The 1131822-nt window shown below is 41.9% G+C and overlaps 7 protein-coding genes, 5 long non-coding RNA genes, 2 other non-coding genes and 1 pseudogene across 32 annotated transcripts; 9 read left to right on the top strand and 6 right to left on the bottom strand.

Moving 5' to 3' along the window:
- Positions 1-24471: 24471 nt before the first annotated feature.
- On the bottom strand, positions 24472-43722 carry MED6 (mediator complex subunit 6). 3 transcript variants are annotated; one of them, XM_025295275.3, is made up of 9 exons: positions 43574-43722; positions 38225-38384; positions 37434-37484; positions 37061-37152; positions 35687-35769; positions 35279-35387; positions 33755-33870; positions 25338-25365; positions 24472-24877 (listed from the first exon to the last, which is right to left on the bottom strand). In XM_025295275.3, the coding sequence occupies exons 1-9, from the start codon at positions 43593-43595 to the stop codon at positions 24747-24749; spliced, it is 792 nt and encodes a 263-aa protein (XP_025151060.1). In that variant the 5' UTR covers positions 43596-43722; the 3' UTR covers positions 24472-24746. The 3 variants fall into 3 exon arrangements, with proteins under 3 accessions (XP_025151060.1, XP_025151061.1, XP_006048615.1); XM_025295276.3 differs by having other exon boundaries at positions 25338-25362; XM_006048553.4 differs by lacking the exon at positions 37434-37484.
- On the bottom strand, positions 27670-30642 carry LOC102396933 (proteasome subunit alpha type-2). Its single transcript, XM_044925519.2, has 2 exons — positions 30636-30642; positions 27670-28791 (listed from the first exon to the last, which is right to left on the bottom strand). Exons 1-2 carry the CDS (start codon positions 30640-30642, stop codon positions 28076-28078), a joined length of 723 nt encoding a protein of 240 aa, XP_044781454.2. The 3' UTR covers positions 27670-28075.
- An 18291-nt stretch (positions 43723-62013) lies between the features above and the next one.
- On the top strand, positions 62014-63983 carry LOC102398227 (deoxyribonuclease-1-like 1). Its single transcript, XM_025295274.3, has 2 exons — positions 62014-62616; positions 62704-63983. The coding sequence occupies exons 1-2, from the start codon at positions 62185-62187 to the stop codon at positions 62848-62850; spliced, it is 579 nt and encodes a 192-aa protein (XP_025151059.1). The 5' UTR covers positions 62014-62184; the 3' UTR covers positions 62851-63983.
- LOC112577694 lies at positions 62858-72815 on the top strand (annotated as a pseudogene).
- A 27615-nt stretch (positions 72816-100430) lies between these two features.
- On the top strand, positions 100431-135971 carry TTC9 (tetratricopeptide repeat domain 9). The gene is made up of 3 exons (XM_006070919.4): positions 100431-101007; positions 129432-129614; positions 131599-135971. The coding sequence occupies exons 1-3, from the start codon at positions 100587-100589 to the stop codon at positions 131676-131678; spliced, it is 684 nt and encodes a 227-aa protein (XP_006070981.2). The 5' UTR covers positions 100431-100586; the 3' UTR covers positions 131679-135971.
- Positions 133910-158687, bottom strand: LOC102399077. Of its 2 annotated transcripts, XR_006542648.1 has the most exons (4): positions 158305-158687; positions 142833-142955; positions 138506-138564; positions 133910-134084 (listed from the first exon to the last, which is right to left on the bottom strand). It is a non-coding gene; the product is annotated as an uncharacterized LOC102399077 (long non-coding RNA). The 2 variants fall into 2 exon arrangements; XR_006542647.1 differs by lacking the exon at positions 142833-142955.
- Positions 158688-167931: 9244 nt separating this feature from the next.
- LOC123327981 lies at positions 167932-169369 on the top strand. Its single transcript, XR_006542646.1, has 2 exons — positions 167932-168691; positions 169257-169369. It is a non-coding gene; the product is annotated as an uncharacterized LOC123327981 (long non-coding RNA).
- An 18664-nt stretch (positions 169370-188033) lies between these two features.
- On the bottom strand, positions 188034-276109 carry MAP3K9 (mitogen-activated protein kinase kinase kinase 9). 2 transcript variants are annotated; one of them, XM_025295272.3, is made up of 12 exons: positions 275319-276109; positions 266500-266913; positions 227731-227911; positions 214989-215137; positions 213883-214058; positions 208218-208458; positions 205666-205788; positions 203802-203955; positions 201476-201544; positions 199933-200045; positions 197857-198663; positions 188034-196281 (listed from the first exon to the last, which is right to left on the bottom strand). In XM_025295272.3, exons 1-12 carry the CDS (start codon positions 275716-275718, stop codon positions 195797-195799), a joined length of 3312 nt encoding a protein of 1103 aa, XP_025151057.2. In that variant the 5' UTR covers positions 275719-276109; the 3' UTR covers positions 188034-195796. The 2 variants fall into 2 exon arrangements, with proteins under 2 accessions (XP_025151057.2, XP_025151058.2); XM_025295273.3 differs by lacking the exon at positions 201476-201544 and having other exon boundaries at positions 275319-276108.
- Positions 220710-220782, top strand: TRNAQ-CUG. Its single transcript has one exon. It is a non-coding gene; the product is annotated as a tRNA-Gln (tRNA).
- Positions 276110-276303: 194 nt separating the features above from the next.
- Positions 276304-277429, top strand: LOC123328286. Its single transcript, XR_006543130.2, has 2 exons — positions 276304-276493; positions 276713-277429. It is a non-coding gene; the product is annotated as an uncharacterized LOC123328286 (long non-coding RNA).
- A 48310-nt stretch (positions 277430-325739) lies between these two features.
- LOC112587797 lies at positions 325740-330793 on the top strand. The gene is made up of 3 exons (XR_003112247.2): positions 325740-327408; positions 328817-328946; positions 330499-330793. It is a non-coding gene; the product is annotated as an uncharacterized LOC112587797 (long non-coding RNA).
- A 15260-nt stretch (positions 330794-346053) lies between these two features.
- Positions 346054-532100, top strand: PCNX1 (pecanex 1). 6 transcript variants are annotated; one of them, XM_025295267.3, is made up of 36 exons: positions 346054-346628; positions 376150-376358; positions 389056-389161; positions 395245-395290; positions 396105-396194; positions 403428-405134; positions 415942-416071; positions 421993-422177; positions 434443-434533; positions 439369-439426; positions 440720-440937; positions 448671-448824; positions 452174-452206; positions 453702-453873; positions 454356-454466; positions 457264-457355; positions 467118-467227; positions 467783-467888; positions 470380-470472; positions 473126-473276; positions 475131-475272; positions 476461-476638; positions 479076-479184; positions 480231-480360; positions 483561-483619; positions 485802-486017; positions 490396-490649; positions 492300-492530; positions 514743-514843; positions 515596-515746; positions 520766-520996; positions 521892-522166; positions 523431-523636; positions 525881-526323; positions 526738-526878; positions 527057-532100. In XM_025295267.3, exons 1-36 carry the CDS (start codon positions 346476-346478, stop codon positions 527195-527197), a joined length of 7023 nt encoding a protein of 2340 aa, XP_025151052.3. In that variant the 5' UTR covers positions 346054-346475; the 3' UTR covers positions 527198-532100. The 6 variants fall into 6 exon arrangements, with proteins under 6 accessions (XP_025151052.3, XP_025151053.3, XP_025151051.3 ...); XM_025295268.3 differs by having other exon boundaries at positions 415939-416071; positions 440735-440937; XM_025295266.3 differs by having other exon boundaries at positions 415939-416071.
- Positions 532101-576091: 43991 nt separating this feature from the next.
- On the bottom strand, positions 576092-577122 carry LOC123327980. Its single transcript, XR_006542645.2, has 2 exons — positions 576738-577122; positions 576092-576381 (listed from the first exon to the last, which is right to left on the bottom strand). It is a non-coding gene; the product is annotated as an uncharacterized LOC123327980 (long non-coding RNA).
- A 79-nt stretch (positions 577123-577201) lies between these two features.
- SIPA1L1 (signal induced proliferation associated 1 like 1) lies at positions 577202-1087737 on the top strand. Of its 10 annotated transcripts, none has more exons than XM_044924786.2 (25): positions 577202-577314; positions 595720-595994; positions 790339-790399; positions 889923-889984; positions 947738-949538; positions 972049-972179; positions 977684-977872; positions 992117-992291; positions 1001856-1001959; positions 1005073-1005230; positions 1015396-1015969; positions 1016572-1016846; positions 1024958-1025227; positions 1038636-1038785; positions 1043110-1043234; positions 1045550-1045612; positions 1046055-1046173; positions 1049736-1050178; positions 1070304-1070543; positions 1071312-1071477; positions 1076447-1076693; positions 1079909-1080055; positions 1081409-1081523; positions 1084525-1084609; positions 1085745-1087737. In XM_044924786.2, exons 5-25 carry the CDS (start codon positions 948041-948043, stop codon positions 1085886-1085888), a joined length of 5418 nt encoding a protein of 1805 aa, XP_044780721.2. In that variant the 5' UTR covers positions 577202-577314; positions 595720-595994; positions 790339-790399; positions 889923-889984; positions 947738-948040; the 3' UTR covers positions 1085889-1087737. The 10 variants fall into 10 exon arrangements, with proteins under 10 accessions (XP_044780721.2, XP_044780720.2, XP_044780725.2 ...); XM_044924785.2 differs by lacking the exons at positions 577202-577314; positions 595720-595994 and adding exons at positions 700743-700815; positions 701493-701551; XM_044924790.2 differs by lacking the exons at positions 577202-577314; positions 595720-595994 and adding exons at positions 700793-700874; positions 701493-701551 and having other exon boundaries at positions 1084528-1084609.
- Positions 972931-973002, bottom strand: TRNAC-ACA. The gene has a single exon. It is a non-coding gene; the product is annotated as a tRNA-Cys (tRNA).
- Positions 1087738-1131822: the final 44085 nt, after the last annotated feature.

The following is a 1131822-nucleotide window of genomic DNA, read 5'->3' as shown; positions in this document are numbered from 1 at the left end:
ATTTTTGATGAATATTTAAATAGTCGCCGAAGCCGTCTCCCCTTCGAATACCCTGGATCAGCCAGGGCTGGACCCCGGCATAAAGATATATTCAATATGATAAAATTCAGCAGGAGTTTGTATCTTCTTAACAAATAGCTTTGAAATATATAAAGTGAACACCAACAGAACAAAAAGGAGAAATAGAAAAATTCAAAATCTACTTGTAGGTGTTAACATACTTTCTTTCAGCAACAAATACATCAGACCCCCCCCCCCCCAAAAGAGTTAAGTAGAAGATTTAAGCAAACTTAATCAAATTAACCTAATTGAAACAGGCTTCCCAGGTGGCCCTAGTGGTAAGAACCCACTTGCCAATGCAGAAGACATAAGAAGACAATGGTTCAATCCCTGGGTCTGGAAGATCTCCTGGAGGAGGGCATGGCAACCCACTGCAGTATTCTTGCCTGGAGAATCCCATGAACAGAGAAGACTGGCAGGCTACAGTCCATAGGGTTGCAAAGAGTCAGACATGACTGAAGCAACTTGGCACACAAGCACGCACATGATATTTACCAAAACAGACAATATTTACAGTCATAAAGGAAGTCTTAACAAATGCTAAAAGTAAAAACTGCTTAAGGCTCCTTACTTGCAGAATTAAAATTGTATAAAGAAGAAAAACAAACTAGAAAATAGCCATTTGCTTCAAAGTTAAAGAACAGCCATGATCCAAACATGGTTTAAATGTATAACTGTAAATATTTTGGTCTGAATGAAAATATAACATTATATTTGTATAATGGAGTTAAAGCAAAAGCTTACATGAAAATTTTTGGCTTTGGGGATACTAGTAGGAAAGGAGAAAGACTAAAAATACTTTGTATAAGATATAATGTCACAAAACTTGAAAGATAACAGCTAATCAATCTTTAACAGCAGAATTAAAAAACAGAGTACCAAAGACATAAAAAGCAAATACTGAAAAGAAAGTTAAAGCCAAGTCCTTATGAAGAACTGACAAACACCTACCAGTGATGATCAAGAACTACACTGGAGAATCGAACTGCGGGCTCCTGCATTGCAGGTAGATTCTTTACCAGCTGAACTACCTGGGAAGCCCAACTTTTCACAAAGACTTAAAAAAATAATGAACATATAAACAACTTTATATCAATAAATTTGAAAATTTTAGCAATATGGGAAAATTCCTTGATAAACCACACTAACAAATGTAACAAGAAAACTAAATGGTTCTATATTAACTAGAGGTTGGATCTATAGTAAAAATATAAATTAAAAATAATATATCTTTTCACAAAACCCCCAGTACAGTGGATTCTTCCAACTGTTTTTGGCGGAAATACAAATGACTGAATAGTAATAAATCAGAGATTATCCTTACAAGTTATATTAATAAAGCTTCAATTGCTTCAACAATAGTAACCTGAGAGCAACTGTTTGAATCTGAAGGAATTACAAATGTCTGTGCTATGATAAAACCTTTAACTATATTGGGATAATGATACCAATTACACTTATATTTAACTCACCTGTTTGACATGTACAAGTGGGTTGATCCTGAAGAGTTACTATTGAGATTCCTAAACTAGGCAGGGGTGATTATATTTACACTTGCTATTTCAGTTGTCATTTCTTTATAAATAAGCCAAATCTAATATGAAGGTAATTATGGAAGGCTGAAAGCAAAAGATAAAACATATGGATATTAAAAAGTAAAGAAAGTAGTCAATGTAAACATTATAAAAATAAATCTTATTAAAAGTTGACAAGATATTGACAGTAATAGAAAGGTATAAATCAAGTACAGAAACATCCAGTATATGAAAGAAAAACAGGGACCATTCCACAGTGTTTTATATGCACATAACAGCATAGCTTCAAAACATACAAAGCATATGTTGAGAGTGAGAGATAATGGAGCAAGAGTTGAGAAATCAAAAAAAAAAAAAAAGAAAAATCCAGGATCATACATGAAGAAGTTTACCAAGAGTAAGCATGCAAAAAAACTAAAGACAGAGAAGAGTTAAACAATATTAATCAAATTGACTTTGATATATATAAAATACTATACTCAAAAACTGTAGAATACACATTATTTTCAAATGCATGTGGGACGTTTACCAAGATTGACGATCTTGGTAAAGATCATTGGTAAAGATCATTTGTGGCTTCTGCTAAGCCACAAAGCATCTACACAAACCTTAAAACATACAAATTGCACAGTGGGTACCCTTCCAATTTCCACTCTGACATGTAGATCTTGTTCTCCTACTCTCACAAAAAGAAAAAAACTACACTGAAAAGCAATGAGTTTTCTTCCGTTCACTTTAGTCATTCAGTCTTGTCAGACTCTTTGCAACCCCATGGACCACAGCACGCCAGGCCTCCCTATTCATCACCAACTCCCAGAGTTCATCCAAACCCATGTTCATCGAGTCGGTGATGCCATCCAACCATCTCATCCTCTGTCGTCCCTTCTCCTCCTGCCCTCAATCTTTCCCAGCATCAGGGTCTTTTCAAATGAGTCAGTTCTTCACATCAGGTGGACAAAGTATTGGAGTTTCAGTTTCAACATTAGTCCTTCCAATGAACACCCAGGACTGATCTTCTTTAGGATGGACTGGTTGGATCTCCTTGCAGTCCAAGGAAATCACAAGAGTCTTCTCCAACACCACAGTTGAAAAGCATCAATTCTTTGGCCCTCAGCTTTCTTTATAGTCCAACTCTCACATCCATGCATGAGCACTGGAAAAACCATAGCCTTGACTAGATGGACCTTTGTTGGCAAAGTAATATCTCTGCTTTTCAATATTTTGTCTAGGTTGGTCATAACTTTCCTTCCAAGGAGTAAGCATCTTTTAATTTCATGGCTGCAATCACCATCTGCAGTGATTTTGGAGCCCAGAAAAATAAAGACAGCCACTGTTTCCACTGTTTCCCCATCTATTTGCCATGAAGTGATGGGACCAGATGCCATGATCTTTGTTTTCTGAATGCTGAGCTTTAAGCCAATTTTTTTCACTCTCCTCTTTCCCTTTCATCAAGAGGCTCTTTAGTTCTTCTTCACTTTCTCCCATAAGGGTGGTGTCATCTGCACACCTGAGGTTATTGATATTTCTCCTGGCAATCTTGATTTCAGCTTGTGCTTCTTCCAGCCCAGCGTTTCTCATGACGTACTCTGCATATAAGTTAAATAAGCAGGGTGACAATATACAGCCTTGATGTACTCTTTTTCCTATTTGGAACCAGTCCGTTGTTCCATGTCCAGTTCTAACTGTTGCTTCCTGACCTGCATACAGATTTCTCAAGAGGCAGGACAGGTGGTCTGGTATTCCCATCTCTTTCAGAATTTTCCACAGTTTACTGTGATCCACACAGTCAAAGGCTTTGACATAGTCAATAAAGCAGAAATAGATGTTTTTCTGGAACTCTCTTGATTTTTCCATGATCCAGCAGATCTTGGCAATTTGATCTCTGGTTCCTCTGCCTTTTCTAAAACCAGCTTGAACATCTGGAAGTTCATGGTTCACATATTGCTGAAGCCTGACTTAGAGAATTTCGACCATTACTTTACTAGCATGTGAGATGAGTGCAATTGTGTGGTAGTTTGAGCATTCTTTGGCATTGCCTTTCTTTGGGATTGGAATGAAAACTGACCTTTTCCAGTCCTGTGGCCACTGCTGAGTTTTCCAAATTTGCTGGCATATTGAGTGCAGCACTTTCACAGCATCGTCTTTTAAGATTTGAAATAGCTCCACTGGAATTCCATCACCTCCACTAGCTTTGTTCGTAGTGATGCTTCCTAAGGCTCACTTGACTTCACATTCCAGGATGTCTGGCTCTAGGTCAGTGATCACACCATCGTGATTATCTGGGTCGTGAAGATCTTTTTTGTACAGTTCTTCTGTGTATTCTTGCCACCTCTTATTAATATCTTCTGCTTCTGTTAGGTCCCCACCATTTCTTTCCTTTATTGAAACCATTTTTGCATGAAATGTTCCCTTGGTATCTCTAATTTTCTTCTCTAGTCTTTCCCATTCTATTGTTTTCCTCTATTTCTTTGCAATGATCGCTGAGGAAGGCTTTCTTATCTCTCCTTGCTATTCTTTGGCACTCTCCTTGCTATTCTTTGCATTCAAATGGGTCTATCTTTCCTTTTCTCCTTTGCTTTTGGCTTCTCTTCTTTTCACAGCTATCTGTAAGGCCTCCTCAGACAACCATTTTGCTTTTTGGCATTTCTTTTTCTTGGGGCTGGTCTTGATTCCTGTTTTCTGTACAGAGAAATGAGGCCACAGGACCGACTGGAGAGCCTGGCTAATACAGAGAATACAAATGAGCTTACCTGAAGCAGAGTGGCAGGAGCCAGTAACACATAAACAATGACTTCAGCAAATTTGTGAAGCCTAAGTGTAGACTACCACCAGTGTTAAAAACTCATGGGGGCCCATTATAAAGGGAGCTTCTGCAGTGCCATAAGATTGACCTCCTAGAAACCTACCATGTTGTCACAGTAGAGACTAGGAAAAAGTTCATCATGTTTGACCAAGAAATGTGACCTTTCTGATATATGGAAAGAGTAATAGTCGCCATTTTGAAATACACCCGAAGTGTCCTCAAAGTAAAGGTCTAATCAACAAGGTAAAAGACTTCATTCACCATAGCCTTTTTCAACTTGAGGGAAGGGAAATTACCCAACTTGAGCTTCCTCCAGCCTCTTATCTCACCTAGGGGAAGAAGGGTGCAGCTTAAATGCACAAAATTCACAGTCCAGAAGCACAAGACCATTATAAGACTGAGACCTCACCTTAAGACTAGAGAACACTTCCCATCCTCCCACACCTTATACCATCTCAAAGGTGCTCCTGTAATAAGCAGATTATAGCGGAAATAACTACAGGCATAGGCTCTATTTAAGGGGTTTCTCAGAAAATCCTAAGAGGACATGGGAAACAGAAATAAGAACATTAGAGGAAATTGAAACTTCTGACACCTACACTAAAGGAAACAGTAAATACAGACTAACACCTAATCAGATAAACAATAAAGGCTTATTTACTTCAGTTTCTATTAAACTTCATATCTGGTTTTCAACAAAAAAGTTGCAAGGCATGCTAACAGGCAGGGGGAAAAAAAAACAGTCTGAAAGGAAAAAACAAGCAAAAGAACCAGACTCAGATATGGCAGAGTTTTTTGGAATTATCTGGGAATTTAAAATAATTATGATTTATATGCTAAGGGTAACAGAAAAAGTTGACAACATGCAAGAAGAGATTAGTAACATAAACAGAAAGATGGTAAGAAAGAATCAAAAGGAAACCACAGAAATAAAAAACACTGTAACAGAACTGGTATATTTAAAATGGATAACCAACAACATCCTACTATATAGCACTGGGAACTCTGCTCAGTAAAATGTGGCAGCCTGGATGTGAGGGGAGTTTGGGGGAGAATGGATACATGCATATGTATGGCTGAGTCCCTTTGTCGTCCACCTGAAACTATCACGACATTGTTAATTAGTTATACTCCAATATAAAAAGTTTTAAAAAAAGACACTGTAACAGATAAGAATGCTTCTGATGGGCTCATGCTTAGACTGATGGGTCAAGGAAAGAATCAGTGAGCTTGCAGTCAGTTGGAAGGACTGATGCTGAAGCTGAAGCTCCAATACTTTGGCCACCTGCTGTGAAGAACTGACTCATTGGAAAAGACCCTGATGCTGCAAAAGATTGAAGGCAGGAGGAGAAGGGGACGACCGAGGATAAGATGGTTGGATGGCACCACTGACTTGACGGACATGAGTTTGAGCGAGCTCCAGGAGTTGGTGGACAGGGAAGCCCGGCATGCTACAGTCCATGGGGTTACAAAGAGTTGGTCACAACTGAGCGACTGGACTGAACTGAACTGAACATCCAAACAATAAAATACTATTCAGTGCTTAAATAATAAAGCTACCAAGATATGGAAGGACACAAACAAACTTAAATGTATATTACTAAGTGAAAGAGCCAATCTGGAAAGGCTGTACATTGTAAGACTTTAACAATACAATATTCTAGAAAAGGCAAAATTTTGGAGACAATAAAAACATCAGTGGGGGCGGGGGCAGAAATCAGTGGTTGTAGAGTTAGGTAAAGGAGGGTGAACAGGGCACAGAGGATTGTTACAGCAATAAAACTATTCCATATGCTATACTGGTGAATATATGTCATTATACATTTGTCCAAACCCAAATGATGTATAACATCAAGAGTGAACCCTGGTGTAAACTACAGACTTTGGATAATAATGACAAGTAATGTAGGTTCATCGATTATAACAAATGTGCCACTCAGATGCAGGATGTCGATGGTGGGGGAAGACTATACTTGTGTGCAGGCAGCAGGGTGCATAGGTATGTGAGAACGCTGTACTTTTCACTCAATTTTGTTGTGAACTCGAAACTGCTGAAAAAAAAGACAATCTATTAAACATTTCAACAACAAAGAAAATTAAATAATATTTTGAATTAAAATAAAAACATATATCGCAATATGTAGAACGCCACTAGAGCAATACTTAGAAGGAAAGTTATAGAATTACATGCCTAAATTAAGAAATAATAGGAAATAGAACTGCCTTATGATCCAGCAATCCCACTGCTGGGCATACACACTGAGGAAACCAGAAGGGAAAGAGACACGTGTACCCCAATGTTCATCGCAGCACTGTTTATAATAGCCAGGACATGGAAGCAACCTAGATGTCCATCAGCAGATGAATGGATAAGAAAGCTGTGGTACATATACACAATGGAGTATTACTCGGCCATTAAAAAGAATACATTTGAATCAGTTCTAATGAGGTGGATGAAACTGGAGCCTATTATACAGAGTGAAGTAAGCCAGAAAGAAAAACACCAATACAGTATACTAACGCATATATATGGAATTTAGACAGATGGTAATAATAACCCTGTGTACGAGACAGCAAAAGAGACACTGATGTATAGAACAGTCTTATGGACTCTGTGGGAGAGGGAGAGGGAGAGGGTGGGAAGATTTGGGAGAATGGCATTGAAACATGTATAATATCATGTATGAAATTAGTCGCCAGTCCAGGTTCGATGCACGATACTGGATGCTTGGGGCTGGTGCACTGGGATGACCCAGAGGGATGGTATGGGGAGGGAGGAGGGAGGAAGGTTCAGGATGGGGAACACATGTATACCTGTGGCAGATTCATTTCAATATTTGGCAAAACTAATACAATATTTTAAAGTTTAAAAATAAAATTTAAAAGTAAAAAAAAAAAACAACAAAAAAGAAATAATAGGGAGAAATATGCAGCAATACAATAATAGAAGGGGATTTCAATACCCTATTTTCATCATCTGGACAGAAAATCAACAGGGAAACATCAGACTTAAGGTACATGTGATATCTGATGGACTTATCATATATATAGGCAGAACGTTTCTTCAAAAACAGCAGAATACATATTCTTCTCAAGAGCACAGGGAACATTCTCCAGCACAGATTATATGCTGAGCCAAAAGCAAGTCTCAACAAATTTAAGAAAGTTAAAATCATATCAAGCATCTTTTCCAACCACTGTGGTATAAAACTAGAAATCAATTACAAAAAGAAAACTGGAAAATTCACAGATAAGTGGAGATCAAACAACATGCTATAACAACCAATGGGTCAAAGAAGAAATTAAAAAAATATCTTGAGACAAATGAAAATGGAAAGACAACATACCAAAATTTACGGGATGCAGCAAAAGCAGTTCTAAGAGGAAAGTTCATGACAGTAAGTGGCTACATTAAGAAACAAGAAAAATCTCAAATAAACAACCACCCTTTACATCTCAAGGAAACAGGAAAAGGACAAATTAACTCCAAAGTTCACAGATGGAAGCAAACAACAGAGATCAGAGTACAAATAAATGAGATAGAGACTAAACAGAAATAGAAAAGATGAATAAAACTAAAAGTTTATTTTTTGAAAAGATAAACTAAAGAAAACTTCAGCTAGATTTATAAAGAAAAAAAGAAACAGCAGCCAAATAAAACTAGAAATGAAAGAGGAGATGTTATAACTGACACCACTGAAATACAAAAGATTGTAAGACAACAATATGAACAATCATATGTTAGCAAAATGGACAATGTAGGGGAAAAAATGGATAAATTCCTAGAAACACAATCTACCATCTACTCTGGCCACCTGACATGAAGAGCTGACTCACTGGAAAAGACTCTGATGATGGTAAAGATTGAGGGCAAGAGGAGAAGGGGGTGACAAAGGATGAGATGGTTGGATGGCATTACCAACTCAATAGACATGAGCTTGAGCAAACTCCAGGAGACAGCGAAAGACAGGGAAGCCTGGCATGCTACAGTACATGGGGTCACAAAGAGTCAGACATGACTTAGCAACTGAACAACCACCATCTACCAAGACTGAATCATGAAGAAACAGAAAAGTTGGACAGATCGATTACTAGTAAGGAGTGTGTGTTAGTCACTCAGTCATGTCTGGCTTTGCAACCACATGGACTGTATAGCTTGCCAGGTTCTTCTGTCCATGGAATTCTCCAGGCAAGAATACTAGAGTGAGTTGCCATTCCTTTCTCCAGGGGACCTTCCCAACCCAGGGATCGAATCCAGTTCTCCTGCATTGCAAGCATATTCTTTACCGTCTGAGTCACCAGGGAAGCCCCACTAGTAAGGAGACTGAATTAGTAATCCAAAGTGAGTGAAAGTCGCTCATTCATGTCCAACTCCTTGGGAACCTATGGATTATACAGTCCATGGGATTCTCCAGGCCAGAATACTGGAGTGGGTAGCCTATCCCTTCTCCAGGGATCTTCCCAACCCAGGAATCAAACTGGGGTCTCCTGCATTGCAGGCAGATTCTTTACCAGCTGTGCTACCAGGAGTAATCCAAGTAGTAATCCAAAACCTCTCAACAAAGAAAAGTCTAGAACCAGATGTCTTCACTGCTGAGTTTTACCAAACATTTAAAGAATTAACACCAATTATTCTCAAACTTTTCCAAAAAATACAAAAGGAAGGAACATTTCCAAAGTCATTTTACAAAGCCATCATTACCAATACCAAAAATAGACAAGGTCACTATAAGAAAACTACAATCCAATTATCTCTAATGAATATCAATGCAAAAATACTCAATAAAACAGCAAATCAAATTCAACAATATATTAAAAAGGTCATACAATATGATCAAGTGGGATTTATTCCAGGATAAGTCAGAGAGAGAGAGAGAGACAAATATTGTATGATCTCACTTATATGCAGAATCTAAAACCAAATCCAGTGATACAGAGAACAGATTGTATTTTCCAGAGGCAAGGGTTGGGGGTTGGGTACAATGGGTGAAGGGGTAAAAGATACAAGCTTCCATTTATTTATAAGATAAAATAATCCTGAGGATATAACATACAGCATGGATACTATAGTTAACAATACTATATTGTATTCAAAAGTTGTTAAGAGAATAGATCTTAAAAGTACTCATCATTAAAAAAAATATTTGTCATTATGTGTGGTAAAGGATCTTAACTAAACTTCTTGTGGTAATCACTTCACAATATGTACACATATCAAATCATTATGTTGTATACCTAAAATTAATACAATGCTATATGTCAATTACATCTCAATTAAAAAAGAAACAATAAAGGTCTCAAATCAATTATCTCAATTTCCACCTCAAGAAACTAGAAAGATAACAAATTAAATCCAAAGTACATAGATTAAAGAAAGTAATAAAGATCAGAGTGAAAATTAATGAAATAAGAAACAGAAAACAGGACTTCCCTGGTGGTCTAGCAGTTAAGACTCCAGGTTTCTGCCGCAAGTGGCGTGGGTTTGATCCTTGGTTAGGGAGTTAAGATCCCACATGCCACATGGCCAGGCAACACACACACACACACACACACACACACACACGGGGAGAGAGAGAGAGAGAGAGAAACAGAGAGAGAAACAAAGAGGGGAAAAAAAAGTACACAAAAACAAATGCTGGCCTTTTTTTGACAAAGCCAGTAATAATCATACAGCTCCAGTCATACTGATCAGAAAGAAAGACAAAAATTACCAACACGAGGAATGGTTGAAGGATGATGCCATGGTTTCTATGGTTATTGAAAGGATAATAAAGGATAATACGAACAACTTTGTGCCTATAAATTAGACAACTTAGAGATGAAATGGACACACTCTTTGAAAGACACAAACTGTGAAAGTTAACACAAGAGGAAATGGATGACCTAGATAGTCCTGTATCTTTCCAAGAAATTGAATTTGGAACTTAAAACTTTCCCACAAGGAGAACTCCAGGCCCACACAGATTTTACTTATGAATACTATAAAAAAATACAAGAAAGAAAAAGAACAATTCTATATAAACTTTCAAGAAAACTGAAGAGGAGAAAATATGACCCAACTAGTTCTTTGCAGCCAGCATTACCCTGATGTGAAAATCAGTTTAAAACATTAATACAAAATTTCAGACCAATGTCCCTCCCAAATATAGATGGCAAAATCCTAAACAAAATGTTAGCAACTGAATTCAACAATGTATAAAAAGGATAATATAACATGACCAAATGAAATTTATCCTATGGACACAAGCTTGGTCTGAAAATCAATCAGTGTATATTACCATATTAACAAACTAAAAATGAATAATCATAATGAAACAGGAAGACAAGAGTACATAGCCATCTTGGAAAAAGACCAAGGAAATGGCCTGGAGCAAAGAAAACTACAAGCCCACTACAACAAAGTGCCGAGGGTTTAGGTCTTTGAGACAACAACTAGAGATCTACAAAAGTACAAGATTATTTCTGTTCCCTTGATGTATATACAGTTTCCAAAGGAAAGCTGGACTGTAAACCCACCACACAGTAGAATCACAGAACTCCCAGTTTCCTGAAAGATGAAGGCCTGACACACAATCCTAAGTTGTATTTGCAGGAAGCAGACCCCGACCAGATGAAAACTGCTGACTGCAAGCATGTAGACCTCAGACCAATTGAAACCAGTATGTTGACGAAGCTCAAAATTTCACTTTTATGCCAACCAACCTGAGAAATGATGCCAAGCTAATCAGGCATCCTGTGGCCCCCTCCTTCACACTGCCTTTAAAATCCTATTTCTGAATGTCCTTGGGGAGCTGGGACTCTTTCACCTTCTCCCTTGGCACACATTATCCCTCCAATAAAAACTATTGCTTGCCTAAAAATCTTTTGGGAACAATATTCATTTTTGTGGTATTTCTGTCCAAGAATCTGGAGCAAGGCTAGGAACAATATGATCACATCAATAGATCAGAAAAATCATTTGACCAAACCCAACATCCAATCCTATTAACTCCCAGATAACTGACAATAGAGGGAACTTTTCAACATGAGAAAGGAGATCTGTGGGAAAATCTACAACTAATGGTAGCTTCCAATGGTAAAAGATTGAATATCTTCCCTCTAAGATCAGAAACAAGACAAGAACGTCTACTCTCATTACCTCTATTCAACATTGTACTAGAGGTTCTGAGCAGTGCAATCAGGCAAGAAAGAGAAATAAAAGGATTCCAGATAAGAAAGGAAGACTTAAATTTATCTTTATTTATAGATAACATTTATAGAGGTCTATGTAGAAATCTGAGGCAATCTACAAAAAAACCTACTAGAACTAATGAGTTTAGCAAGCTAAAAGGATGCAAGATGAAAATGCAGTAGTCAATTGTTTTTATAATACTAGCAACGAACAATTGGAAATTAAAAATTTTAAGGGGTATTATTACAGAGTGAAACAGTTAAGTACTTAGCAATGATTCTGACAAAAGTTGTGAAAAACATGTAACTTAAAACTATAAATATTGAGAGAAATTAACACCAACCTAAATAAGGGATCTTATTATTGATTAAATAATTAACATCATTAATTGTCAATTTTCCCCAATAGGTCAATCACAAGGTTTTTCTTGTAGAATTTGACAAACTGATTCTGAAATTCACATAGAAATGTAAAAGATCTAGAATAGCCAATTCACTTTGAAAAAGAAGAAAAAAATTGGAGGACTACCACTTTCTGATTTTAAGACATATAAAGTCACAGTACTCAAAAGTGTGGGGTATTTGTGTAACAATCAGTTCAGTTCAGTCGCTCAGTCGTGTTCAACTCTTTGAGACCCCATGAACCGCAGCACGCCAGGCCTCCCTGTCAATCACCAACTCCTGGAGTCTACCCAAACTCACGTCCAATGAGTCAGTGATGCCATCTAACCATCTCATCTTCTGTTGTCCCCTTCTCCTCCTGCCTTCAATCTTTCCCAGCATCAGGGTCTTTGCAAATGAGTCAGCTCTTCGTGTCAGGTGGCCAAAGGACTGGAGTTTCAGCTTCAACATCAGTCCTTCCAATGTATATTCAGGACTGATCTCCTTTAGGATGGACTGGTTGGATCCCCTTCCAGTCCAAGGGACTCTCAAGAGTCTTCTCCAACACCACAGTTCAAAAGCATCAATTCTTTGGAGCTTAGCTTTCTTTATAGTCCAACTCTGACATCCATACATGACCACTGGAAAAACCATAGCCTTGACTAGACGGACCTTTGTTAGCAAAGTAATGTCTGCTTTTTCATATGCTGTCTAGGTTGGTTATAACTTTCTTTCCAAGGAGTAAGCATCTTTTAATTTCATGGCTGCAATCACCATCTGCAGTGATTTTGGAGCCCAAAAAAATAAAATCTGACACTGTTTCCACTGTTTCCCCATCTATTTGCCATGAAGTGATGGGAATGGATGCCATGATCTTAGTTTTCTGAATGTTGAGCTTTAAGCCAACTTTTTCACTCTCCTCTTTCACTTTCATCAAGAGGCTCTTTAGTTCTTCACTTTCTGCCATAAGGGTGGTGTCATCTGCATATCTGAGGTTACTGATATTTCTCCCAGCAATCTTGATTCCAGCTTGTGCTTCTTCCAGCCCCATATGTTAAATAAGCAGGGTGACAATATACAGCCTTGATGTACTCCTTTTCCTATTTGGAACCAGTCTGTTGTTCCACGTCCAGTTCTAATTGTTGCTTCCTGACCTGCATACAGATTTCTCAAGAGGCAGGTCAGGTGGTCTGGTATTCCCATCTCTTGAAGAATTTTCCACAGTTTTTTTGTGATCCACACAGTCAAAGGCTTTGGCATAGTCAATAAAGCAGAAATAGATGTTTTTCTGGAACTCTCTTGCTTTTTCCATGATCCAGCGGATGTTGGCAATTTGATCTCTGGTTCCTCTGCCTTTTCTAAATCCAGCTTGAACATCTGGAAGTTCATGGTTCACATACTGTTGAAACCTGGCTTGGAGAATTTTGACCATTACTTTGCTTGCGTGTGAGATGAGTGCACTTGTGCGGTAGTTTGAGCATTCTTTGGCATTGCCTTTCTTTGGGATTGGAATGAAAACTGACCTTTTCCAGTCCTGTGGCCACTGCTGAGTTTTCCAAATTTGCTGGAATATTGAGTGCAGCACTTTCACAGCATCATCTTTCAGGATTTGGAATAGCTCCACTGGAATTCCATCACCTCCACTAGCTTTGTTCGTAGTGATGCTTCCTAAGACCCACTTGACTTCACATTCCAGGATGTCTGGCTCTACGTGAGTGATCACACCATCATCATTATCTGGGTCATGAGGATCTTTTTTGTACAGTTCTTCTGTGTATTTTTGCCACCTCTTCTTAATATCGTCTGCTTCTGTTAGGTCCATACCATTTCTGTCCTTTATTGAGCCCATCTTTGCATGAAATGTTCCCTTGGTATCTCTAATTTTCTTGAATAGATCTCTAGTCTTTCTCATTCTGTTGTATTCCTCTATTTCTTTGTACTGATCACTGAGGAAGGCTCTCTTATCTTTCCTTGCTATTCTTTGGAACTCTGCATTCAAATGGGTCTATATTTCCTTTTCTCCTTTGCTTTTGGCTTCTCTTCTTTTCACAGCTATTTGTAAGGCCTTCTCAGACAACCATTTTTCTTTTTTGCATTTCTTTTTCTTGGGGATGGTCTTGATCCCTGTCTCCTATACAATGTCATGAACCTCTGTCCATAGCTCATCAGGCACTCTGTTTATCAGATCTAGTCCCTTAAATCTATTTCTCACTTCCGCTGTATAATCATAAGGGATTTGACTTAGGTCATACCTGAATGGTCTAGTGGTTTTCCCTACTTTCGTCAATTTAAGTCTGAATTTGGCAATAAGGAGTTCATGATCTGAGCCACAGTCAGCTCCCGGTCTTGTTTTTGCTGACTATGTATAGAGTTTATCCATCTTTGGCTGCAAAGAATATAATCAATCTGATTTCAGTGTCAACCATCTGGTGATGTCCATGTGTACAGTCTTCTGTTGTGTTGTTGGAAGAGGGTGTTTGCTATGACCAGTGTGTTCTCTTGGCAGAACTCTATCAGCCTTTGCCCTGCTTCATTCTGTACTCCAAGGCCATATTTGCCTGTTACTCCAGGTGTTTCTTGTCTTTCTACTTTTGCATTCCAGTTCTCTATAACAAAAAGGACATCTTTTTTGGGTGTTCTAAAACTATTAACAATAGACAGATCAATAGACCAGAACAGAAAGACTAGAAATAGACCCACACAAATATGGCAACAAATTTTTCACAAAGGTAAATCACTGGAGAAAGGATAGCCTTTTTATATACAGTGCTGGAACAACTGAATGGAAAACAAAAGAACTTAATTTCATATCTTGCATCACATACAAAAAATAGTGTAAAATAGACCACAGACCAACATGTAAAGCCGAAAACTATAAAACTTCTGTAAGTAAACACAGGAGAAATCTTTTAAACTGAGAGCTGAAGGTTAGGCAAAAATTTCTTAGATGTGGCAGTGAATAAAAAATTCATGAAAGAACAAAGGGATAAGCTGAACTTCATCAAACCTACAAGCTTCTCTTTAAAATATTTTATTAAGAGAATTAAGAGACAAGCCAGACTGGGGTAAAATATTTTTAAAATGTATATTTGCTCAAGGACTATTCAAAATATATATATTTTAAAAACCTCAAGACTCAGTAAGAAACAAATCTTCAAGAAATAAGCAAGAGATCTGAACATATACTTTACCAAAGAAGATACATGGAAGGCTAATAAGCACAGAAAAAGATGCTCAACATCACTAGTAATAGGAAAATGCAAAATTAGCCACAACGTATATCACTACACACTTATTAGAATGGCTAAAATTTAAAAGACTGACCATACCAACTGATCATAAAGATGCAGAGGGATTAAAATTCTGATATATATACTGCTGATAGAAATGTAGAATGGTACAACCACTTTGGAAAACAGTTCTGCAGTTTCTTAAAAAGTTAAACATTCAACTACTATATATCCTGTCATTCCACTCAAGTTTTTACCCAAGAGAAAAGAAAGCCCAGGTTCATACAAAGATATATGGAGGCTCACAGCTACTTCATTTGTTTAATAGTCTTAAAGTGGAAACGAAAAAAATGTCCACCTATCGACTGGAAAACAGATAGCAAATCATGGTGGTTTCAGGGATGTACACATATATAAAAATTTAGCTAGTTATGTTACAGAAATCACAAGTCTGTGTGCCCAACACACAGTGAGGCCCATCAATACTAAACATTAGAGTTTGGAACAGAGAAAGGTTCATTACAGATTCATACAAAGAGATGGGTGGCTCATGCACTAAGAACTTCAAAGTTACGGAAAGCTTCCAGCAAGTCCATGTAAAAGCCAAAGGTGAGGGATGGGTGTGGTTAGTTATTGCAGACTTCTCGGTATCAGATGCTTTGTTCTTGAGGTTTGGTCATGGTCAGATAATGACGTTTCTGTAAATCTCTACCAGATGAATGTTATTCTCTGTCCTGACCAGAAAGAACAAAGTCCCAAGGTACAACTTTCACCCTCCAAGGTTCCAGCCCTGGCTAAGAGGAGGCAGATCTCAGTTGGCAGCTCCTTCAGGGCCAGGTACCCACATCCTGCCCACTTGTCATGCCTGAGGGAGCCAGGCATCCAGCTCAACTGGCCCTCAGTCTCCTCAGACTACCCACATGGGGAGACCAGGTCTCACAGACTATGACCAGACAGATGGCCACTGCTATTAGGTCGCAGAGACAAGGATGGGGAAGAGGTTCACCACTGCCTCAAGGCCTGGACCAAGGCTAGTGGAGGGCCTTAATGAGGGCTCTGGAGCCCTGCAGGACATAGGGCCCAGTCTGTTTCCTGGGCCTTCCAGCTCACCTGCTGGCCCAAGGCTTGGGTGAGCTGCAGGCCCTCCAGGAGAAGGCCTGGTTCTGCCTCTTACCTCACTCTCCACCTGATGACCACCACACCACCCACCCTTGACTGAATCACTTTCCCCAGTGGTCCCTCACTGAGATACCAGTGGGCAGGGCCCACTGAGAACCCGGAGCAATGGCTGAGCAAGACCTGTTGCCTTAGTTGCAGGGTGCAGAATAGTGAGGCACAGCAATGGCTGCCTGCTAGGAGCTGTGCTCTTTCTGCTCTGTTGCAGTTACACAATGTATTATGTGTAGTTTGCTATAGAATAAATAAACTGCAATAAAGCTGTTTTATTAAAACAAAATTTAAAGGGATGAAAAATCATACTGTATTAAACTATTAGCACTCTCTGTCTCTCTCTCACACAAACACACACACACACAAACATACACACACACACCCTATTTACTCTTTACTGCAGGAGTTCAGCAAAAATGCAGTTAACACCCTCTTAGACTTCCTCACGGAAACAGACTTACGTTATATCCCTTTTAGGAACAGCCAGCAGCTGGCTTTAGTAAAATTTTATCAGCCCATGGTGGGAACAGGTTACTGAAAATTTAGTTTTGCCTATTTGTTCAGGACCAATACCAAGAAGTGAAACAGGCTTGATCTCTCAATTTCCATAGCCTCTTCCAATATGCTGACCCCCTAAGCTTCTCTTCCAAATTAAATTCCCTTAGCCCCAGGGTACCCTTCTGCTGCTGTCTCTTCCCTACACCTCCTCACGCCGCCCCTCCAAACCGCTTCAGTTGCCGGCTCATTCCCTCTGTTGTCACTCTATTTTTCCTGTACTTCTTCCTCTGGCCAGCTTCCAGACCCTGGAACCCCAGCCCCAGTCCCTTATACCGGAACAGCACTGAGAAACCGCCCCTTTTCTCAGGTCCAGGGCGGCGGCCGCCCAACCCAGAAAGCTGGGTTCCCGCCTGGGAACCCGCCAAACCCTCTGGTTTGCTTCGGAAGCAGATTTTCATACTCAAGTCTCCATCACCCACCTTCCCAAGACCGCAGAGAGCTGCGCTGCAGCCCTCCGAAAGGCCGCATGGAGAGCGGTGTGGGCCAGGCGCCTGCGACTGCGCCGTCCTGCGGCTCAGGCTGCAGGTGCTCCTGGCCCGCCCGCAGGCTCCGCGCAAATCCGGCCCAAAGTGGGGCTTCCCCAACGTCCCCAGCGCACGAGGAGCCTTCGAGGGTGGCTCAGGGTCTGGCCTCCAGCTGCACTGGTGTCATTCGTCTACAGCCTAAGAAGCTCTTGGTTTCCAGACACCTACAGAGAGCAGGGTGGATTCCAAGAAAATTAGCCCTTCATCCAAGATAACTGCTACTATCATGGATACGTGAAAGGGCTCCCAATTCTCTGGTTGTCCAGCATGGGAGAGCCTTTCGAGGGATGCCACAGATAAATGACCTCACTGACGAAATTGGGCCCTGAAGCACTCTACCACATTTGAACACCAGTTGTGTTAGGTAAGATAGTAACAAGGGTCAGTTTTGATGAAATGCAGCTTCGAGGAAGAAATAACTATGTCAGAAGCTGGAGTTCAAGGCAGAGAGTTTAAAACTGCCACAATGCCACAAAACTGCCATTCCCCTGGCTGCTGGACTCACTGGCCCTTTGTGGAGTGTGCTTATGGTGGTGGACAATTACAGTTTCAATTATTCAAATGTCTCCAAGGCCACAGAAGATATATTAAATGTGCCTAATGTAACAGATCCAATCTGTCTACTGCTATGTCTTCACGTTTCTGTAATTGGGACTGAGATTTGGAACCACGGGAATCTTAATGTCGACCTAGACATGAGTCAACTTCTTGACAGCTTCAAGTCAAGGGAAGTGTTCATCTGTACCCCCGTTTGCCATGTTTCTCGGCATGTTTGTGTGCAAGGACTTTTCTAATGTATTTAAGTTGGCTTGAATCTCAGGGATATGCTACCATCATTTTGGGCAAGCCTCAAAGGTAAATCAATTGCTTTCATTTTGCAGTGGTCATTGTTCAACAAGGGTCATAATCTTGGTATGTCTCATACATAGGAATTCTGTTTATGTGAGAAAAAACACTGCATCATGAATGCCTATAATACAAATACCAGTGCTCCTGGCAACTGCTGCTATGGAAGTTACTTTAACCTCATTAATCACAAGGGACTCTGTGTGATGAACACACCAGCTTCTCAAAACATCAGCCATCAGAATAATGTCATAATAAGGAAGTGGAAGTTGAAAAAGTATGCTGTGACTGTGGATCAGAATGTCAGTGCAGAAACGATCCTTGTGTACTTCTTGTAAATTGAAACCTTGGCTGCTTTTGGATCTTGCAATGTAAAATGTAAGTCTGCTTCTCTTAGAATGCTCTATAGAGCACAAGAATGTAACCTTCCTGAGTGGTACAATGGAAATTCAGGGTGATGCCCTGGCAATTTCTATGTGCAGGATGGGATGCCTTGTGGTGACACCATCTACTGTTATCACAAAATGTGTAACAACCACAATAAACAAGGTCAATACATTTTTGATCATATAGCAAGGAGTGCCCCCTGAGCAGATACAAAACAATTAATGCACAAGGAGATCGTTGAGGCCAATATGGTGTGGAAATTCAACATACAAAAGATGTCTTTCTTCAAATGTTTTGTGAGAAAGAGTAAAGCGTGAATATATACACAATTCCCAATCTAAAGTAACACAATGCCATAATTCAGATAACACTGTTAAAGGTATCAAGTATTAGGAAGCCAGCTCCCACTTTGGGAAGGATACAGTTGATATTGGAGAAGTAAAAGATGGCACCCTGTGTGCTCTAGGCAAGGTATGTATAAGGAGCTGTGTCTTATTTGACCCTCAACTCTGTAAATTAGAGAAATGTCATTAAGAGAGGAGTATGCAGTGATGAAAAACATTGCAACTACTGGTTGGAGTATTGTGACTTTACAGGCTATGGAGAATGCAAAATAATGAAGCTTGTAGATAATGACAGAAGAGTACATTTTCGTAACTACAATGTAGAGAAAAACCTCAAACAAGACACAAAAAAGCATTAATAATGGAGGAGACTGACAAACTAAGCAATGTTAAAATTAGAAATACTTGATCATTTTTCAGTTCAGTTCAGTTGCTCAGTCTTTGCAACCCCATGGACTGCAGCAAGCCAGGCCTCCCTGTCCATCACCAACTCCCAGAGTCCACCCAAACCCATGTCCATTGAGTCGGTGATGGCATCCATCCATCTCATCCTCTGTCATCTCCTTCTCCTCCTGCCCTCAATCTTTCCCAGCATCAGGGTCTTTTCAAATGAGTCTGCTCTTCGCATCAGGTGGTCAAAGGATTGGAGTTTCAGCTTCAAAATCAGTCCTTCCAGTGAACACCCAGGACTGATTTCCTTCAGAATGGACTGGTTGGATCTGCCTTGCAGTCCAAGGGACTCTCAAGAGTCTTCTCCAATACCATAGTTCAGAAGCATCAATTCTTTGGCACTCAGCTTTCTTTATAGTCCAACTCTCACATCCATGCATGACCACTGGAAAAACAACAGCCTTGACTCGACAGACCTTTGTTGACAAAGTAATGTCTCTGCTTTCTAATATGCTGTCTAGGTTGTTCATAACCTTCCATTAAAAGGAGCAAGCATCTTTTAATTTCATGGTTGCAATCACCATCTGCAGTGATTTTGAAGCCCAGAAAAATAAAGTCAGCCACTGTTTCCCCATCTATTTGCCATGAAGATGGGACCGGATGCCATGATCTGAATGTTGAGCTTTAAGCCAACTTTTTCACTCTCCTCTTTCACCTTCATCTTTAGTTCTTCTTCACTTTCTGCCATAGGGTGGTGTCATCTGCGTATCTGAGGTTACTGATATTTCTCCCAGCAATCTTGATTCCAGCTTGTGCTTCTTCCAGCCCAGCGTTTCTCATGATCATTTTAAGTCACCATTAAAGGGTTAAGAAGGCAAGCCAGAGTGGACTTACACTCTGGCTTTAAAGATACATTTAAAAACAATCCATGTACGGACTCTTGTCCATGCATACAAAGGACTCTTCTGACTCTGGGAGACAAACAGACAAAACGTACTTCACAAAAATGGACACACTTCACAAAAAAGAATATTCAAATAGTCAATAGTCGCAGGAAAGAATGCTTAATTAACATCATTAAATCATCAGGAAATACAAATTTCAGCCTCAACAAGATACATAAGATGGGTGGTAGTGGTGCTGCTCAGTCACCTAGTCATGTTCGACTCTTTGTGACCCCGTGGACTGCTGCAAAACAGGCCTCCCTGTCCCTCACCATCTCCCAAAGTTTGCTTTTCACATCAAGTGGCCAAAGTATTAGAGCTTCAGCTTCAGCATCAGTTCTTCCAACAAATATTCAGGCTTGATTTCCTTTAAGATTGCTTGGTTTGATCTGCTTGCTCTCCAAGGGACGTTTAAGAGCCTTCTCCAGCACCACAGTTCAAAAGCATCAATGCTTTGTCGCTCAACCTTCTTTATGATCCAACTCTCACATACGTACATATAGTCAAAACTATAGTTTTGACTATATGGACCTTTGTCAGCAAAGTGATGTCTCTGCTTTTTAATATGCTGTCTAAGTTTGTCATAGCTTTCCTTCCCAGGAGCAGTGTCTTTTAATTTCATGATTGCAGTCATCATCTGCAGTGATTTTTGGGGTAGCTTTTAATATATACAGAATAAACAGATACTTGTGCGGACGTATGTGTCTTCATTCATGTCACACACACACACACACACATTTCTTTTCTTTTTTTTGGCTATGCCATGCAACATGCAGGATCTTACTTCCAGAACCAGGGATTGAACCCATGCCCCCTGTAATGGCAGCACGGAGTCTTAACCACCAGGCCACCAGAGAAGTCCCAGTATATGTCTATTTCTTCACTCTATCAGCTAAAAAAGCCCAGAAGCCATGCACCCCAGTAGCAAATGAACACACCTAGCACACAGATCTTGATTTCCAAATATATTCTCTATTAAAAAGAAGGAGGGACCCTTAGAGAAATGGCTGACTCGAGGGTTTTTGAGATGAACTTGGGGTATCTTATTGTGCCCAAACACAAAAGATACTCAAGGAATGACAGGATTATGTCAAAAGGACCACAGGAATCAGTTTGAACCGGTTCCCATTGGCCCAGTCTGGCACAATTTGAGCATCAGTATAAATTAATGACAGTGAAGAAATAACAACACATTGAACAAATAAGATTCCAGGTGTCTACAGTGATATAAACAAATAAGTACTGGGGTGGGGGCGGTGTGGGTACAGCTCTTATTTATAATAGAAAGCCAAGTAATAAACACAGAAAGAAAGAAGAAATTAGAAAACCACCATTTGGCAACCCTAATAGTAAGAAATGATTCAGGTAAGAATGATCAATGAAAGCTGCCAGAGGGTAAAATTTTGAGGAATAACATGGCATTTACAGAGCCTCAAACTACTTCCCCCCCCATACCCCCACCTCATGATACTTAAAATTATGAAAAGAAAAATTCTAACTTTACAGTGGAGTACCTGACAAACACTACCTTAACCAAGTATTCCAAGTTAATATCACCAGCAATGGAACAAATAGCTCATGCCTCCATAAGCATCTTTTCCATGGTATTCCTAACAAAAGTACAAGAGGTGAATTTAATTATGAAAACATATCAAACAAACTCAAACTAAGAAACATTCAACAAAATAACTGACCCAAACTCTTTAAATATTCAGTCATGAAAAACAAGGAATTAAAGAACTGTTCCAGATTAAAGCAGACTAGAGAGACAAGACAACTAAATGTAATGTACAATTCAGGATATTCTTTTGTTGACATTCCTGGCACCACTAGCAAGACCTAAAAAAGACCTATAGATTAGATAATGGTATCATACTGGTTTAATTTTGATAATTGTGCCAAGACTATGTAAGAGAATGTCCTTGTTCTTAGGAAATGTACACTAAAATTCTAAGGGAAAACGGGTATCACGACTGCAGCTGTCTCTCAATTCAAAATAAGAGGTGTATATATGTATTATACATATGCATACACACTCACAGGGCTTCTCTGATGACTCAGTGGTAAAGAATCCACCTGCCCATGCAGGAGACACAGGTTTCACCCCTGGGTCTGGAAGATCCCCCAGAGAAGGAAATGGCAACCCAATCCAGTATTCTTGCCTGGAAAATCCCATGGATGGAGGAGCCTGGTGGGCTACAGTCCATGGGATTGCAAAAGAGTTGGTCATGACTGAGCAACTAAACAACAATAATACACATTCGCACATATACAAAGAGAGAGAGAGAGACAGCAAATGACAGCAGGCATTAGAGACAAAGATTAAAGAATAAACAAACATGGAAAATGTTATTATATGGGGAATTTGGGCAAAAGGTATATATGGAGGAATTATTTGTACTATTTCTACAATTATTTGTAACTTTTCTATAACCTTGAAATTGTCAAAATTAAAAAATCTTACATAATTCAGAAAATTAGATATTTCATAAAAGCAAAAATCAAAGATAAGAAATTATTCAACCACTTAAAATAATGAAACACCATTTTTTTGCTACTTTGCACTAAAAATGTGTACTGTAATACTTAGTGTTAGTGAGATTCTGGAGAAGTTGGTATTTTCATATTTTGCTGTTACAATAGTTAACAGCAAAACTTTTGAGAAAAACAACCTGGCAATATGGACTAACAGCAAAAAAAAAGTACAGATTCTAGTGATTCTCCTGCTGGGAGTCTATACTAAGGAAATCAATGCTAAATGTAATCACTGCATGCGTGCGTGCTAAGTTGTTTCAGTCATGTCCAACTCTGTGCAACCACATGAACTGCAGCCTGCCAGGCCCCTCTGCTCCTGGGATTCTCCAGGCAAGAATATTGGAGTGGGTTGCTGTGTCCTCCTCCAGGAGACTTTCCTGACCTAAGGATCAAACCTGTGTCTCTTGCATCTAACCTGCATTGGCAGGCGGGCTCATTACCATTACCACCACCTGGAAAGCCCCGAAATCACTACAGTCTTATTTAAATAATGCAAACTGGGAAAAACTTAGGTACAACACAGGGAGAGTTTAAGAAAACAGATATAATTATTCACAGGAATTATTCAGTCAATAAACTATAGTCTATAAAAACTAAGTAACCACGGCATAGTGCATCAATTCAGTTCAGTTCAGTTCAGTTGCTCAGTCGTGTCCGACTCTTTGCAACCCCATGAATCACAGCACACCAGGCCTCCCTGTCTATCACCAACTCCCGGAGTTCACCCAGACTCATGTCCATTGAGTCGGTGATGCCATCCAGCCATCTCATCCTCTAGTCATCCCCTTCTCCTCCTGCCCCCAATCCCTCCCAGCATCAGAGTCTTTTCCAATGAGTCAACTCTTCGCATGAGGTGGCCCAAGTACTGGAGTTTCAGCTTTAGCAACATTCCTTCCAAAGAAATCCCCGGGCTGATCTCCTTCAGAATGGACTGGTTGGATCTCCTTGCAGTCCAAGGGACTCTCAAGAGTCTTTTCCAACACCACAGTTCAAAAGCATCAATTCTTTGGTGCTCAGCCTTCTTCACAGTCCAAGTCTCACATCCATACATGACCACAGGAAAAACCATAGCCTTGACTAGACGGACCTTTGTTGGCAAAGTAATGTCTCTGCTTTTGAATATGCTATCTAGGTTGGTCATAACTTTCCTTCCAAGGAGTAAGTGTCTTTTAATAGTGCATACAACAGACAAAACATGATAAAGTAAAACAGTATGAAGAGAAAAATTACAAACTATGGTTTTAAAAATATCTACACAGAGGAATTTTCCTGGTGGTCCAGTGGTTAAGACTCCATGCTTCCATGCCACACAGTGAAGCCAAAAAAAAAAAAAAAGAATCTACACATAGAAAAAGAAGACAAGGAAAATTCACAACATTGCTATGGTATTTGTGGGACATTGGTTTCGGTGAATAAGGTTGTTTTCCCTTTATCTTTCACATTGTCAGTAACTTTACTATTTTAATACTGAGGAATATGCAACTAAGAATAGAAAATCAGCTTAGTTACTACTTTAACAAAAATCCTTTGTGTTTGCAAAATGTACCTGGAAATATTTCAGAGGGAAAATAGGGGGGGGAAAGTCAAGATAAAGTAATTTATACAAATACCTTTATTTTGTTTTTAAACATATATAGCAGTAAACATGTGAGACAGGAAGCTGCTTAAGTCCAGAGGGAAAAGGTTACAAAAGATACATTAAAAATATTTAGGTTGATAGCATGAGCATCCTTAACATCCTTTCTTAAAGAATAAGCACATTCTATACAAATGATTGTGACAAAGAATTTTAAAGTTCAAGAGCCTGTCACAGTAATGAGGTAAACCGTGGACAAGAGGAGTCTTGCCAGCTTCTCTCTTCTCCAATACTCACTGGAGTCTCATTCGTTTTTCAGGTGGGCCTTTAGTGCCCACTGTCTGTTGCACATTCTTTGCAGTCTCCTTCTCCTCAGATTTAACAGTCTCTGGTAGAGGTTCTGCCTCTTTCTTTGTCTGATCCACTAGACATCAAAAGCAGATTTTTTTGGAGGGGATGGTGGGTGGAGGGATAAGACCAGTTTAGACAATGGTTAATGTGAATGGTTCAGACTCTCAAATTCATTTAAACTACTTATCCCAAGTTCTAGATTTAGCTGTTTCATCAGGCAGATGTTTAAGAACCAATTCATTTTACCTGGTAAGACCCAAAACCTGGTAATACAAGCAAACTATGATACAACCTCAAATCACCTCAGCTTTTCCAAGCATCCTCAATACCTATTCATCCCACTCCAATTCATCTTTTAAATACTACTATAATCACCACAAAAACACCATCTTTTGGCAATTCAGCAAATCAAAACAAAGGTTAGGAGTAACAAATTGCCATTAGAGAGTCTAAAAGGACAAAATGACAATTCATCTCACATGTTATAGTTATTATTATTTCAAGTTTAATAAGAGTTATCAGATGAACCATACCTGGGACAGGCTTTTCTCCAGACTTCTGCTGTAAGTTTAAGAGTAGGGGAGGGATGTGGAGGAAAAGGAGAAAAAAAACAGGGAAGGTTAGCAAAGCTTTCTTCTTCTTGACTTCATAATTTTCATTAAAATTATACCTGCATGCAAATTATATAATAAATTACTTCATGAAAAAGTACTATCCATGTACCATAAAAAGTAAACTTATTTTCTACTTCTTATCCCCCAGTTACAAAAAGACACAAATGTAAAACTAGAACCAAAGAATCAAACATTTAAAAAAAAGAAAAACCTTGAACATCAATAAAGTCCTTTGTGTCTGCACTGAGGCTACAATATTTTTAAAAAGTAACTAAGTAGAATCCAATGAGAGGGAATAATGGAGCTTTTCAAAACTCCACAGACTTACTTGCTTAGGGGAAACGAGCTATAAGTAAGCAGAATGAAATCTGGATGACTGATTTTTAAAGTTGGCAGGTATCGGAAGTAAAGAAAGAGGTATTTTTCTCTGAATATAAGACTTCTGTTGAGTGAGTGCACTATTAGAAATCAAACTGCAGGAAAAAATGATGGGGGCACTAGGAGTCAGGAACAAGGTCAGATCCTTCATTCAGCACAGCAATTCTTTTACTTGAGTGGGCCCTGTCGTCTCTAGGATCTCTTTCCCAAGTTAAATGCTTTCAAACACTTTTCTCCTCCCCCGCTCCTTCTTCGTCCTCAAGGCTCACAACCTACTCTTCACCATCAGTCAAGGAAGGTGTCAACATCCCAAACTCTCTCCGTTCTGTTGCTGCTACTGCTAAGTCACTTCAGTCGTGTCCGACTCTGTGCGACCCCATAGACGGCAGCCCACCAGGCTCCCCCGTCCCTGGGATTCTCCAGGCAAGAACACTGGAGTGGCTTGCCATTTCATGCAGACATACATACATGAAAAATACTTCTCTATACTTCCCTGTCATCTCAGACTAAAAGTGTTCTAATAGAACACTTAATGCCTCTATTTGTTTTCTGAATTTCCTTCTGAATTTACACGCCCTCCCTAAGCTTTCTTTTCTATTCCTATGACTAAAGGCTTCAAAATTTTGTTATCACATGCTCCAGAGTCATGCTGCCCACTGCCTACCAACCCACTCCAACTACAAGTTCTGGGAACCACTACACTTAATAAGACCAAAACTGAGTTCCCCATTATTACCCACTGTACAGAAAAGGTTAACACAAAGGCCTGAGGCTTCGATCCTTAAAAGGGCCAGCTTGGAAGGTTGGCCTTTGACTGGTATCTGGAAACTTGGATTTCAGGAGGGTTCCCACCATTTCGTAATTGATAACGGCAGTTAATTATGCCTAGACTGTATTTACAACGCTGTTTTTGCTTCCTTCAAAGAATGTGGTGGAATTTTGGTATGTGCTAGGTGCGTGGGTGCTAAGTCCCTTCAGTTGTGTCCAACTCTGTGCGACTCTATGAACTATAGTCCGCCAGGCTCCTCTGCCCATGGGATCCTCCAGGTATGAATACTGGAGTGGGCTGCCAGGTCCTTCTCCAGGGGATCTTCCCAACCCAGGGACTGAACCCACATCTCATGTCTCATGCATTCGCAGGCAGGTTCTTTACCACTAGTGCCACCCGAGAAGCCCACATGTGTTAGGTAAAGGGCACCTGAAAAACCTCCCAAAACCTGGGCACCAAGTCTCTAACAGACTTCCTAGGGCAGAAACATCACAAACACATTGCTGCATTTTCACTGTTGAAACAAGAGTATATCCCGTATGACTCTTGGGTTATGGGTTTAAAATAGTGACTGAACACTGGACTATAGAGTTAACAATAAACTCTTTAGTGGAGCATATAAAGTTCTTTTAAATATGACTTTAATCCAATTTTTAAGTCTCATATTTCACCACTCTTCCCTTCATAAAACATGTAAAAGTAATCAAATTTCAGAGTATTTTCTGGTTTTTTTTTTTTTTTTTTTACAAGTACACTACAGTATAACTGATATGCAAAAATATGGCACATATTTGATATACACAACTTGGTGAGTCTGGACATATACATATACCTGTGATACCATCATCATAATCAAGGTAATAAACATATCCATCACCTCCAAAAGATTCCTCTTGCTCCTTTAGTTTGGAGTTCTGTGTGTTTGTGTGCGCGCATGCTAAGAACACTCAATATGAGATCCACCCTCCTAGCAAGTTTTTAAATGCACAACACCATATAGTCAACTATAAGCAGTATGCTAAACAGCCTATCTCTACAACTTATTCATATTCATAGAGCTGTAACTACATCCTTTTTACAACTCCTTATTTTCCTCTTCCTTCATCCTCTGGCAATCACTATAATGTTTCTGCACCTGTAAGTCTGACTACTGAATATTCTGGATACCTCATATAAGTGAAATCATACAGTATTCATCCTTCGGTGACTGACTTATCTCACTTAGTACAATTATCTCCCAGGTTCATCCATGTTACCACAAATAGTACAATTTCCTTTTTTGTCTAAGACTGAATAATATTTAACTGTATGTCTATCCCACAGTTTCTTTTTTGGAAGTTAATTTAAGAGTTTATTATGTTTTGTAAGTCTCATTTTAAAAACATCAGTCCATCAAACCATGTAGAAATAAGTACGCAAAAAGTCTACAAAACAAAACATACTTTAAACATGTTTAAGTAGAGAAGTTATCTGAAATTCTGGATTTTCAGTCACTTAATTATTTGCATTATTATGCAATGGCAGCCAAATAATCCTTAACTTCAGTTGGGGTAAGCCTCCTAAATCCAGCTTCATTGCAGATTCCAACTTCTATATTATCTTCTGTCATCTGCCCTTCAAAGCTTTCCTTTAGGGTTAATATGACTGTATGAATGGCATCTTCAAGTTCCAGATCTTCATTATATCTTTTCTCAAGGAAAGTTTTCCCATTCACATAGTTCTTTCCCATTGCTGTGGCTTTCCAGACAAAGTAAGCTCCAGATGGATCTGACCGAAATAAATATGGCCATCCTTCATTCCAACCACAGATAAGTAAAGAAACTTCAAATGGGCAAACACCACTTGACTGGGTGTATTCTATCACGGAAGCTACTCCCTGGACCAGCCGAGCTGTGGGAATGGGTTCTCGGTAAACGAGATAGCACTGTTGAGCTAGTTTTCGAGCTCTGTGCACAAGTCCCCTGTAATCTGGGCCCATGCCACTATACACCAAACCTATATGCTTGGTGATTGGTTCCACTTTGTGGACACTTCGCTCATCATACAGAATGGATTTCTGTTTCTTCTCAGTTGCCAAGACCATGCCACTTGCAGCTTTAATTGCCACTGAAGGAGCTCCTCCAGCTACAGCAGCCAAAGCATATTCTATTTGGACAAGTTTACCAGACGGGCTGAATGTAGTCAGCAAAAAGCTGTAACCACGCTCTGCCACCTTTACCCGAAGACCTTATCCCAGTTTCTTTATCCATTCATCTGTTGATAGACATTATGGCTACTTCCAGATTTTGGCTATTGTGAATAATGCTAAAATATTCACAATAATTATAAATGTGGGAGTACAGATAACTCAGATTCAAACTATATTACAAAGCCACAGAAACCAAAACAGTATGGTACTGGAATAAAAACAGACACAGAGCAAGGGAACAAAACAGAGCCCAGAAATAAACCCATGTTTATATGGTCAATTTACACCACACACAAAAATTAACTCAAATGGATTAAAGACTTGAATGTAAGACCTGAAATCATAAAACTCCCAAAAGAACAGACAGTAAGTTCCCTGACATCAGTCCTGGTGATGACTTTTTGGGTATGACACCAAAAGCAAACATAAACAAGTGGGACTATATACATCAAACCAAAGCGTTTCTGCACAGCAAAGTAAATCATCAACAAAATGAAAAGGCAATCTACAAAATGGAAGGGAATATTTGCAAATCTCATATCTGGTAAGAAGTTAATATCCAAAATATATAAAGAACTTATACAAGTTAACAGCATAAAACAAACACTTCAGTTAAAAACTGGGCAGAGGACCTGAATAGGTATTTTTCCAAAAAAGACACAGATGGCCAACGGATACATGAGAAGTGCTCAACATCACTAATCATCCAACACAGCACTGTAAAGCAATTACACTCCAATTAAAAAAAAAAAAGACAACTGGTGAGAATGTTAAAAAAAAAAGAAAAAGGACGGGAGGAACACTTGTGCACTAGTGGTGGAAATCTAGTGTAGCCACTATAGAAAACTGTATGCAGGTTCCCCTAAAAATTAGTAACAGAACCATCACAGGACCCAGCAACCCCATTTCTGGGTATATATTCAAAGGGAGTGAATACAAGATCTTGAACAGTTACCTGCATTCCCACCTTCACTGAAGCATTATTCACAAAAGTTAAGATACAGAAAACAACCTATACATCTGTCAACAGAAAGGATAAAGATGTGATGTGTATGTGTATGTGTGTGAGAGAGAGAACTATGTGATACACACACACACACACACACACACACACACAGGAATATTATTCAGCCATGAGAAAGGATATCCTCCCATTTGTGAAAAAACGGATGAACTAAAAGAGTATTATACTAAGTGTTGAATAAGTCAGACAGAGAAAGCCAAATATGATATCATTTATATGTGGAATCTAAAATATTCAAACTCATAGAGAGAACAGAGTGGTTCCCACCAGTGGTTGAGGGAGTGGGGGAAATGGGAAGATGTTGGTCAAAGGTAAAAGATGAAGTGAGTTCTGGAAATCTAATGTGCAACTTGGTGATTACTGCTAGTACTACTGTAGTATATATTTGAAAGTTGCTAAGAGTAAGGAGATCAAACTAGTCAATCCTAAAGGAAATCAACTCTGAACATTCATTAGAAGGACGATGCTGAAGCTGAAGCTCCAATACTTTGGCCACCTGATGTGAAGAGCGGACTCACTGGAAAAGACCCTGATGCAGCAAAAGACTGAAGGCAGGAGAAGAAGGGGACAACAGAGGATGAGATGGCTGGATGGCATCACAGATTCAATGGACAAGAGTTTGAACAAACTCCAGGAGACAGTAAAGGACAGGGAAGCCTGGAGTGCTGTAGTCCATGGGGTTGCAACGAGTCAGACATGACTGAGTGACTGAACAAGAGAGTAAAACTTAAATGAACTCACCATAAAAAAGAAATAGTAATTATGTGACATGACAGAGGTATTAGCTAATGCTATGGTAGTAATCATTTTGCAATATATAAGTGTATCAAATCCACAAGTTGTACATGTTAAACTTACACAACATTGTACACCAGTTATATCTCAATAAAGTTGATAATAAAAAGTTTATCCCTGAGTGTTTTTTGATGCTATTTTAAATGGAATTTTCTTGCTACTTTTACTGATAGTTTGTTGTTAGTATATAGACATGCAACTGATTTGGGGGTATTGATTTTATATCCTGAAACTTCACTGAATTCATGTATTGGTTCTAACAGTTTTTTAATGGAGGCATTAGGGTTTGCTATGCAAGCAGACAATTTTACTCCTTTCCTATTTGAATCCCTTTATTTTTTTGTTGCCTAATTTCTCTAGCTAGGCCTTCTAATACTGTGTTGAATAGAAGTATGGAGAATGTAATCTTTGTCTTGTTTTTCATCCTAAGAGAAAACGCTTTGTTCTTCCCGACTGAATATGATAGCTGTGGGTCTGTTACAAATGGCTTTTATTATGTTGAGGTGTGTTCCTTTCATACCTTTGTTTTTATTGTAACAGGATATTGAATTTTCCCAAATGCTTCTTCTGCCTCTACTGAGATGATTATGGGATTTTTATTCTTCATCCTGATAATGTAGTGTATTATAATGATTGATTTTGGTTTGTTGAACCATCTCTGCATCCCAGGGATAAATCCCACTTGATGATGATATATGATCCTCTTAATGGGCTACTGCATTTAATTTGCTAGTATTTCATTGAGAATTTTTGCACCTATTTTTACTAGGAATATTGGTCTGCAGTTTTCTTGTCTTATAGCATCTGTGTCTTTGGTATCAGAGCAATGCTGGCCTCATAAAATGAATCTGGAAGTGTTCCCTCCTCTTCGGTTTTTTTGCAGAGTCTGAGAATGGTGTTAATTATCTTTAAATGTTTGGCAGAATTCACCCATGAAGTCCTCTCTTCCTGGACTTTTCTTTGTTGGGAGGTTTAAGATTACTGATTCAGTTCTCCTTACTCATTATTGGTCTGTTCAGATTTTCTATTTCTTAATGAGTCAGTCTTTGGTAGGTCATGTATCGAGGAATTTCTTATAGGTTAACCAATTTCTTGGCATATAAACTGTTTACAGTAGTCTCTTATGATCATTTTATTTCCATGGCTTCAGCAGTAATGTCTCAAATTTTACTTGAGTCTTTTTTGTTAGTCTAGCTAAAATTTAGTCAATTTTATCTTTTGAAAACACCAGCTCTTAGTTCCTTTGCCTTGTTGTTGTTTGCTTGTTTTTTAAATTGAAGTATAGTTGATTTAAAATGTTGTGTTAGTTTCTGGTGTACCATTGATTCTTTTCTATTATTTTTCTAGTCTCTATCAGTAGAAGTTAAACAACACATTCCTGAACACCAATAGGCCAAAGAAGGAATAAAAAAGGAGAATCAGAAATCATATGGAGAGAAATGAAATTGAAAACATATCAGAATTTACAGGACAGCAAAAGAAGTACTATGAGGGAAGTTTACAGTGATAAAACCCTTCATTAAAAAGAAGGAAATATCTCGAAAAATATAACTTTCCACCTCAGGAAATTAGCAAAAGAACAAACAAGGGATTTTCTTGGCTTCTGAGTTTATTTTCATGTTTTTGTTTTGCATTTTCCGTTTCCCTTTTCTAAATCAGCACTGCCCCCCCCAAAAAACGTGAGCCACAAATGCAACTATATATGTCATTTTAAATTTTCTAGTAGTCACCTTTTCAGAAACAGATGAACTTTAATATTTTTAACCAAATGTATTTCAAATAGTATTCTAGACATATAACCAATAATTTTAAACTAGATATTTTATACATATTTTTATGTACTAAGTCCTTGAACCCAGTATGTCTTCCACACATATCACAACTCACTATGGACTAGCCGTGTTTCAAATGCACACCACCACATGTGCTGAGGGTCTATTATACTGTGTAGGTCTAGATGTTCTGCCTCCAACATTCCTAGTATATACTATGTACTCACAGAATGAATGGTCAACCACACCTAATCTCTTATACTCTGTAGTCACTACTCAGTATCTTACATACAGCTGTAATTCATTGATTTATTTATTCAACAGACATTGTTTCATCTTCAAGTGCAATTCATGAGATTTCTCTAAACTGACTTTTCTGAGTTCTAACTGGGCCTCTGCTCCCTTCAGTACCGTATCACCATTCCAACAGCACATTTCATCCAGTAGAGTCAAAGAAGGGGGAAGGGGAGGTCTGTTTTAAAATCATCTCAGGGTGTGAAAACTCTCAATCAGAAACTACCCTTGAAAATCTCTTAAATACGCCCTCAACAAGAAAAACAGTATCTATGACCTTAAGTCTAAGTATCTAAGTTGTATCCGACTCTTGCAACCCCATGGACTGCAGCCCACCAGGCTCCTCTGTCCATGGAATTCTCCAGGCAAGAATACTGGAGTGGGTTGCCATTTCCTTCACCAGGGGATCTTCCTGACCTGGGATTGAACCTAGGTCTCCTGCATTGCAAGCCAATTCTTTACCAACTGAGCTATGAGGGAACCACATCTATGACCTTGTGTGTATATAATCCTGTAAAGACAAATAAGAGCTGAGACAAATCATGAGAATAACATGTTCACATATCCCATTTCACACCTACTTCTCTGCCAAAGCTCATTCAGTAGACCTGCTATTGCTGTTGGAATACCCAAAGTAACATAATAAAATTCATTTTAATTTCAACACCAGTACGACATAAGCCTATTTATTTTTACTCCTGCCTCCTCCATTTGTTATGCAAAACCCTCCACATCAAATGTGCTATTGTGTTACAAAAGTTTAAACTATTCTATCATTTAACAACTTAAATATCCACTATATTCAGGCTAGAAGGTAGCATACAGCGTGACAGCATGAGTTCCAAATTCTAGTTTTGTTACCAACACTTTCAGCAACCTTCTGAATATATTATCTATAAGCAGGCCTCACAGTCTGTGAGGATTCCATAAGGAATTAAACTTCAGAGCACAGAATAGTATTAATTAGATTCCCTTTATCCATTTTTTCCATTAAGTCCTTGAAAAACTTTCGATTCAGTTTTTATGTTTAGATCACATCCGAAACAGTTCTTACTTAAAAATTAAAATGTCAGGAAAAAGTGTTGAATCAAAATTAGCCACATGTATTCTCATTACCTGCACAAATTTGGGTGGAAATTTTTGTCTAAGATCTAGGAGCAAAGCATCCACACGCTGTCTCTGGAAAATAGAACTTGGTTCTTCTTTCCTTTTGACTTTAGGTTTGACTTTATCTATTAAAATATGAAGTCCAAATCAAAACACTAATTACTTTGGTGCCTTATATTTTACAAATCTTTGTCTGCCACAAATACATTCAAATTTCATTTTTTTTAATGGCTGCTATTCCAAAGGCAATACCCCCAAATACATTAAACATAGCATAAGGACAGAAGCATTCAAACTCCCTCTGAAATGAGGTTAAAATTCTAACATTTAAAAAGCTGACATATCTTTTAAAGATATTTCAGTTTTAGCATGGATAGACACTGTTCTTACGTTTTCATAATAATTATGAAATAATTAAATAATTATGAAAAACTTTAAGGCTACATTTTCCATAATTATCTAACATGTTCTGATTATGTCTGAAATTATCTTATGTTTACTTTAAGTGTATTAAATTTGTTTTTCCCACAAAACCTAATAGGCACAAATGGAAAATGTAATTTTCATAAATTTAAGTTACCATACTCAATTATGAAGACTATAATCCACTAAAAATTAGGACAAACCAGACAACAAAAGATCATGAAGAGAGAAAAGAACTTACAAGAAAAATTCTGAAATTAAATCACGTGTGGGAGTTTTCCTGAGAGGGGAATGTGCTGGTGGGTTGTTTCCAAAGGATGGGTTCCAGTTAAGTTTTACTTCAAATACTTCATTAGAGGAAAGAGCTCTTGGGAGAAGTTTATTCAACTCATGCAAACTTTCCTAAGTCAAATGTTGTTGCCAGCACCTACTATCAAGAATAAATACAACTACATCTCAAAGACCCCCTATTCCACGGGTCTGAATTTTATTTCAAGGCTACCTTTTCCATAGTAATTCATCCTAAGTTGCTATTTCTCTAAAGAGAAATGCAGAATATAGGTATACTGCTGTAGATATGTTTCTAGAAGTATTTTTATTGGCAAAATATGGTACAGAACAAGTAGTGGATTAGCAGCTATGGAAACTAGACACCTGGCATCACAACAGGTGGTCATATGGAAAAATCAGAAACAGACTGGTAATGGAGATATGGCTTTAAGAGCACCTCCCCTAGTTCAAAGACTCAGATTTAGGTTCCAGGCTTCAAGATGACTCAAGAGTTAAGAAAGAAGGAAATATCATCATTACTCTTTCCTCATTATTGATTTCCCTTATGTTTTCTAAATATTTTAAAACCTTGAATCAACTTATCAATAACGTCACTTACCAAAGAGATTAAAATTTATACCTGCTGTTGCTATGGGAATGCTATGACTACCACGTCTAGTTGCAAGAAACCTAGCTCTGACAATGTTATCATCCTATGAAATTTTCCTATTAGAGGTAAAACACACCAAGAAATCACTGATAGCCATTTTTCAAAAGAAAAACAGCTTCATCCTCCAAGTAACAAAAAGTGTTTTAGGAGGGTCCAGGTGTCCCACCTACCTTGCTCTTCGTGATCTTTGAAGTGCCACCAATACCCTTTGGAAGGGTGATATCGACAGTATGACATAGCTTCATCAAAAGCTGACTGAATGCCATGCACTGCAGTAAGCTGATAAAGGGAAACCCAATTATGAACTTTTCATCAGTCATCCATAATTTACAAAGTAACTACAAAGTATTACATGTGCAAAGACAGTAATTCTTCTGTTTTTCAGAACCTGAATCACTATGTATCTGGGGCTGTGGTATATACTTTGAACATGGAGCTGGCCCACAGGAAGCAATGCTTAAGACATTCTAATGGTCAACACTTTATTCCAAGGGAGAGGAGTTCCTGTTTAATTCTTGGAAGCAAGGTAGTTCAGCTAGAAGTTTTCTGTAATGTTTAAAGAATGTAAAGACACTTACCACTCTAGAGTTTATAACTGACCCCAAGTCTGGTGCCTGATAGATCACTCCAGCAATAATATAGTAATCAGCCAGTGGGATAACTAAAGCAGTGCGAGAAACAAATGTTTATTAATACAGCCATGCACACAAACTGCTAAATACACTTCCTTAAGAACTAAAGTTTGACATTTTCCCATATTAAAGCTTAAGGTGGGATTTGCCAATTCCTGTTTTTGTAAATTAAGTTATATAGAAAAATCAGCACACCCCTTCATTTGCATCATCATCTAAGGCTGCTACAGCACTAGGGGAGTGGTCTCAGAGACCATGAGGCCCGCACAGCCTAAATACTTAGTCTTTGCGATGTGGACCATCACAGAAGTCTGCTAACCTTTGCTCTAGGAGCAGTGCTTCTTAAACTTACTGATCATCTGAATCATCTGAGTATCTTGTTAAAATCAGACTCTGAGTAGTAACGACAATGCATTGCTAACAAATTCCTAAGTGATCCAATGCTGCTGTCAGTCAACCACACTTTGGGGAATAAGACCTTAGAGCACGAGAGATTTAGGGTCCAGGATGAAGGTATCAGACGCACTGAACTTGGTTCTGTGCTCCAGTCCAAGGTTCTAAGGAATAAAACAGCTGCTAGTGAGGCTGGTGTCATCGTGGGTCACTTCTGTACCTGGAATCCTTCCATTATGGAAACTGTGTACCTGGGGAGGGACTCTGATCTTTGATTTTGAAAGTTAGTTTGGATTCTTGACTCTGGAACCACAACTTCATTAGCAAAGTCATTCTCTGGAATCAACACCAGGGTGAAGGTTGTTCTCTAAGATCTTGAAGAGAGTATGAGATTTAGGAGATGTAGCTGATCATCTCTGGAATGAGTGACTAGCTCTTTGATTCAAATCAAGTCTGAATTCTATACTCTTCATACAATTTCTAAAGCAAGTTTTTATTTGGTAACATAACCCAAAGAAGACTTTTGGTTCAATGTGTCGATGACCGTTTTCAACTGATCTTTTATGAATCTGGTGCAACTGCATCTACCAGGAATTAAACATGATTTCTTTCTGAGAGACTAGAATTTTGACAGGCATGTAGAGGATGTCTACATGATCAGCCCTCAATAAAAATTCTGGACTCAAGAGTCTCTAAGGGTCTTCCCTGAGCAGACATCTTACGCACGTGGGGGTGCATTTCACTATTGGAGGGAGGGTGGACTTGGTGTGGCCCCTCACAGAAGGGAAAGCATGGGAAGCCTACACATGGATTCCTATAGATCCCTAGAACAGAACCCAATCCAAAAACGTAAGAACATACAGCTCAGGAGTCAATATATTATGGTATTTTAAGAAGAAAATAATACCTGAAGTTTACACATTTTACCTTGAGTAGGGGACTGCCGCTGTTGCTTCCGAATGATAAAAAGAATGGGCTCTTGAGCATGTAAAAGGATGTATTCCACTCCAACCATCTGACTGAAAACAGGAGACAAAAATTCAGAGATCTATGAATGCCCTACAAACAATTCTGCAGAACATTCAATTATATAAAAGCAGAGCAACATTGTAAATAGGATAAAACTGCCTATGTGTGATATTAAAAACTGGCTGTTCAATAGAACTGGCTGTTTTTCCCAGGTAGGTGGAGCACAGATAAAGAAAGATTTGGTTTTTAAACAACAATAAAATTTCTCTATAAAAATTCATGATGAACTTATATTAGAGCATTTTCAGTCATGAAAGTACACTGAACTTACATTTCAAAAAAGGCAACCAAAATACCCACGATGCTTCTTGACCAAAGAGATCTACAAATATATATAAAATATTAAAATATACATGAGCACTATATCTGTCTTAATTATATATCTCTACTATATATTCTACCCAACCAGAAAACATCAAACCTTAGCCTCACCTCCAACAAATTTTCTCCTGACATACTATATTTAAAAGCAACATCAAGATGCTTCAGTAAATGTACATATTTACCTCACAACAAAAGCTATTTAAAATACCAGAAATTTAATTACCTGGAATCCACGCTCCCCATGTTTAGCTGACAGATGAAAAACTCTATTACCCAGTTGTTTCAGAAACTTTTGTATCAGTAATAAATTCTTAATTATTTAGCATTTGAAGTCTGAAGAATCTTGCTTTGTATTTGTATGGCTAAAATTTTACTTGTCATACAAAAAAAAATTTCTATAAATGGCACTATGGTTTAAGACATTAAATTAGATGTAGAGGAGATAATAAATACAGTTACCTGGTTAAGGACAACAGAGCTGCATTGTTAAAATCAATGACATCTACATCTAAACTTTATACTGCATTTTAAATGGACTATAATATAGGAAGTTATAAAGAAAAGACTTCCTAGGTTACAAGTGACCACTAATAATTCTTTTGCATGTCAAACTTGTACAAACAAAACTCCGGTTCTTCCAAAACTTCTACTCTGTACTTCATGATCCACAGCTGGAAAGAAATATTCATTACAAAATCTGTAGCTGGCAAAGATGCTACCTTCTTACTAATAACTTACTTTAAGTGCTCTAAAGTTAGCCTCTGCATTTTGACCACTTCGTTATTACATGTCCTGTCATAAAAAGGATTACTTCTTTCTGAAAAATAATCCAGGACACTTCCACTGTTCAAAATAGGGATCCAGGAACTGTCAACCCAAGAGATTCCCAGCAGATTATCTTCAAAAAAAAGAAACAAAATGATAAAGGATGAGAAAAGAGAAAAAAATCCAATCCAACAAACATTTATTATGCATATAACATGGGAGGCACTATGAATATAAGAATGTCATGGATCCTAAACTATATACCCTCACAGTCTAACAGAAGTGATAAGTATGCAAGAAAACAATGACAACACAACATTAAGAACTATAATAAAGATGTGAATAAATATATTATGGGAGCACAGTAGAGCGAGCAGAATACCTCACCTGAGGGAACAGAAATGACTTTTCCTGGGGTGAGGAGAAGGTGGGTTTTAGCAGGTGAGTTTTAACATGATATGTTAAAGAATAGATAGAGGCTCACCATGGAGAAAAGAGAAGCAAAGCAATTCCAAGCAGAGAAAATGTAAATACAAAGGTAGGGAAATATAAAAATACATGATTTAAGGTTTAGTTGAAGAAATTTTAAGACTTGAAATCTAGAGAAGTCTTTATTGGAAATCCTGAGTTTTTATAATGCTGGCAACTAATTCAAAAATTTTCAAACAATACTCATGCCAAAGAAAACACATCCACTGCCACTAGTTTGAGATGTTCCAGTTAAAGAGACAGAAATAAGTTAGGAAGCTATTATTATAGATGAGATAATAATGATGTAAAGGGGGCAAATGAAAAGTTGGATGCCCTTAATTACAGCCATACAATGTCATATTTTAAAGAATTAAACCTTAAATTTTTCAAAATGGAAAAAGAAAAAGACAGACATGGAAAGTAGGGCTAGACAGCTTTAATTGAGCTTTTACTGGTTAACAGCTACAATGTTTCCTAACACCGACAGTACCAAGTCCCACTAGGTGTTAAGTCATGAATGTCAAACTGCCTATATAATACTGGTTGAAGGAGGCAGAACTGAAAACTTCAATCTCTTCTAAACTGTACTTATTTCTGGCATCTATAAAGAAGTCAGACCTAATTCAAGGTGACAAGCAATTTAGAGGACAATGAATCAAATTGAAAACACAATTACACAAAGGTAAAACATGCTGTGTACATTATAAAATAAAGGAAGAATAGACGAAGGATGTTAATGACCAAATAATCAGTAGAGATCACTAAGATGGCCCATCATAAATGGACCATGCCATAAACAAATATTTAACAGGCCAGGAAAAAACATTTTCAGAAAAAGAAAGGTTTTCCAATGAAAAACAACTAAAGATAATCATTTTCAGCTTTAAACACTACAGTCCAGTTACTAAAGTTGTTTTCCTTAAACTTTCTCACATTTTTCTTTTTTATTTACTTAGGAACAATTATATAAAAGCATTTGCAGAATAACAATTTGAGGTTGGTTTCTTCTTTACATAGTAACTATGTCTATATGGTGTTATAAGTTATCGCAAACCATTATAGTATCACAGATCATTTTAGCATAGGCAGAAAAATAATCTGCAGAAGCAAATAAATGTATAATTATAGATTCTTCCTATCCACAATTATAGAGTGTTAATAGATATGGGCATGAGGCGATGAGGACCTAGTGGAAGGCAATGGCAATATACAGCAAGATAAAAACAAAAGAAACATTTTTAGGAGGGAAAAGAGACAATTTTCTGAATGACCAATTATAAAGTCAGCGAGATTGCTGCTGCTGCTGCTGCTGCTGCATCACTTCAGTCGTGTTTGACTCTGTGCGACCCCATAGAGGGCAGCACACCAGGCTCCCCCGTCCCTGGGATTCTCCAGGCAAGAACACTGGAGTGGGTTGCCATTTCCTTCTCCAATGCATGAAAGGGAAAAGTGAAAGTGAAGTCTCTCAGTCGTGTCCGACTCTTAGCAACCCCATGGACTGCAGCTCACCAGGCTCCTCTGTCCATGGGATTTTCCAGGCAAGAGTAGTGGAGTGGGGTGCCACTGCCTTCTCCAGTCAGCGAGCTTAGGAACCAGTAAATGATTTATGAAGGTGTAATGAATTCAGCTTGAATACACTGAGTTTACATATGGAATCAGACTCTCAGTAAAAATTACAAATGTCATCTGATCCAAGTGACTGTTCAGTAAATTCTCTCAACAATTTTCTTCATCTGGCTGTTTCTTGATCAGCAATTTTATGTCATATTTTCCTCATTTAGTAAACTAGTCAAAGATAAAAAGTAAGGTGAGTATGACCTGGAAATAAATACAGAGAACAGTATTTACCACTTTTGAACACTAACAGTACAGACACTAACTACTTTACCCAACAACTCAAGATTGGTACTATTATTAATATTAGTTTACAAAAGAAAAATCTGAAACACAGAAAGGTTAACTTGTCAAGGTCACAGAACCACTAAATGGTAGACTTGAGATTTGAAACCAGGCAGCTCAGCTCCAGAGCCCACACACGTCTACACTTGGCGGCCTCAAAATCAAAATACTGAGTCAGGAGAATTTCTGAGAGAAGTCAGGGCTGATAACACAGATTTGGAGACCACTAGTAGAACAACGAGTGCTGTCCTGTAGAAGAGGTAGTCTAATCAAATTCATTTCCTCTTCTCCACTCCTTTTGCCAGTATCACATCTAATCTTCCAAGTGTCACTTGGACAGCAGCCTCCTTAAGGGGCTTCCTGTCTCCAGATCTTCTCTCAATCCTATTCAGCCTTAAAAATGCCACTTATACGTTTAAAAAAAAAAAAAAAAAGATTGATTTTATTATTTTTGGCTCTGCTGGGTCTCTGTTGCTGCGAGCGGGCTTTAGAGCAGGGGCTACGTTCGCTGCAGTGCATAGGCTTCTCACTACAGTGGCTTCTTTGTTGCAAAGCACGCCGGCCCGCTAGCTGTGGCCCATGGGCTTAGTTAGTTGCCCCATGGCATGTGGAATTTTCCCAGACCAGAGATCAAACCTGTATCCCCTGGATTGGCAGGCAAATTATTAACCACTCGACCACCGGGGAAGCCCAACTTGTACATTTTTGAGTGAGAGCTGCATAATACGTCATGATATTCTATGCAAAATTTAATCATGTCACTTCTTACTTAAAGAGCAGCGGTGCATCTACAGTCTAAAAGAACAAGGTCCAAATTCTTTATTTCACAATCTAGCTCCAGTATGCCTACTTTACTGCCCACAATTCACCATCACACAGCGGAATGGCACAAGGAACAAGTATTGACAACTATAAGACTTCAGGCGAGTTAACCTCCCCATGCCTTACTTTTCTTATCTATAAAACAAGGATTACTATGTCTGTAAAAGGTTTAGTACATTGTAAAAATCCAGTGTCAATTATGATGATGGTGGTGGTAGTGCTGACAGTCAATTTCATTTAAGATTACTATGACTGACCTTATTTCTGGCTTAACCAAGGCTATCCTAGTTTGGGCCTCTTTTTTCTTTTTTTTTCTAGTTTATACACTTTTTTGGAAAAAATAGAAACCTCTTTCTCAAAAGGGTATAGGTTTACCAGAAAATTCAAAGGGTCATGTTAGATTAAACTCATTTCAAATGTTACTAATCTCTGCAAAGTCTTTCTCCAGTTTGCAAGGTAGAAATAATGGTTTCTTTCTCTATGTTCTCATAGCAGTTTCTATATACTTCAATTATTAATAACCCACAAATACAAATGTGTTCCCATTAAATGCTGACTTTTTAAGAAACTGGGGCTGTGGGTTACTAATCAAAACTAGCACAGGATCTGACTGGTAAGAGTTAGAAAAAGTTTATTAATTCATGATTAAGGGCTAAAGGTAAGTTACTCTACTGGTCATAAATTTACACATACTCCAGTATCCAAAGATGTTCGTTTACAAAATAGTTAACTGGGTGGTGTGTGGCTGTAAAATAGAATACCTTAGCTCTCCCACATAGAAACTACCTAAGACCACAGCCCAATAAAGAGAATACACTACCAAAACAAGCAGACTCCAACTACTACTTACCATCTCCACTGTTACCACCCTCGTCTGAGCTATCCCCAAATCCCCATTCATTACAAAAATGGCCTTCTAACTAGCCTCCCTAATTTCACCATTGCTCTCCTGCACTGTTCTCAGCAGCCAAGGTGATCATAAGAAAAAGTAAGTTACATTATGTTCATCCTCTTTGGTCTGAACCCTCCAGTGGTTCTCCGTCTTTCACTCAGAGGAAAAGCCAAAGACCTTACGACAGCCTACAATTCCTATATGACCACATCACCAATTCTCTCTGACCTCCTCTACTTCAGGCCTCCTCACTCACTCGGCTTCAGCCATACTGGCATCCTTGCTGTTCTGACACACCAGACACATCCCCACCTTAGAGTCTCTGCAATGGCCTTAACAAATCTAAATAAAAAGTGAAAGTGAAAGTCGCTCAGTCGTCTCCGACTCTTTGCGACCCCATGGACTATACAGTCCATGGAATTCTCCAGGCCAGAATAATGGAGTGGGTGGGTAGCCTTTCCCTTCTCCAGGGGATCTTCCCAACCCAGGGATCGAACCAGTTCTCCCGCTTGGCAGGTGGATTCTTTACCAGCTGAGCCACAGGGAAGTTTAAAGTTATGAAAACTAAACAGTCTGATAGACTTTTTATTTTTTATTCAATTGCAAGCGACAGCGTGTTAACATGGCCCTAACAAAGCTCTCTGACAACAAGCGAGTAATGAAATTAGGTACTTGATATTCTTACTTATAATGAAAGAAAAACATATAGTAAGCATTATTCAGAAATGCTGAAGATCACTAGACATTTTGACAATATATGTGACAATATATTTGCAATGCATGTGCCAGACTCCAATATGGTCAGTAAAGAAAAAGGAATATCAAACGTCAGGATTAAGGCGGCCCCCAGGCCAAGTTCCAAGGATGAACCAAACCCTGTCGGCGGCTTATTACCCTACCCGCTTCTCTACCCAAAGGCCGTTCCTTCACCCGGATAGAGAGCCCCAGCCAATACTGATGGAGAGATATGTATGTAGAACAACACCGCAGCTATCAGGGCTCAAAGCCCAGGGCTTCTTCCAACCCCCTTCGTTTTAACGTTTCTAAGAGACTCCTGAAGAACTGCGAAAATCTAGGCGGTTTTCCGCCAGATTAGAGCTTCGTGTCGTTCAGAAAAAAAAACAATCACAAGAGCCTGGCAGACATCATAAAGGAAACAGAATTTTGCCCTCAAGAGCTATAAATCCCTAAACCAGGCCCCAGACAATCAGAAAACAAAGGATGATAACACAGGTTACCTCGGATATCCACCGCCGCCATAACTCCGAAAGCGTTCTCAGGCCCTTCTTCCGGCTCAGAGAAAACGTCACAACTCAGAGACGAAAGAGGTTGCAGAGCGAGCGGAAGAACGTCGAGGAAGAACCAAAAGAGGGCGAGGCAGGCAGATGAGGGGGTGGAGCGGTGAAGGGGAGTGGGCGGGACTGAGACCGAGTGGGCGGGGCTAGGAGGCGGAGTGGGGAGGGGAGGAGGGGATGGGAGAGCCTTGCTGGAAAGAGCTGCTGCTCCTGCTAGATCGCTTCAGTCGTGTCCAACTCTGTGCGACCCCATAGACGGCAGCCCACCAGGCTCCCCCGTCCCTGGGAATCTGCAGGCAAGAGTACTGGAGTGGGTTGCCATTTCCTTGTCCAATGCATGAAAGTGAAAAGTGAAGGTGAAGTCGCTCAGTCGTGTTCGACTCTTAGCGACCCCGTGGACTGCAGCCTACCAGGCTCCTCCGTCCGTGGGATTTTCCAGGCAAGAGTACTGGAGTGGGGTGCCATTGCCTTCTCCATGCTGGAAAGAGAGAGCAGATTCAAAGAAAGGAGAGGTAGAAGCAGGAGATGCTATCGGGTTAAAAGTTTGGAGACTTTGAGAAAAGAGGGACTGAGCAGAGGCCTGCCCAACGCCCATCACTGAGGGATTCGAAAATTCCACCTTGATCTGTGATCGTTTTAAAAAAACAAATTCTGATTGTGCAGAATTGGGGGTGGTAACATTTTTAATTTTAAAAACTGCTGCTGGCGTATTCAGTGAACTGCTCAGTTTAGGAGCCACTGTACTGTTGTTAGTCGCTCAGTCGTGTTGGTTTCTTTGCGACCCCGTGGACTGTAGCTTGCCAGGATCGTCTGTCCATGGGGATTCTCCAGGCAAGAATACTGGAGTGGGTTGCCATGCCCTCTTCCGGGGGATCTCCCCAACCCAGAGATCGAACCCAGGTCTCCCACATTGCAGTCAGATTCTTTACCGTCTGAGCCACCAGGGAAGCCCAAGAATATTGTAATGGGTAGCCTATCCCTTCTCAGGGGATTTTTCCCACCCAGGGATCAAACCAGGGTCTCCTGCATTGAAAGTGGATTCTTCACCATCTGAGCTACCGGGGAAGCCCTTAGGGGCCACTGACCATTCTATTTTTCACCCTACCTCAAGTGTGTGGATCGGAGGGACTAAGCCGGAGGAATTTGACAGCTATTAGATTTATGTAACTAAGCCCATTAAAAGTCTAAACCATTGAAGAAAATATTACATGCCTTTGAGACAAAATTTTCACAAGACAAGCCTTCCAGCACAAAACATTAACAAGAAAGGGAATACCCTGGGTCCCTGAGTAAAGACCTAGTGTCCAAATTCTGGGTAATCTGGGCTAAATAGCAAGATGCCTTAGAGGGAACAGTTCTGGAATGGGGAAGCTATAGGAAGTCTTAGAAAGATTTGCAAGCTCCAGTGTGTCTCCATAAAAGCAAAATGTTGAGGATATTTGCAAGCAAGACACAGATCCCAAGAAGAGAACCCCAAAATCTGAAGAAGCCCTTTTGTATGGGGATGAAGTGTTAGTGCCTATATCTTCTCCAGAATTTAGGTAGTGTGAAGGTTCCCCCAGAATTTAAGCACAGAACAGTGGTAAGGGGTGGGGGGTATGGGGGGTGGGGGGCAGAACGGCCATGAATTTACTGGAATTTTCTATGTTATAGACTGGGAATTCAAAACTTTTAACTCTAAGTGACATAAAAATATATGGCTTTGTTTAACTCCAGTTTTTGAACTGGGATTTTATGCTTGAGATGGTATGTATATGTGTCCCAACAAAAGTATGCACACACACACAGCAGAGTTTTGTTTTCAAAGGAGGAAGACCTGGTGGGGCCTGGTTGAGGAGGCATTCCAAAATAGGGGTTATCACATCCAATAAACAGAACTGTGAAACATCAAGCTTTCTGTTTTGTTTGTTATGTTTTCTTGTACTTTTATTAGGAGAAAATAACAGAACACAGATCCTTAGGTAATAAAACATATGGTAAGCATAGTAAGCCAGACCTGGGAGCTCAGCCTTTATCTTGTAGGCAGTGGGAGAAGTGTAATTGTGATTCCATTTTATCAATGTGAAGATTATCCAAGGAACATGAGTTGGAGGCATTTATAAGACTAAGAACAGGGAGTTGGTTTAGGAAACTATGGCAAACAAATGATGTCTACATACATACAAAGGCAGTGGTAGCCGAGGGAAGAAAAAGGATTACAAGTATTTAGGAGATAAAATCAAAAGGTAACTAGTGACTAATAGATGAGCCTGATGAAGGAGAGGCAGGAAATAAAAAATTATTCCCAGGATATTGCTTTATAAGACTAAGTGCTCCTGGAGAAGGAAATGGCAACCCATTTCAATATTCTTGCCTGGGAAATCCCATGGACAGAGGAGCCTGGCAGGCTGGACTCCTGGCAGCTGGAATCAAGATTGCTGGGAGAAATATCGGTAACCTCAGATATGCAGATGACACCATCCTAATAGCAGAAAGCAAAGAGGAGCTATCTTTCACCTTGATGAAGGTGAAAGAGGAGAGGGAAAAAGCTGGCTTAAAACTCAACATTAAAAAACAAAGATCATGGCATCCAGTCCCATCATTTGATGGCAAATAGGTAGGGAAAAAATGGGGAAGCTGACAGATTTTATTTTCTTGGGTTCCAAAATCACTGTGGACAGTGACTGTAGCCATGAAATTAAAAGAGGCTTGCTCCTTGGAAGAAAAGCTATGATAAACCTAGACAGCGTATTAAAAAGCAGAGACATTACCTTGCTGACAAAGGTTCGTATAGTCAAAGCTATGTTTTTTCCAGTAGTCATGTATGGATGTGAGAGTTGGATCATAAAGAAGGCTGAGCACTGAAGAATTGATGCTTTTGAACTGTGGTGTTAGAGAAGATTCTTGAGAGTCCCTTGGACTGCAAAGAGATCAAACCAGTCAATACTAAAGGAAATCAAATCCCTAATATTCATCAGAAGGACTCATGCTGAAGCTGAAGCTCCAATACTTTGGCTACCTGATGTGAAGAACTGACTCATTGGAAAGGACCCTGATGCTTGGAAAGATTGAAGGCAGGATGAGAAGGGAACAACAGAGGATGAGATGGTTGGATGGCATCACCAACTCGATGGATATGAGTTTGAGCATGCTCCAGGAGTTAGTGACGGACAGGGAAGCTTGGCATGCTTTAGTCCATGGGGTTGCAAAGAGTCAGACACGACTGAGCAACTGAGCTGAACTTAACTGACACAAATCTGAAGTATCTATCGATTCATGGACAAACCGCTCAGAGAAACAATTTGCCTTCTCAGTATTCATTCATCTAATCATTTTTATTTATCCATTTAGCTGTCTGTTGTGGGTGAGTATCAAATGGCCTTGTGAACCAATATTGTCATACAAATTGGAAAGTGATGTAATAGATGTTACTATTACAGACTTACAGAAAACAAATCAACTGTAAAGCTGCTGATGAGCAGTGGAATAATGGGGAAATCATTCTATGCTGAAGATGTTTAAGGTTGTATTTTTAGATGATAAAACATAGTTGTACACATGTCTATGCTCAAAGATGATACAAATAATTCATAATTAATTTGTGATGCAAATTTTATTATCCTTCTTACCAGAAAATTCTATCTACATATAAGAGTTTGTCAGATATTAAAAGCTAGATTAGATATCACAATGAAGGACTGACTTTCCTGGCAGTCCAATGGTTAAGAATCTGCCTGCCAAGGCAGGGAACATGGATTCGATTCCTGGTCCAGGAACTAAGATCCCAAGGAGAGAAGCCAGTGCACTGCACCTAAAGAGTAGCCCTTGCTCTCTGCAACTAGAGAAAGCCCTCAAGCAGCAGCAGAGACCCAGCACAAGCCATTCCAAAAAAAAAATTTTAGAAATCACAGTGGTATTTGTAGCATTTTGATATAGAATGAAAATAAATTTAATTTTGATGTATAGTTAAAATTGAAATAAGTCAAATTTGAAATTAAAAACAAGTTCAAAGTGGTATATAAAAATCACAGTTGTGTGTATAAATTCAGTAAAAATATTTTTCCCCATACAGACATAATGAACATAAGTAGAAAGAGTTTTACCAAGGTAGACTCTTTGAATTATTTGGTTATGTTAATATTGCTTATTATTAATGCAAAGCATTAAAAATACCTGACTGGACTCTAAGGACCTCCAAAATACAAAAGCTTGATCCTGGCTCAAAAGTTCCTGATGGAATTACAGTTAAAAATATCATTATCACATGGCACATGGCAGTTCAATATCGTTTGTTCAACCATACTCCATGAGATACAACTGGAATAAATGCCAAGGAAAAAAGGAACTACAGTTGGTAACGACTGTTACCTTGGTCATTCGTTTCACCCAAATTAATATAATTCTACATATAAAAGGTGGCTAAGTTAAAACATAAAAGTTAGAACACAATTGAGTTGGAGAAAATGTCAGCAAAAATAAAATAATAATCCATATTTACATATTAAGTACTTACAATATGCCCGGCACAATGCTAAGCCCTTTAAAAAGATGACTGCATTTAATCATCCCAACCGCCTCATATGGTTTAAGGGTTTCCCTCATAGCTCAATTGGTAAAGAATTTGCCTGCAATGCAGGATACCCAGGTTCAATCCCTGGGTCAGGAGGATCCTCTGGAGAAGGAAATGGCAATCCACTCCAGTATTCTCACCTGGAGAATCCCATGGACAGAGAATCCCAGCTCACAGAACCAGAAACTAGAATGGTAGTTGTCAGGAGCTAAGGAAAATGGGGGTGAAATTGCTCAAGGGTATAAACTTTCAATTATAAGATGAATAACTCTGGGGACTCTCACAGTTATTATAGTTAAGTAATACTGTACTGTATACTTGCAACTTGTTATGAGAGTAGATCTTGTCTTGTCACTATGCAAGATGATGGATGTGTTACCTAACTGGACTGTGGTAATAATTTCACAAGTGTATGTATCATCACATTGTACAACCTAAATATATACCATTTTTATTTGCCAATCGTACTTCAGTAAAGCTGGAAGGAAAAAGTCATTACCTTATGTATGAGGAAACAGAAGCTGAGGGAACTCAAATAAGTCACTTGAGGTTACAGTGATCAGTGGTGGAACCTAGGTCTCCTGCTACTGCTGCTAAGTCGCTTCAGTCGTGTCCGACTCTGTGCAACCCCATAGACGGCAGCCCACCAGGCTCCCCCGTCCCTGGGACTCTCCAGGCAAGAATACTGGAGTGGGTTGCCATTTCCTTCTCCAATGTGTGAAAGTGAAAAGTGAAAGTGAAGTCGCTCAGTCGAGTCCGACTCTGTGCAACCCCATGGACTGCAGCCCACCAGGATCCCCCATCCATGGGATTCTCCAGGCAAGAGTACTGGAGTGGGGTGCCATTGCCTTCTCCGACCTAGGTCTCCAGTCTCCTGTTAGTCACTCAGTCATGTCCAACTCTTTGTGACCCCATGGACTGTAGCCCAACAGGCTCCTCTGTCTGTCCTCTTGCTTGGGATTCTCCAAGCAAGAATATTGGAGTGGGTTGCCATGCCCTTCTCTAGGGGATCTTCCCAACTCAGGGATTGAAGCTGAGTCTCCCTGCATTGCAGGCAGATTCTTCACTGTCTGAGCCACCAGGGAAGCCTGCCTACTCTTTCCCATTTTGCTATTCTGCTTTTAACATATTGAACACAACAACCAAAATTAGAACTAGTATGAAAAGATGATTATGATTTTTTCCTAGAAGAGAAAAAACAACAGGCACTTTGACTGGGAGAAGAGTTGGCACAAAGCCACAGAAGTGGACAAGATTTTGTTCAAAAGAGAGCAAGTATGTTGTGCATTGAGTGAACAATATGATAATCCTGGAAGATGATGATGAAAGATAAGATCCTTGGGCCCCATTTGTTTCAGACCTTATTTGCTTAAGAGTTTTGACTTGATCCTAAAGGCATTGGCTAGTCAATGGAGATTGTTAATTGATCATGGGAACTCGTGTCACTGTGAATTAGATGGAATTCACAATGGATTTAGATGGAACCTGAGCGATAGTTCCTAACAGTCCAGACAAAAGCTGATGATGGACAAAACTAAGGCAGTAACTACCAAAGTAAGGGAGATACAGACCTTGGAAGGGTCAAAGAAATTTGCTTTCTTCTTCCCCCAAGCCTGCAGATACAAATACTTCAACTGGCTGTTGAATATGCGCAAAAATGGGAATGGTCAGCAAAAAAGTGCTGAGTTTTTCCACACAACAATATTTCCTGCTGTGGGCTCTTCTTTACCAATCCAGATGGGAAATTATTACTTGTAGACTTCAGAGGAAAAGGTAATTAAAAAATTCATTAGACTTCCTGAGTGAAGAAGTGCAATGTCTTCCAAGAAAATAATTAAACCACTGTGGGCCAAGAGCCTCATCTGTATAATTTAAAGCTATGCAGTGGGTCATTGTTTATGTCTCCAATCTAGTCTACATGTAGCTAATCCATAATCATGCTTCATCTGGCCAAAAAAATTACATTATGCTGTAGGCCAAGCAAAAAAAAATTTTTTTAATATTTTAAAGAGGATTTTTCAATATCCTCTCCAGTGTAGTTTAATGTGCATATAGAGTATCCATTCTCCTTTTCTCAGAATATTTGAATCTTGCTAGAGTGAAAAGAAAAAAATAGAATATATGGCATGTATAAGACAAAGCTCTTGTTTCAAGAGCCCAGAGTCCTTAATAACACAAAGTTAGGATGGAACATTCTTGTATCTATTTAAAGGTCAGGGGACAGGGAAAACAGGCAGATGTGTGCCAAGCTGCCAGGTGTTGAGCTGTTCAATTAGGATTATAAGCCAAGATGAAAGTAACAATCAAACCTCTTTATTCATCTCCTGCAACAGTGCAAGTGAGAGGTGAAAGAGAAAAGCATTGGCTCACTTCCCCTATGGAATGGCCCCAGGCAGGGATCAATGGAAGCACAGATGGGAGATTGAATTTCACTGTCAAGGAGCCCTGAACCAAAAGCTCCTGCTTTTTAATGGACCTGTGTGGCTACAGGAAAAAAGGAAAGAGCTGGGTGTGAAAAGTACTGAGTCAAAGTGAGAAAAACGGGCTCAACCAAGGGTCCCGGGTCTTGGTAGAGGGCCTTGGAAAACATCTCAGCCAAGGTGGTTTAGTGATTTAGATGTTAAGTCGTGTCCAACTCTGTGTGACCCTGTAGACTGTAGTTGGCCAGGTTCCTCTGTCCATGGGATTCTCCAGGCAAAAATACTGGAGTGGGCTGTCGTTTCCTTCTCCAGGGGATATGCAGAACCCAGGCTCTCCCTGGGTTTCCTTCCCAACCCAAGGATCGAACCCGGATCTCCTGCATTGGAGGCAGATTCTTTACCAACTGAGCTACAAGGGAAAGCTACTATCTCAGCCAAAGCCCCGGATAAAGAGACTTGGTCTGAATGGAGGTAGTGGGCTGGGGATGCAGATATGAGCATGGAAGCCCAATAAGGCTTGAGTTCATTGGCTGCAACTCCCTCCAGAAAACTACAAAGCACTGGCTGTGCACCAAGTATGATGTGGGGAGGGCAGCTTCTCCTATGAGGCCTGCCAGGCCTGACCATACACAGGATTCTGTCTTAGAGCCGCACTACTCAATGTGAATCCAGGAGAAACCAGACCTGATAATAAGTTGAAGTAGATTCATGTGTCCAGTGTGCCAATCTGCCAAAAGCCATAAATTGTGAATAGAGAGCATGAAGGAAATATTTTGGTCTAATGTTATGCAACTACTAAAGGTTGCCATCTTGATTTTGTGCTTTTTATCTAAGAAGCCCAAGTACAGAGTTTAGGCCCAGGGCTTGGGTAGTGAAAGGAGAAACTGGGATTTTCCCTCCTGTTTCCCAACTTTGCTGATTTCTCAGCGTTCTGTACATTAGACTTTGAGAAGAGAAGGGAGGAGAGAAGGGGTGGCGCTCTGAAAATATTTGACCTTCTCAGTCCGGTGAGCACACACTGGGTCAGCCTTCACCACTTGGGAAGTAGCATCAGCACATACAGCATAATTTCAGAGCAGTGGCAGAAGGTTCTTCATCTGGCCTGATGCAACTTGTTTCACTAACATCTCTTCAATTTGTTTCCTAATTTCCATTCTCACTGCCTCTCGCTTAAGTTATTATAATAGACATGGATTACAGTCTCTGCATCTGGTTTATTTTCCCCACTGGACCATTTGATAAGCCTTAAAAGACATAGAACCAGAGCTTCTCTGGAAGTTAGTTATGTAGAGTTGGTAATTGAAGCTCACAGGAATGAGTAAGCTTTCCTAGATAGTGATGTAGTATTAAAAAACAACAATAACCAAACTCTTCCACTAACGAACTAGGGAGAGAGGACACATCCATTTTTTCCACTTACTCAATAGATAATTATTATGAATATTTATTTATACCATTACACCACTAAAGATTAAGAAATCCTATCCAGGAAGTAAGGAGGACAATAGGCTGGAGTTTTCAGCAAAGGCTTTGTATGACATTTGAACTGACATGAAAGATGAAAAAGGTTTTTTTCCAGATACGGTAGGAATGGGAGGAAAGAGAGGAGTAGGAAGGAGGAAGGAAGGGAAACAAATATTTAGACATGAAGCATCCTGGAATATTCAAAGTCTTGCAAACATTTCTCTATGTCTGGATAAGGTAGATTTTGAGTGAGATGAGTGAGCATAAGATACAATAGGAGGCAAATCGAAGCCCCATAACTGGAGGGCTTGCAGCCCATGATAAGTAATTTGGGTTTTATCCAGTAGGCAATTGAGGAACCATTGGAGAATTTTTTACCTAGAGAAATAATAAGGTCAGATTTTTATTTTAGAAAGCCCATCTGGCAACTGTATGAAAGATGAGTTGAAGGATATAAGTGACTGAAGAGATTACTGCCAGTAAGTATAAGTGAAAAAGAATATGGACCTGAGTAGGGAAAATAGCAATGGAATGAGGAGGAAGGAATGGATGTGATGGGCATCAAGAAAGTAGAATTTAAAGATCTTAGTGATTTAATGGATGTGGAAGTGAGAAAAGTCCAGGGTGATTCCCCAGTTATTTGGCTTGGGTGAATGGATAGATATCATTTGCTGAGAAAGGGAATAAATGAGGAAAAAGGAACTTTTTAACATATTAAGCTTGAGATTATTATAGAACATGTAAAATAGTGTGGTCCAGATGGCAGTTGGAATAAGAGCTAGAGGTCAGAGGAAAGCTGTACCTGGGTAATGTTTAAAGCAAAGAGATCTCATATTTCCTCTCTGTAGCCGGGCCTGTGACTTTGTTCATGACCTCATCATCTCTCATAGCTTCCTCATTGATCTTCAGTCTCTACCCTTTCCAGTTCATTCTTCACATTTACATCAGAGTTATATTTCTAAAATACAATTATATACTCTGCCATTTAAAACTCCTCATGGCTCCCTACAAGTCTGCAACAGAAAAATCCATACTTCTTGCTTTGGCTTTTAGAGAATAGAGCAGCCTCACTAAAGACATTTATTTTTATATCATCCGTTATAAGGCTCTAACACTTTACAGTTATTCACAGGTTATCTTGGAAGAGTGATTCCCAAACATACATATGTTGATTACCCTCTGAAAAGACAAAATCAGATGGCTAAGATATTCTTCACAGTTGTCTTCTTAAGATCTTAGACACATTAAGAAAATAATTGCTCTTCATTACCAACTATGGCTTTGAATCCAAACCCTAATGCATTATCCTGGAGAACTTGAATTGCCACCCAGAATGGGCAATTCTCAAAACTCCGGGTGAAACACAAGTGGAGGGGTTTCCTTGGCCCTTTACCCCAAGATCTATTCCCTAACCATTACCCTCAGATATTGTCATCTTAGTGATAACAAAAAGGAACTAAATAAATGACCCAAGGGAAGAGAAATTTCTCCCTGCCCTGTAAATCTCTTAGAGATTTCACATTGGCAGCTGCTACAGCAAATTCTACTTAAAAGCATCTTTTGTTAGCTAACACAGTGAGGCCCCACAAAATACCCTTTGTAAAATCTTTATCCCTTCCCTTTCATAAAAACATGAAAAATGAACTTGCAGAGGGGTGCTGGTGCTCTTTACATTTTAACATCCCATGATCACCTGGAGCTAAAATAGTATTCCTCTTAAGATGGGGTATTTGTCTTCCAGTCCATCACCTCTGACCCAGTTCCTTCATGGGGGTTAGGCCAGTGCTTCTCAGTCATTAATATACCTGAAAATCATCTGGGGAACCTCATTAAAATTCAGTTTCTGACTTGACAGGTATGGGGCACAGACCGAGATTTGCTCCAGGTAATTCTGCTGCCACAGTCCAGAAACCACACTTTGGGTAACAAGGAATTAAGCAGGTATCATAGTAATCAAGGCTATGGTTTTTCCAGTAGTCATGTATGGGTGTGAGAGTTGGACTGTGAAGAAAGCTGAGCACCAAAGAATTGATGCTTTTGAACTGTGGTGTTGGAGAAGACTCTTGAGAGTCCCTTGGACTGCAAGGAGATCCAACCAGTCCATTCTAAAGGAGATCAGTCCTGGGTGTTCTTTGGAAGGAATGATGCTAAAGCTGAAACTCCAGTACTTTGGCCACCTCATGCAAAGAGTTGACTCACTGGAAAAGACTCTGATGCTGGGAGGGATTGGGGGCAGGGGGAGAAGGGGACGACAGAGGATGAGATGGCTGGATGGTATCACTGACTCGATGGACGTAAGTCTGAGTGAAGTCCAGGAGTTGGTGATGGACAGGGAAGCCTGGTGTGCTATGATTCATGGGGTCGCAAAGAGTCGGACACGGCTGAGCGACTGAAATGAACTGAACTGATAGTAATTAAGGGGCTTCTCTGGCAGCTCAGCTGGTAAAGAATCCACCTGCAATGCAGCAGAGCCCATTTCAATTCCTGGGTTGGGAAGATCCCCTGAGAAGGGGTAGGCTACCCACTCCAGTATTCTTGGGCTTCACTAGTGGCTCAGACAGTAAAGAATCCACCTGCAATGTGGGAGACCTGGGTTCGATCCCTAGGAAGATCTCTTGGAGCAGGACATGGCAACCCACTCCAGTATACTTTCCTGGAGAATCCCCATGGACAGAGGAGCCTGGCAGGCTACAGTCCATGGGGTCACAAAGAGTCGGACTCAACTGAACTAAGCACAGCACAGCAGCATATAGTAGTTAAGTAGACTGTGGAATCAACAGTCTGATTTTGGATTCTAGTTCAGCCACTTACTATTAGAGTTGAACCTCTTGGGAAATTTTTCTACATTAGCTGTGCCTCAGCTTCCTCATTTACAAAATGGGTGCTAATAATAGTTCTTAAAGAATTCCAGAAAAGATTGAGTCATTGTGTGTGACATTGTCAAAAGGATGCCTGGCACACAATTAGAAACCAATGCGTGTTAACTATTATTATTCATTATTGAAGTTATAGTAGGTCACTCACTTGCTTAAAATGATGGACTGATTTTCCATTGTCTCCAAGATGAAGTCCAAACCCCTTGGCATGGACTATAATCCCCTTTATGCCTTGACCTCTATTTTCCTCTCCAACTTCTCTCTCTAACTTTTGTCCCTTGCAATGCACGCTCATCTTGATCCCTTTTCCCATGGAGTTCTCTCTACCTAGAATATCCTTCCTTTTCTATACCCTGCCAACTCCTAGAAGTCTTTGAAAACTTAGTTGAGACAACTCAAGTTAGTTGAGTTGGAATTCTTCCCAGAGCGTCCCCCATACTACTGTGAGTTAGGTAGCTCTCTTAAACATTCCCATAGCATCCATAGCACATTTCTCTCCATAACGCTTATCACATTACATTCTATTAGTACAATTGTCCATGTCTTCTTTGAGGAAACTGTTGTGGGCATGAGCTTTCAATTTGTCCAGTGCAGAATTAATAAGTGGATAAATGACCAAGTTTCTTGATGCTACTGTAGATCTCTATTGGCCCAAATCCTTTGATTAGACCTCTTCTTTTATGATTTGTGGATCTCTGACCTTTAGGGATCCAGACAAGCTATAGCCCATCCCTTCATCCCAGGATGCACCCATATTCACCACTGCCATGATCCTGCCAAGTCACTGGTATCATAGCAGCCCTGTGGGCAAACAATGCACATGACATTGCACAAGTTCTTACATTTCCAGATTCAAGAAGATGGCTCATGGATGTGGAAGATGGTGGTGGATGTGGAGCTCAATCATCAGGTAAATGACTACCCAGCACAGTAATTTTAAGGGATTCCCGGGTGACTCAGTGGTAAAGAATCTGCCAATGCAGCAGATGCAGGTTTGGTCCCTAAGCCAGGAAGATCCTCTGGAGGAGGAAATGGCAACCCATTCCAGTATTCTTGCTGGGGAAAATCCCATGGACAGAGAAGCCTGGTGGACTACAGTCCAAGCAGTCTCAAAGAGTTGGACATGACTGAGCACACATACTCAGTAATTTTAAACCTAGATTTAGCAACTTCAATTCAAATCCATGCTAAGTGTTTTCCATAAGCCACATTCATTTAACCTTTTAAATTCATTTTCATGACTTGTGAAACTGTTTATGACCAACTTCCAGTTCACCTCTCCAGCCAAGTTTCACTACACTTCCTATGCTCCCACCACATTAGCCTGTTTTTGGTTCCCGAAATAGCCAGCTGACCTCTGTAGGATCTTCCCAGCAACTAGTTCCTTGGCCTGAGATACAGCTCCATCCCACACGCCACTCCCACACCCTCAGAGACTGTAGACCATTTCTGCCCCTTTTTCACTTCCAGAATGCAAGCTCCTTGAGGCCAGTTCTTTGTTTTCCCCATCCCCCACTGCTCTATTTCTAACACCAAGAGTAGTGCCTGGCCCATACGAAGAGCTCAATAGTTGTTTGTTGAGTGCTGGCGTGCTGCAATTCATGGGGTCACAAAGAGTCGGACATGACTGAGCGACTGAATTGAACTGAACTGAGTGAATTAAGACCTCCTGTCAGGTCTCTGTTTGACTGTATCCTTCATTCTTGCCTCATGTTAAGGGCAGCCTCCCTCCGCCTTTAATTCTTATGAGCTCTCACTGGATTCGTTTTATTTTATGGCATCTATCATGGCTTCTGAATATTTCTGTTTGTTGGTTCATGTCTGTCCTCAGCCCCTACCCCAAGCTGTGTTCTCTCCAACAGATTCCAAGTTCCATGTGGGAAGAAATGATATTAGTTTTGTTCAATGTCTGGCACCTAGTAATTCGTTGGTAAATTTCTTTTTATATAATATAAATTTATTTATTTTAGTTGGAGGCAAATTACTTTACAATATTGTAGTGGTTTTGCCATACATTGACATGAATCTGCCACGGGTGTACATGTGTTCCCCATCCTGAACTCCCCTCCCACCTCCCTCCCCATCCCATCCCTCTGGGTCATCCCAGTGCACCAGCCCCAAGCACCCTTCTCATGCACTGAAACTGGACTGGTGATTCATTTCATATATGATAATATACATGTTTCAATACCATTCTCCCAAATCATCCCACCCTTGCCCTCTCCCACAGAGTCCAAAAGACTGTTCTATACATCTGTGTCTCTTTTGCTATCTCACATATAGGGTTATTGTTACCATCTTTCTAAATTCCATATATATGCATTCATATACTGTATTGGTATTTTTCTTTCTGGCTTACTTCACTCTGTATAATCAGCTCCAGTTTCATCCACCTCATTAGAACTGATTCAAATGTATTCTTTTTAATGGCTGAGTAATATTCCACCATGTGTATGTACCACAGCTTTCTTACCCATTCATCTGCTGATGGACATCTAGGTTGCTTCCATGTCCTGGCTATTATAAATAGTGCTGCGATGAACATTGGGGTACATGGTCTCTTTCAATTCTGGTTTCCTCGGTGTGTATTCCCAGTAGTGGGATTGCTGGGTCATATGGCAGTTCTATTTCCAGTTTTTTAAGGAATCTCCACACTGTTCTCCATAGTGGCTATACTAGTTTGCATTCCCCCAAGAAGGCAATGGCATCCCACTCCAGTACTCTTGCCTGGAAAATCCCATGGACGGAGGACCCTGGTAGGCTGCAGTCCATGGGATCTCGAAGAGTCGGACACAACTGAGCGACTTCATTTTCACTTTTCACTTCCATGCATTGGAGAAGGAAATGGCAACCCAATCCAGTGTCTTGCCTGGAGAATCCCAGGGACGGGGGAGCCTGGTAGGAGGCCGTCTATGGGGTCGCATAGAGTCGGACACGACTGAAGTGACTTAGCAGCAGCAGCAGCAGCAACAGTGTAAGAGGGTTCCCTTTTCTCCACACCTTCTCTAGCATTTATTGCTTGTACACTTTTGGATAGCAGCCATTCTGACTGGCATGAAATGGTACCTTATCATGGTTTTGATTTGCATTCCTCTGATAATGAGTGATGTTGAGCATCTGTTCATGTATTTGTTAGCCATCTGTATGTCTTCTTTGGAGAAATGTCTGTTTAGTTCTTTGGCCCATTTTTTGATTGGGTTGTTTATTTTCCTGGAATTGAGCTGCAGGAGTTGCTTTTATATCTTTGAGATTAATTCTTTGTCAGTTGCTTCGTTTGCTATTATTTTCTCCCATTCTGAAGGCTGTCTTTTCACTTTGCTTATAGTTTTCTTCGTTGTGCAAAAGCTTTTAAATTTAATTAGGTCCCATTTGTTTATTTTTGCTTTTATTTCCATTACTCTGGGAGGTGGGTCATAGAGGATCCTGCTGTGATTTATGTCGGAGAGTGTTTTGCCTATGTTTTCCTCTAGGAGTTGTATAGTTTCTGGTCTTACATTTAGATCTTTAATCCATTTTGAGTTTATTTTTGTGTATGGTGTTAGAAAGTGTTCTAGTTTCATTCTTTTACAAGTGGTTGACCAGTTTTCCCAGCACCACTTGTTAAAGAGATTGTCTTTTCTCCATTGTATATTCTTGCCTCCTTTGTCAAAGATAAGGTGTCCATAGGTGCATGGATTTATCTCTGGGCTTTCTATTTTGTTCCATTGATCAATATTTCTGTCTTTGTGCCAGTACCATACTGTCTTGATGACTGTGGCTTTGCAGTAGAGCCTGAAGTCAAGCAGGTTGATTCCTCCAGTTCCATTCTTCTTTCTCAAGATTGCTTTGGATGTTCGAGGTTTTTTGTATTTCCATACAAATTGGGAAATTATTTGTCCTAGTTCTGTGAAAAATACCATTGGTAGCTTGATAAGGATTGCATTGAATCTATAGATTGCTTTGGGTAGTATACTCATTTTCACTAGATTGATTCTTCCAATCCATGAACATGGTATATTTCTCCATCTATTTGTGTCCTCTTTGATTTCTTACACCAGTGTCTTATAGTTTTCTATATATAGGATTTTTGTTTCTTTAGGTATATATATTCCTAAGTATTTTATTCTTTTCATTGCAATGGTGAATGGAATTGTTTCCTTAATTTCTCTTTCTGTTTTCTCATTGTTAGTGTATAGGAATGCAAGGGATTTCTGTGTGTTAATTTTATATCCTGCAACTTTACTATATTCATTGATTAGCTCTTGTAATTTTCTGGTGGAGTCTTTAGGGTTTTCTATGTAGAGGATCATGTCACCTGCAAACAGTGAGAGTTTTACTTTTTCTTTTCCAATATGGATTTCTTTTATTTCTTTTTCTGCTCTAATTGCTGTGGCCAAAACTTCCAAAACTTTGTTGAATAGTAGTGGTGAGAGTGGGAACCCTTGTCTTGTTCCTGATTTTAGGGGAAATGCCTTCAATTTTTCACCACTGAGGATAATGTTTGCTGTGGGTTTGTCATATGTAGCTTTTATTATGTTGAGGTATGTTCCTTCTATTCCTGCTTTCTGGAGGGTTTTTTCATAAATGGATGTTGAATTTTGTCAAAGGCTTTCTCTGCATGTATTGAAATAATCATATGGTTTTTATCTTTCAATTTGTTAATGTGGTGTATTACATTGATTTGCGGATATTGAAGAATCCTTGCATCCCTGGGATAAAGCACACTTGGTCATGATGTATGATGTTTTTAATATGTTGTTGGATTCTGTTTGCTAGAATTTTGTTAAGGATTTTTGCATCTATGTTCATCAGTGATATTGGCCTGTAGTTTTCTTTTTTTGTGGCATCTTTGTCTGGTTTTGGTATTAGGGTGATGGTGGCCTCATAGAATGAGTTTGGAAATTTACTTTGCAATTTTCTGAAAGAATTTGAGTAGGATAGGTGTTAGCTCTTCTCTAAATTTTTGGTAGAATTTAGCTGTGAAGCCGTCTGGTCCTGGGCTTTTGTTTGCTGGAAGACTTCTAATTACAGTTTCAATTTCCATGCTTGTTATGGGTTTGTTAAGATTTTCTATTTCTTCCTGGTCCAGTTTTGGAAAGTTGTACTTTTCTAAGAATTTGTCCATTTCTTCCAAGTTGTCCATTTTATTGGCAAATAATTGCTGATAGTAGTCACTTATGATCCTTTGTATTTCTGTGTTGTCTGTTGTGATTTCTCCATTTTCATTTCTAATTTTGTTGATTTGATTCTTCTCCCTTTGTTTCTTGATGAGTCTGGCTAATGGTTTGTCAATTTTATTTATCTTCTCAAAGAACCAGCTTTTGGCTTTGTTGATTTTTGCTATGGTCTCTTTTGTTTCTTTTGCATTTATTTCTGCCTTAATTTTTAAGATTTCTTTCCTTCTACTAACCCTGGGGTTCTTCATTTCTTCCTTTTCTAGTTGCTTTAGGTGTAGAGTTAGGTTATTTATTTGACTTTTTTCTTGTTTTTTGAGGTAAGCCTGTATTGCTATGAACCTTCCCCTTAGTACTGCTTTTACAGTGTCCCATAGGTTTTGGGTTGTTGTGTTTTCATTTTCATTCATTTCTATGCATATTTTGATTTCTATTTTGATTTCTTCTGTGATTTGTTGGTTATTCAGCAGCGTGTTGTTCAGCCTCCATATGTTGGAATTTTTAATAGTATTTTTTCCTGTAATTGAGATCTAATCTTACTGCATTGTGGTCAGAAAAGATGCTTGGAATGATTTCAATATTTTGGAATTTACCAGGGCTAGATTTATGGCCCAGGATATGATCTATCCTGGAGAAGGTTCCATATGCACTTGAGAAAAAGGTGAAATTCATTGTTTTGTGGTGAAATGTCCCATTGATATCAATTAGGACTAACTGTTCTATTGTATCATGTTTCCTTGTTAATTTTCTGTTTGGTTGATCTATCCATAGGTATGAGTGGGGTATTAAAATCTCCCACTATTATTGTGTTATTGTTAATTTCCCCTTTCATACTTGTTAGCATTTGTCTTACATATTGCGGTGCTCCTATGTTGGGTGCACATATATTTATAATTGTTATATCTTCTTCACAGTAATCCAAGCCTATGCCCCAACTCTGAAGAAGCTGAAGTTGATTGGTTCTATGAAGACCTACAAGATCTCTTAGAACTAACACCCAAAAAAGAAGTCCTTTTCATTATAGGGGACTGGAATGCAAAAGTAGGAAGTCAAGAAACACCTGGAGTAACAGGAAAATTTGGCCTTGGAGTATAGAATGAAGCAGGGCAAAGGCTAATAGAGTTTTGCCAAGAGAACGCACTGGTCATAGCAAACACCCTCTTCCAACAACACAACAGAAGACTACACATGGACATCACCACATGGTCAACACCAAAATCAGATTGATTATATTCTTTGCAGCCAAAGATGGAGAAGCTCTATACAGTCAGCAAAAACAAGACTGGGAGCTGACTGTGGCTCAGATCATGAACTCCTTATTGCCAAATTCAGACTTAAATTGAAGAAAGTAGGGGAAACCACTAGACCATTCAGGTATGACCTAAATCAAATCCCTTATGATTATACAGTGGAATTGAGAAATAGACTTAAGGGACCAGATCTGATAAATAGAGTGCCTGATGAACTATGGACGGAAGTTCGTGACATTGTACAGGAGACAGGGATCAAGACAATCCCCATGGAAAAGAAATGCAAAAAAGCAAAATGGCTGTCTGGGGAGGCCTTACAAATAGCTGTGAAAAGAAGAGAAGTGAAAAGCAAAGGAGAAAAGGAAAGATATAAGCATCTGAATGCAGAGTTCCAAAGAATAGCAAGGAGAGATAAGAAAGCCTTCCTCAGCGATCAATGCAAAGAAATAGAGGAAAACAACAGAATCGGAAAGACTAAGATGGCTTCAAGAAAATTAGAGATACTGAGGGAACATTTCGTGCAAAGATGGGCTCGATAAAGGACAGAAATGGTATGGACATAATAGAAGCAGAAGACATTAAGAACAGGTGGCAAGGGGCTGCCCTCCCTTCCGCCGCCGAGGCGGAGCCAGGGCCGCGCCCGCCCGCCGGAAGGGTGAGGCCGGCGAACTGGCCTCCACGGGGCGGTCAGCCTGTTGGCGGCATCTTCCTCTGCTGTCTCCTTCCGTCTAGGCCGGCGCTGCGATTCCCTGGGGGCTGTCGCGATCAGCCCACAGCACAGAAAGGTGTAGAGACGACCTGGTCTGCGCAGGTCACATGAGGCAGAGGTCCAGGACTCCTACATGTACGATGATCAGGATGATCTCTTTACCCGGGAGCCCTTTGTGTGCTGGTTCTCTTTATGCAGCAAGGTTCTTCCCAGCCTCGTGCTGGTCCCACTGCACACCACTCCGAAGGCTGTGGAGACGGAGCTGAATGCCCTGTATGACGTGTTTCTGGATGCTTCCGGGCGCTGGCAGACCAAGGATGTGATCCTGCTCGGGGACTTCAATGCTGACTGCGCGTCGCTGACCAAAAAGCGCCTGGATAACCTAGTTCTTCGGACTCAGGCTGGCTTCCACTGGGCCATCGCCGACGGCGTGGACACTACGGTGCGGGCCAGCACCCACTGCACCTATGACCGCATCGTGCTCCACGGGGAGCACCTCCAGAGCCTGCTGCGTGGCACGGCCGCCTTCGACTTCCCCCAGAGCTTTGGGCTCACTGAGCAGGAGGTAAAGCAGTGGTGAGGCCGCAGTGGGCTCCCCGGGAACCCCTCAGGCCTGAGACTGATGCTTTGTCTCCCCCCTGCCCGCCCCCAGGCTCTCAACATCAGTGACCACTACCCTGTGGAGGTAGACCTGGTGCTGAGCCGGGCAGTGCACGGGGTCCAGCCCCCCTGCCTGGCCACTCTGTGGCTGTCACTGCTGCTGCCCCTCCTAGCCCCCCAGCTGGGCCTGGTGGCCTGAAACCACCATGTACCTGCTGCCCCAAAGTGAGGACTGTCCTGTCTTCTGGACTCAAAGCCCTGCCCTGCTCCCAGCCTGCCCTGGTGCCACCCCTCTGTGTGCCTTCGCTTTGGGTTTGTCCTCTGGTCGGGCCTGTGCCTGCCTGGCATCAAAAGGTGGAAAAGGCAGGTGGGGCCCTGGGGCTGGACCCATGCCACTTGTCCCCCAGGTAGTGTCAAGAATGAGGACAAAAGGCTGGGTTAGGGGGTGAGGGGGCTCAGTAGAGGTGATCTTGGCTCAAGGGCAGGGCTCAGAGAAGGGAATCACAACAGATCAAAGGATTTTATCCTGACAAAACCATCCACTCCAAGAACAGAAAGCCAAATGATACAGACATTACATGTGTGTAGCAGACATGCCAAAACATACACAAGACTCCTAGGAAACAGTATTAAGACCCCAGGAGATACAAGGGTAGAGATCAGCAGTTTATACACACACACACACACAAACTAGAAAACAACAGGAGATACAAAGGTAGAGATCAGCAGTTTATACACAGACATACACACATAAGAAAACAGCAAGCAGTCAAACTCATTGTAACTTAACCAGATCCCGTAACACCACTGATCAAGTCCATGTTCAGAACCACAGTGCAATTTGGCCCCTACCACTCAGGGTATGGTCAAGCACTGCCTAGAAATCGCCAAGGCTATAGATGCACACAAAGAATCTACAGAAACCAGTTATCATGCAACCATTATAGATACTTTGTAAATGTGTGGTCCTATGGGGGAAAAGACTTCCCTGGTGGCTCAGATGGTAAAGGTGCTTACAATGTGGGAGACCTGGGTTCAATCCCTGGGTTGGGACTATCTCCTGGAGAAGGAAATGACAACCCACTCCAGTATTCTTGCCTGGAAAATCCCATGGAGGAACCTGGTAGGCTATAGTCCATGGGGTCACAAAGAGTTGGACACGACTGAGCAACTTCACTTCACTTCACGGGGTAAAAGGACACACAGCAAAAGTTAACTAAATGACCCCATTTACTGTGTTGTCAGCACGGAGCTCTTCCCCACCTTCCTTTTCCAGAAAACAGACCTCATTAAAAATCTGGACATCAGAAAAAAAAAAAAAAAAAAAAAGAACAGGTGGCAAGAATGCACAGAAAAACTGTCCAAAAAATCTTCATGACCAAGATAATCACGATGGTGTGATCACTCACCTAGAGCCAGACATCCTGGAATATGAAGTCAAGTGGGCCTTAGGAAGCATCACTATGAACAAAGCTAGTGGAGGTGATGGAATTCCAGTGGAGCTATTCCAAATCCTGAAAGATGATACTGTGAAAGTGCTGCACTCAATATGCCAGCAAATTTGGAAAACTCAGCAGTGGCCACAGGACTGGAAAAGGTCACTTTTCATTCCAATCCCAAAGAAAGCCAATGCCAAAGAATGTTCAAACTACCACACAATTGCACTCGTCTCACACGCTAGTAAATTAATGCTGAAAATTCTCCAATCCAGGCTTCAGCAATACGTGAACCATGAACTTCCAGATATTCAAGCTGGTTTTAGAAAAGGCAGAGGAACCAGAGATCAAATTGCCAACATCCATTGGATCATGGAAAAAGCAAGAGAGTTCCAGAAAAACATCTATTTCTGCTTTATTGACTATGCCAAAGCCTTTGACTGTGTGGATCACAGTAAACTGTGGAAAATTCTTCAAGAGATGGGAATACCAGACCACCTGACCTGCCTCTTGAGAAATCTGTATGCAGGTCAGGAAGCAACAGTTAGAACTGGACATGGAACAACAGACTGGTTCCAAATAGGAAAAGGAGTACATCAAGGCTGTATATTGTCACCCTGCTTATTTGACTTATATGCAGAATACATTATGAGAAATGCTAGGCTGGATGAAGCACAAGCTGGAATCAAGATTGCTGGGAGAAATATCAATAACCTCAGATATGCAGATGACACCACCATTATGGCAGAAAGTAAAGAGGAACTAAAAAGCCTCTTGATGAAAGTGAAAGAGGAGAGTGAAAAAGGTGGCTTAAAACTCAACATTCAGAAAACTAAGATCATGGCAACTGGTCCCATCCCTTCATGGCAAATAGATGGGGAAACAGTGGAAACAGTGTCAGACTTTATTTTGGGGGGGGCTCCAAAATCACTGCAGATGGTGATTGCAGCCATGACATTAAAAGATGCTTACTCCTTGAAAGGAAATTTATGACCAACCTAGATAGCATATTCAAAAGCAGAGACATTAGTTTGCCAACAAAGGTCCATCTAGTCAAGGCTATGGTTTTTCCTGTAGTCATGTATTGATGTGAGAGTTGGACTGTGAAGAAAGCTGAGTGCCAAAGAATTGATGCTTTTGAACTGTGGTGTTGGAGAAGACTCTTGAGAGTCCCTTGGACTGCAAGGAGATCCAACCAGTCCATCCTAAAGGAGTTCAGTCCTGGGTGTTCATTGGAGGGACTGATGCTAAAGCTGAAACTCCAATAGTTTGGCCACCTCATGCAAAGAGTTGACTCATTGGAAAAGACTCTGATGCTGGGAGGGATTAGGGGCAGGAGGAGAAGGTGGCGACAGAGCATGAGATGTATGGATGGCATCACCAACTCGATGGACATGAGTTTGAGTGAACTCCGGGAGTTGGTGATGGACAGGGAGGCCTGGCGTGCTGCGATTCATGGGGTCGCAAAGAGTCAAACACAACTGAGTGACTGAACTGAACTGAACTGATGATCCTGTTGCCATTTACTTTGTTGTTTTGGGTTCAATTTTATACACCCTTTCTTTGTTTCCTGTCTAAAGAAGATCTTTAGCATTTGTTTGAGAGCTGGTTTAGTGGTGCTGAATTCTCTCACCTTTTGCTAGTCTGTAAAGCTTTTGATTTCTCCTTCATATTTGAATGAGATCCTTGCTGGGTACAGTAAAGCTGTAGGTTTTTTTTTTTCTTCTTCATCACTTTAAGTATGTCCTGCCATTCCCTTCTGGCCTGAAGAGTTTCTATTGAAAGATCAGCTGTTATCCTTATGGGAATCCCCTTGTGTGTTATCTGTTGTTTTTCCCTTGCTGCTTTTAATATTTGTTCTTTGTGTTTGATCTTTGTTAATTTGATTAATATGTGTCTTGGTGTGTTTCACCTTGGGCCTATCCTGTTTGGGGCTCTCTGGGTTTCTTGGACTTTGCTGATTATTTCCTTCCCCATTTTAGGGAAGTTTTCAACTATTATCTCCTCAAGTATTTTCTCATGGTCTTTCTTTGTGTCTTCTTCTTCTGGGACTCCTATGATTCGAATGTTGGGGTGTTTAACATTGTCCCAGAGGTCTCTGAGGTTGTCCTCATTTCTTTTATTTCTACCATTCTATCTTCTACCTCACTTATCCTATCTTCTGCCTCTGTTATTCTACTGTTGGTTCCCTCCAGAGTGTTTTTTATCTCATTTATTGCATTATTCATTATATATTGACTCTTTTTTATTTCTTCTAGGTCCTTGTTAAACATTTCTTGCATCTTCTCAATCCTTGTTTCCAGGCTAATTATCTGTAACTCCATTTTGTTTTCAAGATTTTGGATCATTTTCACTATCATTATTCAGAATTCTTTATCAGGTATATTCCCTATCTCTTCCTCTTTTGTTTGGTTTGGTGGGCATTTATCCTGTTCCTTTACCTGCTGAGTATTTCTCTTCCTTTTCATCTTGTTTATATTGCTGTGTTTGAGGTGGCCTTTCCGTATTCTGACAGTTTGTGTTTCCTCTTTATTGTGGAGGTTCCTCACTGTGGGTGGGGTTGGACGGTGGCTTGTCAAGGTTTCCTGGTTAGGGAAGCTTGTGTCGGTGTTCTGGTGGGTGGAGCTGGATTTCTTCTCTCTGGAGTGCAATGAAGTATCCAGTAGTGAGTTTTGAGATGTCAGTGGGTTTGGTGTGACTTTGGGAAGCCTGTATATTGAAGCTCAGGGCTATGTTCCTGTGTTGCTGGAGAATTTTCATGGTTTGTCTTGCTCTGCTACTTGTTGGCCCTTGGGTGGTGCTTGGTTTCAGTGTAGGTATGGAGGTGTTTGATGAGCTCCTGTTGATTAATGTTCCCTGGAGTCAGGAGTTCTCTGGTGTTCTCAGGATTTGGACTTAAGCCTCCTGCCTCTGGTTTTCAGTCTTATTCTTACAGTAGCCTCAAGATTTATCCATCTATACAGCACTGATGATAAAACATCTAGATTAATGATGAAAAGTTTCCCCACAGAGAGGGACACCCAGAGAGGTACCCAGAGTTACATGGAGAAGAGAAGACGGAGGAGGGAGATAGAGGTGACCAGGAGGAGAAGAGGGGGAATCAAAAGGGGAGAAAGCAAGCTAGCCAGTAATCACTTCCCTATGTGCTCTCCACAGTCTGGACTGCTCAGGGATGTTCACATAGTTACACAGAGAAGAGAAGAGGGGGGAAGGAGACAGAGGTGGCCAGGAGGATAAAGGGGGGAATCAAAAGGAAAGAGAGAGACAGATCCACCCAGTAATCAGTTCCCTAAATGTTCTCCACAGTCCAGAACAGACAAAGAGATTCACAGAGTTGGGTAGAGAAGAGAAGGGGGAGGGAGGAGATAGAAGCGATGTGGTGGAGAAAAAGGAGAGTCCAAAGGGAGAGAGATCAGTCAAGCCAGTAATCTCACTCCCAAGTAAAAATGCATACTGAAGATTGGGTTCTTAAAGGTACAAAATTGATAACAAATACCAAAAAGCAAAGATTAAAAATCTAGAGTAGAGGTTAGATTCTCAAAAATACAATATTAAAAAAACAAAACAAAGTCATAATAATTATAAATACATATATATGAAGCTTGCTTTTAAAATAGGGTCTTTTTTTTTGCAAGGTAATAATAGGTTGTATAAATGAAAATTAAAGGAGTAATAGAGGACTTAAAATATTTTTTTTAATTTAGAAAATGATACTAGTAAAAATATATCTGATAAATTTCTTTCTTGAATAGTTCAGTGAAAATTAATTAACCAAAAAAGAATAATGGCACTATTTTTCCAGTTTATTTATCTGATGTAAAAAATCCTACAAAAGTTTAAGTTCCATTTGTAGCTTTAAAATACAAACAATTAGTATAAACCACATAAAGTTGGAATGAGAAAAAGTCTTAGATATCATGAGGCCCATTTTCCTTACTTTGTAAATGAGTAAATTAGGGCATAGGAAGGAGAAGCGACTTGCGCAGCTAATTAGTAACAGGATTGGAAGTAAAACCCAGGCTTTCTAATCCTACATGATTCATCCCCTGAGTTAAAAAATGTATTAAGTACCTACTCTGTTGAATGATTTTGACTTATGTGCTTTGTCACCCTGATGGCAACTCCAGGTGTCCAGTCAAAGGCAGATGCAAGTAAAAGATGGAGTCCAGGTTGCTACTTCTAAGGATAAGGTTTTTCCATTTATAAAGGCATATTTGGCTTTCGTCAGAAAAAGTGCACCCACTTCTATTTAAGCTAATGAAGAGCTCACTTGTCGCCAATTTCTGGGGGTGGTGGTTGTAATTAGAACCGATTACACAAAACCCTCATTTTGATAATCATGTATTGTCAACAAATGACTCATAGTTTTGATATCTGCAGTCGGTTAGCAAAAAAGTAAGTGCACATTGGATCATACATTCTCAATGTGGGCAATGAAAACTGGCTCTTGGGGAAGTATTAAAAAAAAGCTCACTCTCTTTATGTATAAAGCACAGATATATATGCAGTGCATAAATAAATATATAGTATATCTGTCATAAGACCACATATTATATAATTCCTTTCATATGAAATTCAGAAAGGTAGATCTATGAAAATAGAGAGTGGGAATGAAGGTAGGGACCTGGGGTGATAATTAATGGGTACAGGGTTTATTTGGGGGTTGATGAAAATGTTCTTAAATTATTGTGGTAATAATTGTACAACTCTGTGAATAGACTAAAAGTCATTGATTTGGACACCTTAAACAGACAAATTTTATGGTATGTAAATTACAGCTTAATGAAATTGTTAAAATAAAAAAGCACACAAAACTTCCCTCAAAAGGGGAAGGGGAGGTAGGGTGGCAATTAGGAGAAAGCCTCTAAAAAGGTTCTTTGATGAGTCAGTAATGGAAAAAAAAAAAAGAGAAACACTGCCTTGGACCAAAAAAAATGAATTTCATTTTAAATCTCTGTATTCCCACTTCAAACATCCATGATGATACAGTTCACTTAGCCTGAACAGTTCCTGGGTTAATCCTCCCCAAGCCAGCAATGTCCTCTGGGCCTCATCTCTACCAGTAGGTGGAGTCTGGAATTAGTTTTGCTGCCCAGCACTTGGTCTGTAAGAATGGTGGGGCTGAGAAAAGGACTTGAGGAATCATGGCTGCCCTGCCGGAGTCATATTAGAAACTGTCTCCTAAAAACTAGGTTGCTTAGGTTGCTTGCCATTGCTAGAGGGTCTTTGAGCACTTAACTGTCTAACTCAAAGTCAGAGGGTAAGTTCTCAGGCAGATAGACTCTGAGGTGGTTAACAAGCATGGCTTTTCTTAGGGAATACTCTGGGGATTAACTTCTGTGGAAAAGAGCAGGAATCAGCTGGCGAAAAGTTGAGCTGTGATGCAGGCCTGACAATGGTTTTAACCAGCCTCAAGAGAAGCACCATCGCTGGGATAGCCCTTCCGAGTTGTCCCAACAACTGAGCATAAGACCTTCACTTCTGAAGGGATGTCTGAGTGGTGCATCACAGCATTCGTCCCACTCAGCATCTCACAAGGGGCAGAAGTGGAGTGTTAAAGAACACTAACAAGCTCATTGAGTATCTTGGTTGCTGTAACTAAAGTTGACGGCAGGAAGTGACCTCCCAGATGAATTCATCCTTTCAGTCACAGAACCACAGAGGATGAATTTGTATAGCATCACAAGGAATATGCAACTAACATTAGCTAATATCACAAATTTACATTGATATTATGACAAAATAGATGACCCAGCCACCAAGGAAGCCACATCCATCAATGTACAAATAGTTCATAAATACCACCAATAATGTACATTTTAATACCATGCATCTATGTGCATGTGTTGTGTTATCTGGCATGCAATATGTTGGGTATGATATACACTAAGACATATTGCCACATATAATATAAAAAGCTATACAAATATATTCAGTTTTTTCATATATAAATAATAATGTTGCAGCAACATGGATGGACTTGGCGGGCATTATGCTAAGTGAAGTAAGTCCGACAGAGAAAAACACATACTGTATGACATCACTTACATGTGGAATGCAAAAACTAAAACAAACCAGTGAATATAACAAACAAAAAAAAAGCAAACTCATAGAGAACAAGCTAGTGGTTACTAGTAGGAAAAGCAAAGGGGAAAGAAGCAATAAAGAGGTAGTGGATTAGGAAGTACAAACTATTAGGTATAAAATAAGATGCAGAGACATATTGTATAACATGGGGAATATTGTTGTTGTTCGGTCACTAAGCTGTGTCTGGACTGCAGCCTTCCCTGTCCTTTACTATCTCCCAGGGTTTGCTCAAACTCATGTCCGTTGAGTCAATGATGTTATCTAACCATCTCATTCTCCGCCACCCGCTTCTCCTCTTGCCCTAAATCTTTCCCAGCATCACGTCTTTTCCAATGAGCTGGCTCTTCACATCAGGTGGCCAAAGTACTGAGCTGCAGCTCCAGCATCAGTCATTCCAATGAATATTCAGGGTTGATGTCCTTTCGGATTGACTGGCTTGATCTCCTTGCAGTCCAAGAGACTCTCAAAAGAGTCTTCTCCAACACCACAGTTCGAAAGCATCAGTTCTTCAGCACTCAACCTTCTTAATGGTCCAACTCTCACATATGTACATGACTACTGGAAAAAACCATAGCTTTGACTATACGGACCTTTGTAGACAAAGTGATGTCTCTCCTCTTTAATACTCTGACTAGGTTTGTCATAGCTTTTCTACAGAAAATATTTTCAATAACCATAAATGGAATGTAACCTTTAAAAACTGTGAATCATTATATCATATACCTGTAACATATAATATTGTACAACAAATATACTTCAATTAAAAAAAAAAGAATGTATTAAGATTTCCCATGTTCTGTCAAACATAGTTCTGGGAAACCTTGCTCTTACCAAAAGCCACTCCCATCCATAAGCCTTCCATGCTGTGCTGCTACTATGTCTTCCTGGTCCCTTATTACTCTCTCTGTTGAAAACTGTCTATTTAGAAGACATAAAGAATTCAGAGAGTTTATAGAAGGGCTTCTAGAACATGGTGAACTCTGTAGAATTAAATGCAAAATTTGTTCTTCACCTATGTACGTTTTTTGAGGACAAGTGTCCATAACTTCATCAGATTCTCAAGTGGGTCCATCCTTTTGAGTTTATTAATCATTTCATCTTCTATAATGTTATTTATCCTGTGTTCTTATATTCACTTGGTATTGTGTTTTCCATCATGTTATGAACTAGAATAATTCCCTCATTTCTTCAGAGTGTCCACCGAGGACCATTTTATAACACACTCTGAGTTCCCCTGAAAAAATATTTCTCTTAAACAGGTACCACTTGGCTGAAGATATTTGTTAACATTCACTGCCTAACAGTGGACATATTCCAACTGGATCCATCTCTAATATATTCAAGAAGCTCCCTAGAGCTGTTGACATGACTGTCCAAAATGATTGTGTCTTTATTTACATATATTCCAGGTCTGGCTCTAGAGAGAAATCCACTGGGCCTGGTAAATTATATAACCAAAGCCCGCACCCCCCCCCCCCCAAATGGCATTGTATTTTGGTCTTTTATGTATCAGCAATTCACCAAATACTACATAAATAATCTCATTTCACTGACATAACAAGTCTATGAGATGAGTATTTTCTGAAACTAATTCAGCAGAGTTCTCAGAAGAAATGAGGGGGCGGGGGGAGGGAAGATCAGTAAACAGAAATTTCCTGGAAAGATATTCCCTATCAGTTTAGTTGTGCTACACAGGAAAACTTGTCCCAGACACAGGAAGAATTTTCCACTTTTCATGTTATAAAAAACCAAATCTGCATAGTGACAAAAATATACAAGTCTAGTAAAGTCTTTCCCACAGATGTTATTTTATGATTAGTAATGAAGGGTTTAAGAGGTTTGGTTTGTTAGAGGATTAACTAAGTCATAAGAATGAAAGCTCCTCAAAGGAATTTTGTCGGATGTTCAGAATAGGGTCCAGCACATAGTAGATGCTCAATGAATATTTGTGGGTTGTACAATGCAAGCATATGTGTCAAATGTCATTTCTAACCATTTCAATGAGAAGCCCAATAAGTTTATAGATTCTTGAATCTGTAAGGGATGGAAACTTGACATCTCAAGCCATTGCCATAGTCAGCATTTCAGTGCTCCTACATCAAACAGTTGGCTCACTCTTCTTCTCTTGTCTGCTGCCTGCTCCCTGGGCCTCCTCCTCGCTGTGTCCCTCACTGTGGCCAATGGCGGCCGCCGTCTTATTGCCGACGTCCTGCCACTCAGGACTGCTGGATCCTTTGGTACCGCTGGACCAGGGGTCTGGACATGCTGACTGCCCCTTTGACCCCACGAAAATCTATGATACAGCCTTGGCTCTCTGGATCCCTTCTGTGTTCATGTCTGCAGCCGAGGCTGCTCTCTCTAGTTACTGCTGTGTGGCTGCACTCACCCTGTGTGGGGTAGGGCCCTGTAGGAAGGATGGGCTACAGGAGCAGCTGGAGGAGCTGACAGAGTTTGAATTTCCTAAACGTAAATGGCAGGAAAATGTGCAGCTACTGGACCAAACGCGAGAAATCCGGATCTCACAGAAAAGTTGGGTTTAGGGCCAGGTGCAGGTCCGAAGGCTCCGTCCACAAGGGTTTTCCACTAACCCCTAGGATATGTTTATATAATAACAGCTGTAATAAAAGGACGTCTCTTCTAAAAAAAAAAAAAAAAACTTTCTTCAGTTACTTGCACTGGACTGAGCGTGTGATGAGATGACAAGCCTCAGTGGTAGACTTGTCGGAGATGCAGATCAAGAGAGAAGTTCAAGATCATTCAATTTCTGGTTATATGTGGATATCTCTAAGTGTGGCTGATTTTACCTTAAGAGAGCAGTAATACTTGAAAAATATTTTTGTGTTATTATTCATAATTTATTAAAAAAATAATTATTTGTAACCTCTTGTGCCAACCACTATGCCAGTGACAGAGAAATACAGAGAATAAGATAGACATAGTCTCAATATTTCAGGCTGCGGAGATATATGGACAAAAAATAAGAATTAAATTCCATTGTAATTGGAGCTATGATGGAGGAAGCAGAGCAATCAGAAAGCATAAAAAGAGGGTGCAAAACAAAGGCGGGAGATGAGGAAGACTGCTGGGAGGAAAGGATGTCTAAGCAGAGACAGGAAAGAAGACTAGGAATTCACCAGCTGAACAGGAGAGGTAGGAAACTGCAAGGCAGGGAATTCCTTGGGAGTTCCGGTGGTTAAGACTCCATGCTTTCCCTGCCAAGGGCCTGGGTTCAATCCTTGGTTGGGGAACTAAGATCCCACAAGCCACTTGGTGTGGCCAATAAAGAAAAAAAAAAAGAAAATGCAAGATAGAAGAAGGAGCATGAACTAGAGCTAAGAGGCAGGAGAGAACAAGAAAGTGAATGTTCAGAATGACTGGAACATAGAATATGTGAAGATCAGGAGGGACAAGGCTCGAACAGGAATCAGGTGCAAGATTACTATAAACCACATCAAGGAACTGAGAGCAGTAGGGCACTAAAGGAAGATGTTAAGGAAGTGAGTGACAAGATCAGGCTTGAATTAGGAAGTGTGTTACCTAAACTAAGCCTGAAAAGACAATGGCCTCCACTGAAGAAGTAACAGTAAGAAATGAAGGAAGTAGAATAGGTGGGTTTTGTTTTAGTTGTATTTCAAGTACCACTGAATTGTCCAAGGAAATACATCTACTGGGCAGTTAAAGCCAAGTAAAATCCATGGATCCCATGTATAAATTTAGGAGCCCTGGTAATCATTGAGTATAAAGTAGAACACTGCAGCTGTATCAAAGATATTAAAAGAAACAGGTACGATGGATACTTTTTATTGTTCCATCATGAGCTTGAGTTGATTTAATATTCTATTCTGGCTTCCTGCCCTTAACTTGCTGTATTTATACAGCCCTCTCCAAAGCTTGGTGTTTATTCTGAAGCAGATTCTAGCTGCTAAACTCTTCTACGTCCTTTTCATTCCAGGCAGTTACCAGGGCTACATGTGAGAAGAATGAGGGTGGCGCTGAAGCCCACATTGTTTGCTAGAAACAACACAGACAACTAATGTGTGAAGTGTTTGGAGCAGGGTGACGCCTAAACACCTTTTACTGCTGCCACAGACACAGCCTCATAACCCCCTCTTCTGATCCTAATTCATCCTTGTGAAAACCTTCAGGTGTTCTCCTAGGGACGAGCCCAGCCTTGACTAGAAGGATGGTACCTCTGTCTGAACATAAGTTAGGTTGACCTCTATTGTTTAGAAAACATGTTAGACCATCAAATTCAAACTTTAGTAAGCTTCTTTCAACTCCAAACTCCTCTGCATGCATGGGCATACTGAGTCCTGCCCAACTCTTTGCAACCCTATGGACTGTAACCCACCAGGCTCCTCTGTCCATGGAATTTTCCCTGCAAGAATGCTGGAGTGGGTTGCCATTTTCTCTTCTAGGGGATCCTTCTGACCCAGGGGTTGAATCTGCATCTCCTGTGTTTCCTGCATTGTTGGCATATTCTTTACCACTGAGCCTCCAGGGAAGCCCCAAACTCCTCTATATCCCCTCACTTTTAGAAAGCACTAAAATGGTTTTCTAGTTTGGCACCAAACCTCTCTATATTTCAGTTTATATCTCAGTTACTCAGATATTGAGGTAAGTACAGACAACATTTTTTTCATGTAAACCTCACAATGATCCTAGAAAGGATACTGGGGTTTTAAGAAGTTAAATAGCTTTCCCAAGCTCATGGAGCCCACATTCTTTAGCTATAGTGGCTCCCATTTTCTATTATCTTAATCTTAATGGTAACAATAATTACCACAAAGACAATTAACATGTTGCTGCTGCGTAGTCACTTGAGTCATGTCCAGCTCTATGTGACCCTATGAACTGTAGCCTATCAGGCTCCTCTGTCCATGGAATTTTCCAGGCAAGAATACTGGAGTGGGTTGCCATGCCCTCCTCCAGTGCACCTTCCCAACCCAGGGACTAAACCCAAGATTCCTGCATTGCAGGCAGATAGGTTACCGCTGAGCCACCAGGGAAGCCCAATTAATATATCAGTTCAGTTCAGTTCAGTCGCTCAGTCATGTCCAACTCTTTGTGACCCCATGAATCGCAGCACGCCAGGCCTCCCTGTCCATCACCAACTCCCGGAGTTCACTCAAACTCAGGTCCATCGAGTCAGTGATGCCATCCATCCATCTCATCCTCTGTCGTCCCCTTCTCCTCCTGCCCCCAATCCCTCCCAGCATCAGAGTCTTTCCCAATGAGTCAACTCTTTGCATGAGGTGGCCAAAGTACTGGAGTTTCAGCTTTAGCATCATTCCTTCCAAAGAAATCCCAGGGCTGATGTCCTTTAGAACAGACTGGCTGGATCTCCTTGCAGTCCAAGGGACTCTAAAGAGTCTTCTCCAACACCACAGTTCAAAAGCATCAATTCTTTGGTGCTCAGCTTTCTTCACAGTCCAACTCTCACATCCATACATGACCACAGGAAAAACCATAGCCTTGACTAGACGAAACTTTGTTGGCAAAGTAATGTCTCTGCTTTTTCATATGCTGTCTGGGTTGGTCAAAACTTTCCTTCCAAGGAGTAAGCATCTTTTAATTTCATGGCTGAAGTCACCATCTGCAGTGATTTTGGAGCCCAGAAAAATAAAGTCTGACAGTGTTTCCACTGTTTCCCCATCTATTTCCCATGAAGTGATGGGACCAGATGCCATAATCTTCATTTTCTGAATGTTGAGCTTTAAGCCAACTTTTTCACTCTCCTCTTTCACTTTCATCAAGAGGCTTTTTAGTTCCTCTTCACTTTCTGCCATAAGGGTGGTGTCATCTGCATACCTGAGGTTATTGATATTTCTCCTGGCAATCTTGATTCCAGCCTGTGCTTCTTCCAGCCCAGCGTTTCTCATGATGCACTCTGAATATAAGTTAAATAAGCAGGGTGACAGTACACAGCTTTGACGTACTCCTTTTCCTATTTGGAACCAGTCTGTTGTTCCATGTCTAGTTCTAACTGTTGCTTCCTGACCTGCATATAGGTTTCTCAGGAGGCAGGTCAGGTGGTCTGGTATTCCCATCTCTTTCAGAATTTTCCACAGTTTACTGTGATCCACACAGTCAAAGGCTTTGGCATAGTCAATAAAGCAGAAATAGATGTTTTTCTGGAACTCTCTTGCTTTTTCAATGATCCAGCAGATGTTAGCAATTTGATCTCTGGTTCCTCTGCCTTTTCGAAAACCAGCTTGAACATCTGAAAGTTCACGGTTCACATGTTGCTGAAGCCCGGCTTGGAGAATTTTGAGCATTACTTTACTAGAGTGTGAGATGAGTGCAACTGTGTGGTAGTTTGAGCATTCTTTAGCATTGCCTTTCTTTGGGATTGGAATGAAAACTGACCTTTTCCAGTCCTGTGGCCACTGCTGAGTTTTCCAAATTTGCTGGCATACTGAGTGCAGCACTTTCACAGCATCATCTTTCAGGATTTGGAATAGCTCAACTGGAATTCCATCACCTCCACTAGCTTTGTTCGTAGTGATGCTTTCTAAGGCCCACTTGACTTCACATTCCAAGATGTCTGGCTCTAGGTGAATGATCACACCATCTTGATTATCTTGGTCGTGAAGATCTTTTTTGTACAGTTCTTCTGTGTATTCTTGCCACCTCTTAATATCTTCTGCTTCTGTTAGGTCCATACCATTTCTGTCCTTTATCGAGCTCATCTTTTCATGAAACGTTCCCTCGGTATCTCTAATTTTCTTGAAGAGATCTCTAGTCTTTCCCATTCTGTTGTTTTCCTCTATTTCTTTGCATTGATCGCTGAGGAAGGATTTCTTGTCTCTCCTTGCTATTCTTTGGAACTCTGCATTCAGATGTTTATATCTTTCCTTTTCGCTTCTCTTCTTTTTACAGCTATTTGTAAGGCCTCCCCAGACAGCCATTTTGCTTTTTTGCATTTCTTTTCCATGGGGATTGTCTTGATCCCTGTCTCCTGTACAATGTCATGAACCTCCGTCCAAAGTTCATCAGGCACTCTATCTATCAGATTTAGGCCCTTAAATCTATTTCTCACTTCCACTGTATAATCATAAGGGATTTGATTTAGGTCATACCTGAATGGTCTAGTGGTTTTCCCTACTTTCTTCAATTTAAGTCTGAATTTGGCAATAAGGAGTTCATGGTCTGAGCCACAGTCAGCTCCTGGTCTTGTTTTTGCTGACTGTATAGAGCTTCTCCATCTTTGGCAGCAAAGAATATAATCAATCTGATTTTGGTGTTGACCATCTGGTAATGTCCATGTGTAGAGTCTTCTGTTGTGTTGTTGGAAGAGGGTGTTTGCTATGACCAGTGTGTTCTCTTAGGAAAACTCTATTAGCCTTTGCCCTGTTTCATTCCGTATTCCAAGGCCAAATTTTCCTGTTACTCCAGGTGTTTCTTGACTTCCTACTTTTGCATTCCAGTCCCCTAGAATGAAAAGGACATCTTTTTTGGGTGTTAGTTCTAAAACGTCTTGTAGGTCTTCATAGAACCGTTCAGCTTCTTCAGCATTACTGGTTGGGGCATAGACTTGGATTACTGTGATACTGAATGGTTTGCCTTGGAAACAAACAGAGATCATTCTGTCGTTTTTGAGATTGCATCCAAATACTGCATTTTGGACTCTTTTGTTGACCATGATGGCTACTCCATTTCTTCTAAGGGATTCCTGCCTGCAGTAGTAGTTATAATGGTCATCTGAGTTAAATTCACCCATTCCAGTCCATTTCAGTTTGCTGATTCCTAGAATGTCGACGTCCACTCTTGCCATCTCCTGTTTGACCACCTCCAATTTTCCTTGATTCATGGACCTAACATTCCAGGTTCCTATGCAATATTGCTCTTTACAGCATCGGACCTTGCTTCTATCACCAGTCACATCCACAGCTGGGTATTGTTTTTGCTTCGGCTCCATCCCTTCATTCTTTCTGGAGTTACTTCTCCACTGATCTCCAGTAGCATACTGGGCACCTACCAACGCGGGGAGTTCCTCTTTCAGTATCCTATCATTTTGCCTTTTCATACTGTTCACGGGGTTCTCAAGGCAAGAATAGTGAAGTGGTTTGCCATGCCCTTCTCCAGTGGACCACATTCTGTCAGACCTCTCCACCATGACCCACCCGTCTTGGGTGGCCCCATAGGGCATGGCTTAGTTTCATTGAGTTAGACAAGGCTGTGGTCCTAGTGTGATTAGATTGACTAGTTTTCTGTGAGTATGTGTGTCTGCCCTCTGATGCCCTCTTGCAACACCTACTGTCTTACTTGGGTTTCTCTTACCTTGGACGTGGGATATCTCTTCATGGCTGCTCCAGCAAAGCGCAGCCACTGCTCCTTACCTTGGATGAGGGTTAGCTCCTTACCTTGGATGAGGGGTAGCTCCTCACTGCCGCCCCTCCTGATCTTGAACGTGGAGTAGCTCCTTTAGGCCCTCTTGCGCCCGAGCCACCGCTCCTTGGACGTGGGGTTGCTCCTCTCAGCCGCAGCCCCCAACCTCGGGCATAGGGTAGCTCCTCACAGCCACTGCCCCTGGCCTCGGGCAGGGGGTAGCTCCTCTTGGTTGCGCTTGTGCTCCATCGCAGCCGTCCAAGCATTTATTATGCCCTAGAAATTCAATGAAACCCCTGACATAAATTTTGGCATTTAATCCTCTCAATAATTTTATGAAGTGTTGGGTTGGCCAAAAAGTTGATCTTATGGAAATGTCTGAATGAACTTTCTGGTTACCTCAATACTATAGTCTCCAATCTTAAGGATTCTGAAGCCTATAAAAGTTGTCACTTTTTGACTGCACACAGGTGATAAGTGGCAAAGCCAGGATTTGAACACAAAAGCCTGGCTTCAGAGTCCTCACTGTAATCACTACAGTGATTACAGAGGTCAGGGTAACCTCTGATGTCCCTCTCCCACTACCTAACCCCGGCTGCCACCTATTCAATGAATCTAATAGGTATTTAGATTCAACAAATAGGTATTTGTTCCTATACCATGGAGCCTTATCACATTTTATTTCACACAAGTTACGTCATTAACATTATAGGTTTTGAATGGTTGTGTTGCGTTCATCTGGTTTAACAAGTTTTGTCTAGCTTAAGCTCTAGAAGTAGCTAAGAAAGAAGAAACAGGTAGAGCCAGTCACAGGTTGGCCCAGGACAAAGGTGAGGCCAAGAGATTTATTTTTCAACCCTGAAGGTACATGGAAAGAGCTGAGTCTTGGCTTTCCTTCCACAGCTTGGAGAGCTTAGTACCTTCCCAAGAAGCAGAAGCCACCTTTACCAGCAGGAGTCTCTGCTTCACAAAGCAATATTCTCCTTGGCTCTATTTTTGGCTCCAGAAACACGAAGCTGGCTGGATTACCTTCGCAGTGCTCAGGAGTAACTCTAGAGCCCGGATTTACCAGCAAAACAAAATAAAGTAACATTTCATCTTTTTCTGGCTTTTTAAGGATTTTTTCAAAAATATCCTGAGCTTGAAAAGTGGAAGTCCCTCAGTAGTGTCCAACTCTTTGTGACCCCATGGACTACACAGTCCGTAGTATTTTATAGGCCAGAATACTGGAGTGGGTAGCCTTTCCCTTCTCCAGGGGATCTTCCCAACCCAGGGATCAAACCCAGGTCTCCTGCATTACAGGCGGATTCTTTACCAGCTGAGCCACAACGGAAGCCCAAGAATATTGGAGTGGGTAGCCTATCCCTTCTCCAGGGAATCTTCCCGACCCAGGGATCAAACTGGGGTCTCCTGCATTGCAGGAGGATTCTTTACCAACTGAGCTATCAGGAAGCCCATCCTGAGCACCGTGCTACCCAAAGTCTTCAGGCTAATGCACAAGACTTGGAAATGAACACTTGGCTTGCTTTTTTGTACCTGCCCCCTAGCTGTCTGGTAGTCCTCACCTCATACTATGATAGCCCTCATAGTACCTATGTATTGCCCTTCAAGCCCCTCATTCAGGTCTATTCATTCTGAAGATTCTGAACTCTTCTCTAGACCTCCTTTCCCACATGTCAAGGTGTCCCTGATAATGCTAGAATTTTTGAGGATTAAATAACAGGCAACTCAAAACAATATAGTACCTTACCCTCCCAGTATAGAAAAGTACTTGATGAATATGAAATAAATGGATCAACTACAGTACAACTTGGTTGCTGGAAAATAGAAGTAAAGAAAGACTGGAAGGATGAAAAAGGAAAGAGGTAAAGAAAAAAAGAGAAGTTGTTAATAAGCTTTCTCTATATGGTATAATATATGCTTTCACATGTTTCTCTCTTAATAGTACCCTTAGGCAGCCTCCTTGAACCACACCAGTGAGCATGAACTTTGATTTATTGGGAAAGTTCAGAGAGCCCTGGATTTCTGGTGTTAATAGGTCAGGTATTTTATAACCCCTGTATAAAATTATCTGATATACATAAGAGAAAGAAGTATAAATGAAGCTTTATGTTCATCCTAATCCTTTTTCTCTGCCCTACCAACTTTTATGTCCAAATATGTCCCTCCCAGGCACACACCTCAGCCCTCAATTTACTGACAAAGCCTCTGCAGCCTGTGAGTGGGAAGGCTGAGACAAAGTGTAAGGAGAGGAAATAAACAACGAATGATAAGCTTGGCTGGTGACAGATTGCTGCCACAGAAGCAGAATCTGCAGAAGTTTAGATGCAATTCTGCAGATCTGAAGAGATCTTGAGAACAAGAGAAGGAAAAGAAAATGTGTCCATCTTCAGTAGCTCCTTAACTAGTCCAGTCTTCACATGTGGTTGTCACAAGCCAACAAGACAGTCCCATGCAGTCTAAACATTTGTGGTGGTCAGTGGTGTGATTGGAGTTGCGTGAGAATAGCTGCCTGCTCAGGAAAAGCTCTCTTACTGGGTCTGAAATGTTCTATTCATTCACCAAACCTTGATGATTTCCCAGTTTCAACATCATAATATCAGGGCAACCATATTGTACCAGTTAGGTGCTCACATTTGAGTGATTTGAATAGAAAAGGGATTGATTCAAGGCTAAGAGTTGGACTATAAAGAAAGCTGAGCACCAAAGAATTGATGCTTTTAAACTGTGGTGTTGTAGAAGACTCTTGAGAGTCCCTTGGACAGCAAGGAGATCCAACCAGTCCTTTCTAAAGGAAATCATTCCTGAATATTCATTGGAAGGACTGATGCTGAAGCTGAAACTCCGATCTTTTGGCCACCTTATGTGAAGAACTGACTCATTTGAAAAGACCCTGATGCTGGGAAAGATTGAAGGCAGGAGGAGAATGGGTCAAGAGGAGATGAGATGGTTGGATGGCATCACCAACTCAATGGACAAGAGTTTAAGCAAACTCCGGAAGTTGGTGATGGACAGGAAGGCCCGGCATGCTGCAGTCCATGGGATCACAAAGAGTCGGACATGACTGAGCAACTGAACTGAACTGAACTGAAAGGCTAAGGTGGGAAGAGAGTGATGTCAGCAAGATGTTGGACTAAGAAGCTTCAGGCCCTCCTTCCCCACAGAGACACCAAGTTAACAATACATGGACCAGAATACCTCTGTGAGAACTCTAGGGACTAGTCCAGAAGCCACAGCACCCAAGTCACTGTGAAACAAAAAGAGCTTTCAACAACAGGGGTAGGTAAATTTACAGCATCTGGCATACCCATCCCTGTCCTTCCTCTGTGCCGCATAGTGCTGAGTAGCTGGGAAATCTCTCAGACCAAGGCTCCCTTTTTATATGGAATCAAAAGAGTGGACCGTATGTCTAGCATTCTAGCTTGTCTGGAGGGTTACCTGAAGGACTGGTTTCTATCTAGCCTGACTTGGACCACTGAAGGCGCTTGCACCGGAGTTTGGAAACTGCTGAAAACAGAGGCAAGCAGTGTGTTAGAGCTGCAGAACCACAGGTAGGCACTAGGGGGAGCAATAGGTCAGAAAAGGTTTGAGATTTCCTACAACTTGCAGCGGAGCTGACTGGTGAGAACACAAAGACTGGGAGAGGTGGTTATTCTTTTTAAATCCTAGCAAAATATTATAAGGCACATAAAGAACATTGGAAACATGGGCCAATTCCATAATAAAAACAAAACTCCAGAAACCAACTCTGAAGAAACACAGAATTATGAGCTGCCATAATTATTATTAACTGGCATAAAGATGCTCTCAATGAGTTAAAAGAGAACACAAGCAGAAAACTAAATGAAATCAGGAAATGATGCCTAAACAATATGAGAATATCAACAAAGAGAAACTATAAAAAGAAGAACCAAACAAAAATTCTGGAGTTCAAAAATTGCAAAAGTACTGAAAAATTCATTCAGTTCAGTTCAGTCAGTCATGTCTGACTCTGTGACCCCATGGACAGCAGTACGCCAGGCTTCTCTGTCCTTCACCATCTCCCGGAGCTCGCTCAAACTCATGCCCATTAAGTCGGTGATGCCATCCAACCATCTCATCCTCTGTCATCCCCTTCTCTTCCTGCCTTCAATCTTTCCCAGTATCAGGGTCTTTTCCAATGAGTCAGTTCTTCACATCAGGCAGTCAAAGTATTTTTCTAAAAAGTCATTAGAGGAGTTCAATATCATATTTTACAGGCAGAAGAAAGAACCAATGAACTTGAAGATAAATCATTTGAAACCATTGATTCAGAAGAGTAAAAAGAAAAAAAAAATGAAGAAAACCAAAGATAAGGTACTTAATGTCTGCAGGAGTAATATACATATTAGGGATCCACAGGATAAGAGAGAGAAGTTGGCTGAAACCTTACTTGAAGAAATAATGGCAAAACTTCCCAAATCTGAGAAAATAAGCGAACATACAGATTCAAGAAGCTGAAAGAAATCAGTCAGGATAAATCTAACAAAAACCACATTGAGCTTCATTGCGATCAACTGCCTAAAGTCAAAGATAAAGAGAGAATCTTGAAAGTGGCAACAAAAGACAGTTTGTAACACACAAGAGAGCTTTTGTAAGATTATCAGCAGATTTCTCAGCAGATACTTTGCAGGCCAGAACAGAGTGGCATCATATACTCAAAGTACTGAAAGGAAAAAAAAAAATCTATCAACCAAGAGTACCATATTCATTAAAACTATCCCACAAAAATTAAGGAAAAACTAAGACTTTCCCAGATAAACTAAAACTAAAGAAGTTTATTGCTACTAGACTTGCTCCACAAAAATTATTAAAGAGTCCTTCAAGTTGAAACAAAAGGAGAACAGACAGCAACACAAAGATGTATGAAAACATAAGATTCTCCAGTAAAAGTAAATACATGGACAAATATATTAATAGTAACCTATACTATTGTAATTTAGGTACACAGAACTTAAATGACAACAACATTTTAAACAGAACTATAGATCAGTATTAAAATATATATATAATATCTAAAAATATAGTTTGTGATATCAGTAACATAAAGTGGAGAGGTAAGGCTGTAAAACAGCAGAATTTTTGTGTGCAATTGAAGTTGTATCAGTTTCAAATAGAATGCTATCACTTTAAGTTGTTTTTGTAATTGTAGTGATAACTACAGGAAAATGTTATGTGAGGTACCTAGTCAAATTCACAAAAACCAAAAATGGAATGGTGATTACCAGGGTCTGGAAAAGGGGGAGGAAAGTTGTTTAATGGGTATAGAATTTCAGATTTACAAGATGAGCAAGGTCTGGGGATCTGCATGAGAACCATATGAATATACTTAACACATCTGAACAATATACGTAAAAATGATTAAGGTGGTAAATTTTATCCTTTTCCCACAATAGGGAAAAGGCTATGCATATGAAGGGAAAGTTCACGTTTAATGGGTATAGAGTTTCAGTTTTGTGAGATGAAAAGAGTCTGGGAGATGGATGGCAGCGATGGTGGCATCACAATTTGCATGAATGTAATGCCACTGAACGTGCACATAAAGCTGGGTAAGATGGCATGACAAAAAATCCACACGTGCACAGCCTCACACACCAACATCAGAGCAGCTCTCAGCACTTGACTGAATAGACTACTGCCAAGCAGATAGAATTTGAGAGTAAAAAGGTTGCGAATAGCTCCAAATAGCTTGCCCTATTAACAAGGCTTCCCTCATAGCTCAGTTAGTAAAGAATCTGCCTGCAGTACAGGAGACCTGGGTTCTATTCCTGGGTTGGGAAGATACCCTGGAGAAGGACATGGCAGCCCACTCCAGTATTCTTGTCTGGAAAATCCCATGGATATAGGAGCCTGGCAGGCTACAGTCCATGGGATCACAAGAGTTGGACACGACTTAGTGACTGCTGCTGCTGCTGCTAAGTCGCTTCAGTCGTGTCCGACTCTGTGCGACCCCATAGACGGCAGCCCACCAGGCTCCGCCGACCCTGGGATTCTCCAGGCAAGAACACTGGAGTGGGTTGCCATTTCCTTATCCAATGCATGAAAATGAAAAGTGAAAGTGAAGTCGCTCAGTCGTGTCTGACTCTTCGTGACCCCATGGACTGCAGCCTACCAGGCTCGTCCATCCATGGGCTTTTCCAGGCAGGAGTACTGGAGTGGGGTGCCATCGCCTTCTAGATCACCACAATTAACAAGAAATTTTACCATTAAAGACTTAACATCTGAAAACAATATTTATAATAGGGTCATGACGGAATGGATTTCTCTGGTAGCTCAGATGGTAAAGAATCTGCCTGCAATGAGGGAGACCTGGGTTTGATCCCTGGGTTGGGAAGATGCCCTGGAGAAGGGAACAGCAACCCATTCCAGTATTCTTACCAGGAGAGTTTCATGGACAGCGGAGCCTGGCGGGCTACAGTCCATGGGGTCACATAGAGTCGGATGCGACTGATAGAATAACACACACATGACAGAATACAGAATCTTACTCTAATGGTTCATCCAAAAAGACTTTTAAAACAGAGACTACTTACAAAAGTATTGGCATGATTATTAGAGCCAAGAAAGAACGCTGAAGCTACCACAGAGCATCAGGAGAAGGAAGATACCGGGGCAGAAGGCAGAAATTGTTTGCTGTTGTTCTGCAGTCACTACGTTGAGTCCAGCTTGGTGCAACCTCGTGGACTACAGCAGGCCAGGCTCCTCTGTCCCTCACTATCTCCCGTAATTTGCTCAAATTCGTATCCACTGGGTCGGTGATACTATCTAATCATCTCATCCTCTGCTGCCTCCTTCTCTTTTTGCCTTCAATCTTTCTCAGCATCAGAGTCTTTTCTAGTGAGTCGGCTCTTCGCATCAGATGGCCAAAGTATTGGAACTTCAGCTTCAGCATCAGTCCTTTCAATGAATATTCGGGATTGATGACCTTTAAGATTGACTAGTTTGATCTCCTTGCAGTCCAAGGGACTCTTGAGAGTCTTCTCCAGCAGTACAATTCAAGAGCATCATTTCTTTGGTGCACAGCCTTCTTTATGGTCCAACTCTCACATCCGTACATGACTACTGGAAAAACCATAGCTTTGACTATAAAGACCTTTGTCAGCAAAGTGATGTCTCTGCTTTTTAATTCACTGTCTAGGCTTCTCATAACTTTCCTTCCAAAGAGCAAGTGTCTTTTAATTGCATGGCTGCAGTCACTGTCCGCAGTGATTTTGGAGCCCAAGAAAAGAAATTCGTCACTGCTTCCACTTTTCCCCCTTCTATTTGCCATGAAGTGGTGGGACCAGATGCCATGATCTTAGTTTTTTGAATGCTGAGTTTTAAGCCAGCTTTTTCACTCTCCTCTGCCAAAGTCCATTGACAGGTAGACCCGAGGGAAAGGGGCCACAGAATCATAACTAGCATATTGTCAGGACACAGCCAGCCCCCAAACCATGGTGCCTCAGGGAGGGAGAAAGTGGGAAAGAAATGTATTCCTTTCTCTTCCCTCATCCTCCAGTCTCATGTTGGGGCTCTCCTCTGTGCAAAACTGACCAGCAACAAGAGGGCAAAGGAGCCCAGTCAGTGCAGAGGTCAGTCTCCCAGAGCAAAGCTAGACAGAAAAGCACAGCAAATGGAAGGTGAGGCATGGCACAGTATTAGAGAATTTCTAGATTCTTAAAGAATCTTTAATGTCATCTAAGACAGTCCACCAGGAAGTCCGTATAAATCATCTTTACTTTTCTAACTGATGTTATTAGAGAATTTCTAGATTCTTAAAGAATCTTTAAGGTCATTTAAGACAGTCCACCAGGAAGTCTGTGTAAATCAACTTTACTTTTCTAATTGATGTACCAAAAGCTCCAAAGGCAGCAAGAAGCGTGGCCTCTGGAGTCAGGCAGGCCTGTTCCCTTACTTCCAAGTTGTGTGACCTTGGGCAAATTACCTAACTTCTGAAAACAGGTTTCTTCTTTGTAAACAAGCATCATAATAACAGACTCATTAGGTTGTGGTGAAATTAAAGAATAAATACAAAGGTGAGGAGACTGGGCCCCTCCCTGACAGGGAGCTGTTGACCTAGTTAAGCCTGGACAATGTAGTCACCAGATTCACAGTGCTACCTGACTTCCCAATTAGTTGAGTGGTTCATCAAAACATCTTTGTTTCTACTTAAATACCCACCAACTGATGCCTGGTAAAAAACATTCTGATACATCGGTACAAACAAATACTGTATAAGTATATTTTAAAATGTGGTAGTTCTATATGTACATTGTATCTGAAATACAATGATTTCCAGATAATACTTATAATTTAAGATAGATAGGGAAATAGGTAGATAGGTTGATAGATTATCTCTGGAGTAATTCACAAGGACAAATAACACTGGATACCATTGGGAAGGATTTGGAAAGAGTGAGTTCAGGGGTAAAAGGAAATTTTAATTTTTATTATATAATCTTGATACCAAAAAGTATTTTGAGTTGGTATCTTATATTCTTCTGTTTGTTCTGTTTTCCCACAACCATTACACAATGCCTACTATGTACACAACAAGGAGATCGAACCAGTCAATCCTAAAGGAAATCAACCCAGAATATCCATTGGAAGGACTGATGCTGAAGCTGAAGCTTCAATACTTTAGCCACCTGATGTGAAGAACCAACTCATTGGAAAAGATCCCAATGCTGGGAAAGATTAAGGGCAAGAGGATAAGACAAAGGATGAGATGGTTGGATGGTATCATTGACTGAATAGACATGAGTTTGAGCAAATTCCAGGAGATAGTGAAGAACAGGGAAGCTTGGTGTGCTGCAGTCCATGGGGTCACAAAGAGTCAGACATCACTGAGTTACTGAACAACAACAGTACTAGGTGCTGGGAATACACAAAAAAGACACTATCCCTACTTGCGAGCAGCTCTAGCCTAGGTGACAAAAAAGCAAGTAGAGAACCATTATGCAATGCAATGTATGGCCTATCTGATTTTCCTTATACAAAACTTGAAGACACACACACACACTCACCAATCGCCCCTTAAACTCCTTTTCCATTGCATGTGTCACATTCTAACATCCTATATATTTATTTATTTATGATATTTCTTGTCAGTTTTCTCCCATTCCTTGAAGGTGAAAATTTTTGCCTGTCTTCTTCCCTGATAGATCTCCGATGCCTGAAATGGCAAAATTTTTCAGTGGATGATTGTTGAACTAATGTTGAATGAATAAATGTTATGTAATATAAAAGTATGAAGAAGAAGCTATCAGAACACAGCAGAGGAACACCAAATGTATACATGGAGGTCAGTAAGGCTTCATAGAAGAAGAGACATTTGTCCTAAGTCTTGAAGCAAACATGAGTGACATTGGCTGAAAGACCTAATGTCCAAAGAGCAAGTAAATGAGAACTATAGAAAGATGAGACATACAGGGAACTGGAATTCCAAAGGTAATAAAGATACGAAGGAATGGCAGTAGAGAAAACGGAACGTATGCAACAAGGATGTGTTCCTGTTAACTGTTTATGTTGGTGAGGCAATGGTTTCTTGAAGACTTGTTCTTCTGCTGCTGCTGCTGCTGCTGCTAAGTCGCTTCAGTCGTGTCTGACTCTGTGTGACCCCATAGATGATAGCCCACCAGGCTCCCCCGTCCCTGGGATTCTCCAGGCAAGAACACTGGAGTGGGTTGCCATTTCCTTCTCCAGTTCTTTCTTCTATGTATGTTTAATTTTTTTTCACAATACAAAGCTAAGAATAAATGAATAAGGGGCTTCTCTGGTGGTCCAAAGGTTAAGACTCCATGCTCCTGGTCCCTGGTTGGGGAATCCAGATCTTGCAAAGATCCTGCCTGCCGCACATTGCAGTCAAAATAAATAAATAAAAAGTTTTTTAAAAATAAACTTTTGTAGAAGAAAAAAGGATAACTGAACACACAAACCACTTTTGGAAAGTATAAAAATGTTTTCTAGGGAACTAGGGACTTTTGAGGAGTATAAAAATGCTTTTCTAGGCAAGGGAACATGACTGGTTACCAGCCACAAGTAACAGCAGCCAAACTGGGGTGGCAGCAAATGGTAGGTGAGAAAGGTAAACACCTTGGAAGGAACACATACGTCCATAGTTTTTCTATTGTAAATGACAACTCAAGATTAAGCGTGAAAGGGAATTTTTACTGGTTCACACACTAGGAAGTCCAGGGAAGTATCTGGGCATTAAAAACTGCTGGATCTATAGCACAGGGAACTCTCCTCAATGCTCTGTGGTGACCTAAATGGGAAAAAAATCTAAAAACAAGTGGATATATGTTATACGTATGATATATGTATATCAATATATATGTATACTGTACTGCAAGAAACTAAGCAACATTATAAAGTAACTCTACTCCAGTAAAAAATTTTTAAATGAAAAAAAAAACTGCTAGATCTAAGAACTTCATGGATAACACTAGAGCTTTGTCTCTCCCTTAAATCCTTTTTGCTTCTGTTCCAATTCAGTTTTCAGATAGGATTTCCCTAGATTGTAAGAAAGATGGCTGTCAATTGCCCCCACCTCAAATCCTCCCAACTTAAAGAGCCACTGTCTCCTAATGTCTATATAACTCTCAGGGAAAATTCTGACTCTCTGCTTGGGTCATGTGCTCCTCCCTAACCAATCACTATGGGGTAGAGAGATGGAATAATACGACTGGCCAGGTGAGGAAGAGGCACTAGCTGGAGAGGATGGAGGCTCAGACACTCTTTCTGGTGTACTGAGCACCCAATTCCAGTATGAGGGAAGGGAAGTTCCCCTACACCAACAAGCAGTTCTTGAGACACCAGCTGGGTGTCTACAATTAAGCTCCATTCTGACACTGTCTACCCAGAGATAGCATCAGATTCTACAGGTCCTACAAGACTGACACATGCACACACCACCCCCTCCCTCCCATTTCAGATGCCACTCACAATTCCAGGTTGTTATCTGTGCTTCTGGCTAACCGGCTATAAATCAAAGGTTGCTGTGATCCCCCTCCCCACTTCCCCTCCTGTTTGATTAATTTGCCAGCGAGGTTCACAGAACTCAGAAAATCCACTTACTCTTTAGATTACTGCTTTATTATGAAAGGACACAACTCAGGAACAGCCAAATGGTGAAGATGCGTACGGCAAGATGTGTGGGAAGGAGCATGGAGCTTCCATGCTCTCTTCAGGCATCCTATTCTCCCCAAATCTCCATATGTTCAGCAACCCAGAAGCTCTCTGAACCCTGAACCCTGTTTTTTTAATGGAGGCCTCATTACCTAGAAATGATGAACTAAATGAGTAACATCAGTGATTGGACTCCAGCTCCAACTCCTCTCCCTTTCCCCAGAGGTTGGAGGTCTGAGGACTGAAAATTCCAACCCCTTAATCACATGGTTGATATTTCTCCTGGCAATCTTGATTCCAGCTTGTGCTTCATCCAGCCTGGCATTTCGCATGATGTACTCTGCATATAAGTTAAATAAGCAAGGTGACAATATACAGCCTTGATGTACTCCTTTCCCTATTTGGAACCGGTCTGTTGTTCCATGTGTGCTTCTAACTGTTGCTTCTTGACCTGCATACAGATTTCTCAGGAGGCAATTGCCAGGAGAAATATCAATAACCTTAGATACGCAGATGACATCATCCTTATGGCAGAAAGTGAAAAGGAACTAAAGAGGCTCTTTATGCAAGTGAAAGAGGGGAGTGAAAAAGCTGGCTTAAAACTCAACATTTGAAAAACGAAGATCATGGCATTCGGTCCCATCACTTCATGGCAAATAGATGAGGAAACAATGGATACAGTGACAGACTTTATTTTCTTGGGCTCCAAAATCACTGCACATGGTGACTGCAGTCACGAAATTAAAAGACGCTTGCTCCTTGGAAGAAAAGCTATGACCAACCTAGACAGCATATTAAAGAGCAGAGACATTACTTTGCTGACAAAGGTCCATCTAGTCGAAGCTATGGTGTCTCCAGTAGTCATGTATGGATGTGAGAGTTGGACTTGAGAGTCCTTTGGACTGCAAGGAGATCAAACCAGTCAATCCTAAAGGAAATCAGTACTGAATATTCAAAGGAAATCAGTCCTGAATATTCATTCAACGGACTCTCAAGAGTCCTCTCCAACACCACAGTTCCAAAGCATCAATTCTTCTGTGCTTAAGTGAGTTCCAAAAGTCATCTCATTAACATAAAAAAAACACCTTCATTGCTCTCTTCATTCAGGAAATTTCAAGGGTCGTAGGAACTCTGTGTCAGAAACAGAGATAAAGATCAACTGTATATTTCTTGTTATACATCATAATATCACAGACACTGTGATTGACAGCTCTACCAGGACCTCATGGAACAGGGGAAGGAAGAATCCCCTAAGGAAGACATGCTGACAGATCCAAATAACTGACATCATAGCCCCTGTGGAGGGCTACAATTGATAGTGGAGATGGGAAGATTGAGGGGTGCAGAATGGATTGAGTAGTAGGAGAGGGTAAGGATAGGCAGAGAGGGTTTGTTTTTCTAAATAAGACCAGACTGAACTAGACTGTGATAGAGGAATTTCTTGTTGGGGTGGCAGTGGGGGATGAAAATATGAAACTCACATTAGCCTCATACGGTTGATACTACACCTGAGCATGAAATAGTTAAAAATCTCCCACTTTCCCATAGAGGGATTTTTGAAGGTTGAATATGGATTAAAAGCTGGTAATGAAAATGTTGTAATTTTCTCAGGTAAATTGTGAAGTTGAATGCAATTAGAAAAACATCCCCCAAAATAGCGTTGGTTTTGTTGGCATGGGACCAAGGCCTGAACAGCTTAGATTAGTATAAAGAAGATTCAAATATATGTCTTTCACATATGCTTAAGAAACTGAGCTGAAGGAAGAGAAAAAAGCAGCACATGCCATCTGTTTAGGAGGTATGAAAGCTCCAGAGAGAGTTTGGAAAGAAAGGGAAGCTTCAGTCTTCTAAGACCAAAAGGCAGTGAGAAAGGCAGAGACACAAAGAAATAGAAACAAGGTCAGGACCAAGGGCAGATACAGAGCCTGGGGCCCATAAAGTCAGCAGGAGCACTGTGCCTTCTGCTGTGCATCACACCAAATTCTTCCCATCAAAATAATCCATGAACATATCTAAGAAATCCTGCAATGCATCTCAGTAGTAATGAACTATTACATTAGTGTTAAGATCACCCATAGGATTCACTGTCCTATGTCCAGTGCTGGCCAAAGGACCAATGAAGCCAACTGTGTAGCAGAAACATCGTGGCTCAGTCTTCATTCTCCCCTGTGAAATCCATGAGCAAGCAATACATTCAAGGACCACCTACAGATGAGCAGTCCAAATATTATTTTTACCTGAATAGGTGCTCAATTTCTTAGTGCAGCTTTCTCTTGCAAAAACCAGATTGGAGCAAAGTAAAAGCCAATGGTAAAGGCTAGATGAGCCTTACCCTCTCCATCTCACACCCAAATCTCGCTCGCTGTCCTGCCATCAGTTCAGTTCAGTCACTCAGTCATGTCCGACTCTTTGTGACTCCATGGACTGCAGCATGCCAGGCCTTCTTGTCCATCACCAACTCCCAGAGTTTACTCAGACTCACATCCATTGTGTCGGTGATGCCATCCAACCATCTCATCCTCTGTCGTCCCCTTCTCCCCCCACCTTCAATCTTTCCCAGCATCAGGGTCTTTTTCAATGAGTCAGTTCTACACGTCAGGTAGCCAAAGTATTGGAGTTTCAGCTTCAGCATCAGTCCTTCCAATGAATATTCAGGACTGATTTCCTTTAGGATGGACTGGTTGGATCTCCTTGCAGTCCAAGGGACTCTCAAGAGTCTTCTCCAACACCACAATTCAAAAGCATCAATTCTTTGGCACTTAGCTTTCTTTATAGTCCAACTCTCACATCCATACATGACTACTGGAAAAACCATAGCTTTGACTAGACAGACCTTTGTCAGCAAGGTAATGTCTCTGCATTTTAATATGCTGTCTAGGTTGGTCATAGCTTTTCTTCCAAGGAGTAAGCATCTTTTAATTTTATGGCTGCAGTCACCATCTGCAGTGATTTTGAAACCCAAAAAAATAAAGTCTGTCACTGTTTCCATTGTTTCCCCATTTATTTACCATGAAATGATGGGGCTGGACTCCATGATCTTAGTTTTCTGAATGTTGAGCTTTAAGCCAACTTTCTCACTCTCCTCTTTCACTTTCATCAAGAGGCTCTTTAGTTCTTCTCCACTTTCTGCCATAAGGGTGGTGTCATCTGCATATCTGAGGTTATTGATATTTCTCCCAGCAATCCTGATTCCAGCTTGTGTTTCATCCAGCCTAGCGTTTCTCATAATGTACTCTGCATATAAGTCAAATAAGCAGGGTGACAATATACAGCCTTGATGTACTCCTTTCCAGATTTGGAACCAGTCTGTTGTTCCATGTCCAGTTCTAATTGTTGCTTCTCGACCTGCATACAGATTTCTCAGGAGGCAGATCAGGTGGTCTGGTATTTCCATCTCTTGAAGAATTTTGCACAGTTTGTTGTGATCCACATAGTCAAAGGCTTTAGCAGTTAATAAAGCAGAAGTAGATGTTTTTCTAGAACTTGTTTGCCCTGCCATACTGGGCCAGAAATGGAAGCAATAAAAAGTATGCTTGGCTATGCATCTGAGGAAGAGAAAGCAAGATGGCCTGACCCCCAAGAGGAGGCTCTGACTTAGCTCACCGATTCCCACTGCATGAAATAGAAGAGAAAAGTACATGGAGGTTCAAAATCCTGCCCTTGTGAAGTGTGAACCAATTAATTTTCTGGAATATGTTCAATCTAGTGAATATGTCTTCTCTGGGAGAAAGCAAAGGCCAGGAGAGAAGGGGAGAGATGGAACATCCTTTCTTTTCAATACTTACTTCCCAAAATGTGGGCCACAGACCATCAGTATCATCTTCCCCGGGTGGTTTGTTAGAAATACACTCTTGGGTCCCACCCTAAACAGTAGAATCAGGGAATTGCTTTTTAAAAAGATCTCCTGTGGAGTCACATGCATGTTAAAGTTTGAGAAGCACTGAGTTTGTGAATCCTAAATCCATGCCCAAATTGTCTGTCATTTGGATCTTCACTCACTTCCTAAGACAGTGCTCTGTGTATGCTGCTGCTGCTAAGTCGCTTCAGTCGTGTCCGACTCTGTGCGACCCCATAGACAGCAGCCCACCAGGCTCCCCCATCCCTGGGATTCTCCAGGCAAGAACACTGGAGTGGGTTGCCATTTCCTTCTCCAATGCATGAAAGTGAAAAGTGAAAGGGAAGTCGCTCAGTCGTGTCCGACTCTTCACGACCCCATGGACTACAGAGCACCAGGCTCCTCCGTCCATGGGATTTTCCAGGCAAGAGTACTGGAGTGGGGTGCCATTGCCTTCTCTCAATAGTTAATGAAAAGGGTGTTTGAGAAATTCTCTTTGGCACCTATTTAATTCCATTTGAAGAGAGGAGGCCATTTCTGAGAAACCAGCACACACTTATCAGGGATTAGTTTAGACAGAGACAGAAGCATACTAAATACAAGCAAACAAAACCATTCTAGACATACACACACAGCTCTGCAGAGCGGGACAGATGGGCCAAGTAAGTTTCCTCTCACACTGTCCCCCCGCCCATAATATTCCCTGCCTTCCTCACTCATGCTTTCCTTCATCCAATCTAGTCTGAAGCTCTTATGTTGAGCTGTTTCCTACACAGAATAGTTACCATGTGTATTACATGTCCCTTGCAGCTCCATCTCAAACCCAACATTGAAGAATGAGATGTTGGACCATTAAGCCAGGACACAGTGAAAACAGACAAAAATTGGACACATACTTCTCACATTTAAGTATTGTGACTATCATGATGAAATTCACACCTTATTCCTGACAGTAACCAAACCCCAGGCCTGGATCTCCATCTAATATTTGCCTTTGGTAGCTCTTCCTACCTAAGTAGGAAGTTTAAAATGTATATAGCACACGGAACTTATTCAATATCCTGTGATGAACCATCATGGGAAAGAATACCAAAAAAAGAATGCGTATATGTGTATAGTCACTCTGCTATACAGTAGAGATTGGCATGACATTGTAAATCAACTGTACTTCAATTTAAAAGGGGCTTCCCTGGTAGTAAAGAATATGCCTGTGATGCAGAAGACCCAGGTTCAATCCCTCGGTTGGAAAGATCTGGAAAACAGAATAGCAACCCCCTCCAGTATTCTTGCCTGGAGTATCCCATGGACAGAGGAGCCTGGCATGCTACAGTCCATGGGGTCGCAAAGAGCTGGACATGACTGAGTGACTAACACTTTCATTTTTTCAATTTAAAAAAATTTTAAAAAACAACAACTCAGAGTACACAACTCCCAATTTCTTCTCTTTGCTTTACCTGACACAATACTGCAAAGTGAAAAGGGCTAGGGGTCAGCAAATATGGGCTGAGTCTGCCATAACATTTATTATGGAATCTAATCATGATGGAATTTAATGAGTCATAATTAAAGTTATAATCTGTTGAGTACTTACAATGTACTTCACCACAATCCTATGAAGTAATCAGAATCCCTATTTAATGACTAAGGATATTTGAAGTTTTCAGAAGTTGAATAACTTGCCCAGGAAGCAGCAAAGATAGAATTCCAATCTATACCTGTCTAAGTCCAAATCTTAACCACTAAACCAGTATGATCTCTCACTGATCAGAAACTACTACAAACTCACTCTGTGAGTAGAGAATCATTTTCCTTCTCTGGGGCTGTGAGGAGGATTAAATAAGATTAAAGATGTTCAAGCACTTAGAAAAGTAAGGTGCTGTAACATATAAGGTATAATTTAGTACATTAAGGCTGTGTCCAGATAAAAACCCTCAATACTATATAAATGGCAACTAACATGTGAAAAACATTCACCCTTGAAATTGGTGATATCCCAGTTCATTCAATACATAGGTCTTATGTATCAAATTAGAAAATATTTTTTAAAGTTTAATCCTTCATGTTGGCAAGGATGTTGGGAAACTAGCATGTTGCTGGTGAGAGGTCAAGTACTACAATCTTTCTAAAAGCAAATTGAAAGTATGTTTCAAGACATTTTTAGATATTAACATAATTTCTTGTGAAGAAATACAAATTAGGACAAAAACTAAGTACGAATAGAGTTAGTTAAGAGCATAGATACTAAAGCCAGATTGCTTGGATGTAAATGCCAGCTCGACTTCTTTTTTAAAAATATTTATTTATTTGTCTGTGCTGGGTCTTAGTTGCAGCATGGGGGATCTAGTTCCCTTACCAGGGACCCAACCCCAGCCTCTCACTTTGGAAGCGAGGAGTCTTAGCCACCAGACCACCAGTGAAGTCCCCCAGTTCTATTTATCAGCAATGTGACCTTGGACGAGTCTCTGTGACCTGGTGTCTAAAATGGGGATAATAACAACACCTATTTCACTGGATTATTATAAGTGGTATCCGTTATTTTTATTATCTCAGTGTTCTTTATAATAGCAAACACTTGGAATCAATCTATCTGACCACAGAAAAATGATTAAATACACTATGCTACAAACACAAAAAAAAATTATGAAACCATTAAAGACAAGACTTTAAAAAGCTATTTAATTACATAAAACGTAAAGTAAAAAGAGCAGGAAACTGTATATATCATCCCATACCACTCATGTTTGTTAAAAGAGCACTTTGTACAAATATAGATGCTCAGAAAAAAACAGAGAGGAATTATATCGAAATATTAACAAAGAAGATACCTGGGTGTCAGTATAGAGTGGGGGGGTTTCTTTGTACATTTCTGTACTTTGCAAATCCTCCAGAGCAGGGTTTTTCACACTCTTCATAAGCATATGAATCATCTGGTGATCTTGAGAATAGATCTGGGTCAGCAGATCTGGGATTTTGCAGATTCTTCATCTCTAACAGGCTCCAAAGTGATGCGGATGCTACTGGCCCAAGGCCTCCACTTTGAGTAGCTAGGTTTTGGAGCCGGAGTCTTCAGACTTGACTGTGAATCTGAATCAAGGTGGCAGTGGGGGTCAAAACGCAGACTGCCGGACCCCACGCGTAGGGTTGCTGGTTTTAGTAGGCCTGGAGCGGGACCCTGGAAACGCCATCTCCCATTCTCCAGGTGACACTGATGCTGCAGGTCTGGAAACCGTGCTTCAAAAACCAATGATGTAAAATATATACATCTTTTCTCAGCATCATAAAGGAGGCAGGAGCACTAAAAAAACAGGCCACCCTTCTCCTCCATTTGCAAAATCATATGCAACCCCTTCAAATGCTTCCATAATCTAACCCAATCATTTTCAGTTACTTCTGTTTAGACCATTAAACTCAAACCACTAATGCTGTAAACATCCCCAAGATTCCGAACATCAGGACCTCTGCTGTTTCCTCACTCTGGTTGAGATGACATTTTCTTATATTTCCTCAGGATCAGATCTTACCCATCCTTCAAGGCCTCAAATGTTTCCTGCACAAAGCTTCCCTTCCTTGGGGCTCCATAGGACTTTCTTTTTCCTCTGGCGACATTTACCAATTTCTACCTGGCAGAGTGAGTATATGGATGGGTGGTCTATCTCCTCCAGTAGACTGGGAGTTAGTTAGAGAGCAGGATAGTCCCTTCCTGGACTACCTTTGCCCCTTGAGCTCAGCACATCCCCAGGGCAGTCTGAAAGAATGAATGAAGTAAGGGATGGAACCTTCCTAGGCGGGGCAGAGCTGTCCTGCAAGTGGACACTAGGACACGTGCCCAGCCTCGATGACCAACAGCAACAGGTGTTTTCCATCTCTGATGTCTGTGATTCATTCTGCACAGCTGCCTGCACACCCAGGCGTCAGCACACAGCGGCTCTCAGAATATACAACGCCCTGCAGGGTGAAGTGCCCACTGTGTCCTGGGCGCCTGGGCAGCCACACACGGGGACACATCTCAGTGACAACCTGCACCCACAAAAAAAGAGGCCTTGCCACCTTAAAATTATTAACACAAAAATATTAACACAGCTCCTGGTTCTTACCGCAGAGAACCAGGAGCTGCAGCTTGTGCCTATGCCCCTGCTTCCCGCCGCACCTGTCCTTTTAGTTTTTAAGAAATCTGTTGAGGGTGAGTCTGCATGTGTCCCCCATCCCTACAAACACATACACACACACACTCATAATACATCCCTACACACGCACACACACTCATAATACATCCCTACACACACTCATGATACATCCCTACACACACACACACACACACTGACAATACATCCTTACACACACACACACACACACACACTCACAATATATCCCCCACACACACTCACAGTACATCCCTACACACACACACACACACACACACACACACACTGACAATACATCCCTACACACACACACACTCACAATATATCCCCCACACACTCACAGTACATCCCTACACACACACACACACTCATAATACATCTCTACACACACTCATGATACATCCCTACACACACACACACTCATAATACATCCCTACACACACACAGACAATATATACCCCCCCACACACACACACTGACAATACATCCTTACACACACACACACACTCACAGTACATCCCTACACACACACACACACACACACTGACAATACATCCTTACACACACACACACACACTCACAATATATCCCCCCACACACTCACAGTACATCCCTACACACACACACACTCACAATACATCCCTACACACATACACACTCATAATACATCCCTACACACACTCATGATACATCCCTACACACGCACACACACACACACTGACAATACATCCTTACACACACACACACACTCACAATATATCCCCCCCACACACTCACAGTACATCCCTACACACACACACACACTCACAATACATCCCTACACACACACACTCATAATACATCTCTACACACACTCATGATACATCCTTACACACATACACACACACACTCACAATACATCCCTACACATGCACACACACTCATAATACATCCCTACACACACACAGACAATATATCCCCCCCCACACACACACAATATATCCCCCACACACTCACAGTACATCCCTACACACACACTCACAATACATCCCTACACATGCACACACACACTCACAATACATCTCTACACACACTCATGATACATCCCTACACACACACACACACACACTGACAATACATCCTTACACACACACACACACACACACTCACAATATATCCCCCACACACACTCACAGTACATCCCTACACACACACACACACTGACAATACATCCCTACACACACACACACTCACAATATATCCCCCCACACACTCACAGTACATCCCTACACACACACACACTCACAATACATCCCTACACACACACACACACTCATAATACATCTCTACACACACTCATGATACATCCCTACACACACACACACTCATAATACATCCCTACACACACACAGACAATATATACCCCCCCACACACACACACTGACAATACATCCTTACACACACACACACACTCACAGTACATCCCTACACACACACACACACACACTGACAATACATCCTTACACACACACACACACACACTCACAATATATCCCCCCACACACTCACAGTACATCCCTACACACACACACACTCACAATACATCCCTACACACATACACACTCATAATACATCCCTACACACACTCATGATACATCCCTACACACACACACACACACACACTGACAATACATCCTTACACACACACACACACTCACAATATATCCCCCCCACACACTCACAGTACATCCCTACACACACACACTCACAATACATCCCTACACACACACACTCATAATACATCTCTACACACACTCATGATACATCCTTACACACATACACACACACACTCACAATACATCCCTACACATGCACACACACTCATAATACATCCCTACACACACACAGACAATATATCCCCCCCACACACACACACAATATATCCCCCACACACTCACAGTACATCCCTACACACACACTCACAATACATCCCTACACATGCACACACACACTCACAATACATCTCTACACACACTCATGATACATCCCTACACACACATACACACACACACACTCACAATACATCCCTACACATGCACACACACACTCACAATACATCTCTACACACACTCATGATACATCCCTACACACACATACACACACACACTCACAATACATCCCTACACATGCACACACACATTCATAATACATCCCTACACATGCACACACACATTCACAATACATCCCTACACATGCACACACACCCATAATACATCCCTACACACATACCCACACACACACACTGACAATACATCCCTACACACGCACACACTCACAATACATCCCCACACACACACACTGACAATACACCCCTACACACGCACACACACACTGACAATACATCCCTACACACTGACACACACAATATATCCCCCATACACACACTCACAGTACATCCCTACACACACACACACACACACTCACAATACATCCCTACACACACACACAGACACACACACACACACCCTCCCCCATGCGTCTCTTTCAGACTAGGCGCGCCTCCGAGGGCTGGATTGAATGGGAAAGAAAGGGCTCGTCTTTGTCACTAATCCTCCCCTCCTTCAGGCGAGCCAAGCTTCTTCCGGGTCAGCGACAATCCCCGCCAAGCCCCTGGGGCCCCCGACCCCCGGCACCGCTAGCCCCGGAGCGCGCCGGGGCCAGGTCGCCGCCGACCGCAGGTTGCGGGAGGGGAGGAGGGCGAGGCGGAGGGCGGGCGGCGCGGGAGTGGGGGAGGAAGGGCGGAGGGAAGGAGGGGAAGGCAATCCGAGGAGGAGGAGGAGGAGGAGAGAGCAGCCTCCCGCAGCTGGCGAGGAGAATGGGAGTGCGGGACGACGGACCGCCGCGAGGTGTCACGGCCGCGGCCGAGCTCTCCAGGCGCGGGGCCGGCGCCCGCCGCGTTTAAACCCGGGAGGGCGCGGCGGCGCCGGGCGGCGGCCGAATGGAGAGGAAGGGCTCGGCGGCCGGAGCCAAGGGGAACCCGAGTCCGCCCGCGGCCGGCGAGGCGCAGCGGCCCCAGCCGCCGCTGTGCGTCCCGGGCGGCGGCGGTGGCGGCGGCGGCGGAGCGACCCCGGCGCGGGGCCAGGCTGGGGCGGCGGCCGAGCCCGCCGAGTTCATCCGGCGCGCGCACGAGTTCAAGAGCCAAGGGGCGCAGTGCTACAAGGATAAGAAATTCCGCGAAGCCATCGGCAAATACCACCGGGCGTTGCTGGAGCTGAAGGGGCTGCTGCCGGCCGCCGGGGAACGGGAACGGGACTCGCGCGGGGCCTCCCCTGCCGGGGCCCCCAACCCCGGTCGCCTCTCGGAGGAGCAGAGCAAGACGGTGGAAGCCATCGAGATCGACTGCTACAACAGCCTGGCAGGTGAGCTGCACCGCGCCGCGCCGCGCTCCCGGCCCCTCCTTCCTCTGCCCTCCCCGGCTCCAGCCCGGAGCTGGTCCCTATTCTCTGGCCCCGGTCCTCCGGTCACCGCGCCGCGCCCCGCACTCCCTCGCGGGGACCGTGCCGCTCCGGGAAGGAGAACCCAGGAGGGGGGGACGCTTTGGAAAAAGTGTGACTTTTAGGATTAAACCTTTTGAAACTCGTGGTCATCCCGCATTCCTGCCCCGCATCCTCGTAAATCTCGCCTATAAATAGCTGGACGGACAGATGGGGACCCAGCCGGCCTGGCGGCGACTGCTGCTACTACTGCTCACCAGTGGACCCGGGTCCAAATGCGGGAAGCGGCACCCGGGGTGGGCCACCCGCACCCACCGCATGCCCGGTGGCTGCTGGCCTCGGGGATCGTTGACACCAGAGCTGGCCCTCACCTTCCCCCCAGCTGACCGCATCTCAGAGTCAAGTCCTTGCCCGAGTCCCTTTGGCCCCAGTGGCAAAGGGCAGTTTGCTACGATGCTTTCAGCATCTCAAGCAAAATGGATTCCAAAATGCACTTTCTTCTCTCCGAGCTCTGCTGGGGCCTCGGTTGCCAGGTGAAGAGAGCAATCTCAAAGGGAAACTAGTTCAAGGTTGGGCTTGAGCTGTGCTCCATTCTCGCCCCCACCCCGCCCCCCACTCCGTTTAGCACTGGTTCTCACACCAGCTGGCTGCCAGGCTTTGAGGAAAAGGGAGTCCTTTTATTGGGATAAGAAATTCCCAAGTACACTTTGGAGATTAAGGTCAAAGTCGGGCATTTTTAAAAATTAACAGGAAATTTTAAAGTCTCTAAAAACGGAGGAGTCTGGGTCATTCCAGGGCCTTCCTGAGAGAAGGTGGAAGAGGTTGGCAGAGGCCTTATATTTGAAAAGCAGTCTTTGGTCTTCTCCCACCCCATCTGGTGGGATTTGGGAATGACCCACCTCCTCTGATCAAATTAAAGGCCATCACTCCTGGTCCCTAACCCTTGAAGTTGCCCAAACTCTTTAGCTCTGAACAGTTGGCGCAGAGTTAGGTGAGGAGAATGGGTGTGGCTGGAGATGGATTTGTCTGGAGGCCAGACAATTGGGAGATGAAAAATATGTGTGGATAATTGTGCTCTATTTCTAAGTGCCAGTCCGCTCTGTTCCCTTGGATGTCTCTAGTGCCTGCCTACCTCTGCTTCCATAAGGCTATATCCAGGGTCAACTTTAATCAGGCAGAGCCAGGCACTTTGGAATTCGTTAAGTAGTTTACACACGTAAAGGATTAATAATAATAGTAGTAGTAGCGACGGTGGGGATGGTGCTGCTGATGGCAGTCCTACTGGTAACTGCAGCAGGTAAAGTAGTAGTAATGTGGCATAGATGTATTTCAGTCAATCACAAGGCACATCGTGATTCCCTTCCTTTCCCGCAAGTCTCTGGCATATTCACTACTGCCTGATGAATGTAAAGGGCAGAGTGGCCATGGGTGGAGAAATCACTAATGCAGTGATTTCAGACTGGCAGTAGAGTCTTCTATTTAGTATTTTCCATGGGCATTCTAGGGTTGCCCCTCACCCCATGCTATTGGCTGCCAGCCTATGGCTAGCACAGCCTACCTTCTACCCCAATGTGGTTACATTTCCATGGTGAAACTGAAGCTGTGTCTTCCTTGGTCAGGCCAGCCCAGTGGGTGGGGCTAAGATCTGGACAGTTCCTCCACGTCCACGCCCACCCCCCCACACACTCTGGAAAACTTTAGTGGTGAGAGAATGGAAAGTAGCAACGGCAGATTTCCCCTTCTGCTGCTTGTTCCAGTGCTCACCACTTATTAATATTCATAATTTATGGATTGCAAAGGTAATGCATGCTTATCAAATGTATTTTCTTTTAGAAAATGCAAAATTACCTATGGTCACAGCAACCTAAAGAAATCCATTGTGATATATTTCCTTCCTCTATCTTTTTCTTTACTTAAATGTAAACTGTTTACAAAGTGAAGGACCTCCTGCGTCCTGTTTTTATGCCCAGTCGCCATTGTATCTATCAGAGCATTTTTTACATTTCACTAAAATCTTTTTGTGAAGATTATTTTCAAGGGCAACCTAAAAATGTTAAATACGTGTTTACAATGATCATTTGATGCAAAGATGAAGAAATATGGTCCCTATTATTGTTGTTAAGACCAGAGCAATGCAGTGTGGCCTGTAAGATAATCTTTCCCCCTGTGCCTGATTGAAGGGAAGAGATAGCAACTGCAAGTTTGTTCTGGCAAAAAGGCAACTGGCCCTTCCATCCGGGCTGCAGTGCTGGCTGAGCAACCCAGTGGGCTCCAGGTAGGAACAGTCTGAAGATGTTGGTCCTCTCAAGAATCTGTCCTTCTACACAGCTGTGCATAGAGGAAGAGCTTTGGGGTTTAGAAGCAACATGGACTAGCTCAGAAATACCTGGAGGATTAGGCCATGTTGCTAAGGGCAACTCAGCACCAAACAAAAACTGTTGTGAGGCTTCTGGAGGAAATCTAGGTTCAGGTGGTCCTTGCACTCTGCATGGAAGGCCCCAAGAGAAGAGCAAGTGGGCAGTTAGAATCTGCTAAGAGATAGTCACCTAAAAATCCATTTAGATGACTTCAAGTGACCATTTGAAGGGTATGCAGGCAATTTGCAAGGTGCCTATGGTTGTGGTCTGTTCTGGCTTAGAGTTTCCTTCTGATTAGTAGGGATCTGGCCAGTGGTGCAAGACTTCTCGATTTGATTGTACATGTCTTATTCTCTAAGAAATTCAAGGGAAAAGATAGGCAGCATCTTCTTCCTTCAGAATTTCTAATGATTTTGATACAATGATTAGAAAAGATATTCTGACCTGCCAGGGGAGATGTAGACATGTAATTCTTACCAAGGCTACAAAAGAGGCATATACTGGCCAACTGATCGACTCCCATTGACCTCAAACAAGACACAGGGCTCCCCTGGGGCCTTGGAATGGTCTTGAAGGACAGAGCCTTTTGCTTTACATCTGTTCCTGTGGGATTGTGAGGGCCCCAGCTGGGATGTGATCAAAAGGTTGTAATGTATGACTTTGTGGGTATTTTCAAATGATGTTCAAGACTCAGATGCTCACAGTGGAGATGAATGCTGGCAGGCCATGGCATTGAATCTGAAGGCTAGATGAGAGTCAGCTTAGGCCCCTATCCCTGGCACACCCTGTGACTTTGTATAAGTCCCTACCACATTATTTTATATCCATCTTCCTATCCATTTAGAGCTATGTTTGGGAGGAGTTTTATTTGTTTTACCAAAGGGGCAGGTAATTTCTATTGAATTAAAAGTCCCAGGAGAGGGGAATGACACGGCCTAAATAAGTCACACCTGAAAAAGTCCTGGATGAGAGTCAGTTTTATCAGTACTTGTTTTATCTTCAAGCCATAGAACCAGAGCCAGCTACATAATTTGTGGGGCCCAATGGAAAATGAAAATGTGGGCTCCTTCTTCAAAAAGCAGAAGAAAATTGTCCTTAAAGGTCTTAAAAGATAAAGCTTTTCCCCTTTCATGATCTCTCTCGACATGGTGTTTTTATCTGCTATTTAATGTCATTATGAGAAAATTATAATTTTAAAGGATTGGCATGAATTAGCCATTCACCTTTATAGTGTGCAGTGCCAGTTTTAAGTGGAAATACAAGAGCACTTAACTGGTATGTGAAATCACATAAGTTCCACAGTTCACATTTTGCAGTTGGTACACGCATATGTACTTTATTCCTGCTGGAACTGTGGAAATGCTGACAAAATGAACTCAACTGCTTTTATTTCACTTTTTATATGCATACTTTTTTTGTGCCCTCTTTACCAATCTTGCCTTTCTGATGAGTAAGGAAAGGAAAGGGAGCTATTCCTTACTCCCACCCAAATCTTTCCTTCTCTGTCATCATTTTCAGCCTAAGTGGTTGGCTAGCACAGGGAAGTAACTTAAGCAAGAAAGGATATGCTGGGGTTTTAGGTTATTTGTGTTTCGTAGAACACTGTTGCTTCCTTTCTGCATTTGAAGCAATTTCTGGGTTGAATGGAAAGCCTGGCCTCTTTGGGCTGTCAGTGTAGGTGCTTACTTAGTTATAGACCAAGCACCCTTACCTTATGCTTGCTGAACTCCCCTTCATCGTGGAACCACTGTATGCTTATGGGGCACTGTGAATGCTAGGTACTATATGGGGTTGCAAAGAGTGTTTGTGCCTCTCTTCTGATCATGTTCATGCTCCATTATCCCACTGGGCTTCACTTACAAAAGAAAGAAAGAGAGTGAAGGTGCTCAGTCTTTGCAACCCCATGGACTGTAGCCCACCAGGCTTCTCTGTCCATAGGATTTTCCAGGCAAGAGTACCGGTGTGGATTGCCATTTCCTTCTCCAGGGGATCTTCCCAACCCGGGGATCAAACCCAGGTCTCCGGCATTGCAGGCAGACACTTTACCCTCTGAGACACCAGGGAAGCCTTCCAAAACATAGTTTCAAAGATAAAATAAGAATTTCAAGAAGTCAACAGCAGAGCATTAAATCAAATACAAGGACCTTCTGAACATGGGTCCTGTGTGACTGTACCCTTGAAGCCACCCCACAGTGGGACACCAGTAGATGATTGAGCACATGCATCTAAGGTGGACAAAATTAGATACAGACTCTGAGGCAGATTCTAAGACAAAAGGTACCTGACAGAAATCGGTGTGGGAACCAAAGGACTGAGCATGAAGATGGATAAATTACGAATGCAAGAATCAGTTGTTAAAAGAACAGGTCAAGAGCTAGAGACAAGCAGTAACCTGGTAACCAGAAGATGAGTTGTTGGGATAAGAACTGGCAAAGGAAGGGGAAAGAAGAGAGAGGTTTCATGTTAAGATGCTCAGCCAAGATCTTGCCATCTGGATGGGAGAGCTTGACCCGCCAAGCCATTGTTGACCCGAGGCTGGTCCTCGGGCATCCCCTTGACCAATAAATCTTAGGCCTGTAAACATGGCTTTGAAGATCATCTTCCAAGAAAGAATATGAGAATTTAAACTTGTAGAATGCTTTCAAGAAAAGAATATGCCAAATGTAGACTTCAGGCTGAGTTTCTAAAGTGGATTCTAAAGTTCCTTAGTTTATCTACGAAAGTAGTGAGTTGGATGGCTCATAGCCAGCAACTCTCTAGGACATCTTGAAGTAAGAGTCCTTATAGCCAAAATGCAGGGGAGTGCCTCATCCAAGTCACAGGAACTTGCTGCAGGGTGGACAGGAAGGCCAAGATGTACAGCAGCCAGAAACTGTTCCCAGAGCTTCACAGGTTGGGAGTGACCCATGAGATGGAACATTCTCTCCTGCCAGCTGTTTTCTTTCATCACCAGGTTGTACCTCCTGCATACAACTAGGATGAAAACCCAGTGTTTCACCCAACTAACCAGAAATTTCCTAATTTCCAGATATTTGGCTTTGGGAAATCAGATGTCCATGCTGGGACCAGATTGTCACTAAGATGATACTGTGGTCCATTCCCAATCACATAGCAGCAGCCACGGCTCTAGCATGGACAATGTACCAGATGTTAAAAAAGCCAAAGCTAAGGGAATTCCCTGGCTGTCCAGTGGTTAGTATGTGGTGTTCTCACTGCCAGGGACCAACGTTCCATCCCTGGTTGGGAAAGTAAGATTCTGCAAGCCATGCGGTATGAGATGTGTGTGTCAGTGGGGAAGGTACTTTAAAAAAAAAAAAAGGCCAAAGATAATACTACATATGATTAAAAGTGTTTATGGGCTTCCCATGTGGTGCTAGTGGTAAAAAATACCCCTACCAATGCAGGAGATGAAAGAGACGTGGGTTTGACCCTGTGTTGGGAGGATCCCCTGGAGGAGGGCATGGCAACTCACTCCAGTATTCTTGCCTGGAGAATCCCATGAACAGAGAAGCTCTGGCAGACTACAGTCCGTATGGTCGCAAAGAGTAGGACATGACTGATGCCACTTAGCAGGCACATACAGTCTTCCTCATGGATTTCATATTGCCTTGAAATTATTATTAGCAGGGTAAAGCTCATTATCTTCCTTTTATGCATGCATACACATTTTCATATCAGCAACAAAATGATGCCATGTCTGGTAGGACTCAAAACCAACAGTTCCCAAATTTTATAATAAACTATACTGAAAAATTATTATATATATATATATATATATATCTGAATCACTTTGTCATATACCTGAAAGTAACACAACATTTGTAAATCAACTATACTTAAATTAAAAAAAAAAAAAGGAAGCAGAATGTGATGTGTAGTGCCAAGGAGAGTTGACTTGAATCAGAAGAGTCTTGGGTTGAAATGTATCCAAGTGGACCTTCTCTTCTTGTTCAGCCAAAAGGAGTTTAAAACAGCACTCAAATTACAGACAACATTACACAGAGGAAGACTGTGGAGCAAAGGTTTCCCTTCTGCAGTGTGTCTGTGTGTAAAAAATGAAAGTGCTAAGGAAGTGCTAACTAGCTAGCTTGAGTGTTATGTAAAATCAGAATTATGATTTCAGATTTGGATATGACCCTTACAGTGGTGTGTGAATTTCCTTGTCAACATCACCACCTTGTCATCAACATGAGCTTAGACACTTCCAAAAATAGGGATACTCACCACTACCTAAAGTGACTTATTTAGCAACCACCACCACAAAACAACAGCTACAATGATAATGAAAGTCACAGCAATGGCAGTAAAGACTGCCGTGAGGGCCCAGTTTCTGGCATCCAGTAGATTTTCCATGAATGTGTTTGAAAGGAATGAAAATGCTTATCCCAGCATGTGTCTCATATAAAGGATACAAGAAATTCAATCATTTCATTAATATTAATTGAGCAACTAATAGGCGCTAGACACTGGGCTTGAGAGCTGGGTACACAGACAAGGTCACTGAACTTACATATATACCTATATAACTTTGTGAGACAGAAAATCCAAGCTCAGAACAGTTAAGTCCCTTGCCCGTGGTCACATAGTTGTATATGGCAAACTGGAATTTCTCATCTGCCAGGTCCCTAATTTGAAAGCCTATAATTCTAAACACTCACCCCACACCCTCCATCTTTAGAAGTTTCTTTCTTAGGTACAAAAATTTGCCTCCTGGAAATTTCTATCGATCCATTCGTAGTCTATCTACCTTTTGAAGCAACACAGAATACATCTCATCAGTGTAACAAGGGAAACCCTTGACATTTTTAGGGCAACTCGCTTGCCCATCCTCCAGTTTTGTCGTCTGTAAATTATTCCTCTTTTTATTTTAATGAAAAAAAAGTCACTACTTTTTTTTTTTTTTTTTTACCGTGATGTGCCTTGTATGTTTAGGATTCCCATTTCATGACCATCCTGGGTGGTTAAGGGGAAAGTGTCCTGTACTCTGCACCAGGTTCTATGTCACTAGGAAGGAGACTTGAATTTATACGGACAGAGAGGAATAAGAATCTGATGAGTCACAATTTCTAATGAACCGTGTTATGCCCCTCTATCCAGAGTGTGTAAATTCTAGTTAAGAGGTCTTGAGAAATTTAAGTGGATCTGTTAAGAGTAGGAATTCATTTCAGCCATTACTTTTTCAGTGATCAGTTTTGTGGATACAATAAGGAAAATGACCCACTAGAAGAGGAACATCTGGACTTGTCCAAATGCATTACTGCAGACCTGGTCAGTTTTAATGTCATGAGAGTAATGATCCCATCATTTAAAAATATGTTCCGGTTTAAGTGCTAAATGAGATTGGACACAATATTATTCTGTGTGGCATGGAACATTTGCTCTCCTAACATCCTTTAAAGTAGTATTTATTTTTAAGTTTGTGTTTTTGTGACTGACTGATAAGTTCTAACTTTGGGATCCAAAACCTCGTGTCCCAAGAAATGAAAACAACCCCTCCCCCAGCAGTAAGCAGTCCAGTTGGCTCTGTGTATAGTGGGACGGGAACTGAAGGAGACTCATGTGACAGCTGGTGGCACATTCACTACATACGTGAACTTAATCTGGTCACAAGACCTCTAGTCTTGAGTTTCCTCACTTGCTAAATGGGTATAATCATGCCAGCTTAACTCACAGGGTAAGGGTGAGAAGCAAGAAGATAATGTATGAATGTACTTTATAAACTATAAAGTATTGAAGTATAAGTTAGCCTTTGAAGTCAATGGGGGTGTTTAGGAGAAAGACAGAAAAATAGAAAAAAGAAGTGGGGGGCTTCCCTGGTGGCTCAGTGGTGGAGAGCCCACCTGCTAATACGGGAGACACGGGTTCGACCCCTGGTCTGGGACGATCCCACATGCGGTGGAGCAACTGGGCCCAGGCACCACAGCTCTTAAGCCTGTGTTCGAGAGCCTGGGAGCCACAGTGAATGAGCCCATGTGCCACAACTACTGAAGCCCAAGTGCCCTAGAACCCATGCTCTGCACCAAGAGAAGCCTCCACCACAGTGAGAAACCTGTGCAACACAAATGGAGAGTATCCCCTGCTCTCTGCAACTAGAGAAAAGTCCACGCAGAAATGAAGACCCCCATACAGTCAAAAATAAATAAATAAAATTATTTTTTAAAAAAAGAAGTGAGGGGAATACCATGGTGGTCCAGTGTCTAAGACTCCATGCTCCCAATGCCAGGGGACCAAGGCTTGATCCCTGGTCAGGGAACGGGATCCCATGCCACAGTGAAGACCTGGTGCAGCCAAGTAAATAATAGATAGACATAAAATAAAAAGAAATAAGAAGAGGGAACTGCCCAGTGAAGGAAATTCCCACTAATTCTAACAATTTTCAAAGGGATCCTTGAATAGTATCCCTAGTAGATACTAGGAAAAGTCTCTTGATGCATGGTTTCTACATTCAGTATCTATCCCATTTTGTTTCAAACACACACACTCAAACAGTTCCCCAAATGCAGGTCATCCACAAAAAGAAAAGCACTTGCTAATAAAACAAAAGTGTTTCTGATGAGAAGAATGTGACGGCCGTTCTTTGCAGGCCAAGTTCCCTCACTTGTCTTCAGACGTCCCCATCGAGAACACAGCAGAAGTGTGACTTGATGGAGTGATACAGACAGCAAGTTCTGTCTCTCACTGGTCAGCTGCCTGGAATCAAAGGATCTTGCTTCAAGTTTTCTGATGTCTGAGGGTTGGAGTCCAGAATATCGGAGGTCCTTTCCCGCTCTGCAAAGAATAATTCTCCATTCTTTCTAAACTGGGTGGCCATTACCCAGAATGGGAGAGCTCTATGTGGATGGATAGGAACCAGTCTCCAAAATCTATCATTACGTGAAAAGGCAGGGGTTTCCCTGGTGGTCTAGTGGTTAAGAATCCATCTGCCAATGCAGGGGACACGGGTTTGATCCCTGGCCCGAGGTGATTCCACATCCCACGGAGCAACTAAGCCCATGGACCACAACTACGGAGCCAGTGCCCTAGAGCCCACGAGCTGCAACTGCTGAGCCCAGACACAGAATTACTGAGCCCACCTGCTGCAACTGTTGAAGCCTGCACGCCTAGGGCCTGTGCTCTGTCGCCGGAGAAGCCACCGCAAAGAGAAGCCCACGCACCACAACTAGAGAGTAGCCTTACTCACCACAACCAGCGAAAGCCTGTATGCAGCAACGAAGACCCAGCTCAGCCAAAAATAAATAAATAAAAACCTTTTTTGAAAAAAGGCAGAATGCAGAATAGTGTTTAAAAAGTATAAACTAGCATCAGCATATACACTAGTACAGTATTTGCTTTCAAGAAGATTATCTGAATTATGCAAGTGAAGCTGTTCGTTTGAATACAGAACTGGACGTTTTTCCTTTTCTTTTTGATGATTATGACTTCATTGTTTTTAGAGCAATTAAAGGTTTATAGACCTGGAGAAGGGAATGGCAACGCACTCCAGTATTCTTGCCTGGAGAATCCCATGGACAGAGGAGCCTGACAGGCTGCAGTCCATAGGGTCACAAAGAGTCGGACATGACTGAGCGACTAACCCTAAAGATTTATAGCAAAACTGAGGGTAAGGAACAGAGATTTCTCGTATACTGCCTGCTCCCATACATGCCTAACCTGCCCTGGAGTGGTATGTTTGTTACAGATGGTGAATCTGTATTGACCCAGCACGATCACCAAAAGTGCATGGTTTACTTCAAGGTTCTCTCTCCTGTTGTACATTCTGTGGACTTAGACAAGTGTATGATGACATGCCCCTGTCACAGTGGTGCCATACAGAGTGCTTTCCCTGCCCTCAACGTCCTCCATGTGCTTCCTCGTCATCTCTTAACCCACCCCAACCCCTGGCAGCCACTGACCTTTTTACTGGCTCCATCGTTTGCTTTTTCCAGAATGTCCTATAGTTGGAATCGTACAGTGTGTAGCCTTTTCAGTCTAATTTCTTTCACTTAGTCATATGCATTTAAGGTTCCTCTGTGTTCCTTTTTTAACTTTTTCTTCTAAATCTTTCTATAGTGTATGACTTTTCTAAGTATATGCATTATTATTTTTATTTTTAACGAAAAACGATGACAGGATTATCTGTGTGGAAAGATTATGCATAGTTTTGCTTCTTTTATTTTCCCCCTAAAAAAACCCCACCTTATACACATAATTTTTAATGCTGTTCTGGATATTACCTGAGTCTTGTCTAATCATGTCAGAATGTGACACATAAGATGTCAAGCAAAATTATCCCAGGCCCCAAACTTTCTCTTATTATCCCATCTTATGACTTATCCTTTCTGCAGTGCCCATCACCCCAAAGCACACACAGGGCTAGGTCCTGGCAGCATGGTACCCCCACAGCAGGGGGATGGCAGCACATGAGTGATGGTGTGAATCTGCTGGTGAGATAGGGAAGAAAGTTGAGTCAGAGCTTGTGATACAGACTGGTCCTGAGCAGTTGTGATGTGCCTCTGGTGTAGAGGAAGGGACCGTATCGGTGGTCCATGACCAAGATTCTTTTCGGCCCCTGAGTCTAGGAAATCCTGCCCTGTCAGTAGCTCAGAAACAGCACCCGGAAGGAAGCTCACTGGCTCATCAGATCCTTATTGGATGCTTGCCATGGCTGTTAAATCTCAAACCCACTGTGTTCTCCTCAAAACATGGCATGGGGTTGTGGGAGCAGGGTTCTCATCTAGACTCTGCTGCTCACTTGCACTGTGATTTTGGAAAGGTCACGTCACTCCGAGCCTCAGTTTCCTCATATGTAAACAGCAAGGTGTTGGGTCAGATGCCCTCCAAGTCCCCTTTCAGAAGTGTTGAGCCGTCTAGGATTTTGAAAACTGTCTAGTGTCCCCACCCCACCCCCACTCTCCTCTAGCCTCTCTCTCTTCTGGAAGCAAGCAGATTTAGAAAGGAAACAGGAAACAAGCTCCCTTTTGTTCTAGTTTACTGATACGTGCTGACAAATAGGCATGAAAGATCTCAACCAAGATTTCCAAGGTAACCTTGCAAATATGAAGGTAAACCAAAATAAAGGAACCCACAGTCTTGCAGAGTGAGAGTCAGACAGAGGGTCTCTGAGAGGAACGAGAGTGGGGTTGGAAGCCTCCTTAAAATACTACCTGGGCGATGGAATCTAAAGTGATGGCACCAGATATTACCTATTGCTGCTAGATCTTCTCAGATTATTCCAAAATTCAGACTTTGATTCTTAGCAGGCTGTCATTCACCCTAGGAAATCTGGCAAAACTAGCTACCTTAGACCAGGAAGTTCAGATGGAGCCCGTAAAAGGCTTTTAAGAAATGAGCTGGGAGTGGTGGGGCCAAGCATTTCAGGAAACAGTTGCTAACTAAGCTGTAGCATCTCGGAGAGTTGCTACCCTTGGCTTAAGACTGGAGAGCCCTGAGGAGTCTCGGCCAGGTCCTGAGCACATCTGGACCAGGATGTGATTCTGGGCCTATTGCTTGTGCGGAGTCAGAACTTAGCTCCTTTCTCAAATGGACCCGAACCTCAGATTGCAGATGCCACCTGGTCATTGGAACTTGTGTCTCTGACACCTCCAGGGAGAGAAAGGCTGTGTCCCTGTGTGTGCCAGTGAAAATGGGGTAGTGGGGTGAAGAGAGGAAGCAGAGAAGCACAGAGAAACAGGCGGGCACAGACTTAGACCCCAGAAAACCTAAGGGCAAGGAGGCCTAATGGAAAGGAACTTTACTTAGCATAAGAGGGTCTGGCTTTGACCCCTGACTTCCCATCTACTCCTCCATTAACCTTGGTACAGTCCCAATCTTGACAAGCTTCTGTTTCCATTATAGCATGGGAGCAATAATATGCACCAGATCAGACTGTGATGATTGAAATTAAAGGATACATGCACACATGCCCACTACAGTGCCTAGCACATAACTGATGCTTAATAGGTGATGGCTATGTGTAAATCTAGCTTCCCTGGTGGCTCAGGCGGTAAAGCGTCTGCCTACAATGCGGGAAACCTGGGTTCAATCCCTGGGTTGGGAAGACCTCCTGGAGAAGGAAATGGCAACCCACTCCAGTATTCTTGCCTGGAAAATCCCGTGGACGAAGGAGCCTGGTAGGCTACAGCCCATAGGGTTGCAAAGAGTCTGACACAACTGAGTGACTTCACTTTCTCTTTCATGTGTAAATCTAACTCCTACTCCAGTAAGTGCTGTGGCAGGAAAGTGGGCAAGAGGGGAGGACAAAGGACTCAGCAAAGGAGACTGGGGGAATATGGGAAGCAAGTGAGCAAAAGAGGGATCAGGGCAAGTCTCAGCTCTTAAGTGTCTGCAGGGCAGAGGAGGTGAGCAAGATGTGAACCGACAGCCTTTGGTGTGGGTGTTTCCTACCTGGGCCCACGAGGCTGGGTGAACAATAATCCACCAGGCTTCCTCTGAAAGGCAGCTGATTTCCTCCAGGACCAAGGGCCATGGGACCCCTAAGGTTTGTGCCTGCTTCCATTTTCTCAGGGTATAAGTCAAGCCATTGACTTGTAACATTTAGAAACTGCGGGGTTCTAGGCAGACATGTCTCTGGCCTGAGATTGTGCGGGCAAATAAGCCTCAGATAGATGGTGTCTGTTCTCCACCCCTTTCCATCCTCCGCCCCAGGATGCTCTGACCCGTTCTTTGAACTGAACTAGCAGAGAAAGAACCTCGGACTCTCTCACAAGTCAGACCAGTTCAGAGTCTGAGAGCAGAGAGCAAGGATGTTCCAGGAAGAGAAGATTCGTTCTGTGATCTGCTGGGTTCCCTGGGGAGCTTCGCAAGCAAGAAAGCGGGACTGACGGGCTGGGGAGAGGAGGCTGTGGAGGAAGTCGAGGCCCCTGGGAGAGGGAGAGAGGGTGCTAAGCCAGCAGCCTCCTGCCCACTTTGCCTGTCCCCTGGTGCCCTGTGCTGGAGCCAGCTTGCTGAGCTGCCTTCCACTGTCAGATGAGGAAAGCCCCTGGGCTTGATCAGGGGTCCTGGGAATAAAAGCCCTCGCAGGTGTTTCTTGGCATGCGTGCTAAGTTGCTTCAGCCACATCTGACTCTTTGTGACCCATGGACTGTAGCCTGCCAGGCTCCTCTGTCCATGGGATTCTCCAGTCCAGAATACTGGAGTGGGTTGCCATGCCCTCCTCCAGGGGACCTTCCTGACCCAGGGATCAAACCCACGTCTCTTAAGTCTCCTGCATTGCAGGTGGGTTCTTTACCACTCGTGCCACCTGGGAAGCCCTGTTTCTTGGAGCCTCCCTTTAATCCCAGCTTACAGGCACTCCTCTGCCATGATGCCTCGGGTCCTCTTGTGATCCTGGGTCTCTCCATATGGGCACTTCTCGAACAGTCAGTGCTTTCTGCTCAGGAAACCCTTCAACAGCCTTCACTGCGTCTCTCCTCCCAGGGTCTCCCCCTGCTCTCTTTGAAGACATAATGGGCAGAGGTGATTTCTTTAAAAAAATAAAATCACAGTTGATGAGGGTATTCTAAAAAAAGATCATTTCTCCCCTAAGATGAACTCTGATGCCTGTTAGTACAAATTCTTCCCCCTGATACATAAGTACACATTTTTTTTTTTTTTTTTCACAAGATTTGGGTTGTACTTGGTTGTGCAGTGTTTGGGTTGCACAAATGTTAACAAGTTTTTTCACCAATGTTTTCCACTAAAAACATTTCTCAGTGTCATTATCTGTTTTTCTACAGCGTGATTTTAATATCCATGTCATGTTCTTATACCGGTGCCCCCATTATTTATTTAACCAGTCTCCTACGGGTGGATCTATAAGTTATTTCCAACACTTTGCTAATATGCACAATGCTGCCACAGAGAAGCCACAGAAGTGTTCTTTCTGCTACATGTGTGCCTATTAACTAACTTATCCCCAAACATATCTGGTGCCATGGAAGAATGGTGGGAGAGATGATCAGAACAGGAGAGGTGTTTTTTAAAGTCTAAAAAGAGTACAGGATGGCATTTTGGCTTCTGAGATTCTTTTCCCCCATCCTGATTCAGAATTCCTGCCAATGGGCATGACATGGGTACTAGCCAGAGCTGACAAGATAAAGATAACCTCAGGTAATGGGTTTCTTCTGAATCTATCTGGGTATATACCCATCATCACATTCCAAATGGCCCAACTGGTTCTTTCAGAGTCCACTTCTAACCCGACAGGGTGCAAATGAAGGCAAACAATAATCCTAGCCTACCTTCTGCCTCCTGCTCACTCCTCTCTGCGTATATACCACAATGAAGTCATGTAGGAGGAGGGGGCTGGGGATGGGATAACTCATAGATAAGATGCCGTAGCACCCAAGTCTACTTCCTTCATGAACAGGAGCACGTGACAGGCAACAGAAGGCTGAACTGACCTCAGACTTTGACATTACAACTCTTGAGTGGATTCCAGTATCCATCACAGGGGTTCCCAACCTCTGCTAATGCCTGATGACCTGAGGTGGAGCTGATATAATCATAATAGAAATAAAGTGCACAATAAATGTAATGCATTTGAATCATCCCGAAACCATCCCCCCCCAACCCCACCCCACCCCACCCCCACCGCGAAGTCCAAGGTAAAATTGTCTTCTGTAAATCTGGTCCCTGCTGCTAAAAAGGTTGGGGACCTTAAAGGACTGTCAACATAAGCCTTTAGCTTATAAGATTTTAGAGTGTCTTTTCACCTTCGTTCTTCTGCTTGCCATTTTGTAAGCCAAGTACTGGTCAACAAGGGTATAAAGACTATAAGGGTATAAGAATATGAACTCCCTGAAGATATCAATATCTTTTGAATATCTCCATTTCTTTATGAAGCCCTGGCACAGCCTGTGGTGAATGAGTTCTCATAAAATAAGTTTATGAAGAGTCTGTACCCAGGATTATCATGAGAGGCGTACAGCAGCCCTTGAACACTGGGGGCATCCATCTGAAGACTACAAAGTGCAGGGGGAAAAGGGCAACTTGGGAATGGTGAAAAGAAGAGACCTCCAAAAATAATGCTGCTAAAACAAAATGCAAGAAACACTTGGCAATGTTTATTTGAATCCAGGGCAAGCATGTGCTGCTGCTGCTGCTGCTGCTGCTGCTAAATCACTTCAGTCGTGTCCGACTCTGTGCGACCCCATAGACGGCAGCCCACTAGGCTCCTCTGTCCCTGGGATTCTCCAGGCAAGAACACTGGAGTGGGTTGCCATGTCCTTCTCCAGTGCATGAAAGTGAAAAGTGAAAGTGAAGTCGCTCAGTCGTGCCTGACTCTTAGTGACCCCCTGGACTACAGCCTACCAGTCTCCTCTGTCCATGGGATTTTCCAGGCAAGAGTACTGGAGTGGGTGCCATTGCCTTCTCCAAAGCATGTGCTAGAACTGGAAAAATACAAGGTCAGAAATTAATATGAATGGAATCCTAGGAGATTTATCCCATGAAATAAAGCCAAATGACTTGTGGTTGTGAGAGCAGCATCAGTAGTAGTGGGGGAACTCTACCTAGGTGCCAGGGAGGGCAATTATGGTGAGAATGAAGATACTGCCCCCTGAAGGGTCCTGGCTCCCTGAGTCAGCCAGCTTCCCATTATCATATGTTCTTAGTGCCTTAGACTTGGAAAAGACCTTTGGGGATCTGTGAGTCTAGGTCTCTTTGCCCACCAGAGCCAATGTGGACTTGGGCTTAGACAATCCTAGCTCTTTTTCTAAAAATCAAATGGCCCTAACAAATCACTTCACTTTCAGTCTCAGCTCTTAGATGCAAGACACATAAGCCTGTTTTCCCAGAGTCACTGTCAAGGTCAGATGAGTCGTGAAACACTATACAAGTGTTTGGTATTGCTACTTACTGAGAATACAATGTATGTAAACCAGTATGATTTAGTTTTTCTGTGTGGGGTTTTAAAGATGCTTTAAACCCCCAAAGATGCTGCACATGCTTGTCTGGAAGGCAAAGAAGATATGTGTCAAAATAACCACACTGATGGGCATGAGCTGAGTCTCTGGCTGTAAAAAATGATTTCACTCTTTGGAAAATGAAAGGTTCCACTTGTTGATCATACCCGTAGATCTGGCTTCATTAGAAAAAGGCCTCCCTACATGTTCTGTCGACTTGCACTTTTGGGCTTCCCTGGTAGTTCAGTTGGTAAAGAATCCGCCTGCAATGCAGGAGACCCCATTTCAATTCCTGGGCCAGGAATTTCCCCTGGAGAAGGGATAGGCTACCCACTCCAGTATTCTTTCCTGGAGAATCCCCGTGGACAGAGGAGCCTGGCGGGCTACAGTCCATGTGGGCGCAAAGAGTCAGACACAACTGAGCGACTAAGCACGAAGCACACGTGTTCTGTGAAGTTGTTACCCTTATGCAGGGGTGTGCTGTGATTTATAATTTACAGGTTTTAGAAAACTAGTTATTTCTCAGCAAGTGTGAAAAGAGGGAAATTACCTGATCTTGATAAAAAGCATCTACCAAAGAAACTAAAGCTAACATCATACTAAATGGTGAGAGACAGTGCTGTCCATGACTCTTCGTAGCAGCATCACTGATAATAACCCAATACTGGAAATGACCCAGCTGTCCTTCAACAAATTAACAGTTTAACAAAGTCTGGTCCACTCACACCATTGAATACTACTCAGCAATGAAAAGGAGTGAGCTATCAATACTTGGAACAGCTTGGATGCATCTCAAGGCACGTTATGTTGAGTGAATAAAAGCTAATTTCCAACAACTTCATACTATATGATTCCATTTATATAACACTTTGAAGTGACGAAATTTACAAACGAAGAACAGATTACTGGTTGTCAGGGGTGAAAAAGGAGGTGGGTATACAGGAGGGACTCTTGATGAAACTGTTCTGTAACAACTTTTGGGGATAGACAGAGGAAACTATTTTTGTGATCAATGGCATAGAACTAACATACACACACACCAGTCTGTGCCAGTCAGCCCTAAAGGAAATCAACCCTGAATATTCATTGGAAGAACTGTTGCTGAAGCTGAAGCTGCAGGACTTTGGCCACCTGATGCAAAGAGCTGACTTATTGGAGAATACCCTGATGGCTGGGAGGGCTTGATGGCAAAAGGAGAAGGGGGAGGCAGAGGATGAGATGGTTAGATAGCATCACTGACTCAATGGACATGAGTTGGAGTAAATTTCAGGAGATAGCGGACAGAGGAGCCTGGTATGCTGCAGTCCATGGGGATGCAAAGAGTCAGACCTGACTTAGTGACTGAGAAACAACAACAAGGTTGGACTATCTGAATAAAACCTGTGGATTGTATCAGTGTCAACATGATAGTCAATATATTATACTGTGGTTTTATTAAGATATTATCATTGGGGAAACTGGGTAAGCGGTGCGAGGGATCTCTGTATTATTTCTTACAAACTGTGTGAATCTAAAACTATCTCAATAAAAATTTGAATTAAAAAATAGTATCATTGGGGTTAGTCTTGCCAGCGGCAGCTAAGATAGATGTTGTTTCAGGAAGAAACCAGAGACGTGTCACATCGACCCTATTAGTATCACAGTCGACTCTCAATGGAACCGGAGATGCAGGTGGTTTTAGAACATAAAAGAGAGAAGCCTTGGTGGAAACTCTGCACTTGGTTTTGTTTGTTTGTTTTTGTCTTTGAAGGCAGAGAAACAAGAGGAGTAGAGGGTCCTGGAGAGTTACATAGGAAGCTTCCAAATGATGTGCGTACAGATAAAGTATGCAAATAAAATGAACGCAGTCTCCATCAGGGTTCCACAGTTACACCTGACAAGAAGCAGAACTCAAGCCTCAAAGCTGCCTAATGAAGGAACTGAATTAAAATTCATTATAGGCAGTTGAACATTCTAGGAGAGCACTGTGGGTAATGCTTAAGAGCATGGTCTTAAGTGACAGGTAGCTTAGAATCAATCCCAGCCCTGACACTTATTTAGCTTTGTGACCTTTGGCAAGTGACTGAACGTCTTTGGGCCTCAGTTTCCCCATCTGGAAAATGATTAAAATACTAGAACCTACCTCACAGGGTGTTGTCAGGATTAAACAAGTTAATGCTCAGAATACTGCCTGGCCCATTCATGCTTGATCAAGGTTACCAGCTCTTACTCTTATTACCCTTTCTAGGAGGATAGATGAATACCATCTCCTGGTGCAGGGCTGGATTCTCCAGAGCTCATCATGAAGCATGTCAGCCTTCTCCCTGTTTCTTCATTTCCTTGACCTGGGCTTCTGTTCACCAGTCAGAAGTCTGTAATCACCAAGAAGAAAATAACCCTTAATGTCATATGTTGACTAAGAACAATTGTTTGCTTAGGTGTGATCTGAACTGAACTGAACTGAAGGTCTTCTGGGACCTGTTTGCCCTTGGGGTAATCCTGGGGCTCCCAGTAGCTATTCTGGACTCTCATGGTTTAACAATGGATGTTCCTTAGGAAACATACATTGAAAATGCTAGAATGTAAAGCACTAACTCAGGTGAGGTGGCCCACCTGCAGGTGCCCACTGGGGACTTATTAAACATGTGGATTCCAAGGACTTCCCTGGTGATCCAGTGGTTGAGATGCCGCACTTTCAACACAGGGGGCACAGGTTCAATCCCTCCATGGGGAACTAAGATCCCACATCGGTGCAACATGGCAAAAAAAAAAAAAAAAAAAACGCCAGAATTTAAAAAAAAAAAAAAAAAAAAGTGAAAAACTGAATTACAGGGTTCTTCCCTAGACCTTTAGAAGCTGCATTGCTGGACATGGGGCCTGAGAATCTCCATGTTAACTAATGATGATTAGTTAGCATGGATGATTTAATGAGTAACACTCGTCAGATGTCAGGGCCTGGCGCTTGAGAAACCCTGACTTTTCTCATCCTGCACACAAGCCTTCAAAGTCGTGCATGCACGCGTGTGTGTGTGTGCCTATATGCTTGCATGCTTAGTTACTTCAGTCCAACTCTTTGTGATCCTATGGACTGTAGCCCGCCAGGCTCCTCTGTCCATGGGATTCTCCAGACAGGAATACTGAAGTGGGTTGCCATGGCCTCCTCCAAGGAATCTTCCCAATCCAGGGATTGAACCTATGTTCCTTATGTCCCCTGCACTGGCAGGCAGGTTCTTTACCACTAGCGCCACGTGGGAAGCCCCCCCTCAAAGTAGACAGCAGCTGTAATTACCTTTGTGCTATGCTGTGCTTAGTCACTCTGTCGTGTCCAACTCTTTGTGACCCTATGGACTGTAGCCCACCAGGCTCCTCTGCCCATGGGGATTCTCCAGGCAAGAATACTGGAGTGGGTTGCCATGCCCTCCTCCAAGGGATCTTCCCAACCCAGGGATCGAAACTAGGTCTCCCACATTAAAAGGTGGATTCTTTACTGCTTGATCTTTATTTTTACCCAATTCAAAACCAAATCTCTGAGAGGCGAGCTCTTTTAACCCAAGGACACCGGGTGAGTGCCAGTGCTGGGGACATTGTCTTGAATCAGCTAACTCAGAGGCACCGAAACTGGCCAGCCACTTCTCTACTAAAAATATTTCCCTCCTCCCTCAAAGGCCATCTCATGCTCTGTAGAGTCAGGAACCAGACCTGTTCATTTTTCTTCCACATCTGGCTTTCAGAGCTCCTAGCTTTTCCAAATTGTTAGGACTCCAGGGGAGCCCAGCAACTTTGGGTCTGTCTGCTACGCCATCCGTAAAGCTATCAGTGAAATACAGACGGTGGTTTCCAGTCATCCACTTGTGGTGAGAGAAGGGCTGAGAGTAGGCAGGAGGCAGGATTCCTGTCTGCAGTTTAAGGGTGTAGATGGGTGGAGGGGGGAGCGTACAACCAACTGTGGATTCAGAGGCTATCTAATCTATAAGTGAAAAGAAAATAGTCCCAGAATCCTTCCCCATTCTTTCCCTAAGCCTCCTTTTCTGGCTACAAAGCTGCTTTTATTATGCTCTCTGCGTATACCCACCCACCTCCCCCCCAAACACACTTTCAAAAAGAAAACCGGTAAGTAAGATTAAGCATCAAACCTAGATATGGGAAACGTTTGGGTCAAGTGTGAGTTTATGTACATCTAAGACCAGGAAACGAAAAATGAGAAATTGGGGTAGGGCTCTGCCCTTGCTGCACAGGTTTGTGGGTGGAGCATTTTTGGCTGATCTTTGAATCAGCTCATGTCCATGAGTATGTGCCATGGGTCTGGCCCTGCGCCCAGGCTTCCTTCATGGCTCAGTGGGTAAAGAAGCCGCCTGCAGTGCAGGAGACGCAGGAGATTCAGCCCCTGGGTCGGGAAGATCCCCAGGAGTAGGAAATGGCAACCCGCTCAAGAATATTTGCCTAGAAAATCTCGTGGACAGAGGAGCCTGGCGGGCTGCAGGCCACAGGGTTGCAAGGAGTTGGGCACGACTGAGTGCACAGCACTGCACCCAGCTGTGTGGCAGTTTCTCACTGCATCCTCAGAACAGACCAGTGAGGTTGACAGAGTCACTATCTTTATTTCAGAGACAAGGAAACCGAGTCTCAGAGAGGGCCAGTCACTTTCTAAGGCCACACAACTGGCCAAGAGTAGTCAGCATCAAAAAAAAAAGAAAAGTGGATTACAGGATTCCACCCTAGTAACTCAGGTCTGCTTTTAAATTCTTTGTGCCCCTTAGAAAGTAGACATCTCTTTGGGCAAACTGGAGATGGCCCATCTCCTCCCAGCTGTCTTCTTTGCCCTCCCCACAACCCAGTGAAATAAAAGCAAGCCAAACATAGATGATTTCTGTAATGAAGATTCCTAGGCATTTGGGAGGGCCCAAACCTTTAACTAAACAGCCACTGTTGAGAGGAAAGATCTGTGTGTTACGTGGCAAAGGCCACACAGTCACACACCCTGACCTAGTAATTATAACCCTGGGATTATAGGTTATATTTACCATAAACAAAACCTCCATGAGTATATTTATCATAAAGCTACTTCAGTATCTAAAATGTAGAGGCAACATAAATGTCCAAAAAGAAAAAAAAGAATCAAGAGAAGAAAGTTGTTTTCAGAACTCTTAAGTATTCATGTACACTGAGAGGAAAATCAGCATTTTTATGGAAAGGTGAAATTGGGTGGGTCGTAGCAGTCCTGGGTATGAAGTCTAATAAGTAAAAATGCCCATCATTTCACTGCACACACTAAATTTCCATTGCTATGCCATAGAAAGACCCTCTGTCATTTTGCAGTGTATACAAATATCAAATCACTAGGTTGTACACCCGAAACCAACAAAATATTTTGTCAACTTCACCTCAATTCCTTTTTTAAAAAAGGAATCAAGATGCTAAAGAAGACCCTCTAAATTACCTTCCAATATGTGTCTGACCTATTCTTGAAAATTTGCTTTAAATTAGGCTATAGTTTCCTGCACTGTGTGTGCAGGATTCGGAATGGAGATTTTCTCTGATTAACATACATGTTGCTGGGGAAACCACATTTGACCAGTGATTTCCTAAAGAACGAGCATTTATGACAATCAGTTTTTGTGCCTGGCGCTGTGTGAGGCATATAACATACGTTAATTACCTCATTTTATCATCACAGGAGTTCCTGCAAAGTAGGTATTATTATCTTCATTTAACGCATGAGAAGGAGGCTGAGGGAGATGAAGTAACCTGCCCAAGGGCCTGGGTTAGCCCGTGTTGGAGCTTGGACTCCAGCCTAGAACTCTGTCTCCAGATGCTGCCGTAATCTGCAGCCAGGACTGGCACAGTCCCCTGAGCCTGTTCAGAGTGGTCGTGACCTAGACCAGCTGTGAAATGTCCTGAGTGTCACCTCTCTCTAGATCCAAGCTCTTTCCACTTGACTGCTATGCCAACGCCCCTTGAAATCAATTTGAAAATGGCTCAGATCGTTTGGTTTGGGAAAATTTCCCCCAGGAATGTAATAGCCACTTTTCAGGCCTGCTTCCAAAAGAAGAGACCAGCAAGGTGTATTAGTCTCCTAAGGTTCCTTCTGAGAGCTGTGAGGGAGAATCTGTTCGAGGCCTGTCTTCCAGCTCCTGGTGGCCTCCAGCATTCCTTGGCTGGTAGGTGGCCATCTTCTCCCCATATTTCTTCACATCATCTCTCCTGTGTGGGTCTGTCTCTGTGTTCAGATTTCTCCTTTTTATAAGTCATATTGAATTAGGGTCCATCCCGCTGACCTCATTTTGACTTGACTGTCTATGTAAGAAGGTTGCCAAAGGAAATGGCAGCCCACTCCAGAATGCTTGCCTGGAGAATCCCACGGACAGAGGAGACTGGTGGGATGCAGTCCATGGGGTTGCAAAGAGTCAGACATGACTAAAGCAACTGAGCACCTCTGTAAAGACCATCTCTCCATGAGGAATCACATTCTAAGGTGCGGAGAATTAGGACTCCCAAAATACCTTGTGGGGAGGACACAATTCAACTCCTAATGGCGAGGCAGCCTTGGGGAGCGGGCTCCTCCTCCTCACTCCTGGCCCTTGGTAGGTCTTTCCTTTCCTCCCATCCAGCCCATGCTCCCCTTTTGTCCAGCAGGTAAGGGCAGTGAATCAACTGTCAGAAGAAAACCAAAGGCTCCATGAACTTGGTCTTCCGCCTCCCATCTAGTTCCCTTCATCTCATGCCAACAAGTGGCATTTTGCCCAGGCTGTCACCATGCCCTGCATGCACCAGAAAAAACAGAAGCAAAACAAGTGTTGGAGCCAAGAGAGCCTGACATGTTTTAGCCAGAGGTCTCGGCGTGGTTGCCTTGGGCAACACCTAACTTACAATTTCCTCTGTCTGAGTGTGTGAGTGTTTGTACAAAAGGGTTCTTCAAGTTCCTGATTCTCTAACATGCTCCTACTGCAGGCTCCTCTATGGAGCTAAGAAAGCCTGCCAAGCTCTTTTCATAAAACCATACCCTAACTCCCCAGGGTTGGCAGTGGAAGAGGAGTCTCCACATGGGAGGCGTAACTGAGGATTCACAGCCCCAACTCTGTCCTCCAGATGTGCCTGTCTCTTGTAAGTTGCACCAGCCACCATTGCTGTCACCAGGTTAGGCTCAGGGAAGGCACTCCTTTCCAGGTATGAAGGGAAGCTTGTCTTAATTCTCCCCTGCTTGGCTGGTTCCAGGATGCAGCATTTATTCAAACTTGTCAGAAGACCCCAAACCAGAAAGTTCAAAATACTTCTTTCAAAAGGGCTTCTATCAATAGATAAGGTGGTCTGGGAGCCCAGGCCCATCTCCACCTGTCTCCCTACCCACCTAATAACTGCATCCTCAGATCCAAATATGCACCGAGGTCACAGGCAAGGACAAGCCCCCTTTCCATCCAGCCTGAGACCTGCCTTCCCAAGTCCACCGTCTCCTCTGCAGAGACTGGCCGACAGTGGCAGCGCTCATTCCCTGCAGGGAAAAATCCTGCAGGAAAAAATCCAGAGTGTTGGCTTGGAAAGACCACATCCGAACATCATCCAGTCTCTGTGCCCAAACAAATCTCCACAGGGAAGTGGCGGAATTGTGTTAGACAAGCCCTTTCTTGCACTTCCCACCAGTTCTGATGGTCATTGCCAACAGAAGATGCCTAAGTAACAGAACAGAATTCCTTTGGAAGAGGAACCAGTGAGACAGTTTCATCCTTCTATTAGGTGGCAAGCGTTTATATTTATAAGCTGTTAGATTGAGATGCATGGTAGAGATTACTCAATGAAGTTGAGTCCTTGTTTTACAGGTAGGAAACTGAGGCCCAGAAAGGGAAACTGATCTGCATAATGTTGGCTAGTGGTAAAACTGAATCCAGCTCTTCTGATTCTAGAATCCAGCTCTTCTGATTCCCAGCCCAGCACCCTTTAGCATATTGATCCCTGATGTATAGTAGAGCATTGCTGCTGCTGCTGCTAAGTCGCTTCAGTCGTGTCCAACTCTGTGCGACCCCATAGACGGCAGCCCACCAGGCTCCTCTGTCCATGGGATTTTCCAGGCAAGAGTACTGGAGTGGGGTGCCATTGCCTTCTCCATAGTAGAGCACAGAGACTTGTTATTTTAAACCTTAATTCAAACAGAGATCAAGTTGCTACAATGTGGAAGAAAACTTTTCATGGATCATCAATGAATCCAAAATGGCAATCTAAAATCTCCTGGGATAAAGGGCTCTAAGCACATGAGTGTAACAGCAGAGGAAACATATTTCAGGGGGTTCCTAATCCTAGTCATTTCTAACTCCTGGATGCCACTTATATTAATCCCTTTCTCCTGCCTTTCTGCCTCCATTTCAGTCAACCTAGTCACCATCATTTCATCATTCAAATACACTCTTGCCCTAAGAATAAAATCCCAGATCCTCAACATGAACCAGAAGGTTCCATGTGTCCTGGTTTAATCTTGCTTTTCTAGCTTTATTCCCTTTTACCCTTCCCTTCAGTCTCTCTGCTTCAGCTGGGCATGGCCTCTCAAAGCTCCTCAAATAGGTGTAATCAGTCTTTCTTTCTCCCTGCCTCCCTCCCTCCCTCTCTCCCTGCCTCCCTTCCTTCCTATCATTCTTTTCCTTTCCCCTCTCTTTGTCTCTCTCTTCCATGCTGCTGCTGCTAAGTCACTTCAGTCGTGTCCAACTCTGTGCGGCCCCATAGACGGCAGCCCACCAGGCTCCCCCGTCCCTTCGGATTCTCCAGGCAAGAACACTGGAGTGGGTTGCCATTTCCTTCACCAATGCATGAAAGTGAAAAGTGAAAGTAAAGCCGCTCAGTCGTGTCTGACTTGCATCGACCCCATGGACTGCAGCCTACCAGGCTCCTCCGTCCATGGGATTTTCCAGGCAAGAGTACTGGAGTGGGGTGCCGTTGCCTTCTCCCTCTCTCTTCCATATGTGTGTGTTAATCACTCAGTAGTGTCCAACTCTTTGCAACCCCATGGACTGTAGCTTGCCAGGCTATGTGGAATTTTTCCATGAAAAATCCATGAAATTTTCCAGGCAGTAATGCTAGAGAGGGTTGCCATTCCCTTCTCCAAGGGATTTTCCCAACCCAGGAATCAAACCTGGGTCTCCTGTATTGCAGGCAGATTCTTTACCGTCTGAGTCACCAGGGAAGCCCTGTTCCCTATAGAAAGGAACAGGGCTTCCCTTCTTCTCCTTTCCACCTAGATCAGTGGTTCTCACACAAGGGTGATCCTGCCCCTCCCAGGGGACGTTTGGTGATATCTGGAGATATTTATTTTTTTGCTTGTTACAACTGGCATCTAGTTGATAGAACACAAGGATGTAGCTAAACACCCAGCAATGCACAGGACATTTCCCACCCCCAGCCCACTAACAAAAAATAAAATATTGATAGTGCTGAAGTTGAGAGACACTCAACCTTTGGAACCCAGCTTAAACACCACTTCTTCCAAGAAGCCCTTCCATGACACTTGATATTGGTTTAGGGCCCCTCCCCCCTCAGGAGGCTCCTACTCATCACTTCTCTTTCATAGCACTTGGCACATGGCAGTATTTGAGATAATGTACCATCTACTTTCCACTGCAGTGTACCAGCTCCAGGATGGAGCAGAGTGTTAGGTCCATCACCTCATCCCAGCACCCTATGTGGTACTCGGTGAAGTTAGGCATCACTTTTTGTTTTGTTGATCCTGGGACACAGAGGAGGCCAGTTTACACAGGGGCCCTGTCTTTTACCAAGTGACATGGTTTCTAAGGGCTTCACATGCAGACCCACAGATACCTGGACAAGAGCACGGTCTTGGCAGCCAGGTGGAAGTGGGAGGATATCACAATTCTGCCACCTCCATCAGGTTACTTAATTTCTCTGGAACTGGATTTCATCATCAGTAAAAGAAGCATAACATAGAACCTGTCTCCTAGAGTTGCTGTGAAGATGAAAAGATGAGTACCACCTCTGGCATAGGGTAAGAGATGAATAATTGAGAGGAAGAAAAGGCAGGGGGACAATAGACCCTTAGACCTATTCTGAGGGTCTCCTGTAGCCCCCAGGGCCTGGGTAGCGGGAAGAGGAATGTGGAAGGGACATCGAGAGATTGCTAGTCAACCTGTCTTTCTCGACTTCTTCAGCTCTAAAATGTGCCTACCAACATCTCATCTTACTTATCCCATGGGCTTGTTATATGCACCCCAGATAACTCCCCACCCAAACAAGAGAGGTGCCCAAAAATTACCTGTAGGTAGGGCTGAGTGCAGTCCAGACTATCTTACCTCCTCCACCCTGGGTCTTCTTAAGAGCTCTGGCCTGCCACCCTTTCTTTCTTACCTGATTCCCCATCTCCATCCAGACGTTTGGAAAGGCAGCCCATTTGAATTAGAGCGAATCCCAGATTCCTCCATCTTCCTGGGCTCTGCCTCTAATGCCAGTAGGGACTCCACCCCCTGTAACCTGCCTGGTCCCACCTCCCACACGGTCTGGACCCTGGTCCACAGCCAGGTCTCACAGCCCACACCCAATCAGCAGGGGAATTCCAGACATTTTCACCGAATGAGACCTGGAAATTGATTGCTATCATTCTTTTGCCCAAGGTGGGGAGGGGAAGGACTTCCTGTTTTCAGGCCTTTTTGCTTCCCCCTCAATTTTAGACATTCAAACCTGTTTTTAAAAGAAGCAAAGGTCCTTTGTCTTGACTGCTCAGGTCAGCAGACAGAAGTGTCTGTCTGAGAATGGAGGGCTGGACAGGAAGAAGACTCAGCAGAGAACAGAGGACATGAGATGGGACACAGAGAAGTTTCGGATAGGAACCCCTTTAGCCCTGGGGGCAGCGGTTGGAGCCAAGTCCCACACAGATAGCCAGCAGCCAGTGAGGTTCAAGGCTCTTGACAGAACTCTTCTCCATCTGCAGAGCTGTGTGAGCACCAGGGCAGACTCCAGCAGCGTGGGGGCAAGGCAGGGGGCAGAGGGGCCTCGACTCCATGACAGAGGGAGGAGAGGGGAGCATGCTGGTGGCATCAGCTTGGCACGATGGACCCTAGCATGCCAGCAGCTCTGTTTTCTCTGTGACCACAGCCGCCCACACCCACGCCGCCCATGCCCACAGGATTAGTAGCCTGCTGCTTCCGTCAACAAGTCTGACTTTCTGCTTTTGTGGCTGGTGGAACCTGGTGGGGCAGTTTCCCGATCTGGATTGCTTTTCTTCCATTTCCTGGTTCTCATACCTTCCACTCAGTCTGCAAAAGGATGTTTCTCGTTTGGGGTTTTTTTTTTTTTTGGTCCAAAATGCTTGACGGAAGATCTGGTCTCTTAATCAGTTCAGATCCCTGGGAAGTTATTTAAGGAATCAAAACAGCTCTAGTTAGACCCCCTAAAGATTACAATCCATGACTTGCCTCTATCCAGAGGATGGTTCTTCCGTGGTGGGAGAAACCTTAGTGCAAAGGACCTAAGCATCGGCAGCCTCCCCCGTCCCCAGCCAGGTCTTGGCAGGAAACAGCAGTTTGACCTCCCAAGTTTCTGCTTTTATTTGCTTTGAAGAAGGTACCCTGTTCCCCACACCACCCACCCCCTTTTGAAACATTCCTTCAGTGTGTATAACACATCTTTTTGTCTTCCATCAATGCTTGCTAAATGCTTTAGTGGTAGAGGTTGCTTTAGAGGCCAAGGGAGCTCAGAAGGGCTGGGATTAGGGTGAGGCAAATGAGCCCCCTCCCTGCCCCGGGGTGCTCAGTCTCCAGGTGCAAGCTTCCTCACTCTGACCCTGGCCCTGCGACTGATGGCTGGTTAGAGAAAGCTTCCAGGGGAGATGGTTTACTCAGAGGTGACTGAAGGGGCCCCACATAGGCACTGGCCAGCCTCAGTGGGGGGCACAACTCAACCCATAATACAAGGCCAAGTCACTCGCTTGTTGAAGTATATACGGCTTGTTGAAGATGAAGCTGCGTCCTAGAACCCAGGATTATTTGATGACAAATTCCATGGCATGAAGCCCACTGTAAAGCCCTGGCACCTGCAGTATATATACCTTTACTGGTCCGAGAGGAAGAGCCAAAGAGAGACGTTCAGAGGCTGCTGCTGTTGTGTTGATGGCACCTTCCCTTTTTGCTCCCTTCCTCTGTAGCCTGCCTGCTCCAGGCCGAGCTGGTGAACTATGAGAGAGTCAAGGAGTACTGCCTCAAAGTCCTAAAGAAAGAAGGGGAGAATTTCAAGGCCCTTTACCGGTCCGGTGTGGCCTTCTACCACCTTGGGGACTATGACAAAGCGCTCTACTACCTGAAAGAGGCAAGAACCCGACAGCCAACAGGTAAGGCAGCGATCGCTCTTTTCTTACCAACAGCCCCCTGGGGCAGCTCCCAGACCATCTCACCGCCAAGGTCAGCTTTCTCTGGCTGGCAGGGCCAGGCAAAGGTAGAAATGGCAAGTGAGGGGTCAGCTGTGTGCTGCGTCTTGGAGCACATAGAGTCCGTGCCTTTGGGATCTGAGTTCCAGGGAGCTTGGGCACCTCTTCTGTTTAAATAGGATGTGGATTTCTTCATTTTTCCAACCCAGAATCCAGCCCTCTTTACTTATTCATTGAATCCATATTGCATTCTTACTATGTGCTAAGATTTGTGCTGGCTGCCAGGGATGTAGGTAAGAAGACTCAGTCCCTAAACGTGAGGAGTTCACATTCTGGTTGATGAGACAGAATACAAATGGATAATTTGGAGGGTAAGCCCAACATTCTTCCAGGAAGAATGCTCCTCCAGGCAGATCCCAGATAACAGAGCATGCATTATCTGTACCATTCGCTTAAGTCACGGCCACCAGCCCCACCATTCATTCATGCCACAGATATATACTGAAGCAGGGCCAAGAACTCTTCCAGGTGCTGGGCAAATAGCAGGGAACGATGCTCAAAGATGCTGCCTTCAAGGAGTTTGTGTTATAATGGAAGAAGATGTCCAGTAAACAGACAGATTGATAATGTAATAGTTAATAGTAATAAGTGCTATAAAGAAAATAAAGCAGAGTCAAAGGATCAAGACTAAAGTGGGTGCTATTGCAGACCAGGTGGTCAGGAACACCCTCTCTGAGGAGGCATGTTTTAAACATTGACTTTGACTTGCTGTTGCCATGGTTGTTCATATGGCTGATTTTTTTAAAATGCAATTCTCCTTCCAAGGAATCTTGTTAGAATGAATTTACAAATACCCAACATACTGTTTTTTTCTTTTTAAAGAACACTAATTCTTTATCCATTGTTGATTTGTTTCCTGTATATAATTTGTGTTCCCCCAACTACACTATAAGCAACTCGAGGACCAAGAATGAGACTCATTCAACAGAATTTTCTTGAGTACCTGCTATATGTCAGTACTATTCTGAATGCCCTGCCTGGCATTTTGGAATATTATACAGCATTCCTTTCTACTCCTGGAAGTAAACATCTCAGGCAACCCTGAAACTCTTATATTCTGGAGTGTATAGGGCTAAACAGCTATTCTCTGTCCTTCCCCACTCACTAACTTAAGGACTGGAATTGGGGGAAATACTTCTATTTGTGGTCAGGTGTTTGCCTAGAAGAGCAAAATTGGACAATGAAGCACAAGTCCTTTTAAACTCTCCAATTAAAAAAAAATTACAATCAGTCAGTATTTACTGATCATTTGGATTGAGCACTTTTAGACATCTATTTTGATCCTCTCAGCAGTTTTATGAGGAAGGTTTTACAGTCCCTGGGAGAGGCAGCGTTTGGAGTCAGGTACAGTGACTATGTGTTATCTCCTCAGGCATCTGACTTGATCTCTCCGGTTTTCATTTTCATCACAGTCAGGATGATGAGACATACTTTATAGGATTCTAATGAGGGCTCATTTAGACAATGAAAGTTAAAAACATGACCCAAAGTAGACACTCAGAAATGAAGGTTGTCTCTTGCAAGACGAGACAGGAGATTCAAAGAGACTGGTAGGTTGCCTGAGGTTAAACAGTAGCTAACTGTGAACTAAAAGTCTCCACTCACTGAGCTGACTGAAGACCACTGGGATTGCTGCTGCATAGAAATAAGGGAAGAAATTCTCGCTCCTCTCCTCTCCTTCCCATCTGTCCTCTGGGTCACGGGGACCTGTCCCCATGGAGGCAGGGAAGGAGAGGAACTGCACTCCAGTTGCCTTCTCAGTCGCCCTGGACCTCGGCTGAGTGAGCCTGCCCTGTCCGTGATCTGCAGATGCAGCTTCGGTCTGTTCCCCTGTAGACCCACCAGTCCTTCCCCAGCTGTTCCCTAAGGTGTGTTTCTCTCCTCACAGACACCAATGTGATTCGATATATCCAGCTGACGGAGATGAAGCTCAGCAGATGCTCCCAGAGAGAGAAGGAAGCCATGTGACCAGAACACCTTTCTAGAGCCGCGCCTGGCCCAGGACATCCAAGCACCGCGTGGTGGAGAGCCTCTCCCTGGGTTCTGGTCCTTTCTCCTCACTTCCTCCTCCTATTACCCCTCACCTCTGTATCTACTCTCCGTGCGCACAGGAGACCCGCGGATTTGGAATCTGGTGGGTTGCCCTGACAGTGCAGACAGCCTCCTTTCAGTAGGGGCAACCGCTGAAAGAGACCTGGCTTTGGCGGGAACAGCCAGAGAGGACTGTCACAGGTTGGGAGTGCCCTTACAGCTTCGACTTGGGCCAGCACGCCTGACAAGAGGCAGAGCCCGGCAGGTGGACCCTCCCAGAGGCGTCAGGCATGGAGCCCACGGGCTGGACCCTTCCACAGCTTCTTCACAGACTGGAGCATCTCACGGCAACTGTGATGAATCCAGGAGCCAGACAGACACCAGAAGCATCGGTTAAGCCCACAGAGTCCGAGAATTTGTACACTGGATTTCTGCACACACACACACACCCGCTCCCCACCCCCAAGAACCCTCAGCCCCTGCCTCCCTCCCTCCCTCGTGGTCTCGTTCTGTGCTTTCTCCTCTCCCCCTTGGGGATCTGAGACTCCGCCAGGATTCACATGCCATCAAAACCCACTCTCAATGCCCTCTGGTGACCACACATACCATTCCCCCAGACTCCCAGCCAGCAGGCAGCTGTGACTGCAGAAGGTCAGGGTGGAGTGGGCCAAGGACTGACCACGTAGGGCTGGGGGAAGGGAGAGATGATGTCTAGGGGACAGAGCATTGTATAGACTGCGAGACTGAACTGTGGACGAAGTAAAGTGTGAATAAAAATAAATGAACAGGCAGCAGTCCCTGTCACTTCTGTTGGAAGCAGCCCAATCCCTCACTTTTACTCCCTCCCCCAACCCTCAGTCAGAGTTGCTTACAGCCAGGCAGAATGGGGCTTCCCCCAGAGCAGTGGGCCACTTGTCCAGTGGTGTACAAAGCTGGCTGCGCCTTTGTGCTTTTGGAGTAGGCTGGGACTGTGGAGACCGCCCAGGGACTTGGCTGGTGGGAACCTGTAAGCCCCTATTTGATGAAATTATCTGGACTCAGTATCTAGCACGTAGAATGTGTTCAACAGGTATTTGTTGACTGAGTGAATGATGACTGCAGACTGGTTCTCCTGCCTTAAACTCATTTTATCCCAGCCTAGTCTCCAGATACCTATGCTCTTTTTGCGATGCCATGTAGCTTCAGTCAAATAAGAAACATTTACTGAGGGCTTGTTGTTTGCCTGTCATTGTGCAATATGCCCTGGGACGAAGGATGTAGTCCCGGTCTTCAAGGAGATGGAAGAGTTGAGAAATAGTCATAGGAGATTATTACCAATGACACCTTTAATTTATATGATGCTTTAAGATTTTCAAAGCACTTTCATGTATTTTTTGTGTGATCAGTGAGACAATATTGTACAAATTAAATATATACAGATGCAATAATGTTAATAGTGAGCATTTATTAAATGCATTCTCCTCAGATCTTTACATGTATAATCTCATTTCTTTCATGTAATTACCCTACTATTCCCATTTGATGGATAAGGAAACTGAAAAACAGAAAACTTGTCCAAGGTTGCATGGCCTTCAGTGGCATAGCTAGGATTTGAACTGAGTCTGTCTGACTCTAGAGTTTCAGCTGTTGACTACTCTGTAGTTAGTTGCTGCCCTAAAAAGTACTGGATTGGCCAAAGGTTTCATTCGGGATTTTCCATAAGATGTTATGGAATGAAATTTTTGACCAATTCAATATTATATTGGATAGTTGTTATTGTTTAGTCACTAAGTCGTGTTCGATTCTTTTGTGACCATATGGATTGTAGCCTGCCAGGCTCCCGTGTCCATGGGATTTCCCAGGCAAGAATACTGGAGTGAGTTGCCATTTCCTTCTCCAGGGGATCTTAGCAGGACAGTGTGTGTGACAAGCCCTGATGATGCCAATGATGGTACATGGGCCACCTTTTGTTGTTTAGCCCTAGTTGAAAAATGGTCCCTAGCACTTGACTCCCTAGTGGTGGAAAAGACAGCTGAGACCCAGCAGTTATTTCTGTATATTGTTCATTCTGCTTGCTGATGGGCCAATGTGTATCCCAACAATCCACCAAGCATTCCTCACTCCCTCCCCAGCTTTGGGAAAGAGTCACAATTATAGGTAGAGAATGAAAGGAAACGCAACGTTAATTATGGGTTATTTATTTAATGAGAGGCTCCAGCACTGCAGGATCCAATCTCTGCTCAGGGTCCAGAAGCCAGCAGCACAGGTTATATTCACACAGTTCCTCAAAGGCTTCCAATGGGGTCTGCAAGAAGGTGCTAGAAATATCCAGGGGCTAGCAGCTGCTTGCCTGTAGCTCAGCCTCTGGAGAAGGGAAACAGGGGAAAACCTGTCATTGCTGCCACACTCTCCCCAACCTCAACCATATCCTCCTCTCTCTTCTCTTCCCTCAAAATGGTTTCACGTGACCCAAACTCAAAACCATGCTACCGTACACAAACGCGCAAACCTCCCCCCTTTCCAAGCCTCCATCCCAGAAAGTTTGTGAGCTGGCAGACTGCTCGTTAGGATCTGAAGAATGAAGATGAGGTCAGAGGTGGCCTGCAGAACCAGTTCAAATTGGCAGGGTCTCTCTTTGGTCTTCACGCAGTGAGGAAGGACTCAGGGGAGCTATTCTCAATGTGGAGCAAGAGAGGGTCTTGCCTCACCGAGAGTTGGGGCAGGGCTGGACAGATGATGTTAAGATTGTTGCCATCCTTCCCAGAACTAGGTGAGGACAACCTTGTGGGACCTCATAGAGCAAGTAACCAGGCCGTCTGCTTATCTAGTGACGTAGATATGCATGCTGGGAACTCCATCACTGTGACCCACAGTTCAATGATCCCAAAGGAAGAAGCTGCCTGGGGAGATGTTTGAGGTAGTGGGACTGAATTTTCTGTGCATTTGTCCAGAGACTTCAGACAACTGGTAAGCAACATGAGGTTTGTTCACCACACCAAACCTTCAGCTTCCTTCTCCTCATCCCGCCCCCAAACAGGGACTATCATTTAATACATGTTTTGTTTGCAAATGTCACTACTGAGCTGAACTTGGAGTGCTCAATCTGGATTTGACCTGCTTTGTCAACTCCTGCTGGGACTTTGGTGATAGAGACTTTGGAGAAAAAAATTACACTTTTGTTGTAATTATTATGAGAGCCTCAGATGTGTATGGTAGAAATATTAGGGGGGGAAAAAGACAAATTCTGCCCTATAATCCTACTATTGGAGACAGATATTGTTATCCTTTTGAATGTTTCTTTTTGGTATAAATGTACACATGTACATCCTTTTTAAACAGAAACTGGATCATACTGTACATACTCCTTAATAACCTACTTTTCAAAATGTGTATTTATATTTTAGAATATGTAATACATACACAGGTACAAAGTTCAAGAAGTACGAAAAGCTCTAGCATCAGAAGTAAATCTCCTTCCCACCCTGTCTGCCAGCCTCTAGTTCTTCAATTACTTGTGTCTCCTTGCAGAGACAGGTACGCATTTTCAAATGTCTGTATTATTGTGTCACAATTGCTAGCATTTTGGACACACTTTCTGCCCCTTGTGGTACTTCATTCACAATATCATGAACATAACACGTTTTGTGCATCTCCTGAGCTTTTTCAACAGCATCCTCATTGGGTGATTGGACCTTCATTTGGTAACCAATCTTGTAATAGTGATTATTTCATCGGTTCCCAATCTTTACTGTAAATAATGTTGCAACAGACATTCTCGTAGCTAAATTTTGCACATATCTAGGACTATTTCCTTAGGGTAAAATCCAAGAAGGAAATTATTTGGCTATCTTTAAGAAATTTGATATATGTTACCAACTGCCCTTCAGAAAGTTTGTAGCAAAGTCCTCTTCTTTTGCAGGCTTGAGAGTGCCCTGTTCCCTGCACCCTCACGGCTAGTGGGTATTATCACTTATCAAATCTTTACCAACTTGATAAGAAAAGAATAGTGTATCAACGTTACACGAATTCACACTCCTTTATTAGTGAATAGCATCTTCATGTGCTTATTGGCCATTTGTGATTTTTCTATTTATCTGATATTGGTATGTTTATCTTTATTATCAATATGTACTTTTATTAAGAATATTGTTTTTGGCAAGAAACATTGCCAAAATGCTTTCCAAGTGCTTTGCTTTCAAGTTTTGTTTATGGTGCTTTTTGACATACATAAATTCTTAATTCTACAATTAATTTGTTCCTCTGTTGCCAGCTTCTTCTGCCTACTGTTTGTTCACTCTCTCATTTCTATCAGAACGGTCCTTCCAAAACCCAATCCGATTATGTCACTTCAGCTTAAAAATCTTTATTGACTCCTCATCACTTTTAGGACAAAGGCCAAACTCAGCATAAAACACAAGGTCTTTCAAAGGATTTCTCACACAGACTCACCTCCTGGTCCTCTTGCCAAAGTTCCCTACATTCCAGTGCTACATAGCTTCTTGTGATTCGCTGAACCCATTGTTCTGGGGTCTCTTGGCCTTTCCATGCTTTCCAAAGCCACCTAGCTGGCTATGACTCACCCTCCAACCCACTCTGCCTTGTTAATTCCTATAGCATTTGTCAAGGCTCGCTGCTTGAAAGTCTGCCTTGACTCCTTAGTCTGCATTCCTAAAACAACATGAGCCTACCTCTGCCTAGCATTTGCTACAAATAGGAATTAGAACTTCCTATTTCTGTTTCTCTGGTCCACTACCTGGATGTTCCTCAAGGCAGGCACTGTGGTTTATTCATCTTCACAGCTAGAATGCGTAGCACAATGCCTGAAACATAGTAAATGTTCAGTAAACAATGGGCGTTGAACTTGAAATGAATGATGGATTCAGTGGCAAATATCACTTGAAGTAAGTGCAGACTTTGACTGGTCCTTCTAAGAACTGAACAAATCTTAAGAGACTTGGTTCAAAAGAGAAGCTACATATTCCAGTGCTATGCGTTCCAAAACATTAGAATCACTTGAAGCAGCTTTTTTAAAAATACATTATCTCAGTCTCAGCCTTAGATCCATTGAATCATGGAGATGATGCTCAAGATACAAGTTTTTTAACATCCTAAAAAGTTTCTGCTGGCCAGCCAGGTAAAGGAGCCAGGGCCGAAGTAGACCAGCAGAAAATCAGAACACCCAGCTCCACTCTATCAAATCATGCAATCTTTCAGCATGGATGTCTTTTGGCAGGGATAGATGGAGCTTTGTTTCAATACCAGTTTGGTGTCTACTAGCTGTGTGACTTTGGGGCAGTTGCTTGACTTTTCTGATCCTCATTTTCCTGACCTATACATGGGATACTGTCATTTCCTTTGAAAGGCTGTTGGGAGGATTAAGAAATACCTGTCTTCTAGGTCAGTACTTGGCACAGAGTAAACATGAAACAAACAGTAATATCCTCCCCCTCCCCAGCCTCAGCTTCCTCATTTATATTTTCTTCCTGGCTTTATGCTCAGTCCTGTCTGACCCTTTGCGATCCCGTAGACAGTAGCCTGCCAGGCTCCTCTGTCCATGAAATTCTCTGGGCAGGAATACTGGAGTGGTTTGCCACTCTTTTCTCCAGGGGATCTTCCCCACCCAGGGATCAAACCCAAGTCTCCTGCATTGTAGGCAGATTCTTCAATGTCTGAGCCACCAGGGAAGTCCTCCTCATTTCCAGTGTGGCTAGTAATACCTGTATGTTTAGCTTGGGTATTTTCCCAGACTGAACTCTAGAAGAAAGGAGACTTTCAACAGTCCCCTGGGTTACTCTCTGATCAAATAGAACAGCTACTTGGGGGTTAGGGGAGCACAGGAAGCCCCATCCTCCATCGCACACCTTCTCCAAGCATATCAGACTCCACAGCAATTGGTTGGAGTAATTATGATGTGTTTCCTAGAACCGAGTGTCTCCTAGTCACATCCAAAGATCAACATAGTTTTCTTGCTGCAGTTGCTCCCAGAGGCTGGCAGCTTCTAGGCTGCAAGGAGAAAGCTATTGTCAGGAAAGAGGATAACCGCTGCCCAGTCTCCTTCCAGTGCCCTGGTATCTACATCACATGCCTCAGAACAGGAAAGACAAAGCTGGCCGCAAGGCCAAAATAGCTGATCTGCAGCTGCTTAGATTAAGATGCCCCTGCTGCCCACTCCCACTGCCTACACTTGCTCTCCCCACCAGCCCAGGGCAGGCAGCACAGACTGGGAAAATGCATTCAGTCCATCAGGCATGACAGAGTTCAAATTACCAAGTCAGCATGAAAAGTCTCCCTCTAAATGGACTGAAATTGGATTCTATTAAAAACCACATTCAGCGAGGCCCTTGGCTATTAATATTTGCTAAGACACAGAGGAGGGGGAGAAGGTAGAGGGCCCTGCAAAAGGTTGGGAATCTCAGCTGTTCTGTTGAATTGCTTGTCTGGAAAAAAGCCAACAATTGAAAGCCAGATTTGCCCTGTCAACATCTCACAGAATCTTAGGGCTGGAAAGAATGTTAAAGCTCGATAATTCAACCTCTCATCTTATAGATGAAGGATCAAGTCCAGAGACGGTAAGTGACTTCTTCAAGGTCACATAGCTAGTAAGTAACAAAGCCAGAACTAGAACTCACATCATTTTTCTAACAACAAATTTATATTGTGTCCACTGAACCAACATACATTTACAAAGCATCTTTCTTCTTTGAATATAATGCTGTGATGTTACTCTCTTCTAAAGAAAGAAGGAAAATAATACTCATGCAATCATCCTCTCACTCAGTACTTACCATTCCCATCACTAGTATAGGTGGTTAACAAGGTATTGTCTCCGCTTGTGAAACTCAGTCTATAGGGAAGAAGGAAGAGTAAACAGGCAACTTCAAAACTGCGTAATAAATGTTATAGAAACACCCAGGGCTCATGGAGAAGAGGCATCTATAGCAATCCTAGAGGATCAAGGAATATTTTCCTGAGGGAGTGCCAATCGGAGGGGCAGAAGTGGTAAAAGAGGAGTCAACTTCAGACCAGGGTCAATGGCAAAGCTCTGTTACTCCTTTTCCTGGATACGATATGAAAAGATTTGGGGCTGTCATTATGAACTGTCTTTCCTTACCCTTTCTCTGGGTTTCATGCCTCGGTTCAGGTAACGACACTTTACTGCCCATATAGGCTCAGGGCCCAGGAAGTCACAGAAAACTCTGCAGACTCTATCTGATTAAACCCCCTCTGTGCAGAGTAGGGACAAGTACACCGGTTATCTTTGAGCTCAATCAGAAGCTCTTCAAGACTTGTGATTTCCACAGTAGGTGAAAATTCTACACTAGGTTTCATGAATGTAGCCCCAGAGGCATCATGTCACGTGGACCTTTGATATATTCCAGTATTTTTTCCTCCTCTGATCTCAGCCTCTTTATTCTAGAACAGCATTATCCATAAGAAATAGAATGTGGGCCACCTGCATAATTTTACATTTTCTAATAGCCTTAAAAAGGTAAAAATAAACAGAGAAAATGACTTTATCTTCATTTATAAATGGGTTAATAAAGGTAAGTCAGAATCCTGTCTGGATATCGTAATCACCCAGTCAGCATTTAGAAAATACAGACAGTGGGGTCCTGGAAACAGCATTTTTAAGAAGCTGAAATTCTGGCAAGAGAAGGGGATGACAGAGGAAGAGATGGTTGATGGCATCACTGACTCAATGGACATGAGTTTGAGCAAACTCCAGGAGATGGTGAAAGACAGGGGAGCCTGGCTTGCTGCAGTCTGTGGGGTCACAAAGAGTCAGACACGACTGAGTGAGCAAAAACAAGAAAATTCTGGTAGTGGTTCATAGAGTCATATTTAGGAATTGCTGAGCTGTTGAAAGGGCTTCCCTGAAAGGTTTCTGACAGTTCTAATAGTCTGTAAATATGTAGTAGGAAAGCTAGCTAACACAAACAGAATTGATCCTTTCTGGTCCATGTATTTGTTTCATTAATTTGCATAAATCAGTATACATACTGGGGACTTCCTTGGTAGCTCAGTGGTAAAGAATTTGTCTGCCAATGCAGGAGATAGGTTTGATCCCTGGTCTGGGAAGATCCCACATGCCACAGGGCAACTAAGCCCGTGCACCACATCTACTGAGCCCACGTGCTGCAACTACCGAAGCCCGTGCACTCTAGGGCCCGTGCTCTGCAACAAGAGAAACCACCACAATGAGATGCCATCGCATCACAGCTAGAGAGTGGCCCCTTCTTGCCACAACTAGGAAAAAACCCACGTGGCAATGAAGACCCAGCACAGCCATGAATAAATAAATATGCATATTGGTCAAAGGTGAGAAAGCTTTCCTTTTTCAGAGCTCTAGAGAAGATGGAGGGATAGACATAAAGACAGTGGGGATGGAGTGTCTGACCATCAGGCATGGTTACAAGTTCATGGTAGACTGATATTTGATGAAAACTTCTATGATAAGGAAATGAAGAGATTAAAAAGGTATGCCAGGGGAGTTCCCTAGTGGCCCAGTGCTTAGAATTCTGGGCTTTCATTGCCATGGCCCAGGTTCAATCTCTGGTCAGGGAAACATAATTTAGTATAAGCAAGGTACTGACATTTCATCCCCAGTGGATCCAACTGAAACCTTTGAGCACGCATGAGGTTACTTAGGCCGCTTAGGTACCATCAGACCCATCACTGAACTTGTAGAAGAGCTGAATTCTTTTTCTTCTTCCATTCTCCTTCTGCTTGCAGCCACAGCTACCTTTAAGCCACTAAGCCCTACTTTCTTAGCCCGGGTCTAATCTTAGACCTGCCCAGGTTTGCACCAGCCTCTAGTTAAAAGAAACCAAGGTCTTAATTGAAGTGTGTTCTAAGATCCAGAAAAACCAAGGGTAAAACAGAAGAGGAAAGGGAGCTGAGAGAAACGAAAACTCTTTTTGTCAATCAGGTTGCTCATTTTGCAGTTGAGAGACTGAGGCATAGAGCACCGATGAAAGCAAGAATACTGCTAGCCTGGTCTTCATTTCTGGGATTCGCTGCACAGAGACCTCAGAGTCTGTCTTTAGGACTGTCAGAAGTTGCTTCCATTGGCTTCCTGCATTTGTTGGCAGGTACCAATAAGAAAATTTTGAATAAGACTATGAATAGAAGGTATGCATTAAGAAATGTCTAGTGAATAGTAGAATTATGTCTGGTGATTTTTAAAAAAGAAAACTTATACTAAATATCGCTGATGTTAAACTGTGTCTATATGCCAAAGCCAGGAACATTTGATATGGCAAAGGCATACTGGTGATGTGGTTCCCTTTCGCTGCTCATCTCTATACAAGAAATTTATTCGAAGATGAGTCCACTAAAGTATAAAGTCAATTTCAATGTAGAATGTAATCTAGTTCTTAGCATCAGCTGATGGCATTATATCCTGGCATAGAGTTTAAAAATCCCAGCAGTTCACACATCCCCCATGGAGAGTCGGGGACCTGGATAGGTGAACAGCAGTGCTTCTCAAGCTTTTCTGTGCCCAAGAATCACCTGGAGATATTGTTAAAATACAGACAAATTACTGAGTGGGAGAAAATAGCTGCAAATGGTATGACTGATAAGGGGGTAATATCTAAAATTTATAAGCAGCTTATACAACTCAATATCAGAAAGAAAACAAAGAACACAATTTTTTCAATGGGCAGAAGACTTGGATAGATTGTTTTTTTCACAGAAGACATGCAGATGGCCAAAATGCACGCGAAAAGATGCTCAGCATCGCAAATCATCAGAGAAATGCAAATCAAAATCACAATGATGGTTAAAAGTCTGGCTTAACCTTTGCACATCTTCAACACTAGAGAAGTTGGCCAGATTGATGTCTGAGATCCCTAGCCTCTTCTTGCTGACCCTCTCTGCTGGCCTCCACAGGACCGTCTGACAGCCCCCTCCTCCCTCTCACTTCAAGAGCCTCTGTATTCCTGTGTTCTCTACTCTCTCCACATCAAAGGTGGCTTTCAGAGGAAGATCTGAAAATATTTCTCAGTGTCTCCACCTGTATGAGTTTTTTGAGGAAGTTTGCATTTTAAGCCTTACCACTTAATCAAGAGGGAAAAGTTTAGGAGAGCTTAGGTCTCAAGGATAAATGGCAGTTGATTAGGCTCAAGCTGGAGAGGGAAGTGGGAGAAGAAAGGACATTCTAGGCAGGAGGACCTATGCTTGCATATCCTAGTCACTCAATGTTTGTTCACAAAGCGCTAAAGAAGAAAAGGGTGTGTTTAGTCCACTGGGACCAGAGAGGGATCTCTCCGAAAAAAATCTCGGCTCCTTTCCTGAACCTTTATTCTACTCTAAGAGAAGAGAGTTGGACAAAATATGCTTCATACATATTGTTTTCCCCCCTCTATTGGCCATGTAGGTTGATTTTTCCTTTAATTTAGTATTTTAAAAGTAAAAATAACCATTCCACCAGGTACCACTTAAACAAGAGGAAATCTCTTGCTTTCAACCAAAGGTATTTGTTGTAATGGAACAGGTTAGAGTTGCCTGCTTTTTACCCTCTCACTAGCTCCCTTAGTTATTCAGGCCTCTACATAGTTTCTCCTTCTAGAAGCATGGTAAAATCCTTTGAAATCTGGCTTCTGACCTTTGGAGTCTTGTCAGGGATAAGAACCAGAACCTAGAACTTTCTAGAACTTTGCTGGGAGGACCACAGTTCAACCCAGGGCATGATCGGGCCGCTCTGCCCATTCTCTTTGTGTGGTTCATTTCTCTGACCCTCACTCTCCAACCCCTTGGCTTGCCTGAGTTATGGGGACCTGTGACTGCTCTTCTAAGAGAGAAGCAAGCAAGAAGACAGCAGCAAAAGCAGCTCTGGGGTAAATTTCAAGCAGCTGGGGGGTTTTGCAATTGGTTGATGCTAGTACACCAGTGAAAGGAAGTGTATTAGACCAGACTAGAATGGAAGATTGGAGAAGGCAATGGCAACCCACTACAGTACTCTTGCCTGGAAAATCCCACGGACGGAGGAGCCTGGTAAGCTATAGTCCATGGGGTTGCAAAGAGTTGGATACGACTGAGTGACTTCACTTTCACTTTTCACTTTCATGCCTTGGAGAAGGAAATGGCAACCCACTCCAGTATTCTTACCTGGAGAATCCCAGGGACAGCAGAGCCTGGTGGGCTGCCATCTATGGGGTTGCACAGAGTCAGACACAACTGATGCGACTTAGCAGCAGCAGAATGGAAGATAGAAATGTGAGGAATGGGCACCTGGGGACAAAAGGGGATCGATCATATGTATGAGTCAGGGAACAAGGATCCAAACAGTCAGTTTCTTCTCATCTGCTGAAACAATGGGGATTGTCTCTTGGGTTGAGAGCCAGGGACACTTGGCTGATAAAGGCCTACTTGTAAGAACACAGAGCAAGCTGAATGGCACAGATATTTAGAAGAAAAATTCTGAGCTTTTATATTGTGAAGTGTGGGATAAGAGATGTTAACCAGTAGAACATCTTACTAGTAAAACCAAGAAAGACTCTCATCCACAGAATACCTGGGCAACAACCTAGAAAAGAACTAGTTTATTCTATGAACAGCCAGGTTGAATTTTTTAGGTCATTTCTGGCTATTCAGTGAAGCTGACCATCTAGTTGTCAGTCTCCAGGTTTCTGTCCCCATTAGACACAAGGTCTTCAAGGGCAGAGACCATGCGTCTTGCTCGCTTTTGCATCCTTGATGATAGGCATATAATAGTGTGATCCGCTATTATAGTGATCCACCGGCCTTCCAGCAATTAATAGTCAGGGGAAAGAATTCATAATAAAGATCAAGGGCAACAAAAAAGTTGAATAGCTAGAAATACTTCTGCACCACCTACTCCCGCATGAAACTTAAGGCAAAGGAAAGGACTTCCCTGGTAATCCAGTGGTTAAGAATCTGCTTTGCAATGAAGGAGACATAAGTTTGATCCCTGGTCAGGGAAATAAGAGCCCACATGCCTTGGAGCAACTAACCACAGGTGCTACAACTACTGAGCCCGGGGACTATAACTAGAGTGTCCGTGCCCCTCAATGAAAGATTCCACAGGAAACAACACAGATCTTGCCTGCCACAACTAAGACCCTATGCAGCCTAATTAATTAATTAAAATATGAGATAGTACATAAATTTTTTTAAAAAGACAAAGGAAAACCTAGGCCCTAAAGTTGCTCTAATGGAAATTGGTCTTCCCTCAGCCTCTCCTGCTCTCATGCTGCATTTCACCCATGTTGTCGCCTAGTCTTACAGCCTTTGCCCCCCCAAAGCAAAAGGCTTTGATTAACCAGTCGAGTCACTTAATCTCATTTGGGAAAAACCAACTCTATGGTCTGTGACTCCTCCTCCGATAACCCCATACAGAGTCACCAGCAAACCAGTCATTACTATAGCCCTGGAGCTGACAGAGGATTTCATTTGCTTTTTGAAAGACAATTCATATGAAACATGAGGATAAAGACAACTGGCTACAAGAAATCAAAACTCTGCAAGCGTCACCTTCTCTCATCCCTCCTTTCTGCTGACTTACTCCTTCTTGTCTCAGAGATGAGCATCTTCCACTCAGGCTGCTGAGTGAGGCCTGTTGACAGGGCAGTGAGCTTTCCAAGCCTTAGCCTGGCAATCTAGCTTGAAGGCGTCCTCTGTCATCAGGCCATTTTGGAAAAATGTAATTCACTGAGCTCTGATTTGTAGGAGGCTAAATCTTAAAAGAATGAGGACTCTGAAGAAACCATAGGCAGAGAAGTAACTATCTCAGATAACAAAATGCTTTTATTGCATAAACTTCACAGGCCTCTAGAGCTTAAAAGGAGCTCATCTAATTGAACCTTTTATAAAGAGAGGGAGGCTCATGGTGACAGAGCTGGGACTGAAATTCATTTCTTTCAGAGTCCAAGCTCCATACTTCTCAGTGACCCTGGGCCTTCCATGCAATTCTAGGTTGGCAACTTGTTTCCTAGGGTAGGAATTCCATCCTGGAACCCCTCAATTTGTACCTCAAATCTAAGAAAAGAAGGAAGAAGTGACTTTGGGGATTCACTGTCAGGCCACTGAGTTGAAAGAGAGCTGCCACTATAATAAAAAATTCCCTCAAGCCTCCTCATTGGGCGGCTGAGCTTCAGAGCTCTCCAACCCTGACCATAGAGGTCTTAGCAGTTCTCCATGTCTTAGGTCACCATGGAAAGGTAGTGACCCCTGAGCATTTGATGGAGACAGGCATGGGAAGGATTGAATGGCAAGAAAGACCATGCACCAAGTTACAGTTGGCTTGGAATTAGAATTTATGTCACTGCTAAAAGAGCACAGCAGTAGTTAAGCTGAACAAATCCCATCAGTTCTATTTCAAAATATATCTAGAATCTGACTGCCTCTTTCCACTCCTACTACTAACTCTCTGGTCAGAGACATGATCTCTACCCTCTTAGCAACACTAACTAGATCCATTACCCCTGTGCTTGACTTCCTCAGTGTGTTCCAAAGTGATTCTGTTAAAACTTGATTCCAATCATGTAACTCCTCTGCTCAAAACCTTCCATGGCTTCCCTCTCACTGAGAGTAAAAGCTGAACTATGAACCACTTACTATGAACAACAGGATCTGACAGTATCTGGATCTATAGCCTCTGACTTCTTCACCTGTCTGCATCTCCAGTCTCCCTGTGACTCATCGCTGGTTCCCACCTCAGGGCTTTTGCATTGACTGTTTCCTCTATCTAGAATTCTCTCTGAACCCCCCTTCCATGCCCTCACTCCAATAACATGACTAGCTCTACCTTTCAAGGTCTTTACTCAGAAGACACCTTCTTAATAAGGCCCCTCCTGACTACCCCCATCTAAAATCTTAACACTTGTCCCAGAAGGTGATATTTCCTATATCTCTTCCCCATTTTACTTCTTCTCCTTTGCACCTGCCAGTGACATATTACATATTTTACTTATCTTTCTTTGATCAGTTTTTGTTAAACATTTTTTTGCTTATGGCACAAGGGTTTTAGTTCCCTGGCCACAGACTGAACCCGTGCCCCCTGCAGTGGAAGCACGGAGTCCCAACCACTGGACCATGAGGGTTAATTTATCTTATTTATGGTCTTCCTCTCCCACTAGAATACAAATACCACGAGGGTTCACTGTTGCTTCTCCAGCAACCAGAATGGTATTTAGCACACAATTGGCATTCAGTTAACAACAGTTAATTTCTGAAAGGCTAGTGGATCACACGCACTATTGTATGCTTATCATCAAGGATGCGAAGTGAGAAAGATGCATGGTCTCTGCTCTTGAAAACCTAGTGTCTAATGAGGGACAGAAACATAAAGACTGATAACTAGATGATCAGCTTCGCTGAATAGCCAGAGATGAGTTTTTAAAAATGGAGAAAATAGCACTGAAACATGTATATTACCTTATGTGAAATAGATCACCAGTCCAGGTTTGATACATGAGACAGGGTGCTCAGGGTTGGAGCACTGGGATGACCCTCAGGGATGGGATGGGGAGGGAGGTGGGAGGGGGCTTCAGGATGGGGAACACATGTACACCCATGTGATTCATGTCAATGTATGGCAAAAACCACTCAGTTCAGTTCAGTTCAGTCACTCAGTCATGTCTGACTCTTTGCAACCCCATGAATCGAAGCACGCCAGGCCTCCCTGTCCATCACCAGCTCCCGGAGTTCACCCAAACTCATGTCCATTGAGTTAGTGATGCCATCCAGCCATCTCATCCTCTGTCATCCCCTTCTCTTCCTGCCCTCAATCCCTCCCAACATCAGGGTCTTTTCCAATGAGTCAACTCTTTGCATGAGGTGGCCAAAGTATTGGAGTTTCAGCCTCAGCATAAGTCCTTCCAATGAACACCCAGGACTGGTCTCCTTTAGGATGGACTGGTTGGATCTCCTTGCAGTCCAAGGGACTCTAAAGAGTCTTCTCCAGCACCACAGTTCAAAAGCTTCAATTCTTCAGCACTCAGCTTACTTCACACTCCAGCTCTCACATCCATACATGACCACTGGAAAAACCATAGCCTTGACTAGATGGACCTATGTTGGCAAAGTAATGTCTCAGCTTTTTAATATGCTGTCTACGTTGGTCATAACTTTCCTTACAAGAAGTAAGCGTATTTTAATTTCATGGCGGCAATCACCATCTGCAGTGATTTTGGAGCCCAGAAAAATAAAGTCTGCCACTGTTTCCACTGTTTCCCCATCTATTTCCCATGAAATGATGGGGCCAGATGCCATAATCTTAGTTTTCTGAATGTTGAGCTTTAAGCCAACTTTTTCACTCTCCTCTTCCACTTTCATCAAGAGGCTTTTTAGTTTCTCTTCACTTTCTGCCATAAGGGTGGTATCATCTGCATATCTGAGATTATTGATATTTCTCCCGGCAATCTTGATTCCAGCTGGTGTTTCTTCCAGCCCAGCGTTTCTCATGATGTACTTTGCATATAAGTTAAATAAGCAGGGTGACAATATACAGCCTTGACATACTCCCTTTCCTATCTGGAACCAGTCTGTTGTTCCATGTCCAGTTCTAACTGTTGCTTCCTAACCTGCATATAGGTTTCTGGAGAGGCAGGTTGGGTGGTCTGGTATTCCCATCTTTTTGAGAATTTTCCACAGTTTATTGTGATCCACACAGTCAAAGGCTTTGGCATAGTCAATAAAGCAGAAATAGATGTTTTTCTGGAACTCTCTTGCTTTTTCGATGATCCAGCAGATGTTGGCAATTTGATCTCTGGTTCCTCTGCCTTTTCTAAAACCAGCTTGAACATCTGGAAGTTCACGGTTCACTTATTGCTGAAGCCTGGCTTGGAGAATTTTGACCATTACTTTACTAACGTGTGAGATGAGTGCAATTGTGCAGTACTTAAGCATTCTTTGGCATTGCCTTTCTTTGGGATTGGAATGAAAACTGACCTTTTCCAGTCCTGTGGCCACTGCTGAGTTTTCCAAATTTGCTGGCATATTGAGTGCAGCACTTTCACAGCATTGTATTTCAGGATTTGAAATAGCTCAACTGGAATTCCATCACCTCCACTAGCTTTGTTCATAGTGATGCTTTCTAAAGCCTACTTGACTTCACATTCCAGGATGTCTGGCTCTAGGTGAGTGATTACACCATCGTGATTATCTGGGTTGTGAAGATCTTTTTTGTACAGTTCTTCTGTGTATTCTTGCCACCTCTTCTTAATATCTTCTGCTTCTGTTAGGTCCATACCATTCCTGTCCTTTATCGAGCCCATCTTTGCATGAAATGTTTCCTTGGTGTCTCTAATTTTCTTGAAGAGATCTCTAGTCTTTCCCATTCTGTTGTTTTCCTCTATTTCATTGCACTGATCGCTGAGGAAGGCTTTCTTATCTCTCCTTGCTGTTCTTTGGAACTCTGCATTCAAATGGGAATATCTTTCCTTTTGTCCTTTGCTTTTCACTTCTCTTCTTTTCACAGCTATTTTTAAGGCCTCCTCAGACAGCCATTTTGCTTTTTTGCAATTCTTTTCCTTGGGGACTGTCTTGATCCCTGTCTCCTGTACAATGTCATGAACCTCCGTCCATAGTTCATCAGATACTCTATCAGATCTAGTCCCTTAAATCTATTTCTCCCTTCCACTGTATAATCATAAGGGATTTGATTTGGTAATACCTGAATGGTCAGGGGGGTTTCCCTACTTTCTTCAATTTCAGTCTGAATTTGGCAATAAGGAGTTCATGATCTGAGCCACAGTCAGCTCCTGGTCTTGTTTTTGCTGACTGTATAGAGCTTCTCCATCTTTGGCTGCAAAGAATATAATCAATCTGATTTCGGTGTTGACCATCTGGTGATGTCCATGTGTAGAGTCTTCTGTTGTGTTGTTGGAAGAGGGTGTTTGCTATGACCAGTGTGTTCTCTTGGCAAAACTCTATTAGCCTTTGCCCTGCTTCATTCCGTATCCCAAGGCCAAATTTTCCTGTTACTCCAGGTGTTTCTTGACTTCCTACTTCTGCATTCCAGTCCCCTAGAATGAAAAGGACATCTTTTTTGGGTGTTAGTTCTAAAAGGTCTTGTAGGTCTTCATAGAACCGTTCAACTTCAGCTTCTTCAGCGTTACTGTTTGGGGCATAGGCTTGGATTACCATGATAATTGAATGGTTTGCCTTGGAAACGAACAGAGATCATTCTGTCATTTTTGAGATTGCATCCAAGTACCGCATTTCGGACTCTTTTGTTGACCATGATGGCTACTCCATTTCTTCTAAGAGATTCCTGCCCACAGTAGTAGATATAATGGTCATCTGAGTTAAATTCACCCATTCCAGTCCAGTTTAGTTCGCTGATTCCCAGAATGTTGATGTTCACTCTTGCCATCTCCTGTTTGACCACTTCCAATTTTCCTTGATTCATGGACCTAACATTCCAGGTTCCTATGCAATATTGCTCTTTACAGCATTGGACCTTGCTTCTATCACCAGTCACATCCACAACTGGGTATTGGTTTTGCTTTGGCTCCATCTCTTCATTCTTTCTGGAGTTATTTCTCCACTGATCTCCAGTAGCATATTGGGCACCTACTGACATAGGGAGTTTCTCTTTCAGTATCCTATCATTTTGCCTTTTCATACTGTTCATGGGGTTCTCAAGGCAAGACTAGTGAAGTGGTTTGCCATTCCCTTCTCCAGAGGACCACATTCTGTCAGACCACTACAATATTGTACAGTAAGTAGCCTACAATTAAAATAAATTAATTAATTAAAAAAAATTGAACTTGGCTCTTCAGGAATAGACTAGTTCTTCCCCAGGTCTCTGACCAAACTTTCTGTGGATGAATGAAGCAAAGAGTTGTTTGGGTGCCCATGACATGGCATCTCTGACCTGCCTTCCAGCTGGGAATGAGGAGTCAGGCCTCCTGAAATAACAATATTTGAGCATCCCCATCTCTGACTGTTTAAAACTCTGTCTCTCTGAATACGCGGTGAATAAAGGCATAGTCCTCATATCTCCATACTCCGTCCCTCAGGCTGATCCTCCTTTCCTACTCAGGCCCATTCAACTCAGAGATCTTCCTGCCAAGTTCAGTGAATTTCAACTTGGTTAAGAGCAGTTGTTTAAAGGGCAGCCTTTACTAGGTCAGCACAATGATAAGCATTTTACAAACAGTATTTCATTTCATCCTCACCAGGTAGGTAATACCATTCCCATTTTCATATGAGAAAACCAAAGCTTAGAGACTGCCCTGAACACGCAACTGAGTGATTTCTCACCTCGTTCTCTTCTCTGAGATCCTGCCATCTACCCACAGAGATGGGTCCTTGCTGACATGCTGATACCAAGCACGCAACACTCCCCAGGCTGGGGTAGAAACCTGACCCCAGTGCTGCAGGGTCAGTTTCTTTTTCCCAGAAATATAGATGTGGCTATAGTGGCATTACTACAAGGTCCTTCCTAAAGGGAGGACTGGAACTTCAGGTGTGGCCATGGGTACCATGAAGTCCAAGCAAGAAAGAGGTAAGAATCAGATGTGCTGAAAATCAGATGGGCAGAGCACAACTGTGGGGAAGGAAGAGGAGGAAGAAAGAGGTCACACCATGGTCCACAGTGGCTTTTCCCGGGCTCCCAGGTTTTCTGAGACTCTCCCTTACTCTTCCAACTAAGTGCTCTATTCTGATTAAGATAAACTGAATGGTTTTCAATTATTTGAACCAAAGGGGCTTGACTCAGAGAAGTTAAATAACTTACCTAATAGCACGTGGCCCCAGAAGGATGAAGCTGAACCTCCAAAGCTCATGCATTTCTGTAACTGCCAAACCACTCAGATTCTGTCTTCCCAGAGGCAGGCAGGGCAGCCTGTAGGGCCGTCCCTACCAGCTCACACTGTCTCCTTGCCCCTACTTTCACACCCACCATATTTTCCCAAGGAAAACTGAGATCACTCCAGGGCAGACTCAAATGGAGAAATAAGTTAGTTAATGATGAGAATGTGGGACTTCCCAGGCAGTCCAGTGGTTATGAATCTGCCTGGCAATACAGGGGACATGGGTTTGGTCTGGGAACTAAGATCCCACTAGATCTCAGGGCAACTAAGCCTGTGCACCGCACTACTGAGTCCGTGTGCTCTAGAGCCCACATGTTTTAGAGCCTGTGCTTCGCAACAAGGGAAGTCACTGCAATAAGAAGCCTGAACACTGCAACCAAAGAGTAGACCCCAATCACTAAAGAAGCCCACATGCAGCAGCAAAGAGCCTGTGCAGCTCAATGAAGACCCCACATAGCCAAAAAAAGTAAGTGAAGGGGGTGACAGAGGATGAGATGGTTGGATGGTATCACTGACTCAATGGACACGAGTTTGAACAAACTCCGGGAAATGGTGAAGGACAGGGAAACCTGGAGTGCTGCAGTCCATGAGGTCGCAAAGAGTCAGATACAACTTGGCGACTGAACAACAATAACAACAAATAAATAAATGTTGAGAATGCATAGCAAGTAGAAAAGAGCAGCACCATATTGTGGGTTAGGAGGAGACATCCTGGGGTTGGTGTTTTTACCAAGTCTTGGGTCTTTGGGGGAACAGGTAGAACTATTTCCTTCCCTCCATCAGACCTGGCTAAGCAGATGGCTAATGTGAGGAGAGGCGGGAGCCCAGTAAGGAGTCCTGGGGGCAGTGTTTGGAGCGGTGACTTTGTTCATGAGGCCTCCCCCATGAACAGAACTGCATTCAGACTTGCCCCCAAATATGCAATCAAGCCAGGCAAAGCCCACAAAAAAAGTGGGCCAAAGGCTTCTCCAGGCAGATCCATTAGAGGTAGCTGCTCCCTTGGAGCCACTTGAAGTCTGCAGCTCCTGGAGCTCCGTTTATTGACTCTGTTTATTTCTCTAATTTGTCAAGTACTGTCTGCGAGCTTGAGCTCGTCTCCTAAGTGCTCAGCTTCTATCCTGCCTCCCAGGCTTCTCCAATTTGATTAGCGTACTCTGCTCTCCATCTTTTGAGTCATTAATGAAAACACTGATGAATATTGGGCATAAGTCACATCCCTGGGAGGCCTCTCCTCAGCTGGCTACCAATCTGGCAAGGATGACCCCTCTTTTCAAAAAGACAGGCTTTGCCTGTCATGAGTTTTTGTCCTCTCTTTCCATTATCCATTTATTTAATCACTCACTTGCTAATTGTGCTAGGGCTAGAGACTTCCTACAATTTCTGGCAAATGTAAATTCATGGAAATATTAATTATTACCACCATGAAGTGCTCTGGGGACACAAAGCTGCACTGGGAAAACCGCAGCCTCAGTAATAAGAATGAGAATAAGAGTTGCCACCTGCCAGTGATGGGCGAAGTATCACACAGATATTACTGAGTCTGTGCTGGACATTATCCACCCTGGGGGGGCAAGTGTTGGTAAGGATTAAGAGGAAGAAGTCTTTAAAAAAAAAGGAAGGATTCTAATCTTGCAATAGCCTATAATGGAAAAGAAACTGAAAAATAATGAATATATACTTTGCTGTACACTTGAAACTAACATAATATAGTAAATCAATTATACTTCAATTAGAAAATAGTAAGCACTTTTATTTTGGTTCTTCCACTTACTGGCTCAAGCCTTCTTTATCTTTTATTGTCCTCCCATAAACTTACTTAATAGGATTATTATAAAACACTTAAATTACATAAGATAATACAGAAAAGGTGCTTGGAGCACAGCCACACGTATAACAAACATTCTGCAAATGTTTACCATTATTATTATTTCACTCAATACAACTACCTGATACAAAGTACCATTATTTGGGTTTTACCAACAAGAAAAGTAAAGGTTAGCAAGGCTGTTGCTGCTGCTAAGTCACTTCAGTCGTGTCTGACTCTGTGCGACCCCATAGACAGCAGCCCACTAGGCTCCTCTGTCCCTGGGATTCTCCAGGCAAGAACACTGGAGTGGGTTGCCATTTCCTTCTCCAAAGCATGAAAGTGAAAAGTGAAAGTGAAGTCACTCAGTCGTGACCGACTCTTAGCGACCCCATGGACTGAAGCCTACCAGGCTCCTCCGTCCATGGGATTTTCTAGGCAAGAGTACTGGAGTGGGGTGCCATTGCCTTCTCCGGTTAACAAGGCTAATTTGCCCAAAGTCCTATGGCCAATAACAGAACTAGGATCCAGACCTGTCTGTTTGAGGCCAAATCCCGTTTGCTTAATTATTATAATCTGAAAAGGAAGATAATATGGCCTAAATAACTATTCAACAAGACAGCAAAGCAAATAAGACTGTAAGGAACAGAATATATTCATGATAAAAATAAATTCTCAGTGAATACTACCAAATGATTATGACGACGATATACAGTTATTAACATAAGTGCCATACTAAAGCTTTAAAAGACAGTGTTTTAGGGTGTCAGAGGAAGGAGAGATCATTTCTGAACAGGGCAATATTTGGGGACTTTCAGGGAGGAGGTACCATTTGAGTAGGACTTAGCAGATGGATAGGAGTTGGACAGAATGAGAAAAGAGAGAACAGCCCCCCATGTAGAGGAGGGGACATGAGCAAAGGCAAGAAGATCAGGACCATTTAGGGTGTGTTTTAAAAAAATAGCAAGAAGTTCCATTTAGATAGTAAGTGGCATATGCAAGGAAATAGTTGGGAATGAGCTAGAAAGGCGGGGAAAAAAAAAACCACAGTGGTGTTAAATAAATAAAGCCTTGAATCAAAAAACTGGCCAATGCAGAGAGATTCTGACACTCCAAGAGTCTCCTAGAACTCACTGGGGAAGGAACGATAATAGAGATTTGGGGATGAAGAACGGGATTTCTAAAGCATCAGACACGATTAAGCGCACGCACACACAAACACACACACACGAGTAATTTCCAGGACTTACGCACAACAGGGCTTAAGCTTGAGGTGGGGGCTGGGCAGAGCTGACATTCAGCCAACCCATGACTGTAAACACAGGCTGTTAAAACATTAATATGCTTTGAACCTCGAGGACATCATGCGAAGTGAAATCGGCCAGTCACAAAAGGACAAATACTGTCAGGTTCCACTCCTGTAAAGTATCTGAAGCCGTCCAGACCATAGATGCAGAAAGTAGAAAGGTGGTTGCCAGGGGCTCGGGGGAGGGAAGGGGGGGAATTCATGTTTAGTGAGTATAGAGTTTCAGTTTCGCAAGATGAAAACGTTCCAGAGGTCTGTTGCACAACAATGCAAATACACTTAACACAACTGAACGGTACTTTAAAATGGCTAAGATAGTAAATTTAGTACTATGTATTTCTGACAAAAAGGGAAAAAAATGTGAATATTCTCCCCAAATACTCTCCTTTCAGATGGTGAATGACACTGCCCCTTCCCCGGGACCCCTGGACCTCCCTGACATCCTGCTATGAGAGGACTCATGTCTGGCACTATTTTGAAAATCACCCCTGGGGCTAGCGGACTTGGCTGAAAGATGCTTTTGTACTGCATTTTTCTTAGGATAGAAAAACACAACCATTATATCGATGAATGGGGGAGGCGGGCAGGGCCACTGCTGAAGAGTGTGGAAAAAGCAAACAGGCCCAACCACTGCACTCTGGCCTCAGACATTCCTCAGGAGGGATCCCTGCAAGAGAGAGTTAGCATTGCCTGGAACTCTCTTCCTGCTGAGTCACCAGGGCGGCCCCACCCAGTCGTGCCACTGTGTTCTTTGGAGTCTGGAGGTACAGACCCCAAGACAATTTCTTCCTGGGTCCAGAAGGATCACAAGGACCACCTCAGGACGTGAGGCATGCCCACCCCACGGGGCACACACATGACTGTTCACCTTGTAGTCACCTGGCTTTCCTGTTGCTCCCAGCAGACACCCCGACCCCTCCATTAGCTTGGTAATGCTGTGGAAGGTGCCAGAAAAAAAAAAAACCAGTCTCAAAGAGTTGGTTTTTGGCAGCTCTGGCTTAGTCATTTCTCTTCCTAATGAACTAGTGGAGAGATGGATCTGTCGGCCCATCCCGCTCCCTGCCCAGCGCCCAGTTCATCATCTGCCAGGCAGGACAGGAGGGGAAAGGAAAGGAGGTGGAAGCTTGAGGGTTGCTCTAGCCTCTGCTGTAACTTCCTCCTCCTGCCCCAAGCAATGGCCTCTGTCAGTCCTGCATTTCAATCTGATTCCTCCTACTTCCCGCACTCACCTCATCAACTCCCAGCACTTCACAAAAGAGAATCAAGAACAAGGAGGAAGGGATTCTGAAACAGAGCTTCTGGTCAGCCAGGGTGCAAGGGGTGATGCCAAAGGTCAGATGTCAGTGGTCTTCCAGGACGGATGGGGCCCCCAATCCCTGACTTTCAGCCCTGTGTGCTACATACTGCTCCTCCCTTGGGAAGTGGCTCCATCCTTGACCCAGGGAGCAGTTGGAAGGAGCCTGTATGTGTTAGTCGCTCAGTCATGTCTGACTGCTCGTGACCCCACGGACTGTAGCTCACCAGGCTCCTCTGTCCATGGAATTCTTCGGGCAAGAATACTGGAGTGGGTTGCCATTCCCTTCTCCAAGTGATCTTCCTGACTCAGGAGCCTAGACATCTGATATCCGCCCTTCGGCTGGGTGGAGATATTATTTCTTTAAGAAAGGTCAGAGGCTCCCATCCTTCCCATCGAGAAAACTTAGAGGATAACGTAAAAGATCTTACCATTTACCTGAAGCCATGGTGACTTTCAGGGCTTTTCCAAGGGGCCTCCTCTGGGAGGGGAAAGGAGAGCCCATGAACGGCAGAGACCTGAACAAGGGAGAAAGGGCCACAGGAAATGGAGGGTCTGGGGCCGTGACAGTGAAAATGGTCTTTAGTACAGTATGAAGTTTTCTCAAAACCTAAAAATGGAGCTTCCATATGTCCCAGCAATTCCTCCCCTGGATGTATATTTTTTTAAAAAGAAAAATGCTAATCTGGAAAGATACATGTACCCCATAGCAGCAGTATCTACAATTACCAATATATGGAAGCAACCGAAGTGTCCATCAACAGATGAATGGATAAAGAAGATGGTTTATGTTGGAATACTACTCAGTCACAAAAAAGAATTAAATTTTGCCGTTTGCAGCCACATGGATGGACTTGGAGAACATAATGCTAGGTAAAATAATTTAAACAGAGAAAAATAAATACTGTATAATATCACTTATATGCAGAATCTAAAAATGACACAGCAAACTAGTGAATACAACAAAAAAGAAGCAGGCTTACAAATACAGAGAACAAACTAGTGGTTACCAGCTGTGGGGGCTGCAACATAGGGGTAGGGGAGAGGAAGTACAGACTATTAGGTGTAGAATAGGCTCAAGGGTGTATTGGACAGCACGGGGGATCTAGCCATAGTTTGTAATAACGTAAATGGAAAGTACCCTTTAAAACTTGTATAGCACTTCCTTGGTGGTACAGTGGATGAGAACCCACCTGCCAATGCAGGGGACATGGGTTCGATCCCTGGTTGGGAGGATTCCACATTCTGCGAGGAGCCGCTAAGCTTGTTCACGGTAACTACTAAAGCCTGCGTACCCTAGAGCCTGTTCTCCTCAACAAGACAAGCAAGACAATGCAAAGCGGCCTCTGTTCACTGCAACTGGAGACAGCCCTCATAGCAATGAAGACCCAGAGCAGTCAGAAATAACTGATAATAAATACAAGTTTTAAAATTGTATAAAAATTTAAAGATGTTTTTAAAAAGAAATAACGGGGTGGGGGGGAGGTCTTTACTGGCACATCAGTCTTCATTACGCAGTGCCTCCCACCTGTCTGCCTGCAGCAGGTTCCTAGGGAAGCATCCGTGTTTTCCATTTTGGCCATCCTTCTCCTTGCAGTGGCATATGCTGTCTGTTCCCTGCCCACCTCTGGCCTGATGGGCCAGTGAGCTGGAATGACATCATCTCTGCTCCTGCAGAGCCCACTTTCAGTTCCTGACCAACTTCTCTTCTCTACCGCCGCCCCTGCATCTCAAGCCAATGGTGCTGATTTGGGGATTTGGCTCAGCCTTTCCTGGGCATCACCAGTGTTGGCTTGGCCACCCCAGTGGCAGCAGACACTGACCCGGCCACCCCCGTAGCCTGGTCAGCCCATCATGGCCTGTGATTCAGCTTAACATGGCGAGACGGCAGCCTCTTCTACATGTAGAAGGACTCTTGTTGAGCTACAGTATAACAATTCATATTTATATAAATAATAACACCTAATTTTTAAATAGAACTTCTCAAGTACCAGGCACTATCCAAATGTTTACGTATATTGTTCATTTAATCCTTACAACTTCGCAAGTTCTATACTATTGTTGGCCCCAATTTATGGACTAAGGAAACTAGTGCATAGAAGTTAGCTGAGATACTCAAAGCTGCATATAAGAAACAGAGCCTGGATTCCAGTCCAGGTTATTAAACTCCAGAAAATGCAAGCCTTTTCCAAAACATCATGCTACAAAGCCACCAAAAGTACACAGGACTGGTACCCAATTCTTTCCTCAAAACAGGTGGTGATGTTGTGGATGGAGAAGCATAAGAGGAGGCAGATACCTGAAAGATGGAGGGAAAAGGACTCAGAAAAGGGATCGGAGTCAAAGGCCAAAGAGGAGTTGAGATTTGTTCCCCTGTTTCCCAAGACCTGGCTCCCATGGCAGATGGTAGGCTGTGGGGTGGGAGTGAGGAGAAAATTAAAGACCTAGAAAAAGGATAAGCAAGCAGAGGAGGCCTAGAGGCAAGGAATGCAGGCAGGCTGACCCAAGGGAAGCGGTCAGATGGACAGCACGTCAGAAAAGCATGATGGGAGGAGCTGGGGAACCAGTACTGAGCCCCCAGTCTAGATCCAGGGCAGAACCAGACGGTCCCTGGATTTAACTGTAAGCCATGAAAGCAATCCAAAGAAATGGAAGCAGTGACAGATTTTATTTTCTTGGCCTCCAAAGTCACTGCGGACGGTGATTCCAGCCATGAAATTAAAAGAAGCTTGCTCCTTGGAAGAAAAACTATGACAAACCTAGACATTGTATTAAAAAGCAGAGATATTACTTTGCCAACAAATGTCCGTATAGTCAAAGCTACGATTTTTCCAATAGTCATGTATAGATGTGAGAGTTGAACCATAAAGAAGGCTGAGCAGCAAAAACTGACGCTTTTGAACTGTAGTGTTGGAAAAGACTCTTGAGAGTCCCTTGGACTGCAAGGAGATCAAACCAGTCAATCTTAAAGGAAATCAACCTTGAATATTCATTGGAAGGACTGATGCTGAAGCTGAAGCTCCAATCCTTTGGCCGCCTGATGCAAAGAACGGACACATTGGAAAAGATCCTGATGCTGGGAAAGATTGATGGCAGGAGGAGAAAGGGGTGACAGAGAATGAGATGACTGGATGGCATCATCCATTCAATGGACATGAGTTTGAGCAAACTCATAGTGAAGGACAAGGCAGCCTGGCGTGCTGTAGTCCATCGGGTCGCAAAGAGTCAGACACATCTGAGCGATGAAACAACAATGAAAGCAATCAGTTCATCACTGCAGCCCTCTTATTGACCAAATTTTTCCAAAAACAGGAGACACCAGAGACCCCCAACAGGGCTCCCAGCTCTTGGGGAAGAGAGAGCCAGGGATGCAGAGATGGAAAACAAACACTAACCTTTTGGCCAGCAGGGCTCAGGGAGTGCCTGGCATTGCCGGTTCCTTGGCCCTGAAGCAGGCTGTCAGCCCAGGCCAGGCCAGGGGTGAGGAAAGGGAGGAAGGCCACCCCCACCAAAGCCCTCAGGGGCCATGTCCACAGGCTGGCGTCCTCTGGAAAACACTCCAGGAAAAAACCAGCAAAACTGAGACAGAGGATTTCCTTCCTCCAGCCCGTCAGAAATTCCCTCAGGGCTCTTCCAGGAGCCACCAGTCCGCGTTTTGTAACCAAGTTTTTAATCCACCCTGTGAGCAGGAAATGGATAAGGAAGTAAGATGGAAAAGCCTCAGAGTCCGTTGCTGTTGCCGGTTCTTCTCACCGGGATAAAGCTGAGGAAACAGATTTTTCCAAGTTGCGCTTGATGCGGGTGGAAACTGAGACCCACTGCCTAGAACTGAGGGTCAGGGGTAAAGACAGCAGACCTTTGCGGAAAGGGCTTAGTGGGAAAGAAGGCTGCAGGGGAAAAGGAAGGATGGGAAAGGAAAGATGGGAGGAGGGAGGAAGGGGAGGGGGAGGAGGAGGAGGAAGAGAAAAACGGGTGGGAGGGGGTGGGAAGGGGGAGGGGTTAATGAGATGGAATCCTCAAGGACTAGCCTGTCTCACTTTTCCCTGCCTCTCCCATCCTCTATATACGCTCCATCAGCAAGTTCTTGCCACCGACACTTAAATTCTCCTCCCTTTATTGGTCCCGCCACCCACCCCTCCAGGTCCTTCCCGCCTCTCAACTGGACCTTGTCAGTGGTTTCCATTAGTCTCTTAGTTTTTCTCCCATCTCCTCCAGCTCATCTTGCACCCCTCTAGGCTAACCCTTCCTAAACTAATTTTTTCATGACTGCCTTATCCTACCGTATCATTTTTTTTTATAACCCCCTCTTCACTCCCACCACCCAATTTGGTGTAATAGAAAGAACATGGGCTTTTTGTAGAACCAACCTTAGTGGCTGTTGGTCTCAGCACTATTGATGTTTGGGGCCCGAGCATCCTTTACTGGGCGGTGGGGGTGGGGGTGGGGCTGTCTTGTGCATTGTTGAATGTTTAGTGCATTCCTATTACCCCGTAGATTGGAGAAGGAAATGGCAACCCACTCCAGTGTTCTTGCCTGGAGAATTCCAGGGACAAGGGAGCCTGATGGGCTGCTGTCTATGGGGTCGCACAGAGTCGGACACGACTGAAGTGACTTAGCAGCAGCAGCAGCATTACCCCGTAACACGACTCTATCTCCTCAGCCTCAACTTGCGACAACCAAAAATTTCTCCAGGCACTGTCAAGTATCTCCTGGGGCAGAAAACTGCCCCTAGTTAAAAAGCCCTGCTTTTGTTGTTCAATTGCTATGTCAGACTCTTTGCGACCCCATGGACTGTAGCCCGCCTTGCTCCACTTCTTCCATTCATTCTATTGGCCGAAACCCGGTCACATGACCATACCTAGCGGCAAAGGACCTATCTGGCTGGGCAGCCAAGTGCTTGGCTAAACCCTCTATTAGCATGGATGAGAGAACAGAACTTGAGAGGACCTGTAGCTCTCAGTCTCTGTGTATACCCCGTATCCCACAGTTCTACTGAAGGAGCTGCCCCTTCAGCCAGCCTGAACAATGGCTGTCTCCCTCAGCAGCCCCCACTTTCTCCTCTCCACCCCTTTGCTAGCTTTGTCCATCCACTGGGGTTTCTTTTCCCTTTCCCTGCCAATTTCAATCCTGCACATGCTTCCAAGCTGTGCTCACTCAGTCGTGCCTGACTCTTTTCGACCCGATGGACTGTAGCCTGCCAAGCTCCTTTGTCCATGGGATTTTCCAGGCAAGAATACTGGAGTGGGTTGCCACTTCCTACTCAAGGGGATCTTCCTGACCCAGGGATCGAATCTTCGTCTCTCATGCCTCCCGCATTGGCAGGCGGATCCTTTACCACTAGAGCACCTGGGAAGCCCCCATATGCTTTGAGGCTGAGCTCAATAACACCTCTTCCTTGAAATCTCCCCAGATGACCCGCCCCACCCCCTCCCTGGAATAGAGCAAGTGCTTGCTTCTCTAACCTCCAGCAGGGTTTATTACCAATCTAATTACAAAAACCTGATTTACCTTGGCTAGAAGGGCCAGTTGCTAATCTCTGTGTTGCTTCTCTTCTGAAAGAGTTCTAAGTTCTTTGAGAGCCTTAACCCATGCTGTCTGCTTTTTCAAATCCCTATGTAAAGCACAGTATTAATTCCCTAGGGCTGCCACAGACTGGGTGGTTTAAACAACCGAAATCTATTTTCCTGTAGTTCTGGAGGTTAGATGTTGGAGGTGAAGGCATAGGCAGTGTTGGTTTCTTCCAGAGGCTTGCAGATTGCCATATTCTCATGGCCTTCTCTCTGCACCTGTCTGTATCTTAATATCATCTTCTTATAAGGACATCAGTCCTGTTGGATTAGAACCCACCCATTGGTGTTCAGTCACTAAGTCATGTCTGACTCCTGGACTGCAGCACGCCAGGCCTCCCTGTCCTTCACTATTTCCTGGAGTTTGCCCAAGTTCACGTCTATCGAGTCAGTGATGCTATCCAGCCATCTCACCCTCTGTTGCCCTCTTCTCCTTTTGCCTTCAGTCTTTCCCAGCATCACAGTCTTTTCCAAAGAGTTGGCTGTTCACATTAGGTGGCAAGCATCAGCTTCAGCTTCAGCATCAGTCCTTCCAATGAGTATTCAGGGCTGATTTCCTTTAGGAGTGACTGGTCTGTTCTCCTCCGTAAAGGCCCTATCTCCAAATACAGTCACATTCTGGTACAGAGGGGTGAGGGTTCTAACAGATCTTTTGGGGAGGGACACAATTCAGCCTATAACAGCCATACTGTGGAAGCTCAGGAAGTATTTTTTATCTACAGATTAAAAGGCATCGAAGGAGAAAGGACAGTCATGCTGTTAACCAACTCCTGTGCCCAGGATCTCTCAGAAATGTCCAACATGTTCACTTCTCTTGCCTCCTCTCAGAACTCAATACTCTCTTTGGCTCTATGACTGCACTCTCTCCTGTCTCCTTCTTCTCAGGCCACTCCTTCTTCATCTCCTTTATCAGTTCCTCTACTTCTATCATCCTCTAGTCAGTGTTTGTTGGTGCTCTTTTCTCCTAACTCTAAGCTCTTTCCATGGTGATCTCAGATCCTCTATTGCCATAATCATCTCTTGCATTCTGATGGTTCTCACATCCATAGCTTCCACCAAGACCTCTTCTGAACAAGAGGATGGTCATGTCCCAGGTCTCGAGTGAGTCCCTGGGATGGGCTACTATGTGAGGGTCCTTGGCTTTGAGCAGGAAAGAATTCAAGAGTGAGCCATAGTAAAGTGAAAGCAGGTTTATTTTGTGAGATATGCACTGAAGCTAAGCTCCAAATCTTGGGCCACCTGATGCAAAAAGTTGACTCATTGGAAAGACCCTGATGTAGAGAAAGATTGAAGGCAAAAGGAGAAGCGGGTGAGAAGTTAGATAGCATCACTGACTCAGCGGACATGAATTTGAGCAAACTATGGGAGGCAGTGAAGGACAGGGGACCCTGGAGTGCAGCAGTCCATGGGATAGCAAGGAGTCGGACATGACGCTCAGTGACTGGACAACACTCCATATACCAGGTGTGGGCAGTAGCAGAAGGTGAGAGCAGCGGGCTCAGGGCATGGGATTGTCTAAAAATGTAAGCAACCGAGGTGTGGGAGTGGTTAGTTTTTATGGTCTTAGAAATTTCATAGGCCAGTGAGTGGGAGGAATGTTCTATCTTGGAGAAGGGGCAGGGATTTCTGGAATTGGGGCACCATTCACTTTTTGGCCTTTTATCATCAAGAATCCATCTGCAATGTGGGAGACCTGGGTTTGATCCCTGGGTTGGGAAGATCCCCTGGAGAAGGGAATGGCTACCCACTCCGGTATTCTGGCCTGGAGAATTCCATGGACAGAGGAGCCTGGCAGGCTGCACTCTATGGGGTTGCAAAGAGTCGGACATGACTGAAGGACTTTCACTTTTTCAGAACTGTCATGGCACCTGTGGGCATGTCACTTAGTATGCTAAGGTGTTACATTGCACTTGTAACCAGGCTCCAGGTGTACCGGAAGTTGAGTCTTCTGCCATCTTGGGTCTAGTAGGTTCTAACCGGTTTTTATCATATTCTGTTCTTCTTAATGGTTGTGTCATTCTTTGATGGTCATGCCCTGCCCCCTTTCTTCTAGTCTCAGCACCAAGTTATATTTGGTCTTCCTACTGGTGCCGTCACCTCAATATGCCCAAACTGGATTAGCTATCAACTCCCTCCATCTTCTCCACCATGACACACTATCTTCCCAACACACACACACACACACACACACACACACACGCACACACACACTCCTTCTTCTCTAAAGATCCTTACCTAAGTAAACTTTATCACCATCTCCTCCTACATCCAATTCCCAAATCCCACCAAGCTTCACCTTCTTAATACTTCTTATCATCACCTTTTCTACCAGTTGACTTTAGTCCACTGTCATCTCTCACTTGGAGGACTGAAAATGACCTTCTTTCCAATCTCCCTACCCTTAATCCACTCTCTCCTCTTCAACCAAAGTGATTTTCTAAAACATAAATACAATGATACCACTCCCCTGATTAAGACCTTTTAGGGACTTACCTAAAAACTGCAAATTATTCCTTAGTCTGGAAAAAGAAGTTTTAGAAAAAATTGCAAATTCCTTAGTCTGGCAAAAGAATTTCTTCATGCTCTGGGCCCTTCTATATTCAGCTTCATCTCTCACCCATCCCCCTCAACACGATTACATTACTTTATTACATTACATTATCCTATTACATTACTTACAGTTTCCCAAAGAGTTCTATACTCTGCTTCAGCCTCCAGCTTTTAGACACATTTTTCACTCTGCCTGGACTCCTTTTCTTTCTTTTCTTCTCCTGGCCAATTCTTATTTGTATTTTAGGTCTCAGTTCAGATATTTCTTTCTTTTTATTTATTTATTTATTTATTTTTTCAGATATTTCTTCCTCCAAGAAGCCTGATCCTCATTTGAGAAACATCTCTGTCTGCAAACCATGTTCCAGGAACCGGCCTCCTCTCTCACCCTTCACACCCGAGAACACCCTTCCTGGCGAATTCCGTTTCCTAACCCCTGGGATCCTCTGGTCCTTTGTTTACGTCTTTGTTAAAGCATTTATCACACTGTAATTGATTTTTGCACTCCTGTCTCCCCTTCTCATAGGCAAGCTCCTTGAGGACAGAGGCTGTGTCTGATTTCTATGCTAGAAATCTTGCTTGTCCTTCCAGATCCCCACTCTGCTCTTCTCTGCCCTGCTGTGAACCCCAAGAAGCTGATTCATACCGACAACATCAATCAATTGTCCAAGGAGACACACATGCTGACTAAGCAAGACTTGACTGGGAAGGGGCACCCGGGCAGAGAGCAGCACGGTAAGGGCACCCAGGAGGGTTGCTGTGCCACGTGGCTTGCAGTCTCGGGTTTTATGGTGATGTGGTTAGTTTCCAGGTTGTCTCTGGCCAATCACTCTGACTCAGGGACCTTCCTGGTGGCACACACATTGCTCAGCCAAGATGGATGTTAGAGAGAAGGATTCTGGGAGGTTGGCAGAACATATGGACTGGCATCTCCTTTCTTCTTTTGATCTTCCCCCAGATTCTTTCGGTTGGTGGTAGCTTGTTAGTCCCACATTCCTTACTAGGACTTCCTGTTATAACTCATGCAAGCAGTTACTAACTTGCCTGGCCAGGGCAAGTGGTTTGGGTCAGTGGTTTCCCTAACAGAGGGAAGTGAGGGAGATCAAGGTTTTCCTTTCACCAGAGAGATGAGTCCTTCAACCTAAGGTCACACACAGCTCCTGCCAGGTGTTCCTCTCCACATGGGTCTCTCCTGCTGGATTTTGGAAACGTTCTCTCCTTTTATCCCTTCAGCCCAGGGTTGATAATACCATCCTGATGTTTCTAGTTCCAGGGAACTACAGTATCCCCTGTTTTCCTATACTCTATCCATCTTTGAAAATATTCAGTTCAGTTCAGTTTAGTCGCTCAGTTGTGTCCAACTGTTTGCAACCCCGTGGACTGCAGCACGCCAGGCTTCCCTGTCCATCACCAACTCCCAGAGCTTACTCAAACTCATGTCCATCGAGTCAAGGATGCCATCCAATCATCTCATCCCCTGTCATCCCCTTCTCCTCCTGCCTTCAATATTTCCCAGCATCAGGGACTTTTCTAATGACTCAGTTCTTCACATCAGGTGGCCAAAGGATTGGAGTTTCAGCTTCAGCATCAGTCCTTCCAATGAATATTCAGGACTGATTTCCTTTAGGGTGGACTGGTTGGATCTCCTTGCAGTCCAAGGGACTCTCAAGAGTCTTCTCCAACACCACAGTTCAAAAGCATAAATTCTTTCTTTATAGTCCAACTCTCACATCCATATATGACCACTGGAAAAACAATAGCTTTGACTAGACAGACCTTTGTGAGTCAAGTAATGTCTCTGCTTTTTAATATGCTGTCTAGGTTGGTCATAGCTTTTCTCCCAAGGAGCAAGGGTCTTTTAATTTCATGGCTGCAGTCACCATCTGCAGTGATTTTGGAGCCCAAAAAATAAAGTCTCTCACTGTTTCCATTGTTTCCCCATCTCTCTATTAACTCTCCTCAAATGACATGAACAATTACCCAATTTAAGTTTGCCAGGACTTGACTAGTTTCCTGTTTGAATCCCTTGCAAAGAATCTAGGACATAAATGTCAAATGAATGAATGAGTAAGTGAATGATTCAGTGAAGAAAACAACCTAAAACATTGACTAACTCGGCTTAATCAACCTCCAACTCACCTCTATTTCATAAGGAGAACAGTGTAGAAATCCCAGTTTAGAATTTGGAACTAAAGTGAGAAAGTTTTAGGGTTGGCAAATAAGGAGATACGGGGGCCTTTTGGCAGGAGGTGTGGTGGTTAATTGGTAAGGGGCTGTTGGGCAGATAGATGGGCTTTTACAAGCAGCCCCCAAGTTCTTTTGCAGTGTTTTCAGAGGGTGAGGTACATGTCCACTGTGAGCCCCCAAGGGAAGTCCATGTCCTGCGATGGCTTTGTCCCAGGCAGTGTCTATCGGTGCAAAGGGCTCTCAAGCCTTTTCTTCCTCTTGGTCTCACCCCTAGAAAAGTGCTTAGAAAATCACTAGATGCTTCGCTTCCTCCATCCTCCCACTCAAATCCAGCAGCCAGAAATTCAAACTCTAGAGGTGTGGGAGGGGAAAGGTCAGCCATTTTCAAATCAGGATAGACTGTACTATTGGGGAGAGTGGGGTTAAGGCCACAGCCTGGGGGCAGGCTCTTCCGACGTGATTCATGCACCACACAACCCAGAGGTGTCCTCCCACTGTCCCGAGGGCTGTGGCTGAGAGAGACCTCAGTGCTCATCAAACCAGTGGAACCTGGGGCCCAGGAAGGGGAAACAATTGCCCAAGATCACACAGTGGGTTAGTGGCAAAGAGGGGCCAGAACCTGGGTCTCCCAACCAACAGACCTACCATCTCCCTGCTAAATACACCTCGCTGCCTCCTGAGGTCAGGGGATGCCCCCAAGGTGTCAGGTCTCAGTGGGAGGGACAGGTTCACAATAGAAGGGGGGCAGAGCGACCACAAAGGTCTTACGCTGTGTGACTTGGGGAAGGGAATTAGCACTGGCCGAGGCCTGGCTACACCCCAAGCCCTGTGCACGGGGCTGTCAGGGTTAAGAGCACTGGATCTGGGCTCAAACAAATATGGATCTGAATTATGTGTGACCCTGGATAGATGAGTCAACTTCTCTAAGCCTCAAGTTCCTCTTCTGTAAATGAAGATGAAAAGAATACCTCATAGGATTTGGGGGAGGATGAAACAAAATAATCCCCATTAAGCACTTAGCACATTTGAAAACTGACACCGATTAAGCCAGCATGCAATATATGTTGGCTATTATTTTCATCTACAACAGTTGTCTTAATTCTCACTCCAACCTCTAAGGGAGGGAGGACATAGGATCAGAAAAGATGTGACTTGCTCAAATTTATGTATCCATTTATATCTGTTAAGTTCCTACCAAGAGCCAGACACTGTTCCAAATACTGGGGGTGAAGCAATAAACAAAGCTGATGAAAATCCCTGCCCTCATGGAGCTTCCGTTGTAGTTGGGGAAGACAGACAATAAGAAATAGAGTTGAATTGTATAATATGCCAGAGGGTGGTGATAAATGCTGTGGGAAAGCACAGCAAAGAAGGGGATGGAATGAGGGCATGGAAGACTGCAATTTTATTTTAATTTGATTATTATTTTTTAATTGAAGTATAGTTGCTTTACAATGTCATGTTAGTTTCTGCTATACAGCAAAGTGAATCCGCCACATGTATTCATATATCCCCTCTTCCTTGGAGTTCCTTCCCCTTTAGGTCAGCACAGAGCATTGTGTAGAGTTCCTTGTGCTGTACGAGGACTGCAGTTTTAAGTGAGTGAGTGAAGTCGCTCAGTCGTGTCCAACTCTTCGCTGCCCCATGGACTGTAGCCTACCAGGATCCTCCGTCCATGGGATTTTCCAGACAAGAGTACTGGAGTGGGTTGCCATTTCCTTCTCCAGGGGATCTTCCCAACCCAGGGATCGAACCCAGGTCTCCTGCATTGCAGGCAGATGCTTTACCCTCTAAGCTACTCTTACAACTTTTAAGTGATCATGTTTTAAAGTGATCATGAAAGGCCTCCACCTGATCACGCTGATCAAAGGCTTGAAGGAGGAAGGGGTGTAGTCATGTGGGTCTCTAGGGGAAAAGCATTCCAGAGAAAGGAAAGCACACGTGCAAAGGCCCTGAGACAGGAAGCAATGATTAGGAGGATAACCCAGAGGCTAATGCTCTGAAACAGCCTTAGAAAAATATTGTCAACTATGGTTCTGGAAGCTTGGGTTTGAACCCAGAACTAATTGCCAAACCCATGCTCACAAACACGCTCCGCCTTGCTCGGCCGCAACACAGGCTCCCTCGATTATCAGCTGCTGTGATTGTGGGGTAGGGGGAGAGTTGATTCTGTTCTTCCTGTGGTTCAAAGTCAAATACCAGGAAGGGTGTGAAGAATTTCACTTGAAAATATGTGTAATATCTCTATCTTCAGAACCCCAAACTAGAATATAAATTCCGGGAAGTATAAATACAGAATATTTGAAATCAGGACATCCGGGACATGATCACCATAAACAAGCAAAAATGCTTTTCAGTCCTGAAGATCCTCAGCTATTTCTCCCTTATCCACTCCTAATAAGGAGCACCTGAGAAACTTCTTTACTTGACCCGAGGAAGGAGAAACTGGGGAAAGGGGAAACTTCCCAATCCTCTATCTGCTGTGGTAGCAGCAAGGTCCAAGTAGAAAGCACGCAGAAAGGATGGCCAGGAGCCCCAGAGACCCAGGCCTGATTTCTAATCCCTCTCAAGACCTTCTGCATTGCCTCCCTTTTCATCCTCTAGGAAGAAGCCCTCCATCGGCCCCTGGCCCCCACACCTGAGGGTATTGCTAGGAAGGATCAAAGAGAACCTCTTGAAAAGGCTGGTTCCCATTCCAGATAATTGCCAGGTAAACACGCAGTGTCTTTATGATGTAATGGGCCTGTGCTGGCAGAGCTGAAATTGCTCACTTTGGGGAGGGGCAGGAACTCTTCCAGGCCATTACGGTCCACTAAGTAAGTTGCCTTTGCCAAGGTGAAATGGTTCCCTCGTGACTTGAAAACTGAACTATCATCTACCGTTTCATAAAGCATTTCAGTGCCCTGGGCCATGACCTTCCTCTTCCCTCTCCATGAAACATCTGCAGCAGGGCTGCCATACTTCAGGCCAAAAGACTGGCAGAACAGCAGTATCTCAGGAGGGTGGGAGTTCATGCCAGAGGAGGCTGGGGCAAGGGGAGGGTGGAGAAGAGATGACCTGGAGCTACAGGAGGGGCCTCAAGGTTCAGACAGAGAGGACCCTAGCCCTGGCTCCAGTCTGGGCATTTCTTGATTCCAGCCATCCACTGAATCACCTACAGGAAGTCAGCTCACAATTCTGGCCCTCAGATTTCTCATATACAAAGTGAGAAGGTAATTGCCAAGTTCATAGTCAGCTCTGAAATGCCATGATGATAAAAAGAAGAAGAAACTGCGTGGGGCTTTTGTAATGGCTGGGGCGGCTCGCGGCTGGGCTGTGATCATCCGTCTCTGTTTCCAGTCTGGAAGCCCCCTCAGCTGACATTATCGCCGCGGGACAGACCAAGACCTAGATGAGGTTTTCATCCAGGCAGCAAAAACAAAACAAATGAAGCAGGCTGATTATTTTTACGTGGAGCTTGGAGGCCCAGAGGAAAAAGGTGCAAAGAGGAGAGGGACACACACACTTAGCCCCTGAAATTTTAATATCAGAAGATCATAAGTTGCAACAACAACCTGGTATCCCAGTTGGCGCCAACAAAACCCTCTCGCTTAATCACATGCCCAGAGCACTACAATTTAAAATCCTGGCAACGGTGTTCTATGCAATTAAAAACAAACTAACAAACAGTCCTTCCTTGCGCCCTAGTATTTCCTTAGTTTGTTCCTGCTGTTCTCCCACGTCCCTGGTAACACTTAATGCTTTTCACCAAACAGCCTCCCTGCCCTGTTCCTCCAGTGCCCACCCGTCACTCTCTGACTTTAGACAAGAGGCCCGTGCTCAGCTATGGTTTACTGCCATAAACAGTAGTTTTGTTTACTCCCAGCCCCAGCTGCCAGGCCACTGTGTTTCCATTTTTTCCTCATTAAGGAACAAGATCTTTGGACTGAGTTGAGGATGCTGAGTGGATTTTGCATTATCACTGGCTTTGAAAGTGAGGCTTGAGCATCCAGCTTTGATTAGCCTCCATTCATTAAGCAGCTCTGTTTTTTCTCCCTTTCCAGGTTTTTGAGCATAAATCTTGAGTGCTAAAGAGATGCCGTCCATCAGCCAGAATCAAAGGGGACAAAGAACTCTGAACCCAGAACACACAGTTCCAGACATCATCCCAACCAAATGTTAACCCCAACTACATATTCTCGTGAGAGCTATGAACCAGCAGCTATTGGGTTGGGCTTGAAACTTAACATTTCCCCAACCTCCCCACCCCCTCCCATCCCAGCCAATGCTTCCACTTCACCAGGGAGCAAAGCAAGCCCCATGGAGCTACCCTTAGTGATGGAATCTCCACATCAAGTCCATCAGTAGGACCTGGGTGTTCTCCTTTTCTTCACCTAAGGTTAGTTCGTTAGTTAGTTCAGTTGCTCAGTCATGTCCAACTCTTTGCAATCTTCCCTGTCCATCACCAACTCCCAGAGTTCACTCAAACTCATGTCCATCAAGTCAGTGATGCCATCCAAACATCTCATCCTCTGTCATCTCCTTCTCCTCCTGCCCTCAATCTTTCCCAGCACCAGGGTCTTTTCCAATGAGTCAGTTCTTCACATCAGGTGATCAAAGTATTGGAGTTTCAGCTTCAGCATCAGTCCTTCCAGTGAATATTCAGGACAGATTTCCTTTAGGATGGACTGGTTTGATCTCCTTGCAGTCCAAGGGACTTTCAAGAGTCTTCTCCAACACCACAGTTCAAAAGCATCAGTTCTTAGGCACTCAGCTTTCTTTATAGTCCAGCTCTCACATCCATACATGACCACTGGAAAAACCATAGCTTTGACTAGACAGACGTTTGTGGTGGGCCAAGTAATGTCTCTGCTTTCTAATATGCTGTCTAGGTTGGTCATAGCTTTTCTCCCAAGGAGCAAGGGTCTTTTAATTTCATGGCTGCAGTCACCACCTGCAGTGATTTTGGAGCCCCCCAAAATAAAGTCTCTCACTGTTTCCATTGTTTCCCCATCTATTTGCCATGAAGTGATGGGACTGGATGCCATGATCTTAGTTTCCTGAATGTTGAATTTTAAGCCAGCTTTTTTACTCTCCTCTCTCACTTTCATCAAGAGGCACCTAAGGTACCACGGCCTAGTCTAGCTGCCATCCTTTCCTGGGTGTTGGGCAGACAACTTCTACAACAGCCTCTGTTGACAGCCAGAGGCTGTCTCTGCTACCCTAGTTAATCCACCCTTCACTCCACAGCCTAAAGAAGCTTTTCAAAATTCAGAGTAGATGATGTCACCCATGATTGAAAACAATGATTTCTTTCTACTTAGAATGAAATACAAATGCTTTACTATGGCCTCAAAGACCCCCAGTGCAGTCCTCTTTTGATGGGTCCCTCATCTTTCAAATCTTGGCTGCAATCAGCGGCTCTCACTCAGGAACAATTTTGGTCCTGAGGGACATTTAATAATGTCTGGAGTCATTTGTTTTTTTGTTCTTACAAATGGGGGTGGAAGGTGCAGCTATTGGCATCTAGTGGGCAGAGGCCAGCGATGCTGCCAAACATTCTACAACACGCAAGACAGTCACCAAAACAAAGAAATGTCTGGCCTAAAATGTCAGTGGTGCTGAGGCTGAGAAATCTTGGCTTAAATTCCTTTCCTCAGAGAGGCCTGCCCTGACCGTCTTTATCTCAAGCTGGTTCCAGCTCCATTGTCCTTCCCATCACTAACCACAGTCTGTCAATGCGTTTTTGTTGTTTACATACTTGGATGCTCCACCAGGTTAGAGACCAAGTATGTCTTGTCCAGTTTTGTTGCTGGATAAGACATCTCACTTAGTAGATGCTCAATAAATATTCATGGAAAAAGAAGGACAGGAAGGAAGAAGGAAAGAAGAAAGGGCAACCAAGATTAAACAGCATCTCTTCCTACTGTTTCTGAGCCTCTTGTATTGTCATGCCCACCTTCATCTTTATGTAGAAAATCTTCCAGTCAACTTGACCGATTACACTAATAGTTTCCTAGAGAATAAGCTTAGTGGATTTTGAAACATTTTTAAAAGTCTATGCTGGGTAGTGGCACGAAGATATGCAGATTTCTTCAGTATTGATTTGTTTTTTTTTCAAATAAGCCCACCTAAGGGTAGGACCCACTTCTGTTTCAGGCTCCACTGTAGACCCAGCATGTTGCATAAGGCCTGGCACATGGACGGTAGCTTCCAAATGATGTTTATGAATGAGTGAATGGATGAATAAATTCCAGAGGAGGGAACACAAAAACTCCCAGCCTAGAGGGTGGGGAGAGCTGACACCACCCTGCATCCATTTCTCTAGCAGCTCGTAGGCCCATTCAGAGAGCCAGCTCCCAGTTTAGACTCTAGTTCCTTTTCTTGGTGACCTTTAAAAAAGAGCATTGCCAATAAGCACTTCACCTTCTGGAAGAGAATTCTGTCCTTCGTCAGCTATTTCAGACTCCTCTTAAAGGAAAAATATATTTGGCTTGAAGTTTTCCCAACGCCTATTTGTAGTCCATCACACAAAACCCAGACATTTATACTGTTTTGTCATCCAGAAGCCTGCTAACTCTCTCAAAGGTGACCCGCTCTCCACCCCCACCCCAACAACTCCAACTCAGTCACCTCCTCCCCCACCGGGGCTGCCAGGACCTGTGGGAAGGAGCTACTGGCTGTGAGGTTACTACAATGCACTCCTTACTGGAATGAATCTGCCTACATTTCACTCCTAAACCCCAGAGATTAATGTTATCTTATTAACAACACAAAATGGAAAAAGACTGAGCTCTTTTGGTTTAATCTGCTTAGTTTCCAAGACTTCAGGGAGCTTCTCCAAGGAATGTGCTTGGCTTTTGTTAGAAGTTAAAAAAAAAAAAAATCCAATATATTATTTGGCATAAATCTGCCTATTTAATTTAGATTGTGAAAACGCACTGATTAAGTCCTGGGTCTGTCACTTACTTACCTCGGAGTCTACAAATATCAGTGCTGTTAGGAAATCTCATACCTTAAAACTACTGCAAAGCCCACTTTTACTCTCTCTCTCATTACTCACACACACACAAACACACACAGTCCGCTCTTTATTCTCATCAGCGCCATCTGGTGGTCACTTAGATCCTCTGCTGCTGCTGCTAAATTGCTTCAGTCGTGTCCAACTCTCTTTCACTTTCAAATTCTCTAGGACTTCTAAAAATTACTGACGCCCCCAAAGAGTGCCTGTTTATGTATGTGCTTTATATCTACTGTATTCGATAAAACTGAAAAAATTTTTTTTAATTTATTGATTCATTTAAAATAACAATAATAAGCTTGTTAAATTGTAAACACAAATTATCAATGAACATAACCATATTTTTAAAAAATTCTATGAAAAGAGAGTCATTATTTTACATTTTTGCGTGTTTCTAATGTATGGATTAATAAGAGGCAGCCAAACTCTATATCTTCTGCCTTCAGTCTGTTTCAGCATCTTGTTTCGGTTTAAACATATGAAAAAAATCTTGCCTCACACCAATATGTATTTGGAAAAAAGGGGCTTATTTTAATAGCCTTTTCAGATAATCGTGGGTATTCTTCTCTGATACTATACCAAAACTCAACAAGCTATAGTTTCTTAAATGCCAGCTGCAATGTGGAATTTGAAACCACAACCACGAACTTTTTATACTATGCTGTATTAGAATCCATTGGTCTATCTTGAGCTTTGCATGGATTTCTGAATGCTTGATTTAGTAACTTCATCCACTGTCATATAGAACGTCTTGATTCACTGAGTTATGTAGAACTTCTAAGTGCTGACAGATTTCATTATACGACATAAAAGAAATCACACTCATTAACATTGCTACCAATCACATCAGAAAAATCTCCTAAGTGTCAGCAGGCTGTCGAGCTCATGACAGACTCAAGATTTTCCAGAATCCTAATTTTTACTTGAAAGTTTGAATTTTACCATTGGAAACAAATACTGTCAGTTGTTTTCCTTGAAGTAGCAGTCTCACTTTTTTCATTTTCAAGAAAACATCTACCAAATACTCAGGCCTGATTAATTGTTGTTGTCTTGATGATCATTCTCATGAGTAAAACTGGTGTCCTATGAAAAAAGAAGAGGAAGCAGCCAGCTCAGCTGGCCACTCAGTCACGTGTATGCCTTCCCTGAGACAAATCTTGTGTGTCTACAGGCAGCAGATACGGCTTTATGCGAACTTCACATGTCATCATACAGAACGCTAAAAAGAGGACTTCACAGTCAGGATGTCATTAAGTTAGTGATATCCACGGTTTTATCACGGACGTTCTTCTGTGGACCTGACATCCCCATTACTGTGAGTACGTGGTGGTGAAGAATACAGGGAGTTCTGTCCAGTTTGCTATCACTGCCATGACAGGTGCTAAAAGATGCTGGCAATTTTACCCATTACTGTTTAAAGTCAACATTCAAAAAACTAAGATCATCCGGTCCCGTCACTGCCTAGAAAATAGACGGGGAAACAATGGCAACAGTGACAGACTTTATTTTCTTGGGCTCCAAAATCACTGCAGATGGTGACTGCAGCCATGAAAGAAAAGCTATGACCAACCTAGACAGTGTGTTAAAAAGCAGAGACATTACTTTGCCGACAAATGTCCTTCTAGTCAAGCCTATGGTTTTTCCAGTAGTCAGATATGGATGTGAGAGTTGGACAATAAAGAGGCTGAGTGCTGAAGAATCAATGTTTTTAAACTGTGGTGCTGGAGAAGACTCTTTAAAAAATTTATTTTTTTTGTTTTTTAATTGGAGGGTAATTGCTTTACAGAATTTTGTTATTTTCTGTCAAGCCTCAGCATGAATCAGCCATAGGTATACATATGTCCCCTCCCTCCTGAACCTCCGTCCCATCTCCCACCCCATCCCACCCCTCTAGATTGTTACAGAGCCTCTGTGTTCCCTGAGACATATAGCAAATTCCCATTGGCTGGCTATTTTACATATGGTAATGTAAGTTTCCATGTTACTCTCTATATACATCCTACACTCTCCTCCCCTCTCCCCATGTTCATAACACCATGTTCCCTATGTCTGTTTCTCCACTGCTGCCCTGAAAATAAATTCTTCAGTACCATCTTTCTAGATTCTACATATATGCATTAGTATACAATATGCCCAAAGAAAGGCAATGCCAAAGAATGCTCAAACTACCACACAATTGCACTCATCTCACACGCTAGTAAAGTAATGCTCAAAATACTCCAAGCCAGGCCTTCAGCAATATGTGAACTGTGAACTTCCTGATGTTCAAGCTAGTTTTAGAAAAGGCAGAGGAACCAGAGATCAAATTGCCAACATCCGCTGGATCATAGAAAAAGCAAGAGAGTTCCAGAAAAACATCTATTTCTGCTTTATTGACTATGCCAAAGCCTTTGACTGTGTGGATCACAAGAAACTGTGGAAAATTCTGAAAGAGATGGGAATACCAGACCACCTGACCTGCCTCTTAAGAAATTTGTATGCAGGTCAGGAAGCAACAGTTAGAACTGGACATGGAACAACAGACTGGTTCCAAATAGGAAAAGGGGTTCGTCAAGGCTGTATATTGTCACCCTGTTTATTTAACTTATATGCAGAGTACATTATGAGAAACGCTGGACTGGAAGAAACACAAACTGGAATCAAGATTTCTGGGAGAAATATCAATCACCTCAGATATGCAGATGACACCACCCTTATGGCAGAAAGTGAAGAGGAACTCAAAAGCCTCTTGATGAAAGTGAAAGTGGAGAGTGAAAAAGTTGGCTTAAAGCTCAACATTCAGAAAACAAAGATCATGGCATCCGGTCCCACCACTTCATGGGAAATAGATGGGGAAACAGTGGAAACAGTGTCAGACTTTATTTTTCTGGGCTCCAAAATCACTACAGATGGTGAGTGCAGCCATGAAATTAAAAGACACTTACTCCTTGGAAGGCAAGTTATGACCAACCTAGATAGCATATTCAAAAGCAGAGACATTACTTTGCCAACAAAGTTTCGTCTAGTCAAGGCTATGGTTTTTCCTGTGGTCATGTATGGATGTGAGAGTTGGACTGTGAAGAAGGCTGAGCGCCGAAGAATTGATGCTTTTGAACTGTGGTGTTGGAGAAGACTCTTGAGAGTCCCTTGGACTGCAAGGAGATCCAACCAGTCCATTCTGAAGGCGATCAGCCCTGGGATTTCTTTGGAAGGAATGATGCTAAAGCTGAAACTCCAGTACTTTGGCCACCTCATGCGAAGAGTTGACTCATTGGAAAAGACTCTGATGCTGGGAGGGATTGGGGGCAGGAGGAGAAGGGGATGACAGGGAATGAGATGGCTGGATGGCATCATTGACTTGATGGACGTGAGTCTGAGTGAACTCCAGGAGTTGGTGATGGACAGGGAGGCCTGGTGTGCTTTGATTCATGGGGTCGCAAAGAGTCGGACACGACTGAGCAACTGATCTGATCTGATACAATATTTATCTTTCTGACTTATTTCACTCTAGGTTCATCCACCTCATTAGAACTGACTCAAATGCATTCCTTTTTATGGCTGAGTAATATTCCATTGTGCATATGTACTGTCAACTACAAATTGGCACTTACCAAGAGCATTACCAACGACCCAGCAACAAAGGCGTTTGCCATCTGCCTCTGCGGAGATTGAACCCCTGCTGCTATAGCTGTTCACCTTCAACAATCCCTGAGGGAGTTCAGGGTGGAGTGAGGCACTCTGTGGGAATCTGGTGGACTGGTCTTTAGATAGCTGGATGTTTTTAGAAGCAGATTTTATGACCTCAATCCTTACATCTCATATCTAGAGAAGCACTAAATCCCTTCATGGTGACATCAGACCCTCATGACTAACAAAAAACCTTTTGTAAAATGAGTGCTTCATGGTATTGAACTCCCCCTTCACCCAAACCTTATATATTGACTTTCCCCCACTGCTGCTTTGGAGCAGTCTCTCGGAGCTGTCTGAGATGCTGCCTCCCGGGCTGCAGTTCTCATTTTGCCCCAAATAAAACTTAACTCACAACTCCCAAGCTGTACATCATTTTTTAGTTGACAGTACCACAACTTCTTTATCCATTCATCTGTCGATGGATATCTAGGTTGCTTCCACGTTCTAGCTATTGTAAATAGTGCTGCAGTGAACATTGGGGTACATGTGTCTGTTTCAATTTTGGTTTCCTCAGGGTATATATTGGAGAAGGAAATGGCAACCCACTCCAGTGTTCTTGCCTGGAGAATCCCAGGGACGGAGGAGCCTGGTGGGCTGCTGTCTATGGGATCGCACAGAGTCGGACACGACTAAAGCGATTTAGCAGCAGCAACAGTAGCAGCAGGGTATATATGCATAGGCGTGAGATTGCTGGGTCATATGGTGGTTTTGTTCTTAGTTTTTTAAGGAATCTCCATACCGTCTTCCATAGTGGCTTTATCAATTTACACTCCCACCAACAGTGCAAGAGGGTTCCATTTTCTCCACACCCTCTCTAGCTTTTATTGTTTGTAGACTTTTTGATGATGGCCATTTGACTGATGTGAGGTGATATCTCATTGCAGTTTTGATTTGCATTTTGGAGAAGACTCTTGAGAGTCCCTTGGACTACAAGGTGATCGAACCAGTCAATCCTAAAGGAAATCAGTCCAGAATAGTCATTGGAAGGAGTGACGCTGAAGCTGAAGCTTCAATCCTTTGGCCACCTGATGCAAAGAGCCCTGATTAGAAAAGGCCCTGATGCTGGGGAAGATTGAAGGCAGGAGGAGAAGAGAACAACGGAGGATGAGATGGTTGGATTGCATCACGGACTCAATGGACATGAGTTTGAGCAAGCTCCAGGAGATGGTGATGGACGGGGAATCCTGGCGTGCTGCAGTCCAGGGGGTTGCAAAGAGTCAGACATGACTGAGTGCCTGAACAACAAAATTAGCAAAAAGGCATGTTCAATATTATTGGGAAAAGTTTTGATCTCAGACCTCTGGAGTCAACGGACCACACTTTGAAAACAATTGCTCCATAGGCTGTGGGAGGAAGGCAGGAGGGACTGTTACATTCTTTCTCCAGGGGATCTTCCTGATCCAGGGACCGAACCCCAGTCTCCTGCATTGCAGGCAGATTCTTTACCATCTGAAGCCCAACATTATTTGCTCAGAGATGGGGTCAAAGAAAAAAAAAGTCCTGTGCCTAGAACTTATCTCCTAAGATCATCACCCCAATGTTATTCTATAAAGTCTCCTTGTGGGTGCACGCATGCTCAGTTGTGTCTGATTCTTTACGACCGTACGGACTGCAGCCAGCCAGTTTCTTCTGTCCACGGAATTCTCCAGGGAGGAATACTGGAGTGGGTTGTCCGGCCTTCCTCCAGGGAATCTGCCTGACCCAGGAATAGAACCCGAGTCCCTTACATCTCCCGCATTGGCAGGCAGGTTCTTTACCACTAGCACCACCTGGGAAGCCCCTTATTCACTCCAGGGCAGACCAAATAGCTCAAGAGGAACCAGCTGGAGGCACCCAGTCAACAGCCCCACCTCAGCGCCAGGCTAAATGTATCTTTTCATTTTCTCTCCCAGTTATCACCCAACCTTAATGAGGATGATAAAGAAAAGGTGACAAGAACAAAGAACCCTATGAGGCAGGAATGCTAGATAAGCAGTCTGGGAGAAGATAAAAATTTCCTTCACATGGGCTCCCTGTAATATTGCAATCTCCTTATCTTCACTACCCAGTAACTATTTCAGTCTTACTCATCTTTTAAGTCTCAATTTAGACATCACTTCCCACCTCTCCTTCTCCATATATCTGATTCTTGTGACCCTATGGCCTGTCCGACTCTTTGCAACCCTAAGGACTTCAGCCCTCCAGACTCCTCTGTCCACTGGATTCTCTAGGCAAGAATACTGGAGTGGGTGGCCATTTCCTGCTCCAGGGGATCTTCCCACCCCAGGGATCGAACACACATCTCTTATGTCGCCTGCACTGGCAGGCAGGCTCTTTACCACTAGCGCCACCTGGGAAGCCCCTTCCCCACTAGATGGTAAACTCCAAAATGGGAGAAGTCATTCACTCTCACGGGTTTAAAACACAGATGGGACACGTTTAACACATTGTTTTTTAAAAAGTGGTTGCCTTTAGAAACCAGAAGGGAAAGAGACACATGTACCCCAATGTTCATCGCAGCACTGTTTATAATAGCCAGGACATGGAAGCAACCTAGATGCCTATCAGCAGATGAATGGATAAGAAAGCTGTGGTACATATACACAATGGAGTATTACTCAGCCATTAAAAAGAATACATTTGAATCAGTTCTAATGAGGTGGATGAAACTGGAGCCTATTACACAGAGTGAAGTAAGCCAGAAAGAAAAACACCAATACAGTATACTAACGCATATATATGGAATTTAGAAAGATGTTAACAATAACCCTGTGTACAAGACAGCAAAAGAGACACTGATATATAGAATAGTCTTATGGACTCTGTGGGAGAGGGAGAGGGTGGGAAGATTTGGGAGAATGGCATTGAAACATGTAAAATATCATGTATGAAACAAGTTGCCAGTCCAGGTTCGATGCACGATACTGGATGCTTGGGGCTGGTGCACTGGGACGACCCAGAGGGATGGTATGGGGAGGGAGGAGGGAGGAGGGTTCAGGATGGGGAACACATGTATACCTGTGGTGGATTCATTTTAATATTTGGCAAAACTAATACAATTATGTAAAGTTTAAAAATAAAATAAAATTAAAAAAAAAAAAAAAAAAGCAGAGGTGACCATGGGCTCTGTTAGTGAGCTTGACACCTTGTTAGATAAAAGCAAGGTCCCCAAATAGTCATTAATAATTACACTGAGACAAATAGCACTGCAATTTTAGGAAAATACAAACTTTTTCAGAATAAGATTTGCAATTACAATGGCTACAATAAAACCAGAAAAGTCATATAGCCCCATATTTAGGCACATACATATTGGTGGCCGAAAAGGCTAGGGACTGACTACACCCAGTTAAGTACATTATGGTCATGAAGGACAGTTTATTCTCCTCTTGTGCTTGTGCTCAGTCACTTTAATCGTGTCCAACTCTTTGAGACCCTAGGAACTGTAGCCCACAAGGCTCCTCTGCCAAATAAATAAATAAAATAAAAAGTGGTTGCCTTTAGATGGGCCTTGCCTCTCATTTGTCACAGTTCCTCACCCCTACCCCTGACTGCATCTTTTTTGTCCTAAGAATGCAGCATTCATTGACCTGCCTGGCCCCGAACAGAACTGAAATCTGCCAGTCATCCTGCAACCCAGATCAGAGGAGGAGATAGATAAGTATTTATCAGAGGGATGACTGTTTTCTCTTCAAGTTGGGTAAAGCACAGAACAAGATGGGAGTCAGTGTTTCTTTAACTGCCTGCCTCCCCACTAGCCATGAACCTCAGGACTGGCCTGTCTTTATCTGCAGGACCCACTGTATGCTTCTCCAGTGCATCCTGGCGTATTTGGCGTCACCACAGAGACTGTGAGCTTCTAGGGGCAGAATCCAGCCTCTCTTCCTTTCTTCTCTTTTCCTCTTTCTCTAGCTCAATTCTCCCTTGCCTCCCCAACCCAAATTTGACCACTTAATTAAATTACAGTCAACTTTGACACTTGGGTAGGTAGCAGAGAGTCTGCTTGAAACAGGAGGCAAGGGGGCAGCATACAACCTTTAAGAGAATGACAGAGCCATAGGACATGACAAAAATTGACCAGAGCCAAATAGATCCAAGATCTGACTTCCAGTGAACCCTGAATCTCATGTAATACAGTAGCATGGTAAATGCCACACCCACAGGTACCATGACAATTGTGAGTCCCACCATAAAAGGTCAAAAAGTGGGCGGTGGCCCAGTTTCTGAAAATCTCCACCCCTTCTCCATAATAGTTGGGATAATCCTCTCATTCATTAGCCTATGAAATTACCCACCCTATAAAAATGAACCACACTGTATTTGGGGGCCTCTCTCCTGAGACGGCCCACCCTCTGTCTGTGGAGTGTTTCCACTTTGGCTGCACTCACTCCACACCCTGGGGTTGCTCTTACCTTTTTTTTTTTTTTTTTCTTAAGTATGTATTTATTGGGCTGCACCGGTTCTTAGCTGCAGCACTCAGGATCTTCAGTCTTGCTTTCGGCATGCGGGGTCTTTAGTTGTAGTGTGCAAACTCTTAGTCGTAGCACGTTCTGCTTCTCTGACCATAGCCTGAACCTGGGTCCCTGCATTGGGAGTGCAGAGTGTTAACTACTAGACCACCACATAAGTCCCTGCTCTTGCCTTTGATGGACTGTATTCTGTCTATGGAACTCTAAATAAATCCGTTTCTTGCCTATCACTTAGTCTCTCGTTTGCATCAAGACATCAAGATCCTGTTGTTGTTCAGTCACTCAGTCATGTCTGACTCTTTTCGACCCCATGGACTAGAGCATGCCAGGCTTCCCTGTCCTTTACTATCTCCCAGAGTTTGCTCAAACTCAAGTCCATTGATTTGATGATGCTACCCAACCATCTCATCCTCTGTCACTCCCTTCTCTTCCTGCCCAGCATCAGGGTCTTTTCCAATGAGTTGGCTCTTCACATCAGGTGGCCAAAGGATTGAAGCTTCAGCTTCAGCATCAGTCCTTCCAATGAATATTCAGGGTTGATTTCCTTTAGGACTGATTGGTTTTGAAAGCATTTATTTCAGACTGGGACTTGAACCCATGTGGCTGGGACTCAAACCCAACCAAAACCCATACCACCTGGTTTCAGAACCTACTGAAGCTCAGGTTCTTGATGTCTCATCCAAGAAAGAATTCAGTGAGAGAAAAAGTGATAGGTAAGAAATAGATTTATTTAGATGCAGAGAGAAGCACACTCCACAGACTGAGTGTGGGCCATTGCAGAGGGCAAGTGCAGCCGCGGAATGTGGTGCAGTTAGTGTTTATAGGCTGGGTAATTTCATATGTTAATGAGTGGGAGGATTATTCCAACTATTTTTGGGAAAAGGTTGTCAACTACAAATTGGCACTTACCAAGAGCATTGCCAATCACTCAACAACAAAGGTGTTTGCCATCTGCCTCTACTGAGCTTGAACCCCTGCTGCTATAACTGTTCACCTTCAACAACCCCTGAGGGAGCTCAGAGTGGAGTGAGGCACTCTGCGCTCCAGGGAATCTGGTGGGACAGGTCTTTAGATAGCTGGATGTTTTTAGGAGCAGATTTTATGATCTCCATCCTTGCAACTCCTCATATCTAGAGAAGCACCAAATCCCTTCATGGTGATATCAGACCCTCATGACTAACAAAAAACCTTTTGTAAAATTGTTTTCAAAAAGAGTGTTTCATGGTATTGAACTCCCCCTTCACCCAAACCTTATATATTGACTTTCCCCCACTGCTGCTTTGGGGCAGTGTCTCAGAGCTATCTGAGATGCTGTCTCCAGGCCGCAGTCTTCTTTTTGCCCCAAATAAAACTTAACTCATAACTCTCAAGTTGTACATCGTTGTTTAGTCTACAGGGTGAAGATTTCCAGGAATTGGGCCACTGTCCACTCCTTGGTCTTTTCACAGTGCCTTGGAACTTTCATATCGCCTCAGTTCAGTTCAGTTCAGTCACTCAGTCGTGTCTGACTCTTTGCCACCCCATGAATTGCAGCATGCCAGGCCTCCCTGTTCATCACCAACTCCCGGAGTTCACCCAAACTCATGTCCATCGAGTCAGTGATGCCACCAGCCATCTCATCCTCTGTTGTCCCCTTCTCCTCCTGCCCCTAATCCCTCCCAGCATTAGGGTCTTTTCCAATGAGTCAACTCTTTGCATGAGGTAGCCAAAGTATTCGAGTTTCAGCTTCAGCATCAGTCCTTCCAATGAACACCCAGGACTGATCTCCTTTAAGATGGACTGGTTGGATCTCCTTGCAGTCCAGGGGACTCTAAAGAATCTTCTCCAACACCACAGTTCAAAAGCATCAGTTCTTCGGCGCTCAGCTTTCTTCACAGTTCAACTCTCACATCCATACATGACTACTGGAAAGACCATAGCCTTGACTAGATGGACCTTTGTTGGCAAAGTAATGTCTCTGCTTTTTAATATGCTGTCTAGGTTGGTCATAACTTTCCTTCCAAGGAGTAAGCGTCTTTTAATTTCATGGCTGCAGTCACCATCTGCAGTGATTTTGGAGCCCAGAAAAATAAAGTCTGACACTGTTTCCACTGTTTCTCCATCCATCTGCCATGAAGTGATGAGACCAGATGCCATAATATTAGTTTTCTGAATGTTGAGCTTTAAGCCAACTTTTTCACTCTCCTCTTTCACCTTCATCAAGAGGCTTTTGAGTTCCTCTTCACTTTCTGCCATAAGGGTGGTGTCATCTGCATATCTGAGGTTATTGATATTTCTCCCAGAAATCTTGATTCCAGTTTGTGTTTCTTCCAGTCCAGCATTTCTCATGATGTACTCTGCATATAAGTTAAATAAGCAGGGTGACAATATACAGCCTTGATGTACTCCTTTTCCTATTTGGAACCAGTCTGTTGATCCATGTCCAGTAACTGTTGCTTCCTGACCTGCGTATAGGTTTCTCAAAAGGCAGGTCAGGTGGTCTGGTATTCCCATCTCTTTCAGAATTTTCCACAGTTTCTTGTGATCCACACAGTCAAAGGCTTTGGCATAGTCAATAAAGCAGAAATAGATGTTTTTCTGGAACTCTCTTGCTTTTTCCATGATCCAGCGGATGTTGGCAATTTCATCTCTGGTTCCTCTGCCTTTTCTAAAACCAGCTTGAACATCTGGAAGTTCACGGTTCACATATTGCTGAAGCCTGGCTTAGAGAATTTTGAGCGTTCCTTTACTAGCGTGTGAGATGAGTGCAATTGTATGGTAGTTTGAGCATTCTTTGGGATTGCCTTTCTTTGGGATTGGAATGAAAACTGACCTTTTCCAGTCCTGTGGCCACTGCTGAGTTTTCCAAATTTGCTGGCATATTGAGTGCAGCACTTTCACAGCATCATCTTTCAGGATTTGAAATAGCTCAACTGGAATTCCATCACCTCCACTAGCTTTGTTCGTAGTGATGCTTCCTAAGGCCCACTTGACTTCACATTCCAGGATGTCTGGCTCTAGATGAGTGATCACACCATCGTGATTATCTTGGTCGTGAAGATCTTTTTTGTACAGTTCTGTGTCTTCTTGCCACCTCTTCTTAATATCTTCTGCTTCTGTTAAGTCTATACCATTTCTGTCCTTTATCGAGCCCATCTTTGCATGAAATGTTCCCTTGGTATCTCTAATTTGCTTGAAGAGATCTCTAGTCTTTCCCATTCTGTTGTTTTCCCTCTATTTCTTTGCAATGATCTCTGAGGAAGGCTTTCTTATCTCTCCTTGCTATTCTTTGGAACTCTTGCTATTCGTGATGCTTCTGGGTGTATTATTTAACTTGTTGATTGAGGATGGAGGTCTTATCAAAGTTGATTTGTCTGCCATCTTGGATCCATTTAATTCTAATCAGTTTATGTTGTGTCCTTGGGCTATGTTATTCTTTCAAAAGTTGTGCCTGGCCCCTTTCCCTCCTGTAACAATTTGATTTCCTTGCTTTCCAAGGGATTCTCAAGAGTCTTCTCCAGCACCACAGTTCAAAAGTATCAATTCTTTGGTGCTTAGCCTTTTCTCACATCCGTATATGACTGCTGGAAAAACCATAGCTTTGACTAGATGGAGTTTTGTCAGCAAAGTGATGTCTCTACTTTTTAATATGCTGTCTATGCGTGTCATAGCTTTTCTTCCAAGGAGCAAGTGTCTTTTAATTTCATGGCTGAAGTCACCATCCGCACAGATTTTGGATCCCAAGAAAATAAAGTCTGTCACTGTTTCCATTTTTTCCCCATCAATTTGCCATGAAGTGATGGGAAGAGATGCCATGATTTTAGTTTTTTGAATATTGGGTTTTAAGCCAAGAACCTGAGCTAATCATTAAGTCCTGAGACCAAGTGTGTGATTGCAATTAGAAGACACTTGGTTCAAGTCCCAGTCTGAGTTCTGGCCAGGTTGGAGTTCTGGCCCATGGGTTCAAGTCCTATCTAAGTTGTATGGTTTCATGCTCATACAAAGGAGAATGGTTTTCTAACAGTAGGTCTATGTTCCTGGAAGATCAAATCTTACAGGTAGCAGAGAAGGGTAGCATCTTAGGTATGGGGATGGCCTGGGGCAGGAACAGTGTGGTAGGAGTTTGGGAAGGTTGGGACCAGATGGTGAAGGTAGGAGTTTGGGAAGGAAGATTGGGACCAGATGGTGAAGGGCCCTCAAGGCCATGCTAAAGAATGTGAATCTTCTCTTGCCCAGACCTTAGGGTGTAACATGATCAGACCTGTATTTTGTGAACATATTTGCTAGGGCTGATCCCTCTTACCCCTTTCACAAGGAAGTCTCCAGTGCCTGCCATTGAGACTGCACAAGAGACCCTCCCAGTTGGGTAGCTGCAGTGTGACCAGCCTCTGAGAGGAGGGGCAGGGCAGAGTGCAGAAGCCGACTCTTCACCGCCACCACCCCATGCCCCTACCCCAGAACGTGTTCTCCAACTTGAGCTGGTCAGACTAGATTGGGTGGGGACTGGAGGGCTCAGAGGATTAGCACATCCCAGCCTTGAATGAAGCACATTCCATCATCAACTGAACAGGGTGTGGTGTACCTTGGCCCAGCCCAGTTCCTTTCATGGAGGGGTGTGTCTATGTGTTGCAAACCTAGGACAGCATGACAGGCCCATCCACAGCCAGACACTCCTAACCAGCTATGCCCTGTTGAAGGCCTCCATGTACCTTCTCTCTTAGGACTTTCTTCATGTTTTCTCACCAGGTTTTGCTTGCGTTTTGCAGGTGGCTCACCAGTCCAGCACCATCTCTCCATTGGGAGGAAATGATGAGGAAAGGGGTAAGGAAGAGAAGAGATACCATTTGGAATGGGAAGCTAGCCCTGGCTGGGCCCAGCACCAATTTCATCTTCCAAGAACAGGGCTTCTGCAGTTACTGTGCTGTGTTGCTTGGCACAAGGGGGTCAGCCTCAAAGCAAGGGACCTGTGGAACATCTGCAGAGACCCCTGGGATCATGAGGAAGCACCCCCAAACTGCTACAGTCATCATTGTTTTGTTGACTATAAAACGAACATATATTCTTTGAAAAAGGCCTTAAAAGTTTTGAAAGTAAAGAACATTTTTAGGTTATCCATAATACCTCTCCATAGAGACATCAATAACCAACTATCTTTCCATCTTTTACTTATGCTTATCAAAGGGACTGCAGCCATGAAATTAAAAGACGCTTACTCCTTGGAAGAAAAGTTATGACCAGCCTAGATAGCATATTCAAAAGCAGAGACATTACTTTGCCAACAAAGGTCTGTCTAGTCGAGGCTATGGCTTTTCCAGTGGTCACGTATGGATGTGAGAGTTCAACTGTGAAGAAAGCTGAGTGCCAAAGAATTGATGCTTTTGAACTGTGGTGTTGGAGAAGACTCTTGAGAGTCCCTTGGACTGCAAGGAAATCCAATCAGTCCATTCTAAAGGAGATCAGCCCTGGGTGTTCTTTGGAGGGAATGATGCCAAAGCTGAAACTCCAGTACTTTGGCCACCTCATGTGAAGAGTTGACTCATTGGAAAAGACCCTAATGCTGGGAGGGATTGGGGGCAGGAGGAGAAGGGGACGACAGAGGATGAGATGGCTGGATGGCATCACCGACTCAATGGATGTGAGTTTGGGTGAACTTCGGGAGTTGGTGATGGACAGGGAGGCCTGGCGTGCTGCGATTCATGGGGTGGCAAAGAGTCGGACACGACTGAGCGACTGAACTGAACTGATCAAAGGGAATTTTCTTAAAAGATGGAAAGGAAAGGAAGTATATTTTGTGTATTGGGATCAAGTTATTTTTGAAGCTTTTGGTATCCTGCCTTTAAACTTTTGAATGCTTCCCTATTTTCTTAATTATTCTTGAACAATCTGATTTTAATGGCTACATAACCTCACACATGGTTGAATAGTAAAATCAGAACCTATCGTGCGGTATCACCTGGGGTCACTTTCCCACAAGAAAGAGATAGGCATGTACTGCTTGCTATGAGAGGAAGCCATCTCATGCGTTTGTGCTCCACCATCCCGTAAGACTCAACTCAGATGTCACCACCTCGGAGAGGTCTGTGAAGCCCCAGCTCAGGCTAATGCCAATCCCTGGTGCTCCTGTAGCACCATCATAACACTGACCACCTTAAACAGGTGTCTGTATATTTCAATCTCTTCTAGCAGGCCATGAAGTCTTGCAGAACTGGCCTGTACCTGAACACGCTGTAGATCTCCAGTGTCCAGCTGGCACCTGGCACAAAGATATTCAATAAATGCCTTGCAGAGATGGAAAGTTTAAGCAGCCCCGTTGCCAGGCATTTAGACTGTTTTTAATTTGTAATTAGAAACATGCTCTCATATTCTTAGATTCCATGTTGACGGAGGAAGAGGGTAGAAGTAGACCCCCAAAATCTTGTTTGGGTCATTTGTAGTCACTAGAAGCCTCCTGTAAATAACACTGAGATGACTTGTAAACAAGTCTTTGCCTGCATCTGACTCATTCTTATGATATGAAAGCAGAGGCTAGAGTCAGACAAAGCCCAGCTGCACTGTTTGATAGTTCTGTGGCCTTGGGCCTGTTCCTGGACTTCAGTCTTCATTTTTCTCAGTATAAAATGGAGAGAATAATGGGATCTACTCTTAGGATGCTGAGATGTTGTAAATGAAATAATGCAGGTCAAGACAGTGCAAGGCTTGGCACACTGCAGCTAGTTGTGTTACTAAATGAAATTTCTGAGTCCATGTTATAGAATTAATGCCACAAGATCAAACTGCTCTGCAGAAACCTGGAACAATTTATATACATATATCTCTCATAGCATTTTTTTGAACAAGTTGAGTCAATTTTTCATCTTTGCCCAGTCAGCCTGACAAAGGTCATATGGCCCTGGTCAAATCAGCTTTGAAGTTCAGCACAAGGTCATCTTTCTCCTCACAGTCTAAGCATCTAGCAGTCACCCCGGACACCTTCCCCAGGGAGCAGAGAAAGGGGCTCAGAGGTATGGAGTGAATGAAGGTCGAGGTGTTAAAGCGTGAGCGGGTCAACATGGAAGTTCAAAAGCCACTTTTCCACATGCAGCTGAGTGATGAGAAACAGTGGACTAAAGAATGGCCCCAAACAAAATTCTTCTGCTTTCACCCTCAGCCTCACCCAAAGCACAGTCACAGAAAGTGAGCACAAAGGCTGCTTTGTGGTGAGCTTGCTCCAGAAGAGACGCAGAGAGATTAAGCGGCTTGCCCAAGGTCACACAGCTGGCAAGTGCCATTCAGAGTATCAAGACCACAAGGAGCCCATGACTCACGGCTGGCAAACCTTGTCCACAAGTGCACGGTTCCTCTGGTGTTTGTCCTCTCAGCCGCATTCCTAGCTTCACCAGGAACATCAGGGTGGACACTGATATGGGGTGAGAGAGCACATCCTTGCTAGGAGTTCTGAAAGCCAAAATTCACTACCTGGGCAAAGTCAGCTGTGCAAAGAGATTGAACTGTTTCGGTAGGCACCTGTTGGTGGGCCTCCGTGGTCCAGTTGGGGGTCTCTAGAATCTTCAAGGAGGTTCCTCACCTACCTCCTCTTTCCTGCACCGTATCTACCCCTCTCTCCCATTATTTTATCCCTACATATGGCAGTCGTCAAGAAACAGTCAGTTACTTGGACATCTTGTGTACTTACGAAGAAAAGAGAGGAAAGAACAAGTTTACAAAGCACCACGGCAAACCAAAAGTCATGATTGTAACAGTTTTATTCAAGTCTGTGTGTGCTCTGGTGGTGAGACCAGGCTGAGATCAGCCTTACGCTGTAATATGATAAGAGGTTTAGCCATTGAACCAAGCCTGCTTGGCATCCCTAGTTAACAATTTACAGTACCTTGAAAAAAAAAAAAAGCCAAAGAAAAGAACCTGATAAGTTTCCTTCAGGACTTTTCTATTTTTAAATATTGTTGACAAATTACAATAACTTAAATCCCAAAGCAAAATGGGAATTCAAGGACACAGGGTCAGCACACATGGACAGGACGCTGGAGCAGGGAAGGCCTGGGAATGAAAATTAGGAGCTACACACAAAGGAACAAGACCAGGGGGGTATGTGAACTTCCATTTTACCCAGACTCAAAGGCTCTAATGGGGAGGAAAATCCCAAAGAAAGGTTTTCTGTGAGTAAAATAAAACCCATCTCCAGCTCCTTTCCTTAACCTCCCTAGAAAATACTGATACAGTCTCAGACTAAATCTGTGTGTATGTGTGTGTGAACATGTGTGTGAGTGTGAGAGTGTGACTGTGTGAGCATGAGTGTGTGTGTTTAGCGTTGGTAGTAAGGAAGATTAGAGGAAGAAGTGGACAAGTTCATCACCTTCCTTCTTTGCCACAACTGGGTAACAAGGGCATGTGATCTGATACAATAAAAAGACAAAAGCCTGATTTCAAGTTCGCAAGAGGAGCTACAATAAGGCTTCCAAATTTGAGAGACCCAGAGGGATGTGGGTCAAAGCTGCGGTAAAGAGTGGTCAGTCATGGGGCACCTGTGGGCTGGAAAAAGAAGCGAGAGCCCACAGGCTTTTGGTGATCCTGGGAGAAGAGCTACGCAATTGACATATTCAACACCCCCTGAACAATCATCAAGAGGAAACGATGGAGAAGAAGTAGCAGGCGCAGAGAGGAGGTCAACTGAGCTCCAGGGAGATTGCAAGCCCTGTTGGGTGTCTCCAGTCTCAGAGGCTGGTGGTAGATTGGTCACAGGACAACTCCTCCTTGGATAGAGAACCATCTCAGAGCCATGGTGGACCTAAGCTAGGCTGACTTTACCCCAGAGTGTCTAAACAGTGGCCTAAAATGTGCTCAGGAGAAAACAAGAGATGACTTTGGAGCCAACAGATCAGCAACACTCCTTCCTAGCTGTGTGACCTTGGGCCTATAACCATCTGAGCCTCGGTTTCCACATTCTTAGCTGGAGGTAATATACTCCCACCCCACCCCCAGGGTAAGTGAGTCAAAAAGAAAGAAAAGAAAAGAAAAAATATACACTTTCAGGACAGCACCACTCATCTAGAAGAAATATAATGGTTTCACATAATTTATTATTAGTCCTCACACCCAGACCAGGATGAACCCATGCCTCATTCTGACAGTGATGAAGCAAAGAGCCATAGCCAGCATGGCCTCTGGAACTGGAGGGAAAGATAAATGATGAGAGTAAAATAAAGATGACAGAGAATAATAACAGTAGCGAAAAGGATACCGATGGAGGTGACGTGATGGCTGACATTATGAAGGTCACTGAGCGCCAGGCAGTAGAGTGCCTATGGAAGAGAGTAAAAATGCCTCTGTCCATTTTGGTCCTTTCTGGAACTGGGAAAACGGTTTATTCACTTCTTTGCAGGTTCAGAGATGTCCTAGAGTTTTCAGATGGAGACTTGAAAGCATCCTTCCCACTATAATCCCTTCCCTTTACACATGCCCTCCTCTAAGCGGCCTCAGGGTTTCAGAGAGGCTGACAGGCAGCTAGGGGACATCCAGGAAAAGTCACCCCAGCCACAGGGCCAAGGCTGAAAACTGCCCTCGGTGTCTCACTGCTGTTAAGTCAACACATTCCTATGCAGACACTTCCAGGGTCACCACCCAACTCAGAACCTGAAAGGAAGGAAGACCAGAAAAGATCCAAGCCTACCTCACAGGTCTGCCCTCAGCGTGTTCAGGTGAGGGGCAAACAGAGCTGAGGCCAGGATAAGGTGGGGCAATTCGCCTTGGATAAAATTTAAGGGGGTCACAAAAAACACCAAAACAACCCTCTGCTATCCCGATGAATCATATTTCAAAGCAGTACTTTCAAAAATTGAAATTAATGAAAAATTCATGATGAACATAAAATCAAAAAATTTTTTAAATGTCATATCTCTCAAAGCAAGTAGTTAGATGTGAAGGATTTCAGGAACACAGGCAACAGGTTATTGGACTGGCCAGAAAGTTTGTTCACATTTTCTGTATTTTATGGAAAAACCCTAACTAGCTTTTTGGCTAACCCAATACTTATGAAACTTGGTTTTACACTTCAGGAAGTGTAGAGAAAGACCACTATCTCTGTGGGGCCATCATCCACCAGGACCCCTCTAGGTAAACCAATCCGACCTCTGGGTTCTGATTTCCTGGACGTCCACCCAACACAATCAACAGGAAAGGCCTGTCTCTGAACCTCTGGCACTGTACTCTGGTGTCCGTCCTGAGACTCCTATCTAGTTGCCAGATTCACGCCTGCCCATCAGGCGGGAAAAACTAGATTGTGGGTGTTTGCAGGGAGGGTGGATCAGACCAGTCAGGAGGGAGACTGGGTCAGGGGAAAGGCAACTCTGTTTCCAAAAGAAACAAAGACAGGAGTAGACAAGCTCCTGGCTCTGCCAACAGCTGGGCCCTGAGACACCTCTCTATTTCCAGCTGTGGTCATGAGTGAAAGACCCAAAGCCAGGCCATGGGCGGGAGATGCAGAGAACCACAGCCAAGAAGAATCAGGAAGGACCAGTCCTACTGGCTCCAGATCATGGAGTAGCCCAACCTTCAGAAGAGGAAATCACAGCTCCCTGAGCAGCCTCTGGAGGCCAGGGTGCTCCCCTAGGGCCCAAGATCTGAAATGGACAAAGGAGGAGTGAAGCCTGTCAATAGTGCAGTGGGACAAATGGAAAATAAGCAAATGTGAGGCTCACCCAGGCCATAGGGCCAACTAGAAGCGCAGGGCCAGGTCAGGCTAATTAGACACCTACCCCCCCCCCCAACCCTGTTAATTAGCCTTAATCAGCCAGGACTCCAGTTTCTGCCTCCTGCCCTTCCAATGCCAGTGACTGCGGTGGTGGGTGCTGGGCAGCAAGGCCAGGGCAGAGCCAGGGAATGAGGCCTCCCTGGAAGCAGCAGAGGGTTTCCCCTTCTGATGTGGAGTTTTACTCATTTGAATTCCTGATCTAAGAAAATAATGATACGTCTGACCAAAGAGAGACATTTGGGAATGTGTTCCTCATAATAGCTGTGACTTGACAAGTAGGCATCTCAGGCCTGAAGCCAAGGAGAGAAGCAGGTGGTCTAGTCAGTCAAACCACACAAGTGCGCCAATATTTGACTTTCAAACACACACACACACACACACAGTCCTCCACAAAGGGAAGCAACCCAGCCAGGGGAGGCTTATCAGTGCTGGACCAGGGGCCCTGGGACCTACAGACTTTCAAGCTAGAAGGGTCTCGTGCTACAGGTGGGGAAGGCAGCATCACCCTGGGCTCACAGCTGGGCTCAGAGATCCAGAGAGAGGGAGAGACGTGTGTGACATCACACTAGTGGGTGGGTAGCTCTGATCACCAGTTTCCTGCCGCCCGTTCCCTTACAAGGCATCATGGGTGGCTTTCCCCCAACCCCCGTCCACAGTCTCCGGCAGAGACCTCGCAAGAGCCTGGCACTACAGAAGCAGCAGCACCTTCCCTCTCCCCGAAATTCTTTAAGAGACAACAGTGTTTCTGACCTGCCTTCACACACCTGAGTCAAAGAGGTGGGCTAAATGAGACAAGTGTGGAAATGGTCAAGGGTCTGCATTTACAGAGGGGCCTGCCACACCCGCATGGACATACCAACCCTGCAGGTACCACTCACAGCTGTCCTTTAATACCCGCTGCTCTGTACTTTGAAGAGTTAGGAATGCTCAAGATGGGGTTCCTTCCTTCTAGGGGAGGGGGCGGGAAGGAGTCTCCCACAGGGTGCTGTAAGCAAGAATGCTGACACGGTATCAGGCCTAGATGCTCTTGGGGTGACTTGTGTCCTGAGCACCTGTGGTCTAAGGGAAAAGCAGTCTTGTGATGAAGCCCCCACCATGACATGTGTCCCATGGGCTAGCAGACCCTTTCCTAAAGATAGTTTCAGGAAGTGGCCTGACTCCGGCCTCAAAACACATCAGACTCTGGGAAATGACTCAAAGAAACGAGAGGCCCTAAATCATCATTTTGGTGCTGCTTCCAGCTCCCTGTCTCCCACTTCCTGCTCCATAAGACACTCATGGTAGGATGATCAGCCTAACAACTTAAGTGGGGGAATTAGGAGTGATGCTTCTAAACACCAGGTGCCATATAAATACAGCAGAAGAGCACGTGCCTGACCACGGTCCCCATTAGTCATTAGGCCAACTCCAAATCTTGCCTCTTCCAGAAGCCAGAGGAAGTAGGCAAGTCCCCTAGAGGCAAAGGTGGTGGGGACCGCACCGTCAACTTCAGCAGTTTGTCCTGTGTGCTGGCCGGGAGCCATGGGCTTCTCGGACCTGCTCTGATGCACGCTTTTTTGCCCTTGTGAGGGGAGCAGGTGACAGCTGCTCTTACAGGAAGGAAACCTGAGAGGGACTAAGAGACAAGTCCAAGGTCAGACAGCAAAAGCAGAACAGAGAACAGAGCCAATGCCTTCAGTCCTAGAGCCGGGTGCCCAACTCAGCAATGGGTCCAAGCAGCTTATTAACTTCTCTTCACTTGGATCTTCATCTTTAAGCACTTCTCCTTCTCTGCTGCTACTGCTGCTAAGTTGCTTCTGTCGTGTCCGACTCTGTGCAACCCCACAGACGGCAACCCACCAGGCTCCCCCATCCCTGGGATTCTCCAGGCAAGAACACTGGAGTGGGCTGCCATTGCCTTCTCCGTTCCCCTTCTCTACCACCAAGTATATCAAAGGTAGAAGGCAAATAACGTACTTTTGTAAAGGTTAGGAGGAAGGGTTAGCCCTATCCTGAGTCATCCAAATGTCAGGTACCATCACCATCATCATCACAATAGACTCTCCCGATACTAAAGGATGTGAAGCTAAGAGCCTCCTTCAAAGCCTCTTAGACATAACATATGGAAATAACTGGGACATCTATTCAGCCCCTGGCAGTGACCTGGATCCTCAAGGACAGAGGACAATCCTATGTAGAATCAGTGGAACGAACTGAAGAAGCCAGAGGGGCAGAGAGCAGTATCTGTTTTCCATTACCATCTTCCATGAAGGAGCACCCGCCAAGAGCAGTGGAAAGTGTCTGAGGAAAGGGAAAAGGGGGGCAACCCAAACCTTATTCTATAGGATCCTATCCCACCCAAGCCTTGCCCCAGAGAGAGGGAGTGGCAGATGGGGGCCCCTCTGAGACCCAGTCTGAAGGAACTGAGATGGAAAGGCCTCCCGTCATCATGGAAGCCCACAGAAGCATCTTCGTAATAACCCTGCTTCTGCCTCTTGTAGGTATAGCTCCTCCCACAGTAGAACCCCCACCTTCCCTTGTCATCCCCTAGGTGGATGAGGAGGAGATGGGTTCCAGCTGTCACCCAGTGGCAAGGGTTTACTCTAGACAAAACGACAAAAACCAGAAAATAAGCAAAGACTCCTTGCCTCATTCCAGAGCGCTGGCCAGAGCCAGGGTGTTCTGGACTACACTGTAGGCTGCACCCACCAGAAGACCAGAGACTGGGGCCAAGGGTTTAGAGATGTGAAGGTGGCTTAGGGCCTGGGGCCATGGAGAGCCCTCAGAAAGGGCACAGGCCATCTGAGAATGAAGAGCAGTCACTTGGTTGGCTGAGCTGATGGGATTCAAGTACCCCGCCCCCCCCAGCCAAGGAGTGGGGTCGGGGGCAAAAATCATCTCCTTTGGACTGTCTTCGCTGAACAAAGAAACAGAGAGAAAGGAGACGCAACAGTAGAACCCTGGGCAACAGAACCAACAGTGCCTCCCCGCCCAAAAGTAGGTGGGGCCCTTGAACCTAAGTGCCTGCCAGTGGGCTTGTAAAACAAGGAACAACTTGAAAACCAAGGTCACTCATTTTGCCATCCTCAGGGCAGGACTTCTAGCATAGTCACAGAGAGAGCAGTGACCAAATCCATCACTTGTGCCAACATCGCTGCTCTCCTGTCCTGCACCCGGGCAGCAAACGCAAGGAACCTGCAGGCGGGCCTCCAAAGCCTGCAGAGAAACAGCCAGGATAAACGACGGGGGAGTGACACAGAGAGTCTTGGGTCGGGAGGAGCGTGAACTAAGGACTCCTGTCGTTATCCCCACTCAAAGACAACTGTTCACACTAGCCTTGGGAGCCTGAGGGTAAGAGGAAGGGAGGAGACCCATGTGAGAAAGCTCCAGAAGCTCAACATTCAAGCCAAGGAAATGAATTCCAGAAAAGCCAGGATTGGCCTCTGTTCCTTCCTATCCAACTCACAGTCTGGGGCCCAGCAGCAGGGGCTACCTGTGCACAGAGACCAGAAGCCCTGGTCGGTCTCCAACACTCGGACTTGAAGATGAGGGTACATGAGGGGCTCACAGGGCACCTTACAGATATCGTCACCCACCACATCCATTCACATAAGGAACTAAGGGCTCGTTTGACTTTATGGGCATTGCAGAATGATGACAGGCAAGCAGGAAGCCCCATGGCTCCAACTCCCAGTGTCTAGGACCCGATTCTACATGCTATTCTGTGCATGGTAGAGATACCTCCCCACCAAACATGTAACCCCAGATCCACTAATTCCAGGGACTGGAGGGCAGATCAAGGCAAGGGAAGACACATACAGATCAGATGACAAAAGGGGCAAACACAGGAACTTTGTCTCTGGTTTCAGAACTGACACCAGAGATTGAGCCTCCCCAGGCAATTCCTGGGATGAGTGCATATTTGATTCAGAACCGGGTCTGACCACGTCTGGACCCCCAGGCAGGAGATGGGTGCTGTCAACATGTGCTGGTTTCTGCCCTTCTTTGAGTGTTTATAAAAGAAACGAGGACAGACAGACTCTGTGACCCTCTTTACTGCAACTCGACTGTATTTCCTAACTCCCTCCTCCTTCCAGTTCTCACGAAGGCAGGTCCCGTACCACTGGGAGGCTCAAATAAAGAAGTGGGGTGCACGGAAGTGCAGCAGGCGGTCCCAGCTCCCTCAATTCCTGTGCCCAACGAGGGGGCACTCTGCCTTTCGTTCTCCAGCCGGCACCATAGGGCTTAGGACGCAGAAAAGCTCACATCTCATACCAAACGAGATTCTCATTCATGAGTGTCGGGAAAGCACATGGAAGAGGAGCAAAATCAATCAGAGAACATCCAGTACTGGGTGTGTGGGAAGGCTGAACTCAGGGCTAACAGAGGGACCCCAGGAGGGCACCCCCTGGGGGCTGAAGAGAGGGAGCAGCAGGCAGATTCGGCTGAGTGACTCTGCAGAGTCACCCTGAAGGCGAGAAGACTGTGGAGGGTGGGGGACATGCACGCACCCCTCCCTCCCCCACACAGCCAGAGCTGATGGCCACAACCCCTCCAGCGGACCTAGGGAGAAGGGCCCTGCAGGGTGAGAAGCCCTCTGAAGGGGCCCTGCTTCCATCCCTTCCATCTTCAAAGTGCATTATCAGTGCAAGAAGTAGGGCGGGAGGCTCAGGGGGGTCCAATTCTGAGAAAGGGCTGTGCCAGCCAGCTCCCCTCCCCGTCTCCTCCTGCGTCCCCCCTTGCCCACCCTCAACCCTTTGCGTGCTAAGACCAGAACTCTTGCTGGATCTCATAAGGGGCAGGCCTGTGTGTGTTCAGTTCAGCTCTGCACAGCGGCACAGTGCTGTCCTGACTCTGGCCCTCCGCATCCAGGTCCAGAAGCGTCCGCTCGGTGGGTGGCAGCGGCCCCGCCTGGAAGGGGAGCAGAGCTGGCAGGCCTGGCCGGTCCTCCACGGTGCTGCTGCTGCTGGCCAAGCAGGAGTCCAGGTTGCTGGGTGTCTCTGTGCTGGAGCTGTTGGCTGGGGAGGCGCTACGGGCGTGGCTGGGGGACACAAACCACCATGGGTCCAGCCGTTGCCGGTTGGCCGAAGGACGTGGCCGAGGCAGAAACTCCAGGGTCTTGGGTCTCTCCAAGGTAGAGTCCTGCTGGGTGTTCCAGCGCCTTGGGGTCGGGGGAAAGACCACATTGGGGTCAGGGAGACGGGGGAATTCACCTGGGTCTCGGCTGGGGCTGGGGGTTTTCAACATTCCTGGTCCAAGAGACAAAGGGAGAGGTATCAGATGACAGACCACACACACCACTTACTCCCGGCCCCAACCGCCACCACCCCCCACCCTGCCCCACAGACCATGGCCCTGACCACCTAGGATAACTTGAGAAATGAGCACCTACTCTGTGTCATGCAGTGTGTTGGCTGGCACTGGGGTGTAACAGTGAACTACAGACCATATCCAGGGTACAGACCATGGTCCCTGTATCTTATAATAATGGGACACATGAGGTCATATCTGTAATGAAACAACTTAAGGAAATGTCTTTCATTCTCAGTTCATCCACTTAATAAACATGTGACAAGAACAAGGGCTTCCCAGGTGGCGCTCATTGTAAAGAACCCGCCTGCCAATGCAGGAGACATAAGACACAGGTTCAATCCCTGGGTCAGGAAGATCCCCTGGAGGAGGGCATGGCAACCCCCTCCAGTATTCTTGCCTGGAGAATCCCGTGGGCAGAGGAGCCTGGTGTGCTATGGTCCATACAGTTGCACAGAGTCAGACATGACTGAAGCGACTTAGCATGCTCGACAAGGATAAAGCAGGTATCAGAAACCTGCTGCTGCTGCTGCTGCTGCCAAGTCGCTTCAGTCGTGTCCAACTCTGTGTGACCCCACAGACGGCAGCCCACCAGGCTCCCCCGTCCCTGGGATTCTCCAGGCAAGAACACTGGAGTGGGTTGCCATTGCCTTCTCCAATGCATCAGAAACCTAAAGACTAGTAATCTGGGGGTCTCTTTTTCCAAAGAGGCCACCTGTATGATTTTAACAAAAAAATCTGAGCAGGAGAAGGGAAAGCTGAATAGTAAAGTACGGCTGTCACTCATATTCGAGTCTCACTGAAAGGGTATTGCCACGCCATCCTCTCCTATGGGATTTCAGGTAGTTTTTATGTCAGATTGAGGTCTTCTAGGGAGCAAGGGATGGGGCGGGAGTGAGAGTGTATGCTCAGGTGTCTCAGATGTCAGCCAGAGAAGGACAGGGTGTGCAGCGGTACAGCAGTTCACCTGGACGCATCTCCACGTCTGAGAGTCAGGTGTGAGTAAGGGATGAGCGATGTAGGGTGTGATGCCCGGCTGGAAGCCTGCCTTACGAGTGTGTCTGTACTCATGGTCTGTACTCACTCTGTAATGACAGGCAAGAGCTGAGCTACGTGGCAGAAAATACCCTCCTGTGTGTGGCCAGATTCCTCCCTGTAATTGCAGTCTTCTTTCCAGGGAACAAACAGAGCTGGCCTCCTACCCTTGATGCGCCCTGAAAGTACTGGCCTGTACACTCCCAGATCTGGGGCCTGAGCATCTCACAGGAGTCCCGGTGGGATTCTCCCCAGATCCTGCCTGTCTGCTTCCCCTCTTCAGGGAAGGCCCCCCTGAGGCACAGGACAGACAGACGTCAGTCCCCTCCGGCGGCCCAGAGCAGCCTGTCTCAACTGGCTGAGTCAGAGGAGGAACTTGAGGTCGGCCTGATATCTCCACTTCTGGGAGAGAGGCCCCAAGGCGGGAAAGAGGAAGGAGGAAGGAGGAGGAGGAGGAGGAGGAGGAGGGCAGGTCTCACCTGCTCCAGGGCTGGGACTCAGCCCATTGCTGGAGGAGGGGCTCCTGCTGGCTGGAGGGGCAGCCGGCTTGAGGGCCCCGTCGGAAGGAGTCCGCCGGTGGGCGCTGGGCTGCGCGGGGGCCGTGAGGGTGACGTGGGTGGGGGTCAGGGACTGCTTTGGGTCTCGTTTGAAGCGCTCCACTCGGACGTTGACCAGGGGGTTGCGGGTGCAGGGGCTCAGGGCCGGGGCCTCCACGGGGCTGACGGGCATCTCATACACCACGATCTCATCGCTGTCGGATCTCAGCAGGGAGCGAGTGGAGTTGCACTCGGAGATGGAGGAGAGAGACAGCAGCGTCAGCGAGGTGGAGGGGTCTCCTAGCAACAGCACGGGCTCCTCCTTCTTGAAGAGCTTCCGGGATGGGGGGCTGGTGCTCCGGCGGGGCCGGCTGGCTCTCAGGAAGAGCCCCTCGCGCCTCTTCTTCTCCTCCCGGGCTGGTGGCTCGGGCTCCTCCGGGGGCAGCAGCTGGCACTTGCCAGCTTCCAGCAGGTCAAACCCGAGGCCCGTGGCAGCGAGGACGGCCCCGCAGCCGAGCAGAGCCACCTCGCAGCGGCGGTGGTTGGGGCCGCCCCGCTTGAGGCTGTTGGTTGGCGTCAGCTGAGGGGTACTGGTGGCTGAGTTGACCGGGGTGGGCTCCTCGTGACCACCGTCGCTGAGGGGGCCATCCCCATCTTCCCCGCGAGGGAATGGGATACAGAGGTAGGACTGGCTGGGTGACGGCGGGAGACGACTCTCCCCACTCCGTGGGCCTTCGCTGTCCTCATCCTCTGCGGAGATGAGAGAAGTGGAGGGGGAACAGAAGATGGGAACAAGGCTGCAGGAATAAAAATCTGGTCCTTCTCCCCAACCCCAGGTCCCTGGCTTAGTGCTAGGGATCCAGGGGTTGAATAGTCAGGGGTGCAGGACCAGGAACCAATAGGACTTCACACTCAACAGTGACAACATGGGGAAGTCGCTCTCTCTCCCAAAGCCTGTTTTCCCATTTGCAGAAAAGGGGATCTGCCAATTTGCTTCTTCTGTCATAGTAGTGCCATGTCAGTTTCCCAGAACAGGTACATCCTTAATTATTTTACAAGTTGAAACTGGAAGGGAATGGGAAGGGAGTTCAAAAGGGAGGGAATTATATGTACATGTATAGCTGATTCATTTTGCTGTGCAGTAGGAACTAACACTGGGCTTCCCTAGTAGCTCAGATGATAAGGCATCTGCCTGAAATGCGGGAGACCCCAGTTCGATCCCTGGGTTGGGAAGGCCCCCTGGAGAAGGAAATGGCAATCCACTCCAGTATTCTTGCCTGGAGAATCCCATGGACAGAGGAGCCTTGTGGGCTCCATGGGGTCGTAAAGAGTCGGACACCACTGAGCGACTCACACACACACAGGAACGAACACAACATTGTAAAGCAACTATACTCCAATAAAAATTAATTTAAAAAAAAATGGGAAGGGACCTTGACTTTCTAGAATTGACAGCCTACAGACTTGTTTTAAGACCCATTTCCTGCAAAGGATTAGAATCCTCGGCATGGATGAAGGCCAGTCTACTCTATGGACTGACTGATTATGACCTTGGAATTCTAGAGCAAGGAGTACTTTCTGAGAGACAGCCTGGAGAAGGCCTTACACATTTAGTAATCACAGGGCAAGAAGCACTGGAAGAGCTTCCTTGGAGGAACACTGGGGTTCTATTGCCATCTCCCATTCTATGGACTCCCCACGTTAAAATACAAGGAAGCAGACCCAGGAAAGGCCCGTGCCTGATTCCACGCCTCCCCCTGCCTCAATGCCCTAAGGAGACTATAACCAGCCCCTTGGGACAGGAGGTCAAGGGTAGATTCCACGGCAGCGGTGGTGATGTGGAAATATTCCCTGTAATGGGAGTAGAGCAAACAGAGGGAATAGGGTGCGGGACCAAGAGTTGAGGAAAAGAGGAAACAGCCCCACGAAGCAGTGCTAGAGGTCTTGAAAGAGTCTAAGAAGCTTGGCCACGAGTTCCCTGAGGGATCGGGAGGGAGTTAAGACAAAGGCAATGCTTACCCATCTCCATAAGGCTGGTGAACCCTGGCAGGGCTGGACTACTCCTCGGGCCCTTCCCCAGGTTGGGGGCACTGGACGACCACTGTTTGTATCCATCTACCAGGGACTTGAGGCTGAACAAGAGGAAATGATGAAACTGTCAGAACGGATTACTCCCTTTACCCTCAGCTCCATGGGCCTCTCCCCATGTGCTTCATTACAGCAAAGCCCAAGAGCCTCAGGGTACAGGCAACAAAGCTTACTGAGCCCACCTGCTTCTTTAACAGAAGTGCACATGCTCTAGGGCCAGAAAAGCAGAGGCATGACACACCCCTGCACATGCTGCCATGGAGCTGTGGGAAGACCTCCTGGGCAGGCTGGCGAGAGAACAGAAGGAATGAGGACTGCCCGGCCCTGGCCAGGGTCTTGCCTAAGCCCAACTTAAGGGAAAGGCCAAGACTCCACAGACACTGACTCGAATACAACACACCGGTGACATTAGAAAGACTGCAGTGCTGAGATGGGCAGTGCAAGGCAAGCACTGGGCGATGAGCTCACAGCGATGGGCCAGGCCACGCCACTCACACCACTTCTCAACTTCTCCTTCCAAGCCTCCAGCATGCTTAGGCAACTTCCAAAGCCATCCATGTTTCAAATACAAAAATCGACTGACAAAAGCTGTGTCAACCCAGTGCACTTTGGGACAGACCTATGTGGGTAGTACATAAGGCTGGACTCGAACCCTCGGCCTGTCTGGGAACGGAGAGGAAAAGGACAGGAGCTGGCTTTCAAATCCCTGTTAGCAGCTCCCAGTGGCAAGTCAGTAATTCCAAGGATACACACTGGGTACCCCGCCAACCCTCTTACAGGACAGGGCATCAGAGGCCCACAAGCACTGGTCTTTTTCCTAAAGAACAGTGAAGGAGGCCTGAGGAATCTGTGGGCTATGATTGCCAAGGAGATACTGGGATTATAACCAGGGGCAGCTCTCATTTTAGGACTAGAAAGAGCCATTCAACTAAAGCCCACTCTTCCCAGCCCATCTCCAGGGAGGGAGAAGGACCAGCTTTTTCCCCTGCCTGCAGATCTCTGTTTCAAGTGCTATCAGAAATACCAGTGATTAAAGTACATTCCAGACATCAGTGATTTCAACCAAAATACACAGCCAGAGAGAAACATGCTGCCAAACCCACAGCCTGAGACTTCTGACTGAAAATCTTATAAATCCCTTCCAGCTCTGGATCCAGGGAATTCAGATCAGCAGTGTCAAAGCCTGTGCTGAAGACCAAAGGATAAACAGCCATGTACTGATTCCCTAAAATAAAGGATGCTGGGAGAATCTTAACAACAGGAGTGGTCAGGGCAATGAGGAAACGTTAAGTCGGACCAACACAGGAATTTTCCCAAGGTGCACGATGGTACTGCTTCCAAAAAAAAAAAAGTCAACATGGCCCTGGCAATAATGAGGCTTGATTCTGCGGGGTGTGCTGTGAGGACAAGGAAACGGGGGCGGAGAGGAGGATTATTATAGTACATGTGATGAGGTGGTGAAGATCAGACTCACCCCAAGTGGAAATGTGGAGACTCTGATGGGGTACTTAAACCATTAGCTTTCTCCCGTCTCTGAGGGGATCTTCAATGAATAAAGAGAATCAGTAGCAGGCAACAGTGGATACATGCCGCTCAGCCTCTCCCACCTGAGAACCCTCAAGGCTGGGCTCCTGTTACGTCGCCAGCTGCCCTCCCCTTGTTCAGTCTGCAAAGCCCACATCATGAAGGGATCATAACAAGATGGCCCTGCTGGAATGGTCACAGGTCCACGACCTCCCTATCTGTGGGATAAATAATCCAGGGGCAGCCACAGTTTAATTGGAGGGGGAGTGGGGGCTGTGAATCCATAGATAGCTGCTGATTACAGACAGGTGCATATGTTTCCTACAGAAACATACTGTTTTTTTAAAGGATGGGGATGCAAATTCACCTAATGTTGTTGAATTCAGTACAGCTTTTTGTCATTATATATTTTCTTCATTCAACAGGAACTAACATTAGAAACAGTATCATACGGAGGCTCTCAAAAATTCCCAACATTAAGTCTTTTCCTGAGATTTTACTTCTTCAGAGGAATTGATAATCATGAAAAATTAAGTCACATATTTTGAACTGTTTCAAAAGTTTTGAGGGCAAATATATGTAAGGAGGAAGAAAACTCTAAAGTTAATGTTTTGTGTAATGTTGAAATGCAGTGAATTTACTGGCAAGACAAAAAATACACTGAAATGAAACAGAACCAGAGAGACTGTTGGGATCCGTAGCCAACCTGGTAAAGCCTACCTGGAATCACACTAATGTCATAAATACCAAGGGACTCAGGGTGACTGGGTTCCTCAGCCCCAGCTCAACCCCGCTCTAGCCAAGGCTCAAGGGACAGACTGGGGAGTGCTTGCACTTGCAGAATTTAGTACAGCAGAGCAACCAGGGGACTCCATCACTGATTTCTTATACAGCTTAGGGAGGCCTGCCCTACATATCTAAATTTTCTGTTCCAAGGTAACTAGTGATTTCCAAAGCCTGGTTTCAAAGAGTCCATCCTTCATGAACCAAAACTTATTTTCACCTTCTAGCATAGCAAAATAGATTTTGGACATGAAATCTTAGTATTCAGAGAAATACCAAGGCCAAGGCCAGTTACAGGTTGAGGGCACCTTTAAGTCTAATAGTCAACCTTAGAAGTTCTTTGGAAAGCCACTAAAAAGGATGAAGAGGGCTGCTGCTTATCCTCACACTTGGAAAAGTCAAGAAATATGGTTCTAGATTCTAACACAAGAATAAGAAGTATAGCCCATCACGTGCATTCTTCAGGTATGAAGCAGAATTGCATGAGAAGCGTGGAAGAATCATCAGAGTAAGTATTTACATGTTTATTTATGCAAGTTTACTATGAGCTAGCCCACCTTTTAAGGGACTTCTCAAAGATAAGCTTACTCAGGGTCAACTCCATGAGACGGGTATGGAGAGAATCCCCATTTAACAGATGAGGATACCTAAGGCCCCACTGCTGGGTGTGGAGGGGTCGGGATTCACACCCAGGCAGCCTGGAGTCAGCGTTCATGCGCTTCGCTACCACGCTACAATCAACTGGTCTATGAAAGACGAGGACCCGTGGGCCACAAACCCACAGTGAGAACACGAGCACGTCCAAGGCAACAGGGCCTGCTGTGTGCTTTGTCCAGAGGGGTCTCACACACATCAGCGTGGTTATGGGGTGGGCTCATAGAGAAGGGCTAGTGGCCCTGGAGTGACCTCCGCCTGCACCTCCAGGGCCGGGTAGCTCTGCCTGCCTCTGGTTTAGGACAAGCCTCCGCTCAAGAGCCCTGTCATCTCTCCTTTCCTTCTCTCTCCTCTGGGCAGATGCTTTAAGGACAAGAGCCAGGTGTAAGTAACACACTCAGACGGAACTCCTCGCACGTGCCAAATGCTTGGGCTACTTGCTCCTCGGAACAGGATGCTCCAGGGGCCGGCAAACTAACTCACGAGCTACATCCTGCCCATCACTTGTTTTTGTTCAGTTTCACTGGAACACAACCATGTTCATTCATTCACATATTGTCCATGGTCTGTGGCTGCTTCTGCATTACCACCTCGTGGGGCTGAGTAGTTACTACGGAGACCACATGGCCCACAAAGCCTAAAATACTCCCTACTGGGCCCTTTATGAAAAAAACTGTGCCAACTCCTGAACTAGGAGGTTCCAGGGAACAAGGCAATTAGAAAACCTTCTTGTAAAGATCAAGAGGCATGTAATTTCTTTGAACAAGGTGAAACACACAACAGAGAAAAAGGTATTTCACGCCGCATTTTTAAAGGATTTCCCATCATCTGGCTCTTACCCTTCGTCTCCTGAGGCAAATTCCTTCTGACCAAGTGTACTTGGCCCCCACGTCCGCCCCTTCTTCTTGGGGGCCCTCTTCTCCTCCTCCTCCCCCTCCTCCTTAGGGACCACAGAGCTCCGGCCCCAGGTTTTGCTGCTTTCGCCTGGTGTCACTGTGAATAATAAAGGTCAAATGGGATTAGGAAAACAGAGAGGTGTCCCCCTAAACTAGCCTCTCCCTGACCAGACACACACATTCACATAACTGGAGCTGCAGGTGTGGGAGAGTCAGACTTTGTGAGCAACTCTGTGCCCAAGTGGAGCCTGCCGGGCATGTAAGGGAGTTCCCAGCCACCATTCACTCTGTGCCCTCAAAGTGCCAAATGTGGGAAAACCACCCAGATTCTTCCGAGTCCAGTGGAAGGTGGAACCCTGGCCAGCCAGTCACCAGAGCTCCAAACAGACCTGACTTAGGGAACATGTTTTATTGGGGGTGGGTGGGTGGGAATTGGCCTGGGGGATGATGTGGGGGGAGGGGGTGAGAAAGTAGGTGGGAGAGATAAGGAGTAAAGATGATGTAGAAGTGAAGAAATTTTGGTAAGAAAGTGCTGGAAAGCAAGGAAGTGAGGAGTTCAACACTATGGAGAGGGAAGTTAGAGACTGGGAGCAACAGGCCTGGAGAAATATAACAGAGAGGGGAGGAGGAACCTTCTCCTGACCCTGACACCTTAGAGCAAGGGCTGAAACCCAAATTCTTCAGTGACTGGCCTTATATCATCAATGAGTAGAAGGAGTGTGTTAGTTGCTCAGTCATCTTCGACTCCACAACCCCATGGACTATATCCCTCCAGGATCCTCTGTCCATAGAATTCTCCAGGCAAGAATACTGCAGTGGGTAGCCATTCCCTTCCCCAGGGGAGAATGGAAGGAGCCAGTTATCAGAAAACAAAGAGTTAATGGGACTGAGGCAAAATACAGAGCACATGAAAAAAAGAATCCACTGATTTGACTTGATTTTTCAAGGAAAGCCCAAAATTCAGGTCTTGGGGGGTTTTCTCTGGGATGAAATCTCTCTATCTTTAAATTAGGGCATATGCCCCTTCAACCTCTCCCTCCCACACACTAGGAATATATGTATATACGTGTGGTATGCCTAACTTCTTTTTAATAAACACCATCATAAAATAAAATTGGCTCAGACTTGGACTATTATAAAGTATTTGGCAAGTTTACCTTGGAACCTGCACTTTGACAAAGCCCCTTCCTAGGAAGCATGGACCAAAGAAACACCATGATGCCCCAAATATGGCAGAGGTCCCAAGTCCTAAATATACCAGATCCCAAGTCCAGGGTACCTTCATCACGTCCCAAATTACTCTGTAATTCACTAAAGATCCCGCCAACACCCACAAACCCCTCTGTAGGTATCTGGCTAACAGTGAAATGTAGAGGAGGCAGGGCCAAGTTCACGGAGAGGTGAGGTAATGGGGGGTAAGGGCCTGCATACATATGTGAGTGCAAGCATGCTAAGTCACTTCAGTCATGTCTGACTCTTTGCAACACTATGGACTGTAGCCCACCAGGCTCCTCTGTCTGGGGTTTTCCAGGCAAGAATACTGGAGTGGGTGGCCATGCCCTTCTCCAGGAGATCTTCCCAACCCAGGGATTGAACCTGCGTCTCTGAGGTCTCCTGCATTGGCAGGCGGGTTCTTTACCACTAGCGACACCTAGGAAGCCCTCCCACGTGTGCATGTGTACACATATTGTCCAGGAGAGGTGGCAGAGTTATGACGGAGCCAGCCTGACCAGTCTGTGGCTGGACAGAGCAGGGGACGGGTGCCCTGGTGTGTTCTGGCCCCAGCTAATTTGGGAAACAGACTTACACTGGATGGCACGAAGGCGAGGGATGATGGTGGGGCTTGCAGGAGGACTGGACCGGCTGTTGATCAGACTCTTCCTTTTATCCATGGTGGGCGAGGCCTGTACCGTGAACTTGTGCTGGAAGTCTGCTTGGGGGAAGACAAACAGATGTGTGTGTGTTAGAATTTTCCCATCATCAAATTCTTATGAACTACAGGGATATATGGGCTCCCCTGGTGGCTCAGTAATAGAGAATCTGCCTGCCAATGCAGGAGACTCAAGGTTTGATCTCTGGATCGCGAAGATCCCCTGGAGAAGGAAGTGGCAGCCCACTCCAGTATTCTTGCCTGGGAAATCCCATGGACAGAGGAGCCTGGTGGGCTACAGTCCACGAGGTCACAAAGGAGCTGGACACTAGCAGCTAAACAACAACAGGGACATGTGGTCCGAAACAGGAAGTATAGCCAAGATTTTATAATAACTATAAATGGAATATAACCTTTAAAAATGGTGAGTCATTATGTGTGCACCTGAAATTTGTATAATATTTTACATCAACTCTACTTCAGTTTTAAAAAATTCCTATGAGAGAACTGACACTTGCTGGCATCCTTGAGGGATGGGCGCTATGTCCTGAGAAGCTCCTTTTCAACTGGGAAATGTTCTCTTTTAGAATCATTTCTTTTTTCCATAGGGATGTGGTGGCTGGATGTATGCAGAGATGGAAGCTTCATTACCCAAGTGAACTTCATTAGACTGTTTTCGTAAAGCTGTCCATATAATGTACATAGAGGCAGCAAGTACCTACTTGGAATCAATTTTTAAAATATCATGAGACCTTGTCGATTATTCTGTGTGTGTGTGCTTAGTCACTTGGTTGTGTCTGACTCTTTGCGACCCTTTGGACTGTAGCCTGCCAAGTTCCTCTGTCCATGGGATTTTTCAGGCAAGAATGCTAGAGTGGGTTGCCACTTCCTTTCCCAGGGGATCTTCCTGACCCAGGGATAGAACCCGCATCTCCTGTGTCTCCTGAATGGCATGTGGCTTCTTTACCCACAGAGTCATTGGGGAAGCCCAGTTGATTATTCTAGGAAATCTAATAAAAAATACATAAACTACTCTGTCTCATATAATCTATTAGTACACATCTCCTTTTCTCAGGGACCAAAGCAGGGAGACCGATGCTTCTCATTAAGGGCAGGGTAACAGGATTAACCCACGGAACCTGAGAAAGTGAGCGAGATGCAGTTAATGGTCCAAATTCCAGTTTATTCCAAAAGCATTTACATCAGAGCATGAGGAATGTAAAATGTACATTCTCTGAGTTTCTGGGCTTCATTCTCCCCATCTATCAAAGGGCTTATCATAAAGATCTGCCTGTTGGCACCTAGGTTTCCCCTCTAGACGGTGATCTCCCTAGAGGTGGGATCCATGGCTTTTCTATCTGCTTCCTTAGCACACATCAAGATGCTGGCACATGTTGCTCCAGAGATGCTTAAAGACTCTGTGTTGCCTGAAAAAAAAAATGTGCAGCAACACTCACTGAATTTCACTAAGTGGATTCTCTTGTCTGTACCTAAGCCACCATCCCAGTGCTTAAAATCATCTACTACTGCTCCTGTTACACTATTTTCCCTTGATTCCTTATACTTCTAATAAGCCTGCTTCCTGGGGACTGACAGGCTCAGAATACAATGAACTTTTTTATCTACATAAACACACACTTGAGTACTCACCTCCTTCCATGGTGAAGCTCCAGAGACTCTAATTCATAGTTTCTTATTTCTTTGCCTTTTCCCAAGGTGGTACCTACCGCAAATGTACCTTTGCTCAACTAATGTGTTTCTGAAAGGTTATGTGTAAATCAAATTCTTAAACATTCATCCTAATCTCAACTGCACACAGAGAACTAATTATTATGGAAACCCTGAGTTATTTTGCAGAGCCAGGAGTCTTCTTATCTCATAGGCACATACACACACTCACCCTGGGATTCTTTTACCCCAACGACATCTTCATTCTCCAGGTTTTCCTATAGTAAGAATTGCCTGTATGCATGGCCATGCTTTCTAGCAGACTGGACCACGCCTGCCTGTCGGGCTGGCCACGGTCATGGCCTTGCCCTCATGTTCTGTGTGCAGTCATACTCCAAAATCCCCCTTGGAAGGGTGAAGCTTCTCAGCAGGCCAGGCTTTCCCTGGAATAGAACCTGGGGTTTCCAACCAGCTCTATAAGGAACCCGGGGTCTCACGTTTCTGAGCCCAGTCCCTGGTTCCTACAGACCCCCTGCCGCACGAGCCCCTCAGTCCACTCATGCTTCCCCCAGGTCATGCATGCTCAGTTGCTTCAGTTGTATCTGACTCTTTGTGGCCCCATGGACTGTAGCCCACCAGGCTCCTCTGTCTCTGGGGATTCTCCAGGCGAGAATACTGGAGTGGGTTGCCATGCCCTCCTCCAAGGGATCTTCCTGACCCAGGGATCGAACCCACTGGTCTTACGTCTCCTGCATTGGCAGGCGGGTTCTTTACACTAGCCTCACCTGGGAAGCCCTCCCCCAGGTCTCCCGGGTACCAACCAGAAGGGAGGCTAATGCGATTTCCATCCTTAAGCTTCAGCCGGCTCTTCCTGAACTTGCCCTTGCGCTTCTTGACCCGGGGCTTCTCCTGGCATAACTGGTGGATGATGATGTTGAGCTCTCGTTCCAGAATGTCGATTTCCCGCTCTGCCAGCTCCTGCTCCCGACGCCGCAGCAGTTCCTCCTGGTTCTTCTGCTGGAGCGCGGCCCGCGTCAGCTCCTCCTCCCAGGTGCGTAGCTCCTGCCGGGCAGGTAGAACCATCAGAGAGAAGGGGGCACCCCCTGGGGCAGTGGGAGGGCTCACCCCTGGGAGAGCAGTGCTCACGGCAACCTGGACAGCTCTCCTCTAATGCCCCACACTTCACTCTCTGGAGGAGATGGGGGTGCTGGATAGCTAGTTGGCAAATGAACACCTGACCACCCAAATGGTAAGGGAAGACAGGCTCAGAAGAGACATTCTGAGTACACAGCTAGGGTAGCCACAGGCCAAGCCCTGCAGAAGGGGGCTGAGAGTTCCTGGTGCTGGAGAAGACTCTTGAGAGTCCCTTGGACTGCAAGGAGATCAAACCAGTCAAACCTAAAGGAGATCAACCCTGAATAGTGATTGGAAGGACTGATGCTGAAGCTGAAGCTCCAATACTTTGGCCACCTGATGCGAAGAGCCGACTCATGGAAAAGACCCTGATGCTGGGAAAGATTGAAGGCAGGAGGAGAAAGGGGCGATAGAGGATGAGATGGTTGGATGGCATCACTGACTCAATGGATATGAGTTTGAGCAAACTCCAGGAGATAGTGAAGGAGAGGGAAGTCCGGCATGTTGCATCCATGGGGTCACAACGAGTTGGACATGGCTTAGGGAGTGAATAATAACATCATCTTGACTGGTTGATTAAAATTATCTGTGACCAGGAAAAACAACAAAGTTTAGGTAGAAAATATAATCATAATCATATGGTGATGATCATATAATCATAATCATGGACTTAACTTTCATAGTCTCGGTTCTATTTTGATTTTTTTTCTCTGTTACATAAAGGAAATTTTTTAAAAACCAGAGCCAACTTAAGGTAATCTAGCTTAAAAATGAGCCAGCTATAAATAAGTCACACTCCAGGGATCATCTAATGTGCAAATAAAAATAAATACATTCCCAGAGTGGCTGTTCAAAAGGTTGGTGAGGCATGTCATCTAAATCTTGGTTCACCTGGTGAGTGAATCCACTGAGGCATGTGGTTGAAACTTGCATCTTATCTTAAAGGGCAACCATGTGCTCTAGAGGGACGGAGACAGCCCAGCAAAGAGAAGCAAGAACATCTCCTGAAGACTTTGCCAGGCACTTGCTCTAGAAACACCACCACACTGGGGGCGCAGAACCTCTTCCTTGCCTTCCCTTTGTCCTTCTGTGTGAATTTATAAATGAACTCAGCATGGAGTTCCTAGGAAGAGGTGGGAGATTACAGCATCAGGAAATAGGAGAGAACCCAGGAAAAACAATAAAGCATCTGTAAACAACTTTATAGATTCTAAACTATTAACACTGGTTACTGTAGGCCCATGATGAAGTGAAAAAAGGCTGTGGCTCAACTGGTAAGGAACCCCACCCGCCAATGCAGGAGACACAAGAGATGCAGGTTCAATTCCTGGGTCGGGAAGATCTCTTGGAGAAGGGATGGCAACTCACTCCACTATCCTTGCCTGGAGAATTTCACAGACAGAGGAGTTTGGTAGGCTACAGTCCACGGGGATGCAAAGAGTCGGACATCACTGAGCGACAAACACTTTTACTTTCAGGATTGAAATGGGGTGGGAGCAGAGGGTTAAAACTTCAGAAGCTTTCATGTCAACAACCTGAGAGAACCAGGTCTAGAAAGGGGGGACTTCCCCCCCGCAATAAAGCAGTCAGAGCAACACTCCTGTGATTGGAACTTAAAATTCTCAATGAAATGCTCCACTCTAAGAAGTCATTCTGCTCTAGATAAAAATATAGAAATGGAACCCAGGGCTAGAAAAAAAGTATGTAAACACATACTGGGGAAGCAGAGCAGCAGGCAGAGAACAGAAGACAGAACAGAGGCAAAATGGGAATAAAATATTCTGATGAAAGGACTGTTTCATTCAACTTGCCTTCTGTTCGCAAGAATACCTGCTAATGACCGTTGAAGTGACAAAAAGAATAGAAAGAAGAGGGTGAGCACTTTGAAGTTTGGCTGGTACAGGGTAGATTCTCAGTAGTTGCTGATTAACTACTGAGTCAATGAATGAACGAAAGAAATAAGGAGAGGAGAAGACAATGTTATAAACGCAACCCTTCTTTATGGTAATATGGATTCATCACAAGTGCCTGAGAAATGAGCTTGAACTTCTGAACTTCTTCTTTGATGAACAGATTGACTGCTATGTGTCCTCCAAACCCTTGGCTTTCTTGTTTTCACCATCAGAACAAAAACACATAGAAGATTCAGAAAAATTATTCTTGGTTGGTTATTTTGCTGCTAAATGGGAAAGCTAAAATTAGTTCAAGCTACTCTCAGCCTTCCTAAAGCCTCTCTCCTACATGCTTTTGTCTAAGGAATGGCTTGGGTCTAAACTCCTTTCTTTAAGGGAATTCGAACCCCAGCCCAGAAAACAATCCATCCTCACATACAAGGGAGCAGCAGGTTGAGCTAACCTGAAGAGTGAACTATATGGGAAACCAGGCCATTTATGGAGTACTGGCCTATGGCACCATATACCTGGAACCCCTCCAACATGGTAAATCCCCTTCTTGTGAAACATCTATTTGAGCATCAACTCCGTACTATATAAATCACATCTTTCACATACAATGATTTAAGAGGAATCTCTCCAGAGAGAAAGCTCATCATCTATCTTTACCCTCACTTGTTGAACTCCAAGACTTATAATGGAGAGGCATCCACACTCAATGCAAGGACTCCAAAACAGAGTGGTTGAATCTGTGGCCTTGGGCAAGTTAAAATGAGCATCGCATTTAATACAGAGGTAACAGCACCAACATCACAGGGTTGTATTACCTAAAACAATTACTAGCTTTTTATGCAAGATTATGTAAGAATTCATATAAATTACTTAGAGCATGGCGTATAGCCCATGCTCTACACGTGTTAGCTATTATGAGAACTGGTTTGACTTTTCCTAGTATCTACTTTCTGACAAAATCCAGCTTGCATTTTTCTTACTGGTTGGTACCCTTATAGTGTCATCAATCAAAAGAAATAATCATAGAACTATATTCAATATCCTGTGATAAACCATAGTGGAAAAAATATGAAAAAGAATATAAACATACATATATATACACACATGTATACTTGCATCACTTTGCTGTACAGCAGTAACAAATGCAACACTGTAATTCAATTTGTTTTTGTAGTTCAGTCACTAAGTTGTGTCCGATTCTTTTGTGACCCCACGGACTCTAGCCTGCCAGGCTCCTCTGTCCATGAAATTCTCCAGGCAAGAATACTGGAGTGGGTTGCCAGTCCCTTCTCCAGGGGATATGCCCAACCCAGGGATCGAACCTGAGTCTCCTGCATTGGCAGGTGGATTCTTTACCACTGAGCCACCAGGATAGCCCATAATTCAACTACACTTCAATAAAAAATAAATTTAAAAAAAAACAAAAAAAACAGGAGTTAATGATTCAAAAAAGGTCAGGAACTCTGGGATTCTTCTAGTTGGAATATAATTAGTAATTGGAACAGTCTCTTTTAATCATTCTGCTCAATGGTCAGTGAGGATCCACCCCCTCTCCCAGCTAAAGAATTGTCACAAGCTCATTGCATCCCCCTGCAGAATGCTCCTTGACTTGCCAAAGAGTACCCTGGTGGCTCAGTGGTAAAGAATCCACCTGCCAATGCAGGAGACATGAGTTTGATCCCTGATCTGTGAAGATACCCTGAAGAAGAAAATGGCAACCCACTCCACTGTTCTTGACTGGGAAATTCCACAGACAGGAAATTCCATAGAGAGAATTAGAGGAGCCTGGTGGGCTACAGTCCATGGGACCACAGAGTCAGACACAACTAAACACAGAGTCAGACACGACTAAACAACAAAACCAGGCTTAGGATTGCTGCTGCTGCTAAGTCACCTCAGTCGTGTCCGACTCTGTGAGACCCCATAGACGGCAGCCCACCAGGCTCCGCTGTCCCTGGGATTCTCCAGGCAAGAACACTGGAGTGGGTTGCCATTTCCTTCTCCAATGCATGAAAGTGAAAAGTGAAAGGGAAGTCACTCAGTCGTGCCTGACTCTTAGCGACCCCATGGACTGCAGCCCACCAGGCTCCTCCATCCATGAGATTTTCCAGGCAAGAGTACTGGAGTGGGGTGCCATTGCCTTCTCTGCTTAGGATTGCTACGTTGCAGCAAAACATTTACATCTTCAGATCAGCTCTGGAAATGATTTTTAAGTTATTTGCTTAGGGAACAATGATGATATTGGAAAGAAGAGATGGTTTTGGAACCAGAAGGCCCTGGTTCAAGATTCTGCCTCCTCACTTACTAGTTGTATGACTTTAGATAGATACTGATCTTCAGCTCTGAGATGCAAAAGTTAATAACACCTGCCCTACATGCTGTAGCAGAGGCCATAAGACTCCTGGATAAAACGGATGAAAAGGTCTCTTCAGACCTTGCAAGTGAAAGAACTGGGAAGCCATGAAGACAATTTTAGACACTACTATTACATTGCTTTCCGAATTTCCACAGTGGGGAGTGAGAATGGAAAGAAGAAATTAACCAAGTCTACCCATGGACATCCCTCGTGCCCCGAGCTGCAGGTTCTGAGGAACAAGCAACATAACTGCTTTGATTTGGATTAGCTTCCTCCGTGTGGACCCTGACTGTTAGCTAGACACTACGGCATAAAACGGGGCCATTCAGAGAACGGTCACCAAAACAAAAAGGCAGATCTCTAATGGGCTATGAGTCTCTGAACTCCTCAGTTGGTTCAGCCTTTGAGCCCTTTCCATAAAAACATGAAACATGCCAAATAATTTGAGACTCATGGTATTTTTAGCCCATGTGCTGTTTCTGATCCTGATCCCCAAAGACACTGGCAGGATGTTCTGATAACTGTTCTCAGTGTTCAAGTATCCCTATATCCTGTTAACCCCCTTTGACGAGTCCATTGCAGAATCAAGACACCTTTCTAGAACCTTCTCGTAATCTGTCCAGCCGCCAGACTGAGACATCCTGTTGGTATTTGCCCAGTGGTGCTCCTCCTCCAGTTTGGACAGTGAAGTAGATACTCTGCAAGGAGAGCTTTGGGCTTATGACTTCCCTTACTTATTCCTGTGAGTGCATGCTCGGTCAGTTGCTTCAGTCATGTCCAACTCTTTGTGACCCTGTGGACTGTAGCCCACCAGGCTCCTCTGTCCATGGGATTCTCCAGGCAAGAATACTGGAGTGGGTTGCCATGCCCTCCTCCACTTATTCCTACCACATTCCCAAAAGAGAGAAAAACTCTCTTATCGTTTCAGGTCACACCTGAGTCCTGGAGAACACTCCACATAAAGCCAGGAAGGAAAAAGCTGCTTTGATATCACAAACCAAGCAGGAAGGTGGCCGCATCACAGTCTTGCTCAGAGGCCCCAGTGGAGAAGGTCCACTGAGTCAACACATGCCTTCTGCTTCTCTTTCTTACCTTTTCTTTGGCCCTGAGTTGGTCAAACATCTCCTGAATCTCGTGTTTCCAGTCATCCTGCAGGCAGTGGAAGGAGTCCTTGGGCATTTCAAAGAAACCAGACTCCTCTATGGTAGTTAGCTGGTCCAGGATACTCGTGAAAGATGGGCGTGAATGGGGGTCGGGATTCCAGCAATCTGCATGGAGCACACGAGTCAGGAAGCATGAATTGACAGAGGCAGACGGAATACTTAGGATGTCATGTGACCTCATCTGACAGAAAACCACCTCTTATTTCTTCTTCCAGAAACAGAGAAACTGGCATTGAGGGAACCCCCAACAGGGCTCAGGAGGTAAAGCAAGCTGCCCAGCATCACAGTCAGCAGGAGTGAAACTGGAAACACAACACAGCAACCCTGCACCCACTCTGTTCTACTCATTTAGCAGAAGAAAGGCAAGTCCAAAGAGTTTTCTTGCTTAAAGTACAACAACCACAGTTTATCAAGTTAGTATAATACATGATTCCAGGTGTGACAATGGGTAGTTACACTTTGGGCCTCAATTTCCCATAAATAAATGAGCTACCCTTCCCCTCCTCGATGTGCTGATGAGATGAAAAGCACAAGCAGGGGGCCCAGAAAAAGTGAATTCTGTCTACTCGCAGCTCAGTCCCTAACTAATGGAGGGGCTACCTATCCATTTAACCTCTCTCAGCTTAGGGTTTCTCACTGATAAAAATCATAGGGCCTAACTAGATGACTTTTAGAATTTCTCTCTTCTTAGATCTTCTTCATTTCTACACATAAGACACTCAGAGGTCTTGAAATAAAAGCTACTATTCTTATTTTGCATTCACTAAAATACCAAAGCACTGGATAGCAGCCTTTGGTTTCTAAGTTAAGTTCCATAGTCACTAGATGGACAGGAGGGACGTGGGGACACCAGTACAGGAGGGTGCTGATATCACCTGAGCTAACTCCTGTAACCATCTTTAGGATTCCTCCTGGAGTGACTCCTGCTTCACCTCCTCTTGCAGTTACTGGTCATGCAGAACTGGCCACAGGCTACCCAGTGCTGACAGAAAGGTCAAACAGTCTCCAGTTTTGTTCCAGCCAGGGGTCACTCACCTTCCATGAGTTTGGCAAAAGGTTCCGGGCATGTAGAAGGAATGGGAAGGGCAAGCTTGTTCATGGCCACTCCATAAGCGACTGCTAAGCCATCGATTCCCCGGAAGGGCACCTCACCAGTCAGGAGCTCCCAAAGCAGCACCCCATAGCTAGGGAGAGGAAGAAGACAGAAGCCACACAATGAGCCACAGCTCTAACTTCACTGGAACAGCTCATGAGGCTTTGATGAGCACCCCACATCTTCTCTAACATGTAGGGAGACTAACGGAACAGACATACTGCCATAATACAAAAGGGAGGCCAAGCCCTACTGGCTATAAGCAAAAAGCCCTACTGGCTATAAGCAAAAACTCTGGAGTCAACCATACTCGGTTTCAAAGTCTTATTCTTCAAATTCCTCATCTGTGAAGTGCGAATAACATGAGCAGTTGGACAAGGCTATCATGAAATGAATGCTCTATTGTTTAAATCATTGCTCAAGGGCCACAGCTATTCTGTGGTTGCTATTGTGAATGTAATAAACTGGATGAAGAGGAAGGCTCCCAGGAATATATTTTTTTCTGCTTTAAGAAAACTTTACCTTTAATCACCAGATATATTATTTTCTTTTAAATTTTATGTAAGTATAGTTGGTTTACAATGTTGTATTTAATTTCTACTGTATAGCAAAGTTATTCAGTTCTGTTCAGTCGCTCAGTCATGTCCAACTCTTTGTGACCCCATGGACTGCAGCATGCCAGGCCTCCCTGTCCATCACCAACTCCCGGAGTTTACTCAAACTCATCTCCATTGAGTCGGTGATGCCATCCAACCATCTCATCCTCTGTCATCCCCTTCTCTGCCTGCCCTCAATCTTTCCCAGCATCAGGGTCTTTTCAAATGAGTCAGCTCTTCCCATCAGGTGGCCAAAGGATTGGAGTTTCAGCTTCAACATCAGTCTTTCCAATGAACAACCAGGGCTGATCTCCTTTAGGATGGACTGGTTGGATCTCCTTGCAGTCCAGGGGACTCTCAAGAGTCTTCTCCAACACCACAATTCAAAAGCATCAATTCTTCGGCACTCAGCTTTCTTTATAGTCCAACTCTCACATCCATACATGACCAGTGGAAAAACCACAGCTCTGACTAGACGGACCTTTGTTGGCAAAGTATTTGCTTTTTAATAATACACACACACACACACCCACATGTATACTTTTTCATATTTGTTTCCACTATGGTTTATCACAGTATATTGAATATAGTTTCCTGTGCTATACAGTGCGTGTGTGTGCTCAGTTACCAGGTCATGTCCAACTTGACCTCATGGACTGCAGCCCACCAGGCTCCTCTGTCCATGGGATTTTCCAGGCAAGAATACTGGAGTGGGTTGCCATTTCCTCTCCAGGGGAATCTTCCCAACCCAGGGATCAAACCCATGTCTCTTGCATTGGCAGGCCGATTCTATAATACTGAGCCACCTGGAAAGCCCATACAGTAGGACCTTGTTGTTTATCCATCCTATATATAATGGCTTGTAATGCTAATCCAAAACTCGCCTCCCCTTTGGCAACTACAAATCTGTTTTCTACATCTGTGAGTCTGTTTTTATTTAGTAGATATGTTCATTTGTGTCATATTTTAGATTCCATGTATAAGTGAGATATATAGTATTTGTCGTTCTCTTTCTAACTTACTTCACTTAGTATGATAATCTCTAGGTCCATCCATGTTGCTGCAAATGGCACTACTTCATTCTTTTTAATGGCCAGGTAATAGTCCATTGAATATGTATACCACACACACCTTCTTAAACCAATCATCTCTTGATGGGCATGTGGGTTGTTTCCATGGCTACTGTAAACAGTGCTGCTTTGAACATAGGGGTGCATGTATCTTTTCAACTTACAGTTTTGTCTGGGTATATGCCCAGAAGCATATTCAAAAGCAGACACATTACTTTGCCAACAAAGGTTCGTCTAGTCAAGGCTATGGTTTTTCCTGTGGTCATGTATGGATGTGAGAGTTGGACTGTGAAGAAGACTGAGCACCAAAGAATTGATGCTTTTGAACTGTGGTGTTGGAGAAGACTCTTGAGAGTCCCTTGGACTGCAAGGAGATCCAACCAGTCCATTCTGAAGGAGATCAGCCCTGGGATTTCTTTGGAAGGAATGATTTCTTTGGAAGGAAAGTCACCTCATTCGAAGAGCTGACTCATTGGAAAAGACTCTGATGCTGGGAGGGATTGAGGGCAGAAGGAGAAGGGGACAACAGAGGATGAGATGGCTGGATGGCATCACCGACTCAATGGACGTGAGTCTGAGTGAATTCCGGGGGTTGGTGATGGACAGGGAGGCCTGGCGTGCTGCGATTCATGGGGTCGCAAAGAGTCGGACATGACTGAGCGACTGATCTGATCTGATCTGATGCCCAGAAGTGGGACTGCTGGATTATATGGCAACAGATACATTGTTTGTTTAGCTTTAGAAAAGCAGAGAGACGACCACCAGAAATAAACAGATTTTGTTCCTGCAAAAGATTTCTTTCAGTGCCCATTAGGCTAAGTAGATTCTTGCCCATGACCAGCGTGAGTGCATCCATAACAGTGAACTCTGTCTAATTCAAAGGGGCAAGTTTCACAAGGGCGGACTGCAGGGGTGGAGCGGGGCAGGCTTCAAGTTCCCTCCCTACCTTCTAAGTGCACATGAAGAATTTCTTTTCATTTGTCCTTGGGTCTAGAGAACCGGGAATACAGAGTGTAGTGGAATAATTATCCTATGAATTCACAATCACAACCAGGCAAACTCATGTAGTGTTTAATCCTTCCAGGAATAACTCAGGAACAGAAACCATGAGGCCATGAGCAGTTGAAGAGGGGCTTTCCTTATATTTGCAACACAAACCTCAATTTTTTGGTAATACTCATCGGTAGTTTATAACGAACAAGAAGACATATTAATTTTAAAAAGAATAATAAACCCAGTAACTATTTGACCAGCTACCTTGTACATACAGCATGCTAAGACATTTACAAGTGTCATCTTGAATCCCTACAACAAACCTGCAAGATAAATATTATCCTTTTTCAGATGAGGAAAGTTAAGTTTTAGCCACATCTATTAAGGGCGTATATAGAGTAAGTCATAGTGGACCTGGACCAATTCTCAATTCTTTCTCCCTAGACTGCCCTTCTACCATTTTTCTGCTTGATAAACTCTGCTAATTATCTTTCAAGATCTGATTCAAATGCACCACCATTTATTCATTCATTTTAAATATCTACTATGCATCAAACTCAATGCCAAGCACTAGGATATAGGATAAAAATACACAGATCTTATCCACAAAGAAATCAGAGAAAGGAACAGAAAAAAACCACTGCTTAGAATACAGAGAGAGATGTCACAACAGAAATACTATGAGGGCGCAAAGGAAGGTCACCTACATCAGACCAGGACAGAGGCAGGGGGCAGCTAAACCCTGAGCAAAACTATGCTAAGGGAGGTAGAGAGGCCAGGGATCAGCATAAAAAAGGGTGTGGACTTGCCCTCAAAGGGCTCCAAGTGGCCTGGCATGGCTCCAAAGGAAAGCAACGTGCCCAACTCTGTGCCAGGGCATCCCAGGGGTCTCTACAGTGGGACCCTCAGAGTGGACTGGCCAGTTTCCTTGGACAATGGCTTTCTCCCAGTGAGCCCTCCAGATACTATACATTTTTTTCATGTATTTTGACGGGGGTGGGGGGGAAAGCCTAGTAGACTGGTACTTACAGGTCTTGTCTTGTTCTGACAGGAAGTTGGATTTTAGTCTGAGACTGATGGGAACAATTGGACGCTTCAGGAAGCCTTCCCTGACACCCCGGCGTGTTACTCAGCCCGTCAGATGTTTGTTTACCAGCCTGTGGTCTCCTAAAGGGCAGGGACAACCAGTTCGTAACCTTTGCCTTCTCAGGGCCTTGCCCAGGCTCCGGTATGCCTACACCCTCACATAGTGAATGAGCTGATGCGTGGATGTAGGAGCAAGGGCACAGCCAGGCTGTCCCGCAGGCTGCACCAGGTGCCGCAGAGTCAGCCCCAAATATCATCAGGAACTGCTCCAGGGCACTTCCGGCCAAACCTCTCAGGTGACTTATCCAGACAGCAGCCACACTGGGCAGCACCCATCCAGGGACCTCTACAAGTTCTAGGCACTGCTACCTAGATTCCACGCTAGAGTCATTCCTGTGTGTGTTCCTGGCACTACTGCCTACTTCTAGTCTGAGGAATAAAAACTCAATGTTCCCCAAACCCCTTTCTTCCGTATAGGCAAAGACAATCGATATCCCAACCCTAATAACCTGGAAAAATAGGGTGTTTTCAAAGATCCAAACGTATCCTGTCTGTGTCCTCGAGTCCCGCCTGCTCTGGTTTTTACACTGAGTTCTACTCCAGGGTGATGTCTCAGGCCACCTGGAAGCGTGAGGAGCCAGGGACCCTCCCCTCCAGCTTCCACAAGGGCAGCTCTGCTCTCACCTGTCTTGGTCCTTTGTTCATGGGCATTCCACTCCATCTGAAGGGCTCTAGAACGAGGAAAAGTGGGAGAAGTGCTGCTCAAGAAAGACTTAGACTTAAGTCAAATGCCTGCTTTACCACTTACAGCCGTGTGACCTCGAGAAAGCAAGTTCGCCTCTCCAAACCTGTTTCCTCAACTGTGTAACAGAGCTGGCAATCCCAACACCTCACAGAAGAGTTGCAAGGGACAAATAACAATAACTACCCTGCATCCTGAAACTGCCACCTATTGCTGGAAAATGCTGCGTGCTTCTCCACGGAAAGGGCCTGAAATGAGAAAGCGTCTGGAGGGGCACTAGCATTCAGGGAAGGAGCCCTTCTGGGGATGAATTAACCGAAGTGTTCCTCTGCCAATGTTCCTCTGTATTTTTATAACAGAAGGTGGGTGATACAAATGAAGGTTTGGTATTCCTTTGGCAGGACAAGAGTCTAAAAGGGGGACTGGAGAAACACCCATTAAGTGGATCTGAGCCCCCGGGGAGAGGTAGACATGATTTACCTTGGGTTTAGCCTATTTTCTTGCCCTCCCAGGGTTAAGAGAAGGTCAAGAAGTCTGTTCAAGACCATTTACAAGTAGCCTCTCAGTACCAGCTCAGCTAGAACTCTGCTTCAGCATCCCTTCCGCTGAGAGAACTGCCAGCTCTCACAGGGCTGCCAGTAATTTCCCAAGAGTCCTCAGAGCCCAACCTCAAACCCTCGGGAATGCACCCTGTGTCAATCATTAACCACCTTCAGAGGTGCAGTAATCCTTTCCACTGGTAATGCTGGATGTGGGGCAGGGGTGAAGGAAAGGCCGAGAGTGAACACCTTCCAAACCAAAGGTGCAGCAATTCTGCACCTGTCCTGGGCCAGGGCTGTTTTTCTTATTAACCTGCATGGACTTTAAGACTGTCAGCTTAGGGGTCCACTCTCTAAAAGGAGACAGTGTCCCTTGAATGGGCTCCTGCACTTGGTCATCAGCTGGGACCCCACGTTGCAGGAACCACACTGACCGTTCAATAATCTTGGCAAAGACAACTGAACTACCATACGTGAATGCACTTTGCAAACTGGGAGGTAGCATACAATTGCTCTTGTTATTGTTAACCAGACCCTCATTCAAAATGACAACATATTTAGTAATTTATTTACTAATATACACATTAATATATTTATTGACATAATAAATACTTATTAGCATGGCAATATGGGGACTTCCCTGGTGGTCCAGTGGCTAAGACTCTGTGCTCTGAATGCAGGCGACCCAGGTTCAATCCCTGGCTGGGGAACTAGATCCCGCATGCTGCAACTAAAGATTCCACATAGATCCCACACGCCCCAAACCAAAGATCCCGTGTGTGACAACTAAGACCTGGCACAGCCAAATACATAAGTTACTTAAAAATAAATATTAGAAAACCAAAGAGCAAGAATCATAAAAAATACACATAACCATTTTTTAAAAAAAGCATGAGCATTCATGTAAAAAAGGATAAATACCAAAAAAAAAAAAAAAAAAGGCAATATGTTCATGCTGCATTACATTCAAAAAGTTAGCTTACAAAACAGAAATGATCCCATTTTAAGGGACGGGTGGGTGATCATGAGAACAGGAATAAATACACCAAAATGTCATCATAGATTATCTTTAGAAGTGTGCTGTGGGTGATTTTCTTCTTTTCTTTCTTTTTATCTTTTGTTTATCCATATTTTCTAATTTTTTTTTTCCCTGCAGTGAACATGTTTTCCTTCTGTCATTTAAAAAACTTAAAATAATTAACAAAATGCCCCACCTCATCCTACACACCACAGGCAAGGAGTCACCATGGGAGGATGCCCTCCGACTATCACCACTGCCCTCCCTGCACAGCACAATCAGAGGGTAAGAATGTCTTCTTGAGAGAGTCTGGGCCATTCTCATCCTACGCCCTATCACAGCCTGGAAGAGGTCCAGAGAACTATCCTTGAAGAACAGTGAGATGCACTCTGCTGGCCCTGGGCACCTGGCAACTGCAGAGGCCCAAGGCCCTGGACGAGTTCAGCAGAGTGAAGGCAAGGTAGGAGAGCGCAAGGGAAGGTGGCTGGACTCAGGCTCAGCCCAGCATCTGACACTGAAACCATACCATTACCTCCTGCACTCAAGGCCCATAAGGTAGAATCGAGATAGGAATAAAATGATACCTGGAGGATATCAAGCTTGTTTTGCAGAAAACCAGGGAAACCACAGATACAGAAAACAACCTGCTGAGAGCCTCCTTCAAGGCACATTGAGGGACTAGGACAACCAATAGTGAACTTAGATAATGAACCTCACACATTACAGGCTGAAAATCCACCTCACGTAATGTAAGGAAGCCTCCTGAATTTGCACAGGCATGAAGAGCAGTCAAGACTGTGCAGAGAACTCCAGAAACTCAAAATCACTTTCCACCAATCATTTCCCAGTCCCTTCCTCTCTTATTCCCTACTTCCACATAAATATCTCACTCAACAGCTGATTGATTTGTTGTTATTTAGTCACTAAGTCATGTCCAACTCTTTGTGACCATGGACTGCAGTATACCAGGCTTCCCTGTCCTTTACCATCTCCTGGAGTTTGCTCAGATTGATGTCCATTGAGTTGGTGATCCAACCATCCAACCATCACATCTTCTGTCATCCCCTTTTCCTCCTGCCCTCCATCTTTCCTATAGCATCAAGGTCTTTTCCAATGACGTGCCTCTTCACATCAGGTGGCCAAAGTATTGGATCAATTGGATCGATCGATTAGGGAGACAGATCTGAGCACTGCTTCCTGCTTGGCTGCCCTACAATAAAAACTTTTTCCCTCTGCAAAAGTTTTGGTGTTAGGTCTTTCCATTATGCAGCAGGAAGCGAGCACACCTTGCTTGGTCATAACAGAGTAAATAATTTTTAAATAAACATTTCTTGAAGGAGTAACACATTATAAGTGAGTTTGGGAACCAGCTTTGTCCTGAGTTCCTAGACATGCTTTGGCCCTCTTGGGACATCCTGCTAGGTCTCAGGCATGATGGGCCATGGGCCAATCCCCCTGGAAGAGGGTGCCCAAAGTGCAGGATTAAGAGTACACAGATGGTGAAGTGGCTGCAAGCACAGATTTTCAAGAGTCACATATCTAGTTCAAATCACAGCTTTACCTCTACCACCTGGGTGAACCTAGGCAACTAAGTTCAATCATCTAAGCCTCAGTTACCTCATCTGTAAAATGGAAATAATAATACCTACTTTTGGAGTCATCTCCAAATTAAAGACAAGCTGCTTGCCATGGTAAGCCCTCTTTCTCCTTTTCTGTGGGATATAAATACAATACTTCTGCAGAAGTAACTGTCACTCAGATGTAACTGTTCAGATGAGAACAACATGCTGAGGGATCCTGAAAGAATCTGAGTTCCTAAACGATCTCAAGGTACACAGCTGTTCCACCAGTTTGGACAGGCTGGACTACTCCTTGAAAAAGAAATACATTTCTTTCATTGTAGGTCTCTTTGTAACAGCCAATTAGCTTAATACGTCAACTAATCTAATTAGCCAACAGTCAAGCAATGAAAGTGTTAAGTTGAAGTGTATGAAACTGCTGTTTTTGTAGGTCAAAAACAGTTGAATATCAGGATATAGCTTAACCTTATAAGATCTGGTCAAATACTCTTTTCTTCACAATAGCTACTTCACCCTGTAATTAATGTGCATGAAAATAAGATTCAATATTCAGAAGCTGTAAAGCATCATTGAAAGAAATTAAAGAAGGTCTAAATAAATAGAAAGATATCCCATATTCATGGATTGGAAGACTTAGTATTACTTAGATGGCAATACTCCCCAAGGTGGTCTAAAGATTTAACACAATCCTTACAAAATTCTAGCTGCCTGCTTTTCAGAAATGGACAAAAAAATGCTAAAATTCATGTGGAAACTGAAGAGATCCAAATAGCCAAAATAATCTTGAAAAAGAAGAAAGTTGGAAGACTCACACTTCCTAATTTCAAAACTTACTACAAAGCTATGAAAAGTGAAGTCGCTCAGTCATGTCCGACTCTTTGCGACCCCATGGACTGTAGCCTATCAGGTTCCTCCGTCCATGGGATTTTCCAGACAAGAGTGCTGGAGTGGATTGCCATTTCCTTCTCCAGGGGATCTTCCCAACCCAGGAATCGAACCCGGGTCTCCTGCATTGCAGGTAGAAAGCTATAGTACTTAAAAACCAGGTGACATTGGCATAATGGTAGACACATAGATCAATGGAGTAGAAGTGAGAGTCCAGAAATAAACTCTTACATTGTAGTGAACTGCTTTTCGACATGGATGTCAAGACAATTCAATAAGGAAAAAAACAGTCCTGTTAACAAGTGGTGCTGGGACAACTAGATCAGATCAGATCAGATCAGATCACTCAGTTGTGTCCGACTCTTTGTGACCCCCTTAATCGCAGCACACCAGGCCTCCCTGTCCATCACCAACTCCTGGAGTTCACTGAGACTCACATCCATCGAGTAAGTGATGCCATCCAGCCACCTCATCCTCTGTCTTCCCCTTCTCCTTCTGCCCCCAATCCCTCCCAGCATTAGAGTCTTTTCCAATGAGTCAACTCTTCGCATCAGGTGGCCAAAGTACTGGAGTTTCAGCAAAGCGCATCATTCCTTCCAAAGAAATCCCAGGGCTGATCTCCTTCAGAATGGACTGCTTGGATCTCCTTGCAGTCCAAGGGGCTTTCAAGAGTCTTCTCCAACACCACAGTTCAAAAGCATCAACTTCGGCGCTCAGCCTTCTTCACAGTCCAACTCTCACATCCATACATGACCACAGGAAAAACCACAGCCTTGACTAGACGGATCTTTGTTGGCAAAGTAATGTCTCTGCTTTTGAATATGCTATCTAGGTTGGTCATAACTTTCCTTCCAAGGAGTAAGCGTCTTAATTTCATGGCTGCAGTCACCATCTGTAGTGATTTTGGAGCCCAGAAAAATAAAGTCTGACACTGTTTCCACTGTTTCCCCATGTATTTCCCATGAAGTCGTGGGACCGGATGCCATGATCTTCATTTTCTGAATGTTGAGCTTTAAGCCAACTTTTTCACTCTCCACTTTCACCTTCATCAAGAGGCTTTTGAGTTCCTCTTCACTTTCTGCCATAAGGGTGGTGTCATCTGCATATCTGAGGTTATTGATATTTCTCCCGGCAATCTTGATTCCAGCTTGTGTTTCTTCCAGTCCAGCGTTTCTCATGATGTACTCTGCATATAAGTTAAATAAGCAGGGGGACAATATACAGCCTTGATGTACTCCTTTTCCTATTTGGAACCAGTCTGTTGTTCCATGTCCAGTAACTGTTGCTTCCTGACCTGTGTATAGGTTTCTCAAGAGGCAGGTCAGGTGGTCTGGTATTCCCATCTCTTTCAGAATTTTCCACAGTTTCTTGTGATCCACACAGTCAAAGGCTTTGGCATAGTCAATAAAGCAGAAATAGATGTTTTTCTGGAATTCTCTTGCTTTTTCCATGATCCAGCGGATGTTGGCAATTTCATCTCTGGTTCCTCTGCCTTTTCTAAAACCAGCTTGAACATCAGGAATTTCATGGTTCACATATTGCTGAAGCCTAGCTTGGAGAATTTTGAGCATTACTTTACTAGCGTGTGAGATGAGTGCAATTGTGCGGTAGTTTGAGCATTCTTTGGCATTGCCTTTAGATAGCCACAAGAAAAATAATGAAATTATACCCCCACCTCACACCACATACAGAAATTAAGTCAAAATGGAACAAAGACCTATATGTTAAGAGCTAAAATTATAAAACTCTTAGAAGAAAACAAAGGTATAAAACTTCATGACTTGGTTTCTTGGATAGGACACCGAAAAGCACAACCAATCAAAAAACAGCTGATAAACTGGACACCAAAATTTTAAAATGCTTGTGTTTCAAAGGATAACATCAAGAAAGTGAAAAGAAAAAGCACAGAATGGGAGAAAATATTTGCAAACCATGTACCTGATAAGGTTCTTGTATGTAGAATATATAAAGAACTCTTTCAACATAAAAATGTAAGGACTCAGTATAACTCAATTTTAAAACTGGTAAAGGATTTGAACACATTTATTCAGAGAAGATATACAAATGACCAATAAGCACATGAAAAGATGCTCAAGATCATTAATTAGGGAATACAAATTAAAATCACAATGAGATACCACTTTACCTCCACTAAAATGGCTACAATAAAAAAATAACCAGTTTCGAGATGATATAGAGAAATTGGAACACTCGTGTATTGCTAACGGTAAGCCATGGTAAACAAAAAAATTGTTTGGCACTTCCCAAAAAAGTTAAATAAAGAATTACCATATGACTCAGAAAATTTCTCTCTTAGGTATATACCCAAGAGAACTGAAAACATATGTTCACACAAAAACTTATACACAAATGTCTGTAGCAGCATTATTTACATTAGACAAAAAGTGAAACAACCGAAAAGTCCAACTAAAGAAGGAATAAACAAATTGTGGTATATCCATACAATGGGATATTATTCAACTATAAAAAAAACAAAGTTCTGACACATGCTACAACATATACGAATCCTGAAAACATGCAAATGAAGGAAGTCAGACACAGAAGACCCCTTACCATGTGATTCCATTTATACAAAATGTCCAAAACAGGCAAATCCATCGAAACAGAAAATGAATTAGTGGTTTCCAGAGAGTAAGGGTAGGGATAGGAGATATTGGGGAATGACTGCTAATAGGTATTGAGGGCTTTTTTGAGTGATGAAAAATATTCTGCTTGTCATGGGTTGAATGGTGGCCCTGAAAAGGTACATCCAAGTCCTAATACCTAGAATCCTTATTTGGAACAGAATCTGCCCTATGTCTCTGGAGAGAGTACGATTCAACTGACACCAATTTCAGACTTCTGGCCTCTAGACTAAAAATTTCTACTGTTTTAAGCCATCAGGTTTTTGGTAATTTGTTAAAGCAGCTTTAGGAAACTAGTAACAATGATGATTAGTGTAAAACAATGTAAATTCACCAAAAAAAAAATTGACTTAAATATATTTTAAAAGATACACCTTATGGTATGTGAATAATATCTCAATAAAATTTGGGAGAATGGCATTGAAACATGTATAATATCATATAGGAAACAAATCGCCAGTCCAGGTTCGATGCATGATCCTGGATGCTTGGGGCTGGTGCACTGGGACAACCCAGAGGGATGGTACGGGGAGGGTGGAAGGAGGGGGGTTCAGGATGGGGAACACGTGTATACCTGTGGTGGATTCATGTTGATGTATGGCAAAACCAATACAATATTGTAAAGTAATTAACCTCCAGTTAAAATAAATAAATTTATATTAAAAAAAAAAGCTGTTATTTAAAATACACACACATACAAGCTCACTTTACAACACAGTGAGAAGCAACAACTTCATAGACAAAATATGATGATGATCTGTAAGTCCTTTAAAGGACTTACAGATCTAAAGATGATCTCAAGTCTTTTCTTTTGTATACCAAGGTGATACTACTGTCTCACAGCCATAATGATGCTTAGACTCTGCAGATGCTCATCCTCCCATTAATGGGAACAAAATTTTTAGGTCCATGTCTTTGTGACCTTTTGGGCTGACATTAACTAGAGGGATGGTTGGTCTAATCTTTGACTCTGCAGTTCTGGGCACATGCTTGAGACCCATCTTCCCATTTCTTTATCAATGCTCAACGGATAAGACAGATCCTTAACTAAAAGCTTAACTGGATAACTGGAAAGGATAATTTCCAGCCCACCCGGAAAAAAGAGACAGCACAAACAATACTCATCAGCTGAAGAGCTTACAGTAAGAACAAGTGCATCAGTAACAGCCACTGATGCTAAGGAAGCCAGGGTGACCATGGGAAAGGTCTCCAGGAGTGACTGGGTCCCCTACCGTCCTATAGGTCAGTACACACTGCCCTAGAATCTCCTGGTCTTTCTGAGGGATCAGTCACCAACACAAAGGAGCCTACATAGAACTGGTACCAGCCACAGCACTGGAGGGACTTCTGGTTGATGAGGCATTAGAAATTGTCACTGAGCAGTGTGGAATTTAGTATAAATTGCTCTGAAGAGGTCACCCAGACCTTCTTGGGGGTGCCTGGGATTCTACACCAATTCTCCAAGTCCCGAGGCATCTGTGCAGTGAAAATACATGTGGGGAAGGCTGACTGTTCACCTCTGGACCTTACCTCCACACGTCGCTGCCTTTGGAAAACATGGAGGCACGAATGACTTCAGGGGCCATCCAGGCATACGTCCCGGCCGCGCTCATCTTGGTGGTTCGGTGCCATTCCCGAGCCAGGCCGAAATCAGTGATCTTCAGAACCTTGTTGCTCAGGTCTCCATTCTCCACCTTCTGGAGGATCAGTACTGGACAAGGAAAGGAATACAGAAGAGACCAGAAGAGTCTGCATTAATGACAGGAAACCACGCAATACACAGCCCTCCTGCCTTCCTCTGGGCCCTCCTGCAGGCTCCGTCGTGCGGCTACCATGGCTGGCTGGTGGAGCCACCATCCTTAAACACCTCGGATGCATCCATTCTAGTGCCAGGTATACTGCAGGCATGATCTTCAACCCTCACAACAACCTTATGAGGTAGATACTATTGCCATGGCTACTCTAAAGAGGAGGAAACTGCAGTGCCACTAAATAAATTTTCCAAGGTCACTCAACTAATAAGGCCAGGAGTGAAACCCCGGCAGCCTGACTCAAGAGCCTCCTCTGTTACCATGACACCGTAGGGCCCCCTCACACCCCAGGACAGAAGAGCAGGGGGTCACAGCTGACTCTCCTGAGGAGAAGCTCCCTGGGCTTCCTGTCTCTTCCAGAGCACTCCTGGGCTTTCACCACTCTCAAACCATCAAGAGTGGAGGTGCTTGTTGGACTTCTAAGGTTTTCAGACAGTGTCTGAACAGTTTCCATGAGCCTCTGCAAGTGACTTTATTTAAAGTCTTATGAAAGCATATCTTTTGGGCCGAGATTTTCCCCTAAATTTGAGCTCCTGGGATGTGAGGAAGCTGAGCCTCCATTTCCACAGCTGGAACGGTTCCCAGGGCCCCTGGGTTAGCACCCCTCTGAGGCCCAGATGCTGAACCACCTGGAGTTCAGAGCTCTATGCACAGGATTTCAGAGAAGGAGGGAAGATTCTCTCTGGCGTTCAAGTCTAAATGGGAAGAGCAGGAGAAGGGAGTGGGTTTTAGCTGAAGTCAATCCCTCAAGTCATACAACTGTACTTTTCTTTTCCTGCCCCCTAAACCACGCCCAGCACACGTCCACTAAATTGTTACACAATGAAAGATGTGGCTCAAAGTTTTCTATGTCCTGTGTGCATCCCAGAAAATCAGCAGTAAAGAGAGATTGTAGTTGTTTAGTTGCCAAATCTTGTCCAACTCTCTGCAACCCCATGGACTGTAGCCCACCAGGTTCCTCTGTCCATGTAATTTCCCAGGCAAGAATGCTGGAGTGAGTTGCCATTTTTTCTCCAGGGGATCTTCCTGATCCAGGGATCAAACCCAGGTCTCCCGCTTGGCAGGTGCATTCCTTACCACTGAGCTACCAGGGAAGCCCCAAAGAGGGATGACAAGCAGCTATAGGGATAGAAGCACAAAAGAAAACAGCTCCAGCCACTCCCTGGATCTAATGAACTAAGTTTCTTTCCTCCATACCCTCTCCCCTGCTCCCCTGACCCCTGACACACCCCCTCCCCACTCCAAGCTTCCAGCATCCTGAATGGGTCCCAGCCTTGAAATGCTTGGGAGATTAAAACAAACAAACAACTGTCTATATCTCATCTAATCACAAAAATCTTCCCAGATTCTTCTGTGCCTCTCTTCCCTTCTCTGCGGGTAGAGAGATAAGCACTCAGACGGCTGGGGAAGCGGCACCACAGAAGCCACCATGCCCGCTGCAGCGGCAGTAACTGGTCACTGAGCATTTCTCTGAGCCACCTGTAAATCGAAGACTCTGGGAGAGCCCTTCCCCTTATAGATCCAATGGGATGACAGGATTGGACAGGTGGCTGGGACAGGGTGCAGCGGGAGGAGTGTTATGGTTTCACAATGCTTCATGAGTCCAGCTGAGCTTTCTCAGAGCCTATGCTGGAACAGGAAGGCAGAGAAGTTTAGATGCTATGACAGGAGACTGACTTTTAGAAACGGGATGGCCTACTGAAGGTGATTTTCTAAATATATTAGTCTCTGGATGGCTTAAGAGGGATAGCCAAAAGATGCAAACAGGCAAGAGGCAGCCCAGGGCAGTTTGTGTAAACTGGAAAGCCTTTAGACCGTGCCTGTCCAGCCCAGCTCCACCTAATCTCCATGACTCCCTGCTGCCTTATACCCAGATGACCTCAAACATCTGTTCTAACAAGTTGGGCCCCTGAAGGCATGGAAGTTAGAAATCTCTGGCTTAGGGGTCCCGCCCACAGCAAAGGAGAGAGGTTATAATCCTGGCAGTCAGTAATTCTAGCAGATGGTTGCAGTCAATGGTTCTCAAGAAGAGTGTCCTGAAATACTGGTATCTACCAAATATGTATTACTATTAACAATCAAAGCAACAAAGTTTGTGAAAGCCGTTTCTTGGTAGTTTTTTAAAACTGAGATGAAATCCAGATAACAGAAAATTAACCATTTTGAATTGAACAATCCAGCAGCATTTAGTACACTTGCAATGCTATACAACCACCACCTCTGTCTGGTACCAAAACATTTTCATCACCCCCAAAAGGAAACCCCATATCCATTAAACAGCTATTATATGCAGAGTACATCATGTGAAATGCCAGGCTGGATGAAGCACAAGCTGGAATCAAGATTGCTGGGAGAAATATCAAGAACCTCAGATATGCAGATGATACAACCCTTATGGCAGAAAGCAAAGAGGCACTAAAGAGCCTCTTGATGAGGGTGAAAGAGGAGAGTCAAAAAGTGGCTTGAAACTCAGCATTCAGAAAACTACGATCATGGCATCTGGTCCCATTACTTCATGGCAAATAGCTGGAGAAAAAGTGGAAACAGTGACAGACTTTATTTTCTTGGGCTCCAAAATCACTGCAGACGGTGACTGTAGCTGTAAAATTAAAAGATGCTTGCTCCTTGAAAGAAAAGATATGACAAACCTAGACAGTGTATTAAAAAGTGACACCACTTTGCCAACAAAGTCCATATGGTCCAAGCTATGGTTTTTCCGGTAGTCATGTACGGATATAAAGAGTTGGACCATAAAGAAGGCTGAGTGCCAAAGAAGTGATGCTTTTGAACTGTGGTGCTGAAGAAGACTCTTGAGAGTCCCTTAGACAGCAAGGAGATCAAACCAGTCAACCTTAGAGGAAATCAACCCTGAATATTCACTGGAAGGACTGATGCTGAAGCTGAAACTCCAATACTTTGGCCACCTGATGTGAAGATCCAACTCATTGGAAAAGACCCTGAGGCTGGGAAAAATTGAGGGCAGGAGGAGAAGGGAGCAGCAGAGGATAAGATGGTTGGATGGCATCACTGACTTAATGGTCATGAGTTTGAGCAAGCTCCAGGAGATGGTGAAGGACAGGGAAGCCTGGTGTGCTGCAGTCCATGAGGCCACAAAGAGTTGGACACAACTTAGCAAGTGAACATTATCATCACACATCATCCCCATTCTCCCCTCTTCCTAGCTTCTGGCAACCACTAAATTGCTTTCTAATGTTTCCAAGGTTCACCCACATTATAGCTCACACCAATACTTTAATCCTTTTTTGTGACTGAACAGTATTCCATCATATGTATATACCATAATTTGTTTCTCCTTTTGTCCACTGATAGACATTTGGGCTGTTTCCATCTATTGATTATTGTGAATCTGCTGCTATAAATATATGTGCACATATACTTTTTTGAGTGCCTGTTTCCCATTTTTGGGGGTGTATACCTAGGAGTGGAATTATTAGGATATATGGTAATTCTCTGTTGGACTTTCTGAGGAAGCACCAAATTATTTTCCACAGCAGCTGAACCATTCTACATTCCCATTAGCAATGTATGAGGGTTCTAATTTCTCTGCATCCTCACCATACTTGCTATTTTCCTTTTCCCTTTTCTTATTATAGTCATCCTACTAGATGTAAAGTGGTATCTCACTGTGGTTTTGATTTGCATTTCCCTAATGACTAATGACACTGAACACCTTTTCTCATGCTTCTTGGCCATTTGTACGTCTCCTATGGAGAAATGTCTGTCATTCTTTTGCTGAGTTATAAGTTCTTTATATATCCTGGATTCTAGACCCTTATCAAACACATGATTTGCAAATATTTTTCCCTCTCTATAGGCATTTTACTTTCTTGATAATGGTCTTTGATGTACAAAAGTTTTTAATTTAGATGAAGTCCACCTCACCTATTTTTCCTTTTGTTGTTTCTACTTTTGATGTAATACCAAAGAACTGCCAGATCCAAGTTCATGAAGATTTGCCCCTATGTTTTCTTCTAAGAGTGTTATGGTTTCAGCTCTCATATTTAGGTCGTTAATCCATTCTTAGTTAATTTCTGTATTTATATGAGATAGGGGTCCAGGGCCAGTCTTATGCATGTGAATATCCAATTTTCCCAGCACTGTTTGCTAAAAGGGAAAGCTTTACTTTTTAAAACAGAATGGAGCATAGTTTCCTCCAAACATGTTTTCCTAGGTAAAAGAGAAAGGTTATATTCATAGCAGCTTACTTATCTACACCACTGCTGTGAGCCCATTCCCAGCATCTACTGCTGACAAACACAGATGCAGCAGTAACAAACTATTGTGCTTTTACTTCTTGGAAAACTTAGGGATGTTTTATCAAAATCTGGTGAATTCCATGAAAGCGTATCGTATAAACCCCCCTCTGGTGGGGGGTGCAGTAGAACAAATGCTGAAAACTAACAAATACAAGTCAAGAGGGGTCTGGCCAGGCAGAGGAAGAGAAGAAAAAGATGCATTGAACTCAAATCCTAGTGATTAATCAGATATAGGGGCTTGACACAGAAGGAAGACATCTCTTGTCTTTCCGATATGGATAATAAGTAGAATAGCAGTACCCCTAACTGAGAAGTTGAAAGACAAACCCATTTGAGGAAGCCAAGTTCAGTCTGGGACATAATGGGTTAGGGTGACAGTAACAAGAGTCAGTGAGAATAGAAAAAAACAAAAACAAAAACAGGCAATCTAAATTCCAGGCTTGACATTTTCCATGCGACGCTTGTTAAGTTTCATAAACTCTGCATCATTATTCCTGATTCTATAAAACGAGGATAAAGATTAATGGCAATACAGTGATAAGGCACCCACCGGAGTGCCTGACACATAAATAAATAGGCACACAGGACATTACAGCTATCGTTACCACTATTATGATTAAGGGTCTCATATGTATGTGGAAACCACGGGACGCTGAGTTCAAAGTATTGAGAACTCTATTGGAAAGCCTGGCAGGCCCTGATACATAATAACCATGCAATACATCTTAACTGTATAAATACATGGGCTTCTCTGGTGGCTGAAACAGTAAAGAATCTGCAGGTAATATGCGAGACCCAGGTTCGATCCCTGGGTTGGGAAGATCCCCTGGAGAAGGGAATGGCAACCCACTCTAATATTCTTGCCTGGAGAATTCCATGGACAGAGGAGCCTGGTGGGCTCCTCTACAGACATGTGTCACAAAGAGTTGGACATGACTGGGTGACTAAATCAAATGGTTGATTAAATAATAATGATAGCTAACCGTTATTGATCACTTATTATATACAGACTTAGCTCGTCTCATTGTACTTTGCCTTATTGTGTTTCATGGATACTGTATTTTTTAAACAAAATTGAAGATTTGTGGCAACTCTGCATTGAGAAAGTCTACGGGTGGCATTTTTCCAACAGCATTTGCTCACTTCATGTCTCTGTGTTGCATTTGATAATTCTTGCAATATTTCAAACTTTTTCATTATTATTATGCTTATTATGGTGATCTGTGATCAGTGACATTTGTTCTTACTGTTGTAATTGTTTTAGGGAACCATGAACCATGCCCACAAAAGATGGCGAACTTAATTGGTAAATGTTGTGTGTGTTCTGACAGCTCCACCAGCTAGCTGTTCCCCCATCTCTCTCCCTCGCCTCAGTCCTCCCTATTCCTTGAGACACAATATTGAAATTCGGCCATTTATTAACCCTACCATGGCCTCTAGTCGAGAAAGCAATGGCACCCCACTCCAGTACTCTTGCCTGGAAAATCCCACGGACGGTGGAGCCTGGTAGGCTGCAGTCCACGGAATCGCTAAGAGTCGGACACGACTGAGCGACTTCACTTTCACTTTTCACTTTCCTGCATTGGAGAAGGAAATGGCAACCCACTCCAGTGTTCTTGCCTGGAGAATCCCAGGGACGGGGGAGCCTCATGGGCTCCTGTCTATGGGGTCGCACAGAGTCGGACACGACTGAAGCGACTTAGCAGCAGCAGCAGCATGGCCTCTAGGTATTCAGGTGAAACTCTCTCACTTTAAATCAAATGCTAGAAATGATTAAGCTTAGTGAGGAAGGCATGTCAAAAGCCAAGACAGGCCAAAAGCCAGGCCTCTTGCATCAGTTGTTCAAATGGCGAATACAAAGGAAAAAACTCTTGAAGGAAATTAAAAGTGTTACCCCAATGAACACACGAATGATAAGAAAGCAAACAGGCTTATTGGTGATATGAAGAAAGTTTGAGTGGTCCAGATAGAAAAATCAAACCAGTCACAACATTGCCTTAAGCCAAAGCCTAATCCAGAGCAAGGCCCTGCCGCTGCTGCTGCTGCTAAGTCGCTTCAGTCGTGTCCGACTCTGTACGACCCCATAGACGGCAGCCCACCAGGCTCCGCCGTCCCTGGGATTCTCCAGGCAAGAACACTGGACTGGGTTGCCATTTCCTTCTCCAATGCAGGAAAGTGAAAAGTGAAAGGGAAGCCGCTCAGTCGTGTCCGACTCTTAGCGATCCCGTGGACTGCAGCCCACCAGGCTCCTCTGTCCATGGGATTTTCCAAGCAAGAGTACTGGAGCCGGGTGCCATTGCCTTCTCCAGAGCAAGGCCCTAACTCTCTTCAATTCTATGAAGGCTGAGAGAGGTGAGGAAGCTGCAGAAGAAAAGTGTGAAGCTAGAAGAAGTTGTTTCAAGAGGTTTAGGGAAAGAAGCCATCTCCATAGCATGAAAGTGCAAGGCAAAGCAGCAGGTGCTAATGTAGCAGCTATAGCAAGTTTTCCAGAAGATCTAGCTAAGATCTTTAAGGCAGGTCACTCCACTAAACAACAGATTTCCAGTGTAGATGAAACAGCTTTATATTAGAAGAAGCTGCTACCTAGGACTTCCATAGCTAGAGAAGAAAAGTCAATGCATGATCTCAAAGTTTCAAAGGACAGGCTGACTCTCTTAGGGGCTAATGAAGCAGATGACTTTAAGTTGAAGCCAGTGTTCATTTACCATTCCAAAAATCCTAGGGACCTTAAGAGTCATGCTAAATTTACCCAGATGGGTACCAGGCAAGCCTGGACGACAGCACCTCTGTTTACCAACATGGTTTACTGATTATTTTAAGCTCACTGTTGAGACCTACTGCTCAGAAAGATTCCTTTCAAAATATTACTGCTCACTGACAATACATGTGACCACCCAAGAGCTCTGGTGGAGAAGTACAATGAGTTTCTTATTGCTTTCACAACTGCTCACACAACATCCATTCTGTACCCCATGGATCACAGAGCAACTTTGCCTTTCAAATCTTAAAATTATTTAAGAAATACATTTCTTAAGACTATAGCTCCCACAGTGATGTATCTGATGAATCTGCACAAGGCCAATTAAAAAACTTCTGGAGAGGATTCAACATTCTCGATGCCATTAAGAACACTGCTGCTGCTGCTAAGTCGCTTCAGTCGTGTCCGACTCCGTGCAACCCCATGGACTGCAGCCTACCAGGCTTCTCCGTCCATGGGATTCTCCAGGCAAGAACACTGGAGTGGGTTGCCATTTTCTTCTCTAATTAAGAACACTAGTGATGTTCAAAATATCAACATTAACAGGAATTTAGAAGAAGGTGGTTCTGACCCTCACGGATGACTTTGAAGGGTTCATGACTTCAGTGGAGGAAGTCTCTGCAGATGTGATGGAAAGAGAAATAACATGAATTAGAAGTAGAGCCTGGAGACATGACTGAATTGCTGCCACCTCATAATAAAACTTTAACAAATGAGGAATTGCTTCTTAATGGATGAGCAAACAAAGTGGTTTCTTGAAATGGAATCTACTTCTGGTGAAGACTGTTGAAACAACAAAGGTAGAATATTACATAAAACTTAGTTGATAAGGCAGCTGCAGGGTTTGAGAGGGTTGACTCCAATTTCATTCTACTGTGGGTAAAAAACTATCAAACAGCATTGCATGCCACAGAGAAATCATTTGTCAAAAAAGGTCAATCAATCCTGTAAACATCTCTGTCTTATTTTAAGAAATGGTACAGCCACCCTGATCAGTCAGCAGCCATAAACACTGAGGCAAGACCCTCCACCAGCAACAAGATTATAACTCACTGAAGCTTCAGATAAGGGTTAGCATTTTTTAGCAAGAAAGTATTTTTAATTACGGTATGTACCTTGTTTTGTGGACATAATAGACTACACTCAAGAGGCCACAACACAGTGTAGCCTGCGTTTTATATGCACTGGGAACCCAAAAAGTTCACGTGACTTGCTTTATTGTGATACTTCACTGCGGTGGTCTGAAACCAAATCCGAAATATCTCCAAGGTACATGCCTGTAGTGGAGTTATGCTCTTTCCATGATGTATGTAAAGAGCTTGCCATCACCTTAGTTAATCCTTAAACCAACCCCATGAAGTAGGCATAATTATTTTCCCTATTTCACCCGTGCTGAAACAGACACAGAGAGGTTAAGTCAGCTGCCCACAGTGAGTGAGGGATGGAGAGGTGTTCCAAGGCCGGATCTCTCTTCACGTGTTGTGCCATCCAGAGAACAGGAAGAAATCCTATACATCTTTATGGCTTAGCTCAATTTCCACCTGATCCCTAACGCTGTCATTAATCAACTAGTCTTCACTGCTCTCCTTTTTCATGAAGTATTCCTTCAGCACCCAAAACCAGTACCACATAATTTAACACTATATACCATTTTTTTAAAGATTTTTAAAGATTTTTTTATTTTGCCGCACCAGGCCTTAGTTTCTGCCCGCTGGGTCTTAGGTATGGCATGCAGAATCTTAGTTGCAGCATGCAGAATCTAGTTTTCTGACCACAGATCGACCTCCAACCCCCTGCACTGAGAGAGCAAAGTCTTAACCACTGGACCACCAGGGAAGTCCCCTATATGCTTCTTTTAATTATTCCCAACTGCTGCATGTACCTGTCTCATCATTCCCTCTAGAATGTGATGGAATATAATTTCTAGAAGGCAGAAACTCAATTCTCTTTTTTCTGAGACTCATGCCAACGCCCCTCCAGGAACCAAGCAGAGGACCATGCTCTCAGAAAGAACCGACCCCTCGCTGGTCCCTTATTTCACTGAAGCAGTCTCTGTGCACCTTCTCAAACTATCCACTTCCTCATCCTGTTGCTGCCGGGGCTGGAGGGACATCCCTCCTACATTATCCTACTGTGAAGCACTGAGGGGAGCCGGGTGGGTACCAGGCAAGACAACAAGACCAGAGAAAGGGGGACTACCTCAGCCAGGGTTCCTGGTGACGAATACATCCTGCTGCTGTCAGGCGGGAGAGGGGACCCAAGGATAGATAAGATAGAGATGTTGTCCTTAAGCGCCCCCTGCATGATGTATGCAAAGACACGTGACAAATCTGAGGATCAGCTCAAGACAACATGTGCTTCAACTGAGGGCTCACGTTTTACTATATCAGCAGTAAGATAATCACAGTTTTCCAAACCTCAGTAAACCAAGGACACTATTTCCAGACAGGCCACCACCTATATACCATTTACTTAGTATTTTTCTTTAATCTGACTTAAAAAATTATGAAAAGAAGACATTTTACATCATTATTTTAAGTGGAAAAAAAACAAATATTCTCCTAGTATCAGGTAACCTGTGCAAATAAATAAAATGAGAACAAAAATTAATGTAAGTTTTAGCAGATCCTGCACTAGTCAAAGTTCTGAGCCTAAGACCAGGTGCCTCTGTTAGAAAGAAAAGATTGCAAGGGTTAGAGAGGAATAAAGGCAAACTCGCACCAAAATGAATCTTGATCTTCCATGAATTCAGAGAGAGTGAATGACTTTCTATGGGATTTGATGTTCTCTAACACAGACCACCAACAAGGATCTCAAGTCCATCCCTTGCTAGAACAACAGAGGGAGAAGTGAATGAGTCAGGCAGGGGTGGCCACAAAGGACATTGAGAGTCCAACCAAGTATCATTTAGCTGGAGGCCAGGCTCTCAAAACTTGGCATAACTGAGGAGACTTTCCCATATGTCCTAATGGGAAATCGAGCTTTGGTTGATGAGTTATCATTTTGAGATTTCTTATTAATTATTCATCTCCATTAGCACAAGGGACTTTGATTCGCTAAATGTTCACCTTGGCGCCAAGGTTCCCACATCCCCAAGCTTTCATTTGGCCCAAATGATTCAACATCATCTCTCCCAGATTGAACAATAGGTCCAATTCTGTTTTGAGTGCTGTGTTTTGCTTGGTTTAGTCTATTTTTTTTTTTTTTAAGCTTACTGTCAAATATATATACACATGAAAGGGTATATAAAACACACAGGATTTAAAGAATAAGATGAAAGCCCATCTGACTCCATCCAGTCCCTTAGAAGTTCCACATGTTCCTCTCCATCATATCCCTTCCCCTTCTCCAGATATCTCACAATCTTGACTTCTACTGTTGTTCAGTCACTAAGTCCTGTCTGATTCTTTGCAATCCCATGGACTGCAGCACACCAGGCTTCCCTGACCTATACTATCACTTGGAGTTTGCTCAAACTCATGTCCATTGAGTCGGTGATGCCATCCAACCATCACATCCTCTGTTGCCACCTTTTCCTCCCACCCTCAATCTTTCAAGGCGTCAGGGTGTTTTCCAATGAGTTGGCTCTTCTCATCAGGTGGCCAAAGTATTGAAGCTTCAGCTTCAGCATCAGTCCTTCCAATGAATATTCAGAATTGATCTCTTTTAGGGCTGACTGATTTGATCTCCTTGCTGTGACTTCAATTATTCGTCCCTGTTATCTTACCCTCTATGTATACATCTCTGAATTATGATGTAATTTAGTTTTGAAAAAGAGTGACAAGCACAAATGTAGTTAGGTGTACTAGTTTCCTGGGGCTGCTGTCAAATTAACACAAATATGGCAGCTTAAAACAACAGAAATCTACTGAATCTCAGGTCTGAAGCAAGACCTCTGATCCAAAATCAAAGTGTTGGCATTCCCTACCTCCAAAGGCTGTAGGGAAGAACCCTCCTTTGCCTCTTCAGGCTCCTGGTGGCTTCCAGCAATTCTGTGTTCCCCAGCTTAGGGCAGCGTGACTCCAATCTCTCTACTGTCCATCTGCCCTCTGTGTCTGTCTCTGGTCCTCACATGGCATTCCCATCACTGTGTGTCTCTATCCAAAATTCTCTCTTCTTATAAAGACACCAAGCATTGGACAAGGGCCAGTTCTCATACCACAGGACCTCATCTTCACTTGATTACAGAGACCCTATTTCTGGGAATTCCCTGGAGGTCCAGTGGTTAAGACACCCTGTACTTTTGCTGTAGAATGTTTGAGTTCAGTCCTGGCTGGGGAACTAAGAGGCCACAAGCCACGTTACATGGCCAAAAGAAGAAAAAAAAAACAAAGACTATTTCCAAATAAGGTCATATCCACAGGTTAGAACTTCAGCATGTCATTTTTAGGGAGACACAATTTGACCCACAATACAGTAAAAAATATTGCCTTTGCTAGACGAAAGCTCTCAAGGAAATAAGCTAAACAGTGTCCATGGTCCCGGAGAACTGACAAGAGCCCTTCCTGAGAAAGTCAGTAAGCAAGATCATATATGAGGGCTAGAAAAACTGGGTAGGTGGCCACGGTGGGGAAAGTTGACTGCAGGGAATTGTGGGGAGAGATGCAGACACTGGACATCCATCAGAAATATGTTTGTGGGGGGTGGGCTCCCTCTGTTTCTAAATTCACTTGGGGGCCTACCTCAGGTTCTTGGGGTTGGTCAGAGAAAACATTTTTGTCTGTCCAGGCAACAGAGTTTCATGAGCACATGAGCAAGACAGCCAAGTATGGATAAGAATCCTGATGAGGATCCCCAGGTAGTCATTCCTCAGGTTAAACTGACGGAACAGCAGCAGCAGGCGAGTTGGAGATGACAGTCCTGAGTCACACTTCCGGATCTAAACTGCCCCCTCTATGTCCCATGCACAGCTCCTCTCCCGAGGTCTCCTTTCACAGTCCTCGGGGGCTTCCCTTCATGGATGTCCTCTGTCCTGTACCCTGCTTTCTCTTTCTGCTGCTTTCTTCTCTTACTTTAGTGATAGGCATTCTCCAACAGCTCCTTAGAATGCACGGAAGGTACACTTTTTGGTTATAAAAGTTCTACATTCTATCCCCATACTTGGCATAAAAATGATAAGATTTTCCTTCATCATCTTGAAGGCATCATGCATCAGTTTCTTGCTTCCAACATTGCAGTTCAGGAATCCGGACCCACTTTGCTTCCTGATGCTCTATATGTGACGTGTCTTTTTCTTTCAGGAAATTTTGAGTCTCTTTTTAATCCCCAGTGTTCTGAAGTATCAGAGGGATGCGCCTTGGGTGAAGACTTTGTGAGTCCTCTCAAATCTGAACACTCATATTCTTCAGTTACAGGGAGTTTTCTTGAAGTATTTCACTGTTGCTTTTTTCCCCATATTTCTCTATTTTCTCTCTCTGGAGCCTCTATTGTTTAGGTCTTAGGCTTTCTTTATTGATCTTCCAATCTTCTAATCTTTTCTCCTCTACTCTTTCATCTTTTTTCTCTTTTGGATCTTCTTCCTGAAATGTCATCACTTTGTCTTCTAACCCTTCTATTAGGCTTCTCATTTCCCCTATCATGACTTTAATTTCTAATGACCTCTTTTTTGTTCTCTGAATTTTTTTTTTTTTTCAACTGAGAGGCAAGCACCTTCCCAGAACAATCTCTGAGCTGCAGCAAGGAAGAAAGGGAAAAAGCAATCGATGAAGAACCAGAATGCCTGGCTTTCTGGCCTCAGTGCTATGCAATCTTCACCAGGCCCCTGTGGCCCATCTCTGACCTTCTCAAGAGTCTGTAATTCCTTGAAAGCTATGATAGTCTCTCCCGGGGGTCAGCACAGCTGACCCCACCCATTTGAGCTGAAGGCCAGCTACAGTTAAGAGCAATTAGACCAGAGCATTAGACCAGAGGATTCTAGCCCAGAGAAAAGCTCCCCTCACCAGACCCAGCCAGGCCTTAGGGTGCCTGAGTCAGCACCTAAGACACTGCTTCCCGCAGCCCGTTGTCTCCAGAGGATGAAAGAAGACCTCGGGCTCAGCCCCATCCAGCATTCCAGAGAACCGGCAGTAAAACCCCACAGCAGGCTCGCTGTGGGGCTGAATCAGCTGGAGCCACGTGGAAGAGCCTCATTTCACTGGCCACTCGCGTGCAGGGAGAGCACGGCCAGCACCCAACCCCGGCCTCTCCCACGCCCTGGCCCCCGGCCCACTCTGTCCCCCCGGGCGAGGCCGAGAGAGGCCGGATGGACCTGCTCACCGAGGCAAATGATTCACGGCCTAGACTCCCTGACTCTCTGCCTCGGGAGAGCTGTGGCGTTGCCCGGAGGTGGCAGGGAGATGCCTGCGGCCGCTGCGGCCCCAGCCGGGTTCAGCGCTGTCAGCAGAGCTGCGCCGAGTCCCGCGGGCACAGCCAGCAAAGAAAACGGGGCTTCCCGGCAAACCCTGGGCGCAGGCAGCCAGAAATCCCTGTCGGGAGATCTACAGAAAGATGGAGCGAATCGTGTGGTTGGGGATTTAGGATCCACTCTCTCAGTACAAAAGAGGAAACCAAAGTGAAGGGACGTGTGCAGTGCACTCCTGGCAAAGCCAGAGAACTCGGTAAAAGGAGGGATTTTGTCCAAGTGCCAGGGCAAATCTGAACTGTAATGGCCCCCCTTCTGTAACCTGAAGAGGCCTAATAAGTGTTTAAAAAATAATGGTCCTGAACGAATGAATGAATATAAACTATCCCCAAAGATTTCTAATTAAGTCAGTTAAGGCAGTAGCCCCAAATACGTGTTTGAGGACTGGTTACACTGGATTCACCAGAGGCGCCATCAATCACTCCTGATCTTTTAAAATATGTCCTTTCAGCTTAAAAAAAATTCTATTATGACCACAGCTGTACTTATAGTGTGTGTTGATTCAGAAGAAAACACTAACCAGGGCTCATGTTTATGGGAGCCTTCGTGTGTGCAGGGCACTAAATGATTCATGTGCAGAATCTTATTCAATTGTCTCAACCATTCTGGAAGGCACGGGCAGATATGGAGAGTGACATGAAGAGAGGCTGGTCCACAGGGGGCAAGAGGTAGGGACCGGACATAACCCAGGTCTGAATAAAAGCACAAGGAGAGCCCCAGACTACCAGGCTATATTAAACACCCCGGAGAAAAGTGTTTTTAAATGAGTTTGCATTTTACCAACACAGTAGCACCTACACACCTTTTAAAAGCAGAAATATGAATACTCATCCTTTCTACAGTGCCTTTAGATTCAAAGGCACCTAGCAGCAGTCCCCTCTCCCTGGGTCTGCAGCCCACCATTGGGAATCACTGATGGCCAGGCTGCCACCGGAAGCCCATTCTGCAAAAAAACAGCTGGTTACTGCCCCTGGGGAAAGGGTCCACTCGTCTGCTATCATCTCCCATTGAAGAAACAGGTGTCCCAAAGCCTCTGACTCCAGAGGGATGGATGGGTGAGCACCTCCAAGGAAGGGTTAAAAGAGAAGGACAGACTCAGCAGCATTTGTGAGAAAGAAAACAAAGTGGAAACACAGCAGAAACGAACTGCCACATTAGCAATCCTGGCAGAGTATCATGAAAGGACTAACAAGGGATTAATGGTAGGAAAAGAGCTTAAAATGTGTGACCCAGACTGCCAGTCGCCCTGCAGTGGTTATGCTCCCCTCCTCCCATAGTAACAGAACCCTCCATTTCAAGATGGGCACCTGGCCACGGATAACATTAACATTTCCTAGGCACCTTGTTCCAAGGTACAGCCAGGTGACTAAGAAGTATCATGTGACTGCTTTCTGTAACCTGTCTTAAAGGACACCAGCTCAGGGCTTTTGGCCCTTATTTTCATCCCTTCCTACCCTGTGCTGCCTGGAACATGAATGTGATAGCTGGAGATCGAGCTACCATCTTGGACTAGGAGGAGAAGATCATGCCCAAAGGCTGGCAGACGTACAGACAGGAAGGATTCTAGGGCTCATGGAACAGAGATGCTGTGCCAGCCATGGATTGGTCTCCTGTTAAGACCTTTACATACAAGAGAAACAGATTTATTTCAGCTACTGTTACTTTGGATGTCTGTTTCTCATAGCTAACCTAATCTAACTAATACAAAGTTCAATTTCACTACTATAAAATCTCTTTATAGCAAAACAGAAATAGACACGTTAAAATTGAAAATCTAAACCAAAAGCCACATTCCAGGCAATAAAATCTCCATATGATATAGCCAAAGATTTGGACAGCCTCTCCAAACTGCTATAAAATGATTCCATTTGAAACGGGTTTCAGCTGCATATTTTTTTCTTAGTAGAATGTCATGTTCTATAATAAGTGTTGACTTAAATCCTTCCCCCCCAAAAGCCCACATGTATAGAGGGCCCATATGCATTGTGCTAAGTACAGAGTGTTCAAATATAAATAAAACCAGTACCTCCCCTCAAGAGATCACTAGCCAGGATGGAGATTCAGGGAGTAAGAAAGGCAAGAGCAGGAGAGCTTTATTTTTTATTATGAGCCTTGTGATATAACTTGGCTTGTCAAACCAGATAATACACATGCGTTACTTTAAAAATATGCATAAAAGATATATTGTTGTTGTTGTTTAGTTGCTCAGTTGCGTCCAGCTCTTTGCATATCAGGCTTCCCTATCCTTCACTATCTCCTGGAATTTGCTTAAACTCATGTCCGTTGAGTCAGTGATGCCACCCAACCATCTCATCCTCTGTTGCCCCCTTCTCCTTCTGACCTCAATCTTTCCCAGCATCAGGGTATTTTCCAATGAGTTGGCTCTTCACATCAGGTGGGCAAAGTATTGGAGCTTCAGTTTCAGCATCAGTCCTTCCAAAGAATATTTAGGGTTGATTTACTTTAAGATTGACTGGTTTGACCTCCTTGCAGTCCAAGGGACTCTCAAGAGTCTTCTCCAGCACCACAGTTCGAAAGCATCAATTCTTTAGCGCTCAGCCTTCTTTATGGCCCAACTCTCACATCCATACATGACTACTGGAAAAACCATAGCTTTGACTATACAGACCTTTGTCAGCAAAGTGATGTCTCTGATTTTTAATACACTCTTCAGGTTTGTTATAGTTTTTCTTCCAAGGAGCAAGCATCTTTTAATCTCATGGCTGCAGTCACTGTCTGCAGTGATTTTGGAGCTCAAGAAAATAAAGTCTGTCACTGTTTCCATTGTTTCCCCATCTATTTGCCATGAAGTAATGGGACTGGATGCCATGATCTTCATTTTCTGAATGTTGAGTTTCAAGCCAGCTTTTTCAATCTCCTCTTTCACCTTCACCAGGAAGTTCTTGAGTTGCTCTTCACTTTCTGCCATTAGAGTGGTGTCATCTGCATATATGAGGTTATTGACATTTCTCCTGGCAATCTTGATTCCAGCTTGTGATTCATCCAGCCCAGCATTTCGCATGATGTACTATGAATATAAGTTAAATAAGCAGGGTGACAATATACAGTCTTGGCGTACTCCTTTCCCAATTTGGAACCAGTCCATTGTTCCATGTCTGGTTCTAACTGTTGCTTCTTGACCTGCGTACAGGTTTCTCAGGAGGAAGAATTTCCCACAGTTTGCTGTGTCCACACAGTCAAATCCTTTAGCATAGTTAATGAAGCAGAAGTAAATGCTTTTCTGGAAGTCCCTTGCTTTTTCTATGATCCAAGGGATGCTGGCAATTTGATCTCTGGTTCCTCTGGCTTTTCTAAATCCAGCTTGTACATCAGGAAGCTCTAGGTTCACATATTGTTGAAGCCTAGCTTGAAGGATTTTGAGCATTACCTTGCTAGCATGTGAAATGAGCACAATTGTGCAGCTGTTTCAACATTCTTTGGCATTACCCTTCTTTGGGATTGGAATGAAAACCGATATTTTCCAGTCCCATGGCCACTTCTGAGTTCTCCAAATTTGCTGGCATATTGAGTGCAGCACTTGAACAGTACCATCTTTTTGGATTTGAAATAACTCAGATATTTAAAAGATATATAGAAGGCAATTGAATGATATATAACTGTATGTGACTATATACTAAGAAGATATTAGTATACAAAAATACATAATTTGATCAGTCCTTTCTGTTAAGAATATGCTATCTATCTACCACATAGAAAAACACCTGAATGCTATGGGATTGGGACGTGGGGTGACAAGCTTTTCCCTATGTTCATCTATATTGTTGAAATCATTTAAATATAAGCACACAGTTTTTGTTTAAATTTTTTAAAATTAGGTCATTTAATAACTCTAGTAGCTACCATTTCTTGCATGTCTGCTATTGTCCTAGGTACAATACAAGGACTTCACATACATCACCTCATTCAGTCCTCATGACAACCCTGCAAGGGGGGGTGACATCCTTATTTTACAGATTGGAAAGAGGGGCTCAAAAGTTAAGTAACCTTCCCGCATCTAGGCAGAGAGAGAGAGGCAGGATGTGAACCATGCATTGGATTTGGTGCCCATGCCCTTTCCCCTGTACCATGCTGCCCCTCCCCTCCAGGGTTCTGATGTTTAACAGATCCATCTCTACAAGCCCTTGTGTCTCTATAATGCTGGTCTCTCCTACACCAGTGTACGAACCACATCTGGATTTGATGTGTCTTGGGGCGGCCTCAGATCATAAATTAATTGGGCAGACTGCTCACCTAATCCTATGTCCTGTATGGACCGAGCCACTGCTAAGGGTAGTTTTCTCTGTCAAGTTGAAGGTTACTTCTCACTGGATGGGACAAGGAGGGATAATTGTGTTCAGAGTGGAAGAAAGCTGACAGAGAAGCCCCAGAAACTAGGAGTCAAATGTAATTCTGAGTCCACCGTCCTTTCCACTAGAACCTGGGGGACGAGAGGGGAATCTCTAAAGCTAAACCATTTGAGCATTGTTCTAGATGCTTCTAGAGAAGGGAACCTGCCCTTTATATGTAAATGGGAGGGCTTTAGAAGTGAAGTCTGTACATATTTGGGGAGCTAGAAGCTACTCAAACTAGGACAGCTTTGACAAGGCGAGGTGGCAAAGGCTTGCTGGGGGGCAGCTTCTCACCAGCCCTAATTCAGGGCACAGGTGTGCTAGAAGCACCATGGCTAGCATGTTAGCTTGAGGGTTGGGATGAAGGTCTCATGGGCAGGACAAGTAACCCCCCTGCACCAGGTCTGACACCGCTTCAGAAGTTGTGAGATTTGTTTTGGGTTGTACAAGCCAACCCTGCAAACTCAATACCACTGACCATCTCTCAGTCACAGCCCTCTAGATGGCACAGCTGGGCAAACCATCAGTAAGGTCAGTGGGGAGCTGGGGAGAGAAAGAGAAATGTTCAAAAGAGTAAGGATAAGAAGTCATAAAGCAGAGACATCCTAGGCTCTTCAAGTTCACTATCACCCCTGGACCATCATCCTCAGGACAGGTGAGACAGGTGCTGAGCGTAGCAGGTGGGGCCAATATGGCTGTTCATTGGAGCCCAGAACAAAATGTGCTTGATCCAGGATCTCCACTTCAATGTACAGGATCCTCTCCCAGGGGCCCTTCAGCCATGAGGCTGTAAGAACTATGAAACGCCTCTGAATGACTCATCCAGCTGTCCGCCTGACTCTAGGTCCTGGTGCTTGGCCCAGGGCAAATGTCATTAACCCTTTCACAGGCGAGTCCTCAGTTCCTGCCCCCACCCATACCAAGCCACCATCCACATCTCTTTTTCCTTTTCTAAAATGTGTGCCCTACCCAGTGATTCACCTCCAGATCAGCAGAAGCATCCCCCAGAGAGCGGTAAGAAAGGCTGAGGTTCATACATCAGAAAGGCAAAGAATAAGCATCAACGCCGAAACTCTGCACCTGGGTCTACCAACAGGGAAATGTAACTCATTGCTCATCCACCCCAGGAAGGACAATTCATCATGTTCAAAAATGGAGAGAAAGGTTATTTTAGACAGGAAGATTCTCCTTGCTCCATCACACTCCAGGGCTCAGAAAGACTCCTATCAGACCAGCCTGGTGCTATTAACAATGGTCAGGGTACCCGGGATGGAATTCTGAAGCACAAGGAGCAGCCCCTCACCAGAGGGCAACGTGCCCCAACTGGTCAACTCTTGAGATCCTGGGCTCTGTCCACAGACCTCAGGGCCCCACCCTGACTAACTGGAGCATCCACCCTCCTCTCCAGGAAGGAGCCAACATGGATGGAAAGTGATTTGGTTAACTAGTTTCTAAAACACAACCTACACCCAGGATCACAATGAGAACTGAGAGAATATCCAGGCTGTTACTTCAAGAGATCAAGACTCATCCCCACTAAATATTCCTGTGTGAAAAATCCACTGAGATTGGCCAGTAAAAGTTACCAACTGCTTCGGTTATTGGAAAAAGTCAGCTGACATTTAGATAGGCAAAGGGAGAGGAACAGAATGGGATGAAGAGATGATCTTATCAAGAAACACAGGATGGCCATTCGCTCATTCTCACATTTCTATGCCCATTCGTTCTGGCCACAAAGCTACACCTATAACCACTTTCATCATCATTACTGGATGTATTTTGTATTTACTGGATGTTTATGTATTTATGGAGCACTTCCTACATGCCAGGCACTGTGCTAAGCATTTCACAAGCACTATCTCTTTTAAAAACCTCAAGACATGGGCAGTGTTCTCATCTCTATTTACAGATGAAGAAACTGTGGCTGAATCAAGTGAGGATCTAACTCAAAGTCACACAGTCAGGAAGTGGCAAAGCTGGATGAGTGGCTTCAGCTGCCATGTGCTTGATGATCTGACTCTGCCCCATCTTATTTGAGCATCTCCTGCCGAATAACAGGCAAAGGAAGAAACTCCTCAGAAGAAGGTCACAAAATATACATCTGCTCTTGCAACTGTAAAGAAGGGTCAGGGCTTAGTCCATGGGAGAGCATCAGAAGGCCACTCTAGGGAGGGCAAATAATGTGATTCCAAGCCAGAGAGGGGAAAAAAAACCTTGATGCCACAAAGAAATAGGAAAGAGTCCCTTGTAGCCGGAGCAGAACCTTCATGAGGGGAAAAGGAAAAGATGGAGCTGGAGCACTGGGCTGGGGCAGGACCGGAAGACGCAGGCCACACGGAGGGGCTGGGATCTATCCTGGAGTCACAGGCAGTTTTTAAGCAGGGAAGCAGTGTGAGCAGATTTGTGTTTTAGTCAAACAACCAAGGCTGCAGTGAGACAAATGGAACTGAAAAAGCAAGAGGCTGGCAGCAAGGACACAAGAAGTAACCTATTAACTGTTCAGGGAAGGTGATGAAGAATGAACTAGGTATTGGGGGTGGGGATGATGGGAGAAGAGACAGAGTCATTAATTACACTAAAGGGAGACGGAGTGGCCAGCCAGTCCTAGGAATATCCTCTGGCTTTGCATGGCCCGCTTGCTCAGGCAGGGAATCTGTATGTCATCAGTCTCATAGGAAGGTACCAGCATTCAGTGAGTACAGGGGGGCTTTTAGATGCCCCACTCCCCTACCTCTATGCCACCATCTGCCCACCTATTCTTTCCTTCCAGTAGGGACCAAAGCTGCCCATCACCTTCCAGCCTCTCCACAACCACCAAGGAACATGGTTCCTTTGCTTTCAGTTGTAACCACCCACTCACACCTTACTAACTGTCCCCGTCTGGACCACACGCCGCTCCACAGTCCAGACACGCTAAGACCAGAAGAGCTCCGTGGTGCACTGGTCTGGCACAGTGGGCCAGCCCCAGATGCCAGGGCACTGCACTTCATGGTGTCAGCCAAGGGTGTGCAACCGAGAGCTCAGCGAACGGCTAGGGCTAAGAATCAGGCCAGAGGGCATGGATTTGATAGACGAGCTTGCCTCAGCTGGCTAGGGTGTTGTCCTGGAGAGCCAGTCCTCAGTCAGGTACCTGGGCCTTAAGATAGCTAATGGGACTGTAACACAGAGGCCTTGGTTCACATCCCAAGTGTGTCCAGGGTTCCAGGCCAGTCCCGACTGGCTGGCCATGTCGTGATGACGGGCCACGAGGAGCAAGCGAGAGTCACATATACACGTGTGGACCAGCACTTGAGAAGCAGCTCAAGGCACTAGGCTTCTTCATAATGTGCCCACGTCTGTGCTTGCCGCATGACTCAACAGCAAGAAGAGTGGCCTTCTGCTACCTTTTGGGGCTGGAAGATAGAAGAGAATGTGGTAGGGAATTACTCTGTTTAGAGACCGACAGTGGCTCCAGTAGGCACAATAATTTATCAGCCTGTTTCAAGCTATTTTTCAGTGACCCCTTGACTAGCCCGTTTTCCACAGAAGCTTCCCTTTCATCTCTTCTCTGGATGTCATACCGGCTTCTTACCTCCCTCATGCTGCTAAGGAAAAGTTTTCTTATAGCCAAGCTTCCTGTGATTAAAACAGAAAAAGTGGTATCACCTCCCTGACCAGAGTCACCAGCACGTGTTTGCTGGATACCTTGCTCTCAGCAACATCCTAAAATATGACTATTTCAAAAGTCAGATCTTTTGGGCACCTATAGGCCAAAAATCTCAGATCCACTTGGGCACCTCTAGCCATTGCCATCTTGTACAAATTAAGCTCAGATAACACAGCTGGGACTCCAGTCCTGAGCTCTTCCAGACACAGATGGCAGCAGCAGGAGACAGAAAGCCAGAGACACAGCCCCTACGCAGCCACTTTCCTTATTAAAGTCATCTCCAACACCCGCCTGCCCTGAATATCCCTACCACCCGGCTCAAAGTGACTGAGGACAATGGCCAGATCTCTGCCATGCCTAGGAAGCACCCAGCTACAAACTAGATAAAAATAAAAATAAAAAAAAAGAGTCAGCACGTCAGACTCTTGATGATTTTGTCAACAGTCACTCTTCTTTCTTGGCATGTGGGTGCGGGGGGGCTGCTGCATGACTGGCTCCCTAAAATCTTGTATCCTCAGCTCTGCCATCAGAATTCCCGGGGCAGGCATGGCAGGTTGATTTTCCAAATGGCACAACACCTCCCATCTTAAATGCTTCCTCCAATGAGACCCGACACCCCTCCCCCTGAAAGATGTGTCTATGTGGCCTGTCTGTGAACCTGGGTGGGCCTGAGACTCGCTTCCACTGCCAGGAAGCAGAGGAAGTGACACTGAGTGACTTTCAAGCCAGACCAGAGAGGATGACGCAGCTTGGTCCCTGGAGCACTTGTGCTTGAAGTCTTGAGCCACCATGTAAGAAGGCTGAGAGCCCTGAGATACCACGCTCCTGGAGGAGCAATACACCAGCAACCTCACCAGCCATCCTAGCCTTCCAGTCCTCCAGCCCAGACACCAGATACGGACATGAACAAGTCTTCCAGATGATTCCTGCCTTCATCTGCAGCCTCACCCCAAGCCTTCAAATCTTCCCAGCAGAGGCTCCAGACACCGAGAGGCAGAACAAGCCATTCCCACTGAGCCCTCCTTTCCTGACCCCAAATCTCCATGAGTATAATGAAATGGCTCTTGTTTGAAGGGTGATGTGTTCCGAGGCAACAGTCATGGAAGCAGCTGGTGACATACTTGTGAGTCTATTCTCAGATCTACTGCCACCAGAGAAGCAGCTGCTCTTGGAAACGGAATTTTAAGAAAAAGAAAAGTTCCCTTTTATTGAGCATTTACTTTGCGCCAGGCACTGTGCTAAGAGCTAATGTATAATTTCACTTAATGCTCATTCTGGTGCTGTGAGTTAAAACTAGGATTATCCCCATTTGACAGAAGTAGAAATGGGCTCAGAGGCTGAGGACCTTGCCCAAAGCCAGGTCTGCCTGACTCGGAGCCCCTAACGCTGCTCTTTGGCCATGCAGAGACAGAAGCTGTTTCTATAGGGAAGACTCAGTTCCTTACCTGGCTTTCCTGTTCAGTAGGCCAGGTCTGGGAATTCCCCGAAGAAGCCAGGTAACAAGGGCATGGCATCGACAAACACTTGGCCTTATCTGAGCAGGGGCTGGCTCCCTTCTCTATAAAGCCACTGCTGTGCCTACCACCCTTTAGGGCTCCCCAGGTGGTGCTAGTGGTAAAGAACCTACCTGCCAGTGCAGGAGACATAAGAGATGTGCCAGTTTGATCTCTGGGTCAGGAAGATCCCCTGGAGGAAGGCATGGCAACCCACTCCAGTATTCTTGCCTGGAGAATCCCATGGACAGAGGAGCCTGGCAGGCTACAGACCATAGGACTGCAAAGAGTTGGACATGACTGAAGTGACTTAGTGTGCTCGCACACACACACACCCCACCCTTTTATTGATTCTCCCTGAATCCCACTCCTTCTTTAAGGTCTATCCATCAAGGCCTTCCAGAGAATTCTCCATACCCCTGCCCGTCTCATATACACCTGGCACACTATTACATACGGCTTCATACTGTTCTGGTTGTTGGGGGGTGTTTACACAGCACGGCTCTGAGGATGGGAAGAAGGTGGAAGAGACATCTACGTAGGCATATGATAAAACAACTGACCCATCATATTGCCTACGGCATCGTTATAATAGCAGACACAGCCGTCTCACACAAGGACCTGCTGGACTGAGAATCATCACCCAGGCTCAACGCAAACACTCCAGGCTCTGTGACTTGCGCTTCACCGGAGGCATCAAGGGGAGAAAGGATTTGAGGCTGGAGGAGGAAACAGCACGGCACACCATAGAGACCCATCACATCACCTTGCGAGGGAGGGAGCCCCAGCCACAAGGGCTCAAAACAGTGGGGGCTGCCATTTTGAACCACAAGTCCTTAACCGTCCTAGAAAGCTAAGAGACACAGATTAAAGCTTCCTGTGAGTCATTCCTCAACCTCTCTGCCTAAGTAGGGAGGGACCAACCTCCAGACCTCCTCAGGTCAGACTAGCTTTGTTCTGACTCACTGTCTTCCTGTCGGTGCTACGGATGCTCTTGCCATAACCTTCCTTCCACCTCCATGCCTCCATGCCCACTGGGATGGGTGAGACAAGGTGTGTTGCCTTCACCTTTCCAGCCTACCTCCAAAGAATACTGTACTTCCTCTGGGATGGAGCTGAAGATCTTACTATGGCGGTAAAACTCAAGACCACACAGATTCTCAAGGTGGCACAGTTCAGTTTCCAGGAGAAGGCCTGCCTGCTCCTTCCTTCCTTGGTACCTGGGAAGCTGGGCATATTGGGCACAGCCAGAAACTGCTTGGGAAATAAGCTCCACTGCCTTATGTGTTGTTCTTAAAGAACTTCTTCCTTTTTCCTGAGCAGGGACACTCTTACTCTTCCTGGAAGGTTATTATCGGTAAACTTCCCATTCCCAGTCACTTCTCCTGTATACTACATATCAAATCAAGTACCAAAAAGCTTATGATGGGCCTAAAACTGGCCAGATTCATGGTCCATCCAAGCTAGAGCCATGCAAATAAGGCCAGACTCACATGTTAGAATCATGGGGCAGAGATGTGTTCAATGGCCAGAAGAGGATCCTAAAGTAATTCCAAATTAGGTGGACTTGACTTATTTTCTTAGGCAGAGGGCTCATATGGTCCACTGCAACACTTCCTTAATCCATTTTTTTCCTCCCACTCATTGTCTTTACACAAAGCAGCCCACAAATTTCCTGCTTAAAATTCCATTTTACAAAATGTTTCTGTTGGGCTAAATGTGCAGGATTCTAGTCCTTGTCCCCTTGCCTGTCCTCCCATCACAAAAGCGCAAAAGTACAAGTAGCAACAGAGTCAAAATTCTCTCTGTGAGGCAGGAGAAGGGGACAGTTGGGAAGCTTCACTTACAAGAGATCTGTGCGTGCGTGCTCAGTTTGACTCTTTATGATCCCATGGACTGTAGCCCTCCAGGCTACTCTGTCCATGGAACTTTTCAGGCAAGAATACTGGAATGTGCTGCCATTTCCTCCTCCAGGGGATCTTTCCAAGCCAGGGATGGAACCCGCATCTCCAGCATCTCCAGCATCTCCTGCATCGGCAGGTGGATTCTTTACCTGTAAGAGTTTGGGTGCTATTCCCTCAGCGATCAGTCCTAATCAGCGCAGTAAGGAATGAATGGTGAAAAGTCTACAGCAAATCCCCTACATACAAACCTTCAAGGCACAAACTTTCAAAGATACGAACATGTATCTGGTTCCAGCAAGGAATCAGAACCTGCGTCATCAGCATCAGGTGAGAGTGAAATTGCAGCTTGCCCTCCGTCTCCTACAGCTGAGGATTCTTCAGCTCTACTATCTTCCACCTCCTTCCCCACCTCCAGTCAGTAACTCTTCTTGCCTGTGTGCCTGATGCCAGACCCTGTATTCTAGCTGTTGTACTTTCAAGGTACTGTACTATAAGATTAAAATCATTATTTTTCGTGCTTGTCTTTTATATACTATTTGTATGAAAAGTATTATAAACCTATTACAGTACAATACTATATAGCCGATTGTGTTAGTTGGGTAACCAGGCTAACTTTATTGGACTTAAAACTGGCCTTATGAATGTGCTCTTAGAAGGGAACTCATTCATATATAGGGGATTTACTGTGACTTCTTTTTCACAGCATTAATCTAAGACTATAAGCGGGCACCACAAAGCATGCCTAGCAAGCTGTCTTCCACGGGGCATGGAATTGCCACACTGGTGCAACACAGTCCATCTGGTTACACACTCAGCTGCAAAAGCAGTGCCCCAGGAAGGCCTGCTTACCTCCCAGATGACAGGGAGCTAAGAGCTGTGACATCTGAACAACCACGAAGGGCTGTGCCATTAATAAATGTGTCCAGACACTTTCTAAATGTTTACATTACTCTTCTGGTTAGAAATTTTTAAATTCCATAAACAAGCATCTGTGAACTTATCTGGAAATCTAGCAGACACATCCCTTGTTTAACCAAACACAAAACCATAACACAAACACAAGCAAAACCAAGATAGAACCAATAAAGCAGAAACTTCCAGAGGCGCCAGAGGCCCCTGAGCTGGAACAGTGCAGGATCACCCCCCTGCAGCTCCAGATGTGGGGATGATCCACCCCACAAAGCCACGGGATTCAAGTTCAGGCACCATCATTCTCTAGTTCTGTTCTTGGGCGAGGTGTTAAGCCTCTCTCAACCTCAGTTTCCTCTACTGTTAAATGGGGGTGATCACCACCTCTGCCTGGAGTACCTTAGATACTGTTCCAAATCAACCCCTATAGCACCAAATACAAAATATGATTATTCTTCATCCTAACTCTAAGAAGATGGGGGGTGGGGAAAGTAAAGGGACATGTATTGCTTCACCATGAATAACAAGCTAAGGGAACAAAATCAGATACTGCCACAGCACATTAATCATCTTAAATCACCCTAGAGAAGCTTTTCCTGGGAAAACGTAAGTTGATTTTCCATTACCATCCATGGGACTTGATGGAGTATCCTTCCATGTCACCAGCTGCTATGCACTTGGGACAGACAAGTAATTTAATCCAAATAATTAGGAAGGGTAGGTCTCCTATGGCATTGTGGGTAGGGAGGGGAGAAGAATTGCCAATGGTAGTGAGATTACTGATCCACCCCTGGGCCTCCTATATCTAAATTCAGGTAGCCAGGAGTTCACTACTTAAGATATAAACATGTTTTTCAATCTGATTAAAAAATGGGCCAGGATAGAAATTTTTCCCAAGAAGATACACAGATGGCCAACAGGCACACAAAAAGCTGTCCAACATCACTAATCATCAGGGAAACGCAAATTAAAACCACAATGAGGGTTACCTTTTGTGTACCTAACCTTGCACACATTAGAATGGCTATTACCAAAAAAAAAAAAAACAAGTGTTGGTGAGGATGTGGAGGAATGGGGAATCCTTGTGCATTGTTGGTGGGAATGTAAACTGGTGCGGCCACTATAGAGAACAGTATGAGGTTCCTCAAGAAAATTTTAAATATAGAAGTACCTTATGATCCAGCAATCCCACTTCTGGGTATATATCCAAAGGAGATGAGATCACTATCTAGAAGAGATATCTCCACTTACATGTTCACTGTAGCATTATTCACAATTAGCAAGTTACATAAAAAACCAAGTGTCCGTCTTTGGATGAACGGGTAAAGATGAAGTGTATATATATTATGGAATATTATTCAGCTATAAAAAAAAAGAAACCCTGCCATTTGTGACAACATGGATGCACCTTGAGGGTATTACACTAAGTGAAAAAAGTCAGAGAAAGACACATACTGTATGATCTCACTTACCTGTGGAATCTTAAAAAAAAGTTAAAGTCATAGAAACAGAACAGAATGGTGGTTCCCAGGGGCTGAGAGGTGGGAGAAACGAGATGCCGGTCAAAGAGTACAAACTTCCAGTTATAAGATAAATAAATTCTGGGGATCTAATGTACAGCATGGAGACTATAGTTAACAACACTGGATTATATGCTTGAAAGCTGCTAGGAGAATAAATCTTAAATGTTCTCACCACACAAAAACACAGTAATTATGTGAGGTGATGGATGCATTAACCGCTCCTATTGTGGTGATCATTTCACAATATTCATGCGTGTCAGGTAATCATGTTGTACACCTTAAACGCACACAATGCTATATGTCAGTTATATCTCAGTGAAACGGCGGAGGGGGGAGAAACAAAGATTTTTTTTTACTGTTTTTTTCCTCCTGAAAATTAAACCACCTAGAAAAACAGTGAATACTGTTATCCTTCTGCATAATACAGAGAAGAAAATGACCAAGTTCATGTTGGCAAGCAGGACAGACAGACTTCACTCCTCGGCTCCGACCTCCGGGTCCTGTAAGTTAGTCATCGCTGACTCCCTGGTTGGTGTCAAGAGCCTCAAGCTACCACTGCCCACCACACTGGCTGGAAAGCCAGGCAGAGTAACTGGCCATTGCCAGGGTCTGGGAGTGGCTGAGAGAAAGAACACAGTCACGAGATTCAGGAACCCCAAGTGGATGGCTTTTAAGCAAGCCACTCAACTTCTCCAGGTCACGAAAGAAGGTTCCTTTAAGCTCTAACCTTACCAATAGTCACAAGAGAAAATTAGGGTCACTGGAAACTGAAGACTATCTCTGTTTCACTCAGCCATGGCCCTTTGCCCTTCCTCTTGGATTCTGAAGCTTAACAGAAGGCAGGAACAAATAAATATAATAAATGTCCAGATAGTCTGTGAACTATGACTATAATGGTAGGAGAAGATGAGGTCTATTGAGCAAATCATATACAACCATTAAAACAGCCAGATTTGCACAGTGGAATCTGGGATAACTTTTTTTTTTTCCAATCATCATCCTTCTTCCTGTTACACTGCTGTTATCAGGCACATCAGGTTGGAAACAAGTCACTAGGATTTGCAGGGGAAGATCTTACCTTCAAGATCCATCACTACCTCGCCCTTGCGCCAGGTTTGGGGTGCCCCAACTCTGCTCCCAGGGATGGGCAGACAGACGGAGCCTTCAGAGGTAGGCAATTCCGGAGGCAGACATTAGGCTTCTGACTTTCCAAGCAACTTCAAGGAACCCTTTCCATAGGGCCTCAAGCTCCCAAAAAGTTTATGGAAGCCAAGGCTGGACAACCATAAAGGCAGCTCACTCAGTAAAGGAGTTTGAGTCCATCCAGAAAGGAAGTAGGAACAGAAAAGGCAAGATTTCACAGCAAAATTGGAACTGCTGCCAAACATCTGGACTGCCATATGTAAGTCCTATGTTAGGCAGGGTTGGGGAGCAGGGGAGGCAGGAGCAGGGAAGATGGAAGAAGGAAAAACAACACTTCTGCTGTCAAGAATCCTAGTGGGCAGGGTATAAATTAGGAGATTGGGACTATATATAAAACAGACAACCAACATGGACCTACATACATATTGGTTCTCCAGTGGTTAGGACTCTGAGCTTTCACTGCTGAGGAACTAAGATCCCACAGCACATGGTATGCCCCCCACCCCAAAAAAACTTACTGAAAAAAAAATCTATAGTGCAATTGGAGAAAATATAAATAAAATGCTGAAAATACAACTATAAGACAAATCATACCCAAAAGTACAAGATCACTAATTGTGGATGTAAATACCGAGGGAATATAGCTGCTAGAATTACAGTAGATGTATGCACCACTTACTGTGTGTTGGGCACTGCTAAGAGCTACACCTACACGATTTTATTTAATCCCCACTTCTACCCAGTAAAATGAGGGAGGTGGCATTACAATTATTCCCATTTTACATTTGCAGAAACCAAGAGAGTACATCCTTTTCTGAAGGTCCCAGCTAGCATCAGAGCGAGGATTCAAAACCAGTGCCACCCAGAGCTCACATTGGCTCATTTGAAGTGGAAAAGGGGGTTCATCTCTCAAGTGCGGGCTCTAAAGGAGGAGAGCTTGAGTGTTGTCTGGAGAAGGTATCTGAGGGCAAGGCAATTCATGCACGGGAAAAGGCACAAGGCTGGAATTTGTGATGATCAAAACCACAAACATTTCTTGAGGACCTTTTAAGTGCTGGGCACAACCAGATTTGGAAATAAAGCTGTAATACCGAGAAGGAAAAGAGGAAATCATACTCCATTCTCCTTCCAAAAGAAGACAATAACACTTAAAATAAAATCTCTTTCACCCACTCTGAATATTCCAGGGTCTCAAAAGACACCATGCCACAAGAATGCTACATTGATTTGGGTAAGTCAGGAGGGGGATGCAAGAAAGGGCATTCCCTTTGACCTTGGCAGCAGACGAAAGAGCGAGAGAAATATATTGCCTTCCTCCTGGGGCAAAAGCATTTTAATTATCAGCTGAGAGGCCAGCAGAGCCATAAAACTGGCCAGCTGTCCCATTCAATCAGGCCAAAGGCCATAACAAAACAAGGCAGTGTTCTCAGGGGGCCAAGCGCTCGGAGTTAAGGCTGGGTCCAGAGATAGCAAGAGGCCTGCACACAGTAGGAAGGAGCGGCTGGGGATCAATGCCTTCCGTGGCTTCAGCTGAAACAAATCTGCCCGTTTTGGTGGAGAAGAAAATGACAACCCACTCCAGTATTCTTGCCTGGAAAATCCCATGGACAGAGGAGCCCGGTAGGCTATAGTCCATGGACTCGCAAAGAGTCGGACACGATTGAGTGACTTCACTTTCTTTTTCGTGAGAGGGATAAAACTACCCCTGGCTGACTTGGCAGAAAGCAGGGCTTTCTGGCTGCCTAAATCCCCATACTACTTTTAAAAGGGAAACCCAACTAGAGCCTGTGTATACCTAAAATAACAAGAGATAGAAAGAGCGGGGAAAAGGGCAGCCCTTCACTGAGTGTGGTTCCAGGTGATACCTTCATGGTAAGTTTCTTTGGTCGTGTCCGACTCACTGCAACCCAATGGACTGTAGCCTGCCAGGTTCCTCTGTCCATGGAATTCTCCAGGCAAGAATACTGGAGTGGGTTGCCATGCCCTCCTCCAGGGGATCTTCCTGACCCAGAGATCAAACTGGTGCGTTTCTTACGTCTTTTGCATTGGCAGGCGGGTTCTTTACCACTAGCACCACCTGGGAAGCCCAGGTGATACTTGGCACACATCACTTCAGGCCGTCTTAAAACAGCACTGCTCTCTTTTTTCGTGTCCACGTGTTACAGACGAGAATCCTGGAGCTCCAAGAGACACACCCAATGTCAGGGGCACAAGAAGTAGCCTAAATCCGAGTCTCTCTGACTCCCAAGCAGTGTTCCTTCCGTGAGACCACATGGCTCCCAATGTCAAGCTTAAGGGGGAAATGCTTACTTCTCAAAATCTTTGTGTTTCCCACAGAGAGCAAAACTCCTGGGAAAGTTAGGAAAGAAGGCGAAGTGTGATCCACAGCCTTAGTATTTCTCATTTCTGTGTCTCATGGCCACTTTTCATGTGCTGCACAAGCAGTCTCCCTCACTTCTGTTGGTGATGGGCACAGAGGCACAAGATTAAAAGCGCCTAAGTGGACTGGAGGGCTTCCCTCATGACTCAGTGGTACAGAATGCCCCCGCTAATGCAGGAGACATGGGTTTGATCTCTGGGTGGGGAAGATCCCCTGGAGAAAGAAATGACAACCCAATCCAGTATCCTTGCCTGGGAAACCCCTTGGACAGAGGAGCCTGGCAGGCTACAGTCCATGGAGGTCGCAAAGAGTCAGACACAACTTAGTGATTAAACAACAAGTGGTCTGGAGCCCTGCCTGAAAAAGCCTTGTGTTGTTGATTCAGAGGACTGAGTGGGAAACCAGCCGCAGAGCTCTGACAGGCCAGGACGCCCCCTCACTCAGCTCCAAGGACAGAGGTGGCCTGTGATGAGCTGCGTCCTGCTTCCAGGAGGAAGGCTGTCCTTGGTATATTCTAAGTCCCTGGCATGATTCACGTGGCCGGAGCATCTTGTCTCAGCAAGGCCATCTGTCATGCTCCGAGCAGCAAAGGGGGAAGGGAGAACCTGTGGGCTCCGGTCAGCTGTTTCCCCACTGAACCGCTTGGTGAAGACTCCCCATCGGGAGCTCTGGCCCCTGCAATGAGCCCAGGAAGCAGGGAGCCTGGGCACACTGTAGCCTGACACAGATTTAGACAGAGTGCGGGGTCATCATCCACCCCCAACACACACACATTCACACTAGATTGCGTAATGTCAGCCCCGGGAGGGAGGGATCTCAGAGACCATCTCATCCAAACCTCTCATTTCACAGATGAGGAATCTGAGGCCCAGAGAGATGATGAGATGTGCCTGGGACCACCCAGCCCATCTGCCCAGGGGGCACCTGGTCAGTGCTCCTTCCAATGCCCCATCCTCTTCTTACCCAGACGCCCAACTAAGAAGCTCTCCTTTCGCCATAACCTGCTCTGAGCCTCAAATGAGTAAAAGCTGTAACCCTCTTCTCCCAAAATTAGTATGAGCTGTAACCCTCTTCCTTCCAAACCTACACACATTTTGCATAGATCCTTCCTTAATAAGAGGAGCAAGTGTGGTTGAGCAGGAAGCTGATGGGGGTCCTGACAGGGACTTCTAGGTAAAGAGATGGGTGACCTGGGAAGAAGGTATCTTTTCCTTTTGCCTCAACCAGACCACTGTCTCCACTCTGTGTCCCAGTTTCTCATCCATAAGTGACCCCGAGCTACCTCCTGGGAATGGGGGAAAGCACCAAGTCAGGAACGGAAAACTGTCCAAGAGCCACGGCGGGGAAGGAGACACAGACAGACTCCTGTCTCCTCCGAGATCCCGAAGCACAAACCTTGACCCTGAGCCATGACAGTCCCACAGGCCACCCGCAGAAAGGGGAGATGGCTACTTAGCTGTTACCAGGTTTGGGGGCGGGGTTGTGGGGAAGAGAAGACAGAACAATTTCCCTGACTTTCAAGGTAACCAAGGCTCGAATCAGAGGAAAGAGAAATAGCAGGGGAGGGACAGAAGAATGGTGTGGAAATTCACAGTTTCCACCCTTTATCCAAATCCTTTCCTGCCCTGAACCCAACCCTTATCATGGTGTTCTCCCCAAGCTCAGGGCTCAGTCATAGTCCAGGGACACCTACCAAGATCGTCCACACAACACAATCCTCTGACCACTCCAGCACAGGCTCTGCAGGTACCTACATGCTCTCCAGGGCCTGGCTTCTCCCTGCACCTGAGTAAGTTACAGAGTAGAACCCAGGGTTGCCAGAGGAAAAACAGGTGGGCAGCCTCCCCGAGCAAGCTGGGCGGAATGAGGGCAAATGTTCCACGAAGAAGGCAGCGCCCTTTGCGAATCCTAAGAAGGGGACCCGAGCCCCTGCAACTTCAGGAAAGGGCTGAGGCGAGAGATCCATGGGGAGTGTCCAGGAACCATCACCTCCTGGGGGCCACGCTTGCACTGGGCTGGTTTTACGTCCTTCTCTGTGACCCCACAGGGAACTCCTTGAGGGCAGGGCTGTGTCTATTATAGTCCCTACACCAAGGCTCAAAATGACGCACCAATGAGAGCCATCTCTGCAGAGGAGATGGTCATGTCCAGGTGAAAACAGGAAAGCAAGGCTTCCAGACAAAGTTGAAGAACTGAGAGGTGCACATGGCCTGCAGCTCAGACCTCCCGGCCTCGCCCGCTGAGTCCCACTCACCAGGATGGTTCTTTGCTTCATTTCTGCTTTATTTACTTATGTATTTATTTTGACTTGCAGAATGTGTCTCTGTACCCACAGAAAATGCAATCCATCCACTGAACGCAATACTTTAGGACATGCCTGGTATACCTGCTGGGTAACCTTAGAAAGAGCCTCCTGCCTAGCACTGACTCCAGAGACGGGCTAGCAGGAAGTGGCCAGGTGTGACTTGAGTACAGGAAAATGAGTGGGGTTTGGCCAGGCAGAGAGATGAGGTGAGGGTACCTCTGAAAGCAAGCTTCATCCCACAGCAACAGTAAGTGTGATGAGGGCCCCATGGGTGGGAAGTAATACACAGCAGGTTCCAAGGGAAAGACGAAACTGGCCTGGCTAAAGGGGAAACACCTTCAGAGGAAGAAGAGGGAGATAGGACAGCAAAGACCCATGAGAAGTTGACATCTGAAAAGAGGAAGGCTAGCTGAGTTCAAGCTGACATTTGAAAAGGCGTGGCTAATCCTGAACTAAATCCAGTTCATCGCTCACCTCTGCTCTTTCAGCTATGAAATTAACAATGAGTTCTCATGAGTTAATGACATGTGGACACTAAGGCCCAGTGAACACAGTAACATTACTCCTAATTATATAAAACAAAAGCACTACAGGAAGTAAGTAGTGGAGCAGTGAAACACCCCAGCTAACCCTCAGCAGAGTGCAGGCAGCGGCACAGCCATGAGGAGTCAGACCTGGTCTCCGGACCAGCAGCGAGAGCCCAGAGAAACGGCTGCCTGTTTTGAGTCTCTGCTTCCTATTTGTAAAATAAAGACGTGCACAGTCTTCACTCCGCAGGGTTGCTGTGAAAATTAGATGGGAACCCACATAAAATGCTTAGACAGGGCCTGACCAAAAGAGAACACTCAATAAGCAGTAGTTGCTTGTTGTTATTATTATTTAGAGGTTTCGTGATGATGATGATTATATACGGGTTTGGTTTAGTTAATATACTATATCTAAATACTGTAGATGTTGTTGCTGTTTAGTTGCTAAGTTGTGCCCAACTCTTTTGCGACCCCATGGACTGTAGCCAGCCAGGCTCTTCTGTCCATGGGATTTCCCAGGCAAGAATATTGGAGTGGGGTTACCATTTCCTTCTCCAGGGAATCTTTCTGGCCCATGGATCGAACCCGTGTCTCCGGCTTAGCAGGCAGATTCTTTACACTGAGCCACCTGGGAAGCCAAAATAGTGTAGTGGAAAACTGTAAAACCTTTAAATATCTTGTGGTAGAAGAATATTTATTTAATAAGAAAGTGGTCACAATACAGCAAGTTGGCAGTGGGGAGAGAAAGCATGCTACAAGCAATGTACTTATTAGGATTTTCTGTGTAAGATTTGGGGCTTCCCAGGTTACTCTAGCAGTAAAGAACCCACCTGCCAATGACAGAGACATGGATCCATGTAAGAGATGCGGGTTTGATCCTTGGGTCAGGAAGGTCTCCTGAAGGAGGGCATGGCAACCCACTCCAGTATTCTTGCCTGGAGAATCCCAAGCACAGAGGAGCCTGGAGGGCTACAGTCCACAGGATCACAGTCACACACAACTGAAGTGACTTAGCACACACACACAGTTAAGATTTAGGGGTGAAAAGAAATATGCAAAAACGCCAAAAAAAAAAAAAAGGAAAAATACACACTGCATTTAGCTCTATGTTCTTCCATGTTTTTTAACGGGAGGAAGGACGTTAATAACAAAAGTAATACCACTACCTTCACTTTGAGCAAGGCTTTTCATTTTCCATCACCTCATTTTTATACTAATTTTATTTTTAATAGCCCCTATTAAACTGTTATTTTGCCAAATGCCCTTAAGCCAAAACCCTGAACTCCACTTACCTACCCCCAAAAGGACAATTTTTCCACTAAAAGACCATCTTTCACTAATGTCTTTGCTAACAATCACGTGGCTGGCTTTCCCCAGTGTGAGGAGCAGAGACACATAAATCCACTTTTATAGCCAGGACTTCAGTGAGTAGTTTCAAGAAGAGATGTTGAAGTTAATGATGCACTGCAGTAGAGTAGTAGAAACCACCCCTTAAATCAGGAGTCTGAGCCACACGTCCCAGCACCTGGCTAACCCTGCTTTATTGGCTGTATAATGGTAAATATCTAATCAATATCTAAGATAACACTTCTTCCCAATGCATGTTCCCAGACTTCATGGTAAGACTGCCAGCTGTTTCCCCACCATCCATGTTCTCTCTCTTCCTTGGTAACAGACCCTGATTATTGGCCAGGATCCATGCCAACCCAGAATAAAACCCTCCACTGCCCAGTGGCCCCTGCGCTAGCCATGGCTACGGGACTCCATTCTAGCCACTGAATACAGGCAGATGTGTTGTGCTGGATCTCTAGGAAGCTAACGGGAGACAACTCAGCCACAGGAGCAGCTTCCTCTGTGCTTCTGCTTTTCCTGCTCCTTCAGGCCTGTGACTCAGACCAAATAATTGGCATTTCAGAAGTCATCTTGGATCCTAAGGCAACCCTGAGATGCAGTAAAGAGAGGTGGAGATGCTTTAAACCCCTGGCCTTCTTTTCAAACACGAATGTATACCTTGTTTTAGCCACTGTTACTTTGTTTTGTTTTTTCAAGTTATGTACATTAAACCAAAACTTACTTCAGATGATACATGAACAACCTAAGATGTTCTGTGCTACACATATGTCGTAAATAGCACATGACTTTTTTAAACGGATCATCAGGATATATTAAGTCTCTTAATATATCATTTTTTTACTGAACTTTTTGTAACCATTAGATTTTATCACCAGCTACTTTCTTTTTTCCACAAGACAGCCCCCATGTGTGCCTTACTCTTTTCTCTGGGGGTTCAAAGTCAACTAACACATAATTCACAGAACTCTGCCCTCACATGACTGAACAAAATGCGACTCTCTGGAGCTCCTAATAAAAACCAAGAGAAACAGGCCAGTATCCCCAAGTCTGCAAAACTCAAAGAAGTCACAACTCTCAAACTGGAGGCAAAGAAATGACGTAACATTTCTAAAATGATTTTCAAGTCGTGTATACGCAGCAATGGAATAAGAACAACAGTGTCATCAGGGCTCATGTTGGATAAATTCAATCACAGACAAACAGCCACCCTCAGACAAATACCAAGGAGTTACCCCAACTCACATGTGAGATTTACAGCAGGCATCAACATCAGCACCAACCAGCAGCCCAGTGGACTATGGACATTTCAGGGCATCAGCGGTATTGCTGGGTGAGGTCCTTTAAAATAGTATGCCCTGCCACCATACACTGTACCTGAAGGTCCCCCTCGGGAATCCTAAGACCCACATTAGGACAAAGGACCAGGCTTTTGTCTCCAAGGAGACAGAATGACACTCAGGTCCCCTGTACCTCCTTAGCAAGTTAGCTTTCCAAACATAAATCAGAAAATGTAAAACCTCGTATCTGCAGCTTGAAATTATACCCAGATGTAAAACTTCATAGAGGAAATTATTAACTTTTACAATCACCCTGGCCCAAGTTTTAAATGGGCTCAATTATGTAAGATGAGTGCACAATGCCTAGTTCACCCAGCATGATAAGGATATAAGAATGCAATTTTTAACAATTCAGCTTCTATATCCCATTTTCTACCAACACATGAGCTTATTCTCACTCCATCATCCAAAGCAATCTCTAGGTAGAAAAAAAAATTTTTTTTTCTTAAAAAGGAAGTCAGCAGAAGTTTTAACTTATTTTATACATTTAAAGGGCTTTCCTGGTGGCTCAGATGGTGAAGAATCCATCTGCAATGTGGGAGACCTGAGTTCAATCCCTGGGTTGGGAAGAACCCCTGGAGGAGGGCATGGCAACCCACTCCAGGATTCTTGCCTGGAGAATCCCCATGGCCAGAGGAGCCTATAGTCCATGGGGTTGCAAGGAGTCGGACCGACTAAGCGCACACACACACACATTTAAAGAACAGAATTGTGCAGGAAGGATGAGAATAATCATATAGTAAAGAGAGAAAATAATGGCAGAAGGAAAAGAGAAACCAGATTTATTTCATGGAACTGAAATCCTTCACATGCATTATATCCAAAATACATATCTAATGCTCCATACCCACAAGGAGGAAATTTACTCTTATTAAAGGGGAAGAGGATGCATGTAGATGAGGTAGGGGTAACAAATGCTATTTTAAAGTAAGTTGGAAAGTATATTTCTGTATATATGGGCCATATATGCTTTTTAAATGTCTGGGGAAATATGCCAAATGCAATATATATACTTCCAGAAGGAAAACATTATGGGTGATCCTTCTTTCTGTTTATTTACACTTCCTAATTTTTAGAACAAAAGCACTTACTACCTATGTTACTTAAAACGTATTTTTTAAGGTTAACAGAGTCACAATAGCATCAAGACAAAAATAAGCCACATGTGGAACAACCAGGAGGAAAACAAGGTCTAAAGGATTTCTGGGCTCAAAGCTGAAGGACACAGAGTGTGAAATTTCTGGGACCCCAAACTCCTAATGCCCTCCTCTCTGGACAGGATGCCCAAAGTGACTTTAGGCATATACCACTTAGCAAATTGTATCCTCTGTACCATGCAGTTTAGGCCAGGGAAAGTCCAAATTACCACACAAAAGAAGCATACTCCCAAGGCCTGCTGATTCAGCTAAGGAAAGAGACTGAAGTTTATACCAATCCACCATTTAATTATGTCTAACACTTGCTTTACAATCCAGTTTATGGGTTCTTGACGTTTAATAAACAGTTACTTCTCAGTTCCCTGCTATTAAACACTACGTAGTTATGACTATTAATTAATACCACCTTGAGGCTCTCAGGAGAGCTGTAGGTCTACCAGTGAGGTCGTGTTCCCCAAGCTGACACGGTCACCTGAACGGGCCTCATGGCTTAAACGACATGCCTCTTCTCTCTTATACCCCTTCTCTGGTGGGAACTCAGGTTGGATAGTTCAGACAGAAATGCAAACAGATGTTATTGGTTTGCTTTATCTATTGCTTCACTGAGGAGGAAAACTTTTGTGTTCAGAAGCACCCACCCTTCCCTCAAAATGGAAAAACGCATCTAAGTGTTTTGTTTGAACAGTACATCAGAGAGTCACACTGCCAACCATGCCTGCTAATTGGGTTTTTTCTTTTTTTGGTACTTTTCTTCTTTTCTTTTTTTTGGTAATTTTTTTCTCCTTTTTCTTTCTCTTTTTGGCTGTGCCACGTGGCATGCAGGATCTTAGTTCCCCAACCATGCCCTCTACAGTGGAAGCACGGAGCCCTAACCACTGAACCAGCAGAGAATTCCCAAAGGATGGACTGGCTTTAAGCAGGGCATTTCACTGCCCACTAAGATTCCTGAGACATCCACTTCAACCCAAGCTATGGACCAGGTCTGAAAGTGATCTCAAGCCCTCCAGCCCCACCTCTCTGTACTCACTGTTGCTGGATTTAAGGTCGCGGTGGATGATGGGGACAATCGCCTCATCATGTAAGTAGTTCATCCCTCTGGCAATCTGCACGGCCCAGTTCACCAGGATGTCTGGGGGAATCCTTTTCCCAGATAACACTCTATTCAAAGGCCCTCCACGAGCAAACTCCATGACCAAGCAGAGGTTGGGTTCCTTCAGACACACCCCCCGAAGGGCAATGATGTTGGGGTGCTTCAGCATGGCAAAGAGCTTGGCCTCCTGGCGGACGTTCTCTATGGTCTGGCTGATGTCCTCGTCGGGATCATGGCGAGCTGCTTTCACAGCGACCTCATCCCCAATCCAGAAAGCACGATAGACCTTCCCAAAGCCCCCAATGCCGATAATCTCTTCCAAGGTCAGCTCCGCAAAATCAATCTCTAACACTGAGAAAGAAAAGGAAAAAAGGAGCAAGTCAAAAACATTTGAAAAACACCATTTAATCACCCATTTACCTAGCTGGGTAAACACAACAAGCTGTCTGTTCACTTGGCCTTTCAGTCTCCCCACAATAAACTCCCCAAGGATAGGAAAAGTGGGTAACATTTTTTTCTGTGGCCAGCGCGTTATCTTTAGTGACCGGCACATAGTAGGTATTCAATAAGTATTCACGAAATAACGTCTACTTGGAACTTCATGAAGAATACTGTACTGAGAGCAACCATTTTAACTAAAAGAAAAACTGGGGGAGATCAGTCATTGTGTGGCTTGTTTACATTTTACTGTGTATATGCTAGGTAGCAAGAAGCATGTAATACAGCACCAAGGCAGACAGACATCAGCCAAAGTGTGGTGTAAAAGAGCTTCGGTGGTGGTATGAGGGAAATCACTAACTCCCACCACAGGACAGGGGTTAAGAGGGTGGGTGGGAAAAGGATTCTCAAGGAAGGAAACATCTGAAATGGGCCCAAAGAATGAGAGGAAGGGCTATCATCAGGAAATGAAGACCAAGGTGGAGAAGACAATCCCAGCAGATGGAAGGTCGTGAGCCAGAACACAGGGCATGAAGCACTTATTCACAGCAGACATGACGTGGAGACAACCTAGACGTCCATTGACAGATGAGTGGATAAAGAAGACGTGATGCATACACACAATTGAATGTTACTCGGCCATAAGAAAGAATGAAATCATGCCATTTGCAACAACATGGGTGGACCTAGAGATTATCATAGGAAGGGAGGAAGTCAGACAGAGAAAGACAAATACCGTATAATATCACATGTACATGGAATCTAAATTATGACACAAATGAACTTATCTATGAAACAGTAACAGACTCACAGACACAGCAGACTTGGGGCTGCCAAGAGGGTGAGTGTATTGAAGAGGGACGGAGTGGGAGTCTGGGGTTAGCAGATGCAAACTAGTATATATAGAATGGATAAACAACAAGGTCCTGCTGTTCCTACAAGAGAACTGCATTCAGCATCTTGTGATAAACCATAATGGAAAAGAATATAAGGAAGAAAGTAAGTATATGCATAACTGGATCACTTTGCTATACAGCAGAAATTAACACAGCATTGTAAATCAACTCTACTTCAATAAAGAGAAAAGGCGGAGGGGGGGCGGAGGGGGCGGGGAGGGAAAGAACATGTGCATGAAGGTATATAGCCTATCAGGAATTTCAGGAGTCCAGGGCAGCTGGATTATATGCATTAGGGTAGATGAGGCTCAAAGTCTTGCTGGGGTCAGACTTGTGACTTAGAAAGAAAACCAACTCTGGCAGCTATGTGGAACGTAATAGCAAAAGGGACCACTAAGGAGACCATTGCAGTAATCCAGGTACATAAGCACAAGAGTCAAATCTCAGGAGCCGTGAAGGCTGGAGATCAGGAAAAAAAATCAGGAAATCTTCAAAACTTGGTTTTACCACGACCTGGTGATTAAAGTGTGCAAGAAAGAGGAGTCTCCAAGGCAACATCTTACCCCCACCACAGTTCCAGCCCTGAGGTTCCCAGTGACACCCCCACCCTCTCATTTCCCATCCCAAATCCAGAGTTTGAATCTACCATACTTGACTGTATCTTTAGCTGTTTGGAAAGACTTCCATGGATAGAGAATAATAACCACCAGTGATTATGAATCTTGAGTTAGATATGGTGTTGCTGTACAAGTGAAGTGCTATATCATGTTTCTGTCATGAAAACCCTATTCTCTGTCTTCTCAGTCTCTTTCCTTGTCTTCACCCAGCTGACCCAGCTGGTCTCAGGTCTCAGCTTAACTATAATCTCCTAGAGGAACTTTTCCTAACCCCTCTGCTAAACGAGGCCAGGCCCCCATCAAGCACTCCCATAGCAGTCTCTATTGGCAAGACTCAACAAGGTTATAATTGCTTGTTCAATGCCTATTGTCCTACTAGACTGCAAGATGCATGAGGGCTGATCCTCTCTGCCTGACACATCACTGTCCTTTACGTGCTGAACATTCAGCTGGAGACCAATAGAGAGTAAAGCAAAACGGGGAGAATCTACTTCAGTAAGAAAGAAATCAAACTCAGATCTGGGGAAGAACTGGAACTGGACCTCCTGAAACAAATACAGAGAACAGTCACACTGCTACAAAAGAAAAAACTGAACACAAAGATCACGTATTTCTGAACTCTTGGCAAGACCGAAAGAGGAGATGCCCACTGCAGACTGTTCTTTTCTATTCTCAGCCAGCTCCACAATGTCTCCATTCTCCATTCAGATGCTGGTGGTGTTCAGAACTAGGTTCCTGCTCAGTTATAGCACTTCCATCCCATCTAGGGCTAATGTTCATTTATATTTTGTAATTTACCTGGCAGTCTGCACAAGAAAAACTCTTAGGAAGTTAGTCGGACTGCCTTTAAGTATACAAAATATGTGGCCCATTTGCACCCTCAAAGTTCCAATTGTTCAGGATTATCACCTCAGTGACCAACACAACATTGTAAAGCAATTTTCCTCCAAATAAAAAATAAATTTAAAAGTTTTATGAGAACAAAAGTAAATAAATGACAGCAACAACAAAAGATCATCACCTTATCTAGCACCCTTCTTGAAAAATAAATGGTGTGTCCTGCAGACTAATAATCTACATCCATTCTAAAATCCTCCAGTATACCTTTCAGTACTACAGAAGCTGGAAAGTTTAAAAACTATATTTCCCAGACTTCTTGACAGAGTGCTGGTTCAGCCAATGAGATGCATAAGATTCAGAAGGCAGAAGTGATATGGAGACCATCTCCTTGCTGCTTCTCCTGGTAAGCATGGCTGTGGAGAAGTGGGTTTTCTATAATATCATGTCAGTGTCCAATTATTAGGCTTCCCAAGTGGCGCTAGTAGTAAAGAATCTTTCTGCCAGTGCAGGAGATTAAGAGACGTGGGTTCAATCCCTGGGCCAGGAAGATCCCTTGGAGAAGGAAAAGGCACCCTACTCCAGTATTCTTGCCAGGAGAATCCCATGGACAGAGGAGCCCGGTGGGTTATAGTTCATGGGGGTAGGTTACTAGTTTTGCAGATGTGGAAGGAATGTTGTAAGGCCAAGTAGTCACCTAATCTCCAGACAGCAACTACAACAGGGTATTGGAGAAGTCAACTTCAATGGTAACTCCTGATTCTGTACCTTCTCAGAGAAGCAGCTTGTCTGGTGGGCCAGGTCTGCAATGGACTGGGAGTTGGTCCCACAGTTCTAGCCAAGAGCCTCTTCTCCCTGCCCTTCCAACAAATCTACAAGCACCCAATTTCTTCTACTAAATTGTTTTCTGTTTAAAGTAGCCTGAGTGTTTTTAGGTCCTAAAACGAATCCTGACTGATTACTAATTCTTATCTTATCTATCACATGAACAAGAAAAAATATGCCTACGTCAAAAAGAGATTAGAACCTTCCTGAGAAAAATGTAAGTTATGTTAGGAATCCCTTAAGGGGTCATGGAGGGCGCACTCATATTTTTTCCTACCAGATTTTTTTTATGGATGAAAAGGTAGGTGCCTATTTGATAAATGCATATTTACATATCTTATTCCTCAGATATCTGAATTCTCCTTAAGGAAATTAAGTGCTGTATTTTCTTGTGTATCCACCCTCTTCTTTCCTCTGGTCTGAAGCATAGTTGTGAACACACAGGAGGTGTTAAATATTTATTTAAACACTTATCATCGTTGTTTAATCACTAAGTCATGTCCAACTCTTTGCAACCCCATGTACTGTAGCCCACCGGGTTCCTTTGTCCAAGGGATTTCCCAGGCAAGAATACTGGAGTGGGTTGCCATTTCCTCCTCCAGAGGATCTTCCCAACCCAGGGAATGAACCCATGGCTGCTATATTGGCAGGCAGATTCTTCATCACTAAGACACCAGGGAAGCCCCTTATTTAAACATCAGTTCAGTTCAGTTCAGTCGCTCAGTCATGTCCGACTCTTTGCAACCCCCTTAATCACAGCACACCAGGCCTCCCTGTCCATCACCAACTCCCGGAGTTCACTCAAACTCACGTCCATCGAGTCAGTGATGCCATCCAGCCATCTCATCCTCTGTTGTCCCCTTCTCCTCCTGCCCCCAATCCCTCCCAGCATCAGAGTCTTTTCCAATGAGTCAACTCTTCGCATGAGGTGGCCAAAGTACTGGAGTTTCAGCTTTAGCATCATTCCCTCCAAAGACATCCCAGGGCTGATCTCCTTCAGAATGGACTGGTTGGATCTCCTTGCAGTCCAAGGGACTCTCAAGAGTCTTCTCCAACACCACAGTTCAAAAGCATCAATTCTTTGATGCTCAGCCTTCTTCACAGTCCAACTCTCACATCCATACGTGACCACAGGAAAAACCATAGCCTTGACTAGACGGACCTATGTTGGCAAAGTAATGTCTCTGCTTTTGAATATGCTATCTAGGTTGGTCATAACTTTCCTTCCAAGGAGTAAGCGTTTTTTAATTTCATGGCTGCAGTCACCATCTGTAGTGATTTTGGAGCCCAGAAAAATAAAGTCTGACACCATTTCCACTGTTTCCCCATCTATTTCCCACAAAGGGATGGGACCAGGTGCCATGACCTTCGTTTTCTGAATGTTGAGCTTTAAGCCAACTTTTTCACTCTCCTCTTTCACTTTCATCAAGAGGCTTTTGAGTTCCTCTTCACTTTCTGCCATAAGGGTGGTATCATCTGCATATCTGAGGTTATTGATATTTCTCCCGGCAATCTTGATTCCAGCTTGTGTTTCTTCCAGTCCAGCGTTTCTCATGATGTACTCTGCATATAAGTTAAATAAGCAGGGTGACAATATACAGCCTTGACGTACTCCTTTTCCTATTTGGAACATATGAGGACTTAAAAGATGTGATTCTGAACGAGGGTGCTGAAAGGACAGCTCCTCTGATGGCATTCCACAGAAGACAGAAAACCTCTGTGGGGAAGGCAAAGCCATGATCTCTCTCTCTCTCTCTCTCTCTCTCTCTCTCTCTCTCTGTGTGTAGAACATAAACTCTCATGTTCTTGCTATTTAGTTAAGGAAATATTTTGACCAGCCTTCAAGAAAAGCATAGAAGAGAACTTACAAGCAGACAGAAGACAGAATAGTGGGGGATGTGGAGAGGGTCCTCTCCTTTCTCTTCCCTGTTAGGAAGTCCTTGTGTATCGAAACTAGACTATCACTGCAGCTGAGAACATGTGGGACTCCTTCCCTTCCCTGCTCCTGTCAAGACCTGGTTTTAAGTAAGAATCAGGTCAAGTCTCATGCAGCACATATTTCGGTTTCTGTGGAAGAATATTTCCAGGAATATCAGGAAAAAATCCTTATTTCTTTCAGTCTTGAAGTCTCTCAAATGTATCCTTAGAAACTAAACATATAGGCACATTCTGATGAGTTTGGGGTAAGTGAATAGTACACACATCACTCATTTAAAAATCTTAAGTACATCTGAAAATATACCCTTATATTTCTGGTGAGTACAAGAAAAAGAAATGTAAATCAATCATATCCTTAATTTATGCCCTGCTTGAAAACAAAAACAACTCTCCTGTAAGAGAAACTTTTTCTCAATACCTACGGTGATAGATCTCCAAAGATGATATAACTGTACATTTTCCATCTTTCACTAAAATAAAGAAGATAAGCATGCTCCTGGGTTATTTATATTTGTCAGCCCCACAGAGAGCTAAACTCTAATACCTACATTGGAGAAGATAAATGCACTCTATGAGTGTTGGATGATTTATAATATCCTTCCTATATGTTTTCCTTGTCACAAGATTTAGCAATTTCCTCCTCTTCTGTTTTGATTAAAATCTGCAACAAAAGTTTCACTCTGAAAAGCAGTATTTGAAACTGAAACTGAACATTATTCATGGCAACCCACTCCAGTATTCTTGCCTGGAGAATTTCATGGATAGAGAGGAGCCTGGCTGACTCAAGTCCATGGGGTCGCAAAGAGTCAGACACTACAGAGTTACTAACATTTTTGTGTCTTCTATTCACAATCTAATAGCAAAATTCATGCCCCAAAGAGGAAGTTCGAAAAACTAACTGAGGAAAAGTTGTCAAAGGCTCGATTTCATTCAAAGTCTTTGGAGACAAGGTCGTCAATCACCTTTATTTTCTGAGTGACAGTAACTGAACCGATGGACACAGCATACAGACCAGAAACACTTGATCAGATCAGCAACTTCTTTTAGCAAAGCACTGCACTGAAATTATATATTTACATCACCAGTTTCCCTCATGTGTGACTTTTAAGTACCTCCTCACCTTCTCATTTCTTTATCCCCTGGTATTTAACACAGTATCTCTCTTTCGCTGGGCACTCTAATTGGTTGTTGATTAGAACTAAATTTTCTGAATTATCAAGAATTAAGCCCAGTCAAGATCAGAACTCCCAGTGTGGCTAAATAACTTAACAAGACCTTCAGATGCAATGTTGTTCAAATCAATTATTTCAGTAAGTACAAGATGCTTCCTAATTTCTCATCATCTGAGTTTTAGATATAGGAATGTATTTTATCCAAGGTAACTTTTGTTACCGTAAAGGTGAAGTTGTGGGCACCCAACGGAGAAAGAGCTTCTAACATGGTGCAGTGTGGACCTATCTGGCTATTTGTGCTGGGTTCTTCCAGCCTCGGTCAGGTTCACTCCTGACTGCTCTGACAGCGGGAGCACTAAAGCTACTAAAGAAACTCAGTTCCTGCTCACGAACCTCACAGAGCTCTTCTACTCTGACACCAGATGTCTCTGAAAAACAAATCACAAAACATCACCCACAAAGAACCTCAAAATATGACATGTTTAAACTACACTACTCTCTAACATGCCAGACCAACATCTCTTCCAGTATGCGACCAAGTTCATCCTCAACACTATTTGGGACATTATATGCTAGGACCTTTAGCCTTCACTCTTCCAGAACTAGTGCCAAAAAGATGCAACAACTGGAAACAATTTAACTTGTCACCTCCAGGTATTATAAAGATCAAATAGCAGAAGCAGGAAGTTTTTAATTGAATAAAACAGAAAACAAAGGACGCTAAATACTTGAATGTCAATTTGACAGTCAAAACAAGGAAAGAGGCTATGATTTTTATACTAATGGCTGTGATTTAATAAACAGGTTAAGATATAATACAATTGTTTGGGTGAAAATAAGTCATAGGACCAGAGAAATAACTGTTACAAGTGAAAGTTTTAAACTATTTAAAGTTATCCTTCGGTAATGATTTTTTAAATCTGCTAAGGGGGAAAGTACATAAAACATGGAATAAATAAAGATACATGGGTACTAACAATACTTTTTTAACAGGAAAGAAATTATGGAAACCCTCAAATACAAAATAGTGTAAACTGTACCGGGAGATATTTACATCTTTCTTCTAAAACCACCTAGCATCACGGATTAAAGGATTCTAATAGCAAGTTAACTCCTTTGAAAAAACAAAGAAAAATTCATTACAGGGTGTGTTACAGGGGGCTCCTGGGAAATTGGTGAAAACCAGGACACTGGAAGAAAGGCCCTGGGAGGGACCCCTGGGTATCATTCCCCTGAGATTTGGCAAATACCAAATATAGGCAAAGATCTAGGGTGAGAAGAAAGGAGAAAATATATTGTCTAGGTGTCAAGGGGCTGGGATTTAACCACTCTACCCTGTGCTCCTGATCTCTCTGGGGGGAATGACATACTTTACCCTCACTATCATGTCTCCACTCATCACCTGCCCCTCCACCCACTCTCTTTCTCTCACACACACCCTTCTTAGCACATTATTCAGTGAGACTCCTAAAGGTACCACTTTTGAGATACAAGATTAGGATCGAAGAAATCAACACGGTATTTCAAAGGTGTTTCAGAGGCTTCCAGGACTTGTGAACCAGCTCGGCCCTGAGGGAGACACCACCATCTCCTTTAAACGAAAAGTAAGGGGCGAGGAGAGGCGATAGAAGAGGTCGGGAAGGTCCCCGATTTGAGGACTAAGGTTATTACAGAAACCACCAGCTTGCCTAAAATCCTGCCAGATTTGCGGGGCGGGGTGGGGGGGCGGTGGTGTTGGGGCTTCAGGATGTGGAATCGAGCTGCTGCTGAGGTGGTCAGGTGAAGGTGAAGAAGCCCAAGCGCCCGAGGTTCCAGGCGAGGCCTGCCTGCGGCGTGTCTATCTTACCCACTGCACCCACCAAAGCCCGTGCAGCCTGAGGGCGCGCGCGCACACACACACATACCCAGGTCAATCATTGCCCACCCCAACCTAACCCTCAGGGAGGTCTCCCCTCCCTCCGCAATCATCCCCAGGCCTCCATCATCCCCCGCCCCCCTCCCCCGCCGGGCTCCCGGGCCCGCCTTCGCCTTACACTGAATGGGCGGGTAGCAACTGGGGTCTTCGCCGCCGGGCTGGCAGCGGCTGGAGAAGGCGCTGCGCGGGGTCACGTAGTTGCTCGGGAAGATGCCCACTCGCTGGTTCAGCTGCCCGGTCCACCAGCCCTCGTCCCCGGACACCTGCGAGTCCTTGGACAGCACCTCCACCACGTCGCCCAGCCGCAGGGTCAGCTCGTCCTCGCCCGCCGCCTCGTACTCGAACACGGCCGTCCAGTAGGGCAGCGGCGCGCCGCAGCCCAGCTCCCGGGGGGCCGCCACCGCCTCCTCCTCCTCTTCTTCCTCCTCCTCGGCCCCAGCCCCGGCTCCATCCTCCCCCGGCGGGGCGGCAGCGGCGGCGCTCGCCAGGCAGCCGAGAAGCGCTCTGGAGGGCTCCATGGAGCGGCCGATCCATAGGGTGCGGGGCTGCCGCCGCCCGCAGGAGCCGCCGCCGCCTATTGTTCATGCGGCTCCGCAGAGCTGGGGGGACACCCCTCCCCCGACGGCGGCCTCAGGTAGGGCCGGGGTTGGCGGGGCGGGGAACGCCGGATCGCTCGGGGCTGGGGCCGGCCGGGCGCGGCGACAAGTGCGCGGAGTTGGAGTGCTCACCGCAGCATCAGGGCGAGGCGGGCCGGAGCCCTAGCCTTCGCGATCGCCCCTCTGGGGCGGCCTGGCTACCTCCGCCGCGGGTAACCTGCTCGCGCAGCTGGTGCCAGCAGCCGCCCGCCGCCGCCGCCGCCGCTGCCAGCCGGCCGCTGCTCCCTGCTCCTCGCTGCGCCCCGCCCCCTGCGCCGCCCTCACGCCCTGGACCACCTGACGCGGACCTGGCTCCACCCCAGCCCTGCGGACCCGAGGGGGCGGGGGCCTTTCTGCTCCCGGGCCCGCCCCCCGGGCTATCCGGTCTTCCCATTGGCCGCCACGGACCCCCGCCAGCCATCCACCCCGCCCCTCTCCACCCACCCTGCTCATACGTCACGGGTCCCCCCTGTCGCCGCCCCCCGCCCTGTGCGGGCTCGCTCATTCTCAAACCCCAGGTTGACCCATTTCTCTCTCCCATTGGCCCATCGCAGCTCCAACCATTGGTCTGAGCTACCTGTCCGTTTCCTGGGAGTGTTCAAGGAAGAGGCTGCGGTTTCATTGGGCGCCTGAGAAAGGAATGGGTGGTTCCGCAAAGGTAGAGCCGAGCCCTCCTCATTCAGACTAAAAAGGCTGAAGGAGACCGCTCCCTTTGTTTGCTGCGAAGGGGTAGGGACTCCCATTGGGCACCACCTGTGTTCTTGATCTTAAAGTGAGCTTTTGAGAGTGAGCGGAGGAGAGGCGAGCTGGGTAGCGCCCTCTGGGAGAGCTCTTTCTTCTCCAGCTCCTTCTTACATTTGGATTCTCCCTTCTCTAGGAGATGCCTCTGCCCCAGTCCCTACCAGGTGGATCAGCTTCGACTCCCCTCCGACTGAATTGCACCCCTACTCCATCTGTAACCTTTCGTCTATTAAGGCCTTCAGGCCCACTGGAATGCTCTTTAGAACTCTTAAAACTACAGTTCTTGCCCTTTATGAGGACTGCATACAGCTAGCTTGCCCTTCCTTGGGTTCTTGTTGGAAGAGAGTCCAATATCATCGATTTTTAGAATTCAGACGAGAGAGAGAGAGAGACCACTTTATTGGGGCTCAATTTGAGGGTGGGAAAGCTGTCGGTGAAGTGGGCTTGGTCTCTCTGAAGAGACTCCATTTTTCTACAAATCTTGAATTTCTTTCACCTGGGGGAATTGCACCTTGGATCGCGGTAACCTATGTAGATTAAGAATCAAAGCTGAATATACACACAAAACGATACTGCAAGGCAGACTTTCCATCTATCTTTTTGTTATCCTCCACTTCTCAAACCTTAAGAAAGAGATAGGTGGCCCCGAACATTTCTTCTGTGCTTAAATTCTTTCACAGCAATATAGATTTTCAATGAGAAGATTCTGTGACTTTTCAAAATAAGCCCATGCTGAGAGGTCCTGCCTGATCTCTGCTGAAGTTTTCCCCTTCCATGGTAGGAATAGGTCTGATTTACTTGGCAAGTTTAGTGCTTCACGTTTTTTATTGTTGTTATTTAATTTCATTTTTTTAATTTATTTATTTTAATTGGAGGCTAATTACTTTACAATATTGTATTGGTTTTACCATACATCAACATGAATCCGCCATGGGTGCACACATGTTCCCCATCCTGAAACCCCTCCCACCTCCCTCCCCATACCATCCCTCTGGGTCATCCCAGTGCACCAGCCCCAAGCATCCTGTATCATGCATCGAACCTGGACTGGCGATTCATTTCACATATGATATTATATATGTCTCAATGCCATTCTCCCAAATCATCCCACCCTCACCCTCTTCCATAGAGTCCAAAAGACTGTTCTAGACATCTGTGTCTCTTTTGCTGTCTCACATGCAGGGTTATCGTTACTATCTTTCTAAATTCCATATATATGTGTTAGTATACTGTATTGGTGTTTTTCTTTCTGGCTTACTTCACTCTGTATAATAGGCTCCAGTTTCATTCACCTCATTAGAACTGATTCAAATGTATTCTTTTTAATGTCTGAGTAATACTCCATGGTGTATATGTACCACAGCTTTCTTGTCCACTCATCTGCTGATGGACATCTAGGTTGCTTCCATGTCCTGGCTATTATAAACAGTGCTGTGATGAACATTGGGGTACACGTGTCTCTTTGAATTCTGGTTTCTTCGGTGTGTATGCCCAGCAGTGGGATTGCTGGGTCATATGGCAGTTCTATTTCCAGTTTCTTAAGGAATCTCCACACTGTTCTCCATAGTGGCTGTACTAGCTTGCATTCCCACCAACAGTGTAAGAGGGTTCCCTTTTCTCCACACCCTGTCCAGCATTTATTGCTTGTAGACTTTTGAATCACAGCCATTCTGACTGGTGTGAAATGGTACCTCATTGTGGTTTTGATTTGCATTTCTCTGATAATGAGTGATGCTGAGCATCTTTTCATGTATTTGTTAGCCATCTGTATGTCTTCTTTGGAGAAATGTCTGTTTAGTTCTTTGGCCCATTTTTTGATTGTGTCATTTATTTTTCTGGAATTGAGCTGCAGGTGTTGCTTGTATATTTTTGAAATTAATTCTTTGTCAGTTGCTTCATTTGCTATTATTTTCTCCCATTCTGAGGACTGTCTTTTCACCTTGCTTATAGTTTCCTTTGTTGTGCAGAAGCTTTTAATTTTAATTAGGTCCCATTTGTTTACTTTTGCTTTTATTTCCAATATTCTGGGAGGTGGGTCATAGAGGATCCTGCTGTGATTTATGTCAGAGAGTGTTTTGCCTATGTTCTCCTCAAGGGGTTTTATAGTTTCTGGTCTTACATTTAGATCTTTAATCCATTTTGAGTTTATTTTTGTGTATGGTGTTAGAAAGTGTTCTAGTTTCATTCTTTTACAAGTGGTTGACCAGTTTTCCCAGCACTACTTGTTAAAGAGATTGTCTTTTCTCTATTGTATATTCTTGCCTCCTTTGTCAAAGATAAGGTGTCCATAGGTGTGTGGATTTACCTCTGGGCTTTCTATTTTGTTCCATTGATATATATTTCTGTCTTTGTGCCAGTACCATACTGTCTTGATGACTGTGGCTTTGTAGTAGAGCCTGAAGTCAGGCAGGTTGATTTCTCCAGTTCCATTCTTCTTTCTCAAGATTGCTTTGGCCATTTGAGGTTTTTTGTATTTCCATACAAATTGTGAAATTATTTGTTCTAGCTCTGTGGAGAATACTGTTGGTAGCTTGATAGGGATTGCATTGAATCTATAGATTGCTTTGGGTAGTATACTCATTTTCACTATATTGATTCTTCTGATCCATGAACATGGTATATTTCTCCATCTATTAGTGTCCTCTTTGATTTCTTTCACCAGAGTTTTATAGTTTTCTATATATAGGTCTTTTGTTTCTTTAGGTAGATATAGTCCTAAGTATTTTATTCTTTTTGTTGTTTAATTTCAGTTTGGGGTTAATCATTAGACAAACTGAAGACAGTGAGGCAATTTGAAAAGATAACCAGGGCTGGCATCTCCAGCTTTGCTGCCACCAGCTGCAAGATCTTGGGCAAGTACTAAACCGTCTGCTCATCCTTAAAGAGAAGGGGTGATCTGGAAGATCTGTCATCTTACAGACCTGAGATTCTGTGGTTTGCACATGAGTGTGACTACACTGTATGCCAAGAAATGGCTACCCACTCCAGTATTCTTGCCTGGGAAATCCCATGGACAGAGGAGACTGGCGGGCTGCAATCCATGAGGTCGCAAAGAGTCAGACACGACTGAGGGACTAAACAAAAACCACCACCCATTTCAGGTCTTGAAGAAGGGAGGGTAGAATGTGGTCTAAAGATCAACTGGAATAGGTCTTGAGAAAAGATTTCTGAGTAAATGCCCTAAAACAGTGTTTGGATTCTTCTTGTACATAGATTCAGTGAACTGGAAAAGATACAGATGAGTCTTTGCATAAATTCTCTAAATTTTGTTCAAAATAAACCTATGCCACTCCTAAGCAGAAGAGAGCAAGCAGGGAGTGGGTACAGGCATTTTGTGTTTTTTAAAAACACAAGAAAGAAGATCTTCTTAATAAAAATTTAATTTGGAGCAAGAAGGAATTTTCCAAAATGGTATTAACAGAGAGAAACAAACAGAAAAAAAAAAAAAAAAACAACTAAAAAGATAGAGAATAATCATCAATGGTGATCTCTTTCAAGTGGTAGAATTATGAGTATGGGCAATTTTTATTCTCATTTTGCTTGATATTGTATGTTTTACTGTACAGTTTTTATCTTGACTCCTCCCCTACTCAGAAGAGAAGAAAAAAAAAAAAAAAAACCTTGGGATCTGTCTCAGTAGGAAACATCTAATTCCCCACATAACTTAAATCTTGGATACCATAGCATGTGTTTAGAACCTCATGAAGAGTCATTCATTCATCAAACATTTCAAGAAGTCATTCAGTAAATATTTGTTGAATGGATAAGTGCTAGGAATTCAAATGAGGGAAGATCCTTCAGGCTAAAGCTGTCTAACAGAGGTTGTCTAGCCAGGTTTCATGGAAGAGGCAGAACTAAAGCTGGTCCTGGAGATGGATGTGGGGAAGAGGGAGGAACCTGCATTCAGAAGTAGAGGATGAGCATGGGCCCAGCCACAGAGGTGGGGAAGCCTGAGTAAGCCCAGGGGTGGAGTAAAAGGATGAGAAAGAACTCTGAAAAGATGGGTTGAGACCAGATTTGTTGAGGGCCTTGTAATTACTTGATTCAGAGGAGTAAGTATTTAATTCATTATTTGTAATTATTTACTATCTAGCTTGTTCACTATGAGGGCAGCAACTATCTGTCTGGCTCTCCACAGTTGTCCCAGCACCTAGAGTGTATCTGGCACATAATTGGCTCTCAGCACGTGTTTGTGACTGAATGACTGACTTAAATACCAGACTGAGAAAAAAGTCTGGGTTTGGTTAAGCAGACAAAAGATTAGCTCTGAAAGCTTTTACACAGTGCTGGGAGATGATCAAATGTTGCCATCTCTGAGGAGGAGAATAGATGACGAATGGATAAGGAGGTGCTTAAGTTTGGCATCGAAGGATGTATACAGCTTAAATAGTGGAGACTAGGAATCATGAAGAAGGAAATCAATGCAATGGACAGAAATACCAGCCTTAGAGGGCTTCCCAGGTGGCTCAGTGGGTAAAGAACTGGCCGGCACACTAGGAGATGTAAGAGATATGGGTTTGATCCCTGAGTCGGGAAGATACCCTGGAGGAGGGCATGGCAACCCACTCCAGTATTCTTGCCTGGAATCCCATGGACAGAGGAGCCTAGCAGGCTACAGTCCATGGGATCACAGAGATGGACATGACTGAAGCAACTTAGCACACAAAAGTTCTTAGTATGCTTAACACCTACTAGATATTTAGCATATTTATTTTCTTCTTTCCTCTGTCCATCCCCCACAGAAACACTCAAGGGAAGAAATTAATTAGTGGCACCCTAGGAAACTGCAGAGACTTCTTGACTGGGAGTTGAAGCAGGTCTTTCCCTTTAAAAACAAGAAGGAAGGAAAAAGGAAAGGAAAGAAAAGAGAGAAAGAAGGAGGGAGGGAAGTTAGGAAGGATAAAGGAGGGATAAAAAGCAAACAAGTATCACAGACTGATGATTAAAGTTTGGGGCCTTGGATTTTGACTGAATCAAAATTCATACTCATTGTTTGCCATTAGGCAAGTTAATGCCCTGGTACCTCCGGATCCCTTGTCTGGAAATTAGGGATAATACTATCTCAGTGGGTTCCTGGAATGATTAAATGACAGGATGTATATTACATGCTTAATACAGAGTTGTCAAATAGTAGTAGTAGTTATTATTCAGTTCAGTTGCTCAGTTGTTTCCGACTATTTGAGACCCCATGGACTGCAGCACGCCAGGCTTTCCTGTCCATCACCAATTCCTGGAGCTTGTTCAAACTCATGTCCATCAAGTCAGTGATGCCATGCAACCATCTTATCCTCTGTCGTCCCCTTCTCCTCCTGCCTTCAACCTTTCCCAGCATCAGGGTCTTTTCCAATAACTCAGTTCTTCACATCAGGTGGCCAAAGTATTAGAGTTTCAGCTTCAGCATCAGTCCTTTCAATGAACATTCAGGACTGATTTCCTTTAAGATTGACTGGTTTGGTCTCCTTGCTGTCCAAGGAACTCTCAAGAGTCTTCTCCAACACCACAGTTCAAAAGCATCAGTTCTTTTGTGCTCAATTTTCTTTATAGTCCAACTCTCACATCCATACATGACTACCAAAGCTTTGACTAGATGGACCTTTGTTGGCAAAGTAATGTCTCTGCTTTTTAATATGCTGTCTGGGCTGGTCATAACTTTTCTTCCAAGGAGCAAGTGTCTTTTAATTTCATGGCTGCAGTCACCATCTGCCGTGACTTGGAGCCCCAAATAATAATAGTTATTATTATTTGAGCCTAAAGAAATAAAATTTATTTATTTTATTGATCAGATCAGATCAGATCAGTTGGCTCAGTTGTGTCCGACTCTTTGCGACCCCATGAATCACAGCACGCCAGGCCTCCCTGTCCACCACCAACTCCCGGAGTTCACTGAGACTCACATCCATCGAGTCAGTGATGCCATCCAGCCATCTCATCCTCTGTCGTCCCCTTCTCCTCCTGCCCCCAATCCCTCCCAGCATCAGAGTCTTTTCCAATGAGTCAACTCCTCACATGAGGTGGCCAAAGTACTGGTGTTTCAGCTTTAGCATCATTCCTTCCAAAGAAATCCCAGGGCTGATCTCCTTCAGAATGAACTGGTTGGATCTCCTTGCAGTCCAAGGGACTCTCAAGAGTCTTCTCCAACACCACAGTTGATAACTGAGCCAAATAAATTAATTAATTAAGCCTAAATAAATAAATAAAACTATAATAACAGTTACTATTATTCGAGCCTAAAGCTTGATTTGATAAATGAATATCACCCTATCCTCAGGTGTTCTGAAAAGTGTTTTTTAAAACTATTAATTTACAAAACAGAATAGTCACAAATACAGAAAACATGCGTATAGTTAAGAAGGGTAAAGGGGGGAGGGATAAACTGGGAGATTGGGACTGACATATATACACTACTGTATATAAAATAGATAATTAATAAGAGCCTACTGTATAGCACGGGGAAAGCTACTCAATATTCTGTAATGACTGTGTCCGACTCTGTACGACCCCATAGACGGCAGCCCATCAGGCTCCCCCATCCCTGGAATTCTCCAGGCAAGAACACTGGAGTGGGTTGCCATTTCCTTCTCCAACGCATGAAAGTGAAACGTGAAAGTTTGTTGAAGTTGCTCAGTTGTGTCCAACTCTTCGTGACCCCATGAACTGCAGCCTACCAGGCTCCTCCATCCATGGGATTTTCCAGGCAAGAGTACAGGAGTGGGGTGCCATTGCCTCCTCCCTGTAATGACTGAAAGACTCTAGAAAAGTGTGGGTATATGTATAACTGGTTCACTTCTCTGTACAGCAGAAACTAACTATACTTCAATAAAAATTAATTAGAAAAGAAAAGTATTCATACTTTGGTGCTAAAATCCCTCAGGCCGATCCCTTAAGCTTTTCCAAGAGTCAGCCAGCCCCTCTTACCTCCCACGTTACACCATTTCAGGAGAGGAGCCCTAGTTCCTGATTCATAAACCACATTTGCAGTCATATGTCGTTCAATAAATGCTTTGGGACACTGTGTGGTAGGGTTGATGGAACAGAAGTTGGAGCCAAACACTCAAGTCCAAGTCACTGTCACTGTCACTGGGAACAAAGCAATTCACGCCTCTGAGTCTCCGTTTCATTTGCTGTAAAATGATGTTATTGTGAGAAGTAGATGAAGTCAGAAGCACTCCTTGCAGTACCTAATACATAGAAAGTGAAAGTGAAGTCGCTCAGTCGTGTCCGACTCTTTGCGACCCCGCAGACTGTAGCCCACCAGGCTCCTCCGTCCATAGGATTCTCCAGGCAAGAATTCTGGAGTGGGTTGCTATTTCCTTCTCCAGGGGATCTTCCCAACCCAGGGATCGAACCCGGGTCTCCCGCATTGCAGGCAGACGCTTTAACCTCTGAGCCATCAGGGAAGCCACGCCTAATATATAATAGGTGCTCAATAAATTGTAAATGTTCTATCGCAATCAATAGTATGTTAATTCCTGTCTTCTGAGAGTTTGAAATATCAAAATGGTGAGACATCGTCCCTCTTTTCTTCTCCCTCCCATCACCTATGAAAACTTCAGTTCAGAAAACAACTGTACTGCGGCAGCTGTTTAGAATGCCTCGTCTCTGGAGACTGAGCTGCATTTTAACATTGATTAGAGTCTTTTAATCAAGGAATAAAGATCAAGCGGTATTTCTGCTTCATTAAGCCTTGTTGCAGCCCTGTGGGACAACTCTCTATGAAATTACACCTCTTACAACCATGCCGGGTCTGTAAGGACTTCCTTTAAACCTTTTAGTCAGGGACCCCAAAGAGATTCAATCAGAAGAGAATTAAAGGGAAAATTATCCATACCATTGGGGTCTTTGAAGAACATGTAATGACTGGGGAAATGATCAAATAGAGTGGAAAGAGAAAAAAGAAAACTATCTGTTGTAATCTTAAAATAATTTAAAAGTAAATTGAACAAATCAAGAAACAGAACTGTATATGTAATATATTTCCAATTCTATGGAATATATATTTAAATTAATATTATTGAAAGAAATACATCAAAATGTGAATAATTATCTCCAGGCTAGATGATGGGGTTAGGAATGATTTTTTTTTTCCCTTGGTCCTGTACTTTTCAGTATTTTCTACCATTAAAATGTACTCATTTTCTAATGAGAAAAGTAGTTTGTAACTAATAATTATGAAAACTATTAAGGATGTGAAAATGTACATAGTATAACAATAAATGGAAAAATAGTGAAAAATCCCTTCATAAAATTTGATCACAAATGTGTGTGTGTTAAGCATAGTTCCAGAATCTTATTATTGATTATTTCTGAGCTGAGTGGTAGAGTATGGGTAATTTATATGACCTTCATTTTACTTTTATTTTCCATATAGCTAAAATAAACCATGCAATACAATTGTAATTAGATTACAGTTAAAGGACCAAAAATATTTTTAGGGAATAATGAAATAGATTTCAAGTTGAAAACATTGTTGCTAGCTGGAGAGATGGTAGAGCAGGGGAAAAAAATAGACCCTGAGAATAACAATAATAATTACATTAATAATGGTAATGATAAAGGCTACTATGAATTGAAGGCATACTGTGTATGCCATCACTGTTCACAATCTTTTCTTATTTAAGTCTTTAATAACTCTTCCAAGCAAACAAAAATTTCCTAGAATAAGTCTATTGCTGAGAAGGAAATGGCAACCCACTCCAGTATTCTTGCCTGGAAAATCCCACAGATGGAGGAGCCTGACAGGCTATCTATCATCCATGGGGTCGCAAAGAGTCAGACATGACTAAGTGACTTCACTGTCTTTCTTTGCCTATCTTTTCCACCTCCTGGAGGGAACATTCTTGGTTATGTACAGACAGATATGTGGCTAGGTATTACAGAACTAAGCTTAGCTGTGGCCTTACTCGTCTAACACCGGTATGCTGCTGCTGCTGCTGTTGCTAAGTCGCTTCAGTCGTGTCCAACTCTGTACAACCCCATAGACAGCAGCCCACCAGGCTCCCACGTCCCTGGGATTCACCAGGCAAGAACACTGGAGTGGGTTGCCATTTCCTTCTCCAATGCATGATAGTGAAAAGTAAAAGGGAAGTCACTCAGTCGTGTCCGACTCTCTGCAACCCCATGGACTGCAGCCTACCAGGCTCCCCCATCCATGGTATTTTCCAGGCAAGAGTACTGGAGTGGGGTGCCATTGCCTTCTCCGAACACTGGTATACACTTCTTTTATTCCTCAACTTTTCGAATTGGTGACCAAGACTCAGCTGAAAATTCAGCTCACTGTTTTGCTTTTGAGGTTAATGTCTTTTTATCAGAAAATGATCAATTAAAAAAATTTTTTATATTTGTTATTTAAACCAGCAAGATCTGATGAATAAGCTACTCTCACAGTTGCTGATGAAAAGTAGATTTCATGAGAGCATGAGCTGTTTTGGTTGCAGAGGAGGCACAGACCTTGGTGGACAACCTCGCCACCGTGTGGTATTGAGGAGTATGGCGGCCATTTCTCTTTTTTAATGACTTTATTTTATAGTTTTAAACTTTAAGAGCTGTAAGTAAGCTTCATGATCCATGGATAGAGCCTCTTCAAGTGTTGTTGTGAAAATGAAACCTAGACCATGGATATCACTGGGACTTGAACCCAAATCGTCAGACCTTCTAACCTTTCTTGCCACACAACTGCTTTTACTTCAAATTCACTCAGGGACTAGCTCCAAGTCAGTTGCAGGGAACCTTAGCACCATCTAGTGCAATAACTCAATTTTACATTCAAGGAAACTCAAGCCTGTTCAGTCACTAAGTCGTGTCTGATCGCGACCCCATGGACTGTGGCGCACCAAGCTTCCCTGTCCTTCACCATCTCCCTGAGTTTGCTCAGATTCATGTCCATTGAGTCGATGATGCTATTTAACCATTTCATCCTCTGCTTCCCCCTTCTCTTTTTGCCTTCAATCTTTCCCAGCATCAGGGTCTTTTCCAGTGTGTTGGCTCTTCACATCAGGTGGTCAAAGTATTGGAGTTTCAGCTTCAGCATCCATCCTTCCAACGAATATTCAGCGTTGATTTCTTTTAGGATTGACTGGTTTGATCTCCTTGCAGTTTAAGGAATTCTCAAGAGTCTCCTCTAGTACCACAGTTAGAAAGCATCAGTTCTTTGGCGCTCAACCTTCTTTATGGTCCAACTCTCACATCCATACATGACTACTGGAAAAACCATACCTTTGGCTAGACAGACCTTTGTCAGCAAAGTGATGTCTCTGCTTTTAATATGCTGTCTAATTTTGTCATAGCTTTTTTTCTCAAGGAGCAAGTGTCTTTCATGACTGCAGTCACCGTCCCCAGTGATTTTGGAGTCCAAGAAAATAAAATCTGTCACTGCTTCCGCTTTTTCCCCTTCTATTCACCATGAAGTGATGGGGCCGATACCATGATCTCAGTTTTTTTAATGTTGAGTTTCAAGCCAGCTTTTTCACTCCTTTTTTACCCTCCGCAAGAGGCTCTTTAGACAAATGACTTGATAAAGGTCCACAGCTAATTCTGTGTCCCTTGTTTTCATTTACTCATCAAATATTTACATTTGTGTCTACTATGTGGCAGGCACTGTTCAAGGCAATAGAGATACAATAGTGAACGGAAAATAGACAAAAATTCCTTCATAAGTCTCATCTTCTAATAGGCTGCTACTGCTACTGCTAAGTCACTTCAGTCATGTCCGACTCTGTGCGACCCCAGAGACGGCAGCCCACCAGGTTCCCCCGTCCCTGGGATTCTCCAGGCAAGAACACTGAAGTGGGTTGCCATTTCCTTCTCCAATGCATGAAAGTGAAAGTGAAGTCGCTCAGTCGTGTCCAACCCTTAGCAACCCCATGGACTGCAGCCCACCAGGCTCCTCCTTCCATGGGATTTTCCAGGCAAGAGTACTGGAGTGGGGTGCCATTGCCTTCTCCACTTCTAATAGGAGAGAGAGACAAATAAGATAAGCAAGTAAAATACGTGATATAATATTATAGAAGGATCAATGTTAGAAAGGGGGGGAAGTCAGGGGAAGGAGAGAAGGAAATAAAAATGTTAGAAAGGGTTGTATTTCAGAGTGGCCAGAGAAGGCCTCTTTAACAAGGTTGACTTTTGAAATCAAGGTCTGAAGAAATTAAGGAAGCCAGCCATACAGATTTGGAGAAAGAGCATCTAGGGAAAGGAAACAGCAGTGCGAAGACCCCAATGCAAGAATGTGCCTGTATATTGAAGAAAAGGTCAAGGAGACTGGCCTACTGGTCATGAGAATTCCAAGGTAACAGGAGGCAGGAGCAGTAATGGGGGGCAGGTCATGTGACACTTCCCAGGCAAAGGAGGACTTTGAGTTTACTTTTGTGAGCAAAGAACCAAAAGTGTTCCTCATCACCCAGTTCTATGAGGGTGAAGTCCCAAGCCCTGGCAGTCAAACACACACTCAGTGCACCATGAGAGGAATTAAACAGGATGAGGCACTTGTGCTTTCGATAAATGGACCACTGGATAGCAGACGCATGTCTCAGGAAAAACTTCACTGTGCCTGGATGCTTCCATTGTCCATAACCAGAAAAGCACTAAAATCATTAATTTGAGATATCCGTTCTTGGTGAACGGCAACCATCTTTTACCAAGATGGTTGCTTGACTGCATGTATTCCCTAGCCCCTAAAAAGTGTATATAAACGGACCCCTCCCCTACTTTGGAGCTGTTCCTCAGACTGCCTCCGGGGCTATCATCCTCAGTAAGTCCCTGAATAAAACTTAAACTCTTATGTTGTATGTTTTTCTTTAAGTCAACATTTTAAATGAGATGGGAGCCAGTGAAGAGCGTTGAGCAGAGGAGATGCATCATCCGACTTACTTAACAGTAACGCTCAGGCTTCTGGGTTCACAACGGGCTGCAGAAACAAGGGAAGGGACATGAGATGTGGAGGCTGTTCAATAATCCTGGCACCAGATAACAGCTGATTAGGCAAGGGAGGTGATAAGGGGTATGGTGAAAGGTGGTCAGAATTGTAAAATCTATTTCGAGAGTAGAGCAGCTAGCTTTGCTGGTGGGTTGGAAGAGGTGGGAAGGAAAGAGGGTTTGGGGCCTGAGCAGCTGAAAGTATAGCATTGCCATTAGTAAAGAACAGAGAGCATCTCAGAGGCTCGCTCTTAGACATGCTCAGTGTGAGATCACTGTCCCACACCCAAAAGGAGATGTCAGGAGGGCCGCTGATTATGTAGACAGGTCTGGAGTTCAGCCCAGAACTGTTAAGCAGTAACAGTCCAGTCCAGAGGACACAAACTCCATAAAGTGACTAAGGACACCATAATGATCAGAAAACATTCAAGCCCAAATGGTAAAGTACCTCCCATTTTAGCATCCAGATTTCTATCCAGAAAAAAAAATTTTTTTTTCATTGAATGAAAAGTTCTTTAAATTCTATAGTGCTTTATAATTTCCAAAAGTTTCACACACATGATTTCATACAGCCTCCATAATAACCCTTTATTTCCCTCACTCTTAGACTGCCCCTCCCACCCACACTGGTAACCACTCGTTTGTTTTGTATATATGTGAGTCTACTTTTTTGTTTTATTCACTAGAGACTCCATGGAATGTAGCCTGGCAGGCTCCTCTGAACATGGGATTCTCCAGGCAAGAATACTGGAGTGGGCTGTCATTTCCTCCTCCAGGGGGTCTTCCCAACCCAGGGATCTAACCAGCGTCTCCATGTCTCCTGCACTGCAGGCAGATTCTTTACTGCTGAGCCACTGGGGAAGAGCCATGGCATTTTTAGATTCCACATATAAGTGATATTATACAGTATGTGTCTTTCTCTGACTTATCCAAAGAAACTTTTTTAAAAATGGCTCTGCATTGCAGTGTTGAAGGCTGTTCACAGACATTACATGAGTTTCATGACATTGGTTGGTTAGATCTTTAAGATAACATCTGTGTGTTCTCTGGGTTACAGATGGAGCCCCACATGGAGCCAGTGGGAGCCCCAGCGGGCCACCTGTCAGACCAGTAGAACATCAGGGAAATGATCTTGGGCTTCCTGTGGGACTAAAAGTGGATCAATCTTGTCATCTCTTGGGGACAAAGTACCTGTGTTTGAAGCCCAGTTTCTCTATGACTTGCTTTGTGTTTTAGGACAAGTGATTTAACCTCTCTGCTAAACCTCAGATTCTTCAACCACACAATAGGGGTTTAAAAAAAAAATCATACCTACCTCCTCCAGTGCTCTTCTATAGCTTTATTGTGGTATACCTGATATACAAAGAACTAGACATATTGTAATGTGTACAATTTGATACGTTTGGACGTATCAAACACCGATGATCAGAAGTGGTTTTAAGGATTAAGTGAGGTTTTCCCAGGTGACCCTAGTGGTAAAGAACTGGCCAGCCAATGCAGGTAGACATAAGAAATGAGGGTTCCTTCCCTGGGTCAGGAAGATCCTCTGGAGGAGGGCATGGCCACACACTCCAGTATTCTTGCCTGAAGAATCTCGTGGACAGAGGAGCCTGGAGGGCTCCAGTCCGTAGGATTGCAGAGTTGGACATGACTGAGTATGCATGCACAACGTAATACATGGGCAGCTCTGAGTGCCTGCAGCCTAGCGAGCCCTCAATAAAGGCAGATAGGATTATATTACCTCTTTGGGCACTCAAAAAAATCCTATAAAGCAGCTATTCTTTTAAAGCAACTTTGCTAATAAGGAAACTGAGGTTCAGGGTAGCCATTCAATGTGATGAGGCAGTAATAAGTCACAGAAGCCCTAGACCCAGTCACAAGTAACAACCTTCGATCCTCAAATTTTTCTCTCTTGAATCCATTTCCTCCTGAGGGTTGGGTTTTGTGTTAACTTCCTCACCAGGTCTTCTGGAGTCCACTGGCTTTGTCTTTGTGAAAAGACACGCTGGGACGGGAGAAGAACAGCATAAAGAACCTTTCTTGGGCACATAACAGTGTATCAGGCCTGTGCTAAGCGCTTCTCAAGCTTTTCCCATTTCATCTTCACCAAAACCTACACACTGAGTTCTTTTTAATAACCCCTTTGTATATAAACTGGGGCCCAGAGCTGTTAAATTACAGGAGTGGTGTTGTTACCAAAAGACATGTGGTAGGTCTGGCTACTCACTACCCGAAAGCCAATAAACAAGCCAGATTGGTGGAAAGGAAGGTTAGCTTTATTTCAGAGGCTGTCAGCTGGGCCAGGGGAAGGGCAGACATCTGCCCAAATGCTAATTATCCCCATCCCCACCAGTGGCGTAAGAGCTTTTATACACAGAATGAAGGCGAGAGGGCTGCATGCAGAAACAGCAGTCGTCTCTGATAGTCATCTTGAAATTGTCATCAGTGGTCTGACCAGCATCATCTTGATTGTTTTAGGTACAGTTACTCATCAGTTTCAGGGTCCGTTTGTTTCCATTTCTTTGAGGCCAGTTCATGTCATGAGTACAGTCTGGTCATCATGTAGTTAACTTCTTCCACCTAGACGTTTAGTATCTATCAGACAGCTCACAGGATATGGCTCAGAACATCATCTAGAGCCCTTGAGAAAGAACTAAACTCCTTGACTGCGCTTAATAACTACATTTTTATTATTTGGTCTCCTTTGACTGTTTTCCTTTGTGTTCACATTTCTTACTTCTCTGATTAAGTTTATTCTTTGTCTAAAGTTTTCCACAGACAAAAGGCAGACCATGATGGGGGGTTGGGCAAGGACCAGGAGGTCCTGCTCCGTTTCAGTGTGAGTTGGAACAAAATCTCAGACTCATCTCAGTTTATGCACAGGAAGGCTTTCAGCTGAGCAAGTTGTCTTGGGCAAAATTCATCACACTGTAGAGGTTCCCTTTGGGAATGCCATTCAGTTTGGAGGAGGCAGATTGTCCCTTTATGATAACCTGTCCCAGGCCCTACTGTGGCTGCTGAACAGTGACCCCGCCCACCCTGCAAACTCAGATGCTGTGCCAGCTCTCAGCCCTGCCAGCCTGAGGCCAGGCTGAACCACTTCACATGCAGTGTAGCCTCCAGCTCAGAGAATCCCTGGTCCAGAGAATCACTCCATGCACAGAGGATGGGCTGAGGATGTCTGTTTGGGCCCGAGGAGAGCACAGAGGGTGTCTGAGGTCTGGACTCAATCGCACAACCATTTCCATCCCTGACCAGGAACTTGCAGGCTCCGTCCACCCTCTCATGTCAGGGCTGGCAGCCTGCGTTTATTCCTCGCCTCTTGGTGTTTAGATTCCCTTCCTCCACGTCTGAACCTCCAACACATCATAAGTGGAATTTCCTATGGTTAAATGGGACAATTTTATTCACTCAGTTAGAAGTTAGATGTGGGAGAACAGAAACCTCTGGGGGCTTTGCCTGAGCTTGGAGGGTTTTGGGGGGTTTGTTTTTAAATATTTATTTGGCTGCACCTGGTCTTACTTGGGCAAGTGAAACCTTTAGTTGCAGCACATGGGATCTAGTGCCCTGACCAGGGATCAAACTTGGGTCCCCTGCTTTGGGAACACAGAGTCTTAGCCACTGGACCATCACAGAAGTCCCTGAGCTTAGGTTTTGATGTAAGCAACCTGGTGTCCTTCCTTGCTCTCTTCCTTCCTCTCCCTCTTGCCTTCCTTTCTTCCTACCTTCTTCCTGCCTCTCCTTCCTTCGGTTTAAAGAGAAGGGCAGAACCACAGCCTGCAGTTTGAGCAAGCTCCAAGGATCTCCCTATCCCACCCGAGCCACCTGCTTCTGGGTGAGCTGGGCTTGGAACACTTAGCACCCTTCAGTTGTCTTTGGTGTTGGGCGTGGCTGGCTGTGACTGTTCGGCCCCTAAGTTCAGCCACTGGTTGTAAATATATGCCCTAGTGCCTATTAATAACGCACAGGCAGCACACTTGTCCCCTGTCACTCCAGCTACTCCAGCAGTGCTCCCCTCTCTGCCCCGCCCTCCTCCCACAGCCCCACGTGTGCAGGCCGAGCCATCTGTGCAGCTCGTGAGCTACAGCTGGGTCTGCAGATGCCATCTGCCCCCTCCCTCACGTGCCTCGCCTTCTGCCCCGTGTTAGTCCATTCTGAGGCTTTGGCACCAGGTCACTAAGAAGGGTAGGTGAGAAGGAAAGGAAAGAGGAAAAGAAAATAATAGCAAGTGATTCTGATAAACCCTCCAGCCCTTAACTTTCTTCACCAGGGTTCCTTGCAGGCATTCGCGATGAAAATAATGGTCCTGGTTCTCAGAGCTTCTAAGACCAGTGGTTTGGTTAAGGAGCCTTTCCACTGGGTAGGCTTGCTTCAGCTTCCCAGGTGGCACACTAGCGGTAAAGAACCTGCCTGGCAATGCAGGAGATGTAAGAGACGGGTTCGATCCCTGGGTTGGGAAGATCCCCTGGAAGAGGAAATGGCAACCCACTCCAGTGCTCTTGCTTGGAGAATCCCCATGGACAGAGGAGCCTGGCAGGCTACAGCCCATGGGGTCACAAAGAGTCGGACACGACTGAGCAGCTTAACACAGTACAGGCTTGCTTCACTGAAGCCACTAACAGCCCCGGAAGTTTGTCCTCTTGTTGCTCAAGCCTTCAGCCCTCTTATTGTTTGCTTCTTGCCTAACTCAGTTTCTCTCCTGTTTTATAACCTGCTGCCAAGGAAGGACTTGAAGTTTGAAGTGTGAATAAATAATACCTCAAATATTACCTGAAATGAGGATTTGAAACTTAAAATGGACACAAGAAGAACAGCATCTCGATAGAGAACAAGAGCTCTGGGAGAGTCGGTTCTGGTTCTATATGCCTGGTGACCACCTGGGGTGACTCTCACCTACATTCAGCTCATCAGTAAAATGGGGACACCAATCCATTCCTACCTTGGAGCAGAGGATGACACCAGATTGTCCTCAAGATCTCTTTTAGCTCTGAAGAAACGGAGTTGAACAGAGGAATGAACGCCACCAGCAAGCTGGAGAAAAGGTATCTTAAGAGCCTATGATTTCAAAGAGTCTTCTGGTTGGGACCTCTGAAATCGGATAGTCAGGTGTGACCTAAACAGCGTAAATACTGACAGCAATGATGTGACCCGGAGGCCCTTTTGTAATTCCATTGCCTCAATATCATCCTCCACCACTTCCTTCGAGCACAGCTTCCTCTGCTGAGTGAATAGCTACCTGTCCTTGAAGACTGAGCTCCAAAGTTCCACCCTCTGCGAACCCTCTCCTGACTACCCTAAAGACACACAGAGGCCTCTCTGGGTCACACAGGACTGACCCACACTTAAGAGTCCTCATCACTTTGCATTGCCATCGGCTCCCCTCCTGCCCCTTGACCGTCAGATCTCTGAAGAAAGAGACATGGCCTTCTCCATCTTTGCCTGGCACAATCCCTGTTTGTCCTACTTTGAACACAGAGAGATAATAGTGTTATCTCTACCACCATGAAGGGCTCTCCCCCTGCTTTTTCTCATTTTGCCCTCCCAGAGCCCTGGGAGAATGGACACAGAGTGGTGATGTCACTTCCCCAGGTCATTTGATAAATTGCAGAACTGGGAGATTTCACCCAGTTTGGGGACCATCAACTCTGCCTCAGAGGTGTCCCTGAAAGCCCTTTGTCATGTAGGAGAAAGCTTCTTCCAAAGGTAGCGTCCCTCTCAGTCCCTTGCTCCCCTCTCTCCTATCAAGTTCAAATCTCAGGCCCGCTAAGGCAGCTGAAAGTTCTAATAAACCACCTTCTTTTCATGTTTGTCTACCTTCTCTGGCAAAGACCTTACTTGAAGAACAGACATTGTTCTCCCAGAGGCCATCAGACCTCAGGCCTCTAATGGCAGAGCCTGGGCCCTCCACCTTAAGGTATGATCTTTCTGAGTTGCTGGAGACCCCCTCTCTCAGATGGCAACATAGTGTAAACCACGATATAACGGAGGGCTCTTGAGGGCTTATCTGAATTGCTAAGAATCACTCGCTGGGTTTCCCTCATGGCTTAGTTGGTAAAGAATCGGCCTGCAATGTAGGAGACCTCGGTTCGATCCCTGGGTTGGGAAGATCCCCTGGAGAAAGGAAAGGCTACCCACGCCAGTGTTCTGGCCTGGAGAATTCCATGGACTGTATAGTCCATGGGGTCGCAAAGAGTCGGACACAACTGAGCAAATTTGACTTTCATTTATCCACTGGGTAGAGAGAAATATTTGACATTCATCATCACAATTCATCAAGTTGTCTACCTTCTAGCTGTGTTTCCCATAGCAAGACATTCAGTGCTGTGGACCTCAGTCTTCTCATCTGTGAAAATGAGAATTCAACTTAATCAATATGAATTAGACACCACCACATACAGAGCCCAGGGCTAAGTAGTGAGATAAAGGAGATATGCAAGAAAGCTCTTAATACCTAATTTGCCAACCTCATGCAGTTGGGCCAAGAATCAAATGAAGTCATGAAAATCAAGTATTCTTTTTTTTTAGAATTTTAAAACATTTTTGATTGGCATATACTTGATTTGGGCTTCCCAGGTGGCACTAATGGTAAAGAACCCTCCTGCCAGTGCAGGAGACATAAGAAACTCAAGTTTGATCCCTGGGTCAGCAAGATCCCCTGGAGGAAGGCATGGCAACCCACTCCAGTATTCCTGCTTAGAGAATCCCATGGATAGAGGAGCCTGGTGGTGTCCATAGGGTCACACAGAGTCGGACACGACTGAAGTGACTTAGCACACATGCACGCATATTTCGTTTACAATATTGTATTCGTTTCAGGTATACTCAAGTATTCTTGAAGCCCTGCAAATGTAAGCAAATATGTTATTTGGCTTCTGCAGGAGACACCAATTGTGTTGTCTGCTCAGATCGCCCCTTTTCCAAGAACTACTCTTATACTCAAATCCACATCGTAATTGTGACCCCTCTCCAAGCGCCATTTTGGCCATTTTGGTTGATTGAGCAAGAGGCAGATCCCTGGCCCAAACTGGGTCACATAGGGTCCCTGCTGTAGGTTTGGAATGGGGACGAAGGCAGCTCAGGCTCAGTCACCCTGGGGTCTTGACTAGAGGAGATACAAATCCTGGAGGCACAGACAGCTGTTTTCTGGCAAGGTGGACTGAAAATTAAAGAAGGCCAAACTGCCACATTTGAATGGAAAAAAATGAAGCAGATTCAGAAAGGAGGCAAGGCAAGAGGCAGAGGTTCCCTGGCATCCAGATCTTGGTTCAATTCTGTCCCTGGCTGCCAGAAATAGTGTCCTAGCAAGGACCATCGCTGGTTAAAGACAGTTCTGATGGCTATCAGTGACTTGCCACTAAAAGATTTGTCATTAAGCAGTTTCTAAACAAATTCAACACAGGCTAATGTAAGACAGAAATACTTCACTAGCCCATGTAAAAGTTCATTCATTCATTCAGTTAGTCAATAAATATTATTGAATGCAGCTATTTACAAGGCTCATAAACCGAGAAAAGTTGACCGCACCGGCTATGATTTAAACCAGCCACTAGGTGTCAGCCTTCAGGCCTGCCAGCTCTCGGAGATCCTGAAATTCCCCAGTTGTGCCCTTGGGAGCTCTTGAGTGGCAGAAGTGTGGCTGCCACTTGCATTGATTCCTGAGACGCTCCGTGGCCTTGGACACTGTGACATTTGTCTGCCCATCACCCCTCTCCTTCTGGTAGCAGCCACTGAACCCCCCACTCTTACCCCCCACCAACACACACACCTTTGGGAGCTGCCCTACCCAAATCCATGCTCTTCTGATGAAGCTGCTCATCCTCTCATTATGGGGTGAACACAGGACCTTAGTGGGCAATCAGAATCTCTTCCTGGGGAATACGAATTTTGAGTTAAGACAAATACCCAGAGTCATCTCACAGCAGCACCCCATAAAACAGATCCCCAAGGGCCCTTGCAACCGAGGTAGCCTGCTTCCTGGACTCAGTTGTTCCTTTAAAGCTACAGCCACTCCAATATCCATCATTCAAAAAAATAAATATCTTCTGAACTGAGCTAGACCATCAGTCACTTGCAATCTAAGAGTCCTGACCCATCTCCTTTTCAGACCAAAGCTCATGGATGAGTGAAAGAAAGAGAAGGAAAGTAGAAGGAAGAAGGAAGTTGCCTCAGGCCCCCTACCCCAGCTTACAGCCCCAGTCTCGATCCTATTTTTAAGACCCTTTAATGAACCTATATTTATCATGAGTTTTTTTTTAATTTATGGATTAATTTTTTTAAATTAATCTACACAAGTCACTTGGCTGAAGGCTGGGGCTTATTTCAGGAAAGCAAGTCTGTCTTTTCCCCAGTGCCCCTGTTAGTTCCTCCTGCACCTGCTCTGCCTTCTGTTAAGCTACCTGCTGCTCGTTCCTAGAGCAAAAAGAGCTGGGACCCAGATTCCAAAGTAGGGTGTCAGTGATGCTTCGAGAAACAGGCATGTGATTTTTATCATAAATTGTCTTGCTATAATCTTTACAGTCAACACAGATCCCTTATGAAAATGCTTTTCTTATCTTACAAAGGTTTCCTTCCAAAGTAAGACTCATAGAATCTGCCCAAATAAACCATTAATCCCACCCCCTCGTTTTACAAATGAGGAGACTAAGGTGTAGAGTGGTTGGCACGCTCAGCAGCACAGGGCTAACCAACAGCAGATCCAGGACCAGAACGCAGGTCTTTTTACCACTAGGTCAGAGTTCTTTCCACTATTTCATGCCTCTTCCCACACTACAACTCACTTTCTTTAAAGAATTTCCTTAACCTGTATATACATAAATGTTTCATCAGGCAGTAAATATGTGACAAAGAAACTGGATACAGAAACCCTAAAATACTTGCTTCCACTACTATTCAAGATCTATGCATTATGTAAATTGTCACTAAGGATATAGAATATCCAAGTCGCACAATTTAATGCACATTCAACTCTTAACTAAACATAATGTCAACAAAGTTACCTGGTACTCAGCTGTTTATTGTTTACTCCCCAAAGTGACTGGTGGGCTTTCCTGACAGCTCAGTTGATAAAGAATCCGCCTACAATGCAGGAGGCCCCAGTTCGATTTCTGGATTGGGAAGATCCACTGGAGAAGGGATATGCTACCCACTCCAGTATTCTTGGGCTTTCCTGGTGGCTCAGCCGGTAAAGAATCCACCTACAATGTGGGAGACCTGGATTTGATCCCTGGGTTGGGAAGATCCCCTGGAGAAGGGAAAGGCTACCCATTCCAGTATTCTGGCCTGGAGAATTCCCTGGACTGTATAGTCCATGGGGGTCACAAAGAGTCGGTCACAACTGAGCAAATTTCACTTCAAAGTGACTGGTAGAATTAGAACTGATGAAAGAAAAATGACACGAAATTTGATTTGGGCAAGACGTGTTTAAGAAGACGCTCAGAGGTAGTGAGTTCTCCATCACAAGAGGTCAAGCAGAAGTCAGTCAGGCAACCATTTGGCAAGGATGTCAGAGACCAGTGGTTCTCCAAGTCTTTCATAAGTCCCAGAATCATCCTGAGAGCTCGTTAAAACGGGGATGGCTGGGACCCACCCAAGAGTTTCTGATTCAGGGAGTCTGGGATGGGGCGTGAAGTTGAGCATTTCTGACCAGTGTCCAGGTCATGTGATGCGGCTGGTCCCGGACCACACTGTGATGGAGGGAATTCAAAAGTAATGGGATGAGCCACTTCATTTCAGCTAAAGTGTACAAAGCAAGGCCACATTTCTGTTCAGTGTCTTATCAGGTAGCTTGAATTCAGTGTTGCCCTGTGAAACTGGGCTTCTTTCCTGCCTGGGGTTACCTTTGGTGATAGTCCTAAATTCTGTTGGGACAAAGAGAGCCTCCTGGAGGCTGATGCACACCTGAGGTTGCTGGTAGTGTTGGATGAGCTGCCAGAGACAGAAGCTCACACTCAGAGCCATCCCTCTGGAAGCAGCTCCGTGGGCACCAGAACACACTGTTGATGGTCACGACTGAGCAGTCCTCATGCATTCCAAGTGCCTCCTAAAGGGAGAGCTGGAGAATCTGCCATGGCTGCCATAGGACCACAGTGAAGAAAAAAAAACAACATTTGCACAGCCCTATGTGATCCTTGCCTACACCTGTAAAAGCAAACAGCTGACATTAATTGATCTTTCACTGCAAGTCAAGTATTGTTCTAATCCAGTTACATGTAGCTCTTTTTAAATTTTCATTTATTTATTTATGGCTGCTGTAGGTCTTCGTTGCTGTGAATGCGCTTTCTCTAGTTGAAGCGAGGGCAGCTCCTCGCTAGCTGTTGTTCGAGGCTTCTCATTGTGATGGCTTCTCCTGTTGCAGAGCATGGGCTCTAGACACGCGGGCTTCAGTAGATACGGCACATGGGTTCAGCAGGTGTGGCTCAGTGACTCTGGAGCGTGGGCTCACAAGCTGTGGTTCACAGGCTAAGTTGCCCCACAGCATGTGGGATCCTCCAGGATCAGAGATCAAACCTGTGTCCCTGGCAGGTGGATTCTTCACCGCTGGTCCACCAGGAAAGTCCACACGAAGCTCTTATTTAATCCTGTAACAACACTATAAGGGGTAAAATTGGGGTTTGTACCCAGATACTTCAGCTCTACACCTCACACATAAATAAAATTGTTGTTAGTGTAAGGAATAAAGAAAGAGGTTGTCCCTCCTCATACTGTTATGCGAGGCCAGAGTTTTGGCCCCTGGCTGTTTTAATGGTCTTCTCTCACATCTAAAGGTCTGGGCTCCTTAAGTGCATGCATGTACCCAGTTATCGATTTCAAAGCTCACTCAAAGTGCTAGGTGACTAGGTCAGGCAGAGTTTCCAGCCTTAGACACGTTCTACCTGCAACAACCTTTCTAATCTGACAATCTCAGTACCGGTATTGAGCCCAAATAGTCCTTCCGGCACCCCCCACCCTTGCTATTGATATTGTCTGCCCTTGGGGGAGTCTTTGTGTCCCTTCCTGCCTGCTGACCCCAGCTGGGACCACCTCAGGCACTTGAAGTGTCAAATAACATTAAACCCTAAAGAAGTGTAGTCTGAGTCCTAAATCCCTTTCATTCAAGTAGACTCCTTGTCCCCTGAAACATATTTCTCCAATTTTTTTCCAACATCAACCACCCAGGGCATCAGACCAAACCCTCGCTGCAAAGCTTGCCATATTTGCTTCCTTCTCCAGGACAATGGGCCACCACTGACTCTATCTTTGATAACCAAAGGGCCAAGTTAGACAATTCTAGCAAAACAGGATTTGCCCTAGGTCCTTTGTGATACCCATCCTAGATGCGAGCTTCAGGTGCCTCTTTTAAAGGGCAGCTCCTCTCTCAAATGAAATAATTATATTTTTAACCTTCCTTGGGTCCTTATACTGGAGAGAAGGGGCTCATCCCAGGTAAAGCATCGGCAGTTTAATAGTGCCATCATTCGAGGGGTATCGAGCACCTATTGCACACAGGGCACGGTGCTAGGAGCAAAGGATAAAAGTAGGATAGAGGCTTTCCTAAAGGAAAAGAACAAAAACTGTAAAAGCCTGCAACATCTCCAGGTCTCCTTCCCCAGAGATGACAGGAAGGGCCTGGGGCAGGGAGAAGGAAGGGATGAGAGTAGACCATCAGCAGTCTGAAGACCGTCTGCTAGGAAACCCAGAACAGACTGACATTAAGTCTATTTAAGGGCAGCCTCAACAAAGAAATCTTATTAGCCCAAACCATCAAAATAGACCCACTTTCTAAATACGTAGCTAAACTTTTCACTCCCCCACAACTACATATAGAAACATCTCACAAGAATAACTTTTCACAACACACCCTCTGAAATGCATGATGCTGTTGCCATTTAAACAGCAGAATAACTGAAGTGCAGATGGTAAGTGATTTGCCTGCTATTGTGATGCAAGGCAGTGAAAACACTAGAAACTGGCTCTGAGGAGCTTTCTGGGAACTGCCTTAGATTTCACAAAGGGCCCTTAGGTAAGCATTATCACTGCATAACAAGCCACCCCCAAACTGATCCACTTACAACAACAACCATCTGTTTGCTCACAATTCTGCATTGGCAATGGACTTACCCGGGTAGTTCTTCCGGTCTTGCCTGGGATCTCTCATGAGTTTGCAGTCATCTGGTGGGTTGACTAAAGCAGGATGATCTGAGATGACCTCACTGACCAGACCAGGCTCTTATGCTACCTGCTCCCCTCCAGGTGATGTCATTCAGTTATCTAATGCAGTCATACCTAGCTGCAGGGGCATGCCAAGAGGGCCACAGAAAAGTTGCAGGATTTCTTAGGCCCAAGTTCTGGAACATGTGCCCTTATCACTTTTGCCAAATCCCGTTGGTCAGGAAACAACTCACAAGGCTAACCCAAATTCAAGGAGTGGGAAAACAGACTCCACCTCCTGATGAAGGGAGCGGCAAAGTATTGTGGCCATGCTTTTTACAATGAGGGATAGCTAGGCTTCATTGTTACCAGTCCACCCACCCTGGCAATTATTGTCCCTGCAGGGACCCAACCAGCATCCACCTGCTCCTGCTCCCTATGGGGATGGTTGGAAGAAGCATCTTCTACATTGGAGATTGAGAACTTGGCACTTAGCTTTAGCCCCTGGATAATGCCTAAATTCCTGGGATATCATCACATATACGTGCTGAAATGATAAATGAAGTTGCAGACCAGCAATCATTGAGTAGACACATTAGTGGAAATTGCTGCCTATGTGTCAAGGCACAGGTACACAGAGCAGACTTGTGCATTCATGGGAATCACATCATCACATGATTTTTCAGGTGGCAGCCTGATATCTCCAGGCATGACGCATCATTTATTCAAAGACAAGTGAATACACAGCAAACTAATTGTCTTCAGATTTCAAAATACATTTGAAAAGAAAATAGTGTGCTAGACGTGATCATCATTTTTCTTTATAATCAGGCCTCTCAATATTTGGTAGAACACAAGAAAATCCTTGCTCAGGCAAGGAGATCAAGGAGTGAGGAAAGAGCCAGAACTGACTCTGTACAGGTTTACCTAAAAGAAATCAACCTTGCTACAAATGGATTAAACTTGTCCAAGTGAGGGCTAATTAGATGCAAAATTTTTGCAGATTCACTGAGGCATAATTGACACAAGAAGCTGCGTGTATTGAAAGTGGACAGCATAGTGATTAAACCATTGCCTGCAAAAGCCTTGACACAATCAAGATAATTAACATATTCACCAAACCCATAAATTTACTTGTGCTACTTTATAATCCGTTCCTTCTGTTCCTCTCCCCTTTCCCCATCCTCAGGCCATCACTAACCTGCTTTCTGTTGCTATTGATGACTTTGCATTTCTAAATGTAAATGGGATCATCTAGTATATACTTCTTTTTTGTCTGGCTTCTTTCAATCCGCATGATTACATTGAATTGTATCTACAGTGTGGAGTACATAAATAATTTACTTCTTTTAATGGATGACTGCTGCTGCTGCTGCTAAGTCGCTTCAGTCGTGTCCGACTCTGTGCGACCCCATAGACGGCAGCCCACCAGGCTCCCCCGTCCCTGGGATTCTCCAGGCAAGAACATTGGAGTGGGTTGCCATTTCCTTCTCCAATGCATGAAAGTGAAAAGTGAAAGTGAAGTCGCTCAGTCGTGTCTGACTCTATGCGACCCCATAGACAGCAGCCTACCAGGATCCTCTGTCCAGGGATTTTCTAGGCAAGAGTACTGGAGTGGGTTGCCATTGCCTTCTCCGAATGGATGACTAGTATGCCATTATATGGCAGCACCATAATTAGTTTGTCTGTTCCCCTGTTGATGGACATTTCACTTGTGCTATGGACTGAAGTGCGCTTCTGAGGTGGCACTAGTGGTAAAGAACCTGCCTGCCAATGCAGGAGACATTAGAGACACAGGTTCCATCCCTGGGTCTGGAAGATCTGGAGGAGGGCATGGCAACCCACTCCAGTATTCTTGCCTGGAGAATCCCATGGACAGGGGAGCCTGACGGGCTACAATCCACAGGGTCACAAAGAATCCGACATAATTGAAGTGACTTAGCACGATAAAGTTGAAGCCCTAGCCCCAAGATGACTGTATTTGGAAATAGGGTCTTTAGGAGGTAGTTAATGTGAGGTAAGCCTTAAGGGTGGGGCCCTGATGGAATACAATTAGTGTTCTTAGAAGAAAATACACCAGAAAGCCCTTTCTCTCCCCCCTCTCTTTTTCCTTCTGTTTCTCTCTTTCTCCAAGCATAATCAGATGAAAGGACAAAGCAGCCATCTGCAAACAAGGAAGCGAGCCCTCACCAGAACCAGAATCATGATCATGGACTTTTTAGCCTCGGAATTGTGAGAAAATGAAGTGCTGTTGTTTCTGTTGTTCTGTCCACAATCTGTGGCATTTTATTGCAGCAGACTGAGTAGACCAATACAGATTGTTTACAATGTAGGGCTATTGCAAATGAAGTTTCTGTGATCACTTGTGTCCAAGTCTTTGTGTGGACATATGCTTCCATTTCTCTTGGATAACTAAAGTGAAATGGCCGGCTCACATGGTCCATGTATACTTGCCTTTTTAAAAAGCTGTCCACATGTTTTCCAAAGTGGCTGTACCATTTTGCATCTCACCAACAGTGTATGGAATTTCCAGCTGCTTTACATTTTACCAATATGTACTATGCTCAAGCATTTTAATTAAAAAAATTTAATTTTAAAACAATTTAATTTTTGACAGAAAATTATTTATTATTCACCATTCTAGTGAATGTATGGGCTTTCCTGGTAGCTCAACTGGTAAAGAATCTGCCTGTAATGCAGGAGACCCTGGTTTGATTCCTGTGTCGGGAAGATTCTCTGGAGAAGGGATAGGCTACCCACTCCAGTATCCTTGGGTTTCCCTTGTGGCTCAGTTGGCAGTTGGTAAAGAATCTGTCTGCAATTAGGGAGACTTGGGTTCGATCCCTGGGTTGAGAAGATCCCCTGGAGGAGGGCATGGCAACCCACTCCAGTATTCTTGCCTGAAGAACCCCATGGACAGAGGAGCCTGGCTGGCTACAGTCCATGGGTCGCAAAGAGTCAAACACGACTGAAGCGACCTAGTACAGCACAGGGAATGTATGGTGACATCTTGTTGTGGGTTTAATTTGCATCTCCGCAGTGGCTAATGATCTTAGTTTTCTGAATGTTGAGATTTAAGCCAATTTTTTCACTCTCCTCTTTCAGAAAACTAAAATCATGGCATCCAGTCCCATCACTTCATGGCAAATAGATGGGGAAACAGTGGAAACAGAGACTTTATTTTGGGGGCTCCAAAATCACTGCAGGTGGTGATTGCAGCCATGAAATTAAAAGACACTGACTCCTTGGAAGGAAAGTTATGACCAACCTAGACAGCATATTAAAAAGCAGAGACATTACTTTGTCAACAAAGGTCCATCTAGTCAAGGCTATGGTTTTTCCAGTAGTCATGTATGGATGTGAGAGTTGGACTATTGAGAAACATGAGCACTGAAGAATTGATGCTTTTGAACTGTGGTGTTGGAGAAGACTCTTGAGAGTCCCTTGGACTGCAAGGAGATCCAACCAGCCCATCCTAAAGGAGATCAGTCCTGGGTGTTCATTGGAAGGACCGATGTTGAAGCTGAAACTCCAATCCTTTGGCCACCTGATGGGAAGAGCTGACTCATTTGAACAGACCCTGATGCTGGGAAAGATTGAGGGCAGGAGGAGAAGGGAACGACAGAGGATGAGATGGTTGGATGGCATCACCAACATAATGGACATGGGTTTGGATGGACTCCGGGAGTCGGTGATGGACAGGGAGGCCTGGCGTGCTGTGGTTCATGGGGTTGCAAAGAGTCAGACACAACTGAGCAATTGAACTGAACTGAACTGAATGGCTAATGATATTTATTATACTTGTTCATGCATTTGTCATTCCTGTATCTTCTTTAGTGAAGAATCTGTTTCTAATTTTTGCTCTTTTATTATTGGATGAGAGCTTACCAAATGTAAATTTGAATAAGCATAAGCATAGAAAATTAGATCCAGAATCTTACTGGCTGTCCAGGCTGGGCAAGCCTGAGAATTGAAACTAGAACATGCAGGAAGAATGTTTGGGCATTGAAAACTTGGAGGAGGGTGGTCAGAGCTGAAAGGGGAGTGGGCTGTAGGTCTGAAGATAAATTCTGCCATCTTCACAATTTTGTATAAGTGTGGTCTTAAGGCCTCTCTAACAGTTTTCTCACCAGTGACACCTAATTCCAACCCTAGATCCTCTGAGAGTCCCAATTTCATGACAGTTTCTGTGGGAGTTTCTTGTTTCAGAAATGTACCATATGTCATTCTTGCCTGGAGAAGCTTTCCAAGTTTGTAGGCAAAAACAGAGACACCCACAAGAAGTATCTAGACAAGATTTGGCCCAGAGTCCTACCAGCAAGCAAAGTGTAGAACAGGCTCTGCTGGTGGCTCAGAGGTAAAGAATCTGCTTGTCAATGCAAGGGACACAGATTTGATCCGTGGTCCAGAAAGAGTCCACATACCTACATGCTGCAGGGCAACCAAGCCATGCACCACGACTATTAAGCCTGTGCTCTAGAACCCGTGAGGTACAACTGCTGAAGCCTGCATGCCCTAAAACCCATGCTCTGCCGCCAGAGAAACCACCGCAATGAGAAGTCCTCACAAACTAGAGAGTAGCCCCTGCTCGCCGCAACTAGAGAAAAGCACACACGGCAGTGAAGACACAGCACAGCCAAACACAAATAAAATTATTATTTTTTAAAAGTTGAGAGCAAAGTAGTATCTAAAACATATTCCACTAAAGTGAAGACCTCGGAAAGGAGGAATGAAGAGAAAGGACTGAGAGGTGATAGGAATACGAACGTTCAGTGCTGTGATCAAGGTCACCGTATTCACCACAGATAACTCCTTGCCAGAAAGAGAAAGTGAAGAGAATCCACGGGAGAGCTGAATAGATGAAGAAGGATCAGAGAAGCTGATTTATGAGGCTTACTTAATAGAGCTCACTGAGGCTAGTTCATTTAACAAAATGTGACTGAAGCTAATTTTCCATTGGAGTCTGAAAGAAAATGGAAATGCTTTTTTAAAAAATTAGGAAAATAGCAAATGTATGAGTCAGCTTGTCTAGCAAGCCCATGAAGTAAAGGGAAAAGAACTTTTGCATTAAGCAGACCAATTCTTGAACTAAACGTGTGCTCTCCATGTCCTGACAGACCGCTCACTGGCATTCTTTTATTCTCTTTCAACCTTTCTCCTCATTCCCTCCTTCTTTCTTTTTGTCTGGTGAGAGTCATATTACACAAAAATCTCCAGCTCTGGGATTTCTTATTTCCTCACCTTTTAGAAGAGTCTTTCTCCTTGGCCTCCGCCCTTAGGTCTGCCCATCCGTGGCCCTATCTGTATTTCTTCAGCTCCATCTAAATGCCATAGACTGAGGTTTATCCTCATCTCTTCCCTTACAGACCAACTTCTCTTGAATTAGGACTTTCTTCATGCCAGGAGCTCAGGGGAAAATGATAAATGATCCTTAATTCCGCCATCCTAACTAATACAATCACCCACAGCATTTTGGAGCACTTTCTTCAAATCATTTTTCTTTGGCATTAGAATCACACAGAAATCATTCATGTCTGTGTATAGTAGTATACTAGAGATAATAGAGCAACACTGTGTTGATGAACATGAGGAGATCTGGGGAGACTGTCCTGCTCAGAGAGCACAGAAGCTCCTTGCCCCTCCTCACATACCTTACCCTATGCACTTCTTCCGTTTGGTTGTTCCTAAATCATACCCTTTAATCACAAACTGATCATTTAGTGAGTAAAACGTTTCTCTGAGTTCTATGAGCCACTCTTGTAAATTCAATGAACCCAAGGAGGGGGTTGTGGGAACTTCTGATCTTTAGCCAGTCAGAAGCACAGGCCCAAACGCACCTGGGCTTACAAGTGGTGTCTGAAGTGGGGGGCGGGGGCAGGCTTGTGAGACTGAGCCTTTAACCTGTGAGATCTGATGGTATCTCCAGGTAGGCAGTGACAGAATTCAACTAGACTGCAGGATACCCAGCAGGTGGCAGAAAATTTCTCAGTGGTGTGTTAAAACACACACACACACATTGAAATTGGTACCAGAATTGTGGGAATAAACTACAGATACATACAACAACACGGGTAAAACTCAAATGCTTTACACTAAGTGAAAGAAGAGTCAAAAGCTACCTATGATATGATTCCATTGATGTGACATTCTTGCCAAGGCAAAACTCCTAAGGACTGAAAACCAATGAGTGGTTGCCTGGGGCTGGAGTTGAGGAAACAGCTGACTATAAAGAAATACGGAGGAATTTAGGGGGTGGGTGATGGAACGTAACTGTAACAGTGCTTACATGACTATATATTTTGGTCAAAATTCACAGAACCACACAGCATTGGATAAAATTTACTGTAAATAAAACTTAAATCTTCTTAAAAAGAATGGGGGGAGGGAATTCCCTAACGCCCAGTGGTTAGGGCTCCATGCTTTCACTGCAGGGAGCGTGGGTTTGATCCGTGGTCAGGAAACTAAGATCTTGCGTGCCACATGGTGTGACCAAAAAATAAATAATAATGGTGGGAAAGTTTTGGCTTATGAAACCCTATGCTATCGTTTGTCTACTTTGGCAATAAATGCTATTTAACATCAGGGAGGAATAAAGGATATAAGGACTCGCAAGAGAAAAATGCCCTGATTAATGTCTCAACATATACAAATCGTCACCACACTCACTGTGAGTTATCCATCCTGATTCTCCTCTCCTGCTTTAGTGCCCACTTATTCATGTGCGTTGACCTCAGAATCCCTTTGAGTAGCCTTGTGTGCATGGCATCATGAGATTGTGAGAATGCCAGCTCAGTGCTGTGGGTGCTATTTTAGGGTCTTCCCAAAGCCTTTTGTGAATATATCAGTGAAAGTGAAAGAAAGTGTTAGTCGCTCAGTTGTGTCCAACTCTTTGCTACCCAATGGGCTGTGTAGCCCACCAGGCTCCTCCGTCTATGGGATTCTCCGGGCAAGAATACTCGAGTGAGTTGCCATACCCTTCTCCAGGGGATCTTCTCGACCCAGGGATCAAACCTGGGTCTCCTGCATTTCAGTCAGATTCTTTACCATCTGAGCCCCCAGGGAATCATCTGTTGATGTCAGAGTGGACATGAATTTCACGCAGAAGCTGGAAGAAGGGCCTCTTTCCTAACTCTGTGCCACGCTTAGTTCCCAGGGTTCTAAAGCTTGGGCTTTATCTGTTAGGCACAGTAAGTACAGAACCTAGGGCCCACAGTACTTTCAGGGGCCCACAGTATAAGTTCTTTTAAAGTCAGAAGAAAAAACTAAATTCGGGATCCAACAGAATGTTTTAATATTTAATATTAATATATTCATATCTATTGCTATAAAATATAATTTCTAACATTTTCATAGAGGAAGGGGTCCAAGAAGACACAAGTACCTGAGGCCCATGAAAGTCATAACACAGCCCTTCCCAGAGAAGACATGTGTTGCCAGAAACTCATAAAGTCTCTTTTAAAGGGTTGGGTCCACATTTTGCCCCTGTCCTCTTAATCATAAAGATTCAAACTGGGCCAGATAGTGATGAACAGTTCTTTCCTTCTTTTCTGGCTCCCCCTTCACCAAAATCCCTCTCCATTTCTCAAGTTACAAAATCAAAACTTTCATGTGCTCTTTGATCAGTCACTCAGTCGTGTCCGACTCTTTGTGACTCCATGGACTGTAGCCCGCCAGGCTCTTCTGCCCATGGGATTTTCCAGGCAAGAATACTGGAGTGGGCTGCCATTTCCTACTCCAGGGGTAATCTTCCCGACCCACGGGGTCAAACTCTTGTCTCTTGCGTCTCCTGTATTGGCAAGTGTGTTCTTTACCACTAGCACCACCTGGGAAGCCTCCCCAAATGTTCATGCAGGCAAACAAATGCAAATCTTCTCTAAGAAGTTGTTTTTTTTTCAGTTATTCTGTTGGGAGTCCATGTCCTTTGGGCCCAAAGTCTTGTACTTCAATTGAACACTTGAGCACGTAGTGTTTCTCTTTCCTTCTTTTTTTCCCCAAATAATTATGTTTATTTATTTATTTGGGGCTGTGCTGGGTCTTCAGTGTTGCATGAGCTTCTCTCTGGTTGCGGTGAGCAGGGACTACTCTCTAGCTGTGGTGCACGGGCTTCTCACTGCGGTGGCTTCTCTTGTTGCAGAGCACGGGCTCTGGAGCTCACAGACTTCAGTAGTTGCAGCAGATGGGCTCAGGGGTGGTTCCCAGGCTCAACAGCTGTGGCCTAAGGGCTTAGTTGCTCTGAAGCATGCAGGATCTTCCTGGACCAGTTCTCGAACCCCTGTCTCTTACATTGGCAGGTGGATTCTTTACCACTGAGCCACCAGGAAAGCCCTCTCTCTTTTTCTTTAAACTTTCGCTTATTTATTAGTGAGATGTAGTTTGTATACAATATTATATGTTTCAAATGTACAACACAGTGACTCACAGCTTTTAAAGGTTAGACTCCATTTATAGTTATCATACAACATTGCGTATATTCCCTGTTCTGTACAATATGTCCTTTTTAAAAACATTTTTATTGAAGTATAGTTGCTTTACAATGTTGTGTTATGTTATGGATACCAAGAGGGGATAAGGAGTGGGATAAATTGGGAGACTGGGACTGACATATATACACTGCTGTGTGTAAAATGGGTAACTAATGAGAGCCTGCTGGATGGCACAGGGAACTCTACTCGGCTCCGTGGTGACCTACATGGGAAAGGAATTTTTCAAAGAGGGGATATATATAGTGTTTTTCTTTGATTCACCAAATCCAAACGATGATAGCCTCAAGGGTGATACCTTTGTCTCCCAATTCCAGTCCAGTTGCTAATCACCTCTCTGACATGGAGCAGCTACTTGGGAGGAGAATGCAGAGAAACCTAAGGAAGATGTGTGAGACATGGGCTCTGCTGGCATCCAGAGAGCGAAGAAGCAGAAGTGTTGACTGCCTCCTTGTCAGATGGGATCTGGGGACCAGCCGCTGAGAGCTCTAAGGACAAAAAAGAGTCAGGTATGGAGAGATAATGGACCCTCCCATTCCCCACCACCCCAGAAGGGCAGCCCCATACTGGGTCTCACTGAGTAGAGTTCCCTGTGCCATCCAGCAGGCTCTCATTAGTTACCCAGTTTACACACAGCAGTGTATGTATGTCAGTCCCAGTCTCCCAATTTATCCCACTCCTTATCCCCTCTTGGTATCCATAACATAACGCAACGTTGTAAAGCAACTATACTTCAGTAAAAATGTTTTTAAAAAGGACATATTGTACAGAACAGGGAATATAGGCAATGTTGTATGATAACTAGCAGAAACCGAAGAGGAATAAGCTGGGCAAGCTAAGCTCCTTCCTAACTCTGTGCCTCACCATTCACAACTTTCCCTGGCTCAGGAGCTCCAACCACTTCACCAGAACTGTACATTCTTATAAGAGAAGCCACCAGATGTAGGTGAAAGTGTTCTGACCTTCCCGAGAGGTGGCTCAGGTAGTTACCTCTTTTCATGTATAAGGGGTAATTTGGATGCATAACCCACTAGCAATCTTCTTCAAGTTTCTGTAGGCTTTCAAAAGGTAAACCAGTGAGCCTTAAGTGAACGTCACTGACATTGAGACAAATTCATTTACACTGACACAGAATAAGCATTCCAACTCCGCATTAGTGTTACCAAAGTCTAATTTTAAACTATTAAAGTCTAGTAGCATATGCATTAGAAGACAGATGCCATTTCTCCATCCGCTTGAGCCAACTGCAGAAGACGGTCATTGTGATTTATCCAAATCAGACCAGTTATATAAATGAGTAGACGGATGATCTGGGAATTTAGACCTCTATCCCCAGCTGGCTCTGTGACCACCTAAAGGCATTCACTTTAGTCTTCATTGAAGAAAATTGAAAGATTGAGCCTGAAGATTTCCTCCTATGTAACTATATTAGTTTCCTGGGGTTGCCCAAACAAAGCACCACAATCTGAGTGACTTAAACAACATAGATTTATTATTGCCTTACAGTTTTGGAGGCCAGAAATCTGAAATCAAGGCACTGGCAGGGTTGGGGCTGTGAGAGAGAATCAATTCTTTGTCTATCTCCTAGCTTCTGTAATAGCAGCCTCAAGTGTTTCTTGGCTTGCAGATACTGCCTTCCCCCTGCATCTGCATGCAAGTCTGTCTCTCTGTCCAAATTTGCCTTTTGTATAAGAACACATATTACTTTAGGGCCCACCCTAATGACCTCATCTTAACTAGATTATCTGCAAAGATCCTATTTCCAAATAAGGTCACATTCATAAGCACCTGGGGTTAGGACTTCACTACCTCTTAGGGGACACAATTCAGTGCATAGCACTAACTATGTAAAAAAAAAAAAAAATCAAAAAGGGGAAAATATGTGAGCCCCAAAGTAAAGAGAAACATTTACCGAGAGAAGTTGGAATGAAAATTGGGTAGGTCTCCATAGCCCACTTAGTCTGATTTTTGCCGAACTGTAAAGTGTATTTTATAGGTTTCTTCCATGAAGATTACAGGATCTATTGTAGGGATAGTTGCTACTGCTACGTCACTTCAGTCGTGTCTGACTCTGTGTGACCCCATAGACGGCAGCCCGCCAGGCTACCCCGTCCCTGGAATTCTCCAGGCAAGAACACTGGAGTGGGTTGCCATTTCCTTCTCCAATGCATGAAAGTGAAAAGTGAAAGTGAAGCCGCTCAGTCGTGTCCAACCCTCAGCAACCCCATGGACTGCAGCCTACCAGGCTCCTCCATCCATAGGATTTTCCAGGCAAGAGTACTGGAGTGGGGTGCCATTGCCTTACCAGGGAGGAAAACACAGTTTCAGAGGCTTCTTCAAATAGAACAAATAACACATACATATGAGGGCAAAGTGTAGATGGATATATTTGTCCTACATACCTGTAAAGCCAGCAATACTCAAGCACATAAATTTAGCTTTTCATCTTTGTCGAGAAGCCAAAATGAACCTCCTACCCAAATCTCACTTTAAAATTTTCCACTGGACTCACTCATTCATCAACTAGATCCACCGGTCTACATAAATCCCATCTTCATTTTGCCTGCTAGATGAAAGTGGAGATCTCCTTGACTCACCAGCCCTCAGGCTCTTAGAAATAAATGGAGAGTCTTTCCTGAGCTGCACATTTAAACCAGAGCCCAGAGAGTAAATGGTTTGTGCCCTGACCAAAGTTCAGTTATTATTATTATTATTATTTTTTTGCGTTTGCCTTCTTTGCTCCCATTACATGTGACGTTCCCATGCCTCTCCCCCAACACACACTCCGTGGAGAGAAGCAAATCCCTATTGAGTACTAACCTCGCTAACAATGAGAAATTCTTCCCCAGATGACTCGGGACAGATTGGAGCCAAACCATTTCCTTCAGTCCCTGAGCACATTGTTTCGCTCCGGTGACTCTGCAATCCAGAAACAGCTGCAATAAAACAACATTCTGATCCAATCCCTCAAGCCATCCTTACCCTTTTGTTTTTCTGTCTGGATGGAGGAAAGAAAACCCTTGCAAAGCTGTTCCAAATGGGAACCCATTCCAGTGCTCTTGCCTGGAGAATCCCAGGGATGGGGGAGCCTGGTGGGCTGCCATCTATGGGGTCGCACAGAGTCGGACACGACTGAAGTGACTTAGCAGCAGCAGCAGCAGCTGATGAAGACACAAGCCAAGCAGCCCTCTTTACTGAAGGAAAGGAAAGAGCAGAAATGGAAAGAAGAAAACTAATGATAGAGAAAGCTCTGGATGAGTGAAATAAAGTTGTACAATGGTAAAGGGAATTGAGCAAAACCATTGCTTATAGGAGGCAATTGAAATGCACTAATACAGAAAGCTTAAGCTCACCTTGCCTTTCACTTTGGATGAACAAGGAAGCCAGTTTATTTCAATATTAATTTGAACTGGTCTTACTTGAAACTGTTACTAAACTCAGGTTCAGCTGCTTTCTGCTCAAAAGCCAATAATTTAGGGGCACTTATCAGTAGAAAAGAAAGGTGTTTTATTCAGAAAAGCCAGAAATCTGGGGAGAAGGTGGATCTTGTCTGGAGACAACTCCAAAGATTCTGCTAAATCATGACGATTTTTAAAGGGAAAAAGGAAAAACAGTCTCACTTAATCATTAAGGCAGAAGGTCAGATTCTTCGTCATTTTTCCACTGCACGCAGACCTGCTGACATCTCCTGATCTTCCTTTGGGTGGTCTCCTGCACGCATGCAAATTGCTAAGAGGGGAGCTGGGGTAGAGAGTCAGTCATTCTTTACTTCTCAGTCTTACTCTTTTTAATCTGGGGAAAGAATCAACAGTTTAAGCAAGGTGTTATGTCTATTCAGTGAAGCAGAACTCAGGAGTTAGGTTAAATGTTACCTAATGATCTCATCTTTATGATCAGGGCTTAAGCAGAATAGAAACAGACAAACAGAAAGTGGCAAAAGAGCTGCTTACAAATCCCATTTGTCAGACACCATTCCATTCTTATGGGATTAGGGGTGAAGGTCCATCTTTAGGCTGACATAGGGCACTGTATTTCCAGAGTGGAAGATGGTGACATGGGTCTATAGCATCTACTTACTGACAGTTTTAGTTGTTTGGTTTTATGGATGGAATCAGTGCTTGCTCTCTAGCTTTTGGTTGGGATTACCTAATGGGAAGCATCACCGAAAAGTTAAAGGTTGAGAGAGGTTGGGATAATTATGACTGTAATTTCATAACCCCCATAAACCCCATCTTCATTTTGCCTGCTAGATGAAAGTGGAGATCTCCTTGACTCACCAGCCCTCAGGCTGCACTTGCTACTGCAGACATTTTCATTCATTCTTCATTGAACATATTCTCATTGAACACTCACTGAGTGTTCAATTATGACTGTGGCTCCCTCCCTCATGGGTCACTACAGGTTGGCTGCTTTTCTGTACTGAATGTCATAGCTCCTGGGAGAGGGAAGTGTCCCTTCCTCTTCACGCAGCTATGCTCTGCCCTTCCCCTTGCCCTTGCATGTGTGGGGGTGGGTAATAGAATCCACTCTTGCCGGCCCCAATTCCTTAAAACTCACTCATGTCTTTATAAGTAGATTGGTCCCTTAAACTCTTTTTTATTAAAAATGTTTATTGAAGTATAGTTGATATACAATACTATATAAGGTGCAGTGTACAGTATGGTGATTCACAATTTTTAAAGGTTATACTCCATTTATAATTATCATAAAATCTTGGCTATATTCCTTATGTTGTACACTATACCCTTGTAGCATATTTTACACTTAATAATATGTACTTCTTACTCCCCTACTCCTATAATCCTCCTCCCTCCTTCCCCCTAGTCACTGGCAACCACTGGTTTACCAGCATTATCTGTGTTTATCTGTGTTATATCCATTTATCTGTGGGTCTGCTTCTTTTCCCTTAAACTCTTCTTAATTGTACAGTTTGAGTGTGCTCTCTGTATCTAGGAGGTACCCTGTATATTATAAGGCATATTTTCCCTTCAACTACACTGTCTCTTATGCCCCCCATGTCTTCTTTAAAATACCTAGCACGGTCCCAGGCACAGAGTAAGCATTGGTCACGCATGCTACTGGTGGTCTCGGGAAAGTCCTTTATTTAATCTGGCCTCTCTCTCCAAAGTCACATTATCAGACCCAGTAATCATGTACGATTCTGTTTGTTCACAAAAAGTCTGCTGCTCATCCTTGTTGCCCCAAAGTTGCATTTAACACGATTTTTGCTGCTTATGATAAACAGTGTGGTGTAATGGAAACAGTAGGTGCTTTTGGAACCTTGCTGACCCAGGTTCAAACTCCCAGCACCGCTAATTACTACTTGGGTAACAGGGGAAAAGGCCTTACAGTCCCCAAGAGCCACTGTCGTCTTCTGTGAGTGTGAAACGTAGAATCAACACATCTTTGTCTCCTCTCCCAGCCCTTTTTCTGTTTTTACCCGTGTGGCCAAGTAGAGTACTTTGCCCCGAGTTTGAACACAATGGCTGACAGTAGAATAAAGCCAGGTTCCTCAAGATGAGGGGATAGAAAATAAAGAAAGGGAAAATGATAGAAGGCTTAGACATATTGGCAACATGGCTCATGTTTATAATCAATATTAAATATGTTTGGGGGAGATGTGGAAGAAACTGTGATGCCTAAAGAAGCCAAGGGAAATAACAGATGAAGAGGTGTAAAAACAACCAAGGTGGGATATCCCAGTGCTGCTGGTCTGAAGCGGTGCTGTTGTGTTAGCAGTCTTTTTACTGAGAGCAGGTTGAAGGAAAGAAGTTATTTAGTGTAGAAAATAGGACACTAAGCAGAGAACATGATCAAAAAAGAAACAAAGACCGTGAACATGATTCCTTTTACCCCTTATATGAGTTGGTTTATAAGTAACTCATATGCTATGTTATGCTATGCTATGCTAAGTCACTTCAGTCGTGTCCAACTCTGTGCGACCCCATAGATGGCAGCCCACCAGGCTCCCCCGTCCCTGGGATTCTCCAGGCAAGAACACTGGAGCGGGCTGCCATTTCCTTCTCCAATGCATGAAAGTGAAAAGTGAAAGTGAAGCCGCTCAGTTGTGTCTGACTCTTAGCGACCCCATGGATTGCAGCCTAACAGGCTCCTCCGTCCATGGGATTTTCCAAGCAAGAGTACTGGAGTGCGGTGCCATTGCCTTCTCTGAAGTAACTCATAAGTTCCCATCAAAATGGAATTAAAAATTTTCAAAGCTACCAATAAAGTGAGTATCATAACACAGAACTCTTGAAATAAGTTGATTGACTCTTATTACCCTTATATATATAGAGAGATAATACCCATGTACTTTCGTGAAGTGTGGAAAAGCTTTCTAAGCATCCCTGCCTGGCAGACTTGGTGTGGACAAAAAGCCAACCCTGGAGAAAGGGACAGCAACGTTTGTATCATGCCCTGGGATGGGAGTGGCTCCATCATGGGCTGCAGCTAAATGTGTTCTTTTGGGCAATGTGCCAAGCTTGTGTGGCTGCCTGGCTTTTGTGAAAAATCACAGCAGAGCCTCAGGGTTTGTAATACCTTCTTCAAAGGGTTACTACGAGGCAGTACAATGAGACAATATACATAAAGAACCTAGTCCTCGACACAGAGTGAGCACTCCACACATGCTTTTTATTATTTTCTACAGGGATTTAGAGCATGTACACAATTTAAATAAAAGTCATTTTTTTTTTTAATTTGGAAAGTCATTATGATTGACATTTTCCTAGTGGTTATGCCAACAATTGTGATGCCCCCCAAAGGATTATTTTCCACCTCCTTTACATCTATCTTCCTGACAAACAATGAAGAGTATCTGACAACACTGAGGACCAGATAGTACAATGGAGTTACATACAGAAGTATTTAAGTTGCTTGAAGTAAACTATACATTCAACAAAAGAAAATAATACAGATGACTATATACATGTATACATATATACATGTAATACATGACTATATATATGTAATTCACCCCCCCTCCCCACCCCTCCACAACAATATGGCCCTTCAATTCAAGCCAACTACTTCATCTGGTGCTCAACCAAAGAAACAGCCATGACCATCTGTTCCAACTCTGGGGGAAAACTGGCTGAGTTGAACTTAACTGTGAGTTGGCACAAAATACATAAAACCAAATAATCTGTACTATGTGGGTGATCTAAGAGATTTCTAATGGCAATTTTTTATTGATACAGTTTTTGCCCCAGGCACTGACTCTTAGAACCCAAACTCAAAGCTTGGTACCACACCACTGCCACACACTCTTTTGTGTCATTTCAAGTTGTCAGACCGTAAGCATGTATGAAAAGTAATCCCAACCATACCCAGTATTACTCTGATGTTAATTCAGAGACTGCTTAGGCAGGCTCATAACTGTGAAGACATCTGCATTACCATGTTCCTGCCAGGAAATTCCTTCTCTCAATACTGGCATTTATGATATTTTAAATTACTTATTTAAAAAATACTTAGAGAGTATCTACCATCTGCTAGGCCCTTGGTTCAGCTCTAGGGATATAGGAGTGAGTAAAACAGGCTCAGCTTCTGGTCTCATAGAGTTCACATTTGAGGAGGGGAACCAGATACATTGATCAATGAATCACACCAATTCATTCATTCATTCGTTCAATAAACATGAATTAAGAGTCAACTATGTGCCAGGGATTATACTAGGTGCTGGGGATACTATAGTCAACAAAACAGACCCCAAACCTCTCCTTCAGGGGGTTTGTGTTGAATCAGGGAAGACAGAAAATAAATAAGAAAAAAATAGGTAAACTATATGGTATGATAGATACTGAGAAAGCCTGAGGAGGAAAAAAAAACAAAGGGGGATTTTAAATGTTGGAGGAGTGGTGAATTTCAGAAAGAGTGGCTGAAAGGTCCCCCAGAGAAGGTGACTTTGAGTAAAACCCTGAACGAAGTGATAGTCCCAGCCTTACAGGTGTATAGGAAGAAGAATATTTCAGGCAGAGGAGAGAGTCCGTGGAAAAGCATGTGTGAGTGGTGTGGGGAGAAATTTAGCAGTTTAGACTAGTCTGGTCTGAAGGGATAGATGGTGATTCTCCAGTGTCAGAGCTAGGACACTGAAGGCAAGGGACACAGGGGTAATCTTTGCTGTGGGCCGTCAACGGCTGTGGAACTTACCACTCCAAACCTATTGGTCTTCTAGGAACTCTACAAGGATGCGAGTCTGTGTTCTCTTCACCTACAAACCTGCCTCCATGATGGAATGTACTCTCAATTGTAGTTGTTTCCTGCTAAGACGATGAATGTGCCCCGCTTTCATCAGATGCCTCCAGCTGATCATCTTTTGAACAATGGATGCATTCACAGGTGGCTGGCCAGGGCCAGGGAAGCGGTCTCTAGACATAAAAGAGATAAAGTAGGGTGACCACATTCTAGAATTATTAAAGCCTTCATCTTGGTCTTATTAGAAAGTATTCTCATCAGTTAAGCAAACAAGGCCTAGATGAAGCTGAAATTGTCAGCTGGGAGATTCTTACTTGAAGTAGGACATTCATTCTCCTGTTTGCACGTATAGTACATATGTGTTCCTCTCAACTGGCTTTGTACATTTTCATCTCTGCCAAAATTATATTCACAGAGAGCTCCTGAAATACCCTAATTATAATAAGGAAAAAAAGAAGGAAATAAAATGGTTCCTTTCCATTCCTCACTAGAAAGTTCATTCTATAAGTCTATTAGTAACTCTCTCTCCTAACCACCAATTGCTCTGGAGTTTAGCAGAGAAGAACAGGAACAAAATGTGGCCCAATTGAAAGAGAATGAATGAAAAAGAAAATTAAAATACTTAACCCTTATCAATCATTTTGAATGTGCCTCATCCCAGGAGGTAGGTATAATTATTATGTATGACTTACCTACAAAACACAGAAGTTTAGAATAATGAAGTAATTAGCTAGAAAGTCCCCACTGGAGCTCAAAGCCAGCATTCTCACCTGGGAAGTCCGACTCCTTATTCCACACTCTTAATCTCTACTGTATTGCCCTTCTGAAATGAGCAAAGCGTAAGAGAGGAGAAAAATAGTGACAAGAAAAGGGAGAGTTGAATAACAGAAGATGAGGAAAGGAAGAAGGGACTCAAGTAGCTTCCACATTCTGGAAGATAACTGAGTAGAATTAACACTGCCCTCGAAACAGAACTATTTCCCTCAACACTCATTCCATGGTTTCCAAAAAGGTCACAGCATTGTCTCCTTTCTTTTTCTAATCTTTGCACTATGCTATGAAGGCAATGGCACCCCACTCTAGTACTCTTGCCTGGAAAATCCCATGGACGGAGGAGCCTGGTGGGCTGCAGTCCATGGGGTCGCTAAGAGTCGGACACGACTGAGCGACTTCACTTTCACTTTTCACTTTCATGCATTGGAGAAGGAAATGGCAGCCCACTCCAGTGTTCTTGCCTGGAGAATCCCAGGGACGGGGGAGCCTGGTGGGTCGCCGTCTCTGGGGTCGCACAGAGTCGGACACGACTGAAGCGACTTAGCAGCAGCAGCAGCATGCTATGCTTAGTCAATCAGTGCTTAGAATGATGCTATCTTAACAGCAAGTGTTCAGTAGACCCTATTGACTAACTAATGGTTTTGCACAAGAAACACTGAAGGGACTCAGGCAAGCAGGTACATTGTGAAATCTAAAGCAATGAGATCTCTCGGATGATGTGTTTTCCATTGTTTTCTATCTGTCTAATATGAGAAAGTCACAAGAGTCAACCCTCAGTGGAAGTGGCACCCATGAAACAGTCTGCTGGAATGGTCTTACAGTGACTCTCCATCACAAGTTCCACCACAGCTCCTGGGGGTTTTGTGAGTAGCCTGAGACCTATTTGCATCCCCACTGCCAGCGAATGAGTCTAGAGTAGGCAGGCCTGGGCCAGTTTTAACCAATGAGTCACTAATGGGTTTTCTCGGCACTTCTGGAAAATATGCTTCCTTACCTTTAAGAAAGAGCACAGGCTTCTGGCTGAATCCTTAGACTTCATGACTCTCTTCCACCATGGCCCAAGACAGCTCTCCAAACAACAAAGCACCAAATTCACCTAATCTCGTACCCAAGTCATGCCACCAAACAAAGCCTTGCTTTAGAAATCAACACTGAAGGGTTCAGAATCCAGATACGGTTTCAGAATTGAAGAACTAGGCACCAATTCCAGAAAAGATCAGAACCTGAGGAGGTCTCAGAATCAAGCCAAGAACAAGATCACCCTGAAGGGAAGATGCAAAGCAGAAAAGACAGATGACACCCTGCTAGCTACTCTTCCTTCCAATCACTTACCTTCATTTCCGGACAAATCTTATCCAGAGAGCAACTCATTAAAGGAATTGAGTCTCCAGATCTGAGGACAAATTTGGTTTCAAAAATACAGATCTAGATTCTGAGTCTAGAAAAAAGGAGAAACTGACGAAGCCTTTGAAAAAAGCCAAAATCAGAGAAAAGATCTCAGATATGAGAGAGTTCGAAATGTAGAAACTACACGAAATGGCACAAATCTGACAGGCAATTGTCTTTTTTCCCTGGAATTAGATCAAAGTAAACAGAGAGACAAATTCAGCGTATTTGATATCATCAGCCTGGGCTCCAAACCTCTCTCAGTCTTCCTGGGAACATATCCTCTACATATACCTTCAGCTCCTCTGCAACTGAGCCTTTTGGAGATGATAAACATGACTTTAGGAGCCAGAGACAGATACAAGCACCACAGCCCTCGTGACTGAGTCTGGATCCAGAGTTCAGTAGATCTTGAGGACAATTAAAATGAACTTATTAATATATATTTTTAAACAAGAACAAAAAGAAAATGAAAGGGCCATATGAAGTTAGCAGAAGGTTTGGAAAATTAGGCAATTAGCCCAATAACACCGAAAACTCTCTAAGAACCGGGAAACTTACTTTAGAATGAAGTCAGCACTGGGAACAGGAGAGCACAGGAATGGAAAGAGCTACTGGATTCCCTGAATCCTGAACCCTGCCCCCACCTCTGATTTCCTGTACTCAGGCCAGTAAGCTTCTTTACCATCAGAGCTAATCTGAAGCTGAGTTGGGTTTTCTGTTACTTATATTTTAAGTTATCCTACTTATATAGTCTGATAAACATAAAAAAATGCTGACTATGCATGGCCTCATGGCCTGATGTCACTCCCAGCATGGTTTATCTGTTCAAGCTATTCTTCCTTTTCCAGAGTTAAGACAGTCTGCTCATCTGACAGGTGCAGCCTTTCTCCTGATATGGTGGCCTGCCTGGAAAATCCCATCCTCCCACCCATCCATCCATCCACTGTCCAGCTGATGGATCAATAGATTTGTTGCAAGCATTTATCAAGGCACTTTGCTAAGTATTGTTAGGCTACCAAAAGAAAAAAATCAAGTGCTCTCTGCTCTCAAAGACCTTAGAGTCAAAAAAGGGAGAAAAATTATGTATATAATTAACTATAGCAAAATGTGTAAAATTTTAAAGTGTCACTAAAATGCAGATAAAGTGCCCCAGCCAATCAATAAGGAAAAGACTGTTTTCCACTAGGGGATTAGGGCCATTTTTATGAAGATGGATTAAAAAAAATTTTAAGTATAGCTGATTAACAATGTTGTATTAATTTATGCTGTACAGCAAAATAATTCAATTATATATATATTCTTTTTCATACTCTATTGTGGTTTATTACGGGATATTGAATATAGTTCCTTGTGCTATATAGTAGGACCTTGCTGATGATGGATTTGGAGATAGACCTTGGATGATACAGAAACGATGCAAAGAAAAGAAGCATTCCTGGCAGAGAACAGCAAGAGGCAAAGGCCCGAAAGAAAATCACAGAAAACAGAGAGGAAACAGTTGGCTGGAGAATAGAGTTGGAATTTGAAAGGGTCGTTGAGACCAGATGGTGAAGGGCTGTGATTCCAGGTCCAGGTATTATTCTGTGAGTAGGAGGGTGGGAACTGAATCAGGTATGAGCTGGGCAATAGAGTGTGGTTTTGAAAAAAGAAAGAATATTCAAGGCAGGATATAGCAGGAACAGAGAGCAGAACCTAGGTGGAGTGGTCTTTCTGTGTAAATGGAAAGACACTAACAGTTCTCAGAGTTTATTTGAGCACACAGTGATTCAAATCAGGCAACACCAAACCAAAGGTGTTAGGAGCACTGGAGAGGTTCTTACAGAAAGGACATGGAAGCAAAGCAAGGAACTTATTTGCTAGGTTATAGCTTAAGCAGGTGCCTTATAGGTGTCTGTTTGTGACGTCCTTAAATTTCATTTTCTAGGCTGGGAGTGCATGGACTCTGGTTTAGATTTCGGTTTTCTTATATAGGCTGCCAAGGTGTTAGAGCCACTTTAATCTAATGGTCTCTTTGCTTAATTACTTTAACACCTGAAACATCCAGGAAATTCTCTTCTGTAATCATGAGCCAGGCTGGAGAATATAGGAGACCCTACTTGTGAGATGAGGTCAAGAAGGAGGGACAGTTTCCAGAGTCTAGGGGTGTCATGCCAGGCTTTCCTGGCAGCTCAGCTGGTAAAGAATCTGCCTGCAATGTGGGAGACCTGGGCTCGATCCCTGGGTTGGGAAGATCCCCTGCAGGAGGGCATGGCAACCCACTCCAGGATTCTTGCCTGGAGAATCCCCATGGACAGAGGAGCCTGGAGGGCTGCAGTTGATGGGGTCGCAGAGAGTCAGACATGACTGAGCACACAGGGGTGTCAATGCTAGCCCTGCATTGGTCAGGCCCAGTTAGCACACTTAGGAGCAGTGAGATGAGGAAACTCTGGATCAGAACCAGGCAAACCAACAGGAAACAGGTGAGTGCTGCACAGGTCCAGGGGCCAGAGAGGGAAGCATCTGAGCAGAGAAGACAAGATACAGAAGTAGTACACCCCTGGGCAGGACAGAAGAAAGGCAATTCAGAAGCTGATTGGTTAGGAGTGTGGGATTAACAGCGCGGTATCATATATAAAATAGATAACAAGGATTTACCATCTAGCACAGGGAACTATGGTCAATATCTTCTAATAAACTATAATGGAAAAAATTGAAAAAAGAATATAGATACACACATATATGTATATGTGTAACCAAATCACTTTGCTGTACAAAACTGAAACCAACATTGTAAGTAACTATAATTCAGCAAAAAGAAGAGGAAGGGGGGGGAGGGGACGGGAGAGGAGGAGGAGAAGAAACAGCAGGTGCTGAATGAGCAAAAGTATCAAAGAGCCAAATACTGGGTTTGGGCAGAGAGTCGAGAGCATAGACCAGGAATCAGGGTGATGGCACAGGCTTCAGAGTAAGCAGATCCAGGTTTGTATCCAAACGCAACTCTTTATCTGCTGTGTAAACTTGGGTGAGCCACTTAACCTCTCTGAGCCTCCATTTCCTTGACTAAAAAGCAACGTAATAATGCCTATCTCACAGAGTTGTTATAACAAGTATAAATAATTCAGGGAAAGTGCCTGGCACTCGGAGCTCTCAACAAATGAGAGCCGTTATTATTATCAACATCATCCTCATTATTTGTATTGAACCGCAGAGATTTCTTCGGCTCAGGGTGAGACGATAAAGCAAATGAGAGGAGGGTTTGCCAAGAACAGAGGAGCCAGGAGGGGGAGCCGGGCCTCTCCAGAGCGGATCCCAAATGACTCCTCTCACGTAGATCCTGGCCATTTATAACCGCCAGTGTGCTCATCTGTTCTCGTGTTCTGTGATGCTACCTGCATCGTCACCATTTCCCCCAGCAAAAATAAAAGAACCTAAGATTTCCACCAAAAGAGCCATCCAGCTTGTGCTCTGTGGCCGGCATATCTATTCATCTTTTCTGCGGGGTGAGCTCTCATTGATATCCTAGGATACCACCTGCTCAGGGGTTCTGACAACCGTCTCTATGGTTTCTGGTCAGATCTCATTAGCTAAGTGAGGTGGAGCCCAGCAAGGCTAATAGGTTAATGTTGGCAGGGGAGGTTGAGAGGGGAAGAGGGGAGACGGGAGACACAGGTGGTTACAAGAGATGATTTTCAAGATGGAAAGACATGCTGACCCAGCCTGGTGTCAGGGCATCCTTACTGGGGTAGAAATCCAAGGTCACAACCTTCTGCAGCCTCTGAGAAGTCCATGAGCGAGTATTTATTCGGAGGAGGACATTCACCACAGTGATCCTGCGTTGTTTCCAGCTGATGCGGTTTTCCTTCTTTACTGAGCTCACTCAGCTCTTAGTGTCCAATTTAATAACAACCAGCATTTATTAAACCCTTACTTACTTCATGCCAGACAGTGGGCACTTTACATGCTGGCCCATTTAAGCCTCACTGCACCCCCTATGAAATTGGTAATATTGTTTGCTCCACTTTATAGATTAATAGAAGCTCAGAGAAGTTCATCAACTTGTCCAAGGTCACACAGCTAGTAAAACTCTGAGCCAGGGTGATAATTCAGGTTTTGCTGATTCCAGTTCTCCAGCTCTGAACTAGAGTGGTAACCAGTGCCTCTTGCATTTTAGTATGCATATGAATCACATGGTTGTTTAGTTGCTAGATCTCTTTTGCGACTCTATGGACTGTAGCCCACCAGGCTCCTCTCTCCATGGGATTCTCCAGGCAAGAATATTGGAGTGAATTGCCGTTTCCTACTCCTGGGGATCGTCCCTACCCAGGAATCAAACCCATGACTCCAGCATTGGCAGGTGGATTCTTTACTGATAAGCCACCAGGGAAATCATATGAATCATGGGGGATTTGTAAAAATAAAGATTTTGACTCAGCAGATCTGCTCTGAGAGGCTACATTTATAACCAGCTCCCAGGCTGTGTGTGCTGTTGGGGCACGGATCAAACTCTGAGCAGCAAGGAACTTACTTGATAGATCTGATTTACAATGGTGGGTCAGTCTCTCTTCTGAAGAGTTAGGATTTTTGTCTTGGATAAGAAACTTTTATGCCATCTACAGAGTATATATTTGCTTTCCATGCTGAGTAACAAGTTATCACAAATGTAACCCCTTTAAACAACTCCCATTTATTATCTTATGGTGTTGGTTGGGTCAGGCATCTTGGAAGAACATCACTTGTCTCAGATTCTATCCAGGCTGAATCAAGTTATCATCTGGGCTGTGTTCTCATCTGGAGCTAGGCGTTGCACTAGCTCATACAGGTGGTCACAGAATTCAGGGTCCTGCAGCTAGAGGACTGAGATCCCTGTGCCCTGGTTGGCTATCACCAGGGGCCCACTCTCAGCTATCCTGGAAACACTGCATTTCTTGTCACCTGGCTCTTCCATCTTCAAAGCCATCTATGGAGAATCTCCCTTTCCCGTACTTTAAATCTCCGAGACTTTTTCTGCCTCTGATCTCTAGTTGCAAATTTAGGTCAAGATCACCCAGATAATCTCTCTATCTTAAGGTCAACCGATTTGGGACCTTAATAACACCTTCAAAATTCCTTCACAGCAGCACCTAGGTTAGTGTTTGACTCAACAACTACGAGAAATCTTGAGGATACCAGGGGCCAGAAATCCTGGGGGACATCTTACCATTCTGCCTGTAACAAAGGGTTTTGGTTTTTCTGGTTGAGCTGTGTGTTGAGTGATCAATGATTTTGAGAGTCATGGAAACTGAGACTATATAAACTGTCTCATTTCTGCTTTCATTTCTGCTCATTTGACGTAAGCCTCTCTTTTACAATTAAAATTTACCAACCAGGGTTTCAGAATAGAAACGAACTGTCTTGTGGGGAGATTCCAGCAAATTGAGCTAAGCCCTTTTTGTTATTTGTTGTATAAGCTGAAAGTGTAAAACAGCAACTGATCATTTGGAGTTTTTCACTGACTCACAACCAGTGTCCAGGAATAAATGCCCACATAGAGTGATGTTTACTTGAAGGCAGCAGCTTCTACTCCAAGTGCTCTGTAGATGACATGAGTTAATTAAAAATTGTGCTGCGTGCTTAGTCACTCAGTCGTGTCCAACTCTTTGCAACCCCATAGACTGTAGCCTGCCAGGCTCCTCCGTCCATGGGGATTCTCCAGGCAAGAATCCTGGAGTGGGTTGCCATGCCCTCCTCCAGGGGATCTTCCCAATCAAGGAATCAAACCCAGGTATTCCATGTTGCAGGCAGATTCTTTACTGTCTGAACCCTCAGGGAAGCCCATTTTAACATTAGTGCCTGCATTCTAAAGAAGGGTTTGCAATATCCTGACTTCGGAGATCTGACTGAAGTCCCAGGACTCAAGTGCATCTTTTCTGATTTCTATTCTGTTTCCCTCCCAATGGCACTGTCCTATGGTTGCTGCTGCTGCTCTTAAAGTGTTAACCCAGCACTGTTCTCCTTACTTGAAGAAAAGTCAAAGTAAAAAGTGGGGGGAAAATCTGCTAGAAACCTGCAGTGGGAAGGTAATTCCCAGGGGTTTTCTGTAAAGGGAAGAGTTCCTTCACCAAGCAAAGCAGAGAGGGGAGAGACAGGCACACTCTGCAGATGTTAGATTTGGTACCTCCAAAGCTATAGCAAGATCATTATGTGGGAAATACTGCAATTTTCTTAGCCCACTCATAGCATCAAGCGCAGCAAGGGAATGGCTCTGGGAAAATCCCAGTGTCCATGGCAACCTCAGGGTGAGGAGGGGAAATTAGTAGTGGTGTTTCTTCCTCCAGAGCTTGAAAGCACGATTGAGGTGACTGCTTTTAACTATATTTTTTCCAGCATATAACACAGCCTGCTTTGCATTTTTGGTCTCACGGCACCGTTTTTGAGATACGAATCTTAAAAGCAGGGCATTTCTGCTGTGCCTGCTGCGACCTGCTTTATCACTCTCCTATTTCAGCATCAAGAAAATGATGCTGTCATTCCAGCTAGGAGGTATTTTGATTGTTCCAGACAGAAAGCTGGCTGATCACATTAAGAGTGAGAGAAAGAGAGAGAGAGGAGGAGAGAGAGTGTGTGTGTACTTTTACGGTGTATATGTGTCTCCTTTCTGGGGCTGAGAAGGAAATGACCTCATCTCAGCAACGGATAAACACATTTTGGTGGTAACTGATTCCCAAGTTGAGACCTTCTATGAGGTCTTTGAGCACTGTAGCCGTTTGCTAACAGACAAGGAGGATTCCTCACTAAAGTTATCATTAGCAGAGTCCTCTGCCACTGGCTTCTAAATAGAAGCATAAACGTAGGGTAGTAAAATAGAGACAAGGAATAAAATAAGAGAGTTGAAATAAACAATCTCTAAGGGCCCCTTTGATTTAAAGAAAATTCCAAGTTGGATATTGGCAGACCTAGAAATGACGATAAATGCCCAAAAAGGGAGAGTATAAATTTAGAAAGGTGGAAATCTTCTCAACTGATAAATGAATTTGTGTGTGTGTGTGTGTGTGTGTGTGTGTGTGCCTGCACACGCATATGCAAGCTTTCTTCAACTTACAGGTGAATTTTTTTTTTTTAATTTCAGAATGATGGCTTAGTTGATGGCAGAGTGGAAAGGACTAACAGGCCAGCCAGAAGCCCCAGAGCAAGGCAGACGTTCCCAGAAGGACTTGGCAGAAAGAGTCAGACTGAGAAGCTGGCTGGCCGGTAATGCCAGGAAGGGGAAGAGATGTGAGTGGAGCACAACCACATAGAGGAGAGGTCTGGGCAGCCTGAAACCCAAGCTAGCTGCTGTGGATGGTGGGCTCATGGGAACAGATTCCTGCAGAGTGCAGTTGAGAGGAGGGATTTGGGAGGACAGACAGGAGCAGGAACTCAGCACCCAATCTGGAACAGATGGATAGAACAAGCGTCCCTGAAAAGGGACCCAGATTCAGGCTGCTAGGGACTTGATCTCTAGGCAACAGACTAGGATGAAGGAAAAGGTTTGTGTAGGCCCCACAGCAAGGCTGATTTGATGCTCTCCTCTAGAGAAGCCAGCTTGGGGCTCCTTAAACTCCCCCAGATCCTAGAGATACTCTAGGGTCTCAGCTGGGCTAATTGGCAAATCATAGAATTAGGTGTGCGGTTTCAATAAGTTTAAGATGTGGTTACTGTCTTCAGGGGTTTATAATCTATTTGGGAAGAAAAGGTCATCACATATGAGACAGAGAAAAGGATGTCTGGGTGTTTATTAAATGTGTTACATACCAAGTTGCAGGTGTTACAATAAAAGGAAAAATTAGTATGACCAGAAAGGTCAAGGAAGGTTTCATAGAGACTGGTGCGCCTTAGGGGATGGTTTGAAGTTTTTAAGCAAAGAGGAACAGATTCCAGGCATTGGGAATAGGAGATGTTCATGGAGGTGGAGAGAGGAGAGTAAGAAATATCACGAGATACCTTCTGCATCCTATTCTGACAGGTAAGCATAATTAAGCCTCTCATTCCTGCAAAGGCAGCCATTAGTGGAATAGCTGATGGATGAGTACTTGGAAAGCAGAAGATAAAGAGAGGAAGTGGAGTTTGCTCAATAAGAGAACAGGATGAGAATGAAGGTGGACATACCTTCCAGGCTCTGTGTTTGTGGCCAAGAGTCTGTTTCAGTCTCTTAATCAATCCAGCCTTGACTTGCAACAGTGCCCATGCAAGCCTGCAGGGCATTTCCCTACACGCTTCCTGCCTGGGCTCCCCACCCTTATCATTTTGATTCCTGGTTTCCTTTCCATTTATTTAATGACTGCGATGAAGTCAAATTTTCCTATTAATTAAAACCCTTGGGATCTTAGAGCCTTAGTCAACATTTTCCCCCACTAGCTGACACAATGAGACACATTGTGTTCCAAGAGCTCTGGATCTCATCGCTGACAGAACAGGTCACCTGTTTAGCATCGTCAGGATGAGAGTCATCATCAAGATGACTGCTCTATATTGAGGGGGGTGAGTCAACTCAGCATATTTGTCTATCTTCATGGCTTTTACTGTAAAAAGAAAAAAAATTGAGTTTCAACGTATTTCTTTAACACTGACAGTTGCCTTTCCCAGTCTGCTGCTGCTTAAGAAATTCCTAATTGTTAATGTCAGATCCCAGGACACTGGCCTAGCCTATATTGCTGAGAAAGGAACTGGTGGCAGAGAATCTTGGCTCTCAGCTGCCGTTTGACTCTGTGGGAGCAGCAAGAAATAAGAGCTGGGGCAATTCCTTTCCGTTAGCAGCTGCTTAAGCAGACTTGACATTTGGGCTGGATCAGTATTTCAACTCACCCCAATGTAGACACTTTTCCACCTTAAGCATGTAATGTACGTACCACACCACTGAGCAGGCTTTTCCTGTGGGCTTGTAGCAAGAAAAAGCTGGATACCCTACAAAGTTGGACTGGGTGACCTGTGTAAGGTACTGGTGGTTGTAGGAGGTAATGATAGTGATGGACACTTGTTTAGCAATTTATAGCAGATTGTTTTAAACTCAATTTAATCCTCTCAACAAGTCTGAGAGAAAGAGGTTATTTAACTATGCATTCTACAGATCAGCAGAGAGACTTCCTTTCTTAAGCAACAGTGAGTTGATGTTCAGAAAGGAACCCAGTTTCTCTGAATCTCAACCCCACATCCTTCCTAGTCAACCAGAGGTTCGAGTCTACCATGTGACAATCAGCTGTGAGATATCACACAATAATTTTTCATTAACAGAAAATAAGATTTGATGTTGATACGTTTATTTATATTAAGGTAAAATTGGCATATAACATTCTACTAGCTTCAGGTGTAATGGTGATATACTTTAGAAGCATAAATCAGAGTAGATGATGTCTCTCTCACTTTTTCATCTTCAGATGTGCTTTAGGAGCAAGGAGAATGGGTCAAATTGCAGAAAGCTACCTGGGGAAACACACACATCAGTTTTATCTGTGCAACAGCGCTGAAAGACCATGGCTGGTGGAGACAATAATAGTTGTCATGATGGTAAGTTATTGCCCTCCTTCACTTCCCTGGAGAAAGTTGGTTTTCACCAAGGTTTGAATCTAGGCTCTCCTATGAGAGTGTGTTGCTTATGTGAACGTCATCCACCTTGAAAGCTCCAGAAGGCACAGGTGGAGAATCACTGGAGCTCATTGTGCAGCCTTTCCCACAGATCTGACTCTGACAGTACCCTACTCAGTTCCTTGGAGCCACTATTCTATATTAAAGCTGGGTACCCATCCCTGACACATACTAACGTAATGGTCATTTGCTTAGAGGAAAAAGGTGTATAACCAAATCTTAATTTTTATTTGTATGAAATGTTAAAACTACAATGTTCCAGTAATGGCAATACCGTCACTTTGTCTGTAATGTAGGCTATAGAAATACTGTTATTACATGAATACAATCTAAATATTTGTGAAGATCTGAGAACTTGCTGCAGCATCACTCCTGGCCACTCTGCAGACATTCTAAAGATGTACCACTTAGTGTGACTTAGTAGACACACTCAGAATATGTTTGGGAGCCCCTTTCACACAAAATAGTGCTGTTGTGATTTCTACCTCTCCACCCGCCCTGGGACACTTGGCAATGTCTGGAGATATTTTTTATTGTCAGCTTTGGAGATACTGGCATCTAGAGATGTTGCTAAACATCTTACAAGATGGTTACATCTTAAAGCCCCTTCACAACAAAATATTATTCATCCCAGGATATCAACAGGTCTGAGGTTGAAACTCTGAAACTCTGCACTGACACTAAAAGGATAAGCATGCTGGTAGAAACTTCTATGTGATGCAGCTGAACAAATGCAGTTGGGTTCAATCCCAGAAGGGGAGAAAAGAGTTGGTTACTAGAACTCGTTCATCTCTATGTCATTCACCTTTTGGAAGTCAGTTTTGCTCAAGCCTCTAGATTACAGGTGAAAAGTCACTTGCAGTATTTCCTGTGGGTTTCTGGGTGTCTTGTTTAGCTGTGGGCTGTTGATGATACTTGCTTTTTCCACTGCTACTGCCTGTTCCTAACTGTTGCTTTCAACTCTTGCCTCTGCTGCCCACCTTCCAGGACCATTCCTCTTTCTCCCTCTCTGCAAACCCAGGCAAAACACTTCTTACATGTGCTTGCTGTGGGTCGCAAACTATTGCTGATGGTTCAGGGTTATTTGTACATTTCTTAAGTCTTCCTCACCATAGGAAGTTCCTCACTGACCATGATCTCACATAGGGTTTCACTGTCCCATCCAGCTGTCATTCCCTCGTGCCCTGTTCATCTCTTTAGGGTGCTTTACGCTGTCTCTGTTAACCAGCTATAAACTCACAGACCCTATTCCTTTTATATATGAAGTAATTTGGGCTTCTTAGTTTCACTCACTACTTCTCTTGCCCTGGGAGGGGTGGGAGTGGGATTACTCAAATAGGAACATCAAAGTATTTTCCTAGACAAATAACAGCAATCATAAAAAAGCCATATCCCATGGGCTAGATGATGACATTTTTCTGGAAGGCAGAAGTGTAAGTACTGTTTTACATAGAATTTTTTTTTTCTTCCACAGACTGGGGAAATTTTCTTCAACAGACTGGAGAGAAACAATGTGATGTCATTATTAAGATCAGTGGGCACTGGAATTAGAAAATCAGGAATTTGAATCTTGGCTCCACCATTTTTTGCCTGTGTGACTTTGGGCAAGTTACTTAACCTCTCAGTCCTTTAGTTTCCTCACTATTCAGTCAGTCACTCAGTCACTCAGTCATGGCCAATTCTTTGCAACCCCATGGACTGCAGCGTGCCAGGCCTCCCTGTCCATCACCAACTCCCAGAGCTTGTTCAAACTCATGTCCATGGAGTCGGTGACACCATCCAACCATCTCATCCTCTGTTGTCTCCTTTTCCTCCTGCCTTCAATATTTCCCAGCATCAGGGTCTTTTCCAATAAGTCAGTTCTTCACATCAGGTGGCCAAAAGATTGGAGCTTCAGCTTCAGTCCTTCCAATGAATATTCAGACTGATTTCCTTTAGGATGGACTGATTGGATACCCTTGCAGTCCCAGGGACTCTAAAGAGTCTTCTCCACACCACAATTTAAAAGCATCAATTCTTCAGCGCTCAGCTTTCTTTATGGTCCAACTCTCACATCCATACATGTCTACTGGAAAAACCATAGCTTTGACTAGACAGACCATTAATGTCTCTGCTTTTTAATATGCTGTCTAGGTTGGTCATAGCTTTTGTTCCAAGGAGCAAGCATCTTTTAATTTCATGGCTGCAGTCACCATCTGCTTTGATTTTGGAGCACAAAAAAATAAAGTATCTCACTGTTTCCATTGTTTCCCCATCTATTTGCCATGAAGTGATGGGACTGGATGCCATGGATGGTCTTCATTTTTTGAATGTTGAATTTTAAGCCAGCTTTTTCACTCTCCTCTTTCACTTTCATCAAGAGGCTTTTCAGTTCCTCTTCACTTTTAGCCATATGGTTGGTGTCATCTGCATATCCGAGGTTATTGATATTTCTGCCAGTAATCTTGATTCCAGCTTGTGCTTCATCCAGCCGGGCATTTTGAATGATGTACTCTGCATATAAGTTAAATAAGCAGGGTGACAACATACAGCCTTTATGTACTCCTTTGCCAACTTGGAACCAGTCCATTGTTCCATGTCCGGTTCTTCCTCAGTATTACAATGGGGGAAATAATAGTACCACCCTCATAGAGCAGTTGTGAGTATTAAAAATGTGATGCATGAGAAGTGCTTTAATTCAGTGGCAGACATGCAGAAACTGCTCAACAAATGGTGTGTATTGAAGAGTGGTGTATATAAGCAGACTGTCCGAGAAAGAGAGACAGTATGCAATAAACACATTCCTCTAGAGAGGGATGAGTGTACTAAGCTATAGGAGTTCGAAGAAAACAAAGGCTTCTTTCTGCCCTTAGAAAACACCCCAGTCTCCTGGAAGAGACAAAGCAGTAAACAAACAACTCTAATGTGATGTGACAGAGCTCGAGCAGATGTCTGCTTATACTTGTCAAAGGATTTTTACTCAGCAGTGCCCCTGACACTGTTGCTGTTGGATGAATATTAGTTTCTATCCCACTAGAGAATCACAATGCCTAGTACATTCTCCTTGCATTGAGAGGAAGATTAGTAGAGTGTCCCTGAGTATCTGGATTTGGTTGGTCCCGTTGCCAAAAACCACCACTTAAGGATCTAAGATGTGTCTTCCCTCTCTATGCGTAGACTCAGAGGGGCTTCAGATCCTCAGATGCTTCACCTTGGAAGACTCGGGGCTCAGCAGCATCTTAGAAAGCACACAGGAGTCAGCTACCTGCCCCAAGCCTATAGGAGATTAATGATGCCATGTCTAAAAAGAGTGTTAATTATTAAGTAGAACATTAAATATGCCAGTTTTAAGTGACTGAATTCACTGAAGTCAGACTTTACCATTTTTAATTGCTAATATTGGGAATACATATCTTGAGTAAGCACATTTCCAAATAGCAGGGATGATAGAAATGCAACAAGCATTATTCTTCGTATGATTTCAAGACATTTCCATCCCATCATCTCCCTAACCTCCAAAATATACTACGGTCTACAATGAGTTACAGAAGCTCTCTGAGCTATTGTTTTGCTAACTAAAGTCAAGAAAACTTAGATTTTTAGAAAACATTTATAGAGTACTGGCAGTACCTTGAGTGTCACAAAACAAGAGAGGGTATCGTTATTAAATAGCATAAAATTAAAGTTAATCAAATAGGGAAAAAATCAAAGTTGGACTGATTTCTCACAGCTGACCAGGATAAATTCTAAGTAGATATAATATCTAAATGTTTAAAATGAAACCATCTTGTCTTTTAGAAGAAGCTAAAAGAGAGTTATTCATCATCGAGTAGGGAAGGCTTTTCTCATTGTGGCTGTAAATCCAGAACCATAAAAGAAAAGAAAGGATTATATGTTCAATTTCATAAAATGAAATTTTCAGCATAGAAAAACCCTAAGCAAAGTCAAAATGACAAACTGGATGGAAATATTTCAAGCTCTATTACAGACCAAAGACTAATTTTCCTTGGCATATGAACTCAGACAAACTGGAAATGAAAAGATCAACAGTGCAATAGAAAAATGGGAAAAGAATATGAACAGGCAAGGCCTGGAAGAGAAAGCACCAATGAAAGTGATTCATCCTCACTCACAATCAAAAAAAATTGTAAAGTTTTAAAATTATACCGAGATATCACTTTTCAATGATCAAATTAGTGAAGACCCAAAAGTCTGATACAAATCTCTGTGGATGAGGGTGCTCTGAAACAGGCACTTCCTACCCTGCTTGTGGGAGTATAAACTGGTACGACAGCTAGATAGAGCAACTGGCATTAACTCTACATTTACAAATTCATGCTTTAGATATTTGCCAAATGTGCAAAATGCAATATTATCCATTATAGCCATGTTTTAAAAGCAAAAAATTAGCTACCTAAATGCTTATCCATAGGCGTTAAATTAATCGCGGCACATTCATATGTATGTACTGTATAATTAGATACAATATAACATCATGTACTGAAAAAGGAGTGATGAACCTCTTTGTTTGCTATATATTGGAGATGATTATATGATAATCATCTCCAATATATAGTGCTATATTATATTATCATATAATCATCTCCAATATATAGTGTTAAGTGAAAAAGAAAGGCGTTAGGAATTCCTTGGTAGTCCACTTAGGACTCCTCTCTTTTCTGGCCAGGGGCCTGGGTTGGATCCCCTGGTTGAGGAACTAAGATCCTACAAGCTGAATGATGCAGCCAAAAAAAAAAAAAGCAAAGTACAGAAAGGTGTGTGTAACATGTTATGCTTTGTGTGCAAAAAGAGAGCATATATGTATATGTGCATATATATGTATGTATGTATTTTCCTTGAATATACATAAAATATGTCTGTATAGCCAGAGTCATCACTGTATATCCTTTTGTTTTGGATATTCAACTATATGAAGTATCATCTATCAAAGCTTTAAAAAATGAAATAAATAATAATAAGCCAAAAATGTGTAAATAAGTCAATTAGTTAATTAATACATTAAATAAAGTAAATTTAATAAATATATTTAATGGCTGAGTTTCCAAATCCATGTATGTTTGTCTGTTCAATCTCTGTTCCTCCTCTCTGATCTTTAACATAACCCAGTTTTATTCAGGCGTCCGCCCCTCCCAACATACCCTTTGTGTCTCAGTCCATATCTGGGACTGTCTGGTCTAAGGGTAATTCCATTCCCATGGCAGTACTTGGTCCAGGAACCACGGCCAAAGTCAGTGTGTGGCATTGCCCTGAGAACAGGAATTGACTCAAGAATGCTAGAGGCTCCTGGAAAAGAAGTTTCCTTGCTCTTAGGTGAACTTCACCCAAGTTCATGACATTTCTATGTGAAACCAGTAACTGCTACAGCCATTTCACATCTGTGAAGGAAGTGGTCCAAGGTCAAAGCCAACACATACAGGAGGTCATCTCAGGGTACTGTAGGAAAACAGATCCCTAGAGACACTAATTAAACTGTCTCTGAAGCCTGTGCTACCCCCTGGAGTTGCAGTTGTCTGAAGCGACACTTTTCCTTATTGTTTACGTGAATGCGAGTTGAATTTTCTGTTATTCAGAGCCGTAGGCTAATACCCAGATTGCACAGAGGAATATGTTTCCAAGAATCGAAGTGAAACACATGGGTAAGTCAGAAAGAAAAAAAACGCCTTCTGAAGTTTCTCAGACTTAGCAAACTGCCAAGGCGCATGGCGTGTGTTGACATAAAAACTTTCCAAATCAGGCTCTGAACTCTAATTAGAATATGATGCAGAAATAATTGGGAGGCGGAGGTGAAGACACTGAGTAGGAACATAACCAAACTTTACAGTGGCTGTGACCCAGGAGGGGGTCACAAAGTTTCATCTCCTTTCTCCACATTGTCTCAGATTAAACAGGCGAGTATTACTTTCATGGTGAAAAATGACATACCAGCCCCAAAGGCCATGTGAAAGCAGAATGGTAGAGAGGCTGGGCCACGCAAACCCCCAGTAAGTCGATGGCAGGTTTTCAAAATACAAGCCTGAAGGCTAAAAAATAAATAACTGCTTATGAAACGCTCTTCATAAATTAGGAAGTTTAAGAATTTCTTGTAAACCTGAGGTTGTTAGGAGTGAGAGATTTAAAATAAAACGGAAAAAGGAAATTTAGATTACAGCTGTAATTTTGAAGCAGAGTTCATTTTTCTGTTCTTCAGACTGATTTTCACAAATACTTCTGAGATGTCATATTTCTGAACACCCCTCATAGGGAGTTTGTTTTCATTTTCTGGTAATCCCCACCAGCTGAGGGTCATTACAGGATTGAGACTGGGAGGCTTTAGAATCTTCTGGACCAAGAAGAATTCTGGAGGTAGATAATAAGATTTTTTTTTTTCTGTATTAAACCATTGGCCACCTTTGAAAAGAAGAAGGAAGATGAGATCTCCATAATGGACCCTTGAGTCTAGGGTAATCAGGAAAGTCAGAGAAAGCCAGGAAAAGACAGCAATGATCCAGAAGCAAAAGGATTTCCTAAGATAGGGACTGCAAGGTGCCTGTTGGAGCTGTAACTAGGAAATCACTGGCAATCTGGGCATGAGTAGTGATGAGAGTGAAGTTAAAGGAAGATGAGGAGTGTTCTTTCACCCTTAAGAGACTTGGCTGAGAAGGAGAGGGGAATGAGAGTAGAAGCTGGAGTAGACAGAAGGCTTAGGGGTGAGAGGGCCTGTTTATAGGCTCAAGGCAAGTGCCAGTAGAAAGAGAATGCTTGTGGTGCCTAAGGGACCAGGGTTGACAGTCTGAGTTAGAGACTGCAAATGATGGGGTCCAGAGCATGGGTGGAACCATTTCCTTATGCAGAACAGCACCTCATGCACTAAGAGAAGAAGAAGAAGAAAAAAAGATGCATGCATGTATAGATCAATTCAGAAGTAGAAGGGTAGGAAATGGAGAGTACAGTCCAATATCCTCTGTTTTCTTTGTGCTATGGGAGTAAGAATGGTATAGATGTCTTGAGAGCATTGGTAAGATATTTTACAGTCATTAAGAAGGATGCTGCTGCTGCTGCTGCTGCTAAGTCGCTTCAGTCGTGTCCGACTCTGTGCGACCCCATAGACGGCAGCTCATCAGGCTCCCCCGTCCCTGGGATTCTCCAGGCAAGAACACTGGAGTGGGTTGCTGTTTCCTTCTCCAATGCATGAAAGTGAAAAGTGAAAGTAAAGTCACTCAGTCGGATGCAACCGGCACTAAATAAGATACAAAGACCTACCAGAAAGAATCCAGGCAGAAGCTGAGATTAGGACTTGGAAAGTTAGCCTGTGTGCTGCAGGCAGCAAAGGCAGCTAGGTCCAGCATTAGGCTTGGTTTCATGACAATGGTGGGAGGTAACGAAGTGAGAAAGCACCGGTCATGGAATGATTGAACTGCAAAACCACGAGACTTACACTAGATAAGGAGGTGAAGGGAGGAGAAGGGGTTATGGGGGGGGGGGGGCGGGGGAGTCAGGAGAAAGAAAAGAAGGAGGGTGTTTTTTAAAAGAAAAAGTCAGAAACAGTAGTTCTCAATACCAGTTTGCAGAATAGGGAGCTTGTCCAAAAAGCAGTTCTCTGGGCCCCATGTCAGAGATTTCAATTTAGTAAGTCTCAAGTAGAGCCTAGTTCTTAACTGCTTTTTTCAAATGGGTAACATGTGTCATGTAACAACTGACTGGTTCAAAATTGGGAAAGGAGTATGTCAGCGCTGTATATTGTCACCCTATTTATTTAATGCTTATGCAGAGCACATCATTTGAAATGCCAGGCTGGATGAGTTACAGGCTGGAATCAAGATTGCTGGGAGAAATATCAACAACCTCAGATACGCAGATGATACCACTCATGGTAGAAAGGGAAGAGGAACTGAAGAGCCTCTTGATGAGGGTGAAAGAGGAGAGTGAAAAAGCTGGCTTGAAACTCAACATTCAAAAAACTAAGATCATGGCATCCGGTCCCATCACTTCATGGCAAACAGAAGGGGAAAAAGTGAAAGCAGTGACAGATTTTCTTTTCTTGGACTCCAAAATCACTGCAGATGGTGACCACAGCAAGAAATTAAAAGCTATGACAAACCTAGACAGCATATTAAAAGGCAGAGACATCACTCTGCCAACACAGGTCCATATAGTCAAAGCTATGGTTTTTCCAGTAATCATGTACAGATGTACTTCTATTGTCAATTTCTCAGATGTCTCATTAGGGACATGAAATATATAATCATATATTTCAATATATATGATCATACGATTATATATATATAATCATATATGATCTATATATATAATCTCTCTCTCGCTCTCTCTCTATATATATTACAAACATGTGTGTGTTCAGTCATTAAGTCATGTCCAACTCTTTGTGAGTCACATGAACTGTAGCCCTCCAGGCTCCTCTATCCATGGAATTCTCCAGTATACAAAACTAGAATGGGTTGCCTTTTCCTACTCCAGGGAATCTTCCCAACCCAGGAATCAAACCCTCATCTCCTGTGTCTCTGCACTGGCAGGTAGATTCTTTACCACTGTGCCTTCTGGGAAGCCCACTGTATTACAAACAACAGTATATTATACATGCTGTTCCACACTTTTTAACTGCACTTAACCATATATCATGGAGAAGGCGATGGCACCCCACTCCAGCACTCTTGCCTGGAAAATCCCATGGACGGAGGAGCCTGGTAGGCTGCAGTCCATGGGGTCGCTAAGAGTCGGGCACAACAGAGCGACTTCACTTTCACTTTTCACTTTCATGCATTGGAGAAAGAAATGGCAACCCACTCCAGTGTTCTTGCCTGGAGAATCCCAGGGACGGGGGAGCCTGATGGGCTGCCATCTAGGGGGTCGCACAGAGTCGGACATGACTGAAGCAACTTAGCAGCAGCAGCAGCAACCATATATCATAAAGATCAATCCATGTCAGTTCATTGAAGCTATTTCAATATTCTATTGGCTGCTAGACATTCTATTTTTTTTTAATATCAAAAGATGGAAAACAATGGGTGTTTATATTCATTCTCTAATTCAGGGATTCCCAACACTGAAGGAGTTTTTCAACACCCTATGTACTGATGTGCCATAACTAGGAAGTCCATGTTTTTAATAGAAGATTGTGATTTGGGTGGTTCATGCACTAACCATTGCAAAACACCTGTCATGGGACTTAAGAGCATATTGAGCTTAAAAGATGAAAATACTTAGAGAAAAAGAATGAGAAAACTAGAAAAACAGGGAAGTTTCACTTTGCATTGTGATCTCTACTGATTTTTTTGAGAGATTTTATCCTGACTATACCACTCCCTTGGAACATATACACAAAATATACTCTATTTGCATAATTAGAAAGTGGTTATGTAAATTAACAGTTGCTGAATCCCAGTGACAATAAGCAAAACAAAAGCAAAAATCAAAACCAAACAAAACCAAGTCAAACCAAACGAACAAACAAAACTCGTAAGAAATATATTCCCATGTGGTGTCAAGGTTTCCACAAAGTTGTATAAAATCTCCAAACAAAAAATCTTTTTAGTATTAGATTGTTGGGCTGCTCATTTTTGCCAGTAGAAAAAAAGCTGCAGTACTCAAACTAAATGCAGAGTCTACAACATTAAATTCCCCAGGATTCTTGAATTCTGCTTGAATTTTTTGACTTGCGGCTAGCACTAAATAGAAAGTAGCAGGCTTTGGATTGAAACACAGGTTTATCTGATTCCACACCCCACTGTCTTTCTATAACCAAATACTGCTTCCTGCCAAAGAATGTTCTTGGGTATTCCTTGCTAGGGGAGCCAGACATCCAGCTTCCAGAGGTGACACCTCTCTCATTTCTGCATAACTACAGGCAGATTCTCTAGATGACACTAGTAAATACTAATCAGGTGAGCTTTTCATGGAATCACCCAGTTTCATCAGTTGGCCCAATAGGTCCTGCTGGAATTGTGCTACCCTGGCTGAATCAGAATGGTAAACCAGCTCCTTAATATGGTGCGGCTAAACACATCAGACATCTGACATAAAAGAATGCTTTAATGGCAAAAGGTGGGAAATAATGCATTTGCATATGGTTTATAATTCAGGGATTTCTGGTATTTGGGGTTTTTTTCAGTATCCTATATATGTCCCCTTTATTTTCATTGCCCTATCCCAAAAGTGTTGTGTGTGAGTTGGGTTTTTAAATATACAACATTAGATAACCTTAGGATGACACAAAACTATAGTGAGAATTACTGAACTAGTGTCAATTAAAACAAGTTCTAAAGTACTCATCGTATGGAATTGACATTTTAAAAAAAAGCCAGAGTAGATTAAGATGAAATTTCCAAGAAGGATGAGTTACTCTTATTTTACTTACTTAGCTCCATATACAGATATTGGGATTTTATGATTCTATTTATGTAAGACTTGGAAAAGTCCGTACTCCCCCAACTCTTGCCTCAGCCACCCTTTGACTTTCATTTTCCTGATGTAATATAAAGTGGTATACAGCAAATGACTAAAAAGAGAGTTAGGGAAGAATTCTAGGGCATTTCCCTTCTCTTACAAATGATCTTGACCTTTATTCCATATTTCCATTTATTATAATTTATTCCATATTTATTCTAAACTGGTGAAATGCTTTTGATTGTTGAAGAGTTACCAACTGAAAGCTAAAACAGACTAAAATCTTTAATTGAAAAGTCATTGCTTTCTGTGTTTATTTATTCATGTTACACTGACCAAGTGTCAATTGATCTTAACAGCTTACTACTAGGCATGGTGTGATGAGCTAAGAAGTGCCTTGCCCTCAAGGAATGTACAGTTTAGGTGGAGGAATATAAAGAAGCATACATTTAGGTGCTAAATGAATGGAACATATGAGTACTCTAGGCTATTCAAAAAATAATGTGTGGGTTTGAAATAGTCATAGTGAATCTTAGTAGGCAGATGGAAGAGGAATGTTTTCTAGATAAGGCAAGTAGCATCAGCAACAGCATAGAGGTAGACACTGATAAATCAGTGGTTTGATAAATAAAAATAAATGCATATGCTGATATTGATGTTAAAAATGTTTTATGTTGGGGAAATAACAAGAGCTAAGTTAGAGAAAACAGTGATTCAGGTTGTGGGGGACCTTGCCTGCCTGGCTAAGGAGTGTGGATTTAGTACCATAGACACCAGAAGGGAATGCAAAGCTTCTGAGAAAAGGAGAGGCATGGGCAAAGTGAATCAGGGAGATGACTTAGTTGGTGGAATGCAGAATGGTTTTGAAGAGAGATTGGAGGCAGCAAGAGGCTATTTGGTCTGAGTTTATGACAGTACTCACCAGATTGATGGATTTGGCAATGTCATGAAAGGATCGAGCAAGAGTAAGACTAGGAAACTAGATATGGCAAGGGGTCTAGGAGGTTCTAAGCCTGAGTGAGTGGGGAAATATTGGTTTCACCAAGAGAAATAAATGAGAGGAGCTGGTCCAGGGTGTGTGTGGAAGAAGACATGGATACCTGCTGCATTTAGGTTGCTGGCAGGACAGGTGGCTAAGCAGATCATTGCTACTGCATAAACTGACCAGAGCTGCAGTCTGTATGCCTCCGCTCCAAGGTGGGCTTGCGGGGTGGGGGGTTGTTAGAAAATTTTGTACACTCAGCTTTGGCCCTTTCAGGCAGAAGAGAGCATCTGCAGTCAGAGCCTTTCCAGTTCTCAAGGGGCCTATGAACTGATTAGGAAGTACAATTTTAATAGAATTAGCTGAAAGATGAGCAAATGTCAGGTGGTGGTATGGTAGTAAGTCATTGTTGCTAACTTTGACATGTTAAGTGTCAATTTATTAATGGCTTTTATGCATGCATGGCTAAGAGTGTTCAGTTCAGTTCAGTCGCTCAGTCGTGTCCGACTCTTTGCGACCCAATGAATTGCAGCACGCCAGGCCTCCCTGTCCATCACCAACTCCCGGAATTCACTCAGACTCACGTCCATGGAGTCAGTGATGCCATCCAGCCATCTCATCCTCTGTCGTCCCCTTCTCCTCTTGCCCCCAATCCCTCCCAGCATCAGTCTTTTCCAATGAGTCAACTCTTCACATGAGGTGGCCAAAGTACTGGAGTTTCAGCTTTAGCATCATTTCTTCCAAAGAAATCCCAGGGCTGATCTCCTTCAGAATGGACTGGTTGGATCTCCTTGCAGTCCAAGGGACTCTCAAGAGTCTTCTCCAACACACAGTTCAAAAGCATCAATTCTTTGGCGCTCAGCCTTCTTCACAGTCCAACTCTCACATCCATACATGACCACAGGAAAAACCATAGCCTTGACTAGACGAACCTTTGTTGGCAAAGTAATGTCTCTGCTTTTGAATATGCTATCTAGGTTGGTCCTAACTTTCCTTCCAAGGAGTAAGAGTCTTTTAATTTCATGGCTAAGAGTGTTAACACTTAGTAAATTAGATTCCTCAGTTTTTGTCTTGCTTTGATAGTTTATGGGTATGACAGGGTTACCTTTCTGTGTCTCAGCTTCCTGTTTATAAAACTGGAAGCTTGTTGTGGCAACATTCATAAACACTTTGAAAGTTACAGGTAAAAAGCACTGTAGGATTCTCTCCCCTCCCACCTCCACCCCAAAGACTGAGTCAGTCTCTGGGAAAGGTCATCCATTTCACTGAATTCTTTCAATGGCTAACTCCCTAAGTCAGTTAATTAGCATTTTTCTAAAATGCTTTTACCAGTTCAGAGATGAAAGATATAGTTTATAACTGTCTTTTCTATCTTCTAGGCCTGCTCATCCTGCTGACCCCTTTTAACTGAGTGACTAGTGCCATGTACCTCCCAATTCTAGGTGCTTGGATCAATCCTAGCCATACTGGAGGGAACCTGCCTCCTGAGAAATCTGTATGCAGGTCAAGGAACAACAGTTAGAACCGGACATGAAACAACAGACTGGTTTCAAATTGGGAAAGGAGCACGTCAAGGCTGAAAATTGTCACCCTGCTTATTTAACTTATATGCAGAGTACATTATGCGAAATGCCGGGCTGGATGAAGCACAAGCTGGAATCAACATTGCAAGGAGAAATATCAATAACCTCAGATATGCAGATGACACCACCCTTATGGCTCAAAGTGAAGAGGAACTGAAAAGCCTCTTGATGAAAGTGAAAGAGGAGAGTGAAAAAGCTGGCTTAAAACTCAACATTCAAAAAACGAAGATCAAGGCATCTGGTCTCATCACTTCATGGCAAATAGATGGGGAAACAATGGAATTGTTTGGGTTTCCAAGCCCAGTTGGATTTTTGGGCTCCAAAATCAATGCAGATGGTGACTGCAGCCATGAAATTAAAGATGCTTGATCCTTGGAACAAAAGCTATGACCAACCTAGATGGCATATTAAAAGCAGAGACACTAATTTGCCAACAAAGGTCTGTCTAGTCAAAGCTATGGTTTTTTCAGTAGTCATGTATGGATGTGAGAGTTGGACCATAAAGAAAGCTGAGCACTGAAGAATTGATGCTTTTGAACTGTGGTGTTGGAGAAGACTCTTGAGAGCCCCTTGGACTGCAAGGAGATCAAACTAGTCAATCCTAAAGGAAATCAGTCCTGATATTCACTGGAAAGACTGATGCTGAAGCTCCAATATTTTGGCCAACTAATGCGAAGAACTGACTCACTGGAAAAGACCCTGACGCTGGGAAAGATTGAAGGCAGGAGGAGAAGGTGATGACAGTGGATGAGATGGTTGGATGGCATCACTGACTCGATGGACATGAGTTTGAGCAAGTTCTGGATTTAGTGATGGACAGGGAGGCCTGGTGTGCTGCAGTCCATAGGGTTGCAAAGAGTTGGACACGACTGAGTGACTGAACTGAACTGATTAACACTCTAGAGCCTCAGCATAATACAACCAGGATCAACATGAAATGCAATCCTCAGTTCTAGGTGTTAAGTTCTTCCTTCATTTCTAAGTCTTCCTCTGCCTGTCAGATCTTGCCTTTGGATACCTGTCTTGTTGCCCCAAGTCCTTGTCTTCTAAACTTGCCCCGTACCTCCTCTCAAGAATCTCAATTCTGTTTCATCAGTTCCCCAAAGGCAGAGGAATCCAGACCTGGGAGACAGCACTGAGCTTGAGGTCTTACTATAAGCAATACATTTTCTTTTAAAAATTTATTTATTTATGGCTGTGCTGGGTCTTCATTGCTGTGCAGGCTTTTCTCTAGTTTCAGGGAGAGGAGCAACTCTCTAGTTGCGGTGTCCAGGCTTCTCATTGCAGGGGCTTCTCTTGTTGAGGAACACGGGCTTTAGGGCGAGTGGGCTTCAGTAGTTGTGGCTTCTGGGCTCTAGAGCACAGGCTCATTAATTGTGGCATGATGAGCTTAGTTGCTCCGCACTCACGTGGGATCTTCCCGGATCAGGGATCAAATCCATGTGTCCTGCATCGGCAGGAGGATATTTTTTTACCACTGAACCATCAGGGAAGCCCAGCACATTTTCTTGATGCTTGCTAATTTCCCAATTTTTGTCTGTTCCTGGGTTTCCCAAGGCTGCACAGCAGCTGCCCATTGGCTTACATTTTCTGTGTTGAACCATCCTGATCCTGGCTGCCTTCCTGGCTGCTGCTGGTTATGTAGCCTCCAAATATTGTCTTCTGGCTGCACATTCATCACAACAGCTGAGTCTTCCTTCAGTTCCATGGTTGTATCTCGTTCTGGTCTCCATTCTTCCAGTCCACCTCACCCCATTACAGCTAATTCTTATACATTAAACTACAGCAGATACTTGTTGATGTGGAAACTGATTTGTTATTGGAATTTTATCCTTGTTTACATCTTTCTTTGTGTTGGAAAAGCTTGGGATCACTTCCAAAACCTGCTCAGAGAGCTTTCCTCTTTTAGGAGAAACAAATGAACACTTGACAAAGCCGTGTGTCTGTGACAAAAACTCTAGGCCACTCTTTTAATTGTAAGATTGCATATTTTACCTTAATTTTGTTTTATTATATTAATATATTTTAATTAAAAATTTAAAAAAATTTGGGCCACACCACACAGCATGTGGGATCTTAGTTCCCTGAACAGGGATTGAACTCATGCCCCCTGCATTGGAAGCAAAGAGTCCTAACCACTGGACCACCAGGGAAGTCCCATTAATACATTTTAAAGTATATTTTGGCTGGTGTTCATTCAGGTCTCTCAATTTCAAGATATGTTATTGGACTTTCAAGCCTTTTTGCTTATTAAGGAAACGAAATCAAGGCTGGGGATGGTGTTCTACGATATAGTCTCAACTTTTAAGTTATGTTAGAATCTTCTGGGAAACTGTTAGTTGCTCAGTTGTCTTCGACTCTTTGCAACCCCATCGACTATAGCCCACCAGGCTTCTCTGTCCAAGGGATTTTTCAGGCAAGAATACTGGAGTGGGTTGCCATTTCCTTCTCCAGGGGATCTTCCCAACCAAGGGATCCCTACCTAGGTCTCCTGAATTGCAGGCAGATTCTTTCCCATCTGAGCCACCAGGGAAGCATTTTCTGGAGGGTTTGTTAGAACAGAAAGCTAGGTCTCACACCCAGACTTTCTCTGGAGTGATGCCTGAGAATCTGCATTTCCAACACGTTCTCAGGCAATGTTGACACACCTGGTCCTGGGATGACACTTTGAAAACAATAGGTTATATGTGTAAATGGGCCCCAGGTGACCTGAAGCGGAGCAGTTATTGATCAGTTCAAACTCTTATCTGAATGTGTAAGGTGGAGAGTACTGAAAAATAAACTTCCAAAGTTCAGTCCATGCAGTTAGGATGACTGCTGGTGCCAGAGGTCTTTTCAACCCCATCTAGAACTCGGACAATCACTTAGTTTCTTTGAGCTTGTGTTTCCTAACCCATAAAATAAGAGTAGCCTGGAGAAGGCCATGGCACCCCACTCCAGTACTCTTGCCTGGAAAATCCCATGGACGGAGGAGCCTGGTGGGCTGCAGTCCATGGGGTCGCACAGAGTCGGACACGACTGAAGCGACTTAGCAGCAGCAGCAGCTATGCTCCCCTTACAGGAGTATTGTGAAGGTCAAATGAAATGGGTGTGGAAATGTGTTCACGGGAAAGTGGTATGACTCTGGAGACATTGCAATGGCTTTTCAATCTTCTTAAAACGTCAGCCCCGGTTTCTTTGGGCTGTCTTGCTTTTCTCATTAATTACAGTAACTTTAATCCAGGAGTAGAGAGTACTTTTATTGCTATCATAAACTCAAACTTTTTTTGAAAATCTCGTTCAATGAGATCAGACACGCCTTACAAATGTTACTCAGAGCCAAGAATGATTCCCATTCTTTACAGTTATAAAAAGAAAAGTACAAGACCCTATTGTGACTTGGGGTGGAGTCACAGTTAATCTTTCAATCCTGTTTAAACTGGCCCATTAAACACACACACACACACACACACACACACACACACACACAAAACTGCTACAAGTCACAGCACGTTATAAAAATAAAATCACCGTATACAACGCTCAACTTCTCCACCCTATGCTTTCACATCTCTTGCAGCTTCTATTAATTCATCTGTCGTGGGAAGTAGTAAATCTGTTCAGTCCTGGCCGTGGCTATTTTTCTTAGTCAAGGGCCTCTAGCTCGCTTTATGGGCCAACATAGTTCTTGCTCAAAATGGGCGGTTTGTCGTTTTCAACCGTTATCAGCTGTACCTAATTCTTTCGGGCCTTCAATGAGTAGCTCAGATATGAGCCTCTTGTTCCTTAGGTCTTTTCTAAATATCATGAGACGTCAGCTAGGATGCTAACTAGGTTCTAAGGACAAGCTTTCAGAGGGTAAAAGACCCGCTTTCTAGAGTGTGAGGAACGTGCCAGGTTCGGGTACCGGGAGCGCACTGGGGTCTGCCGCAGCAGGGACTCGCGTTCCCCGGAGCCTCGGCAGCCCCCGCCCCCGGCCCGAGCCCGCGACTTCGCGCGCTTCCCCTGGGCACCGGCAGGAGGCGCACCCGCGGGGACCAGCCCAAGGGGCGGAGGGAGAGGAGAGGAGGAGCTGGAAGGGGGCGCGGCTTGCTCCCGGTCCCTCCCGGGCGCCGGGCCTCCTTCTCCGCCGGGCCTAGGGCTGGCTGCCGGCGGGGGTCGCGGCGGCGGCAGCGGCGGCGGCGGCGGCGCTGGTAGGCCGCCGTCGGCGGGGGCCTGGCTCCGGCTCCGGGTGTGTGGAGACAAGATGGCGGCGGCGCTGTGGAGCCCGGTCTCCTCCTCTTCTCCGCTCTCCTCCGCCCCGCCGCTCGCCGCCTCCTCCTCGGTCTCCTCCTCCTCGTTCGCTGCCTCCTCCTCCTCCTGCTGCTGCAGCAGCCCTAGCGACCGCCGAAGCGCCGGCCGGCTCTCCCGGAGCTCCGGAGGGGGATAGACGGGGCAGCTGCGGGTTCCGGCGACCCGGAGGCAGAGCTGGGGCCGGGGCGGGGACGGCGGCGGGGACGGCGGCGGCGGCGGCGGCGCCGGGTGGGGATGGGGTCGCAGACGCTGCAGATCCTCCGGCAGGGGGTGTGGGCCGCGCTCAGCGGGGGCTGGTACTACGACCCGCACCAGGCCACCTTCGTGAACGCGCTGCACCTCTACCTGTGGCTCTTTCTTCTCGGCCTGCCCTTCACCCTCTACATGGTGAGTGTGTGGGGGCGGGGAGGAGGGTGGCTCCTTCCCCTTCTGGCGGGCCGGGTTTCCCGAGTCCGGCGGGCGGTCGCGCCTCCCTGGCTCCGGGCCGGGAGGGGGGGGTGTGTGTGTGTGTGTGTGGTGTGTGTGTGTGGTGGTGGTGGTGGTGGTGGGGTGTGTGTGTGTACCCTCTTCCCCTCTCCGGCACGCGCACCCCCACCATCCCGCGCCCCTAAGGGCCAGCCGCCTTGCTCTCGCTCCAGCGCGCCCCCTCCCCCGCTCCCCACGCTCCCGTCCCTGGAGGGCTTCCCCCTATTCCAGCGAGCACAGGAAAAGCGGATCGGCAGCGGCCCCCACCTCCCGCCCCCGGGCGCCCAGCCCGTTTACTGGGAAATAGCTTCCTAGGCCCCCTTCTTCGGGGTTCGGGTGGGTGGGAGGGGGTCCTGATCCTGCCTTCTCCAGCCTTTCCACCCCGCGGGTGAAGCCCGGAGGTGGGGCTCGCGCCTCCGCGTACGGTGGTGGGCGCCCAGCCTTCTGCCCCGGAGGGCCGCTGTGTCCATCCCTGGGCGCGCGCGTACTTATTTGCGCTCCGCGCCTCGGGCGCCGGACAACACTCCCCCACCACGGGCACTCCCTTCCCCTCGAGGCGTTCTCGCCTCTCCTCCCGGTGGAGGACCCTCGCTCCAGCTTGTCCGCGTGCGGAGCCCTCGGAGCCGGGCGAGGGGGGAGAATGTGTGCCACTCCGTGTGGAATGCATCAGTGGGGCGCCCGGGCTCCTCTCAACTCGCTTCGACGCGGTGGTTGAAAATCTGGCTCTCACCCTTCCTGCCTCGCAGAATCCCGTTTTTGCTTACCATTGGCTCTTTTCTGTTCAGCTCCGTGGTCAGTGGTGGTTATTTCCAGGCCAGCGTTCGGGGGAGGGAGCGGGGGAGATACGGGGATTCTGGCTGGCATTTCAGCAGATTTGTTTGGGTTGGTTCAAGGCCTTGTACTGATAGGAAAAGGAAAGCGCTGCCTGTTGCTGAATTCAGGACGATCAGTCTCTCCTAACGATCTACGTTTTTTAAGCTATATTTTGGCCGAAAGTTTTCTTAAAGAAAAAAACAAAAAACAGTAGGTTAGGGTGGGGCATTAGGGAGACTAAAGGGGAAGAGAGGTGATACTTGAGCTTCAGTTAAAATCTTAAAGTAACCAGAAGGGAGGAAAGACTGGTAACTTTTTATTTTAGGAGAATGTCTTTGAAAATATTTCTGCCAAGTTTGTGGTTCTTCATGAAGCTGTAGTAAGGGCGCTGGATTAGAAAATCTGGGAGTATGACTACACCAAGTGTTAAAGGTGAGGATACCCAGTTCTTTCCTAAGTGAAGCTCGTTTACCGTAGTTGGCAGAAAAAGTGGAGGAAGATGAGCTAGATTATTCACATTCTCAAGCGATTTTTAATTGAATTGGAAGGGAGGGGAAAGCCGTTTTAAGAAAAAATGCTGAGTTACTGATGGCTTATTTTTTGAAGGGACTGTTCAGTCTTGTCGCTTTCAGAAAATTTATCACAAAGTGTTTTAATTTTCAATTAATTCTGGCCCGGAGTGTTAGTTCTATTTGCACTTCTCTATCTTCCAGGAATATGACATCATTAATGAACAGGTTAATTACTTTGGGTGTAAGAATCCTCAGGGTGTCACAGAGCTTTTCATGCAGCTTTCTTTTATGTCCAGGAGAATTGTTCTCCAGATACAAGGATTAGTTGCTGTGTTTCCATGTTAGCATGGGACCTGTGTTAGTGCCTAAGACTGTTTAATTAACAAGCATTACTAAAGGAAATTTAGAACAAATGTAAAGCGATGCATTGAGTTTACTGTTTCCTTTTGGGAGTTTATTCAGTTAAATTTAATTCACAAATAAATACCTGAACGTCTGATGTGTGCTAGGCAATTTGCTGGGTTCTGGGAAAGTAAAATTGCTTTTCTGACTTTGTTGTTTAAGTTAATGGCAACTCTACTCTTCCTCAACTTTTAAGAAACTTTCCTTGATTCTTCTCTTCATTTCACATCCAGTTTATCAACCAATCTTGTGAGTTCTGTCTTTAAAACCTAACTAGAATCCAGCTAATCTTTGTCACCACCCCCTAATGAGAGTCACTGCTTCCATTCTTTATTCTCTGTTCTTCATAGAGATGTCTGAATGATCCCTTAAAACATAGGTCAGTTCATGGCATTCTGCTCTCAAAGCCACCCCTTCCATGTGTTTCCCCTGCCCCCACTTAATTTGCCTTCTCACAGTTTTCTTTGCACAATAACTGTGTCCCTGCCTCAGGGCCTTGTTACTTGCTGTTCTCCTGTCTGGATGACTCCTCTCCTCCAGATATCTGTGTGACTTATGTGCTGCCTTAATTTCAGGTTTTAGGTATATGTGAGTATTTCCTTGATAACCTATGTAAATAGGAACTTTCCAGCTCCTGCAATACTTTCTAGCTCTCCTACCCTCCTTTATTTAAGAGCACTTATTACAAATTGGTTATGTGTTTATTAATTACCCTTTAGAATGTAAGCTCTAAGAGGTAAGAGACTTTTGTTTATTGCTGTATTGTCAAGACCTAGATCAGTGCCAAGCACATAATAGGTACTCAGATATTAGTGAATGATTACAAGTTAACAAAACACAGCTTTTGCCTTTGAGGAACTTCAAGTCTAGCTTGGGGATAATGAACAACTACAGGCATTAGAACTGTTGTGAAAAGGTCAGTGCAGATGGCCCTGAGCTTTTTGATTGATCATGATCTAGGGGCAGTTGGCAAAGAATATTGGTAAACTTTTTAGGAAGCGTTCTAGTACTATAGTATTGAGGTAGATAGATTGACGTATACATTGGAACCAAAATCCAGCATTCCATGTTAAAATCTCAGGCAGTTATAGATTATTTGTATGCTCTTCCGATAATAATTATAAGTGATAATGACTAGTAAGTATGTGTATACGTTCTTTATCCCAAACCCCGTTTTACTGATGAGGACACCACTTAGTGACAGGTTCCAGCGGACTTTTGAAGCCATTTTGCAGGCAGCTGTCCCCTACTCCCCTTTTGTTTTTAAAGATCTCTTTGAAGAAGTTTATATTGAGTTAGGAAGAGTCTTAATGGCTTTTTGTATAGGAGTCACTTTTTTTTGTTTTTAATGAGTAGTGTTTGTGGATACTTTGAAAGGTGGATTTTGTAGTTTCTGCAATTATAAAATTTTTAAGTAGTGAAAATCAAGAAGTAACATTTCCTTATTTTCATTGTCATTCGGTTTGCCTTAAGGCACTCACCCATTTTATCTTGTTATAAGTATGTGTGTACATGGTATGTCACAGATGGTGAGCTTTGTGGGTGTGAGCTTTGTGGCATTTTCATGTGATGGAAAGCAGACTGGAGTTGGTGTTATCTTGATTTTTGAGTCTTGGCTCTGTTATTGATTAGGTGCCCTTTAAACCAGACTCTCCACCTTTTTGAACTCTGATTTACTCACTTGTGAGATATTTCATGGGTATTTTGTAAGACAATATTTACGAAAAAGAGGAAATTATTCACCTTCAGAGCGAATGTCAGTCATTTGAAAGAGCTGATTAGAAAGAATCATTCAAAAAAGTAATTAGAAGAGTATTTCCTCTATAATGTATGACTAGAGGAGATTAGACAGTAAGTCAAACCATTATCTTCACATGTTGTTGCTCAATGTAATGTTTTCTTTTATAAAGAGTTATATCCTTAGGTAACAAACCATAACAATAGAATCTCTTTACATAAGTGGTTCTCAGACTCTACTTGACATCAGAATCACTTTATTCAGTTTTTCAACTGTGTCCAACTCTGCGACCCCATGGACTGTAGCACGCCAGGATTCCCTGTCTTTCACAATGTCCCGGAGTTTACTCAAACTCATGTCCACTGAGTTAGTGTCCTCTGGTGCCATCCAACCATCTCGTCCTGTGTCGCCTTCTTCTCCTGACCTCAATCTTTCCCAGCATCAGGGTCTTCCAGTGAGTTTGCTCTTCACATTAGGTGGCCACAGGATTGGAGCTTCAGCATCAGTCAGTCCCTCCAGTGAATCTTCAGGGTGGATTTCCTTCAGGATTGACTGGTTTGATCTCCTTGCTGACCACGGGATTCTCAAGAATGGAAACAGTGACAGATTTTACTTTCTTGGGTTCCAAAATCATTTTGGATGGTGATTGCAGCATCACTTGGACAAGTTAAAAATGTGCACCTTCTGATGTGGGTGATCTGGAGTGTGACCTATTAATTGTATTTTGTAAACACTCTGGGTCAGTATAGAGAACTTGATCAGTATGACTCTGATTCCCAGCCCCTGACTTATATCTAGCTGCTTATCCAACATAATTTGGCCATGGCACAGGGATGTCTAAAACCTTTCTAGATTCCCTATTAACCGCCCCCCCCCCCCCGCCCCCCGCCATCAAAAAATGTTTTCTTTTTGTGCTCTTAGTGACACCATCTTGTCTCTAGTAGCTCATACCATCCCCCTGTTTCTTGCCTTATGAGCAAATCTTAACCAATTCTAGTCACAGAGCGTCTCAGAGCTCCTTTCCACTTCCTAGTTCATACTGTTTTTTGTCTGCACTACTACCTTGGCTTCTTTACAACTCTTTTTCCACAGAGTGAGAGGCGACAATCAGTTTGTGTCATTCCCCTTTTATATAATATCCTTCAATTTTTTTTTTTTTTTGCACTTAAAGTCCATCATCTTTACCGAGGCCTCACCAAAGCCAGTTCCATCTTTGTCTAGAGTTTGTATAGTTTTTCACTGTGCCGTGGTCACACTGGCCACCTTTCTGTTACTTCAGCCTCCTGAGCCTGCTCCTCCGGTGGGGCGTTTGCACATGCTGTGTATTCTGAAGGGATACATTTCCCTCCAGCTCTCTGCAAGGCTGCTTGCTGCTGGGGCTTTACGGCTGGTCTTAAAAGTCACCTCAGAGGCCTAGTCTGGTACGCAGAAACAGCTTCTCTTTTCCATGATTCGTTCCCATAACTTTCTTCTGCAGTGCTTTTCAGAAACACGTTTTATGTCTTTGCTTGCTTGTTTGCTGTCTCTAACTTTCTCTCCTACCCACTGCCTTGAAAGTCACTTGAGGACAGAGGTTGTGTCTGACTTATTTGGCAGTGTATCTCCAGTGCCTTCTCTTGTGTTTGGCTTATATTAGGTTCTAAATAAATATTATATTATTATATGTGGGAACCTTCTTTAGACTTAACACCTTCACTGACTGAATAGCTGGATGTGGAGTGTACTGTGGTAGACTGTGTGATATGGTAGAGTTACATCTTACTGGGGGTTAGGTTCAATATCAGTATTCATAATGAAAATAAAATAGAGAATTATTCAAAAAATCAAATACAGAATGACTTGAAAAACTGTTAAGTCACTAAAAATGCAGCATATATTTTTTTAATGTATAAACTTTGTGCCATTATACATATATATACAAATATACACACTGTATACACAGTAATATATACTGTATTAAACTTATGGAGAGATTATATTCAGAAACTAACCCCTTCATATAAAATACATGAAGGCTTCAACTTTTTCCTCCTGGTTATCTTATTGTTATTTTCTCTCTGTAGCTGATCTTTATCATGTACTAAATAATAAATTCCTTATTAGTGAGTAATTCTCTGAGGCTGTCAAGTCATTCTTTCCTAAAGATTTAAAAATATTTTAAAGATCAATGTAAACGAGATTTAGTTACGATGACTAAAACTGACGTTTTTATATTTTATAATTTATATTTCTTAACATGTTTTCCTTCAATTAGGAAGGTTATCATATATTAGCAATTAAACATGATTATTAGTATTAGAGTATTATTAGATTATTAGTATCTGTATCCTTTCAGTTCAGTTCAGTTGCTCAGCTGTGTCTGACTCTTTGCGACCCCATGGACTGCAGCACACCAGGCCTCCCTGTGCATCATCACCAACTCCCGGAGTTTACCTAAACTCTTTAGGATAAGTTTAATGGCTAGTGGATGATCTGTTTTGACCTATATTATCTCTGTTATGTACCCTAAATAAATTAAGGGGTACATTGTCCAAAGATGGTTTACAAATGGAAGTTTAAAGAAAGGATTCATTTTATCAGCTTGTAAAAAAAAACTTGTGAATTTATCAAAGCAGTTGATCCCTGGAATGTTTTAGTGTCTTTTGTTAATGTCTTTTTGCTATTTGAGAAGTTATTCCAAGTTGTAAAATGATTTGGCAATTAGAAAACTAGGAAAGTTTCCATTTTTTTTTTCAAGCCTTTGAATACACAGATTTAATAAGCACGTAGCTTGCTTTCTGTAGCTGACTTTACTTTCAGTAAGTTTTTCCAACATTTTTTTTTAAGGATTTTGAGATATACAGAAAAGTCAAAAGAATTGTATCCACCACCTGGATTCTGCTATTTTTAAAAATTCCATTTCTGCCTCTGAATTCCTCTACCTGTCAAGACCCCCCCCCCCCCCACTTTTTAAGGGGGCGCATGTGAAGTAAGTTACAGACATTAATACAGATCCCCCCCCCCCCGCCCCCAAACACTTCAGCACTCATACCATTAAATAGAGTTCTAAAAGTGAGCCATTGGATGAGTTTTGGTAAATGACTTTGCACCTGTGTAGTGCAAGCCCATCACGTTGAAGAACATTAGCATCACCCCAGAAGGTTCCCGCTTGCCCTTTCCAGTCAGTTCTGTCACCCCCGTTCTGATGGTTTTTCTTTCATAAGTGAGTTTGGAACTTGGTATAAATGGAGTCGTGTAGCATGTACTTGTGTAAGTCTTTTCACTCAGCAGAGTGTTGAAGAGAGTCATCCAAGTTGTGTGTATTGGTAGCTTGTTCCTTTACTGCTGAGCAGTATTCCTTTGTGTGAATACGCTCTAGTCTGTTCATCTTTATCTGCTTTCCTGGATATGAGGAGGGCCTCTTTCCAGTTTTTGGCTATTTTATAAAGGGTGGCACTCCAGCATGAGAGTTAGTTTTATTAGAACTGAAAGAAGTTGGAAAACTTTATTGACTATCAAGAATGCTTTCTCTTCCCAAGTAAGACCCAAGTTTTAATTTAAAATAGCGTAGTGATAATTGCATATTTCAGCCTTCATTTCACTTTTGTTGTTTAGTTCCTAAGTCATGTCCTACTCTCTGAGACCCCATGGACTGCAGCATGCCAGGCTTCCCTGTCCTTCACTATCTCCTGGAGTTTGCTCAAACTCACATCCATTGAGTCTGGGATGCCATCCAACCATTTCACTTTTAGTAGTCTTTAATGCTGTACTTTTATTTGCTCAGTATTTAGATTTTTGTTTTGTCAGTGCAATAGAACCTTTTTGTTCACATGTAAATACATATGTATGACAATCAGAAATTAAAAGTAAAAAGAAAATAAAAACCATCTGTAATCCCTTTCAGATAGGCTGTTATAGTAACCAAAATGTATTTGGAATATATAAATACGTATTACACTTCCTCCTTACAAAAACGGGCTCATAAAATTTGTAGTTTTGAAGCCTCCTATTTTCACTTGACTATAAATTGTGAATGTTTTCCTGTGGGGGGAAAAAGCAGTTTTAATCACTTTGTAGTAAACTATAGCGTGGATGTGTTAACAGTGTATTTGACAATTTTCCCATTGCTATAGTTCTTAGCTATTTAGAAAACACTAGGGTAAATATTCTTAGAGGTAAATCTTTAAACTAGTCTTTTGTATAAATCCTTAGAAGTGGCTTATTAAAGTATATGCATATTTTTCTTTGATAAATAATTCACTTTTATTGAATGACTATAATGAAAAAAAAAGATGAGAGAGTGAAATAACAGCGTAAGATCACTGAGAAGGCAAAATCGATTTGTGGTCCAGAGAGCACAGGTAGTAAGCGATCATCCTCAGGAGGAGGAAAGGACGAATGCTGACCGCAAAAGGGATCAGCAGTTGGTGGTAATTAGTTGAGGTAGATCTTCTATGGTTTATGTAACCTCTTAAAGTACAGAGTGTTTTATGTTGAGAGTGAACAGAAGGTGAGGAGCATATTCGAGGTTTGAGGAGGATCTCCAAAAGATGAAATGCTATCCTTATTTTCATGGAGGGAAAAATGTGTAGCAGAGATGGTAGAATTACTGGTCAGTTTCGAGGGTTCCTTTGAGGTTGGAGAACATGAGTTCAGAGTTGTTTGAAGAGGAATGCTCAAGAAAGAAATTGCAAGTAATCTTTACTTGAAGCTATCAGTGATAGAGGACAATCCAAGCCACAGAGTAGAAGATCTGGGGGGAAAATACAGTTCATCAAGAGAAAGGGGCTTGGTTAGAACGCCAGAGCCCAAGAGCAGTTAAAAATCAGCAAAGGAAGCAAGAAGGCAGAAGGAAAATGAAGAGAGGAACCTATAGCAGAAGCCAAGAAAAAAATTTTTGAAAAGAAGAAAATGGTCAAAAATGCCAATGGTCAAAAATTGGTCTCCTGACAGGTAGTATTAATTTAATTTTCTTCAGCAGTATTGAGAGTACTTGTCTTCCCACCTCTATTCAACATTTTGCAAATAAAGTGTTATTGTCATAAATTTCTTTGTCAGTGGAATGTTGAATAAACCATTTACGTAATTTTCTGTTTGGGGTAATAGAATTTCTCATAAAGTACTTTTTAATACAATTTTTTTTTTTTAGTCCAAACTAAAGATGTTTACTGCACTAATGTATGTCACAAAACGATTTTTATTGGATTTTTCCTATTCTCTGTACTCAGATAATTTCCACAGTAGGTAATTGTTAAACAAGCAGAAATGTTTTGAGAGGAAATTGCTTCTTTCTGTTATTTTATCCGAGTTAAATCAAATGGTTTTCCTGTATCTCTGTGCATACCTGGGGAGGCAGAGAATTATTTTGTAGGTGAGCTAGGACTCCTGGGTTAACAGGGTAGTCACACTAGGATGGCTAGAGTGGTGGTATGGAAAAGGGCAGATTACAGCAAATATTCTGTAGATTTTACTATACTGTTAACTTCTTTAGCAGATGAATTGCTGATGAATTTTACCAAACCGCATTGGAATAGTTACTGCTTCTGATTTCTCTGCTTGTCACCCTAAAAGTTGATTAAATGCTTTCTTTGCTAGAATGATAAAACAGTTCATTCTTTCTTTCCTTCCTTTATCTTCAGAACCTTAGGAGTTGCATGTTTTATAACTTGTACCATGGGTACTAGTCTGTGTTGCCTAATGTTATGGTAAGAAAGAAAAGAAAACTTAGCGGAAAGCAAGCCATTTCCTTTTGAGGTTTTAAGGGGAAAAGAAGTCCTATTTGTAGAGCTTAGTACAAACCAAATAGAGCCCTGAGTGCCAGCTGCCCTGAGAATAGGCAGGAATATTAGTCACAAATTGGAGAAGTTTGAATTGTGTATCTGGCTGTTTTCCTAATCCTCCTCACTCTTTGAATATTGTCTAGACATAAACTGAACAGATTCAAGCACTGTAGTTATCATCTTGAAACCTTTGTATTTTGAAATAGTTTTAGGTTTACAGAAAAGTTGGCAAAAACAGTACAGAGAGTTGTTACATACCCTTTGTCCAGCTTCCTCTAATATTAAAATTGTACATAGCCATGGTGCATTTGTCAAAATGGAGAAATTATCATTGGTACATGTAGTACTATTAATGAATCATGGACATTATTTGGATTTCACCAGTTTTTCCAGTAACGTCCCTTTTCTGTTTCAGGATCCAGCCTAGGATTCTATATTGCATTTAGTATCATCATCTTTAATATGGCTTTCTTTCTGTTTTCTCTCGCCATTCCTCTATTCTTTGAGGAATTTTACAGTTTATAACAATCAAATTGTCTTAAAAGAAAAATTAGTAAAAGTTTTTATGTCTGTGCTAGGTACAAGAGTATTTTGAATGATTTTTAAATCATGCATTGACCATTGACCTCTGTGAGGCTATTTTTAATTGAAATATTTTATATATGGTATGAAATAATTCTAAAGATGAAAAAGATTTGAGACCCCATTCACACAAAATGGACACTGGTGTCCATTTAATGCTGTTTCCCTAATTTATAAATTAGAAGCAGTGGGACAAATGCACAGCCATGTTACACAGTAGATTGTGAGTAATCTCCTATGTGTCATAAAGTGTTCAGGAATTGGAAGGAGGATGCATCATTTCCTAGAAGGCTTTATGCAGAGGATTTATACATTCACAGCCTCAACTATATGCTGGGCCCTGTGTTAGGCCTCATGGTGGGGGACCTTTATGAAGTTTATTTCTGCTGAAACATCATTGCCCATAGTCTTGCCACCAGGCAAATGAATCTTCGTTCTGTGGAAAAGACTTTTTAGTGAAAGAATACCTGTTCTTGGGTGTAATGGTTTGCTCTGCTGTCAAGTATTTTATTGTAATATATCCAGCCTATTAAGGCTTTCTTAAGCTTTGTTTAATCATTCAAAGTTACAGTTCCTAGAATTTATAAAACTTAACATGATATCTAATATGGGTAGTGTTTTGTTGCTTTGCCTTTGATTTGGTAATCTTACACAACTACCGACAAATGTCCATAGCATCGTTTTTGTTCACATCATAACGCAGTGTCAGTGTTGCTCAGACTTTCATTGTGGATCTATCTTGGCTTTCTTTCTTGTTAAAGAATATCTGTAGGTAAACTACTGAAAGTCAAAGTAACTAAAATCACAGAAATGCACCACATAGCTCTTCACACTGTTGTAGGCATTGGCAGGTGGCTTTTAGTTAATCATAACTTTATATATTTTTGCTGACTAGTCGGGTGAGAATTAGAATTCTCCATGGGATGATTTTAAGCTACCTGCCCTCCACTCCCCTGCTTATTCTGAGTACCTGCTCATCTCTTTTCCTTCTCTAACAAAATGCATATCATAACACAGGAGTGGGGCTGATGTTGAGCTACTCCTGAGTCAGCCTTCTTTGTTTTGTTTTTAAAGGAAGTTACTCAGCAGCTTTAGAAGATTATTAGGAATTCTTTTTATTTTTGTGACTAATGTTTGTCATGACACCCCACTTGAGAATTGCTGGCCTGCCCTATGACTCAGGCTTCTACACAAGGGATAACACAGAGCTGCCTTTACTTTTCTTCTTTAAAAAAAAAAGCTCCCCATGTGATAACTGGGGATTAATTTACCTGCATTCTTATTTTGCTTTACTCCCAATAAATCACTGTCTAGGGGAATTTCCAGATGTGTGTATTTTGGAAAGCCACTTTGCCTAGATGCACCAACAGAAAAAGCCTGTAGATGACTGCTAGTGAGCACCTCATGCTAACAGTCTCTACCTGGGAGGTGTTCGTCTGTTATTCGTGACTGTCTGAAAATACCTTATTGATTCCTGCTTAGGTTGCTGCTTTAAGTCATCGCCTTTTTTCCAGCAGTGAATAAATTACTGAATAATTTTGATTCTGGCTGAAATAGAGGCTTTTATGGTACTGATAATAGTAACATTTATATGGTGCTTTTTACCCATTATAATCCTTGAGCGCATTTCACCCTCTAGTTAAAAAACCGTTAGGTTTTTATCATGAAAATAATATTAGTTATAGAAATTGTTCCAGGTAGTACTCAAGTATATAGAGTCCAAAATAAAAGTACATATAGTCCAAAGTAAGGGTTCAAAGTAAAAGCAAACGATGCTGTGGCAATACTGTGGTACACATTTGTATATTTAAGGTTTTAGTTGTGGAAATTTTACAGCATAAGTTTCTAGAAAAATTGCTGGGTCAAAGTATGTACATTTAAAATTAAACTAGATGTCCGATTATACCTCAGAAAATGTTACACCAGTTTATATTCTCAATAGTGTATGTGAAAGGACTTACTGCTCTTTGTTTTCACCAACATTATTAGTCTTTTTTGATGTTTTGATTTTGTAAAATGGCATCATGTTTTAATTTGCATTTCCCTATTAATAGGTTCTTTGAATATCTTTTTATGGGTTTAGTAGACATTTATATCTCTTTTCTTTCAGCTATCTGTTGTGTCCTTTATCCTTTTTTGTAAGTCATGTTCTTTTTTTTGTCAAATAATCCTTTATTATTTTAGTCACGTTCTTTCTAAGTGGTTTTGAGAGCCCTTTGTATATATAGAAATTAGCTTTTTATTATGTATTAAAAATTTCCCCTAATACGTCTTTTATCTGTATGATTGAGTTTTTTGAGCATATAAATTTAACATTTGTAGTAGTCACATTTGCAACTTTTCTTCATGTGATAAAGACCTTCCCTGTTAACAATTTGTTAAAAAAAATTCATGTTTTTGTCTAATAATTTTTAAATTTAAAAATAAATTTGCCTGATTAAAAAAGAAACTCTAAGTCACCCTTTTGTATCTGCCACCATCTTCCCAGTTTTCACCTGCACTGCCTCCCATAAGAAACCACTGTGAGTAGTTTCTTATGAATCCCATTAACAGCATATGGATTTGAATTCAAACGTCTGTCTCCCTCTCCTATCACTCCACTCTATATATTGCCTCCCTTCCCTTAGTAGATCTTAAACATCTGTGCGTCAGTACCAAAAGAGCTTTTCAGTTTTTTATTTAAATTAACATACAGCATTATACTAATTTCAGGTGTGCAGCATAATGTTTGAATATTTGTGAATATATTGTGAAGTGATCTCCACAGTAAGGCTAGTTAACATCTTTTGCCATATGTAGTTAGAAATTTTTTTCCTAGTGATGACAACATTTAAGATTTGCTGTCCTAGGAACTTTCAAATACGTGATAATGGTAATATTAACTGTAATCACCTGTCATTGTATCCTGATGATATTTTATAGCTGGAAAATTGTACCTTTTGATCCCTTTCACCCATTTGAGCCACTGTCTACCCCCACCTCTGGCAACCATCAAATCTATTCACTATATCTGTGATCTGTTTTTGTTTTGCTTTGTTTTTAGACCATATATGAGATTGTACAGTATTTGTCTTTCTCTTTCTGATTTATTGTCTTTAGCATTTTGCCATCAAAGTCTATCCATGTTGTTTCAGATGACAAATTTCCTTCTTTTTTAAGGCTGACTAGTATTCTATTATATATATATGTATACTCACACACCCACACACACACACACACCCCCACACACACATCACATTTTCTTTATCCATTCATCCAGTGATAGACATTTAGGTTGCTTTCATGAATTGGGTGTTATAAATAATGCTGCAGTGAACATGCAAATGCATATATCTTTTTCAGTTAATATTTTTGTTTTCTTCAGATAAATACACAGAAGTGGAATTACTGGATCATATGGTGGTTCTGTTTTTAAGTTTTGGAGGCACCTCTGTGTACTGTTTTCCATAGTGACTGTAACAGTTTATGTTCTCTTCAGCAGTGCTCAAGGGTTCCCTTTTCTCCACATCCTTGTTAACACTTGCTATTTATTGTCTTTTTGATAATAGCCATTTCTGAAAGTGTGAGGTGATATCTCATTGTAGTTTTGATTTACATTTCCCTGCTGATTAGTGATATTGAACACCTCATATTGAGTATGAAAATGTACTTGTTGGCCATCTAGATGTCTTTGAAAAAGTGTCTTTTCAGACTCATTTTTACATTGGAAAAAATAATTTTTTTTTGCTGTCATATGAGTTCCTTGTATGTTTTGAATATTAATTCCTTACCAGACATGATTTGTAAATATTTTCTTTTTGTTGATGATTTCCTTTGCTGTGCAGAAGTGTTAGTTCGATGTAATCCCACTTTTTTTTTTTTTTTTTTTGCCTTTGTTTTCCATATCAAACACAAAATATCACTAAGATCTATGTCAGGGAGGCCTTAACCTTTGTTTTTTTCTTAAGAGTTTTATGGTTTCAGATCTTATGTGCAAGTCTTAATCCATTATGAGTTAGTTTTTTTGTGTGGTGTAAGGTACCAGTCCAGTTTCATTCTTCTCTGTGTGGTTGTCCAGTTTCCCAACACCATTTATTGAAGAGACTGTTCTTTCTTCATTGTCTAGTCTTGGCTTCTTCGTTGTAAAATTAATTGGCCATAAAAGTGTGTGCTTATTTTGGTGCTCTCTTCTGTTCCATTGATTAATGTGTCTGTTTTTATGCCAATACCATACTGTTTTGATTACTTTAGCTTTGTAATATAGTTTGGAAGCAAGTTTTGCCTGCATAGTGATGCCTCCAGCTTTGTTTGTCTTTCTTAAGATTGCTTTGGCTATTTGGAGTCCCTTGTGATTCCAGATCAATTTTAGGATTGTTCTATTTCTGTGAAAAATGCCATTGGAATTTTGTTAGGGATCACTTTGATTCTTTAGGTTGCTTTAGGTAGTATGAGCATTTTAACAATATTAATTTTTTAATCCATAAGCATGAACTCGCTTACCATTTATTTGTGTCATCCTCACTTCTGTTATCAGTCAGTGTCTTGTAGTTTTCAGTGTGCAGGTCTTTCTTTCCCCTTGTTGAATTTATTCTTAGGTATTTTATTCTGTTGATGCAGTTGTAAATAGAACTGCTCTCGCTAGTAATTCTAATAATGTTTTGAATAAAAGTGCTGAGAGTGGGCATCCTTCTCTTGATCTTAGTGGAAAAGCTTTCAGCTTTTGATGATGTTAGCTGTGGGCTTATCATATATGATCTTTATTATGTTGAGGTACATTCCCTCTATACCCACTTTGTTGAATGCTTTTGTTATAAATGAGTGTTTTGTCAAATGCTATTTTTGCATCTATTCAGATGATTATATGATTTTTTACCCTTCATTTTGTAAATGTGTAACATATTGATTGATCTGCAGATGTGGAAACATCCTTGCATTTCTATAATAAATTCCACTCATGGTGTATCATCCTTTTAGTGTCTTACTGGATTTGGTTTGCTAATATCTTGTTGAGGATTTTTGCATCTGTGTTCATCACAGTTATTTGCCTATAATTTTCTGTCCTTCTGGTGTCTGGTGTTGGTATCAGGGTAATGCTGGGCTTCCCAGGTGGCACTAGTGGTCAAGAAGCCACCTGCCACTGCAGGAAACGTAAGAGATGCAGGATCAATCCCTGGGTCAGGAAGATCCCTTGCAGGAGGGCACAGCAGCCCACTCCAGCATTCTTGCCTGGAGAATCACATGGATGTAGGATCCTGGCAGGCCATAGTGTTGCAAAGAGTTGGACATGACTGAAGCGACGTGCAGTGCACAACGCTGGCCTCATAAAGTGAGTTTGGAAGTATTCCTTCATCTTGTGTGTTTTGGAAGAGTTTGAGAAGCATTGGTATTAATTTTCTAAATGTTTGGTATAATTCACCAGGGAAGCTGTCTGGTCCTGAACTTTTGCTGGGCTCAGTTGTTTTTTGTTTTAGTTGCATAGTATTCTGTTGCATGGGTATATTATTGATCATGTTCCCTGCTGATAGATATTTGTTTATAGCCTTTTGCTAGCACAAACCATGCTGCAGTAAATAATTTGCACAAATGTAATCTTACATGTGTAGATGTGAGATTGGTTGGTCAAAGGGATAAATGCTTTTGTCGTTTTCAAAGATAGTGCTAAGTTGCCCTCCAGGGGTTTAGTTATCACTTTACATGCCTGCAGGCAATGTATTAGAGTGCCTGTTTGTGCTCCTGTGTGCCACAGCTTCACATAGTTTTGGGATTTTCATAGGTAAAAAGTAGTATCCTAGAATAGTTTTAATTGACATTTCTCCCATTTTGGGGTTGAGCATCTTTTCATAAGCTTATGGAATGAGGTTCGTGACATTGTACATGAGACAGGGACCAAGACCATTCCCATAGAAAAGAAATGCAAAAAAGCAAAATGGCTGTCAGGGGAGGCCTTACAAATAGCTGTGAAAAGAAGAGAAGCGAGAAGCAAAGGAGAAAAGGAAAGATATAAACATCTGAATGCAGAGATCCAAAGAATAGCAAGAAGAGATAAGAAAGCCTTCTTCAGCGATCAATGCAAAGAAATAGAGGAAAACAACAGAATGGGGAAGACTAGGGATCTCTTCAAGAAAATCAGAGATACCAAAGGAACATTTCATGCAAAGATGGGCTCGATAAAGGACAGAAATGGTATGGAGCTAACAGAAGCAGAAGATATTAAGAAGAGATGGCAAGAATACACAGAAGAACTGTACAAAAAAGATCTTCACAACCCAGATAATCACGATGGTGTGATCACTGACCTAGAGCCAGACATCCTGGAATGTGAAGTCAAATGGGCCTTAGAAAGCATCACTATGAACAAAGCTAGTGGAGGTGATGGAATTCCAGTGCAGCTATTCCAAATCCTGAAAGGTGATGCTGTGAAAGTGCTGCACTCAATACGCCAGCAAATTTGGAAAACTCAGCAGTGGCCACAGGACTGGAAAAGGTCAGTTTTCCAATCCCAATCCCAAAGAAAGGCAATGCCAAAGAATGCTCAAACTACCGCACAATTGCACTCATCTCACACGCTAGTAAAGTAATGCTCAAAATTCTCCAAGCCAGGCTTCAGCAGTATGTGAACCGTGAACTTCCTGATGTTCAAGCTGGTTTTAGAAAAGGCAGAGGAACCAGAGATCAAATTGTCAACATCCGCTGGATCATGTAAAAATCAAGAGAGTTCCAGAAAAACATCTGTTGCTGCTTTGTTGACTATGCCAAAGCCTTTGACTGTATGGATCACAATAAACTGTGGAAAATGCTGAAAGAGATGGGAATACCAGACCACCTGATCTGCCTCTTGAGAAATTTGTATGCAGGTCAGGAAGCAACAGTTAGAACTGGACATGGAACAACAGACTGGTTCCAAATAGGAAAAGGAGTTCGTCAAGGCTGTATATATTGTCACCCTGTTTATTTAACTTATATGCAGAGTACATCATGAGAAACGCTGGACTGGAAGAAACACCAACTGGAATCAAGATTGCCGGGAGAAATATCAGTCACCTCAGATATGCAGATGACACCACCCTTATGGCAGAAAGTGAAGAGGAACTCAAAAGCCTCTTGATGAAAGTGAAAGAGGAGAGTGAAAAAGTTGGCTTAAAGCTCAACATTCAGAAAACGAACATCATGGCATCTGGTCCCATCACTTCATGGGAAATAGATGGGGAAACAGTGTCAGACTTTATTTTTCTGGGCTCCAAAATCACTGCAGATGGTGAGTGCAGCCATGAAATTAAAAGACGCTTACTCCTCGGAAGGAAAGTTGTAACCAACCTAGATAGCATATTCAAAAGCAGAGACATTACTTTGCCAACAAAGGTCCATCTAGTCAAGGCTATGGTTTTTCCAGTAGTTGTGTGGGTGTGAGAGTTGGACTGTGAAGAAAGCTGAGCGCTGAAGAATTGATGCTTTTGAACTGTGGTGTTGGAGAAGACTCTTGAGAGTCCCTTGGACTGAAAGGAGATCCAACCAGTCCATCCTAAAGGAGTTCAGTCCTTGGTGTTCTTTCAAAGGAATGTTGCTAAAGCTGAAACTCCAGTACTTTGGCCACCTCATGCGAAGAGTTGACTCATTGGAAAAGACTCTGATGCTGGGAGGGATTGGGGGCAGGAGGAGAAAGGGACGACATAGGATGAGATGGCTGGATGGCATCACTGACTTGATGGACATGAGTTTGAGTGAACTCTGGGAGTTGGTGATGGACAGAGGGAGGCCTGGTGTGCTGCGATTCATGGGGTCACAAAGAGTCGGACACGACTGAGCAACTGAACTGAACTGAACTGATTTTTAGGACTGACTGGTTTGATCTCCTTGCAGTCCAAGGGACTGTCAAAAGTCTTCTCTAGCACCACAGTTCAAAAGCATCAATTCTTCAGTGCTCTGTCTTTTTTATGGTCCAGGTCTCACATCCATACACGATTACTGGTAAAGCCATTGTTTTGACTATATGGACCTTTGTTGCTACATTGTTCAAATATTATTAACAACATTGAATAGTTGTGCTATTATATGCCCATGCACTATCTCCTTTCAAGTTTTCTCACTTAATACTTATTGTAGCTCTGTGAAATGAAGATATTGTTACTATCCCTATTTTTCTAGTGAGGAAACAAAGGCTCCTAGAAGTTAAACCACTGGTTCAAGGTTATACAGATTGCCTCTGTTGTTTCTTCCCTTTGGCCTCAAGATGACCATCACGGTCACTTTCCACCGTGCTCTTCTACAGTCATGCAAGATACTCTTCTGATTAATCTGTGTCTGAAAGCCTTCTTGTGATTGACTGGGGTGAACTAAGTGTCCCCGGATCTTTTTCAGTATTTATTCTGAGTCTAGAACTCTCAGAGCTGCCCTTGCAATCACCATCTAATTATATCTTTAATCTTGGCTCCCCTTCTGAACTAGCATATTATGTGAATACATTGGAAGCCCATTATAAATCTCCTGCAATTTAGTTATGGTTCTCAGTGAGATAATTTGTCTTACTCATCATTTTGGAGGGAGGGCTGAGTTAGCCAGATTTTGTAGCATGTACAGGCATACCTCATTTTGTTGTGGCTTCCCTTTATTATGCTTCATAGGTATTGTATTTTTTCATACGTTGAAGGTTTGTGGCAACCCGTTCAGCAAGTCCGTTGGCACCATTTTTCCAACAGTGTTGTTTTCTTGTGTCCCTGTATCATGTTTTGGTAATTCGCACATTATTTCACAATTTTCATTATTACTAAATTTTTTATTATGATCAGTGATATTTGATGTTACTTTTGTAAGAAGATTATGACTTGCTGAAGTCTTAGATTATGGTTCGCATTTTTTAACAATAAAGTATTTTTAAATTAAGGTATGTGCATTTTTTTAGACATACTATTTCACACTTAATACACTACAGTATAGTGTGTGTATATATATATATATAAAACCAAAAAATTCATGTGGCTTACTTCACTGTGTTGTTCACTTTATTATAGTGGTCTGAAACTAAACCTACAATATCTACAAGGTATGCCTGTATTATAAACGGGTTTTATTAAAATTTAATATCCTTTCACTTATTGGTCTTATGCGGGCCTTTTTCCCTGCTGTGTTTACTTAAAATACTATTTGTTTTTGCCATTGCTGCTGCTATTACATGTGCTTCTTCACTCCAGCTACAGAGGTGCAGCATTTGCTGTCTGTTTAAATCCAGTTTTTTATGAGCAAAATCTGAAATTGTTGTCCTCGTGAATATGTAAGTAGCAGCACAAGGCGCAGTTATTTCAAGGGCTGGAACTTTTTTGGAAAGAGTTCCCAGCTTTCATACCCTCTCTGGGTGTGCGGCCCGCCATCACCTCTCTGTATTCACCAACCTGGAAACTCTCTTCATACTATTGGGATGTTATGGAGATTGCCTCACACAGGCCTGATCAGTTATTAACTCCATTTCCAGCCCTTTTCAAACCGTATGGAGCTTGAAGGATGAGGCTGAAAATCCCAAGCTTCTAATCATGGCTTGGTCTTTCTGGTGACCAGCCCCAATTCAGGAGCCCACCCAGAGTCACCTCTTTAGAAAACAGGCCTTTCTATCACCCAGGAAATTCCAAGGGATTTACATGTGAGGAACGAGAGTGACAGATGCTCTTTGTGCTCTTATCATTTAGGAAATCGAAAGTGTTTAGGAGCTCTGTGCAGGAACCGGGGACAGAAACCAATATATGTATTTTTTATTATTTCACAGGAAACACTTAGGGGGAAAATGTCTCAAACGACTGACTCCTTAAGATGGCAGCAATGAAAAAAAAAGTTAACATTGCCTTGGAGGGAGACTGTCTACTTACAATGGTTAAAAACTCAGGTTCTCAACCACTGAAGTTAGACTGGATGTAAATCCTGTTTTTGCCAGTTTACCAGCTACAGACAATGACTTCATAAGCCTTTAAGTTTTCCTATTTGTAAGAGATGTAGATAGTGATAGTACTTTCTTCAAAGGATTGTTGTGAGACAGATACTTTGCCATTTTAAGCACGTAGCACTTGGTAAAAGCATAGTCATTCTCCTAAGATGCTCCAGGAGAGAGAAAGGATCTTATTTATTGCAGGGTAGCTGGGGCTTAAATCAGTATTCAATAAATATATGTTCAGTGAATGAATAAAACTCTTATTCCTTGAGTTGAGTGTGTCATTTACCATTATGGAAACTGAGGAAGTGGCAGCAGTAAGATAAACTGTACTTCCCTTCATTCTTTTTTTCTGTTGAGCAGCTTTCATATTTACCTCACGTAAACTCTGGTGTGTGATACATTGCCTATTTGAGCATTTACTTTTAAACTAGAAATGGATTATATAGCATGCAATACCATCGTTCTGTTTCAAGCCAGTTGAGTGAGTTCAGGGCAAGAATGATAACATGCATTCTGTTAATACTCTTAAGAGAGCCAGTATACTTTTTTTTTAAATTTTGGCTGTGCTGGGTCTTCCTTGCCATATGGACGGGCTTTCTCTACTTGCAGCAAGTGGGGCTCCTCTCAAGTTGCTGTGTGTGGGGCTTCAGTAGTCGCAGTGCGTGGGCTCTGTAGTTGTGACTCATGGGCTTAGTTGCCCCATGACAAGTGGGATCTTCCCAGAGCAGGGATCAAACCTGTGGCGCTACATTGCAAGGTGATTCTTAACCACTGGGCCACTAGGGAAATTTGCTAGTATACTTTTAATTTGTAAATCTTAACTGACTTTCATTCTTGTGTTAGATCTCAACTTGCAATTTATTGCATTCTGTTTTTAGTGAAACATGAAAGAATATACAATCAAATAATAATGCTTGATAACCTATTTTTTGTGTATTCATATTTTATTTAAAAATATTTATTTTTATTGATCCTTGTAATTTTCCTATGGCTTAATGCTTTTGTTACTGAATTAAATGTTTTGATTTTTAAGCCTTAAATCTGAACCATTGTTATTTGTGCTTATATTGTACCCTACTTTTATAGGAGTATGGCTATTAAGTGCACAAAGAATTCCATTATTTTTCATATATTTGCCTCTAAGATAATCTCACTGAATATACCCTGAACTGTTGTTTTTTTTTTTGAGGTATAGTAAAAAGATAATAACCTAGCTTCTATTCTTCAGAATCGCAGTCATGTGACAGATTTCTTATTTTCACTTACTATAAATTCTAAAAAATTATTTCAATAGAATATATCAGAGACAGAATAAAGAAATAGGTTAAGCAGTTTAAGTTGGACTTTATGAGATAGCTTCTGGTCCTCATATTTACCATATGATTAATTTTTTTTATCAGTTTACTCAGGGATTTACTTAGACTGATTAAACTATTAAAAGAATGACTCATACAACACAATGTCAAGTTAACTAATTTACAAAAGGAGATATGAATCAAGATGGTTCTTAATATAGGGTACCCCATTCTTTTTCCAGGATGGTTAGGTTTACTCAGAAAAACATATGTAAAGCAAAACATTGTTACCTTTCCAAAAACAGACACACAGATCAATAGAAATAAGTCCTTGCATTTATGGCCAATTAATCTACGACAAACGAGTCAACACTATACAAGGGAGAAAAGGCAGTCCCTTCCAAGTGGTACTCAGAAAATTGGACAGCTGAAGTTCAAATGGATTAAAGACCTAAGTGTAAGACTGGATACTATAAAACTCCTAGAGGAAAATATTGGCAGACACTCTCTGACATAAATTGCAGCAGTATTTTTTTGGATCTGTCTTCCTAATGTAAAGGAAATACAAGCAAAAATAAACAAATGGGATCTAATTAAAATTGTTTGCATAGCAAAGAAAACCACCATCACAACAAAAAGATTAGCCTACTGAATGGGAGAAAATATTTGCAAGTGACATGACTGGTAAGGGATTAATATCCAGCATATATAATCAGCTCATACAACTCAGTGCAAAATAAACCCAAAAAACCAGCCTAATTAAAAAATGGGCAGAAGAACCAAATAGACATTTTTCCGAAGAGGAAATGTAGATGGCCGATAGGCACATGAAAAGTTGCTCAACATTGCTGATCTTCAGGGAAGTGCAAATCACAGCCACGATGAAATATCGCCTCACACCTGTTGAGATGACTGTCATCAGAAAGAAGACACATAACAAATACTGGTTAGAATGTGGAGAAAAGGAAACTCTAGTACATTGTTGGGAGAAGGCAACGGCACCCCCCATGGACGGAGGAGCCTGGTAGGCTGCAGTCCATGGGGTCACTAAGAGTCGGACATGACTGAGCGACTTCACTTTCACTTTTCACTTTTCACTTTCATGCATTGAGGAGGAAATGGCAACCCACTCCAGTGTTCTTGCCTGGAGAATCCCAGGGATGGCGGGGCCTGGTGGGCTGCCATCTATGGGGTCGCACAGAGTCGGACACGACTGAAGTGACTTCGCAGTACATTGTTGGTGGGACTGTAAATTGGTACAGCCATGGTGGAAAACAGTATGGAAGTTTCTCAAAAAACCTAAAACCAGAACTGTATGACCCAGTAGTTCCTCTTCTGTGTGTATTTCTTAAAAAAAAAAAGAAAACACTGATTTGAAAATATGCATCCTAATGTTGATAGCTTTATTTATAATAGCCAAGATATGGAAGCAACCTAAGAATCCAACAGATGAATGGATAAAGAAGGAGTGGTGTATATATATACACAATGAAATACTACCAACCATAAAAAAGAATGAAAATTTGCCTTTTGTAGCAATATGAATGGACTTGGAGGGCATTATACTAAGTGAAATAAGACAGAGAAAGAGAAGTACTATATAATATCACTTACATGTAGGATCTAAAAAATACAGTAGACTAGTGAATGTAACAAAGACTCACAGATAATAGAAAATAAACTATTAGTTACCAATAGGGGTAGGGGGGCAATATAAAGGTAGAGGAGTGAAAGGTACAATCTGTTGGGTGTAAGATAGGCTCAGCGATATATTGTACAACATGGGGAATATGGCCAATGATTTTGTAATAACTGTAAATGAAAATAACCTTTAAAAATTGAAAAAAAAATTTTTTTAATTAAAAACAAAACATTGCTGCTTCTCAATTTATGTTCTTATAGTTTCATTTGAGTTTTTTTTTTTTTTTGGTAAAAAAAAAAAGATCACTTTCAAAATATTACTGCTCATTGACAACATACCTGGCCTGTTAAGAGCTTAGCTAGAGATGTACAATGAGATTCATGTTTTTTTCATATTTACTAATGCAGTAGCCATTCTGCAGCCCATGGATAAAGAATAATTTCTAATTTCAACTCTCATTATTTAAGAAATACATTTCTTAAGACTATAGTTGCCATAAATAGTGATTTCTCTCATGACTCACTTTATTGCAGTGCTCTAAATTCAAACCTATGATAGCTCTGAGGTATGCCTGTATAAGTCTAGATTCATATAGGTATGCTTATGTAAGGCTAGATTCTACCACCCAACTGTCCCTCAACAAAGAAAGAATTGCCATATTATCTGAAATATTGCTGCTGCTTGCTTGCTTACTTATTTTCCCCAGTTGCTTTATTGTGTTTTCAACAACATGGTTTTCTTTTTTAAGTCCTAAAAAATTTAGTATAGTTATGGTAACTATGATGAGAGTTTGTTGTTGTTTAGTCACTAAGTCATGTCCAGCTGTTGCAACTGCAAGTTTTGAATGCCATAATGAATTATTAACGATGAAACAATGTATGTGACTCAGTTATGGAGATCAGTTCAGTTCAGTCGCTCAGTTGTGTCTGACTCTTTGCGACCCCATGAATCGCAGCACGCCAGGCCTCCCTGTCCATCACTAACTCCCAGAGTTCACTCAGACTCATGTCCATAGAGTCAGTGATGCCATCCAGCCATCTCATCCTCTGTCGTCCCCTTCTCCTCCTGCCCCCAATCCTTCCCAGAATCAGTCTTTTCCAGTGAGTCAACTCTTCGCGTGAGGTGGCCAAAGTACTGGAGTTTCACCTTTAGCATCATTCCTTGCAAAGAAATCCAAAGACTCTCAAGAGTCTTCTCCAACACCACAGTTCAAAAGCATCAATTCTTCGGCGCTCAGCCTTCTTCACAGTCCAATTCTCACATCCATACCTGAGCACAGGAAAAACCATAGCCTCGACTAGACGGACCTTTGTTGGCAAAGTAAGGTCTCTGCTTTTGAATATGCTATCTAGGTTGGTTATAACTTTCCTTCCGAGGAGTAAGCGTCTTTTAATTTCATGGCTGCAGTCACCATCTGTAGTGATTTTGGAGCCCCCAAAAATAAATGACACTGTTTCCACTGTTTCCCCATCTATTTCCCATGAAGTGATGGGACTGGATGCCATGATCTTTGTTGTCTGAATGTTGAGCTTTAAGCCAACCTTTTCACTCCCACTTTCACTTTCATCAAGAGGCTTTTTAGTTCTTCTTCACTTTCTGCCATAAAGGTGGTGTCATCTGCATATCTGAGGTGATTGATATTTCTCCCGGCAATCTTGATTCCAGTTTGTGTTTCTTCCAGTCCAGTGTTTCTCATGATGTACTCTGCATATAAGTTAAATAAGCAGGGTGACAATATACAGCCTTGACGTACTCCTTTTCCCATTTGGAACCAGTCTTTTGTTCTATGTCCAGTTCTAACTGTTGTTTCCTGACCTGCATATAGGTTTCTCAAGAGGCAGGTCAGGTGGTCTGGTATTCCCATCTCTTTCAGAATTTTCCACAGTTTATTGTGATCCACACAGTCAAAGGCTTTGACATAGTCAATAAAGCAGAAACATGTTTTTCTGGAACTCTCTTGCTTTTTCCATGATCCAGCGGATGTTGGCAATTTCATCTCTGGTTCCTCTGCCTTTTCTAAAACCAGCTTGAGCATCAGGAAGTTCACGGTTCACGTATTGCTGAAGCCTGGCTTGGAGAATTTTGAGCATTACTTTACTAGCGTGTGAGATGAGTGCAATTGTGCGGTAGTTTGAGCATTCTTTGGCATTGCCTTTCTTTGGGATTGGAATGAAAACTGACCTTTTCCAGTCCTGTGGCCACTGCTGAGTTTTCCAAATTTTCTGGCATATTGAGTGCAGCACTTGCACAGCATCATCTTTCAGGATTTGGAATAGCTCCACTGGAATTCCATCACCTCCACTAGCTTTGTTCGTAGTGATGCTTTCTAAGGCCCACTTGACTTCACATTCCAGGATGTCTGGCTCTAGGTCAGTGATCACACCATCGTGATTATCTGGGTCGTGAAGATCTTTTTTGTACAGTTCTTCTGTGTATTCTTGCCACCTCTTGTTAATATCTTCTGCTTCTGATAGGTCCATACCATTTCTGTCCTTTATCGAGCCCATCTTTGCATGAAATGTTCCCTTGGTATCCCTAATTCCCTTGAAGAGATCTCTAGTCTTTCCCATTCTGTTGTTTTCCTCTATTTTTTTGCATTGATCGCTGAGGAAGGCTTTCTTATCTCTCCTTGCTATTCTTTGGAACTCTGCATTCAGATGCTTATATCTTTCCTTTTCTCCTTTGCTTTTCGCTTCTCTTCTTTTCACAGCTATCTGTAAGGCCTCCCCAGACAGCCATTTTGCTTTTTTGCATTTCTTTTCCATGGGGATGGTCTTGATCCCTGTCTCCTGTACAGTGTCATGAACCTCATTCCACAGTTCATCAGGCACTCTATCTATCAGATCTAGGCCCCTAAATCTACTTCTCACTTCCACTGTATAATCATAAGGGATTTGATTTAGGTCATACCTGAATGGTCTAGTGGTTTTCCCTACTTTCTTCAATTTTAGTCTAAATTTGGTAATAAGGAGTTCATGATCTGAGCCACAGTCAGCTCCTGGTCTTGTTTTTGTTGATATGGAGATAGGAATATGCATTTATGAGATGAACCAGAAAAGGAATAAAAATTGTCCTAATAAAACACAAATGGGTATCTGTTATAAACCCAGTTTCCAGTAACAACATCATACATATTCAAAAGTGTTATAATTTAAATGATATATGCCAAAATGATGATAATGTGCTGTGTAAGCCTATGTTAGATAACTCATGATGGCTTTTTTTTTTTTTCATGATGGCTTTTAGTTAGATAACTAAAGATATATGTAAATGAATTGAACAAAATTGTTTTATGAAACAGGAGGATAGAAATAGAGTGGTAAAGAACCCACCTGTCAGTGTGGGAGAAGTAGGAGATGCAGGTTCCATCCCTGGGTTGGGAAATCCCCTGGAGGTGGGCATGGCAACCCTCTTTAGTATTCTTGCCTGGAGAATCCCATGGACAGAGGAGCCTGGTGAGCTACAGTCTACAGGGTGACAAAGAGTCGGACACGCCTGAAGCAACTCAGCCTGCACTCAAATATAACATTTTAACTAAAGACATTGACTTTCACCAAAATTTACAGATTCAGATCATCTAATAGCTTTTTTTTTCTTGTTGGGAAAATTTAAAGTATAGAAAGATTCTATAAATTATGGAAGATAATTTTAGTCCATCAGTAGACAGCCTTACTTTTATTTCTTAGGACTTTTATTCCCTCCCTTATTTTTCACATTTGTGCTCTGTCTTCTTGTATATGTTTTAAGCTGCCTTTCTTTACTCCTAACACATGTATATTGATGGTGGCCTGTATGTACTGTATATATTACTTTGGTCTCTTTCCAACTTGTTGATATGTATTTTTTAATGTTGCTTTCCTAAGCGCATTCTACTGTAGATAAAAATGTAAACACAAGTACATGTTTTAGAGTGACATAAATATAAAATGCAAGTGTAAACAGAAAAAGATCTAGTATTTTTAACAGTTCTATTCATATTAAAATAGTATGTAGATAAAATTCTAATGTGCAGAAATATGTATGTGTGTATGTGTTAGTCACTCAGTTGTGTCCGACTCTTTGCAACCCCACGGTCTGTAGCCCACCAGCCTTCTCTGTCTATGGGATTCTCCAAGCAAGAATACTGGAGTGGCTTGCCATTCTCTTTTCCAGGGTATCTTCCTAACCCAGGAATTGAATTTAGGCCTTCTGCATTGTAGGCAGATTATTCACTGTCTGAGCTTCCAGGAGAGCGCAGGAATATGGGTAGGTTCAAATTTCAATAGTTCATTTGTAAGCCAGTGCCTTGGGGAAAGTATATTCTGAGCTTGTGAGAGGTTCCCAGGTGGCCTGCTGAAATCACTTTGACTATGTAGTTGGAATTACAGAAAATTACATTTTGAGATTTTTTTCTTTGGGTATGTATGTCTGAATCTTGACAATGGGAATAGTTTCTTGTCTTCTCCAGCCCCATCCTCTGAAAGGAAATACTTAACTTGGAATCGTTAACCTCTATCCCCTGAAGGGGACTGTGGCAAGAGAGCTGAATTCCTCAAGCTGTGGTTGTGATACGAGGGCCTTTCTGAGTCCTTTGGGGGCAGCCTCCCTGAGAAACCTCTAAGGTTAAAAACATTCCTTTGGGACTCCACAGGTAATGGGATAAACCCTACTGGAAGCTAATATAGATACGTGTGTTGAAAATACTAAGCAGTTAAGATATTACTACTTCCTGGTTCTTCTTCCCAGTTCCTTGTAACACTTTCAAAAAATCTCCCCCAATAACCACCTACCATGGGGTGCCTTGATGAATGGGATTGTCCTAAAGTTCAGAAGTGACTACCTCACTTACTTGTGCAAAAGTTCTGCCTACGTAGTAAGATACATACTCTTTGGACTAAAAAGATGAGATAAAAATAAAAGAATTCCTTTGGGGATTTTCCTGGAGATCCAGTGGTTAGGACTCCACATTTCAACTGCCATGGCTTGAGTTCAATCTCTAGTCTGGGAACGGAGATCCTGGGCAGTGTGGCCAAAAAAAAAAAAAAAAAACCACCTTTTCTTTATGACCTAACCTCTTCCTTTACCTCTAATTAATAGTCATTTTCTAGTTTATGGACAATGTTTGGTTACTAAGACCTTCATCTTCCTTTTTCCCCCAGCATTCTCTGTCTGCCGGAAGTGAAACATGGTACAGATAGGGAACTGAATTCTGCACTTTGTAGGATTTAGCTTATACACTTACCTTTCTTTCTTTCTTTTTTTTTTTTTTTGGTGAATAAGCAAAAAGAAATTTTCCATTAGGATGATTAAGTAAAGGTAGTATCCCCAAGCTTCAGGTATACCAGTAGAAAAGCTAGATCGCAGTGCCAATTGACTGTCCCACTGTAGCTCTAGAAAAATGGTTCTTAATTCTTCCCCCAGTTGACCCTTTGTGCCAAGCGAAATAGCCACAGGACTGATGGATTTGAGGGTAGACTCTGGAAGGAAGGCAGTCCCCTTGTTATTGCTGTCTAGTTTTTCTTTATCTGAAAAAGTATTAAGGAAAGTTGGTTCATACATTACTGATGGATGGAATTTATGGTTTAGGACAGGATTAGTACCTGTGGTTCACCACCCAATCCCCAGGCATACTGCTTTGAAATTCTGCTAATTTTTGTTTTCATTTGCCAGATTTATTTTTGCTGCTTTATTTTTACTCCCTTTTCTGTTACACAAGGACAGAGCAGACAACTTTAAAGCTAATAAAAATTTAAGTTCCGTTTTTGTCTCCAAATAGACCAATGATTGTTTATGTTGTAGCTCAGTAGAAGCACCAGCTACTTTAGTAGTTGGCAACAAAGATCCCAAACCACACAAGGAGAGAGCCTGGACTTAAAAGAATAATCGGAATGAATTTAGTGTTTTGAACTTGGAAGCAAAACTGCTGTTCAGTTTTTTTCTTATAGCTAGATATTGAACTGTGACTTACCGCAGGGCAGCAAAGAAAGGCCTCCGGGGAACGGTAGTTGTATTACTAGTTACAAATTTACGGCTAAACGCTCTCAGGAAAAATGTCTGATTAAAGGAGATATTGAGAAATATGACCTTCTGGTTAGCTCTTTGTTTTGAAAGGCAGACCTGAAATTTTTTTCCCCCAATTCTACAATTTCTCTCATAGTTAATCTATGAGATTAACTATTAACAACTTTTATTTTTTTAAGAGACAGTGAGGTTCAGCATAGATAGTGAACATAGTGTCTTTACATTGCTGCACAAGGAAATGAGTGTGTTTATATCGTAAAAAAAAGTTACAGGGAGCACATAAACAAGGATTATTTATATTTGGAGACAACCCTGTCTTACTCACATATTATGTAATGTGATACATTAACTCTCTGTTTGGATTATAAGCTTTTTGGCATGAACTTTATTTATACCAGTGCTGTCCACTGGGCATGTAACGTGAGCCATGTAGGTAATTTACAATTTTCTAGTAGCTGCATTATATATTTTATTTAACCCAATATAATCTAAATATATTTCAACAAATAATATAAAGACTGAGATATTTTGCACCCTTTTTTCCATGCTAAATTTTCAGAACCCATTGTTATTTTACTCTGAGTGCACATCTCAAATCGGGCTAGCCTCATTTCGAGCACTCGATAGCCATAGGTAGCGAGTGGCTACTGTATTAGATAGTGCTGTCTTATACTTTTACAGTTTAGCGTTAGGAACACAATCGTTGCTTTGTGTGAGAATGTGTGTGTTTGTTATTTTAGCTACAGATTTCTCTAGTTGAATAAAGTATAAAAGATTTTAAAATGCCTGTCTTTTCTTTCTCTTTAAGGCCCTTCCTTCTTCCATGATTATAGTCGCAGTTTATTGTCCTGTGATAGCTGCTGTTTTCATTGTTCTGAAGATGGTCAACTATCGACTCCACAGAGCCCTGGATGCTGGAGAGATTGTAGATAGGAACGCAAATGAGTTCACAGATCAGCGATCCAAAACTGAGCAAGGCAACTGTTCAACACGGAGAAAAGATAGCAATGGCCCGAGGTAAGGAAACTCGTGCCACTCAGTTTTTAAGGATGTTCAGTGATGCCTGTGTCCAGTGATGTGATTATTGCGTCAGGCCTCTTCTGTTCACCTGGCTTTACCACTATCAATACAGTGACAGGTATGGTTGTCACATTAGACAATAGCAAAGGTGACTATCTGGAGATAAATCGGTGTCCTTGGCCTTATTAATGAACAACATGTTTGAGTGATAATAATCATAATTGTATAATAATTAAACACACCGAAGACCAAAAGCAGTGGCAAACAAGTTAAAGAAATAATAAAATATGACTTCGTAAATCAAAGCATTTTTTACTTATACATATATGTAGTTACATGTATGTACATATACCTATATACTTTTATATAAAATGTGTATGCATCTTAAGCTGTGATAATATTTTACTTGACACTTATAATCTGCAGTTTTCCCTTTATTGTAAATTTTTTTCAATTTTATATTCTTACCTTAGAAACTTAGCTGTTCCTTCCCTCGACCTTAGCATGACTGATTCCTGTGTAATGGTAATCCCCTCCTAGAGGCTTTCTTTTCCTGTCTCAGGTAAAATATTCTCCCTGCTGCTCTCAGTCACATTCTACCCTGTTACCTCAGCCTCGGCCAGAGGAATTTAGTTGTTATAGTCAAAAGGTTGTGAGTTCATAGAAATAATAGGTGTCCCTATTATAACTCTTCAATTGTTGCTTTATGAGCATACAACATTTTTAAGCTCATGCAGTCCTCAGAAGCAATTCTATGAGATGGATGCTGTTATTATCCCTGACTTACACATGTGGAAAGTAAGGTGAGAAGGATCAAATAATCCAGGCATTCAGGCTCTGGAGTCCATGCTTTTAACCACTATGCCATGTTTCCACTCAGTATAATATATTATATCAAGGTATAAATAATGCCGTTAAAAGGGGATATTCATCTTCTAAGACAGGGCAGTATTTCTGTGCCATCTTCAGTGCACTTAAAGCCTTTGTCCTTTTTCAGTTACATTTTCCTTCATCCCTAACACGATTATCCCATTTGTTCATTGAACAGATATTTTAACTCTTGTGATAATTTATTCATAGCATAAATCACTATCTGAAATAATCTTAATCATTTGTTTGCATTCATAAGTTTCTTGAAGGCAGTGCCTTGTTTTTCCTACAAACTATTTTATTCCTAGGTTCTTGAACAGTGTCTTGCACTAATAGGTACTCAGGAAATATTTCAAATTAGTGAAAACCTTTTTTTCCTGTGATAGTATTTTTTTTCCCCCTGTGATAGTATTGTTAATGACTGCACAGTATTCCATTTTATGGGTATCCAATAGCTTAATTTAGCTATCTTGTTTTTAGTTATTTATTTTCTAATTTAAATTCAAGTATTAGATCACTGTGATGTTTAAATTTTAAATGACTAAAAATTTTTTTATCATGATTTAGCAGAAGTAGAATTACTCAAAAACTATGTCCCGTTTTTTAATATATATTGCCAAAGTCCAAAGAGTTTTACCTTTTAATTATTGTGATGAGCAGTTGGAGGTTTTTTTTTCCCCCCTCTTTTGGTAGCACTGATTATTTAGTATTTTCACAAGCTGGTAAATATCTCGTTGTTTAATTTTTTCAGTTTTCAGATTACTAGTGAAATGGAGGCATTTTTCTTACGTTGTTCCATTTAAATTTGTTATTTTGTGAGTTGTATGTTTTCCTATCAGTGGTTAATTTTTTACTGTTGGTTTGGAGAAGATACTTAATGAAGGATATCAACTAATCTTTTATGTCAAATACTTTTCCTCACTTTATGGCATTTTATTTATGTATTTGTATGCCACAATTAATTTCTTTATGATCTGTTCTGTGCAGGTTTATTAGTTCTGTCTTTGATATCAAGTTTTGTAAGATATTTTTCTTTCCCCCAAATTATGTAAATTTGCATCTGTGTGTACTTTCAGTATTTTTACCATTTTATCTTTTATTTTTAACTTGTAGTCAATCTGAAGAACATTTCTAATTTTTTTTTCAGATTTGTTAGGACCAACAACATTAAATGAATAATGCATTATTATGTCCATTTCTGGGCTCTGTTTTCTGCCCCATTGATCTCTTTGCTTATAATACACTGGCTTTCTAATATGCCTAATACTTAGCAGTGTGAATAGCTTATCACTGTTTTAATATTATCTTAGTTCTTCTCATGCGTATGCTTAGTTTTTTGTGAGATGTTCCCTTGTCTGCTCATCCTCCAGAAAATCTCAGTAGAATTTTGATGATAATTGTATTAAATTTGGAGGGAACTCAGCTTTTAAAATAGAAAGCCTCACTCAGAGACATTGTGTGGTCATTGTAGTCACTCAGTCTTGTCTGGCTCTTTTATGGACTGCAGCACGCCAGGCCTCCCTGTCCCTCACCATCTCCCAGAGTTTGCCTAAGTTCATGTCCACTGCATCAGTGATGCCATCCAGCCATCTCATCCTCTAATGCCCTCTTCTCCTTTTGCCTTTAATCTTTCCCAGCATCGGGGATTTTTCCGTTGAGTCGGCTGTTCGCATCATGTGACCAAAATACTGGAGCTTAGCTTCAGCATCAGTCTTTCCAATGAATTTTCAGGACTGATTTCCTTTAGAATTGACTGGTTTGTTCTCCTTACTGTCCAAGGGACTCCCTTGTATATGTATATGGTGTATGTGCATAAATTTTTTAGTGGATTCTACATAGTTCTTAAGTCTATTCTATTTCTGTTATGAAATGCATACCCCCATTTAGTGGGTAAGCAAAGAGAATGTAGATTCTGCACTTAATCTGCCAGGGGCTTGAATCAGTTCCTGATAGTATGACCTTGGGGGAGTTAAACTTTTATGCCTTGGCTTCCTCATCTGGATGATGAGACAAATAATAGTACTATCTCTAGGATTCAGTTCAGTTCAGTCCCTCAGTCGTGTCTGACTCTTTGCGACCCCGTGAACCACAGCACGCCAGGCCTCCCTGTTCATCACCAGTTCCCAGAGTTTACCTGAATTCGTGTCCATTGAGTCAGTGATGCCATCCAACCATCTCATCCTCTGTCATTCCCTTCTCCTCCTGCCCTCAATCTTTCCCGCATCAGGGCCTTTTCAAATGAGTCAGCTCTTCTCATCAGGTGGCCAAAGTATTGGAGTTTTAGGTTCAACATCAGTCCTTCCAATTAACACCCAGGACTGATCTCCTTTAGGATGGACTGGTTGGATCTCCTTGCAGTCTAAGGGACTCTCAAGAGTCTTCTCCAGCACCACAGTTCCAAAGCATCGATTCTTCAGTGCTCAGCTTTCTTTATAGTCCGACTCTCACATCCATACATGACTACTGGAAAAACCATAGCCTTGACTAGATGGACCTTTGTTGACAAAGTAATGTCTCTGCTTTTTAATATGCTGTCTGGGTTGGTCATAAGTTTCCAAGGAGTAAGCATCTTTTAATTTCATGGCTGCAGTCACCATCTGCAGTGATTTTGGAGCCCAAGAAAGTAAAGTCTGACACTGTTTCCACTGTTTCCCCATCTATTTGCCATGAAGTGATGGGACCAGATGCCATGATCTTAGTTTTCTCAATGTTGAGCTTTAAGCCACCTTTTTCCACTCTACTCTTTCACTTACACCAAGAGGCTCTTTAGTTCTTCTTCACTTTCTGCCATAAGGGTGGTGTCATCTGCATATCTGAGGTTATTGATATTTTTCCCAGCAATCTTGATTCCAGCTTGTGCTTCTAGCCCAGGGTTTCTCTTGATGTACTCTGCATAGAAGTTAAATAAGCAGGGTGACAATATACAGCCTTGACATATTCCTTTTCCTATTTGGAACCAGTCTGTTGTTCCATGTCCAGTTCTAACTGTTGCTTCCTGACCTGCATGCAGGTTTCTCAAGAGGCAGGTCAGGTGGTCTGGTATTCTCATCTCTTTCAGAATTTCCCACAGTTTATTGTGATCCACACAGTCAAAGGCTTTGGTATAGTCAATAAAGCAGAAATAGATGTTTTTTCTGGAACTCTCTTGCTTTTTCAGTGATCCAGCAGATGTTGACAATTTGATCTCTGGTTCCTCTGCCTTTTCTAAAACCAGCTTGAACATCAGGAAGTTCACAGTTCACATATTGCTGAAGCCTGGCTTGGAGAATTTTGAGCATTACTTTAGTAGTGTGTGAGATGAGTGCAATTGTGCTGTAGTTTGAACATTCTTTGGCATTGCCTTTCTTTGAGATTGGAATGAAAACTGACCTTTTCCAGTCCTGTGGCCACTGCTGAGTTTTCCAAATTTGCTGGCATATTGAGTGCAGCTCTTTCACAGCATCATCTTTTAAGATTATGAGGCTAAATGAGATCATATTTGCAAAGCACTTAGAACTATTTTTGATACGTGGAACAACTCAGTAATTGCTAGCTCTTACTAGTTCTGTATAAGTTGTATATGATTAGTTCTGGATAATTGTATATATTCTTAATGCTTATGTTGTTTATCTTTTTATTTTCTTTTAGTTTTCAAAAAAATTTTATTGTGAAATGTATATTTCAAACAGTATATCAAGTATGTGTATAATTTAGAGAGTAATAACCAAGTGAATACTTACCCACCACACAACTTAAGTAATAGGACATTATACAAATACAAGTCTTTCTCATTTCATTCTACTCTTTTCCTTTCAGGAGTGATCTTTATTTTAAAATTTTTTATTAATAATTCCCTTGGTTTACTGTTATACAGTCTTTGTAGATAGTCCTAAACCTATTATTACTTAATTTTGCCTGCCTAAGACATCCTAAAGACAGTCATACTGTCTGTTTTTCTCTGTGAAGGGCTTTTTTTGTGCAGAATTTCATATTTTGTAGACTTACGCATGTTGATGCTTCCAGCTATTATTTGTGTTTGCTCTTGTATAGTCTACTACTGTTGGAATAGACTACAGTTTATCCATTTTTCTGTTGATAGTCATTCAGATTATTTCTAGGTTTTTTGCTCAGATAACACATTATCATATGTTTCTTTGGCCACATGTGTATATCTAACATTCGCAAGCTGGTTCACAGGGCATTTTCACATTCAGTTTTATTAGGTAATTCCAAACTGTTTGCCAAAACAATAATACCAGTTTATACTTTCACCACTAGTGTGTGAAAGTCCTTCTTGTTTCATAGCCTGAATATTTGATTTTGTTGTTTTTGTAAGTTTTACTAGTTTTCCATTTTAACAGTTGAGTGTTAGACGTGTCTTATTTTGACTTCTATCAATAGTTAACCTTTCTGATTAATAATGAGGCAGAGCATCTTACCTCACATATGTGGTCCATTTAAGCTTTCTGTTCTTTCCAGTACCTGTTTATTTCTTGTTTCATTTTTCTTTGGAGTTCTCCTTTTTTTGTTAACAAGGAGGAGTTCAAGAGAGAGGGGACATATGTATACCTATGGCTGATTCATGTTGCTGTATGGCAGAAACCAATACAATATTGTAAAGCAATTATCCTTTAATTAAAAGTAAATTTTAAAAATACATACTCATTATATTACTCCTTTGTTGGTTATATACATTACAGATGTCTTTTTCCAGTTTATAGCTTGTCATTTTGCTTTTCTTAAGATTTCTTATGATTATCATACATTTCTTAAATTTATAGTTTATTGATTTTTTTTGGTAATTAATGTTTTTGTGTCTTATTTAAGAAATTATTTTCTACCCAGATATCAAGAAATACTCTCAGAGATTGTCTTTTTAAAATTTCATGTTTCTTTGTTTTCACATTTCAGTTGTACTGGAAATTATTATGTTCTGTTGTCAGGTTTGGATTTAGGATTTGTTTTTCTTTATATATAGCTGGCTTAATCAGTATTTGTTATAAGACTATCTTTTCCTTTTTGATCTGTGGTACTCACTTTATCATAAATGGTGGGTATGTTTCTGGGCTCGATCTGTTCTGTTAATATAGTTTATGCCTATGTAGTTACCACACAAATCATAATTGCTATAGCTTTGTAACAAGACTTTTGATACCTAGTGGGGCAAACCTTGTACCTTGTTTTTTTTTCAAGAGTGACTTTCCTACTCTTGATCTTTGATACAAACTTTAGAGTCTGCTAGGCAAAGTCTATAAGGACTTAGAGTTTTTATTAGCATTACATTGGATATGTAGATTCCTCTGCTGAGAATCGATATCCTTACATTATTGAATCTTTCCATTTCTTTAGTCTTCTTTAATGTCTTTCAGTAAAGATTTATCATTTCTCCATTAAAAGGCTTTCATAGCTTTTATTAAATTCTATCAACCTTTTCTAATTACTTTTTGTTTTTGTCCCTTTAAATGTAGTAGTTTACTTTGTTTCTGGCAACCTTATTAAACTCCCTTATTAATGGTAAAATTTTGTAGGTTATTTCTTGATTTGCTGCAAATGATGACAGTTTTATTTCTTCCTTTCTATGCCTTATTCTTCTTATTTAACTTTTCATTGGCTATAACTTCTAACACATGGTTAAATTGAAATAGTATTGGTGTACATCTTTGTCTTTCTTTAATCTTAAAGAGAGTATCTTGAAGCGTCACCATTAAATAAGATCCTTTTTGCGGAATTTGCTTTTGGCATCTCCTTTCCCTCACTCTCCCACTTACAAATCTCTGTTCTGAGGAACAGAAATGAACAGGAAAACAAATGCAGTGATTTTCGGAGCCTCTCGCTGTACTTGGTACATTAGAGCTGTCGGTTTGTTGCATGGATGAGCAAATGCAGTAGGGCTGACTGCTGCTGCTTCTGGTTGCCATTGGCTGAGGTATGGCAGCTCAGAAATAATGATCTTAAACCTTGATCTTAAAGAATCGGCGTCATTTATATATGTACTACATTTTTAACGTTTCAGGAGAGGAAATTAGCACGTTGAATTTTGGAATGTGAATATGTGAAAACAGAATATATCTTTTTTCTCTTTCTCATGCAGTGATGCTTGCAATATTGTAAATTAAGGATCCATTTAAAATATACTCAGGTGAGTTTTAGGCTAAATTTTCTGAAGATTTATTCTGTTTAGGGACTTTGTTTTTTATCTATTTATGCTTTTATGAACATCCTTGTGGTCTTGATTAGATTTGTAAATTTAGTACTGAGGTGGTATTGTGAAGTTCTAGTTAAAGCCTGAGCTGTTAATGATATTAGTTATCAACAAATTGATTTGTGACATCTTTATAATTCAGATTAGACCCTTTCTACTTTCCTCTTTCCCCTGTACCTGTTTTTTGTTTGTTTGTTTTTTAAACAAATGAGGAAATTAAGTTGTAAAGGTAGCGATTCCCTGATTTGGTCAGTTCGGTCTACTGCTTACTGCAGTAGGCCACTTTGCTTCTGTGGGAATTGTCAGCTACTTACTTTCCAGGTATGTGCTGAAATCACCATTGCTGAAAAGCTACAAGCCTTACTGGTAAAGAAAATTCTTACTCAGTCAATTTATATATTAGGACACTGATAACTGTCTAAAAGTTCTGCTTCTTAATTTGTAGAGAAGAGAAAGGTACAGCAAGTTGGCAAGAGGATTTAGTTTTTTTCTATAAAAAGAACTATTTGTTTTTTCTTTCATCTTTTTTTCTCCCTAAGTACCTCCTTCCACTCAGTGTTGACCATTGAGCATTAGATGTAGATTATTTTTTCTCCACTGGAGATGACCCTCCACCACAGGAGATACTTGGCAATATTTGAAGACACTTTTGGTTATCACAGGGAGAAATACTACCAGCATCTGGCGGATAGAAGTCTGGGATGCTGCTAACCGTCCTAAGAATGTACAAGGTGGTTCCCAGCAGCTGAGAATACGTGGCCTGAAATGTCAATCGTGCTGATGTTAAGAAACCTTCTGTAGATAATGGAGTTTATTTTTTGTTTTGAACTGGAAAGAGAACTTGAGTGCCTATTTGTTAAAAGGCATTATTGATATCTTAGACTGTGGCCTTTAGACTTAGACCTGGTGTTCAAATCTTTTATCAGTCCTTACTGATTATGAATATCTACATTCTCGTGTGTAAGGAAGAAAAGCAGAAAGAACAGCTATGATAATACACTGTAGAGTGCTGAGTAAGTATTATTGGTGTCCTCCCTTCCCACCTGAATTCCATATACTATTGACTTGGCTTACGTTGTATGCTCCTCTGAGAACTTAGGGAAGTTTTTACACCTTTCAGTTTTCAGTTTTTTTATCTGTATAATGAGGATGATAGTGTTTATAGCATAGATTTTAGGGGAATGTTTCATGAGAAAATGCAAATAAAACATGTGCGCCTGTGACTAGAATATATTAAATATTTAGTAAATTTTGCTTTGTTATTAATTTTATGTTCTAATTGGAATCATTTGAACTTGCTCTCAGAAGTGATATATAAAACTAAGAAAGATGATTCATCAACTGATGATTTAATAAACAAAATGTGTCCTATCTTTACGATGGAATATTTGGCCAGAGAAAGATATAAAGCACTGATACATACTACACCATGTATGAACCCTGAAAACATTGTGCTAAGTAAAAGAAGCCAGTTACAAAAGATTAGTGGTTGCTGAGGGCTGATGGGAAGAGGGCGGTGGGATAACAGCTAAATGGGTTTGCTTTTGATGATAAAGATGTTTTAAAATTGACTGTGGGATGGATGCCTCACCACATTCACTTTATGAATATATTAAAAATCATCAGATCGCACAGTTTCAGTGGATGAACTGTATGATATGTGAATTACGTATCATTACAGCTGATGCATAGGTACTAGGGAAGATGAGAGCTGTCTGTCCTTTCTGTGGTATCGAACATTTTTTCCTTGGTTTTCACCTTGCTCACCATCTTCTGATTCTTTGCAATCTGAATTAGAGGATGCTTTCCAGTGGAGTTAGCAGTAATATTGCTGGTTATCACTCATCACTTGTTCAGTGGGTGATAACTGCTTGTATATACACACTTAAGATTTTGGCAAATTAGAAAAGTATTTCTCATTCTGGCCTAGATAGCCTGTGTGACTTAACACCAAATGTCCAGCATACTTGAACATATTTCAGTTTTCTCACACATGGACATTTGTACGCGGAGTCTGCCTTCATATTCATAACTGAGTTCCATTATATCTTGTTTTTATAGATGGGTAACTCAGACAGTAAAGAATCTGCCTGCAATTCAGAAGACCCAGGTTCAATCCCTGGTTTGGGAAGATCCCCTGGAGAAGGAAATGGCAGCCCACTCCAGTATGCTTGCCTGGGGAATCACATGGACAGAGGAGCCTGGCAGGCTATAGTCCATGGGGTCGCAAAGAGTTGGACACTACTGAGTGACTAACAAAAAGTTAGAAAGCTAATTTCCATTGTTGGACATTAATTAGCCAACTGTAGTCAGTGGCCTAGACTTAGGGACCCAGTAAGCGAATAAGGACATGATGATTATTAGACCATTAATTTAAAAAAACACACTAGAATTCAAACAGCTTTAGTGACAAATGCATAAATGGAAGGTGTACTTGTAAGCAGGTTCTATTTACCTGTATCTTTTGATTACAGTTGATGGAATATCCCACCTAAACAGGGTTAAGATAATTTATGGCTCACAATAGTGAAAAGTCTCTGTTTAAGGGATGTCATCAGATATGGCAGTATGCAGAATTTCAAGTAACTTCATGACTCTGGTTCCTTTTACGAGGCTGTGCTTTTCTTTTAGTTGGTTCCTCAGACAGGTTCTCCCCTTACGGTTGTAAAATGGCTGCAGCAGCTCTGTGACTCTTCTTCTCAGCATTTAAGACAAGCAGATACAAAGAAGTTTCTTCTCTCAGTAGTAAAGTGCTCTGACCTGAGTTGGGTCATGTGCTTATTCTGGAACTACTAATTGTTTAGACCAAGAGATTGGGATATGCTGATTGACTTTGGCCAGTAGAGCTTCCCCCTAACCCTGAGAGAGGGGTCAGCATTACCCCAGCCATATGAGAGCTTGGGTTGAGGTGATTCACCAGAAGAATTTGGGATTGCTTTTTCTTTTTGTTAACAAGGAGGTTGAATTAGATGCCAAATGGTAAAATAAACTATGTCCACAATAATGCTCAGCGTATATATTAGAGCTTTTATCCTTGGTAATGATAGCTAAAAATTTCATAGACTGTATATCAGGTAGAATGAATAAAAAACTTGGGGCAAAAGATAGGATTATGATAATTATGATAATAATTCAGTTCAGTTCAGTAGCTCAGTCGTGTCCGACTCTCTGCGACCCCATGTATCGCAGCACGCCAGGCCTCCCTGTCCATCACCAACTCATGGAGTTCACTGAGACTCTCGTCCATCGAGTCCGTGATGCCATCCAGCCATCTCATCCTCTGTCGTCCCCTTCTCCTCCTGCCCCCAATCCCTCCCAGCATCAGAGTCTTTTCCAATGAGTCAACTCTTCGCATGAGGTGGCCAAAGTACTGGAGTTTCAGCTTCAGCATCATTCCCTCCAAAGAAATCCCAGGGCTGATCTCCTTCAGAATGGACTGGTTGGATCTCCTTGCAGTCCAGGGGACTCTCAAGAGTCTTCTCCAACACCACAGTTCAAAAGCATCAATTCTTCGGTGCTCAGCCTTCTTCACAGTCCAACTCTCACATCCATACATGACCACAGGAAAAACCATAGCCTTGACTAGATGAACCTTTGTTGGCAAAGTAAGGTCTCTGCTTTTGAATATGCTATCTAGGTTGGTCATAACTTTCCTTCCAAGGAGTAAGCGTCTTTGAATTTCATGGCTGCAGTCACCATCTGCAGTGATTTTGGAGCCCAAAAAAATAAAGGCTGACACTGTTTCCACTGTTTCCCCATCTATTTCCCATGAAGTGATGGGACCGGATGCCATGATCTTTTCTGAATGTTTTTTTTCTGAACGTTTTCTGAATGTTGAGCTTTAAGCCAACTTTTTCACTCTCCACTTTCACTTTCATCAAGAGGCTTTTTAGTTCCTCCTCACTTTCTGCCATAAGGGTGGTGTCATCTGCATATCTGAGGTGATTGATATTTCTCCCGGCAATCTTGATTCCAGCTTGTGCTTCTTCCAGCCCAGTGTTTCTCATGATGTACTCTGCATATAAGTTAAATAAGCAGGGTGACAATATATAGCCTTGACGTACTCCTTTTCCTATTTGGAACCAGTCTGTTGTTCCAGGTCCAGTTCTATCTGTTGCTTCCTGACCTGCATACAGATTTCTCAAGAGGCGGATCAGGTGGTCTGGTATTCCCACCTGAATTATTCTAAAAGTTTGTTCTAGAGGAACGTTATTATAAAATGGTCTTAAGTGCTTTGAAATTTGTCGTGATCTTTTTTCCTTATTTTGGGATGCCATTATCTTTAAGTACTTTAAGTGGACTTCTCAGTTACTTGAACTTAGTACTTTTCTCTTATGTCTTTCTAATGCCCATTTTTCGGCAACCCACTCCAGTACGCTTGCCTGGAAAATCCCATGCACAGAGGAGCCTGGTAGGCTGCAGTCCATGGGGTCGCGAAGAGTTGGACACGACTAAGCGACTTCACTTTGACTTTTCACTTTCATGCATTGTAGAAGGAAATGGCAACCCACTCCAGTGTTCTTGCCTGGAGAATCCCAGGGACGGAGGAGCCTGGTAGGCTGCAGTCCATGGGGTCCCTAAGAGTCGGACATGACTGAGCAACTTCACTTTCACTTTTCACTTTCATGCATTGGAGAAGGAAGTGGCAACCCACTCCAGTGTTCTTGCCTGGAGAATCCCAGGGACAGAGGAGCCTAGTGAGCTGCCGTCTATGGAGTCGCACAGAGTCGGACACAACTGAAGTGACTTAGCAGCAGCAGCAATGCCTGTTTTTACTACATAGCATCATTTCAGTTTTTTAAACTTGTGCCTTCTAATTCAGCACATACAAATCTAAAATCTTAGGTTTCCAATTCTGTAAAACAAGTTAGTGCCCCAGTGACATTCTGTTAACTTTTGAAGTACAGATACAAATAGCTTGACCAGAATCATCGTTCTCATGCATGTTCTTTATTGTGTTAGGCAGCTTAGACTGTACTCTTGGAGAGAACAGGTTGTGTAAGATCTCATTACCTTCTGACCAATTTCTCTTTGCCGTTGGGAAACAAAAGGCAAATCATCTCTTTGCTACAGTGGTTTTATGGCATATATCATAAAGTGAAAGTGAAGTTGCTCAGTTATGTCCGACTCTTTGCAACCCCATAGACTGTAGCCTACCAGGCTCCTCTGTCCATGGGATTTTCCAGGCAATAGTACTGGAGTGGATTGCCATTTCCTTCTCCAGGGGATCTTCCCAACCCATGGCTTGAACCTGGGTCTCCCTCATTGTAGACAGACGCTTTACCATCTGAGCCACCAGGGAAGTCCTTGTATATCATAGAGTGCAATATATCATAAAGTGCATGCTATATTTAGTATGGTACAATTATATGGTACAGTTATAATCAAGGCCAGTTTCTAATACTGAGTGGATGTAGAGAGATTGGGAGAGAGATTTAAATATTTTGGAATAGTGACGTGGTTATAGAATAATTCAAATTATTGGATTTACAAAGGAAGCAAATTTTTCTATTTGCTGTATTAAATATGTGAACCTCTTAGTTTTACAGAAAAAAAGTATAACTTAAAAAACAAACTAAAAGAAAACAATTGGTGTCAGAATAAGGACAATTACTCTCTTTTTCTCTTTTTTTTCTCCCACAGTGATCCTGGTGGAGGAATTGAAATGGCTGAGTTTATTCGAGAGGCCACACCCCCAGTTGGTTGTAGTTCAAGAAATTCTTATGCTGGCTTGGATCCAAGCAACCAGGTAGGAACCTGTGCTGTTCTATTTTGCTTTTTTCCTTCCTCCCGATGGTGGTCTCAGGTGTTCTCTGGTCTGTTACAGTCAGTTGATGTTTGGGTTTATCTTGCTGATAATTTTTTGATTTGTTTACTGATCATTGTTTATTACTATTACACAGAATTTTCACATTAATTAAGTACTTTGTTGCTGAGCACATACCACATGCTCACTGCCTGGGGTAGTTTTGATCAAGATAGTTGTGGTGAATGCCCTTAGGAGCTTGTACTTATTTACCTTCACAATGTCTGTGTTGGCAACATCTCAGTCTCTCTTTGTGGAATGAAATGGCTTAGTTCTTAAATATGGCTGCACTTTCTGTATTCTTAATTAAACCCGCACTTTCTTCTTACTGACAAAATATTGGCATATTACCCTGGGGAGTAAGCCTACGATTTTGCAACAAACTTTTAAACAGCCACACCTTTTACTTTTTTTTTTTTTGGTAAGGCTGACGAAAGGACAGCAGTGGCTAGCCACCTTTGGTAACTATACTCTTGGCGTTGTGTCCATTAGACTTGCCCTGTTGCAGGAAAGAGAGTGGGGCATGAGAGGGTGGTCACATCCCAGGTCACATCCGAGTCCCTGGGACAGTTGCCAGTGTGGCTTCGTGGCTTCGTGGCTTCACACAGGAAAGAATTCAAGAGGTGCCATAGTAAAGCAAAAGAAGTGTTATTCAGGCAGGAAGCACACTCCATAGATAGAGTGTGGACCGTCTCAGAAGGTAAGAGAAGCCCAGGGTATGGTGTTGTCAAATTTTATAGGGTTAAGTAGTTTCCTATTACTTAACCCTATAGAGATAATGAAGTCGCTCAGTCGTGTCTGACTCTTTGCGACTCCATGGACTGTAGCCCGCCAGGCTCCTCCATCCATGGGATTTTCCAGGCAAGAGTACTGGAGTGGGGTGCCATTGCCTTCTCTGATAATAGATTTACATTAGTGTATTAGTTTCTGCTGTAAAACAAAGTGTATCAGCTATATATATAGATATATCCCCTTCTTCTTGGACTTTCCCCCCTCAACTCATCCCACTCCTGTAGGTCATCACAGAGCACTGAGCTGAGCTCCGTGTGCGATACAGCAGGTTCCCACTGTTGTTGTTCAGTCACTAAGTCGTGTCTGACTCTGTGATCTCATGGACTGCAGCACGCCAGGCTCCTCTGTCTTCCAGTATCTCTTGGAGCTTGCTCAAGTTCACGCCCCTTGAGTCGGTGATGCTATCTAACCATCTCATCCTCTGCTGCTCCCTTCCCCTTTTGCCTTCAATCTCCCAGCATCAGGGTGTTTTTCAGTGAGTTCACTCTTAGCAGCAGGTGGCCAAAGTATTGGAGCTTCAGCATCAGTCCTTCCAATGAAATTCAGGGTTGATTTCATTTAGAATTGACTGGTTTGATCTTGCTGTCCAAGGGAATCTCAAGAGTCTTATCCAGCACCACAATTCAAAAGCATCAGTTCTTCAGTGCTCAGCCTTCTTTATGTTCCAACTCTCACATCTGTACATGATTACTGGAAAAAACTCTTGTTAACCTTTGTCCTGTTTCATTTTGTACTTCGTGGCCAAACTTGCCTTATTCCAGGTTTCTCTTGACTTCCTACTTTTGCATTCCAATCACCTGTGATGAAAACGACATCTTTTTTTGATGTTAGTTCTAGAAGGTCTTGTAGGTCTGCATAGAAACAGTCAACTTCAGCTTCTTTGACATTAGTGGTTGGGGTATAGACTTGGATTACTGTGATGTTGAATGATTTGCCTTAGAAATGAACTGAAATCATTCTCTTATTTTTGAGATTGCACCCAGGTCCTGCATTTCAGACTCTTATTGAGTGAGGGGTACTTCATTTCTTGGGGATTCTTCCCCACAGTAGTAAATTTAATGTCAACTGAATTAAATTCACCCATTCCCATCCATTTTAGTTCACTGATTCCTAAGATGTTGATGTTCACTCTTGCCATCTGCTGCTTGGCTACGTCCAATCTACCTTGATTCATGGACTTAACGTTCCAGATTCCTATGCATATGGTTCTTTACAGCATTGGACTTTACTTTTACAGACGCATCCACATCTGAGCCTCGTTTGCGCTTTGGCCCAGCCTCTTCATTCTTTCTGGAGCTATATTAGTGATTGCCTCTCCACTCTTCCCCATTAGCATTTTGGACACCTTCCAACCTAGAGGGGCTCAGCTTCTGGTGTCGTATCTTTTTGCCTTATCATAGTGTTCATGGGATTCTCAAGGCAAGAATACTGGAGTGCTTTGCCATTTCCTCCAGTGGATCACATTTTGTCTGAACTCTTCAATTATGACCCATCCATCTTGGGTGGCTCTGCACAGTGGCGTGACTCAGTAGCTTCATTGAGTTATGCAAGTCCCTTTGCCCCGACAAGGCTGTGATTCATGAAGGGGTTCCCACTAGCTGTTTGTTGTACACTTGGTAGTATATATGTGTCATCCCAGTCTCCCCATTCTTTTCACCCTCTCCTCCTTCCCTTGCTGATGTATTTCGATGAGTGTGTACTAAGGCCCAAGGTCTAAGAGAAGTATTCTAAGAGAATTTTGGACCTAGTTGGTTCTTACCGTTTTATGTCATTTCCATGGGCTGTGTCATTCTTTTAAAGCTTGTGTCATTCTTTTAAAGCTTGTGTCCTGCCCCTATCCTGTCTCAGCCCTACTTGTTTTAGGGAGGGAGTCCCATCTTGAATATAATTAACTTACGTCTGCACCTAAATGCATAGCACATCTGACTGATTTGGCTTTCCTTAAAATATTAACTCTTGTATTAAAAAGGGCAGATGTCAGAAGCTATTGTGCTACTTGGATTTTGGTGTTTTAGTTTTAAACTGTTTATAACAAAAGAAATTATTGACATAATTATTGTTATCCTTTAGGAAAGCTGAAATGAGGAAATACGTTGGACTTTTTGTATATTGGTAGAGATATTATCAATACAAAGATGCCGTGTTTCTTGTACATGTTTGATTATACAGCTCTCACTACGCGTGACCATAGCTGTTGACAAATGTCTTCAGTGCTAGAGAGTGAAGCCTTGAGCACTGCGGCATCACAGTCACGCTCCTTCCTTCATGCCGCTGCTGCCCGTCTCCTTTCCGTCTTCTAGTCTGCATTTCCCCACCCCACTCCCATTTTTTAAACTTATATTGCTTATATTCCTCTCTTTCTGTCACTTACCTTCCTTAAAATATTTTAGTGCCTGATAGTATTCAAGGCATTTTGCTTGTCTGGGACGTGGAGTGGGTCTTACCCGCAAAGAGTTTGCAATTTGATGCATGCTCAGTTGTGTCCAACTCTTTGCGACCACATGAACAGTAGCCCACCAGGCTCTTCTGTCCATGGGCTTTTCCAGGCAAAAATATTGGAGTGGGTTGCCATTTCAATTTCATAGTAGATATCTATAAGTAACTGAAGTTATGTTATATTACTAAGGAAATATAAGTAAAAGGTGCAAAGTAATAGTTGCCATAGGAATGGTACAGAAAAGGGGCTAAGCTAATGATTTCCGAGGAGAAAATAAATGTTTCCAGCTAGAGAGATGGCAAGGTTTCATGGAGGAGGTGGCCTTGCCTGATTGCCTTTAGTTAGAAGTAATTTTTGTTCTCTGATGTTCTTAATTGTACCTGGACTTTCCTTTGGTCCTTCTCAAAGAGAAGAAACACTGGAGCATTTTAGTTTGTGCAGATCTGTTAAGGAAAACTTCACCTCTAAGTGTATGCAGATACCATTTTTTTCTTAATTTTTTCCTTTTCTAAATGTGTTTATTTTTAGAAAGTTAGCAGATGAAGGAAAGCAGCAAGAAGAAAATAAAATCATCTATAATGTCATAATAAAAAAAAAGTTTTTAAACAAAGAGATTTTAGTGTGCTTGCTATTTGGCACTTGACTCTCTTCACTGACTATATCATGAATGTTGATACTATTAAATGTTTCCTGCAGTGAACATCTTGAAAACTTGAAAGCTGCATTTTATTTGTATGTACTGTGGTTTATATTTTCAGCCCCTTACGTTTCACATGAGAACAGTAACAACCCCATTATATTTGGGGGGATAAGCTTGAAACAATTCAGAAAAGCATGAAGGATAAAAATATAACCACACATTGTACCTGTTAAGATTGCTTTTGTCACCAAGTAATAGAACTCAACTAATTAAGTGACTTAAAGAAATAGGAGTTTGTCATCTACATTTGGAGCTGGTTGTATAGCATTTGTTCAGCAGCTAAACATTATTAGGGCTCTGGGTTGGAATTTCCCAAGGCCTTTGGCTTTCTCTCAGAGTTGCAGAATGAGCACAGACAGCAGCTTCAATTATGATCCTGTTGAAAAGTGAAGAAGCAGGTGACAGTCTGGGGCAGAGTTGTCCTTGGTCGTCATCGTTTCAGACATAGGGAGGTCTTTCCCCAAAGCCTTCCAGTAGACTCTCTGATACGTTCATTGACCAGAATGAGGGCACACACCTAGATTACAGTCTGGGTCCTCTCTTCATAAATCAAAAGATATATGTCCAACATTTGAACAAAATGAGAGGCTTGTTAAGGAGAGAAAAAGGAAACACTTGGAGGTTGTGACCAAATGACTACTGTATGCATATTCAAAAAACTTTTCTTTTTTTAAAGTTTAAATTCGTAGAAGGATGCCACGAAATGGTACTTCCTGGTGTGCTTGCTTGTTTGTAAGCTTCTGTGTAGAAAGTTATGTGTTTATTATTCTAGTAGAAAAATAACTTGTTGGTTTTTTAACTTATTTATTTAGCAGGTGTGTTTAGAATGAAACTCTTTTTGCAGTAAAATGCCTTTGGGGCCTTTTTCTCTCTGTCTATTGCAGTGCTTTTTGTGGCTAATTGAAAGCAGATATCAGGAAAAAGCAGGAGAATCAAACTTAATAAACTGTTCAAAAATATTGGAAAGCTCATTTTTTTGTCTATACTGCTTATTAGTAGTTTTAACCTATATGCATATGCTTATTTTTGCTGTTTTTCACTGACATATAGCTTTCATATGTGTAGTGTATGCATATTAGTGTATAGCTCAGTATGTTTTTACATAAAGTGTACACCCATTTAATTGCCGTCCAGACCAAGAAAGTCCCTCATGCCCCTTTAAAGTCATTATTAGCTATACTTTTACCAAATTTCTCATTGTATACTTCTGTTCAGTTGAATCAGTTGAAGGGAAAGATTTGGCAAAATGCAAGTATTCTGTGAATGTTCTTGGTTTTAGTATAAAGATATTAAATTTGCTTGACTGTTCTCTTCTTGAATCCCTTGAAAACAGATTATAACAAGAACTACTCAGACTTGTTGATTTAGTAACTGTCATGTTGTTATATTTGGTTTCCTTAATGTGTTCATGGAATTTGTGGTGTTTGTTTATGTGATTGTTACATATAATGGTTATAAAATTTTAGGGAAATCGTATACCATCTTGAGTATAAGCCCTAAAAACCCCACAGATTTATAATAGTGTTCTGTTTATAGAGTTTGTGCTAAAAATTCCTTTTTCTTAAATGCCTTAGTTTTTATTTAATTATTACTATTTTTAAAAAATGTGTTATAACAGCCTACAAAGAACTTTCTGCCTGAAACTCAGGAAAGTACATATTGATGCACTAAGAATTTGACAGGAAGATTTAGGTTGCTCTTTGTTACTATGTTTTATCCTCCATACTTTCCCTTTATAATCCCTGATTAGTCTACATTTATTTCAGGTAAACTTGACACCTAGTTTTGCTTTGTTTATCACTGGAACGTGTCATGATGCAATATGAAACTGATAACGATTGTTGACCCAGATTGTCTGAGATTGGAGGCTGTCCCCCTGGGGGCTCAGCAGCCCTGAGCAGGCGCGGGCTCCAGTGTCCGGCTTGTGTGCGCTAGGCGCGCTGCACACGCTGCAGCCGAGTGTGGCGCTGATGTGTCATGGCCTTCTGGTGAAGGTGACTGGGGACTTGCTTTGACAGTATCATTTCACCTGATAGTCTTGCTAGTCTGTGCTGATGGCGTGGCTAGCATTGTGTTCACTTCATGTCATGTTTTCAGATTGGATCTGGCTCCTCTCGTCTTGGAACAGCAGCGACTATTAAAGGTGGGTGTGGTCTCCCCTGAACGTTACCTCTGACTTCCCATTCTTTTCTGGTCGTAGTAGAGATAATTAATTGTATCGTGTATTTACAGGTAATGAAAAATTATTCTTGAAATTATTCTGTGGATAAAATTATGTATCTTGTATTAAAGATGGCTAGTTTTAAACTGTGGTCCTTTTTCAACATGACTGAGTGACTTTCACTTTTTTTATCATCCAAATTTCATAATAGTATTTTAATCACTTGGATTACACTGTATGAATTGTACATTTTGATCTTTAAGAAACTTCTTTGCTTCTTTGCCTTGAGGGAAAGTGCTTTCATGGGTTTTAGTGGGGTTCATAGAAAACGAATTTAATGTGAAACCTTTAAATTAGGCACAAATAAGACACTAAAAAAATTTTTTTTCCAATATATCATATATATCTTATTTATTCAATATATCTATGTCAAATAAATTCATTATTATTTTGCCCTGTAATTTTATAACTTTCTGATTTTTCCTGGGAGGGACTTTTAAATTGTTGCAAGTTATTAAATAATCTGCATTTCATTTTTAAAACTTCTTTTGAAAGAAATAGTTGTATTAGCTAGTATTATGAGGCCTTTCCATATTTGGTTTATAGCATATGTGATCTGACAGTCCATGATGCTTCCTATCAGTTTAATGCATCTTCTTTTATTATAACCCCTGATACAAAAACTGCTTTAGTTAATAAATATCTACTATGCTCTCTTATGTCCTTCGTTGTTATGCCACCTGTACAGCTTTTACTTTTAATATAATGTCTTCTTGGGTCTCTCTTGACTTTGTAGGAGATACAGACACCGCTAAGACTTCTGATGATATCAGTTTAAGTCTGGGCCAGAGCTCTAGTCTTTGTAAGGAGGGAAGTGAAGAACAAGGTAAGAACAATTTACTTCATGGCAGCATCAGGTATTGTGATGACCAGGGTGAGTTTCTGCCATGTGCTGCTCATATTTTGGCAGAAGTTTGTAATAATTTAGTGTGGCTTTCTAGAAACATGAAAATAAACTGATTCGCCAGCATAGCAGTAGCACAGTGTTATAGGTAATCAGAGCTTTTGGAATCAGCTTCACATGTTCTGCCAAGTAAACAGAGAAACTTTGTGAGCATATGCCGTAGAATGAATATGAGATGGGAGATAAGAATCTGCTATTCCTTTAGTTGGTCAGAGCATCTTGCTTAGCTTACTGATAACCTCGTGTGTAAAGCTGTTCTTTTCCATTCAGTATGACCTCTAAATGCCAACTGCTGCATATGTTGCCCGACTGCAGAAACAACAGTGTGTTTGACAGAGAAATAACTTGCTGTTGGACTTACTGAGAAACTGTCTGCCTCCAACATGGTGTCTTCTTGTAGCAGATTTGTAATGTAAATTTTGGTTTTAAGTGATTTTTTTTTTCTCCTTATTCAATTTCATTGTATATGAGTACTTTGAATTTTATAGAGTTCTTTTTTTTTTTTTTTTTTTAAGAACTGCCACATTTCTGAGTTTGATTTTTAATTTTCAGACATGAAAGGATGGATATGCCATATCCATTTCCAGTTGAGATTATCCCAGGTTATATAATCAGTGAGCCAGAATTGGATTAGAAACCTGTCTCCCTATTTCCAGCCTGTTTTTTTGTTGTTAGCTTATGGGTGATGTTTGGTAGGCAGGCCAACTGATAAATTTCCTATTATACTTCATTATGAAACTTATTTATAGGGTTACAAATTGATCATTGAATGGAGACATTTTCCCACTAATTTAGTGTTTTACCCAGGTATGATTCTTACAAGGATATTTTGTTAGAATTTTAGGTTTATCACTGTAATTGCTTTTGGAGAATTGCAGTACCTCATCATTATTTATTTGCTTTGGTGGACCACCCCTCACAGCCTGTCCCCTCCCCTTAGAAAATGCAGTTGAATGTACTGTGTGGTCTGAAAGCTATTTTCTTATAAAAGGGAAAGGTGAATTCATCTCTGAGAATCACAGTGTTCTTTTGTATAATACGTAATCAGCAGTGTCTCAGAATCTGGGTAGGTAGTGATCTTAGAGGGGCTAGTTCCGCTGCACTTACAGGTCATAGGTCTCTTCATTTTCATCTGGGAAGTACCTTGTGTGAGCAAGAATGTTGTAGTCTGGCAGGTTGGGAATTATATTCACATAGATCTGCCCTGGCAGGTACATATTGACGTAGACAGTGATGACATATACGGTCACCGAGTGCATACTGTTGTCCTGTGAAGAGTCAGCACACTTCTCCTTTAAAGCTTTGTCAGCCACATGGTCTGTGTTGCAGCTATTCAACTTTGTTGTTGTAGAGTGAAAGAGGCTGTAAACAACCTATAAATGAGTGAAAATGACTGCGTTATACTAAAACTGTTTACAAAAGCAGGCAGAAAGCCACTTTGGCTCTACAGGCCTTAGTTAATCAAACCCTAGTTTAGGTCATCTTGCTGTGCATTCACCCAGTTAATCTTCATGACAGACATTTGGAGTTCACAGTGTTATTATTCTCACTTTACGGAGGAGTGGAGTTATAAGAAATTAGCCCCAAATCACCCATCTGCAAAGTAGCAGTTGTGTAGTTCAAATCTAGTTCTAAATTCTGCTTTTAATCACTATGCTATATTGCTTTCATACAGTTTTATAACTTGCTTTTATCATATAACAGTTTCCCCATGTATTTAGCAATTATTGAGTACTCATGTGTGCCTGATACCATTCTAAGTACTAGAAATCAGTTGATGAACAGACAGAATTTTCTACCGTTGTGGCTTTCATACCCTTAGTATGGAAACATGCTACTGTGAATCAAATGTGTATGCAGTAATAGAGACAGGGGATACGGAATGGTGGGGTGGGCGCTGTGGGCATTGCAAGTTTAAATATTACAGAATGGTCGAGGGGAAATCTTGCTGAGAGCAGAGACCTGAAGGCGGAATGAGCTGATCAGGATATTTGGGAGGAGGGACACTGCCTCGTGCAGAGGCACCAGCACAGGCAGAAGTCCCAGTGTAGGAACCTGCCTGTCAGAATAGCGTGGCCGCTACAGGGTTAGTGAGGGGCCAAATTAGAGTCTTGTAAGCCGTTTTATTTACTTTTTATTTTATTTTATTTTATTTTATTTTTATTTACTTTTTAAAAAATGTTTATTTCTCTGACTGTCCTGGGCCCTTGTTAGGGCATGCAAGATCTTTAGTTGTGGCATGCATACTCCTAGTTGCAGCATGTGGGATCTAGTTCCCTGATGAGGCGTCGAACCCAGGCCCTCTTCACTGGGAGCGCAGAGGCACTGGACCACCAGGGAAGTCCCTTGTAAGCCATTTTAGAGATTTTGCTTTCAGTTTCCAATGAGATGAACAGCTGTATAGAGTTTTGAGCAGAGAAATATCATCGTCTCTATTACATTGTAACAGTCATTTTGGCTCCTGTATTGTTTGAGTGTATATTAAAAGGGGCAGAGGCTGATGTAGTTGGCAGATTATTGCAATAATCAGAGCACAGATCAGGGTAGTGAGAAGTGGTCTGACTGTGTGTGCTTAGTCGCTCAGTTGTGTCCAACTCATTGCAACCCTCTGTCCATGGGGATTCTCCAGGCAAGAATCCTGGAGTAGGTTGCCATGCCCTTCTCCAGGGAATCTTCCCAACCCAGGGATTGAACCCAGGTCTCCTGCATTGCAGGTGGATTCTTTACCAGATGAGCCACCAGGGAAGCCCGGTCTGACTGTGGCAGATGTTAACGAAAGGATATGATGAATTTGGAAATAGCACATGAAAGAAATACTAGTCATAGATGACTCTAAGATTTTGGGGTTAAATCATGGGGAGGATGGATTCTCCATTAACTGAAAAGGAGAAAGCTGAGCAGGAGCAGATTTAGAAGAGGGGAGAGCATGGTGAAGGGCAGGAGAAGGGGTTCATTTTGGGCATATCAGGTATGAGTTGCTGTAGGATCTCTAAATAACAGTAATTAGTAGATAATCCATTAGGCTTGGATTTTAGATAAGAAATCTGGGTTGAGGTTTTAAATTTAGGAGTTTTCAGGATATAAATTAAAAAAAAAAGATTCAGTTATGTCAGACGTGGGGTTGGGTTAATATGAAGTTCATGAACTAGCAGGGAATGCCTGTATGGTTGGCTGGGCCTGGAGTGCAGGCAGCCTGGCTCCCTGATCCAGATCCCTGTAGGTCTGGGCTGCGGTTTGGCACCACCTAGTGGCTGTTGTTGATTCTGGCTTAAATAGCTGAGGCTCTGCTGGCTCTCTGGCTGCTTTGGATTTACAGGACAGTGACCTTTAGTTAGTTGGTTAGCAGTTAGTTGACTAGTTGGCACTCATTTTATCAGCCTGATTCAGGATGATTGGGAGAAAACTGAGGTTGTGGGCATGTGTCAGGTATGTTTTCTAAGAGGGGATTATCTGCAGTTTCCCTCCTCAGCTTCACTCATGTCTTCACTACCCAAGATCAGAACTCTAGTCCATCCCTGTGTGAGTACTGAGGCCAGGTAGAAGATGGAGAAACTAATTACAAGGTATTTCTGAATTTTAGTTATTAGGGGGCCAGAAAATTGGATGAGACGTATGAGAGAGAGAGTATAGGTAGAAAAAGGAAGGCGTTCCAACAGTCGAGCTCTGAGCCACTGCAGTCTGATAGATCCAGGAGACTGAATTGGAGCAACTGGTGAGGTAGAGGGGTGTATCCCCACATCTCAAGGAGAGGGATCAGCTTTGTCAGATGTTGCTGGTAGGCCAAGTCATATGAGACTGAGACTTGACCATTGAACTTCATAGCACAGAGGATGTTGGTGACCTTGATAGCTTCTTAATGGGGTGGGAGTAGAATACATGTCAGAAGAGAATAATTGAAAACAATGACTATAGACTACTTTTTGGTGAATTTCATCTGAGGTTGTTTTAAACTCCTTAAAACAAAAAACTATAAAAACATGCCATAAAAAGGTTGAATGAATTATATTGTCTTAATAATAACACTATGCAGGTACTAAAATGTATTCAAAGATTACACAATAATATGAGAAAATATTTAAAGTGAAAAAGATGGCACTATATAAAAAACATGACTGGGCTTCCCTGGTGGCTCAGTGGTGAAGAGTCTGCCTCCTCTGATTCAGGAGGATCCTTCATGCCTCGGAGTGGCTAAGCCCACACGCCACAGCTGTTGAGCCTGTGCTCTGGAACCTGGGAGCCACAACAACTAAGCCCACATATTGCAACGGCTGAGGCCCATGAGCCCTAGAGCCGCCTCTGCAACAAGAGAAGCCACCGCAATGAGAAGCCCACACATTGCAACTAGGAATGGCCCCACTCGCCACAACTAGAGAAAGGCCCGTGCAGCAGCAGAGATCCAGCAGAGCCAAAAAACTGTTTATAAATAAAATTATTTTAAAAAGTATGATTCCATTCTGTAAGAGTTTAAGAGAATACTAAGGGTATGTGTGCGTATGTTCCTAGGAATGTTGAAAGTAATATACTGTATTTAGCCATAAAAGAATAAAGTCCTGATACATAATATAGCATGAAAAGTGAAAGAAGTCAGATACAAAAAGTCACATTGGAATATTATATAGTTCCGTTTACATGCAAAATAGGCAAATTCATAGGGACAGGAGTGGTTGCCAGGGGCTGAAGAAGGAAATGAGTATAATGGGTATAAGTTTCTTTTTGGGGTGATGCAAATGTTCTGGAATTAGACAGTGGTCATGAGTGCCCAAATCTGTGAATATACTAAAAACCACTGAATTTTATTCTTAAAAGGGTGAGTTTTATGACATGTAAATTATATCACAATAAAAAGGAAAAAAGTGATACACCAAAAAATATTAACAGTTATCTCAGTGGCAGAAATGTAAATATTTTCTTCCTCATACTTAACTAGATTTTATAGAATTAACATTTTACTTTTATAAACAAAAATCATAACTTCCTCCTCTCTTCTAGATCATCCCCAGCAATTATAAAAAGCAAACTGCTTTATTTCTTTTATATTCCTAAAAAGTCCACCTCTCTTCCTTTATCCTCACTTCCTCTGTTACCTATCACCTTGTACCTCTGGTGTCCTTTACATGAATAATCTTTTTCAGAACCTTGTACAAATATCTGATTTTATCTTTTAGCAGGAATTTCTAGAAGTAGATTATTGGTCAAAGGGTAGGTATGCTTTTTGAAGGTTTTTGGTTACCTTGACAGATTTCTTTGTAGAAGGCTGGTTGCACCAGTTTGCACACCATGAGTAGTGTGTAAGATGCCTTTCTTAATCTGAATACTGCTAGTAGCGGTCACTGGAAGAAAGCTTAACTAGGTGAAAGATAGTATCTCGCTGGGTTGATTTGATCCTGTCTTTGACAGTATTGCTACCAGGAAGAAAAAATGTCTTAAGAAAGCATGTTTACTTAAAATTTCCTAAAACCACCTAAAATTCTTCCTGACAGAGTCAAACTTATTATGATATGTTTATTTAGCAATACTGGATAAAACAAATGTATTAAATTAAATTTGGCTATGTCTTTTAAAATGAAAAACTTAAATTTCTGCTTCATTAATGTCTTGGGAGTTGGTATTTTTTAAAGTCTATTGTATATTAGAATTGGTGATTTTCAACTACTTGCTCAGTTAAGTTTTTGTTTTATAAAATATCCTTGAAATGTGAATATTACATCACTCCATAATTGCTTAATAGGGATATATATTGAGAGTTTTTAAAAATAACATTATAAATTAATACTATAGAAAAGTAAATGGTTTTTAAATTTGGGTTTTTTAGAGAATATAAGAACCCAACTATAGTGGTACAGTTTTGAACAGATGAAAAAAATATTGGTTTCACTTATCTTGAGGACTTTAAGACACAAGATAAAGCCTAATAGGTCATTTATAAAATCACAGTTTGTATGGTACCTTCTAGAGAGTATCTCTAGTTTAGATTTTTAGTTGTTTACATCTAACTTATATTAAGCTTTTTTTGAAGTCCGTAAATATTTCTAGAAGTCATTCTTAATTTATATTAATCTTAGGGGGAAAATTATGCTTTTATTATTTAAAGTAACTACTGGGAAGAGTCTGACTTATTATAGACTCTGTTACTGTATTTTTCCTATTCAGTTATGACAAATAAGACAATAATATTTCTTTTTATTGAACTAACAGCAAACTCAGCAATCCTTGTCTATTAAAAGGTATATAAAAAAATCAGCTATTGTACAGTTTGGTTATCAAGCTATGTTTCAAGATAAATGACAATGTAGGTAGGTGGATAGATGGGTTTATTTATATTTTTATCTATCTTTGTGTGTGTATAGTATATATGACAACTCATGTCACTAATCTCTGCCCTAAATGAAGGGTTAAGGAATAATCTTACAGATATAGGGGGGATATTTATTTTTTTTTCATGAAGCATTTTTAATTGCTGCATCAGTGGTAAAAGATAAAATGTATTTTGCCCTGTAATTATTAGTTTAATACTTTCAACCATTGTGAACAGGAAGACGTCTTCTATCATTATACCATATCTTGTTTGGGCCTTGGTCAACCTTTTGATTTTTTTTGTTTGTTTCTGATTACTCTGTTTTTGTGGATTTGAAAAATCAATTATATTAGTTTTTCAAAAAGACTTTAAATTTAGTTAGGTAAAATAATGATAGCTACCATTAATTGTGCCAGGCATTGTGTTAAGCAAGTATGTTATTAACTCAGTTATCCCATGGTGAGATTGATATCACATTTTACAGATGAGGAAGCAGAGGCTTGAAAAGGTAACCCGCCTTTACCCAGTTACTAGGTTAGGGACAGAACTTCTCCAGAAATCCAGGTCTGTTTTAAATGTAATCCTTTATTGCTTCTTATTTTATTGTTGATAGTCCATAGAACTTTTTCTGAGGTTCGTTGAAGATTTGGAAGTTCAGTTCCATTAGTAGAATGCTTTCTTTCTTTAGCCGGGAAATAGAAAGAAGCCCTTTGGAATGACTGGCCAACTGTTATTCATTGAGCTACTGGGAAATAGTTTATGCCTAATTTATGGTACACTGTGAATTCTTTCCGTTGTTAGACAGTAGAAAAACAGATTATAGATTTGTGTTAACATTTCCAAATATATGTTTGAAACAGATTTGGCAGCTGACCGGAAGCTCTTCCGCCTGGTCTCCAATGATTCCTTCATCTCCATTCAGCCGTCCTTATCCTCATGTGGACAGGACTTACCAAGGGACTTCAGTGACAAAGTGAGCCTGCCAAGTCACAGCCACCACCACCACGTCGAGCAGTCTCTGTCCAATGCCTGTGACACAGAAGTAGCTTCTCTTGTCCCTTTACATTCACACTCTTACAGGAAAGATCACCGGCCGCGGGGTGTACCACGGACTTCTAGCTCTGCTGTGGCTTTTCCAGACACCTCCCTGAATGACTTCCCTCTGTATCAGCAAAGGCGTGGGTTGGATCCTGTTAGTGAGTTAGAATCTTCCAAGCCTCATTCTGGATCCAAAGAATCCTTGGTGGAAAATTCGTGTTTACCTGGGGAATTTCAGCTGGTTGGCGAGCTGAAAAACAGTAATTCTCAGCCACCTACCAGAAGTGGGAAGAGCAAACCCTTGAACGCAGACAAAAGCATGGACAGCTTGCGAAGCCTGAGCACGCGCAGCAGTGGCTCAACGGAGAGCTACTGCAGCGGGACGGACCGGGATACCCACAGCACCGTCAGCAGCTACAAAAGCGAGCAGACCAGCTCCACTCACATCGAGAGCATCTTGTCAGAGCACGAGGAGTCTCCCCAGGTGGCAAAGAAGAGCCGTCAGAAGAAAGAGGGCTGTGCTGAGGCAGACGACAAGAATAGCTGCGCCGGTGGCAAAAGGACTAGCAGTGAAAAGGCTGCCGTGGACGAGAGTGCGAACGGTGGCGATCAGGGGGCCAAGGAGTCGAACGGCTCCGATGACGTGCACAATCAGAAAGGTCTCAGCACCTCTGCATCTGAAGAAGCCAATAAAAACCCCCACGCAAATGAATTCACTTCACAGGGGGACACACCGCTTGGGAAGACTGCTGAAAACCGAGAGGAGGAGGATGAGAAGCCAGCTGTGTCAGTGGACTTGAAAGTTAGCAAAGATGTTGGTGGAAAGCAGAAGGAGGGGGATGTGCGACCTAAATCTTCCAGCCTGATCCACCGGACAGCCTCTGCCCATAAGTCAGGCAGGAGACGGACAGGGAAAAAACGGGCCAGCAGTTTCGATTCAAGTCGGCATAGGGACTACGTCTCCTTTCGAGGTGTTTCTGGTACCAAGCCGCATAGTGCTATATTCTGTCACGATGAGGACTCCAGTGACCAAAGTGACTTGAGCAGAGCGTCCAGCGTTCAGTCTGCTCACCAGTTCGGCAGCGATAGCTCTTCTAGCACCACTTCTCATTCTTGTCAGTCTCCTGAGGGCAGATACAGTGCCCTAAAGACCAAACACGCCCCTAAGGAAAGGGGCACCGACTCTGAGCATGCACACAAAGCCCACTTGGGCTCTGAAGGAACTGGCAAAAAGCGGACAGCACGGCGGACTTCCAGCACAAATAGTGCCAAGACTCGGGCCCGAGTGTTGAGCCTGGACAGCAGCACGGTAGCGTGTCTGAATGACTCCAGTAGGCTAATGGCGCCTGAAAGCGTAAAACCCTTAACCACTTCAAAATCCGATCTGGAGGCCAAAGAGGGAGAGGTGCTAGATGAGCTATCTTTATTGGGACGGGCTTCCCAGTTAGAGACAGTCACTCGATCTAGGAATAGCTTGCCAAGCCAGGTTGCTTTTCCTGAAGGCGAAGAGCAAGACGCAGTCAGTGGAGGTAAGTAAATTGCAGGGGAGATTTACCCAAGAATCTCTGCAATTTTTGATGCTGTTGATCGGAGTACTACTTCTTTGAGTATATTTTGTGTTAACAGCCCCATATCCACTATGTTGTTAAAATAAACTTTCTTTCCGTGAAGAAGAAGATGGTTATCTTAAAAAAGGTTTTGATGTGAACACCAAGGAAATGTTTTTTGTTGTATTACATATCAGTTTTTTCTTCATGGCACTCACCTTTTCTAAGCCATTTGCCACCTGTTAATGTTTTACCAGGAATAACAAAAAAATTGGTCCCCTTCCTCCTTTGTACAACCACAGTAACAACAAAATGTAGAATTTTATTAGGGCACCAAGCCATTTTTAGTTATCTCTTATACAGTGTGTGCCACTGAACTTTGAGAATGAGATCTCTCAACCTGTTTCATAAGATTTTTCCAAGTATTACTCTAGCTCTATGTACTTTGAAAACATATGGCTTTTTTCTTTGTTTCTTAGGTTTTATTTCTTGCTTACTCAAGTTTTAGTCATTAAACTGTTTTTCTGTAACTTCACATTAAAGTTTATTAATCTGCGTTTGTAGTTTATTATCCATTGGTGGATATATGATGCTCCGTGTGATAACAGGGATAGTGCTGTGGTTAAAGTACTAGCTTGTTGATTTCTGGTTTATGGGGAATTGTGCAAAATTCAGTAGGTGATTTGGTATTGTCAGTGTGTATTGGCCATTTTGTTTATTTCAGAGTTGTCTCTTGGTATTTCCTCCTGCCCAAATAGTTTGCTTATTCTGTTTTGGTTATTATGGAGTCTCATTCTTGAATCGAATCAGAAGAATGAAGTCCTCTGTTGCTAGCACATGACTTTTTTATCATCTACCTCATATCCTTTAATAAAGCTTATGTCTTTGGCTTTATAGTTTACAGTCTATTGGTGTAGTAACATTTAGTCTTTTATGAAAAGTTAAGCTGAGTTTTTGTTTACACAAACATACTGAAACAAGGAACATGCTTTTTCTCAAAGAATTCTAATTTCACCCACAATTTTTTAAGTCCATAATGTGGTAAACATTCTCTTGCATCTTTTGGTATAGTTGATAACAAAGATTAATTTCTAATAGGAATGTAAAAAGTGATCTTTAGTGCCTAAGGAAGAAACTAGTCTGACTTAAATATTGAGAACTAATTATATCTGAAGTGATTATAATCATTTGGTAACAATATAGTAATTAACTTCTCTTGAGTCTTTGATGTGGCTGTCAATCTGTTTTTTGTAACAGGTCTGAAAGTCTTTTAGTGATTTCTCACACAAATCATGTGTTTGCGATATGCAGGAAACCATTGGGTTTTAAATGATAGCTTAATTTTTACTGAAAGTGTGATTAAAATAAATTCTAAGAATGAACATGCAATGATAGAAAACTATTGCTGTTCTAAATGTTGAAATGTAAGTAAAAAGATAGTACATCTTATGCTTTTGTATTAAAAATGCCATTTCCTTTTCATAGGGAATGTGGGGTGTTCTGTTTTCTTAGGAAAAGTTACATGAGGTCTTATTTGCTCTTTGATTAATATGAGCCCTCATTTTTCCAGATTTCAGCTTTTGTTTTGTTTGTGTTCTAATTTTTTTTTTAAAAAAGCAAACCATCCACTATTAATAAAAAAAAAAAAACAAATAAGGAACTAAAAATTTCCATTTATTTCACTTTGGTGGAAAAAATTTAATCATCTGTGGGCTGTTAAAAACATTCTTTTGCCAAAGGAAGACATTGTTGGAACTGTTTTTATCTGAGCTTCATTGTGTTTAGAATAAAAATAAGAACAAAACTAAACTGCTTAAATATATTGGATTTATATTTAGTTTGTTTTCATCTAATTTTGTTAGTGTCTTGGTTTCTTGGAAGATTGGAGGTGGTGGAAGGCAATGTATTTTGGTTTTCATTATTTAAAAGTTATATAGAATCTCAAATACTTTGTAAAATGTGTTAGGTTATATTTATTGTTAGTTTTTTGGGTTTTTTAATTTTTGATGATTAGGAGACATTTTTCTTTGCATCTGTTCTACTTTCTGTACTCCTGAAATGTGTCAATACAACAGAGGATAAAGCTTGACCATATGTATGGCTATACATTAACTGTAATGTATATATTATACATTAACTATATATTAACTATAATGTACAGCCATACTGACCATTAGATTTTATTCTAATGAATTTGGATGTGTTGCTGAGCTTTCCAGTGGTTTCTTTTTGTCTTCTTTTTGTCTTATCTTTAAACTGGATGGTGTTGGTCCTGTGGAAGGATGAAACTAAGGAAATGTACTTTAAAGTACTAAAATAAACTAAAATAGGGGGTTGCCTAATATAGTGACATGGAGTCATACATCCTTGTCAGTATAGGGCTCACTATTGTCATGACTCTGGGAAAGCTGCTTACCTTCTTAAGCCTTGACTTCCTCATCTTAAAATGGAGATGATAGTGATATCTATCCTATAGAGGTTTTATGAGGACTGAAGGCTTTAATAGATTTAAAATGCTTACAACAGTGCCTGGTACATAGTAAAAGCTTACTAATAGCACTGATGCTTCTGTTTCACTGGGTTTCCCTGATAGCTCGTTGGTAAAGAATCTGCCTGCAATGCAGGAGGCCCCAGTTTGATTCCTGGGTTTGGAAGATTCCCTGGAGAAGGGATAGGCTACCCACTCCAGTATTCTTGGGCTTCCCTGGTGGCTCAGTGGGTAAAGAATCCACCTGCAATGCAGGAGACCTGGATTTGATCCCTGGGTTGGGAAGATCCCCTGGAGAAGGGAAAGGCTATCTACTCAAGCATTCTGGCCTGGAAAATTCCATGGACTGTATAGTCCATGGGGTTGCAAAGAGTCGGACCCTACTGAGCGATGTTCACTTCACTTCTGTTTCACTGACCAGTCTGTTCTGCTACTCATGAGTATCCTGTCCTGAAGAAAATGATTAAATATAGAAATACATTAGAGATACTCTCATTGTGCCATTTTGAAACTGAATAATAGTAAAAATAAAAAATCTGAATTCTTAATTTCTTGCATAATACCAAAAAGAAAAACCTTAATCTGATATAATATTACAGATTTTAATCTCACCTTGGCAGCAATACATGTGTAGCCTATCTTCTGGTATTCATTCATATAATAAGTGATTGTTTTCATAGGACTTCTCACTATTAATCTAATACTTTGATTAAAATTGGGTGTCATCAATAATGTTCTGTGATTGCTTAGGTAGGAAAAAAGTTTTATGTTCAGGCTATTTTCTGTTGTTCATCTCTTGTTTTTGCATTTAATTTTTCTTTTATAATTATAAAGTGTATCTTTAATAACTTATGACTGGTATTTTAAAAATAAAAAAGTACAGACAAATTATATATGATAGAAAAGTATCCTGTTTTCTTTTGAATCACTTAATCTTATTTACCGCCTGATTCAACAGACTGTGAAGAACAATCAGAATAGAAAGATTTATGTTCATTCCATTATTTGTATTATTTTTTTCTCAGTTTCTTAACCTCTGTTTTTCTGTGTGAGAAAATTATTTTAAATGTAATAGTTGGGTTCTGAAGGCATGAAATAAGATCCTGTTATTATAATTTTGTGTTGGGAATCAATGATAGTCTTCTGTCAAGGGATTGTCACTATATAAAGAAAAGCCAAATTTTCTTGATGACAGTTTGTGAGGGTGTGTACTATACATGTAAATTTGATCCTAAGTATCATTAAAAGAAAAGACAAAGACCACTGAACCAAAAAGAGTATGTGAATTAAAGCTTTTGTATTTTACTGAATAGAGGGACTCTAAATTCTAATAGATTTAATTTTCTCATTCCCCAGTTCACATGGGAAGTTAGAAGAAGAAAATAAATAGAAAGGGAGGGGTTCCTGTCGAGGCTAAAACTGATGGCAGCAGAAGAAATGCACTGCTGACTCTATGGAAGCTGGAATAACCATACAAACCAATGCCAGAAACACGTGGTAGGAGGTCGTTAACTGCAGGGGCGAACTGCTTGTTCAAGGACATCATAATATCATAACTTAATGCTGTATTGCAGTATAGCTCACTGATAAACGTGTATGTGACTAAGGAAAGTTTATATTTTATTTAGTCTATACTGAGAAGAAAGCTTAGGCATATAAAACCACATCAAAGAGTGTTCATTAGATGTAATAAACAGGTTTGGATCCTTCATTTACTTGGAAAAATTATCTTAAGTGTTAAGAGGCATTTTATTGATGAGGCAAATAAGGTTTATATATCAGATTCCCCAGATCAGCCCATTCTTTCTAATACCAGTAATGTTCTGTTTAAGGAATCAAACAGTTACATTTTAATGCCATCTCTAATTACTACCTGGATAGTCCGGCAAGCCATTAAACCTGTGTCTCAATTTCCTCAATTGTAAACCAGTAGTAGTAACTGTTCAGGTCGTCTCACAGTTAATGATCAGATTCTAACAAGCTTACATGTATAAAACTTCTTTGTATATTTATTATGAAAACTAAGACAGTGATGCCTTTTAATCATTTGTAAGGAAGTTTTCCATTTTAAATGTCATTTCAAGTATATATTCAAATATATATTCTTGAAATATATATTCTTCACTAATGATGACTTATTAGGTGAATCTCCTGAAGATACATTCAAAAATGTTTCTGAGTGCAGTTTTCCAGGAGAGAGGGTCTGTCAGACCATTCACAAAGGATTTAAAAAGAGTAGGAACCACCTATGAAAGTAAGTAATCCTTAAACTCTGTCTTTTAGGAACTGTTCTGTGTGATAATGACTCCAGAGTATCATTTAATTTCATCTACCAAACTGTATTTGATTGACTGCCTGGGATTATGGAAAGTATCCATAAGGATATGCAAATTCTCAATACAGCTAATAATTTTGTTGTTGTTTGCTATTGTTGCTGGTTTATGGGTCAAAAAATAATGTAGTCCTTTAAAATGTTCTCATAGATAGAAATTATTTAAATTCAGAATGAATGCTTAGAAGTTGTGCAGTAGATTCTTGTTCTTTGGCCTCCCAGAAAATGATGCTTATAAGCATTTGTTTCTATATTAAAACAAAATCTTTGCATGCTGATATTAGTATCATTCTTGACTGACATGGAAATAAAAAAGGAAGGAGTGGATTTCATGCCTAGACTAGAATATTTCCTTTAAAAGAATTCTTTGATTTGCATTTCTTCATATAGTAACTTAATTATTAAGTAAAATAATTTTTTACCTTGAAGAATATTTCAGAATATTTGCATATATATTAATTTTCTGAAATGTGTGTATGTATATGTTTCATATTTTCATCATTTTTCGTTAAAGAATTTTCTTAAGCCACTTGCTTGTGATCTATTTGTGGTACCAAAACACATTTTTATTTTCATGACTTTCCCAAATTTACTCCTTTTTCCTACAGTAGACACTCCCCACTGAAAACAACACCTTTCTTGAGCAGTTTCTTCTAAATTTTTATTCATTTAATAGTGATTGAGCTATTACGAGAGACCAGCTTTAGCAGTATGTAACAACTAGAAAGTAACAGACTACATATGAATCCTTCAAGTAATCAGCTGAATGATTCACATCATTTTTAAGTGGCATTTTTTTTCTATATATATCTTTGCTCAAAACTTTCCAGTTGTTGAGATACAAAACCTTCACCTCCTATTTCACCAAATCGTGCTCTTTTGTGCCATCCCAGCTCCAAAATCACTGCAGATGGTGACTGCAGCCATGAAATTAAAAGACGCTTACTCCTTGGAAGGAAAGTTATGACCAACCTAGATAGCATATTCAAAAGCAGAGACATTACTTTGCCAACAAAGGTCCGTCTAGTCAAGGCTGTGGTTTTTCCAGTGGTCATGTATGGATGTGAGTTGGACTGTGAAGAAGGCTGAGCGTCGAAGAATTGATGCTTTTGAACTGTGGTGTTGGAGAAGACTCTTGAGAGTCCCTTGGACTGCAAGGAGATCCAACCAGTTCATTCTGAAGGAGATCAGCCCTGGGATTTCTTTGGAGGGAATGATGCTGAAGCTGAAACTCCAGTACTTTGGCCACCTCTTGCGAAGAGTTGACTCATTGGAAAAGACTCTGATACTGGGAGGAATTGAGGGCAGAAGGAGAAGGGGACGACAGAGGATGAGATGGCTGGATGGCATCACGGACTCGATGGACGTGAGTTTGAGTGAACTCCAGGAGTTGGTGATGGACAGGGAAGCCTGGTGTGCTGCAATTCATGGAGTCACAAAAAGTCAGACACGACTGAGCTGAACTGAACTGAGTCCTCCTGAAAGTATATTAGTGCCTTTTTTTAAAGTCTTTATTGTATTTGTTACAACGTTGCTTCCGTTTTTGTTTTGTTTTGTTTTTAATTGCTTCCACTTAAAAATGTTTTGGTTTCTTGGCCTGCAGCATGTGGGATCCTAGCTCCCCCGACCAGGGATTGAACCCACAATCCCTGCATTGGAAGGCAAAGTGTTAACCACTGGACAGCTGGGAATTCCCATATTAGTGCTTTTTAATGCTTTCCCCGTTTTCATTCACATAGTAAAACAAACTGATGATCTATTCTTTTAATTATTCGGTGCTCAGCTTTCTTCACAGTCCAACTCTCACATCCATACATGACCACAGGAAAAACCATAGCCTTGACTAGATGGACCTTTGTTGGCAAAGTAATGTCTCTGCTTTTGAATATGCTGTCTAGGTTGGTCATAACTTTCCTTCCAAGGAGTAAGCGTCTTTTAATTTCATGACTGTAATCACCATCTGTAGTGATTTTGGAGCCCAAGAAAATAAAGTCAGCCACTGTTTCCCCATCTGTTTGCCATGAAGTGATGGAACCAGATGCCATGATGCCATTTTCTGAATGTTGAGCTTTAAGCCAGCTTTTTCATTCTCCTCTTTCACTTTCATCAAGAGGTTCTTTAGTTCCTCTTCACTTTCTGCCATAAGGGTGGTGTCATCTGCGTATCTGAGGTTATTGATATTTCTCCTGGCAATCGTGATTCCAGCTTGTGCTTCCTCCAGCCCAGCGTTTCTCATGATGTATTCTGCATATAAGTTAAATAAGCAGGGTGACAATATATAGCCTTGATGTACTCCTTTTCCTATTTGGAACCAGTCTGTTGTTCCAGGTCCAGTTCTAACTGTTGCTTCCTGACCTGCATACAGGTTTCTCAAGAGGCAGGTCAGGTGGTCTGGTATTCCCATCTCTTGAAGAATTTTCCACAGTGTATTGTGATCCACACAGTCAAAGGCTTTGGCGTAATCTATAAAGCAGAAATTTTTTCTGAAATTCTCTTGCTTTTTGGATGATCCAGTGGATGTTGGCAGTTTGATCTCTGGTTCCTCTGCCTTTTCTAAAACCAGCTTGAACATCTGGAAGTTCACGAAATAGATCAGACCACAACTGTTGAAAATGTCTTAGTATATCTGTGCCTTGTGTGTGAATTGCCGTTAGGTGCTCAGTAAATGTTTATTTAATTGAATGATTGTATCGCTACTCCAGAAGTAGAACTAAGTTATCTGAAGTTCTCTCTTCAACTTAGATAGTAATTCAGTTTCTTGAAGTCTTTTTAATACAAAGAAATAATTAGAAAGTCAAGACTCTTATATTTAAAAAACATGTTGAATTCACATTTGTCTAAGTAAATGTCCTTCAAAGTATTTTATGTCTGTCTTGTCATTCATGGCCTTTGAATCAGTTGAATGTTTGTGATTTTTTTTTTCTTTTTTACCTACACATGCATAAAATTTAGTTGTACCTAGAGTGCTAGATTTTTACTTTTTGCATTTTATACTCTTACTATACTAATTAATTTTATTCTTTACCAGGGATACTGAGTTTTAAGCAGTAAAGTGTTTTCTTTCTCCTTCTCTGGTCCCCTAGTTAAAAGATTTTTTTGTTGTTTTCTTTCTGTTTATAAAGTTAAAGGATTCAGAAAGAGCTTTTTGTAGTTGGATTGTGAAAGTGAATTTTCATCAAGTAAAGCCATACTTATGTCATTGAATACACTTACAGTAAGTTATTTTAAGCTTTAGACAACTCTAGTAAACATTGAATATTCTTTTATCATTAGATATTTCTGCCCTGAATATTACAGAGGACGACTGAGGGCAAAATAGGCAGCAGTCATAACTCCATTTTAATATGTTGTCCTATGTAATGTCTAAAATGTTGTCTTGATGTGTTTCTAAAGCTGTTTTAGTAAGAAAGCAGTGTTAATAGTTATTTTGCAGATAACAAAATATAAATAGTATGTTAATAGAAAAAAAAGTGTTTTCTGGAGAAGCCAAAGAATATATTGACTACAAAGGGACACTGTAGTTGTGTCTTTCTGTCCCAGTATTATGGAATAACTAGCTTATATTTAAAATTAGCTTCATTAAGTCCTCAGTAGAAGGAAGATAGTAAAGAAAACTGTTTCTTATTTGCCTTCTTCGTATTCTCACTATTCCATGATCATGTATTGCTTTTTTCAAATACTTTTGAATAATTTTAGTACATTTTATGGATTAAATTATTCCTATAAATTCTATCTGGATTAATTTTTAATTAATCTGTTTATTAATTAACTGTTATTTTGGTTGAAACAAACTCTTAAATTAGTGAGAATGTTTGAAAGTTTAAGTGAATTGACGTGTAAATTGAGCAATAATACAATAGAAATCTTCAATATAATTTCAAAACATAAATCTTGAATTGAGGTTTAAAATAGTGACTTAAAATTTTGTAACCCAAGTTCTTACTGAGATCTAAGAACCATTAGCAGATACACAAGTCACCCGTTAATTTCTCATTTCTTCTTTCACGTAGCTTGCTTGTTTCCCTTGGTTTTGTCCTTCATCCAGTGACTGCCCTGCCAGTGTTGGTTTTCCTCTTCGTGCCAGTGCTGGTTAGTGGTGGTAGTTAAGTTGTTGAGCTGGTTGCTGTTTCCTCTGTTGAGGTCTTAGTTGTCAGGGACAGGTAAAGCACGCAGTGCGCTTTGTGCAGACAGGCATCCTTGACTTTGTAGATCAGCACTGCCCAATACCCCTTTCTGTGGTGATTGAAATGTCTGTATCTGTACTGTTCGGTAAAGGCGGTCACTGGCCATATGCAGCTCGGGAGCGTTTGAAATGTGATTCATGAATCTGGTAAATGGAACTTTTAATTTTCTTTAAGTTTAATTTGTTCTCACAGGTCATGTATAATTTTTGTGTACGTGAGCTTATGCATCACAAGAAACAGCTTTTTGCACATTAAAGGAATTTTCATTGTATCACAATAAAACCGGAGAAAGAAAAGAAGTGTTAGCTCCAGGAGTCAAGTTTGATTTGGATTCAAAGCCCCAAAGTTTAATTCTGATTTAGTTGTCTGGCTTATAATGTCACTGGAGTATGTGCGCTGAAGAAGAAAGTAATAATGTAAATTATTCACCTGTGGTTTGTGACTTAACGCTTCTTACTGGAAGAAGTTTGCCAAGTGGGTGAAGTAATTCTGTGCTTGTCATCCCTTTAATAAAAGAAACATTGCCTGAAGATAGAGAAGTCCATGCCTTCTGGGGGTAACCCATATATTCCTAATTGTAATGAATTAATTACACAAAGAACATTCATTGGGGAAGGGATAAAAATGTAAACATTTAAAATAGAAAACTTTATTAAAATCAACATTTAAAATGATGGAGATTGCTGTTGCTGAGCAGAATAATGATGAGAATTAATAAAGCCTTTAAAATGTCAATTAGGCTTGTCATAGACCTGAAGTCCAAATACAACACTTGATTTTGTAATCCACGTCATCCTTTTCAAATGAAAAGGAATTTTCATTTGTTGTTTTTTAAAAAAGATGTTTTGTGGGCCAAGTTGTCTCTATTCATATTTAGCATCAAAATGCCCTTTCTCAAAATCAAAATGATTCTTAAAATATTTAGATTACTATAGACAACAGTTGTTAAAGAGTCAGATGGATAAACATCATTTTGCTTTAGAAACCCAAATCAGTCATGGTTCTGTAAAATTTTATGTAATTCTGTTTAGCCTTAGTTTTGATTTTCTTGTTGTTATGTATTTGGTTTTAGTTTGTTTTGCTTTTGGATTAAGCTGCGGGTTTCTAAATTTTTTTGCTGATGTTTTGTTTACATTTGCTTCCTAGTGTTGAGGGAACCAGTGTAGGGGCATGAAGTTGAATACAGTTGGGCAGCAAACTACAGCTTAACATACACTTGTGCTACCTTGAATTGAGCATTTAAAAAACTAGTTGCGCAAGCTCAGCAGTCAACCGTTTCATTTAATGCTGCCAGAATTGTGGCGCAGGGTAGTGTCAGATAAATGCACTGCCTGACTCCTGTCATCTCAAGCACTATCGCTGCTGCTCTTACTGTCTTCATGAAAGGAAGAAACTAATGCCCCTTTCCCATTATTCAGAACTAACCAATGTAATACATACGGTACTTTTAAGGCTGACTTAAAGGGCCAGTAGAGGGATATGGGACTTTATAAATAAGACTTTTAGAAAAAGATTGAAAATAACAGAGATCTTAAAATAAAAAATTGAGGTTGAAGAGAAGATGGTGAGGCCAGATCATCAGAAGCATTTTTAAAGAAACAGTTATCTATAGCAAACGGTGTAGTCCCTAACTTCTCACCCTCAAAGTAAAGGGAACCTGACTAACTGAGCCAAAGTTTTCATAGGTTCACTGTTAATCTGTCGTATTGGGGAGGACAGGCTCAGCTGCTATTTACATCTCCGACCTAGGCTTCTGTTTGACCTAAGTCTGTCTTGATGCAGCAGCACAGGCCAGCGAGGAGACGGTGTCATTTCGCCGTGAACGCAGCACATTTAGGCGCCAGGCAGTACGGCGCCGGCACAATGCAGGGAGTAACCCTACCCCTCCTACATTGCTCATCGGATCACCCCTAAGGTATGGTATTTTAAAATTCCACCAAGCTTAGCATGCATTGTAACAGACCTCTAACCTGTTTTGTCAGTCTGAAGAAAGCATTTATTAAATACTTTTGTTTTTCTTTTTCTTCCAGTTTCTCTATATCTTTAAGCTTCTTTAGACTTTCTCTGCATGTGACTGTGAGCTTATTGCACCATGCATGTCTTATGTTGCATTATAAACAAAATGATCAGATTGGTTTAGTCAATTTTAAATCACAAAAATTATTTTTAGGGCAGTTATATAAATGTAAATAGAGACCTTAAGTTAGCTTTTTATTTTTTCCCATTCCAAGTTAGTAATTAATTCAATGTCTTTTCCCAACACCTTAAACAGTGTTCAATATGAGCAAATATGGACTGAGTGATGAGCTTACTGAGGATATCAGCTTGATAAACCAGTTTGATTATTTTATTTCATTAAAAGATGGTATATTTTATTTTGCGTTGCTTGAAAGTTAATCACTAGGACTTAGTAAATGATGCAGAACTAGAATAGTTTTTGGTAATGTATGGTCAACTGGGGGCTTCTCTGGTGGCTCAGATGGTAAAGAATCTGTCTGCCAATGCAGGAGACCTGGGTTTGATCCCTGGGTTAGGAAGATCCCCTGGAGAAGGAAATGGCACCCCACTCCAGTACTCTTGTCTGGAGAATTCCATGGACAGAAGCCTGGCAGGCTACAATCCATGGGGTTGCAAAGAGTCAGACACGACTAAGTGACTTTCATGGTCAATTGGTGATGTGTATACACAATATATATGTATTTGTATGTACATATTTGTTGAATTTCTCAACCTCCATATGCTGAACAAAAGCATTTTTATTTTTGCCACTGTTCCTAAGTAAGAAAGCTTCTTTATAATCTTGGGAGTTAATTTTTATTGAAATTCTTAAGCTTTTTTATCCTTAATTATGTCAGATATAATGAGTCTGTGGCTTGAATTAGAGATATTAAACAAAAAAACCTATTCAAAAGACTTGTGCTTTAAGAATACAAATATAGATGAAAATATGTGCTAGCTCATTCATTAAACCATGTGTATGTTATTATAGTGAAAGTGAAAGCCGCTCAGTCCTGTCCGACTCTTTGCGACCCCATAGAAATTGTAGCCTGCTAGGCTCCTCTGTCCCTGGAATTCGCTAAGCAAGGATACTGGAGTGGGTAGCTGTTCCCGTCTCTGGGGATGTTATTACACCATACACTTTTATTAATCTCTGCATCTAAAGGCTCCATTATCCAAGTTATTTTCCTATATTTTGAAATTCAAAAGGAAGAATATTTGATGAAATAACTGCTGTTGAATGCATGGTAGGTTTGAAGAGATAAATCTCTTCCTTTGTTAAAATCTGGTTCCTGAAAGTAGCAAAATTCTTATTTTTTAAATTGCTATTTGATTGTATATTTCCCTTGGTATTTAAGACAATTATTTTTCTGAGTTTTACATTACAATCAGGAACTTCATCTTTCATAGATCATGTTCCTTTAATTCTGCAGTATTTAAAATATAAAAATGAGAAGGCAACTGTTTAAAAGAAGCGTTTGGTCTAGAAATCTTTTCTGAGTGCCTTTGCTTTTGAGTGGGCCCTCCTCTTCTATTTCCTTTGCTCCCTGAAGTAACTTTTTTTGCTAATGGATTTAGGGTGTGTAGTCCCAACCTGCAGAAAGAATTCACCATTTCATTTTACATTTTCTATTTTGTGTTTTCTAACCTCTTTTTTCTCCTTGAATAATACTTGCCATAAACATATTCTTTGCTTACCTTCTCACTCCATGTTGATATTTCTTAATCCTTTTTTTTAACCTTCTCTTTTAAGTCTTTATAAATCCTTTCATTCTTTGGATCTCACTCACTAAACAAATGTAGACAATTTTGTTTTCTCTGCCTGGTGGAATATTAAAGAACTGTGCTAACTCCAGACAACCACATAGGATTTCTCCATTTTTTTTTTTTTTAGCATTTTAAATACATCACCATTCAAATGCGGATATGGTGTGAGCTATTTATTTGTAAAGGGCTCACTTTAGGATTTTTGTAAAGTAGTCTTCCAGTAGTCAGCGTGTAAATTGTGTTAGTTCAGTTCAGTTGCTCAGTCGTGTCCAACTCTTTGCAACCCCATGAACCTAAGGTTCCATATTTCCAGTGCAAAGATTATGTGTATCTTAAAGAGGCTGACTACATCATGAATAAAATAAGATAAAATTTAGCTGTGATGAATTAGGAGAAACGCCAATTTAATAAAAATTGTATTTTTTTAATTGCAAAAATATTCAGGTAAAGTATAGTGATACTCTCAGTGTAAGTTATATAATATTGTCGTCTGTAAATATAAGATAGCATGGTTTTGAAAAACTTGTCAGAAAGAAATGGAATAGGTATGATGATAGTTTAATTATAATTATTCTGTAGATACCAGTAAAAATATATTAACTTCTTTTAAACTTTAGTGAATAATGTAAGTAATCGACAGTCTAAAAAGCAACTTCATAAAAAATATGTATCCAAGGATTGGGAGTGAATCATCCATTTCCTCACAAAGAGAATTTGCATATATTTTAAAATGCTAGTTAGAATATCCTATTTCAGAATTATTTTTAAAGGTCTTTTTTTTTTTTTTTTTACTTAAGTTAACCTTGTAGGCCCTTACTACTTCTTCCCAGTTACTAGAGATGAAAACAGATGAATATTTAAAGATTCTGTAATACTAATACTAAGAGTTAGTTCTGTGTTTATCAGCCTAGATGTGGTATCTTTTAGAACTCTAGTTAATAGACTGGAATGAAAGTAGACCATCAGTGCATTTGGGGAAGGGAAAAAAGCTTTACTATATAGTTAGATTTATTTTTAAAATAGAGTGAAAGACCTGTAATCAAATAAGGTCATAGTTATAACTGAGTTGGTAATTGGAAATTCATATCATTTTTGGTACTCAGGAATGAATCCACCAAATACTTAACGTTTGTGCACTGTATTCAAGACACTGAGTACTGTCGGAAATCGGTAGACCCACAGTAGTAATGTAATCATACTCAGTTTGTTTAGTTGGAAAGATACATGCAAAGATAAAAATCAGCATACAGCAGAATGTGTTACATACTAAATAAGTGCTAAGAGGAAGGAAAGACCAATACCAATTATATTTTTTTATCATTTAAATTAGGAAAGCTAATTAATTTAATTATTAGGATAACATGTCAGTGATGCTACTGATAGCCGATAGTTTAGAAACCTAAATTTCTATCTTTTGCCACATTGTGAAATAGTTGCTGTCTTTTCTGAAACTGGTAGTTTTGACATAAAATTGGTATTATAGAAAAGATTAATTTTTATCAGTTACTAGTTTAAGATGAAATACAACCCTCCAGGAATAGTTTTCCTGGCAATTTGTGCAAAAATAATAGGCTTTTTGAAATTCAAGGGACATAAACATTTTTTGTCTCCCTTTTGATGTTCAGAAACTTGACATTTATAACTGCATAGATTTTGGCTAATTTTCTTTGTTCTGGAGTTGATTTTCATACATTGCCTAGTACTTTGAAAACCTTATATATATATGAATATGTTGAAGAAAAGTGTATTCTCAATACACTCACTCGAGAATATAGCTGACTGCCATAGAGCACCTTTATTTATGATTTTAATTGAAAAAATTGGCAAAATTTGCTGAACATATATATATGTTTATGTATGTGAGTGTATATATACACACACATTAATTTTAATATTTTACCTTCCAAATCTGAAGAGTCATCATACTTGAGCTGAAAATTTTTTCCCTTGTGAAATTTGGTCATTTGGGTAAAGTGTATAGATAAGTTTAGATGGCTTCCAAGGACAGACTTACTGTTTATGTACGTAAGAAACAAACATTTTAGTATATTAGTTCCCAAGATCGCCTCTTGATTTATTTCTATTGTACAAAGATTCTACTCTGAAGACATTATTAAGTGAATACCTTTAAAATTATGACTTTAAAAGTTAGTGCCAATGAGCGTTGACAAGTCTTTGTGGACTGGATCTTTTTAATATGTTGTATACATTCCTGTGCTCTACTTAGAGTATATAGTTTTTATTGGCTCTAAAAGAGGCCTGAAAACATGACTGTTTCAGGCAGTGGTGATTAATAGAACTTTCTGTGGTGGTGGATGTAGTCTATAATCTGCTCTGCCCAGTATGGTAAACACTGACGGCCAGCTCTGGCCTGCTCTGGTCGCTGTGGTAGCCGCTATCTATGTTGCATGTCTCTTGCTCACTTGAAATGTGGTTAGCATGATTGAGGAGCAAACATTTTAGTTACTTTAGCCACATATGGCTGTAGTTCCAGAGTATGTTCTACTGCCATAACCACAGCTTTAAGCAATGTATGCAGTATTTTTCCTTTTTATTTCATGGTTACAGTTGACCCTTAAACAACATGGGCTTGAACTGCATGGGTTCAGTTACATGTGGGTATTTTCAGTAATAAATAGTACAGAATGACACGATCCGTCGTTGGTTGAATCTTTGGATAAGGAGGGGCACCGTAAGCTATACATGGATTTTCGACTCTGCCGAGATTTGGTGCCTTGTCCCCCATGTTGTTTGAGGCTCAATTGTACTTCAGATTTAGCTCTCTTCCCAGTCTATAGCAGATTAGTTTGTTGTCTTGTAGACATCAGAGAAAGCACTCCTTTTAATTCAGAGGATTGGAGAGAAGTTGATATTCCTGAAAGTAATACTGCATAAGGCTGTTGTTAGTAGCATTCTTCTTTTAATTCCTAAAAGGTCTAATAATTTTAATAACAGTGCAGAATTGCATTGAACATCATGTACAGGATGATGTAGAATTATACTCAAAGTGTTCTCATCAGTTTAAATTTGAGTGTTATACTAAGAAAATTTAAGTTCTTAGTGTTTTAAAATAAATATGTAAAAATTAAAAATGATTTAATATAATAATTTCTTAGTTTTATCTACTTTTTAGATAATTAAAATTATCAAAATTATAACATTTAGATAATTTTAATAATTTTATAATCATGAAATACTAAATGTTTTAAAATTTTTATAAAATTTTGAAAAGACTAATATTCCTTGAATAATTACTGGCTTCTAAATTATTTTTAAGGTTTTCTAAAATGATGGATTTCTGTAATGAAACTTGAGTATGAATTGGGAAAGATAAGATCAAAATTCAATAAGGGAACATAATTACTGTTAACTAACACCTGTATATAAAGCCTGTGACTTTATTTTAGAAATATGTAGGCTTTTCATAGAAAAAATATTTAATATATTTCTTGTAGCATCTCAGCAGTCATTTCTATTTCACTTGGTTGAATCAGTTCGTTTGTTTTTTTTTAATTCTGGTTTTCTTCACTAGTTTGTGATTTTCTTTTGATTCTGAATTGTTATCTTGGTTGCATTTGATAAAGATTCTTTGGTTTTCAAGTGCATAGAAATTTTGTTTTATTGTGAATTTCAGATGCAAGAATATTTGAAAGAACAATTCTAGAATAATTGTATCAGGGTTATAAATAAAAGTGCATATTGAACTTAAAAATAAGTATTATTTGAGGGACCAGCTATAGCCTATATGTATTTAATATACTTGTGACTCTTCTTTGTTGCTTTCTTTTTCCTTATACTAGAACTTTGTTGACTTGAGTTGGAAAGATGTTACAGATTGGTTGCTCTGCATATACATTGAATTTTTTTCTGTGTTCATCACCATGAATCAGATTTCAAAAAATCAGAAATTTCAAGCTAGCAGTATAATCTGCATATTTTATAAAGTTTGTTGGCTCTTTCTTAGGTTACACTGACACCTTTTTAAAAAAAATTAGTTTTCTATATTGACTTCTAGCTATTGTTTTCTCTTTTCTTCCCTGTAATGTCTCCCCAATCGATGTTTTTTCCTAGCCTTCAAGATGGTCAGCAAGGCCAGCAGTCCACAGCCCAGGTCAGAGTCCAGTCCCGCCCCCCTTCCCAGGCTGCAGTGCTCAGTGCTAGTGCCTCCTTGCTGGTGAGAAATGGGAGTGTCCACTTAGAAGCATCACATGACAATGCATCTGCTGTAGGCGGCAGCAGTTTGCACGATGAACTTGGTATGCAGGCCTTATGTAATCTTGGTGGCATAAAACTTGAATATAGCAGATAATGGGTAACAATGATTACAGTTCTTTCCTGAGATAGCTTCATTTTGGAACTACACATAAGAGTACTTTTTACAGGATTTGCCCTGTGTATAAGGAAAATTTGACTTTTGCTTTTACCTTTTCTGTTTCTCTCAATTCATACTCTTCATTTTCTTCTGAGCATGTCTGTTATTAATAAGTAAAGTATCAATAAATGTTCACACTTTACTGTCCTCTTGTAATGATTTGGGCAGTTTTGCTATTTCTTGGTATTTGTACCACGTGGTGAAATGCTGAGTTTTTAAAAATTATTTTGATTGAACCTTCATTTCTCTAAATTCTCTGCTGTAGGGAAGGCAAAAATACTTTCTAATGGCCTATTACTATATAATCTTTCTTTTAGGTATTCTATATTTTACTTCAGTGTCTGTCACCTGAAGTAGGACTTAATGTAATTCTAAATGCAATACCTTGAGAACATCATGGCTCTATATTCAAATCAAAGAACTTTACAAAATTTTTTTCTTTTTTCCTGTTAATACATCTATAAATAGAAAATATAAGTTATTAAACAGTTAAATCTCAGAGAGGTGGTAGAGTTTTAAGCCTCAGTAATGTGTTAGAGAAACAGTATTTTATACTAGTTTGTTTTCTATTTCTCTCTCCAGGTCAGCTTTCTTGTGCTCAAAATGCAGATTAGTAGCAGTTGAAGAAAATCTTGTTATTCAGAAATATACATTTCAAAGTATTTTATTTGCTTACTGTGATTTTGTTTCTCCGTGTTATAACTGTCTTTGATTTATAACGAAGGTAATCTAGCTGATGCTTTGACGAAAAGGATATAATTGGTAGAGGGTGCCCAAATTAGGTATAAAAAATGTCATGCTGTTAATTGACTCTCTTTTTGTTTTGTAAAAACTGTTACAGAGAAAATTAGTACGTATTAGATATGCATATTGATGAAAATCATCAACTTTAGCAAACTTGATAGAAAGTTGAAAATGATATCTGTTTAAAACCTATCTGTTAGAACATTAGAACCTATGGTGATTTCTAAATAAAATGAGAAGGAAATAAGACATTTTAATTTTAGAGTGCTTATGCTCTGGAGTTTGTAATTTGAAGAGGTCAGGGAGTCTGTTTGAGAGAGTAAGGTAGACTTCAGTTTAGTTACCTGCTTTGATCAGTTGCAAGTATATTGAGTAAATAGTATCTTTTTATTGACATTTCTCTTGGGTTAACTCAAAGTTCCTATGTTTGGAGGACTTGTCGATTTGTACCTGTACAATTACAGTTACTATCACCCCTGTCCATTGGTCGTTTGGTAGTAGATTAACTAAGCTTAGATTTGGTTCATTTTGGGTTTTTTAAACTTTTGTCAAATGAAGAATAGAACTAGTAGGTGATTTTCCTCTGTAAAAATTCTTAATTTGTTCAAAAAACTTGCTAAGCAAGAAATCATATTCATAGATGATTGAGAATATGTACATTATCAACTTAGCATCTACTGGTGAATATTCAGGACATTCACTTAAAATTTGTATTTTAGCTTTTGTTTTAACTGCTTTCTGATAGTTCTTGGCCTCTCTTACAGTTGAGTATTGTCAAATTGAACGCCTAGTAATAATTAGTACAAAATACACAGTCAGTGGACAGTGTATATCCGTTCATTTCATAGCACATAAGGTTGACTAAGAAAAGATTCTAAAAATGAACTTACAGCTGAAGTTGAAGAAACTGATAGAGATACTGATTTTTATAATGTATTCCACTAGAATATTTGTGTTGCATAGTTTAATCTTCAACGTGATTTTAATTAACAGTAGTTAAATAATTTTATGGGATTGAATTGGGATACTGTATACTCAAATATGTTAAAGTTAGCCATGTTGTTCCCTAAAAGTATGGAATACTTATAAGAATTTCCCTTCCAAACTTAGCTTCTTCAACTGAAAATTTTAAATGTATAATTTTTACATGTTAAAATTTTTATATATACATAATATATTTATGTAACACACACATACTGAAACATACATATATACACTCATATGTATTTATATATATGTTTGAGTACATATAAATGTTTGTATGTGTATTCATGTATATGTTGTAATTGTATGTTTACTTTTTAAAGTGAGAGATATTTGCCTTTTTCAGTTAAAGGAAACTTGCAGTCAGGCTTGTTTAATTCCAAGCCTAAGTCGTTTTCCTTAACTGTGTTTTTAACCTTTTTACTCTGTGGTGTCATAATAATTGATGACATGCATTTCCTCTACTAAACCCTGAGAATCCTTATTTTTCTGTTGCATTTTAACTAGCATTTCAAGACTATCAGGTAGCACTGGATATGGTAGAAAAGTTCATTGAAGATGGCATTATATGGTTTATTAGTAGTTTATTCAGCAGAGGAAAATACATTTTCATCATCCATTTTCAGCAGGCATAATTGTTCATCATAATTAATTTCTAAAACTGAATCTTAAGTGTATAATTTAGAACCTGATCTGAATAATTTAATGGTTTCCTTTCTTATTTGTAGACTGAATTTCCGTGCAAACTTTGTTTAATTATATGAATGATGGATAAGTTTTAAAGTTATAATCTTGAAATTTACCATCAAAAAATTTATCAAATCTTTCAATGTAACATTTTGTCCTTTTAAAAAAAAAAAACAACAACACTGTATCCTAAGGGGTAATTTTCTTTTTATGAGCCTTTTGTTGAATTTAACTGATTTGTGGTTGATTTCATACTAAACTTTGAAACTTCAATTTTACTAAATAAAACAAGCTTTTGCATATTACCCAGGTAAGTCACTGAAGAGAGTCAGTTTTTATGTTAATCCTGGCTTCCACTTGTAACATAGGACTAATAAATTGATATAGTGATGAAACAGGTTATTCATATATATAACACAGCATCTCAGAAGAATTGTTGTAGATAGGATCAGGTAAAATAGGAAAATTTATGTTTTTTTGTGTGTGTGTTTGAAATTGGTAGTGATGAGTATTGAGAAGTATATACAAAATTATTTTCATGTGAAAAATAAAAATGCTGTTCTAGGCAAGAAATGAGGACAACAGAGTTTTATGTTTACCAAGACATAAGTATATAGATATCATAGATAGTATTCCTCTGAATTTTAAGACTTTCTTAATATCCTTAATGTATTAGAGATTGAGAGAGTAATGAATTGATTTTTCTAAGGTTTCCTTTTGTTTCATTACTGTACAACTATTTACAAAGAAGGTGTTCTTGAGATAATCCTCTTTACTACAGAACTTATTACTTTGAAATTGTGGTCAGCTCTAGAAAAAGACTTAACTGAAATCTGCTAACACCCTATTGCCCTTAGATAGTTTATAGCAACTGTGCATTAGTATGGAGAAATACAATTTGGAGGCTCTTAAATTTTTTACTTAAAAAGTACTCAGGTGATTTATAATACTTTCAGTGATTTTTATTATTTAATAGTGTTAAAAAGTTATATGTATTATAGACTACTCTAACATTTTGGGCTGTGTCATTAAATACTTCTTATTACTGTTAATACAAAGTCAAGATGGCTTTAAGGAACCTTGGAGTCCATATTTTAGTCTTTTGTGTTACAGTAGATTTTTTTCATTCATCTAAACTAAAAGTTATATTCTTTTTTGCAACAGCCTTGATCTTGTTCTTTACTGCTTTTTAATACAAATTCTTTTTTGTATGTTTTTGCAGGGGAGGGCAACATAAAGTATTATATGTATAAATGAAAGTAAAATGTTTATTTTTATTGAAACAGTAAAACTCCTTCATTTTCCTTTTTGGTATAAGTATGGGAAAAGCATGTTCTAATACAAGTTACTGGAAAATAAAATGGAGAAGATTAAGTCATCTGTAATCTTATCACTCAACTTAGTGACTAAACAGCAACAGTCATATCACTCAAAGAGAGTCACTATTAACATTTTATATTTTTTTCCTTTCTTTTTTATTACATACATGTATATACTTTTCTAACAAAGAACTGGGATGATGTTGTATGACTTTTATGACACTGTATGAGTTTTGCTTTTTTCTTTTAGCACATTTAAACATTTATTAATGCTATTGCTTTTTAACTTATTGACTACCTACTATTTTATCACTGGAAAGTACATGAAAGGTAGTATAGAATAGTGGATTCTAGAATCAAACTTCTTGGCTTCAAATTCAAGCTCTGCTACTTTTAGCTGTAGCTATGTGATCTTGGGCAAGTTATTTTCTCTCCCTGTGCCTCAGTTTCCTCGTGTATCAAAAGGGGGTGGTAATATATACTTTATAGGTTTTTGGTGAGGATTATATCTATTAAAATATGCAAGGCAATTAGAACAGTGCCTACTAGTAAGTTAATTACATAAATAACGATTGCTGTTGTTAACATTATTTATTAAAATAGTTGACTAACCCCACTGTTAGTCTTCAAGGTGATTCCTGATATTTTTCTATTGTAATAATCTGGAGAATATCCTTCACACAGACTTTTCTGTGCAGCTGTGATTATTTCCTTAAGATAAATACAGTGAAATGGAATCATCTATCAAGGGGAAAAAACATCATTGAGACCTTGATGTATACTCTTAATTGCTTTATGGAAAGCCTGTACTAGTTTACTCTTTATCTGGCAGGGTTTGAAAGTGTCATTTTTATCCCAAGTACTAAAACTAAAAATAAACCTAGATAAATTTTATTTCGTCCACCCTAATCTTCATTTCCTGGAAATGCTCAGAAGTTTACTGTTGTTACTGTGAAAAGACTGGCATATTATTTTTAGAAGTTTCAGATGCATGAACTACTCTAGAAAGTGGTTGAGATAGCTGATTTGTCTCTTGCCAGTCTGTGTTGTAAAGAATTCACTGAAACACTAGATTTAAACTGCTTTCTAACATTAAGATTCTAAATTAAAGTTGATTAGTGTGTGTTACATCAGTTAGAATGTATGTAGAGTCTTTAATTGAGAGACCTGTCCTCCCCTATCAAGTGACTGAAATTAGAGAGAAGTTTACATTTCTCTCATAATAGTCTGTTGAGAGCTGTCCTTAGAGGTGGGTTGGTTCTTTTTATCTTCCACATACAGCTTCCCTGCCTGGTCCATAATGACTGCTCCAGTTGTTGACATTTCCCCCCAACAGGAGGGCGGTGAGGAGGGGCGCTAAAATAAAAAGTCAAGGATAGCTAGACTTTATCTTTCAGTTTGTGACTTGGGAAATCTGCCTGTCACTTTCTTCTAGCTGCAAGAGAGGCTGGGAGAGGTCTCTAAGGACATAGACATAGTGGTGGCGGTGCTCAGTTGCTCAGTCCTGTCTGACTCTTGCAGTCCCATAGACTGTAGCCCCCAGGCTCTTCTGCCCATGGAATCCAGGCAAGAATACTGGAGCAGGTTGCCATGCCCTCCACCAGACACTCTTCTCGACCCAGGGACCGAATCTGTGTCTCCTGCATTGGCAGGTGGAATCTTTGCCACTGTGCCACCTGAGAAGCCCACATAGACATAGACTCAGCTGAAATTCAGTGAGGGGGAAGTCCTGTTTTTAAAAGGGGTAAGGACAAGATGAATACTGGAGGTCAGTCATTCGTTTTTGCCACGAGACGAAAGAAAGATAGCGCTAAGTCGAGTCCGACTCTTGAGATCTCATGAATTGTAGCTCGCCAGGCTCCACAATAAGACAAAAAGCGCTTCAAATCAATAAGATAAAGATCCATGACCTATTAGAAAAGTTGAACGTTACAAGTGGCTTGCAATTATTGGCAAACAGTTCAACTTTGCTCATAATTTTTTTAAATTGCAAATTAAAAATAGGATTAAGATATTTTTCATCTACTGAATGTATAGTGATATCTTTTTTTGGAAGGGTCTGGAGATGTGGACAACTAAAAGATTGAACATTTTTGGAGGACAGTTTAGAACAGTAGACCAAAAATGCCTATATATTTTAATCTACAGGTTTTGCAAACATACAGATGTATATGTACATGGATATTCATCATACCATTGCTTGTACTTTTGAAACAGACTAAATGTTTGTTACTAGAGAACCCTCCTGTGTTAGTCTATTCATGGACATAGCTATAATATTCAGAACTTGATGTGTATATGTTATCGACATGAAAAGTTAAGCTATTTAGTAAGCAAATGTAGATAAAAATTGTTCAGAAGAACATAGAATCTGTTCTGGGTTTTTCTGGTGGGTGAGAACTTTCTTCATTTTATATACTGCTTTCAGTCTTTCAATGTGTCATATTTTTTAAATGAAACACCAAAACAAAGCAACAAATGTCACTCACTGTCCAAAACCTTGATTAGTTACTTGTGGGAATTTCACTGACTACATGCTGTCTCATGCTTATCTAATACTTTGTCTTTTACTTGGTCCATCTTTTTTTTCTTTGTTTTTAAATCAACTTTATTGACATAAAATTTAGGCATGATAAATTGTATCCCTTCAACATGTACAATTTGTGAGTTTTAACAGATGTGCACACCTGTGAAATCAAGATACAGAACGTTTTCACCAAGAGATTGTGGCCCTGTTGCCGTCCATGCCTCCTCGGCTCCTGGCCACAGGCATCCACTCTGTGCTTTGTGTCATTGTTTTCCCCTCTCCTAGAAGTTCATATAAATGCATTCACATTTTATGTGGCCTTTTGTGTTTAGTTTTGCACTTATCGTGATGCTTCAGAGATTCATCGTGTTGTTGCATGTGTTAGCAGTTTGTTGCTTGCTGATGAATATTCCTGCTGTGAGCTTCCTCTGTATTGTGTATTCATTCATCTGTCAGTGGACAAGTTTATGTTGTATCCAGGTATTGGCTGTTGTGGGTAAAATGTCTAAAATGTTTTCAAAAGTAGTTGTATATTCCCATGGGCATGTATGAGAGTTCCAGTTGTTCCCATTCTTGCTGACATTTGTTACTGTTGGCTTTTTAAGTGTTAGACCTAATGGGTGTGTAACGGTATCTTACTGTGGTTTAAATCTACATGTCTCTTATGACTAAGGGTGATGAGGATCCTTTGATGGGTTTATTAGTTATGCATATATCTTCTTCTGTGAAGTGTGTCCAAATCTTTTCCTCACTTTCAAAATTGAGCTGTTTGTCTTATTATTGACGTGTAACAGTTCTTGTGATATTTTAGATACCACTAAGTCATCAGATGCAAGTTACAAATGTCTTCTCCCCAGTCTGTGACTTTTTTGTTTGTTTATCTGAATCATTTGTAATGTCTTCAGTGTCATTGTTATAGAGTATTTTATCAAACTAAGGAGGACTTGTCCTTTCGAAAGGAATGTGAGATGGTGAAATTATATCAGAATATGAACTTGTATATTTCACTTCTGGACAGTTCACCTGATCTGGGGATTCCACTTAATGAATCACAACACTACTTAACACAGTGTTTTGTTAAATCAGAGCTAGAGAACAGTGACCATGGCAGTAAAATATACCGGTATATAAATCTCTTTCACTGTTACCAAGCAACAGTTACCTGTTTTTTCTTTGTGTGTGTGTGTGCGCGCGCATGTGTGTTCAGTCACTCAAAAGCTGTCTTCTAAACTTTGTTTTCCTCTAAAATAACTTCTTTTTCCTTCCCTTTTTCTTATTCTTCTCCTGCTTTAAAAACTTAGCACAGTGTTGTACATTCTACGAAGAAGGACTGGTTCTCAGTATTGAAACTTTAAATTATGAGTAGCATAGTGACTTGATTTCCATTTAGAACAAGAGCTAAAGAGGTTTTATAAGACTAAGGCTTTTGGTCTAGGACAGAGATTAGCAAACTATGGCCTAGAGGCTAAAATCCAGCTTGATGCTTGTTTCTGTGAATGAAGTAAATGAATATGTGACATGTTTTCTGTGGCTGCTCTCACACTACGGTGGCAGACTGGAACTGTGGCACCAGTGACCATCTGGCCCACAGAGCCTAAAGTATTTACTGTGTGGCCCCTTACAGAGAAACTTCACTGACCTCTTGTCTAGGCAGAAGTAGGTCCATGAACTTGTAGGCAGCAGTAAAATGAGTCATTTCTGTCTGGGGGAAAACTCATGTTTCCTCAGAGACTGCACTGAGGCACCACTCATGATGATAAGGGAGGATACTATCCAAGAAATTGGAACCTTCTCTCTTAAAAGTGTAATATATTCATTAAAATAGCATTGTGAGCACAATACTCATCACCGTCAGAAAAAGGCACTTTCTATAGTGTACTCAAGTGAGTCACATAGATTTATGTATTCCCCCCATTGCCTTTTTTTTTCCCTTGCGAGAGTACTATTTTATTATATTTAGGTACAGAAATTTGAAAACAGGTCTCGTTTTCTTGCCATATCTTTTTTTTAAATTGCGAGATATTTGCTTTACAACATTGTGCAGGTTTCTGTCACACATCAACATGACTCAGCCAGAGATGTCCATATGTCCTCTCCCTCTTGAACCTCCCATCTCCCACCCATCCCATGCCTCTGTGTCCCCCACTGCCTTCTAAAGACACTTTGTAAAGCCCTCTCCTTTTTGTCTATCTCTGTTCGTTCTTGTAGCCAGCCCCTCCATTCCCTGAGAGTAATGCTAGAGAAGTGAGATGTCAAGCAGTGTATCAGGGTTAGGCTTGGAGAACCCAAGATGAGTGGGAATGGGGAGGTGATCTGCAGAGGGAAATTATCCAAGAAATATAAGAGGCCTTCCTTATTGTTGGTACTGGGAGGATTTGAAAAACCCTACAGATGATTTGCCCTTCTAGTAGCCACTTCTTTCTAAGATAAATGAGTGACGTTAAGAAAGCAATAAGCATTTCTCATGATCTTATTCACTGAACTTTGTATTATGTAGTGAGTATTTTTATTGATAGGACTAATTAGAGAATCTCGTTAATTTCTGTCTTTTATCTGTGTTTATCCATTTTCAATCTGTCTGCTGTGTCATTTGTGGCTTCAGTGAAATGCTTCAAGGGTCCTTGTTCTTTAAATCAGTATTCAGTTTTACTTACCTTCTTGTTCATCACTTATTTATTGACCTGTGGTTACTTGAAATTCTCCTACCTCAAAAAACAAACAAACAAATGGAGTTCTGTGTAATTAAATGGAATTTTTGTAGATAATCACAGTCATAATTGAATATTTGAGACATAAATAACAGGTACCTTAACATCTGTTTATCTTAGAGACACTATATCATGACCAATCTCATTATTAAGTCTGAAATTTCAGACTCCAGTCTTGTGAGAAATTGCTTTTCTTTTAATGTCATCAGATAGCCAACTATTAAATATTAGTAATTATGATCTAGGAGTTGAATTAGGATGTGATAACTTAGTGTATAATCATAATATATGTGAAGAGGACTTATTTCATTAATATTATACTTTCTTCCCAATTTATGTTCATTAGAAATAATATTTAAATAGAAATATTTTTCTTAATACACAAATTTATTAAAATAGGATTATTAATAGGGGCACATTTACTTACTTGTTAAGAATGGTTAACTGTGATTATAGTCTTAATCTCAAATGAGATATATATGAAATTGTTATGTTTGCTAAGAAGATTTGTGCACATTTAAGAGATTCTTAATTTCTATAAACCAATAGAAAAATGTACTTATTTCTATTTTGGTTGTTTTCAAAGATGTTTTTAGTAAATTATTAATATATTAAAATGTTACAAGTTTTTCACAGAAACCCTAAACTGAACATTTTTTAATGTAATATTTTTTTTCTGAGTTATCTTATGAATAACATTTGTTACTTCTGAAGTGCTATCAGTTGCCGGGCCCAGAGATATAAGAGGGATGTAGAATCTGTTCATTTGGTGGAGTTAAGTTGGAAATACACCAGGAAGCCTTAATACAAGTTAAGTTAGTTCTGACATATACCATGTATGTTTTTATGAACCTGAACATGTTTATAGTTAGTATGTAGACAGAAGCGTCTTAAAAAAACCCAAAACCGTTGAAGTCATGCATGTTTTTTGAAATGATAGCTGCCCTTTTCTTACACGTGTTTTATGCCTTGTTGAAATTTTTGAATTTTATTACTTGTTAGTCACTAGTTTGTATGTATTCAGAGTTGTAGATTTATATAGTAATAGGATGACAACATTTTTTCCAGCTTTCTATCTAAAATATTTTTGAAGAGGAATCTTTTATTTTTATTTAAAATATACTTATTTCTATGTTTCATACTAGACATTCATAAATAAAGGACAACACAGTTGTGTTAATGACTTAATCATCATTTACTGTTTCACTTGAAAATTACAGAGTAATTAATATTCTAGTTAACTTCAGATGCATGCAAATATTATTTTTAGTAGCATAAGAATAGGACTTATATTACTAAAAATCCCATGGAATGCTTAAATGCTCAGAATATACTCCAATAATTTAAATTTTATTGAATATAGAACTAACTTACTTGGAAAATATACACAAATTATGTGATATAAACACTAATATTTATACATTCCTTTCTTACTGGATTTCACCCTCCCAGTTCTATGTGTGATTCAGTCATTTAATATGATTTTATAGTTCTTCTACACTTACATGCAATCTGTGGTTTTGATCAGGTGTTTCTTTTTTTCTGCTAATGTAAGTTAATTGTTGTAGCACAGCTAGTCTCTGATTATCCATGATAAGTGAGAAAAGAGTACAGAATAAATAATTATAATTTAAAAATAAAAAAATCTCAGTTAAGGCATTTTTAACTTTTTTGTTTACTAGCAATTTCTGCAAACACCCCTCCCCCTATCCCTTCAAAAAAATGATATCCTTTCATTTTAATTTCTTATTCTGGTTTCTGTTAGAAGTGCTAAGAATGAATAACTCTTTGGGGTAGAAAGTGAAGTTTTGGATAACCTACATGCTGAGTAATCCTCCTTTGAAATACAGCAAATGAGTTAAGGATTTCATAGAATTTTTTTCCTAATTTATCTCAGGAGTATTCTAACCGCCCCCCCCCCCCAAAAAAAAACCCAGCTACTACAGAAAAGACCATATTATAAATATTTTCATATTCTGTCCATGACCCATAAGTACTCAAATAATCCTATTTAATTAAGTAGTTTTTCTGATTCTACTCATTTTTGAATCAAGTAATTGTTGAAATGTTCTGCAAACCCTTGGTTATTTTATTAGTATATTAGAGGGAATTTTATTGTCATTTTTCAAGAATTTCACTTAAATAAAAATTCTTACTGTGTCCTGTTCTTATTGTAGTCATGGAAGAGAAATCTTTTAGCCTTGCCATCAAGTTGAAATTGTCCTTTAGATTTCTCATGTTTATAACCTCAGTAATTCTAGCTAGTAAAACAAAAACTTCATAAATATTCAAAAGGCAGCCTGGACCAGATCCAAACAGTTTCAGTTATATACTGCATTGTCCTACTAGAAATTTGTATTTTTTATTTATGTTCCCTTCCCACCATTTGATATGGCTGTCATAGATCTTCAAAGTATAGAATGAATTTTAGTATTTAGATTTCTAAAACTCCATTATCAGAAGTCATTTTATCTTCAATAGTTCATCTGTGTAAGAGTTTTTTTTTTAACCTATATTCCTCTGCAATCAACAAAGTTTCTAAACCTTTTAGAGTTTTGTAGATAGTTGGCCACAGCAAATTGTGTTCCTAAATTTCTCTATAGAGTTCTTGTAGAATCATACAACTAGTAATGTTCATTAAATATTATAGTTTAATTATCACCAACATTATTATACATCATTCATTGAACTTCCTTAGATCCATTTTGGCACCATTTCTTCTTAAAAGTAACATAAAACCAAAAAACTCTGAAGGTAATCACACAAATTTTTTGTCTTGCGGTTTGAGCTGTATTAAAACTTAAAGCAGCCCTTCCAAATGGCCACTTACCACTTGTAACTAGTGGTCAGATGACCTTAAAACAGCATTAAATTTGTATATATTGTAACTTGAATTGAAAATATTCTGGGAGGAGAAAAGAGAAGATTGCTCTTGTAAAGCTGACTTAAATCACTTTTAATACCTGATTATTTATGTTGACATTTTGTCCACTGTTTAGCATTCCCTTTTGATTTATGTCACGCTGAATTACATGTAGATCATTGTTTTTTTAAATATTTTGAAAAAAGGAAGTTACAGTTCATTTTCTTAAACTCTTAACAAGTTTAAAATTAGTGTTTCATGAAGGAAAATTTCTGAGTATTCTAATGGCTTTTTTAAACAAATGATTTATTTGCTAGGTAAGTTCTCTTCTACGCTTTATGAGACTGGTGGCTGTGATATGTCACTTGTGAATTTTGAACCAGCAGCAAGAAGAGCGTCCAATATCTGGTATGTGTGAAGTCGTGTTAGGGGAGTTTATTATGTACTTGCATAATAAGTTTGCCATTTTTAAAGTTTGTAAACCTTGAGATAGAAGAGTTGTTTGTTTATATTGGCTAAAATAAATTCACATTATGCATTGGTTGCCAAAAAGTAGAACTGTTTACTGTGGAAAAAAAAGAAAACCATTATTAAAAGCTATTACGAATTTTTGCTTTTTGTTTGCTATTATATGTTTTTAAAATTAAGTAAAAATTTCTTGTAGATCTTACTGTGGGATAGTGGTTTCCCACAATTTCAAATTTAACTCTCTATATATTGCATGATGGAAAAAATTTATTAGAAAAACATTTACACAACTGTGTTCAAACCCATCAATTCTCTTTTTTGGTGTAATTTCAAATTTTTATTTCTGTGTGAGGATTTCAGCCAAGTGTTTTTAAGTGATCGTCTTTCATTTTGTTTTAAAATGTGTTTACCAACTATAAGGAGGAAGAATTTCTTAAAATATGAGTCATGTGTTGCATTTAATTTCTTTTCTCTCCTTCCCTCAGGAAGAAATTATGTAAGATAACAGAAGTTTGGAGGAAAGCAAATAAGAAATAGAAACCTTGATCATATAACACAGTTATAATTTAGAATGTGTTAAAATTTTTCTGAAAGTTTTACTAATCAAATTGCTGTGTTGAAATTCATTGTTGGTTGATTAGCTCACTTTTTTTTTTTCCACAGGGTCATTTGATTTTTATTTTAGGACTTATGTTTCATAATGGGATATTTATTTAAATGTTACATATCTATGGGCAGTTCACTTAGTTTTTTCAATTTTGAGAGGCTGTTTAAAGCAATAAGATCTTGTTGTCACTTAGCATGAACATTTAAAAAACTGTACTCTTTAAGCTCTTTTAGTACTGTTTCAGAGTTTACCCCTCAGATCGAATTGGGATGTTTAGATAATTTTGTAACTGTGGAAGCAACAGGAGGATGGAGCACTGAGAACAATTATGTTTAACATAATTCAAGATAAGAACAATTCCTTACACCATAATGTGTTAAGGTCTCAAGTTTTGAAATCTAAACTTGAGTGAACTGTGGAAACTGAATTGTCATCTTCTAGACTACCATATCCGCGAATGCAATGGCACCCCACTCCAGTACTCTTGCCTGGAAAATCCCATGGACGGAGGAGCCTGGTAGGCTACAGTCCATGGGGTCGCAAAGAGTCGGACACGACTGAGCGACTTCACTTTCACTTTTCACTTTCATGCATTGGAGAAGGAAATGGCAACCCACTCCAGTGTTCTTGCCTGGAGAATCCCAGGGACGGGGGAGCCTGGTAGGCTACCGTCTATGGGGTCACACAGAGTCGGACACGACTGAAGTGACTTAACGTAACGTAGACTACCATATAGATTAAATTTATTGTGGCTCTTGGCAATATGTTAATTGCTTTCTTAAACAATTTTCACAAGAACCTTAAAATCAGTTCAGTTGTGTCCGACTCTTTGTGACCCCATGGACTCCAGCACACCAGGTTTCCCTGTCCATCACCAACTCCTGGAGTTTACTCAAACTCATGTCCATTGAGTTGGTGATGCCACCTAACTATCTTCATCCTCTGTCGTCCCCTTCTCCCGCCTTCAATCTTTCCCAGCATCAGGGTCTTTTCAAATGAGTCAGTTCTTCGCATCAGGTGGCCAAAGTATTGGAGTTTCAGCATCAGTCCTTCCAGTGAATATTCAGGACTGATATCCTTTAGGATAGATTGGTTGGATCTCCTTGCAGTCCAGGGGACTTTCAAGAGTCTTCTCCAACACCACAGTTCAAAAGCATCAATTCTTCGACACTCAGCTTTCTTTATAAGTCCAACTCTCACATCCATACATGACTACTGGAAAAACTATAGTTTTGACTAGATGGACCTTTGTTGGCAAAGAAATATCTCTGCTTTTTAATATGCTGTCTAGAATAGTCATAACTTTCCTTCCGAGGAGTAAATGTCTTTTAATTTCATGGCTGCAGTCACCATCTGCAGTGATTTTGGACCCTTGCCCCCCTAAATAAAGTCCGTCACTGTTTCCATTGTTTACCCATCGATTTGCCATGAAGTGATGGAAACAAATGCCATGATCTTAGTTTTCTGAATGTTGAGCTTTAAGCCAGTGTTTTCACTTTCCTCTTTTACTTTCATCAAGAGGCTTTTTAGTTCTTCTTCACTTTCTGCCATGAGGGTGGTGTCATCTGCATATCTGAGGTTATTGATATTTCTCCCGGCAATCTTGATTCCAGTCTAGCATTTTTCATGATGTACTCTGCATAAAAGTTAAATAAGCAGGGTGACAGGGTGACAATGTACAGCCTTGATATACTCCTTTCCTGATTTAGAACTCAGTTCTAACTGTTGCTTCTTGATCTGCATACAGATTTCTCAGGAGGCAGGTCAAGTGGTGTGGTATTCCCATCTCTTTAAGAATTTTCCAGAATTTGTTGTGATCCACACAGTCAAATACTTTGGTGTAGTCAATAAAGCAGAAATAGATATTTTCTGGAACACTCTTGCTTTTTCGATGATCCAGCGGATGTTGGCAATTTGACCTCTGGTTCCTCTGCCTTTTCTAAATCCAGTTTGAACATCTGGAAGTTCATGGTTGCTGAAGCCTGGCTTGGAGAATTTTGAGCATTACTTTGCTAGCATGTGAGATGACTGCAATTGTGCGGTAGTTTGAGCATTCTTTGGCATTGCCTTTCTTTGAGATTGGAATGAAAACTGACCTTTTGGGAACACTGCTGAGTTTTCCAAATTTGCTGGCATATTGAGTGCAACACGTTCACAGGATTTGAAATAGCTCAACTGGAATTTCATCACCTCTACTAGCTTTGTTCATAGTGATGCTAAGCGCTACTTGACTTCACATTCCAGGATGTTTGGCTCTAGGTTGGTGATCACACCATTGTGACTATCTGGGTCATGAAGATCTTTTTTGTATAGTTCTTCTGTGTATTCTTGCCATCTCTTCTTAATATCTGCTTCTGTTAAGTCCATACCATTTCTGTCCTTTATTATGCCCACCTTTGGATGAAATGTTCCCTTGGTATCTGTAATTTTCTTGATGAGATCTCTAGACTGTCCCATTCTATTGTTTTCCTCTATTTCTTTGCACTGATCACTAAGGAAGGCTTTCTGATCTCTCCTTGCTATTCTTTGGAACTCTGCATTCAAATGGGTATCTCTTTCCATTTCTCTTTTGCCTTTTGCTTTTCTTCTATTCACAGCTACTTGTAAGGCCTCCTCAGACAACCATTTTGCCTTTTTGCATTGCTTTTCCTTGGGGATGGTTTTGATCACCGCCTCCTGTACAATGTCATGATCCTCTCCATAGTTCTTCAGGCACTCTGTCCATCAGATCTAATCCCTTGAATCTATTTCTCACTTCCAGTGTATAATCGTAAGGGGTTTGCTTTAGGTCATACCTGAATGGTGTAGTGGTTTTCCCTACTTTCTTCAATTTCAGTCTGAATTTAGCAGTAAGGAGTTCATGATCTGAGCCACAGTCAGCTCCTGGTCTTGTTTTTGCTGACTGTATAGAGCTTCTCCATCTTTGGCTCCAAAGAATATACTCAATCTGATTTTGGTATTGACCATCTATGTCCATGAGTAGAGTCTTCTCTTGTGTTGTTGGAAGAGGGTGTTTGCTATGACCAGTGCATTCTCTTGGGAAAACTCTGTTAGCCTTTGCCCTGCTTCATTCTCTACTCCCAAGGGCAAGTTTGCCTGTTACTCCAGGTGTTTCTTGACTTCCTACTTTTGCATTCCAGTCCCCTATGATGAAAAGGACATCTTTTTGGGTGTTAGTTCTGGAAGGTCTTGTAGGTCTTCATAGAACCGTTCAACTTCAGCTTCTTCAGCATTACTGTTTGGGCATAGACTTCGATTACTGTGATATTGAATGGTTTGCCTTGGAAATGAACAGAGATCATTCTGTCATTTTTGAGATTGCATTCAAGTACTGCATTTCGGACTCTTTTGTTGACTATGATGGCTACTCCATTTCATCTAAGGGATTTTCCCACAGTAGTAGACATAATGGTCATCTAAGTTAAATTCACCCATTCCAGTCCATTTTAGTTCACTCATTCCTAAAATGTCGATGTTCAGTCTTTCCATCTTCTGTTTGACCACTTCCAATTTACCCTGATTCATGGACCTAACATTCCAGGTTCCTAAGCAATATTGCTCTTTATAACATCGGACTTTACTTCCATCACCAGTCACATCCAGATCTGGGTGTTGTTTTTGCTTTGGCTCTCTCTCTCCATTCTTTCTGGAGTTATTTCTCCACTGATCTCCAATAGCATATTGGGCACCTACCGACTTGGGGAGTTTATCTTTCAGTGTCCTATCTTTTTGCCTTTTCATACTGTTTATGTGGTTCTCAAGGCAAGAATACTGAAGTGCTTTGCCATTCCCTTCTCCACTAGACCACGTTTGTCAGAACTCTCAGAAACATGACCCTTGCCTAACTCAGTGAAACGATGAACCATGCTGTGTAGGGCCACCCAACCTTGTGCTGGAAGTACTCTTATCCTGTGAGGAAACTGAGGTATTAAAAGATGAGATAACTGTCCAAGATCTCATGCAGTTGAGGAAGAGATTTGAATATAGATACTCTGACCCACAGGCTATGTGCCTTATCACGACCCTAGGAAAATTTGACTTTCTATTTTGAAGTTTACATGGAAAAGTAAAGACAGTGTAAATATCGTATAATTGTTCATGCATTTATTTTTCTTTCTACTACTTGACAAGCTGTTTATTCCCTAAAGTATTTTTCATTTTATTTTAGTGACACGGATTCTCATGTATCCAGTTCTACCTCAGTTCGATTTTATCCACATGATGTGGTAGGTTTTCCTTAATTTTTATAAAATGATATATTTTCATATTAAGTAGTTCCATAAAGCAGAAAAATGATTTGGTTACATAATATTGATTTTGTTGAAGGCTATGGCAAAATTACCTTTGCTGTTCCATAATGGATCTCTTTTCATAAGTCCTTTGTTAAGAAATATAAAACACCATAAAGTTGGATTAGCTATATATGAATGCGTAATTATACTTCTGAGGGTTTGCAAAGGTCTTACTTACTCACCAATGTCATAATCTAGGTGTGCCATTTTAAAACTTCACTTTTGGTACATAGGTAACTGATTTGGTACTTACCTAACTGCTGGTTAACTATTAGTTATTTTTATATCAGTGTGTATGTCTGGTGTGTGTGTGTGTGTGTGTGTGTGTGTGAGTGGAGAGCTTAGTGACATTATTGCTCTATTGAAAAAAAACATACAAGATACAGTAGGTATGTTTTAAAAAGATAACAAAGATAGCACTGCCTTTGTGTGATATATATAAAGATGTATATATTGAGGTTAAAAAAATAAAGTAGATGAAATCCTTATAAGCAATATATAAGAGATATTTAGATAAATTTAGTGCCAAAAGGATTAATTATAATCTGTTTGCTCAAGTCCTTTGTGTTCATAGTAGTATATTCCACCATTAAATGGTGTGAGAGCCTTGAGATAGCACAATTCTGGCTAGTGCTATGCTAGATGTAGTCAACTTTTGATTCTTTCAGAGGAAGGAGAAACTGGTGAACAGGTGAATGGATGAGTTGAACCTGAAAGAAATGTAACGTGGTAATATCCTGTATAGCCTCAGCTGAGCAGTCTGCCAAAACAAAAATAAATGCATATGGGAGGGATTTGAAAACAGCAGTAATGATGTTAAGAGAGTGTAGGAAGAATGGAGCGTTGAAGGCATATAATCCAGTGCAGAGGAGCTCAGATTTAACATAGTGGTGAGCTTTACAACGTAATGAGAGAAGATAAGGGACAGGGAGGGGGACACCACTCATCATTCTCTGTAGGTCATGAAATGGATCCACCAGCTAAAATGCTAAAATTTCAAATACTTCCTAATAAAATCTTTCCAAAAGCCCCATCAATTGATTTGCTTTGTTGTAGTTTTCTTCCTTTGTCACCTTCTGTAGTTTCTAATGATCATGAAGTATCCACAAGAGTGGACTAGTATAGAGAATTAAGGTGGTTTTGATATTCTGCAAGCTGATTGGGTAGCCCTTGAATCATGACTTGATTAAAGATATTTTAAGCCTTTCAGTGCTGATTTTCTTTTAGCTTTCTCTTCCACAGATCCGACTGAACAGACTATTGACCATCGACACAGATTTATTGGAACAACAAGACATTGACCTAAGCCCTGATTTGGCAGCTCCTTACGGTCCAACAGAAGAAGCTGCTCACAAAGTTAAACACTATTATCGCTTTTGGATCTTGCCTCAGCTGTGGATTGGTATTAACTTTGACAGACTCACACTTTTGGCCCTGTTTGATAGGTGAGAATGTAGATTTTACTTTTAAATTGAAACGTTTCAAATTACCCATTGAGTATGTGACTTGGTTTCCGTCTTGGAAACTGTTTTCTATTTTAGAAATCATTTTTATCATTAAGAATCATGCAACTGTATTTAAAAGCCAGAGAATATGAGGTGTTAATGGCCATAAGGTTATACATATTATATTGACTCTTATTATAAAAGGTTTAAGAAGAAGTTTCTTTCCTTACTTCTTGTCACTAGTCTTAATAGTAAACAGCAGTAGTTAGTTATGAACTTGGTGGCCAAATGCTGCTTCTAGTTGACATGGAGTAAAAAAGACTGGACTGACTTTTCCACCTGTGCTGGGGTCCAGCCCCGGGGGATCCAGGGAATTCGAAGCGGGGACGGCGTCGGCGAGGATCTGGAAACAACTGCTTAATTAAACTTTAATTAAGGATATAAAGAGTAATAGAATAAGGATAGCTCAGTGAGGAAATTCAGTGGAGAAAAGAGGCTGAAATAAGGATAGCTCAGTGAGGAAATTCAGTGGAGAAAAGAGGCTGAATAATTCAGCCAGAAGGTGAGAGAAAGAACAACATGGGGAGACCAAGTTTTGGTGAACAAGGCCCGCACTTTATTTTCCAAAGTAGTTTTTATACCTTAAGTTATGCATAGAGGATAATGGGGGAAGGGATAGAGTCATGCAGCAAGCCAGGCTTTCTTCCTGCAAACTTATCATATGCAAAAGCTTAGGTGATTTGCATCATCTTCTGGCCCGGAGGCCTGTTAACATTTTAAGACCCTTTCTTCAGAAAACTTATTTTTTTCTCTAAAGGTGATTGGTCAGGAGCCACCCTCCAAAAGCGTTAGATAAAGTTGCATTCCTACAGAGCAAAGGTGTGGTGGGCTATAACAAGAAAAAGAATTAACTCAAGGGTCCCAGGTTACAAACATTAAAGCTACTACTTACACCAATTATATTAATCAATACACTGCCAGGGACACAGCAGGTAAGGGATATGGAAACTTAGCAGCAAACATTGGCCCAACAAGTGAAAATCCCTTCACCAATACAATTTCTAATCAATCTTTTAACTGCTCAAAGGAATCTGTATTTAGACAGTTTAGAACATCTCATGCCTCTCACAGTTGGGAGGCTCTGAGCAATCACATGTGGCCAGAAAAACCTATTCAGGCAGGCTAGAGGACTTCCAAGGAATTTGTAGGTTGAAACACTATCACAACCAGGAACTTTATTAACTGGAGCTGTAAGTTAACTCTTCTTTCAGAGAGAGGTAGTGGGGGACAGCCCCCCGTAAAGTCAGAGGTGTAGGTGAAAGCACAAAGCAGAAAGTAGGCAGACTCTGGTATTGGGGGGTAGATGCTTGAGAATTTCCAGGGGGACTCCTGAGGCTCGATCCCGCCTTTGCGTATGCGGAGCCTCCTTCCTCATGACCTTTGTCATGGGCGGAGTTCCTCACGCTGGCTCCCGGCAGTGATAGAATTCCAGTTGAGCTATTCCAGATCCTGAAAGATGATGCTGTGGAACGTGCTGCACTCAATATGCAATATGCACTCAATATGCAATATGCCGGCTCCCGGCACACCTGAAACAATGAAAAACAGATAAAATGCATGAACCAGTGGTTTTCAAGACACAGGAGATAAGACAGAAAAAGACGGTGATTCCTGAGAGATGGGAAGCAAATTATGTGAGCCCTGCAATTGCCCAGCGTACTGAAGAGAGTTCCCAGCTTGTGATCCTGAAGTAGAGTCCAGCAGACTTCCTGAGTTGAGGAGATGGAGCTAAGAGTCCAGGGAGACTAGAGCAGCTTGAGTCTGTGGGACAGAACATCAGAGAGAGGATCGCTGCTCCGAAACTCAGAGATGTGTAGTGGATCCCCTCACTATTTAGCAGAGTATTGATAAGAGAATGTATGAGGAGACTAGGCCAGGGGAGAGAATCATGTAAAAGAAATCATGAAAATCATGTAAAAGAAATAGAGGCACAGTGCCTGGCACACAGGGCTGGGAATGATGCCTGTCCTCACCTGCTGGACTGAAGAAACTCATAATAATTCATATTTTATGGTGCATTATGTAGAGTACTCAGGAAAGTCCTGCCTTAGAAGTGGGGAGTACTTAGCCCTAGTATGGACACTGTTCCAGACCCACCTAGCAAGTCGTAAAAGCAAGACTTGAAAGGATCCAACTGTTTCCAAGTCACGTAGCAAAGCTCAAGATTTATAGAAATTCAGAAATTCTCACCACATAAAAAGTTGAGGTTCACAAGGTCTGGCATCCAGAGAGTACCAAGCATACAAAGAAATGACAAAACGTGATTTATAATGAGGGAAATAATGAGTCAGTTGAAACCAGCCTTTAGCTGTCACTGATATTAGAATTAGCAAAGACATTAAAAGTTATAACTACTTTGCATGTTAATAAAAGTTGAGTAGAGATATGGAAAATGCAAAGAAAAAAAAAGACCCAAATTGAACTTGCAGATGAAAACTAATATGTCTGAGGTGAAAAATACAGTGGATGAGATTAACAGTAGATTAGACATTACAGAAGAAAATATTAATGAAGTTGAAAGCATGGCAGTAGAAACTATTGAAAGTGAAACAAAAGAATAAGAATTCTCCTCCCTCCCTCCCCTCAACAAAAAGAACACACAAGATGAAAGTCCGCTCCAGGAGAGAGAAAAAATTCTGAGGAAGTTAATGGTGGAAAACTTTCCAAATTCAATGAAAACTATTGAAGAATCTCCTTGAACCTCAAGTATAGGAAACATGAAAAAAAACTACAGCAAGGCACATAGTTTTTCAAAACCAATAATAAAATTTTTAAAACTTTAAAAGAGGAAAAAGATACAGTTTGTATAGGGGAACAAGGATAAGGAAGACATCAGATTTATTGTTGGACAAAATTCAAATAAGATAATGGAGCAGCATTTTTATAGTATTGAAGGGAGAAAAAGATCAACCTGGAATTCTGTAGCCAGCAAAACTGCAAAAGCCAGGATGAAATAAAGATATTTTCAGACTAGAAAAAACTGGAAAGAATCTTTTTCAGGCAGATCCACAGTACAATATAGTACTGGATTTCTTTCAGGCAGAAGGATAATAATACCAACTGGGAATGTGGAGCTACCTGGGGAAACAGAAGATGAGTGCATGAATAAATATATAAGATTATATAGAAAAGATTTGTGACCTTGAGCAAAATTGCTCAGATGTGACATAAAATACAGGATCAATGAAAAAACAAATTGATAAATTGGATTCATCAAAATTGAAAGCTAAAAAAAAGCTGAAAGGAGAACAGTCCAGAGACCAGTGATGTGGCAGAATGTAGTGTAGCAGGGCTGACAGGGATCACTGGGCTCAGCAAATCTGAAATTCCACATCTGCCACATAAGAACAAATGAAGAGATGCCACTGTTCCGTTTATTGATTTTGAAAATACTGTTGAACTTGTTTTCATCTGAGAACTGTCAAGTGAAATGGTACAGAGATGTTTGTGAATTTTATTTTTTAGGTCAATAGATCATTATAAATAGGGCGTTGACTTAATAAAAACAAATGAAACCATTTTTATGATTATAAATGCAATTTTTTTATGAAATACATAGAAAGACTTTAAGGCAGAGGCCAGCCACAATCCTTCCACCCAGAGAGAACCATTATATCGATATATGGTGTATTTTCTTAAATAATAGAACTTATATCTTCCTATAGTTTTATGTCCTGCTTTTTTTGTATAGTGATGTACTGAGCATGTTCCCGTGTCAATAAATGCTCTTTAAAATCAAGACTTTTAGTACTCTTGCCTGGAAAATCCCATGGACGGAGGAGCCTGGTGGGCTGCAGTCCATGGAGCCGCTAAGAGGCGGGTACGACTGAGCGACTTCACTTTGACTTTTCACTTCCATACATTGGAGAAGGAAAAGGCAGCCCACTCCAGTGTTCTTGCCTGGAGAATCCCAGGGACGGAGGAGCCTGGTGGGCTGCCGTCTATGGGGTCACACAGAGTCGGACACGACTGAAGTGACTTAGCAGCAGCAGCAGCAGCACATATTTTACATTTTGTGAGTAGCATTTCCCTGAGAAGTAATGAGACAAATAGTTATTTTTTTGGCATTATCTACAGAAATCATTTTAATTGCTGTATGTAGTATCTTGGAGATCATACTGCTGCTTTTACAGGGTCAGTTTAGTAAAATACAGAACTGTCTCAGAAACTTTGATAGAGGCAATATCACTGCCTTCATTCTCACCATATGTAAGAGCCCATATTTAAGTAAGTTTAATAGATTTTCAGATTATTTCAGGTAGTTTAGACATGGGAAATGAAACCAGTTAGTATCAAAACTTGATTACAAACCTTGTCATATAAATAACTTTTTAATTTTCTAGAAACTCCTTTGAATTTTTTCAAACTTATTTCTTTGTATATTTCCTTTATTTGCCATTCAAGTTGGTTAGTTATTTGGCAACAAATTTCACAGAAAAGCAGATGTTAAGAAAAGTAAAGTTATAACATAGAAATTAAAACTATATTATGTGTTATAATTAGAACTTCACGGTCCTCTGTAGCATGCTTTATTTGCATATAAGAATGTGTGCTACTGTTGGTGGGAATGCAAATTGATATAGCCACTATGGAGAAGAGTATGCAGATTCCTTAAAAAACTAGGAATAAAACTACTGTATGACCCAGCAATCCCTCTACTGGGCATATACCCTGAGAAAACCGTAATTGAAAAAGACACATGTACCCCAGTATTCATCACAGCACTATTTGCAATAGCTAGGACATGAAAGCAACCTTTTCATACTCTTCTATCTTTTTGCCTTTTCATACTATTCATGGGGTTCTCAAGGCAAGAATACTGAAGTGGTTTGCCATTCCCTTCTCCCAAGTAGGGAAAACGGCTAGACCATTCAGGTATGACCTAAATCAAATCCCTTACAATTATATAGTGGAAGTGACAAATAGATTCAAGGGATTAGATCTGATAGAGTGCCTGAAGGACTATGGACAGAGGATCGTGACATTGTACAGGAGGCAGGGATCAAAACCATCCCCAAGGGAAAGCAATGCAAAAAGGCAAAATGGTTGTCTGAGGAGGCCTTACAAATAGCTGTGAATAGAAGAGAAAGAAAAGGGAAAGGAGAAAAGGAAAGATATACCCATTTGAATGCAGAGTTCCAAAGAATAGCAAGGAGAGATAAGAAAGACTTCCTAAGTGATCAGTGCAAAGAAATAGAGGAAAACAATAGAATGGGAAAGTCTAGAGATCTCATCAAGAAAATCAGAGATACTAAAGGAACATTTCATGCAAAGATGTGTACAATAAAAGAAATAGTATAGCCCTAACAGAAGCAGATGATATTAAGAAGAGGTGGCAAGAATACACAGAAGAACTGTACAAAAAAGATCTTCATGACCCATATAGTCACAATGGTGTGATCACCAACCTAGAGCCAGACATTCTGGAATGTGAAGTCAAGTAGCCCTTAGGAAGCATCACTATGAACAAAGCTAGTGGAGGTGATGGAATTCCAGTTGAACTATCTCAAATCCTAAAAGATGATGCTGTGAATGTGCTGCATTTAATATGCCAGCAAATTTGGAAAACTTGGCAGTGGCCGCAGAACTGAAAAAAGGTCAGTTTTCATTCCAATCCCTAAGAAAGGCAATGCCAAAGAATGCTCAAACTACCACACAATTGCAGTCATCTCACACACTAGCAAAGTAATGCTCAAAATTCTCCAAGCCAGGCTTCAACAGTACGTGAACCATGAACTTCCAGATGTTCAAACTGGATTTAGAAAAGGCGGAGGAATCAGAGATCAAATTGCAAGCATCCATTGGCTCATCAAGAAAGCAAGAGAGTTCCAGAAAAACATCTATTTCTGCTTTATTGACTATTTCAATGCCTTTGACTGTGTGGATCACAATAAACTGTGGAAAATTCTGAAAGAGATGGAAATACCAGACCACCTGACCTGCCTCCTGAGAAATCTGTATGCAGGTTAGGAAACAGCAGTTAGAACTGAACATGGAACAACAGACTGGTTCCAAATTAGGAAGGAGTATGTCAAGGCTGTATATTATCACCCTGCTTATTTAACTTATATGCAGAATACATCATGAGTAACGCTGGCTGGAAGAAGCACACGCTGGAATCAAGATTGCCGGGAGAAATATCAATAACCTCAGATACACAGATGACACCACACTTATGGCAGAAAGTGAAGAAGAACTAAAGAGCTTTTTGATGAAAGTGAAAGAGGAGAGTGAAAAAGTTGGCTTAAAGCTCAACATTCAGAAAACTAAAATCATGGCATCTCGTCCCATCACTTCATGGGAAACAGTGGAAACAGTGACAGATTTAATTTTGGGGGACTCCAAAATCACCACAGATGGTGACCGCAGCCATGAAATTAAAAAATGCTTGCTCCTTGGAACAAAAGTTATGACCAATCTAGAGAGCATAATAAAAAGCAGAGACATTACTTTGCCAATAAAGGTCTGTCTAGTCAAAGCTGTGATTTTTCCACTAGTCATGTATCAATGTGAGAGTTGGACTATAAAAAGAAAGATGCGCGTCCCGAAGAATTGATGCTTTTGAACTGTGGTGTTGGAGAAGACCCTTGAGAGTCCCTTGGACTGCAAGGAGATCCAACCAGTCCATCCTAAAGGAGAATAGTCCTGAATATTCATTGGAAAGACTGATGCTGAAGCTGAAACTCCAGTACTTTGGCCACCTGATGGGAAGAGCTGACTCATTTGAAAAGACCCTTATTCTGGGAAAGATTGAAGGCAGGAGGAGAAGGGGACGGCAGAGGATGAGATGGCTGGATCACATCACCAACTCAATGAACATGAGTCTGGAGACATGAATCTCGAGGAGTTGGTGATGGTCAGGGAGGCCTGGCGTGCTGCAGTCAAGGTGTCACAAAGAGTCAGACACGACTAAGCCACTGAACTGAACTGAAAGCAGCCTAGATGTCCATTGACAGATGAATGGATAAAGAAGTTGTGGTACATATAGACAATGGAACATTAGCCATAAGAAGAAACACGTTTGACTCAGTTCTAATGAGGTGGCTAAATCTAGAGCCTATTATCCAGTATGAAGTAAGTCAGAAAAAGACAAATGTCATAAACTAGCACGTATTTATGAAATCTAGAGAGATGGTGCTGATGAAGCTATCTGCAGAGCAGCAGTGAAGACACAGGGAGAGCGGACTTGTGGACCCTGTGGGTGGAGAGGGCGGTGCGCTTTGAGAGAGTAGCACTGAAACATGCACATTGCCGTATGTGCAGTTAGAGGACCAGTGGAGAGTCACTGTGTGACGCATGGAGCTCCAATCTGGTGCCCTGTGGCAATGCAGAGGGATGAGATGGGGTGGGAGGCGGGAGGGAGCCTTAAGAGGGAGAGGGCCTGTGGCTGATTCACGTTGATATGTGACAGAAACTAATATAATATTATAAAGCAGTTATCCTCCAATTAAAAATAAATTAAAAAAATTTAAAGAATGTGTGCTAGCTTTCTGTCTCAACCGGGCATACTTTATCGGTATGAGCCAAAGCCTTGTTCAAACCTAGGACAAAGGAAAAAAAAAAACATCGTACCAAATATAATATGAACTTCATATGGATGTCTTCCCCCTTTTCACTGCAATTCATTTCTTATATTGATCATGTACTTACTGATAATTTTTTTCTGTCTACAGAAATCGTGAGATCCTGGAAAATGTGTTAGCTGTCATCTTGGCTATTCTTGTGGCTTTTTTGGGATCCATTCTTCTTATACAAGGCTTCTTCAGAGATATCTGGGTCTTCCAGTTCTGCCTGGTGATAGCCAGCTGTCAGTACTCACTGCTTAAGGTACCAGCATCTCTCTTCTCTTCAGGCTTTGGCATAGTAGCTGTGTTAAAAAGCAGAAGATTTTGTATCATTCATTGAATTACATTAAGAATATAACTTTTTTTTTTTCTTTTCTTTTTAATTTAATTTTATTTTTTAAACTTTACATAATTGTATTAGTTTTGCCAAATATCAAAATGAATCCGCCACAGGTATACATGTGTTCCCCATCCTGAACCCTCCTCCCTCCTCCCTCCCCCATTCCATCCCTCTGGGTCGTCCCAGTGCACCAGCCCCAAGCATCCAGTATCGTGCATCGAACCTGGACTGGCAACTCGTTTCATACATGATATTTTACATGTTTCAATGCCATTCTCCCAAATCTTCCCACCCTCTCCCTCTCTCTCAGATATACAGAGTGAAGTAAGCCAGAAAGAAAAACACCAATACAGTATACTAACGCATATATATGGAATTTAGAAAGATGGTAACAATAACCCTGTGTACGAGACAGCAAAAGAGACACTGATGTATAGAACAGTCTTATGGACTCTAAGAATATAACTTTTAGATTTATTTTCCTTGGATGTTTATATTAGATTGGGTAAGGAACAAAAGGGACATATAAACTTAAAAAAAATGATATGTGAATTAAACTTCCCAAACTTTTTTTTATATTAAATATTTGGGCACTTATTAAAAGAAAGAGGTTTTTTTTTTTTTTTTTTTTGGCATTGCCGCATGGGGTCACAGAGTTGGACACGACTGAGCGACTGAACTGAACTGAACATGGTTTGTGGAATCTTAGTTCCCTGACTAGGAATTTAACCCAGACCCCAGCAGTGAAATCACCAAGCCCTAACCACTGAACTGCCAGGGAATTCCCAAGAATTTGAGTTCTTGAAATTCATTTCTTTTTAATTTATCAACATTAACCCTCCTAGTCTCATATTTGAGTCTTCTCTTATGTAGGTGAAATTTGTTAAAATCCATCATTGGTAGATAGAATAATGTCAAAACCAGCATATTTATTCTTTGAAGACACCAAGAGCACATGATTGGCATCCCTTTGCTTTTGTTCAAATAGTGGCTCTGAAATAACCAATTTTAAGCTTTCCATAAATGGGAGAATTAAATACCTAAATTTCTACCCTCCATGCAGCCTCACTGTGCACGGGTAACATGAACTGTTTTCTTCCCTTTCTTAGCCAGTTCTGTGTATTTGCCTGGTACATACTAACGTGCAGAACCCGATCTCATCCCAAGAACTATTTGTTTAGTTCTGTTTACACCATCAGCTATCCTTGCTTTCTTCTCTCTCCATTTATAGACCTCTAGAGTAAGCCACCTGTGTCAACTGCTGTATTTCTTCAAGACCGATCCATACTTTTTCCCTCATTGCAGTACTGAAATTACAGTCTTTGTGCACTAATAATCTCTAGTTGCCAAATCTATGGTCTTAGTCTTCGTTCTCTGTGAGTGCTGCTCCGTTTTTATGTTTTCCTCATTGTTGATCTGTGATCTTATACTACCCTCATGATTATCCTACTTTTCAAGTAACTTTATTTTTCTTTGTTGATGCCTCTTTGTTCTTTTGACCACTTCTTAATTTACGAGAATTTGCTAGGGTTTTATTTGGCCATCTTTTCATTTTGCACTTCCTTGCCAATGAAGTCATCCTCTTTTATTGCCACTCTTATATACTTCTATATAAATCACGTCCAGAATTTTTATTCCACAGTCTTCACCTTTCTCATAAGCGTTAGTTGTATATATCTAAGAGGAAGCTGGTCCTATTCTGAAAAGGGCGCATGGTCATCTTCTGATCTTTTCCTCTCCCAGTTCTTTTGCTTTTGATCATAGTCTGTACGTGTGTCTACTCAGTTGTGTCTGACTCTTTGTGACCCCATGGACTGTCACCCACCAGGCTCTTCTGTCCATGGGATTCTGCAGGCAAGAATACTAGAGTGGATTGCCATTTCCTCCTCTAGGATTTGGTAGTAGTATACCAACCCAGATCTTAGAGCCTCTGCTCCTTCTTTCTTGACCTTTAATAACATTACCTAAAGTCTCTCTGGTTAAATTTGGTGATTCTGTGTTAAAATTTCTGGACTTTGTCCTTTTTGTTTCAGTTCCCATTAAACCATCCCTTTATTGCCTTAAACCATTTGAATTCACTCCCTGGGTTCAGTGTTTCTAATTTTCTAATTTTGTCCACTGCTTAATATGGTTAGATATGGAAAAGGCAAAAAGATGAATGCGATTTTTTTAGTATTTCAGATTTTTTAAATCTGTTTGACTACAAGAATAGTAATATCATAAACAGAAGTAAGAAAGGCAGGAACAGAGCTTTAGGAGGATAAACATTCAAATTGAGTTTAAAGAGACCAGACAAGAGCTATGTGCCAAACTCTGTGATCTTAGTCCAGTGTTGAATTACAGGATGGCAGTAGACTATCCTAGTGAAATTCTTTGGTATGCTGTTGAAAATGAACTCCAACTTGGGAGAAAAGTCATCATTTGGGAAGTAACTGCATAATACCTTTTGAACACTTTTATGGAAAATTGATGGTCTCTTAGAAGGATATAACCTAAATTTGAGTTTGATGTGAAAATGCATCGTATTAAATGTGTACTTAATACAACTGCCATTGAATTGTTCAGTAAGCTTGAGTTTCGGGCATAACTGGAATCCTTTTTATAAGCTCACTCATAGTTTGTGCATGGCCTGAATGGAGTGATGTTGCCATACGAAAGCATTCTGCCTTAATTGTACTTAGATGTTCTAATGCGCCAAGGAGTAAGATGGATCTATCAGCTGTTATGCTGATAGATCCATCTTATGCTATTTCATATGCTAGATCATCTTATGCTATTTCAGAAACATAATAAGGTTAAGCGTTAGGAAGGGTTTGAGCGGAGCTGATGTTTCATCTTCTGTTGATGCTGCAGCAGAATTAATGACCTACAGGTCATGGCTTGCTACTGTTGCTGAATTGCTTCAGTCGTGTCCGACTCTGTGCGACCCCATAGACGGCAGCCCACCAGGCTCCCCCATCCCTGGGATTCTCCAGGCAAGATCACTGGAGTGGGTTGCCATTTCCTTCTTCAATGCATGAAAGTGAAAAGGGAAAGTGAAGTCGCTCAGTCGTGTCCGACTCTTAGCGACCCCATGGACTGCAGCCCACCAGGCTCCTCCGCCCATGGGATTTTCCAGGCAAGAGTACTGGAGTGGGGTGCCATTGCCTTCTCCACAGGTCATGACTTAGCTATGGAATATTCACTTAAAATTATTTCAGGTATTTTGGAAGTTAATGTAAAATTCCCAGGTCTTCAATAATATAATCTATCTTTCTTTTTTTTTTTTCAGAGTGTTCAACCAGATTCTTCTTCTCCTAGACATGTAAGTCACTCTGATACACCTACAACTTGTGATTCCTTGACATTCCTCAAAAACCATTTTTTTGGTCATATGTCAGATTGAATTAAGATTTGTGGTAGTATTTTCTCATTGGCAGAAGAAACTCGGTGATTGTGCATTTGTTCTTTGTAGTCTCCTTTAATCTAGAGCAGTTCCTCAGTATTTGACACAATATTGACATTTTTAATGGATACAGGCTAGTTATTTTATACATGACCTTCAATTTGACTTTGATATTTCTTATTAAATACAGGCTGTGCTTTTTTGGCAGAAATATTACAAAAGCAATGTGTTCTCAGTGTATCATATAAGGAAGCACATGATAACTGATTTATGCTTTTACTGGTGATAACTGATCTTTTGTCTAAGGGTAGTGTCTGCAGTGTTTTTCAAACTCTACAGTGTTAACATTCTGGGCTGGATAATTGTCTGTTGAAAGCTGGGGGTGGGGAGGCTCTGTCCTATGCATTGTAGGATGTTTAGCATTATCTCTGACTTCTACCCACTAGATGCCAACAGCATACTCACCCTAGTTGTGACAACCACAGTGTCTGCAGACTTCACCAGCCATCCCCTGGAGGGTGAAATCTCCCCCCACCCCCTGCCCGCCCCCGCCCCTTGAGAACCAGTACTCTAATCTTATCATTTTTCTCTTGTAGTCAATAACCATATAGGAGATACTTGAGATTGTGTATATATCCTGTTGCTTTGCACATCTCCACCGACTTGTTTTTAATATCTGTTGATATTTCTTGGCTGGTGACCAAATAGTGATTTTTTTTAGGTCCATGTTTCCTTCTATATTTATTAGTTGACTTCTTATCATAAGAACTTTCCCTTTTCTTGTATTGGTGTGGATCCACAGACTCTTACTTTATTAAATGGACCATAATGTTACTATCATTACTTTTGATGTTCATATTGTCCCTGATTTGACCATTGAGAACCCATCAGCTGCCTTCCTTGCCCTTTTGACATACCTTTATCATTTTAAAAGTTTTTTCTCCATTAGGAGCACAATAATTTGTACCAGGCTCATCTTATACTTTCCCCGTCTTAGCCTGAAACCAACCTTTTCTCTGTGGATCCTTGGTTCCTTTTAGTGAGCATTGTTATTTATAAACTAAAATCAGTTTGCTAGTAATCTTTATTACTAGAATGTCATTGCTACTAGGTCCTCTCAGTGGATAAAACTAGAAAAATATATGTGTACACATATACTCACACATTTATTCTTCATCTGTCTGCATTATTAAAAATAATGAGTTCATACTGATACTTAATTTCAATCTAACATCCTAAGGTTTATTTTGTTCTTCCTCCTTTCCATATTTGTAATTCCCTTCTGCCACAGTCAGAAACCTGACTTCATATGGAAACATTTTGAATCTTCAGAATATAAGCCATCAAAGATCTCAGTAGCTAGTTGTGACTCTTCAAATTAACTAAACTGACTTCTTTTTAATGTCATTTTCAGGGTCATAATCGTATCATTGCCTACAGTAGACCAGTTTATTTCTGTTTGTGCTGTGGTCTTATTTGGCTCTTGGATTATGGTAGCAGAAACCTAACGACAACCAAGTTCAAATTATATGGAATAACTTTCACCAATCCTCTTGTGCTTATATCAGCCAGGGATTTAGTTATAGGTGAGTCATCTTAAGGTATTGTAGGTCTTAACATTATTTGTATGCAAGCCATTCACTGATCAGTAGACTGATTATATAGGTAAAAATAGTTTTAGTGGACTTATTTTGCTATTTATTGCCATCTTCTCAGTAAGGAACGAAAAAACTATAGGGCGTTAGCAATGAAAAAACTGATGATGAACAAATATAGCCGATGGAATGAGAGATTTTCCTTGGATCTTTATCTCAGGTTCCTATTATGTGAAACACTAAATTGTTCATAGTTGGAAAGATTATTTAATACTCAGGCAGTTATGTAGAGAAATAATTTAAAATGGTAACTTTAAGAAATTTGCTTAGTAGTTTTAAGCAATTGTAAGAAACTTGCTTAATAATCTATGTTAATTTTGGGTTCCTTTTTATCATTTATTTTATGGTCTTAAGATGAACAAAGGGATGGATGTGACATGCTATTTTTAACTTGCTTTTCTTTCCTTCTGTAGTGTTTACACTCTGTTTCCCAATAGTATTTTTCATTGGTCTCCTGCCTCAGGTGAATACATTTGTAATGTACCTTTGTGAACAATTGGATATTCATATCTTTGGTGGTAATGGTGAGTACTTCCTTATAAAAATTAAGTTTAAAGTATTACTTTTACAGATCATTAAACAATAAACTGACCATTAAGTTGTTTTTTCAGTTTTTATTTTAGAAGTGAAATTAGAAAATGCACTATTTAATAATTAAAGATTGAACAGGGATTAGTTTGTAGATAGGAAAAAAAATAGTCAAGTCTGCTACTTTAGTGAAAGATCTGGGAATAATGGAGTTGATTTGTAACAAGTGTTAAAATACTGTTACCTTAAAGTTACAGTGAGTTGCATGGAACTTATATAGACTTATGAAATATTTATAAAAGATCAAATAGTTTGAGCTCTGATATGTGGCATTATGTTTACATTTTGAACTAGTGTATACATTTGATATTCTATATATTTAGTTTCAGAGCTTTGTTTCATCGTTAGAATCAGTTCAGTTGGTCAGTTATGTTCGACTCTTTGTGACCCCATGGACTGCAGCATGCCAGGTCTCCCTATCCAGCACCAATTCCCAGAATTAGTCAAACTCATGTCCATTGAGTCGGTAATGCCATCCAACCATCTCATCCTCTGTTGTCCTCTTCTCCTCCTGCCTTCAATCTTTCCTGGCATCTGGGTCTTTTCCAACAAGTCATTTTGTATCAGGTGGCCAAAGTATTGGAGTTTCAGCTTCAGCATCAGTCCTTCCAATGAATATTCAGGACTGATCTCCTTTAGGATGGACTGGTTGGATCTCCTTGCAGTCCAAGGGACTCTCAAGAGTCTTCTCCAGCACCACAGTTCAGAAGCATCAGTTCTTCAGTGCTCAGCTTTCTTTATAGTCCAACTCTTACATCCGTTCGTGACTACTGGAAAAACCATAGCTTTGATTAGGCTGACCTTTGTTGGCAAAGTAATATCTCTGGTTTTTAGTATGCATTCTAGGTTGGTCATAACTTTTGTTCCAAGGAGCAAGCATCTTTTAATTTCATGGCTGCAGTCACCATCTGAAGTGATTTTGGAGCCCCCAAAAATAAAGTCTGCCACTATTTCAGTTTCCCCATCTATTTGCCATGAAGTGATGATACCAGATGCCATGATCTTAGTTTTTCTGAACATTGAGTTTTAAGCCAACTTTTTCACTCTCCTCTTTCACTTTCATCAAGAGGCTCTTTATTTCTTCACTTTCTGCCATAAGGGTGGTGTCATCTGCATATCTGAGGTTATTGATATTTTTCCCAGCAATCTTGATTCCAGCTTGTGCTTCATCCAGTCCAGCATTTCTCATGATATACTCTGCATATAAGTTAAATAAGCAGGGTGACAATACTTCTTTCCTATTTGGAACCAGTCTGTTGTTCCATGTCCAGCTCTAACTGTTGCTTCCTGACCTGCATACAGGTTTCTCAAGAGGCAGGTCAGGTGTTCTGGTATTCCCATCTCTTTCAGAATTTTCCACGGTTTGTTGTGATCCACACAGTCAAAGGCTTTGGCATAGTCAAGAAAGCAAAAGTGGGACACCTAAACCAGAATGCTTTTACATTTTACTAAATAAGATTTTTAGAAATATCTCTGCTTTTAGAGTAGAATATGTGAATATGAATTGATACAGTTAGAAATGTATTCCCCTGTTGTATGTACATTTTATTTTCAAAATAAGATGAAAACAAAATTATTCTGGAATAATGTTCTGCAGAACTTGAAAATAACACTTTGGTCTGTGGTTAACTGAGGTTAAAATATACCTTTATTTAGTTTAACCATCCAACATTTTACTGAGAGATGAGTGTACAGCTAGTAAAAAAAATATGAAAGGGAAAGAAATTACTGACCCTTATTCATCACATTTTGCTGTCTGTATCTTCCAAGTACAGCATTGAAATTACCTCTACTGATAAAGTGTTGATATTATGGTTTAAATTTTAAATAGAAACTAAGCTTTTTCTATGTTGCTGTGTATCTAGAGCATTTTTAATAGTTTGAAATTTTGAAGGTGCATGAATTAAGAACAGTTGGTGTTCAGCACAACTTAATGGGTAGAAAGCAATTTGAGTATTTGGGGGGCTATTATAGGTGCTATATTAATCTGTGAAGAAGGTTTAGTGTAGATAATTTATAGTAGTGGGCTTCATCATAATTTATAAACTTGTGCAAGGTGTAAGCTTTTTAATATCTCCTAAAGAAAAATTTTTCTTGTAGTTTTTTTTTTTAAGGTCACCATATAAAATTACTGTTGAAGTCTGTTATCTTAGCCATCCTTTCTTCCTTATTATTAGTAATCCCATTGGATCTGTTTTTAGAGTAGAATATGTGATATATTTTGTTGTTAGTAATTAGTCAGATCTATACTTTTTGTGAGAATTAATTAATTATAGGAATATAAATTTACTTCTGTGGGTAGCACAAGTTCTGTTTAAATAGACTAACATCTTTTAGTGAAAATACATTTCTAGTTTCTTTTGAGGCTCTTTGAACTTTATTTTCCCAAACTTTTATAAATAATAAGGTACATTCTTGAAGCACAATATAGGTATAATTTTTTCTACTATAGATAAATATAGTAGTAAAATAAAAAAAGATTTTTATTACTTTATTCCTTCCAAGGTGAATGTATTTTACCTTGTATCAGAAATTGTAATAAACCTTTATCATTTCAAAATTTTTTGAAAGGACAGGATAAAGAAACTCAATTTTCATAAATTGAGCAAGTAGATATTTAATTATACTCAGTAGCATATCATTTTAAGTGCTTTGCAGTGACTTTTTTATACAAGTTTTTTCCACCCATGTGTATGTTTATGGACGTTGATTTCTCCTCCCTCTCCTGTCTAGCCACTACAAGCCTGCTTGCAGCACTGTACAGTTTCGTCTGTAGCGTCGTGGCAGTAGCCTTACTGTATGGATTATGTTATGGGGCCTTAAAGGTGAGCATTACATGTAGTATGTTTTGTCATTAAGCCTACTTTTCTATTAATATATGAAGATTGTTTTAAATTGACTAATTACTTTTTTTCCTGGTATGTCTTCAGTATTAATTTCCATGGTCTTCATATGTTGTGCATTATTCTGATTTAGTTTGAATTTGAAAGCAATTTTATAGTTAATTATTACTAAAAGAAAATTATTTTCTGTGCAGTAATAATAGGTTAATATTAAAAGCAGATTATTAAAAACTAAGCTGGTCTAGGATAGAGGTGGGGCATGGTGATAACAATATGAAATTAACTTCAGATTTTTACTTAAGAATATGTGTAATTACTCTTCATATCAAGATTTTTTTCAAACTTAGAGAACAAGTTCAAGTACTGCAATTTAAGATTCAGTTTAGTAAAAATTAATGCACTGAAATTTAATGTCATTATTGGTTTAGAAGAATCTGATGAGCCCTATTAGCTCCATTTTTAAGTAATTGTCACCAAATTATAAGTAAAAATTTTAGGTTTCTCATAAACAATTCTTGGTATTCTTTTTAATGATTAATACAAGATAAACAGAGAATAATAGAGTTGAAAGGGTTATGCGAAGGGGCTCATAGCGTCCTTCCTTGATTCATGGACTCAGTAGCATTTACTGTGCTTACTATGTGCCTAGTTCTGTGCTAAGTACCATTTTCTGCTTTTAAGTTGCCGGTATGTTAACTGTGGTTAACAAGTTAATTGAGCTCTTAACTGAGGGTGAATAGAGGGGATGAAGGCTGTGAAAACAGAGTATTACAGGTATATGAACTGAGACATCCTCTTCAGCCTAAAGGGATTAGAGATGATTTTCCAAAGGGGTGATTTTTTACCAAAATTTGAAGGACAGTAGGAATTAGCTAGTTGAAACAAGGGATGAAGAACCATCGAGTTGTAAAGAAAGTGTGTTGTGTACAGGAAACAGCAAATAATTTGGAATTGCTGGAAATTTGGGTTCATGAGGAAAGATGGCCTACAGTAAGGCTGGAAAGGTAAGCAACGACTGGATTTTGAAATATCTTTTGTCCTGAACGTATTGGGTGGAGATGGAAGACCATCAAAATAATTTGAGGTAAGGCAAGGAAATGATCAGTGTTGCATTTTAGAAAGATTACTTGGTCCCCAGTGTGAAATACAAGCAGGTAGGGTCAGAAGTAGGGAGTCACTTGTGCTGCCATCTTAAAATGATAAGAGACTTCATGACAACTGGACTCAGTGAGTATATTTGGGAACTCAGTGATTAAAAAGAAAAAAGCCCAAGTAGGATCTGGGATGACTTCTGGGTGGGTGCTGGTTTGAACAGCCTATTACATAGTGATACTAATGCACATGATTCGAAGTCTTTGAGTTTACTGGGGAAGGGGATTGTTTACATTTAGACACTTTTATTTGTTGGCATTAATGGGGTATCCATGGGTACATAGTGGGTAGTTATTTGTGGTAATGATGAAAAGATTTAGAATTCATCAGCAAATTAAAGTATAAGAAAAAGATTGCTACCCTGGGTTGGCAGGAGAAAATGGACACAGATAGAACCCTGGGAAATGCCAGTATTTAAGCAGGGAATATTAAGCAGTGAATGAAACAAAATCCAACAAAGGAAACTTCAGAGGTGGTACAACGTGAAAAAATTTTTATTTAATTTGGCATTTAATAGAGGATATTGGTGACTTGAGCAAAATAGCTTTTTTTGGTATTTTGGCTGAGGAAACTAGCTAGATTAATAGAAATTTAGGTTTGAATTGATATTAAGGAAATGTGTTCTACTCTCTGTAGAATATAGTTGAGAAGCCTGTGTGCATGAGACGATTGTTTCCTGGGTTTTGTTTTCTAAGAAAGATCTGAGGCTTGATTGCATTTAAAAGGGGAGGTAGGAAATTGAGCAGAGAGGGAGATGCTTGATTGATGGCCCAGAAAAGAACTAGAGGTAATGAATGAGATCCAAATCCAAGCTCTCCCAGGTACACCATCTAAACCATCTGGTATAAAAGTTTCAGATCTGTGTTTGGAGAGTATGTTTTGGAAAATGGGTCATTATTTGGAAATTGCAGCCATAGAAGTTAACAGTGCAGTAAGTTTTCTAATTTTCCAAAAGCCAGTTTAACTGTAATTATGTAGAAAAGAACAGCAGTTGTAAAGCTGCCAACTAGTACTTTGTGTCCTAAGACAGGCAGGGAGATATACTTTTTCCTTCTTTCTTGGCCATGGCATTTTATACCAGACTATTTTAGTTTTAGATGTTTCCCATTGTAATAGAATCAATGTGCAGATTTGGTTATGTAAATGAGTAAAGACTATATACAAAGATTTTATCATAGCAGTGTTTATAACAGCAAAAGCTGTAACTGACCCAATATTTGTCATTTGTGACTAGTTAAATTAATTATGGTATAGCCCCACAATAGAATACCATATGATCATGAAAATGAATAAAAATAGATTTTTATGTGCAAATGTGGATTTCCAAGATGTATTATTTTTCTTTTTTCCAAGCTGTATTGACATGTAGTTGACAAATAAAAATTAAGATATTTAAAGTGTACATGATGATGATTTGATATACGTATAAATTGTGAAAGAACTGCCCCATTAAGTTAACACATTTATCACCTCACATATTTACTTTTATTTTTTTTTGGTAAGAATATTTAAGTTTACTCTCTTAGCAAATTTCAGTTCTACAATACAGTGTTATCAACTGTAGTCACTGTGTTACTTACTAGCTTCTCAGACTTTATTCATCTTTAAAAAATTTTTTTAAGTTTATTATTTTAATTTTTTATTAAGGTATAATTGACAAATAACATTATATTAGTTTCAATATTTATGTATATTGCAAAATGAGCACCACTATAAATCTTAATTAATATGTATCTCCATGTGTTAGTTGCTCAGTCATGTCCAACTCTTTGCAATTGCATGGACTGTAGCCCATCAGCCTCCTCTGTCCATGGAATTCTCCAGGCAAGAGTACTAGAGTGGGTTGCCATTTCCTTCTACAGGGGATCTTCCCAACCCAGAGATTGAACCTGGGTTTCCTGCGTTGCAGGCAGATTCTTTACTTTCTGAGCCACCAGGGAAGGCACTATAGATAATTACAAATATTTTTTCTTACGGAACCTTTAAGATCCTGTCCTCTTAGTAACTTTCACATATGCAATGCAGTATCATTAACTCTAGTCACTGTGCTGCATTACCCTTTCAGTACTTAATTATCTTAAAACTGGAAGTTTGTGCCTTTTGACCCTCTTTATCCATTTTGCCCACAGCTTACCTAAATTCTGTCTTACAACTGTTTGTACTCTTTTACCAACCTTTCCCTGTTTCCCCTACCTCCCAGTCCCTGGCAAGCACCTTTCTATTCTCTGCTTCTATGAGTTTAATTTTTTTTTCCCCTTTTTAAGATTCCACATATAAATGGTAAGATGCAGTATTTGTGAATCTCTTTGTGGCTTATTTCACCTAGTACATTGCCCTCCAGTTTCATCCATGTTGTTGCAATTGACAAGATTTCCTTTCTTTTTAGGTAGAGTAATATTCCTGTGTGTGTGTGTGTGTGTGTGTGTGAATACAGAGGAAAGCAATATGCCAAAAAATAAATGTTCCCTTTGTGCCTTTATTTAAAAACACACCCAATAACTTATATATACATAGAGCATTTATGGAAGAATACACAAGAAATTAATCATAGAAGTTACTTTTGGACAGTTAGATTCATTGAGGAACATTATTGCATATCTTTCAGTTCAGTTCAGTCGCTCAGTCGTATCCAACTCTTTGCGACCCCGTGAATCACAGCACACCAGGCCTCCCTGTCCATCACCAACTCCTGGAGTTCACTCAAACTCACGTCCATCGAGTCAGTGATGCCATCCAGCCATCTCATCCTCTGTCGTCCCCTTCTCCTGCTGCCCGCAATCCCTCCCAGCATCAGAGTCTTTTCCAGTGAGTCAACTCTTCGCATGAGGTGGCCAAAGTACTGGAGTTTCAGCTTTAGCATCATTCCTTCCAAAGAACACCCAGGGCTGATCTCCTTCAGAATGGACTGGTTGGATCTCCTTGCAGTCCAAGGGACTCTCAAGAGTCTTCTCCAACACCACAGTTCAAAAGCATCAATTCTTCCCCGCTCAGCCTTCCTCACAGTCCAACTCTCACATCCATACATGACCACTGGAAAAACCATAGCCTTGACTAGACAGACCTTTGTTGGCAAAGTAATGTCTCTGCTTTTGAATATGCCATCTAGGTTGGTCATAACTTTCCTTCCAAGGAGTAAGCGTCTTTTAATTTCATGGCTGCAGTCACCATCTGCAGTGATTTTGGAGCCCAAAAAAATAAAGTCTGACACTACCTCCCCATCTATTTCCCATGAAGTGATGGGACCAGATGCCACGATCTTTGTTTTCTGAATGTTGAACTTTAAGCCAACTTCTTCACTCTCCACTTTCACTTTCATCAAGATGCTTTTTAGTTCCTCTTCACTTTCTGCCATAAGGGTGGTGTCATCTGCATATCTGAGGTTATTGATATTTCTCCCGGCAATCTTGATTCCAGCTGTGCTTCTTCCAGCCCAGCGTTTCTCATGATGTACTCTGCATATAAGTTAAATAAGCAGGGTGACAATATACAGCCTTGACGTATTCCTTTTCCTATTTGGAACCAGTCTTTTGTTCCATGTCCAGTTGTAACTGTTGCTTCCTGACCTGCATACAAATTCCTCAAGAGGCAGGTCAGGTGGTCCTGCCATCTCTTTCAGAATTTTCCACAGTTTGTGGTGATCCACACAGTCAAGGCTTTGGCATAGTCAATAAAGCAGAAATAAATGTTTTTCTGGAACTCTCTTGCTTTTTCAGTGATCCAACGGATGTTGGCAATTTGGTCTCTCGTTCCTCTGCGTTTTCTAAAACCAGCTTGAACATCTGGAAGTTCACAGTTCACGTATTGCTGAAGCCTGGCTTGGAGAATTTTGAGCATTATTTTACTAGCGTGTGAGATGAGTGCAATTGTGTGGTAGTTTGAGCATTCTTTGGCATTGCCTTTCTTTGGGATTGGAATGAAAACTGACCTTTTCCAGTCCTGTGGCCACTGCTGAGTTTTCCAAATTTGCTGGCATATTGAGTGCAGCACTTTCACAGCATCATCTTTCAGGATTTGAAATAGCTCAACTGGAATTCCATCACCTCCACTAGCTTTGTTCGTAGTGATGCTTTCTAAGGCCCCCTTGACTTCACATTCCAGGATATCTGGCTCTAGGTGAGTGATCACACCATCATGATTATCTGGGAATATAATCATATCTTAGGAGTGGTTTAATTTTTTTTTTAATTTTTTTAATCTATTCACTAATATAGACATTTATTAGATTGATACAAAAGTAATTGTGGTTTTGGGCCATGGATTTTAAATCATTATAAATAGACTTGACCACATCTTTATTAATCAGAATAGGAACCACTACAATCAACACATTTTTGCCAATGAGAAATAAGTTTGTTTACTCCTGTAGTATAAAAACCCATGCTTCAGAATTTGATGAACTCGTGGAAAGCATTTTCTGCCTTCTGCTGTTTGTGGAAGTGATTTCCTTGCAAAAAGTTGTGGAGATGCTTGAAGAAGTGGTAGTAGATGAGAGGTCAGTTGAATATGGAGGATGAGGCAAAACTTTGTAGCCCAGTTCATTCAACTTTTGAAGTTTGGTAGTGCACCGTGCGGTCCGGCATTGTCATGGAGAAGAATTAGGCCTCTTCTGTTGACCAATGTGGGCTGCTGGCATTGCTGTTTTCAGTGCATCTTATCAATTTGCTGAGCATACTTCTCAGATGTAATGGTTTCACCAGAAATCAGAAAGCTCTAGTGGATCAGATGGGCAGCAGACCACCAAACAGTAACACAGTGACCATGACCTTTTTTGGTGCAGGTTTGGCTTTGGAAAGTGCTTTGGAGCTTCTTCTCGGTCTAGCCACTGAGCTAGTCATCACTGATTGTTGTATAAAATCTACTTTTTGTCACACATCCTAATCCAATCAAGAAATGTTTTGTTGTTATTGCAAGGAATAAGAAAATATGACACTTCAAAACAGTAACTTTCAGTCAGCTCATGCGGCACCCACTTATCCAGCTTTTTCATCTTTCCAGTTTGCTTCAAATGCCGAACAACCATAGAATGCTTGACGTTGAGTTCTTCAGTAACTTCTTGTGTAGTTTTAAGAGGATCAGTGATCAGGATCAGTGATCCTCTCAATTGGTTGTTGTCAAATTCTGATGGCCGACCATTATGCGTCTCATCTTCAAGGCTCTCGTCTCCTTTGCAAAACTTCTTGAACCACCTCTGCACCCTGTACATCGGTTAGCAGTTTTTGGGCCAAATGCATTGTTGTTGCAAATTGTCTCTGCTGCTTTACAACCCATTTAGAACTCAAAGAATTGCTCAAATTTACCTTTTATCTAACAGCATTTCTAAAGTAAATATAAGCAGCAGGTAATAAGTCATTAGCAAAAAACATAAGCAAGAAATGCACATTAAAATAATGTATAACATAATTTAAGAATGTGTTTAAGAATGTATCCCAATATCAATCAGCAAAGTTCAACAACGCAAACCATAATTACTTCTGCCCCAACCTAATGAACCATGAACTTCCAGATGTTCAAGCTGGTTTTAGAAAAGGCAGAGGAACCAGAGATCAAATTACCAACATCCACTGGATCATGGAAAAAGGAAGGGAGTTCCAGAAAAACATCTATTTCTGCTTTATTGACTATGCCAAAGCCTTTGACTGTGTGGATCACAATAAACTGTGGAAAATTGTGAAAGAGATGGGAATACCAGACCACCTGACCTGCCTCTTGAGAAACCTGTATGCAGGTCAGGAAGAAACAGCTAGAACTGGACATGGAACAACAGACTGGTTCCAAATAGGAAAAGGAGTATGTCAAGGCTGTATATTGTCTCCCTGCTTATTTAACTTCTATGCAGAGCACATCATGAAAAACGCTGAGCTGGAAGAAGCACAAGCTGGAATCAAGATTGCCGGGAGAAATACCAGTAACCTCATAAATGCAGATGACACCACCCTTACAGCAGAAAGTGAAGAAGAACTAAAGAGCCTTTTGATGAAAGTGAAAGAGGACAGTGAAAAAGTTGGCTTGAAACTCAACATTCAGAAAACTAAGATTATGACATCTGATCCCATCCCTTCATGGCAAATAGATAGGCAAACAGTGGAAATGGTAGCTGACTTTATTTTTGGGGGCTCCAAAATCACTGCAGATGGTGACTGCAGCCATGAAATTAAAAGACACTTACTCCTTGGAAGGAAAGTTATGACCAACCTAGACAGCATATTAAAAAGCAGAGGCATTACTTTGCCAACAGAGGTCCGTCTAGTCAAGGGTATGGTTTTTCCAATGGTCATGTATGGATGTGAGAGTTGGACTGTAAAGAAAGCTGAGTGCGAAAGAATTGATGCTTCTTCGGAGAGATCACTCCTGGCTGTTCATTGGAAAGACTGACGTTGAAGCTGAAACTCCAGTACTTTGGCTACTTGATGCGAAGAGTGGACTCATTTGAAAAGACCCTGACACTGGGAAAGATTGCGGGCAGGAGGAGAAGGGGACGACAGAGGATGAGATGATTCGATGGCATCACCGACTCAATGGACATGGGTTTGGGTAAACTCTGGGAGTTGGTGATGGACAGAGGCCTGGTGTGCTGTGGTTCATGGGATCTCAAAGAGTCGGACATGACTGAGCGACTGAACTGAATACATCTATTAGAAATTCTGACTTCTGATTTTTTTGTTTACATGTTTTCCCTTGAACTTTAAAACTCATTAAAAGTTAACAGTTTTCCTCTAAGACAACTTTATTACTTACTGTTACATACATACTTCCTACATCTTTACGTATTTTTAAAGAGATTGCTAGAATGTGGGCCATTGTTTACTGAAGTAAAAGCATTTAGACCCAGTACAGCCTGTAGAACAAATTCAGCTTTTAATCTTTTAATCATCATATTTCATGATTCAAAATTATTAATCTAAATAATGTAAGTCATTTTGAGACCAATTTAAGGATGCTTTTCTTTTGTCTGAGAGAAATAAAAAGTAGTGTCAAACGTTTGTTGAATAATACTTGTTTTGAAGCAGAATTTATACACAGTGAATCTTAAGTACACAGTTTGACAGGCTTTGGCAAATCATGTACCTGTGTAATATACACCCCTAGTGAGATATAAAATAGTTTCTCACCATCGGAAGGTTCCCTCATGTTTGTTCCCAGTCACTTTTATTGTAGGTTTTGTACCCCTTTTTCCCTTCCTCAGAGTTATCACTTTTAGTTCTTTGAGCTGATTCTCATGGTGTTTGCCTCCGTATCTCTAAGTAACTAACTTATACTTCTTAAAATTTGTCAAGTTTTAGGCGTTAGCCATGGACTGCACATTATGGAAGCTGTAGGCTTACCTTTGTTTTGCCACTCTCCCCACATTTCTATGAGACAGTCTTCCTTGTCTCCCTCATACACCTGATATGTTTACGTTATCATCACTATGCTAATGCTGTTCTTACATACATTTCATTTTCTCCTCTATTTTGTTGCCTTATGTATTTATCTCTCTTTCATTCTGAAACTCTTCACATACTGTTTAATTTTATGCTCAGTAAATTCAAACATAAAAGGAAGTTCAGTTTTTGGTTCCACCAGTTAACTGGACATACTTAAACCATCTCTGCCTTAGTTTCTTCATGTATAAATTAGAGAGTAACAGTACATATCTCCGAGGATGATTGTAAGAATTTATAAATACTTACAGAGATCTGAGAAAGGAGCTTGATACAGAGTATGATATACATAATATGATGATGATTAGATTTTTATGTAGCCATTAAAGAAAAGGTCTCTGTTGTGTGGAACAATTTCCAAGACTTTATTATTAAATGGCGGGGGGAGCATGTTGCATAATAAACTACCATTTGATTATGTAGTCCACCATTCTCCCCTCTTGAATCCCTAAAGACAAAGGTGCTTACCTCACAGGCCATACTTAAGAACTGTTAACTATTCCTTTCACCAGTGTTGTCTACTCTGTACCAGGTACCATGCTAACAGACTCCAGAGATACTGCAGTGAGCAAAGCAGACATGGCATATCCACATGTCTGCTTGGCCTCAGAAGCTAGCTTTGTATTATTTATTTCTGGGAATATATAGCTATTCACTCAAGAAGCGCTGAATGCCTAGTGCTCTAGGGAATATAATGGCATGTGAATAAAGGCATCCAGAAAGCAGCGTACCAAATATCAGCAGTTTGTTTTGCCTTGAGTATTACATCATGTGTTGCCTCTTCCTGCTCCATTATTATATATAATCAAAAGTTTGCGACAACAGGTTATTTTGTTTTTAAAAAAATAGGACATGGTTTACTATAAACTTAATACCACTTACAATTTGACAGAAATTGATAGCAGCATGTATCAGAAACAAATGTGTCATTCCTAGCGTATAGTAGAGCTTTAGTACCAAAAGCAACCTGATGATCATTTAGCAATTAGATTCTAGTTCATCAGAAAGTAATAATAAGTCTTATGGAATAAAATGCAATTGATAACATTACTGAAAAGGTTTTGTTTAATTCAGTTATCTTTCTCTTTATGTCAAAATACTGACATAAAAGGATTATATGGTACATTGTGAATTAGAAACATATTGTTCTGTCAAACTTTTTTCCCAACAGGATTCTTGGGATGGCCAGCATATTCCAGTGCTTTTCTCCATTTTTTGTGGCTTATTAGTGGCAGTATCCTATCATCTCAGCCGACAAAGCAGTGACCCATCTGTGCTTTTGTAAGTGATCACTTGTTATTGAATTAGAGAAATTTAAATAAATTGGCATTTCTTTCTAATTTAACTCCCAAGATCTGTTTTTCCACTGCATTGTCAAAACACTGTTGACTTATCTATATTTGGTTTCAAAATATATTAACTTTGGGTCATTGTAATCACCAAGGCCTAGAGTACTTGTTAGCTTTTTGTCCTCCAAGATGTAACACTGTATTTTCATTTAAATATGGGCTTTCCTGGTGGCTCAGACAGTAAAGAATCCACCTGCAATGCGGGAGACCTGGGTTCAGTCCCTGGGTTGGGAAGATCCCCTGGAGGAGCGCATGGCAACCCACTACAGTATTCTTGCCTGGAGAATCCCCATGGACAGAGGAGTCTGGCGGGGGTAGTCCCTGGGGTCTCAGAGTCAGACATGATGACTGAGCAACTAAGCATGCATACACACGATGAGTAGATACACTTGGATCACTTCGTTTTCTATTATATCATAAAGTTTATTTGTCGTTTGAAGTACTATAGATTATGATTTTCTCTCTCTCTCTCTCTCTTAACATAAAGCTCTTTGGTGCAATCAAAGATTTTTCCAAAAACAGAAGAGAAAAATCCAGAAGACCCTTTGTCTGAAGTAAAAGATCCACTGCCTGAAAAACTTAGAAATTCTGTTGTAAGTTTTAACTTTTTAAGATCACCCCAAATAAATAAATTTTATACAGTTCATCATGTTGTATAATGAACATTTTAGGGGGCAACACAATTTTAGTAACTGGGAAAAATACATGTATATTGTTATTGTACATGGGTGGTTTTTATTTCAGATTTTCACATGTAAGAAAGGCGCGTTCCTCAAAGTTTGTTTTGATGTAGAACAGTATGCTAAATATTCATTTTACTTAAGGTGAAGGAATACAGAGAAGAACTATACAAAAAAGATCTTCACGACCCAGATAATCACGATGGTGTGATCACTCACCTAGAGCCAGACATCCTGGAATGTGAAGTCAAGTGGGCCTTAGGAAGCATCACTACGAACAAAGCTAGTGGAGGTGATGGATTCCAGTTGAGCTATTTCAAATCCTGAAAGATGATGCTGTGAAAGTGCTGCACTCAATATGCCAGCAAATTTGGAAAACTCGGCAGTGGCCACAGAACTGGAAAAGGTCAGTTTTCATTCCAATCCCAAAGAAAGGCAATGCCAAAGAATGCTCAAACTACCGCACAGTTGTACTCATCTCACACTCTAGTAAAGTAATGCTCAAAATTCTCCAAGCCAGGCTTCAGCAATACGTGAACTGTGAACTTCCTGATGTTCAAGCTGGTTTTAGAAAAGGCAGAGGAACCAGAGATCAAATTGCCAACATCCGCTGGATCATTGAAAAAGCAAGAACGTTCCAGAAAAACATTTATTTCTGCTTTATTGACTATGCCAAAGCCTTTGACTGTGTGGATCACAATAAACTGGAAAATTCTGAAAGAGATGGGAATACCAGACCACCTGACCTGCCTCTTGGGAAATCTATATGCAGGTCAGGAAGCAACAGTTAGTACTGGACATGGAACAACAGACTGGTTCCAAATAGGAAAAGGAATACGTCAAGGCTGTATATTGTCACCCTGCTTTTTTAACTTACATGCAGAGTACATCATGAGAAACGCTGGGCTGGAAGAAGCACAGCTGGAATCAAGATTGCCGGGAGAAATATCAATAACCTCAGATATGCAGATGACACCACCCTTATGGCAGAAAGTGAAGAGGAACTCAAAAGCCTCTTGATGAAAGTGAAAGAGGAGAGTGAAAAAGTTGGCTTAAAGCTCAACATTCAGAAAACAAAGATCATGGCATCTGGTCTCATCACTTCATGGGAAATAGATGGGGAAGCAGTGTCAGACTTTATTTTTTGGGCTCCAAAATCACTGCAGATGATGACTGCAGCCATGAAATTAAAAGACGCTTACTCCTCGGAAGAAAAGTTATGATCAACCTAGACAGCATATTCAAAAGCAGAGACATTACTTTGCCAACAAAGGTCCATTTAGTCAAGGCTATGGTTTTTCCAATGGTCATGTATGGATGTGAGAGTTGGACTGTGAAGAAGGCTGAGCGCCGAAGAATTGATGCTTTTGAACTGTGGTGTTGGAGAAGACTCTTCAGAGTCCCTTGGACTGCAAGGAGATCCAACCAGTCCATCCTGAGGGAGATCACTCCTGGGTGTTCATTGGAAGGACTGATGCTGAACCTGAAACTCCCAATAGTTTGGCCACCTCATGTGAAGAGTTGACTCATTGGAAAAGACCCTAATGCTGGGAAGGATTGGGGGCAGGAGAAGAAGGGGACGATAGAGGATGAGATGGCTGGATGGCATCACCGACTTGATGGATATGGGTTTGGGTAGACTTTGGGAGTTGGTGATGGACAGGGAGGCCTGGCATGCTGGGATTCGTGGGGTTGCAAAGAGTTGGGCACGACTGAGCTACTGAACTTAACTGACATTCACTGAACTTGAGCTGTTCACATAGTCTAAAAAATAGAAAACTTTAGAAAACTATAAAATTGCCTTAAGATATAATTTAAGCAATTTGTCGTAACTTTAGTTTTCATGTTAGCAAAGGACATTTCTTGTTAACTATAGTAGGGTATTTCTGAATCTAGCTTAAAAGCATAAATCTGGGGGTGATGATTACCATAGATATAAAGAGGTTTTTGGTTTTTACTATAACTCCCAAAAGAATCAAAATTTAGTAAGTAAAATAGGACAAGTACATGCAATTTCAACATTTCAGAAAGCTAGTGAAAATATAACTGTTATCCAAAATGATATACCCTATAGAAAAACTTAAGGATCTCATTTCTTTTTCCCATGTAAAACTTACAGACGAATGAGGGGAAAACCTTCATTCTAAAAGACTTTTTTATGATATATTTACTGTGTGTGGAAATAGTTAAGCTTGTTTAATTTCCTTAAACAATCCTTGGTACAGCATCGAACCAAGATAGGAGGTAAATAAAACTTATGGTAGTTAATTATTATGTGTAAGAAATACCTGGAAGTGCTACAGAATAGGATCAGTGAAAATTTATTTCTTAAACTTGGCCACTTGGGAGGAAAGATGTTGTTTAAATTTTTGTGTGATGCTTGATAAATTGTTTTGTCCCACAGAGCGAGCGTTTGCAGTCTGACCTGGTAGTGTGCATTGTAATCGGTGTGCTGTATTTTGCTATTCATGTAAGCACAGTGTTCACAGTATTGCAGGTAAGGAATCATTTTGTTCTTTTCACTGGGGGAAAATAACTGTTTGGATTCACTTCTGACTTGATCATAATGCTAAAATATATTACTTTGTTTGGTTTTACCAACAAATAACTTATTTTTCTCATGGTTTCTCATGGGTCATGACTCGGAGAGTCGCTTGGATGATCCCAGCTCAGTGTGTTACCCTAGTCATATGCAACTGTAGCCATTTGAGGCTGTGAGTAGGCCTCACTTCCTTGCTGACTGTTGGCTAGGTAGCTTAGTTCCTCTCCGTGTGGTCCTCACCATGGGCTGCCGAAGTGTCCTCACTAGCTTCTTTGCCCCAGGGCTGGTGATCCTAGAGAGAGAAGGCCCAAGACCGATGTCCCGATCTTTTTTAACTGTTGTGGATGTGGCGTACCACCACGTCCTCCTTATCCATAGCTCACCCTGGGCAACCTGCTATAGTGCGGGAGGGGAATACAGGCAGGCATAAACATCAGGAAGGGAGGATCATGGGAACTGTTCTGGACTGACTTCTACAGTCTGCCTGCTTTCCTCCGTGACTGACATCCTTGTAAACTCCCCAGAGTCTCGTTCTGTTGCAGCTGGAAGTCCAGAACCTCGTCCTGTAAATCGGGCCCGGGTGTGGGTGGTGCTCCCCAGATGGTGGTCCTGCAGGCCTGTGGCTGCCCTCCTCGATGCTCTTCATTCTCTCGTGCAGACCCGCATTTCTACATGTTGGCAGTTAGACTGTCGTGCCCGTGCACATAGCTTTCTTCATGTTTTTGTGCTTAGGGTACGTTGCATCTGTGGTCTAGTTTTCACCAGCTTTAGACAATTTTTGTCATTATTACTTTAAATGTTTTTTCCCTTTTTCTTCTGCTGTCCCTCCACCCACTCCCACTCGTGGACTCCAGTTACATAATCTTTGGCCTCTTGAATTGGTCCCACAGTTCACTTTTTTTTTAAATTCTGTTTTTCCCTCTGCATGTTTAATTGTGAATAGTTCCTATTGCTTTGTTATTAAGTTCACTAACCTTTTCTTCTGTAATGTTTAATCTACAGTTAATGCCATCCAGTGTATTTTTTAATCTCAGAATTAACAAGTTTCATCATTCAAAGTTGGTTTCAGGTCTTTTTTATATCTCTCATGCCTCTGTTTACTTTTTTGAACTTAATGTAATTCCCTTCTCTCTCTCTCAATGTCCATGTCTCATAATCCTAACTTCTGTGTTACTTATGGGTTGGTTTTGATTAACTGATTTTTTTTTCCCCCATGAATCATAGTTTCCTGATTCCTTGCGTGCATGGTTGTTTTTGATTGGATGTCAAGCATTATGTTTTGCCTTGTGGGTACTGGATATTTTTTTATTTCTAGAAATATTCTTGAACTTTGTTTTTGGCCCTAAGTTCCTTGTAAACAGTTTGATCCTCTCAAATCTAACTTTTAAGATTGCTTAATTGGGACAGGGCTAGTCAGTCTAGGGCTAATATTCTGCCTACCTTTGAAGGCAACACCCTTTGGAATACTCTGCCCAGTGCCCTGGGAGTGTTGCATTTTTCCATTCTGGCTTGGGAGCACAGGCACAGTAGTGCCTGCTGTGTGAGTTTGGCGTGGTTCTTTCTCTGGCCACACATGGTCTATTCCCACACATGTGTGGCTCATTCCCCTGAATACTCGAGCTAGACCCTCTGCAGATCTTCCGCCATGCATTTCTCTGTCCATGCAGTTTTCTGTTTAGAAAACTGTTTACTCTGATGAGCGCTAGTTGCCTTGCTATGCCCAGCCTCTAAGTTCCGTTTCCTCCACTCAGGAGGTTCCAGGCTTACATGGGTTCCCCTCCCTGCAGTACAGTCTGAAAACTCTCTAAGGGCAGTAAGCTGGAGCAGGCCTGACACTGACCTCATCTGCTTTCTTTCTCTCAGGGTTCACTGTTTATTTCCTTATGTCTAATACATTGCAAAACATTGGTTATTGTATTTTGTTTCATGTGGAATAAAGTAAGTCTCTATTATTCCATTTGCCTAGAAACAAAGATTGTATTATTTAATTTTAACATTTTTGCTTGTTTTCTTCTTTTCCAATTTGATCCATTAACTCCTGAGTACCTTGCAAACTGAGTGAGATCCTGTGAGTCTTCAGGGGTCAGATGCAGGCCTCTTTAGTTTCTAAATAATTAATTTGAATATTTGAAGTGATGGTACTTTGTTTTTTTGTAAATTTAGTCATACACAAGAACGCTCTTCCAAACTACGTGAAGACACAACAAAAGAATACTATTAAAAGTTTGGGCCTGCTCTTCAAATTTACAATTTTATTTAGCTAATGTCTTTTATCTCTGTTAGCAAAAATTTAATACATTGCTCTGCTAGTCACGTAGAACATTCCTAGAGTAGGAAGTGGTACACCTCAGGCCATACTGTAGTTACATTGGCAGTGTGAGACACCAAAGTAGTTAACACATTTTAAAATATATGTATTACATGACCAGCCACTAACTTTTATAGCTGTTTTAATCAGAAAATTACATAATATGGAAATGTTAACTGTAGACAAATGTTTAGTTCTCAGATGCTGTAAGTGACTAAAATTGAACTGACAAATTAGAAGTTCTTCTTTGAGTCATTTTCAAAATCACTTGTAATTTTTTCAACTTTATCCTTGCCTTAGCCTGCACTCAAATATGTGTTGTACGCCCTGGTCGGCTTCGTGGGTTTTGTAACCCATTACGTGCTGCCTCAAGTTAGGAAGCAGCTGCCGTGGCACTGCTTCTCTCACCCTCTGCTCAAGACGGTGGAGTATAATCAGTATGAAGTTCGAAGTAAGTGGTTCATTAACACTTTTCCTTTCAATACTGTGGATTTTTTCTTTTACTTAGTGGACAGGCAGACAGTTAAATAAGTTTCATCAGGTAACACTTTGGTTTGTGTTTCTCAGCTCTTTGTCAGACCTTTTGCAAGATGCTTTCATTTCATTTGAAGTCTAATTGTCAGTGCTAACTTTCCACAGGATAAGACCTTGCTCTTTCCTCCTCTAAATTGTCCATCACAGACCTCTCATTGATTAATCCTTTGGGTATGTCTATGACTTCTCTTTCCAGCCCCACCTTTACCCTCAGTTCTTCCTTGCCATTTGCAGGCAACTCAATCCCCTGTAAGACTTCCATCTGACATATTTTTAACTCAGATCATAAAAGGAATAGGTTTCTGTTTCCACCAATGACCCTGTGTCCTACCAGAGAGAGCTATAAAAGTTGATCAAGAGAAAAGAGGTGGAAAGCACTTGTAATTGCTTTTTCTCATTCAGATAATTTAGGATAGAATATAAAATGACTAAAAAGAAGTAGAAGGCCGGTCCATTCGACAAGTGTTTTACTTGTTGCTATAAACCTTTACTTTCCATTATAAGTTATCAGTCTGGTTCATTGGCTCCATAACCTATAATGGCCTCTAATGTACTGTACTTCCTCATTTTAGAGAAATAATAAAAGTTAATATCTGTGTCATCATTGTTATATGCCATTGATTAAACAAGCCAGTGTTTAATGAATTAATATGGAGAGTGAATTTCTCAATTGTTCGGAGATAACTTCTGTAAAAAAACTCAAAAGTGTTTGAAAGATTTCCATACCAAACTTGACTTTGCAATCTCAAAGCAAATTTCCTGAGCTTTTTAGCAGAATTGCTTAAGTCATCATGGTACTGTGATCTTGAACATTGTTTTGATCCTGGAGAGATAATTAACCAAACAATAATGTGTAGATTGCAATAAAATGACACAAGACTAAAAGAATCTGTACTGGTCCGTTCTTACTGTAAGGAAAATAACTCATAGTGATGTAAATATTTTTTATGGTTAATTATTGATTGCTTTCATATGTAAATGTTAGCAAGTACATCTGGTTTGTTTTAAAGAACAGTTTTCATTAAAGTTAACCGTTGATCTTATAGTTTGTTTTCATCTTAACAACATTTAGTCCAAATTTTTTTCAATTTTGAAAAAACATTTTTCACTTATTAAGAGTGTTAGGCATTAGCAAAGTTGATTTTAACAGCTATAAAGAAGAATACTCATTAGAAAACTTCCTAAAGGTGGTTGACATTATTTTCAGATAGTTGGAGAACCTTATTTTAAATCTTTCAGTTTATCCTGGACACTTTCCCCAGTGACGTTAAATGTTCAAGTATTGGGAAAATGTTTGGCAATGAAAATGACACTTAATGAAGTGTGTGAATCCAAAACATACCATACTTTCAGAGCTCTTCTGAGATTTATATATTAAAGGTGTATGTGTGAGTGTAAGGATTTTTAAAACAGTTTAATAGATCATTTATTTCTTTTGGGTGAAAGGAACAGTCTAATTATCTTCAATAACCTTTTCTCCAAATGTTATAAGTGTAAATAGGAGAAAGTTAAGGTTAAAAACTGAGGTTTCAAGAAGTAAAGCTTAAAATGAAATTCAACTCATCTAAATTTAACATCTGAGTTGGAAAATTGAAATGTGGCTCAGAATTCATAAAATTGACAAATGACTGATGTATTGGATTTTTTGCATTGTTAATAGTAGAGCTGAATTTGAGTAGGAAGATTTTCCTTTCTTATGACGTTGACAGACTGTGTTATGCATTAAAATGCGTGTGTACATGGTCTTCTTAACTTAATATTGCCTTGTTAGATGCAGCTACTGTGATGTGGTTTGAAAAACTTCATGTGTGGCTTCTTTTTGTGGAGAAGAATATCATCTATCCTTTGATTGTTCTCAATGAACTTAGTAGCAGTGCAGAGGCAATTGCAAGTCCAAAAAAACTGGATACAGAGTAAGTATGATATTCCTCTTATCTAAGTTTGACTGGTGAGGACTGTCATAGCACTCTCTTCTCTTAGGTTATTGATCAAATATTGAATAATCATTGAGTGTCTCTTTGGTGCAAAGTACTGTGTGAAAAATTGAGGTGAGATTCAGTCTTTGAGTTCCCTTTTCTGAACATCTGTTTCTGCTCCTGACATATTACTACTCCAGGCATCTTATTGTCAACCTATATTTTATGAGATGACATTTATTAAATAAGGTTCATTTTACTGTTAGATGGTAAGTTTTGGAGATGATTATTTTTGTATACTATGTGAATCAGACCATTTAGGTGGTCACTTGCCTATACAGTCATCCTGTAGGCCTACTAGGTACATGTTGTTGGGTAAGCATTAATATGATTTTTTTCCAGCATTGTTTCATGTTCATTTTTATTGGGCTATAGTTGCTTTATAATGTTGTGTTAGTTTCTTGCTGTACAGCAAAATGAATCAGTCATACATATACATATATTGACTCTCTTTTAGATTTCCTTCCTATTTAGGTCACAACAGAGCTTGAGTAGAGTTCCTTGTGCTGCATACTGCACCCTCATTAATTACCTATTTTATACATAGTATATATATTTCATTATTAATATGTTTTTATGTGCTGCTGCTGCTGCTAAGTCGCTTCAGTCGTGTCCGACTCTGTGCGACCCCATAGACAGGAGCCCACCAGGCCCCCCGGTCCCTGGGATTCTCCAGGCAAGAACACTGGAGTGGGTTGCCATTTCCTTCTCCAGTGCATGAAAGTGAAAAGTGAAAGTGAAGTCGCTCAGTCGTGTCCGACTTTTAGCGACCCCATGGACTGCAGCCTACCAGGCTCCTCCGTCCATGGGATTTTCCAGGCAAGAGTACTAAATGCTATTAATGTTAAAGCAGTAGAAATACTGAGAACCTGGAGAACCAAATGTCAAAATTGCAATATTGTCACTTATTTGTGTGTGTGTGTGGGTTTTTTGTTACCTATTTTTAAAGCATGCTTATTTATATAAAGGATCAGAATCATGACACATTATTAAAAAGGAATGTTTGAAGTTTAAATTTGATATAATATTCTGAGCTTAGTAAATGAAATGGTAATTTTTCTGAAGTTCATAATTATCTGGAGTTTTCAGTTCTTAGTTGATTAACGTTCTTCCTCTGTGCTGTAGATTAGGCGCTTTAATGATCACCATTGCTGGTCTGAAGTTGCTGCGGTCCTCGTTTAGCAGTCCTACCTATCAGTACGTCACAGTCATCTTCACTGTGCTCTTTTTCAAAATCGACTATGAAGCTTTTTCAGAGACCATGCTTTTGGATCTCTTCTTCATGTCTATACTCTTCAACAAGGTAATATCTGAAGAAAACATTCCTGTCTGTAAAAAGTGTCTCCCTAAGTGGTATGCCATTTAGTGAGGATTATGCTTGCATTTCATTTGCTTCATTGTCTTTTAAGTAATATCTTTCTTTGGTCAACCAGTTATTTAGGATTAGAATCCCTAAACAATACCAGTCAACTGTGACCCATAGAAGATACATTTCTTGCTATAGGTAGGAAGGTAAAATTAAATATATGGGAAAATTAAAGGAACTCTAATAAGTATATATTTTTGAATACATGGGATCTTCCAAAAGAGGGTATGATTTTGGAGTTTAGAAATAGACATGGTAACAATTGAACTGAGCTGTGGGCATCTGGGTAGATAGAGAGAGGAAATAACCTGATGCTGAGTGAAAATGGTAGAGACTGAGAGCAACGAACCCATGTGGGAACGATCAGACACTAGTTTATTTGCAGAATACTCTGAAGTTTACAGAATGCTTCTAAGATTTGTTTTCCACCCATCAGATAGGTGCTTTTAGTCCTACAGATGAGATGGTAAAACCTGCATCTTCTGCCTCCAAGAATCTTTTTGCTAAACCATACTGCCTTTCTGAATGACTTCAGTTGTGCAGATTATTTGAAATTAAATAGAGTTTAGATTTTGTTTTAACACTGACCACATACAAAGGACTTTGACATATATTATCCCATTTGATAGGTAACAGAGAGCTGAAGCGTATGAGCAGCTACAAAACACAATGAAAGCCCAGTTTTAGAAAAGTTAGCCTGGTCAGCCACATTTGGGATGAATTGGGGAAGAGAGAACTTAAAGGTATGGAGAACAGCTTAAGAGATTGTGACAGTAATTTAGATTTGATAGAGATCTGGCCTAGCATGGGGACAATGCAAATGAAAACCATTAATTGAGCAAGGTTTCAGTAGTAGTCAGTTTCTAGATACTGTACTATAGATCATGCTAAATAGCTTCTAAAATATTGCAATATCATATTTGCTCAATTACTAATTAATTTACATTTGTATCACTTATTTCCTCTTTTAGTGAGCATGTTTAACCAAAGGAGGAAGCCAGAAAGTTAGTTTGAATTAAAAAAGCATGTGATTCCTCACAAACTTAATATTTAGATTGGAAATTGTATTGAATCTTATACTGGTTTGAAAAAAGTGAAAGTTGCAGTAAAGTATAAACTAAACAATCCCTGAAATAGTCACTACACTTAACTCTCATTAGTTTGCATTTTCTTAATACTTTCATTTGTGAGGCAGATTATTTTTGAGAGCAGAGCACGTTCCAGAATTATTCTAGATGCTTAGGCTATGTTGGTTAACAAAACAGAGAAAGGGTAAGGAGTTTGCCTTTTATATGGCTACTTCATAGAACTTAACAGTCATATTAAGTAGTATTGAATATTTATTTTAAGATACCATTGTAAGATATACCATCAATTTAATAATATTTCAAGAAAACAGTTACTCTGAATATGAAAATGGTTTCACCAGCCACTTTCCATGTCCTTCAGTCAAATTTGAGTACAGTCTGTATTTAGAGATGGAGGAGTGTTCTGAGTCACTGTTTTTAAGCAGTTGTAATGGCTTCTGATAAGTCTTCCCATCATCCTGATCGCATTAGTGCAGAGGATTGTCAGCACAATTTTGAGTCATGGCAGAGAATGCAGGGATTCATCTGCATTTTCTGATTGGTTGAGGTTGTGATTTCTTTTTTAACTTAGAAATTAAACAAGTTCATTTGTAAATCAGGTAAATAATTTAAATTTGAGGTGTTTGGTGCCTGCATCATGGCATTGAGTTAGTCAGAACCTCTTGCTTTTGAGATTCTGTGATCTGTTCTAAGAATGGGCTCTTGCGTTGCCTAGCATGCAGAGGCAACCTTAGGCAAAGGCAATAACTGTGTTTCAGTGTTGAAGACATATTCAACAGCAAAACAGATCCTAATTTAAATAAGATGGAAATGTACATTATGTTTCCATTGGCAGTAACAGTTCTGATTATGAACAGATGCCTAATACACACTAATAAAATTCTTAGGCAAATAGGCAGTGACAACTGTATTACAGCTTATCCCCTTCCTGGCTGTGACATTGCCTTTACATGCTCAGTTCCCAAAGAGCCAAAATGTGAGGGAAATGTACTAGAATAAAAATACTATTTATTGCGTAAGTTTTACAGACATCTATATTTCCTACCTTTTTTTTTTGTTGTTTGTAGTTGTAATATAACCAGTAGAGAGCATAGAATAAAAAAAATAATAATCCATAAGTCAGTTAACCGTCTTTACTTAAAAACGTGTGGTGTTTTGGCAGGGTCATTTCTTTTATTTCAGTGCTATTTCCTTGTTAGAAAGAAAATCATTTTAGAAGTTTTTCATTTTCTATTTTAAAAGTCTGATAAAAAGCTTTTTACTGTTTTTTTTTTTTCCTCCTACAGCTTTGGGAACTCCTTTATAAGTTGCAGTTTGTGTATACTTATATTGCCCCATGGCAAATTACATGGGGTTCTGCTTTCCATGCTTTCGCTCAGCCTTTTGCAGTGCCCCGTATCCTTCTAATAAAAATTTTATAAGAAAGGGCAGTCATATCCTTGATGAGAATGTTGGTTTGTAGGCATAACTTTTCCCAGGCATAGAATATAGGGTGCATGCATGCGTGCTAAGTCACTTCAGTCATGTCTGACTCACTGTGACTCTATGGACGGTAGCCCACCATGCTCCTCCGTCCAAGGGATTCTCTAGGCAAGAACACTGGAGTGGGTTGCCATGCCCTCCTCCAGGGGATCTTTCCTACCCAGGGATCAAATCCATGTCTGTTACATCTCCTGCATTAACAGGCAGGTTCTTTACCACTAGAGCCACCTGGGAAGCCCAGAGCATAGGTTACTGTATGATAAATTATCAGAAACTCATAATCCTTTGAACCCACACCTGTACCGATTTTGATTGTTTACTTTGTATTAACGTCTGTGGTCCACAGATCATCTGAGCATGAGGACAGTATTAAAGTTTAATAATTAAGTGATGCTGATTAAAGATTTTATGTTTAATATATGTGAGTATTAAAATCTACGAATTTTCAATACATATAATATATGTTTAAAGATACGTATAAATGAATGAGGGTTCAAAACATTTTCCATAATGATATGATTATAATTAAACTTTTATGTTCAAAATTTTCTGTTCTCATCTTAAATATACATTCTAAGTAAGCATAAAAGTTAATGACCATGTAGATGTTGATATGTACACTTTCTGTATCTTTAAATTTTAGTTTTTATCATCTAGAAGTTTAAAACCGAGCATGGTTTGGGTATATCTACCAGAGTGGTACATGGAATTTTACCAAACAAACGTTAGCAAATATTTATTTGGCTCCCTTCACAACATCATGCCGGGCTGTACCTTCCTGGCTATGTCTTTTTACTTGTACCCCTCATACTGCCCAGGGACACTTTCTTCTGTATTCCTCTGATGAACCTCACCTTTCTAACTGCTGTAACTGTGGTGTGTTTATGAGAGAGGCGCATGTGTGCGTGTGTGTGTGATAACCAGATAAATGTTAAGGTCCTTAACCAGTTTCCCCATAGATTCAGCCATGTTGTTTGTTCAGGCCGCCGTGTCAGCCTTCTTTTCTACTCCACTGAACCCCTTCTTGGGAAGTGCAATATTCATCACGTCATATGTCCGACCTGTGAAATTCTGGGAGAGAGACTATAAGTGAGTAAAGACAAATCTTTGAAAGCCAATTTTTATCTTTTTTTTTTCCCTAGGAAAAGCTATTGACAACATTATTGTAAATTATTCTTGGTTAATCAGTTTTTGTATTGAAATACTTGAAATTTTATGAATACTCTTAAAGTTCCAAAATTGTATAAAATTGGAAGAATCGGTCAATTTTCTCTACCTGGTTTTCTCCTAAGATTTTAGAACATAGTTCTAGTTACATATACTCATTTTCTGTTTGCTTTTAATGTTATTTCTTAGAATTGTTTCACATTAATCTTACTCTGAAACTTTATGCTACACAATGTTACTTCATTATAGCAGTCATAATTAGTTATCTCGTAGTTTTCTAAGAAAGGTGTTTTTAGAACTTAACGTTTTCTAGATTATTTGTAGTTTTTCATGAGGACAGACTTTTAAATGACCATCTTTGTACATAAAGTGTTTTCCACATTGAAGCTTAGTTCCTTAGATGAGATGTTTAATATGATGCCTAGAAACTATCTTCGTATATAATCTTTCCAAATTTTTTTCTTTTTTAATATATGAAAATATCTAAAGGAGAAATACTGAATCATGGATCTTAAACTTTATAAAGACTTATGATATATATTAATGTATTGATTCAGAAAGAGTTTGTACAGATTTATAACTTAGCTGGCCAGCTCCATGACTGCATTTCTCTCCACATGGTCACACATTGCCACATATAATAGGTGAAAATGGTAATCTTGACTTTTGAACAATGAACTAGCTTATGGATGTGAAACTTCTTCTCTGGTCTTTTACCTAAAACCACACATAGTGTTTCCCTTTTTGGTGAATTTCAGTGTTTATTTATGTCTTTGTTTTCTTTTGGGCCAACTTTAGTTCAGAATAACTTCCGTGGCAGCAGTTATTAAACTTTTTTAATCTCAGAACCCCTTCACATAAAATCTTAAAATTATTGAAGTCTCCAAAGAGTTCTTATTGCAGATGTTTTATCTACTACACCCCTCAGTGGTGGCTCAGTGGTAAAGAAGCTGCCTGCCAGTGCAGGAGATGAGACGTGGATTCGATCCCTGGGTCAGGAAGATCCCCTGGAGGAGGGCATGGCAGTCCACTCCAGTATTCTTGCCTGGAGAATGCCATGGACAGAGCAGCCTGGCAGGCTACACACTGTCCATGGAGTCGCAAAGAGTCAGACATGACTGAAGCAACTTAGCACACACATACACGCACAAATACTGTACAACATGCTGCGTGTGCTGTGCTTAGTCACTCAGTCATGTCCGACTCTTTGTGACCCTTTAGACTGTAGCCAGCCAGTCTCCTCCATCCATGCGATTTTTCAAGCAAGAATACTGCAGTGGATTGCCATTTCCTTCTCCTGAGGATCTTCTTGACCCAGGGACTGAACCCATGTCTTATGTGTTTCCTGCATTGCAGGCTAAGTCTTTACCCACTGAGCCATCAGGGAAGCCCAGTACAAATCAAAACTCAGAATTTTAAATGTTTATTAATATAAAGATAACAATAAACTCATTACATGTTAATATAAATGACATTTTTCTAATGAAGAATAACTATTTCCCATTCCACACTAAAAAAATCAGAAAATGTCATTGTTTTCTTAGTTTTGTAAATCTCTTTAATGTCTGGCTTAATAAAAGACAGCTGGATTCTCTTACCTGCTTCTGCATTCAATCTGTTGTTGCAATATGTTGTTCTGGTTCAAGTATATAGAGTAAATCTGGCCCCATACAGACATATAGTTTGAAAAGAAAGTATTTTAATATCCTTTTTAGATAATTGTGGGTATTCTTCTTTGATCCTTTGACAAATGGTAGTTTCCTAATGATTAGTGGAAATATGGAATCTAAAACCATATCAGTGAATTTTGGGAACTGTATTACATCAAAAGTCACTGATATGTCTTATAGTGTGGATGGATCTTTTACCCATGCATATGCTTATAACATCTTTATTTATCATTTGGAAAATACTAGTTCAGTAAGTAATGTATTTATTCCAGATTTTGACCTATTTCATTATACAATATTATATATATATATATATATATATATATATATATATATCACCACCAATCTCAAAAGTACTGAAGTATTGGGAAGCTATCAAGCACATAGTGGTAAATGAAAGTTTTCTAAAATTCTAATATTTACTTGAAATCTTAAATTTTTATTATTGGCAACAGGTATAATTATCAGTTATTTTCCTTGAAATGTCAGACTCACTTTCTTCACTTGAGAAATGTCTGTCAGATACTCAAGTCTGAATAGTTGTAGTTTATTCAAGTGAAAATGGTGATCCATGGGGAAAAAAGCTAGTGCAGTCTGCAAGTCACGTAGCTGCTCAAGTGCTTTCTGTTCAGATAGTCATCCTACTTCAGAATGCAGCAGAAATGCTTTATGTGTATCGTGTGTGTATTGTATCACACACGATATGAAAAAGACCTGTACTGAGGGACTGCAATTTAATAAAATTAATATTTTTGTTGCTTCATTAAGGACATTTTTAAGGGAAACTGAATTTTTATTTGTTTTTTCTTGTGCATAGGTAGCAGTGAAAAATAGTACAGTTTGGTGCCACTGCCTTGATTCATGTTAAAGCATCAGCAGTCTTATCCACCATTGTTTTTGCACCCTCAGGGCAGTTGTCAACACAGTGGGGAAAAAAACAAAGCAAATACCAGTTCAGTACTATTATGAAAATGGTTTTGATTTGGAAAACTCCCTGAAAAGATCTTGAGTCTCATGCTCCAGGTTCTGGGGACCACATTTTGGAAACCACTATTTTAATGAACATTGTCCCATGGACATTAATATTTCCTTTACAAGGAATGTTTCATGCACTGAGTATTTTTAGGAACTGTACAGTATACATTTTTTCAACCTAATCAAAATTTTTACATTAAACTCATTACTGTATTTCTATACACTGTTCAGTTAAAAATCAGCTAAGAAAAAATATGTGTTTATGTATGATAGAGGTAGAAGAGTAAAAAATAAATCCTTACCCTAAAATTGTTCTATTGGAGAACTTTATCAATATGTTACTAAACAGACTTTTCTCAGACATTTTCATAAAGTAATATTTATTGCATCTGTATTGTATAGTTTTCTCACTTTTAATTATTAGGCTTCTTTAATATAAAAAAGCATACTAAAGATGTTTTGTTTTGCCCTTTTCAGCACAAAACGAGTGGATCATTCAAATACCAGATTAGCTTCCCAGCTTGATAGAAATCCAGGTAATAGCCCTATTTTTGAGTAAAGAAGCAAGTCTAAGGAATTTGTTATATTTGTACTTCACTGCCAACTTGCTGGGAATCCTCTGTGGCATCCAGAGGTCATTTTTTTTATTAACTAAATATCCTTTGCTTTGTTTTACTTCAGCAAAGTACATGTGAACTAGAGTATCTAAAATTTATATACTCATCTTTTATAAAATGCATTTTAAGAATGCTGATAAGCGTAAAAACTGCCATTTAAAGGTTGTTCTTACGTAGGTTAAAAAAGTAGAGCACGGTGAAAGTAAAACTGCTGAGGGGTATTGAAGAGTATGTAGTCTGAACTTTACTTATTAATATGTTTGCTTCTCTGCCTCCCCAGATGTTTAGATAAGTGTTAATGTAATTTCATTTAGCTTATTGTATACAGAGAGGTCCTCTATAGGAGCCAAATAGCCACTCAAGGTAAGACTTCATTGGGTGAGATCTTGCTGGTCTCGTTACATAACTGAGTGACTGAACAGACAGATCATTACCATTATCTAAACTTTGGGCCTATGGGCCTACCTATTACCTATATTCTGGCGCAGAAAGAGTGAGTCTCATTGTCCCAGCCATAAAAGATTAATGTATCAACTGGAATATCAGTGTATTAATCTACTAAAAGAAATATGGCTCCCCATAGACTGGAATATTTGTTTTCATTGACTCACAGATTACTCAAGTACTCTGCTTGAGAAACTAAATTATAGTAATCAGATTGATTCATAATTATAAAATTGGATTAAGGAGGACTACTTATTTGATATTAATGACTGTTTATCATGTTCTGGTGGATGAAACAGCTGTCTCAACTCCAATATGTCCTTGGAAGGGGCTTGGAATGTTGCCTTCCTGCGTATCACAAAGACCCACGTCCTGAAGTAATATGCACACTTACATAATGAGCAGACAGAGCATCAGATATAACTGTTTTATTGAAGCTTGAACCTAGGCTTTCCTTTTTATTTTGTTATTTAGTTAAGCTGAGTTTAAAATAAGCATTTAGCTTAGTATATATTGCCATTCTTTAGTTCTATACTTTGGGCACCCATTTACAGATTATTGCTTTGGATGCACTACTTTTGAAGACAGGCATCTCATTTATTGGGTGATGTTTTATCATAATTTTTTTTCTTAAAGGATGACTAATGAATTTTTCTGGTTCCTTGCTGCTGTTACTATATATATGGTTTATTTCTGTTAAACTAATATTAGACATCTCAATATACAGTTGTTTTTTGTTTTGTTTTTAAGTGACCAACTTTTTGTTTTGGACTGTCTTGTTTGTCCAAATCTCATATCACTGATGGGAGGCCATCTATGGGGTCGCACAGAGTCAGACACAACTGAAGCGACTTAGCAGCCTCAGCAGCATATTACTTAACTCCCTTCTTTTACCATTGTTGGGCTTCCCTGATAGCTCAGTTGGCTAAGAATTCGCCTGCATTGCAGGAGACCTGGGTTCGATCCCTGGATTGGGAAGATCCCCTGGAGAAGGGATAGGCTACCCACTCCAGTATTCTTGGGCTTCCCTTGTGGCTCAGCTGATAAAGAATCCGCCTGCCATGCGGGAGACCTGGGTTCGATCCCTGGGTTTGGAAGATCCCCTGGAGAAGGGAAAGGCTACCCACTCTAGTACTCTGGCCTAGAGAATTCCATGGACTGTATAGTCCATGGGTTGCAGAGTTGGACACGACTGAGAAACTTTCATTTTATCAAAATAGTTTGATAAAAGTTAGTTTATCAAAATGAAACTAACTTTTTATCTTGTTGTGGTTTTAAATTGCTTTTATCTTTTTCATTTCTCTTACATGGTTTTAATTATAAAGTTAATTGAGCAGTGATAAAAAAGATCATGGTCTGCTAAAGAGGTGGAAATGACCTTAGATCTTATCTAAGATCTTACCTAATCCAATTCTTGCATTTTATGAATGGGAACCAGAGATTTAGAGAGGTTATGTGACTTCTAACTCTGAGAAATTTTCCCATTGTCCTTTGTTTCATTTTTATGTAGAAAGTCTATGGATATCTAAATATTGTCCTCCTTGTTAAATATAGATATAACCCTAACTGGAAATTAGTTTTAATACTTTTAATAATCTTATTTGTAGATATAAAGGGGACTTAAAATAATTTAACATTTTTTAATCCCTTCTTATAGGATCAGATGACAACAATCTGAATTCCATCTTTTATGAGCATTTAACCCGATCCCTACAACACAGTCTATGTGGTGACTTGCTCCTAGGACGGTGGGGAAACTATAGTACTGGGGACTGTTTCATTCTCGCCTCTGACTACCTCAATGCGTTAGTCCATCTTATAGAGATTGGAAATGGGCTGGTGACTTTCCAGCTGCGGGGACTTGAATTCAGAGGTAAGGTATTAACCTTTAATTTCTATAATGTACTCCTGTGACATCTAAGTTTTATGTGTTTACATCTCCAATAGAAAGTTATAAGATCTTTAGCCTTTGGAATTGTGGAAGGAGAAAACCTATTAAAGAGTAATTACTAGTTTTTTTCCAAATTTCACATTCAGAGAACAATTTTTTGCAATATGCTCGGTATGTAAAGGTAGTATCTTAGTGTATAATACACTTGTTTTCCTGGTGATGGTGAATTTCTGTTCTGTGCTTGCCCTCTTGTTTGTCTCTCTGTGATTAGCGCATATGTTCATTAGAGGCAGAGATTAGCTGAGTTACTTTCATGTGGTTGCCATGCCATTGTCTGCAACAGTTTTTTTTAATTGAGATGAAATTCACATAACATCAATTTTAAAGTGAACAAATCAGTGGCATTTAAGTGCATTCATGATATTGCACAACCACCACCTCTGTCTAGTTCCAAAGCATTTTCATCATCCCCAAATAAAACCTCACATCCATTAAGCAGTTATTCCCTCTTCCCCCGCCAGCCCTCAACAAATTTGTATACTGACAAATGAAGCTATTTTTACACAGAAAATTGTGCATTCAGAAACATATGAGCTTGATGTTATCAACTGCTATAAAGTGAATGTCTTGTAAGCAGAAATGAAAACTTATTTCATAGGAATTGAAGGAGTCCTATTAGTGCACATGTATCCAACCTAGGGAACATTTGGACTGGAAAGTTCTTAGAGAAAGCATTCAAGCAGTGTTTTGATCTATTCTAAGAAGTACCATAGGTGTTTTTAACTTGAAACAGGAAATAAAGCATTTGTCAAAGCATTTGTCTAAATAGAGGATCAAATCAGACCTGTACCCTATAGCTTTATTTTTGCCATAGTATTGAATCAGAAAGTTTGCACCTTTTTTACGTAATATCTTTGTTAATGAAGCAAGTGCTTTTCTAAAGTTACTGCATTCATCAGAAATTAAGATTTTACTTGTGTAACTCTCAGGGTAGTAAATGTTAATATTTGCTATTTATTTGTAATCCATCCTCTCTCTCTCTTTCAAAATGTCCTATTGTCTTATGATTTGTTCCTGACTCTCCATCAGAAGCTCAGAACCTTAATTCCGTCTCTTCTAGGATCTTAACCCACTGCTGTTCAAATTGAATGCAATTGATCTCATCCAAAAGTTGGCACCCCCTCACCACTGCAGATACCACTGCTGTAACTTCACTTTCTTTTTAAATTGCTGGCACCTGAAGATTTCACCTTTGCTTTTTTAACTTTTTCTTTAACAAATATTTTGTGGGGAGGCTATTTTATCCAGCATTTCTGTGTGTGTGAATTGGAAAGGAGTCCTTCTTACTGCTCATTCCATCAGATTGGTCAGAAATGCTCCAAATCAAAAATCGATCCAAAATTTCACTCTCCCAACCTTACTCTCCGGTACCAAATAGATTCAAATAAAATTTTGGATAAATCTTTTCCATCCAAACTCTCATTAAAAACAACTCAAATCATTTTGGGAATACAGTACTCGTTAACTTTCTGAAAGTGAAAATGTTAGTCATTCAGTCATGTCCAACTCTTTGCAACCCCCTGAAATGTAGCCTGCCAGGCTCCTCTTTCCATTGAATTCTCCAGGCCAAAGTACTGAAGTGAGTAGCCATTCCCTTCTCCAGGGGATCTTCCTGACCCAGGGATCAAACCCAGATCTCCCACATGACAGGCAGATTCTTTACCATCTGAGCCACCAGGGAAGCCCCATGTTATTTTCTGAACTCATGTTTAGTTTCAGTAGCAAGAGGCCCCTGTAATTCTTTATTCAGCCATAGTGATTCTTTTTCTTATGGCAAATTCAGTTACGTCCTTTCCGTGGTTAAAATTTTCAGTGGTTTTTTATTGCGTTTAAAGTAGAAATCAAACTCTTTAACATGTCCTACAGCAGCTGCAAGATCTGTCCTCTTCCAGTTTCTCCAGCTTACTTTATTAGCACCCTTCTCATCCACTCTAGCCACACTGGCCTTCCTTCAGTGTCCTAGCTATGCTGAATTCTTTACTAAGACCTTCTTATCACCACTCTCCTTTTCCCCAGAAACTACCAGCCATCTCCTCTCCTCCCACCAATCTTCCACCTCTAGTTTCTTAATTATCTTTAATAATTAGAATAACTATTAGAATTCTAATTTTATATTTGTTTGTGTTTATTTGTTTTTAGTTTATTTCTTCTGTAGCCCAGGGGTTGGCAGGCTTTTTCTGGAAAGAGCCAAGATAGTTAATAGCGTAGGCTTTTGTACCCATGCATATTCTCTTTTGTATGTTCTTTGATTTTTCTGTTAAAAAACCTTTTAAAAATACCAAAACCACTGTTAGCTTGAATTTGGCCCAGGGGTGTATTTTGTAAACCTTTGCTGTAGATTATAAACTCCTCAAGGACAGGAATCCTATCTGCTTTGTTTATCATTGTATATCCAGCACCTCTCATAGCACACCTGACCTGCCTCTTGAGAAACCTGTATGCAGGTCAGGAAGCAACAGTTGGAACTGGACATGGAACAACAGCCTGGTTCCAAATAGGAAAAGTAGTATGTCAAGGCTGTATATTGTCACCCTGCTTATTTAACTTATATGTAGAGTACATCATGAGAAATGCTGGACTGGAGAAAACACAAGCTGGAATCAAGATTGCTGGGAGAAATATCAATAACCTCATATATGCAGATGATACCACCCTTGTGGCAGAAAGTGAAGAAGAACTAAAGAGCCTCTTGATGAAAGTGAAAGAGGACAGTGAAAAAGTTGGCTTAAAGCTCAACATTCAGAAAACGAAGATCATGGCATCTGGTCCCATCCCTTCATGGCAAATAGATGGGGAAACAGTGGAAACAGTGACTGACTTTATTTATTGCACCTCCAAAATCACTGCAGATGGTGATTGCAGCCATGAAATTAAAAGATGCTTACTCCTTGGAAGGAAAGTTATGACCAACCTAGACAGCATATTCAAAAGCAGAGACATTACTTTACCAACAAAGGTCTGTCTAGTCAAGGCTATGGTTTTTCCAGTAGTCATGAATGGATGTGAGAGGTGGACTATAAAGGAAGCTGAGCGCCGAAGAATTGATGCTTTTGAACTTTGGTGTTGGAGAAGGCTCTTGAGTGTCCCTTGGACTGCAAGGAGATCCAACCAGTCCATCCTAAGGGAGATCAGTCCTGGGTGTTCATTGGAAGGACTGATGTTGAAGCTGAAACTCCAATACTTTGGCCACCTGATGCGGAGAGCTGACTCATTTGAAAAGACCCTGGTTCTCAGAAAGATTGAGGGCAGGAGGAGAAGGGGACAACAGAGGATTAGATGGTTGGATGGCATCACCGACACAATGGACATGGGTTTGGATGGACTCCGGGAGTTGGTGATGGACAGGGAGGCCTGGCGTGCTGCGATTCATGGGGTCACAAAGAGTCGGACACAACTGAGCGACTGAACTGAACTGGAGTGCTAAATGATATAGGTCATTAGCTTGGCCAAGCTTACCTCTTCAGTCTTATCATTCATCATACACCACTACCACCATCACCAAGTGGGGCTAAATTTCATGACATGTTTTTTTCTCAGAGTAGTTTTTCAAATATACATGTTGTATATGTTCTGTTTAAAATAAAAAATGTATTATAACATCCCACTTATTTTTGTTATATGTAACTTTAATATATCCTGGAGAAGGAAATGGCAACCCACTCCAGTAGGTTTTCTTGCCTGGAAAATCCCATGGACAGAGGAACCTGGTAGGCTACAGTTCATGGGGTCCCAAAGAGTCGGACACAACTTAGTGACTTCACTCACTTCTCAACTTTAATATATAGCTTTAAAATTAGCTATTATCACTCTGTAGTCCTTGTATAATGTAAAGAATTTACAGATTAAATGAAAGCAAGACCACAGAACAAAATAAAAATTAACATTAATGTGATGGATGATATTTTGTTGGCATAGATGGCTGTGGCTCTAATTCTTTATTTAACCCGACTTTCTGTTTTTATTTCACAAATTCTTAGACCCAAATGTGCTGGTACACATTCTGATTCTGCAGAAGATGGGGTCACAAAGAGTCGGACACAACTGAGCAACTGAACTGAACTGGAGTGCTAAATGATATAGGTCATTAGCTTGGCCAAGCTTCTATGCTTCTCTTCAGGAGTGTCCGGCAGTTTGTTAATGGACAGTCTAAAGCAGATCCAACACAACACATATTCTCAATTGCTATAAACTAAATGTGTTTTTATTTCAAAGTTTCTCATATCTTTGAAGCATTCTTTTTTCCACTTCATGTTTTACCCATTTGCTATAAGAACTTTTTCTCTTTCTCTGTTTCTCTAAGGTACTTACTGTCAACAACGGGAAGTGGAGGCCATTACTGAAGGTGTTGAGGAAGATGAAGGATTTTGCTGTTGTGAACCTGGCCATATTCCTCATGTGCTTTCATTTAACGCTGCATTTAGCCAGCGCTGGCTAGCTTGGGAAGTGATAGTCACCAAGTATATTCTGGAGGGTTATAGCATCACTGACAATAGTGCTGCTTCTATGCTTCAAGTCTTTGATCTTCGGAAAGTACTCACCACTTACTATGTCAAGGTAAGGGTATGTGCCTCTTTAGAGCTTCTGGTGTCAGAGGCTCTTCTTTAAAAAAAAAAAAAAAAAAAAAAATATATATATATATATATAGTTGTTTTAACTTGTGTTTTGCTTTTTCATAGCAATAGAAATTTTCTAGTATCCAGTACAGTTAGTAAATTATACCTATGAAGATCTTGCCGTTTCTTTCTTCAGTGGAACATACTACATTTGTTCATTAATATCATTAATAAAAACTATTATCTATAGCACATCTCTTGTAGGCACTGTATTAAAGAATACACGCACACATGCATGCATGTATACATACGCCTGTGTATCTCTTAGCTAATTCTCTAAAGGAATATTACATTCCTGTTCTACAAATAAACAAGTTATGGATCAAAAGTTAACTTGGTCACAGTCCTCTAACTAGCAAGTGAAATCATGGATTTAGAACCTAGGTTTGACTGACTCCTTAGCCCTTGCTGTTAACCACTGCTTTCAGAAATCTGAATGAAAGTATTGTATCATTTGGGAGGTCCCCCAAAATACCATCACATTTGACACCAACTGGAATTTCAGGGTCTCTGAGACCACAGTCGGGTTCATTAATTTGCTAGAAGAACCCTCAGAACTCAGCAAAGCCATCATCCTCGTGGTTAGAGTGTATTACAGTGGAAGGATACAGAGTACAGTCTGCCCAGCAAAGAAGCACATAGGGCAGAGTCTAGAGACCCTAAGGCGTGAACTTGAAATTGTCCTTTCCCAGTGGACTTGTGCAGACAATGTTTATTCCTCCCAGAAACAACTGAGGCAATACCTTCAGAGTGTTGCCAGCCAAGGATGCTCACTTGAGCCTCAGTGTGCAGAGTTTTTATTGACACACAATCATTTAGACTTGCTTGACCATCCACATCACCAGCCTTAATCTCCAGATCCTCTAGAGTTCATGGTTCTAAGCCTCCAGGTAAATAAAGACTCTCTTATGAGACAGGACATTGCAAGGGATTAGAGTTGAACTCCCAGAACCCAAGTGCAAAGGCCAAACCTCCCTTTGAGCAAGGTTAGTTTTTACTGCACAGGTATTCTGTTTTTTTGCTAAAAAGTTCACAGATATACAACATGGTTATCGCTAGAGGTTTATAGGCAAAGCCAGCATTTTCAAGAGGAAAACATTTGCTAAATCTTCATGATTCATGTGTTACTACTTAATGTGTACCAACTTATTTGCATTGATTGGTTGGATTGAAGTCTGAATCTTCTGTTTAATTAATATTTGGTTAAACCCAACCTCAGGAAGCTAAAAGAGATTGAATTTACAACATTTTTTATTAATGACGTGTGTGTGTGGCCTTTCCTATCTCTAAATATGTGTTTCTATTGCTTTATTTATTAGTTATATTTTTATAAGTTGACATAGGATCACAAGATAGCTTAATAGTTCTGTGAGAAATTTCTCAAAATAAATGCACCACAGTAAAGGTTTTTCACCTCTCTTAAAAGATCGTAAATTCAGTAGATTGGAATTGTTTTTAGACTATTTTAAAGTTAGTAAACTAATGTTACTTTGATTCATATTATCAGTATAAACAATTTAATGAGATATTGGTGTTAATTCAGATTGTGATTTAGCCTGAGGTTTTTTTTTTTAATCTTTTTTCTCATTAGGGTATCATTTATTATGTTACAACCTCTTCTAAACTAGAGGAATGGCTAGCTAATGAGACAATGCAGGAAGGACTGCGTCTGTGTGCAGATCGAAATTATGTTGATGTGGATCCAACATTTAATCCAAACATTGATGAAGACTATGACCATCGACTGGCAGGCATATCCAGGGAGAGTTTCTGTGTGATTTACCTCAGCTGGATAGAGTACTGCTCTTCCCGAAGAGCAAAGGTGGGTGATTTACTTCAGCTGGATAGAGTACTGCTCTTCCCAAAGAGCAAAGGTGGGTGATTTACCTCAGCTGGATAGAGTGCAGCTGTTCCCGAAGAGCAAAGGTGGGTGATTTACTTCAGCTGGATAGAGTACAGCTTTTCCCAAAGAGCAAAGGTGGGTGTTTTACCTCAGCTGGGTAGAGTATAGCTCTTCCCAAAGAGCAAAGGTAGGGGTTTCTTTGTTTCGTTTATAACTCTTTGAGTCTGTTTTTCCAGAGAGGAGAGAATACCTCTATTTGTTATTATGTCAGTTTTTCTAGGTTTTCTTCTTTCAGACTGTCTGCATAAGAGGACGTGTGTGGTTCATCATGGTTGGGCCACACCAGCTCTATGAGAGCAGATGAGAAAGAGCAGCCTCCCTCGCTGTCTTACCTGCAGTGCCACAGCCTCGCTGTCTAAAGAGCACCGCCCCCGCCTCTGCATGCACATGCATAGAGGTTGTAGATCACATGCAGAACCTTCTTAAAGACTGCATTTTGGAGCACCTCCAGCCCCCAGTCCTCAAACACACGTACCAAACTTATGGATAATTTAATATCTTTGTCCCAAATCCAAAGTCCAGACCAGTGTTAATAGAATCTTCCGCAATGATGGGAACATTCTGTGTTGTTCCAGTATCATAACTACTAACCCCCCACATATGGTGGATTATGAGACACTTGAAATGTAGTCAGTATGACTAAGGAAATGAATTTTTAAGTTTTATTTAATTTTAATTGATTTAAATTTAATAACTCATATAGGATAATGACTACCGTACTGGACAGTATTCATCTAGATTATTGACTTTAAAATGTTAACATGGATAAAAATGATGTAAGAATGAGTAAAAACACAGGTTCCTGGGCCTTGCCTGTGAGATTCTAATTCTGTAAGTCTAGGCTGGGAACCCAAAATCTGTATCATGCTGGGTGAATGTACTTCAGGTGGTTCCTAATCCACACTTCAGAACAACTTGTCTTATCCTAAAGGAAAGGTGAGTTGTAGACTTCTTCAACTACTGGTTTCCTGCTAGGTCTCATGGCTCGTGTGGCAGTGTTGCTCCTTCTGATTACACCCCATGTTGGGGGCCGGCGTGAGGCACTCCACCCATGGCAAAGGTCATGAGGAAGAAGGCTTGACATACGCAAAGGCGGGATCGAGCCTCAGGAGTCCCCCTGGAAATCCTCAAGCATCTACCCCCATAACCAGAGCCTGCCTACTTTACTACTTTGTGCTCTCACCTACACCTCTGACTTTACGGGGGGCTGTCCCCCACCACCTCTTTCGGAGAAGGAGTTAACTTAGAGCTCCAGTTAATAATAATTCCTGGGCGTGATAGGAGTGTTTTAACCTACAAACTCCTCTGAAGGTTCTCTAGCCTGCCTGACAGGCTTGTCCGGCCACATGTGATTGCTCACAGCCTCCCAACTGTGAGAGGCACGAGATGCTTTAAACCTTCTAAAAACAGGTTCTTTAGAAAAGTTAGAAAATTATTAGTATAAGTATAATGGGCTGATTAAGAAATCATATTGGTGAAGGGTTTTTCATTTGTTGAGCTGATGTTTACTGCTAAGTCTCCACATCCCCTGCCCTTATACACATTAATGAATATATAGAAGAAATAAGTATTAACCTTTGATATAAATCACGTTAGACCTTAGGCTAAGTAAATTCTTTCCTTAACTAAAACCCACTACACCCTCACCCTATAGGAATGTAACTTTATTTGGGTGGCGTCTGTTTTAAGAATAATCACCCCTGGAGAAATAAGTGTCCTGGTTGACTGACCGCTGTCACAAGGAGAGGGTCGTAAATTGTCAGCAGGGCCCCTGGCCAGAAGATGATGTAACACCCCTAAGACCTCTGTATACATTTGTATGAAGCACCTGACTTTGATAAAAGTCAGGACTGCTGACCCCGCGTGACTTTTGCATAACATCTCAGTGTATTAAAGTAGACCATGGAAAATAAAGAATGGGGATCAGTTTCTCGAAATACTGGTCTCCCCATGTCTCTCTCTCTCTCACTCTGGTTGAGTCTCCATCTGGAGCGCGGAACCCACCATGCTTACTAATTATGCCTGGGCTTCTAAGATCTGACTGGGGAGGCCTCAGTGTCTCCTCTCCTTCGGGAGAACGGAAGGACGCCTGCGGCCTACGTAAGTGGTGCAAGCTTCTTGTCTTGAAGTTTTATTGGTCCCCCGCGTAAACCAAGCTACTCAGCCTCTTTTCTCCACTGAATTTTCCTACTGAGCTATCCTCATTTTATTACTCTTTATATCCTTAATTAACATTTAATTAAGCAGTTGTTTCCTGACCCTCGCCTATGCCGTCTCTCCTTCGAATACCCTGGATCAGCTGGGGCTGGACCCCGGCAACCCCATGTACCATAACCACAGTACCAAGGCCTGTGATCCCAAAAGCTAACTCCTCTATCACTATTGCTTCCCAAGCAAAAGTCTTGTGTAGTTGAACCATTGTATGCTATGTACAGGATTATTCTGTATCATGGAGCATAGGGAGCCGGTTTGACAACCACTGCCTTTATTGTGGTCTGGGGTGTACACGCTGATGGACTTTTAAGTGTAATACCTTCTTTTACAGCTAGCCCATTAGAATAAGGCACTCCATCATATCAGCCCATTTCTCTTTACTTCATCAATAAGAAAGGGAGCATCCTATAATTCCCCTCCGAACAGTGACCTTTGAGCTTTTATATTGGATGCATAGTAGATACTGAGCAGAGTAGCATATTTTTAAATAGAATAAAATAACCTCATAAGAGCTCAGAAAAAGGGTCAGTGGACAATGTCTGGAAATAAAGGACCTCAAAGCTTACCGTCTCTTCTTTGAAACACATAACATGCAGTTTGTGTGGTTTTTTGTTTTTTTTTTTTCCATAAATGAAATAATACTTAAAATGCTTTGCATGCCACTCTCAAATCCTTGGACTTATTTCTTGGGGCAACAGGAGACAGAGAGTGATTGTATCATTCAAATAGCCTTTCTCTGCCTTAGACTATATTGGTTACTTTTGTTTAACTGTGGTCGTCTGGGCTAGGAGCTCATTGTCTTCCCACTCAGAAACAGGCTCCATTCTTTCTAAATTTAAGGAGTACATAATCTCTTAGAGATTATTGCTGAGGTCATGGATATATAATAGCTCAAGGAAGTCATTCTTTTAATTCCTAATAAGTCATATTCAAAAGGTTTACCTCCAAACTTGGGTATCGCCGTCTCTTCTGAGAGCTTTCTATCCCTAGGTCATTATGGCTTATAGTCTACTATTGTAGTCCCCTTTAGAAGAAAATTGTCAGGAAAGATAATTCCTTCATGCTTCCGTTTTTTTGAGTTGAACAATGTTATCCCTACTTCCTTAGAACCATGCATTCTGTTTTCTGAGTTATGTCTGGAAGAGCCTCTTCCCAGGGAAGTTAGTTAAAACAGAAAGGTTTGCTGACTCTAGATTGTTGTACCCTCACTTGAATGTTAATAAAGTTGCCTTCAGACATTTTCCCCCCATCAGATCAGATCAGTCGCTCAGTCGTGTCCGATTCTCTGCGACCCCATGAATCGCAGCACGCCAGGCCTCCCTGTCCATCACCAACTCCCGGAGTTCACTCAGACTCACGTCCATCGAGTCAGTGATGCCATCCAGCCATCTCATCCTCTGTCGTCCCCTTCTCCTCCTGCCCGCAATCCCTCCCAGCATCAGAGTCTTTTCCAATGAGTCAACTCTTCGCATGAGGTGGCCAAAGTACTGGAGTTTCAGCTTTAGCATCATTCCTTCCAAAGAAATCCCAGGGCTGATCTCCTTCAGAATGGACTTGTTGGATCTCCTTGCAGTCCAGGGGACTCTCAAGAGTCTTCTCCAACACCGCAATTCAAAAGCATCAGTTCTTTGGCGCTCAGATAGTTTTCTGAGTTGCATGTTGTACAAAAATAAAAACTCATTCTTTCCACCTTCTCTCATTATATGTATTCTTAGAGGAAATAATCTTTCATATAATAGCTGTACCGGTCTTCTAAAGAGCTTGAAATAATGTTTTTTGTAAGTGTGGCCCTGGATTAACTCATTAAAACCACCTGGAACACTAGACTGCAAGGATTCTTCTCAGCTTGACTTTGCTTCCTGCTTCTTAAATGACCGTAGTTTTCTTTCATCTATCTTAGTGTTAGCAACCAGTCTGAGAATTTCTAATTCCGTTGAGGATATAAGACACATGCCTTCTCCAACTATAACAAAATAGAGCTACTATGGTCAAACCAATTTTTTTTTTCCTTTGAGTACATGAGCAATGCGGCTACACTTCTTCTGGCTTGCATTGTTTCTGATGAGATGTCTGTAGTCATTCTTATCTTTGCTGTTCTGTACAAATAATAAAGGCACACCTCAGAGATATGGCAGACAACCACGATAAAGCAAATATCACAGTAAAGCAAGTCACACGAATTGTTTGGTTTCCCAAACAGTTGTAAATATTATGTTTACATTTTACTAAGTGCCCTTTTAGGCTGTTTGCATCAGATGACCAGTATCTTGGACATGTGATGCAAATGGCCGACTCATTGGAAAAAATCCCTGATGCTGGGAAACATTGAGAGCAGAAGAAGAAGAGGGTGGTCAAAGGATGAGATGGCTGGATGGAATCACCAATGCAGTGGCTGTGAACTCGGGCAAACTTCAGGAGATGGTGAGGGACAGGGAGGCCTGGCGTGCTTCAGTCCACAGGGTCACAAAGAGCTGGACACAACTGGGCAACTAAACAACATATCAAGTGTGTGATTACATTATGTAAAAAATGTGATGATGTACATTACTTAATTTAAAAATACTTTATTGCTTAAAAAATGCTAGTCATCATCTGAGCCTTCAGCGAGTCATAATCTTTTTGCCTGTGGACGGTTTGAAATATTTTGAAAATTACCAAAATGTGACCCAGGGACATAAAGTGAGCAAGTGCTATTAGAAAAAGTGGTGCCAATAGACTTGCTTGAAAAAAGGTTGCCACAAACCTTCAGATTAAAAAAACAAAGTATCTGCAAAGCACAATAAAGCAAAGTGCAATAAAATACCATATACCAGTATGTGTCACATAATAATGTGGTCCCACCCCTCCCCCCCACTGGCTCATTTTTAAGATTTTTCTCTTCATCACTAGTTTAAGCAGTTTATGCTGTTTTCTTCATGTTTCTTGTTCTTGGAATTCATTGAGCTGCTTGAATCCCTAGGTGTGTATCATTTTCATCAGATTTGGGAATATTTCACTTATTGTTTTCTCAAAATGTTTTTCTATTTTCCTCCTTCCCTTTGTGGGGGAACACCAATTAAATGTAATATAAATTACATTTATATTAGGATGCCTAAAGTTCTTCTATGACTACTGATGCTCTGTGAGTTTTTTTTTTTTCAGTCTTAGTCTCTGTGTTTAATTTTGTGTAATTTCTGTTGATATATTTTTAGATCATTTATTTATTTTTTCTCTTCTGCATTAATCTCATCCAGTGTATTTTTTTCTATTCTCAGACAGTCCATTTTTTTCTTTTTTAATCTCCTGAGGTTTAATTTGTGTCTTTTATATAGACCTTCCATGTCTCTACGTAGCACCCTGTCATTCCTCTGTCTTTTTGAATGTATGGAATACAGTTATAATAACTCTTTCAATATCCTTGTTGACTGATTCTAACATCTGTATCATTTCTGGGTCAGTTTTGATTGAGTGATTGATTATTATTCTAATTGTGGGTTCTATCTTCCTCCTACTTTTGCATGCCTGACAATTTTTGATTGAGTGCTAGACTTTGTGAATTTTGCCTTGATGAGGCTGGATATTTTTGTATTCCTATAAATATTTTTTTCTTCAAGTTGTTTTTTTTTAATGTCAGTTCAGTCGCTCAGTCATGTCCGATTCTCTGCGACCCCATGAATCGCGGCAAACCAGGCCTCCCTGTACATCACCAACTCCCGGAGTTCACCCAGACTCTCGTCCATCGAGTCAGTGATGCCATCCAGCCATCTCATCCTCTGTCGTCCCCTTCTCCTCCTGCCCGCAATCCCTCCCAGCATCAGAGTCTTTTCCAATGAGTCAACTCTTCGCATGAGGTGGCCAAAGTACTGGAGTTTCAGCTTTAGCATCATTCCTTCCAAAGAAATCCCAGGGCTGATCTCCTTCAGAATGGACTGGTTGGATCTCCTTGCAGTCCAGGGGACTCTCAAGAGTCTTCTCCAACACCACAGTTCAAAAGCATCAATTCTTCGGCACTCAGCCTTCTTCACAGTCCAACTCTCACATCCATACATGACCACAGGAAAAACCATAGCCTTGACTAGACGGACCTTTGTTGGCAAAGTAATGTCTCTGCTTTTGAATATGCTATCTAGGTTGGTCATAACTTTCCTTCCAAGGAATAAGTGTCTTTTAATGTCATGGCTGCAGTCACCATCTGCAGTGATTTTGGAGCCCAAAAAAATAAAGTCTGACACTGTTTCCACTGTTTCCCCTTCTATTTCCCATGAAGTGATGGGACCAGATGCCATGATCTTCAGTTTTCTGAATGTTGAGCTTTAAGTCAACTTTTTCACTCTCCACTTTCACTTTCATCAAGAGGCTTTTGAGTTCCTCTTCACTTTCTGCCATCAGGGTGGCGTCATCTGCATATCTGAGGTTATTGATATTTCTCCCGGCAATCTTGATTCCGGTTTGTGTTTCTTCCAGCCCAGTGTTTCTCATGATGTACTCTGCATATAAGTTAAATAAGCAGGGTGACAGTATACAGCCTTGACATACTCCTTTTCCTATTTGGAACCAGTCTGTTGTTCCATGTCCAGTTCTAACTGTTGCTTCCCGACCTGTGTACAAATTTCTCAAGAGACAGATCAGGTGGTCTGGTATTCCCATCTCTTGAAGAATTTTCCACAGTTTATTGTGATCCACACAGTCAAAGGCTTTGGCATAGTCAATAAAGCAGAAATAGATGTTTTTCTGGAACTCTCTTGCTTTTTCCATGATCCAGTGGATGTTGGCAATTTGATCTCTGGTTCCTCTGCCTTTTCTAAAACCAGCTTGAACATCAGGAAGTTCATGGTTCACGTATTCCTGAAACCTGGCTTAGAGAATTTTGAGCATTACTTTACTAGCGTTGTGGGATGAGTGCAATTGTGCAGTAGTTTGAGCATTCTTTGGCATTGCCTTTCTTTGGGATTGGAATGAAAACTGACCTTTTCCAGTCCTGTGGCCACTGCTGAGTTTTCCAAATTTGCTGGCGTATTGAGTGCAGCACTTTCACAGCATCATCTTTCAGGATTTGGAATAGCTCCACTGGAATTCCATCACCTCCACTAGCTTTGTTCGTAGTGATGCTTTCTAAGGCCCACTTGACTTCACATTCCAGGATGTCTGGCTCTAGGTCAGTGATCACACCATTGTGATTATCTGGGTCATGAAGATCTTTTTTGTACAGTTCTTCTGTGTATTCTTGCCACCTCTTCTTAATATCTTCTGCTTCTGATAGGTCCATACCATTTCTGTCCTTTATCGAGCCCATCTTTGCATGAAATGTTCCCTTGGTATCCCTAATTCCCTTGAAGAGATCTCTAGTCTTTCCCTTTCTGTTGTTTTCCTCTATTTCTTTGCATTGATCGCTGAAGAAGGCTTTCTTATCTCTTCTTGCTATTCTTTGGAACTCTGCATTCAGATGCTTATATCTTTCCTTTTCTCCTTTGCTTTTCGCTTCTCTTCTTTTCACAGCTATTTGTAAGGCCTCCCCAGACAGTCATTTTGCTTTTTTGCATTTCTTTCCATGGGGATGGTCTTGATCCCTGTCTCCTGTACAGTGTCACGAACCTCATTCCATAGTTCATCAGGCAGTCCATCTATCAGATCTAGGCCCTTAAATCTATTTCTCACTTCCACTGTATAATCATAAGAGATTTGATTTAGGTCATACCTGAATGGTCTAGTAGTTTTCCCTACTTTCTTCAATTTCAGTCTGAATTTGGCTGATCTAAACCACAGTCAGCTCCCAGTCTTGTTTTTGCTGACTGTATAGAGCTTCTCCATCTTTGGCTGCAAAGAATATAATCAATCTGATTTTGGTGTTGACCATCTAGTGATGTCCATATGTAGAGTCTTCTCTTGTGTTGTTGGAAGAGGGTGTTTGTCATGACCAGTGCATTTCCTTGGCAAAACTCTATTAGTCTTTGCCCTGCTTCATTCCGTATTCCAAGGCCAAATTTGCATGTTACTCCAGGTGTTTCTTGACTTCCTACTTTTGCATTCCAGTCCCCTAAAATGAAAAGGACATCTTTTTTGGGTGTTAGTTCTAAAAGGTCTTGTAGGTCTTCATAGAATCGTTCAACTTCAGCTTCTTCAGCGTTACTGGTTGGGGCATAGACTTGGATTACTGTGATATTGAATGGTTTGCCTTGGAAACGAACAGAGATCATTCTGTCGTTTGTGAGATTGCATCCAAGTACTGCATTTTGGACTCTTTTGTTGACCATGATGGCTACTCCATTTCTTCTGAGGGATTCCTGCCCGCAGTAGTAGATATAATGGTCATCTGAGTTAAATGCACCCATTCCAGTCCATTTCAGTTCGCTGATTCCTAGAATGTCGACATTCACTCTTGCCATCTCTTGTTTGACCACTTCCAATTTGCCTTGATTCATGGATCTGACATTCCAGGTTCCTATGTAATATTGCTCTTTACAGCATTGGACCTTGCTTCTATCACCAGTCACATCCGCAACTGGGTATTCTTTTTGCTTTGGCTCCATCCCTTCATTCTTTCTGGAGTTATTTCTCCACTGATCTCCAGTAGCATATTGGGCACCTACTGACGTGGGGAGTTTCTCTTTCAGTATCCTATCATTTTGCCTTTTCATACTGTTCATGGGGTTCTCAAGGCAAGAATCCTGAAGTGGTTTGCCATTCCCTTCTCCAGTGGACCACATTCTGTCAGATCTCTCCACCATGACCCGCCCATCTTGGGTTGCCCCACGGGCATGGCTTAGTTTCATTGAGTTAGACAAGGCTGTGGTCCTAGTGTGATTAGATTGACTAGTTTTCTGTGAGTATGGTTTCAGTGTGTCTGCCTTCTGATGCCCTCTTGCAACACCTACCGTCTTACTTGGGTTTCTCTTACCTTGGGCGTGGGGTATCTCTTCACGGCTGCTCCTGCAAAGTGTAGCCGCTGCTCCTTACCTTGGATGAGGGGACCATTTTTAAAGTCTCTATTGAACTTGTTACAATATTGCTTATGTTTTATGTTTTAGTTTTTTGGCCATGAGGCATGTGGGATCTTAGCTCCCAGACCAGGGATTGAACCCTGACCCCCTGCATTAGAAGGCAAAGTCTTAACCACTGGGCCACCAGGGAAATCCCTAAATACAATTTTTTAAAGACCTGGAGGTCTTTAAAAATTTATTTGGCGGCACTAGGTCTTCATTGCTGCACGTGGGCTTTCTCTAATTGCAGCAAGTGGAGGCTACTCTCTAGTTATAGTGCACAGGTCTCTCATGTGGTGCCTTCTTTTATTGCAGATCACAGACCAGAGTGCAGAGGTTCAGTTGTTGCAACTCCAGGGCAAGCCAGCTCAGTTGTGGCTCATGGGCTCAGTTGCCCCACAACATGTGGGATCTTCCCAGACCAGGGATCATACTAATGTCCCTGTCCGCTACCTTGGCAGACAGATTCTCAACCATTGGACCACCAAGGAAGCCTCCTATAAATATTTTTGAACTTTGTTCTGTGACAATTAAATTCCTTGGGGACAATTAGATCTTTTCAGGGTTTACTTTTAAGCTTTCTTAGGAGGGACCAAAGCAGCCTTTAGACTGGGGCTATATTTTTCCCCATTAAGTATTCTTTTGAGACAGTATTCTTTTGAGCACTGGAGCCAATCACAGAACTTTCCATTCTTTTCTGCATTTTTCTGTTGCTTTTTTCCTTGGCCTTGGCTCATGTGCTGATAGGTAATCTGCTGAACTCAAGAAAGGGACCTTCTGCCAGTCTCCAGAGTTTGCTCTCTGTGTAGCTATCTCCTTCTTGGCACTGTGCCCTACAAAACTCTAGCCACCTTGACCTTCCCAGACATCTTCCCAACCTGGAGGTCGCTAGGCTCCTGCATTCCTCTTCCTTATACTGTGGCCTGGAAACTCTTACAGGGCTACCTCAGTTGTTTGCCTTTGCCCAGAGATTAGTATCCTGTATCTCAATATATTTTTTTCTTGGTCATTTCAGGTGCAAGGGTGTTGTTGTTTGGTTGCTAAGTCCTGTCTGACTCTTTGCAACGCCATGGACTGCAGCACGTCAGTCTCCTCTGTCCTCCACTATCTCCTGGAGTTTGCTCAAATTCATGTCCATTGAGTTGGTGATGCTATCTAACCATCTCATCCTCTGCCGCCCCCTTCTCCTATTGCCTTCAATCTTTCCCACCTTCAGGATCTTTTTTTTTAAGTTATTTATTTTTTATTGAAGGATAATTGCTTTACAGAATTTTGTTGTTTTCTGACAAAACCTCAACATGAATCAGCCATAGGTATATGTATATCCCCTCCCTTTTGAATCTCCCTCCCATCTCCCTCCCCATCCCACCCTTCTAGGTTGATACAGAGCCCCTGTTTGAGTTTCCTGAGCCACACAGTAAATTCTGTTGACTATCTATTTTACATGTGGTAATGTAAGTTTTCATGTTACTGGTGTTCCTTATGTCTCACCCTCTCCTTCCCTATCCTCATGTCCATAAGTCTATTCTCTATGTCTATTTCTCCATTGTTGCCCTGTAAATAAATTCTTCAGTACCATTTATCTGGATTCTGTATATATCCATTAGAATATATAGAAATATACTTATCTTTCTCGTTCTGACTTACTTCACTCTGTATAGTAGGTTCTAGGTTCATCCACCTCATTAGAACTGACTCAAATGTGTTCCTTTTTATGGCTAATATTCCATTGTGTATATGTACCATAGCTGCTTTATCCATTCATCTGTCGATGGACATCTAGGTTGCTTCCATTTTCTAGCTATTGTAAATAGTGTTGCAATGATCAGTGGGATACATGTGTATTTTTCAATTTTAGTTTCCTCAGGGTATATGCCTAGGAGTGGGATTGCTGGTTCATATGGTGGTTTTGTAGTAGATATAAAGGTCATCTGAGTTAAATTCACCCATTCCAGTCCATTTCAGTTCGCTGATTCCTAGAATGTCGACATTCACTCTTGCCATCTCTTGTTTGGCCACTTCCAATTTGCCTTGATTCATGGACCTGACATTCCAGGTTCCTATGCAATATTGCTCTTTACAGCATGGGACCTTGCTTCTATCACTAGTCACATCCACAGCTGGGTATTCTTTTTGCTTTGGCTCCATCCCTTCATTCTTTCTGGAGTTATTTCTCCACTGATCTCCAGTAGCATATTGGGCACCTACTGACGTGGGGAGTTTCTCTTTCAGTATCCTATCATTTTGCCTTTTCATACTGTTCATGGGGTTCTCAAGGCAAGAATCCTGAAGTGGTTTGCCATTCCCTTCTCCAGTGGACCACATTCTGTCAGATCTCTCCACCATGACCCGCCCATCTTGGGTTGCCCCACGGGCATGGCTTAGTTTCATTGAGTTAGACAAGGCTGTGGTCCTAGTGTGATTAGATTGACTAGTTTTCTGTGAGTATGGTTTCAGTGTGTCTGCCTTCTGATGCCCTCTTGCAACACCTACCGTCTTACTTGGGTTTCTCTTACCTTGGGCGTGGGGTATCTCTTCACTGCTGCTCCTGCAAAGTGCAGCCATTGCTCTGTACCTTGGACGAGGGATATCTCCTCACCACCGCCCTTCCTGACCTTCAACGTGGGATAGCTCCTCTAGGCCATCCTGTGCCCGCACAGCCACGGCTCCTTGGACGTGGGGTAGCTCCTCCCGCCCTCTGCCCCTGGCCTTGGGCTTCGGGGCGTGGGGTATCTCTTCTTGTCGCTGCCTCTGACCTCGGACGCTGGGTATCTCCTCTCGCCAACACCCCCGACCTCGGACGTGGGGTAGACAGAAGAACTGTACAAAAAAGATCTTCATGACCCAGATAATCACAATGGTGTGATTACTGACCTAGAGCCAGACATCCTGGAATGTGAAGTCAAGTGGGCCTTAGAAAGCATCACTACGAACAAAGCTAGTGGAGGTGATGGAATTCCAGTTGAGCTATTCCAAATCCTGAAAGATGATGCTGTGAAAGTGCTGCACTCAATACGCCAGCAAATTTGGAAAACTCAGCAGTAGCCACAGGACTGGAAAAGGTCAGTTTTCATTCCAATCCCAAAGAAAGGCAATGCCAAAGAATGCTCAAACTACCACACAATTGCACTCATCTCACACACTAGTAAAGTAATGCTCAAAATTCTCCAAGCCAGGCTTCAGCAATATGTGAACCGTGAATTTCCTGATGTTCAAGCTGGTTTTAGAAAAGGCAGAGGAACCAGAGATCAAATATCCAACATCGGCTGGATTATAGAAAAAGCAAGAGAGTTCCAGAAAAACATCTATTTCTGCTTTATTGACTATGCCAAAGCCTTTGACTGTGTGGATCACAATAAACTGTGGAAAATTCTTCAAGAGATGGGAATACCAGACCACCTGATCTGCCTCTTGAGAAATTTGTATGCAGGTCAGGAAGCAACAGTTAGAACTGGACATGGAACAACAGACTGGTTCCAAATAGGAAAAAGAGTTCGTCAAGGCTGTATATTGTCACCCTGTTTATTTAACTTACATGCAGAGTACATCATGAGAAACACTGGGCTGGAAGAAACACAAACTGGAATCAAGATTGCCGGGAGAAATATCAATAACCTCAGATATGCAGATGACGCCACCCTTATGGCAGAAAGTGAAGAGGAACTCAAAAGCCTCTTGATGAAAGTGAAAGTGGAGAGTGAAAAAGTTGGCTTAAAGCTCAACATTCAGAAAACGAAGATCATGGCATCTGGTCCCATCACTTCATGGGAAATAGAAGGGGAAACAGTGGAAACAGTGTCAGACTTTATTTTTTTGGGCTCCAAAATCACTGCAAGATGGTGACTGCAGCCATGAAATTAAAAGACACTTACTCCTTGGAAGGAAAGTTATGACCAACCTAGATGGCATATTCAAAAGCAGAGACATTACTTTGTCAACAAAAGTTCATCTAGTCAAGGCTATGGTTTTTCCTGTGGTCTTGTATGGATGTGAGAGTTGGACTGTGAAGAAGGCTGAGCGCCGAAGAATTGTTGCTTTTGAACTGTGGTGTTGGAGAAGACTCTTGAGAGTCCCTTGGACTGCAAGGAGATCCAACCAGTCCATTCTGAAGGAGATCAGCCCTGGGTTTTCTTTGGAAGGATGACGCTAAAGCTGAAACCAGTACTTTGGCCACCTCATGCGAAGAGTTGACTCATTGGAAAAGACTCTGATGCTGGGAGGGATTGGGGGCAGGAGGAGAAGGGGACGACAGAGGATGAGATGGCTGGATGGCATCACTGACTCGATGGACGAGAGTCTCAGTGAACTCCGGGAGTTGGTGGTGGACAGGGAGGCCTGGCATGCTGCGATTCATGGTGTCGCAAAGAGTCGGACATGACTGAGCGACTGATCTGATCTGATCTGATGGTGGTTTTATTCCTAGTTTTTTAAGGAATCGCCATACCATCTTCCATAGTGGCTGTATCAATTTACATTCCTACCAACAGTGCAAAGGTGTTCCCTTTTCTCCACCACCTCTCCATCATTTATTGTTTGTAGACTTTTTGATGATGGCCATTTCATGTGTTTGTTAGTCATCTGTATTTCTTCTTTGGAGAAATGTCTGTTAAGGTCTTTTTCCCACTTTTTGATTGGGTTGTTTGTTTCTCTGCTATTGAGTTGTATTAGCTGCTTGTATATTTTGGCAATTAATCCTTTGTCAGTTCTTTCATTTGCTATTATTTTCTCCCATTCTGAGGAGAAAATAATGTCTTTTCACCTTGCTTAGTTTCGTTTGCTGTGCAAAAGCTTTTTATCAGTTTAATCAGGTCCCACTTGTTTACTTTTGTTTTTATTTCTGTTACTCTAGGACGTGGATCATAGAGGATCTTGCTTTGATTTATGTCATCAAGTGTTCTGCCTATGTTTTCCTCTAAGAGTTTTATAGTTTCTGGTCTTATATTTAGGTCTTTAATTCATTTTAAGTTTATCTTTGTGTGTGGTGTTAGGAAGTGTTCTAATTTCATTCTTTTACATGTAGCTGTCCTGTTTTCCCAGCACCATTTTATTGAAGAGGCTGTCTTTGCCCCATTGTATATTCTTGCCTCCTTTGTCAAAAATAAGGTACCCATAGTTGCATGGGTTTATTTCTGGGCTTTCTATCTTATTTCATTGTTCTATATCTGTTTTTGTGCCAGTGCCAAACTGTCTTGATGACTCTAGCTTTGTAATATAATCTGAAGTCAGGAAGGTTGATTCTTCCAGCTCCATTCTTCTTTCTCAGGACTGCTTTGGCTATTCGGGGTCTTTTGTGTTCACATATGAATTGTGAAATTTTTTGTTCTAGTTCTGTGAAAAATGCCATTGGCAATTTGATAGGGATCACATTGAATCTGTAGATTGCGTTTGGTAGTATAGTCATTTTCACAGTATTTATTCTTCCTACCCAGGAACATGGAATATCTCTCCGTCTGTTTATGTCCCCATTGATTTCTTTCATTAGTGTCTTATAATTTTCTGCGTACAGTTCTTTTGTCTTCTTAGGTAAGTTTATTCCTAGATATTTCCTTTTTTTGTTGTTGTTGCAGTGGTGAATGGGATTGATTCCTTAATTTGTCTTTCTGATTTTTCATTGTTAGTATATAGAAATGCAAGTGATTTCTGTGTATTGACTTTGTATCCTGCCACTTTGCTAAATTCACTGATTAGCTCTAGTAATTTTCTGATACTATCTTTAGGGTTTTCTATGTACAGTATCATGTCATCTGCAAATAGTGAGAACTTTACTTCTTCTTTTCCAATCTGGATTCTTTTTATTTCTTTTTCTTCTCTGATTGCTGTAGCTGGGACTTCCAGCGCTATGTTGAATAATAGTGGGGAAAGTGGACACCCTTGTCTTGTTCCTGATCTTAGGGAGAATGTTTTCAATTTTTCACCATTGAGAATATTTGCTGTAGGCTTATCACATATGGCCGTTACTATGTTGAGATAAAGGAGATCAGTCCTGGGTGTTCGTTGGAAGGACTGATGCTGAAGCTGAAACTCCAATACTTTGGCCACTTCATGTGAAGAGTTGACTCATTGGAAAAGACTCTGATGCTGGGAGGGATTGGGGGCAGGAGGAGGAGATGACAGAGGATGAGATGGCTGGAGGGCATCACCAACTTGATGGACATGAGTTTTAGTGAACTCTGGGAGTTGGTGATGGACAGGGAGGCCTGGCGTGCTGCGATTCATGGGGTCACAAAGAGTCGGACACGACTGAGCGACTAAACTGAACTGATGTTGAGGTAGGTTCCCTCTGTGCCCATTTTTTGGAGAGTTTTAATCATAAATGGGTACTAAATTTTGTCAAAGGCTTTTTTTGCGTCTATTGAGATTATCATATGGGTTTTATCTTTCAATTTGTTAATGTGGTGTATCACACTGATTGATTTATATATATTGAAGAATCCTTGCATCCCTGGAATAAACCCAACTTGATCATGGTGTATGAGCTTTTTGATGTGGTACTGAATTCTGTTTGCTAAAATTTTGTTGAGGATTTTTGCATCTATGTTCATCAGTGATATTGGCCTGTAGTTTTCTTTCTTTGTGTTGTTTTTGTCTGGTTTTGGTATCAGGATGATGGTGGCCTCATAGAATGAGTTTGGAAGTGTTCCTTCCTCTGCGATTGAAGGATAGGCATTAGCTTTTCTCTAAATGTTTGGTAGAATTCTCCTGTGAAGCCATGTGGTCCTGGGCTTTTGTTTTTGGGGAGATTTTTTATCACAGCTTCAATTTCAGTGCTTATAACTGGATTGTTCATAATTTCTATTTCTTCCTGGTTCAGTCTTGGAAGGTTGAACTTTTCTAAGAATCTGTCCATTTCTTCCAGGTTATCTATTTTATTGCCATATAGTTGTTCATAATAGTCTCTTATAATCATTTGTATTTCTACATTGTCTGTTGTAACCTCTCCTTTTTCATTTCTGATTTTGTTGATTTGATTCTTCTCTCTTTTTTTCCTGATAAGTCTGGCTAAAGTTTTGTCAATTGTGTTTATTCACTCAAAGAACCAGCTTTTAGTTTTATTAATCTTTACTATTGTTTCTTTCATTTCTTTTTCATTTATTTCTGCTCAGATCTTTATGATATCTTTCCTTCTGCTAATTTTGGGGGTTTTTGTTCTTCTTTTCCCAGTTGTTTTAGGTGTAAAGTTAGGTTGTCTATTCAATGTTTTTCTTGTTTCTTGAGGTAGGAATATACCACTACAAACTTCCCTCTTAGAACTGCTTTTGCTGCATCCCATAGGTTTTGAGTTGTGTTTTCATTGTCATTTGTTTCTAGAAATATTTTTATTTCCCTTTTGATTTCTTCAGTAACCTGTTGGTTATTTAGAAACGTGTTGTTTAATCTCCATGTGTTTTTGTTTCTTATTGTTTTTTTCTTGTAATTGATAATCTAGTCTCATAACATTGTGGTCAGAGAAGATGCCTGATAGGATTTCAGTTTTCTTACATTTACTGAGGTTTGGTTTGTGACCCAAGATGTGTTATATCCTGTAGAGTGTTGCATGTGCACTTGAGAAGATGTATTCTTCTGCATTTGGATAGAATGTCCTGAAGATGTCAATGAGATCCATCTCATCTAATGTGTCATTTAAAACTTGTGTTTCTTATTAATTTTCTGTTTTGATGATCTGACCATTGATAAAAGTGGGATGTTAAAGTCTCCTACTATCATTGTGTTACTGTCAGTTTCTCCTTTTCTGTCTGTTAGTGTTTGTCTTATGTGTTGAGGTGCTCCTCTGTTGGGTGCATAGATATTTACAGTTGTTATGTCTTCCTCTTGGATTGATCCCTCCATCATTTTGTAGTGGCCTTCCTTATCTTTTGTAATCTTTATTTTAAGGTCTATTTTGTCTGATATGAAGATTGCTACTCCAGCTTTCTTTTGCTTCCCATTTGCATGGAATATATTTTTCCATCCTCTCACTTTCAGTCTATATGTATCTTTAGGTCTGAAGTGGGTTTCTTGAAAACAGCATATATATGGGTCTTGTTTTTGTATCCATTCAGCCAGTCTGTGTCTTTCGGTTGGAGCATTTAATCTATTTACATTTAAAGTAATTATTGATATATACGTTCCTATTGCCATTTTCATAATTGTTTGGGGTTGATTTTGTAGATCTTTTCTCTTCTTTTGTATTTCTTGGCTGTATAAGTCCCTTTAACATTTGTTGTAAAGCTAATTTGGTGGTACTTAATTCTCTTAACTTTTGCTTGTCTGAAAAGGTTATTTCTCCATCAGTTTTGAATGAGATCCTTGCTGAGTACAGTAATCTTGGTTGTAGATTTTTCCCTTTCAGTACTTTAAATATATCTTGCCATTCTCTTCTGGCCTGCAGTTTCTGCTGAAAGGTTTCCCTTGTATGTTACTTGTTGCTTCTCCCTTGCTGCTTTTAATTCTTTCTTCGTGTTAGTCTTTGTTAGTTTGATTAGTATATGTCTTGGCGTGTTTCTCCTTAGGTTTATCCTGTATGGGACTCTCTGCACCTCTTGGACTGGATTGACTATTTCCTTTGCCATGTTGGGGAAATTTTCAACTATAATCTCTTCAGAAATTTTCTCATACTCTTTCCTTTTCTCTTCCTCTTCTTGGACCCCTATAATTCGAATGTTGGTGCATTTGGTATTGTCCCAGAGGTCTCTGAGACTATCCTCAGTTGTTTTCATTCTTTTTATTTTGTTCTGCTCTTCAAAAGGTTTTTCCACCATTTTATCTTCCAGCTCACTGATTTCGTTCTTCTGCCTCAGGTATTCTGCTATTGATTCCTTCTAGAGTGTTTTTAATTTCAGTAATTGTGTTGTTTGTCTCTGTATGTTTATTCTTTAATTCTTCTAGGTCTTTGTTAATTGATTCTTGCATTTTCTCCATTTTGTTTTTAAGGTTTTTGATCATCTTTACTATCATTATGTTGAATTCTTTTTCGATAGTTTGCATATTTTCTCTTCATTTATTTGGACTTCTGTGTTTCTGGTTTATTTGTGTAGTATTTCTCTGCCTTTTTTTTTTTTTTTTTAACTTACTGTATTTGAGATCCCCTTTTCCAGACTTCAAGGAAAGTTGAATTCTTTCCTTGAAGAAAGTTGAATTCTTTCTTCCTTTTGGTTTCTGCCCTCCTAAGGTTGGTCCAGTGGTTTGTGCAGGGTGAGATTTGTGCTGAGTTTTTGTGTTTGTTTGTTTGTTTTTCCTCTGATGGGCAAGGCTGAGTGAGGTGGTAATCTGTCTGCTGCTGATGTTGTTTGTCTTTTTGTTTTGTTTGCTGTTTAGGTGAGGTGTCCTGCACAGGGTACCGTGGGTGGTGCTGGGTTTCATCTATGCTGAGTCCTCACTGTTCGCTACTCCCTAGAGTCGCTGCTGTCACCGTCCTCCCCCTGGGAGTCGCGGCTCTCCTTACTCCCTAGGATGCCCTCTAGCACTGTGCTCATCTCTGGACCTGCTGTGATGGCACCTCAGATTCTAATCTGGTCCTGCTTCTGTGTGTTCTTGCCTCCAGGGTCCACAGCTATCAGAGCTAGCGTGTTTTCTTTTGTGGGAGCTCTCAGTGACCTTTTATGTCATAGACAACAGCCTGCCTAGTTGATCGTGTGGATTTAGTCTGCAGCCTGTACAGCTGGTGGGGAGGTTTTGGGTCTTCTTCCTTAGCCACACTGCCCCTGGATTTCGATTGTGGTTTTATTTCCACCTCTACATAGGGGTCGTCCGTTGGAGTTTGTTCCTGAGGCCGCCCTGGAGGACTTGGGTTTGCTCCTGTGAGGGCCAGGTCTGGAGGTGGTGCAGCTGCTTGGGTCACAGGAGTTCTGGCAGCACCAGGTACTCAGGGGAGTTGGTACTAGGGCAGCAGGAAATATAGTGCTCTAGAAGGGTATGGCAACCAGTATTGGTCACTAAGCTCCAGTATTCTTGCCTGGAGAAACCCCCTCCCTGACAGAGAAGCCTGGCAGGCCATAGTCTGCTGCTGCTGCTGCTGCTGCTGCTGCTGCTAAGTCACTTCAGTCTCGTCTGAGTCTGTGCAACCCCATAGACGGCAGCCCACCAGGCTCCCCCGTCCCTGGGATTCTCCAGGCAAGAACACTGGAGTGGGTTGCCGTTTCCTTCTCCAATGCATGAAAGTGAAAAGGGAAAGTGAAGTCGCTCAGTTGTGTCCGACTCGCAGCAACCGCATGGACTGCAGCCTACCAGGCTTCTCCATCCATGGAATTTTCCAGGCAAGAGTACTGGAGTGGGGTGCCATTGCCTTCTCCAGCCACAGTCTACAGGGTTGCAAAGAGTTGGACACAACCAAAGTGGCACTGTGTGCATAGATGCAAGAGCTTTTTCGCCTGTGGCAGCTCTGCCCCAGTGAGAGTTGAGTGTGGAGGTGGCGCAGCTGCTTGGCTTGCAGGGAGCCTGGTGGCGCCAGGTGTGCAAGGACTTGGACTGCCTCTACCACAGGGGTTATGGCCCTATCAGAGTCTTTTTTTCTGAGCTTCTTGTAGCTGGTGATCAGAAAGCCTTTTTGGCCAGCCTTTCTCCATAGCTCCGCCTGTTCAGGCACTTAGACAGCTCCCTTCCTTCTCTGTTGTTCAGCACATCAGGCACATAGAGGGGACTCCTGGCTGGGGTCCTACTCTGTACATTGACAGGTCAGGCACTTAAAGGGGCATGTAGGTGGGATCCTGCTCTGTAATTCAGTGCATCAGGCGTTTGATGAGCCAGCCTCTCTAATATTCAACTGTGGATGCTGGCTTGTGGCGGGAGAGAGGGTATGGAGATGGCTCCACCTCCTACGTGTAACTCAGTATCACCTTGCTTCCATGGATGCCTGGCTTTCCTCCACAGACATTTCCCACCACAATCTCCTCCCTCACATCCCCTCAGTTCGTCTCTCTGCAGTCAACAGCAGCCCTCGCCCTTGGATTGCTCTACAATCCCAAAACTCCAGCTCCCGGCTGCTGCACCTTCCAGGGGACCAGTGTTCTTGTCTGGGATATGTATGGCTGCGGCAAGGACTGTCTGATTATCATTCTACTTAGGCTGCCACAGATCAGCTGTTTCACTCTCAGGCTTGAATATTTCTCCTCTGACTCAGAGAATTACCCTGATGTGGGGATCGGACCCCTGCTTCGCTTCCCCCTCCTGCCAAGGGCAGGTCCAGCCCTACTAACTCTCCTGTTCTTCGTCCTACTGAGTTTTGTGTGGTTCGATATATTCTTTTCCACTGGTCAGGTACTCCTGTCCGCTCTCAGCTGGTGTTCTGCATGCACTTCTGTGTCTGAAGGGGTATTCCTGATGTATCATGGAGAGAAAGGTACTCCACGTCCACCTACTCCTCGGCCATCTTGTTCTCCCAGGATCTGTTTCAGTGAGTTGGCTCTTCACATCAGGTGGCCCAAGTTTTGGAGCTTCAGCTTTAGCAGCAGTGTCTTTATTACTGTATCTTGACCAGTTCCAGAAGCCTGAACTAAATTAAGAAAAAAAAATTTTTCCCCCATAACAGAAGCAGTACATTTTCAGCATACTGCTTCTGTTATGGGAAAAAAATATTTTTTTCTTAATTTAGTTGACTGGGTCGGGGAGAGAGGGAGACAGAAAAGAAAGAAATGTAGGCTCTCCTTCACAGTTAAAATTAGCTAAATTACCCAGTTAATGGTAATTAATTAAACAGTCTATATTAAGCTAGTATCTTAGACAGCTGCCCTTTTCTCTTTATGTTAATGGTTTATAAAATCAGATAAATATATATATATATATAATTGGAAAAGATAGAATAATTAAGCTCATTAAAAGCCTAATCCATGATTCTTCAATGTTAGCATACATTAGAATGTGACGGGAGTGTGATAGGTGAACCCCACCTCCAGAACTTGACTTCACAGGTCTGAAATGGCTCTAGAATTTGCATTTCTAATAAGTTCCCAGGTGATGCTCTTGTTGTGTCCCAGGATTACACTTTGAGAACTGCTGCATTCGATTGTTTCTCAGTAATTAAGATGCTACCAAGATTCTCTTTAGTATTATGTAAGTTGTACCATTTTGTTTGTGTGTGTGTGTATATATATATAATTATTGCATATGTTTATATATAATATATATTTAATAGTCAATAATAAAGGTATGCAACTGCAAAAGAATTAAAAGGTTGAATGAAGGAAAGCAACATTCTATAGACATCAGTTTAATTTTCTTTAATGTGGTTATCGTCACTGATAGGCTAATGCTGTTGTCACTAATGCTTGCCAGGTTAAGTTGAGAAATAACTAATTAATAAACAGAATATTATATTTCAGGAGAGGGCAGAATCAGTAATGATGTCTATCAGCAAGTACTTTGAGATGTTTAGCTAAGATCCTAACACTCTAATACAGCCAGTTTTTTTTAGTATGTTCCAGTATTATTATAAAGCATTAGTTTTATTTAAAGATTCCAAAGAACCTCCTTATACACATTCATACTTCATTTTATGCTGTTTCTTTTCACTAGAACTTATATTTGAGGAGATAGTAAGTATATGCTACTTGAGTTCCTTGTCCTCTCTGATTTTTTAAATAGATTTTTCTGATTCGGTAAATACTTATATACCATTCTGATAAGTAATATTCTTTTGTTCTTTTTTATTGAGATATAATTGACATACAACATTAATTAGTTTCAGGTATACAGCATAATGATTTGATATTTGTATATATTGCAAAATGATCACCACAATAGCTCTAGTTAACATCCTTCATCATACAGTTACAGAATTATTTTTTCCTTGTGATGAGAACTTACAAGATCTACTCTCTTAGTAACTGTCAAATATGCAGTATAGTATTACTAAACTGGAGTCAACCATGCTATGCATTACATCCCCATGACTTACTCATTTTATAAGTGGAAATTTGTGCCTTCGACCCCCTTCACCCTGTTCCTTGTTTTCTTTCCCTTTTTTTTTTTTTTTTTTTTTCATTTAAAGCCACTGGATGTGGACAAAGATTCATCTCTGGTGACTCTTTGTTATGGACTCTGTGTTCTGGGACGGAGAGCTTTGGGGACTGCATCCCACCATATGTCCAGGTAAGGAAGGCATTGCTGTTTTCAGAAACAGACTGGGAAGCTCTATAACCAAAATCTGAAAAATCTGAAATGGTTTTTAATGGAAGCATTCTATGTTAATTTATTGCAAATGTTTCTTCAGATATTGTATAGATCTTTTTAGTAAACACAGTGGAATTTGAAGTGGTTAAAAGAACTAACTTTTAAAATTCACATGTGTGTAGGCAGCTGCAGATAATGAGAATTTAATAATTTAAGACATTAAAAAAATAACTCATAATGTATGATTGGTGTCTTCCCATTTACATCTATTTTTCTAACAGTTCACTTCCTTTTATTTTTATTTTTCTCCTTTTAGTCTTTGCTCAGAGCATTTATATTCTTAATATAATGGTACATTAGATTTGGGGACTCTAAATGTAAACTGGATTTCTTGTTGTGAACACCCAGTTGAATTAGAATTAAGAAATGCCACATAACACTTCTTCTCTGATTACTTCATATTTTCCATTAGGCCCTCCTTACTTTCAAGTTAGAGAGTCTTTACCTTCTGTTTATGTTCAAGGACTCACTGTTACAGTAGGTCATAAACAAGGGTCCAGGGCAAATAGCCTTGACCCTTGTGATTTTGATTCAGGGGTACTGATATTAGTTCTTGGCGTCTGTATCTTCAAAACACTCCCAGATGATTCTGATGCATAACCAGATGTTAGAATCAGTGTAATGGAAGACCTTTGTCAAAATATGTAAACTTTTATCTCCAATCTTAACAGTAATTTAGAGTCATTCCTCTATGGATTGCATGCCCTATTTAAGGGAGATTTCCGTATTTCTTCAATTCGGGACGAATGGATCTTTGCTGACATGGAACTCCTGAGGAAAGTAGTAGTCCCTGGAATTCGTATGTCCATTAAACTTCATCAGGTAAGAGGAGGGAATTTCTAACACATCACTGGTTTTAATGGTATTTCTTCACTTGACTCCCAAATTATGTTCCTTGGGATCCTTTTGAGAAATACTCTGATTTGAGACAAGAAAAACATAATTCTTGATAGGATATTAAATCTTAGAAGCCTGAACCTGTGTTTGTAACAGTGAATTTGAACAGTAATAGTAGAGAGTGACCTGGGCATGAACTTGAAGAAAAATACAGGCAGTGACAAATTGAAAATAAAAGCCGTGGGCCCCTGTAATGGTTGCTTTGACTTCAGGTGGTTGTAATTCATGCCTGTTCTCAGGTGATTGTAATTCATGCCTGTTCTTTGAGTAAATGTTAGTTGATCCCCAGTGCAATATAACAACATCTCAGGAGTCTTGCAAGTGTTGCTGTTATTTAACTATGAGCTTCATTTACCATGTTTTATAGAATAAATGATGGTTAGGACAGAATCAGCCTTAATTAAATAATTCTAGAAAGGCAATAAAATGAAAATGAGACTCTCAACTGCAAATCTAAAGCACTGGGCCCCTTTAAGAACATATTTTGAAATTAGGTGCTGGCGCTCGCTGCCCTTATCATTCCACATGACAGCTGTGATGAGGTTTGAGGATAAAGAGCTTGGCGGTGTTGATCAAATGCAGCTGCTGTGCTCGGATGTGGGTGTCTCTCAGTGCCAGATAAGAGGTGGACTACCCCGTAGATGAGTTTACCATGACCTAGTGGAATGAAATTAACACCCCATATTATTTAGGAGCATTACTAATAAAGACTACAGTATTTGAAAATTTCTGTGAAAAGAATACTGTTTGGGGATGATGGGGAAAAAAATATTTGGGATCAAGGAGAAGAAGGCGGCAGAGGATGAGATGGTTGGATAGCATGACCTGCTTAATAGCCATGAACTTGGGCAAACTCCAGGAGATAGCAAGGGACAGGGAGGCCTGGTGTGCTGCAGTCCATGGGGTCACAAAGAGTCAGACGCTACTTAGCGACTGAACAACAGCAACAGAATTGTCCATCATCAGACTGGCTTTAGAGTTTCAAGACAAAATTCAGTGTATTTTAAAGAAAAAGATAATGATTTCATATTAAAATGTTTTTAAAACTTAACAGTTTCTCAGAAGGTATTGTGTTTCTGCTACGTATGAAATACTCTTTTATGTAGCATAATTATCTAACAGCTCCTGACAGACGTCTTTAACTCTAAACATCATGACAGGTATTTTATCTCCATCTGGCAGAGAGGAAACTGAGGCACAGACTCTCTGTATTTTCTCATCCCTGTCTCTCCCTACAAGTGCTCTTGCCTGGTGCTTCCAATCCATTTCCTTACATGTGTTTTTAGCTTGTGACAATGGTTCTCTACCTTATAATCCGGCCCAACACAGTTGAGTACAACGCACTGTCATTATTAGCCATGACTGAGAGCAACAATGACAGATTGGGAAGGGGTAAGGAGGTGGACATGGGAACCCGGGGCCATAGAGCGCTGAGGGAGGGGAGAAGATGAGAACACAGATGCAACCTGGAGAAGTTCTGTGATCCACATACACCTTGGAGAAGAGTGAGATTGACCTGTGAAGAAACAAGCAACAGCCATTCACCAAGCATTACTTTGACCAGACAGGGGGTTGCTGGTGAGAGACTCTCAGGCCAGGATAAGATAGATGTGTAAATAAGTACTGTTCATCTCCAAAGTTCATTTGTACTCATGAAAATCCACAAAAGGCTTCTATGTTAAAGTATTAGTACCCATGTATACTACTTGGCATGTGACCCAGCAAGTCCATTCCCACATATTTACCCAAGAGAATGAAAGTGTATGTCCACCCAAAGACTTACACACATGTGCTTAGCACTTCTAGTCCCAAGAGCCCAAAGCTGCAGATAACTCCAGTGTTCATCAACAGATAGAATATTACTTAGCAGCAAATATAAATGATCTACTGTTAGATGCCACAGGAAGAATGAATATCAAATATTATACAGAATAAGGGAAGCCAGGCGTAAAAAGAGTGCATATTGTATTATTTTATTTAGGTAAAATTTAAAACAGGCCAAACTAATTGTAGTGACAGAAAGCAGATCAGTGGTTGCTTGGGATGTAGGGATTGAATGCCAGAGGGCAGGAAGGAACTTTGAAATGACAGAAATAGTCTATATTTAGATTGTAGCAGTGGTTAACACGGGCTTACACATTTGTCAAAGTGCGTCTCACTGTACTCTTAAAATGGGTGCAATTTATTATGTGTAAATTATACCTCAACTGATTGTTTTTTAAAAAGATTCTGTTTCCAGAGAGCTAAACTGATTGTTTTTTAAAAAGATTCTGTTTCTGGAGAGCTAAATACGTAAAATTTCTGTTAACCTTTGTTTCAGACACAGTCTCTGATAGGGTGCTTTTCAATTTTTAATTCTGCAATCTGTTATATGTTTTTACTTTAGAAATTAAAACTGTTATCTGTGTAGTATTTAATTTTACAGTGTTCTGTAATGTATCAGTGTTCTCATCCACATAATCACCCACAGCCCAGAGATTTATTTTACTCACAGTTTTGTAGCTGAAGATTAGCCAAAACTCAGGGAAATTAAGTAAATCACCCTTTTCATGTGTTCTCTCTTGTCCTCTAATCATTTTGTAAAACAGCTTACTTCCTTATTTTTTTTTTTTTCCCACTAGTCTCTTTAAGGGAGTTTACACGGTTGTTAGAGCTAAAATACACCAATTAAAGTCTAGCTTGGTTTACAAGAGATATATAATGAAAATCTTAACAACCTGTGATCTCCTTGAGGACAGTGATAGCGTCTTAGTAATCTTTATATCCTCATTGCTTAGTACTTGGCAGCCAGAGAATGTTACATGAGTTGCATTGTTTTCAACAAATAGTATTTCCTGTGTATCACCTCATAACTTCTCAAGTGTATTTCTAAAATGCTTCTGAAAACCTTTCCTAGAATTGGAAACATTATCTCTTTTTTTATTTATTTGAAAACTAATGGAAAACAATGAAAAGTAAACATCTCCCAAGAGTAAGCGTCTTCTGTCATCCTGTACCATCATACAATACTCTAAGAAGCAGTCACTGTCAATAATTGGATGCCTATCTTTTCTGCTTTCCCCAAGTTCATTCAGACATTTTCAACTATATTTATACATATTTTCCTTTTTAAAAATGTAATCATGCTGTGTAAATTGATCTGGGTCAAACTCTTTTCCCAGTTAGTATAATGTGGACACTTTTCTAAGCACCTGTAGAGGCATTTCACTTTTTTTTTTAATGACTCTGTAGTTTTCCAGAGTGTAATTTTTACTCTGTTTATTCAGCTCTTTCTCTATTCATGGACATTCTACTTGTTTCAAATATTTATCAGTAAAACACTGCTGAATGATATACATAGAAGTTTACATATTCATTCAACCATTTTAAGCCCAATGAAAATAAATACTTGGACAGGATTGAACATTCTCCACTTTTGGCATGGCTAATGATTTCAGACTTTGTGTCCATTTTACTGAGAATGTGTTTATTGCTTGTCTCTGCACTTTTATTTTCTATTCAAATAATTGTACAAATACTACTAATCTAAGGATGTCATTTCTTCCCTAAGGGAATATCTTGCTGAAAGAGAGCATCTTACGTCAGAATGAAAAAATACTCAAAAAGCGTATTCAAGTTCTGGCACTACAATCATATACTAATTTTCTAAACCTCGTTGTTCAGCCATTAAGTCATGTCAGACTCTTTGTGACCCCATGGACTGCAGGCTTCTCTGTCCTTCACTATTCCTGGAGTTTGCTCAAACTTATGTCCATTGAGTCAGTTATGTCATCCAACCATCTCATCCTCCATCGCCCCCTTCTCCTCCTGCCTTCAATCTTTCCCAGCTTAAGCCTCTTTGAGGTTCAGTTTCCAAATTTGTAAAATGCTGGCATTATCTGCTCAACCTACTTGACAAGATTGTTTTAAGATCTTTAGGTGAGATCATGTATTGGAGAACTTTGTACACTATGTACCCACATGTACATGAAGACTTCCGTTATCCTCATGTTGGTGACCCTCCCGACCTGGAGGTGCATCCTTGGGGATATCTCCTTCTTGCTCTCACTGTCTCACCTCCTGATAGCACACACTCCAGTCAGCTGGCCTGAGCACAAATGAGTTACTTTACCTGGGTGTAAAAATGCATCAGCCTCTTAACTATAAATATGAAGGCAGCTAATATAGTATTTGTGTTTCCTTAATAACATACCATTTCAGAAATTCCAAATTGTGCTATGATTATTGGGGTTTATATCCTGTATCCCCTGTTAATTTGGGGGTTCCTGAATGGGAAGTGTTAATACATTTCATACACTCCATTGTTTCATCCAGACTATCTGCCACACAGTCTTGCATGTGGTAGATATTAAATAACAACCTGCCAAGTAAATGAGTAGTTGCTAAGATCAAGAAGACCTAGCTTCTCTAGGACTTAGGACCCTTAATTTGTCCTCAGAGCTCATAGTTTTGAGCCTTATCTTAACTAGATGAGAGGCAGGATAAAAATTGTATATTGTTATCATCCTAGAGATGAGACTTTAAGTGAAAAACACCTAGTTAAACATAGTTTCAAGACCTTTTATGTAGCATTAAAGATGAGATAATCCTTTAACAGGAAAAAAAAATGAAGATATGCAAACCAAATTGAATGAGGTAAACAAAATATATATAAATTGGAAATAAAAATGGTTTAGCTAATAAAACTTAGAGGACAGGTAGGGTTGAATTGAGGAATTTGCAGAAGTAGTAGAGCAGTAATTAGCTAATTCCTAACCTGGATAAATTTAAGAATCAATCATTTACCTCTGCTAATACAAACACATGCTGGTAATGAAATACATAAGCCAGTTTTTAAGACTTATAATTTAGTAACTAATTTAGTTTTACAGAGGCTTTCATTGTCTTGGAAGTCATTCTCTAATTTTCCTAGAAATACAGGTCTATCTTTATCTCTATATATAGGACCATTTCACTTCTCCAGATGAATATGATGACCCCACTGTGCTCTACGAAGCCATTGTATCCCACGAGAAGAACCTCGTCATCGCCCACGAAGGGGACCCTGCGTGGCGGAGTGCTGTGCTCGCCAACTCGCCCTCCCTGCTCGCTCTGCGGCACGTCATGGACGATGGCACTAACGAATACAAGATCATCATGCTCAACAGACGCTACCTGAGCTTCAGGGTCATTAAAGTAAGGTTTGGAGGCACTTGTCTGCCTCTGAAAACAGTGAAACTTAGAGAACCTTATCCAGACTTAAAAAGTCATGAAATTCTTTCACAGAAAACAGAAACATACAACCGCACTACATTGAGTTTATTGTTGATGAGCACTTAATAATTTATGTTGTCAGTAATGTACTCTGTCTTCTGAAGTCTTCTCATGTGCCGGAAAGCCTTAAAGCCTTTCTTTATTTCTGTTTTGGCAGTCTCTTGCCTGTTATATGTACTGTTTGGGCAGCATCTCTTCTGAAAATGTCAGCCCTATATTGCTAATATGATTGATTCCTAGGTTGCAAAATAATACTATAATTTGTACTTGATGGTGATCAGTAGCTCACTGTAAATGGTTCGCTCTGCCCTTTTTTTGGTTGGTTTGTTTTGTCGTTTTTTTAAACATCTCAAGACTGTAGGAGGCATAATCTCTGAAATTTTATTTTGATAGTTTGAAATGTTTTACTTGCTTCTTCATTGAATAAACCCACCCCCCGCCCCCCCCCCCGCCATGAAATCACAAATATCCTTTCAACTCTAAATACTTGTTACCTCTCATTTCTGTCAGAAATACCTGTTATCTCAGTTACAGCATTCAGTGCTTCACCAGTTTAGAAAACTAAATAGTCTACATTTTACTTGGTATTTTTACAAGACAGCAAAGGGAAGAGCTCTGTACGTGCTTATTATTTAACAACCTAATGACGGTGGGAAATGGTTAACTCCCATTCAGATGTGACCTACTTATATTTGTTTCCTGCTTTTCACAGCTGGTTATTGTAATGTCTTTCATATCCCTCCCATTGCTGCTCTTCTATTTATATAAATTTTATTCTTAGTCCCTTAACCTACTTCCTGTGTGTTCTGATTTTCAGGTGAATAAGGAGTGTGTCCGAGGCCTTTGGGCAGGGCAGCAGCAGGAGCTTGTTTTCCTGCGTAACCGTAATCCAGAGAGAGGTAGCATCCAGAATGCCAAGCAAGCCCTGAGAAACATGATAAACTCATCCTGTGATCAGCCTATTGGCTACCCGATCTTTGTCTCACCCCTGACAACTTCTTACTCTGACAGCCATGAGCAGCTTAAAGAAATTCTTGGGGGACCCATCAGCTTGGGAAATATCAGAAACTTCATCGTGTCAACCTGGCACAGGTGAGCCATGGGGCTGCCTTTCCCGGCAGTGGTGTCCTGACCCGCCTAATCTACGCCTTGTGCGTTAGTGTCACCTGGGAAGCTTTAGAAAAAACATAGCTGGCATGGTACAACAACAACTTGTTACAGCTGAGCTTTAGGAAGTAGAATCTGAGCATGTGTATCTTTAAACTCTTATTAGATAAATCTAATGCACAACTCTGGTCAGGAGCCACTGCTCTAGCGTTTAGTAGAATCTTGAATAATTCCCTCTCTTTAATTTTTTTAAACTCTATTGCAGCATACTGTTGCTATTAGAATGTGTGAGTCAACAAACAGGGCAAACTAGAGAAAAAGCAAAGAAACTTGGGCAAGTTGATTTCATTCTTTTTGAGTTCCGTTTGAGCAGTAGGGGGAGCACGCTATCCATGTTGAAGCTCTTCCTTGTGCATTGCAGAGATAACTGCTGCCATTTGAACAAGTAGCACTCAAGTCTCAAATCTATAATGTCCTCAAGTATGCACATGAATTATTTCCTCTGCCTTTTGTCTAGTAAATTATGATGGGTGGTAAAGAAAAATTGCAGATCAAGGGTTGTTCAGATCTTTAAATATCAGAACTTAAGAAAAACAGGATTAGAGCAATTAACTCTAAAACAGGTACTTTAAAATTCTTCCAGCATTAAAGTAAAATTTCACCATTTTAACATCAACCCCTATTCAAACAGGAGGAAGAACACAAACCAGGATAGTGTTCAAAGAAGTTTTGTCTTAAAAAATAGGTGTTATGTTGAAATTGCCTTGTTTGCTCAGGACTGAGTGGTTTAATGGGGTGCAGGATTTTCAGTGCCAAACTGAAACAGTTTAAACTTTACACTTTAAAAAAGAAGAAGAAAAATTATTACAGCAGCTCTCTTCAGTTTGCTACAGCATAAATTAGATTTAATTTAAATCAATTATGTTTTCGTGGGTTGTATACAGTGGCAAGAATTCTATTTCCAGCTGAGATCTTAATGGAACAAATTGTTAGGTGCAGTTCTTCATTACGGTGTAGGAAAGGTGATAGAGTATATAAAACTGGTCAGTTAAGAATGGAGTCAGTGAATTTAAGAAGGCAATATGAAAACATAAAAGAGTTTTTTGCTTCCTGATGTTGATTGCTCCATGAAGACTTTCAGAGGTGAACATCAGTAGCATTAAATGTTTAGAATAGCTAGAAAAAAGAAGAAATACCTATCTTGAAGTGACCTCGGGATAGTGCCTCCTACCCTGGTGTTTGTTCCTAGGTTAAGGAAAGGTTGTGGAGCCGGATGTAACAGCGGTGGCAATATCGAAGATTCTGATACTGGAGGTGGACCCTCCAGCACCAGTAACAGTGCGACAGCGGCCAGCGATCCCCACAGCAGTGCATCCCAAGGAAGCACTGGAAACCCAGGCCAGGCGCCCGGAGCAGGACTTCACCCGCCTGTCACATCCTACCCTCCAACCCTAGGTAATCTGAACCAAAATTATGTGTGGGATGTCAGTCCCTCAGCTGCGGGGTTTAGGTGGTATGTGTGTATAAAGAGGATGACACATGTCCTACTCGGAAATATGTAAGCAGAATGTTTTGTTTGATTTCCAGTGGGCCATTATCCTACCTGTCTGTATTAATCATCTTATGTATATAAATATATAATACTTAAAAATAGCCTTTCTTTGGAAGTACCATTTTTAAAGGCTAATCATACATAACTAATATAATTTATGTAACTTCTCTCCTATTGAACATGATTTGATTTCTTCTGAGTATTATAACTTTGTATATAAATCTTTATATTATAATCTCTTATTCTTTTCTTGGGCTGGAAACTTGAAAAATGAAATCAAATCAAAGTTTATGAAGATATTTAAGACTCATAATATAAAATGCCAAAATTCTTTCTAGACTTCCTTTTTTAAACCAGTTGGTACTCTGACCAGTCATACATAGGAATGTCCAGCTTTAAGTATCATTGTTCCCAGCTCTGCTCCCTGCTCTCTCAGAGAGACAGGAGAAGGGGGGTGGTCTTTAGCTCCATCGTTTTAATTTGCTTTGCTGTAATACCTGTGGTTGGAAACTTTTGAGTTTATCATCTCTTCTTTCTGAAGTCATATTAAGTCTCTTGCCCTTTTTTCTATTTGGTTATTTTTTTCTTACTTATCTTTAAGATTTTTTTAAATTAATTTATTTTTGTCTGCACTGGATCTTCGTTGCTGCGTGTGAGCTTTCTCTAGTTGTGGCAAGTTGCAGTGCACCAGCTTTGCGTTGTTGTGGCTCCTCTTGTTGCAGAGCAGAGCTCTAGGGAGTGTGGGCTCCGTAGTTGTGACTCAAGGGCTTAGTTGTTCCAGGCAGGTGTGATCTTCCTTGACCAGGGATCAAACCCTTGTTCCCTGCAGTGGTAGGAGGATTCTTAAGCACTGGGCCACTAGGAAAGTCCGTATCTTTTTCCTATTTATATTTGTATATTCTGGATTGAGCTTTTTGTCAGTTTTCTGTACCAAAGATAGCTCTTCCCATTCTGTATCTTGGTTCTCTCTCCTCTTCCTATGAAGAGTGGGCTTGTCTTTTTTTAATGAGAAGTTCTTAATTTTTGTATAGAGCAATTTACTAATCTTTCCCTTTATGATTAACACTTTTTGTATCCTATTTAAGAAAATTTTCCTTATCCCAAAGGAAGGTATTCTTTTACTAATTTGCCTTTTACGTGAGAGCCATAATCCTACCTGGTATGCAAGCCAGATTACATCCATTCCCAGATGGTGGTTGGTTATCAGCACTGTCCTTTTCCCCACTGTTGAACATGGATCAGATTAAATTTTAAACCATTTACTTCAATTTAAAAAAAGGTAACAGCACTGAAATTGTTGAGACTCTAAATAGGTGTGTGATCAACATTTTGTTTGTTCTTCTTTACCTTCTGAGTGAAAACCTAAAACCGCCAGTGTGCTACTTTAAATGTACCTTCTACTCTTAACATTGATTAGCTCTTTTTAATTTTCAGATAAAAAGCACATGTAATTATTTTTCAGTATAAGTAACACTAATTTTCTAATAATCTTCACATCACTCTTCACAAATCTGAAGAATTCTGTCAAGTCATTAGAAAAAAGGACACAGAAGAACCTGCTATTCAGTATCATTGGTCATATTCAGTAGTGATCCCTGATACACATGCGTACTGCAGTGATGCCTCTCTGCTCTTCTGTAGGTAGTATAACTTGTCACTGCAGTAGATGGAAAGGGCATTAATACTCGACTTTGAGAAATAGTAGTTACGGAGCTTACCACATAATAGATCCTTAATAAATATTTCTCACTGTCTCATTTCCATGAACTATTTCATCTCTGATGTATTAAAGAGGTACTCGTGTTATTCTGAAATATTTGAGTGAATGAAATTTTAGGATTTATCTCAACCCTAAATCCCGCTATTTCCTGTAGATTACCTAATTGTGTTTTTCATATGGCCCAGAATTTGGATTTTAAAAAGCTTCAGCAAATGAAAATTATACAAACCACATGAGAAAAAAGATCTCAGATGTTTATTTCTTTTCGATAACTTTAAAATTTTCAGGTATAAATGTTAAATTCAGTAAATTGATCAGCTAATTTATGGTGAGAGGCTTAAGGGAGAAAGTCCTAGAAACTACAAAAGAAGCAACTGTGCTTGCATCAGTCCAATCAGAGTGAGCGCTGCCGTCTCTCCCTCCCCAGGCACCAGCCACAGCTCTCAGTCCGTGCAGTCCGGCCTGGTCCGGCAGTCCCCCGCCCGGGCCTCCGTAGCCAGCCAGTCCTCTTACTGCTACAGCAGCCGACACTCATCTCTCCGGATGTCCACCACGGGATTTGTGCCTTGTCGGCGCTCCTCCACCAGCCAGATATCGCTTCGCAACTTGCCGTCATCCATCCAGTCCCGCCTCTCTATGGTGAACCAGATGGAACCCTCCAGTCAGAGCGGCCCAGCCTGTGTGCCGCACGGCTTGCCTTCCTCCAGCAGCTCCAGCCAAAGCATCCCCGCCTGCAAGCATCACACCCTCGTGGGCTTTCTCGGGACAGACGGCGGCCAGAGTTGTGCCGCTGACGTGCAGCCCGGCAGCACCTCAAGCCCTGCCAATAACTCCCATGCCAAAAAGGGGGAGGTGATTTACAGAGTCCAAGTGAGTAAGCCCAGCGTTCTTCTTCTACTGTTTCTCCTTCCCGGTTTTGATTTCTTGTGTTTTGAGTGAAGGACTCCTGTGAAAACACACCTTATACTACTTAGTCTGAAGGAAAAACATTTGTGAATGTTGCAAAAAAAGTTTCTGCCAATGTAAAAACTGAAAGCAAGCAGTTTTTCACTGGTGATATTTGTTCTGTCTTCAGCCATGGTTACGTGGCCATGGCAGTAAGGTCTCTCGGGAGGCTAAAAGGAACTCACATGGCTATTTAGGGTGTTTTTTTTATTACATTATAGGCAGTGGAGAATGTGGACACAAATTGTACTGTGAAAGAAATTTTGTTTGGAACTATGTAATTATTCATCTTCAAGGAAATAATGAATTGGAAATGATTCATATTTATTTACAATGTAGATTGTGGATCCCGGTCAAATTCTGGATGGGATCAACCTGTCAAAAAGGAAAGAGCTGCAGTGGCCTGATGAGGGTATTCGGTTAAAAGCTGGGAGGAACAGCTGGAAGGACTGGAGTCCTCAGGAGGGCATGGAAGGCCATGTAAGTTCTTCTGAAGCTGGTGCCCTGACTTTTTGTAGCCTGTATGCATGTTTTTAGCTGATTTATGTACTTATGGTTAGTTATCAAACTGAATTACTGCCTCTAATCGTAAGGGTAGAGTCTGTGAGTGTATTCAAGGTCTCTGCCACTAACTGCTTGTTTTGCTCTGAATCATCAGGTGATTCACCGATGGGTGCCTTGCAGCAGAGATCCAGGTACTAGATCCCACATCGACAAAACAGTACTTCTGGTCCAGATTGAAGATAAATATGTGACTGTCATTGAAACTGGGGTACTAGAACTTGGGGCTGAAGTGTGAGCCAGTGTTTTATAACTTCATTTCTTTTCCCTCAAAATTCCAAGATGTTGGGGGGAAAAAAAAAAAAAGAGGAGAGAGCAGAAGATGCCTGCAGTTATCACTTTGATCCTGTAGGAGAGACTTGAACATAGAGTGGGCTAGGTTAAGCACCTCTCCTTCGCCCTGACTCCCATCACTGTCTCCATCCCCAAATAAAGCTGAAATATTTTTTTAAGTTAGCTGCTGAGAAAACATTTTGCATGAAGGATAAAGTTCTGTTAAAATACATCCTTAAAAGTTTTTCCCTATGCATTGCCTATGCTTTAAATCAACAAATTCTTGATTTCTAAACTACAATCTCATATTTTTCTAATTTCTTTGCCAAAAATAATTGCCATGTTTTGTCATAAAACATGAAATCCATTTACCTTGATTTTTAAAAACAAGTGTAGAAACCTTCAGTTTGACACATAGCAGTATAAAAGTTTAATGTACAGTGAAAGAGACTATGAACAGACATAGATTTATCTTATTCCTTGAGCGCTAAAAACTTTAATGAAAAAAACTGCACTAATTTTTTACAATGCACTAAAGTCTGAGATTTCTCAGAACATTTATTTATATATAAAAATAAAATAACATTATTTAAATTGCCTTTGGGATAAACCCCTTCCCTTTCCTTATAAACACACGTAGCAGGAACAGTGCTGCTCACTCTTCTTTAGTAGTCTGTACTTCATGCCAGTCCACCAGTTGTTTCCTTTCAAGTGAATACTCCATCTCAAGATACATGTGGCTTCATCGCTGGTGTTTCCCAAAGCCAGTAGTCAGTGACTTGGTCCCGTGAACACTCCTGCCAGCTTCCGTGTCCACACTTCAGATGGGCTCCAGCACCAGGAGCACCCCGGCCGCCCTGCTTCTCCCACCTGAGCAAGTTCTGTTGGGGTCAGTTCTGGGAAGAAAAATGCTTTTGCTTTTCAAAGAAGAAGATGAAACGTCCAGGAATTTAAAGAAAGGATTGATTGCCTTTTAAGAGTTCTTAGCTCTTAAAGTCATTCACATGCAGTTCAGTCAATCAAGTAAAGCTTTTTCAAACAGAATTATCCAAATGGTGCCGTTCTTATCGTTATATCCCACTTTAATAACTTTGCCTTTTCTTTTCCTCCTCTCCTTGTTCTGTGACTTGAATTTTATTTCCAGTGATTTATAGTGTGTAGCTGTAATTTGGAATATTTATATCTGTGATGAAATTGACTTAACTCATATGTTGTCTCATAACTTACATTTTATTGGTTTTTTTTTTTTAATGTATGTATTCAGGGAAATATATAACTCAAATTTACAGTTGGTCTAGGTGGGAACTGCAGTTTAGATTTCAACATATGGCACTTTTTAAATCCTTCAGAAATTTTTTCACATTTTGTGTGACACTCCAAAGAAGACTGTACATGTGAGCATTTAGGAGCAGCCATCTTCCTGCCCCCGTGAATGAAAAGTAAAAAGAAGCAGGTGAAGTTAATTTCAGTCATACATTTTATTTAATCTGTTATATCCAGAGTATTCCAACTTCAGCATTGGGACTGGCCGTATTTCAGGTACTTGCTGGCCACATGTGCTTAGTGGCTACTCCGTTGAGCAGTGTGGGTTTGAAGTTATCTTTCTGAGACAGAAGGAGATCTGGGTAATTCTAGTGTAGATCTTGCAGTACAGTATGACACTTCAGTAGAAGGAATGAAAACTAAGGAAGTAAACAGCTAATATGTACCATCTGATTGCATTTTCACTCCAAAACCTTTTTTTTTTCCTTTTTCCAGTTTAAAATTTTTGTGGTTATTCAGGAGCCAGTGTGCCTCGTGTTGATGTTTCCAGGCTTCACACACTGCAAAACTTACTGTTGAGAAACTTTTCGTCAAATAATTTATTAAACCTTTATACAAAGGTACCCTGTTTCTCAAAACAAATTGAATTTTGTTATCTTTTAGTACTTGTATTAATTAGGAATACTAAAAGGAGCCCTGTTCTTATTTTTTAAGTCTAAAACTTATAGTCTTTTTAAAATCATAATACTTTTCTAATAATTGCATTTGGGGAAGTATTGATAATTTAAGGAAGGATTCATGTCTTAATACTTTGACCTAAACTATAATAGAGAAATATACACACTTTCAGTAATTAAATTGATTATACATGTCTTATTTAACTCTGTCCCATGCGCCCTTAGAGGGTAGTGAGCTATTCATTTAGATTCCCTGCACAGCGTTTTTCATTAGTATCGACATCTGAGACTCCAATACATACTCATTGGCATCTTTAGTTCAGTTGCCAAAACTTTGAGAGTTCCTTAATTTGAAAGTAAAGATATGTAATTAAAACACTTACAGCCTTTTTCATTGTTTTAAATAGTTTTATTGATAGCTTTCTGGGTTTTTTTCTTGTTTGATTTTTATTTAGAGTTCTGGAGTAAGTTATCAATGGTTAGCTTTTTTGTTTTTTGGTTACTCTTATTTAGTGGTAAAAATCATTTTATAACTCAAGTTTTTGGTTAATCTTCCAGTTTATAACTTGGTGTAAGCCCTCTTTTTACACCATTTTTCAATACTTGATAAAATTTTATATGTTGACTTTTTTCTAAAGAGCTATAATTTTTCCAGAAGTCTAGATTAATATGTTGATATTTAAGCGGTCTGAGAGTGTGGGTAGTGAGGCTCTATATTTTTAAGATGATAAAAGATTAATTACCTTTCAGGAAATTAGTGAACAGACTTCATCAGTGTTTTGCCTTCTTTGAGTTTCCATTACTGGGAGATTAACTTCCATTATATTTGAAGTATTTTTCTTAATATTTCAAGTATATCTGAGATACTTCCACTAATCCTTGAAATAGAATTAGTCAGACAAGATTTCTCTCTTGAGCGAAATATGGAAAATTACTCTGTGTACCAGATGTCAGGCAGTGAAAATATAAGCTTTAACGTCAGCTCATTAAAAAGATGTATTTTTCTTCCTGGGCTGGTTTACTTTTCCTTCTCATATCAAAATATAAAAAACCAGCCTCACATTTAAGCAAGGGTAGCTTAGCCTTAATGAATTCCGCTTTGCCTCTGAGCAGCAGCCCTGGGCCCCTGCTTAGGAATTCTTCATTTGGTCGATCGCTGCACTGAGTCATGTTCATCCAGAGCTGAGCCTTTTAAACTTATGATTTGCCCCAAGGCTAAAATTATCATTTTATCTTAGTTAACTCGCAAAAATCTTTCTTCATAAATATATGACTTGAGAAAAAGATAGCAATAGTGTTGCATGAGAATTATTTGAATTTGTTTACTAGCTACAAAATTATAAGTTGCTGCCCACAATGTGAATTACTTTTGTGTTTATTTTCATCACTTTTTCATGAATATGGACAAAACCTCACCCCCTTTTTTTTTTTAATTTCTCAGTATTCCTTCTTGTTCTTTTCTGTAGTACATTATAATCACATAAAATTACTTTGCTTGGACACAGACCCAGTCAATTTTTGACTTTTGTTAGCATACCTTGTTCAGATGAGGTGTAAAACATCCATTGTTGTTCTAGAGGTTTTTCCTGTAATTCCAAAATATATGAAGAGAACAGTGTCGTTGAAGAAGATGATAGTTGGAACCCATGACTTTGAATTTTGTTTTGGTCTACGTGGAAGTTGAGTTTTATTAATCTGGAAAAAGAGGAAAATTAGACATTATGATGTATTTGTGCAGCATAAACATTAATATTATGTTGGATATGTATAGTTTTTTTTAATAAGGTATTAAAAAACTAGCCTCTCTTTTCTTCACTTCTCTTATTTAAAAAAAAAAAAAATCTGGTTGATATATACCTAGGCGTTTTCTTTTATTTAGGTGAGAACTGTGATTGGAAAAGAAGTTCATTATTATACAAGTAGATCTGATAGGTATGTGAGTTGAAGTATTAATTTTGCTTGAAACAGAGGTGTATTTTCTGCTTTGAATCACCTCACCCAAGTCATCTTGTCAAGAATCACGTGTGATAAGAATTTGTCTCTATTGCCTGTCAGCCACGTGTTCTTTCTGAATTAGAGAAAATAAGTTCTATTTGTGAGCTGAACTTCCTTATGTACTGTTTTATGGAAGCAGCATAACATTCTTTGGGGCACCAGAGCTGATTGTCCTCACAAGGTTACATGACCGCTCTGTTCTAAGACACACCTATTTTATAGAGTTATACCTTTTTTTCCTGTGCCTCAGCTCTGTACCTGAGAATTTATGATTCAGTGGAGCAGGAAGAAAGGTCACCTAAGATTGTGATAAGGATGAATTCCTGCAGGTTATTTGCACAGAATGGGGCGATACCTTGAAATTTAAAGCAGAGAAGTAGTGGAAAACTGAGATGGCTGCTCCAGATGACTCTTGGGTTTAGTGTAATTGTAGTATAACAAGATTTTTTATATATGAAGCTTGATTCTACAACCAAAATAATAGAAATGGGAGAATTGTGTCTGCTTATGCTTTTTTTTTTAAAGCTTACTATAATTTAACTAAAAATAAATTGTAAAAAATGATTACCTTAACATTATACAAGTCTGGCAATGAGCTCTGCATGAGGAAATGGAAGGAAGAATATGAAAATGATTCCAGGAAAGTAGGTGGGAGGAAGGAGAATGGGTTTCCCTTTTCTGATCATGGGCTCTGGAAGTATTCATTGCCTCTACCAGCATTCAGTATAAACCAGAGATATGTACTTCTGTATGTCTGTGAGCGTGTGTGTGCGTGTGTGTCTGAGTGTTATTCTGAACAGCTTGTAAATACTGTAGTTGTTTAAAATGGAAACTAAAAGCTGAGATTGTTTTTTCTTTGCAAATATATTGCATCAAATATACAGTATTGACAGTGGATAAAACACTGAGGAAATAAATTTTTTTTCATTTTGCCTTCTGTCCATTTTTGTCAAATTAAGAAAATTAAGAGTTTACCATATTGAGCTCTGCCTAGCATATTTTTAAAACATGTACTTGGTTCTGCAGATAATCATTTTAAACAGATGCTTAGGCTTGCTAACATGGGATTCAGCCTATAATAGAAATTATCTATTTCACAATACAAGGATATCTTTTCACACTTGGCAGAAAGGTTGTAGTTTACATTTTATGAACGTATCTGAATGTGTCTTGTTAATGATATTAGATGGAACATGTAGGATGAGGGATGAACATGTGTGCATATTCACTATGCTAAACTAGAGTACAGTACAGAAAATGGCCATACAGATTATGGTCGTCAGAGTCTGTCAAATGCTACATGAGGGTGTGTACTAATTTTATGTGTAATACTTAAAGAAAGTGCAAGCTGACTTACAATGATAATAGATAGACTCTTGACAGAGTCACTTATTAAGCCTTTAGTGAGTCTCTTTAAGTAACAGCCCAAACTGGCAGGGTGCAGGTGATGTCCTTTGGCATCAAAGCCCCAAACAGTTTGCTCTCTTTCTGCCCAGGATCACAGTGACTCACCTGGAGATGTAATGGCAGTTAGTCTTAGGACAGTATTTTTATCTAATGACAGGAAGCATGCTAGTTAAATGAAACACATCTTCAAAGAAAGGAATTTTCTGTGTGTGTAATCTACATTAATCTTAGACCCAGAGTTTCAAAGGGGAGTTGACCTGAAATCTGGATCCCCTACACCTCTTCGTTGTTAACCTCTTAAAGTGCAGCTTACTTAGGGTTTTGTTGGGGTTTTTTTTTCCTCTCCTAAAGAATTCAAATATGTTTTGCTGGCCTGTAGCCAATGAATCTCACCATGTAGGTGCATTTTCCTCTGGAGAAGGAAAAAAGCACCTTGTGAAGTAGGGACATGACCAAAGATGGCTTTTAGGGTATTCACTCAGTACTTACTATGCAAAACATTTGTTTGATTCCCCTCTTCTCCCATTCATATGTGTTTATTAAAACTAAATATTCTTGAACTTCATACTTAGAAAAATGTAATTTTTTCTACAAGAGAATCCCTAGGTTGCTCTGTAATTTTCTTAGGACATCTGTTAATAGCAAGTGGCTAACTATTTTGGGGGGCTCTGAAATCACTGCAGATGGTGACTGCAGCCATGAAATTAAAAGACGCTTACTCCTTGGAAGGAAAGTTATGACCAACCTAGACAGTATATTAAAAAGCAGAGACATTACTTTGCCAACAAAGGTCCATCTAGTCAAGGCTATGGTTTTTCCAGTAGTCATGTATGGATGTGAGAGTTGGACTATAAAGAAAGCTGAGCGCTTAAGAATTGATGCTTTTGAACTGTGGTGTTGGAGAAGACTCTTGAGAGTCCCTTGGACTGCAAGGAGATCCGACCAGTCCATCCTAAAGGAGATCAGTCCTGAGTGTTCATTGGAAGGACTGATGTTGAAGCTGAAACTTCAGTCCTTTGGCCACCTGATTAGAAGAGCTGACTCATTTGAAAAGACCCTGATGCTGGGAGGGATTGAGGGCAGGAGGAGAAGGGGACGACAGAGGATGAGATGGTTGGATTGCATCACCATCTCAATGGACATGAGTTTGGGTGAACTCCAGGAGTTGGTGATGGGCAGGGAGGCCTGGCGTGCTGCAGTCCATGGGGTCGCAAGGAATCGGACATGACTGAGTGACTGAACTGAATAAGAGATGAATCTGTCTTGCCTGAAAGCGTTTTTAAGAAACCATTCAGTTTCAGTGCCCAGTAACCTGTGCTGAAAGGGAAAGGTCATCTTTTAGTCCAGGGTTCCTTTTTGCTGCCAGGGATGCTGTATGAATACACAATAACTGGACACCTGTAAGGATACTCCAGGTTAGTGCCATCCTGAAGCACAAGCATCCTGACTTGTTTTTATCAGACAGTCAACATCCCAGGACAGCACTGAATTTAATCAGATACCAAACAGTGCCTCTGTGCTTTTAATACTGTTAATGGGTTTGCTCTCACATATCCCCCAGCACTGCTCAGTTGTGTACCAGTTAGTAATACAGTATGTCCTGGTAGGGACTCGGCAGTGAGCACAAATGGCTTATGTGAGGTGTACCTTTCTTTAGACACAATGCAGATTGGTCTCCGTTATAAATGTAGAGGTGACTCCTTTTGTACAATTACATTATGAAACTAAATAGTTCTAAAATATTTACTTAAGAAGCCTACGTAGCAAGAAAGAAAACAACCCAATTCAAAGTTCCCGAAACAGGAAATTAGTTTACTAGAAAATGAAAGGTAATCTGGGCTTTTAGGATTGATTAATTCATGTTACTCCGTCTCTGTATATCTGTAATTTTCTTAACTCTGCCTTCATATGTATGCTGGCTTTCTTTTCAGACTGGAACTAAGTGTCTATTTCTGGACCTCATTCCATACATACTATCATTCAGAAAAAAATACTTCCCATTACCTCCCTTAAGTGGGAAAATCTCCCAAGCCTTAGCATGTGTCTCCTTGCATCTCATTAATGTACGAATGTAAGAGTTGATCTATGCAAGGTTCTTGACCTGCCCCTGTGTCCTGATTTTCTGAACCAGTCACCGACAAGAACAGTCACCATGACTGGCTCAGGCAAATCAGAGAGTCCAGAACCCGGACTCTACTCCACTAACAGCACGGCTGCTACTGCAGTGTGTGCAGAGGAGTTGGCCAGAGGGTCTGCAACAGGGCTGCACATAGCTTTTCAGAACTAGCTTTTCAGAACTTGAGTATTGTTTTCAGGAAACCAATTCAGGCCACCTTTGAAATAAAGTGTTTCTTTCAGGATGCCTCTGTAGCAGACGTAGAATAAAAAGTCAGCAGGAACTGAGGTGGATTAGGTCCAAATGTTTGCTCTGTTTTTCCTCAGGGATTTCCTTACATCTCATCATGCTTCTGCTTTTCTCCATGTAAATTATTTCCTTCCTTGTTGGGGAAAAAAATAGTAAACACCTAGGCATAGAATGATCTTTAGAGAAAGTTTTTAATGATGGATTCAGTTTCTAAAGGACTACTCAGATTTCCTTTTTTTTTTTTTTTTTTTTAATTTGGGACTGGATCCCATCATCTTAGTTTTTTGAATGTTGAGTTTTAAGCCAGTTTTCACTCTTTCACCCTCATCAGAGGCTTTTTAGTTTCTCTTCGCTTTCTGCCATAAGAGTGGTATCATCTGTATATCTAAGGTTGTTGATATTTCTCCTGGCAATCTTGATTCCAGTTTGTGATTCATTTAGCCCAGCATTTTGCGTGATATACTCTGCCTATAAGTTAAATAAACAAGGTGACAATATTTAGCCTTGTCATATTCCTTTCCCAATTTTGAACCAGTCATTTGTTCCATGTAAAGTTCTAACTGTTGCTTCTTGACCTGCATACAGGTTTCTCAGGAGATAGGTAAGGTGGTCTGGTATTCCCATCTCTTTTAAGAATTTTCCACAGTTTGTTGTGATCTACACAGTCAAAGGCTTTAGCATAGTCAGTGAAGCAGGAATAGATGTTTTGTTTGGAATTCCCTTGCTTTTTCTATGATCCAGTGGATGTTAGCTTGTACATCTAGAAGTTCTCAGTTCACATATTGTTGAAGCCTAGCTTGAAGGATTTTGAGCATAAACTTACCAGTACGTGAAATGAGTGCAATTGTATGGTAGTTTGTATATTCTTTGGCAGTACCCTTTTTTGGGGTTGGAATGAAAACTCACGTTTTCCAGTCCCGTGGCCACTGCTGAGTTTCACAAATTTGCTGACATATTGAGTGCAGCACTGTAACAGCACTATCTTTTAGGATTTTAAATATCTCAGCTGGAATTGCATCACCTCTCCTAGCCTTGTTTGTAGTAATGCTTCCTAAGACGCACTTGACTTCACACTCCAGGATGTCTGGCTCTAGGTGAGTGACCACACCACCATAGTTATCTGGGTCATTAAGACTTTTTTTGTATAGTTCTTCTGTGTAGTCTTCCCACCTCTTTTTAATCTGCTTCTGTTAGATCCTTACTGTTTCTGTCATTTATCCTGCTCATCCGTGCATGAAATTTGTTCTTCAGTTGCCAGGTCGTGTCAGACTCTTCCCGATCCCATGGACTGCAGCATGCAGGCTTCCCTGTCCCTCACCATCTCCCAGAGTTTGCCCAAGTTCATGTCCTTTGAATCAGTGATGCCATCCAATCATCTCAACCTCTGTCACCCTCTTCTCCTACCTTCAGTATTTTCCAGCATCAGGGTCTTTTCCAGTGAGTCAACTCTTTGCATGAGGTGGCCAAAGTATTGGAGCTTCAGCATTATTTCTAGGAAGAGTATTCAGGGCTGATTTCCTTTAAGACTGGTTTGATCTCCTTGTTGTCCAAGGGACTCTCAAGAGTCTTCTCCAGCATCACAGCTTGAAATCATCAATTCTTCGAGTTCTGCCTTCTTTATTGTCCAGCTCTCACATTCATACATGACTCCTGGAAAGACCATAGCCTTGAACATACGGACCTTCGTTGGCAAAGGTATGTCTTTGCTTTTTAACACACGGTCCAGGTTTGTCATAGTTTTCCTTCCAAGAAGCAGTCATCTTCAAATTTCATGACTGCAGTCAACCATCCACAGTGATTTTAGATCCCAAGAAGAGGAAACCTATCATTGCTTCCACCTTTTCCCCTTTGCCATGAAGTGTTGGGACCAGATGCCATGATCTGAGTTTTAAGCTTGCTTCTTCACTCTCCTCCTTCACCCTCAACAAGATTCCTCTTCGCTTTCTTCCATATCTGAGGTGGTTGATATTTCTCCCAGCCATCTTGATTCCAGCCCAGCATTTTGTATGATGTACTCTGCATACAAGTTAAATAAACAAGGTGACAGTAAACAGCCTTGTTGTACTCTTTTCTCAATCCTGAATGAGTCGGTTTTTCCATACAGGGTTCTAACTTTTGCTTCTTGACCCGCATACCAGTTTCTCAGGAGGCAGGTAAGATGGTCTGGTATTCCCATTTCTTTAAGAGTTTTCCACAGTTTGTTATGATCCACATAGTCAAAGTCTTTAGTGTAGTCAATGAAACAGAAGTATATGTTTTATGGAGTTCCCTTGCTTTCTCTATGATCCAGAGAATGTCGGCAATTTGATCTCTGCTTCCTCTGCCTTTTCTAAACCCAGCCTGAACATCTGGAAGTTTTCAGTTCACATAATGCTGAAGCCTAGCTTGAGGATTTTGAACATAACTAGCATGGGAGATGAGTGCAGTTGTCCTGTGGTTTGAACATTCTTTAGTACTGCCCTTGTTGGAAATTGGGATGAAGATTGACCTTTTCCAGTCCTGTGGCCACTGCTATGTTTTCCAAATTTGCTGGCATATTGAGTGCAACACTTTTAATTGCATCATATTTTAGGATTTTAAATACCTCTGCTGGAGTTACATCACTTCCACTAGCTTTATTGCATGAAATGTTCCCTTGATATATCCAGTTTTTTTGGAGAGAACTCTATAGTTTTTCCCATTCTAGTGTTTCCTCAGCTTCTTTGCACTGTTCATCTCTCCTTGCTATTCTCTGGAACTCTGGAACTCAGCATTTGTTTGGATGTATCTTTCCCTTTCTTCCTTGCTTTTTGCTTCTCTTCTCTGCTGCATTATGTGTAAAGCCTCCTCAGACAACCACTTTGCCTTTTTGCATTTCTTTTTCTTTGGGATGGTTTTGGTCACTGACTCTTGTACAGTGGTACAAACTTCCGTCCATAGTTTTTCAGGCATTCTGTCTACCAGATCTAATCCCTTGAATCTATTCATCACCACCACTGTATAATCATAATATAGGTTATATCTGAATGGCCTAGTGGTTTTCACTACTTTCTTCAATTTAAGCCTGAATTTTGCAATAAGGAGCTGATGATCTGAGCCACAGTCAACTCCAGGTCTTGTTTTTGCTGACTATAGAGCTTCTCCATCCTCAGCTGCAAAGAATATAATCAGTCTGATTTCAGTACTGACCATCTGGTGATGTCCATGTATAATCTCTTGCTGGAAGAGGGTGTTTGCTATGACCAGTGTGTTCTCTTGACAAAATGCTGTTAGATTTTGCCCTGCTTCATTTTGTACTCCCAAGGCCAAACTTTCCTGTTACCCCAGGTATCTCTTGACTTCCTACTTTTGCATTCCGGCCCCGTATGTTGAAAAAGACATCTGATGTTAGTCCTAAAAGGTCTTGTAGGTTTTCATAGAACCATTCAAGTTCAGTTTCTTTGACATCAGTGATTGGGGCATACACTTGGATTACTGTGATGTTGAATGGTTTGACTTGGAAAAAACTGAGATCATTCTGTCATTTTTGAGATTGCACCCAAGTACTGCATTTCAGAATCTCATTGACTACGAAGGCTACTCCATTCCTTCTAAGGGATTCTTGCCCACAGTAATAGGTATAATGATCATGTAAATTAAATGCACCCATTCCTGTCCATTTTAGTTTACTGATTCCTAAAATGTTTATATTCACTCTTGCCATCTCCTTGACCACTTGCAATTTACCTTGATTCACGGACCTAACATTCCAGATTCCTAGGCAATATTGTTCTTTATAACACTGGACTTTACTTTCACCAGCAGACACATTCACAACTGAGTGTTATTTCCGCTTTGGCCCAGCCACTTCATTCTTTCTGATTGTTGTTCAGTTGCTCAGTCATGTCCAACTCTTTTTGACCCCATGGACTGCAGCATGCCAAGCTTCCTTGTCCTCCACCATCTCCTGGAGCCTACTCAAACTCATGTCCATTGAGTCGGTGATGCCATCCAACCATCTCATCCTCTCTCGTCCCCTTCTCCTCCCACCTTCAGTCTTTCCCAGCATCAGGGTCTTTTCCAATGAGTCAACTCTTCGCATCAAGTGGCCAAAGTATTGGAGCTTCAGCCCCAGCCCCAGTCCTTCCAATGAATATTCAGGACTGATTTCCTTTAGGATTGACTGGTTGGATCTCCTTGCAATCCAAGGACTCTCTCCACTTTTCCCCAGTAGTATATTGGACACCTTCTGACCTGAGGGGCTCATCTTCCTGTGTCATATCTTTTTGCCTTTTCATACTGTTCATGGGCTTTTCATAGCAAGAATGCTGAGGTGGTTTGCCATTTCCTCTTCAGTGAATCACCTATTTTCAGAACTCTCCACTGACCCGTCTGTCTTCGGTGGCCCTACACTGCATGGCTTATAGCTTCGTTGAGTTACTCAAGCCCCTTCACCACGACAAGGCTGTGATCCACGAAGGGGGTTTTGACATACTATGACATTTTTAAAAATTTGAATCCCCCTGCCCCCCACCAAAGAACTTTTCTTTCTGTAAAAAATACTAATTATTACATTAGAACTTAAAGCAGCAAATACGAAGGACATTATTTCTAAATGAATTAATAAACTCATTACATGTTAACACATTTTTATTTAAAATGGTGCTTTCAAATTTTAAAAATTGAATAAAACGTGAACTGTCTGCTTCTACGTACAGTGTGTTGTATCGCATTATTTTGACTGAAGTATATGAAGAAAATCTGACTTCTTACATATATGTAGCTGAAAAAGAGGAGTATTTGAATAGCCTTTTCAGATAATTGTTAATATTTTGTTTCAGTGCTTCACTAAAATGTGTTAAGTGGTAATTTCTTGAAGGTTAATCTCTTCTGAGCCAAGTGAGATGAGTGTTTAGATAAATAAAGTGGTTTATCATCTGAAAACCATCCAGTCCAGAGGCTTATGACTCATTTTCTAAGACCTTAGACTTTTTTCTTTTTTTTTTGCAAATATGGGGCGAGAGGACAGGAGGCAGAAAATCCTTCACTTGGATAATATCTTTCCCTTTCTGGAAACTAAAAAGGTATCCAGCGCCACGAGTCCTGACATGTTCTAGTAACATCTCTCTCTCAACCTGTATTAGGTCACCCTCTGGGAATGCAGGTCAGAAAGAAAACCCATAGGTTATGTAGGCCATGGGTGAGAGGGCCAAAAAAATGGTAAGTACTGAAGCAGGGAAAGCTCTGGTGTCTCCAGGAATTAGGCAAGCGTTGACTCATCTGCCCGTGGCCAACACAGCAAGCATAATTGGGCCTAAAAAATGGAACATCCTCAGCTCTTGTACTTCTGCAGAGCATGAAGAATAAAGTCAAATTTAGGGTGCATTTTTTTCATAATGAAGTTTCACGAGCATCACTTTATAGCTAAAGCTGCACAGAGTATGTTTTAGATACAAGTGTAAGATGCCTTGTGAGCTAGAATTAATGTGGAGAGAGGCTCTGAAGAGAGGCAGATTGCCTATTCAAATATGCTTGGGTTTGGAGTTTGTTAGGAGTTAATATTTGATATTGTCAGAACGTAAGATTTTTAGGAACTTGATTTTTTTCTCAGAACCTGAAATAACCTCAGAAAGCAGCTAATGATAATGCAAGTAGTAGAAGGCCAATGTGTTGATGAAAATGCCAGTGTATTGATTTACAGGTCTAGAGATTGGGGCAGTCTCAGCCTCTCACCAGAAGCTTTGGTCATCAGAAGTTAGTTTATGGATGTAAGCACAAGGACCTGTGTAATTCGGGACATCATTTTTTCCCTAGCTGGAGATAGCACACATATTTTTTCTACTTTTCTAGCGATGGAATATCTATGTCCATCAGCTTTAGTGTCTTTACTCTGCAGTAAACGCTGTCAGATTTTGGTCTTTGGCTTCCTTTTTCTAGGCTCCAAGCAGACCACATTGCTTCTGTTGTCACATTCTTGCTTGAGGTGTGTTAACACGACTGTGCCAGGTCCCAGCTTTCTCACACTCGGTGGATTACTCAACACCTTGCCCTTCCTGCTTTGATTGTGGAGAACTAGTCTTACCCACTGGTGTGAAGTTTACTAGTTCGAACATGGGCAAGTCCCTTACCTTACAGCTCAGAAGACATAAATTTACTTCACCTCCTACTTCATTACATTGCCAACTAAGAATATTTATCTTCTCCAAATACACCATTAATTGGGGGAAGGGAAAAATGTCTGCCTCATGACTTTTAGACTAGGAGCAAACATGTTTTAAGAGATTAAAAGCAAAATCTAATTTTTTAAAAAATTGAAGTCAGACTCTTTTTAGCTTGAAAGGGACAGTTGTAAGTTGATCTTGGATATAGCCAGTGTTCAAGAATGGTGGAAAATAAATGACACAAACTGATTAGACACAATGTAATAGTGAAAAAGTAAAACAATGCTGATGTGTCTGTGGCAAAGAGCTGGCATATTGGCATACTCTTGCCAAACCAAAGATTCTGGAAAGTAAATTAGCAAATTTCAGCAAAAGGACTCTATATAAAGCTGTAATGACTTTCTCTGAAAAGTGTTTATTGAAGAAAGCATGTGAGCCCCCACTGCGTGCCAGATAAATTCACAAGAAATCCGCCGAGTGTTTTTATCATCTTGTAAATGTGGAAATTGAGGGTTAAAAGATAGTTTTCAGGAAAAGATTAAATCATGGTCCTCAGATATAAAAATGTACACATGTTCAAGACTTTATCTCATGCATTAATCTGGAGAACTAACTGCATGTTGTAACACATCCAAATTTAAAATGTTTTAAAAGAGCACAAATCAAGGAGTAAAGGAGTGTTGAATTGTAAAACGGAGACCCTTTTTTTTGTTTTGAGAAGGAGTTCATTGAACCTCCTAGACTGGACAGAATTTACATATCTTATTATCAAATAAGACATATATCTTATAAAGTTATAAAATAACTCCCAGAGTCAAAACCTGGTAAGACAGTGAATGTGCTGTGGATGATGCATAGTTTTCCATTGATGTTCATGTTTTGTCTACCTTATTTTCAGTAATTGGCCTGAGATAATAACACATAATAAGTGGCATGATGGAGGTAAGATTGGGGGAAATTCCTAGAAAGTGGGGGGTGGGGTCGTCCAGGACATTCAAATTGCAAGGGAAGCCCTAAGGAAATCCTCAGTGATTCGGTCTTGAGGCAGTGTTGACTATGGAAGCAGACCCAAGCCTGGTGTCTTTGCATAGGGAGTTTATTGAGAGTGCTCTTCAGGAACAGTACAGGTGAGGGAACCAGAAGCTGGCTTGATGAACTATTGATGTAATTACAACCAAGGCATTAGTGAAAGTCCATGGGAAGACCTGGAGCTGGGGTGGCCCTCCTGAGATGTAAGGAGGACACGTCTTGGGTGGCAAAACTCCTGGCAGTGGGGGGAGTCGTCATCTCCATCCTGAAGTGGCATTCGGGCAAAGCACCACAGCGCCCACCCCAGTGCTTGTCCTGCTCCTATCCACGTGTCTCCCTCCTCCACCAGCTAGTCTAGTCTAAGGATAACCCCGACTCCCTCATTCTTGAGAGTCCTGAGTCTTGGCCACCATGCTTTTCTCCAGCAGTGACTGCTGTGCCTGACTGACCATTTTTCATGTAAACTGGGTAAGGGATTACCAAGAGACTCCAGTGCATCACCTAGGCGCCAGGTGTGTCTTTTCAGCTCCCATTGTATGGGGGAGGAGCCCTGCCTCTCCTGATTTCCTTTCCACCAAGGAAAGAACATGATGGTGATTTCTTACTCAATGACTTCTTAGCACAAAGAACCCAAAGTAACTGGGTGATAGCCATAGCTTAAAACTGAATGGGATTCTTGCTGAGTCCTCTGATGGGAGATTTCCACCTTTGGAAACCAGGTACTTTAGATCCACTGAGCCTAAAGTTGTGGGAGCAGGAAGCACAAATTCTCCAGGTGGGTCATCAGTAAAGATGGTTAGCGGGGCCATTCCCATTTCTATTTGTTGGTTCCAAGTCTGGTGTATTCCACCAACTGGGGTCATTAGAATGGTCATGAATTTAGGATATACCCTGCATCCTAAAGGGTGGTGCCCCATCCTCACAGGACATCATTTACAAGCTGGCACCTCAGCTGCACCATTAAGAGGTCACTCAGTTGTTCTATCAGACCAGCATCTTCTCCAGTAGATGACAGGGCCAGTGGACTCCGTGGCCATGTGCCCAACTGTTTCACTCTCTTTGGCATAAAATCTCGTGGTCCTATTCAGTGCCATGTGAATCTGACACTCTGCAAACACTCATACAACCATCATGCTGATTGATGCCCTGCAAGCAGGAGAGACAAAATCAATGCCCATAACATGTCAGTGCTGGTCAAGGTAAATAGTAATAACTGCCCCATTTAGAGTAAAGGGGTCCAACGTAGACAACTTGCCATCAGGTGGATTCTGGTTCTCTTTGACGGGTGGGTATTGAGTCAATACACAATGTATAGCAGTGATCTCCATAGCACTCAGATTAAACATTTGGCAATGTCAGTAGCTAGATCATCCTTGGTGAGTAGAATCCCGTTGTGAAAAGACCCTGATGCTGGGAAAGATTGAGGGCAGGAGGAGAAGGGGACGACAGAGGATGAGATGGTTGGTTGGCATCACCGACTCAATGGAAATGGGTTTGGGTGGACTCCAGGAGCTGGTGATGGACAGGGAGGCCTGGCATGCTGTGGTTCATGGGGTCGCAAAGAGTCGGACACGACTGAGCGACCGAACTGAACTGCCATTGCTGCCACCATGGCTGCTCCTTTCATGCACACATTTTGCCAGCTCAGCTCAGTTCAGTTCGGTTGCTCAGTTGTGTCCGACTGTTTGCGACCCCATGGACTGCAGCATGCCAGGCTTCCCTGTCCATCACCAACTCCCAGAGTTTACTCAAACCCATGTCCACTGGGTCAGCGCTGCCATCCAACCATCTCATCCTCGGTCGTCCCCCTCTCCTCCTGCCTTCAATCTTTCCCAGCATCAGGGTCTTTTCAAATGAGTCAGTTCTTTGCATCAGGTGGCCAAAGTATTGGAGTTTCAGCTTCAGCGTCAGTCCTTTGCCAGCTCAGGAGTGACTAATGAAGAAGATGGTAGATAGCAACTGGCCAGGTCACAAGTGCCGCTTGTTGGTTGCGTGCCTCATCCACAGTGGAGGCGCTCTGGTGGCTGTTGACACTGTCAAAGGCCTTTACGCTCCTGCCCATTCTCATAGGATAGCCTTGTGCCCTCGTGCTTGTCCCTAACCACTTTTCTCTTTCTCCTAAATTTCTGACCAATCAGTCAAGCCGTTTGCTACTCCCATCAATTCATGATTTTTTTATTTTTTTCTGGCTTTGGACTTATTGTATTTCCACACAAAGTAGAGGATTGGATAATCTAATTTTTGCCTTGCAGTGATTTTTCTTCATCCCTGTTAAAGGGCCACCTGAATGGGGCTCTATGGCAGCAATAGTCCGCTTTTGGCTTGCATCTGCCTACCAAATGGACTCATCCGGGAACCAAACTTGGCTGTTTCCCTTTTGCAAGTCTGTTAAAAGGGACACATTCCCACACCATTGGCCATAGGTCTCAAGTGAGGGAAAGGCACTCATGTAGCAGTAGTGAACGATGTGGGAGGGAGTCTGGACCACCTGCTCATGGAGCCCACCCATGCCCTCTCTCCCTGCTCCGGTCCAAAGCCCTGTGTACCACTTCCATCTTCAAATGGGTTGCTGCCGGACCTACTCAGACTTATGTCTGACAAGTCACATGGCCAAACAGTCTCTACCAAGGCCAGCAGCAAACCAGGAGCTGGTACAAATGCCATGGCCTTACTCCAGAACCCTCTGTGTCTACATTGTGCCTCTACAATCAGGCCTACCATAAACCCTATACAGCATCTTGTCCCATCACAGGTACTCTGAATATCATAAGATCCACCAAGTTGTGTGGACCAGGTGGCAAGACTGCTTACATCACATCCTGGCCTGGCTGTGGAGTCATTGTGCTTTGGGGCCACTCAGAGCTTTCCATGTGACTTGAAGCCAAGTTTGGTTCACAGAGCAGTATTCCCAGAATTGGACTTTAGAATCCACATTGATCTATGGGCATTCTGAGTCTTGTTTAGGGATGGGAGAAATGAGTTCTTGGTGTCAAAGTGGGTGTTCCAGCAGGTTCCTGAATTTTTATAGGCTGTATCTCCTTTCATACTTGCTCCTTCTCGCTCATCCAGTCTGACTGACGTGTTGTCATCGATGCGGACCAATGTGATTTTCTGCAGCATGTCTACACAGACAGCTTCCTTCAGACCATCTTTACGATGGTGTACAGTGTTACCCACCTCCTGTGAATGCATTCTACTCCCGGCCTTCATTTGCAATAGCGATGGATAAGAATACACTTCCCGGAGTGACCATATTCCAGGTGTTGCGTTTGTCTGTTTTTTTGTAGGGACTTGACTAGTGACTCAGTTGGGAATGTGAGAGCCAGTACCCTCTCTGTTATATCTCTTCTCACCCCCACAGGTCAGTTGTGTCTTGGGTGGAGGGATGGGTCGTGGGGAGTTGCGTGGGCTTCTAGCTGGCCTCTCCCAGTGTGGGTGACTAGTTTGTTTGCCTGACTGCCAACTCTGTCCACTCTGATTGTACCTTCAGGGACAAGGGGAAAGCGCTGGGCAGGTCTAAGAACCCAGTGGGCCCACTCTAAGTCAGACCTTCACTAGGACTTTATTTGTATTTTATTTACATGGTCCCCATTTGTCTCCCTGACCTGCATTCTTTAATATTTTTTATTTTAAACTGGAGGATAATCGCTTTACAATGTTGTGCTGATTTCTGCCATACTATAACATGAATCAGCTATTAGTATACACATATCCCCTTCCTTGAACCTCCTCCACCTCCCTCCCCATCCCACCCCTCTAGGTCATCACAGAGCACCAGGCTGAGCCAGCTCTTTTGCCCGTGGTAATGTACATATGTGGTAACGTGTGCATATGTGGTAACGAGCATATGTCAACGCTGCCCTCTCAATTCATCCCACCCTCTCCTCTCCCTGCTGTATCCACAAGTCCATTCTCTCTCTCTTTGTCTCTATTCCTGCCCTGAAGATGGTTCATCAGTACCATTTTTCTAGATTCCACTGGTGCTGCTACTGCTGCTAAGTCGCATCAGTCGTGTCCGGCTCTGTGCAACCCTATGGACAGCAGCCCGGCAGGCTCCTCTGTCCACGGGATTCTCTAGGCAAGAATACTGGAGTGGGTTGCCATTTCCTTCTCCCTAGATTCCACACATATGTGCTAATACATGACATTTGTTTTTCTCTTGCTGACTTACCTCACTCTGTATGACAGACCGTAGGCCTGACCTGCGTTCTGACAGGGATCACAAAGATGCTCTGGGTGCCCAATATCAGTGTGAAGTCAGATTCTGTTTCTGTGTCCAGCCGGTCCTTAGAATCTCTGGTTTCTCACCTTGGCCCTCGGGGAGGGACAGGGAATCATCCTGAATAGGCTGTGGTGCTGTTGCCGGGCGCTTCCTCCTGAGGGTCTGGCTTTTCCTGGTCTGAAAGCTGACCCAGGGCCAGAAACTGGACAACAGATTTTAAATTCTTATTGAGGTACTTCCCTCAGCCCCCTTAAGTTCTTTTGATTGTATAGACTGAATGATAACCTTGTTGCCTGCCTGCCTAGACGCTTGCCCTTCTGAATGCCACGTTCTCCAGCCATTTTCATGTTCCCTCTGGGTCAGGCTCTGCAGCCTTATCACCACAGCCTTATCAGCCCTGCTGGCTCTGCTCCTTATCACAATCATTGCAGCCCCCTTGCTTCTGATGCCTTGTGCCCCCTGGCCTCTCTTAATCTGAGACTCTGTCATCCCACTGCTATCAAGGAATCTTGCTCTATAGCAGTGTCTCCTGGCCTCAGCCCTGGCCACAGAGAACCACCCCCACTGAACTTTCTCAGTCATGCTGGTGCCTCTCTCACCAGCATGTCTTACTCTTTTGCTAAACAAAGTGTCCTCCCGGCCCTCCTTCCCATGGAACGTAGTTGGTGGGTTCTCTGACCCTTTGTAATAGACCCATTTTCACATGCTCACTTCTCTGGGCCTTGGATCCCTTCTCTACCACTTGCCATGGCAATCCTGGCATTTCTCTTTCACTTAGTATGGATTATTGCTTTTTCCAGGCTTTGGGCAACCAACCTAGCAGCATATTTGAATGATCTTTCAGGGGCTTTGCCAGGGTATCAATCTTCTGTCAAGGAGCATGTTCTCATGTTGATAACATCTCTCTCTGCCAACTTCATATTCGGTTTCTCTTGATTCAGCAGCCCCCAAACCCAGTCCCATCTATATTCTCCTAGCTTCTGTCAGTCCACACTGGCGGGGCTCACAGCTCCATCCCATAGTCCTTTCTTCCCTTAGCAGCCTCAGCACATCCCTGGCCAGGTGATGTTGTGACCTGACCAGTTATTGACCAGGCAGGGGAGGGTTGTGACTTGACCAATTATGGGCCCAGGAGGGGAGGTGGGAACAGATTGTCTTCAAGCAGCAGAGACAGACTCACACCTGCAGGCCAGTATTTGGGGATCTGGCGGGGTTTCAAGGTTGTCAAGAATGTCAAGTTGAACTGCAGGGCAGGTACAGCAGGGCCATCATCCGGCCCCACGGGGAGCTCCAGACACGTCACGATCCCTCTCTAAGTCTCGCCTGTTTACCGGCCAGGCCCTTGTCCTTGGCTTGCACACCTACCAAATCGAGAAGTCGGTCTGCTCTGGAGCTCTTCCCTCACGCTGCTGCTCTGGAGCTCTTCCCTCCCGCTGCTGCCCTGGGCCAGGCCTCAGCTGCTCTGCCCTCTGGCTGAAGGAGATGGAATCTACGTGCTACCAAGGATGCCCCTCTAATGTGTCTCTTTGCCTTAAATAGGCAAGTAATTGTCCTCGGCCTCTTGCCGTCTTCAGTTGTCAAGACTGCTCATCCTTGGAGGGGCAAAGGGTGCGTGCTGGGCAGAGGGAAGTGTGATGCAGTCCCAGCGAGGCCTCAGCCCGTCCCACGGGAAGCTCTGGGGCTTCAATGGTCCTTCCGAATTAGTTCAAATTGAGGGACAGAGGCTGGAGCCACCCCTGCCAGCACTGACTCGTTTACTGCTTGTGCGTTACCTCCAGGAGCTGACTTAACCTTGGTTAGTTACTTCCTGTGGAAGAAGGGCAGTTCCTGGGGAGGGCTTTCGGTTTGGGCAATCGAGGGGTAAAAAGCACACGGCATCCACTGACCTTGAGTATAAAGAGGAGAGCTACAGACGAGAGAATGGCTCCTGGAAGATGAATTGACAGGGTCTGCTGACCCGAGAGCATAGAGGGCTTTCATTGAAGAAACATTCAACATCGTCTCTGTGCTCCGCCCTGTGCTAGATACAGATTATGGACGTGAAAGGTCCTTGACCTTGAGATTGGAAACAGACACCAGTGAAGGAGTCAGGATGTGCCAGGATTTCAGTCTGCAGCCTGAGCGGAGGAATGTGGCTAAGCAGTAAAGGAACCCTTTGGTGTAGTTGGAGCTTTCTCATTAGCTTCAGAGCTTGTATTTTTCCTCCCTCAAGAGATGCTCAGATCCCCGACAAACAGAGACAAATTTCCTGGAGCACTGGGAAGGACAGAGCTGCTCCGTTGGTACCCGACCCATCAATGGTCACACAGAGTCCCCACTCCCCTGCTGGTATGTCCTGTCTCCCTGAATTGCACTGTATGTGGGGACCGGACACCACAGCGGTACACGGCAGGGACAGTACGTCCCGGCAGAGGTAAGGCCCTCCCAAGTGACAGCGATGGGCTGAGAGGCCTCATCTTCTGTCCATGAAGGAAATGCCATGGAAGCCCCAGTGTGTGCTAAGTCACTCAGTCATGTCCGACTCTCTGTGACCCCATGGACTGTAGCCCGCCAGGCTCCTCTGTCCATAGGGATTCTCCAGGCAAGAATACTGGAGTGGGTTGCCATGCCGTCCTCCAGGTATCTTCCAGACCCAGGGATGGAACCCAGGTCTCTAATGTCTCCTGCGTTGGCAGGTGGGCTCTTTACTACTAGCGCCACCTGGGAAGCCTAAGGAAGCCCCCAGTCTCTGCAAACAGAATGTAGGACGTGTCCCCACGTAAACTGCCACCAGATGGCAGCAGGCGCTCAGCACAGGCTGGGGAGAGGTTGAGTACTGGGGTGTGCTGGGGTCCCAGAGACACATGCCAGAAGAGGTGGGGGAGTCTGTTAAACCATGGGGTCGATGTGTGGGTAGTTGCCCTGGCTACGTGCTCCTGGATTCACACATTTACTGCTTGACGTCCGTGCCTCTGCACGGTCCCCTTGAGTCCCTGCCTGTGGCTCAGTGTGGACCCTGCAGTCACAAACCTTAATGTCAGGACCGCCCCTCAGAGCATCCCCAGTCTTGGTGAGTCTTGCTTTCTCTCCGTCCTTTCGCTGAGCCTCACAGGAGCTGTCCCTTCGGCTGTGAAGTTGGACCTTCTCCCAGGACCCACGGGGACACTCTGTCTCAGCCCCTCAGTCTCTCGTCTCAGGAGAGAGCAGAGGGGGCCTCGCCCTGATTCCACCTTGACAGGCAGGAACGGGTGACCGTGATAAGTTCAGGTGGCTTCCTGCTGAGTGCTGTGTGTTTCCTACACCTCAAAGTCCTGGGCTGTTTCCTGGTGATGACACAGGAGCAGCCTCTAGGCCAGGGGAGGAGTCTTGGTGGTCCACCCCAACCCCCACCACCATCTAGAAGCCCAGAGGGAAACCACGCTCAGTGACTGGATGGAGTATAATGTCAGGCACTGATGCAATAGTAAGGGGATCAGAGTGGACATAGCCCAGGGGCACAGGGGTCAGGGGAAGCCCCCACCCCAGGCAGGGAGCCAAGCAAGATGTGGGTGCTCAGACCTAGCGGCTGGAGCTCAGGCTGGCCTCCTGGAGCTTTTGTGGCCCTGCCGGGGCATGACCACACGTATAATGCCAAGAAACAGCTGGCAAAGGAACAGATTCGAAGTCAGAACTGTCCTTCCCCCAACTCCTACCATCCTGTCTTCCCCTGGCCCTTCTTGTCAGAGCCTAGGACAGAGGAGAAAGCTCATGTATGGAGCGGGGAGCGGGGTTTGAAGCTCAGAGATGACCCGCCAGCCACCGGCTCTGCCCTGCATTGCTCAAGGTAGGCCCCTGGGGTGCATTATGCCAGGAGAGAGGGGTGCCCCCAACAAGGAGAAGGGGGCGGAGGTCTGCAGGCTCCTCACAGTAGTGAGCAGGGGTGTGCAGGAGAAGAGAGTGTCTTCATGGAGGTGTGGGGAGGCTGGAGCCCCAACCCTGCACTCCTGACCACAGCCAAGATCTGAGGGCTTCCCGGGGCTCACACAGGCTGGACGGGGGCCTCCCCCAGGGAAACCCTGACTGTTTGCAGCCAGAGGAGCCTGCTGGGACATCTGACCCCAAGTAAGACCCCAGATTCTCCTTTTATCTTTGTGGGATCAGGGTTTGTGGTCCAAATTCGTTTGATTGAAGGAAAATAAAGTAATATGAAATAGTTAACAAACCCAGGTTTGTGGAGAAAGATCCTTCTGGCTCAACTGACGGCCGTCCACTGCCATGTGCCCGCAACACGTGGACCTCACCCTCAAGCCCTTTGCTGCGTGAGTGGTCGTCTGGGTGCTTCTGCGTCAGTAACTGGCTTCTTTGGCGAGGTGTCGGGAATTCAGGGCATGATAAATCCTCTCCATATAAACTACATAAAAACCACAGCTGCTATTTATCAAGAGCCGCTCTGTGCCAAGTGCTCACTCCCAGGCTCCTCGGCCTCAGCATTCTGACTTTCTGGGCCCAACATATTGTTGTGATGAAGGCTGAGAGCAGCCTGGTAGAGAACCATTGATTTATACTAACTCATTTCACCCTCACCACAATGTACTGTTACCCCTCCTCATTAAAAAAAAAAAAAAAAACAACTTAAAAAAAATAATGGTGGCATACGCATTACATACACTTTATCATCTTCGCCATCTTTCAGTGCACGGTTCAGTGGCATAAATACGTTCACTCTGTAATGCAGCAGCTACCACCATCCATCTCCAGACCTCCTCCATCGTGCAAAACTGAGACTTCACCCACTGCACACGGGCTCCTCATCCTCTCCCCGCCAGCCCCTGGCCACCACCCCTGGGCTTTCTGTCTCTATGAATCTGACTGCTCTAGGTACCTCATGTAAGTAGAATCACAGGATTCGTCCGTGCTGTAGCACGCGTTACAATTTCCTGTCTTTTTAAATCTAGATGATCTCTGTTGGATGGATCTGTCACATTTTGTTTATCTGTGCATCCACCAGCAGACCCTTGGCTTGTTTCCACCTCTTGGCTGTGATGAGTAATGTTGCTGTTATTATCCGCTTTTGACAGAAGCAAAAATGGAGGCAGAAGGGGTGAAGAAAGTTGCCAGAAGTTCCACAGCTGGTAAGTAGCAAAGCTGGGACCACAGCCAGGCCGTCAGCTTCAGGGATGGTGCTGTTGACCACGATGAAGCCCAGCTCGATGCACGCGGTCAGCCACCGGGAAACACACCTGCTTCCGTTGTCATCTGATCAGCTCAGACCCATCACTCTTTGCTGGGAACTGACTCAGGCTGAAAATTTGGAGAGATGAAAGGGTGTTGGGAGTTGGAAAAGGATCATTTTTCTGGTTTCCGCATCAGACCTTGAGTCTTATTTTATCCCTGTAAAGCCTAGGTCAAATCAAGAGGTACAGAGAATTCTTCAGTAATGAATCCTGTACAGCAAGTTCCCAACATCTCTGGGCTCCCACCATCAGTAACCACACCATTCCCACTCAGTTGCCTGATAGAGGATGAGGACTGGCTCCCACCATCAGTAACCACACCATTCCCACTCGATTATCTGATAGGGGATGAGGACTGGGGCTCATATACTTCCAGGTACAAAGAGAACACCTACTCTGCATTCCTGTAAGGTCTTCCATTTGAAAAAAATCCCTAAACAGGACCATTAATAAATTCTTCCTTACAGGTTGATTCCATGGCATGAGCATATTATAAAAGATGCATGTGTTCTCTGTACAGAGGGGAAAGAAAGAAGTTATCCCATTGGTTCACCCTGTGCTTAACAAAAATGTCTAACAAAGTTTACAGAATTTAGAAGTGAAACATTTGTGGTTTGGGTCTTTACGTAGAAGTCCACCACACTTCTGGATGAGCCAGCTCTTTGTCTGGATGGCCCCTGTGTATCAGAGCTTCATAAGAAGCCCCTGACTTCTTCAGGTCTGCAGGTTTCCAGATACCTGGTTTCTAAAACAGAGAACAGCCCATGGTTTTACCACTTCCCTCGGTGTCTGTACATTTTATTCTGAGTGAAGACAGGAAAAGGCCCCTGTGAAATCTCACCATCACCAAAAGCAGGAAACGTATGAGCCGAGTCCGCAGTCCCTTCATCTTCGTGCCCACAGCTGAGAAGACTGGCCTGGTGGGCTGGCTTCCTGCCTTCTCTGCTGGATTCTGGAAGATGTAAATGACACGATGAGAGAAGACAGGCTCCTACCCTCCCTCCCTCCACTCAGTGTCCACATGGCAGTTTGCAGAGAGGAAGCAAACAGTTGTTCTTTCTGTCTGCAAATCGTCTGGTTGCAAAGTGAGAAAGTAAAAACTGCAGTTTGCTGTGTCATCTCTGCAACTCTTACAAAAAGCCCGGCATCTGGAAGATCTGGTAGCCTAGTTGCAGCATCATGAGTTAACGCAGGCCTCCACACCACCTACTCCTGTGAAACACGAGGCCCCCTAACCACACAGGACACCTTGTGCAGCCGGGCTCTTGTCTCCTGACTCAAAAAATCCTCCCCTTCAGCCCGGGACATGTAGGGCTTGCAGTTAACTTGTTGTGGGAACAAACAGAATAAGTATGTGGTTTTCGTCCCCAGTGCCTGACAGATCCTCAGAACCCTTGGAATTTGCTGTCTTATATGCTAATGAGATGATTCATGGTGGTGGGGTGGAGGGGGCGCGGGGTGGGGCGGGGATGACGGTTTCGGAATATGGTCTGGTCACCAGAAAAGTCAACCATGTGATTAGAGGGTTAGACATTTCAGCCCCACCCCTCACTCCCAATCTGAGGGAAAAGAAATGAGCTGGAGATTGTGTTCAATCACCAGTGGCCAATGAGTTCATCAATCATGCTTGTGTAACACCATCTTCATTAAAAACCCTAAATGATGGTGTTTGGAGAGATTCCGGGTTGGTGAGCATATCAATGGGGATGGGTTGGGGGGTGCCCAGGGCGGGCGTAGATGCTCTTCATAGCCCCCCATCTTGCCCTGTATGTCTCTTTCATTACATTTGGCGATTCCTGGGTTGTATCCTTTATAAGAAACTGGTAAACATACGTCAAGTGTTTTCCTGTGTTCTGTGAATTTTTCTAGTGGATTATCGAAGCTGAGGGGAGAGTTGTGAGACCCTCTGAACTTAGAGCTGGGGGATCGAAAGTACAGGTGGCCCCTGGGACATGTGATTGGCTTCTGATGTGGGAGCCGTCTTGTGGGCCTGAGCCCTTCCCTTGTGGGCTAACTCCGGGTAGTTACTGTCAGAATGAAACTGAGCTGTTGGACACCCAGTTGGTGCTGGAGGTTTGCTTGTTGGTGTGGAAAAAACCCTCACTGTTTCCTATTAAACTGTAATCTGTTTCTACTACCTCCTGTTTCCCCTCTTGCAGTTGCATGTTTCCTGGAGGCCTGGGTGATCAGCCTAGACTATTACCTGCACCCACTGACAGCCAACCACACTGACACTTGAGGCGTGATGCCTCTTTGCCTGGTATTTAGCAAAGCATATTTAGCAGCATCCCTGATCTCTACCCACTGGGTGCTGGTAGCGCTAACCCACCCACAAGTCTCTGACTTTCCGAACAAATGTGATCTTTCCCTCCTGCTGAAGCTGGATCTTAACAACAGGTCATTGAGTCACAGGAGAGACCTAGGGTCTGGTCCTGGCTCTGTTCCTAACTCCCTCTGTGACTTTGGGCCAGGCGACCTCGCCTCTGAGGTGGCCTTAATTGTAAAGTGAGGGTCTGGCCAGATCAACCCAAGTTGTGTTCAGCAGTTAAAAATGTGACAGTGCTGGGCATGTTTCCCTCGGAACATGGAAACTCAGCTCGTTAAAGATAGTAAGTTAGGCTTTGACCTGTTTCTTGTTCCATTGAGGCCTGAATTCCCATCTGTCTGAATGACTTGACCCCCGATGTTCCATTTCACATCCTGAGGTCTGCAGGGGCCTGACAGGGGGTCTGTGTTGGGGTCCGATGCCACTGACAACCTGAGGAGAAGCCACCCTGTGACTTTGGAGTTAACTGCAGTAAAGAGTCTTGTGGGCTGAGTGAGGGCACTTTTCTCTGCCCAGAATGGTGCCTTTGCAGGATGTGCATGCACGTGTGTGTGTGTGTGTGTGTGCGCGCGTGTGTGTGTGTGCAGGGGGTGGTGGGTGGTTGTGGGGGATAATATGGGAGCCCAGAGGCACCACAGGTGAACACCCAGGCAGGGGTCTGAAGCCTGGCCTCACTGCCCGCTTGGTCCCTGTAGGGTCAGCAGCCTCACGGTCCAGCCTGCTCTGGGTTGACCACATTCTGGAGGCAGCGGTCACCAGCTGCTCACCTTTCTGGGGTTCTGTCCTTCAAAGAGAGGCTTCTATCCTTTTCAAAGATAGAAAACCTGAGCTCAGCAGGCAAGAATAACATTGCAAGGAAATTCCATTCTCTAAATCATATAGCACAACACAGAAAGTAGAAGGACTTAAAGTCAGTTGCAACGGTGTCTTGTGCTACCTGTAATGAGGGTAATGAGGATGGAAACACTTGTTAAGAACTTAGAAAAAAAAAAAGCTTGGTGCTTAGAATTAGTCTCAGCCATTTGTATGAAGTATTTCATTTAATTCAGAAGGTGGTTGTAATTTTTACTCCCATTTTACAGATTGGGAAACTGACGTTTTAGACTTGGAACATCTTTCCCAAACATGCTTTCAGTCAGTTCAGTTCAGTCACTCAGTCGTGTCCAACTCTTTGCAACCGCATGCACTCCATGCAGCACGCCAGGCCTCCCTGTCCATCACCAACTCCCGGAGCTTACTCAAACTCATGTCCATCAAGTCAGTGATGCCATCCAACCATCTCATCCTCTGTCGTCCCCTTCTCCTCCCACCTTCAATCTTTCCCAGCACCAGGGTCTTTTCAAATGAGTCAGTTCTTCACATCAGGTGGCCAAAGTATTGGAGTTTCAGCTTCAGCATCAGTCCTTCCAATGAAACATGCTTTAATGATGAATAAGCTTTAATGATTTCATCCTCCCAGGCCTACAAACCCTCCCCCATAAACTCCCCCACCTTCCTTCGGCAGCAGGCTCACTGCGGGAGCATGAAGGTAGCCTTGTTCCCCTGCGTTGGGCCCCTTCATCCCCATCCTTACTTACTCCTTACCTAGAATCTAGGCTAGACCAGGCCCAGATGCACAGATGAATCAGACACATCCCAGCCCTCGAGGAACTCTCAAGGCTGGTGGAGGGCCTGTCTGGGTTTAGGAACACCTGCCATCGAGCTGAGAATTAAGAAGACCACAGGGACGGTGGCCAGGAGAAGGTGATGCTGGAGACCAAGGGCAGGGAAGGGGACTGGAATTGATGAGGAGCACCTGGGACAGCAGTTCAGGGTGGTGAGAAGCCTGCTGTCCTAGGGGAGGCATTCACCCAGCTGCCAGGGTTCAAGGTTCACCTCCACCGCTCACTGCCTTCAGGGTGGGGCTGCTTACTGGCTCCCTGAATTCAGATCCCCCCCTCACCAGTTGCACAGTGGGGAGTCTCTGGCTTAGGGCTGTGGTTGTGAGATGAAGTGAGAGGACAGAGCAGTGCCTGCCCAGAGTAAGCATTATGCACACATTTCTGATGTTGTGACTCTTATTCCCTGGTGTGCCCAAAGAGGCCAACACTAGGCAGCAGATTTTCTGAATGAATGAGTCACTGAGGCTGGAAAACAGGATCAATATGCAGGTGTATACGTCACAGGCTTGTGAGCTGCAAGAGTGTGTGGGACAGAGTAGAACCCCAATAATAAAAATATAGGTATAATTTATGGAATTTCTCCTATATGCCAAGGACTTTGCATTTATTATTTCTCCTCTCTCCCTCTCTCATACACATACTCCCCTCAAAGATTCTAAGCTGTAATTAGGGAAGGGGTGGCCCAGGGAAGTGGTTAAGAATTTGCCTGCCCATGCAGGGGACACGGGTTCGATCCCTGGTCGGAGAACTAGGATCCTGCACACCTTGGAGCAACTAAGCCTGTACACCACAACTACTGAGCCTAGAGCCCTCGCGCCTGAACAAGGGAGTTCAGGGTTCTCTCCGAAACTAGAGACAGCCCGTGTGCCACAATAAAGACCCAGAGCAGCCAAAGAAAAAGGAAGCGTAATTATTCGCTACATAAAGATGAGGCAACTGAAGCCAAAAGATACCTCTTCTTTCCGTCAGGATGTTGTTCTCTTTGCCTAGAATGTTGGGTATTGATGGTGATGCTATAACTGTTATTTGGAAAGATAATGTTCTCTGCTGCTGCTGCTGCTACGCTGCTTCAGTCGTGTCTGATTCTGTGCGACCCAATAGACGGCAGCCCACCAGGCTCCCCCGTCCCTGGGATTCTCCAGGCAAGAATACTGGAGTGGGTTGCCGTTTCCTTCTCCAATCATGTTGTCTACGGGGGTTTAATAAAATAAACCAAACCAAAGGGGAAGTAACTTTCTTTTGAAGATGCTCATGAGATGGTCAGGTGGGGGTGCTCCAAAGGGCCCAGGAAACTTGCCTGTGGAGGCTGATTTGGCTGCCTGGGCCCCCAAGTACTTGTTCAGGTGGTGAGGGGTGGGGAGGAAGAAGCCCTGTCAAGGGCTAAGGTGTGAGGCAGGAAAGAGAGTCTGGTTTCTTGTCTAGAGTGAGTCCAGCCTGAATTCAAGGCTGGCTCCATCACTTACCAACTGTGCCATCCTGAACAAGTTACCTGACATTTCAGAGGTAACCTAAATGGAGACAATGATACAAATCCCTAGAATTTTGATAAAGATTGAAGATAATGTATAAAAAGGCTAATCAACACAGGCAAAGGCTAACTTTCCATCATCATTAATGCAAAATTTTAAATTATGAAAAATTTTAATTATTGGGCAAATATTTTAAGCTTAGTAATGGACAATATTGGCAAGGGTGTGATCAAGCAGGCACCTTCATATAGTTTTGGTAGGAGTATAATTAGTACAAAAGCTGCAAAAGACAGCTAGGCATTAAAAAACAGTTTTTTAATGCATATACCTTTTGATATAGCAATTCCACTGCTCTGAATTAAGCTTATGAATATATCAATTTTAATTAGGATACTGGATTGATTGCTATAGTACCCAAAATAACAGTGGCTTAAATACAGTAGAGACATATTTCTTTTTGGAACATAACAGCTCAGCTTATCTGAGGCTGGGATGATGTGTGTAGGAGAACAGGAGGTTGTGATTCTGTGGTGTTGAGAGGTCTAGGTTCCATATTTTTTGCTCTACCATCTTAGAATGCTGCCCTCAACTGCATGGCAGAAGGCAGCGCCCCACTACATGGGAAAGGAATGGGGGACATACCCCTTCTCTTTAAGCCACAACCCTAGAGTCCCATTCATCACTTCTGTTATATCCCACCAGCTAGAACTTAATCATATGTTCATAATTAAATGCAGGGGTGTTGGAAAATGTAGTCTTTATTCTGGCCAGCCATGTGCTACTAAAATCCAGAGGCTATATGACTAAAGAAAGCAGAGGAGTTTGGTTAACAGGGACCACCGAACAATCTCCGATACAACACTCATTTACATAGGCCTAGATGTAGGCATAAGAGTATTCATTGCAGCATTTTTATAATTGGAAAAACCCTAGAAACAATCTAAATGACCTCTGCAAGTCCAAGATTGATTAGAGAATGATACATTTATTCAGTGCAATATTATACAGCTATTAAAAATGAAAGTGGCAGATATTTATCTACTACTGAGGAAAGATATCCAAGATATAGGAAGTGAAAAAAGGGAGTTGCAAAACTACTAAATAAAATGTGAAGATACATATATGTGAATGAGGTGCTCACAATTAATGGAAGTATATATTTCAGAGCAAAATGAAAAGGGCAGTTGGGCAAATTTCATGTTCCATTTCTCATCCTTCTGACTAAAGTTCTTACCATGTGTATACAAAGTGGTTTACCAGTTGGGGTACAAATACTTGGATTTTTTTCATTTCCAGTATTTCATGCAGGTACCCACCTGCTGGAAGCCCAATACCTTCTTCTTCTTGAGGCCTCAAGTTGCCCTGTGGACTTAAGGGGATTCAGTCCAAAGAGCCAGCCTTCTTCCCAGTGTCAGGCAGAGACTGGGGTGTGGGTGCTGCTTCTGTGACTAACATGGCATCATCGTGATGCAAGCAGGTCCCGTGCCGCCCAGTGGGACCTGCCCCAGGCCCTGCTGGGGTGATATCCAGCCTGTCCAGGTCTGGACATGGGGGTCCCCAAGGTTCTGGCCTTTGTACGTTACAGTTGTGTGTTTTGCTGTTGTTTCCTAAGCATTAGTGTTACGCCAACTTTCACAAGTCTGTGGGATTTTCTAGCCCAAGACACACACGAGAGAAATGGTCTCCGGCCTCCTGTAGAAAGATACTGAATTAGTGTATATCAGCTCTTTTTTTCTGATGAACTTCTCCTTAGGTCTGTGACTCCTTTTGTCAACAGGAAACCTGGGTAATGACCACCCTAGTCCATTAGAAAGTTCTAATACTATAGTGAAGTGAAACGAAGTGAAAGTCGCTCAGTCACGTCCGACACTTTGTGACCCCCATGGACTATATAGTCCATGGAATTCTCCAGGCCAGTTCTGGAGTGGATAGCCTTTCCCCTCTCCAGGGCATCTTCCCAACCCAGGGGTCGAATCCAGGTCTCCTGCATTGCAGATGGATTCTTAACCAGCTGAGCCACAAGGGAAGCTAATCCCTTCTCCAGTGGATCTTCCCGACCTGGGAATTGAACGGGGATCTCCTGCATTGCAGGCGGATTCTTTATCAACTGAGCTATCAGGGAAGTCCAATACTATGAAGCATTATCAAGTCACATGGTTTTGTCTCTCATAATACTTAGAGCCCCAATTTTTTACCTGCGTGATAATGTTCAAAAATTAAAAGCATGACTTTCGTACAAATACAGGATAAACCCATATCCAAAACTTCATTCAATTCACTCATTAAGAAGGGAAACAGCAAAACTGTGAAGCTGGTTCTCAGAGCTCTGGAGTCATTGGTGTTTACATAATTGTACTAAAGAAGGAATATTGGCTACATAGGTTGGATACAAATCTCATTAACATCCTCCAGGCAATTAGTCTTCACCTTTGAGGTTATCTTTTCTTCTAGACAGGAATCATTTGCTACACAACTCTACAAGACAACTTTTAGCTTCAGGTTCTGAACCCTTAATTAATAGGAAATAGAGTAGTCAATGGCACCCCACTCCAGTACTCTTGCCTGGAAAATCCCATGGACGGAGGAGCCTGGTGGGCTGCAGTCCATGGGGTCGCTGGGAGACGGACACGACTGAGCGACTTCACTTTCACTTTCCACTTTCAAGCCTTGGAGAAGGAAATGGCAACCCACTCCAGTGTTCTTGCCTGGAGAATCCCAGGGATGGGGGAGCCTGTGGGCTGCCGTCTATGGGGTCACACAGAGTCGGACACGACTGAAGCGACTTAGCAGCAGCAGAGTAGTCAAACAAACAGGACGTCCTCCTAGAATGTTAGATAATCCTTGGGTGAGCCGGTTAAACAGGATTTCAGGGTGACATTGAAAGGACACACAGATAACCCCTTAGCCTTGTTTTCAGGTTCCGGGTAGTTTTCTTAATGCTTGTCAGATAGCCCTTACAGCCACAGTATCTGGTCACGGGCACAGCCTCGCTGCCCTGGGGCAATGACTAAACACACCCGCCATTGTCAGGCAAGCCCTGGAGAAGGCGCCAAAAGTGGAGGTGGGGTACCAGTGGAGAAGGGTCAGACTTTCCAGTTCTGTCCACAAGGTCCAGTGCTTTGACCACAAGGCCCTGCGTGCATGCTAAGTCACTTCTGCCATGTCCGACTCTTTGGGACCCTACAGACTGTATCCTGCCAGGCTCCTCTGTCCATGGGATTCTCCAGGCAAGAATACTGGAGGGGGTTGCCATTTCCTCCTCCAGGGGATCTTCCCGACCCAGGGATTGAACACGCTTCCCTTGCAGTTCCTGCATTGCAGGCAGTTTCTTCACCGCCAAGCCACCAGGGAAGCCCTGACCACAAGGCCCTTCCCGGTTAATCAGACAGTCCTCCTGCCAGTCTGCTCTCCAGGCTCCCCAAGTTCTCCCAGCTCAGGGCCGAGAAGAGCGGGTCCCTTCTCTGAACCCCTACGTGGCTCTGGATGTTCCTCGTGGCCCTTTCTGCCAGTGACTTCTCTATAATTAGGATGCACAAATGTGCTGTCATTTAAGAGTATTGGCTTCTTTTGTTATTTCCTGTGGCCTCTACAGCATCCACAAAGTGCCCAGCATGTAGCAAATGATTAGCAGACGTGATTAATACACACCTCCGTGCATCATCAGAGGCCCCAGGTGCCTTCTGCAGACGTGTTCTTCTCTCTCTGCCTTTCCTCCCCTCCTGACTGCCCTTCCTTGTCGCAGCTCTTCTCCACCCAGCCTTTGAGACTCCATCCTATGCTGCATCCTCCAGCAAAGTTTCTTCTCCATACTCACAAGGCATCTTCTTTTCCCAGATTTTTCTCTGTACCTGGGCCTCCCCCTCCCTCTGCACTGTCACAGATCACTCACACTTCTTGCTGCCAGCCCAAGGGTCCTGGGCTCTCAGAAACGCGGGCCAGGTCTTAATCACCTCTGTGCTCATCGCCGTGCTTCGCACCTAGTGATGCTAAGCAAATGCTCCTGGGCTCAAAGAATAGCCGTGTGAGTTCAGGGCTGGCTGCTCCTGACTTTGGCAGCAAATTCTTCCTGGTTTGTTGTTGGCAGTGCTCCAGGGTCCACCCATCACCTGCAGGAGTTGGGCCTCGGAGGGGTTTGGGGGGCACCTGATGTCTGTCCTCTCTTGCACTCATGGGGGGCCTGTGGTCAATGGTCAGCCTCAGCTGGAGCAGGTCCCTTCCTGCTCCGTCAGCAGCTTGTCTCTTTCTCAGTTGGGGGAGGGGATTGTGTAAGGCAGTTGCTGTGGGGCCAGCCTGCAGCCACCACAGGACACGGAGCCTGGACCTGATGCAGAGGAAAGCGTCCCTCAGTGTACTTTTGGAAAGCACATTGGCGCCCTTGAGCTGCTCAACAAAGGCCTGCCTGCCCTTCCCCAGCAGCTGGCTTCTCCAGGGGAAACAGCAGGGCTTTGCAGCAGAGGAGCCCTAGATACAAGTTACTCAGCATGTGGTCCATGGACCGGCAGCATCAGCATAGCCCAGAGCTGCTGAGAGATGCAGAATCTAGGGCAATACCAGACCTCCTGAATCAGAAGCTGCAGTGAGGGAGATCCCTGAGTCGTGCAAAGGCCAAGAAAGTGTGCAAAGGCTCTAGCCAGGCCTCAGGCTCATCAGTAAGTGATGAGCCCCACTGGCCCAGGCCCAGGAGCTGAACTTGTAACACCTGCCATGGAAGGTCCTGACAATTCGATCGGGAGTGCTCTAAGGTTCTAGCACTGGGGCTTGGATGGTATTTTGATTGCTTTATGGCAGGAGACCGGAAATGCTCAAATACTGTTCTCTTCTTTATTCGCAGGGAAGAGGAATCAATACCCCACTTTATTAATAGCTGGGCTGTAACCCAGTATCCTCTTTGCAGAGCTGCAAAGGTTAGGAGCCTGCAGCCACCGTCCCTCATTCCACTCCAGAGTCCCCATCTCAGGATGCACAGGAAGACAAAGCTGAGGGCAGAGCTGAACGCCAAGGCCTGTAATAAACTGATGAGGATCTGGATTCAGTGAGCCGCAGCCCTCCCTTGGAGCACGGGTTGGGGTGGGGTGGGTGCAGCAGGAGCAGCAGTGCACCCACACCTCCAGGCAGTCCCTTGGCGCCTGCTGGCAGAGCGCTGAGTCCTCAGTGAATGTCTTGTCCTTGTCTGTTCAACTGTCCACAGAAACTTTCTTTTGAGATACTTTCATTTTCCTGAACTACTTTACTGAGGTGTAAATGACATACCATGAAATTCACCCATTTTAACTGTACAATTCAGCGACTGTCAGTATCTTTACAGGCTTCTGCACCGTCCCACAGTCTAATGTCAGAACATCCCCACTGCCCCAGAGAGGACCCTGATGCCCATTGCAGTCACTCCCCTTCCCCACCCCTGGCCCCTGGCCCCACTAATCTCCTTTCTCACTCCCCTTCTCTCTCATCTCCTTCCCTAAATGTCCACAACAGTCTGGGTTCAGTCACTTTTCTCCCCAGATTTCCCAATTTCCCCCACAGGGCTCAGCACTGGATGCTTTCTCCTCTCAGGGGAAGGAATGATTTAGAAATGCCTGGAATTTAGATTTTGAAGATAATTTAGAAGTTCTTGGCACGTAGTAGACATGTCATACATATTTTAGAAGGAAAACAAAATATCTGCCTTTTAAGTGTTTTCTGTGCTTTTTGTGAGCATTTTTGTGCATTAAATGTTTCAAGTGTGTTTTGTAAGAAGGGGGAGCGGTGAGCTCAAAGGAATGAGCCCTTGAGTGGGGATGTTTCAGAGCCAGTGGCCTCCACTAACCACCATCAAGCATGGGAGAGCTGATGAGTTCATTGCTCACCAGGACGTGGATCCTCCTCAAACCCGTCAGCAAGTCGTCAGAGCTAGAAGCAAGCCACCCAGCGTCCAAGCCCTGACTCTGGGCCAGGGGGCGGCTGTAGAAGGAGCCCCTGCCTTGCCTGACCTCTTGCTGTCACCAGCCTCTCTCTGGCTCCACAGTTTCCCTGTTTCTGCAGCCTTCCGGGCCCTCTGCTGTGGATGTTAATTGCTCTGATTGTCAGGCATCTGCTTCAGCCCTTTATTCAGAAGTCAGACACCTCCTCCTCCCTTTGGGGAGCACTCACCTCCCTGTGACATGTATTAAGTGATTGCCTTTCTGCTTCAAACTCACCCTTTCCTATGATGCCTTGGGACTTCATACCTTCCCTGCTCCCCTATGCAGAGGGGAGGCATTAAAGGGAATCTAAGAAGGGTAAGAACCTGCCTAGGGCTTTCTGTCTCCTTGCTTCCCCTCCACCAGCTTTATTGAGATATAATTGATATTCAACATCGTGTAAGTTTAATGTGTACGAGGTGTTGATTTAATACACTCATATCTTGCAAAAGAATTACTACCATAGTACTGGCAAGCACCAGCATCATCCTTATTTTTTAAAACTTTGCTGCTACTGCTGCTAAGTCACTTCAGTCGTGTCCGACTCTGTGTGACCCCATAGACTGCAGCCCACGAGGCTCCCCCGTCCCTGGGATTCTCCAGGCAAGAACACTGGAGTGGGTTGCCATTTCCTTCTCCAATGCAGGAAAGTGAAAAGTGAAAGTGAAGACATTCAGTTGTATCAGACTCTTAGCGACCCCATGGACTGCAGCCTACCAGGTTCCTCCGTCCATGGGATTTTCCAGGCAAGAGTACTGGAGTGGGGTGCCATTGCCTTAGAGGTATAATTTACATGCCATAAAATTCACATATGTAAAGTGTACCTTTCAATAATTGCTAGTATTATTGACAATTGTGCAACCACGCCACAATCTTATCTTACTGCATTTCCATCTGCCCGTAAAGAAACCAGAGCCGGTGAGCAGTCGCTCCCCATCTGAGACAACCACCAGTCTCCTTTCTGTCTCTGGATTTATCTTTTCTGGACACTCATAAAAATAGAAGCACACAATCTGTGTCCTTGTGCGTCTGGCTTCTTACACTTACTGTAATATTTTTGACGTTGTTTCATGTATCAGCAGGCATCAGGACTTTTGTTCCTTTTTTACTGTTGAATTGTATGTACTCCAGGTGGAAATACCACATTTGTTTATCTATCAGCAGCAACACAGTCCCTATGGCAGCAGCTGAATCCATTAGCAGTTTTTCCAACCCTAGTTGAACCAGCTGATTGTATCCCCCTCAGCGATATCAGGGCTTCCCAGGTGGCTCAGTGGTAAAGAATTCACCTGCAATGCAGGGGACATGAGTTCGATCCCTGGGTTGGGAAGATCCCCTGGAGAAGGAGATGGCAACTCACTCCAGTATTCTTGCCTGGGAAATCCCATGGACAGAGGAGCCTGGCGTGCTGTAGTGCGTGGGGTCACAAAGAGTAGTAGGGGTCGCAAAGATACCAACAACCGAGTGACTCGCCAACAACAGAGATACCAACCACTTGGCACCCCCTCCTCAGAAGTCTGGTTCCCAGAGCCCAGGATCCCTTCTTTCAATTTCTAAGCTTAAATAATTTCAATATCTTCCTTTTCTTCTCCAGTCCTAGGGTTTAGTGGCTGTTTCAGGCAGTTGCTAACTTCGCAACCCATTAGAATTCTCTTTTTATCTTCCCAGGTCCTCAATTAACAAATTTATAAGAGTTGAATTCTAAAGAAAGCTGAGCGCCAAAGAATTGATGCTTTTGAACTATGGTGTTGGACAAGACTCTTGAGAGTCCTTTGGACAGCAAGGAGATCCAACCAGTCCATCCTAAAGGAAATCAACCCTGAATATTCATTGGAAGGACTGATGCTAAAGCTGAAGCTCCAATACTTTGGCCACCTGATGTAGACAGCCCATTCATTAGAAAAGACCCTGATGCTGGGAAAGATTGAAGGTGGGAGGAGAAGGGGACGACAGAGGATGAGATGGTTGGATGGCATCACCAACGCAATGGACATGAGTTTGAACAAGCTCTGGGAGTTGGTGATGGACAGGGAGGCCTGGCATGCTGCAGTCCATGGGGTTGCAAAGAGTTGGACACGACTGAGCAACTGAACTGACTGATGTGTAGAAACTCTTTCTGGAAACTCCTCACCATTCATGGAACAGCAGCTGTTGTGATTTCAACCTGTGGTCCACGTGGGAACAAACAGCTCTGCTGCCTCCTGCCTCCTCGGTGCCTGTCTCTCCAGAGGCGAGCGTGGCCGTCAGATGGACCAGTCAGAGTCCTTCCCTGTGGTTTTGTTTAATTGAAGCTTCGCCAAAGGAGTGAGTGCTGTCTTCTCTATTGGTGATGTGGAACTCCACCCCCTTCCCTCATGCCCCTAACGCAGCCAAGCTGGAAGGAAGTTATCAGGCACAGTCTGTGCCTCCTTGAAGGCAGAGCATTCCTTTAAATTATTTTGAAATTCTTCTGCATGGAAGATTTGTCTCTCCTCATCCATTTATTTATGTTTCTAATCATTTCTTTTACTTTTTTTGGTGTTACTTTGCAGTCTGTTTTTTTTGAATTTATTGAAGTATAGTTGATTTATAATGTTGTGTTAGTTTCTGGTATACAGCAAAGTGATGCAGTTACATATATATATATATTCCTTTTCTTATTCCTTTGCATTATGTTTTCTCACAGGATATTGAATATAGTTCCCTGTTCTATACAGTAGGCCCTTGTTGTTTATCCACCATTCTCTATACAATAGCTTGCATCTGCTAATACTAAACTCCCAATTAATCCCTCCACTACCCCTTCCCCTGGCAACCACAAAGCTGTTCTCTAATCATTTCTTTACATCAATATGGACTCGTGGAAATTTATTTCATACCTTGGGTTATAATCTAGCCCTATATTTTTTGTTGTCAAGTTGTATGACCTTCGCTCATTGGGAGTTCTTTCACTTCCCCACTCTGTCCCTTTTATAGAACTCCCCATCTCCACCCTGCCCCCATCATTGTGAGTTGGGTAATTTTTGCTTTATTTTGCTTTTTCAGTACTTCCTTCCTTTCTGGCACTGCAAGGCGCTTCAGGCTGATCTTGGAAATTTCTTGCTGCAGTCCTGGGATCTGCCCTTTTTCTCCTAGGAGCCCTTGTTCGTTTTATTAGAGACTAGTTCTAGCCACCAAGATCAAGTGGCCAAGTGTGCTCAGGTAGTTAGCACTTATCCCTACATTATAGAGAAAGAAACTGCAGCTGGGCGAGACAAAATAATTAGCTTAGAGTCACATGGCTACTTTACTCCAGCCTCTCATTGGAGAGCATCTGTCTGCCTCCTCTTCCTAATTATTAATCTCCAACTAAGCACAGTGTGTCCAGGGGGATTGCAGGAGAAGAGAGGTTGTACCCATGCTGTCGCTGCTGCTTGTACATGGTAAAGCACATCGCTCACACGGGTGTGGTTACTGTTATTACTGCCTCATATTGTTCTCTTACGAAAGAAAGTCTCTGTGTGTGTCTGCTCCGGAGCCCCAGGCACATGCCATGGGCTGTTAGGATTTTTTTCCAGCCTCCTCTGTGTTCACCCCCAGCTGGACCCAAGGTGCTCAGAGAGTCTCCGGCAGGCGCCAGCAGCCCTGGGGTCACAGTGGGCCAGCACCGCCGCCTGCCATCTGGCCTTCCTCTTCCACCTGGGCTGCAACCCTCTGCTGGGGTGCGGGGGAGGGGCTAACGCCTGGAAAGTGCTAGAAGCCTGTGCCCCATGATGAAGTGAAGGCAGGAGACTTGAGAAATGAGAAGCCAACCAGCCAGAGGAAGTGGGAGGGCTGCGCGCCCACAGGCGGGGCTGGGGCCTCTGCTCCCTGCTCGCTGACACCTGCCCAGGGTGGGCTGCCTACTCAGGGCAGCCTGCACACCCCTAAGTACAGCCTTGCAGCCCCTGAGCACATCACTCCTCCGTGGGCCCCTCGGGGCTGGGCAGCCCCTCTCCCAGTAATTCACTCCCTTCCAGCCAGGGCTTTCCTTGGCTTCTCATGTTTTACATGAGCTGGAGGGGTCATCCACCTTGCCAGATGTTCTGAGCTTTGAAATCTTAGGAACCGGAGTCCATGAGGAGCCCAGGGACTGGGACCTGGCTTCCCAACTTGCCCTGCCAGCTCTCCTGTCACACTGCTAATTGTATGACGTGGCTTGAAAGAGAGTGGTGAGGATCTGAGTTGGCTGCTCCTCCCAGGGCCCTTCAGACCCTGGGGGAACAGTAACTGGCAGGATCCTGGACCAGTCTCAGTTTTCCCTCTCTCTGAAATGGGTCAAGAATCCTACTTTTTAATGGGGCTATTGTAAGGATCAGAGTCTCTCTTGAAATCCCATGCGGTTAATATGTAGCAAATGCCAAGTAATGTCCACTCCTCTCCCAATACTCCTTGGAACCTCTCAATTGCCACCTGATGGAGGCAAAGTTAGATCCCATGGAACCAAAGAGTTGGCTCAGTGTGGGGTGGTTGCCCACCTGGCTCACCACCCAGAAAACTACCTTGCCTACAGATCAAAACTCACTTGCCCACGTGCCTGAGGTGGGTCTGTCCAGCTGCCCTTCTCTCTGTTCCTGCTAGAGTCTAAACGATGGAGAAGGAACCGTGTATCTCACCCAGAGAACTTATAATAATTAGGGAACGCTGCAGAGTTGCAAAAGCCCCTGTTTCTCTAGGTGGAACGTTGCTCTGCAAGCTACAACACAGAGGAATTCTGCCCGTAGGGTTGACAGGAACTGGGCTTTTGTTGGAGGCTCGTGGTGCCACCTCTGCAGTGCCAAGAACTTGGCTAGCCAGGGTCCTGAAATGAGAGAAGAGAGAAGATTGCAGGTCCAAGAGTTTTCTGGGCAGCAGAAGGGAACAAATGTGTTTTATGGTACTTCATTGAATAAATGATGGATTATCACTCTTGCAAAAGCATTTTAACATAGCTGGCTATTTAGGCTATTTCCAAATTTTCTCTTTTGTAGATATTGCTGCCACCAATATTCTTATATATACATTTTGACTATCTCTGACTATCACTGGACTATATTTCTAGAAAAGTCTTTCTGGTTCAAAATATATGGACATTTTGCTAAGTATTGCTGCTGCTGCTGCTAAGTCGCTTCAGTCGTGTCCGACTCTGTGCGACCCCATGGATGGCAGCCTACCAGCCTCCCCCGTCGCTGGGATTCTCCAGGCAAGAACACTGGAGTGGGTTGCCATGTCCTTCTCCAATGCATGAAAGTGAAAAGTGGAAATGAAGTCGCTCAGGCATGTCTGACTCTTAGCGACCCCATGGACTGCAGCCCACCAGGCTTCTCCATCCATGGGATTTTCCAGGCAAAACACTGGAGTGGGGAGCCACTTCCACCTTTTGGAGGCCCATTATTAAGAGAATACCTGCAACAAAATAGCAGGCTTGCCAACATTGTAAATCTTTGTTTTGTGATCACTGTTGGTCTGCTGGGTCCCAAATTCTTTTTTCCAAAACATCATTTGGTGAAAGCTTTTAGAATCAGCTTATACTTTCTGCTTTATTATTTTTAATGACATTTTCTCAGAAGCCTCACTCTTTTGATTTTCCTGACCCCTTACTCATTTGTCCTGGAAACATACCCCCATTTGAGCTGGAATCCTGTACTCAAAGTTCACCCCAACATGTTCGTCCAGAGCTAGTTTTTCTAAGGGCAGATTTCAGCCAGGCAACATTTACTAGGTGCCCTCAGCCTGAGCAAGATATCACTATTCAATGTTGAGCTGGGCCATGTCCAGGGGAAGCTGGGCATCCTGAATCCCATGGGAGGCAGGTAGGTGCCCATGATGGGGGCTGGGCAGGCCAAGACAAACAGGGTGTGGGAGACGCTTGGTTGAATAGATGATGGCAGGAACTGGGAAACTGGATGTTAAAGGCAGGACTCCAGGCATGAACGAAGCCAGGAAGCTATTTCCCGTAACAAGCAGGCTGTTGCAGTGAGTGATAAATGCAATAGCTGTGATTTATTTTTACTGTTTGCCAGACATTTTTATATGTATTTTAGGGATATTATTTTCCTCAGTTCTTACAGCAACTGCAGGGGATGTATACTACAGATGGCCCTGACTTAAGATTGTTTGACTTAACAATGTTTCGACTTTACTGTGATGCAAAAGTGATATGCATTCAGTAGGAACCATACTTTGAATTTTAAGTTTATATCTTTTTCTGGGTTACTGACACAAGGTTCGATCCCCTCTCCTGATTCGGGGTGGTTGTAGCAAGCTGCATCTCCCAGACAGCCGTGTGGTCACGAGGGTAAACTACTCAAAACCTACCACCATTTTGGACCCAGATACCCATCCTGCTTTTCACTTTCAGTATGGTAGTCGGTAAATCACATGAGGTATTCAACACTTTACTGTCAAATAGGCTTTATGTTAGATGATTTTGCCCCAAATGTAGGGTAATGCGTTTGGAGTGTGCTTAAGGTGGGCTGAGCTAAGCAATGATGTTTAGTAGGTTAAGGGTATTAAATGCTATTTCAACTTGAGGATATTTTCAACTTACAGTGGGTTTACTGACCATAACCCCATTTCTAAGTATAGAAAGATCTGTATTTATATCCCCACTGTACAGAAAATGAGGCCGAGAGAGGGGAGATCACTTTCCTGATGTCAGCCAGTGAGTAAGGGGCCAACGTGGGGTTTGAGCTTGTAGAGACATTCCACCCCCTCTCCCGAGGCAGGAGCAATGGCTGAGTGAAGCTGCAGTTAGTGGCAAGCACAGAGGCCACTGTGTCAAGTGTGTAGGGCAGAGCCATCCCCCAGAGCTCTTCAGGGTGGACTCTCCAGGGTTGATAAGAATTAGGTCCTGCAACTGTGCAAGCAAAGTTATTCCAAAATCCTCATGGTCTTTATTTACATTCTTGAAGCAACTTAGCAGCAGCAGCAGCCCAGTGATGAGGACTACAGGTCTCTCTTCAAAGCCCTTGGGAAAACTCCTGCCTTCCTAGTTCTGTTCTCTTTCCCCTTCTATCAGACTTTATGAGGTACATTGACACACCCTCTCAATAAAGTCTTCCTTGCTTCTCCCATCTAATTTGCTCCCCTTTGCCCATTACAGAATGGGTTTCTTTGTCCAAGACAACAATCATTTTGTCTGGGCAGGTTCATTCTTTGGAGAGCTGGGGGCAGGAGCAGGGGAGGGAGTAAAAACTCACAGGTGGAACTCAGATCCACTGGAATGCTCAGGGGGTTGGGTACAGCCCAGGAGCATTCACATCCCACTACATTACAAAACAGGGAAATGTGCCCCAAGTCAGCGGCTCCGTGCTACGGCAGGCCATTAGCAGCCAAGCCAACATCTATTCCCTCACCTCTTTTCCTTGCAAATACAACCCTGATTTGATTTAACCAAGGGACCAGATTCAGATGGTGAAAACCAGATTCAGTGATTGTGCTGTGCTTAGTCACTCAGTCATGTCCGACCCTTTGTGAACCCAAGGACTGTAGCCCAGGTGCCTCTGTCCATGAGGATTCTCCAAGGAAGAATACTGGAGTGGGTTGCCATGCCATCCTCCAGCAGATCTTCCCAACCCAGGGATGGAAGTCAGGTCTCCCCCACTGCAGGCAGATTCTTTACCGTTTGAACCAAACGTGGTTAGTCTTAGCCAATCATGATCTTCTGCTCTCTTTCACAGGCTAATTGATTTATCAATCTCCTTTGCAACTGGTGGTAGCCCTGGGATCTGGTTTGGCCAAGGATGCTGTGGTAGGCAAAATAACAACCTCAGAAAGATGTCTGCATCCTAATCCTCAGAAATTGAGAATATGATACTTGATAAAGGGGACTTAAGGTTGTAGAGGGAGTTAAGATTGCTAATCAGCTGACCTTTACATCAGGAAAGCATCCTGGGTTATCCAAGTGGGCCCAGTGTAACCGCAAGCGTCCTTTAACATGGAAGGAGGAAGCCGAAGAGTCAGCGTCAGTGTGACGCAGTGGGAGAACGGCTCAGCCAGGCATTGCTGAATTTGGAGATGGAAACAGGCCACAGCTGCCCCTAAAAGCTAGAAAAGGTAAGGAAATGGATCCTGCCCTAGAGCCTGTTGAAGGAATGCCGTTCTGCTGACACCTTGGTTTTAGCCCAGGGAAAGGCATTTCATACTTCTAGTCTCTAGAACTGGAAGGTAAATATGTTGTTTTAAGTCACTACATTTGGGGTAATTTGTTACAGAAGTCTTATGAAACTACTACAGACACATAAGAGAAACTCTGTTGAGGGGTTTCTGCAAAAACTTTTGCTTTTCTGATGAAAAAAAAAAAAATGACTGGTTCCATTCTGCTTGAAAATAGACATGATAGCAGGGGCTGTGGCAGCCCTCTTGTGACCCTTAGGTCACAGCATGAAGATGAAAAGACATGTTTAGTTGAGAGTCAAAACAAACTAACAAACCTGGGATCTTGATTGTGTTGTTGAGTTACCAAAATAGTCTGAGAACTGTGACCTTCCACACTCTTTGTTATGTGAGAATGATATTGTTTAAGCCCTGTCAGTTGGATCCTGTTACTTACACAGTCCATCAAAATTGTTATTGTAGCAGAAAATGGGAATGAATCAAAAGAAAAAGGAAATACCATATTCTGAGCACTTACTGTCTGTTATGCATTATAGAAAGTACTTATCTGATCTCACTTATATGACCTAAGTGGGAGGGGAGACAAGGAGATGGAGGATACAGAGCCCATTCCCAGCCCCAAGGCTTTAGGGAAAGCTAGGTAGGCCCCAGATCTCAGCCCTTCCTTGGAAAGCCTGATTCCTACCTCTGGAGTCTGGAGAGGAAGTGGGGACTTCTAGCAACCCTCACACCTGAGGAAACAGCGAGACTTTCCTGGGCAGGGGCTGAAATGTGGGCTCCTGCCACCTGACCTCAGCTTGAAGCCATAGACTGATTTCTGAAGGACTCCCTGAAGCCGCTGAAAATTTAGAGAAGCAGAACTAGCGCGTCTCTGTGACCTTCTCCAGAGACTGGGGAGAGGGAGGGAGGGTGGGTCTTGTTCTCTCCAGGCTGAGCAGAAGGCTGCAGTTCAGGGCAGGGTTATGGTGATGGAGACACAGGGCTCAGCTCCCAAGGCTGCAGAGGCTAGGGGAGCCTTTTCACACTGTGTACCCACCGGAGGGGCAGGCAGTACTGAGACTGCCCCTGCCTTAATGCTGGCCAGCAGTCTGTTGGTAATACCAAAGCAGTCACTCTCCTTTGAGCGCCTGGCAGCTGTGGGTCATAGCTAAGTGCAAAGTAATCAAATAGGAGCCCCAGCGCCCCTTCGTGCCGGGCAGGATGGGAGCAGGCAGAGATCAGAGAACAAACCTAACACCCGTTTAACACTGTGATACATGATTTATAAGAAAGGTACATATTGCTTGCTGTTCATCCCCACTTCTGGCCCAAAGCTCCTAAAACCCTTGAAATTTTCTGTGAAGAGAGACGTAAAGGTGTCTCTTGCTATGTCAGTGAGGTGGCGCTTGGACCTACACCTGAGGATGGTGCTTCTGGTTGCTGGAAGAAGCAATCACTTTCAGCCGCAGCCCCCCGACCACGGGGGAAGGGAGAGCGGCTGGAGGCTGAATCAGTCGGTCTTGGCAAATGATCTCATCCAGCGTGCCTATGTAATGAAGCCTCCAAAGAACCCTGAAAGGATGAGGTTCGGGGAGCTTCCTGGGTTAGTGAACACGTGGAGATACAGGGAGACTGTCTAGCTTTGAAGACATGGAAGTCTTTCCCCCATCCCCTCCCCTACTCACCACTTCCATCTGACTGCTGCTGAGTTGTATCCCTTTACAACAAACAGGTGATATGGTGAGTAAAATATTCTCTGAGTTCTGTGAACTGCTCTAGCAAATTATTTGAACCCAAAGAGAGGGTCATTGGAACCTCCAATCTATAACTGGTCAGTCAGGAACATAGGTGGCAACCTGGAATTGTGATTGGCATCTGAAGCATGTGTGTGTGTGTGTGTGTGTGTGTGTATGTGTGAGAGAGAGATGGGGAGGGCAGTCTTGTAGGACTGAGCCCTTAACCTGTGGAATCTGATGCCACCGGTGGGTTGAATGTCAGAATTGAATTCAACTGTAGGACACCCAGCTGGTGGGGGGCACTTGCTAGGATGTGTGGGACTCTGCCCCACTCCCCCAACAACACACGTGTTGAAAATTGGTGGCTAGAATCTTTAGTTGGTGATCAGAAGTGGGATCACAGTCAGAACACTTTGAATACTCTTGTTAAGGGTCTGCTGCATGCCAAGTATTTGAAATTACAAAGAAGAATGAGAAAAGTCCTGGCCTTCAGGACCAACAGTTTCTACTAGTGAACAGTAGTGCTGTTTCTACTGTGGAGAAACAGTGGATAAGAATGACTCCAGCCAGGCAGAAGGTGCACAGCACCATGAGGAAGACAAAATAGATTCCCGAGGGGACAGAAAGGATTATAAGCTCACTCAACCGAGAGGCCCTGGAGAGCTTCCTGGAGGAGGTGCTATGAGGAGGAGGCCACAAGGAAGCCACTCTAAGCGGAAAGGATTGGCATGAGAAGAGGAAACGTGGGAACCCAAGTGCAGCCTGACTGCAGCACAAGGCTCAGGTAGGGTGGCAGCTGATTGTTGGGCTGAGGAGACAGCATAGAGTCGGATGCGAGTCTGGAACGCTTTGTGACAAGCCATGGAGGGCCATTAATAGGGAAATAACCTGAATAGAACTATGTTTGGGGGATTTAACCTGGCTGGAGAAGACGAAGAGGGAGATCTGAGAGCCTTCCCGAAAGACAGGAATGCCTTGCGATCTTCCGGCCAGAAACGGAGAAGGCAAACAATGGTAGGGGCAAGGGGCAGAGGGGGTGACAAGGGCCAGCGCTAGCCCTAAGGCGCTCACCCTGCCCGCCAGACCCTCTGGTCCCAACAAGTACGACCGAAAGAGCTTATGTTGCTGCACAGAAAGCCATACCTTCATTCATCACCAAGCAGCGCTTTCTTTGACAAGACGAACCAAAGTTTAAAGTTCTGGAAAGTTAAAGCAACATAAAATATAAAGAAGAATTCTGTCATTAAAAAAGATGTTTCTGCTTTAGACAGACCTAGAGTAATCTGTACTAGGACTGAGCGTTGAATGCAGCAGGTGGACATAGAGTCATGTCCCCCAACCCCTCTCTGCTTCAAGTCTCAGAATGCCCGAGTGCTCTCTCATCAGGCGTGCACACCCAGCTGGGAGGTGCCCTTGACTCTGTTCACGCATGTGTGGACTCAGCTCTGACACAGCTCTGAGTGTGACACAGCTCTCACACCCAGCTCTGAGAAACCCCCTCAGGGGGCCATTGGTGGAAACACATCCTCTGATGAAGGGGCGGTGATAGGGACCAGCACCGTCACCTCTGAGACTAGCATCCAGCGATGCCACGGTGTGTGAAGCTGAGCTTTGGCAGGCATTTTCCCCTGGCTATGTCAGGTCTTCGCTGTGGCACGTGGAATCTTGTTGCCTTAGGCAAGGTCTTTTCACTTGCAGCGCACAGAATTGTGGCGTCTGGGCTTTGTCGCTCTGCAGCATGTGGGTACTTCGTTCTCAGACCAGGGGTCAAACCTGCATAGCCTTCATTGCAAGATGGATTCTTACCACCAGACTACCACGGAAGTCCCCTGCAGGCATCTTTCGTTGAGCTAAATGACCCAGGGTTAACCAGAGTCCGAGTGCATACCACTAGTCACATGACAGGCCCATAAACTCAGAGACGGGTTAGTGGGGCAAGGAAGAGCAACTTATTTGGAAATCCAGACAACTGAGGGGTGCTGGACTAGCATCCCAAGGAACCGTCTTCCCTAAGTTAGAACTCAGGCTTCTGATATACTGAAAAGGGGTGGGATAAGGTCCTGGTTTTGGCCAGACTCAGAGGAGATGTTTTTCATACAACCGTTCATAGGTAGGCTTGGTCAGGATGTTTCCTGTGAGCTAAACAAAAGTATTTTAGCTTAACGCTCATTACCTGAGAGGCAGAGTTTCTAGAGATGGGCTGTTATGTATACTTTAAGCTTATACACAACATCCCTTTAGTGATTAGCCTGTAATAGAGGTCAAAAGTTCTTCCCTGTTACATTCCCACTTAAAATGGACAACTAAATGGTTTTTAGTGTATTCATAATTTGCACAACCACTACCTCAATCAACTTTAGAACCCTTTATCACCCAAACTGAAACTTTGTACCCACTCAGTTCAGTCACTCAGTCGTGTCCAATTCTTTGCGACCCCATGGACTGCAGCACACCAGGCCTCCCTGTCCTTCACCAACTCCTGGAGTTTACTCAAACTCATGTCCACTGAGTCAGTGATGCCATCCAACCATCTCATCCTCTGTTGTCCCCTTCTCCTCCTGCCTTCAATCTTTCCCAGCATCAGAGTCATTTCAAATGAGTCAGTTCTTTGCATCAGGTGGCCAAAGTATTGGACTTTCAGCTTCAGCATCAGTCCTTCCAATGAATATTCAGGACTATTCTCCTTTAGGATGGACTGGTTGGATCTCCTTGTAGTCCAAGGGACTCTCAAGAGTCTTCTCCAACACCACAGTTCAAAAGCATCAATCCTTCAGCGCTCAGCTTTGTTTAGGGTCCAACTCACATATCTATACATGACTACTGGAAAAATCATACCCTTGACTAGACAGACCTTTGTTGGCAAAGTAACGTCTCTGCTTTTTAATATAGCATATTGGTTGTCCAGGTTGGTTGTAGCTTTTCTTCCAAGGAGCAAGCATCTTTTAATTTCATGGCTGCAGTCATCATCTGCAATAATTTTGGAGCCCCAAAATAAAGTCTGTCACTGTTTCCATTGTTTTCCCATCTATTTGCCATGAAGTGATGGCAAATTGCTTCATGTACCCACTAGCTGGTCCCCATTTCTCCTTCCCTCCAGCCCCAGGCAGGCAGTCTACTTTCTGTCTGCAGATCTGTTGATTCTTAGCACTTCGTATAAATGAAACGGTGCAATCTGCGGCCTTTAGTGACTGGCTTCTTTCGGGCAACCGCGCTCTCCAGATTCATCCACATGTCGCATGAGTTGGTAGCCTCTGTAGCCTAATGCTCTACTGGGCGAAACCAGCACATTTTTATCCACTCACCTGGCGATGAACGTGGGTTGCTTCCGTTTTTCAGCAGTTGTGGACAGTGCTGCTGTGAACATTTGTGAACATGTTTTTTAAGCAAAGATGTGAAGGGGACGAAGGCATTAACCACACACAGCTGTGTAAAGGCCCTAAGTCAGGAGCCTGCTTGGTGTGTTCGAGGAAGAGCGAGGAGGCCTCAAGGAGGCAGAGATGGAGGGAGAAGAGGCTAAGAGAAGCAGGTGGTGAGTCGAGGGAGGTGCTGGCGGCCGCTGTAAGGATGTGAGTAACATGAGGATCGCTGGGTGGCCTTGGGCAGGGAGACACATGACCTGACATCTGTCTAGTCCTCTGTGTTGTATCAGCGTGTTTTCTGAGTTCAGGGGAGGATGAGGCTGGAAGAAAGAGGGGAAGAAAGTGAGGAGAGCCCCGAACATGCCAGGAAGGCCCAGGGGGCAGAGGGGAGAGGCCACAGTCCCCGACACCCAGGAGGTGAAGCCTGGTCGATGCTGGGATGAGCCCGAGGCAAGACTGGGCACCTCTGAGTTGGACAGGCTTCCCCATTCCCATCCTCCTTGGATGAATGCTGATGTTTCTTTATCCAGAGCATGCCTCTGAGAAGCGCATCCTGTCATCCTGAGGTGGGCAGGTGACGGGAGGTGGGCTGCTCCTGTCACTCGCTCAGGAGGCCCACACCTTCTGACATCTGCTCGCCCTCCCTCTGACAACTGCCGCCCCCTCCCTCACTCACAGTAACTTGGCTTTCACCCCAGGAACTTCGAAACAGTTGTTTTGAAGGCAATCTGCTAAGATGGTTTGAGAAGCGCTGTTTTCTCTGCCCATCTTGAGGGGGGACGGCTCCTTCCGCCACTTGGTCAAATTAAGGAGTGGGGCTGCTGTCCTTTGACATGAGTCTGTCCCCCCGGCCTCAGTGACGGTTGAGCAATGCGTACAATTAAAGTCAAAACCCTGGATTTTCCCTCTCCGGCATCCACAGGCTGCAGAGAATGGAGCCTGGGTCTCTCTGCGCCTAAATGATTCGGTGGAGTGAGTGCCACTGTCCAAGGGAGAGAAAGTGAAGCCTGGAGTACCAAGCATCAGTGCTGCTGGCTGGATGCTCAACCAAACACTGAATCAGGGCACTGTGCCTTTAAGACAGATGAAAACACATGGGGGGGGTGGAGCCTGGCCCAATTATCCAGGTGCTGGGAAGGTGCTGGGGCCTGCCTTTGTTAGGATCAGGTCTTGGTGGTTCTGGTTTGCAGTTCTGGCAGCACCAGCCCCGCTTCCCTACTTCCCTGCCGCCACACAAGGAAGGTTTGGCAGCGGTGAGCACCCCTCCCACCCACACACCCACAGGCTCTGTCTTTCCAAGCCCAGTGTTGACAGCTATCATTTTCAAACTCCTCTTCAGGCCTTTTTTCTTCTTCCTTTCAAGTTCAGGCTCTTCTGTGGTTAAAATTATCTCTTCTACATTCTCCCTTTCCTACCTGTCAGCCTGTGCTGGGGGAGCAGCCGAAAGTAAGGAAGAAGGCTGACCTTTGGGGGTGAAGGTGAGGTCACCCAGTCTGTTGACTGAGCAAGTGTTTCAAATCCTGTGTATGTGTGTGTGTGTGTGTGTGTGTGTGTGTGTCTGTCCTGAGCTAGAATTGGTGACTCTGAAAAGAGGGTCCAGGCTTCCCATGCCTCCAACCCCCACCTGGTATTCCAGCTGCACACAGTAAGTCCTTGATAATAACAGGCAAAGATTAAGAAAGGGAGTGTATTAGCAGGAGAACTGGCTAGGGACTTGGGTTCTAGCTCCGACTTCACCTGAAGCTTTTTCAAAGCTCCTTAACTTCCCCAGCTTATCCACTTTCTATAAAAGAAGTCAATAATTCCACCCTCACCTCCTCTGGCTACTGTGAGACGGATGAGATAATTGAACAGACATTTTCTTCCAAGGACCAAAGAATAGAACCAGCTGGGCAGAAGTCATAAGGGGGCAGATTTTAGGTCAAAATCAGGAAGAAATTTCTATTAACTAAAGTGCCCTCTAGAGGTCCCCTAATTGAACAAAGAACCTTCTGTTCTGGGAACTGCTCAAGCCAGACAGATGGATCCGCTGACGGACGTCCTGCAAGAGGGGGGCTGACCCCTGGGCTGTAAGGTCCCTTTGAAATGTGAGTGGCTCCATTTTGGTGGATGTAGAAGGGCTTTGGAAAGAATCTGCATGAGGCTGGAAGTCTGTTGGCTTTTCTGCACATTTCCCAGGAGCCTGGCCAAGTTCAAGTACGGAGGGTGGGCACCAAAAGCCAGGGGAGAAGAAACTGCCAGCCTGGGCTCTGGTGTCACAGAACAGCCTTGCCATTCCAGCAGGCACCCGGAGTCCAGAGCTTCTGTGTCTGCCGAGTGCCCTGAGCAAAGATTCAGGCCCTTTCTGCTGGGGTCCCCGCTGCGGGCTGACTCCGGTGGGAACCACCTCTCTGGACCTGCAGAGCCTAGGCTCCTCCAGCTGGGCCACATGCTCCCAAGGGAGGCAGCCGATGGTAGGACTGGCCCCTCAAGGAGATGCCAGTGTCCAGAGAGGGAGGCCTGATACCCTCCACTATGAAATCAGACCCTGTAAAGCTGGTACAGGAGGGGCCTCCCCAGGAGACAAACCCGCCCTTCCTTCCTGGTGGTTCTTGGCTATAAACTTTGATCAAAGGAAACACTATCTTTCACATCTTTCCAAGCCTACCCTTCAGCTCCAAGACTACGAATTAGACCCTCTCCTTTTACCTCCTAAGGGTCCTTCGGGGAGGATCCTCTTCCATTCCACAAGAATTGACTCAGTGTGACTGGGTGGACAGCTCCTGCCATTGGCGCCCCTGAAGGAGCCTGGTCATCTTTTCCCTACCATACACACCCTCTGGTCTCTGCTCGCCCACCTGCCATGCAATGGAAATTTTCTTCTGTAACTTGGGGAGGATAAAATACTTTTGGTAGGGAAAGGTTCAGAGAAGATAAAGGGTTATCCAACATCCCTTCTCTTGGTTGGTTCTGTGGACTGGCATACAGCCCAATTTGGGAGTTGAGGGTGGGTAGGGATGTCATGAACCAGGGCTCTTGGCCTTTCCCAGGCAATAGAAATTGACGAGAGGCCAGACCAGAAATTCAAGCAAGGCTCTACTGGGGCCCCTGCTGCAGCAGGAGGGAGAGAGAACAAACAACAGATTCTCTTGCTTGCTCACTCCAAGAGGGGAAGGCGAACTTGTTCCTTATATGGGGTGAGGGTAGGGATGTGTCCAGGGGTCGGGCAGAGGCTTTTGTCCACCCTTTAGGTGTTGGTGTGTGCAAGGGGTATGCTTAGTACCCTGTTTTTGCTCCAGACTCCTCAAAAGTAGCAGTTGAGTTTTGGGATCTTTTTCTGTCTTTGGGGGCCAGAATTTGCCCTGACTGTGCACGCACACATTTTTAGTCCCGTACAGTTTCTTTGTATTTTGTTGCTCGAGGAGTGGTGTTTCAGGGCAAGTGCTGCAGCAAAGGGTCCTGGGACTCGGCTTGTCTCGCGCAGGGCAAAGGTTGAAGTTGAGGAAACCTTGAACACAAAAACAAGCTCTGGGGCTCAAGAGGTGTGCAGCTGGGACTCCCCTACTTGAAGCCCAGCTCCCTCTGGCATCCCGAGGACTAGACGTGTTAGAACATCTGAGATAGTCACAGGTGTTGGTGTGCCCACGGTGGATACCAGCAAGGGGGAACTGAGTGGAGAGTAGAGATGGAAGAGTGGAGGAGTAGAGATGCTGGGCAACATAGAGGGATCTGGACCCCTTGGGAAGTAAGAAAGGAGAGAGAGAAAGTGCAAGCTGCTCTGAGAAGAAGCTTTGCATGAGGGAAGAAGAGTAACCAGAGTGGAACACGTGTTTGGTTTAGTTGGGTTTGTTTATTTTTTTTTTAATATGGGAGAGACAGAAACATGGTTATAGTCTGAGGAGGAGAAGCTCACAGAAAAGCAGAAGATGAACCATTAGGAGAATGGAGATAATTAGTGGATCAAAGACAGGCAAGGGGAGGGAAGGGATCTTGAATGCAGAAGGGATTTTCCTGAAACAGGACAAGGGAGGAGGAAGGCAGGAAGGAGGTAGAGATCCACCCAGGAGCCTTCATCTCACGCATGAAATGGGAAAGTCCCTCGCTGTTCCCTCTGTAGGCAAGGGGTGCGAGGAAGTGCCAGGTCCAAAGTGGCCGCAGTGGGGCTTGAGGGGGGTTGCTGCACGGGATGGAGGGACCTTGGGGCTTGAGGATGTGCCAAAGCCACCACAGCCAGGTGTGAGCCTCAGCTGGGACTCCATAGACGGGACAATGGGAAATGGCCCGAGAATCACCAGGTGGCACCAGTGAGTGCAGACATCCACCACCCCAGGGAGGGCTGGCCTAAAGACTCCAGAGCCCCACTTCTACCTCTGTTCCCAGGACGCCATAATGGATGGATGTTGGGGAAACTGCAAACTCTTGGGGTTTCCACTGTCTGATTGGTGGATCACCTGGCTTAGGAGTTGATGAAGGTGGGGAAAGCAGGCTAAAGACTCACTGAGGCTCTTGGGAAGAGCAGAGTATGTTTTATTGTTTTATTTATTTTTGGCTGCCCTGGGTCTTCATTGCTGCGTGCAGGCTTTCCTGAGTTGTGGTGAGCAAGGGCTATACTCTAGTTGAGGTGCTCGGGCTTCTCCTTGCGGTGGCTTCTCTTGCTGCAGAGCATCGGCTCTAGGGTGCCGGCTTCAGTAGTTGTGGCCCACAGGCTTAATTGCCCTGTGGCATGTGGGATTTTCCCAGACCAGGGATCAAACCTATGCTCCCTGCATTGGCAAATGGATTCTTAACCACTGGACCACCAGGGAAGCCCCAGAGTATGTTATTAATTGCACCACCCACAGCTCCAGAGAGCAGATATTGAAGGCAAAGCCAATTGCTCAAGACTCATTGTTTCCTTGAGACGCAGCTGCTGCTAAGTCGCAGAGTCTAGTAGAAAAACGATGAGGGATTAGTGCTCAGGATATTAGGAGGCCAGCCTGACTCTTGCCTCTGAAAGCTGTGGGACTTTGCTTAGGTCATTGGCCTCCGTTTCCTCTTCTTCTTGGTGTGTATTTGTGGTCATGCCGTGTGGTGAGGGAGCAGCTTCATAAAATTAGAGCAAGAAGAGTGAAGAGTCAGGTTCTCGTCTCTTCTCCCCACCCCACCAGTAAGCACAGATTTCCCATGGATTTTAGGAGGAGGACCTGCATGGACTGGTCTGCCTAGTGCCCAAGGGCCCTGTGTGCCCCCTGACAACCCCCCAACCCTGCTGCTACCATCAGACACAGGCAGCAGGGGTGGGGAATCTGTCACCCCTTGTCGCCTGCTCAGGTGGCTGCACCCGCTTCTTTGCTGCTGGTCTCTAGCCGGCTCCGTGACCAGCACAGCTCAGGCTGTGCTCACCAACTGGGTGTTTGAACCCAGAAGCATTCCCAGCTCCCCGGTGGCGGGCAGCTTGTTCTCTGCCCTTCCAGGGATCTGGGATCGATTTAGCCTGTTTCCGTGGCAGCGCGGGTTGCAGCGGCAGCCTCTGCCTCCCCACGAGGCTGGTTGAGTCACGGCTGCCCACGCTCACCCTCCGCAAGCCTGCCGGGAGCCTGGAGAAATCAGCAGGGGGTTGCCAGAGCGCCCTGCAGGGCTGGTGGCTTCCTGCCCTGGGTCTCAGTCCCAGTACAAATAGAGTGCTGGGCACAGGGCCCTGGACCGGGCTCACCCACCCAGAAACTTGGCGGGCTCTGCCCACGAGAGCTGTTAGATCTGCTCTGACTGACTTCAGAGTAGATACTTTCTTGGCTGCTGCCAGCAGCTGCAAGGCCTCATGGGAGAGACCTGCAGGTGTTTGCACTCCAAGTCCAGTGTTCTTTTCATTGCCCAACGGTCGGCTCTCAAACTTGTCTTCCTCTGCCCACCTCAGCACCCAGGTTCCTTCTGGCTCTCCTCCCACGACCTCCCTTTGTGACACCCATCAGCCCTCTCCTCTGAACAACAGGCCTCATATTGCATTCTTTCCCAGGTCTTCTCCTCCCTGAAACTTACCTTTTCTTCCTCCTCTCCCATTTTCTGATCTGGGTAAGCTGAAAAAAACAAAACACAAACGAAAAACAAACCCAAGATCATTTTGTCTTATTAAGGCTGGTAGCAGTTACAGGGCTCATCTCAAAGGTATTGCTTTTTATCCTTGGCTTTGAGAAGCAGGACATCTGTCTAAGGCAATAGTTTCTCAGAATATAATCCTTAGACCGGCAGCATCACTGGGGAGCTTGTTAGAAAGGCAGAGCCCCCCCCCCCCCCCCAGTGCCCTGTGTCACAAACTCTGGGAATGAGGGCTGACAGTCTGTGTTTGACAAGCCCTCTAGCTGACTCAGATATCTGCTAGAATTTGAAAACCCTGGTGTAAGGAAGTGGATCTATAGCAAGGGGGTTGGAGTGTTTTGGTCCACACCTCTGTCTGTGGTCACAGCATAGCTGCCTGTGTCTCTGTTTTGTTTTAAATTTGTTATAACTTTCTGGCTGCATTCTGGGTCTTCATTGCTGCACCCTGGGTTTTCTCTAGTTTTGACGAGTTGGGGCTACTCCCTAATTGTGGGGTGCAGGCTTCTCATTGTGGTGGCTTCTCTGGTTGTGGAGCACAGGCTCAATAGCTGTGGCACGTGGGTTTAGTTGCTCTGCAGCATGTGGGATCTTCCTGGACCAGGGATTGAACCTGTGTCCCCTGCATTGGCGGGCAGATTCTTAACCTCCAGACCACCAGGGAAGTCCAAGTGTCTCTGTTTTGTGTGAGCCATACTGAGGGACTTGGGTTAGACAAAGACCCCAGCTGCCCCAACTCTGGGGACCCAGAGTTCTCCTTAATGACGTCCTTCCTCCAGATTGTTTGCATCAATGGAGAGAAGCTGGCATGTCTTTTCCTATGTGGAAAGGGCACCATTACCCTACTTACCACAGAGAGGGCATTGAGGGGGTGAAAGGAAACCCACTCATTGGAAATGAACAATCCAGCCATTGTGGCCAGGGACGAGAGGCCCCTAAGCACATTTCTTAAGACCTAAAGAATTCCAGCAGAGGAAAAAGGCACTGGTGATACTTGTTAATCAATGCACATTCCTCTTTCGTCTCTCAGTTCTTGGCTACCTCGGCTCTAAGCTGCGTTATGTGGAATCTTTCGATGTGGCACGTGGACCCTCCACTTTTGGTGCAGGGGCTCTGGAGTGTCAGGCTCAGTAGTTGTGGCACTTGGGCTTAGCTGTTCCACAGCATGTGGGATCCTAGTTCCCCGACCAGGGATCAGACCCAAGTCCCCTGCATTACAAGGCAGATTCTTAAGCATTGGACCACCAGGGAAGTCCCAAGCACCATGTCACTTTGACCCAAGTTGAGTCAGGGAAGCTATCCTGGTTATGCCTGGGGAAACACTCAGATCCAAAGTTGATGGACCTCTCTGAAACACAGGGTAATCTGCAAAACAGCTGAAGGGCCTTATTAGTGTGTTTTTCTTCTCCCCACACTGCTGCTGCTGCTGCTGCTAAATTGCTTCAGTCATGTCTGACTCTGTGCGACCCCATATTCGGCAGCCCACCAGACTCTGCCGTCCCTGGGATTCTCCAGGCAAGAACACTGGAGTGGATTGCCATTTCCTTCTCCAACGCATGCATGCATGTTAAGTCACTTCAGTTGTGTCCAATTCTGTGTGACCCCATGGACAGCAGCCCACCAGGCTCCTCTCCACAGGATTCTCCAGGCAAGAATACTGGAGTGGGTTGCCATTTCCTTCTCTGCTCCCCACACTATTAACTAACAAATCTTTGTATTTGTGCAACAGTGCAGTTTTCCAGCAGCTTTCCTGTGTGGCTAAGACCTAAAAGCCCCCCAGGCACCCAGCCTGAGGACTTGGTTAGCTTCTGGTGCTGCGTTCACTTCCGGTAGAGGATGTGGGATGAATCTTTTGTTATAAGGGTGGAACGTCTAGTTCTCCATGCCTGCTGTACCTCGCAGCACATTCCCCTACCCAGCTGCCCCAGGACTGCCTTGCAGGGCAGGTAGCGCTTCCAAAAGGCGTCTGCAGAGAGGGTGGGAAGGCTCCAATACAGCAATGATGGACACAGAGCGGTGGAGGATGCCTACCTTCCCCCGCAGGCAGGAACGGGACCCATTATTTTGAGCTTGCAAAGGAACACAATGACATAAGCTTCCCATCTGGCTCCCCAAACACTTTGGAAACAATTCCATCACAAGTCCATTAGTTTTATGGGGACTCTAGAGACAGGCCAAAGTTACAGTTTGTCCTCTGGTATCTCCATCACTCTCACTCAGGCTTTGTCACTCTGTGTGCCCTTCATCCCTGCCAGCTGCCTCACACCTGCCTCTCTGTCCTTTTCTCTCTCATCTGCCTCCCTTCCCCTTTTGCAAACCTGTCCCTAACATGGGTCCAGCAAGGGCTCCATTCAGTCTAACCAACGTTTTCAGAGCGTCCGCTCTGTGCAAGATCCACACCGGGGGTTGGAGATTCAGGGATGAGCAGGACAAAGCCAGGACTTAAGGAGCTTCCTCTCAGTGGTTTTAGTCCAGTTGTGACACCTTCCTCAGATGCCTGCTTGCATCCTGTTCCACCTTGCACCCTCTTCCTTTCACAGAACACTTGTCCTCAGATTCTCCTGAGTGCCAAGAATGTAAGCATTTCCATGCATTCTCTCACTTACACTTTCACATCAGGCAGATTCTATTATGTCTATTTTCCAGGTAAGGACATGAAAGCTTAAGAGGTTATATGAATTGTTCAAGCTCACACAAGAAAGGGCCAGCTGGGATCCCTCCTAGATGGACTGCCTTCAAGACCCAGCTTCTTCCTACGCTGCTGTGTTGTAGCCACCAAAACTCATGCAGCTGGTTATCCACAATCAAAACAAAAAGAACAAAGAGATATCCAGGGCTGTAGCTCTCTCTCGGCCTCTCTTCCTTTTGACGGTTGCGGGGGAGGGTTTGTTGTTTTAAGTCTAGGGATTTGGAGATCATTGTCTCATATTCTTAGAGTTGTAAAAACTGGTTGTTTTGATCATTTCTTCACTCTCTAGGGGGCTTCCCTGATAGCTCAGTTGGTAAAGAATCCATCTGCAATGCAGGAGACCCTGGTTCAATTCCTGGGTGGGGAAGATCTTCTGGAGAAGGGATAGGCTACCCATTCCAGTATTCCTGGGCTTCCCTTGTGGCTCAGCTGGTAAAGAAGCCACCTGCAATGCAGGAGACCTGGGTTTGATCCCTGAGTTTGGAAGATTTCCCCGGAGAAGGGAAAGGCTACCCACTCCAGTATTCTGGTCTGGAGAATTCCGTGGACTGTATAGTCCATGGGGTTTCAAAGAGTAGGACACAACTGAGCAACTTTGACTTTCACTCTCCAGAGCGTAGTAGAAACCTCTTCTGACACACCGCTTGAGCACTGCGGTCTGGCCTCTCTCTCTGAAGTCATCTCTAGGAGTCCTGGAAACAGCATGGATGCTGAGCTGTCTTTTCACATTGGAGAGGGGGGTTCAGTGGCCGAAGAAACGGTTCACGCTGCCAGTCTACTTTCAGTCTTCACTCACGGCCCTCTCTCACGCTGACCCCCTTGGAAGGGCAGGAGACATCGCAGACCCCCATGAAGATTTCTGAAGGGTCCCAGCCAGGAAGATGGACAGCCCTAGAGGGCTGTCTGTTGGGTGTCGTGTGATTTGCATGTTGTGTGTGGTTTTCAAGCATTCTCATAAACTGGCCAAATATCCACGGCAGGATCCACAGTAAAATTTCCTTATCCTGGTGTTTGAAGCTGTCAAGTCTTAACTCTTTTTGCACCTTCATGTTGCATTAGTCGCTCAGTCGTGTCTACTCTGTGCGACCCCATGGACTGTAGTCTGCCAGGCTCCTCTGTCTATGGGATTCTCCAGGCAAGAATACTAGGGTGGGTTGCCATTCCCTTCTCCTGAGGATCTTTCCGATCCAGGGATCAAACCCAGGTTCCCTGCAATGCAGGCAGATTCTTCACTGTCTGAGCCACCAGGGAAGTGAAGGCCAGGGAAGGCCATGGGAGCCACTCACCTCCCCACTCAAACCCCCTGTGCCTCTGTCTGGGCAGTCAAGAAAGTCAGGAAAAATGTAAGCACTCCCTAAATAATCATTTGGGGTCACTCTGCTTTCCCAGGCAATTTTGGTGCCAACTGTCTCCAGGAACAGTGACTCCATCTCTTATCACATCACTCCCCACCAAGGCTCTGCAAAGCCCTCACACTGAACTTGGTTTCAAAGGCAGCCTTGGTGAGGTAGTGATCGTGACTCCATTAACCGCAGCAGGAAGAGGGCAGATGTGGAGCTTAAGGCGTGGCAGCTGGGGATCCAGGAAAAGGCTGGAAGTCACGTGTTTACATCAGGAAAGTCTCCCAGAAGATAGTGAAGCTTAGGACATAAGTCCAGGTTCAGAATAAGGACCTCTGCCCAAGAAGTCCAGTTCTAGAAAGACTGAGTTACCGGGGAGGTTACAAGAGTGGGAACTCATAAAGTGCAGGGTGAAGAACCATACTCAGTATCAACAATCCAGGTGGAGATTTGTTTTCTCATCCACAGCTTACTTTTTAGAACTGGGGCTTAATACCCAAGTCATAGGAACTGCAAGAGTAACTCAATGCTGAGTGTCAGGACCTGAAGTGCTACTGAAATCTATCCAGCTAAAGGCAGAAATACTGAACACATGTTTTTGTCTGTCCTGTTCTTCCCCACCCCCACCCACCCCCTGAGAGTACATAATCCACACGATTACCTTCCCCACACAGCTACTACAAAATCATCAGCTATTCTGTGTGACTTAACTCGCCCCTCTTGGCCCTGATTGACTGGCCCAAGGGTGATCTCTGACCAAGGCCCTTTCCAGGGATGTTTAAACTTGGGACCCAGCACCTTGAGACACCTTCTCGGTGGTGACTCGAGCAGACCCTGTCAGTACCCAGCACATGCCCCTCACCCTTCTCTCTGTTCAGACTTCGTATGACTCATCTCCTATAATGGATTCTCTACTGACCAGTGTGTTCTCCAAATGGCTAATGTCTCTTTGAAAATCTGACATTCCTGCTTCTTTTCCACATATGCCTTGCTCTAAAGCCAAAAGATTGAGAATTGACTTAGTAATTTTCTTCACTGGGTTTCACACAGCTTCTTTCAGAGCAAAGATTCTGATTTCATTCTGAAGCTAAAGGATTCCTTTCAACACCATGGCTTTCTTGCCAACCTCTGGAATCTTTCCTGGTACTCAGAGATTCTGAGTGGCCCTTTTTATACCAGATACCTGAGCCAAACCTTAGTTAATTTCAGTTAAACTCTTCAAGTTGGGAGCTAGGTGAACTTAAACTGTCTTTTTAAAGAAACAGACTGATTCTGTAATAGAATCATATTTATTTTTGTGCTATGCACTTATTTCATCTAGTAGATTATAAACATTTGGAGGAGAATTAACTGTTAAACATCTTTGCATCCCTTGGCTCGTAACCAAGCACCTATTATATATTCAGTAAATACAAGTTTAATACATAAGTGAATCATTCAATTTTATTTCTTATGTTAAATATAAAATTAATGATTTGAATATCATTAATCACATAGATCGGAGAAGGCAATGGCACCCCACTCCAGCACTCTTGCCTGGAAAATCCCATGAATGGAGGAGCCTGGAAGGCTGCAGTCCATGGGGTTGCTGAGGGTCAGACACGACTGAGTGACATCACTTTCACTTTTCAGTTTCATGCATTGGAGAAGGAAATGGCAACCCACTCCAGTGTTCTTGCCTGGAGAATCCCCGAGACGGGGCAGCCTGCTGGGCTGCCGCCTATGGGGTCGCACAGAGTCAGACATGACTGAAGTGACTCAGCAGCAATCACATAGATAATCCCACTAGGACACATTTTAAGGTATACTGTTATATATTAGAATGGCTTTATTTATTTTTATTTTTTATTGGAGAATAGCTGATTTGTAATGTTATTAGTTTCTGGTGTACAGCAAAGCCATTCAGTTATATACACATATATACATATTATTTTTCCTATTCTTTTCCATTATGGTTTATTACGGGATATTGAATATAGTTGCCTGTGCTGTATAACAGTACCTTGTGGACTGTAGCCTGGCATGCGCCTCTTATGTCTCCCACGTTGGCAGGAAGGCTCTTTACCATGAGCACCACCTGGGAAGCCCCATTTGTGTCGTGTTTTAGAATCAACAGGTAAGATGTCATATGGAATTTCTCTTGTTCTTTCTGACTTACTTCACTTAGTATGATAATCTCTAGGTCTATCCATGTTGCTGAAAATGGCATTATTTCATTCTTTTTTATGACTAAGTAATACTCCTTTGTATATATTTACCACATTTTTTAATCCATTTATCGGTAGATGGACATTTAGGGTTTTTCCCATGTCTTAGCTATTGTAAACAGTGCTGCTATGAACATTGGGCTGCGTATATGTTTTTGAATTATAGTTTTGGCTGGATATATGCCCAGGAGTGGGATTGCTGGATCATATGGTGACTCTATTTTTAGTTTTTGGAGGAAACTCCTTACTGTTTTCCATAGTAGCTGTACCAATTTACATTCCCACCAATGGTATAAGAGTGTTCCCTTTTCTCCACACCCTCTCCAGCACTTGTTATTTGTAAACTTTTCAGTGATGGGTGTTCTGACTGGTGTGAGATAGTACCTCATTATAATATTAATGTGCATTTTAGAGTGATTTTATAATAGACCCAATATTAATAAAATTGGGTAAAACTAATTGGCACTTCCCTTTTACTTATAGCATACTCCTCTGCTAAGAGACCAGTTTCCAACATGTGTCCTGTATCAAGAAGATCTCCTGTCTTCCCAGTCAAAAGTTGTTTAACCCTTTGATGGAACAGGGAAATCTCATTGGCAAAGCAGAAATGGAAGTTGTTGAAGGGAGTGGGGTTGAAGTGGGGGGCATACCTTGAACTGTCATTGAGTATTTTCTCTGTCTGCCATGGGCTAGGGCTCAGTTAGAAGCAACTTATGAGTGCTGGCCCCTGCCCCAGTCCAGAAAGCAGGAGTCACGGCACCCCTGACAGATGCCCATTGGAAGTGGGCACAGAAAGGTCCTATGGAAAGGTAGTGGGTCAGGTAGGTCACGAGTCGGGGCAGAGCAACCCCATGGAGAGAAGTCATAGCCCCAGCGTCAGTGTGAGCCCCAAAGCCTGGGACACAGGGTTCCCCCAGCCTCTGCTTTGCTGCACCCAGATTCCTGCATGTGGCAGGATGGCTCTCCAGTGTGAAGTCTTCGTGTGGTCCCCAGATCTGTGTATCAGGAAGGGAAGGCAGTCTACTTTCAGAGGAACAGAGGTATAAGGGCATAGAAATGTCTACTGCCTTATAGCCAAGAGAGGAAATTAGAAGGCCTAGGGCAGAGCAGAATGTGTTATAAATTTATGCCTTGACTCTGCTGCTTGCTGGTGACCTGGGTGAAAGGCATGCACACACACAGATGACCCTATAGGGTTGCAGGTGGCTCAGGGGAAGCATGGAGATGCAGAGAGACACCATGCTCCCGATGGCCTCTCCAGGTCCCAAATACCCTGCATTAGAGTAAGTCAGATGGCAAGGTGGCAAGGACCATGGTGATCCTGGCCTGCCCACTGTCCATTCCACCCTCTTCTGGTGACACTTGATTTTTCTCTGGGAGCCCATTCTTCCCCCTCACCCCCTCAAGTCCTTGTGGCCTCATACTCCTGTTCTGAAGTGGATACCTGCCCTTCCTAGCCAAACAATGGGTTTTATCTCCTGGCCATGGTAATGATTTAGGAGAGTGGTGTGTGACCCAGCCCCAACCAGTCAGCCCAGGGTAGATGGCTGAAGTTGGAGAAAGAGGCACCCTTTTCCCATGAGGGCAAGCCCAGAGATTTGAGGGTGAGTGGAGAAGAGACAGGTGCTGTGTGGGGAGCTGGTGCCTGAGAATAGAACCAACATGGTAGGGATGGGGGTCAAACGAGCAGCCCAACCTTATTCAACAGATTTCCAAGCCAAGAAATTCCCTATTCTTAAACCCCTGGAGAAGATAACGGCTACCCACTCCAGTATTCTGGCCTGGAGAATTCCATGGACTGTGCAGCCCATGGGGTTGCAAAGAGTCGGACATGACTGAGTGACTTTCACTTTTCAAGCCAGATAGAGTCGGCTCTTGATGCAGTCACGAATCCCCTTGGTGACAACAACAGCCAATGGTCCCATCAATCAGAAAAGGAAACAAAAGGAGGGACCATTACTGAGGCGCCAGCCTGGAAGGGCTTCACTTCCAGGCCTTTTCCATTTTCTCCCCTGAGATCGGTTCACACAAGGCAATTCTCCTTGAGAGGCTGCCTGCAAATCCCCAAAACCAGGGGGCCCTTGGTTCCTTCCCTACCTCCCACCCTCTGCGTCCTTGTTGAGGGAAGCCCACCCCTCCCTCCATGACGTCACAGGGGGTGGGTGGGTTTCCATGTGTGCCCTTCACCTGCAGAGCCATTTTTAGACCTTGTTTTCTATCGACCAGAAAATTAGAAGACATTTGAAGTGGCTCTTCATCAAGCCTGAGGAGATTTCTGCAGTTGCTATATTTGAAAGCCCGGCAGCAGGTTGTTTGGGCTTACGTCCTGCTGTTATGTAATAAACATAATGTTAAGCTTTGGAAGCCTGGAACACGGGTTGGGAGGGAGGAGACCAGTAGCCTCACAATGATGTGTGCCCTGCAGATGCTTTGCAGAGGTTGAGGAAAAGATAATATAGTTTCTGCATTAAATGGTGTTAAAATAACAATGTGTGCACAGCAGACTTGAATTACTATGTAAATTCCCAGAGGAAACAGTAGGGGGGAAAAGACAGAAGCAAGAAAAGAGGTTGTGTATTAATATATGGGAAAATGTAATCAACAGCCAAATAGAAGCTGTTTTTAGTAAGATAAAGAGACTCAGAGATGTGGGCTGATCTGCAGAGAGGAGATTGTATTGGTTTTCCAGGACTTGTCACTGATTACCATACATGTAGTGGCTGAAAACACTATGAATTTATTATCACAGCATTCTAAATCAGAAATCTGATCATGGTATGGCTGGGTTCTCTGATTAGGATCTCACGAGGTGAAATCAAAGTGTCCTCCAGCCTGGGACCTCACTTGAAGTGTGAGGTCCTCTTCCAAGCTCACATAGCATTAGGCAGAACTTAGTTACTTTTCGGTGTAGGGTTAAGGGTCCCCTTTTCTTTTCAACTGTTGCTGGGAGCTGTTCTTAGCTCTTAGAATCCTCCTACATTTCCTCACCATGTGATCCCTTCCATGAAAGTTGCTCAGTCATGTCTGACTCTTTGCGACCCCATGGACTGTACAGTCCATGGAATTCTCCAGGCCAGAATACTGGAGTGGGTAGCCTTTCCCTTCTCCAGGGGATCTTCCCAACCTAGGGATCGAACCCAGGTCTCCTGCATTGCAGGTGGATTCTTTACCAGCTGAACCACAAGGGAAGCCCCTCCATAGGCTCTCTTGAAACATAGCTGTTAGCTCCCGCAAGGCCCCAGAAAAATCTCTCTCACATTTCCAATCTCTCTGACTTCTTCCATCTGTGGCTGCTAGACCCTCTAAAGGCTTACCTGATTAGGTCAGGACCACTCACCTCAAGGAAGGGGTTTACACAGAGTATGCACACTGGGGGGTGGGACTCTCGGGAACCATCTGAGAATTCTACCTTAGCGATCAAATTTCCGTACAGAAGCAGAGACCCCCAAACACATAATCTCTTCTTTTTTACATATATTATTTATTTGGCTGGGTTGGGTCTTAGTTGTGGCAAGCATGATCTTCATTGCGCCATGAGGGGTCCTTCCTGGCAGTGCAGGGACTCTAGGCACTCAGGCTCAGTAGTTATGGCACAGTCCAAGAGGGCGGGCTTGGTGATTGTGGCATGCTCTGAGAGTGTGGGCTTGGTAGTTGCAGCACATGGCCTCAGCTGCTCCGCAGCATGTGGGATCTTAGTTCCCCAACCAGGAATTGAACCCGCGTCCCCTGGATTGCAAGGTGGATTCTTAACCACTGGACCACCAGGCAAGTCCCCAAAACATGTAATGGTAATACGCTACTGACATGGACTAAATGTTTACATCTCACCAGAATTCATATGTTGAAGGCTTAACTCCCCAACATGATGATGTTCAGAGGGGAAGGAAGCCTTTGGGAGGCGATTAGGATTATTTGAGGTCACAAAGTTAGAGCCCTCCATAATGGGATTGGTGTCCTTGTAAGAAGAGGAGGTTAGACCAGAGCTCACTCTCTCTGCCATGTGAGGATATAGTAAGAAGGCAGACATCTACAGGCCAGGGAGAGGCCCTCTCCAGCACCTGAACTTGCTGGCACCTCAATCTTGAACGTCCAGCCTCCAGGACTGTGAGAAATAGATGTCCGTCTGTAGCATTTTGTAATAGCAGTCCGAGCTGACTAGGATGACCACAACGCTGAAGGTTGCACTCATTTACCTCCACATGAGTCTTCCGGAAAACAAATCATTCACGGGCTGTGAAAGCATTCAGGATCTAGAGCTTTCCCAGGACGTTCCTTCTTCCGCACCTCATTTGTTTGTGCCTTTATTCGTCCAGTGACTGAGGGCCTCCTCTCCCCCTTGGCACTATGCTTGATCCCAGGGCCGTGTCTAGGGTGAGACCAGTGAGGCACCTGAGGACAAGATGAAGGGGTGCCCGTTGGCACAGCCCTGAGGGTAAGTGCCCCCTGAGATTCTGCAGACTAGCTTCACAAGGGCACAAAATTTCCCCTAAAGAACACAGTTGAGTACAACTGGAAAATTGACCCCTTCTGCCGTTTAATGAGTCCATAAAGGTGCAGAGTCATTTCTAACACTATCAAGATAAAATCTGACATTAGGGTAAATTCAGTGCTCCATTTCATTGAATCATAACTCTGATGAAAAACCACCACCACCTGATGCTCCATCAAAATGTTTGTGCAGTTTTCTCACATCCTGGGGAGAAGCCATGGGTCCTGGGAGCATCCTTGTATCTTTTTCACCTCTTGTTCAAGTTTTCTTTCCCTTATTTGCTGTTTCAGCACCAGCTGCAGCGCCTGTTGGAAGACTTGCATGAACCTCTATTTTTCCCCTTACTTCCATCCACAATGGCTCATCTGCTGAGCCAGTCATCAGAATCTGACTTGCCGTCCTGTAGGTTGTCCAGAATTTCATCTGACTGAGAAGCCCCTGGCTCTGTTCTGAGTGCCCTGGGAGCCTGGCCAGTCTATGGTACAAAGGCCAGCTGAACCCCATGACCTCAGCCCTGAAGCAGAGGACAGGAAAGGAGAACACCCACAAAGCATCTTGCTTAGGACCGTTCAGACTCTTTGGTGAACCATCCTCTACTCACTATTCTCTGCTCCCCAAGGGGTGGGAAAACGCCACCTGATTACCATCTTGGGGCTGGGAGCCCTGCATGTCCTTGTTTGGATAAATTTCCTTAAAGAGCCAAGAACAGCCCTGAGTTTAATTTCCTAGGGTGTTTCTCTGTGCTGAGTGCTTAACTAGAGAGAAGGTTAAACAGAGTACTGAGCTGATGGCGAATACGCATGACCAATTCCCCAGCCTCAACCATGGAAGGGGTTTGAGGGGCTGGATCTTGGGGCCCCGTGTGCTGCCACAACCCAGATTTGCATCTTCTAGAATTCCTTGCACAAGAGCAGACCTATTGTGAGGACTTTCTTTCCTCCTACCCTCATGCCCCAAGCAAGGCAGATGTTTACTTCCAGCACTAAAAGAAGGAGGTCCTGTGGGCAGAGATGGGAGGAATGCTAACCAGAGCTAACCTAAGTCAGATCAGCAGACTGGCCACTAGCCAGCCTCTGCCTTGCCCTCTGGGGACAAGCTGGGTCTCTGTGCCCTGGTCTGTAGGTTAAGGTTCTGATTCAAGGCTCAGTCACTTCCCCTCTGATGCTTTTAATATTATTAATCATCCCTTTGCCGAGAAGGTAACTCATACAACAAAAGAAACTTGAGACTGACCCTTACCTGCTGCTGCTGCTAAGTCACTTCAGTTGTGTCCGACTCTGTGCGATCCCATAGACAGCAGCCCATTAGGCTCCTCTGTCCCTGGGATTCTCCAAGCAAGAACACTGGAGTGGGTGGCCATTTCCTTCTCCAGTGCATGAAAGTGAAAAGTGAAAGTGAAATAGCTCAGTCGTGCCCGACTCCTAGCGACCCCATGGACTGCAGCCTACCAGGCTCCTCTGTCCATGGGATTTTCCAGGCAAGAGTACTGGAGTGGGTTGCCATTGCCTTTTCTGACCCTTACCTAGAGGCTGCCAGAACCAAAGGAGTTTCATGCATTTCTCTTCACCTCAGTTTCTTCATTCAAAAAAGGAGGGGTAATTGTATTTGGTTTGCAGAATTTTGTGTTTAATTAAAAGTAATGTATACCAGGCACAGTGCTTGGAAACTACTACCCACTTAACAAAGGGTTATTACTATTACTGCTATTGCTGTTATTCCCACCTCAGAGTATGTGTTGTTGATCTGGGCTGTGAATTTGTGAACTAAGATTGTGTGTAGGGTTGATACCAGTGATGGTGCCTGGCACGGCAGAGGTGTGCAATCAGTGAATAAGTCTGGAATTTGAGCAAGGGTCAGTAGCCACCAGGAAGTACAGAGCAATTTTCTGCTCTATTTCCTGGGTCAATGGTTCTTCAATTATTTGTGTTCCAGACACATCCGATGGGACTGACATATTCGGACGACTATGAGTCAGTGATAATTGCTACTCAATCCCTGTTATGAAAGAACCATGTCTCCCAGTATCTGTAAAACTAACCACTGTGGTCCCACCATTTATTTGGATACCCTTTGGCACTGTGGTTGGGGGTAGAATGCATACTGTCCTGACCTCCCTGACTAACGTACACAAGAAGAATTCTCACATGTTCATTTAACCACCATATTTCTTGGCGACTAGTCTGATAACATACCTTGTACCCTTTCCCAGCACTACAGGCTATCGCCGGGGCTTCCCCAGTGGCTCAGCGGTAAAGAATCCACCCGCAATGCAGGGGATGCCAGTTTGATCCCTGGATTGGGAAGATCCCCTGGAGTAGGAAATGGCAACCCACCTTTAGTAAGGACACAGGAGCCTGGCGGGCTATAGTCCATGGGGTCACGAAGAGTCGGACACGATCGGGTGACTGAGCGTGCTTGCACAGGCTGTAGCCGTGCTGTGTTGGTCCAGATCTCAGGCAAGCGTGGAACATTGCCCTTGGAATTCCAAGATTTAGCTTTGCAGTCTCTATTCCTCAATAATCAACAATCCTGAAGGTCCCTGATATGTAGTCATTTGTAATTTAACTAAGAAGTCAGCTTTCAAAAATTAGCTATTACACAAGTACTATATGAGTATATATATTGCAAACTGCTTATACAGTAGAGAAATACACAACGGCAACCTGTAGAGGTAGTCTTTACTTGTATCAGTCAAAGTAGGACATGTTACACTGCAGTAACACACACACACACACATGTTACACTGCAGTAACAGACACACACACACACACACCCCGCCACCCATACTCTCAGTGGCTTATTGCAACAAATGTTTATTTCTTATTCACAGCACATGTTTTTCACAAGTTGGCTACAAGCTCTGCTTCTTGCTTTTTTCACTCCAGAACCAAAGCTGATGGGAAAACCTAGCCTCTATCTGGAACACTGTCAATCTGGTGGCAGAAGATGACAAAACAAATGAGGCCCTGACTTCTAAAACTTTGCACAAAAGTGACCAACATCACTTCTTTGGCCAAAGCAAGTCACATGGCATTCCTGAGATCGACAGTGTGGGAATATATCCTCCTGCAGAGAGGAGCACAGCTGGGAAAGAAAGTGGAAGGTCTGGTGAATGAGATGACATCTCCTACCTCCTCCTAGGATGACTTTCCGCCCAGAGGTAACTGCTCTCAACACTTCAGTTCCCTTTCTTATACATTTGCCTGCGTGTGTGTGTGTGTGTGTGAAAATATATATGCACATAAGTGTAGAATGTTCACATGTTGTTCTGCAACTTGCTCTGTTCTCTTAATCTGCCTCAGAAACCTTCACATGCAGTGTATATAAGCCTATCCCACTCCTTCTAACAACTATATGGCATTTCATGCCGTAATTAAATTCTTGGTGTATTTTTGAATGTCTTCAAAATGTTTTTCTATTACAATTAATGTTGTGATATTTATCCTTATGCACATGTCTTTGCGCACATGTATATTTCTGAATAATAGGTTTCTAGAAATTAACTGTTAAAGCAGAGCACATGTACTTTACAATTTCTGATAGATACTGCCAATTTACCTTGAAAAATGCCTTCATCAGGGTACACAGATGTTAGCAGTGTGCCTGATTTTCCAAATCCTCAACAACTCTTAATATTATTATTAAGCTTTTTTTTCTTTGTTGATCTGGTGAATTTTTAAAATGTAGTTCATCGTTTTAATGCATTTCCTTGTTTATTGGTGAGGTCAAGTGTTTGTATTTATTGGCTAATTTCACAGTATTTTCTTTTGTGAGTTGTCTATTTTCCCTCTTTGCCCATTTTCTAGTGGCTATTTTTTCTTTCACAGTTGAATATGTTGAATTATACTTTTCCTCGATATTAATCCATTCATCTTGTAGCTGGAATGTGTGTCCTCATTTCCCCCTTGTTTGCCCCCGGCAGTCACCGTTCTACTCTCTGCTTCTCTGAGTTTGGCTTTTGAAGATCCTACGTGTAAGTGAGATCATGTAGTATTTTCTTTCTCTGTCTGACTTATTTCACTTAGCATAATGCCCTCAGGGCCCACCCATGTTTTTGCAAATGGCAGGGTTTCCTTCTTTTTTGTGCCCAAAGAATATATATACCATATTTCATTTGTCTATCCATCCCTCAAAGAAGCTTAGGTTATGTCCATCCCTTGGCTGTTGTGAAGGATGCTGCAGTGACTGGGAGTGCAGCATCTCCTGGATGATCATTTCGTTTCACTTAAATATATGCCCAGAGATGGAATTGCTGGATTATAGGACGTTCTATTTTTAATTTGCAGGGGGGGAAACTCTACCCTGTTTTCCACATTGGCTGTGCCATTGTTTTTAGTTTTGTTCATGGCATCTTTTTGTTGCAAAGTTTGCCATTTTCACGTAATCGAATCTCTGCTTATTTAAAGTTTCCGGGTTTGAGGTCTTGCTAAGACTTTTCTTAACTCAGAAATTCTCCTCTATATACAGATATTTTAAAGTTGATGGTTTTGTTTTATGTTTAGCTCTTTACTCAGAAGGAATTTATTATTGGATAAAATGTGAGGTGGGGTAGTAGAGGCTAAATTTTCTCTGCCTTAAAGCAGGTAGCTTATCACCCCAGTACCATTTATTGGATATTTCCCCCTTTCTCCAACTGGTTTGAAATGTACCATGAATTAAATTCTTAGCATTTAAAAAATGTATTCCGTATCTTAAGGCATCGGATTTTACGGTGGAGCTGGTATACAGGTGTGCACACCTCAGGGAGTGTGAGGTTAATTATAGCACCCATGGATTGACACAAGCATTTCCTGCTCGTTGTAATTATGCTCACAAACATAAAGACTTCCTTATGTGTAATGAACGATTCCGACAGCCTGACAACTGCTGATGATGCTTGACAGGGTACTACCGACCTGGGTCCCTGGACTGTTTAATCAATAGAAATTGATAAGAGGTCAGACTAGGAATTTAAGCAAGACTTTATTAGAAGTGAAAACAAAGACCAGCTTCCCTTGCTCACTCTCTGTGGAGGGCAGGCTGGTTCTTTAAGGGGATGAGGGTAGGGGTGGATCTGTGGGTGAGCCCAGGGAAGTTTGGGTGGTCTGCCCACTGGCTTGCTGGTGCCACGTGCAGGGACCATGTGCAGTGCCCCGCTTTTGCTCTCTGCACCTCAGAAATGGCGGTTGGTTTGGGGGAGGGGGTTGTACCTTATGGTTCATAATTTGTCCCAGCTGCGCATGTGTGCAGTTATTTTTAGTCCTTTATAGTTTCTTTGTGTTCTGTTGCTGGAGGAGATGTTACCCAGGGGCAAGCACTCCAGTAAAGGGCCTCAGGTGCCAGGTCCCAGGCTATCTCAAAGGGATCTAAAGAAGTGAGCGACCATTACAGTTAACTGGAGTCTTATAGTAATAGATGGGCTTCCCAGATGGCGCTGGTGGTAAAGAAACTGCCTGCCAACGCAAGATACGCAGGAGACACAGGTTCAGTCCCTGGGGTGGGAAGATCCCCTGGAGGAGGCCATCGCAACCTACTCCAGTATTCTTGCCTGGAGAAACCCATGGACAGAGGAGCCTGGCGGGCTACAGTCCATGGGATCACAAAGAGTCAGACACGACTGAAGAAACTTAGCAAGCAAGCCAAGTAATAGAATTATTAAAGTTTTTAAGGGGTCATTTTCATTTTTCAGTTATTCTTTAATACATTTTACTTAGGGTCTGTTTGGGTTTGGTGGTCCTCAGGAATTCAAGGATTCAGTAGTTCTGGGGTGAGTCCCTAGAAGCATTCGGGTTCTACTGTGCCGAGAGCTTTCCTGGTGCCCAAGATTCTCCTGCAACTGATTCTACCTTGAGGGCATGAGCGGGTGAGATTTTTCCAAGTGTTTCCATTCCACACATTTTGTGAAAGAAAAAGCTGCCCTCTGTGCATCCATTTTTCTCACCGTCAGTAGCTCTTCATCCAACGGCAACCTGAGTGGCCCTTCTCCGCATTTCAAAAATGCCTCATGCTGGTCTGGTCAGAGGCATCTGAAGATGCCGGGGTGGGGGCAGAGGAGTGTGAGCAGTGTTCAGAGAATGGCTGACCTCAGAAGGCAGATGCTTTGAGCCTCCTGTGCCCCCGGGGGTGGACTTAGAACAGATAAGGAGCTGATGAGTTGACAATTGCCAGTAGGAAAGGGGAATGGGTCAGAGGTCTGCCCCGTCCCACATCCCTCTCTCCTCCCACTATACCCGCACTGGCTCCTTGGTGTCCCAAGATGAGCCACTTCATCTACACCCTGAAGGAAGATTAGATGATAACTTAAAACAAGGCGAGCTGCCTGGGCTGAGGAGACAGAACTGAAAGCTGCGTGGAGAATGTGGAGAATGCCACAACAGGTAAAGGAATTGCTGGCTGCCAATCTGGGCCAGGGATCTCCTGGCCCTGGGCTGCCTTCCAGCCAGCCAGTAGGTGTCTTCTCCTTTCTCTAGAGAGCTTTCACCTCTGGAGGGCTTCACCCCTGGAGCCCAGGCCTGCTGTCCCCCAGCCAGGGTTTCTCAAACTCTTCCTACTAAACCAGCCCTAGATGAGGCATAGCCAGCCCCACCCCAGGCCAATGTGATTTCTCTGGCGTCTCCACCTTGATCTTTAACACTGAAGCAAGTGTGTCTTCTACATCATGTGTCTATGCTTGTTTTGATATCAAAATTGCATTTTCAATTTCATGCCTGACCTCCCCTCCCCCTTCCCATCGGGTCCCAGTATAAAACTCAATGCTGCTCTGTACTTCACAGGGCTCATCATGGTTGTAATTAGTTTATAATGTGTGTCCAATCATGTATTTGCTGTCTTTCCCCCTAGAGTGTAAGCTCCAGGAGGGTAGTGGCTGTGTCTGTCTTGGTGGGAGCATTCTCAGGGGCTGGCCAGTGCCTGTTTGTGGCCTTTAGCCTTGGTGGTTAGAGTCTTCTTAGGATTAAGCTTCCTTTCACCAGAAGAAAGGCCTGATACCTCACAAAGGGGTTATTGTTCTCCAAGGGTCCAGGTGAAAGGAGCCATCCATCATTGCTGGGGCCCAGCCGGATCACAATTCCTGGCCCCCTCCCAATGAGACAATGACATCATCTCAGAAAATATACAAAGGACAGCCTATTCCATCAGACTCTCTGTGGAGAATTACTTTAAGCTCATTCCTGCTGTATTAGGTATATAATATCATAACTCAGAGTTTCCCAGATTTAGTTCAAGGGCATAGATGATTTGGTTAGGCATTTGATTTTTAGAAATGACATTTCCAAGAAGAATTTGAAATGTGTCTTCCTGAGGGTACAAAATTACCTTGATTTGGGAGAGGAGCTGATTTCTCAAATAAGTAATTGTAAATTGTGTCAACCTCCCTCACCTATGGGTCTAGTTCTCCCATCTCTTACACAGGGATTTTCTGTGACAACCCTTATCTTTATTGCTCTTGATAACCACAGAGCACTGTTAAAAAGATTTATTGGTTAAGAAATGCAAATTCCTTAAAACAGCAAAGTGCTCACTCTAAGTTTCATGTGAAGGTGTGGTTAAACAAACAAGTCAGCATTTGAAGACAGTGCTAACAAAAAAGTAGTCTGAAATCTGAATTGTGGGGTAGTTATTTTTATCATAATTGCTTACATTTATTTGCACATATATTATGTCACTAAACTGAGTTCTTTGTGTGAATCAACTTATTTAATTCTCACAGAAACCATCTGATAGAGGGAGAATTTGATTCCCATTTCATAGATGAGTAAACTGATATTAATAATTGGGAGTGAATACATAACTCTCCCAGGATCATGCTTAGTGGGGAACTAGGCCAGAGCTCTGGTTCTGATTTACACTGTTCTGTGGTCCAGACTGTTACCACTGGACAGGAATAAGTGTTACCCAGTCATGTCTGGCTGCTCACAGCTTGAAAATAACATGCAAGAGAGAGATTTTGGAAGAAAGGAAAGTTGCTTTTAATCAGAATGCCAGCAACCTGGAGAGATAGTGGATTCAGTGGCTCCCAAAACCCAACTCTGAAGATTCTGCTTGGCTATGAAAGTTTTTAAAGGGAAAAAGGGAAGCAATCTCAGTTAATCATTGAGATGGGAGGTCATAGTTGTTGCCATCCCCCACTGTGTGTAGGCTTCTGTGTAGGTCTGTCAACTTCTTGCAGTTTTCTTTATATGCAATTGTGTTCACACAGTTTGTTTGTGGGATTACTGAAGGGAAAGCTAGGGAGGAGATCTGGTCACCAACTCCCCAGGTCAGTAGGTGCCCAATATGTTACTGGAGATCAGTGGAGAACTAAATCCAGAAAGAATGAAGGGATGGAGCCAAAGCAAAAACAACACCCAGTTGCGGATGTGACTGGTGATAGAAGCAAGGTCCGATGCTGTAAAGAGCAATATTGCATAGGAACCTGGAATGTCAGGTCCATGAATCAAGGCAAATTGGAAGTAGTCAAACAAGAGATGGCAAGAGTGAATGTCAACATTCTAGCAATCAGCGAACTAAAATGGACTGGAATGGGTGAATTTAACTCAGATGACCATTATATCTACTACTGCGGGCAGGAATCCCTCAGAAGAAATGGAGTAGCCATCATGGTCAACAAAAGAGTCCGAAATGCAGTACTTGGATGTAATCTCAAAAACGCAGAATGATCTCTGTTCATTTCCAAGGCAAACCATTCAGTATCACAGTAATCCAAGTCTATGCCCCAACCAGTAACGCTGAAGAAGCTGAAGTTGAACCGTTCTATGAACCTACAAGATCTTTTAGAACTAACATCCAAAAAAGATGTCCTTTTCATTATAGGGGACTGGAATGCAAAAGTAGGAAGTCAAGAAACACCTGGAGTAACAGGCAAATTTGGCCTTGGAATATGGAATGAAGCAGGGCAAAGACTAATAGAGCTTTGCCAAGAAAATGCACTGGTCATAACAAACACCCTCTTCCAACAACACAAGAGAAGACTCTATACATGGACATCACCAGATGGTCAACACCGAAATCAGATTGATTATCTTCTTTGCAGCCAAAGATGGAGAAGCTCTATACAGTCAACAAAAACAAGACCAGGAGCTGACTGTGACTCAGATCATGAACTCCTTATTACCAAATTCAGACTGAAATTGAAGAAAGTAGGGAAAACCACTAGACCATTCAGGTATGACCTAAATCAAATCCCTTATGATTATACAGTGGAAGTGAGAAATAGATTTAAGGGCCTAGATCTGATAGATAGAGTGCCTGATGAACTATGGAATGAGGTTCGTGACATTGTACAGGAGACAGGGATCAAGACCATCCCCATGGAAAAGAAATGCAAAAAAGCAAAATCGCTGTCTGGGGAGGACTTACAAATAGCTGTGAAAAGAAGAGAAGCCAAAAGCAAAGGAGAAAAGGAAAGATATAAGCATCTGAATACAGAGTTCCAAAGAACAGCAAGAAGAGATAAGAAAGCCTTCCTCAGCAATCAATGCAAAGAAATAGAGGAAAACAACAGAATGGGAAAGACTACAGATCTCTTCAAGAAAATTAGAGATACGAAGGGAACATTTCATGCAAAGATGGGCTCAATAAAGGACAGAAATGGTATGGACCTAACAGAAGCAGAAGATATCAAGAAGAGGTGGCAAGAATACACAGAAGAACTATACAAAAAAGATCTTCATGTCCCAGATAATCACGATGGTGTGATCACTGACCTAGAGCTAGACATCCTGGAATGTGAAGTCAAGTGGACCTTAGAAAGCATCACTATGAACAAAGCTAGTGGAAGTGATGGAATTCCAGTGGAGCTATTTCAAATCCTGAAAGATGATGCTGTGAAAGTGCTGCACTCAATATACCAGCTAATTTGGAAAACTCAGCAGTGGCCACAGGACTGGAAAAGGTCAGTTTTCATTCCAATCCCAAAGAAAGGCAATGCCAAAGAATGCTCAAACTACTGCACAATTGCACTCATCTCACACGCTAGTAAATTCTCCAAGTCAGGCTTCAGCAATATGTGAACTGTGAACTTCCAGATGTTCAAGCTGGTTTTAGAAAAGGCAGAGGAACCATAGATCAAATTGCCAACATCTGCTGGATCATCAAAAAAGCAAGAGAGTTCCAGAAAAACATCTATTTCTGCTTTATTGACTATGCCAAAGCCTTTGACTGTGTGGATCACAATAATCTGTGGGAAATTCTGAAAGAGATGGGAATACCAGACCACCTGACCTGCCTCTGGAGAAATCTGTATGCAGGTCAGGAAGCAACAGTTAGAACTGGACATGGAACAACAGACTGGTTCCAAATAGGAAAAGGAGTATGTCAAGGCTGTATATTGTCACCCTGCTTATTTAACTTCTATGCAGAGTACATCATGAGAAATGCTGGACTGGAAGAAACACAAGCTGGAATCAAGATTTCCAGGAGAAATATCAATAACCTCAGGTATGCAGATGACACTACCCTTATGGCAGAAAGTGAAGAGGAACTCAAAAGCCTCTTGATGAAAGTGAAAGAGGAGACTGAAAAAGTTGGCCTAAAGCTCAACATTCAGAAAACGAAGATCATGGCATCTGGTCCCATCACTTCATGGGAAAGAGATGTGGAAACAGTGGAAAGATTGTCATACTTTATTTTTGGGGGCTCCAAAATCACTGCAGATGGTGACTGCAGCCATGAAATTCAAAGATGCTTACTCCTTTGAAGGAAAGTTATGACCAACCTAGATAGCATATTCAAAAGCAGAGATATTACTTTGCCAACAAAGGTCCGTCTAGTCAAGGCTAAGGTTTTTCCTGTGGTCATGTATGGATGTGAGAGTTGGACTGTGAAGAAGGCTGAACGCTGAAGAATTGATGCTTTTGAACTGTGGTGTTGGAGAAGACTCTTGAGAGTCCCTTGGACTGCAAGGAGATCCAACCAGTCCATTCTGAAGGAGATCAGCCCTGGGATTTCTTTGGAAGGAATGATGCTAAAGCTGAAACTCCAGTACTTTGGCCACCTCATGCGAAGAGTTGACTCATTGGAAAGGACTCTGATGCTGGGAGGGATTGGGGTCAGGAGGAGAAGGGGACGACAGAGGATGAGATGGCTGGATGGCATCACTGACTCGATGGACATGAGTCTGAGTGAACTCCGGGAGTTGGTGATGGACAGGGAGGCCTGGCGTGCTGCGATTCATGGGGTCGCAAAGAGTCGGACATGACTGAGCGACTGAAGGGAACTGACTGAATTTCTATTTCTTTGATCTATGGAAAGAACCAACAAATTAGGTGAGGTGCTTCCCTGGTGGCTCAGACAGTAAAGAATCTGCCTGCAATCTGGGTTTGATCCCTGGGTTGGAAAGATCCCCTGGAGAAGAGAATGGCAACCCACTACAGTGTTTTTGCCTGGAGAATCCCTATGGACAGAGGAGCCTGGTGGGCTACAGTCCATGGTGTCAACTGAGCGACTCACACTGATTGTGTGATCAAAAGATTTGAAAGGTGTGTGAGGGCCAGAGATGAGGAGAGCATGGGGGTGCCTGGTTTAAGGTTGGTGTCAAGACAGAAGAGTGCCTCCTGTAAGGAGTTCTTTTGGGGCAAAAGCTGCTGACAGAAGCAGTGGACATTTGTGTTTAAGAAAGAAAAAATTTTCACCACTCCAAGTACAAGTGCTGGCTAAGCCTGTTCTGCTCAATCCAGAGCCTTACAGATTTGTTTCAATTAACCAATTCTTAATGATCCTTTCTAAGTGGCTCATTGGTTCATTCACTTTTTTTTAGGTGATGGAAAACCTGTTTTTCCTCTTTAAAATCTTAAGTTTATTACCACTTAACAACCTCCAACTTTATTACAATCTCACAAATACAATTTTCAGAAGTTAGTTTGGCCCAGTTTTTAAATGCTTCAAGATCCAAATTTCCATTTGACCAGTCATCAAACAGGAAGTTCTGACTAGTGGTACTCTCTTTTTTAAAAAAAAAAAATTTGATTGGAGGATGATTGCTTTATAGTGTTGTGTTGGTTTCTGTACAACAGACATGAATCAGCTATAAGTATACATATGTCCCCTCCCTCCTGAGCCTCCCTCCCACCCCCTCTGCCCCCTCTAGGTCGTCACGGAGCAGCAGGCTGAGCTCCCTGCGGTCCACAGCAGCCCCCACTAGCTGGCTATTTTACGCATTGTGGTGTGCATGTATCAGCGCTACTCTCTCAATTTGTCTACTCTCTCCTTTTCCCGCTATGTCCACAAGTGCATTCTCTTCATCTGCACCTCTGTTCCTGCCCTGCAAATAGGTTTATAGGTACCATTTTCCATGTGTTGATATTCAAAGTACCTGTTCAAATGCCTGGTCCAGTAGTTATCTTGCTGCAAACATTTATCTCATTATATTCTTCCAGTCACCCTCTTGGTCCCATTTTTTTCAGAGAAGGAAACTGAGGCTCAGACTGGATAAACACAACTAGTGGACTAAGGATAAGGGTTGACTGCAGGTCTGACATCACAGCCTGAGCTTTTAATCCCCATTCTTTAGTATCTTTTCAGTGAGGGCCAGGGAGTCTGGAGATAGGGGCTGTAGTAATTCAGGAAGATTCCATGGAGGAAGTGGAGGATGAGTTGGATTTTGAAGACTGCATCAGAAAAATGAGAATTACACTGGGGAGGGAGTAAGGCAGAAAAGCAAACAGAGCAGGCTCCCTTGCTTTTGTAGAGGAGGTGAATTAGACCATTTTGCAGTTGACATTGCCAATTAATTTTCAATTCAACACCTGCCTTGCCATTAGAGCTTAATCTTATTATAGCAGATCTCTTTGCATTCCTTTTGTTTGTGCAGATTTTACATGCAGGGGTTTTAAGTCAATCAATGAGCATCTGTGCTGAAAGGAATTATATTGTGTGCATAAAAATAATTGGCCCAATTCCTCTCTGAACCAAGAAAAACCTATCTAATTCCTGTCTTAGAGGTAGAGCGATGCGATAGAGGAATAAAAGCAATTACCTAACTACCTCTCCTCTATTTTCTAGTCCATTCCACGATGTCCAGGAAAATGAATTTATACTGTTTGGAGGAAAAGCTGAGATCAGCATAACTGGTCTGAATTCAGTGTAGAGACAGTGTCCTTGACAGTCATGCTCAATGTGCATAACTGTGCGAGGTGTTCCAATAGCAGAGAGGAACCAGCTGAGAAACAGGTTTGAACTTTAATTTTCCACATGTGACATCAAGATATACTACTGTCCTTTTTTTTTTCCTTCTGCTTTTTTATCATCCCACCATGGAAGTGCCTCATACAAAATATTCTTTCTGAAATATCTGGACATTTTTTCCAAGTCACTTAATTTTCCCCAGGTTGTTGACTCTGTGTTCTTGTCTTTAAATCATCTACTTCATTTACCATTTCCATCTTTCTTGTCATTTTTGCAGAAAGTAATTTTTTCAAAGACATTTCAATGCACAGTAGGGGGAAATTACTTCATTTTTATTTAGCATCTCCAAAAACTTTCCCTGTTTCAGAGAAAGCTGGAGTCGAGTGATTTTCTCCTCTGTATATCTGGGCAACTCAGTTTCTCTATTTCTATACAAAGATGAACTTCACTGGTAGCAGCCACCTAGCCATCGTTGGGTGGGGCAGAACCTACTCTCAGCTCCAACAGATAGCCCTGCCTGGTCTAGGCTCCTGGAAGTCCAATTGTCATGGTCACAAGATTTGGCTTAGAGATGAGCCAGTCAGTGCAACGCTTTGAGCTGCTGTTCGTTGGTTGTGAGAGACAAGCTTTCCTGTTACATGAGAATAAGCGTCAATTCCTCCTACAGTCATTAGGAAGTTAGCCCTAAGAGGTAACAAACATTGAGTATAAAAAAGAGAGGCAGAAAGAACTTGAGTCCTCACATCATCGTAGCCATCAAAATAGTCCCTTTACCTCTGGGCTCTCACTTAGCCATTAAATCTCTTCTTGTTTGTGAGTTCCAGTTAGGTTTTGTTATTTACAAGCAAAACCTTTTATCTAATATACCTGACTATTGGATTGGACAGAAACATTGTATTACACCTCAAAATGCTGGACTTCTGTGCTTCCACTGCAGGAAGTACATGTTTGATCCCTGAGCAGGGAAATTCAACATGCCATGTGATACAGCAAAAATAAAGCAGTTTATCCACTTTACCCATCTAACAATATAATATTGGGTAATTAAATTGCATCTGATGATAATGTATTGGCTAGGACAGATGAGGCTGTTGTAACAATGACATAACAATTGGAAACAATTGTGTGCCTGGTCAGCAGCTGGCTTTGTTCTGCGTGGTTTCATTGGCTTTTCAGAAACCTAGGTTCCTTCCATCTTTTGGGTCCCCTGTCCTTTAGGACCTCTCATCACCCTCATGGATGTGGCAGAAGGAAAAGGAAGATGAAGAGGACAACCCTGTTTCTTTAAAGCCTTGGCCCAGAAATGGGACAAACTCTTTCCACTATCCCTTGATGAACACTGGTCACACAGGCGCATCTAACTGCAAAGAAGCCCAGGAAGAGGAAGTGGATTTTTAGGATATTTTAGGGGATTTCCCTGGTGGCTCAGTGATAAAGAATCTGCCTACCAATGCAGGAGACATAGGAGATGCTGGTTCGATCCCTGGGTCGGGAAGATCCCTTGGAGAAGGGAATGGCAACCCACTCCAGTATTTTTGCCTTGGAAATCCTATGGACAGAGGAGCCTGGCGGGTTACAGTCTATGGGGTCCCAAAAGAGTCAGACACGACTGAGCGACTAAACAACAGGAGATTAATAAATACGTAGGAAAACGCCAACAGAGCCTTGTGCATAGTCAGCCCACGTTTTCCAAGGTCCCACATCTCTAAATGCTTAAGCCCTGTCTCTTTCTGTTCCAGCCCTGTGGCAAGACTGTTCTTGCTCTTTTCCAGGCATGTCGGTTCATTAATGATGTTCTCAAATCCAAATACACCCCCCCCCCCATCCCCTGACGAGTGAGGTGGATGCCATCTGAAGTTCTTGGAGGGAGACAGAAATGTAATCAAATTCCTTCCATGGACATCAGTTCTTTCCTCCAAAATTGTCTTCCCTGGTAGTAGGCTCGCCTTACTCGCTACTCTTCTCTGTCACAGGCTTCTTTTTCACCATCTCCAGTCCCTGAAAGTGTCTTCATTGCCTGAGCAATTCTACTCTTGCCCTTTGTTATATGTTACATGTTTGTTATATGTTGACTCAGCAAAACACAACCTGATATTAACCCTAAAGCCAAACAATATATTTCTTCTTTCAGCATACCCCCCAGGGAAGTTGACAAATCATTCACTGAACAAAAAAGATCTCTTCTTGGGGCAGGGCTGGGTAGAGAGTTGCCAAATTAGAAAATGAATTCTATGTGAAAATTGATTTTCATAGAAAGACTAGAAGGATATTTCCTGAATGTTGACAGTGTTTATCTCTAGGTAACTGGATTGCTACTGGTCTTTTCCCTCTTGTGTGTTCTTATGCTTTAATTTTTGTTTCCCTATCTTTCACATTTTCTATTGTACATGATGTATTTCTTTAAGCTAAAAAAATAATAAAAAATTTTTCTTTTGTTCAATTTTGTTTATCAGGAGGGAAATGCAAATTAAAAGCACAATGAAATACCTCTTCACCCCAATTAGGATGGGAATCATGGAAAAAAAATAGAACAGAAAATAACAAGTGTTGGCAAGAATACAGTGAAATTAGAACCCTTGTGCATGTTGATAGGAATGTAAAATGGTGCAGCCACTTAGAAAACAGTATGATGGTTTCTCAAAAAAAAAAATTAAATATAGTATTACCATATGATCCAGCAGCCCTCCTTCTCCCCACACAAAAGAATTGAAAGCAAGCTCTTGAAGAGACAGTTGTACGCCCATGTTCATAGCAGCACTGTTCACAATAGCCAAGAGATGAAAGCAACCTACACGTCCATAAACAAATGAATAAATAAAATGAGGCATATATGTATGATTAAACATAATTTAGTTTTGAAAGGAAGGAAATTCTGACATATGCACACAGATGATCCTTGAGGATATTATGCCAAATGAAATAAGTCACAAAAAAACATTGTAAAATTCCACTTATATGAGATAACTGTGTGTTGGTGCTAAGTCACTTCCGTCGTGTCTGACTCTTTGTGACCCTGGGGACTGTAGCCCGCCAGGCTCCTCTGTCCATGGGATTCTCCAGGCAAGAATACTGGAGTGGGTTGCCCTGCCTGCCTCCAGGGGTTTTCCTGACCCAGGGATTGAACGCACATCTCTTGCGTCTCCTGCATCGGCAGGTGGGTTCTTTACCACTAGCACCACCTGGGAAACCCATATGAGGTACCTGCTGCTGCTGCTGCTAAGTCGCTTCAGTCATGTCCGACTCTGTGCGACCCCATAGACGGCAGCCCACCAGGCTCCCCCGTCCCTGGGATTCTCCAGGCAAGAGCACTGGAGTGGGTTGCCATTTCCTTCTCCAATGCATGAAAGTGAAAAGTGAAAGTGAAGTCGCTCAGTCGTGTCCGGCCCTCAGCGACCCCATGGACTGCAGCCTACCAGGCTCCTCTGTCCATGGGATTTTCCAGGCAAGAGTACTGGAGTGGGTTGCTATTGCCTTCTCCAACTACAATCCACAGGGAAATGCAATAGCGGCCAAGTGTAAAGAGGTGCTGTGCTAAGTCACTTCAGTCGTGTCCAACTCTTTGTGACCCTATGGACTGAAGCCCACCAGCCTCCTCTGTCCATGGGCTTCTTCAGGCAAGAATACTAGAGTGGGTTGCCATGCCCTCCTCCAGGGCACCTTCCTGACCCAGGGATTGAACCTGTGGCTCCTGCATTGCAGGTGGATTCTTTACCACTGAGCCATCAGGGAAGCCCAAGTATAGAGATACAGGCAGTGAATTCTGCCTGGGTAGTTAAAGAGGCTTCTCAGAGAAAGATGTGTTTAAACTGGACCTTGAAGAACTCCTAGGAATTTACTAATGGAGAAGAAGGGATGGACTTAGGAGGCACTTTGAAAAGTGATCTAGAGGTGGGGGACAGCATGGGACAGAAGGGAATCAATAGGGTACCCTGAACATGCCTGGCTGAACACTCTCAGTGGGGCAAGCTCAGGCCTGGACATGGCAGTGTTGTCTTTCTTGGAGAGATGACCCAGGATGTGGACTGAACTCAGAAAGCAAAGTCCAAGCCAGCCATGTGTCAGGGCCAGAGCTGAGACTCTGGCTGTGTGGTATGATTATAGAGGGACACGGAGCATGCCACAGCTTCCAGAGCAGAGAAATGGCTCCCCAGGTGTTGGTGCCTGATTGCATGCCCCTGTTGGTTTTGCAGTCTGACAAGGAAAGGAGTAGAAGTGCTTTTCATTAAATGTAAAAACTTATGTAATGTTTCCTGTTGGCATCTTGAACTTGGCCAATCTACAGCATGTCGCCCCCCAATACCCATGTGTGTGGATGATGCAGGGCGATGGTGTGCAAATGATGCACAGCTAGCCCAGGCAGGGGGAGAACAGAGCGTGTTTGTGAACTGGAAATCTGTGGGTGCCATGTCATTCTGAGTTGTGGGATGTGGCTAGGTTTGGGGGAGGAGATCAGCTTGTGAAAGGGAGACAGAGGGCTTGTAGAATTGTGTCTTGGACCTGAAAGATGGTCAAGGTCCATTCATTCACTAGTTCATTGTCAGCCGACGTGGGTCGTTCTCGTCACTGCAGCTGCGTCTGCTCTTCGAAGCCTCTGCCGTGTGTTGGTCCTGCCTTCTTCTGGATACTTCTATTTCAGGCAACCATAATGATGGTTGTCACATCTCTTCTCCGTTTCCTCAGGCTCCCCTAAGAGGAATTTTAACCCTCCTCCAGGCCACAAGAGTGTCCAGGATCCATGAACATTCACAGCCAACTCTCTGGCCATGGCGGGGGCACAACGTGTAGGGGACAGGTCATGTGGAGAATCCTACAGATGTACCCGATCTCATTTTTCAAGTTCCCAGAATCCTATCACTTCCGTGAGGTCAGACCTTGACTCTCTTACCCAAGTAGCACATAAACTTCCACCCCTTTCCCTTCTTGGAAGCCTCCTTAATTCCCCAGGTGGGCCTGACTCACAAACAGTTGGAAATTCCCTGCCTGGGGTCAGGACACCCAGGTCTGGGAACACAAAGCCCTGGCTGCCTTTCCTGGAAGGGAAAGGGAGAAGTTATCTTTCCATTGTTTTTGCTGATATAGGTCAGAGTAGCACAAAAGATAAGTTATAACTAATTTCTCAATATCTCACTTTGTTCACATGGATGGTCTCACTTGCCTGAACACCTGGAGACAGGTGAGCTGTATTGCTCAGTCAGGTGGAGCCTTGGCCCTACCACTTGTTAGTCTGTTCATAAGTCTTTGCTGACTCCCCAGGATGTAACTTGTGGATACTTTTTGGTGGGCCAATTGATGGCTACTTCATTTCCTTTTATTTACATTCACTGCTGCTCCTGTATAGCACCTCCCATCTCATCCCAGCTCTCTCTCTCTCGTCCACTCCTAGTCATTCTCCTGCATCCTCAGGCACAGAGCCACAGGGCGTCTGATCTGATTTTAGGGCAGAGTCCCACTGATGGAGCAGGACCTAACACTAGCAAAGCAATGACTGAGGGTTGGGAATCTAAAGTACGCACCTCCTTTTGTTGTTGTTTAGTTGTTCAGTCGTGTCCAGCTCTTTGAGACCCCATGGACTGTAGCCCACCAGGCTCCTCTGTCCATGGGATTTCCCAGGCAAGAATACTGGAGTGGGTTGCCATTTCCTTCTCCAGGGGATCTTCCTGACTCAGGGATCAAACCTGCATCTCCTGCATTGGCAGGCAGATTCTTTAATGCTGAGCTGCCAGGGAACCTCCTTACACTCAAACAATTCTAAAACTAGTTTTGAACTAGGAATCCTGGCACGCCTGACCCAGAGGAGTACTGTCATTTGTGACAAGCCAGCTGTCCCCAAGCCCCGGTCAAGAACCCCTGGGATCAAATGGCCTGAACTCTGCTAAAGGGAAAAGGTCCTTCTTTTCTGGGCTCTGAAATGATTAAGCGGCTCAACGGAAGCACTTTTCTTTGTTCACTGAAGGAAGGGCCTTGTTGGTTGGCTTTTTCTAGAGTGTCCTTTAAGGAAGTTCGCAACCTGCCAGATGCTCTATGTCTGATTTTCCATCTTGTCTGGGTTATTATTGAAGCTGAAGCCAATCTTCCCTCCGATGTCCAAATGTAGGGAATTGACGAGCTTTTTACAGTGGAAGATTTGTTAACATCAGGGCCATTCCTTAGGCGTCATTTTCCAGCCACTCCCAGCAATCTTTGAGCCTGAACTCCACGTCTGGCATCTTGGATGTACGTCAACAGTTTTAAGGCCTCTTCTGCTTGTCAGACCCTGCCTTCCTTGCCCACCTTTCCCAGGTCTGGAGGCTCTGTCCCCTCTGTCCCCCAGAGAGTTTGCGGGCATGTCACCGCTCCTGCTGCAGCAGCCTGTGTGCACGAACAGATATAGCATCCAACAATCTGATTTATGTTTTCCAGATTTATCACATCACTCGCATACCCAGGCAGGCTGATATTTTAGGAGCGTGAATCAGAGTGTCTGGCAGGGTTCCCTCTGCAGCCGAGCTCCGGCTGCAGGCATAATGAAGTTGGTGGGGAGGGGGAAGAACTCAACTTATCGGGGAGGAAATGTGTGTCAGTAACAAGTCTGCCTGGCAACAGCACCAGGAGAGATCCCAGGACCAGAGTTAGCATTTCCACATTGGCGGAGCAACATCACACAGCACGATTTCCCTCCTTAGTGGGCTGACAATTCTCTTATTAAAAAAAAAAAAAAAAAAGGAAAGAAAGAAAGTAGGTATTTTGGAGAACGCATTCTCCAAAAGATATTCCCTAACCTGCCACCAAACGGGAAGACTGTGATAAATTGAAATGTCACCCAGCTGGGGCTGTCCACGCAGATGTTATACATGAATAGTAAGAGATGAGCTTCTGTGATGGAATGAGAGGCAAGAAGATGAAGCTAAAAGAGGCAGAACTAATTGACTCTGTGAGACTCAGTGTAGGACTCTGCTTGGGAGTAGGGCTCATGACTAGGGACATAGGGGAATATTCCTTTATTTTTTCCTAATCTCTTAGGTATGTGCTGCTACATATAGTTTCCTACTTCTCAAGGAGTCTATTCAGAATGAGGGAAAAAATGGAACAAGGACTGATCTGGACATCTGAACATGTGCGACTATGTTAAGAGCAGTGGTTCCTTTTTTTTTTTTTTTAACCTCTACATCCCAAAGCCTAGAGCAGCCATAGATACCAGATAGCAGCTTCCTACAGGTGTGTTGAACCAAAAACATAGACTTTGTACTTTGAGTGCCCTTGAGTGTATCTCTTCCCCACTCCAGGCATCTAAAAAAAAAAAAAGGAAGATGAACCGATGATCATGATCTCTTAGGGATCATCCCAGGTCCAACACTCTAGGCCCCCAAGGTCAAAATGAGTTTTACAGTTTTTTTTTTAAAGCAGGGACTTAAAAATATTCCCATAAATGTTTATATCTCAAATGCCTGATCTTCAGGTTCAGCTTTATTATCATAGTGTGTGCATACAAGTCTTCAGGCTTGAATGTTCCCATGAATACATCATTCAGTGGTATCTGGGATACATTTACATTTTTAGCATCAGTGTAATTCTATTTGGTTTTATACCATAGGAAGTTCAAGCCTGATTCAATTAAGGGGTTTCATAAAATGAGTTTTTAAAAAGGAAGGACAATGCATTGCACATGTTATACCATTGTACTTTGCATTGTTATCCAATCAGGCATGTTGGGGGGTGGCTCGTGCTTTGGTCCAAGAATCTGTTAGCAATACGTAAAGTTGAATATTTTACCATCTTATTTGGAAGCATGGAATTTAAGAGCTGGAATGAATCTTTGAGGTAGGCAGGCATCACCTACTAAAATAAGGGAAGAGAACTTTGGGTGCATTTTTGCATACCTCTCACCTCCTAATGTAGCTTTCATATTGTTGGCCTGAAAAACAACAGAAAAACCCTGGTTGCTAAACCTGGGAACGAGGTGAGGGTCAGGAGCATTAGTGAGAACTGCATCCAGTCTGAGTGTACTTCCCTTTCATAGCAAGATTGCAATTCCTGTCTGGTAGAGAAGGAGCAGAGGTAACCGTGCAGATCTGCACAGAGGGAGAATTCTTCCCAGGGAGCAGCTGCAGCCGCCTGGTTCCACAAAGCACACGCTGAAGAGAAGCAACCTTCCATGGAAATAGAGTTGAAGTCAATCCAGACTTAATGGTGGGGGAACATTGAGTCAGTTCACACAGACTGAGGAGTTATAGCAGTCAGCTAAAACATCTGGTCTGAGTAAGCAGATGTGGTAGCAGTAGAACCCAGAAGGGAAACTCAAACCAAAAAGGGTGAGAAGCCAAAGTCCTGAGATCACCCAAGTGAGGTATGAGATGAGAGGAGAAATCACAGGGACATTTTCCTAAGTCCTGCCGAGGTTGTGTAGTTGCAGGGAGACCCCTAGTCTTAACCACTCAGAAGTGTAAGCTGTAATGGAGAAGGCAGGACTCACCATCAAACCTGAGGACGAGGAGAAGTTGAATTCTGGAGACTGAGAAGAGAAGCTAGAGGCAACCTGGGAGAATGCAGGAAAGGGAAGGGTCAAGGCAGCAGATTCAGAACAAAGACAGCGACCCTTAAATTTCTGGAGTTCTTTTACGTGATGCTTGATCCATGGCTAGGGTGACCATTTAAAGGAACTACATCGAAGTTTGGACAAGTAAAAGGACTCACACAGGATTATGACAGAATTATTTCCTTTAGACGATGTCCTTAAATATTAGAAGTTAATACCAGAACCACAACTGTATGCATCTATCTTCATTTTATTTTGGCTACAGCAATGTTACCCAAAAACTGGGTCCATCTCTTGGTGGGTGTCATGCCAAGAGACAAAACAGAGCCAAGATTTGGAGAAGGAAGAATTTATTATTTACAGCAAGTAAGAAGAACACCAGGGAAGTTTTAAGCTAAGGGTACATGCATGTTTGGGGCTTCCCGGGCACTCAGCGGTAAAGAATCTGCCTGCAATGCAGGAACCGCAGGACATGTGGGTTCAATCCCTGGATCAGGGAGATCCTCCGGAGGAGGGCATGGAAACCCACTCTTGTATTCTTGCCTGGAGAATCCCATGGACAGAGGAGCCTGATGGGCTATAGTCCATAGGGTCACAAAGAGTCAGACACAACTGAAGCAACTGAGCATACACGTTCACACACTTGCATATTGATCAAGGGGCTTGAGCAGAGAATTCAACATTGAACTCGGACAAAGGTTGACAGAGTCCACGTTTTAGTTGACTGAAATCACAACTGTCAGAAAAGGTCATTGTCATCATTCCTTAGGTTCTGCCATAAAGGGTCTTAGGTCAGTAGTTACTTTGTTCCACCTAAGTAGTGTTCTGAGTTTGTGCAGAACTCAAAGATGTGTATCAGATTCTGATACATATCCCTTGAGAAGAAGCTTGGACTCTGTTTTATTGCTGAACTATTGCTTCTTGAGTGCTTTTCATTTCTTTGTTCCCCAAAGATCATTAAGTACTGAGACCTGCTCAAGGGCAAGCATTGTGGCAAGGCTCAGATCACAAAATGGCTTCTCTTATGTCAAGAAACCCATGCCTGATTCTCTTTCTCTGGGGACCAGCCCACCCTATCTACTAACAGTAACAGAAAACCCAGCAGAAAGGAAGTTTAACCATAAGAAACGTTTGTTATCTGATAAAACAGGAAGCTAGGTGAGATATGGCAATTCCAGGGTTCTTCCAATCAGGGCCCCCTAGCCTTCTGCAAGAACCCAATTCATTCCATCTATCCTCTCATCCTCAAAGTGGTGTCCTCTTAGGATGGCTCTTCTCATGGCTTCTGCAGTTTTAGGCATCCATGTAGATAATAATGTTCAAGACAGGAAAAAAAGAAAGTCCCTAATTTGTGTAATTTCTTAAGACCAAGGAATCCCTTCCCAGAAGTATCTCTCACAATTTGTCCTCACATCTTTTCAACCATAATTGCATTACATTCCTATGCAATTGCCAAAGCAATCTTTTGGCAAGAGAAGCTAGATAAACAGGCTAGCTGAGACTGATGAAGATTCATTCTTTGGGGCCTTCCCCTTACTACTTTGAATGGGATTTTTTTTTTTTTTACTTTCTCTTTCAGATATTTCATTGTTAATGTATAGAAACACAACTGATTTTTGTATGTTGATTTTGTATCCTGTTCAGTTCAGTTCAGTTGCTCAGTCGTGTCTGACTCGTTGCAATCCCATGAATGGCAGCACGCCAGGCTTCTCTGTCCATCACCAACCCCCGGAGCTTGCTCAAACTCATGTCCATCGAGTCGGTGATACCATCCAACCATCTCATCCACTGTCATCCCCTTCTCTCCTGCCCTCAATCTTTCCCAGCATCAGGGTCTTTTCCAATGAGTCAGTTATTTGCATCAGGTGGCCAAAGTATTGGAGTTTCAGCTTCAGCATCAGTCTTTCCAATGAATATTCAGGGCTGATTTCCTTTAGGTTAGACTGATTTGATCTCTTTGTAGTCCAAGGGACTCTCAAGAGTCTTCTCCAACACTACAGTTCAAAAGCATCACTTCTTTGGTCCTCAGCTTTCTTTATGGTCCAACTCTCACATCTATACATAACTCCTGGAAAAACCATAGCTTTGACTAGATATACCTTTGTTGGCAAAGTAATGTCTCTGCTGTTTAATACGCTGTCTAGGTTGGTCATAACTTTTTTCCCAAGGAGCAAGCGTCTTTTATTTTCATGGCTGCAGTCACCATCCACAGTGATTTTGGAGCCCAAGAAAATAAAGTCTGTCACTGTTTCCATTGTTTCCCCAACTATTTGCCATAAATTATGGGATTGGATGCCATGATCTTTGTTTTTTGAATGTTGAGCTTTAAGCCAGCTTTTTCACTCTCCTCTTTCACTTTCATCAAGAGGCTTTTTAGTTCCTCTTCCCTTTATGACATAAGGGTGGTGACATCTGCAAATCTGAGGTTATTGTTATTTCTCCTGACAATCTTGATTCCAGCTTGTGCTTCATCCAGCCCGGCATTTTGGGTGATGCACTCTGCATATAAGTTAAATAAGCAGGGTGACAATACACAGCCTTGATATACTTCTTTCCCAATTTGGAACCAGTCCATTATTCCACGTCCAGTTCTAACTGTTGCTCCTTGACCTTCATACAGATTTCTCTGGAGGTAGTTCAGTTGGTCTGGTATTCCCATCTTTTGAAGAATTTTCCACAGTTATTTGTGATCCACACAGTCAAAGGCTTTGGCATAGTCAATAAAGCAGAAGTAGATGTTTTTCTGGAACTCTCTTGCCTTTTCTATGATGCAACAGATGTTGGATATTTGATCTCTGGTTGCTCTGCCTTTTCTAAATCCAGCTTGAACATCTGGAAGTTCTTGGTTCATGTACTGTTGAAGCCTGGCTTGGAGAATTTTGAGCATTACTTTGCTAGTGTGTGAAATGAGTGCAGTTGTGTGATAGTTTGAACATTCTTCGGCATTGCCTTTCTTTGGGATTGGAATGAAAACTGACCTTTTCCAGTCCTGTGGCCACTGCTGAGTTTTCCAAATTTGCTGGCATATTGAGTACAGCACTTTCACAGCATCATTTTTTAGGATTTGAAATACCTCAACTGGGATTCCATCACCTCCACTAGCTTTGTTCATAGTGATGCTTCCTAAGGTCCACTTGACTTCACACTCCAGGATGTCTGGCTCTAGGTGAGGGATCACACCATCATGGTTATCTGAGTCATGAAGATCTTTTTGTATAGTTCTTCTGTGTATTCTTGCCACCTCTTCTTAATATCTTCTGCTTCTGTTAGGTCTATACAGTTTCTGTCCTTTATTGTGCCCATCTTTCCATGAAATGTTCCCTTGTTCTAATTGTATCCTGTTGCTTTGCTGAATTTATTTATTCTAAGAGTTTTTTGGTGGAATCTTTAAGGGTTTTCTATACATAAGATCGTGTCATCTGCAGATAGAGATAATTTTCTGCTATCCTTTCCAGTTTGGATGCCTTTTATTTCTTTTTCTTGTCCGATTGCTTTGGCTAGGACTTTCGGTACTATGTTGAGAAAAGCAACAGTGAGAGTGACCACCCTTGTCTTATTCCTGATTTTAGAGGAAAAGCTTCCACAGTTTTTACACAGTTTGTTTTTCGCAGTTGAGTATGATGTTAGCTAAGGATTTTTCGTATATGTCCTTTATGTTGAAGGATGTTACTTCTATACCTAATTTGTTGAGAGCTTGTATCATGAAAGAGTATTGATTTTGCCAAATGCTTTTACTGCATCAAGAGGATCTTATGATTTTTATTCTATTAATGTAATACATAACATTTACTTCTTGGTTTGTATATATTGAACTGTCCTCACATCTCATGGATAAATGCCACTTGGTCATGGTACAAAATCCTTTAACTGTGCTATTGAATTCAGTTTGATAGAATTTTGTTGAGAATTTCTGCACCTATATTCATCAAGAATATTGGCCTATAGTTTTCTTTTCTTATAGTGTCCTTATCAGTTTTTGGTATCAAGGTAATGCTGGCCTCATAAAATGAATTTAGGAGTGTTCCTTCCTCTTCATTTTTTTTGAAGAATTTGCAAAAGATTGACATTAATTCTTCTGTAAATGTTTGGCAGAATTTACAAATGATCATCTAGTAAAAGGCTTTTCTTTGTTGGGAGGTTTGGATTAGTGATTTAATATCCTTAGTCATTACTAATCTGTTCAGATTGTCTGTTTCTTTATGATTCAGTCTTGGTAGGTTGTGTGTTTCTAGGAATTTATCAATTTCTTCTAGTTATCTAGTTTGTTGATATGTAATTGTTCATAGTTACCTCTATGATTCTTTATATTTTTGTGGTATCATTTGCAATGCTTCCTTTTTCATTTATAGTTTTGTCTGAGACAACCCCCTCTTACTCTAGCTAAAGGGTTGTTAACTTTAACTTTTAAAAAATTAACTTTTAGTTTCATGATCTTTTTCTATTGTCTTTATACTCTCTGTTTTATTTGTGTCTGCTCTAGCAGTTATTATTTCCTTCCTTATGCTACTTTTGGACTTAGTTTGGTCTCCTTTTTCTTATTCCTTGAGATGTAAAACTAGGTTGTTTATTAGAGATCTTTCTTTTTTAATGTAGGCATTTATTGCTTTATACGTCACTCTTAGAACTTCTTTTGATACAGCCCATAAGTTTTCATATGTTGTGTTTTCATTTTAGTTCATCTCAGGATACTTTTAGACTTCTTTATTAATCCATTTGTGGTTTAGGAGTGTATTGTTTAATTTCCAGGTATTTCTGAATTTTTCAGTTTTATTCCTGTCATTGATTACTGGTTTCATACCACTGCATTTCTAAAAGATACTAGACATGATTTCAGTCTTCTTGAGTTTGTTAAGGCTTGCCTGATGGCCCAACAGACAATCTCGCCTGCAGAATGTCCCATGGGCACTTAAGAAGGGTGTGTATTCTGGTGCTATTGGATGGAATGTTTTGTACGGGTCTGTTCCATTTGTTGTATAATGTTATTCAGGTCAGAGAAAACTGATTTTGCCATGAAATTGGAAGATATACGCAACATAACGATAAGGATATATAGCCATTTTGGTGGAGAATCAGATAGACTCAGTTTGATTCTTGACTCCATTTTCTAGGGGAGAGTCCTTGGGCAGTTACCCAGTTTCTCTAGACCCATCTCCATCACCACTATTCGTTTGGCATATAAGTTATTTCATGGGAGGCAATGTTGTGAGGGATACCACGGAAATAAATGAGGCATTTTTTAAGTCCCCAGAAAAGAATTCTGGCCTCAAAGCTGTGGACAAGGAGGCAGGGGAAACAAATGTCCCTATTTTCTTCTCCTCTCATCCTCTGATCTCTGTTACTCTTCCTCCAACATGGCCAGACCCAACAGGAAGCCAAAGGGACAAGAGTGAAGAGCGGATGGGGGAGGGCAAAGGAGACTAGCCAGCACAGTTGTATGCATCTGGCCAGTTAAGTTCAGTCCAGTCGCTCAGTCGTGTCCGACTCTTTGCGATCCCATGAATCACAGCACACCAGGCCTCCCTGTCCATCACCAGCTCCCAGAGTTCACCCAAACTCATGTGCATCGACTCAGTAATGCCATCCAGCCATCTCATCCTCTGCCATCCCCTTCTCCTACTGCCCCCAATCCCTCCCAGCATCAGAGTCTTTTCCAATGAGTCAACTCTTCGCATCAGGGGGCCAAAGTATTGGAGTTTCAGCCTCAGCATCAGTCCTTCCAATGAACACCCAGGACTGATCTCCTTTAGGATGGACTGGTTGGATCTCCTTGCAGTCCAAGGGACTCTCAAGAGTCTTCTCCAAAACCACAGTTCAAAAGCATCAATTCTTCAGCTCTCAGCTTTCTTCACAGTCCAACTCTCACATCCATACATGACCACTGGAAAAACCATAGCCTTGACTAGACAGACCTTTGTTGGCAAAGTAATGTCTCTGCTTTTGAATATGCCGTCTAGGTTGGTCATAACTTTCCTTCCAAGGAGTAAGCGTCTTTGAATTTCATGGCTGTAGTCACCATCTGCAGTAATTTTGGAGCTCCCCAAAATAAAGTCTGACACTGTTTCCCCATCTATTTCCCATGAAGTGATGGGACCAGATGCCATGATCTTCGTTTTCTGAATGTTGAGCTTTAAGCCAACTTTTTCACTCTCCTCTTTCATTTTCATCAAGAGGCTTTTGAGTTCCTCTTTACTTTCTGCCATAAGGGTGGTGTCATCTGCATATCTGAGGTTATTGATATTTTTCCTGGCAATCTTGATTCCAGCTTGTGCTTCTTCCAGCCCAGCGTTTCTCATGATGTACTCTGCATAGAAGTTAAATAAGCAGGGTGACAATATACAGCCTTGACATACTCCTTTTCCTATTTGGAACCAGTCTGTTGTTCCATGTCCGGTTCTAACTGTTGCTCCCTGACCTGCATATAGGTTTCTCTAGAGGCAGGTCAGGTGGTCTGGTATTCCCATCTCTTTCAGAATTTTCCACAGTTTATTGTGATCCACACAGTCAAAGGCCTTGGCATAGTCAATAAAGCAGAAAGAGATGTTTTTCTGGAACTCTCTTGCTTTTTCGATGATCCAGCGGATGTTGGCAATTTGATCTCTGGTTCCTCTGCCTTTTCTAAAACCAGCTTGAACATCTGGAAGTTCACAGTTCATGTATTGCTGAAGCCTGGCTTGGAGAATTTTGAGCATTACTTTACTAGCATGTGAGATGAGTGCAATTGTGAGGTAGTTTGAGCATTCTTTGGCATTGCCTTTCTTTGGGATTGGATTGAAAACTGACCTTTTCCAGTCCTGTGGCCACTGCTGAGTTTTCCAAATTAGTTGGCATATTGAGTGGAGCACTTTCACAGCATCATCTTTCAGGATTTGAAATAGCTCAACTGGAATTCTATCACCTCCACTAGCTTTGTTTGTAGTGATGCTTTCTAAGGCCCACTTGACTTCATATTCCAGGATGTCTGGCTCTAGGTCAGTGATCACACCATCGTGATTATCTTGGTCACGAAGATACACATTGTACAGTTCTTCTGTGTATTCTTGCCACCTCTTCTTAATATCTTCTGCTAGGTCCATACCATTTCTGTCCTTTATCGAGCCCATCTTTGCATGAAATGTTCCCTTCGTATCTCTAATTTTCTTGAAGAGATCTGTAGTCTTTCCCATTCTGTTGTTTTCCTCTATTTCTTTGCATTGATCGCTGAGGAAGGCTTTCTTATCTCTCCTTGCTATTCTTTAGAACTCTGCATTCAGATGCTTATATCTTTCCTTTTCTCCTTTGCTTTTTGCTTCTCTTCTTTTCACAGCTATTTGTAAGGCCTCCCCAGACAGCCATTTTGCTTTTTTGCACTTCTTTTCCATGGGGATGATCTTGATCCCTGTCTCCTGTACAATGTCATGAACCTCCATCCATAGTTCATCAGGCACTCTATCTATCAAATCTAGTCCCTTAAATCTATTTCTCACTTCCACTCTATGAAGACCTATAAGACCTTTTAGAACTAACACCTCCAAAAGATGTCCTTTTCATTATAGGGGACTGGAATGCAAAAGTAGAAAGTCAAGAAATACCTGGAGTAACAGGCAAATTTAGCCTTGGAATACGGAATGAAGCAAGGCAAAGGGTAATAGAGTTTTGCCAAGAAAATGCACTGGTCATAGCAAACACCCTCTTCCAACAACACAAGAGAAGACTCTACACATGGACATCACCAGATTGTCAACACTGAGATCAGATTGATTATATTCTTTGCTGCCAAAGATGGAGAAGCTCTATATAGTCAGCAAAAACAAGACCAGGAGCTGACTGTGGCTCAGATCATGAACTCCTTATTGCCAAATTCAGACTTAAATTGAGGAAAGTAGGGAAAAACCACTAGACCATTCAGATATGACCTAAATCAAATCCGTTATGATTATACAAGTGAGAAATAGATTTAAGGGACTAGATCTGATAGACAGAGTACCTGATACGTACTACTAAATGTATGCCTATAAATGAATGTGCTTAGTCACTCAGTCATGTCTGACTCTTTGCGATCCCATGGACTGTAGCCTGCCAGGCTCCTTTGTTCATGGGGATTCTCCAGGCAAGAATACTGGAGTGGGTTGCCATGCCCTCCACCAGGGGATCTTTCCAACCCAGGGATCGAACCGGGGTCTCCTGCATTGCAGGTGGATTCTTTACCAGCTGAGATACTATTTTTATTTTAATAATCTTGAAGTCAAGTTTTGGAAAACAGTCAAATTCCACATGTATAAGAAACAAGCTTGGTGCCCTAGACTGTGTGTTAGGAAGGCAGCTATGCTCAGCCCTATGTCACCAACACCATAGCAGACTGTGTGTTAGGGGCCATGGCTCCCAACCTTCTGACTCTCACTGCTGTCAGCACCGATCAGGGCACACTAAAGGAAAACTAGTATCTACTGAGTTTCAGCTCTTTGAGAAGAGTCATGAGAAGTGTGTTTAGAAGTTTCGGCCCATGTAAATGCACTGTGGTTCCCCCTCTCAGACGGGCTCTCTGTGCTAAATGAGTTTCTCCCCTCTAACCCAGCAGTGGAACCAGACACTCGATAAACACATCTGACAGAAGCTGTAGGAAAACGACAAAGAAGGCCATCTGTCTGGCTGTGATGCATGCATCTTGAATAGTTTTTCCTGAAGCGATGGCGATTCTAGCCGCCCGTTCGGTACAGCTACTCTCTCCCCTCTGTTCTCATCAGGGACCGGCGAGTGATGACAGGTCACTATTCCGTTTGAAACTCAAGAGCCAAACTGCTGTAGCCCAATGCAGTTTTCTCCTAGCTCAAAGATGAGTCAGTGTCAATGAATTACAAGGGGGATCTGATGAGTATGGAGATTTAAAGGCACACCCTTCTCACATCTCCTGTTCCCACCCGCTTCAGCTTTCTTCATTTCTCTGCACTGCCTCAGATTTTTGCCCTCTTCATCCTCCTTACTCTGTGCCCCCTGTCTGTGAATTTGGGTAGGATGAATTCACACAGCCAACCAGACTTCCCTACCTTAGAGGGGTGGGGTGCATTTCCCAGCCACAGAAGAAAACCATATTAGTTTGCACAGTACATCAGTTTTCCTCACTCTAAGTTACCTTGAGACAGTAACCAATATGGCCCCCAATTTTGCTTATTTACGACCTCGGATGCCATTCTTGGGTGTTTATTCCACAAATTACACTCTCTAGTGGGTTGACTCATCACATAGGGATGCCAGGTACTCACCAACTTTGTTCCAAGGGAACTAACATGTGAATCCCTCCCTTGCTCACCCCTTACTCAATTGCTGAATGAGACAAAGAGAAAGGTTTTTGTTTTGTTCTGGCTTTGAGCGGCATGTGGAATCTTAGTTTCCCCTAAGCATGTATTGGAAGCACTGAGCTTTAACCACTAGACTGGCAGGGAAGTCCCAAGAGAAAGGACTTTTAATTGGGTCCCGTTTTGATAAGATTTCCCTGGTGGCTCAGAGGGTAAAGCGTCTGCCTACAATGTGGGAGACCCAGGTTCAATCCCTGGGTTGGGAAGATCCCCTGGAGAAGGAAATGGCAACCCACTCCAGTACTCTTGCCTAGAAAATCCCATGGACTGTGAAGCCTGGTAGGCTACAGTCCATGGGGTCGCAAAGAGTCGGACACGACTGAGCGGCTTCACTTGATAAGATTTTACATGTTGCCTTTAAAATAAACACATAAACACCTTACTCTTCTTCTACTCTCCCAATTTGTAGCAAAATAAATAAAAGAAAAGCAGACTGCAGGGAGGGAGACAAGGGGAGAAGACATTCCCTCAGCAGCTACACATTAACTTGGAAATTTATAGATAATTTCACAGAGGGGGAAATTTAGAACAAATTATGCTTCCTGTAAAAGCAGCCATCGCCTGTATTTAATGGATATGTGGAAGAACTTTTTGTCATCTGTGCCTGGATTTATTTGCTTCAGTTATCTTGGTGGATGTCAATTTCAACTTTTCCTCTTCCCTTGAAAGAGAGGACATTGTTTATTAAAAAGGAGATCCAATTCCTTTCTAAAGTATGAGGTGCCTGTCACATCACTAAAGAAAAGTGTCTGTAAGCAGCCCCCTCTGCAGGGGTGGACATAGGGTCCTTGCTCAGATAAGATGATTAGGTCTCAGCATCACATCTGAATGGGTACAAGCTTGAGTGTCATACCCTCAGACCAGTGTTTCTCTATCCAGTTTGCACATTCAAATCACCTCTGTGTGTGTGTGTGTGTGTGTGTGTGTGTATACAGACACATACACACAGATTTCCTGGGCCTCACCCTGGAGACTCTGATTCAATTGGCCTGAGGTCCAGGCATTGGCAGGTTTGAAAAGCTCCCTAGTGAACTTCCTGTGCATGCAGGTTAAGAACCATTAGCTCAGAGTTTTGAGAAGGAATTTTCTCCCATGCCCCTACCTGAATTTGTTGCCCTGTGAATTAGATAACTTTCTTCTAAAATTCTAAAGGAGATTCTTGAAGTTGGTTACCTGTCTGCAGGTGATAACCAACAACAACAAAAGAGAAAGGAAGTATAACACCTAAAGATGATAGGAAAGACTCTCCTGGTGGTCCAGTGGTTAAGTCCACTTGCCAATGTAGGGGACACAGGTTCAATTCTTGGTCTGGGAAGATCCCACATGCTGTGGGGCAACTAAGCCCAAGCACCACAACTACTAAAGCCTGCTCACTCGAGAGACCATGCTCTGCAACAAGAGAAGCCACCACAATGAGAAGCCCATGCATTGCAACTAGAGAGTAGCCTCTGCTTGCAGCAAGTAGAGGAAGTCTGAACCCAGCAATGAAGACACAGAGCAGCCAAAAATAAATTCAGTTCAGTTCAGTTGCTCAGTCATGTCTGACTCTTTGCGACCCCATGAATCGCAACATGCCAGGCCTCCCTGTCCATCACCAACTCCTGGAGTTCACCTAAACTCATGTCCATTGAGTCGGTGATGCCATCCAGCCATCTCATCCTCTGTCGTCCCCTTCTCCTCCTGCCCCCAATCCCTCCCAGCATCAGGGTCTTTTCCAATGAGTCAACTCTTCACATGAGGTGGCCAAAGTATTGGAGTTTCAGCTTCAGCATCAGTCCTTCCAATGAACACCCAGGACTGATCTCCCTTAGGATGGACTGGTTGGATCTCCTTGCAGTCCAAGGAACTCTCAAGAGTCTTCTCCAACACCACAGTTCAAAAGCATCAATTCTTCAGCGCTCAGCCTTCTTCACAGTCCAACTCTCACATCCATACATGACCACTGGAAAAACCATAGCCTTGACTAGACAGACCTTTGTTGACAAAGTAATGTCTCTGCTTTTGAATATGCTGTCTAGGTTGGTCATAACTTTCCTTCCAAGGAGTAAGCGTCTTTTAATTTCATGGCTGCAGTCACCATCTGCAGTGATTTTGGAGCCCAGAAAAATAAAGTCTGACACTGTTTCCCCATCTATTTCCCATGAAGTGATGGGACCAGATGCCATGATCTTCATTTTCTGAACGTTGAGTTTTAAGCCAACTTTTTCACTCTCCTCTTTCACTTTCATCAAGAGGCTTTTTTGTTCCTCTTCACTTTCTGCCATAAGGGTGGTGCCATCTGCATATCTGAGGTTATTGATATTTTTCCTGGCAATCTTGATTCCAGCTTGTGCTTCTTCCAGCCCAGTGTTTCTCATGATGTACTCTGCATAGAAGTTAAATAAGCAGGGTGACAATATACAGCCTTGACGTACTCCTTTTCCTATTTGGAACCAGTCTTTGGTTCCATGTCCGGTTCTAACTGTTGCTTCCTGACCTGCATATTGGTTTCTCAAGAGGCAGGTCAGGTGGTCTGGTATTCCCATCTCTTTCAGAATTTTCCACAGTTTATTGTGATCCACACAGTCAAAGGCCTTGGCATAGTCAATAAAGCAGAAATAGATGTTTTTCTGGAACTCTCTTGCTTTTTCCATGATCCAGAAGATGTTGGCAATTTGATCTATGGTTCCTCTGCCTTTTCTAAAACCAGCTTGAACATCTGGAAGTTCATGGTTCACATATTGCTGAAGCCTGGCTTGGAGAATTTTGAGCATTACTTTACTAGCAGGTGAGATGAGTGCAATTGTGCGGTAGTTTGAACATTCTTTGGGATTGCCTTTCTTTGGGATTGGAATGAAAACTGACCTTTTCCAGTCCTGTGGCCACTGCTGAGTTTTCCAAATTAGTTGGCATATTGAGTGGAGCACTTTCACAGCATCATCTTTCAGGATTTGAAATAGCTCAACTGGAATTCCATCACCTCCACTAGCTTTGTTTGTAGTGATGTTTTCTAAGGCCCACTTGACTTCACATTCCAGGATGTCTGGCTCTAGGTGAGTGATCATACCATCGTGATTATCTTGGTCATGAAGATCATTTTTGTACAGTTCTTCTGTGTATTCTTGCCACCTCTTAAATAAAGGTGATAAAGAAGTAAGTTCTGGAAAGTTAAAATATTAGAATTTGAACACTGGGTAAACTGTGATGCTTCTGTCTCTCCTTCCCTGCCCGTCCCTACATGCATGCACATACCACACACACATGAGTGACATACTGTAGCTCTGTACACAAAACCCTTGCTTTGGCCAACCTGGCACAAAGCACTGAAGCAGCTGATATCTGTTTGTTAAACCCTCTTCCTGCTCTTACTGGGCTGCTGGTGGCCTCTACTTACTGACAAGTTCTATTCCATCCTAAGTTTGGAATTCCAATGCATGTTCTCAGAGAAATGCTGTGATTGCGGTGATCAAGTTCCTTAGTCAGCTCCGTACAGCTTGTTAAGCCATAATACATCTGAACCAAAGTGCACAAAAAAATTCTAGGGCAATCAGTGTGGATTTAGAGCACTGACGATATGTGTCAACCCTGCTCATTCCTGCAATACCCAGGTGTTCCCTGAAAGAGTAATGACAGAGGCAGGAATAGTGACATGAAATGGTAATGATACAGGGAAAGGGGTAGATCAAGAGCAGAACCTTGAGACCTAAGGGACAGATTTCAACACAATCGCAGGCAAAATTCCAGCAAGTTATTTTGCAGGTATCAATAAGCCAATTCTCAATTTTATAAGGAAAGGCAAAAGACCCAGAATAGCCAACACAATACTAGAGAAGAACAAAGTCAGAGGACTGACACAACCCAACTTCCAGACTTACTACAAAGCTACAGCAATTGAGGCAGAGTGGTATTGGTAAAACAATTGACCAATAGTTCAACGAGACAAATCGAGAGCACAGAAATAGAACCATATAAATATAGCCAACTGATCTCTGACGAACAACCAAAGTCAAGTCAATGGAGAAAGAATAATCTTTTTGATAAATGATGCTAAGGAAGTTTTCTCACGATCCACTGGTTAAGACTTCACCTTTCAATGCAGGGGGTTTGGATTCAATTCCTGGTCGGGGAGCTAAGATCCCACATGCCTGGTAGCCAAAAACTCAGAACATAAAACAAGCAATATTGTAACAAATTCAATAAAGATTCTAAAAATGGTCCACATCAGAAAAAATCTTTTTAAAAAAGTAAATGATGCTGGAACAACTGCACATCCATGCGCACACACACACAAATTAACACAGGTCGGGACCTGAGAACTTTCACAAAATGAAGTCAAAGTGGATCATGTTGCTGCTCTCAGTCACCCAGTTGTGTCCTACTCTTCGTGACCCCATGGACTGCAGCATGCCAGGCCTCCCTGCCCCTCACCATGTCATAGAGTTTGCCCAAGTTCATGTTCATTGCATTGGTGATGCTGTCCAGCCATCGCATCCTCTGATGCCCTCTTCTCCTTCATCCCTCAATCTTTCCCAGCATCAGGGACATCTGTTTGCATCAGATGACCAAAATACTGGAGCTTCAGCAGCAGTCCTTCCAGCGAATATTCAGGATCGATCTCCCTTAAGATTGACTGGTTTGATCTCCTTGCTGTCCAAGGAACTTTCAGGAGTCTTCTCCAGCATCCAGTTTGAAGGCATCAATTCTTTGGTGTTCTGCCTCCTTTATGGTCTAGTTGTCACAGTCGTACATGACCGCTGGGGAAACCTTGACCATACAGAAGTTTGTTGGCAGAGTGATGTCTCTGCTTTTCAGCACACTGACTAAGTTTGTCATTGCTTTCCAGCCAAGAAGCAAACATCTTCTGATTTCATGGCTGCAGTCACCGTCCACAGTGATTTTGGAGCCCAAGAAGAGGAATCTGTCACTACTTCCACCTTTTACCCTTCTATTTCCCATGCAGTAATGGGGCCAGATGCCATGATATTAGTTTTTTGTTTTTTGTGTTTTTTTTTGATATTTAGTCTTAAGCTGGCTCTTTCACTCTCCTGCATCACCCTCAGCAAGAGGTTCTTTAGTTCCTTTTCACTTTCTGCCATTAGAGTGGTATCATCCACATATCTTAGATTGTTGATGTTTCTCCTGTCTGTCTTGATTCCAGCTTGTAACTCATCTATCCCGGCATTTCTCATGATGTGCTCAGCATGTAGGTTAAACAAATAGGGTGACTGCAGACAGCCTTCTTTCTCAATCTTGAACCTATCAGTTATTCCATACAGGGCTCTAACTGTTGCTTCTTGACCCGCATACAGGCTTCTCAGGAGACAGGTCAGATGGTCTGGTGTTCCCATCTCTCTAAGAGCTTCCCACCGTTTGTCACGATCCACACCGTCAAAGGCTTTAGTGTAATCAATGAAACAGATGGATGTTTTTTTGAAATTCTCTTGCTTTCACTATAATCCAGTGAATGTTGGCAATTTGATCTCTAGTTTCTCTTCCTTTTCTAAACCCAGCTTGTATGTCTGGAATTTCTTGGTTCGCATAATGCTGAAGTCTAGCATGCAAGATTTAAAACATGACCTTACTAGCATGGGAGATGAATGCAACTGTCTGATGGTTAACTCATTCTTTGGTAATACCCTTCTTGGGAAGTGGGATGAGAATTGACTTTTTCCAGTCCTGTGGCCACTGTTGGGTCTTCCAGATTTGCTGGCGTAATGAATGCAAAACTTTGTTGGCATCATCCTTTAGGGATTTGAATAGTTCTGCTGGAATTTCATCACATCCACTAGCTTTGTTAGCAGCAGTGCTTCTTAAGGCCCACTGACTTCGCACTCCAGAAAGTCTGGCTCTGGGTGATTAATCACATCATTGTAGTAATTGGTTCATTAAGATCTTTTTAATACAGTTCTTCTGTGTATTCTTTCTGTCTCCTCTTGATCTATTCAGCATCTACTAGGTCTCTACCATTTTTATCTTTTATTGTGTCCATCTTTGGGCGGAAAGCTCCTGGATGTTTCCAGTTTTCCTGAAGAGATCTCTAATTTTGCCCCTTTTGTTGTTTTCTTCTCTTATTAAACACTGTTCATTGAAGAAGGCCTACTTGTCTCCCCTAGCTGTTCTTTGGAATTCTGCATTTAATTGCATGTTCCTTTCCCTCTCTCCCTTGCTTTTCACTTCTCTTCATTCGTCCACTATTTGTAAGGCCTCCTCAGATAACCACTTTGCCTTCTTGCTTTTCTTTTTTGGGGGATGGTTTTGTGTGCCGCTTCCTCTACAGTATTATGGACCTCTGTCCATAGTTCTTCAAGCACACTCTTAACTAGATCTAGTCCCTTGAATCTATTCATTACATCTACTGTGAATTTATGGAAGTCATACCTGGCTGGCCTAGTGTTTTTCTTGGCTTTCTTTAGTTTAAGCCTGAATTTTGCTTTGAGAAGCTGATGATCTGAGTTACAGTCAGTTCCAAATCTTGTTTTTGCTGACTGTATACAGCTTCGCCAACTTAGGCTACAGAGAATGTAATCAATTTGATTTTGGTATTGACCATTTGGTGATGTCCATGTGTAAAGTCATGTCTTGTGTTGTTGAAAAGGATATTTGTTATAACTAGTGCATTCTCTTGGCAGAATTCAGTTAGTCTTTGCCCTACTTCATTTGGCTCATAGTCCAAAATGGATCATAGTCTGAAGTTTAAAATATAATAGGAAATTCAGGTGAGCTTGATGACTTTTTGATAAGACACCAAAAAGATAAAATAAAATCCCTGAAAGGAAAACTGATAAGCTGCATTAAAATTAAAAATTTTTGCTCTGTGAAAGATACTGTTAGGAGAATGAAAAGACAATCCATAGACTTGGAGATAATTTTTGCAAAACATACATTTTGTGGGATTGTATCCAAAATATACAAAGAGCTCTTAAAACTCAATAATAAAACAAATGACCCAATTTTAAGTAGACAAAAGACCTGAACAAACACTTCACCAAAGAAGAAATGCAGGTGGTAAATATGGTATGAGAAGATGCTCTATGTATGTGTGTGCATTTAGTTTGAGAATGAACTGCAAACTGAAATAATGAGACATCACTGCGTATCTATTCAAATGGCTAAAATGCAAAGCACACGCAACCCAAATGCTGGTGGGGATGTGGAACAACAGACAATCTCATTCATTACTGCTTTAGAAGACAATTTAGCAGTTTCTTACAAAGCTAAACAAAGTCCTACCATATAATCTATCAATGGTACCCTTTGTTATTTATACAAGAGTTGAAAACTTGTGTCCATACAAAAACCTGCACACAAATGTGTATAGCCGCTTTACTCATAATTCCTAAAAACCTAGATCAACCAAGATATCCTTCAGAAGGTGAATGGATAAAAAAAATCCTGATACATCCAAACAATGGAATATTATTTAGCACTAAAGAGAAGTGAGTTATTAAGCCAAGAAAAGACATGGTAGAACCTTAAATGCACACTGCTAAGTGAGAAAAGCTGGTCTGAAAAGGCTACACGCATTGTATGATCTCAACCATATAACATTTTGGAAAAGACAAAACTATTGAGACTTTTAAAAGATCAGTGGGCACCAGAGGGAGGGATGAAAAGGAGGACTACAGGGGATTTTTAGGGTGATGGAACTACTCTATATGATATTATAGTGGTGGATACAGGACATTATCCATTTGTCAAAACCCATAGAACTACACAATATAAAGAATGAATCCTAATATAAACTATGAGAGTGAAAGTGTTAGTTGCTCAGTCATGTCCAACTCTTTGCAACCCCATGGACTGTAGCCTGTCAGGCTCCTCTGTCCATGGAATTCTCCAGGCAAGAATATTGGAGTGGGTAGCCATTCCCTTCTCTGAGGGATCTTCCCCACCCAAGGAGCAAACCCGGGTCTCCCACATAGCAGGCAGATTCTTTACTGTCTGAGCCACCAGGGACTTCAGTTAATAAAAATATATCAGAATTTTTTTAAATGTTGGTTACCTGTGTGGCTTTCTAAATTTGATACACACTGACGCTGAGTAGGCCAAACAAACATATCCAAGTCCAGTTACCTCTGTGAGATTCTGGGCTTTCCCCCTGAGTCAACAAAATTCTAAAGTGAGTACCAAACAACAAAGCTGTGTTGAAGTATGGGGGGTGGTCGGCTAGGTATGCCCATCGTCAAGTGACTTATTCTTTCACAGGAGGCAGCTCTTATAAATCCGTGTTCCTGGAATATCATAAATTATAACATGTCATTGACCTTCTAGGCCACTCATGAGTGGTCAAAACTATGGGTGAGACTAGTTTGCTATGTTAGTAATCCACGTTAAATGCCTGTTTGAAGACGAGCCATCAGCAGTAGGAGATGGAAGAACAACTCTCCATGGGACCAAGCTGTGGCTCAGTCAGAAAAAAGATCTGGCTAAAAAGAGAAAAAAAAGTTATGTATACAATTTTAAATATGTGTATAGTTTACAGATAGAATGAGGGTAATTTTTTGAGAAGGAAGTCACTCCATCTTCAGGTAAGGTCCTAATCAGTTCACTCCAAATAAGCTGAAATCATTTCACTTTCCATACACTGTGTTCTAGGAGACAAAATGGTCCATGACATTTGCAGACAAGTACATAAACAACTAGTGTCGGTCGCTCAGTGGAGTCTGACTCTTTGCAACCCCATGGACTGTAAGCTGCCAGGATCCTCTGTCCATGGGGTTCTCCAGGCAAGAATACTGGAGCGGGCTGCTCTTTCCTCCTCCAGGGGATCTTCCCTACCCAGGGATTGAACCCGGGTCTCCCACATTGTGGGCAGATTCTTTACCATCTGAGCCACCAGGGAAACCCAGATAAAAGTCACAGAATAGGATTCTCTGCCGAGAGAAAGCAGGGCATCCACTGGAGAAAATAAAAGAAAGCTTTCAAGGAAGAGGGACATTTTGGAGGAGCCTTGAAGGACTGGTAGAACTTTTATAGAAGAAAATCAGAACGAGGGGGACAGTCCAGATCAAAAGGGCATTGTGAGCAATGATCCTGATCAACAAGGACAAATGTAAGTGATGTAGTTTGGCTGAAGTAGGGCAGACACAGAAGGATAATGGAAAATGTGGCTGAAGGGCGAGATCTGGATGTTAAGTGGAGATTTCTGAATGTCAGGCTAGAGTATTTGCATTTAATTCAGTAGGCACTTAAGCATTAAGCACTGGATAGGATGCTAAAATTTTCCTTCTCTTCTCTGTCCTTGGACCTAATACTGATGGAAAATTTCTTTGTTCTCATTTATGTTTTTCTTTCTATCCTTGTCTTCTTTGGCCACCCTTATTCTTCCCTTGCTTCTCTTCCTTCTTACTCTATTTCTGATAAATTTCAGGTCTCCTTCCATCCTACTCCTCTCCTCTTGGCAAAGAGCGATGGCTGCAGCCAAATCTAATTCCATTCTCCTTGGGCCTATTTTTTTTTTTCATCTAAACTTTTATTTACCAATGAAGAGGTGTGGGATACATGTCGTCACTATTTTCAATGATTTCTATAAACTTTGAGAATAGGAGTTGTAGTCTTATCCCAATATAATATTTTAATTCAGCAGATTGTATTGTTTTAGTTGTGTAGATAAGCATTTTAAATTGATCTGTTTGTATTTGTTTTATAAAATCCAATTACAAAATTGAATGAAGCATTAAAAATTATTATTGTAAGAGAAAAGATACGGTGTAAAGAATTACTAAATAAACATTACTGCTGCTCAAAATTTTGGGTTGTATTAACAAACACTGAAATTTAGAGAATGAATAAAAGAGGTATATTTGTAGGCTTACTCCTTTTTAAAAAATTTTTTAAAAATGTTTTTTATTGGAATACAATTGCTTTGCAATATTGTGTTAATTTCTGCTGTACAACAAAATGAATCAGCTACATGTATACATATATTCCCTCCCTCTTGAACCTCTCTGCCACCCACCCCCATCTCATCCCGCTAGGTCATCACAGAGCACCTAGCTGAGCTCCCTGTGTTGTACAGAAGCTTCCCACTAGCTAACTAATTTACACATGGTAGTGTATCCATGTCAGGCTATTCTCCCAACTCATCCCACCCTCCCCTTATCCCATTGTGTCTGTGTGTCTATTCCTGTCCTTGGGTCTATTTTTTAAGGGCTTTTTCTGGATATTTCTAATAGTTAACCTAACATATGCCACCAAATAAACAGCTCTCTGATCTCTGACTTGAAAAAATCTTTCTTAAATCCTCCAAATTAGTAGCTCATTAAGAGATGAAAGAACTTTTGCTTTGTGGTTATGAGATGGCATATCGATTTGGTAGGCCCAAGGTGGATTGGTTCCTTTTATTTTCTAGAAGGTGATAGAAATACAAACTTAGGAAAGAAACCCAACATCCAGCTGTTAGGTACAGCCCTGACCAAAAGCAAACAGCCTCTTAGTGGGAATGTTATTATCTTCATTTTATTAGTTTTGTAAGCATTTATTGGGCATCTACTCTGTACCAATGCTCTACAGGTTTAAGGGATAGAATTATATATGTATATATATAAATGTTTCTATGTAGCTTACCTTCTAGCAGGAGATAAAAAGAAAACATCACAATGGTATGATGGCATCTAGGATAGTACTTCTGAAATTTAATGTGTGTGCAAAATTACCCAAAGATATTGTTAAAAGTATTTTTTCTTTCAGTAGGTCTGGGGTTGGGCCAGCCTGGATTTCTAATATTTAGTGAAGAATTTACCCATGCGCCATATGTAACTGTTAATGCATACTATTTATGTTCTTTGCCCTTAATGTGTTTATTTTTTCTTTACTGATGTGTAGAGACTCTATATGACATACATAATTTCAAATTTTCATCCTTTATCACTTGTATTTAGATAGTTTATAGTGTTTTTAACATGAGGAATTGTTTTTAAAATTTGTGTAATTATAATTAATAATCTTTTAAAGTGACCTGTATGTTTTATGTTATATATTCAAAGATTTTTCACCACTACAAGATTATTTTAATCCTCCTATCTTTGAATCCACTGGGAAATTATTATGATGCATGGATTGAGGTAGGGATCAAACTTTATTTTTATCCCAAATAACTAAAATTCTCCCCAAGGTGCTTATTCTATGATGCCCATAGTTACGGTCACAGATGATGAAGGTGCTCTGGCTAAGCAATGAGGGAAAATGGTGATATCTTCCTGAAAAAGATCATACCTGAGCTGAGTCTTAAAGAATATGTAGGAGTTAGCCAGACAAAGACTGGAGAATAGAAGTAATTCGTTCCAGCTACAGATTAGAATTTAAGAGAAGAAATGACTAGAGACGAGTCTCAAGGGATAAGCAGGGTGGTCTTCAACACCATGCTTAGAAATTTGAACTTTATTTTCAAAACTAAAGGATACTATTAAAGTTTTTTAAAAGAGAAAAGGTAACATGCAGAAATTTGCATCTTAGAAAAATTAGTCTGGCGGTAGCTTGAAAATGAATCAGAATGGGGCAAACCTGAAGACAGCAGATCCCATTTCAGAGAAAGCTGGCTTATCCCTTGATTAATAAAAGGTTGGACCAGGTGTGAAACCTACGTATTCTACATTTAATTATTTATTCATAGCTTATACAATGGAGAAGGAAATGGCAACCCACTCCAGTATTCTTGCGTGGAGAATCCCAGGGACGGGGGAGCCTGGTGGGCTGCCATCTATGGGGTTGCACAGAATCGGACACGACTGAAGCAACTTAGCAGCAGCAGCAGCAGCTTATACAAAACCAACAGACAATATACAGGGAAGTATGAAACCTGCCAATAAGCGGTTTTAATAAGTAACTATTTTAAAGTCCAAATCTAGTGTACTTGAAGTCCAATAAGCTCATCTGAAACCTGAGTGTGCAGTGATTTCTGTCAGTTCAACTATTGACCCACATAGTTAGAAGAAGTCCAGAGGTCCTTCTCCCACCCAGGACAGGAATCTCTTCCAAAGCACACCCAACAGATGGCCTAAAGAGCCCCTGTGTGAATGCTCTTCACCTTCAAAGGGAGCTCCCTGGCCTCCTGTTTTTCTGTTGCAGATCTAAACATAGAAAGTTCTTTCTCATGTTGAGCCAAGTTCTTCCTCTCTGTAACTTTCATCAGCAAGGTCTTCTCCCTGAGTCTTTTTTTACTCAAGGAGACACCATTAGTCTTAAAGAGAGTAGACATTAGGAAATGCTATCATAATGCCATCATAAAGCCTGAAATGCTTAAAATATAGGGCTTCCCAAGTGGTGGTAATGGTATACCAATGGTTGCACAACAATGTAGATAATGCCACTGAGCTGTGCACTTAAAAATAGTTAAGATGATAGATTTTGTGTTATATGTGTTTTGTATAAATTTAGATAAAAAAATTTTTAATGATTTTTTAAAAATACTAGCAATACCTGATCAGTTAAAAGACTTTAAACTTAAAATGTTGATGTTTTGAACTTGAAATGTTGGTGGTTCTTCAGAATGGTACTGAATTTTTATTTGGCCTCCTTCTAACTCTCTCATTTCCCTCTCCTACTATTGTCATGGTCAACCCTCATCTCTTCTGTCTTTTAGCCAGGATCTCAGTTTATCTTTAGAACCAGGTCTTTCTGTCTTTGGTTCCCCCTTAATTCTGATGGTTCATTGGATCATGTGAACTTGCTTTAGAAAAAAAAATCTAAATTAGACTCATTAGCTCTATTATTTCACAGCAAAAATTATACTTTAAACTCAGTTGTCCTCATGTTGCTGTAACACAGCTCGAGAGGAGGAAAGATGTTCTTCAATGTTTTCATTCCAAAATAACAGGAGAAGTTTCATTTTTAAAGGAGGAATCTGAGAGAACACGCATGACCTGAGGGAACCAATTATAATAATGGAGTTTCTAACCGGCCCACCTTGTTGTTGCTGTTCAGTCACTAAGCTGTGTCCAACTCTTTGCAACTCCATGGACTGCAGCACCCTAGACTCCTCTGTCCTTAAATTCATGCCAGTTGAATCGGTGATGCCCAGCTTGCTAATCCATTAACCAGTTATCTGGTTGTAAGACCAGGTTCGATTATGTAACTTAAAAATTTTGGGTCTGCATGAGATGTTTACTATAAAATTTTCTTGCCAAAGAGTGAGCCCGAGTTTTTCCACGGGGATGAAATTTGTCGTGACCTCTGCTCGTGCGGCAAGCTGGTCCACAATGGGCTGCTGTTCCCCTAGCAACTCGGACCTTGAGTCTGCGCGATCACTCTGTACCCACCACATTCAGCCTCACAGGCTCTGTGGCAGCTGCTTCGGCCACAGCCTCAGGAATGCTTGTCATTTACAGCCATGGATAATTTGAGTGTGATGGGATCAACTAGAAGACATGTAACATAGCAGTTGACCACAATTTGACAGAGCACATTTAAAATTTAAGACTCTGAATGACATGCAGTCATGTTTCAATCTCTTCAATGTTAGAGTCCTTTATGAAAAATACCAGTTTTTAAGTTTAATACAATAGTTCAACTGCTTATTCCTTTTTCTGTTTTTTTTTCTTCTCTTTTAAAGACTAATGTAAGCACCTCAGAGAGATGAATGTTACTTTCCCACAAAGACATACATTACCTTAATTTTTATATTCTTAGGAAGATTAATTCTTTTCAAAACCACACTGTCATGATCCATCATACGTATATCCCTTTCCTATCTTGCGATCTTTGCAAGTGGTATGCTTTTCAAAAAAATTGTTTGAAAGCAAAGTTCAACTTCTAATAACAGTAGAGCAGCTTGGTTGGACTAACTCTCGCGTGTGCAATAATTATAAAACCTTAACAAAATGTTTTAAAAAGCAATTTTTATTACACTGGAGACTGATTAAAAGTAAATGGAGAACGGTCTACCCTTAAAAACAGAAAATATATCTATGAGCTTTGCAAGTTTACAACTTTTTACCTGAACATACTCATCAATTCTCTGTCTTGGGTTGTCAGGGAGAGAGCTTAGGCTGGCAGATCAGCCAGAACTAAGGGGGAAGTCCTAGAAGCGAGTGAACTGCAGGTGTGAAAACCCCAAATCTTTTTAAAACATCCACCCAACTTCTTGATAAAAAGAAAAGAAGGAATGGAGGGAGGGAGGAAAGAAAAAGGAAAAGAAAAGAATAAAAAGAAAAAAGGAAAAGAAAGAAAAGGCCAGCTGGAAGCTGAAATAACTGAGCAGAGAATTCAACTGTTGTTGAGGGCAGGAAAACATTGTTTGGAATTTGAGTCTAGCCGAGTTAATAAAGATTACTCTTCAAGAGAACATAACAGAATCAAGTCTCCACATTGTACATTCCTTTATAATCAACATCCTATTATAAATCACTAGATATGCAAAGTAACAGGAACGTGTGACCTATACTTTGGGGGGAGAAAAGGAACTCTGCGATTATCTAGATGCTCTTGTAATAAATAGATAGGACTAAGGCAACCACTGTAAAAATGTTCAAGGAGTTAAGAAAAAAAATGGTCACAGTAAATAAACAAAACAGGATAATTACAGCAGAGAACTAGAAACTGTAAAAAACAGAACAAAATGGAAATTTTAGAGCTGGAAAGTACAGTAATTGAAATGAAAAATTCATTGGATATTTTTAACAGCATTTTGGATGCAGCTGAAGAAACAATGAACATGAAATAGATCTTAGATATTATTCAATATACAGGACAAAAGTCCCAAACATTTGGAAATTAATCAATATATTTATAAACATCCATGATTTATTTCATAAGGGAAATTTTAAAATATTTTGAATGGAAATATAATGAAAATATAAGATCTCAAAGTTCATATGATGCAGATAAAGAAGTACTCAGAGGGAATTTTGCATCTTTAAATTCATATATTAGAAATGAAGAGAAAATTAAAATCAATCATCTATTCATATATTGATTAATGGATACATAAAATGTAGAGAATCAATACAATTAAATATTATTTGGTGGTTAAAAGGAATAAATAACCACGTGCTGACACGTGCTACAACATGGATGAACCTTGAAAACATGTTTAGTGAAAGAAGCCAATCATAAAAGACTACATATTGTATGACTTCATTTATAGGAAGTGTCCTGAATAGGCAAATTATAAAGGTAGAAATTAGGCTAGTGATTGTTTAGTGCTGAGGGAAGGGCCAGCAAGGGGCGAGGTGACTAAGGTAGGATTTCCTTTGGGGGTGGCTAAAATACTATAAGTTTTTTTTAAATACTGTAAAATTTATTTGATTTTGGTTGGACAACTTGGTGAATATATTTAGAACCATTGTACTGTACACTTTAAATGGATGAATTGTATGTAAATTCTCAATAAAGCTGTTACCAAAGGGAAAAAACCTATATCTTCAAGCATAAGAAACTAAAAACAAAGAGAGCAAATTAAACCCAAAGTAAGTAAAAATTAGGAAATAATAGAGATAAGAGCACATGTCAATGAAAAGAGATGAACAATAAAGAAAATAAGGCCAAAATCTGGTTCTTTGAAATGATTAGTAAAAGTGGCAAACATCTAGCAAGACTGATAAAGAAAAAGAGAAAATATAAATGACCTATGTGAGGAATGGAAGAGAGACATAGAAGTCCTATAGATGTTGGGTGGTTGCATAACTGTGTATGTATAGGTGCCAAAATTCATTAAACTGTATTCTTAAATTGGGTGAACTTGATTGGAAGCAAGTTAGACTCCAATAAAGCTGTACAAGAATGAATAGATTAATAGAACAAAGAGGAAAAGCCATGGGATTCTATCAGTTGATGACAATTCTCCAACCTTCGAGAGAGAGGACCCTTGCATTGGTTATTTGGCCGTTGCTTGTTAAGACTGCCCCCATCCTCTCCATCATGAGAGGCTGCATGTCTTTCAAAGGCCATGTTGTCTCCTCTCATTAAGGCACCTCATGATTTGCATTACAATGATCATTTCCACCCTGCCTCTGTCCTTTTTCTCACTCACTTACAAAGGTCCAGGCGGGGACATCCCCGGCTGCACAGAGACTTGGCTTTCCAGTGCAGGGCGTGCGTGTTCAATCCCTGGCCAGAGAGCTAAGATGTTGCCTGACTCACCCCCATCAATAACAGCAACAAAAAAGGCCCAGGTGAACCTGAAGATTTGCTTGTGCCGGCCACTTCTGTCTTAGCAGGATTCCAAGAACTGATCACTGACTAGGGCTCCTACAGTTTATTGACCTTGCTGCAACAAAACCACCCCATTCCATCCCATTCCGGGGCTTCTTTTTCCTCCTGTGGCGGTGACGCTATAACAAAGCAAAGTTCAGTGTCTGCTTCTGTGAGTGAACACCTATCCAAAGAGGATCAAATAGGCAGAGATGGCCCTGTGGGAACCTCACCTCAGGTCTAGGACACAGGAAAAGTCTGAGATTTTCTTTAAAAATATAACCAGAAGTCACAGTTAGTTCCCACTGAATAACAGAAAGGTGAAAATAAGTTTCCTTTATTCCTATGTTATTTAAACTGTTGAAAACCATGAAAGAGAAGCCTCTTTGTGTATGATTCTTAAAGGTTTTCTTAGTGCATAATACTGCTCTGTGGCTTTGTGGTATCCCACCTTATCCTGGAAGATACTGCTTCTACCAAATTCTAGCCTTTGCAATGTTACAGATTCTGGACAGAATCTTGAGGCACAATAAACAAGTCTTTCCACGTTTTCCCAAGTTAGACTAAAGACCCAATAGGAAGAAATTGTAAGGCAGTGGCGTACGGGGTTTAAGACAATGGACTTGGTGTCAGACAAATGTGTATTCCAGGCTGTTTTGTGAGTGATGAAGTGACTGGCCTGGGGCAAGCTGTTTGATCTTTCTGAGCTTCAGTTCTTTATTTCTAGGATGGGTATAATAATGCTACCTGCCTCACAGGGTAGCCAGGAAAATCACATATAAAATGAGTTTAAGGGCATATGATGGTGTCTGACAAAGAATAAAAGACCTCATGATGCTATTTTTTTCTTCATGTCTATATTTTCTGCTAGGCAAATTGGCACTCTAGAACATTGCTAGTAGGAATGTAAATTGGTACAGCCATTCTGGAGGACCATTTCTGTTTCAGGTTTTAAATCTCATGGGCTTCAACTCTGCAATTGCATTTCTGGTGTCTGCATTAGAGAACTCTTCATAAGTGCATATTTAACTGAAAACTTCAATTTGGTGTACTAATATGCTTTATTAAATGTACTTATAGGAAACACTTTTCTTAGGTCCTACACTGTGTCGTCCTGAACTGAAAGAATGTTTAGATTTATTAAAGAATCAACAAGTTTCTCAGGCTTCCAGGAAAGTCAATCACAGTCTCCTGCTATTTTAGAAATGGAATTTTTTATAAGCTCTTAGAATCATAGATTGTAGAACTTTTAAAATCTTAAAAATAATATGGCTTAAGCATCTCCTCTTACGGGTAAGCAAATTGTGGGGCTCACTGAGATAAGACAACTGCCCCCAGTTATCCAATAGCTGATAATGGAAGCCCAGTACAAATTAGTGCCGTTACCAGCCTTCGTTCTCAACACCCACGTTGTCTTTACATCGCCAGAGCATTCATTCTTTCTTACTGTCAGTACAGCGGACATAGCTAGGTGTTTATTTAATATCTCGTTTTTCCTTCCTAAGATTAAAAGCACTAACTAACCAGAGTTTCTTGCAGCCAGACCTAGTTCTGGCCAGTGAAATACAAACAGGAATCGACTACTAGTAGAGAGCTTTCTGGAAAGTTATCGTTTTCCTGATTAAAAAAGAGCAGGATATATAGCTGGGATGCCATTTCTTTGCCCTTCTCCATGTTTCCTCCAGAAATGAAGACATGCTGTCTGGTGTCAGCTGACATCTTATCCCTATGATGGTAGAGAAAGAATATAGAAGGAATCTAGGCAGAAAGTGAAGAGAAACTAAAAAGCCTCTTGATGAAAGTGGAAGAGGAGAGTGAAGAAGTTGGATTAAAACTCAACATTCAGAAAACTAAGATCATGGCATCTGGTCCCATCACTTCATTACAAATAGATGGGGAAACAGTGGAAACAGTGTCAGACTTTATTTTTCTGGGCTCCAAAATCACTGCAGATGGTGACTGCAGCCATGAAATTAAAAGATGCTTACTCCTTGGAAAAAAATTATGACTAACCTAGATAGCATATTGAAAAGCAGAGACATTACTTTGTCCACAAAGGTCCATCTAGTCAAGGCTATGGTTTTTCCAGTGGTCATGTATGGATGTGAGAGTTGGCCTGTGAAGAAAGCTGAGAACCAAAGAATTGATGCTTTTGAACTGTGGTGCTGGAGAAGACTCTTGAGAGTCCCTTGGACTGCAAGGAGATCCAACCATTCTAAAGGAGATCAGTCCTGGGTGTTCATTGGAAGGACTGATGCTGAAGCTGAAACTCCAATACTTTGGCCACCTCATGTGAAGAGTTGACTCATTGGAAAAGACCCTGATGCTGGGAAAGATTGAGGGCAGGAGGAGAAGGGGACGACAGAGGATGAGATGGCTGGATGGCATCACCGACTCAATGGACATGAGTTTGGGTAAACTCCAGGAGTTGGTGATGGACAGGGAGGCCTGGCGTGCTGCAGTCCATGGGGTCGCAAAGAGTCAGACACGACTGAGCAACTGAACTGAGCTGACTGAACTGAGACATTGGTGACATTGAGAACTCCCTCACCAGTCTCAGATTGGCTCCTCCTGTTGTCTCTTGTTTGGTTGCTGCTGCTGCTGCTGCTGCTAAGTCGCTCTAGTCATGTCCGATTCTGTGTGACCCCATAGACAGCAGCCCACCAGGCTCCACCATCCTTGGGATTCTCCAGGCAAGAACACTGGAGTGGGTTGCCATTTCCTTCTCCAATGCATGAAAGTGAAAAGGGAAAGTGAAGTCGCTCAGTAGTGTCTGACTCTTAGCGACCCCATGGACTGCAGCCCACCAGGCTCCTCCATCCATGGGATTTTCCTGGCAAGAGTACTGGAATGGGTGCCATCGCCTTCTCCGTCTTGTTTGGTTAAGCTGCTGCAATCCTATTTTCACATTCCCTTTGCTTCCAAAGGAAAACACAGGTTGTGGAATATAAACACTACCATACCTAAATTCATTTTGCCTTATTCACTCTTGTCTCAGAGGAGGAAGGGACCATTTTTCTTTCCAAGTGTAACCATTTCCATCTCTTTTTGTCTCCTTTCATGTTCTTTTCTTAAGTCCCCCTGTCTCTCTTAATCTCTGCTCCTCACTCTAAAAACATCTTTTAAATTTTCCTTCAGCTTTGGCTCCCTTACAAAATACCATTCTTTTGCTTCATTTCACAGCTAAAAATCTTGGGAGAAGAGACTTCCAAAGCCTGCCCTCTCTATGGCTAAAAATGAATTATCAGTACTTCCCTGGTGGTCCAGTAGCTAAGACTCTGTATTCCCAGTGCAGGGGGTCCAGGTTTAATCCCTGGTCAGGGAACTAGGGGCTTCCCCTGTGGCTCAGCTGGTAAAGAATCCACCTGCAATGTGGGAGACCTGTTTTTGATCCCTGGCTTGGGAAGATCCTCTGGAGAAGGGAAAGGCTACCCTCTCCAGGATTCTGGCCTGGAGAATTCCATGGACTATATAGTCCAGGGGGTTGCAAAGAGTTAGACACGACTGAGTGACCTTCACCAGGGAACTAGATCCCACATGCCACAACTGAAGATCCCTCACGCTGTAGTGGAGATTGAAGATACCGCGTGCCACAACCAAGACCCAGCACAGCCAAATAAATAAGTAGATTTAAAAAGTTAATTATGAATAACTGGATCCAACCGACACCTTCCATCATGCCTCCTATCTGAACTTTGGTAACACTAGACATTGTCGGCCCACCTGTCCCATCTTGGACTCTGGTCTCTCCTGACTTCTGACATCACACTGTCCCATCTCTCTGACCCCATCACAACCCAGACTCTCCCCTGGCCCCTCCTTCCCTGCCTTGCCTTTGGATGCTGGTACCTTCAGGTGTCCTCGTAGACTCTCTCCACCTTTCTTTGGGAAGCCTCTCCCACTTACATGGCTTCAATTACCTGCTATTTGCTAATTGTCTACAAAACCACTTACATAGCACCCAGTTGTTTCTTCCCTTAACTTTTAGTCATCTTTTGGATGCCTTCCGATACAGGAACTTCAAGCTCAGTACGTCCAAAGCCAAAGCCACAATTGCCCCCATCCCCCTGACCAAAGCCCCTTTCAGTAAAGTGCATCATCATAAATCCAGGTATTTGAAACAGAACCTTAAACATATGGTCAATTCTATTATAAGCCTAAACTTTTGAAATAATTCTTAAAAATTTTGTTGTACAAAATTGGGCAATGAAAACCATGGAGAAAAAGAACACAACATTCAAAGTCTTCATTGCTGCTAAGTCACTTTAGTCGTGTCTGACTCTGTGCAACCCCATAGATGGCAGCCCACCAGGCTCCCCTGTCCCTGGGATTCTCCAGGCAAGAACACTGGAGTGGGTTGCCATTTCCTTCTCCAGTGCGTGAAAGTGAAAATTGAAAGTGAAGTCGTTCAGTCGTGTCCGACTCTTAGCGACACCATGGACTGGAGCCTACCAGGCTCCTCCGTCCATGGGATTTTCCAGGCGAGAGTACTGGAGTGCGGTGCCATTGCCTTCTCTGAAAGTCTTCATTAGTGACATTTTAAAAAGAGATAGAAACATAATAAAATAGTAGCATGGTCTTAAACATGTTCAATGATTGCAAAACACATAAATAATAGAATAAATGTGGTACTTTCCAAAGACTTGAAGTTTCCCTGTGGACATGGGCTTCAGAAGGCTGCAGTTTGCAGGTTATTGTGAAGTGGTGGACGGATGCTTACTGGCAATCAGACAGAAGGTTGTACTCAGATATGGATGAGTGTGGCTCATAACCCATATGGTGAAATGAGACAGCTGGTAGATATTTGAGGGTGCGAGTGTGTGTGCACACATGTGGATCATCCATTTATTCCTAAACTAGATGCAGTTTTCTGCTTTCACCTAGTGTTTCTTGAGGGACAAGTATCCTCAAAATGTTCCCTAATATCTCAGTAGGGTCAAAACAAATTTGAATTTTCAAACTGAAGACTTTAGTTGAACTTCTGTGTCCTAATAAACTCTATCTTTTCATCCACAAAGACACTTGGTCGCCAATTCCCATGCATTTAGCTCCTAATCACATCTGTTCTTCACCCCTGCTGCTCTAATCCAGATGTTCGTCCCCTCCCATGGCAACAGCCACCCGTGTTCTTTGCACTGCACAGCCCCATCCTGCCCCCATCAAAGGCCTGGGAACTGCCATGCCTGCAGTCGTATACCTAAGCAAACATCAGTCGGTCAGGTCTTCTGTTACTTAGTCAGGCCATGGTCCTGATCCACGAGCCATTTGTTCATTGAAGGATGGGACAAGGATAGCTTTCCAGTAGAGTTGTGCTGAGGATTAAAGGAGGAATCTGTATAATCAGCATCAAGCATATAGAAGCATTCAGCAAGTGATTCTGCTTCCCCTTTCCTATTTCTCCATTTACAAATAGAATTTAGGGGATTCTCTGGTGGTCTGGTGACTAGAGAGTTCTACACTTCCACTGCCAAGGGCCCAGGTTTGATCCCCGGGTGGGGAATTGAGATCCCACAAGCTGTGCAGTACAGACAAAAATAGAAAATAAAATAGAAAAACAGGACTTAAAAATATCAAGAATATGTGTAATGACTCTACACTTCCTGTAGCATTTAGCCAAATCCTTTGAGAAGGGCTTAGAAGACCCTCTCAACCTGGATCTGGTAGGCACAGCTTTTAGCCTTGTATTCTTTGTCCCCAGTCCAGCTCCCAAGTCACCTCCTTTTTGAAATCCCAACTGCCTCCCTCACCCAGAAAAAAAACTTTGTCTTGCCCCATGAACCCCAGCATGCAGTGCACACACACCTCTGGTGTGGCATCTCCTTAGATCTGTGTAATAGATGCTATGTGTCACCTCCTAAGCACCCAGAGCTCTCACCCCATTCTCCTTTACTAACAGAAATATTCAGGTATCTCCTCCTGCCTCCATGAGACTCAGGGATGGTAACACCATTCTCAGCATTCAAGGTAGAACCTGACTAGTCTGTGCCTATAAAATTTATCATTCCCTTTGCCTGCGATGAAGTTTGGAATGGGCACATGACCCAATTCAGTGAACCAAGACATGAAGGCGCATCTGCTAGGGAATTTGTGAGAAGTGTTCACTTTTCTTCAAAAAAAAAAAAAAAAAAAAAGGTACAGGAAGAAAGTTTCTTTCTTCCTTTGGATGTTGTGATATCTGATGTGATGACTGGAACTCCTGCAGTCATATTGTGTCTAGCCTGGTTTGAACACAAATACACATAAAGCAGGGCAAATCCAAGAGTATTACAAAGAAGAGGAACTGAAATTCACCTGCTGTACTTCTGAACTATTTAATAGTTGATAAAATAAATATCTTCGTTCTTCAAGCCAATCTGAGTTAGGTTTTCTGTCGCTTATAGTGCAACACACCTCGATGAAAATTGACATTAGAATTATTTATGAGTCTCTCTACCCAGTAATGTTGAGAACCCCAAGGAACTTCTTTGATTTGATATCCCCAGCACTCGAAAGCACATGCCACATACTGGATGCTTAGCAAATATTTGTCAGATATATGTATGGACAGATGGATGGATGGTTGGATAAATGAGTCTCCTGGCATCCTGCCTGTTTTCTTTTCCAGTGTCTGCTTCCGTCTCAAATATTCTGCTAATTATGGAATCTTGACATTAGATAAAAGATCTAGGGGAGATAAGGTGTTTTGGCAGGAAGTCCAGAAAGCCATAAACAGAAAGGCAGCCAAGATTGGTATCCTGGGCGTGCCTCAAGGGTATCCAGGTTCTTGTCAATGTTCCATAGCTGCTTCCAATCTCAACTCTGGCAAGAGCCTAGAGAAGATAAGCTATATATAGGAAGGTGCCCATGCATTTAATCCAAGTAGCAAGGTCGACTCTGTGTAACAAAATTGGAGAATGATGACCTATATTCCCAAACCAGTAAAGTATCAACAAGCAGTCACTGAAGGGTCTGAAACACCAGCCAAAATTTCCTTGCAGACAGTAGTGTGCTGTGAACCAGCTCTTTGGAAGGCAAGCTGTGATTCGTAATGTTTGTCCTCCTTGTGTAAATTCACCCCCCATAGCTGATTTTAAGTAACCAAATGCTGAGCAGCTGGCTTGAGGGTATAAACTGGCTCCAGCACACTCAACCTACAGGACAGCAGCAGCTCTGCTCAAGGGGCAAAATAAGCATTGGCCGGGGCCCTTGAATTCCAAATCACGTGGGGCTCTGGTTCCCTCTCTCAGGAGTGGCACCCCCATCTACCCAGGTACCCAAGGGCAAAAATCAGAGAGAGCTAATCAAAGGCGCCCTCTGCCCACTTCTAAACAGTGACCAGGTCTGCTCTCTTCCAAAATATCCTTCAAACCCACCTGTTGACTTCCATCCCCTCCACTCCTGCCAAATCCAGGCTTTTATGATATCTGGCCCACACTTGATCTTTTTTTTTTTGTAAATTAATTTATTTTAATTGGAGGCTAATTACTTTACAATATTGTAGTGGTTTTTGCCATACATTGACATGAATCAGCCATGGGTGTACATGTGTTCCCCATCCTGAGTCCCCCCTCCCACTTCCCTCCCCATCCCATCCCTCAGAGTTATCCCATTGCACCACCCCTGAGCACCCTGTCTCATACATCATATCTGGACTGGTGATCTATGATATGATAATATGATAATATACATGTTTCGATGCTATTCTCTCAAATCATCCCACCCTTGCCTTCTCCCACAGAATCCAAAAGTCTGTTCCTAACATCTGTGTCTCTTTTGCTGTCTTACATATAGGGTCATCGTTGCATCTTTCTAAATTCCGTATATATGCATTAATATACTGTTTTGGTGTTTTTCTTTCTGACTTATTTCACTCTGTATAATAGGCTCCAGTTTCATCCACCTCATTAGAACTGATTCAAATGCATTCTTTTTAATGGCTGAGTAATATTCCACTGTGTATATGTACCACAGCTTTCTTATCCATTCATCTGCCAATGGACATCTAGGTTGCTTCCATGTCCTAGCTATTGTAAACAGAGCTGCGATGAACATTGGGGTGCACGTGTCTCTTTCAATTCTGGTTCCCTCGCACACCTGATCTTCTAATTGTTCTCACTTCATCCGCTCTTGCTCCCCTGAGTAAATGTAGTCATCAAGTAGTGCCTAACTCATCCTCTGAAAATGCGAATCTGATTGTGCTGGTCCATTGACGAGAACTTCCAATGGCTCATGTAGCTTTAGGGCTATGACCAGCCCTCAGCACTCTAGATGCAGCCCCACAGGCACGGCCCCTCTTTCACCAGCATTAACCCAATACCCTGGCCCTAGGTTACTAGGCTTCAGCCTCTTTTGTGTTATTATGTTCCCTGCAATGAGTCTGCACTTTTTCATGCCTAGATTTATGCCTGGAGTCTTTTGTGTGTGTGTGTGCTGGGTCTTCGCTGCTGTACACAGGCTTTCTCTAGTTGTGGCAAGCAGGGGCAACTCTCTAGTTCCAATTCACAGGCTTCTCATGGTGGTGGCGTCTCTTGTTGCAGAGCACAAGGTCTAGACACACGGGCTTCAGCAGTTGCAGCAGCTGGGCTCAGTAGTTGTGGCACGGAGGCTTAGCTGCCCTGCAGCATGAGGAATTTTCCCAGCCCAGGGGTCAAACCCATGTTCCCTGCATTGGCAGGCAGATTCTTAACCAGTGGATCATCCGAGAAGTCTGCCTAGAGTTGTTATATGTGTTTTTTGCCCTCCCTGGAGAGCTCTTCCCCTCCTTTCTTTATCTCCTCTATTCCTACTCATCCCTTAAGCCTTAGCTTAAAATCACCTCCTCCAGGAAGCCCACCCTTGGATTCTCAGACAAGGGTCAGATCCTCTTGTTATCAATTCCAAAACATCCTGCATTTCTGCTTTCCGGTTACCCATTACCTGTCTTCCCCACTGGACCATGAGCTTTCTCACTGCTTATAGTGAAAAATGCTTGACTCTGAAGATGGCATTCTCCACATAGCAGCCAGAGTGGTCCTTCTAAAAGGCAAGTTGGTTCTTGTCACTCCTCTGTTCAAAATTTTGAATGACTTTGTAGCTCTCTCAGCATTAACTTCAAAGTCTGTACCAGAGTCCTACATCTTCTGTCACTCTCATCATCTTACTCTGCTCCAGCCACACTGGCTTCCTTGCTTTCTTGACTATGATAAACATAACCCTGCTATAGGACCTTTGCATATGCTGTTTCTTCTGCAAGAAAACCACAGGCTCATGCCCTCATTTTCTTCAGATCTCTGCTCACATGTTTCCTTATCAGAGACACCTTAATGGCTTAACTTACTTAACTCTGATACATGTTTTTCAACACCACCAAGGAATCTCTGGTGCTTAGCAGACACTGATTGGGTGTCCTACAAATTAAGTTCTGATATTATCTAACTGGAGATGGTGTTATAACCCACAGGTTAAGGGCTCAGTCCCACAAGACTGATTCCACTTCACAAGCCAATCACAAGTCCAGATTGTTACCTGTGCTTCTGACTGAATATAAACTGGAGCTTCCTACAGCTCCCTCCTCAGTTTTAATTAATTTGCTAGAGTGGCTCCCAGACAGCAGCAAAACACTTACCTACATTTACATTTATTATAATGGACATTATAAAGAATAAAAATGAACTGGTATCAAGTGGTACATAAGGTGAGGTCTGGAAACGTCCCAAGTGCAGGAGCTTCTGTCCCCATGTAACTGGGATGAGCAGCCTCCTGGCATTCACCAACTCCTAAACCCATCAAATCTCTCTTTCTTTTTTATTGAAGTGTAGTTGGTTACAGCATTGTGTTTGTTTCAAGTACACAGCAAAGTGATTCAGTTCACACACACACACACACACACATACACACACACACACACACACACACACACACACACATGTCTTTTCAGCTTCTTTTCCTATATAGATTATTACATAATATTGGGTATTGACCTGAGCTCCTAAACTAGGTTCCAAATCTTATTGTTCAAGTGTTTTTATAGAGCTTAACCTACAGCTCTCTTCTTCCTAGTCCCAGAAGTCAGTGGGAGGGGTTGAAAGTTACATACCTTCCAATTTTAGCGTCTTTCTGGTGACTATCCCCATCCTGAGGGCCTGTCTAGGGGCCCCACACTAAGTCACCTCATTAGCATAAACTCAGGTGGGCACAAGAGGGCTGCCTTTTGAATACAAGAGAAAGTCCATCACTCATGACATTCCAGGGATTCTAGGAGCTTTGTGACAGGTCTTGGGAACAAAGACTAAATATATCTCTAAGTATACCACATCCCAACTCATCAGTATCACTCCCCCTCGCTCTGCTTTTTATACCTTCTTAGCCTTTATCATGCCTGTGTGCTCAGTCGCTCAATCATGTCTGACTCTTTGTGACCCCATGGACTGCAGCCCACCAGGCTCTTCTGTCCATGTGAAGAAAATTGGAGTGGGGTGCCATTTCCTACTACAGGGGATCTGCCGGACCCAGGGACTGAACCCATATCTCTTATCTCTCTTGCACTGGCAGGTGGATTATTTACCCCTAAGCCACTTGGGAAGCCTTTATCGCCACATGACAAATGATTTACTCATTGGTTCATTTGTTTATTGCTGGCTCTTCCCTTCTAGGAGATGAGCTCCAGGAGAGCAAGGACTTCCATCTATTTCTGATCACTGTTGTGCCCCTGCCATCCAGCACAGCACCTGCTTAATAGTATTTCCTTATAATGATCTGTGCAATTGCTGCATCCTGGAAAGATTCATGGGAGAATCTCAGAATGGCTCTGTACACTGCTGTTTGTTTTTAGTTACACTGCCCTGGGGTGATACATTTACTTGTATTTTCTGGTAAAATCCTTCCAGCATTGGTCATTCTACTTTTCCACTATTTCTTCTTTGTGTGGGAAAAAGAGTCCCCCGGGTCATAGTTCTAGCACTTACCATGCACAGTTAGAAGCAGCTTTTGAGAAGAGAAAATGGAAAGGTTCAGGGACACTGTAAAACCTGCCTGTGGTTTGCCAGGCTCTGAGAAAGAAGAAAAGAGTTTAATACCAGAGGTCAGAGACACAGTTTATTTTATCTTCTTTGCCTCAGAAGAAATTACTTTTAAAGAACAGGCCCAGGTAATTTCTATCAGTGCATGCGTGCTAAGTTGGTTTAGTCATGTCCAACTCTTTGTGACCCCATGGACTGTAGCCCTCCAGGCTCTTCTGTCCGTGGAATTCTCCAGGCAAGAATACTGGAGTGGGTTGCCATTCCCTTCTCCAGGGGATCTTCCTGACCCAGGGATCTAACCCCACATCTCCGGAGGCTCCTGCCTCCTGGGGCTCCTGCATTGCATCAGATTCTTTACCAAGCCACCAGGGAAGCCCATCAGGGGAATTTGAAAGTGAATAGAGTAACACACCTGTATTTGCTCAGGATGAGCCAATCAAAAGAGTTTCCTTTGTTCCTTCTTGTCTTAAGGAAAGGAGGGTATCAGAGGGTAGGTGTGGCTTTCTGGGGTTCCTTTGAAAGGCCTTGAAAGAAGCAGATCAATTTGGAGAGGGAGGTGGTTCCTGTCCTTTAGGAAGGGGGAGAAATCAGCCAGAGACAGAAACAGAGACGCATCTGATTTCTAACGTTTCCATGAGAAATGCCAGCTCCTGGTGAGCCTAGAGCTGAACCACTGCCGGCCACAGAGGCTGACTGGATGCATCTTGGGCCAATTCTACTGGCCCTTGTCCTTGTCAGACTTTGGTTCTGTTCTGACTTGCTGCTTTGGCTGCAGAAGTCCTTTGATATCCTTCAGGCTCTGCTTTCCTATTTGTAAAGTGCAGCCTGTACTCTGCGCTCAAGTGCACAGGCTCTAGAACTCAACAGCTGTGGTTCTAATCCTGCCTCTGACAGGTACCAGATTGCTGAGTGAGGCATGTTATTTAACTCTGTCACGTATAAGATGAGGAAGGGATGTGCCCACCATTTAAGGTTGTTAGAAGGATTAAGTGATGCCTTAGAACAGTGTCTGGACTTCCAGACTCCTTGGGCAGACTTGGGACAGACAATGTCAGGACAGGCAGGGTCTGGATCCTGGAAGCCGTGTGTGTGGTTCTTGTCACCAACTCATGTGTCCCTGGATGAGCTTTTTATCCAGAAACTTTACTTTCTGTCTTTACAAAATGATGGGCAACCATTGCTAACACACGTGCTCAGAGGCTTGTCTGGGTGGGAACGAATCAGTGGGAGCAGGGAAGGGCCTTCCCAGGCAGGTGTAGGGACCAACAGAGAAGCTTGACAATGGTGTGCAAGCTCGCTCTTGGCCTGACTGTGCGTTTAGTCCTAGCGTGGGGACGGGGATTGTGTCGCCACATGACGATGTCAGGAGATAGGCACACAGGTCAGAGATGAAGATTCCCAGACTACAGCCAGGATATGTGCACCCTGGAGACAAGAAGAAAAAAGCAACAAACTCCCATGCATGCTGTCCTATGGCACCAATACATGTTCTCCAACCACCTGAAGAATTTGCTCACAGGATAGCAATGAAAACAGTGGCCTTCCTTGTTGGGCAAGGACTGGACAACGTTTGTGAATGAAGAAAAAAAAAAAGAGCAGAGGGAAAAGAAAGCTTACAGGTTCCATCGGAAAATGCCTTATGTCTCATGGAGGCAGCAGAGGCTCTGGCTGTTGTTCAATGGGAGGGGCTGGTTGCAGAGCATCAAGGAGAGCTCAGAGCCCTCAGAGTGCCAGCTGTGGTCACAGAGGGCGGCATGAACTAGAGCCAAGGGAACGAGTGACGCTAGGCTGCGTTCCAGGAAGACCCCAGCTCTGCGGGAGGAGGGAAACACATGCTGGGCCTCTGCTGCTCCTTACAGCTGGCAGGTTACAACCCCCTGCCGTGGGCACACAGCCGGCCTGTACTGCCCCTACTACAGGCAGAGCCTGTAAAGACAACCGCTGAAGCCATCATGCTATCCACTTGGGGAAGAGACTTGGATTTAATCAGAGACGGTTGAAGTGCAGTTGTATCTGACTGTTTGCAACCCCATGGACTGTAGTCTGCCAGGCTCCTCTGTCCTTGGAATTCTCTGGGCAAGGATACTGGAGTGGAAAAAAAAAGAGGAATACTGGCGTGGATTGCCATTCCTTTCTCCAGGGGGCATTCCCAACCCAGGGATCAAACCCAGGTCTCCTGCATTACAGGCAGATTCTTTACCATTTGAGCCACCAAGGAAGCCTGATGGTTGAAAGACCCATAAATAAATGTGAGGAAAAGGACTCAGAACAAAAGTCCAATGAAGGAGAAGAGGGAAAGGATGGGGATAAAGATAGAAGGAGGCTGCATGCAATTCACAATGGGAACAACTTGTGCTGGTGGCCGAGGTGGAAGAAACTCAGTCCTGCATGAATTAGCAACTCAGGGAAGCTGAGGACACAAGTACAAAATAATGCCAAGACAGCTGTAAAGCAAAATCAACTAGTACAAAATAATGAAAAACTCCAAAGAGGGATTACACAGAAGGAAGGAATATTTTAAGCAGTTAGTGAAGGCTGCTAGAAGAAGTGAGCTCTGAGCAAGGCGGAGTTGAGAAGCAGATAAGAAATGTACACTGAGAGAGATAGAAGGTTAAGGCAACATCTCAAAGGAGGTTGACTTTCTTCTTTTAACTGAAGTATGGAAGCCTGAGTGCTAAAGAATTGATGCTTTTGAATTGTGGTGCTAGAGAAGACTCTTGAGAGTCTCTTGGACTGCAAAGAGATAAAACCAGTCAATCCTTAAGGAAATCAACCCTAAAATATTCATTGGAAGGACTGATGCTAAAGCTCCAATACTTTGGCCAGCTGATGTGAAGAGCCGACTCCTGATGCTGGGAAAGATTGAAGGCAAAAGGAGAAGAGGGCAACAGAGGATGAAATGGTTAGATAGCATCATTGACTCAATGGACATGAATTTGAGCAAACTCCAGAGATAGTGAAAGACAGGGAAGCCTGACATGCTGTAATCCCTGGGGTTGCAAACAGCTGGACATGACTTAGCGACTGAACAGCAGCAACGTAGTTGATCTACAATGTTGTGTTAGTTTCTCCTGTAGAACAAAGTGATTCAGTTATACATGTATATACATCTTTTATATGTTTTCCATTATAGCTTATCACAGGGTATTGAATACATTTCCCTGTGCTTCTAGGAGCTTGTTCTTTGTTGTTTGCATCTGCTAACTCCATCCTTCCCTCACACTGCCTCAAAAAGAGGCTGAGTTCTGCAGTATGATGAATGGGAGAGACAAACTTGGATGTGAATCCCAAAGCTTGATTTACAGCTCTGTGACCTGGGGGTTCTCTCAATTTGACTTCCCTGCATCGCAAAGTAAACATTATAATACCTTCTTCTTGGGTATTGTGAAGAATAAATAAAATAATGTATACTAGCAAGGACAGCATTGTGCTCAGTATGCAGTAGGCACTTAGTACCTGCTAATTCCCTTTCTCTTTCAAGACTTTCCTATAAGCCCATTGTTCAGGCTTCAAGCAGCATAAAGTCATGCTCTTTCACAACTGGTAGAGGTCATTACTTGCTCCAGAGTTATCCTATGGTCTCAGGTTCTAAAAAGAAAGTAGCTGAAAAGAGAGTGAAAATATAAAAAATGGAGTTGTGACAAGGCAATCATTGTACTGGAAGTTCCTGTTTGTCTCTTTCCTCCAGCTTCTTGAGAATGGAAACCATGTGTTATACGCCCAGCATTCAGCCCAGTGTCTGGCACACAGTTAAACCTCCATAAATATTTTCTAAATGAATGGAGACAGGTGAGGAAAAATGGGGAGATGACTAAAGAATTAGATGTGATTATCTGGAAAGCATTTTGAGGAATTGAGTATAAGAACAAAAAAACAAAAGCATATAAACAAGGGAGAGAAGAATGTCTTTAAAAACTGAAGAGGATTAGAAAGACCACCATAAATACATAGTAAATAACAAAAGAAGAGAGTAAGGATGGAAATGAGAGAGACAAAGAGAGAGAGAAATTGAGAAATCACCCCCAACTTGTAAAAGCCACAGGGATTCTGCAACCTAGAGCAGCTGGGTCCTGTGTAAAAGTTTAGAGAAGGCAAAGGACTTTTTCAGTTATAGGAGGAAGAACAAAGAAGACACATCCTTTTGTGTCTTCTTTGTTCTTCCTCCTATAACTGAAAAAGTCCTTTGCTTGGGGCAAGATGTGTAATGCTATCAGATGAAAGAAAAAACAGAGCTACTGGGTCTTGCAAGCCTCCTGCCTCCTGCGCAGAGAGGAAGTTCTTTGTTTTGGAAGGGGAGCTGCAGGAGGTGGTCAGCATGAACGGAAGCCAGGAGTCCAGAGCTCTGAGCATTGCACGTTGATCTGTGTCTCTCAACCCAAGTAAGCTATGTCATCCCACATGTCAGAAGGAACTCATTGCAGATAAACTTGCTGCCCTCATCTTGTCATCTTTGACAGGCCCTAAAGACCTGGAATGCTGCTTTTTAAAAAAAATATTTGTATCTGTTTATTTTTGGTTGCACTGGGTCTTCATTGCTGCACGGGCTTTTTCTAGTTTGCAGTGGGCAGGGGCTACGCTTCGTTGTGCTGCGTGGGCTTCTCATTGCGAGGGCTTCTCTTGCTGTGGAGCGCAAGCTCTAGGCACTCGGGCTTCAGGTACTGCAGCAGGCAGGCTCGGTAGCTGCGGCTCTCAGACTCCAGAGCTTGTACTCAGTAGTGGCGACACACAGGTTTAGTTGCTCCGTGGCATGTGGAATCCGCCTGGACCAGGGATAGAGCCCGTGTCCCCTGCATTGGCAAGCAGATTCCTATCTGCTGTACCACCAGGGAAGTCCTGGAATGCTGCTGTTAAACTCGAGAGGAGCAAAGAATAAAAATATGAGATCTCAATATAGCTCACTCCAGTTGTTTGCAAATTATGTTTCTCAGATCCCTCCTGAGGCTTTTTTTTTTTTTTAATACAGTCTGAAATTACAGAAATCAAATATATAAAATGAGTCAAAGCAAAGATACTCTGGGTGTCATAGGGAAAGGAAGCTAGGAACACCCTCATTTTGTCCCCCTCTTTCCCTGGAAGCGGAGTACACCCCAAGGCACTCTAATGAACCCTAGAGTGAAAACCACCTCTTTAGATCAGGAAAGTTGACATTTGCTGAATAAATCATTTGTTAGCTCCTCTAAAGGAAGCAGCAGACCCTGGAGGCTAGCCAGCAAGGGTTGCCTAGGAGAAAATAAGGACAGACTAGCCTCACTTCCTTTTCCATAGGCTACGGGTGGAATGTTACAGCAGATTTTATCTAGATTTGAGCAATATGCATCACAACATCTCTCATGATAATCTTACAAAGCGAAGTCTCTGTGATGACGCCATTGGGTGGATGCTACACTATTAAGACCATCCTCCAAAGGTTGTTGGTTAATGGGTTAATGCAAACCTTGGGGGAATTTCTTTCTTTCTTTTTTGATTTTGACTTAAAAATTTTTTTTTATAGTTGAAGGGTAATTGCTTTACAGAATTTTGTGGTTTTCTGTCATTCATCAATACAAATCAGCCATAGGTACACCCATGTACACCAATGTAAAATGTACAATCAGTTTGTTCAACATCACATTGCTAGCAAGTGGAAGAGTGAGGACTGTGCCTAATGATTGCCAAAAACTTGGCTATTAGCCATATGAGGACATTGGTGACACTCATGACATGAAACTATCAAGGATAAGTAATAAGTCAGATAATAAATTTGTCATTCAGAAGGTCAACAGCTCAAAATGATAGACTACATTTAAAATAATGAATGTAAACAGAATGAATAACTGAAGGTCTAAGACAAAACAAAAACAACAGCAAAACAGACTTAGTTACATAAATCCAAGATGAGAGGGATATGTCTTAACAACAGTGTGTGTAAAAGAATAAGGGGTTTTAATTAAAGACAGACTTATTATGAGTAAATGTTGAAATACAGCTGCCAAAAATGTTAACACGAACTTGAGTCATGTTAATAGGCTTAGAGGATCCCCAGCCAAGGCACGTCCAAGTCTGCTGGGACCTGCAGGGTTCATTGTCGTATCTACAGGGTTCTGCGCTGGGAATCACATTATAAGAGGGATGGTGTTAGAAATTCAGTTGAGATGGTTAAAAGTGTGGAAGTAATCTGGGAATACTTATCTTAGAAAGAAGTAGGCAGTGGAAATAGGAGAGCTATTTTCAAGCATATAAAGGGCCACTGCTCAGGTTGCTACGTAGGACAGGAGTATTCTGTGCTTTAGTAGAGAGAACCAGCCTTAGGGACACTTTGGTTTCGTATGTTTTCAACACTTATGACCAATAGGAGCCCCAGGACCTGGCTACTAGATGGAGTTTCCAAAGCTAGATTTTGAACAAGTCTTTGGAGAGTTTCAGGTAAACATGGCAAGAAGAGCTGATTCCCTGATTAATATGCAATAATAAGCAAATAATAAAGCCTACCCCTCCAAACAAAACCAACCAACTGAACAATAAACATACAATCAAGCTTCACTAACAGCAGCAAAACAAGGAGTCATGCAACTTCTTGCCAGAAATTTTTTAAAGGCTTAAGAATAAAATCCAGTTAGCCAGGGGATGAATAGCTAAACTAGTAAAAACACACACAAACCCCTGCACAGAACTCAATGCTAGGTGACAATAGAATGGTGTTTACCATGTTCTCAGAGAAAAGATTTGTGATTTAACAATTGTATCCAGGTTATCCTTCAAGAACAAAGACAGTAGGCAAATAGTCTCAAGCATGCAAGAGCTCAATATACTTTACCATGGGTTCTTCTTGAATAATTACTGATCAATAAAGTTGAAATGCAAGACACTAGAAGAGAACTCAAAATAAAGTTTAAAAACGAAAAAGAATCAGAAATTAGCATTGAATCCTATGGATTTATTCTATAAATGTCTTAAATGTCAATGTAAATGTTAAAACCTTGACAGGATAAATTTAATATAATCAAAATTCAGTAGCATTCAGAGGGGAACTGGGAACAAGCTATGAATGTATACTGGGAAATCAAAAATATCTAAAATTAAAACAGTTTAAGAGCACTTTAACCTGTTAAGTTTTGTTTTGAATAATATTTTCATCTCAGCTGTAGGGATTCTTTGAGGAACCAAGATCTTGAGTGGTGAAGAAACATTTATCTGAAGTTTGGCGTTTTCCTCTTTTCACTTCAATTTCATTTATTTCCTTTTTTCCTTTTTTTTGAGTAATATTAAAGTTAATGCTTTGCTAAAAATAGCATGGATAGTGTGGTAGATACAATAGACTGGACTATTACATCTTTTCAGTTTAGGGTACTCCGTCTTCTTGCTCTTCAGAGGCTGGAATGATACAGTGGATCTGTATTTCCAGACCCTTTCTCTCTCTTTTTTTCCACATCATGTGGTGTGTAGAATCTTAGTCCCCGGACGAGGGATTGAACCCATACCCCCTATATTGAAAGCACAGAGTCTTAACTACTGGACTGCCAGGGAAATCCCTCTTCAGACTCTCTTGCAGCTCCTATTCCAACAAAAATTTAGGGCTCACCAATCAGATGCACTTTTGTAGGATGAACTCAGGACAGAGTTCAGTGAGGATAGGTGGTGGCACTGGCAGTCGCATTATGGCTCTGGAGCCCACAGTTCCACTGGGGCTCTGACTCCTGCGTTATAGCTAAGGCAACCCCGTGGTTCCTGGAACCAAAACTGAGAAGTAAGGTGATCACTTCGTCATGGCTGGATTGCACTGGGATAGTATATTAATTTCCTGTGGATCCTGTAACAAATTGCCACAAATTTGGTGGCTTGAAACAAAAGAAACTGATTGTATTATAGTTCTGGAGGCCAAAAGTCTGAAATTAGTATCCTTGAGCTGAAATTGAGGTATCAGCAGGTTATTCCTTGCTTCTTCTATCTTCTGGTGGCAGACAGCCTTCCTTGGCTTGTGGCCATATCACTCTAATCTCGGCCTCCATCTTCAGTCGCCTTTTTTGGTCTGTGTTAAATCTCTCTCTCCTTCTACTTATAAGGATACTTTCACTTGTATCCATGTCTTTAGGGTCCACCCTGATAATCCTGAATAATCTTCTCTCAAGATCACATCTGTTGAGAGTCTGTTTCTAATAAGGTAATATTGACAGATTCCAAGGATTAAGATGTGAATATATTTTAGGACTGTCTTTTAGTATACCATAAATGGCATGAACAGTATGAAAAGGCAAAATGATAGGATACTGAAAGAGGAACTCCCCAGGTCAGTAGGTGCCCAATATGCTACTGGAGATCAGTGGGGAAATAACTCCAGAAAGAATGAAGGGATGGAGCCAAAGCAAAAACAACACCCAGTTGCGGATGTGACTGGTGATAGAAGCAAGGTCTGATGCTGTAAAGAGCAATATTGCATAGGAACCTGGAATGTCAGGTCCATGAGTCAAGGCAAATTGGAAGTGGTCAAACAAGAGATGGCAAGAGTGAATGTCGACATTCTAGGAATCAGTGAACTGAAATGGACTGGAATGGGTGAATTTAACTCAGATGACCATTATATCTACTACTGCGGGCAGGAATCCCTCAGAAGAAATGGAGTAGCCATCATGGTCAACAAAAGAGTCCGAAATGCAGTACTTGGATGCAGTCTCAAAAACGACAGAATGATCTCTGTTTGTTTCCAAGGCAAACCATTCAATATCACAGTAATCCAAGTCTATGCCCCAACCAGTAATGCTGAAGAAGCTGAAGTTGAACAGTTCTATGAAGACCTACAAGACCCTTTAGAACTAACCCAAAAAAGATGTCCTTTTCATTATAGGGGACTGGAATGCAAAAGTAGGAAGTCAAGAAGCACCTGGAGTAACAGGCAAATTTGGCCTTGGAATATGGAATGAAGCAGGGCAAAGACTAATAGAGCTTTGCCAAGAAAATGCACTGGTCATAGCAAACACCCTCTTCCAACAACACAAGAGAAGACTCTGCACATGGACATCACCAGCTGGTCAACACCGAAATCAGATTGATTATCTTCTTTGCTGCCAAAGATGGAGAAGCTCTATGCAGTCAACAAAAAAAAGATCAGGAGCTGACTGTGGCTCAGATCATGAACTCCTTATTACCAAATTCAGACTGAAATTGAAAAAAGTAGGGAAAACCACCTGACCATTCAGGTATGACCTAAATCAAATCCCTTATGATTATACAGTGGAAGTGAGAAGTAGATTTAAGGGCCTAGATCTGATAGATAGAGTGCCTGATGAACTATGGAATGAGGTTCGTGACATTGTACAGGAGACAGGGATTAAGACCATCCCCATGGAAAAGAAATGCAAAAAAGCAAAATGGCTGTCTGGGGAGGCCTTACAAATAGCTGTGAAAAGAAGAGAAGCCAAAAGCAAAGGAGAAAAGGAAAGATATAAGCATCTGAATGCAGAGTTCCAAAGAATAGCAAGAAGAGATAAGAAAGCCTTCCTCAGTGATCAATGCAAAGAAATAGAGGAAAACAACAGAATGGGAAAGACTAGAGATCTCTTCAAGAAAATTAGAGCTACCAAGGGAACATTTCATGCAAAGATGGGCTCGATAAAGGACATAAATAGTATGGACCTAACAGAAGCAGAAGATATTAAGAAGAGGTGGCAATAATACACAGAAGAACTGTACAAAAAGATCTTCACGACCCAGATAATCATGATGGTGTGATCACTGACCTAGAGCCAGACATCCTGGAATGTGAAGTCAAGTGGACCTTAGAAAGCATCACTATGAAAAAAGCTAGTGGAAGTGATGGAATTCCAGTGGAGCTATTTCAAATCCTAAAAGATGATGCTGTGAAAGTGCTGCACTCAATATGCCAGCTAATTTCGAAAACTCAGCAGTGGCCACAGGACTGGAAAAGGTCAGTTTTCATTCCAATCCCAAAGAAAGGCAATGCCAAAGAAGCTCAAACTACCACACAATTGCACTCATCTCACACGCTAGTAAAGTAATGCTCAAAATTCTCTAAGCCAGGCTTCAGCAATACACAAACCGTGAACTTCCTGATGTTCAAGCTGGTTTTAGAAAAGGCAGAGGAACCAGAGATCAAATTGCCAACATCTGCTGGATCATGGAAAAAGCAAGAGAGTTCCAGGAAAAATATCTATTTCTGCTTTATTGACTATGCCAAAGCCTTTGACTGTGTGGATCACAGTAAACTGTGGAAAATTCTGAAAGAGATGGTAATACCAGACCACCTGACATGCCTCTTGAGAAACCAATATACAGGTCAGGAAGCAACAGTTAGAACCGGACATGGAACAACAGACTGGTTCCAAATAGGAAAAGGAGTATGTCAAGGCTGTATATTGTCACCCTGCTTATTTAACTTCTATGCAAAGTACATCATGAGAAACGCTGGGCTGGAAGAAATACAAGCTGGAATCAAGATTGCCGGGATAAAAATCAATAACCTCAGATATGCAGATGACACCACCCTTATGGCAGAAAGTGAAGAGGAACTCAAAAGCCTCTTGATGAAAGTGAAAGAGGAGAGTGAAAAAGTTGGCTTAAAGCTCAACATTCAGAAAACAAAGATCATGGCATCTGCTCCCATCACTTCATGGCAAGTAGATGGGGAAACAGTGTCAGACTTTATTTTTGGGGGCTCCAAAATCACTGCAGATGGTGACTGCAGCCATGAAATTAAAAGACGCTTACTCCTTGGAAGGGAAGTTATGACCAACCTAGATAGCATATTGAAAAGCAGAGACATTACTTTGCCAACAAAGGTCCGTCTAGTCAAGGCTATGGTTTTTCCTGTGGTCATGTATGGATGTGAGAGTTGGGCTGTGAAGAAGGCTGAGCGCTGAAGAATTGATGCTTTTGAACTGTGGTGTTGAAGACTCTTGAGAGTCCCTTGGACTGCAAGGAGATCCAACCAATCCATTCTGAAGGAGATCAGCCCTGGGATTTCTTTGGAGGGAATGATGCTGAAGCTGAAACTGCAGTACTTAGGCCACCTCATGCGAAGAGTTGACTCGTTGGAAAAGACCTTGATGCTGGGAGGGATTGGGGGCAGGAGGAGAAGGGGACGACAGAGGATGAGATGGCTGGATGGCATCAGTGACTCGATGGACGTGAGTCTGAATGAACTCCAGGAGTTGGTGATGGACAGGGAGGCCTGGCGTGCTGCAGTTCATGGGGTTGCAAAGAGTGAGACATGACTGAGCGACTGAACTGAACTGAAATGGCATGATCCTGGAGCCTGAATTTGGGGCAGAACCTTCCTGGTTCTCCAGACTCCTAATTTTGGCAGAACTCGACACTGCCTGACACACCAGTCTAAAGCATTGTTCTAGAGGTCATACTCAGAGACCCAAGCTTGCAGTCTGCTCCCAGAGCCCTTCCTGAATTCTATTTTTACCCAACTCCCTGTATGCTTAAACCGCAAGAGCTTTGTATTATACGCAACTGCTAGTATGATTGTTTTCATATTGTTTATGTAGGATTGTATACTTTTATCTGTATATCTACATAGATGAGCTAATCATTCACGCTACCCAATGCACAAAGACACCACTTTGTTTTATTTTTAAATTTTTTTATAAAGTAATTTTATTTATTTATTTATTGGTCATACCATGAGGCATGTGGGCTCTTAGTTCTCCAACAAGGAATCGAACCCATGCCCCCTGCATTTGAAACATGGAGTGTTAACCACTGGGCTACCAGGGAATTCCCCCACCTTGTTTCACATAAATGCTCTGGTGTTGGTTGTAAGCTCCTTCAGTTATGTGGTAATGGTTGTTGTGGTGGATGGAATACGAGGAAGGAGGCATTGAAATTTTACTCCAGTCTAGTAAACTTAATATAATGAACAAGTTTATGGAGTTCACTGAGGTAACTTCTCAGTCTCTCAGGTGCTTCTCGCTCCTCTCCAGGGTGGAGTCTGTGGATTGTATGGCTTCATGGTGGCATCAGCGGGGAGGGAAAGACAAAGTCCTCCAATCCACACTCAGCTCTTTGGTTACCAGGGAGCTCTGCTTTCACTGGCAGTTGTAGGCTCTTTCCTAGACTGCGGTTTCTGAGACGTCCTCCACTGGCATTTGTGGTACTGGCCTATTGCCTCTGCTCTTGAAGTCCCCACAACTAGACTTCTGTCTACTGACTCCAGTCCACAGGGCTTCATGATTCCTGCCCTCAGACATGTAGGAACCTCTGGGCCCTTGCAGGACACACCAGGCCATGAGGGAGGAGGAGCATGTCTTCAGGTTGAACTCTCCACCTGGGCCCCATTGGAGGTGGGAGCATGCGATGCTGCTCTAGAGACTGACAATGTCTTTGTAGGATGGATGGGGAAGCCTGCTGGTTCTTGGACTTCTGTTAGCTATCTAGATACTTTAAGATTCCCTCTGTGCACACAAGTTTGGTTCTAAGGCAGGTTGAAAACCAGAACCTTGTGTCTGACCTCTCATTCTCTGTCTGACCCTTCTTCTCCTAAAATTCCTGGAGTGAGAATTGGGCAGGTTTGGGAGTTTCTTTTTCATCTGCTGCACATCTGTCTACTGACATGTTCTTCCTAGGGTAGCCAGCCTACCTTTACGCATGGCCATTGCGTAATGGAGAGAAGTCCCCTGTATGCCAGAGAAGAAGCTCTGTGATCTAGTACTCATGTTAAAGGGGGAGATGACATGGCTTAAAAATCCTTTTCTCTCTTGATTACCTCCGACTTTCCTGAATATTTTCTTGTTTGAACTCAAGAGGTCAGGAAAGTTAGCTGTCATCAATGCTCCCTGATCCAGGTTGTACGTGTTCTTCCCCAGAAGCAATAAGTTATTGGAACTCAACAACTCAACTCTGACGAAGGAAGCCTACTGGGGAACCAATTAAGAAGGAAATTAGAATAGATTAATCTCATATTTTAAAGTATTGGCTGTTAATCTGTGCACTCAGATATGCCTGTAACATTATCCACTAAATTTTCATCATGGTTACTTTTAGATTGAAGCAATTGGTAATTATTTTATTCTTTGTACTTTCAGTTATTGCTTGGATTTTTAAAAATAGTTTAATAAAAATATTCATAACAATTTGGTTTGAATCCTTTCTCTGCAACACTATATCAAGAACTGGCATCATATTGACCCTCCATAATTCAGTAGTCACAAATTCATTAACTGGTTGGACATCTGCTGTGCTCCAGGTTATACATTAGGCATTAAAAATGAAATAAATAAACATCATGTTTGTCTTCTGGGAAATCACAGTTTCAAAAAGAATTCTAAGTACACAGCTCTAGCACAGTCTGATAAGTATGATGATCCCATTTCTTGACTTTACGTGTCATGAAGACCTGACTCAATTTCATAACACATTTCATTAAACATCCACATACTAGCTGAGCTCTAAGCAAGGGCTGGGGACAGAAGCACATCATTTCACCTGGAGAGTTTTCCACCAGGAGGTCTCAGGGCTTTCATGTTTCCCCTGAAAGTTTGCAGGACAGAGCTCACAGGCTGGAACTCTCTTCACCTTCAACCTCTTGCTGATTGGTCTACCTGCAGGAAGCAAGAGCTGATAAAGAAGTCAGCAGCGATGGGTTCTGTGTTATGGATCAAAGAGAACACAGGTGGCGGGAAGGGTGGCTGCGTGTAGCTTGGTAGGATCTCCAGCCACCAGGGAGGAAGTGACTAAGGCAGGGAGTCAGAGTTCTGCTCTGTCCTACACAAGATGATTTTCTTCAAACCTGGTCTCCACGTTGAGCTGACTCACCAACTTCCTCCTCCCACGGAGTTAGAGCTGCCCCTCTCCCAACTGCAGTGCTGAGTGCTTGTTTCAAGGTAGATTGTCAGAAACCTGTTTCATTTCTCCCTTCTATTTCTAGGGCTGTCACTGACTTGTTGAGTCATATTTGGCAAGCTCAGAATCTCTCTTTTCCCATTTTATCCATCTGGATAATACAGTTTATAAAGAGTTCTAGGCATTTTGTTTCGAAAAAGGTATAAGCATGTGCAAATAATAGTGTTGTTTACCAGAAGGTTTTTATCGGTACATAGCTCAATTAAAACATGATCTTACTGCAATAAAAATATTTTTGTCTATTTCATTCTTCGCTGGCAGGAAAGCTCTTTGAAAACAAGGACCATGTGTTTACATATTTCTATTCCCAGCACTCGGCACAGTACTGTATAACAAAGCCTGGTATTCTCTGCCTGATCCTTGAACCCAGTGGGAAATCCATGCATGTTGATGAGTAGCCTGGAAGTGCTGTGATGTCTTGTGATACATTTGGACCCCTTTTGAGATGTAAGTCTAGACCTCTCATCTGTTTTTTAATGGTGTAAGCCAAAAAACAGAAACCAAAAAAAAAAAAAAAAAGCAAACAAAAACAGTTAAAAACCATACAGGAGGCCCTTTAATATCTCTTTATTGAATGAATGTACAGCTGAAACTCTTCTGTCTCAACATTAGACAATTAATTCTGGTCATTCCTAAAGAGTGCTAGAGTTCTGGAGAAATCTACACCATCTCACAGTATCAGCAATGGTCCATTTAATACCAAATGCAAAGGGAGAAAATAGAAAGAAAAGAAAAAGGTAAACACCATGACCATCTTACTGACAAGGAAGAGTATCACTTAATACCAAGCTCTTGCCCCAGCTCAGGGTAATTATGCCCAGGTTATCTATTTAAATCACAGCAGTCAAACTACTGTAAAAGCCTCAACATGGTGTCTTACAAAGAGAAAATACCGCATTTATATTTGATGGTAGCAAGAAGGAAGCGAGATGAAATAAAAGTAAGATACTGTAAGGATGTCACCATAAAAGTTTTGCTAGAACTTAATTGTGTCATAAATATTTAGGGACTTGGATTATAAATGTGATTTCTAAATTTATACTCATAAGCTTTTTTTTTAAAAATCAAATGTATTGAAGAGAGCAACCAAAAGTATAATCAACATTTCTAATTTTACACAGCTTTATTTGTAACTTTTTAAAAAATCTGCTTCTCCCTAATAGACTGAAAGTGCCTTGAGGTTAGATCCATGTTTTGTTTTGGTGTGTTCCTTTTTTGCTCTCAACAATTTATACTGAGCACAGGGCTTTACTTTCACTGATGCTTTAATATCAGTAATTTAAATATTACTAATACAGATGAAGGAGAAGTATCTAATTATGAATAAGTTATCAAATGCCTCTCATATATGAGATTGTTCCATTTTTCAGTGATTTATCTAATTTCTATAGTAAAACACATCACAACCTGTATTAAGTCTTTTTTTTATTCTACAATTTTTTTTAGTGATTAAACAACAGCAATTTATTAATAGAGTATAATGATTTAAATATGTTAGTTTCAGGTGTACAGCCAAGTGAATCAGTTTACATATACATGTATCAACTCTTTTTTAGATTCTTTTCCCATATATGTCATTACAGAGTATTGAGTAGAGTCCCCTGTGCTATACAGAAGATCCTTATTAGTTATCTATTTCATATACAGTATATCGAGTCTTGAACTAGAATATAGACTATGTAAAATAAGAGACAGACATGTCACACCTACTTTCTGGTTTTGGAATGTAAGGAAATTACTCAATTGGACAGTGAAGATTAGAAGTCTATATATTTGTTTAATTTTGCAGAATTTTAATTTTTAACTATTATAAAAAAGTTACCAAAGAGCTGCCTTAAAATGTATAGTTTAATGAATTGTTATATGGCTGACATTCTCATATCCAACACCAAAGTCAAGAAATAGAACTTGACCAGCCACCCCAGAAACCCTTCTACATATCCTATCCTAATTATAGTTCCTTCATTCTTTCTCACTTTCCTATCCCAGGTAATCACTGACCTGACTTTTATAGCAGTGCTTTTCTAAGAGTGGTCTCTGGACCAGAGGTTTCATCACTACCTGGGGAATTGATAGAAATGCAAATTCTTAGGCCCCATCAGACCTACTAACTCAGAAACTCTGGAGGTGGAAACCAGTAATCTGTTTTATGAGAAATCTTCTAAGTGATTCTGTTGTGTTTTTAAAGTTTGAATTAAGCAAGTAGCAGGGTACAAGATGATTATACAGAAATTGGTTGCATTTCTTTACGTGCATGGGTGTGTGCTAAGTTGCTTCAGTCATGTCATGTCTGACTCTGTGCTACCCTATGGACTATAGCCTTCCAGGCTCCTCTATCCATGGGATTCTCCAGGCAAGAATACTGGAGTAGGTTGCTGTGCCCTCCTCCAGGGGATCTTCCTGACGCAGGGATTGAACCAGGCCTCATGTCTCCTGAATTGGCAGGCAGGTTCTTTACCACTAGCGCCACCTGGGAAGCATTTCTTTACACTAACAAGGAATTATCACAAAGGAAATGTAAAAATAAATCCCTTTTACAATCACATAAAGAAAAAAAACTTCAGAATAAGCCTGAATAAGGAAGTGAAAGATTTATATGCTGCACACTATAAAACATTAATAAAGGAAATTGAAGATGATTCAGGATGTGAAAGATTTATATGCAGAAGACTGTAAAACATTAATAAAGGCAATTGAAATAGAAAGCTATCCCATGCTTCCAATTGTATTGGAAGAATAATATTGTTAAAATGGCCATATTACCCAAGGCAATCTACAGATTTAACACAAGTGCTATCAAATCATCCAAGACTTTTTTCAAATAATCCTAAAATTCACACAGTGTGGTACTGGCACAAAAGGGCTTCCTTGGTGGCTCAGTGGTAAAGAATCCACCTGCCAAAGTAGGAGACGCAGGTTCAGTCCCTGAGGTGGGAAGATCCTCTGGAGAAGGAAATGGCAACCCACTCCAGTATTCTTGCCTGAGAAATCCCATGGACAGAGGAGCCTAGTGGGTGACAGTCCATGGGGTCACAAGAGTCAGACATGACTTAGCAAGTAAACAGCAACAACAACAATTGGCACAATTGGATATGAGGATCAGACATATGGATCAATGGGACAGAATAGAGAGCCCAGAAAAACCCGCATACTTACTGTTAGTTGATCTTTAACAAAAAAGGCAAAAATATACAATAGAAAAAAATGCAATCTCTTCAGCAAGTGGTGATTGGCAAGTTGGACAACTGCATGTAAATCAGTGACATTGAAATATACCCTCACATCATACACACCATACAGTAAAATAAATTCAAAATGGCTTAAAGACTGAAATAGAAGATATGATATCATAAAAATCATAAAGAACATGGGCAAAACATTCTCTGACATAAACCCTACCAATGTTTTCTTCAATCAGTCCCCCAAGGCAATAGAAATAGAAGCAAAAATAAACAAATGGGACCTAGTCAAAATGACAAGCTTTTGCAGAGCAAAGGAAACCATAAACAAAATGAAAAGACAACGAATGGACTGGGAGAAAATATTTGCAAATGACACAATGGACAAGGGGTTGATTTCCAAAATATACACATAGCTCATTCAATCAATAACAACAACAAAATAACTCAATCAAAAAATGGGCAGAAGACCTAAATAGACAAGTTCTCCAAAGACCAGATGGTCAACAGGCATATGAAAAGATGCTCATTATCACTAATTATTAGAGAAATGAAAATCAAAGCTACAGTGAAATAGGTAACAGCTCACAGCAGTCAGAATGGCCATCATTTAAAATCTACAAATAACAAATCCTGGAGAGAGTGTGGAGAAAAGGGAATCCTTTTTCCTATCAACAACCCTACACTGTTGATAGGAACATAAACTGGTATAGCCACCATTGAAACCAGTATGGAGATTCCTTAAAAAACTAAAAATAGAATTACCTAATAATCCAGCAATCCCACGCCTGGGCATATATCCAGACAAAATCATAATTAAAAAAGATACAGGCACTGCTATGTTCATAGCAGCAGTACTCACAATAGCCAAGACATGAAAACAGTTCAAATGTTCACAGACAGATGAATGGATAAAGATGTGGTACAATATATAATGGAATACTACTCAGCCATTAAAAAAGAATAATGCCATTTGCAGCAATATGGATGGACCTAGAGACTGTCATACTGAGCAAAGTAAGTCAAAGAGGAAATATTGTATGTCATCCCTTATATGTGGAATCTAAAAAGAAATGATACAAATGAACTTACAAAACAGAAAGAGACTCACAGACTTGGAGAAGAAGCTTATGGCTGTCAGGGGATGGGGTAGGGAGAAGGGATAGTTGGGGAGTTTGGGATGGACATGTACTCACTGCTATGTTTAAAATAGATAGCAGACAAGGACCTAATGTGTAGCACATGGAACTCTGCTCAATGTTGTGTGGCAGCCTGGATGGAAGGGGAGTTTGGGGAAGAGTAATACATGTGTATGTATGGCTGGGTTCCTTCACTGTTCACCTGAAACTGCCATAATATTGTTTGTTAATTGGCTCTACCCCAATATAAAAGTTTTTTTAAAATGAAAGACAAATACCACATATTACTTATATGTGGAATCTAAAATATTACACAAATGAAGTTATCTGTGAAACAGAAACAGACTCATAGACATAGAGAACAGACTCATGGGGGAAGGGGGATTGGGAGTTTGCGATTAGCAGCACCAAACTGTTATATAAAGAGTGGGTAAGCAACAAAGTCCTGCTATATAGCACTGGGGAACTATAGTCAATATCCTGCAATAAACCCAATGGAAAACAATATGAAAAAGAATGTGTGTGTACACATGTATATGTTTACATATATATATGTATGTATATATATGTGTATGTATGCATATATATGTATACATATATATATGGATAACTGAATTACTTTGCTGTACAGCAGAAATTAGCACAACATTGTAAATCAACTATACTTCAATAAATAAACTTTTAAAAGACGTTTGAGAACCACAGTTTTATAGTAATTACTTCCTTGTTTCTCTTTATAGTTTCATAAACAAACACACACCCCTAACACTGTCCTTTATTCTTGCCCATTTTAGAAAGTGGTTTATTTACTTTGGACTGTGTTAGGTCTTTGTTGCTGCATGGGCTTTCCCCTAATTGCAGCACGTGGGCTTCTGAGTGCTATGGCTGCTCTCGTTGGGGACCAGGGGCTCTAGGCGCCTGGGCTTCAGTAGATGCGGCATGTGGGCTCACTGGTTGCGTCTCATGTGCTCTAGAGCACAAGCTCAGTAGTTGTGGTGCGCGGGATAAGCAGCTCCACGGCATGTGGGATCTTCCCAGACCAGGGATCGAATCCATGTCTCCTGCGTTGGCAGGAGGATTCTTTACCACTGAATCACCAGGGAAGCCCCTAGTCATGCCCATTTTTAAGAGTTAATATGTCTTTTACATCTTTTAATCTAAGTATTTCCCCTTTAGCCCTTTCCTTTCATTCCCAAGATTTCTTTTCCTTATAATTTGTGTGTTAAAGAACTCAAACCATCTGACCTGTAACGTTTTCCAAGGTTTGGACTTTGCTGATGGAATACATGAATTTGCTGATAAATACATGAATATTCTTGCTTCAGTGCAGCATACACAACATGTCCTCTGTATTTCCTTCGAATTGGCAGCTGGATCTAGAAGCTTAATTGGACTTCAGTTTGACCTCATTGGCAAGCTTATAGGGTGTGTTCTGTTCTTTCATCAGGAGTCACATGAAGTCCCGTTGTCCCTCCTTTTGTGATGTTAGAAGCTGATGATAATGTGTAACTCCATTAATTTATCAGGGGCTGAAAAATGCTATCATTTCTTTATTTATTAGCTAGAATACTTTTACATAGATATTTCTCTCATCTATTAATCTGAAGGTATAATTTATATAGAAAAGGCAATAAATGTTTGATTCTTTCCCATTTTTTAAATTAGATTTGAAGATAGTAAGTTTGTTCTCCACTATTCTCCAATGTGATCAATTATTTTTTAATATCATTATGGCTCATGGATTTCCACATATTTGATAGGTTTAAATGCATTATGATTACAATCATTTTTGAAACTCAAATCATCCCATCTTGAGCCAGTGTGAGTCACTTTAAGTTGACTCCTGAGTCCTTCTGTGAGGACCTAATAGATTTTGATAGTTTCCTTACTATCTGGAATAATAAGATGTTCTAGATCCATCTTGTATCTTTCCTACCCTGGACCTGAAATCCCTCATTAAGAAGCCCTGGCTCCTTTTAGTAAAATAGTATTTCATGACCATAGTCGGAGCACTAGAGGAGCTCACTAGAGTGAGACATTGTTTTTAGAACTTTACAGTAAATGGAGAAAGTTATAAAATATATGTGTGTGTTTGTGTGTGTGTGTGTGTTAGTTATCTAATGCTGTGTAACAAATTATTCCCAAACACAGATGCTTAAAACAATAAGCATTTCTTATTTCAAATAGTTTCTCTGGATCAGGAATCTAAGAGGAGCTCAGCTGAGTGGGTCTGACTTAGGATCTCTTATGAGGTTGCAGTCAGAATGCTGGCAGGCCTGCAGTCATCTGAAGGCTTGACTAGACTAGAAGATCCACTTCTAAGGTAGGGCATTCCAGACCAGCAAATTGGGGCTGGCTGTTGGCAGGAGGCCCCATTTCCTCACCACATGGTCCTCTCAAAGGGCTGCCATGCCTTAAGACATGGCAGCTGACTTCCCTCAGAGTAAATGATCTAAGAGAATAAAGCAGAAACCACTATATCATTTATGATCTAGCCTTGAAAGTCACATTCTGTCATCCCAAGTTATTCTCCTAGTGACACAGGAAGAGTCAGGGGAGCGGAACTGAGACAGAAGGTCATGAACATCCAGAATCACTGGGGACCATGGTTGATATTTGAAGATAAAATACCTCATATACTAATAGTGACACTCCCATTTCACATGTAAGACTCAGGGTTATTTTTTTTTAATGCTATATTATATGTCCTTTCTTTCACACTGAGAATCCTAGCAATTAGAGCTACTTCATAATTACCCTTTTGTTTCTAGGTTAGTTCAGGTCTTTCAAGAGCAAAATACTAAGATAGGATTAGACATGTAAAAGATTTTGGAGAAGAAAAGCCTGGAAAGAAGGAAGGGGAGGAAATAAGAGTAACAGGGACAATCTCCAGACAATTCAAGTCTAGGACCTGGGAAAGGGTCTGGGAAAGAAAGGAGGATGGGTAGGAAGAGCCTCAGACAACAGCCCAGTCTAAGAGAGTTTGGGACAAGCAGATGGGGAGCCCTTAAGCCAAAAACGTGAGTTGGAGTCCTGCAGAAACAGGCCTACGCTAATATGCTGCCACACCCACCCCTGCAGTGCTCAATTCATTGGCTGAGAGGAGGGGGCGTGGCAGTGGGAGAGCCAGAGGGTGGAAGTTGGGGCTGTCAATCAACTGTATCAAGGAAGTAGGAGATCTGAAAAAGTGGCTCGATTTCACGGATGATACAGCTTTATCCCACATTATACACAATGGACTCAGAATAATAATACCTATATTCTCACTGCTAATATCATCACTGAAAAGAGTTTTATAAAATGCTTTTGTACATGTGTTGCAGGAAGGGCGACTGCTTCCAGGCCCTGCGAGTGGGCTCTTTTCTAACACTTAGAAATGAATTGTTCGAGGAGACACATGTAGTGACAAAGCAAGAAACTTTATTGGGAAGGGACGACCGGGCAGAGAGCAGTAGGGTAAGGGAATCCAAGAGAACTGCTCTGCCACATGGTTTGCACTCTTGGGGTTTAAGGTGATGGGATTAGCTTCCCCGCTGTCTCTGGCCAATCATTCTGACTCAGAGTCCTTCCTGGTGGAGCACTCACCGCTCAGCCAAGACAGATTCCAGCCAGAAGGATTCTGGGAGGTTGGTAGGACATATGGATTGGCATCTCCTCTCTCCTGTTGACCTTTCCCGAATTCTTCCTGTTGGAGGTAGCTTGTTAGGTCTGCATTCCTTACTGGGACTTTCTGTTATAAGAAAACTCATACAAGTGGCTATTAGCTTCCTTTCCAGGATAGGCAATTTCAGTATTTCCCTTAACACATGCTCATTCTAAAATCCCTCTTGTAAAATTATATCTGTGGTTATGATTCAGAATATAGTCATTGCATCCCCTTCTAACCCTCATTTAAGATGCTTATATATTTACAAATCCTTCTGCCAGACTAAAGTTACAGACATCCTCTTCTTTTACTCTTTCCTCTGTCCTTAACCATAATCAGCAAAGTTAACTTGATTTCAGTGTATCCTTTTGTATTCTGGTGTCTCAGTTGGTAAAGAATCTGCCTGCAATGCTTGGAGACCTGGATTCAATCTCTGGGTCAGGAAGATCCCCTGGAAAAGGGAATGGCAGCCCACTCCAGTATACTTGCCTGGAGAATCCCAGGCACAGAGGAGCCTTGGGTTACAGTCCATGGGATCGCAAAGAGTTAGACACGACTGAGTGACTAACACTTCTGTATTTGAGCAAGAATCTGAAATTCTGACTGTAGCACAGTCTGGTTATTTACACTGTTCTAAGTAAAATGTAAATAGGTCTATGACACTTGGTCACAAATGTGACCTCAAAGCCTAAACTGGATGATCCAGAGCTGATCTGATGGCTCAGTGGGTAGATGCCTGACCTGTACCCATTCCTATGCTGAAATAACTCACACCCCCAGGGTCAAAGCAGAAATGCAAAACCTATGTGAATTTTTTAGCTAAAACATGAGATCTTGAGGAGGATGTGCTTTCAAACAGGCTCCATCCAGGACACTTCGCTATCAGGAGTGTATGGGGGCCGAGACAGAACATGGGTTCAACCCTTCTCCTGTTGGAGGTACTTCAATTGAAAAAGTTTGAGAAGCATTGATCTATATATAGCTCAGGTATTAGGGGGAATCTTTCAGCTCTTTAAACATCATTTAAATAACAATAAGTGAAGAGTCATAATGAAGCTGGTGCAGCAGAGCATTTATTCTGGGAGCACAGTTTTTAATCTGGGTTTTTTGTCTTTCTTCCCCTTTCTTATTCATGGCCCCAGAGTTTTCACAATTCAAAATGGCTCTGTAAATCAGTTAAGTACACTGAGACAAATCCAGACAAACTCACATTCGTGACGAGAATCCCATTAACAAACCTAAGATGAGGGCTTTCTGCAAGAAACTGCCACTGAAGTAACTTTCGGAGAGTTCACCCTTAGATGTAAATATGGAAGTTAACAAAGGATCTCTGGCCTTCAGTATGAGAACGACTGATGCACGTTTTTCTCTCATTTCCTTGATCTTCACCAAAAATTGAACAAGGTTGGCCTTCTGGGTGCTGGTGGTCTGGTCCAGTGTGATCTCTAGGCTGCTGTGGAGTCCACTGTGGGGTGTCTTGCTGGGCAAGGTGGCTGTCCCCTGGCATGAGGGCAGCAGCTCCCCAGGCCGAGGAATTCATGTCCAGGGCAACCGTGCTCACTCCCAGTTTTAAGAAGAATAAGAATTTTTTTTTTTTTTTTCCTAAAAGCAAGTGGGCTTCTGGAGTTGGCTCCTGATTTCTCCTCTGGGCTAAATTCTTCCCACTCAAACTGAACACCTCCCACCTGCCAAGAAAGAAAAAAAATTCTGGTGTTTAAAAAAAAAATTCAGACTTGTAAACTGGAACATGGGGTGATTATTTTCAATACAAGAAGTTTTTTTTTTCATTTTTCAAGGAGAGAATTTGCCAGTAGTTTGCTTCAAATAACCAATTTCCTTGGCATGTTTGAAAGGAGATATAATTGACAATGGCACAATGCAAGTGGAGCTTTTGGGCAACACGGCCCATACATGTCTTTGGAGTGGCCTTGCCAGACAAGAACAACGGCGATCCAGGTGAATCCAGGCTGCATTAAAATAGCGTTTCTAGAATCACAGTGGGGAGAGAGAATCTTTGAATACGCAATGTCTGACTCAAATGTTATGAAACCAGGTTTTGTCCTTGGGCTCATCTGTTCAGTGAAGACTTCTTTAATTCCATTTGGCCTGCAGTTGCAGTCAACTGTAGGAGTTTAGAGCATAAACCTTGGAGGTTGACTGCCTGGCTTTAAGTCCCAGCTGTGCCTCTTACTCTTTCTGTGACCCTGGGAAAGTTTATATAACCTCTTTGAGCCTCTGTTTTCTCATCTGGAAAATGGTTCACCTGAGGATTAAGTGTGATAATATATTTGATATGATAATATATGTAAAACCCAATCTGCCAGGTACATACTAAGTTATTAAAAACTGTTAATAACTGTTAGATGCCATTTCCTCAAGCTCAACAAATAAGTATTCTGTTCTGTTCTGATTACGTGATCCATGAACACAGAGAGAGCTCAGTATGCAGTTCCTCCTGATACCGAATTAGCACTGAGAGAACAATACTATGTTAGTTAGTTCAGTTCAGCTCAGTCACTTAGTCATGTCCGACTCTTTGTGACCCAATGGACTGCAGCACGCCAGGCTTCTCTATCTATCACCAGCTCATGGAGCTTGCTCAAACTCATGTCCATCGAGTCGGTGATGCCATCCAATCATCTCATCCTTTGTCATCCCCTTCTCCTCTCTCCTTCAGTCTTTCCCAGCATTAGGGTCTTTTCCAATGAGTCAGTTCTTTGCATCAGGTGGCCAAAGTATTGGAGTTTCAGCTTCAGCATCAGTCCTTCCAATGAATATTCAGGACTGATTTCTTTTAGAATGGGCTCGTTTGATTTCCTTGCATTTCAAGGGACTCTCAAGAGTCTTCTCCAACACCACAGTTCAAAAGCATCAATTCTTTGGCATTCAGCTTTCTTTATAGTCCAACTCTCACATCCATACATGACTACTGGAAAAAACATAGCTCTGTCTAGACAGACCTTTGTCAGCAAAGTTAGTTAGATGACACTCCAAACTGCTATCTTCAGCTAATATCTCCTTAAAGTTCAAATGATCAATATTAAGCAGCTCATCTAGCACATCACTTCTGCAAGGCACAAAGGGCCATTGACTCCCCCAGGGGACTTTATGGAGATGCTTGTTAATTAAAATTAGAAAATCTTCAAGTGGTGTATCAAGATTTTTCTATGATTAAGACAATTGGAAACAATGGTAGGTTTTTAGATATCCTGGGGAAAGTTATTTCTGTTGTAACCTATACAAGTGGCTCTCAAAGAGTGGTCCCTAGATTAGAACCAGCACCATCAACAGGGAACTTGTTCAGTTCAGTTCAGTTCAGCGGCTCAGTCGTGTCCCACTCTTTGCAACCCCATGAATCACAGCACGCCAGGCCTCCCTCCATCACCAACTCCTGGAGTTCACTCAAAACTCATGTTCATCGAGTCGGTGATGCCATCCAGCCATCTCATCCTCTGTCGTCCCTTTTTCCTCCTGCCCCTAATCCCTCCCAGCATCAGAGTCTTTTCCAATGAGTCAACTCTTCGCATGAGGTGGCCAAAGTACTGGAGTTTCAGCTTTAGCATCATTCCTTCCAAAGAAATCTCAGGGCTGATCTCCTTTAGAATGGACAGGTTGGATCTCCTTGCAGTCCAAGGGACTCTCAAGAGTCTTCTCCAACACCGCAGTTCAAAAGCATCAATTCTTTGGCGCGAAATGCACAGTTTTGGACCCCATCCTAGATTTATGGTTTAACAAACTCTCAGGTGACACTGATCTATAGCATGGATGGCATATAGATCCATATTCCCCATTGTACTCTTTAAAACATATAATTTTTTATTTTATTTTTTGGCTGCACTAGGTCTTTGTTAGGGAGAAGGCAATGGCACCCCACTCCAGTACTGTTGCCCAGAAAATCCCATGGATGGAGGAGCCTGGTAGGCTGCAGTCCATGGGGTCGCTAAGAGTCGGACACGACTGAGGGACTTCACTTTCACTTTTCACTTTCATGCATTGGAGAAGGAAATGGCAACCCACTCCAGTGTTCTTGCCTGGAGAATTCCATGGACGGAGAAGCCTGGTGGGCTGCAGTCCATGGGGTCACACAGAGTTGGACACAACTGAAGCGACTTAGCAGTAGCAGCAGCAGTGTGCCTGGGCTTTTCTCTAGTCATGGTGAGCAGGGGCTACTCTCAAGTTGTGGTGCACGGGCTTCTCATTGAAGCAGCGTCTCTTGTTACAGATCATGGGCTGTAGGGTGTATGGGCTTCCATAGTTGTGGCATGTGGGCTCTAGAGCGCAGGCTCAATAGCTGTGGTGCATGGACTTAGTTGCTCTGTGGCTTGTGGAATCTTCCCAGACCAGGGATCAAACCCATGTCTCCTGCATTTTAAGGCAGATTCTTTACCACTGGACCACCAGAGAAGTAGCCCCACTGTATTCTTATCTCCCTCCATCTCTGACAGATAACATTAATGAAACTGAGCATTTTTTCCATTGAATGTGGATGAAATCTTAGAGCCCATTTCAATACTGTGTCCCCAGTCACTACAAATCAACTGAGTTGGCATGACTGTCAGGAGATAGTACTCTGAGGTCTCGATTAAGCATTTTAAAATATATATATATATATTTTTGGCTGCAGTGGTTCATGGTTGTAGCACACACGATCTTTGATCTTCATGGTGGCACTCGAGATCTTTAGTTGCAGCATATGGAATCTAGTTCCCTGATCAGGGGTTGACTCCTTGCATTAGGAGTGTGGAGTCTTAGCTACCGGAACACCAGGGAAGTCCTTAAGCACTCATTCAATTATTTGAATTCCCCGGAGGGAAAATTACCTTAAGAAATCTGAAGACCCTCAGGACAACAAGAAAATAGGTTTTGAGCTTTCATAATCAACTATCCTCTCTGACATATGCATGCTCAATAACCACAACATAAGAAATTTCCCCCAATTAGCAACACAGGCACAATGTCTGTAGCCAGAAAGCTCAGCCTTGTTGTAATTGCCACTCAACTCCTTTCAGACCATGTTAAAATGTCCAATTGACACAGCATGAAAGTCACATGCTATCTACTTATTTATCTAGGTATTCTATTATGCTACATTTCCTGAAAAGTAGATGACCAAAAATTTGTATACCGTGGCCCGATTAGCTTCGATCCCTTTGGGTTGCCGTCAAAAAATCCTTGAAAAAAAATCCTATCTTTAGAAAAAAGACTTTGAGATGGCTTTCAGTAGGCTGGAGAAGGCACTGGCAACCCACTCCAGTACTCTTGCCTGGAAAATCCCATGGATGGACGAGCCTGGTAGGCTGCAGTCCATGGGGTCGCTAAGAGTCGGACACGACTGAGCGACTTCACTTTCACTTTTCACTTTCATGCATTGGAGAAGGAAATGGCAACCCACTCCAGTGTTCTTGCCTGGAGAATCCCAGGGATGGGGGAGCCTGGTGGGCTGCCATCTCTGGGGTCGCACAGAGTCGGACATGACTGACGTGACTTAGCAGCAGCATATATGATAAACCAATTAAAGAAAAAAATAGAAAATCAAAAGCTCTGTAGAATTTCAGGCCTGTGCAAATACTAGGACCCTAGGACAATGTGGTTATTGTGGTTATGCATTATTCTTGGCTCTGAGCTGTAGAAAAATATGGTAGTTTAAATAATTCACATTATCGGTATAAAGCACAATATTTCCACTCTTCAGAGGAGATACTTTCCTGGAATATAGGTATCAGAATTCACACATGATGTTGCCTGATTTGCTATACCCTGTTATTCTTTAATATTTCTGACAGAAATTTCTCTGTTTACTTCTTTAAAGTAAACCTGAAAGCTTAGTCATCAATATCAGTGTAGCTGGCCCTACAGCACGAGATCAACCCATATTAAGCTTTGTCCTGTTTTATCACTGTTGTGGCATTATTCAGTGTATGAAACTTTGAAAAGTTTCCTTTTTAAAAATGGAACTTCATTTATCTTTGACCACATCGCCTAATAAATTGAAGTTAGCTCACTACAAGTCTTCATTGAATGAGGTCATTTCCTTAATAGCATTTCTGACGGATGGCTGTTGCTGTTAGTAATAGCCATTGACATCCTGGGAATTGAAATAGTCAAAGCAATTCAACGTGAATTTATTTAGCAATCTATTGTGTGTCATAAATGGCATGGCTGGAGCTTCAACGCATTCTGGGAGTTCCCAGATGGAAAGAGGATTTGAGCTAAAAGTAGGCCGAGACCAAAACACAATCCTGGTCCGAGTTCCAAAATCAAAAAGTCTGATTTGGAAAGGTAGAATGATGCAGACCTTCATGAGCAACAGACAGCACTAGTTCTTAGGGGTCAAGTCTGAGTCCAGGATTGGGCCAACTGTTCAGATTGCTGGAAGTTATAACTGGTGCAATGTTCAGAGAGATTAGCCGGAATTAGCTGAGTTCATAGCTTCTATTCATAGTTGGATTTCAGTTCTAGCAGGAGACTGGTTTCGATCCCAGTAAGGTAGGGAGGAAGGCTGTAGCTGGATGTATCTACTACTGCCCAAAGACCAATTTCATCCCCAAGCAAATTAGACATCGGATACATCCCCAAACAAATTAGATATGGGCCAAGGCAATGGCAACCCACTCCAGTACTGTTGCCTGGAAAATCCCATGGACGGACGAGCCTGGTAGGTTGCAGTCCATGCGGTCGAGAAGAGTCGGACATGACTGAGCGACTTCACTTTCACTTTTCACTTTCATGCATTGGAGAAGGAAATGGCAACCCACTCCAGTGTTCTTGCCTGGAGAATCCCAGGGACGGGGGAGCCTGGTGGGCTGCCGTCTATGGGGTCGCACAGAGTCGGACACGACTGAAGTGACTTAGCAGCAGCAGCATACATGACTTTCATGGTCCACATGGCAGACACTGTTACATGCCTCTCTGGTATCCAGGATCTTTTTCTTCCTTCTTTCTTGTTCTGGGCGGCAACGAACCTAGCCCCAGACAGTGGATTGGAAAGGTCTAAGAAGCCCGTTAGAGCAGCCATGTTCCCTGTCTTCCTAGACTCCCTTGCAGCAGCTTCAGTGTCATGTGGCCCAGTCACAGCCAATGAGACAGAGGAGACATTTATTTAAGATGCTGTGGGGAAAACTTCTGCTTTTCTTTTAGAAGGAACAGGACTGCCACAGCCCTTCTTCCTGATTTGCCTGCAACTTGTAACCTAGAATAAAAGGTAAAAGGAATCATAGGAAGGCCAGCCCTGCCATCATTGACCCAGTAAACTAATGCCAACATCCATTTTTGTCCAGACTGCTGTGATGTAAGAATTATAAACCCCTTTGTACAAACTATTGATAGATATTCTGTTTTTCACAATGGAAAACATTCCTAATGGACACCACACTCACTATGGAAATGGAAATCCTAACCACTATCACATTCAGAGACTGGATTTGAGTGTGCATGTGGCATAAGATGGGTACAGGCATGGCACACTGAGCTTGGGGCCAGGGCCATGGAAAGGAGGATAGAAGTGATTCTGGTTTAAGAACCTTGTAATATGGCTTGGGAGACCAAATTTGTTACATAGTCTGATTAGATCCCATCTGAAATATCTGCTCTAGTTCAGAAGACCATGCCTTAAGATGGACATTATCTAAGATTAACCTTGGATAATCAAGATATTAGAATATATATCATAATAAAGAAGATTGAAATAAGAAAATTCTAGCAGCAAAGATGTTGATAAGTGGAAGGCATTCTTGCATTAGGTGAAGCATGGGATGTACTTCCCCTTATTATGCTGCTGCTAAGTTGCTTCAGTCGTGTCCAACTCTGTGTGACCCCATGGACAGCAGCCCACCAGGCTCCCCTGTCCCTGGGATTCTCAAAGCAAGAACACTGGAGTGGGTTGCCATTTCCTTCTCCAATGCATGAAAGTGAAGAGTGAAAGTGAAGTCGCTCAGTCGTGTCTGACTCTTAGCGGCCCCATGGACTGCAGCCTACCAGGCTCCTCCTCCGTCCATGGGATTTTCCAGGCAAAAGTACTGGAGTGGAGTGCCATTGCCTTCTCCGCACCTTTATTATACTTGGCAACAATTTAGCAATCTCTAGACTCACTCATCACTGGTCCCAATCTGGGTTACAGCCCCTAATAGCCATATGATCTTGACAAGGCTGTTAAATCTCACTATCTCTCTAATGGAAACATGAACTATAGTTGATAAAGTTATACTTAGCATATTGGATTGGCCAAAAAGTTTGTTCAGGTTTTTCATATGATGTTACAGGAAATTCTAAACGAACTTTCTGTCAACCCAATATAACTGAAATTTGCTAAGAGAGTAGAACTCAAATGCTCTCACAAAAACAAACTAGAAAACCTCACAGTCTCCTCCCTCAAAACCTCAATATCCTTATCCTTAAAATGAAGACAATAGTAGTACCAACGTCATAGATATGTGTGAAAAATAAATGAAATAAGCCATGTCATACATTTAACTTAATGCCTAGAGCACAGTGAATATTCAAGAAATATTGTTGGTATTATTTTCAGAAGTGGTTAAGTACATGGACTCTGGAGTCAGAATACGTGTGGTCAAACCCTAAATTCATCATTTTGTGGTCATATGTAAGTCTGTTTCCTTACCTGTAAAATGGGGATAATAAGAGCCACAACCATCAGAGGATGATTATAAGAATAAATAGTGGAAGTGAAGTTTCAGGCACAGTTAAATGCCTGATAAATGTTGGGTCTTATTATTATCATTAGCTGTACCTTGAGCAATATAAAAAATGGATTGAATTCTTGTTCTCAAAATGCTCATTATTTTACTTTCTAAAAACTAATGAGAGAATTCAATAGTGGTGCATGTACAAGAAGAGATCAGGAAGGGACATAATCAACTGAGGTTGGCCAGGTTAGAGGGAACCACGGAGGAAGGTGGATTTCAGGTGGGTCTTCTGTGATGGCCAGAGTGGATGTGGAGGGAATGGAGAGAGGACGGGGAATTACCAGTAGTCTTCATTTTCAGGAGACTACTTTATATACATGATTTATTTTTTCCTTCTCCTGGCCTCATCTTTCTGGAATAAATGATGTTTTAATAATGTGCCTTAGAAAAACACAGCATGTGAAATAGTTTCTTATTTCACAATTGCTCATCTAAGCACAGCCAGTAATTTTTTTTTTTTTTAAGTCATCATACAACACACAGTTCAGATCATGTCTAGCCTAAGAAACATAAGAACAAGGAGTCACAGAGCTCAGGGGTGGTGTGGAGAACCAATAGGACTTTGACCACATGTGTAAATGATGCTTAATGGAGACGATAACAAAGAAACGCAAAGCATACAGCTGCTCTTCTTTTTTCTGTGAAGTATGGGTTATAACTTTGGAAAGGAATCTATCAAGAGTTCTTTGAACCAAACAAATTTCCATTTCTGGAATAAGGAATACTGGCTGCAAAGACTTCGGTAGAAGACTCGGGGACTTCCTAACTTGGCCATGCCTATCTGGCTAACCTTATCTCCCAACTTCCTTCAAACACTCATAGATGCCAGGACTGGGTTAGTCTCCTGGTCCCATGCTTTGCTCATTAGCAGCCAATGCCTGCCCTTGAGAGGGTGCCACTGGCAGGAACCACACCCATTTTTTCCATGTGCTGTTTTGCCAGCTTGGACTCCTCTTCTCGGACATCTCTATTTTGCTAAAACTTAAAAACCCTGTAAGAGGCCTTTTCCTTCCCTAAGAGTCATCACTGACTTCTCTCTTCTCCAAATGACAGCATTTGCCATCTCTGTCATGATTGGGAACATGTGTCTTCCAAATACTGGGCTTCAGGACTAATGCTGAGGCTGAAACTCCAGTACTTTGGCCACCTCATGTGAAGAATTGACTCATTGGAAAAGACCCTGATGCTGGGAGGGATTGGGGGCAGGAGGAGAAGGGGACGACAGAGGATGAGATGGCTGGATGGCATCACCAACTCGATGCACATGAGTTTGGGTGAACTCCAGGAGTTGGTGATGGACAGGGAGGCCTGGTGTGCTGTGATTCATGGGGTTGCAAAGAGTCGGACGCGACTGAGTGAACTGAACTGAACTGAACTGGGGACCCGCTTCTCTGGTCCCAACTCCTTTCTCATGTTTTCCTTTCCCTTTTCTGTATGAGACAGTTGCATCAGAGAAGAACAATGGGGGCAAAGCCCAGAGGCCCTAAAGAACCTGGAATTCAGGTTTGTGGGTTGATGACTTGATGGTTGTGTCCACCAGGAAACAACCCTAAAAAGCAGAGTGTAAACCAGTTTCTTCATGATCAGAATGATAGCCATATTTTTGCTCCATGAACACAATATCCTATTACAGTGTGACTATCTTTTCCTGCTCTTGCTAGACATCTCAAACCTTAACCAATTGTGACATATCAGTCTATTAAGCTAAGTGCCTAAATGCCTAACTTTTCTGCTTCAGGGTGAGGCAGCCTCCTAGATGTAAGGCAGCTGAACCAGAAACATTCTCTTCCCTCTTTCCCCTAGAAGATGATGCATGATGGCGCTGCCTTTCCTTTATGATTCTAACACACTGTTACATCGGGAAGCCTTCTCTGATTTGTGATTGACAGGTTTGCCCAGGGTGATAGCTGGCCTAACGGCTGCCTTACAGATAAGAACGGAAGTCGTTTGGAATTTATCCCACTATCACTGAGCTCTGGATCACAATTTCTTCTTAGCATGTGCAAGATCTGTTGCTCAAAGAAGTCATCTCTGCTATTTATTTTCCCCTCGAACGCTTCAAGCTTCAGTTCCACATCACGATTTATTTGTGTGCCAGAAGTTGTGAGATAAACAGACATTTGAATTATGAGCAACTGGAGATTATTAGGCAGTGAATTTTCCTCTTTTTTTCATTGTAAGTTATCTCCTCCTAAAACATATTCCTGGTTTACTATCGCGGAGAGTTCCTGAAAGGCTGGGAGGAGGAACTATATAACACATCAGCTTCCCCTGTATGTTGTGGGCTTATTAATCGTAGGGAGTGTGTTAACTTTCTTCTATATTCCCAGAGTTTTAGACTGGCCCTGGGCGCTACAGATGTTTGCTGTATAACCTCTGGGATGGATTAAGATGGCACATACTCTTTGCTATCCCTCTCCTCTACTGCATAGGCAAATGACACGACTTCTTGATCAATAGCATATGGCAGAAGTGACATCATGCCAAGTCCAGGCGCAGGCCTTCAGGGGTTTCTACTTCCTGTCCCCTAGAACACACTGAAAGCCTTGTCAGGAAAGTCCCACTACCCTGAGACAGCTTTGCTGAAGAAGCCAGTTGGCAGTCCCAGCAAAGTTCAGCCTCCCAGCCATCCCTGCTGAGGTACAAACTTGTGAATGAACACTCCAGACTACCAGCTGGGTACCATTTGCTGTAGAGAATCACCTGGCTAGGCTCTCCCAGAATTCCCTGACCCACAAAATCATGGGATATTTTTTTTTAAATGGTTGTTTTAAGCATTTACATTTTAGGATAATAACTTGTTATACCATAGTAACCAGAGCAGAATCCTGGAGGAGGCTCCACAGAGTTTATTCAGCTCCCCAGACATCAACTCGTGTCCTTATAGATGTCATTCACCTGGCTAGAGCAGGGTGGCATATATCTAAGAAGAGTTGGGCTGATTCACTCCAGCTACGTATATGGCTCAACAAATGTTGCTTCTCATCTTGTGGGCTGCTGGACAATGTTCAACAGAGAACCAGACCAACCTCAGGACACAGAGATTGCAAATAGGATTATATCTGGCATTTGGAACCCAAGAGGACTCAGTCATCCTGGTTTTTTATTCTAAGTGTTGGAGGAGATAGCCACTGAGTAGAAATAACATTTCTACCAGAATGGGATAAAATGCAAATTGGATAGAAGACCCAGGCTATTCATGGTGATGATGGAGTGAGAGCCCCTGGACTAAATGAATGTAATGACAGAAGGCAGATGCCTTTCCTTTCTCATCTTAATGGTAGGTCCAGAGAAAGACAGTTGCAAATATCCACTGGGGATGGGCTGAAGAATAAGAGAAATTTGAGCAGAAAATGAAGAGGATCTAATCATTCTCTGTGTACTTGGAATCTCTGGTTCAAGCAACTGGAAAACATCTTACCAGCATTTAAAATCTTTCTGAAAACAACTCAAGGGTAAAATAATGACAGGATAGTGGCTTAATAAGAAAACCCTTGGGCGAGGTATTAAGAAATCTCCATTTCAGTCCCCAAACCTTGCAAATAATTTGATTTATTCTAAACTCTATTTTCTTCTTGTAAGATGGGGCCTTAAGGGAACTTATGTGGGCTAAATTGTGGGAGAGGCAATTAAGAAGTGGCTTAGAAAGAAAAAGAAATAAGGTAGGATTAAGAAATATCTATCAACTCTTGAGAAGTTTGGAATACAAATTCTTCAAACCAATAACCTCTTTTTAAAAAAAAAATTAAGATAAATCACTCTTTTACTATTATATAATGCCAGTAGTCATGTATGGATGTGAGAGTTGAACTATAAAGAAAGCTGAGCGCTGAAGAATTGATGCTTTTGAACTGTGGTGTTGGAGAAGACTCCTGAGAGTCCCTTGGACTGCAAGGAGATCCAGTCAGTCCATCCTAAAGGAAATCAGTCCTGAACATTCATTGGAAGGACTGATGTTGAAGCTGAAACTCCAATACTTTGGCCTGATGTGAAGAATTGACTCATTTGAAAAGACCCTGATGCTGGGAAAGATTGAAGGCAGGAAGAGAAGGGGACAATAGAGGATGAGACGGTTGGAGGGCATCACCGGCTCTATAGACATGAGTCTGAGTAAGCTCCGGGAGTTGGTGATGGACAGGGAAGCCTGTGTGCTGCAGTCCATGGAGTCACAAAGAGTTGGATACGACTGAGCAACTGAACTGAACTGAATGCTGATTATTAAGTTTAAAGAAGATCTTAACTGTGGGGACTTCCCTGGTGGTCCAGTGGTCTTTCACTACAAGGGGCATGGGTTCAATCCCTGGTCAGGGAACTAAGAGCCCACATGCCATGAGATGGTCAGAAGTCATTATCCACTCAATGGACATGAGTTTGAGCAAACTCCGGGAAATAGTGAGGAACAAGGAAGTCTGGTGTGCTGCAGTCCATGGGGTCTCAAAGAGTTGGACAAGACTAAGCAACTCAACAACAACAATGCCATGTGGGATGGCCCAAAAAAAGAGAAAAAAATAACTATGGTTAGATAATGAAAGACAGTAAATGAACCGGAGAGATACATAAACCGCAATAGTGTCTAAGAAGAATTCAACGGTCAGACTGTTTGTGCTGTATCTCGGACTGGGTGTAATCGCCTTACAATGAGATGAAGGTCAGGCCAGCTGCTCCTCTGGGGTTTGGGGACACAAAGGAGCCCTAGGAAGTGGCCACAGTGGCACTGGTTGAGAGCAGCTCTCCTGGGCTGGTAGGCAGCTATTGTCACTGAGCTCAGATTCTTAAGGACATCCTCAAAAGAAGTCATTTCTTTCACTTCGCAGGCAGTGCCTGTGGATACAGCAGTGAGTCTCAAACTGCGCTGTGTAGCTTTGTAGGGTGCTAAGCATGTCCAATCCTGGGGGCCACCCAGGCCAACTAAGTCGGAATCTCTGACCCTGGGGCCTGGGAACCTACATTTAACAGGCACTCGGGGTGCTGCCTCTGTGCATCCCACAGTGTCAGGCCCACTGCTCTGCATTCTGTTCACGGGTCTGTCCCCACAGACACCGCATGCACTCCAGCCTTGGTTCATGAGTTTGCAGTTCCTTCCTCCAGGAACGCCCCATCCTTCACTTCCTCCATCCACTTGTTCACCACGTGGGCCAAGATCCACTGACTTCATGGAGCTATCTCCAGCTTCTTCTCTTTTCCATAAACTCTAATTATGCTACATAATCCTGTCTTATCTTATTTGGTAACCTGTTTGATATGGAGAGCAAATTGCCCTTTGTGGCCTAATTCCATTAATTCATGCCCAGGGAAGAAAGATCTCACCTTAAACAGTTCCCCTTCTCCAACAAGCCCTGCCTCCCAGCCATCTTTTATTTTGCATAAGTGCTTTTACTTTTTGTCTTCCAATACGGAGGAAGGATGGGCCTACATGCCACCCCCACCATGGCACTGGGTTTCATTGATTGGACTTCAAGAAGCACAAGCTTTCTTCCATCACTATTGATTGTTCTGGAGGGCTTTTTATCCCTACCTTACCCTCCTCAGCATGAAAATCAATTGAAACTGAAGACGTAATGTTTCTGTTTTCTCCCCAAGTACATAATAATGTGTTTAAAGGCTGAAACTTAGACTTAACACTTCTTACAAAACTCTTCTATCCTGAATATTTATTGTTGCCTAAAGGACCTCTTCTACAGGAACTGCCACCTCTACAAGCTTGTCATGGCTCCTCTATGACAATTTGAGCAACATGACCCTGGGCTCCCGGTCACACCTGATTGGGCTAGAGGCAGGCACCCAATCCAAAGCTGGGTCAGCCAGATCCTTCTCTCCAGGTATTTTGTAAACTCAGGAGATACTTGAATGCTGAATTCACCCAGAAGGTATGTCCCTATGTGGACCAAAAAAGTTGAGGAACCAACCCACAGAAAGAGGGAAGGATGCTCTAGAGGGAGATGCAGAAAGAGAAGCATGTGAGTGATGGAGAGAGCATGGATGACACTGTACAGCTGACCCTTGAACAAGACAGAGGTTAAGGGTGCAGGCCCTCTGAGTAGTTGAAAATTCAAGTGTAATTTATAGTCGCCCATTGATATCTGCAATTGCTCCTTATCTCTCAGATCCAACCAACTACAGATGGTGTAGTACTGTAGTATCTATTGAAAATAAACCCATATATAAGTGAATCCCTATAATTCAAACCTGGTTTTTCAAGGGTCAACTCTATTACTGCCCCTGGGTATCTTCTGGAACTCAGAGTTTTTGGAATAAAGTTCTTATTTTGTGTTAGCTAGTTCTGGAGGCTTCAGGAAGTCTGGAAAAACAAGGAGGTCACGGGAAAAGGGATTTGTGGAAGGTTTTTAGGTAGCCAATCCATAAGCTCTAACAAAATGCATATTATCTCATTTAATCCCACAATCATGTGATTTTTTTTTTTAATCCACTCTTATTACTACTCCTGTTTTAAAGGTAAGAAAACAAAGGCTTCAGGAAACTTTATCCCAAAGCCACTTGATTACTGAGGGTGGAGGTGGAGGTGGGATTCAGGCTAGATTCTTCTGTCTCCACCAGGCTGAAGTGCCTTTAGGTGGGAACCAGTGGGTGTGACACTTTCATTTTTGCTCCCCTAATGTCAGTCTGGAGGCTTCCCTGGTGGCTCAGAGGGTAAAGCGTCTGCTTGCATTGCGGGAGACTGGGTTCAATCCCTGGGTCGGGAAGATCCCCTGGAGAAGGAAATGGCAACCCACTCCAGTATTCTTGCCTGGAAAATCCCATGGATGGAGAAGCCTGGTAGGCTACAGTCCATGGTGTAGCAAAGAGTCGGACACGACTGAGCGACTTCACTTTGACTTTTGAATGTCAGTCTGGGCTAGGGGAATGTGAATGAATTCTACAGCTTAATCCTGAATCCTTGAGTTATCCCCAGGGCTTCTCTTGCGGCTCAGCTGGTAAAGAATCCGCTCCCAATGAGGGAGACCTGGGTTCGATTCCTGGGTTGGGAAGATCCCCTGGAGAAGGGAAGGCTACCCACTCCAGGATTCTGGCCTGGAGAATTCCATGGACTGTGTAGTCCACTGGGTGGCAAAGAGTCAGAGGTGACTGAGCGACTCTCACTTCACTTCACTTGGCAGGGACTGTGATTTGTGCTGCCCTCTAGAGGAAGTACGAAGGAACGCATGACTTCTTAGGAGATGGGGCCGGTTGTTCTGAGAGGCAGAAGCAGCTGGGGGCAGCAGTCCTGAGAGTTCCACTGCCAGCAGGAGCCCCTCAAATCGGGTGGCCAGTGCCACGTGCTATGATCAGGATCCGCTCTAACAGTGCCAATCTCAGCCGCCATGAGTGTGCAGCAGGAGGTGACTGAGAAGTGTCCACCGGGTTGCCCTAGCAACCCACACCAGTGTCCTTGCCTGGAGAATCCCAGGGACGGGGGAGCCTGGTGGGCTGCCGTCTATGGGGTCGCACAGAGTCGGACACGACTGAAGCGACTTTGCAGCAGCAGCAGCAGATATCTGAGATGGGGCTGTGGAATGGGGGTGAGGGTAGGAGACAGGAGAGGTGAGGGTAAGGTGGAGACCACGCTTAAAATGGCAAAACCAGTGGGAATGGAGAGAGTTTCAGGAAGTTTTTTCTTTCTCAGAAACAAAAGATTCTCGTCAAGGAGTATAGAGACTCCTGAAAGAGGATAATTCATCAACACATAAACATTTAGTCCAAAGGGATGGGCCCTTAGCCCTCTCCTTTTGAATTAAAAGAAACGGAAGTCCAGGAAAGTTAAATAAGATTAGAGTTGGCTTTGAGTCCAGAAATCTACACCAGAATCCAAAGTCTACTAGATCTTCCTCTCCTTCACTGGGTGATAATTTCTTTGTGGATCTACAGAATAAATAACAGATTACATGTATTATCCTCAGCCATTTCTCATTCTTGAGTAAATGGACTAATCACTACTCCTCACCCCACCTTCCCATCGATGAAAAGAATCAGTGGAACGGAAAGAGACTTTTAAAAGCTTCATCACTAAAAAGTGATTTGGGAAATTCAGGGTGAGTTCCGAGCTGTTTTTTTGTTGCTTTCAGGCTCTCAGTTGTGTTCTACTCCTTGCGACCCCATGGACTGCAGCACATCAGGCTTCCCTGTCCTTCACTATCTCCCTGAGTTTGCTCAAACTCATGTCCACTGAGTAGATGATGCCATCCAGCCATCTCATCCTCTGTCATCCCCTTTTCCTCCTGGCTTCAATCTTTCCAGGTATCAGGGTCTTTTCCAATGATTTGACTCTCTGCATCAGTGGCCAAAGTATTGGAGCTTCAGTTTCAGCATCAGTCCTTCCAATGAATATTCAGGGTTGATTTCCTTTAGTCTTGACTGGTTTGATCTCCTTGCAGTCCAAGGGACTCTCAAGAATCTTCTCCAGCATCACAGTTTGAAAACATCAGTTCTTTGGTGCTCAGCCTTTATGGTCCAACTTTCACATCCTTACATGACTACTGGAAAAACCACAGCTTAGACTATATGGACCTTTGTTGGCAAAGTGATGTCTCTGCTTTTTAATATGCTGTCTAGGTTGGCCATAGCTTTCCTTTCAAGGAGCAAGTGTCTTTTAATTTCATGGCTGCAGTCACTGTCCGCAATGATTTTGGAGTCCAAGAAAATAAAGCTGTTTTAACGTCCTGGGTATATATGAACTAGCAGCGTTTCTTTTCCTTACCTTTTTGCTCTTCAGTAAAGGGTAGATGGCTTTATGACCCAGCTGTGTTGCTTGGTGTGCCCACTGAGGTACACTCTCATCACACACATCCCCTGCACTCAGAAACACATCAAGTGTGATTCCTCCTGCATAATCTTGCTGCGTTCTCCTTGGAAGCCTTGAGGCAGCTGCAAGCTCAAGAGACCCTGCAGTTCCTGGGTCCTTGTGAATGCTGCCTCAGCTCTGGCTGGCAAGGGAACAAGCCAGATGGTTCTAGGAGGCCTCAGCCCACCACTTCCAAGTTATGAGCAAGCCTCTTTTCATTTCTAGGGATTTAAAAAAGACACAGGAGTGGAGAGAGACCTTTCCCCCTCTCCGCCACCTTCTTCCTCTGACACATCCTCAACCATGAAATCTGTTGAAAGGACTAAAGAGACAAGGGTGAGAGGAAGGAAATTTCCAGCTCCTAAGAGAATATTCAAGTTATTTAAAAGAGCAAAGAGTTCCCTGAAAGAAAATGCAATTGGAGGGGCGAATAAAAACATTTCAAATGATCCAGAGATGATTTCTTTTACAAATGACTGCTGGAGTCATATGTGCTGATGTCTATACAGAAAAGGGTCAAAAGGATGGATGAACCAGGACTCTGAGTTCTCCTGGGATTTTTACTGAGCCATGGTAACAACAACAATAAAAAAAAATCGAAAAACTAGGAATGGTGTGAACAGCCCAGTGGAGTATGTTTCAAAAGAAGATACCTATGAGAGGGATGAGAAAATTTGTGAGGGTAATTTTAATTAAAATGTGATTTAATATGATATATCAGCAATTATAAGCCACTGCCCCATTTATGACTCACTTTCTGACCTCTTCTCTGACCCTTGGATTTCTAAATCTCAAGCTTTAAGCATGCTGTAATCTCCTGGTACAAATTTGAATATGTCTCTGCCTTGATGTGGAGAAGGCGATGGCACCCCACTCCAGTACTCTTGCCTGGAAAATCCCATGGATGGAGGAGCTTGGTAGGCTGCAGTCCATGGGGTCGTGAAGAGTCAGACACGACTGTAGCGACTTAGCAGCAGCAGCCAGCAGCTGCCTTGATGAAAATCCTTCAATGGCTCCCTGTTGCCTACAGAATAAAGCCCAAGCTCCTGAACATGTCACACAAAAACCCTTGTGACTAGCCTTTCTTTTCTCTGGCTCACGTGGGTGCCTAAACCCTAGATTGTCTCCATACCCCAGGCCCCAATATCTTCATGGCTCAAAAAACTCAAGGAAGCTTCCTAACAGCAAGATGCTTTTTTCCCTAATATCAGGTAAAGTCACTTAGCAATTTGGCCTTTCCATCAGGATGCAGCCCTAATTCGTCTTTGCTGTTAAACCTTGTTCATTTATTCCATAAACATTTATTGAATGCCTTGCTTGTCTTTGGAGAAGGCGATGGCACCCCACTCCAGTACTCTTGCCTGGAAAATCCCATGGACAGAGGAGCCTGGTAGGCTGCAGTCCATGGGGTCGCTAAGAGTCGGACACGACTGAGTGACTTCACTTTCACTTTTCACTTTCATGCATTGGAGTAGGAAATGGCAACCCACTCCAGTGTTCTTGCCTGGAGAATCCCAGGGACGGGGGAGCCTGGTGGGCTGCCATCTATGGGGTCGCACAGAGTCGGAGACGACTAAAGCAACTTAGCAGTAGCAGCTTGCTTGTCTTAGGAACTACACTAGAAAGTGGGGATTTAAGAGTAAACAAGATAAGACACATAGCCTGCCTAAGGGTTTATACACTGAGAAGACTCTGTGTATTAGTTTCCTGTTGCTGCTGTACCAAATTACTACAATTTTCCTGGCTTAGAACAACACAAATGTATTGTCTTGCTGTTATAGAGGTCAGAAGTCCAAAGTGAGTTTCACTGGGCTAAAACCAAGCTGTCAGCAGGGCTGTAATCATTCTGGAGGCTCTAGGGAAGAAGTCATTTCCCTTGCCTTTTTCTTGCTTCTAGAGGCTGCCTATACTCCTTGGCTCATGGTGCCATACTCCCATGTGGAGCGTGATCATCTCTCTCCCCTGACTCTGTTTCCGTGGTCGGTACTCCTTCTCTGATTCTGATTCCCCACCTTCCTCTTAGGATTGTATTAGGCCCACTTGGATAATCCAGGATAATCTCCCCATTACGAGATCTTTAACCACATCTGCAAAGTAACTTCCTTTTTAAGATTTATTTAATTTTTTGGCTGTGGGGGGTCTTCATTGCTGCGTTGGGCTTTCTCTCGTTGTGGCAGGTGGGGTGTAACTAGAGAAAACCCACACAGCTCTAGTTGTGGTGGAGGTCTTCTCATGGTGGTGGCTTCTCTTGTTGTGGAGCACAAGGCTTTAGGGTGCCCAGGCTTCAGTAGAGGTGGCAAGTGGGCTCAGTCGCTGTGGCTCACAGGTTCCAGGACACAGGCTCAAGAGTTGTGGTGCACGGGTTCAGCTGCTCCATAGCATGTGAGATCTTCCTGCAGCAGGGACTGAACAGGTGTCCCCTGCATTGAGGTAGATTCTCGACTGCGGGACCACTGGGGAAGCCTGTAAAGTAACTTTTGCCATGCAAGGTAACCCAGTTACAGGTTCCAGGCATTCTGACATGGAGAACTAGTTTGCCTACCTTACTCTGTTAGCCCTTCTACTTTGTCTTTACAACAGCACCATTTGCTCATTCAGGAGCACGCATTGAGTGCCTACTATGTGGCAGACACTGTTCTAGGTGCTTGAAACACAGAAGTAACAAAGCAGACATTCTAGATGAGAGATAGACGGCAAACTAGCAGACAATTAAATGTGGTTGGAAATGATAAGGACTCCAGAGAAGAAGAAAGTTGAGCGAGGAGCCTAAGGAGTATGAGATTGGAGTGGCTGCTATTTCATAAAGGGTGAGTGAGTGTAACAGTCAAGTTTCAGTTAGGAGAATGGAAACCAGAATTAATAATTCAAAAAACAAAAAAGGAATTTAACATTGTGGAACTGTTATACAGGTGATAGGAGGGCTGAGAGGCCAACCAGGATGGTGAGGCAATGCAGAGATTCTTAACTAGAAGGCTGTTGTCACCTTTAGGCTAAAGATATCACCAGAGCCAGGGATAGTTCTTACCCAGTACAACCTGGGGCCAAAGAAGAGATACATTAATATCTGCTACTAAGACAGTGCCTGAGGCAGACAAAGAGGAGGAAAAAGTTCTGCCCTTTCCATGTTCTTAGATTCCTCTCCTGCTTCTCAGCAGATGAATCCAGCCAGCCGAAGGCCCAAGACAAGGTAGTCTGCGAGACACAAGCCAGGGGTAGGGGTGTCCACTCCCAGCAAGATATCACAGGAGGAAAGACAGTAGCCAAGAGCAAGACAGCCAGCGACCAACCGGGCTACCTTGGAACAGACACCTAAAGGAACTCAGAAAGTGAGGCAAGCAGACACCTGGGGAAACAGTGTTCTGGGCAGAGGGAAGAGCAAAGGCAAGTTTGGCAGGAGGGTGCCTGGTGAATTCAAAGAACAGAGAGATGCAGGTGTGGCTGGCATGGGGTTGCTGGGGGTGGGAGGAAGGAGTTGAGGTCAGAGCTCTAGATGGGAGAATAAACAGGTCTCCAGGCCAGAACAGGAACTTTGACCTTTTCTCTGAGTGTGATGAGAAAGCCTAGAAGGCTTTTGAGCAGAGAAATGACCTGATCTGAATTGCTATGCTCCACACTCTGGTCCTGCGTATCAAATAAAATATTGAGAGAAAGGGCAGGAATCGACAGATCAGTGAGGGAGACTCTTGTGATAATCCAAGTGAGAAATGACTTGAATCAGAGAGGGAGCGTTGCAGAGGAAGATGATTGCATTCTGCACATATTTTGAAGGAAGAGCCAACAGAATTCACAGCAGGTCTAATGTGTGCTCTGAGAGCCATAGAAGAGTCAAGATGACTCTAAGACTTTTGCTCTGAACAAAACCCTCTGAATCTCTGGAAGGCTGCCCTTAAGTGAGGTGGGGAACCTGAAGGAGGGCACTGGTTTGGGAGGAATGTCTGGAGCTTCCCAGTTTTAGGCATGTGAAGCTGGAGATACCAACTGCACAACCAATCTGAGATGTGGAGTTAGAGGTGGATGTTCAACTCTGGAGTCTGGGGAGGTGTCTGGAGATGTGAGTGGAAATTTCTAGACTGGAAATTTGGGAGGTGTCAGTACATAGATGGCTTTTAAGCTACAGGACTGGTGAGATTTCCATGAATTAATAAGAGACCACAATGAGAAGCTGTCTAAGGACTGAGTTCTGGGGACTTCTATGTCTAGAGGTTCAATACTGAGAAGGCCAGAAAGGTAGGAGAAGAATCAAGACAAACTCTTTTTTTAAACAATTAACTTTATTTCTTATGTAGAAAAGACTATTAAAAAAATTTTTTTTGGCTTATAATTGATATACAGTGTTGTGTTAGTTTCAGTGTATAGCAAAGTGATTCAGTTATATATTCACATGTATTCATTCTTTTTGAGGCTCCCCAGGTGGCGTTAGTGGTAAAGAACCCACCTGCCAACACAGGAGACATAAGAGACTTGGGTTCAATCCCTGGGTTAGGAAGATCCCCTAGAGGAGGGCAAGACAAACCATTCCAGTATTTTTGCCTGGAGAATCCCATGGATGGACAAGACTGATGGGCTACAGTCCATAGGGTTGCAAAGAGTTGGACACGACTGAAGCAACTTAGCATGCACACACTCTTTCAGATTCTTCACTCATATAGATTATTAAAGAATATTGAGTCCCCTGTGCTATACAGTAGATCTTTGTTGGTTATCTAGTTTATATATAGTAGTGTGTATAATCCCAGGATCCTAATTTATCCCTCCCCCCATATTATCAGTTTTTACAATTTAAGTATAGTTGATTTACAATGTTGTGTTAGTTTCAGGTATACAGCAAAGTGATTCAGTTATATATATTCATATATTCATTTTCAGATTCTTTTCCCATGTAGGTTATTCCAGAATATTGAGTAACGTTCCCTGTGCTATACAGTAGGCCCTTGTTGGTTATCTAATTTACATATAGTAGTGTGTATACATCACTGATGACAATCACTCATGACAAACTTAATCCAGAAGCCACGTGAAGTGTTTCAAGGATAAGCATGATCAACCTCTCCCCATAGGATAAGAAGTCAAATGAGGTGAGGATGGGAATTGCCTACTGGATTTAGCAATGAGGCAGTCACCAGGGACCCTATGAAGACCTGTTTCCCTTGGAGTGGTGAATGAGGAAGGCTGCTCAGAGAGGATTCAAGACAATGGGAGGAGAGGAATAGCAAGTGTGAGAAAAACTTTTGATGACTCCAGTGGCAAACTGAAGCAGTGGAAAGATACGGAATCTGCTGCTAAGTCGCTTCAGTTGTGTCCGACTCTGTGCGACCCCATAGATGGCAGCCCACCAGGCTCTTCCGTCCCTGGAATTCTCCAGGCAAGAACACTGGAGTGGGTTGCCCTTTCCTTCTCCAATGCATGAAAGTGAAAAGTGAAAGTGAAGTCGCTCAGTCGTGTCGGACCCTCAGCGATCCCATGGACTGCAGCCCACCAGGCTCCTCCATCCATGGGATTTTCCAGGCAAGAGTACTGCAGTGGGGTGCCATTGCCTTCTCCCGATACGGAACCTAGGAAATGTTTTATTTTTTACCAGGCAGATATTACAGCATGTTTATAAGCACTCAGAAACGATTCTACAGAGGGAAATTTTCCTGATGCAGGACAGAGAGGTGACAATTGCTGAATCAATATCCTGGAGTCAAAGAACGGGTATATAGGTGGTGAGGTTAGCTTTGGCTAAGAATATTGAGAATTTATCCTAGGTACAAGGAGGACAGAGAGTACATGCAGACAGATGCAGGTGGGTTGGTAGATAGGGAGGAATGGAGTGTGTGCTAAGTTCTCTTCTGATTGCCTCTATTATACTAAGGAAAGAAGCATAGCCGGGGAGTTCCCTGGCAGTCCAGTGGTTAAGACTCTGCTGTGCTTCCACTGCAGAAGGTGAGGGTTAGATCCCTGGTCAGGGAATTAAGATCTCACAAGCTGTGCTACTTGGCCAAAATGTGAAAAAAAAAAAAAAAAAAAGAAGCAGTGTGGCAGTTATCTGTAAGTAATAAGCCGGACATTTGAAGGAGGAGGAGAAAGTATGAAACAATCCTTTAGAAGAGTAAGAGAGTGGACAGGAAGTGTAGTAGCTTTACTAAGGAATCTTCATTGATTATAAAGTAGTTGATGTTTCAAACATGTAATAAATACTTTATCTGAATGGGAGAATGAGGTGTTCTAGTTCAGTTCAGTTGCTCAGTCATGTCCAACTCTTTGTGACCCCATGAACTGCAGCTCACCAGGCTTTCCTGTTCATCACCAACTCTTGGAGCTTGCTCAAACTCATGTCCATCAAGTTGGTGATGCCATTCAACCATCTTGTCCTCTGTCGTCCCCTTCTCCTCCTGCTTTCAAACTTTCCTAGCATCAGGGTCTTTTTCAATGAGTCAGTTCTTTGCATCAAGTATTGGAGCTTCAGCTTCAGGATCAGTCCTGACTGGTTGGATCTCCTTGCAGTCCAAGGGACTCTCTTGAGTCTTCTCCAATGCCACAGTTCAAAAGCATCAATTCTTTGGTGCTCAGCTTTCTTTATGGTCCAACTCATACAACCATACATGACTACTGGAAAAACCATAGCTTTGGCTAGATGGACCTTTGTTGGCAAAGTAATGTCTCTCCTTTTTAATATGCTGTCTAGGTTGGTCATAGCTTTTCTTCCAAGGAGCAAGCACCTTTAATTTCATGGCTGCCGTCACCATCTGCAGTGATTTTGGAGCCCAAGAAAATAAAGTCTGTCACTGTTTCCATTGTTTGCCCATCTATTTGCCATGAAGTGATGGGACCAGATGCCATGATCTTAGTTTTTCAAATGTTGACTTTTAAGCCAACTTTTTCACTCCCCTCTTTTACTTTCAAGAGGCTCTTTAGTTCCTCTTTGCTTTCTGTCATAAAGGTGGTACCATCTGCATATATGAGGTTATTGATATTTCTTCTGGCAATCTTGATTCCAGCTTGTGCTTCATCTAGCCTGACATTTCACATGATGTACTCTGCATATAAGTTAAGTAGCAGGGTGACAATATACAGCCTTGACATACTCCTTTTCCAATTTGGAACCAGTCCACTGTTCCACGTCCAGTTCTATCTGTTGCTCCTTGACCTGCATACAGATTTCTCAGGAGGCAGGTCAGGTGGTCTGGTATTCCCATCTCTTGAAGAATTTTCCACAGTTTGTTGTGATCCACACAGTCAAGGCTTTAGCGTAGTCAATGAAGCAGAAGCTGTTTTTCTGGAATTCCCTTGCTTAGATGTTCTAAGATACCTAGTATTCAGGTCAATAGAGTTATATCACCTAGGCTGAAACAATTAAACCCTAAGAGTGAAATAGCATTAGATATAATTTAATCTTGAGTGATTTGAGGGACACTTTGGTCCTTCTTTACAGGTGAGTCATTTCTCTGAGTATCAGTTAGTAACATTCTGTAGGTTATCATGTGAAATGATAATAGCCTGGATAAACCACATTTTAACTGTAAAGCATACAAATGTGAATCCATGTTTATAATATTAAAAAGATATATTTTCCTCGCTTGGTAAGACTTTTGTGTTAAAATTCATTCCATATTTGGTATGTTAGGGCATGTTGTTGAGTAGAAGTGAATAACCAGAGGAAATGAATTCAACTGTCCATAGAATTGAAACAAACTAAGAAATGAACAGGGAGGGAGTTCTTATCAGAGGAAAGGTTACACATCCCTGGAGCATGTCGGGGAGGGGGCTGGGCAGAGATGGATAGAGCCAACAGAAGGAGTGGACAGGAAGTGGTTGAGATCTAACCTGTGCTTGACAAACTCTATTTTCCTTTCCCTCTCCTGCTGCCCCTTATCTGTCATTTGGAGACTCCAGGAAGGTCAGTGAAGATGCAGACAGAGTGCCTGATCCAGGCAGCCATGAAGCTGGAACCTCAGCTTTGGTGGATTTTTATCTTTCTCAGAAATACTGGTGAAAGTTTCACCACGAATTAGGGGTAAATAGTTGCCTAGGGTATTGAAAGAGTAGTTTCTGGTCCCTAGGACAATCTCTACTATTCCACTATGCATGAAGGTTAGGGAAATTATCTTTGTAATTTGACTCTAATACCTATCTCTTGAGCCTCATAAGAAACATTGAAAAAAGTTAATAGATTTGGCTAGCACTTGGGTCAGTTATTTCAAATGTATCAAATGGCTATCCGGGAGTCATAAAACAGGTTGCCTTGAAATTGTACTGTGTTTGTGGATACAGATTGGCAGCCATCCTTTAAGGGCAAAATTATGTTAAAAGTTGAGCCAGGGTGAATGAACAACAGCCTATTTAAGATACAGTGCTATGTTATGAAAGATAGTTCCTGAAAACAGATCAAGGGGATTGATGGTGATGCTCCAATGTGTTTCTTTGTAAAAATTTGATGTTAAAAATACTGGTCTGTGAATTTAAGACTCACTCTTCTTTTTTCCTTCGATTTTTCCTTCCTTGGTTCCTTCCTTCTTCCCTTCCTTCCCTCCATCTTTCCTTCTTCTGGTTACTTTTGGAGGGGGTGTAGATGTATTTAGTTTGGGTTTTTGTTTTGAGTTGGCATATTTATTAAATAACAAGAAATCTGTTTTGAGTTAGTGTAAAAGCAAATAAAGAACAATGGATTCCCTTTGAAATTACTGTAACGTGGTTAATATTTTTTTTTATACTTGAGAAAAGAGAAGTTTAAAAGCAACCTGTCAACATGTAGCTGAACTTGGTGTAACTCAGCTACTTTAAAATGAAACACTTATTTTAAAAATTGTTTGACATAAATGGAAAATATCTGTTGTTACTGAAAATTTGTATAGGTCTAAGAGCCACAGAATTTTAAACTGTAATGCCCTAACATGTGGACTACATCTCATTTTAGAGATGAAGAATCAGAAAGATTAAATAACTTCTCTAGGCGATGGCACCCCACTCCAGTACTCTTGCCTGGAAAATCCCATGGACTGAGGAGCCTGGTAGGCTGCAGTCCATGGGATCGCGAAGCGTTGGACACGACTGAAGTGACTTAGCAGCAGCTTAGCAGGAGACTCAATTATTAGCAACGCAGAAAAATTCAAATCCTAGTTTCCTGTCTTTGTCCAGTACTTTTTATCACTATATCACTAGGTTTCTAATATAAAAGCTTTCAGTGACATAACATTAAGTTTGCACCTAACCTAAAAGAATCTTTATGGGTTTCTAGTTCTAAGGGACTGATTTAAATAATGGTTTAAAAATGATTAAAAAATAATGGTTTTCCCATATTTATGTAAATAGGGATGAACTTTTAAAATTGAGATATAATTCACATACCATGAAATCTATTTTTACTCTCATTTTGATATAAACGTTTAAGCTTAACTTCTAGTTACAGTATCCATTTTACTTAGGAGTGAGTATATAAAATCCCCTGGAGAGGTAAACAGCATTTTCAATATCCTTGCCAGGAAACTTCCATAGATAGAGGAGCCTGCCGCGGGCTAAAGTCCATGGGGGTTGCAAAGTGCGCGCGCGCGCGCGCACACACACACACTCACTCACTCCCCTAAAAAAAATTTCTACATTTTGGAGTAGGGATGATGGCGTCTGAAGAAGCTTCATGAGTCCCCCTCTCCATGGTGAATAGGGTGGTTTTTTTTTTTTTGAGACAAAAATGGAAAAAGAGAAAGGAGGGATTATAAATACTGAAAAACAGATAATTCTGTGTAACAGAAAGAGGAGGACAGTTTAACAACGTCAAGAACAAAACTATGCAGCAGAAACTTACAGTCTAGGCCCAAATACTTTCCAGGGAAGGTGAGGGTAGTGAGGAGAAGCATAGCTTTTTGCGTTCATTCCCCCGCCCCCGACATTAAATAAATACCTACTATGTACCGAGCCTGTGGAAGCGCTGAGAATAAATACAAAAACGGATAAGGCAGATCCTCGAGGAACTCAGCCTGGTCGTGGCAGCGGCGAAAAGGAGTTGGGGTGGGGGAGTGGGGGCAAGAGGTGCTGCGGGGAAGAGCGTATGGAGTGGTTGGAGTAGGGTATGGAGTCGGTGGAGGTTGGGGGCTGAGGTTAAGACCTGAACGTTGAAAAACTGAATATATGGTAGGAAATTGGGGGTTCACAGATGTGCTGACTTCGGTGGCAGAAATCTGTCCCAGGACCTCTTAAATAGCCTCATGTGCCAAATTTGGCCCGATGTCATGATGCTGGTCTTCTACAGGTAACCCTCTGGAAGAGGTTTAAAAGTCCTTTTCCCGCTTCCAGCCCTTGCTTTCCCCGCCATTATTAGGGCGTCGGGCAAGGGAAGGTGCAGGTTTTCAACCTGCACCCACGTTTGCAGCCTGGGCTCTCTGCAGGAGACAGGAATCCAGGGCTTTGCCGTCGTCATAGCAACTAGGAGTTCCGCGGTCCCCTGCCCCCCCATCTTCTTCTAACTCGTTCTACTTCCCCCGCCGTCTGGGCTGAGTTGTCGCTTATCTCGCGAGATTTGAGCGCAGCGCAGACCAGCACACTGGTGATCTCACCCGAGACTTGGGGAGGGACGGTGGGAGGGAGCGAAGGAGGGGAAGGAATGGGGCGGGCGAGCGGGGAGGGAAGGGGAGGGGAAGGGCGAGTGCGGCTCTGCCACCGCCGGCAACTTTGTGAGCGAGTTCACTGTGTGCGCGAGCAAGTGAGCGAAAGTCAGAGCGCCGCTGAGTCCCCGGGAGGAGGGTCCCCGGGGAGGGCCAGGTCTGGGCTTCAAAGGCCGTCCACCCCTCCACCCCTGCCCCCCACAAGCCGCTCCATCCTCTCCCGCCTCCGTGGCTCCCTCCCCATTTCCTCCCCCACCAACCCTCCCGGGCCTTCTCGCCCCCCGTCTTGCAGTTACCTGTCCCCTCCCCCCAACTTGGCACGCACCTCCCCTTTCCCCGGCGTCCACCTTGGAACTCCCCCCAACCAGCCACTCCGCACTCACTTTCCGCGCCGGCCACCCCCTCAGCTCTTTCTTTTAGGGGGGGCTGGCGGGCGGGATGGGGGGCGCTGGACCTCGGAGGCGGCGCCAGCAGGGACCCGAGCGCCCAAACAATAGTTGATGCCCAGGGACTTGGGGGGTGCACCTCCGCCCCCCCGCCTCAACTCCGCCGAGAGCGCAGCCCCCCCGCCGGCTTTTCTCCAGCCTGCATTCCGGGTCCCCTACGGATCCAGGCTCGGGAGTTGGAGTGATTGCGCCTCCACCTCCCCCGAGCCCCCCCTCCCCCTCCGCGCGGCGCCCGACCCGGCCTCGCAGCCTTCTGTTATCCGCAGAGGAGGTGGCAAGTGAGCGCGCGCCGACCGTCTACACGGTTTCTCTCTCTCTTTCCCCCCCAGGGAGAGCGCGCGGCGGACGCGCCCGGACGCGCGGCGGCACCGGGAGGCCGGGCCGAGCGGTAAGTGGCTCCGGCGCCCGGGATTCGGGGAGGGGAGTTGGGGGGTGCAAGACTGTTGACAGCCCCTACCCCATTTTTGGCTACGGCCCGGGTCCGGGGCACGGAGCAGTACACCGGGAGGCCGGTCAAAGTTTTTAATTTCCGATTTGGTGGCGTACTGATAGCGCAACCCGGCGGGGGCGAGTCCGAGCTGCACCGCGCCCGGCGCGCGCGCGCGCGCGCACCTCGGAATCTGAATCTGCACAACTCTCCGCCAGGCGCCTATGCGAGAGGCCGGGAGACCCGCACCCAGGTCCGGGTAGCTGCGCCCACTCAGCCGCTCTCGTTTCCACCCGGCTGACCCTTCCCCTTCAGTCACCTGGGTGAGCGCTTTGCACGCTGTGCTGGAGGGACAGGCCGAGAGGTTTGATCGTGAGAAAGGGGGAAGAGCAGCTCGGTGCTTGTGGGTGGTTCATTTCTCTCCCGGGGGTCTGGTGGGGAGCGAAATTCTAGGATGCTCTAAACCTGCTTTTTCTTGGAGCAAGTAAACCACGAGAGGGCTGAGGCGTTGTGAAGGTACTGCAGAAAAGAACTTTTTCTTCTTCGCCCCATCTGTTTCCAACTTCGATCCTGACCTTAAAGGAAATTTGCCAAGCTCCCTATCGCTCCACGGCATTTCTATATGGACAAGTAATCTTGTTGGGCAGGTTGAAATTCCATCGGTTCACCATTTGGAGAACATAGAGACGAGGGAAGTGGCTCACTTTAAAGGAAGATGTTTAATTGAGTTGTTGGTGTTCGTTTTGAAGAGAAGCAAAACTAATGGACACTAGGATGCATTTATTTTACAAATTTTATTTTTCTTGACGGGTATTTTAGAGGCAGCACTCAGTGGAATTCTTACTACCTGCTAAACGATTACATTTGTAAACTGGGAGCCTGTGATGCGATGCAAATTTCAGAGTAGAGGTGTCGACTTTCATCAGGTTCCAGGTCTGTCTGGATGAACTGGGGTTGGCGTTTCCTCTATAAAGCAAACCTTTCATGTTGAAACTCTGACTCAGACTCTTAAAGCCATTGTTTTTATACTTGTACTCTGTGGGAGTTAAGTGTCAACTTTCTCTCATTTTCTCATATGGAATATTCATCCCAGGCAAAGATTCTCTCACTTAATATTTTGGAAAAGTACAGGATAAAGTCCTGTAGAATCATTGTCTGCACCCAGTTTAGTAACATAAAAATTATAGTATTAATTTTCTATATAATCCGGATTTAATGACCTTCACTTTCCTCTTTTTCATTTTTTCCAAAGCTACAATTAAGCCACCTTTAGCAGAATTAAAAAATCTGATGGAAATAATATAGAACAGTGGTAACAGGAGTAGTCGCAAATAAAAGGTTTTCATAAAGCAGTTTATGGTCACTGAAGTGTCTATTAGATGACGTGCCAGTTCTTAAGGAGAAAATGTTAAAACATTTTTCCCATGAAATAAATTATTTATACTTAGGCATTAGCAATTAACAGCGCATTTAAAATGCTTTGAGTGATGATTTGCTCATAAATGGTTAGGAGCAAAATAAGAGATTTTGAAGGGTGAATGATATTTTGTGGCTGTTAACTTATTTTCTTAAGTTATGAAGAAATAACTTCCCATTATGCTTAAGTAAAGGACTCCTGAAGTTGACTATATCATTATTCTCTAGTTGAGTGAGAGAACAAGTTTGGCAGGTGGCTCAAGACAGTCAGCAGGTGTTGCTGATAGCTTCTCTGTGGTGGCTGGTACTGCTCCTTGAGTTTGAAATTGCTGTTTTGGTGAAGTGAACTTTTTAGTTCTGAAGTGTCAGGCAGTATTAATTGTGACTTCATCATAGGATTCTATGATGAGGTTGATGAACTCCTGGTAATAATTGCAATACTAATTGCAAAGCAGCTCACTCAATTTTATAGTAAGAGTCTTTTAACTCTGTCCTTTCACCGTGATTTCCTGGTTTTCTTTCTTTGCTTTTGCATTGAATTAGATGTGTAATTTTGGTGTAGGTCTCTCCACCCCTATCCCTGGCCACATTTTGAATTTTTTTTAAAACGACTATTGAAAAATACCTTCTAGTAACTTTATTGAAGCCCTAAATTGAAGATTGCTGGAGATGAGCGATTGTGCGGAGACTTTGGAGGACCTTAGTTGACTGTGAGTTGGGACGTGTATCTGTTCTATCAGTGAAGAGTTTTTCAATGAATGGCTGTTTTCTCTCTTTGAGCTGTGAAACAGGAGCATGAGGAGAGGCGGAGCATGTTTAAGAGTACAGATCCTCTCAATCTTTGCAATGTAGGGGAAGGTATGTAGTGGTTGAGGATAACATGAATGTATGCTTCCTATTGGTCCTCACTGTCCTGCCATCATTTCTATTGGTCCATGTCAGTGTACATATGAAATATACCTAGCCCGAAGATTTTCAGGTGACATTGCAGATTTGAGCCTTTTGGTAAACTGATGAAATTGGACTTTCTTTAAAGAAGGCAGACTAACTCATCCCCATAACATAGAGCTTTGTTGTTCAGTTGCTAAGTCTTGAGTAGAGCTAGTCCTCTGATGGGAGAAGGCAATGGCACCCCACTCCAGTACTCTTGCCTGGAAAATCCCATGGACAGAGGAGCCTGGTGGGCTGCAGTCCATGGGGTCGCTAAGAGTCGGACACGACTGAGCAACTTCACTTTCACTTTTCACTTTCATGCATTGGAGGAGGAAATGGCAACCCACTCCAGTGTTCTTGCCTGGAGAATCCAGGGACCGCGGGGCCTGGTGGGCTGCTGTCTATGGGGTCGCACAGAGTCGGACACGACTGAAGCGACTTAGCAGCAGCAGCAGCAGCAGCAGTCCTCTGATATAGAATGCATCTTTTTTCCTTTCAACTCAGATCACAGAATTTTATATCTCCAATTCAAAAAAAAAAAATTATCTCCATAATATCACTGTATTCCTAATCTTTTGAGGTTTGTAGTAAGTCAAACAGTATTTATTGAGTGCCTCTGTCTGGGAGGCATGCTGTTGAGTTCTGTGATTCCAGTGGTGGGTAAAACTGTGTTCTGGGGTTCAGGAAACTTACAGTGCAGTGGGGCATTTGTAGTGGCCTTCCCTGGTTTGATGTTCTGATACCCTGAGACCCCTATAAAGTTTTGCATACTGCCAATTATTTTTGAATTATAACATATTTGAATTAATTTTGGAAATAATGGGGCCCAGTATTTGTCTTTAGGCTTCCTTGGTGGCTCAGGCGGTAAAGCATCTGCCTTCAATGCGGGAGACCCGGGTTCAATCCCTGGTTCGGGAAGATCCTCTGGAGAAGGAAATGGCAACCCACTCCAGTATTCTTGCCTGGGAAATCCCATGGACAGAGGAACCTGGTGGGCTACAGTCCATGGGGTTGCAAGAACGTTTGGGTTTCAAATTTTCCAGCTTTGAGATATTCAAAAGTAATCAAACCTTTTTCTGAACTATCTTTCTGGAAAAAATGTATTTTTTTTTTCCTCAGCAAAGCTTCATCTCTTTGCTGCAGAAATTACTGAGAATATGTGTATGAAAGAAACTTGTAAACCGTAGTTTTATTTGCAATTGCATGTTCTTACTTTCTGACGAACAGATTCGTAGATTGTTAGAAGGGATTTTGAGCATAAATCATTTAGCCCTTCTCCATTTTCCGGATGAGGAAACAAGCCCAGAAAGTTGAAGTGATTTTTTTTGAAGAGTATAGGAGAACTAGTCAGTGACCATGCAGCGACTGGAAGACAGGTCTTCAGACTTAACTGTATTCGTTTGCTGTTGTTCCCCTCCCCCCATCTTAGAGGCTATCGTGTTAAAATTTATTTACTACTTTTTCCCTCCACTCAAGCGTTCAGTATTTATTAGATGTCTAAAACGAGAAGAAGCAAAACTTAATGAGACAAAATGTACATGACGGTTGAAAAGCCATGAAACACTGCATTGATGTAGTGTTTGGTAACTAAGCTTTACAGTTACTCAAATTACAAAGTTGTGGAGAAAGAAATTATGAGTTAGTTAAAAATATTTACATCATAGCGCCTGTAGTTTTTTTTTTTTAACTCAGATGATATACTTGTGTACACTTTAGAGAAGCCAGATTTAATTTGTGGTTGACCATTTTTTCCTATCTTAAACTCATTTTTCATTTGTAAAAAGTTGTGCCCCCCCTTATTTTTGTAACAGTGGCAACTTCAGGCCTTGTCTCTCAGCTACAGGTAAGGGTTATTGGGAGGTGAGGCTAGGGAGGATTTGTTAGGTGGAGGTATAATTGCACATAAAACAGGAAAATGTTGTAGAAGCTTCCTGTTGAAAATGTGAGTGATGTATATATATAGCCCCACCCAACTTCCACTGGGGTAATCTGAGCCAGGAGAGAAGAAACATCCTTGCCACTTGGTTGACTGCCCTTTTGATGAGGGACTCTCCCTTCCCCCAGGAGGATAAAGCGTTGTGTTATTGCTTCATTGCTCACACAAAAATGTGTATCTGTTCCACATTCAGTGCTATTTAAAATAGGGGTGTTCCACTCTCACTTGAGGTTGACAATCTAACAACCTTCTATCTATTGCACTTGTAATGTTTGGGTCTGGGAAATTGGCCTCATTGGATTTTTGTTTTTTTCCTATGCTTAGCTAATTGAAAGAAAAAGAAAAAAAAAAAAGCCAAACAAAACCCACACACTTTTATAGCACTTTGTTTTTGAAGGGTTTTATACAGACTAGGTTAATTATTCTTAGATGATAGTTCATTTATTCGTTCCGCGGGTTTTTGATGAGCACTGGAGCGAGTTGTAGAAACATGGAAAAGATCCCCTTCACCTTGGATCTCTTAAACACAGATGATTTGAGTGAGGGTGAGTAACACAAATGTGACCGGGTTCGTGATCACCTGGGTAAGAGAATGCATAGGGAGTGTCTTTTGAGGTTAGGGACTGGTCCACATCCACTTTCTCTTTTTATTTCTGCCTGGGAGGAGTGACGTAACTCCAGCTGTGAAGAGGACATGAGTGAGTGTTTTCTTGAGGATCTAGAGAGATGACACCAAATGACACGGAGGAAGGTCAGGGGCTGCTTTCGTTGGGCTTTAGTCAACAGCAGTGCCTTGGGGGGTGTACCACAGAGGCAGGCGAAGCTTTTTCTCTCGGCCTCTGCAGGTTGGGATGAGAATTTTCAGCCTTTGGATTCCTAATTTGTTACTTGTCATGTTGCACCAAGTTTTCCCTCTAATTAGAATTGTAGTATGCCTAACTTTAAATTGCGGGAAACGGGCAATTACATAATGTTAGATTTCCCCTTTTTTCAGTTCAGGAGAGGCATGGGGAGAATGTTTGCTTGTTGGAGAATGCTGACCTGGAGATGGAGAGTTACTGATTTGCACAAACACAGGGGTCACTTAGAGGCGACTGGAGCTGACTGACCAGCCGGCCGTGGTGGCCACTGGCTTCCTTTTTTTCTTTCTCCTCCCCTAGAGTAGGTCCAGGTTAAATGATTTTCACAGACACCAGAGTGAATTTTGGTTATTCTTCTTTTCTCTATTGTTTCCAGAAAGCCTTTTACCAGAGCTATAAGTATAGTCTATAGTCATTGATTGTTCTTTTGCGGCTCAACGTCTTGCTGTCTTCTAGAATGAGGTCCAGACTTCTCAGAATGAAGCTATTAAGAAATAAAAAGCAAAGGGCTGTGTGCTGAATGACCACATTCCTATAGTCAAGACTTGACTTTGATCAGTATCATTTACATTGGTTCCTATATTATTGTTTTCTAATTCATTTTTTTGATAGTCTCAATTATTTGCCTAGATAGGAATTATAGTTTGATATATTCTGAGATCTTTGCATTTCCTTTTACAGTCTTAGTTCTCACAATTGACTGACTGTTGGCTTTTATACGTTTCTTTTAATTTTCTGATGCTTTCAGAGAAACAACTGATGACTAAACTGTGATGTTTCATGTCTTTAAGAACAGAGGGTACTTATATGGAGATACTTATAGGAGGTATATATAATTATACATTAATAGAATGTTGTAAAATTTTCACCCAGTTTGGCTAACTCTGATTCCTTGTTTCACCTGTACGTCAGATCAGATCAGATCAGTCGCTCAGTCATGTCCGACTCTTTGTGACCGCATGATTTGCAGCACGCCAGGCCTCCACGTCCATCACCAACTCCCGGAGTTCACTGAGACTCACGTCCATCGAGTCAGTGATGCCATCCAGCCATCTCATCCTCTGTCGTCCCCTTCTCCTCTTGCCCCCAATCCCTCCCAGCATCAGAGTCTTTTCCAATGAGTCAACTCTCCGCATGAGGTGGCCAAAGTACTGGAGTTTCAGCTTTAGCATCATTCCTTCCAAAGAAATCCCAGGGCTGATCTCATTCAGAATGGACTGGTTGGATCTCCTTGCAGTCCAAGGGACTCTCAAGAGTCTTCTCCAACACCACAGTTCAAAAGCATCAATTCTTTGGCGCTCAGCCTTCTTCACAGTCCAACTCTCACATCCATACATGACCACAGGAAAAACCATAGCCTTGACTAGATGAACCTTTGTTGGCAAAGTAATGTCTCTGCTTTTGAATATGCTTTCTAGGTTGGTTATAACTTTCCTTCCAAGGAGTAAGCGTCTTTTAATTTTCATGGCTGCAGTCACCATCTGTAGTGATTTTGGAGCCCAGAAAAATAAAGTTTGACACTGTTTTCGCTGTTTCTCTATTTGCCATGAAGTGATGGGACCAGATGCCATGATCTTCGTTTTCTGAATGTTGAGCTTTAAGCCAACTTTTTCACTCTCCTCTTTCACTTTCATCAAGAGGCTTTTGAGTTCCTCTTCACTTTCTGCCATAAGGGTGGTGTCGTCTGCATATCTGAGGTTATTGATATTTCTCCTGACAATCTTGATTCCAGCTTGTGTTTCTTCGTCCAGCGTTTCTCATGATGTACTCTGCATAGAAGTTAAATAAGCAGGGTGACAATATACAGCCTTGACAAACTCCTTTTCCTATTTGGAACCAGTCTGTTGTTCCATGTCCAGTTCTAACTGTTGCTTCCTGACCTGCATACAAATTTCTCAAGAGGCAGATCAGGTGGTCTGGTATTCCCATCTCTTTCAGAATTTTCCAGTTTATTGTGATCCACACAGTCAAAGGCTTTGGCATAGTCAATAAAGCAGAAATAGATATTTTTCTGGAACTCTCTTGCTTTTCTGATGATCCAGCGGATGTTGGCAATTTGATCTCTGGTTCCTCTGCCTTTTCTAAAACCAGCTTGAACATCAGGAAGTTCACGGTTCACATATTGCTGAAGCCTGACTTGGAGAATTTTGAGCATTATTTTACTAGCGTGTGAGATGAGTGCAATTGTGTGGTAGTTTGAGCTTGCTTTGGCATTGCCTTTCTTTGGGATTGGAATGAAAACTGACCTTTTCCAGTCCTGTGGCCACTGCTGAGTTTTCCAAATTTGCTGGCATATTGAGTGCAGCACTTTCACAGCATCATCTTTCAGGATTTGGAATAGCTCCACTGGAATTCCATCACCTCCACTAGCTTTGTTCGTAGTGATGCTTTCTAAGGCCCACTTGACTTCACATTCCAGGATGTCTAGCTCTAGGTCAGTGATTACACCATCGTGATTATCTGGGTCGTGAAGATCTTTTTTGTACAGTTCTTCTGTGTATTCTTGCCATCTCTTCTTAATATCTTCTGCTTCTGTTACGTCCATATCATTTCTGTCCTTTATCGAGCCCATCTTTGCATGAAATGTTCCTTTGGTATCTCTGATTTTCTTGAAGAGATCCCTAGTCTTTCCCATTCTGTTGTTTTCCTCTATTTCTTTGCATTGATCGCTGAAGAAGGCTTTCTTATCTCTTCTTGCTATTCTTTGGAACTCTGCATTCAGATGTTTATATCTTTCCTTTTCTCCTTTGCTTTTGGCCTCTCTTCTTTTCACAGCTATTTGTAAGGCCTCCCCAGACAGCCATTTTGCTTTTTTGCATTTCTTTTCCATGGGGATGGTCGTGATCCCTGTCTCCTGTACAGTGTCACGAACCTCATTCCATAGTTCATCAGGCACTCTATCTATCAGATCTAGGCCCTTAAATCTATTTCTCACTTCCACTGTACAATCATAAGGGATTTGATTTAGGTCATACCTGAATGGTCTAGTGGTTTTCCCTACTTTCTTCAATTTAAGTCTGAATTTGGCAATAAGGAGTTCATGGTCTGAGCCACAGTCAGCTCCTGGTCTTGTTTTTGTTGACTGTATAGAGCTTCTCCATCTTTGGCTGCAAAGAATATAATCAATCTGATTTTGGTATTGACCATCTGGTGATGTCCATGTGCAGAGTCTTCTCTTGTGTTGTTGGAAGAGGGTGTTTGTTATGACCAGTGCATTTTCTTGGCAAAACTCTATTAGTCTTTGCCCTGCTTCATTCCGTATTCCAAGGCCAAATTTGCCTGTTACTCCAGATGTTTCTTGACTTCCTACCTTTGCATTCTAGTCCCCTGTAATGAAAAGGACATCTTTTGGGTGTTAGTTCTAAAAGGTCTTGTAGGTCTTCATAGAACCGTTCAACTTCAGTTTCTTCAGCATTACTGGTTGGGGCATAGACTTGGATTACTGTGATATTGAATGGTTTGCCTTGGAAACGAACAGAGATCATTCTGTCGTTTTTGAGATTGCATCCAAGTACTGCATTTTGGACTCTTTTGTTGACCATGATGGCCACTCCATTTCTTCTGAGGGATTCCTGCCCGCAGTAGTAGATATAATGGTCATCTGAGTTAAATTCACCCATTCCAGTCCATTTCAGTTCGCTGATTCCTAGAATGTCGACATTCACTCTTGCCATCTCTTGTGTGACCACTTCCAATTTGCCTTGATTCATGGACCTGACATTCCAGGTTCCTATGCAATATTGCTCTTTACAGCATCGGACCTTGCTTCTATCACCAGTCACATCCGCAACTGGGTGTTGTTTTTGCTTTGGCTCCATCCCTTCATTCTTTCTGGAGTTATTTCTCCACTGATCTCCAGTAGCATATTGGGCACCTACTGACCTGGGGAGTTTCTCTTTCAGTATCTTATCATTTTGCCTTTTCATACTGTTCATGGGGTTCTCAAGGCAAGAATACTGAAGTGGTTTGCCATTCCCTTCTCCAGTGGACCACATTCTGTCAGAACTCTCCACCATGATCTGCCCGTCTTGGGTTGCCCCACGGGCATGGCTTAGTTTCATTGAGTTAGACAAGGCTGTGGTCCTAGTGTGATTAGATTGACTAGTTTTCTGTGAGTATGGTTTCAGTGTGTTTGCCCTCTGATGCCCTCTTGCAACACCTACCGTCTTACTTGGGTTTCTCTTACCTTGGGCGTGGGGTATCTCTTCACGGCTGCTCCAGCAAAGCGTAGCCATTGCTCCTTACCTGGACTAGGGGTATCTCCTCACCGCCGCCCTGCCTGACCTTTTTCACCTGTACATACATAGGGAAATAAATGGAAAGGAGTATTTTTGCAAGAAATGTAAATATGTGACTTGTGCGAACCATACTGCCTTTTCTTTCAGAGACTGAAAAGAAGTTGTTCTTACTCTTGAAGTGAGAGCTGTGTGTAGTTGATTTAACTCCTCCTTTTCCCCCGACCATACTTCTGGCTGCCCCAACGAAGACCTCAGAAGGTTCTGCCAATATATTTTGCTAGAGTCTAATTTCTGAGTAGCTGGAATTTCACGTGTAAAGAGAACATGCTCTGTATGCATATGTATATGGGATGGGGTTTGACTCCTGGCTCAGAATGTGCCCTTGGGAAACCCGTTAGGAGGCTTAAGACTGAAAGTGGTTCCTGACCCTCATCTCTTTTCTGGTTTGAGAAGTGCCTGTGATTCTTCCAAGAGCCTCAGTGTTACTTTATTTATTTATTTTAATTAGGATCTTAGCACTGATATTTTGTAATAGGAAATGGGGTATAATAATTGCATGACAAAATAATGTTTCAGTAGATACATGATAGGTTTTAGAGAGCTATAGGATTCACAGAAAAGGCTTATTAAGAGAGCCTCAACCTAATAATTACTTTCAATGGGATTGTTCTGAAGGCTGTCTTCAAGGGAGTATTTAAAAATAGTGGTTTTTATGGATTAAAGACAATCTCTTTAACAAGTGGTGCTGGGAAATCTGGTCAACCACTTGTAAAAGAATGAAACTAGAACACTTTCTAACACCATACACAAAAATAAACTCAAAATGGATTAAAGATCTAAACGTAAGACCAGAAACTATAAAACTCCTAGAGGAGAACATAGGCAAAACACTCTCTGACATACATCACAGCAGGATCCTCTATGACCCACCTCCCAGAATATTGGAAATAAAAGCAAAAATAAACAAATGGGACCTAATTAACCTTAAAAGCTTCTGCACATCAAAGGAAACTATTAGCAAGGTGAAAAGACAGCCTTCAGAATGGGAGAAAATAATACCAAATGAAGCAACTGACAAACAACTAATCTCAAAAATATACAAGCAACTCCTACAGCTCAACTCCAGGAAAATAAATGACCCAATCAAAAAATGGGCCAAAGAACTAAATAGACATTTCTCCAAAGAAGACATACAGATGGCTAACAAACACATGAAAAGATGCTCAACATCACTCATTATCAGAGAAATGCAAATCAAAACCACTATGAGGTACCATTTCACACCAGTCAGAATGGCTGCGATCCAAAAGTCTACAAGCAATAAATGCTGGAGAGGGTGTAGAGAAAAAGGAACCCTCATACACTGTTGGTGGGAATGCAAACTAGTACAGCCACTATGGAGAACAGTGTGGAGATTCCTTAAAAAACTGGAAATAGAACTGCCTTATGACCCAGCAATCCTACTGCTGGGCATACACACTGAGGAAACCAGAAGGGAAAGAGACACGTGTACCCCAATGTTCATCGCAGCACTGTTTATAATAGCCAGGACATGGAAGCAACCTAGATGTCCATCAGCAGATGAATGGATAAGAAAGCAGTGGTACATATACACAATGGAGTATTACTCAGCCATTAAAAAGAATACATTTGAATCAGTTCTAATGAGGTGGATGAAACTGGAGCCTATTATACAGAGTGAAATAAGCCAGAAGGAAAAACACCAATACAGTATACTAACGCATATATATGGAATTTAGAAAGATGGTAACAATAACCCTGTGTACGAGACAGCAAAAGAGACACTGATGTATAGAACAGTCTTATGGACTCTGTTGGAGAGGGAGAGGGTGGGAAGATTTGGGAGAATGGCATTGAAACATGTAAAATATCATGTATGAAACGAGTTGCCAGTCCAGGTTCGATGCACGATACTGGATGCTTGGGGCTGGTGCACTGGGACAACCCAGAGGGATGGTGTGGGGAGGGAGGAGGGAGGAGGGTTCAGGATGGGGAACACATGTATACCTGTGGCGGATTCATTTTGATATTTGGCAAAACTAATACAATTATGTAAAGTTTAAAAAATAAAATAAAATTAAAAAAAAAATAGTGGTTTTTTTAAGGGTTTGGATCAGATTTGTAGGGGGGAGTGGAGGCTTGCAGTGGCCTGTCGGGTATTTCTCTGGGTGATTGGGTGGTTTGAAGAAACTCAACAGGCGATTATGCTCCTCCCCCACTCAGTTGAGAACACAATGGCTTTTATATCGTGTTTGGATTTATGCTTGACAATAAGGTGCATGTGGAAACTTCAATTTGGATGGGTGTAGGAGGGCCTCCAATCATGTGTACTGTCCCCTTGGTTGAAAAAGACAACTTGGAAGAAATTTGGAAATGACTGCCAGCAGCTGAAAGGATCATGCTGCTTAGAACTCCCGCAGTGGAGCCAGAACAAGTAAATCCAATTTGGTGGTTGCATGTGGCACTTACTTTTATTGCTGGGGTAAAGAACACATAGCCTAAAATTTACCATCTCAACTGTTGTTAAGAATACAGTTAGTCATGGTAAGTATCGGAGAAGGCAGTGGCACCCCACTCCAGTACTCTTTCCTGGAAAATCCCATGGGCGGAGGAGCCTGGTAGGCTGCGGTTCATGGGGTCGCTAAGACTGAGCGACTTCACTTTCACTTTTCGCTTTCATGCACTGGAGAAGGAAATGGCAACCCACTCCAGTGTTCTTGCCTGGAGAGTCCCAGGGACGGGGGAGCCTGGTGGGCTGCCGTCTATGGGGTCACACAGAGTCGGACATAACTGAAGCGACTTAGCAGCAGCAGCAGCATGTTAAGTATATTCATATTGTTGTGAAACAGAAGTTCTGACTGCTTTCATCTCGCAAATTGGAAACTATACCCACTACACAACTTCTCCTTTCCCTTCCCCCATCCCTGGCAATCATCGGTCTACTTTCTGTTTCTATGAATTTGACCTTTTTAGATACCTCCTGTAAGTGGTATCATGTGGTATTTCTCTTTTTGTGACTGGCTTATTTCTCTTAGCATAGTGTCCTCCAGGTTCATTCCTGTTGGCATGTGGCAGGATTTCCTTCCCTTTTAAGGCTGAATAATATTGTGCTTTGTGCTCAGGCATGTTTAACTCTTTGAGACTGTGTGGACTGTAGCCCACCAGGCTCCTCTCCCTATGGGGATTCTCCAGGGAAGAATACTGGAGTGGGTTGACATGCCCTCCTCTAGGGAATCTTCCCAACCCAGGGATCTAACCCAGCTCTCCTGCACTGCAGGCGGATTCTTTACCATCTGAGCCACCAGGGAAGCCCCAAAATACTGGAGTGGGTAGCCCACCATTTCTCCAGGGATCTTTGTGACCCAGGAATCGAACTGGGGTCTCCTGCATCGCAGGTGGATTCTTGACCAGCTGAGCCACCAGGGAATATACATTGTGTGTGTGTATCACTTTTGTTTACCCGTCCATTCATAGGTGAACATTTGGGTTGCTTCTACCTCTTGGAGATTGTGAATAGTGCTGCTGTGAACATGATGCTCTTTGAGACCCTGTTTTCAGTTCCTTTGGCTATATACTCAAAAGTGAGATTTCTGTATTATATAATAGTTCTCTTTTTCATTTTTTTGAGTAACCTCCATACTCATTTTCATAGCGGTTATACCATTTTACACTCCCACCAGCAGTGTTTTGATGTTATTGCCCTTCTTTGCCAACACTTATTATTTTTTGATAGTAGCCATTCTAATGGGCAGGAAGTAATGTCTCACTGTGGTTTTGATTTGCATTTCTCTATTGATAAGTTATATTGAGCATCTTTCATATGCTTGTTGGTCATTTGCATATCATCTTTGTAGAAATGTCTTAAGTCCGCTCATTTTTTGATTAGGTTATTTGAGTTTTTGTTGTTGAGTTGTAGGAGTTCTTTATATATTGTGGATATTAGCCCCTTGTTGAGTTGTAGGAGTTCTTTATATATTGTGGGTATTAGCCCCTTGTTGAATTGTAGGAGCTCTTTATATATTGTGGCTATTAACCCCTTGTTGAGTTGTAGGAGTTCTTTATATATTCTGAATATTAGCCCTTTGTCAGGTGCATGATTTGCACATATTTTCTCCCCTTTCGTACACTTCCTTTTTACTGCATTGTGTCAGTTAATGCATGAGAGTTTACAGTTTTGATGTAGTCCCATCAAAAAGCAATCCCTTTTGCTTTTAGCATCGTATCCAAGAAGTCATTGCCAAGTCCAACATCATGGAGTTTTCTGTGTTTTTGTCTAGAAGTTTTATAGTTGTACTTCCTACACTTCGGTCTTTAATCCATTTTGAGTTAATTTTTATATGTAGTGTAAGATGAGGACCCGACTTGCTTCTTTTGTGTGCAGATATCAGGTCTTCTCAGCTGGATATGTTGAAGAGACTGTGCTTTTCCCTTTCAGTGGTCTTACTATCCTTGTCAAAGACCAGTTGGCCATATTCTTGATGGTTTATTTCTGGACTGTCTTCTGTTCCATTGATCTATTTGTCTCTCTCTATGGTACCAGGGCTTCCCTCATAGCTGAGTTGGTAAAGAATCTACCTGCAGTGCAGGAGACCCAGGTTCAATTCCTGGGTCAGGAAGATCCTCTGGAGAAGGAAATGGCTATTACTCACTCCGGTATTCTTGCTTGGAGAATCCCGTGGACAGAGGAGCCTGGCAGACTACAATCCATGAGATCGCAAGAGTTGGATATGACTTAGTGACTAAACCACCATGTCAGTACCACTTTTAGCTTTTTAGATTATTTTTGTAACATATATTGAAGTCAGGAAGTTTGAGTGATACTTATTTTTAACTTACGCTGTTGTAGGTGTTGAGAAATAGAGACATGATAGAGAAATTGAGAAAACAATTCAAAGAATTCTTCATTTTTTGGGAGAAGACTAGACCCACTTGAAGAATTAAGTAAGATGATTTAAATGGCAGAATGTAGGTGAGGCTGTCAATTGGCAACTAGTATAATAAGACCTATAGTCTAGCACTTCCTAGTTTACAAAGTGTTTTCACAGATATTGAGTCCTATGATTTGGGAAAGCTTCAAAAAGGTGATGAACTTTGAATTGATCTTGAAGATTGAATGTGTTACCTCAATGGGTATAAATACTTAAACCATCTGTGTCAGTTCTAGCATTGTGCTAAAGAAAATTACTGTCAGAGTCTTTTTAATGAAAGCCTCTGATAGTAATCTCAAGATTTTCAAAGGGGGTCAGTTATTATGAGACCTTTTACTTGTGGGATTTTTTTCGTTGACACTCTTTTGCCTTTCCCATTCCAGTCCAGTAATTGCTGATTTTCCATATCTGCTCAATGAATAGCAGTGGGCCACACAAAAATAGAATACTTAGCCACAGTACTGTTGTATTTGCTAGGATGTACAAAGAACATAAAATTAACCTGGCCGAGTTGTATAGGCTGAATTGAAGGAGAGAGACTGGACGCAGAACAGCAAACTCAGTGGCTACTTTAGTAATTTAGCTATGTAAGACATACTTTCTCACCTTCTTAATAAAAGTATAAGGATATTTTGGATAAGTGTATTACTTGAGGGGACAATTGGTAGGATTTCTGTGGAGGAAAGATGTACTGTGCTTGCATATACAAGGCAAGGCATTGTTTGGGCATCCCAGGTGGTGCTAGTGGTCAAGAACCTGCCTGCCAATACAAGAGACATAGAAGATCTTCCCTGGGTTGGGAAGATCCCCTGGAGGAGATCATGACAGCCCACTCCAGTATTGCCTGGAGAATCCCATGGACAGAGGAGCCTGGCAGGCTACAGTACACAGGGTTGCAAAGAGTTGAACACAACTGAAGTGACTTAGCACGCACTCATGCACGCACAAGGCATTGTTTAGTGGTGACCAAATGAATCTAAGTCTGCATGGGTGGGTCTGGAAGGAGTAATTTACTTACTAATTTACTTACTTTAATTACTTACTTTATTTACTTACTGATTAACTCATAAGTATTTATTGACTCCTGCTACATGCCAGGTCTTCCCCTATGGCTCAGCTGGTAAAGAATCCATCTGCAATGCTGGAGACGTGGGTTCTATCCCTGGGTTGGGAAGATCCCCTGGAGAAAGGAAAGGCTACCCACTCCAGTATTCTGGCCTAGAGAATTCCATGGACTGAATAGTCCATGGGGTCACAAAGAGTTGGACACGACTGGATGACTTTCACTCACTCACTCATTCACTCACATGCCAGGGGCTAGTGGGTGCTTCTAGTGGAAAAAGGATGCACAGCTCCTGCCCTCATGTGGCTGATAATCTTCCAGTGATTGATGTGGTCCTTCTCAGTGATCCGTTCCTCTCATCTGGTTGGATTTTTCCTTTTTGCCAAAAGCCACCTGTTTTACTTTTGATGCAAAACAATTGTAGCTGTTTATTATGAAAATAGTCCTACATTAAATATTCTTTGTGTGGAGGAAGAAAAAAACACTAGACAATTCTGCCTCTTGGTTTCCAAGGAGATCTGTCTTGGCTAAATTTATTTAATCAAGTGCTTTTCTAAGTAACAGAACTAAAGGAAACAGGCTTTAATGATTTTGCTTAAGGTTTTCCTGAGGACCCAGATAAGGTTTTCAAATCTTGTTTTTTCCCCCCTACTTCCAAGCCCACTCCAAGGAAATCTAAACATCTAGTTTTGGCTACTTCTAGATTTTTCCACTAATTGTCAGATCTTTAAAGGGTCATATACCCCTTTTGGGCTTCCCTTGTAGCTCAGTCAGTAAAGAATCTGCCTGCAATTCAGGAGACCCGGGTTTGATTCCGGGGTCGGGAAGTTCCCCTGGAGAAGGAAATGGCAATCCACACCAATATTCTCGCCTGGGGAATCCCATGGACAGAGGAGCCTGGCAGGCTATAGTCCTCGGGGTTGTAAGAGTCGAACACGACTTAGCGACTAAACTGCTATACACCTTTTGGATCTTCAGTCATTTGTTCCTTCAGTTAACAGATCTTCATTGTTCATTTATTATGAACCAGGTAACCTTTAAATTTGTAGTAGGAAAGTTGAGAGTTGAATTAAACTTCCTTTGAGACCAAATGTTAAAATTCTGTGAATGTATTATTATGTGAAAGTGAAGTTGCTCAGTCATGTCCGACTCTTTGTGACCGCATGGACTGTAGCCTACCAAGCTCCTCCATCCATGGGATTTTCTAGGCAAGAGTACTGGAGTGGCTTGCCATTTTCTTCTCCAGGGGATCTTCACGACCCAGGGATTGAACCTGGGTCTCCCACATTATAGGCAGACGCTTTACCGTCTGAGCCACCAGGGAAGATTGTATTATTATGAGTTAGTGAGATGTAGGGCTTTTTTGCAGATAGTAGACATATTTCTGAAAGAGCTAATGAGAAATTTAGAATTTTTGTTTTTAACTCAAACATTTTAGTGAGAAAATTCTGTAATGGTGAATAATTTTAGTATTAGTTTCACTCTGATCTGAAAATAATCAGCATTTTAACTCAGCTGAGAGTCTTTCTTCATTTTGGCAGGAGACAGTTCTGAAGCTAGTCTTTCTGATGTTACTTGTAACACACTAGAAAGTTAGTTCCAGTTTCAGATGATTGGTGTAGTGCCAGTGTGTAGAGATTTAGAAACACTTAGCACCTCTTAGGTGCTCACTTCTGAGTCTTTTAGAGCCCTTGTCGCTTTTGTGTGAGCTGGTCTTGAGATATGGTGGCATCATGTCACTGAATGCAGAAGAGTCACGCAGAGGGTCTGCTGACCAATGCTGCAGTAATAAGCTGGCAGTTGCCCTTGCTGCCAGATCTATAGTATTCAGATAACCTAGTGTGAGATTTCATGGCTTTATACAATGATGTTTTGGTTTTAATTTGTTGTTAGAAATGCAGCATAGGATTGATTATGTGTTATAAGATTGAGTTTGTGTGTGTGCGTGTGTTTAGTTGTGTCCAACCCTTTGTGACTCGATGGACTGTAGCCTGCCAGGCTCCTCTGTCCGTGGAATTTTTCAGGCAAGAGTGCTGGAGTGAGTTGCCATGCCCTCCTCCAGGGGATCTTCCCGATGCAGGGATCAAACCCGATAAGATTGAGTTATGAGATTAAAAATTAAGAGTTTTCTCTCATGTGGATTGTTGGCTATTATAAATCTGGTCTCCATCTTACCAAAGAACATTGGAAGATTTGTGTCACACTGGCACTGTGACTTTGGCCATTTTCCCTTCACTTACTAATCAGCAATGTTCAATGAACACCATCTAGATGGCAGATACTGTTCTCATCCCAGAATATAAGGGAAGCCACTGGAGGGTTTTGTCCAAAGGGATTTGATCTGACATATTTTTAAGAGACAGAACGCTGATGTGTAGAGAATGGAATGAGGGGTGGGGGCAAAGGTGGAGACAGGGAGAAGGTCTAGCAGTGATCTAGGTGAGATACAATGGTGCAGTAGCAGAGGCGATGAGAGGTGGCTGGATTTTGGACTCATCTCAGGTGGGGCTAACGTGGTTTGGTTCACAGAAGGGTGAATGATGTGGAGTGAGAGAAAGAGTGGAGTCAAGGGTAACACCAAGGTTTGGGGCCTGAGCAACTGGAATAATGGAGGTGCCATGTATTGGAATGGGGAAGGCTGGAGGAGCAGGTTTGGGTGGGGAGTCGAGCTGAGTGGTACATATTGGGTATGAGATAGTGTGGACCAAGTCAAGTTGGCAGCTGGGCAGGCCTATTAATCTTCACAAGCTTCGCTTTTCTCTTTGGTGTGAAAATGGGGAAAGTGTTTGCCCGTCTCAGAATTCTTGAGATCAAATGAGAGAAAAAAAAAAGTTCAGACTGCTGAAGTAATGTCCTGTCTTGGTGGTATTATTTCTGGAAAGTAGACTGGTTACCATCTTATATACTTGGTGGAACTACTTATGTCATAGGCCAGAATATAATTGGGGAAAGTTGGCATTTTCCCTCCGAAGGCTGGCTTTCTCTGTGGATAGGTGGAAAAGCATTCTCTTTGATCCTGTGATTCCCAATCCTTTGATCCTGTGATCTCTTTGATTCTGTGATTCCTGAGCAGCTTTTGGGAGAACTTGGTGTCAGGGGGCTTCCTTTTGTGTAGAGCTGTTGGGGTGGTAAATGGGCGTGTAGTGCCAGACTTGCCCCTTAGTTAACAGAGCTTTCGGCAAAAGTGACTTTACTTAATATGTGGGAGGATGTTGTAGTGGAAAAGAACCCCAGCTCTTTCCTTTCTCCAAGTCTTTATTGTTTTATGCTTTCTATAACTTTGAACAGTTAATAAATTGGGTCTAATAGACCCGATTTGTAAGGGGGACCACTCTCTGTATTTCTGTCAGAATGCCTGTTTATGTAATCATATATTTTTGGTTGCTTAAAGTTTTCTTACAGTCAGGTGAAATATGTTAAATGTATATTTGAATCCACTGAATTAAAATTTGTTTAGAATCTAAGTAAAAGTGTTGAAAGTGGCTGATGCTGAAGCTCCAATACTTTGGCCACGTGATTCAAACAGCCAACTCATTGGAAAAGACCCTGTGCTGGGAAAGATTGAAGGCAGAAGGAGAAGAGGGTGACAGAGGATGAGATTGTTGGATGGCATCATTGATTCAATGGACATGAACTTGGGCAAACTTAGGAAGTTTGGGAGGGACTCCCATTGGAGAGGGACTCTCTCCATTCGGAAAATGGTGAGGGACAGGGAAGCCTGGTGTGTTGCAGTCCATGGGGTCTCAAGGAGTTGGATACAACTTGGGGACTGAGCAACAGCAACAAAAAGTCCATCAGTCTTATATTTCAATCAGTGGTATTCTGAATGTATAATGCATCTTTCTTTAGAGGTAGTAGTAAATAGTTGTAGGTTTGAAATACAGTATTTGCTGATAATTGATATTTTCCCAACAGTTAGGATGTTGTTTTAGGAACATCTTCATTTGAGAGATATAATGGTGGTTCTTGGTTCCTTTGATCCATAAGGCAGTTTGAACAGTAATGCTACTGCTGTTTCTTCACTGCCCTCCTGGTTTACACACTTCATTTGGCATCAATGGTGTGTGCTCATTGCAGGTTATGTGATGCAGAAAGTGAAGGTAAAGCCATTTTAAAAGGGTGCCTTTGAGAGTCTGACACATGAAGCGAATATAACTTGATGAATAACTGACAGTCTTTGGGAACTTGGTCTAAAAAATGTTCTAGGTGTTCAATAGAAAGAGAGCAGTAATGACTTTAACAGTGAAGCAAGGCATCAGGCGAAAGAGGAGAGTGAAAAAGCTGGTTTAAAACTCAACGCTCAAAAAACTTAAGATCATGCCATCCAGTCCCATCACTTCATGGCAGATAGATGGGGAAAAAGTGGAAACTGACGGGTTTTATTTTCTTAGGCTCCAGAATCACTGCGGACAGTGAAATTAAAAGATGCTTGCTCCTTGGAAGAAAAGCTATGACACACTTAGTATATTAATAAGCAGACATCACTTTGGCAACAAATATCTGTTATAGTCAAAGCTATGGTTTTTTCCCCAGTAGTCACGTTCTGATGTGAGAGTTGGTCCATAAGGAAGGCTGAGAGCCAAAGAATTGATGCTTTTAAACTGTGATGCTGGAGAAGACAAGAAGATCAAACCAGTCAGTCCTAAAGGAAATCAAATTGGAAGGACTGCTGCTGAAACTGAAACTCCAATATTTTGCCTACCTGCTGCGAAGAGCCAACTCATTGGAAAAGACCCTAATGCTGGGAAAGATTGAGGGCAGGAGAAGACAGAGGTTGAAATGGTTGGATGGCATCATCGACTTATTGGACATGAGTTTGAGCAATCTCCCGGAGATAGTGAAGGACAGGGAAGCCTGGCGTGCTACAGTCCATGGGGTTGCAAAGAACTGGACATGACTTCGTGACTGAACAACCAAGGCATCGGGACAAGAACTGTTTTTCTGTAGGTACTGTGGAGGCAGAGATTATATGGGTAGTTCTCTGGTTATCTTTCAAGCAAGAGGACATCTCTCCAAGTTAGGGTTTTTATCAGGTCTTCAGATTTATAACATAAGTTGACCCATCTGCTCAATAATTGTTAAATTATGTAATCTTTTTGCTTTTCCTTGCATCTGTTTACTATACATTATTTGATTTAGCGTCTAAGAAACTGATCTATAGGTATTCAGTACAGAATCACTTGACATAATTGCCCCATAAAACCTTCAGTCTTTGTCTTTCCTTTTGACGTACATTTTAGAAAGCTTAGATCAATTGTAAGAAATAATTTAAATAATATTTGTATATTTAGTTCTGTATCTTTTCCATGCTTAATTTCTTTCTCCTAGAAGGAACACAACTTCCTTAAGACTTTCTCAGAACTTTTGGGATTTCCAAATTATATAATGGCTTTTTATTTGAACCCTAGTTTCAAAATCATTTTTACTGGGGAGATAATCTCTAAGCTTCTGAAGTCACAGTACCTATATATGCACTACTAAGGTTTTGTTTTTTTTTTTTAAATAACTTTTATTGAGTTATAATTCACTTACTGTGCAGTTTTCCCACTTGAAGTGTACAGGTCAGTCAGTAATTCGTAAGGTAACTCCTACCGTAAACAGTTGGAGAGCATGTTTGTCACCCCGGGAGAAACTCTAGCCCCATTTCCCACCCACCTCCCTGCGCATCCCTAGGCTGCTGCTAACCTGCTGTCCATTTTTCTAGAATTTGCCTCTTCCGGATGTTTTCTGTCATACAGCATGTAGTCCCATGTGCCCGGCTGCGTTTACCTCGCTTTATCAAAGCTCTTTAACTTTGGTGGCAATGATACAGATTTCAGATCTACAGAAACGACAGCCTGTGCTGCGACCAGGGAAAATAGCAAGTCCTCCCTTAGCTGTGTGTGTGTGTGGAGCCAGGAGTGAACTTTGATGTTTCTGTAAACAAAGCTGCGCTGCGCTAATCCACACTGCGCTCACTGCTCTCCTCGCCTGCCTCTGCCTGGCCACTGCCTGCTGCTTTCACGACCTTTTCTGATGCCTCTTAGAAGTTATCTGGGCTTCCCTGGTGGCTCAGACGGTAAAGCGTCTGCCTGCAATGCGGGAGACCCAGGTTCGATTCCTGGGTCGGGAAGATCCCCTGGAGAAGGAAATGGCAGCCAACTCCATAACTATTGCCTGGAAAATCCCATGGACGGAGGAGCCTGATAGGCTACAGTCCATGGGTCGCATAGAGTCGGACACGACTGAGCGACTGACTTGACTTCAGAAGTCATCTTGGATTCTTGCCTTTCTTTTACCTTGGGTCTGGTCCAGGACCAAGCCTTGCCTTGCCTTTTTCCCCCTTTTGAATTGACTGTATTCAACGTGTCCTTTTTGTTTTATTGCCACCATCTTATGCAGACCCTTGACCTTTTTAAAAAAATTAATTTATTTTGGCCACAGTCCATGCATATGGGATATTAGTTCCCCAGCGAGGGATTGAACCCACAAACCCGGCACTGGAAGCGCAGAATATTAACCAGTAGACTGCCAGGAAGTCCCTCAGGCCCTTGACTTTTATATCTGGCTGGCTGTAGCAGGCTCCTTTCTGACTGGCTTGACTCTTGCTGCCCCCTTCCCGGCATCTTGCCTGATTATTCTTTCTAATGGACCATTCAGGTACATGTGCCACCCTGGAGGAATTTAAGTGGTTCCAGTACATCAAACATATGTTCTCCTGCCTGCTTTATGACCTTTCTCTTGGGTCGCTCCTTCCCTGTTCCTCTGATTTCTTTGCCCTCTCCAGGACTCTGTGCCTTCACACACGGGACCTCTGCTTTCTCCTCTTCCCAGCTACCCTGACTTCCTTTGAGCCTTTGTCACTTTCGATTTTAGTTCCATTCAATTCAAAAGGTAGGTGAAATCAGTGTGCAGAGGTGACTTAGCACGCAGGTTTATTTACCCCTAGCTTTATCTCTACCCCCTCCCTGCATATCTCATCCCTCACCATTATCTTACCCTCCTTGTCCCCTCAGGCAATTCTACCCTCTGAACTTGAGTTTTATCTGTAATTTTCTCATTCTTCAGAGCCTGCCTCCTTCATTGCCGTCTTTCTGCTTGCTGTTACCTTGCTGTCTCCCTTGTCTGGAATGCTGTTCTACTGTATTGTATACTTAACGAGCTTACAGTTTAATTATTAACGCATAGTTCATCAAGGGTGCTTAACCTGGAGAAGACTCAGAAGGAACGTCATCCCTGTCTCAGGGATTCAAAATGAGTCATAGGGAAAGGGGAGAGTTTACCCTTGTCCTCTCAGACCCCAGACAGTGGAACAGCGAGTAAATACAGGTGTTTGAGTGAGTATCAGAAAAGACGTTCCTAGTGGAACTGCATGCAAGTGTGCCAGGCTGTGTCTGTACACCATTGCGTGTATAGGTGGGATCATTCAGGATAGGGTCATTGTAAAGGCTTTCATACATTTCACAGGGGCTCAGTGAGATGCATGGTTCTCAGTCTCCCTTGAGGATCAGAGTCATCTGGACAGCATTTTAAGTGCATGGATTCTCAGCCATCGGAAAGTTCAGATTGAGTTGTGAAGCCAGGCTTGGAGACCTTTGAGGTAGATAACAGCTTTAGGCCTAAGAGCAAACAAATGTTGCATTTGTTGACCAAATTTTTATTGAATGTGTGCATTGTGTTGCAGTGTAAAATTGTGAGTTTTGCCTTCATCGGACATGGGGTCAAGGGGTGCTTGCAGACAGACACTGAAAAACACTGCCTTCTCCTCAGGTAGGTGTAGATTCTTTGAAAACAGGGACCATTTCTCATTTTGTTTGTTTATATGTCCCAGTGGAATGGGCCCATTGACATTCATTCTTAGGTGGTAAACGGATTCACCTGCTGTTTACTGATTTACCCCCCTGTTGTAAAACTTGTTATGTTCTTTAACCAATAGTTTCCATTCACCTTAACTTTTCTGATGAAAAGGAACCCCTCTGTTCCCAGTTGCATCATGGCAGGTTCAGCCTTTTGATTTTGTTGCATCCCAGTAATTCAATTTACATTGTCTACCATTTATTGAGGACCCAGTGTGCCAGACACTTCGTGTCACATTATTGCTAATCTTTATAACAAGCCTGCAAGATAGGTATTAGGACTCTGAGTGGGAGCCAAGATGTTGAGTTCTTGTTACAGAAGTTCTTTCTACACAAATCAACAGACACTGCAGCATCCACTGAACTGAGGAATTGTGTTGTATAGTCATCTTTTGGGACCAGGTTGTTGTAGTCATGATTTGGCTGTGTGAGTAGAAAGTATTTTATTGTTGGAATGCTGGAAAGCCTGTCTACATGTAATAGGGTTGTTGTGACCATCACCCTGCGAGTTAAACTTGTAATTTGTTGTAAACACTGTGCCCCGCTGCTGATGAAATCTGCCTACCCATGTCTCTGATGAAAGGCTGGTTTTTCTCGTGTAATTAAAAAAAAAAATTACTTGGTTTTGGCTGTGCTGGGTCTTTATTGCTGCATGGGCTTCTTGTGGTGAGTGGGGACGACTCTCCAGTTGTGGTGTGCGGGCTTCTCACTGTGGTGGCTTCTCTTGCTGTGGGACGTAGGTTCTAAGTGCGCAGGCTTCAGCAGTTGCAGCACGTGGGCTCAGTAGCTGTGGGGCTCAGGCCCAGTTGCTCCATGGCCTGTGGGATCTTCCCGGACCAGGGATCAAACACATCTCCTACATTGGCAGGCGGATTCTTAACCACTGGACCACCAGGGACTCCCTGCTGGTGCAATTTTTAAGTATGGGAGGTAGTTTATAGTTTATCATTCGTCCGTGGTGGAGAGTCAGGGATAGTTCTTTGTATCTTAAGCAGTGGTCTGGATTTCCTCGAACTGGCATGTGACCCATTTGGTGGTCTCTTTCCCTGTATCCATTGTAGGACTTTAGCCTGTCAAGGGCACCTCCACAGTGCTCCATTAACAGTGGTTATGAATATCTTTAGCTGAAATCTGCCCACGAACTGGTTTTATGGTGGGTTCTTTACTGATTCTATCTCATTTTATCCTCTTGGAATTCCTTTGAGGTAGGTATTATCAGTATTTAACAGATGATGAAGCTGGAGCTTAGAATGTTTAAATAACTTGCATTGTTTGAGACTCTCCTCTGTTTGCACTTTGCTAAGTGACTCGAGCATGGTTTACATAGGAGTTACACCATTTCTTTCCATTTCTCTCACTTCCTCCTATTGCTTCATCAAGAAAACTTGGGTGGTGCATGAGTGAACTTTTAGCAGTTGAAAAAAGAGCAAGTATCTCCAACTCCTGTCCAAATTCTCTCCCTTCTAGTGGAGTCAAGATAATAGTTGTCATTGAATGTTCTCTCTTTGGGCAGTTTCCTGAGATGTGGGAAGCCACCTCACAAGGGCTTCCCACCTGCCAGGGAAGTTGCAGGCTCGGGGCTCCTTCTATGTCTAGTACAAGTTGCTGGAGGAAAAGTAAATATTTATAGTTGTAGCGAAATAAATATAAATCTGCCTGGAGTTTGTAATCACACATGATTTTTTTTTTCTAGTTAGGCGACTTTCACTTTACTTCCCAACTTGAAGGCATGACCAGAAAAAGTGAGCAGTGTATTTTCTGGGTGAAATGCTTTCATTCCCATCTTTCAGCATGAGTTCTGCTGGGAAGTCATCATCTTGTCTTGACTTCCGCCTGTTTCCCTAAAATTATCATGCTGTCATCACGTCAGCATCTGTTTTGTTTTGAAAGAAGTGTCTTTTAAGAGGCTGGAGACATATTAGAAATACGTAGATTAAAGAGGGGTTAAGGGAACTGAAGTTAATTGAAAATACAGAAACAGATGTAAGATCAATCGTAGCAATCAAGTGTGTTTCTGAGAAACACACGTTCAATTGATCAAACAACTGAAGTCACTAGTAGAAGTTAATTTAGTTAACTTAGGTCATGGTGAAAGGGGGGAACATTTTCACTGCCCTGCTATAACTTTTCTGTTGAGTTGTGGGCTTTCTATGTTTATTGAATCCAACATACCTTTAAACTTTGCGTTCAGGTTATTTCTCCAAACCAAATATTTGATACTTCTCTTTCATGTTAAATCAGTCTGCAAGATTTTCTGCTTTGGTTTGTTAGATAAGGATTTGGGGTGGTGTAATAAGGTGGTTGGGGTGGGTTTATCTTAATCCCCTGTTTGCTTTTGTATTTAGGCTTATTATTTAATCTTAAGGACAAAGATTCATTTTAAGGAGTGTTATTGAGCTTTGGCTCTACCAGGGCCGTAATATGCTTACCAAGTGGGTCACAGAGCCCCAAGGTTGTTTAATGAACTCAGTTTCTGGTGCTCTGATTTATAGCAGGATGCCCAAGGATCTTAGTCTGTTCACCGTCCCCGTCTTGGTTTACCATTTTTATGGTTGAGATTTAGAAAATTCAGATGCTCAGGTGCTGGTCTGTGATACACAGTGTTTCATAGTAGGTGGCAGTGGTCCATATAGGCTTTGGGAGCGGATATTGGCTGCTGCAGTGAATCACCTGCGGTAGTTCCCCTTGTCTTCAGGTTACAGACTTCTCATGTTTAACCGCTTTGACTTGAACTGCTTTAACTACCTTTAAAATAATGATACACAACTGCAGTAATCCAAGTTCACTAAGGACGTGTCGCAGCCACACCTTGATTTGCTCACCATCAGTTGCCAGAGTCTGTTTCTAAATATTACCCAAATATTCACCATTCACTCCACGGCTACTGATGGAGCTTTTTTTGTGTCAGGCACCTGCCGTGGACAGGCACTGTGGTGAGTGTTATGCAGATAATCTAGCAGTCCTGTTCTCAAGATGCTGCCAGTTTGTTGGGGAGCTCAGAAAGAATACAAGAAAATGTCCAGCAGGAGATGAAGGAAATCATTTCAATGCGTAGTCTTCCTTTTTTATTTTGAAAGCTTAGTAGAAAATTGGGAGAGTACAAGAAAGTTTGAAGAAGAGGAGACAAGTCATCCATCATTCTGCCACCCAGGAATAACCACCATTAACTTTTTCTTGGTCCCTATCTTTTAAAAAATGGCTTCTGAAAACAAGTAAAACAGAGATTTTTCCAGTAAAAGAGGGCTTTTGGGTGCAGTTTGATGGGGAGTAGGAAAAGAGGCTTTGGGAAAACTACAGGATTTTGAGCGTTGGGGCTGTGACATGGAACACAGCAGCCTTGGAGGGGGGTGTCTTGGAGTCCTCATGAAGAAAATACTGGGGAGCAAAATCAGAGCTGCTTTGACCTTAAATTTCTTTTTGAATGGTTTCCAGGTACAAGCGTGTTGGATTCTGACATTTTGTAAGGTGGTAGTTGGCGTGCCAGAAGATTTTCTCCCAACGTTTTCATTTTAATCTGTTCTACACCCTGCAAAGCAGAACCTACTCTCTAGGAAGGGATGTGAGAGATGGTTTACAAATTACAGTGTGTCCACTGCTTGCCCAGGGTTTAAGGCTGAGAGAATTTATAACAGGAGAAGCAAAGAAAGAAACAGTGTTATTTTCCAGGGTCATTTATGTACTAGGTCTTCTTTTGGATATTTTGTCTCATTGAACTTCCGTAGTTAAGGTTTGAGGAAGGAGTTTTCCTCATTTTTATTGTTGAGATTTAGAAAATACAGATGCTCAGGTGCTGGTCTGTGATACACAGTGTTTCATAGTAGGTGGCAGTGGTCCATATAGGCTTTGGGAGCGGATATTGGGTTCCATCCTACCAGTGTAATTTCTCAACCTTTTCCTTTTTTTTCCCCCCTACTTTTATTTGCATATATATATATATTTTTTTTTAGAGTCATTTATTTCCTAGGCCATAAGTTCTTGTTTCTTCTGGGATATCTTTCTCTTCTGTGCAACTTCCTCTCTGTTTTAGAAGCAATCTGCTTTTTCAGGAAGGATCATCTCAGTGTGGCAGGGTGAGCTCAAGAACAGCAAACCATTTTTAGAGGTCACTTAGGGCTGCTTCTCAGCCTTTTTCTTCCTGTTTGAAAAGGGGACAGTGCTGATGCTTAACTCACAAGGTCAAGATGAGATGAGACGCTGTATGTAACACCCTTCCCAGAGGGGGGATTTAGTGCCAACTGTTGGGAGCTCTTAGGAGGGCAGTGGGGTGGCAGAACACACAGCGCCTGGCACATAGTAGATGTCCAGAGATGTTTGTTACCCATCCTTTCTTACAACCCTCCCAGCCTTTCTGTTTTGCTGGTCAGTTTCCCTTGGATTTTCAAAGACCCAATGGAAAGATACATTTCACTTGGGTTGTAATGGTGGGTTCTTGGATTTATAAAATACTATTAATTTCATGTGCATTTCATCAGTAGTTGTCTTTTTTTTTTTTTTAATATTTATTTGGCTGCACTGGGTCTTAGTTATGGAGCATGGGATCTTTCGTTAAGGCATACAAACTATTAGTTCCAGTATATGGGATCTAGTTCCCTGACTAGGAATCGAACCCAGAGTCTTTGCACAGAGTCTTAGCCTCTGGATCAGCTGGGAAGTCCCCAGTAGTCTTTGAAAGGTCATCCTGAACATTTCTCCTTGGTGTCAGATGTGGGGAGGTTAGGGTTAGGAAAACTAAGAGCTCAGATAGGGGGAAGGGGGTTGTGAACAGAGGGAGGAATCAGCTTGTTTATTTTCTCAGTTTAATTTGCTCCTTGCCAGCCTCAGCAAGGTCTGTATTGTATCCAACTGTGGCTGAGATTTCTGACAGTGAGCTGAGTGTAAGAGGGCAGGACAGGAACTTGTCGGGACATAGTTGGTTCTCCTTGCATACTCATGCTTCATTCATATCGTCAGTCAACAAACGGTTGGAACTAGCATGTATTAGGGCACTGTCTGTCCTTGGGTTCAAAGGTAGCATCCGTTTTCATGAGAGCAAGCTAGGCTAACGGATGAGTAACAGAAAATTACGTCTTTTTTTTTTTTTTTTTTAAAGTATTCTGTAGTTTTTTTAAAAAAATTTGTCTTTTTTGACTGCACTGGGTCTTCATTGCTGCACGTGGGCTTTCTCTAGTTGTGGTGCAGGGCTTCTCATTGCGGTGGCTTCTGTTGTGGAGCACTGGCTGTAGGTGCATGGGCTTCGGTAATTGTCGCTCATGGGCTTAGATGCTCCTTGGCATGTGGAATCTTCTTGGACCAGGGATCGAACCTGTGTCCCCTGCATTGGCAGATGGACTCCCATCCACTGCGCCACTAGGGCAGTCCACAGGTTTTAAGTGCCAGGATAGAGGGAGCTTTGTCAAAACATCTTAACATTTTTCTGTGTTTGCTTCTTTTGCTAAACCTTGAAGGCCAGGGCTGTGTGTTTTGTGATTTTGCATTCCCAGAACCTAATCTTAAATGCATCCCTGAACATGTAAGTTCAAAGCTGACACAGGGATAAGATAGTTTATAAACGGTGCATTTCAACTGTCTGTATATTCGTGGAAATCTCAACCCTATGAATAAGTACTTGACTTATTGGTAGTTCTTTTTTTAGAAGATAGAAGATGAAAATTGTCACTGATTCATACTTTCGGTGAAAGTGGCTATTTTGTCTTGGGGTTTTGCCATGATGAAGAGAATCTTATGGCCTGGATTTTTAGGAAGAGATTTCACAAAGCTCAGAGAACAGATAGTATACCTCTAAGGCCAGCAGAACTATAAAAAGGAGTCTGGTTACATCCAGATGGGTGGGGAGCTCCAGGAAACAAAAGTGGTGATTGTAGGATTTCAAATCCTGCTGATAAGCCAAAATGAGACCCACTTCAGAAGTAGCACATCTGTTTAAGGCCATTGCAGAAGAAACCAGATTAAAACCAAAACAAAACCAGCTTTATTGATATATAATTCACATACCATACAATTAGCCCATTTAAAGTATACAAGTCAGCGGTTTTCAGTGTATTCATAGCTGTGTGCAGCCATTGCCACAGTCAAGTTTAGAACATGTTCATTGCCTCAAAAAGAAACCTCCTGCCCTTCAGTAACCATCCAGCCACCTGCCCCGCTCCCCTGCCCCTGACCTAAGGAGCTGCTAATCTGCTTTCTGTTTCCATAGATCTGTCTGTTCTGAATGTTTCCTATAAATGGAATCATATATGATCTTTTGTGACTTCTTTCACTTACCATAATGTTTTCAAGATTCATTCACCTTGTAGCATGAGTCAGTACTTTATTGCTCAATAATATTCCATTGTATGGATATATAACACTTTGTTTATCCATCAGTTAATGGACATTTGGGTTGTTTCCACCTTTAAGGTATTAAAAATAATGCTGATATTCTTGTGTAAGCTTTTGTGTGTACGTATGTTTTCATTTCTTTTGGGTCTATACCTAGGAGTAGAATTTCTGTATCATATGGTAACTGTTTAACCTTTTGAGGAATTGCTAAGACTGTTTTCCAAAGTAGCTGTACCTTTTATATTCCCTCCAGCAGTGCATGAAGGTTCCAGTGTACCCACATCCTCGCCAGCACTTGTTGCTATATATACGGTTTGGCTTTTTTAATGTTAGGTGGCACTAGTTGTAAAGACTCCACTTCCAGTGCAGGAGACGTAAGAGATGTGGGTTTGATCCCTGGGTCAGGAAGATCCCCTGGAGTGGGAAATGGCAACCTACTCCAGTATTCTTGCCTGGAGAATTCCATGGACAGAGGAGCCTGGCGGGCTCCAGTTCATAAGTTGGCAAAGAGTTGGACATGACTGAGTGACTAAATTTTCGCTTTTTCACTTCAGCCAGAGTGAGAATGGTTTCTGTACTTTCAAAAATACTGGGCTTTCAGTTCCCATAGGGTTGTGGCATTCTTGGTGCCGGGGGCACAAAGTTGAATGTCAAGTTCCCAGTTTAGGAGATCAGCTTGCAGCAAGTATTCTTTGTACACACACACACACACACACACACACACACACACACAGATACATTTTTTATTGAAGTATAGATGATTTACAGTGTTGTGTTTCAGGTGTACAGTAGAGTGATTCAGATATATATGTATATATTCCTTTTCAGATTCTTTTCCATTATACAAGATAGTGAATATAGTTGCAAGATAGTGAATGTAGTTCTCTGTGTTACACAGTAGGACCTTGATATTTATGTGTTTTAGTGTATATATGTTAATCATAACCTCCTAATTTATCTCTCTCCACTCCTAACTTTGTTTTCTGTGCCTGTGAATCTGTTTTGTAAATAAATTCATTTGTATTACTTTCTCTTTTTTTTAGATTCCACATATAAGTGATGGCATATGATTATGTCTTTCTGTTACTTCATTTAGCATGATAATCTCTAGGTCCATCCATTTTCTGCAGATTTCTCCCATGGTTTTTGAAGGGCTTAATTGTGGAGGAAACAGTCTGATAAGTAATTGCCAGATGTATGCAGAGTGCCTCTAAAGCTGGTTGTGAGATGCTTTGTGACATTGTGATGCAGAGTGGAGGACATCTTTGAGGAGGTGGGACTGCTTCTCAGATCTGCACAGACTGAGGGGAAATAGACGGGGTGGGGAGGGCAGGTAGATGCTGAGACTCGGGTGTAGGAGAATTTCTGCTGTACAGAATGAAATGATTATGAAAAAGCTTTCTGGAAGTGGGAAGGTGTTGCCACTGTTCGGCCTCATAGTGGAAAGCTTTGCATATCATGCTGAAGAGTTTAACTGTCAGAACAAAGTCTGGAAAGATTTTGAATATCCAGGAAGCAGAATGGTCAGATTTGCATTTAAAACATTTGCTAACACATAATGTGGAAAAGGGCTTCCCTGGTGGCTCAGATGGTAAAGACTCTGCCAGCAGTGTGGGAGACTCGGGTTCGATTCCTGGGTTGGAAGGATCCCCTGGAGAAGGGAATGGCTACCTGCTCCAGTATTATTGCCTGGAGAATTCCATGGGACAGAATTCCATAGCCTGGAGGGCTACAGTCCATGGGGTTGCAAAGAGTCGAGCATGACTGAGGGACTAACTCTTCAAATGTGGAAAATAAAAAGTACTCATCTGAACCTTGGGAGACAGGAAATTCTTAGAAGAGTGAGGTTAGGGATTAGCTGGACCAGAAGACCAAGGAGAAAGGAGCAGATTTTTGAGGAATTTGGAGAGACTGAAACAAGTCATTCTGTGCTAATCTTGTTTTCTCTCTATAATAGATTTTAAGAAGGTTTGATAGGTTATTAGTCAAGGCACTGCAGTCTTTTGATTGCAGCCGAGTGTTCAGTTTAACAAAATGCTGTCCTGGTGAAAAAGATGGAGTATATGAAGTGGCTATTTGATGGGTTTGTAGCTCATTGAATAAGTCAACTTAAAAAACGGTAGATTAAATAGATTTGTATCAGCTGGGAGGGAGCTTTTCCTCCTGTGATGTTGCAGTCTGTACTTGCCTTTTGTTGGTTATGACTTTCAGCTTTTTTTTTTTGGCTGCTGCTGGATCTTCGTTGCTGGGTGTTTCTCTGCTTGGAATGAGCGGGAGCTCCTCTTCATTGCCGTGCACAGGCTTCTCATTGTGGTGGCTTCTCCTGTTGAGGAGCTCAGGCTCTGGGTGCTCGGGCCTCAGTAGTTGTGGCTCGTAGGCTGTAAAGTGCGGGCTCAGTACTGGTGGCACATGGGTTTAGTTGTCCCACTGCATGTGGAATCTTCCCATACCAGGGATTGAACCCATGTCCCCTGCATTGGCAGGTGGATTCTTACCTACTGGACTACCAGGGAAGTCCTCAACTTTCATCTTCGACTAAAATGGTTTCCTTGTTGACATGTATACTCATGAAGTAACACTAGAAAGGTAGGTAATGTTGTAGTTGACAGAATCAAGGTTTTCAAGTATGCATATTCAAAGAAGTGAAATCGGTGGGAAGAGGGCAGAAGTTTTATACTTTAATGTTTAGCACACAATACATTAAGTACATAACAGATACACAGTATAATAGATACAGAGTCTATCTGTGATATTAAAAGTTTCATGTGGGAGAATGATTAGGAAAAAAATGTCTAAAAAAACACCTCTTTTGTCAGTGACAGTGAAAAAGGTTGAGAAACTGCTTTAAAGAAAATTCGAGGTTTGGAATGGTAAGCAAAATCTTACCAAGAAGGGTATGTAGAGATACCCTGGAATTTGTACATTTAGTAACAGAAACTTGAAGACCTCATTATAGGATGGGAATATTTCTTGATGCATATGTTTATGTGAAGGGAGAAAAATTAGAGTTAAGTTTCTTTGGTGATTTTATTTGACCTTAAACTCGGTATACGTTGAGTTTACAGGCTGATATCGTAAGAGAAAAGTTGATGTTAGCCTTAGGCTTCATGTGTAAAAACAGATGTTATGGGTTCAATGTTCTGTTGTACTTAACACTGGCTGGAACCTGATCTGGAGATGTAAAAAACTTGAACATCCAGAAGGTGATCAGAAAGATGGGAGGTCTCGAAACCAGGTTGAGAAGTAACAACTAGAACAGCAATTGGCTTGTTGCTTAAGTATACCATGACGACTGCAAGAATTTATGGCTTGAATCCACAAGCATAATTAAATTGGGCAAGGCTGTATCATTAATAAATTAATTAAATCAGTGTTTATTGAGTGTCTGCTCTCTGCCAGGCCTTGTTTTAGGCCGTGGGGGCTCAATACTCAGTAAAAAAGGACAAAATACCTTTGTCCTTATGAAATTTTGTAGATTAATGAGTAGAGACAGACAGTAAACAAGATAAATTTGTAAAACAGACCTGGTATGTAAGATAGTGTGTTAGATATGGACAAGTCCTAAAGGAGAAAAAAAATAGAGAGGGAGAAGGATGTGAAATATCGGGCAGTGGTGGAAATTCTACATAGAGAAATCAGGCTGGAGAAGGCCATATTGGGAAGGTGACTGAAAAGAAAAACTCCCTCTATTGTACTATGAACAAGCACAGAGAAAAGTGCAAAAACGACAAGCTTGCGGTGGGGTGAATTTTTACAACGTGAATACAGTGATGTAGCCAATGCTCATATTAAGAGCAGACTATTATGAGTCTCTCAGAAGTCCTGGTTTCCTTTCCCAGTCAAAGCATGACCCCCTGACTACTAACACGGTAGCTTACTTTGTTAGGGCCAGTTTCTGTGCTTTATCTTATTCATTTGTTTAAATATTTATTTGGCCGCACTGGCTCTTGGTTGCAGCAGGATCTTCTGTCTTTTGTTGCAGCATGCAAGCTCTTAGTTGTGACATGTGGTATCTAGTTACCTGACCAGGGATCAAACCTGGGCCCTCTGCATTGGGAAAGTGAAGTCTTAGCCACTGGACCACCAGGGAAGTCCCCTGAGCTTTATTTTAATATGATCATGCATGATATATTCTTTTGTTTCTTGCTTCTGTCACTCAACATTGTGTTTGTGAAACGCATCCATGCAAGTGTGTGCGGTTCATTCATTTTGGTTGCTGTCGAGCGTTCCTTTGTACGACGTTACCACATTTGTTTTCCTGTCTTTGGCTAGTACTGCCATGCACATTCCTGTATATGTCAAGACATCTATGGGGATGTAATAGGAGTGGAATTGTTGGGTCATGGGGTATGAGTATATTCACTTTACTCGATACCGAGAAGCAGTTTTTCCCTAGTTAGTATGTCTCATCGGCGGAGGCCGAGAGCTTCACATTCTTGGCAACGTTTGATATTTCCTGCCATTTAACTTGAGCTGTTCTGGTGGGTGTGTAAAACTATTTCGTTGTGGCTTTAATTTACATTTCCCCAAAGACTAAAGCAGTTGAGGACTTTTTCATGTGTTATTTGACCATTTTGATGTCACTTTTAGGGCTGATGGAAACTGTCTTCATTGTGATGGTGAGAAGTGGTTGAATAAGGATCACTGGGGAAGTCCTCCCCTGAGTTTTGATGCCTCCCATCAGCCCCCATTTCCATCATCACCAATCAGTCTCCAATTTCACTGACTTTTTTTTCTCATTTTCACCAACCTTGGTAAAGAATCTGCCTACAATGCCAGAGACCTGGGTTCAATACCTGGGTTGGGAAGATGCCCTGGAGAAGGGAATGGCAGCCCGCCCACTCCAGAATTCTTGCCTGGAGAATCCCATGGACATAGGAGCCTGGTGGCTATAGTCCATGGGGTCTCAAAGAGTCAGACACGACTGAGCAACTTTTCAAGGCCACATTTTATGAGTAAGACTGACAGACAGGCTTATGCTCATGGCCTAGATGTGGAGTGTGAGAGAGGAGTCAGGAATGCCATTAGGTTTTATTTTCTTTACTTTTCACCTGAGCTGGTAGAAGGGAAGTTGGGATGTTGGAGATGGGAAAGGTGAATATCTGAAGCAGTTGGTACCTAGACTTTGGCATTTTACGCACATAATGGACGTGAGTTTGAGCAAGCTCTAGGAGATGAGTGAGGAAGGACAGCGAAGCCTGGCGTGCTGCAGTCCATGGGGTTGCAAAGAGCCGAACATGACCAAGTGACTGAACAACAACAACATGTAATTAGGATTTTATTTTTAGCATTTTATAAAGAAAGGCCATTTATATACAAAAAGAATAGGAAGGACATAATTTCAGAATAAAGGGCAACCCTTTAAATAAGATAGATTATGTAAGACTCATGAACAAGTTCTTTTTTTAGCCCCTCATTTCTCCGAGGACTTACAAATGCCAGTATTGTTTTGCAGGCCAGCTTTGGGAATCACTGATTTGTGGTATTAGGTACACATCCCTTGATTTTGATAGTGTTACTAACTGAACATTGTATCTCTGTCCTTAAATTTGCAGTAAAGATTGAATGGGGTTAGACTCTAAATGAACTTCCCAGGTGGCGCTAGTGGTAAAGAACCCGCCTGCCAGTGCAGGAGACATAAGAGATGTGGGGTCTATCCCTGGGTTGGGAAGATTCCCTGGAGGAGGGCTTGCCAATCCACTTCAGTACTTTTGCCTGGAAAATCTCATGGAGCCTGGTGAGCTGTACAGTCCATAGGGTCGCAAAGAATCGGTCATGACTGAAGTGACTTAGCACGCACGCATGCAGACTCTAAATATGAAAAACCATAAAAAACATCAAAGTAGGCCATGTGTCATTTCTAGCCCAGAAAGACTTTCTTTCCTTTTTTTTTTTCTTTAAAGAGGGAGAACCAGATGCATCCAGAAGACACATATGGCTCATGTGTAATCATAGTAAAGCTTGGTACTCATCATAGTAACTTCTTTGCTCATAGACTATGAAACGATTGTTTAAAAGATTTTGTTGTGAAGTAGCCTCACTCTTAAGGTTTGTAGTTTTTAATTTTTTTTTTTTAAAGCAAATTGATTTGCCTTGCCCTGAGGGAATATTAGACTTACATTTCAATTTTTCTATATTCCCATTCCCCCTGAAGTGAAGTGAAAGTGATAGCTGCTGAGCCATGTCCCATGTTTTGTGACCCCATGGACTGTAGCCCACCAGGCTCCTCTGTGCATGGATTTCTCCAGGCAGAAATACTAGCGTGGGTTGCCATTCCCTTCTCCAGGGGACCTTGTTGACCCAGGGATCAAACCCAGGTCTCCTACATTGCAGGCAGATTCTTTGCCGTCTGAGCCACCAGGAAAGCCTCCCATTCTTCCTCCCAGCAGTGTTATAAAAGTGCACTATAAAGTATCTGATGAAAGCCGTTCGGGGCAGCGGGAGGGGGATGTGGCCCTGTAGTAACAGAGGTGAAGCTAGCTGCTCTGAGTGCCTGTGTAGCTGTGCTCCAGAGCCATGTTGGCATTGACTTTGGTGGACTGTCTCGAATCTTGTGCTTTGCTTTGAATTGAATGCGTGCCAAGTTGCTTCAGTCATGTTCAACTCTTTACAACCCTGTGGACTTTAGCCTGCCAGGCTCCTCATCCATGGGATTCTCTAGGCAAGAATACTGAGGTGGGTAGCCATGCTCTCCTCCAGGGAATCTTCCTGACCCAAGGCTCGAATCTGGGTCTCCTGCACTGCAGGCAGATTCTTTATCATCTGAGCCACTAGGGAAGCCCACTTTCTATTTGGCACAGCGTTGAGACACCTTATGAATAGTATCAGTGTGTAAGTGATCTTTTATATGAAAGTTTTGCCTGTGACTCTTACCTGAGAAAGATTTTGTGCGCTCTCATATACAGAGTAATTTGATTATTCAAGCATATTGAATGTCCTTTGTGAGATCCCGTGGCCATCTTAAAGAACAGTATTAATAACAACTGATTACATTTCCCCTCTTTGCTAACTGATTTTATGGGACTTATTGTCTCTCTACCAGGAAGAGAATTTTAGCATGCATAATCACTTCTGAGCGTTTCCAGTCGCTTTTGGTGTTAGGTAATAATGTCGTATTTTAGTTAGTTGATGTGTCTGTGGTTTTAACATGATTATCTGGCCTCCTGAGGGATGGGAAAAAATAAGTGAAAAGCTCATTGCTGCTCTGTGAGTTAAGTTGTGCCTTGGCACCAAGTGCTGATCACTTTGGCATTCAAACACAGCATTGGATCATCTGTCTGCAGTTTAGGAATGTTGTCAAAGTGCTACCTAACTCTTCAGGATGCTCCATAAACTTGAGCTGATATAGGAAGTGATGTTTATTGTATTTTGTTCTCAAATAGCTGGCCAGGTCACTGTCATCAGACTCTTTATTGCTAGAAAATTAGTTAGGTAAAAAAATCATTTCCTCTTTTTGCATGAAGAGGTGATGAAATTTAAGAGAAAGTACATATAAGGAAAGGTTGGAGGTGTTGATTGTGGATTTGAGGCTTGGCTCAGAGCAAAGGTCTTTTTGATTTATAGTGGAATATTCTGTGGATTCCTTGTGTCTCTCAGTCTCAGCTCTTGTATGGGGAAATGATGAAAGGAATATGTGCCGTGTGAATTGGTCAGGGTTTTTAGTTACAGATTCTGAGATCTATTCTAGTTAGTGTTAAGCAGAAAGGGGTTGATGAAGCGTGCTAGGTAACTTAGACAATCATCAGGCGAGCTGAAGAAAGAGACTGGGTATGGCTGGCTGTCCGTCCTGCACTGTGAAACCCGTCCTCCCAGGAGGCCCCCGCTTGAGTCAGTTCAGTTCAGTCACTCAGTTGTGTCCGACTCTTTGCGACCCCATGAACTGCAGCACACTAGGCCTCCCTGTCCATCACTAACTCCCAGAGTTTACTCAGAATCATGTCCATCAAGTCGGTGATGCCATCCAGCCATCTCATCCTCTGTCGTCCCCTTCTCCTCCCGCCCCCAATCCCTCCCAGCGTCAGGGTCTTTTCCAATGAGTCAACTCTTTGCATGAGGTGGCCAAAGTATTGGAGTTTCAGCTTCAGCATCAGTCCTTCCAATGAACACCCAGGACTGATCTCCTTTAGGATGGACTGGTTGGATCTCCTTGCAGTCCAAGGGACTCTCAAGAGTCTTCTCCAACACCACAGTTCAAAAGCATCAATTCTTCAGTGCTCAGCTTTCTTCACAGTCCAACTCTCACATCCATACATGACTACCGGAAGTATGCTCCAAATCAGAAGCCAGAGCCAAGGTCATCTTGCTTTTGTCTGCTAGCCAAATAGATGCCACACGCTCTGCCACCCACCTTACTTTTCCCCCCATGTTACTCCGAAGCTCCATTCTGAAGGAGCCCCATGTGGTGCGGTTGATGGAACAGTTACTGACTCGAGTCTTTGGACTCTTTAATCAGTAGAAGTTGATAAGAGGCCAGAAGAGAAATTCAGGCACAGCTTTGTTGGGACTTGTAAAGGAGCAGAAACACGGAAAAGGTTCCCTTGGTTGCTGTCCAAGGAGGGCAGGGGTGAGGGTAGGGGTGGAGCAGTGTCAGGCCGGAGGGCTGTCTCAGGTGGTCTGCTCACCCCCTCGGTGGCGCCGTGTGCAGGGGTCCTGCAGGGCCCTGCTTTTGGTGCTTGCACCTCAGAAATAGCAGTTGGTTTGTGGCCTTTTTGTATTATTGTTCATAATTTCCCCAACTGCACGTATGTGCAGTTATTTTTAGTTATAGTTTCTTTGTATGCTTTTGCTGGAGGAGACTTCTGTCCAGGTTTAAGTATATCACAGCCTATCTCAGAACTAATTAGTAAGTCTGCCTGTACCAGGGGAAGAGGATGCAGGAAACAGTGCTCCATTCCCAGGATTGTTTATTTGCTTTTTAAAATTCTGCAGTGAGAAGGTGGGCTCTTCAGGGAACTATTAAACTGTGGTGAGAATGGACCAGAGATTTTAGCCCTCCTGAATAACAAATGCTCATTACAGCACCTATTTGAAATAATATCATAGCAACTAGACTAACGGGTTCCAAATAACTTTTAAGGAAGCCTACTATTTAAAAACATAACTTTGTTTGTTTAACTGGAGGAAAATTGCTTGACAGTGTTGCATTGGTTTCTGTCATGCAGCAGTGCAAATCAGCTGTGACTGTGCACATATCCCCTCCCTGTTGAGCCTCCCTCCCCCCATCCCACCCTTCGAGGTCATCACAGAGCACCAGGCCGGGCTCCCTGTGTCATACAGCACCTTCTCACCAGCTGTCCATTTTACACGTGACAGTGTAAATGTGCTGACCTACTTTCCGCATCCGTCACACTCTCCTCCACAAGTCTGTTCTCTGCATCTGCGTTCCTTCCCTGCAAATAGGTTCATCAGTACCATTTTTCTCGATTCCATATATATGCATTAATATATGATATTTGTTTTTCTTTCTGACTTACTTTGGGTAATTTGGGCTTATCCACCTCACTAGAACTGGCTCAAATTCGTTCCTTTTTAATGGCTGAGTAATACTCTAGTATGTGTGTGTATGTGTGTGTGCATACCACACCTTCTTTATCCATTCATCTATTAATGGACATTTAGGTGCTTCCATGTCCTGGCTATTTTAAATAGTGCTGCACTGAGCACGTGTCTTAGAATTGTGGTAAGAACATGCTTTTAAAAATTGAGGGTAGTGATGCATAAAGAATACATAAAACTCATCCTTGTGTTACTTTAGAATTTCTTTATTAGTCTGGTCTAGCAAGAATCTGTAGATACTAAACTCAGGACAAGTATATCATCTTTTTGCGGATTCTTTTCTTGGTGAACTAGTCAAGACCCATTCTTGTAGGTATTTTGGTCAGAAAGGGAGAGTGGAGATTTTATAGTATGAATTGACTGTTGTTACTAGGGGCTTCCTAGGTGGTGCTAGTGGATAAAGAACCTGCCTGCCAACCAGCAGACTTGGGTTCAGTCCCTGGGTTGGGAAGATCTCCTGGGGAGAAAATGGCTACCCATTCCAGTATTCTTGCCTGAAAAATTCCATGGACATAGGAGCCTGGCGGGCTACAGTCCATGGGGTCCCAAAGAGTCAGATACGACGGAAGTGACTTAGCACACACTGTAACTAGAGGAACAAATTAAAGTGTATGGATCTGTGACAGTGGGTTAACAGAGTCACAAAGCATAGCATTATTATACTTTTTGATATAGGGTTCTTTACCAAAAGTTTTTTTTTCCTAAAATGGACTTATGGACTCATCCCTAGAGGGGACTTAGAAATCATTTGGGTCAGTTGAGAAAACCGTGTGCAGAGCCTTGCTCAAGGTGGAGGAGCAGAGGTCCCACCATGGTAGGACAAGCTCAGTGCCTCCTGGGTTCCTGCACTGAAATTTAAGTCCTGACTTGAAGCCAGGCCATCTCAGTGGGGTTGTTGGGTTGATTAACGTCGGTGCTTTTTAATGTGTCAAATGAGTACTTGGAAATTTCATCTTGAGTTTTGAGGAATATGAATCACAGAGATAAGCATTTCGTTCAGAACAGCCCTTGTGAGGGAGGGGAGCACACAATGAACATGCCTAGCTGAAGATGTCAGTTTCACTTGGTAGAATGAGCTGCAAAGATGAAGGGGGTTTACACATGGCTGTCTGCTACTTACTCTTCTGTGTAAGTTTGCCCATACACAACTCTTCTGTTAAGGAGCGTATTTCATACATAATTTGTACAAGGTAAAAGTTACTAGTAAAATGAAATATGGTTCACTTCTCAGCTCCTTCAAGTCTTGGCTCAGAGATGTCTGTGTAATGAGTCTTACCCTGACCCATTCTATTTAAGGTTGCAACCCATCCTCCCTTCATTCATTCCTGAATCCCCTTATTCTGCCATCCTGGCCTTTTTCTTTTTAAAACTACAGATCCCCTCTGATAGTAAAAGTATCTCTCCCATATAATTTGTCTCTGTGTTGTGTTTATTGCCTGTTGTGTATTTCCTCCGTTAGACTATAAGCTCTGCAAAGGCAGACTTTTGTCAGATTGCATATCCCCAGTAGGAAGACTAAATAGTGCCTGGTAGGAGACAGAAGTTTGATCCCCGAGTCCGAAAGATCCCTTGGAGAAGGAACTGGCAACCCACTCCAGTATTTCTTACCTGGGAAATTCCATGGACGGAGGAGCCTGGTGGGCTATAGTCTGTGGGTAATAAGTTGCTTCAGTCATATCTGACTCTATGTGACCCTATGGACTATAGCCCACGAGGCTCCACTATTTATGGGATTCTCCAGGCAAGAATACTGGAGTGGACTGCCATGCTCTCCTCCAGGGGATCTTCCCGGGCTATAGTCTGTGGGGTTGCAAAAGAGTGGGACACAACTTAGCAAGTAAACAACAACAAACCATAGTATATATTCAGTATATATGTGTTGAATGAATGAATTTGGCAAAAGCAGCTACTCTTTAGGATTCCTGCTGGTAAAATGACAGAGCCTCAATCCCAGTGATTATTTTATTTGTGAACTCATTGGGAATGGCAACATCTTCAGTTGGTATATAAAGAAAATAGATTATTTTAAGTGTGTGAGTTGTGTTACATACAGTGTTCTGAAGCCTTCTTATTTGGCAATAAACAAGGAACTTGGATTCAGATGAAAAAAATCATTACATTTTCAGCTTGAATCAGTGAAACAAATTCTTTACATATTAGACCCTAGATGACTGATAAAACTGCACACAGAAATTCTCAAATGTAGGTTTGAACAGTAGCTGGTTTTAAACATGATTAACTTAAAAGGTTTTCATTTTCAGCACTGAGGCCAGAAAAGGGGGGCAGGTTTCAGAGTCTCAGGTAGCCTAGTAATTGCTGGTAGCCTCCTGGGAATTTCTAGGCCATTGTGTCATTTATAAATGCTCATTTTTGTTATTTGAGGAGATATTTGACTTTAGAAATTCAAGAGAAATAACGATGTTAATTAGGGAACTCAAACGGGGGTTCTATAATAACCTAGAGAATTGGGAAGGGGTGGAAGGTGGGAGGGGAGACTCAAGGGAGGGGACATATGTACACCTATGGTTAATTCATGTTGATATATGACAGAAATCAAACCAATATTGTAAAGCAATCATCAATAAATTTAAAATAAATATTAAAGATGGTAATTAATATCTCAGGAAGTTGTTAAGGAACCTAGAAAATACCTTAGAAATCAAGTGTTCTGACTTTTTATATAAGCTTAAGGCCAGAGCCTGAATTATTTGCCCAATATCATACAACTTATGAGTGGCAGAGTTGGTACTAATTTTTGTCACCAATTTTCACTGAAGTATCCTTAATAAGAGAGGAGTGTATAAATCCTCCTTTATGGATTTGTTTAGAGATTTATATTTTTTTCTTAAAAATTTCAAAAATTTATATAGACGTTTTAACTTATACAAATTATTTTCTCTTAATGTGTGTAGGCTTTGTGTGTATGTGCGTGTGTGCAAAAATGTGCTTATTTGAGGAACCGACATTTGGAATTTGAGGAGATGAACAGAATGAAAGGACACGTTAGATTATTATTGTCTCAGAAGTGTTAAAAATCAGAGTTTTAAAGAAAACTAACAGGGAAGTAGCTCTGCTTGATCTGTTCTGAAGGTAAATATATGGGGAAATTAATTATAGCGCAGTGGAAATATTTTATTTAGAAAATATTTTAAACCTCAACTTGAGAAGATCGGGTTGCTATTTTTGTCATTTCAACATTCTGTCTAAGTGCAGTCAGATAACGATTTGTATCTTTGTGCTAAAGATACTGGTTTGGAAGGGATCAGTTTTTAAAAAGAGAGAGATGATTTGTATATAGAATTTGAATGTATTTTTTCCCTGACCATAAAATTAGACTGCACTTATATAGAGAAAGACAACCAATCCCACCCTACCCTTCCCCAGCAGGGAATACTCGGAAGGTTTTTAGTTCTTGATCTTCAATGTTAATTGTTTCTTTTGTAACACAAGGTTAAAGAGTTATTTATTATGCAGTCAAATTGTAACTTGATTTTAATATGCTCCAAAATATTGTTTCCACAACTAATTAGATAGCAGGATGTAAAAGAAAGATCACAGGGCTGGCATTCAGGAGGTAGTGACTTAATCTTATTGGTAAAGGGAGAGTTTTACAGTGATGATAAGATATTGGGGTCCCTTCCAGCTCCCAAGAGTTTATGAGCTCTATTAGCTTGTACGCTGCTTAGTACCTCCAAAAACGTACTTTCTAAAATTTAAATGTACAAATAGCATGCACATTTCAAGTTGTTCATTGTCTCCACACAAAACAGTTCTCTCAAGATGAGTATTTTGGGAGCCAGTGACCCCTGGTTTCATCTGGTCAGTGGGTTTTTCTGTCTGACTTCCAGAGGCATCACTTGCAAGAATTTGCTGATTGGTCACTGATGGCTTATTAGCAAATCCGTCTTTGCTAAGCAGGGTGGAGTCTCTGAATTTTTATTTGATTTTCATTGATTGCAGGTGTCAGTGTTGGGAGGCCTGTGTGACAAGTGTGTACACGATGGTCTTGCCATGCTAGTACCACCGTAAAGGCGTGCTGTTGTGTGGGTTTTCAGTTAAGTCTGTCACACTAGAGAGTTTACTAGTGCTAGGTGGAATGGCAGCAGTCCCCTACAGAATTACGAATTCACATCCCATTCTGGCAGAGGTATATGTTTAGAAGTTCAAATATGGTATCTGTTGGCAGGCATGACTCGACAGCTAGTGAGTGAGTGGGCAAGAATTGCACTTCGAGTGCAGATAACCAGGCTGTGGTCCCTACTCCCAAATACGCGATGATAGCTTAGTACCCAGGAGAGTCGCTTTTCAGAAATCATAGCTCTGAAGTGAGAGAGAGCTTTACAGCCCCTGAATTATTTTGTGATTTCATTCTCATTCATTCTCATTTTTAACATCTTCTTGATTTGAAGTTTTGAAGAACTTGGTAGAGTGCTAAAATATAGTCTGGACAGAATAAGTCCAAGGTTCCCCAAAGGCTGACTCTGAGGCTGAAGAAAGCCTTTATTCCCCCTTTCATTTCACTAAGGTATGACAGTATTAGAGCAGATGGGAGCGAGCGTTTGAGCTTAAGTTGTGTGAAAACTTCAGCAGCCAATTGGCTGACTCTTAGCGTAAGGCAGGAAGAACCACCCACGTTTTCCATTTTGGATTTGAGTCACACAGAACAGGTTTCCTGCAGAAACCATTTGGCTTTAACAAGTGTACGGAAATTTCGTCTTCGATCAAATTGATGTTTTTATCTTCCTGGTGCGTGTTTCACATTAATTATTTCCCCTTTACAATGCATAGGTTCAGTGTTAAATTAGAATCTCCTGTAGGACTGACTATAAACTAATTTCCCAGGATTTTTGTCTAAGAGGTAGATGAAAAGGATTGTACTTTCAGGTAAGGATCTAGTTTTACTTTATCTTAATAATACACAGCTCCTTTGACTGAAGTTTAGTGTTTCTCCTGCCTACCCTCCTCACATGAATAGAAGTGTAGGTGAATTTTTTTAAAGGTGGCAAATTGAGTTCTATAGACAGGTTTCCACCTGTTTGTGATGACCTAAGAGGTGTCAGTCGGCTGACTATTTAGAGCAATTAGAGAAGCGATATGTCATGGTGATTAAAACACACACGTGTTCATTTAAAAAGGCTTGTAAAACTGTTTCAAGTTTTTTTAGGGGGAGGAAATCATCTTTCTGGTACTTACCACTTCCTTCCTAGGATTGATTGATCAATTTATCGTCTGTTTTCTATTTTAAAGCTTAAAGACATGGATGGTTTTAAGATTAATTTTTCTATCTCTGTGGCATCCCAAAGTACTATTATAGTTCTGGGCATGAGAATATTATCGAAAAAGATCTATACTCAAAATAATCGGGAATTTATAAAGCTAGTATTTAGGACTGAGTGTTCCCTAGGAAGAAAGAGAATTGTGCAGACAGAAACAACCCCTCCGACCCTCCCAACCCAAATCCAAAAAAGTCACATGGCCTAGAAAAAAATACACTGAGTTGGGATTGTTGTAGTAGTTCTGGATGCAAAGTGAAGTGAAGTGAAAGTGGCTCAGTTGTGCCCGACTCTTTGTGACCACATGGACTATATAGTCCATGGAATTTTCCAGGCCAGAATACTGGAGTGGATAGCCTTTCCCTTTTCTGGGGATCTTCCCAACCCAGAGATTGAACCCAGGTCTCCCACATTGCAGGCAGATTCTTTACCAGCTGAGCCACAATGAAAGTACATTTCTGAGATCGATAATTTGGCTTTTTAATCTGTTACTTAATTTACCTAATTGAGTTTGAGGTATGGAATCACTTCTAGATTAATTTATGTACCTATTTAGAATGGTTACTTTTTAAGTTTAAAATATTTAAAATTCAACTTTAAGTTGTTGTCATCATTTGAAGAGGAACAAGACAGTTGAGTGAATAATGCAAAAATCACTTAGTAATGCATTGTAGGATGGCTTCTGGTCCAGGTTTAGTTTCCTAACTATATTACTAGTTAAAAGAAAGTTTGCAGAACATTAACACACCAACAAAGCAGCAGCTCGGTAGAAAGACGCTGGCTTGGGATTTAAAACAAGCTGCAGATGACATGTGGACAACATTTCTTTCAAGTGCATCCTGGGATCAGCCTTCCCTAGACCTTTATAGTAACCTCTTATTTATATATGGCTGTGCTGGATCTTTGTTGCTGCGTGGGCTTTCTCAAGTTGTGGTTAGCAGGGGTTACTCTCTAGTTGCGGTGTGCGGACTTGTCATCGCAGTGGTTTCTCTCGTTGCAGATCCTGGCTCGAGGTCGTGCGGGCTTTAGTAGCTGTGGCTCCCGGGCTCTAGAGCACGCAGGCTCAGTACTTGTGGCTCAAGGACTTAGTTGCGTCTCCTGCATTGGGAGAAAGATTCTTTACCACTGAGCCACAAGGGAAGCCCTGTAGTAACTTCTTAAGTAATTTCCCTGCACTGCTCTTTGTAAAGTTGGATCTCATTACTGTCTGCTTAAAACACTCTGCTGCTGCTGCTAAGTCGCTTCAGTCATGTCCGACTCTGTGCGACCCCATAGATGGCAGCCCACCAGGCTCCCCGTCCCTGGGATTCTCCAGGCAAGAACCACTGGAGTGGGTTGCCATTTTCTTCTCCAATGCATGAAAGTGAAAAGTGAAAGTGAAGTCGCTCAGTCGTGTCTGACTCTTAGCGACCCCATGGACTGCAGCCCACCAGGCTCCTCCGTCCATGGGATTTTCCAGGCAACAGTGCTGGAGTGGGGTGCCATTTAAAACACTCTAGGGCCTCCCTATACCTATAGCAGTGATTTTCAAACTCAAGACACCTTTTATACTGTTAAAAATTGTTAAAGACCCCAGGGAACTTTTGTTTCTGTTGATTATATCTATTATTATATACTGTATTAGAAATTAAAATGGAGAAAAGTTTAAAAAACAAGAATGTACAAGCTTACATTCTCATTGTGCCAAGTGATGACATCATCAAGTCATGCAGTTTCTGGAACACTCGTGAGACAGAGTGAAAAGAGCGTGGAATTCTTGTTTGAAAGTGTGATTTGTAGAGATATAATTGTGGTGCTGGAGAATACTCTTGAGAGTCCCTTGGAGTGCAAGGAGATAAAACTAGTCAATCCTAAAAGAAATCAACCCTGAATATTTATTGGAAGGACTGATGCTGAAGCTGAAGCTCCGATACTTTGGCCACCTGATGAGAAGAGCTGACTCATTGGAAAAGACCCTGATGCTGGGAAAGATTGAGGGCAGGAGGAGAAGGTGACGACAGAGGATAAAATGGTTGGATGGCATTACTAACTCAATGGACATGAGTTTGAGCAAACTCCGGGAGATAGTGAAGGACAGGAAGCCTGGTGTGCTGCATGTAGTCCTTGGGTTTGCAAAGAATCGGATACAACTTGGCGACTGAACAACAAAAAGCTTACAGTGTAGTCCACCCTTTTTAGTATACAGTTCTCTGAGTTTTGACAAATTAGTATGGCTGTGTAACCACAGTGAAGATAAAGAACATTTCTGTCACCCCCAAATGTTCCCCTGCCGTTAGCCGCAGCTCCCTCTGACCTGTTTTCTAGTTCTGTGGTTTTGCTTTTGCCTAAATATCGTGTAAATGGAATCATACAGTCTGTAACCTTTTGAATCTGGCTTCTTTCATTTAACATAATGCATTTGAGATTCATCCATTCTGTTGTGTGTATCACTAATTTGTTCCTTTTCATGACTGTCTTACTCCAGTGTATGAATATTTATGTTCGTACATAGACAAACATTTGAGTATGTCTGTCTGCTTAACAGTTGGAGGACATTTGGGTTCTTTCTAGTTTTTTGGTGGTGGTATGCCTTAGTATTGTTACTAAGATAGTTTTAACCTCACCGACTCCCTGAAAGGATCTCCAGGATGCCCCGGGGCCCAAGGCCTCTCTCTGAGGACCTCTGGCTACCCTGAGCCACTTGCTTGCTGGGTGCGGTGTGCTCTCTGTTTGGAATGTCGGGATCTTGCTCAAGGGTCTGTCCTGTACTGCTCTTTCTAAGCCCGCTTCCCACCATTACCCCTTCATGCCCCAGGGCTGGGCTGGTCACCACCACCTGCTTGGCTGTCATTTGAGGACATGCCAGCTTCTCAGCTTCTTGAGGATGATGTCTTTCCTCTACATCCCGGCAATGCTGAGTACACAGATGTGCTACTTGTTGGAAGGAAGAAATACTGTAACAGTCCCTTACAGGTATAAAGCATTTTATTGTTTATATGAGGCTTTCCCAGGTATGATGACTTTCATCCCTCATTTCAACTCCATTGAAGCACATAACACATGAGCTTTTTTTTTTTTCTAGACAAGAATATTTAGTCTTAAAGCTCTAGTCTTAACCAAACTGCACCTTAGAGGAGCTTTTAATAAATGTACCAATGCCTGGAGAATCCCATGGACAGAGGAGCATGGTGGGCTATGGTCCATGGGGTCACAAAGAGTCGGACCCAGCTGAAGCGACTGAGCACGCGCACTAATGCCCCAGACCAGTTAAGTTCTGATTTCTGGAGGTGAGGCCTATTAGTATTTTTTCAATAGTGTCATTGTTTAATCTCATGTGTAGCCATGGTAGAAGAGTTTGACTCACTGTGTAGTCTTAGCGGTGATGTAGTCAATATTAGAACCCAGGCTGACTCCCATTCTGATGCCTTTTCCTCCACATTATGAACTCTCACATGAAGGCAAGCACTGCAGAGGTTTAGAGAACCTCAGTATAGACGCCAGCATTTCAATTTATGGGGGGACTGTAGTGCAAGAGGGCTTCCCTGATAGCTCAGTGGGTAAAGAATCTGCCTGTGATGCAGGAGACACGGGTGTGATTCCTGGGTCGAGAAGATGGAAAAGGAACTGGCAACCCTCTCCAATGTTCTTGCCTAGAAAACCCTGTGGACAGAGGAGCCTGGGGGCTACAGTCCATGGGGTCGCAAAGAGCCAGACACGACTGAGTGACTGAGCACACACACATGTAGCCCAAGAAGCTCAGCACTGAGTTTAGTCAGGGGACCATGTTTCTGCTTTGACTCTGCATTTATTAACTGTAGATTAGTCAATACTTGAATCTGTTCTCACTTGTAAAGGAAAGATACTACCTTAAATTCTAGAAGCTATGATGGGGATCAAATTAGACAGTGTGTTAAAGGATTTTAAAGGATTTATTTAAAGGATTACAAAATCCTTCTGTAAACTATGAAGTGCTGTCTAATACTAATTTTTACTTGATTTTAGCCTAGTGTACTTATTGGCTGGCTTTCCTGGGGGTTCATAAATTATACAAGTTATATATAAATAGGGTCTCACTGAAATAGTCAAATAACAGAATTATGCAGAGTAAAACCAAGAGGTCACTCTTGGTCGCATACTTTCAATCCTTGGTGTACACATTTAAGTGCATAAATATGTATGTATGTAACGTAAGTTATTTTTTCAGTTGTCTTAACATAACTAGAGTCTTACTTTATATGTTTTTCTTTTCTAAAAACTTGACAACATGTCTTAGATCATTCCATATTAGGATATATAAATCCGTCTCCTTTTTATAGCTGCATATTTTTTTCATACATTTCCAAGTTGATGGACATTTGGCCTGCTTTCCACTTTTTTGCATTTATAAAAAGTGCTAATTAACATTCTGAGCTCTTATTAAAACATTGGTTTATTATTATTCAAAGATTTATTCTGTTTTCAATATTGGGAGATGAAGTAGTGAATGTTTTATGTATGAGATCTTAGGCATTACCTACTCAAGTCAGACTAGGACTAAAGGGGACTTCTCTGGTGGTCCTCACTCTCAATGCAGGGAGCCTGGGTTTGATCCCTCGTCAGGGAACTAGATTCTGCGTGTCACAGATAAGAGATCCTGCATGCCACGGCTAAAGATACCATGTTACAACGAAGATCAGAGATCTTGTGTGCCAAAGCTAAGACCTGACACAGCCAAATAAATGCATAAATATTATTTTAAAAAAGAATAGAACTAAGCATCTAAAAAAAATCATGTTAAAATATACTAGACCTTGGGGAATTTTTTGTGTGTTCTTGTATATTTTATTTTTACAATATTCTTATTTTACTATTTTGGATAGACTTTTAAAGTTTAGTATGTGTATCACTTAAATTTTAACTCCTTTGGGTATGATTTCTAGATACTTCCAGCTGTGGTTTCAGAATTTCGCTGAATCAGAAATGGTGCGTATCTGTGACATCACAGTTTACTTTCTAAATGACTTATATTTGTTTATTTTAATACCAGCACAGTTGCACTCATCTCACATGCTAGTAAAGTAATGCTCAAAATTCTCCAAGCCAGGCTTCAGCAATACGTGAACCGTGAACTTCCAGATGTTCCAGCTGGTTTTAGAAAAGGCAGAGGAACCAGAGATCAAATTGCCAACATCTGCTGGATCATCGAAAAAGCAAGAGAGTTCCAGAAAAACATCTATTTCTGCTTTATTGACTATGCCAAAGCCTTTGACTGTGTGGATCATAATACACTGTGGAAAATTCTGAAAGAGATGGGATACCAGACCACCTGACCTGCCTCTTGAGAAACCTATATGCAGGTCAGGAACCAACAGTTAGAACTGGACATGGAACAACAGATTGGTTCCAAATAGGGAAAGGAGTACGTCAAGGGTGTATATTGTCACCCTGCTTATTTAACTTCTATGCAGAGTACATCATGAGAAACGCTGGACTGGAAGAAACACAAGCTGGAATCAAGATTGTCGGGAGAAGTATCAATAACCTCAGATACACAGATGACACCACCCTTATGGCAGAAAGTGAAGAGGAACTAAAAAGCCTCTTGATGAAAGTGAAAGTGGAGAGTGAAAAAGTTGGCTTAAAGCTCAACATTCAGAAAACAAAGATCATGGCATCTGGTCCCATCACTTCATGGCAAATAGATGGGGAAACAGTAGAAAGAAACAGTGTCAGACTTTATTTTTGGGGGCTCCAAAATCACTGCAGATGGTGACTGCAGCCATGAAATTAAAAGACTCTTACTCCTTGGAAGAAAAATTATGACCAACCTAGATAGCATGTTGAAAAGCAGAGACGTTACTTTGCTAACAAAGGTCCATCTAGTCAAGGCTATGGTTTTTACAGTGGTCATGTATGGATGTGAGAATTGGACTGTGAAGAAAGCTGAGTGCCGAAGAATTGATGCTTTTGAACTGTGGTGTTGGAGAAGACTCTTGAGAGTCCCTTGGACTGCAAGGAGATCCAACCAGTCCATTCTGAAGGAGAACAGCCCTGGGATTTCTTTGGAAGGAATGATGCTAAAGCTGAAACTCCAATACTTTGGCCACCTCATGTGAAGAGTTGACTCATTGGAAAAGACCCTGATGCTGGGAGGGATTGGGGTCAGGAGGAGAAGGGGATGACAGAAGATGAGATGGCTGGATGGCATCATTGACTCAATGGACGTGAGTCTGGGTGAACTCCGGGAGTTGGTGATGGACAGGGAGGCCTGGCGTGCTGTGATTCATGGGATTGCAGAGTCGGAAACGACTGAGCAACTGAACTGAACTGAATAATTTACATATATAGAAATAGTTTGTGCTCAGCAGTATCCCATTTTGTAGAAAGTATGTATCAATAAAAATAGTCTATTAATGTAATAAGACAAATGCTTATTGAATGATATTTTGGAGTGAAAAATGCTGCTAAATGGGAAGTTGATCTTGAAGTCTATTTATTATCTAACAGTGACCTTGATAAAATAATGCTTTTCCTCACTGGTAAAATAGGTCACTTTATGCTTAATCAGCCATCATTCTTGAGGAACATTAGTATGAATAAGAAATACTTGGGAGAACATTTGGCACAGTGATCTAGATGAGTTGCAAAATGAAATTCTAGTAATACTTCCTTTACGTTGAGTAATAAGGAGAACATTTCCAGAAGGGTTTGTTTATTCATAACAAATGAAAGATTAAAATGATCTGTCTCTATTGATGAAAGTACCAGAAGGCATCTTTCAAGTTTTTTTATACACACCGAAATGTATTTATGTTCTTACAAATTTATTCTAGACATAATTGAATATTAATTTAAGGGGCCCCGAGTGGTTATTTCTCAGTAGTAGTTATTATAAATGGACTTTTAGCAGAGATACAGTTTTACATACAGTCTTTGTGTACTCTTGTGTCTCATCTTACTTGAATGATAAAGTAAAACTGGTCTAGGTGCATAGTCCGGAGCCCACTGATGATGAGTGTCAGCTCCTTATTCCTTCCTGGGTCTCCTTAATTTGTCTCTCTTGTTCAAGTCTGAAATTTGGTGACCAAATGGTGGAAACAGATCTTTTGGTGAACTCTTGGCCTTACAGACTGAAATCTGTATTTTATTAAGAAGTGAGAAAACATGATAAATCACAGTGAAGACATTGTCATACTGTCTCATTCCTGGTTTTTCATTTATAAGCCTTTTTCTAAAAGAAATATATTTGATGATTGACTAACAGAAAGAGTGCATTGGCTCACTCTCCTGTGAGTACTTATTCCCTAAAAATTAGCCTGGCATCCCAAAGTGGGTTTAGATCACAGGAAGCAGCTGAGTGGTGGTGACTTTTGGATGTTCTCAGATTCCTCTTTTCTTCCTGTTTCTAGACTTTCTAATTTGTTTAGCTAGATCCAGAAACAACATTGTCCTTTATTGCCACCTACTTGGAGCTGCTTTCTGAGATAACACACTCCACCCTTCAGAGGAATTCATTTCTTTTCCCAAAATTAGAAATTTGTTATTTTTATCCATGCCCCGTATTTAGATTTCCAGCTTTTAGAATTTGAATACTCATGTACATTCTGCCCTGGGGACTGAGAAGCGCTGTCTAAGGAGTTCTGTTCTCACCCTGCTGCTTTTCAGTATGGGAACATCACATTCCTGGTCTAGTATTTGTTTTGCATGTGTATTTCAGTGTGATCTTAGCAAGTTCATTCAAGCAGTGGTTGAACTGAGGTTAAGTGTATTAGGGTTGTTTGGCAGGATATGGCCATAAACACTTCTCTTAAAACACAGAATGGCCTGGGGTGACTGTAATGTTCAATTGCATAATCACAGATTCCAAACACAGGAATGAGCACATGGGCTGCATACATCTTCAGTGAGGAATTGCCCCACAGGATGGAGTCTACTTTAGAAACTATCTGTAGAGTTCCCTTAAGTGTTTTCTTAGACAATTATATGAATATTATGCATTTAATTAGAATGCTTCTGATTGGGTAGAACTATGGATAGTTTCCAGGGTTGCCAAAAAGTCTTCTATTTAACATCTATAGGAATATTGTACATATTTTTCTAAATTTTATCAAATTTTCTCCTATCCCCTTTTTCCTTCCCCTCCTGATGTGTTTTTTTTGTTTTGTTTTGTTTTTTTTTTTTTTTGCAAAAGATACCCTCAAAGTAATTCATGCTGTAGAGACTGGATGAAGGGGAGTCCTCAAATATTGGTAATGTGTCCATTCAATGTGTCTCTGCTGTGAATGCCAGGAACTGGTCTTTGGAGCTCTTAGGGACTATAGGAAAATACTCCAGGTTATTGTGGGCAGCTGAAGAACTGAAAGATGGGTAGCAAGGCCTTTTTGGGCATATTATATATATTTTGAAACTGATGGGAGTATATTGAGAACGTTTTTTTTTTTTTACTTCCTTAATTACCACTTGTAGTATTTATAGGAAACTGAATGTATTTGATACAGACTCAGTGTTTCTGTAGTCTTAACTTTTACTAAATGTTTTTATTGAACTACTTATTATTCTTCAGTTTATAAGTAGTTTTTAATTATTTGTAACTGCTTACATACATTTCTTATGTATTTTATTCAAACTGATTTTTGTCTCTAAACTTGTTTACAGAAACCAAATTCAGTTAAAAATATTTCCTTGCTAGTGGCCCCAAGGTTGGACACTCTAGGTTTTTATTTCAAGTGTTAATTTTAATTTTTAGTAAGAAGTAATATGCCTGGTTTAAATAGTAAAATAGTTAATAGTAATACAACCTTGCGGAGAAGGCAGTGGCACCCCACTCCAGTACTCTTGCCTGGAAAATCCCATGGACGGAGGAGCCTGGTAGGCTGCAGTCCATGGGGTTGCTAGGAGTTGGACACGACTGAGCGACTTCACTTTTACTTTTCACTTTCATGCACTGGAGAAGGAAATGGCAACCCACTCCATTGTTCTTGCCTGGAGAATCCCAGGGACAGGGGAGCCCGGTGGGCTGCCGTCTCTGGGGTCGCACAGTCGGACACGACTGAAGTGACTTAGCAACATACAACCTTGGGAAAAAAGTTCTGTCCTCCAACCTTTCTGCCTTTCTTCAGAGGCAATCATTTTCAAGTTTTTGTTTTTGTTTTTTTAAGCTAGTTCTTTTGGCATTTATTGCCATATATCTAAATAATTTATTTTTACTCTTTTCAGCTTGAGTTTTCAATTCCTTTGGGGATCTTGTATTTTCTGGATTCTGTGTTGTCATCTTTCTTTGTTCATTTCCTCACTTTGGGAGGGAGATATATGTGTGTGTGTGTGTTTGTGTATCTCAATATATACCACTATTCTTATACCCACAAATAGGGCTTAAAAATAAAAGTTTATTTTCTAGTTTTTTTACATCAATTTTGTATTCTGCAATCTTGCTAAGTTCATTTATTAGTTTTAGTAATTGTTTTGTGGATTCCTTGGAATTTTCTATTAAAAATGGTTATAGAATCTTCAGATAAATTTTACTTCTTTTTGGTCTTTATGCCTATTATTTATTTTTCTTGCCTTATTGTGATGGCTGGGATCTCTGGTATAGGATTGACTAGAAAGTGCTAAATGTGAGCATTCTTGCTTTAATCTTCATCTTGAGTGAAGACAGTTCAGTCTTTCACTTCTGCTGTTTTGGGCCATGGCTCATGCTTCTGTTGCTAATAAGCAAGCCTGCTCAGTTTTCTGGTTAAGCAAACTTGCTTTCTAGAGTGATCATTAACTTACAGGGGTCTCCCATACTTTTTCTTAAAATCCCCTAATGGGATTAATTGCTTAATAACCTACTTTGTCCCTTTACTCTGTCCCTAATATTGGAGCTGGTGTTTCTGATGTTCTGCTATGGAGGGTGAGCTTGGTCTGTGACATTTCATTGAAAGTTCTCAGATGATAGTTTCTATTGACTTTACTTTCATTGTGTTTCTCCCTTAAAGAATTTTCTAGTCCTTAAAGAATTTTCTAGTCTATAAGTTTGAAGGAGTCTGGCTGTCTGCTATTAACTTGAGACCCATATTTTTAATATAGAGATTCATTCCTGTTTTCAGTTATGCCTGATCAAATCCTCTCATTGAATAAACCTCAGACAAGCTGGTAAATTGCCCAGTTACTGGGTTTAAGAATTGATTCTTTGTAAAGAGTCTAAAACCAATTCCTTTTGTTTGCAGCTTCACCCCTTATGTAGTTAATCCTTTCTTGAGTTCTGTGGCTTGAATAGTCTTTCTTCTTCCTAGCCTATTCCTGTATTTTCTCCTTATCCCCACTAGTTTTAGGTTTAGGTTTAGGTTTTAATTTTAGTTTAGGTTTCAGCTTTCTCCACTTTGCTAAGTCAGTTTTTTAGTTACGCATTGGTTTTCCATCTTTCAAAATTTTGTTGGCATCTCTCTTAAATTATTGTTTCTTCTCCCATTTTAGTCTTATTTTTATTTCTTGAGGGAATGGAGGTAAGCATATATTTGGTCATACATTTTTATCCTTTAGGGACTTTTTGGTTTTAATACAGTAAGTCTTTTGATTGGCATATATTATTTTTAACCTGATCTTTAGATTGTAAAATACTAATTCAGTGTTATCTTTTGCTGTCTGTGGGGAAAAAAAGTGTATAGGTGGATCCATTATGTATGAGCTACTGATTTGCAAACTAATGTATTTCCTTCTGTGGATTTCATTTACATTAGAATATCTTAGTGGTGTTTACTTTCTTTGTGCTTGGTTTGGTAGACATTGAGTAGTAATTTGTGCGTTTTCCTTTTTCTAGTTTTCATAGTCATTTTTTGTTGAATGGCTAACAATTGCATAAAATGTTACAAATGATTATCTTCTGTTTTTTTTGAGAATCTGTTTTTTTGAGAATTGTTGCCATATTCTTTCAAGTGCCTTCTTTTTTGAAAATGAACACATTAGGTCTGTTATGTAAAATAAAGAGTTCGTAGACTTAAGATTCAAAAGTCACTGAGTTACCGGTTTAATCTAGGTTTCTTCACTTGTACATGGGAAATGTAAACTTCATATGGTTGTTGACAAAAAAGTATTTAAAAAATTACAAAGTAGAATATCTGTCAGGGCTTTCCAGGTGGCTCAGTGGTAAAGAACCCACCTGCAATGCAAGAGATGTAAGGAGACACGAGTGTGACCCCTGGGACAGGAAGATCCCCTGGAGGAGGAAATGGCAACCCACTCCAGTATTCTTCCTGGGAAATCCCATAGGCAGAGGAGCCTGGTGGCCTACGGTCCACAGAGGTTGCAAAGAGTCATGCACACAGGACAACTACCTAAAGCAGTGTATTGAGTATAACTGATGTGTTCTTGGGTAGTTAGGAATTAAGCTGTTTGTTTTTATACTCTCTGGTAGATGAATGCTTCTTGCTGGTAACTTTTAGTTGAATATTTTTCACAGTGTAAAACTTGTCTTTTGTTTTCATAATACTCATTTCGTAATATCTCCATGCTCAGGTCCAGTCTTGCATGAAAACAGAATAGACAGCTACCTAAATGCAATTTTTGTTACTACTTACAGGATGCTCAGAAACTCATAGACCTCTAACTTGCTCCGTGTTCAGCCTGGTACTTTGGGGTGCTTTCCAAAGACCACTGTTCTGAAGAAATTATATCTTGAGAGATGCTGTTTGCCAGTGGTGTGCTGGCTCACTGTAGTTTATCTGGAGGACAGGAGTTTAAGGGAGTAAGATACAGGTCTCTTAAGTTTCTTGGAAGGAAGAGTAGAACAAATCTAAAACCTTAAGCTGTGTCAGAAACTATAGGTCTCGATAGACAGCCATAGCTGTTACCTTGGGAAGCAAGGACATGATGTCAAGTGCAGTAGGGATAATGTGACTATTCTGTAGTACTTTTAGATTTAACCCTGTCTAATCTTTTAATCATCATCATGCTTCTATGGTTATGGCCATGAAAAGAAGTGAAAGTCGCCGAGTCATGTCTGACTCTTTGCGACCCCCATGGACTATACAGTCTATGGAATTCTCCAGGCCAGAATACTGGAGAGGGTGGCCATTCCCTTCTCAAGGGATCTTCTCAACCCAGGGATCAAACCCACATCTCCTGCGTTGCTGGTGCATTGCAAGCAGATTCTTTACCAGCTGAATCACAAGGGAAGCCCAAGAATACTGGAGTGGGTTAGCCTATCCCTTCTCCAGCGGATCTTCTGGACTCAGGGATAGAACCGGGGCCTCCTTCATTGCAGGCAGATTCTTTACCAACTGAGCTATCAGGGAAGCGCCTAAAATCTATGGCACTTGAAGACCAAAGATGTAAATATTAGTGGCTTGGCAATACTTACACATGCTGTTTATGTAAGCCATTTCAGGTGTGTTTCACATGTGAGGAAAAAATGGAAGTTTTCCCAGTCTTAATTAGGAGAACTGGGGGAAAAAAAAAGTTAATAATTGGCTATTACTGCAGCACAATTGGCCTTTGGACAAAGTATCAAGCATTCATCCGTGTGTCACTTATTTAACAAGTTTGGAATCCTCGCCACTCCCCCACCCCAGCACTTTTGTTCAGTGTATTTAAAAGCAGCTGCCTTATAGAGGAAATGGTAAATTTATAGTGATTTTGTTGATTTTGGGATAATGGTGATCAATATATTAGAAATAGGTTTTGTTTCTTTTTTTTAATAGAAAGTATAACTATGCCATATATATATATATAAAACACAGTCATATAGCGATGAACTTTTATATTTGTTGATATAAGGTCCTGTGGCTAAGATACCATGCTCCCAATGCAGGGTATGTGGGTTCAATCCCTGGTCAGGGAACTAGATGCCACATACTGAAACTCAGCATTCCCATGCTGCAGTGAAGATGCAATTAAGACCTGGCACAGCCAAATAAATAAATAAAATTTTTTTTAAAAAGGTGTAAATAACTTTAGTGCTTGAAAAGTCATGAAGATACTGGTTTTAGAAGCTAAGTTCATTGCATTGCTTTTGCTTATGGCCTTTTTGGTCCTAGAAATATTCAAAATAACCTTTATTATAAAGTAGCATAATTATTTTTTTTAATTTAATTTTATTTTTTAAACTTTACATAATTGGATTGGATTCATTTTGATATTTGGCAAAAGCATAATTATTATTTAAAAAAGTAACATTGCTTTTGATTAAACAGACTTACTTTGGTGGCCATGTGATTTTATGGATTTCTGATGGACTTTGTGTTTGCTGGTCTGGTTGCTCCTTCTTGGTACCCTCATCTCTGCTTGAATTTCTGGAATGACCACCTCACTTCTGTCCTGTACCTAATTACTTCTTTTTGAATCTAAGATATCCAGTGGTTTACTGTAGAGAAAATCACTGCATATATAAAGACCAGGCAGTATTGAGTTCTGTTTTATTATCTTCTCCTTTTTTTTTTTTTGTCTGTCTTAATTGTTTAAGGCTCTTCTTTTTGAAAAGTCAAAGTAAATGAAAAAAGAAAAGCATAGTCTTTGAAGATTTTTTTGAATTGCTTGAATGTACTTTCTGTCAAAATGTTCTTATTCTAAGAGAAAACCTATCCTAGTTAACTTTTTCCTCTGTTAATTAAACAGGATTTTAGTCAAGGTACACTTAGCAGTAATTATGTTTTTGAGTTAGGTGGGTGTTGGAGGAGAGTGGTGGTTCTGTCTTCGAGGGTAATGTCACTAGAGATAAGTAAGGGGCACCAGAGATAGGAGCTATGCATAATGTGCAGACACTGTTATTATGGAAGTCAAGTGTTCTGGGTGGTTTCAGCTAGCCTTCCTTTGCATGGTTGGAAGAAAGCAGCAGAACTCTGACAGAATAGGCTTTAGAATTTGGATAAGCAGTGAAAATGACGTTGCTCTGAAGGCTTTGTTCCACCTTTTGTCAACATGTAACAGAGAATCTACAATGGCCTAAACAAATTTACCTTAGAACTTGTTCAGAGAGTGAAGAAAGGAGGGAAATTTGCTTACCCAGCAGCCATCCAAAGGTGACTCAGTTTTGTCTGTGGTCAGTCACTCTAAGAACATCATCTTTTATTGACTTTTCTTTAGGATTCACTAACAAAAGGGCTATGTAGAATTGCATCAAGTTTCTCTCTGGATGAGGGTTTTTATTAAGAAGAATGAGTTGGTAGATGTTTTAGCAGTTTTAAAAGTTCTTGTCTGTTCTTGACTTAATTAAAGGAGAGAGTGTTTTAATTTGTTCGACAGCAAACATTGAGTGCCTGGATGTAAAAAGGACCATGCCAGTTCTCCAGGGAATATGACAATCAGTGAGATGCAGTCTGAGTTCTTACAGAGCCATAGCCTTATAGGGGAATCAGACGTGGGCAATATGGTAATAGAGTGATGAGTGCCCCAGGAGAGACTGTCTGAAAACTTTGGGGGCTCAGGGGAGGTAGAGAGACACATATTTCTTCAGTGAGTGAGGGGGTAACAGGCTCACTGAAGCTTCCGATAGGCCGTGGTACTTAAGCAGTGTCTTGCTGGGTGGGATTGGGACATACAAAGAATTCTTTACACTGAGGCATGGGCAAATGTTGAGTATAAGAATTTCAGATTTGCCACAATGTCTGGCATGGAAAAGTAAATAATAATAATAGAGATACTGGTGTAGACGTGCCCATCCCCCTTTCCCCAGTGCATTTCATGGTTTTCAGTTTTTCACTCCTGTAGTACCTTTTCTATGAGGCTTTCCTCAATCACCAGGAAGAAGAGCCCTCCTCTGGGCTCCCTGGGCTCTTTGTTGACTTCATTTTTCCCTCATTTAGACTGATATTCCTTGAAGATTATCCTTCTTGCATCCCTGGTGTTAGGCTCATCTTTGTTGCTGAATAAAGCTCAGATAAATCTGATTGAAGGGGAGGGTGGTAAATTTTCAGATATCATGCTGACTTTTTTTTTTTTCATCGCTCTCCTGAGTTACAGGTATTCGAAATACCTAGAAAAAGAGAAAAAGTAATACGTGAGATGATACTTTGGTTGGTTGGGTTTCTGTGAGAATGAAGGAGAAAGATGATTCTGGATTTGGGGTTACTGGGATGATTTCTGTGAGAGCTGGACTTGGGGCCTGGCCCTTCCGGAGGTGTCACATGTAAGTTGACCAAGGGGACAGGGCAGGCTGGCTGAAAGAACAGCATGAGCTGAGGACACAGATGGGGTCAGATGGAAAGTAACACTGTCAGCCGTGAAACGTGAGCCTCTCAGCTTCCTGCTGTACCCAGCAGTGCATTTACAGCACAGAGCACCTCTTGAAAGCCCTGGTTTTCTTTACAATCTGCCAGGGAGACGTATGGGCACGCAAAACATTTGCCCTGTTGTGGTTTGAATCGAAGGTACGTTCCTAACATATGAAATGGAAAATTCAGATGCTCAAGATACCTTTTTTGGTAGGAAAAGTGCTATTGAAGGGTAGGCCCATTTGATCTAAATTAAACTTACCCTCCAGAAATTCTTTAAAATCTTAGAACAAGGAATCTCACATGTAACGGGCAGTTAGCCAGCCTGACTTGAGTTTCCTTTGCCGGTCTCCTTAGGCCAGTAGAGACTTTGAGATTGCTGTCATGAGCTTGTGTTGTTGAGTTCAGCTTCTTGCTTTTATCTGGGAACATTCTGCTTGTGATGTGGGGATCCAAAGGCATTGAGGGGAGGCAAGGTTAATCCGACTCATGGAGAAGAAAACGCTGAAGAACTCTTGTTGTAAAGGAGGGCTATGGAATCCAGAGAGAGGCAGTCTTCGTTGAGAAACGTCTTCCAACAATTGGAAACCCTTTAAAGTGCTTTAGAGGCACAACCCCAAGTACTAAAAAATGATGACTTGAAACTGCTGATGCTCAAGATTGAAAGCTTTTCTCCCTCATTAAGTTCAGATTATAAGTAGTCGTGTTTCTCAGAAGCACCCATTAGGGGAGGGGCAGTCTTCCCCAAGATGGTCAGGTCACAGTCACCGTTTTACTGACTGATTATCCTGGGGACCAGAGGCCCTGTCTTTGACGGAAGGAAGGACTAAAGGGAAGGTATGTCTAGCTGTTGTGCGTGTGGCTTCCATCCCAGAGTCTTCTCTATGCAAGAGTTTTCTACTGATTACTGAAGATTTTAGGGCTATGGATGTTTAAACATAAGCTCCATGAGGTTAGGGACATGGTCTTATTCCCTCATATATGCCCAGGGTCTAGAATAGTGTGCTGTCAAATAGAAATATAATGTAAGCCCCCATATATTTAAATTTTCTAATCACCACGCTAAAAGAAAGAGATGTTTAATTTTAACAATGTATTTAACTCAAGTATCCAAAATGTTATCATCTGAGGATGAAATCAGCATACAAAATCGAGATATTTTATATTCTTTTGTCCACACTGAGTCTTCAAAATCAAATGTCTAGCAGACCTAGAAAACAGACTTGTGGACACAGATGGGGAAGGGGAGGATGGGACAAATGGAGAGAGTAGCGTTGACGTATATACACTACCATGTGTAAAGCAGACGGCTAGTGGGAGCTCACCCCTGAGCTCTGTGATGACCTAGAGGGCTGGGATGGGGGTGGGCGGGAGAGAGCTCCAAGAGGGAGGGGATACGTGTATGCATACAGCTGATTCACTTAGTTGTACAGCAGAAACTAACACAACATTGTAAAGCGATTATACTCCAATTAAGAAATTTTAAGAATCTGGTGTCTATTTTATGTGTACAGCATGGATCAATTTAGACTAGACTGTTTTGACACATGGAGTGTGTATGACAAGTTATGTGTCTGCCTGCAATGCGGGAGACCCGGGTTCGATCCCTGGGTCAGGAAGATCTCCTGGAGAAGGAAATGACAACCCACTCCAGGATTCTTGCCTGGAGAATCCCATGGACAGAGAAGCCTGGTAGGCTACAGTCCATGGGGTCGTAAAGAGTCAAACACGACTGAGCGACTAACTCTTCAAATGTGGAAAATAAAAAGTACTCATCTGAACCTTGGGAGACAGGAAATTCTTAGAAGAGTGAGGTTAGGGATTAGCTGGACTTCACTTACTTACTTATGCATACATATGTTTGAAATGATCGTTTTGTATGTAACCATTCTCCCTCTCCAGACATTATTCTCTAGTAGGAATGGGTCATCATTTGCTACTCTAGCGCACAGAGTATCTCTTATACAGAGGGAGAGTGACTTAACCAATGTAATAACCCTTCAGTGCATACGTTATTGGAATTAGTGGCTTTCTTGTTTCTCAAGCTATTAAAATAGTTGGTTTTATTGTGCTTTACATGGAAATAAAACCCTAAAGCAGATACTTTGTGTATGATTCAGTGTGTTACGGTTGAAATGCTGGAGAGGAATTGAAGTTAATAATCAGTATAATTTTATGGAAACTTTGCATTTCAGCACCCTTTTGGAGAGAGGCCAGTGCTAATCACTTTTGTTCCCAAATCCTGCTCTGCAAAGTGTGTTAATGGGATATCAGTGCACAATACATACTTTATCCAAAGTGTTCAAATATTTGGTTTTGTGAGAAGTACTTTTAGTTTGCAGAAAATGGCGTTTCTTGAGAAAAAGACCAGCCTAAAATATATAAAGCTTTCCCCAGAGTCAAAAGATATGTGCAAAGTATTTTGTTTACTGTTAATCAACTTAAGATGATATACCATGGATTTGAAAAAAGTCATGTGAAAGTTATTCAGTAAGTGTCTCTGTAGGTCTTTGTCACAACAAAATCCACTGCCTCGATTTTAATTGACCCAAGCTGTGAGCAAAGAAGTTAATTCTAATTTGTGTTGCATATTTGGGAGATTATTCACAAGGAATTTTCTGCGAAACCACATGATTATCATCTACCCTCTGCCTAAGAATTTGAGAGTAGCTCCTACACATACTTTGCCTTCTCTGTTCGTAGTCTGGGAACCTGTGAATTCACAGATGTGGACTTTTAAAGTGACTGACCCTTACCCTTCCTGTGCCACACTCTGGACTCCAGAGGCACTTAGGTGGCTTGCAGAGTCACACCTGCTCTTCTTTCCTAGAGGGGAGACTTAGAACCCGAATGGATGGGGAACCTGGGGGTCCTCCCTGCAGAAGGTGGCGGGCTCCTGATGACCCTCGAGTGCAAGGATGGCAGGTGACCGAGGGTCTGGGACAGCAGTGCCCAGCCCTGGATGCATATCAGAACCTCCCGGAGGTGCTCTTAGGACCTCACAGCTGCCCAGACCCATCGGTTTCACATCAGAGTCTCCCTCATGCTACCTACATTTCAGCCAGGATTTTAATTTCTCATCAGATAGCTTTCTTGAATCTATAATCACTTGTTTATTAGTAGTGATTTCTGATGAGTCTCCAAACTAGTCAGGAAGGTTGGTTGGTTTATTTTCAAGGCAGGGATACTCAGTACGGGATGAAATAAGCTGGCTCCTCTGCAAGAAGTCTTGAGGCAAAGGGACCCCGAGGAGGTGGGTAGGTGGTGGCAGCTGGGAAGAAGAGCCCATGTAGGCAGAGCTTAGAGGCAGTCAGGGCGCAGAAAGAGATGGGTTGTACGAGGGGTCTTTCTGCGATGGCTCTGTGGACTGTGCGTGGCTCTAGACCATCCGGACACTGTGCACTGGTGCATAGTTTATATGCTTCCCTCTGGTCATTCTTTGATTAAGGAAGAGACATGAGTGATGACTGTTGCTCAGAAAACCTTTTACTTCTCTTTGGACAGCTTTTAAGACAGTACTATTTGTAGGAGGTCTGAAATTTATTTAAAGTGTTAGCTTTTTCCATCACTCTTTTATGTTGGTTGAGATACAGAAAGATACTTTAAAACTCCCATTTCACATTTCCAGTAGATGGCAGGGCAAAAGCTAGACACCTTATGTTTCAGAATACTTAATGGCGTTTCCTTCTTTTGTTTAGGTAAAGAACAGTATTTGGTGGTTATTCTTCTTAACTTGTTAACCGTAGATGAAGGTATCTGTTGATTCAGAGAAAAACCTTTGTTTATGTTCTTAATGTTAAACTGAGATACGTTATCAGGAGCCCTTCCATCCCTCAGTTTGATACGCAGCATGGTGACGCACATAGTTCATTGTTCGAAGGCCCAACTGAGAACGTGGAAGGGAACTGATGTTCTGTGGACCAGTGTGGTCAACGATACTAGCTTCTGGTTTTTAGCACTACCTGCAAATATAAGTCCTTTCACAGCATTTGTCAAGACTCGAAAAAGTAGATTAGGAAATAAGTACAATTTAAGGGTGTGCAGAGGGATTATTTGTAATATTTCTTAGGGACCAAGATTTCTTATCCAGCACTCCTTCTGCTATACCATGTTTGTATGAAGTATGACACTGAAAAAAAATAGTCCAGAAACTTTTTGTGATAAAGCCTGAAGATTTAAAATTGCTATAGCACTTTCTTCTGCAGTAGTTAAAATCTAAATATTTCTCTCCAGATGATGAAGACCTTTACTATAGAAAACTTAGAGACTGCAATAAAGTGTAAAAAAGAAAATAAAGATCATGGAATTCTATAATGCAGCAATAGCTACTATTAACATTTTTAACTATTTACTTTTAGGGGTGTGTGGGATGGGAACATATTATTTTGTATCCTGTTTATTAATTTATTATGAGAAATTTCCCATATAAAATTATGTTCTTCAGAAACATGATTTTCATGGTTGTTTTGTTGCCCAAATATTTTCTTTATTTTAAATATTTGATTGAAACACCATTTAGAAATCGACTCGGATGCCTTTTCCCCTCCATGACACCTTTCCTTCACAGAGGAATTTGAAAGATCTCCATTGGGCTTCTATGGAATGTTGATTTTAACATCCCTATTTCGTTGAACGACTCACTAGAAAAGACCCTGATGCTGGAAAATATTAAGAGCAGAAGGAGAAGGGGATGACAGAGGATGAAAATGGTTGGATGGCATCACCATCTCAATGGACATGAGTTTGAGCAAACTCTGGGAGATGGTGAAGGACAGGGCCTGGAGTGCTGCAGTCCATGGGTTGCAAAGAGTCGGACATGACTTAGCAGCTAAACAGCAACAAAATCATACTGACCATAACTTGCCTCATGTAATATTTTGTCTACATCTAATTATTTAACATTTATTGAACCAGTCCTTTGGAACAGGTACTATGCTAAGACCCCACAATACCGTGGTACTGGAAAGGAAATAAGAAGCAAAACATCAAAAGACAGTTTTGTACCTGCATGCAGGTGTGTTAGTCTGTGGGCTGGAGAGATGCAGACTTTACTCAGATAATCCCACAAATAAATGATAACTTATAACTGTGATATGTGATTTGAAGGAGAGTTGAATGGTGCTTACTTTTTTACAACAGGTTCAATAGGACCCAGGTCCTGTGTTTTTGTAAAGGTTGGTGCAACCAAGAGATACCTGTTGGTGCTCTACCATGGGTGGAGGGCACGTGTGGTGTTTTGTGCCCAGCTCTGACCAAGTGGACTACGTTCTAAGGAGAGGCCCACTCAGGAGAAGATTTTGGAGGGGATTTCAGTAACATCTGACTAGAACTATAGCAAGTGTTGGGGGGAAATGAAGACACAGAGAAGCATTGTAGCTGTTGTCCAGTATGTGGCCATTTATCAAGGTTTGTAGAAAGGATTCTGGTAATTGATGGGTTTCCTTTTCATTCTAAGATTTCACACTTTTTAAGATTATCTGAAGTCATTCAATATCTGCTCGGGACCCAGAGGACCCCGAGGGGGGTGTGCAGCTGATGGGAATGTCATCCACTCCTCTGTCCAGTGACCCATCCCGTCTCCAGGCATGAGGAAGCCACAGAGGCTTTAGGACCTCAGGGCAAGCTGTGACTCCCAGCAGCCAGTGTCCTCCTGCAGATGCTTCAGGAATCCTCAGAACCTGTAGGCTGAAGTCTGAATGCCTTACGTGGCAGACAGCCATCTTGCCTCCTCTCTGTTAACCTCTTCTCATTCTTTGTCACTGAGCCTCATCTGTTCCAGGGGTGTAGAAATTCCTTGTGTGCTGTGACTTCTTGTCTTTTGCTGCTCTTTCCTTTTCCTTAACTCACTTTGACTTTTTCTTAAACGCTTCTCTTTACTGCTGAATAAGTTCTTCTTTAGGATCACTTAAGAGATGGGAATACCAGACCACCTGACCTGCCTCTTGAGAAATCTGTATGCAGGTCAGGAAGCAACAGTTAGAACTGGATATGGAACAACAGACTGGTTCCAAATAGGAAAAGGAGTACGTCAAGGCTATATATTGTCACCCTGCTTATTTAACTTCTATGCAGAGTACATCATGAGAAACGCTGGGCTGGACGAAACACAGCTGAAATCAAGATTGCCGGGAGAAATATCAATCACCTCAGATATGCAGATGACACCACCCTTATGGCAGAAAGTGAAGAGGAACTCAAAAGCCTCTTGATGAAAGTGAAAGTGGAGAGTAAAAAAGTTGGCTTAAAGCTCAACATTCAGAAAACGAAGATCATGGCATCTGGTCCCATCACTTCATGGCAAATAGATGGGGAAACAGTGGAAACAGTGTCAGACTTTATTTTTGGGGGCTCCAAAATCACTGCAGATGGTGACTGCAGCCATGAAATTAAAAGACGCTTACTCCTTGGAAGAAAAGTTATGACCAACCTAGATAGCATATTAAAAAGCAGGGACATTACTTTGCCAAAAAAGATCCGTCTAGTCAAGGCTATGGTTTTTCCTGTGGTCATGTATGGATGTGAGAGTTGGACTGTGAAGAAGGCTGAGTGCCGAAGAATTGATGCTTTTGAACTGTGGTGTTGGAGAAGACTCTTGAGAGTCCCTTGGACTGCAAGGAGATCCGAACAGTCCATTCTAAAGGAGCTCAGCCCTGGGTGTTCTTTGGAAGGAATGATGCTAAAGCTGAAACTCCAATACTTTGGCCACCTCATGCAAAGAGTTGGCTCATTGGAAAAGACCCTGATGCTGGGAGGGATTGGGGGCAGGAGGAGAAGGGGACTACAGAGGATGAGATGGCTGGATGGCATTACTGACTCGATGGACATGAGTCTGAATGAACTCCGGGAGTTGGTGATGGACAGGGAGGCCTGGCGTACTGCGATTCATGGGGTCACAAAGAGTTGGACACGACTGAGCTGAACTGAACTGAAAGTTAGTGTCTGTAGCATTTCTTTGGCTTCCTTGAGTTAGTTTGGAGCTTCCCAGGTGGCTCAGTGGTAAAGAATCCACCTGCCAGTACTGGAGACCCAGGAGACCTGGGTTTGATCCCTGTGTTGGTAAGATCCCCTGGAGAGGGAAATGGCAACCCACTTCAGTATTCTTGCCTGGAAAATTGCATGGACAGAGGAGCCTAGCGAGCTACAGTCCATGCGGTCGCAGAGTGGGACATGACTAAGTGACTGAGCACACATGAATAAGTTACTTACTTTATAGCATGTATCTCTGTTGCAGTATCTCTGAGATTTTTTTTGTTCAGTTGTTTAGCCTGTGGCAGATGGCCATCTTGCCTCCTCTAGACTATAAAGTCCTTGGATACTGGGACTGTGAATGCTACTGTATTTGACTTTTCATTGCCAAAAAGGCACTCAGTAAATGACACATCCTGGGCATTCACTAATTTTTGAGTGGATGAATTTGATTCTAATTTGCTTTACCATATTGATGCCTTATTGTGGCTAAGGCGCTTAACATCCGTGAGGTAAATAGTTGAGATTTTGATTGGTTGAGTAAAACTTTGAGAAGTGCAGGAGTTTGGATTTCTTGAATCCTTTATTATAAAGATGCTAGTAGAGAGGCTATTATTATATTGTGAGACATTCCTGGTTTTGACAAGACCACTTTGTGTTTTGGGTGACTTTCTTTCTAAACTCCTTAAGAGTTATCAAATTATTATAATCATGTTTTTCAGGAATGACCACATTTTAATCAGGACTGAAAAAGGGTGAAATGAGGCTAAGAGAAAATTGAAAATCATTTTTTTTTTTTTTTTTTTTTAGGTAATTGTGGTTAAAAAGTGATAGATATTTATAGAAAGATACTAGCATTTTGGAATGAAGGAAATCTGTAGTAAGAAATGTTCCAAATTAAATTGGGTTATACTATGGACAATTAAAGCACAGCCTGTATTCTAATATGGTGTGGAGCTCATACTTTGCTAAAGCTAATTTTAAGATGCTATCAGACCACACTTAGGCTTGCAGGATTTGCTTTAAAAAGAGCTTCGTAGTTCAACACCAGTGGTCTGCTTAAGCTAGGGTTGATCAGACTCTGGAAAATCTGATATGCTTAAAAAGAACTTTTTGAACATTGATGTCTACTAAAAACTCAGTTGTTAAGTGCAGTGAGAAATATATTTCCAAGCAGACAAGAATTTTATAGGGTGATAAGTGAATCCTGTTCCCAGTGGCAGATTTCTAGGGCAGTTACTGTCTTCAGAAAGCTTCTTGGTACGTCTGTGGCATCAAGACTGGTAATGGTGAAACTGATCAGATATTCCCGCAGGTGGAGCTTAAGACTTGCTACCCAAGTTGTGTTCTTTGTTCCCTGCCATCCTAGATTTCCTCAGGAAGTTTTTCTGCTGGACACTGATCCTTTTTTTCTCATAGCTTCTGGCTGATTCTAAGCAAAATAGGGTGAACCTCTCCTGCTGCCCTATATAGCTTCAGTTCCTCTGTTCACCAAATTGTATCATATTCATTTCTAAATGCTGATTCATTAACAACTATTATTTTGTAGATAGAGATTTTATAAATGGGTTTAAATTGTAAGGGACTATTATTTTGTAGATAGAGATTTTATAAATGGGTTTAAATTGTAAGGGACTATTATTTTGTAGATAGAGATTTTATAAATGGGTTTAAATTCTTAGATTATTATAGTATTGATCTCTTGTTCCATTGATGCATTCTCTTGGAAGAGACTTGGAAGATCGATACCCAGATTTTTGTTTATAAGCAAGATCATTTCTGACTTTTCTTACCTCAGAAGCTCTCTGGTTTGATGGTCCCCCCTTTTCCAAATCTACTCTCAAAGTATATATGATATATCCTATGTAAAATGTTCAGTTAAAAATCAGCAGTGAATAGAATGACTGTCATCCAAAAGCAGATATTTTAGTTGAATATTTGAGTTTAATGACTTGGATCCATTTTTTAAATAAAGTATTATTTATTTATTTATTTTTGTCTGTGTTGGGTCTTCATTGCAGTACACGGGCTTCTCGCTGTGGTGGCTTCTCTCGTTGCTGAACACAGGTTCTAGGCGAGTGGGCTCAGTGGTTCATCACGACTGAGTTGTGTCTGAGTTGCTCCAGTGCATGTGAGATCCTCCCAGACCAGGGATCAAACCCATGTCTTCTGCATTGGCAGGTGAATTCTCAGCCACTGGACCACCAGGGAAGTCCCTGGATTCATATTTGAATTTAGTGATGTGGATTCGTATTGCCAAAAAACCTAACATTTTAGATATTTCTGAAGCTTATAGTTGAATAATATGCTCAAAGCACCTTCTAAAGTTAAGATACCTTCCTTTCTGGCTCATTAAGAAGAAAGGTAACCTGTTACTGACTTCACCCTTAGGTAAGTAGTAACTGGAAAGTTAGTTAAGAAAATTTGTATGATTTTTTCCAACTGACTTAAAAGAGGAAGTTTATGTTAGAACTTCTTAAAAAATGATTTTCACCTTTTCAGTTATGGATTAGAGGTTTGGGAGGTTTCATCATGTTTTGTAACTGGACTGTATTGTATGATATGATACTGTAAAGTATGCAAGAGAAACCACACGAGGACATAATTATATCTTGGTCTTTTTTAGAGGTGGAGCCTTAGGAAATTTTTCTCAAAAAGGATCCTTAATGATGCATAATTTCATCAAATTAATAGTACTTCAGATATTATCAATAAAGTAGCTTTGACAGAATAACAGAGAAAAGCATGCCTGGTTTTGGCAAGTGTGAAAGTGTCGCGCACAGAGCAGATGCTAGTGGTTTTTTATTCCCTTGCACTGTCAGGGTCCCATTCCCTTTCTCAGTCCTGTGTGGCTCATTTGTTGTTTAGTCACTAAGTCATGTCTGACTCTTCTGTGACCCCGTGGACTGAGGGATTCCTAGGTGGCTCAGTGGTAAAGAATCCACCTGCCAATGCAGGAGAGATGCAGATTTGATTCCTGAGTCAGGAAGATTCCCTGGAGGAGGAAATGGCAACGCATTCCAGTGTTCTTGCCTGGAAGATTCCATGGATAGGAGGAGCCTGGTGGACTGCTGTCCGTGGGGTTGCAGAGAGTCGGACACGACTGCGTGACCGAGCATGGATGCCCGTGTTCAAAGTAGCATGCTGTGTGCTGTCGAAGAAGCGCTGTCAGAGTCCTTCTCCCTTGTTGAATCCTGTGTAGCTCATTTGTTGTTGTTGTTTAGTTGCCAAGTCAAGTCTGACTTGGCGAAACCATGGACTGTAGCCCGCCAGGCTCCTCTGTCCATGGGCTTTCCCAGGTAAGAATACTGGAGTGGGTTGCCATTCTCTTCTCCAGCAGATCTTCCCTACCCAGGGATCGAACCTTTGTCTCTTGCATTGGCAGGTGGATTAGCCTGCCACAGAGCCACCGGGAATTCTCCGTGTAGCTCATGCTGTGATTTTAATTCCTCTAATGTGGGCTGTGCCTTTGGACTGATAGTTGACAATGACTCCAGAGCTGTCCTGCTATGGACTACATTAGGATTCCTTTTAGTGACACCCCTCCTTTGGACTTTATCCTTAAGACCAAGACTGTGTCCTCCTGCCCCTTCCCAGTTGTTCCAGAGAGTAAACTACTTCTCCCAGTAAATTGAGAGGTTTATATTTAATAAGTGCTACTACTACTCACATGCTAGGTACTTGCCAGGTACACTTTGTATGTTATTTCAGTAAAGCCTTTTTACAACTTCAAGATTAAGGAATTAGTCTGTGCATTTCCATCATGGAGTAGTAATCTGTCCAGGGACACACTAAAGGTAAGCCTGAAACTTGGCTTCCCGTCCAGGTATGATGACGAAGTTCATGCTTTCCCCACTGTCCCATGATATCCTGTATTTGGAGAAAGGAGCACAGTGGCTAGGAGACCATTTCTTGCTCCCTCCCTCCTAAGCTGCCAGGATCACTTTGGTCTTAGTGGGTAGGCGAACACTGTTATTAAAAAAATCTACTCATCATCTACCATCTCTCCATTCATCTCATAAATATTTATGGAGTACGTGTATTGTGCATTGTGCTGGTTGAGAACCTGGAGATCAGCTGGTTACCAAGCCCTCTGTGCCTTCATAAAGTGTTAGTCGCCCAGTCGTGTCCAACTCTTTGTGACCCCATGAACTGTAGCCCACCAGGCTCCTCCATCCATGGAATTCTCCAGGCAGGCATACTGGAGTGGGTAGCTGTTCCCTTCTCCACAAGGACCTTCCCGATCCAGGGACTGAACCCTGGTCTCCTGCGTTGCAGGCAGATTCTCTACCGACTGAGCCACCAGGGAAGCCCCTGCCTTCATAATGCTTATATCAGTTACTCAAAAAACCACTCTACACTGGGTGTGGGGTGGGAGAGCGTGTCTGCGCTTCTTAGCCCAGTGCCTGACTAAGAGGAAGCTCTCAACAAGTGTTTGCTCTTTTGCTCCTTTTAACCTAAGTTTTATGCCTTCAGCCAACTATTGTCCTTGGTACATTTCTGGTTGTACTCTGAATCGTTGACTTGAATCTTTGTGTGTGTGTGTGTGTGTGTGTTTTTCCCAGTTTAAGATCAGTCTCTCAATCTTTAGAAACTAGCATGTTCCACAAAGAGATTTGGTCTAAGTGATCAGTTGCTCTGAATTTGAATATTAAACAGGTACTATGGGCTACAAACTTTCAGTTACAAGATGAATAAGTTCTGAGGATAAAATGTATAATGTGGCTATAGTTAATAACACTATGGTACAGAATTTCAATAATTGAATTTTTTAAAAAGTTCTACTTTCAGGAAGAAAAAAAAGCTAAATATGTGAAGTGATGGCTAATTAACACAATGGAAGGAATCCTTTCACAGTGTCTACATGTATAAAACTACCACATTGTATGCTTTAAATATCTTACAATTTTAGTTGTTGATTATACCTCTTGAGTTAGAAAAGATGGTATGGTAAAAATGGAGTGGTATTTTTGCTAAAAAGTTGTCTTTTAGTTCTTGTATTAGGCATTAATCCTAATTACATTGTATAGGTAGGTATACCTTTGTGTTGTTTTGAGTAGCATTGTCAATGATTTACCTTATATTAAATGTGTGTTTTTTAAACGGTTTGCTATCTTTGAAAATGTGATGTAATGAGTTAATATTGAAACTCCTAAACTAGAGCATGAGCCTTAGATTTTTGTTTGTTGTTGTTGTTGATTTGCTAAGTCATGTCTGACTCTTTGCGACCCCATAGACTCAGCACACTAGGCTCCTCTGTCTTCCACTCTTTACTGGAGTTTGCTCAGATTCATGTCCACTGAGTCAGCTTTGCTATCGAACTATAGCATCTGTTTTTCATGATGGAGAATCTTGAGTTAGTCCTATTTTTGGAATGTTTCTTCTGTAGGATATCTCATATCTTTTTGATAAATTCAAGCAATTTCCCGAGAGATTTTCAAGGTAAACTCAATTGACAAATTTCAAAATGCCCATTTAGAACCAAGTCTGTTTCTTGAACCAGTCTTTCTATGGCTAATGAATGATTTCAGACCATATTGAAGAGAACTATTAAAAACATCAGAGATTCATTAAATGTTACCTTGGTAGAAATATTCATTTTGAGAGTAGTGTATGATTCATTAAAGCAGTGCAGTTTCCTACTTGGACAAGTACCACTGACCTCTCCAGTCCTTCAAGACAGAGAGTTTAGTTGACTTTGATTTTATTTTTCTCAGTGACCCCATCTGGTAATACCTATCCTACTAGAAAGTAAAGTGAGTTTTCTTTCTGTTCATTTCCTATTTTTCTCATCGTTTGGTTTTCTTCAGTGGACTTGAGTGTAACAGGTGTGACTGTTAAGAGTTCTAGGAAATAGTACCCATCCGTGTGTTGTCAGCGGTCTAAGTCTCTCAGATTCCCTCTTTTCTCTGTTTCACTCGGCTAGTTCAGGTTCCAGGCATTTCTTACTGAGGAAATTGCAGCAATTTTGATATTAGCATTTCTGTATTCACTGCCTGTTCTCTTGCAGGCTGTAATGCATTCACTGTTGAAGTTTTCTTAGGGGCAAAATATATATGTGTCTGTGTTTGCACACATCTATATGTACACATTTGGTTCTGATTATGACACTCTCTAATAAACCTTTCGGAGAAGGCAATGGCACCCCACTCCAGTACTCTTGCCTGGAAAATCCTATGGACAAAGGAGCCTGGTGGGCTGCAGTCCGTGGGGTCGCTAAGAGTCGGACACGACTGAGTGACTTCCCTTTCCCTTTTCACTTTCATGCATTGGAAGAGGAAATGGCAACCCACTCCAGTGTTCTTGCCTGGAGAATCCCAGGGACGGGGGAGCCTGGTGGGCTGCCGTCTATGGGGTCGCACAGAGTCGGACACGACTGAAGCGACTTAGCAGCAGCAATAAACCTTTGGTAGTTTCATTGCCTCTAGGGTAACGTAGGCTCTGTAGCAGATTGTTTAAAACTTGGTGGAGTGGTTCTAGCCTTTCATTGTGAGCAACCCCTCAGCCCTCCTGCCCCTTCCAGTTGGTTCCAGAGAATGAACCACTTTCTCTGCAGTTTGTTGGTAGTGTTGCTTTGTTGGCATTATTTGCCAGGTGTGGTATTCAGACTTGGTTTGATGTAGGCAGCCTTTTAAATGTATAAACCACTGTTTCATCTTGTTTGAACGTCTTGTCTAAGTAAATGATGAGGCAGTTCTATCTAAGGTGCAGTTTGTTTTCTGCTTTACAAGGTGTGAAAAATTCCCACAAAGAATATTTTTTTTTTCTTGAAAGGCTTTTGGTGTAAATGGAATTAAATGACTAAAATTCAGTTCTTTAAGATTAATTTGTTGAAGGTTATTATTTTCCAATTTAGGTAGTATCTGAAAGTTCTGAACTATTTTTGTATATCAAATTAAGCTTTCTAATTCATTGTTAGAATTGTAACATCCTCTTTTGCTGTGATAAATGTTCATTTATTTGTAACGGTGTTAAGTGATGGATGGTAACCAAACTTAACTATGGAAATCATTTCACAATGTATACATATATCAAATTATTACATTGCACACCCTAAACTAATATAATGAAAAAGTGAAAAAATGAAGGTGTTAGTCACTCAGTTGTGTCCAACTCTTTGCAACCCCGTGGGTTGTAGCCTGCCAGTCTCTTCTGTCCATGGAATTCTCCAGGCAAGAATCCTGGTGTGGGTAGCCATTCCCTTCTCCAGGGGATCTTACCGACCCAGGGATTGAACTCAGGTCTCCTGGACTGCAAGAGGATTCTTTTATTGTCTGAGCCACCAGGGAAGCCCCAAACTAATACAGTACTATATGTTAGTTATGTTTCGGTAAAACTGGGGACACACACATACACACTCTCTCACTCCGCTGACCTGCCTTTCTCTGTACAATGAACAGATCACAAAGCTTCATAAGGCATTAATACCATCATAAGTTAAAAACAATAGTCACTTATATTTCAACTGTCTGATAGAATACCAGGTCCTCCAAGTTTCATTGGAATGCTTACTTTTCTGTATTTAAAAGCAAATGTCTACAACACAACAGTAACTTTGAGTGGCTTGCTGTGCGCTGATAACCAGCACAGTCGTAGGATGGTGAGAGTCAATGGCCATCTCTGTAGTCATTTGATAACTGATCTCGCACAAGTTCATGGATGCCAGAAACGATGTTGAAGTAGGCATCTGGCTCCCTGGCTTTGTAAAGGATGAGGCCAGAGCTAGAAGACAGCCACTGAATGGACAGTTAAGCCAATTCATCTTCTGTGGCTCTTAGGGAAAATTTCCAGCAGCCTGTAGAGTTTAAGTGTTTCTCTGTACGTTTGATGTTTAAAATGTGTTGCCACATTTTTGTTTACTGAAATGCCATGTGCACAGCAGCTTTTCCTGTCCTTATCCTCCCCCTGATTTCTTTAATTCTGCCTCTTTGCCCATTGGAAACGAATTCGTTGTTCTTGCCATTGAGTTGGCCTTTGACCTACATGTTCTTTTGCCATCCTTGAATTTGTACCTACCAGCACTTTGGTTTATGTTACTGCTGTTTATACATCCTACCCCACCCCATGATTTAGGTTGTGAACTTTTTGAAAAGAAAGTCTGTATTTGTACTTACTATCGTGAAAGTGTGGTTAACGAGGCCTGTGTGAATAGTTTGGTAACTACTGCTGTCTCCTTTTTCCCAGATCTGGAATAAGTTGCCATCTTTAAAATACATAACATGTAAGGAGGCATTTTTGAGAGACCTTCACATGTGTGATGAAAAGTGACTGAATATAACTGTGTGTGTGTGTGTGTGTGTGTGTGTGTGTGTATGTAGATGTATGTATCTCTATTTTGATGTTTCTCATCTGTACATTTTATGGATCATCTGTCTGCATCCCTCTTATCCTGGATGTCTTTCTTAGTTCCAGAGAGCCTTCCCATCTACTTCTCTCCATCATTTTCATACTTTCTTCTTGATTTTAATTTTTAGAAGCACCTCTTTATCAGCATGATGTACCTGCTGTTGTGTATATGTATGTTGAATTAGAAAAATATTATCTAAAAGTAATCTTAGTCATATGGTTCTCATACCCCACTTCACCTCCTTTCTAAAGAAAGTTGCATAAATCTTCACCTTTATCAGTTTATGCTTCATTTAAATAGTGGAAGCAATATCCTTTTAATTTTGCGTAATTTTATTTCGAGGTCATAGAAGATGAGTTTACTGGTGAACCTCCCCAGCTGCGTGGCGTGTTTGCCTTGACTGTCCCTGTTTGCAGTCAAGTTGCCCCTCTGCTCACACCATCATGTTTTCCTGTTGACCACCTGATATGGTGACTCCAAAGCTGCCCTTTTTATTCCAAGATGAAGCTTATGTCCCTTCATTACACACATACACACACCCCCCGCATGTTGCAGTGAAGAGACTGTTTGGTTTCACATGAAGTCAGTAAAAGGAGACAAAAGTGATATATTTCTAACTTTGTCAGAAGGCTAAAAATTCCTGTTTTGGAGGTTGGCTTTTAGGGATGTAAATATAGTCTAAAATTTTTCTAAATTGACATTTGAATGGCTTACTTAAATATCACTTAAGCTCACTGCAGCACTGTTTACAATAGCCAAGACATGGAAGCAACCTAAGTGTCCATTGACAGATGAACAGATAAAGAAGATGTGGTGCATATGTACAATGGAGTATTACTCAGCCATAAAAGAGTGAAATCATGCCATTTGCAGCAATATGGATGAACCTAGAGATTGCCATACTGAGTGAAGTCAGGCAGAAAAAGACAAATATCGTATGATATTTATACATAGAATCTAAAACAAAATAAACATACAAAACAGAAATAGACCCACAGAAATAGAAGAAAAACTTATTTTTTTCCCAAAGGGGGAAGAGGGGAGGTAAAAGTAGGAGGTTTGAGATTAACACATACATCCTGTGCGTGCTCAGTTGCTTCAGTCACGTGCAACTCTGTGACCCTGTGAACTGTAACCCGCCAGGCTCCTCTGTCCATGGGATTCTCCAGGCAAGAATACTGGAGTGGGTTGCTAGGCCCCCTCCTGCAGGGGATCTTCCTGACCCAGGGATGGAACCTGTGTATCCTGTGACTCCTGCATTGCAGGTGGATTCTTCAGCACTTAGCCACCAGAGAAGCCCAACATATACAGCCTACTATATATAAAATCTGGAGGAGGAAATGGCAACCCACTCCAGTATTTTTGCATAGAGAATCCCATGGACAGAGGAGCCTGGTGGGCTACAGTCCAGTGGGGTCACAAAGAGTCAGACACAACTAAGTGACTAGTACTATATATAAAATAGATAACCAACAGGGACCTACTACTTTATAATACATGGAATTTTAATTTTACATCATTTGATCCTCGTGTAATCTTATGGGTTAGGTGGGAGAGGGATTTTCTTCCTTTTACAGAAACTTAGTAGGATTGCTTACATGTCACTAAAAGATGACTCTAGGGTTTGACTTTAGGACTTTCACTCCTAATTCCATGCCTTTTATTCAGCGCTCTGGTATTTTCCCATGTTTATCTGGAAATATTTCAGTACTTCGTATTACAGTAGTTATTCATTTATTCAGCAGAGTTTTATTGAGGGCACAGTTTTCAGTTCTAGGCCTTTATGGCTGAGTCTAAAGACAAGGTTTCTACTCTCAAGGAAGACTGTCAATAAATAAGTTGATGAGGTAATTATTGTTCCTGTAATAATAATGATTAACACATAGTAGGTGCTCAATAAATGTTTATTGAATGAATGAGTGAGCAGAGTGATCAGAAGGAAATAAATGAGTGTTGCATTGTATATGGATAGATTAATGAAGGAAGGTCTTTCTGGGACATGACATCCAAACCAGGGAAAGAGCATTTCAGATAAAGAGACCAACACAGGCAAAGACCCTGAGGCAGCAGAGAGCTTTTTTTTTTTTTTTTTTAATTAATTAATAATTATTTTATTTTTGGTTGCACTGGGTCTTTGTTGCACACGGGCTTTCTCTGGTTGTGGCAGGCGGGGGCTACTCTTCATTGAGGTTCTCAGGCTTCTCATTACAGTGGCTTCCTTGTTGCAGATCACATGCTCTGGGGCGTGTGGACTTCAGTAGCTGTGGCTTGTGGGCCCTAGAGCAGGGGCTCAGTAGCTGTGGTGCCCGGGCTGAGTTGCTCCACGGCATATGACATCTTCCCAGACCAGGGATGGAACCCATGTCCCCTGCTATAGCAGGGAAATTCTTATCCATTGCACTGCCAAGATAGTCCAAGTTTGACTTATTTACGAGGATGCCAAAGATGGCCACATGAAATCAAAGAGAAAGGGATCAATTACGTAGGGCCTGGCAGACCATGGTGAGAAATTTGAGTTTTATTGTAGTGTCGGGAGATAGCTTTCCATGTGTCTTGTGTTTCTGCACTGTCTACCCTTGTTCTGGATGGCCTTTTCAAGGATAATTTGTATGGTCATCAGCCTTGGGAGACAGAGTGTTTCTCTCTCCAGAGCAAATAATCAAGCAACTGTTGTCTAGTGTAGTAAAGACGCCGTCCCCCTCTAGGGAAAAGGTCAGATGGGCTTACTGCCCGTTGTTAAAGACTGAAGTTCATTAAACCCAGGGTTCCTCTCCTGCTAAACAACCCACCGCTGTGCAGGTGTCATCTGGCCTTCTTCGTGTTGGTTACCTCATGGGAAGCTGATCCCCCAATGCTGAAACTCTGGCTATTTCTGTTACTATGGGTAATGAAGTCCTGTCTCTGACCCAGGAGTCTCCTGTCTTCTGCCAGCATCCGTACCACCGTGCAGGCTAACTCATTAACTTGAAATTAGGGCAAAATCTTACACCCTTCACGTTTCTTTAGCATCTCAGAACATGAAAAGTCCTGGGGGATTTTCGGCGAAGGAATCAAATATAGTTCAGGTTTTTAAAAAGTCAGTGTGACCACTGTGGAAAGTAATCACGGGTAGAAGGATGAATGAGGAATCTGGGGCAGCTGTCTTGAGAGAACAGTGGCTGAGACCAGTGTGGTGGCCGTGGAGGTGGGGAGAACCGAGGAGTTCCAGGTGGTCTTCAGGAGGTGGGATTTATAGGTCTTGACAGCATGGTTATGGGATGTGAAAGAAAGGGGTGGGGAATAAATTCCAGGTTTTTGCTTTGAGGAAATGAATAGATAGAGGTAACTTGAACTAAGATGGAGAAGCGTCATGATGATGATAAGCCTGTAAAAGGACTTATTTCTCTTGTCATCACCCCTTTAGCCTTTTTTTCCAGTCACTTTATTTGCGTGACTCTGTATAGAAGTTTTATGCTTAGAGTTACAGGGAAAGGAAGAATAATAACTTGTTTGTACAACTTAGGATCAAAGAACTACTGATATGTACTTTCCTAGGAAGAACATTTTTCTTGTGTCTTCACCAATTGTCAAGTTTGTTAACGTTAAAAAATTCAAGTTCTGTAGTCCCTCAATAAGTGGGCTGTCTCAGTAACAAGAAATTAGGTTAGCTTGGGAGGATTTATTTTTCAAATAGGCATATTGATTTTTACCCAAAATTCATTGTCTGCGAGTTTACAGTGAAACTTTTTAGTGGGTTTCAAGGTTTTCTCTTTTTGACGTTAAAGTAACACAGTTTTTTCTTATGTATTTTGGGCTTTTCTCTTATAATTTTCAAGGATAATGACTGCTCGCCTTTTGATCACATAAACTTAATACAATAGGATGGAAGAAACAAGTGCCTGTGGATTAATTTATTCAGTTTGTCATTCTCAGTGAAAAATTCCTTGGGATGACTTCTTGTCTCTCTAATGTCAGATGTGGATTTCAACAGCACCTGATTGCTTTTTATAAAGAAACTTAAAAAAAGCCTTGGCCCTAAAGAGTTCTTTTAAATGCCTTTCCTTTTCATCTTGTGGGATTTATCTTTGTGTGTGTGCTTTTCACATGCTTATTGTATTTACAAGATGATTTTACATTTCTTAACCTTTTTGTATGGTGCACAGTTTTAAGCTGCAACATAGAACTTGACTGAGTTTTGAATTATCTTTGTACCATCCACCACATGTCCTCCTGGGCTTCCCTGGTGGCTTAGCTGGTGAGGAATCCGCCTGCATTGCGGGAGACCTGGCTTCAGTCCCTGGGTTAGGAAGATCCCGTGGAGAATGGAACGGCTACCCATTTCCGTTTTCTGGCCTGGAGAATTCCATGGACTGTATGTATAGTCCATGGGGTTGCAAAGAGTCGGACATGACTGAGTGACTGAATAACAACAACAAAAACAATTTATACTCTACAGTGGAAAAACTTACTGCAGTTTAAAGATAAACTTAGAAAACGTGAACTAAGATCACAAAATCATTAGTGATGATCATAAGACTTCTCCAGGCAGTGTGACTTGTTATTAAACACCTCAGTAGACTCTGGAAATGCAGTTACAATGTAGTTATTTCTGACTTTTTGAGAAGATAAATACAGTATCTTTTGTTTGTTTTCTTTTTATGGAGACCCATCTTTTGAGGTTTTTACTCCCCGCCCCCACCTCTCTCACCCCTCGCCATGCTGACCCCAGGTAGTAGAGTGTTATTTAAGCTTCCCAGGATGTCTTGGTCCTTCTTTTTGGAATAGTATTATTCTCCTTTCCTATCCCGTGATATAAATTCTTTAAAAGGACTTGACATTTTATCACTGATTTGATGTTTCATGCCGTGCACTAAGTCATGTACAGTTGCACCATATTTAGGCTGTGGTTGGAGTTTCATGAATAGATTGCTGGTCATCTCTCTCTTGTCCTCTGATTTCAGAACAAAACCAAATGTCAGTTAGTAGTAAGATTTTACCGGGGCCCTCTGAGGGCTGGTTTTATTAGGTGACTGAATTGAACCAGCATTTGTAAGCCTATGGAATGTGATGGAAACTCTTCCCTAAAGGATTGCACTACCCTGGCAGTTGAAGTCTCAAGTGTGGCACAGATTTGTGCCCCTGCCCTCTGTCCTTGCCTTTAGGAAGATTTTTAATACCTCTGGTTTTGGGGCTGTTTCTCCTATACCCTGGAAACCATTCTGGAAATGGTTCAGAGGCACAGAAGGAAGGAGTCTGACCCTGAGAATCATTAACTCCATTTCTCCTGCCCGTGTTCTTTCGTCTGTTTGTGGAATAGCAGAGGGCTCCGTCGAAGGCATTCAAGTCAGACCTGGCTTTGCATTTGAGCCCTTGTTTGTTAGTTGTGTGACCACAGGCAACATGCTTAACCTTTTTACGCCTCAAAACTCAAATGTACAGTTGAGGCTGTGCTAAACCACTGTGCTTTGTGGTTTGGTGAAGCAGCATGGTGTCTGTCAAGAAACTTGTGCTCAACGTTGCAAATTCACACTAAGTACCAAAGCCGGGTTAGTACTCGAAGCTGCTGGGTGTCCCTCTGGGATCCCACCCTCCTGCCTCCTGTGGAGGGGACCACTATCCAGAACTTTATGTTCAGCACTCCCTTGCTTTTAAAAATAAGTATATCTGTACACAATATCGTAGTCCCCACTTATCTGAAGTTTCTCTTCTTATGGTTCTAGTTACTTCTGATTGGCTGTGCTCTGAAATATTGAAAATTCCAGAAATCAATATTAAATGGAAAATTCCATTAAATGGAGAAGTTCATCAGTTTTAAATTGTACACTGTTTTGAGTAATGTGATGAGATCTGGCGCCATCCCGCCCTGGATATGAACCATCCCTTTGTCCAGCATATCCCTGCCTGTTAAAATCACTTTGTAGTCGTTGCAGTTATGAGATTGACTCTTGTGAAATTGCAGTGCTCCTGTGAAAGGGTCCCTTATTTTACTTGATAATGGTCTCTAAAGTACAGGAATAGTGATGCTGGCAATTTGGATATGCCAGAGATGAAGGGCTTGCCTTAAGTAAAAAGGTGAAAGTTCTTGATGTAATAAGGAAAGAAATACGAATTGAAGATCTGTGGCAACCCCCTGTCAGGCATTTGCTTACTTCGAGTCTCTGTGTCATATTCTGACAATTCTCAAAATATTTCAAGGCTTCCACCAGCAAAAGGATTATGATTCCCTGAAGACTCAGATGATGGTTAGCATTTTTTAGCAATATTTTAAAATTAAGCTATGGTAATACATTTTTTTTTTTAGACATAATGCTATTGCACACTTAATAGACAACAGTATAGTATAGATATAACTTTTATATGCACTAGGAAACCAAAATGTATGTGATTCCTTTACTGAGATACTCAATTTACTGCAGTGGTCTGGAGCTGAATCTGCCGTATCTCCGAGATGTATCTGTATAGGAGTCAATACTATCCATGGTTTCAGGCAGCCACTGGGGGTTGTGGAATGTGTCCCTCGAGAGTAGAAGGGGACTACTGTGTGTTTTTAGCTTTGCCTGTTTGGGCTCTGTGAAAATGTTGTCTCTGAAGAGTGCTTTATCACTGCCAGTGAGTGTAGAACTCTTGGATCTCCACCCATCTTTGCTGATGGACATGGAGTTGGGGTTACAGTTTTTTTGTGTGTGAGGGGTGTCTGGCTGGTGTAGGGTGATTTTTATCTATGATTTTTTTTCCTTTTTTGTCTGTCCTAGGCTTCTCTCTTACTGGCCTTTAGAGCAAGTCTTCTGATACTGGGTCAGAGGTAGGGACAGTGTGTGACATCCCTGGAGGATGAATCCAGTAAGGAAATAGAAATTGATAGGAACCAGATATACCATTTTATAGGAAGGGAAAGGGGAAAACCAGGACAAATCTTACAGTATTGGATTGGAATTCAGGGTGTCTGTATGAATGCAGGGTTTTCAGTAGACATGGATATAGAAAGAAATGAAGAAGTAAGCGTGTGTGCATTTAAGTGTGTGTTTTCATTCGCTTAGATGACCTTGAAATAGTGATAATACAATTGCAGTATGTGCACCCTGATCTTGGTTTCTAAATACCATTTTTCCCCACTAAAATGGTTGAAATTGTCAGACCTAAAAAAACACTTTTTGGTAACTATCATCAAATAATTAATTTGGCCAAGAATTTTCTATGGACAGCAATCAAGTATTGGGTAAAAGTTTGTTGAGAATTAAGATATATTTATACAGTCTGAAAATATCACCTCAAAAATACTTATTAATTACAAAGAGGAAAAGAGTCACTTTACAGTGGGGAAATCTGGCAGATAGCACCCTAATCAAGTAATCTAAGTTTGCACTACCAGTCAGGGGGAAAAAAAAATGGAGATAGCATACCACCTGGTAGGGTATAAGAAGAAGGAACTCTTCTCTGGTATTCCTGCTGAAAAGTCATAACTTGAAACTAGTCATCAGGAAGTTATCAGACAAACCCAAAGGAAGGGACATGCTACAAAACTGGCCTGACATCCTCAAAATTGTTGAGGTCACGAAAGTCAAGGATAGTGTGAGGAATTCTCGATTGAAACACAGTATCGAGCTTTGAAAAGTCAGTGCAGTGTGACATCCTGGATTGGATCCTTTTACTAAAATGGACACTGTGGGGTGAGTGGAGCAAGTCAAGGCTGGTCTGTGGATTAGGTGACCATACTGTGGATTTGGTGACTGTACTGTTAATTTCTGGGTCCTGATGGTTGTAGTTATTGCAGGTTTGGAGGAGAATGTCCTTGTTTATAGAAATGACTCACCACACTCTGTAGGGGTGATAGACCATGATGTTCGCCGTTTACTCCCAAGTGGGCTTCCCTGGCGGCTCAGACAGTAAAGCTTCTGCCTGCAGTGCAGGAGACCCGGGTTCGATCCCTGGGTCGGGACGATCCCCTGGAGAAGGAAATGGCAGCCAACTCCATTAGTCTTGCCTGGACAATCCCGTGAACGGAGGAGCCTGGTGGGCTACAGTCCATAGGGTCGCCAAAGGTTGGACATGACTGGGTGACTTCACTTTCTTTCTCAAGTGGTTTGGGGAAATTAAGTTATTCTAGTCTTGCAGCCTTTTAAAAAATTTTTTTTGGTAGGTTGGCCTGAGATTATTAAAGAGAAGGAAGAAGACCTCTCCTGTAAGTTTACTTTTTCAAAACTGTTAGCTTATCAAGCCAGTCATATGTAAGGCTGAAGAGATTTCCTTTCTTGTTCTGTCTTGTCTGGCAACTGCCCTTCCTGTGCGGCTTCCTGTCATATCTCCATTTGTCTTTTGGTATTCCGGTTTGAAAATATTCACCATCATCTGCTTACTATGTTCTTTTCCCGGTTCATTATTTATGTCTCTTCACCTGTGTTTTGCTTTTGTGAGAAAAAGCAAAGCACTGCTTTCTAGGGAAAGTATGATCTACAGAAACTTTGCACTTCACTGCGTTGCAATTCAAGATAATGCTGTGTTTAATTTCAGCTTATTTTCTGGGTACTGTTCTTTTCTCCTCAATTCTCTGGTGAGCTGCTGAAGCTTTTTGCTGCTGCTTTTTTACTATACTGCCTCTGCCTTAGTGCTGAGCATGTTCACGTTCAGACTTTTAGTAAAATGTATTGGGCTGGTTGGTTGCTGTCTTAGAATTTAAGTATTCAGAAAGTATAAGCAGGTTTAGGGGAAATTGACGAATTCAGTGCTATACTGATCCACAATCTAGCTGTCTTATGACTGTGTGTGTTAGTGGTTAGCCCCCAGAGGTTTAGGATAAAGGCCCTAGTCTAAAAATGTGTGTGGTTCTAGATAGGAGTAGGATGCTGTGGGGGAGAGCGTTTATTCTCAGAGCAGCCTTTTAGCTCAGAGAACATTCCATGTAAGTTATCTATTTGATAGAATCTGCCCTTCCTCCTTAGTACAAAGAATCACAGTGTAAGGCCTTGAATTGTGCACGCCCCCCCAGCCCACCCCCGCCCCCTGCTTTCTTTGGTGGAACTAAATCCGTCATAGGGCTTGTTTTCCTTAGATAGGTTGGAGGACAGGCTTTTCTTCAGCAGTTACACTAATTTTCATATTTCTCAGAATGATCGAGGAAAAAAGCTTTTAAAATCCAGAGTGGTAGTTACATTGCACTTAGAACACTCCCACACATACAGGCTTTTCTTCAGCATGTTTTTTTTTGTTGTTTTTTTTTTTTTTTTCCTTGCTGCTTTTATAGTGTAGGTGGCCTTCTCTGGATTGCTTTGACAGGAAATTGAGCAACCTTTCTTTTTTGGAACAGAATATATTTTACTGCTGAGAGAGAAAGAAAAAAAAGGAAATGTTTATGTTTTGAAATTTAATTATGGATTTTTGTTTGAAGGCCGATTTAAATCTAGAAAAATGAAAGGAGGGCTTAAATTTCAGATTGTGCACTAATATTTCTGAACCTTCCTATTCATTTTTGGATTTTCCTTTCTTTCTTCCCTGGAGAAAGAAAGGAAGACCCCCAAATTACTTTGCTTCATAAAGCTGGAGCCATGGGTGGATGTTAATAAGTTTATCACTACTGTTCTGCTTTTGTCTGAAGCTCTCTTCCTTCCCCAGCGGTCTTCTTTTTGTAGGGGAGGTAGGATGGGCTCTTCATTGAGCTAACAGGCATCTTGAGTCTAGACTGTGTGTGAGCCCTACCTTTGGGAAAGCATGTCATTCAGCAAAGCTTCTCATCATTTGGCTTGTTCTCGGATGCTCAGGCTGGGTGGGGAGCTCCAGATTGGAACCCTGCCTCTGGTACACATTCTGCCTGGACCCCTGAACCCCCTGGTGCTTTGAGATAGGAATACCAGTCTACCCACCAGGTATCCAGGTGCTTGCTGCCTGGGGTGATTTGGGTGAGTTTAATTGAGTAGTTCCTTGATAGCACTGGGGACTCAGGGGAAGAAATCAGACTGTAATTAGAACATATGGAAATGTTGTCCAGTTGGAATGCAGTAATTCTGGTGGAATCTTTCTAAGTGTGTTTGGAAATCACCTCCTTTCACTTGAGTTTGAGGTTGGCATGTTTGTTCATGTAGCTAAGTAGGTTATAAGTGTCAGGTATGTTTTGTTTATGTAATTAGCTGGTTATAGCTTATTAATTAAGATAAAAAAACAGTACATATTTCAAATATTTCAGGCTTCCTTTCCCATTCTGTAGGTGCAATTTGTAGGACAGGCACGTAAAAACTGCAATTTTTATTATCTGGGGTATCTCGTGCCCAGAATATTCTTTATAGGTTCTTTTTACCACAGTCTTTGTCTGATGTTTATACCACTGGTTATGGTAGGAAGGACCTGTTGCAGGGTTTTCTGGAACTCTGTTCTGCTGTATTATGTAAGATCATAGTGCCGGGACATGGTAAGCCCTCAGCGAGTGTTGTTTTGAATGCAGGTAACATAAGTTTTGAAGTCCCTTTATATTTGGCGGAATGAGTGATGGGAGTCCAAGGTGACAGGTTTGGAAGAGGAACTTACCACCTTGTCTTCAACAGGAATTGGAAATATCTGTGAGTGAAATTAAGTTTTGATTCTTCTTATTCTTCTAGTCTTCCACTTTATATGTTTAGGAACAGGGTTTGGAAATTAACCCAGTTTGAAATAGTGTTCACTTCCCCAAACATTAAAAAATAGATTTCTTGGAAGCTCTTTTGGACATGTATAGTCTGACTTATTTTAACATTTTTAGAAATAAGTATGTACATGTACTGCCTTATGGCAGTACATGTGTACTGGGACTTCCCTGGTGGCTCATACTGTAAAGAATCTGCCTGTAATGTAAGAGATGAGGGTTCGATCCCTGAGTCGGGAAGATCCCCTGGAGAAGGGAATGGTTACCCACCCTAGTATTCCTGCCTGGAGAATCCCATGGACAGAGGAGCCTCTTGGACTACAATCCATGGGGTTGCAAAGAGTCAGACACAACTAAGTGATTAACACTTTGCACTTTTTTCACTGTGGGTTTTAATGTTGGGCATGTTAAAGTGCTGCATTCAATGTGCCAGCAAATTTGGAAAACTCAGCAGTGGCCACAGGACTGGAAAAGGTCAGTTTTCATTCCAATCCCAAAGAAAGGCGATGCCCAAGAATGTTCAAACTACCACACAACTGTACTCATCTCATATGCTTGGAAAGTAAGGCTCAAAATTCTTCAAGCTAGGCTTTAACAGTATGTGAATCGAGAACTCCCAGATGTTCAAACTGGATTTAGAAAGGCCAGAAGAACCAGAGATCAAATTCCTAACATACATTGGATCATAGAAAAAGCAAGAGAATTCCAGAAAAATATCAACTTCTGCTTCATTGACTACCCTAAAGCCTTTGACTGTGTGGATCACAACAAACTGTGGAAAATTCTTCAAGAGATGAGAATACCAGATCACCATACCTGCCTCCTGACAAACCTGTATGAAGGTCAAGAACCAACAGTTAGAACCAGACATGGAACAACAGACTTGTTCCACATTGGGAAAGGAGAATGTCAAGGATGTATATTGTCACTCTGCTTATTTAGCTTCTATTGCAGAGTATATCATGCTAAATGCTGGGCTAGATGAATCACAAGCTAGAATCAAGATTGCAGGGAGAAATATCAATAACCTCAGATACGCAGATCACACCACCATTATGGCAGAAAGTGAAGAAGAACAAAAGAGCCTCTTGATGAAAGTGAAAGAGGAGAGTGAAAAAGCTGCCTTAAAACTCAACATTAAAAAAATGAAGATCATGGCATCTGGTCCCATCACTTCATAGCAAATAGATTGGCAAACAATGGAAACAGTGACAGAGTTTATTTTCTTGGGCTCCAAAATCACTGCAGATGGTGACTGCAGCCATGAAATTAAAAGATGCTTACTCCCTAGAAGAAAAGCTATGACCAACCTAGACAGCATATTAAAAAACAGAGACATTACTTTGCTGACAAAGGTCCATCTAGTCAAAGCTATGGTTTTCCAGTCGTCATATATGGATGTGAGAGTTGGACCGTAAAGAAGGCTAAGCACCAAAGTTTTGATGCTTTTGAACTGTGGTGTTGGAGAAGACTGTTGAGAATCCTTTGGACTGCAAAGAGATCCATCCAGTCCATCCTGAAGGAAATCAACCCTGAGTATTCATTGGAAGGACTGATGATGAAACTGAAACTCCAGTATTTTGGCCACCTGATGGGAAGAGTTTAATCCTTAGAAAAGATCCTGATGCCGGCCATGGTGTCGCAAAGAGTCAAACACGACTGAGCAGCTGAACAACAGCAATGTATGTCTGATGCCTGCAGCCACAGGAGATGTCTTGTGATTCTGGTACAGTTTATATATAACTTACATGAAATGGCCAGTGAGAGGGTTATGGAATTTCTAAATCATCAGAGTATTTGGTTGCTTTGGAACAGATTTCTCTATCTCATCACTGTTTGCATTTTGGGCTGATTAAGTGTACTGTCCTGAACCTTATAGATTGTTTAGCAGCATCCCTGGCTTCTACCGATTAAATCCAGTAGTATATATCCCCTTCCTCTCTTGTGACAACCAAAAATATTTTCAGACATTGCAGGATGTCCCTCAGGATATGGAACTGCCCCTTGTAGAGAACCACTAGGCAAGTCTATCACCAGCTACATCAAAATCACCTTGTGGGGGGCACTTCTTAATCATACAGTTTCCAGGATTTCTCTCCAGACTCCCTGATCAGATTATGTGGGGTGAGGTCCTGGACTGGCAATCTACATAGAGGTTGAATAGCCAGGTTTAAGGATTTGTTATGTAAAATGACAAAAAGGAACTTACAATACAGAAAGAAAACAGAAAGAGACTCTCAGGCTTAGAAAATGAATTTATGGGTTGCTGGGGTGGTGCGCGGGGGATGGGATGGTTAGGGAGTTTGGGATCAGATCAGATCAGATCAGTCGCTCAGTCGTGTCCAACTCTTTGTGACCCCATGAATCGCAGCACGCCAGGCCTCCCTGTTCATCACCAACTCCCGGAGTTCACTCAGACTCGCGTCCATCGAGTCGGTGATGCCATCCAGCCATCTCATCCTCTGTAGTCCCCTTCTCCTCCTGCCCCCAATCCCTCCCAGCATCAGAGTCTTTTCCAATGAGTCAACTTTTCACATGTGGTGGCCAAAGTACTGGAGTTTCAGCTTCAGCATCATTCCTTCCAAAGAAATCCCAGGGCTGATCTCCTTCAGAATGGACTGTTCGGATCTCCTTGCAGTCCAAGGGACTCTCAAGAGTCTTCTCCAACACCACAGTTCAAAAGCATCGATTCTTTGGCACTCAGCCTTCTTCACAGTCCAACTCTCACATCCATACATGACCACAGGAAAAACCATAGCCTTGACTAGACGGACCTTTGTTGGCAAAGTAATGTCTCTGCTTTTGAATATGCTATCTCGGTTGGTCATAACTTTCCTTCCAAGGAGTAAGTGTCTTTTGGTCATGTACAAATTGCTGTATTTAAAAAGGATAACTAACAAGGACCTGTTGTATAGCACATGGAACTCTCTCTGCTCAATGTTAATGTGGCAGCGTGGACGGGAGGGGAGTTTGCGGGAGAATGAGTACGTGTGTGTGTGGCTGAGTCCCTTCACTGTTCGCCTGAAACCATCACAGCATGGTTAATCGATTATACCCCAGTTTTGTGGTGTATAAATGTAAATTTTATATTATACAATATAAAAAGTTCAAGAAAAAGAATGTTGTGTAAATAGAATTGGCTATTGTTTGGCTTAAATTTAGATGTATGTTGACTACACATAGAGATTACAAATTAAAGAGGGTTTTAGAGGGAAAGCATAACATTTCACAGTTATGACTTGATTGGTAGCTATGATTTCCCCCTTTATTACTATTTTCAAAATTTGAGAATAATCTGATCATACTGAAGTTCATAATTATTTTACTCTAGGTTTTGTGAGAATACCTCAAGTTGGAGTTGGAAGGAAGATTTACCACGACTCATGAATCAGGTGAGTTGGTCGATTAGTTACAAAGGATCATTGAACTCAGAGTTTATTGTTAGAAAACCTGCCACTTACAGCAAACTTTTGATTTGGTAAATGTGGATTGTATGTCTTTCCCCACTGTTTTTTCCTCCTTTGATAGCTGAGAGGCAGAAACGGGGAAGACAGGAGACTCTTGTGCAGTTTTTAGTCATTGATTTCTAATTCAACATTTTCATCATTATAGAGTAAATTTTCCGGCAACTTAGTAATATTTTTGTTACATGATTATTTTCGTTCCATCAGCATTTCAGAACATCTCTGTTTCTTAAAATTTGACTGGAGGTTGTACCCTAACCTGCTTCTAAATAAGAATCGTGTTAACCCTGATGTGTTAGTTTATCATTTGGAACACCAAGCTCCTGAAAAATTAAGAGATGGCTGGATGATCTGTTGGATTGACATTTGCCGTTGATTCAGAGTGATTGCATTTGTTTACTGCTGGCTAGAGACCCAGTTCTGTCCTGGGCTTATCCCAACATTTAGTGGATATTTTTCGAACGCTTTTATTCAGTTGTCAAGGGACATTCTCATTGAACAAAATAACAGTTTAATTTGATAGAAAGAGAGTTTTCTATAGGCTGAAATACTATAATATGCTAAGCTCCTAAATTCAGATAAAACAAGTGATTTGGCATTAGGTAGGTTGCTTTGGTTTTGTTACTTTGTACTTAACCCTGCTCTTAGCCAGATGCTGAAACAATGAGTTTGGAATTTTTTTATCAGCTGCTTTGTCATAGCAAATTGCCTAAGGAGCCAGCTCTTCTGGAGTACTGCATTCTATGAAGGACGGTCAAGGTTATCTGAGCATCTCACCTCTGCAAACCTTTGTGCAGAGCTAAGGGCTTCTTTTCAGATGCCCGCTGGGTAATTGGAGCACTGATTTCAAAGTGGCTTGCTATTTCTGACCTTCCTCGAATTTCAGTAAGAGAAAGGGGAAAATGATTATCTCTGAAAATGTTTTTCAAGTACATTAGGACACTTTCCTGTTAGCATTGATTTGACCATTCCCAGAATCATTCTGTAAGAGGTGGGACTCCAAGAAAGATTTTTAAATCTCTGTGATTTTTAACTGTTTGAAGAGCTTGAGTTTTTTTTTTTTGTTTTTTTTTTTTTGTTTTTTTTTTTATCAGTAACACAACTGAAAAACTACTTTTGAGAATGTAGCTCTTTGGAACCATCAAAAACTGCTGAATGGTGAAGCAAACAGCCTGTAGGGTTGCTCCGCGTAGGGAGCTGTAGCTCATGTACTTTGCCAAGGACAAAAAAAAATCAGTGCATGTTGTTGAGTGCCCTCTGGTTCTCGCCTCAATCTTGGAAGTTGTTTTTCAAGATTTACTTTTTTTCCCTCCTCAGTACCTGTGTACTTTTGAAATGTGCACCTTCAGTGCGCTCCCTGTATGTCTTAAAGTATTACAAACACTCTTAAATAAGGATCAGTTCCTGGCTGGTACACTGGAATATGACAGCTAGTCAAAGTGTTAGGTTTGGGAGTTAACCGTGAGGCCAAGCTCGTGTAGCTTTTATGGTGGAGCAGCCACACCCTGCCTTTTGATTTCAGTTGAATTTTTAATGGTGGTAATATCTGATGATGCTGGTACAGGACATCTGTTAGGTGAGGTGGGAGAGTCTTCGCTTATGCATTCGTACATGCTGGAGCTACTCAGACGGCAGAGGGGAAGGAGCCATGATGGAACAGTTCTGCAGACCTACTGGTGGCCTGACGGTGGTTTTCGAAATCCATACTCCTTTCTTAACTTCTATGTAAGGAATATCCAAACCATTCCCTTCCTGCAAGGTAAAAATCCAAAAAGGCAAAAAATACCCAAGAAAACCCAAACTCACAATACCTTGTATTTTATATGTGGTCCTGTATGTATCTTGGAGAAGGAAAATGGCAACCCACTCCAGTATTCTTGCCTGGAGAGAATCCCATGGACAGAGGAGCCTGGCAGGCTGCAGTCTATGGGGTCACAAGAGTTGGACATGACTTGGTGACTAAACCACCACCATGTATATCTTATTAAGTGCATCATTTTTATACTTTTTATTTATGTTTTGAGTAGTGTTGTTCTGGAATATAACTGAGAAAGCATACTTTTTTCCTTTCCGTAAATTAAAAAAAAAATGCTGTGTTTTTTCTAAATACCCAATGAGAAACAGTAATGTTAATCGAAAGTGATCTCTGACTAAATTATATGCTTTACACTAAAAACATTTGAAACATTCGAATAATTTTCTCCAGTATATTTTTCTTTGGATTTTTCCATTCTTGTATGGACAGTTATTTACTCATAGCTAAGTGAGATATTATTTACATTTTTCCCCTTTGTTGCAGTGTGGTTATTGGATGCTAGGCTTCTGCTTTTCATGACAGAATAACTAAGGAAGTTTTTTAAAACTAATTGTATTTATTTATTTTTAGTTGTGCTGGGTCTTCACTGCTGCATGGGCTTTTCTCTGGCAGTGAGCAGGGGCTACTACTCTCCAGTCGCGCTGCATGGACTTCTCACTGCAGCGGCTTCTTTTGTTGTGGAGCAGAGGCTCTCGGGTGCCTGGGCTTCGGTAGTTGCAGCACGTGGGGCTCAGTGGTTACAGGCTCAATGGATGTGGCACACAGGCCCAGTTGCTCCGTGGCATGTGGGATCCTCCCATATCAGAGATCAGACTTGTGTCTTCTGCATTGGCAGGCGGGTTCTTTACCACTGAGCCACCAGGGAAGCCCCTGAGAAAATTTTATAAAGCTCTCCACTTCTTTTTTTTTTTTTCTTCAAAATAAAAAAGAAGAACACTGGTCACATTTACTAAGACTAATAGCTTGTGTATATAAAACACAAAAGTAAAGACATCCATTTTGTTGTTTTATGGGAAGTCGCAACCATTTAGTAAGTGTAAAAAGGAAAGAAAAAAAAGTTAGTGTATTCTCCTAGACTTTCTTTGGTGCTCTGTGGAGTGGTAGCAAGAAATCTAATAATCAAAATGCCTTACATTGGTCATCAGGATGATAGACTGTCGATAGCAGATTCACACATGAGTTAAGAAATGGAAGCTGGGAAAACATTTTCTCCCTGGCTGTCTATCTTGTAGATTCCCGTCTCATCCACAGATGCACTCTGTTTTCTCATTATTTCAACAAATTATGTCTACCTTAAAACATGAGAGAACTGCTCTTCATATCCAGTACAGTTTCCTCTTTAAACATAGCCCAGTGACAGACAGTAGATTAACTAAAAACAGGAGTTTGAATATATTATTGCAAAGAAGAGCTCAAATATTTACCTGAGTAGATTTGTTAGATTCTGAGGCTCATCCTGAATTGGAGTTTCACAGTGGGATTGAGGGTACAAAAGGGAATCAGTATTTTCAAATATATACCAGCTTAAATTTTATATTTAAAATCTTTTATCTTTTTCTGAATTTTTACTTTATATTGGAGTATGTGCATGCATGCTTATCACTTCAGTCATGTCCAAGTCTTTGTGACCTCATGGTTACCTGGCCCACCAGGCTCATCTGTCCATAGGATTCTCCAGGCAAGGATACTGGAATGGGTTTCCATGCCCTCAATCCCAAACTCCTAATTGATCCGTCCCCCATACCTCTCCCTTTTAGTAACCATAGGTTTGTTTTTTAAGTCCGTGAGTCTGCTTCTGTTTTGTAAACAAGTCATTTGTATCATTTTTTAAGATTTTTTTTTCAGAGAAATACTAGCTGAAATTTTATTAACTAAAAGTGAATGTTGCTCAGTCATGTCCGACTCTTTGTGACCCCATGAACTGTACAGCCTATGGAATTCTCCAGGCCAGATTACTGGAGTGGGTAGCCTTTCCCTTCTCCAGGGGATCTTCCCAACTCATGGATCGAACCCAGGTCTCCCGCATTGCATGCGGATTCTTTACCAGCTGAGCCACCACGGAAGCCCATTAACTAAAAGCTAAGTATAATGTAATATGAAGGTAATAAAAATTTAGAGTAGCATAAGAATGAGTGCAGAGTTTTCCTTTTATCTTTGCTGCTAAATCGCTTCAGTCGTGTCCGACTCTGTGCGACCCCATAGACGGTAGCCCACCAGGCTCCCCCATCCCTGGGATTCTCCAGGCAAGAACACTGGAGTGGGTTGCCATTTCCTTCTCCAGTGCATGAAAGTGAAAAGTGAAAGTGAAGTCTCTCAATCGTGTCCAACTCTTCATGACCCCATGGACTGCAGCCTACCAGGCTCCTCCATCCATGGGATTTTCCAGGCAAGAGTACTGGAGTGGGATGCCATTGCCAGAATTCTCCGCCTTTTATCTTTGGCCATGACTAATTTGACTTGAATTTTGTATGCCCAGGAATCACTTCAACATTATTTGATTATGCTAATTTGTTATTTAAAGGCTTCTTCTTTGTTCTTAAAAAAGAAAACATTTTAACAGCCTGTAGAACTGTAGAGTGACCCCTTCACATTTGCTAATCCTAGCATCACCTTTTTCTTTTCAGTCTGAAAAAGTTTTCGCTGAATTCTTAACCTTTATCTTTAGAACCTGAGAATACAGTTTCCACATCTAATAGAGCATTGCCTCTTCTGAATTCATTCTAGGGATGAATAGAACACATGAGAATAGGAATTAAATTATCTTTGGAGCTGTGTCTTATTTATTAGTACCTGCTCATATTCTGGAGGCCCTGGATTTGTATGGATTCGATTCTTTACAATTATACCATGTTACCCACTTTGTTGACTGTCTAATAAATTAAAATTTGCTCATGAAGTAGATTTGAGCTTCTTACACAAGGAATCAGAGAATAGAGAAGCAAGAACACGAACTGTGTGTGAGCGTGAGTGGAGGTTAGGGTAGGAAGTATGCAGAGCTCTGCTCTGCTCCTGCCTCCCCTTCAAGCCTTGAAAACTAGGGGTGAAAGCATTCTTGAACACCTGGCTTCTGGAAGTGGATCACAGGATGGAATGGGAGGTGAAGCTTGGGGAGAGCTTGCACCTGCCATTTCTTCATGATGCCCTGATGCTTCTCAAAGGGCTTTGGAAACTCTTAGGTGGTGGAGTCTTAATTTAAAACCTGGGCTTTGTTTTAATGTTGTCAGGGAAGCCTGGTGTGCTGCCGTCCATGGGGTCGCAAAGAGTCGGACACGACTGAGTGACTGAACTGAAGAATCTTTTAGATATAAAAGGAAGTTGTAAATGTCTTACCAGTGTTTGAGTGGCTTTTGTCAAAATCCCATAACAGCCAAATTCAGATCATATCGCAGGTGAAGTCTTACGTGTAGCAATATCCAGTAATGCTGTGCTTTGGTACTCCCTCTCCTGGGAGGAGGACTTTATTATGTCTTTTTGAAAATGGCTTTTAAGCATTGAAGGCTTGAAGAACCACCATGTTCTGTGCAGTTCACATCTGCATAGAACATGCAAGTTTCTAGTGAGTCTGTGAGAGGTTTGGGTGTACAGTCCTTCCAAATAACATCAGCCTTTTCAGAGTAGGGGATGTATGTCAAACTGTTGTTTGTCTCTGCACATGGCTAGCTCTGTGTTCTTCCCGTAATGGTTTCCTTAATGAAAATGGACTGATCAGTGCTCTGGAGGAGTCTTCAGTAGGTAAATAATGGATGTTTGCTCAAAAACTAATAGACTTTGATTTTTTTTTTTCATGGAGTCATTAAAAAAAAAATCTAACTCAATTCAGTGACTGACTGCTTTCTGCTACCGACTGATGTTTTTCTCCCCAGTCAGTTGGAAAATAAATGGTTTGAGAAATGGACCAGGTAACATTTGATGGGTATAGGGACCTCTGGGCGTGTTCTGACCTTAAAGCGTTCGTGGTTACAAGCAGTAGGATATTTATTCTACTGCTGTTGCCACTTGTTTTCTCTCTGAATTTATTAGTGGAAAAGTTAATTAAGTGTGTACCTATTTAATGCCTAATATATAGAGAGAGCTTTTTGCTTAGTGGTGACCAGGAAAAAAATACGAAAAAAAAAAAAAAGAAATGCTTCTTGTTTTTCTGGAGGGGGAGATAAGATACAATTAAAAATTGTCATACTAAATAATCAAATGTAATTAGGCCTTTAGTGGAAGTATACGTAAAATGCATTTAGGTGTCAGCAGAGGGAGAATTAAAATCCACAAAGGCGGCATCATTAGAACTGGGCATTGAGAGACCTATCCATCTTTCCATCCATCCATCCATCCATCCATCTACCATCTGTCAATGTATCTCCCAAAAAAGTAATATTTGTTTCTTCAAATAATCAAAGTAATTCATATTTACTGTGTAAAATCTGGATGTTCGTAAAAGGCCCAGATGTCAAAGTAAAAATCACCCAGTTCCCACCAGCTCACCCAGCTGCTTCCACCAGAGACAGCTATGCTGCTGCTGCTGCTAAGTCGCTTCAGTCGTGTCCGACTCTGTGCAACCTCATAGACGGCAGCCCACCAGGCTCCCCCGTCCCTGGGATTCTCCAGGCAAGAACACTGGAGTGGGTTGCCATTTCCTTCTCCAATGCATGAAAGTGAAAAGGGAAAGTGAAGTCACTCAGTCGTGTCCGACTCTTCATGACCCCATGGACTGCAGCCCACCAGGCTCCCCTGTCCATGGGATTTTCCAGGCAAGAGTACTGGAGTGGGGTGCCATTGCCTTCTCCGAGAGACAGCTATACCTGCAAGCATTTTCACTTTTTATTTGTGAGCTTTTTCAAACATTCACAAAAATAGGACAGCACAGCAAGCCCCCATGTACCCATCAGTCTAGCTTCAACAAGTACAGGCATCTTACCTTTCTCGTTCATTTATCTTCTTCCTGTTTTATGGTTTAAAAACTTTTTGTTTGTGTGTGTGTGTTAAAGCACAGACCGAATATTATACCATTCAACCTATAACTATATCACGAAGTATTTTTTTAACAGAAAATGACTTTAAAGTGAGTCACAATATCATTTCCCTTAATGAAATGAGTGATTATGGTTTAATATTATTTGCGTCTAGTTTGTCCTGGAGTCCATGTTCACCTTCTCCTTTGTCTCAAAATTGTCATTTTACAGTTTGTTGGAATCAGGATCCAAACCTGATGAACGCATTGCATCTGTCACTTTAAAGACTTTCTTAATCTGTAACGTTTTCCCTTCTCTCCTTCTTGTTCGTGTGATTTATTGTAGAGGAAACTGGGTCATTTGCTTTTTAGGATTGCTAGCATTTTAAGAATTTTCTTTCATTTTTGTCCTACGTGACTGTACGTTTTAAAAGCAAAGTTGGGATCGTGTTTTGCATGCTGTTTTTAACAATAATATAAGGATAACATTTTGTTATTTTTTATTCCATGATTTTTTCTTTTCTGTTAACTCTTATGGCATTAAAATAACTAAAAATGAGAACGATGCATTTGATTGTATTTAAAGTAAATCTTACTTTGATTATATGTAGTTTTACGACAAATTGGTTATTTCTCTTTTTCCTTCCCCACGCCCCCCTTTCTCCCTGCCTCCATCTTTCCTCACTTTAGCAGCAGTTACAGATAGATATAACGTTGGTGAGGTGGTTCCCTAAATTTAGAGCCATGTTATTTTCCCTGAGGGATAGAAATGCATGGTTGTATACATGAGATGGTTCGCTGACAGGGTCGCAAATAAAGCAAGTAAATGGTGCGCATGCAAGGCCCTGATTTCTGGAGAGTCCCTACCAGAGGGGACCCTCTTCCTTGTTGTCAGTGTAAGCTGATCTTTATTAAAAGTTAGGTTTGCATTCTCACATGAGTGTTCGTCACTGGTGGGAAAGGACTCTTAGTGGTTAAAAGGGAGCATGACTGTTTCCATTTAGTGATGTTAACATAATTTTGTCATTGCTATATTAGGTCCTTTTTTGGTTACTGTCAAAAGTTTTTAGGCTGGAAAAAGAATATGTTGACAGGCTCCACCAGTAATAATGTGTTACACCACCTGAAGCTTCTTGTGGCCATTAAGTTGACAGAGTCTTCTGTTCTTCATCAGATACAACCCCAGCTTCATTTATGGATGTTTTGGTTGCTCCTGGTAGTTTGTCTTCTTTTATACTTGATTAGATTTTAATTTAGCAGTGTTTGCGGAGATATCTGCAGCACAGAGATATTGTGCCTTATTCTGTAATCCTGCTATTTGATAACCCAGTAACATCCTTGCAAGGTGTTTTTTAAAGTTAACTTTTTAATAAAAGTAATAAATGAGTTTATAAGATTTACTCCCTGTCTCCTCTTGCTGGCTCCCCAGAGGCAAACACTTTGTTGATTTGGTATTTATAATATAAATATATTTTGTGTTTTAAAACTTCACATTAACATGTTTCAGGGATCTGTCCATGCTGGTTGAAGTAAATCTAGTTCATTGTTTTAAACTGCTGCTTAGGTTATATGGACTAGTCATGGGAAAATACCATAGTTTTTCTGCCATTTTCCTATTGCTGATCTTCTATATTGTTTCCAGTAGTTTCTGAATACAAATAAGGTTGCAAAGAATATCCTTGTCCTTGGCACTGCGTACGTGGGCATATGTTTCTCTAGGCAGTTGTCAGGTCATGGGGTGTTGTAATAGATACTCCCAAATTGTTTTACTACCAGAGTGGCTCCCATCAGTAGAGAGGGTTTAATCTAAATATGTGTTCTTTAATTTCACATATTTATCTAGAGAAATGGGATGGGGCAGGGGCTAAATTTGAAGAGCTGACTTACTTACAAATAAGTAGACCTCATTAACTTCTAAATTTGGTTATGAAGTTTTAAGGCTAGTTTTATTTATTGGACTCTCTTGCTGCCAGATGTGAATTTATACATACGGAATTCTGCAGTTAAATAATGACAGGTAAATTGTCATAATGGCTGTTGAGCTTTTGTATAGAAATAACAGCTCGTTTTAGAATCTGCATCGAGGGCTATCTTCAGCGCTTCTGAGGATGGATGGCTCCTTCAGTGTACTGCTCACCCCTGTTCTGACCGCTAAGGAACGTGTTGAATGTTCAGGGCAGCACCTGCCTCGTTATGGACTCTGCAGGAATGCATAATTAAACGAGAGCCACTGCCGCCACAGGAAGACATACCATTCTTTGTCCTGTGGTTTCCCTTGAAGGACTTCTTAAGGACACTCTTCAAAGTAAAGAACGTTCTATGCCCTTTCCTTTCCTTTGTCTGGCATGACAGGGAAGATAGATACAGTTCCTTTATTCCTTTGCTCTCTTAAGAATATAGTCATTATTTTATTAGGTGGTTATGTTCAGGAACTCGGATTTTTTAAGTCAGTTTTAATATTGTTGTTTAGTCACTAAGTCATGTCTGACTCTTTGCGACCCCATGGGCTACCTATATAGCCTGCCAGGCTCCTCTGCCCATGGGATTTCCCAGGCAAGAATACTGGAGCAGGTTTTCATTTCCTTCCTGCTCCAGGGGATCTTCCTGATTCAGGGATTGAACTCATAGCTTCTGCACTGGCAGGCAGATTCTTTACCAGTGAGCCACCTGGGAAGCCCGTCTTAGTATCATGCCCCCTCTTTCTCCACAGTAGTTATCATGCATATTCTTTTTAATGTCTAAAAAAGCCCTGTAACCAGAGGTCCCATCGGGATGCTGAGCCTCTCTCTCTTCATCTATCAAATGGGCTCCTAAGACACACGCCTTGAAGGGTTATAGGGTGTTCGGTGCCAGCGCAGTGCCTCCGAGGAAGTGAGCTGTCCAAATCACATGGTCTGCCCTTCCCCTGAAACATATGAGGAAACCAAGCCTCAGAGTATGAAGTGACATACATTCTCCCCTTCAGTTTGACTTAATGACTAAGATAATCTCTGCCGCACATCACGTCACACTGTGTCTCTGCTTCTTGAGAAAGTACAGTGGTAGCTCCTACGCACATCTTTCTTCTTGCCTGGCATTTCCTTTTCTTCTCTCCACCTGTCAGTCATCTTTCCTTCTGAGGGAGGCTGTTCTGGCTCACCTGACAGATGGATATTATCTCATGTCCTCATCCCCTGAGATGTGTCTTTCACTGTGGACGTTTGAGCTCATTTGAAGGCTTCTTGGAAAACTCGTCTCTCTCCCCATATTATTTAGAAAGCACCTGTACTGTAAATGCTGGTTATTTAGGGGGAAATAACTGCTTCAGAAGACAGCTATATTTGTTAGCAGCACAATGTTATTTCTGTGTTTTGAAAGGGAAAATTTCAATGGAAAGAGATAAGCTCTCAACGTGCATTAAACCATGCTTTTATCATGTTGCTGCTGCTCACAGACCTCTGTTCTGCCTTTTACACTATCATCTTTCAGCCCAGTCAGTTTGAACTAAGGATTATGTTAAATAAACAAGAACAAAACTCTCCTCTGATCAATCATGTATCATTGCCTATGGATAAGTTTGCCTGTGACTCTCCCCCAGTGTTTCCATCATTTTTTCTGTGCTGTAAAAAGTGGTCAACAAAATAAAAGTAAAATGAAAAGATCAAGTAGAAATGTGCACCTGTAAGGATAGCTTGCAGATGTTGTATGTGGACTAACCAGTACATGAAAGTGCACGTGGAAGCCAAGTTAGAAACTTTTTTAGTCTTGAATATGAATGAAAGCACAATTCAGTGAATGTTTCATTGTACAGCATACATATTTTAATTTCATTTCAACAAGTTGAATAAATCCTTTTCTCCTTGACTTGAGAACTGCTCGTATGTGATGCTGGCTCATATGTAGGCCACTCTGGAAATAGGGAGAAAGTAATGTGGGTAAGCTTCTCCCAGTGCACAGACCAAATGCGTCTGTTGATGTGTGAGTTTGTGTGAAAAGACTGCCGTGCCTTAGTTTATATTTGAGGTGTGAAGGAAAAGCGGTCTGATAGAATTTGACATCCAGCAGGAGCCTTAACTGTCATCTGTGCATTTTTGTACCTTACAAAACAGGTATTCACAGAGATCAGTGTCTGTCCCACGTCTTACTGCTTTATGGTGTGGTGTGTGGACTTAAGGCTCTGAGCTGGTGGAAATGGAACAGCACTGCTGATGCTTTGGGGACAAATTCATTAGCATTTCTTCACCCATTCAAGGACCTCAGAGTATTTCCTAAGTCATTTGTCTTTTGTGTTTTGAATGTTTGGAAAAGTAGATGTTGATGGGGTTGGAGGCTAGGATGTTTTTCTTTGGACACTGTTTTAAAAAAATTTTATTGAAGTATAGTTGATTTACAGTGTTATATTAATTTCTTCTGTACAGAAAAGTGATTCAGTTTTTTATGTGTGTTTGTTCATATATATATATGTATATATATATTGTATGTGTATATATATATATATTCTTTTCCATTATGGTTGTGACAGAATATTGACTATAGTTCCCTGTGCTACACAGCAGGACCTTGTTGTTTACCCATCCGTTGTGTATAGTAGTTTACTTCTGCTAACCCCAAACTTCCATTCCTCTCCCCTCCCTCTTGGCAACCACAAGTTTGTTCTCTATATATGAATCTATTTTTGTTTTGTAGATATGTTGATTTCTCTTGTATTTTTGATTCCACATATAAGTGATACCATATGGTATTTTGCTTTCTCTTTCTGACTTCATTTAGTATGATAATCTCTAGGTCCATTTGTGTTGCTGCAAATGGCATTATTTCGTTGTTTTTGATGGCTGAGTAATATTCCAATGTGTGTGTATATGTACATACATTTTTCTCTGGATATATGCCCAGCAGTGGGATTACTTGATCATATAGCAGCCCAATTTTTAGTTTTTTGAGGAACCTCCATACAGTTTTCCATAGTACCTGCACCAATTTACATTCCCACCAACAGTGTAAATAAGTGATATTTTTCTCTGAAAAGCATTTCATGGCCATTGTGGAAAACATTTTTGAGAATCCAAGGGTGTTTCACCTTTTCAAGTCTTGACATTAATTATGCCTAACTTTTACTGTAAGGGCTTCATTTTGTCTTTATAGTCCCTGCAGCTCCAGCACAGAGCAAAATGTTTAGGAAGTGAGGTTGGAGGTCATTTATCTAACATGCCTCCATGTTCCTGCCCAGATCGCCAGTGAGAAGCACTTCACCCATCTCTGCTCCTTGCTTCCCTTTTCCATATCGTTATGAACTAAGGATCAGAGGAAACTCCTAGAACTGTTTGGATATTTGAAATACAAAATTCCATACTAATGAAAAGTTGAGCATAATCATTTCAGTCTCATTGGTTGAACTCTTGCTGCTGCTGCTAAGTCACTTCAGTTGTGTCCGACTCTGTGTGACCCCAATAGACGGCAGCCCACCAGGCTCCCCGTCCCTGGGATTCTCCAGGCAAGAACACTGGAGTGGGTTGCCATTTCCTTCTCCAATGCATGAAAGTGAAAAGTGAAAGTGAAGTCGCTCAGTCGTGTCCAACTCTTTGTGACCCCATGGACTGCAGCCTTCCAGGCTCCTCAGTCCATGGGATTTTCCAGGCAAGAGTGCTGGAGTGGGGTGCCATTGCCTTCTCCGGTTGAACTCTTACCATGTGGCAAATACTCTCCAGATTCCTTGAGGACAGAGCTGAGCTGGCTTGGCCTCCACCTTTAAGGACCTAAGACCTAGCAGGTGAGGCAGGTATGTATTTAGGTACAGTAATGGAAGTATTAGAAGTGTTGAAGCAATACATGTACCCTTGGTGTTTCTCATTAGCAGTATGTAGAAGGATATGAATGCCATGAATGATGAAAGTACAATCACAAAGTAATTAGGTTTTTTAAAATTAAATCTTATGTTTCAAATAATTATTACATGCCCATAGAGTAAAACCCAAAAGGTTACACAGTGAAGCTAAAGTGTGTAGATTTTATTTGGATTTCATCAGTTTTTCTACTGATGTCCTTTTTCTCTTCCAGGATCCAATCCAGAAATGTCATATTGCATTTAGTATGTATGCTTTTTAAAGTTTGAAGTGAAGTTGCTCAGTTGTGTCTGACTCTTTGTGACCTCGGACTATAGCCTACCAGGCTCCTCTGTCCATGGAGTTTTCCAGGCAAGAGTTCTGGAGTGGTTTTCCATTTCCTTCTCCAGGGGATCTTCCCATCCCAGGGATCGAACCCAGGTCTCCCCCATTGTAGGTGGATGCTTTACCATCTGAGCCACCAGGGAAGATACTTTACTGTGCTTTCATTCTGTTTCATTCCAGTTTATGATTGTAGTTTATTATCCAGTCTCTTATTAATGGACTTGAAGTTTCTCTGACCTTTTAACATTGTTAACAGTGCTGCTGTGGCTGTCCTTGAACCTTTAAGTGTATAGGTTTATGTAGAGGAGTTTCTGGGTTAAAGAATGTTGTTGTTCAGTTGCTAAACCATGTCCAGCTCTTTGCAACTCCATGAACTGCATTTGCAGCATTCCAGGTTTCCCTCCGTTACTGTCTCCTGAAGTTTGCTCAAACTCATATCTATCCATTGAGTTGGTGATGCCATCCAACCATCACATCCTGTGTTGTCCCCTTCTCTTCTTGCCCTCAGTCTTTCCCAGCATCAGGGTCTTTTCCAATGAGTCAGTTCTTCTCCTCAGGTGGCCAAAGTATTGGAGCTTCAGCTTCAGCCTCAGTTCTTCTAGTGAATATTCAGGGTTGATTTCCTTTAGGATTGACTGGTTTAATCTCCTTGCTGTCCAAGGGACTCTCAAGTCTTCTCCAACACCACAGTTCAAAAGCATCAATTCTTCGGCACTCAGATTTCTTCACGGTCCAACTCTTACATCCATACATGACCACTGGAAAAACCATAGCCTTGACTAGATGGACCTTTGTTGGAAAAGTAATGTCTCTGCTTTTTAATATGCTGTCTAGGTTGGTCATAACTTTTCTTCCAAGGAGCAAGCGTCTTTTAATTTCATGGCTACAGTCACCATCTGCAGTGATTTGGGAGCCCCCCAAAAATAAAGTCACTGCAGATGGTGACTGCAGCCATGAAATTAAAAGACGCTTACTCCTTGGAAGGAAAGTTATGACCAACCTAGATAGCATATTGAAAAGCAGAGACATTATTTTGCCAACAAAGGTCCATCTAGTCAAGGCTATGGTTTCTCCAGCGGTCATGTATGGATGCGAGAGTGGGACCGTGAAGAAAGCTGAGTGCCGAAAAATTGATGCTTTTGAACTGTGGTGTTGGAGAAGACTCTTGAGAGTCCCTTGGACTGCAAGGAGATCCAACCAGTCCATTCTGAAGGAGATCAGCCCTAGGTGTTCTTTGGAAGGAATGATGCTAAAGCTGAAACTCCAGTACTTTGGCCACCTCATGTGAAGAGTTGACTCATTGGAAAAGACTCTGATGCTGGGAGGTATTGGGGGCAGGAGGAAAAGGGGATGACAAAGGATGAGATGGCTGGATGGGATCACCGACTCCACGGACGTGAGTTCGAGTGAACTCTGGGAGTTGGTGATGGACAGGGAGGCCTGGCGTGCTACAATTCATGGGGTCACAAAGAGTCAGACACAACTGAGCGACTGAAGTGAACTGAACTGAAAAAATAAAGTCAGCTACTGTTTCCAGTGTTTCCCCATCTATATGCCATGAAGTGATGGGACCAGATGCCATGATTGTAGTTTTCTGAATGTTGCGTTTTAAGCCAACTTTTTCACTCTTCTCTTTCACTTTCATCAAGATACTCTTTAGTTCTTCTTCACTTTCTGCCATAGGGGTGGTGTCATCTGCGTATCTGAGGTTATTGATATTTCTCCTGGCAATTTTGATTCCAGCTTGTGCTTCATCCTGCCCAGTGTTTCTTATGATGTACTCTGCATATAAGTTAAATAAGCAGGGTGACAATATACAGCCGTGGTGTGATCCTTTCCCAATTTGGAACCAGTCTGTTGTTCCATGTCCAGTTCTAACTGTTGCTTCCTGACCTGGATACAGATTTCTCAGGAGGCAGGTCAGGTGGTCTGGATTCCCATCTCATTAAGAATATTTCTCAGTTTGTTGTGATCCACCCAGTCAAAGACTTTAGTGTAGTAAATGAAGCAGAGTAGATGTTTTTTGGAGATTGAAGAATATGAACCCTTATACTGGTGTAGCCACTGTGGAAGACAGTATGGAGTTTCCTCAAAAAACTGAAAATACAACTACTCCATGATCCAGCAGTCCCACTTACTGGTATCTATCGGAAGAAAGCAAAAACACTAATTTGAAAAGATATATATGCACCCCTGTGTTCATCGCATTGTTATTTACAGTAGGCAAGATATGGAAACAACCTAAGTGTTCATCAATAGATGAATGGATAAAGAAGATATGGTACAGATATACAATGGACTGTTAGTTACTCAACCATGGAAAGATGAAACTTTGCCATTTGCCATAACGTGGATGGGTCTTAAGGGCATTATGCTAAGTGAAATAATTCAAAGACAAATACCTCATGCTTTCACTTATATGTGAAATCTAAAACACAAAACAAAACAAAACAAAACAAAATCCAGACTCATAGAGAGCAGATTGGTAGTTGTCAGAGGGGAGGGGATTTGGGTTGGGCAAATTGGGTAAAGGAGGTCAAGAGATACAAGCTTCTGTGTATAAAATAAGTCATGGGAATGTAATGTACAGCATAGGAATATGGTCAGTAAGACTGTATTAACTTAGTATGGTGACAGATGGTAACTAAACCTTTTGTGGGGATTATCTCATAATAAATACAAATGTCGAATGACTATGTTTTACACGTGTGATGAATATAATATTGTATGTCAACTATAATTCAGTTTAAAAAAAAGCAAATGCCATTCAGCTAAAAAGGGACCCTGCCAAGGATAGAAAGAAAAAAAAAAGCATTACCATCTGTCACACATTTATGTCTTTTTGGTATAAAATTATTTCCCCCACTAAAAACCACCTCAACACTTAAGAATGTGTATCTTCACATCTTTGATAAGTATTCCTAAACTATCTTCCATAGACATATAAATTTACATTCCCATCGGCAGTGTATGCCTGCCTTCCTCTTTCCTCTTTCTGGGAGTGTGTGAATAAACCTTCTGATCCTTGTCAGTTTCGTAGTTGAACAAGGGGATCTCATTGTGGTTTTCCTGTGAGTTTTTCTCGTTATACATGAGGTTACACATACTGTTGGGTATTTAAGAGTGGTTTTCCTTTCTGTGAATTGACTCTTGTGATCTTTTGCCCATTTATCTAATGAGATAAACTCTTTATGTAAAAAAAGAAATTAGCTCTTTGTGATAGGACCTGCTGATTTTTTCCCCCGGGTTTATATTTTGTCATTTATTGTAGCTTTTGCCGTGTGGCAAACTTATTACTTTTGGATAATCAAAATTTATTTATCTTTTATTTTATGGGTTTTGGATTTCATGTCCTACTTAGAAGGGTTTTATACTCTCAAAGAGGATAAATAATATCTCCTGGTTTCTTTTAATACATTGTAATTTTCTGAATGTTTACATTTTTTGATCAATTTGGGGGGAGTTGTTATGAGTTGATATCCCATTCTCTTGTCTGTACCATTTATTCAGTAATTTATCCTTTTTGCCTTGATTTTGAATGTCACGTTTTATCCTATATCAAACTCTGTGAAGTATTTTTAGAATTTTTATTTTATCCTTGGTTTTATGGTCTATTCATAAACCAGCTTCACACTTTCGTTACATATTTATAACATATTTTACTATCTGGCAAGGATTAAAGCTGGTTTCCTTTATTACTCTGTTTTTCTTAATTACTCTCATTATTCTTGCTCATTTATTTTCCCATATGAACCTTAAGACTCAGATTCTGAACTTTCATTTGTGATAAATTTACACATTTATTTAGATTTTTCTAAAGCATGGATCCCCTAGGAATTTTTTGGTATAGCGCAAGTATTTCTTGTCTTCTTCATTTTTTCAGTTGAAGTAAAATTGACATATGACGTATTACTTTCAAGTGTACAACATAATGATTTGACATTTACATACATTGCAAAATTATCACCACGATATGTATAGTTAATGCCTGTTACCATACATAGTTACATTTTTTTTTCTCTTGTGATGAGGACTTTGAGGATCTGCTCTCTTAGCAACTTTCAGGTTTGCAATATAGTGTTATTAACTGTAGTTGCCATGTTGTATGTTACATCCCCTTTACTTACTTACTTTATAAATAGATGTTTGTACCTTTTGACCCTCTTCACCCCTATCACTCTGCCCTTAGCCCCTACCTCTGGCAACCACCGATCTGTTCTCCGTACTTATGAGCTTGGCATGTTTGTTTCTGTCTTACATTCCACGTGTAAGTGAGATGATATGTTATTTGTCTTTCTCTGACTGACTTCACTTAGCACGATGCTCTCAAGGTCCATCCGTTTTGCTGCCAATGGCAGTATTTTGTTTTTATGGCAGATTAATATTACACACACACACACACACACACACATGCCTCATTACCTTTATCCCTTCATGTATTGATGGGCAGTTTGGTTGCTTCCGTATCTTGGCTATTGTAAATAATGCTGCAGTGAACGTATCTTTTCGAATTAATACTTTTGCTTTCTTCAAGTAAATACCCGGAGGTGGAATTGCTGGATCACATGGTAGTTCTGTTTTCAGTCTTTTTGAGGAATCTGCATACAATTTTTCCATAGTGACTACACCAATTTACAGTCCCGCCAGCAGTGCACAGGGTCCCCTTTCTCCACATTCCTGCCAGCACTTGTTATTTGTTGTCTTTTTGTTAATAGCCATTCTGACAGGTGTGAGATGATACCTCATTGTGCTTTTGATTTTCATTGCTGTGATGATTAGCGATGTTGAGTATCTTTTCACGTGTCTCTTGGCTATCTGTATGTCTTCTTTGGAAAAATGTCTATTCAGATCCTCTGCTCACTTTTTAATCAGGTTGTTTTTTTTTTTTTTTTTTTTTTTTTCATGTTGAGTTGTAAGAGTTCTTTGTATATTTTGGATATTAACCTCTTATTGGGTATATTCTTTGCAAATATCCTCTCCCATTCAGTAGGCTGCCTTTTCATTTTGTTGATAGTTTCCTTTGCTGTACAGAAGCTTTTTAGTTTGATGTGGTTCCATTCTGCTTTTTTAAAAAGCTTATTTTTAAAAGATCAATTAGTGATAATATAAAGAGCAGTTACTCATAAGCTTGCTTATATTCCTTCCTATCAGGACAAACTACTGTTTTCATGTATTTTCTTCCGTTTCCCCTACAGTCTTGATGATGATGAGTCATGTTTAGGGTCTTTGTTTTATTAGACTGTGCATTCTGTAATTAGCACAGTGCCTTGCAAACCGTAGGCAAACCTTTTTAAGAACTCACCCAGGTGCTGGGACTTCCTTGGTGGTCTGGTGGCTGAGACTCCATGCTCCCAATGCAGGGGGCCTGGGTTCAGTCCCTGGCCAGGGAACTGGATCCTGTATGCCATTACCAGGATGGAAGATCCCAGGTGCTGCAACCAAGATCTAATGCAGCCCCAAAAATAAATAAATAAATATTAAAAAAAATAAGGAACTCATCCACACTGATGTGGGATCCTTGCTAGAAAGTAATTTGGGAGTATTTATTAAAATTTAAGATGTAGGCATGCCTACCTAGAACCTTCCATCTGCATTACTTAGCATCTCCCCTACGGAAAACAAGTGACTGTTAACAGTGAGGCACTGACTCCAGGGGCAATGGCAAGCGCTACTTTTTGGGGTACGTCTGTCACCCTCGTTCTTCCTTTCCCTTTCAGTCGTTAAGTTCTGTTGACCATGTGCACTCTTGCAGGACTGGGTCATAGCCCATGCTGAACTCTTTTAATCTGATTCTCCACCTTTAATTTAAAAAATCTTTGCAACTTAGTCATTCTTTAGATGAACATGTTAGAACTGATCCTGGACCCTTTCTGTGCTGAAAGTCACCATCACAGGCACTGTTGCTGATGGCGGGTCCTTTGATGAGTGTGTTGGGAACGGAAATGCTTTCGGCCCTCGTGGTCCTCCTCCTGTTCCCTGTCCTGCTCAATCAGCCTGAGGAGTCCACTTCACAAAAACAAGTCAGTCTCCATCCACTTCAGCCCTCTTTTCTTCTGCTCTTCATTCCTTTTGGGAATGCAGTTTCTTCATCCTTACCTTGGATCTCAAATCTGTACCCCCGTATCTTTGAAACCTCTATTTCTATACCAGAGGAGTACTTCGTTCAGCAAACATTTATGCAGTATGGTGGGGAGACATGATTGCTTTAGTACCAAATAGACTTGAATCAAAATTGCAACGAACACAGAATATTGTTTTGTGCAGAGCCCTAGAAAAAAAGTCCCCTTCATTATCTCAGCATCAAATTGAAGGGAGAAAGGAGAGAACTGCCTGGTAACCTGGGAGTTAAGGGGAAGCCAGGAGGTAGACTTGGAGTGTTTAAGCCATTCAGCAGTGATCAGATTGGGTCATACTCTCGTGTGTCTCTGTCTGCAGCACGCGTGCCTCCCTTGCGGACCAGCTGGAAAGAAAACTGTGGGCTGGTTACTATGGGAATTGATGGGTGCTGCTGGCAGTGGGAAGTGGAAAGTTCTTAGAATTGATCCAGAAATCCCAGGAGGGCAGAATTTCCCCCTCCCTGGCTTCCCTACGTACTTTTCTTTGATTTGATCAGCTCACTCACTTTTAACTTGGGGAGGACATTTCCAGCGGCTTGTCCCTGGTGTCCTAAGGAGAGTTTGAAGGGGACTCTCCCAGGCAGACTGCACAGAGAAAGAGGGCTACACCAAGGACTGCTGCTTTCCCATGAGTTTCTGTTACAGCACTTGGCTCCGTGGGCTTCAGTGAACTCAGGATTGAATTGACGCTTCTGTTTCTTTTTACACTGTCAAAGAATGTGCTCCAGACAAGGAGAGAGGAACATCAGTATGTAATTCCAGAACCACAGTCTTTTCCTCTTTACTGCCACCAGCCCTCACTAAAAAAGGGGGTAGGATGGGTAGCATTCTGTTTCTGGTGTAGGTTTGCCGATTCTGAAATGTTAGAGATAGAAAACAGATGTTTTAATGAGGTGATACCCATATTGGAAAAGAGTGAATTCAAAGTGTATTTTGTAAGTCAACTTTCATTAATTTGATTAATCAGTAACTTTAAAAAGCTCTACCAGAGTGTATGCCAGCTTGTTTTTATAACTCCTCATGAATATGGAATGTAAAGCATTGATTTATTTTTCTAAGAAAAGCATTTGGCTTTAGGACAGAAGAATGTTAAAGGATTGTGAACATTATAAAGTTCGAAAGGACTGTTTTTTCCCCTTGACTTTTTTGGTTTCAGTTCACTGTTTTCTATTGTTTCTGACTCTTTTACAACTAATGAAAACCATATCCAGGAAGCATGTTTTCTTCTAATTTTAAGAGATGTTGTTGACTTCCTTCCTGAAAGGTAAGAAGGAGGTCTAGATTTCTTCAGACCTTGACTTTGGGGTCTTGGAGGGGAGGAATCACTTGAATTACCTTGTGATGTGGATGATATATTTCTAGAGGCTTTGACATTCCCTTTGAGTTCATTCAGTTCATGTTCTTTGGTGGGGAGGAAGGACTGGAAAGAAAGACCAAGTCACACACAGGCCTTGCCCTCCTCAAGCTCCTGATCAGGGAGGTAAGATGATGGGAAAAATAAAGTCCAGGGAAGGGAAGGGTGTGGGGAGTTGTGTATGAGAGGTGAATTGGTGACGAGTGAGGATGCCTCCAGAGTTAAGCACCTTTTTTGGGGAAGGTGCAGAAACCATCGTAGAGGAGGTCACAGCTGAGGGCCAGGGCTGCACTCCACTGCCAGGACTTGGGGAAGCCCCAGCTATTATGACGTGAACTGGAGCTTAAAGAACAAGCAGCATTTCAGCGGGTGTTTTCCTTTGTTTTTCAGCCTTGGAATCTCCCAGCGCTTTGATTTTATTTGTGTGCTTTGATTTATACTGATGAAGCACTTTGTATTAAAATATGGAGAAGGCAAGGGCACCCCACTCCAGTACTCTTGCCTGGAAAATCCCATGGACGGAGGAGCCTGGTAGGCTGCAGTCCATGGGGTCACGAAGAGTCGGACACGACTGAGCGACTTCACTTTCACTTTTCACTTTCATTCATTGGAGAAGGAAATGGCAACCAACTCCAGTATTCTTGCCTAGAGAATCCCAGGATGGGGGAGCCTGGTGGGCTGCCGTCTATGGGATTGCACAGAGTCGGACATGACTGAAGTGACTTAGCAGCAGCAGCAGGGAGTCTAGGCTCAGGCCATAAAGCTGTCATGGGAGGGGGAGCGTCCGATGGTAGAGACAGGCAGTAGTGACAGAGGGGAGCACAGGTGCAGTGGAGCCTGGAGAGAGGAAGGGTCTCTAATCCCATGGAAGGGACATGGGGGCTGAAGGGCCCAGGGCCCAGGAGCCAGGGTTCTGCAGCGACTCCCGTATATGTGTTATTCTGCTGTAAAATTGGTGCAGCTCCTCCCCCTTGACCAGTGAGAAAGCCAAGGCTCACAGCATGTCAGTTCTTTTCCCGGGGTCAGCACATCCCCCACTTGTTAGCACAGAGATTGGAATGCACATCAGCGAATGTTGGTTAGAACCCCAAACCTTGCAAAGTAGCTTTAGGGCCCCTGTGTTGTTCAGAGTGGGGTTAGTGAGGCAGGTAACCTTGCTCGAGGCCTGACTTGTACGTGACAGAATTGAGATTTCTTTTTTTGGGCTTGTACAGACTTTATTTCAGGATAAGCAGATGGCCATGACTGATAAAATTTTTAACAGAAAAATTCTACTTAATAATGTTAAAAGGACGACGACTTAAACATCCACCGTTTTGTAATCTCTGATGCAGTAGATGGTTTAAGCAGAGATTGTCAACGGATAAAACCGTGAGATGAATTCCTGGAGCCCGTGAATACATTAGCTTATTTGGCGAAAGGAACTTTGAGGATGTGATCAAAGATCTTGAGATGGGAGATGATCCTGACTCAGGTGCGTCCAGTCTAATCCCATGAGCCTTTAAAAGCAGAGAGGTGGTACCACTGAAGTCAGAGAGAGTTGGCTAAAGAAAAGGCAGGCAAGGCGTCTGAGCTGCTATTGCGACTTGAAGGCCAGGAGTCGGGGAATGGAGGCCAGGCCTCCAGGAGCTGACGGCCGGCAAGGAAATAGGGCCCTCTGTCGTATAGTCGAGTGGAACCGGACTCAGCCGACCAGAAAAAAGTGACCACATGGGCAGACTCTCCCCAACGTCTCCAGGTTGGAACACAGCTAGGCCAACACCTTGATTTTGGCCTTGGGGGGCCCAGAGCACAGAAACCAGCCGGGCCTGCTGGGCCTCTGACCGCGTAACAGTGAGATAATGAACTTGCATGGTTTTGAGCTGCTAAATGTGTGCCAACTTGTTTGGGCAGCTGCTGCTTCATGGGCATGGGTGGTGGTAAGCAGTTTGGGGCCTGGGTCCACAGGGGCCTAGGCCTCCCACTGCTCCAGGCCCAGTCAGTCCATCCTGCCCAGCCTGTGTCCAGGAAAGGCACAGAATTGAGATTTCAGTGATGTTTTGTCCGAAAGCACATATCTGTGCACATAAGGAGCCCACCCTGTGGACATTGAGCAGATGGGCACTAACAAAGACTCAAAAGAGACCACACTTTAACTAGGCACAGTAGCATGGATGCAGTTTGCAATTATAAAGGGTCAGTTCAGTTCAGTCGCTCAGTTGTGTCTGACTCTTTGCAACCCCATGGACTGCAGCACATCAGGCTTCTCTGTCCATCACCAACTCCCGGAGCTTATTCAAACTTATGTCCATTGAGTCGGTGATGCCATCCAACCATCTCATCCTCTGTCATCCCCTTCTCCTCCCACCTTCAATCTTTCCCAGCATCAGGATCTTTTCCAGTGAGTCAGTTCTTCACATCAGGTGGCCAAACTGTTGGAGTTTCAGCTTCAGGATCAGTCCTTCCAATGAATATTGAGGACTGATTTCCTTTAGGATGGACTGGTTGGATCTCCTTGCTGTCCAAGGGACTCTCAAGAGTCTTCTCCAACACCACAATTCAAAAGCATCAATTCTGCAGTACTCAGCTTTCTTTATAGTCCAACTCTCACATCCATACATGATATGAAAAACCATAGCCTTGACTAGACGGACCTATGCTGTCTAGGTTGGTCATAGCTTTTCTTCCAAGGAGCAAGCGTCTTTTAATTTCATGGCTGCAGTCACCATCTGCAGTGATTTTTGGACCCCCCCCCCCCCTCAAAATAAAACAAGTGTCAGTGGGAATTTAAAGCAGATGGAAGTTATGAGAAAAGGCATGGAAAAAGGTATAGTGAAGAGTGTGTTTGGTAAGAGAGTAGTTTAGTTTGCCTGGAGTGATGGCTGGGTGAAGAGATATAGAGGGAAATGAGTTGGAAAATTCGCTTGGAACTGACTTGTCTAGGACTTGGTATACCTAGATAAAGAATTTGGATTCTTTTTTACATGAGATACTGAGAAACCATTGATGGATTTGGGGCGGGTGAAGATGGCTGCCCCAGAGGTTGAAGAATATGATTTTTTTTCCACAGTGAATTTGAATTTTATCTTTAGTTATATCTTTGAATGAAATTGAATGCCTTTTAAATTATTTAAAGAAAGAGCTAGGAGAAGTTAAAATTCAGTAGGAAAAGAATGTAAGTTTTACTCTCTGGGAAAGTGGGCTTCCTTGGTGGTTCAGCTGATAATCTGCCTGCAATGCAGGGTCAGGAAGATCCCCTGGAGAAGTGATAATCTACCCACTCCAGTATTCTTAGGCTTCCCTGGTGGCTCATATGGTAAAGAATCTGCCTGCAATGCAGGGGGCCTGGGTTCAATCCCTGGGTTGGGAAGATCCCCTGGAGGAGGGCATGGCAACCCACTCCAGTATTTTTGCCTGGAGAATCCCCAAGAACAGAGGAGCCTGGTGGGTTACATTCCGTGGGGTCGCAAAGAGTCAAACATGACTGAGCGACTAAGCACAGCACAACACATCTAGGAAAGAGGGCTTCCCAGGTAGCGCTAACGATAAAGAACCCATCTGCCAATGCAGGAGAAATAAGAGACGTGAATTCAATCCCTGGATTGGGAAGTGACTTAGCATGCATCTAGGAAAGATTTTAAAACCTGGCTATATTTTTTTTGAACTCTAGTTCTGATTGTATAAATTTTCATAATCTGGTCAGCTTGGTGGGCTCATGGCTATGAGATGACCAGAAATGTGATATTTTCATAGATCGATTTGAAATAATGGTGTTTCTGTGACTGACTTTATATACACAGAAACTAAGTCTGCTGCAGATGAAGGTTATTTATGGGTCTGTTTCAGATCCAAAGTCTTGTATAGGGAGTCTTTCCCATGGAGCCTAACTCCAGCCAGAGCATTCAAATGAGACCCCTGTATGGACTTCCCCGGGCTGGCTTTTCTAGTCCCAAAAGAGTCAGTTCCAGCCAGCTCTCGGGGGGCCGCTGTGCTTGTGTTACTGCCCAGAAGTTCCCAAAGGACTCGGGTTAAATCTTTAGCCAGCTAGATTATTTATAAAGGTAGAGCCATTATACTGCTGTTGGGAAAGGGTTATACTTTTATACTTATTCGTAAACATTTCCTGATTTATTAATATGAGTGCGAGGAGAAAAAGTGTTTAAATGAGCTAGGGCCGATGGTGAAGCACAGTTGTTCACTGCGTCTAGGAGGGTGGTGGCACAGGGGGGTGCGGTCCCCGAGATTTCTCCGGTCAGGCACGTGTTTTGTTCATCCGTGTCCCCGTGGCTGAGTTGGTGGTGCGTGGGGTGCAGGGAGCCCTGTCAGGGCCTGTTGGGTGAGCGCTGGGTGCATCTTGGGCACTTGCGCCAATGCAGTCATCGTAGTTGACGGGAAAACTGCTGAAGTTTTTAATTAAGACTCCACTCGGGTTCTGTGGGTTTTGCTAGTGATACAGATTTTTAAGTACTCTTTTGATATGTTGCTTCAAAATGTGAGTAACACTTTAAACTTCTTTTTAGATCAAGTAACCAAATAGAATCAAAGTTACTAAAAATATAAAATCTTTTAGGTTATATTAAACAACATAGAGCATTTAGTATTGGCATTCTCTTCCATTCTCTTTAGAAAGGGTCACTATCCTAAATTAAGATATCTCCTTTCTCGCCAAGATTTCATTTACTTGACTCAAAGCCCAGAGTAGAGATGGAAATGCAAGAAGGTTTGCCAGAGCATAGAACAGTAATGGGATTTTTTTTTTTCCCCCTAGCAACTTGAAATTTATTTTTGTAATTCTAGTAATTAATTATGAAAAAGTGCTACTTTGTTAACATTTAATAATGAGAAATTTAAAATAAATATGTACAAGTATTAACTATGATTTGTTTTTCTGATAGAGTGATGATAACACAGTGAGAGGGAAATATATTTACTTGGGGATTTGGTCATCCTAAGAGAGCCTGCTTCTGACTTTGACATTTTCTTCAAGATAATGTAGCATTGTAATATGGCATGTTGCACATTGAGATGATTATTGCAATATTCTTGGGAAGCTTCTGGACATGATTCATCTGGGAGCCAGTTTATAGCAGCAGGTAGGGAGATAAATTTTGTGCTTACAGCTCTGGAGTTCAAAGAGTCCTGAAATTTTATTTTTATACTATAAGGGATGTCACAGTGTCATCTGCCTCTGAAAACCTTTAGCCTTTCGTAATTCCATTTTATAATTTAAATTTTATGATTATAATCCTTTGTGTCCATAGAGAGGTGGGAAGCGCTGAAACGCCACACTTTGTGAATGCTCTGGGCACCTCAGAGTTGGTTGTCGGTATTATTTTCTGGTACATGAATGGTTTTAATTGATGCATTATACATAAGGCCTTAGTCGTATTGTGGGTTCTGTCTGTTTTTAGTATTTTTCATAAGGAAAGAATTGTTTAGGCTAATCAATACATTGGTTTTGAATCTGATTTAATTTAATTATTGATGAATTTTGCTTTTTGACACTCATTCCTTACAGTCCTCCTGATGGGCTTTTGCTGGGTAAACAGGAAATTGGCTTTTACATGGAAGCCCCTTGTCAAATCAAAGCGGAGGACGTCACAGACATGTCATGTACTTGAGATGATGTATGCAGCAGAACCTTTGGAAAACCAACAAATACACTTGCAGAATTCCTTTTTGGACATTCTCTGTCATAACTAAACAGTTTCTGTTGATGGTTACAGTCTTGTTATGCTAAGCAGCTTAAGCAGAATAATTTCTGTTAAGTAGAATTCAGACTTCTAATACCAGAGTAACTTCAGAATCTTAAATGGTGTTTACAGATGTCTGTAGCTCTAGTTGCCCATATACTGGTGCCACCCTCTTCCGCCGGAGACCCACTGTCATCCTCCTGATGCTGAAAAGAACTTCCACAGGGGACAAGACAACCACTTCCCTGGTGGTATGGTGGCTAAGATGCCATGCTCCCCATGCAGGGGCCCTTGAGTTCCATCCTTGGTCAGGCAACTAGGTCCCACATGCTGCAAATAAGACCCGGCGCAGCCAAGTAAATAAAAAAAAAAAGAACTGTGCAGGGACCCCCTCCTCCATGAGCTGTATGGAACCCATCCTTCCTTTGGCAGCTGCTGAAGTGCTGGCAGGGGGAAGGGGAAGAGGAGCCTAGAGTTACAGTTTCTATCTCTTGGACCCATAGGAGATAAGTAACGTGAAATCCAGACAATCTTGGAATCGTGTTTCTTTGGTTATCAGTTTCTGTCCTGGCAATCCTGCTATAGTCATTAAAACACAACAGAACAAGACATTTTAGATGGCTGTGGTATTAGAACGTTTCATTTTTTTTTTGCATTCAGATACTTAGAACCAAGGGGTCTAGTTTCTGTGTATACTTAGCAGGTGCATTAGGGACAGAGCCAGGCAATTCATGTCCCAGAAAGTAATACCCACGACCACCTCTTAGGTGCCCAGAGTGTTCACAAATAGTGTAGAGCTACAGAGCTTCCTGCCTCCCTGTGGACACAAAGAATGACTTCATTCACTTCAGTGGGACCAGTATTAAATTCCCAATCAAATTAGCATTCATTCGGAAAAAAATATGAAAGTATGCCATTCAGTACTTTGCCTTGGGGTGGTGGGAGAATGCCCTGAAATCAGAGCAACTTCAGAAGACAGCAGTTTAAAAAATTCCCAGACTCTCCTGAGTCACAATTCTTGGGACAGGGAGTGGATATGCATCAGACTTTTTCAATGCCTGAGACTGTTTCCCACTCACAGTTCCCAGGTTAGTATTTCTTTTACTCATCCTGAAAGATCAGATGTGTTGATTTATTTATTTACTTGCAGATAGTTTGTATACAATGCTTAGCAGAACTGTGAGAAACCAGAGTGACCTCTTTTCCTTTGGTTCCTGGAGAATGGTGTTGACATGAGGCCCCATTGAGCCAAGCCCAGGATGTGTGTGCTGTTCACTCCTCTTTTTGCACTGAGAGAACAGGGTTGCCATCTTTAGAGCAGTGGTCCCTAACCTTTGTGGCACCAGGGACTGGTCTTGTGGAAGACAGTTTTTCCACGGACCAGAGTCAGAGGGATGATTTCGGGATCATTCAAGCAAAATACATTGTGCACTTTTTTTCCCCCTATTATTATTACATCGGGTCCATCTTAGATCATCAGGCATTGATTAGATCCTGCAGGTTGGGGACCCCTGCTTTTGACTTTACCCCAACACACCGTCGAGTCGCAGTGTTTGTTTTGCATAAGGGAATCCTGAGTAATACTGGACACTTTGGAAAAATTTAAAGAACTGATGCTGTGGTCCTCACCACTACATAGTGGGAGGCGGTGCTATGGGCCCTTATTCTGTGCCCCTAATAGCATCGCCACCCCAGCCAGCACCTGTTGATGGCCCAGGGCTGTAAGGCTGAGCAAAAGCTAGCAGACACCAAGTTTAAGTGTAACATAATTTATGATGCAAACTTTAAAATAAGAGCTTTTACGCTATCTGGGGAGAGAAAACTTGCTCGTTGTCACAGTCATTGGAAGACAGTGCACAACCTACTTGCTTCATTGACGGGTTTTCCTTATTGAAAGCTAGAAGGAAAATCCACTGGGGACCGGAACCAGAGGAACTGTTCCATTAACAGTTGGATGACAGATATTTCTTATCTGAATTGCTATTGCAAATACATTTTCCTTCCTGGTTATTGTAGTTGTATCAAACAAAATAAGTCCTACTGATATTACGTAAACATAAACAGAATTTTCAATTAAAATCAAATAGGTTTTCATGCCTTATTTTAAAAAGGAGTACTTTTTGCTAAGTAGAAAATAGGTGCTCATTTTAGCTCATTTGGAAAATAAAAAGGAACAAAAAGAAAGCCTCATTTATATTTCTAATGTTCTTAATTAAAATTATTAAAATTTGCAGGCTGTATGAGAAAGTACATTGCCCATTACTGAGTCGATCATGCCGATAAAGAGGAGTGGCTTATATTCAGAAAACTTCAGAGGACAGAAGGTGTCTGTTTGGTATTAGTGCTCTCTCAGCACTGACCACAAGATGAAAATAGGCCCAGAAGCTTTTGTGTTTGTGTGTTTAAAGTTGCAGAAGCTTGAATTGGAAACTTTACCTTCTGTTAACTTTTATGTTAGCATGTGGGTGAAAGGAAGCTTTGTAGGACATGAAAATAGAAAGAGTAATCAGGTGACTCAGTGGTAAGGAATCCTCCTTCCAGTTCCAGGAGATGCAGGAGATGAGGGTTTGATCCCTGGGTCGGGAAGATCCCCCAGAGAAGGAAATGGCAACCCACTCCAGTATTCTTGCCTGGAAAATCCCATGGACTGAGGAGCCTGACGGGCTATAGTCAATGGGATCGCAGAGTCAGACATGACTGAATGACTGAGCATGCATGCAGTGCTTGAAAATTGCTTTATTTCAGTGTTCATAGTTGAAATAAAATGCAGTTTAAATCTGCTGTACTCTGTTTGCTTGTAATACCTAAAACGAGCCTGTAGTACCCTGATGCAGTCGGGTTTTTGTTTTTGTTTTTTTTTTAAAGCACTTCAAGATTGCCTTCAGAATGTTGGATACCTCCCTCAAAGTTTTGATGATTCTGCTGGTCTAAGGCTCCAGATATGGTGTTTGGTGTTACTGGGTAGTGGAAAATTACTGTGCCTTTTACTTTTTACCCAGCTGTTGTGGGAGTTTTAAAAAAACTATACTTTGGATTTTGTTGTTGTTGCTGCTGCTGCTAAGTCGCTTCAGTCATGTCCGACTCTGTGTGACCCCATAGATGGCAGCACACCAGGCTCCCCTGTCCCTGGGATTCTCCAGGCAAGAACACCGGAGTGGGTTGCCATTTCCTTCTCCAGTACATGAAAGTGAAAAGTGAAAGTGAAGTCGCTCAGTCGTGTCCAACTCCTAGCGACCCCATGGACTGCAGCCCACCAGGCTCCTCCGTCCATGGGATTTCCCAGGCAAGAGTACTGGAGTGGGTGCCATCGCCTTCTCCTAGTTGTTGTTGTTAGGATAGTAACTTAATGTCTGTTTACAGCTCACTGCAAAAGTTCATTGTTTTCCAGTGTTTGTGGAGGCCCTCTGGTCAATGATGGTATATGGTATTAGTGCTGTGTTCTGTGGCTAAAGATGCTTTTGTGTGGCTTCCAGGACAGCCTGGAGGTCCTGGTTCCGGTAGGATGGAACAGGTGGCCTCATCCCATTTTTCAGGTGGCTGAAGGAGCTTGTCTGATGCCCTTTGGCTGTTATATGGTGGCTGCCATTCTTCTTTCTTTAAGTACTCTTCCCTTTGTTTTATTTTTATTTTCCTGATTGTTTTTCCAATGATAATAACAACAACTGCATCAATGATTAAAATAGTGTAAGAGCTGACCTTTATTGATCCATTGCCACGCGACAACTCGTGTTGTAAGTGCTTCGAGTGTGTTGACCTTCACTTCAATCCTGTAGAGTAGGTATTACCCTCTTTTTAGGGATGATGGAACTGAGAAGTAAGTTGTAACACTTACTTTGTGGGGTAACTGAAGATCTTAAGTGTGTACGATTCTAAGTAAGTACTAAGCTCTCACGAAATGATAGTAGTTATGATGATTACAGTGCGTACTCAGGTGTCACTCCTGCACATACATCATTGTCTTCATTAGCCATTGAGCTCATCGAGGGCAGTGCATGTGCTGCTGAGTAATCTATTACATGTATGTCTGACTATATTCTGGGTCTTAGTATTTGGTATCAGTTATGTGAGCGACTGAACTGATGCTTAGGTTGGAGGTGTATTCAGCCCCACAAGACCGGTTGTGTTCTGAGACCTTGACACACTGAACATGGTCTTTGTGTTACTCTAGCTGCTGGAATTCTGTATCCTGAAGGTCCTGACATTTACAGCAAGAAGAACATGAACTTTATAGATGAAATAGAGAACTTTCTGAACTTGGCTGAAGTGGAATTTGAGAAAGCTGAAAATGTTCTTGTATTAGGATGTTCTGTTTCCCTTGAACTGTAGCCCAGAGACACTCTATACTTGCCTGCATTTCAAATCCAATTGTTAAAAAGAAAGTGACAACACTATAAATGTAGCTGTTTACTCTCTTAATTTTCTCTTGTTTGAAGTTAGGCTGGGAGAATAAGGCCATTAGTATCAGTGGGATATTTACTCTTTGAGTCAGTCCTTTCTTCCAAGGTGGGGAGTTCCTGATTGATTCAAGACTGTGGGCGACCTTCATGGAGGTGGAGGTCCAAGGGATGCCAAAAAAAGCTGCTGCTATTTTGATCCTAGGGGTTTGATGTTTGGTTTGCCATGGCCGTGTTTTTAATTACCATTAATAAACAAGACTTTACCTGGAAGGAAGGGATAGGGAAATTTAGAATTCTAATTGTTTGATTACTATAGCTCAGTGTGGATGTGATTGGCTGGGAGAGTAAGCTCCATTTAGCTTTTTTCCCCTCCGATCAAATGAAGTGATGTTAAATTCTCTTGGGAAAGGTGGTCGAGCTAATGGATGGAACTCCACCTGGTGAGTAACTGACTCCCTTGTCCCCAGGGAGCTGAGTCAGTTCTTCCAGGTCTCTAGGACGTAACTAACGTGAGACCTGAGGCTACAGTTCTGGCAGTGGGAAGTCTTTTGCTCAGATACAGGGCACCTGGAGGTTGTGGTGATTTTAATAGGCAGCCATGAAATATCGATATCCTTAATTCTATCTTAGGAACTACGAATAGCTTAACTAGCAGAAAATGACAGCCCCTGGGATGTAGAGTCACAACCACTGACTCTGGTTTGAAGGTGGGGTGGAGAGCTGTCTCAAATAAGCACGATTTGCTGGGGGTGCCAGTTTCCTGCTACTGTTCTTTCCTTGTTTGTTCTGCTGTAAGTGCTTTATTGGTATTTGCCAACAGAAACCCTGTGGCAGTTGCTAGAAGATGGATGAAAAATATGTGGGAGAAGACGCTCATCAGTTTAATTTGTTTTGTGAACAGGGAAGAAAGTATCTATTATCCTATATTTTTATCAGGAGACTTTCATATCTTCTAGTTAACTTTGTAATCTTAAAAGGGTATATGTTTACTGTAAATAATGTAAGCAACAAAACTAAAAAGGCAAAGTAAAAGTTACCCAAATCCTAAACCCAGTGATGTATTTTACCATTTTGTTAAATATCCTTATGTATTTTTTCTATACACATATAAAAATACATGTACATATAAACATTTTTATTTGGTTTTATATTCTGTTATATATATATTTTTTGAGTCATGATTAATTTTTGATCATTCCTACACTGATGTCGTCGATTTAATTTATTTCTCAGGGTGCCCATTTCTAGCTGTAGAGTGTTTTCTCTAAGACTCTGAACTCGTTTATACAGAATCCTCAATAATCTTTGTAAGAAGAGGATTCTATTTATTAAGCAAAACTTCAAAGAAATTATTTATTCTGGGTAGCTAAGTTTCCATGTAGTTAAGTGTTCATCTAGCTAATGATTACTAAGATTGCTTAAGCAATGTTGATGAAAAAATTTCCCGAGTTGTACACTTTTAGCATTGTTAAGTATATGCTGTGGCCCTGGGAATTTATTTCTAGGAATGTTTTAATGAAATGCAGACATGTGCAAACATGTCTGAAACATGGTGTTTATTCATTGCAACATTACTTATGAAGACAGAAATTTGAAAATAATATGAATGATTTATGGCTATATCCAATACTGCATCTAATAATGCAGCCGTAAAGCTTTCATTCTAAATATTTGAGAGAAAAGAAAATAGTTACAGTATAACAAGGAAAAAATATGGTATAATAAGAAGAAAATGCCTGTTAGGAATTGTACACAGTGCCAGTTCTATGAAGAAAAACCACTTTATTCTCTCAAATATATTTGTGTTTTTTATAGTTAAATAAATAGGCACATGTGCTTATAATTACCTTGATGTGTTTCCTATTAAAAAAAATAAGGTGTAACATTAATGTAGAAAAGCACACAGATTGTAAGTTTTCATCTTTGATAAATTTTTGTAAACAATACACATGTGTAAATATCACCTAACTTAAAAATGAGAATATTACCAACATTCCATAGACTCATTCACATTTTCTCCATTTCATTACCCTTCCTCATCCACCAGTACTACCAGAGGTAATCATTATGCTAACTTACATCACCATAGATTAGTTTTCTCTGATTTGGAACTTTATAGAAAACTCTTTGTATTTGTTTTTTGGGCACATATGTGTATATTTTTGTTGGGTGTCTACCTAGGACTGGGATTTCTGAGGTTGCATATGTGTTTGTTCAGCTTTGGTGGATAATACGGAACCTTTTATTGAACTAGGTGTACCAGTTCACTGTCACTAACAGTGTTTGAGAGTTCCAGTGGCTCCACGTCTTCATCAGCATTAGTTTTTAGTGCTTAGTTTTAGCCATTCTAGTGGGTCCAGAGTGGGATCCATTGTTATTTAGATTGCACTCTCCTGATGACTAGTGAGAGTTAGCTCTTTGACCTGAAGACCCTCCGTTCTGAGGGACTTTTTTGTTAGCTATTAGACCTTATGGTAGTTCAACATCGTTTCCGTATTAACAGAAACTGTTCATCTTCTGGTGTGGAGGATGTGTTGCGCTCCAAGTTCTCAAATCCCCAGACTGAACGCTGAATCTTCTGTCATTTAAGTGGAGCAGTCACTAATAAGCACACCTTGTCCTGACCCTGTCCATCAAGATTTTCCTGCTTGATGATTGGTTTAATGTGACTTTCCATTCTGTATTAAGTGAATGTTTGAAATTGTGAAATATTTCTAGTTATCTATTCTTTTTGCCGTGTGATTGATTAAAATGTTGGTCAAAGAGTTCAGTGTAGGAAATTTAAAGGAAAAACTTCCTGGCTTTTGTGCAGTGATTTTCTTTAGACCAGTATATCAAGAATGATTCACCTCCTCCTTTTTTTCTCAGTAACTTTGAAAACAGTCTCACTCTACAATACAAAATTAAAAGTAAATTTAGTAAAGATGGAGAGGCACCTGAGACTGAAGTCTGAGTCTAATTCCTACATAGAATATTTTTAGGAGAATTGTGATCCTGGAATCCAGTTCCTAACTTTTAATATTTTCTCTGATCATGAAATGAAACTGAGAGATCCATCAAATTGTTGGTCTTAGAACAAAGAGGCTTTGTGGTAGAACTTCATCTGCCATTCTGGACTATGGAGACTGAGCAAATCATTTGTACTGGGCTTGGGACCAGGCATTGTCATACAGGTTTTCACATTTGATCCTATCAACACTGTGAGGTAATGTCATACCCATTTTATGTATGAGCAAGTTGATGTTGAAAAGGTTAGTGGAGGCTATATAATGAGTAAAGCTAAGTGGAAATTCCCTTAACTCTGATTTTTATGATTATACTGATGGAAACTTTTAGTATTTAGGACCTTTGGTTTAAACTCAACAACTCTCTGTCAACTCTGAAGATGTCCTGGGATACCAGTAATGTATAAGAATGGAGTGGTAGTGGTTGGATCTCAGATGAAGGCTAAGTAGAGTCTTTTATGGAGAGATCTGTTCTAGCTCCACTCATCCTTTCCTTATACTATTGTATAAAGGTTTCCAAGCATCCCTCTTGATTAAAGATACATATATCAGTAAATGTAACACCGCCAGCAGCAGTGATGAAGTTAGAGAAGTTTATGGCTGAACGTCAGTCTTAAAAAAAAAAAAAGAATGCATTTATTGTAATTTATTTTGAGCCCTGCAGCTCCTGTAAGGTTTTGTCTTGGGTAGGTCATATATGAACTTGGTCTCAAGGGACCTGAATTATTATGGAGATCTATATTGGAGGATAACCTTAGTATGAGACAGAAAGGGAAACCAGGGAGAGGTTTAAGTTCAGGCAAAGTGCTATAGGAATTCATGGCAACAGGACATAACTTTTAGCTCAAGCCTATCAAGAAATGCTTTCTGGAGAAGGTGGTCTTGGAAATGTCCTCAAAGTTTGGATAGAATGTGGTTACTTAGAAATTGATATCTGGTTGGGGTAAAACCACTATAGACTGTATCTTTTTTTATAACTCTGAATGAATATGCTGGTCGAATGAATACTGTAAATAAAATTTAAACAGAGACTTACCTATCAGCAATAAAATGGTATGTGTTGTAAAGCCACAGTGTATTGGATGAAGACCGGGAAAAGCCCCTTTTAGCTCTGGCCTTGTCTACTTATGGCGTTCCCATGTGGCTCAGTGGTTAAGAATCTGTCTGCCCGGGCAAGAGACCCGGGTTTGATCTCTGGGTGGAGAAGATCCCCTGGAGGAGGGAATGGCAGCTCTCTCCAGTTATTCTTGCCTGGGAAATACCGTGGACAGAGGAGCCTGGAGGGCTATGGGGTCACAAGGGTTCGCAAGAGTTGGACACCGCTGAGTGACTAACACTTTTCATGTTTTTTCAGAAGCGTATGCTGTGTGAGACAGGACACCTAAGCCACATTTTCACACTTTTCAAGGGTGCTTTTCTCCTTGCGAGGTTAATGTTATTACTGTGTTAATATTTGACTGAATTTGGTAGGGAGCGAGAAGTAGATAGATCCTTCATGAGTGAATGCATCAATGAACTGTATGAAATATGTATGAAATACCGTATAAAATATAATGTGGTGCCTTTTTACTAAGTTCATATTTTCGTCATGCACTCACAGGTGCTTGTTTGGTTAGTTACAACCTGCCTCAGAAAATCATTGTGGAGTGACTGCAACAAGTTGATTTAAAGCCAAGAGGAACTGAGTATGCAGATTTGTGACTTAACAGGGAACTCTTTAGCACACAAATGATTGTCTGTGTGCCAGTGTTTATGTGAGTGATTGCTCACAGTGGCTGAACGTGAATGATTGTTCTTGTTCCCTGCCCCCCACACCCATTCCTTTTCTCAAATTATTTGGACCAGGAAAAAGAAGGGCTTATTCCCACTGCCTGTATTGCTAGTTTAAAATTTAAAGTTCTCTTGGTTTCCACAGAGTTCTTGGGACCATGAGATAAATTCCTAAACTAGAAATCTTTAATTGGTATGTTTTTTTGATTAAATCTGGTTGTTTTACATTATAGCTTTTAGTAATTCTGAATCTTTATTGAAGAAATTTTAAATTAACTGTAATAATAATAGTTACCATTAGAGTGTTTAATGTGTACTCAGAACTTTGCTAAAGATTTTCCCTTTCATTGTTTCTTTTAATCCTCATATTCATCCTATGACAGATATCCTCATGTTCAGTTCAGTTTAGTCGCTCAGTCATGTCCGACTCTTTGCGACCCCATGAATCGCAGCACGCCAGGCCTCCCTGTCCATCACCAACTCCCGGAGTTCACTCAGACTCACGTCCATCGAGTCCGTGATGCCATCCAGCCATCTCATCCTCTGTCGTCCCCTTCTCCTCCTGCCCCCAATCCCTCCCAGCATCAGTCTTTTCCAATGAGTCAACTCTTCGCATGAGGTGGCCAAAGTACTGCAGTTTCAGCTTTAGCATCATTCCTTCGAAAGAAATCCCAGGGCTGATCTCCTTGAGAATGGACTGGTTGGATCTCCTTGCAGTCCAAGGGACTCTCAAGAGTCTTCTCCAACACCACAGTTCAAAAGCATCAATTCTTTGGCGCTCAGCCTTCTTCACAGTCCAACTCTCACATCCATACATGACCACAGGAAAAACCTTTGGATGGACCTTTGTTAGCAAAGTAATGTGTCTCTGCTTTTGAATATGCTATCTAGGTTGGTCATAACTTTCCTTCCACGGAATAAGCATCTTTTAATTTCATGGCTGCAGTCACCATCTGCAGTGATTTTTGAGCCCCACAAAAATAAAGTCTGACACTGTTTCCCCATCTATTTCCCATGAAGTGATGGGACCGGATGCCATGATCTTCGTTTTCTGAATGTTGAGCTTTAAGCCAACTTTTTCACTCTCCACTTTAACCTTCATCAAGAGGCTTTTTAGTTCCTGTTCACTTTTCCGCCATAAGGGTGGTGTCATCTGCATATCTGAGGTTATTGATACATCTCCCAGCAATCTTGATCCTCTTGTTACTAAGGACTAAATGATTTCTATAAGTCACATAACTTGAAAGTGGCTGAGCTGGGATTAACCCAGATCGGTCTGTCTTTAGTGCCTGAGCCACTATGTCGAATTGTTCTTCCCTGTTTTCTCTAAGTGTTTATGCCTCTTTCCTCACATATTGTGGTGGTAGGATGTGTTCTTATTTTAGTTTAAAACAACATGCTTTTGATTATCAGGAGTCCTTTATAAAGCAGCAGTTTTGGTTGGTTTGACATCTTCACAATTATCAAAACTCTTTCATTTACTATTGTTTTAATGATACTTAGAAATTGTTTTCGTTTTAACAGCTAAAAGGAAAAACTTACTTTGTTTTCAGATTGGCAGTTCAGTCTAAACAGATTCTAACAGTCCTCTGAGACAGAACTCTGGTGTTTAGATATTTCTCCTGCTGATTTGTGCAGAACAGCATCTCAAGCTGTCGTGTGGTGTGACTGCAAGGGCGCAGGGTACAGATGGCAACAAAACAGCCCATTTACACTTGAGGTCAGATAGCAGAGAGAATAAATGAATGAGAAAGCGTGAGGGCACATTAATTGATCTTTCATGTATAGTTTTGCACCTGAAAAACTTGCAATAAATGTCAAAAAAGTCTTATTGTTATAAGTAGTTAACGTCTCCATGTTAAAAACAAAACTATCAATTTCATGTCCTGCAATACTACAGTGGATAACTGTTTATTATATGTTGGTCTGCCAGCACTTATGGGCTTGGGTGGTGTGCTTTACGAATCCAACTGAATGATATGTCTAGACAGAACCAAATGTATAATTGTGTAAAATCACAGCTCAGAAATGATGGCTGAAAAGCTTTAATAATTATTGGCGACTGTGCCATTTTAGATCACTCTGTATCCTTATTTTCTTGGTGTATTGCAGAAGAATTAAAGTTTATTTTTAGACAAAACAAATGTTTACAAAGTGGTATGATACAAATCCAGTTTTTTAACTGAAATGTATTTTCCATGCAAGTATATTTTTCTTGATCTGGAGAATTGGATAAACCCAAGAATTACACTTCAAACATTAAATTTGGGTAGAAGCTTTTTGAAACCAACTTAATAGTACAAAGCTGCCACTTTTCAAAAACTATATTTCTTTTATTTAAAAAATTGTTTTGGGCTTCCCTGGTAGTCTAGTGGTTAAGAATGCCCCTGCCAATGCAGGGGACCTGGGTTCGAGCCCTGGTCCAGGAAGATCCCACATGCTGCAGAGCAGCTAAGCCCGTGTACTACAGCTATTTAGCCTGTGCTCAAAGCCCACAAGCTGCAACTGCTGGGCCCCCGTGCCTGCAGCTATGGAAGCCTGCATGCCTAGAGCCCATGATCCACAAGAGAAGCCACAGCTCATGGCTTCTGAGCTTCCGAGCAGTGCATGAGCTCATTGCAGTGACTCATGCACTGCAGTGGAGAGCGGCCTCTGCTTGCCACAACTAGAGAAAGCCTGCATGCAGCAACATAGCCCCAGCGCAGCCAAAAAAATAAATAAAAATAAATACAGAAAAGTTTTTTATTTTTGGAATTTTATTTTTAAAATTTTTTTTAAAATTTTATTTTATTTTTAAACTCGACAAAATTGTATTCGTTTTGCCAAATTTTTAATACAATTGTGTTTTATTTAAAAACTTTCTAAAATTGTATATTGGCGTATAGATGATCTACAGCATTGTGTTAGTTTCAGGTGTGCAGCAAAGTGATGCAGTTATACACACACACTCTCACACACACACACATATATTCTTTTCAGATTCTTTCCCCATATAGGTTATTATAGAATATTGAGTAGAGTTCTCTATGCTGTATAGTAGATCTGTTTTATATATAGTATCAATAGCATGTATATGTTAATCCTAAACTCTTAATTTATCCTTCTGCCCAAATCCATATTTCTTTTAAACTAAGACTTCTTGGCATTCTGAAAGCTTTATTTTAAAAAAGCTCAAACTGCTCTGTCATCTATCTAATTTGTATTTTCTGTCTTTTTCCTCAAGCAGTTTGTTAGGCAGTCTATTCTCCTCCAGCTCCCTAACCCTTAGTTCTGTTTTTATTTTTAATTAACTAATTTATTGGCTACTTGGCATGTGGGATCTTAGTTCCATACCAGAGATTGAACTTGTGCCCCCAGCACTGGAAGCATAGAGTCCTAACCACTGGACCACCAGGGTAAAATCCCCCCTAATTCTTGACAGGAAAGAAATCTCCTCTTCCTCTGTTGAGCTGTCCCCTCCAAAACAGGCCATTGTGTATATACTGCAGTGAACATTTTATTAGTGAGTTTCACGAGTTCTTTACATAGCCTGGATATTAGTCCTGTTTGTTTTAGATTTATATTTTGCACTGATTTCTCCTGTTTTTTTAAAACAATGTCACCTCATAATCAGAAGTTAAAGGTTTGTCTAGTCAAGGCTATGGTTTTTCCTCTGGTCATGTATGGATGTGAGAGTTGGACTGTGAAGAAGGCTGAGCGCTGAAGAATTGATGCTTTTGAACTGTGGTGTTGGAGAAGACTCTTGAGAGTCCCTTGGACTGCAAGGAGATCCAACCAGTCCATTCTCAAGGAGATCAGCCCTGGGATTTCTTTGGAAGGAATGATGCTGAAGCTGAAACTCCAGTACTTTGGCCACCTCATGCAAAGAGTTGACTCATTGGAAAAGACCCTGATGCTGGGAGGGATTGGGGGCAGGAGGAGAAGGGGACGACAGAGGATGAGATGGCTGGATGGCATCACGGACTCGATGGACGTGAGTCTGAGTGAACTCCGGGAGTTGATGATGGACAGGGAGGCCTGGCGTGCTGCGATTCATGGGGTCACAAAGAGTCGGACACAACTGAGCGACTGATCTGAGCTGATCCATTTTTTTCTTTTATGGTTATTACAGATTTCAGTGTCTTAGAAAGCCTTTCCCTACTGTCCACTCTTGAAAATATTCTCCTATGTTTTCTTCTGAAAACTGTGATCCATCTTGAATTAATTTGTCCACATGCTGTATTATTGACATTCAATCATTAAAAGATGCTACCTCCATTTTTTAAACGAAGAATTTGGCACTCCAGATACTATATATAATAGTAATCATGAGTTAGAATTTTGGAATATTTTGAATAGGATCATGGTGGAGCTAGGTTACAGCATTTTGGTCAAAACCCTTTTTGTGATGCATCACAACTGTTGTTTAAAAAAATATTGTTATTGAAAAATGAACAGTTCTTTTGGTAACTGGATTTATCCTCATAATGAAACCAGTATTGTTAAATGCAGATTAAGACTGAAACCTTGGCATGCATTTATTTTATCAGATAGAGATGTTGTGTTTATGTATAAGTGTTCTATGAAGCTGGCCCAGTGGGAGTTGCTTGTTGAGTCAAGATATTTTATCATATTGCGACAAGAAAGAGTGAAACTGGTTTAACTGTTTGCTGCTGCTGCTGCTAAGTCACATCAGTCGTGTCCGACTCTGTGCGACCCCACAGACGGCGGCCCACCAGGCTCCTCTGTCCCTGGGATTCTCCAGGTAAGAATACTGGAGTGGGTTGCCATTTCCTTCTCCAGGTGTAACTGTTTAACCTGGCCTAATTAATTGGCTTTCGAAGAGACCGTATGGGGCTCAAAATTGCTGTCAGTTCTCCCAGGGTCATCTCTCTTCTTAGTATTTAAAGTTTCTTCTGACATTTCAGTAATGTCATCAATGCCAGCATCTAAGTCCAAAGGAGAGTCTCAAGAATTGATATTTTGTTAGTGTATATCGAATTGGCCAGAAAGTTTATTCAGGGTTTTTAGTAAGATGGTACAAAAACCTGAATGGATGAACTTTTTGGCCTACTCAATATTTTGTGTGTTTGCTGTGTTAGTATGCCACAAGCGTTGTATTTCTCAGAACAGTCTCATTTTAAAGAGGAAGTTAAGAAAGATTTTCACAGCCACAGACTTGGGAATGTTATGTGGGGAAATACACTGAGGTGCTCTGGTAAATTTTCTGAATGGTGGTTTCTCATAAGTCCTTACAAGTGTCTCGAGTCCAAATAGGTAACAGGACCATATACTGGTAACTCAGTTCTGAGATGTGTGTGGAGTCCTTTGAGGGAGAGGAGGGGCTCCATGCATTGGCTGTATATCCAAGGTACTGTGCTGTGGGGGTGTTCAAAGATGAGCAGGATGGGAAGAAGTGAATATTACCCTGAGGGGAGCTCCATTCATTGCCTGGGCTGCTGCCCATCAGTATGTACAATCAAACTCATTGTAAACTTCCTGTTTATTGGGAGAAGGGAGGCTGCCCCTTTGTTTTTAGCTGAACAAGTGAACACAGTGAGGACTATTGAGAGACATCACTTGAGGATACAGAGATTCCATTGCAAGGCTAATGTTGCCCTGCTGCAGATGGGCTTGTGCCCATGTAAATAGCGGAGGAAATGGGCCAGGTTCATAGTACCCTTTCAAAGTGGCCTTCTCATTAGGGAAACATTAGCTTCAGTTGATACCTCTCAAAGAAACTAGGACAGTTCCCAGGCTGCGCTTTATTTGTATAGATAAACAACAGGCATTAAGAGAACCATGATGAAACCCATGCTAATAAAACTCACTGTGTTCTAATTGTGTCCTCTTGGCAAGATGATATTTTTTTAATCCAAGCATGGTGCCTAAAGTGGTGATTTGTAGGTATGATGAACTAAATTAAATGATTTTTCTTAAAAAGTAATTGTTTTGCTTAGTGTTTGCTACTTTTTGGATTAACATGTGTGTTTATAGTCTAAAGCATATTGACTGGTTGGTTTTTATGAACTCCTTCATATCATGCAGAGGAACCCAATTTAATGGCCTTAGTTATTTGTTCTTTCAATATATTTTGATGCCAGTTTTCTCTGTCATATTTATTCTCTCCATTTTGATCATTGTAGTTATGCTGTGTGGATGCTTTTGACCTATTAATTAAGTATTAGTATATGTAGTAGTGACTTGGTTTGGGATATAAGTCAAACTAGCTTGGTCTTATACGCAAGATTTCAGAAAACTTCTACTGAAAAATTTTCTGTTTGAAACAACACTTAACTGTCATGTGAAATCAGCCATTCCAGTCATCACCAACCTACTGTCCTTATTTATGTCAACACTGATTACTATTGGTGGGGGATTCTTTGAGTCAAAATTTTGTGTAGATATTTACAGGTATCCCATCAGATGCTAACCCACTCCAGTACTCTCGGAGGAGCCTGGTAGGCTGCAGTCCATGGGGTCGCCAAGAGTCGGACACGACTTCACTTTCACCTTTCACTTTCATGCACTGGAGAAGGAAATGGCAACCTACTCCAGTGTTCTTGCCTGGAGAATCCCAGGGACAGGGGAGCCTGGTGGACTCCCGTCTTTGGGGTCGCACAGAGTTGGACACGACTGAAGTGACTTAGTAGCAGCAGCAGCAGCAGCAGCATCAGATACTGCCTTGTCCAAGTGTGTGTTGACTTATTCACAGGTAAAGGACTCTTGTCTTTGTAGATAGCAGGTTGTTTGAATCAAGTAATAATTTGCTTAGCTATTTATACATTAATTATGTTTAGAAAGAAATCCAAGGAGAAGCATTAATCATTCACTATTTGTTTGATCAGGCAATGTCATTGACATTCTTATTGTGTAATCATAAAATAGCTAATTTTGTTATATTCGATGCCAAGAACAGATGTACTTCTTAGAATAAACAGTATGCAAGGCCCAAATATAAGTGCATTATTTAGAAGCACATTAAAATCTTTGTATTTTTTGTGATTTAAAAGAGTAATTGCAGTTTGCAATGTGTCAAATTTTCAAAATAAAATATGTGATGACTGCCACAGTGCAAAAACTGAAGAAGAAGCAAAACTTGGCCCATAAGTTTGCAAGTGTAATGTGTTATTTTGAAAGAGGTGTTTTTGTGTGTAGAGATTTAGTGCATTAACTCTAGAACCAGACTGTCTGGCTTTAGACCTTATCTCTACTACTTGCCAGCTTTGTGATGTTGGGCAAGTTTAGTTTCTCTTTAGTAAAGTGGTAATAATCGTGATAATGGCATGTGTCTCATAGGATTGTTAGGATGATATAAGCTAATAGAAATTAAGTGCTTAGAACAGTGCCTGACACATAGTAAGGACAAATAAACAGGACTATAAAGACTGAAACAGGAGGATGGGTATGTTACAGAGGCTTGTCCTATAATCACTTCTAATTCTTTTAAAAAAGAATTATTGAAAGATGATTTTCTGATCAGTCAAATGATATTTGTAGGGTGACTTTCATGGTAAATATTATTTTAGAATTTGCAGGCCATATAAAAGGAATAAAAGGCCTGGACCCACTCTGAAAGCTTGTACCCTGTTTAAATACAGATATATACAAATGAAATTGTAATATAGCAACACGTAAATGAAAAGATATGAATCTTTTTCCAATGAAAACAGAGGCAATGAAGAAGTATAAAAGGTGGATTTGGGTCTTAGAGCACAGGAACTCTAAAATTCTATCTTGAATAGTCTTCAGCTTTGTGACTCTGAGAAACAAAAATCAAACACCTCATTGTGTTCATTGTTCTCTTGCAGAGCTGGTCATTGGTTTTAATCAAGTCCCCCTGTTTTTGTGTAAACATTTCCCTGGTTTTCATTGGTAGCACTTGGTACTCCATAGTGAAAACCTGGCATTCCAGCCTAGAGTCCTGGCTCTTCAGGTCTTTTCCCATTTTCAGGCCCTTGTGGAATGCTCTGGAATGCCCATCTCTCTCACCCCAGCCTCTCTGTGACCTTACCCTAGGCTTCAAAGTCTCAGCTCCAGGATACCTATTCCAGCCACCTGGACTGGGTCCCAGGTTCCCCAGCTTCAGCCTTCAGTTCAGTTCAGTTGCTCAGTCGCGTCCGACTCTTTGCGACCCCATGAATCGCAGCACGCCAGGCCTCCCTGTCCATCACCAACTCCCAGAGTTCACCCAAACTATTGTCCATCAAGTTGATGATGCCGTCCAGCCATCTCATCCTCTGTTGTCCCCTTCTCCTCCTGCCCCCAATCCCTCCCAGCATCAGGGTCTTTTCCAATGTGTCAACTCTTTGCATGAGGTGGCCAAAGTATTGGAGTTTCAGCTTTAGCATCAGTCCTTCCAAAGAACACTCCGGACTGAACTCCTTTAGAATGGACTGGTTGAATCTCCTTGCAGTCCAAGGGACTATTAAGAGTCTTCTCCAACACCACAGTTCAAAAGCATCAATTCTTTGGCACTCAGCTTTCTTCACAGTCCAGCTCACATCCATACATGACCACTGGAGAAACCATAGCCTTGACTAGATGGACCTTTGTTGGCAAAGTAATGTCTCTGCTTTTGAATATGCTATCTAGGTTGGTCATACTTTCCTTCCAAGGAGTAAGCGTCTTTTAATTTCATGGCTGCAGTCACCATCTGCAGTGATTTTTGAGCCCCACAAAAATAAAGTCTGACACTGTTTACCCATCTATTTCCCTTGAAGTGATGGGACCGGATGCCATGATCTTTGTTTTCTGAATGTTGAGCTTTAAGCCAACTTTTCACTCTCCACTTTCACTTTCATCAAGAGGCTTTTTAGTTCCTGTTCACTTTCTGCCATAAGGGTGGTGTCATCTGCATATCTGAGGTTATTGATATTTCTCCTGACAATCTTGATTCCAGCTTATGCTTCTTCCAGCCCAGTGTTTCTCATGATGTACTCTGCATATAAGTTAAATAAGCAAGGTGACAATATACAGTCTTGATGTACTCCTTTTCCTATTTGGAACCAGCCTGTTGTTCCATGTTAAGTTTTAACTGTTGCTTCCTGACCTGCATACAGATTTCTCAAGAAGCAGGTCAGGTGGTCTGGTATTCCCATCTCTTTCAGAATTTTCCCCAGTTAATTGTGATCCACACAGTCAAAGGCTTTGGCATAGTCAATAAAGCAGAAATAGATGTTTTTCTGGAACTCTCTTGCTTTTTTCATGATTCAACGTTTGTTGGCAATTTGATCTCTGGTTCCTCTGCCTTTTCTAAAACCAGCTTGAACATCTGGAAGTTCACGGTTCATGTATTGCTGAAGCCTGGCTTGGAGAATTTTGAACATTACTTTACTAGTGTGTGAGATGAGTGCAATTGTGCGGTAGTTTGAGCATTCTTTGGCATTGCCTTTCTTTGGGATTGGAATGAAAACTGGCAGCTTTAGTGCTTAGCTGTTAATCTGGTAGGCACTTAGTCTATGTGAAATCTCTTTACAAACTGTGAAGTATGGTGCAGACAGAGGGAGCACCTTTGCTCTCTTTCTCTTGCATCATTTTTTACCTGTTCTGTTTCTCCTGTCATTCCTCTGTACACACCCCTCCACATTAACTGAGAGCTCCAAGAAGTGAAAAGTTTTATGTGAATCTATCTTAGCCTGTGAAATAAACGACAACAATACAACAAAAACAAAGCAGGGCAGCAGGGAGCTGTGATGATTGAGTGCGTGAATGGAAGGACGCCCTGCCAGGGGCGGGTAGCATGAGCGTGGGGTAACATGGTTCTCACAGGAGGCCCTGTGGTCCGTGCAGGCAGAGAAGCAAGGAGGACTTCAGTGTGGGTCTGAACTGGGCACTGGTCATCTTTCTGAACCCCTTTGACCGTCCACATTCTCATGTGAAAAATGAGGAAGGCAACGTTGCTGCTGCTGCTAAATCGCTTTAGTCGTGTCTGACTCTGTGCCACCCCTGAGACGGCAGCCCACTAGGCTCCCCCATCCCTGGGATTCTCCAGGCAAGAACATTGGAGTGGGTTGCCATTTCCCTCTCCAGTGCATGAAAGTGAAAAGTGAAAGTGAAGTCGCTCAGTCGTGTCTGATTCTCAGCGACCCCATGGACTGCAGCCTACCAGGCTCCTCCATCCATGGGATTTTCCAGGCAAGAGTACTGGAGTGGGGTGCCATTGCCTTCTCCGGAAGGCAGTGTTACTGTACACTTTATGGGGTGATGTTTATGAAGGCAGATGAAGAGGTGCTTGTGGAAAACCTGTCATGTGAGTTTTAAGGTACTTACTGGTTGGTGTTTCCAATAAAAACAAACGTCAGGGGGAACTTTGGACCACGTATTAGATACGTTCATGCATCACGCCTAGCTGTGGCCAGGAGGTTGATGCAGTTGGCAGGTAGGCGCTGGAGCTGAGGGGGAGCCTGGCTGATTTGACAGCTTCAAGGTCTGGCGGCAACAGCCTGGGTACTTGATAGGCCCCTGCCAACATGAGCTTAATGAAGTGATACCTAAATCTTTGTAAGCACTAGGGTCTTCAGATTGGGGCAGGGAAATTAAAAGATAAAATCGGTGAGGTAACATTACTTCACTTCTGTGGGAAGTTTACCTTGGGGAGCTTTCTGGGTGGGGCCTTCCATGACTGCGTTTGTGATGAACCTTTGAACTATATATATTAAACCAGATGAGTTACCAAATTACGGACACCCCGCTACTCTTTTTGTCTCTGCCCTGGAAGTTTACAGTAGATTCTGATAGGTAAGGGTTAATAGAAGGAGGAAGCCACGTGTGCAGCAACAGCTTCCTGGAGTGACTTCAGGATTTTGAATCTGGGCAACTAGACTTTGAATTTTCCGACCGCTGAGAATCTTTGACACTTTAGCTGCCTCCAAACTAGTCGTGGGCTTTCAGGTGACTATGCAGTTGGAGACATGGCAGGAAGTCTCTTGCTGAAAGTTTACTTACATACCCCAAGTGAAAAAAGTACACATCTCTGATATTAACTACAAATGAAAAAAGTACACGTCTCTGATATTAACTCAGTCGGGTTCTCCAAACACTTGCAAGAGATATATTGTATATACACAAAAGAAGAAGGGACCCAGGAGGTGACTGTTTGGTGGGTCTGCTTGTACATCATTAGACATTTACATTACAGGCTGTGTTCTCATGGTCTTGGTTAAATTACATAAACTTTTTGGGCCTTAAAGTTCGCATCTGTAAAATAAAGCTGTTGGGGTAGTGGCCTGTTGTCATTCCCCAGCTGTGCGTATTGTATTTTCTTAAAATAAATTTACTGATTTATGTACTTGGCTGTGCTGGGTCTTCGTTGCTTTGTGCGGGCTTTCTCTAGCTGTGAGGAGTGGGCGGTACTTTCTGGTGGCGGTGTGTGGGTTTCCCACTACTGCAGCTCCTCTCGTTGTGGACTACGGGCTCTAGGGTGCGTGGACTCAGTAGCCGTGGCCTGTGGGCTCTAGACCACAGGATCAGTACTTGTGGCACATGAGCTTAGTTGCTCCACAGCATATAGGATCTTCCTGGACCAGGGGTTGAACCCGTTTCTCTTGCATTGGCAGGCGGATTCCTATCCACTGTCCCCACCAGGGAAGTCCAGGTTATATAGAGTTGTAAATTTGTGGGTCTTCACTACATACATGATACTCAAAGCTTTGAGTTGGGATGAGATCAACTGTTGGCTGAATTTAGATAGAAAAGGGAGGAGGGGTGGAGACCAAGCCTGAGAGCCAACATTTGCACCTGGGTGGAAGAGGGGAAATAGGAGAGACCATGGCCTGTTGCCCTTGGCCTCCACTGAGCAAGTCTGTGTCTGGGCAATGCTCTTCCTTTCAGTTCAGAGGCAGTCTGTGTTGTGTGAATTTATTCCGCATCTACATATAATACATCAGGGTTAATAAATGGCTTTTGAAACATAATGCTCATTCTCTCAAGGTGCTGAGAGATGAGAGCTCTCTTCGGTGACCTCTGCTTCCCTGCTTCCTTCTGCTGCCAAGTTCATGGTTGTCTGCAACGCCAGCACCTTCAAGTGGCACCACCCTCTAGACCCCCACGTTCTTCGGGGTAGGCTGGTCATGTTGAATGTTGATCATGAATCAGTTTTGTTTAAAACAAGAACCTGTTTTTGTCTATGGTACTTGTTATTGTAATTGCAGAATTAAAATGTTATGTAATCTGATTAAATGTGAGCATTATTTTTCTATAGAAATATGCTAAATACTTTGGAAAGCCTCCAAAGGCAAGTCTCCAAGAAGAATGTTGTTAAGTTAAATATGGTCACAGCAATCTAAAGGATTGCAGGAATAATTAAACTTCTATAAAGATTTTTTAGCTTGCGTCTTGAGAGTCTTTGAGTTTGTACTCCACTCTAATAAAAAAGGGTAATTGGAAGTTGAGGATGATGGTTTTTTTTTGGGGGGGGGGGCGGGGTGGTGTGGTTTGTGTGAGAATGATAGCCTAACCGTCAATCTGGAGACTGATTGTTAATGAAAAAGACATTGACCCTCCATCAGGAAGTTGATAAAAGAAAATGCATCATATTAATGTCAAATGAAATGGCCAAGGTGGGGTGTGTGTGTGTGTTTTATGGGCTGCTGCTTAAATCAGCCTTGTTAATTTCTAAACCAATTATTAACCTATTACCATGGTTAAGTGGGGTTTTACTGCATGAACTTGATAAACATCAGTTTTACAGTATGTGCCAAAAAACTTCAAACTGGTTATGTCCTACTGTCTAGGACTTGATTCCACAAAGAACAGTTTTATAAAAATTTCAAGAATATTTATTGCTTTAGTATTTATAACATAAAAATTTGGTGCAGTCTACATGTCATATAGTGAAAAAGTGGTTAAATTGTGACATGTACACGTAGAAGACTATCATACTGTGATTAGGCATCCGAGTTTCGAAGAACATCAAATGACAGAGAGATTTGCGCAGAATAATGTTAAATTACAGAGGATAGAAAGCACTTTACATAATATCTCAATTTTAAAAGTTATTCAATACTAGCAGTTTATCTCTGGGTGATAGGATTGTGGGTGACTTTGAGTTTATATTTTATACTTATTTTGAATTTTGTAATTTTCTACTTAAAGGGGTGTAATTCTTGTGATTGCATAATAACTTTATTACAGTAATGGATGACTTGAAACTTTATAAAGAGGTCTTTTGAATTTGTTGCTGTTGAGAGTTAGTGCTTCATAGAATGACTTACTAAGGAGAGAACATGAATGAGAACAGTAAAAACTATTTTTAGTCTTTAAAATAATAATTATTTGCAATTAAGTACTTAACAAGTAAAATTGCTTTTCTTTCTAAAATTAATTACATGCAAAGTGCATATACATAAATAAAATTACTATTCATTTGTATAATAAATATTATATTAATACTTATAGAAATAAAGCCACTTTGATCTTCATAATTGCTGTTAATCTTTCATAATAATCTTTATAATAACCAAGATAGTCAAACAAAATAGAATTTTCCTCATTTTGAAAATAAATGGTCTCGGAAATGGTTGTTTCCCTGGCCCCAAATTACATGGTTGGTAATGGTAGATTTTGAACCCAGATTTTCTGATTGTGAATCTCTTGGTCTTTCTGCGCCTGAGACTGCTTCCTAGTCTTTTCTCAGTTAAGTTACATATGGAAAGGGGTTGTAGGGGTGGTCGGAATCTGGCTTGAAAGTCCTGCTTGTTGGTAGAAGGTTAGATAAACTGGGTGAGATATAGGTTTCTCTTTGAAACAGGAACTTGAATGCAAACATGCTATCACAGAGAACCTAGAACTGTGTTTTCCCAAATGGATGTGTATGTTGGAGTGCAGAAAGTAAATATTAGAACTGTTAATAAACTATTGGGGCTTCCCAGGTGGCTCAGTGGTAAAGAATCCGCCTGCCAATGCACACTGGGTTGTGAAGAACCCCTGGAGTAGGAAATGACAACCTGCTCCAGTGTTTTTGCTGGGATAATCCCATGGACACAGGAGCCTGGCAGGCTACAGTCCGTGGGTTTGCAAAGAGTCAGACGTGACTGAGACGACTGCGCATGTAAGCGTGCATGTTAATAAGCTATGAAGAAATAAACTGAAATTTACTAATATTAAACATTGGGGTTGAAACTAGGGCCCTTGCCTGGGATCCTGGGTCTGAGCATGTGTCCCACTAAGAACCCAGCCCTCCTGGGGATTGTGGGAGCCTTCCACAGCCCAGAACGTGGGGCGGGGCTGTCACACCTGTTTGCTTTCCCCCTATTGTGACATTCTGTGTTGACTTAGTAGACTTACAGATTAGGTTAACTAGTTTTAATTAAAGCAGCAGCTACAAATTTGACCTGCCTCTTGAGAAATCTGTATGCAGGTCAGGAAGCAACAGTGAGAACTGGACATGGAACAACAGACTGATTCCAAATAGGAAAAGGAGTACGTCAAGGCTATATATTGTCATCCTGCTTATTTAACTTATATGTAGAGTACATCATGAGAAACACTGGACTGGAAGAAACACAAGCTGGAATCAAGATTGCCGGGAGAAATATCAATAACCTGAGATATGCAGATGACACCACCCTTATGGCAGAAAGTGAACAGGAACTAAAAAGCCTCTTGATGAAAGTGAAAGTGGAGAGTGAAAAAGTGGGCTTAAAGCTCAACATTCAGAAAACGAAGATCATGGCATCTGGTCCCATCACTTCATGGGAAATAGATGGGGAAACAGTGGAAACAGTGGCAGACTTTATTTTTCTGGGCTCCAAAATCACGGCAGATGGTGACTGCAGCTATGAAATTAAAAGACGCTTACTCCTTGGAAGGAAAGTTATGTCCAACCTAGATAGCATATTCAAAAGCAGAGACATTACTTTGCCAACAAAGGTCCATCTAGTCAAGGCTATGGTTTTTCCAGTGGTCATGTATGGATGTGAGAGTTGGACTGTGAAGAAGGCTGAGCGCTGAAGAATTGATGCTTTTGAACTGTGGTGTTGGAGAAGATTCTTGAGAGTCCCTTGGACTGCAAGGAGATCCAACCAGTCCATTCTGAAGGAGATCAGCCCTGGGATTTCTTTGGAAGAAATGATGCTAAAGCTAAAACTCCAGTACTTTGGCCACCTCATGCGAAGAGTTGACTCATTGGAAAAGACTCTGATGCTGGGAGGGATTGGGGGTGGGAGGAGAAGGGGACGACAGAGGATGAGATGGATGGATGGCATCACTGACTCGATGGACGTGAGTTTGAGTGAACTCCGGGAGTTGGTGATGGACAGGGAGGCCTGGTGTGCTGCAATTCATGGAGTCGCAAAGAGTCGGACACGAATGAGCGACTGAACTGAACAAATTTGACACTTGGTTTGCAAAGATGCCTAAAGAACTGTGGTATGAAGGTGACATTGGTAATACAAACACAGATGGACTGTAAAGAATTGGCAGAATAAAGATTTTTCTCTGTACACTCTACTGTCAACTTAGAAATCAGCTATCGTTTTGCAAACTCACTGTGCAGCTCCATAGACCCCTGAAGTGGAGGAGACAGTGCTGATGGCCAACACTAGAAGTGTTCTGAGAACTTAAAGGGAGCAGTGGATAGTGTCCACTGGGGGTTAATGGTCATTTGCATACAGTTCAGTTTCTTTTGTAAGTCTTTCTATTTAGCAACCATTTATGGAATATCTCTCATGTACCAGGCACCATGCTACTGTGATGAAAAAGACAATCCCCTTAAGCCACTCACTGTCTAAAAAGGTCTCAATCTTACTCTAAAATTATAGAATGACAGTTTTTTTAGTTGTCAAGGATTCGTGGAGTATCTCTTACAATCCTGTTACTGTTCAGGTGAGGACACCTCTGCTGTGCTTTCCATGGTGAGAACCTAGGAACCATCGGAGTCCCTCCCCTGACTTGGTATCACCAGTCTTCACGTATGACATCTGGTTTTTCCTTTCTTCATTTGTCTCTTTGCAATGACCTTCTCAAGCCTGCTTCTCTAACTGGCTTTTTTACACTCAGCATAGCTAATACACTCCAGCCTGAAAAAAACCTTTCACTTTAGGCTTCAAATCATAAAATGGGAAAATTTTCTTAAAGAAGTTGTGAGTGAGGATGAACTTCTCTTTATTGCTTTCAGTTTGAATGCAGATGTCTTTGCTGGCTAATGAGACTAATGGAAATCATAGCATCGTGGGCAACAGAAAGAAGAGTGCTACCGTGGTGGTGTCATGAGACATCACCTTTCCCTTCTGACATCTAGAGAAGAGCCGCACTGCCTGTGCGTGAGTCAGGCTTCAGTCATACACAATCTGGATGGTTATTTTCAAGTACCTGCTTGAAAGAACCCTAAGAAGTACCACTTTGTAAATATTAAGAACGTAGTATATAGTTTAGGCTCGAATTGTCAGAAAGATCTCCTGGAGGAGGAAATGGCAACACACTCCAGTATTCTTGCCTGGAGAATCCCACGGACAAAGAAGCCTGGCAGGCTACAGTCCATGGGGTCTGATCTTGCTCGGACACAACTGAGCAACTAAACACACATTATAATCAAAGTGGGCTTATTAAATGTTTTATCTGTTCCTGTGCAGTGTTCTCCAGCAAGTGAAACAGATCAAAGAGGAGGCTCTCCCATTTAAAAATAACCAGACTCTCCTTATGTTTGTAACTGAATTATTTTTGTAACAATTGGTGAGAGCAATGTGATCTGAAAGTTTACTGTATCTCAACCACCCCCACCCTCGACTTTAGTGGTAATGGTGGGATATTATATAGATAGAGCTGCTGAAAATTAGGGTTTCCCTAAAAGTATTAAAAGTGAAGTCATAATGTTCACAGTCATCATTTATGGCAAAGTAGGAGTAAAAGAAAAATTCCACTGTTTTCACATTTCTGTATAGGGAACCCTCAAGAAGTAAAGAAAAATAGGAAGAAAAAATTATCCATAGCTTCATCATTAAAGTAAAGATTCTGTTTTAAGAATACCTTTTAAAGTAAGACATTGGTGATTACTGTATGAAGTCGAATGGCCAGTGCTAAATCATATAGAGCATACTGAACAGGAGCATCCATGCACGTGGGGAGGGCTGACACCTGCATTACCCTTTTAGTGGCTGTTACTTTCTTTAACGAGATGTCACTCCGTCGTGTCTGACTCTTTGCGACCCCAAGGACTGTATAGTCCATGGAATTCTCCAGGCCAGAATACTGGAGTGGGTAGCTGTTCCCTTCTCCAGGGGATCTTCCCAACCCAGGGATCGAACCCAGGTCTCCCACATTGCAGGCAGATTCTTTACCGGCTGAGCCGCCAGAGTGATTTTCTTGGAAATAGGCAAAAATGACTCTGTAACAAAATGCTTTGAGGAAATGGAAAACTAACACAGTGACAAAAATAGCGCAGAGACATGTATTAAGAAGACGCTTTCACCACAGTGTTTTGAAACTGGGGTGGATCATTTCGGTTTAGCAGTGCAGTTTAGAGCTCTTCCTCCCCTCTGCTCGCTCCATTGAGAAGAGCCTCAGTTGTAACACGAGGCGTATAGAAATGAGGCTCAGTTGCTGGCAGGTTTGGAGGCATCAACCAGTTGTGGTGGCTGTGGCGACTGAGTGCAGATGTTCTCAATGAAACTGGTTTCCTTGACCTTTTCCTTTTGTATACATGGCTCTTCGGGTGTCCAAGCAAGTGGCCTGTGCATTAAGTACTTCCTGTTGAGGAAAATGGAGGCGGTGTGGCAAGCCCTGTGGGGGTAGAGATGAGACCGGATTGTAGCGGGCAAACTTCAGATGATTGCAAGTTCAACGTCTGTGTCCCTGTTGATTTACCTGCTTTGCAACATCAACAGCTCAAAAGCCAGATGCTTATGTGACTAGCTCTGTTGGGCTCTACTGAGTACTGGCTTTCTGGATGTTTAACAGTCATACTCATTGTGGCTGAGCAGTTAATTTTGAAAAGAGATGATTTTGTGGTGTCTTTTTAAATGTTTTATAAATAAACTTGGTTGAAATCATAATGTGACATTACTGCATTGTCCCATTGTCTGTAAAACCCATCTCTTTGGCAATCCGCAGTACAGTATTTACATAATTTAGTTATATAAGATGTTACTGTAAATTTGAGGTATTTTTATGTTGGTTAAAAAAATTAACAAGAAACATAAGTTGCCTTTTTTTTAACATCACACAGTTCTTTGGGTTTTAACATGTGTAGATTTGTGTAACTGTTCCCACAACCTCAGAATGTTCCCTCCTTCTCTCCCCACATGTGAATCCTGGCAGCTGTTGATGTGTTGTTCATCCCTGTAGTTTTGCCTTTGCAAAGATGTCATTTAAATGGAAGCGTTGTTGTTGTTGAGTCACTCAGGTGTGTCCGACTCTTTGTGACCCCACGGACTGTAGCCTGCCAGGCTCCTCTGTCCATGGAATTCTCCAGGCAGGAATACTAGAGTGGGTAGCCATTCTCTTCTCCAGGGGATCTTCCTGACCCTTGAATTGAACTTGGGTCTCCTGCATTGCAGGCATGTTCTTTGCCATCTGAACCACCAGGGCAGCCCAAATGAAGGCATGTAGCATGTCTTTTGATGCTAGCTTCTTTTGTGCCTAGAATGCCTTTGAAGTTGTCATCTAAGTTGTTGTAGGTATTGTTAGTACGTTCCTTTTAATAGCTGAGTAGGATTCCAGCTATTAAGAGCATTTGGGTTATGCTAGTTTTCAGGTTTTACAAGTAAAGCTGCTCTGAATTTTTGTGTCTTTACATGGACATACACTTTCCTTTCTCTTTAGTAAACATCTAGGAGTAAAATGGCTGTATTATTTTGTAGGTGTCTATTTAACTTTCTAAGGAAATTTCACGCCATTTTCCAGAGTTAACTGTATCAATTTGCATTCCCTCCAGCAATGCGTGAGAGAGTTTCAGGTGCTTGGCATCTTTGGCAGCACTTAGAATTGTCAGTACTTTTATTTTAGCCGTTTTAGTAGATGTGTAATCGTGTCTCTGATTTTAATTTGCATTTCTGTAATGTTGAGCGTTTTTTCTTGTGCTTCCTTGAAGCTTACCTGCAGCCTTTGTCGTGTGCTTACTTGTAACCATTTGTATGTCCTTTCTGGTGAAGGGTCTGTTCAAGTCTTTTGCCCATTTTTAATTGGGTTGTTTCTTTTCTTTGCTTAGTTTTGGAGGTTTTTTTTTTGGTTTTTAACATATTCTGGATACAAATCCTTCATTGAACATGTGATTTGCAAATATTTTCCCCAGTCTGTACCTTATTTTTTCCTTCTTCATTAATAGTATCTTTTTCAGAGCAAGAATTTTTAATTTTGAAGAAGTGCAATCTGTCTTTAAAATTTTTTTGGTGGATCATTCTTACGAATTGCCTTTGCATCATGGTCAGAAATCAGCTGGCTCTATTTGTGCAGGTCATTTTCTTCATTACTCCGTGTTTCCCTTAGGTTCCCTTTCTGAAAGTCCTCCAGACACAATGGTGGGGCTTTAGAATGGGCATTGCGTTTCTCATGACTGCCTTCATTCTGAAACAAGAGGCATGAAGACAGAATGCAAACGGCAATAGATGTTTTCTACCTTTACATCTCCAGAGCCATTGGTCCTCTGATTAGGGAGGAAGAAAGGTTCCTTTCCTCAGAGGTTTAGTGACTGTGGTCCCTTCTGCCTGCCACCACCTTATGATTGCCGAGAAGCAAGAAAATGGAAACAAAGAAGAAAAATGGGGAATTTCCCTATTCTCTCCAGGGTTAGGAATCCCCTTTCCTGCTTCTTAAGGTGGAACGTAAAAGGATTTGCAGACTTGCTTCCTCTGTCTGCATCCTGGTGATCACTTCCAGGTGTCTGGTTGCCTTGAGTCCAGTCTGGGGCATTTTGGAAGAAAATACAGAGAAACCCCATCAGTGGTTTGGTGGTATTTTGAGTTTAGCACTTCTCCCCCATTCTGCCATCATCATGTATTTTTCAGAGCCCTCAAATAGCTGCTTCACGTATTCTGTCCAGGTGTTAGAGTGGCATTCAGGGGAGAGAATGAGAGGCATGTGCTTCAGTCATCTTACCTGGAACCACTGCCCCTCCCTGTTGCTTTTTAAATACAGAATTTGAAGTAATGTTTTGCAAGTTGCATAAATCTTGAAACAATATCTATTGTCTAGACAAAAGTTTTGTAGACTTTTTTCCTTAAGTCATTGTCTTGGCTGAATTGATTTACATTTGTAAATATGAGAACAAAGTGGAAACCTTCCAGTTTTTTGGAAATTCTGTGTTGAGATTGCAGTGGGCTCTTTCTGTTGCTCCGTTTCCCTACTGAAAAATTGACAATTGAGGGTAAACCTTTCAGTTCCATATGCCAATTTGCATTTAGTGTCATTTGATTTTTGTTGCAGGAAGACACCTGGATGCACCTGGGAAGCCTGGAGTCATTCACTGATCTGTTTACCTTGTAGCTCTTAGCTTTGTTACATCAAGAATTGATTTTAAGTCCTCAATGAGCCAGTCGTCACTCTGAGCCTCTTGCATAAGCTTTAAGAGGATTTACGGAAGTCCGAAAAAGAGGGGCTAATTATTAACATATTCGTTCTCTACTGACTTTAAAAAAATGTGGACTAAATATAATTATCCAGACAGCTGGTGAAAAACAAATATAGCTCAGTGGATTAGTGGAAACAACTACATGGTCTGGAAATTAGCTAATTTATTTAAAGTAATTATTTATCAGTAGAAATTCATTAAAAATTAGGGAGGAATCAACTGTAGGTGATCATAAATATCTTGAAATCAACCTCAGGGGGCCATGTTAATGGGATCACAGCGGGATATAGAAGTAGACAATTAGAATGGCCAAGTTGAAGGTAATTAAGACTAACTCATTCGGACACGAATGAAGTAACTTAGCAACAACAACATGTGGCATTTAAATTATAGAATGACAGTAGTATATGAAGATGAAAGATAGCTGAAAAATTGTATGATATCCCTTTATAGATATATCACATTGGTTATTATTAAGTAAGTGAGTAAGTGTTGGTTGCTCAGTTGTGCCCGACTCTTTGCGACCCCATGGACTGTAGCCCACCAGGCTCCTCCGTCCATGAGATTTTCCAGGTGAGGATACTAGAGTGGGTTGCCATTTCCTTCTCCAGGGGATCTTCCCGACCCAGGGATCGAACCCCAGTCTCCTGCACTGCAGGCAGGTTCTTTACCAACAGAGGTACAAGGGAAGCCATTACTCGTGTGTTTATGCTTTTAGCATCTGTTTTCCACAAAATGGTCAAGTCTTAAGGCTGTATCTTGAATATTGCCTCCCTTAGTGCTTGCATTAAACCTGACCCATGATTTTTATAGCTCCTACATACCTAGCAAAAATGCTCTTTACCACTTATAAAATGTATAGTTAATTTTTAGTATTTAATTTGAACTTCTCAGTCCTTTCCTTCTGAGAATTGTGTCCCATTCGACGAGGCAGTATTAGAGCTGAAAGGTTAAGAGCAAAGCAAGACTCAGTAGCTAGACCACATGAATTGAAGCCTAAGCACATGTCTCCTCTGTGCCTGTCTGAACACCTTGCATGGATTATCCCATGTCATCCTCGGTAGGACCCTGTGAAGTTGGTCCTGACTGGGAGGGGAGGAGCCTTGCTTAACTCTTAACCTTTTAGCTGTAAGATTGCCTTGTCAAATGGGACAAAATTCTCAGAAGGAAAGGATAGAGAAGTCCAAATTAAATATTAAAAATTAACTGTACATTTTTATAAGTGGTAAAGAGCAATTTTGCTAGGTATGTAGGAGTGTTAAAAATCATGGGCCGGGTTTTATGATTAGCCAGCTTAAACCAAAGTAAGAATCAGAACAGTCTCGGCTTTATGATTCATTATGTTGTCAGGAGATTTCTTCTGCCAGTTTTCCCCCTGTTGGCTTGATGTAAGTAACCACTTTTTATCACCACCCTTTTCCTGAGTACGTGTCTTCAATAGAATTGTGCCATTAATCCAGTGCCAGAGGACTGAACCCACAGGAAGATTTAGAAGAGTTGAGAGGAAGCGAGAATTTGGTGCTTTTTTCATATGGGACATTTAGGGTCCTGATTGCTTAATCTTTTAAACTTCTTGAATGATATTATGGAGATGGGTCCTTATTGTATTCAAAAGAGATGGTTCTTTCTCTCCATCTTCCTTCCCTCTCACCCAAATTAAGTGTCATACACCAGTTGGTTGAGTTTACGCTTCTAAGAGAGAATAAGACTCTTAGGGATTGAGGAGTGGTGTTAACATCCTGTCCAGATGGATGTTTGTGCCTGAGTGTTCGTGTTTATACATAGTTTTCTTTGTGAATGTACAGGCCGCAGCCAACTCAGACTCAGCCAGACAACTTGTGTGGTATTCTTCCTTTTTATGAACAGTTTCAGTTGATAACTAAGCACAGATAAGAGCCCTCTTCGATGCCCGCAGAGCCATTGCCTTCTCCTATAGTAATAGCTACAAAAGGCCTAATGTATACATTAGCACTAATTTTTCCAACAATGCTAGAAAGAGAATGATAGTATTACTTTCATCTTACAGATGTGGGAACCGACATCAGAGTGAAGGAAATTAGTCTGCTGGAGGTTTAATGGCACCCCACTCCAGTACTTTTGCCTGGAAAATCCCAGGGACAGAGGAGCCTGGTGGGCTGCAGTCCATGGGGTCGCTGAGGGTCAGACACGACTGAGCGACTTCACTTTCACTTTTCACTTTCATGCATTGGAAAAGGAAATGGCAACCCACTCCAGAGTTCTTGCCTGGAGAATCCCAGGGACGGCAGAGCCTGGTGGGCTGCCGTCTATGGGGTCGCACAGAGTCGGACACGACTAGAGCGACTTAGCAGCAGGAGCAGCAGTAATTCTTAGAACCAAGATTCAGATCTAGGTTTGAATGTAGACATTATGTGCATTTCACTATGCCGTTTTGCCCATAAAGAAAACCGATGTGTTTCAACTAGATGTACAGTATTAAACCATATTTCCTGATTCTCTCTTTTTTCATCGATGTGTAACTTCCTAGTCCCCCTTGCACACTGCCCCACACGTCTGCTCTCTGGGGCTTTGTGTAATGATTCAGCATAGAGCAGGGAGTCCATAGTTGTCTGATGGTGGTGGCTTAAAAATAGGCTTGTTGTTAGTTTGGCAAAAGTGTTCTAAATAGAAAGAAATAGTTTTTTTTTTAAAGAAGTGAACAGAGATAAAAGTGGAAATAGATTATATTCTGTTTAGTTTCTTCATTTGGATTTCATTTCTAGCTTCAAACAAAAGCTGTACCTTGAGTTAAGATGGAGAAGGTAATCCTGACTTTTCTGTAGTCAAGACAGGAGTCCCCCAACCCCCGCCACACCATCCCAGGTCCATGGAATTATTCTGTTTTTTTTTAGACAAAATCCATGGCACATTATGCTAGCTATTTTGGTGGTGGGGGAGGAGGAAGGGGGCAGTACTATTTCCACAAGAATAATGTAATGTGTCTCACCTGTGTCAAGCAAGTCACTGTAAAGCAACTATACCTTTTTAAAAAATGACAGCGATATCAAGGAAAATAAGAATGCTGTTACATTTAAATCTCTGTGTGATTCTCTGATTGTCGACAGCGGCTGCCAGAGATTAGTATAGATCAAAGACCTCCAAATTGAATCTTACCTAACAATTCACCAGCTTATAAAACACAAGGAAGCTTTTTATAAACAGCTTGTGTTGTGCCGTGTTATCGATGTGTAACTTCCCAGTCCCCCTTGCACACTGCCCCACACGTCTGCTCTCTGGGGCTTATTCTGCTAGCCCCTCTCACTCTCCCCACTCAGCTCTCAGGGTAGACCAGAAATTTCAAGAACCAGATGTCTTGTGTCCAAAGAGAAAAAATTTAGAAAAGATTTACTTTGATTTAAAAAGGTTGTTTAATAAGAAAGTAGAATGTGTGACTTAGATGAAAAAAGAGAGAATCAGGAAATATGGTTTAATACTGTACATCTAGTTGAAATGGCTTTTTTTTTTTGGCCAGATCTTACCATGTATGCTTTAAATATTCACTAGCATCTGCAGTGAAATTTGTGTTTGTCTAGTAGAAACAGGAATCTAATTAAACAGGGCTTGATTTTCTCACATAAAATGTCTGTAGGGGAACTGCTTGGATCTGGGGAGGTTTCTACCATGTCCCATGTCATTGGGCGAGTCTTGGGCTCCTTCCAGTTTTTAGCATCCTGAGGATGAGGCCTCTGTCCACGCAACCTCAGGGCGCTGTTGGCGCTCCAGCTGCGATGTCTGCAAGAGGAGGGGAAGGAAAAACTGCAGGGGGGCTTTCTGGAATCTCCTCTCTGACTTGTTCTTGGAATTCCTTGGCCACCACTGTCTTCACGGAGGCTCCAGTGTGGTGTTTAAGTGGGCACATTGCCAGGCCAAATAAAATCAGCTTTCTATGACTAAAGCAGAAGGGGAGGGGAGTGGAAATTAGGTTTGAAAGAATTGACTCTGCCGCCAAAGGCAAACTTTATTTTTTAAGTCATGAATCTGCCTAACCATCTTTTTCAAAGTTGAAAGGGAAACATATTACTGTCAGGATATTTTAAGGAAGTATTTCAGTTTGGGCAAAATTTTTTTCCCCCAGTCCTCTGCTATGCTTTTGTAAAATTCCTAATATCCTTTTATTACTCTCCAATAAGTAATCTTTTAAAATTATAAATATTAATAACCTGGGCTTAAAAATAGAGGAGGATTGATATTGTGTCCTTGAGATTAGGGGATACTTTCATGCCTTTCCTAAAGCCACATGATTTAGAAATAGTTATGAAAAGTCACCAGGTCTTTCTCTCAAAGCCTCTCCTTTATTTATTTATGTTTTTGATTCTAACGGACCTTTTATTTTTTTTTTTCCCTTATTGGTTATCCAATTTAAATATAGCCATGTTTACATGTCTAGAAAAGACCCTGATGCTTGGAAAGATTGAAGGCAGGAGGAACGAGGGACAACAGAGGATGAGATGGTTGGATGGTGTCATCAACTCAAAGGACATGAGTTTGAGCAAACTCAGAGATGGTGAAGCACAGGGAAGCCTGGGTGCTGCAGTCCATGGGGTCACAAAGAATCAGACACAACTTAGCGACCCAACTAAGCTGCACTGAACACATCTATCCCAAACATCCTTCCCCATCCTTCCCCTTGGCAACCTTAAGCTCATTCTCAGAACCTCTCCTTCAGGTATTGGTTGTGAAAGCTCGGTCCCTCAGATGTTTAAAACTACTTAGGGTCACTGTGTTCACTGATCTGGTAGCAGATTCTGCCATGCTCTTCTGATGAACTGTGTGCGGTCTTTCTTGTCTCTGGATGTTTTCGCCTGGTTAATTCTCTGCATGAAACCTTCCACCTACACCTCTCAATCCGAGAAAATTCTGTTGATTGTTTAACGTGCACTTCACTGCTCAGCCTTCCTGTCCTCTGTGCCGTCACCTCCTGACTGGTCTCTGCTGTTCATATCACCGAGAGGAAGTCCAGCAGTGATGGCTGTGGAATAAACGGGATCCTCGGAATGAAGCAGTCCGGACTGCACCCGGCCTCCTCACGGGAAGCAGGCATCATGTATACTCATCATCTTTTCACGTTGCATTGTGATTGCTTCCATGCTTTTCTCTTGTTTTTCCATTCCTTGAGGATGGTTCCTATGTTTTGTTCATTAAAGTTATTCCTGGCATTCCTGCAGTGTGTGGTGCTCAGCAGACATGTAATGAGGGTGTGTGGGTGAGCAATAAGAGACAGAAAGGCGGGAAGCTCCCCAGTGCCCACTTTCCCTAGCTCAGCCCATGGAAATATGGGATAATGAGGTCTATATGTCCCAGAGGTAAAGAGCAGGACCCCTGAGCTGGCCAGGGAGCAGCAATATTTCCACGGCTCTTTGTCTTAGTGAGCTGGCCCTCTGGCAGATACCAGGGTATCATGCAGAACTATGGAATTATCTGTCACTTCTTGTTGTTCAGTTGCTCAGTCATGTCCAACTCTTTGCGACCCGATGGACTGCAGCACACCAGGCCTCCCTGTCCCTCACCATCTCCTAGAACTTGCTCAAACTCATGTCTATTGAGTAGGTGATGTCATCCAACCATCTCATTCTCTCTCGTCCCCTTCTCCTCCCACCTTAAATCTTTCCCAGCATCAGCATCTTTTCCAATGAGTTGGCTCTTCGCATTAGGTCTCTAAAGTATTGGAGCTTCAGCCTCAGCATCAGTCCCTCCAGTGAGTATTCAGAATTGATTTCCTTTAGGATTGACTGGTTTGATCTCTTCACAGTCCAAGGGACTCTCAAGAGTCTTCTCCAACTCCACAGTGCAAAAGCATCAATTCTTTAGCACTCAGCTTTCTTTATGGTCCAGCTCTCACATCCATACATGACTACTAGAAAAACCATAGCTTCGACTAGACGGACCTTTGTTGGCAAAGTAATGTCTCTGCTTTTGAATATGCTATCTAGGTTGGTCGTAGCTTTTCTTCCAAGGAGCAAGCGTCTTTTAATTTCATGGCTGCAGTCACCATCTGCAGTAATTTTGGAGCCCAAGAAAATAAAGTCTGTCACTGTTTCCATTGTTTCCCCATCTGTTTGCCATGAAGTGATGGGACCAGATGCCATGATCTTAGTTTTTTTGAATGTTGAGTTTTAAGCCAGCCTTTTCACTCTCCTCTCTTACTTTCATCAAGAGGCTTTTTAGTCCCTTTTCGCTTTCTGCTGTTAGAGTGGTGTCATCTGCGTATCTGAGGTTATTGATATTTCTCCCGGCAATCTTGATTCCAGCTTGTGCTTCATCCAGCCTGGCATTTCTCATGATGTACTCTGCATATAAGTTAAATAAGCAGGGTGACAATATACGACCTTGACGTACTCCATTGTTCTGTGTCTGGTTCTAAACAGTTGTCTCCCTTTAAGTAATTTTTTTTTGCTTAATTTTCTCAGAACATGTATGCCTGTGTCTCATTGGCCTAAACTGTGAAACTGGACTCATCTAGCTGTAAGGAGGCAATGAAAGATAGTTCTTTAATTAGTTGTCTTACTTTCGTCAGGTTAATTAGGGGTTCTGTTAGGGAGGAGGAGAGAGTGGACACTGAGTAGCAACAAGCAGCCTCAGCTACATTGCTAGGTAAAGTATTATTTGCCTGACTGAATGAAAATGAAGGTGACTTGATGGAGTCAAGGCTTCTGGTGCAGATTCTGTACATTTACTTTTCATGTTCTATACTTTTGAACCTTAAAATCGGATTGATCATCTATGGGTCTAGAAAATGAAATACTTGAACTTGCTTTGTTCTCTAAATCACAGTGTTAGTCTATCTTTAAGCATGGTGGACTGGCCAGAATGGTAGGCTAATGAGACAGGTTTTTGTTGTTATATGTGTTTGTATGTATGTGTGTAATGGGTATGTTTGGTATTTTACTTCCATCTATGATTAGCAGTAGTTTATTTTACTGAATTCCTGTGATTTTGGTTTAAAGAAATAGGTATATAACTTAGTACTTTCATATTTATAGATTTTTTTTCCCAGAGATTTATCTGTTTTGTTTTTTCACCTCTGCCCTGGTGGTGATTTTCCTAATGTGAATACTAAAATTGATAAGACATAATTTCCTAAGTGTTACATATACATATACTAGTGCCACCCTTTTTTGCTAAAATACTCTTGAAATACAAGTTTTTTTAAATTATAAAAGTTGTGTTTTGAAGTTTGCTTTGAGAATGATACCAATTTCCAAAAGTATCATCAATTGGTGCCATAATTATTTAACTGATACTTTGATAGGATATTCATGGTTTTCTTTTTATCTTTTGGTTTCTGAGGCGAAAATCTAAAAGAAAACTCTTCATTGTCAGTGAGGCCATTTTGGAAGGGATTGCCCTGTGAACTTTCTGAAGAGAAATAATGCTGTGAGGAACCTTAAAAATAGGTTTTTGTTGGCTGCTTCATTGGGATGATGTTCAGGTACTCTGCACACCTTTGAAAATATGCTCTATTCCTTCATTCTGTGGCACTGAGCAATCGGAAATTGGTTTCCCCAATTATCTCAATGTGAAGAATGGCCTGCTTTTATTGGTTATGTGAAGGAGTACATTCCAGGGACCCTCAGCTGCGGGATGGTCCTTGCTTCACAGCTGCCGCTCTTCCTTTGTGGAGGCTGCCAGTTGCTAAGAGAAGGCTTTGTCTGTTGCATATAAAATGAACTTTGTTTGGACCTCCCTCAAGCAACTTAAAGTGTGTTAGAGTCCAGCTGGACATTCCTCACCAGATGATGATTTAAATGCAGGTCAAATTTAGAACTCAACTTATATTAGTTTAAAAATAGATGCGACCTTTAGAAAGCTGACCTCTGGTACATTTGGGGCTTGGGGATCTGCTCGGCCATTTCTTGTGAAGCACACAGTTGTTTTAGACTCTGAAAGGCAGTGCACAGTTAGGCTAGATCGAGCCAGCATCCTTCTAACTTGGGATCCCACTCTTCCTGCCACACTGGTCTCTTGAGCCCATACGCCTGACTTCCAGTAAATTCATGGCAAGATGAGAACATGTAACATAGAACAGAATCTGTACATTAATTTTGTTAGAGGTTTTCTAGTTTGACTCTGCAAGCTCAAGAAGACAGAAAATCTAAAAGGTTAATTTTAAGGTAATAAGACTGTTCATTATAGTGTATCCTTCAGTTTTATTTAGTTGAGTCAGACATTTCCCTCAGGGGACAGGGTAACGTCAGCAACCCTACAGATGAGAAAGATATGACTACTGGCAGCTTTTCTCTGGGGCTGAAAGACAGTATATCAAATGATGTTATGTACCGTTTATGACATGCAAGTGAATTATTGGTTATGTAGAATATGGAGTCCTTCTTTCATGTCTCATTCATCACCCCCAGGTCTAAAAGTGTATATGAAATGTGTTCGGCAGAAAAGTTAATAGGGTAGGGCTGGGGTTGGGGAGGCATTTGTTGCTAGCTTTTTTAATTATCAGAGAAGGAGACATATTGCATGAATATATTTGAATTATTGCCTAAAATTTTTGTCCAAAAAATCAAAACGGCAAGGTTAAAGTTTTAAATATTTGAGTTGTTTAGACTTCATTAAAAAATAACCTTTAAGAGCAATTTTTTTTCATTATGATTTAAACAGGCAAAAATCAACATTTTTTAATACAGTTAAGATTTTTGTTTGTGGACATCTTTTTTCGTATAATCTTAATGGTTATCCTCTCTACTGACACCTTTGTATGGTAAGATGCAGTTTGTTTAGACCTCCCTCAAGCAGCTTAAAGATCCCAACTGGACATTGCTCACAGAATGGTAAGTTAAGTATTCTTTGAGGCTGATAAACCCCTTTTAATGAATTAGTATTCAACATTGAGCCTTTCAGTACATTTAGCAACATAAAATTATATATTATTTTGTGATCCACCTGTGTTAGTAATGTTATTATTTACATCAAAGCAAGTGTCTTTTAAAAAGAGAAAATGTGCTTGCTTTTTATTTAGAAAAGTGCAGAGTATATTGCATATACTCTGTGTGTGCGTATAGTCCATGTTATTGTATTGATAGTAATTTACATATATCTAATAGAGAGCTACTGTGAATATTTTTGCATTGCAGAAGTAACGTTTGGACATTTTAAAGATTACCATGTCATGCTGGTTAGGGTAGAAATATTATACAGTGACATCATTGAACACATTTGTGGAGGCATTAAAATTTTTTTCTTTGTTGTGCACCTATTTGGACAAAAGCAAAGCACTTACTTGCTGTAGTCATTTTTCATTATAACATAGCTGAAACCAAAACAGTAGTGTTTCTTTCAAATAGGCAACATAAAGTATGAGTATCTACTTAATAATGTGTTACAGGAAACCTTTTCAAAGTCAGTGTTTTAATAGGAGTCAAGACGCCTGTTCCTCATACTAGGAATTTTGTTCATTTAAATTAGTAGCAATAATATTTATATATATTTTTAATAATTCTCTGAGCGCTTAAGTAATAAACACTCCTTTTGATCCTTAGTATCATTCTTTCAAATAGATAGGGTAGCCACATTTAAAAAGCAAAAGGAACCAAATCCACATATTGGATACATTTCTAACCAACTGGGAAAAAAAGTGTCCGCTACAAGGAGATTCTCAGCAGTCTCTTACCCAGTCGGATTTTGTTTTCCTAGTAAAGTCTTCATTACAACAGAAACTCAAGCAAAATGAAATGTGGCTCTTGGAACCTGAGCTGTCTTTGGGAGCAGTTCTCTGAAGGTTAAATTTTGGTTGTTCCCATTGGTGGTGATCATAATTCATTTGCTTTTCTCCTGAGTTCCTTCTTTGTGTCAGTCATCATCCTGCGAGGCTCTGGGGACATTGTATTTCCACAAACTGACCCCACACTTGTCTTCATGGAACTTAGGGCTTAGTGGGAGAGACATGAACAAATAGTGTGGTCACACAAGTAAATACATTCGTGTAAACCAGTAGGTGCTCTAGAAGTAACATGGCCATGAATTTCCAGTAGTATAAAGAAAACCTGATATTTCGTTTAAACACAAACAGACACACGCACGAAGCAAGAGATGGGGTTTGTGGGCTACGTTTCTAGCAAATTGTACATGAACACAAATTACTTGAAAACAGTGAAAAGTACCTGACATCCTCATTTAGCTCAGCATGTGTATGGGGTGAAGTGGCAGAGGAGGCGGAAGGGGCATGGGAGAAAGTGCTTCCAGCACAGATAAGTGGGAATTATCCAGAGTAGGACTTGGGAGGCAGGAAAATATTCCAGACAAACCCCAACCCTAGACAGGAAAGCTGAGTGTGTTTGACAAGCTTAAAGATTAGTGTCGCTGGAGCACGTAATTGGGAACACAGTGGCTTCTGCTGGATTATCACACAAGGGCTTTTAGACCATGTCAAGGATTTTTAGTTTTACACCCAGGGTAATAAGAAGCCGTTGAATGACTTTAGGCAAGGGTGTATCATGTTTTGCAAAGGCCACTTGATTGCTGTGTTGAGAGTACATTAGTCGGTGGCAAGGGTAGAGGGCGCAAAATCAAAAATCATTTTGATATTTGGCAAAACTAATACAATTATGTAAAGTTTAAAAAATAAAATTAAATTAAAAAAAAAACAAAAATTAAAAATTATTTTACTGTAGTAAGGATTTACAGTGTGTGTTTATTTCTACCATACAACAGTGTGATTCTGTTACATATAGACACACACACGTATAGTCTTTTTCATATTTTTTCCATTGTGGTTTATCACAGGGTTTTGAGTATATTTCCCTGTGTTATACACTAGGACCTTATTGTTTGTCTATTCTATTTATAACAGTTTGCGGATGCAGTTTTTCCTACTGATATTATCCTGGGATGTAAGGGAGTTGACTACTTTAAAGAAAAAAATCCTCCCTAACTAAAGCTGGAATTTTTGCTTTTTGCGTTTGGATGACCTTTAGTGCTCTTCCCAAGCAGAGTGTGAGCTCCTTAGGTCCTGAGGTTTGGTCTAATTCCTGTGATGTGCCCATAACCTTGAGCAGGGCCTAACATGGAGAACGTTCTCAATGAATATTTCTGAACTGACCGATTGATGGCCTGAGAAAAATGCTCTTCTGTTTTCTGCTCATCTAAGTCTGTCAGCGCCTTCTCCTCTGCCACCTGGCGGTTCAGGCTGTATTTAAATCTGTTTAATGCCCACAGGCATTGCAGCCAGGTCCACATAGACCTTGTCCTTGACAACGGGCCTTTGTTTGGATACTTTGGGAATTACTGGCTACCACAAGGACTGAAAGTGAAAAGAAATGGTACATTAGTTTCATTTTTCAGGCTAGCAGCCTGATGGCACGGCGACGAAAGGGACTTGGCAGTAAGGAACAAATGTGGGTTGCTGGAAGTTTCAGGGGAGGTCAGGCACGCCAGAGTATAGGAACATGGTGTTGGTTTTTATTAGTTCAGAAGTTTTAAATTTCAGAATAACCATTTTTTCCCAACAGTATAAAGGTTCAACTTGATGTTTTGTTAAGAAGAAGTGAGAAGTGGGGTTGAAGGCTACATTTTTAATGTGTAATTGAGGATTCCTTTTATTTAGGATAAATCTTTGACTTTGAAACAACTTGACAGACAAAGCTCTTTAGTGGAGTGAGCATTGTTGAGGCAGATATAAGTTTTATTCTGGGATATAGATCATGTTAATATCAACTCTGATATAAATGATTTCTCTTCTCTGGTTCAACCTTGGAGGCCGTGTGACAGAGCCAGGCTCCTGCATTTGGTCTTTCTTCTAAGGCGGGCGTTTGAGGAAGCTTTGGTGCCTCTGCCCTTCAGGTCAAGAATTGTGGATAAATCCTGAAACGTGCTTTTCCCTTGCCTTTGGTTACTAAGCTTCACCAAAATGGATCTGACCATGGCTTTAATGGCACTTGTAACGCTTGCGATACATTTCTTCATTTTCTGTCTGATTGAAGTAGGCGTTTTCATACGTCTTCTCCCTATTTGTTGTCTCAGATGACTGGGACTGGGATCCTTTTTACTTCTGTACCCTTCTCCAGTTTCCACCTTAAATCTCATTAAAAGAGCACGTCTATGATGCCTGCCGTGTGAATTCTTCCAGCAGAAATAATTACTGAACAACTACTTGTATGGGTACTGGGTATTGTTCTAGTCCTGTGTTTGAACAATAGAAAATTATATATTTTATGTGACTATGGACTTGTGAAATTAAACTGATTGATCAGAGTGACTGAAGAGACCTTTAATTTTATCTGCCCCGGGACAGAGTCTTAACAGATGTAAAAAGGGAGTATTTCATTAAAGTATCACTGTGAAAAGAGCCCTCATCAGAATATAGCTTGAGTTCATATGGGAAACTTACATTATTGCTTTCTTTCTAAAACAGTGGAAAAAAATTTATGCATGTTATTGTCAGGAGATAAGCTGATATTATAAAGCCTATATACTTTAATTCCTAAGGGTTAAGATAAAATTAAAATGTATTAACAATTCAAAAATGTTAATATATCTTTATAAAGCATCAGCTATTTTAAGATGAATATATTTCAGTTCAGCAATTTTTAAAAACTATTTTAGTCTTTAAATGAATATATTCAGTTCCTTGCTTGTGTGTGTTAATTGCACTGAAAAACTTTCATACTCCTGATTACTGATAATGTTGACAAGCTAAGCTAAGGGAAGTCCGTGGTTTAATATTTACCACACTGTAAAGCATACTGGCTCTTGTTTTTAGGCATGAGTTGTCAATTTGGGTACTATGTGTGTGGGGGCGGATATTGAAAATCTAGAAAATTAAAGCTTTGAAAGCGATCAGTTTTAAGCCTTCCTAGTTTGGGTACCTTTGCTTTTTTGTTTGTTTGTTAGGTTTTTTGCCTTACTGTTCTAGCTAGAATCTCCAGTTGTTGTTCAGTCACTAACTCGTGTCCAGCTCTTTGTGACCCCATGGACTGCAGGATACCAGGCTTCCCTGTCCTTCACCATCTCCTGGAATTTGCTGAAATCCATGTCCATTGGGTAGGTGATGCCATCCAACCATCTCATCCTCTGTTGCCCTTTTTTCTTCCTGCTCTCAATCTTTCCCAGCATCAGGGTCTTTTTCCAGTGAGTTGGCTCTTCACATCAGGTGGCCAAAGTATTGGAGCTTCAGCTTCAGCATCCATCTTTCCAGTGAATATTAAGGGTTGATTTCCTTTAGGATTGACTGTTTTGATTTCCTTGCAGTCCAAGAGAGTGATCTCCAGCACCACAATTCAAAAGCATCATTTTTTCAGTACTCAGCCTTCTTTATAATCCAACTCTCACATCCGTATATGACTACTGGAAAAACCACAGCTTTGACTATACGGACCTTTTTCGGCAAAGTGGTATCTTTGCTTTTTATTACACTGTCTAGGTTTGTCATAGCTTTTCTTCCAAGGAGCAAGTGTCTTTTAATTTCATGGCTGCAGTCACTGTCCCCAGTGATTTTGGAGCCCAAGAAAAGTTTCCATTTTTCCCCCATCTTTTTGCCACGAAATGATGGGATTGGATGCCATGATCTTACTTTTTTGAATGTCGAGTTTTAAGCCAGCTTTTCACTCTTGCATCCTCATAAAGAGGCACTTTAGTTCCTCTTTGCTTTCCTCCATTAGAGTGGCATCATCTGCATATCTGAGGTTGTTGATATTTCTGCCTTCATTCCAGCTTGTAATTCATCCAGTCCAGCATTTTTCATGATGTACTTTGCATATAGGGATTCCCTGGTGGCTTAGATGGTAAAGAGTCCTGCCTGCAATGTGGGAAACATGAATTTGATCCCTGGGTCGGGAAGATCCCCTGGAGAAGGAAATGGCAACCCACTCCAGTTTTCTTGCCTGGAGAATCCCATGGACAGAGGAACCTGGCAGGCTACAGTCCATGTGGTTGCAAAGAGTTGGACACAACTGAGCGACTTCACTTTAAGTAAGCAGGATTTTTGAATAGAAATGGTGAGAGTGGACATCCTCATCTTGTTCCTGATGTTGTGGAAACACTTTCAGTTTTTTAACATTAAGTATGATGTTAGCTGTAGGTTTTGTACAGATATCTTTTACAGGTTGAGAATGCTCCCTTCTGCTCCTAGTTTACTGAGGTTTTATTTTTTTATATCATGAGTGAGTGTTGTGTATATTGATGTGATCATGTGGCTTTTTGTCCTTTATGGTATACTCAGTTCAGTTCAGTTCAGTCGCTCAGTCGTGTCCGACTCTTTGCGACCCCATGAATCACAGCACGCCAGGCCTCCCTGTCCATCACCAACTCCCGGAGTTCACTCAGACTCACATCCATCGAGTCAGTGATGCCATCCAGCCATCTCATCCTCTGTCGTCCCCTTCTCCTCCTGCCCCCAATCCCTCCCAGCATCAGAGTCTTTTCCAGTGAGTCAACTCTTCGAATGAGGTGGCCAGAGTACTGGAGTTTTAGCTTCAGCATCATTTCCTCCAAAGAAATCCCAGGGCTGATCTCCTTCAGAATGGACTGGTTGGATCTCCTTGCAGTCCAAGGGACTCTCAAGAGTCTTCTCCAACACCACAGTTCAAAAGCATCAATTCTTCAGCGCTCAGCCTTCTTCACAGTCCAACTCTCACATCCATACATGACCACAGGAAAAACCATAGCCTTGACTAGATGGACCTTTGTTGGCAAAGTAATGTCTCTGCTTTTGAATATGCTGTCTAGGTTGGTCATAACTTTCCTTCCAAGGATTAAGCGTCTTTTAATTTCATGGCTGCAGTCACCATCTGCAGTGATTTTGGAGCCCCAAAAAATAAAGTCTGCCACTGTTTCCACTGTTTCCCCATCTATTTCCCATGAAGTGATGGGACCGGATGCCATGATCTTCGTTTTCTGAATGTTGAGCTTTAAGCCCGCTTTTTCACTTTCCACTTTCACTTTCATCAAGAGGCTTTTTAGTTCCTGTTCACTTTCTGCCATAAGGGTGGTGTCATCTGCATATCTGAGGTTATTGATATTTCTCCCGGCAATCTTGATTCCAGCTTGTGCTTCTTCCAGCCCAGCATTTCTCATGATGTACTCTGCATATAAGTTAAATAAGCAGGGTGATAATATACAGAATTGGTATACTAAATTCATGTTTTAAATACTGTTACATTAATTGTTTTTCAGATGTTAAATCAAGCTTGCATTCCTGGGATGAATCTCATTTGATGATAGTATCTGATCTTTTTTTTAGGTTGCTGGATTTTGTTTACTAATTGAATTTGTGTGTGTGTATGCTATGCTAAGTCGCTTCAGTCGTGTCCGAGTCTGTGTGACCCCATAGACGGCAGCCCACCAGGCTCCGTCGTCCCTGGGATTCTCCAGGCAAGAACACTGGAGTGGGTTGCCATTTCCTTCTCCAATGCATGAAAGAGAAAAGTGAAAGTGAAGTCGCCCAGTCGTGTCCGACTCTTAGCGACCCCATGGACTGCAGCCTACCAGGCTCCTCCGTCCATGGGATTTTCCAGGCAAGAGTACTGGAGTTGGGTGTCATTGCCTTATATATGTATTCAAGAGGGATATTGATCTGTTTTCTATTTTTGTGATATCTTTGGCTTTGGTATCAGGATAATATTGAATTTATAGAAGGAGTTGGGAACAAAAAAGAATGAGTTGGGAAGCATTCTCTTTTTTTCTGTTTTCTGGAAGAGTTTGTTAAGAATTGGCTTTGTTTAAATATGTGATGGAATTCAGCAGTGAAGCCATCTGGGCCTGGGTTTCTTTTTGTGGGAAGATTCATAATTGCTAGTTGAATTTCTTGTTACAGGTCTGTTGAAGACCTGTTTCTTCTTGAGTTGGTTTTACTACTTTATATCTTTCTAAGATTTTGTCCATTTCATTTAAATTATCTGATTTGGTGGTACACTGCACTGTGCTTAGTTGCTCAGTCATGTCTGACTCTTTGCGGCCCCATGAACTGTAGCCCTCCAGGCTCCTCTGTCAGTGGGGTATTCTCCAAGCAAGAATACTGGAGTGGGTTGCCATGCCCTCTTCCAGGGTATCTTGCCAACAAGGGATTGAACCCAGGTCTCCCGCATCACGGGCTGATTCTTTACCATCTAGGCCACAAGGGAAGCCCAAGAATACTGGAGTGGGTGGCCTGTCCCTTCTCCAGGGGAACTTCCCACCCCAGGAATCCAACTGGGTTCTCCCGCAGTGCCGGCAAATTCTTATAATTTTCCTTTATAATCTTTTTCTATAGGGTCAATAGTGATGCCTCCTCTCTCAATCCTTATTTTGTTCATTGGTGTCTTTTTCATTTTTTTGTGAATCTAGGTAAAAGTTTGTCAGTTTTATTGACCTTTTAAAAGAATCAACTCTGGTTTCATTGTTTTTTCTCTATTTTTGCTGTTTTCAGTTCCAGTGATTTTTGCTCTAAACTGTAATTTCCTTCCTTTTTCATTCTGTGGGGTTTAGTTTACTCTTTATCTCATTTAAAGTGGAAGAGAATTGAAGTTTTTATTTTCTAATGTGGGCCTAAGTTTAAAACTTATAAAATGATGTCTTTAGCTGCGTCCTCTACATTTTCACTTTTTTTTGTTGTTTTTTTCATTCACTTCAAAGTATTAATTGCTTGATAAAAATTTATTTTCTTTGACCCACAGGTTGTTTACAAATTATTGTTTGATTTCCAATTATTTGGAGATTTCCTAGATTACTTTTGTTTTGATTTAATTCTTTGGAGTCCCAAATGTATTTTATTCTATTTCAGTCCTTTTAAATTTCTTGAGACATGTTTTATGACATTGCAAATGATCTATCTTGCGTCTTGAAAAGGATTCTAGAGTATTTTGTAGATGCCAGTTAGGTCACTCTGGTAAATAGTGCTGTTCAAATGTTTATATCCTTTATGATTTTTGTATAGTTGTTCTGTGACTTAGAGGGGGCTGTTGAAATGTCTTATTATTGTTGAATGGTCTCTTTCTCCTTTTGGTTCTGTCCAGTTTTGTTTCATTTGTTTTGGGGCTCTGTTGTTAGATTGCATATACATTTATAATTATTATATCTCCCTAGTTACTCAACCCTTTGGTCATTTTAAACGCTTTCTTTTCCTTCAGTAATATTTTGTCTTAAAGTCCACTTTGTCTAATAGTAATAAAGTTGGCTCTAGCTTTCTTATGATTACCGTTTATGGTATGTGTTTTTCTGTCTTTAAAGGCTGTCGGAATCAGTCATATGTCAACATGAGAATGTTGCAAAGTCATCCTTTCTTCAAATCTGCAATATTTTCCTAGCATTTTGTTTATATATATGTGAGCTAAAGGAGGACCCTCTTAAAATTATGACATGGTTTTGAACACATGTGTCCAGTTCTACAAATCTTTAAACACTTTTAGATTTCCCGTAACTTCCACCCCAGTCAGGATTGAGAACAGTTTTGTGACCCTAAAACACTCGCACCATCCCTTTATGTATAGTCACCTCTCCTCTCCCTACCCCTCCATGTCCTCTGGCAGCCACTGGTCTGTACTCTCATCCTAGAGTTTTGTCCTTTTGAGAATGTCATCTAACTTAATAAATTAGAATGCCATGTAAATAGAGTCATACGGTATTTAACTTTCTAAGACTGGCTTTCCTTCACTTAGCATTGAGTGTCATTCGAATGGTTGCATGTATCAATAGTTCCTTTTTACTGTTGAGTCTCCCATCCTGTGGATGTTTGTTTATACATTCACCCATTGCAGGACACTTGGGTTGCTTCCAGGTTAGATAATTATTAGTAGAGAGCTGCTATAAACATTTTTGTTCAGGATTTTCTGTTAATGTAAGTTTTCATTTCTCTTGGGTAGATACTTAGATGTGTGATTTCTTGATCATAGTGTATGTTTAAGTTTAAGAGAAGCTTTCAAGCTGTTTTCAAGAGCAGTTGTATCATTTTGCATCCCCAGCAGCAGTGTTTGAGAGTTCTCCTTGCCTCACATCCTCCCTAGCACTAATTGCCAGTATTTTTCATTTTGGCTATTCTAACAAGTTTGTAGTTGTCGTGGCTTCAATTTGCATTTCCCTATCAGTGAATAATTTTGAAAGTCTTTCATGTATCTGCCATCTTTGTATCTTCTTAAGTGAAGTGTCCTCTTTAAGTTTCCTACGTTAAGGACTTCTGAGAAAAATTATTTTAAGTGCATTGAATATAATCATTTCTTGATACTGGAGTTCATTGTTATGGACTCTAATTACAAGATGGATTTGGAATTACCGAAAGCTTTGGAGGACTGTTGAGTCGTGTTGTGCTACTTCTGTCTCTTTAGGGCTTTACTTTTCTGCTGTTGGTATGCCTGATTCTGGCAGCAGTCCCATTTCCCGTCCCCTTTCTGGTTTTCTGCTTTTATGAAATGATCATGAGGAAGTCTGTTAGAATTGTGTTTGGAAGAGTAGTGGAGTGCCTCTCAGTAACTGTTGCAGGAGCTCTTCTCTAAGTAAAGCACATAAACTGTAACATCTGTTTTAGTGCCTTTCAAGCTGGAGCCGTGAAACTAAGACAAGGGGTTTGTGAGCGTGTCTGTGTGCACCAAGTGTTGTTTATAAGTTGACTGAATAACTTGCGGTATCTAGTCTACTGTCTTTTAGAAATAATGTGGATGCTTCTGGGCAACTCTGGATTCATTACGATCTTTTTTTTTTCTCCTAGAGTAGTTGCTCTCCCATCTTTTCCTTTTTTTCCTTTTTATTGGCCGTTGTGGAATTAGTAGAGGTTGTCATAGGGAGCTTTCCTGATAAGCTAGATATTGATGCTCATGTCTAGCCAGGACAGGATGAAGTGTGCTTTTAGTTTTCAGTTTAACCATAGGTGAGTAGTTAACCAAATGTTCTACCAGGCTTATATCAATTTTTGATGATGTGATATGGCATACTTTTGTTGAAAGACTTCTTGTAAAAGTGAAGATACTGGCAAGCTCTTTGAATTCTTCAAATAAGAGGACCTATATGAATTGTTATTAACATCAACCTAGACTAAAAAGTGACAAGAAAATGTGTATTCTTCAAGTGATTTTTGCATAAATAAGATCCTTATATCATGGGTTCCATGACTGATAATTTTTCCATATTTATCATGTCATTTTTATGTACTTATTATAAGTAAAACTTGATTAGTGGCTTGGTGGATCAATATAAAGATAGCAAAGGAAGCTGTGCTTATGTATATAGTTTATATAAACGTGCATATTCCTGAGCAGATTCTTAAGTCTCTGAAATGCTTTGTTGTTTTGCATGCCTCATACTGTCAAGAAAGTTCTTGTTCAAAGAATATGTAATTATATCATAATGTGATTTGTTATACAGATATTATATCTTTAAATTATCAAACACCTTTATTTTCCTCAGTTATTCTTGGTTTTCATTTTAGGATGTTAAATGGCATAGTAATTTCTTCTATGTTGCTAGAGATTATCTAAGCAAATATACAAAAAAAAAGTTGGTATACTAAATTATCAGCACCCTCATTTTATTTAAGAGACATTTAGGTCAGGGATATAATGTATTTGGGGCACCCTTTTTGTCACATTTACTTAGATTCCCAAATTTCTTTGAGGCATTCAAATAAAACTTGTATTACTGGACCATTGTTCAAAATTATTTGAATGAGACTAGAAGTTTAAAATTTGGAGAGACTAGAAATTTAAAATTTGACTGGAGTGGAGGTCAGTAATCTGTGCTGTGCCCCACCAGAAACCTGGGATCCAGTTTTTAATCATTTTATATTAAAATGACCCTTACATTTTTTTTATTGTGCAATAACCTATCCTAAGTTTGTTGCAAATGAAAATCTGTTTATGAACTTATTTAAAGTGATTCACTTTCTAAAAAATATTTATTTTTGGCTGTCCTGGGTCTTTGTTGCCACACCGGCTTTTCTCTAGCAGCAGTGAGTGGGAGCTGCTCTCTAGCTGCGGTGTGAGGGCTTCTCTTACTGCAGAGCATGGGCCGTAGGGTGCACGGGCTTCCGTAGTTGTAGCCTGTGGGCTCAGGAGTTGGCGGTTCCATAGCACAGGCTCAGTAGTTGTGGTGCATGGGCTCAGTTGCTCTGTGGAATGTGGGATCTTCCCAGATTAAGGATCAAACTCATGTCTCCTGTGTTGGCAGGCAGATTCTTTACTATTGAGCCTCCAGGGAAGCCCAAAGTAATTCACTTTTTAAAAAATAAAGAAGCCAGTGTATTAGTTGAACGTAGCCAAAATGTGTCTGTTTTTGCATTTGGATTCCATCGAGATTAACCATAAATGGCAAAATGGATACATCGAATTACTCTGAAGTTAAGAATTTCTCTTCATCATAAAACATTGTCAAGAGAGTGGAAAGGCAAGACATACAGTGAAAGTAAGATATTTGGAGTATACTCTATATATGTCAAACAGAGGATTCATATCCAGAATGGATAAAGAACAATGAATCAATAAAAGCCAGACCCTCCTTTCCAACTCTTACCTTCCTCTTGGCCAAGACTTAAGTTTTGAATAGACAGCTCAAGAAAGAAGATGCTAAATCATTTCTTAAAAGAAGAATGCAGATTAAAACCATATGATGCACTATTATATTCTCACCAGGATGACAAAAGAAAAAGACTTAATTCTAAGTGTGAGCAGCTGGAGCTCACGCACTGTGCTGGCTGCACTGTGCTCCGTTGTGTGCAGCTCTTTGCAGCCCCCGAACCGTAGCCACTAGGGTCCTCTGTCCACGGAATGTTCCAGGCAAAAATACTGGAGTGGGTTGTCATTTCCTCCTCCAGGGGATCTTCCTGTCCTGGGGGTCAAACCTGTGTCTTTGCATTGGCAGGCAGATTCTTTACCTGCTGCACCTCCTGGGAAGCCCACTACTAGTGGGAGTATAAATTTGTACCACCTTTGGATCCAGCACTTCCACGCCCAGATGTGTACAGACCCAACAGAAATGCACGCATTTGTGCCCCAGAGAATGTGTCCAACCGTATTCATAGCAGCATTATTTGTACTTGCCAAAGTAGAAAAAATAGAAATGTTCTTTATAGTAAATGGAGAAACATATTGTGGTGTGTTCATGTAATACTACTAATGCTTCCTGTTTCAACATAGAGATTCACAATGATGAAGGAAAGAAAACAGCATACTCTATGCCCTCATTTAAAGAAGTTACTTTCCAACCTCATATTTTCTTGTGCTATAAAGTGTTCAGTTTGAAAACAGGCAGAACCAGTGTGTGGTGCTTGAGGTTATAATGGTGGCTGGCTTTGGAAGCTATGAAGGTGGCTTTTGAGGTGTTGGTAATGTTCTTTCTTGTTTGAGTACTGTTTACATAGGTGATTTCACTATATGTTAAAGGTGTACACTTAAGATTTGTATATTTATATGTGTATTTTAATTTTTTAAAAAGGTTTACTTAGGAAAATCCGTTGAGCATAACTTTGATTTTTCTTCTACATATTGCATCCTGAAATGGGAATGAGGAATTAGAATTCTTTGGTGTTAGCCATAACAGTTCCTAAAAATTGTTTTGCCTTCAAGGGCTGATGCTCTTATTTGCCAATTTTGATTTTACTGCTTTAAGAATTTTTGTGAAATCTGAATGGTTGGAAGGGTCAGAAACAACATTTCTTAGTTATTGTTCAGTTGCTCGGTTGTGTCCGACTTTCTGAGACCCATGGACTGCTGCACACCAGGCTTCCCTATCCTTCACTATCTCTCAGAGTTTGCTCAAACCCATGTCCGTTGAGTCGATGATGCCATCCCACTATCTCATCCTCTGTCATTTTCTTCTCCTCCTGCCCTCAGTCTTTTCCAGCATCAGGGTCTTTTCCAGTGAGTCAACTCTTCGCATGAGGTGGCCAAAGTATTGGAGTTTCAGCTTTTGCATCAGTCTTTCCAGTGAACATTCAGCATTGATTTCCCTTAGGATTGACTGGTTTGATATCCTTGCAGTCCAAGGGACTCTCGAGAGTCTTCTCCAACACCACAGTTCAAAAGCATCAGTTCTTCAGCACTCAGCCTTCTTTATGGTCCAACTCTCACACTTGTACGTGACTACTGGAAAAACCATAGCTCTGACTATACGGACCTCTGTTGGCAAAGTGATGTCTCCGCTTTTCAATATGCTCTCTAGGTTGGTCATAGCTTCTCTTCCGAGGAACAAGCGTCTTTTAGTTTCATGGCTGCATTCACTGTCCGCATTGATTTTGGAGCCCAAGGAAATAAAGTCTGTCACTGTTCGCATTTTTTTCCCCATCTATTTGCCATGAAGTGATGGGATTGGATGCCATGATGTTAGTTTTTTGAATGTTGAGGGTTTTTTTTTAAATTTATTTGTTTTTAATTGGAGGATAATTGCTTTACAGTATTGTGTTGGTTGTTGAGCCAGATTTTTCACTCTCCTCTTTCACCTTCATTAGTATGCCCTTTAGTTCCTGTTCAGTTTCTGCCGTTAGAGTCATATCATCTACATATCTGAGGTTATTGACATTTCTCCTGGCAATCTTGAATCTAACTTGTGCTTCACGCAGTCCAACATTTCACGTGATGTACTCTGCATACAATTTAAATAAGCAGGGTGACAGTATATAGCCTTGTCATACTCCTTTCCCAATTATGGAATAAACTATAGTGAATTTATTAATATGAAAATGTATCTGTGTTTAAAAATTTTTACAGAGAACTGAAGTCTGGTGCTGATAAAGCCTTTTTAGCCCAGAGAAAATATTTTTCACTTGCAATAATGCAAATCCAATTATGGTCTAATACAGTTCTCAGTTAATGGTATGTCTTTTATTATCTCATAAAACTCCTCTAATGCTTACTATATTATGCCATGTTATAGGTCTTTATATTTCTTTCCCCTGTATGCTGTAATTTTCTTGAGGACAGGAACTGTTTTATGTCTTCTAACATAATGCATTGCTTATACTAAACAGTCAGAAAATGTTGATTGTCTTTACATTTTATTGAAGAGTGATAAAATGCTAGAGGTTTTGAATTCTACTGCGTATTCCCCTTTTCTCTTACTTCAGGCAGAATTAGTTGCAATTTCTTGTATAATGATGTTGTAATATCTGTCCTGGTCAGTGGTCTTGAAATTTTATAGCCATCGTAGCCTCTGATGGCCAGTGAAAAACATGTGCTATATATCTATATCTATATATATATCTATATATATATATATATCAGAGTGATGAACTTTGCCGAAGTTTAACCACAAACAGTGTAAATAATAGTTTTTAAAAATGATAAGATCTGGAGTTACTGTGTTAGTTTGATAGCATAGCTTATGTTATCCTAAGAACAATGCTGTGTGAGAGTGCTTTGCAAGTTACAAAGTTACTACAACTAGAAAGTCTGAAGGAATTTTCTGGCAAGGTTCCTATTTTGGCTTTGATTCAGAGTCCCTATTTATATTCAGAATCACTTTAAAATGTTTTGTGAGTAAATCACTGGCCCAACGAAGAAACATTTTAAGATGCTAATTTTATTGATTTGGTTATCTTTTGCATGTCCAATAGAATATCAGTTCAGTTCAGTTCAGTCATGTCCAACTCTTTGCAACCCCATGAATCACAGCACGCCAGGCCTCCCTGTCTATCACCAACTCCCAGAGTTCACTCAAACTCATGTCCATTGAGTCAGTGATGCCATCCAGCCATCTCATCCCCGTCATCCCCTTCTCCTCCTGCCCCCAATCCCTCCCAGCATCAGGGTCTTTTCCAATGAGTCAGCTCTTCGCATGAGATGGCCAGAGTATTGGAGTTTCAGCTTCAGCATCAGTCCTTCCAATGAACACCCAGGACTGATCTCCTTTAGGATGGACTGGTTGGATCTCCTTGCAGTCCAAGGGACTCTCAAGAGTCTTCTCTGACACCACAGTTCAAAAGCATCAATTCTTTGGCAATCAGCTTTCTTTATAGTCCAGCTCTCACATCCATACATGACCATTGGAAAAACCATAGCCTTGACTAGACAGACCTTTGTTGGCAAAGTAATGTCTCTGCTTTTTAATATGCTGTCTAGGTTGGTCATAACTTTCCTTCCAAGGAGTAAGCGTCAGGGTATAATAAATCGATTAGCTGGCAAGTTTGGTTTACTGAAAATATAAAAAAATTTGTAGTGTATGTTAATTTGGAGTGATTTATTGTTGTGATTAGGGTAATTGCCAAAGAAGCTTGATGCTATTAAATGTCTCGTTAAGTATTTTTCTTAAACTTTGCTTTTATCTTTTCACATAAGCTATTTGTTGAAGTTAAAACATCAATGAAATTACTAGCAAAAATAGTTCCTATCAGTTTAACAAATATGTATACTTGTTTAATCGTAGAGTCTTTATTTTAAAATAATTTTAGGTTTACAGAAAATTGCAAAGATGTGAAAAATTTAAAATGCCTAACTGATAGTTCCTTTAATTAGCATTACTATTAAAACTTAATATCTTTAATAAAGTATTCTTGCCTCTGATTTTTGTTGATTAGAAAATTTTGTTTGCATGAAAATTTTGCACGTTGTTATCTGTCCCTGGATGTGTCCCACTGTCTCCTAGTTTGCAGTCTGTGGCAACTAGAATAGAATTTGTATCCTATTGTGTGGAAAAAAAAAACTTGTTTTTTAATTGTGTGAAAATTATATACATCTTAATTATGTTGAATTGGTTCACAGACCTTTTCAGGTTTACTATATCTTTCTACTTCTTGTATATTCATCGTATTAATTTTTGATAGTTTGATATTGAAACTCCAGTTAAATATCTTAACTTATCCTAAATTATCCTTAAATAAATTTTAGGATAATTAAGGATTATCTTAAAAATCCTTAATTTTTAACTAAAAATAATTGTAATATGTAGTAGAACTATGTGTAAGCTTGTTCTATATTTTCCAAGTCTCCTATAAATACATTATTATACTTTCATAATTTAAAAAATAAAAAAAAATTTGTTTTAATGTAGATTATTTTTAAGTGAAAGTCTGCTATTTTAGTTGTCCTTTCCCCTTAAATATCACTTTTCCCATGCTGTAAAATGGCTGTCAATCACATAGAAAGCTGTAAAACATCTATGTATGTGATTTATGCTCTACATTTATGAACATGAATAAACTTTATTGAATCAGGACCATGGGGATCATTTAATTATAGAAACAGAGATCTGCCTGGTAGAATGTTCACAATTTTATATTTTTGTAAAGGAAAAGTAGTTTAAAATTGCATATGCCAAGTTTCTCTTCCCCTCTCCTCTTTTCTCTTGTAGTTATATAATAATGTGAGAGAGTAGTTTGTAAGGACAGAAAGATACCACATTTTCTTGAATTTAAGATGCCTTCAATTGTAAGACATATCATTCTTCTAGTATCTTTAAGGAAGAGACCTTGGCTTTTAAAGCTAGTGGTATGATGCCAGTAATTGTTAGATGCTTCCTGATTTTAGCAGTGCTGAAATGAATAAAAAAGTGAATTTTAGATCCATGCAAAACATTCATGCCTCTAACACAATTATTTTGTTTGGGGTTTAACTTAGGACCTCTGGCATTTTTAGAAGTTAATGTGAGAATCATTTATTTAAATTGTATTGCTTGCTTTTATGCTTAAATACTGTTTGGTGACATGTTCTAACAGTGTCTCTTATTTTAAAAAGGTATTAAAGTTTTCATTTAAGTATTTTCTATAGACAAATTTGAGTACTTTTCAGGGACAGAATATTAATAAAAAGCCAGGTTCCTTTCATGTAAGTTTAGAACTTGTACCATGTGGCCTCCAAGAGCTATTTCATCATATTCCTTTCTTCTCTCCTGAATTTTCAATTTTTCTCTCTACTGGTTACTCATTCTTTTTCTAGTTTATAATCTACAAAAATTGTTCTCAATCATAATTATTCCCCAAACTGCTATGTTTCTTTTCCCCCAATGTTACCGCTTATTTCGTCTTTCCTAGCATCGCCTGATTCACAAACTGCCTCACCTCCACTATATTTTAAACAATTTTCTGTGTAAGATTTATGTCTCTAAATCTTTCTTGCTGAAGTTCTTCTTTTTAAGGTACCCAGTACTTTTTTCATTTTCTGAAGCTGGTTATTTTTTAAGTTCAGTTGTTAAACCCCATCTTTCCCTATACTCTATGGCTGCAGTTTCTGTCTCTGTCACTTTTATAAAATTGTGAATGACAGATTCTCTTCCAGTTTCACTTACTCTTATTCAGAGAATATTGAAATGTGAAAAAAAATGCTCTATTGATCTGTCTTTCCAGTATATATATAAGTTTAGAGATTATAGTATGAATGCACTTTGATTCTCTATGTAGTATATCTGTTATTGGACAGTTTGCTTGTTTCCAGAGTCTTTATTTTGTTTTACTTTGTATCAGAGAGTATTTTCATTCATATAACCTTTTGCTTCTCTTGTATTGTATACGTAAGAGCTATTTCTAGGAGTACCACTGATGACTTAGCCATCAATCACAAGGGTTATGAGCATTTTGCTGAATATTAACTACTTTTATAGGTGCCATCCCAATTTACAGGGCCACACGGCATTTAAATTCAGGCTCATTAGTGTCAAATCTAAAAAAAAATTTTTACTAAATACTGAGTCACTGTGCTGTCTACCTGAGATTAATATAATAGTGTAAATCAACCATACTTCAATCAAAAATTTTCAGTAAGGTTAAATTAAAAAATAATTTTGCTAGTTTAATAGTTATAGAAGTATAAAATATTACCTTGCTAATTTATTAGTTATAAAATGATGGCTACTTCATTTTTGTCTTAATGTTTATTTCTTGATTTTTAATGAGGGTGAGCATTTTCACGTCTGTTTTATATTGAATTTCTTTTTCCTTATGAATTCTGCCCATACACTCTATCCTGTTTATCTAGTAATCTCGTACAAAAAGTATTACAGAGGAGCCTGTCTTAGATTGCAGGATTTCTAAATTATCCTCTTTTTAAACTAAATGTGCAGAGATATTCCTCCATATTCAGAGTCTGATGGCTTTTGCCACTGTGATGCTTGAAGTTCTTGTATGTCTTTTAATGTTAAATGGACTTTTTTTCCCCTTCCCTCATTACATAGAAGTTTGGAGGAAAGCCTAGTAACTTTTTCCTTTTATTAATTGACCTGTTTCATTATTATGATAATACAAATTATTCTCTGAAAGCAGTTTATTGTGGAACTGTGCCTAATGCGTATTTCTGCTGCTGCTCTTTACTTTAAAAATGCTTTTCATGAGTAAGATGCAGCTTACTTTAGATTGCATATGATAATTCTGGCAAATGAAGAATGGCTAAATAAATGGACTCTCACCTCTGTCTTCTTATTTATTTGTGGCTGCACCAGGTCTTCTCTGTGTGCGGGCTTTCTCTACTTGCAGCAGGCGGGGGTCCTCTCTAGTCTGGCGCTCGGGCTTTCCATCACAGTCCCTTCTCTTGTGGAGCCTGGGCCCGAGGTGCACTAGCATCAGTCGTTGCGGCAGGCGGGCTTCGTTGCCCCGCGGCCTGTGGGATCTTCCTGGAACAGGGACTGAACCCGTGTCCCTTGCATCGGCAGGTGAATTCTTAACCACTGGACCACCAGAAAAGGTCTCACCTCTTTCTATAGTGCTGGTCTCACAACCTGACAGAATGTTTGCTGTAATCTGTGCACCATCAACTCAGTTCACCTTGAACTCCTACTTGAACCGCTCACTCTTTGAACTTGCACTTCACTTGTTGTTACTGTCGTTCTTGTTGTCTGTTGCTAAGTCACTGTCGTTCTTGTTGTCCGTTGCTAAGTCACGTTCAGCTCTTTGCAATCCATGGACTGTAGCATGCCCGGCTTCTCTGTCCTTCACTGTCTCCCAGTGTTTGCTCAAATTCAGGTCCCTGGAGTTGGTGATGCTGGCTAACCCTCTCATCCTCTGCTGCCCCATTGTTTTGCCTAAAGTCTTTCCCAGCATGAGGGCTTTTTTCCCTATGAATTGGCTCTTCACATCAGGTGGCCAAAGTACTAGAGCTTCAACTTCAGCAGCAGTCCTTCCAATGAATATTCAGGGTTGATTTCCTTTAGATTGATTAGTTTGATCTCCTTGCAGTCCAAGGGACTCTCAAGAGCCTTCTCCAGCAACACAAAATTCAGTGATTTTGGAGCCCAAGAAAATAAAATCTGTCACTGCTTCCACTTGTCTCCCATCTATTGGCCATGAAGTAATGGGACAAGATGCCATTATTATAGTTTTTTTAATGCTGAGTTTCAAGCCAGCTTTTTCACTCTCCTCTTTCACCCTCATTAAGAGGCTCTTTAGGTATTCTTCATTTTCTGCCATTAAATAGTATCATCAACATATCTGAGGTTGTTGATATTTCTCCTGGCTGTCTTGATTCCAGCTTGTGAATCATCCAGCCCAGCATTTCACATGATGTACTCTGCATGTAAGTTAAATAAGCAGGGTGACAGTATACAGCCTTGACATACTTTCCCAATTTGGAACCAGTCTGTTGTTCCATGTCTGGTCCTAACTGTTGCTTCTTCACCTGTATACAGGTTTTGCAGGAGGCAGGTTAGGTGGTCTCTTCCCATCTCTTTAAGAATTTTCCACAGCTTGTTGTGATTCACATAATCAAAGGCTTGGCATAGTCAGTGAAGCAGAAGTAGATGTTTCTCTGGTATTTCCTTGCTTTCTCCATGATCCAGTGAATGTTGGCAATTTGATCTCTGGCTCCTTTGCCTCTTTGAAACCCAGCTTGTACATCTGGAAGTTCTCAGGTCATATACTGTTGATGCCTAGCTTGAAGGATTTTAACATTACCTTGCTAGCATGTAAAATGAGCATAATTGTACAATAGTTTAAACATTCTTTGACATTGTCCTTCTTTGGGATTAGTGTGAAAACTGACCTTTTCCAGTCTTGTGGCCACTGCTGAGTTTCCAAATTTGCTGACGTGTGTGTGTGTGTGTGTGTGTAGTGCATCACTTTAACAGCATCATCTTTTAGAATTTTATATTTAAAATTCCATCACCTCCACTAGCTTTGTAGTAATGCTTTGTAAGGCCCACTTGACTTAATACTCCCAGATGTCTGGCTTTAGGTGAGTGACCATGTCATCATGGTTATCCCAGTCATTAAGACCTTTTTTGTATAGTTCCTCTGTGTGTTCTTGCCACCTCTTTTTAATCTCTTCTTCTTCTGTTAGGTACTTGCTGTTTCTGTCCTTTATTGTGTCCATTCTTGCATGAAATGTTTCCTTGATATCTTCAGTTTTCTTTTAAGAAATCTCTAATCTTTCCCATTCTATTTTTTTCCCTATATTTGTTACTATTATCCTTTCTTTTACCGACTTGAATTATGGGCATTTCCTAAAGTTCCATCCATAGTTACTATCCCCTTTTAAACATTCTCTTTTGTGAGCGCAGCCTTTTTCCATGTTCAGTTCAGTTCAGTCGCTCAGTCGTGTCCGACTCTTTGCGACCCCATGAATCACAGCACTCCAGGCCTCCCTGTCCATCACCAACTCCTGGAGTTCACTCAGGCTCATGTCTATCGAGTCGGTGATGCCATCCAGCCACCAATTTCAAAGCCAGCTTAAACCCCAGCTGTAGCCCTGTCTTCTCTTACCAGCCAGAGACCCACGTTTTCCACTGTTTCTTGACTCTCTTGTGTTACAACAGATTCACCAGCTTAAGAGCCTGGGCAACAATGTAAATGAGTAAAAAGCAGGTCTTTGAGTAAGGAAAAAAAAAATGTTTTTCTACACTAAGAAAAACAATAGTGTTAGTGGGGTGATAAGTGGCTGTTGACATAGACTCAGGGTCAGGAAGGCAATCTTGGAGATGGTGGAGAGCAGGAGCCTGCAGTCCCCATGCAGGCTGTTTGGCTCTGGCCTTTGTTGCTATCTGGGAATGTTGGGCCCAAAGTTACCAGACTCCCAGTTTCTCAAGAGAAGCTGTAAATCAGGATTTGCATGGTAAATACCGTAAATTTTCAAGGACGGGTTGAATTTTTGTTAAGTACTGCATGGGCCAAAGAAAACATGCCCGTGGACCAAGTTCAGAACACAGACTGTTTATAACAGTGTCTTTCTGTAAAGACACTTTAAATGTTGTATGTCATCATTAGGTTCTCCCCCACCCTCCCCAGGCTTTTTTTATTTCATTGTTCCTTTAATGGGAGAACCATCCATTTGGTTATTTAAGCCAGGAACTTCCGAGTCACCATGGACATCTTCTTACCTCATTACTTCTTTATTTTGGAGGAGTGTTTTGGGTCAAGAGATAAATAAGCTTTTTATAAATTAATGGAGATTGGAACATGTTTCTTAGCAGAAAGGAAGAGGATAATGGGTAGAGCCCAGAATGTCCACTGGGATGGGATCCAAGGTATAGAATCCAGCTACAGAGTTCCATGATCTGATATTGATCACCCTTCATACTTTTGTTTCCCAGTTTATCAGATTGGTAAGGAATCTGCCTGCAATGCAGGAGACCCCAGTTTAATTCCTGGGTCGGGAAGATCCCCTGGAGAAGGGAAAGGCTACCCACTCCAGTATTCTGGCCTGGAGAATTCCATGGACTGTATAATATGTGGGGTTGCAGAGTCAGACACAACTGAGTGACATTCACTTTCACATTCTTATTTTAACCCCAAGTAATCATTTTATCTTTGATTTTTTAAACTGATATCATATTTTCTTGAATTTTTTGAGAAACTTTATTCTTTTAAAAACATGTTTGTTTTCTTGTGGTGACTCTTTTTCTTCAGGTTCTTGAATTTAGTATGTTTTTCCATGTTGCTGCTTTCTTTAGAGTGATGATTGTGTAGGGGAGGTAAAATAGGGAGAAAGATTATAAAAAAATTTTTAACATGTACGTGGGGATTTTCATAGGAAAATAAAGACCCAGAGAACCAATTAGGCCTAATGTTTATATATCAAGTTGAACAATGAGTACCGATTGTGAAAAAATAACAAAGATATGTAGGCGGAGGTTAAGGGGAGATAAGGTTAATTTTTAAAAGATTTGATTATGCAGATTCTTCTCAGCCTCGACTCCCTGTCTCTGTCATCAAAATGTGCTTTTCCTCCAGGTGCAGGGAGAGCATGTTTCACACGGGAGTGTTTTGTCTCCTGTTTTCAGGAAGAAAAGGGGAGATCCGAGTGCCTTTCTTGCACCTGTTGTTTTAGTGCCTCTATCTCAGAATAGTCAGTATGCCAAAATGGTATGTTTCTGAGTAGCAAATTCTAACCCCCTTCAGTTGCTTATGGTAGACTTGTTCGCAGTAATCGAGGGGACCAGAAGGTTGAATTCAGCATTGCGGACAGTCTCTCCACCTGTGCCTGTGGGCTCCAGTTGATGGGTGCCGTTGTGGGTGGGCCAGCCACATGGGGTAGAGTGGACTTCCCCAGAAGATGTGTGGGTTCCTGGCCTTCAAAGTGCTGGTAAACTGCAAGTCATCTGGAAAGGTCGTCTGTAAGGCTGTTCTCCCCCATTCTGAGTAGCTAAATATGATGATTACGATTTGAGTCTGTTTCCTTCCTGCTTATTTTGAGTGAAAAGATCTGTATGTTGGCTGACTTTCAAGAATTTCGTAAAGAACCTGGCTATTTAGCGTTCAGGCCAGATGCACGGTTGCCACTGTAGAGAGGAAAGCAAACATTGCCTTCTTCTTCTTTTTTTTTTTTTAATTTTATTTTATTTTTAAACTTTACATAATTGTATTAGTTTTGCAAATATCAAAATGAATCCGCCACAGGTATACATGTGTTCCCCATCCTGAACCCTCCTGATGATCCATTGTGCTCTGAAGGAAAGAATGGAGAATTCGTGTGGCAAAATTATGGCTCAATAAATTTGGTTAGACTGATACAGGAAGTATATGCCCCTGAGAACGGAAGTTTCCCTTGACGTGTCTGTGGTGGATTCGAGTGCATTTCATGTCTTCTGCTAACCTGTATAATTTCTTCTTACATAAGTAAAGATTGTCACCTCTGCTTAAAAATAGAAATCTTTTCTGTGGGCTCTGGGATTGCTCTTTTTCGAAGAGCATTGTTAGAAAGCAAACAAAATGAATTAGAGCTGAATCAGTTAGAACTGCCACTTAACGTCTCTATGGAACTTACCATCTGTTTTAAAGCTTTTGTACATACACCCACCTGTATAAAATGTGGACCAAGATATTCTAAATTCTGAACACTAATTATATAACATTTAAAATCATGGAGAATAGATTGCATCTTAGATGCCAAATTTAAATGCACAGCTTGCGATTTTTCCAAATTGTTCAAGTTAATTTTATAAGGTATGAAAAACCTTTTGGTCTGAGGATACTTAAGAGGTTCCTGGGCACACTGTACTCTAACCTTGGCCGAGTCAGCTTAGAACATGGTGTCATCAGAGCTCATTGCTATCAGAGGATTGCAGATAAAACTCAGAGGGTTTTACTTACATGAGTGTTTTGTTTTTAAATGTGTTGTACTGAATTGAAAAGATGGGTTTTTTTGTTTGTTTGTTTGTTTGTTTGGACAGGACGAGATAGAAAGTTGTACTGTTTCTAATATATATTTTTAGATGAATTCATAGTCTAATTGGTTTAAGTTCTTAGAAGTAATCTCATCTTGGTAGTGGAGTAACAGAGTAACATTTTTTTTTCCTTTAAATACATAAAGAAAAAATTTGAAAAACCATAAGATAGATGGTGCCTTGGCAAGTGTTTTCAACAGACTTTGGGAATTTTAAGTATGGTCTTCTTAAATAACTAAACGAGATCTGTGGTTTTCTTTTATTAATCTGGTGTTTGCCGTGGACTAAATATTGTGTTCAAAACTATAGAAAGTTATACTGTTATCTCTTGGAGGACTTAATTGTTTGTATCTTGGAAACATTCAACAATTCTAAGGAAAAAAACTATGGGAAGGTTTTAATGACTGTTAATGAGTATTGATCCAGCCTTCTGTGAGCTTGTAATCTAATTTTTTAAAATTAGGTTTATCACTAATCTTTTTCTGAAGAAGTGTTTAAGGATATTATTCCCCTGACTTTTTCTTTACTGGTGCATTTAGCGTTAGAGTTCACTGATACTATTGCAAAGTCATACTTTGGCTTCCTTGGTGGCTCAGACAGTAGAGTCTACCTGCAGTGCGGGAGAACCAGGTTCGATCCCTGGGTTGGGAAGATCCCCTGGAGAAGGAAATGGCAACCCGCTCCAGTATTCTTGCCTGGAAAATCCCATGGATGGAGGAGCCTGGTAGGTTACAGTCCATGGGGTTGCAAAGAGTCAGACACGACTGAGCGACTTCACTATAATTTGTTTTCCTATTTATTCTACTGGTGGAATTTGGGGTGTTTGCAGTTTTCTGTGGCTGTGAATAATTGTATTTGTCTCTGAGTGACAGTTCTCCGGGTGACCATAAACTCAGGAGTGAAATTGCTTGCTGATTGAGTATGTCTGTGCCGGACAATTTTCAAAGTGATTGTTCCAGCATATGACTCCCAGTGGATTCTGACTATTTCCATTGCTCCCTATCTTTGCCACACCCTTGACATTGTCTGACTTCTTAAATTTAGTCAAACTGATAGGTGTGTAAAGATGTTTTTGTCTTCCTGTAATTACTAAAAGCACAAAGCATTATTTACTTTAAGGAGCTTTTTTTTTTTTTTAATTTAATTTTATTTTATTTTTAAACCTGAAACACTGTATTAGTTTTGCCAAACATCAAAACGAATCCGCCACAGGTATACATACGCTCCCCATCCTGAACCCTCCTCCCTCCTCCCTCCCCACACCATCCCTCTGGGTCGTCCCAGTGCACCAGCCCCAAGCATCCAGTATCGTGCATCGAACCTGGACTGGCAACTTGTTTCATACAGGATATTACACATGTTTCAATGCCATTCTCCCAAATCTTCCTACCCTCTCCCTCTCCCACAGAGTCATAAGACTGTTCTATACATCAGTGTCTCTTTTGCTGTCTCGTACACAGGGTTATTGTTACCATCTTTCTAAATTCCATATATATGTGTTAGTATACTGTATTGGTGTTTTTCTTTCTGGCTTACTTCACTCTGTATAATAGGCTCCAGTTTCATCCACCTCATTAGAACTGATTCAAATGTATTCTTTTTAATGGCTGAGTAATACTCCATGGTGTATATGTACCACAGCTTTCTTATCCATTCATCTGTTGATGGACATCTAGGTTGCTTCCATGTCCTGGCTATTATAAACAGTGCTGCGATGAACATTGGGGTACACGTGTCTCTTTCCCTTCTGGTTTCCTCAGTGTGTATGCCCAGCAGTGGGATTGCTGGATCATAAGGCAGTTCTATTTCCAGTTTTTTAAGGAATCTCCACACTGTTCTCCATAGTGGCTGTACTAGTTTGCATTCCCACCAACAGTGTAAGAGGGTTCCTTTTTCTCCACACCCTCTCCAGCATTTATTGCTTGTAGACTTTTGGATCGCAGCCATTCTGACTGGTGTGAAATGGTACCTCATAGTGGTTTTGATTTGTATTTCCTTTTCTTTTATAATTTTTTGTCTACTTTTCTATTGGATTGTCTCTCTTACAAATTTTTAAGAGATATATTCTAGATACTTATATTTTGCTGGTTATGTGTTTTCTAACTTGTGGTTTATCCTTATATTTTCTTTATGATCTTTTTTTGATGAACCTAAGTTCTTTACTGTGATGCAGAACAAATTTACTATTTTTCTTTATGGTTTTTCTTTCTTATGTTGTTAACCTATTCTGAGACCATAAAATCTACATTTATTGTCTACTAAAATTTTTATAATCTTGCCTTTTACACACATGTCTTCAGTTAAATTGGAAATGACTTTAATACAGAGAGTGGAATAGGTATTCAATTTAATTTTCCCCCATGTGGATAAACATGTGTGCAAGTCCCAATATTAAATAATTCAACTTTCTGTGTTTATCTGTAATTACTGCTGTGTTGTAATTGATCATTGGTAGGATAAGTCCCTTACTACTGTTGTCTTATGGAGTGTCTTGATTCTTCTCACACCTTTGGCTTTTCATGTAAACTTTATGTATAATAGCTTTATTGAGTTCCTTAAAGAATTCTATGGATGTAGATGTGTGTGTATGTATATATGTAGAAACACATACATACATCTGTCCCTCAGCATCTGTGGGACCTTCACAGATACAAAATCTGAGGATGCTCAAGTCCCTTATATAACAAAGCATAATATTTGAATGTAACCTGTGCACATCCTTCCTCCTTTAAACTTTTCATTTCTAGTTTACTTGTAATACCTAATGCAATATAAATGCTATATAAATAGTTGTGAATAACATGTACATGCTGTGGAGGGCAAATTCACATTTTGCTTTTGGAACTTTCTGGACTTTCCCCTCCGATATTTTCCATCCATGTTTGGATGAATCTGGGTTGGATGTGTAACCCATGGCTATGGAGGGTCCACTGTATTCCCTAGTTCTGTCACTAAGAGTTCCTGAGAGTAGTCCATGAGAGCAATAAACACGTCTAACATCTGGTCTTGAATTCTTTGTTTTTAATTGAAGTATGATTAATATACAGTTATAATATTTATTTCAAGTGTACAGCATAGTGATACCACATTTATGTACTTTATGAGTGATCACTGTAGTTACCATCTGTCACCATTTAAAGTTACTATGGTATTATTCACTATATTCCCAATTCTGTACATTCCATCATTATGACTTACTTATTTTATAACTGGATGTTTGTACTGCTTGGTCCCCTTCACTTATGGGTATTGGCCTATAATTTTTTTTGGGGGGGGGTAGTGTCTTTGGCTGTTTTTGGTATCAGGGTAATGTTAGCTTTGTAGGATCAGTTTAGAAACTTTCCTCTTCGACTTTTCAGAATAGTTTGAGAAGGATAGGTTTTAACTCTGCTTTAAATGTTTGGTAGAATTCGCTTTAGGAAGTCATCTAGTCTGCTTCTAGACTATTGGGCTTCTATTTAGTGGAAGGTTTTAAAATTACTGACTCAGTTTCATTACTAATAATTTGGTCTAGTTGAGTTTTCTCTTTCTTCCTGGTTCTTGGAATATTGTTTTAAACATTTTATCAATATCTTCTTGGTTTTCCATTTTGATGGCATATAATTGTTTGTAGGAGTCTCTTATGATCCTTTATATTTCTGTGGTATCAGTTGTAACATCTCTTTCCTTTCTGATTTTATTTATTTGGAGCCTTTTTTTTTTCTTGATGAGTCTGACTAAAGGTTTGTCAATTTTGTTTATATTTTCCAAGAGTCATCTCTTATGTTGATCTTTTCTATTTTTTTGGTCTCTGTTTTTTTATTTCCACTCTGATCTTTGTTATCTCCTTCATTCTAGTAACTTTGCCTATATCACTGTAAACTTCAGTCTTAAAATTGTTTTTACTGTGTCCCATAGTTAAACGCAACTTCCAACATTTAATTTGTCTCAGGGTATTTTTTATGTCTTTATTGCCCCATTGATTGTTTGCTAGTATGTTGTTCAGTTGCCATGTGTTTGCCTTTTTTCCAGTGTTCTTATTTATTTCTAGCTTCTCACTGTTGTTTTTGGAAAAGATACTTGATAGGATTTCACTGGTCTTAAATTTATTGAGACTTCTTTGTGGCCTTTTTCAGCTTCTTTTCTTATAAAGATTATTACAAAACGCCTTTCGTATATTTTCATTTCTAGTTATGACCTTTTTTTTTTCCTTTTAAATTTAAGTCTCTTTAGCATTTGCTGAATGGCAGATTAAGAGGTGATGAACTCCTTTAGCTTCTGCTTATCTGTGAAGCTTTTAATCTGAATGATAACCTTGCCAGGTGAAGTATTCTCTAAGTTTTTTCCTTGCAGCACTTTGAACATATTGTACCACTTTCTTGTGGCCTGTAAAGTGTCTGCTAAAAAATCAGCTGATGGTCTTATGGGGATTCCCTTGTACATAACTAGTTATTTTCTCTTGCTCCTTTTAAGATTCTCTTATTATATTTAACTTTTGACATTTTAATTATGATGTGTCTTGGGGTTTGATCTCTTTAAGTTTATCTTTTTTGGTGATCTCTTTTGCTTTTTGAATTTGGACATCTGTTTCCTTTGTCAGGTTAGGAAAGTTCTCCGGTAACTGCAGAAGTACTTTCTCTCATTGGCTTCTGGGACCTGTATGTGTGTTACTATGTTTGATGTTCCAAAGAGTCCTTAAGCTGTCCTCATTTTTAAAAATTCTTTTGTGTTTTTGCTCTTCCATTTTGGTGATTTCTGCTACCTGTTTTCCAGATCATTGATTTGTTTTTCTGCATCATCTAATCTGTTGATTTCATCTAGTATAGTTTTCCTTTCAGTTACTATATTCTTCATTTCTGATTGGTTCTTTTTTATATTTTCTCTTTGTTGAAGTTCTTACTGTATTCACACATTCTTCTCTCAAGTTCAGTGAGCATTTTTATGACCACTGCTTTGAACTCTTTATTTAGATAAGCTAATATCTTGTATAACTATAGTAAACTTATCAAAATCAGGAAATTAACATTAATACAGAAATGTTAATTGAGCTACAAACCTTATTCATATTTTGTCACCTATCTTAATAATACTTATGTCTGGACCATGATCCTGTCTCAGATCCAACATTGCATTTAGTTGTTATATTTCCCTTGTTTTCTTTCATCTTTGCTGTTTGTCAAATGGTGATTTTTCTAATTCCATCATTTTTCTCTACACTTAATTAATTGAAATTCTCTTGCAAGAATGAGCTTGACTTTCTCACACATTTATTTTTGTATTCAGTTACTTTCTTTTATTAACATGGACTCATGGGTATTTGTTTTATCCTGTGAGTTATAAGGAGAAGGCAATGGCACCCCACTCCAGTACTCTTGCCTGGAAAATCCCATGGATAGAGGGGCCTGGTGGGCTGCAGTCCGTGGGGTTGCTAGGAGTCAGACACGACTGAGAGACTTCACTTTCACTTTTCACTTTCATGCATTGGAGAAGGAAATAGCAACCCATTCCAGTGTTCTTGCCTGGAGAATCCCAGGGACGGGAGAGCCTGGTGGGCTGCCGTCGATGGGATCACGCAGAGTTGGACACGACTGAAGCGACTTAGCAGTAGCAGCAGTGAGTTATAAGGTATTAATTTAATCTTTTATATTTTTGCTCAGTTTATCCCAGATTTGTCCCCTTCAGATTAGTTCCAAAGTCCTTTCAATAAATCCATTATCTTTTTTGAGCACGTTTTTTACACTTTGTTGTATTACAGGATGTTCTAGGTTCATCTGATACACTCCCTACTCTGTCTTTGCAGCCAAACATTTCTCTAAGTAGTCCTGGTTCCACTTATTGGAGGATGGTGTTTAGAAGCCAATATTTGAATGCTATGTGTACTCATTGCTACAGGGTTATCATTGCTCCTAGTCTTTGTCAGAGCACAGAGCTAGGAAATATATATGTATACACATATCTATCTCTATCAATATTTAGTATCTGCTGAAATGTATATTTAAAACCATGATCTCTCTGATTCCAGTCTAACACCATACAGTTCATTCTGACTTTTCCCCTTTCTTTGTTTATTTTATCTCTAGTCTCAGAGATAAAATAGTCTGAGTTATATATAGTCTTGAGTTACCGATAGTCTGAGTTACCCATCGGTAACTCAGAATGAAATACAATCAGTAATAAGTGAACTGCATTACAAAGGTATAAGTAATCACAGTAAGGGAGTACCGAAGAATTAACCTAACTACTTTGGAAACTAGTATCCTGACTATATACTCTGAGTATATATTTCCTAGGTCTGTGCTCTGACAAAGACTAGGAGCAATGATAACCCTGTAGCAGTGAGTACACGTAGCAACCAGTCCATTCTGAAGGAGATCAGCCCTGTGATTTCTTTGGAGGGAATGATACTAAAGCTGAAACTCCAGTACTTTGGCCACCTCATGCGAAGAGTTGACTCATTGGAAAAGACTCTGATGCTGGGAGGGATTGGGGGCAGGAGGAGAAGGGGACGACAGAGGATGAGATGGCTGGATGGCATCACTGACTCGATGGACGTGAGTTTGGGTGAACTCCGGGAGTTGGTGATGGACAGGGAGGCCTGGTGTGCTGTGATTCATGGGGTCGCAAAGAGTCGGACATGACTGAGCGACTGATCTGATCTGATCTGATCTGATTGTTTCAAACATCAAAACTATGCAAAAAGATATATCCAGGGACCTGTTACTCCCCCTCTATTCTTTGTATTCCATTCTCATTCCCCCAGTTCCCACCTTGATGGTTCCATAATGCCTGTAAGATAAAATTAGTTACACTAAGTTCATAGTGTAATTGAAAAGTTCCTCCATCATCTCGGTCTTAGTTTGTCCTTCTACAACATGTTCTGGCAGCTTCAGATTTCCTGATATTTCTCAGGAATTACTGGCTCATTCATGCCTCTGCATATTCTAGCTCCATGCCTGGAAGGATGCTCTATTCCTCCTCTTGTCTTGCCCATTTTTAATTGTTCAAAACCCATTTATTTCAGTTTTTCCCTACTATATAAAGACTTGTTTTCCTCACCCTCCTCTCCTGTTTTCATTTCACTTCTCCAACATTTAATAATTCTCTTCTGTTAAGTCATGGCACTTGTAAATATTGTGAAACTTTTGTGATATTTGATTTAAATTATTGATGTATAGGCTTTTCATCTTTTTTGTAACTGTGAGCTCCTTAAAGGCAGGAACTTTGGATTTTTAGCATCTAGTTCATTTTCTTCCCTGATAGCTCAGTTGGTAAACAATCTGCCTGCAATGCAAAGAATGGTAAAGAACCATAGGGCTTCCCTAATAGCTAGCTTAGTTGGTAAAGAATCCATCTGCAATGCAGAAGACCCTGGTTCAATTCCTGGGTTGGAATAATCCACTGGAGAAGGGGTGAGCTACCCACCCCAATATTCTTGGGCTCCTCTTGGACTCAGCTAGTAAAGAATCTGCCTGCAATGCCTGGAGAAGGGAAAGGCTACCCACTCCGGTATTCTAGCCTGGAGAATTCCATGGACTGTATAGTCCATGGGGTTGCAAAGAGTCAGATACGACTGAGTGACTTTCACTTCACTCATTTTTTTCACATATCAATTATACAGTGAATATAGTACAGTGAGTGGATTTCAGTTCTTTTCATTTTTTCTTTACTCTTTATTTCACTCGTGATATAATCCTGTATTAATAGAATGTGGTGCCCATGATCTTGTTATCTCTGGCATTTTTATATTCTCAGCCTCTCCTCATATATTTGGGCAAAACCTTAGTAATTTAATGGCTTCCAGTGATTGCTGGGAAGTCAACAATAGCTAATTACATTTTCTAACACAGTATAGAGGGGTAGTATGAAATCAAGGTACAGAAATTGTTTAAAAAATATGCAGACCTAAAAAGTGCAGGACTATTTATCTGTCAGATCTGCCTCTTCACTTGAAAATCTGAAACTTTCTGCCCCTTTAACCTATTAGATTGGAATAAATTGTTATGCTGGACACAAAATCCTTTTAACAGTCTTTTAAGACCCCTGGTCAGGTTTTAAAATGTCATTATTTTTGTCCAAAGTACCAGTTCAGTAACCTTGCAAATTGTGTTTCTAAGCTGCTGCCTTTACTTTCTATTCTGTATAGAGTATTCAACAGATTATGTTAAAATGTAGGGGCTTATTTCCATCAGTGTCTTGATCCACCATCTGTTACTTTCCTCTCTCCCTCTGTTTTGCATTCTCTTCCTGCCACTCCTGTGTGTTCTGTTTAATCATAGTTCACTCTCCCGAGTTCTGCCTGGGACGGACTCAAAACAGAGGTTGAGTTGTAGTGTAGTTAAGAAAAAAAAAGAAAGATAAAGGGGCATGCTCAGTTGTGTCCAACTCTTTGTGACCCCATGGACTGTAGTCCACCAGACTCCTCTATCCATGGAATTTTCCAGGCAAGAGAACTGGAATTGGTTGCCATTTTGTACTCCAGGGGATCAAATCTTCCTGACTTAGGGATCAAACTTGCGTCTCTTGTGTCTCCTGCATTGGCAGACAGATTCTTTACCACTGAGCCAGACACCACACTAAACAAAGGGGTATTGCTTCAGGGCTGTACTCAGTGAGAGTGCAAGGTTAACTACTGCACCCAGCGTGTTCAATGTCCTGGGCAAGTGAGCTATGAGAAAGCATTCACTTTACTGACCTAGATGCTTTATAAAGAAAATTAAAATGTTTCACTTTTGATTCATGTGTAACACATATAAAGACAAATGCATTATAAATGAGCACTTTGATGAGTTTCCCTAATTGAGTATAACTGGAAAACCACCATTCAAACCAGAGAATCCAGTATTATTAGACTGCCAGAATTCCCCCTTACTCCTCCTCCGCCAGGCTTGCTGCCCCCTCCACAAGGTAACTACTATTCTGATTTACATCGTTTTACCTACTTTTGAACTGGAGTCATGTTGTATACTCCCTCATGTATCTGGCTTCTTTGTCTTAATATTATGTTTGTGAGATTCATCTGTGTTATTGCATTAGTTATGGTTCATTTATGTTCATTACTGTATGGCGTGCAAACTGTCTGTCTTTGTAAATAGTTTTATTGAACACAGCCACGCCCTTTCATTTACATGCTATCTTTGGCTACTTTTCTACTCCAGAGGCAGAATTGAGTGGTTGTAAGAGGAAACAGAGACCATATGGCCTGCAAACCCTCAAATATTTACTGTCTGATCCTTTGCAGGGAAAAATTGACTGATCCCTGCTGTATAGTATACATTATATGAATGTTCCAGAAGTTGCTACCGAGTTTTGGCATTACAAGTAAGGCTTCATTGAAAATATGTTTCTTTAGGACCTATAAATGTGCATTCTTAGTAAATATTTCCCTAGAAGTGAAATTGCTGGGCCATAGTTTATATTGTGCTTTATTAGATATTGCTAAACAGTTTTCCAGTTCACACAAGTAGTTTTTGAGAGTTGAACTGCTTTACAGCCTAAGACTTGGTGTTGTCTGACATTTGCATATTAGCCATTTGGATCAATATGTAATTATATCTCATTGTGGTTTTAATTTGTATTTTTATGGTAGTGAATGATGTCGAACACCTTTTCATACGCTTTTTGGCCATTTTTTATATCCGTTTTAGATAATCTATTTTTTTCTTGGGCTTCCCAGGTGGCACTAGTGGTAAAGAACCTGCTTGCCAGTGCAGGAGACATAAGAGATGTGGGTTCAGTCCCCAGGTCACGAAGATCCCCTGGAGGAGGGCATGCCACTCCACTCTAGTATTCTTGCCTGGAGAATCCCGTGGACAAAGGAGCCTGGCAGGCCATCTGTGGTCCATAGGGTCGCAAAGAGTTGGGACACGACTGAAGCTACTTATTAGCACACACATCTTTTTCTTATTTTGTCGGAGTTTTTATATATTCTAAATGAGTCTTATATGTATTTAATACATATATTCAGCAAATATCTTCCTTTCTGATTCTTATAATAATGCTTTTGTTGTATTTTAATGGGGGGATTGGAATATGTCACCCCAAAATTTGCCTCTGTCTTTAAAATTATTTTGGACTGAAAGAAGTCAAGATACAGCAGACACAAGAAGAGCTTTTTGTCCTCATGTGTGAATGCAGGGCATGAATTTCCATTTGTGAAGGTGCACCCATCTCCCATACCAGGGAGAAGAGAATAATTCTTCTAACTCCAGACACTTGAGTCTATGTAACAAATCTTACTAAACAAGTTTTATCCACCATACATTTCCTAGTCACCTTCCCACAATTTACCATCCTTAGGTATCTAACCCCTCCTTTTTCCTTTGTGTAGTCACTTCTTCACTATTTATTACCCTTTGTTAAAATGGTATATTCTGCCTTTTTAGGTTTTCATTTTCTGTGGCATCCACATTCACATAAAAACATTAACATCAAATGACTCTTAAGAGTCTTCTCCAACATCACGATTCAGAAACATCAGTTCTGTGATCCATGAAGGGGTTCTTCTACAAACCATAACTAATGCCAGCAACATGGCAGAATCTTATATAAACTGAGGGAAGTGAAATTAGGCATGGTATTGTAGACAGATGAGAGTGGCTATCCTCAGCCTTGTCAAGGCACATCTTCCCCAGGAAAAACCACAGCATCATTAGAGTTTTATGTTTTTAAAGCCCTTCTGAATTGAATGTGACTTGCTATATTGTTACTTGTCCTGAGGTCTGGATAGGGACATACTTCTTACCTTTCACTTTTGAATATTAAAAGACATTCCAGGGTCTTAAAGTCCCAGTTCTGTGGCTGTGTTTCTTTAGCATTTCAAGGTATTTGAATATTCAAAGATTTTACTAAGATGCAGTGTCAGATATCTGAATGGATATGTGCATTTACCATTCCCCCACCCCAAGACCACTTTCTTAGATCCCTGAGTGTAGAAATTTAGAAATTGAAGCTGCTTTATCTAGCTTTAAGTTACATTGGACTCAGTAGATTGGATGTGTGTTGTAGGAGTTAGACAACATGATTTTTGAAGTTCGTTTAATAATTGCTTTTGTTTCAGTGTTACAAGGAGCAGTCCAGGGCAGTGTTAATTTGTTTAAAATGCATTTGTTTGTTGGTGTTCAGATCTACAAAAGATGCCGATAGTTTTAACTTGAAGATACCTAGAGGAATTCTAATACCACAGATGTTTTTTTCTAATCCCTAAGTTCAGCTATTTACTTTTAAAAGGCTGGTTTACTGCTTTCCAGAAAAAAAAAAAAAAAAAAGACTTTTGTCAAAGTTATACAACTATTTTTAATGAAATTTCTTGTGTACTTAACTATTTTTTCTTTTCTTTTTTTTAGGTTATATATTGTTAATGTGGATGCTATTGTCCAAATTTCTGTAGCTATGGCACAAGAATATAGTAAGTATTGTACCATACTTCCTGTGACCCACATGCTTTGACTTTCTGTCTTTTAAGTTTCTCATTGGAGCAGTGGGAGTATTGAAAGATGTTTTTAAAAACTTTGCCTTTTCATTTGGTCATCTGATTTTTATGTCTCTAGCTTTTATATATGACAAATATACAAATGCATCATGATTATGATATGTTCCTCTTCTGCTAAACACAGAATGATTGGCTAATACTAGCAATCAGATATTAGAGTTGAATCCATATTATGCATCCCATCTACCACCCATATTTGGGGTTGAGGAACTGACCAGCTCCCGGGTGGGCCCTGATTAGGAGCAAGTCCATCCCTGCTATGCCCGTGCATGAGTCACTCCTTGGGGAGGAGGCATCAGCTAGTGCTGATGCCCAGTGGCATTAACTGGTCAGAGGCCTGGCTTCAGCAATGGTCCTGTAATCTGGCTCTAGCCAAGGAGACTCCAAAGTAAGTTTGGCAAGCGCTTCTGGCAGAAGTCTTCTCATACTTAAAACACAGCTACCGGAAGTGCCTGCCTCTTTCTGTCTTCTTCTGGATGTTGTTATGTGCTGGTGTGAGGTCTGGTGTGGCTCCAGGCTGAGCAAGAAGTCACACAGGGTGGAAGACAGAGAAAGCAGCCCTGAAGCCTGTTTCTCCTCCAGGAGTCCAGGCATTTGAGCCAGCAACATTTCCTTTTTGTTTAAGCCAGTTTGAGTTGGGAGCCAAAACATCCTAAGTGATTCACTTCGTCTTCATTTTATTTTTAGTAGTCCATTAGTGTCTCCTTGGGAAATGTGGGAGTAATTGCAAAGGGAGGCAAAATAATGCCGTCAAACTGGACTGGCAGGGTATGCTGGTGTGGACGGGCACCCTCTTCACTCTGAACAGTTCACAGGTAGTGGTTTTGTATTCAAAGACATGAGAATGAAATACACTGCTTTCAGAGTTTCTCTTTTCTTTCCCTGGAGGTTTTCCCTTTTAGTCAAACCGATTGGGCTGGGAACACTGTAAAGGGTCATGGACTACGGGTCAGAAAACCATCCCTTTGTACAGGTTATGTTTGACAGTGTTGTGGTGCCCGTGGTGTTTTCTTAGATTAGTCTATCTTCAGATTTCTAATTGTTTGCGTTTGTTCTTAAAAAATTACTGTGAATCTCAAATATAAGAACTCTTTAAAGGATGGCATAACAGATATTTATATATATCCTCCCCCAACACTCTAGGGAAATTGAATGTTTACCAATTCCATGGAACAGTTAAAACCATGTGATCATCCTCTCTCAAAGCAGTGCCCTTTCTCCACCTTCGAAGAACGCCTTTCCTCGTTTACATCTTTATTCTTCCCTTGCGTTTGTTTATGCTTTTACCACATATAGATAGGGTGATTTCTGTATGCTTTTTCACTTCAGGTATATGTAGATACTGTGTGTTTTGTTGTTGAGAAGTTGAGAAGAAATTCAGGATCACGGAAAGAAGCTATAAATGCATTCTTAGAGACTTGTGCAAAGATCTGTTACAAGGCATCTTGGTAATCCATAATGAAATGTGTAAAATTTTTATTTAATTATTTGGCCCCACCATGCGGCATGTGGGGTCTTAATTTCCTGACCAGGGTTTGAACCCATGCTCCTGCAGTGGGAGCACGGAGCCCTAACCTCTGGACCTCCTGGGGGATGCCCCAAAATGTGTTTGGTTTTAAATGGCTGATGAGTTTAATCAACATGCTTATCTTCTCGAGTCTCATGCTTGCTCTGCTGCTGAGTTCACTGTCTACACCCGTGCCTGCACTCCTTTAAAGGGTTGGCAAGCGCAGGCCCCAGTGAGTCAGTGAGCTTTTCAGAGTGTGTAGGTTATGTTTTCGCTTAAATTCCTGCATTCATCCTGTGGTCAGAATGCATGCTTTTGGCAAACTTGGGTAAATTTTTGCGTTCTTCTGCACTCTGACAATCAGCCATCTTCCTGACAAAATTGACGTCTCTGCTTTCTAAATTTGTCAGCTTGTCAGTGTCCACCTTGTACTGGTGGCAGCAGTTACAGAGGGGTGTCCACTCCTGTGGACGGCTTAGGAAGCAAGGTCTTTCAGTCAGGGTATCACATTACTCCCATCGCGCCCTGGCATGAGTCTTGGTGGGCTTCCCCAGCAGTTCAAGTTGTAAAGAATCTGCCTGCCAACGCAGGAGACGCAAGAGGCCTGGTGAGTTCATACCGTGTCAGGAAGATCCCCTGGAGGAGGGCATGGCAACCCACTCCAGTATTCTTGCCTGGAGAATCCCATGGACAGAGGAGCCTGGTGAGCTCGCAAAGAGTTGGACGTGACCGAAGCGACTTAATAACACATACACATGCATGAGTCTTGGAGATGATTTCATAGCATCCTTGTCTGAAACATTTCTCAAGTCATTTAGCTTCTGCATTCAAAAAACCCATTCTTCACCCTTGGTTCCTGTTTGGAATATTGCTTCCACGGGACTGAATAGCCATTGCCCCTCAGAGATCATTAATCCTTTCAACTTGGTAGCGTAGTTACTGATAAAATGTCAGAGAAAGATTTAGGACAATCAGAAGAGGGTTTCCATTTTCTTTTCCTGAAAAAAAAGTAAACTGAAAAGGTTTCCCCCCCTTAATTCATATAGATTGTATTTTCACTACAGAAAGGGAAATAAAGACCTCTTTTGTAGAAATCCAATTTTATGTTTTTGTGCTTTGTCCGTGTATTTTTTGTTGTTAAAAAATGGATCCTTATTTTAATTTTATTTAAATATAACTGTCTTTAGCTTGTTTCCTTATTTGTGGGCCTAGAATCCTGAATTAAAATGTTGCCAATGCTAGAAGATTATAGCCTTCAAATGGAAACAATCAGTGAGGCCCCTAGGAAAAGAGCTAGTAAATCTCTTCCATTGAGAGATGACCAGCCTTCAAATGGAATGCCATTTGAATAGCAGGCCAGATATAGACAGGAAATGCAAGATATTTAAGCTACAGTCCCACAATATATTTTATATCCATTTTTTTGTTTAAAAAACTTGTTTCTTAAGGGAAAAAAAAACCTGTTACTGACACCAGTTCAGTGAACTGATGTTTTTGTTTCTTGTAGAAGGATGTCTTCATATTTATTTCTTATGTAAAGGAATTTGTAGACTTGGCTTGTTTTTATGCCTCAAAATGAAATGGTGCCTTTGTGGGGGATGCTCCACTGGGCTGAGGGAACTTCTAGACAGTGACTCAGATCTGTAATTAGGTCTTGCTTTCTGCACCCTTGTTGACTTAAAAGCTCTGGCCCTAGACCATTTAGTCTGGGGAAGCCATACGTGAATCATCTAAATTGGCACAAATTATCCAGAATGCTACTAAATGTTTTCTACTCTTTATTGTGATTGAGGGAACTAGAAAGGGAGACTTCTTTGAGTTTGAAGGTATTCTCAAGGGTGTGTATACACATTTGTGAAAGCATATCTCATCCTTAGGGTGAAAAGCAATAGAGTATTTGACAGTTGTAGGCAGTTCTCATTTTGGGGGTCTGTTTTAGAACATTACTCCAGGCTTTGTAGCGTTTCCTTTGGGAAGAAGATAGCAACAGTTGCCTATTTCCCAGCTCCAGTTTGTTCTCCTTCCAGGGTCTTTCAGGAAGGGAGATCCAGTGGCCTTCTTGCTGCTAATGGTCTCAGCTTAACTCCCACAGCACGGTTGACATAGTTTAGTTTATATTAGGTTTGTATTTAGTTTATGTTAGGTCCATTTTTCATCTTTTAACTTGAACCCCCTCATCAATATCTTTCATATTTAGGATGGAATTTGATATCCTTTTCTTCTCTTTCTTAAAAGGATGAATCAGCAGACTTACTTAGACCTGCGTCAGTTACCTGGCAGTGAAGTGGGTGAAAGTCGTTTTTTTGTCTTCACTGAATAAGTTCACTTTGTTTCAGCTTATTTTAGTGAAAAACATTAAAATAATCAAATTAATTCTACAGTGGAGGACATTTAAATGTAAGTCATTTAGGAATAAAGATACAATGAGGGCTTTTCTTAGATAGAAAGTAAGCCTTTTAATTAGTTTTTTCTCTCTCTATGGGTTTTCTCTGATGGTGTGTTAAAGATCTTGTCCAGCACTTATTACCTGATTGTTTCTGCCCTAAAGAGAAAAAACAAGCACATTTAGCCAGTCAGTAGCTAAAAGACCAGATTTTTAACTTGTAGTGTGAGTTGACTTTTTAATACGTAGATAAATCTTTGTTTTCATGTTGAGATAACTGTGATCGGGCCTTTGAGAGGAATGTGTCTTTTGACATGAAGTAGAAGAAAGCCATGACTCGTTGCCTACCTTTGTGTTTTGCAGGCCTTAGTGCTGGTCTGCGTCTGTGGGGTCGCGTGAGTTGGGCTATCTTTGTTGGTCTAGGGCATCGCTGTTTGTTCTATACTTGTCATAGTCATTTTGGAAAGTCAGGTGTTCAAATTACAAAATTATGGTTAGCAAATCTGCTGAGTTAAGTTGGAAGATTTTAAAGTGAGTTTCTAAGAAACTGGTTGGTAAAGTATTCCTAATTACATGGTTACTTAAGCTCTTTCCCATGATATAAATCACAAAGGACCTTCATATTAGCAGTTTAGGCTGTGTTTATAAAGGATGCCTGTTCACTAAAAACTGCAATCCTGTTTGTCATAAGGACTTGTTTAGTACCCAATTAACCTTTCACTTAATCTCTTTTTAGAATTAGGAGCCAAGAGACTGTGCTTCAGTACCAAATACAAACACCCAAGCTTACGGCCCTTAGTTTGCACAGTGTGGAAATAACTGGGTCATGAGCTAACACCTGAATAGAGGGGCGTGAAAGGTTTACCTCCAGTGGGACTTCAGCATCACGCATCACCTTATGGCTTCTAGGTTACACCATGTGAATTATTTCTTCTGTGGCATTCAGTATCTCTCGTCAATAGGTGCATGACAGGCCAGGTCAAGAATTCAACAGTTCTTAATGAATGGAGACATATCTGGAGTTTTATGCTTGATGATCTCTTATCCCCACAGTAGCAGATGCCTTCTAACTTTCTGGAAATGAAATCTCAATCTTACAATGAATACTAATCCCTGGCAAAAACTTTGCACCGTCTTTTTTTTTTCTCTCTCTCTTTTCAAATTAGTTGAATAGAATTAGTCTGATCTGTAGGGTTAGATGCCCTCTGTGTATCCTGCAAACTCTGCTAAACAATGTATGAAGATATATATTGCCTTCCTCTTGAGCCTCCCTCCCACTTGGTAATCCTATTTTATTACTGCATAGTGGCTTCATTTTAAAAATAGAGACATCAATGGATATCCATCCACTCTGCAAGTGTATAGAGCTTATTGGTTATAAAAATTCAAGCCAAGGCCCAGCATTCATCGTAGCTAAAATTCTGTTCTTTCATGATATTCTGCTAATCATTTTGGAGTCATGTTCATTTCATTGTATTTGTTTGAAAGTGAAAGTTGCTCAGCCATGTCTGACTTTGTGCAACCCCATGGACTATACAGTCCATGGAATTCTCCAGTCCAGAATACTGGAGTGGGTGGCCTTTCCCTTCTCCAGGGGATCTTCCCAAAGGGATCAAACCCAGGTCTCCCGCATTGCAGACGGATTCTTTACCAGCTGAGCCACAAGGGAAGCCCAAGAATACTGGAGTGGGTAGCCTGTCCCTTCTTCAGCGTATTTTCCTGACCTAGTAACCGAACTGGGGTCTACTGCATTGCAGACGGATTCTTTACCATCTGAGCTATTGTTTGAAGCATCAAGAAAATCTGGGCAGAGGATGAGATTGTTAGATAGCATCACCAATTCAATAGACGTGAATTTGAGCAAAATCTTCACTAATAGCTTAGTCAGTAAAGAGTCTGCTTACAATGTAGGAGACCTGGGTTTGATTCCTGGGTTGGAAGGATCCCCTGGAGAAGGAAATGGCAACGCACTCCAGTATTCTTGCCTGGAGAATCCAATGGACAGAGGAGCGTGGCAGGCTACCGTCCATGGGGTTGCAAGAGTCGGACAGGACTTAGTGACTAAACTACCACCACTGGGGGATAGTGAAGCACAGGAGAGCCTGGTGTGCTACAGTTCATGGGATCGCCAAAAGTCAGACATAACTTAGCAATGCAATAGCAGCAACTCCAGCAAATTAAAAAAATAACTTTTCCAAAAATAATATGTACCTACAAAAATGCAGGAAGTATATCTGAACATAAAATGAAAATAACCATCTGTAATTTTGCTGTCGAGAAGTAGTTGTGATCAGCATGCACTAATAACGTGCTCTCATAGAACACAGGGCATACCATTAAAGGGGGGGCTGACCCATCCCAATGGTTAATGAAGGACTGACGTGGGTGGTGGCACCCAGAAATTCTTAAATATCTGTAATGGTATGTGTTAAACATAATATCACCTAAACTGCAAGTATTTATATGAACAAGTTGTTGACATTTCATTGTAGAATAAAGAGGAGTCTCTTTAAAGACAAGCTGGGCTCTGGCCTATCCTGGTTAACTTTTGTTTTTAATGCTTTTAGGGAGAGAGTTTTGGTGTCGGGTGTATTTCTCTATGTAGGCCTGTGACTTGTTTTTGTTTGATTTGTTAAGTGAAGGAGCCTTGTAAAGTAAGCTTATTATATGGAACAGTAGGAGAACACTGTGTTTTTAAAGGAAATGTCTGTTCCCTGATAGGAAAGGCAAGAGACTAGGCCACATATGGTAATTCTCCAAAGGTAATTGAGTTCAGGGTCCCTCCTGGACTTGTTTTTAATACGGTGTATCTCTCCTCTGCCACATTCTGTCCCATGTACCCCTTCTCTTTGCTCCCTTCCCCATCCTGTAAGGTAAACAATGCAGCTTGCAAAACCCCGCACTGACTCACATCTCCAGTATCCCACTTCATGCTTCGGTTTACAGTAAGCCCGGGTGTTGTCTGGTTTTCAAATCACCACACCACAAGGAAACAACAGACATCGCCCTGGATCTGAAAGTATTTGCCCTTTGTGACGTTTTGATCATTTCTGAGGATTTGTTTGCTGGCCTCTTTCTCTGAGGCTCAAAATAACTTGGTATGTATGCCGCAGCCCTCTTAGCTTCCAGAGGGCTTCTTTTAAGTGCATGTCCTTAACAGAAGCATTCTCTCTGAGCAGTGATGCACTTCAACCAGTTGGCCAGTAATGAGCCCCAGAGTTTCTTGTTCTGAGGCCTTAGTGGTGTAAACAGAGCAAATGATGAGAGCTTTGTCCTTTGTCCTCTCTTCCAAGTACAGAGTGTAAAAGTTGTTTTAAAGGAAGTTTGCGTTTTGTGGTATCACTTGGTTTTGGTCCTGTGTCCCTTTAGATTTTAGCCTGGAATTCTTTGGGAAACTCCACCCCTGGAAGAAAAGGAGGATTTTTAAAAGAATTGTGTCAGCAGCTGTCTATGTTGGTAAGAACACAGCACTGTCTTTGCAGATTTTTTAGTTATACAGCAACAGCTTGTGGCATTTTACTTTTGCGATGGCAGTCGCTTGCACTGAGAGGCTGATTTGAATTGTATTAGTCAAATAGCTTCATTTTAAATTATTTTATAACTTTGTATTGTTGTAAAACACTCAAACTTTGATTCCCTGATGTTATAAGTGTGTTTTTAGTTTGACATCAGATTAAGATCTTTGCATTGAAATGGTTGAAGAAAGCAAATTTTAATTTGTTTTCAAAATATTTTTATTAATAAATAGTAATCGTATCTTTTCTACCAGTTTTACTTATGGGTAGCTTCATATGACATTTCAATTTTGCATGATTGTTTTTAATATTCTGAACTGTTGTCTTTTTATTCACAATCTTAGGGTTGTATATGTCATTTGATTTTCTTGCATAACGCTCATTAGATTTATTTCAAATTTGTTTATTTTCAAGTCCAATGCTAAAGCTATAAATAACACTCCTTATTTTTAATTTGCACTTTGGCTCTTAACAAGTTATAACACAGTCTCTCTATGAGTGGGTTCCTGATTCTGTTAAATTTACTCCTCCTTCACAAAGATAGCTTGATAGGTATTTGTTTGTTTCACATAAGATTTCAATGTAATCTGTTTTTGAAAAGGATTTGGATTAAGTCATTTATTATTGGTTTCCCAATCCTCATTTTCATTCCTTCAAAATGGGTTATCTTTTTACTTCTCTTTCCACATTTCCTTCCTCTTTTTTTGATATGAAAGATATGAGGTGGACCATAAGAAGAGATTTTGACTTTGTTCTAAGTGAAAGATGGGAATGAAGTCAAGTTCAGGTAGAGAATGAAGGGTCAGCCTTATGTGGGAAGAAAATTAGAAAAGAATTCAAATGAGAAATTTGTCATCTTAAAACTTAACCCATCACAGGAATTGCTACTGGCACCCCACTCCAGTACTCTTGCCTGGAAAATCCCATGGACGGAGGGGCCTGGTAGACTGCAGTCCACGGGGTCGCTAGGAGTCGGACACAACTGAGCGACTTCACTTTATTTTTTCACTTCCATGCATTGGAGAAGGAAATGGCAACCCACTCCAGTGTTCTTGCCTGGAGAATCCCAGGGACGGGGAGCCTGGTGGGCTGCCGTCTATGGGGTCGCACAGAGTCGGACACGACTGAAGTGACTTAGCAGCATTATTTCTTTATCTGCGTCTTTGTTGACCCAAATCATACCAGGTAACTTCCATCTTCTGAGCTAGGTCTTTGTTTTTTTCTTAGTAGATGGTCAGTTAACAGAAAGTCAGACTGACTTGCTGACTTGTTAACTGCAAGAAAAAAATAGGCTCATTCTCTTCTTAAAACCACCATTCTAATTTCCTACCGGTGAATTCCTCCTTCATAGATTCTGTGAGGAAGCCATGATATAAGTTGAATACCACCCCCCCTTTTTTTAGTTGAATCTTCTTCCCTAATATTATGTAGTAGATCCCTTTTTTCCTAGAGAAGTGTGAGATGTTATTTTGTCTTCAGTTTTCAAAATAAAAGGCTCCCCTGTTGCCTCGTTTCCAGAGAGGTGGTTTCCAACCATTCCTACTTGAGTTTTTGTGGAACATTGTAAAGGGTGCTGCCGTCGTATCCGACTCTGTGCGACCCCATAGACGGCAGCCCACCAGGCTCCCCTGTCCCTGGGATTCTCCAGGCAAGAACACTGGAATGGGTTGCCATTTCCTTCTCCAATGCATGAAAGTGAAAAGTGAAAGTGAAGTCGCTCAGTCGTGTCTGACTCTTAGCGACCCCATGGACTGCAGCCCACCAGGCTCCTCCGTCCATGGGATTTTCCAGGCAAGAGTACTGGAGTGGGGTGCCATTGCCGAACATTGGTCTTCCATAAATTGGTGGGATTAAGATTGTGTCCTGACATTTTGCTGCATTCTTTGAGATTCTTGGAGTCCCCAAGTGGTCGTATGTGAAACCACAGTTGGGAGCGACTGCGTGGGCGTCCATCCTTTCATCCCTTACATCTGGCAGAGTGGGATCTGGGCTTCAGTGTTTCTCTTCTGCTTCCTCTAGTTTGCTACTTCAAATCTTTTTGGCTTCATTACTAGGTCTCTAAATTTCAATGTCAAGTCCACTTTCTTCCAAATGTTACAAAACAGAACCAGAGCCATGATGCATTTTGGTTTGTGTCTGTTTTTGGCATTTCTGGATACAGAAAGGGCAGGGTAGGCCCCTTCTTAACATGTTTCAATACTTGAAGAACAATAAAACATAAAAGAATAAAAAGTCTAGTTTCTTTATGTTGATATATGGCAGCAACTAACACTGTTGTAAAGCAGTTATCCTCCAGTTAAAAATAAATAACAAAAAAATAATAACAACCAAACTGTAATATCTATTTTGGGTGGAAAACTGTTAAAAATAAGTGTATATTTCTTAAAAAAAAAAAAAAAAGTCTAGTTTCTTGTTAGGTAGTTACTGTCCTTTCCAGACTCCTCCGTTTTTGGTTGTGTTTATTGCATGTAGCCCACCACTAACTGCAGTCATGGGATGCTGCTTTCACATCTGATCCGCAGGATAGTTTCAGATGGTTTCTTAGTGACTGTTGTTTAGCGCAGAAGAAGATGCACTTATTTCAGTTTTGTGAATTTCTCCCTCCAAGTGCACAGAGCCATGTGTTCTTTGGTGCCAGGATGCTTCCTTACAGTTCTGAGAGGACTTGGCCTGTTTTCCCAAATGAGATAATGGACACAAAAATGCTCTCTAGTAAGCTACAAAATGTCATAAAGAGGATACTGTTGTTACCGTTGTTCTCTGCTTGAGTGGCCAACTATAAATACTCTGTTCCTTTCATGACCTCCATCTGAGATCTGCTTGCCTCTGACATTGCTGTTTCCAAGGAACAGCTATTTCTTGACTAGGCCGACTTTTTCCTTCTTAGACCTTTTGCAGAAGAAAAAGCTCCACACATTGAACAAATGTAGCATAACAAATATTACATTCAAGCAAGTGGTTAGTATTTCATAATATTTACAAAGAAAGGAGTCCCTGCCCTTTATATACAGAAAAAGTTTCTATTGGCAATGACCCTGAAGTTCCTGGCCCCATGAAAAATAACTGGTTCTGGGAGTCACGATTTCTGGGTGCCCGTTTCACTTGTTACTCAGCAAGAGGACGGTTTCTCTGACAGATGGACTTGTAGATTTTGTTGAGCTTTCATACAGAATACAGCGTGTGTGTGATTTAACTCCTTGCCCTCGAGCTTTTCAATTTGTGCACATTGATGTTCTTGTGGAGAGGGGTGTGACCTGGACCACAGAGAGAGAACTTACAAGGAGAATAAAGGTTGGGGGGGGGGGGTGCATGTTCTTCCTCTGCCTCCCATCATAGCTGGAAAGTAGAAGTGTTGTGGTGAGATGCTTCTTCTGCCGCAGATATCATCTGAGCAGGTGTCTTATTTGTGGGGCAATGCCAGCTCACATGTTAAAGCTGGCCGAAAAGCTGCTTCTTCATTGGCAGCAGCTCCTCATCAGAAATGCTTTCCTGCATTTCATGGTAAACCAGTGCTGACCCTGATGAGGAATTCTGAAAAGACCGTGTCTTGGAGATTTGACATTCCTTGAAGCTGGTCAATAGTTTACCTCAACAAGCCTTTTGGAATTGTTTCAAAACACTAATCACACGCTGACAGCAGCTTGCCCTGTTGAGGGGAAGAGTTGGGCTAATTATTGCACGTATTCTAAGACTGCTTGATTAGAGGGGCATTTCTTAGCTTACCCTGTCTGTTCTTTCCTTTCCACTGTAAATGGAACTTAAATTCCATGAAAGACTGTATTATAAGTCCTAGTTTCTGGACTTATGAAAATTCTGAAATTTGCTTTTCAGAATTTTGGATTTTGTAAAGTACAGTGTTAGCTAGGGCAGACCAGAAAAGTTGTGTCAGTTACCTTGGAAGTGATGTCTTTGTTGAATAAGGAAAAGAAGGATACAGTAGCAGTGGAAACACTTGATTAGGTCCAAGGAAAACATTTTAGCTCTTCTTAGGATACCATTCTCTGCCTTCAAAGTAGAGATATTTAAACTTGCCAGTTACTTAGGCATTTAAAAAAATTCAATTCTCTCTTGAATTTATTACAGTATTGCTTCTGTTTTATGTTTTGTTTTTTTGTCCATGAAGCACGTGGGATCTCAGCTCCCCGACCAGGAATTGAACACACACCCCCCAGCTTTGGAAGGGGAAATCTTGACCACTGGGCTGCCAGGGAAGTCCCTGCATAGGCATTTTAAGTTGTTTGAAATTACGGTAAAGTCATGTAGTGTTCAAAAAAGGGGACTGAAATCGGCAGAGTATAGAAAGTCCAAGTTGTCACTTCCACAGAAACCAGACCTTGTTCGTGTTATATGGACTATAATTTCTTATCTCCATCTCTAGCAAGAATAATTCATACTCCACATGAAATAAATTATCGCCTTTATTGGGCCATTTGTTAAAAGTTCCACCTACTGGTGAGTAAATTAACCTAGAGAGCATGTTCTGTATTTAGAATGTTTGACTAATGTAAAGAATCCAGTGTTTATTAGTCTATGACATACATTTTAAGGATAAGTAAATAAAGACCCAAATGCATAGTTATTTGTTAAAAATAACAAAATAAGTCATTTGAAGAGCAGGAAACAGATGGGCTCTCGTATCCTTCTTTCTAGAAAAGCTAATCCATGTTGACACAAGGCATACATCATTCACAAGAGAGATTCTAGTCTTTTGCCAGATATTCTTTCTTTATTTTAGGCAAGTATGATACCAATCACAACAGTTGTCAACTCAGGTCTCTCCATTCAGTACATTTTCCATAAGGTAGCATAAAGGAATTAAGGTTCATTCCTTGAATTAGGAACCTTAAGGTTAAGGGAGAGGAAGGTGGCAGGCCCATGGATCCACTGTGCTGGAGGATAAACCTACTTCCCAGCACCCAACGCCCATGGATCCACTGTGCTGGAGGATAAACCTACTTCCCAGCACCCAACGCCTTCATCTGCTCTGTCCTCCATGCTTCATGAGCTCCTGTGCCTTCCCACAGTTGAACTCTTCACCCTGTCTGTCTTGTGGACCCCTCGCCTTCTCCAGATGTGAATCCTCTAGTCCTGGCATTCCCGTCTTCCCCCTGTCCATCTCTTCATGCATTTTCTTTGCCTGTAAACATTCTTCACCTCTCTTTCTCTAGCACAAATGTTCCCACCCCCTCTCAGATCTCTCGTTCTCTCTTTCTTATTTCCAGTGCAGGAAAAACAAGAAGTGGGGCAAGGGGAAGAACTAGTCCATCAGTGTAAATCCCTTAATTCTTCTAGTGTTTTGGGAGTTGTTTGAGGGACGCTGATTTAACACATGCATTAATACACATACAGTAAAATGTATAGATCTTAAGTGGCCTAAGCTTTGGGTTGTTTTTAGTTATTCTTGGCTGTTATGAATAAGGCTGCTAGAAACATTTTTATAAAGTCATCTTGTAGACATCTTATTTTCATACCTCTTGGGTTAATACCTAGCAGTAGAATTGTTGGATCATAGACTAGATGTTTGTTTGGCAATATAAGAAGCTGCTGAACGTTTTTCCAAGGTGGTTGTGCCATTTTATGCTTGAGCGAGTAATAATTTGTGAGCCTTCCAGTTGCGTCACATTCTTACTAGTGTTTAATAGTTAGCTTTTTGTGTGTGTGTTGGAAGGTGGAGATATTGACTAATAATCTCTGAACTGAGATGGAACTTTGAGACTCTAGAACAAAACAGGCAGCTCCAAAAAGTGCAATTAGGAAGTTTCTTGCCAATTACTGGGGGCTTCCCTGGTGGCTCAGACAGTAAAGAGTCTCCCTGCAGTGCGGGAGACCTGGATTCGATCCCTGGGTTGGGAAGATCCCCTGAAGAAGGAAATGGCAACCCACTCCAGTATTCTTGCCTGGAAAATCCCATGAATGGAGGAGCCTGGCAGAATGCAGTCCATGGGGTTGCAAAGGTCGAACACGACTGAGTGACTTCATTTTGTCGATAACTTACGTACCTAGAGAGAAGCAAGTCCACACCTCTAGGAACCAAGGTGGTTCTGTGTGAGCAGCAGGCATTCTTGCAGTTTTCATATCAGACAAAGGCAAGGGTAGAGCAGTAGGGTACCTACCTGGCTTGGGTGCCTTCACTGGGAAGACTAAAGCTACATTACCCAGAAACGAGGGCAGGTGGGACTGCAGACATAGGAGGCAGCTGGCAAAATGGAGTCAGTGTGGTTCAGCCACACAATTGTTGGGTGGTTTTTTGTTGTTGTTGTTGTTTTGCTCTGTTTTGTTTAATTTTTGCTAATTCTGGTAGGATGAGTCCTCCTGCAACGCGGGAGACCTGGGTTTGATCCCTGAGTTGGAAGGATCCCTTGAAGGAGGGCATGGCAACCCACTCCAGTATTCTTGTCTGTAGGATACTGGCAAACCCAGAGGAGGCTGATGGGCTACAGTCCGTGGGGATGCAGAGTCGCACACGACTAAGCACAGCACAGTAGGATGAGTATCTCATTGTGATTTTTAATTTGTGTTTTCCTGATGATTAATAATTTTTATTTGTGTTTTCCTGATGATTAGTGATTTTGAATATCTTTTCATATGCTTATTGGCTATTCATCTTTTTTTTTTTTGCATACTCTCGATTGTTTTTCTAAAATATTATTGAATTATTGTTATTGATTTGTGAGGTTTTTAAATATGTATTGCCTATACATATTTAAATAATGTATAAATGTGTGCAGATATATAACATAGACATATATATGTATGTCAGCTCCAAAATCACTGCAGATGGTAACTGCAGCCATGAAATTAAAAGACGCTTACTCCTTGGAAGAAAAGTTATGACCAATCTAGATAGCATATTGAAAAGCAGAGACATTACTTTGCGAACAAAAGTCCATCTAGTCAAGGCTATAGTTTTTCCAGTGGTCATGTATGGATGTGAGAGTTGGACTGTGAAGAAAGCTGAGTGCTGAAGAATTGATGCTTTTGAACTGTGGTGTTGGAGAAGACTCCTGAGAGTCCCTTGGACTACAAGGAGATCCAACCAGTCCATTCTAAAAGAGATCAGCCCTGGGTGTTCTTTGGAAGGAATGATGCTAAAACTGAAACTCCAGTACTTTGGCCACCTCGTGTGAAGAGCTGACTCATTGGAAAAGACTCTGATGCTGGGAGGGATTGGGGGCAGGAGGAAAAGGGGACGACAGAGGATGAGATGGCTCAATGAGATGGCTCATCACCGACTCTATGGACATGAGTTTGAGTGAACTCCGGGAGTTGGTGATGGACAGGGAGGCCTGGCGTGCTGCAGTTCATGGGGTCGCAAAGAGTCTGACATGACTGAGCGACTGAACTGAACTGAAGCATATATTTATATTCTTTTTTGATTTTTAATTGAAGTATAGTACAATATTACATGTTTCAGATGTGTAACATGGTGATTGATAATTTTTAAAATTATACTGCTTTTATAGTTATTTCCTGTGCTGTATAGTATATCTTTATAGCTTACTTGTTTTATATATAATAGTTGGTACCTCTTAATCCTCTACTCCTGTCTCACCTCTCTCCCCTTCCATCTTCCCACTGGTACCCACTAGTTTGTTCTCTGTATCTCCGAGTCTGGTACTTTTTTGTTATATTCACCAGTTTGTTGTATTTTTTTAGATTTCACGTGTGATACCATATAGTATTTTTCTTCCTCTGGCTTATTTCATTTGGCATAATTCCATACATGTTGTTGCAAATGGGAAATTTTCTTTTTTTTTTAATGTCTGAATAGTATTCCATAGTGTGTGTGTGTATATATATGTGTGTGTGTCTGTGTGTGTGTGTACATATATAGGTATATATACACCATATCCTTTCTATTCATTCATCTGTCAATAAGACCTTAGGGTTGTTTCCATATCTTGGCAATTGTAAATAGTGCTGCTATAAAACTGAGATACATGTATCTTTTTGAATCAGTGTTTTCTCCACACCCCCCTCCGCTTCCCCCCAGTTATATACCCAAGAGTCCACTTGCTGAGTCATATTGTAGTTCTATTTTTAGCTTTTTGCGAAACCTCCATACTGTTTTCCACAGTGGCTGTGCCAATTTACATTCCCACCAACAGTGTATGAGGATTCCTGTGTCTCTGCATCCAGACCAACATTTGTTATTTGTATTCTTTTTGATGGTAGCCATCCTGACAGGTATGAGATGAAATCTCATTGTGGTTTTAATTTGTGTTTCTCCAGTGATTAATGATATTTAGCATCTTTTCACGTGCCTGTTGGCCATCTACAGTTTCTCTTTGCAAAAATGTCTATTCAAGCCATCTGCCAATTTTTTAATTGTGTTGTTTGTTTTTTAATATTGAGTTGTATGAGCTATTTATGTATTTTGGATATTACCCTTTATTGGTCATTTGCAAATATATTCTCCCAGTCAATATGTTGACTTTTCATTTTGTTGATGATTTCCTTTGCTGTGTGAAAGTTTTTAAGTTTAACTAGGTCCTATTTATTTTTGTTTTTATTTCTTTTGCTTTAAGAGAGAGAGATTTTTATTCTTAATGGTGTCTCCTGATAAGTAGAAAGTTTAACCCAATTTATTATTTTTCATGGTTAGTACTTGGCTGTGAGTTATCCAAGAAGTCTTTCCCTTTTCAATGGTGGGAAGGTGTTTTTTTGTGTTTACTTAAACATCCCTTAGGGTTTTATCTTTACATTTAGGTTGATAACCTACCTTTAATTTTTTTGTATATGAAATAACATAATTATTGAGGTGTTGTTTTTCCCCCCATTTGTTTGCTAAAAGATTTTTTCCTCTTACAGTGAGTTGTTGTCTTGGTTGATAATCAGTTAACCATATGTGTATAAATCTGTTCCTGGCCTGTTGTTTGTTCCACTGCTGTATTTGTCTGTTCTTATGCCAGTTATACACTGTCTTGAGTATAGTAGCTGTATTATAAGTTTTAAATCAAGTAATTAAGCCCTCTAACTTTGTTCTTGCTTTTCATAATTGTTTAACTATTGTAGATCCTTTGTATTTTCTTAGAAATTTTAGAATGAACTTGTCATTGTTTTTTGTTTGATTCATAAAAGCCTGCTAGATTTTGATTGGGATTTCATTGAACCTGTTTTTTAATTTGTGGAGAACAGACATTTTGATAATACTGAGTCTGCTTTCCACAAACCTCTCTACTTAATTCTCTCAACGTTTTTTAGTTTTCAGTATAGAAAATTTTTACTTCCTTCATTAGGTATATTACGAATTTTCATTGACATTTTTTTCTCATTCCTTTATTCTTACATCAAATATTTATTAAGTAGATATTATGTGACTGATTTTCTTATGCTCCTCAAAATGAGTGTTTTAAAGTTTTAAGATTTAAAAAATTTTTTCTACCTTTTACTTGCTAGAATAGAAACATATAGTTGCTGTTTGTAAATTGACGGTATATTCTACAAGACTCCTAAATTCGCATGCTAGTTCTAATATTGTGTGTGTGTGTGTGTTATTGACATACATAGTCATTGCTAGATGTCTGTGAAAATGACAGTTTTACTTCTTCTTTTCTATGTTTATACCTTTTTAAATTGCTTTTCCTGGTCTGACTGAACTAGCCAGAACTTTGAGCTCAAGGTTGACTGAAAGTGTTGAGAACAGAATCCTTGCCTTATTCCCGATCTTAGAAGGGGAAAGTACTGTATTACTCTGTGGCTTTTGCTCTTAAAGCATTGTAATTCTGTGGTTTCCTTATTTCCAGATACCCAATTCTCAAGATTCTCAGCCTGCGTATTCCTGGGCTTTCTTCTGCTTGTGACATAACTACACTATCTTCTCTGTTTTCTGCCTCATTTCCCAAGGAGTGACCCTTTTTTTTTCTTAAATTCTTCATCTTGGTTCTCCTCCTTCCATGAAAAACAGCTTCTTTTTTTTACTGACTTCTCGTCTTCTCATTCATTATTTTTTAAAATAAATTTTATTTATTTGTTTACTTTTGGCTGTGCTGGGTCTTCATTGCTTTGCACAGGCTTTTCTCTAGTTGTGGCAAGCAGGGGCTGTTCTTTGTTGCGTGGTGTGGGCTTCTCATTCAAGTGGCTTCTGCTGTTGCAGAGCACAGGCTCTCGGCGCATGACGTCCAATGGCAGGCTCGGCAGTTGTGGCTCACGGGCTCTAGAGCTTGGGCTCAGTAGTTGTGATACACGCGTTTAGTTGCTCTGCAACGTGTGGATCTTCCCAGACCAGGAATGAAACCTGTGTCCCCTGCATTGGCAGGTGGATTCTTTTTTTTTTTTTTTAATTGAAGGATAATTGCTTTAGTTTCTGCCATATGTCAACATGAATTAGCCATGGATATACATATATAAATGTGTGTGTGTGTATATATATGTGTGTATACACACACATGCACATATATCCCTCTGTCTTGAACCTCCCTCCCACCTCCCACCCTTCCCCACCCCTGTGGGTTGTTACAGAGCCTTGATTTGAGTTCCCTGAGCCATACAGTAAATTGCCATTGGCTGTCTGTGTTACATATGGTAGAGTATATGCTTCTAAGCTACTCTCTCCATTCCCCTCACCCTTTCCTTCCCCCTCCCCCACCCCCCCACCACCTGTGTCCTGAAGTTTGTTTTCTGTGTCTGCATCTCTGTTGCTGGCAGACAGATTCTTATCCACTGTACTAGCAGGGAAGTCCACTCATTGATTTCTGTATTCATTTCTGTATTTCTTAAGTGGGTGCTTTGTGACTCAGCTGGTATCTGGGGCTGGTATGAAGCATGGGAAGTGCTTTGAAAGAATGGGTTCCTTGGAGTTCCCTGGCAGGGCTGGCTGTCTCACCTGGTCTGGTGCTCAGAGAGAAGGCCTGCCGGGGGCGATGATGATGCTGCCTCTCGTCCTTCCTGAGCCGAGGCCCAGGACTAGGGGCTGGTTCTCCTTTACTCCTCAGCATGTCCTCACACCTGTTCTCGGTTGTTGCCATGTCATCTCTCTGGGCACCATTTCCAAAAGAATAGTTGTCAGAATTATCCTGTGGCGCTCACTGCTTTGTGCCCTGTGTGGTTTTATGTGAAGTGTTCCCTAACAGCTCTTAGCACTGGACGGTAGTAACATGTTTGTCTCGATCTTTAGCGACGCTGTGGAATTTTATATGCATCAGAAGCTTAAAAATGGTTTTGAAATAAGGAGCTCAGTGAAAAATGTTTTTGTTGATTTGTATCTTATATTTCATTGCTGGGTAGATTTTTTAAAATTAATTATGAAACCACTTTCAAGGTGTATTGATGTCCCAGCATAATTTTTTTGTTGAAATATTCACATGGAGGCCTCCTTTCCCTCCGAGGACCTGGGCAGTGGGTGGCTCTCTGCCTTGTGACTGTGGCCACAGCAGGCTCTGTCTGTGGAGAACACATGTCTTGGAGTACCCCGTCTTCAAGATTCCTACCTGGAGTTTTTCATTTTGTTTTTTTTTTCCACCCAGTGTCTGCTTTTCTCTTTTTGTCAGAACGCCTCTTATTAAAAAGCTCTGCTTATTTTACAAAGCCATCATGACATCTCAGAATTTATTTTTTTTAAAGGAGATACAAACTAAAGATTAATATATTTTCAGATCATTAAATTTTAAAGCTATAAATAGTGTTTTAATGCTAATGGAATAGATACGTGAAACATCGTTCAGTGATTTCACTGGAATGAAGGTGAAGCAATTAAATGTACTTAAAAATATATAAATTAAATTATGTATTTCTTGTTTCAGGCAATTGTATTTGCCTTAGTACCCATTAAATGTATCTGTGTAGTTTTACCATCCTTAAGCATAATGTCAGAAATCTATAAACCCAATTATGCCATGGGAAATCTGCTATGAGGATTTTGTTCAGTGAATTTCTATCATTTACAAAATTTAAATTTCTTTGAAAGATAAATAAAATTTTATTAGATCGATTTTTAAAATTTATATCCTTCTAGATAGGAATGTGGTGATCATAGAAGGTGTTTATATAGCAGATAAAATCATTGTATATGAGTATGTTTTATACATATATAAAAATGATATTTTTAAGTGCCCTGAAAATGTAGTTATCAGCAGTCAGTCAATCAGTGTTTTAAGGATGTTTTACATTAGGATGTTTGCATTTCTAATATTGTTAGTTTAAAAATAAAATTCGTATTCAGTGTAAAAGTGAAATGAAAAGGCATAATTACATAATGAGCCACTGCTTATCCTATTTGATCATAAGCCTTTGAGCCTTACTGTTCTGAGGTTTTTATCATTGTTTTTATTTTTAAATTCAAGTATGCTTCTTTTTTTCTTTATATAGCTAATTTAAAATGCTTCACTTCTATTAAACTTAAGAGTTCAAGGTGAATCTGCATGTGTTTTTAAGTGCTAGAGAAAAATTTGGCAAGTCCTTTTGAAGGGTGACCGTGATGGTTCCCTTGGCCCTATAGAGAGCCCCGCTCTGGGGAGGGTCCTTTTATCAGTAGATTAGGATTTACTAGATATAATTTATTCCCATTAATTGCTTCTTTCTGAAATTCTACATTTCAATTATCTTTTAGGCAGAGTGTTTTTTGGTGAGAGAGCATCTTTTTAAAAAATCTTTAATATATACATTTGAAATGTCCTGCATCGTCTTGCTCTCTCCAGCCAGGTTGCCTGCCCTTATAGGTATAGAGCTGTCCCACGGGGGAGCCGGGTAATTCTTCTGTGACCATTCCAAGCCCCAAGATCACTTTTGATATTTCCCATGTTTCATTCTCTTACTGTCTCTGCCTAGATTGGATAAATAGGGCTAGATTTTACAAGGTCTGCTGCAAACATTTGATATTTTCAATCACAAGTTGGCCGATTGGGAGGCTTCTATTTAGTTACTTGAACTAGGTCACCAGACACATTGTATTAATCCCTTCGTTTCAATGGGCCATCTGTTGAGTCACTCTGGTAATTGTTCCTTTTCTAAATACCAGTGTACCCAAGTTCAGTTGCAGCCAAGAGTGTTAGGAGTCTTTTCACGGAGACTAATGCACTGAGCTGTGGTCCCCTCTCAAGTGCAACTTGCCCTTAGAGAGTTTTTATTGTCACCTTACTTCTTTCTGTGTTCCTTTTGCTCATTGTGAGTTTTTGGTTATGGTAGTTGAGGGTAATGTTTCTTGAAGATAATTAGAAAAAGAGAGGGGTGGGTTTGGAAGTAGGAAAAAGAGGTCAGACATTTGTGAGTAGCAGTCGTAGGATTGCTTTGTGATGAAGCTTTGGGGAAGAGAAGGGAAAGGATGGTCAATAAACAACCCTACTGTGTATATTGGGCTCTTCTGTGATGCCTGGGAAGGATCTGACATGGCTGTCAAAGTTGAGGCTTTAAGCTAAATGGCTGTTCACCCAGAGCATCTGAAATGTACATTTTACTTTGTGTTTCTAATTTTCTGGCAAGATCTAGAAAGTAAGAGTCTTAATTCTGAAAGGCAAATGCAGTGTAGATGGGGAACTATACTGATGCAGGCATTTTTTATGTTACCTGTGAAAAAGGGAAATGCTGACTGTGTCCTGGGCGCTCTTCTCTTCTCCCCCATGGTGATACCATCTAGTTCTGTGACTTTGAATGCCACCCATATATCTCTGCGACTCCCAATTCTGTGCCTGCAGCTCAAAGTTGCTTTTAGATTAGTGTTTCAAACTGCCTTTCTGATAGCTCTACATAGATCTCCAATAGATAGGCTCAGTACAAACTCTTGGTTTATATCTGGGATGATCAGCTCATCCTGGTTTCCCAGGACACTCTTGGTTTTAACACTGAAAGTGCTACATTTTAGGAAGCCTCTCAGCCCCCGACAAAACGAGGATGCTTGGTCATCCTGTTTATGAAATGTTTCTTGCCCACTCTGAATATCTCTGCAGAATCATTCCCCCAGTTGCTCATGAGTTATCCTTGCATGTCATGTTTCTAAACCATGTGTGATCCATCTGTATTCCTTGCTGTCTCTACCTTCAAAAGCACCCAACTCTGTCCATTTCTCTCCATCTCTGCTGATCCTAACTTAGAGCAAACCATTTGAATTTTCTGCTGGCTCATGTGCATAGCAAGCCCATGGCATCCTGTGATCATTTCACATTGTTCTTACCAAGGTCTCCAAGCTTCCTGACAGTCTGAAGCCTTCTGTCTTTCTTACCCTGTGTCATCCCTTCTGCCCCCTCCAGCCACACTGGCTCTCTTTACCGTGGACATGTGAAGTTCATTCATGTTTTAGGATCTTTCTACTTGCTCTTCCTTCTGCCTGGCGTGTCCTTTCTTTGTGTAGCTGATTTCTTCTGGACATTTAGGTCTTATCTTAAATAACTTTCTTCAGAGAGGCCTTCCTTGACCAACCAATTAGTAAGAGTATTCAATCAGCCGTCTTAGTCATATTACTTTCTAATTTTGTTTTTCTGCATAACACTTTTCACTCTTACCTTTACATTATTTGATTGGCTTGTTCTTGCGCTCCCCTTCTAGAATGTAGGGGAGTGAGGGCTTTTCTGCTACATTCACCATTCTAGCCCCAGGCTTTAGAACAGTTCACAGGGTGGGTGTTCAGGAAATATTATTAGTTGAAGTAAAGAATAATTACCTCAAGCCATGTTAAAGGTGGCACTAGCGGTAAAGACGCTAGCAAAGTAATGCTCAAAATTCTCCAAGCCAGGCTTCAACAGTACATGAACCGTGAACTTGAGATGTTCAAACTGGATTTACAAAAGGCAGAGGAACCAGAGATCAAATTGCCAACATCCACTGGATCATGGAAAAAGCAAGAGAGTCCAGAAAAACATCTACTTCTGCTTCATTGACTATGCCAAACCTTTGACTGTGTGGATCACCACAAACTGGAAACTTCGGAAAGAGATGGAAATACCAGACCACCTGACCTGCCTCCTGAGAAATCTATATGTGGGTCAAGAAGGAACAGTTAGAACTAGACATGGAACAACAGACTGGTTCCAAATCGGGAAAGGAGTACGTCAAAGCTGTGTATTGTCACCCTGATTATTTAACTTATATGCAGAGAACATCATGAGAAGTGCTGGACTGGAGGAAGCACAAGCTGGAATCAAGGTTGCCGGAGGAAATATCAGTAACCTCAGATATGCAGATGCACCTCCCTTACAGTAGAAAGCGGGGAACTAAAGAGCCTCTTGATGAAAGTGAAAGAGGAGGGTGGAAAAGCTGGCTTAAAACATAACATTCAGAAAACTAAGATCATGGTATCTGGTCCCATCACTTCATGGCAAATAGATGGGAAAACAATGTAAACAGTGACAGACTTTTATTTTGGGGGGCTCCGAAATCACTGCAGATGGCGACTGCAGCCATGAATTTAAAGGACACTTACTCCTTGGAAGAAAAGCTTTGACCAACCTAGACACCATATTAAAGAGCAGAGATATTACTTTACCAACAAAGGTCTGTCTAGTCAAAGCTGTTGTTTTTCCAGTAGTCATGTATGGATGTGAGAGTTGGACTATAAAGAAAGCTGAGTGCCAAAGAATTGATGCTTTTGAACTGTGGTGTTAGAGAACACTCTTGAGAGTCCCTTGGACTGCAAGGAGATCCAGCCAGTCCATCCTAAAGGAAATCAGTCCTGAATATTCATTGGAAGGACTGATGCTGAAGCTGCAACTCCAATACTTTGGCTACCTGATGCAAAGAACTGACTCATTTGAAAAGACCCTGATGCTGGGAAAGATTGAAGGAGGGAGGTGAAAGGGACGACAGAGGATGAGATGGTTGGATGGCATCACCAACTCAATGGACTTGAGTTTGGGTAAGCTCTGGGAGTTGGTGATGGACAGGGAGGCCTGGTGTGCTGTGGTCCATGGGGTCGCAAAGAGTCGGACACGACTGAGCAACTGAACTGAACCGATCATTATAGAACATTTAGCAGTGTCCCAAGCCTCAACTCACTCAGATGCCAGTATCATTCCTTACCAAGAGGTGACAACCAGACACTGCCACATGTCCTCTTGGGGGAAAATTGAAACCGTTGTTTTAAGCAATTATGTTTGCCCCTATGTTCTTTACACTGGGAAATTACTAATGCAAAAAAACCAAGTAAAAAGCTGGTGGGTTTCTTTCTTTTTTTTTTTTTTTTTTTTGGCTGGGGGAGGGGGGATGTATCTGAATTTTTAGAAAATATTACAGAGAAAAAATGTTCATCTTACATCATTACTAAGTCATAAGAATCTATTTTCAACTTGTGTGCCTCTGTAATTCCACATTAAGCTTTGTGTTAGAAACCCTAAAATATTCTGAGGGAATTTGTTCTTTCAGGGTTTCTATATTTTTCGCCTGCTCCCATCACCATGGAGCTAAAACACTTTGAGAGACATGTTAGGTTAAAAACAGTCATGACAGAAGAGGAAAAAATATTTTTCTTCGGCTTTTTTCTTTTTTCTTTTCAGTTCTTCCTTACCCCTCAGTCAACTGAGTAGGATGATCAGTTTGAATGTTCTTAAATGGGGCATCAGGGTAGGAAAGGTATCTTTTCCAGAGCATTTTTTTCTCCTGGAAAATGCCAACATAATTTGATTTGTGAAATGATATGCTAAGATCAGGGAAAATGTGCCAGAACTATGTAGGTGAACAAGCCTTTTTCCTTGGCCTACACCCACTTTATATATTTATGTGGTTAGGGCTCCTGTATATCATGTCGATTTTTTTCTTTTTTTTCCCAATCTGAAAGTCAAATACCAAAATATGTACTTTAAGCTTTCTTAAAGTGTGACCTTTGCACACTATTGTGTAAGAAATACGAAGTTACCAGAGATAATCTATTAATTGAAGGATTTGAGTTTCTCATCTCTTTAGTGGAGGGTGCATGGGCTTCGGTAGTTGCAGCACATGGGCTCATCAGTGTGGTTTCTGGGCTCTAGAGCACAGGCTCAGTAATTGTGGCACCTGGCTGAGGTGCCTTGCAGCATGTGGAATCTTCCTGGAGCAGAGATCAAACCTACGTTCTGCATTGGGAGGAAACTCCCTAGCCACTGGACCACCAGGGAAGCCCCAGTCCTTTCAGATATACCAAGAATTAATATCACATTGATGAGAGAAGTTTTTCACCCTTATATTTATGAGCAGTAGCATCTTCTGTTAGCTTGTAGGAATATATCCTAGTATGTTATTTCTGTTCAGCAAGGGTGGTTTGGAGAGTTCTTCTCTTTAAAGTGCTGCATTTTTCTAAACAATTAATATCTTTTGATATTAATTATCATCCAATTGTGATTTCACTGTGTTGAAACCCTCAGACAATTTCAGGAAGTTTAGATGCCTTGTTTCTTTTTGAGCAGTATTACTGTTTCTTTCTGCACAGATGAAAACATGATACTGAAATTTAAGTGGATGGCCTTAAAGTAAATTGTGGAGTTTAAACATCAGAGACTTTAAAAGAATTGCAGTGATTAAAAAACAGTTTAAAAACGTATCTGCTTTTGTGATACAGGCTAATGAGAAAAGAAAGTCTTTCTATTGTGTTAAGTCCTCAGCTCCTTATCAATTAACCCCCAATTTTTAACATAAGGAGATGGTCTTTGCATTCTTGAGTAAACTCACCACAGGGGACCCTCTGTATAAAGAACTAGAGGGTGCTTTTTTCTGTGCATTTGTATATTAATAAGAACAAAGTTTATAAATTACAACATCTTCTGATTTTATTCTTATAAAAAAAAATGTTAACAACTTTTGGGTGTTTTATTTCTTGCTCCCCTTAGCTGCTGTACCCAGTTTACCCTACTTTTTACAGTATTAAGAATAATAAACATAGATGCTAAAAAGTTACTGCCTCCCTCTCTAAGTTTCAGCATTGGTACTCTGGATGTGTGTGTACACATATGCATATCTACACACATACGTGTGTATTTATGAGTGTATATCTATGTATGTGTGTTTGTTCATTTTTCTATATAATGTCCCCCCTTCCCCCTCCCCGCCACCCCCCCGCCTTTGGCTTTAAATTTGTCAAAAAGTATTTCTGAATACCTACTCTGGGCCATGCTGGGAGCACAGTGATGACTGGGTAAAGACCTTGTCTTCTTAGAACCTGTAGAAAACCTGCAATTGACAGCAGCGTATACAGAGGAGGATAAGCATCGCTGTCAGCGTTTCAGCACTAAAATGCTACTTATTGGTGGTATTCTCCCCATCAGTGTGTATGTTATTGTTAGGTTTTTTCCCCTCTTTGCATTGTTGAGGTCCTGTTGTTCATAGTTTTTGAACTTAACGTTATGTTCTCTCATAAAAGCACCGGTTTTTGTGAGTATATAGTATTTGTGGACATTCCATAATTTATATGGTATAGGGGTGTTTAGGTAGTTTACAGTTATTTTTTATTGTAAATAATGCTGTGATGAACACTGTCTGCATACAATTTTGTCTTCTGGAGTATTTCCTTTAGACATTTCAGGAGTAGAATGACTGCATAAAGGTATGTAAGCATTTTAGAGGCTCTTGATACATATTCCTAAAAGTTGTTTTTTGTTTTTTTTTTCAATAACTTGTTTTCATTCCTCCCGGTACCCAATGAGTACATTTTGTAAAAAAGGAAAAAACAACACCTCACCCCCAAAAAACCCACCTCTTTTCATTTGTATTTATTGAATAGAAACATTTTTCAAATGTTTAGCCAAAGATTTATTGCTTTCTTTCGTGAATTGTCTATTAATAATTATTTTCCCATTTTTCTTTTGGAGTCTTAGCTTAGTGTTTCATCTTGATTGACAGGGACTCTGTAAATTCAGTATTTTACAGAGTATTATGTGTATACTTATTATGTATATTCAGTGCATTAAACCTCTGTTGTAGTTTCCTTACCGGTTTTTGGTTTGCCTTTTAATATATCGATATTTTAAACTTTCATGTAAGCAAATCTATCAGCTTTCTCTTTTATAGTTTTTTCATTGCTTTTACACATGGAAAATCTTTCTCCGTTTATGTATCATATTTTCCTCTTGACATTTGATTAACTTTTTGGCTAAGTTCTTTGCACTCATGAATTCCGTAAGAAAGAAGGTCTATTACTGACGAGCCAGAAGGACTTTGCTGCCAAAGGCGGCTGCTGCAGGTTGTGCTCTGTACTTCTCTGCATGGAGGGGCTGCTTACCCTGCTTATTCTCTGACTTTGCTCTGACTCTTGGTACTGGTGGACATGTGTGACTCGTTGGACTATGGTTCTGTTCATCTTGGGTCCTTGTGAAAGTACTTTGTTGAATATAAAGGATGGAAGTGAACAAAGTAAAATTTAAACCAAAGTCATAATTGACTCTTAGTCAAGGTCATACTGTGTTTTTAAGAGGCCCAGAAATGAAAACCGACTTTTTCTAGGTTGTAACAGATATAAAGAAAGCTACCTCACTCACTTTTCCATGCTAGAAATACTATGGATTGTAATGTTAGGCTAGAATTGACTGCCAAAAAGAATGTAAAATATTATTTCTGGCTTATTTTATGATGATAACTACCAATTTTCTAATTTGTACAAGTTGTTATTTTAAAATATGTAACTCAGTTGAAAGGAAAATACTTCCAACTTGCTGGAAAATGAATACTGCTAAACTGTATCATAGGTAGTTCTTATAAGTATTGGTTTGTGATATATAAATAAATTGTCTTACATGATTTTTAAACCAAAACCCCACTTTTAGAACTAATATTCTTGATGGCATTCCAGGTGGAATAGGTTTAAACGTATTTCATTGAATTCAAAGCCTGGGTACTGTATATTGCTTTTACATCATATTTGTCCATTTCCTCTCCCACTAAATGCGAACGTTTTTAGGGCAGTAACTCCAACATGTGGAACAGTCGTCAGTTATTTGTTGAGTAATAGATGTTTGTTGAGTGCGTATCGGGGCATAGTCTGAGAAAGAGAGGAGAAAGCAGTGCTTCTGCTCAAGTGCCCACACTGTACCAGGCATCGTCCCAGATACTCACCGTTCTTATAACCATACAGAGAGCCTTGCTTTTCTAAAGATGAACCCAATTTTTACCTTTCTCGTTATTTCCTGGAGACGTTATGAGCACTAGATTATTACAGGACTGCAGAAAACTGCCCAAGCAGACACGTGGGGAGCTCCAACATGTTTGGAGGTAGAAGTCTGTACCAACTGTAATCAGAAGCTATGTGGACGGCTGGTGAAAGCCATGGATGCCGTGGGACTAGCTTGCACATACTTGGAGGTGATTTGCTTGTGAAGGTTTAGTTTGTGGATTCAAATAAGCTAAGTCACCTCTCTGAATTTTCTGAATCATTTTTGGGGGGAGATTTTTTTTTTTTTGGATGTGGACCAGAGTCCACATTTTAAAAGTCTTTATTGAATTTGTTACAATATTGGTCCTGTTGTTTTTTATGTTCTGTTTTTCTGGGTGTGAGACATGTAGGATTTTAGCTCCCCGACCAGGGATTGAACCTGCACCTCCTGTGTTTGAAGGCAAAGTCTTAACCACTAGCCTGCCAAGGAAGTCCCTAAAGTATTTTGTATGTGTGCAAACTAGCAGCAGACATAAATATTTTCGTTTTCTATTTAATCTTAACTGCAGCTTTACTTTTTGTAGAGAGAGTCACAGTATGACAAAAAATTTTTTTATAGTTTTTCTTAATAATATACACTGTTTATAGTCTCTTCCCCACCCCCCAGTGGCGAAGGACTCCCCATGAAAAATTTTATACCAAGATTGTTTTAGAGCATCAAAAAGATTCAAGGTTTTATAATTTAGGGCAGTAATGGTCTTATAGAAATATCATTGTAAAATATTGTGAGCTTAGTTTACCTGACAGGTAAATATAGAGTAATAAAAAGAAATTTTTCTTTCTTTTTTTTTTAAACCAAAGGATTTGGACCTAGTTGCTGATTCATCTCTAGAGTACTTTGATCTGTCTTTAAAAACAAAATAGAGTTTTCTGCATTTTCCCCCTACCAAATGTAAAATTAAATTTTGAAATTTCCAAAAGCAAGTTTCTTAACTGTTTAGAAAATGAGATGCCAACTCCTATTGAAGTGGGAAAACTATGTAAAACTTGTAAATTTGTTTTTTGTGTGAAGATTCACTTCATTTTCCTGAGCCAGATTTGATGTGGAGAACTTTTCCTTGAATACTCATTAAAATATGGGCTGAAAGAATAAGAGTTCTTCTTTAACACCCAACATTGATTCTTCATGTGAAGATTTTAAAATAATTTTTAGTGGACTCTGATTTCTGTAGGAACTAAATTTAGAGATGCATCTTAAACATCTTGCCATCTACCATTTATGTATTCATTTGTTTCTTCAGCACTTTATTCTTCCTACAACCTCTTGTTTAAATATCTGATTAAAATGTTGTCTGCTGCTGCTGCTAAGTCACTTCAGTCGTGTCCGACTCTGTGTGACCCCATAGATGGCAGCCCACCAGGCTCCCCGCCTCCCTGGGATTCTCTAGGCAAGAACACTGGAATGGGTTGCCATTTCCTTCTCCAATGCATGAAAGTGAAAAGTGAAAGTGAAGTTGCTCAGTTGTATCCGACTCTTAGCAACCCCATGGACTGCAGCCTGCCAGGCTCCTCCGTCCATGGGATTTTCCAGGCAAGAGTACTGGAGTGGGGTGCCATTGCCTTCTCCGAAAATGTTGTCTACTTTTGGTAAAAAGTTAAATAGCAAGTATTTGTGAATAACAGTTGCATTAACTGGGGCTTCCCTGCTGGCTCAGTGGTAAAGAATCCTCATGCCAATGCAGGAGACACAGGTTTGATCCCTAATTTGGGAGGATTCCACAAACCACGGACCAAATAAGCCCGTGCACCACAACTATTGAGCCTGTGCTCTGGAGTTCAGGAATCCCAACTACTGAGCCCACGCACTGCAGCTACTGAAGCCTGCACGCCCTAGAGCCTGTGCTCCCCAACAGGAGACGCCCCTGCACTGCAACTAGAGAAGAGCCCCCGCTTGCCGCACCAGGAGAAAAGCCCACACAGCAACAAAGACCCAGCACATCCAAAAATAATAAATAAAAATCTCATTTGCCTAGTCAGATTTATTTGCTATGCTATGAATGTCAGCCACAGACATGAGAAATCTAGTCTAGTGACTTAAGCAGATGGAGAGAAACAGCCCCAGAAGTCAACACTGCAGGGCTGGTGCATGTGCAGCTCAAGGATGCCACAGGGGACCTGGATCTTTGCCCTTCATTCCCTTAGTGTCTTCCCTCAAGCTGGCCTCCGTAGAGGAACGTGCCATTGCTCTTCCAGGCCTCCTGTACTCCAGGAGGAAGAAGCAGGAAGCAGAAGCTGGCAGGCCTAAGGACTTGCTAACCCAGTCGTTTACTTTTTATCAAGAGAGCTAAAGTGACCTGAGAAGTTGCATGTTACAAACATCTGCTTCCTTCTCATTAGTCAAAACTACATTAGATAGTTATCCCTAGACCAGTCACTGGCCAAGGCACCTGAGTGTCCTCAAGCGCTGTGGAGAATTCCTGATTTCCTCCCTGGGGTAGTGGAGAGGATCCCTGCCAGGGTGCTCCATGACTACCTGAACAAATGGAGAATCTCCAGTTTGGGAAGAACTGGGAGGGATGAATATGGGGTCGATAATGGCTAGTGTCTGCCACAGCTGCTGAAATGAGCACAGTATGTACCAGGTGAATTTAGAAGCCCTATGCATTGTCAGTTTCCTCAACCCCTCAAATGTCCTGTAATAAATGAGGTTTTTTCAAAAATGTATTTCAAATATTCTTAGTCAGAGTCCATCTTGTTTGTGAATGATTAGTGTCTTCCTTAATATTATGATAAGAGAATTGGGAGCCTAGTCATAATACTCTAAAATTGAATTTTGGAATTTTTTTGAAGAATTTTTACTTTTGGATTTCTTTTCAATAGCCATCTAAAAGATTAATTTTGTTGTATTTATGCATAAAGCACCTTGAAGGTGATTCTTCTTCAAAATACATGGACAAAAAAACCCAAAATGAATGGACAATGATCATATATATAGATAGATATAGATATATTCTTTTTTGTTTTTATTTTATTTTTAATTTTTTTATTTTTTTATAGCTTTTATTGGAGTACAGTGTTGTGTTAGTTTCTACTGTACAGCAAAGTGAATCAGCTATGTGTGTATATATATCCCCTCTGTTTTGTATTTCCTTCCTATATAGGTCACCACAAAGCATTGAGTAGAGTTCCCTGTGCTATACAGTAGGTTCCCATTAATTATCTATTTGATACATAGTATCAATAGTATATATATGTCAATCCCAATGAATCTCCCAATTCATCCCAGCCTCCACTGCCCGCCTTGGTGGATGTCTGTGTGCCTGCCCAGTTGCTTCAGTCATGTCCGACTCTGCGACCCCATGGACTGTAGCCCACCAGTCTCCTCTGTCCGTGGGATTCTCCAGGCAAGAATACTGGAGTGGGTTGCCATGCCCTCCTCCAGGGGATCTTCCCGACCCAGGGATTGAACCTGCGTCTCCTGCACTTCCTGTGGATTCTTTACCCACCAAGCCACCTGGAAAGCCCAGGCATCTGTACATCTCTATGTGTGTGTCTCTATTTCTGCTTTGTAAATAAGATCATCTGAAGCTTAACATTATATTATAAAATATTTCTCATGAAGTTTTATGCTGTTTTAAAAAATTGCTTTGATGTCTTAATTTGCTTAACCACTTTCCAGTTGTACATTTGGTTTACTTCCATTTTGTGTTGCTATTAAAAATGCTGTAATTTACATCTTTATTTGTATGGGTTAATTTTAATGTTTTTTTTTTTTTAAGAATTCTCACTTTTTAATTTTTTAAATTTATTTTTAATTGAAGGATAATTGCTTTACAGTATTGCATTGAAGTGAAGTCACTCAGTCATGTCCAACTCTTCGCGACCCCATGGACAGTAGCCTACCAAGCTCCTCCATCCACGGGATTTTCCAGGCAAGGGTACTGGAATGGGTTGCCATTTCCAGGGGATCTTCCCATTCCAGAAATCAAACACGGGCCTCCCGCATTGTGAGCAGACGCTTTACCGTCTGAGTCACTAGAGAAGGCCCACTGTATTGCATTGGTTTCTACGAAATACCAACATGAATCAGCCATAGGTTTACCCATGTCCCCTCCTATTTCCCTCCCCGTCCCATGCCTCTAGGCTGTTACCGAGCCCCAGTTTGAGTTTCCTGAGTCATACAGCAAATTCCCTTTGGCTATTTATTTTACCTATGGTAATGTATGTTTCCATGTTACTCTCTCCGCCCCTCCCACCCTCTCCTTCTCCCCGCTCAGCTGTGTTCGTAAGTCTGTAGAACCCCCATATTTTAATGGCTTTTGAAGCAGTTAGCTAGTTGTATCCCAGTGGCATTGTAGTGAAGAATTGGTATTTCTTTTTTTATGATAATAAGGTAAAATTTTCTATCATATTTTATTTCTCTTATAAGCCAGCTCTTCCTGGTTTTTTTTCCAGTTACTTTTGTAAATGAGAAAATACGTTTTGTACATTGTGAAATGATAAATTTTCACTAACATTTGTTAGCCATAGTTGTCACTTCACAAAAAAGTTTATTAACATTTTTTGAACAATTTTGTGCAAGCTCTTTATGTAAGTAATTATATACTTTATCTCTAATGTGTAGTATTCGGTTCAGCTGGCAAAGAATCCATCTGCAATGTAGGAGACTCCGGTTTGATTTCTGGATCAGGAAGTTCCCCTGGAGAAGGGATAGGCTACCCACTCCAGTATTCTTGGGCTTCTCTGGTGGCTCAGATGGTAAGGAATCTGCCTGCAGTATGGGAGATCTGGGTTTAATCCCTGGGTTGGGAAGATCCCCTGGTGGAGGGCATGGCAACCCACTCCAGTATTCTTGCCTGGAGAATCCCCATAGACAGAGGAGCCTGGTGGGCTACAGCCCATGGGGTTGCAAAGAGTCAGACATGGTTGAGTGATTTTATTTCTTTGTGTGCCTGATAATGTACTAGACCCTGGGGATACAATAATCAGTATAACAGCTATCATGTCCATGATATCAGAAAAATAATTGTTCTTTGTCTCTTTTTTTCCCCTAATATTTGTGTCATTTTAAATTTTAGAGAATTATCTAATCTTTAACAGTCAATTGATTTTCTTTTTGATTCTTTAAAATATATACCAAAAACAGAAACCATTCTTAAAGAAATTTGTGTAGAATTTTAAATGCCTGCTTTGTGTCTGTTTAGTAATCTTAGATGTTTGTTCTTGTTTCAGTTGTTTATGTGGAATACTAACGGATTTAGTTGTACCGCCCCAAATTTCACTTGTGTATGTTGATAAAATGTAAGTTATTATAGTATTTGAGAAAGAGTAATTTCTCAATATGTAAGTTATAACAGTTAAGTTTTCTTTAAAGAATGTTGAGAGTGAAACACTGTTCAGCTTAGGGGTAATTGGGTTAGTTGAGCTTGCCTGGTGGCTCAGAAGGCAAAGAATCTGCTTGCAGTGCAGGAGACCTGTGTTCGATCCCTGGGTTGGGAAGATCCCCGGAGAAGGAAATGGCAACCTGCTCCAGTATTCTTGCCTGGGAAATCCCTGTCGGGCTATATAGTCCATGGGGTTGCAAAGAGTTGGATACAACTGAGTGACTAACACTACTTAATTGGGTTAAATAACCAGCTGGTTTTTACTTCATGTTTTATTTTGCCTATTTTTTCATATGCAAGTAGAACACATGATTTCTTAATTAAGAAATTAAAATTTCTTCAAATTGGACAGAATTACCAGCAATCCCTGTGTCTCCTGTATTTGGGGTGTATTTTATTGATAATTTTTTTGTTTCTTCATTAGCTGTTTTTTATTCTGCTTAGGCCTATTGTGTTTTTAATAGGAAATCATCTGTGTCATTGTTTATCTTTCATTTTCAGATTTTTAAAAATATTCACTAATGTATATATTTAATGTCCAATTTTTTCTTCATATCTGCCAGTGTGATTTTGGGGGATATAAAGATTTTACTGTCTTTATCAAAGAATACTACAAAGCCACAGTTATCAAGACAGTATGGTACTGGCACAAAGACAGAAATATAGATCAATGGAACAAAATAGAAAGCCCAGAGATAAATCCACGCACATATGGACACCTTATCTTCGACAAAGGAGGCAAGAATATACAATGGATTAAAGACAATCTCTTTAACAAGTGGTGCTGGGAACTCTGGTCAACCACTTGTAAAAGAATGAAACTAGAACACTTTCTAACACCATACACAAAAATAAACTCAAAATGGATTAAAGATCTAAACGTAAGACCAGAAACTATAAAACTCCTAGAGGAGAACATAGGCAAAACACTCTCTGACATACATCACAGCAGGATCCTCTATGACCCACCTCCCAGAATATTGGAAATAAAAGCAAAAATAAACAAATGGGACCTAATTAACCTTAAAAGCTTCTGCACATCAAAGGAAACTATTAGCAAGGTGAAAAGACAGCCTTCAGAATGGGAGAAGATAATAGCAAATGAAGCAACTGACAAACAACTAATCTCGAGAATATACAAGCAACTCCTACAGCTCAACTCCAGAAAAATAAATGACCCAATCAAAAAATGGGCCAAAGAACTAAATAGACATTTCTCCAAAGAAGACATAAAGATGGCTAACAAACACATGAAAAGATGCTCAACATCACTCATTATCAGAGAAATGCAAATAAAAACCACTATGAGGTACCATTTCACACCAGTCAGAATGGCTGCGATCCAAAAGTCTACAAGTAATAAATGCTGGAGAGGGTGTGGAGAAAAGGGAACCCTCTTACACTGTTGGTGGGAATGCAAACTAGTGCAGCCACTATGGAGAACAGTGTGGAGATTCCTTAAAAAACTGGAAATAGACATGCCTTATGATCCAGCAATCCCACTGCTGGGCATACACACAGAGAAAACCAGAAGGGAAAGAGACACGAGTACCCCAATGTTCATCGCAGCACTGTTTATAATAGCCAGGACATGGAAGCAACCTAGATGTCCATCAGCAGATGAATGGATAAGAAAGCTGTGGTACATATACACAATGGAGTATTATTCAGCCATTAAAAAGAATACATTTGAATCAGTTCTAATGAGGTGGATGAAACTGGAGCCTATTATACAGAGTGAAGTAAGCCAGAAAGAAAAACACCAATACAGTATACTAACGCATATATATGGAATTTAGAAAGATGGTAACAATAACCCTGTGTACGAGACAGCAAAAGAGACACTGATGTATAGAACAGTCTTATGGACTCTGTGGGAGAGGGAGAGGGTGGGAAGATTTGGGAGAATGGCATTGAAACATGTGTAACATCATGTATGAAATGAGTTGCCAGTCCAGGTTCGATGCACGATACTGGATGCTTGGGGCTGGTGCACTGGGACGACCCAGAGGGATGGAATGGGGAGGGAGGAGGGAGGAGGGTTCAGGATGGGGAACACATGTATACCTGTGGCGGATTCATTTTGATATTTGGCAAATCTAATACAGTTATGTAAAGTTTAAAAATAAAATAAAATTAAAAAAAAAAAAAAAAGAATAATGTTTGAGATACCTTTACTTATTCTGTTATTAACAGTATGTTTGTAATTTATTAAATTTTACTTTTTTCTTTATTAACATTTTCCTGTACTTTCTGAGCTTTTGAGTTGATTTCTCAGTTTATAGATTATACTAAAAACTATACATTTATCTCAGTTTGTGATTTTGGCTTAACTCAACAGGTTAGAAATTTTGCTTTTCATTTTTCAGCATTGTACATGATTTCAATATGCTGTGTTTCAATATGCTCTTAGATGTAGTTGTTTTGTTTTTATTGAACACTCCTAAAGTTTAAACTGTGGTCCAAGAATATAGACTATAGTTATAAAATACATTTTAGGTTTTTTAAATAAAAAACCTTCATGTTTGCTCAGTTTTTGTACACATACCATAGAAAATTGACCAGCCAGTTGGTCCCATTTTTAGAGTGTAGAGGTCAGTGTAAGTTTTAATTGTTTAATTTCATCCTTTGTTTTCTTCTATCATTACTGTGTGTGTGCACTGGGTCTGTATGACATTGTGTGACTGCCCTGCTCCTTTTCCTCATCATGCTAAGGCAGGTATGTTGACTTCTTAATTCATCTTTCCTGATATTTTTAAAACCGAGACTCCCAGCATTTGTCCCTTTCCTGCTTCATTATTCTTTACAGCACTTTTCAGCATGTCAAAAATAAGTAAATTTGTTGGTTTGCTGTCGATCTTTGTCCCTAGAATGTAACTTCAAGAAAGGCAGAGAATTTTGTTACTTTTATTCAGAGCTTGGGTGGTAAGAATAATACCTGGTATAGAGTAGATGTGCTATTAATATTTGTCTCACTAATAACTAGATGTGATTATTTTCAGCTGATTTCTCCTATATCTTAGTTTGATTTCATGTGTTAGTGCTTTTTTATATAAATTGAATGTTTTTTAAAGTTTTATTTATTTACCTGTCAGTCTGGGTCTTTGCTCCTGCTTTCTCGAGTTGTGGCGAGCCAGGACTGCTCTTCACTGCAGTGCATGGGTGCCTCATTGCGGTATCTTCTCTTATCGCGGAGCACAGGCTCTGGGTGCACGGGCTTCAGTCGTTGCGTCACATGGGCTCAGTAGTTCAGGCTCCCAGGCTCTAGAGTACAGGTTTAGTAGTGGTCATGCATGCGCTTAATTGCTTCTCAGGATGTGGGATCTTCCCGGACCAGGGGATCGAACCTGTGTCTCCTACCTTGACAGGCAGGTTGTTTACCCCTGAGCCAACAGGGAAGCCCCATTTGTTAGTACATGATATAAAATGTCATTTTATTACAAATATTTCTTTCTTTCCTTCTGAGCTCCCTGCGTGACTTGAGGAATCTTAGTTCCCTAATGCAGGAGACCTGGGTTTGATCCCTGGGTCAGGAAGATCCCTTGGAGAAGAGAATGGCTACACACTGCAGTATTCTTGCCTGGAGAATTCCATGAACAGGATAATTCATGGGGTTGCAAAGAGTTAGACACCACTGAGTGACTAACACTTTGACTTTCAACCAGGGATTCAACTCACATCCTTGGTGGTGAAAAAACATGGAGTCTTAACCACTGGACCACCAGGGAATTCCCTACAGATATTTTCTTTTCCCATAGCACCTAGCTTGATATGTTTTCTTTTAATCATGATACTCAATAATATTGCTTCCTCTGGTTTTTTAAAAATAGTTTTTTGTTAGTATCTCCTTTAAATGTTTTTTCTGCCTTCTTTTGATGTATATACATCTTCAGAGTAACATGTTGGATTCTGGGGATTTTTGTTGTATTACCAAATGAGGTTCTTTCAATAAAGTGAGATAATTTGCCTTTGCTTCCACACATATATTACTAAGTTTCCTTTTTTCCAAATCTGAGAACCTGTATGATGGTTTTAAAGCTATGACTCCTTAAGAATTATAATCAGCTCTCCCTGACACATTGGTCATGATTTGTTTCCTTTTGTATCTTTATATGATTCAGAGTACAATTGCAAGATTACACTATTTCTCATGACCTTGGATCCACATTTCTTAATCCCATTATTACGATTCTGTATGCTTCATAGTGCAGTGTGTTGGGGGTTTTTTTAGAATTTTTAAAAAGATTTATTTATTTTTTTGGCTGCACAGGGTCTTTGTTGCTACACACAGGCTTTCTTACATTGCAGCCCAGTGGGGGCTACTTCTTGTTGCGGTGCGTGGCTCATTGCAGCAGCTGTTCTCCCTGCGGAGCACAGGCTCTCGGGTGTGCAGGCTTTAGTGGCTGTAGCACGTGGGCTCTGTAGTTGCGGCGCTCAGGCTCCGTTGGTCCACGGCATGTGGGATCTTCTCAGACCAAGGATCGAACCCACGTCTCCTGCGTTGGCAGGCGTTTTCTTTACTGCTGAGTCACCAGGGAAGCCCAGTGCTGTGTGTTTTTGTTCAGTCCTCTCTGCAGTAGCACGTGTTCCTTTTCCACTCAACTACCCTTTCCAAGCTCTGCATCCAGTTCCATCCTATTTTACTTCCAGGTTCAGCTCATCTGTTTTCTTGGTGAAGCCTTCCCTAACTCCACAGCAAATCTTAGGTACTCGTCTTCTGTGCTTTTACTGTACTCTGTATGTTTCTAGTTACTTTCTTCTTACAGTGCACCATGATTTTTAGTCTCTGACATACAGTCAGTGCTCAATAAATATTGCTATCTGTGTACTCTTTTCTTCCCTTCTTTCTTAATACTATTTTCTTTTATAACTTACAGTGTCTTTGCACTTTTTTCTTTTCTACACTCCAGACCCACTTTTCTGTGGTTTCATGTGAATAAATGATTTAATTTTTATGAGTCTTTTTTAAAAATACAAAGGCCTGCTTTGTTCCAACACATACTCTGCATAGAAATATGAGCAGTATTTCTTCGTCTTCCTTGTTGTCATCAGTTCTTGTCTTTAGTTTCCCTGTTCTCTTCCTCACCCCTTTCTCCACTCAATGTAGTCGTTTAACTCTAAAATAAGTACTAGTTAACTTTCACAGGTTTTTATCCCTACTTTTCTATGCTTTAGTTCTTCAGTTAAAGGCACTATTTTTGTTGTTTTCCTTTCATCCCCAATCATGCCCCCTGTCTCTCACTATTTAGAAAGAGTATTTAGATTTCACATTAGCAAGTTTGTAAAAATGAAAAGTTGTTGAACAGAATGTGGAGAAATGGGCTGTCTCTTGGGGAACATTGACTCTTTGCTACTTGTTTGTATTTTGTCTTTTGGAGTTTCTATTTGAAAATTTTCATTTTTATCCTGGTGTCTTTCACTTTCACAGTAACCCTACTGTCTTTTCATTTTTATTTCTTTGACAGTTTTGGTTTCATTTTATTTCTCAGTTTTCGTTTCAGTTGTACCACACAACTTTCTCAGTTGGATCAGGATGTTATTTTTGTCTGTTCTCTTACTAATTCACTAGATATTGGAGACCTAGTCTTAAAGGAGACTTTCTGAAGTCATTTTCTTTGTGTGCTCTTAGGTAGAAAGATCCCTGAGTACGGTTTTGGGAAGACAGTGGGTAGGTAGGCCTGCCTTATGGTTTTATGATTTATGAAGTTTCCATCATTCATTTATTTGGTAACCAGATCCAAATTAACAACATTTTAAAAATGTTGAAAATAAAATCCATCTTTTTTTCCTACTAAAATCATGCCACAGGGAGTGTAAGAACACCCTAAAGAGACTTCTCGCCATTTATTTTAGTGAATGTGGCGGACTAGGGGGCTGCAGTGGGTAGAGCCCTCTAGGTTGTGGTTTAATTGCTATCCGACTCTTTTGCGACCCCATGGACTGTAGCCCGTGAAGCTCCTCTGTCCATGGGATTTCCCAGGCAAGAATACTGGAGTGGGTTGCCATTTCATTCTCCAGGAAATCTGCCCAACCCAGGGATTGAACCCAAGTCTTCTTGCTTGGCAGACAAATTCTTTACTGCTAAGCCATCATTGCCTAAATAAATTACCACATATGGTATGATTTATTCCTCCTTTAAATATTCTGGCATATTTTCATGATTTTCCAACTAATCTGTCACTACTTTTAATAAAAATTATAGAGTGTATATATTTTCCTGCATATTACTTCCAAAATCATATGTGTTTTTTTGAAAATTACTATGAAACATATTTATAAAGGAGAAAAACCTTCCTTCCAAAAAATTAACTATTTCTATTTTTCCAAGTCCTTATCCTTTTGCAAAGTAGAATATAGCCTTCAAAAAGTGAACTTGTTACATCTTCAAATTGAGCTGTATTAACTACCAGCCAACTCAGTAAGGAAAAAAAAGGGAAAAGTTATTTTGCCAATGATATGATTGTGTAACTAAAAAAATTAGAATCATTGAACTTATATTAATGCTAATAAGGGTTCAGTAAGATTACTGGATATGAAATAAATTTTAAAAATCTATGGCTTTTTAATACACTAGTAACAATATATTAGATAAAGTGATTACATGCATGATCCTGGTCAGAATAATAAAATATTGAAATGTACCACAAATAATTATAACAAAAGATATGCAATGACTTTATGGATTAATAGATTTTAAAGAAGATCTAAATAAAGAGGCACTATATATGTTACTGAATGAGAAAACTCAATACTATAAAAAATTTAAAGTTCTCTAAATTACTTTATGAATTTGATGCAGTTCAAAATAGAACAAAGCAGCGAAACCAAGAGAGTTTGCCGTGAAACATGACAGAATGATTCTAAAATTAGTTGATGGAGTAGAATTAACGGGATCAGTAGGATTTATTATAATGCTAATATTTGAATTGGTAGTGAATTGGCATACAGATAGAGAATAGACCATTCAAACAGAAAAGAGACTTTACAAAGAGACCTTTCTGTCTTTCTGGTCCTGATGAACCTCTGCACGGCAGCAATGGAGACATAGAGGACAGACTTATGGACACAGTGGGGGCTGGAGAAGGTGGGATGAATTGAAAGAGGAGCACTGAAGCATATACATTACCATATTAAAATTAGATAACCAGTGGGAATTTGCTGAATGACGCAGGGAGCTCAAAGCCAACGTTCCGTGACAACCTAGACGGGTGGGACGGGAGGTAGGAGGGAGGTTCAAGAGGGAAGGTACGTATGTATACCTACGGCTGATTCATGTTGATGTATGGCAGAAACCAACACAATACTGTAAAGCAATCACCCTCCAAGTAAAAGTAAATACTTCTTTTAAAAACAGAGGCCTTCATGTTAAAACATTTAAATCCATGTATAAGAGAGTATGGCTTCCTGGGTGGGTAAGCAGTAAAGAATCCACTTGCCAATGTAAGGGAGATACAGGAGATGCAGGTTCCATCCCTGGGTCAGGAAGATCCACTGGAGTAAGAAATGGCAACCCACTCCAGCATTCTTGCCTGGAGAATCCCGTAGACAGAGGAACCTAGCGGGCTACAGTCCATAGAGTCGCAGAGTCAGACGTGACTGAGCAATTGAACGTGCGTGCGTACGCGCACACGTGCACACACACACACAAGAAAGTATACCTTAAACAAAGGTAAAAGACAAGCTTTAGAATGAGAATGCTTTCAGACATGTATGTCTCATGAAGGATTAATATCCATAGTATGTAATGTGTGCATGCATGTGTGTGTGGTTATGTCTGACTCTTTATAACCCCATGGACTATATAGCCCGCCAGGCTCCTCTGTCCATGGGATTTCCCAGGCAAGAATACTGGAGTGGATCACCATCTCCTACTCAAGGATAGTATATAATGAAATCCTACAAATCAGTAACAAGACAGAGATCTAGCATAAAAATGGGCAAAACATAAGTAAGACCGTTATGAATTTATTTATTTAGGTTGTATTTATTTATTTATGGCTGTGCTGGGTCTTTATAGCGTTGCAGGCTTTTCTTTCATTTTGCAGAGCAGGGGCCATTGTCCAGTCATAGCCTGCAGGCTTCTCATTGTGGTAGCTTCTCCCGTTGCAGAGGCTCTAGGGCCCATAGACCTCAGCGGTCGAGGCACATGGGCTCAGCAGTTGCGGCTCCTGGGCTCCAGAGCACAAGCTCAACAGTTGGGCATGTGGGATTTTCCCAGGCCGGGGATCAAACCCATGTCTCCTGCACTGATAGGCGTATTCTTTACTGAGCCTCCAGGGAAGCCCTCCAGCATGAATTTAAATTCCTAATAGTGATCAGGGAAATGCCAGTGAAGAGGAGCAACATGATAACACTGTATGTGATCATACTGATAATTTAAAGGTGAAAATGTGGCAGCAAATGTTGTTTTATGTGTGACTGTTGGATTGTAAAATTGTTACAGCCACTTTGGAGAGCAGTTTGATAGTATCCAATAATGTTGAAAAACCACTACAACTTAAGGTTTCAGCAGTTCCCATTCTAGAGTTCTCTAGAGAGCCTTTAACCCATGTTCACAAAGAAGATGTGAAAGGAATGGCCTTTGTAACAGCAGAAATCTGAAAGTAACCTAGATTTCAGTCAACAAACCCAAGTATGTACACAGAATGTAAAGCATACGAAAGTTGTTATAAAGGATCTATATTTTTTTGTAGCATCATGATGAATAAATCTGGAAGACTATTTTGTTTGAAAAAATCAAAGTTGTGAAAGGATATGTTCCCAATGATATCATCTGCTTAGATTTCATAAATATACGAATACTTGAGGGAAGGATGCCTCACATCTTTCGGAGAGAAGTTTCCCTAGAGAGACTGAGAGGAGAATGGGATAGAAAGTTGATATTTTAGCTACATTTATAGAACATCTTATTTCTTTGTAAGATGAAGCAAATTTGGCAGAATCTTAACATTTGTTAAATCCGGATGAGCAGTACTCATTCCCCTTTGGGAGGGGAAGAATCTAATTGCAGCATGTATTTAACTGGGGGTTGCAATGCTATTAGTCTGAACTGAAAACTTTCAATTATGAAATATTTCCCAAACCCTCTGCCAGTGTTACTGAAAGAATAGAAAAAGATACAAACATCCAAGGTCAAATGGGAGCAGCTAAAGGAGCCGATTAGCATTATCAACATTGTTTTGGTCAGCAGAGAGAGAGATGTATTGAAACTGAGTAATGTGGAGAGAGCTGCATGTGAAGACCTTTCCAGAGGAATTCTACAAAAATTGAACCCTTTACAGTCCCAGGGTTAGAGACTCCAAGTAGCTGGTAGGATTGCACTTGGAGGTGGAGCTGGTTGTAGTCAGGTCCCTTCCATAAGCTGTTGTAATTGTAAAGGCTTTGGAAACAAAGAGAAATTATTTGAAACTTTTTGGCTGAGCTTGGTTCCCAGAATGCTGGAAGCCAGGCGGAAAATGGAACCATTCTTCTGTGAGATAGTGAAGCGCATTCTAAAAATGACTCCTAAGTAGTGGCATTTTTGGGTCCCCCCAGTATAGGGGGAAAACCGTCTGTCTGATTTCAGTAGAAAAGGAATTTTTGGAAATAGTATTTAGTAACTTGCTGAATCACTTGGAAGGCTGTATGACTGGGTTTGGGAAATGGGTAAGCACAAGGGAAGCCAAGTGGCCAAGACGATACTCAGATCACTCTAGAAAGCGGAGTGGTGCTGCCCCCGTGAATGGCATGTCCAGCTTTGCATCATCACCACCAGCACCTTCATGAGGGTGCCAGTGCATTGTGGCTGCCACTGACGCCACCAGCTTTCATGTAAATAGATTCACAGCCTCCTTGCTCTCCGCAGACACTGCCCTTCAGAGTCCAGGGTGTGCATATCTCATTGGCCGAGAGGCAGGTTATGTCTGTACCCTGTCTGTCAGAATGACTTGATTAATTGCATTATGGCACTTCAGAGTTTCTGTTGTGGAAGGCAGACTTGGCATGAGGCAAGGAATTTCCCTGGATATAGGAAAAGATTACTTAGATGCTGCTGCTGCTTGCTAAGTCACTTCACTCGTGTCCAACCCTGTGCGACCCCATAGACGGCAACCCACCAGGCTCCCCCATCCCTGGGATTCTCCAGGCAAGAACACTGGAGTGGGTTGCCATTTCTTTCTCCAATGCATGAAAGTGAAAAGTGAAAGTGAAGTCGCTCAGTCGCGTCTGACTCTTAGCGACCCCATGGACTGCAGCCTACCAGGCTCCTCTGCCCATGGGATTTTCCAGGCAAGAGTACTGGAGTGGGGTGCCGTTGCCTTCTCTGACTCAAATGCTAGGCAGTTATAATTATAGTTCCCCTAAGTCCAGTTTCCCCAGGTAAACCAGGGTCCCCATCCAGTCCGCTCCAGGAAAGTCTACTTAGTAGTCACCAGGCCCTGCCCTCACACAGACAGTAAGTGTAAAAGGATAGCCAGTGATAGCAGACAGGAGACAAAGCCTTCCACGTGAGGACAGAGCTCACAACAAACAGAAGAAAAGGAAACTGGGGAAATACAGACAATGAATATGAAAAGAACGCTTTAAAATTAGTCTAATGTTAGCAGGGGTAAGACAACGGATCATAGCCATTAAACAACAGATTTTTTTTTTTTATTATTAAACAGAAGAAACAGAGGACACAAAATTTTTTCAAATTTGAGTCCAAGAATCAATATGAAAAGTTAAATAGTCTTGTTAGAAAATGAAGTTCAAAACTTACCAAAGTACCTAAATGAAAAGAAACGGGGCAGAGTGTGAGACAAAAGATAAACTGTTGAGAAAGTACAGTATCCTTTAAGTAGAACATTTACAAAATGAAAGCAAAAAAGAAAGAAAAGAAATTATCACAAATCAAATAATGAAATAACATTTCACTTAACTGAAAGAGATGTGTTTTAATACTGAAAAGGCCTATTGCATATCCAATACAAGGACTATAAAAAGGCTTGCTTTCCAAAGGCCGCTCCAGTATTGAAAAAATGATCCTAAGAAATTACTGGAAAAGAAATTGTATAAAAGATCAGGAATCAAAATATCATCGGACCTTTCAATTCCAACAGTTGAAGCTGAAAGATAATGAAATAATACCTTAAAAATTCTAATGGTAAATGTTTTACTGTCTAGAATTTTGTTGTTGCTTAGTTGATAAGTTGTGTCCGACTCTTTGCAACCCTGTGGACTGCACCATGCCAGGCTTCCCTGTCCTTCACCATCTCCTGGAGTTTGCTCAGACTCATGTCTGTTGAGTTGGTGAGGCCATCCAACCATCTCATCCTCTGTCACCCGCTTCTCCTCCAGGGTCTTTTGCAGTGAGTCAGCGCTTTGCATCAGGTGGCCAGAGTATTGGAGCTTTAGCATCAGTCCTTCCAATGAATATTCAGGGTTGATTTCCTCTAGGATTGACTGATTTGAACTCCTTGCAGTCCAAGGAACTCTCAAGAGTCTTCTCCAACACCACAGTTCGAAAGCATTAATTCTTCAGTGCTCAGCCTTCTTTATGGTGCAACTCTCAGATCTGTACATGACTACCAAACCACCAGTCATATTAAGACTGGACATGCCAGGACATAAAACTCCTAACACCTTAAGTACTTCTTAGGCAGTTGCTGAATGAGGATAGGGGTCCATCAAAATGAATGAGTAGACTAAGAATGAGGAAGGTAATGAGATCTGGGAAGCATGGAACTCATCCCAAGAGAGGAGAGAAGGAACTGTCAGGATAATGATGGTGATGATACGTTTCTGAAGGTGCCCCAGCAGTATCCCTAGAGATCAGCAGGGCTGGAATGGAGTGTGAAGATGAAGAGCTCTAGGAGGGAGGTGTCCAGGAAAGAGAAGTGGAATCGATAGGGCACGTGTGGCTTTTGACCATGTGAGAAACAGATATGAGAAGAAGGGGGTTTTTGTTTGTTTTTGTTTTTTGGGGGATGGTATGATTTATTTTTTTCTTGTTGAGTTTCGAAAGAATTAGGGGTAGGTATATAGAAACTAAGCAAATGAAAAAAAGGCCATTATTAACTCCAAGAAAAACAAAGTAAGCAATTGAGCAAATATAGCTATAGTAAAGTAAATCCTGATGTATAAGTGTGATATAACTATGAAACACACATAAACACATATACATCTATACATGCATGTTTACATAATATAGAGCAAGGGAAGGGGAGCACACTTTCTGGAAGCATGCTTATTTCTCATCTTCCAAAGCAGAACTCCAACAGAGAATATCTAACGTTGATAAATCAAGAAATAGCGCGTAAGTCTGTTAATTTAGGAACATGGAGATTCTGGAGGAAGTAGTGCTATGAAATGAAAGTGATTGCTCTTAGGAGTAAAGAAGATGATGTGAAGACTATTGTTTGGTTTTTGTTTTTACCTTAAATGCCTGAAGTTCTGTTTGCCTATAACTAGTATGTGTATTACTTTGATTAAAATGTATGTGAAAAAATACTAAATAAATAGTATAGTAGTATCTTAGTACCACAGCTTTTCCTTCTTACAGATGGTAAAATCACTTCATGGTTTTTGCTGTACCACTTGTTTTCCTGTATCTTTAAGCCTCTATTAAAGGCTTAGATACATAAAGTTAAATAAGGTGCAGTCCCTGGCTTGAGATACTTGTAGCTTAGGGGGTGTTGTATCAGAAAACTTAAAAAAAAAAGGCAGGATGTTCTTTGGGGACAAAGGATACAGGGGGAGTGTTGGGGACTGTAAGAGGAAGAGTAGGTGCTCGTAGCTCCCAGGAATGGGAAATACCTGGGCCTTGTGGAAAGAACAAAGGTTAGAGAGGCTGGTGTGAGCGTGAGGAGGAATCCTGAGCACAGCAGAGGAATATCTCTTAAGATGCTGAGCAGCAAATCCGTTTGCAGATGTTAAAAGAGACGTTACAGAGCCCCGCAATATGACCGTTCTCTGGTTTACCCACCATTTTTTCTTTTCCTGAAAGGGTTCTACCAGTTTCCATTGTTTCTAGCAACACAAGGAGATCTCTTAACTGTAGCTCCAATAACAGTGGGAGGATGCACAGTCGTAGAATTTTTCCTAATAAGTATAAAATGATGCAGTGTTGTTTTGATTTCTGTGTCTTTTGTTGCTTATTATAACCTATGAGTATTATAAAACTAGTTAGGCTCTTTTCATGTAACTGTGCTCTGTTAAGAGATTTTTTTGTTTTACTCCAACATATTCTTTCTTTTAAGCCTGCTTTTATGATAGTTTTGTCCAAAAAATCCTTCAAAATCAGTTGTTTTGTCAAAAAACTTCAAACTGTCAGTCCTTCAATTTTTTTTTATTATTATTATTGCTAACAGAGCTGGTATTAGAAAGGTGAATGCAGAGTGAAATCATAATTTCATTAAAGTAGAGGATCCCTCTCTTGATTTTTAATCATCCATAAATTACCTGCAGTCCTCTCAAGGGATACTGTTAAAAAAAAAAAAAGGAGGGGTAACATGTCAGGGGATGGGGTAGAGTGTGGACAACTTCCTGGAAGAGATGATACCCAAATGCAACCTTGATGGAGGAGAAAGAGTTAAACAGGACACAGAGGGACGGGTAAGCCCAAGAAAAGAAAGAAAAAGAATTGTGTCCAGTTGTGTTTCAGCAGAAGTTGCCACTTGGTTACTCCTGAAGGCATTCAAGGTGTGTTCAAATACTTGCAACTGGTTCTCTCACCCTTTTACTGGAGCTGCAGGTTCAGAGTGTAGAGAGGCTGTACTGTTAACCAGGAAGTTCCAACATGCATTTGGAAATTTTTCCTTTTGCCTTGAGAGCAGAGGGAAGTTATTGTGAGGTTTTGAGCAAGAGAGTGTGTTGGGCTTGCCTGCATGCACTTTAGAAACAGTCCTGCATAGGCAAAGTGATCACATTTTAAAGTGTGATAACACAGACATCCAGGACTACATTTTCAGATTAAATTTATCGTGTCGAGCTAGGGGATTATATTTCACTTTGCCACAAAAATGAAAAAGGGTGGCCAAGAAACAAAAAAAGACTTCTGCCACAAGGTTTTATCTTTGAACATTTGGTCAGTTTGCATTTTACTGAGCTTTTTTTTTTTTCCCTAAGTTTGTCAATGAATGTTTAAGTGATAAAGTTAATAGGTTTGTGAGTAAACTCTCATTTAGAAATCAGGGGTTTTTAAGTTTGGAGGCAGAAGTAAAAATAATTTTATTTGAATGTTTTATATATAAAGTGTGTTTAGATTTGTGTATGTACATAATTGCTAAAACATTACTAAAATTTTTACATAATTAGTAAAAAAAAATCTACATAGTTAAAATAAAACTTGGAGGATTGTGGTGTGCATTGAATTAAAGTTATTTCATTCGCTCTTGCCTTAATTTTTGTTGACTAGTTGCCAGAAACATTTGTATAGGGCTCCTATTTTCAGAACCAGGATAAGAACATAAAAGATTGAAAATGTGTCAGCTGTGAAGGGATTCATCCAGTACTTTATGTCAGATTGGCAAGGGAGGTCCTCTGCCTCTCCTGAACGTAAGTAGATTCTTTCGCTCTTATTTTTTGGCTCTGTTGTATTGAACAAGTACTGGAGTAAGTCTCCTCGGTTGTGAGCTGTTCCCTGGGCTACTTCCCTTCTCCCCCTCTTCTTGTTCAATGCTTGTCTTATATGTGTGTGCACCCAGCCCCCCACGGAGTCTGGAAGAATTCATTAACTTTTAGGAGTGGCTGCCTTTGGGGTTGGGATTGGGATGACTTGAAGGAAGACATATTTTTCACTTTTTCAGCATCATTAATTTTTTTTAAACAATAAGCATATTCATTTATTTAAAAAACAACTTTGAAAAGAGGGGGCAGCAAAAAGGAGACTTCTGTATGGGAGAAGAATTGAGGGTAAAACAGAAAAATTGGTTTGACCATCATTAATTTGATGACAGACTTTATAATCTCTGGTTTCTGTTGTCTTTCCCACGTCTGCTCTGTTAACCACCGTCCTTCTGCTTTCCTGTGGATTAATTTACTTGCTACGATTATTAATAGCAAATTCGATTGTGCATCAGTATTTCATGTGATTGTGCCTTATCTCATTCTAACTGATTCACTTCTTTTAAGAGATTTGCTATTTTTGTGGTCATTTTTCATGCACTTTAATGAGGAGTGGATTGAAAGGAGGAAGGTCAAACCGCTGTTATTTTTCATTCACTACTGTTGTGAAGATTAATCTTAAGAGAGAATGATGAAGCTGAAATATTTATTAAATTTCAGTGGTGGGAGGTGGTTTTTTTTTTTGTCTTCCTCAACACAGTATATATGAAATAACCATAATTACGTTTTAGATTACAATATAAATTCTGTTAATGTACCAGCTAATTTCTAGTTCATCTTAGCTGGGAGCATGTGGCTTTTGTTGCAGAAAATTCCATTTCAAGGATACTGAGCTTAGGTGCTTTGGAGATAAGGATTGGATGGCTCTCTGTCCTCCAGAACCTAATATCCACTTGAGAAAAAGCCCAACCATGTGTAGAGTTAATTGCAGAAAGTAGTATTAACAGCAGGAGAGGCATTTTAATAAGGAGGGTGGATGCTTTGGTGGCAGGAGCAGGGCTTAGGGATCAGACCCAGCAGTGACCCAGTCTCTTCTGAACAGCCCTGGATGGTGGTGGATGACACCTGCCTGCAGAGGGATGTGGGGAGTAAGCCAGGTAGTTAGCGCACAGTAGCTGGCTCAGATGGATCCTCAGACTGTAGTTACAGCTGGTGGCAGGAGATTATTGCAAAAGCAAGTTCTGGAAGGACAGCCCGGTATAGCAACCAGGGCAGGAGTCAGGGCACGAGGAGACCTGACTCCACACGTGGGCTCTGCCTGTTTCATCTGGTGTACTTAACAGTTTCTGGCCCTGAGACGCCTTGGGTGGAAAATGAAAGGATCAGACAAGCTATTCATCCTCATAACTCACAATTCTAGATGCTGAATGTAAGGTCAAGAGGGACACCCTCGCTTCAGCTTCAGCCGTTGTGGAGCTTTATAAAAAGGTGCTGGTTTGTGGAGGGCAGACCCGTTCCTGCTCTTAGAAGGACACCGGGAGTGGATGCCACCTAATTCTGAGCTCCAGGCCCACTTCAGACGGCAACGGGGCTGCAGTTGAGGGACCTCTGAAGGCGCGCAGAAGGCAAGCGACCTGACCACTGCAGCAGTTTTTCCCCACTGGGCGTAGAGATTTGTATCTGGATTGGGCTTCAGAAGTAATACTCAGGCTATAAATGGAGGCTTTTTTTCTTTTATAATGTGTGTTCAAAGTAGTTTTTCCGCTGTAATTCCTCTAACTGCCAGCTCAGTATTTATTAGAGAGAGAGCCCTCCACGCTTTTATGTCAGTGCGTTTTCCCTCCTGAAAGGGAGATGTTCGCCTCCCGGGGGGCTTATGAGGACTCAGGGGATGCGCACAGGTCACGGAGTGGTCAGGATGGCAGAGTCCCGTGCTCTCTGAGCACCGTGGGGAGAGAGTTTATCCTCAGAAGTAAGTGTAGAGTGAAGCAGACGAATAACCCACCAGCAACTATATTTAAGGAAACATTTAAGGCAGGGTGGAGTGATTTTGTGTTTTAATTTTTTCCTTTTAAGCTCTCTGTCCTTGGGTGTAAGTGAAACATGGTTACTGTGATTAACAGTGATTAGGGTATTAGGGTTGTGCTTAAAAGGAACTTTCTGTTTACCCGTTGTTCTTAGTGGTAAAGAATCTGCCTGCCAGTGCAGGAGATGTAAGAGATGTGGGTTCGATCCCTGTGTTGGGAGGATTCCCCTGGAGTAGGAAATGGCAATCCATTCCAGTATGCTTGCTTGGAAAATTCCATGGACAGAGGCGACTGCAGGGCTGTGGTCCACGGGTCACAAAGAGTCGGACACGACTGAGCACACACACAGACCATTGCTCTTACTGATGTGACTTTCTCTGCTTTTTCTGTGTCTCAAGTGCACTTTCTTAAATTCTTTTTGGATTTTAAATACTCAAGTGAGAAAACCTTGATGTCTTTGACAAAGCCAGTTGTGACATTCTGTCTTACTGAACCCTCTAGTCCTCTTCCAGTTAGATTATAGGGATTTGAGGGTGGAAATGTTCCCTCTTTGCTTTCTCTTTTGATCGTGACTGCCTTATGTTGAACACCAATAGCTGGTGCTCCCATAGCCCATGTGCGCAGCCTGAAAAGCTGTCCTTACTGATGCAGATTCCCAGCTGCGGTTCGTCATATGTGAATCAGAGGCAATTTTCACAGCTTATCTAGTTTAAATCTGACTTAATGCAGTTTAGACCGTCTCTTTCCCTCCTGCCTTCAGAGAAAGTCAATACTACTAGATTCTTCCTTTCCGGGTTAAATATAGTTTCCACGAGCCATCGATACCTCAGGGCAATATGATAATACTCTCCAGAGTGTTGGTCTGCAGCCCGAACGGTGACCTTCTTCCAGTTTCGCCTGAATATCTGCAGGAGGAGGGTTGTAAGGTCAAAAGCTGAGAAGCATGGAGTAGGGAAAGGCTGCCCACTTCAGTATTCTGGCCTGGAGAATTCCATGGGCTGTATAGTCCATGGGGTTGCAAAGAGTCAGACACGACTGAGCAACTTTCACTCACTCATGTGTACGTGGGAAAGTAGATGTATTCCAGGGAAGGGCAACGAGTGATGACGACTCAGTCTGTGCTGTTTAGGCAGCCTCCCCGATTACCCAGGTCACTGCAACCTTGTGAAAGGGTGCAATGGACACTCTTAGGTAGGAGGGGGCTTTTGTGTCAATACTAAATATAAAGAAAGCAACGTTAAATACACACAAAAATGAGGAATGCAAGAAACTGTATTAATCATCTGTATGGAGTAATTATTCAAATCCTGTAAATACTGCTTAATCTTATAATCTTCAGTACTTTCTATTTTATGTAGCCCTCCTTTGATTCCATTTTAATCAGAGGATTTAGCACAAGATCATCTTATTGGAAGGACTTGACATCTGTTGCATTTTGACTTGTTTGGTGATTTGAATGGTTTGAGGTTTTACATGGTTCTGTAGTTAATAATTAGTATTCAAGTGTGTGTTCATCATACAACATTCTCAGATAATTTATTGTTTTTAGTAACAGAATGAGTTGCTTTTTTTCTCCTAAACTTTTTCTTGTTATAAAAGTTATGCATGCTCATTTTAGAAAATAAATAATATAGTTAAATACTTAAAAAAGGAATTATTTATAATCTGTCTACAGACAAATATTGTTAACTCCCTTGGTGAATTTCCTTTGGCTTGTTTATATACCTATATGACTAAAAAAATAACTAAATTTATAGTGTATAAGCCATTTTGTTTGTATCCTGAGTTCTTCTGAAACTGGGCCTGTTTGTCCTCAGTTACATTCAATAGAATGCACAATATAAAAATATTCTTAAAAAAATAAGTCCATGGCCAAATCAGTTAAGAAATATCTTAGTTTAATAGTTGTGTTGGTTTTTTTTAAATCTGTATATTTCACGGAGCCTTCATATACTAACATGTATTATCAAATCCTAACGCAGGTGGTGGTGTGTCCCTTCCTTACTTAATTATGGAACCCTTTCTTATGAATTAATAACTTGAAGGATTTGAAACACAGTTTAGGGAAAGTTGACAAGCCTTTCTTCCCGCATAGTAGACATTTACTGGTTGTCTCTCTGCGCCCTGTCCATTTCTCATATCCCCCTTCCCCAGACCCTATTTGGTAATTAGATGATCAGTACTAGATCACAGTTTGCAGGATTGATGAGTAACTTTCTAATGGATTTTAAATGAATATTAATGGACAAATTACTTTTTTAAAAACAGTCACCTCCTTCATGAATCTAGTCAGCTCTCTTAATACCCTGGGTGCCAGCCACAGAATCTGCATGCCCCTGATGAACTCTGATTTCTTTTCCTTGAAAGTATTCATTTCAGTTCAGTCTCTCAGTCGTGTCTGACTCTTTGTGACCCCATATACCGCAGCATGCCAGGCCTCCCTGTCCATCACCAGCTCCCGGAGTTTACCCAAACTCATGTCCATTGAGTTGGTGATGCCATCCAGCCATCTCATCCTCTGTCGTCCCCTTCTCCTCCCGCCCTCAAGTATTCATTTGCTGTACCTCAAATGCTATTTTTCCTCTAATAATTCTGGTTCATGGTTACCTTTCTATTTACTACGTTTTACCTTTTACCTCTTTACTTTAAGCTCCTCCTGATAAAGCTCCTCCTCTTGGCATTATATTAATTGCTTATTGCCTGAGTTTTCTCATATTCAAATATAAGATAAATGTTCACATTTATTTCTGTTCTCCTTTATTTTGCCAGCTGTTGAATCATTTTCTTACCCATCAGTAATTCTTACCATGTGTCTGGCTCCAAACCTTTTAAATTTTATTTAAAAAAAAAAATTTTTTTTTTTCAAATCCTTTCTATTTTATCACCCCTCTTCTGCCACCAAGCTTGCTGCCGAATTTTCATGTTGTTTCCTTCACCTGCAGCTACACAAAGCATGTTCAAGCCTTACTAGACCTTTGAAATGTAACCTTCTTCGTTTTTGTTTGGAGTGTAGTTGGGAGGCAAATGTTATTCTTTCTTTTGCTCCTTACTCTGTCAAAACAAGCACATTTTAACTTGGTTTCTCATCTCTGAACTCAAATGTAAATTCATCTGTTTATGTGTGTTTTGTGTCTATAACTTCGTTATTCACTTTGGTAATTTGAGGGCAAATTATTTGAGTCTACTTTGTCTCCATCAGTGCTGTCTTTTTTAGAGAGTGAACATTTGGAGAGCAGGAACTAGACTTATCAACTCATCTCTTCCCAATCCTTCCTGATTTTTGTTGAGGAGATAGAACGGAAATGAAAGAAGGGGGAAATTCCGATCTAAAAAGTTAAATGCTGATTCATAAAGCTTAAATTATCCAGGACGTTGCATGGGGATGTTTGTACGTGTTTAAAGGCTGATTTGAAAGAGTGAGACGTCCCTTCTATCAGAGATGTTAACTTTTATGTAATGTGACTGTAATTCAGGAAAGCCAAGAAGGGAGGTAAAGGAAATCATTGGCTTTATTTGGTTATCATAGCTAATCTAATATCCAAACACTGTGATGTAATATTTCTGTTTTAAAATTAAGTTTCCTGTTATATTCTAAAGAATATTTATGGATATTTTAAGTCTGTGTATATAGCTTAATAAACTGTTTACATTGACACTTTATAAATATTCACATTGTTTATCTGTGTAATCTCAGGGTATTTGTATAGTTATTCATCCTCAAAATTTCTTCTATTGCCTGGAATCATTGAGAGTTGGCCCTGTATCTGAGGCTGTGCCGGTTAAGGGACCTACCAACATCCCATTTTGAAATACGGAGGTAATTGCTGAAGAATGCTACATCTTTTCATGGGCTTTCCAGGTCGCTCAGTGGTAAAAAAAAAAATCTGCCTGCCAATGCAAGAGATGCAGGTTCCATCCCTGGGTCAGGAAGATCCACTGGAGGAGGAAATGACAACCCACTTCAGTATTCTTGCCTGGAAAATCCCATGGACAGGGAAGCTTGGCAGGCCCCAGTCTGTAGGGTCCCAAAGAGTTGGACACAAGCATGCACACTGCGTCTTTTTAGTGAGTGTACCGTGTCGTGCTGTAGGTTATTTCAGGGCAGGAACTGTAAGCTGTTGTTAGTTTTTTGTTTTCTTCCCTTCCCACATCTTCTTGTGTAACCTTTAAACTATTTTTATGCCCTTGGCACAAAGAAAGTTTCCCATGTTGTTCTTTTCCTTTGGTTCCTTCAATTATTTATTGTTCTCACTTCCTTATCACTCATTTATTTCTTGGAAAAATTTTATTTTTCTGCTTAATAATTCATGTTGAAAATGGATAAATAAGGAAGATATCAAATGAGCACTTGCATATATTTTATCTGTAATTTAAGGGAAAGGGTCATGAGGAGAGATTTGGAGGTAACTGCATGGAGATAATATATGCATAGAGATAATATATTTAAAGCAGTGGGTATCTATGACATCTCCAGACAGTACTGGCTACCATGCAGCTATCTCTCCCAAGCAGTTTCCTAACTGCTTCGTTCAGTTGCACAGGCAATTGATCGAGCCAAGTCAACACCCTGGTTTCCAGAGTAATAGTTTTACTCCAGTGCCCCCAGGCCTGCGATCTCATCCTAATGCACTGGGTGCTCAAATGCATCCTAATACTAACACCCTTTACAGCACCTTCAAAAACTCTGAAGACTAGTATAAGAAGTAAGCCAAGGGTACCACCCTGGAATCATTTGCTTTTAAATGGAGCCACCAGTGATCCTGAGGAGGGAGCCAAAAGAAAGAGGCACGGGAAATTAAGAATGTGTTCATCATGAAGGCCTAGAGAAGACAGAATTTCAGGAGGGAGAGAGAGGTCAAGAATATAAATGTCTCAGTGAGCCAGGATGACAGGACTGTTTTTACACCTGTAGCTTCCCTTGGAGGGAGGGGCTGTTTCCCCAAATATCTCTAGTGCCAAGTGTGTGGTCTATGCTCAGAAGTTAATTCAGAAAGACCGGGGGTGATTTACCGGAGAGCAGGAGGCACTTCCTTTGAAAAAATGGTCTTATCAGAAAACTGTGGCATGTTACGTGGTGATAGACCTTGAATGATGGAAAGAGTTTCAGTTAGTAGATAGCGTCATCTCCTTAGCTGATAGAGTTTCCAGGAGCTCACAGAACTAAACAACTAGCTAAATGGATCCACCATGGACTCAAGTACTACCTAGAGCTGTAAAATTAAACACATAACAAGGATATTTCTTAAATAGATTACTCTTTCAACAGATAGAGGTGACATGCTATAAATTAGCATGTCACTAATGTCTTCTACTTAATTCTATTGTTTGTTTTTTTTTACCATGTTTAGTGATGCTTAGGCAGGTTTGCTGATAACTAAGAGAATTGCTAATCATTGTTAGCATATGTTTGCTATTTCCATTAACCCGAAGGAATAGGTTTCAGGTATTATTGATGTGGTGTCATATTACACATGGATGGCATCATTATTTTCAATTAGTACTTGAATAAATACAAAGTGTATATATTCTGTAGATGCTGGTCTGTGTCTAAGGTTCCTATTGTGCCTGAAGGGCTTTGTTGCTATAAATAGGGATGGGAAAGAGAGGCAAAGAGAAGAGGAAAGAAGTCTCCGTGACAAGAAAACAAAGTCTGTTATTTACCTTAGTTGTCCCATCTTGAACCTCCTCAGATTTTTCAGGTCTTTAAGAGTGTGGGCACTCTCTCCCCTATGTGCCCATGTATATTTTGAAATTAAAAGATAACACTGAGTTATCATAATCAAGATGTAGCAGGAGTCTTGGCATTTTTTTTTTAATTACAAAGAAATATATCTCTGTAAGACTTTTTAAATAATTTTATTTATTTTTGGTTGTGCTGAGTCTTTGTTGATGTGAGGACTTTTCTCTGGTTGCGGCGAGTGGGGGCCACTCTCTAGTTTCGGTGTGTGGGCTTCTCGTTGCGTTGGCTTCTCCTGTTGTGGAGCCTAGGCTTTAAAGCACATGGGCTTCAGTAGTTGTAACACATGGGCTCAGTATTCACGGCTCCCAGGCTCTAGATCACAGGCTTATTCATTGTGGCACACAGGCTTAGTTGTTCCACGGCATGTAGGATCGTCTCAGACCAGGGATCGAACCTGTGTATCCTGCATTGGCAGGCGGATTCTTTACCACAGAGCCACCAGGGAAGCCCACTTGTGTAAGATTTTTTAAAACCTGTTAAAAAGACCCAGGCAGCATATGCGATGCTTCTGAACGGGAGTCCTGTACTAGTGACCGCCAAGGACAGGCATTTCCAAGTCAGTGTTATTTACTGTATTTTAGTGCTGACCTATAACTTCACAGATACTAAAAAAAGAGTCCTGCAGTCAACTCTATTCTAAGGGAAATGAAATGTGGCCCGAATGAGTCTTTACTCCAGGGGATTGGTGCACTGGCCTTTTAGAGAATGTCAGTTCTGGGAACGATAGGTGATTTATTTGGATTTCTGTGAGAGACTTTGAACACATCTGATTTTCATAAGAATCTATTGAGAATTATTTTGTATGTCAGTGTATTCTTTCTTTGAAAGCTGTTTCATTGAAATAAACAGCTTCTTTTTTCCCTAGTTACAAAATAGCTCATAAATTGTGGTTTGGGGTTGTCAAAAGACTTTTTTCTTTCTTTCTTTGAAATGGGCTAGTGTTTACTTTGCATTTTGGTTCAGTTGCCCAGTTTCCTTCCATTTTATAAGGAGCACTTCTTGAACCTTGGCTGTGGCCACATGGTCTCTTTCAGACGCAACAGTTAGCACATTATTCCACTTGAAGGTTTACCCTTCAAGAGGAGCCTGGACAGTTCCCAGATATACAGTCAAATTATAGCAATCTGATGGTAGAAGTATCTAGAGAGGTCCAAAGTCAGGTTTCATTGGGTAGCGGTGCGAAACCATTATCCCTTTCACAAAAGATGGTGAAGAGGAGCCAGAGGGAAAACAATTGGCGTTTTTGTGTGGGGCTGGTCTAAGCAGCCCGTGCGAGCCCAGCTGGAGCTCCTTTGGCCCTGTGTTCTGCAGGCGGCGTGCATTTTTGAAACACCCCTAAATGTTCCAGCCTTTAAATAGCAGCGAGTCTTCTAAAATGATGCTGCATAGCGCAGGAGAAATTAAAGCGGCTGCCTGGGAGGCAGGAAGCCGACTAGCGAGATGCTTAATTATCGTGGAAGTAAGTGCTTGTTGCTGGGGAGCGGAGCGCAGCGAGCCCGGGTCGGCCTGGGTGTCAGCCGTGATTTGTAGACAATGCGGCCCCGGCAGCGCAGTGCTGGATCAGCAGCGTCTTTGCAAACATGCATTTGGCAGGAATTTAAAGGCCACCTCTTGTGTCATTTGTGGAGCCTTGGAAAAGGGTCCTCTGCCTTTATTTTCAGGATGTACGCAGCCATGCAAGATTTTGTGCTCAGAATTTGTGCCTCTTGCCTCCTGATTGACGTGCTCCTGAGGAAGTTGGTTTTCTTTGCCCGTCACCTGGAAGGATGTTAGCAGTTCTCTGTCGTCGACTGGGGGATATGGAAAGGTCTGCCCACAGCAGCTTTTGGTTTCTGCTGTCTTCATAAATTAGCACCGGAGGGTGGGGTGGGTTGCAGTGCGTAAGGAAATGCAGGCATTTTGCTAATTAGTGAAACGTTTGTAGCTTTAAGGGTAGATGGAAGGAAAGAGAGCTCGGGAAGAGGTGGTGGAAAATGCTGGATGCTTTCTGAAATTCTGCTCTTTGGGGTAAGTAATAAACTAGAGGGAATTACAAAAGCATGCTAATGGGTAGAATGGCTTGGGGAAAACCGTGTTTATTTTCTCTCTGTTGTATTTGCTCTTGCCAACTCTGTTGAAAACTAAGTTTGAATTTTGAAATACAGAAGAGGTTAAAAAGTAAGTGTTGCGACATATTCAGTAACATAATTTTTCAATTTTTAGTCTTGTTAAAAAGCTGTATGTTGCTCTAATTATCGAACTCGGTCAGTTATGCCATAAACTTCTGGTCAGCACAGCGGTTCATGATAGTCTACATTGTTAGAGGTCACTGGAGTCTGTTCGTGGTCTGTACTTGGGCTAATGTCCTGGAACAAGATCCCTCACCACCTTCTAATGATATGAAACAGTTCAATTAAGCTGAAGTATTCATAGTCTTTTAAAATATATGTAATTTAAATGATGGATAGTATTAAATGCTTTCAAATCTGCTTTACTAAAAATATGGGTTGTAAACTGTGAGCCACAATCTGTTAGTGAATCTTTTATTTGGATGCGTCTGGTTTTGGCAATTGCATATTTATTTTTAGATGTATTTATTAAATGCTAATCCAAAGTGTCCTTCTCTCTTTTAGAGAAAGCATGGGATTATGGCAGTCACAGAGTCCCAGTGATACAAGTTCCATTCAGTTCTTTCTGAAAGAAAGCCATCTATCAAAGTAAAGCAAAGGAACTCTTGTGGATTATAATGCTCTAAAGATCTGGATTTTCAGAGATTTGAAAATAAGGAGTTATTTTAACCTTTTAAATGAAAAAGATTAAGATCTCGTGCAACTGCTGTATTTTCTGGAAGCCATTCTCCAAAAGGGAAGTGCACATTTAAAACTTAGGTATGATGGTCCTTTCTGTGGGGATTTAAGTCAAATTGCTTTTGCATCATGACCAGCCTGAAACGGTCTCAGACAGAGAGGCCGGTTGCCACTGAAAGGGCGTCCGTTGTGGGCGCAGATGGCACTCCCAAAGTCCACACAGACGACTTCTACATGCGACGTTTCAGGTCCCAGAATGGCAGCTTAGGGTCATCTGTCATGGCTCCTGTAGGGCCCCCCCGAAGCGAAGGTTCTCACCATATAACTTCGACCCCCGGAGTCCCAAAGATGGGAGTTCGGGCAAGGATTGCGGATTGGCCCCCCAGAAAGGAAAACGTAAAAGAATCTAGCCGTTCAAGCCAGGAAATAGAAACCTCAAGTTGCCTTGAGAGCATGTCCTCCAAAAGCAGTCCTGTGAGTCAGGGAAGTTCTGTAAGCCTCAATTCCAGTGACTCAGCCATGTTAAAAAGCATACAGAACACGCTGAAGAGCAAGACGCGGCCGTCGGAGAACATGGACTCCAGATTTCTCATGCCCGAAGCCTACCCCAGCTCCCCCAGGAAGGCTCTGCGCCGGATACGGCAGCGCAGCAACAGCGACATCACCATAAGTGAGCTTGACGTGGATAGCTTTGATGAATGTATCTCGCCCACCTACAAGACGGGGCCGTCGCTGCACAGGGAATACGGTAGCACGTCCTCAATTGATAAGCAGGGAACGTCCGGAGAAAGCTTCTTTGACTTGTTAAAGGGCTACAAAGACGACAAGTCTGATCGAGGTCCCACTCCGACCAAGCTCAGTGACTTTCTCATCGCCGGTGGGGGCAAAGGTTCTGGTTTCTCCTTGGATGTTATAGACGGGCCCATCTCACAGAGAGAGAACCTCAGGCTCTTTAAGGAAAGGGAAAAACCACTCAAGCGGCGCTCCAAGTCGGAAACCGGAGACTCGTCCATTTTTCGTAAATTACGTAATGCCAAAGGTGAGGAACTTGGGAAGTCGTCGGATCTTGAAGATAACCGATCGGAAGACTCTGTCAGGCCCTGGACATGCCCGAAGTGCTTTGCCCACTATGATGTCCAGAGTATCTTATTTGACTTGAACGAGGCGATTATGAACAGGCACAATGTAATTAAGAGGAGAAACACCACCACAGGGGCTTCGGCAGCTGCGGTGGCATCCTTGGTCTCGGGGCCTTTGTCCCACTCAGCCAGCTTCAGCTCCCCAATGGGCAGCACAGAAGACCTGAATTCCAAGGGAAGCCTCAGCATGGACCAGGGAGATGATAAAAGCAATGAGCTGGTGATGAGCTGTCCCTATTTTCGGAATGAGATTGGTGGAGAAGGGGAAAGGAAGATCAGCCTGTCCAAATCAAATTCTGGTTCCTTTAGTGGATGTGAAAGTGCCTCCTTTGAGTCTACACTCAGCTCCCATTGTACAAACGCAGGCGTGGCAGTACTTGAAGTGCCCAAGGAAAACTTGGTGTTACACCTGGATCGGGTGAAAAGATACATCGTAGAACACGTGGATCTCGGCGCCTATTATTACAGGAAGTTCTTCTATCAGAAGGGTGAGTAGAGATCTTTAATTTTCTTTTGCCATACTTTCTGAAAAGAACTACTGTCTCTCAGGTTTCATAAGGCAGTGTGATGTAAGATTTGCGTGAATGCCTTCTCTTGATGGCGAAAGAGTTAGCTGTTTGCTGCAGTGTATTTTCGTTTGCATTTTGTGAGTTACTTTCTCCTTTTAGATATGTTAAATATCTTGTATACAGAATATTAATTTTTTTAAGTAAAAAACCTTTGATTCAGTGGATGAAATTGTAATGTTTACGTAGAAGACTTGCTATGTCACCTTTAGAGATAAATGTCATATGAAGTTAAAAATATTTTAGATACAGCTTTTAAAGGGTTTCAAAAGCAATCTTAATGCTGGTTTTTTGTTTAGTACTTTTACAGTTGGTACAGGGTCATTTCTTTTCTCCCTCAATGTTCTCATTACTAAATGACAATTATAATACATTCCCATTCATTTCACAGGCATTTTAGTGAGAATTTTATTATTTGACAAAAATCTAAGAGTTGGGAATCAAATCTTGGTCTCCTAGATTTGAGTATAAAAGGCACTGGAGTGAGAGGTACCATTAACATGTTGATGACTTCTTTTTCTGCTTTGGGGGAAAATATATATCTGTATTGGAGAAGGCAGTAGCACCCCACTCCAGTACTCTTGCCCGGAAAATCCCATGGATGGAGGAGCCGGGAAGGCTGGAGTCCATGGGGTCGCTGAGGATCAGACACGACTGAGCGACTTCCCTTTCACTTTTCACTTTCATGCTTTGGAGAAGGAAATGGCAACCCACTCCAGGGTTCTTGCCTGGAGAATCCCAGGGACAGGGGAGCCTGGTGGGCTGCCATCTATGGGGTCGCACAGAGTCGGACACGACTGAAGCGACTTAGCAGCAGCAGCATATATCTATATTGTTGGATTGATCTGTATATACACAGTTTTATCTCATGCTTTTAAGAAAACTCGGTGAATTCACTGACAGATAGTTTAAATGAACTCTTAGGAGCTTTCTAATAGTGTTTTTGAGCAGCATTATTAATTGAAGAATGAGTTTGTCATGCAAGAACCTGAGCTAGAAGACAAGATACTCACCAAGGAAGAATGTACACCCATGGTCCACAAGCTAGCTCAGTAATCTCTGCGTTGAGACCAAGTGAGAGGCCCCCTGTATACAAGCTACTAGAGTGATCTTTCAATTTCCCGCCTACTGTTTGGGGGTTTGGGGTCCTTTTGAGATTTATTCTTCCAAAGGAAGTTTGATTTCTAGTACTTCATTCTAGTGCTCTAGTTGTATGACATTGCTTACTTTAAAATCAAATTTATTGTAAGATTATTGTATGATTGGCTATATTCACAATGGTTTATTGACCAAAGGAGCCTTGTCTCAGTGCTTGGTATCCATGTCTCTTAAACATCTATGGCAAAGGTCCTGAAACTAATATGATAATGAAAATCCTGACTTCATTGATCACCCATCTTGATGTTCTCATAAAACTTTGTGGAGTTCAGATTTTAGAAATCACTTCTTTCTTATTCTGTCCTTAAGGCTACAGAGTATTTTGACCTTGCCAAGATTGCCAAATACCATCTTGGTATTTGGGGCCAGATAATTCTTTGTTTGTTATATCCTATAGTCTTACACATTCTGGGATATAAGATGTTTAGCAGTGTCCCTGGCCTACATCCCAGATGCTGATAGGTACCCTGACTTGTGATGACCTAAAAGGTCTCCATTTGGATATTGCCAAATGTCCTCTAGAAAATTGCCCCTTGCTGAAAATCCCTGTTTTACTGAGCCTGGAGAAGTTTTCCACAGGTGTTTGTGAGCTGTCTGTAGAGGAGGCCATCTTCCTAAAGAACTGACATTCCAACACAGGAGAGAACATGTTACTTATAATCTTACATATGTATTCATAGTAGTTGGCTCTTTTCCCTAGTTCAGTTCAGTTCAGTCACTCAGTTGTGTCCGACTCTTTGCAACCCCATGAACGCCAGGCCTCCCTGTCCATCACCAACTGCTGGAGCCTAACCAAACCCATGTCCGTTGAGTCGGTGATGCCATCCAACCATCTCATCTTCTGTTGTCCCCTTCTCCTCCTGCCCTCAATCTTTCCCAGCATCAGGGTTTTTTCAAATGAGTTGGCTCTTTGCATCAGGTGGCCAAAGTATTGGAGTTTCAGCTTCAACATCAGTCCTTCCAGTGAACACCCAGGACTGATCTGCTTTAGGATGGATGGGTTAGATCTCCTTGCAGTCCAAGGGACCCTCAAGAGTCTTCAACACCACAGTTCAAAAGCATCAGTTCTTCAGCGCTCAGCTTTCTTTATAGTCCAGCTCTCACATCCATACATGACTACTGGAAAAACCATAGTCTTGACTAGACAGACCTTTGTTGGCAAAGTAATGTCTCTGCTTTTTAATATGCTCTCTAGGTTGGTCATAACTTTCCTTCCAAGGAGTAAGTGTCTTTTAATTTCTTGGCTGCAGTCAGCATCTGCAGTGATTTTGGAGCTGAGAAAAATGAAGTCTGACACTGTTCCCACTGTTTCCCCCTCTATTTCCCATGAAGAGGTGGGACCAGATGCCATGATCTTAGTTTTCTGAATGTTGAGCTTTAAGCCAACTTTTTCACTCTCCACTTTCACTTTCACAAAGAGGCTCTTCATTTCTTTTTCACTTTCTGCCCTCAGGGTGGTGTCATCTGCATATCTGAGGTTATTGATATTTCTCCCGGCCATCTTGATTCCAGCTTGTGCTTCCTCCAGCCCAGAGTTTCTCATGATGTACTTTGCATTAAGTTAAATAAGCAGGGTGACAATATACAGCCTTGACATATTCCTTTTCCTATTTGGAACCAGTCTGTTGTTCCATGTCCAGTTCTAACTGTTGCTTCCTCACCTGCATATAGGTTTCTCAAGAGGCGGGTCAGGTGGTCTGGTATTCCCATCTCTTTCAGAATTTTCCAGTTTATTGTGATCCACACAGTCAAAGGCTTTGGCATAGTCAATAAAGCAGAAATAGATGTTTTTCTGGAACTCTCTTGCTTTTCTGATGATCCAGCGGATGTTGGCAATTTGATCTCTGGTTCCTCTGCCTTTCCTAAAACCAGCTTGAACATCAGGAAGTTCATGGTTCACGTATTGCTGAAGCCTGGCTTGGAGAATTTTGAGCATTACTTTACTAGCATGTGAGATGAGTGCAGTTGTGTGGTAGTTTGAGCATTCTTTGGCATTGCCTTTCTTTGGGATTGGAATGAAAACTGACCTTTTCCAGTCCTGTGGCCACTGCTGAGTTTTCCAAATTTGCTGACATATTGAGTGCAGCACTTTCACAGCATCATCTTTTAGGATTTGAAATAGCTCCACTGGAATTCCATCACCTCCACTAGCTTTGTTCGTAGTGATGCTTCATAAGGCCCACTTGACTTGACATTCCAGGATGTCTGGCTCTAGGTAATACGATCACATTAATGATGAACATTTTGAGCACTTACTGTGTACTAGAAACTTACGATGTGGTTTGACGTGTATTTTCTCATTTCAGTGTCTCCATGCCCCCTGTGGTATAGATATAATTATTGAAGGCATTTTCCAGATGAGAAAACTGGGGTTTGCATGGCTGGTTTCAGCGGTTAAGCTGTCATTGAAATTAATAGTATTGGAGCCAGGATTTCACATTTGGGGTGTCCGACCAGAGTCATGTTCTTGACTGTTTTGCTCTGCTCTCTACTATATTAGACTAAAGGAAGGAGAGTGTTTTTATCTTTAAATCTGGTAGAATTTTGTTCAAAGTACTTTGTCTTTCAAAAGTAAGAAACAAAAATTTGAACACCTGTATTCCACGGTAATCCAGTTTAGATCATAACACTTCATAAATTTAAGAGCAACTAATTCAAAGAAATTTCTTATTTAAACCCTCTTTCTATTTATAGACCGACCATACCCTCTTAGCTAACATAATTGGAACTGTTTAGTTGAAAAAATCATTAAGATAGGGAGTCTTGCAAAAGTATACATACTCAAAATATCTTATTTTCACTAAACTATGTAATAATAATAAATATATATTTGCTAAATTTTGGTGAGGCCAAGGGTGCTTCTTTGACAGTGATTCTGCTATTTTGAATTCTACATTGTATTAAAAGTATAAACATAGACAGTAGCAAAACACTCTGATTCTTACAGAATTTTAGATTTAAAATTTTTTTCTCCTTTTTTTATAGGTCTTTCCCACATCTAATCCAATAGCTTTCCTTTTAATGACTTGCTTTATATGAAGTCTTTCCAAAGCCTTCAATTTAGTTTTTAATAAGAAACAAGATTTATCTCTTGTACTCATATTCCATCAACTTTCATAATATTTAATTAAATTTCATAATTACAGTAACAAGTCCACTGGCATAAACTGGTTTGGGAAGACACAGCTTGACTCTTAGTCAGCATGGAGTCCAGCTGGTGGGAGCAGAAAGTGTGTGTGGCTCCAGAGATTGCCTGCTCGTGCCATTGGGCATTTATCATCAGGGTTTACAGAGGAAACACAGAACAATAGTTAATACATGAAACTGGTACAGGAAGGCGGTGTCAGAGAGCACCTGCTGTGTTTTCTTGGGCCATACAAACTTTCAAATCAGGTAGATCAATTTTTACAAAGAAGATACAACAGATTGTGGATCTGAATAACTTGAAGCAGAAATTAACCCCCTTAAACTATAACTGTGTATTATAAACTTTATGTAGTATCTGTACATTTCTTAAAATTTAGTTTATTGAAGTATAGTTGATTTGCAAGGTATTAATTTCTGCTGTGCAGAAAAGTGAATCGTTTATACACATATGCATTTTTTTCATATTCTTCTCCATTATGCTTTATCACAGGATATTGAATATACCCTGTGCTATACAGTAGGAACCTGTTGTTTATCCATTCAGTATATAATAGTTTGCATCTGCTAATCCCAGACTTTCACTCCATCCCTTCCCCATCCCCTTTCCCTGGGCAAGTACAAGTCTGTTCTCTATGTCTGTGCGTCTGTTTCTGTTGCATAGATAAGTTCGTTGGTGTCATATTTTAGATTCCACATATAAGTGATAGCTGTACTTTTCATCACAGTGTAAAATATAGTTAGACAAATAATTCTGTCATGATTTTTAATACATAGCTTGATTCACTGAAATTAGTACACTAACTCGTTTTTCCTAATCAGAACCTGGAAGAGAGTCATCTTGTTGAAGGAGTACATCCATGACAGGTGTAATTTCTCTTCCAGCAACAGGGCGCAGCGCTTCTGACCTGATTGTCAGTCCAACCTCTTAATCACCAGATACTGGGTTTAATGAATTCCTGATTTCACTGAGGCTAAGTCTCTGGGGAGAAAATCCACATTACTGAAGTGTGTATTGTTGACATGATATGTAAAATTTAACTGCCTTTTACTGATGAAGCTGCCATCACTTTTTAAATATTACATTATTTTTATGAACATCATTATTTTGCAAATTTAGACTTGAGAGCATATTTGTCTCCGTCTCATGAGCTCAGTCCATTGCTGGCTGAGCAGAGCAATCCTCCCATTGTATGCATCTGTTGAAATAAGTAACAAACCGTCAATTTCTTCTTTCTGGTCCTTCCTCTTCCCCACTTCTCTTTGCTGTTTTGCCAGTGCGTGTGATGGTTCTAACTCGCTGAGGATTAAATGACGGTAATAACATAGCTAACATTTATTGTGTTATTACTTTGTGCTTTATGCAGAGCTCCTCACATAATGCTCATAGGACCCCAAGGCAAAGTTGTCATTGTGATAAGTCCAAGTGATGCAACCACATCCTTCGTAGAGAGGCACAAATGAGGCAGTACACTAACATCAGAATTAATCTGGGCCTCTCCCTTTGAGTGCATATGTATTTTGTGTTGAGTTTTTACTTAGTCACCATGATTAAAGTAGCAGGACAGGACTGTTTCAGTTCTGCACTGCGTGTACCAGGGTCCGAGACACATCCTCCCTGAATCGCACTGAAACAGCACACTAATGGAAAAGAGAGGAGCCCAAGGGTTGCTTTCACCATGTTCTTTGTTGCTCCATTGATCAGAAGTGTTGATAGTGATGGAATGTCACTCTCAAAGCCAGGTTACTGAAGATGCTGTGATGGGGCCAGGCCTTCCCCTCCTGCCCAGTGGCCAGAAGCAGCTGCCATTATCAGGTCTAAAGAGCATCGAAGAATATTTTCTCATTCCTGGAAAGGATGAACACTAATGCTCTGCACTTGCTTACTCTTTTGATAACTTGAAACCACCAGATTTGATTGTTCTGCAGTTCACCTTCCTCCTCCTATACACCACTGCCTCACCCCACCTCACCACACGTGTGTTTGCACACGCACACTCACACGTATACGAGTCAAGTTGAATAGTATGCTGGGCTCCTGGATTATTAGTTTGAGGCCTAGTTGGATTTCGGTTGCTACTGTAATGTCCAGTTTTATTTCCCTTTCACTCTCTTCTAATCAACCATCTTTACCATTTCTTTAGAATATATACTCTGTACTGCATTTGTACTTGAAGTGACAGCTTTAGTGCTCTGATATATTCTCCAGTTTTGTTATTAGGCAGTATTCTGCAAGTTCAGGTTTTTAAATGTGTATCATTACCTATTGTAAGTTTTAGTGGATTATTGTATGGTACATATAGAACATCAGAGGACACCTTAAAGCTAAACTTATTTGTAAAACTCTGTGCTTATTTTATTTCTTTAACTGTGGCAACATTAAGATTGAGTATAGTACTATGGAATGCCTTGTAATTCAGAGTTCTGAAAGGATAACTAGTCTATGGTTAGTTTTTTGTGAACAGTCGTATTTCAAGTATGTGATAAAACTCCAGAGTCAGCAAGTCTGTTCTCCTAACCATGTTGTGCTCTGTGTTCTTGAACTTAACAGTTTATTTCTGCCAAAACTAATAGGGAAAGATTTTATTCATGTGTAATAGCTTACTGTTTTCATGTCCTTGTCTTTCATTTTTTATTGAGAGCATATAAACTGTGTTTTATTTGTTTGAAGGCAGCTCTCTAGTTATGTAATCCTTTTCAGGGAGATTTGGGGCACTAAAGAACTTCCTGAGAAACTCATCTAGGAGTGTTTTGCTGCTGTTTCTTGACCTGCTCAGGGCTTCTGGTAGCAAGAAGGCCATTAGGTAGGAAGGTGTGCATGTTAGCTCTTTGGAAAACAAGCATCCTCTGCTTTCTCGGCCGTGATCTCCCAAGTCCCGTGACTGATTGAACTCTGATCTGTGAGCCATCCAGAGTTCATATTCCCTGAGCCGTCTCAGTTCAGAGGCTTGTGAAGGCTGATTAAAAGGGCATGTGCCTCTCAGCTGCTCCTCTCTGTTTAGTTTTTAAAATCAAGCTAGACGGTCCAAAGGCCACCTTTGCTCAGACACTTGACTTTATTCAAGGTCATCTTGTAAAGATCCAATCATACAACGACAGAGTGTGCTTTTCAACGAACTGATGATGGAGATACTGGCCTTTTTGTCATCCTTCGGCCTTTTAGAAAGTTCCACGTGAGAAATTTATTTTAGAATTTGATGCCAGGAATTATTTTCTGGTAGCTACTAAATGCCTGCCTTTCTGATGATAGGTGTGTTTTATTTGTTTGCTTGTTTTATTTTATTTATTTTTTTCCTGTATCTCCTGTTTTACTTCACCTCCCAGAAGAAAATCTGATGCTCAACTGTGCCACCTTCATTAATAACATTTATATCCACTTGGCTTTTATTTTCCTATTTCTGTTTGATTAGCACAGTTTACCTATTTCCTTTATAATGAATGACTTCAGAACACTCTTTTTAGAAAAAGTAATTAGTCTACATTTATATCCAAATAAAAGACCTCTGTTCCCAGGCTTTTTCTTCAGTTCTGGCTACATTCCTCACCAGCCTTACCTGCTTCCACTTGGTTGGTTATCTAGCCAGCAGCTTGAAACCTGGGACACAAATTTTGACTGCTTCTCCGTTTTTCTCCCTGAACAAGCCTACCCTCATCGTTGCCCTCATGCTATAAATGCCACCGTTATTATCAGTCTCTGGGATTTGAAATACTGAAGCCCCTTTGATGCCTCTCTTCATTGATGTTAACCTCCAGTCAGTTGGGAAGGCCTCTTGCATCTCCCTCCACATTGTTGCTGATTTCCTGTTCTCTGTGTCCTGGTCCCAGGTCTGTCACTTCAAGCCCTCGTTGCCTTTTGACACAATTCTTGGCCATTGTCTTAGTCTCTTCATCTCCAGTCCCCCTACTCAAAATTCATCCTCTTGTCTTTGCCAAATACACCAGTCTAATCACAGAGCAATTTGCATCTTACATGATTGTGTTGATATGATTTAATCATGTAACAGATACCTTATTGATCAAGTTGTCTGAGAAGCAGATGCTGGGACAGTATTGGCATGCAAGTGGTTTGTTAGGGACCTGGGGCCATGCCTGTGAAAGAAGAGGGGAGAGGAAACAGAATTTATCAGGGAAGGTCTTCAGTCCACAGTACAGGTCTGACGCTATGAAAGGGAGAAGAAACGAAAGTGGGCAGGGGGAGCCTCAGCTTACTGTGACATGTGACAAAATCTCAGCCAATGCCATGAAACAAAAGGGAACAATAGAGCGGTCCCTTGTTGGGCAGTCAGTTCCCCTCCAGGCACACTCAGCCCTGGGTCTGCCCAGGAAGAGTGTGTCTGGGCTGGAAAACTACAGAAGATCCGAAGATACTACAGCCGCAGACTCTCAGCTAATTGCATTTCTTGTGGCTGAATTTGTTGTGAGCCATTTCTGAAAGGGAGATATTAAGTATTGCACGTCTGGGACCGCGACATATACATGAGTGCCTTCATCATACTCGGCATGGTTTAGGATGCTTGGAGTGAGAAATAAAATGAAACACCTTCATGGAGCTTACATTCTAGTGGAGGGAAACAGATGATAAACAAATCAAACAAAAGGATATACATGCTTACTATGAAAGTTAACAATGCAGAGTTGGAGGTAGTAATCGATCTCCTAATCTCAGTATTTGACTGTAATCTTCTTTATCTTTTCTTTTTTGTTGTCATTCTTGTTTTTAAATTCAAATATAGTTAATTTACATTGTTGTGTTGGTTTCAAGTGTACAGCAAAGTGATTCAGTTACACATAAATTTATATGGATAGATAAGATAACTATACCCAAGATATTGGGTATAGTTCCCTGTGCTCTACAATAGATCTTTATTTTTTGCTTATTTATGTGTAGTACTTTGTGTACCTATGTATTTCTTACATACAGATTTATTACCCAATTTCCTATTAATCAGTGCCCTTAATATTTTTAAGTAGTTCTAAAAATTAACAACTGCACATTCATACAATTATTCATTTATTGCATGATATTTTTAAAGCATCTAGTCTGTGTCAGCTATGGTGCTTGGAGGAGAACAAAAGCAAATAAACCTGCCTTCATGGTATTTGTAGCTTGCCCTGAGTACTGTTAAGACAAATGAGAAGCTTTAGAACATTAATTTTCTTCCTGATCTTTTTTTTTGGTGTGTGGGGGGGGTGGGTGGAGTGCGGGGTGTGCCATGAAGCTTGCAGGATCTTAGTTACCCAACCAGGGACTGAACCCAGTCCCCACCAGTGAAAGCATGAACTATCCTAACCACTGGACCACCAGGGAATTCCCTTTTTCTTACTTTAAAAACCATTGAACAAAATCTTTTACAATTTCTTTATTTCCTCTACCTGGAACTCCATTTTGATAGATGATGGATTTATCTCGTTTTATCCTCTTTTTTCTTTCATAATTTCAATTTCTTTTTATTTTATGTATAAATTTTATCTTTTGGTTCAGAAATTGATATGTACCTCTCTATGTTCTGCTCTCCAGCCCTTTCATTTTATTTTAGTAATCATAGTTTTATTTGCCAGGAATTCATTATTTTTGTTTCCCTGTAGTTATTGTTCTAATAGTTTATCCTTATTTTATATACCCCACATTTCTCCACTGGTATTCATTTAAATAATTTTTTCTAATTTTTTTCCCTTGCATGATCTGTATCTTCTGAGTTGTATTCTCTGTTTGTCTTTTTTTTTTTCCCTTTTATGCTGTTGGTTTTCCTTGGTCCATTGATCTTTGCCACAAAGGCCAAGGCAGATTGGTATAGGTGGCAGGCTTCCCTGCAGCGCTGTGTGTCTTTTTCCCCAGCTGGTCTCACCTTCCAGCGGGGAAGTGAGGGCTGGCACTGGAAAAGTAGGTGAGACCCTAACAGGGAGGAGTGTATGGAGCGAGAGGGTAGTGAATGCAGTGCTCAGTACCAGCCCACGTGGGTGCCAGGTTGGGAGAGGTTTAGCCTACTCCCCTGCTGCATGGAACTGCCTTTTCTCCCATCCATGCATCAGGATGGGGTCTTCCCGCCTCTCCTGGGCTTCTGAGTAACCCCCTTCCTCCTAAAGGTGCAGGTGCTTTCCCACCACTGTTCCAGTCACCCTGTGTCCCAGTTTCTGGCCAACACTTTCTGTGGTGCCCTGGTTTATAACCAGTCTAAGGAAGAAAAGTTATGACCAACTTAGATAGCATATTGAAAAGCAGGGACATTACTTTGCCAACAAAGGTCCGTCTAGTCAAGGCTATGGGTTTTCCTGTGGTCATGTATGGATGTGAGAGTTGGACTGTGAAGAAAGCTGAGCACCGAAGAATTGATGCTTTTGAACTGTGGTGTTGGAGAAGACTCTTGAGAGTCCCTTGGACTGCAAGGAGATCCAACCAGTCCATTCTGAAGGAGATCAGCCCTGGGATTTCTTTGGAAGGACTGATGCTAAAGCTGAAACTCCAGTACTTTGGCCACCTCATGCGAAGAGTTGACTCATTGGAAAAGACTCTGATGCTGGGAGGGATTGGGGGCAAGAGGAGAAGGGGATGACAGAGGATGAGATGGCTGGATGGCATCACCGACTCGATGGACGTGAGTTTGAGTGAACTCTGGGAGTTGGTGATGGACAGGGAGGCCTGGCATGCTGTGATTCATGGGATTGCAAAGAGTCGTACATGACTGAGCGACTGAACAGAACTGAACTGAAGCAATCCTTGAAGGCAAGGACCGCAATAGATTAGGCTAGTCTCAGCAGTTATTTCACAATTGGAATGTTTGGTACTGATGCAAAGTACAAAGTTTATTGAGTTGGGGAGCCAGTGTATCTTGTATTCATAGCATCAGGTAGACTCAGGGAGGGCCCTCTGTGTATATGACCTTGTGTTACAGTCTGGACACCGGATAATATGTTGCAGTTCCTTTTCCTCTCTTTTCAGGAAATGAGACCACTGACAAGTCTGTGTGTGGTCATGGTGGTTTTGTGGAAATTAACCAAGACCACCAATTGATCCCCATAAACCCAAAACACCATTCTAGAGACTGAATTTTACTATTGTAAACCTTCTTAGACACACAAGTGATAGATACTGAAGTCAGTGGATGACACCTTGAGAAGAAACAAGAGTACAAGCAGGATTTACATCATCTAAAAGTATCTCCCACCAAAATATTTATAAATCATAAGAAGAATGAGAGTGACTTTACAGTGAACAAACGTACATGCCACCTTAATAGAAGGAACTCTATCATGGTGTCTATCACGAAGCTTGTGAATGATGCACTGAGGTTACATCGTTTCTGTGGTTCTCTTCCCCAAAATGCATAAGTGTTAGTCGCTCAGTCGTGCCCAACTCTGTGACCCCATGCACTGCAGCCCACCAGGCTCCTCTGTCCATGAGATTTTCCAAGCAAGGATACTGGAGTGGGTTGCCATTTCCTTCTCCAGGGGATCTTCCCAACCCAGGAATCGAACCTGGGTCTCCTGCACTGCAGGCAGATTCTTTACCAACTGAGCTAACCTTAGTTTAATTACGTGAAACCACCAGACACACCCAAGTTGAGTGGTAAACACTGTTCAAAAGTGTCAAGGTCACAAAAAAGTAAGGAATTGTAACAGACTGCAAGGGACTGAGGAGGAGTAATAACAGTTAAATACGATGTGGGATAATGAGTAAGATTTCAGAACAAAAAGGGCATAGTGGAAAAACTAGAGAAATTTGAGTATTAGAATATTAATTTCCTGATTTCTGATTAATGAAGATTGTACTGTATGTAGTTATATATAAGATGTTAACATTGGGGGAGACTGGGTTAGGGATCAGTTCAGTTCAGTCGCTCAGTCGTGTCCGACTCTTTGTGACCCCTTGGACTGCAGCATGCCAGGCCTGCCTGTCCATCACCAACCCCCGGAGTCTACCCAAATTCATGTCCATTAAATCGGTGATGCCATCCAACCATCTCATCTTCTGTCGTCCCCTTCTCTTCCCGCCTTCAGTCTTTCCCAGCATCAGGGCCTTTTCCAATGAGTCAGCTCTTTGCATCAGGTGGTCAAAATATTGGAGTTTCAGCTTCAACATCAGGCCTTCCAATGAACACTCAGGACTGATCTGCTTTAGGATGGACTGGTTTGATCTCCTTGCAATGCAAGGGACTCAAGAGTCTTCTCCAAGATCACAGTTCAGAAACATCAATTCTTCGGCACTCAGCTTTCTTTATAGTCCAACTCTCACATCCATACATGACTACTGGAAAAACCATAGCCTTGATGATACGGACCTTTTTTGGCAAAGGAATGTCTCTGCTTTTTAATACACTGTCTAGTTTGGTCATAACTTTCCTTCCAAGGAGTAAGTGTATGGAAACTCCTTGTACTATATTTATAACTTTTCTGTCAGTCCAGAAGCAGTCAGAGAAGCAGTCAAGATAAAATATGAAAAAGAAAACCTTCAGGTACAGTCAGTAACAGCAGCTAACATAGGACCCATCCACATGGAAATGGGAATGCTTCAACTTTCTGTGTCAAAGTACATCAGAGTGAATGCCATGCTACTGATTGCTGTATCCCAGAGAATTTCTATTCTTTGTTTTGCAGTCTCAAGGACATAAGGGCCCTTTAGATCTGTTATTTCAGTACAAGTTGATAACTTGATAAAGCTTGTCACCTGTTTTTCAAATGCATACCTCAGTGTTAATTTTAACTAAAAGTTGGTGCTCAGCAAACATTTCTTTTATCCTACCAATTCCTTTGCTCATCTTCTCATGGATCCCCCTCCTCTGTATGGAGAGGCCATGGATCTGAACATCAGAACAGCAAGAGGAGGGACTTGCATAACTGCATTCTCAACAGTAATGTCGAAGCGTCAGCAGAAGCAGGCTCAACAACTCAGAGACAGTTAGTCCAGAAGCAGGTGGGCTCTACTGAGTTTTTGAGACACATTGCATGGTCTCGCCCTCATGAGCTACGGTGACTTCTACCTTGACTGAACTTCTGACCGTTTCTGGGGGACTTCCTTTCAGATACTTCAAAAGCATTTTACACAGACATCTTGCTGCAGTGTCCCTGATAAGGAGGTACAAAAGGTTTGAGTTTTTTTTTTTTTTTTTTTAATATATAAAGACATTGAGTTAGAAACAGGTGTTTCATTGTAGTTTCTTTTCATTTGAATATTAAATACTTTTTTTTCCCCTGAGCGGGCTTTTAAATCAGTATGAACTAACAATAAGCCTGAAGAGCTACATTAATATGCAACCTTTTAAAATATTCTTTTTACTCGGTGACCATTTGTAAACCATTTTTATAAAAATTGCCATATTTGTAGAAATACTTTTTTTATACTTTTAAAAATCTTCCTATTATAAAAGGTATATATTCATTACAGAAGAATTAGCAACTGTAGAAACTAAGGAAATTAATCATGTGTGATTACTAGTTACTTTACTGCGACTGATCTGATCTGATACTCATTAATTAAACAAGATAAGGATCATTAAATAGTTTTATATATTTTTTCATGGTTCCATGATTGGCTTTGCCATCGCTTATTTAAAGTCTTCCAGCTGTTATTAAATTCAAGTTTTCTACTTCCTTATTATAAATAATTCTTACATCAGGTCATCCTAAGTGTTTTTTGGTACTTAGGATGACCTTTGGGCACTTAGGATGGCACTTAACCCCTTTGGCAGTTTGGTGAAACCTATGGACTCTCCTTAGACTAATGTTTTTAAGTGCATAAAAGTACAAAGCAAACCAGGCATATTAAACTACAGTTGCAAGAGTATTAAAAACTTTGTGATATACTAACATAGATGCTTCTTTTTTATTACGTTAACAAAAGGATCTAGCATCAGTTCTGATAACTACCATAATTTCAAAGTTGTGATGAGAATAATTGATATTTTGATATGTCTACAACGGCAGTAATATGATATGAAAACATCTCTTGATTTCTGTAGGTGTCAAAGTCACCTGTGCAGCTGATGTTACTGTAGTTGGTTGACTCCATTTATAATTGATGGAAATGCTACATTTCTTTAGAAGGTAGTGAAAATAAAGATAAAAATTTTTTTCATTCAAGTTCATGAACCCCCTAATTTCTTTCCATAGACAAGTTTAAAAGCCTCTGACCTTACATAAATGTTCTTGTTATGTAACTTTTCCCCCCACATGTCCAATTATTAACGTAAGGTAGAGTCCTGTAAGTGAAATGGTGTGAATTTTATGGGAACCTTGATTTTTATTGCCAAATTGTTCTTAAGAAAGCTTAGGCCAGAAAGGTTCTACTCCTATTTTAAGACTGTGTAGTGTTTAACATTTTCTTGGCTACCTTGAGTATTTGCAGTTTTTATTTTAGAACATTTATTGTAGGTCCAAAACATTTCAATTTCATTGATCACAAGTAAGACTGAATTATTTAAATAGAATTATTGGCTATTTGTCATAGATAATAGTCAATTAAAAATCTCCCATTTTGACAGTGATACTGTTTTTCCTTTGTTTCAAATAGAGTTTTCTTTGTACCTTTTTCCTTTCATCATTTGAATGCAATTCATTAGTGTCAGCCTTACTTCTGTTAAAGTCTACTTTTTATTGGCAGGTTGGGGGGCTTCTGAGGCTTGCTTAGTCATGTGAGGCTTTAAGCCTAACAACATGATATAATTTTGTCAAATAGACCACCCTAATTTTTAAGAGCTACATATGGAAAGAAGAATTGGAACTTCAGAGAACTGTGCACTTTGTAAATGTGGACAATTACTCTTATGCAACCATAATTACAAGCTTAGTGGAATGCTTTGTGACAGAATTCTGGACTGTGGCCAGTCCTGTGTAAATATCCCCATCCATTACTCTGACCTGCTTTTGATTATGATGCAAAGTCCCAGGCTATTTAGTTCTCATGGAACCTCCGCCCTTATAATTAGGATGAGCCCTTTGGGGACCAGAGACAGAACCTCTGTTGTTGCTAAGTCACTTCAGTCGTGTCCGACTCTGTGTGACCCCATAGATGGCAGCCCACCAGGCTCTGCCGTCCCTGGGATTCTCCAGGCAAGAACGCTGGAATGGGTTGCCATTTCCTTCTCCAATGCATGAAAGTGAAAAGTGAAAGTGAAGTCGCTCAGTCGTGTCTGACTCTTAGCGACCCCATGGACTGCAGCCCACCAGGCTCCTCCGTCCATGGGATTTCCCAGGCAAGAGTACTGGAGTGGGGTGCCATTGCTTTCTCCAAGTGGTGCTCTTCTCGGAAAGAGCCATTCTTCAAACATATGAATCCTTATTACCTCCACTTTGGCAAATCTGTGTTTTCATTTTAAAAGAAGAATATACTGTTGTTGTTTGTGTTTTCTGTTTCATTTAATTCTTTTAGATCTGTTCTCTTTTTCTAACCTAGTTGTCAGTCATATTTAGATGTTGTAAGTTGCATGAAAACAAAGCATATGAACAAATTGAACTCAGTAGGCAAAGATAAGTACCTTATAGAAGCATGTGCTGTGGTGAGTGGTTTTCCCAGTTGCAGCTAGATTCTCTGTCTAATGGAAATATCGAGGGTAGAATTTATGACGTCGGCTGCAGTGATGCTGACATGCTTGTAGCCCACCAGGCCGACTATTTTAAGGAAAAAAGAATTTAAAATATTCAAAGTGGTGAAATGATTTTAATTCCAGCTAGTAAAGCTGTTGTCATTCCGTTCTTTGACCTGCTAATAGATGAGGCCCACGTATGTCTGATTAGTAGTATCTTTAGGACCCCTGTTGTACAGTGAATTAAGAGGCCTTTTTTAGAGGAAATGGAAGAGTTTTCGTTTCTCCTTCTACATAGTCATTTAGGGTGATTAAGATTAGCATGTGACCGTTTTGATGACTTTAACATATGTTGCTGTAACGCTTTCTAAAATGGTTGGTACCAATTCCTTGGTGTCACCAGCAGTGAAGGAATGTATTCCAGCCCTACTAAGGACCGTTTTTCCATTCAGAAGTGTTGTTGCTAATTTTTTGAGGCCTGAGATAGTAGCTGTTTTATTTGCTTTCTGCTTCTTTGATTTTTGTGTATCAGTCTATTTCCCCTATTTAAATTTCTAAATTGACAATTCTAAAGAAATATTTTAAGCCATGCACCTTGTGGCTCAGCTGGTAAAGAATCTGCCTGCAATGTGGGAGACCTGGGTTTGATCCCCTGGTTGGGAAGATGCCCTGGTGAATGGAAAGGCTACCCACTCCAGTATTCTGGCCTAGAGAATTCCATGGGGTCTCAAAGACTCAGACACAACTGAGAGACTTTCACTTTATAATTGTAAAAATTATATATAAAAAGATTTACTTTTGTCCATAATTACAAACAGTCCAGATTATGCTGGTCTCTAGAAATGTACAACTGAAATGCTAATATGAAATCTGCAAATATTATGAAAACCAGTATAAGCAATCCAAAAATTGTTGGTTGAAGCCCTGTAACTCTTGTGACTTTATTTTTGTTTCCTTCTTTGCAATTAAAATGCCAGGCTTTTAACTTTTTATGCCTGTGCATACGTCCTTATCTGCAGCTCATAACTGGGTAATGTGACTATACTTGATCTAATCACTTGGAGCTTTGAACTATTGACTATGTTCCCTCTCTAAGAATGTGAAAGTGTTATTATTTATTATTGTGACTGTGTCAGCCAGAAATATGGCTATTTGTGTGGAATGTTCTAGTAATAGAACTGCTCATTGGTGTTCTTTGTACCATTCTTGTTTAAATGTAAGAACCAGAACTATTAGGTGCTAAAGATGAAAACTAAAACTGAAGGTGAGGGGAATCAGCACTATATGCATAAAATATGAAACCTTGCCAATATAGTACATCAGGAAATAAAGCCTTCTGTGTGATCTGGCTAGTCAGTCCCTTTAGACATCACATTTTATTTAACTATTTTTATTCATAATACAATTTTAGAAATGTTTGGAAAGATAACATTATATGTAATGCTAAGCAAATGAGCTTTGGAATTGATACTTAATATGTTTGAGTTCTGGTGTTGCTGTGTACTGGTTGTGGCTGGCAAGTGACTTATTCTCTCTAAATCATAATTGCCACATCTGTGAAAAAGAAGGCAATGCCTATGTTTTCATAGTTGACATGATTATCAGAGTGCTTGGCAAAGTGCCTCACCTCACTGCATTATATCATTCTAATGTAATGATTGGAGTACTGGGTTTTGGCATTACAGTATGCTGGCACAGAAATATCATTATTTTTGGTAGTGTAATCCCCATATTTCAGTCCATTCATCAGCAGATTTATCCATCCTACTCTAGTCTCCAGCCCCTCTTTCCTCTCCTTTCCTTCTTCCCTCTTTCATCATCGACGGCTTCCTGGCCTTTCTTGAGTGCTTATCATCTGCATCTCCCCCACACTTGAACCCTCTTTCCCCCTTCCGTCCGTCCACCCCACAAAAGACAAAGCTGATTGTAGGTATGACTGGAAGAGCTCTCTGCGTTTGATGGATACCATGGCGCTAGCCGAGGGTGGAGGTGGTTCCCATACAGGCTGATGGGAAGAAGGAGGTGGTTCCCATACAGGCTGATGGGAAGAAGCACACGTGCGGCAGCGTGAAGGCAGTGCAGCGCGCTACCCCGAGACTGTGGTCCCAAGAGGAAAGCGGTGTCGTCCAGTGAACTTGAAGGACAGGCAGCAGCAAGAGTGGCCGAAGGACCAGACTCAGGATCCTAAAAGGCTAGCTTTTAGTTACAAAAAAGTCATTTGTATTAAGATCAAAGTTTAAAGACTCAAAAACTGAATTGAAGATAATTTGCTGAACCAAACTTCTCTGTTGGCAAATTACACTTTGCATTCTAATTTTGAAGTGAAAAAGTTGTATTCACATCAGAAGGGTTTTTTTTTTCTATAGTTTTGTAAACCTCAGGAACAGAAAGAAAAAAAAAAATGGATGGTGGACCGAAAAACAAGGCATTTATTGTAAGAATAATTCTTCCTCAAGTTGAAAGACTTTTTGAACAAGCAGAGTCTGCTCATGACAGTAGTGAATTTAACACAGGAAACCAGAGCAGTGTCTCCATCTCTGTTGATGGAACTGAAATAGATGAAGGCCAAATGGAAATGCTTGCTTGGAAATAACAGCTAGAGCTCTTTTTCAATAAAAGAAGATTGTTGTTCCTGAACAAACACACATATAAATTTTTAAAAGATCTTCTCAGAGTTATCAAACCAGAGATGGATTTTTTGAACACAGAGTCTGAAGAAAGTGTTAGAAGTTAGTTTATAAATGGTCTCATCAGCATTCTCTCAGCTCAGAAACATACTTCTTCAGCAGCTGGGGAAAAGCACACAAAACCCAGGCAGGGCTTGATGATGACACATGCAAAAATTTAAGTGATTCATTTTTTAAAATCAACCTTCTTCATTTTTAGGTAGGATTAGTTTCTGTTTAAATAACACTGTATTATCTGCCAATTTATACTAAAATGATTGTGTTCAGTATTTGTATTTTTATAAATTCATGTTTTTCTGTAGTAACCTTTCTAAATTTTTGCAGTTACAATGTATTATTTGGTTTCCCTAATTTGTATTTCTCTTACCAGTCTTAAAGTATTATCACTACTATGCAAAGTACACACTTTCATTTTGGTCCATTGCTCAAGCACTCTTTGAGAAGATGTCTAAATAATATTTCAGATGCAACCCTGAAGGAGGCAAGGACTTAGTCAAGTAAAGAGGAGTTAGTTAGTGGAATGTCCTAGACAGAGTGTTTCAGGTGAGACAGGCATAATGAGTTGACAAGTTCAGGGCGGTTGGTTCTCAGAATTTAGACGGATGAAAGGTCCAGGTTGAAACTGGAATGACAGGCTGGTGAGAGGTCACAAGGGCCCTCGAGAAGGCTTGAGTAGTATCCGAGGGCTAGTGGGAAAGCAGCAGAGGGTTTGAAACTTAATAGCGATGGTCAGGCTTGCATCTTAGAAGCCAGTCATGAAAAGCTAATCTGTTGGAAAACTCACAAACATCCGGGCGAATGATGATCTGGATAAACCAGTGGCAGTGGGATGGAGGAAAAGTAGGTGGATTACAGAGCTCTTTAGGAGCTGGAATTCAGCGGGCATGACAGGGGTCAGGCATAAGCAGCTAGAGGAATGTGGTAGCAGTTACTCGAACCAGGGTTGCAGGGAGAGCTGTATCGGTTTGTGTGGAAGGTGATAGGTTCACTTTTACAGATGCCATGGGACAAACAAATTGCAAGTTTTATTTGGTAAAGAATGGGACATCTTTTCAATGTGAAGAAATAGGGCTCACAGATGTCTGGAGTGGACACGTGGACTCTTGAGAGTAATCAGTGTAGGGAGAGGACAGAAGATTCAGGGCCCATGGAAGAAAAACCAAGAGAGGCTGGTTTTGGAGAAGCCACTTTCTAGAAGAGTGTTTTTAGGGGGAACAAAAGGAAATGCCATTGGCAAGTTATGATGAGTTTGAACAAGATAAGGACACAGAGTTTCTGTTTGTTTCAACTTTATGGCTGACTGGTGACGGTGCAATGGCAGTCAGATGATAGGAATCCTAAAGTGAAGAATCAGGTATCTCATTCAAGAAGTTTCCAGTGGAAGAAAAGAGAAGGGAGGTAACCTGGAGGTTGCTAAGGAACTGAGGGCAAGTGTTGCGGTTCAAGATAAAGGAGACCTGAGCCTGATTGAATGGTGATGGGAATGAGCAGGCAGAGAGGGCAAGTTGCAGATACAGGGAGGGTGATTGGGCATCAGTGTCCCTGGGAAGGTGGAATTGAGTGGAGGCTAGAATTTCAGGAGAGACTGGGTTTACATTATAAAGCAAAGAAGTAAAAGTCTGGATCTGGGGAAGTGTCTGTGAGTGATGGTGGAAAGTGAGGCAGTTGCTTCTGAAAGGGCTCTTTATTTTCTCTGTGATGTGGACAGCATTATCTGCTGAGATTGAGAGAAGGTAGATGAGGGGGAGTTTGAAGGAGAACAGAGAATATTTGAAATATCTGCAATGGAGAAAGGGAGCGGGAGCTGACCAGGGACAGCTTGAGGAGGAGTTGAGGTTACGGACGGGAATTGGTCTTGGCCCCGTGTCTTTGTGAATTTCTCCAGCAGCAAAGACTAGCAGTCTCACTGCCCTTCCTGAGCTTTGTGGGCTGTGTTTGAGGAGTTTCTGGTGAGTCAGGGGTAGAGTCCGTGAACAGGATATAATGAATGTCATGGTCATCTTTGACATGTCCATCGGTCTTCTGTGCAGCAGGGTTAAAATAGTCTCTGAAGTTTTGAAGTGTGTGAAGCCCTTTGCTCCTTCAGTAAAAGTCCCCAGACTGCTGTCCTGTTGCTCTTTCGGTTGGCATCCGCCTTTCTATACTGTTCCTATCTCCTCCCTCTTTGTTTTCCTCCTTATTGTCACTTGTCTATCACATTGCTGTCTGTGTGCAAGTTTCTGTCAGCCCTACACTCTGGACTTTGTCAACATCTGGGATTATCACACCTCTGACATCAAGCTGTGGGCTTGAAGACCAGACAACCACACTTATTAAAATTATGTGCAAAGTAAGAGTAAATAACCTCTGAGTGTGATTCTCACGTGCCGTGCTTTCCGGGTATACGTAAGTGTTTGTACATGGATTTTGTGCTGTTTATTGGGTTGTTTATCAGCTGTCCATATACGAGATGCTTGTTGCCTGTGTTCCCATTGTGTTCCCCTTATTTTGAATTTCCGTGGATTGTGATAATATTCTTAGATAGCTCATGGTATTAATGATTTTTTTTATAATTATTCTCTGGTGCTTGCAAAGCATTTTCATATGTATTACCTAAATTTAGAACTATATGATTAGATATTTTATGCTGTTATTTCTTATTATTCTCATGGATTTTCAAATACATATTATGTATGAGAATAACGTGTGTTTTCAAATATTGATATATTTTGTATGAGAATAACCCACCATGTCACAACTCAGTCATTTAATCATATCACATGTAAATGAAATAGGGCAATATAAATAAATATTTTGGAGGTATGAAAAGTAAGTTATCTACTCTTAACTTTTCATGTATTGGTTGTTTTTTTTTTTAACTTTTCTCATCTGTGAACATCTTTTGTCTGTATCAACAAGTTTAATTTTTAAGTGTACAGTAAGTAAATAGCACTTTTTACCTTTTCTGTAAATTAATTTACTTTTGACTCCAGCGTTTCTTCTTGTTAGGAGGAAGATAAAGTCAACACCAGTGATTTGGACATTTGCCCCCACCCCCAAGGTTGTTCTAGAGTTTGGAGTCTGGAGAAATGCCAGACATTGAGGAGAGGGCCCTAAGTTGCCATTAGTCACCTGGCCACACTGGTGGCCTAGGCGAGGCCCTTATCCCAGCCCTCATGTCCCTCCAGATGCAGGGGCTCTGCTGGATGCCTTTGATGCTTGCTATGCAGGAGCCATTGGTGAGGCCCAAAGCCCTGGGTGTGGGCTTCTGCCTCCCAGGGGCACTCTGAAGCTCTTTCCTCTGAGCTAAGACTCTGTCTTAACCTGGGCAGTGTGGGAGCAGAATGCTGCCAAGTAACTCTCAGACCTCTTTCCTCTCTCTAGTCCGGGGAGGAGTTTTATTTATCTATTTAGGCCATGCTGTGCAGCATGCAGGATCTTCCCTTACACAGGGATTGAACCTGTGTCTCCTGCATCGGGATCATGGAGTCTTAACCATTGGACCACCAGGGAAGTCCCTAGGGAAATCTTTTTTATTCTGCAGGAAATCCATCTATCCTCAAACTTTGTTCTCAGTAGGTTTAGGGTTAGGGGGAAGGTTTGGTTGATGTGGTTTTTAGTTGATGCAGTTTTTATAAAAGCTAGGAAGCCCTGATACAGTATAGCCTGTTTATAGGGCAATAACACAAATTTCTTTTTTAAAGTAGTGAGTTGCAGAGGAGTGAAAAAAACTCAGCAGGCCACCTCTGTTGTCTTACCACCTCTGAGACTAAACCTACATTGATTGCTCAGTCTTTACTTTTATAATTCAGTGAAGGATATTAATTTTTGTTAAATATGTTTATATTTTATGATATAATTTCTGAGTGATTTAAATAGTAAGCAGCATATGACATTTTTTAGTGTGCTGTAAATATTCTAATTTTGTTTTGTCTTATTGTATCTAAGAACACTGGAACTATTTTGGGGCCGATGAGAATCTTGGTCCAGTGGCTGTGAGCATTCGAAGGGAAAAACCAGAAGAAACGAAAGAAAATGGATCTCCCTACAACTATCGAATAATTTTTAGAACTAGTGAGGTAAGTCACACATGAGAAGGACTTGAGGCTTAATTTAAGTGAGAAAAAAATAGAGTCGTAGCAGTAACAAAGCAATTAAATTTAATAGCACATGGTTACAAATGTCTGTAGAATAAACAAAGACCCCTTTCATTCATTCCAGTGGTGACGGGGGTGGACATCATGATTAGATCTGGACCCTTTCTTCCCATCTAGCTTTGGGTAGATGCAATAAATGAATGGGAATTTTGATTCACAGAAAGATATGTTCATTAAGTGTGACCCAAGGAAATTGGAGTCCTCAGAATCCCAAATTGGATATTACATATCCTGCTTGGGCAGCCGGAAGGCAGCGAGCCAGCTTGAGGAGCCAGAGGGGGTCAACTAAAACTTAACTCATGCTTTCAAACTATTATTGAGGAAGTTTCTTGACCCAGGAAAAAGGAAAGGGACTCCTTGGATTTTTTTTCTTTGCCATCTTGGACCTATTCTCAGAGGCTTAAAATAAAGACGTTTGAACTAGAGGCTGTCCAATTGTGGGTAAAATGGGTCCTTGGAGTTCTTTATGGAACTAAGTACACATGATATGTGAGTTTCTACTTTAAAGTGAAATTCAGGTAAAGAAGAGAAAGTGAAAGAAAGTGAAAGTGAAGTCGCTCAGCCGTGTCCGACTCTGCGACCCCATGGACTGCAGCCTACCAGTCTCCTCAGTCCATGGGATTTTCCAGGCAAGAATACTAGAGTGGGGTGCCATTGCCTTCTCCAGGAAATCTTCCCGACCCAGGGATTGAACCTGGGTCTCCTGCATTGTAGGCAGACGCTTTACCATCTGAGCCACCAGGGAAGTCTAAAAGGAAACATAAAAGAAAATAGCCAACAAAGCATTAAAAAAAACTGGTGGCAAAGATGGTAAAGAATCTGCCTGCAATGCGAGTTCCATCCCTGGGTTGCAAAGATCCCCTGGAGAAGGGAACGGCTACCCACTCCAGTATTCTTGCCCGGAGAATCTTGAAGACAGAGGAGCCTGGCGGGCTGTAGTCCATGGCATCCCGAAGAGTGGGATGTGACTGAGCAACCAAATACATATACGTAGTATTCAAATATTTATATATAATATATATGTATATTTATTTTCAAAAGTAAAATAAAAGCAAGCGCTAGAGTTTGTCATGTAGAGACTGTTAAAGCTCTGCCTGATATCCTGATTCAAAAAATGACCTCATGACTATCAGGGACTATGAGGGATTTTTTTGTTTTCTTTCTAAACATGTGTATAGTTATGCCAGCTATCAATTTATTGCCTCTCTGAGCCAAATCACTTTAGGATTGTTGTCATGCATTAATGCCTAATACCCCCTTGCGGTAGGTAGAAAAGAATGGTTTTGAAACTAGTTTAAATAGGACATTTGGCTTCATTTCCCCCATTGAATACAAGACAGGTTGTAGGGGTTGGCTTCACTGAGTAATTGCTTCTCAGCTTCAACTCTTGGGAAATTAAAAATAGGATTTTTAAAGGCACGGCCTTAATATCTCACGTGTTATGTTGAGTGGCCTGAGAGGAATGAAGAACCCATACATACTCTAGGGTCCTTTTTCTCCAAGCCAAAGCTGATCATTAAGCAGGGTCAGGCCTTTCTTTTGTTGAACATGAAAAGCACAGGGAACACACACTGTTTTTGAAGTTGGATGGAGGTAGCTGCTCCTCAGACCCCACCAGCTTCCTGAGAGCCACTTAACTTCTCCCACTTGTTTCTATCCTTCTGTGCTTAACCTTTTCCCCGCCTCCTAAGGCCGCTCTGGTTTAAGTCGTCCTCATCCTTTCGCTTTTCTATATTTTTCGTTTCATTTCAGTGCCTTCTTGCCCCTATCTTCATTCTGAGGTTGAGGCTTTCCGAGGTGGCCCTTTCTTTCTTTCTTTCTCAGCTCCTGACTCTGCTGTCCACGATTGTCCCTTCCAGCTTGCCTTGCCTGCATGCCATGGCTGGTCGCAGCCTCTCTCTCCAGGTCAACTGCTGACCCAAGTGAACATGGTCCCTCTGCCATGGTTGGGGAACCACGCTCGCCTTCATCTGTTTTCTTGCCTCTCCCTGCCTCAGCCTCAAATGCTCCACCTACACCTCCCCCCTGTAATTACAGTTAAATCACACTTAAGGATTCCCTGGTCCTTTTCCTACCAGTCCATTGGATGGGGCCCCAGGGCCACTTCCTTACCCTTTGACTGAAATATCCAAGTCAAATGTTGTTTATGGTTCATTACCACCTGCTCTCATGTTCAGATTAATGTTTAACCCATGACAACCCTTTTGTTAGAGTTGTTCAGGCTGGAGGTCCTGTTGGACTTCTCTCTCCCACCCCCACCCCGCCCCCAGAGCTGGTCTCACCACAGCACTGGTTGACTCTGTCTTCAAAATGTGTCTAGCATTCAACCGCCCCTCCCATCTCACTGCTTCTGCCTGGGCCCAGCCCACCACCATCTTCTCTTTCCTTCCTGCATCTTCCTTTAGGGCTGCATCATCTCAAGCCCAGCAGGGATCCTTTAGAAATGCAGTACAGATCTGTGATTCCTCAGTTCAGAATCCCTCTAGGGTTTTCCAGCTTCCAGGAAAAAGCCCTTCTCCTCCCTAGCTGGGGCGTCCAGGCACATCTGTCTCTGACCTTGACCTCGCTTCGTCTTTTCCAGCCGCAGTGGCCTCCTCTCTTCTGGGCAACCTGAGGACAGCCCTGCCTCAGGGCTCCGATGGTCCCTATTCCTCGGTAATCATGTTCACCCCCAGGTGTCCTTGTGGGCATCGCTCTCTTTTCCTTCTGGCCTTTATTGTGAAGCCACAGGGGCCTTCTCGGCCAGTGGATCTAAAATTTCTACTGTCTCATATCCCGCTTCCAGGCTTTATTTATTTATTTATTTCTTCCAGGAACACCACTCTCTCACACATTGTACTTACTGTATTCATTTTGTGTCTTCCCCCTACTTGCATATAAGCTCAGGGATGCTGAGGACTCCAAGTTGTTCATGGTGGTGGTGGTGGTTTAGTTGCTAAGTCATGTCCAACTCTTGTGATCCTATGGACTGTAGCCCGCCAGGCTCTCTGTCCATGGGATTTATGACTTACACACCTAACAACTAAAATAGTCCCCCACACGTCATTCCTTTCTTCCTCCCTCATGTTCATTTAATTCATTACCACTGTCTTAGTGTCATTTTTTTTTTCTTTCCAATAGAAATAATCCTTAAGTGTGGTTTAATTGTAATATCTTTATGAGACTTTTCAAAGAAATACACTAATGAAAGTCCTTTGATAGAAATATCTCTGGATGTTGGTCCTAATCCAGACAGAGCTCTCGCACTTTGTAGGATGGACAGTTGACTGACTATTTAATAAAGTAGGACTTAATTCTTATGCCTTGGTAGGGATTTCTCATGCTATTAATTTCCCTTTGAGAAAAAAGAAAGCAGTCTCCAAAGTGACATTCCAGTTGCTTCATAAATAGAGTCAAGATAACATAAATACAAACAGATATTTTTCATTTTAATAGAAACAATCATTGCACAGTATAAAGAAACCAAAAAAGGACTTTACATATATTTGTAAGTGTGGCTGTTTCTTTATGAACAAAAAAATCTCTGACGTGAGTGCTTTTAAGCACAGGTGCACCGGCATATAGGAGGATTCTCTGCTTGTTTCTGGAAGTCATTAGCAAAACATACCAGTAACAGTGGAGGTTCAGGTATAAAAATGGTTCAGGTATAAAAATGAGTCATTCTTTTTCTCATCTGCTCAGACTTCTCTTGAGGTGGGCTGCTATTTTTCTGTAGTCCAGGATTAGCACTGCTTCCTTAGCATTCCTGGTCTGGAGCTCTCTCAGTTGGAAATCCGACCAGCCTTTGTAACTTCCTGACCCTTGACAGGCATTATCTCATGAAAGTAGGAGCACAGGAGTTGTTCAGCTGTTTCTCACGATGTAAGAAATGAAACAAAAATCATTTCTGTAAAATGAGATATTAAGCCACAGAAAAGGATTTTTTTTTTACCCAAGTGTTATTTGAAAACAGACTATACATGAAAGAAAAGATGCTAATCAAATGAATAGACTACAAATAACGTCAAGCACCTTCTTCTGGTCTTGAGAGTCAGAGGTTGGTGAACTTGGCTTTTCCTACCCTTGTCTCTCTTTCCTTCTGTTGACACCTGTTACAGGTTTTACTTCCCCGGTGATTCTTCCTTTGGTTTCCATTTTCCCTGGTAATTCTCTGTCACACCATCTTGCCTGTTACTTGAACAGTACAGCTTATTTCAAGCTGTATTCTCTGCCTGTAGTTTCTTCCTTGGGCAGTGGCAACTGAATTTTCTTACGTCATCATCCCCATGCAAACAATTTCTGAGATGGCCTGTTGGTTCTGGGTGAGACGCTCACCCTTGAGGTACGCTCTGCTGGGGACTCTGGCCCACCCACAGCCCTCTCTGGCTCACTTAGATCCCGCTTAGCTACACTGGTCTCTCTTTCCTGCTCACAGCCTGCTGTTTCTCATCTCCACACCTTTGCTCTCTGACACGGTCTTTCTGTACACTTTTTCCTTGAAGCCCCTTTTTAGTGCTACACTTTCCCATGAGGGCCTTTCCTTACGCCCTGAGCCACAGCAGTCCTTTTTCTGGTTTTGTTATAGAATCTGACTTTGTTAGGTTTTTCTTAGTACATATATCCTCCTGGGTGGATATTTCTTACCTCTCACCCTCTTTTCACACCACACTTGGTCTTCAACATTCACTCCTTTTGCAGTATAATACCTTATAACCTACATGCTTAATGGAAGTTCATTCAACTTAATGGTTTTGTCTTTAAGTTACCATAGAGTGTTTAAATTGTACTAACAACTTTGTCACATGAAAATTCTTGAACATGAAAGCTACTTTGCTTCAACAGATCATCATTACTTAAGGAAATGTCTTTGCTTATGTTTATATTTCATAATAATAGCAGAGCTCTTAAGACATAGGGGGAAGCACAAGTCACTTTAAATGTTGTAGACAGTGGCTGCTGTACTAACTATAATCTTTGTCCTATCATAGCAGCACTTCGGGTTAGGAATAGTTTAAGCTGATCAACAGTGCATTATGCACTTTAAAACTCTTCCCCTTCCCTTAAACTCTTACAGTTCAAAAAGGTATAACATCCAAATTCTAAGCATTTAGTCTTCAGATAGTCTCTGGGATATCTCCTTAATTTCCTGGTATTTGTGTAAGTGACCTTATATAGCTGTATGGAGACCTTGGTCTTCCTGAGCGCTTCAAGGAAACGTGTGCTCTTTGGTATTTAAGGACATGTCCTCAGAAAGCTTGGTGATGAGTTCCAGTGGACTTGCTGGGTCTTGAAAGTACGGGGTGCATTTTTCGTACATAAAGTGCCTGACATCACTCCCCTCATCCTTTCTCCCTCGCTGGCTCAGCTGATGTGTCACCCCCAGCTCCCTACGGGGGGCCTCACGCTGGTTGAGTTTACTCCTCTCCCTGGCCATGTGTCTCTTTCAGCTCATGACACTGAGAGGGTCAGTGCTGGAGGATGCCATTCCCTCAACGGCAAAGCACTCAACGGCTCGGGGGCTGCCGCTGAAGGAGGTGCTGGAGCACGTGATTCCTGAGCTCAATGTTCAGTGCCTGCGCTTGGCCTTCAACACCCCCAAGGTCACAGAACAGCTCATGAAACTGGATGAGCAGGGGGTAAGTGTGGCCTCCAGGGGAGGACATTTCTGTTGCTCCGGCTTCCCACAGAGCTTCCAGAATCAGACCTGAGGAGTTCTTTTTTGACGGGGAAAACTGATACCATTTATTATGAAGGATCTTATCTTTGCAGTTACTCATTTTCTTTTTTCTTAACTCACTGAACATTTCTCATCTGATGAAATTCTCTATGTCAGGATTGACTGATATGGTACTTAAACAATGTTCAACTCTTTTGGTAATCTTCCATTAATGCAATGAATTTTTCAGATACTCCAATAAGTAATAGCAATAACAGTAGCTGATACTAATGAACATATTCACCAGGCTCTGTGTTAAGTACCTTAATATATTATCCCAACTTATGTCCCAGCCCCAGGAGAATGGTACCATTTTTATCCCCACTTTAAGGATGAGGAATCTGAGACACAGAGAGGTTAAGTAATAAGTCCAGGATCACACAGTTAATAAGTTCAAAGCATGTACTGGGAACCACTATACCATACTGTTCTTAAAAGCTTTAATTTTTAGTCTATTAGTACCACCAGAGATGTATTTTCATCAAGATTTTTAATTACAAAATTCAGAATTTTAAAAAATCTGAATCCTAATATGTAACAAAATGAAAATACTCAAGATTTTCTCACCTCCATACTTCCTAAACCTTAATGTGAAGTCATTGATCCAGATACAAAAGAGTGATAGGATAATTCATATAGAGGGGACAGCAGAGTAGAGAATGCGAACCTGTAATCCGCTAACTGTAGAGTGTATCCACATTCTAGTTGGAATCATTTGAGCATATGGGCTAGTTTTGTTAGACATTGTAGTTATACACTCTTATTTTAACTCTTTGTTTGAATATTTTAGCCATAATGTGTCTTGACTGAGTGGTAATTCCACTGCATTTTTTTTAAAGGGTCTTCCAAAAGTAAAATTGGTCCAGTTATTGAATTCCATTCTATGAACAAATTTTGATAGAATTTTCTTAATTAGGCAAGAATTTGAATTTTATTAAAATGACTTATAATGCAAAGTAACGGTTGCAAGGTATGATTCAGTCTTTTAACTCAGCTGATAGGAATATATTATTAGATGTTAGATGTAACTTTTCAAATCATTGCTCCTTTTGTCCATTCATCTTAAGCACAACTAATGTCTATTCCATATGTATACATTTGGAATATACGTTTCAAGTAGACTATGAGTATCCATATTTATAACATGTAAATTTGAGCACTTTGAAAATTTGAGCTTGGGGCTTCCTGGTGGCTCAGATGGTACAGAATCTGCCTGTAACATAGGAGACCCAGGTTCAATCTGCTGGTCACGAAGATCCTCTGGAGAAGGGAATGGCTACCCACTCCAGTACGCTTGCTTGGAAAATTCCATGGATAGAGGAGCCTAGTGATCTATAGTCCATGGAGTCGCAAAGAGATGGACACAACTGAGTGACTAACACTTTCAGAAGACTACTGATACATAAATTTAACTCTTTTGGGTGCTGTGTTCCAATAAATATTTTGAGCATTCTAACAAAGGAAGAGTAGAAAAATGACGATTAGATTCAATTTTACAAGTTCAAGGGAAACAACATTTAGACATTGGTAATACAAGGGATGAGATTTTGGGGCTTCCCAGTGGTGCTAATGGTAAAGAACCTGGCTGCAAATGCAGGAGACACAAAAGGCACAGGTTCAGTTCCCTGGATTGGGACAATCCCCTGGAAGAGGGCATGGCAACCAACTCCAGTACTCTTGCCTAGAGAATCCCATGGACAGAGGAGCCTGGTGGGCTACAGTCCATGGGGTCACAAAGAGTCACATATGACTAAAGCTACTTAGCATGCACACATACAGTAAAATCATATACTGAACATTCTAATTTCAACAGATTAAACAGATTATTTTGTGTAAAGGATGAACTTTTTTCCTTTTCACCCAAGGTTTTACTTAAATTAAAAAATGATTGCCCCAATTTTAGATATTTTATGGGATCCCTGGCACGTTTCATGCCTCTCTTAGGCTTTACAAAATATTAGACCACAGGTAGTGCTTGCTCTGTGATAAATGCTTTATGGTTACATCCACAGGACTTCCCTGATAGCTCAGTTGGTAAAGAATCTACCTGTAATGCTGGAGACCCCGGTTCGGTTCCTGGGTCAGAAAGATCCACTGGAAAAGGTATAGGCTACCCACTCCAGTATTTGTGGGCTTCCCTTGTGGCTCAGCTGGTAAAGAATCCATCTGCAGTATGGAAGACCTGGGTTTGATCCCTGGTTTGGGAAGACCCCCTGGAGAAGGGAAAGGCTACCCACTCGAGTATTCTGGCCTAGAGAATTGCATGAACTATCTAGTCCATGGGGTTGCAAAGAGTCAGACACGACTGAGCAGCTTAAGATGAAAGCACTACAATGAATTTACCTTAAAGGTGCATTTATTTAATTCACAAAACTGCCCATTATTCTGAAATGATGGGCTTCTTATTTTTGTTTTTGTTGTCCAGTCACTAATAAGTCATTCTGACTTTTTGCCATCTCCTGGACTGCAGCACGCCAGGCTTCCCTGTCCTTCACTGTCTCCCAGTTTGCTCAAACTCACGTCCATAAAGTCAGTGATGCCATCCAGCCATCTCATCCTCTGTCGACCCCTTCTCCTCCTGCCCTCATCTTGGGGGATATTAAACTGTTTATCCCTTCCTTCATAAATTATTGATGATCATATGTGTTAAATGTTTCCTATAATGCTTTCTCAGTGAAACTACAGTTTGGCAGTATAGATAAGTCTCCCCAATTTTATTTTGGAAATTTTACTAGGCAGTAGAATCTAGAAGCTTAAAACCTGCTATTCTGTGTGAGCAGCTCTATATCTGAACTAAGGGATACCACTACTTGGCCTCTCTTTCTGTTTATGTATTCATAGCATTTAAAGCCCAGGATTATACTGATAAAAGACAGAGGACACAGATACTTAGGGGCTTAGTCTGGGGAGTCGTATTTTTGGTAAGGAAATTTTATTAATGCCTTGGAATCCTTTTGAGAAATTGATTATTCTGGTGACTTTACAGATAACAGATTTTGAAAAAGGAATGCCTCTAGGTGCTTATAATGCATTTGAATCACTGCAGAATGTTGTTAGTTTCCATCTGTGTCATAATTTTTTGAAATTTCATGTTTTGTACATCCTTATATTTAAAGAGATTCATAGTTTGAATTGTGTGTTAGTTGCTCAGTCGTGTCCAACTCTTTGCGACCCCATGGACTGTAGCCGATGACTGAAGCAACTTAGTACAAAAAAACTGAACTCACTGAAAGGAGCCTCTATATCTCCCTTTAAATTTCATTTAAATAATTCCTTTAAAATCTTTTCTATTTTAATAGCTCACATAATTATTTTCAGATAAAGAAAACACTATTTGCTTGCTATATTGTAGCATTTTGCCTTTCAGATCTTTGGTACTTTTTTTTTCATTTACCATTTTTAAAAGCTAAAATGAACAGAAGAACAGATGTAAGTTATATCTATATGATATAAAAGACAGCATTTCACAAAAATATGAAAATTTGTTTCTCATTTGACCAGACTGATGTTGATGTGGGAGCTGAAGTTGACATTTTAACCCCCCAAGTTTTAGGAAATGATCATGCGCTTTGTGGCTTACCCACGCTTTCACGTTCACCTTCCTCACAACATCCTGGGCCTTTAATTGATGTCCATTTCCATTATCATCTAAAATAACCTGCCAATGATTGCACATTGTCATGAATTTAGAACAGCTTGTGACTTAGCAAATTTGAATTAACTCTGGGTTTAGTTTTCCCATCATGGTCCTGGATCTTCACTTATGAGATAATTGAGAGCATCTCTTATGATGAAAACACTTTAGATAAGTATATATGTTTACTTATTGCACTGTTCTAAGCTCTTTACCAGCATCATCTGCTTTAACCCACACGGCACCCCTGGATAGTGGGCTCTAGTTATTGGCCTTTTATACTTGAGAGGAGTGAGGCTTTCAGAAGCGGTACTGTTTTGCCTTAGGAGTCCTGAATGCTGGATATGCATTTGCATGGTACTAACTTTGGCTTTTAAGATTTGTAAGTTTTCATCTCTGGCTCAGATGGTAAAGAATCTGCCTGCCAAGTGGGAGACCTGGGTTCGATCCCTGGGTCAGAAAGATTCCCTGGAGAGGGGAATGGCAGTCAACCCCAGTATTCTTGCCTGAAGAATTCCATGAACAGAGGAGCCTGGCAAGCTATAGTCCATGGTGTTGCAGAGTCAGACATGACTGAGCTACTAACACTTTCACTTCTACTTTTTGCACTTATCAAATTATTTTGATCTTCCAAACTACACTGTGAAGTATTAGGAATTTCATTATATATTGCCGACTTTTTAATAATACAGGTAATTCAGTTACTTTTAGATTTGCCATATCAATGCTGTTTTTCTTCATTGGTCATTAAAAAACACCTTTATCTCACCTACTCCGTGCAATGGAGTGAAAAGATCATTCTGTCAGCAGTGAAAGTGACATTGAAAGTGAAAAGAAAGTGCAAGATCATTATTCCAGGCCCTGTTTCAAGGATCTCACATGCGTAGAGCACTTACTGCAATGCCAGGCACATGGTGAATACTGAATGATGATAAAATAATAACTCATTAGTAGCCTGTTTACATGCATTATCTCATTTCATCTTTATAAGCATCTTGCTGTTATAGATAGTATAATATATCGTGCTTACTTTTATAAGTAAAAAGCATAACTTTTCAAATCCAGTAAATGTTCAGTAACCATTCTTTGCAGAGTTTTATTAATAAATACTGTATGCTAGTAAAACAGTCTTTACCTATGAAGGAAACAAAGTCATAAATTGCTATAAAAATAAAAGGTGGGTTGAATATAATGAGTATAATAACAGAACTACTAACAACCAAGCCAGTGGGGCCTAGTCATGATTAATCAGATGGGTCAGGATGAAATGGACCTTTCATCAGTCCAGAAAACAAGCAGTGTGGTGGTCTAGACTCAGAACAATGAGAACAAAGCACAGCAGGCTAGGAGCTTGGGATGTGGGTATGGGACAGCGAGCAATCCCGCTGAGCAGGAGTGTCAGGCAGTTATAAAAATAGATATTTTTTTTATTGAGCAGTGACTAAGCCAGGAACTGTGAAGCAATTTACATGAATTATTTTAATTAATCCTTAGAATCCTTTGATGTAGATGCTATTATTTTCGCTTTGCTGACAAGAGTACTGAGGCACAAAGAGGGTGAAGGACCCCCCCAGATCACAGTTAGGATATGCTTAAATCCAAGCATTCAGACTCCAGAGTCTGCTTTCTTACCCAGTACACTCTACACCCCATCTTCCCATTCTCTCCCCTTGAGTAGGAGAAGAAACTGGAGGTATGGCTCCAGGTTTTATTGCTACTGGCTGCAGAGCCTAATATTAAGTATAACATGCAAAAGCCAAGATCAGAATAGAACTTAAAGTAAAATTTCCAGTCTGCAGTAGAGAAAATTGGAAGACCTGTTTTCATTAGGAAATGTCAAGTTTCATGTTCATAGTAGTGATTTTATCTAAATCAATATCTCCACTGTTTTTCTAGATACTTATTAAAAATATAAAGAATGAAAACATTTATTGGATTCTCTGTTCTTTAAAATGTTGCCCTTCAAATTATTGAAGTTAAAGGGGTAAAGTAATCATATCTAATTAGGTCTGCAATATACATCTCAAGAATAGATATAAGGAAAAAGCAATCTTTATTTGATAATGAATAGTGCTGTTCTTTTGATTTAGGGAATAAATGAAATTCTTTGCTGACTTAGCCTGTTCATTGCCCTGGTGCATTATTTTATTGATGATAAATGAGTTTGACCAGCCACTTTCCTCTTTGATTCAGGCATCTGGAGTTAAAAAATGAACCGCAGGGAAAACAACATTGTCTATGAATGAAGCTTTGGCAAAACAATTAACACTCCTGAAATTTTGATCTTCTTCTAGATTATGATATCAGTTAATACATGTGTAAAGTTCAGAAGGCCACCAGATTGGTTCCATATGTACATTATCAGGAAGAAGTATACATGACAGTCATCAGATCAGGGAAAGAAGCCCGTGGCATTGGTCTCTTTCTCTTGTCTGCGCACAAGTAATGATTACTCTGCATGGGCTCATCCATGCTATTTGCCTGGCTGAGGCTGGGGTGGGTGACTGAATGGAGTCCTTTCCAGAGGTAAGGTTTATGATTAATATGACTGAAAGCAGTAGTGTTTGGAAGACGTTTGGCTTAGTAGCACTGTAGTTTATAGTGAAGGATCTCAGCATGGCTAAGACCTGCAGTAAGGACTCTCTGGTTCACAATCCAAAAAGACCGAGGAACTGATTGTAGATATTTCAGTCTTCTTGGTTTTAAAATGAATTGTGCTTTAAATTCAGCTTTAAAATAAAAAGCTAGTTTCGCTATTAATAATACCTTCACATGGGCCAAAAATCAAAGTGTTTACATTGAAGGATCCCATTTCTACCCTGTTCCTAGCTCTCAGCTCTCTTCTCCCCTTTAGTCTCCACTTTTATTAGTCTCTTATGTATTCTGATGTTTCTTTATACAGATACACCAAAAATGCATATGTAGTCTTATTTCCCTTTTTCTTATACAAAATATAACATGCTATACACATTTCCATTTTCACTTAGTAATATATTTTGAAGCTCTTTCTATGTCAGTACACAGGAAGTTTTCCCATTGTTTTTATGGCTGCATAATACTGTTTAGTTGCTGTACCAAAGTTTATCTAACCAGTTTCTCTATTAATAGACATTGAGATGGATTCCAGTCTTACTGTTACAAACAATGCTGCAATGAAGAGCCTATTCCTATATAATTGAAATTCATCTTAATATCAAATTAATACAAGTACATAAATCATCAATTTAATAGCAGTATGAAGCTTTCTATTTTTGTGAGAACTTGTACAAAACATATTATTATAGAATATTTATATAGAATGTGTGTATTGAATATTTCCTTTATATGTGTATAGAATACAAAATGTGTGTCTAGAATATTTCCTTTACATTATGCCAAAGATAAAAATAGAATCTGTGCACATGTATATAAATAATTTTGACAGCATTTCAGACAGATTTTTTAAAAAATGATTTTCCTACCCAGTATCCATATGTCGTTTTTTAAAGCAGTTTGATTTTTGTTAGTAAATTCCAATGAGGATAAAGTTTCTAGCTAGCATTTTTTTCATTCCCAACACTGAATTTTTCTAGTCTCTTTGTCTTTCTTTTGGAGGACAGTACAGTGATAAATCTTTAGAAAGTAGTTAAAACAGTTATCATGTTTATGAAGAACAAACCAAAGTAAATGCTGTCAGTATGAATCATGAGGATTTGAAAAATGAGCAAGGTCTTCATATCTAATGGCAGAATAACTTGTCTCAGATCAGTCTACCCACTGCAAATAATCAGTGCTTTTAAAAAATAGATTTAGACTTTTGCTTCTAGAAGCATGGAATAGATGCATTTGCTAAGTACAGCCACTATATGTAAGCAAACGTGAAAGGTGAAAAGAAGGACACAGACCAGCTGGGGATCTTGGGATGAGAAAAGCCATAATGGCCACAAACAATAAAAACTGAAATAAGAGGAACTTCTTCAACTGGATTAAAAAACAAAATACACCTATAAGACCCCTGCAGCGTACATCATAGTTGATTAAAGACTTAATGGTCAAGACAAAGATGTATACAGCCACCATTGCTATTCAACTTGGTGCTAGAAGGTCTAGTCAGTACAGTAAGGCGAGAAGAGGAAGGCACGTAGATAAAGGAAAGGAAAAGGTGAATGTGTGCCTATGTCAGATAACGTGATCGTGTGTGTACAAAACCCCAGGAAATCTGCCGAAACTTGTTAGAACTGCAGGCTGTGTCCAGCATGGTTGTATGATTCAGCATCGACTCACAAACATCAGTTGGATCTCTTTTAATGAACATGGGGAAACAGAAAATAAAATACAGTACCATGTATCGTCCTTCAATAAAAAAAGAAACAGAGAAACCGAAAACAGCCCCACACAAATAGATCCAACTGATCTTTGACAAAGGTATAAAAATATTCAGTGGACGAAAGGCAGGCTTTTCAAACAAAGGTGCTGAAACAATTACATAGACAAAATAGTGAACTTGACCTACGTCACACATTATACAGAAATTTATTTAAATGAATCATAGGTTGAAATGTAGAACTTTAAAAATCTGTGACAAAAACATAGAAGAAAATCTGTGACCTAAGGGTTAGTGAAGAGTTCTTATATATCATATCAAAATCTTGGTCTAGAAAAGAAATAATTGAAAAATTTGGGTTTTAACAAAATTAAATCATTTTGCAGCACTTTTTTCCTGGGACATTTGCTGATTTGTAAGAGGCTTGGGGCTAAAGTGTGGCCAAAGTACAGATTAAAAGTTAGGTGGCTACTGTTTAGAGTTTTCATTGATTTCATGGGACCTGCAGAAATAAAAAACAGAGGTCAAGGATCACTGGAGAACTTGGATTTGCTTTTTAAAAAATCAGATTGAAATTCTAGAACTGGAGGGGGAAAAAAGAAAACCCCAGAAGTTAAAAATCTCAGCAAATGTTTTACAGAGCACATTAGATACAACAGAAGAGAAAAATGATGAATTGAAGTTACCGGAAAATGTTTAATTGAATAATGTAGACAAGAAAACATGAGAAATACAGAAAAGTGCCTAAAAGACATGTGGGCTATAGTGAACACATATGTGTAATGGAATTCCCAGAAAAGAGGAAGAGAAATTAAAGCAGTATTTGGAGACATATCGATGTCTGAAGAAATACCTCTAGAGAAGTTTCCAAAACTGATGAAACACACACAAGTTAAGACAGAGTCAAGAACTCTGCCTATGGTAAGCAGGGTAGATAGAAAGAAAGTCAGATATAGGTCCATTGTAGTAAAAATTGCTGAAATTAAAAGAAAAAGAGAACAATCTAAAAATAGCCAGAGGAAAAAGTACATTCAAAGAAGAATATAAGACAATTGGATTAAAATTAACCATTTCCTGAGCTGTAAAACATAAAAGGTAGAAGCCACATTTCTAAAAATGCTGAAAAAGAAGAATTCTCACTAGGAATTTTATCTAGCAAAAATACTCATTAAAAATGTAGACGAACAAATTTACAGTTGGAAAAAAATAGAACAGTGATTGTCTGAGGCAGTGATTGTCGCTTGATACAGGCATATACAGCAGTTGGGAACCAGGGGGCTTGGGGTGAAAGAAATGTTCTGTATTTTGATTGAGTGCGGGTTTGTTAGAAATCATTAAACCGTATGCCTCAAACAGATGCAGTTTACTGTCCAGAAATTATATGACTTGAAAATGGAGGAAGATTTCTATTTCCAGCCAAGATTAAAAGAGAAGAACTAGATTACTTTTCCATCCGAAACAACTTTTAAAAACTAGGCAAACCAATGAAACAGTCTTTTTTATGATGTTGGAGTCAGGCAACAAAGGACAATGGGAACCAAATGAACAGTGAAAACCACACCAGCTTTCAGCCTGAGTTCCCAGGCTGCACAGCCAGGAGGGGCCACCCAGTCGAAGCCCAGAGGTCTCCCTGAGTGAAGACTGAGATGTGAGTCCAGGGAGATAAGAATTTGCTGAGCTGGATACTGGTGCTTTACTCGCCCAGCCATGTCCGACATTTTGTGACCCCATGGACTGTAGCCCGCCAGGCTCCTCTGTCCATGGGGATTCTCCAGGCAAGAATACTGGAGTGGGTTGCCATGCCCTCCTCCAGGGGATCTTCCCGACCCAGGGATAAAACCCAGGTCTCCCACATTGCAGAGGGTTTCTTTACCATCTGAGCCACCAGAGTAAATGTGAGTATTTGAGCAAAGTATTTGCAGCCAGGGTAGGAACCACCCTAGGATTGAGCGAGGCAAATCCTCAGACCTCTGCCTAGCTGAGAACAGTGTCTGCTCTCAACAGGTAGCCTGGAAAACCTCATAGTTCCCATGGCATTGGGTAAAGTCTTAGAATGACTTTGCCTCAATAATGGGACAGGATTATTCTCAAATTAAACAGTACTCTGATAAGACCTATGCGTTTAAAAGGAAAAACTGAAAGGATCAGATTATTTCCAATTAACTGTCCCAGAGCAAAGCTCAAACACCCCTCAAGGGTTCATGGCCCACGCTTTGAGAACTGCTAGATGATGAGACACCTCTTAGTAAAAGTTTTAAATCCCCAGATTAAAGCAGACAATTTAAAAAGGTCTTGTAAGAAAGGAGGAAGTGGGGTTTTCTCACTATCTGTGCATCCCCAATGCTGCCTTCTGGTCTAACGTCAGGAAGAAGAGGTGAGAGTACAGAACTTCAGAGGTCCCTGAGAACTTGGTTATTCAAACCTGTTTCTATTGATGGAGGGCCCTGACTATATCATGCATCTTTCCAGGAACTCAGGGCTGTATGAGCCAGATTTTGCTGTACCTGCTTCTATGATTCTCTGTTAAAGTGCCTATTTTATGAGACGGAGAGCAATCCTGGATACTGTTGCTCCCAGCTGTGGGAGTCCATATCACTTTTGGTGGCTGTTGAAAGACACTTTCATCTCAAACAGAACCCTAGTCCTTTTGGATTGACCATAATCGCTTTTTACAATACAAACACTTGTTGAGAGTCCAAACACTTCCTTCAGTGCTCCATGTAAACCGTTGATATGGAGTTGATATGCAAGCATGGAACTGTAGAGCATGACTCCATGAATATCCGAAAGCAAAATCCTAAACAGTTGGATAAACCCAGCCTGTTTCCAAGATGGCTTCTGGCATCATCATAACTATTCTAATCGTTGCAGGAAAGTATTATCTATTCATAGATGTGTTTGTGTCTCAAAAAAAATCCTGTTTTATATAACATCATAACAATTCAAACCCTTGCCAAACCATAGCTCTGACTCCATTTCCAGTTGCTCTTTCTCTTGAAATGTTCCTTATTATACTTAGGCCCCAAATTAGGATAAAATTTTAACTTCGCATTAAAATTTATTGACATAAAGGTCAGAGTAGGATATACTGTGGAGAAGGCGATGGCACCCCACTCCAGTACTCTTGCCTGGAAAATCCCATGGATGGAGGAGCCTGGTAGGCTGCAGTCCATGGGGTCGCTAAGAGTCAGACACGACTGAGCGACTTCACTTTCACTTTCAGTTTCATGCGTTGGAGAAGGAAATGGCAACCCACTCCAGTGTTCTTGCCTGGAGAATCCCAGGGATGGGAGAGCCTGGTGGGCTGCCGTCTGTGGGGTCGCAGAGTCGGACACGACTGACGTGACTTAGCAGCCTCAGCAGCATACTTATGTAACTCCTCCTTTACAACTACTCGTGTTCTGGGCAGGGAACAAGGTTGCTAACTAAGGATTCCCAGAACCTGAGTTCAGAGAATGACACCTACCTTGATTTCATTGCAGCAGAAACCAAGGATACAGTCATAGTGTCCCCTTCAAGGATGGAGCACTGACATTCGGCACCATTTCAAACTGGAGGAAATTTGACATTCTAACAAATTTCCAAATCCTCTTAAAGGAGACTTCCTTTGACAACAAGCAAATACCAGTCTGTTCTGTCTGCGGGTGGAGTCTCCAGGATGTGAGAAACCCGCCTGAAGAAGACAGCACACTGTGTCACTGTGCTTGCCTTCTGCTCCTGCAGTGGTTTAGGGGAAGTTTCCTTGCTTATCTTCTCTCCCAAGTGAGCTCTTTTGTGTATATGAATAAGTGAGTCCTTTTGAATGTTGCACAGTGAAATCCTAGACCTTTATCTAAGAAGTTTAAAAAGCCACCCACAAATCCAGGGTCACTGAGATGCTTTCCACTGAACAAGGTGACTTTTGTTTTACATTGTTGCATGAGAAGGCTGATCTGGGAGGCACAGAGCCAAATAGCAAATAACTCCAAGCTCCTTCCTTTCTCCAGATTGCTTCCTTTCTTTGGTAGCTCTCCCTGCAGGGAGAGAGTAAGGAGCTGGCTGTGTTAAGGACTTCTTTTGTAACAGACATAGAGCCTACTGCTACTTTTTTATTTGTTGAGACCTAATAGGATACTCAGCTTAATTTGAAAGCCAAGATGAAGGCTCCACCTGTGGGAGTTCCCCTCAATTAGTCACATTCAGACCTTTGAAGGAGCCCAACTGCCAGTGGCATGTGGCAGGTTTTACTCTTATCTTCTTTTTTCTTTTTTTTTAAACAGTGGCATGTGGCAGGTTTTACTCTTATCTTCTTTTTTTTTTAAACTACATATGGCATACAAAAAAAATGAACTAAATCCTAAGAGTGTTTCTGTTAATAATTAAAATGAAGCAGCAATAATGCAAGGTTGTATGCTATTTTTAAAAAATTCCAACATCGGTAGACACAGTTACTTGAAAGTTTCAGATGTGGAACTTTGCCATGCACTCACTGGAGTAGGCAGAGGAGAGTTAATTCTGCACAATTACAGAACTCCTAAGCAGCTCTCCTGTCCACGGGTCATGTAAAAGCTGCTGAACCTTCCTTGTCATCTAGTTAGTGAGAAGAGGCTAAAGCAAGCAGGAGTTCCCTGATAACATTTTGTAGTTAACCAGCATTCTAAACCATTTGATTGAGAAAGTTGAAAAGAATTGTTTAGGTTCTCAGTCATTTGTGTAAAACAATAGGAGCAGATACGTTTCAAAATTCAGAAAGACCCAGATTTAGAAGGGTAATAAAAGGCATGCACTTAGAGCGAGTTCCAGCGATATCTGGGGCAGCACCCCACCATCAAACACAGTAATATTTCCAAAGATATGAATATTCACAGAAAGGAATAAATTAGAAGCATTCCCTGTCAGCTCATAGGAAGTTTTGCCGCCAAATATGTTTGCTTAAGTTTGGTTTATACCTTTCAACTGTGGAGTTGCAAATAAGGAGCTGTGGACATATGTTGGAGTGACAGAAATACAGCAAAACAAGCCTGATTCAATCCTTGTTATATTGAATAGAGCCAAATCACAGGGTTGACAGTTTATGATCTTGTGTGTCTCTTACTGTTCTCTTTTCTGAACTTCTCTTTGCTTATTGGTCATATGGGATAATATTTGCAGGCTTTTGTGAGGAAAGCTAATGTAATTTAATCACTAAACAGTGATTGGCAGATAATGGCTATTCAATAAATATTAGCTATTAAAATTTTGCCTGTCCCCCCTTTCCTTTTATGAGATAAAAATTTATTGATAACAGTTGTTGCAGTGCTAGTCTGTAAATAGGCTTTGCGAATATGGATTGCCCTGATTTCACTGGAGAATTAAATGTCTAAATTTTAATATAAAAATTAATTTCTTAAATGACTAATACAACTTTAAAATTTGTTTATAGGATGACAGAACCTTTCAATGATGAATAAATGTTTTGATGTTATATTTAAATTTCTTGAATGCTTTGTTTTAATTGTGATTTGCCATATGAGGCCCCTTTTAAATTTTCTATCTAGAGACTCATCGTTTAGAAAAATAATTTGAAAAGTACAGTGTTGATGATGCTCATGCCGTCACAAAGGTATAACCAAAGTTTATAACTTAGTGTATTGGAAAAATGGCCTTGGGAGATAAGTCTTTTCCAATTTTACCTCCCAAAATTTTAAAAGAACTTTAATGGGCTTTTAGTGCAAAACAGTTTAAAGTGTATTTTGTAAAAGAAATAAACCCACAGACATAGAAAAGAAACTTGGTTGTTTATTTACCAAAGTTTGTTTGGTAAACTTACGGTTACCAAAGAGGGAAGCAGAGGAGGGATAAATGTAGGAGTTTGGAATTAACATATGCAGAGTACCATATAAAATAGATAACCAGCGAGGACCTACTGTATAGCACAGTGAACTCAATGTTTTGTAATAACCTGTAGGGGAAAGGAACCTAAAAAGGAATGTGTGTGCATAATTGAATCACTTTGCTATACACATGAAACTAACACAGTGTTGTAAAACAAGGTTGTTTTTTCAAAGGCATCTTTTGTAAAGTAGACCTTTACTTTTAAATTCATAAGGCCTCCTTTTTTTAAAAGGGGAAGAACAAAAGCAGAAGGATTTCAAGAGAAGAAAGAGGTTAGCTCTTGATGGGCATATGCCCTACAGGACTTACTAGCATTTAAGTGGGCAGAGTGGATCTGCCTGTATTTATATGCATTGTATCACCTGCCTTCACAGCTGAACTATCAGCAGAAAGTAGGCATCATGTACTGCAAAGCTGGACAGAGCACGGAAGAAGAGATGTACAACAATGAATCAGCCGGCCCAGCCTTTGAGGAATTCCTCCAGCTATTGGGAGAACGCGTTCGGCTCAAAGGATTTGAGAAGTATCGTGCGCAGCTGGACACCAAAAGTAAGAAATACTTATACCCTCCTACCAGGCTTGTTGTCCTCCTGCTGTGTTGATGTTCGCCTGCTAAGTTACCCGTAAAACAACACTGCCACTAAGTGTAGAATACTGCTGGTGATGGGGGAGAGGAAGCCAGTCTCGGAGGATGTGGCTTTAAGACAATTGAAGACCATGATCAAAGCATTTAGGATTGGAGTGTGAAAAAAAGTAGTGTTATCAGAAGTGTGGAAGGTAGGAAGCAGTGGATGGAGATGGTACAGAATTCCTCCTGGATAGTGTTACATAAGCTTCACTGTATTTAGCTGAACGTTAGAGTGACTAAAAACTCCTGCAGCTTACCAACCGTCTGATCGTAAGCCCCAGAAGTCTTGACTTTCATTAACTCATTTCATAATCCTTGTCCATTTCGTGTAGTCAGCCATTGTAGGGTTTTCTTAATTACTTTCATATTTTACTGTCTTGAGATATTTTTGTTCATTTTCTGTTTTTACTGTTCATAGTCTAACTTAATCTCCAAGCGAACAGGCTTCTTAGCGTTGGTATTACTTTGGTTCATGAAATGTGTTGATTAAAATCACACTAGTGCAGCAGCTCATGAACATAGAGGTTTGTCCATTCCCTTTTCCCAGGTGGTTCATAAAAGAGTTAGGTTCTCAAGTATCTAGAGTGTGTTGACTTCTGCTGTGTGTCTGTGTGGAAGCAAATTTTAAATTTTATCTCAATATCCATCCATAGACACCTGTGACCTGTTTTTCTTTGAGAGGGTCTTTGGATTAGCACATCTGTATTGCAGTCTATAGTAATCACTCTGATTTTCTGTACAGGAAATTAAATAAGGAGTCGAGTCATGAAAACAGAAAAGCATTCATAAACTCCACTGCAGGGAAGAATTTCCTGTTGCCATGGTTTTGCTGTTGCCAACTTGGAAACGACATGCAAGAGAGCCTATGAAAAACCATAAATAGCCTAGACTCTTAAATATTATTTTAACGTTCCATACTCTGCTTGCGACTGCAGAAAATATTAAATCTCAGTATGCCCTTAAATTCTTTTCTCAACGTATTCTGACATTTACTCTGTAGTTCATTCACATTGTCCCAGTTTGTTGTGGTATGTAAATTATAATGACCACAAAGAGCTATTAAAAGGGTCTGGGAAGAAAATGTAATAAGAGCCTTGATTCTATCAATGAATGGTCAGAATCGGAGTTGGTAAGATTATGTATCATTTCCTGGTCCTTCACTATCTCATTATGATTTTGCTCAAACTCATGTCCATTGAGTCCATTTATTATTTGTGTATTTACACGTTCCTAGCCATCTCTTGATGAAAGGACGATATGAGAAATGTAGATAGCAGGGCCATTCCTAAGCAATGTGGCATCATGTAAGGCAGTGGAATAAACAAAATAAGCACTTTGCACATTTTGCCCCAATATCCCAATAACTGCAAAGACCTTGATTAGCAAACTGCCTCTGGTGGCGCATTTTACAGTTACGCAATATATTAGTCAAGGACAGGTGCCTTCTCACTGAGCTGCTCTCCTTTATGGCTCCTTGTAGCCTTTTGAGGCGCAGCTCCTGAAAAGGAGGGTTCACAGGTACCTCTTCACTGAGCAACTCTCCTTTATGGCTCCTTGTAACCTTCTGAGGCATAGCTCCTGAAAAGGAGGCTTCTCAGGTTCCTTTTCTGTCCTTTCAGAGGGTCATTTCCTAAAGTCGTTGAAAAGTAGGAAAGTGTTTCCCCTCTAAAGCTTGAAGAAGACAGTATGCATATTTATATTTCTCTCTCTTACTCCCAGCTGAGGACTATTAGCGTCATCACTTAAAGGGGTAGTAAACAATAATAGACCAAAGGACATAGGGGTCAAGCAGCCCCTGCACACCCCAGCAGCCTTCTACTGGCCATGACACACCCAGCGATGAGACTGTTTGGTGTGCTGTGAGATGATCTCACCACATCTTACCTAATCTTAAGTTGTGTTAAACTCTTTCAGTATAATGCTTAAAAAGAGAAAACGCTTTCCAGAACGTGCGTTCCTGAAGGATCGCTCCCTCTCTGTGTGACAGCGTAGCTGCCACTTGGGTCTGTGGATCTGTAGTCTTAATCACGTTCAAACATTATTTGCCAAGCTCATTTTATTTTTCTGCACCTCATCTTTTGAATCTCCAATTAGACATATTAAGTCACTTACCGGTTGTGATTTAATTTGTAACATTTCCCCCTTCCCTGCCCCCTGTGCTTATATTTGGGAAATTCCTGTTAATATTTTCAAGTTCACTGTGTTTTCTTTTCTTCCACTGTCTCTTAATCTGCTGTTAGTCAATCTAGTGAAATTTTTATTTCAGATACTGTGATTTTCAAGTCCAGAAGTTGCATTTGGGTTTTCTCTTTTTTTCTTTTCTTTTCTTCGTCCCTCTCCCACCCGTTCCCCTCCCTCCCCCACCGCTTTTTTTTTTTTTTTTGAGTAATCTTATATTTTCCATATTCTTCTCATTAGGTTCATGTCCTTTAAAGCCTTGAATGTATTTATAATAGCTGTTTCAAACTATTTGCATGCTAGTTCCATCATCTCTGTCATTTGGGGTCTCCTTTTAACAGAGTTTCTCATGCTTTTTAGTTACATTTTATTTCTTCATATGTCTGGTTATTTTTGATTGGATACTGGACATTGTGAATGTTTCATCATTGAGGATCTGGATTTTGTCCTCTTCTTTAAACAGTGTTGTTTTATTATTGGTAGGCAATTTAGTTAGTTACAGAACAGTTTGATCTTTATGAATTTGTTTTTATGCTTTTTTAAAGCATAGTTTAAAAAAAAAAGAGTAGTTTTTGTTGTTGTTCAGTCACTAAGTTGTGTCTGACTCTTGACAACACACCAGGCTTCCTGGTCCTTCACTATCTCCTGGAGTTTGCTCAAACTCACATTCATTGAGTAAGATATGTCCTCCAACCATCTCATCCTCTACCACCCCCTTCTCCTTTTGTCGTCATCTTTCTTGGCATCAGGGTCTTTTCCAGTCAGTCAGCTCTTCACATCAGGTGAGAGGTGAATATTCAGGCTCTTTAGTTCCTCTTCACTTTCTGCCATTAGAGTGTATCACGTGCATATCTGAGATTGTTGATATTTCTCCCAGCAGTCTTGACTCCAGTTCGTGAGTAGTGTATACTCTTTGGCTAATTTACTGCTCTTACTAAGGCATGACTTTTCTTGCATCTGAATACCAGCATATTCAGCCAAGTATCTCTACTATGGCTAGTCAGAACTTCAGTGTCTTCCAGCCCTGTGTGAACTGTGAGAATTTTTTGGCTGACAATTCTCTGGTAGTTATTTCCCCAATAGTTTCTCTTTTCTTTCTTTTTTTGAAATTGAGGTATAATTAACATACAACATTATATTAGTTTCGGGTGTACATAATGACCCAAGTGTTTTTGTATATTCCAAAATGGTCATCATAATAAGTCTAGTTATGTATCACCATACCTATTTTTTTTTTCTTGTGATGAAAACTTTTAAGATCTACTCTCTTAGCAACTTTCAGCTATTCTGTATAGTGTTATTAACTACAGCCAGCATGATGCACCCTGATGTTTTTTCTTTCCCTGGCTTTTGGAACCGCGCTCTATGCTTGTGCAGCTTAATATTCAGTCCAAGACTCAAGGGGACCCCTGTGCAGATATCTGAGCCTCTTTCACTGTGTAGTTTCCTCCTCTTCAGTATTGTGCCCAGCAAATATCAGCCACAACTCAGCCTTCCAACCCTCCAGCATGCTTTGGCTTCTCTCTTCAAATCCCTACTCTGTGTGATTGTTTTGAAAGTACCTTCCGGTAGAAAGCTGGGTAGGATCATAAGGCTCATCTCCTTTGATACTTCTTCCTCCAAGATCACTATCCAGTGCTGCCTATTGTAAGATGTCTTGAGGGGAAAAAAGTTGTTTCAGATATTTTGTTTATTTTTCTATTTATTTACAATAGGAGAGCAGGTCCTATACCAAGTGCTGTCATGGCCAGAAGCAAAAGTCCTAGATACTTTCTGTATGTCATCTCATTGCATCTCCACAAACTCTGCTAGATGCCAGTCATCCCCATTTTACGGACTAGGCTTCTTTAGATTAACTAGGGTGCCCAAGGTTAAGTATTAAGGGGGGAGACCATATCCTAGTGTTATGGTTAATGATGTATTCAGAGAAAGCATAAATGTAGAATTAAGTACAGTGAAGCCCAGAGCTGTGCTTTGCGGCTGTGTTATCCCCTCTCTTGAGCCCTTGGGCTAAAATTACTCAAGCGATCCAATGAGGTAGCTCCACTTGTCACTATTCAGATTTTAGTGCTTTGGAGAAAGAAAGAGGTTTAGGAAAGGAAGGTTTGGTGAAACTGTTGAACCATTTCTTCTTCTTCCCAATTTTTTGTACAAAGTCCCAATTTCCCATTTCATAACTAAGGACTTCCAGCAAACAAGCTACAGTTGTGTCAGGGGTTGGAACAGTTCTGCAGTGAAAAATCTTTCCAGAGTGAATTTTTTTCTCCTTTTTTGTTTCCTTATTTGGATGGCATAACCTCTAGATAATTGCCATCCCCTCCCACTACAGTAAGTACAAAAATAAGCTTCCCACCAAGCAGTTTGTTATTTGAAAGCTGGAGACCACCCTCATTTTAAGTTGTGTGTGTGGATTATTATTTGGGAAATTATTTCCTGAATAAGGTGCGTTTGTCAAGTCAGCATGCAGGAGACTTAGAAGCTCTTGAAAAGCATTCCTTCAGAGCTCTGCTTTCATTCATTTGCCACAGTTTTAGAGAATGCATGTTGCTTCCCCCATTTTTCAGCAGTGTTATAATGATTACTGAGTTTCAGGGTCTTAGATACATGTAAGACTTTTCATAAAGAAAATAAATCCTGTATTTCGGATATTTAACCTTTGATAAATAAAAGAATAAAGCTAGCATTATTTAAATGCTTTGCACATTTAAAGGACCGTGTGGAGTTGTAGAGACTGATGAATGAAGAAAAGTTTTTTCACCTCCTTAACTTTGAACTGTGTTATAGTATCAGGTTTTTCTCTTGAGTGTTACTGAGATGCAGTTGGCCAAGAAATTGAAATGCTCTGTTTAAGGCAGCTATACTTTTTATTTCAACTGCACAAAATTCTAAATTCCAATCACCGTGTTTCTTAAGCATCTTTTATGGGCTACTATCATAGACATTTGGAGAAGGCAATGGCACCCCACTCCAGTACTCTTGCCTGGAAAATCCCATGGATGGCGGAGCCTGGTAGGCTGCAGTCCATGGGGTCGCTAAGAGTTGGACATGACTGAGCGACTTCCCTTTCACTTTTCACTTTCATTTATTGGAGAAGGAAATGGCAACCCACTCCAGTACTCTTGCCTGGAGAATCCCAGGGTCGGGGGAGCCTGGTGGGCTTCCATCTATGGGGTCGCATAGAGTCGGACACGACTGAAACGACTTAGCAGTAGCATCATAGACATTGCTTCACTCAATCCTCACAACAGTGAGAATGTTGAGGGGCAGAGTAAAGTGACTTGTCTCTGCTTATTTAGCAAATGATGCTGGCTGCTGCTGCTACTGCTAAGTCGCTTCAGTCGTGTCCGACTCTGTGCGACCCCATAGACGACAGCCCACCAGACTTCCCCCTTCCCTGGGATTCTCCAGGCAAGAACACTGGAGTGGGTTGCCATTTCCTTCTCCAATGCATGAAAGTGAAAAGTGAAAGTGAAGTCGCCCAGTCATGCCCGACTCTTAGCGACCCCATGGACTGCAGCCTACCAGGCTCCTCTGTCCATGGATTTTTCCAGGAAAGAGTACTGGAGTGGGGTGCCATTGCCTTCTCGAATGATGCTGGAGGCGTTGGAATTCAGATCGTCTTACTTCCAAGTTGGAATCCAGATAATTGCAGGTATTTTGCAAAGTGCTCTGTGTGTAGAAAACAGACTGATTCCTTAAGTACGCACCCCACATCATTGCTTATCCTTTTCTCACAGGGTGTTAGTGGTTTTAAGAAGCCTTCGGTTCCAGGCATGTACACACGCACTTTCCTTGAACTGACACAGTGTGAATTCTCCTGTCATGGCAAAGGGTGGTATTACAGACTATTCCCATCCTCAGTGAAGCCACCTCCTGATGATGGTTAAAGATGCACTGAAGAAAATCCAAGTAAATATGGTAGATGCCAGAGCAGATGGCAGTCTTGCTTTTCCAAATACTTCGTTAGTGAGTAGATGCAGTAGTACTGAAGGGCAGATGCATGTCTCATCTTAAATGCATGCCAGTGTTCCAGGTGTCAACACTTGTTCCCGACTGTGCTCCTTCCAAGCATTGACCTCTGCATCCGCAAACCCTGAGACAAGCTTGCGTACTAGGGAGAGCTGGAGTCTTTAAACGGATGGTCCTTAGCAGCCAGCTGATGATTATTCTATTGGTATTTCAAACTATGGATGATAATCCGTCCCACTGCCTGTCTGGGATTTCGTCTTGTGCATTTTATGTGTTCTACAGTGGTGAGGACCTTCACAAACTGAGCTTAAGCTTTCTTCATTTTGTTGACTTTCTTAGCCTGCCTGCATTTAGTTCATGAGATTGATTTTCTCCTTGTAATCATAAATATTTTAAAACTAGGAACTTGCACAAAATCAAATTCCTTAGGCTTGTTTTCCTTTATCTAGCTTTTCTCAACTCAAACAAATCTGTTGGTGACCAGGAAGTGATTATGTAAAAGTCGAATTACTTTTTCCTGATTCAGATTTGTACACATCCACCTTTATCATCCAAGTTTTATCCCCCTTAAAGCAAAAGACTTTCACCAAGAGAAGTCAAGAATGAATATGACATTAACCATATCTGAAACTGCTTCTACAAACTTATTAACTTATACATACCATCTTTAAATAGAAGTGCCTATTGTAGGATACTCTCACTTATCTACACCTTTTCAAAGCAGCTGAAAGGAATATTCTTATCATTCCTCAATTACTCAGGGCCTTCTTATCATCTAGTTTGAATATTAGAAATTTTACTTTCTATGACTTAGTGTAGAGGGCTGACCTTATTAGCGGATACACACCACCCACTGGTAGTATAATTTGGAGGCAAATCACGTGATTATCAAGATGACCTATAAGATGCCTGAATTTATTTTTTAACTTTTAAAGCTCCATACACATATGAAGTAGCATTATCTTCTTTTTTATCCCTCGTCTATAAGCATATTTTCCCTTTAGAAATTACTCAGTACATATTCTTTTCAACCAGAGGAAAAAAGATTTTTGTCGCAATGATCATCTTCTGTGATTTTCTTTCCTTTTCATTCTGTTTAATTCTGATGCCTTATTCTTCAGAGAATATAACAAACCTTCATTTTCCATTTTATACAATAAAGTTTAGTAGTGCTGTTGTGTACATAGTAATTTCAGGATTTTGGAATTCCTTTCTTCTCAGAGAAGAAAATTTCATTGTTTTGACCCCAGTTTCATCACTAACAGTTTTGAAACGGCTTCCAAACTGTTTAAAATTATCAGCAAGGCTGGCATTTTCAAAGGTCCCCAGAAGAAGACTGGTCATGTAGCATCTGTTGTATAAAATGCAGCAAGTGTAGGAGAGAGAGAAAGGACAGTAAATATAAAACAAATTATCTTCAGGGTCATCTTCACTCTTCTTTCTGACAGTAATGCCTTTAGAATTAGACATATAAAACAAAATGTAATAAAAAATCTTTTTTAGTTCATTATTTCTGCTTAAAATTGACTTGAGACACACATAAGTACTCATCAGGTTGACACATTGACTTTAAAGTTGTAAAATGTGCCTATCAGCTCTGGAGCTATTTATATCAAGAGTCTTTAACAATGGATACCTTCTTCTTAAGACCTGTCTTAAGTTGGTCAGTGATTTATTGTAGTGAATTTGTAGTTTTTTGTGGTAGTGATCATTAACATTTACAAGATATATTTCTTGGGGAGTTACGTTTTGGTGTGTATTTTTGCAGTTTTTCAAAAGTAGTCCTTGCTTTATTCTACATTGATCTTGATTTTAAAACTGTTGGCATTTTATGCCCTCTTCAAAATTAAAATCCTCTAAGAAGCTCAAGGTTGAAACTCAGGGCTCTAGAATATCTTAGCAAATCTCTGCAAACTGCTGTTATGGTCTATTCTTGGAACAGTGCCTAAGGGCGGTACAGCTACTGCGTTAAAGTCCCCTAAGGGTATTTATTAAAATAGATCATCTGCCCAGCCCCACACCTACAGAGCAGTGTTTCTGGGCATGGGGGATGGGAAGCTGCCTTTTAAGCAGCACCCCAGGTGACTCCAGGTACACTCCAGTTTGAGAAGTGCTGCTTTATGGTACATGCCAGAGGCTTTGACTTGCTGCATCATTCTCTAAAATGCTCCTCAACAATGTGGTTGATGGAGGATTGAGTTTCCCCAGAATGAATGCACTTCCGTTCATTTTGCCTGTAAGTCCAGGTCCTTTAAGGCTAAAGAGACTTCCCTTCAACTGGACAGTTAATAATTCTCTTTGGTTTCCAAGTGTTTACAGATGCATTGATTTGACAACAGTCAAGGAGGTCAAGGTTGTTGTTTGTGTTTTTTTTTTTTCATAAGGAAAGTGAGCGCAGACACACGCAGTCTTAAACTATTAGACCTCGCTATAATACCTTTGTTACTCAGTGTTAGAATCTTGTTAAGTTTCCATCTATTTGTTAAGAGCAAAACAATGGTTCTCCTGCTTGAGTCAAAAGTATTGGAAAAGAGGTCCTGAACTTGAAGTTTGTGGGCAGAATTCAGGGGTCTGTGAACTCGGGTGAGAAATAATTTTACATTTATTTTCACTGATCTCTAGTTGAAATTTAGCGTTACCTTCAATTATGAATCTAGGCAACAAATCACAGCAGTATAGGCTCCACCTGTGATTTGACTCAAGATACTGCTTATGCACTTCACTAGGTCAAAATTATAGTATTTATTAGACCTACTGGTAAAACTTGTTACAGAAATCTTATGCTATTACATCATTTTAAAATTATTTTGATAGCAGTATTTTTTAATCCATTGATTTCTGTTGAAATTTATGTATTTTGTCTTTGTTGTTGTTGTTTAGTTGCTAAGTTGTGTCCAACTCTTTTGTGACCCTATGGACAGCAGCCCACCAGGCTCCTCTGTCCATGGAGTTTTGCAGGCAAGAATGTTGGGGTATGTCACCATTTCCTTCTCCAGGGAATCTTTCCCACCCAGGCATCGAACCCATGTCTGCTGCATTGGCAGACAGATTCTTTACCACTGAGCCCACCTGGGAAGCCCATATTTTATTATACCTATGCATTTACAAATATTTTTCTAAGAAGGAATCTGTAGGCCTCACTAGACCGCCAGAGGGGGATCAGGTATAAAAGATGGGTGAAAACTCCTATACCAGATCTTCTTGTCCAGGATCTTTTCATCCTAAACCACTTTCTGTCCCCAGCCCCCTTTTGAGATGTCTCTCTTAAATGAGCTGTTTTTTCCTATTCTTAGAATTGTCTCTCTCTCTCTCTTTTTTTTTTTTTTTTTAAACTGTAGCTGACTCCACTGGAACCCATTCTCTGTACACAACATACAAAGACTATGAGATCATGTTCCATGTTTCTACCATGCTGCCGTACACACCTAACAACAAGCAACAGGTAAGGGATCCTTGTGTTTTCTGTGTTTTTTTCACCCTTGTTTCATTTCCCCCAGAAGCCAAAGTAGCAAGTTTGTAAAATCTTAAACCAGAATTTGATGTTGCACCTGTCACAGCAGGAGGAAGCTTTGTACTTTGTGTGGAAGTAATAGCAAAGGAGCTGAAAACAAATGAAGAAACACAAATTCTAGGTTAACAGCCAGCTGGATGGCTTTGTGATTTAATCATTTGCTTTTCACCCAGGAGGATTGAGGTTTTCCTGAAATCTGAAAAGAACAAGTTGAAGTCATGGTGAATAGATGACTCTGCAGGGTTACAGAGAACACATATGAGTAGGTGAAGTTTCATCTCAAGAGGCCAGTGTACAAGGCAGGAAAGTACTGATGTTTCATTTCAGATTTCAAAGGAGGTTTCCTCTACTTACTTGGAGAAAAATTCAAAATAAATGTCAATGGGATCTCAGAGAAATGGTTTTTGTTTTTCTTTTTTTTAAACATATCCTTCAGGGAACAGCATAAGTAACAATTGCATTTGTGTACCTCATATAAAGATTTCTTTTGAAAAGATCTAAAACTCTTATTACTAAAATGTAGTCAGTGAGATGATAAAATGTGAAAACTAAGAAATGGCAGATGGTTACAGAGCAAGATGGAAACTGGCAATATTGTTTTAAAGAGTATGTGGTGGTAGTTGGTTTTAAAAATGTTTTAAAACAAATGATACCAAATGAAACTTAAAAGACCCAGAGAACTAATAGACTCTACTTTCAATAGCTCTTATAAACACAGCAGTCTTAAATCACTTCTGACCTTCAAACGGACATAGATTTTGTTATTGTCGATTGTTGTACTAACAGAACACAGGCCAGCTGCAGAATGAATCACATCCTCTTTCACAGAATTTAACAAAACAGGGATCAAATCTAACACGTAGTCACTTGAATTTGATTACATCACACATGTCAATAACAAAATCTTACCTCTCTTGATTCCCAAAGTAATCAAGAGTAGGAAACAAAGCAGTGAGTCAGCTATAAATCTGAAATAAACCTATTTTAAGATAAATTCCCTGATCTGGAGTCTGTTGACTATTTTATGCAAATTCCAAATTCTAGATTTCTTAGAGGAAAATACCGTGCTAAGAAAAATATACTAAACTCATTCTGACCAGACAGTAGACAGATTTTAAAAACTTTAGCAAATGATCTTTAAAGGGAAGATGAAGCCTTATTCTACCTGATTACTCAATGGAGAAGGGCTTCCTAAGTGGCTCAGTGGTAAAGAATCCACCTGCCAGTGCAGGAGATGCAAGTTCCATCCCTGGGTCAGGAAGATCCCCTGGAAAAGGATCTAGCACTCCAATATTCTTGTCTGGAAAATCTCATGGACAGAGGAGCCTGGAGGGCTACAGTCCATGGGGTCACAGAATCGGACACAACTTAGGGACTAACCAACCTTCAGCAGAGAAAAGTAACATGGGGGAGGAGGGCTAAAACATTCAGTAACAAGATTCAGTTGTTTGTATCCAGCTAAATAAGTTAAAGAGCTGAGCTGAGTTAGTTGGCATTTAAGTGGACAGCTAGTCTAAATGATTTAATTTGGGGTCCAATCAAAGCAAAAGTATTATAATCCTAAATCAGAATGAAAGAAATAATTGGTATTATGCATATTAAGAAATTTTAATTCTCTAGTTAAAGAATTTATTGTAATCTACATAGATTACATTATGGTTAGAAAAACCAGAAGGAATGTGTCTTAAAATCTTTTTGCAGGTATTGATTTATCAACACTGTCTTTTTTTTCATTATATATATTGCAAGATGGATAGATGGATTTATTTCTGTGAGGGTCGTTTAGTAAGTAAGATAACATATCAAGCCATATTTTGAAGGAAGGATGACAATGCATCAAATAACAATGACATCCATGCAAGAATGACATATACATAGTTAGGTTGTATTTGAGTTGATGTTTTCAAGATCCTGAATAGATTAATAATCTTTGATAACGGGTATATTTTATTTAGCAGTCAATAGGGAATAGCCTTTATTTAGGTCACATCTGGTAATATAGCATGTTTAGAAATGAAGTAAACAGCCTCATTAAAAGATAATTTGGAATGCTTTAAAATTCCTAAGGTTAAAAGTACATTTCACGAACTTCCTAACTCCCAATTCTCAACACTAATCTAATGCTGTTGTTTCTCCAGTATTGGCCGACAGCCAATACTTGATCATTGATTTTACTGGTATGTAATCTGTATAAGTTAAAGTCACTGGAGAAATTTTTCTTTAAGATTTATAAATATAAGTTTATCTCTAATGAATAGTTTATGTAAAGGCCGTGTTTAGTTGTTCTCCTCCTGGTAGGAGCCTCCGTGTAATAAATATGAGTAATACAAATTTTGTTCAGTTTTTGTTCACATGATTGAGCTAACCTGCTTAAGGACCCCTCCCAGAGAGGCACTGACCTGGGATGATTCATTCGGAGGGTCTGAAATTGAAAGCCACCTTCCCTGAACACCTTTTAATGTGAAACAGAGGGTGGTCTTAAGCAGCATTCACTGTAATTAAAGCAGTTATTTAAACCTGAAATTTAACCTGCTATAAAACTGTTAGAACATTCTGGAATATTATTAATTTCTGCATCCTCAGCGTGTGCCACAAAAAGTATTATCAGAAAACATCTTAGCCCCGTTTCTTTAAATGAAGCTAATTGAATCAGAACATAAATTGTGTTGTAATTACTTCAGCCATTCTCATCTTTAAAAAAAATCTTCCCCGTGGCAAGTTTCTTTCTTATACAAAAATGGAACAAAACTGTTGTTATGGAAACTGAGGATTTGGAGATGCTAGGACTTGGTGTAATATGCTAGAGATTGGTTAGATCTATTTGAATGGACTATGTATTTTATGCAAATTTCTGAATATTCATTTCTCTAGTCTTCTTGGAGGAGATGATAAGACATGCTAAAATATTGACAGTAACTGTGTAGATTTCCTCGCCTAATATGCACTGATTAATAATGAATGTTTTAAATACAATTACATAAGGGAATCAAAGAGGAAAAAGCAGAGCGTCGTCATTTATGTTGTTTGCTTATGTTTTCTTTTAGCTCCTACGGAAGCGGCACATTGGAAATGATATTGTAACAATTGTTTTCCAAGAGCCAGGAGCACAGCCATTCAGCCCGAAAAACATCCGATCCCACTTTCAGCATGTCTTCGTCATTGTCAGGGTTCACAACCCCTGCACTGACAGCGTCTGTTACAGGTAATGGCTCCAGAGGTGGCTGGATGGGCGTTGGCGGGTGGTCACATCGAAGGCCCCCTCCAGCTCTTCTTTCGGAAGTGGCAATGGGAAGTCCATCGCTATTTATTTCTGCCTTTAAACTGTGCACGCGGATGGCCAGATTCACAGGACGACGTAACCTGGTGGCGCTGACAGTGCCTAGACATGTTGGTTGGACACCTGCTGTTTCCATTCGCACCTCCTCCTTAGGTGGTGTCCTTCATCCACACCATCTGGTCACCAGCTAATTACTCATACTGCTAATTATATTTTGCTTTTGCCATGGCAGAAGCAGAGAAGAATGATCATAATAAGTAGGGAATAGTGAAAGTGAAAGTCGCTCAGTCATGTCCAACTCTTTGCAACCCCATGGACTGTGGACTATACAGTCCATGGAATTCTCCAGGCCAGAATACTGGAGTAGGTAGCCTCCCCCTTCTCCAGGGTGTCTTCCCAACCCAGGGATCGAACCCAGGTTCTATCTGCCTCCCACTTTGCAGGCAGATTCTTTACCAGCTGAGCCACAAGGGAAACCAAATGAGTAGGGAAGAGAAGTTTAATTTTTTTTTTAATTATTGCTGTTATTTTAAAAATCCCAAACCTTTGCTTCAGGCTGACTTGATTCACTGTAACATTTCTGACTTCAGTCTTAGAGGCTTTGTTAAGTGTTTGGTGGAATTGTTTCCATGTCCCTCATTGATGTAGTCTCATGAGTTACAGAATTCAAGATCCACCTGCAGTGGCCTCTGCAGGAATCCTGGAGGGGATTAGTGTTGAAGAGAGTAAGAACCTGTGATGCTGGATTGACATGAGTGTCATGCCAAGAAGATGTTTTGAGTATGTTCTAGCATGAGTAAGATGTCCTAAGAGGAATCGGTCCTTTTAGAATATGAAAGTTTATTGTAGTTTTGCATCCCTGAAATTTGGGAGACAAGGCTTTGTTAATTTTGAATAGTTGTTTTTAATTTAATGTAGCCATCTATACAGAAAGTGGCCAACTTAGGCTTCTAATTGGTTTGTTGTGAAATCTACAACTGTCTAATCCTAGGGGTAAGTAAGGCAAGTTAATTATAGGAGGACAAGCAAGTTCAGGGAACAGAACAAGTCAAGGTTACTTCTACTGACTGCCGTCATCCCTCCCTATTCCACAGTAACTATGTCTGATGAGCCCCCGTTATAGGCTCAGCTCTAGTTTAGGTATCTTATTTGTATTATTACCTCATTCAATTTTTAAAACCTATGAGGTGGCTTCCCTGGTGGCTCAGATTGAAAAGAGTCTACCTGCCATGTGGCAGACCCAGGTTCAATCCCTGGGTCGAGAAGATACCCTGGAGGAGGAAATAGCAAACCACTCCGGTATTCTTGTCTGGGAAATCACATGGACAGAGGAGCCCAGCAGGCTACAGTCCATGGAATCACATAGAGTCGGACACGACTGAGCAACTTAACGCTTTCATGAGGTGGGTACTGTTTTAATCCCCATTTTCACATGAGAAAATTTGAGCGCATGAGGATAGGTAACTTGCCTGAGGTCAGCTGGTACTGGGCAGACTGTAAGTTTGAATGCACCAAGTCTGATTTTAGAGTCTTGTCTCTTAACCACTCTACCCTGCTGCCTCACTCCATGCCATGTGAAATAGGGCCTTTGCTGCCCCTACTACCAACCTGCAGGCCATTCCAGAATTTCTCGGATGCCAAATCTATGTGAAAACCCCAAACCAAAGAAGTCTGTAGTTTCCTGGACTTGGGTAGAAACTCAAGCAAAGGAAGCCTAGATCAAAAGCCTCTTAGCAAGAATATGGTCTCCAAAAGCTGTGTTAGTTAGGTGTAGAAGGAGAGAATTAATGTAGAATATTTGACTGTAATTGGGATGGATGACTGAGTTTAGAAACTACACCCAAGCAATGGAAACATGCTGTGTACTGGATTCCTGCAAAGGATTTCATACAACTTTGTGGATAGAAAGCTAAATCCTGTTTTGAATCATCTCTAGGATGTTTGGGGAATGGAAAGCTATGTACTTTCTTTTGAAAAGAGATTCTTCTTTTAAAGGTCTTTGTCTTAGTGAATTGCTGTCCAGTAGAAATATAGTGCAAGTCACATATTCATTTTATATTTTCCAATAGCCATATTTTTTAAAGTAACAAGAAATAGGTAAAATTAATTTTAACAGTAGGTTTTTGCCCAATGTAAAGTGAAAGTCCCTCAGTCGTGTCCAACTCTTTGCGACCCCATGGACTGTATTTTGACCCAATAATAGGTATTATTTACCTGTGATATCCAAATATTATAATTTCAACATATAATTTTTAAATTTTAAAAATTATTGAGAAATCTTACGTATTTTTGGACCAAGACAAATCTCGAGTGCATTTTTAATTTACAGCTCACCTCAGTTAGGATGCTCAATTTTCATTGGAAATAATATGTATTTAGATTTCATAAAATTTGCAGTTGGAAAAGTATATTCGTGATAGCTTATTCCAAACATACTTTTAAAAGACTTTTGGAAAACTGAATCAAGTGACAGTTTTTAAATTTTAATATGATTTAATACTCCTTGACCATACCAGCCACATTTTCAGTGCTTAATAGCCACTGAAGTGTGTCCAATGCAAGTCTGAATACACTGATATAAGGAGGAAAGATGTCTGAGCCTTCTTCAATACTTGAGTGGTGGAGGAAGTGATATCTATTTTATTCTTTTCAAACTCTCCTCCCAGCCTGAGAATCAAGATTTTTGCTTGCTCTTTTTTTCCTCTCTCTCATTTTTAATCTCTTACCTGGAAACCACATATTCGTAGCCCACCTTGTGATGCTGGATGCCTTTGCAGGAGGACACTGGACACCCCAGCTCACAAGACATGGGCTAGCCCAGAATTCCCTAGTTGCCAAGCTTGCCTGAAGACCCAGAACGCTGTGAATTTTGGAACTATAGTAGTGATCTTTTCCTGTTAAAGACTTTAGGTACCTGGGTTTTTCTCGGTCCTTCTCAAATTCAGGTCGACATGTTTCCTGGGGTATGTGGTGATGCCAGATGTTTATAGGCCCAGAATAACTAGGGTACCTTGCTTGTAGTCTTTAATGCTTGGGAAAGGGATGTGAAGGTTTATTTTCTCACGAAAATGTATTAGGAAGTAGAATGGAAAATTTGTACCAATTTTAAGATAAAATGTGGGTCTTCAAAGAGTTTTCATACAAGTGGGGTTTTCTCATACCCCAGTCCCTCCCCCAAACTACTAGGGATATGAATTCATAGACCTCTTTCATTAGGGATACTCTGGTGGGAAAGCTTGGAGATACATTTAATTTATACAAATTTTATTTAAATCTACTTTTAATTGTATCTGTAAGAGATGTAGTTAGAATATTCAAATGCTTTCCCTCATTTAAAGTCTCTTGTTCCCAGCCTTCTCCACTGTGAACACTCAACGTTTATTTACTGACATCTACTTGGTGTCCAGAGTGTGGACAGTTAGTTCCTCAAAGGAGTGTCTTGCTGTAATTGTGTAGAGAATTGTGGGGTCAATACAGGCTAGAGATACAAAGAACGTTTAGCCGGGAAAATAGGATTCAGTGTATGTTGTGTAGCACAGATGGTGGAATTCAGTGGCAAATTAGAAATAATTCTATGAGTCAGGGGTGGATAGCGGTACAGATGGACACACAAACACAGAAAGGACACTGGCAAGTACAGTGAGAAGGCTGTGTTGTTGGAGAGATTAGTGGGCTGTAGAGGCCCTTGAAATCCTAGGCCCTCAGACAACAGTATATAAATAGACTTCTAGGAAAACTTACTCATTGTCAACATGCAAAGTAATTTATATACAAAAACGTAAAATTTAGAGTTTATTGTTACTCATTTATTTTTCACTAGTTCTTTGCAGCCCTAATCAAAATATGCTAGGCAGTATTCTAGGCTCTAGGATTTAACAGGGGAGCAGAGAGCAGGGGAAAAAAGCCCTATAGTGAATATGGAAATGAGATTCTGAAATAATGTGTGCTGTCCCACCCTGGGAACTATAATAGACTGTTTATTCAGGAAAAACTGACTAATCCAAGTTAATTCCAAAGTCTAGTTAACCTTGAATAGTAGACATAGCCAAGAACTCAAATTAATCTCTAAGTCTGAGTACTAAAGCTTATCCCCATACCTGATAAGAGAGCCCTCTGGTCTCTCTTACTTTACTTGTGTCATTACAAAGAGCTTAATTGTCTGATTTCAGTTGACAGAATAGATTAGAAGCAACAAATCAAAAAGATGAACCGTTTAGTGGCAAGGATGTACTGAAAGCATCAATAAGTGATGACTGATAAGGGAGATGCAGAAAAATGAGTCATGTTTAATGTGCAGATTTAATAAGCATAGCAATCCAAGGTCATTTGACTTGGGACCAAACAACCAAATGTACGCCATTCACCCCAAGGGCCTCAGATAAAAACACAGTGCAGAAATTTTACGACCATTTCTTTAAACAGCTAATGAATGGATGGATCTAGGCCTTGATCACCAAAGACTGCAAGTATCATAAAAAGAGACAAATGTGTGTCTCATAATGGAAGAACACAACGCCCCCTAGGAATCAGCCTTACCCCTCTTTCCAAAATTGAATGTGAATCTGATCAAACATCTAGAGAAGCCAAGTTGCAAGAAATATAAAAGACCACACAACATGTTTTTATTCAGGAAAATTCAGGCTCTGGACAACTCTGGAACACATAGCCCAGTTTCTTCTACAAGTACATTGCAAGAAGTAAAGGGGAGGTGAAGTCAGAAAAGTAGAGGAGCATTAACAGAATTCAAAATTTTAAGATAAAATTTATTGATTGTAATGTATGAACCTTATTTAGATCCATTTCAGGCAGACTGTTTAAAAATTTTAGAACATTTTTAACAGTTGAAAGTTGCTTTTTAATGAAACTAAAGAATTATTGTTAACTTTAAAACTAGTGTTGTAATAAGTAGTTTTAATATATACTCATCTTCAAAACAGATGTTAAATTGTGGTCAGGAGCTATGTTTAGGAAGTAGATATATATATATTATTCCTCTTAAGAAGATTTCCATATTCAGTGGTTAAGATGTAGTAAATGTTGAAATGAGTTAGTATGATGTAGTGCAGAAAGCACTTTGAACCAGACCAGACTGTTAAACATCTCAGATTTTAAATTTCGCTTTCTGTGCAGTAGAAAACTGCTTGACCCCTACTTAAAAATCCCCTAAGTATCTGATGTAGGCAGGGAAGTGTGGTATATGTACATTAAATGACCATGCCTTTCTTCTTTCCTTCTCTTGAATAAAAATAAACAAATATGCAAGCTTCAGCTGTCTCACAGTTGAAAAATCAACTGTGTCTCACAGAAGAAAAATCAAAGTGGGTCAAGTGGTGAGATTCTTTCAGAAAGTCTATTCCCAGCCATCATTAATCAGCATCCTTCTTGTCCCGTGTGGCTGACCTTTCTGTGACAAGATTCTGAAAATGTCACTCTTGGTGCTGAAAACCATTTAGGCAATATTGAGACTCCCTGGCATAGCCTACCACATGGAGTCCTTCAGGTCTGGCCTCTCTTATCTCTCAGCATCCGCTGGCCCCTCTCCCTGTCCTCCCATCCCCACCCCCGCCCCCATCATGGGGCTACTTAATAGCCCTTCCTCTCTGCACATGCCACTCTCTGGGCAAGAGTGCCTCTTCTCACACACACCCTGGCCCACTTTCATCCAGGAATGCCTGCTCTTTTCTCTGGCAGGGCTCCCCTGACCTCCCAGGACTGGGTAAAGTATCTTTCCTGAGTGTTCCAGTAGCATGCCGAACTCTCCCCAGCAGAGTGCTCAGCCCAGCAGAGGTAGCCCCACACCAGGCTTTGAGCTTCTGGAAGACTGAGCCTGTGACATCTCACCCTTGGTCCTGGCATATAGTCAGGTGTTGGTGATTGAAGACTGTTAGCAGTAGAGATCCCACAGGGAGGGGACGGTGGGTACCCATTTGTTCTGCCGCTCATCTTTCCTGGCCTTTGCCAAGGTCTGCTTTCTTGGAAAGCTCCCCAAGCTGGCAGTCTGATCTGAGCTTCTAAACTCGACAGTTTTGATGCTAAGTCCCCTTCCTTTTAAATGTCATTCTTTATTGCTGTTGCCATGGTGCTTCAGAAGTTCAAGAGTCTTACTCTTCTCACTCTTTTTCGTTGAGACCTCTGTTTAGGTGTCTCTGCAACATTCCCATGTATCAGCTTGCGACTTCATCCAAGGTCTTTGATGCCAGCAAAGGCCCAGGCCCACTGGCAGCAGCCTAATGGTGATCTCTTTGGCTGTGTGACTCTTGTAGATGGTCCCGTTCGCAAGCACCTTAAGAGGTGGAAATATAAAAACATAGCCCCAGGGAGTAAATGTGGTCTTGTCACACTGCCGGTTATCCAGAAGCTCAGATTCCTATCCTGGCTCACTCTAACAAGCTCTGGGCAAATTGTTGTACTTCTCCGAATCTGTTTCCTGGAGAAGTGAAGAATGTGTACCAGCTGTTCAAACGGAGGTTCAGGGATGTGTCAAACGACAGAGTGAAAGAGAACGCCTTCCTGGTCCCTCAGTGGCTTCAAGATGAGGGGAACAGAACAGATTTTTGTGTTAAAATGAATATAGATACTCTTCAGTGGAATGTGAAATCAAGATGAATGTTAAGATGAAACTCAAGATTCTGTTGACAAGAGTTTGAGGAACCCTGACTTCTCTTAAGTATCTTCCCCCCACCCATTGCTAACTTTCCATAACCCTTTCAGCCTTTGATCTTCTGTCTGTCATCCAGATAGCCCACTTGAGTAGATAACCCTCCTAGTCCTTGACAGTGCTGAGCATGTAAAGCATGGCTATGATTTTAAAGAATGTATTATTTCTCAAGAGATACAGTATTGCATACTAGGCTAAGTATGGCCAAGAAGCTCTTTGGAATGTGCTTTTAAAAATAGCAAAAGCCATTTATAATTAATTCATCTCAAGTATCTATATATAGCACACTGAAATTCTAGAAAGGCTTCTTTTCTTATGAAGGCAAAAAAAAAACAAAAAAAATTCTTTCTACTTAGCTTAAAACAGACCTTATTATCAAGAGTTCAGAATTGGTGGCATCTAAATTAATGAGCTTTTAACCTTGTAGAAAACCTTGAAAGTTAGATTTACCCAACATAAAGCCCTTTGTTTGAAAAGAGCATTCTAGGGTATCATCTTCCTCATCTTCTTCTGTAAGGATTCTATTTCTAATGATGCAAAGCTGATTTTAGTGTCTGTATCATTTACCTCCCTACTGTGATGAATCACTGATAATTATATGTTAAGGGTTCAGGTTTTTTCCCTCATAGTTCATTCTTGAGTCTTCTAATTATTGGAGGGTTTTCAATATATGTTTGTCTAACGTTCTATTAGCTAATAAATAGATCTATTAGACAACCCGTGAATTTAAGGGGCAAGTGGATGGATGGTGCCCATATCAACACCTTCTGCTAAGCATTTTTCTCTCCTTGTTTAAAATAAAATCTCTGCTGTTTCTTGAGAAAATGATATGAAATTAGCAAGAGAAGAATTGTCCATTTAAAAAGGAAAGATATTAAGTATTTCTGGGTCCTTCTGGGATTCCTCTTAGAAAAGCAAGTGAATCTGGATTTTAGCATCATCTGCTTGACTTGAGAAAAAAAAAAAGATCAAATTAAAATTATACAGCTGTCAGCATTCAAGCCAGACAGTTCACATTAGACAGGAAAAACTGCCTTTCTAATACTGATGTAATTAGCTATCATGCAGATGGAGGTTTCTGTGAATTCTCATTGCCAGTTGGAAAATGGGATGTTGCCTGCCACCTTTCTTTGTCATGAAATGAACTAGGTAGTCTTTTTTTTTTTTTTTTTTTTTTTAATAAATTAGTAAAAAGCCATTTTCAGAAATAGGCCACCTTGTGGCATATTCTGACAAAATATATAATTTGTCTCCTGAGGATGCTGATTTTTCTTTATTCTACTTTCACAAGTAATAATCATTTTTGGAAAAGTGAAGCCAAGGATCTTCAAGCAAACCCTTGAAATAAAGAAATTGTGCAAGTTTAATTTGAAAGTTGCATGCTCTTTGTTATGTCCTTTCGATTCTGAGAATTCTAGTGAAAAAGATTTTGTATTCTTAGTACAATTGCATAATTGAATCACTTTTAAATAATTGGATAATTTGAAAAGAGGATGTTTGATCTGCTAGAATCATCATTTCCAGTCCTCTCAAACTTTCCTCAGGTCCTAGAAGGAGATCTTGAAATATGATATAAAACACACAACCGCCCCACTTTCATTTAATTCCTGTTGTTGTTTTAGAAAAAACTTAAGTCCGTTTCCTTTTGAGATTAAAAATAATAGATTAGTATAGATACTTGTAGATCCTTGTCTTGGACCCAATTTTAGGAATATAGATGCAAAGAAAGTGACTGGAACAGGCTTTCTTAATTCAATCTTGCTTAAAGGAATGGGAAAGGAACATATTTTCCTCACCAATTGTCAGAATCAAATACCAAAAGTAGGGAATTTGGACTAAAGAACAGCTTCATTTAAAAATATGATTTTAAAGCACTGTTGGTTCAGTTCAGTTCAGTCGCTCAGTCGTGTCCAACTCTTCGCGACCCCATGAATCGTAGCACACCAGGCCTCCCTGTCCATCACCAACTCCCAGAGTTCACCCAGACTCACATCCACGAGTCAGTGATGCCATCCAGCCATCTCATCCTCTGTCATCCCCTTCTCCTCCCGCCCCCAATCCCTCCCAGCATCAGAGTCTTTTCCAATGAGTCAACTCTTCGCATGAGGTGGCCAAAGTACTGGAACTTTCAGCTTTAGCATCATTCCTTCCAAAGAAATCCCAGGGCTGATCTCCTTCAGAATGGACTGGTTGGATCTCCTTGCAGTCCAAGGGACTCTCGAGTCTTCTCCAACACCACAGTTCAAAAGCATCAATTCTTCGGCGCTCAGCCTTCTTCATGGTCCAACTCTCACATCCATACATGACCACAGGAAAAACCATAGCCTTGACTAGACGAACCTTTGTTGGCAAAGTAATGTCTCTGCTTTTCAATATGCTATCTAGGTTGGTTATAACTTTCCTTCCAAGGAGTAAGCATCTGGTATTACCACATAAAAATTATAATCCTTTTCTATTATCCAAATTTCAAGTTTCATTTTAAAATTATCCTTTTGGGAGAATTCCCTGGTGGTCCAGTAGTTAGGACTTGGCACTTTCAGTGCTGAGGCCCAGGTTCAATCCCTGCTTGGGGAACTAAGATCCAGCAAGGTATTTGGTGCAGCCAAAGCAATTTAATAAGAGAGAATTAAAAAAAATAAACTCATGCTTTTTGATCTGGTTGCTTCAGGCCTGACACATAGGAAAAAATAATATGTTTAATTTTCTTTTAATCCATTCCTCTTCTTTGTATACATATCTTTGGATATTTGCATTAGAAGATGACTTCTGTGGTCATCCTGTCTAAAATGGGGGCTGCATTTGTGTTCCTACAGAATCTATGTTGTTGTTCAGTCACTAAGTCATATCTGACTCTTTTGTGACCCCATGGACTGTAGCCCACCAGGCCTCTATGTCCATGGGTTTTCCCAGGCAAGAATACTGGAATGGGTTGCCATCTCCTTCTCCAGGAGATCTTCCCGACCCAGGGATCGAACCCGTGTCTCCTCGTGCATTAGCAGGTGGATTCTTCACCACTGAGCCACCTGGGAAGCCCCTATAAAACCTATACTTGTTCTGAAAGGTGTTTATAGTAACCAGCCCTCCCCACCTGGGAATAATCACTAAGTATTTTAAATGTTTCTTGTAAAGAATATTACAGTTAAATCGTTTTTTCATAGAGTTATGGTTGATTTACTACGTGCTAATGAAAGTTTTTACCTTAAGTTTTTGGGTATTTTTGACCTAGAAAAAATGTTGTTTCATAGGTCCTAAATACGATTGAATGGAAAAGTATGCTCATGTTAAGCAGAAGTGTGTGTTGTTTCTTGTGGGACGATGAGTTATTTTCCTTTTGAAAGATATCTTTGTCGTTGAGAACGTGTATTTTATTCTCCTGCTGTGAGTCTGAGAAATATTGACCAGCCTCTTTCTCACTGATCTCTGTCTCTTTAGTGTGGCTGTCACCAGGTCCAGAGATGTGCCTTCTTTTGGACCTCCCATCCCGAAAGGGCTCACCTTCCCTAAGTCAAATGTGTTCAGGGACTTCCTTTTGGCCAAAGTGATTAATGCAGAAAATGCTGCTCATAAGTCGGAAAAGTTCCGGGCCATGGCAACGCGGACCCGCCAGGAATACCTGAAAGACCTGGCAGAAAAGAATGTCACCAACACCCCTATTGACCCATCCGGCAAGTTTCCTTTCATTTCTCTGGCCTCCAAAAAGAAGGAAAAGTCTAAGCCGTACCCAGGAGCTGAGCTCAGTAGCATGGGAGCCATTGTGTGGGCCGTCCGGGCCAAGGACTACAACAAGGCTATGGAGATAGACTGCCTCCTCGGGGTCTCCAATGAGTTCATTGTACTCATTGAACAGGAAACAAAGAGTGTGCTTTTCAACTGTTCCTGCAGAGATGTGATAGGGTGGACTTCAACCGACGCCAGCCTCAAAATCTTCTACGAGCGAGGCGAATGTGTATCCGTGGAGAGTTTTGTTAACAATGATGACATCAAAGAGATTGTCAAAAGGCTTCAGGTCAGTGTTTTTCTTCCACTTCCCTTTCCATGCAGGCGAGAGCCAAGTTACAGAACCCCGTCCTATTTTATTAGGTCCTCTGAAAACTCCCTTCATGGTGGGAAGGAACCCAGAGTTTATGTCACGCTCGCCTCCCATCGTTTTTCAGCAGGACAAGTAGCAGAACAAGTGGGGGAAGGCACCCTGACTGTGCATCTTTGTTGGAAACTCATTTGCATGTGACCCGATCCCATTGCCGTGGTGACTGATGATGTAGCCCAGCCAGTCTGCTCAGCTGGTGAAAACAGTTGTTGGATTGAGTATCTGCTGCTTTGAATGTCTTAAGGGCAAAATGAATAGCAGAACGCCCATTTTTCTTCACTGCCAGCTCCCTGTAGGTCTCTGTTAGAGGTTTCCTTGTAACTTCAGAGAAGCCATTGAATTCTTTGGACACAACAAGTGTGTTCCTTTGGGCCTAATGAATGGAGATTAGTGAAGGCAAAATAACCAGCCTGCTCTTCAGCTGGCATTAGGGTATTCAAAAATAACCCTGCTGGCCACACATACCACTAAAGACCTTAGTGGGTTCATCAGACTGTGATGTCTTTTGTGTCTTTGTCTAGTTCGTGTCAAAAGGCTGTGAATCGGTGGAGATGACCCTGCGAAGGAATGGGCTGGGACAGCTTGGGTTCCACGTCAACTACGAGGGCATTGTGGCAGATGTGGAGCCCTACGGCTATGCCTGGCAGGCAGGGCTGAGGCAGGGCAGCCGGCTGGTGGAGATCTGCAAGGTGGCCGTGGCCACTCTGAGCCATGAGCAGATGATCGACCTCCTGAGAACATCGGTCACAGTGAAGGTCGTCATCATCCCCCCACATGACGACTGCACCCCGCGGAGGTAGGTCTGAGAGTCCAGGGCCATTGATGTACCATGGAGAACATTCCCCACCTAGGTGGGAGTGTAAGGGGGCGTGTGAAGAGCGCTCGGTTACAGGCAATGCTGAAAGTTCCCTCCACAGAAGGTCTGACTCAGGATACAGCTCCCTTTCAGCATGTGGCAACAGCAGCTGGAAAGAATCACCAGCTTGGACCATTCCCAGGATTTACGTCTCTGGGTATATAAAGTCACCATCATAGACAGAGAAGTCTGGTAAATATCCCCTTTAAACATCTTGCACCAGTAGCTGAGAAACATGGAATATTTGATGTTAAGAGACACTCAGCATGACCAAGTGTCAAACGCTTTGCTTTTGTGTTCCATGACCCTGATTCTCCTGCATCTCCCATTTGTAGCCAGTCGCTGTCCAGAACTCTTGAAGTACTGTTTTTCACCCCTGCTGTCTCAGCCTGGAGGGCTGAATGTGACTTCCCAAGCTTTTTGTTAAGTGCATCCGCATGTGTCAGAAATCAACTTCAGACAAGCTAGTCCTGCTCGTAATGCCGGGGCAGTGTAGTTCCCCGACTTTACATAGGGGAGCCCAGGAGCTCCCTGCCCCTCCCAGCTTCTGCCAAGCCTGCAGCACTGTTGAAAATTTTATTTCTCTGTCTCTGGGGAGATTTCCTGATGGAACAGATTTAATCAACTGTTTCTTTTCTCCTTTGAGCATGCACATGCTATTTTTGCTAGTGGTTTTGTTGTTTTTTTTTTTCCCCAATCCGTTAATTTGGTTTAAACCCGTTATTTTCTAAGAGTTTCTCTTAAGTTTTGGCAGTTAATGCTTAGGCTTCCTAAGGCCAAGACAATATTCTTATGTTATTTTCCGTAAAAAAACTTGACCAGTCCTGCACCTGAGCTTTTATAGATTCATGAATGTCAGATGGTAGAATGTGTAGTTAGGATGGGTTACTTGTGCCCTTTAAAAAGAAAGCAGCAATGGCGGTATCGGTGTATTTCAGTTCTTCAGACCAAGTGTTACAGACCAGACTGTGCTCAGCATAGTGTTTAGTACTGCGTATCTCCTAGGTGGATGTGCCGATGTCAGAATGTGGTGAAAATCTCCTTCTCTCATAGTTTTAAGAACTGCTCCCTTTCTGATGACTGGATTTCCCTGGAAACCAAAATTTTATCCAGAACATTTTGTTTTAGCTATTTCAAGGGCAGGGAGGGTTTATTCTGAAACTACCTTCATTTACTCAAGCACATAGTATTAATGTTAAGTATTTTGCTTAACTGTAATTCAAGAATGACTCTTGAGTGCTATTGGAAAGGCAACCGGGTCCTTGGAGCTCTCTCCAAGTGCTCTGTGATCCTCTTTCTCTTTCTTTGGACTGTTTTCCATCCCATAGTCTCTCCTGTGAATTGTCTATGTAATAGTCTATATGTCTAAACAGGCACTTATAAACTGGAGAAAATAACCAAGCTATGTAACTTGCCTGAGCTTTCCTGGTAGCTCAGCCGGTAAAGAATCCACCTACAATGCCAGGAGACCCCAGTTCGATTCCTGGGTCGGGAAGATCCGCTGGAGACGTGATAGGCTACCTACTCCAGTATTCTTAGGCTTCCCTGGTGGTTCCGTTGGTAAAGAATCCATCTGCAATGCGGGAGACCTGGGTTGGGAAGATCCCCTGGAGAAAGGAACAGTTACCCACTCTAGTATCCTGGCCTGGAGAATTCCTAGGACTATATATAGTTCATGGGGTCACAAAGAGTCAGACACGACTGAGCGCCTTTCACTTTTCATGTAACTTGACAGCCTTCAAGTTACATGAAGTAACAGTCTAAGGACAGTCTAAGAACTGATCTCCTCAAAAGGAAGCCTGTTGATCGTCAGGCACCATCTATCTGCTCAGGGGTCTTTCCCCGTGTTTCTAGGCTCTTCAATTCATGGGGAGGGGGAAATACATGTGTATGTGAGAGGAAATGGGATGGAATGGGCAACATTACTGACATTGAACTGTGAATAGTAGTTACTAGAAAGATGGATCCATGACAGGAGGTGGTTTGTCTACAGCAAAATACTAGACTAGATATGTTTGCTGTGGTGTATTGGTAAAAACAAGTAATATTTGCTGAGTTATTACCTTAATGTTGCCAGGCCCTGGAAAAAAGCACTTTTATATGGATTAGCAAATTTAATCCATGTAACAACCCTGTGAAGTAATAGTACTAATATTACTCCTAGTTAAAGGAAACCCACAGTCAGAAAGGTTAGTAACTCCCCAGCCTTATCTGGCAAATCCAGGTCTAACTTGAGAATCCAGACTCTTAGCTTTGTATGCTTGGGACAGAAATCCTTTCCCTGTGTATCACTGGAAGCAGGGATATGCTGGTAAACTGGCTTTCTGGGGAAAAGAACCTTGGTTTGTAGTATTTGCTGATTCCCATGGTGCAGATATTCCCACTGTGGCCGATTTCAAGCGACCAATATGTCACCCCTGAATGCACACCCAGGATAGATGCTCAGGAGTCTGATCCTGCAAATAAAGGCCGACCGGCTCCAGCACAGCCTTTGTGGATGAGCTGTATTTTCCTTCATCTCCCCTTACGGCTTCTGGAGCATCACTGTCATCCTCTAGTAGCCGTGGAGCCGGCAGTGATGGGACAGAAGAGTGTTAGGAACCTGCCCCCGTGAAGGCGTGGGATGGGGGGCTGCTTAGCGCACTGCACAGCCCCGCGGGCCTCAGAGATGCACTCTGGCCCTTTCACTAGAGTTCCCACCTGAGACGCCACGACTGACCTAGGTGGGTCTGAAATGATGCCCTGTATGCCTCCGGAGGACCAGAAGCCCACTCTCCCCTTCCCTCCCTTAGAGACAACTTCAAAGGAACAGCTGAAGCATTAACACCTTGCTACAATTTTCAGCAAAATAAGATAATGCTCTTGTCACTTTTTTCCCTTCTCCTCCGCACTTCACACTCCCACGACTGTTTTGCTCACAGCTAATGACTCTGCTCTTTGACTAGTCACTCTCCCCTCTGTCAACTTGTGCTGCTGCTCCAAGGCCAGAAAGAGCAGGCCTCCTGGAAACACACTGCCCTCCCTTCCCAGCTGCGTGTTTCTCAGGGTCCCCTGGACCCGAGGGTCACAGGGCCCAGCTCCAGCATGGGGATTGTCTATAATCACCAACATCCATGTATGCTCACATGGAGGCATCACTAGTTTTAGAAAGGCAACGTTTTTTGTTTTTCAATGAAAAGGCCAGTTTAACAACAATAAAATGGTTCTTCAGCAACACCTATAAAGTCCAACTCTTCTTCCTGTCCTCAGGAAATAAGCAGACCCTCCATGATTTCTCCCATAGGAAAGTGTATTAAAGAGAAGATGGGACAGGGGAAGTAAAGCAAAGTTCCTGAGGCCCTACTATGTACGTGATTTTTTTTAAAGTCGTCATGGCAGCCTCATTTCCTTTGAAACTGTGAGCAGAATGAGGGTTGCAGAGGTTTAGTAACTGCAGAGTGAACGTGGGCAACTAGGGTGAGGGCATGATGGAAGCAGTCCTGGCAGAAACATGTTTGGGATTTAGCTGGGGACTTCACCGGAAGGCTCCCCCCAGGGGGTGAGATGTCGCACTGCTGGAGGGGCCCCCCACCCTGTCCATCACCAGTGGGAATGTATAACCAGATGTATGTCTTGGTGTCCGTGACCGCTGACTTGAGCAGTCATTCTTGTGGCAAGATGAGAAATACCTAGATAGGGGATTCAGTTGTGATGCTCTGAATGGTATTGCATGGGAGTGGTGGGCCTTCATTCTGCTGAGGGCCACCAGCCTTTGGATTTATTTTTTTAATTGAAATATAGTACTCTTGCCTGGAAAATCCCATGGACGGAGGAGCCTGGTAGGCTGCAGTCCATGGGGTTGCTAAGAGTCGGACACGACTGAGCGACTTCCCTTTCACTTTTCACTTTCATGCATTGGAGAAGGAAATGGCAACCCACTCCAGTGTTCTTGCCTGGAGAATCCCAGGGATGGGGGAGCCTGGTGGGCTGCCGTCTATGGGGTCGCACAGAGTCGGACACAACTGAAGCGACTTAGCAGCAGCAGCATGGTTGATTTACATTGAGTGTTATTTTCAGATGTACAGCCCCATGATTCATATTCTTTTTCAGATTCTTTTCCCTTATAGGTTACTACAAAATAATTGAGTATATAGTTCCCTGAGGAAAGCAATCAAGGGCCATTCAAGTGGAAAAGCTAAAAACAAGTTACCTAAAGGAACCAAATTATTTTTTAAGTAAGAATCGATTGCAAAGGTTTTTTCCTCCTTTTAAAAAAACAAGTATTGCAAAGTGCAGCAGCATCCTGCTTTAGAGTGAGAAGGGCTGTTAGAAACCATCTGGTTCAAGTCTCTGGTTTTTTTAGATGAGGAACTTTGGTTCAAAGAAATTGTTTTTTTTTCCCCAAGCCAAAATCACATGGTTTATTAGAGACATAGCTGTCCCCAAGCACCAAACTTTTCTGACTCAAGAGTCCAGTATTGTGATGTTCTGTTCAGTTATTATAGCAGAGCCAGATTAGTTCTAGTCAGTCATGAGCTGTAAGCATCAAGAGTTTTTGTTGTTCAACGCCAGATTTTACTTGGAGTAATACAACACAAATCCCTTTGTGAATTTTCATACATGTCATGAAAAGCCAGCTTTTTATCTTTGTCCTTCAGTGTACTGCCCACTTCTGGATTCTGTATATCATTCTTATATCTTACAGAGATGAGTAAGGGAGCAGAAGCTAGTGGTGGCCTGCCGCATGGAGGGCAGTCAGAAGTGGCAGGATGGCAAGGGTTTAGCACTGTGTAGTCTGTGCTTTTCAGTCTCTGTAAATGCATCTTCTCTCCCTGCTTTGGCCTTATCATACTTAATTCTATAATTATGGAATATGCAGAAGGTTTCTAGTAATATGCTAAGAGCGGTAGGGATGAAATACAGACTATAGAGAAGACAAAAATCTCCGGCTTAGTGGGATCTTTTGACCAGTTTTAGTTTTAAATGTGATGCAGCTTAAAGAGTACTTCAACTAGAAGAAAATAGAGTAGTTATGAATTGCAAGTCTTTCATTTTACAAAGAAACTATGGCCCCAAAGCTGATATTGTCTATTTGGTATTATGTTGTTATTGTTTCTATTTTATTTATTTACTTACTTTTCTATCCTGATGCAGTATGGGCTGCAATCAGCCTATGAAGCTATAGAATTAAAATTCAGTGAGGGGATCTCTGTGTATGTGTGGAAGGGGGGTAGGGAAACGGGGAAGGTAAATTGAAAACATGGCCTAGGGGAAAATTTTTGAAAAGTTAATACCCCAGGATACGTGGTAAAGTTCAGTACATATTCTGTACTTGTGTTGGTTCCTAGCAGCCAACAGAATGGGGCGTAGATGGTATGGTCCATTGAGTTAATAAGTTAAATAGACCATCGCAGAGGAGAAGCAAAGCTCACCATGATTTTGAGGTGGAGAGAAACTTTTCCATGTATTATCATAAATTTGTGTTAATATTTTTTTGGCAAGCTACAACATTCTTGCATTATATTTCCTGATCCAGAATCCTAGATAATGTACGATCAAAAATGAAAGATTCATATATACTACACTAGCACCTGTGTTAACAGCCAACCACATGGCAATGGCATATTTTTGTCAGAAATATTGAATCAAAGCTGGATACTCTATCAGAGCCTAAGGTGATAATCCCTCATTTCAGAGAAAAGGGTTCATTATGTAAGAAGTCAGTAACTTCTGAAAGTAATGTCAAGTGGCCATACAGTGTTCTGCAAACTGCAGGGCATAGCTCTTAAATAGATCATGAAATCCGTTTAGGAGGTTGTATCCAGTGTATTTCTTTCTTTAATGAAACGGATTAACACGGAATGTAGCAGAATGGAAGCTATCAGAGGAGGGTTGTGTGTATTTATGGTTGTGCTGTATCACAGTGTAAAATGTACTTTTCACCCAGATTGTGGTCCAGAAAGTTCAAAAGCCATTGTCATCCAAGCATAAAAGGGGCACAGCAGAGTCTTGGGCAAAGGGTCAGATTAGGGTTGACCTAGGCTTTGGCAGGAGTTGGAGGGAGTGGCAAAGAAGCTCTAAGCAGAGATGCCCGTTGGAGGCTTGGGCTGAGGCTGAAGAGGGCAAAGTGACGTCGCTCAGTCATGTCTGACTCTTTGCAACCCCATGGGCCGTAGCCCACCAGGCTTCTCCATCCATGGGATTTTCCAGGCAAGAGTACTGGAGTGGGTTGCCGTTTCCTTCTCCGGGAGATCTTCCTGACCCAGGGATTGAACCTGGGTCTCCTGCATTGCAGGCAGACACTTTACCCTCTGAGCCACCAGGGAAGCTGGTGGACCCAAGGACCCCAGCAAATCCATGTGCTCCAGAAGCAGTGCTTTTCAAAACCTGCAGCTGTCATGGGGATGAGGGAGAAGACATTTGTGGTTGTTGGGAGTCTTACCCTGAAATACACAGGCAAGGTCATGAGAAGAGGGGACCGTTCCATCAAGCTCACTTTCCCACCCACAAGAGCCCCTTCCCCAGATCAAAACCAGGCCTTCAGCTGGAGGCTCTTTGGACGTGCATGTCCAGTACAAGAGTCGTGAGTCGCCTGTGGCTGCAGAACCATTGTAATGTGGCTGGTCCCAGAGGAGCTGTGCTCTTAAGTGTAAAATACACTCCAAATTTACAAGGATGTAAAATGTCTCATTAATTTTTTAAATACTGATTTATTGATCGCTTGTTGAAATGATAGCATTTTGGATATATTGAGTTAAATAAAATGTATTAAAATGTATTCTTTTTTTTTTTTTTAAACTTTACATAATTGTATTAGTTTTGCCAAATTCAGGATGGGGAACACATGTATACCTGTGGCGGATTCATTTTGATATTTGGCAAATAAAATGTATTCTTGAATTGACTTCACCTGTTTCATTTTGCTTTTGTAATGTGTCTGCTGGATATTTAAAAATTACATACATGGCTTCTGTTGGTGGCTCATGCTGTATTTCTGTTGGACAGTGCTGGTTTGGACTTTGCTTATGCTGCCTCTAAATTTCCTCTTAAAGGACTGTTTTGCTATTACTCTTAACCTTTCCTTTCAAGATTTTTCCACATGCTTCTCAATCTTCAAAATGTCTTTAAGAAAAAGTCTTTTTTTTTTTTCACTTAGTGATGAAATTCAAATGCACAGTTTGAGTTAATGCTTTGGTGAGAATAGATTTTTTTTCCCAGTAATTTGCCTATCAGTCAAGTCAGTAATGGATTGAACCTTCCTTGGTTGTTTGGGGAAAGGGACTAGAAAATGGGTTCCTCCTTTCTTAAGGTTTGGGGGTTGGGGTGATGGCACAAAAAGAGGGTAAATGATGGGAAACACTTGTGTGCCTGCCATTCATTTCACTCAGTCTGCTGCCTGGGGACGGCCCTGCTATGAGAGATTTTTGGCTTTCAGGGGGGTGGGAGGGAGGCCTGATTTTAGAGTATGCTTTGTTCCCCAGCAATTTGATAATTTTTGATTTGATAATTGCTAATTTCAATAACTTGCACTTTTTTTTTCTCCTCCTGAGCTAAATTTGGCTCTCAGTTTGGATTTCAAGATTTCTCCCTGCTTATTTTTGACTGTCGGGATTCCAAGAAATTCAAAACCCTTTTCGATCCTTAATCATAAGGGAAGGATCTAAAGCTTCCTTGTGATTAAGGATGGAAAGCCACCTGTTTCCTGCGAGGCCCCATCTTAGAGGTCTGCTCCCCCCAGATACTGTCCCGGCACCGTCCCTCCCCACGTCTCAGTGCTGACTCTAGCCCTGCTCCACCCGCACCCCCACCCCTACCAGGGTGACCATAGGTCTGTCCAAGATTCCATACCTCAGGTCCAGTATTTGGAACTGAGCAAAGGAAAATACGGGTATAATGCTTACGAGGATTCTGGTTTTTGAAAGGAAAATGATTGTAGGGCCTCATGGTTGAAAGATGGTTTGAAACCGGAAATGAGGCGTTTGCCACGTTTTAACTGTTGGTGAGAATCCGTGTGGTTCTGCCAACAAGCAGAAGCGATGTTGACGTTTCTTCTCTCTGTGCCCTCGCCCTAGGAGTTGCTCTGAGACCTACCGCATGCCAGTGATGGAGTACAAAATGAACGAAGGGGTTTCCTACGAATTCAAGTTTCCCTTTCGAAATAACAACAAGTGGCAGAGGAATGCCAACAAGGGGCCTCATTCACCTCAAGTCCCGTCCCAGGTGCAAAGTCCCATGACCTCGAGGCTGAACGCCGGGAAGGCGGACGGGAAGATGCCTCCTCCGGAAAGAGCCGCCAACATCCCCCGCAGCATCTCTAGCGATGGGCGCCCGCTGGAGAGGCGGTGAGTGTGTCTTCCTAGGTGTGCCCTGAATCTCTGCCCCAGATTTAAATATCTCCAGGCCCAGAGTACCAGTGATTTTGAGCTACCCGTATTTTACTAGAAATCAAAAATTAAAACTGAGATGCATGCACTAGTGGTCTTCAAAGCATGGTAGCGTTCCGAAGCCAACAGGATAAATGAAGATGTGTTCCAGCAAAGCATTCGGCCCTGTGTAATGGCATCTAGGCTGTGCTCTTTCATTTTGCTGTGATACCAACGGAAATCATCATTGCACACTTATGAACTAGAACTTGGCAGTCTCTTTGAGGTGACATTGACCATATCATCATCTTTGACAGTCTTTGACTTGTAGGGGATTAGTGATATGATTGTAGCAACAGTGAAGGTTTTTGGTTGAGTGTCTGTGTTTGTGTTACTTTGTTATAAAGAATTGTGAGAAGGGCAAGCTGCTAGTATAGTACAAACATACTTTCCACTGCTCTGAATGCAGAAGAAAATAGTGGATGTTAGAACACTCAGCCCTGAGTAAAGTAATTAACAGGAGCTGGGGATTGAGGGATCCTAGAAAGGAACAGACCAAGGTTGCTTGTTAAATGGAAAGTCACAGCAGATTCCCTCACAAATCATAACTGGTTAATTCTTTCTTAACCAAGACGCCCTAGCATTTTTGTCTCCAATTCACTATAAAATGCAGCACCGTGAAATAAGAACCTAGGGCAAACATTAAAATAGAATAGGTACTCTTAAAATGTGAATACACATGGACTGTATAATTTTAAGTCATTGTACTATAAATTCAGATACTCCAGATCGCCTCAACTGCAGTTTAGCTTGGTGACCTGCTAGTCCTCTGCTAGAAGAAGCTGGCTTCTGTCTGTGCATGCACTGCCGTTTCCCCATGATTGTGCTTGACTGGATCACATCTCTGCATGTTTTTGTGGTCCCCACACTACAGAGGGGATCAGGAACCCTCAGAGCTGGCAGGGAGAAGTCTCTGTTCCAGAAGCTGCTGTGGGAAGAAGAAAGGTCCCTATGGAGCCAAAATGTGAGCCTGACTCCAGCCAGAACAGGGCGCCAAGGAAAACATCCCAGCGATGCTTCAGAAGTCATTGGTTCAGACTGAGAGCAGAAAGTTGGAGATTTTCAAAACCACACTGTGATGTCTTTTATCTTAAAAGACATAAAACATTGTCACTTAACTATTTCAGAAATACTAGAATACCATGTAGAAATAATCTGATCAAAACAGACAACCAAAAAAACCATAGTTGTCTTTCTAAAATTCCTCATGTAATCCTGGGGATTTATTTACAGAGCCTTGCTATTTATCTCAATAAAAGATTCCTCTCCCAGAGTGGCTACATTCCCATCTGGACTCCTCTTGCTTTCATTATTTTCGGGAAGGAAAAGCATCCAAGCGATCGCTGAATGAATTCTTTGTTCTGCACATTCCAAACTTGGCTCCCTCTGAGGTGTGTGTTAGCTGGAACTCATGATTTGGCCCACATTTTGAAAGATGAACCTAGGAAACCGTTGTTTAGAGAAGGACCTTTTGTTCCCCTCAATGCTATTTTCTTTCTTTCCAAGACAATCATCAGGGTTTTATGAGTGAAATCAGTTTCACGTTACTTTCTATGATATTCCATATAATAAAATAGCAGAATGTATTTTGATGCCATGTTGAATTTAATTTCTGCAACAGAAACTAAAGCTTATGGCTGAATGTTCTGACCTCTGAAAGTGAAAATATTTTTTGTAGCTTATTATCTTCTTAGGATGCAGGCAAGTGCTATAGAATGCATCACTCCATTTATAGATGTTCTTTCTGTGGGTGTTTGTGTGCACCTTTCCCATAACTCTACCCAAAGGATAGGGAATTCTCATGCTGTCCCTGTAAGACTGCAATAATCGCCCTGTGGCTCTCCAGGGCGTAAGAAGAAAGTGGCAGAAGTGAGGCTACCAGTGGTTTTTGGAAAATTTAACCTTTGCCAAGTCCTCTTAGTGTCAGGTTTCAGATCTAACGATGGAGGGTTTGCAAACGCTGAGCTCTAAGTTTTCAGATTATTTGTCTCCTCTTCATTTTAAAGGGTGTGGAATTAGATGGCTGTTCTTCTCTTGTAAAAATGTAAGAGTTTGATGTCCTATCCCATCATTCCTAACTTTGAGTAAAGCAGTATTTCTTATTTAAGTTTTAACTTTGAGGCATACATAGAAGGTATTATTTGAGAAACTTTATATTGCTACTGTTTGCCGAATGAGTATTCAGTAGACTCCTGATGTTCACCGGGAATACTTCCCAAGTCCTCCATTAAGACCTAGAGTCATAAAATAGACCTGAGAATATCATTTCCTCCATGAAACATAGTAAAATAAAACTAAAAAATGTAAGCATTCCCTTCCTAGTTCTACTGAGAACAAATTACCTTACTGCAACATGGACGTGATGCTCCTGGCTAGCCATACCTCCCCATCTGACTCTCCCCCTTCATCCCAGCCCTGCCCCTGGGTACCATCTGCCTTTGTACCTGGCCCACCTGTAGAGTGACACGGACCTTTCGGATGAGTCACAAGTGGTCAAAACTGATGCCACAGTCTGCCATTCCTTGAATCTTACCTTACCAATAGTGGCATAAGCCTGATACTGAGACTAAAGGATGGTTCCTTGGTATCAGTATAGGATTGGTTCCAGAACCTCCCTGGATACCAAAACCTGCAGCTATTCAAGTCCTGTAATTAGCCCTCACATCCTCGGCAGGTCCGCAGGTCATGAACATAGTAGTATATGTATTGAAAAAAATTTCCTGTAAAAGTGAACCTATGCAGTTCAAACCCATATTGTTCAAGGGTCAGCTGTATTGCCTTTACATGGTTGGTTGGTTTCATTTTTTTTTTTCTCCCCCAGGTCAGGCAAGTTGTATTAAACTGTAGAGAACCAGCTTATTTAGGATGAAGTGTACAGCCACCTCAAGCCTACTCTGCACATGCTAAACAAATCTGCCTACTTCGTTCACCATGACTGGACACAGCACAATTCATTTTAAATGAAAACTGAATATACTGCTTGTAGAAACTTAATTTACTGCTTGTAGAAGCATAGTTTTCTTGAATTGTATGTAAGTTCCCAGACTTAAAGGTCATTAGAAACAATTAAAAAAAAAATACTTGTGGAACAGATTATCCTTTTTTACAATTTTTATGACAGACTCAAAGGTGTTGGTATTTGGAGTTTGTAACAAGAATTATTTAACTGAATTTTGCTCTCTATACATTGATTAGAGAAACTGATACAATAGGAGTAGATGACCCATTTGCCATCTAAGTAGAATAAAGTCTGATTAGATTTGGTTTAAATACAAGAGCTTTATGCTATCTAGGTGGCCTTTCAAGTATAGAATTTTATGGTATTTGTGGGAGAAGTTCTTATTGACAGAATTCTTATTTTTGTTCAGTAGCTAAATTGTGTCTGATTCTTTTTGACCCCATGGACTGTATGTAGCATGCCAGGCTTCAGCGTCCATCACCAACTCCGAGTTTGCTCAGACTTATGTCCATTGAGTTGATGATGACATCCAACTATCTCCTCCTCTGCTGCCCCTTCTCCTGCCCTCAATCTTTGCCAGCATCAGGGTCTTTTCCACTGAGTTGGCTCCTTGCATCAGGTGGCCAAAGTATTGGAGCCTCAGCATCAGTCCTTCCAATGAATATTCATGGTTGATCTCCTTTAGAATTGGCTGTTTTGATTTCCTTGCTGTCCAAGGGACTGTCAAGAGTCTTCTCCAGCACCACAATTCAAAAGCATCAAGAATTGACAAAATTAATATTTAACAAAAACAGGTGATATGGTGCCATCTCTGTTTTGGCCTCAAATTCATCTTGAGTGTAAGGATAATGCTGAAATTAAGTTAGCTGGCTGTGGCACACTGAACTTAACACATCACTGTGTTTAAACATAATATGGGATTAGTAATAAAACCCTGATCTGTGTTAATGTGCTCAGAAAAGCTTAAGTATTTCAGGGGCTTTGCATAAACAACAGGCATGTTGGCATATAAAATAATTCTCCTTTCTCCTTTTTGTAGATGAAGTATTGCCAAGCTTTCTATAAATATTTAATGTCAGATCATACTGAACCAATGCTCCTTTTGCATTTTACCTGGATGCCATCGTCTCCCTGTTTTTCCACTGCATTTAGCTTTCAGCAGCTGGATAGAGTGTTGCTTTGTAAACAGAGTTACAGCTGGCTATGCTTGCAGCCTCCCTAATACCCTCCTCTGCAGATGTCTGCACCATGCAGGGCTTGAAGATCATGCCTAGAGAATATTGTTGAAACAAACGCAAATAGTTCTTCTATTTCTGTTTCAGTATCCATTAAACAAAAACTCCCCTTCCCCCACCCCTAGGCCCTTACCATTCTACTTTCTGTGAATTTGACTATCTTGGTACCTCACATAAATAGAAGATTTACGTTAGTGGAATCATCCACTGTTTGTCCTTTTGGGATTGGTTTATTTCACTTTAGCATAATGTATTCAGGCTTCATTCATGTTGTAGCATATGTTGAGTTTTCCTTCTTGCTTATTAACTCAGGCTACTGTAACAAAATACCATAGATTCTGTGGCTTATACAACAGACATTTACTTGTGGAGTCTGGAAATTCCAAAATCAAGGTTCCAAAAGGTGTGGTTATTGGTGAGGGCCCTCTTCTTGGCTTGTAAAAAGCACCTTCTTGCTGTGTCCTCACATGACAGAGAGAGGAAGCTCTGGTTTCTTGCTCCTCTTATAAGGGCACTAATTGCATCATGGGGGCTCCACCCTTATGACCTCATCTTAACCTAATTACCTCCCAAAGGCCCCACCTCCTAATGTCACTACACTGGGGTTAGGATCTCAACACATGAATTCGATGAGGAGTGAGGGTGGGAGGATCCCCGGGTAGCACAGTGGTAAGGAATCCACCTGCCAGTGCAGAAGCTGCAGGAGACAGAGGTTTGATTCCTGGGTCAAGAAGATTCCCTGGAGGAGGGCATGGCAACCCACTCCAGTGTTCTTGCCTGGAGAATCCCATGGACTGAGGAGCCTGGTGGGCAAAGAGTCAGACACGACTGAGCACACGTGCATGCGGGTGGGGGGAGGGGCACGTTAAGTCCATAACCTTTCCCCTTTTCAAGACGGAGTAATATTCCATTGTGTGTACCACATTGTTTATCCATTCATCCACTAATGCACACTTGGGTGAATCAGTTTATTTTTATAAAGTTAAAAAGCAGGTAAAAGTGAAACACTACAATCTGATAAAGCCAGAGAACTGAAGCTTAGATTTAAGTAGAATTTTTGCTTTTTATTGACTAAGTTTAGAATACTGGTATAAAAGTTATATTGTGAGTAAAGCTGTCTACTGTTGACTCAAAGTAAAATGTGAGTTGTTCTTGATGGAATTTCCTATCATTGGTTTCAATTAGGTTGGAGCTGAATTACGGCCATTTTATTTGTCAGCCAAGATAAGGTAGAAAGCAGAGAACTAGCTGTACTCAACCTAAACTCACCAGGCTCTTAACCCTCCTTTGCCCCAGCTCTTCAAAGGAGTGAGTGCACTCTGGCATCCACACTGGCGACACTTTAGATGATTTGCAAGTTCACACTTTTAGAAAGGGCTTTCCGGGTGGCGCGCGTGGTAAAGAACCCATCTGCCAATGCTGGAGACCCGAGAGATGCAGATTCGATTTCTGGGTCAGAAAGATCCCTTGGAGGAGGGCATGGCAACCCACTCCAGTATTCTTGCCTGGAGAATCCCATCAACAGAGGAGCCTGGCGGTCTATAGCGCATGGAGTCCCAAAGAGCCAGACACGACTGAAGCAACTTAGCACACACTCATGCACTTTGAGATTAGAGTATGAAGGTGTTTTCTATTCAAGCATTCAGGAAAGGGACGCAGTGGCCTGAGCCTGGCACCCCTCCCGGCTCCCTTTCTTTTACAAACCGTAGAGTGACCCAGGGAACAAACCCAGGGTACTATAAAGCTGAGGTACTATAGTTACTCTGTTCAATCTGAGCTTGTCGGACGGGCCCGGCACATAGTGAGTCTTAGAAAGTGGTAGTTGCTGTCTTCCTTGGTGTCGTTTTGTGGGTGCTCTTCTAAACACAGCTGCCTGGGGTTGAAAGGGGGCTCTAGCTCCAGTTGGGGACTTAGGGGTGAGGGTAGAGCTGGCCACACCGGGCTCCTGAGTCAGTCTGCAGATTGGCCTGCGTCCAGGCGGTGCATGTGGTGAGTCAATGTGTTTCCAAGGAGTGGGTTGTGCCGTCTTCAGCACCAGTTAACCTCGGTGAGACAGAGGATGAGTTCAGGAGGCCTGCTGTGCTGGGAACAACCGTGGCGAACTGTGCAGTTGTGGAAGGAAATGCTGCAAAAACCATCTGGTGAGTTGGAATAGCCTGAGAGATGAGCTTGAAAAAAGTGGTGTTCTCTGGGAAGAGCAGTGAGGTGAGCCGTGGGCGTATTGTTCTGTGTCAGAGAGTTGTTCTTCTGAATGTGTCCGGAGGTGGGATCTTGCCCTCTTATCTCTTTTAAGGGAGTTCTGCCTTAGGAGCCACCCAGGGAGGCCTGGCCTGCTCACACCTTATGGGAAGGATCTGAAGGGCCCATCGTGGCCCCGAGGCTTCCTCCAGAAGCACCCCTTGTCCACCCCCCACACCTGACAAGGGGCAGGCCTTCCCAGAAGCCAGATGTGACCTGTGTCCTGCCTTGTGAGAAGGCAGCAGGAGTCCTAGGCCCTTTGTCCAATGAGGGCACATAACCCATACAGACAGATTTACCATCAGGAATTAAATAACTCTCAGGGGTGAAAAAAGTGTATCCTGCTCCCTTATATCTGAAACCACTGACATTTTTCTTTAAAATTTGTCAGTTGCACCTCACATGTAAAAAATTTGGAAATTAGTGATACTGAATACAGGTGAGCTGCCTAGACGCACCCCCACGGTCATCAGTGTGACATTTTCCCATAAGCATCTTGTTGGGAACCTGGGATAATGGCCAGTCTGGCCAAGGTCTGCCTCCACTCATGGAGATCCCTCAGTGTGGTGAGAAAGTGGCAGTCTGCCATCCACCTGGTGTTAAAATATTGGCCATTCCAGTATTCTTACATGGAAAATTCCATGGACAAAGGAGCCTGGTGGACCACAGCCAGTGGGGTCGCAGAGAGTCAGACATGACTGAGTGAGCGTGAACAGAGAAGCTTAGGGCAGTTGTACAGACCGGGTGGGGGTCTTGGAGACCCCTTGAGGAAGGTGCACACCAGCAACCACCAGCACAGAGGCCATCACCACATGCTGTATTTTGGCTTCTGCATCGCTTTTTTTGTGTAATGCAATGGGATTGAGTTTATTTTTAGTTTCTTCCAGTTTTTAAAAGCCTAGCATGCTCCAGGAGACCACTTAACTTCTTCTCACCAAAGGATTTGGTTGTGACTCTCTTCATGAAGTATTTGAACATCGGTGAAGGGAAGAACCAATTAAAATTAAAGAGGCTAGTATTTGTGGTGAATCTGTGTGGTGAATTGTGGTGAATCAGAAAGAATCTGTTGATTCTTTCTATATGGAAATCTCATTAATTTTAGGCCCATTTCATCAGTTCTCCTGGGCCTTGGCAAAAAATAAAGGACAGTATTTGATCATTGCCCGCCATCTCAGGGGCTACAGGGCCAGCTCTGACCATACTACTGCTTTGCTGCAGAACCTTCTAGGCTGCCCTGTTGTCTAATAGATGAAGTTTGTGCTCCCTCAGTTTACCAAACGTGGGCCCACCCTACCGGACACATTTGTCCTCCTGGTCACAGCCTGCACCAATATCCTACCCGGGTCAAGTGTTCCAGCCAAAGATACTGCTGTGGCGGCCACATACGCCCTCCTGTTCTGTGTCCTAACTCTTGACTTCTGTAGAAATCCTTTGTTTCCTACAAAATGAATCTCAAGTGCATTTCCTCACAAAGCTTGCTTTTCCCATAGGATCTGACCTCTAACCTGCCTGAGCTGCCTCTGCATTCAGTTTGAACTGCCCTCGTGACAATAACATTCTACTTGCATTTTGCTTAAGAGCTATAGGCAGCTGTTTTTTTACTGAGCTTACATTCTGTGCCACGCTCTGATCCAAGTCCCTCATGTTGAGTTTTCTCAGTTGATCCGCCCAGCCACCCAGTAAGTTGGTTGCTGTTTACTCCTTTTACAGATAAGAATGCCCGGGGATTGAGAGATGAAATCATTTGTGCAGGGTCCTGGCTGGTTTGTGGTGAAGCTGATGTTAGCACCATCAGAGCCCCTGTCTTAGCCACCATGTCCCAAGAATGAAATCTACCACCGTATATAGGTGGTGCTGAAGAAATACTTGGCAAGTTTGAAAGTGAGAATTAGTAAAAAGTGACAAAGAGAATGAGTGAAATGAGTAATCACCAGTATTTGTAAACTAATAGAAGTTAATTTTGTTGTAGATTATTAACATGCATTTCATGTAAAGCATTCATAGCTCAGTTGGTAAAGAATCCACCTTGTAGTGCAGGAGACCCTGGTTTGATTCCTGGGTTGGGAAGATCCCCTGGAGAAGGGATAGACTACCCACTCCAGTATTCTTGGGTTTCCCTTGTGGCTCAGCTGGTAAAGAATCTGGCTGCAGTGCAGGAGACCTGGGTTCAACCCCTGGGTTGGGAAGATCCCCTGGAGAAGGGATAGACTACCCACTCCAGTATTCTTGGGTTTCCCTTGTGGCTCAGCTGGTAAAGAATCTGACTGCAATGCAGGAGACCTGGGTTCAACTTCTGGGTTGGGAAGATCCCCTGGACAAGGGAAAGGCTACCCACTCCGGTATTCTGGTCTGGAGAATTCTGTGGACTATATATATAGTCCATGGGGTTGCAAAGAGTCAGACACAACTAAGTGACTTTCACTACTAAAAATATATCATTAAAAAAAAAACTAAGTCTTAAAAAAAAAAAAAGAAATACTTGCTAGATAAATGCATTCATGTTTACACGCTAAGGGGGCCCAGCCACATGCAATCAGGGGCAGCTTCACGTATGTGCACAGGGCCCCACACTTAGAAGGGTCCATGCTGGGTTTAATGCTCTGCTGTTGCTGTCTTGAAAGTTTTAGTATGTTTGAACAAGGAGACCTGAATTTCATTTGCACTGGGCCCCACAAATGACGTAGCTGGTGCTGTCTGCAGTCCGTTTTTATCTTCTGTTCTGTAGAATCACCCTTAGATATAAAATTGACTCATCTCAGGAGGCACCCACGATATGTGCTGGTCTGTGAACCTCTGAAGGCTTGCCAGCAACTGGGAAGTGATGATCCATTTATCTCAGTGTGATGAACCGCGGTACTTTCCTAACTGTACGAGAGTTACTCATGGTTGTAAACTGATCTTGTCCCAGGAGGCTCATCAGAACAGGATTTCAGTGGTCCAGTCTGAATAGCTGGTAGGAATTGTATGGTTAGAAAGCCAGGGATAGCTCTGGTTCACAAAGTTAGGAAGAGACGAAAAGACAGAGGGGTGAGTTGCTCGGATTCGAACACAACTTGTTCAAACTCTAGTCTGAATACAGCAGCCAAGTGATGTTATGTTGAATCATTTTAGAGAATTTTTTTTAACAGAATTCTGGGAAGAATCCCGGTTGATATGCATTGCTAAAGACAGACTTGAACTGAATCCTGTTCTCTGGGTGAATAGCGTTTTAATTGCTAAGTTATGGTAAAATGCTGTGCTTAATTATGGACTCGGATATCTAATTTGTCAGTCATCGCTGCTATTTGAAACTCTCTTGGTTGTTCTTGCCATCATTCCGCTGTTTGCACTTGAGATACAGAGGACCTTATCTCCTTGGACACATCCAAGCACTGCTATCCCTTTGGAGTAAAAGGCAGGAAACAGGGGCATAATTGAACTCATACATAACTATGCAAGGAAAAAAATTTAGCATCAATTACGCAGATACTGAGAGTTCCTTATCCATAAATTGGTAAATCACAGTCTCAAGAGATCAATTTAATAAGAGCCTATCGATATTAACATCATATGTGTAGTCCTGTGAGTTGATTCATGGGGAGGGTGTGGTGGGATGTGGGTTATTTCATTAGATAGCTGGAATTTTTTTTTTTGGCGCTTCTCTTCTCCCTTTTATCTTCCTTTTATCTTGACGTGAGAAGGCTTCTGGAAAAATGAAGAACTGATATTGATCTTGGACCGTTTCTTCCTAAATGTCCATTCCAGTCAACTGTCTGTTTTCATTGCAGTGAAATGTACTGCATGTAAATGGAAGCTGGCGTTGAGTGTAGTCCTGCAGACTATGGGAGTGTTGTCTGTCTGTCTGATGATCATGACTTTTTCAATTGCTGCATTCTTTGAACAGTCCAAAAGCCTCCAGTGTTTTATTTCTGCAGAGGGAAGTCATAGCCATAGAGAAAATTTAAGATTGGTTACTTTAAAAACATTTAGTTATTTCTCAGCTAAATTGATAAAAATGTAGGGAAGAGAATCTACTGAAATAAATGCTAAAAAGGTTTTTAGATATTTCTTTTCTAACCGTGAACATAGCATTCTCAAAGAAGATTATTTCTTGATTCGAAAAGATGTCACAGCAAGTGACAGATATATTCATCTTAGTCCTGTAAACCTATTCAGACATTAATAGGGGCTCGTTAAGACTGAGAGAAAGTAGAAAGATCTGTGTTTATCTCAAAAGAAAAGACTTGTGATCCCCTCAGGTAGAGTTGGGGGCAGGGGCTTGGACGTTCAAGAGGCCAGCATGCTGACTTCCTCTGTGAGCCAATTTGGGGGTTACTCTTTTTCAAAGTATCAAGACAGCAACCAGCCAAAATTCCAGTAATGATCAGCCGTGGTCTCTTGCAGTAGACTGCCAGTGCCAGCCAGGCAGGAACCTCCCACTCCCTGAACGAGATCTGTTTTCCAGTAATATTTGTGAGCTGGTATCAAATTCACAGTATTTGGAAAGAATACTAAGTCATCAGAATAAGGGCTAATTCTGATTTTTTTTTTTTTTTTTTTTTTTTTGCCTGCCCTACATACATCTAGAGTCATAAAAACATTTGGGTGGCATTCCATCAGTTACTGTGTGTGTGTTCTGTGTGTGTGGACAGTCCAAAACAATGCCACTATTGAGTTATATAAGTGCAGAAAAGGCCTGGGAATGAATGCTGGCCTTCTGGAAATGCTATTTTTTCACTTTGGGATAACTCCAGTAACCAAGTAGAATTTTCTGATACATCTGCCAAATAAAAGAGCTGAGGTTGAGAAGTAGCATAAGATATTTTAATGTACGTTTTGGAGAGCAGGGTAAGAAAAGCAAGCTCTAAATATAAATACGAAAGTTACATCTTGACTTTGGCTGTGGAATCTTGTTGTGACTTCCTCATAGAAGCAAAAACACTTACCATGAATATAATTCAGTGGTGTTACTTGTTTATCCCAAAAAGTTAAAAAATCTTCAGGCCCCCAGACATTGCATTGGCCCCAACGGTGTTCACATTTCTGCTGTCATCTCCCTTCTTTTCATCTTTAGGTAACACCTCCTCTTTGCATTAAGAAAGGCAAAGCAGCAGCAAAATGAAACTGTATTTGAAGTTTCTCTGTATTGTGCTAAGTTGCTTCAGTCGTGTCCAACTCTTTGTGACCCCGTGGACTGTAGTCACCAGGCTCCTCTGTCCATGGGATTCTCCAGACAAGAATACTGGAGTGGGTTGCCATGCCCTCCTCCAGGGGATCTTCCCAACCCAAGGATGGAACTCCTGTCTCTTAGGTCTCCTGCATTGGCAGGTGGATTCTTTACCACTAGCGCTACCTGGGAAGCCCTTCTCTGAATTAGGTGCATCCAAAAACCAAACTCTTCAGGCAGAAGTGGTTCATGCTGTTCTAGTTTTCTTCTTTGTAACCTCCTCCTTCCCTTCTTCCCCCCACTCCAGTCCCTTTCCAGTTACTTCAGGATAAACAGTGAGAAATTTGGGAGATGTTTTAATGGAAAAGAAGGGATAACAGAATCACACCTGATAACAAGTTTGTCACTGAGGAGAGAGTTGGGGCTCCCCAAGAGAGATCTGCCTCTTGGACATAGACCAATTTTGGGGGTCATATTGTGGGGTATCTGTCCTTATTCTTTTTCTGCTAGAAAAGCTTCTGAGTGTGATTCTGTTATCCCTTCTGTCAGTTTCCTGTACCTGGAGCCCTCTGCTCTATTTCACAAGGTAGGTATGTTCTCTGTAGGAAACTGCCGTGTTTCAGTGAAGAAGGTCCCAGGGCTTCAAAACTTTTGTCTTCAGCTTTAAGACCCCTTTATGTGCAAAATCATCTGACCCTGCAGACCCCTTGCAAGCTGTCTTATTAAGCACAGAAAACCCATCTTTCTCTAGAGAATAGCAATAGCCTGACGCAAAGTGCAGTGGACTCAGAAATTCAAGAGGCCTGGCTTAGTGAAAAAATGACTTTGATTCCCCTCCCTCAACTATAAAATGGAAATGACCTGCCCTGCTGCCCCTTTACAAGAGCCAGTGATCTGGACCAGCATTTGCTTCTGAAATAAAATATCATTGTTTTAGCTGATGTTAAGATTTAGCTGACAGATTGTCACAGGCTTCAGCCTCACTTATTAATATCCTGCAGTTGCCCCAGTGCCTACTTGAATAGAGCAAGTAGAGGGCAAAAATCATGTCTCTCCTGACCACAAAGCTCTGTTTTTTGCGTCAAGCCAGTCTGCGGGGTGAGGGACCCATACTTTTAGAAAGAGATGTATTGGGGGCTAGGCAGAGCACACCTCTGCTGTGTTATCAACTCAGTCATCCCAATGAAATTCAGCAAATTGCAGTTCTAGGCACGTTTCCGTGGAGGTTTTTGTATGGTGATGCTACTATCAACCAAATTTATACATACTAAATAGCAATATCTGGATATTCATTCCAGACCTTTAGTAATAAAATTGGAAAACAAAGAAGCATACGAAGAATGTACCGGTCTCACTGTGGTTACATACTCTGGGAGAGCCAGTGGGGAAATTGAATTAATTGCCATGTTAATGTCACTGGGACTCCTTATATTCTCTGGGCTGCCATACTGCAAAATTGCATAAGCATTTCAGCTCTTGAATTCTGGCAGCTTTTGGAAACATACATGTTTTCTCTTTTTCCCCCTGTTATTTTTTGACGCCCCCGCCTGCTTCAAGGCCTTTTTCCAGCTGTCCCCTTAAGGGAGTAGTTTTATGGGGAGGTTTCTTTTGTGGGCTTCCAGCTGGCTTTATTTTCACTCTCTCCACAAAGTGGCTGCATTTGTCGCATTCATGTGATAGTACCCATCACATTGCCTTGGGATTTTCCCTTTGAGTTGCTGACTTTACGTTTTCTGTTTGCACACACAGGCTGTCTCCTGGTTCGGACATCTACGTGACGGTCTCATCCATGGCTTTAGCAAGATCCCAGCCATGTCGCAACTCCCCTAGCAGTCTGTCTTCATCCAGCGAGACTGGCTCTGGAGGGGGCACCTACAGGCAGAAGTCCATGCCCGAAGGGTAGGTAAAGTTGGCATCACTGTCTCTGCTCCCATGTGTAACTCAGATGTGCAAAACAGTTTCCATTCAGCCAGACCCAGTTCACAAAAGAGCGAAAGGGGAAATACAGTTAGTACTCTGCATTAAAAAATGTTTTCATGGCTAGTTCCAACCTCCTCTTAGAAAGTTTATCATTTTGTAGTCTCTAAGGACTCAATGGCAAAGAAATCAAATTACATCGATTCCTCCATTGTGTGTGTTGATCTTGTTTCATCGTATGGATTTTGCCACTTCTTAAAATTTCCTCCAAAGTGAACTTAGGAGTATACTGCTTGTGCTGGGTAGGGTTTGTATTGATGTTGAAGTAGGGAAAATGTTCATTCTGTCCAAAGCTTAAAAGGATTTTTCTCACACTCTAGAAATCTGTGATTTCAGCCTGTGGGTTGTTTGGGAGCTTTTCTCTCCATCTTATTTGAAAACACTATAAACACCCAAAAGTAACTGTCTGCTTTTGACAAGACTTACAAAGGAAAAAGCTAAGTGTATGTGGTTGTAAAGGCTACTAAAAAGGGGAAAAAAATTGGCTTGTCTGAAGCTGGAAAGGAATTGGCAGAAAACATCGCGTGACACGTGGAAACCGACTTTACTGAGAGGGAGAGTTAAAGAACCATCACAGGCCTCCTGCCAGACACCTCTGAAGACCTTGAAACCACTCAAAATTCAAAAATGGCATGTTGGGGAAAAAAAGGATGTTTCTGTTCCAAGCTTTCTCCAAATTATTTTTAACAGATGCACATATGATTTGTTTACTTTCTTGAGATCTTACCATGTTATAAAACAATTCTGCTTATGAGAATAGTTTCATAATGGATATTTTTTTATCCTATGGTCTTTTGTTGGTTTTTACAGCTGTTAAGCATAATTTTGTTGATGTTTTTGCTAAATGTTTATGTTAGCAGAAAGTAAGTAATAAAAAAACTACAGCAAAACATACTTCCCTCCCCAACTCTCTCCCCGAGGAGTCCGTTGGTAGTGTGTCTAAAATGTACATTTCTTACGTTAATTACTTCAATGACAATTAGTAAAAAATTATAGCTCTTATTGCAGGCCCCTGCAAAAGATTTTATGAGTTAAGTAGTAGTAGTATCCCATACCACAAGCCCAAATGATTATTTTTTGTTTTGATTAGTAGATTTTAAATGGCCTTGTTTGACTTCAAAAGTAAGAATTCACTGCAACTTCAGTATATTTAATACAGTAATAAAATATGAATGAGCTAACAACAACAAAATCCTGTTTGCTTCTTCTCTACATTTCATATGTACTCCCAAGGCATACTAAAATGTAATTTGAAACAGTAGTTTTTGGTGATTATTAATGGTAGAAACATGGCTCCAATGTTCATGCTATCCCATTTTTTTAATAAGGTGGTGATTATTTGACTTGATGTTCGATACCAAGTGTCCCATAGCTGGTACGGAGGGTTTCCCCCATCACTTTTAAGGTTAACTGGTGACTATTTACTGTTCTGTGTAACATCAGTTTTATCTGCAGTGAACCTTTACAGGAAGACGCTGGTACAGTGTTTTCCTTTAGATCCCAAGTGAATTGTTGTCTGTATCAGCGATGCAAGAGACTTTAGTATTCATAGTCTGATTGACACGTGTTCCTCACGAGCCAGGTTTGATTCTGAAGTCACACTTACCAAGGGAACAATTGTTAGATCTACTCTGCAACTTAGCCCAGTAAAAATAAATAGGTCCAGGGTGACAGTGAAGCAGGAGTGTATGGAGTCTGCTGTGAACTCACTAACGTTAAACTTGGACAAGCTCCAAGGTGAGAGATAGTAACCGCAGGTCCATATACACTGATTGTCTGTAAATGTAATCCGCCCCTCTGTCGCCCTCCCTGTGCTTCAGCAGACTCAGTGTCTGCTTGTGTGTGGCGTGTGCCACCCGCTTGCTGGAGTAAGGATGTGGAGAGCATCCAGATCAGTGCAGAGGCGCAGTTTCACAGGCTAGTTAATAAAACTGCTTTCCTGGGGTGAAGGGGAAAGGGCACTTGCACACTTCTTGCACACAAGAAGAAGGGCACTTCTCTTATGGGAATAAGAGAGAGTTAAAGGCAACAGTGATAGATGGACATAGGATAGGGTCTGTTCTGCCGCCCTTAGAGATGTGTTTTGGGGCCACATGCCCTAAGGAATGTGGGCAGAACGGCATGTGCAGAGAGGCGAACTGGGCCGATACGGACCTGGAGGATCGTGGTGTGAAAAACGTAACCAAGGCTGTGCAACCTGCAGGCAGGCTCGGGGAGTCAGGGAGGCCACGATGGCTTTCTCCCAGCGCTCTTCAATAAGGGATTAAACTTGTCTCTAGGGGTAACTGAGATCAGTAAGTGAAAAATCATAGAGAAGACGTTTGGCCCCTTGTAAGGAAGATATTCCAAAGCTGTCAGCCTGCCCTGGGGAACTGTAGACGGACTCACGAGGGAGAAGGTTCTTGGTCATTGAATGCATTTCGTGTATCAGCCGAATGATTACTTAAAAACTCCTTCACATCGGAACTGTGACTCCTAGAGTATTATAAAGTGCTCCTCCAAACAAAGAGACAATTAGGTTCTTCAAAAAGAGGCACAGTGTAAAGTTAGAACAGGTTTTGTCTGAGCTCCTCAAGGATGGGGCCTTCGCAGCCCTGATGGCCTGGCACAGAGTGAAAGAGGCTTGTGTGTGAGAACTAAGACCAAAAGTTCATTGGGTGGAGCTTTTTTCAAGGCAGAGTTGAAAGACAGACAGGCTTACTTTATCATTTCTTTAAAAGCAGACAGCCAGAAAAGCATTTGGCTTTCCGTTTATAGAGGTTTAAAAAGTTGTCTTGGGTTTCTGCTGCTACCAAAAAGTAAAACTAAGATTCCAATTCACTTCTTTCTTTGATCTCTGTGCCTTCTTGAAAAAAAAAAATTAGTGTACTTAAAATTGGATCATTGGAGCCAACTGGAGGATATTCACGGTTCTTTTAAACAAGGACCCGATTTAGGAAGTGACAGAGATCATAATTAGTGAATTCTTTTTTTTTTTTTTTTTTTGATGAGCCCTTTCATTGAAATTTTCATCAATTCAACTTTTCATTTGTTTTTAATAATGGAGGTAACTGTTCAGTGATGCTTATGAGTTAAGGTTGTAAATAACTGTCGTTTGTGCAAAAAGTAACAAGGGAGATATTAAAGTAGGAGTTTTACTAAAATATTTCATAGCCTCCCCTACATTGCAGAGGCTTTTATATAAGTTTTTCTCCCTGGATCCTTATGAGAGTTGCCATTTTAAAAATAAATAAAGACAGAACTTGAGTGACTCTGGGTGGGGAAGCTGAACTCAGCTGCTGATCTTCCTCCTCCTAATCTCCTTCTCTTTGCAACACCCCGATTGGTGGTTCTCCCCACACATTTATCAGTTTGTAACAAAGACACCTGTCACACACATCAGTTAATTCAGGTCCTGTTTTGTGATTTACTGTATCGATTACTTATAAATTCATTAGTACCCACAGACAGATTTGTAAATTTCCATGTGAATCTTTGAGTATTATACCCTGGCCCTTTTTCCTGGACTCTGTCGGCGTTTACTTTGCTGATATTAACTAATCAAGGCATATACTTTAATTAAGCATATATTATATTATTATTCTACATAGGAAAAGTTATTAGTAAAATGGGCTCGTTAAATAGATAAATGTTCTTTCCAGAAATAGACGTTTGCCTTTACATATGCCAGCTCACCCACTTCCAAAGTGCTCTTCCAAAGGCAGTTTGAAATTTATACGTCTGGAAAGTGGTCCCTATGTAATGTAAATGATAGCAATCTTTGTCTTTCAGACCTTAGAGTAAGAGCTTCAGAAAATACTTGTTCCAAGAATGAGTGCCTTAGTGATGTAGCAGATGACTGAGTTAGGAGAAACCGCTGGAATGTGCCAGTTGGACAACACACAGAAGGAACACTAGGCCAGTGACGTTTTTCTTCTGGCTGTGAACGAGCGTCAGAGCTTACTACACAAGGGCTAGAAGGCTTTGGTTTTTTACCGTGTCTATTTTAGGTTGGCTCAGTGCTAATGACTCTTGCCCTTGTTCACAGTTTACATACTTAGATACATACTCTGCTGAACAGAGGGATGTATCCCGACCACAACATCCACAGTTTGGCATCCATGTATGCATGCACGAGACTGAGTCCAGACCTGTGAGCAAAGCTGGTAGACCCTATCATTAGAGCTCAGTGCGTTACACCCAGGACTGCCTTCCTGTATGGGCGAGGTCCCTGACGTTGTCTTTGCCTTTGGGGAAATCCCCCCAGGTTTGGAATCAGCCGCAGATCCCCCGCCTCCATCGACAGGCAGAACACCCAATCAGACATTGGTGGCAGCGGGAAATCCACACCCAGCTGGCAAAGAAGTGAAGACAGCATCGCTGACCAGATGGGTAAGTAACTAATTCCTACAATAAGCAAGGTGCTTTTATACCCACGTGACTTTGGCTACCCTGGCTGATGTCATCGGTGCATTCTCTTCTCTAGTACAGCCCTGGGTCATAAATAGGAGTGATCATTAAGTCTGTTAATGTGTGTATAAGTCAAAGCAGCAATTAAGACCTGAGAGAAAAGTCAAGGAATTCTATTCATCAGTGACCCTGACTTTGAAGACAGAAAGTACATAGGAATTATTTTCAGCACCAAGGTTGAAATGCCAGAGTACTAAGACACTTATGTGCTGTCTCCCTCCCCCGCCTTGTTTATTTATCTCTTTGTTTTTGCCTAGTATAAAGGCCCTGGGAGATTAGTTGATATTCTTAATATTGAGTTTTAAAAAATTTAAAAGCTGTGTACAAAATGGGTAAGAGATATAATTGTTCTCTAGTCACCTCTTAAGGATGCCTTTCTTCCCTTATAGGCTTTTTATTCCCCCTACTCTGCTATGAAGCTGTCAGCTAAGGAAACGTCTTAGGATAAAACCAGCTGGAAGGGAAAAAGATTTGCATGAGTGAGCCTTCCTTTGGGTTTTTGGCACATGGCCCTTTCCCTCTCCCTGTCTCTCTACACAGTTCTCTGATGACATCTAAATACTAGTTGATACAATAACATTTTGCCATGAAACAGGATTGAGTTTCAACACAGTAGCGCCAGGGATTTAGTATCAACACAGTTGATACATCAGGGACTTGAATCCAGACTGTTAAAAAGGGTTTTCCCCCTTTGCCTCTATCTAGTAGCTTTCCTATCAAGGTGGAATAAAAAAATAAATTTCAGGGCTGAAAACAGATCAGTGTTCACTGCAAAGACCTCATCGTTTTATCCTCTCTGCAAACACATCCTTTGGTTCTGTTTTAGTGACTGTGCCCACGTTTCCATACCTGGCGGGGAAGGGCATCCTCAGTGCAGAGGTAGGGTCCATGCTGGGACTCTAAAAACCCACGAACAGGGAAGGGAGTGGAGATGCATTCAATTAAGACAGGAGTTGAAGAAGAGAAGCAAAATCCTCAGGTTCTGAAGATAGGCTTTGTTCCACCCCTTCAGTGCGACGTGCGCCTTGTTATTGAAGCCATCTGTCATTCCCTACTCTCGTCCCACTCCCCACCCCCCACCGAAAACCTGAGCATATTCGGATCCACTGTTCCGCTCTTGACAGAACGTTTCGAATCCCATATGTTTTGATACCGTTGAGATGGTAACGACACATGTGAACAGGATCCCTCCTTCAGCATGACTTTAGCAGCTTTTTTCGGCTCCTAGTTGCAGGCTTTGAACAAAGCTGCCAGCGGGCCTTTGTGCACTGTTCAGGGTCACGCTTCCCACTCATGTGAAGTCGTACAGGGAACGAAACAGTATCTTGGGACTGGAGAGGGTAATTACAAGGTTCGTCCTAGGCCCATAGTCATTCTTTCGCATAAACCTTCCTCTAGTCTTTTTTTTCCCCTTGTATCCACTTTAGTTTGGTGGCATCTCACACTTCATAGATAAGGTTCTGAAATGAATACTGGTGAATCTTTTTAACACATTGGTTCATCCTTTTAGTAAGCTTATATCTTTTCTTTTAAAAAAAGAAGATACTCCTAGAGCCTGCCAGAGAAGCCTTTTGTTTTTTTTTTTAAAACCAAGACCTTTCTCGATTCAAAATCTAAGGCTACAAAGAAAATGTTCAAATAAATTTTTATAACTTTTGATATTCTATCATCCCAGAAGGATAACCCAGCCCTTTCTGCCTGGCACTTCAGAAGGAATCTGGGGCTTAGCTGACACAAACCATGCTAGGGAGAAATCAAGACAAATAATTGTTATGTTCTCATTCCTCAGTGCACTGTATTTTGTGGACAAGGGACTGACCTTCCTGCACTCAATTTGTAAGAACACAATTCTCTAACGACCTTCAGGTCACTGGTTGAAAATGTCAAGCAGATTCTTTAGCCAGGCTCTCCCCGTCTTTGTCCATCAGCAGATGATAAGCTGATTCCCAGGGGAGACCCAGAGCTTAGCTTGTTGAATTGGCTCACTCATCTCAGTTTGTTTTTCCTGCCTCTCCACTTTTGGACACGGTTGAGAGTCAAAGAGTACACTGCTCAGTCCTGTGCGCGTTAGGAATGGCGTTGCACGATTGTTGCCATCAGCTCTTGGGTGTGTTAAAGAGGCGAAGTCGCTTACCTTTCACTTTCGGAACAGCCCCATCCTGAACGCCAGCGGAATCCAACAGGAAGCAATTGTTTTAAGTAAACTAGTCGCTGTGTGTCTTTTCTGTTGTGCTTAGCTTACAGTTATAGAGGACCTCAGGAATTCAATTCTTTTGTCCTCGAGCAGCATGAATATACAGGTAAAATATGTCCAAAGTGTCATGGTAAGTAACACGCGATTGCATCCATGCCTGTCTAGGTAATGTAGACCAAGGGAGGTTAGCCACACTTTGCAATGAATGGATTTCGTAAATTTGATCCATATATTCAAGACTTCCCTGCCTCCCCAAGCCGAAAATTGACTCCTGACTTTGCCGCATTGTTCATGGCCTCTGGTTTGGTGGCACTTGGCTCTGCTCATGTGTATGGTGTCACACACTGTCACCAGCTGCAAGCTTCACCCATCAGCCACTTAGCTCTTGACATGCTGTCTATCGTGCAAACTCTCGACAAGCTTCCCGCTGAAATTCCGAGTTTGCTGGCCAGTGAACTGAGAGGTGCGGGGGCAAGCCGTCCGCATTTGTCAGCCTGTGCCCGCGTCTGTTTAGTGCCTGCACCGTGATGTCCTGTGCTGTGTTCCAGAGCCGACCTGCCACCTCCCAGCGGTATCCAAGGTACTGCCAGCTTTCCGAGAGAGCCCCAGTGGGAGATTAATGCGTCAGGATCCGGTGGTCCATTTGTCTCCAAACAAACAAGGGCACGTAAGTTAACTATAAAGTAATAAAAATGGTGCAATAAAAACTGCTGCAATGGACAGGAACTTGGGGAGACTTTGGGAGGTGGTGAGGGACAGAGAGGCCTGGTGTGCTGCAGTCCATGAGTCACAGAGTTGGACACAACTGAGAGACTGAACAACAACAACAAATAAAAATGGTAGATTCCCAGCCCTGTGCCTTTCTTGCAAAGTGAAAATGGTACCAGTCTGCTCTCTTATTCTTCCACAGTGTCAGAGGGGAACTCATCCTAATAGAAAGTGGGCACTGGCTGCCATAGCCCTGAAATTTCTACTGCAATGGCCTTAAGCTTTTTGTTGTTGTTTAGTTGCTAAGTTGTGTATGACTCTTCGTGACCCCATGGACTGTAGCCTGCCAAGCTCCTCTGTCCAGGGGATTTCCCAGGCAAGAATACTAGAGAGGGTTGCCATTTCCATCTCCAGGGCATCTTCCTGACCCAGGAATTGAACCGGAGTCTCTTGCAATGCAGGCGGATTCTTTACTCCTTAGCCACCTGGGAAGCCTGGTCTTAAGCTTGTTTTGAGATTAAATTGAAATTCCTCGTCGGGATGCACCTGCTACCTCCACGGATTTGGATGGAAGGCCATGTGATACAATCACAGACAATCCTAGTGTCTGGAATAGAAATGTACTTGATTAAGATTTTATTTGCTTACACAGTTGCCAGCATGAGATATGAATGGTTGGAACATCAATCAAGGAGACAGACAGCGTCCTGACAACTCGCCCTACCGCTTCTCTTTCCTTCCAGGACTGCACTGATTGTTGTCTCTTTACCATAATTATACACAGTCCCCCATCACTTGCAGGTAGAATTGGGAATAAGAGACTCATTTCCTCCCTCTTGAAATGCAGTGGATTTCCTTGGTCTGTCTGTTCACTGGAATGTGTATGTTTATATTTATGTCATTGTATAGAATGAGGGCATAACTGAATTTAATAGTCACTGATTTAATGAGGGGGCTCAATTTTTTTTTAATTGAAATGAGTTTTGAAGTGTAGACCTCACAGGTTCATGAGCAAGCATCCTGCACTGGGCTGCGGAAGAGAGATTTACCGATGAAATGCGATGCTGTCACAGTTCCATTTGTAAATGCAAGATTACCCTAGTCCGTCTGTCAGTTTCCCCTTCTTCATGAACACTTTTTATATTGATTACATGGTCAAATACTATTTTGGCTAGATTTGGTTAGATAAAAAATATTCTCAAAGTTAATTTCTCCTGTTTCTTTTTCTAAAATTTGGCTAGAGCACTTAAAGTTCCAAATGTGGTTTGAGTTATGTCTACATATAAATCTGTCACATACTCTACACTCTCAACACATCTGAATGTGGACTGGCCCCATTTTAAGTGCCCAGTCGCCATACGTGGCCTGGGGTTAGCAAAATTCTATAGCCCAGGTCCAGGTGCTACAGGGGTTCTGCCCTGTAGCAACTGGGCAAATTAAATGATGGCCTTGTCATGCAAGTAGGTATGGAGAGAAACTAGAGTAGCACCAGTGAAGTAACTGGGAAATCCTTTTGCAAGGGGAGATCTTTCACTTTGAGGTTTGTCCTCCTCCAGCCCCCTTCCCGCAGCCAGTAAAGAAACACACACGTCTTTCCTCTTCTTTTCTCTAAATGTCCACCAAGTATCTGAACTTTCAGCCCTCTAATTTAAATACTGTTTTACTCAGATATCCTTTGAGATCATATATCTTTGATAAACTGTAAAATCTTTCTGAGCAACCAAGCCACTATCCAACAAGCATTCTGCCCACATTTTTTAAAATTGAGATATGATTCACATTATTCACGTATCGAAACATTCGCACATTTTAAGTGTACTATTGCATGGTGTTTGGTATAGTCACACAGTTGTGCAACCAGCACCATGATTTAACTCCAGAACATTTTCATCACCCTGAAAAGAAAACCTAACTCTTCCATCCCCTCCAAGCCATTGACAACCACGAACTTACTTTCTGTCCCTGCAGATGTGCCACAGAATGTCCACATTTTGACATTTCATATGAATGGAATCATATAGTGTGTGGCCTTCTGTGTCTGGCTTCTTTCACTCAGCATGTTTTCAAGGTTCATCTGTTGGAGCATGTGTTAGTACTTCGCATCTTTTTATGACTGAATAATATGCCGTTGTATGGATATAACAACATTTTTTCATCCATTGATAGACATGTGAGCGATGTCTACTTTTTTGGCTGTCAAGAATAATGCTGCTTTAAAATTCATGTGGAAGTTTTTCTTGTTGACATAGGTTTTCATTTCCCTTGAGTATATAATTGCAGCCGTTTTCCCACAGCCGCTGCCCTGTTTTACATCCTACCAACAATGCCCACCATCCTTATTGTCTGCCTTTATTCTAGTGTGTATGAAGTGTTACTTCATTGTGGTTTTGATTTGCATTTCCGTAATGACTAATGATACTGAGCATCTTTTCATATGCTTGTTGACCATTTGTATATCTTCTTTGGATGAATGACTATTCAAATCCCTTGCCCATTTTTTATTGGGTTATTTGAAGCACGGAAGTTTTTAATTTTGATGAAGCCCAGTTTACCTATTTTCTCTTCTTTTTTTTTTTTTTTTACTTTTGGTGTCCTATTTCAGAAACCATTGCATAGTCCAATCGTTTGTATACCTAATTTGTATACATAATCTATCGAGATGTATACCTATATTTTCTTCTAAGAGTTCTATAGTTTTAGCCCTGACACTTAGGTCTTTGACCTTTTTGAGTTTATTTTTCTAGGAGGTAAAAACCCAACTTCATTCTTTCTTGTATGTAGATATCTAGTTTCTCAACACATCTGTATAAATTTTACCTCTTAGCATTCCTTAGAAAAGCTGTCTCCTAAATAGATGCTATATGAAGAAAGAAAAGATATCTTTTCTTTCTAAGAAAAAGTCGTATATTCTGCCTTCTGTTTACTCTGATCAGTACGGTCTTTCTAGTTAAAAGCCCCTTGGAAGTATCGCTTTCTGTTTTAAGACTGAGCTATTAGAAGACTCTAATGACAGTTTTGACTTCGCTGGCGACACAGATGGTAAAGTTCCACCTGCAGATTCCATCCCTGGGTCGGGAGGATCCCCTGGAGAAGTGGGAACGCACTCCGGTGTTCTTGCCTGGAGAACCCCATGGGCAGAGGAGGCTGGCGGGCTGCAGTCCCCAGGGTCACCAGGAGTCGGATATGACTGAGCGACTAAGCACACCTCCAATGTCAGTTTAGGGGTGTTTTTTCCCCCCTGATTAAGACTCCTTCGATGCTATAGTTGCTTCAGCATAAGCTAAGCAAACTAAATAATGAAAAGTGGATTCTAAAACAGCAAAGTGTCCAGCACGTCCTGCCGTGAAATCTTCTGAATAGGTTTTTCCAGGTACCCCCGCCTTGCTTTTAGTCATCATAGAGGCGTTTTTGTGTCTCTCGAACCCCCTAGGAAGACACATTTCAGAGTCATTCCCCCGGTATTTGTTTCCTGCTCTTCAAGAAGCCCAGCCTGTCGTTAAGGAACCCTGCTTTCCTTGCAGTCCGACAGCCACTACTCGAGCCACTCCAGCAGCAACACCCTGTCCAGCAACGCGTCGAGCGCCCACAGCGACGAGAAGTGGTACGACGGGGACCGCACCGAGGCCGAGCTCAACAGCTACAACTACCTGCAGGGCACCTCCGCGGACAGCGGCATCGACACCACCTCGTACGGCCCCAGCCACGGCAGCACGGCCTCCCTGGGGGCGGCCACCTCGTCGCCGCGCTCGGGGCCGGGCAAGGAGAAAGTGGCCCCGCTGTGGCACAGTTCCAGTGAAGTCATCTCCATGGCAGATCGGACTTTAGAGGCAGAGAGCCACGGCCTGGACCGGAAAACCGAGTCCTCCCTGAGCTTGGACATCCACACCAAGAGCCAGGCCGGCTCGAGCCCTCTGACCAGGGAGAACCCCACGTTCAGTATCAATGATGCTGCTTCCCACACCAGGTAACCGCCCCTCCCACTCCCGCCTCTTGCATCCAGTTTCTGGCCTCTTCTCATTTTCCTTCCATCAAGAGTATATTTTTTTTAAAAAGGAGCAGGGGGGCTGCCTTTTGCACAATGGTGGTTAATTTTTATATATTTATTTACCATCCAAATCCTTTATTTCTACTATCCTAGTACATTATTTTAAACTGAGAAAGGTTTGCACATCTGTTTTTTTGTAGCTGTATTTGATTTTATAAAAATGTGCCTAACTGTATACCAGACTGAGAGGAGAATTTTGTCCTGTGGCTTCCTGCTAGTGATAGAGAATGTAGAATGAGACAGTCTATTGAAGACGTAAGACAATCTGGACCATATTTTTGAAAGGAAGGGGTCTTTTCCAAGACTAACAGGGCATATCATGTTTGATGCTGGACGCATCCTTAACACTCTCTATCAGAGGACATCGCTTATCCAGTGTTTGCACAGCAATCTGTTTTCAGTAATTGGCTCCTGACAGTGATGTGTTGAGGGCAAGGGGTGTCCAACAGGAAATCATGGCTAAAATTAGACACAGCGCATCTACCTTTCAGAATAGAAAGGTACACGTTCCCCTGTATCCTCGGTGATCACGCTGATAGGATAAATACTGTTTTTCATTTCCTCTTTGGCGTTTGAGCCTACAGTCCAAACTATGACAAGCTATTCGTCCTTTTAGGGAGGAAACACTCGTCACTGTCTTTGGGGGCCTGTTAATCTCGTGGTGGTTTCTCCTTTTACCTTCTTTTGTTGTCCGTCATGATCAGCTTGTGTGATAGCATCTAACCTTGGCATCTTCCAGTCCTCTTTTACTCTTACGCCCTAAAGAAAAGCATCAGAGAAGTTGAGTTTAGTTTTGCTTTTCCAGTGGGAATCCAGGCACATAATCTGTCAGTAAACCCCAGGTAATCTTCAGGAGAGAGGACCTCCTTGACTTAATTTGGATTTGTTTCACTTGATCAGTTAAATAGTCAACTTCTCCCGTTGTCTGTATTGTTACTGATAAGATGCACACACTTCCCATCTTTTAAAACATTGATGGTATGAAGCATTTCCTGAGTTTTATCTCTGTTTACCACTACCACATTGCAGTAATAAAAAGAGATGGTGACAGGCCTGGAAACTGCATGGCCCCCTAAGCAGAAAAGTGGGAAAGTCATCTCAGTATTCTTGGGTAACATGTATCCAATTTCCTGTCCATAATTCAGAAAATAGAATGTTTGGTACAGATGGATGAAGGAAGTGTTTGGAAAACAGAAAGCCAGGCATCAAATACCAAGCTAATATAATGTAGATGTAGAATCACTTGACTCAGTTATGTGACTGGCTTGCTGTTTCTAGCACACCCACTGCCTCTTTAAGCACAGCCTGTGCACTGACTCAGAACATTTTTCAGTTCACAATAGTTCCTCTGTGGTTTTCAGGTTTACCTTGACTCCTAGATTTGGTTTTCAGTTCTTCATTCTGAAAAGAGAATGTCTTTTTTGAAGTAGTTCTCCATCTGGGGAATGTATCTCTGATCTAATTGGATGGCAGGAGAAAGTCACAGGTCTTGTCTAGAATGGCATTGCTCTGGAATAAAGTTAAAAAGTGCTGGGCCTCTGAAGCCAAAGCATACAACGTGGGCTCTCCGATCTAACAGATCTACCAAATCCGAGGGGAGGTACGAAGCACCCTCTGGAAAGACGGCACCTGGGTTAGCGTTGTCTGAATGTGCTGACTGCGGCTGCCTGAGGGTCTTAAAGGATTAGCCACATTTTCTGCTTCCAACTGACCATGCAGAAATCATTGAAATCATCATTTAGAAATAGCTCTTCTGTTGAAAGTCAAGGTTGCTTGGGAAGAATGTGGCCTTTCAGGGAGGATGGCAGGGCTTCCCACCCACCGGTAGGTTGAGTCACATTCATTTGCGACTCTGGTAAATACGGATGCTTTGTGACTCCAGTTTGTTGATCTTGGCAGAGGGAGCTGGATAATCAGAGCTTTAGCAGACTTCCTTTTCTGGAGGAAAGGGGGGACTTAGCCACCAAATGCACATTGCTCGAGAAACGAAAATCACTGCAAATTAGGGTGTTTGTGTCCTCGGAAGACAGGAACAGCAATTAATGTGGAGATCTCTTGACAGTGTATAAAAGAGCTTGTACCTGGGACTTGGTGACAAAATCTAAATTACAGTGATTAAGCTCCACTGCACATTTCTGCCTGGGCTGTGTTCCTACTGCCTCTGTCCTCCAGTCTGCCTGTTGATGGTTGTGCAGGTTTTGTGTGGCCCTCCCATGAGAACTGCTTATAACGTAGGTTGGTAATTACATAGGGTTATTCTATCTGGATGTCATTGAGAGGAGCCATACACATTGAAAGCTTTCTACAATTAAAAAGTCTATTAATTGCTCTTAAGTGTTACTGCTAGAATATACATTGTCTATGAAAGCTTGGAAATTTAGGGAGAGATCTTTTAAAATGAAATTTGTTTTTGTAATGGGTGTTTCACTTACAGGTCTTAAACCACTCAGAAAAATGATCCGTGGTGATCATAGGAAAGGTGAAGATAGTTTCAATTTTAGTATACTCTTATCAGCTGGGTTCACTTTGTCTTAGAGTTCTGGTCTTGGAAGTAGGCAGTGTCTATTTGTGTGGTGACCGAAGACTTCCTTAGTTCACAGAACTCTCATCCTGCTGACCACCGGCCACTGCTGATGGCAGAACTAAGTTCATGACCACATATTATAAAGCTAAAGGGAATTCCCTGGCAGTCCAGTGGTTAAGACTCTGTGCTTCCACTGTAGGGGGATTCCATCCCTGGTTGGGGAACTAATATCCCAAATGCTCCACAGTGTGGCAAAAAAAAAAAGAAAAAGTTAAAATCCCACCTTGGACTTGCACACACATCTCATTTGTAGCATCCTGACCTGACCTGTTTTGAGTGTCCAGACTTCTGTTCCCCACCCCTTATTACCAGCTGTCCTGCTTCCCATAGACCCCCTCAGAGCCCTCACGCCAATTAGTATCCACTTGGGGTGGGTGGTGTGTCACCCAGAGCCGGATATTCTGGGGTGTGAAGTCAGTGGGCCTTAGGAAGCACTGCTGTTAATAAAGCTGCTGCTGCTGCTAAGTCACTTCAGTCGTGTTCGACTCTGTGCGACCCCATAGACGGCAGTCCACCAGGCTCCCCCGTCCCTGGGATTCTCCAGGCAAGAACACTGGAGTGGGTTGCCATTTCCTTCTCCAATGCATGAAAGTGAAAAGTGAAAGTGAAGTCGCTCAGTCATGTCCAACCCTCAGTGACCCCATGGACTGCAGCCTTCCATGCTCCTCCATCCATGGGATTTTCCAGGCAAGAGTACTGGAGTGGGGTGCCATTGCCTTCTCTGGTTAATAAAGCTAGCAGATGCAATAGAATTCCAATAGAGCTGTTCAGAACCCTAAAGGATGATGCCATCAAGGTGTTGCACGCACTATGTCAGCAAATCTGGAAGACCCAGCAGTGGCCACAGGAATACTAGTAAGGTCATGCTTAACATCTTGCATGTTAGGCTTCAGCATTATGCCAACCAAGAACTTCCAGATGTCCAAGCATCCAAGCTGGGTTTAGAAAAGACAGGAATCAGAGATCAAATTGCCAACATTTGCTGAATCATAGAGAAAGCAAGGGAATTCCAGAAAATCTGCTGCTGCTGTTTCGTTGACTACATTAAAGCCTTTGACTGTGTGGATCATAACAAACTGTGGAAAGCTCTTAAAGAGATGGGAATACCAGTCCCTCTTACCTGTCTCCTGAGAAACTGTATGCAGGTCAAGAAGCAACAGTTCGAACCCTGTATGGAACAACTGATTGGTTCAAGATTGAGAAAGGAGGCTGTCTGTGGTCACCCTGTTTGTTTAACCTATATGCGGAGCACATCATGAGAAATGCCGGGCTGGATGAGTTACAAGCTGGAATCAAGATAGGTGGGAGAAACATCAACAATCTCAGATATGCAGATGATACCACTCTAATGAGAGAAAGCGAAGAGGAGCTACAGAGTCTCTTGATGAGGGTGAAGGAGGAATGAAAGAGCCGGGTTAAGACTAAATATTAAAAAACTAAAATCATGGCATCCAGCCCCATTACCGCATTTCAAATAGAAGGGGAAAAGGTGGAAGTAGCGACAGATTTCCTCTTCTTGGGATCCAAAATCACTGAGGACGGTGGCCGAAACCATGAGATCAGAGGACAGTTGCCTCTTGGCAGGAAAACGATGACAAACCTAGTCAGTATATTGAAAAGCAGACATTATTCTGCCAACAAAGGTCCGTATAGTCAAGGCCGTGGTCTTCCCAGTGGTCACATATGATTATGAGAGCTGGACTGTAAAGAAAGCAGAGCACCAAAGAATCGATGCCTTTGAACTTTGTTGCTGGGGAAGACTCCTGAAAGTCCCTTGGACAGTGGGGAGGTCAAACCTGTCAGTCTTAAGGGAAGTCAACCCTGAATATTTGTTGGAAGAACTGATGCTGAAGCTGAAGCTCCGGTACTTTGGTCATCTGATGCGAACAGCTGACTCATTGGAAAAGTCCTTGGTGCTGGGAAAGATTGAGTGTAGGAGAAGAGATCGTTAAAGGAAGAGATGGCTGGATGGCATCATCGATGCAATGGACACGAACCTGGGCAAACTTCGGGGAGATAGTGAGGGACAGGGAAGCCTGGTGTGCTGCAGTCCATGGAGTCCCAGAGTCGGACACGACTATGTGACTGAAAAACAACATGTGATCACATATACATTTGGGGAGAGGCACCGGAAGGTTTATTAACTACAAATTCAAAGTTTTTGTTTTTGTTTTTTTAATTGGGGTATAATTGCTTCACAATGTTTTGTTAGTTTCTCCTATACAACAGAATGAATCAGCTCTTTGTATACATATATTCCCCTGCCTCTTAGACCTCCTTCCCACGCCCCCAATCCCACCCACTTAGGTCATCACAGAGAACTGAGCTCCCTGTGCTATACCACTGCTTCCACCTGCTATCTGTTCTACACATGGTGGTATATATATGGGCTTCCCAGGTGGCTCAGCAGTAAAGAATCTGCCTATCAATGCAGGAGACACAGATTCGATCCCTGGGTCAGGAAGATCCCCTGGAGAAAGGGGATGGCAACTCACTCCAGTATTCTTGCCTGGAAATCCTGTTGACAGAGTATCTTGGAGGGCTACAGTCCTTGGGATCGCAAAGAGTCAGATTTGACTGAGCACAGCACAGCGTATACATGTCAACCTCATCTGCCAGTTCATCCCACTCTCTGCTTCCCTGCTGTGTCCACGCATACATTATCTACTTCCGTGTCTCTATTCCTACCCTGGAACTAGAGTCATCTTCCATTTTTCTTGATTCCACATGCATATATTAATATACAATAAATTGTTTTACTCTTTCTGGGTTACTTCACTCTGCATGACCAACTCTAGGTCCATCCACATCTCTACAAATGACCCAATTTCATTTCACTTCTTTTTACGGCTGAGTAATATTCCATTGTATAAGATGTTTCGTTCAGTCACTCGGTCATATCCAACTCTTTGTGACCCCATGGACTGCAGCATGCCAGGTCTCCCTGTCAGTCACCAACTCCCAGAGTTTACTCAAACTCATGTCCATCAAGTTGGTGATGCCATCCAACCATCTCATCCTCTGTTATCCCCTTCTCCTGCCTTCAGTCTTTCCCAGCATCAGGGTCTTTTCAAACAAGTCAGCTCTTCGCATCAGGTGGCCAAAGTATTGGAGCTTCAGCTTCAGCATCGGTCCTTCCAATGCATATTCAGGACTCTCAAGAATCTCCAACACCACAGTTCAAAAGCACCAATTCTTCAGCACTCATCTTTCTTTATGGTCCAACTCTCACATCCGTACATAACTACTAGAAAAACCATAGCTTTGACTAGATAGACCTTTGTTGGCAAAGTAATATCTCTGCTTTTTAATATGCTGTCTAGGTTGATCATAGCTTTTCTTCCAAAGAGCAAGGGTCTTTTAATTTCCTGTCTGCAGTCACCATCTGCAGTGATTTTGGAGCCCAGGAAAAAAAGTCCGCATCTTACTTATTCATTCATCTGTCAGTAGACACGGGTTGTTTCCATGTCCTGGCTGTTGTAGATAGTGCTACAGTGAACGTTGGGGGATATGTGTCTTTTGAATTATGATTTTCTCAGGGCAAATGCCAGTAGTGCAATTGCTGGGTTATATTTTTAAGTTCTGTTTTTAATTTTTTAAGGAACTCCATCCTGTTCTCTAAAATGGCTGTATCAATTTACATTCCCACCAAAGTGCAAGAGAGTTCCCTTTTCTCCACACCCTTTCCAGCATTTATTGTTTGTAAGTTTTTTGATGATGGCCATTCTGACCATTTTCATTTGCATTTCTTTAACAATTAATTGGGCTTCGTAGGTGGCTCAGTTGGTAAAGAATCCACCTGCGAATGCAAAAGTTTCAGGTTCTGTCCCTGAGTAGGGAAGATCCCTTTGAGGAGGAAATGGCAACCCACTCCAGTATGCTTGCCTGGAAAATTCCAAAGAGAGGGGAGCCTGGTGAGTTACAGTCTGTGGGGTTGTAAAGAGTTGGACATGATTGAGCATGAATAAGGAAGGAAAAGTGAATGATGTGGAGCATCTTTTCCAGTACCTCTTGGCCATCTCACATACACATTTTTACTGCCCTCCTATAAGAGGATTTCTCACCCAGTGTGTTCATTCTAAGCACCTTTGCATAGTATGTGCCCCACTATCCTATGAGCATAAAAGATAGATGCTCAGTGCAGCAGCATTATGGATGCTCAGTACCTTTTGATGAGCAAACAGGATTAATTTCTTCCTTAGTCTTCGCGCTTTTTCCTGATGTCTCAAGGTCCTTACAAATAAACCAGTTTGAAAATAGGACAAATCCTAAACTCCTGACTCCCCTGGAAAACGATTACCACGTTCCAAAGCTTATCGTATAGACGTGTCAGTATCTGCCCAGAGCTTCAGTGCTTTTATATGTTAAGTGCGTATTTAAGAGTGACCATAAAGTCCTTGTATGGCATGAGTTCTTCAGTAAAGTCACTTCTACATAAGATTTTTTATCCTGCAGAATATAACATGGGGATCCTTGATAACAGCTTATCTACAAATATCATTCAAAATCTGGATATAAGTTGGTGTCTTACCTTCCCTAGAGCCAGTGATTAAAGGCCAGTGCCCACAGATGTTAGTACAGTTTAATTCCACGAATGGGTTTCTTCTTCTGGTTGACCTAATAAGTTAACTATTCATGCCAGAAAGGGTGTATGTTTCTTGAGAGTAGGGTAAAGAAGGACTTCTTATACTCAGTTTACATGGAAGATTAAGAAATGCCTCAGGTTACCCTAGCATAGTAACAATCTAGGTATGAGTGCCTGTGTGTGCTGTGTTAGAGCTTACGAGTTTAAATTTTGTTTTCTGCCTTCTTTGGCACCCTGGGTGAAAAATGGGCCTTCCTTCTTTGTTTAGAGATTATTCTGTTGTCTTTATCTGTAATGTTTCCCTCTTAAATCTCTTCTGCCTGGAATCTTTTTAAATTACTAACAATTAATGTCTCCTACATTTTTTTCTTAGAGTCAGACTGAATTATTTTTCTAAGTTTAACGGACTTAGACTTTTACATGAAGGCTCTAAAATTCCCCAGGACTCCTCTCCAACAGGTAGTTGGCTCTGCTTATCATGTTTATGAATCGTTTTCTTTGATAATTGTTGCTTTACGGTCCCACACACTGTGAACATCAGGGTTCTATTTTATTTTGCTTCGACACATCAGAACTCCAGGTGATCTGGCCTATCTTGCCCCATTTCCATTTCTTATGAAAGCTTAAGAGAGTGGGTGATTATTTTAGCCAGAACATTGGTAATATTCGGCTCACCTCAAAGACTGTGAAAATCAGAACTACTGTGGCTGAAATTTCAACATTGAGAAAATGAGAGCTCTCATCAAGCCCCAGATATCAGATTTCTTGATGCAGAGGTCATTCTTAGTAAGGAGAGAAATTCCATAATCTTTCAGAGTAATCTGTCAGTCCCCTCACTCGTCAAAATTTTGCCCTCTATCTGCCTATCTGAAATTCCTCTGGCTGCAGGTTTTTCTGAGCTGTCTTTTCTAAAGATGAAGATTTTTCAAGTCTTAGATTATGAAACATATCTGTGCCAATAAGAAACAGTTCAAAAATAATGTAACACCGTATATCTGGTAATAGCCCTTCACCTCCAGGCAAGTCCAGAGAGAAATGTAGGGGAAATAGATTTGGATCCTGAGATTCAGGTTCAAGGCTCAGTTCTGTCATTGACCAGCCATAGGGCCTTTGGCAGTCCTGTTTCACCAACCTTGTCCCTTAGATGCTTATGCTCATTTGCTCAGTCATGTCCGACTCTTCATGACCTCCACGGACAGCAGCCTGCCAGGCTCCTCTGTCCATGGGATTTTACAGGCAAGAATACTGGAGTGGGTTTCCATTCCCTTCTCCAGGGGATCTTCCCAACCCAGGGATTGAGCCCATATCTCCTGGGACTCCTGAACTGGCAGGCAGACTCTTTACCACTACTGCCACCTATCTGTAACTAATTAATACCTAGTCCGTCCCAGGGACGGAGGAGCCTGGTGGGCTGCAGTCCATGGCGTCGCTAGGAGTTGGACACGACCGAGCGACTTCACTTTCAGTTTTCACTTTCATGCATTGGAGAAGGAAATGGCAACCCACTCCAGTGTTCTTGCCTGGAGAATCCCAGGGACGGGGGAGCCTGGTGGGCTGCCATCTCTGGGATCACACAGAGTCGGACACAACTGAAGCGACTTAGCAGCAGCAGCAGCCCCTTACTAAATGATTGTTTCTGTGTTTGTTGAGGGTTTAAAAAAAAAAAAAAAAGGTTATCAAAGGTATTGCAAATTGTAGATGTACTTTTAAGACGAAAGGTTTTCTGTCATTTCCTTCTTAAAGAGCTTTCTATCACTGAGTGTACTTATCTTTGCTACTTTTCCTTCAGTAAACATGTATCTCCCAAGAAACTTTGCTCCTTGAGTTTCCTGCTTTTTCTTTATCCTTTTTAGATGCCAATTCTGGACATTATACTCTTCTCAGCTGTGCCTAATAAAATGATAATATTCATAGTTACATCTTGTTAGCTCCCTATTCAGAGAAGGCGATGGCACCCCACTCCAGTACTCCTGCCTGGAAAATCCCATGGACGGAGGAGCCTGGTGGGCTGCAGTCCATGGGGTCACTAAGAGTCAGACATGACTGAGTGACTTCACTTTCACTTTTCACTTTCATGCATTGGAGAAGGAAATGGCAGTCCACTCCAGTGTTCATGCCTGGAGAATCCCAGGGACGGGGGAGCCTGGTGGGCTGCCGTCTATGGGGTTGCACAGAGTTGGACACGACTGACGTGACTTAGCAGCTCCCTATTAACTAGCTCAGCATTGTAGACTTATTCAGTTTGAGGTCCACCATGACCCCTGAGGTCTCTTCTGCTGGGTAGGCCTAACCAGTCATTTCCCAGTGCCTTATGTGTCCATGTGTTCTTGCCCTTATTCACTATTTCCCTCCTATAGGTGAACAGTTTTCTTTACAGCAGTCACTTGGATATCCCCTTTGCCAGCTTCATCATTCCTGCTGCACTTCTTTTCTCCTCAGTCCTTTATAATTAGTGTCTTCGGAGCCCTCCTAAAGTGCAGGGCCAGTATCAGACAGAATTGGCTAGTGCTGCACCCAGTGAGGGGAGTCTTCCCCTAATCGTTATCCTCCACATTATCTGTCACCCAAAAGATTGTTATCTGTGCAAGTAATCACAGGAAACCTGATCAGCTTCCAGCCTTTGGGCAGATCTTGCCACAGCCACTTGACAAGTGACTTAATTGTTGCTCTCCCCCTCCTGAAAATACCTTCCCAGGCTCTATAAAATCCATCCCTCTCTGTCATGCGTGGATAGTAGGGGACCCCAAGTGTTTTCTTCGGCAGCTCTCAGTGGTACAGAGTGGGGGGCAGATGTTTTCTGTAGGAGGTGGTGGCCTCGTTCATGACCCAGAAATTGCAGAATGGTTTCCCAGGCCCTCTTAGCTTCATCAGTTGGGGCATTGACTCCTAACCTGCAGGGTACCCTGTCCTGTGGGGGTCATCCCTTCCCAAGATCAACAAGCAGATGTAGCTCCTCCTCTGCAGAGTGGCAGCCACCGTAACTGGTACCCGTTTTGGAAACGAGTCATCTAGCATTGTCTCCTGTCAAGTTTGACCGCAGCTGGGAATGTGAATAGCCAGGTTGCAGCACATTTGTTCATGGTTTCCTTTGAGCAGCTGGTCAAGATGAGAAGTTTGGACAGATTCAGACTCAGATTCTCCGACACCCCGTTGCCTCTTGTCCTCTCTTTATGAGACGAATCTTGCATGTGTGTGTCCTCTCTTCCGTTTCAGAATTCATGTCCTGTGCACACTAGTTCATGGTAGCACTGTTTACACCAGCCAAGACGTGAGGCACCCTAAATGTCCACTGACAAAGGCATGCATAAAGATGTGGTATATTACACAATTGGATATTACTCAGCCATAAAAAGAAAATGAAATAATGCCATTTGCAGCAACATGGATGGACCTATGATTATACTAAGTGAAGTCAGTCTGACAGAGAAAGACAAATATTATATGGTATCACTTATATGTGCAATCTTTAAAAATGCTACTAGTGAACTTACTTATAAAACAGAAAGAGACTCACAGACAAGAAAATAATATTATAGTTACCAAAGGGGAAAGGGTGGGGAGGGATAAGTTAGGAGTTTGGGATTAATTCACTACTATATATAAGCTAGATAAACAAGGACATTCTATATAGCACAGGGAACTCTAGTCAATATCTTGTAATACCTTATAGTGTAAAAGAACCTAAAAAAGAAGATACATATGTATATGAATCACTTTGATGGACACTTGAACTAACACAGCATTTTAAATCAACTATATCAATTGAAAAAAAAATTTTAATTCATGTCCTAGAATGACCAAATAAATCAAATGTTGGTCCATTTTTAAAAAAGGGAAAATGCCCTATACTTCATGTAAGAAAGAAAGCTAGTGTCTCTTCATGTGTAATCCAAGAGCACCCTGACTAAATTCTTGGGCTTCTCTGATAGCTCAGTTGGTAAAGAATCCGCCTGCAGTGCAGGAGACCCCACTTTGATTTCTGGGTCAGGAAGATCTGCTGGAGAATGGATAGGCCACCCACTCCAGTATTCTTGAGCTTCCCTTGTGGCTCAGCTGGTAAAGGATCCACCTGTAGTGCGAGAGACCTGGGTTTGATCCCTGGGTTGGGAAGATCCCCTGGAGAAGGGAAAGGCTACTCACTCCAGTATTCTGGCCTGGAGAATTCCTTGAACTCTATAGTCCATAGGGTTGCAAAGAGTCGGACATGATTGAGTGACTTTCATTTTCACTTTTTCCAGTTTAGCCATACAGCTAGACTCACGTTTTTCTACAGACAGAAAAACAGTAGATACTGCACTTAACACTTTTAATATATCTTCTCTTCTTATTCCATATTATTGGTTCATTACCTTCTTACACAGTTCCTGGGGAGAGATCTAATTTGCCGTGGGTACAACTAGATTGCAGCATATTGAATTAATATGAAATCTCCAGGAAAATGAAACAGCTCGGCCACACAGTTCCACTTTGAAAGTATGAAGCTGACAGCTTCATTTCAGTTGTTTGTAATTAAAGCCACTTTAGATTACTTGGGGAAGTGTGTGGAGGCAGGTCCCTCTGAGTGGTTCAAGGCCAGAAGGGTTGGTCCACTTCAAGGAGTCCCACCACCACCCCCCCACCCCCCCCCCCACCCCCCCCACACACACACAGCTGGACCTGGAGAGGGGGCCACAGATGAGGGAGGAGACAACCCATTGTAGAGTAGGAAGAGAATTGTGGGCTAATGGACTTGTTCTTTAGCTCTTTGGAACATGGATGTCCTTTGGGGGTTGTTAAAATACACATTTCTGGGGTTCAGTGAGATGGGACATGAGCCAAGGAATCATCATTAATATCCACACTTGCAGAATGCCAAAGTTCACGGCTGCAGAAACACTATTTGGGTGCCTTTCCCCTCTTGATCTTGACTGTGTGAAGCTGGATTTTGATGAAGTCATAATAATATGATAATTCAGCTGGATTTGAGCAGTTCTCAATGGGGGTGCACACTTGGGGGAGATTTTTGCCAACAAACACAACTCAGGCATCACCCCAATTCTGTTATATTAAAATCTTTGGAATTAGGGCCTCAGTTCATTTCACTCTGTTGTGTCCAACTCTTTGCAACCCCATGGACTGCAGCAGGCCAGGCTTCCCTGTCCATCACCAACTCCCAGAGCTTACTCAGACTCATGTCCATTGAGTCGGTGATACCATCCAACTATCTCATCTTCTGTCATCCCCTTCTCCTCCCGCCTTGAATCTTTCCCAGCATCAGGGTCTTTTCCAGTGAGTCAGTTCTTTGCATCAAGTAACCAAAGAATTGGAGTTTCAGCTTCAACATCAGTCCTTCCAATGAATATTCAGGACTGGTTTCCTTTAGGATGGACTGGTTGGATCTCCTTGCTGTCCAGGGGACTCTCAAGAGTCTTCTTCAACACCACAGTTCAAAAGTGTCAATTCTTCGGGGCTCAGCTTTCTTTATAGTCCAACTTTCACATCCATACATGACTACTGGAAAAACCAATGTTTTGGCTCTATGGACCTCTGTTGGCAAAGTAATGTCTCTGCTTTTTAATATGCTGTCTAGCTTGGTCATGACTTTACTTCCAAGGAGCAGGGGTCTTTTAATTTCATGGCTGCAGTCACCATCTACAGTCATTTTGGAGTCCAAGAAAATAAAGTCTGTCACTGTTTCCATTGTTTCCCCATCTATTTGCCATGAAGTGATGGGACCAGATGCCATGATCTTCGTTTTCTGAATGTTGAGTTTTAAGCCTACTTTTTCACTCTCCTCTTTCACTTTCATCAAGAGGCTCTTTAGTTCTTCTTCCCTTTCTGCCATAATGGTGGTGTCCTCTACATATCTGAGGTTATTGATGTTTCTCCCAGCAATCTTGATTCCAGCTTGTGCTTCATCCAGTCCAGCTTTTCTCATGGTGTACTCTGCATATAAGTTAAATAAGCAAAGCGACAATATACAGCCTTGACGTACTCCTTTCCCAATTTGGAACCAGTCTGTTGTTCCATGTCCAGTTCTAACTGTTGCTTCTTGATCTGCATAGATTTCTCAAGAGGCAGGTCAGGTGGTCTGGTATTCCCATCTCTTGAAGAATTTTCCACAGTTTGCTGTGAATTAAGGCCTAAGAATGTGTATTTTTAAGGCTTCCAAGTGATCCTCCTGTGATGACGAATTAGGGGACGAATGAACTAAAGTGCTCACCTTCATGCTGTGAGTTGTACGTAGTTAAGGAAGACCCACCAGTGCATCAGTTGTTCTTGCTTTTACCGTTGTTCCCAAATCTAATCAATTGTAAAGTAGGGCAGTCCCTAATTATAACCATTAGTGAACAAAAGTGTGCCGGCATTTCACACCTGGGAGCTAGTGTCAGTTGTCCTGTTCACAAATAAAACCAATAATCAGGGCCTGTGGTCCCAAATAAAACCAATAATCAGGGTCTCTGGATAATTAAGCTGTTATCCTTTTAATAATACACTTATAAACAGATACATACTCTGTAGAGTAAAAATAAAACAACATCTAGTTTTAAATAGTAAGTAAAATACACTATCTTTATGCAAAAATATCCCATGTATTTAAAACGGATGACTAGTTTGTGGTTTATTCAACAGTTTCCTTAAACAAATATTGAGTATCTATAATGGTCAGGGACTATTCCCCAAACAGATATAATAGTGAGCAAACCAAACAAAAATGTCAGCCCTCGTGGAATTTACATTTAAACAGGGGCAGACTGTCCTGACCCTGTCCACTTGTGAATGGCTATAAGAAGAATGAACACATCCTCTCCCCAAGGCTGGCCATTCCAGGAGATTTGTAAGATTAATGATCTTTTTACTTTACTTCCTCACACCCCCACCTCTATTCTGTTAAAGACACTGGCATCCAGACTCCAATAAGACACTTTTTTTTTGAGACACTAGTCTGCCATCTTTGCAGTCAGGCAGACTATAAACAAGATAAAGAAATTAAATATATAGTGTGCTCTGTAGATACTAAAGAGAATCCCTCTGTGCAATTAGTATTACTGGGAGTCTTTTGCATTCCGGCATTGTTAAATATATTTACAAAGATATCCCTGCCTTCAAAGAGTTTATCATCTAGTACAGCAACTTATTAAATGCTTCTCAGAGAGATTATGGTTGTAATTTAATTTATATAGTGCAGGACAGAGCTCCAAAAACTGTATGTGCTGTACACATTACTCTTGCCTTTGAAGTCCCTTAGCCTTTTCTATAACACTCCCGTTTATGCAATACATTCATTATGGCTAAAAACAGCATAGCTGTGTCATGAAACATGGGGAAAGATGTATAAATTAACAGACTGTGCAATTTGCATTCTTTTGCCACGGCTCATTATTTCTATTTCGACCATACATTTAGACTTTGAAAGCCCCAGGGTTTTGAATACCGATGTTATCACATCAATGTACTTGTTGCTGAGAAACGTAAAGTAAGGGCAATCAAATGTACCTGTGGAATAATGGTTTTCAGGGTATGAGATCAGGGCCGCCACATCATCCTGGGAACAAGTTAGAAGTACAAATTCTCATCCCTCACCCCACCCAAGCTCCCAAGTCAGAATCTCTGGGGTGAGGCCCTCCAGTCTGTATCTTAACATGGTGATGAAGAACGGCTCGAGTCATTCAAACACATCACTCAGTGGTGGATACTGATCAAAGCAGGTGAAGCAAGTGCATGATTATCCAAGGTGATATCCAAGATCCTGATTTCATGGTTTTGCACTCTCTTGGAATATGCTTCAGACACTAACCAGGGTTGAGGCTTGAGACATCTCCACATCTGGGTTATGAATGTATATGAGGTGGGTATAGTCAGGTGTATATAAAGTCGGGCTTCCCTTGTGGCTCAGCTGGTAAAGAATCTGCCTGCATTGTGGGAGACGTGGGTTCGATCCCCAGATTGGGAAGATCCCCTGGAGAAGGGAAAGGCTACCCACTTTAGTATTCTGGCCTGGAGAATTCCATGGACTGTATAGTCCTTGGGGTCGCAAAGAGTTAGACACGACTGAGTGACTTTGGCGTTCACTGTCATAGTCAGGTGCAAGAAATCTGCTAACCAAAGATTAGGTCTTGTCGCTAGGTAACTAACAAATAGTGGCACACCTGTCACATGACTTTACAGGACCCCAAAGTGGTGTTGGAGAAGACTCTCGAGAGTCCCTTGGACTGCAAAGAGATCCAACCAGTCCATTCTAAAGGAGATCAGTCCTGGGTGTTCTTTGGAAGGAATGATGCTAAAGCTGAAACTCCAGTACTTTGGCCACCTCATGCGAAGAGTTGATTCATTGGAAAAGACTCTGATGCTGGGAGGGATTGGGGGCAAGAGGAGAAGGGGACAACAGAGGATGAGATGGCTGGATGGCATCACTGACTCGATGGACGTGAGTCTGAGTGAACTCCGGGAGTTGGTGATGGACAGGGAGGCCTGGCGTGCTGCGATTCATGCGGTCACAAGGAGTTGGACACGACTGAGTGACTGAACAGAACTGAAAGGCTATGTTCTCTTACTATTTCAGAAACTTCTCTGGGTTGATGCTCCCTATGTGACTAATGCATTTGCGGTTAACCTAGATTTCTGGTATTATTATCTATGGGTTTGCCTGCCTATATCTTTATGTGTCTTTCACCATCCCCTTGTTTCATCTTTCCACTTTGTCTCTTTTGCATAACAGAGTCCTACTCTTATTCTTCTGTTCTCACTGGCTTAATAAACTGCTCTTGTGGAAGAGTTCTGCATTTCTTTAATTCTTAAAGCACACAAATGGAGTATTGTTATCAAGAGGTAATAACTAAATGAGATTGCATTGCTTTTAAAGTTATGTTGCCCTTGGAGGTTTTATGAAGGGTCTTCTCTTTCCCCTTCTCCCTAAATAGAAAAATCTTTGGGGGAAAAATTGTTAGAAGGATTATTAGAGTATGGCGAGGCTTCTTTTTTTTAAAGTCTCTATTGAATTAGTTACAATATTGCTTGGCCAGGAGGCACTTAGGACCTTAGCTTCCGGACCAGGAATCGAACCCATGCCCCCTGCACTAGAAGGCGGAGTCCTGACCACAGGACTGTTGGCAGTCCTTCCTTGGGGAAGTCCCCTTCCTTACTCATTTTTAAGATGATATTTTTTGTAAAGTTTGGACCTGGTTCCTCCTTTTTAGTTACAGAAATAAAGGAGATGGTTATATTTAATTGGATGTTTTAAGGCCCAGGTAGTATGGAAAACCCTTGAGATCACCTTTGCCCTGTATCCTGTCCCCGCCCCCCCAACTTTGTCCTGCTCTCTCCAGTCTGTTGCAGAGCCTCAGGGACTGATTCAGCCTTCTTCTTTCAGGTCATCTATTTTTGCTTTGTTTTTGTGGACATGTTTTCATTAAACTGTAACAGACATACAGAAAAAGGCACAGACCATCAGTGTACATCAGAGTGGGTTTTGCCAACATGCACTTACCCATGTCATCACTACCCAGATCAAGAACTAGCTGGAACTTGACCAGCATCCAGACACCCTCCCTCCCACATGTCCCCCTCCCCAGCACCTCCCCTTCCTCCCCAACTGAACACAACCCTGAGTCCTAAAGTCACACACTCTCTCTGCCTATCTGGGGGCTTCATGTCAGTGAAATCATCCCATATGTATTATTCTGTGTCTAGTGTCTTTAAGTCAACTTTATGTTGGTGAGATTCGTCTGTGTTGCAGAGTGTTCATTTATTTTCATTGCTGTATTATATATTCATTGTGAGCACACACCAGTTTGTTTATCCATTCTGTTATTGAGCGTTTGGAGTATTTCTGCTTTGAGGATATTACAGGTTCTTGTACATGTCCTCTGATACATGTATGTATGTACTTCTTTTCAGTATATACCTAGGAGCAGAATGGCTAGCGTAGGATTTACATATACTCAGCTTCAGCAGAGGCTATGAACCGGTTTGCCAAAGTGGTTGTAACAAGTACCTCCTGCAGTATGAGAGTGTGCTGGTTGCTTCACATCCTTTCTAGCATTTGATACTGTCTTTTTAATTTTAGCCACTCTAGTAGGTGGTCCCTCTTTGTGGAGTGAATTTGCATTTTCCTGATAACTGATGATGTTGAGCGCCCATATTTAATGGCTTTGAGATATCTTGTGAAATTCCTTCTCAGATCTTTGCCCATTTTTCTGTTGGTTTGTCTCTCGTTAATTTTAGGAGTTAATTATGTATGGATAAAAGCCCACTGTTGGATATGTGTTTTATGTATATTCTCCTGCTCTGTGTCTTTGGATGAATAGAAGCTCTTAATTTTAATGAGTTTCAATCATTTCATTTATGATCCTGTTAAAGAAACCTCTGACTCTGTCATAAGGATATTCTTCCATGGTACAGTCTAGAATCTTTGGATATACATTTAAATATATGTCCAATTGGAATTGATTTTTATGCAAGTTTTGAGGTGAAGTTCAGGAATCATTTTCATATATGTATGTGTGTGTATACACACATACATATATGAAAATAAATATAACATGTGTATATGTGTGTGTGTATATGCACATACTTTATATATATATATAAAATCTCTGGACCATTAGGGTTTTACTTTTTGTTGTATTTTGTTTTGGTGCTTAGTTTTTATAGTGAACTTTTTATTTTAGAGTCATTTTTAATTTGCAGTCAAGTTGCAAAGAGTCCAAAGAATTCTCATGTACCCTCTGCCCATTTTCCCCTGTTCTCATTATCTTACATCGCTATCATACATTTGTCACAGCTAAGGAGTCAATGTCAATGCATTCTTATTAACTAAAGTCCATGCTTTATTCAGAGCAGGACCATTAGGTTTTGACCAGTCCGAGTGCTGTTGAGGAATGCTTTGACACAACATCCTGTTAACTAAACCTTCAGTAACCAGCTCCACTGGAGTGACTTGTCTTAGATCTCAGCCTAAGTTGGATAACTCAGCCAGGCTCAAGAGATATGAATATAGGTCCCATGAGAGCACTAGGAAGGAACTATGGAAATCCTGCAATCAAAGGCCCTCCAGATCTGATATCTGGAGAAGGAAGTGGCAACCCACTCCAGTAGTCTTTTGTCTGGAGAATCCCATGGACGGAGGAGCCTGGTAGGCCACAGTCCATGGGGTCACAAAGAGTCGGACATGACTGAGCGACTTCACTTTCACTTTTCACTTTCATGCATTGGAGAAGGAAATGGCAACCCACTCTGGTATTCTTGCCTGGAGAATCCCGGGGACGGGGGAGCCTGCTGGGCTGCCGTCTGTGGGGTTGCACAGAGTCGGACACGACTGAAGTGACTTAGCAGCAGCAGCAGCAGGTCTGACATCACCTTAAACTTTTCATCTCCAGTTTTGAAAATCCTGCCTGAGTTTTAGAAGTACAATAAGCAGTCTTCTCCTTGAGTCCTTCAGAACTTGAATTTTGTAACTTCTAACCAAAGTTTAAAGTACACCAATGATGAGCAGTTTTTCATTTTTAGTCACCATGCCTAATATTACATCCCTAGGATTTATCTATCTTATAACTAGAAGTTTGTACCTTTTGAATGCTAACCATTTCACCCACCACTCTCCAGCCTCTGCCTTTGACACCTACTCTGTCTCTAGGAGTTTGGTTTTCTCATTTTTAGAGCAACCTCCATAGTGTTTTCCCAGTGTCTGCACCAATCTACATTGCTGCCAACAGCAGTGTGGTGCACAGGGTTCCCTTTTCTCCAGATCTTGGCTCACACTTGTTGTTTCTTAGCTCGCCGATGATGATAGCCATTCTTACAGCTGTGAGTTCTCATCACAGTTCAGGTCTGCATTTCCTTGGCGGTTAGTGACGCTGAGCATCCTTTCCTATACCTGTCAGCCATCTGTACGTCTTCTTTGGAAAACTGTCTATTCACATTTTCTTCCCATTTTTTAAAAAAATCAGATTGTTTCCTTTTTTTGCTCTTGAGTTGCATAAGTTCTTCATATTTTTTTGGATATTAACCCCTTAGATATTAACCCCCATCAGATACATGATTCGCAAATATTTTCTCCTGTTCAGTAGGTTGCTTTTTCACTCTGTGGGTGATTTCCTTTGCTGCCCAGAAGCTTTTTGGTTTGATGTAGTCCGCCTTGTTTAGTTTGGCTTTTGTTGCCTTTGCTTTTTGTGTCCGATTCAAAAAATGACTGTCAGGAAGCTTACTGCCCATGTTTTCTTCTAGGAGTTTTACTGTTTCGGGTCCTGCATTCAAGTCTTTAATCCATTGTGAGTTAACTTTGTGTGATGTAAAGTGGGGGTATGGTCTAATCTGATAAACAGCTTTTTAGAGAGTGTTACTACCAGGTGCCGGGGGCAAGGAGACCTCAGGATGCCCCTCTGGCCTTGGGCGTGAGCACATGGAGAGCTCCGTGTCTGGCTCAGTCTTCTCTGCCCTCTTGAGCTCGGGCTTGGGGAATGTCACTGTGCCCCTGAGTTCTGAGGAAGGGAGGACAGGGAGCTCTTGATACTGCCAGGCCTGTTATTGCCAGCTCCCCCCGACCGCCCGCCCACACACACACACACACACACACTTGCCTCTGCGAGACTTCTCTGTACCACACTTCAGCGGTGCTGGTGTACTTCAGAGTGTCCCTGACAGCCTTAACTATTTTTACTTTTCGACTGAAAGTGCAGAAGAAGCCCCCGTCACCATGTTTTACTTTGACAGTGGACATTTAAATTGAAGCGAAAAGGCGAACGCAGGCCAGCCAGCCCCATTAATATTTTATGAAATACTCATTGTTCTGTAACCGGCCGTAACCCTGTCCTGGACCATGCTTTTATGGCTGACAGGCCGACCCCAGGAGGCACACACACACTCGGCCGTTTTGTCTCTGTCCCGCCTCTCCTCAGTACCATGAGCTCGCGCCACTCCGCCAGCCCGGTGGTCTTCACCAGCGCCAGAAGTTCACCAAAGGAAGAACTTCACCCGGCCGCCCCCCCGCAGCTCGCTCCTTCCTTCTCATCCTCCTCGTCCTCCTCCTCCGGTCCTCGGACTTTCTACCCCCGCCAGGGCGCTACCAGCAAGTACCTGATTGGATGGAAGAAACCCGAAGGAACCATAAACTCCGTGGGATTCATGGACACCAGAAAGTAAGGACTCTGTTGCTGCTCTTGCCAGGTGTTTTGCTTTTCACATGACAGTGAACAGAACAATTTCCTGCGAGAGAGGAGGCTGGGCTCAAGACTGGGGAGAGGGTGGTTTGGTAGGGAAGTTATTTTTCTTCCCACATGAAACGTGTCTTAAATTGTTTCTCTGCCACATTCCTTAAATAAGATGTATTGCAAAACCGTCAGATTTGAGAATCTCAAAGTCTCCTAGGAAAGAGTCTGTCTGAAGAACAAACTTCAGAATAATCGCCCCTTGGGTGTTAAGACCACACTTGTCCCTTTGACGCTATTAATCACAGCCTTCCCGTGTAATTCCTAACTGGCCCAGGAGGGACTATTAGAAAGTAAGTGACCACCTCTGAACATAAAGAACTTTTGACAAAATAGTACAGCAAAAAATAAAGGATTCAGTCAATGACATTGGTTTTGTTTCTATAGAGATTGCATTTGGGACTCATACCCTGTGGTCTTTTTTATTAGTAAGTCAGTTGCTAATTTTGGCTTAGTGGAGTTTATAGTTTCCTGTGAAAGAGTGACTTATTCATCAGGCTTTTTATTTTGTATTTCAAACTGGTCTTGTTTCTCTTTATAAGCACTTATCCAAATAGATTCTTAATATAATTGAACAGAAGTAATTCTCTTTTTCTCTCTTCTAATAGCTCTCCATTGACTTACCTCTTTCAGACCCCATCACACCCTTGAGTCCACCTCATCAAATTAATTTCTCCCCTCTCTTCCCCTTCTTTCAAGGCGTCATCAGAGTGACGGCAATGAAATAGCCCACCCCAGGCTGCGTGCCTCCACCAGGGACCTCAGGGCGTCCCCGAAGCCAACCTCCAAGTCCACCATTGAGGAGGATCTCAAGAAGCTCATTGACCTGGAAAGCCCAACCCCTGACTCCCAGAAGAATTTTAAGGTACAGGGCAGGTCTTGGGGTGAACAGCAGTCAGGGAGAGGCTGGACAGGGCACTTAGGTTCTCCAGGAAGTGGTGGTTCCCAGCTCCTCCTCGTCGGACCCCCCCCCCGTCTCGCCATCACCCAGCTGTCTCAATATTTAGTTCATGTGTTTTCCAGATGTCCTGTCCCTGCAGCCACATCTGTGGAGTCTGGGTTTATAGTAACCTGTCCCCACCCCCAAGGCTCCTTATCTTCCACTGTATCCTACTTACAATGCACAAGCTATACTTTCTTGACATTGTCACTCAGACGACATTGCTTCTCGGAACTCTGCAGACCACCCATGGCTCTGTTGTTGGATGGAAAGTTTTCTGAAAGCCTGCAGTGCCTTCTGTCCACAGGGTCCTCCTCCCACAGTAGCCCCCAGGGTGTCTCCTGCCCCACGTGCGCCCACAGCACCTGCACTCTGGCCTCACGTCTGCTCCCTGCCCCTGGCCAGCAAACCTACCAGCTGTACACTGCTTGCCGTTGAGTCCAGCAGACAGAGTTGGCACATTTATCTGAAGAACTTTGCAGACTCTCTTCAGAAAGCCTTCTCTCCGCTCTCAGAATTCCAGACTAGAAATGCCTTCTCTAGAACCCAGCCTCCCTCCCCATTGAGTCCTGAACACTTGCTCAGAGTTTGTGGGTATGTCAGTGGCCAAACATTTGCATGACCACATGGAAAGTTTTTTTTTCTACCCACCTCAACTCGGGCGGACCCTTCAAGCCCACCTCAGGCTCTGCTTTCTTGTCTCTAAAGTGTGCCATCTCACTCCCAAATGAGCCAGCAGCTGGTATTGGCTGAGCTGGGCCCAAAGGTATTATATTTCACCCTTAGCATAATGTGTTCCTGTCTGGAGTGTACTGGGCGGGCCCACGAGAAGAGAGTCCACCGCTCCAGAGGGTCATGGGTGCACACTTTGATGTTTTCTGTTCTCTGTGTTCTCAGTTAAATGGTTTGTAGTCTGTTTGAAGTGACTAAAAAGCTTAGTTTAAGAGGGCCTTTGAGAATTGATGCGAAGTGGAAGCTGACATATTTCCTTAACCACTTACCATCCTCAGAGGGCGAGAGACATGCCCAGCGTGATGAGCCGTGTGGTCTCGTCTCATCCGGGCTTCCTTGTTACCATTCTAGTTTCTGTGCACACACACGTTCCTCTGTGTGTGAGTGTGCCACACGTGTGTGTGCGTTCCTCTAGATAGGTCAGGTATACATTTGAAACTGACAGATCAACGTCTCCAGAGATGAAATGTACTCCAAAGACCATTCTGGAGTTTTGCAGAGAAATCACTGAGTTATTAACATAAGCATTAACATCATAAATTATTTTAAAGGCTTAACATTCTGGATTTCTCTCGTTTCTGTTTTATAAGCCAGCACTTAACAGTTCTGACTCATCACCCAGGGCACAAATGGTTTCCTTAGCAACCCCGCAAAAGATAGTACTTGAAACTTCTTTCTTTATCCATCAAAAACCAAAGAGGTGTATTAAAATTTTTAACTACCAGTTTCAGAATTTTTTCAGATTTTTCCTGAGGTTAAAGGAAAATAAAATCTGCCCTGAAAGGAATCTTTCCTCCAATTCTTAGTTTAACATTTTTGGAAAGGGGTAAGCTCAGAGCTTTCTTTCTTTTGATTTACTCCTGCAGTGAAAATAATTGAAAGCAAATGTCTGTCTTGCCCTCATTCCAGGTCTTGGCTTTTATTTCCAAAGTGAATTACTTTAACATTCCTATTTGAAACAAGAATGCACATGGCTTTATGTGGTGACTATATTACCATGAGACCCTCTGCAAAGAAAGTGCTTCTGCTGGTTGAACTATTATGGGGAAAAGGCTGGGAGCAGGAGCTGGAAAAGTGCTCTGTTTTCTCTCTCGTGTCATCCTTTTTCATCTGGCTTCAGATGAGTTCAGCTAAGTAGCTCTGTGTGTCTTCTGAGACTCATGTGAGCGACATGCCTCTGCTGTGTCAATGAGGCCAGTGTGCCCTTGCGAGGTCTCCCCGGCCACGCCTGGCTCAGGGCTCCAAGCCACTGCATCAGGCTTCAGGGTACAAGGAGTAGCCTACCCTGGGTGGTGATCCTTGGAACCCACTCACGCCACATTGGCAAGGGCTACCTGTGAGCCACCATGAACGTCAACTGACGGATTGTTCCCAGGCTCATCTGCCAGCAGAGGGAGACGACTGCTGCAGGGCATGGCCATGCTCTGCTGGGCAGGCTGGAGCTGGGAGGGGGGTGGCTGCGAACCTCCAGGCAGCTGCTGTGAAACTCGTATCTCAAGGAAGATGGCAGAGCTGTAAAGTTCTGAGAAACCTCATTGGCAGGCAGAGCTGGGATCACCGTATTCTCCCCGAGGGTTGAATGCAGTCCGGCGAGTGAACAGAACAGTAGTGCAAACCAAGAGCCCTGCTCTCCAGCCAGCACTCTCAGATACAGACCAAAGGAAGAAGTGTCACGCGGGTGCCTAGTGTTTAGGAAGAGATGGTACTTGTTGATCACAAGTGCAAGAGTGATCCATTTCACTGAGAGCCAGGGCGCATGAAAAGAGTGAGGAGAGGGAGGAGGTGGACCCTGATGCAAGAGGCCACCTCTCTAGGCCTGGCTCGATCAGACTTGATCAGTGGTGCCCAAATGATTTTAAAGTTTAAGAATCCTTTTGTTTCCTACTAACAGTTACACCCGGAAGCCCAGTACTTAGAACTGAGATGGCAGAACTTCTCCGATAGCAAGGGTGGGGTGTCTTGGGCTCCTGGGTCCCTCCTGAACACCTTGTTTCCCCAGGCAGTGATGCCTGGAGGAACCCTTAGGGCTCCTTGTAACAGAGTTGATATCTCCCTTCCTAAATGCTCTCTATAAGCCTTTCTGAGTCTGCCACCCGCTGCGTTGTGGTTCTTTCCTGGGGCTGGCAGCACGGGGCAGCACCACTCAGCGATTCAGTATGACCTCCCAGGGAAGGCAGAGGGTGCCCTAGGGAACTGGGTAGGTACACACACCTTTGAGGCTAGAATTGAAGGGGACTGAAGGCAGGAGCCATCGCATGTGCTTGGACCAGACTAGTCCTGCTATTTTTTAACAGAAAGTATCTAGGCAGACCACTTCCTTCCCTCTCCTCCCTTTAGTGCAAGATGTTATAACTTAATAAATCATGCTGTCCAAAGGATCTCTTCAAGTAGCTGTTTACCTTGAACTATATTAATATTTCCCAAAGAGGCTGAAATTAGAACTGGTGAAAATTCTCTCTTCTGTAAATTGATCAGGGTGGGGATATTCACTGGAAAAGGAAATCCCTTGGCCAAACCCAAAGGTGCCAAAAAAGATGGAGAGCAGTTTTTTTAATAGATCTGAGATCTGGGCTGGTAGGCAGGAGCTCTATGTGACAGTTCTGGAACCTTGGGCAGGTGGAACGAGATAGCCTGCTTCCTCTCTTAATTTACAGTTGGCAAGCCATTTAGCCTCTCTAACGCCCACTCTTGTGGGTGAAATGAAAAAGGAAATCATCATTTCCACACCAAGTCCCTGCCCTCTTACAGACCCACATAGCATTTATCACAGCAGCTTAGTTTTCAAGGTAAGCACATATGTACTTTGGGTTTATCTCACCATGAATTTTAAAAAGCGAACACAATCGGCTACACTTGGAGCTCATTTACAATGCATTTGATTAATAATTTCTTTCATATGGATGTTGCAGCTGTGCCTGCCACATTGTGGACCGCTTTGACTTGATCAGCTCTTGGCTTGATGGATGGAAGTGTGTTAGACCCCAGAGCCCATTGAATGAGTCTGAGCATCAGCTCTGTTCTCAGCCTCCTAGATGGAGCAGTTGCCGTATCATTCTCTCTCTGTCCCTTCAAAGCGGCACAGAAAGTTTCACGGTGGCTTCCTGCCAGCAGTGATTCAGCCCTCCTACTCACATCCTCACCTGTTCCCCACATTGTTCTCCCTGCCAAGGTGAACAGTCGACTAAGAGGAGCTGAATAAGGATAACTCTGTTAACAGACCACATACCCTGTTGGCTTGCAGGATGCTGGATATTTCAACATTGTTAACGTGTCTGTTTTTTCCTCATGAATGGCTTTCTCAGAAGCTTGCTGTTTGCACAAAAATCTGAAATAAAAATCGAATCTGGTCACAAAGGCAAAAGACGTTAACAAGAGATACAGCCATCCAGAGCCTTTGTCATTTTTATATAACTGTATATATACTTGTCTTTTATAAAGATAACTTCCCTATTTTTATTTCACCAATAGAAATCCATCTCAAAAAATAATCTCCCAAGCTCATTAAAAATAATATTAGTTGTTTGAGCTTTCAAGAGCCACCTATTATTTGAGTGACTGTATTGTGAAGATCAAAGGCTCTTGTTGCCTGGCAAACACGCATCACTTGACAAGCTTCTGAGGATACCTTCCGGCGCTGTGGCTGTTTCCTTGGAGACCATAACATAGTTTCGGAATACCACTGATGCATGCCGTTGTGATCAATCCAGCATTGCTTGGAATCCTCAAAATAATCCTGAGTGCTTCCGTGCCCCCATTTCATAGACAAGCCCCCATTTCATAGATGAGGAATTGGGTTCCGAGCGGTAACATGATTTGGTCAATGACATGGGATTCAAATAAAACCCATATTTGTCTGTTCTTAAAGTCTTGCTGTAACCATGACACAATAGTGATGAATCCGCTTCATCCCATATCTGAATCTTGTACTGAACGCTCTTCAGCTGCAGCTGACATGCTGGGCGGTGAGGCTGTGTCGACCAGGAACTCTGATTTTACTCTTGGAGATGTAGAGATGGGGGACCCTGAGGCCTCCTTTCTGGGCTCCAGGATTTGAAGGGTTGTGTCTATGAGAGTGATTTTGCTAACCCGCCTATCCTGCACCCCGGGTCGTGGGTGTGTGACCCAGAAAGGTGATTTCTGCTGTCCTGATGCTATTTTTCAGTTCCACGCACTCTCCTCCCCTCAGTCTCCCTTTCCCACCACCCCCACGTCAAGGCGGGCCTTGCACAGAACGCTGTCCGACGAGAGTATCTACAGCGGCCAGAGAGAGCACTTTTTCACCTCGAGGGCTTCACTTCTGGACCAGGCCCTGCCCAACGACGTCCTCTTCAGTAGCACGTACCCTTCTCTCCCCACATCTCTTCCTTTGCGGAGGCCTTCATACACCTTGGGAATGAAGTCCTTACATGGTAAGCCTGTCTTCAGCTGCAGCTAACAGCCCTGCTGCTGATGACCCGTATCCCCCAAAACACCTGCCGCTCAGTTTGCTCGAGGATAGTAATTAGAGGAAGACCTGCTTGCTTGCTCGCTCAGGTTATCTGGGCTCCCTGCCCCGCCATTCAGCCTCTCACCTAGAATCCCAGCCACAGGGTACGGACCCTGAGCCTCACCAGACCACAAGACTCATCTTGGATTAGTTTCAGGCGTCCCACAAAATGATTTGATATTTGTATATATTGCAAAATGATCACAAGATTAACATCTGCCACCATACATAGTTTAAAAGTGTTTTTAAACTAAAAGTTTTAAAAGGTTTTAAAAATTTAATTTTTAACAGTTGAAAAATTTTCTTTTTGATGAAAACTTTTAAAATTTACTTTTGTAGTAGCTTTTAAATATGCAATACAGTATTAGCAGTAGTCACCATGATATAGATTATATACCCACGAATGCCTTATAACTGGAAAGCTGTACTTCTGAGTCCCTCCAGCAGTTTCTACTACCCCCACCCCTCCTTCTGGCAACCACCAACCTATTCTCTGTAACTATGAGCTCACATTTTTTTAGATTCCACACATAAGTGAGATGGATCATACAGTATTTATCTTTCTCTTTTTTCAATGGCACGGTGCCCTCAGTGTTCATCCATGTTATTGCAGATGACAAAATTTCATTTTTTAAAACATTTTTATTGGAGTATAGTTGATTTGCAACATTGTGTTAATTTCTGCTACATAGCAAAGTGATTGTTTTATATGTATATTCTTAAATTCCATTACGGTTTATCACAGAATATTGAATGCAGTTCCTGTGCTACACAGTAGGACCTCGTTTTTATCCATTCTATGTGTAACAGTTTGCACTGGAGCAGTATTTTAAATCTCCTGCCTTCCTAGTTTGCTTTCTCCCTGCATCACTCCTGCACCCCTAACCCACGTCCATGACTGTCCCTCTTCATCTTGGTCCTGTTCCCCACACAGTCCCCTTCTCCAGGGCAGACATCCCTCAAGGGTCACACCAGCTTCTCTCTCCTCCCTCTTTATAGGAGGTCCACCTACAGCGTGAACCTGGTTTCTCTTTGCTCTAAAAGTCCACCCTCAAGGGATCAAAGTAGACACATGAACTGACCACACTTTACCATCTGGACACTAGGAAGCGCCTCCTCGTAGTGACCTAAATAGTAACCTTATTTTCTCCCCTTCTCTCCATTCCATTCCTCGTACAACTTCCTGCCTACGTCAAATACTTCTTTCACTTCGAAACTTCTTTCACTCAAAACTTCTTTTTGTTTTAACCTTATAGTGATAAAAATAAGCCCTCTGGGAAGCTTTTATCTGCATGTGGCATGTCACAGTAGGCCCTGTCCTCTAGAAGCTCACGTGCTGAGAGCAGCCTGGACACCGGCCTCCCACCTGTTCTTACTGTCCCACAGAGGATGCCTGGAGTTGAAGGGCTGGCCCTGAGGAAGGGATGGGGCAGCCCACCCTCTGCAGCCCCTCCATCACCTCTTGTTGCTTTCCCAACAGTTAGGCAGCAGCCTCAGTATCCCATACCCTAATCTGAGCGGTCCTGGGTGGGCTGCCATCCTTGACCTCATGTGTATGACCACCACCAAGATGCATTTGGGGAATAGGAAACTTCTTTTTTTTTTTCCAAATGGAAATTTAGGACCCAGAGATAAAAAAAAAGCAGAAAGATTGTGTGTGACATAACAAAACTGTCTATTCCAAAAATCTGAAAAATGTGTGTGTGTATATGTATATATATATATATATAGAATCACTTTGCTGCACACCAGAAACTAACACAACATTATATATCAACTTTACTTCAATTTTTTTTAATTGAAAAATTATTCCAGCTTCTTACCCTTGGTGGGAGCAAGTTTAAATAGAACTGAGCCTTTAATATCAGGCAGTATTTGTTGATTTCCATTTTCTCATAGTTTTGGTAATTTTAAGCACATTAACAACTAGCAGCTGCACTGCAGAGCAGTCCTTTATGTAATTTGCAAGGGAAAGCAAGCACTAAATATACTCCGGTTTATAGACTATCATAATTGGCAGAACTTTTTAACTCCTTGTAAACAGTTACTTCCAGAGTCGCTTACAGATTTTAACTGAGAGCCTCGCTTTTGGCCCCGTGTCTGAGTGGATTATAGTGTCATGGTCACATTATGAGGCGGCCCTTCCCATGGAGGCACCCGCTCTGCCCTCACAGCTTCTGCCCCAATGAGAGCATCCACACTTCCTGAGCCCTGGGCCCGTCTCCTCCACCTCTGTGAACCTAAACGGTGGCAGTGTGCCCTCCACTGCACAGAGGGGCTCATTGCACTCATTCTGCCCATCCCCAGGCTAAGCAGAGACTGAGTGTTACTGAGTGTTAAATAGGTTAATATTTGTGTTTTTAAAAATTGCCATGTTAGAAGGGGTTTGGGATGTCGGACCGCTGTAAATCGAAAATCGATGCCAAGAGTTGCTTAGCATGTCCCTGGGAAAGAAAAGGATGCCAACACCAGTGAACCAACATTAACTCCACTGAGCGACCCAGCACCCACTCTCACATGCTCTGATTTGGTTCTCACACTATCCTGGATACATCCAACTGCAGAAACCAGTGGACCATCCCTGGGACACAAGGCAGACACGAGCCAGGGATACGTCTGTCCCTCAGCAGTCCCAGGGATGCCGAGAGTCCACATGGAGGGAGTCAGATCCCAGGTTCCAAGGCAGATAAAAATTGGCTTTATGGTCCCCTCAAATATGCATCACCAAGCCTCCCTGGTCTGGCTGCAAAATCCAGCGCTCTGATGAAGTAGGTCCCTTCAACCCAGCCTGAATCCCTTGACTCTGAGAGGAAAAGTGAGGTGCCAAAGCTGCCCTGGGTCTCTGTTAGACAAGTAGCTCCTGTGAAAGCAGACGCATTAACTCAGTGCAAAACTAACTTCTCCCAGACCCACACGATTAGAAATGGGACACTGGGAGGTTACACAAAAAGGAATTAAGATTGGAGGAAGTCAGTTCCTAGTTCTGCTCAGCTTTAGAGTGACTGCTAATGGTCTGTTAGACTAGAAACTGATTCCAGGTGACAAATGACTTATCTGCTTTGGTCACAGAGAATGGGTAAAACTTTGAGTGGGTCTCCAGTGGGCCTGAAGCCTCTTATCCCTCATCCATTCCTACAGGAGAGTTCTCAGCCTCGGACAGCTCCCTCACCGACGTCCAGGAGACCCGCAGGCCGCCCATGCCCGACCCCGGCCTGATGCCCCTGCCCGATGCTGCTGCAGACTTGGATTGGTCCAACCTGGTGGACGCTGCCAAGGCCTACGAGGGTGAGTCCGCAGACCACCCCGCTGGGCCACGAGCAGGTCAGGAGCAGTGTCAGTGCTCAGGACTCGCTGACAACACACGCATTTCAGCACAGCCAGAAAGCAGTTGAGCTAGCAGTTCTCAAACACTCAGGGCCCACACTGTTGATTTTAACCAGGTGGAATCCAGGGTTTCCTCTAAGTGGGAATTCGTAACACAGGTGCCTCACCTCCCCATATCTGGGAAGGGCAGAGCTCAGCGGCATCCCAGCTGTCACTTAACTGAAAATAGCACGTGTCCAGGGAGCGTTTTTCATCACATCGTGAAGACGTCATTGCTCAACGCACGATTGCATCCTTAGGATGCTTGTCCCGGCCCTGGCCCCTCTGCCCTTCTCACTCCTCTCTCAGGGGAGTGATGGCGTGTGTACTTTCTGCCTGCTTCATCCCTACATCAGCCCACTGGCAAGTGCTTGCATTAAGCCAGTGGCCCTGTAAATGCAGGCCCTTATTAGATAAGTGCTGGCCTGATCTGCTGAAATAGAAAAAACTCAAAGTAATGCCGCCTATGTGGATATAACATTTGTCATTGTTGTCAGCCTCTCAGTCATGTCCAACTCTTTGTGACCCCATGGACGGTACAGCCCACCAGGCTCCTCTGTCCATGGGATTTTTCCAGGCAAGAATACTGGAGTAGGTTGCCATGCCCTCCTCCAAAGGATCTTTCTGACCCAGGGATCAAACCCAGGTCTCTTACATCTCCTGCATTGGCAGGCAAGTTCCTTACCACTTGCGCCACATGGAAAGCCCAGTATAACAATCTCTGGGTCCATCCATGCTGCTGCAAAGAAATTTTGGTTTTTTAATAAGAGATTCTTTTAAAACTTGATTTTGTTTCTTGGCTCAGGCTTAAAGTGAGTGTTTTTTGAAACAGAGGTGGTGTGAACCTAAGCTAAAGCCCACCAAGGTGGCCAGGAGTCTTTTCGGAAAACATACTTCAAGAATCTCAGTACTAGCTCTTGAATACATTTTGTGTTGTCACCGAGTGGAAAGCATTGGTCTGCAAATTTGGCACAAGGCCTGTTTCCAGGGAAACAATAGAATGCAACTTTTATAAGCAAGGGTAAAGCTAGAATAGAAATCAAGTCACAGCAACTATTTTAAAAAGAGAAATCATAATGTTACTATCCTCTTCCAGCTAAAACAGTTAAAAAAAAAAAAAAAGAAAAAGAAAATTTCCTACAAGGGAAAAATAAAGTTTCCAATGCATTCTTGCCCCGTGATTAGATTTGACTGTGAGTATCGGTCATTTCTTGACTTCGATAGGGCTCAGGATGTGGTTCCACAGTTCTGAATGGTTTCTCCTCTCCCTTCTAGTCCAGAGAGCCTCGTTCTTTGCTGCTAGTGATGAAAACCATCGGCCTCTGAGTGCTGCACCCAGCAGTGACCAGCTTGAGGACCAGGCCCTTGTCCAGATGAAGTCATACAGCAGGTTAGTCACCCAGTGGTGAGAGCACCACTCTACACCATGTATCACCTCCGCTAGTGACAGAGCGGGTGTGGGGAAGGGGCGATGGTGGTCACACCGATTACCTGAGTGAAGCTCATCACTGCAGTGCCAGACATTGCACTTTAGTTAGAATGCTTTGTAGCCAAATAGTCTAAACATCCTTAAACTGTTCTTGATGACTTCATTATGAATATTCATTATTTAATGCCATAATACTTTTATGCTATCAGGGTTTATTAAGTAAGAGAAATCGTTTGTGCTAAATATCCTTGGATATTTATCCTATGCATTTAGTCTGAGTCTGTCCATTTTGAAGCTGTCAGTAGGTCCTGCTTGTAAATGAGCCTGCATCTTAGCGACTCCCAACATTCTGCTTTAGACCTACGCTAGAAGTGGGTCACCAGGGTCAGTAAGATTTATGTAAAATAAGAAAAGAGTATGGACTCTGGCTTCTCCTAACTATGTAGAGGCTGACTTTTTCACTTTCCCATCAGTTTGCAAATGGTGAGGCTGTTGGATAAATGTGTGATGTTTCTATATATAAAAGCATCCCAACAGTCATAGTAAGCCCTCTTGATGCAGAATGATTTCATCAGTTTGAAATCTCTTAAAACCTTTTGAGGATGATTAAGAATCCAGATGTGGGCTTCCCAGGTGGCTCAGTGGTCAAGAATTCATCTGACAAGCAGGAGACACGGGTTCTATCCCTGGGTTGGGAAGATTCCCCTGGAGAAAGAAATGGCAACCCACTCCAGTATTCTTGCTTGGGAAATCCCAGGGACAGAGGAGCCTGGTGGGCTAGTTCATGGAGTCGCAAAGAGTCAGACACAACTTAGTGACTAAACAACAACAAGAATCCGGGTATCTATAAAAACTTGGTCAGAAACTGCCAGTAACAGGAAGAGTGAGGTTGGCATAGATTGTACAAATACACTGGGGACTTGTGCCCGAAGACTTAAGCAAGTCTGTAAGGAAACACTCTTCACGGATAAAGTATCAGAGTAATGGATCTTTTGTTGTGAGTGTAACAGACAGATGCTTCATTTATCCTGTTGTTGGGACAGTTAGGGAGGTAAAATGGTGGTTCATTTGGCTGTTGGGAACTTTTTTTAAAAATGTGCAGAGTCCAGAGGAGAGCCCTAAATGTAGGGTGAAGAGAAGTCTGAGTGAGCAAAGACTTCTCGTGAGAAAGGGTTATTAAACAGTGCTTAAATCTTTGTAGGATCTGTAGACGCCTAAGATGAGGGTGATGACTAGGTCTTCCTTTGTTCAGTGTGGATGAGCAAATGCAAATAAAGTTAAATGTTTTTAAAGATGATCAGTATAGTCACAGACAGAACTTTTCTTTGCAAACCTTCAAAAGTCAAGATAGGCTACTGAGAGTTACTGACAACCTGCCGAGGCTGCGTCAGCCCTCCCAAAGGTGGGGGACGGTGGACTCGGGGGCTTGTGAAGAGCAGTCGTGCCCCAGCATCAGTGTTTTCTGCTCAGAACCACTCTTGTTCTGTCACATCTTTGGCCTTCAGTGCATCCAGACTGGCCTGTGAGGTTGTAGATCTCAGCTGACCACTTCCCTTTTAAAATCCATTCACTGTCAGGTTTTAATTGGTCATCCTGCCTTAGAAGTTGGGAGGTCATTATCATTCCATTTTATTTACAGCCTTGTGACATCCATGCTGGGCCTGCTGAGGACATGGACACAGTTTATTTTAGGTCAGGGAATTCTAACTTGAACTTTTGATTTTTAAAGTAAATTTACTTTAAATAAGCTGTGTCTGTGTCTTCTGCTAATTCTAGATCTACAACAGGCGCATGGTGGCATGGAATGTTTTTGGTGTTAAAAAAATTTTTAATTAAAAAACAAAATAAAAAGCACCTCTTATTTCATGATGCCAAGCATTTGTCAAGTCACCACCTCTTCCTCCCCTTGACCTCTGGAAAGAGGCAGCTGCCTCTTGTCTCTATGGGAGCCTTCAGATTCTTTGTTTGTGGGAGGCTGAGGTGGTGTCTTTGGCTAGAATTCACCCAAAAACTTTTGGAGGCTTGAATTCAAGTAGAGAAGAGTCAGTGAAGAAGAGTTGATAGGTCTCCTGGCCCTTGCCCAGCTGTGTGGTCTGTCCAGGCGGTTACACGTTTCTTTTCCTCTAGCCTCCTCTCCTTTTGGCTTAGAAGCATTTTTAGCACTAAAATGGGAGAAAGTTGTGGGCCTTAGAGTTTGCTGATCATTTTAATAGTGAAGAGCTTAAGACACTAGTAGTAAAGAATTTGCCTGCCAATGCAGGAGACCCAGGTTCAATCCCTGGGTGGGGAAAATCCCCTGGAGGAGGGAATGGCAACCCACACCAGTATTCTTGCCTGGGAAAATCCTATGGACAGAGGAGTCTGGCAGGCTATAGTCTGTGGGGTTGGAAAGAGTCGATGCAACTGAGCAGTTGAGCACACGTGCGTATGAAAAACTTCTGAAAGATGTAGTCTTATTTTTTTAATATTTAAAGATATTTAAGAGATGGATGCAATAACATAGCTGCCACTGGGTTGAGTGGCCACAGGCTTTACTTACCTGGGTTGCCCCAAGATAAGGCCTTGCCCCACCCAACAGGTACACACAGAGGAGCAACTCTTCTTAAAGCCGCTAAAGAGATTCATTTCACTGTTGGACAGTTGTGTCTGCCAGAAAGCCCCTCTTGTGCTGCCAAAGAGACCATTTGCATGTATTGTCCCGTATCCTTTTTGTCACAAAGATGCAGAATCTTTAAGGAAGCTATTGATTGGCTGTAGTTCACGCTTGTATTACCTTTTGTTCAGACTGCCATTTCCCTTTTTTAAAAATGAAAATGTACATTGTGTCACCATACTGAGTGATTTGACATTGAAAACCATTTTATAAATACAGCCAACCCCTTTAAAAAAAAGAAAAGAAACACCAAACAAACCCAGCCACTGAGAACTCCTGCCTACATGGTCTTTTGTTTCTTGTTCCCAGCAGTAAAGATTCCTCTCCCACTCTGGCTTCAAAAGTGGACCAGCTGGAAGGTATGCTGAAGATGCTTCGAGAAGATCTGAAGAAGGTAAACATCTTCTCCAAGCAGGTTATCCTGTCCATGCAAGCTGCCTTGAACCGAGAGCGCCCTTTGTCAGCAGTGTCAGTGGAATAAGTTGTGGGTGTTCTCCCTGCTTTCTCAATACACAGGTTTTAGGGGTCTGCTTGGAGCTTGGTTCCCACTGACACGCCTAGTGTGAGAAGGCTTTCATTGTCATATGTATACAGAAAAAGCATTCCTTTTTTTTGGGTAAAATGCCTTTAAACCTCAGCCAGCCCCCTCTGGGCCCTATCCCAACCTCCTCACCCCTGATCCACAGCCCAGATGCACACACACATCCTTAGTGTTATTCAGGCTTCTGCACCAAAAGAACCAGTTGCTGTTAGTTTCTTGAGTGACTTTATATTATTAAGACAGCCCTTATAACTTAACAGACATTAAACTATGCACTCATGTATTTACATTCTCTGGAAGTCCTGTTCCCTGGGTGAGGACATCTTAACATATTATTGACTGGAGATATGTCAGTATCTTTTAGAGTGATACAGTTAACATGACCATCTACACCATATGATGGATTGTCATTATCATTCACATTGTGCTGTTGGGTTTTTGTTCCAACCTTGTGTATGTTACAAATGCAAGTTTATTTCCATAAAGTTTTCAAAAATGATGCACTGCGAAATTGAGTGAGGAAGAATTTTTCAGTGAATCTGATGCAGATACTTTCTCTGATTGTCCTAGTGACATATATACTAGCGTCTCAGAAGATAATAGTTCTTCAAAATATAGTTCTGATTCAGACGATGTGACTATTAGACCAGCAAAAAGACAAAAAACCTTAGTGATTGATTCCCATATGGAACGTGAAAATGAAACCCACGGTGCTGGAGAAGACTTTGCAGGTGTATCAGGTGTAACTATTGAACGTAATAACCTGCAGAGTGTCAGTGAAATAATTTGGGGCCAGCCAAAATAAAAATTGTCGGCTACAGGCTTTAGTTCCTGCAGAAATCCGCCCGTCAATAATGAAGACCCAGTGGCAGGCCCCGTGTCAGCTGTTTAGTGGAGTGAATGGGGGCACACAGATCCGCAGCCACGCCTAGTGGCTGGGCAGAACGGGACCACCCTCTTAGTGCTCTTGCTCTGCTCACCCTCCCAGGAAAAAGAAGACAAAGCTCACCTTCAGGCGGAGGTTCAGCACTTGCGAGAGGACAACCTGAGGCTGCAGGAGGAGTCCCAGAATGCCTCCGACAAGCTGAAGAAGTTCACGGAGTGGGTCTTCAACACCATCGACATGAGCTAGGCTGGAAGAGGCGGCCGCAGGGCTGCCTTCCCCTTAGTCCCGCCCGATGGAGGCGCCCTCTGAGCTCCTGCCCCAGCTTCCGACTTTGCCCCCTTTCGGGGAGTGCACAGCCTGACAATTGCAGATCAACAATCATTATCTGCCTTTTGTAGAAAAGAAAATGAAAAAGGTAAATAAAAATTTTAAAAAAGTAAAATAAAAGTTTAACTGCTAAAATGTGAATGTCTTTATTTTTTTGCACAATATCTTTATCTGTTATGTATTTAAAAAGAAGCTGGGCCTAGGACCCTCCCTGCCCCCCGACACTGGCCCATCTGCCTCTATTACAGCTCTTTCTTATCTATTTCAGGTAATCCAAGCTTTCCTTTGTTATCCTGACAAATGTCATTGTTCCTAGGAAAATAAAGTTTTTTTTAAAACTGCTTATTTGGGGAGGGGGATTTCCTTACCTTTGTTCCTAAAAATGCCTGGGGAGGGAGGTGCTTTCAGAAAATACCTGCCTCCCTCAAATGGCTTGTGCATGAGCTAGTGATGTCTGTCCCTGTCTTACAGAGATCAGCAGGATTGGGGTACTTAACAAATCAGTGAACCAGAGAGAGGCCGAGACAGAGCCTATGGGCCACGCCCCTTTTCCATCTTGCATTATGACATCACTACTCCCTCCTACCTTTCCCTGGGAAAATGGTCCCAGGCGCTGTGTGCTCCTCTGAGCCGGAGCCCTTTGTTTGGCTTAAGTGAGTCCCTCTGTATTGGAATCAGCCTTTCTATCACTTCCTGGGTCCAAACAGTAATTGGTTTCAGAATTCCTCCAAACTAAAAAAAATCTTAAGATTTGTATGCATTTTGGTCAAAAGGATAGTTTCTGTTTGAGATTTTTAAAGTTATCAATGTGGCAAAATTGTATTTTTAGCTCGTTCAAAATGATCTTACTGATGAATTGGTAAGACTTTACCAGTATTTGTAACTAGGAAAAAAATGAATGTTAAATTGTGAACTTTAATCCTTGCTTGTTAGGAGCAATGACTGTGATGATGGAATGGCCTTTTGAGACCTGCGTGTCCCGTGTACAATTTCTGCCCAGCATTTCCTGCATCCTTGTGTGGCCAGCTGCAGGATTCTGCTGCAGAAGTGATTGATGTGCTGCTTTTCTTGTCTAGTGATGCAGCTGCTTTGGGCCCCTGGCCATCGTTCCAAGGCTCTTGGTCCTGCACAGAACAGAGACACTGGGTCACTAGTGTTGAGAGGCCCCGGGGGAGCCCCTGGTGGCCTTGTTTCTTGCCTTCAGTTGTCACCAAATTGTCACCTGCACCCTTCAGTGGTGACTCTGGTCTAAGGGAATGTTCAGCAATCCAGCGGTATCTGCTCAGAAGTTCCCTGCCCCAAATAATCTCCACCCATTCCTCTCTCCATCCCTGAAAAAAAATGGGGTGGAGTTCCCCTCTTCTCCCCCAACCCGCATCACCAGACTTTTATGCTACAAATTCATTCATAATTGTGACTTCTTCATGGGATTTTTTTTCTTTCTGGTGACATTTCTCTCATGGAAATAGGAAGATTTCGGAGTGCTTTGTAAAGATCTCAATTGTCTGTCTCTTTCTCTCTTTGACTTGTATGAAGGAGATTGTACATTGCCTGATATTTCTTTGTAAATGAGAAATAGCACTAACATCCAAGCATTCTGAAGTCTTGCTTATCCTTCTGAGTTTAGTTTTTATTTTGTCTTACATTTTGTTTGGGGACTTGGGGCAAGCTATTTATTAGAGTTTTGCAACAGAGTTCTTGTTTGAAGCCTTTAAAGACTACTTGTAAAATTCAAATAATAAAATTCATTTTAAACGCTCTTTTAAAATGCTTTGGTATTATTGCTTGAGGTATTCTTATTTGAAAGACCACCCAGTATATCTCACTGACCCTCCTTGTATCTTTATTTTTCCATCACATTCCATATCACCCAAGATGATTCTTGAAAGTTTGTCCCTTTTAGAATTTTAAGAAGTTTTTTTTTTACTCTCTATTCACATATCCATAGAGAATTCCTGATTTGCCTTTTCTGCTTATAATTTAATATTTGCATAGCACTTTATAATTAGTTCCCTCTTCATTATCCATATGTGTGTTTTCCATACATTGTCATTCCTTGAGACCAACACATTTTTGGACTCGTCTCCTGCATCTCCCAGCTCTCAATGTTAGATGTTATATGCTCAGGGAATACAAATGCCTGTTAATATTAGACTGTGCAAAATATAATTAGGAAAGTTAATCTACTGAAAAAATCATAATGCATTCCACAGCCACATGGAACCAAATTTTTAAAATCTGCCAGGCCACTGTTCCTCTCCAGTGCTGCAGCTAATTGACAGCAGACAGTTTCTTCCTTTTATTTGGTTCGATAGTTCTACAAATTCTAGAATTATAAGACAGGCTAAGACTGGATGCCACAGGATACCCTAATTAGCAAGTAAAAAAGTAGGGTTTTTTTTTTTGTTTGTTTTGTTTTACCTGGTTTAGAAGGTTTACACATTGTTTCTGAAGGGCTTGGGTATGGGTTGACAGTTTCTGGGAGAAAGTGCTGTTGACCTGCATTCATGGAGGATCTTCTGAGCTGACCGGAGGAGCCAGTTGGTTGTGCTCTTGAATCTGCTGCCGATGGTAAACAGATTGGGTTGGGTTGGATTACTAGCTCTGTAGATGGAGATATAAATGGTAACACAAGAGCAGAAGAAATAGGCCCAGCAAGCGTAAGCCATTTGCCTGTAGTTGACAAATGACCTGCACAGATGACAGTCGTACAGCAGACACATGTAGCTACCTGGTGCCGTCTCCCCAGAGTGAGCAAAGCTGAGACTGAAGTGCATGGTGGCCCACTTTGGTCAGAAATGTGCTTAAACAGTAAAGACTTGGGCATCGTTAAAGAGGAGCTGTGTTATTTTAAAAGAGTCATAGCACGTATTATTGGTTACCTTTTCCCTGTATGAATTATGCCACTACTGAGCTGTCCATAAGGAATCAACATACTCTGATAAAGACATCTGACTTGGACTCAAATCCCATCTGGGCTTCCCTCATGGCTCAGCATTAAAGAATCCGCCTGCAATACAGGAGATGCAGGAGACATGGGTTCAATCCCTAGGCCAGGAAGATCCCCTGGAGGAGGAAATGGCAACCAACTCCAGTTTTCTTGCCTGGAAAGTCACATGGACAGAGGAGCCTGGCGTGCTAATGTCCAAAGAAAGGGTTGCAGAGTCAGACACAACTGCGCAGGCACGCAGGCCCCATCCATTATGTAGTAGCTGTGTCTTTAGGTAAATTACCTAACAGCTTTGAGTTCGGTTTCCTATCTGGTAAAATTACTATTTTACCTCGTATTATTTTAAGGATTAAGTGGGGTCATGTGTGTAAAGCCAGTGGCTGGCAAATTCACTGTCCTCCAGCTCCAATATGTTCAGGCTTTTGTTGTTTTTCTAAGAGAGAGTCCTTATATGCTAATTGGAGAAGGATGGAAGAGCCAGAATGAGTTCGTCCACTCTGCTTAATTTTGGTCAGGTGCATTTTAGAACAGTGACTCGCAAGCTTGCATCACCATCACCTGGAGGGCTGTGTAAAACATGGGTCACCAGGTTGCGTGCCCAGGATCTGTGATTAGCAGGTCGGGAGTGAGAACTTGGTATTTTTTGCAACTTCCAAGTGATGACTTAGAAGCAGGGTTTTTGAGGAATAGTATTAACAAGAGGATATTCATGCCTATTAGTAATTAAAACAAATAGATGCTACAGTGCAAGGCTCTTAACTTATTACTAACCAGGAGTGTATTAATGTCTTGTTACCCAAATGTTATTGACTGGAGACGTTTCAATATTCACTTACATAAAAAGTCACCAACCACAGGCATTAGTTTTTTGCAAAAATCCCCCGGTTAATAATATGTTAACAGTGTCCAGACACCTGAGTATTATTTTGACAGGTTGGCTGACACCAATTGCAGGAGGAAACAAGTTATAAAGAGATTTTAGGCAAAGAACTTTTTTTTTTTGTACTAAAAAATAATATAGAGCCTCCTTTGCATGAAACTTGCTGCCATTTGACTATTCGTTAACTATTCATATGTTACCTGAACATGACTGGAGTGTCCTGACCACCATGAATAAGAGACCACTTACTGGGTCAGCAAGGAATGACCTTGGTAACGTTGAGGAGATGCGAGAGGTTGAACTTGGGAGCCAGTGGGAGAACCTTCGGTCAAGTGCACAGTGTATGTCCTCACAGGCGTATGAAGACGGGAGACTCAGTCCCAGGCTGGGAGCGTTGAATCCCAGTCACGAACTTCCAGATTCAGCCCAGCCTGCTTACCTTAATCTCCAAGACCCTATCAAACCTAAAAGTTACTAGACCAGCAAATTTCCCAACTGCCCTCATACCTGCTCCAAACTTAAGGAATCTTTACCTAAACCCTCTGCTGCATCACAGCCCGTTTTCTGCACCTGTGTACAGAGAGAAGGAAAGGGTTGCTCTTTTCTCTGGGTGCTTTAGGTAGACTGCAGCTCAAAGACTTGAAGACACTGGCTGCCTTTTTGGAGATCATCATAGCCTTGGTTTTAGTTGCTGCTTGTCCCCTCACTGCCCTCCTTTTCCTCTCATCTCCCTCGTCTCCCCAGTGGAGAGAGTCTGCCAGTGTCGTGCTCCTTTGTTTCCTTGTCAGATTAGCCCTTCTGGTCCTTCAGCCTTAAAAATCCAACATCTCCCCTTTCATGCCTTAGGACATCTGAGCCATCATACCTGAGACCCAAGAGAGCTTTCACCTTCCCTGCCTCTCATAATGCCTCTCAATCTCCTCCGTGCTTGCCTGTGGTCCTGTGAACATGCTTGTCTCAAACATCCTCCCGTTACTTCCTCTAAATGAGCACGCCTCACTATGCCCCTTAAAGAGCTGCTCTGCCAGAAAAGCCCCACCTTCAAATACATGCCATTCATTTTATCCTCCAAGTTGTCTCTCTCAGGACCCATGAATCTCCCAGGCAAAACCCCAAAGCTTTGGGTATCTTACTCTGTATTGTTAAATGCATTCCTTAACAGGGCTCATCTCATGTTCTAGGATGCAGGCATCTCTCCTTAACCAAAGTGCTCTGTTCTAAAGGAGCTGATCTCCTTACAAATTAGAACACCCCTGAATCTCTAATGAGGCTAGTGGTAAAGAACCTGCCTGTGAACACAGGAGATACAAGAGACGCAATTTCAATCCCTGGGTCCGAATGATCCCCTAAGTAGGGCATGGCAACCCACTCTAGTATTCTTGCCTGGAGAATCCTATGGACAGGATTCTCCATAGGATTCTCCAGAGGAGCCTGGAAGGCTGCAGTCCATGGGGTCACACAGAGTCGAACACAACTGAAGTGACTTAGCAGCAGCAGGAATCTCTAATGAGCCCACCCAACAGCACCTCTCCTATGCATTCTATAACTCAGCATGTAGGAAAAGAATCACAAAATGGCTATCCATCAATCAAATCCAGCTCTCTAGGCAAAAGTATAAATGTCTGGGAGGGTGTGGGTTCTCTCACTCAGCACTGACACCTCCACTCCCTACTGCCCTCATACCCCCAACTCACTGCACACGTTTATGTAACTAGACGGTGGGTAGATGGACATCTGAGTGTGTGCCTCCAGATCGCTCATGCCAAACCCAAGAGAGTCATTTCCTTCACCAAGCCTAGCCCCCACCACTGCACACAGGCACTCCCACCACACCCCTACCCTCACCTATTCCGTGTTCCTGGGAATCTAAGCTCTGAGAAAATAAATTTAAGAAAGGAGTTTTACTGAAGTCCAAACAGCAAGCTGCTGCTGCTGCTAAGTTGCTTCAGTTGTGTCCGACTCTGTGCGACCCCATAGACGGCAGCCCACCAGGCTCCTATGTCCCTGGGATTCTCCAGGCAAGAATACTGGAGTGGGTTGCCATTTCCTTCTCCAATGCATGCATGCATGCTAAGTCGCTTCAGTCGTATCCAACTCTGTGCGACCCTATGGACAGCAGCCCTCCAGGCTCCTCTGTCCACAGGATTCTCCAGGCAAGAATACTGGAGTGGGTTGCCATTTCCTTCTCCCAATAGCAAGCTAGAGGTAGCTTATTAATAAAGTTACTTGGAGGCCGTTCTTTGGTCCCTTGTCACAGTGAAGAGTGGAAATGGATTTGTAACTGACCTAGTAATTTTTCTGAGGAGCTTAGGGGTATTTGAACAAGTTACTTCTCTTAAGCTGCTTAAGCATTGCTCCACAATCTTAAGACAATGAATATGCTTAGCAAACTCTTCTGTTGCAGTTGGTACAAAGATAAATTCAGACCTATGTAGGCACAAATAAATTAATGCGTGTATCTGACTTTTTTGACCCCATGGACTGTAGCCCTTCAGGCTCCTCTGTGCATGGGATTTCCCAGGCAAGAATACTGGAGTGGGTTGCCACGCCCTCCTCCAGGGGATCTTCCTCACCCAAGCATCAAACCCACGTCTCTTGTGCCTCCTGCATTGGCAGGTAGATTCTTTACCACTGAGACACCTGGGTATATCAAATTAATGAGGATATGCCTATTAAAGCATGTGCTGTAAAGGCAGTCTAGCTTAATATTAAAGATTCAGTTGGAGTATGAACATTGAATTTCATATACAGGCACTGGGAACAAACAATTCTACCCCTAAAGAGAAAAGATCCGGTGGAGGATAGGGGCGTTTGGGGATACAGAACTACTGATCATTATCTTTAAATGCTTGACACTGTGGTGTGAAGGAGAAACCAGCTTTGATCCCTGTGGTACGAGACGGGGGAAAATGGACCGGTGGATGCAAGTTACAGGAAAAAGATTATGTCTCCAAGTTAGTTGATCAATGGTGATTAAGTGGTTTCCCGGGCTTGAAGCCAAGAATTAAGTGAGGCCAGGAACCACTTTGCAAAGATGCCATCTCATCACCTTTTCTAGTGGATTCTCCTCTCTTTAAATAAACCTGGAGCCATGAGTTATAGACTCGAGGTGGAAACAGATCTTCAAAGTTACATTTCCACCTCCCTTCCCAGTAGTCAGTCTCTTTTTCATCACACAGCCACAAGTTCAGGCCCCTGGGTGGGTTTGAATACATCTAGTGATGGGAAGCTCACTACTTCCTGACACAGAACATTTTATCTTTACATTTCCTCCTCCTCTTAAAAAGTGCCTCCTTTTATTCAGGGAAAATCCATTTCCCTTTCATTTTTTGCAGCTACCCCCAGCCCTATCATTTTGAATTACATAAATATAGATTTCCCTTCCCAGGTAATAACCATCAATATGTTGGAAAATATCAAGTCTTCCCAATATTATTTCTTCCCCAGGATAAGAATTCTTTATTCTCTCAACTTGTCCTCATGTGCCACGGTTTCCAGCCCCTTCCCTTCCACAATCTAATCACATAATATGCATTAAAGACAATTGCCATATATGCATTTGCTCACTGAGTACTTATAACAGCCCTGTGAGGAGGGTGCTCTAATTGTTGCCACTTTACAGAAATAAGAAACTGAAGCCTAGAGAGATCAAATCATTTGTTTGAATATCTGGTGAATGGTAGAGCTGGGATTTAGACCTAGGCCTCTAATTTCAGAGCCAGTACGTAATCTGTACTTTCTCAGTTGTATTATTCCCAACCTATGGGCCCCTTGCATGACTTGATTGCATAGATTGTTGCACCAAAGGGATCTAGAAAATGAGCATCACAGACACTGGGCTATAAATGGGGTGGGCCTAGGAGTCAGGGAAGACAACAGAGTGTCCCTAAAGGCCAGAGGACTAAGAGGAAACCACCTCTCCTGGGGACCCTTTAGCAGAGAGGAAACTTAAAAGTGCTTCAACATTCAACACAGATGTTCTGGACTTCCCAGGTGGTCCAGTGGTTAAGAATCTACCTGCCAATACAGGGGACACGGGTTTGATCTCTGGTCTAGGAAGTTTCCACGTGCTGCAGGGCAACTAATCCTGTGCACAGCTACTGAACCCCATGTGCCTAAAGCCTGTGCTCCAGAACAAGAGAAGCCACCATAATGAGCAACCCTTACACCGCCACCGCCACCCCTGCTCGTTACACCAGAGAAAGCCCTCACACAGGAACAAAGACCTATGCAGCCCCAAATGAAAATGTTACACCAAAGAAACATAGACGTCCTCCCTAAAGTTTCAGTTCAGAGAAACACCTTCGTCTAATCGCAGGCCAAATCTGAAGGTAAAGAGGCTTTGAGAAGCTATACTTAAGAATGCATCAAAAAAAAAAAAAAAAGAATGCATCAGTACCACCTGGAGAGGTGGTCTAATTTCCAATTCCCTGGCCTAGGCCTGAACCATTCTGAGAAACTCTCCTCTCAGCTTTCAAAAATTCTTGGCCAGCTCTTCTGAATAACGGAATGGCATATAAATGCCAGGTGTTACAGACAAAGGGGTCATCTGGCTTGAGATACCTGGACGCCTTGGTGCTCCTCAGTAGGTCGAGCCAAAAGGATAGAGTTATCCTTTGAGCAGCCATTTGTACAGTGGTTGAGAATTCTCAGCCTCACCTCACCCTACTCTCAATTTTTCCTTTAAAACCGAGAAGCATTTGCTTAGCAGAAGCCAATTAAAATCTTTGTTTTAAAACCAACTTCTAAATATTGTATCTAACACTCTTCCCTCCTTAGGATAAACTGCAACAATGTTAATTTTACACCCTGGTCTAATCACATCTCATTACTGATGTTGCTGTAATAACCTGCTACCAGCTTTGTATCTTTACCAGTGAGCAGATAGAAGTCATGGATTTCAAAGTTGATCCCTGTTTTTAGCAATTGAAAGTCAAAGAAGAGACTTTCAGCTTATACTTCTAAACCCATCTGTTGGAAAACCATGCCCAAGGTCTTTGCAGTCTGTTTGCTAAAGCGACAGACTGAGAAGAACAAAACAAGCTCAGCTCCCAAGTATAAACCTAGGCAAAAGTCCAAATGCCTCCCAACTGCCTGCCAAGGCTGCAGCAGGACACCTGGGAGTCGGTGTTACCGGCCAGGATCTCTTCCTTCAGCCAGTGTTCTAGTCATCTATGGCCACTTAAGCTACTTCATACTTAGTTGTTCAAACAACCAGCACTGTATTATGCACCATTTCACAGGTCAGGAATTTGGGCAGGGCTCAGCTGGGTGATTCTTCACCTCCACGTGGCATTAACCGGGGTGACTCAGTCATATTCAGCTGAACTGGCTTGGAAAGCCCAATGTGACTTCACTCACATTCCTGCCCCTCAGTGGGAACACTGGAAGACTGAGCCCAGCAGGGCCAGTTCCCCTCTCCATACAGTCTCAGAGCTTCTCCACATCTTCTTTCTAGCACAGTGGTTGGGTTGTTAACATGCTACTCAGAGCTCCAAGAGACCAAGGTGGACAGGGCCAGTCTTCTTAAAAGGTAGGTCTAAAAATGGGTTACTGTCACTTGCCCATATTTTCTCAAGCCCCGAGTCATGGGAAGGGGAAACAGACACACCCCACTTCTCAGGGAGAGGCTGGTCACAGAATATGCCCTGTCTTTTTCTCCCGTAGGCCTCTTCTCCTCTGGTTCCCATGGGTTCAGAGCCATTCTACCTTAAATCCTCAACACCAGAATACAAGGCTCCAGTTCAAGATGGCAATGGAAAAGGATCCTGAACTTGTGTCTTCCCTTGAACACACCAAATCCAAAACCCTGCACTATATTACATGAATGACTCCTACATCAGGCAAATGAGAAAATCCCACATGGGAAGGACAGGCTGAGATACAATCTCACTATAAACCCGCCCTGCAGCACAGGATCAGGAGGAAACTCACAAACCTGAGCTTCTCCCCATGGAGCCAAGGGTTTGGACCCCACTTTTGGCTCCCAAATTATTAAGACCTGCACCTGAGAGATGAATCCCCAAAACATCTAGCTTTGAAAGGCAATGAGGCTTGTGCCCACAAGACCCACAAGGCTATAGTGAACTGAGCAGCAGTCCTTAAATGGATCATGCAAGGCTGACAACTGGAAAGCACCCCGAGGTTTTGTAGCTTATCTTAAGGCAATGGCCTTAAGTTCTTAAGAACTTTCCTGTGGCTCAGATGGTAAAGTGTCTGTCTACAATGTGGGAGACCCGTGTTCACTCCCTGGGTTGGGAAGATCTCCTGGAGAAGGAAATGGCAACCCATTCCAGTATTCTTGCCTGGAAACTCCCATAGATGGATGAGCCTGGTAGGCTACAGTCCACGAGGACGTCAAGAGTCAGACACGACTGAGCAACTTCACTCTTACTTTCAAGGCAGTGGCCTGAGGAGTAGGCATCTAACTTAACACACACATCTAGGGGTCTACTGAAGTACTCTACAAAGATGGGAGCCAGCTGTTACTATTGATATCTTTGTGTTTTCCCTCTGCTTTGCTCCAACTGGTTAGCATCTCCCAGAAAGGAGCTTATACCCTTGTCCAACACCCCCGGTTTTTGTGGCCACTACCCAGGGGACTCCTCTAGGTCTCCTACCTTGGATGGCCAGTGGAGTTTATGTTCATGGGTACCACAAGATTGTAACAAATGGAGAAAGAGTTCTTAACTGGCCATCATTTGCAGGGCACAGCAGAGAGGTGACAGATGGAAGTGCCCAGCCTTTCTGTGAAAGAAACCTATTGGCTTGTCTTCCTAGTTAAAGCCTGAGGGGTGGCTTCTAATTAAACACACATCTAATGGCCAACTGTAATCCTCTCCAGAGACCGTGGGAAACAGGCACTATCTTCATACTCTCCCTTTGCTGTTCTCCAGAGCACCATTATCTCCAGGAATGGAGTCTGTATCTGACGCCCCAGTTTTTATATCTGGTACTCTGTCTTTATGGCTGTTACCCAGGGGATACCCCTTGATTGCCTGTATCCAGTGGCCAATGGAACTCATATTCATGGGTTCAATGGATCGGCAGCAAAAAAAAAAAAGAAAGAAAGAAATAGTTCTTAACTAGCTATCAAGTTTCAGCACAGGGAGAAATGCCCATCTCTCAGTCTTCCCTGTAGAGAGGTATATTTGCACAATTTAAAAGCTGCTGCCTGAAGGTCTGGCTTCCAATTAGCCAGAGTAGAGGTGCTGACTGAAATCCTCCTCTTTAGAATACTGGCAGGTCTCTTCACACCCTCAACTATTAGAGGCTGTTAAAAATTTAAAAAGCATCTTGGACAATCATAAAGGTTTGCTCTGAGAAATAGGACAGGGTAGAATGATAAGGTTCATCCACTACACGAGGCCACTCCTTAAAGACTGAAGAAGTAGCTGTTCTATCTAATGCACAGAAACCAACACAGTCAAGAAGGATAAGGAAACCAAGGAAATGTTCAAAATGAAAAAGCAAGATAAAACCTCCGAAAAAGACTTGAATGAAATGGAGATAGGTGATCTGCCTGGTAAAGTCTTCAAATACATTGTCTTAGAGGTACTTATGAAGCTTGGGAGAAGAATGCACAAGCAAAGTGAGAATTTCAGTGATGAAATTTCATCAGTTTCAGTGATGGAACATGGAAGAAATACCAAGAAGTCACCGAGTGGAAGAATACAGTTACTGAACCAAGAAATACAGTGGAAGGGTTCGACACACAGGTGATGCAGAGAAAAAGATCATTGAACTCAAAGACAGTGCAGTAGAACTCACCCAATCAGAGCAGCCAAAAATAAAAAGAGCTTAAGGGACTTATGGGACAAAGTCAAGTGGACCATCATTTGTATTTTAAGGGCCTCAGGAGAAGGAGAGAGAAGAGGAAGAAAACTTATTTGAAGAAATAATGGCAGAAAAGTTTCCTAACCTGGATAAGGAAACATACATCTTATTTGAGAGTCTCAAATAAGATGAACCCATGGAAACCCACACCTAGACCTACATTACAAAGTGTCAAAAGTTAAGAAAAAAGAGGGCAGGAGATCAAGATGGCAGAGCTCACCTCCCTTCCATGAACACATTAAAGATACATCGGGAGTAATTCTCACTGAAAGCAATCTGGAGCCTGGCAGAGAGACTCATTTACAACCAAGGCTGTAGGAAGGGGGAAGAGAAGCAATCAGGTCAGGATCTGCACCCCTAGGAGGGGAAAACTGGCTTCCTGGGGAGTGAGCCATTTGATTCACATATTTCACACCCCAACCCTAGGGTTTTCCACTGAGGGGATGAATTACCTTTTGTTGCTGTTCAGTCACTAAGTCAGTCGTGTCAGACTCCTTGCAACCCCATGGACTGCAGCATGCCAGGTTTCCCTGTCCTTCACTATCTCCCAGAATTTGCCCAAACTTATGTCCATTTAGTCGGTGATGCTATATAACCATCTCATCCTCTGCCTCTTCCTTCTCTTTTTGCCTTCAATCTTTCCCAGCATGGGGATCTTTGCATCAAGTGGCCAAAGTATTGGAGCTTTGATTTCAGCATCAGTCCTTCCAAGGGATATTCAGGGTTGATTATCTTTAAGATTGAGTGATTTGATCTCCTTGCAGTCCAAGGGACTCTCAAGAGTCTTCTCCAACACCACAGTTCTAAAGCATCAATTCTTCAGTGCTTGGCTTTCTTTACGGTCCATCTTTCATATCCTTACACAACCACTGGAAAAACCATAGCTTTGACTATATGGACCTTTGTTGGCAAAGTGATGTCTCTGCTTTTTAATACACTGTCTAGGTTTCTCATAGCTTTCCTTCCATGGAGCGTCTTTTAATTTCATGGCTGTAGTCACTGTCCAAAGTGATTTTGGAGCCCAGGAAAATAAAATCTGTCACTGCTTCCACTTTTTCCCCTTTTATTTGCCGTGAAGTGATGGGACCAGATGCCTTGATGTAAGTTTTTTTGAATGTTCAGTTTTAAGCCAGCTTTTTCACTCTCCTCTTTCACCCTCATCAAGAGGCTCTTTAGTTCCTCTCTACTTTCTGCCATTAGAGTGGTTGGCTGGCTTGAAAATAGAGGGACTGACAGTGGAGCTATAAGAAACAGATTCTGCAATGAAAAGCATGCACATGCTTACTGCTGAAAGAAGGCAGAAGCAGCAGATTGAAACTGTCCAGGACTCTGCCAGTTCCCTGTGGGTTTCCTGTGACTGCCCTCACACACACCCAGTTGGGGGCAAGGCCTGTTGCAGTCAAGGGGCGTACCCTTGAGGGAGCTGGGAGGTGGAACCATCTTAGACCTGGCACAGCATTTGTACGAGGTGAGGGTGTCCATTGATGGTGCTCACAGAGGCAGAGGATTGGCAGTGGTCCAGAGCTCTGACTGGTGCTGGAATTGCCAGAGCCTGCACCCACATCCATGTCAAACACCCACTGTGGCTGCTCTTGCTCCAGCAATGCTTCCCTTTTGCCAGTGCTTGGAGGGAGGCTAGCACACACTGAGAGGGAATGAAGCCAACTTGGACCTTGTCTTCAGTGCCCTTGTTTCAGCAGCCTGGGACCTGACCCTACCCCCAATAGGGTGGTGTTGGCCTCTGAGCAGAGAAGACAGCTCACATCTGGCTCTGGCCACAGCCCTTCCATCTCCAGTCCTGTTTCCTACCAAGGCGATAGCTACCAGCCCACCCTGCAGAAGACAAGACTCATGCTCATACTAGATCTAAAGACTCTAGGAACCCCCAAAGCTCATACAGGGATACCCCTTCAAGACCAGGATGGGTAACTGCTTTACCTAATTTCATAGAGACGCAGAAAGTTCAGCAAACTGAGAAGACAGAAGGATTTGTTTCAATTGAAAGAAAAGAGACAACCACTGAGAAAACAATGAGCAAAACAGAAATAAACAATATACCAGGGCTTCCCTGGTGGCTCAGTGGTAAAGAATTCACCCACCAGTGCAGGAGACATGACTTCAGTCCTGGATCTGGGAAGATCCCACATGCCCTGGAGCAGCACAGCCAAAAAATAAATAAATAAAATTATGAAACACAAAACAAAAACTCAGGTCAAATAACTGAGGTTTAAAAAAAAACAGTTTTCCAGCTAAAGAGTTCAAAGCTTTAGTAATAAGAATACTAACTGAATTAGAGAAACTAGATAGTAATAATGTTTACAAGGAATTCAATATTAAAAAGAACCACTCAGAACTGAAGAATAACTGAAGTGAAAAAATGCACTAGAAGGAATTAACAGCAGACTAGATGATACAGAATGCATAAATGATCTGAAAGATAGACTAACGAAAATCACTCAATCAAAACAAACAGAAAAACAAATTTTTTAAATTTTATTTTATTTTTAAACTTTACAATATTGTATTAGTTTTGCCAAACATTGAAATGAATCCGCCACAGGTATACCCGTGCTCCCCATCCTGAACCCTCCTCCCTCCTCCCTCCCTATACCCTCCCTCTGGGTCGTCCCAGTGCACCAGCCCCAAGCATCCAGTATCATGCATCGAACCTGGACTGGCGACTCATTTCATACATGATATTATACATGTTTCAGTGCCATTCTCCCAAATCTCCCCACCCTCTCCCTCTCCCACCGAGTCCATAAGACTGATCTATACCTCAGTGTCTCTTTTGCTGTCTCGTACACAGGGTTATTGTTACCATCTTTCTAAATTCCATATATATGCATTAGTATACTGTATTGGTGTTTTTCAAAAAGAAAAACAAATTTTAAATAATGAGAACAGTTTAAAGGATCTCTGAGACAACATCAAACATACTAACATTCACATTATAGAGGTCCCAGAAGGAAAAGAGAGAAAAATGGGTCAAAAATGCATCTGATGAAATTACAGCTAAAACATTCCAAAATCTGAAAAAAGAAATATATCAAAGTACAGAAATCAGAGGGTCTAACACAAATGAACCCAAACATTCATAAAAAAGAATAAACATTTATAGAAAAGAATAAAATTCTGCTATTTGTGTCAACATGGATAAGCCTAAAGAGTCTAATATATGCTTGGTGAAGTCAGACAGAGAAAGAAAAATAGTGCATGTTATCACTTATATGTGGAATGTAAAACATCTTTTTTTAAAAAACCACAAAGCAAAAAACCTAGAACAGATACACAAACGATGAAAGAAATGAACCCAAGCATACCACTACCGAAAATCAAATTACAGAGGAAGCAAGCAAGAGAAAAAGAAAGGAACAGGAATTACAAAACAGCCAGAAGACAATTAGCAAAATGATAATAAGTACATACATGTCAATGATTACTTTTAACATAGATGGACTAAATTCTCCAAGAAAATACAAGACCCAACTATATGCTGCCTCCAAGACTCTCACTTCAAATGTAATGAAACAGACAGAATAGGAAGGGATAGAAAAAGATACTCCATGCAAATGGGAAACCAATAGAAAGCTGGGTGGGGTATCAGGCAAAGTGGGTTTTAAAACAAATTTTAATATGAGACAAAGAAGATCCTGACTTAACTCTAAAGGGATCAATTCAACAAAAACATTTCTAAATACTTATGCACCCAACCTGGGAACACTTAAATATATAAGGCAAATACTAACAGACCTAAAAAGCAAAATAGATAGCAATAAAATAATAGAAAATTTAAAACCCCACTTACATCATTGGATAGATCATCTAGACAGAAAATTAATATGAAAATCCAAACCTTAAGTGTTGCATTAGACAAGATAGACTTAACAGATACATAAAAATTCATTCAAAAGCAAAAGAATACATGTTCTCTCAAGTGAACATGGAACACTTCTCCAGGATAGGTATGTTGGGCCACAAAGCAAGTCAATAAATTTAAGAAATAGTGAGATCATATCAAGCATCTGTTCCAACTACAAAACTAGGAATCAGTTACAAGAAGAAAATTAGAAAATTTAAATAGATGGAGATTAAACAACATGTTCATAAACAACCAAAGTGCCTAAGAAGAAATCAAATGAGAAATTTTTAAAAATGCTTTGAGACAAGTGAAAATGGGAACACAACATACCAAAATTTGTAGGATGCAATAAATGCAATTCTAAGAGGGAAATTCACAGCCATTAGGGCTATGTCAAAAAACAAGAAAGATCTCAAATAAACAACCTCACTTTACACTGCAAGGGACTAGAAGAAGAAGAAATGATGATCAAAGTTTGTAGGAGGAAGGAAATAAATCAGAGCAGAAATAAATGAAATAGAGGCTAAAAAGATGACCAGCAGAAAAGATGCTTCTTTGAAAAGAAACATAATTGACAAACCTATAACCAGACACATTAAAAAAAAAAGAGAGAGAAAGAGGACTGAAATAAAATCAGAAATGAAAGAAGAAACATTACAACTGATACCACAGAAATACAAAGGTTCATAAATGACTACAATGAAAAATTATACACTCCAAAAACTGGGCACCTAGAAGAAATGGATAAATTCTTAAAAACAAACCACCTACCAAGACTGAATCATCAAGAAAGAGAAAGCTGAACAGATCTATTATTAGTAATGAGACTGAATCAGCAACCACCAACCTCCTAACATACAAAAGTCCAGAACCAGGCAGCTTCCTTCTCAATAATCCCCAAAATAGATGTTCATCAATATCCCTGATGAACATAGATACAAAAAGTCCTCAACAAAACATTAGAAAACGGAATCCAACGTTACATTTAAAGGATCATACATCATGATCAAGTGGGATTTATTCCAGGGATGCAAGGACGATTCAACAATGTGATACACCCACAATCTGTCAATCATTGTTATACACCACATTAGCAAAAGGCAGGACAAAAATCATATGATTAACTTAATATATGCAGAGAAAGTCCTTGGAGTTTTCCATGTTCATTAATGATAACTTTCAGCAATGTGATATGGAGGGAACATACCTCAACATAATAAAGGCCACATATGACAAGCCCACAGTTTGCATACTCAACTTTGAAAAGCTGAAAGTGTCTCCACTAGGGTCAGGAACAAGACAAGGATGCCCACTCTCACCACTCATATTTAATATAGTATTGCAAGTTCTTGTTAGATCAATTAGGCAATAAAAAGAAACAAAAGGCATCCAAATTGGAAAGGAAGAAGTAAAACTATCACCATATGAAAATGACATATTATATTACATATAGAAAACCCTAAAGACTTCACCAAAAAACTATTAAAACTAATAAAAAAATTTAGTAAAGTTGCAGGACACAAATCAACACACAAAAATTTTGTGGTTCTAATAACACCAACAACAAATTATCAAAAGATATTAAGAAGACAATCCCACACACAGTTACATAAAAAAAGAATAAAATGTCTCATTCATTCTACAAGTGTTTATGGAGTGGCAGGTGTGGGTTTGGCTGCAGAAATACAGTGGCAAGTCCTACAAGTGAAAGTGAAAGTCACTTAGTCATGTCTGACTCTTTGTGACCCCATGGACTATACAGTCTATGGAATTCTCCAGGCCAGAATACTGGAGTGGGTAGCCTTTCCCTTCCCCCAGGGATCCTCCCAACCAAAGGATCGAACCCAGGTCTCCTGCATTGCAAGCAGATTCTTTACCAGCTGAGACACAAGGGAAGCCCAAGAATACTGGAGTGGGTAGCCTATCCCTTCTCCAGCGGATCTTCCCAACCCAGGAATCAAACTGGAGTCTCCTGCATTGCAGGCAGATTCTTAACCAACTGAGCTATCAGGGAAGCCCCATTATAATATATATATAGAAATGGAATATTAGCCATAAAAAGATGAAATCTTGCCATTTGCAGCAACATGGATGGACCTCAAGGGTATTATGCTAAGTAAACTAAGATGGAGAAAGACAAATTTTGTATGATTTCACTCATACATGGGATATAAAAAACAAAAGTAAAACAAATAAATGAACAAGCCAAACAAAAACAAACATGTAGATACAGAAGACAGTAGTGGTTAGCAGAGGGTATGGGTGAAATGGCTAAAGAGGATCCACTGTATGGTGATGAATGGAAACTAAATTTTTGGTGTGATCTGCTGTAGTGTATACAGATATAGAACCATAATGTTATACACATGAAACATAAAATGTTATATACAAATGCTATCTCAACTTTAAAAAATGGGCAGAGGATCTTAAATAGACAATTCCCCAAAGAAGATGTACCAATGGTCCATAGGTACATGAAAAGGTGCTCAACACCACTAATCAAAGAAATGTAAATCAAAATGATAATGAGGTATCACCTCGCACCTGTTAGAATGGCTATTATCAAAAAGACAACAAACAACAAATATTGACAAGAATGTCCCACTGTTGGTAGGAGTGTAAACTGGCACAACCACTACGGAAAACAGTATGGAAGCTCCTCAAAATACTAAAGATAGAACTACCGTATGATCCAGCAATTCTAGTTTTTGGTATTGATTCAAAGGATTTGAAAACAACTCACTTGAAAAGATATACACATCCACTGCAGCATTATTTACAATAGCCAAGATTCAGAAACAACCCAAGTGTCCATGGACGGATGAATGGACAAAGAAAAAGTGGTATGTGTGTGCGCATGCATATGGGAATATTCAGTTCAGTTCAGTTGCTCAGTCATGTCCGACTCTGCAACCCCATGAATCGCAGCACACCAGGCCTCCTCGTCCATCACCAACTCCCGGAGTTTATCCAAACTCATGTCCATCGAGTCAGTGATGCCATCCAGCCATCTCATCCTCTGTCATCCCCTTCTCCTCCTGCCCCAATCCCTCCCAGCATCAGGGTCTTTTCTAATGAGTCAACTGTTTGCATGAGGTGGCCAAAGTATTGGAGTTTCAAGAATATTACTAGGCCATAAAAAGGAAGGAAATCTTGCCATTTGAGACGAGATGGATGGACTTCTGAAGACATTATGCTGAGTGAAATAAGTCATAAAGAGCAGGAAAAAATAAGATCTATTGATACGTAAAACCTAAAAAAGCAACAAAAAGCCCCCTCCCCCTAAACCTAAACATATAGATACAGAGAACATTTGATGGTTGTCAGATGTGGAGGCTTGTGGGTGGGTGAAATGGGTCAAGGGGTCAACAGAAATCCCCACTTTCAGTTATGTAATAAGTAATATATAATAAATAAGTCATGGGGATGTAGTGTACAGCTTGATAACAGTTAATACTCCCTTATGTATCTGAAAGTTGCTAAGAGTAGACCTTAAAAGTTCTTATGATGAGAAAAAAATGTTTAACTCTACGCAGTGATGCCTGTTAACTAGACTTATTGGTAGTGATCATTTTGTAATATACAAATATTGGATCATTATAGTGTATACCTGAAATTAACATAGTGTTATATGGTCACTTATTTCTCAATTTAAGTGACTATAAGAAGTTTCATTAGGAGCTGTAAAAAAATAAAAACACGAATACAGACTTCACCTGTGGACAATTCCCTCCCTCCTCATGTGGTCATGGGGACAAAGGCAGGCCTTTTTCAGTGTCTTTGCTGGACAGAGAGGCCCCACTGCCCCTTCACCGCTCTCTCACCACCCCTATCCACATGACTCAGGTTCACCAGCTGATAAACACTTTTTTATCCCCAGCTTGGTCCAAGTGCCATGGTGTGCCATCAGAAGAGACTGGCAGAAGATGAGGCTGTCAACCATCACCTCAGCCCCCTTCCCGCTAAGTCCAAGAATCTCCACCCAAACACCCCAGCAGAGTTTGACAGCTTGTTGCAGGTCCTGGACTCTGAAGGACCGAGAAAGAGCAGGCTTTCTTGGTCATCCTCATTCCGAGAATGCAGGATTTGCTATATATTTGCGGCAGCCCTTACTTTCAAAGTGTTTCCCACGCGGCTCAGGGGTAAAGAATCCTCCTCCCAAGGCAGGAGATGTAGGAGACTTGGGTTCAATCCCTAAGTTGGGAAGATGCCCTGGAGAAGGAAATGGCCACCCATTCCAGTATTCTTGCCTAGAAAATTCCACAGACAGAGAAGCCTGCAGCCCATGGGGGCCGCAAAGAGTCAGACCCGACAGAGCACACACGCACGCACACATGAGGATTCAACCTCGAAAAGGCCATCGGAGGACCACCAGAAGGACAAGAGTAAGCAGGGCGGTCAGGAGGTGGCCGACAGGGAAGTGGTACAGTACGGTAAACCCCAGCCAGCAGGCAGCCTGTCCACCGAGGCAGGGAGCCAGTGCCCAGGGCTCCAGGGGAAGTCCCCTAGCTGCCTCTGCAGCACCCGTGACAGCCTCCCTTCTGTTGCCAGGGAAGCGATGCACCAGAATTCCAGTTTGCGGGGCTGTGACACCCTCTGCCTGCTGTCTAGAGGTATGGGAGGCAGCCTGGAGGCCCTGCCTCCTGTGCTTCAAGCCCCGGTGAATTCTGTGTGGGAGATTTGTCAGCTTAATCCCCTAAGTGGTTTCCTCCTGCAAGTCACAGGGCCTGTCCGCTGGGCCCCAGTGCTTAACTTGCCAGAGAACTGCCCAGAAGCAGCAGCAGGAAGTGGCATTGAGGAAAGTCCTCAGCTGAGGTGTGGTGAGCCCCCCATCCCAGAGACACACCCTCCAACACGTGACTCTATGAAAGAGGCCCTCAGAGGGCACATCCAGGGACACCCACCTCCCCCTGATACCTACATGCCTTTCAACTTCCCAGCCATGTCCACGGTCTCTACCTTCATGGCCTTTAAGCCTCCCTTAGTGGGGGTATCAGGAACCACTGCCCTAAGTTCAGGACAGCTTTCCAGGTCCAGCCGTGGGGACACCTCCAGCCATCCCCTGTGACTGGCTGTTCTGCAGTGCAGTGGCAGGAGGGACCAAACACAGGTCTTCTCTCAAAGGCAGGGCAAAAGTCTCCCTTGAGGCCAAGAGCGAGACTTGGCATCAGTCTCGCCGGGGCGGTAAAGTACTCAAGAGCATTCCATTCTCAGTACTGTAAGCTGCCTGAATGTCCGTAACCTGCCCAAACTGCATTCTATAGAAGGGACGCTCCCAGGGCTAGAGGATTCTTTTGCATGAAACCCCAAATTGTCCCCCTCGAACTACTACCCAGTGGTAAACAAGAAGTACACTCTGTAGCCCTTCCAATGCTTCCGGCGCTCTGCTGAGCACTTTGTGGCTGTAGTTCCATCCTGGGGGCAGTTCTGGAGCAGAGACAGACCAGTGTCCCTGCTGTACAGCTGAGGTTCAAGGTTCAGAGGGCTAAGGTGATTGCCAGGTCACTCAGCTGGGTTTGCACACAGGTCTGTGGGAAGCCCTGGACCGAAGCTCCTGCCAGCCTCTTGGGCCTGGCTCTGTCCTCTGAAGCCCCAATGGAAAGCACCACCCCCCTTTCTCTAGGTCTCTCCACATCCCAGTCTTTTCTCCTGGACCAAGCGTCCTTGGGCTTCTCATTGCCAGTTACCAACCTTGGCCTCAGTCCCCGTGAGGACATCCTGGCCGCTTGTTTGCCTGGGCTCCCTTCAGGGCAATAGGCAGAAATGGACACAGTTTTCCAGCACTGTAACCACTTCACTCCTGGGTCCCAAACGCCTGGGATGCGACCTGTGCTATGTACTCAGACACTCAGTTGTGTCTGACTCTTTGTGACCCCCTGGATTGTAGCCTGCCAGGCTCCTCTGTCTATGGGATTCTCCCAGGAAGAATACTGAACTGGGGTACCATTTCCTCCTCCAGGGGACCCTTCCGTCCCAGGGATTGAACCCACTTCTGTCTCCTGCTTTGTTTGACAGGAGGGTTCTTTACACCAGCGTCTCCTGGGAAGCCCAATGATACAACCTAAGATTACTTTTTTTTTGGTCTCTATCCCACGTGAGCACAGGGGCAACTCCAACATCTGATACTTATTCACACGCAGTATTTTAGATATTCCTTCTGCATTCAAAATTTTACATTTATCTCAATCACATTTCACCTTGTTAGATTTGATTGTTTCAGTCTGTTGAAAACTTTTACAATGCTGATTCTGTCACTTAGCACAAACGCTATCCATCAAAGTGTTACCACTCAGTGTGGCCTCACGAAGGACAGTGATGACGATGCTGACTGGCTGAGGACAGGGCCTTGGCCACCACATACCATAGTCAGACTGGAGTCCATTGCTTTTCAGCAGGGTCCCTTGGGAAGCACCGTTCAGCCACATGAATCCATCACTGTATTCCACCCGAGTACTCACCCCCTTCCTTCCTGGTTTCCTCCTGGTCTCCGCTGCCGGCTCCGGTTTCTTTGTTAAATATCTGTTGATGTCTGCCCCACATCATGAAGCTGTGTTTTTTTTTTTTTTTTCTGCAGTCTCCCAACAGGAGTTGAAAGTTGTGGAGTAATGCCCTGGAGAGGATCAGGGTGCAGGTGACTGAGACCTGGAAAAACAGCCAAGTTTTTCATCCACCGCTGTGGCTGAAGCAGAGGAAGGGGAGGCAGCTGTCTTGGAATGTGAAAGCAGAGGCGCTTTTAAAACCCAGAGTTGAACTGCAAGTCCTGATCTCAAAAACTTACAACACCCTCTGGGAGAGCTCTGTGGGGACCCTGATGGGAGAGGCAAGGAATCCTCAGCGGAGGGAAGGAGGGAAGCGTCCTGGCCTGGTGGAGCCCACGGGCTTCTGGTGGAGCCCACAGGCTTCTGGTGGATGGACGCTGCCTCCGCTTCTTTTCTTTACATTTTCCTCCAGAGGCATTTCACCTGGGCTTCGCCGATTGGGTTCAGCCCCTCTTTAAAATGATGTTACTGCATCACAAAGCATAGGGGTCTCACCTGAAGAACATCTTATGCTGCTTAATTCTCTGTAACAGCCTAACTGGGAAAAGAATTTGAAAAAGAGCAGATACACATGGATGTATAACTGAATTGCTTTGCTGTACCCCTGAAATGAATACAACATTGTTAATCCACTATACTCCAATGGAAAATAAAAAGTTTAAAAAGTCAGATAGTTGCCTAAGAAGTTGATTAGCTTCATTACCACAACGTGTGTCTTCTAGATGATTCAGGGTCCTCAGACAGAGCAAGTTCCCCTAACGCTTTTCCAGGTGTCCATACAGGTTAGCCATTCAAAGAGGACCAGGGGAAAAGAGCAAAATATTTAAGTTTCAGGGGGAGGGAAGGGATTGCCTAATGCAAAAGAATCATAAATGAAGGTAAGTTCCCTCCGTAAATCTGAGGGAAAAGGAGCCTTAATAGACAAAAGCTGTATTTCTATCTGCTAATAACACAGAGACTGTGAAAAGATGGGTTGAGGTGGGAGAGTGACACAGGTGATGAATTTGGAAGGAAACCACAGTGGATCCTCGGGAGGCATTCACTTAAGTCAGCATGTATTTTCTGGGAGCTCTGGTTCCCAGGGAAAGAGCCAACAAACCCTTGGAATAGTTAGCACTCTTCAGAAGCCGGGCCTGGATGCCAATAGCAGGCTGCTGACTCCCTCTGCTGGACAATTTGGAGTTTTGTTTCCAGGAAAGAAGAGAGTATCAGGAGAAAATCTGAAGGCACAGCAACTTGGCCTGGACCCTGGGGCTCTCCCAGGGCTGGTATAGCCCCTGTTCTGGATTTGAGCAGGACCCACGGTCCTGTCAGTGTCTGGACTCATGGGCAGGGCTGGGAGTGGCCCACTCATTGACCAGGTGACCCCCAGAGCACAGATTCTTTTAAGACTTTTCTGGGTACCTGGGATGGCGGTGAAGTGGCTGTCTCTGAAAGCAAAGATATCCACAGAGCAAATGATAAAGACATTGCCTCAACCTGAATAGACCTTTATTTTTACAAAGAATATGGTTTTGTACATTACATTCGGATGGCTGACAGGCACGTGAAAAGATAGTCGGCGTCACTAGCCATCGGAGAAATGTGAATTAAAACCACAGAGGTCACCTCACACCTGTCAGAATGGCCATCATCAAAAAGTCTACTACTAACACATGCTGGCAAGGGCGTGGAGAAAAGGGAACCCTGTACACTGCTGGTGGGAATATAAGTTGGTGCAGCCCCTGTGGAGAACAGTAAGGGAGGTTTCTCAAAAAACTAAAAATAGAACTACCGTAGGACCTAGAAATACCACTCCTGGGTATATATCCAAAATGACCCAAAACACTGAGTAAAAAAGATACATGCTCCCCAGTGTTCACAGCAGCATTATTTACAATTGCCAAGATATGGAAGAAACATAAGTGTCCCTCAACAGATGGATAAAGAAGATGTCGTACACACACAGACACACACACACACAGTGGAATACTACTCAGCCATAAAAAACAAAATTTTACCATTTGCAACAATATGGATAGACTTGGAAGGTATTATGCTAAGTGAAATAAGTCAGACAAACACTATATTTGTATTATACCACTTGTATGTGGTATCTAAATTTTTTAAAATGAACCTAACAAATATAACAAAAAAGAAATTGACACACAGGTATAAAGAATAAGCTAGTGGTTACTGGAGGGGAGAAGGAGAGGTAAGACAGGGGTAGGGGATTAAGGCATATAGACTACTATGTAAAATAAATAAGCTACCAGGATATATTATACAACACGGGGTATATAGTCAATATTTCGCAATAACTATAAACATAGTATAAGCTTTAAAATCTTTGGATCACTGTGTTGTATGCCTGAAACTTATTTAATATTGCACATCAGCTGCACCTCAATTTCAAGGAAGACGTAGCTTCAGCCCAGAAGGTGTTCAGAAGACAGAGAACTTCTGCGGATGGCTTTACATACTTTCCTGCCCAGAGTCTCCATTTTCCTCCCTTTTCCCTAGTGGGAAAGCCTCCCTCTCTCCACCAACATCTACAAGGTCGGGGGGAGCCAGAGCAACTCTGGGAAGGACAAGGGAGTGAGGCAGGGATGAGTGGCCAGGGCACTGATTTCTCTGGCCAGGAGTTCTCCACAAAGTGGTCTGCTAAATACCCAGATGGAAAAACACAGATTGCTTTTCCCCGGAAGTAAGTTCCAGAAACATCAAGGGTAGTCCAGCAGGGAAGGCCCTGGAAGCCACCCTTCCCCAGATTCTGATGTCCCCCCACTTCAAGAGAGAAAAGGATGTGAAGAGCGTCAGGATTCACCAAACTTATTCATGATTTTATTGAACAAAATCATGTGTAAGAAATGTCACATTTCTTTCCTTTCTTCTTGATCCAAATCTAGCCTCTCTGCTTTAATCTGGTTATGTTGAAATGGAATTTCAGCTTGGTAATGATCAAGTCTCTCTCCTGCACTCCCAGCATCATATAAGGTCCTAGGGGTCCCACCAGGGAGGTCCCAGGTCTTCTGGTCACCATATCACATTTTTTTTTAGTAATTTAATTTATGTATTTATGGCTGTGCTATAAATAGCTTCTAGTCAAAGCTACGGGTTTTCCAGTGGTCATGAATGGATGTGAGAGTTGGATATAAAGAAAGCTGAGCACCGAAGAATTGATGTTTTTGAACTGTGGTTTTGGAGAAGACTCTTGAGAGTCCCTTGGACTGCAAGGAGATCCAACAAGTCAGTCCTAAAGGAAATCAGTCCTGAACACTCATTGGAAGGACTGATGCTGAAGCTGAAACTCCAATACTTTGGCCACCTGGTGCAAAGAGCCGAGTCATGGAAAAGACTCTGATGCTGGGAAAGATTGAAAGTGGGAGGAGAAGGGGACGAGGATGAGATGGTTGGATGGCATCACCGACTCGATGGACATGACTCGGAGTAAGCTCCGGGAGTTGGTGATGGACAGCGAAGCCTGGAGTGCATGCATCCATGGGGTCGCAAAGAGTCGGACATGACTGAGCGACTGACCTGAACTGATGGCCGTGCTGGGTCTTCGTTGTTGCATGGATTTCTCTCTGTGCTGAGCTGGGGCTGCTCTTTGTTGCGGTGTGCAGGCTTCTCATTGCAGCGGCCTCTCTTGCTGCGGAGCGTGGGCTCTAGGGTGCACGGCCTTCAGTAGTTGCAGCACGGGGGCTCAGTAGTTTCGGCTCCCAGGCTCTAGAGGACAGGCTCAGTAGTTGTGGTGCACGGCCTAGTTGCTCTGCGACATGTGGGATCTTCCCGGATCAGGGATTGAACCCATGTCTCCTGCATTGGCAGGCGGATTCTTTACCACTGAGCCACCAGGGAAGCCCCATATCCTGGTTTGATATGCTCCCTGTTGTCACCTGCTGAGCCAGGGCCTGGAGGTCACTCCCCAGCCAGCAGATACTTCCCCTCAAGGTCCTGCCACATCCCCAGGATGCTCTGCTCAGAGCCTAAGGACTCCTGTCCCACTCTGGGCTTGGGGGAAGTTCTCAGAATTTCATTCTAGTCTTCCTGTTTCTTCATGCTCAGCATAGCTTGAGGCAGGTGCACCCCCCAAATGGTCCTTCACTCTCAGCACCAGCCTTAAAACCTGGGCAAGAAGGGCATCATGCTATACAGGGCCCACAAATCTTGCATATATGCACAATACACACACACTCACATACACATATTCACACACACACACTCTATTCGCAATCCCCAGTGCTGGCGCAGAGTCGCCTGTAAACCCTAAACACTCACCTTACTAAAAGCCATCAGGCCTCAGAGAAATGCCTGCCCTTGTCTTTCGCTCTATGGCTTCAAAACAAAAGGGGGTGGTGAGAGAATGCTTGAAGGGAGCTGGATGTGTCTGTGACGTGGGAAGGAGTTGAGCACTGGGAGTCTAGGGTGGAAAAACACATTGGACTTGCCAAATATGTCCTCTATAGTAGCATCAAAGGAATAGTATCACAGCAAAGAGTTACTTCTTGATAGTGCAAAGTGTCCATCTTCATCTTCATGATCCAATTCATGGTTCCAATTCTGTGACATTCACAACAGGTGTGTATGGCAGTTGAGGACCATTTTGCACTATTAAACAATTCATATTACTCTTCAGTGTGTGTATGTAAAGGTCTAGGGGTAACACGTTTGAAGTAATATACTAAATTCTTTTCATCTTTACATTCATGGTACTTTAAAGTTTTGATAGATATTAAAATTGTGTGCATTTGAGGTTCAATTCCTTTCAATTTTTCTAGATTCTTGAAAATAAGAGAATGAATCAGGATGATGAAAAAATAGAAAATCTGACAGAGGAACTCAGGAAAAAAGGCTGAAAAGAGAAAGGAAATAGAAAATCTTTAGAGAAATGGACAGCTTAAATTTTTAAAAAAGCTGGAAACATTGAAGATGAGTAGGTTTTCAGGTCAAAATGTACTCGGGCCATTATGAAAACAGACAGAAGACTGGATAAGCGGTCAACAGTCAAGGTATTCGACAATGACAAGGAAACAGGTGTCAAGCTTTGAAATATTATAGTCCAATATTTAGCCAAATTGAATGATGCTTTTGATGGCAGGTATAGTGCAATATTTATGGAAAACAAGTTTAATAGAGATGATTTTGAAATGTGATGCTAGAATGGCCAAAACATTCTAGCACTACCTGGGAAGCCCAAAAAAGACCCATACATATGTTCAATTCAACTAGATTGAACTGGGGAGGGACAAAATCATGATGCATAACATTTATATATATATCATTGAGCCACCAGAAGAGAGGGACTTCCCAAGTGGCGCTAGTGGTAAAGAACCCACCTGCCAATGCTGGCAGACATAAGAGATGCGGGTTTGATCCCTGGGTCAGGAAGATCCCCTTGAGGAGGGCATGGCAACCCACTCCAGTATTCATACCTGGAGATTCCCATGGACAGGGGAGCCTGGTGGGCTACAGTTCATAGGGTCACAAAGAGTCGGACACAACCGAAGTGACTTAAGCATGCATCAGAAGAAAAAAAGGAAGTTGAAGTTAATGCTTTTCATTGATTTTGCAAACATTGTAAAAGATAATACTCTTGTTCTAAGAGAAGAGCTAAAAAAGTTTAAATTTTAGGCACCCATTGAAAGCATAGTTCCACAAACTTTTGATGTAAAGGGCTAGATCATAAATATTTTAGTCTCTCTGGGCTAGATTGTACTTCCAATCCTTCCAACTCTTTCAAGCATAAAGCACAGGTTCCAGTATAAAACTGGGGTCAGCCAGTCCCAGAGGAAAAGCTGTAGGAAATGCTGAAAGAGATCACAGAGTTCCTAACCCAGGATGCCTGGCACGGTTCCTGTTTACAAATGAGCCCCGCTAAGGGACTCCTGCAGACTCAGAGACCCCAATCTCAATTTCTCAGCATCCTGTTTACCATCTGCCACTGGAAGGACAAAATTAGACATGTCTGTGGTGCATAATATTTAATAATTTCTTACTAATGCTGCATATTTTTCTTTGTGGCTATTTTAGAACTTTTATCATTTAACTGGATTCACATATCTTCTAAGGAATCCCAAGTTATTTGATCGATGAAGTTGTCTTTACATTGCAAATTCAATGTAGAAGAGTTTCCTAGTTCTTTTACATTTTTTAGCTTTCTTTAGGTGGTCCAACCCAGCACTTTCATATTTCTAGAAGAAGGAACATGAAAAAGAAAAAAGCCCTTACAACTTCATAGAGATTTCTAGCAGCACAGCATGCCTAAAGAAAGAAGATAGCAGAGTTCCAGATAAAACTTTAAAAGTTTAGACCATATTTCACTCCATGTTAATAAACAATTTTATTTTTTTTTCTCTAACAATACATGCAAAATCTCCTTTGAAGTTATGGAAGGGAGTGTGTGAGTGTGTGCTTGCCATTTTTATTTTTCTTAAAGTTCTGATAGGCTGGCCTGGGCTGGGATTGGATAGAGAACTTCAGAGAGAAAGAGTAGAAACCCCTGTCTCTTGAAGTTTGCCTGCTGGCCTCCTAGCAATTGCCTTCTTGTTGGAGGTGCAGTTGAGCTGTGTGGGGACTTGGAGCACTGTGAAGGGGCGCAGATTTGCTGTTCTGCTGTGTAATGACGTTGTTTGTAATTAACACAAACATTCCATTTAAGACGTCATGAAGGAAAGAGGGAGAGTTTTCAGAATGAGCCTTCTCTTTCTTTCTTTAAATTGTTTTCTATTATGGTTTATTGCAAGATAGAGTTCCTTGTGCTATACAGTAGGTCCTTATTAGTGATCTACTTTATATACAGCAGTGTATGTATGTTATCCTACTTTATCCCTCCTCCTTTCCTCTTTGGTAACCAAAAGTTTGTTTTCTATGTTTATGTTTCTATTTTGTAAATAAGTTCATTTGTTTCATATTTTAGATTCCATATACAAGTGATATCACATGGATATTTGTCTTTGACTTTTTTTTTTCAAAAAAGCATATTTCTTTACAAAGAAATATGAGTATACTAAGGAACAAAGGAAATAAAAAGGTGGGTGTATATATTTACATAACAAATGGAGGCAAAACTTATCAAGAAGTTTCTTTAAATACTTCTACAATATCACATTTAATGGTGAAATCAGCTTCTAAAAATAATTCTTTATTACTTCAAGAAGCTTTATTAGGAGGTTCAATTTATGATTCACAGTATTACTATCTTAGTGAAAAAATTGTAGTTTTATATTCTTTGGAAATCTCCAAGTTGCTGGAGGCCAAGTAAACCAGATTAGTACCAGTTTTTAAAAGATTCAAAGGTTCTTAAATTCAGAAGTCATAATTGCTTTAAGAAATTGTTTCTTACAACCCAAATGTACTATCATCAGCTGAGCAGTATAATACAGACTTAGTATGATAAGGTCCATCCATGCCCTTCTTCTGAAGTCTTTATAGAACTGAAGAGTCCAGGGAGGACACAGACTGCAGAGGAAGGGCATATTGAGGGTTTTCACTGGGAGGGGGGAGCGGGGCAGAGTGAGCAGTGGTTTAGCCCAGGGCACAAGCAGACTTGTAAAGCTGAGTTCTGCTTCTGAGTGGGCTAGAGTAGGTCATGGTACACCAACTCACTCACTGACAAAGAGCAGAAAAAACTGGATAAATAACAAAAGTTACACTTTTAATGGCATCAGAGAGTTGAGGAAGCTACAAGGATCAATGGACTAAAATTGCAGAAAGGGGAGAACTGTCTGGAGGTGAGTGGATAACTGGCTGCCCCATGTGTTCCTGGGTCATTTTCTGATTCTGGGCTGAGCTCCATGCCAGGGAGGGAGCAACGGAACTCAGCGGCCCTGTGGGCTGCACTGCTCAAAGCAGGGGTTTAGGAGTCTCGAGCTCGCGGCTACCGAAAGCTTTTCTGAATCTGAGGCAGTGGGAGTGATAAATGAGTCAGGTGACATGTTTTAAAAGACAGAATGAAATATCCTATGGTCTGGAGGTCCTGAAGAAACTAAAATAGCCAAGTGGAAATGAACGGAAAACAAAAAAGCCACAGATGAAAGCTATAGGGAGAGGAATATGCTGACACTCCATAGGTCCTTTTAACCCAGGGTCACTTACTAATTCTGGAAGCTCCTAGAGCCTGCGAGTCAAGACTTGTCCCTAAGTCTGCTGCTGGAGAGCAAAGACTGTATGATATTCATGAGAAATTGGAGGGGGGCGGGTGATACAACTGAAGACCAGAGGAACCTCACAAAGACGGCTGGGCGCTCTCTGAGGAAATGTACTAAACTTTGAATTTGTACGCTATGAGATGGTACAAAGCTAAGCGGCAAACCTGTGAAGGGCAGAGTTGAATCTCCTGTGGTCTCTAGGCTTGATAGATGGGCTCCAGGCTGGGGATTTACAGCTAGCTTCCTGTTTGCACTTGGAAATAGAAATAACAACACAAACAGTAAATAGCCAATCTTTGTCTCCTAAGGACACTTTAGGATAACAGTCATGGCAAAAACAGAGAGGGGCTAAACCTTATTTGAGTAAAAGATCAAGAGGTCATATATTTCCCATCCTTGGGGAAAGGGAGACAGTGCACATGTGCAGAAAGGCTCCTTGAGGTCAAAAGTGGGGGGCACCACCCCAGAATATGTGATGCCAAGGCCACCCCATAGGCCTCTGGACTGGAGTCCATCTTGGAAAACTTTGCACACGTGTATCCGGAAGGGTCCGAGGGTAGGTCAGGTGTGGAAAAAGACACCAGATAATTGGCCACAGGTAAATAAAGGCCTAGCAGAACTGTCCTACATGAATTATTTAGCTACCTCCTTACCATGCTTCTCATTAGGGAGGATGCCCACACCCTTGCTCTCTGGGTGTGCATCTCTGCCTGGCTTCGGGTCAACAAGAAGTTTCTCTGTGCTCTCTCACTTGTTGTTGTCCTGTGTTTCTAATAATAAACTTTGTACCTGTTTGTTTGTGTTTTTTTTTTTTTTTTATAGTTTTTGCCTCCTTGGGAAATGTAGTTTTCATTAAGAGCAAAGATCCAGGGAAAATTTGCCTCTAGCCTTTAGGCCTTGATGCTCTGGTGGTTAGGATTCCTGATTTTCATCCAGGCTACCCAGGTTCAGTTCCTGAGGAGGAAACTAGAATCCTGGCTCACGCCACCGCTTACTGGTGGCTCTCCAAGAACAGGCTCTAACTGAAAACTTTTCAGATTTACACCCTTGGCACAGGGGTAAGCTGGAGGTAGACTGAGTCTAACCAAAACAGCTTCCAAAATCACATCCAAGCCCTGCTTCAGCTCAATCTGTGATGGACAATCTCCTGCCTGATACCTAGAGGAGGAAAAGGGGAAGCTAACATCATTTGGTGTCTTTCATCAAAATATCTGGCATATGATAAAAAATTACCAAATATGTGAAAACCAAGATTGTATCTCAGGTAAGATATTAAAAACTTAGACAATAGAAACAAGCCCATAGATGGTTCAGATATTAGCAAATAAGAATTTTAAAATACCTATGATGAACATATTCAAGAAAGTAGAGGAAAGAGATGACAATTTTACCAGATATTTGGGACATAATCTATAAAAAGAAGAATCAAATGGATATTCTACAATAGGAAAATACAATAGCTAAAAATAAGAACTCAATGAATCAGTTTAGTGGCAGATTGTGAACATAATTTGCTAACTAGTTGGAAGACAGGCTACTAAAAATGTTTAGTACAAATTATCAGAAGAAAAACTATGAAAAACAAACATCAACAGCGTGACATGTGGGGTCATTGGAATCTCAGAAGAAGCAGAGAGAGGGAATGGAGAGAAGCAATAAAGGGGTTATGCTAGAAATTTCCCCAAAATGATGAAAGACGGATTCCCAGAGATTCAGAAAGCTTAGCGAACCCCGAGCAAGATAAATGCAAGCTTGAGGAGCATTTATGTGCTATTTTTAGATCCTGGGCTGAGTACAATAAGAAATAAGGACTTTGACTTAGAGAAAGAGATTTATTCTAGACCATAGACCATCTTTTGGAGAAGGCAATGGCACCCCACTCCAGTACTCTTGCCTGGAAAATCCCATGGAAAGAGGAGCGTGGTGGGCTGCAGTCCATGCGGTCGCCAAGAGTCAGACACGACTGAGCGACTTCACTTTCACTTTTCACTTTCATGCATTGGAGAAGGAAATGGCAAACCACTCCAGTGTTCTTGCCTGGAGAATCCCAGGGACGGGGGAGGCTGGTAGGCTGCCATCCATGGCGTCGCACAGAGTCGGACACGACTGAAGCAACTTAGCAGCAGCAGCATAGATCATCTTTGGTTAGAAAACTGACATATTTCATAAACTTAAATGATTACTCTCTATTTCCTGTGGCACTTTGAACACTGAAATCTCTCTGCTTTGCTGTTGCTTTGGTCTCTACTTGGAATGGGCTTCCCTAATAGCTCAGTTGGTAAAGAATCTGCCTGCAAGGCAGGAGACCCCAGTTTGATTCCTGGGTTGGGAAGATCTGCTAGGAGAAGGGAAAGGCTCCCCACTCCAGTATTCTGGCCTCGAGAATTCCATGGACTGTATAGTCCATGGGGTCACACAGAGTTGGACACGACTGAGTGACTTTCACTTTTCTACTTGGAATGCTCCCTCTCACCCACCTGTTGAACCTCTGGCCTTCAAGCCCCATGGCGTGTGATGCTTATCCCTGCAGATCATTTTGGGTTCAAGGGGAGGGCACTCCTGCAGCCTTTGCCAGAGGGAAACTGTGTTGCAGGAAGACAGCTGGCCCTTCTCTTTTCCTTTTGGCTGTATCTCCTATAGAAGGAGGCATGATTCATTTGACTGGAGAAATTAGACACCTTCCTCCACAGTTATATTTCTTTGTTTGGTGAGGCTAACAGGTTAAAATAGTCCCCACCCATGGCCTTTCTCTTTCTTCTGCGCTCAACTTGTGGGTTGCAGTTCACTAGCCTGCCTGCTGCTGGCTCAATCTGCCCTGCTCACCTGGTTTTCTCACGAACTCCCTGTGTGCAGGTCCCAAAGTCTAGACTATGAGAGAAATGTGAAGTTTTTTTTCACCCAAAGGCCCACACCTCATTCTCAAATCCAGTTTTACATGCAACATTTCACTCCCTATTCTATGTCTTAATTGGTTCAAACTCCAAGGGGATGAATAAGGTTTATTATCACCCTTAAAACCCCAATAAAACACATCTCAAAAGTTATACCTTGTTTTAAGCTTTTCTCATCCTTTCTAAGCAGAACACACTACTCCCTTTATGGCTCTGAGGCACTTAACCAGAGTACCATATTGCATGGCAATTATTTCTTGATCTAGTGTCCTTCTCACTGAGCGCAGCCTCTGATTTCCATATCCAATTTCCTCATATCACCTAACGCAGTGTCTGGCACACCCCAGGTATTCCACATTTGTTTAAAGAACGCAAGTCTGCAACTTCACCAAAGATTCCTCTGTGAGAATCGCTATCATTAGAACTTTGTTCTGCCGTTGTTTTCTGTCTTAGGTTCATTTTATTAATTCAGAGTAACCAGTAATTGGCTGTTTAAAAAGGCTAACTCTTAAATACAATATTTTCTTCTCTAAATGCCAATGTTTAAATTTCTTTTTACCTGTTTGAATGAAACTTTTTCATATATGCATAAATATATAATTATTATATTATTTCTCTGCTCTTTGAAAGAGAATATCCTGAGGATAACATACTCTTTCCAAGTCTCAGGGCCATGATTTGGAATAGGAATTCTGTTTCTATAGAACAAACTCCCAAGTGCCTATTGAGATATGTTTCTTTGCATCTGTGTTTTTTTAAGTGATAGCTAGGATAGATTAATTAACTGATAGCTATGATTTTCAAGTTTAGGTTTTCCTACCTTCTCCCTTTCTGTTACCAGATGCTTGTAATCTCTGATGGGAGCTTACCTCCATCAATGAGTTAGCTACTTCTAGTATTATGGTCAGAGAAGGCAATGGCACCCCACTCCAGTACTCTTGCCTGGAAAATCCCATGGACGGAGGAGGCTGGTAGGCTGCAATCCATGGGGTCGCTAAGAGTCGGACATGACTGAGCGACTTCACTTTCACTTTTCACTTTCATGCACTGGAGAAGGAAATGGCAACCCACTCCAGTATTCTTGCCTGGAGAATCCCAGGGACAGAGGAGCCTGGTGGGCTGCCGTCTATGGGGTTGCATAGAGTCGGACACGACTGAAGCGACTTAGCAGCAGCAGCAGCAGTGTTGTGGTGGTGAGAAAACTACATAACTATGTGTTAAAAAAAAGAGGTTAAAAAAAAAAAGACTTTGATTAAGAAGCTCTTTTAAAGAATCAAGAGCCTGCCTTTAGAGCACAGACATGATAGCCACGCACACATAGTGATCTGCTCTGCAGGGTGACTCCTGTCTCTGTTACCAGCCCTCCACCCAAATCAACACCACCCTCCCCACTCCCTTGGAAGGTAAAACTCCTGGCTCTGGAGTAAGCTGATTTCTTAAAGAGATAACAGGAGTGCAGGAAGGGGTGCAGAGAGGATGAAAATACAGCTGTTGAAACCACTTCCAGGAGAAAAATTGGATTTGTTTTGCTTATATTGATGAGCTCACACTTAGCAGCGACTCTGAATTAATTGGAAAAGAAAATGGCAACCCACTCCAGTGTTCTTGCCTGGAGAATCCCAGGGTCGGGGGAGCCTGGTGGTGAATTAACTTACCTTAAACATTTAAAATACAGCACGACAATATAGTTTAGCACCATGAACTGAGCAATCAGCCTTTCCAGCCTGAGCTGGCTTGGGAATTAAGATAGAGTCCTCTAGGGCATTTAATACAGAAGAAATTTGTCTTATGTTGTAAAGCAACACAATTTTTAAATAGCACTTCTTACTAATTACTAGGGAAATGAAGTATCAGCTTTGGAATCACTTAGGTCATTTGGGCCAACATCAAATATATACAGATTCCCACCCTGGATTATACGTGCTTTGGGAAGGATGTATACGGGCACTTCCTATCAACAGTGTTAACATACAAAGCCCAGAAATTCGGGAATGATATACAAGATTTATTTCACCTTTATACTTATATAAAAAATGTTTTTTGTTTCATATAAAACTGTTATAGTTTTCTTTGGGATTTTTATTGACAGTGTATTGACAAGTGTAGCTTGGTGTGTTTTCATTTGACTGAGAGAAATCATTCTCTTGTGAGTCCCTCTTTGTTATTAAATTATAGAGAAGGTTGGCCTCATGCATCTAGATTTAGGGACAACAAGATTCCTGAGTTTTTTGAAAGTCCTAGAAAAAGCTACCTTATCCCATGTTAGTCAGAGTGGATTTCCAAGGAGGAAATGAACTGATGTAATCATCCTTGTGTTTGCCTTCTTTCTTTCTTTTTTAAAAAATCTATATTGTGATAAAATCACATGCCATATGTTAGTCTGCTCGGGCTGTTATAACAAGATAGATGGGTGGCTTAAATAGCAGATATTTATTTCTCAAAATCCTTGAAGCTAGGAAGAATAATATCAAGGTGCCAAAAGATTTAACTCTTGGTGAAGGCCCCCTCCTGGCTTGTAGACAGCACCTTCTCACCATGTTCACACAAGTCCTTTCCTGAGTGAATGCGTGTGTAGAGAGGACCTCTCCATCTTGCTTATAAGTGCACCAGTCCCATCACAAGGGTCCACCCTCATAACCCAACATAAACCTAATTTTTTCCCAAAGGCCCCACCTCCAAACACCGTTAGGTTGGGGTTAGAATTTCAACATATAAATTTGGGGAGAGATACAAGCATTCAACCCAGAACACCATGCAATTAACCCATCTAGAGTATACAACTGGAGAAGGAAATGGCAACCCATTCCAGTATTCTTGCCTGGGAAATCCCATGGATGGAGGAGCCTGGTGGGCTATAGTCCATGGGGTCACAAAAGAGTCAGACATGCCTTAGCGACTAAACAACAACAAAGTATAGTATACAACTCAATGAAGTTTCAAATATGCACTGATGTGCCCAACCGTGGCTACAATCAACTGGAACATTTTCCTTATCTCAAAAAGAAACCCAAGGACTTCCCTTGGTGGTCCTGTAGTAAAGAATCACCTGCTGATGCAGGGGACACAGGTTCAGTCCCTGGTCTGAGAAGATTCCACACACCATGGGGCAACGAAGCCCATGCACCACAACCACTGGGCCCACACTCAGGAGCACAAGTGCCGCACCTACCGAGGCCCACGCACCCTAGAGCTCGTGCTCCACAATAAGAGAAGCCACCGCAACGAGAAGCCTGCACGCAACTAGAGAGCAACCCCTGCTTGCTGCAACTAGAGAAAGCCTTCTCGAAGCAAAGACCCAGCGTGGCCAAAAGTAAAATAAATACACTGTATACCACCAACAAAGAAAAGGTTATTTTAAAAAAGATAAAATAAAAAGAGACCCCTTCTCTCTAGTTTTCACCCCATTCTCTTCCAATCCCCAGTCCTAAAGCAACTTTCTGTCTCTATGAAAAGTGAAAGTTGCTCAGTCATGTTCAATTCTTTGGGACCCCATGGACCCATTGAATTCTCCAGGCCAGAATACTGGAGTGGGTAGCCTTTCCCTTCTCCAGGGGATCTTCCCAGCCCAGGGATCCAACCCAGGTCTCCCACACTGCAGGTGGATTCTTCACCAATTGAGCTATCAGGGAAGCCCATAAGTTTACCTTCTACACGAATGGACTCCTATAATACGTGGTCACTGGTGACTTAGATGCACGATCTGGTTGAGGGTCTCTCATGAAAGTGCAGTCAAGATGTCGTTGGGGTCTACAGTTATGTGGAGACTTGTCTGTACCTGTCTTATAGGATGGCTCTCTCATGTGATCACTGGCAGAGGGCCTCCGTTCCTCCTCACGCGGACCTCTCCACAGCCTGCTGGCGTGTCCTCACAGTATGGTAGTTGGGTCCTCCTACAGCAAATGCCCTGAAAGAAAACAGAGGAAACTGAATTCCATTTTATGACTTAAAGTCTCAGAAGTCACAGGCCATCACTTTCACCACATTCTATTTGTTAAACATGGGTCATTAAATCTATATTCAAGGGGAGAGGAGTAGGCTGTAATTCTTGAAAGAAGCAGGATCAAAGAATGCGTGTCTGCTAGTCATTCAGTTGTCTCCGACTCTTTGCGACCCCATGGACTGCAGCCCATCAGGCTCCTCTGTCTATGAGATTCTCCAGGCAAGAATACTGGAGTGGGCTGCCATTTCCTCCTCCAGGATGATCAAGAAATATGTAGATATATTTGTAAATCACCACAGATATATTACTGGGTTAACAATCAATTTAAAAAACTAGTACCATTTTTTATACCAGCAACAATTAACTAGAAAATGTAAGAACAAAACATGCTATTTACCATAATATCAAAAATAAAAAGTTTCTAAAAATTAATCAAGAATACCAAGTCTGCAATAAGGGTTATAGGGAAAGATCTGATAAATGGAGAGATATTCTATGTTCTAGGATGAAAGTGATTAATCTAAGCTCCCCTGATGCCAAACGAATTGTCTAGAACCAGTCTAATTCCTGAATTAGTTGCCAGGGGACTCAGCTCCACAAACCTGCACAAAGGAGACTCTCTCTGAAACCTTCCATGTGATGTGGAAGCCTACTGATGTAGCCATGGCCATCTGAAATAGTTTGCAATCTGCCAGATGAGTTAACAGAGAGGTTTCCAAGGAGAAGACATCCCTAGCCTTGTTCCATGCCTGGATCAGGGTGGGGTGGGCAGGTATGGTGAGAGATGGGATAAGGATTTTAGCTGCTGATATACACCATATACCATCTACCATGTCTCCAGGGAAAAGATGGAGCTAAGGGGCCATGTCTGGCAGCTATGGAAAACAACAGGGTGGGAGAGAAATTAAGTGAGTGTTAGTCAATCAGTGGTGTCCAATTCTTTGTGATCCCATGGATTGTAGCCAGCCAGGCTCCTCTGTCCATGGGATTCCCCATGCAAGAATACTGGAGTGGGTACCCATTCCCTTCTCCAGAAGATATTCCTAACCCAGGGATTGAACCTGGGTCTCCGGCATTGCAGGTGGATTCTTTTCATCAAAGAAGACCTGCGCTTCCCTGGTTGTCTGAGCCATCAGACGTGATTCCCAGGATGCCTGTCATAGCTGGAGTGATCTTCATGATGGACAAGTTCTGATCTATGCTGGGAAGGTCTCCCAACATGGGCTTTGTTACCCTGGGAAATGACAACAGTGATAAGAGCAACAGTGATAGCTAAGCTTGACTGAGTACTCTTCAGATGTGAGGCCCTGTTCTAAGGACTAACTCATTAATCCTCACAATCCCTCCATGATTGTCTCTGAATATCTCCACTTTACACAAGAGGAGACAGACAAGAGGAGACAGACACAGAGAAGACAGTAACTAGTCCAGGGCAACACAGCTAGCAAGGAGTCTCTAGTTACGTGGACAGACAAACACGGGAAGGACACACAGACTTCAGATTACAGCGCCCATGCTGCTTCCACACCTCACCTCTGCTGGTTGTTAGAAGGGCTGGGGCAGTGAACCGTGTAGTCTGGGGTGAATGAAAGCAAACCGTGGAGCCAGATGGCCTGAGTTCCAGTCCTGGATCTACCACTCATGAGTTGGTCTACAACAAGTTAGGTCCGCAGCAACTTAGGCTCTTCAGGCCTCAGCTTCCTCGTCCTTAAAAAGCAGCTGGTTATACTAGTATCTATCTCTTAGGTTGTTATCAGTATTAAACAAGATAATGTGTTAGTTAATTCCAATGATACTGGATATTGGAGCTATAACCCACACTTTGTTTGACTATATTCTATCCATATATCCCTTTATATCCAGACAGCAGGAAGAAGGAAGGTAGGAAGGACTAAAGATGCCTTCTCTTTTTAAAGGAACCCTTCAAGAAGTCCTACACGACTTGCCTGCTTCCATCTCCTAGGGCAGGTCTTAGCCCCATGGCCACTCTAGGTGCAAAGGAGATTGGGAAATACATCATAGCCCTGGATCCAGGTTCTGAGTCCCAGGAGGAGGGGATAATGGATGATGAGTAGGCAGATAGCAATCTCTGCCACACTCTTCCAGATGTGTAAGTTCTCAGAAGAGAATTCACCATGGAAGTGGGTGATACATTTGATCTTACATTCGTAGTAGAAACTTCTGGTTGCTTACTCAATGACCATTCTCACTGTCTCCCTTTCTAGCAGAATCCCATTTTGCGGGGAGGGGGATGCAATCGTGAATAAAAAAGGCTGTTTTCTTTACTTCATATGACTCAATCTGATCTATGAGGCATAAGCCAATATCTTCTTAGTATTTCTGGGAAACCCTTTGGCTCTTAGATAGAAATTCTGGAGCTTCCTTTCCTTCTTCCTGCTCAGAATACGGACTTGATGGCTAAAGGCAAAGCACAACCTTGAGAACAAAAGGGAAAGGTCCAGTGAAGAGAGGAGGCCTTAGCTCTAAAATCCTGAAGCCTCTCACCTAACGCTGGTGACCATACACCCAGACTCCTTGTGTAAGCAAAGAAACCTAAGCCACTGCTGGCTGGCTTTCCATAATACCCTCATAGACACACTTTATCTAGGAAAGAACCAGCCATTGTCAGTTTCATCCATGGGACCAGAACCCTCCCCAACAGACACTAAGGCACAAATTTATTCCAAATGCTGTTGCCCTGCTAGTATTGGGTGGAGGGAAAAAAAATAAGACTGAGGTGCAAATATTTGCAAGGCACAGAAAGGACTGATAAGATCAAAATGGATGATTTTGGTAGGGAGTCTCGATTTTTGGAAGAAAGAGGGGAAAGGTCAGGGAAGAAGACAACACAGGGTAAAGCACTGTAGAGAGATTCATCCTCTGTCTCCTCCTTTCTTTCTACCTTTTTGTCATCTCTGTTTTTCATACCTCCAACCTTTTTCTAGTTCTCCTAGTACAGAATTCCTGTAACTTTCTCAAGCCGAGTGTTTTAAATTCATCCCTTAGCCCATTTTTATAAATGGTTTAAATTGCTGTAATATACAAAGGGCCAAATAGTCCAGGTGATTAAGGCAAAGTGCAAAGGAATACATTTAAGAAACTTAAAAATTCCTCTGTGGAGACATGTATAAGACTTGAACAAATGGAAAAGACAAAATATCTCCACAGAAGAAAATTAAGGACATCAATTTTATCTAAAGTCATTTATGCCACCATCCTTGGTTTCAAAAGAAATGTTAACTGGATATTATTGAGAAATAGGCAATCTGGTGACAAAATTCTTGTGGAAAAATAAAAGGGTCATGGAGTTGGACAGGGTTAGGGGAGGAGCCTGGTAGGATACAGTCCGTAGAGTCCCAAAGAGTTGGACATGACTGAGCATCTAACATTTTTTTCATAGACTCCTTCCTGAGGTTTAAGCAGGTTAAGTAACTTTCCCCAGTTCATATTAGTTACAATCAGGGCTGGGAATCAAACCAGGCAGCAAGGCATCCCAAGCCTAAGCTCTTTTCTCCACAGCAAGTTACATAATAGAGCTGGGAGGGAACTTAGACCTAACCTAGTTTTACCCTCGACCGTGAAAGGCTTGCAGGCTTCTCCTGGACCAGACATTGGTCTCTGCTCAATTACATGTATTGCCTCCCTGACAAATGGACTGGCTGAGTCCCAGGCCTCTGAGTGACATGCCTGAGGTCCTGTCCTAGTTAACGGCAGAAGTGGAAGGGGCCTGTGTCAGTTTATCACTCTGTCTCCTAGGCCACCCTGTCATGATCCTCTTCTCTCCTCGATGTGAACTCATACCAAGCCATGAAATCCCTCTTGTCAGAGGGTAAGTCCTTTATCCTTCACTGTGAGGGTTAAATATGACTGGTGGGCAGTTTTACAAGTAGTAATAACTTCACAGAAAAGTCTGGCTTCTTATAGGAAGTCGTAACTTCTGAAGCCTGACCAGATACACTTTCTTGTCTTTTTTTTTTTTTTTTTTTTCCACAATATAGACACATTTTTGAAAAAAAAAATTTTTTTCTTTTTTGGCTACAAGGCATGTGGGATCTTAATTTCCCCACCAGGAATTGAACCTGAAACCCCCCACCTTGCAAAGGCAGCATCTTAACCACTGGACCACCAAGGAAGTCCTATACTTCCTTCTTGATTACCCCCACTCTAGACAAGAACAAAGTTTTCTCTGGCTTTCCTTCCGGAATTCAGTTTGGAAACTGCCCTTTCCTCCCAACTCCTCACATCTGGAACTGGTTTCTCTCTCAGCTACTTCTCTCCAAATCTGGACCCTCTCTCTCTTTTTTTTTTTTTTTTTAATTAATTAATTTATTTCTATTGTGACTGCACTGGGTCTTCGTGGCTGCATGTGGGGTGTCTCTTGCTGCAGCGAGCGGGCGCTACTCAAAGTTTCTGTGAATGGACTTCTCATTGCAGTGGCTTCTCTTATTGTGGCGCCCAAGCTCTCGGTATGTGGGCTTAGCAGTTGCGGCACACAGGCTTAGTTGCCCCGTGGCATGTGGAATCTTCCCAGACCAAGGATTGAACTTGTGTCTCCTTCATTGACAGGCAGATTCTTAATCACTGGACCACCAGGGAAGTCCTGGGCCCTCTTAAACGGTCATTTCCTTGCACTCCTAATCTGAGGCCAGACCCACTTTTGGAGTAATTCCAAATACCTTCTACCTGGTAACTAGCCCTTGCCTTCCCTGGCAGTCATGGGGACAATCTGACATTGGGCCAGCTGTGTCGTGAGCTTTCCTGCAGGGCTTCGCCTCCTACGAGAAAACTCTTACCTATTGCTAATTTGCAGCTGTAGAACACCAGCAAACCCCTTACAGACTCCCTACCTCCTTCCTATTTCTGTGGGTTTGTTCTTACCTGCCCCTTAAGACAGATACTTTTATAACACCCCCCAGAACCAGAGGGTTCTTCATCACAACAGACTGAAGCTGGCTTCACTTTTGCCTGTTGGGAATGATTCTCCTGAGGCACAGGACGGAATAGGTTGGTATCAATCATTAGATACAAGAACCAAACCAAAACAACTCATAACCGGAGGCACTGGAGAGCTCTAATTAAAACCTCTTTAAAGAGAGTTTTGAGAGGTAATAATTATCTCGCTAAGTAACCTCTATTTAAGGTGGCCTCCAGAGTAGGAAAGTTTTTGTCTGAATAGGCCAACAGCCTTTAAATTTTATATGGATGAAACAAAAGTTATAGAAATGAATAAAAATGGTTCCTTCCACTCATATATTTGACTCTGAAAATAGTATCTTTCATTGCAAGTAATATTATGTGATGTCTTAAGGCTCTGGAATTGGACATTTGGTAGTATAATTATCGATGTGTATTGGCATTCACTTTTGTGCGCTCAAATCTTATTTTTGAGAAAAATACTGTATATCCAATTAATCACAATGTAATTAGGCCCTAAAAAAAATCTCAATGAACCAGCAACAAACACTGTAACACTTACTATCCAGAATCACATCTTTAGTTAAGCCCTGAAAACAGATCGTAGGACCGAAAGGCCAAATCCCTGCGAAAGACTGCAGCGCTCTTTCTACCAGAGGGATGATTAGGGGCCACACAGCAGCCTTGAAGCCAAATCCAACATCTATGAATTTCCCATCCCAAGCCCTCTGATTATTCCTCTTCCCAGGAAGGAAAGGAAAGTCAGATGTCCTCTTGACAGGAAGTTGGGATGTGAAATTCATCCAAGGTGAGCAGTTAGGGAGGAAGCTCTGTGGTGGGCACAGAAGATGGAAGAGGCAGAAATCAAAGGCGCTCCCTGGACTCGTGATCAGGGCAAGGTGGCCATGCCAACAACCTGTCGTCTGTCTGGAGGCCACTCTCCAGGTGTGAGGGACCAAGGAGAAGAGATAGAAATGCAGGACATGTGTAGGGTGTGTGGCACCTGGCTTGGGAACAGCAATTCCAGGATAGATCACAAGTATGGGGCCAGCACTATGAGGATATGCTCTATTGGAGAAAGAGGCAGGGATAGAGGCAGAGCGAGTGCTGGCCGCAGGGAGAAACATCCTACTTGCAATAAAATAGTGAGTGGAGAAGCCTTTTATAAAAAGGTAGTGTAGTCATGTTCGTGGATTTCCAGAATCTCCTTGGACAAGCAAGTGCAGTGGGGTGATGGTTTTCATTTCCATAACTTCTCTTGGTCCTTAACCCTCCTGTTAGCATTGATCAGACTTTGTTCTTAGGATAGAGTTGTTAGAGTGATGGGCAAAGGAAAAACCCACCTATTTCTTCGTTTTGAATCCAAAGGGACATTTACATTTCCAGTTGGAAGCAAACCCGGCTTTTGAGTACCAAAGCCAATGTTTGTGCCATCCACGATAGGCCTGGGAAGGTGGCCTGAGGCTGTAACAGCCAGTCCTCCTATCCTAGGTCTGAGCTGGGGAGAAAGATGAGAGCCAGGGTGCTGGTATATGGCCCTGTACTCTTGCCCTATCCCTGCCCTCTGAGGGCTGAGTCCAGGGGAAAGACCACTTGAAGGTTAGGCATCTAGAAAGAGAGCGGACGTATGTCTTGCTATCCATCTGGTGCTCTACTCTCCTCACAAATGTGTGTGGGGAGGTCACAGGAGGGCTGGATCCTGGCCAACCCTGACAACCCTTCGGACAGCTCTGAAGTGAGTTTCCTTGTGCAGAGACAAAGGGATGGCCTCAGAGTGTTAGCAGGAGAAATGGTAATAGAAAGATGCCTAAGGCTGTTCATCTATGCAGGGGTCCGCGTGTGGGCGACAAAAGATGAAAACCCTTTGGGGATTTACTCTTTTCATATCTTCCTGGGATCAGGAATTTTGCAAGTTCATCCGTTCGTTGGTGTGATAGTTTGCCTGTTATTTCAATTCTTCACTTGTTCTCACAGGTTTTAGCGTCTACTATATTTCTAGAATTTAAATCTTGTATTAGCTCCCAAACCAGCTCTTTCCAGCTTTAAGGCATGTTCCCTTATCTCATCCTGGGAAGTGGTGATTAGTTCTGAATGGCCCTGCCCAGACTCTTTATTGGGTTTGGATACTCTGAGCAGACTGACTTTCAGCCTGAAAGGTAAAGTTTCAGAAATCTTAAACAATGGAACAGAACCTTTGCAAGGGCACACTGAAGAGAAGGAAAACACACATTCGCTCTCTTTAGAGTTTTCTACAGCTCTGGAATGACTTCACTTACGAAAAAATAGGAAGGAACATCTAATTTTCAGAAGTCAAAGACATTTAAACTCTTACCTGTCAGGAAGGCAGACATTTAACTTCTTTGTGCATCTCAAGGTCATACAGGCTCAGAGAAAATCCAAACTTCCTTTTAACTCCAAGCCCCCTGACTTGCTATTAATCCCTTGGCACTGAGATTTTAGAGCAAATAAAGTGATGGCTATGTTCCAAGCATATCTGAGGAATAAAGTTTCTACAAATGTTGGCGATGCAGTCAGTAAGCTATAGAAATGTAAGTGATCTAGGGACAAAAGTGTAACCGTTCCCGGAGACTGTCAAGAACTGTTTACCTCAAGCTCCCTTTATTCTTAGGATTCTCTGGGGGAAGAATGGGTGGCAAGTGTATTTATGGACCACACCTTGGATGGATCCTCAACCTTGCTATTTCCAGAAGAATCCATTAACATGGCACTAGATACTGCATATATCCTGCCTCCTGTGTGTAGAATAGAAGGCTATTTTCTACACATTTCCAAAGGAGAGTTTGTATTTTTCAATACCTATTTCCTTACTGTAAAGGAAAAGAAAAATAGGGACTTCCCTGGTGGTTCAGTGGTTAAGACTTTGCCTTTCAATGCAGGGGTTTGTGAATGTGATCCCTGGTGGGGAGCTAAGATCTCACATGCCTCAGGGCCCCAAAACCAAAGAAAAAATATAAACAATATTGTAACAGATTCAGTAAAGATTTTAAAAATGGTCCACATAAAAATATCTTTAAAAAAGCAAAAGAAGAATGACTGAGGGGTATTTTTTTTGTCTGTGAAAGTCCATGGATGTCCAGCTAGTTACTGCAGTCATTGGAACACCAGGAATGAAACCAGCGGTTTGGTCCATACTTCAGCCTGTTAGTTTCAACATCTGACCACAAATCATTCTTCTCACATGATTTGCAAATGCCCCATACTGGTCATGAGAACTGATTAAGAAGTACAGATGGCTCACTGTGTATCCATCACCCCCAGTGGGAAAGTAATGCCAAGTGCATGCTGTTAGCTCATTCCAGGCAGCGACAAATGGCTTCCTTTCCAGTTATACTGAAAGCCAAAGGTTTTTCTTATTATAAAACAATGCTATTTAAATTATTGTTTGCTTTTGGTGTGATGTGAAGAGAGAGAGGAAAAAAGTGTGGGATTGCAAAGACCCTTTTCCTGCTGATATGAAATGGAGAGGGATAGGCTGCAAGCTGAGAGGGCATATGTGGTCTCTGTTTGGCTCTAGATCCTGGGGTAGCAGAAAGACACCTTCATTCCATTGGAGGGGTGATGCAGATTCAGAAGGGAAGTGCAAAAACCTCCAAGGTCATGGGCTTTCTCTGAGAGGAAAGAAGAGCTAATGAAGGAAGCCACAAAGAGATGGCAAGGGAACCGAGAAGGAATGAATCCATCAATAGTAATTTGCCATCTGCTTTTGTTATACACAAGACAATTAGGTGACATCTAAGGCTGAGTTCTTCAAGGGCGGTCATAAACAAACAGAGCTTCTTCAAGCATCTGTAGTAGGGGCATAGATTAACTTGGGCAGTGATTTATTTGCAACTCAACTGGTGATCTATGGTCTGGCAGCTGGCTCTCTGGGTTTTGAGGAATTCTTGAAGA

This window comes from Bubalus bubalis, chromosome 11 (assembly GCF_019923935.1).
Source record: "Bubalus bubalis isolate 160015118507 breed Murrah chromosome 11, NDDB_SH_1, whole genome shotgun sequence".
NCBI lineage: Eukaryota > Metazoa > Chordata > Mammalia > Artiodactyla > Bovidae > Bubalus > Bubalus bubalis.
The sequence above is the reverse complement of the archived record's forward strand: the minus strand, read 5'-3'. Positions and strand labels throughout refer to the sequence as shown.

Coding starts and splice junctions, on each gene's coding strand:
- MAP3K9 (XM_025295272.3), bottom strand. CDS start 275,718: ATGGAGCCCTCCAGAGCGCTTCTCGGCTGCCTGGCGAGCGCCGCCGCT. Junction 201,545..203,801: donor TTTGCCTCAGGAGACGAAGG/GTAAGAGCCAGA, acceptor TATTCATTGAAG/ATCCCCTCAGAGACGGGAGA. Junction 200,046..201,475: donor TCTCCACATTTCCACTTGGG/GTGAGTCTGATC, acceptor CCTCTTGTTCAG/CCTCAAGTCCCTGGTAGATG.
- PCNX1 (XM_025295266.3), top strand. CDS start 346,476: ATGGGGTCGCAGACGCTGCAGATCCTCCGGCAGGGGGTGTGGGCCGCG. Junction 453,874..454,355: donor AGCCAGGGATTTAGTTATAG/GTGAGTCATCTT, acceptor TTCCTTCTGTAG/TGTTTACACTCTGTTTCCCA. Junction 454,467..457,263: donor TCATATCTTTGGTGGTAATG/GTGAGTACTTCC, acceptor TCTCCTGTCTAG/CCACTACAAGCCTGCTTGCA.
- LOC102398227 (XM_025295274.3), top strand. CDS start 62,185: ATGTACGATGATCAGGATGATCTCTTTACCCGGGAGCCCTTTGTGTGC. Junction 62,617..62,703: donor TTGGGCTCACTGAGCAGGAG/GTAAAGCAGTGG, acceptor GCCCGCCCCCAG/GCTCTCAACATCAGTGACCA.
- MED6 (XM_025295275.3), bottom strand. CDS start 43,595: ATGGCGGCGGTGGATATCCGAG. Junction 37,153..37,433: donor TTGGTTGCCTTTTTTGAAAT/GTAAGTTCAGTG, acceptor TCCTGTTTTCAG/TCAGATGGTTGGAGTGGAAT. Junction 24,878..25,337: donor TGGAGAAAAGCCTGTCCCAG/GTATGGTTCATC, acceptor TTTGATGTCTAG/TGGATCAGACAAAGAAAGAG.
- SIPA1L1 (XM_044924786.2), top strand. CDS start 948,041: ATGACCAGCCTGAAACGGTCTCAGACAGAGAGGCCGGTTGCCACTGAA. Junction 1,001,960..1,005,072: donor CACCTAACAACAAGCAACAG/GTAAGGGATCCT, acceptor GTTTTCTTTTAG/CTCCTACGGAAGCGGCACAT. Junction 1,084,610..1,085,744: donor TTCGAGAAGATCTGAAGAAG/GTAAACATCTTC, acceptor TCACCCTCCCAG/GAAAAAGAAGACAAAGCTCA.
- TTC9 (XM_006070919.4), top strand. CDS start 100,587: ATGGAGAGGAAGGGCTCGGCGGCCGGAGCCAAGGGGAACCCGAGTCCG. Junction 101,008..129,431: donor CTGCTACAACAGCCTGGCAG/GTGAGCTGCACC, acceptor CTTCCTCTGTAG/CCTGCCTGCTCCAGGCCGAG. Junction 129,615..131,598: donor AAGAACCCGACAGCCAACAG/GTAAGGCAGCGA, acceptor CTCTCCTCACAG/ACACCAATGTGATTCGATAT.